This window comes from Rhinatrema bivittatum, chromosome 3 (genome assembly GCF_901001135.1).
Source record: "Rhinatrema bivittatum chromosome 3, aRhiBiv1.1, whole genome shotgun sequence".
Lineage (NCBI taxonomy): Eukaryota > Metazoa > Chordata > Amphibia > Gymnophiona > Rhinatrematidae > Rhinatrema > Rhinatrema bivittatum.
The window spans coordinates 432617343-433770775 of record NC_042617.1 but is presented as its reverse complement, the minus strand read 5'-3'; the positions used below and the strand labels follow the sequence as shown (position 1 = coordinate 433770775).

The 1153433-nt window shown below is 42.8% G+C and overlaps 1 protein-coding gene and 2 long non-coding RNA genes across 3 annotated transcripts; 1 reads left to right on the top strand and 2 right to left on the bottom strand.

Annotated features, from left to right (window-relative positions):
- Positions 1–29326: 29326 nt before the first annotated feature.
- On the bottom strand, positions 29327–61000 carry LOC115088815. Its single transcript, XR_003855905.1, has 4 exons — positions 60945–61000; positions 33453–33604; positions 32761–32854; positions 29327–29794 (listed from the first exon to the last, which is right to left on the bottom strand). It is a non-coding gene; the product is annotated as an uncharacterized LOC115088815 (long non-coding RNA).
- A 146768-nt stretch (positions 61001–207768) lies between these two features.
- Positions 207769–312201, bottom strand: LOC115088814. Its single transcript, XR_003855904.1, has 3 exons — positions 312068–312201; positions 280912–280962; positions 207769–208647 (listed from the first exon to the last, which is right to left on the bottom strand). It is a non-coding gene; the product is annotated as an uncharacterized LOC115088814 (long non-coding RNA).
- Positions 263951–1086677, top strand: MYT1L (myelin transcription factor 1 like). Its single transcript, XM_029597019.1, has 22 exons — positions 263951–264005; positions 264188–264221; positions 264527–264589; positions 405193–405515; positions 485537–485551; positions 493835–494806; positions 532514–532648; positions 538845–538935; positions 566353–566460; positions 605994–606205; positions 630027–630029; positions 695396–695646; positions 701562–701798; positions 713269–713390; positions 714380–714448; positions 799509–799571; positions 818296–818379; positions 829061–829282; positions 1016986–1017077; positions 1075039–1075142; positions 1086094–1086237; positions 1086537–1086677. Exons 1-22 carry the CDS (start codon positions 263951–263953, stop codon positions 1086675–1086677), a joined length of 3540 nt encoding a protein of 1179 aa, XP_029452879.1.
- Positions 1086678–1153433: the final 66756 nt, after the last annotated feature.

The window sequence follows — 1153433 nt, the reverse complement described above, 5'->3', positions numbered from 1 at the left end:
CCTACGTGAAGCAGTGAATATACATTGAATAATATTGCCCTGAAGCAGCCAGAAGACGAAACGCTGGCCGTCGTCAGCGGCTATGTTCTTTATAGTCAGGAGCACAACAATATAAGATAAGTTTTAAATTACTAAAAAAAGATACAAAAGACATAAATAACAGTAATAAAAATAGCTATTATCAATATAATATTTTTTCAATAAAAATTGGATGGATTTGGAGGTTTTCTGACCTGGGATAATATAATCCAACAGTATGTTTGTGCGTTCAAAAAGAACAGTGCATTCCAGGTTCTGAGGTCTTTTCCTTCTCATAAATAGTATTCAGCATTACCAGATTATCAATTTTTTATAAAGTTGGTGAAGGCATTTTTTTTGTGGGTATTTCATGGTGGAGTCCTTTTCAATCTTGTTTTTATAGATCCTGTGGGAGAATGAGTGAATTACAGCTGTTCATTCACTGAACAATGGCAGTGCTGAAATTGACTAAACTAAACTAACTTAACTAAATTAGGGACTAGTGGCCAATAAGATAGCTATATCTTTTTAGTTCATGCTAACCAATAGCTGAATTTCTTTCATTGACCATCTGATTGACTACTAATTAAATTTATAGAACATTTTCTGATGAAGAGTCAGTGAAAAAAGTTTGCTCATAGAAAAACAGTTAACACCTTTTTTATGTCAGTATGGCTGGCTATAGCATTTGAATTTGAAATCTTTCTTCTATACTTTACTAAGTTTTTACTGAGCTTCCCCCCCCCCCCCCCCCCCACTATGGACACGGAATGGGGAAAAAAGCCTTAGTAAACCAGATCCTTTGTGTGACCAGTTAAATTAAATTGTGTAAGTGTTAACATGTGTACTATAGCGAGCTGTAATCTGACAGTATGGGCAAGGGGGAGAGCAGGAGAGCTGTGAGAGAACGAGTGAGAGAGCAGCTGGCTGCACCTATGGAGATTTTTCTGTGTATGTGCGAAACATTATTTGCTGGCATTGCTCTAGGAGAGACAAAGACCTTGAGAGACACATGAGTTGCGAGATTGACAGAGCCAGTGACAGGATGATGACAGTAGAGATGTTTCTGTATACTGTGAGATTCTCCTTACTGAAGCTGCTCTAAATGGTATTTCTGTTGTGTGACACAAAAAAAATCTTCCGATTTTCAGCAGCCTCTCTAGGATGGTGATTTCTCTAAGAAATCAGTCTTAATAGTGCTGGCAGTGAGCCCATGGTAATACAATAAGAGGAAAAAGAATGCAGAGTACTGCAGACAGCGTTACACTGGCTTCCAGACTGAAGAAAATCAGAATGTGTCGAAGGTTTTTATTTACATTTTCAATACTTACTAAAAGGATAATGGATATTACATGGTCAAAAGGATAGAGCTGGCCAATCAGAATGAACTATCTCATCCGTTAATTCATGGCAATAGCTCTTTGGCATATACCGTAATCATTTTTTTGAAATGAAGTTGATTCTTTGTTTAAGCTGGAGAAATCAGGACACTTTAAAATTGCATGCTATTCATATTTTTCTAGTCAAATGACTACAATTATAAAATACAATGAATACCAACTATGAATTTGTGAAGATAACCATGCATTTATTCTCTCTCTTAAGAAATTATCTGGTGTATGTGTGGGGAGGGTTAAAAATGTACTGCTGGTTGCTTTGCTGTGAAAAGGCCATATTGTAAAACAAAAAGATTTCAGTAGCTGTCAATTCACTAGCCCTTTATCTGACAGTATTTGCTTATAAAAACAAGACCTTGTACATATTAATAAGTCGATTTCATTATTTTTAATTATCTATTTTATTGGAAGCTTTAAGAATACTATTACTTACTTCACTGCCGTTACTCAATTAGAAGGAAATGCAACAATAAGATGGTCCTCCTCATGTCCTTGTCACAAAGCAGTGACAAAATGTACAACATAATTCACAGACATCGGATAGGCATCATAATCTAAATGCTACTACTATGGTCTCTGAACCCACACTAACAATTCATTTCAAATAAGCCACATTTTTAAGTCCCTACCAAATGGAGCTAGATTTGATTTGGTGACCTAGAGGTGAAGGGCTTAGTGGTGCAGTGATGATTTCCTTGAGCCAAGTATTCCCTACAAATAAGAGAGTGTTTTAAAGTGATCATTAGAATTGATAGATTTTGCCTGTACCTGATTCTTAGGAGCTCCATATTCAGCCTCTATGTGGCTGAGCTAGTTAGCCGGTTATACCTAAGCGGCTAACTAGCAGGGTATATTCAGTGGTATGGTTGCGCCGCTGAATATGCCTACCTATCTTAAAGTTAACCGCTTACGTATCATCGGCTAACATTAGGACAGCCCTAGAGTCCGACCAGAGTTAGCCACAGAAAGTAACTGGCTAACTCCAAATATCAGTTAGCCGGTTAACTTATGCGGCTAATTACACTTCTCCCCAGAACACCTCCTGCCCATCCCTGGAATGCCCCATTCTTATTTACATCCCAAGGGCCTACTAGGGTGCATGCACGCGCTATCCACGTCTTTATTCCAGCAATGGCCCGAACCTCGGGGGCGTCCCCCTCAAGTGACGTCACGCCATCTGGGCATATAGCCTGTACTTGTTTGCTAGCTCATTGAGTTAGCAAGGATTGGTCTCGGCCGGTCTAAGCTACTCTGCCGCTTCCGTGCTGCCGCTGGAAGCTCTCTGTCTGCCCTTCGGGATTTGACTAACCTGGGTACCCACTCCTCGGGGGCCCTCTGCTTTATTTCAGGTGCCTTACTGGGATCAGGTACTCGCTCCTCGAGGGCCTGCTCTCCCTGCCTCGATGCCTGTACCATCTACTTCAGCCTGGTGGAATCACCAACCTACAGCTGCCATCTAGTGAGTAATCTAACTCTCAGCCTGCCTCATCTACAGCATTGCCTTGCCTGGAAAACCTACACCGGAATCCCCTATACCAACGTGGTGAGAAGGGTTCCCTCTGCCGAGGGTCCCGGGACTGTTACCTCTGGATCACCTCACTACTGCCACCTCTGGTGGTACACATCAAGCTGTATAATAAAAGAGCTAAAATCTGTGTTTGTACACCCTGAGTCTAGCCCAGTACTGTGACTCCCCACGGGGCCCCTCCCCGTGGGCGTGTTCATCTGCCACAGTACCCAAGAATCCACCCAAACACTGCTAAACCATAACAGATTGCTAACTCCATGGATTCGGCTCAGCTCACCGCATTGCAGGCCATTCCAGGCCTGGCCCAGCGAGTCTCCAAACAGCAGAATGCGCTGGAGAATTTGACTGCTGCATTCAACCAGCTGCACGCACAGATGAAGTTACCCACCACCACAGGTAAAGAAGTTACACTGCCAGAAGTGATGGTCAAGACAATTGTACCTCTATCTGCTCCAATACGCTTCTCGGGGGAAGTTCAGAAATGTAGAGGTTTTATTAACCAATGTTGCATGCACTTTTCCCTGCAACCTAGCCATTTTCCTACAGCTTATGCCAAGACCACCTACATCTTGTCTTATCTGGATGGAAGAGCGTTGGCTTGGGCCCCTTTGCTGGGGGAGTGCGATGATCCTATCCTACATGATCTAGCCGGATTCCTTGAACTGTTCAGATCAGTTTTTGATGACCCTACCCGGCATATCACTGCAGGATCTTCGTTGGTTCACCTGAAGCAAGGTACTAAACTTTAGCTGACTTCGCTATAGAATTCAAGACACTGGCATCTGAAATACATTGGGACTCTAAATGCCTGAGGACCCTCTTCTTTGAAGGACTGAACTCTCGTTTGAAAGACAAACTGGCAGCTCGTGAGATGCCTGAGACATTGGCTGAACTGGTGAAGTTGGCAACAAGGATTGATCGCCGACTTCGTGACAAGGTTCAAGAGATCGAGACTCCCAGAAGACCCTTTTAGGGTGAAGCTCGAGTTAAGTCCACACCCAGGCCTGTTCCCTCGGGTCCAGTTGCTGGCGAGGACCAATACAATTAGAACGCAGTTACTTAACGTTAAAAGAGAGAAGAACGCGGAAGAAGTTGGGGCTTTGCATGTATTGTGGAGAAGCTGGCCACACTGTTCAAACATGCCCTATATATCCGGGAAACTGGCAGACCTAAGTCCTGCGGGAGGACTCTTCTTAGATCTTACTGCACCATCTCCTCCACTTTTTCTCCCTGTATCCTTGATCTGCCAACCTCTAGAGTATCAGACTCTTGCCCTGGTGGACTCAGGGGCAGGAGATAATTTCATTTTACATCGATTAGAGGAGCACTTGTGGATTCCCACTACCACCATGACGTCTCCACTACTCCTATCTTCAATTCATGGATTGCCCTTTCTGGGCGAAGTAACCCAGCTCACCAAACCAGTATGTTTACGGACCGGTGCTCTCCATTTTGAAACTATCTCCTTCTTTGTTTTAGAGAAGGCCATGCACCCTATAGTGCTGGGGCTACCATGGCTGCAGCAGCATATGCCTCACTTCAATTGGGCCACTCTGGAACTTTCACGTTGGGGGCCAGATTGCCATGGTAAATGTCTGATGGATGTCTCTCCTATACCCTGCATGCCAACTACCCCATTGATGCCTGGGCTGCCACCTCAATATGCATCTTTTCAAGATGTATTTTCCAAAGAAGCTGCAGACGTACTACCGCCACACAGACCCTATGACTGTGCCATCAATTTGAAGCCTAACACTGAACCACCCAAAGGACGGGTCTACTAGGGATGTGCAGCAGGGTCAGATATGTTCGATTCAGTATTCGTATTTGTCGGGACCTAAATCCATTACATCCGTTTTCAGGGGACCCCGATTCGTCCATTTGTTACATATGGTATTCGTTTCCCATTAAAGTTAAAAAAAACCCCCAAAACATCCCAACCCTTTAAATTTAATTAACTACAACCGCCCCCCCCAAGACTTGCCAAAAGTCCCTGGTATTCCAGCAGGGGTCCTGGAGCATTCTCCTGCACTCGGGCCATTGGCTGCCAGTATTCAAAATGGTACCGATAGCCTTTGCCCTTACTATGTCACAGGGGCTACCGGTGCCATTGGTTGATCTGTCACATGGTAGGAGCAATGGACGGCCGGCGCCATCTTGTGCTCCTACCATGTGACAGGGGCCTACGAATGCAACGAATAGGGACCTATACGTTGCAGATTGCTCATTTGTTCAAAATGAATGCACATCCCTAGGGTCTACCCTCTCTCCATGGTAGAAAATAAAGCCATATCTGAATATATAAAGGAGAACCTTCAAAAAGGCTTCATAAGACCCTCCAAGTATCCTGCTGGTACAGGCTTCTTCTTTGTGGGGAAGAAGTACAGAACGTTGCGTCCATGTATAGATTACAGAAGTCTCAACGAGATAACTGTGAAAGACCGCTATCCCTTACCACTCATCTCAGTGCTATTTGATAGACTACAGGGAGCCAAGATATTCTCCAAGCTTGATCTCAAGGGAGCCTACAACTTAGTTCACATCCGCTCTGGCGATGAATAGAAGACAGACTTCAATACCCGGGACGGTCACTTTGAATATCTAGTGATGCCCTTTGGCCTGTGCAATGCCCCAGCTGTCTTCCAAAACTTGATGAATGACATTCTGCGGGACCTTCTCTACAAATGTGTCGTTGTATACTTAGATGACATCTTGATATTTTCCCAAGACATGGCCACTCATCTGGAGGATGTCAAAAGAGTGCTGCAAAGACTCTGCGAGAATCATCTATACACCAGATTGTCTAAGTACAAGTTTCACAAGGAATCAGTGCCTTTCTTAGGGTACATTGTTTCCAACCAAGGTTTCCAGATGGACCCACAGAAGCTGGAAAGCATTAAGAAATGGACACAACCCACTGGTCTAAAGGCTCTCAGATGATTTCTGGGTTTCACAAACTATTACAGAACATTAATCAAGAACTACTCCTCACTAACTGTTCCGCTTACACCTATGATGAAGAAAGGTTCCAATGTTGCCAATAGGTCTATGGAGGCAGTAACAGCATTTCAGAAACTGAAAGACGCCTTCTCGAGCAAGCCATGCCTCCGACATCTGGATCCAACTAAGCCCTTCATCGTTGAGGTCGATGCATCAGACGTCGGCGTAGGGGCCGTGCTAAGCCAGGCCGGTGATTCTAAGGCCTTACACCCATGCTCATTTTTCTCCCGTCACTTCTCACCAGCATAGAAGAACTATGGAATAGGAGATAAAGAGCTCCTGGTAATAAAGATGGCATTTGAGGAGTGGCGCCCTTGGCTCGAAGGAGCACAACATCAGATCACAGTCTTTACAGACCATAAAAATCTGGAGTACCTCCGCCACGCACAGTGCCTAAACCATAGGCAAGCGAGATGGTCCCTGTTCTTCAACAGATTTGACTTTGTGCTGAAATACTGCCCTGGAGATAAGAACATCAGAGCAGATGCCCTATCTTGCTCATTCCTCCTGAGGACGTTCCAGATGAACAGCAACATATCATCGACCCTAAAAGAGTTATCTTGTCAGCTGCTCACCCAGTACCTGCGGGTAAAACCATTGTACCCAAGAACCTAAGAAAAAAGCTGCTAGTATGGGCTCACGACTCCAAACTGGCTGGACACTCTGGTCAATGCAGAACTCTGGCTAAACTGCAGAAGTATTACTTGTGGCCCACCATGAAGGAAGACACATTCTCCTATGTTACTTCCTGCGCAAATTGTGCCAGACAGAAATCACCACCCGGTCGTCCTTGGGGCCTACTCCAACCCTTGCCATTACTAGATGAGCCATGGACACACATCGCTACAGACTTTGTGGTAGACTTACCACTCTCAGGAGGAAACAACACGATCTGGGTAACAGTAGATCGGTTCTCAAAGATGGCTCACTTCGTGGCTCTCCCTGGTTTACCCACAGCCATGGCACTTGCTAAGCTCTTCATCTTTTGCCTACACGGCATGCCTAAGCACATCATCTCCGATTGAGGAGCCCAATTCACAGCTTTCTGGAAGTCATTGTGCAAGAAGTTTGATATCTCTCTTGACTTCAATTCAGCATACCATCCACAGTCTAACGGGCAAACTGAGAGAATGAATAGGACACTCAAGGAGTTAATTCGTACCTATGTGGGCACTCATCAAAATGACTGGGCTGAGCTGTTTCCCTGGGCTGAATTTGGCATCAACTCTCATCCAGCAACATCAACTGGATCAACACCATTTGAAGTGGTCTACGGACGACTATCATTACCACCACTACCACTTCCACTGTTAGTGTCGTCCCTGGCAGCTCAATCTACTGCCAAAGATATTCCACAGCTATGGACTCAGACCAAAGAGATGCTTCATAAAGCAGGTCAACGAGCAAAGAAAGGCTACGATGCTCATCACTGCAAAGCTACAGATTTCCAGCCTGGTGACAAAGTCTGGCTATCCACAAAGCATTTAAGACTGAAGCTACCTTCAGCTCATTTTGCTCCATGCTTTGTGGGACCCTTTCCCATTCTCCAAAGATTAGGCAATCTCACATACAGTCTGAGGCTTCCACTAGCATTGAAGAATCATAATGCGTTCCACATCTCACTATTGAAGCCACTGGTCCTTAGTGAGTTCTCAACCAAGACACCTGAACCTACACCTATTGATGCTGAAGAAGACATCGAATATAAGGTAGATGCTATCCTTGACATAAGAAAGAGAGGCAGAGTATGGAAATACTTCCTGTCATGGGAGGGTTATGGACCTGCAGAAAATTCTTTGGAACCTTTGGCAAATATCAGGGATAAAGAGATGATTCTACAATTCCACAGAATGCATCCTCAGAAACTAAGACTAAGTAGGAAGCCTAGAAGGTGCCCTTTGAAGGGAGGTATTGTTGCATCTGTCGGTCTCAGACGGCTTTGCCCCATATGCCTCACCTTGTTCTCGGCTCCTCCTGCTTACCTTGGGAAAATGGCTACCACCACGTCTGCAAGCCGTCGTCTCCAGCGTTCCCGGAATGGCTATGGTGTTGCCTCCCACCATGTTCCTCCCAAGGGCCTACTAGGGTGCGCGCGCTACCCACATCTTTATTCCAGCAATGGCCTGAACCTCGGGGGCGTCCCCTCAAGTGACTTCACGCCATCTGGGTATATAGCGTGTACTTGTTTGCTAGCTCATTGAGTTAGCAAGGATTGGTCTCGGCCGGTCTAAGCTACTCTGCTGCTTCCGTGCTGCCGCTGTAAGCTCTCTCCCTGCCCTTCGGGATTTAACTAACCTGGGTACTCGCTCCTCGGGGGCCCTCTGCTTTATTTCAGGTGCCTTACTGGGATCAGGTACTCGCTCCTCGAGGGCCTGCTCTCCCAGCCTCGGTGCCAGTACCATCTACTTCAACCTGGTGGAATTGCCAACCTACAGCTACCATCTAGTGAGTAGCTGTAGGTTACAGACTGAGTAACTCTCAGTCTGTAACCTACATCTGAGTAGATGAGACAGACTGAGTAACTCTCAGTCTGTCTCATCTACAGCATTGCCTTGCCTGGAAAACCTACAGCGGAATCCCCTATACCAACATGGTGAGACGGGTTCCCTCTGCCAAGGGTTCCAAGACTGTTACCTCTGGATCACCTCACTACTGCCACCTCTGGTGGTACTAATCAAGCTGTATAATAAAAGAGCTAACGTCGACAATTTGAGCTTGTACAGTTTTTTTCTCCACCTCCTGCAGCCTAGTTCCAAAATCTTTCATTTGATCCTCCGTCTTAAGTTTCAGGTTTTGCATCTCAATGTCCATTTTATTATATCTAGCATCTGCTTCTTTCACAAATTGCCCAATGCTGGCCATTAACTCCCACAATAAATCCAGTGTTACCGTGGCTGGTTTAGGGGGTATAGTAAACTCACCCCTTCCCTGTTCCATCGGCAACCTGAATCTAGCCCAGTACTGTGGCTCCCCACGGGGCCCCTCCCCGTGGGCATGGTCATCTGCCACAGTACTCAAGAACCCACCCAAACACCGCTAAACCATAACAGTTTCCGCACATGAAGGACATCAAATCTTCACAAGAGAGCACTGTTCTTTTCGCACATCTCACTTTGAATGTCAAAGTGGCCCCTAACCCCTACACTAATATCTAAACCTCACCTCGACTGACTAGGTGGGCCTCCCAGAGTGATATAAATACCTATCTAGTGTGCAGGCATAATGGCTAGGTGCTGTTTCTCTCTCTCTCTCTCTCTCCCCCCCCCCCCCCCCCCCATATAGCACTTTGATAAATGACCCCCTTAGATGGATAACTATTACATTATGTGTCTAAATGGCTTTTGATATGGACCTCTAAACTAATAATTTCACAGTTTTCAAGAAGTGATCCAACTTGAATTTTAGTTGTTTTCCCTTATACAGTATCATCCTCTGTCTCATTCCTACCTAATGAAAAAGATGTCATTTATCTCCTGATTCATAGGGACAGTAACTTTCAAAATGGCACATGGGCACACATTTGCGTGCATACATCAGCCCACGCCCAGGGCTGCAGCCATTTCTAACATACGCATGCGTAGGCATGCATGTTATAAAATAGCCTAGCTATGCGCACATGTGCACCAAATTTTAACCGGGCATGCACATGTGTGCTCAAATTCTGCTTCTGCCACATACATAGGAGGATTTTAAAAAGGGCAAGCTCACTTCATTCCCAGTTTACCAGTTCATCCACCAGTTCACCCAATTAAAGTATAGATTCTCCAACCCCCCCAGTTTGATAGCCTACACTCTCCCCAGTTACCCCAGACCCTTTAAAACCCTCAGTAATGGCTTGATACTTTTAATTTAACTTACTCATCACCCATAGCAGAAGTAACATTGCACAGCAGGGGACCTTAGCGTACACCGGGGCACATACGTAATTACACACACATCTCTGATTCATGCCCCCCAATTCCCAGACCACACCCATGTCCCGCCCTGCCCCTTTTTGAAAACTTTGAAGATGTATGCACTGAGGGAGATATGCTTGCATCCGGGGGATATTAAAATCCACTTAGCACAAGCAAGCCTGACTTATTTTCGCATCCCCTAATTAATACATGTGTTGGGCTTTTTAAATTCACCTTTAAGTTTTTATCCCATAGTAACTAAATGGTGAAAAAAAGCCTCAGTGAAACAGGCCCATAGTGCATTTTTTTTAAAATGAGCCTGTACTTTTATTTCTGAGATGATTTATTTCACTTTTCTTCCAAGTTACATACAGTTGAAAGGTACCAAATTACAGCATAATACTAAACCACAAAGTTTTCTATGATGTGTCACTGTTTGATACTTTTGTTTCATGTGGCTAATGTACTGTGAAAAATCTGGTCTGTACTGGAATTTGTGTTATGTGACACAGATCCAAATAAATTAATACGCATTTAAATTCCTGCATCGCAGAAAAATATGTTAGACTAATATTTACAAACAAATAAGCAGGTATCCCTCCAATGAAATCAAAGAATAATCAAAAAATAGGATATAAACAAGGAATTCAATCTAAATTGAAAAAATGTGTATTCAAAAAAAGGACAACATAAATCAAAAAAGAAGAAGAACATGGTATCAGAAGTAAATAGTGTTACTCGGTGTCTGTCCATCCACCGCCTCTCATCACGCAATGGGCCACAATTGGTATCAGCTCAAAACACCTGAAATTTCAGTCATTTGCCAGTTCAAGAGTCCATGGTCTTCTTCTTTTTTGATTTATACTGTTCCTTTTTTTTTTTTAATACACATTTTTTTTCAATTTAGATTGAATTCTTTATTTATATCCCATTTTTTGATTATTTGTAGAATAATATATTCTCCAGCACCCCCAAAAGTCCCATAGTTCGAGTTTATTCACACCCCAAGCAGTCTTTCACTGTCAAATATATAACATAGACAGCATAGGTAGTTTTGTTTTTAAAAGATGAGAAATGATGGCAGTTCTGGACTGTGGATTATTGTTGCAGAATTCAAAGCTTTGGAAGTCTAGATTTTGCTTAAATTCTCAGGAATAATGAATAATGTTGTCACGGGGGGGGGATGGGGGGGCAGGGGGAGAGAGAGAGATTACCTTTACACTGCTATGATTACAGTTGCTAGCCATTGTGCTGAAACTGTGGTAAACAGAAAGGGAAATTAATTTTCAGCTTAAACTGTTGTGTAGTTTCACTTCTTGGAAGTTTTATAAATAAACGCGTCTTAATAAAATTACTAAACATGCAGATGACATAAACCGAAATGATTTATTCTCTGACAAAGACATTGTAATGCAACTGCACTGAAAGAATACAAATAAATCCCCTTGGTATTCTTCTGCTTTAAAGGAAGCAAAAAAGATTACTGCGCAGATTAAAACACAAATGGAGCAGCCATCCTAGATTATTGCGCCTTATTACAAGAGACAACTGGCCAGCTACAGATCTATGACTAATGATGCCATGGGAAAATATTTATTTCTTCTAAAATTTGATTATAATTGTTAGCCATTTGAACTTAAGTCCAATATGAAGTCCTGTTTAAGTCAAGAACATTGTGAAGAGTTTGCTCTCTTTTTCTTGAAGAAAATAGCTGAACTTTCCCCCTTTAGCATTCCCTTTCTACTTGATATTCCTTTTTCGTCATCTGTTGCTGAGACTAATAGCTGGGATGTTTTGTGTCTGTGTCAACTGCATAAGTCTCCCAGATACTGATACATTTGAAACCTTTATCATGATCTTTGAATCCTATAACTACATCTAAGAAGTTGCCATACTGGGTCAGACTGAGGGTCCATCAAGCCCAGCATCTTATTTCCAACAGTGGCCAATTCAGCATGCAAGTACCTGGCAAGTACCCAAACATTAAATAGATTCCATGAGGTCAATATTCAAAAGCTTTTTATCCATCTAAATGGCTAACTGGTGATATTAAAAGCTGTATGTCATCACGCCACTGAATATATCCTGCTAGTTAGCCAAGGTTTATGAACATCTTCTCCAGGAACTTGTCTAAACCTTTTTTAAACCCAGCTAAGCTAAATGCCTTAACCATATCCTCTGGCAATGAATTCCAGAGCATAATTGTGCATTGAGTGCCAAAGTTTAAAATCCCGGCACATGTAAAAACCAGGGGATATGTACATGGCTGGGCAGTGCACACGCCAAGCACATTTTAAAAATGGGACAGGGGCCAACTGGAACAGCAGCCATTAGGCCCTGTCCTAGGAAAGCATGCACCAGCAAGCTGCCAGCGTGCAAACTTACACCTGCTCGGAGGAGCAGGTAAGTTTGAAAACAATAAAAATTACGCTAGGTAGGGTAAGTTTAGGCTTTGAGGAGGAGATGGAGAAAAGGGAAGAAGGTCAGGTAGGGGGATAGGAAAGTTCCCTCCCAGACTACTCCTTAATTGGAGTAGACTGGAAGGGAACTAGGAAAGGCCTACTCGCATCGCCGTGCATTGTTTTTTAAAATCCTCCCCTTGCTTGCGCGAGAGGCCACCTGCCTGCACATGCGCGTGTGGATATTAAAATCTGGCGTGCATGGGCGCACAGGAATCATATTTTATAGCATGTGCATGGCAATGCACACATGTTATAAAATCTTCACATCCATGTGTGTGCACCGGGAACCACATGCGCATGGATGCACATGCGGCCTTTCAGAAATGTACCTCTGAGTGAAAAATAATTTTCTACGTTTATTTTAAATGTGCTACTGCTAATTTCATGCAGTGCCACCTGGTACTTCTATTATCTGAAAGAGTGAATATCCAGTTCACATTTACCCATTCTAGTCCTCTCATGATTTTGAAGACCTCCATCATATCCAACACATCATGTTTGTTAAAATCAGTTAGAGAATATATTTGCCTATATGTCACCATTATTAATTTGTCTCTCTGTGAAAGATTATTCCAGATATGCTGAAACAGACATTGGTACATCCAACCCTGAAGAATTGAGCTTCCAGTCTGTTAACTCTAGCCAATTATTGGCCAATCTGCTCTTTGCTGTTCCTGTTAAAGTCATTGAAAATGATGTTTTGATTCAGTTGAGAGATTGTGTTGATGAGCATTCAATCCTTTACCAAAATCAATTTGGTTTTAGGGAAAATTTCAGTATAGAGACTCATTTACTTTTTTTATTTGATACTGTCAGACATGACTTTGACACTGGCCAGAAATACATTTTGTTATTGTTGAATATATCAGCAGCTTTTGATACTTTATATCATCAAAACTTGATCAATTGCTTACAGGAGATTGGGATCACTGGCTGTGTATTTAAATTGATTTTTTCTTATATATTAGGTTGCATAGAACAGATTCAAATTGATATTGCTACAACTGCTTGGTATCCTATATCAACACAAGTACCACAAGGTTCTTCATAGTCAGCCATGCTATTTAATATATACTTAGCACAATTATGTAAATTATTGGGAGAATTAGGTTTAAATTTCAGAATTTATGCTGATGATATTATTCAATACTTCATTCCTGTTTGTAGTTCTTGGGTCACAAAATTCAAGCATGTATCCATCTCTTTATCCTTAAGTAAAAATATTATCTTTAAATGTTGCTAAGACCCAGAGATCATGATCCTTAGTAGATGTCCATCTTCTGATACAATGCCTACATTTAAATTTGAAGGTCATATTTTACATAGTGCCATAAATCCAGAATCTTGAATTGAGATTAGATCTAGACCTGTCAATGAAAACATATTTCAAAGGCCTCATAAAAGCTGGATATTATAAATTAAGAATGTTGCATCAGCTGAAAACCTTATTAGAACCTGGGGATTTTTGTACCATACTTCACATTCTTTTGTTCTCTGAAATAAATTATTGTAATTCATGTATGCTTCACATTCCAGAAGGTTTACCAAGATCTTTAAAAAATTTTCACAATTCTGCAGCTGGTATTTTAACTGGCAGAAGTATCTATGAACATATTACACTTATTTTGTTTTCTCTGCACTGGTTTCATATTTACTAGAGAAACAAATACATGGATTTAATAGAGATGTGAATCAGAACCGGAATCGGTTCGGTTTCTGGTTCCGATTCACATGTGGTTTTTTTTTCATCGGGCCCGATCGCCCGAGCCGATAAACAAAAAACCCACCCTGACCCTTTAAAACTAATACCTTAGCTTCCCCCACCCTCCCGACCCCCCAAAAAACTTTTTACAGGTACCTGGTGGTCCAGTGGGGGTCCCTGGAGTGATCTCCCGCTCTTGGGCCGTCGGCTGCCACTAATCAAAATGGTGCCGATGGCCCTTTGCCCTTACCATGTGACAGGGTATCCGTGCCATTGGCCGGACTCTGTCACATGGTAGGAGCACTGGATGGCCTGCGCCATCTTGTGCTCCTACCATGTGTCAGGGGCTGACCAATGGCAGCGGTAGCTCCTGTGACATAGTAAGGGCAAAGGCTATCGGCGCCATTTTGATTACTGGCAGCCGATGGCCCGAGTGCAGGAGATCACTCCCAGATCCCCGCTGGACCACCAGGGGCTTTTGGCAAGTCTTGCGGGACCCTCCTGACCCCCACAAGACTTGCCAAAAGTCCAGCGGGGGTCCAGGAGCGACCTCCTGCACTCGGACCATCAGCTGCCAGTATTCAAAATGGTGCCGATAGCCTTTGCCCTTACTATGTCACAGGGGCTACCAGTGCCATTGGTCAGCCCCTGTCACATGGTAGGAGCACAAGATGGCGCCGGCCATCCAGTGCTCTTACCATGTGACAGGGTCCGGCCAATGGCACGGGAGATCGCTCCAGGGACCCCCACTGGACCACCAGGTACCTGTAAAACATTTTGGGGGGGGGGTCGGGAGGGTGGGGGAAGCTAAGGGATTAGTTTTAAAGGGTCAGGGTGGGTTTAGGGGTTATTTTTGTGTGCCGTTTTCCCCGCCCTCCCACAAAACAATAAGAGAACCCCCACGATCAATATCGTGGGGGTTTCCTATCGTTTTGGGGGAGCCCCCGATTTCTGAAGATTTTGAAAATATCGTCCGATATTTTCAATCGTCTGAAGCCCGATTCACATCCCTAGGATTTAATATTAATCCATAAATTATTTAACATATGAGTCAATCCCATGGATAGCATCATGTTTATGCATATATATTCTGGCACATTCTTTAAGATCAGCAAATAAAGTTTTCTTCAGGTACCTTCTCCCCAATTGGCCCACCTCATTGAAATGATAGAAAGTGTATTTTCAATTGTCAGGCCCATTATTTAGAACTCAGTGCCTGAGCAGTTCTATATAATGTCAAGTATCAATACATTCAGAAAAGCTCTTACGACATTGCTGTTTAAGTAGACATTTGACATGAAAAGTTAACATTTATTTATCTTTGATAAGGCTCTATTAGTAATATGTTTATGATTTTAGTCTGTGCATATATATATATGTATATAAATATGGGTGCAGTGAGAGGAGAGAATCACCTTGCTGGTAGCTGGGAAGAATCAGTAAGTACTGCTTGGAGACATTTTTAAAACTTAAAAGTATTGGGGAGAAGTAAACTATTGGGGTATATTATTTAGTGTGTTCATGTGTTTTGTTTTAAATAGAAAGTCAGGCAACAAACAGAAGTTTGTGTGTTTTATTTTAAATAGATAGTCAGAAAGTCAGGCAACAAGCAGAAGTTTGTGTGTTTTGTTTTAAATAGGTAGTCAGAAAGTAAGGCAACAAACAGTAGGGATGTGCATCATTTTTTTGATGGATGAAAATATCATATGATATTTTCTAATCCGTCAAGTATCGGGGGATCCCCGAAAATGATAAGAAAACCCCAAGAAATTTTCAGGTGGTTTCCTTTTTGTTTTTTTTTTTGGGGGGGGGGGGGGAAGAAAGGGCACACAGAAAAAAAACCCAAACCCACCCCGATCCTTTAGATCTAACTATTTACAATCCTCCACCCTCCTGACCCCACAAAAACTTTCCTAAAGTACCTGGTGCTCCAGCGGGGGTCCCAGGAGCAATCTCCTGCTCTCGGGCCGTCGGCTGCCACTAATCAAAATGGCTCTGATGGCCCTTTGCCCTTACCATGTGACAAGAGCTATCAGTGCCATTGGCCGGCCCCTATCACATGGTAGGAGCAGTGGATGGCCCATGCCATTTTTTAAGATGGCATACCAGTAAGCAGTATACATGATGGGTAAGCTTGAATTTCTACTGCTTATTCTGGAACTTTTCTATTCATACATTGGATGCTTTTGTTCTAAGTATTGTCTTTTAGTATCAAACAAATTCACTATTTTCAAGAAAAAATTGAAGCATTATTTTTTTGGTGGGATATATACTGTACATCTAGGGAGGATAATTTTATAAGAATTGTGCATAAGCCCGTATTTTCACTCATATGGGCTCATGTGCACATACCTGAGAATTTTATATCGTATGTGTGAAATTGTAAGCATGATATAAAATACATGTAACTTTTATATGTACGTTGTGCATGGAAGTTGTGTGTATATTTGCATGTGGTTTCTTGTTTATACACAATTTTGCATAAGTTTCATACATGCATACACTTATGTGATGAATAGCTTCTAGTTCTTGTGGGGCGTATTTATTCAGCCATGCCACCACCAGCTCAACAGTCCAACTTCACTACCAGGGACGTTGCCCACCTGGTGTTCCTAGAGATGGAGCAAGAGAGGGTACTGTTCCCCATTTGGAGAAAACAGGCGGAAAGGCTGCAATGAGAATATAACTACCAGACATCATACCCATGTAGGGTAAGTGGATAGCAGATAGTAGGGACAGATGCAGGTTATATTGTGCATGAGGGATCACTAGTGGGGGGGATATAGGGATGTGAGTACTATGGTGGGATCTGGTTAGTGTGTGGGTCATAGGGGGTCACAGGGGGCTATAGTGGTGTGGGGAAGGATAGAGTATGCATGGGGTTTCACTAGAGTGGCTATAGGAGTGTGAGGATGGAAGTGGGGCAGGTAAGGGTATGTATGGGGGTTCACTGGGATAGCCATAAAGTGGCCTAAAGATGGGCAAGAGTCAATAAGTATATCTGGATACAATGTATATGAATTGCCAATGTAATATAATACAAGAGTGAAATCACTGGCAAGGATAACAAGGGAGAACAAATCATTTTTCACAAATATAGTAAAGGTGCAATTATGAGATAAAACTTCCTCAGGGATATGTAATAGATTTAATAGTGGCCCCAAAAGCAGAGTAAACCAATGTCTTTCTTTCAAAACACAGAGACTTCCTGTTTCTATTACTCCCAAAGCTATGTGTTCTCTGGAAAGGAATATTCCCTCTTGCTAGATTGCCCAGCTTTCTCTCTCATGAAAAGGGGTCCTTGTTCTGGGGGACTTTCGGGCCTGGTGGCAACATATCACTTCTAGGTGCATTAAGGGAGTGCAAAGAGCCATGCTCCTCATTCCAGATATCAGTAGAATACATACATAGATACATAGAACTATGGAGGTCACTGAACTAGCTATAGTGCATTATCAACTTTGTATATCTATTTTTCTATATAGATTCAGGATCTAAAGAAGAAACCCCAGGAGCTGCATCAAAAACAGTTGAGGTGGCTGGATGGGGCCAGAGGTAAGTTCATAATATGGCCATCACATAGATTTTCACATGGTCTGTCTATGTCCTGTTTCCATCACCAGCCACATTATTGGCCTACCACTCAGCCACATCCTGTCTCTGCCTTGACCTTAAACAGACCATCATGCTAACATACTTAGACATTAGCCTTTCTCAAGATCAGGAATAGCACTGTTATGAAGTATTACTTGGAATGAACCCTCAGGCATAGTTGGAAACCCTTCATGGTGTTGGAAGCCACTTCAAAATTTATTACCACAGAAAGTATATACCCTATCCTAGAAACACTCATACATTATTTGCTGCATCATGGCCCTTGATGCCTAGCTAGGCAGACCACAATCTAATGCAAACTAGCCTGACACAGAGTGTACCTCTGAGCCCAAATCACAAGTGAGGCCCCATGTAGTTAAATGCTACTGAACTGAAGCTTGTGTATTTAAAGTAATCATTATTTATCTTTCATCTTTATCTCTATTAAAATTTTCTTAATTTCCAATGTTCCAGGAAGTAAGCAGTGTACAGATAAATAGAACATCCATAAATCAAATAGAATGAAGCATCACAAAACATAGCAACTAAGACAAAAAAATAAACATAACCTGTATATGAGCTTGTGAATATCCTTACAGTGAAATATACCTGCTTAATATCTATGACCTTGCTACCACCTATATGATGTGGGTGTCCCATAGGAGCACTTCCCTTTGTGTACATCTCTCACAGAAAAGGAATATCCTCTTACTGCCTGTATAATAGCGCACATCATACCCTGGAGTATATGAGCACACAAAATGACACACATTTTCTTTTCTCTTCACAGATGACATCTCCTCATCATTGTCTGAGGAGAAGGAGGCCAAAGAAGAAGAAGAAGACGGTGAAATCCCAGCCCCTGCTGATGGTCCTGCAGCTGGTGCCACCATTGAAGAGCAGCAGCAGTTAATAAACCTGGCACCCCCTCCACCACTATCTGAAGGGGGTCCACCAATGTCTAGCTCTTCCCCCTCCAAAGCAGGCCCCAGGCCAGCAGCTATAGACATCCTGCTCCTTTCCCAGTAGAGTTTCCTTTGACTTTTGCCCTAGAATCTAAGGATATTGGGACTCAGGATGGGCAACCCTTGCTGGTCGCAGGATGTCTAAAACCCCCTTGATCCCTTCTGCCATCTTCTGGTGATCTGTCAGTAGCACCTCAGCTTGGATCTGTGTCTGGAATACAAGCTCCAGGCTGTTGGCCAGTGTCTGAGGAGGTGTTCAGATAGGGCATACAGATGATGGTGGAGGAAATAAGAGGAGTCTGAGCTGACCTCAGGAGTCTGATCACAGTGTTGGGTGACTTGTGGAGACACAAGGGTGTCTAATGGCAGCTCTTAAGTCATTGCATGAGGCTGCCACCACAATGACTTGATTCCTAGGTCTTGAGGTCCTGGAATTCCTAGCTCCTTGGGGCATTTTTGTTTTTGCGTATAGTTATATCCCTTGTTTCCCCACCCCCATCCCTTTTTGTTTGATTATAATTGTAAATAGTTATGTAACTTTTTTAAATTTTTGACTTTATTTTATAAAAACTATCTGATTTTCTATTCACTTTGGGTGTGGGTGTCTCCCTTATTTGTTGCATACTATAGTTTATTTTATGCAACAGTTAGGTCCCTTTAGGATGGCCATTATAGCTGGTGATTCAATTAATAGGAAGGTTGATATCTGGGTGGCTGGTGGATGTGAGGATTGCTTGGTAACTTGCCTGCCTGGTTCGAAGGTGATGGACCTCACGCATCACATAGATAGGAATTTAGATAGTGCTGGGGAGGAGCCAGATGTCTTGGTACATGTGGGTACCAATGACATAGGAAAGTGGAGGAGGGAGGTTCTGGAAGCCAAATTTAGGGTTTAAGGTAGAAAGTTGAAATCCAAACCTCCAGGGTAGCATTCTCAGAAATGTTCCCTGTTCCATGTGCAGGACACCAGATGCAGGCAGAGCTCCAAAGTCTCAATGTGTGAATAAGATGATGGTGCAAGGAAGAGGGGTTTAAATTTGTTAGGAACAGGCCTTCATTTTGTGGACTGGGGATGCCTTTTCCAAAAGGATGGGCTCCACCTTAACCATAGTGGAACCAGGCTGCTGACACTAACCTTTAAAAAGGAGATAGTGCAGCTTTTAAACTAGATGATGGGGGAAAGCCAAAAGTTACTCAGAAGTCTATGATTTGGAATGATGTATCTTTGAAGGATAATAATGGGTAGATTTTTAAACTTACGCGCGTGCTTCCCAGCACGTGCGCACGGACACGGCTATTTTATAACATGCATTTTATAAAATACAAGGGGCATGCGCTCATGTACAGTGGATTTTAACATCCGTGCACACATATGTGCGTGGCCCAGGACTAGCGCATGCAGGGGGAGTAAATTTTTAATTTATGTGTGATGACATGATGGTCCTTTTCCCAGTTCCCTCCCAGCCTGCTCCAATTAAGCAGCAGACTGGGAGGGAACTTCCCTACCCTTCTACCTAACCTCCCTTACCCTTCCCCTCTGCTCCCCATCCTCTAAACCCTTTGTCCTACTTTTTTTTTTTTTGTTGCTTACTGCTCCTTTGGAGCAGTAGCAATATGCGTGCACTGGTTATCCCTTCCCTGGTACAGCACCAATTGCCGCTGTACCAGCAGCCTTTAGCCCCACCCCCCAGACCGCCCCTTTAACTGGGCCCAGCACTTTGGCACGTAATGGGGGTTACGCGTGTGGCCAGGCCCCTTTGAAGATGCACGCGGCATGTGCAAGGCCCGGCCACGTGCGTAACCCCCATTTTTTTACACACAGGGGGGATTTAAAATTTGGCTGTAAGGGAACAGGGAAAATAGGGCATCCAATTAGAGGTTGCACTAAATACCAAAGGGGATCGTGTGCCTTTAAGTAAAGTGCAAAAAAATTCCAAATTACCTATCAACTGACGAGTCGGTTGTTAATACAAGTAAGAAACATACTTTGAGATGTCTATATACAAATGCTAGAAGTCTAAAAAATAAGATGGGAGCGTTACAATGTATAGCACTGGATGAAGAGGTAGATATAAATGGCATATCAGATCCCTGAGGAAGGAGGATAACCAATGGGGCACTGTGATACCATGGTACAAATTATATCAAAATGATAGGATGGATCAAATTGGTGGAGGGGTGGCACTATATGTTAAACAAACAACATAAAAGTTCTGCAGGAAACCAAATGCAATGTTAAATCTTTATGGATAGAAATTGCAGATGAAAAAGGGAAGAAAATAGTATTGGGAATAAATTACTTTCCACCTGACCAGAATGAACTAACAGACAATGAAATGCTAAAAGAAATTAGGAATGCTAACAAAATCAGCAGCACAGTAATAATGCGAGATTTCAATTGTATATATTTAGACTCTTCTAAGATGCCATGTCTCAATATGTTTTACCGTCTGTCCCAACATTGTTGCAACATGTTTGGGTACAATGTTTCTTCTTTGTATATTGGCTCCTGATGAAGTAACATAGTTGCGAAACACCGGCCATTGTTGAGCCATTGATGGGATTAGACAGACTTTGTTTGAAAATATTCATTTTGATAAAAGATATTGGAGAGCACTTGCTGACTAATACAACTACAGATGATTGAACGGTCTGGACGGCTTTGACTTTGACAAAGCTCATCGTCAGGCTTGCTGGTGTGGTTAATATCAATAAAATAATAAAAGAAAAAAGAAAAAATTAAAAATAGAATAAGACAAAACCAATGAACTACTAAATTAGTATAGTGAGTGGTATATTTTTTTGAAGATAATTAGCGGATTCCTTTTGTACTATTTTAATTTCTTCTTTGTTATTTAACAATACCATCTTAGAAGCCCAGAAGAGATGTGTTCCATACATTAGAAAAGGTGGAAAAAAGGTTAAATGATAACCAGCATGGTTGAAAGATGAGTTGAGAGGGGCTATATCTAAAAGAACATCTTTCAAGAAATGGAAAATGGATCTGAATAAAAAAAAAAAAACAGGAAACAGCATAAGCACTGGCATGTCAGATGCAAAGCATAGATAAGAAAGGCAGAGAATTTGAAAAGAAGCTTGTCGTGGAAGCAAAAACTCATAATAAATTTTTTTTTAGGTTCATTCAAGGTAAAAAGCCTGTGATGGAGTCAGTTGGACCATTAGATGATCAAGGAGTTAAAGGAGCACTTAGAGATGGCAAAGCCATAGCAGAGAGATTAAATTAATTCTTTGCTTCAGTTTTCACTGAGGAAGATGTAAGAGATATATCCATGCCAGAAATTAAAATGAAAGGTGATGATTCAGAGGAATTGAAACAAATCTCAGTGAACGTAGAAGATGTACAAGGGCAGATTTGATAAACAAATAGTAGCAAATCACCTGGACCAGATAGTAAACATCCCAGAGTGCTGAAAGAAGTGAGAAATGAAATTGTGGACCTGCTATTAGAAATTTGTAAACTATCAATGACATCATCTATGGTACCTGAAGATGGGAGGGTTGCCAATTTAATGTCATTTTTTAAAAAGGAATCAAGGGGGGATCCAGGAAATTACAGACCAGTGAGTCTGATGTCTGTGCTAGGCAAAATGTAGAAACTATCTTAAAGAGGAAAATTGCTGAAGATATAGATAAGCATTGTTTAATAGGACAAAACCAATATAGATTTAGCCAAGGGAAGTCTTGCCTCACAAATTTGCTACATTTTTTTAAGGCATAATTAAACATGTGATAAAGGTGAGCCAATTGATATAGTGTATCTGGATTTCCAGAAAGTATTTGACAAAGTCCCTCATGAGAGACTTTGTAGGAAATTAGAAAGGCATAGAATAGGTGGCAGTATTCTATTATGAATTGCCAAGAGGCTGAAAGATAGAAAACAGAGAGTAGGACTAAATGGTAATTTTTCCCAATGGAAAAATGTGAATAGTAGAGTGTCCCATGGATCTGTTCTGGGACCAATGCTTTTTAATATATTTATAAATGACCTGGAAAAGGGAACAAGTGAAATGATCAAATTTCCCGATGACACAAAATTATTCAAAGTTGTCAAATCACAAGTGTTGCGTTGGAGGTGGACCCTTGGGCTGAGGTAAGGTTGACGCAACCCTAAGTAGGGCCCTGAAGATAGAGGCCACTGCAGCTTCACCTACATCAGCCCTCGTTCCCCATGGGTTGAGCCTTTGGGTGCCGGGGCCGGCAGGACAGGTGGGCCTTGAAGTTGGTTCATGAAGTAAGGCAGTTCAGCCTAGAGACAGCAGTCAATATGTGGCATAGTCCTACCCTGGACTGGGTTCGGTACAGGAACTCAGGTACCAATGGAACAGGAGATAACTGGAGGCACCTGAGCAAAGAAAGGCCGAAGCCTTGTAAGTCCACGTCCAGGAAACTAGCTGGAGGAGGCATCACTGACAGGTTGAGTCATGGCTGGCAGCAAGTGAGGATCGTACAAGTAATGTAGAACTCTGGACATGGAGTAATCTGTAGCATAGTCGATCAAAGCAATGGTCAGGACACGAAGAAGGCAGGCGTAATCAATCAAGGCAATGGTCAAGGCATGGAGAAGGCAGGCGTAGTCAATCAAGGCAATGGTCAGGGCACGGAGAAGGCAGGTGTAGTCAATCAATGCAATGGTCAGGGCATGGAGAAGGCAGGCGTAGTCAATCAATGCAATGGTCAGAGCACGGAGAAGGCAGGCTTGGTCAAACATGGCAGAGGTCCGGGGTTAAAGATAGGCTGAAGAGTAGTCAAACAAAGCCAAGCTGAATTGCAGGAAGTCAGGCCAACACATAGACAAGGCAGGAATGAGGAAGACATGAACTGGGAACCACAGGAGACAGGAACACAACGTAGAGATGATTATCAACAATGAGTACTCAGAGTACGAGGAGACCTGTTGCAAAGGCCACGCTATGGAGCGAGGCCTGAGCTTATATATGCTGAAGAGTCTGACGTCAGCATCTGGAGCAGCGGCCAGGTTCCCACCGCTTGCCCTTTAAAAGAATCAGCAATGTGCGTGCCTAGGGAGGGGTGCAGCACCAATGGCCATGTGGAGAGGCCCAATGAGCAGGGATATCTTGGCTGGCAAAACTGGGGACCGTGGCAGAGCCGGAGGCACCAGAGGCAACCCGAGGTCATAGCTGGAGGACCACCGCCACTAGTAAAGAGGAACCAGGAGCTGGAGTCCGTTCAAGAAGGTGAGAGGGCTGAGTCGTGGGTCTACCATGGGCAGCACATGTAAAAACAAGAGGATTGTGAGAAATTGCAAGAGAACATTGCAAAACTGTGAGACTGGGCATGCAAATAGAAAATGAAATTTAATGTAGACAAGTGAAAAGTGATGCACTTAGGGAAGAGAAACAGAAATTATAGCTATAAAATATAAGGTTCCACATTAGGAGTCACTACCGAGGAAAAGGATCTAGATGTCATAGTTGAAAATACATTGAAATCTTCTGCTTAGTGTCTAGCAGCAGCCAAGATAGCAAATAGAATGGTAGCGATTATTGGGAAAGTAATGGAGAATAAAATATAGAATATCATAATGCCTCTGTATCTCTCCATGGTGCAACCTCATCTTGAGCATTTGTTGTGCTCGGGGGTGGACCTTGTCCTCTGTCAGTGGAGATATCCCTCCTGGTAGGGACTAGGAGGCAATTGCCCCCAGGGGGCAGAGCACAGAAGGAGACAGAGGCTAGGAAGAGCTTCACCACTGGAAGCCCGAGGTCCCCCCGGGAGGAGCCCATAGGAATCCAGGCCACTTGGACTTAGGTGGGCTTCGCAGGTCTCCTGGGAGAGAGGAAGCCCGGGATGCCCACAGACAGAAGGGGAAGTCGGTCAGGTTCGAGACTGGAGGTCAGGTGGAACAAGGAGGACCAGAAGAGTGTAGATGATGACAAGGCTAGGAACAGAGCCAGAATCTGGAGACGAGGTCAAATAGGCAAAGGTCAGAGTCCAGGAGTCAGTCCGAGGAATGGTCAACAAAGCAGAGGTCATTTACCGAAAATAAGACGAGATCACAGGCAGGCTGGTGTCAGAAGGCAGGCAGCAGGCAGATGAGTCAAGTAGCAGGCTGAAGTGGAGCGCCGAAGATGCCAAGCTCCAGCGTGAGGCCTGGGGCATAGTAGAAGGCCCGGCGATCGCCGCCATGGGACGCCAGGGCCTGGAAGTGCTAGCAGGTGTCACTAGGGAGGCCGATCCAGGACCTGCCGTGGAACCATGAAGGTGAGCAGGCCTGTGCGCGGGACAGGCGTGGATGGGGCGCGTAACAGTATTGTGTTCAATTCTGGTCGCCATATCTCAAGAAAAATGTAGCAGAATTAGAAAAGGTACAGAGAAGGGTGATCAAGATGATAAAGGGGATGGAACAATTCCCCTCTGAAGAAAGACTAAAGAGATTAGGATTCTTCAGCTTAGAGAAGAGACAGCTAAGGGGAGATATGATAAAGGTCTATAAAATAATGAGTAAAATGGGACCAGTAAACGTTAATCAGTTGTTTACTCTTTTGAAAAGTACAGTGCCAGAGGACACACAATTAAGCTAGTGGGCAATACATTTAAAACTAAAAGAAAAATATTTTTTTACTCAATGCATAATTAAGTTCTGGAATTCATTACCAGAGGATGTGGTGAAAGATGTTAATATAGCTGCATTTAAAAAGGGTTTGGACAAGTTCCTGAAGGAAAAGTCCATTAACAATTATTAAGGGAGAGTTGGAGAAATCTACTGCTTATTCTTGGGATAAGCAGCTTGGAATCTATCTAGCCCTTAGGATCCTGCCAGGTTCTTGTGGCCTGGTTTGGCCTCTGTTGGAAACAGGATACTAGGCTTGATGGACCCTTGGTCTGACCTAGTATGGCAAGCCTTATGTTATTATGTTCTTATGACATCCTATGTCCATAACTGTCTGGCCCATTCATAGCCCTGCATGTCGCTTGCCATGCAGATTTGTCCATTCATAGTTATCCTCTTCTTAACTATCCATACATTTGCATTTAGATTTAGTTTAGTTGTGTTAACCCTATAGTCTGAAAGCAGCTACCATTAAGGGAAACCTCAAATCAGAGGTTTAAATCTACATCTGGCACTTATCCCCACCAAAAGACGCCAGATATGGATGCTGCCAAGCCACAAGTATGGGTTTAGGGTAGAAAGTAACAATTATATATCAACTAAAATCCCAGCAGAGGGAGAAAAGAGCACACATGAATTGGCCTTTTCTGAATTGGTAAACTTAATAACAGAGAAGAGGTGTCATGTAGACCTGCTGATAGGAGGTGTATTCTCGTTAAGTAGGTTGCTGCTGAAAGGTATACTAAGTAACCTCCATGTCCTATAGGCGCTTCAGATGTGACTACAAAAAATGCTATCTTTCATATACTATAGAAATTGAAGGCCTACCACACTTAATACAAGTGTCTGTGAAAGGAACCACAACAAGTCTACCCCTCTCCGTGCTCACTATGGCTGGCATGGCTGGTAGTCCCTTACTTCATTCCAGAAAGGTCCCTGGTTCCATCTTCCAAACCCTGCCTGGCGTTCAGATGACTTATATCTCTCCCAGACATACCTCAAAATGGAGATCTCCCAGCACAAAGACATGAATTGCCCTGTGTTCTAATAAGGAACATTTACTATATGAGTACTCTCACACTAAAGATACCAGCTATGAGCTATCAGGGACTCTTTGGTGTTTCTCTGACCTGACCCCCTCACCCACCTCCATTCATCATAGTTTCTCTACTACCTGAAGCTGGTTCAGACCTGTTAATTTCATTAGTTGTTTCACAGGACAAAGGGTTGATAGGGCAGAAAAAGCTTCAGAGACCCATTATAATCTCTAGGCCTGATACATTTAAAAGACACAGCACACATATAAATGCCTAAGAGACTGATAGTGGGGAAAAAGGATGATGTTCCTTATGAAGATAAAAACTTTATTGAATGACAAAAGGGCCTAGCCTAAAATACAAATCATTCTGGATCTCAATGATTAGGCATTTCTCCACACATGCCATACTTTTCTATCATTCAATATATACCATGCATAAGTGGAATAGCAATAGGTTTCATGGCATCAGAGACAGGCAGGTTCAGTCCAAATTGTTTCCATATTGCAAACTCTAGGAAGAACCACTGGACTGGATCCTAAAGTCCTTGAGCACATGGATCCAGCTGTTATTCCAAAATACTGGTATACCACTGGTTAAAAGAGAATATACATGCATATGTTACACGTATTTATACTAGCAATACCAAATGTGCATATATTTGCTCTATATTTTAATTATGTACACATATAATATTAACTTGTGTATATTCCACTTCTTTACATGCACAAATATGTGCAATATACTTGTGTATGTGAAGATAAAGGGCTGACTCCAGGACATGTCTTCCTGCTCGCACCATGACTAAGTGGAATGAAGCAGTAGTGAGGAAGCTCAACTTCCTACCTCGCAAGGTGGACCTTCTTGTTAATCAGGTCAGGAAGGTCCAGCATCTTCCATATGTCCCCCAGTCCTACAGAGTGGGATCATGCAAGAAAGAGATGCTGTGGGAGAAGATCTGCCACTGGCTAAATATAGTCTATTATAACAGCCACAGTGTGAAAGCCACAAGTGATAGGGCCTCTGATATCTCATCAAGAGGTAGGAGGATTAGATGAGAGCTGAGGGGCCTGCCAGCCAGATCACCTTCACCACAGTGTAACAGATGATGTTGAGCAGCATTTCATATGCAGCTGTGGGAGGGGCTGGCTAATTGAATACCTTCTAACATGCAAGCCAGCAAGGTGAGCATTTAATATAGGAATATCAGATAAAGTGCATAGATGTTCAGAATTTGTATGTTTTGTACCATACATTTTTATGTGTGCTTCTTGTCCAGCAAATGTCCTGGACACTTGGGCACACAGGGAGGGCCATGTATCACCCCAGGCCTCATGACATCTTTGGAGTCCTGAACATGGAGGAAAAGCTGAAAAATGTATTTGGCCTACTACACTGGTAAGCACTGAGACTTTTCTTGCTCTTTTAGCATATTCTCCTATTAAATACCTATTATCACTGAAAATACGGTATATGGCTTTATTAATTTCTGGGTTCAACTGATTTTGTAACCTGGAAACTTCTCTGTCTAGTGTTGACACAGTCTCTGTAATCACAAAGAAACAATATTCCTTTGTCTTGTCACCTCTAAATCCACAACACTGGTGAGGTCTTTGGGACAGTTACCACTTTCATCCTGGGCCCACAGTAGATGATAGTTAGCTTTAATCATGAGTTTCTATGTTATGTTCATTCTTCTTACGGCTAGGGCTGCTTGTAGTGGAATCTGACTCCAAATCTGATGACTGTTCCCAGACATGGATGCCCTACATTTAGCACCTCCCTGTACACTAGTCCTTGGCTATTTGGGCCCTCATTCTGTGTGTACTCTTCTACTTAAGTCCTTACCTATAAACCTTCTCCCATAGGTCCATTTCCTATAAACCTTCTCCTCAACTCTTCTCAGAAGCTACCGCCCCTATACTGCCACTCAGTGAAGACACCCTACTCAATGGGGGAGTACTGCACATACTGCTACATACTACCACAATGCTGACAGCTGACTGAAGCCTCTGTCTTACTGAGGGCACTCAAACCAGCAATAGACACATGGGAATCTGTTCTATGTAGAATGTGGTGCCACAGGGAGTGCTAGATATGGGCCTAGGGAGATGCTCTGGTAGGCAGTGAGACAGCTCCAATGAATATGAATAGAATAAGCCACATTGCATGTATATTGAAAGTATGTACACTTTTCCTTTTTGCAGATGATCAGCCACCTGAAGATTCAGATGGACCAGGATGTATTGGTCACTGACGGGCAAGGCATCACTCTCGGGTGCTGCTTCCTATCCCTATAGAGGACAATGAGGAGGATGAGGTCTTTCAGAGAAGCACTTAGCATCTGAGAAGTGATAGCCCATGATGGAGGAGGAGGAAGGGGAGGAAGACACAGCTGAGAGCCAGGGGCTGCTATACTTTCATGCTTACAAGATCTCCAGCAGCTTGCAGGTGGCTTGGAGGAGTCCATCTCTGCGAAGAAGGATCTTGACTCACCTCAAAATAGGAGGCAGGGGCCATGCCAGTAGAGAAGTGCTTAATAGACTTGAATGTCAGACTGGTAGAGGAGATGACAGGACTGAGGACAGAGATGAAGGGTATGCGGCAGATAATGCAAGGTGTTTGGCAGGAGATAGGGGCATTTGTCATGCAACTGAGGCCCAGACTGCAGTGTGGAGGGAGATGCTGCAGATGATTATCCCCTCTCAGTCATAGCCCTCACCAGTTCTATATTATATTATGGATCCCTGTAGATATTAGCATTAGCATTAGCAGTACCACAAGGTTGGATGGTGCTTCTCCAGGCCAGAGTTTTATCTTCCCCCTTAGCTGCTCCACCTATGCCTCCACCACTTTCCATCAAGGTATCATCTCCTCTAATTCTACCAACCCTACCACCACCCATGGAGGCTGCAGTATCACTACAACAGAGAGATACTTCCACCTCTTCAATGGAACAGGTGACTGAGGAGGTAAGGCCCGCCACATTGCTGGCTCATCTTCTTGGCTGGGGCCTGCATGCCACTGCCCCAAGGGCATGGTGAGTTATGACAGAACACTGCTGCAGAGGAGTGCCAGAATTGGACAATCAAAGGCACCCGAGCTTCCCTTACCCTAAAAAACAGGGTGGCCAAGGAAGAACTAATTTATTTTATTATTCATCACATTGAGCACACCATGTAAATAAATGAACATTCACCTTTTAAAATGTCTTTATATCAGAGTGTTTCTTTCCTTTGTAGATTGCTGTTGACTCTGGCAATATATCTACTACAATTCCTCTTGTCTCAGCTTTTCTTCCTTCTCCTCCACTTCAAATAGATGATCTTCGTCCCTCTGGAGGAGGCAGGCCTCTGGTTCTGACCAGTTTATGAAGCGAAGCATGCAGCAGGATAAACAGATCTCATAGACTAAAGAGTAGTTGTAGAGAAGACATCCCCCAGATCTATCCAGGCAGCAGAAAGGCATTTTGAGTAGGATGAAGGTTCTCTTGATGACTGCTTTGGTCTGCTGATGGGTCCTATTGTAAAGAACATCTGCAGGCATTCTGTGGGTTAGCCAGAAGGATAATGAGTCAGGTTTTGAGTGAATATCCTCTATCACCTGTACCAAAGAAGGCAGAAAAGAACAGTTAGATATGTCCTTGGGTTGGGCAGCAAGGTAGTTCACAGTCAGGATTAAAATAATCCTCCTAGGTCAAAGCTGTCAGATATGAGGTAGACAGTAAGATGTTAGTTGTTGTGTGGTGATAGTGATAAGTGTATTCCTATCTAGAAGTCAGCCCCCGGTGATGTGGTGGTCATGAATTCCTGACTATCAGGCCGATACAGTACCTGCATTTGGACATGTGTTTTCGACGCACTAGCTTTACTCCTTATTCAGTAAGGGATAATAGCGCGTCGAAAACATGCATTCAACCCCCCCGAAACTAATAGCTCCCGCAACATGCAAATGTATGTTGATGGCCCTATTAGTTATTCCCGCGCGATACAGAAAGTAAAATGTGCAGCCAAGCCGGGGAAGTAAAAACTGCTTTTTTGTGCATCCTCCAATTTAATATCATGGCAATATTAAGTCGGAGGCCCCAAAAGTAAAAAAAAAGTAAAAATTAAAAAAAAAAAATTAAAAATCGGCCCACGGCCTGTGGGTCGGAAGATGGACGCTCAATTATGCCAGCGTCCGTTTTCTTAACCCGTGGTTGTCGGCGGGTTTGAGAACAGATGCCAGCAAAATTGAGCGTTGGCTGTCAAACCCGCTGACAGCCGCCACTCCTGTCAAAAAGGAGGCACTACGGACGCGCTAGTGTTCCTAGCGCCTCCTTTTAACACGGGCCCTAATTTGCATAGGCCATCCTCCTGAATCGCGCGCCCAGGAGTGTGGCCTGTGCATGCGCCGGGAGAGCGGGCGCTCACCAGCTCTCCCGTGCGTTTTTCTGAATCGGCCTGTGTGAGAGAATGTAGGTATCGTGAGTGGATCCCAGAAACCTGGGCATAACAAACATGATTATGGTTTTGGCATCACAGACCACCTACATATTAAAGGAATGGAAGCCCTTGCAGTTACAATAGATGGCCTCATCTCCACCTGGTGCCCTTATAAAAATGTGAGTTCAAGTGATAGCCGCCAAGAGGGATATGAAGTATGCTATTTGATAGAAGTCTGTCATGATTTATTCTTGCTGCACTCTGAGGGAAAGATATAAAATGTTGTGTTATCCAGAGCAATGCTTCAATGAACTGATCAATATGTATTGAGGTGGCAGACTGGCTTATTTCAACCATGACCCCTAGAGGTATCTGGAAGTGCTGGTGGCCAAAAATACCAGGGTAGTATTTATCTTGATGTACACTGGCAAGATATGGGCACTTTGGGTGATAGGTTGCCAGACCCACTGTAATTGCTGGAATAGGTACATATTGTTTTCTTGTTGAACTTGAACCTGTGAACTTGAACCTTGTTGAACTTGTTCCTCTGAGATATTCAAAAACTGGGTTCTAGTCTTGTAGATCTCTGTAAGGGTTACCATCTCTTCCTCCTTCTCCTCCTTTGTTTTCCCTCCCTCCTCAACTGTTGTGCCAAAAATATCCATAAGGCAATTAGAGTCATTTTGTAAAGATAATCTCCACCAATGACTCCCACCACCAGTTAGGTCCCAATAGGTCTCAGTTATCCATACTCCCACCTTCCTGAATAGCTCTGTATGTCCCTGTTACCCCACAATACTTTCCAGTAACTCCCAGTATAACCAATATGTCCTAGTTACCACCCAGTATGACCATGTCTATTCCTTTTTGATCTTGTCTATCCCAAATACCCTTATCCCCACCACCCCTATATAACCTTGTGTGCCCTATTGACCTCCTGTATGGCCCAGATTTGTTCCAGTTTGGTCCCTGTAGGTCCCAGTCTGTTCTAATACACATCCTGTAGCCTGCTCTTGTGTCCACTCATCTGTGAAAGCCAACCCACCAAACACCAAGTCAAAAATGCATAAATGAGCAGTAGTAAATGTACACGTGTAAATTTGAAGATGTTGGAACATTGCTTTTAAATACTTCATTGCGCTGGTACGTGCTAATCCACCCTGACACACCCCTATCACGCCACTTTTCAGCACATATACTTTTGCTCTTGGACATGCATATAGATGTGTATGTGGTCCCTTTTAAAAATATGCATTATGCACAATCAGGCCACATACACATGTACATGGTCTTTTTTTACGTGAGGAAGCCATTGAAAATTTACATTTAAGAGGCAATTTTCATAAGGATTTACATGCTTAAAACTGGGTTTTATGTGAGTAAATGGACTTTTGAAAATCCCAACTTTTACGAATATAACTCTTCTCTAATTTTATAGTATTTTCAAAAGGCTTTTGAAAATTGCTATAATTATGCTATTTTTGAGCGCATAAATCCTTTTGAAAAATACCTCCTTAATGATTTAAAATAGATATCATAATTTTGCACAGGCATAGCTATGGGATTTATCATCAGATAAAATGTTGGCATTTCATTTTCTAATGTTCATTTGATTGAAAACAATTTTCACTTCTCTCAGACAGCAGTCAATAAGCATTTGGGTTTAGTCTTTGTGAAGGAATACCATAAAATAAGTCTAATAGAGAATCTTTTAGAGGATTTATGGTAAGGCAGTTGAATTTAGTTCATCATAAACAGCATGGTGAACCCCTAAGGGTCCCTTCATTTTCCTGACACACTCCACTGCTGCCCCATTAACACTTTGTCTCTTATTGCTGTATACTCAATTTAATTAGTACCTTTGAATTTGAAGCTTTATGCAGAGAACACAATATCATCACTGCATCTGGCTTTCTTTTATTGGATAGATTCTAGTAATCTACTTATGCAAAAAAACAGCATTTCAGCAATCTAATATTCAACATCTTTATTCTTTTTTTTCCAAATTACTTTTGTTGCTTTTGTGTACTGTGGAGAACAATCTCAAACATTTAGGTCACTTTTCAGCAAGAGTCAGAGGAGTGCAGACAATTATGCATAGGAGTAAACCTCTATGGGACAGACTTAAATATCTTCCAAGCTGACCTGGTTATCTTTTATGCAGTGTAAGGCCATTCCACCCATTTTCACAGCTTGGAAATTTTGCAGAACAAAGATCTCTGATTCAATTCAGATGTTTCTGAGGAATACACATTGGAAAAATGATGTGGTGGGGATTTCCTTAAAATATAACAGTTCTCAGTTATTGAATTGATATTCTGGATGAAAATAGTTCCATTTAGTTAGAGTTGCACAGATTTTGAGAGGAACCTGAATGATCCTAAGTATAGCTTAAAAATATGAAGTTATATTATTTTCACTTTATTGATCAGCATAAGCAGTAAGTGCAGACAGTTTCAAACTAGATCCCTAGGTGGTTGGTAACATATTTAAATTATCTAATAAATAAATGCATGGTTTACAAATGTTTTCTTCCTGTAAAATAGTATAACTGAATGTATGATCAATGCCAGTTTCCTGTTATTCAGAAATGGATGCCTTCTCTTTTCTATAGAGTTTGTAATGTAAGTAGCAAAAACAAAACAACAGAAAAATTATTTTAAGTTTATAGCAAGTGCACCACCAATTCTTGTGTTATTATTGTTTCAGAAAATGAACTTGAAGGAAAACTGGTGAATAAAGTAAATACTGGACCTACAACTGTCGTGACAGACTCGGAAGACGAAGTCTGGACCAAAGAGCAATTGCACTGCCATACAACTTCAGGTACCACTGACCTAAATATAGAAATCCCTTGAGGATACTGACAACAAGAGTTCATTTCCTGCAGTGCTTTCCCATTTGCTGCTCCTGGGTACCACTGTGATCTTATCTGCTTGCTATTTCATGACTTCTGGGATTCAGTGAAGAGTTTAGTTTGTATAATCTCCTAAAACAGACAATTCATGGTAAATTAAGTCATTTGTAGTTAAATTGGCTGGCTCATTAATTGCTCTTATTATGAAAGTCAAATGGGGTTAGGTTCATATGTGATGCTGGTTATCCAAATAAAGTGACTATATTCAAATTACAATTGAAAATGGATATTGCCCATAGCATGTTATCCTATTGCTCAATGTTTTCCTTTTTTTTCTGCCATAAAAACCAAGCATGTATTCAAAATATATATTTCCACAAAGAATAGTATTTTATTTTTCCTCCAAGGTGGGCAATGGCTCTTTAAACAACATCATTTAATTTTAACAAAGCAGGCAGAAAGGTCTAGCTAGCATTGGAACATATTTGATGTTTGTGGACTGGTCAGCCAGCCCACAAACATCTCTAGCAACAGGAAGCCTAGTAGGACTACCTATTTATTTTATTTACATTTGATAGTCTACTTTTAACTGCAAAACCTCAAAGCTGATAACAACTATACAAATAAAATACAGTGAGCGTAATCGTCTTAATACAGTCTATTAATAGTCTGTGTACCCACTCTCTTCTTCTTTCACTTAAGCCATTAATTTTACATATGAATTATTATAAAATATACAGTAAATATTTATATTCGATAAGCCAGGAACAATACATGGCATTACACACCCGCTAATATAAAGCCAGCATCACCAGCCATCTGAGACCCCATCAGAAAACCACTATGCAATCATAAAAAATAAATAATAACCTCAAGGGTGTCAGCAAACCATCACACACTCATATAGTACATTATATCTTTCTGTAGTAATAGACAGGACTTATTAATCATCCCATTATTCATGTTTTCCACAACCTCAGTGATGTCAAGCACACCATTACAGATCATGTCCAATTAGTAGTAAACTAGAACTGTACCACAGTCCTTTATAAATTTTAAGTACCCTCAGCATATATTCTTAGTTTATCTGAGAGAACTATCTCTTTGGCTTCTTTTTTGATCCTAGCCATTTCAGGCTGTTTGAATCTCCCAGTCAAGTTGCCTCTGGTCTACTGAAACTCCCACTGGAACACTTTTGGCGCTTAAGAAAACCTAGACTCTCTGGGAGCGCCTTTTTAGTTCCCTGTCTTCCTCCTCTTTGGGTTCTTCCACCATTTCTAAACCAGGGGTATTTAAAACCCACAGCCCTACCCAACAGGCAGTTAACTGTTGTCCTCTTCTATATATGTGGGTGGCATTGCCACATGCTGAAAGAACATATTATCAGCTGAGCTTTCCATATTGTTTATATTTATTCCAAGATTAAGTTTTCAATTCTGAATCAACTGGTAATCTTGTAGGTAAGAAAAGCTCATTCTCCCTACCCGTGTGTACTATGGCTCAAACTCTCTATTTTAAACAACAGTGTCATACTTTCCATTAGTTTTCATGAAGAACCTTAGGATACTTTTCAGAGAGACCTCTACAAATTCATGAATTATATCTACTTCTATGTAGTGCAACAGCTTGGAACAATCAGCGGAATGTTGCCTATTTACAAAGCTTTGTGAAGCAGTATAATGGGTCACAATTGTTACAATTACTTTCTATTGTATCACTTTACCCTATCCCAGAAGAATGTCGTATACTCTTTTGGGCACAAGGAAAAACAGACTTAATACTATTTTTCTCCAGAGTTGGAAATAGTCTTTAGTGCTATAATATACAGACTCATAACTCATAAAGCAGAATACAGTTACAGAAAAGTACATGGTTGCAGATTGCATGCTAAAAGACTAAGGGGCAGATTTTCAAAGGGTTACGCACTCTGGGCCTATTTTCAAAAGTCCCGGCGGTACGTGTAAAGCCCCAGGACGCGTGTAAGTCTCAGGGCTTGAAAAAATGGGTGGTATGGGGGCGTGGCAGGGCAGGGGCATGGCCAGAGGCCTCTGCAAGGCTGCTGGGCTGGGGGATTACTCACCGGCAGTTGGCTGGCGCGTTCAAGTTGTGTCTTCCTCTGGCAGGCGTAACTTGTAAGACAAAGGTACGGGGTTTTTCTTTTTTGGGCTGTGGGGTGGGACAGGTAAGGGGAGGGAGGGGAAGGTGGGGGGGGGGGAATGGGGATAGCCAGCTGGTCTCCCCGAGGGCTCGGCGCAGCATGGGAGAGAAAAAAGGACGGCAGCATGGCTCGGTGCATGCAAGGTACACAATTGTGCACCCCCTTGCATGCACTGTCCCTTGATTTTATAACATGCACACAGCTGCGCGCACATGTTATAAAATCGGGTGTACATTTGTGCCTGCCGGGTTGCGCGCACAAATGTATGCCGCGCGCGTATGTTTTAAAATCTGCCCCTAAGCCATTAGGAAAATTTCAGTAGTTGAGCGAGTTTTTTCATGAAGCATTTCAAATATTTTAAAAAGTACCTGTAAAACCTCATAAAGCTTGCGCAGAAGATGCCTTGTTTCTCAGTGACAACAAGGAGCAAACAAGCCAACAGGTTCAAATAGGTAATCCACATGATAAGATATCCCATTTTATAATAATAATTTAAAAGTAAACCAAAACAGGGTAGCTAGAACTCAAATTGTTAACCCAACAACTGTTTTGTGCAAGCAGTATTTACTTTGAGGGAGTATAGTAACATATCAGGATGGCAGACAGAGACCATCCAGTTTGCCTAGTAAGTTGCTTAGGTGAGTAACTGCCACACCATGTAGGTAACCCTCATGACTTCTTTTAATGATAGCAACTTCTGCTCCATGCAGGTTACCCTCATGCAAAAATGTTACACTTAATGTTAACATTTCTTAATTTCCATTCTCTAGCATCTAGGGATCCACAGTGTGGATTACATGCTCTTTTGAATTTCATTACCCTTCTTGTCTTGCCCAGCTCTTCCTGGAGGGAATTCCATGAATCCACCACCCTTTCCTGGAGAAATATTTCCTGATATTGGCCCTGAGTCATCTCCCTTTGAATTTCATATCATGACCCCTAGTTCTACACTTTTCTTTCCATCAGAAAATATTTGATTTTTGTGTATCATTAATGCCTTTCACATATTTGAAAGTCTGTATCATATCTCCCCTGTCTCTCCTCTTCTCCAGAGTACATATATTTAGGTCCTCCAGTCTCTTCTCATAGGTCTTCCCAGACCTCATACCATTTTTGGGAGCCTTTCTTTGGACCGCTTCCACCCTGTTTCTATCCTTTTTGAGATATGGTCTACATAACTGAACATAGTACTTCAGGTGAGGCCTTATCAAAAACCTGTACAAGGGCATTATTACCTCCTTTTTCCTGCCAGTTATGCGTCTCCTTATACAGCCCAGCATCCCTCTGGCCTTAGCTACTGCATTGTCACATTGCTTCGCTTCTTTCAGTTCAACAGCCACAATCACCTCAAGGTTTCTCTCTCGGTCTATGCACATCAGTCTTTCGTCCTCCATCACATGCAGTTACTTTAGATTACCACATACCATGTGCATGACTTTGCAGTTCTTGGCACTGAATCTCTGCTGCCAAAGCTTTGACAACTCTTCAGCTTTCTTAAATTGCTTATCATTCTCTTTATTTATTTATTCAGGTATGTCCATTCGGTTGCAGATCTGAATGGCATCCACAAAAAGACAAACTTTTCTTTCTAAATCCTGTGCAGTATCACTCAGGTAGATATTTAGCATAACTTACTGTGCGGACATTTACATGCATTATTGTGAAAATTACAATAATGCAAATGAATAGTTTCCTTGCCCCTGACTGCATCCCCAGGAATGCATTTGGGCTAATCTGGCAGAATGAACACAGAGGATTATGTTCTATGCATAATGTTCCCCAGATTACCCCATAGATACTTCTCAAAAGCAGATTTGCATGCACAAACCAGGGTTTATACATATACATTTTTTTTGAAAATACACTTTAAATACTAAGAGGTCCATGCTGAGTAAGCCAGGAGCAGAAATATTAACCAGGAAAAGTTACCTGGGTAACTTTACTCAGATATTCAGCAGAAGATGACAGGTTACACATTCCGCTGACTATAGATTTCCAGATAAAGTTACCTGGATAGCTTTAGGACATCCCTCTGGCAAGACTAGACTTACATAGCTAACATTATGTAGCTAGCATTAAATATCAGTTCTAATCAGCTAAAGTTAAGTCCCTTCTCCCCAGAACCCCCATCACTGCCTCTTTTTTATCTGGCTAATATGGTCATTCATCAAAATGCATTAAGGCGTTAATGCATGCAATAACGCATTAACGCATGCATTAACGCCATAATGCATGCAATAGTTATGTTACTGTATTGCACAAATGCACATTTTTTGAAGGGACAGGATTGGGGAGAGGTTTGGGTGGGATTAATGAAATTGAGAGGCAATATTACACCGTGTGGTAGAATAAGGCATGCTATCACGCATTTTTAACGCCGTAAATAACTGCACATTTTTTCATGGTGTTAAGCTGTGCAATATACCTGAAACGGCCGTAATGCAATTTGTGATAAAGATTGCAAATTGCATTTCAGCCATTTCTGGGCTTGGAGTTGGAGAGGGGAGAGGGGAGGCAAGAGGAGTGGACTGGAGTGGAGTGGAATCGAGAGAGAGAGACTCTGAGGAGGCCTTCACAGTAATTTAGCTATCTGTATCACTGTAGGAGAGCCAGTTAATAACTTGTGATACTAGCTTGATGGGCTCTGTACTAGGGTACTATCAAGCTAGGATGAGAGAACATTGTAGAAATCTCATCTTTGGAGACTTTCCTCATTCCAAATGACGTAAAATCTTCACTGAGGTCTACTGTGCTGTTTATGCGTCTCTCTGCATGTCAAACTGGCCTCAAAACCCTAAACCACCAGCAAAACCGCACCTTGAGTTACTGGTTGGCCCTCCTATAGTGATATATGTAGTTTACAACTGTGAAGGCTTTATAGAGAGTCTCTCTCTCTCTCTCTCACTTTCAAGAAATGCCTGTCTGGGCAACTTGCAAAGTACCTATGCAAAGCACTATTGTAGTGTTCCTGGTGCGCCCAGTTTTTATATTGGCGTGGTGGGTCACAGCTCACACGTGCAAGGGGGTGATTTTAGTAAAAAACACGCTGCGACACAATCTGGCCTACCACAATTCCCTCCCAGTCCACTGCAATCATATCTTTGCCACGGACTGCATACATATTTATATAACTGATGTCTAAATTGAAGCGTCTTAAATTATAATCATCAGGTATAAAGTCCAAGAGTTATAAATAAATCTCCATCATTTTTTTGAACATTTTAAATCTACACATAAAAAATTCAAAATGACATTTATCTGCAGAGGGATTTAAGATGGAATGTACTGGGTCTTACAGTAGAGTGTATTAGATATCCTCAAGTGCATTCCATCTTAGATTCCTCTGCAGATAAATGCTATTTTGAAAATGTTATGTGCAAATACAAATGTTTAAAAATGAGATTTATTTTAACTCTTGTACTCTAGGGACCAATTATTATAATTTAAGACACTTCAATTTACACATTAGTCATATAAATGTATATGCATTCTTTGTCAAAGATATGATGACCATATGAAATAATATGAGATTATTTTGCAAAGCCATTTGACCAAAATCTTTTTTTGCATTTGATTTTTTCCATTCTCAGGTTCTTCTTTTGCTTTGTATTGTTAAATATGTATATAGCCAAATGACACTCCAAATTTCTAATTTTAGGCAGGCACCTTTTATTTGGAAATCAATTGCTTGCTTGCTGGATTAAAAGTATGCATGTAACTTTGCAGTTATGTAACCTTTTAAAAATTTACCCTCATTGGAATTACATTTGAGTTCCATGAAATTGTTCTAGAGTTGATTGGTAGCCAGGAAGGATTTATCAGCAATACCTAAAGGATAAAATGGTAGTTCTGAAGTATGAGTTAAATCAAAATTCAGTCTCTGTTTTCCAAAACATTTTCTTTGTAGGCCTAATATGATTAAAAACCTGAAAAACAAAAGGGTTTTAGAGCTTGATTCACTGAAAATTGGAATTTAGAAAAAATTCCTGCAAAAAGTTCTACATTGACTTTGTTAAATAAAAATAATCATGTTCTACCTAGAAAATCAAGAGTCAAACTGTGCATGATTTTGGGGAAAATAACCCCTCTTTTCCATATTAAAAGGCTAAGAATAGAAAATAAGATTCTTCTGTGAATACATGTTCATGTGCATGACTTTGGGATGGTCCCTTGTCCATAACTGCATAGTTTCATGGGGAGATAATATCATCTCTGATAGCTATCTCTGGTAGCTGAAGGGGCTGTTATAATGTACCCTTATATTCCAAAATATGTTCTGTTACCTACATGACAATTGTGTTAAAGCCACAATAGAGCACTCAAGGTATATGATTTTTTATTTTTGGGATAACAGTAGTTTTCATGAGGTTGAAGGTAGTTTGCAGATATGCTGATATTCCAAAACATTATACTCCCTGTACGGTAAATAGAATGTATATACAACTGTTGTATGAACAACTTTGAAAATCTCTACATTCATTGGCAGAAGTGAAGAAAAATCAGTGTAACTAATTGGTGGAACCTGAATCATGTGAGATAATTTAAAAAATGTGATGAATTAAATTAACATTTCTTTCCAGCAGATGAACACCTCTAGTGCTCTGCCATCTGGTCACTGCTGCTGAACACCCATTACATTGCAAATTGGAAGCAGCTTAGATGTGTACTTTTTCATGGAATATCAAATAATGTTACACTAGGATAATTATAAAAATGCATATAATCAATCTTAATCGTGCACATGAGAAGCATATGTAGCTATCTAACTTAAAAAGGGCAAGAAGATGTGTGGACATTTCTTGATGCTTCATTATCATTGCTCCAGCAATTGCTTTCTGGAGTGCTCCGGTGCGCTTAAGATGAGCGTGTAGTTGTGCGCACCGCTGTGCGTTCAGCCGTAGATATGCGCCCGGCTCTGTGCGCGCAACTTATGCGCGCAGGGTTTTATGTGCGTGTAAGTTTATTTGTTATATGAGTTTATTTGTTATATGAATTTCTGTGTAACTGGTGCATCCTTAAATATGGGAGAATGTTTACCTGTAGGAAATTAGGCAATGAATGGAATCAACTAGTGACTGCTGACATTAAGCAAGGGCAAGGCAACTTTACAAATCCTTGATGACCTCACAATGTGCTCTAACTTCCTAGATATTTCATTTGAACTGAATTAAACTGTCCCCCTTTTTTCCTGTAGGAAAGAAAAGGAAAAGGGGGTTCTAAATGCCGGAAGTGTTGAGGGAACATGATAAGCAGGTTCTGGGAGTCACTAGCTAGTCTATTATGGGTGGCACTAATGTGAATGACATTGGTTGAATGGTAAAAATGCATTAGGGGGCTATAGACCAACATATGGGAGACAGACACAATGATTTTAAAAGGCTAGTTTTCTTATAGGAAATTAGGGTAAAAACTAAAAGTACAGAAAGGTATTACAGTATAGTGTGAATTTGTCAAGGACTTTAAAATGTAATACAAGTAATTTTAATGATTACTACTAGAGTCTGTTGTCACCACCTCCCCCATATGCCTTTTTTTTACTTCTTCTTTACAAACAGCTTATATAATCTCTCTGTTTCAGGTATTCTGTCCTTTTAAAAGTAGGAAACACGCACCTTTCAGTCCTCTGCAGTCCTTCTGACTCTGAACTAACCACCTTAGCTTCAGGGTGATTTGTGTTTCTAACTTGGCATTTCAGTCAACTCAAGTCTTTCTCCTCTCTGAGTTCCCTTATGCTGAAGGTCAATGGTTTTGAAGCAACTCTTCCCTTTTGTGGGTGTCGATGTGTTTAAACAGTCCTTGAAATTTGACAAAGGTTGGGGGTTTTTTTTTTTTTTTCATTTTGGATTTCAAGAGTTCTTTAGCTCTGCAAAGGTTTCCACCTGCATAAGCTGTGAACTGAAAGCAGGGGGAATAGGGAACCATTTCCTGTCCTCTCCTCTACTTCCGGGCTGTAGTCTCACCCTATCTGAGGAAGGAGAATAGGGTGATGGTTTGCATCCCTGGTCCTCTCACACTCCAAGGAGCCTCTCATGCCTCAGAAGTAAGGCTTAAGTTTCCTCTTTTTTTTTCAACCTCTCCTCCCAGGTGCTAGCCTGTAGTGCTGGCTGTCTATTTTGTTTTTATTTTCCAGTTGTCATCTACCTTTTCCCCTGTACCTAATATAAACGTTGTCACACTAATCAATAATTATATAGCACAGCAAACACTAATCTAGTAATATACATATTCAAACCAAGCATATCACATGGGTTAACAAACTCAAATTCAGCATAATGAGGGATCTTGCAGTGAATCTTTGTACCACAGGAGAAAAACAGCAAACAAGGAATTCATTATTATTTATTTGATTTATATTCCACCTTTCAGACATTTCAAAGTGGTTTACATTCAGGTACTATACAAATTCTCTCCTTTTAAGGTAAGATATATTTCACCACCTATAGAGGAATTGATCTTTAATCAAAGAATGGTGCAATTATAAGGCAGCAAACAATGGAGACATATCCATAATATATCGGGCTGGAGTGTGTCCGTCAGTGATTGCGGATGTTCCGCAGCCCACGGATAGATGGCGCTATAATATTTATTTATTTATTTTTATTTATTTAAAACTTCTTCTATACCATCGTTAAGTTAATTCACCATCACAACGGTTTACAAAAAGGCACAAATAGTATTAAAAGTTGATTGGTATAGATTACATATTATAGATGTGCCATTAGTGAACGGTAACATGTTTTTTATAATATAAAAAGCTGTGGGGTAGATTTTATAATTTTGTGCGAGTGCGTACTTTTGTTCGCGCACCAGGCGCGAACAAGAGTACGTGGGATTTCAATAGATACGCGCGTAGCCATTAAAATCCGGGATCGGCGCGCGCAAGGCTGCCGATTTTGGGCAGCCTGCGCGCGCCGAGCCGCGCAGCCTGCCTTCGTTCCCTCCGAGGCCGCTCCGAAATTGGAGCGGCCTCGGAGGGAACTTTCTTTCACCCTCCCCTCACCTTCCCCTCCCTTCCCCTACCTAACCCACCCCCCCGGCCCTATCTAACCCCCCCCCCACCTTTATCGCCGGATTTACGCCTGCCGGAGGCAGACATAAATCTGCGCGCGCCAGCGGGCTGCTGGCGCACCATCACCCAACCCGGGGGCTGTTCTGGAGGGCGCGGCTACAGCCCCGGAATGCCCCGGGCCAAAACCACGCCTGCAGCGCTACCCCTGAAACGTCGCGTCAGCCGCGCCACGCCCCCGAAACACAGCGTCACGACTGCCACGCCCCCGACATGCCCCCGGCACGCCTCTCCATGCAAGCCCCAGGACTTATGTGTGTCCCGGGGCTTGCGCGTGCCACCGAGCCTATGCAAGATAGGCTCGGCACGCGCAGGGGGGGTTTGGGGTAGGTTTCGGGGGGTACGCACGTATCCTACGCACGTACCCCATTGAAAATCTACCCCTATGTGTTGATTTTGCTTATATGTTGGTTGAAAAAACTACTTTACGGTTCTTATATAAATTTAACACTCTAATATGTATTAGGAGAAAGGAAAGAAAAATTTTAAAAACTGATTACTTGGTACTTACTTATGCACTTATTTGTTTTCTTCGTTCTCCTTATGAAAAGCCTGTTTAAAAAGCCAGGTTTTTAGACTTACTTTGAAAAGTGTAAAGCTTCTCTGCAGTCTAATTTCGAGTGGCATTGAGTTTTCAGCCCACCGATAGATGGCGCAGGCGGCACAGATAGGAAGGACAGCGGCCATCGAGGGAGAGGCAGAATATAGCAGAGGAGACCCTGGCATGCAGCGAACGGAGCATGTCCCGCTGCACACCCTCCGTTCGCAGCGAGGAGGAAGGCCCGGCATGCCGTTCGCGGCAAAAAGGGAAGGCTTCCATGTGCCGTGATCGGCGTGCCCGGGCCTTCATCTTCGCCACGAACAGCGTGGGTCCCACGGCTTGCCAGTGAGAGATAATGTTTGTCAGGGAGGGGAGGGTGAGAGAGAGCAGGAGGGTGTGAAACAAAGCATGGGTGGGGGAGATGCCTGTGAGAGAAAATGTGTGTGTGTGTGTGGGGGTGACAGAGAGCATGGTTTGTGAGAGGGGGTTAGGGAGGCTGTGAGAGAGACCATGGGGGGGGGGGGGGGGGGGATACCGGTGAGAGAGAATGTGTGTGAGAGAGGGGGAGTGACAGAGAGCATGGTTGGAGAGAGGTGGGTGGGGAGGGTGTGAGAGAGAGCATGGGAGGTAAGAGAGGGTGGGTGGGGGGATGCTTGAGTGTGGGTTTCAGAGAGAGGGAGCCTATATGAGGGGAGTGGGATGCCGGTGAGAGAGAATGTGTGTCGGGGAGGGTGAGAGACAGCAGGAGGATGTGAGAGAGAGCATGGGGAGGATGCAAGTGAGAGGCAATGTGTGTGTGAGGGGGGGGGGGGTGACAGAGATCATGGTTGGAAAGAGGAGGGTGGGGAGGGTGTGAGAGAGAGCATGGGAGGTAAGAGAGTGTGAGTGGACCCGCGCCATGCCGGTGATAGAGAATGTGTGTCGGGGAGGGTGAGAGAGAGAGCAGATGGGTGTGAGAGAGAGCATGGGGGTGTATGCCAGTGAGAGGGAATGTGTATGTGAGAGAGGGGGATGACAGAGAGCATGGTTGGGGAGAAGTGGGTGGGGAGGGTGTGAGAGAGAGCATGGGAGGTAAGAGGACGAGTGCGCGGGATGCTTGACTGTGGGTTTCAGAGAGGAAGCCTATATGAGGGGATGTGTGTGTGTGTGTGCCAGAGAGTGAGGGAGCCTGTATGAGGGTGTGTGTATGTGGAACGGACACCCTTACAGTGAATTTCTAGGGAAATTCAGCTCAAAACAAGAGCAGATGTGCCAATAAAAAGGCTCGGGCGTAGAACGGGTACAGTTGCTAGTATTACTTTAATATTAAATACCTTAAAAAAGCACTGAAATAGTATCACAATGACTACCTAGAAAAAGCTGATAGAAAATTAGAAGTATTTTATCTTTCCAGCTAAACATGGACTCACTTCACCAAAAATCTTTTTGCTTAGGATGGTGAATATTGGAAAAATGCAAAATAGCAACTCTTGTAAAAGCAGTTATTCAGGAGTGTGGTGGCGTTTTTCCTGGTGTACTATACTATCTTTGCTCTGAAAACTTGTGTGAGCAACCCCAAAATCAGGGTATAAACTTAAATTCTTCTAAGAAATGTCTTCTCGAGTTATAAGGCCTTTTGGATTCCTACAGGCAAGGTTATGGTTGCTTCAGTGATTCATCAAAGTGCAGAAAGCTCCTTTATCAGACTATGCCTCCCACTGTCTTGCTCTCAAGCTCAGATCCCAGCTTCTTCCAGACACCTAACACACTTGGGCCTCAGAAACTTCAAAATAGTTACAAAGATTATTCCTACATATTCTTTCTCCTCTTTTATCTCTTCCTATACCCCTCCTTGTGAACTCCACTCATTGGGCAAGTAACTCCCGTGTTCTTCTCATCGATCAACAATTCCTGAATCCACAGTTTCCAACATTCTGTGCTGTATGCAGTTGGTGCATCATTTTCTTCTCTGGTCTTATTCAATCCAGTCTAAAATACCACTCTTTTGTGACTGCTTTTAAATCTCAAGCCCCAGAGTCTTCTGATCACAGCCTTGTTGGTTTTAACCATTTTCGTAATAAATTAAATGACTTAAAAGTATCTTTTGCCCTCTATGTTGTCTTGACTAAATCATAAAATCTATGGAAAAGAGACTGCCTCATATATTTGTACAACACTGCCTACCTATGTTGAATAGCACTATAGAAAAACGATTGTATTCATAAAGAGAAGTATCTGTGGAGGAGCTATGGCTCCCAGTCTATTCACTGTGCTCCTTCCTTGCAGTTAAACCAGCTTTATCCTGCCAAATCTATGTAAGACTGACCCAATGCGTCTCTCTCCATGACTTACTCTTCTGCCTTTGAAAATCATCCTATTTGAACTACTTGAATGGGGCATCATTTTGAAGTCTGGGACCTCGCATACTACCAAATTCCTCCTGGAGTCCCCCTTTTTTCTACAAAGAGGTTTATTTTTCTCTCCCTGGGGACTTGGCAGAAGAAGTATCCTAAAACTGTTTACTCTGTTCTGTCCTATTTTCTTGCTAATTGGTTACTTTTCTCCTGTGCAGCCTCTATATTTCTCTACAAGGACATGTTCAGCCAAAAAAAGAAAAGAAAATATGACTTATGGCCTGAAAGCATTAATTCAGATGGCACAGGAGGAAGAAGTACTACAGGCACTCCACTTACCCTCGCTCTACTCAATCCACAGATTATATTCACAAACACAGACCTTCTCAAATATATACACATTTTATTTGTCTTTGGCAGTCTTCTGATATGAATATATTTTGTCCTGCTTCAAGGTGGCAGGAACTTGATTGCTCCAACACAGGTCCTGGCTAACTGCAAAAAAAATTATTGATCAGGAAGCCAGAAGTAATTCCACAATGGCTAGTAACAGGAAGAACTTCCTGTCAAAGGGAGAGCCAAATAATGTCCCTAAAAACTATTGACCAATAACCTGGTTGCCTAAAATAGATAAGCTGCTTACTGCAATTGATGTAGATGGAATATATCGATTCTACACATCGATTCTAATAAAATCTTGGCAATAGAATAGAAAGGTAACCAAAGAGGAGCATATGGAACCAAAGACCAGCTGATGCTGAATAAAGTCAATATGACTGCTGAATGCATAGTCAAAACCTCACTATAGCATTGTTTGATTATAACTGTAACAATTATATTCATTATATACTGTAACAATTATATACTGTAACAATGCTACTGTAAATATTCATTAAGTTATTTTTATTAAGTTATTAAGTAATTATCCCAGTACAAATCTTTACGCCCCACCGTTCCTTTTTTTTCTCTCTCCCAGTTATCTTATCCCTGTTTTTTGTAACTGCTTCCCTTTGCACAAGTTTAGTTCTACTGTTCTATGCACCCCTGTTACTATGTAAACCAGCATGATGAGACTTGTTCATGAATGCCGGTATATAAAAAACCTAAATAAAAATAATAAATAAATAAGAGACTTTGATAGCAACCCATACTCTTGGATAATACATTTCCTCAAAATATGCAAAGTGAATCCTGTACTGAGAGATGGTAACTTTCAAACCAGTGCGGATGCGCACATTTGCACGCATAAGTCAGGCTTCACCCAGCGACATGGCCAGTTTATAACATGCATGCATATGTGCGCACCTGTTATAAAATATCCTGACCATGCACACAGGTGCACCAAATCTTAAGTGAGTGTGCACATCTGTGTGCAAATGCCAATTCTGCTGTGTTAAGTGGGGGATTTTAAAAGGGGTGCACGCCAATGCTATTCCCAGTTTTACCAGTTCATCCCCAGTTTACCCAGTTAAGAAAGAAATCCTCCAAACCCCCTAGTTTAATAGCCTTCATTCCCCCAGTAAGCCCCAACCCTTAAAACCCTATAGATCTGCCAAGTTTTCTTTTTTAACTTACACGTCATCTATATCAGACTCTGCAGGGGTCCTTGGCACGTGTCAGATCACATCAGTATTTATGTGCACATCGTAGATTGATGCCTGGAAACTCTCATGCCCTGCCTAGAACACACCTAAGCCTTGACCATGCCCCACCCATTTTTTTACACTTTCGGGATATATGCGCTACGGGAGATTTGCGCGGATCTCAGCAACTTTTAAAATCTGCTTAGTATGCTCAGGCCAACACCTTCACACATCCCCCAATTAATGCATGCATCGGGCTTTTAAAATTGACTTCATAAAATACATCAAGTTCATCATGTAAATGTGGCAGATTAGATACACTCCATCCTGAATTATGAGGATGGAAAATGTCATATTTTATATTAAGGTTCAGCAAGGAATATTTCAGGGAGATTCCCTGCCACAGCTTCTGTTTTGTCTGGCATTAAATCCACTGAGGGCACTCATTAACTCCTTGGGTTATGGAATTAGCTTTAATCCTAAAGCAACCAATCCTTTACCAAAAATATCTTGCTTACTGTTAATGATATGAAACTCTCTAGTTGTTGTGATGCTAATTTAGCAGAACAACTTCATGTGGTAAAGGACTTCTCTGATTATATCAGGATGACATTTGGCTTGGAAAAATGAGCTAAGGCAACTTTCCTTAAAAGAAAATTAAGCAAAACGGAAAATATCTCTCTTACTGAAGATTGCAATGTAATAGAACTGGAGCAGGAAGGTATATATAAATATCGAGGACTAGAGGAAGTTAGAAACATTCAGCATAAAGTATTGAGAGAAAAGATCTAATAAAAAATACTATAAGAGAGTGAAGTTGATATTAAAGAATGCCTTAACAGCAAAATATAAGATACGAAGTACTAACCAGCTTACAATTCTTGCAATATAATACAGTTCTGGATTAGCTGACTGGCCTTATAAATATCTTGAAGAATTGGACATAAAAGCAAAAATATTATAAAAACCAGGGACTGCTGAGATTGTACATCCCTAAATTGAAAGTGGTATGGGTCTTATTGAAATTGGTTATACCTATAGAGTTACCATAATAGGCTTTCAGGTGTACTTAATGGCAGCAATGGATTCAAATCCTAAAATAGTACAGAAGTATGAAAGCGAGCAACCATCCTCAGTATCAGCCCTTAAGCCAGAACAATTGTACTGGTGAATAAAGGGAATGACTTAAAAATCCATCAGTATACAAAGGTAAAGAAGCTACAGAATTAGCAAGACAAGAGAAAACACTCTTTAAATAATCAGATCAGCAAACAAGGAAGGATAATTGGCAGAAGCATAAATACAATATGAAGTGCAAAGAACTACTTCAACCTCATGTGGATCAAGATTTGACATAGCAACGGTTTAGAGGTAAATTCAAACCTATGGCTGAGAGACTAGTAATAGTAGCACAGAATAATCAACTACAAATGAGATGGTTCACAGCCAGCATAGAAAAGATTGGTGAAATGGACAAATGAAGATTCTGTGTGACAGACCTTGAAACAATTTCACATCTCATCACTGGATGTGATATGCTGATGTCAGAAGGCCTGTATTAAAAAAGGCACAAGATGTGATGTGCTGATGTGAGAAGGCTTGTATTCATAAATACTGAGCCAGTCTAACCTGAGACAAGTAGAAGCAGCACTAGTAGGAGTGAGAAAAAAGGGAGCCTTGCCCCTAAGCTTAAAATACTATTTTAACCATAGAAAACCAGGCGTAGAAGCCAGCCCAAGCCATAAGAAATTGAAATTTGGAAAGTATGTGTCACTGCTGCCTGCTCCTATCCCTTCTGCTTTGGAGCAGGGAAAAAAGGTGGGAGAATATCCAAGACTGGCATTAACTGGGTAGGGGCATGGACAGGGTCAGCAGAAGTGCAACATCCAAAGTCAGTAATGTGCTCCTCCATGATTACTGGTTCAGAAGGAATTGAAGGCAGTATTTTCAAAAACTGATTCTGAGGAAGAATCATTTCTCATATTTCTTGAATCAGAAGATATCAAGGAGCTAGTAGCTGAAGAGAATTTGGGAGGTCTAGTCAGTAGTGTCTTAGGAGGTAGGAAAAGTAGATGATACTGACAAGGCTGAAATTATATAGGTACTCACAAAGGGACTCTTTGGCTTGTTCCTTTGGCAATGACTCACCTTAGGAGCAGAGCCATCTCTTCACCTTGCTCTCGGCATTCTTGTTACTGGAGGGCAGGGCCATAGCATCCAGGTCTGAAAGAGGGGGCCACAAGCTGGCAAAATGAACATTCAGTGATGTTTCTGCTGTCATTGTCTGCTACCAATAAAAGACACGGGCATGAGAGGAAATCTGCTTACTATGGGGAGCAGAAAAGAGTCTGAGAGAAATAGAGGTTAATTTTAAAAGCATTGCTATTGCAAAAGTGCCCCATGCACGAGCAATGCAGATTTTAAAAAAACATGAAATAACACGCATATATATCTGTGCATGCGGAAAAAATAAGAGGGAAGAAAAGGAGCGAGGAATGGGAAGAGTGTGGGAATTCTCGGGGGGGGGGGGGGGGGGGGGACACAGTTGCATGTGTAACTCTGTATTTTAAAACCAGAGACTGCAGCACTTGGGGGAGGGGTGGGCAACAGCTACATGTGTAACTCTGTATTTTAAAACCAGAGACTGCTTTACTGCTGCCCCAGATATGAAGCAAGTCTTTAGATCTTGAGCCTTATGGCTTATAGGACAGGGTGAGGGCTCTGGGTCAACTGGGGGACACGCTGGATGAAGAACTAGAGGGTCTTGATTACCTTGATATTAACTGGGCAAACTGGTGGACTAATTTGAAAAACTGGGTTGTCCCTCACACAAGCATGTTTTCAAAGCTGCCCACATACGTACGTAAGAGCTTACAAAGTCCTAGGAAAGATATGCAAAATATGTTTTCTCAAGCAATCTTTTAAGATTCAGTGCATACGTGCAGGGGGAGTATTTTAAAACATTCACCGCAAGTGCATGCATGATTTAAAATTCAGGATAGAATACAAAATACTATCCATACTACATAAAATTATATATGGAAAACAAACAAACTGGCTAAGCTCCTCCATAAAATGGCACACTCCAAACAGAAACCTCAGATCAGCAAATAAAGGACTTTTAAAGACGCCACCTACGCGTTCCAAACAACTCACCTCAACTCAAAAGTGAGTAATCTCTCTAGGAAGCCCTAAACTCTGGAACACCCTCCCAATCGAACTCAAAACACAAGAAAACTTAAAAACTATCAAAAAAGATCTAAAAACATGGATGTTCACCAAAGCATACCAACTCACCCAATGAAGAAAAAACTCCAACCCCCTCCAGTTAACCCTATTTTAATTTATTTTATTTATTTAGAATCTTTTAAATAACGATGAACGTTGGGAACATCTCATCGTTTCACAGTAAACAAAAAGCAGCTAAACGAGCTTTACAGAGAACAATGAACAATGCGAGTAAAATTGAACAATAAGAAACAAGGGGGCAAAACAACTGGGACAAACTGCAAAATTAGGCTAAACAATTTACAATAACTGTGGGATCAAAGCAAAGTTAAAAAATATAGTTAAATAAAGTAAGAATGTCGTATAAGTTAGAAAAAAGAGGATGGGGGGGGGGAAGTAGTTATGAGTAAGCTTGTCTAAAAGGGAAGTTTTCAGGTTCTGCTTAAATTTCTTTGGGCAGGGTTCCTGACAAAAATCTCAGGGTTCCTAGGAAATCTGGGAACTCAATATAAGATTAAATTATAACAAAGAGTCGAAATATGTAAAAACTGATCAACAAAATCATTTTGAAAATTGATGTCTCTATGTTAACAATCATTTGAACCTGTTTTGGAAACCTTGTTAACCATCGAATTTTGTAAACCGTTGTGATGGCGAAACCGAACGACAGTACATAAAACTCGATAAATAAATAAATAGAAATTGCTGGGTATCTCTGCTCATGCACTAATATGCATGTGTATGGGTGCACGCAAGCTCGGTTTAAAATTAGCCTGATAATGCAGAGATAGTGAGATGGGACAAGGTGAGAAAGATATAGGGTACTCATTTTCTAAAGTATCGCAGGCCTGCAATACTTTAGAAGATGAGGGGAGGGAGGGCCGAAACGGGGGGAGGGCCTGCGCTAGCCGGCAGCGATCGCACCGTCGTGGTGCGATCGCTGCCAGTTTCGCACCCAATAGTGCCACCATAGGAGGTGTAGCTATTGGGAGCGAAAGCTGCCGCGAAAAGGCACTTACCTTTTCGCTGTCCGCGGCGTCGGCGCAGAGTCGACCCTGGTGACGCCCTGACTCCTCCTCTTCTGGGGCCAACTCCGCCCCGACTCCGCCCCCATCATGGTATCGCACGCGATAAGGGACTTTTCGCGTGCGAAAGGTCCCATATCGCGTGCGAGCGGCGTGGAAATGAGGCCCATAGTGAGGAACTGAATCATGGATGTATTTGTAAGTAAGAACAAGTAGTTTGAAAACAATACAATACTGAACCAAGAGACAGTGCAGAGAATAGAGTGGAGAGGTAACATGAGAACAACATGGAAAATGGAAGAATATAATTGCTGCAGTGTTTGGAGGATTTAGAGAGGGCAAAGAAAAGAATCAAGAATTCAGCAAGGGATCTGTTACAGAAATCAAGATGACAGAAAAGGCAGCCTAGAGGGCAAGATGGCATGCATAAAAAGTGAGGGAAGAGTGGATTGTAGAGATGTGGTAAAGCAGAAATGGAAATGAAAATAATAAAGTAGAGATATGAGTCAGGAGAGAGAGGGCAAGGTCAGTGATTGTGCCTAAGTTTCTAACAGAGCTGTAGATGGCAAGGCAGGTGAAGTCATAAAAAAAAAAAGCTAGGAGAGGGGAAAGGGATGTTAATATTAGTTAGATGGAAAGAATAGGAGCTCAGTTTCAGAGGGTTTAATCAATTTGGTTGGTTGATATTGTATGTCCATATATATTATTTAGTTGATAGTCTATTTGATGGTGTTGGTAAGTGTAATATTATTTTACAGATTGATTTGGCTAATTAGTTTAATTTTATGACTGTAACATTGTTACCCACCTAGAACAGAGGATAGAGCAGGACAAAAATATTATAAATAAATAAATTGGCTTCAAAGTGCTCACAGAAGGAGGATAAAGATCATTGCTGCAAAATTATGAAAAATGGAGAAAGGAGGATTAATAACCCTGGAAATGAGGTAGTGTGATTCAAGTAAAAGTGACTGTCTTGCCCTTGCTTCCAAACACAACTCTTAAAACCTGTTTAAACCCCTGGATTTTAAATATGACTATCTGAAAAAATGTGACCCATAGGATAGGATATGGATCTACAACGAGAGATTAGGCAGAGGATGAGCTCTAACCACTACCTGGTATTTCTCACACATAACCAAACCAGATGTCCAAAATGTAGATTCCTCAACTCTCACCCTTTCTTCTTAATCTTAATGCAGGGTTTCCCAGTCCTGTTCTGGTGAACCCTAAGCCAGCTAGTCAAGTTTTCAGGATATACACAGTGACTATGTATGAGATACATTTGCGTATATTGGATTTCTAATTTATGCAAATTTATCTCATGCATAGTCATGAGGATATCCTGTAAATATGGCTATGGGGGACCCCAGAAGAGGTTTGCTTGAAGGCATCCCACCTTCTATGACAACAGACTAGTCAATGTGACTCCAGTGATAATAACTGACTGCTAATTCATAGCTGATTCTCGTCGGGAAGTCTGCATGTTACTTTTCTGTAGTTGTAATATACTGCTGCCACATTTCACTCATAACTGTGAAAAGTGTATAACACATTTCCTTTATCCCACTTGAAAGTACCTCACACATATGATGTGTGACTACAAAAGTAGCCTTTTTAAACTCAATTAAAACACATTTCTTCTAAACATTGAGCCTGCTGATTTTGTAGAGCCATCAAAAAGTACATAACAGTTCAACTTTTTAGTCCTCACAAGATCCAATAACTGCTCTAGATTACACTTGAGGGCTGATTGCCTTATAGGAGCTTCTCTTGGTCTAGTCTAATTTCTCCTTGGATACATTCTGTAAATGGAAAGAAAATGGTAATTGGGGAAAATATGGCACCATTATCTCACCAGAGATCTTTGTAGGCTTTACGTTCTCCTCCTCCTGACTTATACATTGGTGTGATCCAGAAAGTAATGATACAAGGTATGCATGACTTACATTTTCTGAATTTACCGTATATTTATTTATTTATTTATTTATTTATTTAGTGCTTTTTTATACCGGCATTCATGATAGTATCATATCATGTTGGTTTACAGGAAACTGGGGGTATAATAACCTTAAACATTAACACAGTAAAGAGAAGCAAAAGTTACAACTAAACAGGGGTGATAGAACTAGGAAGAAGAAGACAAAGCATAGGAAACTCAAATATAAATATAAAGACAACTATTTGCAGTGTGGTGAGTGTTCCATAATATTCGTTGTGGTAATCCGTGACCTTAGCTATATGTCTTAGCTATATGTCTGCTGTTCACTGTCATGTGACTCTTTATCATTAATGCGCTAGCTTCAGTCTGAGAAGGAAAAGGGTTGTTTGAGGAAGGAATTGGAAACTGGATTGGGTCCTATGTATTCTTTAGGAATCAGTGGTCCCATAACTGCATGCATGTGTGGACAAAGGATACACTAAACTAATGTTACATTCTAGCATTTATTATTCCAACTCTGAATAATTATAATAAGTTTTAAAGTACTACACAGGTACTTCATGGCCCCTCTGATGTTTGTCCCAGTATCATGAGTTATATTACAGTTCCTTTGACCTATGCCTCACATGTTTGCATGCAGCCTTGGAGTGAGTGTTCTGATAGACAGAACCTATGTATTAGACTTGTAAGAGATGAAGGCTGAATGAAGGCTGAATCTTTCTTTTAATCATGAGAATGTCTGTTCAACAATAGTGTGGTTTACTATCATCTTCTCCAAGGGGTGAGTTGTTACTTGAGGAGTGACTGTCTTCTTGTTCCTTTTCTATGACATCTCATCCTGGCTAAGTAACAGACCACCTGTGATCTCACGTTTCTTCACTTATTTTTCAGTTACTCCAACCTTTGAATGCCACACTAATGCTTTTGACAGCAGTCTAGACTTGATACTAAAATATGGGGAACGTGATGATATCTTAAAAACTGACTTCTCCTTTTCACTAATCTTTTGGTGTTCATTGTATTATCTGTACTTGATCCACTACTTGCCAATTGTGAATGAAACCTCTTTATCCCTCTTGTCTTAACAACCTGAGGATTGGATGAGGTTCTGACTACTGAAATCTATGGACCATTCGTGGGAGACCAAGGTCCTTGCAGGCTGATCACTCTCCTTGAATGGTTCTAGTTATCATTGTTTTTATTTCTAGGTACATTCCTTCTGTTGTAGGTAAAAGTATGAGGCATGTGCATGTAAATGTAATATTTAGACAGAATCTGTTGTGTTCTGCGCCCATGGCCGTCCACGGGCGCGACCCCCTACCTCACCCATGGCGGCGACCCGCTTTGGCAGCTCCGGGGGAAGTCCCTAATCCAGTGCCCGTCACTCTGGCACGGGCCCCAGTGATGGTCGCCAGGTGGAGGAGCCATCCCTGCTCCTCCCTCGCGGCATCCAGCAGCGTTTCCTCCATGGAGGAAATCCAAGATGGCCGCTGCCATCTTTAGGCGTGAGGATGCGCCTCCTCATCAGATTTATAGGGATCTGATCCCTAGAAACTACCCACAGCTGTTCCCTATGTGCCAGAGCAGAGGAAGTATAAAAGGAGGCTTCCTCTGCTCATTCCTTGACTTGGCAATGTCCCACATAGTCAGGTCGGCTTGCTTCGGTGAGTTCTTGTAATTCGGATCCTTGTTCCTGTCTCGTCTTGGTGTTCCTGGTTCCTGACTTCTGATTGGCAAGCGGTGATTCCTGGTGTGTGACTTCGGACTGCCAAGCGATGATTCCTGGTGTGTGAATTCAGACTGGCAAGTGGCGATCCTTGGTATAAGACCTCAGACTGGTAAGCGACTACCCTCTGGCATGTGACCTCGGACTTCTTCTGGACCATTGTCTCCAAGGGCCCACCTAAGTCCCAGTGGCCTGGGTCCCTACGGGCTCCTCCCGGGGGGATTGCGGGCTTCCAGGGGTGAAGCTCCAGTTAGCCCTTGCACCAAACTCTAGACTCCTTGACCTCTCAAAAGTCCACCTAAGTCCCAGCGGTCCAGGTTCCTACAGGCTCCTCCTGGGGGGACCACGGACATCCAGTGGTGAAGACTCCATTCTTCTCCTTGAAGTCACGACTTTGCGTCTGCTTCCACAGTCACCTCAGTCTCCAGTGCCGAGGGTCAGCTGGTCGCATCTTCTGTTCTGCCTCGCCACCCGATGGGAGAACCTACGGATCTTCCTCCTAAGGTATACCATCCTCCCATCGGCCCAAGGGTTCACAAGCTTGAGCATAACAGAATCTTGTTAAGGCAATGAAAGTATTGCATATTTTATAAACTGGAGCAGATTTCTAAGTGAAACTTGCATTGAGGGTAAATACCTGTGTGCTTTATACATGCATTCCTCTGCAATGACTTTATTGACTACTCTTTGAGGGATGGCTAAAGAGTTTTCATAAATTTTAGAATAAGCATCAAATAAAGATGGCCCTTTCCCATTTGTTTTGGTTTTCTCTAATTAGGTTTATATTTCTCTGCCGATATAACAGATTTCATTGAGATCCTGATAGATGTTTCTGTAGTCTAGTAGCTGTAATTTGAAAATCCCCACTAAATCCTATGGAATAGAGATAGGGAAATGGTTTGAAGCATATTTAAATGAGGCAACAAGGCAACATTGGTCAAGTATATTTAAGTTGGCATCACACAAAAGTATACTTAATGTGTTTCTGCTACCTGATTCCTGATATTTATGACACTATTCATATTAGGAGAGTGAAAATTATGCACATTCTGCATATATGACATTTTCAAAATGACTCTGACTGCCTGTCTTAGCCTTTTATGTGATAGCCAGCTGAGTTGAAGTGAATTTTGAAACATACTCTAATCGGTTAGGTTGCTGCTAGAAATTCTCCTAAGCTTAGCCAGCTAAATATAGTAAGCTAGATTCAGCCCAGCAGTTTCAGTTTTCTGGGATAGCCGTGGAAGTCAACTGGCTGTTTTTGTTATCATGTATTAAAACCATTGTCTTGTTTTTATATGTGTTGCTGTATATATGAATATTTATTATGTATCTCCCCAAGAACCTTGGATTAGTAGGTTCATCTTCCTGAACCAGCCCCACCCCAAGTTCTCCCATTTTTGAACATCTCTAACCATTCAGCATAGCTAGATTTTCAAATGTCTAGTCAGCTAACTTTGGGAGTTAGCTGTTATGCTTCCCGGCCGCGTCTGCTCCGCAGCTGGGCCCGCTCACCTCTCCCTTCCATCCACAAGCTCTGGGCTTACCTCCTTTGCTGCCGCAGCGAGTTCACGGTGTCCCCGGCTCCCCCGCTCACCGTTTCTGATGCCGGCCTCACAGCAGAGATCCCGTAGGGGCTCCATGTCTTCCTGCTCCTCGGCCCCACCCCTAGGTGTGCGCACAGCTGAGGTCGCCCTATTTAAAGGGCCAAACTCCCTAATGACATCACGCAAGCCTGCTATATAAGGCAAGGCCTGTTCCCCTAAACGGTGCCTTGGCAGTTGGGTCGTACACTCCGGTGTGTCTAGTTTGCCTTTCCATCGTCTCCTGTTCCAGTGTCTCTTGTTCCAGTGTCTCCTGTTCCAGCATCTCCTGTGTCTCCTGTTCCAGCATCTCCTGTTCCTTCATCTCTCCATCCCTGTTAGTACCCTTTGGACTGATCTTACGGTACTGACATTGCTAGCTCCTGACTACTCACGATCGCTGCCTGGAACCGACCTCTGCCTGATCACCGACTTCTCCTGATCGCTGCCTGGAACGTGACCTCTGCCTGACCTCGCTACTTCCGAATTGACTACAGGTACTGACCCCTGCTTTGGCTGACCATTCTGAACTATTACTCTGGCCTTGATCCTCGCTATCCACTAGGACTCTCTTTTCTGACCTCCTGTGACCTCTGGACACTCTGGTTTGGACATTGACAATGCACCCTTGCTCGTGGTGGGCACTCCTCTGCATTTCCTCTCTAGGAGATCCTGCGAGGCCCACCTAAGTCCAGGCGGCCTGGGTAACCAAGGGCTCAACCCGAGGGAGCCCTGGGTTGCTATTGGTGAAACTCCAGCTAGCCTCTGTCTCCTCCTGTGCTCCGCCTCCTGGTGGCAGGTGCTCTCCGGATCCGACCGGAGGGCCGTACCAATCCTGAACCAGGCCAAGGGTCCACCTCCAGTGCAACATTAGCCAGATAAACTGCTTTAAAAATCCACCTCATTGTAATGAAGCCTAAATTGGATATGAATAGTTTTATTCTCCAAAAAAATTTCTATGGCACAAATTTAGATGATTTGAGTGCTTAGTAATTATTTTAAAAAAAGTTAGAGAAGGTAAGATAGAACAATAAAACAGAGTTAAACAAGGACTCACAGAAAATGCAAGGGATAATTTCCTTCATGGCCAAAATTAGAAAGTTGTATTTCAAATAAAAGAGTCCAGTCTAAAAGCAATGAGTGCTTCAATTCTTGTCCCTGTCCTCAGTTCTGTTTAATGTATTTTTAACTCCTTTAGGGAACTTAACTTATTCTTTTCATTTTATTCCTTTTATTTATGCAGATTATTTTCAGATTGCGACTGTGTGGGGAAAAAATATGCATGGATATTGTCCGCTTGAACCTTTGTTTGGAGTCAGTGATGATCTGGTTAAAAAATAATAAACTGATTATTAATACTACCAAATTTCTGCCATGAAGGAAATTAGCCATCCATCTAAACACTTGATCATTAACTCCCATTAATTCACAATGCTGTAATAGGATTGAATGAGTCACTAAGGGGGTCATTTATCAAAATGCGATAAGGCATTTTCACATGCGTTAAGGGCTTATCGCATGCGAAAAACCCCGTTAATGCATGCAATCGCACTATATCGTATGGTGCGATGCAAATTCAGAAAATAGGAGGAGTTAGGGGTGGACTGGATTAGCCTGTCTGTGAAGAGCTATTGCACAGCTGTAATGCTGATTTTAACACCTCTTTGGATTGCATTAGGCTGTGCGATAGCTGCCGTGACTATGTGGTAAGGTTTCATTGCCATTTGTGATGTCTCCCATAAGTCCTATTTCAGGTGAATTGAGCCTTGGAGAGAGAGAGAGAGAGAGAGAGAGAGAGAGAGACTGGCCATAATGTCATGGCCCATAGGTAGGTATTTGTATCTCTATGGTAGGCCCACTTAGTAACTAGAGGTGGGGTTTAGGTAGGAGTGTAGGGGGTTAGGGGCCACTTTGACATTCTATGTGACACCTACGAACAGAACAGTGGTCTCTTGTGAAGATTTGCTGGCCTTCGGAGTGAGGAAACTCCCTCCAAGATGAGATTTGGGCAATGTTCTCTCAACCTAGCTTGATGTTACCCAGGTAGAGAGTCCCTTCAGTTAGGACAGCAAGACTATCCCAAGTTAGAGAGTGGGCACTATCCTTAGCAGGACCGATACTATGGAACACTATGCCCCTTGAGATTAGACTGCAGAAAAATTTCAAACTTTTTTTAAAAAGTTTAAAAAGCTGGCTTTTCAAACAAGCGTTTTACAAAGAGAATGGAGAATAGGAAAATAAATAAAGCTGGCAGCAGAACATCAGCTCACAGCATGTAGTTAAAATATATGCATATGTTGTTATTTTATTATTTCACCACTAAGTTTAAATAAATATACAGTACAAAAGTATTATACATGTAAGGTAAATGGACAAGATTCATGACATTCATCAAATATTCTTTATTTTGTAACTATGTAACCGGAACTTTACTGGCACTTTGATAGATAGTATTACCCAATTCAATTCTAACATTATTATACGTGCCTATCTGTAAACCGTTGTGATGGTATATAACTTAACTATGGTATAGAAAAGATTTTAAATAAATAAATAAACTGGAGCCTGGCGCGGGGTCCGGAAACCGACAGGGATTGGAGTAGTCAGCAGTTCAAGGGCAGGGGCTCTGGCACGGGCTCAGGCTAGCGGCGAATCTCGCGGACGGGGTCCAGGCCAGGATCATGGCAGGTGGCGAATCTCATGGTCAGTAGAACAGGTAAGGGTCGAGGCAGGCAGCGAACCTCGTGGTGGGTTGTACAGGCTAGGGTTGTTGGCAGGCGGCAAATCGTGTGGTTAGTAGTACAAGCTAGGGTCAATGTCCAGGCGAAGATCAAGATCCAAAGGAGATCTGAGATACAGGAACTTAGGAAACCTCCTGGGGAAAAGGAGCAGGAGTCAAGAAGCCAAGGCAAGGTCTGCAGACCAGGCCTTGCCTTAAATAGGATGGGATATCACCTCAGGAGGGAAGGGCCGCGTCATATTCCCGCCGTGGTCTCTTTAAATTTCACAGAATGGTGTGCGCCAGCACTTAGGCATCCGGCGGGGGGGGAGGTGAGAGGAGTCCAGGGCGGCGTTCGGCAGCACCCAGGCCGGAAGCAGTGCCGGAGGATCCGGCGGCATCGGTCTGGCAGGGAGCCTACGAGAGGGAGCTGCGTCTGCAGTAGCTCCCCGCCGTCACCAGCATCCCAGGGCCCGCCTGAGCCGTGCTGCAGCGCGGGTGAGTACAAAGAGCCAATCACGGAGGCCCGTGACCGGCAAACATAACAGGCAGGGTGGGGATGTTCCAGGGGCAGGGCTTAAGTTTACCCAGCTAGCGCTGAATATCAGTGCTGGTCAAGTAAAGTTATCCTGCTAACTCTGGATGAGAAAAAAAAAAAACAATGCTAAAGTTTGCTGAATAACTGCCAAACTCCCACCCATACATTATACAAGTGGCAGAGCAGCCACTGAGGCATCCACCCCCTATCTGATCCCCAAAATTGAATTTATTATAGTGGCCAAGCCAGTCTACTCCCTCCTGATCCCCAAAGCCTGACTTTATTTTTGTGACCAAGGCAGCCTTCTCCCTTCCCAATCAAAAACTCGAGTTCTGAATGGGAATTGGTCCTTTCACTGACAGCTTTCAGCTATACCAGCATTTGCTGTTCAAGCCAGCGGGGGGAGGAGGAAATGTTCTCTCCTCCTCTCGCTGGCTTGCTCTGACCACTTTGGGGTTTAAGGGTTTAGGGTGGAGGGTTTGAGGGTGGAGTGGATTTAGGGGGTAGGAAGGGGCCTGGCTCATCTGCTACAATAAATTCACTTTTGGGGATGAGCAGGCTGGCTCAGCAACTACAATAAATTCAATTTTGGGGTTCAGAAGGGAGGATGGACATCTCAGCGGTTATAATACTGTATATGCTATTTTCAGTAAGATGGGCAGCAGCAATCTTACCCGTATAAATTTATACGGGTAACTTTGCCAAGTATATGTAGTGGGAGACCTGTCCTGCTAAATATTTAGCTAACATTATCCAGGTTACTTTACCCAGATAACTTTGCCATTGGCCAGCTTACTGAATATTGACGTATACATTTTTATCTTTTAAAGGCTCTAATATGCAAGAATGATCTATTAAGTTTTTAATCTTTTAAAAGCTCTGTCACATAAGAATAATCTATTATTTTTCACTTTAAAAGGCAATCACACATAGAAATAACCAATTTGCTCCACAATCCTTTTCTTCTGTCTCAAGCTTTAAGTAAAAAAAATTTCCTAGCAAAGCAATACTCACAGATGTGCTCACTCACCAGCAGAGATGGCTTCTGCACACAGTACTCCCTCAGGATTATATGTATGATGGCTGTGCTTAATAAGTGGCAGATGCTAGCCGAAATGGAATGTGTAATGGCAGAACTCACTCTATTATGACATGAATTCTGGAGATGTATGAAGGCAAAATTCCTTCTTTTAAACTGAGAATGCAGAGTAGGTGACGGAGCCCTTGCATGAGACATTTGAGGTTCCATTTCGCTGGCCTGTGGGGAAGGGGTCTGTGAGATTGTGAGACCATGCCAAAAATGCAAAGTTGAGAATTACAGTATATGGTGTTTGAATATCTTTTCAGCCCTCTCCAGCTGAATGTTGGGGGTTGACTATTTTATATAAATCCCCATTGTACTCTCTGTTTCAGTCAGAGATTTGGGTTTTCAGACTGACTCTCGTTTGAGTTTAATGCCACAAGCGAAGGCTGTGTTAAAATCTGGTTTTTATAAGATAAGAATGTTATGCCACTTCAATATATTATCTCCCAGGAAAATGTCCATTGTGTAGTTCAATCTTTTTGATTAACAATATTGGGTTATTGCAATTCACTACTGGGCAAATTAAAAAAACCCCACGCGCGCAAAAAACGGGGATTACACACGTGGCTGGGCCTTGCGTGCACTGCGTGCATCTTCAAAGGGGCCCAGCCATGTGCATAACCCCCGTTATGCACTGAAGTGCTGGGCTCAGTTAAAGCGGCGGACTGGGGGCGGGGAGGGGTGTAGTGGGACTGAAGACGGCTGGTACAGCGGAAGGGTTGGAAGGCGCATGCAAGATGCTACTGCTCCGTTGGAGCAGTAAGCAACAAAATAAAAATATTGACAGTTAGGAGAAAAGGTTTAGAGGGTGGGGAGGAGAGGGGAAGGGAGGTTAGGGTAGGTGGTAGGGAACTGGGGAAGGCCAGGATGCGTTGCCGCGAGACATTTGCGAAACTGTACCCCCTGCTTGTGCGCGCCACGTGCACGGATTACGAAATCTGGAGCACATGTGCGCCCGGCCCACTGATTTTATATCATGTGTGTGCCGGCACATACGTGTTATAAAATCAGCTCGTCCATGTGAGCGGCCAGGTAGCCCACGTACATGGACGCGTGTGAGCCTATTAAAATCTACCCCAATATGTGGGCTTCCCTGGCTACTTGTTGGATGCATTACAGTTGTTGCAAAATGCAGCAGCCTGTTTAGTATTGGGCCAGCCAACATGCAAATTTGTGACTCCTATGTTAAAAACACTCCATTGTCTGCCAATCAAATATAGAATTTGGTTTAAAATACTCTATTTAAGCTTTAAGGCTTATAAACAGGATGGGCCATGCTATCTCTCTAATCTGCTTACTCCTTATTCATCTTTATCATGTCTCTGCTCTGCTGGAAAAGACTTATTGAATGTTCCATCTCTTAAGATTATCCATCTGCAAGTCACTTATTTGAGAGCCTTTTCGATTGTTGACACAGTCATCTGGAATGCTCTTCCGGATAATCTTTGAATGGTTACTGATTACGTTTATTTTCAGGATGATTAATTGTATAACATATTCTTTTCAAGTGCTATTGTGAACTGAAGTATTGGGGGTTTTTTTTTCTGTTGTTTATTTGATTTTATATTGTATTTGGTAGATATTCAAAGCTGGTTGTCTAAGTAACTTAGCTGATTAGAACTAATCCGGCTAAGTTACGATGTATTTTCAGCGGATGGCAAGGCTGCTAAATATATACATATATGTGCGTACTTCGTTGGATAAGTTTACCTAGCCCATTTCATTGGATGTTTACCCAGAAAAAAGGATACCCTCACAGTTCCCGATGCAGACACATGGACGCGATCATTTTATAATATGTGCGCATGTTATAAAATGCGATATCGTACGCACATGCACGCCAGATTTTAACATCCACGTGAACATCTGCGGGTGGCCCACAACTTGTACATGGGGGGGGAAATATTCTAATGGTGCTGTCCTGGCCCGAATCCCGCCCTTCCCTGCCTAGACCATGCCCCCAGACCACCCCTTTTGCAGGGTCTGGCACTTCTGTGCATAATGGGATTTATGCATGTGGCCGGGCTCATTCTAAAATGTGTGCAGTGCGCAAGGTCCAGTCACATGCATAACCTCTGGTTTTTACGCGTGCAGCCCTTTTAAAATTAGGTCTTAACTTTAGACCTGCTGTATGGGGCATCTATATTTAGATGTTAAATTATACGACTAACTCCATATATCGGTAGTTAGCCATATAAGGGGGTCATTTTTGAAGCGTATCGCATGCAAAAAGACCCTTTTCGCGTGCGATAGCTAAATTGGGGCGGGGTCGGGGCAGAGTCGGCCCCAGAAGAGGAGGAGTCGGGGCGGATGCGGCAGAAACTTCGCTGATGGCGAAAAGGTAAGAACCCTTTTCACTGCCAGTAGCGCGCCCAATAGCACCACCTTTTACGACGGTGCTATTCGGTGTGAAAGCCAGCAGCGATAGCTCCGCCGAGGGACGATCACTGCTGGCTTTCACAGGCCCTCTCCCTGCTTCGCCCCCCCATCCCCATTACCGCCGGATTCTCTAAGGTCAGCAACCTTAGAAAATCCAGGCCTAAGTTATACATCTAACTAGCTCTGTCCCCGATCCACCCAATACATGCCTACATTTTGTATGTGTAACTTTTAGCTGTGTAAGGGCCTTATATGGCTAAGTGGCAGCTGCAGAATATAGGCAGCGGTCACTAGTCAACTGGATAAGTCCTGCTTATTTCATACTTTGAATATTGGGCTCCATATGTTTTATATAGAATCTATTTAACACAAATTTTTGATATAATACAGAATTTAAGTGTTATAAATAAACAAAGAAATGTCCCACTGAATATCCCTGATTAAAGTTTTCCCACTAACTGTAGCCAGAAAGCTTTAAACCTAACCAGATATCTTTAAAATATGCTTGGTTAAGTCTACGGATATCTAAGATATCTGGTTAAGTGGCAGGTTATCCAGCCATATGTGGCCAGATAATTGACGCTTAACCGGATATCTTCAAAAGATATCTAGTTAAGTGTCATTCCTATGGTTAAAAAATAAAACTTAACCGCGGGGATCTGGCCCAATTCCCACCTCTCCCCATCATAAATTATTTCAACACCTAATGGCCAAGGCCCACCAAACCCCTCCAAAAGGGAATCGAAAGATAATATTGCTGTTGGCCTTTCCCTGTCTCCCTCTCTCCCAGGAAAACAATTAAACGAAAATGTGGACTTCTCACCACCCTTACCTCCTCAAACCTGCTATTGTGTCCGTTTGCAGTCTGGGAACACAGTATGGTGTGATCCCAAGTGCTTCCAGAACTACTCTAAGCAGTTGTACTAGAAGCATAAGTTGTCAACTAACTCAATGTCTGAGAAATAATACAGTTCATTTTAATAATTGCTTAACAGCTGAGCAACTTGCCACTTTTTTTTTTTTTACAGAAAAGTTTGTAAATTCCTACTCAGTTTCCAGCTCAAATCTCTCAAAAGTATAAAAATCCCTTTGGATTCAGTTGTTGGATTATCTTTCATGAGATATCGTCAAAGGAAATTTGTGAGGTTTTGGGATCCATGCGTAGTTCCAATTGTTATCTTGAAGATTTTGAGTAATGATGAAAGCAACTGCCTTGCTAAAATTTTTATTCTATCTTTTACTATGCAAGTTCTATTATGTTGCTTGTTCTAAAAATGTTTTATTGTTTTAACTGTTTTACTTGTTTTTGTTGTTTTATTTTATAGCTATAAATTTTAATTTAATGATATGATGTTTTATTTTGTTCTATATGTCCAGTTTATTTGTAAAAGTTTTAGTATTTTAAATTCTGTTTTATTTCGACTTTATGAATTATATATATATAACTTTGTAAGTAGCCTAGAGCCTGTAACTTAAAAATTATATACATTGGTCAGAAAGGTGAAATAAAACAGTATCAAATAAATAAATAAATAAATAAATAAATAAATAAATAAATTTTAAAATGAGCAAGTATTAAAGAAGCCAAATCCTGTCCCTTCAACCCTGTTAAACTATCTTCTGATTTCCAAAGGGTATGGCTTTGAAATAAATACAGTATCATCTGAATGATAATGATGTATTTAGATCATCATCAGTAATGATTCAGAAGAGGTCAAAGTATGGAAATTTTGCTCTTGTCAAGTTTTGATATTTTTCACTGAGGATTTGATAATGGGAAAAGCTGTGTTTGGGTGTTATTATATGTAACCACAGCATTTTATATATTATATCATGCTATTTTATTATCTCACTTAGTGTAAAATGGAATAGCAGATCCTATATTTGAATGGATTAGATTATCTATATCAAGTCCAACAAGTCAGGAGCTGTCAGGTTGTTTCTACCAGACATCCAATGACCATGGGTGACCTGTAAGGCTCAGCACTCACAGCCATGCTTTTCAATATCTATATGCAGACTGTTTATAGATTAGAGGCAGGCCATGGTATTGAATATCAAATTTATGCTGACGATATTCAGTTTTTTATCCCAGTCTCATCCACAGTCTCCCATCCTTTTTCAGAAGTTGCTATATATATCTCAGCAATTAATGGAAATAGATTGTTACTAAATATTGAAAAAACTGAAATCATGGTACTGTCAAGATAATTGTGTGATGAAGTTCCGACAACTTTGCAAGTAAGTGAATTGAACATTCCATTCTCCAAACAGGCATTGTTTAGGGTCTTCACTTAAACTTTTATCTCAAGTTAAATCTAATGTTAAGAGCTTCTTTTGTAAACTGCATATGTTATGGAGGCTCAAGTCCTTTTTAGAACTTGATGATTTGTGGTCAGTTCTCCAAGCTTTCGGGCCGATACAGTACAGTGCTCTCCGATGGAGCGCTCTGTTAACCCTCGATTGGATGTGCGTTTTTGACGCGTTAGCGTTACCTCTTATTCAGTAAGGGGCCAAAAATGCGTGCCCAATCCCCCGAACCTAATAGCGCCCGCAACAAGCAAATGCATGTTGATGGCCCTATTAGGTATTCCCGCGTGATTCAGAAAGGAAAATGTGCAGCTAAGCCTAAAGGTAGGCGCTAATTTCTTCGGGCACCGGGAAAGTGCACAGAAAAGCAGTAAAAACTGCTTTTCTGTGCACCCTCTGACTTAATATCATGTCAATATTATTTATTTATTTATTTATTTTTAATTTTTATATACCGGAATTCCTGTATACAATACAAATCAATCCGGTTTACAAGTAACGAAAAGGTTGCCCTGGTCTGGGAGGTTAGAACGGGGTTTTTTTTTTTACATGGAACATTGAACAATAACAATCAGCCATTGAACCTTATTACAACTATTTAACCTTATTACAATGAACATTGAAAGTAATAATAATTATATTTAACAAATTTAACAATTAACAAAACCTTAACCGTGTAATGAATAGTATGTGTGAGTTCATCTTTTTACAAGGAATTTTAGTATCGAATATATTAAGTCGAATATATTAAGTCGAATATATAATTCGATATATTAATATATCGAATATTAAGTCGGTGGTCCCAAAAGTTACCAAAAGTAAAAAAAAAAAAAAATTTGGTCAGCTCGCGGGTCGAAAACCGGACGCTCAATTTTGCCGGCGTCCAGTTTCCGAACCCGTGGCTGTCAGCGGGTTCGAGAACTGGCGCCAGCAAAATTGAGCGTCGGCTGTCAAACCTGCTGACAGCCTTCGCTCCAGTCCAAAAGGAGGCGCTAGGGACGCGCTAGTGTCCCTAGTGCCTCCTTTTACCTGTTTTTACTGCCGGGCCTAATTTGCATACTGAATCGCGCGCCCAGGAGAGAGGCCTGCACGCGCGCCGGGAGAGCGGGCATTTGCCCACTCTCCCGCGGACTTTACTGTATCAGCCCGTTTGATATTAAGTGCCATAGATTACTATAATATTATTTACCTGGCATTACTAGCCTCTACCATCACCACACCACAGTCTGTACAAAATGCATCTGCTAGGGTTCTTACAGGAATGCGCTGTAATGATCATATATTACCAGTGTGATATATGATCATTCTCTGCATTAGCTCCCTATTCCATGGCAAATTCGATTCAATATATAAAGCTTTTCAAAATAATGAACCATCTCAGATCACACTGATGTTAAAATTGTATACACCTTCATGTGTTTTGAGATCTGCCACCCTGATTTTGTTAGAGGTTCCTTCATTCAATTCCTTCCCACTGTGTGAGACAAGAGAACAAACTTTCATGGTAGCAGGCCCTCCTATTTGAAATTCTCTACCACTAGCTTTAAGAGCTGAATATTCTCTGAAGTAATTTTGCAAGAAGCTTAAAAGCTTCTTGTTTTCACAGGCATTTGGATATAGCTAGTCATGATGTTACTTTGTTTTTTGCTCCCTCTTAGTAAGGTTCTTTGAAGCATATCTGGTCCTACTTTTATTGACCGTAATTCAGTGCAACTGGTTATTTTTGTTATTGCATTGTCTTATCTGTACCTTTTTTTTATTGCTTTTATTACTGATTTGTATTTATTGTACATTTTTATATTTTGTGTTTCTATTTAATGGATGTAGTTTGTAACCCACCTAGAATGGTAGATAGGCAGGATATAAATATTTTAAACCCATAAAAACTGTGTCCAGTTATGCTGACAGCTTATGCTTTCAGCTTGGTTGCTAAGAGCAACACTGGAAGCACCCAGGATCATATTGTATTGAAATCCCAGGTCTGTAAACGGGGACATGATTCAGGTAATGGGTAAGTGGGAGGGCTTAAGAGGAAGAAGGGGTAGGTCACAATGGGGGAGGGGGATGAAGATCCCATACTTCTTTTACTATTTACTGAAAAGGGAGGGGGACAGAGAGATGGACAAAGGCAATAATATCTTTAGTTCCCCTTTGGAGGATTTTGGGAGGAGGCTTGGCCAGAAGGGGTTTTAAAGGGTAGGAATTGGACTGGTAGGCTCGTGGTTAAGTTTTTTTTAATGAAAAAGAATACAAGAGGTGTATAAGCAATAAATTAATATAACCACTTTTCAAGCTGGTATCAGAATAGTCATGTTATATGCATAAATTAATCTCTTGTCTACTATGGGCTTCAGGAAATTCAGAGATATTGCATGATTTAAACCATTTATCAGACACTGTTTTCTTATGACATTGTAATGTGCAAAAAAGTGAAAATGTATATTTTTTATTTAAAAACTTTTCTATACCGTTGCCAAGTTAAATACCATCGCAACGGTTTACATGTAGGCACATATTTAATGTAGGTAAAAGTGTACTAAAGTACATTCTAACAGGTGCCGTCAAAGGTTCGGTTACAATATATCATTAGACATAGTCATTTAGTGAAGTAGTTCATGACCAATTGTACCAAGGTACGTACACGGGTAGTTTTATCACACATAGTATTATAGTTATGCTTATTGTGGTGTAGAGTTCATAGACTAATCTACTGTAGAGTTCTAAGTACTGTCTGTCGGTGCCTTTCTGTCTTTTCCTGAATAATTTCTCTCTATTCTCTCATCTCTTTGTAAAATGCTTGTTTAAAAAGCCATGTTTTTAAACTTTTCTTGAATGCCTTGAGATCACTTTGTAGTCTGATCTCTGGAGGCATTGTGTTCCAGATTATGGGTCCTGCTAGTGATATGGCTCTTTCTCTCACTTGTGTCAGCCTTGCTGTTTAACTAATGGTATGGTTAGGAGTGCTTTATTTGCTGATCGGAGGTTCCTGTGTGGAGTGTGTACCCGTAATGCTGATAAATTTAACGTGCTGATGTCAAGAACTGATCAACATTAATGAACTCCATGCTGCTCTTTATAATGCTCAAATGCTTCAGTTTAATCAGAAATGATTTAAAATCATGCAATATCTCTGACTTGCCTGAAGCCCATTGTGGGCAAGAGACAAGTGTTGCAATGCGATGGAAGGGAGCACTAGGGGGCGCTCCCCATAGCAGGACGAGTGGAGTGCGCCCTTGCGGTGAGAAGAAGCCTCGTCTGGGAATGGAGCTTGGAAGTCAGGAGACAAGATGTGGAGCTTGGAACTCAGGAGACAAGAAGTGGTGCTTGGAACTCAGGAGACAAGACGTGGTGAACAAGGTCCCTCAGGCACCCTACACAGCCCAGGTACTGGTCGCGGACCACATTGTCCCCTACGTGCCCTACACAGCCAGATGGCTGGTTGCAGACCACGAGGGGAGTGGGGCAAGCTCTGGACACAGACACAGGTCAGGAACGAAGTAACCCCTTGGATTCTCCGGAGTCTGAATAGGAACAGTCTCAGAATTAAAACATGGAACTTGGAACCCAGGATTTTGGACTTTAAAATCAAGGAAACTCCGGAGGCACGGGCTACTTAGGACTTGGGCATCAGGACTTGAACATCAGGACTCGGACATCAGTACTCGGACATCAGGAGATCCCTGGAACGAAGATGCCGGGCAGGAGCAGGACACAGAGAAGTCCAAAGGAGGAGAAGCTCCCAGGTGGACTGGCTCCATGTCAAGGCAAGGAGTGAATGCAGTCTGAGCCCTTCTGTAGGGCTCTGTAGGAAAATGCCCAGGGAGGAATCCACAGGTGGGGCAGCAAGACCACTCCCATGCTAGCCCTAAAAGACTGGGGAGGAGGTGCGGGCCCGCACCTAAAGAACAGGAAGTGCAGGAAGGCAGGACCCTGGACAGCAGCAACCTGCCGCTGAGAGGAGCAGGAACAGGAAGCAGGCCTCAGCGCAGGCCCCGATGAGGGAGGCGGCTTCCCTGCCACTCAGAGGAAACAGGAGCGGAGCAGTAGCGGCGTCCATACCGCTGAAGAGCAGGCCAAAGTCCGTGGCTCCCTGCTGCAGTTAAGAAGAAGGCAAGGTGACTTCTGGCTGGCCGTGGGAGTGGCGAAGACAATGGTCTCTGGGCCGTGGGAGACAGGGCAGACATCGGCGGCCTCCGGGCCGCGAAGGTAAGCGCCTGCTCGTGGCTAGGCCCATGAGCAGGAGCGCAACAACAAGGAGATTACTGTATGTATATAAAATGACTATTCTTATACCGGATTGAAAAGTGGTTATATTAATTTATTGGTCAAACACCTCTTGTATTCTTTTTCATGATATTAGAACATAGAAGTGTTCTTATTTGTTTTTATTGCGATTAATTTTTTTCTTAAACCATAGAAGTGCTACTTAACTGGCTATCTTTTGAAGATATTGTTGTGGGAGTGAACCCTTGGGTCAAGGTGGAGTTGGTGCAACCTGCAGGGAGGAGCCCTGTAGGTCCCCACTGTCAGCAGGCAGAGCTGGCAGAAGCAGAGGCCAAACTGAGCTTCACCAATATCAGCCCTCATTTCCCTTAGGTTGAGCCCTCAGCTTCTGGGGCCGGCTAGACTTAGTTGCTGGCCTCTGTGGAAGTGAAGATCTGTGGCATAGAAGTAATTGCAGGCTAGCATGGAAAGGCAATGTAGACAGGCCAAGCAGCAGTCATGGCAGGTGGCGGACAAAGCAGGGTCATATTCAAGCTGTGGTCAGAGGGCGCAGGGTTCTCTTGGAGTGATGGTTCAGGCATTAGTCGGGGAAGGCAGAGTTCAATCAAAAAGAATACATAGGCAGTGGGCAGTGGCAGGGGGAGTTCAAGCACTGACAAGGGCCATTCTGAGGCCAAGCCAGGAGTCCAATCCAAGATCAAAGCCAGAAGTCCAAACTAAGGACAAGGCCAGAAGATCAATCTGAAGAAAAGGAATGAGAGGAGGATGAGGGACCACAGGAGCAGGACAGGGTGCTGAAGATAGACGAAGAGGATTGACCAGAAACAAGAACAAAACACAAGAACTCAGGAGCACACAGCATGAATCAGGAACCAGGAACATAGAGGCAATGCACTTCTCCAGGGAGATGACCTATTGCCGAGGCATTGGAGGGGTCTCCGTCTCAACCCTTTAAAAGGCTGGCTTGATGATGTTATCAGGAAGTGCCTCCGGAGGCTTGCCCCCACTGGCCCTTTAAAGTTGGGCAGTTGGTGCACGCGCACCCTAGGGGAGGCAGGCCCCAAGGATCCGGTGGTGCCCTGCCACAAAGAAGAAAAATGGTTATGGTCCAGCTTCCTGTCAAGTTCAGAGACGGGTCCAATGCCAGGAAGCCAGTGGGAGATTGGAGACAAGCGCAGTGGATGGTCGTGTCTTACAGGGAAGTCGTGGCATCAAGAGGTGGTGAGGATGGACCAAGGCTAGAGATAAGAGTGGTGGGCCATGGAATGGGCCCGTGGATCACTGAATGCAACAGATATATGGTAAAATGACAGATTATCCAGCCACCCAAGTCCCAATAACCTTTGATCAACTCTGAAGCATATCTAAAGTTATTTGGCTAACTTATGGCCCATTTTTAAAAGGGTCACCCACGTAAAAACCAGGGGTTATGCATGTGGCTGGGCCATGCGCATGCCACGCGCATTTTAGAAAGGGCCCAGCCATTCGTGTAACCCCCATTATGCGCAGAAGTGCCAGGCCCTGCAAAAGGGGTGGGCTGAGAGGCGTGATCTGGCCAGGGATGGGCAGGCCAGGACAGCAGGAAAGTTCAAAAATAAAAAAAGTAGGTTAATTAGGGTAGGTTTAGGAGGCAGAGAGGAGAGAAGAAGAGGTAGGAAGGGTAGGATTAGGGACCATTGCATGTTATAAAATTGCCACATCCAAATATCGGCCTTACTGTTTTTTGTGTTATGTCTGTTTTTGTTTGATTGATGGTCTAATGAATATTATTTTTGTTACCTTGCTTTGAATTTTTTTTAGAAAGTGTAGGCTACAAATATTTTAAAATAAATAAATAAGGTGTGCCAGATGCAGAGATATGAACAGCCTGCTGTTAGGGATTTGAATCTGCAAAAAGGTGCAGTTGGGAAGTAGGTTCTATATGGTCCTAGGAAATTGAGCTGCTACTGTTGCCCAAAGTATCTCAATGGAGGAATCCTGGTGTCTCAGGAAAAGAATTGAAAGTTACAAGCATGAAGTGAACACTGATGTTTGGAATTTATTTATTTATTTATTTATTTTAAATTTTTCTATACCGGCATTCGCGATAAATATCGCATCATGTCGGTTTACAATTAACAAGTAGATAGGGAACAAAAAAGGCAATAAATAACATTGATCTAAGTAATAATAATAAAATAATAGTAATGGTAGTAAAAAACATTAAACAAGAGAAGGCTAAGGAATGCAGTTACAATAAAACAAGGGAGTAATATAACTTGGATCAGAGAAAAGAAGCAGGGGTTTAAATATAGTTAACAATATGCCAGTCAATGTGCTTATAGCGTTGAAGAATTGCCCTTATGAGGTAGGGATATTAATTACTATGATTAAGGCAAAGTCTGAGCGAATAGGTAATAATGGAATAGGTTCAGTTTAGTTTAGTTTAGTTAGAATAAAGTTGTTTTTATTGCAAGAGGATGTCTTTGAGCAGTGTATTCCAGAAACTGTTGCACCTGTAGCGACGCCGGACGAGAATGTGGACCCCTTGCCCGAGATGAGGTTGACACAACCTGTGAGGGCAAACCCCCACAGGTCCCCACTGTCAGAAGGCGAGGTTGGACTGTTGCTGAGGGCCAGCTGGAGCTTCACCAATACCAACCTCGTTCCCCACAGGTTGAGCCCTTGGGTTCAGGGGCTGGCTGGTCTTAGGTGGGCCCCTTTAAAGAGAGTGAGAGTGTCAGTGGAAACGTACAGATTCAGTCCAAGATCAGAAGCCCAAGGATTGCCGATAACCAGTCCAAAGTCTGAAGCCAGAAGAATCCGTCCGAAGGAGAAGGGCAGGATCAGGAGCAGGAACCAAACTGGAAGGCAGGAACGGCTAGAAAACAGAGAAGACAGGAACAGGTTCAGGAAAAACCAGGAACAAATGTAGCACCACTAACTATCACAGCAGACTTGTTGCCAAGACACCAGAAGAACATTGCTATGTCTTTAAATAGAGCTGAGCTCTGATGTCAGTAGGAAGAGCCAGCCGTTAACTTCTGTCGCGAGCTCTTTAAATTTTAGTAGGAGGCGCGTGCCCAGAGCAGGAAGCAGCGGGGGCGGAGCCAGCAGCGTCCTGTATGCCGGCAGCCCTGCGCCGGCATCAGAAGCAGAGAAGCAGGAAACAGTGGAGGCTCTCCAGCCTCAGTGGCCTGGCCCTGCACCAGTGCCAGAAGTAGTGGAATCGGGGACGGCAGAGGATCTCTGACCTCAGCGGCCCACCGGCGTCCTGCATGTGGTGGAGGCTGTCTGGCCCCGGCAGCCCACCGTACGTACAACAGAAATTGTCAATGAGTCATGCAGGGCCTACACAGTGACTTGAGACTATAAAGACATATATATATATATTAGGGATGTGCAATTGTTTTTCACGAATTAGGAAATGTCAACAAAATTTCCTAATTCGGAATGGTTCGGGAGAACCAAAAAATGATAGATTTTTTCTGAAATTTTGGAAGAAATTCACTTTTGAGTTAGCGCACGCTAACTCCTGATAGTGCACACTAACTTTGCTAATGGGAGTTAGCGTGCGCTAACTCCCGATAGTGCACACTAACCCGAAAATCAGGGCCCCCCCAAAAAACCCTGAACCACGGGAAAAACGAAATTCCCGTGGGAGGGCCCCGAAACGAAGCCCGACATGAAAGTTTTACCCAAAGCACATCTCTAACATATATATATAATGTTTTTCTTTATGGAGAGAGAGCGCGAGTTAGATATAGAGATAGATAGATAGGTAGATAGATAGGAAAGGTGTGTGGCTATTATCTTATGAATTCTATCCCTCTATGGAAAGAACAGCAAAGTATGGAGGATAGAGAGTTCAATTTGTGCATTTTTTAAACATTTGGACACATATTGGCTTTGCCCATCAGTTGTTTCTCCTATCCATCAGCTGGCTATAGCATTGGTGGTTCAAGTTTAATAACCATTATATTCCATGTATGTGACTTCTGAAGTTTTCTACATTTATTCCTTTGTAGTTGGGGCGAACAGGTGTTTCTGAGATGTAGCATGATTTACTACGTTTTCCCTTATAGAAAGAGAATGGAAGACAGGTTTTAGTTAATGAAATCCTTGGTGAAAAGAAATAAGAATATGTAGTTATTTTGGGCTTCTTACTTTTAGATCTAGCTGACATCACAGATCACTTATGCTCAGTGTAGTATCCATACTCTTTGTTTTAGAGTTCCAAAATCACACAAATGACTTTGCTTATCAGAAAAGAGATAATTATGCTCATACATAAGTAAATCAATGTAATTGATGCATTCCATGACTCAAAGTAGGGTATACCCAAAATGCTTCATTATACGTCCATTTTGCCCTGCTTGGTGGTTACTGTCAAACCTCCTCAACAGCCTCTGTTCCAGCTTTGGACAGCAATTACTTTATTTGCTGGTCTGGCCAAAATATATCTTCACCTCAGCTTCCTTTCTTGCCTCAAACTAAATAAATCTACCTCTATATAAATAGTTTATATTTGTTTTAATGGTGTAAGCAATTACAAACAGTCGAGGTTCTCTGACAGGATATATTGCAGAATGTTTATTACATATAATGGGGCAAAAGTTGAAGAGGGAAAGAGAAAAGGGTAAAAAAAGAAAATGTTTGACTGCAATTGCAGGGATTGACTCGATATGGTGACCACTATTTACAAGCCTATGTTGTGTTGGCTTTTTTCTCTCCTCTCTGACCTTTTTCTACTTAAGAATTGAGGGCTCCCTTTCTGTTCTTGGTGAGGAACGGGAATGGACTGGGAGAAATATATGGGGCTGTGAGCCACATTGAACTAGGAAACCAGGAATAAAAAGGCAAGTTTTCCTTTCTTTTTTTTACCCCAGAGGTGAATTTCCCCACCTATCTGTACTTAATGTTCATCTCATTGTTAATAAATATATTTATGATGGAATTCTAATAAGTTTTACAGAAAAGGATGAGCTGCTCATTAGAAGAAAATAAATGAAAGGTTTGGTAGTAAGAAGAAGAGAGGGGCAGTTTTTGAGTGGAAGGGAGGGCTAAGCTGGAATCTGTCGCCTCTCCCTCCAGGTGAATGGACTTTGGATGAGGAAACTGAGTGATCTCACAGGGAGACTCTTTGGTATTAGTTACTTAGTGAGAATTAAACCTGTTTGCCTTACAGTTGAGAGAGAGAGATGGACTTATCTTCTTAGTTTATGCAAAGGCTTGAGCTTTTTGTTCTCTGAGAGGGGTCATAAAATATTATTACATTCAAGAATATTCAGCCAATATTTTCAAAGAAGTATATAAGTGTGATTTGCATTAAGAAAGGAACCGATTTGATGTGAATATATTACCAAATAAACTGCAAGAAAGCTATCTGAATATACTGTAAAATTATCAGGTTTGTCAGAGACGGCTTTGCCATTGCTACCCGACAAGGAAAGCTCGGAAGTAGTGAAGTGCATGCAGACAATGAAGTGCCAAGGCACAAGAAATGAAGAGCTGTGAAGTCTTCATAGCATTTCAACAAATAATTTGCATATAAATTCATTGGATGCCTGTGATTCGGGATGTCTATTGTTGAAAGTTGCTAAGAAGCCAGGGGCTGGGAATATGGCAAAGGAAGGATGGTCTGCAGAAACCTGAGGAAAAGGCAGTGGGAGAACATTTCAGAAAGAGCAAATGTTGCCATGGCAACAATTTTTTTTTTTTTTAAAGGAGAAAGTGAAAATAAAGCAGCAACTTGCCTAGGTTACCTGGAAAGATCATTAGGATTCTAATGAGAGTTATGAACATTTAGTATTCTAATCGGAATATGTACATTTAGAAAAAATTATATATGATAATGTATATTAATGGTTTTCACATCTGGTCCTTGAGACCCCCCAGATATGTTTAGTTTTCAAGGTATCCACTATGAATATGCATGACATTTATTTGCATATGGTTAATCTAGAACCAGACTAATTTACATATTCCAGTTAACTTGAAAAAAGAATAAAAACAAAGCTATTTGTGAGTGTTTGTCAACTTAAAAAGAAAATTTGAGAGTCATTGATTTTTTTTTTTATGCTCTGTACAAAAGATTTTTCGAATAGCCCAAAGAATATTACAGTTTCACAAGTGCTTCCAGAGCAATATCCCAAAAGTACTTGACAAGGGCAGTTTTCAAAGACGTCTTAAGATGAATTTTAAAAGCCCAGTGCGCATCAATTAGGGGCTTCCTGCACTAGGTAGGCTCGCACGCACCGAGCAGATTTTAAAAGCTACCTAGATACGCACGTGTCTCCCACAGCCTGCACCCCTCCAAAGTTTTCAAAAAGGGGTGAGGGTGTGGGTGTGGTCTTGGCAGTAGGTGGGCGTGATGGATGTGAGCCAGAGATGTGTGCGTAAAGGCTTATGCGCCTGGGCATGTGCACAGAACCCCTGCCATGTAAGTTTACTTCTGCTATGGAGGAGGTGTAAATTATAAAATAAAGAAAACTAGGTGGATCTGTGGGGTTTTAAGGGCTGGGGCTAGCTGGAGGGCATGAAGGCTATTGAACCAGGGGGTTTGGAGGACCTATCTCTTAACTGGGAAAACTTTTAAAATCCCCCGACTTACGCGGTAGAAGCGGGATTTGCACACAAATGCATGCGCTCACTTAAAATTCAGCGCACATGTGCGTGCAGCCAGGCTATTTTATAACATGTGTGCTCATGTGCAGGTACTTTTAGTGGGGTCATTTTCAAAGTGAACATAAACATGTAAATTCACTTCGAAAACTGATGTAACTCATGAGCCCAGCTTTCAAACATATCCACGTGTACCCATATAAGCACATATAGAGGTACATGGAGAATAAATTTGGGAGCTGATACTAAAAAAAAAAGCAGAGCCCCCTAAATTTAAGAACTTAAATTAGGCATCTGTTAGAAACCTATTTTTCAATTAAATTTAGGATCCTAGGGGTACATTAAAAAAAACAAAAAACATGCACGCGTCCATGTGCGCGCGGTTCCCAGTGCGTGCATGTTATAAAATAGGATTCTCGCGCGCACGTGCATGCTGGATTTTAATATCTGTGCACACGTGTGCAGGCTGGTGGCCTGTTCCACGCACAGGGTGGGGGTGTAGTTTTTAATTTACACTCCAATAAAGGAGCGGACTGGGAAGAACTTCTCTAACCCTAATCTATCCTTCCTTCCTCTTCCCTTTTCCTCCCTGACCCCTAAAACTATCCTAACTATCCCCAAATGTTTTATTGTAATACTTACTGCTCCTCCAGAGCAGAAGTATCTTCCGCACATCGGCAGGCTCCCGGCCCACCCCTCCCTGCCTAGACCCCGCTCCCGGCCTGCCCCTTTGTTCAGACCTGGCACTAGGAGATATGTGCATGGCCGGGCTCTTTAGAAAATGTGCATGGTGCACTCAAGGCCCAGCTACACATGTAATCCCTGACTTTTACGTGTGCAGGGCCTTTAAAATTGGCCCGCTAATGAGTACATTTTTAGAGGAGACACATATGTAAAATTAGCATATCCATGAGTAAGTAGCTTGTATTCATGTACATGCTATTTTATAAAAATTAAAAGTACATGCATATTTTTAGTTTTAAGGTTGCGCATGTTAAAATGAACACATGCATGCATAAAGATGGTAACTTTCAAACAGCCCTAGTCAGCCCTATTTACCAGACACACACTCTCAGAAATGAGTACTATTCACTGAATCATCTCCGCCCCCCCCCCCCCCCAAAAAAAAAAAAATAGAAGCAAACCTAGCATTAGACAGAAGGCAAATCCATGAAAAAAAACATTACAAACATACTTCTGGGCAAGGACAAGAATTTCTCAATTAGCCCCCTACCCCCCTCTCCCTCCACTACTAGCAAGCTGCCGTGTCCACATAGTGGGAGAAGCCAACATGCCAACCACCAGGTTGAATAAGACATTGCAAGTTGGAATTTGGTAGGTTAAGTAGCAAGTAGCCGCGCATATTTGAAAATTCTGGGTCGGCGCGCACAAGGGGGTGCACACTAGTGCACCTTGCGCGCGCCGAGCCCTAGGGGAGCCCCGATGGCTTTCCACGTTCCCTCCGAGGCCACTCCCTGTCCTGCCCCCAGCCTGAAAAAAAATACCCCCATACCTTTATCAAAGAAGTTACACCTGCCAGAGGCAGTCTGCCAGCATGCAATCCCCTGTCCCAGTGGCCATGGAGAGGCCTCTGTCCACACCCCCACCCTGGACCACCCCACCGCACCCATTCCCTGCCCCCTGACCGCCCATTTTTTCAAGCCCCGGGACTTACACGTGTCCCGGGTCTTTATGTGCGCCAGGCCTGGATTTAAGCATGTAGGCTTTTAAAATCTGCCCCTATGTGCAGATTTCAAACCATACCCTGACATACCCCAAGCACATCATTTTTTTTCACAAGTACTTTCACAGGTAGACACCTGAATATGCACATTAGAGATGTGAATCGTGTGCCCGATCGTTCGGCTGGAGGGAGAAAAAAATCTGATAGCTGGAGATGTGAATCGGAATTGGTTCCGATTCACATCGTTAATTTTTTTTTAGTGAGGCCAGACACTTTAAAATTGACCCCTTACCTTCCCCCACCCCCCCCGAACCCCCCCAAAACTTTTTATGAGTACCTGGTGGTCCAGTGGGGGCGCGGGGACCAATCTTCCGCTCTCGGGCCATCGGCGCCATTTTGACTGCCACTCAAAAATGGCGCCGATGGCCCGATTAAAAAAAAACCCACCCGACCCTTTAAAGATGACCCCTTAACTTCTCCCACCCTCCCGATCCCCCCAAAACATTTTTAAATTACCTGGTGCTCTAGTGGTGGTCCCGGGAGCGATCTCCCGTTCTCGGTCCGTCGGCTGCCACTCATAAAGATGGCGCCGATGGCCCTTTGCCCTTACCATGTGACAGGGTATCCGTGCCATTGGCGGGCCCCTGTCACATGGTAGAAGCACTGGATGGCCGGTGGCCATCTTTACGATCTTTAAAGATGGCACCGGCCAGCCACTGCTCCTACCATGTGACAGGGGCCCTCCAATGGCACGGATACCCTGTCACATGGTAAGGGCAAAGGGCCATCGGCGCCATCTTTATGTCCAAATAATTCTTACAATTTTGTATGTTTTGCTGTTAAATCTAATAAATATGGGAGTGAAAAATGTCTGAATTAATTCAGCAAGAAAGCTAGAAGGTCATATTATGTCTCACTCAAATTTTAACAAAATTGATTAAGTAGGAGGTGCTGCTGCTTCAAATTATAATTTACATTTTTTCCTTCTTAGCAGGAATTTGTTACCTCCTTTCTAAAAACAGCTCAGAAATCTTCTTAAGCAAACTATTGAAAGTGGAAGGATGGGGCAAGCTATGGGAAGAAGGGACTGGGAGATTAAAATTATGGTTGCTTTTTCTGAAAGCTCGCCCGGATCCCGTATCGGGGCGGGCAGGATAATGTGGGCCCAGGCCCACCGCGGGATAGGGTCGGGTCGCGAGGAGGTCGGCGCGAGGGCAGCGAGGAAGGAAGGGGCGGAAGAGAGAGAGGACGCCGGGCCGCGGGCGGCGATTGGTCGCCGAGGGAGCGTTGCTAGGCAACGTACTGCCCGGTGAGGTCAGCGGGGTGGCACGTGCTCGGAGAGGAGGTGACTCGGGGGAGCGCGCATGCAGGCAGGGGACTCGGGCGCCAGAGTGGCGGTGAGCGGCGGTTTCGTGGTTCCCTCCCACCCACCCTTCTGCCAGGTTGTTGATTAATGTGTGTGTCGTCGCAGCGGGGGGGGGGGGCGGATGGCCCGAGCCATAATAGTTGATGGTATTGTTAGTTTAAAGGGGTTTCAGCTGGAAGTGGACCGCGGTTGACAACTAGGGCTGTTGTCGGTGATGGGTGCTCCTTGCCGGAAAGTGGCGGGAGACTCCGGGCCCGACTCCTTGCAGGTTGGCGGCAGGAGTCCACCCGGGTTAGCTCCTTGCAGGCAGGTGGCGGGAGTTTACACCCGGCGTGAGAGGCGGGAACATCGAGCCGGGTGGCTGGCATCGGTTATCCTGCCGGGGAGTGGCGGATGGTCAGGGGTTGGAAGCTGAAACTGTGTGTGTTGTTAACGGTTAATTTCCTGGGCTCGGGCCTTTATGTTAATAAAGCTGCGGCCTTATTTTACCCAAACGGTTGTTGATTGTTCTAATTTGGCATGTGAAAGGGTGTGGTGGTGAGCGAGTGTGGTACTGGATGCCCATATTATAGCTATGTCATAAAACTTACCAAGTCACATTAAGTATGTTTTACTTCAATACACTGATCATTGTAACTAACACAGGAACATTTTGAGAGTTTTAATGTATATTTTGAGTATTTATTAAAATACAAAACGATAAACTATCAAGCATAGGAACATAATCATCAATTGCTATACCAAATAGTTTCCTTATTTAGAATTATTTAAAAAAAACCCATCATTTTTATCTCGCTGAGCACTGAAAAACATCTTATTTTGTAATTTGGTGGTTGATCAATGAATGCATGCTAAAAAGAAGATTATTCGCTAAGCTCCTTTCTGCTTCATTTTATATTCGTCTGCCTATTATTTTTATATTCATTTAGCTGGGCTTCTGAACTAGTTTACCAGTGCTGTAAACTCGTTCACTTAAGATAGGTTTCAGTTCCTTGCAAAACAAAAACAATGAATAGTTTGCTTTGGATAAATAGAGCAGACATTCTAACTGGTTTAATTAAAACATGTTTATTTTACCTCAGCATCCCTCAAGGTCTTGCTTATTATCTTCCCACCTCAATACCTTTCTCCCAATAGTCTCATTGCAATGAAGCCTGTAATAGGTTTCTGCAATCTGAAACCTACAAGGTTCCCTCTTGTGACATCATACCCTGTAGCCCTTAACTTCCCTACTGATACATTCAGATTTGAAGCTACTGTATATCAAAAATCCATTGTGTATTCTTCCGATTTAACCATTCTATCCAGTATTAATAGCTATAGTTTATTACTGTGATCAAATCAGAAATGAGAACATGAATTATGTTTAAAAAGACTTTTAAGTTGTAAACTAAATTGCTTGAAGTGCACTTTGCTCCTAATGCTTGAACAGATTGCTGTTTTGAAGACATGTATACAAAGCATGCCTTTCTATATTTGCATGCACTTATGCCAACATTTGAGAAGCAATTAATATTTTTAATCTGTACCACGGAGAAAGATCCCCTTATGCGATCAGGATTCAGGCATCGATTACTATTTTGTGAAGTGAAGGGGATGCTAACCTTAGGAAAACATCCTTTTGTTACATAAATATACTGTGATTGCCACCTGGGATTGTTTCATTTTTGGGTACATCACATCAGGTCTCACAGTAGCTAGTCAGAGTACCCAAATGTCATTTTACTTCCTCGGGTCCCTAAGGCACCTTTTTGTATTTGCACTTTAATTTAAAAAATACCTTTTCCACTGTGATGCTGCCAAGGTGCATTGTCCCTTCATGACATCAGCAAGCCTTTGTTTGGTTGACAGCGTTGTTAAGAGAGGAGTATGGCAGGTAGAATGGCAAAGGTATGATAAGGACAATCGAAGACTCTTCTGCAGCCATATATCAGTTTATTGCCAGTTCTAAGGAACATATTACTAAAATGATTTCACTCTATTTTTAAAAAGATACTTTACAATATTTTACCAAGAATGTTTGGTCAAGGCTAGTTACCATTTAAATATTACTCAGAAGTCGTGAATAACATATGTACATTTTTTAGTTTTGTTAAAGACCATTTTGTATCATATGATCCTTAGCAAAATCTAGGGTGAAAAGAATGTATAAATTTAAAAAAGCATGTGATAAACAAATAAATAAGAACTTAAGAAGTAGACTGATAGCCAACTTTTGAAAGACAAATAAAGATAGAGGATCTCTTTAATTTTGTTTATCTATAAAGACAATTAACTATACCTCAGACTCCAATCTTTTACAAGTTCTATCTTCCGGATTTTCCTATGGTCAATTGAAAGCATTTCATTATGTACCAGATTGTCCCCTCATATGAATTCTGAAGTATTTTAGATTGTGCATATTAAGGACTTCTATATTCAACTGATTAAATATTTATAAAGAATATTCACAGGGGTAATGGTGATGCCTTTTTTCTCGTTTGTCAGGAGTATCTCTGGGATAACCATAAAGTAAATCCTCTCTTGCAAAAACAAATATTCTGTAGAAATGACTCACTCATTTACAGTGAAGAAATGTGACACATTTAATAACAAAGCTACCTCTTCTCCCCATCTGCTGAAGTGATTGTCATAAATCTAATGTTTAAAAATCTTGTTATAAATTTAAACTTACAAAATTAGATTTAAAAAGTCATGACACTATAATAGTGTGGGAAAAGTAAGCCAGGTACATGGAAGTAAAGATGATGAGCCACCAATCCACCAAAATCGGTGTTAATTCCCCTCCCCTCACCCATAAAAAAAGGAAACGTGTCCAAAAATAAGCAAATAGAATTGAATAAGTAGCAGTGAGCCTATAAAAACCAACATTTTTGTTCCAAATGTGAAACCGTCATCAGAAGTAATAGTCATGTCAGGAAACTGCATGATGTCTCATCTGCTCTGGTGGTTGAACTGGAATGTCCGATGGGAAAAGGAATGCATTTTTGGAAAAAACAATTTTTTAGGCTTGAGCTAAACATTTTAGGACCAGCATGTGTTGGTACTAATGCTCATCTCCTTGACTGTTGTGCATGTTACGGTACAAATACAGCACTGGCAACTGTCCCTAAAGCCCTAAAGGCTTTTTCTATTAGTCATGTGAATTGTGTTTTTGATTTAAAATTATTAATTCTTATTATTTCTTATTATTTCTACAATACTTTTGATGTAGATACTGCTAGCAATATGAATCCCATTGTTATAAGGCACATTCCTGGAAGATCTTGCAATAGACATATTAAGCAGGGAGTCTAATTTTAAAACCTACCTACATTACAGCATTTGCCTGCATAAGTGGACTTCTAGAGATCTATGCTAGTATTTTATAAACTCTGATGAGAAGCTGAACAGTTTATAAAATATTGTGTATTTCTGCTCAGAAAGTATTCATATATGTTCCCATCTGAGCAAATATGTCCAATGCAAGAAAATGCATACTTTCTCTGCCCATTTTCTAAACACATGAACATATATATATATATATATATATATATTTTTTTTTTTTTTTTATAATTATATCTTTATTAAATTTCTTATTTGATTACAATAAGATAAATACAATTGTTATAAAGCAAAATTGTTGTAAAGTATAATCTTAAATATAAACAAATACATAGAAACATAACATAGAAACATAGAAGTGACGGCAGAAGAAGACCAACGGCCCATCCAGTCTGCCCAGCAAGCTACGCAGTTTATCCATTTTTTTTTCTCCCCTTTTTTCTCCCTCCCACCCGTCTCTATTGGCTTCCAGCACCCTCCGGCCCCAATTCCCTTCCACCCCTCCACCAATGCAGAGAGCAGCGCCATCCTAGTGAACATCCAGCTCAATCAGGGGTAGCAACCGCCGCAACCAGCAGGCCACACCCCTGCCCGTTTCCCACCCCTGTTTTGTTTGCTTGTTTGGTTTTTTTTTATTTTTTTAGATAACAGCCCTCCATCCTTCCGCTCCGTGAAGGTGGAACACCAACTACTGGCCACTGGCATCCCGCTCCGTGAATGCCTCAGTGGCTACTGCCGCTCCGTGCAGTGTTTGCTGCCTCCTCTCTATTTATGCCCACTAGACTTGATGGATCCACAGTGTTTATCCCACGCCCCTTTGAAGTCCTTCACAGTTTTAGACTTCACCACTTCCTCCGGAAGGACATTCCAGGCATCCACCACCCTTTCCGTGAAGAAATACTTCCTGACATTGGTTCTTAGTCTTCCTCCTCGGAGCCTCAGCTCGTGACCTCTGGTTCTGCTGATTTTTCAAATATACAGCAATCATATGCCCTACAAATTGGGGAATTAAGGAAATTATACTATCATAACAATAACAATGTATCGAGAAAAGGAGAATATACCTAAGTGTTCAGTATTTTCTAAGATCTTCCCCGCAACTACTCTCGAATCATAGAACACTACTCTGGTCTGCTAAACCTTTCTCTGTATTTTTATTAAAATAAAAGTTTCCAAATGAAGGGGATCAGTAAACACAAACATAATTGATTTCAGAGTAATAGAACATCTGTAAAGAAACTTAAGAAAAAAGGATGCTCCCAATATAAGAACCTTAGGGTCGGATTTTCAAAGGGTTATGCTTGCTGGGCCTATTTTCAAAAGGCCTGGTGATGCGCATAAAGCCCCGGGTTGCATGTAAGTCCCGGGGCTTTACTAAAGGGGCAGGGCATGGGTGGGGTGGGGCTAGAGGCCTCCGATATAGCGGGCATTGCAGCTGTGTCGGAGGATCGCGTGCCGGCAGGCTTCTGGAGCGCGCAACTAGGTATAATAAAACATTTGGGGGGGTTAGAGTAGGGTTGGGGGGAAAGGGTAGGGAAAGGGGTGGGAAGGTCAGGCTAGGGGGGAGGGAATGGGGGAAGGCAGCACGGCTCAGCGCGCGCAAGGTGCACAATTGTGTACCCCCTTGTGCATGCCGACCCCTGATTTTATAACTTGCGCACACTTGCGAGCGAAAGTTATAAAATCAGGAGTACATGTGTGCATGCCGGGTAGTGCACACACATGTAATCCCGCACGCATCCTTTTAAAATCTACCCCTTATTTTTAAAGAAAGAAAATGTCTCCTATGTACTTTTGTAGGACAAGAGACATCAGGAAATATTTGTATCTTTTGTTCGCAAAAGGAAATATCCTTATTTTTCAAGTATCAATAAAACACCAGATATTTATCTCATGTGCACAAAAAGAAACTATTAAAGTAGCTCTAATATTTATTAGATCTACTTATTCCTCAAGAAATGTTGAGAGACCAGGTGTTCTGTCCCCAGCAGTGGGTACATGTTTGTATCTGTACATATTGTAGTTTAACTGTGTTTAGTGCAGTCCTCCCTTCTGAGGATTCTTGATACTGAAACACTTTTTGTAACCCATGATAAAAGTCTGTGAGCCTTTGCCTTTAAGAGGAGCCTTTGTCCTTAAGAGAAGCTTCCTCCCCCTCCACCTTCTCTCACTATTGGAAGAGCTTGAATGCCCCTCAATCTAACTTGAGGGGCATTCAAGGCACTGCCCTTCATGCTCCCCCTGCATCACATGGTTCTTAGGCTTGCTGCCATTGGATCTTGCCCCCTGCCCCCAGCTTGTGGAGGCGTTTCCTTTAGCAGCTCTCGACGAGAGTTCAGTTCACCCCACGTTTCCTTCTGAGCCAGCAGCGCTCTGTAAAACTCCCTGAAATGATCAAGTTTTTACCTTTTCTCTTACTGCCTTCGTCTGAAGACTAAATCAGCCTCATATCCCTCCTGCTTCCTACCTCTACCATAAACTAACACCTGCAACACAAAGACTTCTTCTCCCTCCTGCTACCCTGTCTCCAGTTACCAAAGATCTTTGCCTTGGGGCTTACGTTTGCGATGCAACAATTGTAAGTAGAATTTACCTGTACAATAAATAATTTCAAACTTAAAGAATCTTTGTCTTGAGGACTGATTGGAGAAAACGTTTAGCTGCCTGGATGGCAAACTCAGATGTCTGCCTGATCCAAAACACCAGGGCTATCCAAAGTAGGAGGCAGGTTTGTCTGACCTGATCCTCTCCTCTTAGACATAAAGACAGAAGTTGACATACCTTAGAAATTTAAGGTATGTCAACTTCTGAAAAGGTCAAAACCTCTTGCAAATATTTTTTAATCATTTCAGATACTGCTAATAATCTAGTTTATGGAAAATTAATTATATGCAGATTTTTAACTCTAGCAAGATTTTCTAATGCCTCAAACTCATTATGCAATGCCAAACTAACCTTAATATGTGTCGATTCAGCATTAAGTAACAATGGAATTTGTAAATTCAAAGCAGATATCATTTTTTTCCATCTCTTGTAATTTCTTTTCTTGTATTAAAATAGTAGTTTTAGTCTCAGTCATGAAGACATTGAACTTAGAAATAGATGGGGGTCACATCATTATCCAACTTCTTGATCAATGTCCATAAATCAGCAAGTATAACACTAGCAGGATCATTACCTTTATCCATTGATGATACTTTAAATTTAAATTCAGAATCCTCAGGACCAGATTTATCTATACCCATCAAATCAACAGGTATAATAGAATTAATTGCCTATTGATCGGGACTTGGATCATTCCCCTCGATAGATCTAAAAAAACTGGGGAGAGTCCAACCTCTCAACTAGTAATAGAGGAGCTGCTGGTCGGGGAAGAAGTCTACTATCATCAGGATTCAAGGAAACTCCCATTGAGGAGCTTCCAGCACAGTCATTGGTGGACAACTCACCAATCCACAGTAAATGGTTGTCCATCGGGCCTCAAAAACAGCTAAAGCAGGAGCAGTTGTTAGTATTTTCGATTTCCTCTTCTTCCCCATTGAGACAAGCTGCATGCCAATGGCTCATGCCATAGGCCTCTGGATTTTATTGAGGCAGATGTCCCTTCGAGATACATCAGTGATGGCGTCAGGGAGGAGGTGGGGTGTCGCCACAGCTGGAACTAGTGCCCAGGAAGAGCTCACACCAGCCCTCGGACTTGCATCCAGGTATCTCCAACAAAGAAGCTCCCATTCACTTGACGTAGGCCTCTGAATTTTATTGAGGCATCATGGAGGGGGTGGGGCATTGTCACGGTTGGAACCAGAGCCCAAGAAGAGCTCACAGCAGCCCTTGGTCTTGCACCCAGGTGCCTCCAACAAAGAAGCTCCCACTCACATGACGTAGGCTTCTGGATTTTATTGAGGCAGATGTCCCTTTGAGATAACGTCAGCGATGGCATCATGGAGGGGGTGGGGCATTGCCACAGCTGTAACCAGAGCCCAGGAAGAGCTCACCTCGGCCCTCGGTCTTGCACCCAGGTGTTCACAACAAAGAAGCTCCCCATGAACATATATTTTACATGTGAAAAAATCTTGACACTTTAAGGTAGATTTTAAAAATGTATGCGTGCGCACATGGATGCAGCTATTTTATAACATGCATGAGTCTTGCGCGCCAGATTTTCATGTCTGCACGGACATGTGCAGGCGGGTGGCTGCTGGCATCCACTTCCCCGGCACAGCGGCTAATAGCGCTGTCCTGGCCTGAACCCTGCCCCGCCCCCACCACGGCCCACCCCTTTGCAGGGCCCAGCACTTCTGCGAGTAATGGGGGTTACGCCCGTGGCCAGGCCCATTCTAAAATGCGTGCAGTGTGTGCAAGACTTGGCCTCCTGTGTAACACCCAGATTTTTCGTGCGTGGCCTTTTTAAACTCGGGCCATATGCGAATAAACACCAAGAATTCAATTAGGAATCAAGAATATTTTAAAGTATGTATGAGTACTTGGAATCATTAGTTCTCCCAGTCCTTCTCCATATAACCTAGATCCTCTAGCTCTTCACTCTAAATCCTCGCTACTTCATATACACCTCCCAACCAAAAACTGCAGGCAACAGTGAAGTCTGATTTCACTTTTGCTATTCACTTACCAGGTGGAATTTGTCTGAATAAGTTTGATAAGGTATACATGTATATCTCTTACAAATAGCAACTTTCACACATAGGCCCGGATTTTAAAAGCCCTACGCTCATAAATCCGGAGGATTTACGCTTGTAGGAGGGCTAACTTGCACCGGGCCTATTTTAAAAAGGCCTGGCCATGCGCGTAAAGCCCCAGGCGCTTCGGAAAAGGGGCAGGGCGGGGGCGGGGTAGGGGTGGTCCAGTGGGCAGGGCAGGGTGGGGGTCAGAGGCACCCAGCACAGCGGCCATTTGCCACTGTGCCAGGGGATCGCGTGCCAGCAGGCTGCTGGCATATGCAACCTGCACCTGCCCAGAGGCAGATGCAAAAGGTAAGATAAAGGTCAGAAGGGAGGGTTTAGGATAGGGCTAGTGGGTGGGAAGATTAGGGGAAGGGGTAGGAAGGTTAGATTAGGGGGGTTTGGAAGTTTCCTCCCAGGCCGCTCTGAAATCAGAGCGGCCTGGGAGGGTACGGGGGAAGGCCACGGGCATCGACGTGCGCAAGTTGCACTAATGTTGCATGTTATAAAATTGGGCGCCCATGTGCGCACGCTGGGTAGTGCGCGCACATGGACGCCCGCACACACCTTTTAAAATCTACCACATACTTTTTAACCTCATCCCAGAATGCCCCTAGAGGTTCTCTAATTTCCCTGGTAAAATGTATGTGTGAAACTGAAAATATGGTTATAAAAATAGTATTGCATGCATATAATATGCTATTTTTATAGGTGGAATCCCTTTGAAAATTCACTCCATAGTGTTGAGTGACTCATCCAAAGTTATGTGGTGATGGGTTGCTTGAGATTCCAATTCATGTCTTCAGATTTATGTGCTCTTAACACAGCTACAGTACTAATACATATGTATATACATATATGAGTCAATTTTCAAATTCATCATTCCGGTCAGAAATAAATATAGTGGCATGATCAGCTGTGGTGAAAAAAGGGGCAGGAGACAAAAGTGAGCAGCCGTCCGCATTGAGGTGGTATGGTTTTGCTCACCGTGGGTGTGGCAGTACGGCACACTATTGCCCCCATAGCACCATGGCAAAAGGTGGTGCTGTTTCTTGTGCTACTGCCAGCGATAATGTCCAAATCATTATTGCCTGCGGTGGTGCTCCCACCTCAATTACCTTAACCCAACCCAAACTCCTCCCTAACTCCACCCATTTCCCTAATTTAAATTTTACTGCCGCAATACACCCATTATTGCGTGCGTTAGGGAGTTATGTGTGATAACGCTCTAACACAAGTGATAACAGCCCATCTCATTTTAAAGAATGACCCTGTAAATTGGCCATCTAGGGCTGAGTGCCTACATTTAGTTCTCTGCTTTATTAGGTGCATAGTGGGTGGCCACAGGGATGAAGTCAGAATGAGTTTTTAAAAAGTCAGGCCCTTAGTACAAATTTTCAGCACTAGGCAGACCACATTTGCTAAAATGCTCAACATGCTTATGTGCATTGTTTACATTCTATTCCCATTAATCACAATTGGGCTTACTTATTAATAAGCATTAACGTGCAATATATGTTAGTGGCTTTCAGTAAATATGCCCCTTAGGTTCTTAAATCTAGGGAAATGAATTTCAGGTCTAAATTAAGGTCCCTAAAGTTTAGGTAAATTTTCAGCCAAAAATTTACAATCCTAATTTGTGTGGAAAATTTATTTAAATTTAGGGCCCTAAACTTTAGACACTGAGCACATTATGGAAACAGACTCCATGAATGAAAAACATTTCAGTTAAATCCAAAAAAAACCCCCTCTGTTCATGATCACAGAGAAATCACTTTTCTTTCCTTATTTGATAAATTTACTCTCTAATTAAAATTGCATTGTATTACTTTTCAGACCAAATGTTTTAAATCAAAGTAAGGAGATTTCAGCTTTTAAATAGAAGACACTCTTGACTCTATGCCAGTCTCGTGCATTGGAAATCTGTGCAATGCCTGTTCTTAAGAAAGAATGTGACCTACAATAGAAATAATCAAAAGAACCCAGAGGTGACATGAATAAGAGTCAGTACTGGAGAGATGGCATTTTCTCCGTTCAAGTCTGGACTTCCCCGGTCAACTCATCTGAATAACAATGGTGGCACAGCACTGAAGCTGATAATATTAGATGGAGCCCATATGTTGTCCAAACATCTGCATTAGATGCAGTCCATTTCTGGATTAATTAATTATTAAAGCAGAAACATACATTCTCATAATTAAAATAATATTTTAATATTGTTGGCATTTACTAGATACTTTGAAATGGTTTATCTATCTCATAAACTCAGCATTTTAATATTTTAATGAAAAAAGGGACATTAAAGCAATCTAGACTGACTACAGAACATCTGAAAACAATCTCAGTTACAGCTTAGTAATATAACATATATGTATTGTGAAAACAAAAATCATTTAACTGTTGGCAAAACATAAGACTTTTTTTGCCTAAGTGTAATGAGGTCTATATCCAAAAGGTTTGCACAGCTAAGTTCAAGAACTTGCAAGACAAATCTGGCGTTTGAAATATCTCCCCTTCCCCCTGCCCCCCTCCAATGCTGATCAGATATGTTCTAGCTAGGCAAGTAATTCCCTGGCTAAAACTTACCTGAATATAAAAGAGGCATTCTAGATTTTCATCATTACATGCATAGGTTTATCTGGGTAAGTTTGGTCATAGTCCATAGCAAGTTATTCCGGTACATTTACCCAGATAGCCTTAAACCTAACTGGCTATTTTCAACAAATAGCCAGTTAGTTAAAAAAAACAAAACAAAAAAAAAACAGCAGTTAGGCAGGCCCAATCCCCTTCCCATGCCCCTAAATAATTTAAAAGAATGTCAGTCCATAGTACCCAGACTCTAAAATAATTCAGCAAGTTGCAGGTCATAGTGGCCAAGGTCCCCTCCCCATAGGACAATAAAAGAGCTAGCTCCAGAACTTTTCATCCTTCCCACCCCGCCCTCCTAATCCCACCCAGAATCCTCACTCCTTGACCTTCCGACCCACCTGGAACTCCCCTCAGCTCCCAAGGTCAAGCCGGGTGGTAGTAGACGCCTGTCCATGCCCAGGGTTGCTCTAACAGTCAATGCCGGTAGTACGTGCTACCAGCATTGCTGTTAGGTAAGACTTTGACAGTAACAGTGGTAGCATATCCTATCAGCATGGCTGTCAGAGAATTGCTGAACATGGCCACGAAGCACAGGAAGACTTTATCAACTCCCAATTGGCCTTGGGTGTTTGTGAATTCTAGGTGGGTCATTGTGGTGGAGGTAGGGGTTTTGAGGGGCCCTGCAGACAGTGCTTTTATTTTCATATTTGGAGGGGATCTTTGGGCCACTGTGGTCTGTGGCTTCTAATTATTTTGGGGAAGTTAAGAGAGGGATACTTTACTACACTCCAACTTTTTAAAAATTATTTTGAGGGGTGGAGTAATTGAGCCTGTTTGGATGCAGTTTTTTGTTTTGTTTTGTTTTACTGCCTATATGTTGAACATAGTTTAGGTTTAAAGTTAGAGATAAACTTACCCAGATAACTTTATCCACATACATTCAGTGGGAGATCTGCCACTCGCTGGCCTCCTGAATAGGGACCTCAATGTATTCTAAGAATTAGATGGGGTTTTTTAAAGTTACAGTTGTAACTGTTAAAAGAATATGGAGTCCCATGAGTAAATTAGAAGTGTGACTTAAAATAACCCACAGTATCTCTTGAACAGTCAATAGAACCACCCAAGCTTTTACCATAACTGACGATATCCATCATAGCTCAAGGCATGGGGCCCTTTATCTTTTTATTAGCCCCTACTGCATGCTAGCAATCCCATTTGTGAACATAATTTAATTTAAGCTTATAATACCACTATTCCCTTTCCAAGTATTTTGATATACTCTTTTTGCCTAATTATTGTTTGTATTTGACATTCAATGTAGAGATGTGTCATTAAAAATTGTTCTGTACTCTGGTCTTACTTGTTTTGTAATCAATCTAAAATAAGAACATAAGAACATGCCATACTGGGTCAGACCAAGGGTCCATCAAGCCCAGCATCTTGTTTCCAACAGTGGCCAATCCAGACCATAAACCTGGCAAGTACCCAAAAACTAAGTCTATTTCATGTTACCATTGCTAGTAATAGCTTTGATATAGGTCAAATATACAAAAAAATACTTTTAAATAATGAATTAAATACTTGGTTCTGTTTGACAACTATGAAAGTTTTGATGGCCTGAAATTGAAAAGTTATCTTGGAATTACCATGTCATATGAAACTTTTCAAAATGTTCATTAACATGATTAGCAAATCTTCCTGTCACAGTGAAGATACTGTATTCAATGTAGTACCTTTGCATCTTGACAAATGAAAAATATTTAAATTTAGCTTACATATTCTGTTTCAATGTTTAATGCAAGACAAAGATCTGCTGAAAAATGTGGATAAATCTTTGTCAGTTGTTTTTGAGATATAAGTTTTTGGTTGACATATTTCTGTTTGTAGGATGAAGGATGTCTGCAGACTGATAGATTTGGGATATGCTTTACTTTTTTTGGATGAGAAATCAGAAACAGAAATGATCCATGACAGGTGCTGAATAGAGATGTCTGTGCTCTTTGTGATTTCATCTGGATAAATTCAGGCCATGTGCAGCTCAACTCACATCTCTACATTTGTGCGGCTTGGAGTATTTTGATCTGTTTCAGAAATGGGTTAATTTGAATTAAATATTCTCATATCAAAACCTGGATCTGAACTAAATTTGTGGAACATTACCTGTGCTTAATTTTTATATACAAATGGATGGGAATTCTCACAAAAAATGCAAAAGGGAAACAGTGTTGTCAGGTTGTTTGTTTTGTTTGATAAGGAGCTGAACAAAAGAGTGAAAAAGTAGGAGAAAACATTGCCATCAGTGAGCTCCTTTATCACAAATTCTTCCTGTATAGCTTCAGCTCTGTTCTCCTTATTACCACACGGATCAATTTCTCCTCCTTAGTACACAAGTACACAGACAAAAATATCCATTCTGAATTTCTCCAGTTCCTTATAATGTTTCACCTTAACCTTTCTTCTCTTCCACCAAATCAGACAATATGTGCTATCAAAGCAAGACTCCAGCTCTTTCTCTTCACATTTCTTATAAAATCCTATTCTTCTGCCCAACTCCAAAAAGCTTCTCCTCAGTCCTAATCCTTCTCCTCTTCTCCATTAATTTCAACTATCATTGTTCCCATTTAAACTATTTCTTAAATCTCTCTGCATGCTCATTTTTTCCTCCTCCCTCCTGCAGTTCCTTTATTTAGACCTTCCAATATGCCAATATAAACTGGATTTTGAAACACTGCTGCTTTGACTCGTCTTTTTCTAGTTCTGCCATTTTTTTTTCCTCTTCCTAAACTGCCACAAAATTCTTTGAACACATCTTCTGTTTCTACACCCTTCATTTCATATTCTCTTCTTGAATCTTCTTACTCTAAACATTACATCAAAATTCCCATCAACAAATATCTAATAACCTTCTTCTGGCTATCTCCTCAAATTATTTCTTCCTCTGCTGCTCACCACTCGCTTGGCCTCCATGACTAACTTTACATTTTCAAGCAGTTTCCTTCTTATATCTCCAAGTCATTTTTGCCTTCTTTTTACCATGGGTCGTACCATATTACTTGGTGTTTGTATATTTCTGTACCAATGTTTATTTTCCACAGTCTCAGAAATGAAATGCAAACAAGAAAGGAAATCTTGTTTTGGGTAAAATGTTAGTGTTTTCTAAAGTATTTGTTAATCTGATGAAATCAGTTATATGGAAGAATAAATAAGACATTATTTGTATATTACTTTGTTTATGCCGAAAAGGTTTTATAGGCTTTTAAAAGCTTTTATATAAATATGCAAATTAGTCATAAAACCTGGCAAAATAAACATTGTAGGTTTTTAGCCATGTTAATTGAAAAAGTAGTGATATGCGCAATCTATTATTTGTCAGCATAGTATCTAAGGAGATTCAATTAACTATTAAGAGGGGCAAGAACACTAAGATGGCCTTAATTAGTGTGTAATGATTTCATGATTAGCATCAATAGGGACTCCTTATTTTTTTCTTTCAGGATTTATTTTGTAAATCATGGGATCCCTAAGAGTGAACTGAGGTCCAGATGGGACTGAATGTCTAGTCACATCCTCAGTAGGTCATACTTACACTAACACCTGCAGCTCATTTGATGAATGTTTCTTTCTCCCAGCCATCTGTGATCAATTGTTTAATCCCGCAGGAGTCCATTTTTTTCTCCCATGATTTTTGCAATTTATGCTGTTCATTGTCCAGTGCAAATATATGGCAATATGGTCTGGGATTTTACTATAACCCCCAAAGGCACCTAGATCAACAAATCTTTGCCCATAGAATCAGAGGTACTTTCATAGTTATCTCTATATTACTAAGGCACTTAAAGATAATTGTCCTAGAACTTGCCTAAATTGAATTACAGTATAAAAAACAGTTGTTGTTAATTGGTACAAAATGGTAGTGACAAGAGGAGATGCCTATAATCAGTTTTGATGCTATTTGAAATGACATTAGTGTGTGCTAGGAATTTGGAAGTAATGCTCCACTCTCATTTGTTACTCAATATTTGTTACATGGCACGAGCAGCCAAAGGCTGATATCCTAATCCCTTCCTCCCCAAACCCAAATATACCGAAATCTGATGCCGAAAGTCCCTAATATCACCTAAACAGAAAAATAGACATTACATTTTAGAAACAGGAACATTATTTTACTGCATTACAAATGTACAGAATTTACATTTAGCACCCTGGAGACCTGACCCATAGCACTAAACCTGAATCCAAGTATAGCCCAGCAAATTGTCCATATATTACTAGGGGATAAAGTTGAGTAACCTGTTGTTAAGGTTTGTGGGTATGTGGACCCTTGGCCCGAGGTGAGAGTTGTTACCACCTGTGAGGAGGAGCCCCACAGGCCCACACCATCGGGAGGCAAGGTCAGGCACAGCAGGGAGCTCTGGGTAGACTGTGGAGAGGTCCCGAGGAGCCAGGAGGAATTCCCACAGTAGATAGGCTGGTGATAATACCTGGGCAGAGAACCCCGAAGGGGAAGGCGCTAGGCAGGCCGCAGAGTGGGAGGTGTGAGACTGGCTGTGCAGGAGGTACTCCGGAGAGGCAACCCCGAGGGGCGGAGCTGCGCAGCGAAGGAGGTGCTGATGTAATGACTGTTTAGAATTATAAACATGACGTAGGCCAACCTGCGGAGCAGGGAAGCCAGAGTCAGGTCTCCGTTGATGATGTGTGCTCAACCCTGAGGAGCAGGAAGTGCTGACAGTCTCTGTATAGCACGGAAACTCTGCCACGAGGAGTGGGGAAGCGCTGGCAGTCTCTGTATAGCATGAGAGCGCGACCCCGAGGAGCGGGGAAGCATGGACAGTCTCAGTATAGCACAGACGTACTGCCCCAAGGAGCGGGGAAGTGCTGACAGTCTCTTGTATTTACCCAGGCACAATCCCAAGGCACAATCCCAAGGCACAATCCCAAGGTACAATCCCAAGGAGCGGAGAAGCACTAAGGTAGAACTCCCGTGAGGTAAAGGTATTCCAGGGACAGCCCTGAGGAGCGGGAAGCACTGACAGTCTCTGTATAGCACGGAAGCACTGCCACGAGGAGCGGGGAAGCGCTGGCAGTCTCTGTATAGCATGAGACCCCGAGGAGCGGGGAAGCACGGACAGTCTCAGTATAGCACAGACGTACTGCCCCAAGGAGCGGGGAAGTGCTGACAGTCTCTTGTATAGCAGGTAGGCACACCCCCAAGGAGCGCGGAGAAGCACTGAGGTAGAACTCCCGTGAGGTAAAGGTATTCCAGGGACAGCCCTGAGGAGCGGAGAGCCTTGCAGGGTAGGACTTCAGGAGGGTGCAGGGCCAGCCCGAGGAGCGGGGAAGGCCAGGAGACCAAGTCCCCGTGAAGTGCACACACTGGCCCCTGAGGAGCGGGTTCCAGACTGAGTCCAAAGTCCACGTAGTCCGATAGCTTAGCCACAGGAACACGGAGACAGGAGCTAGTAAAGACATATGGAACTCGCTGCCAAGTCAGCTAGCTGGGGGAGAAGGTGGAGCTTACGTACCTTGATCCAATGACATCATCAATCAGGGATGCCCCCAAGGTTTCCGCTGAAGAGGCTTAAAAGGTGGGCCCGGTGGTGCGATCGCGCGCCTAGGAAGGCCTAGAGTCAATGTGGGTAGCGGCGGCGTCTAGGCCACCACGAGGAGACCTGGGGAATGCGGTGGTGGAGACTAGCCTGCGCCGCGAGCAGGCCCGGAGAGGGAAGGAGAACGGTGCGGGATGTGAGTAGACACAGTCGCAGCCATCTGCGACTGACGGTCAAAACACTTGTGTAGTTTGAAAGTTTGGGATACGTTTACTGCCCATACTTTGTAGCTAATTTTCAAAGGGAAACCACACATGTAGATTCTCTTTGAAAATGAGTAAGAATAAAGTACATGTGATAAAAGCTCCCACATACTTTGCACTTGCTAATTGTGTGGGCAGTGGAGGAAGGTAACATAGCATGCACACCTTTGAAAATGGCAAGTCTGTGTGCTATTTTCCTCCCAAAACTAAACATGCCCACAGTAACACACACAACACCCCATTGAATGCAGCAAGAAGCATGTATGTTGCACACATTCTTATCTGCTCTGAGGAGGACAATTTTTAGACAGGCCAGTTTACCTAGGTAAATTCTATTTATCTGGATAAATGGCTTTAAAACTTGTCATCTTAAGGTCTGCCATGCTGGGCTTTTACCTCCCTCTGACAACCACATGGGATCTTGATAGCTTATCTTTGTCTTCCTGTCATGCAGAGCCAGGATAGTAAAGATAAGCATTCACTGACTGCTGAAGAGTTTCTTCAAACAACTATTGCAATGCAGATCTAAGGCTTTGAAAGTACCCCTTCACTCTGTGAAATATATTACTTATTGCTAGTTTGGGTCTCCTATTTTCTACTAGTACGGGGCAGCAAAACTCTACATTCACTTATGCCTCCTCTCCTCCTCTCCTCCTAGCTATAGCCCTAGTCATCACGTTGATCAAATACATAGGCACTTATCTCTTCATCAATGGTGTCTACAAATATATTATTGTCAGTATCCAACAGGTTAACCCTGCCTCCATATTAGCTGGAAGAGTGATGGCAAACATACCAGATAAATTCTTCCGCCTTTGCTTTCACTTTTGCAGTTTTTAATTTGAGAAGAGTCTGGATTGCCACCTCTTTTATATCTTTACTTAGGGGTAGATTTTCAGACAAGCGCGAACAGCCTACTTTTGTTTGCGCTCCAGGCGCAAACAAAAGTACGCTGGATTTTAGTAGATACGCGCGTAGTCGCACGTATCGGCTAAAATCCTGGATCGGCGCGCGCAAGGCTATCGATTTTGTATAGGCTGCGCGCCCCGAGCCGCGCAGCCTACCCCCGTTCCTTCCTAGGCCGCTCCGAAATCGGAGCGGCCTAGAAGGGAACTTTCCTTTGCCCTCCCCTCACCTTCCCCTCCCTTCCCCTACCTAACCCACCCGCCTGGCCCTGTCTAAACCCCCATCCTACCTTTGTCGGGGGATTTACGCCTCCCGGAGGGAGGCGTAAATCCCCGCGCGCGAGCGGGACTCCTGCGCGCCGGGCCGCGACCTGGGGGCGGGTACGGAGGGCGCGGCCACGCCCCCGGGCCGTAGCCACGCCCCCGTACCCGCCCCCAAAACGCTGCCGACACGCCCCCGAAACGCCGCGACGACCGGGCCCGCCCCCCGACACGCCCCCGGCACGCCCCCCTCCGAGAACCCCGGGACTTACGCGAGTCCCGGGGCTCTGCGCGCGCCGGGAGGCCTATGTAAAATAGGCTTCCCGGTGCGCAGGGCCCTGCTCGCGTAAATCCGCCCGGTTTTGGGCGGATTTACGCGAGCAGGGCTCTGAAAATCCGCCCCTTAATCTGTTGCTAACTTAAGCAAAATTGACAAGGGTATTGCTGCAATATGAAAAGAATGAGTACCAAATGTATTGACATTGTAGTCCATATTCCATAAGCCAGTAAGCAGACAAGATATCTAGCTAAAGTTAGCCAGATAGCTTCCTGCAGATATTCAAAAGGATAAACATCCCACTGAATATACTCATCCAAATGTATCCAGCTACATGTAGTTGGTTAACTATAAAACCTAACTGCCTTTGTTTGAATATACATGCACCTATACCTGGATAACGTGCCACTTACCTGGATATATTCAAAAGTTAAGGGGTCAACAAAAAGTAATCATAGTGGGCCTCCCCTCCCCATTGGGGTATTACAATCAATGATGCCGTTCCTTCCAAACCCACCAAAAGATAATTTTTAAAATTGCAGGCCTTCCAGTCTGATGAGCAGCCACAGCCCTCCTCAATTTAAAAAATGAAAAACAGGACTACAGAGCCTCCATCGTAACCCCAGTCAATCACCCACACCTATACCTCACAAATCCTCCCGCCCATCTGAACCACTGAAAAATCCAAGGTCACCAAGGTCATGGTACAAACCTATCATTCCTGGTAGCATCATGTTTTGCCTGGACAGAAAAGCTGGTAGTGAAAGCTTTTGGTACTGCTTTCAGTGCTACCAACGTTGATGTCCAGTAAAATCTAACCGCTCCTTGTGTGACACTGCCAGGAACAGTTTGATTTTACTGCATCTTGGTGGCCTCAGGGTTTTCAAGGGTGCGGGGTGAGGTGGGAGAATTCATGTTAGCATGGAGGTAGGGGTTAAGTAGAGACCAAGAGCCCCAATGTTGATTCTGGAATTGCAGAGGTGAGGTTACTGTGGCTGCTCCTCAGGCAGAAAAGTCCACTTTTTTGTGATGTTGGAGGGGAAAAGGGAAGCATGGGGCTCAGTGTCCCACATCATGTTAAAGCCTTTAGTGGAGTGGAGAGGGTGGGGGATTGGCTGAGTGGCCTGCTGAGATTTATTTTATATGTTTTTTGGGATCACCAATTAACTCAGATGCATTTTAGATGTAGCTGGGTAAATAGCAAAGTTAACTTGAGGACTGCCTCAAAAGTTATTTATTTTTTTATTTATTTTTAATTTTTATATATACCGAAGTTCTTGTGGGAATTACAAATCACTCCGGTTTACATAAAACGATGAACTGCCCAACAGCGGATGGGGGCTTTACATAGAACTGTAGAACATAAGGAACAATAAAACCGGATGTCAATTTAACATAGTAATAATAAATATAATATAATATGTATATACATATTATATATATTATATAATATAATATATATTATATATATATATTATATATATATATATATATATATAAAATATGTATTTATATATTTATATATATTTATATATATTTTTATATATATATTTTTATATATATATTTATATATATTTAATATATATTTATATAATATATAATATATATAATATATATTATATAATATAATATGTATATACATATATAAGTTAGCCAGATAAGTTACCAGTTATCTGGCTAACTTAGCAAAATACTGCTGAATACTGGATAAGTTAGCTGGATAAATTTGCACTGCTGTCACAGAGTGTGAGTCCTTTGACTGTGGCATGATGGGTGCAGCCTGGCAGGTGAACCAGATAGGCCTATGTTGACAGCAGGCAGGCATGCTAAAGCTGGGACTGGAATTGGGCTTCACCTTCACCAGTCTCTTCCACCGCAGGTTGAGCCCTTGGTTTCAGAGTTCAGCAGGACTTAGGCAAGGAACCAGTAAGACAGCAGTCAAGCAGTGTGTGAACACAGCTGAGGTCAGGAAAGGCAGCTAACAAAAGGGAGTCCATATCCAAGCAGGGATCAAGCTAGGCCGCAAATAAGTGAAGTCCGATCAGGTAACCAGCAGACAGTCCGAGAGGCAAAGGCAGGGAGGACAGAGGAAGGAGCCAGGGTCTGGCATTAGGCACAGCAAGGATAGACAAGGCAAAGATGGGCAAGGCAAGGACAGGCAAGATGAGGACTGGAATAGACAAAGCAAGGACAGGCAAGAAAAAAGCAGGACATGAAGCAACCAGTTCTGTAGTCAGAAAGAATGGCAGAGGACTTATTGCTGAGGCCCTGGGTGGTGGAATTGAGCTTCCTTATATACCAGAGCTGGGATGACATCATCAGTCAGAGCCCACAGGAAATGTTGACTGTATCTTCTATAAAAGGGTTACAAGAAATGCAGGTGGCTTTGATCAGGCCCTAGGATGCACCACGCTGCAGGAAGCTATGCCAGGAGTGTCTAGAGGTAAGGGACATTACATTTGCCCTAGCACACTACCAGCTTGCCTCTTTTTTATCCAGATAACTTGGTTAGTCAGTGGGGATATATTTAAATGCCAGTGATACAATATTGGGGGCAGGACTGAATGGAGATTTAAAGTCCCAATGGTGATTGCTACATGTGCCTCTTTCTTGGTGGCCCTGACATGCTATTTCCTGCCCATAATGCCCTAATTAATAGTTAGTTGGAGTTATGTTAGTAATTATGCTTTGAATGTTGTTGTCTCTGTCGTGCCGGGGTGGCAAAGTCTAGAATTATAGGACAATTGGGTGGAGACAGGTAGCAGGAAAGATGCCAACATAAAATGGTGGCTTGGGCTACTTGCCACAGAAAATGACCAGTTGCCGAAAAGAAAGATGTGGGCCTGGAGACAGGGCCTAGACAGTATGCCAGAAGAATACGGACAGTGGAGAGATCCCCGTAGGCTTGCCACATGGTAGCTTACAAAGAGCATTTCCAGGATGATAACATCTAACAAGGGTTGAGGGGATGCAAATCCTTGGAGAGATCCACTAGAGTGGATGCAAAGGTGCATGGTAGTAGACACTTACTCTGCAAGGAGCTTAGATATCCATGTTAGGACATCTAATAAACAGCTTCAGCCATTACATCCAATTCAGTTGTGGTAGGTTTATCTGGGTTATATTGTTTTGTTAGAAGGAGGGAAAATGGGAGAGAATTCCTGTGATCTCAGCTGTCCCAGTTATGCTAAAGGGTACAGGTACAGTGGTGGGAGCGAAACAAGAGTTTCCACTGTGATGAGCTGTCTCTAGGGTAGGGAATGGGGGCAGGAAGGGTGAGGTACAGCAGCAGGAGCAGAGCAATTGGAGCCTTTTCTGTGGAGGGAGGGAAGATCGAGCACACCAGCAGAAAACAGTGAAGTCTTGCTGTGGACCGAATGAGAAAGTGTTATGAACTGGAGGTTCCTTCACCCCTGGTTTATGACCAGGCCTATACCATGTCTTTTCTAACCATGAATCAATATCCTTCAATCCCATTTTAAAGAAGGATTCTCTGCTGTGTTCTTCCTAAACTCTTTGGCGTAAGTAAACCATGTCATACACCTATATGTTCTAAAAGTGCCACATCACATCCTGATATGCAAATAATGCATTTTTCAAGGTTTTTTTCTCCTAATATTTTTTATCAATTTATCAATTTTGTTTTTGAAGATTTATAATCCACAGTTTGCAGAGCATCAATGTGGATTACAACCAAAATACACAATGAAACATACAGAACAATAAAATAAAATATTACAGACATTAAAGGTTTCAGAGAACAAATAGGTTTTCAGTGCTTTTTGAACATCATATAATCAGTAATAACATGAAGCTCATTCATTATAGTATTCCACAATTCAGGACCCAAAACAGAAAAGACTTTAGAGAAAGTGCCAATTAACTTAACAGATGTATGAGATGGAACTGTTAATAAATGCAAAGAAACAGAACAGTGCAAGTATATAAGGGATTAAGTATTTCTTTAAACAAAAGAATCGGAATACAGAGATTCATGTACTAAAAACAGTATCTTGAACTTCCCCCTTTGCTTTATGGGAGCCAGTGCAATTTTACTAAATAAGGAGAAATACTATCACTATATGTTTTGATCAGGCCCTAGGATGCACCATGCTGCAGGAAGCTATGCCAGGAGTGTCTAGAGGTAATAATAGACCCACCAGAAAACAATACCTGGCCACACTACATACCCCCTCACCCAAGCTTACTAAGCTCCGCACCACAAACGAAAGGGCCCTCTCCCTAGCAGGCCCTCTCCTCTGGAATAAACTACCCACATCACTCCGCCAAGAAACCTGCCCAAAAATGTTCAGGAAAAACCTCAAGACCTGGTTCTTCAAGCACTCATACACCTAACATACGCCCATTCACCTAACATACACCATACACCTAACATACCCCTTACACCTATCATACGCCCTTTCTCCCTCACTCCCTTTCCAACTACATCCCCCCTTCCTCCCCCTCCCCACCCCCCCTTACTCTTCAAGGCCCCCTCCTTTCCATTGCCTCCTTCCTCCCCCTCCCCACCCCCCCATCCTCCCCCTTGCCCTTCCACTTCCTTTCCACTGTACTTAATTCCCCCTTTCCCTCATATTTTCCATTAAGTGTAAATAAGGACATTACAAAGGACGATATAATCTCAAACTCATGTATATTTACCCCCACCAATTGTAGATATCCCCCCTATATTCAGAATTTTCTGCTCCTCCAAGTTTAGCTAACCCTAATTACATAACCTCCTTACCCATATGTTACTTGTAACAACGAAACTATTATATGTAATCACTTTGGAATAACTGTTCCTCATATAATCATGCGTTAATTGTAAAGCCTGTTGCTAAATTTGTGTTCTCTGTAAACCGATGAGATGTTCCCAACGTTCGTCGGTATATAAAAGCCATTAAATAAATAAATAAATAAATCAATAAGTCAAAAATTAATTTGACCACAACATTTTGAGTAAGATACGCATAAGGAATTTAGGTAGTCCTTCATAGAATGAATTATAATAATCCAGCTGGGCACAAAGTATGTATTGAATGACTAATCTAAATTCAGGCAAGGGAAGATATTGCTTCAAGGGATGCAATAATCACAGTTTTAAAAATGTGACCCAAAACACCTGCTTCACGTGAGCCATTAAAGTTAACTTTGAATCCAACTGCACCCCTAAATTCCTAGGCTGTGGACATAATTGTAATTTATCATTGTCTGCAGAGGAAAACCTTAAATCATGAGGCATAGGCAAAGTCCCCAACCATAAAATTGTGGTCTTTGCAATGACCTAGATGTTCCAAATAATCTTTAAAAACAATCTCATGAAATTCCCCAGCTATCTCTCTTGGCAAATAAAAGTGTACATCATCAGCATAGATGCCACCATTTACAGACAAAGCAGATAATTCTAAACTAGCGGATGCAAAACTATATTAAAAAGTACTGCTGATAAGGCAGACTCCTGAGGAAATCCCCAATTATTAGAATACCACTTACAGCAATCTGTTTTAATACAAACCTGTTGAGATCTCCCATATAAAAAAGAATAAAACCATTTCAGTTCTGATCCTCTAATCCCAATATCTAACAATCTCCTCAATAATTTAGCATGCAAAATAGTTTTGAATGCTGATTTGACATCTAACTGGTTTAAAATACCACCCTTCTTATATTCTAAATTACATTAAACATCATCTAACAGGGATACTAAAAGTGTCTCAGTACCTCTTCCTTTCCAAAATCCAAACTGATCATTATGCAAAATATCATATGTATCTAAAAAATAAGTCATTTGTCCTAACATACATTTTTCAAAAATTTTTGCAATGGTACATAAATTAAAGATGGGGTGGTAATTAGTCAAAGTATCAGAAGAGATAGATTAATCTTTCATCACTGGCCTAATAACAGCGTTTTTCAAGATGTCTGGAACAGATCCAGATTGCAGAGAGAGATTAATGAACTGTAACAAGAAGTTTTCAAATAATGGAATCCTATTCTTAATAATAATGGGCAAGGATCAAGATGAATTTTAGAGATTTTTAATCTAGATAATACGTTTGCCAAAGACACACTAGATACTGGTAAAAAAAATCAGACCACTTGCAATCAATATCACAATCAATAATGTAACCACTAATAACATCCCAAGACTTATCCAATTCAAAATTAGAAACTAAAAACTGAGTTTTATCATGGAAAAACTCTGCTAACTTTTCAGCATCTAATGTAGCAGAGATAAAAGAAGCAACTATCCTGGGAGGTTTAGTTAAAGATTTAACAACACTAAAAAACTCAAGAGGCTTATTAATGGCTACATTTTAAATCCCCTGCATGCGGGGAAAACGGGGGTTATGTGCGCGGCTGGGCCTTGTGCGCGTCACGCGCATCTTCAAAGGAGCCCGGCCACGCGCATAACTCCCATTACACGCAGAAGTGCTGGGCCCAAGAAAAAGAGGTGGTCAAGGGGGCGGGGAGGGCGGAGCTGGAGGCAGCCAGTACAGTGGCCATTTGCTGCTGTGCCAGGGGAATTGTATGCTGGCAGGAGCTGGCGTAAGTTCTAAAATAAAGAAAATAAAAAAAGCTAGGCCCTGAAAAGGGTCGGGAAGAGAGGGGAAGAGGGAGGGAGGATAGGTAGGGGGGTAGGAAAGTTCCCTCCCAGTCCGCTCCTTAATTGGAGTGGACTGGGAGGGAACTGGGGGAGGCCCGATCTCGCCGCCTTGCATAAACTGGCCAAATCTATCCCCCCTGTGCGCGCTGGCCCGGATTTTATAACAAGCTGTGCCAGCGCATGCATGTTATAAAATTGCGTGTCCATGTGCGTGCACCGGGAAGTGCACGCACGCATTTTTAAAAAATCTATCCCTAAGTGAACTAGAAATTAACCCTGAGAAATATTTTTTTCTTGGTGTCATGCAGTAAACCCCTATAAGAAGCAATAGCTTCTGTATAACATCTCTCTGAATCTTCAGTTTTTAACTTACTAGGAAGAAGTTCTAATTTTAAATTTTAAACTGTTTCTTCACCGCCACGCCCCCCAGCCCCGCCCCCGGACCGCCCATTTTTGAAAGCCCCGGGACATACGCGCGCCCCGGGGCTTGCATGCACTGCCGAGCCTATGCAAAATAGGCTCGGCGCATGCAGGGGTAGATTTTCGGGGGTTACGCACGTACCTTACATGCGTAACCCTTTGAAAATCTACCCATACATCTTTATAAATATTAGCTAAAGTACCATTCCAGAAAAAAAACAGCCTCATCCACCCATGTGAAATCTAAAGATTGATCAGCACCATTCCATGCCTCATAAAATAACTCAGTGCCAAACGTCCTCCTAGCAATTCTGCACTCCTTATTTAAGGAGTTTAAACCCAACTCAGATTCTACATTTAAAATTAAAGCATGATATTCTGACCAAGGAATAAATAAATTCCCCACTAAAACTTTACAGTGTTCAAGCTGATCAGAAATAAAAATTTGATCCAAAACATGTCCAGAGTTGTGAGTAGAAAAAAAAACTAATTGAGAGAAACCCAAAATATCAATATTGAAGAGGTCTTAACATGCGATGTCTGCATGTCTTCAAAATAAATATTAAAATCACATAATATAATTAAATTTTGATGTACTAATTGAAGAGATGAAAACAGCAGCTTCAAAATCTAAAACTTTTGAATTGGGTGGTATACAAACAAGACAGAATGTAACATTAGAAATTTGTTCTAGCAAATGCTCAAAGCAGCTCACTGGTTGCACAATCAAATTACAAACTATCAAAAAAGACTTAAAAATCACTAACAAGCCTCCTCCTCTTTTGCTATCAGGCCTAGGCAATCCCACATATGTACAATCATGGGGCATACATTATTTAACAAACCCCTGTCTGAAGATTTATGCCAAAATTCTGCAATAAATAAAATATCAGTACAATACTGCAATAAAAATACAACCTCAACATCCTTTTTATGAGCAGAGCACACATTCAAATATGCTACAGTTAATTTAAACCTTCCATCATCAACATAACAAACATCAGGCTTAATTGGATATAAAAGACATCAGTAAACCTGTCTATTGACAAACTTCCATATCTTCTATGTCCCATAATAATTGCCAGGATCTGATTAAACTCCTTAATAGTCATATTAACACAATTAAACAAACTAAAAAGACCTAAGGTATCCTAAAATCTGCCAACCAATTTGCAGGTTACTAGAGATTAAACTTTTGACCTCATCTACCTCTGGCAACCTTGCTGACATTTGACCTCTTTTCTCACCACCTTATTTTCAGCAAATCAAAAATGTCTATGCTTTATTTTTTTTTCTTTCACCACTGCTGAGACATGAACCAGATGTGCAAATATATTTGGAAGCTTTTACAACCTCTGTACCCTTATCTTCTAAGGGCTCCCTTGTCTTCTTGATACCTATTTTGGCATTAATCTCAGACTCACCAGAGTTTGCAATGGAGAGCAGGGGCCTCACTGATCTTCCTGCTCTCCATTGCAACGCCTCCAGCAGGCTGATCTGCTTTTTATATAGTTAACTCACTAACTGATATTTGCACCCCTCATGACGTTTCACCCCTTTCCCTACTGTTTTCAGTCTTTTATGGCATATGGCCATCATTGCATTGGAAACACTTGCATCTTTTCTGTGAGATTGTCCTGGAGCCGTTCCCACCTACCCTCCATTGTATTTTTAATCTTTTGCTGATGGACTTCGCAGCCTCCCTGTCTCGTTATTCCCCTCTCCTAGAAACATTGTCACTGACATTTATTTTATTGTCACTGACTGCCCTTGCTAAAGCTGCCAATAACCTTTTGATCTGTGCACTGCAGCTGCCTTTCCTTCGTGCTGTGCATTGGTCTTCTGCTGCAGCTTCTACTGCCATCATCCGAAACCCAGTGCTGGAGCAAAAAGGAGGTAAATATTAATAAATCTCCTCCTGCTCCAGGAGAGCAGATGGGCTAGGAGGGGGCACACTGCTATTTGTTAGAATCTTTCCAGAGACATTGTTGCTTCAAAAAAAAGGATGCTCTGTGGAGAAAGATCACCACTCTTTTGGGCTTTTATTATCCACTCAAAATAAAGAAGGCTTATGTATGACTTCAGTTCAGGATTCTCCAGTTACTTTCATGATGTTATCAAGATGTCATTCATTCTGCACCCTGAGCTTACACTTTGCCTCCCTATTTGTTCCTCTTACTTTTACAGTGGAAATATTGTCAGGCATAAATAGGGAAAAAGTTTATGAAACAGTGTCCCTCTGGCTTGCTTATGATGTCCCATCTCATTCATGCACAATATCTTTGACTGTCATTTTGCTGCAAGCCTGCTGTGAATCTTTTCAACACAACCTGATATTTCTGCCTCTCATGATGGTAGCATCCAGGATGTTCTCATGGGGCGAAGGCTGAGGTTCCCTGGCCTGTGAAGTTCTTGGCCAAGGAATGCTCTGCTTTCCCATACTACTGGAGGATGTGACATCTTGGCTGATGGCACCACCAACTCCTACTGTTCACTGCTGAATGAACTTGCATGGGAAATGTGTTTTTCAAGTTCCGAGCAGTCATCACTCCCTGGAAGAAAGTCTGGATCATTGGTATTGGAATATCCTTCAAATTATGACAAACAGTGTGATCATTTCTTCAGACATCATTGCAGATCCACTTTCTTGACTCTCTGGATTGTAGAAAAAAAACAATGGTACAAGAAATGTAAGACAAAGAACTTACTTGTCCTCTCCCCCCTCCCAAGTAAAAAGCTCCATGCATGACATAGTTTTGCCAAGCCAGAAACAGAACAGGATTCTGACCCAACCCCTGGAAAGTGCATGCAGAAATGGGCTACAACACTATCCTCTTTGACGCATGGCAGAGAAATAATATGAAGTATTTATTCCTGATGCTGAGCCCATTGTATCTAAGAACTGCCCTTTTTCTGTATAGATTCATTTCTTGCTTCTCTTCCCTTGGGAAAATTAGCCCATACCTATATACAAGAGTAAAGCAGGCATGTTATTTCTGTAGAATTCAAAAAATGTGTATTTGGGAATCAGTGACAAATACCTACCTAAGGCCTGGATTCTCTAAGGTCTGCGACCTTAGAGAATCCAGTGGTAACGGGGGCGGGGGGTGAAGCGGGGGGCGGTCCTGCGATAGCTGGCAGCGATCACACCTCCACGGTGCGATCGCCGTCGGCTTTCACGCCAAATAATTACACCATAAAAGGTGTAGTTATTCGGCGCGAAACTGGCGGCGATAAGGAATCTTACCTTTTGCCAACAGCAATTTATCCGCAACGTCGGCCCCGGTGCCACCCTGACTCCTCCTCTTCTGGGGCCGACTCCGCCCCGAGCTAGCTAGCGCATGCGAAAAGGGACTTTTCGTGTGCAATAGCGTTAGAGAATGACCCCCTAAAAGGACAACATTTTAGAAACAAAACCAATTTGTTCACCTTTAAGGTCTCTATAGGACCTTTGAGGTCTCTATAGGGTCAGAATGTGCTCTATAAGCTTTGGTTAGGGTTAAATCTTTTTTGCAGAATTCCAGATTGTGAAGAAATATCTGGTATATTTTAAGGTTTGAAACCAATGTTTAATGGACATACTTTATTTTACAGGTTATATGTAAGTTCTTCAGTTCTTCCACTTACAAGCTACTTTTTCCTTTTCAGATATTTTATTCTGGATCAAAGCTTAGTTTCTCTTAAGATCTTCTCTTATTTAATTTATACCAGAACCCCAGCCATCAGAAATATTCAAATTTGAATGTAGTGTTCTTTTCCCAACTGGGTAGCAAGAAGCAGGAAGCTCACAAACAATAGAAGAAAGAAAAGCAGTACTATTTTACTTCTTTGATCTCTAAGTAGTTTTTTGATACATATTTTATATATCTGTCAGCCAGAATGCTAAAAGAAAGTCTTTATATAGTTTATTGGAAGAAAAAATAACTCTAATAATTTCAGACTCATATGACCATTATACATTTTTAACTTATACGAGCTCACGATTATCCCCAAAAAAGGTTACGAAGATGACCTAAAGGTAAAAATACCATCCAGACATAACATAATACCATCCATTATGCTCGTCTCTATTGTTGATATATTAGATATCCAAATTGTTTAGATTTTTCTCTGTCCCAAGCAATGAAACTATTTTGTTTCCAAACAAGTTGATAGTAAACAATATGATAGGAAGGAAATGATCATGTTTTATTTCCAAACAGGTTCTGAAAATTATATTATCAGGGTAATTTTCAAAGAAAATGTAAATGTAACATACTATCATAGCAATTTTCAAACATCCATTTATCTACATTGAGTGCACTTTTCAATCTTCAAAAGCTTTTGAAAATTTCTACAATATATGCACTCAAATTGTCAATAGGTTTTGCCCACATTAACTGCGCTTAGGGCCGGATTTTAAAAGCCCTGTGCGCGTAAATCTGGCCAGATTTACGCGCGCAGGGCACTCGCGCGCCGGCGCGCCTATTTTGCATAGGCTGCTGGCACACGCACAGCCCCGGGATGCGCGTAAGTCCTGGGGCTTCATAAAAGGGGTGGAGAGGGGGGCGTGTCCGGGGCGAGTCCGGGGTCAGGGGCGGTTTGGGGCGGGACCAGCAGGTGTGGCGCCAGCCTGGGGCATGGTCGAGGCCTCCAGACCAGCCCCGGGTCGGGTGATGGTGTGCCAGCAGCCTGCTGGCGTGCGCAGATTTACACCTGCTTTCGGCAGGCGTAAATCTGCCAAAAAAGGTAGGGGGTGGGGTTTAGAAAGGGCCGGGGGGTGGGTTAGGTAGGGGAAGGGAGGGGAAGGTGTGGGGGGGGTGGAAAGAAAGTTCCCTCTGAGGCCGCTCCGATTTCGGAGCGGCCTCGGAGGGAACAGGCAGAGCGCGCCAAGCTTGGCGCACGCAAGTTGCACAAATGTGCACCCCCTTGCGCACGCCGACCCCGGATTTTATAAGATATGCGCGGCTATGCGCGTATCTTATAAAATCCAGCGTACTTTTGTTCGCACCTGGTGCGCAAACAAAAGTGCGCGCTTGCATAAATTTATAAAATGTACCCCTTAATGCGAGTAAGTGGACTTTTGAAAATTGATATTGGATTTAGTAACTATTATCTCAGCTTATCTGTTTCTCTTGGCACTCATAAACAATGAGGGAGACTATTTTTAAAATCATTTACTCATGTAGACTGGCTGCCTGAAACCTGCTTTGCTTCCACAGCATGGGTACTTTTAGCCACATTCAGAGGCTAAAGTTCCCAGGGTATGTTTAGGTCAGGGGAGGAATGTAACACACATGGATTGCATTTTCTACTCTATATACATTATAGAGATGTGAATCGTGTCCTCGATCGTCTTAACGATCGATTTCGGCTGGGAGGGGGAGGGAATCATATTGTTGCCGTTTGGGTGTGTAAACTATCGTGAAAAATCGTTAAAATCGTGAGCCGGCACACTAAACCCCCCTAAAACCCACCCCGACCCTTTAAATTAAATCCCCCACCCTCCCGAACCCCCCCCCCAAATGCTTTAAATTACCTGGGGATCCGGCGGTGGTCCAGAACGGCGGCGGTCCGGAACGGTCCCCTCAATAGAATCGTGTTGTCTTCAGCCGGCGCCATTTTTCAAAATGGCCACCGCAAAATGGCGGCGGCCATAGACAAAAACGATTCGACGGAGGAGGTCGTTCCGGACCCCCGCTGGACTTTTGGCAAGTCTTGTGGGGGTCAGGAGGCCCCCCCAAGCTGGCCAAAAGTTTCCTGGGAGTCCAGCGGGGTTCCGGGAGCGATTTCTTGCCGCGAATCGTTTTCGTACGGAAAATGGCGCCGGCAGGAGATCGAGTGCAGGAGGTCGTTCAGCGGAGGTCCGGAACCCCCGCTGAACGACCTCCTGCAGTCGATCTCCTGCCGGCGCCATTTTCCGTACGAAAACGATTTGCGGCAAGAAATCGCTCCCGGAACCCCGCTGGACTCCCAGGAAACTTTTGGCCAGCTTGGGGGGGCCTCCTGACCCCCACAAGACTTGCCAAAAGTCCAGCGGGGGTCCGGAACGACCTCCTCCGTCGAATCGTTTTTGTCTATGGCCGCCGCCATTTTGCGGCGGCCATTTTGAAAAATGGCGCCGGCTGAAGATAACACGATTCTATTGAGGGGGCCGTTCCGGACCGCTGCCGTTCTGGACCACCGCCGGATCCCCAGGTAATTTAAAGCATTAGGGGGGGGGGTTTGGGAGGGTGGGGGATTTAATTTAAAGGGTCGGGGGTGGGTTTTAGGGGGTTTTAGTGTGCCGGTTTTCCTGCCCTCCCCCTTCCCCCTTCCCCCGATTTACGATTTTTTAACGATAAATCGGGGGAATTGGTATTGTATCGTGGCCCTAACGATTTTTTGACGATTTAAAATATATCGGAGGATATTTTAAATCATCAAAAAACGATTCACATGCCTAAATTATTTTCCATGGAAGAAGTACCCACTCAAAATGTATGTGCAATGTCTGCAGTAGCTTTGTAACCATGGCAAGATTCCTAGTGAGAGTATGAACATACAAAATCCACCAACAGTTTGATAAGTCATTCCTAAAGAAGGAACTATGGAATCTTGTATACTCATCTACCCAGGATGGTAGAGAACCAATGTATGAGACAAAAAGTGACTCCAGTATAGAGTGATAACTTACAATGGTAAAGCTTCTACGATTGACAGCTGGGATATGTTCTTGCAGTGCAAACAGGAATAATTGGGTAGACTGAACGGACCATCAACAAAGGGACCAATCCCTGTTCAGTTCTATTTTAACCAGCGGGAGAAGGAAAGAACCTGCAGTTTTGGAGGCTGCGGAGTGAGATAGGCATCTGTGAGACACAAGCTTGTCGTGAGAACCAAGCTTCCTTGTATTATGAGTTAAATATTGCCACTGATGCCCACCTGGCCTTTAATTATAGGCTTTGCAGAGCATACAAGTTTCCCAGATCTTCCACATTCTTGAGTCTGAGAGGGTCAGAAATTCACTATATTTCAACAGTGTCAGTGTGAATCAACCAGCTGAGGATTCTGGGAATGGCTGAATAAGCCAAAGTTCTGAACCAGAGTTCTGAATTATATCAGGGGGGGGTAGGGGGTGGAAAGTTCAAGATAGGGGCAGGCGTGGATTTGGGAGGGGTGGTTTGGCCTTCTAGATTTTATGCAGCAGGGGATTGGGAAGAAGTATGGGCTCACTCACTGCTTCATATTTTCTTGTAGGAAATCAAGAGGAAGGGGCAGGGACTTGCTCACCTGCTACATTTTATGCTTCAGAGGATCAGGAGGGCGTGGGGGGGGGGTGGAGCTCACTTGCAATTACATATTATCATTTAGGGAATCAGGAAGGGGACTTATTCGCTGCTTCATATTTTCTTTTCGTGGACTGGGAGGAAGCGGAAGCTCACTCACAACAACATTTTATTATTCAGGGGATCAAGAGGGACGAGGGGAATTATTACATTGGTCAGCCCTTAATTTTTGTTCTATTGGTGGGGGAGTTCTCCAGCTAACTTTAGGACTGTGTTTTGCTGTCCAGAGTTAACCAGATAAGTTTACCTGGCTAATGCTGAAATTCAGTGCTAGCTGGTAAATTAAAGCCCTGGCCAGTCACACCCTAGTCTTGTCCCTTTTGTATCTAGCCACATTTCATCAGGGTAATGACTTCTCTGACTAAAAGTACGCCATTCAGCACAGGAGAATATGTAATACTAGTGGTTTGTCTGGCTAAGTCCTGAACCTAGCTGGATAAACTTATTTGAACATGGACCCCCAAAGAGCCCAACTTTCAAACTTATTCATGCTACAGCATTTGTGTGCATAAGTGGAGGTGCAGAGATTAATACTAATATTTTATAAACTTTGCAATGGGAGCTGTGCAGTTTATAAAATGCCATGTAGTTCTGCTCCAAAAATGCCACTTACATTTCAGTGTGCAAGTATATTTACAATTCAAGAAAACAGATACTTACTCTACTCTTTTTATTTACATACATGTTGCAGTCTGGGAATCTGCAGTCCAGGTGTGAACCCTTGAGCCGAACTACCCTGATATCAGAGTAGGTCGGGAGGTGGAGCCACAGGCACAGATCTTCACCCGGGAACCAGGAACCCCCCAGGAGCAGCCTGTAGGGTCCTACAACCTTGGGACTTAGGAGCACAGTAACAGTCTCTATAGGAAAGGCCTGGGCAAGAGTAAGCCACAGAGTCCAGCAGCAGGGAGCAGGAAGGCCCGGCGAGAGCGGGGCAGTCAGATAGAGTCTGTAGCCTGCTGAACAAAGCAGTAGAGAGCAGGCCCAGAGTCTGTGGTAAGCCGCGGAGCGGAACAGACAGGTAACAGGAACAGAGTCTGTAGCGTATCGTAGACTGTGACCAGCTGAAGGCAGGACTGGAGTCAGTAGCGTGTAATAGAGCCGGACAGGGCAGTGAGTAGAACGGAGACAAACCCAAGTCAGGCTAGCAGCCAGTAGAAGCAGTCTCAGGCGCAGGCAAAAGGTCGGAGGCTGGCGGCAAGCAGGAGCGGAGTCGGGCACCAGCTGAAGTCAATGGCGGGCGGCAGGCAGGGCGGAATCAGGAACAAGCTGAGGTCAGTGGCAGGCGGCAGGCAGAACGGAGTCAGGAACAAGCTGAGGTCAGTGGCAGGCGGCAGGCAGAGCGGAGTCAGGAACAAGCTGAGGTAAACCGGAAAGCAGAACAGCAGAAACGCAACTAAGAACTACTAACAGTAGTGACCCTCGTTGCAAGGCAATGAGAAGGTAGATGAACGCCGGTTAAATCAGGCTTGGGGCGTGGCATAGTTAACCCAGGCGGGGCCAGACTTCCGGTGACCGTGTGTCCATAATGCGCGTCCTCGCGCGCGCGCACGTGGCAGCAGCGAGATGACTCAGCAATGGCGGACGCCCCGAAGGCCCAGCGGAGCCGCAGGAGCGGCGTTCCTCCCATCGGAGGTGAGCCCTGAGCACAGTAGATAGAGGGGAAGCGGTGGAGACCGCAACAATACATGTGTATATCAAAAGATCAAAATCACACAGCACATAGAAAGTAATGGAACACAGTCAGCATGGCTTTATCTAAGGCTAGTCTTGCCTCACAAATCTGCTTCATTTTTTTTGAAGGGGTTAATAAACATGTGGATAAAGGTGAGCTAGTAGATGTAATATATTTGGATTTTTAGAAGGCGTTTGGCAAAGTCCCTCATGAAAGACTTCTAAGAAAACTAAAAAGTCATGGGATAGGAGGTGATGTCCTTTCGCGGATTACAAACTGGTAAAAAGACAGGAAACAGAGTAGGATTAAATGGTCAATTTTCTCAGTGGAAAAGGATAAACAGTGGAGTGCCTCAGGGATATGTACTTGGACTGGTGCTTTTCAAGATATTTATAAATGATCTGGAAAGGAATATGATGAGTGAGGTAATCATATTTGCAGATGATACAAATTTATTCAGAGTAGTTAAATCACAAGTGGACTGTGATAAATTGCAGGAGGACCTTGCAAAAGTGGAAGATTGGGTTTCCAAATGGCAGATGAAATTTAATGTGGACAAGTGCAAGGTGATGCATATAGGGAAAAATAATCCATGCTGTAGTTAAACAAAGTTACGTACTATATTAGGAGGTACCACCCAGGAAAAAGATCTAGGTGTCATAGTAGACAATACATTGAAATAATTGGCTCAGTGTGCTGCAGCAGTAAAAAAAGCAAACAGAATGTTAAGAATTATTAGGAAGAGAATGGTGAATAAAACAGAAAATGTCATAATGCCTTTTTATTGCTCCATGGTGAGACTGCACCTTGAATACTGTGTACAATTCTTGTCACCACATCTCAAAAAAAGACATAGTTGTGATGGAGAAGGTACAGAGAAGGGCGATTAAAATGATAAAGGGGATGGAATAGCTCCCCTATGAGGAAAGGCTAAAGAGGTTAGGGTTGTTCAACTTGGAGAAGAGATGGCTGAGGGTGGATATGATAGAGATCTTTAAAATTATGAGAGGTCTAGTACAGGTAAATGTGGATCAGTTATTTACTCTTTCAGATAAATAGAAGGACTAGGAGGCACTCCATGAAGTTAGAAAGTAGCACATTTAAAACTAATCGGAGAAAATTATTTTTCACTCAACACACAATTAAGCTCTGGAATTTGTTGCCAGAGGATGTGATTAGTGCAGTTAGTATAGCTGGGTTTAAAAAAGGTTTGGATAAGTTCTTGGAGGAGAAATCCATTAACTGCTATTAATCAAGATGTCTTAGATAATAGCCACTGCTATTACTGGTGTCAGTTGCATGGGATCTACTTAGGGGTGGATTTTAAAAGGTTACGCACGCAACCGCTTCTACGCACGCCGAGCCTATTTTGCATAGGCCCGGTGACGCGCACAAAGCCCCGGGATGTGCGTATGTCCCACAATTCTCAGAGATTGAGAGCAGATTTCAGTTTATATGCATAGTAAAACAGTGTTTCTCAATGTAATATAAACAAAATATAAGTATACATGCATACTTGGAATCTCTAGTTCATTGATTCTGCTACTAGTTCACTCAGTCCTTCTCCAGTTCACCTAGATCCTCTATCACAGGGATGGCCAACTCTGGTCCTCAAGAGCTACAAATAGGCTTGGATTTCAACATAACCACAATGAAGATGCATGAGATAGATTTGCATATAATGGAAGTATCCTGAATACCGAATCTGTTTGTGGCTCTTGAGGCCCAGAGTTGGCTACCCCTGCTCTATCACTTCACCCTGCATGCTCACCAGTTCATCTACATGTCCCAAACAGCAAATTCTGCAAACAGCAGAATTGCACAAGCCTATTAGCAAGTGTAAATGTGTACAAACAAGTTCAGCAAGGCATATATGTAAATATCTTACAAAATAACTATTGTGTGTACTTCTAAAGCCCGAATACCCTTAGACTGCCCCTGGTAAAATGTACACGTGAAATCGAATATATACACATCCTCACATCTCAGCATTAATAAAATAGCATATACATGCTTTCATGTTACTTAGGAGTACATATGCTATTTTTATATATATGGAACCCCTTTGAAAACTCACCCAAATTGTGAAAAATGATACAAAACAGTATAAGAGACAGTGAATGTTTACTGATGAAAATGAAATGAATGTGCCAAATATGGAAGAGAGATCATCATCATCAACATTCATTAGCAATAGTTAAAGCTTAAATCTCAAATCCCATTTTCTTCTCACCTTCTTAATTTATTATACTACTCTGAAGATATTTCTACCTTTTCCGGTGCCCTTTTAATCCCATTCTGTCTGCATCTTCATTTTTTCATTACTCTTTCTGACTGCTATTGTTTATTTCATTGTACAGTTCTGTATAAATTGTTTGACCTGCTTTAACTGGGTAACTGTGACCAACCAGGCAGTCATGCCTGTGTCCCTTATCACAATGAGAGTATAAATCAATAGAGAGACACTGCTTGATTGAGTGGAAATATATATAAAGCTGCAGCTTTATTAATGACCTGAGAAGGGATCTAGACTAGAAACCCAAACATTCCTATGTATATAGATATGCATATCCAGTCTCCCCCTTTAGGTAAAGGGAGGGGACACTGAGAGGTGTCTAGCTAGGGGGGAGATATACATAAACTAATTCCATCCAAAAATATCAGCCCTCCTCATGCAAGCAAAACATAAGATTCTCTCTGGATGTCATATCTTGACTGAGTACAACTGGATATCCCATCCTATTCAAGCAATGCTGCCAGCACTTCAGGACATGGCATGACCACACCGGTTCACTGCTTTTCCACCATAAGAGAGCCAAGCTGGCCCAGATGGCAGACAGAGCCCAGTTATTCTGGAGAAGTTTTCTTTCAATACTCCAGTATCTCAAAACCATACTGGGGGTTGTCAATGTGCTGCCACATCTGGGCCAAATTGACCCAGATGGTACACAGCCCTGGTCAAGCAATAAAGACCCTGGTTCATATCCAAGCAGTGGTCAGCTCCCTCGGCCTATTAGCAGTGACTAGGCTTTCCCCCACATCTAAGTGCTCCAGGATTGAGTACCCTCATCCTTTAACCTGTCTCAAGAAATATTATTCCAAAGAAATATATATATAATACAAATATGCTGTATTCCAGCCATGTAATTCATTGTAGCTACATATTTAAGTGAAACAACCAATAATATGCTGTGTGTATATCCCACACAAGTGAAATGAGTAAACCTGACTCATCTTGGTAGTTCTAATGGTGATTAGGCAATCTTCAATGACTCAGCATGGGAGTCATGAGGAAGAGGCTGAGCACTGTTTAGTGCCTTTATTTATCCCTCCCCTGCTATCCCAACCCCATCATATATACACGTCTCTGCAGTATTCACTCCCCTCAATTGGGCCAGATGGACCAACGATAGGGTTGAAGAATGGAATGCTGGATCCACAACATACCGAGACACAAAAGCAGATTTAGTAGCCACATGGCCACCCATTTAGTCATGTGACACTTGGACGTTTCACCACTGGCCACATAACCTTTCCATCAAACTTATTCCTGGACCCACTGAGTGACGGTCCAGGTTGCCAGGTTCATGGGTACTCCAATTATTTGTGGCATCCGAGCACACATAGCACCGTTTATTTCCTTTTTTCGATAATTTCCTTGTGTTCCCTCCTTCTCTTTTGAGAACTCTACTGTCATGTGGCTCCTTTCCTTCTAATCTTTATTATCACTGTCTTATTTTCCAAAGAGTCACTCTTGATTCCTAATTTATTTTTTACTAGAATCCTTTTTCTCTCCTGTTTCTCTCAGACTCTTGAGAAAACTATCCTATCACAGTTTTTATCTGCTTTTTTCTTTTCCTCATCTTGACCATTTTTAAGTCAGGTTTCAGATGTCACCATTCTGCTGAGTCAGCCCTTCTTCTTGTGGCCACTTATTCTGTAAAACATTTTTCTCCTTCCTGTTTTCATTCTGCTCAGTCTGATTGCTTTTTTCAATATGTCCAGCTTAGAATCTTTTTGTTATCTATTATGCAGTTGGGTATATCAGTAAATCCAAGTTTGATATTTTTTGACTTCTGTATAAAGTTTTGAATAAATGTTTAGGGCTTTAATTTCAATCACTTCTGAATGTGAGAGAGTATAGATGCTGAGATGCAGATTTTTGGAATCCTAGGTAAATCTTTCCCAATGCAAAACTAATATTACTCACTAGAAGAACCAGATTTAAGATGATGGCACCTATAGGCAGAAGCCTTATGGCGACAGATTCATGCCTTCCCCTCTCCCTGGAAAGCAGAGCACAACAGTGGAAGTCCCAGTTTTTGGACACCTTCAAAATGATCACCCAAGGCACACACCTATATTATCTATGTCTAAGTCCAGCCCTTCTTACTAGAATCCAAGCTAGTCTTGACACCGTTCTGACTTCCATTTTTCATCTAGCTTGTCAAGTTAGGACAAGGGTGGTTCATGAGAGAGATCCACACTTATCTACTTTCTCTAAGATTGCTGTCAGAAATCATAATTTACATGTGAAGGCTATTCAAAGTCTGAGATGCTTTCACTTCAATTCTTTATCTGAGTGGCAGATGACTCAAGTAAAAGAATCTAAGATTTAGTATTCTGGGTTGGCATAAGAAAAGTTTGATTTGAGTCTAAACTGGATTATATCCAACTCAAGATTACCAAACAAACTTCAGTTGGGGGTGGCCTAATCTGAGCCCTCATCTAAACCACATTTCAGTTGGTTTGCCAATCCTATAACCAGTTTCTATTTGATTTGACATCTTGTAGGAATCCATCGGAAAAGGTTTGTGAGAGTTAACTGGCACTGTAAGTAAGAAAGAAGCAAAATGTAAAAGGTGGCACATCCAGGGTACAAATAGCTGAATGGTGAGCAAAGTATAAATAATGTATCTAACTTGTTAAATGGCACCAATATGTTCCGGGTCACTGTGAGATATTCATCTTGACAACATTCTAAGCTCAGGATTGTTTATGGGATCTTCACTAAGATGGCCCTAGCCTAGGACATGGGGTTAGGAGTTGGGAATGGTGAACTCCTGTCTACACAAAGATAGGCAGAATGAGAGTTCAATGAGGCACTTTTTCTGGAGTAAGAAGGCATTTTAAGTGATTTCTTTCTTTGGTTCCCTGTCCATGGATAGGCTAGGTCTCAGGACCTGGTAACCTAGGTTAGGAAAGAGGCAGTTTACCTTGAAGGGGTTACAACCTCTTTGGTCCACAATCTGGCTAGAAGGGGTTGCCTAAGACTTTTCAGTTTGAGGATTTTGGGACTTTTATTTTTGGTGTTCTTTCTGAATCCCCTTGCTCAAGGAGGAAACATCTCCCTGTCTCTGGGAAGGATTAGGATGAAAGAAGATTTTCTTTTCTATCTCATACCCAGTAGATGGACAGGGGGTGAATCTGGTGTGAGTGACTGAGCTTATTTTTGGAGATTTTTTCATTTTGTTCTGGGAAGAAGTTTGCACTCATCCTTACTTGCCAAGAGCAAGAAAAGGGTAAACTTTTGTTTTTCCCTGTTGAATTGGTCCATTCATTCTAAAAGATCTCAAATTACCATCTGGAGAGGAGACGTGAGAGTAAGATGTTTTGTTCATCTGGTGACCACCACTGGAGTCTTTGCTAAAAGAAAGAAAAGAGGACTGGGAGTTTGAAGAATCTGAAGTACATCTAGACCTCATATTATTTTGGGAAAGGATTTTGTACATCTACATCTAGAAGATACCTGCCCATCTGGAATGCTTGCCATTTCAAGCCCTGAGAGTGAGACCATTTCAAGACACAAATACTTAGTGACATGCTCACAGATAGAGAGATATTGGGACTGTGCAAGGACTTAGCCCTGGAACTGAGTGTAACTCCTGCTTTCTCAGGATCATTTAGAAGAGGATCTACATATGTATGTTTCATTATGCAGCTGCAGATTTACAAGAGAATTTCCATTTTGTAGCAGCATACATTATATTCATGAGACAAAAAAAGAGGATTAGGCTGTTATCTTGGTTCATAGTAGGCTTGGTGAAAGCTAAGCAGTTAAACAGGTAATTAGGCCATATAGTTACTTTCTGAGCAGACCAAACAAGATGGACTCACTTAAGGAGATGTGAAAATGGAGGAAAAGAAAGAAAGAAGGAAGCAATCACTATTGGTGAGAAGTAAAGGACATAGCTTCCATGTCTAATAAAATTGGCGCTATAAGATAATATTTGCTCAAAATTATATATGCTGTATATGTATTTATTTAATAATTTCAGAATGTTATAGCATATCTTTATGACGTCCTATTGGGTAGCATCAAATAAAAATAATTAATGGCTTGTAAAGATGAGGTTGACTGGCCTCTGTAGAACACTTTGTATGAATATATGTTTAACACAACTCCCCGACCATCCCTGCTGTTCTATGTATGACGAATCAAAAAGACAAAAAATAGAACAGCCCAAAATAAGTAAATCCAACTAAGTTACCCTTTATTTAATCAATATTATTTTAAGTACCAAAACAAATTTATAAATTTTAAAGACTATAGAAGAAATAAATCAATGTTAAGATCTAAATGCTTCATTCAATACTGAAAAATGCAAATAAATCACAATTCTAAACCTCCCCACACTTCCCTGCATCCAGATCTGGTCTCCCCCATACTTCCATACATACACACTCACCATCATTCATACAAACGCTCATTAAAAAACACTAAAAAATCATATACAGAGAGTCCCGTGAACAATTTCGAAAACATTTCCTGGACCAAACAAGGTACTTAGTTTATAATAATGTCCATTGGAAGGTCCAAAATGTTCCAAATGTAATATTCCAAAAAGTTAGTATTCCAAAAATTGTATTCCAAGAAGAAAGTTTTTGTAAACACCAAACAATCTAAAAAGTCAAAATGTCAGCATCAAATGACCGACTACCAAATATTTTGTATGTTCATTGAAAGGATGAAAAGCTGTAAAACAACCCAATGTGATGAAAGGAATATATGGCTCATCTGATTTGAGGCATTGGCTTATTATAACAGTTGGAACTGAATCCACGCTGTAAAGGCATAGAACAAACCACTTGTGCTTCCTTCTATCTGTGAGTCTGCGTTACAGGAGTACAGAGCAGCCAAAATGTTCTCACCATGGAGCAAAAAAATCCCTGTTTCCTTCTATTGTTGAATTTGAATTCTAGGAGCATAAAAGAATAAAGGATAAATCAGTTGGATTTACTTATTTTGGGCTGTTCCATTTTTTGTTTTTTTGAATACAGATTTAACCAGTTTCCCATCAATCAACTTGTTACTGAGATTTGAAAATAGGTTGAAAACCTTTTGTGCAACTTTGTCTTCCTAAATCAGTACATACATTTATTTTGTCACTTATCTGAAGATACAAATACTACAGCTGATATATTAATCTGCAGTATTTTACACAAGTTAATAGCCATTTTGCTTACAATTTAGCTATGCATGATAATGAGTTCCATGCATAGCACAATTACACAAGATGTTTTTCACGTTACCATGGCCAGGAAATTTGCTGTAACTGTTGTGCTGGGAAGTGGACCCTTGGCCTAGTGCAGGATTGGTAGGCTCCCTGGTCGGACCCAGAGAGCGCCTGCCACCAGGAGGTGGAGCACAAGAGGAGACAGAGGCTAGCTGGAGCTTCACCACTAGCAACACTAGGTACCCCGGGTTGAGCCCTTGGATACCTGGACCATCTGGTGGGCCTCGCAGGATCTCCTTGATAGGAAGTTCAGGGGTGTGCCCACCATAATCAAGGGTGCATGGTTGACACTTAGGCCGGAAGTCCTGGGTGCCTGAAAAGGCCAGAAGAGAGTCTCTGAATGTATAGCAAGGATCAAGGCCAGGTTCAAGGAAACATGGTCAGCCAATGCAAGGGTCAGAGCCAATAATCAGTCCGTGGAAAGACAGGCAAACCAGGGGTCAAGCTCCAGGAGGCAGTCAGACATGGTTGAGTTCAGGCAGGGGTCAGTTCCAGGCAGCGTGCAGACGTGGTTGTAGAAACAGGCAGAAGGTCTGAGGCAGGCAGCGGTCAAATATAGTCAAGGAAAGCCGAGGTCAATACCGAGAAGACAGTCCGAAGGTACTACCTGGGGAGATGAGGAGACACTGGAACAGAAGGATGCTGGAAAAGAAGGATGCTGGAATAGGAGGATGCTGGAACAGAAGGATGCTGGAACAGGACTGGAACGAGACTGGAACAAAGGCTGGAATGAGACTGGAACCCAGAGGCAAACTAGTAACACTCACGGTGTCGATCCGATTGCCAAGGCAGGGATCAAGGGAATGAGCCCTGCCTTATATACTGCAAGGTGGTGACATCATCGGGGAGCATTGGACCCAAGTTTCCAGTGCTTGGGTCTTTAAATGGGATGACGTTGGCCGCCCGCGCGCCTAGGGGCGGGGCCGAGGAGCAGGAAGACGCAGAGCCCTGGCAAGAGCCCCGCTGTGAGGCCTGGTTGGGCAAAGGTGAGCGGGGAAGCCGGGGATGCTGTGAACTGGCTGAGGTCGCAGAGGAGGTGAGCCCGTTGCTGGTGGATGGAGTAACGAGGTGAGCGGGGCCGGCCGCACTGCAGAAGCGGCCGGGGAGCACAACAGTAACAATGCCTATGTACTGGCTCCTGGTTTTAAAGGGGCCTTATGGCTCATTTGAAGCACATCCCTCACCCTCCAGTGTATCAGTAAATTCCTTGGTGGTCCCAGTAGATCCTCCCCAACCTTAATACCCAAGCCCCTTGTGAACTGTAAAAGATTAATAAAGTTCCTATAGGAAGCCTCTCCCCTTCCTATCATGCACCTTTGTCCCCAGAAATCATCAAAATATCAATTAGGAACTCCTCATAGCTTACTTTATCAAAGAGGTGGTTCTCGGAGGCAGGAGCAATCGCCACTTGCTCCTGCCTTGCCTGAGCTATGTTTGAAAATGGTGCTGACTGACTGCATGAGCTCCTTTGCAAATATCAGAGGAGTTCATGAGGTTAACTAGTGCATTTTGAAACCTGACATCAATGCATAAATTAGAATATATGGATATAAGTAGCCTTTATTTGCATATTCCATATTTTAAAAAAGTCCAAAATATGCACATATTTTCACTTTTGCATGCACATATACGTATGTAAAAAAGGGGTGGTCTAGGGGCATTCCGGGGTGGGACCAACATTTATGTGCATAAGTTGCTATTTTAAAAGACATTTATGCATGTAGATTTGCCAACTTACTCGAATAATTTTACACCTGTTAAGTGTCTGGCAAAAATTATATTAAAACATGTTTATTGTGTAGTACTAACTAGGTAGGCAGTCTGGGTGATCTGAGGGAAATTCAGGCTGAAGAACCAGAAGAGTCTCAATGACCTGGAGAAGCACTTGGTGACATGGTGGACTAATTGGTAAAAATGGTAATTCCCTTGATGTGCACATATTTTAAAATACATCTCTTTACAAGTCTAAATCCCAATTTACACAAGTAAGTTCCACTTTATTTTTGCACATAAAATATATGTGCATATATCTTTAAAATAGGTAGGAAAACTAGACGTGTTCAATATATGGATAAACATTCTTTCAATTCATTGCATGTATTTGCTCATAAGGCTACATATTTGCATATGTGCAGGGTAGAGATACACTAATATTTTCTAAAACACATGTATTGTATATATATGCACAGGTTGTAAAATATCAATATAGATCTGTTCATGGCCATATGTGCTGTGTGTATTTGTTTGAAAGTTCTCTCTCTCATTCCAATTTACAAACTCTGATTTTCAATAGTTACTATTGCACTTGAGATGGGATAAGATAGAAGATGACGTTTTGCTTTACTCAGTAAGGGAGATAGGTGAGAGTGACAATTGAAAACAGATGTACAAATTTCAAGTAAACAGGTTAAAACATGAATTTAAGGGAAGAATAAAAGTATTACAAATTCTTCCATAGTCCTAACTTTTTACTTATATATGTTTCCAAAATGTGGCCAAGTTTGTTTATGCTTTTAGATATAGCTAAAAAATTCATTCAGAGGGCTGTCACTGGGCTTGTAAAAAGAGGACATATAATCCTTTTACCTGTACAGAAAGTCTTCTTATTAAAAAAACAATCCTAACCTTAATTGCACAACAAAATTATGTACAATTTTGAGCACATGTTGGCACATAAAAAATGGATTCAGATTGTTATTTTGTTATAGAGATGTGTGAAGCCTGAACTTTTCAGTTCGGGCTTAGTTTTCGGCCAGCCGCGGGAAATTTCGTATTTCCTGCGGGTCGGGCCTTTTAAATTCTGGGGGACCTGAATTTCAATTTAGTGCGCATTAACGGGGTTAGTGCGCAGTAACTCCCCGCTAGTTTGCACTAAATCCCATTAGTGTCCTAGACGAATGCACATCCCTATTTTGTTATGAGAATCATCTGAATTCTTGAGCAACACATTCAAGTCTCAAGCATTGGTTTTCCTCATTTTTAAAAATGTCTTTATGACATTTTCAACTGAATTAAGAACATAAGAACATAAGACATTGCTAAGCTGGGTCAGACCAAGGGTCCTTCAGGCCCAGCATCCTGTTTCCAACAGAGGCCAAACCAGGCCACAAGAACCTGGCAAGTACCCATGCTACTGATGCCAGTACTGAAGATCCCATGCTCCTGATGTTGCGATTCCGGGTCGGCCCCAGAATCGCTACTCACTTCTTCGGGGTTCTGCGCTGGGCCCGCATTCCCCGGACCTCCGGGGACCTCGGCCGCCGCGGGCTCGGCGTCCCTCGACCTCGCCCGGGCCTGCACTCCCTCCTGCCGTGTCCTCTTCGCTGCGACGCAGCAGCCGGCGTCCCTCGGCGGCTGGCCCCGCCCCCTAGACGCGCGCGCGCGCGCGTCTTAGGCCGAGTTTTAAAGGGGCCAGCGCGGGAAAAGCTAGGGGACGCCTCCGGATGACATCAGACGCTGCAGGGTATTTAAACCCTGCAGCTTGACCAGGATATTGCCTTGCAACGAGGTTCCCAGGGTTCCCTGTATCCAGTTGCTGAGTTCCTGCTTCCTTGTCTCCTGCTTGGCTCCTGACACCGGATCGGCTTGCATTCACTCTCTGGCTTCTGACCCCGGACCGGCTTACGTTGATTCTCTGGCTTCTGACCCCGGACCGGCTCACGTTGATTCTCTGGCTTCTGACCCGGACCGGCTTACGTTGTTTCTCTGGCTTCTGATCCCGGACCGGCTTACGTTGATTCTCTGGCTTCTGACCTTGGACTGGCTTACGGAGATCCATTGGTTCCCGACCCTGGTCTGGCGAGCAACGACTCTTCGGCACTCAACCCTGGACTTCTTCTAACCAGGCCCCCGCGGGCCCTCCTAAGTCCCAGCGGCCGGGTTCCTACGGGCTCCTCCTGGGGGGACTCCGGCTTCCAGGGTTAATCTCCTAACTCCCAGCGGCCGAACTCCTACGAGCTCCTCTCGGGGGAGGATCGGCTTCCAGGGCGAAGATCTTCTCACCACAGTGCCACCACCACCATCTCCTGCTTTCTCGCCAAAGCCCTTGGTCGCATAGGGCTCCCAGGGTCCCACCTTCAGCCAGCCATTAGCCTGTCCTTGCCGCCTCCAAGCCAGGGCCACTGCTGCAACTATCTTCAGCAATCCATCTTCTGGCTCCGACCGGCCCAAGGGTCTACGAATCCAACCCCTGATGCCAGTACTAGAAGGTTAGTGCTATCGAGATTTCCACACAAGATAACCCTTTCTCATTTGGGTAGAGTTTATGAAACCTGAACTGTTTGATTGGTGGTCATGGATTGAGGGGCTGGGGGTGGGGGGTGGGGGAGGGAGAACACCATGAGGGGTCAGTAGTCCTTGGTGCAGACACGACGGTGATCTTGAATTGTTGGGGGGAAGTAAAGGGGACCTTGGCCAACCTGCGCTAGGTGGCAAATAACTGCTCATGGGGATAAAACTGAGTAATGATCCTTTAAATTTTGCTGCAAGGTCATCCCTTTCAGTAAGAGATCTCTATTGTTGCTTGGTTGTGTTTTTGGATGTTACCTTGTTTTGTTGCCTATTGTACTCTGTTCCTTCTTGGATCATATAATAAACATATTAACCATTAGAGATGTGAATCGTGTCCTCGATCGTCTTAACGATCAATTTTGGCTGGGAGGGGGAGGGAATCGTATTGTTGCCGTTTGGGGGGGTAAAATATCGTGAAAAATCGTGAAAAATCGTAAAAAATCGAAAAAACGTAAAATCGCAAAACCGGCACATTAAAACCCCCTAAAACCCACCCCCGACCCTTTAAATTAAATCCCCCACCCTCCCGAACCCCCCCCCAAATGACTTAAATAACCTGCGGGTCCAGCGGCGGTCCGGAACGGCAGCGGTCCGGAACGGGCTCCTGCTACTGAATCTTGTTGTCTTCAGCCGGCGCCATTTTCCAAAATGGCGCCGAAAAATGGCGGCGGCCATAGACGAACACGATTGGACGGCAGGAGGTCCTTCCGGACCCCCGCTGGACTTTTGGCAAGTCTTGTGGGGGTCAGGAGGCCCCCCCCAAGCTGGCCAAAAGTTCCTGGAGGTCCAGCGGGGGTCAGGGAGCGATTTCCCGCCGCGAATCGTTTTCGTACGGAAAATGGCGCCGGCAGGAGATCGACTGCAGGAGGTCGTTCAGCGAGGCGCCGGAACCCTCGCTGAACGACCTCCTGCAGTCGATCTCCTGCCGGCGCCATTTTCCGTACGAAAACGATTCGTGGCGGGAAATCGCTCCCTGACCCCCGCTGGACCTCCAGGAACTTTTGGCCAGCTTGGGGGGGGCCTCCTGACCCCCACAAGACTTGCCAAAAGTCCAGCGGGGGTCCGGAAGGACCTCCTGCCGTCCAATCGTGTTCGTCTATGGCCGCCGCCATTTTTCGGCGCCATTTTGGAAAATGGCGCCGGCCGAAGACAACAAGATTCAGTAGCAGGAGCCCGTTCCGGACCGCTGCCGTTCCGGACCGCCGCTGGACCCGCAGGTTATTTAAGTCATTTGGGGGGGGGGTTCGGGAGGGTGGGGGATTTAATTTAAAGGGTCGGGGGTGGGTTTTAGGGGGTTTTAGTGTGCCGGCTCACGATTCTAACGATTTATAACGATAAATCGTTAGAATCTCTATTGTATTGTGTTCCATAACGGTTTAAGACGATATTAAAATTATCGGACGATAATTTTAATCGTCCTAAAACGATTCACATCCCTATTAACCATAAGAATTAAAAAAATAACAAAGGGTCATGGTTTCTTTCAGAGATTCCATATAGTGAGTACTTGAGCACAGATTTACTAAAGTAAAATAAAATCTCCTTCGGCTTTTGTATTTCTTTAGCCATCAGAATGAGGTGGATTACCTGTGTCCTAGTCTGACCAACTTGTTCTTCCTCTAGGGATCTTCAGGCTTTCTCAGATGTCCCAGAATAGCTGATGCTGGCAGCTCTCTATGAGTCTGAGCTGTGTGGACACCTGAGCTCTCACACTAATCACACAAGACTGAGACTGTGAGATCAGGCAGAGAGTAGAGGCATCGACATGTCTCAAACTCATGGAAAACTGCAATACTGGCATTTGCTGCTCCAGGAATGCCTAAGAAAGACTAAAGTATGCAGAGAAAGCCGGCAAGATTTGAGGGAGCTGGCTGCTGGGTGGAGAGGTTGGAGGCAACATTGTGGAGGCGCACATCAGGAGGCGATCTTAGAAAAATATGCACGGCAACGAAGCGCGTGTGACAAACATCTGCCTGCACATGCACGCGTTGATTATAAAATCGGGTGCACATGTGCGCACAGATAACGTATTTAATAACAGGTGTGTGCCAACGTGCATGTGTTATAAAATAGCCGTGCCAATGTGCGTGCCCCTTGAACCGCGCACAAATGGACACCCGTGCATTTTTTTTCAAACTCGACCCCAAAGTGTTTGTTTTCTCTGGATTTATTCCCCATCTAAAGTCGCAGGTAATTAAATCCCTGGGTAAAAGATGCTTGGATTTCAAAACTGTTGACATGCAAGCAAACTGCTGAAGTCAAGCAAGATGTGCAAAGAACTATTGTAGGCTTTTGCAATTTTTTGCTCTACTTTTTGTCTGATGTTAAAATCTGCTCCTGAGACTGATTCACTAAAGCTTTTATCAAATTCATTATCCAAGGGGGGTAGGGGGCAGAGAGGTTTATTGAATAAGGCTCTGAATGTGCAAAAGGTAATTCATTAGAAAGGGAGAACAACAATATATTGCTTATGTTCCACAACACAATTATGATATGATTTACCAGGCAAGTTAAATGTTATTTTGTTCTTTTTGCATCAAATCATTGCGGTTGCAATTAGGAATTTGTCCTTTCAGTTATAGAAACATAGAAACATAGAAATGATGGCAGAAGAAGACCAAACGGGCACGGCCCATCCAGTCTGCCCAGCAAGAAAGCTAGTAGAACTCTATTAATTATTGCAGAATTGAATGTCTAATTTGTGATTGCTACAGGCCTCAAAAACATCACAAATACATTTTGATTCACTATTGAAGCCTGGAGCACAGCATGAGTACTCACAAGTGCTTCTCTCTAGATATGGTTTTTAACAAGAGCTGTGGCTTAAATTGATTGCACAATCCATGTAAAGAGGAAACATTTGACTTTATTGGAGACAGATACTCCATCTGAAGTGATATAGGACCATATAAGAGAGATTGCCTATATTCATTTGAGTTGGAGAAGGCAACCTTAATATAAATTTTAAATTCTTATTTGATAAAAGTTTGAACTACCTGAAAAAGGTGGATAATAGAAGAAAAGAGAACACAAGTGAATTAGTCCGGAAGTCCCAAAAGTGGAAAATTATGACTATGTCAGAAAATGGCATAATGACAAAAGAGGGTAGATTCAGATGTGGGTGTGGGGAGCATCTCAATAGATGATGGCAGAAAAAAGCCAAATTGGCCTATCTAATCTGGCCATTTGAGATTATTCTACTTTCAGTAGATGAACATATACATTCTAATATTTAACTCAATATCAGCACCTCATCTTATCTGAACTTTCACACTTTTTTCTAGCATTGCCCTCCATATCTATCCTAAGCATGCCCAAAATCGATTAAAGAATTATCTTCCACCACCTCCACTGGTAGGCCATTTCAGGTATTGTCAACTTCCCCTATGTTTATTACAAGACCAGTACTACATCCTGTATTGATTTCCCCTTCAGATTTTATTAGCAATGTTTCTGAGAATCCAAACAGCTAACAAAACTGGCAAAGACATTATCCAAAACATTTGTCCTTCCCATGCTCATTGATGTTTAGATTTTAACAATGGTCACTCCATAAAGGTTACCCTTGTGCCCTTTTAGAAGCCCAATGCAGTCATACCATTATTATTAGGTTTGCAACAACTACTCAGTGCAGGTTACTTGTGCTTTCTTAGAAGTCACTACATCAGAAGAATGCTAAGATGTATAAGGGATAAGTATAAGTTGCAGGGATAAATATGAATGCAGTGATAATACCTCTTTATAAACTGTAGAGAGACATAGAAACAAAGAAATGTGGCAGCAAAAAAGACCATACAGTTTAACTAGTCTGTGAATACACATTATTATTCAGTTTAACAATCCCTACCATTTCTCAGAGATCCTCTGACTTTATCCCATGCTTTCCTGAATTCAGATACTGTCCTTGCCTCTACCACCCACAAAGCAAGAAAGGAGGCGATCTATGAAAGCCGTAATGGTGTCAACAAACAAGATAGATGCAGGATGTCCTTTAAAAATGTTTATTGTAGTGGAGACGTAAAAAATGCCCGACTCAGGCCGAGTTTCACCACTCCTCAAGTGGCTGCCTCAGGGGCTATGATAAAATAACATATATATTAATACATACATCTTCATGCACATCCACACACAAATAAAAACATAAATATGATACATAACTCACACCAATAAAAAACTAAATAAAACAGACATAAAAAATAATTATGACTAAAATGGTGACAAATTAAATATTAATCCTGAGCACAAAAACATTAAAAAATTAAAATTAACAAATTATCGAACCAAAACAGTAAAAAAGGGTTTTTTAAAAAAAACACATGATGCTTAAGGTAATGTTTTAAGAAAAAGGAAGTATAAAATGGTTGTATACGTGATGGTATCAAATAAAAAATTAACATAGAAACATAGAAACATATAAATGATGGCAGAAGAAGACCAAATGGCCCATCCAGTCTGCCCAGCAAGTTTTTGCACTTTTTTTTTCTCTCATACTTATCTGTTACTCTTGGCTCTTAGTAACCTTTTTTATTCTATTTCCCTTCCATCCCCACCATTAATGTAGAGAGCAGGGTTGGAACTGCATCTAAGTGAAATAGCTTAATTAGTTAGGGGTATTAACCACTGCAATAAGCAAACTACACCCATGCTTATCTGTTTATCCAGATTATGTCATTCAGTCCTTGTTTGTTGTTGCCTGAATATAGATCCACATTTCTTCATTCCCCCCTGCCATTGAAGCAGAGAGCCAAGCTGGCTATGCTTTGAAAGTGAAGTATCAGTCTTGCTCCCCTGCCGATGAAACAGAGAGCTATGCTGGCTTTGCATAGAAAGTGAAGTATCAGTCTTGCTCCCCTGCCATTGAAGCAGAGAGCTATGCTGGATATGCGTGAAATGTCAAACGTTCTCCCCTGCCGTTGAAGCAGAGAGCTATGCTGGATATGCATGAAGTGTCAGACTTTCTCCCCCTGCCGATGAAGCAGAGAGCAATGCTGGCTTTGCATTGAAAGTGAAGTATCAGTCTTGTTCCCCTGCTGTTGAAGCAGAGGGCTATGCTGGATATGCGTGAAGTGTCAGACTTTCTCCCCTGCCGTTGAAGCAGAGAGCTATGCTGGATATGCTTTGAAAGTGCAGTGTCAGTCTTTCTCTCTTGCCATTGAAGCAGAGAGCTATGCTTTATATGCATTGAAAGTGAAGTATCAGGCTTATTTGGTTTGGGGTAGTACCTGCCATAACAAACAAGATGCTACTCCCCGCTTTTTTGTGAATGCAAATCCTTTTTTCCACATTTCCTCATTGCCGCTGAAGCTTAGAGCAATGTTGGAATCGCATTAACCGTGTGTATGTTTATTGAATAAGGGTATTATCACCAGGTAGTAGCCGTCATTCCCGTGAGCCACCCACTCTTCATTCACATCCTCTAGACTTTATGGATCCACAGTGTTTATCCCACGCCCCTTTGAAGTCCTTTACAGTTTTGGTCTTCACCACTTCTTCCAGAAGGTCATTCCAGGCATCCACCACCCTCTCTGTGAAGGAGTACTTCCTGACATTGGTTCTGAGTCTTCCTCCGTGGAGTTTTAAATCATGACCCCTGGTTCTGCTGATTTTTTTGCAACGGAAAAGGTTTGTTGTTATCTTTGGATCATTAAAACCTTTCAAGTATCTGAAAGTCTGTATCATATCACCTCTGCTCCTCCTTTCCTCCAGGGTGTACATATTTAGATTCTTCAGTCTCTCCTCATAAGTCATTCGATGAAGACCATCCACCTTTTTGGTCGCCCTTCTCTGGACCACCTCCATCCTGTCTCTGTCTCTTCGGAGATATGGTCTCCAGAACTGAGCGCAGTACTCCAGGTGAGGCCTAACCAAGGATCTGTACAAGGGGATCATCACTTCCCTTTTCTTACTCGATATTCCTCTCTATGCAGCCCAGCATTCTTCTGGCTTTAGCTATCACCTTGTCATATTGTTTCGCCGACTTAAGATTGTTAGACACTATCACCCCAAGGTCTCTCTCCTGCTCCGTGCACATCAGCCCTTCACCCCCCCATCGAATACAGTTCTTCCGGATTTCCACACCCCATATGCATGACTCTGCACTTCTTGGCATTGAATCTCAGCTGCCATATCTTCGACCACTCTTCCAGCTTCTTTAAATCCCATCTCATTCTCTCCACTTCTTCCGGTGTGTCCACTCTGTTGCAGATCTTAGTGTCATCCGCAAACAGACAAATCTTACCTTCTATCCCGTCTGCTATGTCGCTCACATAGATATTGAACAGGACCGGTCCCAACACTGATCCTTGCAGCACTCCGCTTACCACCGCTCTCTCTTCAGAGTAAGTTCCATTTATCATCACACATTGTCTTCTGTCCGTCAACCAGTTTGCAATCCAGGCCACCACCTCGGCACTCACTCCTAAGCTTCTCATTTTATTCACCAGCCTCCTGTGCGGGACCATATCAAAAGCCTTGCCGAAATCCAAGTAGAGGATGTCGAGCGCTCTTCTTTGATCCAACTCCCTATTCACCCAGTCGAAAAAGTCAATCAGATTTGTCTGACAGGATCTTCCCCTGGTGAATCCATGCTGCCTCTGGTCCAGCAATTCTCCCGACTGTAGATAGTTCACTATTCTCTCTTTCAGCAGCGTCTCCATCACTTTTCCCACCACTGAGGTGAGGCTAACCGGCCTATAGTTACCAGCCTCCTCTCTGCTCCCACTGTTGTGAAGTGGGACCAACACCGCTCTTCTCCAATCACTCGGCACCACTCCTGTTTCTAGGGATCTATTGAACAGGTCACACAGTGGTCCCGCCAGCACATCTCTGAGCTCACTCAGTATCCTGGGATGAACCTCATCAGGCCCCATGGCTTTGTCCACTTTCAGTTTACCCAGCTCTTCCCACACATTCTCCACTGTAAATGGAGTTACATCTACTCCAGTCCCGTCCAGTTTCTTGCTAACTAGTGATGGTCCTTCTCCTGGGTCCTCTTTAGTGAACACCGAACTGAAGAATTTGTTTAATATTTCTGCCATTTCTTCGTCTCTCTCTACACTTTGATCCTTTTCACCTTTCAATTTCACTCTACCACTTTGTATAGATGTATCTGAAAAATGTTTTGTCACCTCTCTTTATTTCTTTGGCAATCCTTTTGTTGCTATCCTGGGTTGTGCCCTGGGATCTCTACTCACCACCCGGTCCACTCTATCCGTGGGAGCCCCCTCCGGCCCACTGAACCCAAGACACAGCTGCCCAGGCCTGAGACGCGGCCTACTGCGGTGTCCCCCCTGTGAGGGAGATGCTGCCGGTGATCCGCTGCTGGCCCCACCCCCTAGGCGTGCGCACGTGCAGGGGCTCTCTATTTAAAGGGGCCAGTGCGGGAAAACAGAGGACGCCTCCCTGCTGAGTTCAGACGCTGCCGGGTTGGGCCTCTTCCCTATGGGAGCAACAGGATCCTCGCTTAGCCAACTTAGTTCAGTTCGTCACTTCTTTCCGACGGATCTTTGACGAGCCCTCCCGCGGACCCATGGCCGCGTCTGAATTACTTCAGATGCAGCAGGGTAACCGTCCCTTGGTGGAGTATGCCATAGAGTTTCAGACCCTGGCTGCTGAGCTGAACTGGAGAAGCGATAGCTTGCATGGCATATTCCTGGAGGGACTCTCTCCACGACTTCAGGACGAGTTGGCGGCCAGGGATCTCCCAGACGACTTGAATGATCTTATTGACCTGGCTGGCCATGTAGACCGCCGCATCCAATGCCAGTTCCGGGAGAGGAGACCCACTTGAGAACTCGGGGGCTTCAGAACCATGCCTCCCCAAACCAGGCATTCTCCTCCGGCCTCCCCGGGGCTACACAATGCAGAACCCATGCAGTTGGGCTGGGGTCCAATTTCCCAAGAGGAGAGGAGAAGGCGCCAGGCCCAGGGCCTGTGTTTTTATTGCGGGGGCAAGGGGCATTTCCTTGCCCGCTGTCACGAGCGTCTGGGAAATGCTCGGACCTGGAGTCAGTCGGGGAGTTAACTCTAGGTAACACCACCTCTGCCTCCCCATGTACTATTCCAGTAACCTTGATTCTTCTGGACGGGAACTTCAACACCCTAGCCCTGGTGGACTCCAGAGCCGGGGGGAACATTATCCTCCGGGACCTGGTAGAGCAACTCCAGCTTGGGGTTCAACCTCAGAAACCCCCCTTATGTATGTCTTCGATTCAGGGAATCCCAGTTCCAGGAACCATTTCCACTCGTACTCAGCCACTAACGCTCCGCACTGGTCTCTGACACCTTGAGGAGATCTCGTTCCTCATCCTGGAGAAATCCATACATCCAGTTGTGTTAGGCCTACCATGGCTTCGGAAGCACTCTCCCGTGATCAGTTGGGACTCCCTCCAGATTACGTCCTGGGGGCTGACTTGCTGATACCACTCTTGACAACACCACTAGCGCTACTACCCTAGTACCATGCCTTCTGAGACGTATTCTCGAAAGAGAAGGCCGAGCTACTCCCCGAGCACTGACCCTTTGATTGTGTGATCAATCTGATTCCCGGCACCACGCCACCTCAAGGAAGGGTCTACCCACTATCACTCCCGGAGACCCAGGCCATGTCCATCTATATTAAAGAAAACTTGGATCAAGGGTTCATCAGACCGTCCAACTCCCTGGCCGGAGCCGGGTTCTTCTTCGTAGGTAAGGAGGAAGGGTCCCTCCGACCCTGTATTGATTACCGCGATCTGAACAGCATTACGCGGCGTGACCGCTACCCACTACCCTTGATCCCAGAACTATTGGATCGACTACAAGAAGCCAAGGTCTTCACAAAATTGGATCTCCGGGGGGCATATAATCTGGTGAGAATTCGGCCTGGGGATGAGTGGAAGACCGCATTCAACACAAGAGACGGCCATTACGAATATCTCGTCATGCCCTTCGGTCTCTGCAGTGCCCCAGCTGTATTTCAGAACCTCATGAACGAGGTACTCAGGGAAATACTGCACACCTCAGTGATTGTTTACCTTGATGATGTCTTAATATACTCCAAGGACTTGGAAGCGCATTGCCAGGATGTCTGTCAAGTACTTCAGAAACTGTAAGAAAATCGGCTTTATGCCAAATTGGAGAAATGCCAATTTGAACGGGAATCATTACCCTTTCTGGGGTACATTGTATCCTCCGCAGGGTTCCATATGGACCCAGAGAAGGTTGCCGCCATCAAGAATTGGCCTCAACCTGTGGGAGTCAAGGCGCTGCAGCGGTTCCTCGGCTTTGCCAACTTCTACCGGCAATTTATTCCCCACTATTCCAGCATGGTGGCCCCGCTGACAGCCCTTACGAGGAAGGGGGGCCGACGATAAAATTGGTCAGCCACAGCCATATGAGCCTTTCAGGATCTGAAGAACGCCTTCCTCCAAGACACCCGCCTCTGGCACCTGGACCCTCAACGCCAATTCATCATGGAGGTTGACGCCTCCGACATGGCAGTCGGCGCTGTCTTAAGCCAGTTGTCTAAGAGTGGTAAATGCCTGCCATGCTCCTATTTCTCATGCAAGTTCTCCCCAGCAGAAAGAAACTACGACATAGGAGACAAAGAACTACTGGCCATCAAGCTAGCGTTCCAGGAATGGCGCCAGTGGTTGGAGGGAGCCCAGCACCCAGTGGTCGTCTACAGTGACCATAAAAATCTAGAGTACCTGTGCCGCGTCCAGCGCATTAATCCACGGCAGGCGCGCTGGTCCCTCCTTTTCAGCTGATTCAATTTTTCCCTCCGCTACAGACCGGCAGCTAAGAATGTCCGAGCGGATGCCCTTACCTGCACGACGGAGACTGACGATACCATCGACCCGCCTCAATACATCCTGGACCCAGCCAAGGTTCTTTTAGCCGCATCCGAGGTGGCCCCCGCGAGTAAGACAGCGGTACCCGCTCGTTCATGGAGAAAGGTGTTAGCATGGGCCCACGATTCCCTGACCGCACGGCACCCAGGTACTGTCCAGATACTAGAACATCTGACTGAGTTCTACTGGTGGTCTCAGGTCAAGAGAGACGTCCGGCTCTACGTCCAGTCATGTTCTACCTGCACCCAGCAGAAACCCTTGCAGGGTCGTCCCTGAGGTCTCCTTCAGCTGCTACCCGTACCTGCTGAGCCCTGGACCCACCTATCCACGGACTTCATTGTGGAATTGCCACCCTCTGACAGGAAGACCGTGATCTGGGTCACGGTCAACCGATTCTCAAAGATGGCTCACTTCGTGCCTCTCGCTAAACTACCTACAGCACCCGAGTTGGCCAATCACTTTACCCAGCATATCTTCCGACTGCACGGACTTCCTTTGCACATCGCTTCAGACCGTGGTCCTCAGTTTATGGCGAAATATTGGAAGGCCCTCTGCAAGAAGTTCGGAGTGCAATTGGATCTGACTACCATCTTTCACCCTCAGGGCAACGGCCAAGCCGAATGTACCAACTGAACTCTAAAAGCCTTCCTCCGGGCCTTCGTCGGGGATCTCCAAAATGATTGGGTCGCCTTGTTACCCTGAGCAGAGTTTTCATATAACCGCCATAAACACTCTGCAACCAAACGGTCCCCTTTTCAATTAGTCTACGGGAAGACTACCAGACCTCCATTACCGTTGCCTCTGATGGTGCCGTCTCCTGCAGTACAACTTACGGCCCGAGAACTGCGCCACCTCTAGTGCTCCACCCAGGAAAAGCTTCGTCTGACAGCTGCCAAATCTAAAAAGTATGCTGACAGGTTCTAACGACCGGCACCGGTCTTCCAACCAGGGAGTAAGGTATGGTTAAGTACCAAGAATATTCAGCTATGCATCCCCTCCATGCGGTTGGCGCCCCGCTATATTGGCCCCTTCACTGTGGCAGAACGTATTGGGGCAGTGTCCTACCGGCTATGCTTGCTGCCCACCCTGAGGATCCATAATGTGTTCCACATGTCCCTGCTCAAGCCAGTGGTCCTCTTCCCCATTTCAGACCAAGCCTCTGGAACCAACCACCACTACTGCTGAACAGGGTGATACGTATACCGTGAAAGATGTCCTGGATGTCCGATTCCACCATTGTCGGTGGGAGTATCTCCTTTCCTGGGCGGGCTATAGCCCCGGAGAGAATTCCTGGGAACCATCCACCAACATCTTGGACAAAGGCCTTCTCCACCAGTTTCATGTGGATCACCCAGGTAAACCCCGGCCTCCAGGAAGGGGGCGTAGGAGAAGGGGTACTGTTGCGATCCCGGGTCGTGCCCTGGGATCTCCACTCACCACCTGATCCGCTCTGTACACGGGAGCCCCCTCCGGCCCGCCAAACCCAAGACGTGGCCGCCCAGGTCTGAGACGCAGCCTACTGTGGCATCTCCCCCTGTGAGGGAGATGCCGCCGGCGATCTGCTGCTGGCCCCACCCCCTAGGCACGCATGCGCGCAGGGGCTCTCTATTTAAAGGGGCCAGTGCGGGAAAACAGAGGATGCCTCCCTGCTGATGTCAGATGCTGCCGGGTTATTTAAATCTGCCAGCCACAGCTAGCCAGTGCCTTGCAACGAGGTTAACTCTTCGGAGTAGCTAGTTGTGCTTCCTGCTTCCTGGTTCCTGCTTGTTTCTGTTGTCTGATTCCTGGCTCCTGACTTTGCTTTGTTCTTTGACTCTGGCTTCTGCTTCCATCCCTGGTTTTGGCATCTGATAACTGACTTCTGGCTCCCGACCTTGGCTTGTTCCTGGACTTCAGTTTTGTCTCTTCTCACTGCCGCAGGTACTTGTTCACCCCCACCAGGAGGGTTCTCCTAAGCCCCTGCGGCTCGGGTCCTCACGGCCTCCTCCCGGGGGGACCACGGGCTTCCAAGGGTGAAGTCTCTCCTGACTTCTTGGGTGCCATCTCATCATTGGATTACCTTGGCAGGCTGCTCTTCTGATCCTTGGTCGCATAGGATCTACCTAAGACCAAGAGGCCCGGGTCCATACGGGCTTCTCCTGGGTGGACCTCGGGCTTCCAGTGGTAAAACCGTCTTTGAAGTCTCTCCTCAGCGCTGCCTTCTGGCTGCGATGCCCACACTGGGTATCCACAGCACATAACCTGCAGTCTCAGCCTGCCCAAGGGTCCACAAACATAACACCTTTCTTCCGCTTGACTTTTTGCCGTCTTGATTATTTTCTTCATCTCTCTCAATTGTATCATATATTCTTCTTTGTGCTCCTCCCTTTGGGATCCTTTATATTTCTTGAATGTTGTTCTTTTAGCTTTTATTTTGTCAGCCATCTCCTTTGAGAACCAGATAGTTTCATTTTCCTTTTGCTTTTCTTTACTTTTCTGACATATAGATTAGTTGCCTTGATGATTGCTCCTTTTAGATTGGTCCACTGTTGATACACATCTCTTTCGTTCTCCCAGTCTTTAGTTCTTCCTCCAGGTACTTCCCCATTTCATCAAAGTCCGTGTTTTTGAACTGCAAAACTCGGGTCTTCGTGCTTCTTCTACATATCCTGTGTGTGATATGAAACCATACCGTTTGATGATCACTGATGCTGAGGTGGGCGCCCACCTGGACATCAGAGACATTATCTCCATTTGTGAGCATTAAATCAAGTATAGCTCCCTCTCTCGTGGGTTCCATTACCATTTGTTTGAACAAAGCTCCTTGCAGGGCATCCACTATTTCTCTACTATTGTTAGATTCTGCAGAAGGGATTCTCTAGTCTACATCTGGCAGATTAAAGTCCCCAACCATCACCACTTCTCCTCTCTTTCCCATCTTTTGGATGTCTTCAACCAGATCTCTGTCATGCTCTTCCTTTTGGTTGGAAGTATGTATGTAAACTGCACACTAATAAAAATCATATGAGTTATTGATATCCACTCTAAGAAGACCCTTATTAACCCAAGGAAAGAAGAGAAAACAAATCTTCTAATGTTCATTTGATATTAATTACCAGTACCTGGCTTGTTCAAGATACGAACATACAACACTCATACATCGGTCTGCTTAAAGGTGAAAAATCACCAGTTGATGCATGTCTGCAATAAATAGTTTAATATGTGTAACTGTTTGTATTAGAAAAACATAAGTTGTTAGATTTGACACCTTCATAATAAAGAGTTCAAAATCATCTACTCGACGGCTATATGAATATATATATGAATCTAAACACAATGGCAATCTAGTTCAATGCTCTTCTCAGTAGGGGTGTGCATTCGTTTTGAACTTAAATGGAAAACGCAACTTATTTTTTTTTTTTAACTTAAAAAAATGATGAGGCGTAAACGATCGGATTTCCAACTTATTCAACATAGCTATGTTGAATACGTTGGAAATCGCGATTGTTGATCTAAATAAAAATTTAAACCCCTCACCCTCCTTAATCCCCCCCCCCCCCAAGACTTACCAAAACTCCCCAAGCTGGCCAAAAGTTCCGTGAGGGTCCGGGAGCGGACGCGTGGGGAATCACGTGACGTCCGCGTCACTCCGACGTGACGCCGACGTCACGTGGTCCATCGCGGTTCCGCTCCCGGACCCCTCGTTGGGCCCAAAAGGCACTTTTGGCCAGCTTGGGGGGGTCAGGAGGCCCCCCCAAGCTGGCCAAAAGTTCCTTTTGGGCCCAACAAGGGGTCCCGGAGCGAACCCGAGGGGAATCACGTGACGCCGCGTCACGCCGACGTGACGCCGACGTCACGTGCTCCTTGCAAAGGAGTTCAGGAATGGCGTCCTGACCCCGCTGGACCACCAGGGAGTTTTGGTAAGTCTTGGGGGGGGGGGGCGGGATTAAGGCGGGTGAGGGGTTTAAATTTTTATTTGCACATATGGACATAGACTCAACTTATGGAATTCTCCATATGTCCATATTGACCGCAAATGGGACCCCTTTTCGACTTATGGACTTATGAACTTAAACTTTTGGTCTGCACATCCCTACTTCTCAGTAGATTTTGCCAGTCTGTTCTGGAAGATGCTGCACTCATTCTTCAACAGGTGAATCCCCCATCTGTGGTCAGCAGTCCTTGAAATATCATCCTACAGTCCAGGAAACTGAAAAGCTCTCATCAACACCATATATGCAGCCATTCATTCATTCATCTCCAGAAAATAAGATTCCCTGCCTGAGCTTTTATCCTTAACTGAGAGGATAGAGAAGAATATTACTTCTGCCTATCTGCTCTACCCTTTCTCCAAGAGCCATGAAGTCACTTTTGAAATGATATGCTTGGTACCTAGAAGCATCATTCATGCCAACATGGATGAACAACATGGATGAACAGCATTGAAGAGTATCAGTAGATGAGGATTTTTGTCAATCCATCCATATTTTCATGGATTTTGGCAACAGGCAAACAGAATATTTCCTGGGTCAACTTGTCTTGTCAGCAGATGGATGCCTCTGTGCCCCTCAGAAGTAAATCACCAACCACCACTACCCTCTGCCTCCTAGATGTAATGGTTGTTGAGCCCGAAGCTTTAGGGTTTGTAAATTTCAGTTCTTGCTGGGGTGGTTTCTTTTCTTCTACTTCCATGGTTGCATGCTGGTTCTTCAACTCAAGGGAAATTGGAGTCGGAGTATAGGCTGTAGTTGCTGTGGTAATTTGGGCCCAGCAATCATCTTGTGATACTGTTTCATCTTCCCTTCTGCGTGAGTTTTCCATATTTGATGGCTTGAAAACCAGTTTATCGATATAGTCCTCATTCTCCTGATGCTTCTCAGTCTTGCCATCTCCTCTCTGAGTCAATTTGCAGAAATCTTCACACTGAACTGGTTCCTCACTGTGGATCAGACATTTGCTGGACAGTAGTAGATGTGGTAACATTGGGAACAGCTTTGGTGATAACAATGTTTCCTGGCCATCATTCAACTGTTGGGAACTTCTGGTAACTTTTGAAAGAAAAGAAAAAAGCCCACCAAAATCCTTAATGTTTCCTCAGCTGTATGGCCTGTGGTATTATAGTAGGTTGGGAAAATAGTTAGACTAAATGAACCTGTCAGCACGAGAGTCTTTATCTGTCAATGATGTTTCTTGGACCCCACCGAGCCCCACCTAACACCTGCTGCCCGTCAGAATCTTAAGGGTTCAGCCTGTGGTGGAGATGGTTGGTAAAGGTGAAGCTCTTGTTTGTCCTACCTCGGGGTACACCCTCCTGCTGCAGTGCATCTTACTACAGCCCAAGTATCCACGAAAGTTAACAGTGGCTGGGAGGATCTGGATACTGGATTAAATATAAAAACATGTATGTTCATCTCCCGATGATGGTAGACACCCAAAGAATAAGACAAAAACTAACTTAGATAAAAAGTGATATTCTTCAAGTGTCAAGCTTCTATGACAGGCAGCTGGAATATATCCTTAGCAGAACAGAACAGAAAAACAATGAACGGATGAGATGAACCAATTGTTCCTTTTCTGCTGTCATATGCTTGCTATAATTATTTCATTCAGTGTTTCAGAAATATGTTATAAAAATGAGATTTGGGAATAGTAGACTATACCAGGTAGTTTGGGGACAAAACTGGTGGTGAAAGAAATTAGCATGACGTTTATTCCATTTCATGGTAAAGGTTACAGTTTTTAAAAAAAGATGAAGCTCAAAATTTCATTCTTGTGATATTTATAGCACTCTTTAGATGCCAGGGTAGAAGCAAAAGTGGTTTCTGGAAAATACTGTAAATTCTCTTTGTAATGCTGTCTGACTTTTTCCTATCATCATAAGTAGATTTAAAATGGTTTGGGGAAAATACAGGAACATACCTTTCAAGTGTTTCTGATTTTGCATCAAATACTCTCAGTATGCCTCCTCAATTTGACGCTGTCCTTTGTAAGAGCTATTACTTAAAGAGTGGAATATAATGTCCATAACAGTGGGGCTTTCTGTTACAATGCTTTCCTTTCATCACAACAACTGAAATACACTTTTCTCTGTCTTTATCACCCTTTGTCAGGGAATGTTCCTTATTTGGAGCCAGCCAGTGTTGCCTTGTGATTAGAATTTAGAGCTGTAACAGCTCAGCACCAATTCTGAAAGCTCTTCACTACCATTTCCTTACTGTATACCCTTAAACAAATTACTTTCCAGCCAATTCAAACCTTTTAGGCAATCTTTATATGACACTGCATTCTAGTCTATCAGGTTCAAGAGAAACAATCCCTTCAGTGCAAAAGATGACTTCTAGGGGTCCAGAGGGATAATGATGTTATTACCTGAATCAAACCTCCAAATGCATAGTTGCTTACAATAGGCCCAATTTTCAGATTATTGTTTTTTAATCTGTACTAACGGCAAAGCTCTTTTGAGACTAGAACTCAAATGAATCAGAAAACAGAAATAATTTCTGTAGGTGTCTGGTTCAGGTTTCATTATGGAGATTACCTTGTGCTAAGAAATAGAAAATGGATGTTTATTGAGTGGGTCCTCTGGAGGGCATCTCACATGGAATGGAAGAAAAAATGTCCTTGCTGTTTCTGAACGATTTAAATACTTTGGATTATCTTCCAAAAATAGCACACACTTTAGTCTCATTTATTGCTCTTTTTTGCATTCGTTTTTGATGAATGCACATCCCTAGTATCTCTCCCACTTTTATTCATAAATGCTTCCTTACGTTATTTCTATTGCTACCCCACTGTCAGGCACGATTGATCCCTTGTTTGAAAGCTTCCTTTCAATCAAAAAATGCATTTCTTTTTCACATTATTTGTACTTTGAAGTGTTTGAATGTCACTATCTTATTTCCCACCAATACATATTTAGGTCAAACTAACTGACTTGTTACTGCCAGTCTCCTCCTGATCCTTTCATAATGAATAAAACTGTTAATTCTAGTGTTTTGGAGCTTACTTTTTTCTCTAGAAAGTGATTGAACAGAGTTGTCATGATGCTGCTAGCAGTTCTTACATTTCCCTTAAAAAATTGTGCTATTGCATCTATCTCTAGTTCTTGTTTGTGGGGATATCTAATGTCATTTTGAACTTAAAAATAATAAAAGACTCATTGGTTTAAATAAACTGACTTTGTGCATTGAAAATCAGATTCAGAAATACCACATCACAGACAGAGAATAATACATTAGAAGAACAATTTACCGCAAGTCAATAGTTAAATTCAATGAACAGATTGCCAGATGCTGAGTGCAGTGCTGAGGAAGGATAATTTTGATAAATAGATTCAAAGACAATAGAATGCTCTTCCAGATGGCAAAAAACACAGAGGTAGATTTTAAAAGCATTGCTCACACAAAAATGTCCAAATATGCGCGTATTTGGGCCGAACGCAAGTATCGCGGATTTTAAAAAGCCGTAAAGTACACGCTTATATACCGGTGCACTTGTCAAAAATAAGAGGGCAGAAAAGGGGCGGACATGGGTAGAGAATAGGCATTCCGGACGCGAATCTCCGTATTTTAATATCGGAGACTTCAGTGTGTGTCAGCTTGACATCTATGTAACTTTACTGCTGCTCCAGTTGAGAAGCAAGTCTATAGATCTCGAGTTTTAGGGCTTATACAACAGGGTGAGGGATCTGAGTCAACTGGGGGGCATGCAGGATGAAGAACCAGAGGGATCTGGAAAACCTTGATATTAAATGGGCAAACTGTTGCACTAATTGGAAAAATTGAGTTGTCCTTCTCATGAGCATGTTTTAAAATCCATCTACATATACATGTACAAGCCGACCAAAGTCCTATGGAAGACATGCATGCTAGCTGTGCTCGAGTAACCTCTTAAAATTAGGAGCATACTTATGTACAGTTGGTGTATTTTAAAACATATACACGCAAGTGCGCGCACAATTTAAAATTCCAGCGTATCTTTCCTTGCGTGTTCATTTTAAAATTAGCCTGACAGTGATCAAGATCTTTTACTCAACCCAGTCATATAGGGTGTCAGTGAGGGTCAACCATCAATAGATGTATACACCAAATGTACTAAAGTGTCTCTGTACCCCAGTTACTTGTTTATAGAGAGTGCAGCTATTAGCTGAAGATCAGTTTCAGAAATTAGTTGTTGAAAACACAAGAACTTGAACCAAAATGGTATATGTTTTATAAATATGCTTGGCTTTTATTCTACTAATATTGCAGGTAAAGCTTTTTAAGCTAAGGAGAATGAGTTGCTTATTAGCCTGAAGTCTGTTCTTATGTTCTTATGAAAATGAATGTTCTACAAACAAACTTGCTGTGATGATGATAAATCAAACAATAATGTGGGATACCTAAACAAACATGACTGTTAGACAAAAGATTTCAGAGAATGCTAGATAAAGGTCACCAAAAGGAATTAATAAAAGAATAGTACTCTCTAAGGCACCAACAAATAAAACTTTGGCTTTATTTTGGTTGTATTCTATGCATGGATGATTCACAGAAATCCAACTATGGATCTCTAAAATATTTTGCCTTGTCATGAGGTGCATGTTAATTGTCAAAGGAATTAAATAAACACTATCTGCTCATTAACTGGTGACTCAGCAACCTCCAGGATTTCTCACAGACATGACTAATTGTGTCTTTCAATGTGTTTTCTATACTGATGCTCACTACACCAAAGTTCAGACATTACTTCCTACTGGTAGATTTTTAAGCAAACTCAGTTCTTTTTTCTGAGCCCAAAATATTGACCTCTATTGTCTCAGACATGAATAGGGAGCCTAACTTTCAAACTTATCCACAATACAGCATTTTCACACTAAGTGGATGTGTGGAAACTAATGCTAATATATTATAAATTATATGGTGGGAGATGCACATTTTATAAAATACTGCATATTTCTACTCTGAAAATGTGCAGGTATATTTCAGTATGTGTGAATATTTCCAATGCAAGAAAACACATACTTTCTCTACCTGTTTTATAAACTTCCATGCATATATTTTACAAAGTACATGTAATAACTCCCATTTATACCCTGAGGCAGCCATTTTGTAAGGTATGCATGTATACCATTTTGAAAATACTTACTTGTGTGCATTCTTGACCTCTGCCATTTCAGCTAGTCCTTCTCCAGTTCACCTAGATCCTCTAGCGGTTCAGCCTGAACTTCCACACAAAAGACAAGTCCAATTTCACTTTCATGAGCCAATTAGCTGGTGAAAAAGTTTACGAGTAAGTTCAATAATATATACGCATATATCTCTAGAAAAAGCAACTACAACACGTATTGAACCCCACCCTGGAATGACCCTAGCCCACCCCTTTTTTCCATGGTACAATGTATATGTGAAATGGAAAATATGTGCGTACTCTCGACGTTTAAAAATTGCACGTGCATGAACACATGCTAATTACACAAATATGTGCTAATTTTATACATGAAACCCCTTTGAATAGTTACGCCACAAAACTCTGTCTTTTGATAATTCTTATGGTGATCTAATAAAAGGTACCATAACCTGTGAAGAATCCATGTTGTTATTGGGTATTACAGGCAATTTCTCACATAAAAGAAAATTGAGACTATATATATAATACATGGTTAAGAATCCTAGCCTATCATAGAAAATAAGATTTTATTATGAGTTAGAGACCCCAAATTTAATTGCAGCATAGCATTTAGCCAGATCAAACTATCTTATTCAAATTAGTGCAGTGTATGAATTCAGCACTTTGACAGAACCACAGAAGCTTTGAGATTTTTCTTAATGGAATAATTCATCTTACATGCATATTGATGTGTCACAATCTGGTTTAAACTTACACTTGGCGTATACAAAAATTGTACTAGTGTGGAACAGTCAAACAATTTCCTACAATTGGCCTATGACTACTAGCTCAAAGTACATTGTTTAGTATTCTGAGACCTATTAACCAAAGTGCATTAAAACTACATGCTAATGTACAGTTTTAATACATGTTAGTTAATGCACTATTCAGTAACCTGCTATGTTACTGTGGGATTTACTACGGATAGTAAAGCATGAATGTTCCTGCTGCTAGTAACATATCAGTGTTACTGGCTGTGGTAATGCTAGCGCTCCTCCACTTTCCTTAAAGGGCTGTTGGTGGCCCCAGAGCAGAACCAACCACCTCTGCTCAGCAGAAGCACCTCTCCTAGAAAAGAATCAAACCAGCACTCTCCTATCCCATTTGGCTGAAGCCCCTCTTGAAATCTCTTTCACCCTGAGCCTCCCTTTCCAAGCTCCCTCCTACACCCAGATTCCTCCTCCCACCATTCCATCTGAAGAGGTCCCTAGGTTTTCAGGGCATGTGCAATCCCCACTCACTCTAACCCCACTGGCTTTGAGGTATCAAATGATATTGGCTGACCTGATGCTTTTCTTTATCTAGCATGTGCACAAGGATACCGCAAGGGTGGGGAGGAGCTTCAATCAGAGGGGAGGCTTCTGCCTAGTGAGAGTGGAGTTGAATATGCTCTGGGGGGGGGGGGGATTATGCAATGCAAGGGGGGGAAGAGTCTTTGCCGGGGGAATGGATGCTTCTGCTGGATGGTGGGCAGGTCGAGTCTCCTCTGGAGGGGTGGGGGAGGGCAGAAATATTTCTGCTAGGTAGTTGTTTGAATTTTCTCTGAAAGGGTTGTTCTGCCTGGTGGGGAAGAGGGATTGAGTCTTCTCTGGTAGGGGTGGTTACTTTGAGCTGCAGATGGCTCATTAAGAAAAGTGGGGTGGGGGTGTGGTCAAGACAGAGGCAGCCTCATTAGCCTGCTGAATAAAGAAAATAATTTAACTATACCTGTTAAGGTGGAGTTTACTTTTTCAAATTACCACAAATGATGTGGCTTTAATGTGTTTTGTGGTAACCATTATAATATTGATGAGACGTTTTGCATGCATTTGCATGTGACACATCTCATTAGCATATTTTCATGATAATGATTTTTTTTGTGAGTTAATGGTAATGCATTGTTAACACAAGTAGATGTAAAATAGGTATTTAACAATTATTACCATGCTAACACAGTTTATTAAATTGGCCCCACTATTACCTGACAGCTGTGACACCATGCACCTTTATTTATGAATAATCATGCTAATTTTGTTGCATGATATACTTTTTTTTAAGAGTCTAAAAACTCTGACACTCCACCAATTAAAAAAAGTGTCAGGGAGATCCGGGCTCAACAAGCAGAAGTCGGAAGGAAGGTGCATAATTTGGGTGGCAATGCCAGGACTTCGTGGTGGAGTCCAGGAGTTGAACAGGAGCCAGGTTCACAGGAACTTGATAAAAAGCAGTACACAGAAATTGGATGAGATGACAGGGACACGTTTATGAAACAGGAGCACACTTATAAAGAAGAAATACTGCAACAAGATATACAGGGAAGGATCTCTGGAACAAGGTCAGGATCATAGGCCAGATGGATAGCTTCAAAGGGTGGATGCCGAGAAGGCTGTTGGACCTTCTGGGTATGACCTATATGATGATGTCAATTTTGGGCACAACCAGTGCCTTTCCAAGTGGATTGCTGCAGAGGTATGTCCATCTTTGCCAGTAATACAAGGTAAAAAAAATGCAAGACTCCCAGGAAAGCCAGCAGCCCTGCTGCAAGTTTATGGCCTGCAAGTCCCAGGGCCGTGGGTTCAACCCCTGTTAACCCTGGCAAAAAGAGAGATAACTATAATCCCCTTTCTGGAGTAGTAAATCCCTTCAGGGCACACAACTACTTTATATCTTCTGGGGCTGCTCCGGCGAGCATGTTACATCCCACACTGCCTCTCAATCCCTGGGAGGAATTCTTTTTACTGGGGGAAGCTCTCGCTTATGGCCCAGACAATGAAAAAAGGTCGCCAGTGTATGTGATGCGTCCCATGAGGTGAGAGGCTGTAATAAGCAGATGGGACCAGAGTTGGGAGTTAAATAAACATTTACTGATTGGTAGTAATAAATTAAAGTCCATTGTCCAGAAGTGTGAGTTTACCTCTGATTGATGGTACGTTGTTTTTTTCTTTTCCTATGTAGGTAGCTGTCCTTAAATCAGACCTCTGGGTAGAACCCATGGTGATTTTTACTGTGCAAACTCTCCCAGTGGCTGCATGAGAATCCTAGTCGAGGTATAACCAGATTTACTGCAAAAATCCTACCTTTAGACATCTTCTTCTCCTTGGACACCCAGACTGTTCTGGTTCCTTGGGAGGAAATCTGGATGGTATCTCCTGATTCTTGTTCTTCCTTCCTTTAGTTGTTCCTTTCATCTTTGATTGTTCTTTTTACTGGGGACTTTTCTTGGGGAAAAGTCACTGGGATCAAGCAAGATTTCCGCTCTGAAATCTCAGCACATTTTACTTTTAGAAATTAACGCCTGCCTTTGGCCAGCACTGGGAAAGCGATATTAAGTCAGAGGCCCCAAAGTTAAAAAAAAATTAAAATCTGCCCGCGGCCCACGGGTTCAAAGACGGATGCTCAATTTTGCCGGCGTCCGTTTTCTGAACCTGTGACTGTCGGCAGGTTTGAGAACCGACGCCGGTAAAATTGAGCTTCAGCTGTCAAACCCGCTGACAGCCGTCACTTCTGTCAAAAAGGAGGCGCTAGGGCCGCGCTAGTGTCCCTAGCGCCTCCTTTTACCGCGGGCCCTCATTAGCAGATTTTTTCTTACTGAATCGCATGCCCAGGAGAGTGGCCTGGGCGCTCGTCAGGAGAGTGGGCGCTTGTCAGCTCTCCCGCGGGTTTTTCTGTATCGGCCTGAAGAGTAGTCTAAGCTAATATTTCTTTACAGAGAAGAGAGTGGATGCATGGAACAGCCTCTCCATGAAGGTGGTATAGATTAGAACAGTTTCTGAATTCAAGAAATCATGAGATAAATGCAGAGGATGTCTAAGGGAGTTGTAGCAATTGTAAAGTGGAAATAGTTGGTACAGATGGGCAGACTAGACAGGCAATATGGTCTTTTTCTACCATTATGTTTGCATGGAGTAAAACCACCTTAATTGTAACCCTGATGCAAAGTAATTTACAATCCCAAGGTTGCAACTGAAAAGCATTTGTTTTTTATTCCTATCTTCTTTCTATCCATTTTTTGGTGTCCAGGGTTAGGGAATCAATGCCAACATTATACTGCTTCTGATTTTTTTCTTGACAGAATACTGCAGAGGTTTGTTAGTGCCTTCTTTAGCTCATAGTATCTTATCTTCCCTGGTGGACAACCATCTAAGTACTATCCAAGCCTAATGCTGCTTAGTTTTCAAAATCTAACACATTCACACTCTCCCAGGCAAGTGCTATTGGGGACTGAGAAGTATCAGTACTGTAATATATCATTTTAATTTCATCCTAGGAAACCTACATTTTTAATAAGTTTAGATTTGTAACTTTCTTGTTTTCTCTTTATATACCTGGAGTTTCTAGTAGATCTTATAAATCATTATCTAATTAGATATGCCTCCTATTCTCAATTACAGCATAAAGTACAAAGAACTGAGGCTTCAGGGGATCTTCTTTCACTATTTTAGAAAACGTATTCACTCAAGTTCTACCCCTTGCCATTCTTAGCGGGCCTATGAGGGACTCTAATTAAAATGAACCTTGAAAGGGACTCTAAACTTTCTTTCCTTAAAGCACTAACTACACAAAGGACACTCAGACAACTTAAACATGGACTCTAAGGAATTCTCAAATAGGTATAGAGGATGATATGTATTTTCCATCTCCCTTTTTCCAGTAGCCTCAGTCAGCTCAACTAGGGCTCGTGCTTTACTCTTGAACATAAACCTCTTATTTGGTGATACAAAGCCACTGACAAATTGGCCTGCCATTTATACCAAACATTTGAAGACCTATGAACCTTATGTATGAAGCCCTATGCATTTAGGGATAGATTTTAAAAAAGAGCGCATGGGCGTACATGCGCGCACATGTTATACAACCCGAGGTTGGCACGTGCAAGGGGGTGCACAATTGTGCACCTTGCACGCGCCAAGCCCACTCCGAGCTGCGCTGCCCTTCCCCGTTCCCTCCCAGGTTGCTCTGAAATCGGAGCGGCCTGGGAGAGAACTTTCCTACCCCCCCACCCCACCTTCCCTTTCCTTCCCCTACCTCCCCGCCCTTTCCCCCCTACCTTTGACGTTTAGTTTTTTTTATCTCCAAACTTACTTCAGTCCTGGTGCTGAAGTAAATTGCGTGTGCCGCCCAACTGCCGGCGCATGATCCCCGGCAAATATGGCCGCTGTGCTGAGAGCCTGACTCTGCCCATGCCTCACCCCTTCTCCGCCCCTTTTTGCAAGCCCCAGGATTTACACCTGTCCCGGGGCTTTACGCGCGTCGCCGGGCCTTTTTAAGGGGCCGATGCAATGCAGTGCACTCAGCCAAGCGCACTGTTTAATCCACTGTCAGATGCAGGATAAATAGGTGCTAATCCACCCCCTAATGCAATAGGGGGATTAGCGCCTATTTAACGCACGTCCAACACAGAGTGAATTAGGTTGCGCTCATCACATGCAAATGCATGTGAATGAGGCTATTACTCATTCACTCCAAATGCAAAAAAATAAATGTGCGTCTCAGATGCACGTTTATCACTCAGCTATTAACACCTGCCTGGAGCAGCTGAAAAAAGTACAGAAAAGCAGAAAAAACTGCTTTTCTGTATGTTTTTAAAAGTAAAAAATATCTCTGTCGGCCGCTTTGAAGACTTACGCCGATATGCTCGGCATCAGTTTTCATAACCGACCGGCTGCAGTAATGAAAACCAACGCCGATAAACTCGGCATCGGTTTTCATAACCGGCTGACTGCAGTTCTGAAAACCGATGCCGAGTTTATTGGCATCAGTGTTCATAACCGGCAGACTGTCGGTAACCATGGGGTCGCATTAGCAAGGAGGCGCTAAGGTCACCCTAGCGCCTTCTTGCTAGCGCGACCCCCTAATTTGCGTATTGCATGGTGCCCCCCTTGCGGGCGCCATGCATGCAAAGCAGGTGCTGAAAAGTCATCACCCGCTTTCCACGAATAATATTGCATTGGCCCCTAAAATAGGCCTGGTCACATAGACCTGGTTACGTGCGTAAATCCTTTTAAAATCCGGCCCATAGCTTCTAGTAAAACTCTTTCATGCATTTAATACATCAAATACCCAAATGGTTTAGAAAATCCTAGTGTTATTTTTGTAAGCAGAATCTTCCATTAAGAGGTGAGATGAATGGTTCCTACCTTGAAAATGAGTTCCTCTTTACCAGTTATCTAAATTAACCAGCTAGATAATCTGGCAAGAATTCAAATTGGCTGTAACCTACAAGGAGGAGGAAGGGTAGGAGCAACATCAAATTGTTTAACATTACCCTAAATTTCTATTTGACTAATTTTCTGCTATAATAGAAACAAAAGTTAAAATAATTGGTTAAATGGAAAATACAATTTACTGAGAAGTGCATCAAGCCATTTTCAATAAATGAGGCAATGCATTTCAGATTTTTTTCTAGAGCTCAAGCAACAAAATAGTTCCTGCCTAAAGCACCATCAGAGTTGCCTAATCAATCCACTGGACAGAATCAAACACCTCCCACCACTTTGTTAAGAAATTTACATTTTGCAGTATTAGCAAGAGTAACTGTCACCCTAAACTATCTAAATCAATGTTAAAAGCAAATACAAGTGTTAGGTTAAACCTTCCAAAGCCTACAGGCTTACCTATTATTTTGGGTTATTTTACTAATTTTTTTAATGCTTTGGGACCATGGTTCCAGTCTTGGCTTATGGCAAAATAAGATTGGTTTTAGTGCTCTCTAGTTGGATTGTAACACTTTGGGCTGCATTGGCAGAACTATAGTATGAAAGGAAATGTCTTCATAGTACATGCGTTCATTGAGCTTAACTTTCAAACCTATTTGTGATTAAGTATTTCAGCGCATAAGTAGATATATGGAGATTTATCCTAGTATTTTTTAAACTGTGTGGTGGGAGCTGCACAGTTTACAAAATACCAAGTAGATCTGCTCTGAAATTATGTGCATACATTTAAGTACGCACAAATATTACTTTCTCTATTTTAAAAATATAAGAGCATATATTTTAGGTGTGAAAAAATATAACGTATGATTTATAACCCCATTTTAAAGTGGAGGAAAGTATTTTATAAAGTATGCGCTTGTACCATTTTGAAAATACTTACACATGTACTTGAAATCACCAGTTTGCTGATACATCCGCCAGTCCATCTCCAAGTCACCTCACCCAGAATCCCCACCAATTCACTCAGACCTCCCACTCAATAGTTACATACAACAGACAAGTCCGATTTTACTTGTGCCAGCTGGTGTAAAAGTGTACAAATACGTTAGGTAATGTATACTTGTATATCTCTTACAAAATAGCAACTACCATGCATACTTCTGAATCCTGCCCTGGAATTACCCTAGCCCTCTCCTTTTTTGTGCCTGTAAAATGTAAACCCAAAATGTAAAATACATGCGTACATTTATAAAATAGATATACACAACAACATGCTACTTAAGTGCATAAATGCTATTTTTATGCTTGAAAGACCTTTGAAAATGTACTCCATTATATTTTACTTGATCCTCTCTTGTTATTGGGAGGGAGCTGGGGGGGGGGGGGTGTTTAATTTGTGTTTTGCTGTTTATTCTGTAATTACAGTTACTGTGTAACATTGTAAGTCATGAAGACTGTATTCAGAAAGTTGTCATATATATATTTTAAATATACAGTGTTAATCTTTCATGAATACAAAACTTTAGCAAGTTTGCTGTTTTTTAAATTTACATTTGGATATAATGCTTCAGCGCATATTAAATTATATTGGGAATACACTTATCTGTAATTATATGAGCTAATTGAGAACTTCAACCTTCTGGACCTCATTGTTCATTAACATGGGCAGATGAGAGATCTCAGTTCCACCTCCCATAGTCCTTCCCCTTCTGACAAACATGAACAAACACAAAAATAGAAAAACAAGGGCTATAGTTTATTAAAAGCAAAAATCAACCTATATAACCCCAGCTTAAAAATGCTCCCCCAAATCCCTGCCCCCTCCCCTTCGAGCATCTAAGCAGCCTACCACCATATCCCAGTGGGAAGCCATCATCAGCCCATTTAGGCTTCAGACACTGATCCAGCGCATCACTGCCATATGTTGGACTCTTCCTCTTATGACTCAGCAAAAAGGTCCCACAGATTGGATGATGACCATACTATCCCAACCACGACTTCCTCTGTAAGAACTCCATGACCACAACCCAGCATGGCAATCCCAAACAGCTTATGTAGAGGTAGCGAAGGAGAGCGGAACACACAAGAGTAATGTCCAAAAGCAATAGTGTAACGCTGATGGCGGTCAGGGTCCCAAGGTCATTCAGTCATTCAGGCGACAAAATATTCAATCCAATTTTATTTATTATAAATTCCAATGCAGTTCAAAAGTCAACAGTTTGCTCGTCCCCTGACACGGACCGTGTTTCGCCACTCTGGCTGCACTGGGAGGGACAGGTTCATGACAACACAAAATGTATGTATTGTAAGGGTAGATACAATGCTGAAAAACACAGTGTGCAAGTAATAGGATACAGGATTCAGAGGGATTGAAATCCAAAAATACTCAGCATATAAAGGACCTTTAATGAGTTGTTCCTCTATATCATCACACTGCTTCAGATGTTAATTGGGACATATGGATACAAGACACCAAATAGTTGTTGTACCTTAACTACAGGACTATCTGTTTGTAACACAGCTGATAGACAATGTTCACACATTCCCTCAGACATTACATCTTTTTAGCACATTATGGGCCAGATACTAAATAAAATTTCCCCATTTCATGTCTGTGGGAAAATGTTTAGAAAATCTGGTTCTAAATATTTAACTAATTCTATGTGCAGTCCAATATATTAGAAAAAACAATACAGTAAGTATACTGTAGTGGACTGTAGGTTGACAATATTTCATTTTTTGTCAATTAATTTTTATTGATAAATTATTTTCCACATAATATCCAGGTGTACATTAACACAAATGACATCAATATCTATTTTCCTTAACTGTTCTCCAAGGAGTAACACATTTTCTCTATTTGTCAATAGGAACCCATTATGCCTGTGCATAGGATGGCAAACATTTAGGGGCAGCAGGCTGGCTAAGGTTTGCTGCCTTCCAACTCTGCTGAAACTCATTCAGCAGTTAACAGCCCTCTGCTACCCTGTAACAGTCCCTTACAGGAAGTGGAGCGATGAAAGCAGTAGCACACAAATGGCTTGGGGCGGCAAAAAATCCTAAATCTGACCTGACTGGATCCTAAGGAAAACTGAAGCACATTTAATTCTATTTTTAGAAGAGTTTTGCCCATTATTTGCCTATAGCAAAAATATTTATTTTTTAAATGGCCCGGTGCTTCCAGTCCTGTGACAGCAATATATACTGTTTTGGAGGAAACCTGGTTGGCTTTTTAGGGTCCTCTCCTGTACTTTAGTCAGGAAACATTCAGTGCCTCAGGAATGGAGAGTGAATTTAGCACCAAATGCAGCAAGAACTACACTGACCACAATTAGGTTGTATATGGCCTAAAATATAGTGTTTTGCATGAGAGAGAACAAATCACAAATTATTGTGATTTTCAATCACAAATAATTCTCCTGTTCTTCACACATATTTGCATTTTCCCTGTTGAAACCTAACTGAACCTCAATTTGTTTACCCTAACTGTTTGAGGCTATTCTGCCCTCAGTATCCATAACTACAAAAATTCAATGATCAGTATTCTTATAGTATAAACAAAAAAGTCAAACATTATCATTATTAAAACTACAATTTTAAGAAATCAAAGGGTCACTAACAGAAGAAAATTCCTCTCAAAAGAAACCCAAAGCTTTTAAAAAGGAGCTCACTTATGGTGACTCCACTGATTGTATGCACTGCCATGAGCCCCACTGCTCCAGCTTACCTGTCAGGCACCAAGAACAATAACCCTTCATAGATAATACTTTATTAATGTTATAGAAAAAATACTTTTAAGTGGTGGCCCTTCAACTTCACCAACAAGAGAAAGTGGCCAAGTTGAATGTTTCCTACAGGTGCTACAATAAAGCAGAATACACTCACATAAACCCCAAAAAGATTAGAAGAGATGGCATACTTATGAAAGGTGAACTTAATTGGATTCCAAGCTTATGCAGGCTGTTTCAGGAAGTTGTTGCAAGAGTCTACAATAGGAGGTTGGACCAGCACTGGGGGGAGGGGGGAGAAATATTAGCAAATTATGGGGGTCATTTATCAAAGTGCCATATGGCGTTCTCACATGCGTTAAGGTGTTTTTGCATGCGAAAAGCATCTTTAATGCATGCGAATTCACCATAACACATGGTGCGATGCAAATTAGGAAAAGGGGAGGAGTTTGGGGTGGGATTTCTGGCCAAGTGGGCTGGCTTTGCAAATTGCAAAGCCATATCGCACAGTTTTAACTACACCTTTTTCATTATGCGGTACGATATGGCTTATCGCACTTTGAGCTGTTTTCGCAAATAGCATTTTTCAGTATTTTAAGTTGCTAGGAGAGGGAGAGGAGAGAGAGAGAGAGAGAGAGAGAGAGAGAGAGAGAGAGAGAGAGAGAGAGAGAGAGAGAGCACCTAGCTATGAGGGCCTCATACTAAGTAGGTATTTATACCTCTATATGAGACCCACCTAGCTATTTGAGGTGAGGTTTAGGTATTAGTGTAGGGGTTAGGGGCCACTTTGACATGCAGAGTGCGACATACGAACAGAACAGTGCACTCTTGTGAAGATTGGATGACGGAGTGAGGAAACTCACCCAAAGATGAGATTTGTGCAATGTTCTCTCAACCTAGCTTGATGGATTCTCTACCAGCTAAATGCTTTTGAATATGGACCTCTAGCTATCCAAGAATCAAATTTCCCACTCTTGTCCTTAAACATTTGTGGTGCACAATCTTGGTAAGGCTTATTGTTTCAATACACCTCAACATGCTGGTAAGATCCAAGGGTTTGTTGTGGACTGGTGAAATGTCTTTACCCTGCTGCTGAGGCAGATTTAAGTGCAGCTCCTGGTCACACTAACTTGGCTTTAGGAAAAGGCAAACCTTTTGCCTTCTTCTATGGAATTTAAATACAAAGTCTAGGGGTTTTTTTCTGTGATGTTCTGCAATGCTACAAACTAACAGTTTCTTCTTTCTTATAATGTCTATGAAAAGGATGTGTCCTTATCTGAGCTCCGTCCAGCAGGGAGATTTTACCAATGGCTTCTGTCTGTCACTTTGTCTCCTATTTGGGACACACTGGGGCCAATGCAATAAAGGTGCATAGAAAGCGGGTGCTGAACAGTCAGCACCCACTCTCTTAACGCAAGCATGGTGCCCTAAAGGGAGGCGCTATGCAATATTTAAATTAGGGGGTCGCACTAGGAGGGAGGCACTAGGGTCACTTGCGTGAACTTAGCACCTCCTTCCTAGCGCGACCCGTCACGGCGGCCATTTTCATTACTGGTAGACGGCCGGTTATGAAAACCGACGCCAGTAAACTCGTCCTAGGTTTTCATAAACTGCTTGTCTGCCAGTAATGAAAACGGCCACCGAGTTTATCGGCGGTCTGCTGAGTTATTGTATTTATTTTTTTTACTTTAAAAAAGAAGTACAGAAAAGCAGTTTTTTCTGCTTTTCTATACTTCTTTTCAATGCACTCAGCTATTAACACCTGCCTGAACAGGCATTAATATCTGAGTGATAAATGTGCATCTGAGCTTTTTGCATTGGGAGTGAATGAGTAATAGACTCATTCACATGCATTTGCATGTGATGAGCGCTATCTCATTCACTCCGCTGTGTAGACATGTGTTAAATAGGCACTAGTACTACTCCCCTTATTGCATTAGGGGATTGATTAGCACCTATTTTACCCGTGTCTAACTCCTCGTTAAGAGTGCGCTCGGCATATTGCATCGCCCCCCTGATCTCAAGCTCTGTCATGCTGAGTCCTACTGAAATTTCATTACTTGGATACTAGCACTTTCCTATTTCAGTCCTCTGCTTGCTCATTTGCTCTCTCTCCCTAATGTGAGTTAAGCACAACAGAACCCCCCCCCCCCCCCTAGAAAACCCTGCATTTTTTCAAGCTCTCCACCTTCCTGATTGGTTAACAGCTCCCTCTCTTCCTGGGCTATTCAGCTTGCTCTTGGTTGGCTTCTGAAGTGAAACAACCTCCAGTCTGTGTTGAGTTGGTGTTTAACCATGTAGCTGTTGATTTTTAAAAGAAGTTTACTCTTGCCAGTGAGCAGCAATGCCAGATAGTACTTTTAATATAAGTCATTTTGCAATAGAGAACAGCTGGCAGGATGTGGGCACTTTTGTCATTCTGCTTGCTGCTTTATATATATATAATGCCATGCCTTCTCCTTTCCCTCCTGCCTGCTCCTTTCTGAATAGATTGTAACTAGGTATAGCCAAGGTTTTCCATGTACCAGATGTCCTTGGCAGCTACTATATCTAAATCAGATTGAGGAGAATACCACCTGTGCACCTATCTGCTTTACTCTCCCAGAGTCATGAAATCACTTTTGATATGATTTGTGTGGTGCCTAGCAGTATTATTCATGCCAACATGGATAAGCAGCATTGTATAGTGATCAGGAAGCTTGAGGATTCTTGGCCAACTCTCCATAATGTCTTGGATATTGGCACCAGGCAGACAGCACACTTCCAGGGACAACATGTCTGGTCATCAGATGGATGCCTCAGTGCCCCCTTAGAAGCGAGTCACCAACAACTACTACTCTCTGCCTCCTAGGTGAGGTGGTTGCTGTGCCAGCAGCTTTGAGATTTGCATGTCCTGATTCCTCCCTATCATGGGATGACATATTCTCCTCCTCTTCCAGGGCTGAATACTGATTCTTCTGTTCAAGGGAAATTGGAGCCGTGTTGTAAGGTGAAGTAGCCATAGTAATCCGGGCCCAGCTCTCATCTCGTAGACAAGTTTCATCTTCTACTCTGGTAGTGTTCTCCATCTTAGTTGCCTTGATAAGCATTTCATTGATGTAGTTCTCATTCTCTTGGATGATTCTCAGTCTTGCCACTCTTCTTTGAGTTCAGCCACCTCTTTCTTGGGGAAGTTGATCTGCAGACATCTTTCACACTGAATCAATTCTTCACTGTGGATCAGGACATCTGTCTGGACAGCAGTGGAAATGGTAAATGTGGTGACAAGTTTGGCAATGCAATGTTTCCTAGCCATTCTTCAGTTTCTGGTAGTTTCTAGTACCTGTTGAAAGAAATGAGAATGACCTTAATGACTTTTATTTCAAATTAAATTCCATCTGAATAAAACTTGTAAGTTTACAGTAAGGAGTTGTGAGGTGACCTCTGAAATCCATTTCCAGGGCTGCAAGGTAGGACGTGAAATTTCACAAACTTCACGTCCTCAAACACCTAAAACCGCTACTCCACCAACATGAGTTCTGAACAGTTCTACAATCACTCGTATTCAATAGCCTCGACTACTGCAACTCCCTCCTGATTGGCCTGCCAAAAACCACCCTAAAACCTCTGCAACTACTACAAAACGCCGCAGCAAGAATTCTAACCGGAAAAAAGAAATCAGACCATATCACCCCGGTCCTTAAATCACTTCACTGGCTCCCAATCGACCAAAGAATCAAATTCAAAACTTTAACATTAGTGCACAACGCATTACATACAACTGACAACACCGCTCTCAAAGAAATGATCCAACAACACAAACCTCAAAGACTGACCAGATCTGCCAATAAACTACACCTTGAAATACCCTCACTTCCTCTGGCAAAACTCACCAACACCAGGAACAGAGCGTTTTCCATAGCAGGCCCAAATTTATGGAACGACATACCTCAACACTTAAGCTCAATTTGCGACATCAAATCCTTCAAAAAAGAGCTAAAAACTTGGTTATTCACCCAGACTTTCAGAGACGGCGTGGGCTAAGTAATACACTCTCATCATGAACAACTACACTGCGACAATCCCTCTCTCTTTGACACACCATATCCACCCCCCTCCACTCCTCTCTCCTCCTACCCCCCTAGACCCACTTTCCATCCGCCCCTTCCATTCCACCCCGAGACCTGTCCTGCCTCTCCCTACATGCTACAACCCCCTCTTCAGACCTCTTTCGCTGTTCAATTAAGACTCCTGTTGAACAATTTCGTTGTTAATCGTGGTTTACTTGCTCTTCTATGACATGAGTTAGCAGTTCTATTAATGTTTATCGTGTTCATATATAATCCCGATTAGAATGTTACTTAAGGTCTTAGTTAAATGTATGTATTATGTTGTTATCATGTAAACCGGAGTGAAGGCAGTTTGCTATACTTCGGTATATAAAAAAATCCAAATAAATATGCAGATGAGCTTTCTGGTCCTCTTCTGTTCCAAGGATGCACAGCCTCTGGAAGCTGAATCTATGGATTCTGAAGCCTTGATTCACTCGCGGTGAATCTGGAGTCTTCTCCCGGGGGCTGCTGGCTAGGATTTGCAGATGAGCCTTATGGTCCTCTTCTGCTGTAAGGGGTTTGAAGCTTCTGGAAACTGGGGCTATGGAGACTGAAGTCTGAATTTGCTCACAGTGACCTCTGGAGACCTCTCTCAGATAAGGTCAAATTGTAAAACATGCTTGCTTATCTTTAATTACTTAAGCAGTTTTGTCCTCTGTAGTGCATAAAAGATGTAATCATGGTTGGGCATGCTTGCATTATTACACAGCTTTATTATTTTAATGCTTTTCTGATTGACCTGATATATCAATTGGCATCAGTTACAGAATGCAGTGACCAGCATCTGAAAGTCACACATTTATTAGAAGATATGAAGCTGTAAAATGAATTGTAAATAACAAGAACTTCTAACTTAATATTTGTAATCAGTTTCTATCTTTAATAAATAAAAGTTAAGTCGGAAATCACCAATTGCATCCAGCATGATTATTAATGCTGTTTACAAGCAACTTTAATATTGGATTTGACTATTGAACAGTGCTCCGGGCCTAGGCTGTAATGTCATGCCCCCCCCCCCCCCCACCCCTCAACAGGGAATCTTGGATATCATATTGTTTGAACATCAGGAGATGACTTTACCAGCTTAACCTTTATTTGAGGTGTGGTCTTTGGAGTCCTGAGTTGGGACATTAGCCCAGGGATTACACTTAATTCATTCAAACCAAAATCTTGACAGGTTGGTAAAGTGGGAACATAAAAAAATGGATCATTTCTCTATTTTGGATGACCCAACCCTCCTTGTTCAAAAAGAGTTTCAAAATTTAGGGGTTTAGTTGTCAAAGATTATCAGAGTTTCCTCTGATAAGGTCAAATTGTAGAACATGCTTGGCTTATCTTTGATTACTTAAGCAATTGTGGCCTCTGTTGAGCAGAGAAGATGTAATCAAGGTTGTGCATGCTTGCATTATGACACAGTTTTATTTTTGTAATGCTTTCCTGATTGGCCTAATAAGACATGTATTAAATGCCTTCAGCTTGTACAAAATGTAGCCACACATGTTGTGATTAGGTATAATAACTTGAATAGAATGTCCCGCTATTAGAAAAATTACATTGGCTCCCTACTGAATTTTGTTTGCCCTTCAAGATTGTCTGTCTTGTTAGTAAGTCACTGTGTGGTATTGGAGCTAGATATCTAAAAGATATACTCCTCTGTGCTCTTGACACTCTTCCAAAACATCTCTTTTAGTTGTACCTTCTTGAAAATTTTCTCATTTCCACAAGCCAACATGTTTTCAATTGTATAAATCTTAGTTTATGGAACAGAATGCCTATTAAGGCCAACAAAATGATAGGCTTTCCCTTGATTTTTTTCTGCTAATATATCTTGTTCTCGTTTTCTGTTCTGATGATTTCCTGTTGCTTAATAAGGATAATTATAATTTTAATCTATCACATTTATAATATTAGTAACCTATGTCTATTGTGACCTATTTTGATTATCTGCTTTTATGTATTGTTTATTTTATTTTTTGTTCTGTTCCTCACTCAACATACCATATGGTAAATGTTGTGAATAAGAAAATCATCAACTAAATAAATAAAAAATAGAGGGAGGTACAAAGATGGCTGCTGCATGCATGTTGTTGTGACTCTAGTTCTGAGCAGGTTTTTCATATTTTGTTATATTACCTCTATTCCTTTTTCTTATGGGTAAAAAAAGGAAGTGGAAGACCAGACTTCCATCATCTGTTTCATGTCTCAACGTGCTCCAGTAATGGCATGAGAGGGGTCTTTGGTTGGCTTTGATATGTGACCCATCATCCAGCCTGATGTAAAGGTTACACTCAGCCCTGATGTCAGGGAAGCATCTCTGTGGTCCAGGAGGGGATCCTGGATTCTGGGCGATGTAACCCTCGCTCAAAAGCAGAAGCTACCCAAGAGAAGTATAGGGGGTACCATTGTTCCAGTGGAGTTCTATATCTCTTCTTTGGTGCTGCCAAGCATTGGTGATCAATCGAGGGTGCTTGTGAAATTGAGCACAACAAGGAAAGTGACCCAGATACTGCCTCAGGATTTTGAGGCCATTGTACGTCCTAAAACTGAGTGGAGGAATGTTTTGATGAAACTGGCAACAATTTCTTTGGCTTCAATTTGATCAGCCATTGCAGTGCTGGAGAAGCCAGTGTGCAGTTTATCTCAAGATTTAAGTGCTTCTTTATCCCCTTATCAGAGGGCCCAAGAAAAACAAGGGGAAATTTTGTCAACACATTCCCAACAATTAAAACAAATGGAAGAAAATGTTAAGGCTTTGCAGCAAGGACACACTGTGATGATTAAAGATTCTGGGATTATATGCAAGAAACGAGAGGCTATTGAAAACCAGATCCATGACTTTAATTTAAGATTAATTAATTTTCCTAAAGCCTGGGGACATGTTTAAAACATAGTAATATAGTATTCGTCAGCAGAAAAAGACTCAAGCTGGCAGACTCCAGTCTGCTCAGCAAACTCTTTTTATATTCTTACGGTAACTGTTGCTCTGTGCAGGTTATCCTATCTGCACAGGTTATTTTCTTTGTCTCCATCATTTAGTCACTAGGAATCCTCTGTATTTATCCTATGTATTTTTGAATTCCCTTAGTGTTCTTGTCCTCATTACCGCCTCTGGGAGGACATTCAATGCATCCACCACGCTTTCCGTGAAGAAATACTTCCTGATGTTGATCCTGACTCGACTCCCTTGGAGCTTCATATTATGTACAACATTTTTCCTTCCTTTAAAAAAGATTTGATTCCTGTGCATTATTAATAACGTTCAGATATTTAAAGGTCCATATCATACCAATTCTGTCCCTCATCTCCTCCAGTGTTTACATACTTTGGTTCTTCATTCTCATATCTTAAACCTTTTGCTGCAGACCCCTGAAAGAAGTTTTGGGTGATTCCTGCAAGACTATTCCTCCTGTTAATAATGCACACTATCTTCCTCAGGATCAGAGGAAATCCTTAGACACAGCATTAGTTGATGCTGCTAATATATCATCAATTCAGATGGACTCTTACGGGTAGATTTTAAAAGCATTGATCACGCAAAAATGGCCCCATACACACATATGTGGGAGGCATGCAAGCAATGCAAATTTTAAGAAGCCAGGAAATATGCACGTCAAGAATAAGGAGGCAGCAAAGGGGACAAGATGTATGTGTGCAACCCCCTGAATTTTGCAATGCTGACCATGGCAATGAATGTCATGTTACCTGTGTAACTGGTCCTGATGAGTCACAAGTCTGGAGATTTTGGGCCAGAGGGATCCAGAACACTGAGGGAGGGAGGGAGAGGGAGAAGGAGAGAGGGAGAGAAAGAGAAAGAGAGAAGGACAACCTCTTTTAAAGAGACAATCTGACACTTTATATGTCTCCCACTGTAAGAGGGGCACTTTCAACTCAGGGTGGGTTTGGGGGGGGGGGGGATGGTGTTATATTGGTCTGCCTAGGGTGCAAGGGTCTGTAGACCCTTGTAAAACTGCTCCCGCCCAAAAACCCACCCTGAGTTGAAAGTTCCTCTCTTAGTGGGAGACATATAGGGCCGGATTTTATAAATTAGCGCAATTGCGTACTTTTGTTCACGCACCAGGCGCGAACAAGAGTACGCGGGATTTTAATAGATATGCGCGTAGTCGCGCGTATCCATTAAAATCCGGGGTTGGCGCGCGCAAGACTGCCCAAAATCGCCGAGCCGCGATTTTGAGAGAACATTGCCCAAATCTCATCTTGGAGTGAGTTTCCTCACTCCGAAGGCCAGCAAATCTTCACAAGAGACCACTGTTCTGTTCGTAGGTGTCACAAAGCATGTCAAAGTGGCCCCTAACCCCCTACACACTTACCTAATCCCCACCTCGAGTTACTAGGTGGGCCTACCATAGGGATACAAATACCTGCCTATGGGCCATGATATAATGGCCTCTCTCTCTCTCTCTCTCATCTGGGAGCATTAAAAATGGTCCCCCAGTGGTTGGATGCAGGAAATACAACAGGTCTGGCACTTATCACAGAATCTGAAATGGCATCATAATTAGCACAAATTGCAATAAATACTATATTAGCATAAAACACACCCCTTTTGCTATCACATGCGGTACTTACCGCATTTTGATAAATCCAGGCCTAAATCAGCTACTCTGGTGACTGTTTTTTCTTCAGGATAAAAATATGATCATGAAGTTACTTTTTCAATCCTTCTTTGATACTAAATGTGAGTTTTTTCTGTTTCAAGGTACTAACAGATAAGGCATAAAGAATGTATTGCCTTGCAATCTTTGACTGTATCCTTAGCTGCTCAGATGTTCTTAAGATATCCATGTAAATGTCTGATTACTCTTCAGAAGACAAGATATATTTTTCTTGATTCTAAGCAACTAAGTATTATTAGAATCTAGACAGCTTCCCAGGAGTTCAGAGACTGCAACTGGTTTTCTATAACTGCAAGACTTTTTCTTCCATAGGCAGATAGAACATACTGGCATGCTGTTTATTTATTTTTCTTCTATTTGCTTTCAAACGGAGGTTTCCTTTCCCCTTATTGGGGGCTAATGTAAAATGAATTTTGTATTGTAGTTTGGTGCCTTTGTATTATTTCCATTTAGTAATATATTTGTAATTTCCATATGCTTTTCCTTGTAAGTGGGTTTTTGCATACTTACAATATAGGTATAAATGCTGCATAAATAACATTTTTTAAGAAAACAATAAAATAAATAGTGGTAAAGTGCACAGCTACTTTGACTATGCATGCTTGCAGCTAATTATCACAAAGAAACTGCCTGCGTAGTTTTTTTCCCCCGTGAAAGCAAGTGCAAGGTGCACACACTGGAAGCTCCCACATACGTTACACCGGCTATCTGTGTAGGCAGTCGAGCTGTTGCATGTTGGAAGTTTAAAATAACATGAAGATTTCTGGAAGTGGCAATGCTTGTGGCAGAATCTACATTTTTTAAATAAATGCACGTTGATTTCCTCTCCCAAATTAAACATTCCCATTGGAAATGCTTCTTTTTAAAATGGTTAAAAGAATGGTGCTGTGGTACCTCGCACAGACTTTTAGCCAGGCAGAGTCGTGCATTCTTTGGACAGGCCAATTTATCGAGTTAAATCACAATTTACAGCTTTAAAAATGTCACAGAAGAAAAAATGCTTGAATTAGCACATCTTGGAAACTAGTGAGCAATGCAACCATTACAAAAGGATTTAACTTTTGTACTACTAATAATTTACTTTCCATTAAAAAAAAATAAAAAGCAGATCCAAATGAGTACTGACAAGTAATATGTAAAGCATTAATAAGGAAGGTCAAAAGAGAATTTCAGAGAAAGCTTTCCATAGAGGCAAAAACTAATAATAAAAACTTTTCAAAATATATCAGAAGCAAGACGTTTGTGAGAGAGTCAGTTAGACCACGAGATGACTGTGGGTAAAAGAAATACTCAGGGAGAATAAGGCTATAGCAGAAAAACTAAATTAATTCTTCTTTCTTTACTGAGGAGGATGTTGGAGAGGTACTCACTCCAGAAACATTCTTTGAAAGTGAATTCAGAGGAACTGGAGAAAATCACTATGAAACTAAGAGCTGTAATAGAGAAAACTAAAGAGTAACAAATTACCAGTGTGTGTGTATAATAATGCCTCTCTTCCCCCCAATAATCCATGACGCTCTTCCTCTGCCATATGCTCAGTCTCTCACACACACAAAAACACACACTTCCACATGTTCAAGCACACACACACACATATATATATATATATATATATATATATATATATATATATATATATAAACACATACACACACTCCCTTTCTCCTTCATTCTCAATCATACATACACTATCCCTTATGCTCAATCATACACATACATAGACACACACACACTTCCTCTTTCCCATATGTTCAATCTCACAACATACTCTACCTCTCTCTTACATGCTCAAGTCACAGTGTTACACACACACACACACACTCTGCTTCTCTCCCACATGCTCAATCATTTATACACATACACGTGTGCTTTCTCTTTCATACATGCATAATCACACATAGAACACTTCCTGTCTTACTTCACTAACTCCCACTCTGGAAGCACAAAGGCAGCAGCAGCTTCCTTCTTCAACATCCCTGCTGACAACATGACTCTTTCTTTGGGTTGAGGGACCCAAAATGCTCTGCCTTCTGATTTCTTCCACCCCATGTAATCTGACTAGGCTCCACCTCCTTTTCCCTCTGCCATGGTATGGATCCACGTCCTGCTCTGCTCAGCCAACACTGCTCTGGGGTCTCCTCTTTTTGGCCTGCACAACGAACATTGTTTTGAGGCTTCCTCACTTCAGCCCACGTGGCCGACAGTACTCAACCTCCTGCGATCCTTTTACCCCCACATCCTATGCTGTTCTGGGTCCATCTCCTTTCTTCCATTGCAGTCTGTTTCTTCCACAATGATTTCTTCTTCTTCCCACCCATGCTATGATTAGGAGATGCTATAGCCGCTGCTGTCCCCAGAACTGTGGCACTCTAGGTAGCTACCTAGTCTGTCTAGTGCTTCTACAAGCCTGTGCCTCCCTGAGATTTCCAGGCCTTCTACAATATAGGAACAAATTACCCATGTGGGGGGTAAGTGAGTAGTGGGTTGAACTAATGGGGTAGAGGGTAGGGAGGGGGCTGTGGAGGGGATGCAGGAGGAATTCTGCAGCCCATGGGATGACTTCAAAAGGTTGCTGGAAGTCCTGGAGTGGCTTTCTGATGTTCAAGAGTCCATTACAGATGCTTTTGACCTCTTCAGTATGACGTTACCACCACTTCCACCAGCCACCTATACTTTTTATAGAAACATAGAAATGACGGCAGAAGAAGACCAAACGGTCCATCCAGTCTGCCCAGCAAGCTTTCACACTTTTTTTTAATACTTTTCTGTTACTCTTGTCCCTTTAAATAATTTTGTTGGTTCGATTTGCCTTCCACTCCCACCATCGTAGATAGCAGTGCTGGAGCTGCAATAAGTGAAGTATCCAGCTAATTGGTTTGGTGTAGTAAGCACCGTAATAAGCAAGCTACTCCCATGCTTGTTTACCCAGCCTGTACAATTCAGTCCTTGTTGGTTGTTTGATTATAAATCCTCTTTTCTTCATTCCCCTGCCGTTGAAGCAGTGAGCTGCACTGGATATGTATTCTAAGTGAAGTATCAGGCTTGATTTGGGGTGGTAACTGCCGTAACAAGCAAGCTACACCCATGCTTATTTATTTTACCCAGACTATGTAATTCAGTCCATCTGTTCTTCTTTCCCCCTGCCGTTGAAGCATAGAGCTATGCTGGATATGCATTGAAAGTGAAGTATCAGGCATTTTTGGTTTGGGGTAGTAACTGCCGTAACAAGCAAGCTACTCCCCTGCTTTTATGTGGATGCATATCCTTTTTTTCCACATTTCCTCTTGCCGTTGAAGCATAGAGCGATGTTGGAGTCATATTAAGCGTGTGTATGTTTATTGAATAAGGATATTCATCTCCAGGTAGTAGCCGTCATTCCCTCAAGCCACCCCCATTCCTCTTCTCTTCATTCACTTCCTCTAGACTTTATGGATCCACAGTATTTATCCCACGCCCCTTTGAAATCCTTCACAGTTTTGGTCTTCACCACTTCCTCCGGAAGGGCGTTCCAGGCATCCACCACCCTTTGGGGTAGATTTTAAAAGAAGCGCGATCAGCCTACTTTTGCTTGCGCATCAGACTCAAGCAAAAGTACGCTGGATTTTAGTAGATACGCGCGGAGCCGCGCGTATCCACTAAAATCCTGGATCGGCGCGCGCAAGGCTATCGATTTTGTATAGCCTGCGCGCGCCGAGCCGCGCTGCCTCCCCCCGTTCCCTCCAAGGCCGCTCCGAAATCGGAGCGGCCTCGGAGGGAACTTTCCTTTGCCCTCCCCTCACCTTACCCTCCCTTCCCCTACCTAACCCACCCACCCGGCCCTGTCTACACCCCCCCCTTACCGTTGTCGGGGGATTTACGCCTCCCGGAGGGAGACGTAAATCCCCGCGCGCCAGCGGGCCTGCTGCGCGCCGGGCCGCAACCTGGGGGAGGGTACGGAGGGCGCGGCCACGCCCCCGGGCTGTAGCCACGCCCCGTACCCGCCCCCAAAACGCGGCCGACACGCCCCCGAAACGCCGCGTCGACCGGGCCCGCCCCCCGACACGCCCCCCTCCGAAAACCCCGGGACGTACGCGAGTCCCGGGGTCTGCGCGCGCCGGTAGGCCTATGTAAAATAGGCTTACCGGTGCGCAGGGCCCTGCTCGCCTAAATCCACCCGGTTTTGGGCGGATTTAGGCGAGCAGGGCGCTGAAAATCCGCCCCTTTCCGTGAAGAAATACTTCCTGACATTGGTTCTGAGTCTTCCTCCCTGGAGTTTTAAATCGTGACTCCTGGTTCTGCTGATTTTTTTGCAACGGAAAAGGTTTGTCATTGTCTTTGAATCATTAAAACCTTTCAAGTATCTGAAAGTCTGAATCATATTTCCCCTTCTCCTCCTTTCCTCCAGGGTGTACATATTTAGATTCTTCAATCTCTCCTCATAAGTCATTTGATGAAGACCCTCCACCTTTTTGGTTGCCCTTCTCTGGACCGCCTCCATCCTGTCTCTGTCCCTTCGGAGATACAGTCTCCAGAACTGAACACAGTATCCAGGTGAGGCCTCACCAAGGACCTGTACAAGGGGATAATCACTTCCCTTTTTTTTACTCAATATTCCTCTCTCTATGCACCCAGCATTCTTCTGGCTTTAGCTATCGCCTTGTCAGATTGTTTCTCCGACTTCAGATCATTAGACACTATCACCCCAAGGTCTCTCTCCTGCCCCGTGCACATCAGCCCTTCTCCCCCATTGAATACAGTTCTTTAGGATTTCCACACCCCATATGCATGACTCTGCACTTCTTGGCATTGAATCTCAGCTGCCATTTCTTCAACCACTCTTCCAGTTTCCTTAAATCCTGTCTCATTCTCTCAACTCCTTCCGGTGTGTCCACTCTGTTGCAGATCTTAGTGTCATCTGCAAAAAGACAAACCTTACCTTCTATCCCGTCCGCAATGTCACTCACAAAGATATTGAAAAGGACTGGTCCCAACACAGACCCTTGCGGCACTCCGCTCAACACCACCCTCTCTTCAGAGTAAGTTCCATTTACCATCACACATTGTCTTCTGTCCGTCAACCAGTTTGCAATCCAGGCCACCACCTTGGCACTCACTCCTAAGCTTCTTATTTTATTCACCAGTCTCCTGTGCGGAACCGTATCAAAAGCTTTGCTGAAGTCCAAGTAGATGACATTGAGCGCTCTTTTTTGATCCAACTCCCTATTCACCCAGTCGAAAAAGTCAATCAGATTTGTCTGACAGGATCTTGCCCTGGTGAATCCATGCTGCCTCTGGTCCAGCAATTCTTCCGACCATAGATAGCTCACTATTCCTTCTTTTAACAGCGACTCCAATACTTTTCCCACCACTGAGGCGAGGCTAACCCGTCTGTAGTTACCAGCCTCTTCTCTGTTTCCACTCTTGTGAAGCGGGATCACCACCGCTCTTCTCCAATCACTTGGCACCAGTCCCGTTTCTAGGGATCTATTGAACAGGTCACACAGTGGACCCGCCAGCACATCTCTGAGCTCCCTCAGTATCTTGGGATGAACCTCATCAGGCCCCATGGCTTTGTCCACTTTCAGTTTCCCCAGCTCTTCCCATACATTCTCTACTGTAAATGGAGTTAAATCTACTCCACTCCTTCTCCAGGGTCTTCTTTAGTGAACACAGAACTGAAGTATTCATTTAATATTTCTGCCATTTCTTTGTCTCTCTCCACACATTGATCCTTTTCACCTTTCAGTTTTACTATACCACTTTGAACTTTTCTCCTTTCACTGATGTATCTGAAAAATGTTTTGTCACCTCTCTTTACCTCTTTGGCAATCCTTTCTTCCACTTGACTTTTTGCCATCTTGATTATTTTCTTTGTCTCCCTCAGTTCTACCAGATATTTTTCTTTGTGCTCCTCCCTTTGGGATCCTTTATATTTCTTGAATGCTGTTCTTTTAGCCTTTATTTTGTCAGCCACCTCCTTGTAGAACCAGATAGGTTTCATTTTTCTTTTGCTTTTCTTTACTTTTCTAACATATAGATTAGTTGCCTTGTTAATTGCTCCTTTTAGTTTGGTCCACTGTTGTTCTACATCTCTCTCATTCTCCCAGCCTACTAGTTCTTCCTCCAGGTACTTCCCCATTTCATCAAAGTCCATGTTTTTGAACTGCAAAACTCGGGTCCATCTGCTTCTTTTCCATATCCTTTTTGTTATATTAAACCATACCATTTGATGATCACTGGTGCTGAGGTGGGCACCCACCTGGACATCAGAGACATTTTCTCCATTAGTGAGAACTAAATCGAGTATAGCTACCTCTCTTGTGGGTTCCATTACCATTTGTTTGAACAAATCTCCTTGCAGAGCATCCACTATATCTCCTTTGCATTTGTGCAAGGGAAAAGGTTAGTGCCTTTGAGGACAGATTAATCCAGCACAATGAGCTTTTTCCTTTGGTTACTGATCTGGAATTCCTGTATGCATTGGGTTTCTTCTTTCTTTTCAGATAACACTTCAATCTTTTTCTCAAGAACTTCTTCAGTATTTAATACAGAGAAGGCTTTTTGTACTTGTTGCACTTGATACAGTGTGTGTCTCTGCATCAGAGGTTCAATTCTACCAGAGCCCTCTGTAATCATGTTGTTTATTGAGTTTCTTAATGCCCTGTGTGAATGGGGGGGGGGGGGGGGGTAGACTTTGTGGGCTGCACAGCTGTCAAGAACGGGTGCCTGTGGGTCACAGGTCTTATCCTGCCTGAGCCCACTGTAAATCTCTCTATCCTTAACTTTTGGTTTTTCTGTGGTAATGGGGAATTAATTCCTGAATATTGAAAAGAGGATGAGCCTTTCTTCATTGCAGCTAATTGAGCTTTAACTTCAGCCAGCTCCTTTTTCAAGGAAGAGAGTTCTGAACAAATGGGGCAAGCCCTAAGTTTCCAGATGATTTCCCTCAGAATAAAGGCTCCACAATAGTTACATTGGATAGTCCTCATTTTGGTAATTTGATGGTTAACACCTAAGGAATACCAATTTACTAATTTATCTTGTTGCCAATTATGAATTTAGGCAGACAATATCAGACACACCAAACTGTCAGTTGGATATAATCAGGCCGCAGCTTTATTTAACAGGTATTAAAACCTAACCATCTGATACCCGGGCTGGTATGATGTCACTTCCGCTACCTGCCATATGGACCAAGCAAGGCAGCCTTACTCCATGTGCCCCTTGACTTGTCCACCAGCAAGGGGGCCCAGACCTTCGGCGCATCCTGTGCCCCACCTTTTGTGCCACCCCCAGGCACTTATTGGACCTTTCCTCTTGGTGACCCTGGCCATTTATTTATGATGTGTAAATAGTAGGGGTGTGCATTCGGATTGACCGCATTAGTAAAACGCAACTCATATTTTTTTTTTACTTAAAAAATTGATTCGACATAAACGATCGGATTTCCCACATATCGAACATAGATATGTTCGATATGTGGGAAATCGCGATTGTTGAGCCAAAATAAAAATATAAACCCCCTCACCCTCCTTAATCCCCCCCCCCCCCCCGACTTACCACAACTCCCTGGTGATGGAGCGAGGAGTTAGGACGCCATTTCTGCAATCCTTGGCGAGAAGCATGTGACGTCGGCGGCACGTCGAGTGACGCCGGCGTCACGTGATTCCCGGCTCGTTCGCGCCGGACGGCTCGTTCGGCCCAAAAAGAACTTTTGGCCAGCTTGGGGGGGCCTCCTGACCCCCCCAAGCTGGCCAAAAGTTCTTTTTGGGCCGAACGAGCCGTCCGGCGCGAACGAGCCGGGAATCACGTGACGCCGCGTCACTCGACGTGCCACCGACGTCACATGCTTCTCGCCAAGGATTGCAGAAATGACGTCCTCACTCCTCGCTCGATCACCAGGGAGTTGTGGTAAGTCTGGGGGGGGGATTAAGGAGGGTGAGGGGGTTTAATTTTTTTTTTGCACATATGTACATATACCCAACTCATTGGATTTTTTTTATGTCCATATTGGCCGCAAGTGGGACCCCCTTTCGGACATAAAAAATATGAACATAAAATTTTGCTCTGCACATCCCTAGTAAATAGTTACATCCTTAGAAATCTCCTCCCTCCCTTATATTTAAGCTTATATTATAAATAATTTGAATGCTTTTTAAAGTTTTATTTTTTGATAAATGTTGATATTTATATTTTCATTGATGTATGTATCTCTTTATTATTACATGCATGTGTTAATCCTCTTCTATCCCTGGGTATGGCCCTTTTAGGACATCTTTTTGCAAACACTCAGTCACTCCCACACACTGACATACAGGTAGGTATTCATGCAGGTCTATTTATAAATCTCATTCCTCCAGCTGTCTGCATGTACCTTTTATTAAAGAGGGTGTACAGAGTATTTCTACTTCCCCTAAATAAACTTCCTGTGTTGGACACAGCTTTGCAGGGTGTTTTGACAACATTGACCTCTTAGCTCTTGGCTTCCCAAACAATGGTCAGAAAATATACCTCCCTGCACTGCGTTCAATACAGGTATTCTATATAATAGATTTTAGGGATGTGAATCGTTTTAGGACGATTAAAATTATCGTCCGATAATTTTAATATCGTCTTAAACCGTTATGGAACACAATACAATACAGATTCTAACGATTTATCGTTATAAATCGTTAGAATCGTGAGCCGGCACACTAAAACCCCCTAAAACCCACCCCCGACCCTTTAAATTAAATCCCCCACCCTCCCGAACCCCCCCCCAAATAACTTAAATAACCTGCGGGTCCAGCGGCGGTCCGGAACGGCAGCGGTCCGGAACGGGCTCCTGCTCTGAATCTTGTCGTCTTCAGCCGGCGCCATTTTCCAAAATGGCGCCGAAAATGGCGGCGGCCATAGATGAAAAAGATTGGACGGCAGGAGGTCCTTCCGGACCCCCGCTGGACTTTTGGCAAGTCTCGTGGGGGTCAGGAGGCCCCCCACAAGCTGGCCAAAAGTTCCTGGAGGTCCAGCGGGGGTCAGGGAGCGATTTCCCGCCGCGAATCGTTTTCGTACGGAAAATGGCGCCAGCAGGAGATCGACTGCAGGAGGTCGTTCAGCGAGGGTTCCGGCGCCTCGCTGAATGACCTCCTGCAGTCGATCTCCTGCCGGCGCCATTTTCCGTACGAAAACGATTCGCGGCGGGAAATCGCTCCCTGACCCCCGCTGGACCTCCAGGAACTTTTGGCCAGCTTGTGGGGGGCCTCCTGACCCCCACGAGACTTGCCAAAAGTCCAGCGGGGGTCCGGAAGGACCTCCTGCCGTCCAATCTTTTTCGTCTATGGCCGCCGCCATTTTCGGCGCCATTTTGGAAAATGGCGCCGGCTGAAGACGACAAGATTCAGAGCAGGAGCCCGTTCCGGACCGCTGCCGTTCCGGACCGCCGCTGGACCCGCAGGTTATTTAAGTTATTTGGTGGGGGATTTAATTTAAAGGGTCGGGGGTGGGTTTTAGGGGGTTTTAATGTGCCGGTTTTTCGATATTTTTCGATTTTTAACGATTTTTAACGATTTTTCACGATATTTTACCCCCCCAAACGGCAACAATACGATTCCCTCCCCCTCCCAGCCGAAATCGATCGTTAAGACGATCGAGGACACGATTCACATCCCTATTTACATACACTATACCCGTATTCACATTTTAAATACTTGACATATTTTGTTCCCTATATGTATTTAAAAACATGTATGGAATGTAGGATGTTTTATGTATGTTTTTAAATAAATATAGGGAACAAAATATGTCAAGTATTTAAAATGTGAATACGGGTATAGTGTATTTAAATCTTCCCAAACAATGTGTCAGAATGCCAGTTAGAGTAACTAAAGCTTCCCTGGGGGTTTGGGGGTAGTGAACCTGAACCTTAGATGTCAGAAGTTTTAACACAACAGAAACAGTAGTATTAGAAATCAGCATATGTTCTGTGAGCCAGTACACACTCACAGGCCTTTTCGTGGGTTTCAGTGTTATCAGGAAGTCCTTTATTGGTGGGATAGGAGTCACTGCAGAGTCCGAGAGCTTGCACTGGATCAATGGACTGTTGCTGATTTCAAGCACTAATTACGCAGGCACTTGCAAATCATTGTTAGGTTTATGACCACCCATGAAGGGAGCAGGAGTTTAAGTGTGCTAGGGCTGCTAGAGATTGCCATAGCTACTCTCTCTTTACCCACTATATAATCACTTGATATTATACAAATAGGTCAAAAACTCCTCCTAGAATCCCATCTCAGCCCTCAGGCTAAAGGAGAATCTTGCAGTTGCCCATGAAAAGGAGCTTTTTTTTATAGAAGGGATTTTTGGAAGGGAGAAACCATAGGCCAGAGAGGTTTGAATGTTATATCAGCAGTGGAGGGTGTGAGAAGTGATATAAAAGAATGACTGCATAAGTGAGAGGATGTAGGGAGTTGATTGAGAACATGGGGTGAACTTGGCAACATAAATGACAAGTCCCATTGATTCCTATTCAAAGCGACAAAGATGTTTATGTAACCCTGGAAATATCACAGGTGCAATCAATGATTTAAAAAAATCTGATATGGTTCCCCAATAGTAATAGCAATGCATAAGGAGACCAAAGGCAAACATGATGTGTCATTTTCCAATACTGCAAATGTAACAATATAGAATAAAATCAAATGAAGCAGGCTATTGCTACTGCTGTGGCTGCAAGTTTAATTTAAGCTCTTTAATGTGCCACGACTTTCAGATGTGAAGAAATACAAGAAACATATTTCTGTTCCTACAGAGATGAATGGCAACAAGTATCTGAAGTATGAATAGCAACACTTCAAAGATTTTCCTAGCTCACACAATCTTTCCGGCTTCCTGGTTCATAAACCTGCCCACCTTTATACCTGTGAAAGGAAATCCACCTTTCAATGGTGCTCTGTCTGCAGAAACACAGCTTTGCCCAGTGTAAGACAATATATGTAGGACCATGTGCTATTTGAGGACTCAGAGCAAAGATCCTAGCTCTGAGCAATCATGGTCGTCTTGAAATTTAAATTACCTGGCCCTTCACCCACCTCTACTTCTAGTAATTCCTTAGGAGCATTACACAATTTTAATTTCTAGCAGTTATCAGAGTCTGGCTATCACCTGAAGTTGGGTCACATATGTTTTTGTCATCAGTTGATTCCCATATAGACATAAATTACAAGAGAGAGGATTGTTAGCATAGAAGAAATAAAAGAGTCCCATTAGAAGATCTTTGCCTGATATATTGTTACACATTGGACTCATATAAATAACTATGAGATAGATTAAAGCCTAAATATGATTCTGTTTCATATGGATAAAAATACAAGTGTGCTAGAAAAAGTCCTGGTTCTGATGTTGAGATATTATTCCAAATGCCCTGCTTATTGAACATCCAACATACAGTATATCTTGTGGAGGTGGGAAAGCTGCAGGCTCCATGTCATCTGGGACAGGTAAAATCAGTCCAGCTCTTACCCAGTTTGCTATCTAAAGGGATAAACAGTAGACTAGATTAAGAAGAAAACAATAGACTGGATGAAGAAAAAGGGGCCTGAGGGTAACCTGCAAGGAATGGCAACTACTATCCTTAACAGATGGCATAGGGATTACTACCATTAACCAATTAGCTTACATGATTTTGATGCAACTACATTGCTCTTTGCTTTGATGGGGGCGGGTGGGGAAGGGGGAAAGGAAGAGATTCAGATGTCGGCCAAAGCTGTACCCTAACTTTCATGGTCTGGAAGGCCTGGTGTGACCGGGTGTGCACATCATGCATTTGCATGGGTGATAGGGATGTGAATCGTTTTTCAACGATTAAAATTATCGTCCGATAATGTTAATATCGTCTTAAATCGTTATAGAACACGATCCAATAGAAATTCTAACGATTTATCGTTAAAAATCGTTAAATCGTGTTAGTGCGCACTAACTCCCAGTTAGTGCGCACTAACTCGATTTAGTGCGCACTAACTGAAAATGATACAAATAAACACTTTCCAGGTCACTGAAGGTCAGTTAGGAATGAATATGTGTTCCTGTTGGCTGGCTGCCCTCTTATCTATTGATGTTACCAAGGTTACCACTGAGGTGATGGTTGGGGGGATGGGAAATGGAACTGGAAACTAACGAACACCAACAGAAAATGAAACAAAGTGTTCACACTTCCCAGGTCAGTAAAGGTCACTTAGGAATGAATATGTATTCCTATTGGCTGGCTGTGCTCTTATCTATTGATGTTACCAAGGCTAACACTGAGGTAATGGTTGGGGGGATGTGAAATGGAAACAGTTGGAAGCTTGACAAAAAAAGTAATGTAATGATCAGCACTCACGTGACTAGAACTTGTTTGTTTATTATTTTTGTTAGCAGGCACCTGAAATGCTAGTGCATGTTGAATTTGCCAATCACTGTGCATTTTAGAAAGGTGGTCCTGGCTGGAACTGTACACAGTTCAAATATATGTAATTGATTGTTGGTAAGTGTAGATTTTAAGTGATTTTCCTGCACATAGTGCCCTAACCCTGGCACCAGGGGTGTTGTGATCTTCCTGCACACAGTGCCCTAACCCTGATACCAGTCTGAGACAGCTCCCTCCCTGCATTACTAGTGAGAGGCTGGCTTCACAGACAGGGGGGAGCTGCCTGACCCTCACTCCTGACTTCCCCCATGTCCCAGCTAGTGAATGGTGTGTGGGTGAGGGGGGGGGGGGGGAGGATGGTGAAGTCTGAGACAGCTCCCTCCCTGCATTACTAGTGAGAGGCTGGCTTCACAGACAGGGGGGAGCTGCCTGACCCTCCCTCCTGACTTCCCCCATGTCCCAGCTAGTGAATGGTGTGTGGGTGAGGGGGGGGGAGGGAGGATGGTGAAGTCTGAGACAGCTCCCTCCCTGCATTACTAGTGAGAGGCTGGCTTCACAGACAGGGGGGGAGCTGCCGGACCCTCACTCCTGACTTCCCCCATGTCCCAGCTAGTGAATGGTGTGTGGGTGAGGGGGGGGGGGAGGATGGTGAAGTCTGAGACAGCTCCCTCCCTGCATTACTAGTGAGGGGCTGGCTTCACAGACAGGGGGGAGCTGCCTGACCCTCACTCCTGACTTCCCCCATGTCCCAGCTAGTGAATGGTGTGTGGGTGAGGGGGGGGGGGAGAGGATGGTGAAGTCTGAGACAGCTCCCTCCCTGCATTACTAGTGAGAGGCTGGCTTCACAGACAGGGGGGAGCTGCCTGACCCTCACTCCTGACTTCCCCCATGTCCCAGCTAGTGAATGGTGTGTGGGTGAGGGGGGGGGGAGGATGGTGAAGTCTGAGACAGCTCCCTCCCTGCATTACTAGTGAGAGGCTGGCTTCACAGACAGGGGGGAGCTGCCTGACCCTCACTCCTGACTTCCCCCATGTCCCAGCTAGTGAATGGTGTGTGGGTGAGGGGGGGGGGAGGATGGTGAAGTCTGAGACAGCTCCCTCCCTGCATTACTAGTGAGAGGCTGGCTTCACAGACAGGGGGGAGCTGCCTGACCCTCACTCCTGACTTCCCCCATGTCCCAGCTAGTGAATGGTGTGTGGGTGAGGGGGGGGGGGGGGGGGATGGTGAAGTCTGAGACAGCCCCCTCCCTGCATTACTAGTGAGAGGCTGGCTTCACAGACAGGGGGGAGCTGCCTGACCCTCACTCCTGACTTGCCCCATGTCCCAGCTAGTGAATGGTGTGTGGGTGAGGGGGGGGGGGGAGGATGGTGAAGTCTGAGACAGCTCCCTCCCTGCATTACTAGTGAGAGGCTGGCTTCACAGACAGGGGGGAGCTGCCTGACCCTCACTCCTCCGGGGTGATCTTCCTGCACACAGTGCCCTATCCCTGATACCAGGGGTGTTGTGATCTTCCTGCATGCAGTGCCCTATCCCTATTAATACCAGGAGTGTTGTGATCTTCCTGCACGCAGTGCCCTATCCCTAATACCAGGGGTGTTGTGATCTTCCTGCATGCAGTGCCCTATCCCTGATACCGGGATGTGTGCAAGAAGATCCCAACACCCCCGGTATCAGGAATAGGGCACTGTGTGCAGGAAGATCACAATACCCCTGGTATCAGGGTTAGGGCACAAGTTCTAGTCACATTGACTGATCACATTACTTGTTTTGTCAAGCTACCAACTGTTTCCATTTCCCATCCCCCATATACTGTCAGTGGGAAGCTTGGTAACATGAATAAATAAGAGGGCAGCCAATAGGAATACATATTCATTCCTAAACTGACCTTAACTGACCTGAAAAGTGTCAAATTGTATCATTTTCAGTTAGTGCGCACTAACTCTCCGTTAGTGCGCACTAATCGGAAAAAACGATTTTTAACGATTTTTTAACTAAAAAATCGTGCCTAACACGATTTTCTTGCCCTGCCACACGATTTCTATCGTTAAGACGATATGGAAAACGATTCACATCCCTAATTGGGTGACACATCTGGGAGGGTGGCAGCAGCAGGAAATGTAGAGGAGCCACTGATGGAGATCAATTTACCAGTGGCAGTGGTGGCAGCACCAGCGGCGGTGGTAACAGGAGTGCCTGTGGAGCCACTGGAGACCAAAAATAAAATGTATTTATTTAGGTTTTTTTTTAAATTTTCCACTTAAAAGTGGATTGCATTTAGGTACATCCTACCCACAGGGCTTACAATTTAATTTTGCATCTAAGGCAATGGAGGATAAAGTGACTTGCTACACTCACAAGGATTGACAGGAGGATTTGAACACTGGTTTCCATGGGTCATAGCTTGCTGCTCTAACCACTAGGCTACTCCTCCACTCAGTTTCTCCTTTTAGCTGTGTGCATTTGTACAGTTTTCCAGCTCTCACCCCCATCCCCCCTTCACATAAAGGCCAGTGGTGGGCTGAAGAAAGAGTAGCCCACAGGGAGGAGGTGCAGCTCATCCCACTACAGCCTAAAGTTAAGGGAAAAGGAGGCTGGCAGAGCCATGGTGGAGCTCATCCCACTAAGGCCCGAAGCGAAGAGGATAGAGGGGGCCACAGTGGAGCCCATCTCACCGTGGTCTGGAGAAAGGAAGCTGCATGTGTATTTGTGTGTGTGTGTGGGGGGTGTGTGTGTGTGTATTTGTGTGTGTGAGAACTTGTAAGCATGTGTCTGTGTGAGAACTTGAGTGTGTGCCTGTGTCAGAGCTTGTTTTCATGTGTCTGTATCAGAACTTGAGTGTATGTCTGTGTCAGTGCTTGTGTTCATGTGTATGTGTCTGTGTCAGAGTTTGTGTGCATGTGTATGTTTTTGTCTGTGATCGAGCTTGAGTGCATATGTATGTATTGTAACCGTGTGAGAGCTTAACGTACGTCTGTGTCAGAGCTTGTGTTCATGTATATGTGTGTGTGTCTGTGTGAGAACTTGTGTGCTTGTGTGTATGCCTGTGAGAGCCTATGTATCATATATAGGTTATCACAGGCATGCTCACACACACAACATAATGTGTTTGTGAGGGAAAGAGAACAAGTGTGTGTGAGAGCATAGGCATGTATATAATAGATGGTGTGTGTGAGAGAGTGAATATGTGTGAGTATGTGTGAAGATAAAGTTTGTGTAGCCCTAGCTCCCCGATCCATGATAATCTCAAGGTGACTAGCAATCCAAAGATCCTAGGTATGGAGAGCAGGAGATTTTTAAACCCTTATTCGTTTTAATTATTGGGTATAATTTGATATTTCTACTGATTTGAAATATTTTAATGGGTTTTTTTGGGAAATATTAGAACATATTTTAATTATTGGATTTTTTTATTTATCAGATGTTTTGACATATTTTATTGGTGTTTGGGAAATTTTGGATATTCTATTTGTTAACTGGTTTGAAATATTTATTCTTTTTATGATTATGATTTTACTATTATGATTGATGTTTTATATTTCTTGATTTTATTTTTTAATGTTTCTGTTTTTCCATTGTTGCTCTGCTTATAGAGGTTGGCTTGTTGTTGGTTCCAATTCAGTTCTTCTTAGCATGTTTCTATTTATACTTTCTGCTCTCTTTAGTCTGTATTTGGTAAGGGTCTGTCTGTGTTCTCCATGTGTGACTGAGGTGAAGTATTCTGCTACCATATAATTTATCTGTAGTGATCTATAGCGGTCTGATTTGTTCTCTTTTCTTAATAGGAAGTGTATGGGTGTTCTAGGGTCTGATGAAATATGTTCAGTGTTACCTTTTCATAGATAAGGTTGTTAATGTTTGAGTGCTGGCAGATAGGGTTGTTTTGATATGGGAAGTTACCATTATTATATTGTAATGGTAATTCTGTTTATTCATGGCTTTCTGAGGGCCAAGCCCACACCCAGCACACATTACAAAATACGTAATTCCATAGGAGTTCCAAGTGTCTTTTTTCCAGGACTTTCTGGTTTGCACCACAGCAGTGCATGTAAATGTAATATGCATGTTGTGATATTTTGCCTCAGAAGACTGTATTTTTGAATGTTCTTTTGTCATGTAAAACCTGTTATAAATGCATAACTGAATGGTGTGTGTGCATCTATAGAGGATGTTTGTGTGTGTGTGTGTGTGTGTGTATATAAGGTTTGTTTAGGGTATTTAATATCCTTCCCTTGACCATGGGTTCCATTTGAGGGGTGTCAGTTTTTAAAAATATAGATTTCTGGAAGGCCCTGGGCATTTTTTGATAGGCATGGAACAGAGCCTGAATGATGCGGGGGCAGGGTGGGGGGGGGGGGGGAGGCAGCACAGTAATTGTTCGCACAGGGCAACAAAAAAGCTACATCGGTCCTGCAGTCTGGGGTAGTGATATGCAGATATTAGGGAATAAGAGCAGGACTGCTTCTATGGCCAAGTCCAAAAGAAAAGCATGTTCTAACAGCATTGTCTGAATAATCAAGATGGCCGCTTACCTGTAAAAAGGTTGCTAGCAGTAATTTTATATGGGTTTAACAGTTGCTTGGTTTTGATTGCTAATATTACCATCCTTGGGGGTAACCTGGCGCAGAGTGGCAGTTACTACCTTAACAGAAATATGGGGGCAAATTTCATGGAGTGGCAGTTACTACCCTTAACATAAGGCTTGGGGTAACCTGCACGGAGCAGCTGCTACTTGCATAAGAAACCTGCTGCGCAGCCTGGATGGACCAGATGGTCTTTTTCTGCCATCAATTCTATGTTACTATGTTAAGTGCCTGAAGAGATGAATACTGCTCTTATCCCTTTTAAAGACCAATTGTGCAAATTCAGAAGTGGAAAATAAACCTATTCTACAGCATTACAGCTAATATACATGGGTATATTACACCATGGTATATGAGTTGCAATAAACATTTACTAAATATTTTTTAAATATATGTGTATTATATTTACATGTGTAAATTCCACCCCTTTATATGTGCAAACATATTCTATTTATCCATGTATGTGGGTATAATGGGCTTGCTCCCAGTGTTTATGTGACTACCTGCACCATGTCCAGAAGGAGTGAAATGCATTTAAGGAAGCCTAACTTCCTACCTAGGGAGGTGGACCTTCGTGTCCATAAAGTCATAAAAGTCCAGCATGTCCTGTATGGCCCTGAGTCCAGAAGAGTGGGCTCATATAGGAAGAAGAGGATGTTGGAGATCTACCATAGGCTCAATGTGGCCTTTCACAATAACTGCAATGTGAAAGACCTGAGCCACAAGTGACGGGACCTCCAACAAGTTATAAAGTGGAAGCAGGCCTGGGTGAAAGTTTAGGGGCCTTCCAGCCAGATCACCTTCTCTGCAGCAGAATGGATGGTGCTCAGCAACATTTCAGATGCAGCTGTGGAAGATGTGAGACAACTAGATGCATTGCAACCGGTTGGCCCTCCAGGTAAGCGTTTTCTATAAGATTGTCATATAATGTGCTTGTAGATTATTACTACAAATATGTGTAGTAACATACATATATATAAGTAGTTCATTTCCAGTGAAGGTCCTGGGCACATGGTCACACATGGAGGGACATTGGACCTCCCTAGTCTTCATAACTTCCCAGGTATCCTGCACAGGGGGGAAACCAGTTGAATGTATTTGCCATGAAGTAGTTGTTATCACTGACACATTTCCTGATCATTAGTGGGCCTCTGTATTAAAACACTCAAGCACAACTGTGCAATCATAAAAAATGTAAACATTTAGTGAATGATGATGAGGAAATTATTGCTAAATCTGGAAAGTTTTATTCATACTGTGGCAACACAATCTGTATGCACACAGAAACAATTAGATCACTCTTTCTTTTCACCTCCATACCCACCATACCTGTCAGGTTTTTGGGATAGGTACCTCTTCTATCCAGGGCCACTTGTCCCCCCTCCCCCCCCACACACCAGTAGATAAATGTTTGCTAAAATCTGTACCTCCCAGGTGACACATTCCTTATAGTCTCTGGTGAGTGTTCCTTGGCAGTATGCCCCACCTCTATCACCTTCCTCTACATTAGTCCATAACTTGTGGGAACCTCTTTCTTCCTTCTATCTTCTATACTTCCCAGAAGTCCTTTACAAGAAAATGTATCTTCATCCTTCCTCAGGGTCTTCTCTGTGAAGATACCATCCCCACTCGATGAAGACACCCCACCCAAAGGGGGGAAAGGTTCAACTTCCTGGCATACTGACACAAAACTGACATCTAACAGGCAAGATCTAGTGATACCTCTGTCATACTGAGGGCACTCTGACCTGCAAATGCCATAGACAGTATGTTAAGAGATGGGACATATTTCTAGAGTACTGAAGAGTAAGGTAGTCAAGTGTCTCGGACCGGTGGATGCAAACCTAGTTTTACCATACAGCATGGTGGCACTAATAATTTGCCTAGCACTATTTGTGATATGGATGAAAGATAAATACTTGAAATAAATACATAAATAAATAAATAATCCTGCTATTGGATGGGAATGCAACAGGGCAACCCAAACTACTACTTCCAGAATTCTATAGGATACAACAAGGACTACATCTACCTGTAAAGAAATTATGAAGTCAGTTGGCAATCCTAATCAAGAGCCAAAACAATTAGTGAGACATCTCTGTGTTATAGTCTGCTGGTACTTTACAAATATATCAAGAGTAGATTTTGGATCTATGGGAAAGCTTTCTTTCAAGTTTGTGGTTAACTGAAGGTGTTAGAGTAGGGCCCATGAAGCTGTGGGGCCTGGCAGAAAGAATGATCCAATGAGTGCAAAGAGAATAAACCACATAGCATATTTATAGTATGTACATTCTTCCTTTTTGAAAGGAAGCAACCAGGTGATGACACTAATGCCGTGGGACCCAGTGGCATCTGACAGGCAAGGAGATGCTCTCAGGTGCTTCTTCCTAGCCTGGAAGATGACACTGAGGAGGAGGAGGAGGAGAAGGGAGCAGCAGAGGAGCAACCAGTGACACAGTCGGTATACCTGGAGGAGGAGGAGGAGTGGTAGTAGTAGGAGGAGAAGTTCCTGGATGTAATAAATGACTGCTTCATAAGAACATTATTAGAAAAGGAATGGTGAATAAAACGGAAAATGTCATAATGCCTCTGTATCGCTCCATGGTGAGACCGCACCTTGAATACTGTGTACAATTCTGGTCGCCGCATCTCAAAAAAGATATAATTGCGATGGAGAAGGTACAGAGAAGGGCTACCAAAATGATAAGGGGAATGGAACAACTCCCCTATGAAGAAAGACTAAAGAGGTTAGGACTTTTCAGCTTGGAGAAGAGACGACTGAGGGGGGATATGATAGAGGTGTTTAAAATCATGAGAGGTCTAGAACAGGTAGATGTGAATCGGTTATTTACTCTTTCGGATAGTAGAAAGACTAGGGGGCACTCCATGAAGTTAGCATGTTTTGGGCGGATTTACGCGAGCAGGCCTCTGAAAATCCGCCCCTTAGAGAATAGCCACTGCCATTAGCAATGGTAAAATGGAATAGACTTAGTTTTTGGGTACTTGCCGGGTTCTTATGGCCTGGATTGCCACTGTTGGAAACAGGATGCGGGGCTTGATGGATCTTTGGTCTGACCCAGTATGGCACCCATACTGGGTCAGACCAAAGTCTGGCAGTCTGACCCAGTATGGCACTCAGAGTCTTGGAGGACTTCTCCTCCAAGAACTTATCCAATCCTTTTTTAAACACAGCTATACTAACTGCACTAACCACATCCTCTGGCAACAAATTCCAGAGTTTAATTGTGTGTTGAGTAAAAAAGAACTTTCTCCGATTAGTTTTAAATGTGCCCCATGCTAACTTCATGGAGTGCCCCCTAGTCTTTCTACTATCCGAAAGAGTAAATAACCGATTCACATCTACCCGTTCTAGACCTCTCATGATTTTAAACACCTCTATCATATCCCCCCTCAGTCGTCTCTTCTCCAAGCTGAAAAGTCCTAACCTCTTTAGTCTTTCTTCATAGGGGAGTTGTTCCATTCCCCTTATCATTTTGGTAGCCCTTCTCTGTACCTTCTCCATCGCAATTATATCTTTTTTGAGATGCGGCGACCAGAATTGTACACAGTATTCAAGGTGTGGTCTCACCATGGAGCGATACAGAGGCATTATGACATTTTCCGTTTTATTCACCATTCCCTTTCTAATAATGTTCTTATGAAGCAGTCATTTATTATATCCAGGAACTTTATGTCTCTAGCAAGTCCTGATGTTACATTTACCCAGTCAATACTGGGGTAATTGAAATCTCCCATTATTATTGCACTGCCAAATTGGTTAGCTTCCCTGATTTCTCTAAAATGTCTTTGTATCAGAGTGTTGCTTTCATGTATAGCCTGCTGTTGAGTCTGACGATATATCTCCTGCAATTCCTCCTGATTCAGGTCATGTGCATCCTTCTCCTCCTCCTCCTCCTCCTCTTCATCAGAATAGTACTCGAGTCCCTTTAAAGGATGCAGACATCTAGTTTGGGGCAGGTTATGAAGCATGCAACAGACTAGAAAGACCCTAGGGGGACTGTAGAGAAGGTATCCTTCATATCTGTCTAAGCAGCAAAAATGCATTTTGAGTAGACTAAAGGTTCGGTTCTCTCAATGCCTGCCCTGGTCTGTAAGTAGGTCCTGTGATAACGAACATCTGCAGTGGTCTGTGGGTTAGCTAGTGGGATCATTAGCCAGGTTTTGAGTGGATGTCCTCTATGACCAATAGGTGAGAACAAAGAGAAGAACAAATGTAGTTATCCTTTAGTGCTGAACAGGGGGTTAGTTCCCAGATCAAGGTTGGAATAATCTACCTCGGGCAATGTTGTAAGTCCATCTAGGTATGAGGGAGACCAAAATAAGAGGTTAATAGCTGTGTGATGGTAGTGGTAAGTGCATTCCTACCTAGAAGCAAGCCCTTGGTGATGTAACCATCCTGGAATTGGTCATGGATTCCTGACTGCATGGAGATGTAGGCATCATGACTGTATCTTGAAAACCTGGACATGATGTCCAAGATGATGCTCCTGGCATTGCAGACCACCTGTATGTTGAAAAAATAGAAACCCTTGAGGTTGCAGTAGGTGGCCTAATCTCCCCTTGGTGTCTTTATAGGGAGGTAAGTGCAATCAATAGCCTCCAAGACAGAGGGAAAGCATGCTATTTGGTTGAAATCAATTATAATTAACTGTTGTTGCTGTCTACTCTGAGGGAAAGAGAAATATTGGTGTGTTTTCCTGAGAATGCTGCCAGGAACTGATCTATACACATGGAAGCGATAGACTAGCTTATTCCAGCTGTAACTCCTAGAAATGTCTGGAAGGGGCCAGTGGCCAAAAATTCCAGAGTATCCCTCTCTCTGGTATGGCCCTTGAATGTAGAAGGTTGCAGGACCTGTTGTAACTGCTAGCACAGGTGCAGTATGGTTTCTTTGTTGAACCTGACCCTGAGCATGACTTTTCTGAGAACTCCAGAAACAGTACTCCAGTTCCTGTATCCCCTTTATAAGGATTACCTCCTCTTGATCCTCCTCCTCTGTTCTCTCTCCCTCCTCAATTGGTGTGACATGGGTACCCATAAGTCATGAGAGTCATTTTGGATATGGTTTCACCAACACGGAATCCACTCACAGGCACAACCCTGTTAGTCCCAGGTATATTCGCTCTTACCCCACATTATAGCCCAGTATGTCCCAGTTACCCCTTCTGTATGGGCTAGTCTGTTCCAGAGACAATCACTGCCACCCTCCTAGCCTGCTGCCTTGTCCATTCACCCGGAGAAGCCTTCCCTCTAAAAATCAAGATGGAAAAACAGCGTAAATGAGCAGTAGTAAATGTACTCGCATAGTTTTGGTGATGTTCGCCCCTAAGTTGCTTTTATAATAGCTAATTATGCGTGTACATGCAAACCACTTCGCAATACACCCTTCACATGCCCCCTTTTTTCACTCATACATTTATTTACTTATTTATTTATTATTTACAAGGCACTTATTACCCGCCCTTCCTATGTTCAGAGCAGTACACAATGTAGAATGATTACAGACAATAGAGAGGCGTGAAGGTAATGCAAAATGTTAGGGGGGGGGGATGGACAGACATCAAGGGACTGAGATCAGTTCTGACAAGGGGTCATCGGAAAGGGGAGTAGGAGGCTAGGGAGCATCCCCTGCAGAGGGACAGGTTGAGGGTAGTCCGTTGTCATCTTAGTTGGGGAATACTCTCTTGAAGAGGAAAACTTTTAGAGCTTTTTTGAAGTGTTCTTTCTTGGAGACATCTTATTGTCTTTGGTAGACTGTTGCATAGGAGTGGTTCAGCAGAGAAGAAAGCATGTTCCCTGGTTTTGACTATTCATGAAGGTGCCTATACTCTTGTATGTAACCCCTTTATAAACTAAGGATTGTGTGTGGACGTGTCATGTATATGTGCATTTTTGTGCATGTAAGCTTTTGAAAATTCTCTTGTAAATGATTAGTTTTCCCAATGAAGAGACATAAATAGTTGGATGCCCAGGAATATGTACTGGGACCAGTGCTGTTTAACATTCATCGAAAAATTGGAAAAGACAGTAACGTGTGAGGTGATCAGATTTGCAGATGACACAGTTATTCAAAGTTGTCAAAATATAAGCAGACTGTAAGGAACTAAAGAAGGACCAATAATATTGTATTGCACTATTTGCCAAAATAATTATGCTTTTGCATGCCTATGATGGTGATTCTAGTAAGGGTGTCCTGTAACCCAGGCAAAGAGTGGGCATGTCTGCTAGTAAATTTATAAAACTTGACTAACTCTCTTATCCAGGGCATGAAATAGGGCATTGGACCAATGTTTTTGATTCCTGGCCACATTGGCCCATTTGTTTTATATATTATACACAACAACGACTAGAAAGATGGTATGATTTCAGTTTTGTAAACCAGCACTCAACTGCAAGGAATATATTTGTTTGTATTGGAAGTGTCTTAAATGGATTGTGCCATGAGAATACTTTGGCACACATTTTCCATTTGCATTAATGCCATAGTTTTTGTGGTTATTAAGCTTACTAGCAACAATCCCCTCACCCCCACGCTCCCATCATTAACATAATATTTACTCACAATAAGTATCCTTTTGTTAGCATTGGGACATGGCTTGAGGACAGTGTTGTATTGTTTATACCTCTTTAACATCAATTTGTACCAGCAGCCCTTTTCCTTTTTGACATTAATTCAAGCCTGAGAAGGGCTATTGATTCATCAAAGGTTTCTTAAAGGGAGTGCTTATTCTGTTTAGGAGTGAATGGGCTTTATTAAGTGTTTTCAAAATAGATTTCAAGTGTGGTAAAGCTGTTGAATTTGCAACCTCACAAGTGGTGAGCTCAGTTTTCTTTTCTTGCTAAAGCTGACTGTGCCTTGTTGAGATTGTATTGCAAAGAATAAGCTATGATAATTTAGTGATACATGAATATGTATATTTATTAAAAGCACCAGAAACAAATAGCAAAAAGAAATATAATCTGAATCCAAAGCAAAGCCTTGTCCTGCTGCAAATACATCCCATGTCACAAAAGATAAATTTACTAGATTTTCCAGTGAGCAAATCTCTTGTTCCTGTAGCAACAGTAATGATCAGTTTATAGCAGGTGTGAGGAATCTTCCCTGGGAAAGGTTTTGGCCAATTTAGTTTCAAAACATAACATTTTCTGATATCACCTATTTCTAATGAATTTGGGGGAATTCATTTGCAATTTATAATTATTAACTTGAAGCATTGTCATTGGGTGAATTTGATTTGCTACATGCCTTTAACCAAACACCCTACTTCCCCCCATAGCTGCCATATTTGTTTATTTATTTAAAATTATTTGTGGTCCACACCCTCCAAAGTTTGGGGGCAGGTAATAATATAAGACACATAAAAACAATGATATCATACAAGACTAATAGTAAAACAAAAACATGTTCAGATTTCTTGTTGCTGCATTCAGATAGCAGCTGGTGACATGTCAAGCTGGACTTCAAAGAACCAGAGCTATGCTAAGGGAAAAGGATTAGACTGTTGGACATGGTTAATGAAGGGCTGTACTAAGGAGGAGATTGGCTGTCAGCTGTTGTTAAGAAGAAATCAGTTACGAACAGAGGGCAGCAAGAAGGACTCATATCAGGATATATGTATATATACATTCTATTAGGATATTGGCATTCTGTTTGTAGACCAGTAGAATGTATATATAAACATTATAATAGCTGTTAAGTAATGACACTAGAACAGTAGGAGAACAAAAAGTGATGATACCCCCACTCCACACACACATACACACACACACACACACACACACATTTTAATAAATTGAAGTGCCACAACCCCACTTTCTTTGGAAAAAACATGCCCTGACAGGTTTTAGTGTCAGCATTCCCACCTCTCATGGATCATCAGTCTTTTTTTTCCTCCAGCAAACTGCTTCTGTCCCTGTACCTGCTGCTAATGCACTTCATGTATTTCATGATTCCCAAATGGCAGATGGAATTTAATGTGGACAAGTGCAAGGTGTTGCCTGTAGGGAACAGGGATGTGAATCGTGTCCTCGATCGTCTTAACGATCGATTTCGGCTGGGAGGGGGAGGGAATCGTATTGTTGCCGTTTGGGGGGGTAAAATATCGTGAAAAATCGTTAAAAATCGTGAAAAATCGAAAAATCGAAAAACCGGCACATTAAAACCCCCTAAAACCCACCCCCGACCCTTTAAATTAAATCCCCCACCCTCCCGAACCCCCCCCCCAAATAACTTAAATAAACTGCGGGTCCAGCGGCGGTCCGGAACGGCAGCGGTCCGGAACGGGCTCCTGCTCTGAATCTTGTCGTCTTCAGCCGGCGCCATTTTCCAAAATGGCGCCGAAAAATGGCGGCGGCCATAGACGAAAAAGATTGGACGGCAGGAGGTCCTTCCGGACCCCCGCTGGACTTTTGGCAAGTCTCGTGGGGGTCAGGAGGCCCCCCACAAGCTGGCCAAAAGTTCCTGGAGGTCCAGCGGGGGTCAGGGAGCGATTTCCCGCCGCGAATCGTTTTCGTACGGAAAATGGCGCCGGCAGGAGATCGACTGCAGGAGGTCGTTCATCGAGGCGCCGGAACCCTCGCTGAACGACCTCCTGCAGTCGATCTCCTGCCGGCGCCATTTTCCGTACGAAAACGATTCGCGGCGGGAAATCGCTCCCTAACCCCCGCTGGACCTCCAGGAACTTTTGGCCAGCTTGTGGGGGGCCTCCTGACCCCCACGAGACTTGCCAAAAGTCCAGCAGGGGTCCGGAAGGACCTCCTGCCGTCCAATCTTTTTCGTCTATGGCCGCCGCCATTTTTCGGCGCCATTTTGGAAAATGGCGCCGGCTGAAGACGACAAGATTCAGAGCAGGAGCCCGTTCCGGACCGCTGCCGTTCCGGACCGCCGCTGGACCCGCAGGTTATTTAAGTTATTTGGGGGGGGGGTTCGGGAGGGTGGGGGATTTAATTTAAAGGGTCGGGGGTGGGTTTTAGGGGGTTTTAGTGTGCCGGCTCACGATTCTAACGATTTATAACGATAAATCGTTAGAATCTGTATTGTATTGTGTTCCATAACGGTTTAAGACGATATTAAAATTATCGGACGATAATTTTAATCGTCCTAAAACGATTCACATCCCTAGTAGGGAAGGGTAACCCATGCTTTAGTTGCATAATGATAGTTTCCATATTAGGAGCTACCACCCAGGAAAAAGATCTAGGCATCATAGTGGATAAAACTTTAAAATCGTCGGCTCAGTGTGCTGCAGCAGTCAAAAAAGCAAACAGAATCTTGGAAATTATTAGGAAGGGAATGGTTAATAAAATGGAAAATGTCATGATGCCTCTATATCACTCCATGGTGAGACCGCACCTTGAATACTGTGTACAATTCTGGTTGTAGCATCTCAAAAAAGATATAGTTGCAATGGAGAGGGTTCAGATAAGGGCAACCAGAATGATAAAGGGGATGGAACAGCTCCCCTATGGGGAAAGGCTGAAGAGGTTAGGGCTGTTCAGCTTGGAGAGGAGACGGCTGAGGGGGGATATAATAGAGGTCTTTAAGATCATGAGAGGTCTTGAACATGGGCTATATGTGAAGGTGGAAAAGTGCCTGTTTGAGGAGCTGGCGTCCCTTGGTTATATACTGTTCTCCCGATGGATCAAAATGGACCTACAAAAAAAAAAATATCTATATATCACTGTTTCTCTGAGATGTTGACAGGCATTTAAATTAGAGGAGAAGGATGGCGAATGGAAGCTTATCGGTTTGGACTATTACCCTTAATAAGCAAATAAAGAGTGTGGTGATATTCATAAAAGTAAGAAACTCACTATTCTACTTTTAAACAACAGGGAAAATGAGGAGACAAGTATAATGCCATACAGGCGCGTGTAAGTTATAAAATCAGTGGTCGGCGCGCGCAAGGGGGTGCACAACTGTGCACCTTATGCGTGCCGAGCCGCGCTGCCTTCCCCCATTCCCTCCCAGGCTGCTCCGAAATTGAAGTGGCCTGTGAGGGAACTTCCCTTCCCCCTAGCCTGACCTTCCCACCCGGATGGCGAGATGTCACTCGAGGGGGTTGCACCCGAGGTTCCTGCCATGACATAGATAAAGACATGGGTGGCATGCGTGCGCACACCCTAGGAGGACCTTAGGAGAAACATGGCGTGGGACTTTGCCATAGCCGTTCCAGGAACGCTGGAGGATGCGGCTTGCAGACGCAGCGGTAGCCATCTTCCCTAGGCTAGCGGGGAGAGCAGAGAAAAAGGTGAGGCACAATGATCGAAGCCGTCTGAGACCGAGGGACGCAACAACAACAAATAGTTTGTATGGTAGATTAAACTACAGACACCCAATTGAAACTCTTTGCTTGTGTAACCCCTGGGCTTTCTTGTATGATGGGGCTTGAGCTCCCCATCAGCCCACTCCAATGACATCATTCGATTGCTGCTTGTTGCAGATGGATGATGTCATCAGAGCACCTTAATTTAGGTCTGTTTGGGGGATTTTTTGGTTAAACCTGAAAAAAACTATTTCCCCCATCAGGAGTATTTTATCAGGATTTTCAGGTTTAAGCAAAAATCAGAAGCCGTAACTGTAATTTATAGTTTCTCAATCTGATTCTATAGATACCTTCAACACACCACACGTACACACACATACACACACACACAGGTGTGTTTGATAACCAAGTATTCTAATCAAATCCAAGAAAAAATATGGTTTCAAGCTTGTTACTAAGCATTATATTTCCTAATTTAGAACAGCTATGAGGAATGACAGCTCCTGACTAATGAATCAGGAGTAGCCTCCATAGGTGACAAGACAGGTAGCCCTGCAGAGATCTGCACTAGTTTCTGCAAAACCACAATAATGTTTTCCTAAGATTATATTCCTAAATCTTGCTTCAGTTGTTTTTCTTTCAAAAATGAAACTGAATCATCATTTTCACAAATGGTGAATAAAATGGTGGATGTCATAATGTCTCTGTATCGCTCCATGGTGAGACCACACCTTGAATACTGTGTGCAATTCTGGTGGCCAGATCTCAAAAAAGATATCGTTGCACTGGAGAAAGTACAGAGATGGGAGACCAAAATGATAAAGGGGATGGAACGGCTCCCCTATGAGGAAAGACTAAAGAGGTTAGGGCTGTTCAGCTTGGAGAAGAGATGGCTGAGAGGAGATATAAAAGAAGTCTACAAAATCATGAAAGGACTTGAAAGGGTAAATGTGAATTAATTATTGGATAATAACAAGGACTAGGGGGCATTCCATGAAGTTAGCAAATAGCTCATTTAAAACAAATAAGAGAAAATTCTTTTTCACTCAGCACATAATTAAGCTCTGGAATTCATTGCCAGAGGATGTGGTTATGACAGTTAGTAAATCAGGGTTTAAAAAAGGTTTGGATAAGTTCCTAGAGCAGAAGTTCATAAACTACTATTAATCAATAAGGATTAGTAGCTTGGGATATATTCATTTAATGTTAGGGTACTTGCCAGGTACTTGTGACATCATTGGCCGCTGTTGGATACAGTATACTGGGTTTGATGAACCCTTGGTCTGACCCAGTATGGCAAATCTTATGTTCTTATGTTCTTAAATTCAAAATATAGTGGAATGTTTTTATAATAAAATCTTATTGTAGTTTGTTAGGCATGGGAAGTTAACACACTATTTCATAACAGGAAACCCTATTGCACCATAAACATTAAACAGAGACCACAAGTTATTTTTATCTCATGTTATTGGAATGAAATTGTGAATTGCATTCTTTTAGCATTTTTAGCCTATTTTCCAATAGAAAGAAGGCTTATGTGTGTGTGTGTCCCTAATAACATTTGTGCTGAGTGTACATTTTTGGGATCTGCAGGGGTATATTTTTGGGATCCACATATACATGTGGACACATATGTGTATTCTGGAAAATTGGCTTATTCAGATAGGATCATGGTACCTTTAGAATTTTCTTATTTCCTGTACTCCATCATGATGTTACAGTCCTCACAGTAAGGTTTGTTGATAGTTCCTCGACCTTTGTAAATTAAGCTGGACTTTTTACTAGGCAACAGTATTTGCATACATGGATCCAGCACTTGGGAACTCGGTTCCGTTAAATATTCATTTGGAGCCTCAATATTTTACTTTCAGACAAAAAGGTGAAACCTTGTTCTTTGGCCAGGCCTTACCAGATTCCGGGAACTGATGTAGGCTATTTGCATAAGTGAGGTGAATTGCAGGACAGTAGGATTTAGCTATATGAATTAAGAGGAGAAAATTGATGAAATCCTTGGTTTGAATTAGAGTTAATTAGGTTGGGACAAAAGGGGATGTGTTGGTTTTTTTTGAGTATGTGTCACTTATATTTTTTTATTTTTGTATCTATGTTGATTATTTTTATGTTGTGTTCTACTTTACGTTTTGGTAAATTAAGGCAGAATAATAGATTGTAATAAATAATAAACTAAATCTGCATGGAATTTGTTAGTTAATTCTGACACAGATTAAAAATCTTAAAGTCATACAATTGACCTGCTTAGCAATATTTATTGGGAGTTTCACTCTTTAAAACTGTTTTGCTCCATGGAAATATGGTACATGGGGCCAAATTCATTAAATTCATTTTGTATCTATGGGAAAAACCCTTAGTGAATCAGGTATATGGTGAGGAAACGGAATCTCAATAGCACTGGGCTATGAACATAAAGGGACAAATTTTAAAAGCGTTGCTCGCGCTAAAAGACCCATATACATGAGTATGTGGGCCGTGCGTGAGTGACGCAGATTTTAAAGCCGGTAATTACGTGCATGTATGTGCGTGTGTGAGCTACAAAAAGGGGGAAGGGCATGGGCATTCCTGGGCAGGGCCAACAGTTGCACACATAAAGCTGTATTTTAAAACCATCTGCCTCATGCACAGCGGCAGGCTAGCTGCATATATTTACTGCTGTTCCTGAGGAGGTGCAAGTCTGCAGAAATCTCTGTTTAGGCCTAGATCGACTGAGTGAAGGGTCTGGATCAACTGGGGGGAGTGCAGGCTTGAACAACCAGAGAGGTCCGAATGACAGCGAGACAAACTGGACAAACTGGTGAACTAATGGGTAAAACTGGGAATGGCCTTCATGCAAACATGTTTTAACATCCACTTACCTGTGCACATTAAAGTTGACAAATCCTTAAGACACACGCTTTACGTTTGCTCTAGTAGCCACTTAAAATTAGGAGCACACATATACATGGCTGGCATATTTTAAATCATATGCATGTAAATACGCACATGATTTAAAATTCCAGCGTATGTTTGCTTGCATGCCCATACGTGAGCGTATGGACGCCCACATGCTTGTTTCAAAATTAGCCTGAAAGTTGCTATACTATGATATTTCTTACTTCACTCATGTGGAGTTTGTATAGATCCTATTGGTAGAATCTTCAAGGTATCCTTCGGTCATAGTTGCTTGCTGTAGGTGTTAGTTTCTTCAGTTATAGTTTCACTTGCACCCAGCAATATAAAAAAAAAGCCCCAGAAGAGCCGGTTTTATGATTGTAAAAGATCTTAACAAATAACAAGCAAATGATAACTTTGAAAAGGAAGATAATATTTACTCCTCTTACCTGTTATAAATACATTTAAATACTTTCCTGCTAATATGAGTATTGTATATGCTTTATATGCACTGACAAAATTAATTTGTTTAAAATATAACTACAATGGCATGCATTTACTGTAAATTTAGATGTAAAATTCTTAACAGATTTTCTTGGAAAACCCTTAGACTCAATTAAATGAAGTCAGATGCAGACCTTCTTTGACTGACACAGTTAAAAGTGGATGTCAGAACTATTAATCCAAGTTCAAACGATAATTGCATCTAAACAAATTTCAGTTGTCTACGGTGTTATTCTTCATGGTGAAGAATTCCTCAATGTGCCATTTCTCTGACCATTTGTTTGCATTTTCCTGCCATTCATTACTGTAAGTATGCACATAGGGGTCAATTCAGTCAAACATCGTGTTTTCACAAAAAGCTTGTGTTTTAACAAGGGATATTTGACTGCTATTCAATTTGCTTTCAAAAATTCCAAAAGTTATTCTCATGATCCAGAATAAAACTGTTCAGAGAGAATAGGAGCGAGAGCCCATTTCTACTTTCCACAATCAGACTCCTCTCCACCTCTGCTCCAGCACTGAAAGGTTTATTCACCTACCTAAAAATTGCCTTTTATTTTCCTTCTCAGAGTCTGCCCCAAGTATATTTGCTCTAGCTCAGAGTATGAATAATTCAAACCAGCCTCCCCTTTGCTCGTGGAGCTCCTATTATTTACTATGGGATAAAAGTGTATTTTCATTTCCTTTTTCTGCCGTAGAAAGAAGGTGGGCATTGAGTTCCGACAGCCGCTAGGTGTAATGAAAATAAGAATTCCATGGGAGACCTCCTTCCCCTCCTCCTTCTGCTCCTGGGGGTAGAACTTCAGCGTGCCTAGGAGAGGTTCAAATACATAATAAAGTGCAGGGTCTCGGGAGGCCTCATAGACAATACAGAAAGCAGCAAGTACAAGGTTGAAAATAATACAGCACACACCTTAAACAGGGGGAATCTCGTTACCGCCAGAACAAACAAATGCATTCATCCACTGATGAATGGATCTGGTCTTCAAGGTATTGGCCCTTTGCAGAAGTTGCTGCATCCTCTAGTTAGGGTCAAAGAGAAGAAATGAGAAGAAACTCAGATACGTGGTGGTACAATCATATTAAAAAGCATGAAGAAAAAATGCAAAGGAAGGATGCACAGAAAAAAAGAAAACATACTGTAATCTAGGACAGCAAGAAATCCAGAGGGAGCAAGGCAGGAAACAAGGCACCAGGAATGATAGACATATACATATAAAGTTGCAGAACAGAAAAATAAGAAAATCAAAAGAAAGAGTTTTCCAGTGCCATATATCTGGAAGGGGGAGGGTGAGAGCTTCATCAAGGATGGTAGCTCCACCCAGAGGCCTAGAAACAGGAAGAAACTGGACTGCTGGAGGAAAAGTTGTAGAAGAAAGTGGAAGATGAGGGCAAAGGATTAATGACAAAAGAAAGCAGGAGAAAGGATGACCCTAGAGAGAACCAAAGAGGCAGTACACAAGTCCAGAGAAGGGGGAGAAGGTTCTGCTTCAAAGAGACCCGACCCAGCAGAGCTGAAGGCTGAGAGAGAATTGTACCCAGAGAAGTAAAAGAGCTTGAGGCCAGCAAAGACTGTCTTGAATGGGTAGTAAAAAAGGTCACAGAACTCAGAGCTTCATTACAGTAACTAAGAATGATAAAGATAAGCATCATGATCACGTAGTGGGATCCCCGGTTGGCTGGCTGGCTAGCAGTACTTGGGGTACTACAGTGCCAGGGTTCTTCTGGAGAGAGGGGGAAGCTTGACTTCTTGGCTCCTTGGCATAGACACGGTCCATAGTCACTAACAGTCCTTCAGATTCTCACTGTGGGATTGTGCCAAGGGATAAGACTGGAAGGGCCAAAAAACACAGAATAATAAAAAGAAAAAAAAAAACCCAAACACTTCATAATCTCTCTTTCTTCCAACAATCCAAAGGCCAAGAAAAAGTCTTGGAGTCCACTTGGTGTACAAAACAAAAGTTTACTTTAGTTTGTAAGTTAATATCAAGCCAAGATGGTGAATATCACAAATAACCTGAGGAAAATAAGATTCAGCAATGCCATAGTCCCTGTATCCATGTCTCTCCTTCTTGCAACTCTTGGTTCCCTTATACCTTCATCCATATCAAGTAGTCCTTCCCCTCTTAGGGTAGGATATCTCTGTTGTAACTCCAACATCAAACTGGGAAAAGGTGCAAAACATCCCTTAAGTCCAAAGACTTGCTCTCAAGAGTTTGTTGGACAGACTTTGAGAATTTATACATGTGATTTCCCAAGTTGTTTTTCTATCTTGTTACCTATCTGCTCCTTTCTAAAAATTGTAATAATTATGCTACTTTCACTTGAACAGCCTGCACCCCCCATCCCCACCCCACAACAGTATTCTCTAAAAATAGTCCACATAGTCTCTAAGGCCTTTTCATACACTTTTTCTAACCCTCAGTAATCCCTGGTACCTGCATTCTGCAAACAGTGAGAGAATTCACAGTCACTTTTGAGGAGGCCAGCACTTCATCAGAAGTTTTAAAAATATCTGACACATCTTGCAATGAATGGACAACTATTTCCCCTGCTGATATAAAGTGACAGCCACAATTAAAAGTGCAGTGACAATCTGAATTTAATGCTGCATTTAACAGTGAAAAATGGGACGTCTCATAATAGATCTCAAAATAGACACATGCTGTGTTACTCACCAAGAGACTATTAACATAATCATTCATCTGGGAAAAAAACCACATACACCAAATCTTCACATAGGGCCTGATTTACTAAGGCTTTTCTCCCATTTTGTATCTATGGGAAAAATGCATAGTAAATGAAGCCTATAATCAGAAACATATTTTTACAATATAGAACTAACAAATTTTAAATGCAGTAAAATGCAAATAACCCCAGGACAGCAAAGCTAAAAACATCCCAACCCAGATAAATTTCAACATGTGAATGTCTATCACAAGGGAAAACAACTGTACTCTTATCTCTTGTTAGATCTTCTGCAACAGACCGCCATCCTAAATAGCGGCCATCACTTTCTCCCTAATTATGAAGAAATGTGATATTGAATTTGAACTTCAGACTCAGAGTTGCATTTTGAATTGGTTCCATTTGTTTCATGGTACTTATTTATTAAACGTGTTTGTGTGTTTACAGGGTTTTACTCTGTTTATTCAGTTGCCTATAGTGGTTGCATAATTTTTAGACTGATGACATCTGTCCATCATGTTCCTTCTTGCAAGTATCTTTCTACTTGTTTTGCTCTTCCTAGGTCTCTGTAGAAAATTGCTATATTTTTGGTGCTTACACTGTTCTCGTTAACACATTAGCGCTTTTTTGGAAGTTGCTTTAATTAGATCTGATTCTAGATAGAGCCATTTCATGAGTTTATTTTAAAGAAGAACCATTAATTCTAACTTGTGATCATGTTGTAAGCTGAATCCTTGAGTATTGCAAAGCAGTTTTGCTATTTTTCCACTGTGGATATTTTGGAATTGGAACATTTGTAAAACTGATATTTGCAGAATAATGTTTTAAAGCAGGACTGATTAAATTTTGTTCATATCTATAAGCCGAGATAAATTGTTAATAACCAGCTGGAAGAACTCAGTCCTGAGCCCTCCACTGACTATGTGTTTTTTACTTGACAATTGCGTAGGGGAGTTAATAGGTGCTTCCCTGCAAATTAGAGAAATAAAGCCCACTCATATTCATGTGCCCATTTGTGTTCCTTTTCCTGTTATACAGTCTTTCCCATTATCGCCTCATCCTTTATATATCCTCTTCCTCCCTCTGTCCCTATTCAACCTGTCCAACCCATTTTCTCTGTCCTATTGCCCTACCTCACCAATCATTTTTCCCACTTGTACCCCTTTCATTTATTCACCCCCTCCCCCACACATTTTCCAAGCTGTTACCTCCTACTCCCCTCCTCTAAAATATGGCTAAGAGAGAATTTGATCAATTCTACTTGTAAATACTAAGTTCAGGAGTTGAAACTCATCAAAGTATAAGTGTCAGGAATTACATATATAATTTTATGAATATTTTAAATATATGCAATAATATTAATGCTAAATATTCAGAAGTAAAAAATAAAATTAATTGAAAATTAACCTTTTTTTTATACCTTTTTCTGTCTTTATTTATTCATTTATACTTTTCTCATTGTGTCTTTTAAATCCTTATTCTAATTTATCTTTCCATTTTACCTTTTCATGCAGGTATCTGTCATTCCTTATTTTCCCTTTCCTTTCTATTATCTTTCTGTTCCCTGTTACTTAAGAACATAAGAACATAAGAAATTGCCATGCTGGGTCAGACCAAAGGTCCATCAAGCCCAGCATCCTGTTTCCAACAGAGGCCAAACCAGGCCACAAGAACCTGGCAATTACCCAAACACTAAGAAGATCCCATGCTACTGATGCAAATAATAGCAGTGGCTATTCCCTAAGTAAACTTGATTAATAGCCGTTAATGGACTTCTCCTCCAAGAACTTATCCAAACCTTTTTTGAACCCAGCTACACTAACTGCACTAACCACAGCTGGAAGAACTAAGTCCTTTGCCTTCCACTGACTATGGGGCGGATTTTCTAAGTTCGCAGAACTTAGAAAATCTGGTGGTAACAGGGGGCGGGGGGCGGTGCTGCGCTAGCCAGCAGCGAACGCACAGCTGCGGTGCGATCGCTGCCGGCGACGTGCCGAATTATTACACTATAAAAGGTGTAGTTATTTGGCGCGAAATAGGCAGCGAAAAGGTTCCTTACCTTTTTGCTGTCTGCGCTGTCTTTGCGGAGTCGGCCCCTGTGACGCCCAGACTCCTCCTCTTCCGGGGCCGACTCTGCCCCGAGGTCCCCTTCGCAGGCGTGCGCTATGATTTCTAGCTATCGCACGCTTGCAGAAAATAAGGCCCTATGTGTTTTACTTGACAATTGCGTAGGGGAGTTAATAGGCGCTTCCCTGCAAATTAGAGAAATAAAGCCCACTCATATTCATGCACCCACTTCTCTCTGTCTCTCTCACTTCTATGATCACCTTTTACATTCTTTGCTTGTTTCATGTATTTCATAGCTTCATTGCCCCTCCAGCTCTAGTTTTTCCCTCCATGTGTTCACAATCTTGTTTTATTTATTACTTCATTTATTTAACTTTAGAACCTGCCCAATCAAATACACCAGACCCTCTTGGGAGAGAACAATAAATAATAAATTCATAAAATGATGCAAAATCAATAAACAATTAATTATACTAAGATTAAAAAAATCCTCTATTTTCCCCATTCCGTCACTTCCTCCCCATCTCTTGCCCCCTTCTAGCCATCCATCTCCCCTCATGCTTCTTTCAGCCTCGTTTTTCTATCGCACCCGTCTCTTCCAGCGCACTCTTTATCTCTGCCTTGCCATTCCTCTAGCCTCCCTGCTCTTTTTCACAGGCCCTCTCATCCCTCTCATTCTTAGACAAAATCAAGTTTTCCACAGGTTTCTTACCTTTCCTGCGCACAAGTCTGAATGTGTTATGCCCAATGCAGCTAGGAAATCCCAGTCACCATGACATCCTGGCATTCAAGAATATAGAAACCACCTTTAAAGTGTCAATATGAGATCCTTCAAAATATTAGCTTTCCTGTTCTTAACTCTATTTCTTCTTCTACTGATCTTATCCTATTTGTATGAATATGTTTTATAATTATGGTTATTTGTGTATAACTTTTTTTCTGTTTATAAAAATCTTTCTTGTGAATCCACTTTGCAGATTTTCATGCTGTGCCCTTAAGCTTGACAGGTATTATGTCATGCTAGTATGATTTTCTGATAAAGATTAGTGCAGGAGAAACCAAGTACACTTAGGAGGCAATGACCTAACTTGCAAATTCCTTTGTAATAATGAGCCAGCACTGCAACTATTCTGATTGAATACAAAGTGACAGTATAGAAATGTTATAAATAAATAAATAAATAATGCAAGTATGACTTAATAGATCATTTCAATGTTCATGCAAATGAACTGCCTGGCATTTTTCCAAGAAAAAAAATTCACAAGAAATGGCTAACATTTTCACAGTATAACTTAGCTAAAACTCCCTGAGGTGTAGTTAAATTTTGCAGGAAAGGCACCATTTACGTGATTTTGCACACAAAGAGCCTAATTTTCCAACCTAAATATAATACATTATTTATTCATGAACATAGACATGTGGAGATTAATACAAATACTGTGTATTTCTGCTCTGGAAGCACACTCGCATGTTTCTGTGTGTGCAAATATTTCCAATGCAAGAAAATACATATTTTCTCTGTTATGGATTAACAGTTTTAGTGGACCCTTGGGCCGGCCTGCAGGAGACTGGGGAGAGGTGGACTATAGTCTCAGGGGTAGATTTTTTTAAAAAGCGCAATCGCGTACTTTTGTTTGCGCAGCAGGTGCAAACAAAAGTACGCTGGATTTTATAAGATACGCGCATAGCCGCGCGTATCCTCTAAAATCCTGGATCGGCGCGCGCAAGGCTGCCGATTTTGGGCAGCCTGCGCGCGCCGAGCCGCGCAGCCTGCCTCCGTTCCCTCCCTTCCCCTACCTAACCCACCCCCCCGGCCCTATCTAAACCCCCCCCCCTTACCTTTGTCCCTAGATTTACTCCTGCGAGAAGCAGACATAAATCTACGAGCGCCAGCGGACTGCTGGCGTGCCATCTTCCAACCCGGGGGCTGGTCCGGAGGCCTGGACCACGCCCCCGGGCTGGCACCACGCCCCCGGTCCCGCCCCCGAAACACCATGTCCCGCCCCCAAAATGCCACATCATCCAGTCCCACCCCCCCTGGCATGCCCCCGACACGCCCCCTTCAAAAAACCCCGGGACCTACGCGCGTCCCAGGGCTCTGCGCGCGCCGGTGGCCTATGCAAAATAGGCGCGCCGGCGCACAAGGCCCTGCTCGCGTAAATCCGGGCGGATTTATGCGAGCAGGGCTTTTAAAATCCACCCGTCAGTGTACAAGCAGGCTGGGAGGCGGATATCAGGCAGGATGCGAACGATGAGCTTCACCCTGGAAGCCGGTGCTCCCCCAGGAGGAGCCTGTAGGAGCCCAGCCGCTGGGACTTAGGTGATCGGTGGTGAGACTTCACCCTGGAAGCTGGAGCTCCTCCGGGAGGAGGCCGTAGGAGCCCGGCCGCTGGGACTTAGGCGAGTACTGTAGCTGGATCAGGAACAAGCAGGCTTGGGAACTGGAACCAGGCAGGGAACTGGAGCAAGACTCGAGTACTGGAACCAGGCAGGAACTGAAGCAAGACACGGGTACTGGAACCAGGCAGGAACAGAAGCAAGACACGGGTACTGGAACCAAGCAGGAACAGAAGCAAAGTCTGAAGCAGGAACCAGGCTGGAACGTAAGCGAAGTCTGAAGCAGGAACCAGGCTGGAACGTAAGCAAGTCTGAAGTAGGAACCAGGTTGGAACAGAGCAACTACCGGCAAGTAGTAACACACTCCAGGGCACGAAACAACTGGGAACCATAAGATAACCCCGTTGCAAGGCAAAGACTGAGGGTCCGCGGCCGGCTTACATAGGCCACGGTGTCTGACGTTAGGAAGCGGGCGGAGCTTTGAATGGCGGGAACAGGCCTACAAAAGCGTCCTTCTTGCGCACGCGCCTAGGGACAGGGGGTCCACCGAAGATCTCCCACTGGCATCGCCCCTGCGGGGACGCCTCCACACAGGCCGCAAACTCTGCCAGCTGAACCGGGAGAGGGACCAGGAACATGGAGGTAAGGGCCTGGTCGCGGCACACGCGACCAGGACCGTAACAGTACCTCCCCTCTTATGCCCTCTCTTAGCAGGCCCGGGTTTACCTGGGTGGTCCTGATGGAACTGCCTTAATAGGTCCTTGTCAAGGATGTTGCGGGCAGGCTCCCACGAGTTATCCTTGGGACCACAACCCTCCCAAGTGAGCAGGTACTCCTAGCGTCGTTGATGGAAGCGCACATCAAGGATTTCCCGGACTTGGTATGTGGTGTCATCTGGCACAGAAGGATCCAGAGAGTCAGGAGCCCGAGGATGATATCTAGAAAGAACGAGAGGCTTCAATAATGACACGTGGAAGACATTATGTATATGCATGGACGAGGGTAGGCATAACCGATACGAGACTGGTCCCACTCGTTCGGCGATATGAAATGGTCCACAAAATCTCGGGGCTAGTCTTCGAGACGGGATCCGTAGCTGTAGATTCTTAGTACTAAGCCAGACGCTGTCTCCTGGGAGGAAGATAGACGCTGGCTGACGATGCTTATCTGCCCATTTCTTGGAGGTCCTGATGGCTTTATGCAACTTCCCCTGGATAGAAGTCCATAAAGTAAGTAATTGATGGGCAAAAAGCTGCACTGCTGGGAGTGCACTGGGATTTGGCGAGGGCAGAGGAGGGCGAAGTTGTTTCCCATACACAACGAGGAAAGGTGAACTTCCAGTAGCGGCATGCATATGATTATTATACGAAAATTCCACCCACGGGAGTAACTTGGCCCAATTATCTTGTCGTTCTTTAACGAATGACCGAAGAAAAGTCTTTAATGTTTAGTTGGTCCGTTCCGTCTGCCCATTGCTCTGGGGGTGGAACGTAGATGAGAGATTGAGTTGCATGTTGAAACGCTTACATAGTGCCTTCCAATATCGAGCGGTGAACTGCGGGCCTTGATCTGACACTATGTCCTGTGGGAGGCCATGGAGTCAGGGGAGAAAGTCTGATGCTTCACTTTCAATGCATGTCCAGCATAACTCTCTGCTTCAACGGCAGGGGGAATGAAGAAAAGAAGATCTATATACAGACAACAACCAAAAAGGACTGAATTACATAGTCTGGGAAAACAAATAAGCATGGGTGTAGCTTGCTTATTGCTGCGGTTACTACCCCTAACTAATTAGGCTAAATATTTCACATAGATGCAGTTCCAACACTGCTCTCTGCATTAATGGTGGGGGTGGAAGGGAAAAAGAACCAAAAGGTTACTAAGAGCCAAGAGTAACAGATAAGTATGAGAAAAAAAATGTGCAAAGCTTGCTGGGCAGACTGGATGGGCCGTTTGGTCTTCTTCTGCCGTCATTTCTATGTTACTATGTAAAAATATGCTGAGCAAAAAGATTGGCCAAGTCAGGTGCTGAGGGTAATTTTTTGCAGAGGAACAAAATGTGCCATTTTGGAGAACCGGTCTACGGTCACCCAAATGACCGTGTTTCCTTCTGAAGCTGGGAGATCCACCACAAAGTCTGTGGAGATATGTGTCCAGGGCTCCACCGGAATGGGCAACAGTTGTAATAAGCCCCTAGGCTTCCCGGTGAGTGGCTTCTGTAAGGCGCAAGTAGGGCAGGAGCCCACAAATGCACAAACGTCCTGTCTCACCGTCGGCCACCAGTAATACCGGTTCAGCAGATCAAGGGTTCCTTTGAGACCGGTGTGGCCCCCAGTGAGGGAGTCATAGGCCCAGGCAAGGACTGCTCTTCAAGAGTGGCGAGGGATGATGGTTTTCCCTTGGGAGGACACAGAAGTCGACAGTTTTCCCTTGGGAGGTCACAGAAGTCACCGAGAGGCACACTTTTGTGGGGTCCAGGATATATTGTGGAGTCTGGAGTTTCCTCAACTTCGGTGGAACGCGTCAGCTCGGATGTTCTTAGAGCCCGGGCAATAACGCAGGATAAAGTTAAAATGGTCGAAGAACAGGGACCACCGAGCCTGCCTCGGGTTCAGGCTTTGGGCTTGGCTCAAGAATGCCAGATTCTTGTGGTCGGTGTATACAGTAACTGAATGGTTAGCCCCCTCCAGCCACTGTCTCCATTCTTCCAAGGCAAGTTTCATGGCCAGCAACTCTTTATCGCCAATACAATAGTTGCTTTCTCCTGGTGAGAATTTTCTTGAGAAATATGAGCATGGTAGTAGTTGTCCTGTATCGGAGTGCTGACAAAGTACAGCCCAACCGCCACATTGGAAGCATCGACTTCCACCATGAATGGTCGGATAGGGTCAGGATGACGAAGGCAGGTATCTTGCAAAAAGGACTTCTTAAGGTTCTCAAAGGCTTGGCAGGCGGAATCAGGCCAGTCCACCACATTGACTCCCTTCCAGGTAAGTGCAGTTAAAGGTGCCACAATGTGAGAGTAATTTGGGATGAAATGCCTGTAGAAATTTGTGAAGCCGAGGAAGCGTTGCAATGCTTTAAGGCCCCTCGGCTGAGGCCAGTTCTTAATCACAGCCACTTTCTCGGGATCCATTTGAAAGCCGGCTGCTGAGACAATGTAACCCAGGAATGTCAGGGAAGACTTCTCGAAGCTACATTTCTCCAGTTTCACATATAAGCTATACTCCCTGAGTATCTGGAGCACTTGACGGACATGCTGACAGTGTGTAGACAAATCTCAGGAGTAGATTAGAACAACATTGAGATAGATGATTACGCAGGTGTTCAGTACTTCCCGTAACACCTTGTTCATCAGGTGCTGAAAAACCGCCGGGGCATTAGACAAGCGGAAGGGCATTACAAGATACTCGTAATGCCCATCTCTGGTATTAAAAGTGGTTTTCCACTTGTCTCCGGGACAAATTCTGACCAGGTTGTAGGCACCCCGTAAGTCCAATTTTGTAAAAATCTTTGCTCCCTGAAGCCTATCGAGGAGTGGATAGTGATCCCGTTTAGTAATGGAATTAAGCTCTCGATAGTCAGTGCACGGCCTCAGCGAGCCATCCTTCTTGCTGACAAAGAAGAAGCCCGCCCCAGCAGGTGATTTGGACGGGCGGATAAACCCCTTGGCCAAGTTCTCAGATATATATTCGGACATGGCCCGGGTTTCAGGTAATGACAAAGGATATACCCTACCTCGAGGGGGCATGGTTCTGGGTAACAGGTCAATGGCGCAGTCATATGGACGGTGCTGCGGAAGGATCTACGCCTTCATCTTGGAAAAGACATGTGAGAAGTCCTCATAAGGTGCCAGAAGACTGAGGGCGGAGTGCAGCAACGGAAGTCCTGGAGCATTGGGTACCTTCATACAATTAGCGAGACAGAACGGGCTCCATTTGGTAATTTGTAGAGTATCCCACTGGATCGTAGGCGAATGCTTTTGTAGCCATGGCAACCCTAGCACCACGGGGTGGACAGCCTTTTCCAAGACTAGGAAGGCTATCTCCTCCAAATGGATCGCCCCGGTGCGGACAGTGATGGGTGCCGTGGACGTCATGATAGGTCTTGGAAGGAGCGTCCCCTGGATGGAGGTAATTCATAGCGGAACCTCCCGTCTTTGCGTTGGAATCCACAACTGGGAGACTAAGTCCTGCAAGATAAAATTACCCCCTGCTCCTGAATCCAAGAATGCGAGTGTCTCTAGAGACCCTCCCGGGTACTCCAGAGTAATAGGCACGGTACATTGAGGAGCTGTAGTGCAACCTAGGAGGAGCTCCTCTCGATCTCCTAGGTTCTGGCGTTTCCACACACTCCTGGCAGCATGCCAAGTAGTGGCCCTTCTGCCCACAATACAGGCACAGGCCCATCGAGCGACGACATTGTCTCTCTTCAGCAGAGAGTGGGGCATGTCCCAGCTGCATGGGTTCGCAGGTAGGGACGTCTGAGCGAGAAGTCTTAGGAGAAGACACTGGTCTCGTAGGAACAGAAGCTGGACTGTGTCTGGTCAGCTGCAACTCCATGGCCCTTTGTTGTAAGTGGCGGACAATGCGGGCGGCCATCTCTATAAGAGCGTTGAGGTCCTCTGGAAGATCACGGGCGGCAATCTCATCTTTGATACGTCCAGATAGTCCCTCCAGAAAGATGGCTTTGTGGCTGCCGTCTTGAAAGGCCACCTCTTGGGCAAGAGTCCGGAACTCCATAGCATAGCCTGCCAAGGAGCGAACCCCCTGACGGAGCTGTAGCAGTTCAGACGTAGCTGTGGCTAATCGGGCCGGCTCATCAAAAGCCTGTCGGAAGTTCGAGATGAACTGCTGTAAATCCACTAATGAAGAATCATTATGTCCCCAAAGGGGGGAGGCCCACATCAAGGCCTTCCCATCAAGCAGGGACAGGATGTAGGCTACCTTTACCGTGTCGGTGGGGAACTGCCGGGGCAGCAGGGAGAACCGTATGAAACATTGGTTCAAAAACCCACGACAGGTCTTAGCATCCCCAGCGTAGCGAGAGGGTGTAGGTAGCTGAGTTACAGAAGTAGCTTGTCCCTCGGGTGCCGGCCCAGTGGCAGGCAGGGAATCAGCAGGCAAAGAATCAAGGCGAGTAGCTAGTTGTTCTACCATGGCTGCCAGCATATCAATGCAGTGTTGCTGCTGTTGCATCTGCTGGGCCATCCCAGGAAGGTCTGGACAGCCCGGCATATCTGCCGAATCCATGGCCTTGCAATCTGTTATGGATTAATAGTTTCAGTGGACCCTTGGGCCGGCCTGCAGGAGACTGGGGAGAGGTGGACTATAGTCTCAGTGTACAAGCAGGCCGGGAGGCGGATATCAGGCAGGATGCGAACGATGAGCCTCACCCTGGAAGCTGGTGCTCCCCCGGAAGGAGCCCGTAGGAGCCCAGCCGCTGGGACTTAGGTGATTGGTGGTGAGACTTCACCCTGGAAGCTGGAGCTCCCCCGGGAGGAGCCCGTAGGAGCCCGGCCGCTGGGACTTAGGCGAGTATGGTAGCTGGATCAGGAACAAGCAGGCTTGGGAACTGGAACCAGGCAGGGAACTGGAGCAAGACTCGAGTACTGGAACCAGGCAGGAACAGAAGCAAAGTCTGAAGCAGGAACCAGGCTGGAACGTAAGCAAGTCTGAAGCAGGAATGGAGCAACTACCGGCAAGTAGTAACACACTCCGGGGCACGGAGCAACCGGGAACCGCAAGGTAACCCCGTTGCAAGGCAAAGACTGAGGGTCCGCGGCCGGCTTACATAGGCCGTGGCGTCTGACGTCAGGAAGCGGGCGGAGCTTTGAATGGTGGGAACAGGCCTACAAAAGCGTCCTTCTTGCGTGCACGCGCGCCTAGGGACAGGGTATCCCCCGAAGATCTCCCACTGGCGTCGCCCCTGCGGGGACGCCGCCACACAGGCCATAAACTCCGCCAGCTGAACCGGGAGCAGGACCAGGAAAATGGAGGTAAGGGCCTGGTCGCGGCACACGTGACCTGGACCGTAACATTCTCTACCTATTTTATAAACATATATGTATAATTTAGGCACATAAATAAATATAACATGCATTTGTAATAACCCCCATTTATATACGCAAAGACAGGTATTCTATAACGTATGTATATATATACCATTTTGAAAATGCTTGCATGCACTTAGAATCACCAGTTCACCAATACCGCCGCCAGTTCATCTAGACCCTCTAGCCTTTCACCCTGAACCCTCTCAATACACCAGATCTCTCACCCAAAAACTTCAGACAACAGACAATTCTGATTTCATTTGCGCAAGTCAATTAGCAGGTATAGACATGTATGAATGATTCTGGTAATGCATAGGCATATATCTCTTATAAAATAGCAACTACCATGCGTACTTCTGAACCATGGTGTAATATACCCCTATCCTGTCCCTTTTTTCTGCAGTAAAATGTACATGCAAAATAGAAAATATCTGCTTTCTCTTGACATTTATAAAATAGCATATATACAAGTACCTGCTACTTGCCTGCGAAAACCCTTTGAAAATTTATTTCATAGATGTAATATTGCAAATTCACTAATGTGCTGCTTTGCATGATTTTTCAGCTCATTAACGATTTTGCATATGGTCTGTGAACAGATTCCCAAAGAGAAAATAGTGTGTGCAAACTCATCAGATAGCACATGCTACAATTCACCCATGCAATAGCATTTTTGGCATGAGCTATCCCGTTTGTGAACTCATTTGCACAATTGTACATTGTCATCTTAGATTCATAATGGTCTGAATGGTTAAGATGAAGGAGCTTCTAAATGCTAATATTTTCAGGAATGAAAAATAATTTGGAGCAAAACAAAAATGGTTTTTAATGGCTTTGTTTAACTGACCACAGTAGTATATAATATTTTTGTCTTAGCATTGTTGCTTTGAATAGGGAAATTGGATAGTTTATTTTCAGACCTTGCACAACATCAGGCCATGGGATTTAACTGGCTCGGGTTTCCATTAGAGTCAAATGACAGAGTTGAGTTTTCAGTTGTTATCATGACCCCTTTCTTCCACACAGAGGCTGAGGGTCATGGGAAATACATAACGGTAAATATCCTCTTTAACCCATGTGTGCGGTGAAGGGGGAAGGAAGATTGAAAGGGAAGAAGGTGGTGCATAGCAAACAATTATTAGACGCAATAATACACCCATTTCATGACCTTTATTTGGTAATCAAGTCCATTGCACATAAATACAGCATAGGATAAAATGTAAGACAGACTCAAGATATAGAAAATTAACTGATTTATTCTATCTCATCACAGACATATTCCTTTATCAGCAAGAACTCTGAAAAACCTTTTGACCAGTAATAGCAGCCTATTTACATTGTTCAACCCTTTTTTCCTGCTCTACCACCTACCTTGTGTGGAAGAAGGAAATAAACAGGTTGAGTATGACTTGTAATGAGCAAACTGTAATGAGCAGCTTAGGTCACAGTGGCACATAATAAATTGCTTTGTCCTTACCCTTACCTTCACCTTTGCTTTGGTAACTTTCAGTGCTGGCACATTAAGGCCTGCAAAATCCAGCCAGATAGATTAAATCTCATCCTTATTGCCACAGCACACCGCATTTCTAAATAGAACAATGGAGAGACTGCACAGCTGTTGGTGGGCCTTTGGACATAATTATTAGCAAGATTTTAATATAACATATCGTTTAAATTGTAATTTAAGCAGGTAGATGCTTTTTAATTCACCATCTGTGTGGCTAAATCAGTAGTAGGAGAATTAAACTCTCCTTTAATTAAACATATCCAGGCTGATTTATAGTTAGGAACACTTTGTACCTTTGATGGAAGACACATTAAACTGGGTAGCTCTAAAAATCATGCAGTGGTAGATTTGTAAATTCGTTTATGTTTTGCTGCTGGGCAGTATGCTGTCATATGTGGTATAGTAAGGTACATCCAGGTGAAACTCAAGTAACTGATCTCTGGCTCATTTTTAGTCACTTTGCAATACCATGTCTGTCTTTTATATTTCTTGTGATTACAGCTTCTTATTTGTATCAGCTCTTCAGAGATGCTGCATGATAACATGTAACAGGCAGTAAAGATAGCTTCTTGGACAGGAATTCCCACTCATTTCCATGGAAACCTGTAATCACAGAGGAATAAAGCATTTAAGTCCATACCAATTCAAATACAGTTTTATGAAGAAACCACTTACTGTCCAACACCTGCAGTTTGATGTTGATGTGCAGGTTTTGTGAAGCCTTTTTGAAAAAGGATGGGTATCACCATCACTAATATTATTATGCACATATTTAAATATCTGTATGACAGCTGATGTTAATATGGAATTCTTAAGGATTTGGATAAGAAAGAGGAGTAACTCATCTAATAGGGATGTGCACACAAAACATTTTCAGTATGGTTTGTTCTTTCATTTCTGTCTTTGTTGTCAGTACTCTTTTTCCATTCATTCTATTTGTTTCATACATATAAATGCTGCTTTGCACACACAAATTAAATTTGATTCAAATAGGCTGTATTTATGCAGGTAAAGGGGTGAATTTTCATAGAGTTCTGAATGTTAAAATTAGCATATATGTGTGTAAGTAGCAACTACTCATATACATGCTATTTCATAAATATCAAAAATACATGCATATTCTGCTTTTGTGCACACATATACACACGTAAAAAGGGGGCATCTAGGGGTGCTCTGGGACATGGCCAACATTTACATGTGTAAATTGCTATTTTAAAAGACACAAATGCACACTGGGTCTGATTTTCAAAAGCATTTACAATGCTTAAAATTGGGTTTTACGCATGTAAATACACTTTACCTGTGTAAGTGGGATTTTGAAAATTGCTATAATATATGCCATTTGAGGTGAATTTTAAAAGAGATGCATGCACCAGAATCAGGAGATAGGCGCACATTTAGCAGATGTTCATGTTCACCCAATTTTATAAAGTGGGAGTATGCATGCACATGTACCAATGCGTGCACATCTCACATCAGAGAAAAAATAGGCGTGATGTGGGTATTCTGGAGCAAAGCCATGAGATGTGCGCACAAGTACCTACACTTTTGGGCAGGTGCCCAGGTCCAGTGCCATGAAAGTGTACTTCTGCTATGGAGGAGGTGTAAGTTAAAAAAAATATAGGTATCCCTGAGGGTTTTAAGGAGTTCAGGCTAAAGGACTAGGGGGTTTGGAGGACCTAGCTCTAGATTGGGCAAACTGGTAGATAAACTGGTGAAACTGGTCATGGCATGAATATGCGCCTATTATAAAATTCCCCCATTTGTGCAGCTCAAACCCAATTTTACGTGACTGTGCATGCCCACTTGCAAAATTAGGTGCACACCAGTGGCGTAGCCACGGGTGGGCCTGGGTGGGCAGGTGCCCACCCAACTTAGACCCAGGCCCACCCAACTGGCACCGGAACTGCAAGGCTGTCGCGGGATCCCATCCCCGCGACAGCGAACAAGAGAACCCACGCCTCGCGCGCCATCACGGCACACGTGGGGAAGCGCTGCTGCGGCCGTATGGCCAACCGGTCTTCCTGTTCAGGGGGGAGCGGAAGCGCCGCGCACAGCTTCTGCTTCCTCCCCCCAATGCAGGAAGATCAGCTGCCTCTCTGCCACCCGTTCTCCTGCTATCTTCGGACCAAACGGCCCGCCGAACTTCCTGTTTGGGGGAGTGGAAGCGCCGCGCACAGCTTCCGCTTTCTCCCCCAAAGCAGGAAGATCAGCTGCCTCTCCTGCTGCTACCGGCCTCCTGCTATCTTCGGGCGTCGGCCGTACTGCCCGCCGATCTTCCTGCTTGGGGGGGGAGGAAGTGGACGTTGTGCGCTGCGCTTCCGCTCCCCCCCCCCCGACAGGAAGTTCAGCGGGCAGTACGGCCCGACGCCCGAAGAAGATAGCAGGAGGCCGGTGGCAGCAGGAGAGGCAGCTGATCTTCCTGCTCTGGGGGAGAAAGCGGAAGCTGTGCACGTGCTTGAATGTGTATGTGTGGATGAGAATGGGAGTGTGTGTGGGTAAAACTGGAGCCTGGGTGTGTATGTGGGTGAGAATGGAAGCTTGAATATGTGGGTGAATGGGAGCTCGAATGTGTGTATGTGTGGTTGAGAATGGGAGTCTGGGTTTATGTGTGTGGGTGAGAATGGGTGCCTGGATGTGCGTCTGTGTGTGCATAAGAATATAAGCCTGGAGAGGGGTGAGAAAGTGAGAACTTGAATGTGAGCTGGGGGGGGGGGGGGGGGGGGAGAGCATATGAGAGCTTGAGTGTGTGAGAGGGAGTCTGTGAGAGAAAGCGTGTATGTGTGTGTGTGTGGAAGGGAAGAAGACAGTAATAGAAGAAAGACACTGAAAAGGAATTAGGAAATGAGCTATAAGGGAAAAAATGGGAAAAAGAGACCAGGAACAACTGATTAGAAAAATACAAAGATCAGACAACAAAGGTAAAAATATATATCTATATTTTGAGATGTTAGCAATTTAAATATAAGCAACACAACCGCTCTCTCAAAATTTATGGACAGGTAGGAGCCGTGTATAAAATCGTAATATAAGAAGGCTAAAGTACCACAAATCACCGTGAATTATGTTTGTATCATTAAGTAAACCTCATACTTAGGCGTAGATGTGAATGCTATGCTGCATAATTTGGCATTATTTATCAGTAAAAAAACAACTAGTAGACCTGCATGCCTACAGCCCACCCATGTTAACCTTGTGCCCACCCAAAAAATCAATTCTGGCTACGCCACTGGTGCACACATACATGTGCATAGGCTATTTTCTAACACAGTGGTTCTCAACCTTTTTTTGGTCGGACACACCTGACAGATGGTTCTCACATGCGTGACACACTGAACATGTGACCATCACGGGGCTAAATGTAAACATGCACTCTGCATCCACAGGAATCCCCTCAACCCCTAGCAATGAGTGCAGAGCAGATCTAGGGCATTACCCTGTTCAACTCACCATACAAAAAAGATATTCTGGTTCTGATGACATCCCAGTAAAAGCAAAACAAACTTCTTTACTACCAGGCAAAATAGCCTTCCTTATGAAAAGACAGTAATTAACCCTAATGCATATCCTATTCAGAAAACACAACAAATAAGATTGATACAAATGCCTACATGCTAGTGAAATACCTCACCTCGGTCACACACCCTTCACCAAGTACAGAAAAACCACAAATTATAAATATGGCGATAGAAACTGGAATGGAAAACCAAAAAAGCCACTCTGCATGCGGTGCGAACCTGGAGAAATGGAAAGAGAAATATAGCACCTAACAGACTCTCAGGATTTGCAATAATGCACACAAACTAACCCGCACAAAGTTACACCTCTATTATGGAACGCACTCAAATAGTAACAATCCTATCTAAGAAATATAACTATTAAACCAGGACCTAAACACTAATACATTTCCTATTGGGAAAACAGAATAAGCCAAGCTGCTATAGAGCTCCACATAGAAATAATTGTAAAGCTATACTAAAAATGTTACAAAACAGCTGCTGAACAGAATATTATCCAACAATTAAAAACTCATAAAAATTATTAAAACGTGTCCAAATATCAATAAAATATTTCAAAACAGCAGACATCACATAATACCCAATAATTAAAATGGCAGTCAATCAAGAAAAATAAATTTAAAAAGCCACCTTTACTTACCCTCTCCAGCAACTCTCCTACTCCTTTCCCTTCCAGGCCTATAATACTTACCAGAAGCAGCAAGGGCTGCTGAAGTTCTGTCCTCACAGTCCTCTTCCTTAGCACCCACAACCAGTCATTCACACACACACCCCCAATTAGACCCCACTACCAGTCTCGGTCTCTCTCTCACCAGTCATCTTCCTGACCAGTCTCTCTCTCACATATGCAAACTAGTCATCTTCCTGACCAGTCTCTCTCTCAATCACACTCATGGTCTCTTATATACAAGCTCTCAATCACACACAAATGCTCTCACACCCATTCACACTACCTCTTAACCAGGCTTCCATTCACACCTACACACCCAAGCTCTCACCCAAGCTTCCATTCACACCAGCTCTCACCCATGCTGTTTTGGAGTCTCAATTTAGTGGACCCTTGGGCCAACCTACAAGAGACTGGGAAAGGTATTCAATGTCTCTGGTACACCGCAGGCGGGGAGGCAGATGTTCAGGCAGGACATAGAGGTACTCTTCACCCTGGAAGCTGGTGCTCCCCCGGGAGGAGCCCGTAGGAGCCCAGCCGCTGGGACTTAGGTGAGGCATCGCCCTAGGAAGCCAAAGCCCCCCCGGGAGGAGCCCGTAGGAGCCCGGCCGCTGGGACTTAGGCGGGTTGATGATCTTGACACTGGAGCGTGCAGGCTGATGAGCAGGACTGAGAACTGGAACCAGACTAGAACAGTAAACAGGAACTGTAGCAAGACTCGGATACTGGAACCAGGCAGGAACTGTAGCAGGACTCGGGTACTGGAACTAGGCAGGAACTGTAACAAGACTTCGATACTGGAACCAGGCAGGAACTGTAGCAGGACTCGGGTACTGGAACCAGGCAGGAACTGTAGCAAGACTCGGGAACTGGAACCAGGCAGGAACTGTAGCAGGACTCGGGTACTGGAACCAAGCAGGTACCTTAGCTGGCAAGCAAGAACCAAGCAGGTACTGTAGCAGGAAGCAGGAGCCAGGCAGGTACTGTAGCAGGCAAGCAGGAACCAAGCAAGTACTGTAGCAGGCAAGCAGGAACGGAGCGAGTTCCAAAGGCAGCTCACTCCGGGGCACGGAGGAACAGGGAACCGGTTGGTAAGTCCGTTGCAAGGCTCCGACTGAGTGTCCGCGGCCGGCTTATCAAGGCCACGGCGTCTGACGTCAGGAACTGGGCGGAGTCACCACTGGCGGGAAACGGCCTAGAAAAGCATCCAAGTGGCGCGCGTGCGCTCCTAGAGGCAGGGCATCCATGGGTGAGTAATTCTGCTCGCGGGGGGGGCCCGCGAGCAGCGGGTCATAACACATGCATTCATTCACACCCACAGGCACAAGCTCTCACCCATGCATTCATTCACACCCATAGACACAAGCTCTAACCCAGGCTTCCATTCATACCCACACACACAAGCTCTCACCCAAGCACCCACACACACACAAGCTCTCACCCATGCATCCATTCACACCCACAGACACAAGCTCTCACCCAGGCACTCACACACACAAGCTCTCACCCATGCATCTATTCACACCCACATACACAGGCTCTCACTTAGGCACCCATTCACACCAGCTCTCACCCAAGCACACATTCACACCATCTCTCACCCTGGCACCCATTCATACCCACACACACACCAGCTCTCACCCAGGCATCTATTCACACCCACACACACAAGCTCTCACCCAAGCACCCATTCACACCAGCTCTCACCCAAGCACCCATTCACACCAGCTCCCACCCATGCATCCATTCACACACAGACACACAAGCTCTTGTTGCGTCCGTTGGTCTCCGACGGCTTTGACCTCTGTGCCTCACCTTTCTTCATTCTCTCTCCACAAGCCTTGGGAAGATGGTTACTGTCACGTCTTCATGCCGCTCTCTCCGGCGTCCCGGAATGGCAACGGCGACGGTGTTTGCCATGGATTTCCTGAGGGCCTCCTAGGGTACGTGTGCACACGCCACCTACATCTTTAGGTCGGGGTCAGGTTTTCCTCTTAACCGCCATGGGAATGGGCTCCCATAGTGGCCTTGCTTCGTTGGGGTCGGGTTTCCTCTTCACCGCCACGGTCCCGTGGCGGCCTTGCTTCATCGGAGTTCAAGACTTCTATTCCTCCCACGCCACCCCCGGGCATTCTGATTCCTGCCTCACTGGCCAATCAAAGGCTTCCTCCCTTCTTCCTACTCCCACTAGCAGGTAGAAGGGAGGAGGTTTCCGACTGGCCTGCGTGGGGGCAGGCATAATGAAGGAGGCTTCCCATTGGGCAATGGGGGTAGGAAGAAAGGAGGCTTCCAATTGGCCCATGGGGGCTGGAAAAAGGGAGAAGGAAAGTACAACGGGGCAGTGGGACACCGGGAGATGCGACACACCTGCCGGCATTTGGCAACACACTAGTGTGTCGCGACACACTGGTTGAGAAGCGCTGTTCTTACATATGTGCACATGTGTGTGTATGTTATAAAACTGCTGCATCTCTAGGCACATGGCGACACACACAATTACAAGTGCGCCCATTTGAAAGGGATCATTTTAAATTGTCAATAGGTTTTATTCAAGTTAAGTGCATTTAATGTGGATAAATGGCTTTTGAAAATTGCTTTGTTAATATATTACATTACATGTGTATCTCCTTTGAAAATTCACCTAATATATTTGCCAGCTTACTCAGGTAATTGTACATTTAATAATTATCTTAATTAAGTGACCGTCGCTAGTTAACAAGAAACTGGAGGGGAGTGGAGTAGATGTAACTCCATTTACAGTAGAGAATGTTTTGGAAGAGCTGGGGAAACTGAAAGTGGACAAAGCCATGGGGCCTGATGAGGTTCATCCCAGGATACTGAGGGAGCTCAGAGATGTGTTGGCGGGTCCACTGTGTGACCTGTTCAATAGATCCCTAGAAACGGGAGTGGTGCCGAGTGATTGGAGAAGAGCGGTGGTGGTCCCGCTTCACAAGAGTGGAGGCTGGTAACTACAGACCAGTTAGCCTCACTTCTCTGGTGGGAAAAGTAATGGAGTCACTGTTGAAAGAGAGAATAGTGTACTATCTACAGTCGGGAGAATTGCTGGACCAGAGGCAGCATGGATTCACCAGGGGAAGATCCTGTCAGACAAATCTGATTGACTTTTTTGACTGGGTAACCAAGGAATTGGATCAAGGAAGAACACTCGATGTCATCTACTTGGATTTCAGCAAAGCTTTTGATACGGTCCCGCATAGGAGACTGGTGAATAAAATGAGAAGCTTAGGAGTGAGTGCCGAGGTGGTGGCCTAGATTGCAAACTGGTTGACGGACAGAAGACAATGTGTGATGGTAAATGGAACTCTCTCTGAAGAGAGAGCAGTTTTAAGCGGTGTACCGCAAGTATTGGTGTAGGACCGGTCCTGTTCAATATCTTTGTGAGCGACATTGCGGACGGGATAGAAGGCAAGGTTTGTCTTTTTGCGGATGACACTAAGACCTGCAACAGAGTGGACACACCGGAAGGAGTGGAGAGAATGAGACGGGATTTAAGGAAGCTGGAAGAGTGGTCGAAGATATGGCAGCTGAGATTCAATGCCAAGAAGTGCAGAGTCATGCATATGGGGAGTGGGAATCTGAATGAACTGTATTCGATGGGGGGGAGAAAGGCTGATGTGCATGGAGCAGGAGAGAGACCTTGGGGTGATAGTGTCTAATGATCTGAAGTCGGGGAAACAATGTGACAAGGCGATAGCTAAAGCCAGAAAAATGCCGGGCTGCATAGAGAGAGGAATATCAAGTAAGTAAAGGGAAGTGATTATCTCCTTGTACAGGTCCTTGGTGAGGCCTCACCTGGATACTGTGTTCAGTTCTGGAGACTGTATCTCCGAAGGTACAGAGACAGGATGGAGGCGGTCCAGAGAAGGGCAACCAAAAAGGTGGAGGGTCTTCATCAAATGACTTATGAGGAGAGATTGAAGAATCTAAATATGTACACCCTGGAGGAAAGGAGGAGCAGAGGTGATATGATACAGACTTTCAGATACTTGAAAGGTTTTAATGATCCAAAGACAATGACAAACCTTTTCCGTCGGAAAAAATCAACAGAACCAGAAGTCACAATTTGAAGCTCCAGGGAGGAAGACTCAGAACCAATGTCAGGAAGTATTTCTTCACAAAAGGGTGGTGGATGCCTGGAATGCCCTTCCGGAGGAAGTGGTGAAGACCAGAACTGTGAAGGACTTCAAAGGGGCATGGGATAAACACTGTGGATCCATAAAGTCTAGAGAACATGAATTGAAGAGTGGGTGGCTCGCGGGAGTGACGGCTGCTACCTGGAGATATTACCCTTATTCAATAAACCTACACACGGTTAATGTGACTCCAACATTGCTCTAAGCTTCAAAGGCAAGAGGAAATGTGGAAAAATGGATTTGCATTCACAAAAAAGCAGGGAGTAGCTTGCTTGTTATGGCAGTTACTACCCCAAACCAAATAAGCCTGATACTTCACTTTCAATGCATATCCAGCATAGCTCTCTGCTTCAACGGCAGGGGAGAAAGACAGATACTTCAAGCATATCCAGCATAGCTCTCTGCTTCAACGGCAGTGGGAATGAAGAAAAGTGGATCTATATATAGACAACAACCAACAAGGACTGAAATACATAGTCTGGGTAAACAAATAAGCATGGGTGTAGCTTGCTTATTGCGGTGGTTACTACCCCTAACTAATTAAGCTAGATATTTCACTTAGATGCAGTTCCAACACTGCTCTCTACATTAATGGTGGGGGTGGAAGGGAAATAGAACCAAAAGGTTACTAAGAGCCAAGAGAAACAGATAAGTATGAGAAAAAAAAAAGTGTGAAGCTTGCTGGGCAGACTGGATGGGTTGTTTGGTCTTCTTCTGCCGTCATTTCTATGTTTCTAAGTTTATTGTGTAGTATTGGCTGGGTGAGAGGTCTGAGTTAACTGGAGTATTAGGCTGAAGAACCAGGAGCGTCTCAATGACCTGGAGAAAGTCTGTGTGAACTGGTGGATTAATTGGTAAAACTGCTATTGTCAATTATGTGTGCATGTTTTAAAGTACATTGACATGTGCTTAAATCAGGATTTAAAAGAGTAAGTCCTATTTTATTTTTGCACATAAAATATACGTGCATATATTTGAAAAATAGGTAGGAATATATATGCTTTCAATGCATTGCAGGTATTCACGTATAAGCATACATATGCACATATTTTGTAGGGTACTGATATGCATATTTTCTAATATACGCATATGTCACACATAAGAACATAAGAAAATGCCATACTGGGTCAGACCAAGGGTCCATCAAGCCCAGCATCCTGTTTCCAGCAGTGGCCAATCCAGGCCATAAGAACCTGGTAAGTACCCAAAAACTAAGTCTATTCCATGTTACCAATGCTAATGGCAGTGGCTATTCTCTAAGTGAACTTAATAGCAGGTAATGGACTTCTCCTCCAAGAACTTATCCAATCCTTTTTTAAACACAGCTATACTAACTGCACTAGCCACATCCTCTGGCAACAAATTCCAGAGTTTAATTGTGCGTTGAGTAAAAAAGAACTTTCTCCGATTAGTTTTAAATGTGCCCCATGCTAACTTCATGGAGTGCCCCCTAGTCTTTCTACTATCCGAAAGAGTAAATAACCGATTCACATCTACCCGTTCAAGACCTTTCATGATTTTAAACACCTCTATCATATCCCCTCTCAGTCGTCTCTTCTCCAAGCTGAAAAGTCCTAACCTCTTTAGTCTTTCCTCATAGGGGAGTTGTTCCATTCCCCTTATCATTTTGGTAGCCCTTCTCTGTACCTTCTCTATCGCAATTATATCTTTTTTGAGATGCGGCGACCAGAATTGTACACAGTATTCAAGGTGCGGTCTCACCATGGAGCGATACAGAGGCATTATGACATTTTCCGTTTTATTCACCATTCCCTTTCTTATAATTCCCAACATTCTGTTTGCTTTTTTGACTGCCGCAGCAAGTTATAAAATATTATCATAAAATATATGGCCATATATGTGTGTATATGCCACTGTGTGCAGCTGTTTGAAAGTTATCCTTAAAATACTGTCACATGTGTAATTCCTTTGGCTGTGGTGTGATTAGTGCAACCCAGTAGGTGAACAAGCTGGACCCATGCCAACAGCAGGTACATATACTCAGGCTGGGACTAGGACTAGGCGTCACCTTCACCAGCTTCTTCCCCTGCAGGTTGAGCTTTTGGGTTCTGATACTGGCAGGACTTAGGTGGGAGTCCGACAAAAGAGTGGTCAGGCAATGTCAGAACACAATGAAGGTCATGACAGGCGGCAATCTGAGAGAGTTCGTATCCGTGCAGTGGTCAGGGCAGGCAGCAATCATCAGCCAGAGTAGAATCAGGGCAGAGGTCAAGGCAATCAATCTAATTGCTGCTTTGGGTGGCTTGACTTCAAAACTAAGGGATAAGCCTACTGATTTGACTATTGAAATATGAAATGTAGAACTAAGCAGAACTTTAGATTCCATTGTGCCAAGTAGAAATCACAAGAGGAAATTGTCTAATAAGTCTAAAAAATGTACTTAGGAACTGAGGGCTTTAAAGAGAGAAGGAAGAAAACTTGAGATGTTATGGAAAAACTTTTTGCTTTTATTTATAGAAATTCATTTTTTTTAATAGAAATTTCTTTTCCACCCAGTTACCAAAGAATAAAGGTCCATATTCAATAGCATTTAGCTAATGAATATTTGTGCACTTATCCAGTAAGATTCTAGCCAGATAATAAGTTATCCAGCTAGAATTTAGCCACATAAATTAGGGGCATAATTGGGAGGAGCTGAGTTAGCCAGTTAAGTTATCTGGCTAACTTTGATATTTAAAGTTACCTGGATGATTTATTCAGCTAACTCTGGTCAGCCCATAGACTAGTTAGTTATCTGGCTAACTAGCCCATTGCACAGTGCCTGAATATGGATCACAAACTGTATTAGAGAGGAGTATGAGGAGAGCATCTATCTGTGTTTTATAGAATCACCTGTTGTGTCAGGTTCATATCTGAGCTTTTTTGAGCCTATATCAGAAGGAGAGCTTGTAATAATTTTCATCTGGTATCTAATTTACCATTTGTATCAAAAATTATAGAAAGGGTAGCAGCTAATCAATTTAACCAATACCTTACCTTATAGATAATTCCATTCTTTGAGAGATGCCAATTTGGATTCAGGAAGCAATATAGCATGGAAAACTCATTGGTGTTTATGCTTGATATGCTTCACAGAAATCTTGATACAGTTATTGAATCCACAGTGTTTTCATTAGACATTAGACATTAGGCATTTGATGCAGTAGATCATTAGATTTTGGAAAATCAATTACTTTTATTGTGCTTTCCAGATGTGTGCCATAATTGGTTTGTTTCATACACAATGAGTTGTTCTTGGAGATTTTTCTTCTTAACCTCAGCTACTTAAACTGGTTTTCTCAAGGGGTTGTTCTCTCACCGGTTTGTTAGATCCTTGACTTATCGGCATCTGGCTCCAGGTTTGCAGCAGAACAACGCCATCAGATGCCCACGATGGGGCCCTGATAATGGATGTCATAGCTGTGAGCACGCACCACTGCACACATATTTATTTATTTATTTAATTAGTTTATATACCGACCTTCATGATATGGGTCATATCAAATCGGTTTACAAGGAACCTAGGGGTTAACATACATTAACAACTGATAACAAGAGGACTTTAACAGGAGGCAAAGTTACATTTAACAAGGTGTAGCAAAACATATGTGTACCTAAGCAGGAAAACTGCAGGATTTCCTCAGAAATTATATCACCCGCCTTGGATATTTAAACTCACTCAGCCCTGCTCTCCCTTGCTTCAGTAGCAGGTCTCCTGATGGATCTCTCCTCAGTGCTGGTTGTTACTTCTGGCATTGTCTTTCTGTGTTCTCAGTTGTTTGTGTTCCTGCCTCCCTGCCTCCTGCCATGACTTTGTTTCCTGTTTTTCTTCATTGCCTGGTCCTAGACCCTATGTCTTGGTCTGCCCCTGTCCTAACCTTTGTCTTGCTCTATCTCTCCTAGTTTGACTTACTGGCTTCGAGTCTGGCCTGTTCTCTGGCTGCCCTGATTTCTTTTGGATCTTGATCCTCTACTTTGGACCTGACTTGTGATTTTCTGCTGCCTGCCTTGACTTCTGTCCTGTCTCCTGGATCTCGGCTCCCCTGACCTTAGTCTGGACTCAGACTCCTGTTCTTGCTACTATCCCTGGGTCCAGGTCAGAACAAAGGGCTTAACTCATGGGGGAGACAGTTGCGACAGGAGAAGCTTCTGTTTGTCCCACTTGGGGTGCGTTTGCCCAATCTCAATGTGGACTCTATGGGCTTCCTCATCCGGTAGTGCCAACCACACCACAGCACAAGGGTTCATGTTCATAACGGTTTGCTGAGGCCATGGACCTGACAAAACTGGCGGCCTTTCTGGCCATTCCCGGCATGGCTTGGAGGATTCAGCAGCAACAGAACATCCTGGATCAAGTCACAGGGGTCTTAGAGAGGCTATCCGTCTGGATAGATGTCCTGTCTTCACCTCCAGCTCCACCAGCAGTACCACCTGCAATGATTTCAACTGTGATGCCCATACCTCACTCACCTCCTCCACCATGGTATCATGGGGACCTATGGGAATGCCATGGATTCCTTAATCTGCCATATGCATTTCACTCTCCAGGAGGTGTTGTTCCCCAAAGACAAGGCCAAGGTAATTTTTATTCTGTTGTTACTGAGAGGTTCCACCTTGACATGGGTCTCCCCTCTGTGGGGGATGGACACTATGAGTATTTGGTTATGCCCTTCAGACTCTTTACTGCCCCCATAGTCTTTCAAGCAATAGTGAACAAAATTTGCTGGGACCTCCTTTACTCTCATTTCATCATCTACTTGGACAATATCATTGTATTTTCTAAGATCCTGAAACAGCATCAACTGCACATGAGACAGTTTCTACAAAGACTCCAGGGGCACCATCTTTAAGCCATGTTGGAGAAATGCTGCTTTGAACAAGTGGAGCTCCCATTTCTAAGCTACATTGTTTCTTGGATGGGGCTACTTGACCAGGTCACTCACATCCCTTACCAAAAAGGAATCAGATGCCTAGTACTGGAATGAGGAAGCTATACAGGCCTTTCAGCACCTGAAGCAAGAATGCACCCAGGATACATGCCTACATCATCCATACCTTACCAAACCATTCATCATGGAGGAAGATGCTTTCACTTTCAGAGTGGGGGCTGTCCTTTTACAAATTGACTCTCATGGGGTATTGGTTACCTGCACCTATTTTTCAAGGAAGTTTTCTTCCACCAAGAAGAATTACACTATCAGGGACTGGGAATCGGTGGCCATCAAGCTAACTCTCATAGAACGGTGCCACCTGTTGGAAGGAGCCTGACACCCGGTAACTATAAAAAAGAAAGTGACCGGAGGTCCTTCAAGAGTTCTTTATTAGTTGCAACTAATAAAGAACTCTTGAAGGACCTCCGGTCACTTTCTTTTTTGTTCCACCCGGTAACTATATACAGACATCATAAAAACTTGGAATACCTATCCCAAGCTCAATGGATGAATCCCTGACAGGCTCGATTGTCTTTATTTTTCAATCAGTTTGAGTTTGAACCATGCTAATGTCTGGCACAGAAGAACCTGTGGGCAGACGTGCTGTCCTGATCTTTCAAGGCAGAAAACTGCCTGGATCCACCTGGTTACATTATCAATCTGGCCAAGATTGTGATAGTCTTTGCTTTGACCATGTCTTGGGAGAAGACAGTGGTACCCCATCGACTTTGGGAGCAAGCTCCCTGGTGGGCTCACAACTCTTACTTTAAAAACACCCCAGGATTTCTAGGCCCCAGGAACTACTCACTCACCACTATTCATAGTCCAAAATACTCCAGGGCTTGTAGTGCTATGTGGAATTCTGTCCAGAATATGCAGCCAATGAAGGTTCCCAAACGTGGCCCTGAGGCCTTTTGCAGTTGCTACCTGTTTTCAAGGAACCATTGATGCCCCTGCCAACAGATTTTATCACTGATCTTCCTCCCTCCGAGGATAACACTACCTTCTGAGTAATAGTAGACCGGTTCTCCAAAATAGCTCATTTCAATCCCCTACCTGGGCTACCTTCAGCACCAGAACTGGCCTATTTGGTCGTACAATTTAGGCTTCCCACCATATCCTCTCAGACCGTGGAGTTCAATTTACCGCATGCTACTAGTGGAGTCTCTGCAAGATGTTTGGGATAGTGCTGGAGTTATCCTTGGCCTACTATTCTCAAAACAATGGACAAACTAAGCATACAAATCAATCCCTCAAAGCCTTTCTGTGTTCCTATGTAAACCAGCACCAGGACAAGTGGGTCTCCCTCCTAATCTTGCCAAGGTTTGTCATAACAATCATGTCATTAAATCTACAGGCTCCTCACCCTTCTTCCTGGTTTATGGATGTCATCCGCAGATACCATTACCTATGGTGGTCTCATTAGCTTGTCCCACTGCAAATATCATAGGGCATGAACCACATCACCTTTGGCAATAGATGCATCAGTGACTGGAATAAGCCACAGCTTATTCCTAAAAATAGATGGACAAGAAACACCATATGGCACCCCAACTCCAACCAGGGGGCTTGGTGTAGCTGAATACCCAGAATTTGAGGCCCTGCATGCCGTCCCTTAAATTTGTCCCATGATTCATGGGCCTATTTACTGTGCTTCTCCAAATTTGAAACGTGGCATATAAATAAAACTACCACCACTCACCACATCCACAATATGTTCCACATTTCCCTCTTAAAACCAGCAGTCTTGTTGGGCCATCTAGAATTTTGCCTGAACCAACTAATATTCTTAGAAGAAGACACACAGTAGAAAGTCACCAAGATCTTGGATTCAATAAGAGTAAAGAATAAATGACAGTACCTCATTTCATGGAAAAATTATGGACCAGAATAAAATTCATGAGAACCAGCTCCATGCCCTCCACTGGTTCAAGAATATCACCAATGGTTCCCCAGGAATCCAAAGCCCAGAAACATGAGAAGGGGGCTTTAGAGGAGGAGTACTGTTAGACGCTTGACTTACCAGGATTCAGCTCTAGGTTTGCATCAGAACAATGCCATCAAATGCCCACAACAGGGCCCTGGTAATCAACATCCTAGACATGGGCGTGCACCACTGCATACATAATATGTGTACCTAGGCAAGAAAACTGCAGGACTCCCAGAAATGATTTCATCCAGCTTGAACTTTCAGCCCTGATCTCCCTTGTCTTGGCAACAGGTGTCCTGACAATTTTCTCCTGAGTGCTGGTTGTTACTTCTGGCATTGTCTTCCGGTGTTCTTGGTTGTTTGTATTCCATAAGAACCTAAGAAATGCCATACTGGGTCAGACCAAGGGTCCATCAAGCCCAGTAGTATCCTGTTTCCAACAGTGGCCAATCCAAGTCACAAGTACCTGGCAAGTACCCAAACATTTGATAGATCATAAGCTACTATTGTTTATTAATTACCTTAATAGCCATTTATGGATTTATCCTCTAGGAACTTATCCAAACCTTTTTTAAACCAAGTTACACCAACTGTTTTAACCACATCCTTTGCCAATGAATTCCAGATCTTAACTATGCACTGAGTGAAAAAGAATTTTCTTCGATTTGGTTTAAATGAGCTACTTGCTAATTTTATGGAGTGCCCCCTGGTCCTTCTATTATCCGAGAGAGTAAATAACTGATTTACATTAACTAGTTCAAGTTCTTTCATGAATTTGTAGACTTTTATCAAATCCCCTCACAGTCTCTTCTCAAACTGAACAGCCGTAACTTCTTTAGCCTTTTCTCATAGGACAGTCATTCCATGCCCTTTATCATTTTGGTCACCCTTCTCTGCACTTTCCCCAGTGCAGCTATATCCTTTTTGAGATGCATTGACCGGAATTGCACACAGTATTCAAGGTGCAGTCTCACTATGCAGTGATAGAGAGGCATTATGATAACCTCCGTTTTATTTTCTATTCCCATCCTAATAACTCCTAACATTCTGTTTGCTTTTCTGATTGCCATAGCACACTGGGCCGATGATTTCAATGTATTATCCACTATGATGTCTTGATCTCTTTCCAGGATGGTAACTCCTAAGATAGAACCAAACATTGTGTAACTACAGCAAGGGTTATTTTTCAGTATATATGCATCACTTTGCACTTGCCCATGTTAAATTCCATCTGCCATTTGGAAGCCCAATCTTCCAGTCTCACAATGTCCTCCTGCAATTCATCACAATCCGCTTGAGATTTAACTACTCTGCATAATTTTGTGACAACTGCAAATTTGATCACCTCACTCATCGTACCCCTTTCCAGATCATTTATAAATATATTAAAAGCCACTCCACTGTTTACCTTTTTAATCCTACTCTCTGTTTTCTGTCTAACCAACTTGCAATCCACAAAAGAAAATCGCCTCCTATCCCATTAGTTTTTAGTTTTCTTAGAAGCCTCTCATATGGGACTGTTGCAATTGGAGGTGGACCCTTGTCCTGGGGCAGTGTAGAACGCCTTGCAGGTCGGACCCAGGAAGCACCTGCCACCAGTTGGCGGAGCACAGGAGGAGACAGAGGCTAGCTGGAGCTTCACCACTGGAAGCCCGCAGTCCCCCTGGGTGGAGAACTTGGGGACCTAGGCCGCTTGGACTTAGGTGGGCCTCGCAGGTTCTCCCTGATAGAAAGTAGAGAGGTGTTCCCACCAGGATCAAGGGTGCATGGTCGATGTCTTGACTGGAGGCCTGAGGGATGAAGGAAGGCCAGTACAGTGTCTGCGATGACAAGGCTAGGAGCAGGGCCAGAATTAAGGAGGCGTGGTAAAGGATAGCCAAGATCGAGTTCCAATTATCAGTCCAAGAGTGGTCAGCCAAACAGGGGTCAAGTTCCAAGGATCAGTCTGCGAGTGGTCAGCCAAATCAAGGGTCAGGTTCCAGAGGTCAGATGTGGTCAAGGAGGCAAAGGTCAGAATCCGGGCAGCGGTCAGCGTGGTCAAGGATACAGGCAAAGGTCAGTACCAGAGAGTCAGTCCTGGAGGTACTACCTGAGGGAACACAGGAACAGACAGACACTGGAACATAAGGATGCTGGAACAAGGCTGGAACACAAGGATGCTGGAACAAGACTGGAACAAGACTGGAATGGGCTATGAGACACGGAGGCAAACTCAGTACACACACGGGTGTCAACCCGATTGCCTAGGCAAGGAAGTGCAGGCAGGAACTTCGCTTAGTAGGACGTTCAATCAGGGCATGCCGCGGAGCTAGGACCCGCCCCTGGCCCTATAAGGGACTGGGCAGTCCTCATACATGCGCCTAGGGGCGGGGCCGATGCCATGGAGGATGCCAAGCCCCGCCGTGAGGCCTGGTGTGCTGAGGAAGGTCCGGTGACCACCGCCGCGAGACGCCGAGGCCTGGAGGAGCTAGCAGACACTGCCAGGGAGACCGACCCGGGACCTGCAGTGGAAACAGAAAGGTGAGCAGGCCCGTGCACAGGCCAAGCACGGATGGGGCACGCAACAGGGACTTTGTCAAACTCCTTCTGAAAATACAAATATACCATGTCTACTTATTCACCTTTTCCCAAATGTTTATTCACCCCTTCAAAAAAAATGTAGATTTGTGAGGCAAGACTTCCTTTGGTTAAATCCATGTTGGCTGTGTCCCATCAAACCATATCTATCTAAATGTTTTGTGATTTTATTCTTTGTCACAGTTTCCACGATTTTTCCTGGCACTGAAGTCAGGCTCACTAGTCTATAGTTTCCCAAATCATCCCTGGATCCCTTTTTAAATTATAGGGGTTACATTGACCATCTTCCAATCTTCAGGTACATTGGATGATTTTAACGATAGGTTACAAATTTTTACCAATAGTTCTGATATTCCATTTTTTAGTTTTTTCAGAACCCTGGGGTATATGCCATCTGGTCCAGGTGACTTACTACTCTTCAGTTTGTCAGTCAGGCCTACCACATCTTCCAGGTTCACCGTGATTTGGTTCAGTTGATCTGAGACTTCACCCTGCCTACTTGCCTCCTGCTATGCTTCTGTTTCATGGTCCTTCATTGTTCAATCCTGGTCCTTGTGTCTTGGTCTGCCCCTGTCCTAACCTTTGTCTTGTTCCTTCTCCTCTGGCTTGGCTTCCTGGCTTTGACTCCAATTTGTTCTCTGGCTGCACTGATTGCTTCCTGGACTTTGACTTTCTTGACCCAAGATTGTCTGCTGCCTGACCCAACCTCTGACCTTTCTCTTGGATCTTCACTGTCTGTTGCCTACCCCAAATTCTGGCTTATCTCCTGAAGCTCCACTGCCTTCAACCTGCCCTAATCTTGGCCTGGACTTGAACTCTGATTCTTTATACTACCCCTAGAACCCTCATAAGACCTGCCAGCCATCAGAACCCAAGGGCTCAACCCGCAGGGGAGACAGTTGGTACATGCAAAGCTCCTATTAGTCCCACTTGAGGTGTGTCTTCCTGCTGTCGGTGTTGACCATATGGGATTGCTCATCCTGTAGTGCCAGTCACACCACAGAACAAGGTTCTATGTTCCTAACACGATTCAGTTCAATCTTTTGGAAATATTTACTATACTGCTATATCTTATTGCAAGAGGGGAAAAATATTGCAGGTGGACATTCCCATTATATTGGGCTCCTCCTTGGTAAAATATAGCAGCCATTTCCCTGTAATATTTGTTATCACAGAAAAAAAAACATGATAAAAAAAATATTGCAAGGAAACGGGAAAAATCATGTGGTGGTGTCCTAGTTCATCCGGGGCCACCATCGTGTTAAAGGCCATGTAACCTTAAGAATCCTCCCAAAGTACAAGAATTCCTCCCCAGAGGTCTGAAGAGGCCCCCACCCATCCCATTGCTGCCTGTCAAGGTGGGCCTGCAGGGCCCAAAGTTGAAAAATAATAACAAATAATTGTGTGGTGATGCCCTGCTCCTTTTCCAAATCACTCCCCTTTTAATAAATATTCCCCCTGTATTCCAAGCCACCCCCAAGGTATTCTGCCCTCCCCTTCCAAAAGTGGAAATAGTCACTGGTGTCTAGTAGCTGTTCACTGCTACAACCCCCCCCCCCCCCCATTCCTTGAAATAAATCCCTGTGTCTAGTGATGCCCCTCAACCTAGCCCACCCCTTAGACCCCCCCCCCCCCAATACCTTGAGAAGGCATTCATGTTGTCTAGTGGGCCTAGAGTACCCCCTAGGCTCTGGTCCCGTTAATGTCATCTTTCAAAACAGCATTGACTGTCCTTTGCCCTATCATGTGTGACAGTTGCGTGGTGTGTGAGGGTCTCAACAGACCTCTAGGAGGATATTTACACTTTGGAAGGGCTTTTTTTAGGCCACCTGGCCCTTTAAATATCAGTACGGGAGCATCAGAGCATGTGTTAGCATCCCAATGATCATGCAGGAAAATAACTACAACTGCTGAGTTGTAGATAAAATAGCGTGGCTTGCCAGATTTTTGGCAAGTAATATTTTATTGGCATAGAATTACCTATGCTTTAGCAGTTCAGCATGTATTTGCAAATTGTTTGCATTCAAATTGCATGCAAAGCAGCTCTTTATAATAAGGACTTTTTTGAATAATAAGATCTGAAAACCTGGCTGTTCACCAGAGCCTACTTAGATTCACTCAATCAACCAGACCACCAAGAACACATGCACCCAACAACAAGAAAAATGCTACATCTCCAGATCTACCAAAGAACGCTTAACAATGGATTACCCAACCGACCTCATATAGTATATATTACTTCATCAGAAAGACACTTTGAATCATCAAACCCCCTGATGTTACAGATCCAAATGTATGATATCTCACCCAATCTATACACCTTCCCCTCTCCTTCACTTATTAACCCAAACCTATATGTAACAACAGTATATATGTAATATCTTTGCTGTATGTAAGATATTTGCTGTATATAATGATCCTTATAATTAATAACTACTATATGCAATCAACTTACACTTCATGATAGATGCTGTGATGTTTATACAACCGGTTCCATGATTCTGTAAATTGTTCTGATGGTGAAACCGAATGACGGTATACAAAACATGATAAATAAATAAATAAACATAAAATAAAATGACATGCATTATCATGAAGGTTACATGATATCAATCCAATATGCCAATTTTGCGCACTCAACACACAACTAAACTCTTTTCACTCAACGCACAATTAAACTCTGGAATTTGTTGCCAGGGGATGTGGTTATTGCAGTTAGTGCAGCAGGGTTTAAAAAAGAATTGGATAAGTTCTTGGAAGAGAAGTCCATTAACTGCTATTAATTAAGTTGACTTAGAAAATAGCCACTGGGTATTTGCCAGGTTCTTATGGCCTGGATTGACCACTGTTTGAAACAGGATGCTGGGCCTGATGGACCCTTGGTCTGACCCAGTATGGCATGTTCTTATGTTCTAATGGCATATTACAATTCAGTAAATCTCCTTATATATTTAGAACCATTAGCAAAACTGATTCAGATTATGTCTGTCTTTTTTTAATGTTAAACTGATGATATACAACTTTATTTTTCTTTGAATAATAATAGAAAAGTGGTAGTGGGTAGATTTAACAATTGATTATCTCAAATTTCAATCTGGATGGAGTTGAATAATCTGAAGCTGAATCCTTTCAAATTGGAGCTGTTATAGGTAAGAAGACTATGCTTAACATTCTTTGCTCCTGAGATTAATGAGAGGGTACCCAATTGGCTGTTTTGGATTAAAGTTTGTGTTCTTAGAGTTTTAGTAGATTATCAATTAAAAATGGCAGATTAAGTGTCAGCAGTCATTAAATCTATCTCCTGTTTTCCCAATTTCTCAATTTGGGATCCTGCCAGGTACTTGTTGGGATCTTGCCAGGCGCTTGCGACCTGGATTAGCCACTGTTGGAAACAGGATACTGGGTTCGATGGACCTTTGGTCTGACCCATTATGGCAAGTTTTATGGTTTTATGGTAAAGTATCTTCATCCATTAACTATGCATAATTTGGCTACAGTGGTTCAATCTCTAACATTATCTAAAATTGACTACTGTAATGTTGTACATCTTTGCCTAAGCATCTATTATGAGAGCTCCAAGTTGTTCAAAATAATGATACTAGGATTTGAATTTGGTTTTGCATTTTAAATTTACTTACTTTTTCCTAATCTGAGCTCAGGGTGAGTTGCAATTCAGGTAAGCAAGAGAGAACGTGACTCTCCTTCATTGGTCAATCTTTACTGGCTTCCTATATCATAGTGTACCCAGTTTAATGCTCTTACATATTCCCTATATTCCTAGAAGGCCACTTACGTCCTCTGATGGTATTCTTCTTATTTTGCCCTCTTTCAGGGCTATGCAGCTTGAGTATAATAGAACAAAAGAAGATGCAATTGTTTTAAATGTGCAAATTGCGACAAATGAGGCCACTTTTGGTTTGTTGTGAATGAAACTAACTAAAAATAGCCTCCAATGAAAATACCCCCAAAATGTTCTGGTATTTTCATATTCATATATAAAAAAAAAAAAAGGAAGGGGCATGGTGGGGAGAGAAAGAGTGAAAAGGGTCAGATCTGGATGGGTTTAATGAGGGCAGTAGTTATTGGGCTAGTATATGTTGGAGGAGAGAGAGCTGAAGTGTTCAGATCTTGGGGAAGGGCTTCAGACCAGGGGAGAGGGGAGAGAAAATGGAAGAAATAGCCTTATGATGTACTTGTGCGGTATCTCTGGGAGGAATTTTGCACAAAATATTAAACATTCTGTATCTTTTAGTAATAACTTTTTACTATATTGTATTTTTAATTAATAATTAGAAGATAGTGATTTATAATATTATTTTGACAAATATTAAATATGCAGAACTAAAACGTTTTGGAGTAAATTTTCAAAGGAGTGCGAGTGAGTCTATAGAAAACTCTCACAGAGTACCTTAAAGGACTGGGCACAGCTGTCTTGCCCGGTCCTCCTTAAGATCCAGACCCACAGGGAATCCTGGTTTAAAAACTCAAGGCCTGGGAAGGCTTAAATAGGCCCCAGGGAGAACGCAAGAAGCCTCAATAATGGAAAACTTACTATGTTTAAGGACTGTGGGCCTTATTTATTAAGGCTATCGCAGGCTTGCGCTGCTAGAAAATGAGGCCCTCAGTATCTACCTGAAGATAAGGTGAGCTGCATTTTTTGTTTTGTGTTTACTTTTTCACTATAAATAAAGTGCACCCAAGTAACAGCTAGAATCTGCCTCCTTATTTCTCTGGCTGTCCCCGAGCTGCTATTGCCCAAGCTACCAGAAGGAGTTACATAGGTAAAAATAGCATATTTTGTAGCAATTTTCAAATGTTCATTTATGTGTGTAAAGTCCATTTATGCACATAAAGCCTTTTGAAAATTCAGACCTATGGAGTGAAGTTTCAAAGGAGTTATACGCATAGAAATTTTCAAAAGCCCAGTTTCTTACATAAAACCCAGTTGTATGCGCGTAAAATCCTTTTGAAAATTACCTTTAATATATGCAGAATTTTTTTTTTGCAAAGAAATTCACCTAGTAGTAGATAATCTAGGTATTCTCTGTACTTATATCTAAGAATCCTCTGTGTTTATCCCTTGCTTTCTAGAATTCTATTTTGGCCTCTAACATCTTCATTACTGTGAGACTGTTCTAGATACCCACCAGCATTTGTGTGACAAAATATTTCTTTATGTAACTCTTAAGTCTATCCCACTGCAGTTTCATATCATAAGAGCTTTTTGTAGAAATTCCTTTCCTCTGAAAGATGCTTGCTTTTGGTCAATTATTTATACAGTTGATATATCTGAGTGACTCTCTTTCACTCCTCTAGGGCAGTGGTTCTCAACCTTTTTTCAGCCGGGACACACCTGACAAATGGTTCTCACATCCATGACACACTGAACATGTGCCATCATGGGGCTAAATGTAAACATATGGGGGTAGATTTTATAAATTTGCGCGAGCGCGTACTTTTGTTCATGCACCAGGCACGAACAAAAGTACGCTGGATTTTATAAGATATGCGCGTAGCCGCACGTATCTTATAAAATCCGGGGTCGGCGCGCGCAAGGGGGTGCACATTTGTGCAACTTGCGCGCGCTGAGCCCAGCGCGCGCTGCCTGTTCCCTCCTAGGCCACTCCAAAATTGGAGCGGCCTCGGAGGGAACTTTCTTTCCACCCCCCCCCCCCCCCCGCCGCGCGTAAATCCGGCCGGATTTACGCGCACAGGGCTTTTAAAATCCGGCCCATATTTTGCATCCTCAGGAACCCCCTCGACCCCCAACAATGGGTGCAGAGCAGAACTAGGGCATTACCCGTACAACTCATCATTCAAAAAATATATTCTGGTTCTGATGACATCTCAGTAAAAGCAAAACAAACTCCCTTTACTGGCAGGCACAATAGCCCTCCTTATGAAAAGACAGTAATTAACCACTAATGCATGTCCTATTCAGAAAACACAACAAATAAGATTGATACAAATGCCTACATGCTAGTAAAATACCTCACCTCAGTCACACACACACACACACAACTGACCATCACCAAGTACAGAAAGACCACAAATTATAAATATGGAGATAAACTGGAATAGAAAACAAAAAAGCCACTCTAAATGCAATGCAAACCTGGAGAAATGGGAAGAGAAATATAGCACCTAACATAGGGGTGGATTTATCAAAATGCGGTACGTACCACATGCGATAGCAAAAGGGGCGTGGTGTATGCTAACGGACCGCATCGCAAATGGCGAAGGTACTCACCGCATGGTCCCGGCTGCTATCGCAGAGCCTAACGCATCTGAAAGAGGTGTTGTTAAAATTGGCGTTATGGCTCTGCGATACCTCTTCGCAGGCAGGCTAACCCAGCCCACTCTCCGCCCAGGTTTTGCATTTGCATCCTCTCTCCGCCCCTACTCCTCCCTGTTTCTGCATTTGCATCGCACCATACGATATGGTGCGATCGCATGCGGTAAACATGTTTTCGCATGTCTTAAAGGCCTATCGCATGCGAAAACGCCTTACCGCATTTTGATAAATGACCCCCATAGTCCCAGGATTTGCAATAATGCACATTAACTTATCCACACAAAGTTACATCTGGATTATGGAACACACTCAAACAGTAACAACCCTATCGAAGAAATACAACTATTAAACCAGGCTCTAAACACTAATATACCTCCTACTAGGAAAACAGAACAAGCCAAGCTGCTATAAATCCCCACACAGAAATAATTGTAAAGCTATAATAATAAATGTTACAACACAGCTGATGAACAGAATAACATCCAACAATTAAAAACTCATAAAAATTATTAAACATTGTCCAAATATCAATAAACTATTTCAAAACAGCAGACATATCACATAATACCCAATAATTAAAATGGCAGTCAATCAAGAAAAATAAACTTAAGCCACCTTTACTTACCCTCTTCAGCAACTCTCCTACTCCTTTCCCTTGCAGGCCAATAGCACACACCAGAAGCAACAGTGCCTGCTGAAGCTCTGTCCTCACAGTCCTCTTCCTTAGGGTCCACAACTAGTCACTCACACACAGTCTCTGTCTCACACATACCAGTAACCTCCCTAACCAGTCTCTCTTCCGCACAAAAACACCAGTCACTTTTCTGACAGTCTCTGTCTCTCACACACACCAGCACACACCAGTCACCTCCCTGAAGAGTCTCTGTCTCCCACACATACACACACACACACACACACACACATACACTAGTCACCTCCCTAACAGTCTCTGTATGTCTCTCACACACACACACACACATACACACACCCCAGTCACGTCCCTGACCAGTCTCTGTCTCTCACACAGAAATACATCACCTCCCTGAGCAGTCTCTCACTCTCTCACAAAAACACATCACTTCTGACCAGTCTCCCTTTCAATCACACACATTCTCTCTCACTTACATACAAGCTCTCAATCACACACAAATGTTCTTGCTCCCATTCTACCACACACACCCCCAGCTGCCACTCATGCACCCAGGCACCCACACACACAAAGCTGCCACTCATGCACCTATTCTACCACACACACAAGCTCTTACTCATGCATCCATTCTACCACACACACTCACAAAGCTGCCAATCAGGCACCATTCTACCACACACACAAATAAAGTTGCCACTCACACACATACACACACACAAAGCTGCCACTCACATACCCACACAAGCAAGTTTCCTCTCTCATGTGGAGCCTCTTCTCAATGTTTGGCCCAGTAAGCCTGGCCTCCACTCTTCAGCTGCCGCCGGCCTGGCCTCTGGCAGCGGCATGCAGCATCACTCCGCTTTTCAGGCCCTGCAGGGCTTCTCCGCTCTTCAGCCACTGCCGGCCTGGCCTCCAGCGACGGGCACGCAGAGTAACTCTGCTTTTCAGGCCCTGCCGGCCTGGCCTCTGGCAGTGGCATGTAGCGTCACTCTGCTTTTCAGGCCCTGCAGGGTCTCTCCACTCTTCAGCTGCCGCCAGCCTGGCCTCTGGCGGCGACATGCAGGGTCTCTCTGCTCTTGGCCACCGCCGGCCTGACCTCCGGTGGCAGCATGCAGTGTTACTCTGCTATTAAATGTATCAGCCCACCAGGGGATGACTGATCCCCTGATAGGCCATTCTGCCTCTGAGGAGAAGGGAAGCACACCTGGGGCAAGGGGATGCTGGGCGCCGCGACACACCTGCCGGTGCTTGGTGACACACTGGTGCAGCGGCGGACTCATGATGTCGGACCAGCCCGGGTATTCACCACCCAGGCCGGCCCAGGACACGTCACATGGTCTGCTGAGCGCGGCTCTGTCATGGCCGTGCACGGCAGACCACGTGACTGGAGCGATCGGCCCACCGGGGGATGCCCGATTCCCCGATAGGCCAATCCACCCCTGTACTGGTGTGTCGCGACACACCGGTTGAGAATCGCTGCTCTAGGGTATACATATTTCAATCCTTGAGTTTCATTTCACAGAGCTTATGGTATAGCCTGAACATTTTTTGCAATCCTCTGAACTGCTGCTATTTTGTCTACATTGCTTTGGAGGTATAGTGATTGATATTTAAAAATCCTACTGAGTGGGTAAGAATAACCAAATAAACTGACCTGGTTATCTTTATCTGGATATTCAGCAGCACTTATTTGGTTAAAAGTACAGCTGAATATCTGACTAAATCTACCTGTACAAAGTTTGTTTGGGCAGATTTAGGACAAATATTTGCAAGGAGGAGTTGACCACAAAAATGTAGGCAGGTAGCGCTGAATATCACATTAGTCAGGTAAACTTAAAGAAGCCCAATGTGGATGTTTTCAGACCTGGCCCATTTCTTACTTGGCTAAATTTGTCCGGGTAGTGGTTTTACCCACACAGATTTAGCCAGATAAAGGAGGACATTGTAAACGGTGAAGATTTACCTGACTAAAAACTGTTTGTAGACAGTTAAATCCTTTGAATATTAATCTCCAGAATTGGAAACCACACTCTGGCTGAGGTCTCCACAGTGACTTGGACAGAGGCATTGGCACTGCTTTTTTTCAACTAGTAATTCCTCTCCATATGTACCAGAGCAATTTCTAGTTCTTCCTACTACCTTTCTATTCCATACAATCACAGCACTAACTCTCAGGCATCAAACAGCACCCTTATTTATAAAAGGCAGCAATACAAATATTACACCAGGCCTCAGAATACTAATTCACCACCTACTGGACAAAGTGAACAAACTGGACTGGTACAAATCCCTATAGAGAAAATACACACTAGAGGAACACAGACTGACTCTTTCTGATAGAGAAATAAGGGACTGCAAATTAGAAACCGAAACATGCAGACAAAACCAAAACAGAAAGCCTGAGAAACCAGACTCTGAACAATGGAACGCTGAAGAAACAGCAAAATACAAATATGTAAGAAATGCGTATTCCCAATGATGGCATATGCCAATTGCTAAAAAATCAAAATTTTCTCTTACACACACACACACACACACACACACACACACACACATGCACCCACTCTCCTAAAAATTCCTAACATTCTGTTTGTTTTTTTGATTGACGCCATACACTGAACAGAGCATTTCAAAGTATTTTCCACTATGATACCCAGGTCCTTTTCATGGGTTGTAACTCCTAATACGGAATCTAACATCTCTCTCTCTCTCACACATACACACACACAAACACATACACACAGGCTCTCACTCTCAGGTTCCCACACGCAAACACAGCCCCCCCCCCCCATTATCTCACATTCACCCACCTAATTCTTATACACACACACACACACACACAAGAAATGAGTATCACAGTCATTCACTGCCTATCTTGTTCTCGCTCCTTCCCTCTTACCCTTTCCCTTTCCCTTACTGCTTCTCTTTCCCCTTCCCTCTCTCATCCACTCCCTTTCCTTCCCTCTCATTTACTCACCCTTCTTTCCCTTTCAATCACTCACCCCTCCTACCCTTTAATTCCTTCCCTCCCCTCTCACCCCTTTCTCTCACACCTCCTTCATTTCCTTTCCTTCCTTCTCACTAATCCCCTTTCAATCCTCCTTCCCTCTCACTCACTCCTTTCCCCCCTCATTCACCCCCTTTTCTTTCTTCTCAGTACTCCTCCCTTTCCTTCCCTGTTACCACTTTCCCTCTTACTCACTCCTCCTTCCTTTCAATTCCTTCCCTCCTCTCTCACCCATCCCTCTCAGTCACTCCTCTTCCATTCCCTTTCCTTCCCTTCCCTCTCACTCACACCTCCTCTCAATCACAACCCTCTCCCTTCCCCTCCACTTATTTTGAACAGTTCCCTTTTCCTCCCTTCCCTTCTCAGTAAGAAGGAAGGGGAGGGAAGGGAAGCTGAGCGAGTGAAGCAGATGGATAGGTAAGAAATGGGGAGAGGAGGTGAGGGAGTAAAACATTCTCACTCCTCCTCCCTTACCATTCACAGCCTGCCTCCCTCACCTGTAACATCACCTTGGACGTCTTCAGCTGACTGGAAGTGATTCTCTTATGGACCATTCTTTGGTAGGCTATCATCATCCTCTTCAGCCCGTGGGGATGGAACTCCTCAACGTGCCGCTGTGGTTCTGATCATGTGCCTGTGGGGGGGGGGGGATTGCAATGGGAACATCATTATCATGTGTCCGCGGGACTGCTCATGTTCCCATGAGGGGATGAAATCCCTGTGGGCAGGTCATCACTGTGCTGCCGTGGTGTTGTGCAGCTCTGTTTGGGTGGGCCTGAGCCCTATGTGAGTGGGCCATGGCCCACCCAGGGCTATCCGTTGCTACACCTCTGATTCAAAGATCTTGCCTGCATTAGTGTTTCCAAAGGGTTTGTTTTATACATACAATAACAAGCGTGAACTTGTATTTATTTATTTATTTATTTAGCTTTAGTTTCATACCTTTTTCATTGGTCATTCAAGGCGAGTTACATTCAGGTACAGCAGTATTTCCCTGTCCCCAGAGGGCTTACAAAATAAGAGGAACATTTTATAATCATTTTTCTGATATATTTTTTTATTTACCTACATTTGATCTCAATTGAGATATCACACTGGTTTACATTCAGGTTCTGTAGGTATTTCTACCCAGAGGGCTTACAATTCAAGTTTTTGTACCTGAGGCAATGGAGGGTAAAATGACTTGCCCTAGGTCACAAGGAGTGACAGCAGGACTCAAACCCTGGTCTCCTGGTTCATAGGCCACTGCTCTAACCAGTAAGCTATTCCTCCTCCGCAATGTAAGTGAACTAACTTGGTCAAGGTCACAAGAAGCATTGGTGGGAACTGAACCCTGGCTTCCCTGGTACCAGCCTGCTGCAATAACTAGGCTATTCCGATTATATTAATGTGTGTAGCATGGTAATATAGCCCCAGTGCTGGCAAGCTTAACAGAAGCAGCAATGGAAACTTGACGTGGGGGAACACAGGAAGTTCATTTTTATTAACAGAGCCCTCCTTCTGGATGTGATAGAAAGAGCCTCATATCCTATCAGGTATTGGAAGCTCTCAGCCCCATTTTTACTTACGTACCTGAGATGTAGTGGCATCTATAGATTAATTTAAATCCATTCTCCTACTTAACTGAGTTAACTGAGTTGCCTTTTGAAGCTCTGGATCTAAGTTATTCCACTTTTCTCAGAAATTGTCTCCCCTACATCTCTCTCCTAATTTTTATATAGCTAGACCTATCCCTGCTCACATGGCTCAGGAATAGCATACATACTATAGTTTATGAAATTAGATCTTTACTGCTATGCTGTCTAATTTATATACAACAAGCCGTTAAGCCCGTTAAAACGGGCTACATCCCTCTGTCTCTCACCTCCCCCTCATTCTCTCTCCCCTCACTCTTCACCACCCCCTCCCCCACCCACTCCTCCCACTCAGTCCCTCCCTCCCACTCAGTCTCCCTCCCCTCCCTCCCACTCTCTCCCTCCCTCCCACTCAGTCCCACTCCCTCTGTCCTCTGCCCTCAGTCCCACTCGACGCCGCCATTGTTTTCCCTGACGCTGCCTGAGGCCGACGTGCTCGCCCGCACATGCGCAGTAGAGCTGGTCTCTACTGCGCATTTGCGGCACGTCGGTCAAGTGTCGTTTATAGGTATTGATAGGGGTCCTCTTCACTGATTTTAAAATTTCATGCTGAGAAAGCAATATACAGTAGCACTGGATATATAGACTGTAGTCGTGCTTTTCTTGAAAAACTGAAACTACGAGTCCATACACAGAACTGCTTAAAGCCAGAACCAGCTCACCCTGCCAAGGAGGGATCTGGAGTCTTCTGGTTACCATAAGTTCATAAGTGGGACTCCAGCAAAGAGACAGTTCTACTGTGGGTGCTCTTCTTAATTCTTAAATTATGCCAAAAAGAGTTTTATTCCTGAATTTGTATGTGTAATATATACAGGAATCATTATGGGGTGTACTTGGAAATTACTTTTGAACAGACCAGTGACAGCTAGGACAAGTGGTATTATTTCTATACATTTTCTGCAATATTTTCCTGATCTCTGCATCTTATGTCTCACTGTGCGTAGTACAGAATAGTTTTTTCATACTGACACTACTAGCGCTTCTCCTTCACTAGGTCTGCTTTTCTGTCAACAAGTTGTTTTTTTTTCTGTTGGCATAGGAATATCCTTTGTAATCACAACATCATCACTCTCTGCAATCTTGTCTTGGTCATGATCCTGAAATTTCTGTGCTCTATTATAGTGCTTAACAGTTCCCAGGGGATAAGCCATGTTCCCGTTTTGTATCTCTGTACACAGGCATTCAGATGTTTAACATATCACACACAGTCATAAGAAGGAAAACCATTTCCAGTTCTGTGCTACAGTATCTGTTTTTATCTCTTTTTCCAGTTTCTTTTTATTTTTGCTATGCTTGCTATAAATTATCTAGTTTATGAATATAGGGGTAGATTTTAAAAACTTGCGTGCGCGCTACCCGGCGTGCACACATGGACACACAATTTTATAACATGCGCACGCCGGTGCACGCATGTTATAAAATCGGGGGTCGGGGCACGCAAGGGGGTGCAACCTGTGTGCGTCAATGCCCATGGCCTTCTGCAGTTCCCTCCCAATCTGCTCCAATTTAGGAGCGGCCTGGGAGGGAACTTCCCTACCCCTTATACTAACCTTCCTACCCCTTCCCCTAACATTCCCACCCCTAGCCCTATCCTAACCCCCTCAAATCCTTGTCTTACCATTTGCTCCTGCCTCGGGGCAGGAGCAAGTTATGTGCACCAGCACCCTGCCGGCACGCGATCCCCCCGGCACAGCCACAAATGGCTGCTGTGCTGGTCGCTTCTAGCCATATCCCACCCTGCCACCCCTTTCCCCAGGCCCTGGGATTTACACACGTCCTGGGGATTAACGCGCGTGTCCGGACCTTTGAAAATTGGCCCGACGCACGTAAGACTGGCCACGCGCGAAAATACCCGGGATTTACGCGCGTAAGGTTTTGAAAATTTACTCCATATTTCCTAAGTTGGTGCATCATGCTTCCTCTCTGCCTCATGCAATTCCAAGTTTAAAGAGTTGCCTTTTTCAAGCTGCTTTTAAACTCTAAATACTTCTGTACAAGAAATACACTTCTCAGAAGCTCTTGTTTCTCATACATTTTTGTCTTGGTTAGATTGCAAGCTCCATGTAGAAGGGATTGTCTACTGTGTGTGTACATTGTTGCAAATGTCTAGTAGCACTTTAAAAATAAGTAGTCACTCTCCTATACTACTATTATCAACCTCTCATTGTCAGATTTAAGCTCACTTCTCTTTATCATTTGTGTGTTAACCCCCATGTGGTTGTTGAAATAACTTAATATTTTTCACTTATTTGTGCTCTTGATACTTGTTTAATCTTGCTTGTCTGTTTTAACTCTTTTTTTTTTTTTTGTGGTTTTGTAAACTCTGGAACTGATATTCAGCACCACTTAGCCAGTGAAGCTTGGACTTAGCTAGCTAAGTGGTACCATTTGAATATCAGGGCATAGTTAGTAGCTGCAACTTAGAAGACTAACTTTTTATCTGCTAATAAAGTTAGTCGACAAAGTGAAGGGTGTTCCAAGGTGCAGACATTTGTCTGGCATAACTTAGCAGGATAAGTACCTATATTTAGCATTATCTGCCTTAGGCCTAGAATTATCAATCTGGTGTAAATATTGCATGTGAGAGAAAAAGAGGTGTGTTTTATGGTAATAGCCTAATTATCACAATCTGCACTATACATAGGTATTACCGCAAAGTGCATTAACGTTTTGCACTTTGCCATAATACCTACTTAATTCCATTTTGAGAGAGAGAGAGAGAGAGAGAATCTCTCTGCAAGGCCCTTGTAGTAGTAAGCTATTTATATCTCTATAGGAGGCCCACTTAGTAACTCATAACTCCAAGCTAGATTGAGAGAACATTGTACAAATCTCATTGTTGTGTGAGTTTCCTCACCGAATGACATTAAATCTTCACAAGAGTGTTCTGTTCATACATCTTACTCTGCATGTAAAAGTGGCCCCTAACCCCTACATTACTACCTAAACCTCCTAGGTGGGACTCCTATAGTAGCATAAATAACTGCTTACTATGGAGCTACCCACAGAGGTGCTTTTTCTCTCTCTCTCTCCTCCCCTCATCTCAGGCCCTTCCCCAGCCTAAAAATGCCCAAAACAGAATTTGCAAAAAAATAAAAAATTGCTTTATGGACATAACACATATCATGCAGCTTAACACAATTGAAAATGGTGTAGTTATTTTCAGTGTTAAAACTGTGCAATGTTGTGCATTATGGCTTTGTGAAGCCAGCCCTCTTTTCCTGAAATCACACCCCCAGTCCCTCCCTTTTTAAAAATTTGCATCACACCACATGCTATGGTGCTTATCACATGCGTTAAGGCATTTTATGCATGCAAAAACATCATAACTTGATTTGATAAATTATCCTATTAGTTAGACAGATAAGTCTAGGACTGATATTCAGCTGTGGTAAAGTCATCTGGATAAATATATATTAGGCTAGCTATAAGATAGCCGAGTTTCTATAGTGGCATTGCTGCACCACTGAATATCTCAGCCAAGTTAGTTATGTTTATCCAGCTAACTTGTGCAGCAGTATAGTGATTGAATTTTGTTTCCATTATGTCTGCATCTATACCAATATACAGCTTGTTGGTGATTTTCTCATTCCTGTTTGGTATACTCATTTCCTTATCCCAGTGAAAGAGGGCTTTTTAATTTGTAAGGATAGATGATGATGTTGATTTTGTTGATGATACTGTTAATCCAACTGTCAGATATGCTGCATTCAACAGTTAGAGGAAATAGAACTGAAAAGTCCCTTAATGGAAATTCCAGTGGAAAAAAGAAGAAAATAGTTTTCTACAATTCTTGGAAGTGACCTAAAAGGCTTTATTGATCAATATGCTGATTGTGTAAAAGGACTTGTAACACGAGTTCAAATCAAGAACCTTTAGCACGGTCAGCCCACGTGGCACCTGTATAAAGTTTATCAGTGGAGGTTAATAGTATTGCTTGAACTTAGCTCGTTATAAGGAAATACCAGTGCAATAACAAGATGTCGCAACAGTAGTGTACAAAAACAAATCTTGTCATATCCTTGGGGGAACTGCCTGGCTGCATGTAGAGTCCAAGGGAATTTGTACCCAAGAACCATGTAATTTAATTTTCAAAAGGAAAGTGGGACCTTCCTTTCTGTTTGGAAATTGCACAGTTACAAAGTTCATGTAGAGTTTTGGATAGGCTTCTGTAGATAAAATTTATCTGGAAAATAGTGCCCTTGGATTTCAAAATCCACCTTACATAGGTTGTTTTCTGATCCTGCCCAAAAGTCAGCCCTGGAAATGCCTTGCTTCAATATGGCTAAAAGCATACATGGTAAATGCCTTTTTATGCATGTTGGTCTGCATACCATTCTGGGTGGCCTGGATGGGCCGGGGAAATGGTTAATAAGATATATTTTAAATAAAATAAATAAATGAGATCCTGCATGCACTTTTAGCTGGATTGCATGGGGGCACATTTCAAACAGCCATTTTACCTGCATCAATCACTATTTTCCTCTGTAAATGGCTTTGATGAACACCATGAGTACAGAGGATCTGAAATTTAAGCCATTTTCCCTGGTTGTCATATATGTCATCTATTACATTTTTCTATGTCTGCTCTTGAATCTTTTGTGGTGATAAAATTGACTTATAGTAACTCTTTGCTCATCCTAATTCCTTGCCTGGAAAAAAAAAAAAAAAGCTATCCAACAAGCATTTGAAAAGGGCATTAGATATTTATTTATTTTATTTATTTAAGGCTTTTATATACCGACTTTCTTGATACAAATCAAATCAACTCGGTTTACATCAAACTAGGCAGTAACTATAACCAACCAAACAACAAGAGACAATTTGAAGGAGAATAAAGTTACATTATAACAAGATATCACCAAAGCCATCTTTTTGCACCAAAACTAAATCAAACAATTGCTGCTATGATAGCTTTGGGCTTTCCCAGCTGAAACACATGGTTTATGTGCCTCAAATGGCATCATCCTGACACTAGATCCCATCATAAAAACGTTTGCATAAAGGAGCTGTTTTAGGACTCTGCTCCAGCTTGTGCCAGAGTTATCAAGGCCCTGAAGGGCACAACTCTACAAACCATACAATTGGACAAGTGGAATTAGAGAGACCTTTGCCTTTTCCTCATCATATTTGTAATAATATTGATAGTTGTGGCTTTTATAGGGTATCCTAATCAGGGTCCTTTGGAATAAATATAAAATAAATCAGAAACATCATTGTATCAAAAGTCTATGCCATTATTAGTAATATTATCAAGAACTCAGAGCTCTATCAAATAAGGCTGCTCTTTACATTAATGGCTTAGGAAAGAAGAACAAGAGTAGTACCATTTTGACAAAAGTTAAGAAACAAACAGAGGCATGGCTGATTGTTTATTTTACATACTGACATTTGATCTCAATTGAGATATCACACTGGTTTACATTCAGGTACTGTTGGTATTTCCCTATCCCCAGAGGGCTTACAATCTAAGTTTTGTACCTGAGGCAATGGAGGGTAAAGTGACTTGCGCAAGGTCACAAGGAGTGACAGCAGGACTTGAGGTGATCAAATTTGTAGATGGCATAAAATTATTCAAACAGGGTACTTTTCGAAGAAAAATATAAATGTCAATGTAACATTCTATTGTACCAAATTGTTAATGCGAGTAAAACAATTCAGTATCCTTTGAAAATTGCTACAATATATGCTATTGAATTGTCAATAGGTTTTATCCATGTTAAGTTCCATTAACACAGGTAAATGGGCTTCTGAAAATTGCTATGATAGTATGTTGCGTTTACATATATATTTTCCTTTGAAAAGTACCCTAACTCTTAAAACAGCAGCGGACTGTGAGATATTACAGAGGGCCATTGTGAGACTAGGAGACTGGGCAACTGGTAGCAGCTTTAATTTAATGTGGAAAAGTACAAAGTATTTCACACAGGAAAAAATAATCACAATTATAGATAAACAATGCTGGGTTCTGTTTTAGAGTCATCACCCAGGAAAAGGACCTGGGAGTCCTCAGCTCGGTGTGCAGCAGCGTGACGCCATTTTGGTGCGGTTCTCCAGGTGAATGGCACCAGTTTTAAAAGACTGAGACCTGGGCGGGAATGAGTGGGCATTGTCTTGCCCTTTTTTTACTCAGGAACTGTGAAGAAGGTAAGAGGATTCTGGGTGGGAGCTTCCAGGCCTCCAGCACATTTAAACAGTGTAGAAAGCTTCATTAAGGTCCAGGCCAGCTCCAGACAGGCCCTGAGTAGGATCTTGGCTGGTCCTGGGCTTGCTCAGGGCTGGGCCTAGGAGGACGCCAAGCTGACCCTGGATCGGTACCAGGCAGGATCCAAGTTGACCTTGGGCAAGTTCCTGGCTGGCCTTGTGGCAAGCTCCAGGCAGCCTCTGGGCAGGCACCAGCTGGGCCAAATTAGTTTTGGGGGTTATAAGTGGGATTAAGGGAGGCCCAGCCAGGCAGACCTGGGTCCTGAATACATGATGTTTTGGGCAGGAGGGGGTTTCCAGGGCCATGGGAGGCTCATTATTTTTTAATCATTTTTGGAAGGGTTTTGGTTTTATTTTCCTGCTCTTTAATGTTGTTTTTTTTCAAGTTGGAAAATGAACCAAACAGGAGAAGAACATGAAATGAACAAAAAAAAAATTGGGGGCTGCATATCCCCTCAAAATAAAAAAAATTAAATGAACAAAAAATTGGGATTGTACAAAGGTCCATCCCTTTAGAACTCCATCCCAACCAGCCTCAGAGTCATAACCAATCCTAAAACATTCAAGAAGAAATTAAAAACCTATCTATACTGTATTGCCTTTTACACACATAACTCAGAGTAATACCTCCCCCTTACCTTTTTATTTAATGTATACCCTGTTGTTTGTTATTTTTATTATGTTATTATTTTATTTAGTCTTTTAATTTTCCATTTTATGTATGTTTTCTAGATGGTAATGCTAATGCACATACAAATTAAAACAAAATGCAAAAAATTATGCAAATAACTTCTCTAAATATTAATACTTGATTTACTGTCCAGCAGTAATACCTAAAGATTATGAATGTTGCATCATAAAATAGGAAAATTAACTACACTTCCTGAGTTAGGAAAGTTGTATTAATGCTCTGGTCTGTGCCCCCATCTCTCTGAAATTGGATCCTAAACTTCTCCTCCCCTAAAAACAAAAGAGAGGTTCCAGGACTGAGTCTCAAACCCCCACACCACTTCTCCAAAATTATAGAAGAACCTCTGGGCACAAACCTTCTACCTTCTGAAAACAAGAGGTCCTCCGTGCACTGAAACATTGACCTTCCTCCTCCAAAATCATACTTGGGCTCCCTAATCCTGAACCTTCCTGCATTCTAATCCCTGACCCCCAAAATATCTATGTGGGAATGGTTATGGAATTGATTAGAAGAGTCAAATATGAACTGGGGCAGATTTATCCTGCTAAAACCCTATTTTATTCAGGTAAATCTTTTGAAAATCAACACTCTTTGTATCTCAGTGGATTTAATTTCACCTAGCCTGTCCTTTCTGAAAAGAGTATATTTTGATATATTAACCTCCAAGCCCAGATAATCACTGGACTGCAGCCATATCAATGTCCTCTTCCACCATGGTCACATCTAATTCACTGGTTTTGTTGGACTACAAGAATTTGCACACATGACTTTTCAAGTTGTTTTCTAGCTCTTTTTCTCTTGTTTCCTACCCATTTTTTCTTAGTGTGTCCACCTGCTAATACAGGGCTGTTTGTACACTTCCCTATTCCCATGGCATCATTCTGTTACCCTATGTCCTGCTTACCTGTAGGCTTTTTTCCATCATCCCCAATGAACATAACTTAAAGCCCTCCTCATTACTTTAGGAGCATATAGGCAAGGCTATTTTAACCATTCTTTAGGGCTGAAGTATTAAATTGCATCACAATTAATGGAGAAGTCATGATTTTCCATGCATAAGTTTTCTTATGCAAATAAGCCTGAGAAAACTTATGGACAGAAGTTTCCTATGGACAATGTTACAAAAAAAATTACTATATGAGGACTCACTTCTCTCCCAGTCTTTTTCAACATTTACATTCATCCAATCTGTGACCTCATTCAGTCCTTCTATTTTGAATTCCATCTTTTTGTGGATGGCATGCAACTCTGTCAAAATTTGGTCTGACCAAACTTCCTCCATTGCTAATCTCAATAACTATCTCACAGCAAGAGCCCGGTGGCTTAGTAACCATAAATTTAAACTGAAACCTTCCAAATCAGAACTCCTCTGGATCCACCACCTAGGTTAGTCCTTACGATTGCTTTTTGCCCTAGGTATTCAACTCAATCAGAATCTCAGTATGGAAACTCATATTGCTAAAGTGGTAAGAACCTCATTCATGCATCCGTGCCAGATCCACCAACCGTGCAACTACCTTGATGTACACAATCTTGCCTCTGTGATTCATGTGCTAATCACCAGCAAAATTGATTACTGCAACTCTCTATTTAACATCATCTCACAATATAGTATGAAGTGCCTCCAGCTCCTACAGAATACAGTTGCCAGAACTGTGTGAAGAGCCAAAGCAACAGACCACATAAAACCTATACTACATCAATTACACTGGCTTCTAGTCAAAAGCAGTATAATTTCAAGTAGTATAACTTCAAAACACTATGCTTAGTTTTCAAATGCATTCACAAACAAGCCCCAGAGTACCTATCTCAACTTCTTTTCTATTACAACCCCATAAGAAAACTCCAGTCCTCCCAATGGGACCTTCTTTCCTTCCCTCTTCTGGCCTCTGCCACTTTGTCCTGCACTAGACTTCAAGCCCTCAACTGCTATACATCAAATATTTGGAACACAATATCATTAATTTTATGCCTTGAGCCCTACTACCTCACTTAAAAAAAAAAAAAAAAGCTAAAGCAAAGCTCTCCATCTAGATCTTCCAGGCAGAAACTTACCATCCACCAACCTAACCACCTGAACCTCATGACTACCACGTTGAAGGCCATAAATTACAACACCATTAGATTCTTTCTGCTATGCCAACTGTGAATTTGATACTAACTGTATAGTAATTCAAATGGTATTGTGTGTTTTTAAATTTGTTGTAATCTGCCGTGAGGCCATATAAATAACTAAATAATAGTTATCATTTAGTGAAAACTGACGACTTTTTTGCACATAATTTAGTGCTGCAAATATAGATAATCAGCTGCTTAACATGATTTTGCATTTCAGTAGCTCATTAACTTTGAAAGTGCTTACAATTTAGCATAAGTAAACTTACAAGAGTAAGTTTGCTTTATGCAAAACCAATAAAATTTACAAATTCTTCTATTTGTGTGAAAGAGAACATTGTGCTCTTAAACTCAACTTTGATGCATAATTTGTTTTTACACATGAAGATGACATTTTAGTTCCTTGGCCTCCTGGTTAAAGGTATCCCATCCTAATTTAGCAGACCTTCTTCGAAACTAATGCTTTGTCATCAGCACCATATATGTTTGTATCCTTAGTCCTGTGTAGGGATGTGAATCGTTTTAGGACGATTAAAATTATCGTCCGATAATTTTAATATCTTCTTAAACCGTTATGGAACACAATACAATACAGATTCTAACGATTTATCGTTATAAATCGTTAGAATCGTGAGCCGGCACACTAAAACCCCCTAAAACCCACCCCCGACCCTTTAAATTAAATCCCCCATCCTCCCGAACCCCCCCCAATAACTTAAATAACCTGCGGGTCCAGCGGCGGTCCGGAACGGCAGCGGTCCGGAACGGGCTCCTGCTCCTGAATCTTGTCGTCTTCAGCCGGCGCCATTTTCCAAAATGGCGCCGAAAAATGGCGGCGGCCATAGACGAAAAAGATTGGACGGCAGGAGGTCCTTCCGGACCCCCGCTGGACTTTTGGCAAGTCTCGTGGGGGTCAGGAGGCCCCCCACAAGCTGGCCAAAAGTTCCTGGAGGTCCAGCGGGGGTCAGGGAGCGATTTCCCGCCGCGAATCGTTTTCGTACGGAAAATGGCGCCGGCAGGAGATCGACTGCAGGAGGTCGTTCAGCGAGGGTTCCGGCGCCTCGCTGAACGACCTCCTGCAGTCGATCTCCTGCCGGCGCCATTTTCCGTACGAAAACGATTCGCGGCGGGAAATCGCTCCCTGACCCCCGCTGGACCTCCAGGAACTTTTGGCCAGCTTGTGGGGGGCCTCCTGACCCCCACGAGACTTGCCAAAAGTCCAGCGGGGGTCCGGAAGGACCTCCTGCCGTCCAATCTTTTTCGTCTATGGCCGCCGCCATTTTTCGGCGCCATTTTGGAAAATGGCGCCGGCTGAAGACGACAAGATTCAGGAGCAGGAGCCCGTTCCGGACCGCTGCCGTTCCGGACCGCCGCTGGACCCGCAGGTTATATAAGTTATTTGGGGGGGGTTCGGGAGGGTGGGGGATTTAATTTAAAGGGTCGGGGGTGGGTTTTAGGGGGTTTTAATGTGCCGGTTTTTCGATTTTTCGATTTTTAACGACCCGCAGGTTATTTAAGTTATTTGGGGGGGGTTCGGGAGGGTGGGGGATTTAATTTAAAGGGTCGGGGGTGGGTTTTAGGGGTTTTAATGTGCCGGTTTTTCGATTTTTCGATTTTTCGATTTTTAACGATTTTTAACGATTTTTCACGATATTTACCCCCCCCAAACGGCAACAATACGATTCCCTCCCCCTCCCAGCCGAAATCGATCGTTAAGACGATCGAGGACACGATTCACATCCCTAGTCCTGTGCAGACTCCTCTTCCCCTATATGGAGAAAAAGCTGGGTGCAAACCCAAATGAAGTTCTCTGTGAATCCATGACTCATATATTATTTATTTATTTATTTATTTGTTTTTGTATACCGAAGTATTAGTGTTGGCCTTCACTCCGGTTCACATTTGAACAACATTATATAATTCATGATCATTGTTTGTTTAAGTTAACATAATTAGCCTAAAGAACCATCATCACTAGTAGAAGATTTGTGGATTGTGAGCCACATGATCATTATCAGGAAACTGGTCTTGGATTCTCAAGACATACTGGTTTGTTTTCTTCTCAGCTATGTTGGAGATTGCCACTGAGGCACAGCTGTAATATACATGAGTATGTACCACTGAACTGCGACTATGTGCACTATAAATTGTAATCAAATTATTTCTTTCATAGAAATATTTTTACCCAGTGGAGGTTGTGAATATATATGTGCATTTGGTGTTTCTGGATACAATTTTAAGACTTTTAAAATAGTTTTATAATTTACTCTCTTTTTTATTATATGTATGTCTTGCCAGGGAGAGCGCACTATTTTGGAATATTGCTCAGACATTTTTTTCATTCTATTTGATAAATTTACCATTAACTTTAATGGAAAAATTTACCATTTTCCACAGTATGCTGCAAATTACAATTTTAAAGGATGGGCAGTGTATCTCAGCAAATGCCTTTAACAGGCCGCCAAGTCTTCAGTTGCAATGGTATTAGTTTTGCATAAGCTTACTCTCTACTATAGAAGATGTTTGATTATATGCACTATATAAGATTAAAAAAGGGTCTCTTTTACTATGAGGTTCATGGACAGATCTTTGGCAGATATTTTATTACAAATTTGTTATTATTGATGTTTGCTTTCTTTTTCTTCATTGTTTTAAGGACCAGCTCTAGAAAAGTGGAATTTGTGAGTCTCTTAGCTTACTTTGACTTGGGTTTGTTTTTTTTTTGTGTTGTAATTAGTATTTTGATTGTCTAACCTATCAATTTATTATTTAACTGTGGCATTTTTAAATATTGTAGGGCAGATTTAGCTAACAATTTCACCAATTCTTTATGGGAAAAACTCTTGATAAAACAGGTACTTTATTGCTAATGGGAATATACTATATTAAAAGGTAAAATTGGTCTGCTTAATCCCAAATATTTGCATATTTAAATACTGTGAAGGAATCAACTCTGCCCAATCACATTATTCTTAAGAACTAATTTTATTATTGGCATACTAACACAGAATTGCTTTCTATAAAAGGTAACCAGAGCATTCAGCAAGAAATTAGCAAGGAATTCATCTCTAAAGTCCTGTCAGGGTACACTCCCAGATTTGATGAGATTCATACAATTTGAAAATTCTGCACAAATGAGAGATCCTAACATTCCTTTTTCTAGTTGAGGCCACTAATAAACAGTTTGCTTTAGATAAGTTATTAATGTTGTTTCTTCATAGCACTTTTTATTTAGGATGCTAACTTTGAAGGTTCAGAATACAAATGCTTTGTGACTCGTATCTTCCTTTATGATCGAGTTACATCTTTGAAATAAGTAAGCAACATGGGCATGATCAAAACTATTCTGGTCTGATTCATTTTTCTGCCAGGTGTTGACGGTTGTTTATACCGTGTTTGTCCAGATTTGATATTTATTATTTCTTGGCAAGATTCTGTTGTTTGTCTAATACTTGTGAAACATATTTATTTTGCAAGCTAATAATGTTGAACAACATATTTAAAAATGTGCTTGATTTTGCTTGGATAAATTACAAGGACCACTGGCTTTTATAAACCTCTGTGAATGCTAAAAGCTGATAATGGGCTTTAATAACTATTTTAGCTCTAATAGTGCTATAGAAATTGATTTAAGAAAAAGTTTGAAAACCTCAGAATAATAACCAGGGCAAGTGTGATAAATCTGGGCCCTTGTATATTTGGACACAATCAATTAATAAACACTCCAGAAACCTTAATCGAATGGAAATAAATAAGGCTGCAGCTTTATTCAAGGGACCCTGTCAAGAAACTCTAGCCTGTGTAACCTGAGCCTTTTGTATAACATATATCAAGCCACAAGACTGAGATATGCTGGGGTGGATGGATCATAGGCCTGGCCTACCCCAAGCAAGCAGAGCCCGGCCCACATCTTAGATAATCACCCTGGGCAAACCTGTAACATGGCTGAATCTGGAGTCACTGGTCTGCCACCCTCCTGCAGTCTGTCTCCCAGGACACAGACAACTCCAGCCATTTTTCTTGATGACAGTACCCAACCATACCTGCTCTCCTCGCACACACTTACATTTCATGAATCATTTTGAAACTATCACATCCAAGATTCTCATAAATAAACTGAGTAACCTGGAGGTGGGTTCCAATGTAGTGAACTGGTTTAAAACTGGTTGCGTGATAAGCAACAGAGTAGTGGGAAATGGAGTTTATTGAAAAGAAAGAGGACTTATCAGTCATTTGCCTCAGGGATCATTCCTTGGTTCAGTTCTGTTCAATAATATTTATCCTACTTCTTAAGTGAAGAGAAATTATGAGATTATAATTTCTATGTATGTTAATCCAATAAATCCATCCCCCTAATACATTTTGGGGCGGATTTTCAAACACTACGTGCACCCAAAAGTACACCAGATTTTATAAGATACGCGCGTAGCCGCGCGTATCTTATAAAATCCGGGGTCGGCGCGCGCAAGGGGGTGCACATTTGTGCAACCTGCGTGCGCCAAGCCCAGCGTGGCCTGCCTGTTCCCTCCGAGGCCGCTCCGATTTCGGAGCGGCCTCGGAGGGAACAGGCCCCCTCCCTCCCCTTTTCGAAAGCCCTCGGAGGGAACAGGCCCCCTCCCTCCCCTTTTCGAAAGCCCTGGGACTTACACGCGTCCCGGGGCTTTACGCGCGCCGGCGGCCTATGCAAAATAGGCCGCCGGCGCGCAGGGGTTTTAAAATCCGCCCCTTTGTGTTTAGTTTCCAACTCATACCAAGCTTTTAGTACTTGTCAGGGGGCCCAAGGGTATCCATGTACATGGATCCACTTATATATGCACACATGCATTCCAGAAAGTAGACTCTGCATGAAACTTCTTATTAAAAGGTACAGTATATTGCTGGGGAACAGATAGGAACAATTTGTCCTATTGCACATGGTAGAAAGATCTGCAAAAAGGTGGACACTCCAGATGGAGTGTTTAAAAGTTTATCAATTAAGACAGGGCCAGTGTTAGATTTTGCTGCCTTGTGCGAAAAATTACTGTGCTGCCCCCCCCCCCCCCCCCCCCCCCCCTCCCTGATTCATTCGGTGTCTGTCCCGGGCCTATCAAATAAAGCCCAGTTCCATCCTGCAATCTATATTGTTAAAACTGACCAGCCCTCTCGCCCAGAACCCATGGATAAGGAAGTATATTAGGAAACCCTAGGCAAACCTTACAGCCTTGCACACATGCCATTCCCCCCCCCCCCCCCCCACACACACACACACACACTCCCACACCCTTTACAGACACATACAAATTATGCATATATAACAAATTTTACATGAAAAAGAACATTCAAGAATACAGTCTTCTGAGGCAAAAATAACACAACATGTATATTATATTTACATGCACTCCTGTGATGCCAACAGAAAACTCTGCAAAAAAAGACACTTGGAGCTCCTATGGAATCAGACTTTTTGTAATGCATGCTGGGTGTGGCTTGGCCTTCAGAAAGCCATGAATAAATGGAATTACCATTATAATATAGTAAACCTTCCATACCAAATCAACCCTAACAACCTTATCTATGAAAATGCAACTCTGCACATATTACACCAGGCCCTAGAACACCAATAAAAGCTCTTATTAGGAAACCAGGCTGTACCCTACACAGAAATTACATGCTAGAAAAATACCTCACCTCGGTCACATGCAGAATACAAAGAGACCCTGACCAAATACAGAATAAAGAGATCCGAAAGTATAGACAGAAATGTGCTGAGAAGAACTGAACTGGAACCCACAACCTGCCAGCCTCTATATGCAGAGCAACAATGGAAAAATAGAAACATTATCATTCTTCATAAAACAAATAATAAAATCAAGAAATATAAAACATTAATCATAGCAGTAAAGTCATATTCATAAAAAGAAAATTTCAAACCAGTTAATGAACAGCATATCAAAACTTTCCCAAAATCCCCCCAAAAAACTAAAAAATCTGATGAATAAAAAATCCAATTAAAAATGTTCTATTCCCTCCCCCAAACAAAAAATTTCAAAAAAGCAGAATCATCAAATTACATCCAGTAATTAAAACTAATATGGATTTAAAAATCTGCTCCTCATATCTGGGAACTGATTTCTAGTCACCCTGAAATTGTTGTGGATTGAGGGAGGTAAGGCTGCACAACATTAGGTAACCCAGACACCTGCCGTGTCCTCCAGTGCACAAATGTGCTAAATATCTCAAAATATGCACATGCAATTGAGTAACCCATTGGCATCCATTTGTCAAAATAGTAATACCCTGAAAAATGAAATCCCAGTAACAGAAAACTATCAAGGTGAACAGATAATTGCTGAAAAGAGGATTCTGTATCCTCTTTGGCCATAAGGGATCCTGGACCACAATGACACACATTTGCACCTCTGAATCAAAAGACGAATAGCAGACTGTGCACAGTTCTCTTGGTACAAAGACTTTCAGCAAACTCCCTCAGGAAAAGACAAGTTGTGGATCATTATAAACTTACCTGGATCCTTCTTGGTAACCACTGCTAAAGGAATTTCATAATTGAGCCATGCCCATCCCTCATAATCTCTATTAGCCACCAATATAGTGTCAGTATAGGCCAACATGGACCCATATTGTGCAGGTTCCTTGTGCCCAACAGCTCTTGCCAACCTCAAAAAACACCAAATCTAATTCAGAATAGTATGAGGTACTCTCTTTTGAATTCCCAACAAATGCTCTTGATCCTTTCGCTTCTTGCCCTCTTTCCATCTACTCTGACCCTCCAACAACATAAAAATATCTATGTACAACCCAAAGTTCAGACAACATCACCTGTGCTGGCGTACTTCTATCCTCACCCTTACCCACCATCCCTGATGCTGCAGATGTTCAACCCCTTGAAGAGGAACTGGAAGAGGTTGAAGAAGAAGAAGAGATACAGCTGGATGAACTTAATAAACTAGAATGTCCGCACTGTTGCCTGAGCTTAGACCTACCCCATTTCCTTTTTTTAGAACTACTCTTGCCCTTCCCTCTGAGCCCAGACTGATCACCACCCCCTACCATCTCAGAATCCCCTTGTGGGTTAATACCCACTGCCCCAGCATCACCCTGCTCAGTCAACTGACCTGACTCCTGGACTACTTGTTCCATTAAGCTGCTATCAGTTGCTGCATATTAGGAAGGGAATGGTGAATAAAACAGAGGACGTCATAATGCCTCTGTATTGCTCTATGGTGAGACCACACCTTGAATACTGTGTACAATTCTGGTCACCGCATCTCAAGAAAGATATGGTTGAGATGGAGAAGGTACAGAGAAGGGCAACTAAAATGATAAAGGGGATGGAACAGCTACCCATAGAAAACACATCTCTTTCAAATTGCATTCGAAATTACACCTACCAAATAATTTAACCTATCACTTCCATTTGTCACCACCCTTATGTACTAATCATACCACACCTTATTAGTATTTATTATCACTATGTGATATTGCCTTTGTTTTTTAATTATCATGTTTTATTTTGTTTTATTTTTTTATATAATATGCTTTTTGTAATTTTTTAAGAGCCTTTATTTTATATGCTTTTAGTTTTCAGAATGATATTCTCTGTACACCGTTTTGACTAAACATTGTTTGTAAAAACGGTATAGAAACATTTTAAAATAAATAAATAAATAAATAAATACATACCCTATGAACAAAGACTAAAGAGATTAGGGCTATTCATCTTGGAGAAGAGATGACTGAGAGGGGAATATGATAGAGATCATTAAAATCATGAGAGGTCTAGAATGGGTAAATGTTATTTGCTCTTTCGGATAATAGAAGGACTAGGGGGCAGTCCATGAAGTTAGCATGTAGCACATTTAAAACTAATAGGAGAAAATTCTTTTTCACTCAACGCACAATTAAACTCTGACATTTGTTGCTGGGGGATGTGGTTAGTGTAGTTAGTGTACATGGGTTTAAAAATGGTTTGGATAAGTTCTTGGAGGAGAAGTCCATTACCTGCTATTAAGCAAGTTGACTTAGAAAATAGCCACTCCTATTACTGGCATCAGTAGTGTGGGATATACTTAGTTTTTGGAATCTTGCCTGGTACTTGTAGCCTGGATTGGTCACAGTTGGAAACAGGATACTGGGCTTGATGGACCCTTGGTCTGACCCAGTATGGCAATTTCTTAGGTTCTTATGTTCATACTTAGCGATGCCACTGCTGGATCACTTCTTCAGTCCTGTTAAAGAGACATAATGGGACCATTCACTTCCTTCTGTGACCCCTGCCCAGCTACAAATGAAGAACAGAAGATGCAGCAAGAGGAACCAAATAAACCACTACAATTGGCAAATGTGCCACAGGATTCACTCCAACTGCCAGAAATATGCTTCTTGACACCATATCTGCAACAGGGAACCAATCCCCATGATCTCCTGATCTAGAGGGGATCGAACCAAACTCTGCACTACCTGCACCCCATCCTAGGTGCCAACCTAGAAAATAACCCCAATTAGCAGGGCTCAGAGACAAAAATCTGCTGGACAGATAGTTACCATCCACTGGGTTACCCCGAATCCAGCCCCCCCCCCCCCCCCCCCCCAATAACCACATCGGAAGGCCCTAGCAGGGAACCCACATTGCATTCTCTCAGTCCCATACATGCTATTCTCCTACCCCTATGGAATTCCACTAGCCACCCAAGGCATGCTCAGTTGACCATCAGTAACATGCTGTTCATAACACCCAGCAACCAACACAAAATCACTCCAACTGTCAGAACAAAGGCCAGTTGCGCCAGATGTTAAGCTCCCCATTGCCATCACTCTTGCTGCAGTTACTGCTCTACTCACACTTTCCTCGCTAACGCATGGGCCCAGCAACTCCACTACAGATACCAGCCAGTCTGCCACTAATGACTGACATTTCTCTACCTGGGAATTTTCCGGGTTTGGCCTTGAGACTCCCGAATTATTAACAAATTGCCAGGTTCCCGGGCCAACACCCCAAAATTCCAGGTGCCCTGCTGCAGAAGACTGGAAGAAAAAGGGCCTAAAGCAGTGTGGGCTTGAAGAAGGAGCATCAGCACCCATTCCCTCGGAAGACAACGTGAAGTACGGGACTGTGCAGCATTGCCTTTCTCCTGTGCAAAACAAGAAACTGCAGATGCAAGAGGAGCAGCAGCGTCGGGCCATGCATCGGAAATGAAACAAGGGTAGAGCAGGCCCAATGCTGCAGAAGGAGAAGGAAGTGGAGTGTTTGTCCTGCGGGCCTGGGAAAATGAGAATAAAGGAGAGAAGAGAGATAGCGCATGTTTGTGTAGAAGAGGGCAAGAAGTGAATGACTGCGCATGTGTGTGTCTTTGTGTGCATGCTCATGTATGGGTGTGTGTGGAAAAGGTAGAGGAGTGAATGTGTATATGTGTGTGGAAGAAGGAAAAGTGAATGCATGTATTTGTGTGGAAGGAGATAAGTGAATGAGTGCATGTGTGTGTGAGAGTGCATGCATGTATGTGGAAGAGAGAAAGAAGTAAGTGTGTGTGAAAAAGTGAGAGGAGTGAGTGTGCATGTGTATGTGAGAGTACATATATGTTTATGATAGAGGGAGAGAAATGTGTGTGTATGTGATGAAGTGCATGTGTGTGGATGAGAGAGAGAAGTGAGTGTGTGTTAGAATAAGCATGTATGTGTGTGAGTGAACATGTGAGTGTTCTAGTATGAGAGGGAGAGAGTTCGTGCGCATGCAATCACAGGGTGACATAAAATCAAAAGTTCACAGGTATGGCCATCTGCTCTTTCCTGCTCCCCCTTCCATCCATCCATCCAACCTCAGCACCTTGTGACCTGTGCAATGGAGTCCCTTCTCCTTGAGTACTAAAATCTAAATCCTATGATGGCCTGCCACCCGCAAGCATAGGTTCACTCCGCCTCGATGTCACAGTGCTGCGTCCTCTGCAGCAAGATCGGGGCACTCTGAGGAATATCCTGTGCAGTGAGTGCTACACACTCTTTGAGGCTTACACCTGACCCAGCCACCACAGTGTCATCATCTTCACATGCCGGAGCAATGTGCACTGCACATGACACCCCCTAGATGGCTGGAAGAGCAAATGGGGAAGGTGCAGGACAAGCTCTCTTACTCCTGCGGACCAAGAGTACGCATTACACATGGTGGCACATCCTGCCTCCCCCCCCTCCCCCGACTCAGAATCACCATTTTTCACCGCCACTGCGACCTCGGATCCATGTCTGCCTCTTCTGCCTGCTCCTAATCCTGCTGTAGAGACACCACCCTTGAAGACCTAGATACCATTATCAGTCTGCCTGACCACCAGTATCCACCACCACCAAAGGTAAATGCAACTCTCTGCGCCAGACAGGGAAAAGGCAAGGGTGAAGTTTTTCCAATTTTGGTTACTTCGGCACTTAAAACCCTTGCTTGAGCCTTATGATTTCCACACAGTACTCCAATCCTTTCTGTTTTCCAGGCTTCACTACTTTAACTTTCTTTCCACTGGTCTCCCTGCTTGCACTATTCGACCTTTGCAAATAAAACAAAACTCCACTGCTTGTTTATTAACCAATGCTCCTTTATGACACCACATCATCCCTGTACTTCAGTCTCTTCACTGGCTACCAGTTATTTACTGTATACAATACAAACTCACTGTAATTATACACACCCTATTAAATAAAGATTATCTCATCACCCAGGATTACTGCCTCCCTAAATATCTACACTCCCTTCCGGATGCTGAGATCCACTAACCAGGCTTTGCTCAACATTCCTTCCATTAAAGTTGCCTGCCTCAATGAGATCAGAGAGCATACGTTTTCAACAGCCGGACCCACTCTGTGGAATTCACATCTTTCGGAAATAAGGACAATTATGGGTGTTAATTTTTTTCAGAAGGCACTAAAGACTCATCTGATTCAGATGGCATACAGTTCAAATGATTGACTTTTAGTTTAACTGCTGTCACTCTCTGAGAGTTGTTTTATATGTATTTTGGTCTCTGTGATTTTTATCACTTTGTATGTTCTGTTGTACCCACCCTAAACTTTAAGGAAGGGCAGGTAAGAAATCTTATGAATGAATAAATAAATAACCCTCAACCTCCTGCCTTCACTACCCAAGCTTCTCCTCTTTTCCCTTGAGTCCCTGTGCTCCCACCAATCAGAGCATCTGAACTTAACTGCCACTGCTATCTCTAATGTTCACTTCCTGGAGCACCGACGGCCCCCATCCACCCCAGGCCCCCACCAGCTCCAAGCAGCATGAAGCCAAGCCTGGAACCCCTGTTATCTTGGCAACTGGTACTTCACCCGTCCACCCTGTCCAAGAAATTGATCAGAAAGCTGATTAATTTACCAAACCTATCATACAATGTAAGAGTTCATTTTCAATCAGAAAAATGTCATTCTTTCACATTATAGGAACACAACCGCTGCCTTCTATTTTGAAATCAGAATATTTCATTTTTTTTAAGGCTAGAAGGCCTCACTTTATAACCTATTTTCAAACAATTTCTTCTACTCTAAACAAAATAGAAGCTAAGCATCCAGAAAATGTTGTGACTTTAGTGGACAATTGTTATATTCTATACTAGAATTTGTAATGTATATGCAAAGGTGCAGTACCCACTTCAGCTCTTTTCTCCAGTTGTGAATGCCAGAATTTGAACTCAACATGTTTTATCTATAATCAAGAATACCACTGAGCTAATGAAATAGCTCCCCTAATGGAACTAGTGGGAGTTCCCTATTACTTTAGCTTGGTTGCTCATTTCCTTTGCCTTATTCTTTTGCCTTGTCACAATGCATATCATTAGGAATGACATGTCTTATTTGATCACAGGAAGTAGGAAGGGAAAATTGCAGCTCGCTGGTGAGCATTTCTGGTGTCCTATGGATAAGAATTATTACCACTGAACAAGCACCAATTGTTATCCCCAAAATCATTTTTATTTTGGTTTGGTAAGCATTTTCTTAGTACATTTTCTATTTATTAGTGAAATTTTAAAGCATACTAAAAGCAAAATAAGCAACTGAGAGTTTCTATGAACTTTCAATATCAAAGTAACCAGTACCACTCATGTTATGCTCTCTACAGAACCATAAATATTTTCATTTAGACCACCATATAATTATATTAACCATTCAGGGCAGGACTGCATAGATTTTAGACTGAAAGAAGTAAAATGTAAGATCTGTTCTCAGGCGCACATCTGCATGTGTTTTCCGGAGCGCACACAAGGACACAGCGATTTTATAACATACGCGCATTTATGTGCGTACAAGCATGCGTGTTATAAAATTGGCTATATGTGTGTACAGATGCACATGATTTTATATTGATGCACATCTGTGTGCATATGGCGACTCCAGTGCGTAAGTGGGGGGGATTTTAATAGTTATGCATGCCAATGCAATTACCTGTTTCCCCAGTTTGTTTCTAGTTTGGCCCAGTAAAGGTGAAGACTTCCTACACCCCCTAGCTAACTTGCCTCCTTTTTATCCTATTAGCCCCAAGCCTTAAAACCCTGCTGACTGGCCTATTTTTTTTGTTACATAACTTACACACCTTCCATAGCAGAAGTCAAGTTATGTGATAGGGGACCCTGGCGCATGCTTGTACATGTAAACACTTATGTGCAGACTTCATAGTGCATTTCCTGCTCACCCATGTCCCACCCATGCCCTGCCCAGACCATGCCTTGCCCCACCCCTTTTGAGAGAAAAAAATGTTTATGTGCATACCAGGAGATATGCCCACATCCATGCGGGTTTTAAAATCAACGTGGTACACACCAGGCCGAGTCACATGCATATCTCCCGGATTTGGCACACATAGGGCTTTTAAAATCGACCAGAAAGAGAATTAATACCTATTGAATTTGTCCATTTTCTAAGAGGTGACTGATGCGCACATTAATTAGGGGATCCATGAAGAACTGGGGCTTGTGCACGCCGAGTGGATTTTAAAAGCTGCAGAGACACATGCATATCTCCCGCAGCGCGCACCTCTCAAAAACTTTCAAAAAGGGGCGGGATGTGGGCAGGTCTGAGTGGGGCATGGGCATTTTGAGGTATGAACCTAAAATGTGCATGTAAATACCGATGCAACCCAGTGCTTGCCAAGGCCCCCTGCTGTATAATTTTACTTCTGCTATAGTGCTGTGAAAGTTATAAAATAAAGATAAATAGGCAGATCTGTAGGATTTTAAAGGATGGGATTAACTGGGGGGAGTGATGGCTATCAAACCATGGAGGTTTGGAGGACCTCTCTCTTAACTGGGCAAACTTGGAACGAACTGGAAAAACTGGGAATTGTGTTGGCGCATGCCCCTTTTAAAATCCCCTGATTTACATGGTAGAAGTGGGATTTGCGTGGACATGCACACACCCACTTAAAATGTAGCGAGCATGTGTGCACAGGCAGGCTATTTTATAACATGTGCGCATATATGCACATATATATGCATATATGGTTAATAAAACAGAAAATGTCATAATGCCTCTATATCGCTCCATGGTGAGACTACACCTTGAATCCTGTGTACAATTCTGGTCGCCGCATCTCAAAAAAAATATAGTTGTGATGGAGAAGGTACAGAGAAGGACAACCAAAATGATAAAGGGGTTGGAACAGCTCCCCTATGAGGAAAGGCTGAAGAGGTTAGGGCTGTTCAGCTTGGAGAAGAGACGGCTGAGGGGGATATGATAGAGGTCTTTAAGATCTTGAGAGGTCTTGAATGAGTAGATGTGTCTCGGTTATTTACACTTTCGAATAATAGAAGGACTAGGGGGCATTCCATGAAGTTAGCAAGTAGCACATTTAAGACTAATTGGAGAAAATTCTTTTTCACTCAACGCACAATAAAGCTGTGGAATTTGTTGCCAGAGGAGGTGGTTAGTGCAGTTAGTGTAACTGGGTTCAAAAAAGGTTTGGATAAGTTCTTGGAGGAGAAGTCCATTAATGGCTATTAATCAATTATACTTAGGGAATAGCCACTGCTATTAATTGCATCAGTAGCACGGGATCTTCTTAGTGTTTGGGTAATTGCCAGGTTCTTGTGGCCTGGTTTGGCCTCTGTTGGAAACAGGATGCTGGGCTTGATGGATCCTTGGTCTGACCCAGCATGGCATGTTCTTATGTTCCTATGTTCTTATGTTATAAAATGACTGCATAACTGGGCATGGGGCGATGTATACGCACAAATGTGTACTCGCTTGCTGGTTTGAAAGTTACCAACTAAGGTTTTCAGAGTACATTAATAGAACTTATATAATTGATTTATTTAAATTTCTTATATCCCACTTACAAAAAACAATCCATTGTAAGCAGGTCACAGCAAACACAAAAACAATGTAAAAATAAACTAAATCACCTATCAAGTTAATCCAGTAATACATACCCATAATCTCACTAGGCACTCATATCAATTTATGTGCCAAAGTTTTTGGTTTAATCATAGGTCTATTATTTTGTTTCTTAAGGTTTTGAGATTTTAAATGGAATTCCATGAAACCTATGTGTAAAAATTTAAATAACAGAGCTAACTTACCTCTAGAAAATTAATTTAATCTTCAAAACCCAATATACAAAACCCAACATAGAACCGTGTTTCAAATTGAATTTGCTTCAGACGTAAACATTCTAAAATAAAACAAAAAATCTTTAAAAAGCATAATCCAATTTTAAATATGGCATCTACAGTGAAATTTCACCAATACTATAGCACTTGGTCGCTTATTAAAAAATAAACTTACTATGACTCTCAGCAGCACATTAACTCTGGTTCCTAGGGTTAAGAGTATTCTTATTAAAAAAAATGTCCTAAACCGGAAGTCTAGATAGCATACCCTAGGTGTCATGTGACTGCCTTTTCCCAATCTCAAAGAAGCATGGAATTTTAAACCTAATATAGTTTAGGTCATGTAATATAGTGCCATTCAATTTCATTGTTTAAACCTTCGGGATGCACTGCCTGGAGGATAAAAATCCAAAATTGTTCCCTAGAGTTTAATTTTTCTTGTATATCACTTTCCTTGCAAAGCCTGCTAATTTGCTCCATGAAGACCCAATGCAATTCTTCAAAGGAATGTCCACAGTCTAAACAATGTTGGACTATGGGGGCTTGTATCTTCTGGGGCCAAAACAATTCAAAGTTCAATCAATCAAACTCTAGTACTCTTAGTACATCTCACATAGATCTTAGGACAAAGGCATGATGTAACATACACCTCCTGAGGTGAATTTTGCATTCAATGACAGGATGATTCCATGTTTCCCCTTGGAAAGACTATGTACAAAGGGAACAGTTTCATATGGATAATAACCCCTTTCTTCCAATACTGACAAAGAAATATAAGCCAAAAAGCAGATTTGACAACCTGAAGGTTTAAAAAATTAAATTGAATGGCAAAGAATTATATGACCTAACCTGTTGTTAGGTTTGAAATCCTGTGCCTCTATTTGTGATTGGATAAAGGTAGTCATGTGACAACTAGGATATACTGTCAAGAGTTTCAGTTAGAGATTTTTGTTATAAGAACACTCAATGTAGGAACTGGAGCTTTTCAAACATTTTTTGTTTTATTTTAGAAAATGTTTACTTCTGAAGGAGATGCAATTTGAAACACGGTTCCGAGTTGGGTTTTATATATGGGGTGTTGAAGATTAAATAAATTTTTAAGAAATAAATCATTTCTGTTATTGTTGGATTTTTGCATATAGGTTGCATGGAATTCCATTTAAAAATTACTATGTATTAAGAAGCCATATAAGAAACCTATGATTATACCAATATTTTGGCACACAATTTGATATGAGTGCCTAGCAAGATTATAGGTATAATGGTCCATGGTTTCATGGTGTTCTTTGTATTACTAGATTGATTTAATAGGTGATTGATTTGCGGCATTGCGCCAGTCAGGGCTTTTGTATTGGTTATATAACTAAATAAACCTCACTCTTTTTTTTTTTTTTGTATCTTTAAGGGAAAAATAAATCATGCAAACACAATAGATGTTGGTTCTCATTCACTCCAAGATGTTCAATCCACTTCTCTTCCCTTAAGGCACTTACTCCCTATTGACCCTGACTCTATCCCTGAGACACTGAGCCCGCACTATCCCTTTTTTCTGAGACATTGGCACCCCATTGAACCCTTGTCTCTCCACAATATGATTCTGTATTGACTCTGGGATGCTGACACCCCTTTGCGATACCAACTCCCTATTCAATTTATTATATTTACTTCACTCCCCAACTCCAAAGTTTGAAAATCTTAATAGGTTTGCATGAAATGAACTCTTCTTAAAATCAAAGGCATGCATATTTGTATTTGTGCATATGTAATATATATTTATAGTAGCACTATGCAGTTTTTGATATGCCAACTTCTGTTCATTGGTAAGAATTTCTGAACATACACTTGTCTTTATGAAATAGCTTTTATTAAATTAATGATTTATATTTAGTTTTGATTTTCATTTTCTTGAATTCAGGTTATTAATAATAATAATAATAATAATAACTGTCACTTGATGGTGTGAGGGCATTAGCTTCTCCTAGCAGAGAACGAAATACTAGCTTTTTCATACATACAGTATATGTATGCAGCATGGCTATTGCATGCTTTTAAAGTATGCGGTGTATGTGTGCAGCATACAAATGACACTCAGTCATTTCTGTAGAGGAGAATCTGCCCTCTCTGTCAGTCATTATTGCTTAATTAGAATTTTGTTCAAGATGATGACAAATGCTCCTGAAAATCTCATTCCAACATTACTTTTGCATTGAAAGAATGACATTCTATAACATATTGTATAGCAGGCATAATACATTCAAACTTGGTAGATGTATCCTGCCTTTCTGCACTCAAGATTATAATATGAGACTGATTTATCAGGTTTTGAAATAAATACTTCTACTTCTTGTCATTATGTATTTACAGATGTAAATATTGTCCATATGCAGTTTAATAGAAGGCCCAAGCACCTAAAGCTGAATGAAAACCCAAACATTTTTCTGCCTCATTCTTTTGTTTTCTTTCCCTTCTCCTATCTCTTTCTTTGACTGTTCAATATAAATTCTTCTGTTTCATGCCAACCTTTCATATCAGCCTATTTGGCTGTAGCTTTAAGGTACAAGAAGCCTGCTATACTTTATATATATATATATATATATATATATATTTATATATACCATAATATCTCTGTAACTGAGGTTTGCTTCTAAGGAAGGCTTATGAAAAGAGTAAATGCAGGCTTACGTAATTACAGTTTCATGCAGTTCACTGTGAAAAAAGTGTATAGAAAACGACTAATTAAAAGATCACCATGTATATGTCTGGGTTTTTGTCCTCTGTTTCAAACAAATTAAGGTTACTGAACTGCCTCTATAGCAGAGTCACTGTTACCCAGAGTAAAATGGAATTAAAATATTGTCAATAAATCGTGTGAGAGCAGAATGTATGAGCGTGTGCATTGGTAGTCTGTGCATGCAGGATAAGAACACTGACTGCCTGCTAATCTGTCCCCAGATGGAGGTGGATGCAGACGAGAAGCGCCATCGCACACGCTCCAAAGGTGTTCGAGGTACGTCTCCTGCTTCACTAAATCACTCAAGGCCCCTGCTCAGGGTGACCTTCATCGTCCAGAATCTCTTTGCACGCTTTGTCCTGACCCTTTCTTTTACACAATCCTTTTGACAGTTTTCTATAGTGAAGGGGTACTTGTAATAGATGATAAATTTTTATATATTTTCCATCTCTCTGCAGTTCCCGTGGAACCAGCCATACAAGAGCTTTTCAGGTTAGTGCTCTGAGTGTAAAATGTATCCCCATTAGCAATTTGGAAAAGTCGTGCCTTTTAATGGGTATAATGCATTTTCAAGTTCATTGGTGGTTTGCTCATGCCCTGCTGCACTGATGAAATTAATTCTCCTGAGACTTGCTAATAAAAATGCATTTGGCATCCCCTCTTTTTCCCTTCAGTTATTTGATTTCTCTCTTTCTGTCTTTGTTGCCCTCCATCTCTGTAATACCTACTGCCTGCTTTTAGTGTAATCTCTCTGCAGCACACTGGCACCTATATAATTAAATCTTTCCTTTTTTCAGCTGTCCTACTCCTGGCTGTGATGGCAGTGGTCATGTTAGTGGTAAATATGCAAGGCACAGAAGGTAATTAAAATCTGTTTTTTTTTTCATATTGCAATGCAGAGATGTTCTTATTATGCAACCTAATATTATCTTTTTAGTGTCCCAATATTAAGAGCAGAATAATAATACAAAATTAAAACCAATTGTGTATTAATTAGTGATTTGCAAATATTACAATTATTCCAATTTTTATTTAATTCCATTGCCTTGGCACAATTCTCAAACAATAAGCATGACTTCCCAATATAATTGTTGTGGTCTATTTTCAGCAAAATTTCTGAGTCATATAAACATACAAACAACTAGAGATATTTATCCTCCAGTATTTTTCCCCTTGCTGCAAAACAAGATATTCAATCTTGACCTTGTCCTGAGGTTTTACATCTAAATATAATTTTCTGCATAGCATCAAAGTTCACATAATAGTTGTCTAGAGAGAGATATATCACTAGATCCTTAGCCTATTACTCAAATTTTTTAAACCTAGCCTTGAATGTTGCAAAGAATCATATACCATTTTACTTTGGATACTTCTCATCTTCTGTCGCAGGTTCAGAGTGCTGTTTTGTAGATCAAGTGTGGCAAATTAGACTTTGACCTTATTGCTACTGTGATAGCCATCCTTTTGTATATTTCATTGCTGAAATGAAAACATAAAGCTTTGGAAAATCAAAAGTTCAATGGTGAGCTTATGTTCAAAAGTCAAAGTCGAGAACAGATGAATGATAATGAGCTGTTGAGATTCAGATGGCTGTGGTATAGTCATAAATACTGTTGCTTCAGCTCCTAAGCTGTGATGAGTGAGAAAAGAACTCCAGCAGGAGAAGATGTTTTAGTTATTTATTAATAATAATAATACACCAGGGTGAGATTACATTTTTATATATTTGACTGGAAGTGATTGGAAACTAATCTTGTAAGCAGTATGTATGTGTAGCATTTTATTGGATGACATGTGGGACATGTTCATAAACCCTGTTAATTTCTTTAGTCTTTGAAAATCTTACTGTCCTTTATTAAGAGAATAGATACTGGAAATAATAAGAAATATTATAATGGCAACTATTTATGCAAAACTTTTATAATGTCAAGAAGAGGTTATTTTATGATTAATGAATGACTATCACTAGCAAGTAGAAATAAAGGTCAACCAATAGGTTGACCTGATGAAGAGAATATAGCCCTTGAAACCTAGTTATAAATGTATTATAGTCCAGTGAAGTTTCTCGAGTGACTTATGATCTTTGTTTCAACGTATAACAGTGGACTAAAATGTCAACCATACTATCCACTAGCAGGTAAAAAAATCCATGAAGAAAATATTAATTTTAAATAAATAAACATGTATTCTATTGGAGTGAATTTTAAAAGCCCTGCATGTGCCAAAAGTGGGAGATATATGCACAAATTGGGCCAGCGCACGCTGAGCGGATTTTTGAAGCTACCCAAGGGCATGTGTATTTCCCACAGCGCGCACGAGTGAAAAGTTTCTAAAAAGGGGTGGAGTGTAGGCATGGTCTGGGCGTGGCATGGGTGTGTTGTGCCTGGCCAAAAACTGTGCGTGCAAATATGTGAACAGGCGCTCGCAGGGGTCCTCTGCCGCATAACTTTACTTCTACTATTTAGGCCAGGCAGCAGGATTTTAAGGGTTGGGGCTAACAGGGGGGAAGGATGGCTATGAAATTAGGGGGGTTTACAAAACCTATCTCTGACCTGGGCAAACTGGAAACGAATTGGGAAAATTACATATAGCATCGATGCACGTCCCTTGTAAAATTTTCCTGACTTAGTAGATGTGGGATTTGTGCGCAAATGAGCAAGTCCAGACTATTTTGTAACATGCACACATATTTGTGCAGATGTTATAGAATGGTCATGTCATTTGATGCAAGCCGGCATACGCACATACATGTGCGCAGCCGCGTTGCTGCTTAAAAGCTACCATCGCTGTTTGCAAAGTAGTCTATACTCTTATTTTATGTTTGCAAAGTATGGTTTGTGAGTTACAGAAAATCAGAGATAGAAAAAATAGTTGTGTTTTAAGTGTTCTTGAAAGAATAAAGTAATAGTTCAAAGTTTTTATGTGGTTGATAACTTTCTGCGCATCAGGTATTAATTCATCTATAAAAGTCCTATTTTTGGATCTGCTTGGACAATTCTGCCTTTTTTGGGGATTGATTGTCAAAGTGAATTATGTGTATTAAACACTTTCTTAACCACATAGATCACACTTTGAAAATTAACAGTAAGCTCTGTGGGTAAAAGTAGGCACAAAACCTGATTTTGCCCACACTTACCCACAGTAGGATGAGAAATTGCTGGGTTGGCGATGGAAGAAAGGATTTATATGGATACTTTCGAAAATATGTATGTAAATCTACAAGTATAAACTTGCACTTGCTCAGGAGATTATGTTCATAAGTCCACTTTGAAAATTTGGGCTAAAGTCCAAAGTTAGGTAGTAACTGCAGAGTTTAGCCCTACGCAGCTGTCTCAAAATTCCCCTCTCCATCCCGCGTGGAAACCCTAATCTATAACAATACATAGACTACATAAAAAGTTTAGATTTAAACCTATGGATGGCTACAATAAAGGAAACAAGTAAAATATTCCTATGAATCACTTCTTGGGACGAATCTTCCAAAAAATTAGTAAGGTTATCTGGTATTGGAGATTTTTTTAGGAAAAAATGACACATATTTATAGATGGAATTTCTTCCTCTGAAAACACCAATACTTCTTTAAGGTATCTTTTAAAAGAAGTAATTTAATGAAACAATATTTTCAGAAGTTTCCTACCCCATTTCATGGTCAGATCGTCAAAATGTACCCAGATTTGGCTCCCATAACAAGGATAAAGCGTAGAGAGTTTCTTTTGATTAAACCAAGAGTAATGGCATTAGGTTTTACCTTCTTTCTGCGATATCCTTGCAGATGTGAGATCAAAAAAGGGGAATACGAATATGTTTTCTTCCAAATTGAACAGCTTCAACAGTTTATTGAGGCTCAACACCCCACAGCATCAACACCAGTGCCTAATATAATATCATCTGAAGAGATGTTACAGAGTATTGAGCATATATCATAAGGCTGATTTAAATAAATAACCCAGCTTGACTATGTAAGCTTACATAATATAATGTTTTCTTAGTTTGTATATCTCCCTTGGACATCCAAATTTCTTTAAAGTCTCTAATGTTTCTTTATGTTGATTATTAGTAAAAATCTTTAAAAACTTTAGAAATACAACAAAAATTGTCTTGAAAGGATGGAGTTAAGGTTTAAGCTAAATTATGGAATGATTTGAGAATTGTTTCTGTATAATTGAAATGTGAAAATTGAGAAATAAAGAATTAAAAAAAAAAAAACCTATGGATGGTAACTTTCAAACTGGTTCGTGGGTGCACTTTGGCGCGTGCCCAGATACGCTGCCATTTTATAGCTTGCAAGCAAAATATGCATGCACCTGATAAAATAGCCTGGGCACGCGCATATTTGTGCACAATTTTAAGTTCACATGTGCCCAGGGGGTACAAATTGGGTTTTAAGATGCAGATGTTTTAAAAGCAGCGTGCATTCACGCCATGACCAGTTTTACCAGTCCATTCACCAGTTCATCAAGCGTTGAGCTAGGTCCTCCAAACCCCCTTGGTTGAGCAGCCTCCACTCCTCCCAGTCATCTCTTAAGTCAAGCTATGTGGCAGATGCCCTGGGCACAATGCAGGGGCTCATAAGTATTTTCATGCACACCTCTTGGCCACACCCTGAAATGCCAATGCTACGCCCAGATCACACCTACACCGTGCCCTTTTTTGAATTTGAGTGAGATATGTGCACAGTGGGAGATGCACGTGCATCTGGGCAGCTTTTAAAATTCGGTCAGCGCGTGCAATTTTTAAAAGCCCATTTACGTGGTTAAAGTACATTTACATGGGTAAAACCAGTTTTACGCTTGCAACTGCTTTTGAAAATCAGGCTCAAAAATGCATGTGTCTTTTAAAATAGCAAGTTATGTGTGGAAATTTTGACCCTGCCCCGAAATGCCACTATATTGCCTCCTTTTTTTGTGTATTTGTGCATGAAAGAAAAAAGATGTGCGTATATCTGATGTTTATAAAATGGCATGTATGCGATTGCTTGCTATTTATGAGGTATATGCTATTAGCAAACAGTGTGCCCCATATAAATATAGGCTGCATTATTGGCAGACACCTTGGGGTAGATTTTCAAAGGGGTACGCACGTAAGATACGCGCATACCCCCCAAAAACCTACACCAAACCCCCCCTGCGTGCACCGAGCCTATTTTGCATAGGCTCGGCGCCGCGCGCAAACCCCGGGACGCGCGTGTCAGGGGCGTGTCGGGAGTGACGCGGTGTTTCGGGGCATGTCCGAGGGCGTGGTTCCAGCCCGGGGGCAATCCGGGGGCGTGACAGCGGCCCCTGGACCAGCCCTCGGACCGGAACATGGAGCGCGACAGCCGGCCCGGCACGCACAAAGTTACGCCTGCTTCGAGCAGGCATACCTTTCATGATAGAGGTAGGGGGGAGTTTTAGATAGGGCTGGGGGGGTGGGTTAGGTAGGGGAAGGGAGGGGAAGGTGGGGGGAGGGCGAAGGAAAGTTCCCTCCGAGGCCGCTCCGATTTCGGAGCGGCCTCGGAGAGAACAGAGGCAGGCTGCGTGGCTCGGCGCGCTCAGGCTGCCAATTTTGGGCAGTCTTGCGTGCGCCGACCCCGGATTTTAATGGATACGCACAGCTACACGCGTATCTATTGAAATCCCGCGAACAAGAGTACGCATGTGAACAGATTTATAAAATCTGCCCCCTTATTTGTAATAGGGTGCACTATTTTCCCAAAAACAAAATATGTTAGAAATATTTATTTATTTATTTATTTTTGGTTTGTTTGAAACAAACAAATGGGCTCATTCATCACATTTTACACTTTTATTTTAAACAAATGCACATCTCTAGTACTCAAGTTATTTAACCTGTAGGATAGCATCTTAGAGAAAAAGAAAACCAAACATTTTTTGCTTAAATATTGTCTGAAAAATGTTTTAATATTGTATATCAAAAAATGTATTTATTTATTTAGATTTTTAATGCTGTCTTTCCATCAAATGCTCTAGGTGGGATAACAACAATAACGTTTGGTGTTTTAGAGTCAGGAATTTTTGGCATTACATAGCAATTACTAATCACATGAAGGTCAAACACCCAGTCCAAATATGTAATGGTAGTATGCAGTCATTTATAAATTTAATTTATGAATGAAGTGCCTGGCTTTTTTGTTTTTTACTTTGCGTACTTTAGTAGTTGGATTTAACAAAGAGCCTGTAGTAGCCAAGGACATCCATTGTTCCAAGATGTGAATGCATATGGATCTTGCTTATTATAGACTGTGGTGCAAAATTTAACAAAATGTGGTAACATTTATTGCTTAAACTTAGGGAAGGAAGCTTTCAAGCAACTATGCACAGTGGCATATACACACGCATATGGCTGCTCATAAATCTACAATAGTATTTTATAAACTGTGGGCCGGATTTTAAAAAGGGATACGCGCATAAGGTACGCGCGTAACCCTTTCAAAACCCCCCTGCGTGCTCCGAGCCTATTTTGCATAGGCTCGGCGGTGTGCACAAGCCCCGGGACGTGCGTAAGTCCTGGGGCTTGCAAAAAGGGGCAGTCGGGGGCGTGGCTAGGGGGCGTAGCATCGGTTCGGGGGCGTGTTTGGGGGGGGGCGTGTGGCAGTCCGGGGGCGTGGCCGAGTGCCCCGACACAGCGGCCTGTGTCGGGGCCTGCTGCGCCAGAAGACAGCCGGCGCACATAAGTTACTACTGCCTGGAGGCAGTAGTAACTTTTGGAATAAAGGTGGAGGGGGGGGGGGTTAGATAGGGCCGGGAGTAGGGATGTGAATCGTTTTCCATATCGTCTTAACGATAGAAATCGTGTGGCAGGGCAAGAAAATCGTCTTAGGCACGATTTTTTAGTTAAAAAATCGTTAAAAATCGTTTTTTCCGATTAGTGCGCACTAACTCGAGTTAGTGCGCACTAACGGGAGTTAGTGCGCACTAACTGAAAATGATACAATTTGACACTTTTCTGGTCAGTTAAGGTCAGTTTAGGAATGAATATGTATTCCTATTGGCTGCCCTCTTATTTATTCATGTTACCAAGTTTCCTACTGACAGTATATGGGGGATGGGAAATGGAAACAGTTGGTAGCTTGACAAAACAAGTAATGTGATCAGTCAATGTGACTAGAACTTGTGCCCTAACCCTGATACCAGGGGTATTGTGATCTTCCTGCACACAGTGCCCTATCCCTATTAATACCAGGAGTGTTGTGATCTTCCTGCACACAGTGCCCTATCCCTAATACCAGGGGTGTTGTGATCTTCCTGCACACAGTGCCCTATTCCTGATACTGGGGGTGTTGTGATCTTCCTGCACACAGTGCCCTATTCCTGATACCGGGGGTGTTGTGATCTTCTTGCACACATCCCGGTATCAGGGATAGGGCACTGCATGCAGGAAGATCACAACACTCCTGGTATTAATAGGGATAGGGCACTGCATGCAGGAAGATCACAACACTCCTGGTATTAATAGGGATAGGTCACTGCATGCAGGAAGATCACAACACCCCTGGTATCAGGGATAGGGCACTGTGTGCAGGAAGATCACAATACCCCGGAGGAGTGAGGGTCAGGCAGCTCCCCCCTGTCTGTGAAGCCAGCCTCTCACTAGTAATGCAGGGAGGGAGCTGTCTCAGACTTCACCATCCTCCCCCCCCCCTCACCCACACACCATTCACTAGCTGGGACATGGGGGAAGTCAGGAGTGAGGGTCAGGCAGCTCCTCCCTGTCTGTGAAGCCAGTCTCTCACTAGTAATGCAGGGAGGGAGCTGTCTCAGACTTCACCATCCTCCCCCCCCCCCCCACCCACACACCATTCACTAGCTGGGACATGGGGGAAGTCAGGAGTGAGGGTCAGGCAGCTCCCCCCTGTCTGTGAAGCCAGCCTCTCACTAGTAATGCAGGGAGGGAGCTGTCTCAGACTTCACCATCCTCCCCCCCCCCTCACCCACACACCATTCACTAGCTGGGACATGGGGGAAGTCAGGAGTGAGGGTCAGGCAGCTCCCCCCTGTCTGTGAAGCCAGCCTCTCACTAGTAATGCAGGGAGGGAGCTGTCTCAGACTTCACCATCCTCCCCCCCCCCCTCACCCACACACCATTCACTAGCTGGGACATGGGGGAAGTCAGGAGTGAGGGTCAGGCAGCTCCCCCCTGTCTGTGAAGCCAGCCTCTCACTAGTAATGCAGGGAGGGAGCTGTCTCAGACTTCACCATCCTCCCCCCCCCCCTCACCCACACACCATTCACTAGCTGGGACATGGGGGAAGTCAGGAGTGAGGGTCAGGCAGCTCCCCCCTGTCTGTGAAGCCAGCCTCTCACTAGTAATGCAGGGAGGGAGCTGTCTCAGACTTCACCATCCTCCCCCCCCCTCACCCACACACCATTCACTAGCTGGGACATGGGGGAAGTCAGGAGTGAGGGTCAGGCAGCTCCCCCCTGTCTGTGAAGCCAGCCTCTCACTAGTAATGCAGGGAGGGAGCTGTCTCAGACTTCACCATCCTCCCCCCCCCCCCCTCACCCACACACCATTCACTAGCTGGGACATGGGGGAAGTCAGGAGTGAGGGTCAGGCAGCTCCCCCCTGTCTGTGAAGCCAGCCTCTCACTAGTAATGCAGGGAGGGAGCTGTCTCAGACTTCACCATCCTCCCCCCCCCCCTCACCCACACACCATTCACTAGCTGGGACATGGGGGAAGTCAGGAGTGAGGGTCAGGCAGCTCCCCCCTGTCTGTGAAGCCAGCCTCTCACTAGTAATGCAGGGAGGGAGCTGTCTCAGACTGGTATCAGGGTTAGGGCACTGTGTGCAGGAAGATCACAACACTCCTGGTATTAATAGGGATAGGGCACTGTAAGAGATGACTGTAGTAGATTGAATAAAGATCTGATGTTTCTGCTCTCCTCACACCAAACAAAAACAACACACAAGCAGAGAAGCCCTTCTTACAAAGCTGAGCTAGTGAGTTAAGTAGGAGGAAAAGTAAACATACTTGTGCCAGTGTGGCTACTTAAAAAATACACTTACCAACAATCAATTACATATATTTGAACTGTGTACAGTTCCAGCCAGGACCACCTTTCTAAAATGCACAGTGATTGGCAAATTCAACATGCACTAGCATTTCAGGTGCCTGCTAACAAAAATAATAAACAAACAAATTCTAGTCACGTGAGTGCTGATCATTACATTACTTTTTTTGTCAAGCTTCCAACTGTTTCCATTTCACATCCCCCCAACCATTACCTCAGTATTAGCCTTGGTAACATCAATAGATAAGAGCACAGCCAGCCAATAGGAATACATACATACATATTCATTCCTAAGTGACCTTTACTGACCTGGGAAGTGTGAACACTTTGTTTCATTTTCTGTTGGTGTTCGTTAGTTTCCAGTTCCATTTCCCATCCCCCCAACCATCACCTCAGTGGTAACCTTGGTAACATCAATAGATAAGAGGGCAGCCAGCCAATAGGAAACACATATTCATTCCTAACTGACCTTCAGTGACCTGGAAAGTGTTTATTTGTATCATTTTCAGTTAGTGCGCACTAAATCGAGTTAGTGCGCACTAACGGGGAGTTAGTGCGCACTAACTCGAGTTAGTGCGCACTAACACGATTTAACGATTTTTAACGATAAATCGTTAGAATTTCTATTGTATCGTGTTCTATAACGATTTAAGACGATATAAACATTATCGGACGATAATTTTAATCGTTGAAAAATGATTCACATCCCTAGCCGGGAGGGTGGGTTAGGTAGGGGAAGGTGCGGGGGGGTGGAAGGAAAGTTCCCTCCGAGGCCGCTCCAATTTCGGAGCGGCCTCGGAGGGAACGGGCAGTGCGCACAGGGCTCAGCGCGCGCAAGTTGCATAAATGTGCACCCCCTTGCGCGCGCCGACCCCGGATTTTATAAGATACGCGTGGCTACACGTGTATCTTATAAAATACGGTGTACTTTTGTTCGCGCCTGGTGTGCGAACAAAAGTACGCGCACGCAATCTTTTTTAAAATGTACCTCTGTGTATATCAAATACACTCATATTATAAAATACGCATATCTTTACCCCAAAACATACATGCTTATGTATGCTTAGGTACAGCGCATTGAAAGCAAATATTTCAATACATTGAATACATGTACTTTTCCTACCTATTTTAAAAATATACATTTGTAAATTTTACATGCGAAAATAAAGTAGGATTTATTCATGTACTACCTTATTTTTTGCACATAAGTTGGCATATTTTAAAACATGCACACAATGGAAATTAACCAGTTTGCTAATTACTCTACCAGCTCACCCAATCCTTCAGATCGTCGAGACCTTCCTGGTTCTTCAGCCTGAACTCCCCCAGTCCACCATACCTCTCACCCAACCAATAATACAGAATAAACAAGTCTATTATCAATTATGCCAAATAATTGGCAGGTATAAAATTACATAAGTAAGTTCCCACATGAATTCTTTTAAAACAGCAACATATATGCATAACTGTTGACCCCACCCTATAAACTACATAGATCACCCATTTTTTATGCACGCATATTAGCACAAAATGCAAAGTATGCACATACTATTGACTTTTAAAAAATACTGATAATGAAGTGAACTTTAAGACCCATGTGCTGACTTCATGGTACAGTCCCATCCTGCCCATGCCCCACCCAGCCACACTCACACCCTGCCCCTATGCATGTACAGGGAGATATGTGGGTCCGAGTCACGTGAGTATCTCACGGGTTTGCCATGCACAAGCCTTTCAAATTTGACCAGTATTTGAGTACAGGCTACTTACATGTGTATGTATATGTTCATTTTTACATGCAGAACTCTTTGAAAATTTCTGCCACATCTTACTGCTAGGAAGAAAGACCAAATTTTGCTTACTGTGGTATTATCACCAGGCAAGTCTTTGTGCGTTATAAGATTTCTCAAAAGTTAGTCTCATTAAATTATGTTTATGATATATGCCATGTAATGGAATCCACCAAGTCTAGAATATGAATTTGAACAATGAAAAATATGCAGTGTCTTATGTTTTCACAGAGTTTCTAGCAAAAAATCCAATGAAATTTGGCTGTTGATAAAAATTATTGTTTTGTTTATCCCTATTCCCAAAGTATCAGACATATGCACATATATCTTAAAAACATAAGAAGTGCCATGCTGGGTCAGCCTGAGGTCCATTGAGCCCAGCATCCTGTCTCTGAAAGAGGCGAGTCTGGGTCATAAGTATCTGGCAGATCCCCAATAGTTGATCTATTTCTTGTATCTCAATCCAAGGAATAAACCCTGGTTTTTCCAAGTGTTCTTGGCTAATAACTATTTCTGGACTTTTCCTTCAGGAACTTGTCCAACCCTCTTTTGAACCCCACTATGGGGCCAATGCAATAAAACCTACACTAAAATCAGAGTTAAATTTTAGCATGTGTTTTGCTTAACATGTGCATTAAAAACAGGGTTCCCTGTGGGATGCACAAAGCTAATAAGATAGATGCAAATAGGGCAGGAATAAAAAATGCATGCTAAAGGGAAAAAACATACTAAAATGTGAGTTAACCTCAAAAACACCATCCGAATACTGAAAATTGCATTTAAAAGAGTTTTACAAGAGTATGGAGTTAGGTACATGAGGTTTGAAAGAGTACAACCAAGTCAATCTTGCATGCAAGGTTGGCACTGAGCATCCTGACTTGGGAACAATCTCACATGCAAAGCTATTTGGGTATGGCATGACAAGTGAAATCAAAGCTCTCTAAAGCATACACCTACAGTCAAACGATATGCGCTTTGGTGCAGTGACTCTCTAAGGATTGTAGTTGCCATGTCCCACCCACTGAGGGCTCAGGCTCATGCAATCAGGACTACCTGACATCAGAAGAAAAGGCCTGCAGGATGGTCATCGTGGTTCCCATTCTGCAGTTTTCATGGACCCCATCCTGTGGCATCTGAAGAAGATACCTGTTTGTGTATGTGTATGTGTGTTTGTGGGAGCCTGTGTGTGTGTGTGTGTGTGTGTGTGTGTATGTTCATATGTGTGAATTCATAAATGTGTGCATGTACGTGCATGTATATGTGTGTGTGTGAATTTATGTATGTTTGTGTCTGTGTGTGTGTGCTTATGTGTATGCCGATGTGTGTCTGCCCATGCCTGTGTGTGGGAGCCTGAAGGACAGGGCTTTGCAGACAGAGCATAGTAGTGAAAAATACTCAGCGTTGCTTGGGTTGTTTAATTCACAACTGATGTCAATTTTCAAACCAAAAAAAGTGGAAAAGATAAATGTTATTTTAATGTATTAAAATAAAAGAAGAGCTTCTGTGCATGTGTATAAGTGTGTGTGTGTGTGTGTGTGTGTGTGTATATATGGGTGCCTGAGAAATAGGACTTTGCAGACAGAGCATATTGTCTTTGCACAGTGCACATTCCATTGTTCAGGGTGCCATTTGGTGGCCAAAACAGACACAAATGTGTGACTGACTGACACAAGTCTTATATATATATATTTTTAAATTTATTATTTATTGAGTTATAACATTTAAACACAAATTATATAATCCATGAATTCAGGAAATAATAACAATAATCAAATTTATCATACACATACACACAGTTATCTAGCCCACATCTAAGAGGAATAGGAGAATCAAACCTGCTGTATGTCTACCATTTTCTAATACAAGCTTTTACCCCTTACCTATCCTTAAGTATTAAGTAATAGGCTACTTTTGAAAATTATCCCTTAAAAAATGTTCCAATTGCAAAGGGTCCAGAAAAACAAATTTATTATTCTGATATGTTATCAGACACTTGCAGGGAAATCTGAGGAAAAAGCTAGCTCCCAATTCCAGGGCTAGTTGTTTAAAAGAAAGAAAATGTTTTTTAGATTCTTGAGTTGCACGAGAAACATCTGGGAAAGCTTTTATCTTTTGTCCACAAAATGTAAATTCTTTATTTTGGAAATATTTTGAAAAGAACAAGTCTTTATCCTGCTTTAGAGAAAAAGAAACTAACAGCTTTGCTCTTGTAGGAATATTGTTTATGGAGTCTTCCAAAAAAGTGGAGACCCCAGGACTTTCCAGAATATCTATACCCCTCTCCTGCGATTGGATTGTCCTTTTTTTTTGGCAAATAATACAACTTGGATATAACCAAGATTTTCTCAGAGTCAAAGGATAATACTTCAGTAACATACTTTTTAAACAATTCTATAGGTAACAACAATCTAGAAAAAGGAAAGTTCAATAAACGTAACTTGAACAATCTTAATTCATTTCCTAAAGAATCTATCTGATTATGAAGCATCAAGTTATCTTTAATAAACAATATATTAGTAGCCTGAAAAGCGTTTATTTGTGGGTTCAACATAGCAACTGAAAGCTCTACATTACTGATCCTAGCTTCTCGATCCACAAACTTTGCTCTAGTTTCAACTGAAAAAGTATGTATCTGAGATACCGATCTAGATAGCTTATTATCAATTTTAGCAATCAGTCTCCAGACATCCAATAATGTTACATTCTCTGGTTCCAGACAAAAAAGGCACCTCTTATGTGTTTACTAGAGTTGTGGCTCAAAATAAATATATACTAGATACAGTATACAACAATGCACCCAGCTTATATGTAGATGCCACATCAGCGAGCCTGCCGACATGTTCAATCTGAAGGTCCTGAACCGTCCGGTCTACACATCATTTGCGGCTTGATAGCTGTAGTCTGTGTTAAAATCAAAATAAATTTTAAAATCTTAAATTGCCTCAAAAGAGCTTGTCTCTTGTATAGAATTCAATTGTATCTTCCGACTAGCCCGGCAGCCACCTGCCGGTTATACTTAAGTTCTCTCTGCATCTGTCCCAGTTGTATGGTCGAGGGTGACCCAAAAAATATGCAATCAGCTGTTTGAAATATTTAGTAATGCGGCAACATTAGCCTGCTTGAAGAGTTCACTGAAATTCATATGCACCCCGACTGTACCAATTTAGCCAACCCGACAGCGGCCAGTGTTTCGCTGTGGGACTGCAGCTTCATCAGGGGTCGATATCTGGGGAACAAATGTATGACCGTCGGAATTCACAATTATTTTCAAAACAGACAATGTACTTAACTGAAATCTGTGTTGACAAGCCAACCTGCTGATAGTGAACCAATGGTCTCACATCGATATCTTCAGATCAGGACAGAGACCGCTATACTCAGACATTGTTGATTAAATAGCCCACGGAATTCTCATCGGGGTGATGTGACATCACGTCATTGTCATGGCAACCATGTAAACAAAATGACCCAAAAACTGTAAATCACTAGTATTCTCAGTAGTTAATCAACTTTATAATGCTATAAATAATCTAAAATAGAAATCTAATGTCTGCTATTGGTAGAATGGGACGTCTGGGTGAACTGAGGGGAGTTCAGAGTGAAGAACTTGAGGGTTTAAATGACCTGGAGAAGGAATGGGTGAATTGGTGGTGGTATTAGCAAACTGGTGATTTCAATTATGCATAAGCGCATGTTTTAAAATATACCAACTTCCATGTATAAATCAGGGTTTTACACAAGTGCTTTATTTTTCATGCGTAAAATATATTTGCATATGTTTATAAAATAGGTATAAAAAGTATGTGCTCTCTATGCATTGCAGCTATATGCGTGCATATCCAAACATGTGCACGCTTGTTAAGGATAAACATATGTGCATTTTATGATTTGTGCATACTGTTGCGATCCTGCTTACGGCAGGGCCACAAGCAGGCTCTTACCTTCGGCCCGGAGGCCGTGAACCAGGGGCCTTGCCTGAAACCTGGAGCCGCCAATGCCTTCAGTGCTCCATGGCCCGGGAGGGCCTTATTCTCGACCTTGGCTGTGGATGGTGCCACCTTCAGCTCCTTCTCTGGTGGCCGGACACCACCACCACTCGTCGGGGCCTTCCCTGAGGCCCAGCTTCCTCCACTCCGTCTCCTCAGCGGCAAGCATGGCCGCTGTCCAAGGTCCTGCCCCCTCTACCTAGGGGGTGTGGCTGCGGCTTCTCTCTATATTTAAAGGACCAGCAGAGAGTGGTTCCTCTGGTTCCTCCTGAACTTCTCCCAGGGAGTTGCCAACTTCCAGCCCTATAAAAGGGTTCTTCAATCAGTTGCAACTTGCTTCGGCAAGGGGCTAGTCCTCCCAAGGACTCCTCTTCTCCAGCTCCTAACCAGGCCTCCTGATCTTCGCCCATGGACTTCCTGTATCTTCTTGGTCTCTGCCCTGATGTTCCGTGATCCTCCTGATGTTCCGTGATCTTCCTGATGTTCCATGATGTCCCAGGTTCCATGATGTTCCATGATGTTCCAAGTTCTGTAGGACCCATGCCTCCAGAGAGTCCCTGCTTTTAATCCAAACTTCCAAGTTCCAAGTTTTATCGTCCTTCCAAGCCCCAACTTTGGAGGATCCAAAGAGTCATTGCAACCCTGTGCTAAGAGACTTCTTGAGCCTTTCCCGCTCTCCTCGTGGTCTGTGACCAGCCATCTGGCTGTGCATAGAGTAAAGGGGACAGTGGGGTCCATGACCAGCTCCACATGCTGTGTAGGGCGCCTGAGGGTCTTCCTCATCCCTCCTTGTTCCTGTCTTCGTCTCAGCTTCTCATCAGTGTCTTCGTTACAAGTTCCACATCTACGTTCCAAGCTCCACGGTCTACATTCCAAGTTCCATGTCTACGTTCCACGTTCCAGTGTCTACGTTCCAAGCTCCACGTCTACAATCCACGCTCCTGACTCCTAGACTTGGATTGTTCACACCGCAAGGGCACACCTTCTCCTTGTCCCACGCTGGAGAGTTCCTGGTTGCGCTCCATCCCATCTTCAGCGTAACTGAATTGCCAAGCCTTAAGCATCCCGAGCTCAAGGCCGACGTAAGCTCCAACACATACCTGATATGTGCAGGTTATAAAATACTGTAGTAGTTCTCCTTATGGCCATATACACATGTATATGGGGCCACACAGGAGTTTTTGAAAATTACTGTCTAAAAAGTGAATTTTGAAAGTGTGGCGCGCTGATCGAATTTTAAAAGCCGCTCAGATGGCAGTATTTCTCCCACTGCACGCACACCTCACATGTTTTAAAAAAGAAGCGTTTTAAAAAAGAAGCATGGTATGGACAGAGCATGGGCATTTTGGGATGTGGCCAAGAGATATCCATATACTAATACACCCTTGCACACACCCAGGTCCACTGCTGCGTAAGTTTACTTCTGCTAGGGAGGAGGTATAAGTTTTTAAAAAATTAAAATCAGCTATTTCTGCCAGGTTTAAAAGATCTAGGATAGCTGGGGGGAGTATAGACTATCAAACTAGGGGAGTTTGGAGGACCATGCTATTAACTGAGTGAACTGGTGGATGAACTGGTGAAACTGGCAATGGCGTGGACACATACCCATTATAAAATACCCTGACTTATGTGGTAGAATTGGGATTTGCACACCAAGGCATGCACCTACTGAAAATTGGGTGCATATGTGCACGCAGCCAGACAATACTATAATGTGTATGCATATGTGCATAAAAGTTATAAAATGGCCATGTATCTATGTGCCCACATGGCACGTGTGCATGTGGGCTCGTATGCAAAGTGGCACGTGTGCAAAGTGAGCCCACATGGCACATGAACGTTGCCATTGCTGAGCATAAGGAGGAATAGCTGATTAAGAAGTTAAGCATCAAAATAGCCCAGTTTTACTGGTACTGTGCTTAAAACTTCATTTTAGTAAAAAGCATTGGGTTATTGATACTAGTGGAAATAACAATATAAAGTTTAGTCTTCACTTAACTTTCCTACAGATTAATTTGAAATGCAATCCAATGACGCTTCAAATATTTATTCAAATAGGCTTTCAACCGCATCCCCTAGGATCACCTAGTCAATCAGATTCTCAGGATATCCAAAATGAATATGCATGAGAAATATTTGCATGCACTGTCTGGATTGTTTCCCATACTGGTTCTTAAGGCCCACCTATTATAAACATCCTGAAAACCAGATTGGCTGGATGTGCCTCAAGGACCAGTTTGGTAAAAAATAGCTTAACTTATGTGGGCGTAGACAAGTTGTTTTACCTTACATCGAAACAAGAAAACAGCATAACCAATTGAAGAAAGAGCTTGGAGTTTTGTTTTGTTTTTTGAAACACTGGAGTATTTTAAACAAGAAATTCATCCATTTTACCTTCTGGTATGTATGGTCGTGCATGCCTGCATTCAACACCCATGCATAGATCTGAAAAATAAAAAATCTCCTGATCAGAATCCATGCATCTTCTTAAGATATTTTCCACATTCGTGTTGATAGGACACCAAACAAAAATTTTATTGGAGGGGGGGAAACAGCACAGAGACACACAGATACACACAGACATAGCAATCATTTAAGCCTTCTTTCTTTCTGGAAAGTAGTTTATACTGGTATACTATATAATACAGTACTCTGACAGGCCCAAGTTAATGGTCCAGTTGTAAGAGAAAGATTTGGTGTTTCTTTCATTTTATATAAGCAAGACTTTTGAAACATGAATTTATTGAGAAACAAAAAGTTACAAATATCCAGTATGCAAATTTACTTGTATTAGCTATATAAAATTAATCAGCTGATCTTATTTTGTTATAGTTTATTTCCCTGCTCAGTGATCCTTAATTGTCAGGTAATTTTGCCACATATTTTTGGCCTTTGTTCACGTGTTCTGTCCTCATCATTCAGTACAGGGGGAGCAGCACACAAAAATTGTCAGCAATTATATTAATAACATGAAAATGTATATAGTGTGATATCATTATATTGTAATATTTTTTGCTAAATAATTTTAAATGGTACTTGAAGGTCCAGATACTTCCTTTCACTAGACCTCGGCTCTAAATTTTATGGGAGTAATTTTGCAATAGCCCACATAAGAAAATAGACAAAACAACATGTAAGTTATGCCGGTTTTCAAAGTGAACATACACATGTATGTTGGCTTTGAAAACGTATTCCTCCAAACCTACCCACACATAATTGCAGCTGCTAAAATGTGTACCAAAAGTTTTCATTTTAAACACATACTTTTGAAAACCAGAAAGTATCAAATCAATTTTAAAAGCCCTGTGCACATGAATTACAGGGGTTACACATGTGGTTGGGCCCTGCACGCACCATGTGCATTTTCAGAATGGCTTGGCCTCGCGCGTAACCCCTGTTACGTGCCAAAGTGCCGGGCCTTTCAAAAGGGGCTGACATGGGACCAGGGTCTGGGCAGGGAGGGGCAGGATGGGAGCTGGGCCGGGACAGTGCTATTAGACGCTGTCCCGGGGAAGCTTGCGCCGGCAGCTGTGCGGAGTTTACTTCTGCTCCCAAGGAGAAGTAAGTAAGTATAAAAATAAAAAAAATTGGGGTTAGGTAGGGTTAGGTTATGGGTCAGGGAGGAGAGGGGAGGAGAGGGGAGGAGGGAGAAAGGGTAGGCTTAGGGATATGGAAGTTCCCTCCCAGTCCGCTCCTTAATTGGAGTGGACTGGGAGGGAACTGGAAAAAAATGGTGAGCGCATCGCCATGTGTAATTTGGAACTGGCCCCCTCCCCCCCCTCCCGTTTTGTGTGCTTTCCATGTTCTGTTCCATGTAAACCGATATGATGTTTCGACGAATACCGGTATATAAAAACGTTTAAATAAATAAATAAATAAAACTGAGTCGCTGGCCTCCCGCGTCTCTCAGGCCGACATGCGGCGCACGTATATTAAGAAGTATCCATGGATGTGCATATCTCCCGGTATGCGCACAAAAGAAAAAGGTCCCAAAAAAGGGCAGGGCATGGGTGGGGTTTGTACGGGGCATGGGCATTCTGGGAATGTAAGTGGAAACTAGCGCGTAAGTATTTACATGCACAAGCGTGCGCTGGGGTCCTCTACAGAGTAACTTCTACTTCTGCTATAGATGGCGTATAAGTTATAAAACAAAAAATATTAGGTTAGTCAGTGGGGTTTTAAGGGTTGGGGCAGGTAGGGTAAAAGAACGGTAAGTTAGGAAGTTCCTTCCTGCAAGTGGGCAAAGTGAGAATGAACTGGTTTAACTGGTAATTGCGTCATCGCGTGTTTATATTAAAATCCCCCTCACTTTCGTGGTAGAAGTGGCACATGCACGCATCTATATAAAATGGTGCACACGTTTACACGCATCCAGCTGATTTTATAAGATGCGAGCATATACGCGCACATGTTATAAAATAATTCCATCCATGGGCGCGAGTCGGCATACGCGTGTTTATGTATGCCCACGCGGCTGTTTCAAAGTTACCGTTCCTACGTAGAGTTTAATTTTCCTCAAGTAAACAGAATAAAAACAACCCCCAATCATTTAAGAGTAAATAAAATAGTTTTGATGTTTTCTTTTCTTTTTTTTTGTGTAAATCTGTTTACCTGGGTCACATATCGACATCCAAGCGAACAAACATATATAAACAATTCCAACATAATAGTATCAACTGGATCTCAATGTGCAATCCCAAAATCAGTTTCATGTTAACAATACAACTAAACTTCCCAAAGCGGAGCCCCAAACACCCCTACCATCGCCCCCATTCATTCCATTCACCCCAGGTTTGATGTTTTCATTTGCATACTTTTCAAACTTCATTGGCTCTGCCTTGGAACATTTTTGTTCACTCATTCTACAGTGGTGGTGCAGCTTTTCTGAAAGCCGCACTCGGTAACGTTCATTTACAAACTCAGCTGCTAAAGTGGACGAATGCAGTGAATTTTGAACTGGTGCATGCCAACACTAAATTTAGCACCTGACATACTCACAGGGCAGGCGTTAACTTCTTACATACGGTGCTATTGAGACACTAATTAGAAGCAGCTGGTTCTAATATTGTTGCTATTTATAGCCCTGACGTGAAACGTTGGTCATGCAGCATTGAGATGGGCGACAAAAACATTTTTCCCCAACGATTCCTACGAAGACAAGAAACTGACAAGCCTGTCCTGAGTGAGAACGTTGGTAGGACAAAGGTTTGAAGAAAAAGATGAATTTTCAAAGTGGAAGAACATTTGATAAAGCTTTGTGAATAAATTTGCCCCTGCATTTCTGCAGTGGTAACGTTAGTCCACAAAGAGGGGGGCAGGCAGGCATACTTCCTGATTGTAAATCACTTGACCTGCCTGCTTGGTCCACCTTCAGGTCAATATTTAATAAGCCAACCAGCAGAAAAGTTATCTGAGTAAAGTTACCTAGATAACTTTAGTCAAATATGCAGCGGGACAAATCTCCTGCTGAATATACTTAGCTAAAGTTACATGGATATAGTTATCCATGTGGCGAGCTTACTGAATATTTAAAAAAAAAAAAATGCAAGCAGCTGAGCTGCTACAGTGTGAGTGTCCCCCCTCTTCCCCCCAATCCCCTATCATGACTATCAGTAGCGGGCGAGCAGTCCTCCCCTTGCTTCTGATTCCCTGGCATGAGCAACTCTAGTGCTAGCATAGCTCAGAGCTTAATTTCACCGGCCTCTGATTGGCCTCTTCCCTTTGAGTTTTGAATATGGATTGCTCTTTTCACGGAGAGCTGTCAGTGAAGGGATCAGTCAGAGGCCAATGAAGTGAATAAATGAATATTAGAGTTAGCAGGAGATGCTCAAAACTTCGCCTTCTCCATCTGGCTTACTCTGACACTTTTGTGGGCTGGGGTTGGAAGGTTCAGGGTGGGGGAGGAGGAGAGCTGTTCACTGCTACTGTTAGTCATATCAAGGGACCAGGAGAGAGAGGAGTCTGCTTTCCTGCTACTGTTAATCATGTCAGGGGTTCGGGTGGGAGAGGGGCACAATGTGTATGCTTACCCGTTTTTGTTGGTTTTTTTTTTTTGGGGGGGGGGGTCATGAGGGACACAATTCTCCAGCTAACTTTAGGTCTTTTTTTTGCTGACAGTCAGCTGGACAACTTTACCCATCTAGCACTGAAAATGTAAACCACTCCCTGGAACACCTCTGTCCTGCATTCTTTTAATCTGGCTAAGTTTTAGCCATGTTATATCTCACATGGGTAAACCTAGTCATTCTGTCTGAAGGGATATTTAAAACACTGGTTTGCCCAACTAAATCTTGACCTCTTTTGAATACTAACCTCTTTAATTTTAACATTAAAATCAAGGCACACCAATAAGACATTATTAGATCGCAAATTGTGACCTCTTTCAAGTAACCCTTAAACCCAACACTAACAATGAAAGTGCAGCATTATAAATACAAATACATATTTTGTGCCAGATTTATTTCTTTAATGCCTGCAAAAACTGTTGTAAAGGAGCCCCCATGAACCTTATTCAATAAAGATTTCTTCTATAGGCACAGAAGGGAAAATATTATTTTTGAATAAGTTCCTATGGGCTTTACACAGAAAGGACCTTTTCCAATTCTGTGCTTATGGGAAAACCTTTATTAAATAAGGTCCAATGCATGTTTATCCACTTTCCGTAGAGAAAAATTGATAACCTTCAATTTTTTTTAATAGTTCAAAAACATGGCTAACTGAAATCACTGTGACATTATTTTAGAAGATGGAGTGGAACTTGTATCAGTTTTAGGCCAGGATTCTCTACCTGGGTAACATCAAGCTAGGTTGAGAGAACATTGTACAAATCTCATCTTTGTGTGAGTTTCCTCACTCCAAAGGTCATCAAATCTTCAAAAGAGTGTACTGTTCTGTTCATACATCTCTCACTGAATGTCAAAGTTGCCCCTAACCCCTACACTACTAGGGATGTGAATCGTTTTTTGACGATTTAAAATATCGTCCGATATATTTTAAATCGTCAAAAAATCGTTAGGGCCACGATACAATACCAATTCCCCCGATTTATCGTTAAAAAATCGTAAATCGGGGGAAGGGGGAGGGCAGGAAAACCGGCACACTAAAACCCCCTAAAACCCACCCCCGACCCTTTAAATTAAATCCCCCACCCTCCCGAACCCCCCCCCAATGCTTTAAATTACCTGGGGATCCGGCGGTGGTCCAGAACGGCGGCGGTCCGGAACGGCCCCCTCAATAGAATCGTGTTGTCTTCAGCCGGCGCCATTTTTCAAAATGGCCGCCGCAAAATGGCGGCGGCCATAGACAAAAACGATTCGACGGAGGAGGTCATTCCGGACCCCCGCTGGACTTTTGGCAAGTCTTGTGGGGGTCAGGAGGCCCCCCCAAGCTGGCCAAAAGTTTCCTGGGAGTCCAGTGGGGTTCCGGGAGCGATTTCTTGCCGCGAATCGTTTTCGTACGGAAAATGGCGCCGGCAGGAGATTGACTGCAGGAGGTCGTTCAGCGGGGGTTCCGGACCGCCGCTGAACGACCTCCTGCACTCGATCTCCTGCCGGCGCCATTTTCCGTACAAAACGATTCACGGCAAGAAATTGCTCCCGGAACCCCGCTGGACTCCCAGGAAACTTTTGGCCAGCTTGGGGGGGCCTCCTGACCCCCACAAGACTTGCCAAAAGTCCAGCGGGGGTCCAGAACGACCTCCTCCGTCAAATCGTTTTTGTCTATGGCCGCCGCCATTTTGCGGCGGCCATTTTGAAAAATGGCGCCGGCTGAAGACAACACGATTCTATTGAGGGGACCGTTCCGGACCGCCGCCGTTCTGGACCACCGCCGGATCCCCAGGTAATTTAAAGCATTTGGGGGGGGGGGTTCGGGAGGGTGGGGGATTTAATTTAAAGGGTCGGGGTGGGTTTTAGGGGGGTTTAGTGTGCCGGCTCACGATTTAACAATTTTTCACGATAGTTTACACACCCAAACGGCAACAATACGATTCCCTCCCCCTCCTAGCCGAAATGGATCGTTAAGACGATCGAGGACACGATTCACATCTCTATACACTACTACTTAAACCTCACCTCGAGTTACTAAGTGGGCCTCATATAGAGGTATAAATACCTAACTACTATAAGGGTCATATAAATCTCTCTCTCTCTCTCTCTCTCTCTCTTTCTCTCTCTCTCTCTCTCCCTCTCCCTCCCTCTCTCTCTCCCTCTCTCTCTCCATTGCAAAGTGTGATAAAGGCATACCACACAGCTTAATGAAACAAAGCCAGCCCACTTGGCCAGAAATGCTCCCCCTTTTCCAAATTAGCATCACACCATGCATTAAGGTGTTTTTCGCATGTGAAAAGCCCATAATGTGGCTTGGAAAATAACCCCCTTAAGTTGCAATTTCTGGCATACATAGACCTTTCACAATCTGAAATAATTCCCTGTTGCCACCTAGACTGAAGCGTTTTCATAGTAGCCAGATTGTTATTTGAAGGCAGGCAGGATAGATGTGAACACCAACAAGGGGCACATATGATTCTCCATTCTCATCTTCCCTTCCCTATGGATGTAAGCCTTTCAAGAAATGAGTCATGAGCATTTACAATAAAACAGCTGCAGTTCTGTTTATGAACATAATATAAATATAACTCCAAGCTGCCCAACATCTTCCCACAACATGGAGATCTGCTGTGTTCCAAACTAGAGCCCAGTTTCCTTCTTGGCTTGCCACCATGTTTCTAAGCTAGGCTAGTTCTTCACAGTGTGACTGAACCCTATACATGCACCTGTCTTCCCCAGCAAATTACCCAGTCCTAACCAAATGATTTTGTGATACATCTAATGAAATCACCCTATCTCTCAACACAGCTTATTACTTTATTACTGACTCTGGCTCAGGTATCCCACCATGCTGTGTCAAATACAATAATTCTTGACCTAAGAATATAAACACGGGTGAAACAGAATTCACATGCAATTAGACTCAAATACTGTTTGACATATTCTACAATTGTAACAATAGAATGGGTAAACTCTTGAATGTGGGGTGCAAAATGTCCACAAGCCATTCTTTCTCGGAGAAGTTATATATGACCTTGTTCTCAGGTTTCCCATAAGCCCCCATGACCTCACAACTTTCAAGATTTGGTTCAGAAAGGCCTCACGATAATAGTTAAGAGGAAACTCAAATAATGAAAAAGGCAACGGGATAGTGGTTTAAAAACAATGTCAAAACATACTCTCTCAGCTCAATTAAAAGGCACACACATGCATGATTACAGTAAATAGTGGAGGAAAAGACTTCAGATGCCAATGCTTGAGGAAGAAGCTCACAGGTTAGATTATGTGTGCATAATTATTATTCAGAAAAGCCTCCACAATTTGAACTCAAAATGGCATAAACACCCTCATATTATTTTTTTTGAAATTAGAAATCTTAACCGAAAGCATTGGAAGATCAGTTGAAACTGCTACAAACTCTGACATGGCCAGTGTTTCATCAAATTGGCTCCTTCTGGAAGATGTCTGTTGAAATAACTTCAATATTATCTTAATCCATCAAATGGCTTCAACCTGATCTTAATCCAGCCAAGCTTTTAATTATGGCTAATCGCCTACATGCTGATTTTCAAATGAGCCAATTTGGTGAAAGGTTGGTCACATTGAAGTTTGATGCAGTTTCAACTGATTATCCAATGCTTTTAGGTTTTTCAATTTGACAATTAATATAAAAGAGGGTGTTTGTACCATTTAAATTGTTCATTTTGGGTAGTTTTTCTAACTAATGAATATGCACACATAGTTCCAACTTGCGAGCATCTTCCTCGAGCGTTGGCATCTGAAATCTTTTTCTCCACTATTAGTTAAATGCTGCACTAGGGACAAGAAGGAGAGAGGGGGTTGGGAATGATCCAGAAACCTGTCATCATATTAAGGCGCAGCTCCCAGAATTCTCTCCATGATCCTTCTTCTTGCATTCAGGAGAGAAAGGAGATGGGATCTTTGTAGGTTCTTCATGATGATACTGTTTACTCCTAGCTAATTCTGAATGGGGCTATAGGGCTCTGTATAATATAAAATGTTCTAAAACATTTTTTAAGCAAAGGACATACCTGTTGCCCATTTGTAAGATTGTATTTACCACTTCAATAGTTCTGATTGAACATCCATAAATGTGTGATGATATTACTGCCCTCATCTCCATATATCACAAGATTTAATTGTCAACCATTGGGTACAATTCTTTCATAAACACCTCAGCAGCTTGCTTCTGTGCTACAAAGACTACCATGCTGAAGCCTATTTGCATGAGAACATTTGTGTAAATAGTTCATGATAAATTAGATAATTCTTCCATTAATTAGTATCCTTTTGCAGTTTAAGGCATTACCCTTCCATAGCTTTTAAGGTATATAACTAATGGTTGGATGAAATTTTATGATTTGCTCTTCTACCACCACAATTTCCATCTCATACCCACCCTTTCCTTATTTCTCTTGCCTACCTGTTACAACTTCCCTTATTCTTCATTCTCATCCTTGCATCTCTGTTTACTTGTTTCAGTCTTGGATTTGTCAATAGGCACCCATTATACATCTATGCTAGGATGGCAAACATTTAGGGGTGGCAGGCTGCCTAAGATTTGCTGCCTTCCAACTCTACTGAAACTCATTCAGCAAAGAACTGCCCTCTGCTACCTTGTAATAGAGCCTCACAGGAGGTTCGGAGGAAAAAGCACCAAAAGTACCTAGGGGCGGCAAAAACCTAAGTCCATCCCTGCCTGTCTTTTTTTTTTCACACTGCCCTCTTGTACCTATCATCTCTCACCTTTCTATCTATCTTTATCAGTCTCCATCCCCTCGTGTCCCTTCCCATTCCTTCATCTATCCATCTATCCATCTCCTATCTTTCCCCCGTCCCCTAATTACTTGCTTATGCTTTCTGCTATCAATCCCTGCCAGCCTTCAATCTTCTCTTACTACTTATCCAATCTGTCACAATAGTTTCCATTGCTCCTCACTATCTTCTTTTTTCCGTTATCTTCTGTCTACTCCACTATCTTTCTCCCTTAACTCTCTTCTATCTCCTGGCTGCTTTCCTCCTTTTAGTTTCCCTCCCTCCCATCTGTCTCTCTCCCATCTCTTTTTCCACTTCAGCCCTTCTGCTTATATCACTCCCTTTTTTATTTCTTTCTTCTGCCTGCTCTCCTTTCCTCCTTATTTTCCTCCCCTATGCAACTTCCTTCTGTCTCTCAACTTTCTCTGCATTCATTCCTGGCTCCATCTCCATTTTATTTATTTATAGCTCATAACTTTCAATTTCCATTCCACAAAGAGGCTAAAAGTGACTTACAAAAAAAAAAAAAAGAACAAATACATAAAACCCAATATATTAAAATATCTTTCACAATGATAAATAGCAGATAAAACCCACTATACAAAATACACAATACAATCAATAAGTAAAAACCTCATAAATATGCCATAATATATTCTAGCAGACCACAGTAAAGGTTCATAATAGACAGAAAGGAAGCCATCCATCAGGATAAAATACTAACAGCCCATTTCTGAAAGGCTGGTGCTACTTGTTTTCGTGCTCTATGCAAACAATTACTGTGCTGCCCCCAGTCCCATCCCTGCCATTCCCACCACCAAACCTCCATGGTGGTAGTGGTTGCGGGGGGGGGGGGGGGGGGGAGAAGCACAGTAACTGAGCCATTCATTGACTTCTGTTTTTTTTCCTGATGTAGGAGATTGCCCATTTACTCCTCTTAGGAAAATGTTTCTGCCCCCTTACAAACATGCATTATGTGGCTTGAGCTGGTCTGTGTACTCCTAGTGTTGAAGAGGACTCAATAGACTTTGCCTCTCTGTGATGTCAGTGTAGAGTCCAGTGTGCTAAGGTGGAGCCCCATTCCCCACTGGGAGGGGGGTTAGAAGAGTATAAAACCTTAAGAACATAAGAAATTGCCATACTGGGTCAAACCAAGGGTCCACCAAGCCCAGCATCCTGTTTCCAACAGTTGCCAATCCAGGTTACAAGTACCTGGCAAGTACCCAAACACTAACCAAAACATGCTACTGATGCCAGTAATAGCAGAGGCTATTCTCTAAGACAACTTGATTAATAGCAATTAATGGACTTCTCCTCAATGAACATATCCAAATTTTTTTTAAACCCTGCTACACTAACTGCACTAACCACATCCCTTGGCAATAAATTCCAGAGTTTAATTGTGCATTGAGTGTAAAAGAATTGTTTCCAATTAGTTTTAAATTTGCTAGCTGCTAACTTCATGGAGTGCCCCCCTAGTCTTTTTGTTATCCAAAAGAGTAAATAACTGATTCAAATGTACTCGTTCTAGACCTCTCATGATTTTAAAGACATCTATTATATCCCCCTTCAATGTCTCTTCTCCAAGCTGAACAGCTCTAACCTCTTTAGCCTTTCCTCATAGGGGAGCTGTTCCATCCCCTTTATCATTTTGGTTGCCCTTCTCTGTACCTTTTCCATCGCAACTATATCTTTTTTGAGATGTGGCGACCAGAATTGTACACAGTACTCAAGGTGCGCTCTCACCATGGAGCGATACAGAGGCATTATGACATCCTCCGTTTTATTCACCATTCCCTTCCTAATAATTCCTAACATTCTGTTTGCTTTTTTCACTGCTGCAGCACACTGAGCTGACAATTTTAATGTATTGAAATGACGCCCAGATCTTATTGGTGTTAAGGAAGAAAGGAGTTAAAGATTTCAAGATGTGGAGTCTTATTTGTGTTGTGGAGGTGTTTCTTCACAGAGTAGCTCCTAGGGCATTTCCTTTCATGGAGAAGAATCAGAGTAGAATTGAGAAGTTCCTGGATGTTCAGAAGACTGGTTAGTAAACAGGGTGCTGAGAATTGGGGATGAGAGTACTGGGACTCATGGCCTGCCTGGGAAAGTCTGCCAGGATGAAGTTGGGAGCCCTCAGGGGAGGAGGATTTCCCTGGAGAGTCAGTGGACTGTCAGGTGCCAGAGGAAAGGCAGCCTGCCTGGAAAAGTTCACTAAAGTAAGAGCGATTTAGCTACAGACAACCTAAGGCACCAGATACTGAGAAACAGAGAGAAAGAAAGAGAAAAGGACCATGGAGGAAAAGAGTACAACTACCAAACAGGTACTGGAAGGGCCCAGGGTGGAGTGGGTAGCCATGTTCTTATCCTGAGGAGCTGACATGTTGTGGATGAAGAGATGAAGAGAGAGACTGGATTTGATTATTTGTGGCTTGGATATTGTTTTGCTCTGGCGCACTATTGGAAGTGCACTATTTTGGAGTTTGTGTTTTGTTTTCTCTCACCAGTTTGCAGTAATGACTGTTATGTTGAACAACAGTTTGGCATGAAGCGTGATTGGACTGATGATCAGAAGAGCCCGTGTGCCCCGTGCCCAAGATCTGATCAGGATAGGGGCTACACCAACAATAACTTTGTATTTAAACATCATTTACAAGTGTGGTAAGGGTTGCAATAAAGTTTCCAGATTGCAGGTGTGCAAATTTGGGACATTTCTTTCCCATAGTGCCTCTAGTGGAAAGGAGATAATTTGCAGGGAGGAATGGTTATCTGGTGGATTGTCCCTATGGAAAATTGTAGCAATTTACTCTCAAAATATATCTATCAGTGCTTTCTTTGAATTTTGAAGCCACTAAATATTTCAACCCCCAATTTAAAATTTCAGGACTGATGGGTATGTCCCAGAAACTTCATAATCAACCAATAAAAGCCAGATGTTATCAACATGTAAATTCTAAAACAAATCAATAATGAATACATGATACAAATATATATTATATATATAAATTTGGTGTGGGAGACAAATCCCAGTCAGAGACTTTGAATTGGGTCCCAGGTTATTTTAAATCAGGACTGGTGCAAGGGAATTGGGGCCCTAGGTGAAACTTACAGTCTTGCATCCCTCCCCTCCACCAACATGTCCCTCTCCACACACAATTAAAAATTATACATTTATACCAGATTTTGCATGAAAAAGAATCATTCAAAGTACACTCTTCTGAAGTAAAAATGTAACTTACAAAGTATGTATATTACATTTATTTGCACTGTTTTGATGCCAAGCAGAAAAACCTGCAAAAAAGTGAAAACGACAGTTGGAAACCATATAGTATTAGGCAGATTGTAATGCATGTTGGATGTAAGCTTGGTCCTCAAAATACCATGAGTAATTACAAAATAGTTAGGGACCTTTGTTTTCAGTTTTAATTTTATTTTTCCTTATAACAAAAACATGACTTTTACACTGATTCTTCTGTATGTTATAACAAAATCATTTTCCCACTGATTTTCTTTGTTATAATGTTGAAATTCCCAGGAAAAAATAAATAAAACCTGAAAACAAAGTCCCTAAATATAGTGAACCTCCCATACCAGACCAGCAGTAACTGCCAGCTCTCAAACTGTAACAACCCTGGAAAGGCAACACTGCAAATCTTACAACAAGGTCTAAACAAAACAAGCCAGGCTGCCAAACATCCCTACACAGAAACTGCACACTAGCAGAATACTGCACCTTGATCATGCATGTAGAAAAGCGATAGACCCTCACCAAATACAGAATAAAGACACTATAATTATAAATAGAAATGTGCAGACAAAAGTTGAACTGGAAACTGCAAGAAACCAGATTTTATATATGATGCAAAAATGAACAAACATTATATCCCTCATACAATATCAAACAAAAAAATCAAGGAACATAAACATCAATCATAATAGTAAAACTATCTTTCAAAACAGCTGACAAATAGAACATCCAATAATTTAAAAACATATAGTTTTTTTTTTTAAATTTCCCAAGCACCAATAAAATATTTCAAAACATCAGATACGTCAAATACCACCCAATAATTTAAACTAATAAGGATACCCACCCTGTTTTCCATATGTGAACATTTTTTATTTCTAGTCACTTTGAGATTGTTGTGGATTATGGAGGGTGGGGAAGGAAGCATACAAACTTTCTCTTCTCTCTCTCATATTCATACACACCCACACACATGCCCCCTCTCTCACACATATGTGCTCTTTCTGTCACACTCACACCCTTCCTCTATCACACACACACAAATACATGCTCACACATAAACACACTCCCTCTCTATCACACATATACGCATACACTCACGCTCCTTCTTTATCACATGCACTCACACATGCTCCCCCTTTCTCTCTCATACACACACACACACACACACACATAAACACTCACACACTGTCTCTCATATACACACGTTCACACACACAGGCTTATATACACACATTCCCATGCTCCCTCTCTCTCTCATACACACATGCTCATATGAACACACACCTGCTTACACTCACCTAGCCTCTTCCTTTTCTTTGGTTGGGATCCACTGGCTAGCTCCATGGTCTCCTCTTCATTTAGGCTGCCAGTAGGAAGGTATCCACTGTTAGCCCGGAAACCTTGACTTCAGACACTGGTGGTCTTAGGTTGGCCAGTAGCCCTGTGGCTTCCTCTTGACTTTGGTTTCCGGTGGGTTGGGATCCACTGGTGCTACCAGGCCACTGCCGCCTCTGAGCCACCACCCTGTGCAAGTACATGGCTTGCATTGTGGGTTGCACTGGTGCTGCATTTCTGACACTAGGAACCTCCAATTCCACTAAATGCATTTGAAAATAGCCATATTTGAAGTGTCTTTTAGAACAACATAACACTAGTCGCAATCACATTTCTTTTGGCAGTGTGTTCCATATAGTTGGATCCACAAAGGAGAAAACTCATTTTTGCATCACTTCTAATTTTACCTCTTTTGACAAAGGAATGCACAATAGAGCATTATTCTATGATCACTAGAACCTGCATGGCACATAGCTTCATAGATTTTCTCATAGAACCTTTCACTATTTTAAAAGACAGTATCAGCAGTTTAAATTATGCCTGGTACTGAATTGGAGGCCAGAGTAGGGATGTGCAGAGGGATGCCATACGTTGCATTCGGGATTCATATTCGTTGGGGGGCAGATACGATACATTCATGCGTTAATTCTTATTCGTTTCCAGGCTAAAATTGAATTAAGTACAACCCCCCACCCTCCTGACCCCTCCAAGATTTACCAAAACTCCCTGGTGGTCCAGCGGGGGGGTCCAGGAGCCATCTCCTGCACTCACACTCTCGGCTGCCGGTATTCAAAATGGCGCTGATAGCCTTTGACCTTCTATGTCACAGGGGCTACTGGTGCCATTGGTCAGCCCCTGTCACATGGTAGGAGCAATGGATGGCCGGCGTCATCTTGTGCTCCTACCATCTTGTGCCCCTGTGACATAGTGAGGGCAAAGGCTATCGGCGCCATTTTGAATACTGGCAGCCGACGGCCCGAGTGCAGGAGGTCACTCCTGGACCACTGCTGGACTTTTGGCAATCTTGTGGGGGTCAGGAGGGTCCCCCAAGACTTGCAAAAAGTTCCTGGTGGTCCAGCTGGGGTCTCGGGAGTGATCTCCTGCACTCGGGTCATTGGCTGCCAGTAATCAAAATGCCGCCTATAGTCTTTGCCCTTACTATGTCACAGGGGCTACCGGTGCCATTGGTCAGCCCCTGTCACATGGCAGGAACACAAGATGGCACCGGCCATCCATTGCTCCTACCATGTGACAGGGGCTGACCAATGGCACCGGTAGCCCCAGTGACATAGTAGGTCAAAGGTTATCGGCACCATTTTGAATACCGGCAGCCGAGGGTGTGAGTGCAGGAGATGGCTCCTGGACCCCCTGCTGGACAACCAGGGAGTTTTGGTAAGTCAGGAGGGTGGGGGGTTTGTTTAAATTGGCTCCTTTAGACGGCCAAATAATTTGGCGAAGATTCGTTGTATTCGTAGGGAATCGTGATACGTTTCGCTTCCCCACTAATACAACAAATATGGCCCTATATGTTGTGGATTACAAATACGTAGGAAACGAATGCACACCCCTAGGCCAGTGTAGCTTTTGTCAAGATGGGCTAGATATGATCACACTCATAAGTCCCAGTAACTACCCATTCTGCTCAATTCTGGACTAACTGGAGTTTTTGCAAATTTTGTCCAGTCACTCACATTGCAGTAGTGAAAGCGAGATAATAAATGCATAGACTGCTGTCTTCATATCCTTTGTGCACAAGAAGGAATGTAGCTGTCAAAACTGTCTTAAATGGAAAGAAGAGTAGCTAGTAACTGCTATTATTTGGGCCTCCATAGATGAAGAACTATGCAGCATGACTCCTAAATTATGCATTTGAGGGCTAATCTGTAGGCTGTTCACAATCCAGTATAGCATTGTGGATCGCTACAGATTAGCCTTTAAGCAGAATTACCTAATCATAAAACTTTTTGTTTCTTAATCATTAACCTTCAGTTTGTTGATTTCCAATCCAAAATTTTAATCAGAAACCTATTCAATTTTTCTACTGTATTTTTCTGACTGGGGTTTTGCAAATAAGCAGGTGTATTTTGACTGCATAGATATAATTGATCCCAAAACTAGATATAATAATTGATCCCAAAACTATGTTTTCCAAGGGTTGCAAAAACCTGTTCAATAGCAAAAGGGACAGCACCAATCCTGGGGTAATGTATTTTAACTCCCACTGAAAGGGGAACTCACCCCAATAGTTACTGTAGAAACAATGTCTATCTTAAAATGGATGCAACCTAATCAAAAACAGTTACATTCACAACTGTATCTACAAAACAATCCAAAAGAAAATTATGCTCAACAGTGTCATATGCAGTGATGATGTCCAACAATATTAATAGGGACTCAACTCTTTTATCCATATTATTTCTGGTCTCATCAATCATAGACACCAAAACTGTCTCAGTAGAATATCTTGGTCTGAACCCCAAATGACATCCATTAAGAACTTCATTTGCTACTAAAAATTTAGGGGTAGATTTTATAAAGTGCACACGCGCATCCATGTGCATGCACTTCCCGGTGCACGCACATGGGCGCGCTGATTTTATAACATGCGTGCACCGGCGCACACATGTTATAAAATATGTGGGCCATGTGCACATATGCACCGGATTTTATAATCCGCACATGTATGTGCAGACGGCACACAAAAGACTTCTGCAATTTCCTCGCGGCGACGCATTCCGGCCTTCCCCAGTTTCCTCCCAGTCCGCTGCAATTAAGGAGCGGACTGGGAGGTAACTTCTCTATCCCCCTACCTAACCTCCCTTCCCCTTCCCCTCTCCTCCCCACCCCCTAAACCCTACCATATTCTTTTTTTTTCTTTGCTGCACAACCTACTTCAGCTCGGATGCTGGGTCTTCGGGACAGCAAACAATGGCACTGTTCTGGCCCACTCCCCCCGCATCCAGAACCCGCCCCCCCCTCCCCTCATGGTCCAGCCCTTTGAAGAAGCCTGGCCCTTGTGTGCGTACCGGGCTTTACATGTATGGCCGGGTCCCTTTGAAAATTGGCTCGGAACTCGCAAGGCCCAACCACATGTGTAAAGCCCAGATTTTAGGCACACAGGGTGTTTAAAATCTGGCCTGTATTCAATTGTGAAGCCAAGATAAAACAACCTCTACTATCTTGCCATGAAAGGGAATATTTGATATAGGTCTAAAATTCTCCAGGCTATTTCTATCTAAACCCAGCTTCTTTATTAGAGGGTAAAAAGCTGCTGATTTCAGCTGAATTGGCAAATGGTCCTCATAGGGAAAGTAATTTTAAAACAAGCATGAGGTCACCCATGCACATGAGTAAGGGCGCGTGAGTGAACAAATGCTGGAATTTTAAATCATGAGCACATTTCCGCACATATGATTTAAAATATGTCTACTGTGAGTATGTGTGCTCCTAATTTTTAAATGGTTACTCGAGCAAATGTACTTTGCATATCTTCCTTGGGGCTTTGTTAGCTTTAACGCATGCAGGGAAAAGGATTTTAAAATATGCTCGTATGCAGGACATTCCCAGTTTTATCCATTAGTCCACCAGTTTGCCCAGTCTGTGTTGAAGTCATCCAGACCCCTCTGGTTTTTCAGCCTGCACACCCCCCAATTGACCCAGATGACTCACCCAGTCAATTTAGGCTTAAACAGAGATTTCTGAAGACTTACTTTCATGAGGAGCAGAAGTAAACAAACGGGGATAACAGCCCACGCGCTGCAGTGGCTGATTTTAAAATACGAAGTTATACATGTTACTGTTGGCCCCACCCTGGAATGCACATGCCCCACCATGCCACGCCTCTTTTCCACCTCTTTATCTTTTTGCTTGAGCACATCCATATACATGTGTAATTTGCAGTGCGTTACTCTCACTTGCCCCTGATACTCTCATATATGGGCCTTTTAGCACGAGTAATGCTTTTAAAATTTCCCCCTTACTGAGGCATTCACAGTACTGAAAATTTAATTCACAAAAAATTCTCTTGGCTCTACAATCTACTCAAAGGAGCAAAGGTCTAATGTATAGTAGGTTGTCTTAACATGAGCAAAAGCTCCTAATATATCTTCTTTCCTTAGTAAGCGTAATGAATGGAAATCCCATTTTTAGGAGTCATCTCCCCATGTTGATTCACAGCTAATGATTTAATCTTGATCTCCTCCCTAATCTTTATAATTTTTCCCCTAAAAAATAGGCAAAATTATTACACATCTCTGGTGTTATTTCCTCCACTGCGACCTGACAGATGCAACAAGGTGTTTACCAACCTAAATACTTTTTTCGGTTAGTTTTTTGCATCTTCCAGAAGAGTAGCAAAATAACTTTTTTATTTTTGCTCCAACATTTGCATCTTTATAAGCCATATGATGTTTGTTACATTTTGCATAACCACTCTCATAAATTCCTTTTCTCCCCCATCTCTCTAACTTAGGGTCTTATTTTCTAAGGCTAATGCAGGCTTGCACTAGCAGCTCAAGCTTGCGATAGCTAGCGAAGGTAGTGCATGCCTGCGCTACCTACATCGGGGCGGAGTCGGCCCCGGAAGAGGAGGAGTCAGGGCATCACCGGGGCCGACTCTGCGAGGATGACATGGCCAGCAAAAAGGTATGGGCCTTTTCGCTGCCTATTTTGCGCCCAATAACTACACCTTCTATGGTGTAGTTATTGGGCGCGATGCCGGCAGCGATCGTACCGCGGAGGTGCGATCGCTGCCGGCTAGTGCAGGACAGCCCCCCCCGTTTCAGCCCCCCGCCCCTCATTACCGCATTTTTCTAAAGTACCGCAGGCCTGCGATACTTTAGAAAATGAGGCCCTTAATGCCTCTTATTTCAAGCTCCTACTATGTATACCAGGGAGCTGGTCTTCACATTCCATGGTACAAGTAATTCTATGACCTTACGGAATTTGAAATGCCAAATATCCCCTCTACCCTAACCTTAATACCTTTCACTAATGTTTCCATCAGTTTCCTTGTGGAAAAATCCCTCTTAGATGCTCCGTCTTCCCCCATATAAAATTGGCTTCTATACATGTAATCAGAACCACAAAAGAGAATCTTGTTCCAGCTTGTCTACCTTATTTACAAAGTTAAAAATTCAATCAAATATATGGTCTGGTGCATGAGCAAGTTTCTTAACTGCTTGCCCTAACCCTAAAGCCTCATAGACTGAGTAAAATCTAGCTCTGTCCCAGCCAATCCAGCATCAAAATGGAGATCCAAATCCCCTCGAGATAGACAAATGGAATGGGGAGAGCAGGGCTTTCTGTCTGCACATTAGCCACAGAGGGGACCCCCATGATCTTCAGTCACTGGAGAGAGCTCCTCTTTCTCTACTCTTCAAGGGTTTCCCCCAACCCAAGCAGGCAGCCAGTTACTTTAGGAAGTTATCCATCCCATCCCTGGAATCAAAAAGTCTGAGAAATACTGCATTAGGAAAAAAATGTAGGATACTTCAATGCGGCCTCAGCCATCATTTCCAAGAAGGCCAGCAAGAAACTTCCCTTATTCTATGGGGCCCTAAACAGCAATCAAATACTTAAAAGCTCTTTTCTCCCATATCATATCCACAAGTCTGATCAATATATACTTTAGTGATAAATACACTATCCCTATATCCTAACCCCCACCAACAACAAATACTACCACTCACTTTAGGCCACCAAACTAAGAAACCCAGAGGGCATGACTGCGTCATTCAAATCTCATCTGTCTCACTCAGCCATGATTTAGTTACACACAACAAAATTACCCTGTTTAAAGACCCACAAAAATAGCCCACTTATACTTGACAGAGTGACCATGAATCAGGCCCACTTTATACTCCAACACAGAACCACCATGTAATACTTACATTAGGTACTTGAAAGGAAATTAAAGTGCATTATATCTCCTCTTGCACTGGCACACATATACTCCCTCACCTCCATTACCCTCCTTTGCTTTCAGACAAGAATCATTAGATCGGAATTAGTGGAATTGATTGTGGAGCAGACAAGATTGGCAGACTGAATAAAGTTGCTGGGCACGGTGCGGGTTCTCTCCTACTGCTCTGATTAGGGCAGGGTGAGCAGAATGGAGGAGAGAGTATCAGCGTAGGGCAGAGGTAGAGGAAACAGGTGAAGAGGCTGCAGCAATGTGAGAAGGAGGAGAAGTTCTTTGGCTAGTGGAGCTCAGTGGCCTCATTACAAGTTGCTGCTCATGCACAAACACATTTTTTAAAACTTCTGTGCCTGAGAATTTTTTGACATGAACATATATATATATATATATATATATATATATATATATATATATATATATATATATATATATATATATATGTGAGAGGCAGCCTGGATGCATGAATTTCATTCTCATATGCAGGACATGTGGTCACTTTCCCAGCATAAGCCCAATGGGCATTTCAAATTTCTACTTCAAGTAAGGTAGCCTATTTTTGGGGCCTTAGTTCCTCTTTTCTCCTACTTCTTTCAGTTTAGTTGAAACTTGTGCTGGGATCCTGGTATACAACCACCCAGAGTTGTTTTTCTCCTATTTTAATAGACCTTCCCTTCTTCCTATTCTGGTCATGCACCAGAATCCTTCCAGAACTCTATATCATGTTGCCGTTAATGATGACAACTACCTCCATAACATTCCTAGCCCCAGCCAACTCAAAGTAAGGAAGACTTCTTCTGGGAATCAAACCAGGATGGAAATGTATACTGATTTCTGGATAGAAATGTATAATGCTTATAGCCAGCAGAGTGTGGAGTCAATAAAGGTCCTCAGAAAAGTCTAATGATTTTTCTTGTCTTGTGAATAAAGCACTTTGAATCATTAGACTTTTCTAAAGACCTTTATTGACTCCACACTCTGCTGGCTATCTGAATGATTTATTGAGGGTGGGATTCTACTCTATTTATTTCCTAATGTATAATGCTTACCATTGAGCAACTGGGCCAGTCGGGATGCCTCTGCTTATCATCAACCCTTCAGGGCCTCAGAATATCCCCTCCTTGATATGTTCAGACCCTATGAATCCCACCAGATACTAGACATGAACTCTGATTTTTTTGTGTGCAGTATTAATATTGCATGCCATAAGAAACTTCTTTTGTTTAAAGTTATGTTGTCAATGCAAGGTATAGATTGTGCTGTTCTATTTTAGAAAGGTAAAAGTTGTTCTAGTGGAAAAATATATATAACAACTTTTTTTCTGAAATAGTTTTCTATTGATAAAAAGTGATTAAAATGGATATATACAGTGTTGATGTGTTGTACAAAGATTCAGTTTCCAGGAAGATCAGTTCCCTTCTGCAGTTTTCTACATTCACATTTCTTTCTTTCAATTGTTTTTAATAGTGCATGTGTATGGATCTCACTATAAAAAGATTTGTGTCCAGGTTGTTCTTGGAAGTGACATTAGTTGAGCCTAGTTATAGGGCCTCATTTTCCAAGCATGTTAATGCGATTTGCAAATGCAAATTAGTAATTTGGTATTCAGGGGGTGGAGCATATGTAAAGCAGGAACCTGTTTATCATGTGGGGAGAGAGAGAGAGAGAGAGAGAGAGAGAGAGAGAGAGAGAGAGAGAGAGAGAGAGAGAGAGAGAGAGAGAGAGAGAGAGAGAGAGAGAACCTTACTATAGTGCCTATGCCCTACATAGGTATTTGAATCCCTATGGGAGGGCCACCTACTAACTCGGGGTGGGGATTAGGTATGAGCGTCGGGGGTTGGGGGCCACTTTCGCATTCCACATGAGACCTACGGACAGAACAGTGGTCTCTAGTGCAGATTTGCTGGCCGTCGGAGTGAGGACGCTCACTCCAAGAGGAGATTTGGGCAACGTTCTCTCCACCTAGCATGTTGTTGCCCAGGTAGAGTGTCCATCAAGCTAGGTAGAGAGAACGTTGCCCAAACCACTTCTTGGAGTGAGCGTCCTCACTCCGACGGCCAGCAAATCTGCACGAGAGACCACTGTTCTGTCCGTAGGTCTCATGTGGAATTCGAAAGTGGCCCCCAACCCCCGACGCTCATACCTAATCCCCACCCCGAGTTAGTAGGTGGCCCTCCCATAGGGATTCAAATACCTATGTAGGGCATAGGCACTATAGTAAGGTTCTCTCTCTCTCTCTCTCTCTCTCTCTCTCTCTCTCTCTCTCTCTCTCTCTCTCTCTCTCTCTCTCTCTCTCTCTCTCTCTCTCTCTCTCTCTCTGCACTAATGTTTTCAGGAATGGTGAAAACATCGCTGCATGCGATGTTTTCCCACTGCACGAAAGAAGCCTCATTTGCATTTATGGCAGTACATAAATAGGCTAAACCTTATAGCTGCTGATTAGCTGAAAACTGGAGGTTGAATTATGAAGGCATTAAAAAACTCTCTTGATTCCTTTGATTAAACTAGATGTTACTGTCACTTTGATATCGACTGCTAGATTACATTCTACCAAATTCACTGTCAAACTATAGGGATCAACATATCTTTTAGCAAGATACGGTATCTTAAAACACCTGTTAACAATCATGTAAGGCCTGATTTTCAAAAGCATTTAAATGTTAAAAATTGGGTGTTACACGTGTAAATGCACTTTACCCAGGTAAGTGGGCTTTTGAAAATTGCTACAATATACGCCATTGAATTGTTCATAGGATATTCAAGTGTGAGTGCAGTTTATGCGAGTGAAAGGCTTTTTAAAATTGCTACAATGGTATGTTACATTTACATGTGTAACCCCTTTTAAAATTACTTCCGTAGAAAGCAGTGAAATAAAAAAATAAAAAAAAACAGTATAGGCATGTATTAATAGAGATGTTTCCTAGTAGGTAAAGAGTACCAGTTGCTCTGTCACATTCAGAGTTTTAAAGGAACCTTTAGAAGTTGACTCATGCCCCATTGCTTTGCATGGAAACCCACTGCCCTCCATGAGTAAATCAGATTCAATTGTTAGAGAGATTCCAAAACACTTTCCTAAAAAGAAGCACTGTTTCATTTTGTTTGATGCTTTTCAATGATCATAATTATTTGAAAAATGTCAGAAATTTTTTTCGAACCCTATACTTTCTTCTTTATAAAATTGAAAGAAACAAATTGGGTGGAATTGGAATTAGCATGAGTTTAAAACTAGTGCGCAGTAGCATCAGTCATCAAGTCTTATGTCTATTCGCTCATCTTTCAATTATTTTCATATTTTAAAGAGAGAATAATTACTAAAAGTAATTCAAGTTAAAATAAGATGTACCTTCAGCAATACATCCAAAGGGGCCAGAGATGTGTTCTGTCAAATTCTTTACTGACTTGGGCCTAGATTTTCTAAGCTACCGCGGCTTCCTGAATAGCTCGGTACAGGGGGGCGAAGCGGGGGGGGGGGGGGGGGAATGGGCCTGCTATAGCCGGCAGCGATCGCACCTCTGCGGTACGATCGCTGCCAGCTTTCGCACCCAATAACGCCATCATAAAAGGTGGTGCTGTTGGGTGCGAAATTGGCAGCGAAAAGGGTTCCTACCTTTTTGCTGTCTGCGATGTCTTCGTGGCATCCGCCCCGGTGCCTCCCCGACTCCTCCTGTTCCGGTCTTGACGCCGCCCCCATTTAGCGATCGCACGCGAAAAGGGACTTTTCGTGTGCGATCGCTTTGGAAAATGACCCCCTTGAATTTCAGTTTTACATAAATAAAATGCAAAATGTTGTAGAACTATGATAACTATGAAAAGAGGAGAATATGAACATTATTGGCCCTAAAACATTTTTGTTGTTCATCACTGCCACAATAGAAGTCTGTGTGACCTTGGCATGAGTCTAAAATCAGCAAATTATGGAGAATTAAAATTGTTTCAGGGCAAGTCTGAAATTGACTTTCCAGGTCTTCTCTCTGTCCTTCGTTTGTGACATGCCACAGACCTACTTCTCCAAAAGTCCTCATCTATTATTATGGCTTTAAAAATTGTTCACAATTTCCTTAAAAGTGTAGAACATATCTTGTATTTTAAATATCTTATCAGAACTTCCGATGTGGGTAGCCTCACTGTGATATTAGATCATATTTTAGTCCTTTCCACTTTTCAATAGAGTAATTAAAATAATTCTGACTCTAAGCTTTAAAATTAAAAGACTCAAATATGAAAAAAAAATATCTCTTTTTCTTCATTAGAAAATTATTGAATTTTCTTCGGCATGTGCCATGTTTCTTATTCAAATTTTTCTTCATTTCATATACCTTTTCACCCACCAGTTTGATTGCCAGGGTTGCAGCCGTGGGTGAATAATTGCCTGTCTTCACAGGAGCATGTTCTGGAGCTAAAGTCGAGTACTTTCTTCCTGATGTATGCCTCATTTGGATTCAGCCGACAGCCTAGGGGCTGTATTATTCATGCCTTGACAGATAGCACTCACTAAAAGCATTGGAACAGGGCCAGGTACTGGCAGAGAGATAGTGGAGCATTGCAGCTTGCAGCCGAGAGAAGCATATATAATACAAAAAAAAAATAATAATAATAAAAAAAAGGAGAAATCCTCATACTACCCTTTTACTGGTTTCACTTTGATGGAATATTCATTTGCATCAAAATAAGATACCCTAAAAATAAATACAATTTCTCTAAACCATGCTTGAAATTTTAACACAATTTTCCACATTTAATTGCAAAGCTGATTTTAATTAGTAAGGCCCTGCATGTGAAAAATGAAGATTCACTTGGGTGAGTGTAACACATTGCAGTGTCTGTTGAATGCTCTAATTAATGTATGACTGCTGTACAACAGGGTGCACTGTGGGATATTTATGAAAAAAATTCTGGGCACGTCGTCATTCTATCTATATTTTAGTTCATGAATCCCCAAGAATAAATAACTTTCTCCCCTTTATTCTTTATGAGACATCATCGTGCACACCATCACTCTATCCATAAACTTTATTGCATGCCTTTCCTCTTTACTATTCATCGCTGACATTGTAAATCAAAAGTTAATGTTAAAATATAGATGCCTTTATTTGATGCTAGATCCAGGTTGCACCTTATACAACATTTGGCGTCCACTAGTGCATTTTTGTAAAACCACAATCAATGGAAATATAAAGTCCATCTTGTAACATTTCTTAATGCTGAAAAATTCAGCAGGAAATTGGACTTTCCTTATTTTTTTCCATAGCAACTAGTTCAGCTTTAGTAAATCATCAAAATGATGATAATATGGAGTTTTTACCTGCAGAAAAGTTGTAGATCTTGCACTGGATTAAATTCAGCTCTTTAATTTGGTGCAAAAGTTACAAGGCTGATAAAATATTAATATTCTAAGACTAGTAAAAACTGTTTTTGTAGTTTGCCTGACATAAGATATTTACTAGGGATGTGAATCGTTTTTCAACGATTAAAATTATCGTCCGATAATGTTTATATCGTCTTAAATCGTTATAGAACACGATACAATAGAAATTCTAACGATTTATCGTTAAAAATCGTTAAATCGTGTTAGTGCGCACTAACTCGAGTTAGTGCGCACTAACTCCCCGTTAGTGCGCACTAACTCGATTTAGTGCGCACTAACTGAAAATGATACAAATAAACACTTTCCAGGTCACTGAAGGTCAGTTAGGAATGAATATGTGTTCCTATTGGCTGACTGCCCTCTTATCTATTGATGTTACCACTGAGGTGATGGTTGGGGGGATGGGAAATGGAACTGGAAACTAACGAACACCAACAGAAAATGAAACAAAGTGTTCACACTTCCCAGGTCAGTAAAGGTCACTTAGGAATGAATATGTATGTATGTATTCCTATTGGCTGGTTGTGCTCTTATCTATTGATGTTACCAATATGGTTGGGGGGATGTGAAATGGAAACAGTTGGAAGCTTGACAAAAAAAGTAATGTAATGATCAGCACTCACCTGACTAGAACTTGTTTGTTTATTATTTTTGTTAGCAGGCACCTGAAATGCTAGTGCATGTTGAATTTGCCAATCACTGTGCATTTTAGAAAGGTGGTCCTGGCTGGAACTGTACACAGTTCAAATATATGTAATTGATTGTTGGTAAGTGTATTTTTTAAGTAGCCACACTGGCACCAGTATGTTTACTTTTCCTCCTACTTAACTCACTAGCTCAGCTTTGTAAGAAGGGCTTCTCTGCTTGTGTGTTGTTTTTGTTTGGTGTGAGGAGAGCAGAAACATCAGATCTTTATTCAATCTACTACAGTCATCTCTTACAGTGCCCTATCCCTATTAATACCAGGAGTGTTGTGATCTTCCTGCACACAGTGCCCTAACCCTGATACCAGTCTGAGACAGCTCCCTCCCTGCATTACTAGTGAGAGGCTGGCTTCACAGACAGGGGGGAGCTGCCTGACCCTCACTCCTGACTTCCCCCATGTCCCAGCTAGTGAATGGTGTGTGGGTGAGGGGGGGGGGAGGATGGTGAAGTCTGAGACAGCTCCCTCCCTGCATTACTAGTGAGAGGCTGGCTTCACAGACAGGGGGGAGCTGCCTGACCCTCACTCCTGACTTCCCCCATGTCCCAGCTAGTGAATGGTGTGTGGGTGAGGGGGGGGGGGGGGAGGATGGTGAAGTCTGAGACAGCTCCCTCCCTGCATTACTAGTGAGAGGCTGGCTTCACAGACAGGGGGGAGCTGCCTGACCCTCACTCCTGACTTCCCCCATGTCCCAGCTAGTGAATGGTGTGTGGGTGAGGGGGGGGGGGGGGGGAGGATGGTGAAGTCTGAGACAGCTCCCTCCCTGCATTACTAGTGAGAGGCTGGCTTCACAGACAGGGGGGAGCTGCCTGACCCTCACTCCTGACTTCCCCCATGTCCCAGCTAGTGAATGGTGTGTGGGTGAGGTGGGGGGGGGGAGGATGGTGAAGTCTGAGACAGCTCCCTCCCTGCATTACTAGTGAGAGGCTGGCTTCACAGACAGGGGGGAGCTGCCTGACCCTCACTCCTGACTTCCCCCATGTCCCAGCTAGTGAATGGTGTGTGGGTGCGGGGGGGGGGGGAGGATGGTGAAGTCTGAGACAGCTCCCTCCCTGCATTACTAGTGAGAGGCTGGCTTCGCAGACAGGGGGGAGCTGCCTGACCCTCACTCCTGACTTCCCCCATGTCCCAGCTAGTGAATGGTGTGTGGGTGAGGGGGGGGGGGGGAGGATGGTGAAGTCTGAGACAGCTCCCTCCCTGCATTACTAGTGAGAGGCTGGCTTCACAGACAGGGGGGAGCTGCCTGACCCTCACTCCTGACTTCCCCCATGTCCCAGCTAGTGAATGGTGTGTGGGTGAGGGGGGGGGGGGAGGATGGTGAAGTCTGAGACAGCTCCCTCCCTGCATTACTAGTGAGAGGCTGGCTTCACAGACAGGGGGGAGCTGCCTGTCCCTCACTCCTGACTTCCCCCATGTCCCACCTCACTCCTGACTTCCCCCATGTCCCAGCTAGTGAATGGTGTGTGGGTGAGGGGGGGGGGTGGATGGTGAAGTCTGAGACAGCTCCCTCCCTGCATTACTAGTGAGAGGCTGGCTTCACAGACAGGGGGGAGCTGCCTGACCCTCACTCCTGACTTCCCCCATGTCCCAGCTAGGGAATGGTGTGTGGGTAAGGGGGGGGGGGAGGATGGTGAAGTCTGAGACAGCTCCCTCCCTGCATTACTAGTGAGAGGCTGGCTTCACAGACAGGGGGGAGCTGCCTGACCCTCACTCCTCCGGGGTATTGTGATCTTCCTGCACACAGTGCCCTATCCCTGATACCAGGGGTGTTGTGATCTTCCTGCATGCAGTGCCCTATCCCTATTAATACCAGGAGTGTTGTGATCTTCCTGCATGCAGTGCCCTATCCCTATTAATACCAGGAGTGTTGTGATCTTCCTGCATGCAGTGCCCTATCCCTGATACCGGGATGTGTGCAAGAAGATCACAACACCCCCGGTATCAGGAATAGGGCACTGTGTGCAGGAAGATCACAACACCCCCAGTATCAGGAATAGGGCACTGTGTGCAGGAAGATCACAACACCCCTGGTATTAGGGATAGGGCACTGTGTGCAGGAAGATCACAACACTCCTGGTATTAATAGGGATAGGGCACTGTGTGCAGGAAGATCACAATACCCCTGGTATCAGGGTTAGGGCACAAGTTCTAGTCACATTGACTGATCACATTACTTGTTTTGTCAAGCTACCAACTGTTTCCATTTCCCATCCCCCATATACTGTCAGTAGGAAACTTGGTAACATGAATAAATAAGAGGGCAGCCAATAGGAATACATATTCATTCCTAAACTGACCTTAACTGACCTGAAAAGTGTCAAATTGTATCATTTTCAGTTAGTGCGTACTAACTCCCAGTTAGTGCGCACTAACTCCCGTTAGTGCGCACTAATCGGAAAAAACAATTTTTAACGATTTTTTAACTAAAAAATCGTGCCTAAGACGATTTTCTTGCCCTGCCACACGATTTCTATCGTTAAGACGATATGGAAAACGATTCACATCCCTAATATTTACATGTAGATGAAACTGTTTCTAATTTAGTAAAGATACAAATAGAAAGTATCAGTACCTGATCTAGTTAACAATTTGAAAAGAAATGTTGAGTTCTGAGCATACGATTGTTTGAGGTTTAAATTGGAACACTTCAAATAATAAACATACTGATTGAAAATCACTGAAAGCTGTTAGCTGTGTTTAGCAACATACTGGGTGATGTATCAAGTCGCGGTAGTGCTCTAACACGTTATGGGCCTCATTTTCTAAAGTATCGCAGGCCTGAGATACTTTAGGGAATGAGGGGCAGGGGGGCCGAAATGGGGGGGGGCAGGCCTGCGCTAGCCGGCAGCGATCACACCGTCACGGTGCGATCGCTGCTGGTTTCGCACCCAATAGCGCCACTATAGAAGGTGTAGCTATTGGACGCAAACTCAGACGAGAAAAGGGCCTTACCTTTCCATCATCCGCGGCGTCTTCGTGAAGTCGGCCCCGGTGACGCCCCGACTCCTCCTCTTCTGCGGCCGGCTCCGCCCCCATTTTGGTATTGCATGCGATAAGGGACTTTTCGCGTGCGAAACGTCCCTTATCGTGTGCAATCCGGATGGAAAATGAGGCCCCATATCACATGATATCATGCGATATACGTGATATTTTGCATCTCCCCACCCAGATTCTCTCCCCTATTGCAATGACCTTCTCTGCATGCAATGTATATGCATGAATAAAGCAAATGTATGCAAAGAAGGTCATTACTAGTCAATTCAATGTAAATATTTTATTGCGGCTAACCAAGAAGGTAGTCAGCCACGATAAAATAACTATACCTATTTGAAATGCATTAAATGTGCAGGCGGAGGCCCAGGACTGTATCATGGCTCCCAAGGCTCCCATTGTGCATTTAAAGCAGCAGGAAAAAAAATCACGGCAAAAGGGGAGCTTGAGCAGGGGTCAGGGCTGACCCCCATCTCAAACCAGGACCACCCATCCAGGAGCCCTGTCTTCCCCAAAATGTTAAAAGTTTTAAAAAGACCCCCACAGTGACAGCCATGACCCCTTCTTCCCTCTCCCCAAAGCACACACATAAAGGGGTAGATTTTAAAAGAAGCGCGATCAGCCTACTTTTGCTTGCGCATCAGACTCAAGCAAAAGTACGCTGGATTTTAGTAGATACGCGCGGAGCCGCGCGTATCCACTAAAATCCTGGATCGGCGCGCGCAAGGCTATCGATTTTGTATAGCCTGCGCGCGCCGAGCCGCGCTGCCTCCCCCCTTTGCCCTCCCCTCACCTTCCCCTCCCTTCCCCTACCTAACCCACCCGCCCGGCCCTGTCTAGACCCCCCCCCTTACCTTTGTCGGGGATTTACGCCTCCCGGAGGGAGACGTAAATCCCCGCGCGCCAGCGGGCCTGCTGCGCGCCGGGCCGCGACCTGGGGGCGGGTACGGAGGGCGCGGCCACGCCCCCGGGCCGTAGCCACGCCCCGTACCCGCCCCCAAAACGCTGCCGACACGCCCCCGGAACGCCGCGACCACCGGGCCCGCCCCCCGACACGCCCCCCTCCGAGAACCCCGGGACTTACGCGAGTCCCGGGGCTCTGCGCGCGCCGGGAGGCCTATGTAAAATAGGCTTCCCGGCGCGCAGGGCCCTGCTCGCCTAAATCCGCCCGGTTTTGGGCGGATTTAGGCGAGCAGGGCTCTGAAAATCTACCCCAAAATGTGGCCTTGGCCACCAATCCTAATTTCCCATCCCGAAGTGACATCCTGATCCCTCACCCCCCAAGTGACAGTGATGGCCCACTCCCCCCCCCCCACTCCCCAACTGAAAGGGACAGCCTCCTCCCCCCCCCCAAGTGGCAGTGGCGGCCCCCTGATTGTAAGGAAAAAAAGGTCCCTGCCCCCACCCTTCTTCTCAACCTCCCCCCCACCCCAAACCCTTGTACCTAAAAATGGATCCCACACTGGGGCCAGGTGCACCCTCACACCTGGCCCAGTCAGCACCATTTCCAAGGCAAGATTATAATCCCTGAACATTACCCAAATCACATGGATGGGACAAGGTCAGGTTGGCACCATTTTGGAAAATGGCACCAACCAGGCCAGGTGTGAGAGTGCACCTGGCCCCAATGTGGAATCTGTTTTTAGGTATGGGGAGTGTGAGGAGATGGGTGAGTGGTAGAGGTGGCAAGGTAGTGGGGGCCACAGCATATGTTTTTCTTTTGAGGCAGTGCGGTGGGGTCCAGGACCTTTTCTTTTCTTTCTTTTTTTTTTTTTTTACAGTAGGGGGGCATAGTTTTAACTTGGGTAGTAGGGGAGGTGGCAGTTGGTGGCACTTGTGGAGTAAAGGGAGGGCACCATCACTGTCACTTGGGGGTAAGGGGTATTGGGATCAGGATGTAATTTTGGGTGGTGTGGTATCTGGATCGGGGCCAGGGCCACATTTGACTTTTGTGCTTTGGGAAAGGGAGAAGTTGGGCCTGGGTTGTCACCGAGTGGGTCATTTTTTTATTTTAACATTTTGAGAGAGTCAGAGCCACCTTGAGTGATGACCCGGGGTTGAGACAAGGTGAGCACTGATTCCTGTTCAACCTCACCATGTGGTCACAACTTTTTTGGGGGGTTCAGCGGCCCTTTAAGGCAGTGTTGGCCCCTTGAGGAAGAGACTGTCATTGCATTAAAGGACTGCTAGGTTTTTGTCCTGTGGTATTTGGCCACAAGACAAAAGAACACCCAATGGAACCATGATATTTTTTTGAAGGAGGGGCCCTACTATTGCGCTGATACCCCCCCCCCCCCCCCCCCACCACCACCATAGTGGGACCCCTTCCTGTGATAAAACATTGTGGCTTGATGCAACTGGGGGATATTGGCCGAAATCCTTGATTAATGGCTAAAAATTCTAAACATTGTCCTGAATTGCCAAGAAAAGACACACCAAAAATAAATGTGCAAGAGACTATTGTCTAGGGAGGACTATTCAAAGGAACAATAGTTCAGTTCCTTCCTACTACCATCTGGGTTAGAAATAGTAATTGCAATGACAGCAAGTTTCAGAATCATTATGTACAAATGCAACATTTGTTAGATTATCCATTAATTATGTGATAGATCACAAAATCACTCACTAGCAGATAGACAAAAAATCTGTACCATGGGAATCAAGGTGAGATCTAGACACTTTTTTTGAAAGGTTGTCTTCTAGAAGTACTTGCTAGAAAAAAAAGGTGGATTATTGGAAGCTGTATGTCAATTTGTAGAGTGCTAATATATATTTTGGAATTCCTGATTAAGGAAGTATGCAGCAGCACCAAACCTTCCAAGTGCAAGATAAAGATAATTTTGCTTATCCCTACTTCTTAACTTCAAGTTTGTGCCAATTCCGTTGTCATTGGAATGAAAATAGAGTTATATGAAATCTATAAGAAGGGAGGCCACACTGAGAGCCATCAGCTAGTTTGTGTGTCATGCATCTAAGGAATTTCCAGTCTTAAAGCTCATCATGAAATGTTCAGGATGAGAAAATGAAAATGCAAAGTACAGCTCCATACTGCCCTCCCTCCCACTTCCAAATATCTACAGGAGCCATGGAATCATTTTTTGTGGAGATCTGCTGATGGTACTAGTCTGAGATAGCTAACATGACACTCATGAAGCATAACTTTCACCTGGTATACGTCAATGGTGAAGAAGGAGGGTCACAAAAAGTGGTAACATCTTTATTCTTTCTTCTTTATGCACTGTAGTGGTCTGATATTTACAGTACATTGCCTTTTTATTCTTCTGACATTTACCATAGGTGGTTTTCTTTTCACAAATTCTATAATGTAGGAAAGAAAAGAAGATTAATTATATAAAAGTTGTCTCTATGTGTGACAGGTGATACAAAAAAAAATACTAGAGAAATAATTTTTAATAAAGACCCTTGAGGGAGGAAGGCACAATGGGGGCGGCGGGGTGGCCAGAGAAAGTCAGGGGCAGTACAGCGGGAGGAGGGGTTGAGGTCAGGATAGGGAGGTGGGGTTTGGGGGAGGAGGGAAGAGAGAGGGGATGGGTGGCTCATGATTGGCCAAGGCGGGGTGTTCAAAAGGGTTCCCCCTACTACCAGGGACACCCCCTTTTGCCTCGGCTTGCTGCCTGGCTAGGCCACCTGACATTTGGGAGCTGATCTTAGGTTCCTGCGCTATCACCAAGCATTGTTCAATTTCCAGACCTTCCTTGCGGATGAAGTCGGGTCAGGATATGGCCCATACAACCTGCTATACTGGTTAGATAATCTTGTATTGTAAAGAACAGGGTGCAGTCAGATCTTTGGTAGCCACCCTGTTTGGCAGGCTTATCATTCTTTTCCAGCGTGTCAGGATTCCCCAGCTGCTCTGAATTATTTCCAGGGGAAAGGCTTATGATGTGATGGGCAACAGAGGAGGACAAACCCTGGGACCTAAGGTGACCCATCACTTACAATACGTTGGCTCGTCTCCTGGTGTCTCTAGAAGCAGTCTGTTTCAATAGTTTTGAGGCCTGCCTTCTTCTCTGTGTTCTCTCTCTAGCATTCTATGTGCTTCTATGCATAAGTGAATTAGCAGCTCAGCATTTCATTATATGCAACACTACACGTAAGTGAATTAACAGCTTAGTCATGAAGCCAGGCATAGCTAGTTTACAGCTGGGTGATGTAGCAGTAGAGTCTAAAAAACTAACGCTGTGCATTTGAAGGTCCAAAACGAACCAAAGCGCAAGGTACCAGAATGGTCTTGCAGGAATGGGTCGGTGAGGGCTCCCGCCCAATTCGTCACACAAAGCTCTACCTATGGCTGCACCCTCCTCTCGGTGGGCAGCTATTTAAACATGCTGATGATAGCCCGATTACCCAGTACCAAGTATCGAGGGTACTCCGTTTAGCCTTGCAGGCTGGTGGCATAACTGCAAAGGTTATGATACTCATTCCTTCTGTATTGAGATGGCTGCCACGGCTGCTGAGCTTGGTTTGCATCCTAAGGAAATAATGTCCATCAGCAGATGGCGTTCAGTTTATATATTAGGCTGGAAGAATATTTTCAGCATTAGTCATGTATCTTGTGGTTGTCTGTTCCAGGTCCAATGTCACAAATTCACTTTGTCTGGATTATAGGGCACTCTTATGTGCAATGCATGCATAGGAGAGCCACCTGGGCGTAGCCCTGAACCACATGATGTCAATCTGGAAAGGGTTTCTGGGGATTAAGTGGGACCAGTTGATGCTGACCATTCTGTATTTGATAAATGTTTATCTGTCCTCAACCTCGCAATGATTATCTACCTCAGGAGACAATAATTTAACAGCTACACATAGCTGGAAGCTGGCCCAAAAAAACACAGAAAGATTTCATTACATTTCAGGATTCTCTACAGTCAGTCATCATTAGGTGCTATATCACTCCCAGATGGGATTGGAGGGGGTAGTGGTCACATAAGGCGGTAGATAGAGCTAGAAGAAAAATTAACAGGTGGAGGTGTAATTTATGTCCACTGTTCAGGGGCTCAACACCCGACATGAATTGTTGGACGGGAGCTCAGTTTTTTTCAGCCAGACGGGTGCATTTGACTGACATAGGCTAGGATATCTTTAATAGAGACTTGCAGTATGTGCTGGTGGCACTGCTTGACAGATTGGCCACAGCAAAGAAAGTGGGGATCCCCTGGCAAACGTATCTGTTACCAGGGTACAGTGGCCTGGTGACCAGTGATATAGCAGGGCGGGCCCCCTCCTAAGTTAAAACCTCCCATTCATTCTATTTGAGTAGAGAGCAGCTGCCCGCCGAAGAGAACAAGGTGGAGGAGACCAGAGATGTTACAGGGCCAGTGGCTCAATAGATGGAGATCCAGACCCCGGGTGCTTTGACAGCAGCCAAGGGAGAGAAAAGGGGCATGGCAGGAGCAGTGCTCAACCGAGGCCAAATTACTTCTCTGGCCTCGGCAATATTTTGGCTTCTACAGCCGTGCATGTCTTCATTACCAATGGCTTGTTGGTTTATTTGTTTGGGCATTGGTCACCAGGGGATATGCTATAGTAATGTTAATGCATTAGCATATAATTATATTGTTTGATTGTTTCTAAATTGCTGTGAGACAATGGCCAAATCTGGAGGCATTTTATTTCAAGGCACAAGGGGTGGTGCAAATAGCAGGTGGCACTTTAAGTCAGGGCGAGGGAGAGGAAATGAAGGCCTAACCCCTGCCCATATTGAGACCCTGTGATGAGTCTTGAGGGAGCAGGACACAATGGCGTTGTGGTGTTCAGAGAGAGTCAGAGGCAGTACAGCGGAAGGAGGGGTTGGGGTCAGGATAGGGAGGTGGAGTTTGGGGCAGGGAAAGAGAGAAGGAATGGACGGCTTGCGATTGGCCAAGGTGGGGAGTTCAAAAAGGTGTTCTGCTACCAGGGTCACCCTCTTTTGCCTCGGCTCGCTGCCCAGCTAGCAACCCACCCAACTCTCCATCTCAGCTAGTAAGTTAGGTAGGTGCAATTAGGAAGTTGTCGCAGCCCATGGCATTGCGACGTGGTGACTAGCGATTTAGCAGGGACCCCTCCTAAGTTAAAATCCCCCATTCATGCTATTTGAGTAGAGGCAGCTGCCCACAGAAGAGAGCAAGGTGGAGGTGGACATTACAGGGCCAGCGGACTAATAGATGGAGAGATGTTACAGGGCCAGCAGCCCGATAGATGGAGATCCAGACCCTGGGCGCTTCGACGGTAGCCAGGGGAGAGAAAAGGGGCATGGTAGGAGCAGCCCTCAACTGAGGCCAAATTACTTTTATGGTCGGGACCTTGGTAGGCCAGTGATGCTGGCAATACTTTAGCTTCTACAGCCGGGCATATGTATCTTGATTATTAACGGCTTGTTTGGGCGATGGTCACCAGGGGATATGCTATAGTAATGTTAATGTATTAGCGTATATTACTATTTTTGAATGTTTCTAAATTGCTGTGAGACTGCGGCCAAAACTGTCCAATAACAAAAATGTATTCTGTTCGACAGGTATGGTGGCATTTTATTTCAAGGTACAAGGGGTGGCGCGAATAGTGGAGGGGGCTATAAGTCGGGGAGAGGGGGTGGGAATAAAGGGTAACCCCTGCCCATATTGTGTACATTGAACAATGTATTTTGAAAAATAGCACTGATAAATGGCAAGGGTAAATATCCAGGCCATTTAAATAAAGAATATATGTATGGAACTAGCAAAAGAGAAAACAAACAAGGAAATTGGCCAGATGGGATATATCCTAGAATATTAAGGGTGCAACAGAAATTCTAACTGCTCCACTGTGAATTCTTTTCAATCACTTTTTACGTTCAGAAAAAGTTCCAAAGGAGTGGAGATAAGCAGACATTACCATTCATCGTGCAAGTGGAAATAGGAAGGAGGCTGGTAAATGTAGACCAATTAGTTTGACCTCCAAGGTAAATAAATTGAGACAAGCCTAAAAGAATGTTACAGGATCCAAGATAATGTATTTTTTAACTAGTAGGCACTTATGTCAAAAAAATCGGATCAGTTTCTTTGGGGGACCAGAGAAACGATGAATACTTAATGTGGCATACTTAGATTTCAGTAAAACATTTGACATTGTCCCACGTAGGAGAATCATAACTAAATTGGTAAGCCACAGATATTTAGTAGAGGTGCCTTTCTTTCTTTATCTACCATCATATTTAAAGTACTTATGTTAAATGTATATAACTTAAAGTTGATAAACTCTTTCAAATAGTCATCATCTTCATAATTTTTATGTATGTATCCTCACATTAGGGCACATAAAAGTGGTCTATTGCTGAGTTGTTGTGGTCCTGGCACTAGCTTTGTGGGCTCAAAAACTACATTTGATTGATTAGATCAGGGGTGGGCAATTCTGTCCTCGAGGGCCGCAAACCGGTCGGGTTTTTAGGATATCCCTAATGAATATGCACGAGAGAGATTTGCATGCACTCTGCCTCAGTCATATGTAAATCGTTTTCATGCATATTCATTAGGGATATCCTGAAAACCCGACCGGTTTGCGGCCCTCGAGGACAGGAATTGCCCACCCCTGGATTAGATGGTGGACTGGATCTGGATCAGAGTCTAAAGGCAATATTTTCTAATGCTGGATAGGGAAAATACCAAACATCAGCCTATCCCCTGTGAGGGAATATACAGAAAATTCCTTCAGACCACCTTAAGGGACCAAGCACACCAGTTTCACTCAGTCCTCCTTAAGACTGAGACCCACATGGAATCCCTGGCGAAAGGAGGAGCCCTTCACTAGAGTATAAAATTTCAGGGCCTAAAAGGGTTAAGTGGACCCCGGGGAAGAGAGAGAGTCCCACTGTATGAGAAGACGTGCTACGTTTAAGGTTTGAGTGTGACAATTGTTAAGACCTGCTAGCCTTAAATTTGGAACTTGCCTAAAATCAAGGTGAACTGCCTTCCAGTGATTGTTTTACTTTGCACTATTCTTTATTTGTGTGATACCTAAAGCCAAGGTGAGATTCCTAAGTTGTTTTGTTTGGCTGTGCATTACAATTTCCTTTATTTTCACCATTAATAAACACACTTAAGGAACAGCCAGAGTCTGCCTCCGGTTTTTCTCTGGCTGTCCCCAAGCCGATATCACTAGAATTATCACAACCCCTTGTTTAACCATCAAACTGCACGCCTACACCCAAAATCTTCTTTCTTCTCCTTATGTTAACAGACTCACATATTGATCCACAACCCTGGAGTTTAACAAATAGAGTTTTACTCTTTGGGTTATATTTCAAAATTATAAACTTTTATTCTTCTGGGGTACTAGCTGTCAATTCATAATAAAAATAATGAAAAAGAATAAGCTCATTCACAGAAGAGAATAGGAGCATCAACAAAATAAATATTCTTTTTCTTCCTCTAACAGAGCATTTAGTTTTTAATCTTCTTTTCTAAATATCCCTGTTGCCTTGGTCATTTTTTTTACCCAAGTTCATTAGTACCTGACATCCCATTATTGAATTCTTCTCAGAAGGACTCTAAATAAGGCCACAGGATTTCACACACTGTAGATGTGGTCCACAGTCCCCCCAAGAGGCTCTTGGTAAATGCCTAGGAGCATATTATTTGCTCTTCATCATCCATGGTGATGGGTGCCATGATGGACTGGATCAACCAGCAGGGCTAGAAGGACACCCCAGACTCACTATTATCTATCTCTCTCAATTCCACTTCAAAGTCATACAAATCACTCAAAACCTTTAGTCATATATCACAGGACACACTCCCCCTAGAGATCTTCTGTTCACACTGTTACTTAAAGAGGTAGGTAAATGAAAAGGTGTCATACTTCTGTGTCACACCAAAATCTCAACATAAGCAAAAGTAGAAGTTAATTGACAATGCTGAATGAATGAATGAATGAATGAATGAATGTATCTCTGCAGCTCTTAAAATCCACTCAGCATTCACAAGCCCGACTTCTTCGTGCATCCTCTAATTAATATACACTTTGGGCTTTTAAAATTGACCTCACAGGAGATACCTTTCATACTTTTCTTGGTACCAATTAACCAGAACAGCTATTTGGAGACCTTTCCAGTTATTGTTCAAATCCAAGTTTGGAAAACATACTTGATCCCCAGAAATATACTTGCTTACCAAATTTCAGCAAACTTATGCATTAGGAGGGGGTTCTTTCGATGCATATGAACAGACAGCTACAACAAAAATAATAAGTACTTAATCAGAATGATAGTTTTGGAGGATTTCATTAGAATTACTGTAAACAATATTCTAGAAAATATCCAGACATGGCTGGATATACTTTGGACCTTGTTTTTAGCTCTTCTGGTCAAGATACCCTTAGGGGAGAGAATATTACTGTTTATTCAGCAGCCAGGGTTGATCATTGTTTGATTAAGTTGGTGGTTATTGGCTGATTGACAGTCAAACACCTGTTAGGAAATTGAATGCTAGAGGTAAAATTGATCCAAGGTCTTTTGTAAACTATCTGGGAGATACTTTAAGCACAATGAAAGATTGTACACTATCAGGTCAGGCTGCTCTGTATGGTCTAGATTAGTGGACTCTTGTCAGAACTCATCTTGATTTTCAGATGAGTTTTGACAAATAAAGCAAATCAATAAGATGTCTTGAAAAATGTTGGAGGAAATCGCAATTGGAATCAAATGGAGTGCAGTGTTCTGCCCAAACTTAAAATTACAAGGGAGTGGTTACCATAGCTAAAAGACATTTGCTCCATGATGATTCTTCTTTCTCATAATTGATCTAAAGAGCTTTTTAGCTTGCTTAAAACACTAACCTATGACTGAGAATAGTTCTCTGTCTCTGGATAATATTTCTTTCTCCAGATGTTTTGAGGAAATACTTCTAAATGTATACAAGGATTTAAACAGGTTGGGATAGTAATAATGTGCCTGATCCTGTACTAAGTGAAGCTGACTAATTGTGGTCTTCATTTGCCAAGATTTATCAAGACATAACATGAGCATTGGGTAAAGTGAAACCTATTTTCTGTATTTTAGATCTATGTCCTTCCTGGCTTTTAAAAGAAGGAGGTATGAAGTATCACGAGCCCCTTGTAAATATTGTCACTGCCTCCCTACATGAAAGGCTGTTGCTGATTGAGTTAGAATGTGGTGGTGCACTCCTTACTAAAAACAAACAAACAAACAAACAAAAAACTTCCATGGATACAGAAAAGTTGGAGAGCTTTCAACCTGTATCCAACTTTTCATTTATAAATAACTTAATATAGCTTTTTATTCACTCACAATTATTTAAAACTCTAACATGAAACTTGTTTTAGATGTTGTCATTTTTCCATTCAAGAGCCAATTAAGAAGTCTGGGTGTACTACTGCACTCTAGGGATGTGCAGAGGGACGCCATATGTTGCATTCGTGATTTGGATTAGTCGGGGAGCAGATATGTTGCATTCGGCCGTATGGCGCCCCAATGCGTTAATACGGCGATTTCTATTCATGTGCCAGCTAAAATTCAAATTAACTACAACCCCCCCCCCCCCCCCCAAGACTTACCAAAACTCCCTGGTGGTCCAGCGGGGGGTCAGGGAACCATCCCCTGCACTCACACCCTCGGTGCCGGTTTCATCATGGCGCCGATAGCTTTTGTCACAGGGGCTACCGGTGCCATTGGTCAGCCCCTGTCACATGGCCATCGGCACCATCTTGTGCTCCTGCCATGTGACAGTGGCTGACCAATGGCACCGGTAGCCCCTTTGATATAGTATGGGCAAAGGCTATCGGCGCCATTTTGAGTAGTGGCATCGGACGGCCGGAGTGCAGGAGGTCGCTCTGAGACCCACAGGGACTTTTGGCCAGCTTGACTTTTGACCGATCGCCTTTGCCCTCACTATGTCACAGGTACCGACAGTCAGCCTCTGTGACATAGTGAGGGCAAAGGCGATCGGCGCCATTTTGAGTACTGGCATCGGACGGACGGCGTGCAGGAGGTCGCTCCCGGACCCCCGCTGGACTTTTGGCAAGTCTTGTGGGGGTCAGGAGGCCCCCCCCCCAAGCTGGCCAAAAGTCCCTGGGGGTCCAACGGGGGCCCGGAGAGACCTCCTGCACTCCGGCCATCCGATGCCAGTACTCAACATGGCGCCGATAGCCTTTGCCCATACTATGTCACAGGGGCTACCGGTGCCATTGGTCAGCTCCTGTCACATGGTAGGAGCACAAGATGGTGCCAATGGCCATTTGACAGGGGCTAACCAATGGCACAGGTAGCCCCTGTGACAAAGGCTATCGGCGCCATGATGAAACCGGCACCGAGGGTGTGAGTGCAGGGGATGGTTCCCGGACCCCCCGCTGGACTACCAGGGAGTTTTGGTAAGTCTTGGGGGGGTTCAGGAGGGTGGGATGTTTGTTTAAATTTTTATTTAGGTGGCCGTATAATTCGAGGGAAGATTCGTGTATTCGTGGGGATTCGCGATACGTTTCTCTTCTCTACGAATAGTATGAATAGTGCAGTATACGTTGCGGATCGCCAATACGGCGAAAATGAATGCACACCCCTACTGCACTCTGAACATAATGATGCCACCTGTAGTCATGGATGTATTTAGGGTTTTTTGACACCCTTAGGCAAGGTCTGTTACAGGGTAGCAAAAAGCTGTTCTCTGCTGAATGAGATTCAGCAGATTTGTAAGGAAGCAGATCTTAGCCAGCCTGCTGCCCCTAAATGTTTGTCGCCCTAGGCATAGGTATAATGGGTATCTATTAACAAATGCAGGGCTGCCTCTAGGACTGATTACAATAAACTAAAGATACTGCAATTTGGGTCCATATTTATCTCCAACAAAACAAGTGAAACAAAAATGCACCACACAGATTAATAAACAATCAAAAAACAGTATAGTGGTCATCAGTAAATATATAGTAAACCACAGTAGGATGAAGTCTAATAAATAATCTTCAATGATGAGTAGAGAGTAATTCAATAATCCAGAATAATTTATTCAATCCTTGAAGCACCATGTTTTGCGGCTGTGCTGTATCAGGAGGGACAAAAACACTGCCTTTAAATCAACATCTATTATATAAATGTTAATTCAGTATTCAAAGACATACTTATTTCCTCCTAATCTTAATATCATTACTCATACACTAGTGATATCTCACATGGACTATTCCATGTCTCTTTATCTAGATCTGCCTAAAAGATCCTTGCAAACACACCAGATAAACCAAAATAATTTGGCTTTGGTTGTATTGGATGACTACACTCATCTTGTGAGAGCTCTACTGAGTTCTAAATATGTTCCTACTATGCTTAAATTTTAAAGCACCCCATTTCTTTGGCTTTCATCTTTGAAGTGATATTGTCAGACCTAGAGCTACTGAATATACAAACTATGCATTTGCATGGGGTGGCACACCTGGGTGGTTTCAGAAGAGAAGAAGATGCATGATAGGGCCCTTAGCATAGCCTATTCCACTGGCATCCAAAGAAGGAAAAGAGAGAAGCCTGGTGGGCCACCAATGGAGCCTAATCCCAATGGTGTCTGAAGAAAAGAGAGAAAGGTCCTGGCAGGACCTTGGAAGAGCCCATCCCACCAGTGGCTCGAGGAAAGAAAGATTTCCTGGCAGGGATGCCATGAGAACCAATCCCATGGGCAAGCAAAGAAAGGAGTGAGAGGCCCCAGCAGGCCACTTGTGGAATCCATTCCATTCCATTGCCAACCAACAAAAGAAGATAGAGGACCCTCATGAGTGAGAAAGGTGTATGATTGAATGACTGAGAGAAGAAAGAGATGTGTGAGTGAGAAATCAATTATGTGTATGAGAGAGCATATGTGAGTGAGAGAAGGATTGTGTGGGCATGTGTGAGAGCAAGCATGCCTGTGAAAGAGCATTTGTGAAAGTACGTGTAAGAGATAGGGAGTGTTTATGTAAGCATTAGTGTGTGTCAAGATGTGCATGTGATCATATGTATGTGTGTGAGAGAGGGAGTGTGTGAGTGAGCATAAATGTGAGAGAATGAACATGTGTGTATGTATATGAGAGATAGACAAAAATGTTTGTATGCTCACCTACCCCACTAATCTGAAGATGGCTGGAAATTAAAAGTTACCAGATAAGGAAGCAGGGGCTTGTTTTTTTTAATCCTTATTAGTTTTAATTATTGTGTGTGATTAAAGTGCCTCCTCTTTTAAAATATTTTATTAGTATATGGGAATTTTTAAAAAATTTAATATGTGTTTTTAATTATTATATGTTCTGGTAGTCAGCTGATTTTAAATATGTATTAATTTTATTAGTATAGTTTTACTATTATGATTTATGTTTTATATTTTTTTATTTTATTGCTTGATGTTTTATGTCAAATGGTAATATTCTTTTTTCCATTGTAATGCTGCATTCAGATACTGGCTTTTGTGTAGTCAGTTTTTAAAGTTTATATTTCCAGAGAGAGCTAGACATTTTTGGGTGAGGAAGAGGAACCCAGGACAAAGACTGTGAGTGTGTGAGAGAGAACATAAGAACATAAGAAAATGCCATACTGGATCAGACCAAGGGTCCATCAAGCCCAGCATCCTGTTTCCAACAGTGGCCAATCCAGGCCATAAGAACCTGGCAAGTACCCAAAAGCTAAGTCTATTCCATGTTACCATTGCTAATGGCAGTGGCTATTCTCTAAGTGAACTTAATAGCAGGTAATAGACTTCTCCTCCAAGAACTTATCCAATCCTTTTTTAAACACAGCTATACTAACTGCACTGACCACATCCTCTGGCAACAAATTCCAGAGTTTAATTGTGCGTTGAGTAAAAAAGAACTTTCTCCAATTAGTTTTAAATGTGTCCCATGCTAACTTCATGGAGTGCCCCCTAGTCTTTCTACTATCCAAAAGAGTAAATAACTGATTCACATCTACCTGTTCTAGACCTCTCATGATTTTAAACATCTCTATCATATCCCCCTCAGTCGTCTCTTCTCCAAGCTGAAAAGTCCTAACCTCTTTAGTCTTTCCTCATAGGGGAGTTGTTCCATTCCCCTTATCATTTTGGTAGTCCTTCTCTGTACCTTCTCCATCGCAATTATATCTTTTTTGAGTTGCGGCGACCAGAATTGTACACAGTATTCAAGGTGCGGTCTCACTATGGAGCGACACAGAGGCATTATGACATTTTGCGTTTTATTCACCATTCCCTTTCTAATAATTCCCAACATTCTGTTTGCTTTTTTGACTGCCACAGCACACTGAACCGACAATTTCAATGTGTTATCCACTATGACGCCTAGATCTCTTTCTTGGGTTTTAGCACCTAATATGGAACCCAACATTGTGTAATTATAGCATGGGTTATTTTTCCCTATATGCATCACCTTGCAGTTATCCACATTAAATTTCATCTGCCATTTGGATGCCCAATTTTCCAGTCTCACAAGGTCTTCCTGCAATTTATCACAATCTGCTTGTGATTTAACTACTCTGAACAATTTTGTGTCATCTGCAAATTTGATTATATCACTCGTCGTATTTTGACAGTGATACTGAGACAGAAACTATTTCTATTAAGATCCATATTCAGACACAGACTGGATAGCAGAGTTAGCTGGATAAACTTCTCTGGTTAACTTTGGAAGCAAATTCAATAATGCCGACTAACTGTAGCCCTCTATTTATTTTGTGGGCTCATAAATGAAACAAATAAAGTCTCATTCATTACATTTTAAGCATTCGTTTCAAGCAAAATCACATGCCTTAAAATCATGCTAAAATGTATGATGGGTACCATGCCATTATGGAAGATATTTGGATCACCACTCCTTGAATTTGCCATTTTATTTAGCTAGTCAGAACATGTAACTTGTGACTGCTTGCTTCATGGTTCAGGCATTGTTTTAAAGTGAAAAAAGTGGGTGAGTTTGAAGCTGATTCATCACTTTCTAGGACCTACTTTCTGTTTCTATTTGAAATCAGGTATTATACCGAGGAAGCAGTGGAACAAGAAAATCACTTGCGAAAATGTATGTTTCCTGAAATTTACTTAGAGATTTTCAGCACAACTATATTAAGCAAATGTATCCTACTATAATATTTTGCATGATAGTATTTATGTTCAAAGGGGGTTATTTATTTATTTATTTATTTATTTATTTATTGTTTTTGTTATACCGAGTTTCATGATAGGCATCACATCAACCCGGTTTACAAATAACAAGGAGTGTAAAGCATAACGTAACATAAAAAACAATATTTTCAATAAGAACCTTGAACTTTAAATACAGTGAATCAGAAAAAGGGAGAGGGAAAGTTACAAAAAACAAGGAAAATAAACTTGGGATGGAAGGGGAGAAATTGAACAGCACAATATTTACATTTCAGCCTATTGATACATTAGAATAGCAAGTGAAAAAATAAGACTATGAAATGGTACATAGGTAATCAAATGAATAAATATGACACAGTTGTGAATGGTAATAGTATGATAAATATTCAGCAGGAATTAGTGAGAGAGGGTTTGAGGTTGGTTGATTCGTGTTTACATTCCATTATTGCATACGAGTTAGTGCTAGTGAGAGGAGGTTTTATTCAAGGCTTGGAAATGCTTTTTGAAAAGCCAAGTTTTTAGTCTTTTCCTAAATGTTAAAGAGCATGGCTCTTGTCTCAAATCAGGTGGGATCGAGTTCCAGAGAGCTGGACCTGCTGATGAGAAGGCTCTGAGACTCAAGGATTTATGTTGGTAGGTTTTGGCCTTTGGAATTTGGAGTGACTCTTTGTAGTGTTCCCTGATAGGCCTGGCGGAGGTGAATTTTTTAAGTGGTATTTGTAGATCGAGTTGCGTGTGTTGGTTGATAGTTTTGTAAATGATGTTAATGGTTTTGTACATGATTCTATAGTGGATCGGAAGCCAATGGAGGTTTTTGAGAATAGGTGAAATGTGGTCAATTTTCCTGGAATTTGTAAGGACTCTGGCTGCAGAGTTCTGAACCATTTGTAAAGGTTTGGTGTAAGAAGCTGGGAGGCCTAATAGTAATGAGTTGCAATAATCTAGTTTGGAAAAGATTATTGCTTGCAAGATTGTTCTGAAGTCCTGAGTGTGAAACAGCGGTTTTATTCTTTTCAGGATATGTAATTTGTAGAAGCAATCTTTGGTGGTTTGGTTAATGAATGTTTTGAGGTTGAGACGATTGTCTAGGATGGCTCCTAAGTCTCTTACGTGGGTTGTTTGAAGGAGTGTGGGTGGTTTAGGAAGTGTGTTATTGTTTTCCGGTGATATGAGCAGGAATTCTGTTTTCGAAGCATTGAGTACAAGGTTTAGACTGTTGAGGAGAAGTTTAATTTCTAATAGGCAACTGTCCCAGTATTCCATTGTTTTTGAGATTGATTCTTTTATAGGGATTACGATCTGTACGTCGTCTGCAAAAAGGAAATGTTTCAGGCTTAATTTTGTAAGTAGTTGGCAGAGTGGTAGCAGGTAGACATTGAAAAGGGTGGGTGAAAGTGATGATCCTTGCGACACTCCTCTATTAGAAGGGTGGTATTGGGATTCTTTATTATGAATTTTGACTCTGTATCCTCTGTTTTCTAGAAATGTTTTGAACCAGTTTAGTGTGGCACCTGTTAAACCAATGTTTGCCAGCTGTTTTAGAAGAAGGGCGTGGTTGACGGTGTCAAAGGCCGCCGAGAAGTCAAGGAGGATTAGTAAATATGCTTGGCCTTTATCAATACCAGAGAGTAGGTAGTCCATGAGTGAAATTAGTAGCGTTTCGGTGCTTGCGGCTTTGCGAAAACCATATTGGTTTGGGGACAGAATACTGTGGTCCTCTAGGTAGTTGGATAGTTGGGTGTTTACCAGTTTTTCCATGATTTTAGCTATAAATGGTAGGTTGGAAATAGGGCGGAAGTTGTTGGGATCACATGCATTTAGATTTGGTTTTTTTAGCAGTGGCTTGATTGAGGCAGTTTTTAGGTCATCTGGGTAGATGCCATGTGATAAGGAGCAGTTTATAATATCTGCTAGGGATTTTGCTATTGTGTCCGGGATAAGAAGAAGCATTTTGGTAGGGATTTGATCAAATGGGTGTGATGATGGTTTCATTCTTTTTAATACATTTTGTATCTCTGTGATTGTGATGGGTTCAAAGGCATTAAGCTGGATGTCTTTATTTTGGGGAAGATATGTGTTATCTGGAGACGTAGTGTTTGGAATCAGCTGATTAAGGAGATCCGATATTTTTTTGTTAAAATGAAGAGCCAATTCGTCTGCTTTAGTCTGGGCTTGTTCGGGTGGTATATCTGGAGTGATAGGTTTAGTGAGGCTGGAAACGAAGGCGAATAGAGCTTTTGAGTCAAAGCTGAGATGATGAACCTTTCGGGCATAGTAGTCTCTTTTGATTTTCAACGTGGTACTTTTGTAAAGATGGAGTGATCGTTTGTAATCAGAGAGTTATGGGTTATAAAACTTTGAACTGAAAAGTTCTGTTATATCTCAAATCCTGGGGGGGGGGAGGTTGTATTTTATCTTTATTAAGTTTAAATCATTTACATGAAATGAAATAATTTCAAGACTACTGGAACAATACATCAAAATACTAAGGAAATAAACATAATATACATGTAATGCCTCCTTGACCGCTTACCTCGTGGAGCATTCCTGGGTTTGGAACCGACCTGGTGGGAGCCCCCCTTAGGGCAGGCTCCATCAGTCCTCACATTCTTGGCTCCTGGTACCTCCACCTGGGGAAGAAGTTGTTGATGGGATTTCCCTCCCTTCACCCCATGAAAACAAATGTGACTGTGAAGAAGGCTGGCAGTATGTGCAAATATATACAGGTTTATTAGACTATACAAGCATATACATTTCTACATGACGATGTACACGGCTAATAGGATGTAAAACAGCACACTTATCTACTCATGATTAATAGTCTCAGTCTACATAACTATATACATTTCTACAAGGTAGCAAGAATATTTAGTATTTGACAATTTGTGGTTGTTGGTGCTCACAGTATACCACCCGCTTACTCGAGTATTATTATCCTTCCTCTTTTATCCCAAGTCTTACTTATATGAAAAGATGCAACTGGGCTGTGGGTAGTGATGGCCTAGGGGAGGTCCACTGTATCTAAACTGTCTCCTTCCACTCCACTGAAAGGTCTGTGCCAACGCTGAGGTACATGACCTCCTGGGGGACCTGACTGCCTCCCAGTCTGCCACTGGCGTCCACACCATCCTTGGGGACCATCTCCATCTCCTGGTCCCCCGCTGGGTTTTACACCCTCCTGGGGGGCCTGACTCCACCTCCCAGTCTGCCGCTGGGTCTACACCCTCCTGGGGACCTAACTCCACCTTATGATCTGATGATGGGTTCTCTGTCCCCCTAGGGGCCCCATCTACACCTCCTGGACTGCCGCTGGAGTTCACACCCTCCTGGGGGACCTGGCTCCACCTCCCAGTCTGCCGTAGGGATCCCCTTGCTCAAGGGGGACCACTCCACCTCCTGGCCTGCTGCTGTCCTTCAGTTCTCCTCCCTCAGTAGGAAGGTTTTCCCTGGCTTGGCTTTATAGCTCCACTAGGCTCATGGCTGTTCTAGCATTCAATGGTTCTGGCCCTCTGCAGTCTCAGTTTTCAGTGATTTTAGCTCTACTAAGCTCATGGCCAGTCATTCGCTGTTACCCAGCCTGGATAGGTCACCTTCTCACAGCCCAAAGGCCAAGTTTTGCTTTCTCTGTTGTCTGAACCTCTATGGGTCACCTCTCAGCCAAGACCTAGGCAGGACCACAGATTAAGACCATGTGCATGCCCCTCTATCCTGCCTAGCTATCCCTTTCTCTTGCCTGGGGTCTCGGTACCCATGTGTCTGAATATCCTTGTTAGGGTGAAAATCTGTTTGCTTCCTAGGACTGTTTTCCAGTACTTTCCTCTCATAAATCCCATTCCCATTCATAGTTCTGAAATTTAGGAGTTTGAATCCTCTGATTTTTGTAATGATATTTCCTACAAAATTACCAGCAGAGGTTCAGGGGGCTGTGACATGCACATCTCCTACCTAAATCTGTGACTCATCTATTCAGTGCTCATTAAGTACCTTCACAGTGAGGGGTCTGACAATCTTATCAATTTCCTGGGCTGGTGGCTCAAGTTACATAGCTGCATTGTCCTCCATTTTTCTCTGCTGCAGTTCCCTTAAATGGAAGGATGCTCAAACCTCTATCAAATAGAAGTCCCAATTATTAAAGGGTGGAGATAGAATTAAAAAAAAAAGCTAAGAAACGATCAAAAGGCAATTTCCAAACAGTTCAAAATGTTTCTACATTAATTTATATGAGACACACTTGTCTCAGCAAATCATTTTGTTGGATAAACATAGCTTAAACTATTTTATCATGTAAAAAGGTTTCCAAATGCATTGGATTTGTGAAAATAAGCTTATTTTTCTGATACATAACAACATGCTTACAAGGAAATTTAAGAAAGAAGAATACCTCTAGGTCTATCACTTTTTACTTTATTTGCAAAAATTGTTTCCTTCAAAGTTATGTTATACGTCATACACCTGAGAAAATGTATACCTTTTTACCATAAAATATTGAAAACATATTTCTGTAATACCAAATCTTTGTCACTTTCTGCATAAAAAGAGACTAATAAAGTGGCTTTCACAGGTATGTTGTCAAGGAAGGCTTCTAGGAAATCAAACAGATCAACCCTTTCTTCTCTCAAAAATTCAGACCTACCCTCTTTGGCATCACCTGTTACCTTAGCCTTTGGAAATAAAGGAATTTTATCCTCTGAAAAATGTAAGATTTCACACAAATATTTTTTTAAAAATTCCTGTGCAGAAAGAAGACGAGACATAGGAAAATTTAGAAATTGTAAATCACTTACCCTCCTACTATTCTCTAGGAGGCAACGTGTACAACATCCCACACCCAGGGATGCGGCTATTTTATAACTTTCATGTGTATACATGCACATGTTATAAAATAGCCTGGCCATGCGCACGTGTGCTTAATTTTAAGTTGGCACTCAAATCCTGCTTCTAATATCTAAGTCAGAAGAGTTGAAAATGGGTGCATGCCCACTAAAATTCCCAGTTTATCGGTTCTTCGCCAGTTCACCAAGTTAACATCTATGACCCTCAAACCCTCCGTTTGATAGCCTATACTCCCCTCCAGTTACCTCACACCCTTTAAACCCCTCAGAAATGGTTCCTTTTATTATAACTTATACATCATCCAATAGCAGAAGTATAGTTACAAGGCAAGGGACTTCCTTTGTTGAACACCAGGGCACACAAGTATTTACATGCACATCTCTTCGCCAAGTCATGAAACGCCCAAACCCCACCCAGATCATGCCCACACTATGCCCCCTTTTGAGATGTTCGCACCATGGCATTTTCAAGTATATATGAGTGCTTTTCAAAATACAGTCAGTGCACATGGAGCTGACTTTTTCACACATCCCCTAATTTTGGAGCAAACTGGGCTTTTAAAATTCACTTTTAAGTATTCAAGTTGTCTATGAATAATCCTATTTTTATAAGAGAAAGAAGGGAAGAATCCAAAGAGGTAGCAGTGGGTTGCAGAAACATTTTTATTTTCTTGTATTTCTTTAAAAAGACAGATTCTACAACCTTCAAATACAGCTGTTCAACACAGATTACATAAATCACGTTCATATTCCAATAAAACATGCATTGAGGCCTGTTTTAAAAAAAGAATTTTAAAAGCCTGGTGCACACCAAAATCAGGAGATAGGCACACAAGTCGGGCTCACACATGTGCACTGAATTTTAAAAGCCACTCAGGCGCATGCTTATCCCCTGCTGCATGTACATCTCAAAAGTTTTCAAAAAGTGATGAAGTGTGGGCAAAGTCTGGGAGGGATATGGGCATTTTGGGGCACGGCCAAGAGATGTGCCTGTAAATACTTACAAGCCTGGGCACATGCCCATATCCCCTGACGCACAAGGTTACCTGCGATGGAAGAGGTGTAAGTTTAAAAATTAAAAGAAAGAGCCATCTATCAGGGGTTTAAAGGGTCTGGGGCAACTGGGGCCGAGTGCAGAGTATCAAACCAGGGAGGGTTTAGGGGACCTAGCTGTTAACTGGGTAAACTGGTGGATGAACTGGTGAAACTGGCAATGGCGTGTGCTCGAGCCCCTTTTAAATTCCCCCGAGTTATGTGGTAGAAGCGGGATTTATGCATGTGCACATCCAGGCTATTTTATAACATGTGCACATCTGTGCACGCAAGTTATAAAATCTGTACGTCCTTAGGTGCATACTGCGTAAATGCAAAAGGGTGCACCTGCATGCTGGTTTGAAAGTTACCATCATATTGAACAGATGTTAACACAATAGAGTAGCATTAATCCCATACCTTCTAGTCTGTGCATAAAAAAAAATATTAGCTATGAAACCAAGGATCTTGCCAGGGAAAAAAATAGATATTGAAACTTTCTCTCACACATTTTGTTACTCATAACCCTCTTGAACTGGAGTAAACATATTACGGTTTATTATTGGCCTTAATAATGTTCTAGTTCACAGAAAGTTATGGATAAAAATTATGAGGTCCATATTCAAAGACCTACTGAATGGGTAGATTACCCAGATAATTATCTGGTTAATTTTACACAGATATTCAGTGGCACTTACTGTATAAATTAAAAATGCAGCTAAATATACCCTGATAAAGAGTGCCAGATACAATTATCTGTGAAACATATAATGTTAGAACATTGACTTATCCAGCTAGAGCTACCCAGATAACTGTCCTGGCAACAATGAATAGCATTCCCAGACAAAGTGAAATCAAGCCCTGGGAATACCCTCAGCACTGCTTCTTTTTACACTGGGTACATTTTCTGCAGTCAACAATTTAGCTGGGGAGTGGGGTAACAATTTCAAACCTCAGAATATTGGACCTCTGTTACCCATCTCTGAAAACAACCTGGCATTTGGTTTCAAATGATAGAACCTGAAGCTGGTAGCTTATTGTTTTCCCACTGCTTGATAACTGGTGGGCTTTCTGTTTGGATCACCCTTTTTTCTTCCCTTCCCTTCCAATCCCTTAATCACTTTGCCAAACAGTAGCAAAGTGATTAATTTCTTTTCCTACATATTAGTGAAAACATAGGCCACAGTTTGATTACCACAGTTTACTTATAGTTTTGCCTGAGTTTCTTTAAATGTAAGGTTCTAAATGAATATCCTAACTAGAAATTCTATTGCTCCCTAGATCTCTCACACTCCTAAAATACCCTTTGCTTTCTTGCATCGTCATCCACTTTCTGCTGCTACTATTACTTATCATTTTATAGTATGATTAAACACAGGAAGGGTAATTTTCAAAGCCACTTTTGCCATGAAAACAGTGTTTTATTGCCTGAAATAAGCTTTTAAAAAATGTCCCAACCTAGTTGCAGGTAAACTTATGTGCATAGGGCCTCTGTATGAGTACTTTTACCTGCAGTGACAAGGTGTTCCTAAGGGTTGGGTTAGGGAGGGGTTTGCACCTATGCACATACTTTAGAACTATCGACAGTTTGGGGGTAATTTTCAAAAGGATTTATACATGTACTACTATTGTAGCAATTTTCAAAAGCTATTTACCCGTGTAAAGTGCACGAACGTGGGTAAATCCTAAGTTAATTCAATGGCATATATTGTAGCAATTTTCAAAAGCCCACTTATACAGGTAAAGTGCATTTACATCTGTAAAACCCATTTTTAAGTATGTTACTGCTTTTGAATTTCAGGCCTTTAGTGTGTATTTTTTTCTCAGAAAAAATCCCCGCACAAATTAGCAGATGCAAATGTGCGCGGGTAGTTTTTCTGGGATCATTTTCATACTTTCCCTTTGCAATCTTTTGTTTTCACCTAATATTTTGTCTTGTACCAGTTAGGCCCCATGAAACTATGAAGTTTTGGAAATTAGGGGATGGGAGTTCTGGGAGGAAGGGCAGGGTTAATATTCTACGAAAATTATGGACCATGCAGTTTATGGTGTCTGGGTTTTTAATTCCTTGGTATGTTTGATGTGTTGCAGTATTGTGCTTATTCTTGACTGTAATACACTAAAGAAATATGTATTATATTAAATATTTGAATTAGAAAAATGAGTGTAATATCTGTAGATAATTACATCAAAGCTAGTTAAAACATTTCTCCCAAACATGGGCAGTCTTCAAACTGCATTCCTTGGGAGCAAAGTCTGTAGGTATTTTTTACCAGCAGATTTTCACAAATTTCCTAAGAGAAAGTATGCAGATATTTTTCTTAGAAACTTGCCATAGGTGTTTGGATATTTGCACTCACCTTTTCATGGAAAATAATGCAGATAGATAGGAAAATGCCTTCTGCACATGTTTGTTTTCCTCCCCTGACTTAGCCATGCCTCCTCTGAATGCAGTTATAGGTATGCATGACTTTTAGCCACATTGAGGAAAGGTAATGTTCAGACATAAATGCCTTTAAAAATTGCCCCTAGAGAGCTGTGTTTTTCTCCTTTTATTTAGAGTCTCTCTCTTTTTTCCTTTTTCTACATTTTCCCACTTTGGGATCCCTCCTTCTGTCCTTCGCAGTGTACTTTTTTCCCCCGCTGTATTCTTATAATGTTTTGCTATTACCTTTTCCTTTTTGTCTCTCCCCCTAAACCCCGATCCCCACCCCATTCCTATATGTATCCCCTCTAACCAAATTTCCCTTCCTTTGCCCTTGATAATGTCCCCTTCCTACCCTACCAGGCTTTATTTACGTGTTTCTGTCCAGTTCTTTTTTAATTTTTCTTCTTTCACATTGCTTTTTTAAAATGGCCCCTCTCTTTCTCCTCTCTGTCAGGCAACAAGAGCATCAGGCCTGCTCTGAATCCTATTCACGGATTTCCTGTCTCTTCCAGTCTTCTCTTCCATCATTTGCTTTCCTTCCTAATATACCATTTTTTGATGTTTCTAACCCACAAGAATGCAAATAAATGACATTTTAACTTTAATTTCTTAGCAGGGTTTGAGGTTATTTGCGCCTTGACTCAGTCAAGATTTATAAAGAGCCGCAGAGCAGTAGGAGTGATTGCAGGAGATAGAGACAAAGAAGATCTAGCCACTAAAGGGTTAACATATAACAGGGCTGCCACCTGAGCCCAGATAGGGAGTAGGAAATGGCAGAAGACTGAGTGATGTTTGGGACAGAGGGTAAGAAATACTTTAAAATATTTGATAATAGGAAGAAATAATTGTAGATGTGTGTGAGGGATGGGAAGAAATGCACTGTTTATTTGAAGGGGGTAATAAGAACTGGAAGGTCGTGGATAAGGATAGGTAAGTAAAAGGTAGTAGAGGGTGATACCTTACTGGTGGATAAAAGGGGGAAATGAGAATAAACTTGCTTAGGTGTTGGCAGATAGGCAGTGCTTGGGCTGATGAGTGATTAGAACTAGACCTGATGATAACAGGGATGGCTCAAGGCAATCTGCTGCCTACAGTGAGGGATGAGAAACCCCCCTCCCCCCCAAATGGCACAGCACATGTTAAATCAGTGAAGAAGCCAATAGGGAGAAACCCCCTTAGAGTCTGGCTCTTTCAGTGATTTTAAAGATTAGGAAGGGAGGATGCAGGTGTCAGAGTTCCTGGAAAAGTGGTAGATGAAATGTCAGTGATAATATTCCTAGGAAGCTGGCAATTCTGCCAGTCTCCCAGGAACCCTACCCCCTGCCTTCCACCTTTCCCCAACATCTGTTCCTTGGGGATGTGGAAGACGGTGAGGGTCAGTGTGTGATGAAATTTCTCAGCCCTGTGCAAAGGTATTAGGAATCCAAGGTGAACCTTACAGCCTTGTGCACCCAAATACCCCTACTCCTATGCCACCTCTCACCACACACAATTAAAAACAATGTATTTTTTTTTAAAGAAATGTTCTCATTAACTACTTCTCTGACCCTGAAAGGGAGACTGCATGAAAAAGAACATTCAAAGTACAGACTTCTGGGATAAATATATCACAAAATAATGAAACACTGTTCAATACACAAGTCCCCAATTTAATTTGGTTACAAGCAACAGGAATAACTTTTTGAAATACAATACACTTATTAATCAAGCCTGAATCTAGGTAGTGTTACCAAGACTCATGGCTCAAAGCCAGGTTATGTCACCAAGGCCCAAAGCTTGGACCTGACACAAGGCCGAGTCCCATTGCTGAGGCCCAGGACTGATGTCAGGGCTCTTCCCAAGGCTGAGTCCCATCATTGAGGCTCAGCTTCTGACCTGAGTCAGGGTTCTGTCAATGAGATCCAGGCCTAGGTTCAGGGCCAATGCTAGGAGCCAAGGCCATTTCTTGTCACCAAGGCTCAAGCCAAGGCCTGACACTGTTTCCCAGATGGAGGACAGATCCCAACATCAAGACCATGGTTTAGGCTCAGGTTCAATGCAGAAGGAAGGTACCAAAGTGGTATCACAGCAACATGTCCTTTGGGTGGATAGTGTCCTTTTTATTCGATAGAAGAAAGAAGATGATGGAAATCCTGCTCCTGACCCTTGGTGCCTAGACTTCAGTGACTGGACCAGGCCAGCATGTTGCTTGCCCTTTCCTAGTCCTGAGCCTTGGGCCGAGACCTGGCATCTCGTCTAGTCCTGAGTCCAGGTCCAGGCGTCAGTGATAGGAAACGTGGCTGGGGTGGGTCAACATTTCTGTGATAAAATCCAAACTCAGGCCATGCCCCAACATCAGGCCTAGGCCAAGAGCTAAACCCTGTTGGTAGATTAAGGCCCACGTCTAGACTCTGGCCTTGGCAATGGGACATGGTTTCAGTCTGGGCTTCTGCTTCAGATCTAGTTCTAGGCCTTGGTCTTGATATCAGGACCTGGCCTTGGCCCAGGCCCCAGCCTTGATCCTAGGCCTAAGTCCACACCTCAATGACAGGTCCCAGCCTTGTTCTGATCTCCAGCTTTGGGCTGCCTCTGTGATGGTACATGGCCTCAGGCCAGGTTCTGGTGTCAGGCCTAGGCCTAAGCCCAGGCCTCAGCGGCAGAACCCGATCTTGGGCCTAGGCCTTGGCAATGAGACCCAGCTTTAAGGTGGGTCCTGGCATCAGGCCTGGGTCTTAACTTCTGGACTCAGCCTCTGTCTGGATCCCAGGCATCTGGCCCAGACCTCCATGATGGGACAGACCCTGGTGTTGAGCCTGGGCCTAGGCCCATGCTTCAGTGATGGGCCCTGGTCCTGTATCATTTTTCTTTTACATTGAAGTCAATGGGGCCTAGAGACTGCTTATCCCATTGACGTTAAAGTAAACCAAAAAATGAATAACACAAAAAGACAACATATTTTTTTGTTTTAGACAAACAAAATGAATGACTATGACCTATAAGAACATAAGAACATAAGAAATTGCCATGCTGGGACAGACCAAGGGTCCATCAAGCCCAGCATCCTGTTTCCAACAGAGGCCAAAAACCAGGCCACAAGAACCTGGCAATTACCCAAACACCTATGAAATGAATGAATGAACTAAAACATTTTTTGAATCTGCATACCTCTAGCAGTCTCTATATGCAGTGCAACAATGGAAAAAAAGAAATATTAACATTCCTCATAAAACAAAATTTAGAAATATAAAAGAATCAGAATTGTAAGCAATACTAATAATAGTATTTCAAAACAGCTGCCAAATAGAATAACTGATAATTAAATTCATAAAAAAAATTGTTAAAATTTCCCAAAAACCAATAAAATATTTAAAAAACAGCAGACAACAGATAAAACCCAATAATCAAAACTAATATCGATGATAAAAATTTCCCGCTCTCAATTAGAGATATGAATCAGAACCGGAATCGGTTCGGATTCTGATTCCGATTCACATGTGGGGGTTTTTCCATCGGGCCTGAATGCATTTTGTTTATCGGCTACGCCCCAGCCGATAAATAAAAAACCCACCCGACCCTTTAAAAGTAACCCCTTATATTCCCCCACCCTCCCAACCCCCCAAAAATTTTTTTACAGGTACCTGGTGGTCCAGTGGGGGTCCCGGGAACGATCTCCCACTCTGGGCCATCCTCCCGCTCCCGGGCCGTCCGCTGCCACTAATCAAAATGGCACCGATGGCCCTTTGCCCTTACCATGTGACAGGGTATCCGTGCCATTGGCTGGATCCTGTCACATGGTAGGAGCACTGGATGGCCGACGCCATCTTGTGCTCCTACCATGTGACAGGGGCTGACAAATGGCACCGGTAGCCCTGTGACAAAGTAAGGGCAAAGGCTATCGGCGCCATTTTGAATACTGGCAGCCAACGGTCCGAGTGCAGGAGGTCGCTCCCGGACCCCCGCTGGACTTTTGGCAAGTCTGGTGGGAGTAGGGAGGGTCCCCCAAGACTTGCCAAAAGCCCCTGGTGGTCCAGCGGGGGTCTGGGAGCGATCTCCTGCACTCAGGCCATCGGCTGCCAGTAATCAAAATGGCAACGATAGCCTTTGCCCTTACTATGTCACAGGGGCTACCGGTGCCATTGGTCAACCCCTGTCACATGGTAGGAGCAGAAGATGGCACTAGCCATCCAGTGCTCCTACCATGTGACAGGATCCGGCCAATGGCACAGATACCCTGTCACATGGTAAGGGCAAAGGGCCATTGGCGCCATTTTGATTAGTGGCAGCCGACAGCCCGGGAGTGGGAGGATGGCCCGGAGCGGGAGATCGCGGGAGATCGCTCCCGGGACCCCCTTTGGACCACCAGGTACCTGTAAAATGTTTTGGGGGGGTCGGGAGGGTGGGGGAAGATAAGGGGTTACTTTTAAAGGGTCGGGGTGGGTTTAGGGGTTATTTTTGTGTGATGTTTTTCCCGCCCTCCCCCAAAATGATAAGGAAACCCCCATGATCAATATCATGGGGTTTTCCTATCGTTTTGGGGGAGCCCCCGATTTCTGACGATTTTGAAAATATCGAAGATATTTTCAATCATCCGAAGCCCGATTCACATCCCTACTCTCAATATCTATGAACTTTTGATTTCCAGTCAACCTGAAATTTTTGAGGATTAGTGGGGAAGAAAATGATGCACAAACGTTTTTCTCTCTCATTTACACACAGTTTCTGTGTTCATTCTTACACACTCACTTTCTCTCACATGTGTACACATGCACACTCACTCACACCTTCCCTTTTCGCACAGTCACTCACATCTCTCTTCCCTTACCTCCATTTTGACTCACTGCCTTCAATTTCTTCCCCTCCCCTCTCACTCACACCTCCTTCTGTTGCCTCTCAGTTATTCAACCCTCTTTCCTCTCACACATTCCCCTTCCCTCCCACTTATTTTCCTTCCTCCCAGTCATTTACCTCCCTTCTCTTATTTCCTCACTTATACTCCCTTTCTCTTACCTCTCACTCACACTCCCAGCCTTTCTTTCCTTTTTAATTCACCTCCCCAGGCCTTCTTTTCTTTGTCCTACTAGTAGTCACCATCTGGGGCAGCTCTAATGGACTTCTTGCTGGCAGGGAGGGAGAGCCTCTCCCAACTTCTCATCAAGCACTGCTTAGTTGCAGAATTGAAAAGGCAAAGTGAGACAGCTGCCGCAAGAGTAATTTTATTTTTTTTTTAGGGGGGGGGGGGGTCACTTTCAGCCACTCCAAAAGTTTGCTGCCTGAGATGGCTACTTCACACTGGCTAATTAAATAACTTCTCTTGATTGGAAATTAGCATGTTTGAGTTTAAGGTTGGTGTTGTATTCGAAGGAGGCCCAGGCACATAGAAAATAATGGCAGATCAAACTGAAATGGGCCCTTCCACTCTTTCCAGCAACGTGTTTAGGACTGTAGCTACTTCTTCATGCAGGTTACCCCTTTGCCTTCTATTTAGGATTGTAACTGCCACTTTATGCAGATTATCCCCATGCCTTCTTTGAAACACAATGCAGTCATTTCACTGCTCTTTTGGGCTGAAGCACCACCCCGTGAAGGTTACCTCATTGCTTCATTTTAATCCTCTTGCCATTAAAGAATCCTTTGCCATTAAGGAATCCTGTGAATTCTGCTATTGTTGTTGTCTCCACCAACTCCTTCGGAAAAGCATTCTAGGTCTCCATCACCCTTTCCATGAAAACATATGATGTGATCCACAATCTACCTTCTAATATAAATTCATATCATGATCTCTAATTTGTACAGCTTCTTTTCCACTGGAAAAGAGTAGTTTCTTGTGCATTAATGCCTTTCAGGTATTAAAATGTCTATATTGTATCCCCCTCTCTTCTAGGATATATGTATATCCTAGAGATGTGAATCGTGTGATCGATCGTCTTAACGATCGATTTCGGCTGGGAGGGGGAGGGAACCGGATTGTCGCAGTTTGGGTTTTTAAAATATCGTGTAAATCGTGTAAATCGAAAACCGGCACACTAAAGCATCCCTAAAACCCACCCCGACCCTTTAAAATAAATCCCCCACCCTCCCGAACCCCCCCAAAATGCCTTAAATTACCTGGGGTCCAGTGGGGGGGAGGGCGGGAAAACCGGCACACTAAAACAACCCTAAAACCCACCCCGACCCTTTAAAATAAATCCCCCACCCTCCCGAACCCCCCCAAAATGCCTTAAATTACCTGGGGTCCAGAGGAAGGGTCCCCGGTGTAATCTTTCCCTCTCGGACCTCCTTGCATTGTAGAAATGGCGCCGGCGCTACCTTTGACCTGGACCCCCAGGGACTTTTGGCCAGCTTGGGGGGGCCTCCTGACCCCCACAAGACTTGCCAAAAGTCCAGCGGGGGTCCGGAACGATCTCCTACCGCAAATTGTTTTTCCGTATGGAAATCGTGTTGCTGTACGGCCGGCGCCATTTTGCGCAAAATGGCGCCGGCCATACGGCAACATGATTCGACTGCAGGAGGTCGTTCCGGTCCCCCGCTGGACTTTTGGCAAGTCTTGTGGGGGTCAGGAGGCCCCCCAAGCTGGCCAAAAGTCCCTGGGGGTCCAGCGGGGGTCCGGAACGACCTCCTGCAGTCGAATCGTTTTTCCGTATGGAAAAACAATTCGCGGTAGGAGATCGTTCCGGACCCCCGCTGGACTTTTGGCAAGTCTTGTGGGGGTCAGGAGGCTCCCCCAAGCTGGCCAAAAGTCCCTGGGGGTCCGGGAACGATCTCCTAATCTCCTGACATCGGGGGACAAAAAAACAAAATGGCGCCGGCGCTACCTTTGACCTGTCATATGACAGGTCAAAGGTAGCGCCAGCGCCATCTACAACGCAAGGAGGTCCGAAAGGGAAAGATCACACCGGGACCCTTCCTCTGGACGCCAGGTAATTTAAGGCATTTTGGGGGGGGTTCGGGAGGTGGGGGATTTATTTTAAAGGGTCGGGGTGGGTTTTAGGGTTGTTTTAGTGTGATGGTTTTCCCGCCCTCCCCCTTCCCCCAATTTACGATTTTTTGACGATAAATCGGAGGAATTGTTATTGTATCGCGGCTCTAACGATTTTTGACGATTTAAAATATATCAGACGATATTTTAAATCGTCAAAAAACGATTCACATCCCTAGTATATCCTAGTATACATTTAGGTCCTCAAGAATCATCAAGTATGTCTTTTGGTGTAGAACCCTCACTATTATGGTTGCCTTTCTCTGGACTGCCTCTAGCCTATCTCTATCCTTTTTAAGATATAGCCTCCTGACCAGAACACCATGTTCTAAATGAAGCCTCACCAATGATCTGCTCTGAGCCATTACCCCTTCCTTTCCTCTGCCTATCATGCCTCTTTCTATGCAGCCTAGCATCCTTCTGGATCTAGCTACCACCTTATCACACTTTTTCACTACATTGAGACTCTCATCTCAGGCACTACCACCATCAGGTATCTTGCCTGATCTGTACACTTCAGTCTCTCTACCCCTCACCACTCACTCCCACCAATGTTCCCTGTAAGGAGTGAGTGGCTGTGTGCAAAAAATATTTGTTTTTGAGCAAAAATGTTTGGTTTCATTACCCTATGAGCACTACTTTCTTTGATGCATAAAGCCTATCAATTTTATGCTCACAGCAACCTAATCCTTAGAGGGAATATTGAAGCAGCATGCGCACAAACGTCTCACATACGCACATGCACTAACACACTTGCAAATTCACTCTCATACTCTTTCACATGTATAATGTTCAGTCTGGCAATTACACATAAACACTCACTCTCATTAATTCCCCAGACTTTCATGCACATGCACACTCATTCAGTTCTCTTCCACACACACTTATCACAGTAACTGCAAACCCTTCTCTGCCAAACACTTTGAGAAGTAACACAAACCCCTCAGGACTCAATCAACAGCAGCTTTTACTATGACATGGCAGCAATGCAAATATTATACCATACCCTTGAACACTAATACACCACGTACTGGGGTTACAGAACAACTACATGCCAGCAGAAATACTGCATCTCAGTTATGCATGCAGAACACAAGCAGACCCTTACCTGATACAGAATAAGGGACTACAAATTAGAAGCATAAACATGCAAACAAAATAAAATGGAAAACCTGAGAAATCCATCTCTGAAAAATGGCATATTGAAGAAAGAACAAAATACAAATATGTAATGCAAATTCCCAAAAATAACATATTAGTAATCACTAAAAATTTAAAATAAAGCTTTATTTACCTTTGTTGTGTGATCTTATTTTTAAAATCAGTTGGTCCCAATGTTTTTCCGTGTTCCTTTTCTCGCTCTTTTCCCAATTCCTTTAACAGGGTCTTTTTTTTCTGTTTTTCTTTCTCCACCTATCTTCTTCCCTTCCTCCCTCCATCCACATCTATATGCCGGCAGTCACACACTCACACACAGGCTCTCAAATCCCACCTCCACACACACAGTCTCTATCACACATACACACAGACACAGACACTCACCCACCCACAAACACATACCCAGGCTCTCACCTACCCACATGCTCCTACTCTCCCCTCACATACAGGTAGACACCCACACATAGGCAGTCATACATATACCTCCACCCACAAGATCTCACCCAGACACACACACACACACAGACACACATACACACACACAAAGCTTCTCACCCACCCATTCCCATACACACAACCCCCCCTCTATCCACACACACACACACAGCCTGGTTCTTAGTCCCACACCCAGGTGCTCATCCATCCACACACACACATACACACACACACACACACACAGAAGCAGTCACAACCTCACCACCCATGCTCTCTCCCAGCCACACACATACACAAGGCCTGGGCCTCATCTTCAGCCATCAGTGGGATGAGATCTGCTGCTGGCCATTCTGTCCTCCTCCTCTTTTTGGCCACCAACAGAATGGGATCCTCTGGTAGCCTCCACTTTCTCTTCCTCTTTTTGGCCACCAGCAGAATAGGGTCAACTGGCAGCCATCATAACCTTTTCCTCTTTTTGGCCACTAGTGGGATGGGGTCTGCTGGCAGACACTGCATCCTCTTTCTTCAGCCACCACAGAGCCAAGTTGAGGGGTGGGTGGTAGCAGGATTCACATTTATTCAAACGTCATCTCCTGCTGTTGTGGAGCTGATATCACGGTAAGAGCTGCGAGATTGGCTCAACAGAAGCAGGAGATGAAGTTTAGATAAATGTCATACCTGCTGCCCAGAAGGAGGTGTGATGCCATTGATTGGATTCGGCAGGGCTTTGGTTTATCCTTCCATGATCTGATCCCTGCATAGGGTGGTAAAAGCTGTATATGACTGCGGAAAAGTTATGCATAGCCACACATGAGTGCAGCTTAGAGGTAACAGTGACTGTGATATCAGTATATAGAATATATCAATGTGACAGGGAAGATCAAATGATGGCATAGAGTCAATATATTGAAAATCTTGCTATAATTTTGCACGGGATTCATGCAATCGGGGCATAGAGTCAAGCAAGATAAAAATCCTGCAGGAAACAAAATGCAGTGTGAAATTCTATTTGTGATGGGTAAGAGTATAGCAGTGGGTGTGTACTACCAACTACTTGGCCAAAATGAAGAAACAGACTGTGAAATATTAGTTGAAATTAAAAAATCAAACATTTTGGCAACACAATAATAATGGGAGATTTCAATTATTTCAGTATTCATTGACAGGCTCTGAAATACCACCTTCACACATACAGCCTTTAATCCACCCAGAAACACACACTCAATATTAGAGATGTGAATCGTGTCCTCGATCGTCTTAACGATCGATCGATTTCGGCTGGGAGGGGGAGGGAATCGTATTGTTGCCATTTGGGTGTGTAAACTATCGTGAAAAATCGTTAAAATCGTGAGCCGGCACACTAAACCCCCCTAAAACCCACCCCGACCCTTTAAATTAAATCCCCCACCCTCCCGAACCCCCCCCCAAATGCTTTAAATTACCTGGGGATCCGGCGGTGGTCCAGAACGGCGGCGGTCCGGAACGGCCCCCTCAATAGAATCGTGTTGTCTTCAGCCAGCGCCATTTTTCAAAATGGCCACCGCAAAATGGCGGCGGCCATAGACAAAAACGATTCGACGGAGGAGGTCGTTCCGGACCCCCGCTGGACTTTTGGCAAGTCTTGTGGGGGTCAGGAGGCCCCCCCAAGCTGGCCAAAAGTTTCCTGGGAGTCCAGCGGGGTTCCGGGAGCGATTTCTTGCCGCGAATCGTTTTCGTACGGAAAATGGCGCCGGCAGGAGATCGAGTGCAGGAGGTCGTTCAGCGGCGGTCCGGAACCCCTGCTGAACGACCTCCTGCAGTCGATCTCCTGCCGGCGCCATTTTCCGTACGAAAACGATTCGCGGCAAGAAATCGCTCCCGGAACCCCGCTGGACTCCCAGGAAACTTTTGGCCAGCTTGGGGGGGCCTCCTGACCCCCACAAGACTTGCCAAAAGTCCAGCGGGGGTCCGGAATGACCTCCTCCGTCGAATCGTTTTTGTCTATGGCCGCCGCCATTTTGCGGCGGCCATTTTGAAAAATGGCGCCGGCTGAAGACAACACGATTCTATTGAGGGGGCCGTTCTGGACCGCCGCCGTTCTGGACCACCGCCGGATCCCCAGGTAATTTAAAGCATTGGGGGGGGGGGTTCGGGAGGGGGGGGGATTTAATTTAAAGGGTCGGGGGGGGGTTTTAGGGGGGTTTAGTGTGCCGGTTTTCCTGCCCTCCCCCTTCCCCCGATTTACGATTTTTTTAACGATAAATCGGGGGAATTGGTATTGTATCGTGGCCCTAACGATTTTTTGACGATTTAAAATATATCGGACGATATTTTAAATCGTCAAAAAACGATTCACATCCCTACTCAATATTGATTGGGTCAATTTATCACCAGGACTTGCTCGAGAGGTTAGGTTTCTAGATGCCTTAAATGACTGCTTCATGGAGCAGCTGGTCCTAGAATCAACAAGAGCTGCAACTACTTTAGATTTACATAAGAACATAAGAACATAAGAAATTGCCATGCTGGGTCAGACCAAGGGTCCATCAAGCCCAGCATCCTGTTTCCAACAGAGGCCAAACCAGGCCACAAGAACCTGGCAATTACCCAAACACCTAGAAGATCCCATGCTACTGATGCAATTAATAGCAGTGACTATTCCCTAAGTAAACTTGATTAATAGCAGTTAATGGACTTCTCTTCCAAGAACTTATCCAAACCTTTTTTGAACCCAGCTACACTAACTGCACTAACCACATCCTCTGGCAACAAATTCCAGAGATTTATTGTGCGTTGAGTGAAAAAGAATTTTCTCCGATTAGTCTTAAATGTGCTACTTGCTAACTTCATGGAATGCCCCCTAGTCCTTCTATTATTCGAAAGTGTAAATAACCGAGTCACATCTACTCGTTCAAGACCTCTCATGATCTTAAAGACCTCTATGATATCCCCCCTCAGCCATCTCTTCTCCAAGCTGAACAGCCCTAACCTCTTCAGCCTTTCCTCATAGGGGAGCTGTTCCATCCCCTTTATCATTTTGGTTGCCCTTCTCTGTACCTTCTCCATTGCAACTATATCTTTTTTGAGATACGGCGACCAGAATTGTACACAGTATTCAAGGTGTGGTCTCACCATGGAGCGATATAGAGGCATTATGACATTTTCCGTTTTATTAACCATTCCCTTCCTAATAATTCCTAACATTTTATTTGCTTTTTTGACTGCTGCAGCACACTGAGCTGACGATTTCAATGTATTATCTACTATGACGCCTAGATCTCTTTCTTGGGTGGTAGCGCCTAATATGGAACCTAACATCGTGTAACTACAGCTAGGGTTATTTTTCCCTATATGCAACACCTTGCACTTGTCCACATTTGGTCCTCAGTGGAACACACAACCTGGTACGAGAGGTTTCTGTGGTGGGGCTACTAAGCAATAGTGACCACAATGTAAGTTACAAACCACAAAAGCAAAGGCTGGTACATTTGTTGTTGTTTTATATTTGTATTGTATGTTTTTATTATTATGAATGTTTTATGTAATCCTTGCCGGACACATTGTGGAGGATACAGAATATAAGTACTGCTAAATAAATAAAATTTAAAAAACAATGCAATCAAATTTGACATAATCATTGGATGAAGGACATTAAGTAAATCTAGTACAGTAGCATATACCTTAAAAAGAATCAGAACATTAGTTTGAGAAAACTAAAAGGAGGGGACGCAAGGTTAAAAGTTTGCATGAAACATGAACATTGTTTAAAAATAGAATTTGGAAACCCAGATAAAATGTATTCCATACATTATTAAAGGTTTAAGGAAGACCAAATCACTGCCAGCTTGGTTTAATGGTGAGGTAAAGATGGCAGTTAAAGCTAAAAGAGCATCATTAAAAAAAATGGAAAGCAGACTCAAATGAAGAAAATTGGGAAGAGCATAAGCACTGGCAAGTTAGATGTAAAACATTAGTTAGATAGGCCAAGAAAGTAAATTCAAAGCAAGAAACCTGTGAAGGCATTAGTTGAGCTGATAGATGACCAAGGGGGTAAAAGGGTTACTCAAGGAAGACAAGGAAATAGCAGACAAACTGAAGGAATTCTTTGCCTTGGTCTTTACAGAGGAGAATGTTTGGAACATACCCACATCTGAAACATTCCTTAATAGTGGAGATTCTGAGCAACTAAAACAAGTATTTGTGACAATGGAGGATGTAATAGCTCAGACTGGCAAACTAAAGAGTAACAAATCACCGGGACTGGATTGCATCCACCCCAGAGATCTAAAAGAACTAAAACATGAAATTGCTAATATGCTACTAGTAATCTAAAACCCATCATTTAATATAGCAATGATTCCTGAAGACTGGAAAGTGGCCAATATATGCCAATTTTTAAAAAGAGCTCCAGGGTTGATCTAGAAAACTATAGACCAGTGATCCTGATGTTGGTAAAGAACAATATAGTAGAAGCCATTCTTAAAAAAATACACTGGCTATATAGACAGCCATGGCATAATGGGGAAGAATCAACCCGTTTTTAGCAAGAAGTCTTTTCATTCCAAACTTTTAGAAGTTTTTGAAGCTGTAAATAAACATGTAGATAAAGGTGAGTTTTTCAAATGGAGACAGGTTATTAGTGGATTACCACAGAGATCAATACTGGGACATATGGGGTAGATTTTCAAATGTGCATGCACGTGTCCATGTGAGCACGCTTTCCGGCTCACATACATGGACACGTCAATTTTATAACATACATGCGCCAACTTGTGCATGTTATAAAATCCGATGGCCACATGGTCTTTTGCAATGTATTTATTTATTTAAAATCTTTTCTATACCGTCGCTAAGTTATCTACCATCGCAACAGTTTACATGTTGGCACATAAATTAATGTAGGGAAAAGCGTACTATAGTACATTCTAACAGGTGCCGTCAAAAGTTCAGTTACAATAAATAATTAAAGGCAAACAATTATTTAGTGAAGTAGGTCATGACCGAGTGTACCAGGAAGGTACTGTTTACGGGTAAAATTCATTATTCATAGTGTTACAATTATGTTTATAGTGATGTAGAGTTCATAGACCCCTCTACTGCACATTTCTAAGTGCTGTGCATCGGTGATCTTCTGCCTATTCCTGAATGTTTTCTATTTTCCCGTCTCTTTATAAAATGCTTGTTTAAAAAGCCATGTTTTCAAAGTTTTCCTAAATGTCTTGAGATCTCTTTGTAATCTGATCTCTGTAGGCACTGTGTTCCAAAGTGTGGGGCCTGCTAATGATAAGGCCCTTTCTCTCACTTGGGTTAGTCTTGCCGTTTTTACTGAAGGAATGGTTAGGAGTGCTTTATTTGCTGATCGAAGGTTTCTGTGTGGGACGTGTACTCGTAATGCTGTGTTTAGCCAGTCCGATTTTTCACCATGTATTAGTTTATGTATGGTACATAAGGCTTTGTATTTTATTCTGTGTTCTATGGGTAGCCAATGTAATTTGGCTAGAGTTTCAGTTATATGGTCCCTCCTTCTTTTTCCAGTTAGTATTCTGGCTGCTGTATTTTGTAGCATAACACTTCTAATCCACAAAAAGTGGGGGTAATCATAATAAACTCACTTCAACCGAACCCACACTGCAAACAAAGTTGATTACCCAACACTAAACCAATTTTTTCTACTGCTTTTTTTTATATTATTTTTTAAAAATATTTTGAACACTCAATAATTGACAAATATTTCAAAAATTATTTCTTTAATTGCACTAATCACATTCACTTGTTAGTCTCCTTCAAACGTGTTTATATGTAAAAATATTTGTTTTAAGGAAAAAATATTTAATAAGTGTAAAGTGATGCTTCATAAATTTTTAGGGTACCATCCTGTGTACCATGCTTGTTCTCTGTTTAATCATAAGCACCACCGTCCACCCAATAGTCCTTTTATTATTAATTTCAAAAAAACATTTTTTAATTTATATGTACTTTTTGCACTTGTTAAACGAATGATCCTCACATGCAAGTGTGAAAAGCGCTATGACAAGGAAATGCAGTTCACCAAACCACATTAAACATGGAGCATAGTTAGAAAATGTCATTTAGCTTAAAATCCCAATCCTGAAGATCCAGTGTACCCATTGGAAAAACTATCCCCGACAAGGCCCAGTTTCAAAGTTCATCTTTATCAGGGGGAGCCACTTAGATACTGCTAATACCAACTCGCACAATTTCCTGATTCAAATTTGTAATGAAGCTCGCAAAGCGCTGCTTGGTGCTCCTTTCAAAAAATGGCGAACGCGTTCGCCATTTGCATGTGAGGATCATTCGTTTAACAAGTGCAAAAAGTACATAAAAATTAAAAAAACATTTTTTTGAAATTAATAATAAAAGGACTATTGGGTGGATGGTGGTGCTTATGATTAAACAGAGAACAAGCATGGTACACCGGGATGGTGCCCTGAAAATCTATGAAGCATCACTTTACACTCATTAAATATTTTTTCCTTAAAACAAATATTTTTACATATAAACACGTTTGAAGGAGACTAACAAGTGAATGTGATGAGTGCGATTAAAGAAATAATTTTTGAAATATTGGTCAATTATTGAGTGTTCAAAATTTTTTTTTAAAATAATATAAAAAAAGCAGTAGAAAAAATTGGTTTAGTGTTGGGTAATCAATTTTGTTTGCAGTGTGGGTTTGGTTGAAGTGTGTTTTGTAGTATGGCAACACATTCGGGCCTTCTCCAGTATGGCAACACATTCGGGCCTTCTCCAGTCCCTCTGAGTCTGCTCCAATTAAGAAGCGGACTGGGAGGGAACTTCCCTACCCCCTACCTAAAATGCCTCCCTCTTCCCCCACCACCTAAACCCTACCTATTTTTTTTTTTTATAACTTACTTTAGGTCCACAGGCTGCCGGCACACAAGTCTTCAGGACTGCAATCAATGGTGCTGTCCCGGCCCACCCCGCCCCTCTCCATTCAGATCCTGCCCCCTGGCCTGCCCCTTTGAAGAGGTCATCAGTTGAGCATGTACTGGAGTTAACGCGCATGAGCAGACCTCTTTGAAAATTTGCCCGGCGTGCTCAAGGCCCAGCCACGTACATCAACCCCGGAATTTACATGTGTAGGCCTCTGCAAATCCACCCAATACTGTTTAACATATTCATAAATGATCTTGGAAAGGGAACAAAGAATGAGGTAATCAGATTTGTAAATGACACAAAATTATTCAAATTTATTAAAACAACAGCGGGTCACAAGCAACTGTAAAAAAAAACTTGCATGACTAGGAGACTGGGCAATTGAATGGTATAAGTGCAAAGTGATGCACATAGAGTACAATAATCCTAACTACGGGTATACAATACTGAGTTCGGTTTGGGGACTCACTACCCAGAAAAAGGACTTTGAAATGCTTGTGGACAATACATTGAAATTTTTGGCTTAGTGCATGGTGGCCATCAAAATAGCAAACAGAGGAGATCACATGATGCGGTGAGCGGAGAGGACGTGTTTTCCTCATGCTCTGGGTGCCTTCCCTCTGAAACCCTCTCAAACACTGAGGAAATCTGCACTTTTATCTCGTCTACACACCACCACTGTAATACGATCATGCCAACAATCGAACCGAGCGTGAAAAGCCTTGCTAGAGACGGCATGTCTACCCGCCCTACTAGATAAGAAAAGGACATGCTGTCCAAACCTGAGGTTAAGATGGCCGCCACACCACCAGCCAGTCCAGAAGGGGCAAGGAATGAGACAACAACGGCGATGATTACAACCGCAGTTGAGGCGGCAATAAATCCTTGCTTCGATGAAATTTCCTCACAATTGTCTGAAGTAAAGAACTTGCTTGCGGACTATAATTCTCGCATGGATATAATGGAAGGCTGAGTGAACATCATGGAGGACGACATCCTTGCCTTGCAAGTGAAGGTGGTGAACGTAGAAAAGACGGTGGCAGCACAAGATTCAAAAATTGAAGACTTAGAAAACAGATCGCGAAGATCCAACTTGCGGTTTGTAGGCTTTGTCGAACAGATCCTGGAGGCCAACTTATCTAATTTAAAGAAGAGGGAAAAATGGGGCAACTTAATAACGAAGCAAGAGGGTACAGTAAAAGTGGAATGATGCATGTATGGTCTCAGTACCAATACCAGGAAATAATGTCTATATTGTGGTCCACAAGTATATTTCTTAGGAATAGCTATGTGTCCAGTGATGAATCCGGTTATGTCCTGCTAAAAAATGTAAAGTTCATAGAAGTCTGTTCTATTTATGTCTGATTGTGTAAACTATCTCGTGGAATGTAGTGGGCTGGGGCACCCCAATGAAGAGGGAAAAAGTCATGTCCAATATCAACAGACTGAAAAGTGTGATAATCTTCTTGCAGGAGACACATTTGAGGGTTAAGGCCCACTTAAAATTGAAGAAGAAAGGCTTTAATCAGATTTTTGTTGCTTATGGCTCCTCTCACAGTAGGGGGGTAGCAATGATGATGCTCAAAACTATTTCCTTTCAGCGAAAGACCATTGCCGACCCTAGAGGCTGCTATATTATTGTAGAAGGTCTCCTATTTAGAAAATGTATTATTTTAGCTTCTATATATAGGCAAAATCAATATGACCACTGATTTTTCTCTGATATTGTGGCTAAAATACTATCTCTAAACCGGGCACCAATAGTGATAAGAGGAGATTTTAATTGTGTGGCAGACCCTGTATCAGATCGCTTCTCATAAGCACACAGGCAACCAATGGGTCCCTTTCTTATGTGACTCCTTGCAATTATTAGACTCATGGCGGGTGCTAAACCCGGGCAGTAAAGATTTTACTCATCTAGCCCATGTGGCAAATTCCAAATCACGGCTTGACTATATTTTAATATCTGATTCTTTGTTCCCACAACTCCAGAGCTCAGGTATTGAACCCTTAGTAATTTCAGATCATTGCCCGGTATTATGTGGTATGAGGAGACCAGGGGCTGGATTTTAAATGCCCTGCGCGGATTTATGCGTGCAGGGCCCTCGTGTGCCAGCGCGCCTATGTTGCATAGGCCGCCAGCACGCGCACAGCCCGGGACGCGAGTAAGTCCCGGGGCTTCATAAAAGGGGCGGGGAGGGGCGTGTCCGGGGGCATGTCCTGGGTCAGGGGCGGTTCGGGGCAGGACCAGGGGAATGGCGCTGGCCCGGGGGCGTGGTCGAGGCCTCCGGACCAGCCCCCGGGTCGGGTGATGGCGATAGCAGCCCGCTGGCGCGCGCAGATTTACGTCTGCTTTCAGCAGGCGTAAATCTGCCAACAAAAGGTAGGGGGGGTTAGATAGGGCCGGGGGGGGGGGGGTGGGTTAGGTAGGGGAAGGGAGGGGAAGGTGCGGGGGGGTGGTGGAAAGAAAGTTCCCTCCGAGGCCACTCCGATTTCGGAGCGGCCTCGGAGGGAACAGGCAGCGCGTGCCAGGCTCAGCACGCGCAGGTTGCACAAATGTGCACCCCCTTGTGCGCGCCGACCCCGGATTTTATAAGATACATGCAGCTATGCACGTATTTTATAAAATCCAGCGTACTTTTGTTCGCGCCTGGTGAGCGAACAAAAGTACGCGCTCGCGCAAATTTATAAAATCTGCCTCCTGGAGTGTACCGGGATCCTGAAAATTGGAAAATGCCTGTGTGGTTGGCACAAGAAAAATTTTAGGGACTTCCTGTCCTCAAAATGAAAAGAATATGAGCCATTTAATGAACTACACCACTCCACCCTATATTGTTTTGGGAAGTTGCTAAAGTGGTGTTGCGAGGCAACATTATTGAGTATTCTATTAGATGCAGGAGAGAGATAGACAAACAAATTCTAGATCTGATGACCAAATTCAATCATTGTAAATCTTCTTTAAATCTAAATCCCACCCCTACTACTCAAAATGAGTTTAACTTACTAAGAGTAGAACTTAAAGAGGTTCTGCACAAAAGGGCAACCTCCTCCTTATTTTCTTTAAAACACCATCTCTTTTTATAGGGCAACAAAGTAGGGAGGATGTTATCCCATCTCATAAAAGGGGAATAGAAAGCAACCCATATTGCTAAGATTAGGGACTCTTCATGGAAACAGGCCACAACAGCTGAAGATATAGCAGCCCTTTTCCATAACTATTACCAGGAACTCTACACGGCAGACGAGGAAGATCTTAGGGAGAGAGCCCGCTTTATGCACTCAGTTACCCTACCAAGGCTTACCAGTGAGCAGGTGACCCAACTGAATACCCCGATTCGGGAAGAGGAGGTTTCAACAGTGATTCAGGGCCTACAAAGCCTCAAGGCTCCAGGTCCTGATGGACTATCTCCTTTTTTATAAGGCTATAAAGCCTGAGATAAGCAGCAGCTTGCCAGTGCTATTTAATGCTATGGTACAACAGGGTTTTATGCCAGAATCTTTGCATATGACCACTATTATTGTTCTCCCAAAACCGGGCAGGGACCTCACTGTCACCTCGGCCTATAGACAGATTCCTCTACTCAATGTGGATATAAAAATATTTGCCGAAGTGTTGGCCAATAGGTTAGTGGACATACTACCCACCTTGGTGTCCCCGGGTCAAGCCGGGTTTGTGAAGGGGAAAAGATCCAGTATCAACATTAGACATTTGGCCTAGTTACTACATCTTTGTCAACACCACAAATTTGTGGACCCCTTGTTAGTGGGGTTCGATGCCGAGAAGGCGTTTGATAGAGTATCCTGGTCAGTCCTTCGGTATGTATTGGACAAGATGGGCTTTACAGGCTTTTATCTTAAGGCTATCCAGGTCCTATATTCTAACCAAGGGGCAAGAGTTATGGCAAATGGCTGTTTGTCAGTACCATTCTCTTTAACTAGAGGCATGTGCCAGGGCTGTCCAATGTCGCCATTATTATTTATTCTATCATTTGAACCCCTGGTCCATGTCTTGCAGCGAATATTGGATGCTGCCACTTCTCAAGATGGGAAAGTCCTACCAAACACATTTCTGTTCACAGATGACATTCTGCTTTTCATACTCAAGCGAGTACTTTTCTTCCCAAAATCCTGAGTATTTTTTATTCAGTTCATTTGCAGGCCTCAAACTGAATTTAGACAAGTCCGAGGTGTTAGACATACTAGGGCATTTGCAAGCAAAATGGCCTGATCTCCCTCTCTGATGGGTCAACAAGTCCATTAAATATTTGGGAATTCATCTCACTGGAGATCCTGCTCACTAGTACGCACTGAACATCCCCCCTATCATAGAGAATATCAAGAAGCTGACTGTGTGTTAGCTGGACCTCCCCCTCTCCTTAATGGGGCACATAGCGCTTTTTAAAATGTCATTACTCCCGAAGCTCCTCTATGTACTGAAAATCCTACGTCTTATTATATCCCCCTCAGATTTACATAGCATTACAAGAAGGTGTACTTCTTTCCTGTGGCGTAATTGTAAGGCGATAATAGCACCATGGAAACTGATAATCCTGGTGTCCTTGGGGAGGTGGGGGTTCCCTAACATACAGGTATACAATATGGCATGTACACTGCACTCTGTAGGGGACTGGATCTGTGGACGTAACTGTTTTTCAGATATACAGCTCGACTGCCAGTTGGCGAGCCGTGTTGATCTAAGATTTGTGCTCCATGAAGGCCCCAAAGAGCTTCCTGTGCATGTGAACACTAATATCTTGGTGAAATATGCCAAGTACGGATGGCGAGCCACCCGTAAACAGAGGCCAAACCAGGCCACAAGAACCTGGCAATTACCCAAACACCTAGAAGATCCCATGCTACTGATGCACTGATGCAATTAATAGCAGTGGCTATTCCCTAAGTAAACTTGATTAATAGCAGTTAATGGACTTCTCTTTCAAGAACTTATCCAAACCTTTTTTGAACCCAGCTACACTAACTGCACTAACCACATCCTCTGGCAACAAATTCAAGAGATTTATTGTGCGTTGAGTGAAAAATAATTTTCTCCGATTAGTCTTAAATGTGCTACTTGCTAACTTCATGGAATGCCCCCTAGTCCTTCTATTATTCGAAAGTGTAAATAACCGAGTCACATCTACTCGTTCAAGACCTCTCATGATCTTAAAGACCTCTATGATATCTTTTCACATCACCCTCTATGATATCTTTTCACATCACCCTTTTCAATACGATACTTGTCCAAACATACTGCCTTCTACAGTCCCTGATACACAAAGGACTATCTCATTAAATCTTCTAGTTGATGTAGTCTCATAGCAAACTGTCTACAAGTGCCTTATCACAGTGTCTATAGTGCACCTACAAACAAGTATAAATATATCTAATCCGCTATAATCCACATCGCCTACACAGCCTCACAGACCCACTTAACTAAATTTCACAAACGTATTACCTTATAGCACCATTGTGACCACTAAATTCCTAATGGACATCATCCAATAATCTTCCAACATTTACCTACAGACCATTAAACAAAAACTGCTGCCATCCGTATGTGTGCTTCTTCACGTATTAGATATATTTATACTTGTTTGTAGATGTACTATAGACACTGTGGTAAGTCATTTCTAGAGAGTGCGCTATGATTCTACATCAACCAGAGGATTTAATGGGATAGCCTTTTATGTATCAGCACTGGAGAAGGCAGTATGTTTGGACAAGTATCATATTGATAAGACTGATGTGAAAAGATATTTTGAAGCATGTAGTAGTAGGGTTATTTAAAGAACAATTATGAATTTTTACTTTGTATTCATTTTTAGATTTGTTGACTTAAGCATTCTTCTGAAATAGCCCACACGGGTGAAACAAGGGATTGTTGCTTGAAGCCTAAGGATAACTACCTGAACGGGTGAAATAAGGAATTGTTGTTTGGTGTCTAAGGATGAAAATCATTGGATTTTGAATATAGTTGTAATAGGGAATAGTTATAAACTGTGAGATTCTTTGTGTGATAGTATCCCCTGAAGAAGCCCATACGGGTGAAACAAGGGACCTTGTTGGGAAGGTTGGGAAACTGTTAGGAAAGTTGGGATATTAGGGAAAGTTGGGAAAACTCTGTTGTAAAGTTTGGACTAAAGTGAGTGGGACTGGGGTGGTTGATTTGTAGGAATATTTTATTTGGTTTATTTTATGAATGATGGTTGTGAATGTGTGGGTATGATTGTTGAATGAATAATATGATGTGTGAATTGTTGATTTAGATATTCTTAGAATATTTTTCAGATATTTTTCTTAGAATATTGTGCACCTTGTGATTATATTGTTCTGGATGTAAGTTTTGTTATTTGAGATATGCATTGTGGGCCAGAATTTCAAAAGGTTACGCGCGTAAGTCCCGGGTTTGCAAAAATGGGCGTGACGTAGGCGGACCGGGGCGGGGAGGGGTCAGCGGTTCCTGGCACAGTAGCCATTTGCCGCTGTGTCAGAGATCGTGTGCCAGCATTTGGCCGGCGAGCGCAACTTGTGCCTGCCCAGAGGCAGGCGCAAAAGGTAGGATAAAACATTTGGGGGAGGGGTTAGAGTAGGGCTGGGGGGGGGGAAAGATTCGGGGAAGGGGTGGGAAGGTGAGGCTAGGGTGAAAGAATGGAGGAAGGCAGCGCGGCTCAGCACGCGCAAGGTGCACAATTGTGCATCCCCTTGTGCGTGCTGATCCCGGATTTTATAACATGCATGCGCCTGCGCGCGCATATTATAAAATCGGGCGTACATGTGCGCGCGCCGGGTAGCATGCGCACTTGTAGGCTGTGTGCGCATGTTATAAAATCTACCCCCGTATGTCTAGTTCATGACTTTTTAATGTTTTGTATAATTTTTTCATAAATTTAAGAGATTTATGTAATAAAAATTTATGATGAGGTCATATGATGAAATTTTATTTACCTTTGTGTTTGGGTTATGTATTGATATACATACACAGGGTTATATATTCTTTCCGTATTTTCACCTGATTAGGCAATATATGCATGCCTATTCAATGTTAAGGGGTCAATTTCCAAAAAATGTTTAGTGATTCACTTAAGCTTCTAAGTTTTAGGCACCTAAATTTAAATACATTTTCAGCCAAATTGGGTTCCTAAGTTTTTGCTGAAAATACCTAACTTTATGTCCTTAACAGGGACTTAAATTTAGGACTGCAATTCATTTATCTAGATTTAGATGTTTAAGTGCCTAACACTGCAAGTCAGTACCAGATACCTAATTTTTCTCATCATGCTAGCTCCATCTTTACATACACATCAAAATGGCACCGTCTGCTGGGGTAAATGCACCAGATTTAATAAACTCTCCAGTGAGACCCCAGTGCAAAGCGTCAGTTTACAAAGAAAGAGGACCGAAGAGGGCTGCTTCATTGGAGCTCCAAGGCCTGGGCTCCATGCCTGGACTTGACCCAAGGCTGAGGCCTGGGCATTGGGGCCTGACCTCCAGGCATGGCCGCAGTTTTAGGCCTGGGCCGACCTAGGCTGCATCTTAGGTGTTGTGACCTGGCCATTGGGTTGATCCCCATCATCGGACCTGGGTCTAGGTTGAGACCCCGGCATCAGAACCAGGCTTCTGGGCCAGGCCATAGCTTAGGCTGAGGACCAAGTATCAGAATTCAGCCTCCGGGTTAGGGCCTAGCATAGGGCTTGGCTCTGGGTTGAGGCATTGGTATCTGACCTGGGTCTGGGTCGAGGCCCTGGCATTGGGACCCAACTTCCAGGCCAGGCCATTGTATAGGGCCTGGTCCCGGGCCCTAATTTAGGCTGAGACCAGGCATCAGGACCCAGCCTCCAGGTTGGAGCCTTGTGTTGGGCCTGGGTCTGACTCGAGGTCCTGGCATTAGTACTCAGCCTCTGGGTCAGACCAGGCCCTGGCCTCAGGCCTGGGCTCGGACCATAGCCTTGGCTGAATTCTAGGCATCAGGACCTAGTCTCTGGGTTGGCCCCATAGCATTCGGCCTGGGTTGGGCCCCAGCATTGGGCCTGGGTCCATGTCAAGGCTGTGGCATAGAGACATGGCCTTTGGGCTTCGGCATCAGGCCTAGGCCCAGGCTCTGGCTGAAGCCTCAGTCTTTGGTAGGCTGAGACCGAGATTTTGGCCTGGTCCTAGTTTTCGGCTGCAGCATTGGTCCCAAGCTCCGACTGAATCCTTGGCCTTGCGTAGGCCGAGCCTGAGGTTGCAGTGACCTACTTCAGCCTCAGCCAATGCAATGCCAAGGCTTCAGCCTGGGCCTAGTCTTCACTGGCAGTGGATCCCCACTGAACTGGGTAAGTGGGGGCCAGAAGGGATACTGGCCTCTGTATTTTTCTGTGTTGATGGAAGGCCCTGTATTCATTTTTTTTTTTTTTTTAATTTTTTGTTTTTTAAATGTTTAATTCATTTTTTCTATATTTTTTGGATGTCATTGACCAGATCTCTGCCTGCTTCTTCAGTTTAAGTCAAGACCTGTAGACCATACCACTGTGAATGGAAGCACCATACATTTTAAAGGACAGCCCATAATGCTTCTTCCCTACTCCATGAACCTTGCATTTCAGTTGCTTGGATATTGGTTTTCACTGTCCCTAGTTAACAAGTTATAGCCAGGATGACTGTATCCCAATCATGAGCCTCATTGAACCAAGTCTCTGTAATAGCAATAATGTCCTCCATCATTAAGGCCTGCAGATTTGGATTTATCTTTCTTAGGATATGAACATCTGTGTTCATAACCTTCTATCTTTCATCCTTTAGTTTGCTTCTCTTCATAGTCATCTTTTCTGCTTTTTTGAGCTAATTGAACTAATTGATTTTGTTATTTTCTCCTTTCACTTCCTGTTTTGCTTGGGGTTGACTTTTCCATTTCATTGGCCACCTTCTGTCATCCCTATCCTCCTGTTTAAATTCCTGATGATGTATGACTATAATTTCTCGCTTGGGATCTTCTTTTCTGTCACTGACAAATGTAGGCCATCCTTATTGTATAGTCTTTTACAGTTCCATACATAGCCCTAGGCTCCATTGTATGCAGATCCAATTTTTTTACATCATATTTTGAGCCATGCATTTATATTTTCTATATGTCCTAGCCTTTCCCTTTCCATGAACAGGTAATATTTCAGAAATGGCAATAATAGTCTTTGCCAAATGTCTTATGCCTTTCCCTAGGTTCTAGAAATCTTTCTGTACTGCTTGGATACTGTTTCTAGCAAGGTTGTTGGTCCCCAGATAGATGATAATGTTGATATTACAGTCTTTACTTTCTTCTGTGATTGTTTTGAGTAGCTGTTCTGCAGTTCCACCAGCTGAGGATCCTTGAAATATGGGGAGAAGGAGGAAATATGATTGCACAAAGAGGAGGAAAGATGATGATTTTGTCAGGAAAGTGAAAGATAGATTACTGTGCTAGGGGAGTATCTGTGTGGGGGGAAGCAGGACAGGAAATGGGGTAGGTGAGAGATGATGATTATGCCATGGGGTTAGAGGACAAATGATTACACCAAGAGAGATGATCAGAACTAGACAAGTTTGGACACTTCTGTTGCTAATTGTACCAGAAGGGAGCAGGAAAGAGAAAGGTGGGTAGTGCCTGAAGAGGAAGAAGTAGTGCCTGAAGGGAAAGAAAGGGAAGGAGAAGAGCATTCCTGCACTGGAGGGGGTGCAAGAAGCAGAGAAAGTTAGGGATAGTACCTTGAAGGAGAGAGGAGAAAAATAAAAGGAAAAATAAAGGGAAAAGAGCCAAAAGAGAAAATACTAAAATAAAATGTAGACAAAAATAAAGATCAAATAAAAATAATCTACCAAAATAAACTATTTACCCAGAAAAATAAGATTATCTTTTCCACTGATTTTGTCCCATTTTTGGTCTTGTTATAATAAACCCTGATAAATTCCTGGGAAAAATCATGCAATAAAAAGTGAAGATAAAAAGCTCCTACATGTCATAGAGCACCACAACATATCAGATTTTCAATGACATCACATGCATTTTATGATTTTCAAATGATTCTCGTATCATCAGACAACACTGACATGTTGTAGCGCTCCATGAATTTTTCTCTGAAAATGTCAGAATAATTTTCACAAGAAGTAAGACCATTCATGATATGGCTGTGGCCTCCCCAGCATATTTTATCAGTGATATGCCTACAGTGGTAAACATTTTAACAATCATGCCTCCGTATTTGTCATTTATATTTCTGTTCATCGAATGTATTTTTATGAGCAAAATTATTATGCACATGATTAACAGATCACTGTGATTGCATCAAATATAAGCATTTGAAAGCTCCTTTGCTGGACCATTGTTTGAAGAATAATCATGCCTTTCAGAATGTAAAATGTTTGTCATTGATCATATCCTTGCTGATTTCAGAGAAGGAGACTGAAATTGACTATTTATGAGAGTGAGCAGTGACAGATCTTCTGTTTAATTTCTTGTGTACTTTTGAGTTTAAATCATTCTACTTAAATAGAATGTGTTTTATGTGAATGGATTGACCCACAACATATTTGCAGGCTCTGTTCTGATTATTCACAGCTGCAAATGTCTAAATGGTTCTCTTGATAATTACTTTTTTCAAACTATCCAGTGAGACAATGTCTTGTATAGTGTCACTTCTTCCTTTGGTTACACTGCTGACTTAAGAGCATTTGTTTTGCTGAAGATATGAATCATGTGAGTGTCATTGAGCAATTACTAAATATAGTAAGCCAAAGTACAATTTAAAATTAGGTGTAAATCGGTAATTTATTTTTAAAAGTTCTCTGATGCAGTCAATACAAAATGCTGGTCACATTAATTTCATAATTCCAAGCCTTTGAGCAAAGTAGAGTGTCATAATACAGCACAGTGTTCCAGCCAACTTATCGGTCCACCTCTCATCTCCAACAATCTCCCTCTGTGGTTCAGGTGTGCTAGCATGTTTGGTCAGCAAGGGGACTGATGGGGAGAATAGGAGGAAGGGTAAGAGAGGGGCAGAAGGGTGGAGCAATTGCTTGGCCATTTTCAGCCCAAAACCTGCAAAATTCAAAAGAACTCTGGATGCTGGTCAAGGCAAGGGGCTTTTAAAATCCCATTTCTTTTGAGAAGCAAATTTGGAGAGTGTATTTCATTGCTGCAGAATTCTTCTCCCAACAACTCTGTTTTAATTTTATCTTTTTTCTCAAACCATAAGATTCACTAGTCTTTGCAGCAGGCAACATTTTTTTTTCCTTCTCCAGTAAGGAGAGTGGTTCTTCATTATACCTCCTGGCTTCCCCACCTTTGTTTGGTGGAATGTGTTTAAATTGGTGCTAACTCAGTCAATATAGGAAAGGATTTCTCCCTCTGGCAGCATTCCATCGAGTGCTCAGCAAAGCTTTTGATATGGTCCTGCATAGGAGGCTTGTAAATAAAATGAGAAGCTTGAGAGTAGGCACCAAGATGATGGAGTAGATTGCAAAATGGTTGACTGACAGGAGACAGAGTATAATAGTAAATGGAACCTACGCTGAAGAGAGATTGGTGTTAAATGGAGTGCCACAAGGATCAGTTTTGGGATCAGCTCTGTTCAGTATCTTTGTAAGTGACATTGTGGAAGGAAAGAAGGTAAAGTTTGGCTATTTGCGGATGATATTAAGATCTGCAGTAAAGAGAATGAAAGGTGATTTAAGAAAGCTTGAAGATTGGTTGAAGAATTGGCAGCTGGAATTCAAATCCAAGACGTGCAGAGTAGTGCATCTGGGGAGTGGTAATCGAAAAGATTTGTATGTGTTTGGGGGTGAAAGACGTGGATTGGGAGAGGGACCTTGGGGTGATAATAGGGATGTGCAGAGCAAAATTTTATGTTCATATTTTTTATGTCCGAAAGGGGGTCCCACTTGCGGCCAATATGGACATAAAAAAAATCCAATGAGTTGGGTATATGTACATATGTGCAAAAAAAAAATTTAAACCCCCTCACCCTCCTTAATCCCCCCCCCCAGACTTACCACAACTCCCTGGTGATCGAGCGAGGAGTGAGGACGTCATTTCTGCAATCCTTGGCGAGAAGCATGTGACGTCGGTGGCACGTCGAGTGACGCGGCGTCACGTGATTCCCGGCTCGTTCGCGCCGGACGGCTCGTTCGGCCCAAAAAGAACTTTTGGCCAGCTTGGGGGGGCCTCCTGACCCCCCCAAGCTGGCCAAAAGTTCTTTTTGGGCCGAACGAGCCGTCCGGCGCGAACGAGCCGGGAATCACGTGACGCCGACGTCACGTGATTCCCGGCAAGTCAGGAGGCCCCCCCAAGCTGGCCAAAAGTTCTTTTTGGGCCGAACGAGCCGTCCGGCGCGAACGAGTCGGGAATCACGTGACGCCGGCGTCACTCGACGTGCCGCCGACGTCACATGCTTCTCGCCAAGGATTGCAGAAATGGCGTCCTCACTCCTCGCTCCATCACCAGGGAGTTGTGGTAAGTCGGGGGGGGGGGGATTAAGGAGGGTGAGGGGGTTTATATTTTTATTTTGGCTCAACAATCGCGATTTCCCACATATCGAACATATCTATGTTCGATATGTGGGAAATCCGATCGTTTATGTCGAATCAATTTTTTAAGTAAAAAAAAAATATGAGTTGCGTTTTACTAATGCGGTCAATCCGAATGCACACCCCTAGGTGATAATGTCTGGTGATCTGAAGGTGGCAAAGCAATGTGACAAGGCAATAGCTAAAGCCAGAAGAATGCTGGGCTGCATAGCAAGAAAAATAACCAGCTGGAAAAATAAAGTGCTAATGCCTATGTACACATCCATGGTCAGGCCCCACAAGGACTCTGAGTACTGTGTTCAGTTCTGGAGACCATATTTCAAAAAAGATAGAGAAAGGACGGAGATGGTCAGAGAAGGGCAAGAAAAATAGTGTCGGGTCTATATCAGAAGACTTATGAGGAGAGGCTGAAGGATCTAAACATGTATAACCTGGAAGAAAGGAGGTGCAGGGGAGATACGATACACACCTTCAGATACCTGAAATGATACTTGAATTTCAAACGTTTTCTGTTGGAAAGGAAACTGTAGAACTAGGGGGTCACGAAATGAAACTCCAGGGGTAAGATTCAGAACCAACATCAGGAAACATTTCTTCATGGAGAGGGTGGTGGATGTCTGGAATGCCCTTCTGGTAGAGGTGGTGAGGATGAAAACAGTAAATGAATTCAAAAGGGCATGTGATAAACACTGGAGATCCCTAAAGACTAGAGGTTGCAAATGAAGAGAAGGGTGCATGGGGATAACCTGCAAGTGCAGCAGTTACTACCCTTAACAGAAGGTATGGGGATTACTGCCAGGTAGCCTTGATGATTTTGAAGCAACTGCAACATTGCTCTCTGCTTCGAAAGTTGGGGCAAAAAGGGGAATTGGATTCAGACGACAGTCAATACTGGGTCCCAGCTTTTACAGTCCAGAGTACTGATATGCAGACATTATGGGGAAAAGAGCAAGACTGTTTCTATGGCCAAGACAAAAAGCAAAACACGTTCAACAGCTTTGCCTGATTTATAATGAAGGTTGCTCACCCTTTAAAAATGTTGCTAGCATAATATGGGTTTGATAGTTGCTTGATTTTGAATGTAAATATTTCTACCTTTAACATAAGGCTTGGGTGTAACCTGCATGGAATGGCAGTTACTACCCTTAACAGAAACATGGGGGCTAGCTGCACGGAGCAGCAGTTACTATCATAAGAATCTTGCTGGGCAGACTGAATGGACAATTTGGTCTTTTTCCACTATCATTTCTATGTTACTATGTTACTATGTTACTGAGACCTAATACATAGGACTGCCAGCAGCAAGAGAATTGGATCAGCATTTTAGTCTGCAGGGCAGCAGGCCTTTTGCCAGCATTGTTGAGTCCAATCATAGTCTAGCTGAGTGTGCCATTTTTCACTTACAGTGTTTCTCTGTTAAAAAAAAAAAAAAATGTATAGACAAGCTCTGCTGCCAGGAGCAGCAGTCATTTTGTACTGTTGGCTACTGCCCCATTTTCACACACACACATAGCTTTCCTCTCCATGATGGCTGCTACACAGAGTTGAAGATGGATAGCTCTGCAGTCAACTACAATGTCTCAGAAGGAGCTAACTTTGTGAAAATCAAAAGCAATAAACACAGTAATATATGTAGTCGTGCCCAGAAGTTTCTATTAAAAACTACTCAGAAGCCAGCCAACCATAATACATCAAACAACTACAAAAGCACAAGCAGGGATGCTTTTGCATGGACTTTAAAAGCTAAGGAAAGATGCAGACACATTACATTTATGCCACCCACACCAGGAAAAATATAGACACAATCTACAGTAGCCTCTAGCAGTAAAATATTCACCAGCCAAAGAATATAAAGAAGATCTAGCCAAGCAACATACACTCCAACTGACCCAGAGTATCTAAAGGATAGGCTAGTCTCCCCACCCCCTCCAAAAACAAATAGACCTGAATAGGCCAAGTGCCACTGGGTGTGCAAACCATGCAATTGCTAGAACTTCCTGTATTCTCAGGAGAATACAGGAAGTTCTAGTGTTGAATTCCCCAGGGCTAGCACATGAAGAGGACCTGCAGAACAGCTTTTCTCCACAAAGGAACAGGCTGGCAAAAACAGCAGAGGAGGAATGGCCCATAGACCCTGACTGCCTAGTCTACATGTGTGTGTGAGTGAATGGGAGGCTGCCTATGATGAGTGTGTGTGTGTGTGTGTAAGTGAATGGAAGGCTGCCTAGAATGAGTGGGTATGTGAATGGGAGGCTGCCTGGGATGGGGCTGTGTGTGAATGGGAGCCCGCGTGGGGAGTGTGTGTGCGCATGTGTGTGTATGTGCATACATGCATGGGGGCCTTCCTGGGATGAGCAGGGTGTGTGTATGTGTGACAATGGGAGTCTGCCTGGAATTTAGGTGGATGTGAATGGGAGCCTGCTTGGGGTGTGTGGATGTAAATAGGAGCTTGTCTAGGGTGTGTGTGTGTGAGAGAGAGAGAGAGATACAAAAACAGGGAAAGAATGGGAGCTGCTTGGGTTTTGTGTGTGTGTGTGAGAGAGAGAGAGAGGGAAAATGGGGGCTGCAGGTGGATTCTAACCTGCCAGCAGCTGAAATGAAGCTGAGGGCCTGGGGCTGCTGGTAGATCCCAGTCAAAGAAGAGCTGGAGACACCCGCGGGTTTGTCTGAAAGGTGGAGTTTGTGTATATGAGCTTGTGTTTGAGTGTGTGTAAGAAAGAGAGGATAGAGTTTTGTGCATTCCACTCCCACTACTCCACAACAATCCCAGGGTGACTGGAAATCAAAAGTTCCCAGGTATAGAGAGCGTGAATTTTTAAAATCCTTTTTAGTTTTATTTTTCAGCTGTTATTTGCTGTGTCTGCTGTTTTAAAATATTTTATTGGTGTATGTGACATTTAAAAAAAAAACTTGTATATGAATTTTTAATTATTTGATCTTTTATTCATCAGCTTTATAAAATAATATTATTAGTATGTTTTTAGTATTATGATTATGTATTTTTTTTATTTCTTGATTTTATTATTTGATATTTGAGGAATGGTGATGGTTCTGTTTATTCATAGTTGCACTGCATAGAGAATCTGGCTTCTTACAGTTTCCAGTTCAGTTTTTGTCTGTACATTTGTATTTTTACTTTATGGTTGCTCTATTCTGTATTTGGTGAGAGTTTGTTTATGTACTGCATATGTGATTGAGATGAGGCATTTTCCTAATAGGAAGTGTATTAGTGTATTCGGGCTTTCAGAGGGTCAAGTACACACCCAACATACATCACAATAGGCCTAATACCATATGAGTTCCAAATGACTTTTTTGCAGGGATTTCTGGTTGGCATCACAGCAGTGCTGCATGTAAATATAATGTAATTGATATTTTTACCTCAGAATAGTGTACTTTGATATTTTTCTTTTAAAATATAAATGCATAACTGTGTGTGTGTGTGTGTGGAATGGGGTGTGGGGCATTGTGCCAGGCTATAAGATTCACCTAGGGCACATAATACCCTTGCACCAGCCATGAGTTGGGGGGGGGGGGGGTGGGATGGTGTCAGTTTTTAAAGTTTATATCACTGAAGAGAGCTGGGTGCTTTTTTTTGTGGGCCTGGGACAGAGAATGAATGAATGGGAGGGAGCAGCACAGTGATTGTTCACCTACGGCAGTAAAAATGCAAGCATTGGCCCTGGACCTGAGCAGAGATCCTCCACACATTTAGACATGCTAGTAGTTCTGCCATTTCCAGGCCCCAGCCTCATACTAGAAGTAGACAGGATGCCTCAGCAGCTCCTTCTCGACTCCCTGGAGTATGAGGAGTTGTCTGATACAGATGGTACATATCATGATGCATTCGTTACAGTGAAAAAGGGAATGTTGCAAAAAGGAAAATAATAGGGAGTAGATTAATGCTGTAAAATCAAGAACCAGGTCTCACAATAGAAAATTAATAGAAGGTTTAAAAGCATTAGTGGACAGGTTGGATAAGACTAGCAGGAAGAGCACAAAGGCATTAGCCCTCTCTAATATTTGGCATGATTCTAACTTCATTATCAGCAGTGGTATTTTATTATTCTCTAGTGAGTCTGCTGCTTCCCAAAGCAATCAAACTGAACAGATATCATACCTCTGCTGTGTACCCAACACTATGCCTCAAAGCACCCCTGGGTACATGTGAATCACAAAAAAATTAAAATGGAAATTTGGAGAAAGAAATATGTATATATGATTGATCTTACACTGAGAATATCAAGAAGAATAGGAAGCAAGGGAAAGAGAAAGCAAAAAAGAAAAATATTCCAAATGCAATTCATACCCTTCACATGCTCACCAATATAATTAGAGGAAAAAGGCTTTATTCACCCTGGTTTAATTAAATATTAAGATACCATTATCAGGGAGCACAGAACTTATGGTGATTGGGCTTGACTCAACTACGAAGAAAGGTTTGGAAGCACCCAGTCAATGATAAAACCATTGATTGGAGTTTCAGTGACTAAAAGACTACAATGGACAGGAGAGAAGAGATAGAGATTAGGGATGTGCAGCAGGGACGGATTTGTCCAATTTGGTATTCGTCGGGACCCAAATCCATTGCATCCATTCTTGGGGGACCCCGATCTGGTCATTAGTTACATATGCATTCGTTTCCCAAAAAAAACCCTATCCCAACCCTTTAAATTTAATTAACTACAACCCCCCACCCTCCTAACCCCCCCCCCCCCCCAAGACTTGCCAAAAGTCCCTGGTGGTCCAGCGGGGGTCCTGGAGTGATCTCCTGCACTTGAGCTGTCAGCTGCCGGTATTCAAAATGGCGCCAATAGACTGCCCTTACTATGCCACAGGGGCTACCGGTGCCATTGGTCGGCCCTTGTCACATGGTAAGAGCACAAGATGGCACCGGCCGTCCATTGCTCCTACCATGTGACAGGGGCCGACCAATAGCACCGGTAGCCCCTGTGACATCGTAAGAGCAAAGGCTATTGGTTCCATTTTGAATACTGGCTGCCAACGGCCCGAGTGCAGGAGATCGCTCCAGGACCACTGCTGGACCACCAAGGACATTTGGTGCCAGGGACTTTAAGCGCCATTTTGAATACCAGCAGCCGACAGCCCGAGTGCAGGAGATCGCTCCAGGACTCCTGCTGGACCACCAGGGACTTTTGGCAAGTCTTGGGGGGGTCAGGAGGGTGGGGCTTTATTCCTTAGTGATACATTGTATTTGTGGGGGTTCACCATACGTTTCGTGACCCCCACAAATACAACAAATATGGCATATACATTGCGGATTGCCAATACGTTGCAAACGAATGCACACCTCTAACAGAGATATTCAATACTTTAAAGGTATAAATCTGGTACAAGAAGCACACCTTTTTCAGAGGAAATAATGCTCTAGATCAGGGGTGAGTAAATCCTGAATGGGGGTCCAAATAAGGAACAAAACACTGGATACACTGTTGAGTCTCGAAGCAGTAGAGGCTCTGCAAGCTCATCAGTTGGGGGGCTACAAAAATGTACTGATTTCATTCAGGACAATGCAATATCAGCACATGTTAAACGGGCACTCATGATTGAGCACCCGCTCTGTTAATGAACGCCGATCCACCTCTCCCAGGCTCCCAATTTAATATTTAAATCGGGTGTCGTGGTAAAAAGGAGGCGCTAGGGGAAATTTTGTGTCCCTAGCATCTCCTTGGCAGCAGGCACCCAGGAGAGGTGGCTGTCAGCATGTTAGGAAAATGGATGCCTAATTTTATGAGAGTCCTTTTTCCTAACCTGTGCACAGCATGGGTTAGGAAAAAGGATGCTCATTAATTGAGCATCCCTTTTCCTAACCTGAGCACCAGCACACTTTTATTTATTTATTTTTAGACTCCCTGTGACATACTGAGGGCAAAGGCGATGGACTGCCTATGGCGCCGATCGCCTTCGCCCTCATTTTGTCACAGGGAGCGACGGTCGCTCCCTGTGACATAGTGAGGGCAAAGGCGATCGGCGCCATTTTCAAACCAGTCCAGCACCAGCACCGAGGGTATGATTGAAGGGATAGCTCCCGGAACCCCCGCTAGACCACCAGGTACATGTAAAAGGTTTTTGGGGGGGTCGGGAGGGTGGGAGAAGCAAAGGGGTAATTTGGAAAGGGTCGGGGTGGGGGTATTTTTATCGGGCCATCAGCACCATTTTTATCAGTGGTAGCCAAAATGGCGCCGATGGCCCGAGAGCGGGAGATTGCGCCGGGACACCCCCCCCCCCCCCACTGGACCACCAGGTATTTTAACATTTTGGGGGGGTTCGGGAGGGTGGGGGAGGGTAAAGAATTGGTTTTAAAGGGTCGGGGTGGGTTTAGGGGTTGTTTTGTGCCGGTTTTCCCGCCCTCCCCCAAAATAATTCCCGTACTCAATTTAACGATTTTTCACGATAAATCGAAGGAATTCCTATTGTATCAAGTCCCTTACCGATTAATGATGATTTTAAAATTATCGGACGATAATTTAAATCGTTAAAAAACTATTCACATCCCTAGTTTTTGATGACAGGAGACATCATAAGACTTCATCACTCCAGGCTGTCACCATACTTAATGGAAAAGAAAGATTTCCTCAAAATCAATCTGCCTTTGCTTGGGTTTCCGGAATTGCCATGCGAGTGGCAAGATGAATGAAAGGAACTTGATAGGGATGTGAATCGTTTTAGGACGATTAAAATTATCGTCCGATAATTTTAATATCGTCTTAAACCGTTATGGAACACAATACAATAGAGATTCTAACGATTTATCGTTATAAATCGTTAGAATCGTGAGCCGGCACACTAAAACCCCCTAAAACCCACCCCCGACCCTTTAAATTAAATCCCCCACCCTCCCGAACCCCCACCAAATGACTTAAATAACCTGCGGGTCCAGCGGCGGTCCGGAACGGCAGCGGTCCGGAACGGGCTCCTGCTCCTGAATCTTGTTGTCTTCAGCCGGCGCCATTTTCCAAAATGGCGCCGAAAAATGGCGGCGGCCATAGACGAACACGATTGGACGGCAGGAGGTCCTTCCGGACCCCCGCTGGACTTTTGGCAAGTCTCGTGGGGGTCAGGAGGCCCCCCACAAGCTGGCCAAAAGTTCCTGGAGGTCCAGCGGGGGTCAGGGAGCGATTTCCCGCCGCGAATCGTTTTCGTACGGAAAATGGCGCCGGCAGGAGATCGACTGCAGGAGGTTGTTTAGCGAGGCGCCGGAACCCTCGCTGAACGACCTCCTGCAGTCGATCTCCTGCCGGCGCCATTTTCCGTATGAAAACGATTCGCGGCGGGAAATCGCTCCCTGACCCCCGCTGGACCTCCAGGAACTTTTGGCCAGCTTGTGGGGGGCCTCCTGACCCCCACGAGACTTGCCAAAAGTCCAGCGGGGGTCCGGAAGGACCTCCTGCCGTCCAATCGTGTTCGTCTATGGCCACCGCCATTTTTCGGCGCCATTTTGGAAAATGGCGCCGGCTGAAGACAACAAGATTCAGGAGCAGGAGCCCGTTCCGGACCGCTGCCGTTCCGGACCGCCGCTGGACCCGCAGGTTATTTAAGTCATTTGGGGGGGGTTCGGGAGGGTGGGGGATTTAATTTAAAGGGTCGGGGGTGGGTTTTAGGGGGTTTTAATGTGCCGGTTTTGCGATTTTTCGATTTTTCGATTTTTCACGATTTTTCACGATTTTTCACGATATTTTACCCCCCCAAACGGCAACAATACGATTCCCTCCCCCTCCCAGCCGAAATCGATCGTTAAGACGATCGAGGACACAATTCACATCCCTAGAACTTGAAGATCCTGTAGCTGTTCTGCCTGTCTGCCTGCTGTGCCTCAATACCAGCCTACATCCAGCATCCAGCAACATCCAGTAACTGGGCCACACTTCAGCAAACACATTGCTGCTGCCTCCCAGGCCTGAAAAATCATTCTGAAGGCCTCATAAGAACATAAAAACATAAGACTTGCCATGCTGGGTCAGACCAAGGCTCCATTAAGGCCAGCATCATGTTTCCAACAGTGGCCAATCCATATCACAAGTACCTGGCAAGTATCCAAATTTTAAATAGATCCCAAGCTACTATTCCTTATTGATGAATAGCAGTTTATGGACTTCTCCTCTAGGACCTTATCCAAACCTTTTTTAAACCCAGTTACACTAACTGCCATGACCACATCCTCTGGCAGTGAATTCTAGAGTTTAATTATGCAGAGTATAAAAAATTTTTTTTCTGATTTGTTTTAAATGAGCTACTTGCTAACTTCATGGGGTGAAGCAGCAGTGCTGAGTTCTGCTGTATCCCCAACACTAGCAGTTGAGCCACACTTCCACAAACACATTCCTGCTGCCTCCCAGGCCCGAGAAGCAATTCTGAGGGCCTCAACACACCAATACTGAGTTCTGCCATATCCCCAACACTGCAGCTGCCAGCTAGGCCACACTTCTACAAAAACACTGCTGCTTCCTCCCAGGCCCAAGAAGCCATTTTGAGGGCCTCAACACACCAATGCTAAGTCCCCAACACCACCAGTTTGGCCACACACATCCTGCTTCATCCTAAAGTGTTTCCCAAAACACCACTGAGGCCAACATGCACTGACATCTTCTGCCTGCCTTGCCATGTTTACCATCACTGGGACCAACATTTATTGACACCTTCTGCCTGCCTTGCCCAGTTTATCATCACTGGGGCCAACTTGCCCTGACACCTTCTGCCTGTCTTGCAATATATACCACCACTGTGATCTGACCAATCTTGCTAACTACTGACACTTCCCTATCATCAACACTGAGGTCTATCACATCCTGCTGCCTCCTGACACTTGACACATCCCCAACAACAAGACTGGGGTCTGTTACATTCTGCTACCTCCTGACATTTCTCCATCATCAAACTGGCGCTTGTCAATTCCTGCTATCTCCTGATACATCCTCAACAGCAATGCTGGGCTAAGACTAAAGCTTTCTTCCTCCTGTCATATCCCCATTAACAACAGTGGGGCTTGACTCCACCTCCTCCTACCTCCTGATCTGAACAACTGTTTGGGGCAAAGCAGGCTGGGAAAGTCAGTGTAATCATGTCTCAATAGTGGTATTTGGCAAACACCACAACTGAGGCATGCCTCCACTGACTTCCCCTGCCTGCTTCACCTCAACAACTGTTTGGGATGAAGCAGCCAGGGGAAGTCAATGGAGGCATGCCTCAGTGGTGGTTGTCTTTTCCAAACACCACTGGGGCATGACTCTACAGAGATCATCTGCCTCCTTTTCTTCAAAAACCACTACTGAAGTGTTAGGATCGTGGACCCTTGGACCGGCTGAGATGACAGGTGTAATGCAGTGAAATCCCACAGCGGGCATCACAGCTGGGAGGCAGCACTGCGGAGAGACTTCGAAGAGGTCTTCACCACTGGAAGCCAGAGGTCCCCCCAGGAGGAGCCCGTAGGGACCCGGGCTTCTTGGTCTTAGGTGGATCCTATTCGACCAAGGATCAGAAGAGTAGCCTGCCGAGGTAATCCCACGATGAGATGGCGCCCAGGAGGTCAGGATAGACTTCACCCTTGGAAGCCCTCGGTCCCCCCGGGGAGGAGCCCGTGAGGACCCGAGCCGCTGGGGCTTAGGAGAAACCTCCGGGCAGGTGATGAACAAGTACCTGCAGCAGTAGAGGGAGATGAAGCCGAAGTCCAGGAACAAGCCAAGGTCGGAGCCAGGAATCAGATGTCGAATGCCAAAACCAGGGACGGAAGCTGAAGCTGGAGTCAAAGAACGAAGCAAGGTTAGGAGCCAGGAATCAGACGTCAGGAACAAGCATGAAGCACAACTAGCTACTCCAAAGAGTGAACCTCGTTGCAAGGCGAGGGTTAGCTGTGACTGCCGGGTTTAATTAACCCGGCAGCATCTGACATCATCAGGAGGCTGTCTTCAGTTTTCCCACGCTGGCCCCTTTAAATCTAGAGCCCCTGCGCGCGTGCCTAGGGGACAGGGCCAGCAGCGGATCGGCGTCAGTGTCTCCCTCGCAGGGAGAACACCGCAGTAGGCCACGTCTCGGGCCTGGATGGCCGGAGGAGAGCTCCCACAGCCGGGGCGGGCTGCGTGGTGAGGGTGGATCCTGGGGCATGGCCCAGGATCGCAACAGTACCCCCCCTCCTATGCCCCCTTCCTGGAGGCCAGGGTTTACCTGGATGATCCATATGAAACTGGTGGAGAAGTCCTTTGTCCAAAATGTTGGCGGTTGGTTCCCAGGAATTCTCTTCGGGGCCATAGCCCTCCCAGGAGAGGAGATATTCCCACCGACAGCAGTGGAATCGGACATCTAGGACATCTTTCACGGTATACGTATCACCCTGTTTGGCGGTAGAGGTGGTCGGTTCCGGAGGCTTGGTCTGAAATGGGGAGAGGACCACCGGCTTGAGCAGGGATACATGAAACACATTATGGATCCTCAGGGTAGACAACAATCGTAGCCGGTAGGACACCGTCCCAATATGTTCTGCTACAGTGAAGGGACCGATATAGTGAGGCACCAAGCGCATAGAGGGGATGCGTAGCTGAATATTCTTGGTTCTTAACCATACCTTACTCCCCGGTTGGAAGATCGGTACAGGTCGTCGGGACCTATCAGCATACTCTTTAGACTTGGCCGCTCTCAGGCAAAGTTTCTCCTGGGTGGTGTGCCAGAGATGGCACAGCTGTTGGGCCGTAAGTTGTACTGCAGGGGATGGCACCATCAGAGGCAACGGTAATGGAGGCCTGGGAGTCCTGCTGTAGACCAATTGAAAAGGGGACCGGTTGGTTGCAGAGTGTTTGTGGTGGTTGTATGAGAACTCTGCCCAGGGTAACAAGGTGACCCAATCATTTTGGAGATCTCCAACGAAGGCCCGGAGGAAGGCCTTTAGAGTTCGGTTGGTATGCTCAGCTTGGCCGTTGCCCTGGGGTGAAAGGCGGTAGTCAGATCCAATTGCACTCCAAACTTCTTGCAAAGGGCCTTCCAATATTTTGCCGTAAACTGAGGACCACGGTCTGAAGCGATGTGCAACGGAAGTCCGTGCAGTCGGAAGATATGCTGTGTAAAAAGGTTGGCCAACTCTGGTGCTGTAGGTAGTTTAGCGAGAGGCACAAAGTGAGCCATCTTCGAGAATCGGTCGACCATGACCCAGATCACGGTCTTTCTATCAGAGGGTGGTAATTCCACAATAAAGTCCATGGACAGGTGTTTCCAGGGCTCAGTAGGTACGGGTAGCGGCTGAAGGAGGCCCCAGGGACGACCCTGCAAGGGTTTCTGCCGGGCGCAGGTAGGACATGACTGGATGTAGAGCTGAATGTCTCTTTTGACCTGCGGCCACCAGTAGAACTCAGTCAGAAGTTCTAGTGTCCAGGCAGTTCCTGGATGCCCTGCGGTCAGGGAATCGTGAGCCCATGCTAAGACCTTCCTTCGTGAATGAGCGGGCACTGCTGTCTTACCCACGGGGACCACCTCGGATGCGGCTAACAGAACTTTGGCTGGGTCCAGGATATATTGATGCGGGTCGATGGTATCATCAGTCTCTGTCGTGCAGGAGAGACCATCTGCTCGGATGTTCTTGGCTGCTGGTCTGTAGCAGAGGGAAAAATTGAATCAGCTGAAAAAGAGGGGCCAGTATGCCTGCCGTGGATTAAGGTGCTGGGAGTGGCACAGGTACTCTAGGTTTTTTATGGTCAGTGTAAATGACCACTGGGTGCTAGGCTCCTTCCAACCATTGGCGCCATTCCTGGAATGCTAGCTTGATAGCCAGTAGTTCTTTGTCCCCTATACCGTAGTTTCTCTCTGTGGGGGAGAACTTACATGAGAAATATGAACATGGCAGGGATTTACCATTATTGGACAACTGGCTTAAAACGGCTCCAACTGCCATGTCGGAGGCGTCGACCTGCACGATGAATTGGCGTTGAGGGTCCGGGTGCCGGAGGCAGGTGTCCTGGAGGAAGGCGTTCTTTAGATCCTGAAAGGCTCGTATGGCTGTGGCCGACCAATTCCTAGTGTCGGCCCCCTTTCTCGTAAGAGCTGTCAGCGGGGCCACCATGCTGGAATAGTGTGGGATAAATTGCCGGTAGAAGTTGGCAAAGCTGAGGAACCGCTGTAGTGCCTTGATTCACACGGGTTGAGGCCAATTCTTGATGGCCGTGACCTTCTCTGGGTCCATATGGAACCCTGTGGAGGATACGATGTACCCCAGAAAGGGTAGTGACTCCTGTTCAAATCGGCATTTCTCCAATTTATCATAAAGCCGGTTCTCCCACAGTTTTTGAAGTACTAGACGGGCATCATGGCGGTGCGTCTCCAAGTCCTTGGAATATATTAACACGTCTTCAAGGTAAACAATCACTGAGGTGTGCAACATTTCCCTGAATACCTCGTTCATGAGGTTCTGAAATACGGCCGGGGCATTGCAGAGGCCGAAGGGCATGACAACATATTTGTAATGGCCATCTCTTGTGTTGAATGCGGTCTTCCACTCATCACCGGGCCAAATTCTCACGAGGTTATATGCCCCCCGGAGATCCAATTTCATAAAGACCTTGGCTCCTTGTAGCCGATCCAAAAGTTCTGGGATCAAGGGTAGCGGGTAGTGGTCATGCCGCATAATGCTGTTCAGACCACGGTAATCGATACAGGGTCAGAGGGACCCGTCCTTACCCACGAAGAAGAACTCAGCTCCAGCCGGGGAGTTGGACAGTCTGATGAACCCTCGGTCCAAGTTTTCCTTGATATAGGCGGACATGGCCTGGGTCTCCGGGAGTGATAGCTGGTAGACCCGCCCTCGTGGTGCCTGGGATCAGGTTGATTGCACAATCGAAGGGCCGATGCTCGGGAAGTAGTTTGGCTTTCTCCTTCGAACATACATCTTGGAAGGCATGGTACTGGGGTGGTAGCGCTAGTGGTGTTGTCAAGAGCAGTACTAGCGGTCAAGGCCAGGCAGACAGGCTCTCATTAAAGCAGGTCGGGCCCCAGGACGTAATCTGGAGGGTGTTCCAACTGATCATGGGAGAGTGCTTCTGAAGCCATGGCAGACATAACACGACTGGATGTATGGATTTCTCCAGGATGAGGAACGAGATCTCCTCGACGTGTAGGAGGCCAGTGCATAGCATTAGTGGCTGAGTACAAGTGGAAATGGTTCCAGGAAGTGGGGTCCCCTGGATCGAAGACACTCGTATGGGGGGTTTCTGAGGTTGGACCCCAAGCTGGAGTTGCTGTACCAGGTCCCGGAGGATAAAGTTTCACCCGGCTCCGGAGTCTACCAGGGCTAGGGTGTCAAAGTTTCTGTCCAGGAGAATCAGGGTTACTGGAACGGTACATGGGGAGGCGGAGGTGGTGTTACCTAGAGTTAACTTCCTGACTGACTCTAGGTCCGAGCATTTCCCGGACGCTCGTGACAGCGGGCAAGGAAATGTCCCTTGCCCCCGCAATATAAACACAGACCCTGGGACCAGCGTCTTCTCTTCTACTCTTGGGAAATTGGGCCCCGACCTAACTGCATGGGTTCTGCATCGTGTGGCCCTGGGAAGGCAGGAGGGGAATGACTGGTTCATGGAGGTGTGGTTCCAGAGCCCCCGAGTCCCCGAGTGGGTCTACTCTCCCGGAACCGGCGTTGGATGTGGCGGTCTACGAGGCCAGCCAGGTCAATAAGATCATTCAAGTCATCCGAGAGATCTCTGGCCGCCAACTCTTCCTGAAGTCATGGAGAGAGCCCCTCCAGGAATATGCCATGCAGGCTATCGCTTCTCCAGTTCAGCTTGGCAGCAAGGGTCTGAAACTCTACGGCGTACTCCGCCAAGGGACAGTTACCCTGCTATAGCTGGAGCAATTCGGACGTGGCTGTGGGTCCGCCGGAGGGCTCAAAGATCCGTTGGAAGGACGTGATGAACTGAACTAAGTTGGCTAAGCGGGGATTCTGACGCTCCCATAGGGAAGAGGCCCAAGCCAACGGTTTCCCATCCAACAGGGACATAATGTAGCTTGTTTTGATCTGGTCTTTGGGAAACTGCGCTGGTAGCAGGTTGAAGTGGATATAACATTGGTTCAAGAATCCACGACATAATGTCATGTCCCCTGAGTACCGCGAAGGTGCTGGCATCTGTATGGGTGCAGACGGTCCCGCATTAGCGATGGCTACCTGTACTGGGGAACCAGAAGCGGCGGCTCCTTCCACCCGGTCCTTTAACCTCTGCACAGTTGCCATCAGCAGGTTTGCTGCTGTTGCAACCTTTGTGCAATTCCCAGAATGGCTTTCAAGGTCGAGAGGTCCGCCGGGTCCATGGCCTTGCAAACTGTTAGGATCATGGACTCTTGGGACGGCTGAGATGGCAGGTGTAATGCAGTGGAATCTCACAGCGGATGTCGCAGCTGGGAGGCGGCACTGCGGAGAGACTTCGAAGAGGGCTTCACCAGTGGAAGCCCGAGGTCCCCCCAGGAGGAGCCCATAGGGACACGGGCCTCTTGGTCTTAGGTGGATCCTATGTGACCAAGAATCAGAAGAGTAGCCTGCTGAGGTAATCCCACGATGAGATGGCGCCCAGGAGGTCAGGAGAGACTTCACCCTTGGAAGCCCACGGTCCCCCCGGGAGGAGCCCGTGAGGACCCGAGCCGCTGGGGCTTAGGAGAAACCTCCAGGCGGGTGATGAACAAGTACCTGCAGCAGTAGAGGGAGACGAAGCCAAAGTCCAGGAACAAGCCAAGGTCGGAGTCAGATGTCGGATGCCAAAACCAGGGATGGATGCTGAAGCCGGAGTCAAAGAATGAAGCAAGGTTAGGAGCCCGGAATCAGACATCAGAAACAAGCAGGAACCGAGAAGCAGGAATCACAACTAGCTACTCCGAAGAGTGAACCTCATTGCAAGGCGAGGGTTAGCTGTGACTGCCGGGTTTAAATAACCCGGCAGTGTCTGATGTCATCAGGAGGCTGTCTTCAGTTTTCCTGCGCTGGTCCCTTTAAATCTAGAGCCCCTGCACACGCGCGCACCTAGGGGGCGGGGCAAGCAGCGGATCATCGGAGGCGTAGCCCTCGCAGGGAGAATGCCACAGTAGGCCGCGTCTCGGGCCTGGACGGCCAGAGGGGAGCTCCCGCGGCCGGGGCAGGCCACGTGGTGAGTAGGGGATCCCGAGGTACAGCCCGGGATCACAACATGAAGTCTGGCCTAATGCATCCTGCATAATCCTATCTCATTCCAAATATAACCATAGCGGCCTGACACTTCCAGCTGTGGTATCCCATGCTACATCATATCCACTGAGGCCTAACATATCCTACATAAGCCTGTATTGCTCCAAACACCTGACACTTCCAACTGCAGAATGCCATCCTCCAACCATCACCACTGTAGCTGGCCTGAAACTTCCAGCTGCAGAATGCCATATTACAAACATAATCAGTGTGCCTTGACACTTCCAGCTGCAGCCAACCATATCAAAACTATCTTAGAGAAGCTCAGGATCCTTAATATCTTCAAATAAACTCTGCAGTCCCTAAGAATGCTATATTTTCTATCTGCATTGGTATTTTACAAATGCTCCATGGACCTGACACTGACAACACTACAACTTTGGAGAGTTACAGACAAACTTCTCACTGCATTGTTCTGCTCCTATGATTCCAGTGGTTAAAAATTATTAAACAACACTACTTCTGCCATGCCTGATCCTAGCCATTCTTGTCACATTACTGTGCCTGCTTGCTCTGTTCTTCTGTGCATATGCAAGAACTGGCAAATGCCTTTCGGGATATTACGGCTATACTTTTCACAGCATTGCTGTGCTCCTACCATTCCAGTTCTTAAGATATAGCAACACCACTGCTGCTGCTGCTGCTATTCCAAGCAGGACATGGTACCTTAGAGTGCTTTCTCCATGCTCTAGCTGTGTTCAAGGTTCTTGCCAAATCCCCTTTCCCTATAGTACTTACCTGCTTTTCATCTAGCCCTAGCCATGCATTGCTTTGCAAACTTAAAGAAACCCTCTTCAGGCTTTTCATACCATTCTTCTGCTATGGTACTCACCTTTTTATCATCTCTTGTACTTGCCGTGGCTATCCATTGTTCTGTACCCTTGCTGCACTACTCAATGAATTGTAATTGAGTAGTGCAGAATTCATGACCCTTTCACAGTTCCACAGTACTGTACACATGGGTCTTATGACATACATGGCTTGGCTTATTCCAGGACACAAACATATGCTACTGGACAAGTGGATCAGCCAAGTGCAGTCATACTTCATCAAGGAGAGGCATCCCCAGCTCCATTTGTCTATATGCTTGAATGGAATGACTGGAATCCCCCATGCTACTCTACCGTAATGCTATAAGAACATAAGAATATAAGAATTGCCATACTGGATCAGACCAAAGGTTCATCAAACCCAGTATCCTGTTTCCAACAGTGGTTAATCCAGGTCACAAGTACCTGGCATGATCCCAAGTGATAGATTCCAGGCTGCTTATCCCAGGAATAAGCAGTGGATTTCTGCAACTCTTCCTTAATAATGGTTAATAGACTTTTCCTCCAGGAACTTGTCCAATCCTTTTATAAATGCAACTACACTAATAGCTTTCACCACATCCTCTGGCAATGAATTGTAGAGCTTAATTATGCATTGATTAAAAAATTAGATTTTATTATTAGTTTTAAATGTATTACCTAGTAACTTCATTGTGTGTTCTCTGGTCTTTGTACTTTTCAAAAGAGTAAACAACTGATTAATATTTACTTGTTCCATTCCACTCATTATTTTATAGACCTCATTCATATCTCCCCTCAGCTGCCTCTTCTCCAAGCTGAAGAATCCTAACCTCTCTATACCTTTTCTAATTCTTCTATACTTATTCTGAGATGTGGTGACCATAACTGCACAATACTCAAGATGAGGTCATACCATGGAGCGATACAGAAGTATTATGATATTCTCTGTTTTTTTCTCCATTTCTTTTCTAATAATCCCTAGCATTCTATTTGCTTTCTTGGCTGCTGCTGCACACTGAGCAGAAAATTTCAACACAGTTTCAACTATGACATCTAGACTCTCTTGAGTGGTGACTGCTAATGTGGAATCTTGCATTGTTTAGCCATAATTTGGGTTACTCTTCCCTAAGTTCATCACTTTGCACTTGTCCACATTACATTTAATTTTCCATTTGTATGCTCAGTCTCCCAATTTTACAATGTCCTCTTGTGATTTAACAACTTTGAATAAGTTTGTGTCATCAGCAAATTTGTTCACCTCACTTGTTGTTTCAATTTCCACATTGTTCTAAATATATTAAAAAGCAGTGGTCCCAGAATTGATCCTTGGGGCACTCCACTATTCAACTGTCTCCATTTGGAAAATTTACCATTTAGCCCTTACTTTCTGTTTTCTATCTTTTAACCTGTTGGCAATCCACAATAGGATACTGCCTCCTATCCCATGACTTTTTAATTTCCTAAGAAGTTTCTTATGAGGGATTCTTGAAATGCTTTCTGGAAATTCAGATACCCTACATCAACTAGCTAATCTTTATCCATGTATTTATTTATGCCCTCAAAAAATGTAGCAAATTTGTGAAGCAAGACTTCCCTTGGCTAAATCCATTTTGATTTTGTCCCATTACACTATGACTATCTATATATTCAGCAATTTTGTTCTTTATGATAGTGTCTACCATTTTGCCTGGCACAGATGTCAGGCTCACTGGTCTGTAGTTCCCTGGATCACCCCTTGGCAACCTTCCAGGCTTCAGGTACCTTAGACAGTGTTTTACGAATTTCCAGTAACAGGTCCACAATTTCATTTCTCTGTTCTTTCAGCACTCTGAGATGCATACCATCTGGTCCAGGTGATTTGAAACTCTTACAATTTGCCCTAGTACATATTCCAGGTTCACTGAGATGTGTTTCAGTTCCTCTGAATCATCACCTTTGAATTTCATTTCTGCATTTACCTCTGTGAATACCAAATCAAAGAAGTCATTTATTCTCTCTGCAATGGTTTTATCATCCCTAAGTGCCCCTTTTACCTCTTGAACATTTAATGATCCAGCTGACTCCCTCACATGCATTTTATATCAAATGTACCTGAAAAAGGTTTTATTATGAGTTTTTGCTTCCATGGCAAGCTTCTTTTCAAATTCTCTTTGCCTTCCTTATCAATGCTTTGCATCTGATCTGCCAGTGCTTATGCTGTTTCCTGTTTTCTTTATTCAGATCTATTTTCTATGCCTCTCATCCTACACCTTTGGATCCTAGTGGCGCTCAGTCTTTTACACCAGATTTTACACCTTGGAATTCTTAACTTCTTTGTGCCTCTGTATCTTCCTGGCAAATTTCAGCTCTTACACTTTAAGGTCTTCTTGCCAATCTCGGGTGCTGCTCTGCACCTCTCCTAAGCTTTTGAAATCTTGATTCCACGCTTTGTGATTCTTTTTGATCCCTTTATCTGTACCTTTGGATGTTTCCTGCCATGTTTTCTGCTTCTTTCCACCTTCAGCGTGCCTTAGGATGCTGATGTCACATTTGGTGCCAGTTTGCTACTCGTGATGCCTTCAAGTATTCATGTCACTATTGCTGGCATCCTCTTTTTCCACCTTGGGATGTTCTTCCTCCTCTTGCTGCTTTTTTGCTTCTCTCACAGTATTTTGGAAAACTGCCAATGCTGGTACCCTTTGCGGAGCCTTAGGATACTTTATGCCACATTTTTTATTCTACTTTGCCACTGTATATTTGTCTAAGTACCTTGCAGCTTTCTCCTCCTTCTGATGATTTCTTCTCACAAGTTTCATAAGAATTAGTAGGAAAAATCACTATTCTGTAGCCCAGAATAGACTACAGTGCTTCCCCCATAGCTTTTAATGATAAACGAATAAACTAATGAAATGAATAAACACATTTTTGTATTCATATTGAAACTAATGAAATGAATTTGGGCATCAACAAAGTGAATGAACAAACTGAAAAAAACCATTTCTTCTATACATCCTTAATAAATGGAAGAGGGCTGTGGCTCAAAAACTTTGCTCACCTCTGCTCTGGAATAAAAAGTCATGGTATGAGGCTCAAGAGGGGTAGATTTAAGAGAAAAATCAGAAAATGTTTCTTCATTGAAAGGATGGTGGATGCATATAATTAAGTTTTATGCAACACTTACAGGGACAGTAACTTTTAAACAGCTACTCGGATGACATATAGGTGCATATGCTGGCTCACGCCAAAGGATGTGGCCATTTTATAACATACATAGTAACAACATAGTAATGATGGCAGAAAACCACCAAAATGGTCCATCTAGTCTCCCCAGCAAGCTTCCCAAGGCAGTCACTGCTGCTCTGTGCAGGTTACCCCCATGTTTCTCTTATGGGTAGTAACTGTCACTCCATGAAGGTTAAGCATTTTTATTTACAGATGTATATGCACACATAGTATAAAATAGGTTGTATGCACGTACATGTGCACACAATTTATATGGATGTGCACATGTGTGCACAAATGCAGGCTCTACCATGTAAGTGGGGGGATTTTAATAGACACAAGCACCAACACAATTATATATTTCCCCAGTTTGTTCCCTGTTCATCCAGGTAAAGGATTGGACTTCCTAACCCCCACTAGTGGTTAGAGCAGTGGACTGTGAACCAGGAGACCAGGGTTCAAGTCCTGCTGTCACTCCTTGTGACCTTGGGCAAGTCACTTTACTCTCCATTGCCTCAGGTACAAAAAACTTAGATTGTAAGCCCTCTGGGGATAGAGAAATACCTACAGTACCTGAATGTAAACCAGTGTGATATCTCAATTGAGATCAAATGTCGGTATATAAAAATAATAAATAAATAAATAAATACCCTTAAAAGCCTGCTGACTAGCCTAGTTTTTTCTGTTTTAAGACATACACGCCATCCATAGCAGAAATAAAGTTACCCGGTAGGGGACCCCGATGCGTGCTTGTGCATGTAAGTATTTCATGCTGGTTTCATTCATAAATCCTGAAATGCCCATGCCCCACCCAGACCATGCCTGCACCCTGCTCCTTTTTTGAAAAAAAATTATGTGCACATACTGGGAGATACGTGTGTTCGCAGCACCTTTTAAAATCTTTGCAGTGCATACCAGCTCAACTTCTGTGTGTTTCTCCTGGCTTTGATGTGCACTGGACTTTTAAAATTCACCCCCTAAGGGTGGGTGACAAGAGCTTTAATATTGGTGGACATTTTCTGTTTTTCCATGGTCCCTTTGTGAGTGAATGGGGCTAGAAAATAAAGTATGATGAGTAATCTGAGTATATTGAATGTATATTTAGTTATTTATTTATGTTATTGCATTTATATGTTACTGTAAAATGTCACATTTTGAGCTGCTTGCATTTATTTGCTCTTGTATTGCATTGTATTTTATTTATTGCATTATATTATTGTATTATTTTATTTTTATATGCTTATATTTATTATAAGCCGTCTTGTGCTCTTTGGAAGGTGGGAGACATATAAATTGAAAATGTGGTATAATGTGTATATACATACAGTAGAGATAAAAATGGTAACAGAATTTTAATAATGGGAATGGAGGCTTGGCCTAATGGTTAGAGCAGTGGACTGAGATCTAGGGAAGCCAACGTTTGAATCCTGTTTCTGCCACTGATGCTCCTTGTGATATTGAGCAAGCAAGTCACTTTGCACTCCATTGACCCAGGTACCAATTTAGATTATAAGGCCTTTTCTAGGGCAGGGAAATATCTACTGTCCCCAAATTGTAACTCATCTTGAGTACAGGTTTGGAAAGGCAATTAATTAAATCCAAAATCCAAACACAAAATCCAATACACATGGAGGATCCTTAGTGGTGAAGAAGAGGAAAGAGAGTCAGAGATCATCTGGATTCTATTTATTTATTTATTTATTTATTTATTTATATGCAGCCTAGCCCAGAGGCCCTGTTGAACAAATTTAGAAAGCAAACACTTTCACAGTCAATTAAATCCATACATAGACCAGCCTACAGGGATGGGCTATAAAAATGCCAGTGGAAAGAAAAATGTTTTTGCCATTCTTTTAAACATCTTCTGACAATCAGTCAGCCACAACTCATGTGGTAGATTGTTCCAAACAGCACAGCAACAGACAAAATATGTTCCCTTGTGACAGCGAGCCTTGCATGGTGCACTAATGAAGTTGCAGTATCAAACTAAAAATGGCTTCAGTTGGTGCCATGGACCATAGTCTAGAGCAGCAGTAACTGATACTTTACTAGCATTTAAAGTGTTACGACTGGGCACAGGTCTCATGTTGTGAACACCACTATGAGGAGTGTCTCAGGGTGGAGAGAGACAGTAGTGTCTAGTACTGGCTGGTGCAGGCAGGAATGAGAAAACCCTATGGTAATTCTGAAGGTGGAATAGACAGATGGAGTATAACACAGGCTGGCAATATCTGATACTAGATGCATGGAAGTATGGGTGAGCTTTAGTACTGGATCAGCATGAAGGTATGTATGAGAGTGACTGCAAGTAAAAGTGAACAGGAACTGGAACTGGGTGCTGGTAAGGCTGAATACTGAAAGCATTCAGGTAAGGGTGAAACTGACTGGAGGTATATGTGATTAGACTGAGGGAACCTAAGGAGACAAGACAGACAGACAACCCAGGACAACCCTACACTGGACATGAAACACATAAGCCTGAAGACAACAAGGCAAGAAGGGGACCCGAAGGTCTAACACAAGGCCAGACAAGGCAGAGACCCTAAGGCCACACATACACACAGCGAGGAATGGCAGAAGGCCCGAAGGCCACACACACACACCGCAAAGCAGAAGGCCCGTAGGCCACACGCACACAATAATGCTGAGGGCCCAAAGGCTACACACACACGGCAGGACTGAGGGCCCGAAGGCCACACACACACGGCAGGCCTGAGGGCCCGAAGGCCACACACACACACACAGCTGGACTGAGGGCCCGAAGGCCATACACACACACAGCTGGACTGAGGGCCCGAAGGCCATACATACACGGCAGGACTGAGGGCCCGAAGACCAACATACACGGTGGGGCTGAGGGCCCGAAAGCCACACACAGACGGCAGGGCAGAGGGCTCGAAGGCCACACACACACAGAGTGCAAGGCAGAGGACTCATAGGCCACACACAGAAAGCAAAGGGCCTGTAGGCCACAGACAGCAGGCAGAAGGCCCGTAGGCCACACACAGCAGGCAGAGGGCCCGTAGGCCACACACAGAGTAAGCAAGGCAAGGCAATGCAGGGTAGAAGGCCTGAAGGCCAAACACAGAGTAAGCAAGGAAAGGCAAGGCAAGGCAACGCAGGGTAGAAGGCCCGAAGGCCATACACAGAGTAGGCAAGGCAACGCAGGGTAGAAGGCTCGAAGGCCACACGCACAACAAAGCAAGGAAGGCTAGAGCAGGGAGCCCAGGCGAGCTCGATGCTGAAGCACCGATGGAACTGCTAGACAGGGTTATAAAGGAAAGTCTGGGGTATAGAGTAGACAGGAAGGAAGGAGTGGGCCAGCCAGAAGAACATGCTCGTGGGGGACCTCTGGTGGTAAGGTGGCTGCATAGCAGCCATAGCCGTAACATAAAGGGCCCAATTCTATTTGTGCTGTCTGGAAATAGCTGACTGGCCCACTGTATGTATTCATAAATATATTCATATGATATATTGTATTTCACAAGGAACAAAATGAAGCTATGTTCAGCATCGATCATTGAGCACAGATTAATTGCCAAGGCAATGGAAAATAGGGTATTCTCTAACAACATGGTTTACATCGTGTGAAGGGACACCACATTCACAAGTGGAGATGGTAGACAGACCCATCTAAAACATGGTGGCTCAGAAGTCACTGTGCCTAGTTTGGAAGCAATTAAGACAGACCCAGAGGAATCTGGAACTGGATGGATTTGCAGAAGGGTTGGCAAGAAACTCCTCCCTTTAGCCTGGATTCTTTACAGCGCCATCTGTCTTTCTAGAGGCACAGAGCCCAGGTAACTGTGGAGATGGTCTCACTGATACACTGCAAGTGATGCAAGTAAATAATAAAAGGATGCCAGGACTGAAGGCAATCTCTGCTTGACAAGTTCAAGTGACTTAGCTGATATAAACTGTGATCAGAATCAAATTTAGCAAGATGTATGAATCAGAGGCATTGCTGCTCATGACAAATATTGGGGGGAAATATGCTGCTAAAATCTGGAGGTAGTTATATGGATGTTGAACAGATATGACCAATAAAAGCCACATGATATTGTTAAGATCCCTGCCAACCCTGTAGGAATGGCTGCGTCTGCACCAGACTAGCATGCAGTATTGAGCTAGAGAGTATGCAAGTTCCAGTGTATATTTGTGAAGTACAGTAAAACTGGCACTCATTTGATTCTGACTAGTCAGTAAAGCCAGTTGATTGGGGTGCATCTTGAAAGTGAGAAGAAAAGTGAGGGAGCAATCAAGAATAACAAGATGTTCCAAGTATAATAAAGCTGGCACTCCATCTGAGTCTTACTAGTCGGTGAAGCCATTTGATTGAATTGCATCTTGAAAGTGAGGAGAAAGTGAAGGAGTAATCAGAAAATAATAGCAAGATACTTCAGCTGACTTTCAAACAGTTTCAGTGCCACTGCTGACATTCATCTTAATGTTGGTGAGATGGACAGTGCTGCTAATAGTTTTTGTAATGTTATTTCTAAGTCTCTAGTTCTGGATGTTAAAGTCATTGGACCAATACAACTCTTCCAAACAATGTAAGGGGTATAGCCCTTACTATAAGTTTTTTTTTTTCTAACAATGGGATAATCAGAGATCATTCATGTGAGTAATGAGTGACAGGAGGGTTCTTCCCTAAAGGGGATGGGTAATGGGTCATAAAAAGGGTGATCTCAGGGAGTTACTGAGAGAAGTTGAAGGAGTTCTTGCTGGAGATTGTGTCTTGCTGAGAACCAGAAAAGACAGCAAGGAACTATGGCCTGTCTTGGGATTCCAGTTTTTTTTATCCTTAGAAGAGAAGGGATCTATTCTACAAGTCACAAGAGTCAACTCAAGAACGTCAGACCACCCAAAGCCAGTGGAAAGATTTGTTTTAGGCCAGACAGCCAGTTTGTGAGGAATTTCAAGAGGGACTTTATATCCTTCCCCTGGAGCTAAGGAAGGAAAAGCCTTTGGGAAGATATGTAGGATTCTCCTGTGAGTTGTAGCTACATAAATAGCAAAAGATGTGTTTGCATAAGAGACTTGAGATTTTCAAAAGAACTGTGAGTTGTTTCTGATTTTTTTCCTGCCTTGTGAATGTTTGTATTTTTATCTATCTGCTGAAACTTTTAACTATGTTGTGCCATAAACTTTCTTGCTGTTTTGAAACAACTTTTGGAGTGGATTTCTTTATTTTTGTGGACTGTATTAGCCTGCTCCCAGTTCACAGAAACTGTGTTCTTCATCCTGCACTGAGTGGTCCAGTACAAGACTGGGAAATGTGGCTCCCTCCCGCAAGGCAAGGTTACACCTATACTTTTAGTCTTAAGGGTAATAACATCAGCATAATGCATTTTTTGAAGCATCTGAAGGCAAGTAAAAAACTTAAATATTAATAAGAAGGGGCATAATGAGTGATCCCTGAATTTTGACTCTATTAGATAGTAGTTACCAATGTGCAGAATTAAGCAATTGTTTGAGATGAGTTCTCAAAGGAAGCATGCATTGTTCATTGAATATTTTTTGGAAATGATTTAGGGTCAGGTCATGATGCTATATTGTATCATATGCTGCAGATAGGTCACTGAAAAGATCTCCACATATTTTCCCTTTCTCAAAAGTGGGCTCAGAATCTGTACTGAGGTAAGAAACTTGATCAACAGTGGAGTATACTGTCAAGAATCCAGCATCTTCTTCAGAAAGCTGAGGGTCAACTGTAGGGTTCAAGCAATTGTAAAAAAGTTTCTTCATTATTTATTTATTTAGTTTTTATATTCTGTTTCTCAGTACTTCAAAGTGTACATTAAAGTGGATTGTATTCAGGTAGTGTAGGTATTTCCCTATCCCCACAGGGCTTACAATCTAATTTTGTACCTGAGGTAATAGAGGGTAAAGTGTCTTGTCCAAGGTCATAAGGAGTGACAGTAGGATTTGAACGCTGGTTTCCCTGGGTCATAGCCCACTGCTCTAACCACTAGGGGTGTGCATTCGGATTGACCGCATTAGTAAAACGCAACTCATATTTTTTTTTTACTTAAAAAATTGATTCGACATAAACGATCGGATTTCCCACATATCGAACATAGATATGTTCGATATGTTGGAAATCGCGATTGTTGAGCCAAAATAAAAATATAAACCCCCTCACCCTCCTTAATCCCCCCCCCCGACTTACCACAACTCCCTGGTGATGGAGCGAGGAGTGAGGACGCCATTTCTGCAATCCTTGGCGAGAAGCATGTGACATCGGCGGCACGTCGAGTGACGCCGGCGTCACGTGATTCCCGGCTCGTTCGCGCCGGACGGCTCGTTCGGCCCAAAAAGAACTTTTGGCCAGCTTGGGGGGGCCTCCTGACCCCCCCAAGCTGGCCAAAAGTTCTTTTTGGGCCGAACGAGCCGTCCGGCGCAAACTCGCCGGGAATCACGTGGCGCCGCGTCACGCGACGTCACGTGATTCCCGGCAAGTTCGCGCCGGACGGCTCGTTCGGCCCAAAAAGAACTTTTGGCCAGCTTGAGGGGGTCAGGAGGCCCCCCCAAGCTGGCCAAAAGTTCTTTTTGGGCCGAACGAGCCGTCCGGCGCGAACTTGCCGGGTATCACGTGACGTCGGCGTCACGTGATTCCCGGCTCGTTCGCGCCGGACGGCTCGTTCGGCCCAAAAAGAACTTTTGGCCAGCTTGGGGGGGTCAGGAGGCCCCCCCAAGCTGGCCAAAAGTTCTTTTTGGGCCGAACGAGCCGTCCGGCGCGAACGAGCCGGGAATCACGTGACGCCGCGTCACTCGACGTGCCACCGACGTCACATGCTTCTCGCCAAGGATTGCAGAAATGACTTCCTCACTCCTCGCTCGATCACCAGGGAGTTGTGGTAAGTCTGGGGGGGGGATTAAGGAGGGTGAGGGGGTTTAAATTTTTTTTTTGCACATATGTACATATACCCAACTCATTGGATTTTTTTTATGTCCATATTGGCCGCAAGTGGGACCCCCTTTCGGACATAAAAAATATGAACATAAAATTTTGCTCTGCACATCCCTACTAACCACTAGGCTACCTGAGTAAAAGAAGACTGTATGTGATTGTTGACCAAGAATATGAATGGTGATATTGTAAACCCTTGTGGTCTTCATTTGGAATTATGGTATATAAAATGCCTAAATAAATAAATAAATAAATAATATCAACTTCAACAAGACATCATGTGCCCTTTGAGGGTCCAAACAGTAAGCTTTAGAGAAGCAACAGGAAGGATGAGTGACAGTATTTACTCTTTGGCCTCCAACTGTATCAGTTTGTATGTCCATAGCATAGCTACCTCTATAAAGTACTAACATGCACCCCTGTTCAGAAGCATGTCAGCAAGAGGCATCAGGGCATCTTATCCTAGAAAGGTACTGTTAAAGAGAATATGAATGATGGATATTTTGTAGAAGGCACATGGAAAAGAGTGATTTGTACTAACAAACTAATTATTTCATGAACTATTAGAGATTTTGTATACACATAGGAGGCAAGGTGGCAATAGTCAAAAGTTTTCCTATTGATATGGTATGATTATTGTTCCCACCCTCATCATGTGGCTAATAGTTCACATGTGTACTTATAGTTTTACCTGTGATGCTATAGGGATGTGAACATGTTAGGGGAAGGATGTTATGAGCAGAGATTGCATAATCAAACCTCTTAGAGAGCCCTAGAGTGTCTCTACTAGTAGGATTATACCAATTGTGTAGGTAGAAGAGAAGTATCTTTCGTTGGTATGTGGCTCTGTCATGCGAACCCTACTGTAAAATTGGGAAACATCTAGAGAGGGTATGGATTTTTGAGTTGGCCTTTGAAGAGGCAAGATGGAGTTTTTCCTATCCCTGGTTTTAGTCTATTTGTTTGAAGGGGAGTACCTTGGGCCTTAAGGAATAAGGGTCTGGGTCCGATGGAAAAGGGCAACTCCTTTACTTTTTTTTAGAAACTTTTACTTCTTTTGGACTTTGGAGAAAGTTTTATTCACTTTACCTTCGTCTTTTGTTGCTTTTAGAATTACCTAGAAAATTTAGTCACTTTCATGAAGAAAGGAGTTTTTCAGGAGTCTCTAACCCAGAGAGATCCAGGACTTTTTAAAGTTCAATAAAAGGAATGCATTTCTGAGAGGAGAAGAGAAATATAAGAAAAGGAGAATTGTGTCCCTTATCTGGTATTAACCATCATATATCATCAGGATATACTGGAGGAGGTTGGATAAAGAGTAGTCATCTGGATTAAAGTATGACAAGTGGGACTTTATTGTATACCCTCTAAATTCATTGAAGAATCCTATTCTACTAATTCTGGGAGGGAGCTCCAAAACCACGCCTGTAATTGAAAAATAGAAGGTCAGAGTAAACCATCAGTAAAAAGTCACAGATTTATTGGAACTGAATTATGTAATGGATTTTTATGGGAAAAGGCTTGTATATTGTCAATCACTTCATTTGTACATAATTATCAGTAAAGTTATTTTGTATCTGTATTCACCATCCAACATGATTATTACTGTAAATGTTCAAGACTTTTATACAATGCCCAGGGCCTTGGAGAATATCCCCCCTCTCCCGACAGGGAATTCTGGAAAGTAATGAGCTTCTGGAAGATATAGGAAGCATGAACATCTTAAGCCCTTAGAAATGGAAGTGTGTACTTTGTGCTTGCTTCAGTGCACATGAAAATAGCCTTCTGGAAGTGACAGTTAGGACGAAAATAGTAAACAAGTTCAAAAGAGCATGGGATAAAAACTGAGGATCCCTAAGGTTTGAGGATGACAATGAAGAAAAGGGTACATGGGGGTAACCTGCATGGAACAGCAGTTATTATCCTTGACCAGAAGGCATGAGAGGATTCTTACTCTTTAACCAATTAATCTTGATGATTTAGACACAACTGCAACATTGCTCTTCGCTTTGACAGTGGGGCAGGGAAAATAGGATATTGGATTTTGAAGACAGCCAATGCAGGGCCCCAACTTTTATGGTCTAAGGTACTGATAAACTGAGATTGGAGATAAAGCTTCTACGGCCAAGTCCAAAAGCAAAGAATGCTAAAGCAGTATTGTTGGAATTATCAGGAAGGCTAGCTTACCACATACAAATGTTGCAGTAATTTTGTTATGGTTTTGACAGTTGCTTTGTTTTGCTTATAAGAATACTATGCTTAATAGGGATGTGCAGCAGGGACAGATACATTTAATTCAGTATTCATATTCATCGGGATCCAAATCCATTATGTCCATTTTCGGGGGACCCCGATTCGTCCATTAGTTACGTATGGTATTCGTTTCCCATTAAAGTTAAAAAAAAAAACCCATCCCAACCCTTTAAATTTAATTAACTACAACCCCCCCACCCTCCTGACCCCCTCAAGACTTGCCAAACGTCCTGGTGGTCCAGCTGGGGTCCTGGAGCATTATCCTGCACTCAGGCCATTGGCTGCCGGTATTCAAAATGGCACCAATAGCCTTTGCCCTTACTATGTCACAGGGGCTACCGGTGCCATTGGTCGGCCCCTGTCACATGGTAGGAGCACAAGATGGCATCCTTGTTCCAGCACTTCTTCGAGGTCCTTGTCTCATCCAGATGTCCATGATCCAGTTTCTGTTGTCCATGTTCCAGTTCAGATGTCTGCCTGCTGTTCCCGATGTCCGTGATCCAGCCCTGAGGTCTGTCTCCTGATCCTGTACTCTATGTTCCGGTCCAGATGTTGTTTCTCCTGATCCTGATGTCCGTGATCCTGCCCAGTTATCCTGAACCCCTGGTTCCTCATTGCCACCCTTCCAGGCATGCCATGTCGTGGTCCGCGACCAGCCCCATGGGCGGGTTGTGTAGGGCGCTTCATGGTGCAATGCCTTCCTCACTTCTGCAGCACTAGCCTCCAGGAGACTTCCACTTCTGTACTTGTCCCTGGTCTATGGAGTCCCTTGTGCTTGCTCTGTCCATGCCAAAGCCTCTGCCAGAACCAGCTACTGGCGGCTGAGTAGGGCTCACCTCAGTGCAGGCCTCTACAGCTTCTGAGACATGTTCCTTTTCATTGTTCCACATATCATCTAGAGGCTCTTCGAGTCCAGGGTGGTCCGAGACCAGTCCATGGGTGGACTGTGTAGGGCGTGCTGCGTCGCAGTCTCAACCCAGTACTTGCTTGAGTCTTCTGAATGCCTTGTACCTCATTCCTGAGTCTCGTCTGTGCATCCAAGTACCTCGTTCCTCAGTCTCGTCTGTGCATCCAAGTACTTTGTTCCTGAGTCTTCATCTGAATCTCCATGTTCCGGTCTTCACTGCCCTGGCCTCCATCCGGCCTGCCACTTCTTGCCGTACCCTGCGGCAGGTCCGAAAGGGCTTGGAACGGTCGGGGGACTGTTCATAAGACCACCATTGTGTTGCTGGTCTTCTGAAGCGTGCAGGTCCGGAGGAGTGTCAGTATCTCCAGTCATCTGTCTTCATTCCAGCCTCGCTCCTGTCCAGCCCATGCTTGGGCATGCCTTGCCTGCCAAGGCAACTCTTCGGAGTTCCTCTGGGGTTGAGCCATGGTCCAAGAACACACATCCCCTGGTAAGCGGAACTGCTCTCCTAGCACTTCATAATAGATTGCGAAGGCCATGTGTTTGGCGTTCATGTCCTTGTAATGGGCTCATGCCAAGTCTCAGAGTTTCTTTGCCAAGGAATTTTTTTTTTTTTCGGAAAAACTTTTGTTCCAGTTTTTTCGCTGAAAATCTACCGACCTGCTGGAGGCGCCAGCTTGCTTGATTTTTGTGTTTTCCACATCAATAGAGGCTTTAGCATCTGTTTCCACCAAGTGCCTTCTTGAGACTTTGTTTGGCCTGGGTACACTAGCTGTTATGACCTGCAGGAGGCGCCTGCACCCAGGTTCACCACCATCTTCCAAGCTGCAGCATCTGTTTCCTGTTCTGCACAACCATCTTGTCCAGAATTTTTTATTTTTTCCTCTGAGTACTCTTGTTCTACTCTCAGGACTCACCTGCTCCATAGAGCTTATCTTGCTGGAGTCCTGCACATTTCATCCATCAAGTTCACCATCCTGCAAGAGATGTCTTCAACTCGCCAGCCTGTGGCACTTCTCTCCAGATGACCTGCAGGAGGCACCTGCACCCCATCTGTTGTCATCTGTCCAATTGGGCCTGGAGCATCGGTCATCTCTTCGAGTTGAACCAGCAAACTCCTTCGCTCTTCCTGCTCAGTTTCTTCAGTACTTCCAGTTACCACATGCTTGCCTCGCTTACCATCCCGAGCTCAAGACCAGCTACCTCTTCTCTGGAATTCGCTGCAAGCTTCACCATCCAAGTAAAAGTGCCTGTCCAAGTGTGCCTTTTCAAAGTACATCTACTCCCAGCTGGCTCTCAAGTGGTCCAGAGGATGTCCATCTCCTACCATCTGTCTAGGACCACTCTAATGTGAGTGTCAACTAACCAAGCATCACTAAGATTCTGCCTTGCCTAAGGGCCCACTCCTAATGGAAGTTATAGAACTTTTGTGCCTACAATATTTCTACGTCACTTGAATCTCGAGTCTCACCACCAGTGACTTAGAACTATCAGTTCAACTAGCCTAAAATAGGCCACACGTCCACACTAAGAAATCCAATTACCAACCAAAGAACTTCAACTTACGCATTATTCCGTCTGTGACTGCCAGCAGTGACTAAACAGTCTTCTACCATCCTTAACTAACGTATACTTGGAAGTCACGCTTGCCTTTACTTCCTGTCATCTAGAGACTGCCAAGCCATCCGGTCACCAGAATCCCTAAGCTCTAATCGTTGAACAACTTTGGGATGCCTGCCATCTTGTAGAGACTGCTACACCACTCCTCGCTGCATCCCGAACTGCTACCTTGACTCCATGCTTCAACTTTGTCCACCTTGAGTCGCTGAAGTGCTAAGTCTCTGGAACCGTCAACACAGCGTCTAGTCTTCGCCTTGTTACTCCATCCTGCACTACAGTTTCAGCTTTAAGAAGTATTAAGGACTTCCATTCAAAGCCAAGTCTTGGATGGAGCCTTGCCTCTGCCACTTTGATCCTTGAACCAAGATGCCATCTTGCGGTTCTGTACCCTGTACCCTGCCTGACCTGCGCCTTCAGCATTCCGTGTTCTGTATTCGTCTTGCCTGGACCTTGACCACTTCTGTCTTGTCTTCGGCCCAAGTATTCTTCTCGCTACAGTTCCTCGTCAAGATCCAGCTTCATCCTTGGATCCTCGATTGCCCCTGATGGTATATGGAATACCACCTTCTTCCCAAGCTGTTAACAAAAGGCTTGAGGAGGGGGTCTTTGAGGAGGAGGTACTGTTGTGAACCTGCCCGTGAGGAGCGCGGGCAGATCCCTTACCTTGCCGCGGCCAGTCGGGCCACTGGCGCTGCCTCCTTCGCGGGGGGCGTACCGCCGTCGCCGACCTCCCCCCCCCCCCCCCAGCTGCCCCTGCTCCTGCGCGGCAGGGTCGGGCAGACAAGGGCTCTCCCTCATGGCCGGGACCACCACTGCCGCTCCTGCTTTCCCCAACATGCTGCACCATTCCTTGGGTCCTTGGACGGCAGGGAGCCATCCTCTCCGATGCCGGGGTCTTCGGCCGGCAGGGAGGTCGTCCCTGCCGGTGCCTGCTACAGCCCGGGTCCTTGCCTGGCAGCGAAGCCATCCCTGCCGGTGCCTGCAGCATCCTGCTCTTCCTGCAGCCTGCCATCTCTCCACCTTCATGGCAGGGCTGCCTGCCTGCTTCTTGGGCCTTTCACTTAGCTGGGAGAATGCCACCAACAATCCTGCTTCTCTTCTCCAGCTCTCCTTAGGCACGGGCACGCGCCTCTCTCCTGTTATTCAAGGGCCAGCCAGGTGTGGCCCTCTGCTGACCCCTCCCTGGGCGTTGTCCTCTTCAGCCCTACAAAAGGGCTCAGTGTCCATTCCAGCTTTGCCTTCGCAAGGAGTTAGACACTCCTGGGATCCTGCTGTCCTTCGCTCCAGGAGTCGTCCTTGTTCCAGCACTTTTTCAAGGTTCTGTGTTTCCTCTCCTTCATTGGAGCTCCTTGTCTCATCCAGATGTCTGTGATCCAGTTTCTGTTGTCCATGTTCCAGTTCAGATGTCTGCCTGCTGTTCCTGATGTCCGTGATCCAGCCCTGAGGTCTGTCTCCTGATCCTGTACTCTATGTTCCGGTCCAGATGTTGTTTCTCCTGATCCTGATGTCCGTGATCCTGTCCAGTTATCCTGAACCCCTGGTTCCTCATTGCCACCCTTCCTGGCATACCATGTCGTGGTCCGCGACCAGCCCCACGGACGGGTTGTATAGGGCGCTTCATGGTGCAATGCCTTCCTCACTTCTGCAGCACTAACCTCCAGGAGACTTCCGCTTCTGTACTTTTCCCTGGTCTACGGAGTCCCTTGTGCTTGCTCCATCCGTGCCAAAGACTCTGCCAGAACCTGTACTGTAAGAGTGGTCCGTGACCAGTCCCGTGGGTGGACTGTGTAGGGCGCGCCTCGGTGCAGGCCTCTACAGCTTCTGAGACATGTTCCTTTTCATTGCTCCACATCTCATCTAGAGGCTCTTCGAGTGCAGCGTGGTCCGTGAACAGTCCCGTGGGTGGATTGTGTAGGGCGCGCTGCGTCGCATTCTCAACCCAGTACTTGCTTGAGTCTTCTGAATGCCTTGTACCTCATTCCTGAGTCTCATCTGTGCATCCAAGTACCTTGTTCCTCAGTCTCGACTGTGCATCCAAGTACCTTGTTCCTGAGTCTTCGTCTGAATTTCCATGTTCTGGTCCAGGCTCCCTCACTCTCTGGCACACTCACACACATCCCCTCAGATAGGCTCCCTCCTTGAAACCCACACACAAGCATCCTGCGCACTCCCCCTCTTACCAACCAAGCTGTCTCTCACACTCCCTCACACCCCCTCTCCTCTCTCACACATACATTCTCTCTCACCGGCATCCCCCTCCCCTCATATAGGCTCCCTCTCTCTGAAACCCACACTCAAGCATCCCCCCTCCCACCCTCTCTTACCTCCCATGCTCTCTTACTTCCCATGCTCTCTCTCACACCCTCCCCACCCCCTCTCACCAACCATGCTCTCTGTCACCCCATCTCTCTCACATACACATCCTAATCGTTGAACAACATACACATTCTCTCTCACTGGCATCCCCCCCATGCTCTCTCTCTCACAGCCTCCCCACCCCCCACTCACCAGCCTCCCCACCCCCCGCTCACCAACCATGCTCTCTTCATCCCCCCTCTCTCACACACACATTCTCTCTCACCGGCATCTCCCCCCATGCTCTGTCTCACACCCTCCTACTCTCTCTTATCCTCCCTTCCTCGACAAACATTATCTCTCACCTGCATGCCGAAGGACCCGTGCCAATTGCGGCAAAGATGAAGGCCTGGCGCGCCGTTTGCAGTGAAGATGAAGGCCCGGGCACGCTGATCACGGAACACGGGGGCCTTCCCTTTTCGCCATGAACGGCGCACCGGGCCTTTCTCCTCACCACGAATGGAGCATGTGCCGCAGGACGCACTCTTTTCACGGCATGCCAGGGTCTCCTCTGCTATATTCTGCCTCTCCTGCGATGGCCACTGTCCGTCCTACCTGTGGTGAGTTTGAGCCTCCAAGGCAGCCACAGAGCCGCCTGCACCATCTACCGGCGAGATGGGAAACATGCAGCCCGATATATTACAGCGCCATCTATCAGCGGGCTGCAGAACATCCGCGATCACTGATGGACACACTACAAAGCCTGATATATTATGGATTGAAGCAGCACAACAAAATTCAGTATAATTGTTAGGAATGTACGAATCAGCAATAATAGATTTCACACAATACAAATTGTAAAGAGGACTCTGTATGAGTGACTTAAGCGTATAACCATATAGAATAAAATGGTTCCGTTGTCCTTTGAAGCAATTGTCAAGTTCAATATGAATATGCAAACAGCCCATGACAGACCTGTATCTCTACAAGTAGCTACTTCCTGGAAAGCTGAATTCTCCCCTGGGGAATGGGTGGTTGACAAGAACTTAACCTGTAGTTTGATTTTCTTCCCATGTCCAGAATAGCAGATAGTGGGTTTGCATAGACAAATAGTGGGGTTAAGATCCCTTCTTAGTATTTTCTTAGAATTAGTATAGTCCTGAGCCTCTGGTTCCCTCAGGCATTCAATTGACTGTAATAAGTTTAAAACTTGCTGATACCCATGGAAATTCCTCAAAGGCCTCTATATGTTGCCCTCTCCCCAGCCTTAGCACATCCCACCCTCTCACTCCAATCACCAGTACAGCCTACTCTGCCCCATCACAGACTGCCCTCTCCCTTTCCCACAGCCTCAGGATCATCAGTATGGCTTATTCCACCCCCCTCAGTCACAACCAAGACTACCTCCCCCCTCCAGCCCCAGGCCCAGCAGCAGCATAGCCACCCATGAAAATTCCCCAGAGGCTCCTATTTATTGTCATCCCTCCATCAGCCCCATCAACCTACCCTTTCATTCCAATCCAGGCACAGCTTGTCACCCCTGTAATCCAGCATAGTTTACCCTTAGCCCCCAGCTGCCTCAGTACAGCCTGCATTCCCTCCAGCCCCAGTACATCCAACCCTCCAGGGCAAGCCCTTTTTCCCAACTATAGCTCAGCCCTGCCCCCCACCAGCCCAAGCTCCAGCCTCTCTAGCCATCAGAGACTGGACTCATTCTCTGAGGGCTAGGAGCTCTTTGCTTCAGTGCACACAAAGAACCTCTCACCAACTGATAGATAATCATACATGTGGCACTCAGTGCAAAAGACTAGATAGCCCCCTCTTGCTGCGGGGCTGCTGTCTGCATCTTAATTTTGTTCAGCTGTTAGCAATTTAAAATTTCTAAGATAGTAGGGATGTTCAAACTAATCTAAAGTACTTTTAATGTATTGGTTTATTTTATATCTATCTGTCAGTGATCCTTGAGAGAATACATTTAATCTACTTATAACTGCCCAGTTACACACCTTATTGACTGTTGTTTTGAACTAATTCCCTCTTATTGAATATTTATTGGAAGTGGTTTTTATAATACATGCCTTCCTATCCTTGGCTGCTGGAAAGAGGGAGAGAATGTGGAAGCTGATGCTGTAGAAGATGAAGCCTAGGTGGCTCATGGTGTCCTCTGGAGTCCTTTGCTGGGGCTGCTTGAAGAAGTATCCAGATGAGCTTTCTGGTCCTCTAAAGCTGGAAAGAGTAAGGGGACTATGGAAGCTGAAGCCTGGATGGCTTGCAGTATCCTCTGGAGTCTTCTACGTGGACTGCTGGGAGAAGTATGCAGATGAACCTTCAGGTCCTCTCTTGCTGGAACAAGTGTGGGGATTGCTGAAGCTAAAGCCTAGAAGGCTTGCATGTTCTATGCCAGGGTTGCTGGGAGAAGTATGCAGATGAGCTTTCTAGTCCTCTGCTGCTGGAAAGAGTGCAGGGGTTGTGAAAGCTGAAGCCTAGAGAAGCACAACATGTCTTCTGCTAGGATAAGTATATAGATTGGTCTTTAGGGTCTCTACTACCAAAAAGAGTGTGTAAAAGACAAAACCAAGATGGCTTGTACTGTCCTCTGGAATCCTCTGCAGAGTCTGCTAGAAGAAATATACAAATGAGCCTTCCTGTCCTCTGCTGTTGGAAAAATTTACAGGAGCTGTGGAGGCTGAGCCTAAATCTTTCATGGTGTCCTCTAGAGTTCTCTACTGGAAGAAGTATACACATAAGCCTTCCATTGTATCTTATATTGGAAAGAGTGGGGAACTGTGGATGCTGAAGCCTAAAGGTTTGTGAGGCCTTCTGGAGTCCTCCGCTGTTGCTGCTAGGATTATGTAAATAAGCCTTCCAATGCTAGAAAGAGCACAGGGGCTGTAAAAGCTAAAATTTAGATGGCTGTTTCCCCTGGAGTCCTCTGCTGGGGCTGATGGGAAAAGTATGCAAATGAGCCTTCCATTTCTCTGCTGAAGACAGACACCACTGTCTCCTAAGCATATTATATATAGAGAGACATTTTATGCTATAATACAATAAACTGATCCTTGCAAGTGTAGTGACTTGATAATGACACACAAGTTCTCGGCTGACAGTAAATAGGAACCTGCATCTATAACAGGGGTGGGCAATCCTGGTTTTCGAGGGCCACAGTCAAGTTGGGTTTTCAGAAAATTCCTAATGAATATGCATGAGAGATTTGCATGCATTCTGCTTCAGTTATATGCAAATCTATTTCATGCATATGGTTTTTGGTCCTCGAGGATTGGAGTTGCCCATCCATGATCTATAAGGCCACCTTTGCTACTTTCCCTCTGAGAATCTCATATCTAGTTTCACATCTGCAAGTTGTGAAAGAGAAGGGATTCGTTACTAACAGCCTATTGCATGTAAGTATGCAAACTTAAATCAAATTTGTAGGACTGAGCAAATAGGCTGTTAGGACAAAGTTGAGAAGTAGTGGATAGCTGAACAGAGTGGTAGGAAGGGATGGAGAGGGTATCCCATCCCAGTCACTGCTGCCTGTAATGGTGTCTATTGCACGGCTCCTTGGGCATTGGTCCTACTTGCAGGCTCTGGCACATCCTGATGACACACCAATCATCCTGGTGATGACATCACCATAGGCACATTCTGTAATTGGCCATGGTAGTATGTGCTAACATCAGAAGTGAGCAATGATAGTGGATACTAATAGTGTGCTGAGTGCACTTTGTGGTGAGCAAAAGTGTTGTTCTTCCTTTTCTTTGTTTCCTCTGTTGTAGCAGGTTGCTCAAGCCTGGTTCTAGAGGCAGGTAGAGGAGGGGTGGGTCTGGGGTTCACATAAAAGGGGGCAACTAGGGTTCTAATTTTATCGTAATCAATCAGAAGATCTGGAAGTGTGACAGCAAATGGTTCCAGAGGATAGGGCCATGAAGGCCCTGGAAAGTTGTACTCCATAGATTATGAGAGGATTGGCAGTCTTACTGTGCATGAAGACCTGCCCAGTGTGGCCAATCTCCATGAGGATTTCAGCATCACAAAGGCACAGTTGATCTTAAGCAGACCTTGGAAGACTGTTGAACAGTGTTCACATGGAGGAGTTTGATGGATCCTCCTAGGGGCAGAGGTAGGCTATAGACTACTGACAGGCTTGCAAGCCCAAATTAGATTCTATTGTTAGGTTTCTAATAAAAACTGAGGTAGTTATTATATAATATGATTATTTATAGGGTTGATTGTGGCAGTGCAATTTCTGTACAAGAGCAGCTTGTTCAGTTATGTCATGGTTGCCTTGATTACAGTGTCTTCAAATCTGTTCTCGAGAGGATGATCATACTTTCTTTGTGTTGCTAAAATGAGACAATCTTTTCTTTAAAAACATAGAAACATTGAAACAAGATGGCAGATAAAGACCATATGACCCACCACTCTGCCTATCTGCTTTAAAGTCCCTTCCACTCCCTCAGAATTCCTCTTTGCATGCCCCATCTTTTCTTGAATTCCAATACTATCCTCATCTCAACCACCTTCACAGGGAGGCTGTTCCATGCACCCACCACTTTTCCTATAAAGACGTATTTTCTTAGATTACTCCTGAATCTACTCTCTTTCACCCTCATCCCATGACCCCTTGTACCAGAGCTTCCATCCATTCAAAGAGGCCAGCCTCCTATGCATTTATTCCTTAGAGGTTTTTAAATGTCTCTCACATTTAAAAGCACATTCACTCATTTCCTCCAGGGTATACATACATGCATGCATTATGATGAAGACTATTGACCTTGACCATCTTTGCAGCTGCCCTCTGGACTGGCTCTGTTTGGTTTATATCCTTTTGAAGATGTGGTCTCCAGAACTGTACACAGAAGGAGGCAGTATCGTCTTTTTTTTTTTTTTCTGCTGGTTATTCCTGTCCCTATGTACCCAAGAGCATATCTCTGGCTTTTGTTTTCACTTTGTCTACCTGTTTGGTCACTTTAAGATCATCAGATATGATCACTTCAAAATCCCACTCTTGTTTTATATATAAAAGAACTTCACTACTTATACTGTACAGTCCTGTGGGATTTTGCAACCCAATGCATGAGTTTGGTTTTTTTTTAGCATTAAATCTTAGCTGCCAGACTCCAGACCATTTGTTGAGCTTCACTAGATCCCTCCTCATATTTGCCACATGTTTAGGGTGTCTACATTGTTGCAGACTTTGGTATCATCTGCAAAAAGATAAACTTTTCCTTATAGCCTTTCTGCAATATCACTTATAAAAATGTTGAAAAAACTGGTCCGAGAACTGATCCAGCAGCACACTACTGGTAACATCCTTCTCTTTGAATGAGCTCCATTCACTACTACTCTTGTTGTCTCAGGCTCAGTCAGTTCTAATCTATCAGTCACTTTAGGACCTTTGATTATAAGTCACAAATGCAGAATGGTGTCAAAGGCCTTGCTGAAATCCAAGTATGCTATCTGCCATTCTCCCTATCTAATTCCTTGGTCACCTAGTTAAAAAAAATTGATTAGATTCATCTGACAAGACCTCCCTCTGGAAAAATCATGCAACCTTGGAACCTGTAATCCATTGAATCCCAAATATTGCACTATCCTTTATTTTAGCAACAATTTCATTAATTTACTCACCAGCTACAGTAGTTAAAAACAAAAATCTAAATTCTCTTAAGTACTTGTGTTTAGAATATGTCATAGTTGAATAACTCAACTGTTAAAATAAAGCAATTTGTCCTATAGCTGGCACTGAAAGTAATACTTTGGTAGAATTGCAGCTTTTATATTTCTTTTGATTTATGTTTTGTTAATTTCTTTTCTTCACTAATCTCAAATCACACACATAGATTAACAAAATGTGCCTTACAATATTGGTTTTCTATAGTTCTGCCTTTGGTCATTTCTTGTTAGGACACCAGTGCAGCATGTATTTATTAGGATGTGCAGGGAAAAAGTTTCGTTGCGTACGTGATATGTATTCGTGGGGGGTCAATTCCGTTTCATGCGGAAGTATGGAGAATTCCATAAGTTGTCAATCTAAAATACGTTACTACGGCGAGTTAAATTATTGTCCCAGCTAAAATTAAAATTAACTACAACACCCCACCCCCTGACCCCCCCAAGACTTACCAAAACTCCCTGGTGGTCCAGCGGTGGGGTCCGGGAACTCACTCACACCCTCGGTGCTAGTTTCATCATGGCCTGATAGCCTTTGTCACAGGGGCTAACCGGTGCATTGGTCAGCCCCTGTCACATGGTCATCGGCACCATCTTGTGCTCCTACCATGTGACAGTGGCTGACCCAATGGCACCGGTTAGCCCTGTGACATAGTATGTGCAAAGGCTATCGGCGCCATTTTGAGTCCTTGCATCGGACGGCAGGTCGCTCCGGGACCCCCGTTGGACCCACAGGGACTTTTGGCCAGCTTGGGGGGGCATCCTGACCCCCACAAGACTTGCCAAAAGTCCAGCGGCAAAGGCGATCGACGCCATTTTGAGTATTGGCATCAGACGGCCGGCGTGCAAGGAGGTCACTCCCGGACCCCCCTGGACTTTTGGCAAGTCTTGTGGGGGTCAGGAGGCCCCCCCCCAAAGCTGGCCAAAAGTCCCTGTGGGTCCAACGGGGGTCCCGGAGCGACCTGCCGTCCAATGCCAGGACTCAAAATGGCGCCGATAGCCTTTGCCCATACTATGTCACAGCGGCTACCGGTGCCATTGGTCAGCCCCTGTCACATGGTAGGAGCACAAGATGGCGCCGATGGCCATGTGACAGGGGCTGACCAATGGCACCGGTAGCCCCTGTGACAAAGGCTATCGGTGCCATGATGAAACTAGCACCGAGGGTCTGAGTGAGTTCCCGGACCCCCACCGCTGGACCACCAGGGAGTTTTGGTAAGTCTTGGGGGGTCAAGAAGGTGGGGGGGTTAAAATTTTTATTTAGCCGAATAAAACAGAAATCTGTTTAATACATGGGGAGTCGCGATGCATTTCGCCTCCCCACGTATTTAACAGATAGCAAAAACTAAGTTGCGGATTACAAATCCGTGGAAAACGGATGCACATCCCTAGTATTTATTGAAAACTGGACTCTGAGCTGTATATCAGAGTAATGTTATCAAGGAAGCATCTGTTATTATACATTCATAGATGGGTGTGTTAGAAAACAGCATATATTACTACAGACAGAGTTCATTAAAGGAGAGGCAGGTTATTGCCTTACACTGGCAATACTGTATGTCAGAATATTAAAAAAAAATATACATACGTAGTTGTGCCTTTCATTTTTTCCTCTCTGGCAGAAATAAAGGTCACTAAACAAAAAAAAAATAATGTGATAGCTTTTTATTGGACTAACATTACATTTTTTGACTAGTGTTAGGAGCTGCACTCCCTTCAACATGTCAAAAGCTTTTTGTTTTAACCTGATGAAAAGAATGTAGTTTGCAAAAGCTAGTTAAGGAATGCATTGAATTAGTCCAATAAAAAGGTATAACCTTAAATTTTTTTTGTTTATTGACCTTTACTTGTGTGCATTCAAGTGGACTAACTTGGCAACCACACAACTTTATCCTGACTGGGAGACAAATATAAGGATATTTTGTGAATACTAACAATAGTGTCATTATTATATTATTTTTATGGAGAACCAATAGTGTATTCAGCACTGCAAAAGGCAAGCATATTACAATACATATGTCAATACAAGGATAAATGCAATAATGAACATGTGTCATTCAGGTACATTAGAAAAAGGAATTCCATACTCTGAAAACCAATCTAAATAGATCTTAGCAATGGCTACACAAGTCCACCCTCATTCTGTAATGTGACATTTTTTCAGCTCATTGATCTGCTAAGAAGGGAATATCTGTTTCTTACCAGGAAGAAGGAATGACAGTGTGACTAGCAAGAGATTGCAAGATGAAGCTACCCTCATATAATTCAAATAAATACATTCAAAATCTTTTTAAAGAAAAAATAAAAATAAAAAAGTTTTAAAACCACCCTACAACTAGGCAAAAAAAAGCAGACTTGACAAAAATATGAGTTGAACAACAGATGTTGTTTAAATGAGCTGCAATTTAAACAGCATGTATAAATTCTCCTTCAGTTTTTTTTTTCCTGTTTCAGTTTAAAAGTATTGTTGTGGAATACTTACAATAAAGACCAAGAATGAAAGGTTTGAATAGCACGCAAATAAAAAAAACCCATGCATCGTGTATTCTGATTTGTGAGCATATTTTACAAGCTAGAATCTGAAAACAGATAAAAAGTACTGAATTAAAAAATAATAATTACAACATTGAACAAAATAGGGTATTAACCAAAATACAGGAAAGTCCAAATATTCACTAGAGATCAGGCAACTATCATAAACTGGAGTGTCTCCCTCCATATATAGTAATATGCCAAGACTGTCACAGATGATCAGGCTATAGCACCCATATCTCAGATAAAAAAGGTGCTATCCCATATTCAAAGGAAAATAAAAACATATAAAATGATAAAGATCATACAGCCCATCCAGTCTATCTACATTCTTGCTCTGTTTTATAGTCCCTTCCTCTCCCTCTGTTTGTCACAGAAAATAGAATCGTAGCAGTATGATGCACAGATTGTATTTCCCCAGCTGCTCCACATAGCTAAAGAAGAGCATTATATTTATATATTTCTTTTAATAGAGGGGGAGAGTAGCTATAATCTTTTCCAAAGCAGCCATTTCCCATACTCTTCACCAGTGTTTCCCAATATAGTCCTGGAGTAACCTCTAGCCAGCTAGTTAGATTTTAGGTTATCCACAAGGAATATGTATAAAATAAGTGTGAATGCACTGCCTTTATTGCCATGCAAATCTATCTCATGCATACTGTATTCATTGTGGATATCCTGCAAATCTGACTGGCTAGGAGGTACTCCAGGATCAATTTGAGCAACACTTCTCTAGATAACATCATTCAAAAAAATTTTTTAACATTCAAAACAAGATTATGATATCAGGACCTGATATCTACATATGGCTTTATTTATGCAATTTTACTCATGTTCCATGTGTTTGTTAATAGTAAAATTTATTTATATGGAAAGAGAACATACTATTCTCCAAAAATATCAATATGCATTAAACCTAAAACACATGCAGGTCAATATTCAACTCCACTTAACTGGATAACTCTGTACTTATTCAGCAACATGGCAGCATCTGAATATCTGGCCACAGTCATAGGATGCTACTTAGCCAGATAACTATTTATCTGGCTTAAATAGTTATCTGACTAAGGGGGTCATTTTCATAGCATATCGCATGCGAAAAGTCCCTTTTTGCGTGCGATAGCTAGATCGGGGTGGAGTCAGCCCTGGAAGAGGAGTCGGGGCGTCATCGGGGTGGACTCTGTGGAAACTTCGCTGGCAGTGAAAAGGTAAGAACCCTTTTCACTACCAGTAGGCGCCCAGTAGCACCACCTTTTACGATGGTGCTATTGGGTGTGAAAGCTGGCACCAATTGCACCGCGAAGGTGTGATCACTGCCGGCTTTCGCAAGCCCGCCCCCCTACTTCGCCCCCCTGCCCCCCATTACTGCCGGATTTTCTAAGGTCCAGGCCTAAGTGGTGATTGGGATTGGGGGGGGGGGGGGGGCGCATTCTTGGTAGGAGATACTTAACCAGCTAATTTAGTACCTGATTGACTAAGGGTTTTTCCCATAGACACAAAATGGGAGAAAAGACTTAATGAATCTGGCCCTTAGCCAGAAAAGCGGTGATTTTCAACCCTATCCAGCTGACTGGATATGAGAGAGAGACAGTACTGATGATTTTCTGTCATTTGGAGTGATAAAAGTTAAAAGAGGGTTAATCTGTAACCAGATTGATTGAAGCAAGGTAGACACTGTGCATCAAACTAGGTAGAGAGAGTACATTGTACAAATCAACTCCTCTTTTACCTTTCATCGCTCCAAATGACAGAAAATCTTCAGTGATGTCAACTTTGCTGTTCTTACCTCTGACTGTGTATGTGAAAATATGCCTCCAAGCCTAACCCACCCCCAAACCTCACCCCGAGTTAGAAGTGGGTTGGTAACGTGCTTCAGGTTGATTAATGAGCATGTGATGCAAAAAAAAAAAAAATAGCACGGGTGCGATACATTTACTGTGTGTTGCAGAAATTACCTATGTGATATGGGAGCATGGAAATTAGCCTAACCATGTCCCCTTTTTTATTGGGCACTATTTCTGCTATATTTATAGCATTTGATGAATCTAGATCTAAGTTAGCAAAAAGTTAAACCTCCTATTGACCAGGTGTAAAGTTAGCTAGATAAACGTATCCAGTTAATTAAACATTATCTGGGTATATACAGCAGCACAGCTGGATATGTTTATCCAGTTAACTTCCCTAGCCACATATTCTTTCAATATCTACTAGAGATGTGCATCGCCTGAACCATTCGGTTCGGGCTTCGGTTTTAGCCCGCCACAGGAAATTTCGTTTTTCCCGCAGTTCGGGCTTTTTTTTTTTGGGGGGGGGGGGGGGACCCAAAATTTCGGGTTAGTATGCCACTAAACAAAAAAAAGTCCACCAACTGCATGCTGGGACTTATTCTGATTTCCTATTGCATCCCTAAGAAAATCAAGTTATAAGTACTCTTATGCAGGGGAGTAAAACCAGAACTGTATCAACCAGTCCTGAAAATCTGGAGCCAGTTGGCAATCCTATTCTGCACTGAAAAGGCTTGAATAAGGTCCTAACTATCTGCAGGCACTAAATTAGCCAAGTCTGTCTGTTAGTCCATACATGGATTCTAAGAGACAAGATTTTGGCAAAAGCCATACTAGTATTACTGGCTATTTAGTTTATTGCAGAGCTTTGCAGTTAGACAGACATGAGAAAGATGGGGTGTGGGATGAAACTAAGGGTATCTTGTATGCTCATCTACCCAAGATGGTGGAGTGCTGAGCAGGAAGACAAAAAAGATCATCCTAGATAAAGAGAGACATCCTGCAGTCAGTCACACTCTGTGGTTGACAGCTGTAGCCCCGAATGACAGATACCATCTATGCTGAAAGAGCAATGCTGGACACTGCTGGGAGCAGTAGGAATTTAGTGTGCTCCCAGCAGCTCTGGGCCTTTTAGTTGGAATTTAGGTGGGGTGGAAAGTTTTGGGTTAAGTTGTGGGGTGGGAAGGAGAAGAGTATATGATAGGAGAGTAGAAGAGGACTTGCAGCTGGCTTGTTTTTGGTAAATTTGAGGGTGTGGTGAAGGATACTCCTTAGGATAAGGCCTGCAACTATTTTTTCTTGGGGGCTTGGGGGAGATAACAGGCCCTATGCCTCACAACTATATTTTTAATAATTTTATGGGGTGGGGAATCAGGCCTGCTGCCCCCAGAATTTTATTTTTTGTTTATTTGGACTTAACCAAATGTATTTTAAAATAGCTGGTTAGATAAAAGTTATTCAGGTACACAAAACAGGACAACTTGAAATTTAACCAGTTATATTCAAATATAGCCAGTTAAGATTAAAGTTATCCAAGTATGTCTATCCAGATAACTTTAGGCAAGTATATTCAGTGTAAGACATGTTCTGCTGAATATCCATGACAAAGTATCCGGCTAACTTTAGCTGGATAACTTATCTGCTTACCAGTTTACTAAATGAAGATGTTTATTTTACTATGTAACTATGAATAAAAAATATTGTTGTAAAATCTGTTCCTCATTAACATATTTATACATTGCATTGCTTTTCTTTTCATTTTTGAATAGTGTTTATGGCTGTCCTCTGGCAAAGAAAAGAAAAACACAAGATAGGCAACCCCAAGAACCTACTCCCAAAAGAAAGCCATTTGTGGCTAAAGCAGACAACTCTTCAATAGATGAGTGCTATGAAACTGATGGGACTGAGGAAATGGATGAGAAAGAGGAGGATGAAGAATACTCCGATGACAATGAGGAGCAGGATGATGAGGATGATGAAGAAATAGATCGAGAGGAAGATATTGAAGATGAAGAGGAGTTTGATGAAGAGGAAGGTGAGGAATTGGAGGAAGATGATGATGAAGAAGATGATGATGAGGAAGAAGAGCAAGGTACAGTAATTACCAAACAGACATTATTGGTGATTAGCCTTTCTCTAGGAAGTCAGTTTTATATTATGTAATGATACAGAGATATAACTTTGAAGGTGAAAAATTGTTTACCATAAAACGCCTTAACTTGTTTCTTCAAGTGGCAGATGATGCCTTGTTGTAATATTTACTGAAAATATATAGACTTAAAAATATAGGTGAAATTGTTAAGGGAAAATAATTGAAAATCCATTTTATAGTTTCATTTTTATGAATACTATATAATTGTCATTTAAAGCCATAGATTTACTTTATTAGGCCAATATTGCAGTACTTTCTTGCATCAATGATTTGTGTGTGTTGGGATTTCTGCATTATGAATAGTGCATTGTTCTGTTCCAAAATGTTTTCCTGGTTGGTCTCATAGTCCATATATTGATGGCATCCTAGTATTAAACTGCAAATCTGGCAAAACAAAAGAAGGCTTATTTTTCTATCCAGATGAGAGCACCCATCTGTCTGCATGTTAAGTTTTAGAACTAAGTGGGTCTCTAGAGTTTCTACCTTGAGTGAAACTCTCCTACTCTAGCTAGTGCATCTATGTTGTGTCAATGGCAGCTGCTCTAATAATGTCAGCTCATTTCACAATCTAGTAGGAGGAGGGGAATGAGTTATTTGGATTGCTTAGTAGCTAATAGTGCAGGGGTAGTCAATTCCTGCCCTGGAGTGCTACAAACAGGTCTGTTTTCAGAACATGCACAGTGAGTATGCATGCAATATGTTTGCATACAATGGAGGCAGTACATCCAGATATACCTTCTACATATTCATTGTGGATATCCTGTAAATCAGACCTGTTTGTGGCATTCCAGGACCAGAGCTGCCTACCCCTGTACTACTGCAAAATGAATGATCCCAGCATCATTTCCAAAGTAAGAGTTCTGGAGAACCGCTTGCATCTAAAACTTATCATTCAATCAGACAAATCTTTTCACCGGGCTGGGCAATGTGTCTTCTTTCTAATACCATGAAAAGTATCATTTAAAATAAGCGAAAGTTACCATGCAACAGCTTTTACAGATATATAATTACCTTCGTCTGAATCAGTTGCCCTAAGATAAAGACAAAGGTGCGTAGAAAGCCGAATGTGGTAAAAAATATTTACTTTAGAGATTGAAACTTATAGAAAATGAAATAATTATAATTTTAAATTAAAACTTTGTCTTTCAGAATTGTATTAGTTATTTTTAACTGCTATTTATATTGCAACATCCCAGTGAGTTTGATCTGTCAGGAGAGAAGACTGTTCACAAAAGTGTGACCCGCTGCAAGGAACATTTTCTAAAAAGTGATAGTCCCTGTGGCAGCAGCCTCTGTCACAACATAACTGCCCATCCATGCCCTTTCATTCCTTAATTCAAGAATACAAATATCTAATGGAAAAACCGTGGCAGTTCCACATGCCAGAAACCACTAACAAAAGAACTATTACATTATAGAAATATAATTTCCTCTCCTTGTCCCCATTTTTTATTTTTGTCATTCTTGTTCTCACTCCTTCTCCTTCCCCACTTCCCCCTTTCTATCTAATTGGTTCCTCATTTTTTTATACCATTTTCTTCTTTTCCTGCTGTTCGCTCTCTCTTTTGTTAATTTCTTTTACTTGGATTATCTCTCCCCTTGACTCTCTCCCTTTCATGTATTTTCTGGTATCGTTCCCATGTGCTTTTTCCCTCTCAACCTCTTCTTCCTGTTTGCTTAGCTGGCAGTTTGATATATAATACAATCCAAGCTAAAGATCAAACAGGTTGACTAAACAATGTATTCCATATCTTAAGCATAGTGATAATGATTATGAATGAAAGGTTAAAGAATATTTTACAAATCAGGTTTATAACCCATTTTTTGCCTTTATGGTCCAATAAGTGGGACACCTAAGTTTCCTTCTTACAGAAACTCCTAAAGTTAAATCAGAAACATGTTTCACATTTAGCAGCCATATTTTTCTTACCACAAAGTAAATGTCTCCATTGAATTTTCTCTCTAATGATTTTGAAATGTATTTCCAGTTGACTTTTAAATATATGATTTAGAAAAGCACTTCTGCATCACTATACAGATCACCTCAAATGCCTTTAAAACTCAGAAGAAAATATATATGTAAATCATTTGTGAGAAGGTAAAATTAAGATCATATTTTATAAGGTAAGGCAGTTTTGAAATAGGTTGATGTTGAATGCAAAGTACTATATTCAGTATCATTTAGATATTATTCATCAAATCTGGCAATTCAACTGAAAACATAATATCACAAAAACTGAAAAAGAAGATGCAGCATATTAATCCATTCCACTACAAGTCACCATTAAAGAGGTTATACTCTCAGATCTACTTTCTGTGTCAGCATTCTTAGGATTGAGCCAGTTTAAAGGGTATTTTAAGAAGTTTAAACAACTGAAATGCTAAACAATAATCAAAAGTTGCATTTCTCATGCCAGGATGCTGAAACTTTTCTCAGGTAAGAAATTGTAGAGTTTTGCCTAAGAGGGCTAAACCAAAAGAATATACAACATGAAAGATCTTGCCTGTTCATGATTGAAGTCCTCTACTGCTACAGTTCAAAACTTTCCAATTGTTCAAAAAGAAATATGTTTCTTTAATGAAGTGACAAAAACTAGTGGCACGGGAGGTATAATAGATATTGCCTATCTGAACTTCAGTAAAGTTTTGAACATTGTTCCACCTAGAAAACTGATAAACAACCTGACTGGTATAGGAGTAGAACAGAAAGTTTTCAACTGAGTGAAGAACTGGTTGAGAGACAGCATGCGGAGTGGTGGTCAATAGAGTCCACTCTGGTGAAGGTAAAGTGACCAGTGGGGCATCATAGGACTCAAAACTAGGACCACTTCTGTTTAATATCTTTATTTTTGACATTTCAGAGGGACTTCAGGAAAATTATGCTTATTTACAAAAAAATTGGTAAACATAAGGGAAAGGGTTAAAAAATTGAAAGGGGTCTTGAAAAAACTGGAAGAATATTCAAGGCTTTGGCAAATGAACTTCCGTGCTAAAAATGTTTAAATTATGTATTTGGGATACAAAGATCAATTTGCCAAATATACAGGGTCATTCATCAAAATGCATTATGGTGTTAATAGTCACACAGCATGAATACAAATGTATTCAAAGGGGTGGGATCAATTAAAATGAGGGGCATTATCACACTGTGTGATAGCATAACACTCATGTTTAGCTGCACTTTTTTTGCTGAGAGAGAAAGAGAGAGAGAGAATATCTTTATAATAAGTTCATAGTAGTCAACTATTTATATCACTATAGGAAAGCCAACTATTAACTAGTGGTGAGGTTTTGGTGGTGGTGTAGGGTTTTGGGGCCAGTTTTACATACAGAGTGAGATGTACGAACAGCACAGTAGACCTCAATGAAAATTTGATGTGATTTGGAGTGAGGAAAGTCACACAAAGTAGAGATTTCTACAATGTTCTCTCACCTTAGCTTGATGGACTCTCTACCAGAGTACTATCAAGCTAAGGTGAGAGAACACTGAAGTAATCTCATCTTAGTCTGACTTTCCTCATTCAAAATCACATCAAATCATCACTAAGGTCTACTGTGCTGTTTGTACATCTTACTCTGCATGTAAAACTGGTCCCAAAACCTCACCACCAAAATCTCACCTTGAGTTACTAGCTAGCACTCCCAGCTACTAGCTAGTTGACTACTTTAAAAATCTTATAGGGCCTGCATTAGGGCCTTATTACATGCAATAACAGCCTAATACACACAATAATGACTGCATCACAATGATACAATTTAAATGAGGGGAAGGGGTTTGGGTAGGGTTAGGAAAAAAATGTTTCCAGTACCACTGCAGTCAACAATATTTAATAGATTATCACCAGCAGTAACACTGGAAATAGCTACACCTTTTACGGTGGCACTATGGGGTTGATAGTATGCATAGTGCCACAATCATAGCAGGAAAAACCCACTGCCTCGATATGGCCAGGTGCACACTATCACCCCTCTGCCCCCTTTCTAGACACGGCTCATCATTCCACTATATTTATAGTGGAATGATAAATCCTATAGTATGATTCTCCAGAAACTAACTAGATTGTTACTGGCAGGTTAGTGGTGGTCACTTAATATCCAGCAAAGCTCCAGGACCTAAGTGTCAAGATGTTCAGACAACAACTTCACTAGTTTTCAGTCATTGACCTCACTGGTTTAGGGATGTGCATGGAAAAAAAGTGTTTTGTGGTTTTGGATTTATGTCATTTTGTTTTCTTTTGTATATTATTTTTTTTCATTTTAATACATACTGAATATTTATAAGGCTTGTAATTTTTTACAATGCACTTACTTCTGGCCACTTTATTTCCCCCATTGGATTTATTGTACCTATTTACTAAATTTGCAAATTCTAAATGCTGAAACACCTAGCATGCTAAAATGCTTTGACATCTGCTTAAATAATATGAAGGTCATAAATGATCATTCAGTTTTTCTATCATTTTGAAAGGGAAACAACATAAACATAACAACAATTATCACTGATGCTTTCACATCCTTTTAAATTGACAGCACATCTAGTGTTTTTGCTAGCTGTTCAGAATCAGATTATTTCAAAGTTTGGTGGTAAAGACTTTTTGGGGAAGGGTCAGATGTTAGATACAGGTGCATGCTTCACAACTCAGGATGGTAGATAATGAAAAAACAGCTAGGACATATTCTTAACAGTATAGACCTGAATACTGGGCAAACTAGACAGGTCAATCAATTGGTTTTTATCTTTCATCATTTACTGTGACATTTTGTAAAATTATGACCGGTACATTGACCATACATTACCTGTTGCAAATATGAAAGAGTTGCCATATGCATCATAATGCACTGATCAGAAATGTATGTGTTTAATAAATGTAGTTAAATAATTGTGTAATGAATATACTAATTAAAGTTAACTTTTTTGTGTGGAAAATGACAAAAACCTTAGTGGTGATATTAACAAGTCAGTCTATTATATTTCAGTGCTGACTTTGAAAAAATTTGCAGTCTTATGTGTTGATAAAAGGGAAGATTATTAATACAAAATTTATCTTTGCCTGCAAAATTATAAAATCATTTCATTATTCAAAAATATCTGCTATTAGAAGGCATTAGTCAAATTTCAATAAAAAGATAAAGGGTCAATTTTCAGAGGGTTTAAGCACATGACTTTGGGAGTTAGGTGCCTAAATGGCTACTTTGAAAACTGGTTGGTTTGAGCACCTAAATATAGGAACTTAGAAAGTAGACATTGCCAGAAGTGGGGAAAGGAGAATGGATGCCTAGTACTGATGTTCAGCTTTAGCTGGCTAACTTCAACAGCCAAATCTAGGTGCTAACAGGACAGCTCTAAATTTGGCCACCCAGATCCATCCTCCCTTCTGCAACATTGAAAAGTTGAGCTTAGGGAAGAGGGGATGGGTACAAAAGGCCACTTATTCTCCCTTCCCATCTAGCTTTTGTGAAAATATGATCCAGAGTGCACAACAGTTTACTCATTACACACTATCCCCCTCCTGACCCCCTCAAATTCTCCCAAACTTGAGCTGGGAGGATACAATTGTGCTCTGACAATAATATTCTCAACCAAGGCTGAAGGCCTAATCTAGATGGCCAAATTCTGACCTCCTATATTTAGGAAAATTTTCAGCCAAAAATATAAGCACCTAATTTGGACTGAAAATTATCCAAAATTTAGGCAGTCAGAAGTTGGATGCCTGGATTATATGCTCAACTTTGCCTGAATATTTGGGCACACTAAAATACCCAGTAATGTTTTAGTAAGCAGACAATAAATAATAATATTTAAGTGCATGATAATGATCAAAATGATATTTAAATTAATGTATAATGAGCTTGTGCAAATATTTTTTTTATTTTATTTTATATAAAATTTATGAATCACTTTTCCGCTTTCAGCATGAAATCTTTCAAAGTAATGTACATAATTATAAACAAATACAACAATACAATCATAAAAACAAAAATAATACAACACCTTCTATGGCTACCATTGTTATTGCTTGCTTACAAGTAAATTTTGAAAGGTGCATGCATAAATATGCTCAATTTTATATTGTGTATGCACTATGCAAGTACATGTGTACCATTTTAAAATCCTTATCACATGTATGTGTTAGAGCCTTAGAAAGAAAGAAAGAAAGAGAAAGAGAGAGAGAGAGAGAGAAACAGAACCTCTTTTAAAAGGCCAATCTGACACGCTATATATATATAATATATATATATATATATATATATATATATATATAATATAATATATATATATATATATATATATATATAATATAATATATATATATATATATATATAACTCAGCCAAGTTCTTATCACCCTGTTATATGTAACTGCCTTTTCAACACCATTGTTATAGTTATGTTTACTATGCACCCCTGTTTTATGTGAACCAGCACGATGTGACTGCTGTCTCGAATGCCGGTATATAAAAATCTGAAATAAATAAAATAAATAAAATAAATATATATCTCACTGTAAGAGGGGCACTTTAACTCAGGGTGGGGGTTTTTTTTTTGGGGGGGGGGGCAGTGTTACAAGGGTCTTCAGAACCTTGCATCCCATCTCTCTCTCTCACATGTCAAAATCTCCAGACTTGTGCCTCATCGGAACCAGTAGTAAAGTTACCTGTGGAACTTGGCGCATGTTACCATGGTCCACCTTGCAAAATTCAGGGGTTATGCACTTATGTCTTGGCCCCACCCCAGAACACCCCTTTTCTGCCTCATTTTTATTGATGTACATACCTCCTGGCTTCTTAAAATTTGTGTTGCTTGCGCACAGCCCACATATGCATCTTTGGGGCCATTTTTGCATGAGAAACACTTTTAAAATCTACGTGTTAGGATGAATTGCCGAAGAATTTATTGTAAGGCACTCATTGTTACTTCTTTTTTAAGTTATAATGCCTCTGACTTCATCAACCAGGTTTTTACATTATGCCTAAAAAGCATCAGATTCAACTCCTTTTTGATAGATAATGGTACATAATTCCAAACTTTGGGTACTAACATAGTAAATGAGTGATTCTGCAATCTAACATGTCAATAAGCTTTAACTGAGGGAAGCTGGAGTTGATGACTATACTGAACATGTATGTGTAAGAGAAAATCTTCAACTAATCTTCTCAGACATGTGACGAAGACCTAAGCCTTGCAAGATCTTAAATGCTAGAACCAAATTTACATCTCAGCCTCACTGAAGCCAAAAAGGAGTGCAGCTGATTCCTGTCTAGATCGGCCTATAATGAGTCTAGCTGCCGTATTTTGCACGACTTGGCGCTTCAGAATCACATTATTTAGAAGATCCCAGTAGATGTTGCAATAGTCTAAAATGGAGATGACCAATGTATAACCCACTGATTTTAATACCTGAAAGCTTAAGAAAGATTTTAATTGCTTCACTAATCGCAGGGTGTTTGGAGCACTCCATTGCTATGGTTATCCAGAGACCAGCTAGAATTTTGGATATCCCCAAGTTATCTCACATCATCTCTAGCTGTAACTATCTCTCAATTTGAAGTTGAAATTTCTCTACATAGGATCCGTCTTGCAAAACCTCTGTCTTCTTGGAATTCAAAATTAAATAGTTCTCTTTTAACCAAAGTCCCACTGCATTCATACATTCCTCCAGATGAGAAAGGATATGTCCTGGATTCGATCCCAGGGATACTGTTTTGAATTCTATCCATTTTTCTATGGGGAGCCAGTGAAGTGATTTTAAGACAGGTGTGATGTGGTCTGTTTTCTTTTTTCCAGTTAGAACTTTAGCTGCTGCATTCTGTAGGATTTGGAGAGGTTGGGTAGTAGATTTGGGTAGACCTAACATCAGAGAGTTACAATAGTTGAAGCTTGAGAAGATCAAGGATTGTAGAATGGTTTGGAAGTCTGAATGATTTAGCAGTGGTTTTAGGTGTTGCAGTATTTATTTATTTATATATACCAACATTTGATCTCAATTGAGATATCACACCAGTTTACATTCAGGTACTGTAGGTATTTCTCTATCCCCAGAGGGCTTACAATCTAAGTTTTTGTACCTGAGGCAATGGTGGGTAAAGTGACTTGCCCAAGGTCACAAGGAGCAACAGCAGGACTTGAACCCTGGTCTTCTGGTTCATAGTCCACTGCTCTAACCACTAGGCTAGTGATTTTACATTGATCTAAACACAATTCAAATTCCCCATCTTATCAGGGATAAAACACAATTGTCCCTATAAGGTGGCCTAACAGGAATAGATCACCATCTAAAATTTGGATTACATGTATTATTCAAAACTCCCCCATTATTGAGCTTAGAATCTAAAGAGTACTTCTCCTTCTCAAAAAGACAGGGATTTGTATGCATTTTTAATAGCCATCACACCCTCAATCTCCCAAAGAGGATCCCAAAGAGACAACCCTCGTAAACTTGTCTTTTTGGTGAGACGAGGCAGAGGCTCATCTCAACATTTTATGGCCCCGATGCTGATGTCAAATGTTCTTGGGCCAATATGGCTGATGTAAGACTCGGTCTGGGGCAAAAATGGTCCAGTGAGTCTCCAAACCCTCTCTTTCTCAACACTCCCATGGCGGTAGTGGCTTGTCTGAGCACTTTATGGCCTCAGTGCTGTCATAGGTGAGCTGAAAAAGATAATAGCAACCCCTCTACCTTATCCAGTAAACCACATGCTACAGTCCTAAATTTTTGACCCATACATCACCCTGGGCCATGTTAGGCATGGATTGTACAGAAGCAGTTTGGTGGAAAAAGTGGAAGTATTTTGGCTGCTTTAGCAGGCAATGCGGTAGCAAACAAAAAGAAGAAATGGACAGAGAGGAGAGGAGAAGGGAGAGTGAGAAGGGAAGGAGAAATAGGAGAGGAGGAGAAGGGAAGATAAACGAGAGGAGAGGTAACAAGGAGATATTCAGCAAAGTAGACCCACAAGGCAACCACATATTGGATTTTCAGACCCAGGACAACCTGCTTTCTAATTCAGCAGGTCTTCAAGGGGAAGAAGAAAGGGGTCAATGGCCAGACCTTAAGTAGAAGGAGAGAAGGCCAATACCAGTTTGGGAGGATGAAAGTAGTGAATAGCAGTTGGTGTTGATCCTGATATGCAGCTAATGGCATGATCCTAAACTCATGAGAAGTATAGGCAGAGAGATAGCAAAGTGCAAGAGATGGGAGACAACCTCCCATCTCTTTTACCTGTCCAAGTTTCACTTCCTTCTTCTGTCATATTCACGATGAAATTTTTCTCCTTCTCTAGTACTATCTGGCCGATTTACTTATTCAGGGTCAGAACCTGGTGTATGCAGTGAAGAACCACCATGCCTCAAGGGAAAACACTTACTGTGAAGCTAAGATTACACAGAAGTCTTCTGTGGCATCATGCAAGGTTCTTTACCTAGGAAATTGGGATAGAAAAATAATAAATGTGTGTCCAGGGAAGAAGATGGAGATTCATATGAACATAAGGCTTGTCATACTGGGTCAGACCAAGGATCGAAGAAGCCCAGTATCCTGTTTCCAACAGTGGCCAAGTCAGATCACAGGTACCTGGCGGGATCCCAAGCAGTAGATAGATTCCAAGTTGCTTATCCCAAGAATAAGCAGTGGATTTCTGCAACTCTCTCAACAATTGTTAATGGACTTTTCCTCCAGGAATTTGTCCAAACCTTTTTAAAAGTAACTATACTAAAATCTTTCACCACATCCTGTGGCAATGAATTCCAGAGCTTAATTATGCTTTAAGTAAAAAAATATTTTCTCTTATTAGTTTTAAATGTATTGCCCAGTAACTTCATTGTGTTTCCCCTGGTCTTTGTACTTTTCAAAACAGTAAATAACTGATTAACATTTACTCATTCCATTCCACTCATTATTTTATAAACTTCTATCATATCTTCCTTCAGCCATCTCTTTTGCAAGCTGAAGAGTCCTAACCTCTTTAGCCTTTCTTCATAGGAGAATTTTTCCATCCGCTTTATCATCTTGGTCGCCCTTCTCTGTGCCTTTTCTTATTCTGCTATATCTTCCTTGAAATGTGGTGACCAGAACTGAAAATAATACTCAAGATGAGGTTGCACCATGGAGCGATACAGGCATTTTGATATTCTCTGTTTTATTCTCCATTCCTTGCCTAATAATCACTAGCGTTCTATTTGCTTTCTTGGCTATGCTGCACACTGAAAAGAATATTTCAATGTATTTTAATGATGACACCTAGATCCTTTTACTGAGTGGTGACTCCTAATGTGGAACCTTGCATTTTGTAACTGTCATTTGGGTTACTCTTCTCTAAGTGCATCACTTTTCACATGTCTATATTAAATTTAATTTCCCATTTGCATGCCCAGTCTTCCAGTTCTGCAGTGTCCTCTTGCAATTTCTCACAATCCTCTTCTGATTTGTTAACTTTGAATAATTTTGTGTTATCAGCAACTTTGATCACCTCACTTGTTTTTCCCATTTCCAGGTCATTTCTAAATATATTAAAAAGCGTCGGTCCCAGAACTGATCCCTGAGACACTTCACTATTCACCTTTTCCCATTGGAAAATTTACCATTTAGCTCTACTTTCTGTTTTCTATCTTTAAACCAGTTAGCAATAGGGATGTGAATAGTTTTAGGACGATTAAAATTATCGTCCGATAATTTTAATATCGTCTTAAACCGTTATGGAACACAATACAATAGAGATTCTAACAATTTATCGTTATAAATCATTAGAATCGTGAGCCGGCACACTAAAACCCCCTAAAACCCACCCCGACCCTTTAAATTAAATCCCCCACCCTCCCGAATGACTTAAATAACCTGCGGGTCCAGCGGCGGTCCGGAACGGCAGCGGTCCGGAACGGGCTCCTGCTACTGAATCTTGTTGTCTTCAGCCGGCGCCATTTTCCAAAATGGCGCCGAAAAATGGCGGCGGCGGCCATAGACGAACACGATTGGACGGCAGGAGGTCCTTCCGGACCCCTGCTGGACTTTTGGCAAGTCTTGTGGGGGTCAGGAGGCCCCCCCCAAGCTGGCCAAAAGTTCCTGGAGGTCCAGCGGGGGTCAGGGAGCGATTTCCCGCCGCGAATCGTTTTCGTACGGAAAATGGCGCCGGCAGGAGATCGACTGCAGGAGGTCGTTCAGCGAGGCGCCGGAACCTTCGCTGAATGACCTCCTGCAGTCAATCTCCTGCCGGCGCCATTTTCCGTACGGAAAATGGCGGCGGCCATATGCGTATGGCCGGCGCCATTTTCCGTACGAAAACGATTCGCGGCGGGAAATCGCTCCCTGACCCCCGCTGGACCTCCAGGAACTTTTGGCCAGCTTGGGGGGGGGCCTCCTGACCCCCACAAGACTTGCCAAAAGTCCAGCGGGGGTCCGGAAGGACCTCCTGCCGTCCAATCGTGTTCGTCTATGGCCGCCGCCATTTTTCGGCGCCATTTTGGAAAATGGCGCCGGCTGAAGACAACAAGATTCAGTAGCAGGAGCCCGTTCCGGACCGCTGCCGTTCCGGACCGCCACTGGACCCGCAGGTTATTTAAGTCATTTGGGGGGGGTTCGGGAGGGTGGGGGATTTAATTTAAAGGGTCGGGGGTGGGTTTTAGGGGGTTTTAATGTGCCGGTTTTGCGATTTTACGTTTTTTCGATTTTTCACGATTTTTCACGATATTTTACCCCCCCAAACGGCAACAATACGATTCCCTCCCCCTCCCAGCCGAAATCGATCGTTAAGACGATCGAGGACACGATTCACATCTCTAGTTAGCAATCCACAACAGGACACTGCCACCTATCCCATGACTTTCTAATTTCCTAAGAAGTCTCTCATGAGGGACTTTGTTAAATGCTTTCTGAAAATCCAGATACAGTCTATCAACTGGCTCACCTTTATCAACATGTTTATTTAAGCCTTCAAATAAATGTAACAAATATGTGAGGCAAGATTTCTCTTGTCTAAGTCCATATTGGCTTTGTCCCATTAGACTATGCTTATCTGTATATTCAACAATTGTGTTCTTTATGATAGTTTCTATCATTTTGCCTGGCACAGATGTCAGATTCCCTTTTGAAAAACTGGCATTACATTGGCAACATTCCATTCTTCATGTACCAGGGATGCTATTATTGATAGTTTACAAATTTCCAATAGCAGGTCTGCAATTTCATTTCTCAGTTCTTTCAGCACTCTGAGATGCATACTATCTGGTCCAGGTAATTTGCTACTCTTGAGCTTGTCAATTAGCCTGAGTACATCTTCTAGGTTTACTGAGATTTGTTTCAGTTTCTCTGTGAATATCATTTCTGGCATGGGTATATCTCTTATATTTTCTTTATTGAATACTGACGCAAAGAACTAATTTAGTCTGTCTGCTATGGCTTTGTCATCTCTAAGTTCTCCTTTTACCCCTTGATCATCTAAATGGTTCAACTGATTCCCTTGCAGATTTTTTCTCCTCAAATGTTTCTGAAAAAGTTTTTATTATGAGTTTTGCTTCCATGGGAAGCTTTTTTCAGATTCTCTCTTTTCCTTAATGTATCAATGCTTTGCATCTGACTTGCCAGAGCTTATGCTGTTTCCTTCATTCAGATCCCTTTTCCATTTATTGAAAGATGTTCTTTTAGATATTATAGCCTCTCTCACCTCATCTTTCAACCATGCCAGTGGTTGTATAGCCTTCTTTCCACCTTTTCTAATACATGGAATACATCTGTTCTGGGCTTCCAAGATGGTATATTTAAACTCTTAACCTTTGCACTTGCTCATTTCAGTACAAGTTACATCCTATCTAGCAATTGCTTGCAGTCCCACACTTTCACCTGGAAGGTCAGGTGATGCAGTCAAGGAACATTAACCCTTGCTGTCTGGTTTAGGAGATAACCTTCTGCTGTTGGTCATTCAATAGTGCACTCTCAATCACCTATGGGGGAAGGAATGATGTGAATAATAGGTCCCCTTCATGAATACCCAAATCCCTTCCATAAAAAAAATATAATTTTTCTAATCACATGAAACCAGTTACAATGTTATAGGCAACATAATATGCAGCATTAAAACAGGTGAAGTAGAATGTTTATATGGCATCATAAATTACGATCATTCTTTTATGCAATAGAAGATGGTACAAAAGGAAAATAGGGCATGGTTGGTATCTGCCAGTCATGGACAGAAGTTCAGTCCTTAAGCATTTAAACATCATGGGATACCCTTGTTCTCTACTGCCTTTTCAAGAACAAGGAATAATTGGCAGTTTTCAACCTTAGAATGAATGTGAAGCTCCAGGTAGGTATTGTACTACAAGTCCATCACCCTCTCATATGAGAACCTGTTTGGTGTAGATTCAGTGGATATGCTAGATAGTGAAGTTGATTTTAGAAAGATGTCAAAGTCTTGCTGGATAGTGAGGTTGAGGTCATAGTTGGCTATTGTAAGTCTGTCCAATGGGCTATTACTTAAAACTTGAAGCTTTTGTTAATGAAGTTGTGCAGATGCTGTTGTCTCAAGAAAATAGAGAGGATGCGATGATAGGGCCCTAGTCCCTATAACCTCTCAATCATCTAATGGTCCAATCTGAAGCAGAAAGCCTGTGAGGGAGTTGGTCAGACTATTAGGTGATCGAGGGGTTAAAGGGGAATTTAGGAAGGATAAGGTCAATGTGAATTATTTTCTTTTGTATTTACTGAAGAGGATGTTGGGGAGATACCCGTTCCAGAGATGGTTTTCAAGGGTGATGATTCAGATGAGCTGAACCAAATTTTGGTGAACCTGTAAGATGTAGTAGGCCAGATTGATAAACTGAAGAGTAGTAAATTACCTGGACCGGATGGTGTACACCCCAGGGTATACAATCAAAAATTAAATATCAGACCTACTAGTAAAAATGTGTAACCTATCATTAAAATTGTCCATTCTGTCTGAAGACTGGAGGGTGGTAAATGAAGCCTATTTTTAAAAAGGGCTCCAGGGGAGATCCAGGAAACTATAGAGCTCTAAGTCTGACTTCAGTGCTGACAAAAATCATAGAAACTGTTATAAAGAATAAAATCACAGAACATGAACAATGCTGAGGATCCATTTGTCCATGGTTATATTGGGCCACCAGTTCACATAAAACCGTAGCCAGCCCTCAGCTGGAAGCTCCCAGCAGCATGCTCTCTATGGTCCAATCAAAACCCCCATCCCAGGTATTTTCTGGGACACTGTCTGAGGCTTAGGCAATTTTGCTGCCTAGGGACAATGAGAGCAGAAGATAATATCTCCTCAGGCAGAAAAAAAGACTTTCTCTGCCCTTAACTCTGGTACTTTCTAGAGGAGGAGGTTGACTCCAGAGTAGGAATGGAGAACATAAGAAAATGCCATACTGGGTCAGACTAAGGGTCCATCAAGCCCAGCATCCTGTCTCAAACAGTGGCCAATCCAGGTCATAAGAACCTGGCAAATACCCAAAAACTATCCCATGTTACTGTTGCTAGTAATTGCAGTGGCTATTTTCCAAGTCAGGAAATAGCAGGTAATGGGTTTCTCCTCCAAGATCTTATCCAATTCTTTTTTAAACCCAGCTACACTAACTGCACTAACCACATCCCCTGGCAACAAATTCCAGAGTTTAATTGTGCGTTGAGTAAAAAAGAACTTTCTCCGATTAGTTTTAAATGTGCCCCATGCTAACTTCATGGAGTGCCCCCAGTCTTTCTACTATCCGAAAGAGTAAATAACCGATTCACATCTACCCATTCTAGACCTCTCATGATTTTTAACACCTCTATAATATCCCCCCTCAGCCATCACTTCTCCAAGCTGAACAGCCCTAACCTCTTTAGTCTTTCCTCATAAGGGAGCTATTCCATCCCCTTTATCATTTTGGTCACCCTTCTCTGTACCTTCTCCATCGCAACTATATCTTTTTTGAGATGTGGCGACCAGAATTGTATACAGTATTCAAAGTGCGGTCTCACCATGGAGCGATATAGAGGCATTATGACATCTTACATTTTATTCATCATTTCCTTCCTAATAATTCCTACATTCTGTTTGCTTTTTTGACTGCCGCAGCACACTGAGCTGACGATTTCAATGTATTATCCACTATTATGCCTAGATCTTTTTCTTGGGAGGTAGCTCATAATATGGAACGTAACATCATGCAACTATAGCATGGGTTATTTTCACTTATATGTATCACCTTGCACTTATCCACATTAAATTTCATCTGACAGATGTGTTTTATGTAGCCAGGTATACATAATCATTGCCAAGGAAGGACTAGCAATACCTCATTAGCAGTTATGGACAAACTGCCACACATATCAATGTTGTTTATTTATTTTATTTATTTATTTTTGGTTTTTATATACCGGAAGTTCCTGTATACAATACATATCACTCCGGTTCACAAATAACAGAGATAACTGTCGCCGGGGAGGCGGTTTAAATGGAACATATCGAATAAAATGAACAGATAATCTATAATAAAGTACAATCTAATTTGAAACAATTGAAATCAACTTAGAAAATAACTTGGAACATAAAACTGGCGCAAGATGAACATTACTTTATTGCTGTAAGACAAGGCTGGATGTTTGGTCTTCTTGCTTTTAGCTCTCTGGGAAAGCTTGATGGAAGAGCCAAGTCTTGAGTTTCACCTTGAAAGTAGTATAGCATGGTTCAAGGCGGAGGTCCAGTGGTAGTGAGTTCCAGAGAGACGGGCCCGCTGTGGATAGAGCACGTTTCCTCAGGGAAGATTTTGCAGGTTGGGTGATCATTCTGTTCTGGTATGCCCTTCTGGGTGGCTTGTTAGAAGAGTGTAGTTGAAGCTGGAAAGTTAAGTTGAGTGGGGAGATGTTATGAAGTGCCTTGTGAATCATCACGCAGGTCTTGAACTGAATCCTATATTTGATGGGGAGCCAGTGGAGATGCTGGAGGATCGGGGTGATATGGTCCCTTTTTTTGGCATTGGTAAGGATTCTTGCAGTGGCATTCAGTACCATCTGGAGTGGTTTGGTAGTGTATGCTGGAAGGCCCTGCAGGAGTGAATTACAGTAATCTAATTTAGTGAGAATGATGGCTTGGAGTACTGTGCGGAAATCCCTGTAGGGTAGAAGGGGCTTTAGTTTCTTCAGCACTTGTAATTTAAAGAAGCATTCTTTTGTAGTGTTATTTATGAATTTGTTGAGGCTGAGTCTGTTGTCTAGTAGTACTCCCAGATCTCTGACTTGGGGTGCGGTGGAGTATCCTGAGGCGTCTGGAGAGTTGCTGGATGTTGGCGGGGCAGATTGATCCGGTGCTATTATGAGGATTTCCGTTTTTTTGGTGTTTAGTATGAGGTTGAGGCTGGTTAGAAGATCGTTGATGGATGAGAGGCATTTTTTCCAGTAGGCCATGGTTTTGTGTATGGTCTCCGTGATAGGGATGAGAATTTGTATGTCATCCGCGTATAGGAAATGGGTGAGTTTGAGGTTAGTAAGTAGATGACAGAGTGGGAGAAGGTAAATGTTGAAGAGGGTGGGGGAGAGTGATGATCCTTGTGGTATCCCCATCTTGGCTTGGATGGGGTGAGATTCCTTGTTGTTTATCTTAACTTTGTATGATCTGTTCTCTAAGAAGGATTTAAACCAGTTGAAAGCTGCTCCTGTGATGCCGATGTTTGTAAGTTGTTGTAGTAGGCAAGGGTGGTTCACGGTGTCGAAAGCTGAGGACAGATCCAGAAGCGCGAGGAGACAAGGTTGGCCTTTTTCGAGATTGAAGATAATGGTGTCTGTTAGTGTAGCTAATAAAGATTCGGTGCTCTTTTTCTTTCGGAATCCATATTGGTTATTAGTGAGGATATTGTTGTCGTCAAGGAATTCAGAAAGTTGTCTGTTGACAATTTTCTCCATAATTTTAGCTAGCATGGGGAGGTTAGCTATAGGTCTGTAGTTAGCCGGATCTGTAATGGGAAGGTTGGGTTTTTTGAGGAGAGGTTTGAGCAGTGCTAACTTGAGGTGGTCAGGAACTTGGCCTTGGGTGAGGGAGCAGTTAATGATATCGGCAACTGGTTTGGCAATGATGTCATGGATTGAACTCAGCAGGTTTGATGGTATATGGTCTAAGGGGTGAGAGGACGGTTTTATCTTCTTTAGGATATTCGCTATTTCTAAGGTGGACGTGGGTTCAAGAGATTCGAGCACTGCTGTGTGTGTGAAGGGTTGAAGAGCGGTTGCTGTAGCTGATTGCTGGTTGTGGTTGCTTGCGAGGCTTGTGTGCGGCGTTAGTCCTTTGAGGGGGGCTACGAGTGCTGTGATTTTGTTGTCGAAAAAGTCGGCAAGTTCTCTGGCTTTTTTTAGAGCTTGGTCATCTGGGATGTTTGGTCCGGGGGGTTTAGTGAGGGCTGAGACATAAGAGAAGAGGGCTCTTGAATCAAATGAGAAGTGGTATATCTTTTTGGAGAAAAATTCTCTTTTGTTTTGTTGATTTCGTTTCTGTAGGTGTTGAGGCATGATTTGTAGTTGAGGAGGGTTGTTGTAGATGGGCTTTGACGCCATTGGTTTTCCTTGTTTCTAAACTCGTGTTTACGGGACTTCAACTCTGTGGTGAACCAAGGTTTCCTGTTGTCTTTATCTGGGTTGATGGACTTTGTTGTCAAGGGACACATTTGATCTGCAACCTTGTTGGTGATGTTGAGCCAAGATGAGGTTGCTGAGTTAGCGTCAGTGAGGTCCAGATTCATTAGTTCTTTGGCTAGGTGTTTACTTAGTTGATCTCCTGAGCATTGTTTCCTGACTGAGATGTTGATTGTTTGGGTTATTAGGGGAAGAGGCTCAAGGATCTTTAACATTGATGATATGACTCAGTGGTCAGTCCAAGGAACCGCAAGGCAGGTTGGGGTGGAGTGGGATGAAAGACCTTCGTTTATAAAGATCAGGTCTAAGGTGTGACCAGCTTTGTGGGTAGGTTCTGTCACAATTTGTCTGAAACCCATATGGTTGAGGGAGGAGAGAAGGGTTTTGCAGTTGGAGGAATGAGGTTGGACATCCACGTGGAGGTTGAAGTCTCCCATCAAGATGGCCGGTTTTCCTGAGTTTAGGTGTTTTGCTGTTAGTTCTATGATTGGGGAAGGGTCTGATTCCAAAAGACCGGGAGGAGCGTAGATTAGGGTGATGGTCAGATGTTTAGAGTTGAATAAGGCGAATTCCACATTTGATGACAAACATTCCAGGAACATAATCATTGCCCATGTGTAGGGGCGCAAAGTGCTGAAGGTAGTCCGTACTCAAAAATAATTGTGTCAGTATGTGATTCGGTGAGTGACATGCTATGTTACTCTCTGTCAATCTCTGTCTCTGGGGGTACTATTGCACTAGGAAGTCCCTGCATTACCTCAGAAATCCATACCCCAGAGCAGGCAGTGTGTGTGTGCATTCATTTTGCACACACACTGCTTTTGAGCAGCAGGGATCAAGTGCTTCCACTCTTGAGAACGAGCACTTCTGAGAGTTCATCATATGGGCTGCAGTATGCATGGCCTCAGGCCTTGTACTCTAAAATGTCTCCTAATATGCTCACTGTTTATACCTAATGTTGAGAGAGGGGCGGAGGTGTGAAACTTGACAGCATAACACATCAAATGTGCAGTCTTACAAGTGTGCATATTAGTTGACATTTGTCTGTAATGCACACTGTGCAACCCCCACCAAAGAGGCTTTTCCACCTAGTACTTGGAGTAGGTCTAATAGTCCAGTTATTCGGGGGTGTGCAGGCTATGCAGAGCTTAAACTGTCACTGAGGCTTGTCATGTTAGGGAGGAAGGAACTGGGTGTTAAGAAGCTGTCCACTGAATGTGAATATGCTGGGATGGTAGGAACATGTAATGGCAAGGACAACCTAATGTCAATGATGTTGGCCTGATTCAGATGAATGGTCTGTATGAGGGTTTAGTGGCAGTTTATAGTGAGATACTCGGTGCAGGGGGCTATGTGTGTTTGTGTGTGTGTGTCGGGGGGGGGGGGGGGGGGGGGTGGGTTGGTTGGCGGGTGCCCGAGGCCTGGTGGCAGTCTTAATTGAGAGTCTCTTTTTCACATCACTGGTCTCCTTAGCCTCCTCTCTGTTAATCATATCATGCACAGTAGATATAGGAGCTGCCACCCCAGGCTCATCATTGGACACTCACTCCGTCCTCTGAATACACTGGCAGGGTAGGGTTACCTTTCTACGATATGTAGGTCTACAGCTTTCCTGTTCATTCATAGAGGTGGTGTGGCCATATCCTCTGTAGAATCTGTAGTAAAGAAGAAGGAGGGTGTGGACCCCTTGCCCGAGGGGGAGTTGGTGCTACCTGAGAGGGCAAACCCCCGCAGGTCCCCACCATTTGAAGGCGAGGACGGATTGACGCAGGGGCCGGCTAGAGCTTCACCAATATCAGCCCCGTTCCCCGTGGGTTGCTCCTTTGGGTGTGTAGGGCTGGCTGGGATTAGGTGGACCCTGCGAAGATGGTGGATTCACAGCCGGGAGAGTCATCCAAAGTCAGTCCAGGATCTGAAGCCAGAGAGTCGCTGATAGCCAGTCCAATGTCAGAAGCCAGAGAGTCATCGATAGTCAGTCTGAGGTCAAAGCCAGAAGAATCACTGAAAGCCAGTCTGAGGTCAGAAGGCAGGGAGTCACTGATAGCCAGTCTGAGGGCGAAGCCAGAAGAATCAACAAAAGCCAGTCAGAGGTCAGAAGCCAGAAAATCTGTCCGTTGAAACAAAAGGATGGAAGCTGGAGAAAGAACAGGACTCGGAAGGCAGGAACAAGAAGCAGGACACCAACACAGCTCAAAAAACTCAACCAGAGTGAAGCAGACTCATTGCCAAGTCGAAGAACAGGAAGAGGAGGCTCCACTAAATAGTTCCCGGCTCCTGACATCGTCCAGGAGGTTGGGCTGCATCAGTGGGTGCTGGCCCTTTAAGACATCTCTGGAGGCATGGCTGCACACCTAGGGAGGGTCCTGCCCGACGTGGGCTGCAGGGAAAGGAGGCCTGTGGCATGATGCCATGAAGAGGGGGTCGGGAATCATCCTGGCCACCACAGAGTGTGGCACAGATCCCGTGGCAGGACCCGTGGGAGTGGAGGAGGCCCAAGACATGCGGTGGGAGCGACTCCCCACCGCCGCGCGACTGCCGACGCCCGGAGAGGAGATAGAAGGGGCCACCCGCGGCATCTAACAGTACCCTCTTTTTAGGGCGCCTCCCCGGGGGGTTTTGGTTTGGAAGGATGGGCCCAGTGGAACTGAGCGAGAAGGTCTTTGTCCAAGATGTTGGCGATAGGTTACCAACTATTTTCTTCCAGGCCAAACCCCTCCCAGGCTAGCAGGTATTCCCACTTCCTCCCACGTTTCCTAACATCAAGAACTTCCCAGACTTTGTAGGTGGAGTCTTCCTCGAAGGAGAGAGGCTGTGGTTTGGGTGGAGTCCCGGATGGTCATGTTAGCACCACTGGTTTTAAGAGCGACACATGGAAAGTGTTGTGAATTTTAAGGGAGGATGGAAGTTGAAGCTGGTAAGACACCAAGCCTATGCGGTGGAGTATCATAAATGGGCCAATTAAACGGTGAGCGAGGCACATAAATGGTAGTTTCAGGCAGATAAACCGTGTACTTAACCATACTTTCTGGCCGGGTCAAAGAGGTGGGCTAGGTCTTCAGTGGAGGTCTGAAAATCTTTTGGCCATCTGGATAGCTTTGAGTAAAGTTTGCTGTGTGAAAGTCCAAAGTTGATGTGGTTCCTCGGTGGACAGCTGAGCGGCTGGTGAAGGGACGGTCATGGGAATGGGCAGAGGTGGGAGGGGTTGCTTGCCAAATACCACTTGGAAGGGTGAAGAACCGGTGACTGCAGATGGATGAGAATTGAGGGCGAAGTTGGCCAGGGCAGTAGCTCTGCCCAGTCATCCTATTTGTTGTTCACATTTGTCCGTAGGAATTGTTTGAGGGTCCGGTTCGTTCTCTCCACTTGACCATTGGTTTGTGGGTGGTAAGCTGATGTAAATTCCAGGGTAACATCAAACTTTTGACAAAGGGATTTCCAAAATTTGGCAGTTAACTGAGGTCCACTGTCTGATAAGATGACTTTGGGTAGGCCGTGGAGCCGGAAGATGTGGTGGATAAATGCTGGGCTAGTTGTGGTGCAGAAGGTAACCCTGGTAATGCCATGAATTGAGTCATTTTTGAGAAGTAGTCAACGATGACCCAGATGGCAGTATTGCCTTTAAATAGCGGTAAGTCAATGATAAAGTCTGTCAAGATGTGCGTCCATGGTTCGCTGGGGATCGGTAGGGGATGGAGTAGGCCCCGTGGTAAACCCGTAGGATTCTTGTGCCGGGAACACATATGGCAGGATTCAACATAGGCCCGGGTATCCTTTGTCATTCCTGGCCATCAGTAGAACCCATGGAGAGCGACCAGGGTTTGGTGTTGTCCTGTATGACCCGAGCTGCGACAGTCGTGGGTCCAAGTTAACACCCAATTCCGGAGACATGGCGGGACGATGGTTTTTCCCAGTGGAATTGGCATAGTGGCTGCCAATAGGACCTGAGACGGGTCGATGATGAAGTTGGGAGGTTCTGGTGTGTCTGTGGTGTCGAAGGCTCGAGAGAGCACATCTGCCTTCAAATTCTTGGCAGCTGGGCGATACCATAGAATAAAATCAAATCTTGCGAAGAATAAGGCCCAACAGGCTTGCCAGGGATTGAGATGTTGGGCCTGATGCAAATATTCCAGATTTTTATGGTCAGTGTAGACAGTGATTTGGTGCTGGGCCCCTTCTAACCAGGGACGCCATTCCTCAATTGTTATCTTGATGGCAAGGAGTTCTTTATTGCCAATGGCGTAATTACGTTCCGCTGCAGAGAACTAGCAAGATAGGAAGGAGCAAGGATGTAGAGTGTGAGTGGCAGAGTACTGGCTGAGGACAGCCCCGACTCCTTCGGTGAAAATGTTCACCTCGACGATAAAAGGGCATCAAGGGTCTGAGTGACGAAGGCAAGGTTCAAGGAGGAATGCTTCTTTCAAGCGGAGAAAGGCAGAAACTGCATCGGGTGGCCAGTGCTTAGGGTCAGTCCCCTTCTGAGTCAGGGCAGTCAGAGGGGCCACCAGAGAGGCATAATTGTAGATGTCTAACCGATAATAGTTTGCGAACCCCAGGATTCACTGTAGAGGTCACAGTCCAGAAGGCTGAGGCCAGTCTTGAATGGCTTTAAGTTTCTCAGAGTCCATGCGAAACCCTTGGTTGGAAATGATATACCCCAAGAATGGGAGAGCTTCTTGCTCGAAGATGCATTTTTCGAGTTTGGCAAAGAGCCGGTTATCCTGAAGGCGTTGGAGGATCTGGGAGACGTCTTGGTGGTGGGCAGTCAGAGACTTGGAGAAGATGTTGTCTAGGTAGATGATGATACATTGCTACAGCAGGTCCCGAAATATTTCATTCATAAGGTTTTGGAAGATGGCCGGGGCATTACAAAGACCAAAGGGCACGACCAGGTACTCATAGTGCTTTGAAGGCCGTCTTCCACTCGTCGCCCTCTTTGATACGAACTAAGTTGTAGGCTTTCCTCAGGTCCAGCTTGGTGAAGACCTGCGCCCCCTGGAGTCTATCAAAGAGCTTTGAAATTAAGGGAAGTGGGTAGTGATCCTTGAGTGTAATAAGGTTCAATCCGCGGTAGTCAATACAAGGGCGGAGCGTCCCATCCTTCTTGTCCATGAAAAAGAACCCAGCACCGGCTGTAGAAGTGGATTTATGGATGAACCCTCGTCAAGGTTTTCTTGGATGTAGTGGGACATGGCCTGGGTCTCGGTAGGTGAGAGAGGGTAAGTATGCCCTCGAGATGGCTCGGTACCAGGTAGCAGATTAATCACACAGTCAAAGAACCTATGAGGTGGTAAGATCTCGGCCCTTTTTTTGGAAAACACATCCACTTATGAGGCGTATTGCAGCGCAGTCCAAGTGGGAGGGCTGTCACGATCAGGCATCATAGAGGAGAGACAGGTTCGAGGCAGGTGTTTCAACAGGCCGGTCCCCAGTGGATCAGTTGCAGTATCTTCCAGTTGAATTGGGGGAGTGTGATTGTAGCCAAGGGAGACCCAATACAATGGGATGTATGGCCCGATCCAGGACATGGAAGGCAAGGTGTTCCACATGAAGCAGTCCCGTATGGATCTGGATGGGAGCAGTAATGTGGGTGACTTGACCTGGTAGGGGTTTGCCCTGGATGGAAGAAAGAACCAACGGAACCGAGGAGCGGTGAAATGTCAGACAGAGATGTTCCACCAATCTCTTCATAATGAAGTTGCCCCCGGCCCCCAAGTCCCCTTGCGGGCACCATGCATGCGTTAAAAAAGCAGGCGCTGAAAAGTCAGCACCCGTTTTCAGCGCACATAATTGCATCGGCCCCTTAGTTTATTTGTATTATATTATTACAAGATAAAGTTATTACTTGGGCCATAAAGCTTTATATTACCACTTGAAGAGTATTTCCAACATTAGTTAAATGGCAAAATAAAAGCTGTTTGTAACAATGAAAGAATCCAATAGTTCAACATACACCAGTGGATATTAGCACCATCAAATATATTTTAAAACCTGGCTGTTTGGCTTATTACTCAAAAGCTCTGTGGAATTCCATGCAAAAGTCCCTGGTTCAGTTCCCAAAGCAGGTGCATTCCGTGTCAGTTAGGGCTGGAGGATGCTGCAGAGGCCTCATTCATAGTGCTTATGGGGGAAGGACTCATGATCATCACTAAAGGAGTCATGTGGTGAAATGATTTAGAAACCTGCAGCATGTCTTCTGGCCTCAAGATAATTGCTACAGTGTCCAGACTAAGAACAATGGAAAGGTAGGTCTATTAGAAAAGGAAAACATTCCTCAGTAGCTGTGAATGAATGCTTATAGTACCAGAAATCCAGCATTCATTATGATGGATATGAAAGAAAAAGGAGAAAGGAGGAACTACAAAGCCAAAATGTAAAGCTAGGGAAATAGGGAAAAAATTCCCAGGTAGTTGCAAAATGATGCTTAAGCTGCCAGAATGCCAGCCCTCGTTTCAATTGAGCTGAGGACCCAAAGTAGCAGAAGGAAACTGCTAGGTCAAAAAAAGGTGCAAATAAAAAATCAGCACAATGTCTCTAAGTCATTTGTTTTTTTTTTTTTACATAAAACTCACTCTGGTATTCTCTGTCTCCTTCTGCACATATGAATCACCAAGTCTTCCTTTGTAGGCGTTCTTGTAGGAAGTAAAGCAAGAACACGTTATGTAGAGATTGTGTCCATCCATCTGTCAGTGACCTAGTATCAGGAGACAAACTAGGGAACAGAATGAGCTGATATTTGAAAGGTTACATGTAGGTACTTAGAAGACTTCAATATGATTGAAAAGTTTGCTCTAAAGTTAGTGACTTCCGTTGCTTTCCCTTTTATTTTTAGCGTGGGGGCAAATTGTATTCAGGTTGCTGTAGTATACACTAACAGATCTTTACTATAATATTTTCTGCAAGTACAAACATGTTAGTACACTAGTAAAGTGAAGGTGTATGCAATAGGTGCAAGAGAAGATGTATACTTTCAGTTGGATGCAAACCAAGCTATATTCAAGAATGCTACTTCCATGTGCATACCTTTAGTGAGAATACACTTTCTATACTTGTTTTCTAAAAGGGAATCAAAATTAACTTGTAGGCATGTGCATTCATTTGAAACAAATGGGTAAAATGCAATGAATGAGTCATTATTTTTTTCATTCAAGAACCTTGAAATGAATACAGGGTGCCCACAAATGAAATAAAAATGTTCTTCTCATTTGATTGTTTCCTCTTCAAGTCTATGGCTGTGTTGAGCAAGTAACAAGTGCAGATGGGGTCTAACTGGAAACTATAGCTGCCATTCTGCCTAGATGCCATGCCCCAGATGACCTTTGGGGTCTTACTGCCACTCTGCCTAGCTGCCATGCCCCAGATGTACCACCGTGGGGGGGGGGGGGGGGGGTCTTGCTGCAGTCTGCAGCCCTTAGCCATCTAGTTACCTAAATGCTGAGCCTTTCCACTTTTAAGTCACCGGATCCTTGGGTGCATGGCCATGTGCCAGGTTAACAACTGGTCTGAGACTACCTCATTTTAAACTATACTGTGACCTCATCAGCCAGACACTGGTCCTTGAGGAGTCTGCTGTTGAAGATAGACAGTATACATGTAACCCCTGTGATGGCTGAACCCAGAGACCATGTCTCAATGTTCAGTTAAAGATATTATTACAGGGTTCCCTTAGTGGGGGGAAAGATTACTTTTCAAGGCCCTTCACTCTGGAAACTTTAAATTCCCAATCCCAAGTTCTTGTATATTGCAGTGATGATAACCACACAGATATGGTAAAGTCATTAAGCAAGAAAACACAATGAAGTCTTTAGTGGTTTCCAACATTATGTTTACTGATAGGTTGTAAAATGATGAAATTGAGTTCTCTACAGCTGATTAATTCACTTATAGATGATACAAGTATGTTTAAATAAATTTGTGACTTCTTATACTCTGTTTAAGTTTAAGATGTTAAAGCCAATTGATATAGTTTTTAAGTTGATGATTTATTCCCTCCCATGGGTATATTGCAAGTTGATTGCTTCCCACCCAATGTAGATGAATTATCAAAACTGGAATTCATGCTAAACAGCCATTTATCTCTTACCTCCTCCACACTATCACCTTACACTCCTTAATCTCCTCACAGTAACTGAATGACACCAATCCTTCTCCCCTTTTCCCTTTCAGTATCAGGATGTTCCCGAGTCCATCTGTGGGTCCATTCCAACTCCTAATCTCCCTTCTCTCTGCCTTCTCACTCAGAATGGAAGAAAGTAATTTCTCACCTTGAATCTTGGAGATCTCAGGTTCCTCTTACATGAAGGGAACCTCTACCATTTGATGGTAAAGCAGAAAGTAAATTAATTGAGTCCCTGGTTAATGGATACTCAAACATAAATAAATAAAGTTAAACATTCAGCATGGATTGGGATGGTAGAAAGAAACTCCCATCCAAATAAAAGGCTCCATGGAGGCAACAACGCAATAGAAAAAATGAGAGGACAGCCAAGACATGCAAACTCTACAAAAGAAAATAGAGAATCCATACAGCAAGATGGTAGGCTGGCTTTACATACCAGAGGGGCTTACCCATTCCAGCTTCTACCTGGTGGAGCAATACACCCATAAGATAACTATTGTGTCTCTCCCAACAATAATGGTATAGTATATCCTTATTGAATCCTATTAGGGAGTTTTCAGGATCCTTACATACATATACAGACTATAGCACAACTCTCAGATAAAAGGAAGAGAAGCAGGCACAACAGAAAATATTCATAGGAGGATCGTTTTCATGTTCTGAATGTAGGAACATTTTTCATAGGAAGTGAGAACTAATGCAACACCAGAAAATCAACAAAAGGAAACAGACTATATTCAACTATGGAATATGGTAAAAGATTTTTTAATAAACTAAACCTCACAAATTACCAGGATATCCACACCAATGTGAGATCATTTTCATGTTCTGATTGTGATAAAAGTTTCATTTGGAATGCTAATTTCACAAGTATCCCAAAATTTTACCCCTCAGCAAGATCAATTTCAAGTAGGGAATGTAATGAAAGTTTATGTCATAAAAATGCTACTGATGACAGATATTCTCTTCCACTAAATCTGGCAAGTGGTAAGTGCCACTGTGGGAGGCTGATTTGCAGCTCTTTTAGTATCTTAGTGTGTTGATGCCACTCTTTGTGCTGCTTTGTCCCTTTACTGGTGCCATGGGTTTTTTTCTTGCTATCTTTTCTGCTTTGTTACCCCATCTTGGTATGTTAGGATGTTGATGCCATTCAAAGTGCTATTTTGTCTCTCATGCCACTGTTGTAGGTGCTCTCTTTTGAAGCCTTTGAATGTTTTCCCCACTTTTCATGCCACTGTTGTCACCCTTTTGCCCTTTTATGGTACCTTAGGCTAGTCAAACCACTTTTGGTGCCACTTTGCAACAGTATGATTGCCCTGGAGTTCTTTTCCCCTTCTGATGATTATTTCACACAGATTTCAGAATTGATGAGAAAACCCCCAGTTTTGGAGCCCAAAATAGGCTGTGGTGCTTCCCTCATTGACTTTAATGGTAAACTAATGAACAAATAAAACAAATAAATGAAAATTGTTTTTTTTACATGAAATGATCCAAACAAATGGAGGTGACCTATGAAATGAATTAATGAACCATAGTAACAACATAGTAATGACGGCAGGAAAAAAACAAATGGTCCATCCAGTCTGTCCAGCAAGCTTCCCTAGGTAGCAACTGCCACTCCGTACAGGCTGCCCCCAAGTTTCTCTTAAGGGTAGTAACTGCCGCTCCATGCAGTTATCCCAAGCTTTATGGTAATCCAAAAAATTTCAGCAACATTTTTTACTGGGTGATAGTGTGTCTTGCAAATTCAGACAATGCCTGCTTGATGTGTGTTGCTTATGGATTTTGCCGTAGGAGCAGTCCTGTGCTTTTTCCCTTGTGCCTCAGTTTCAGTACCCCAGACCATAGAAGTCAGGGCCCTCTTGGGGGCCGATGCAATATAAAGCTCGGAAAGCGGGGCACTGAAAAGTCAGCGCCCACTTTCCTAACACGCGCATGGTGCCGACAAGGGGGGCGCCATGCAATACTCAAATTAGGGGGTCGCGCTAGCAAGGAAGAGCTAGGGTCACTTGAGTGAAAATTGACCCCGTTGCGGCTGCTGGTTATGAAGACTGACGCCGGTAAACTCGGTGTCGGTTTTCATAACCTGCCGTCTGCCTATTTTTTTTGCCTCTGATTATTTTACTGTTAAACGGTTGATAAGAATGTTACCCCTTCGTTCCATGTAAACCGATTTGATATGACTCCCGTCATGAAGGTCGGTATATAAAAGAATTAAATAAATAAATAAATAAATAAATAACTAACTCGGCAGTCTGCCGAGTTTTTTTTTTTTTTTTATTTTTTACTTAAGAAAAGAAGCACTTCTTTAACCTGCGCTCAGCTATTAATGCCTGCTCCAGGCAGGCATTAATAGCTGAGTGATAAATGTGCGTCTGAGATGCACATTTATTTTTTTGCATGCGGAGTGAAAGAGTAATAGCCTCATTCACATGCGTTTCAATGTGATGAGCGCTATTACATTCACTCCACATCCAACACGTTTTAAATAGGCGCTAATCCCACTACTGCATTAGCGGGTGGATTAGCACCTATTTAACCAATGCAATACAGTGTGCTTCGCTGAGCACACTGTATTGCATTGGCCACTTGTTTATTGCCTTAATCCAATTCCCCTTTAATCCCTATTGTCAAAATGCAGTTGCAGTTGCATTAAAAGCATCAAGGCTTATTGGTTCAGGGTAGTAATTTCCATACCTTCTATTAAGAGTAGTAATTGTTGCACCAGCACACTTTCTTCATTTCCTTTAGGACTAGACCATAGAAGCAATCCTTTGCTTTTTCCTTATGTCTGTGTATCTGTATCCCAGGCCATAGAAGTCGAGGCCCTGAGTTGTTTTCTGAATCCAATTCCCCTTTTCCATTGAAGCAGAGAGCAATGTTGCAGTTGCAATAAATATTTCAGATAAGAAAGGGAAGATAATAATATCATTTAACAATAATTTTATTACAATTTCTCAAAAATATCAAACAGCTTACAAAGGATACATTTACATAAACAAATTTACTTAACTCAGTTACGTGCCCAAAGACCACATTATACCCATCATATATAATATTAAAAGGTAAAACAACACACACTCACATAAACACCATACTTTAGTCATCTCCATACCACATTCATCCAGATACTGTTTAAGAACGCTATTGTCCTATTATAAATGATTGGGTATACTACATTAATATTGTATGCTCTTTTATAATTTATTTATTTATTTATAATTTTTCTATACCGAAATTCCTGTATGAGATACAAATCACTCCGGTTTACAAATAACGGTAACTCGCCCGGGGCTTGATTAGCCAGGGCTTTTTACATTAAACAGATAAACATGGCTTAATTACGGCTTAAATACATTAATTACGGCTTTAAATAAGTCATTACGGCTTAAATACATTAAAACAGTTAATTACAATAACAAACAGTAAGATAAGATAAAATAAAATAAAAATAAACTAAACGTTGAACAGATATATAGTTAATAGGCAGCATACTGTTGAACAGTGATAAATGTTGATTACATATGTTTTATATATGAAATCTGAATTGTAACTTTTAGCCCAAAAAAGGTCCTTGCTTCACTGGAAATCAACTTCTTCAGGAGGAGATTTTTTTCCACAGCAGAATTTTTATAGCCAATATTTTCAAACAGTACTTACTAGGAAACAACTTAGAAGACTTTAAAAGTTGTCCAAGGTATAGCAAATGGCATTAAATTGTCTTTGGACTTCTGAAATTTCAAAAATTACGTTTTTACTAATACTATTTAAAAAAAATAAAATGAAAAAATAGACAAATTCAGCCAGTCTGTTGTACATTTTTTTTGTTTTTGTTTTTATTTTTTTGTTTGAATGAGCTCAGCAACTTACTTAACTGTAAGCATTGCTGGAATCTGCCTGAGGTAAAACCCGCTTGAACTTAAGCAAAAATCTTATTTCTTTTGTGTTAGTAAATATTCAAGACATATAATTTCAAGAAGCTATCATACTCTAAAAGTAAATAAAAATGTAAATTCTAAATAGAAAACAAATTGTGGCTATATTATTTTATCACCCACTAAACTAAACTTATTTACCTATAGGAAACTTTAAAACATCAAGCCACACAGCTTGTTATTGAGCGAACTCCTCTTCTGCCCACTTTGACTAACCAGAAATCTATAAAGATTAAACAGAACTATAAACAACAGATCTATTATTTTTTATATAGTTTGAATGCAGCAAAGGCAAAACCCCTTCACTTAGATAAAGCTTAAATGTAATCTTAGAATTTTCAAAGGAAGGCATACTTCAATATCTCTGCCTACAATGTAGAAAATGTTGCATGGCTGTCCACTGAGAGTCACAAGACAGAAAAGCTCTGTGCATGCACATTTAATCTTATATTCTAAAGGGATTCCCTCATAACCTATAGAGTTTTGCATTGTGCAGGTGCCTAAACATCGGCATGCCAGGCTGTCATAAAAATGAAACCCATTCAGTTTCTTGGTTTAAATCTACAATGTGTAGAGTCTGCCATAGGTAAATGAAACATTGCTCTTTTTGTGCAAAGGCACCAGAAATGTGCCCACTACGATTCAAAATAATTCTACAAATAACAAAGAATTTTAAGTCATGCAACATATGATTCTGTGATATCCAATGCTCAACTAAGGGAGCTTGAAGTTCCTCAGTATGAATGCATATTTTATGTTTGGTAATGTGTGTTCTCACTTCTCTTTAACCCCTAGATTCATCAAAATGCCTTAGTAATGCATGGATAACAAAAAGGGGTATGTTTAGTGAGATTTTAGAATAATATGCCACATTGCTTTGTATCAGTAGAGCAGCTAACTTGTCATACCCCACAATAATGTCTATTTTGAGAGAGAGAGAGAGAGAGAGAGAGAGAGAGAGAGAGAGTATCTACAAGAATATGATAGAGGTCTTTAAGATCATGAGAGGTCTTGAATGAGTAGATGTGAACGGTTATTTACACTTTCAGATAATAGAAGGACTAAGGGGCAATCCATGAAGTTAGCAAGTAGCACATTTAAGACTAATCGGAAAAAAAATATTTTTCACTCAATGTACAATTAAGCTCTGGAATTTGTTGCCAGAGGATGTGGTTAGTGCAGTTAGTGTAGCTGGGTTCAAAAAAGGTTTGGATAAGTTCTTGGAGAAGAAGTCCATTAACTGCTATTAATCAAGTTTAGTGAGGGAATAGCCACTGATATTAATTGCATAAGTAGCATGGGATCTTCTTGGTGTTTCAGTACTTGGAAGATTCTTGTGGCCTGGTTTGGCCTGTGCTGGAAACAGGACACTGTGTTTGATGGACCCTTAGTCTGACCCAGCATGGTAATTTCTTATGGTTTTATGTTCCTAGTAGTGAAGTATTTATATCTCTATAGGAAGGACCTCCAATAGGTTGAGGTGAGGTGCTGGTGGTGCTTTAGGGTTTAGGGGCCATTTCTTATGTATAGTGAGATGTACGAAGAGCACAGTACACCTTGGTGAAGATTTTATGTCATTTAGAGTGAGAAAAGTCTCACAAAGATGAAATTTTATACTATGTTCTCTCACCCTAGCTTGATGGGACCCTGTTGATGAATGACCCGGTTAGTTTGGCCAATATAGATTAATTGGCACGGACATAAATTGCATAAACTACTTGAGTGGTACGACAATTTAAAAAAAAACAGGAATCATATCTTTTCTAGACAGATTTGGGTGATCAAAAAATGACAAACTGAATGCATGTGAGAAAACACTGAAGGAAGCACAGAGAGAATGATTACCATTCATAAGAAAAGAAATTGCCATGCTGGGTCAGACCAGGGGTCCATTAAGCCCAGCATCCTGTTTCCAACAGAGGCCAAACCAGGCCACAAGAACCTGGCAAGTACCTAAACACTAAGAAGATCCCATGCTACTGATGCTAGTAATAGCAGAGGCTATTCCCTAAGTCAACTTGATTAATAGCAGTTAATGGACTTCTCCTCCAAGAACTTATCCAAGCCTATTTTAAACCCACCTACACTAACTGCACTAACCATATCCTCTGGCAACAAATTCCAGAGCTTAATTGTGCATTGAGTGAAAAAAATAATTTTCTCCAATTGGTCTTAAATGTGCTACTTGCTAACTTCATGGAATGCCCCCTAGTCCTTCTATTATTTGAAACTTCCCTTTTTGGGTAAAACGGCAGAAACTAAATTATTACAAACATTTATGGTTTTTTTTAAGTGAAAACCAGGGGTTCTTTAAAGAGATTTGCACCTGCTAAAATGTGCCAGTGCTTATTTATAATTGATTTAATTGCTGATGCCTTGTTGGAAAAAGGAATAGTGCATACTAAATGTTTCAAAGGGACTTTTTCATTGTTTCTTAACAAATTATCTCTGTTTGCATAAAGTGCCTGTTTAAAGGTTTTATGGATGCATCTGGGGTGTATCCATGATCAAGAAACCAAGTAGGCCAAATTCATGCTTGATGCATTAAAAGCATCAAGGCTGATTGGTTAAGGGTAGTAATCTCCATGCCTTTTGCTAAAGGTAGTAACCATTACACCAGCAGATTACCCCCTACATGCATTTCTTCATTTCCATCCTCTAGCATTTAGAGATCCACAGTATTTACCCCTTGCCCCTTTGAATTCTTTGACTGTTTTTGCTTCCACCACCTCTTCTGGAAGGGCATTCCAGGCATCCACAACCCTCTCAGTGAAGAAATATTTCCTGATAGTGGTTCTGAGTCATCCTCCCTGGAGTTTCATTTTGTGAACTCTAGTTCTATTGTTTTCTTTCCAAAGGAAAAGGTTCAAAGTATGTGCATCATTAAAACCTTATAGGTATCTGAATATCTGTACCATACCTCCCCTGCACCTCCTCTCTTCCAGGGTATACATATTCAGATCATTCAGCCTCTCTTCATAAGTCTTCCAATAAGACCCCACATCATTTTGGTCCCTCTTCTCTGGACCACCTCCAACCTGTCTCTATCCTTTTTTTAGATACAGGCTTCCCCCAGCACATAAAGCTCTTTTGGATTACTGCAGCCCAGATGCATGACTCTGCACTTCTTGGCATTGAATCCCAGTTGTCAAATCTTCAACCACTCTTCAAGCTTTCTTAAATAAGATTTCATTCTCTCGACTCCTTCAGGCATGTCCAGACTGTTGCAGATCTTAGTATCATCTGCAAATAGACAAAATTTACCTTCTATACCTTACACAATGTCACTCACAAAGATAATGAACAGAATCCCTGTGGCACACCACTTAACACTGTTCTCTCTTCAGAGTAGGTTCCATATACCATTACATACTGTTACCTATCAGGCAACCAGTTTGTAATCTATGCCACCACCTTGGCGCTCACTCCCAAGCTTCTTGTGTTATTCACTTGCCTCCTATGTGGAATGTAGCAAAAGCTTTGCTGAAATCCAAGTAGATCACATCAAACTCTCTTCCTTGGTCCAATTCTCTAGTCACCCAATCAAAAAGAATCAATCAGATTTGTCTGACAGGACCTTCCCCTAGTGAATCCATGCTGTCTCTGATCCATCAACCATCCGGATTGTAGATAGGTCACTATCCTTTCCTTCAGCAGAGTCTCCATTAATTTTCCCACCACCGAGGTGGAGATAACTGGCCTGTAGTTTCCAGCCTCCTCTTTGCTACCACTCTTGTGAAGCAGAACCATCACTATTCTTCTCCAATCCCACAGAACCACTTCCATTTCCTAGAATCTATTGAACAGGACCTTCAGCGGACTTGGCAGCACATATCTGAGCTCCCTTAGTATCCTGAGATGTATCTCATCTAGCCCCATTGCCTTGTCCATTTTCAGTCTGCCTAGCTCTTCCTATATAGTCTCTTCTGATATGGAGTTTTGTATATCCCATCCCCATTTGTGGTCTTGTCAACCAGCAACAGTCCATCTCCAGGGTCTTCTTTAGTGAACACTGAACTGAAGTATTTGTTTAATATCTATGCCATTTCTTTTTTCTCTCCACTCATTGCTCCGTGTCAGCTTTCAGTTTCAGTATACCATGTCTGGCCTCCATGTATTCTCTGATATATCTGAAAAATGTTTTGTCACCTCTCTTTACCTCTTTTGCAATCCTTTTTTCTGCTGACCTTTTTGCTTTTCTTATTTCTTGCTTCATCTCACTCAGTTTTAACAGATATTCTTCCCTGTGATCCCTTTTTTGGGATCTTTTATACTTCTTGAATGCTGTTCTTTTTGCCTTTATTTTTTCAGCCACTTCCTTGGAGAACCAGATCTGTTTCTTTTCCCCCTTACTTTTGTTTACTTTGCTAACCTATAGATTTGATGCCTTTGTAATAACTCCTTTTAATTTGGCCTACTATTATTCCACCTCACCCATTTTTCTCCCAGTCTTCCAGTTCTTCCTTCAGGTATGTCCCCATTTTGACAAAGTCTGTTCTGTGAAATTCAAACTCTAGTCTTCTTGCAATTTCTCTGTATCCTATTTGCGATAATGTACCATACCGTCTGATGATTACCGGAGTTCAGGTGAGCCCCTATCCAAACATTAGTGATCACTAGATTGAGTTTACACTCTACTTCATGGGTTCCAATACCATTTGTTTGAGTAGAGCCCCTTAAAGGGCATTCACTATCTCTTTACTTCTTGTGGATTCTGCATAAGAGATACTCCAATCCACATCCATCAGATTAACATCTCCAACTAGCAACACTTCTCCCTTCTCGCCCACCTTTTGGATGTCCTGGATGAGTTCTCTGTCCAATTCTTCTGTTTGAGACTGCAGCCTGTAGATCAGTCCATAAAAATGGAAGCACCATCTTCATTTTTTTAGGATAGTCCATAATGCTTCTTCACAACGCTACATCCCTTGCAATTCAGTTGCTTGGATATTGTTTTTGACATAGAGAGCTAATCCTCCCCCTTTTATGTCCTCTCTGTCCTTTCTTAGCAAGTTATAGCCTAGGATAGCCATATCCTAATCATGAGACTTCATGAACCATGTCTCCGTAACAGCAACAATGTCCAAGCAGGCCTTCACCATTAGGGCCTAAGTTCTGGGATTTTGTTGAGCAGACTATGAGCATTTGTGGTCAATGCTTTCCAGCTGCTATTCCTAGTCACCTTTTCTGATTTACGAACTGATTGATTTTGTTACTTTTTTTCCCCTCTTACTGTTTTGCTTGGAGGTGACATGCCAAATTCATGGCCACCTCATCCCCCCCCCCCCCCCCCAAGCTCCTTAGTTTAAATGCCTGATAATGTATGATCTGAAATTTTTACTTTGCTTCCTCTTTCCTGCCACAGACAAATGTAGGCCATCCTTACCGTATGATCTTTTTATGCTCTATACACAGTCTCAGCCTCCAATGTATCCAAAACTACTTGCTTTATAGCAGTTTTTGAGCCAGACATTGAAATTATCTATATGACATAACCTTTTCTTTCCCTTTCCATGAACAGGTAATGCTTCTGAAAAGGCAATAGTTTTTGCCATGTGCCTAATCGTCTTCCCTAGATTTTGGAAATCTTCCTGTACTTTGCAGACACCATTTCTAGTGAGGTCATTGGTTACCAGATGGATAATAACATTTATATCAGCATTTTTACTTTCTTCTATAATTGCATTGACTACCTGGTTTGCATTTCTATTAGCTAAGGATTCTGGAAGACATTTAACCATTGTGTCCCCATCAAATTGAGTCTCCCAGTAGAAGCAGCTTTCTTTTATGACATTTATCATATTGAAGGGATTCTTGGTGCATTGGTTGACTACTTCCCTTTCAGACATCACTTCATATTCTGTTGCTAGGGCTTTTTCATTTTCCAATGCAGAAAATGCATTATGTAAGGGTAACAGCAGGGAGAGTAGATGTCTCATCATAGGCCTTATTCTGCCAGAGCTAACTATAATCCAATTATTCCTGGATTCTGAATCCTAGATGTCAGACTTCTCTGTGGGAGAGGGGGCAGATACATAGGATGCTTCAAAGTTGTAGAAATTGGGTGAGAATTTTGGGAATTCCAGAGGGAATGCCAAGTGACAAGTCAATTAAATTTATAGAGACATTTCAGCCAAATCAACTAAAAATTCAGTTTATGACACCCAAAACAAAATTTTTGCCTCTGCACATCACTAATAACTTGTAGTTCTTTAGGATCTTGAAATGTTTCGGTTTTGTTATTCACACTGAATTTCATCCTTGCTGGATAGAACAATCTAAACCTTATTTTTAAATTTTTTAGTTGCTTTTCCATTGCTAGAAATGTCTTCGTTTTCTGTGCTGTGACTTTATTTTGTTTTGTGTTGGTTAGTATTGGTTGTTGTTTCTGTATATTAGACACTAACTTTTAAAGCACTTTGCACGATCATTAGCCTACGCCCAGGGACACAGTCATTTTAACACATATGCGCATACATGTACACTCAGTTTTAAAAGTACGCACCAATACCGCTTCGACCATGTAAATGGAGAAATTTTACAAGGGATGATTGATGACGCCATTGTTAGTTTTTCCAGTTCATTCCCAGTTCATCCAGTCAAAGGATAGGACTTCCAAATCCCTCTAGTTTAATAGCCTTCCTTCTCCCCTGTTAGCCAAGACCCACATTTTTTCCTTTATTACTTACATGTCATCCATAACAAAAGTAAAGTTATCCTTCAGGGGAACCTGGCGCACATCAAGGCACATAAGTATGTATGCGCAAATTTCATGGTAAAATCCCAGATCTCCCATGGCTCGCCCAGACTGCGCCCATGCCCCATCTCTTTTTGGCAATGTTTTCTTTATGCACACATTGGCATGTATGTGTGATCCCGACATTTGCACATATTTGCCGGTCTTGGCACACATCAGGCTTTTAAAATTCATCTTTTAAAGAGCAATTTTCAAATGAGTAAAACCCTCCCCATTTAAAATTGTCAACTCCCTTCTGCAGGTAAAAGTATCCAGGCTGGTGACAGTGCATCTACTTTGACACATTGGAAAAAGAAGACAAAGAGTAAAGAGAGTGGTGGTGGTGGGGGGAAGCCCTATGTACATGTTCCTCCAGTGCTGCTCCACCCCCCGGATATATTTTCAAAGGGAACCTCTGCAGGATGTTTCCTTTCAAAACTAACCGGGTCATTCATCAAAACGCAATAACAACTGCATCACGATGTTCAGATTTAAATGAGGGACAGGGGAGGGGTTAGGGCAGGGTTTGGGCACAGTAAAAGGAAATTTTATTGCACTACCGCTGCAGCCGATAATGTTTTACACATTATCGCCAGCAGTAGTTCTGGAAATAACACCACCTTTGGCAGTACTGCTATGGGGTTGATAGTGTGCGGTGAGGTCATTTGCACACTATCAGCCCCCCACCCCTTTTCTGGCTATGGAGGATCACTCCACTATATTTATAGTGCAATGATGAATCCTGGGGTAAGACCTGCAGTCCCACAGGTATAGCCAACCCAGTGATTAGTTTAAAAATTGAGCAATAAGTGCCTGATGTCATCAAATGTTGTTATATGTTATTTTTTTGGTTATGGCCCATGGTTACTTTATTTTATTGAAGTTTTTTTTAATTTACTTATGTCATTTATAATATTTATATCTATTTTATTCAATTTTTTGGTTTATGTATTATTTAATATTTACATTTGTAAATTGCTGTGAACACTTTGGACTGAAGCAAGATAGAAATCCAAATAAATGTAAACATAATAAATTAGATCCATGCCATTCAAAATGTTCTCTCTTGTCCGTAATGCATGTGCCTTTATGCCCAGTAGATGAGGTCATCTTAATATTTGAATCACTAGGTGTTTTGAATTGCTTTTGTTGGTGAATTTCATAAACTGAATTTCTAGTTGATTTGGCAGAAATCTCTCTCTAAATTTTATTGACTTATCACCTTCCATTCCCTCTGGAATTCCCAAAATTCTCATATTGTATCTTTGATGTCCAGCCCTGGATTTGTCAATAGGCACCCATTATACCTGTGCCTAGGGCGGCAAACATTTAGGGCAACAGGCTAGTTAAGGTTTGCTGTCTTCCAACTCTGCCAAATCCCATTCAGCAGATAACAGCCCTCTGCTACCCTGTAACAGACCCTTACAGGAGGTGGGAGGGTGAAAGAACCAAAAAATGCCTAGAGGTGGCAAAATCCTAAATCCGTCCCTTCTGATGTCTATTATTTGCCCTTTTGAAGTCTCTTTTCAGTTCAGCAATGATTTTGACTTTGCCTTAGACAAGGCATCTTCCAAAAAATACCATTCTTCCAATTCATACATCCCCTTTTGAAAAAAAAGAGAATTGCACTGTAACAGAAGCCATCTTCATTTTAATTTCTCTGACAATGCTTTCAGAAATTGCAGTTCTTCATTGATCATGTTAAGGTAGGTTACAGTTTATTTCTGGCTTTGTTGATTGGTTGGTCCACATATTCAGAGGTTGGGGATTCAATCTTTTGGGTGGCCTAGTACTACTGGTAGTATATGAAGAAAAAAAAAAAAAGATGGATCTTGTTGGACTCTACTTTGTCAATGAAGTCACAGGTTAAAGGCTTTGCAAAAGCAGCCTTCTTCAAAGTAAAATTGGTCTAATGATTAAAGCTGTTTCTACCCTCTGAGGACTTTGTCATTTATGTAGGTTTTGTCAGATATTGACTAGTGGAGCTCTGTATATCTTGGCCTTCCTAGTACTTGAACTTGGACTTTACAGATTATTCAGAATTCTGCAGACCATATCATTTCTGATATTCAGTAAATGGATACTATTACTCCAGTTCTCATGGCATATCAAATTTAATGTGAGTAAAAGAGAACAGAGGGGATTCTGCAGCTTATCTGCAATCTGTTATGCCCTTTGAAATTCTTCGATTTTAAGATCATCTGGAACAGCTAGAACCTGTCTGTGTATCATCTTTTATTTATTTTATTCATTTATTTAAAATCTTTTCTATACCGTCGCTAAGTTATACACCATCGTAACGGTTTACATGTAGGCACATATTTACTGTAGGTAAAAGTGTACTTTGATGAAGATACATTTTTTCAGGTTCACACCATAGGTCTTTTTCCTGTATGGGACCAGTTTTACGGAAAACCTTTCCTTTAAAGTAACATTTATCTATTTATTTATTTAAAATCTTTTCTATACCGTCATTCAGTAATATACCATCACAACGGTTTACATGGAGGCACATATAGTAAAATGAAAATGTATCTGTTCCTATTATTAGTAATTTGAGGTGCTTTTTAAGCTCGGTAACATAGTTTCATAATAATGGCTAATTGTTCAATGTTGTCTAATCTGTCCTTTAACTACAAATAAAACTCTTAGATTATTGAACCTTTTAACTTAAATGTATAAACAAACCGAAACATACATACATATAATGTGCTGTGTGCTGTATGAAGATTTTGTGTGTACAGCTTTCAGAGTTTCTCTATTTCTCGCTCTCTTTGTGAAATGCTTCTTTAAAGAGCCATGTCTTTAAGCTCTTTTTGAAGATATTGAAGTCTCTCTGTAGTCTTACCTCTATGGGCATGGTGTTCCATAGTATCGGCCCGGCCAATGGTAGTGCTCTTTCTCTGACTTGTGTTAGTTTTGCAGTTTTGACCAAGGGGATGGTTAGGAGGGCTTTGTTGGCGGATCTCAGGTTTCTGTCTGGGACATGGACACGGTGTGCTGTGTTTAGCCATTCAGCTTTTTTGTCATGGATTAGTTTATGTATTGTACAAAGATTTTTATATTTTACCCTGTATTCATTTGGTAGCCAGCGTAAGTCAGCTAGCATTTCAGTAATATGATCTCTTTTTCTTTTGCCAGTCAGAATTCTTGCAGCTGAGTTTTGGAGTATTTGGAGTGGTCTTATTGTTTTGTATGGTAATCCTAATAGAAGGGCGTTTGGCATATCCTTCTTTGACTTTTAATGATATTTGTTGTTTGAGGCTAAGTTGTGTGTCAATTATTACACCGAGGTTCCGCACTTTCTCGGCTATTTCAATTTTATGATTGCTTTTTAGCAGTATTGGAGATTTGATGACCATCATGTTTTTTCATTCTAGATGGAGGAATATAGTTTTTTCTATGTAAATGACTAGCTCCATTTGGTTTAGTAGCTGTTTAATGATGTCAAGGTACATGATTGCTAGGTTTAGTGTTTTTTCCAGAGTGTCTTTGATTGGTAGTAATATTTGAATATCATCAGCATATATGTAGTGTATGATACCCAGGCCAGCTAGGAGATGGCATAGTGGAAGTAGGTAGATATTAAAGGGTGTAGTGGAGAGTGCTGATCCTTGTGGTACTCCAGTTACTAGATTTATTTTTTCTGACATGTTTTTGATTTGAACTTGATAATATCTGTTACTTAGGTATGATCTGAACCAGGCTTTAGTTTTTTCCTTTAATCCAATTTCATCAAGTCTCTTTAGCAGTATGTCATGATTTACTTGTCGAAGGCAGAAGATAGGTCGAGCATTAGTAGGATGTAATGTTTACCATTGTCAAAACCTCTCATTATGTTATCAGTCAATGAGAGTAGTAAGGTCTCTGTGCTGTAATGTTTGCGAAATCCGTGCTGTGAGGGGTACAGTATATTATTGTTATCTAGGTGTTCAGCTAGTTGTTTTTGAATGGTTTTTTCTATTAATTTTGCTATTAGTGGAAGATTTGAGACTGGCCTGTAGTTACTAAGGATAAGTGGGTCACTGATTTTTCTTTATTATTGGTTTAATTATTGCCCCTTTCAGGTTATCTGGTAGGTATCCTTCCTCTAAGGATAGGTTTATGATCTTTGTTAATGTGGGGGAGACTATGGGGGTCATTTTTCAAAATGCGATAAGGCATTTTTGCATGCGAAAAGCCCCGTTACCGCATGCGATAGGCCCTTACCGCATGCGAAAATGTGTTTACCGCATGCGATCGCACCATATCGTATGGTGCAAAGCAAATTCCGAAATAGGAGGAGTTAGGGGTGGAGAGTGGGCTGGGTTAGCCTGTCTGTGAAGAGCTATCGCACAGCTGTAATGCTGATTTTAACTATACCTCTTTTGATTGCGTTAGGCTGTGTGATAGCTGCCATGACCATGCGGTAAGGTTTCATTGCCATTTGCGATGTCTCCTGTAAGTCTGATTTCAGCTGGAGAGAGAGAGAGAGAGAGAGAGAGAGAGAGAGAGAGAGAGAGAGAGAGAGAGAGAGAGAGACTGGCTGCAATATCATGGCCCTTAGGTAGATATTTGTATCCCTATGGTAGGCCCACCTAGTAACTCGAGGTGGGGATTAGGTAAGAGTGTAGGGGGTTAGGGGCCACTTTGACATTCTACGTGATACCTACGAACAGAACAGTGGTCTCTTGTGAAGATTTGCTGGCCTTCGGAGTGAGGAAACTCACTCCAAGATGAGATTTGGGCAAGGTTCTCTCAACCTAGCTTGATGGACTCTCTACCTGGGTAACATCTAGCTAGGTTGAGAGAACCTTGCCCAAATCTCATCTTGGAGTGAGTTTCCTCACTCCGAAGGCCAGCAAATCTTCACAAGAGACCACTGTTCTGTTCGTAGGTATCACGTAGAATGTCAAAGTGGCCCCTAACCCCCTACACTCTTACCTAATCCCCACCTCGAGTTACTAGGTGGGCCTACCATAGGGATACAAATACCTACCTATGGGCCATGATATTATGGCCAGGTGCTCTCTCTCTCTCTCTCTCTCTCTCTCTCTCTCTCTCTCTCTCTCTCTCTCTCTCTCTCATGTCTGGGATCATTAAAAATGGTCCCCCAGTGGTTGAATGCAGGAAATACAACAGGTCTGGCACTTATTGCAGAATCTGAAATGGTATCGCAATCTGTGCTAACTTAGCTCTTTGCACAGGTAATTAGCAATAAATGCTATATAAACATGCCCCTTTTGCTATCGCATGCAGTACTTACCGCATTTTGATAAATCCACCCCTATGTTTGCTAATTATTTTATGTCATTTGTTGGTAGGGTGTCAATTATATGTGGGGCTGGGTTTATCTTTTTTTTAGCATAGCTTCTACTTCAGGTTCTGTTGTTTCCTCAGATTTGGACCAATGTGCTTTTGCAAGAATGTTAAGCATTCCTTTTCAATCAGACTTTTGAAATAGTTAATCTGAGATGTTAGTTTGGGAAATAGGGTGCTGGATTGCTTATAACTGTCTTTGTTTTTTATCTTGGCTTTCTTTAATATCTTATTGTTTAAATTAAATGCTATTTGTTTCTGTTGGAATGCTGTTTGTCCATAGGTAGGTTTGCAGTTTATATTATATGTATATACTTTGCATTTTCATAATTTTGCTTTATACTCTGCTATAAGCTCATTTGATGGATTAGCAGGCAAATGTTTGTTATTCATTTGTTTCCCATGAAGAAGGCATTTTACTGAAAGATTATCAGTGTTGGTTGATGTTTTGTGCTATTGATGTTTTGTGCTATTGAACTGTAATTGTGATTTTATTATACATCTAATACTGGAATGAGTTTACATATTATAGGGAAGGACACATGATTGATATTTTCCAGGTATGAAGATCGAGTGTGGCATTATACCTTGGTGTGGTATCTAATGTCCTCACTATTTTTACTTTATTATATCTCATGGGTGGCTTTTGTAACTGGTGTTTATATAGTTAGAGTTTTGAACCATTTAGAATAATCCTTTTTGCTTGGATATATTTTCTTATTGAGCTCTAAACTTGCTCTCTATATTGTTGGTTTGTTCTTAAATACATAAATATATTTCCTTGCCAGCAGCCATTTTCTTTTCTTATTGGGGGTTTTATTTGGACCTTCTGGCACTTTGTGATGCCATAAAAACTACTTCTGGTTTGCCTGATTTACCAATCCCATGAGAAATGGGCAACCCTCAGCATGGATGTGTGGATGCCGCAAATAACTGGGCTCCGAAGCATCCAGATGGGCGGCTGCTCCACTTCCACCTCCACCATACTTACCTGAAGGAGAGTCGGTGGTCTGGTCCCAATCCTCTTCATGGCACTGGCAGCGTAGCAATCCGAGGGTGCCAGGGGACAGTGCAGCTTATGTCCGGCGGTTTGAGATGACACGGCCCCTCCTGATTAATCTGGTGTCAGCCGCGATGAGATCATCTATATGTGACCTGGTGATGGACCATTCAATTGGTCGAGAGGGGCTGCACAATGATGCTGGGTCGAGGGTGGGCAGGTGGGTGATTTAAATCCTGCTGACCTACACAGTGCTTCTTCTTCCTCCTAGGCCCAGCGAAGCATTGATTCATAGTGATTTGCATGCAGTAAGCTGTGTCAATCTGGTGGCCTCTCACCTGACCTAGGCAGTCGACAGTCAATGGTGGTTGCCAAATAATTCAGCTGTATTAAAATAATAATAATAGTTATACAAAAAAATAATAATCTGATAAAGAGAAAGGGGATTATAAAGGCTGACTTGTCGCTGCTGGGTTGAACATGCTATCAGTGGGTGTGGATATAAAGGGGACAACCTAAATTTATTGGCATTTAGAACATTTAAAAAAATATTAATTTGCAAGTGAGACAAGGCTAAATCCATGTTTTTAACAAGGCACTGCTGTTCCTGATCTTCCCCAGACTTATACCAGTTAAATGTTTCAGCTCTCTCTCAAAAAAAAAAAAATTCCAATAATTTTATTTGGACCTATTGAAAGCAGGGCCATGTGCAGTGTAGTGGTCAGCAGAAGCAGGCCAACATTTGTTATAGATGCCCTGTAGGTTGAAGTCCTCAGCTGTGGCTCAGCAGGCCCCAGCACAGTGCACTATGGGGGTGTTAGCAGCCCCTGTCAAGATGATGCCCATTGGGTAAGAACCCACAGGTTTTGACCCTTAGAACCAACTGCCCATTGGTGTTTCTGTCCAGCAGGGAGCTGGAAACCAACAGGGAAGAAGTAGGGCATCCAGTCCATCTCAGGGAGCTAAGCTTGGGGATAAAAGTTCTGTGAGGGGCAGGAAGGCAGGGGAAAAGTCCCAATAGAGCAATATAAATTGACTGAACCAATCAAGCAAGGGGGCTGAGGAGGAAAAGATTGGGGTAAGAATGCCAATAGTGGTGTGGTGGTAAATAGCATGCCACAATCACTGGCTGACAATGCCCAAAGATCTTGTAGTGACTCTTCCTAAGGGGGTCCCACCATCCAATGCCAACTTAGTGCCTTAAATAGATGTGCATGTACCATTGGGCGGGCCATATCTCACACCAGTTGCCCCTTGCAAGCCTAGTGTGAGAAGTACTAGCAACCCAAGGGATGACCGATGACATAGATCACTCTCATGGGCCACTTCTTGTTCCTTATCTAAAGGGTTTGCAAGAAACACCAGCTCGCAATATAGACCCCACTCTAGGCATAATCACAGGGGATATTCCTCTGTTGACTATTATGGCTACAGGAATGAACCAAGGGATTCATCATACAGCCCTGGTGCCTAGACACCATACCATAGGGGTCCATATTATTTGCCTGCAAGATATCTCCCATCCTGACTCCATTACAGGGAATACTCCCCACATCAGGGCCATAGGAGCTAAAGAGAGCACAGTCATTATTCCCCTCACGTCATGCAATGTCTGTACCATAGTCATCGACATGGCCATAGAATAGCTTCAAATGACACACAGTGACCTGTGCCAGAAATCATACATACATGGCCGGGGTGCGCACCTGGATCCCACCAGAGAAACGCAAGCAATAGACCCCAGATACAGGCACCTACCACTGTCAGCTGTTACATGGAAGCACCAGCGGCCCAAGTACCAGCATCCCTGGCAGTAGGGGAGCATGGTACGTCTACTTCACAGAGTACATGTAGGGTGGCACAAGGGGAGCATGGGGAGCATGGGCAGAGGGCTAAGTGTAAGCAGGTGAGCTGCAATTGATCTTAACTTCTTCTTGTGACAGGTCTTCCAGCTCTTTGCCCTTCTTTTTCAGTGCTTTGCAGTCTTTCTCCATGTCAAAAGGGTTAGACTGGGAGGACAAGGCAAGGTCCATAGGGCTGACTGGAGTGGAGCACAAATTATGAAAGTCAGTGCTTAGTCATTGTGGAATCACATCAGGCATAAGCATTACATTTACATCTTCAGGTTTTTGGAGGGACATAGGAATTGAGGTCAGACTAAGCGAGATAGTAAATGGGAACTAGATGCAACTAAGCTGCTGCAGAGGGAAATTATTAATTAGGTGCACGCTTTCACACAAATGGCCTCCATGATTGTCTGCCCAGAACCCTCTGTAGTCCAGCCCTTGGGAGGGAGAGACCATCTGAAGCTGATGGAGGGAGGAGAGGAGAGGTGGCAGAGATGGATGGACTGAGTTCATTTCAGTAGCAATTAATTACAATAATGAAATAAATAATTCCTGATATATTCAATCTCTAGTTCCCTGATTCTCTCTGTACAGTTTTCTCTTTTTCTCTCTCTGTTTGCGCTCAGCTTCTCCCTGACTTTGAAGCCCAAGCTCTCTGCCCCATCACAATACAGTGATGGTGTCATTGATAAGAAACCAAAAATGTTATCTTCTTAGCAGGACCAGAGCTTTCTGATTACTAGTGGAGCAGGAAGAGATTAAACTGTTCATTTTGAAGCCACAAAGCTTTTGTCAGCATTTGTTAGGCTAAGATAGCTGGATAACTTTAGGATCATGAAAGAGCAGTCCTAGAGTTAGCCAAATAAACTTATACAGCTAACCTTAAGATAGCCATGTATATTCGACAGTGTGTCCACACTACTGAGTATCCTGGCAAAGTTAGTCAGATAAGAGTACCCAGCTTTCTTTCCCAGCCAGCAAGCAGCTGAGCAAGGACTCTTCTTGTTCTTATATAAAACCTACGAAGAAAAGTGGCAAGTTGATATTTGATACCTGCAAGCACAGTAGTATTGCTGTCCGCGGGTGGGCTACATTAAATTGACACTTTTTAAAGAGATCTACTTTCATCGCCAAAATGTTGTTTTAAGACTAGCGGGCACTCCAAAAAACACATTTAAAACTAATTGGAGAAAATTATTTTTCATTCAATGCACAATTAAGCTCTGGAATTTGCTGCCAGAGGATATGGTTAGTGTAGTTATTGTAGCTGTGTATAAAAAAGGGTTGGATAAGTTCTTGGAGGAGAAGTCCATTACCTGCTATTAATCAAGTTGACTTAGAAAATAGCCACTACTATTACTAACATCAGTAGCATGGGATATACTTAGTTTTTGGGTACTTGCCAGGTTCTTATAGCCTGGATTGGCCACTGTTGGGGACAGGATGCTGGGCTTGATGGACCCTTGGTCTGACCCAGTATGGCATTTTCTTAATGGACTCCATCTTGGCTGCCTACAAGGAATATAGTGGACTCACGTGGCTAAATTATGATGAGGCCTTTTGAGAGAGGATGGCCGGCAAGAGTGTGGTGTCCTGGAAAACATGACGACCAGAGCATTTGACCCCAAGGCAAACCTGCAGTCCTTTAGAAGAATCCATGAGCATGGGGGTCAGTCCAAGTGTCCTCATATCCCCAGTGACATATGCTGGAGTTATAACTGAGGGACATACTCAGCAACTGACTGCAGATATAAAGGTGTCTGCAGTTGGTGCACAGCCCCTCACCCAGTCAAAAAATGCAGACAGAAGGACAGGTAAGGAGAATAGCCTTGACATCGCTACAACTCCAGTGCATTGGCAACAGATGCTTTCTTGGCTAGCACACTATCCCAATAGAGAAGGAGCAGATACTAGGGGTGTGCATTCGTTTTGAACTTAAATGTAAAACGCAACTTATTTTTTTTTTTAACTTAAAAAAGTGATGAGGCGAAAACGATCGGATTTCCAACTTTTTATTTATTTATTTATCTATTTATCTATTTATTTATTTATTTTATATACCGACGTTCGATCGAGATATCACATCGGTTTCCAGATAACTAAAAGAATAGGGTAGAAACAGCCCTATTTTACATTATAACATTGTAATAAATATAATAAATTATAACATTGTAATAAATATAACGAATTATAACAGAAATAACAGGATTACATAGAACATTTGAATATAGTATATAACATATGTACAAAATGACTTGTTGATGAGGATAATTTATGGTTAAGGATAGCAGGGAGGGTTGAAGGGGGGAGGAGGGGGGGAATAGGTGGGAGGAAGGTAGTGCAAGGGAGGGAAGATGGTGACGTGAGATGATTGTGTAGGGGGCGTGGTGTGTTGCATTTGGTCAGGTTACGTGTCAGGTGGGAAAGCTTTTAAGAACAGCCATGTTTTGAGGTGTTTTTTGAAGACTTGCAGTGAAGGTTCATTTCTGAGACAGGTGGGGAGGGAGTTCCATAAGGTGGGGCCCGCTATTGTTATGGCTCGTTTGCGGGTGACGTTGAGGTGAGCAGATTTGAGATTGGGGATGGCTAGGAGGCCAATGTTGGTGGATCTGAGAGTTCTTTGTGTGGGGTAAGGAAGTATTCCATTGTTTAGCCAGTTCGTATTGTTGTTGTTTATTTTTTTGTGCATGAGGGTGAGGGTTTTATACTGGATTCTTTGTGTAATGGGTAGCCAGTGGAGTTCTTTGAGGGTGGGTGTGATGTGGGAGGATTTTTTGTTGTTAGAGATGATTCTGGCGGCAGCGTTCTGTAGAACTTGGAGGGGTTTGATATGGATTTCTGGTAGACCGAGGAGGAGGGAGTTGCAGTAGTCAAGTTTTGAGAAGATAATTGATTGAAGGACTGTTCGGAAATCATGCTCTTGGAGAAGGGGTTTGAGTTTTTTTAGTGTCTGGAGTTTGAAGAATCCATCCTAGATTGTATTGGAGATGTGTCGTTTAAAGTTGAGTTGGCTGTCGATTGTTATGCCTAGGTTTCTTGTGGACGGCGTGGGTGATATTTGTGGCACTCCCGGGTTGGTTGAGCTTCTTGGGTGGTCAGAGGGGGTGCACTTGAGTGGATAAGAGGGACGGTCATCGTGGATATGAATGATTTCTGTTTTGGCTTGGTTGAGGCATAGTGATAGTTGAGATAGCAAGTGGGATAAATTTGAGCTGAGTTTGTTCCATTTTTCCATGGTGAGTTGAATGGACTTGTTTTTATGGGGAGTAATATTTGTATGTCGTCTGCATAGATGAAGTAGGTGAGGTTTGCCTCTGAAAGGTATTTGCATACTGGGATGAGGTAAATGTTAAAGAGGGTTGAGGAGACTTGTGGCTATGTTGAATACGTTGGAAGTCGTGATTGTTGATCCAAAATAAAAATTTAAACCCCTCACCCTCCTTAATCCCCCCCCCCCCCAAGACTTACCACAACTCCCTGGTGATCCAGCGGGGAGTCAGGACGCCATTCCTGAACTCCTTTGCGAGGAGCACGTGATGTCGGCGCCACGTCGGAGTGACGCGGCGTCACGTGATTCCCCGCGGGTTCCCTCCGGGACCCTCGTTGGGCCCAAAAAGAACTTTTGGCCAGCTTGGGGGGGCCTCCTGAACCTTTTTGGCCTTTCTTCATGCAGGACGGCTAGCATGATCAGGAAACAGCTTGCAAAAGAGGCTTGGCTAGGGCAAATTGCTAGCTCATTTGCAAAGCCCCCACTTAAGCCTTGATCTTGTCTCTATTGGCGATAGGTTCCAAAAAAGGAGCCCGACAAATCCAGGTTTATGCACAACCTGTTGCGATTCCGGGTTGGCCCCGGAATCGCTATTCACTTCCTCGGACTCCCGCGCTCCCCAGACCTCCGGGGACGTCAGCCACCGCAGGCTCGGCATTCCCCCGCCTCACCCGGGCCTGTACCAGCTCCTGCCAGGCCTTCTTCGCTGCGTCGCAGCAGCCGGCGTTCCTCGGTGGCTGGCCCCGCCCCCTAGATGCACGCGCGCATCTCTGAGCAAGATTTAAAGGGGCCAGCGCGGGAAAATGCAGGGGAAGCCTCCGAGTGACGTCAGACGCTGCAGGGTATTTATACCCTGCAGCTCAGCCCAGACTTTGCCTTGCAACAAGGTTCCCAGGTTCTCCTGACTCCAGTTGCTGCATCCTGAGCTCCCCTGCTCTTCCTGATCTTCGATCCTGGTTCGGCTGACGGTGTTTCCTGGCTCTTGACCTTTGGACTGGCTTACGACGTTTCCCTGGCTTCTGACCCCGGTTCGGCTTACGGTGATTCTCTGGCTTCTGACCCCGGACCGGCTTACGTTTATGCTTTGGCTCCTGACCTCGGACTGGCTTACGGTGATCCCTTGGTTCCTGACTCTGGACTGGCGAGCGACGACCCTTCGGCAACTGACCTTGGACTTCATCCGACTCGGCCCTCGCGGGTCCGCCTAAGTCCCAGCGGCCGGGTCCCTACAGGCTCCTCCTGGGGGGACTCCGTCTTCCAGGGTGAATCTCCTAAGTCCCAGCGGCCGAACTCCTACGAGCTCCTCTCGGGGGAGGATCGGCTTCCAGGGCGAAGATCTTATCACTACTGGACCAGCTCCATCGTCTCCACCTTCCTCGCCAAAGCCCTTGGTCGCATAGGGCTTCCAGAGTTCCTCCTTCGGCCAGTTCCGAGCCTGTCTTTGCCGCCTCCCGGTCGGGGCCACTGCTGCCACCATCTACAGCAACTTCTCCTTTGGTTCCGATCGGCCCAAGGGTCCACGAACCCTACACAACCTTTCCTTCCAAGAAGGGTCTTTGGTCAATGATTTTATCCCCTTGAAGTGCTGCTTAGCACAGTATGTGTTCTTTGACAGTACATCAGAGCTGCTCAGGTCTTGTGGGAAGAAGTACTCACAGCAAAGGCAGATATTGAGTTGGCCAGTATATACTTGAGCAATTTCCCACTGCTGGGGATTCACTTTGAAGGGGCATATTATTACGACAAGTGTCTGCCAATGGGATGCTCTATAATTATGCGCTTACTTCGAGACATTCAGCACTTTCCTACATTGGGCTACCAGGGAGGCAGCGTATCTAAAATTGTTAGTACACTAATTAGACAATTTCCTATTTGAAGGAAGAGGGGGGACAACCAAATGTGTGAGGGTTTTTGATACATTCCGTGACTTGGCGCATAGGTTCGGCATCCCTTTGGTAGACGATAAGTCGAGAGGGCCTACAAATGTCCTCACATTCCTGGGATTGAACTGGTCTCCTTGTGCTTGGAGCCCAGACTTCCACCTGGCAAGCTGACAAAGTTGACAAATTTGGTGGTGAATACCGAGCGTAGCAGGAAAGTCATGCTGAGACAAAAGAAGTCCTTGATAGAAAGCCTGGCCTTTGCAGTATGAGTCATTCCTATGCATCGCCTACTTCGGGCCAGGTTTGGACTAGTTCATGACCACCCCCATATGTACATCAGCAAGCCCATTAAGAAGGACCTAGCTATTAGGGATGTGAATCGTGTGCCCGATCGTTTTAATGATCTGGATCGGCTGGGGGGAGAAAAAAATCTAATCGGCATGACTTTTTTGTAAAAAAAATCATTTTTCTGAATAGTGCGCACTATCAAAAATTGTTACTTAATGGTTTAAAAGTAACATTTGAGGAAATGTTCGTTAGCTAGAGGTGCACACTAAGCTGCACATGCTTGGTGCTGTCCCCCGTGGCCATTTTGCTACCAGATATAGCACGCACTAGCCAGAAAGAGAAAAAAAGTGCCAGCAGGCTGCAGCAGTGACAGTGCCAGCAGTAGCCAGTAGCCAGTCTAGCCTCAGCCTGCTCTTTACATTTAACCACTGTAAATATAATAAATTAATAAAGTTTTTTGTTTAGTTTTTCTATAGTATGTTAATGTTTTGAAGCTCAGGTTGCAAGTTTCTTTATTAAATGTTTTGTTTCACTAAAGTAGAAAATAGAGAAGTACTTAATTTCATTTTATGTAAAGTTTCTTTAGTTTAATACACAAAGTACTTCATTTTATTTTATTCTACTCTAGTGAATAAAAAGAAGTTTAGTTTAACACAGGAACTGCAAACTTGAGCACAGTGAATGGGGGGGGGGGGGGTAAGAGGGATGTGAAGAGGGAGACAGCCCCTGCATTCAGCAGCTCTGATTTTATGAAGAGATCTGTCCTTCAGAGACCAGGGAGTGGGACTGCTTGGCCCTTCACCTCCCCCTTTCCCTTCCCTTTTTCAAGCTACCAACCATTTCCATTTCCCATCCCCCATATATTAAACCATCACCTCAGTGGGAACCTTGGTAACATCAATAAATAAGAGGGCAGCCAATAGGAATACATATTCATTCCTAACTGACCTTAAATGACCTGAAAAGTATCAAATTGTATCTTTTCTGTTAGTGCGCACTAACAATGGGTAGTGCGCACTAACCCGATTAACAATTTTTTTATGATAAATCAGGAGAATTTCTATTGTATCGTACTCTTTAACGATTAATGATGATATTAAAAATATTGGACGATAATTTAAATCATTAAAAAACGATTCACATCCCTACTAGCTATCTGTCAGTGATTCCTCAAGGACTTCAACAGCGTTTCAGCATGGCTTCCCAGGCCAGTCAATGGCAAAAACCTGCAACTATACTCATGTTTCAGGAGGCATTGGATTCAGTGTTTATTTTGGGGGATCTTGGTGCATAGCCCACTGGCCAGATGAGTGTGTTATTAGCAGTATAACCAAGAACATTTCATTCTTTGAGCTCTTTCCCATTGTGGTTGCTATTCTCATATGGGGCAAAGTGCTGAGATGCTGGCAGAGAGTCCTTTGGTGTGACAAAGCAGCGAGAGTTCAACCAATAAACAAGCAGACATCCAAGTGCCTCCTGATGTCAGAGTTGCTGAGGGAGTTTGTTTTTTGTTGCTTGCTTAGGAATATTGTTACATGAGCGAAGCATTTTCCTAGGGCACGTGGACTATCTTTCTCATTGCAAATGGTCCTTATTCAGGAAGCTGGCACCACAGGCATAGGTGGTTAGACAGGAGGTCCTGTGTGCATCTATGGTCCTTCAGATACTTTGCCTTCATCTGGAACTATGGCAAAGTATCAACATTCCTATATGAGAACGGCTAGACTGGACAACAGGTTATGGAGGGTCTACTGATCAGCTAAACAGCAAGGCATATCCAGCAATATGGTCTTTGTTGGGAGTTAGCAATCTGTTAGGAGTTGCTATCTGTTGTTATTTAGGAGAGTTGTGGGTGGATCCTTGGACCAGTGGAAGATGACCACGCCCCCGGGGAAAGATCCTGAGAGGGACCACCGGTCAGGCTCAGAGTATGGAGACAGACACACACTAGTTCTTTTATTAAACAGAATACTGAACCACCAGAGGTGGCAGTAATGAGCTGGAATGCCCGGCTGGGCTGTAGTCCCTCAGATACTGGAACAGCGATCCCTGGAGGCTGAGCTGGAGAGAAACTGAAATATAATGAGTAGGCAGGGTATGCAGAGTTCATGTATCGAACCTGATGGAACACCCACACAATGTCTCATAGACGCCCAGGAGCTGGAATGTATAGGCCCTCAAGGAGCAAGTACCTGGTTCCAGGGAAAGCTCTGAGAGAGCGATGGTAACTCACTGATGTAGTTGGCAGTGATGACTTCCAGGCAGAAGAGAATACGGAGCAAGTCTGGGAACGAGGGCCCTCGAGGAGCGAGTACCGGTTCCAGACTGTCACCTGAAAAACAAAGGAGAGAGCGAGGCCCCGAGTAGCGGGTACCCCTGGTAAGTCCAAGGAGGCAGAGTAGCTTAGGCAGAGTAACCTGAACCCTTGCTAACTCAATCTGTTAGCAAAATCTAAGACCATATATATCCGTCGCGGGTGACGTCACTCAGGGGGACGCCCCTGAGGTTCGCGCCATCATCGGTACTTCAGTTGTGGCTGCGCCGCGCACGTGCCCCTAGGCCTCCAGGGAACATGGTGGGTTGCAGCGACTAGCCGATCTGGGGATGCCAGAGAATTCAGCAGAAGGACACCACGGCAGCCAATCTTCCCGCGGATGAAGAGGGAGGCGCCCAAGAGGTAAGGAGGGCGGAGAAAGGGCATCGGGAACAGACGGACACAACAGTCTTCTCACCCCTAGCAGGCCTTTCATTCTTAATAAAGCTTAAAAATGGCTGTGCAGAGCAATATTCCACCTTCAAAAGAGATATGCAAGGCTGGGCCAAGGAGACTTTACCCAACCATGACACACGGAGACCCTTCACACATGAGCTATTGCTGCAATTCTGATGTATACTGCCTGATGTTGCTACTGATACGTTTGAAATCATGTTGTTCCATATCGCTTTTGCACTGATGTTCTTCAATGAATTTCACATCAACTAGTTTTCAGCACCATCACAGAGGGAAGCAGAGCTTCGGAGACTGCTCTGGTCAGCATCCTAAAGGGCATTTTGTTGTTATGGCTGAGGTAGTCAAAGACTGATCAAGTGGTGTTGAATAAGGATATTATGTCGATGGCAGTAGAGGGCCTGGTGACATGTTCATAATGGCTTTGACAAATTACTTAGCCATATACCTAAAAGGGGAAGGTCTGTTTTTGCTTCTTCATTATGGGTTCCTTTTAAGCAGGTACCAGCTTGCAGCAGTGCTCAAGAAGGCCTTGATGAGGGCAGAGTTGCAGAGCAAGAGCTTTGACACTCACTCATTCCAAATCAGAGCCACAAATTGTGCTGCTACATCCGGTTTCCCACAAGCTGTCATATAGCAAATGTGGTGGTAACGATCCAGAGCTTATGTGTCATAAGCTCGGTATGATGATGGTTCCCCTGCACTGGTACCAAGTAGGGCATCCATCAAAACTTAACTTCTTCCTCCTCATTTACAGCTGCCATGAATTGTCATTCCACCTTGATGGACTCTTTCATCGCTGACGCCCACACAAGAGCCATTAATGGGAAATTCTGACTGGATCTTGGGCCAAAAAAAAAAGGTTGGGTCATCAGATGATTGGGTCTAGGAGATGTGTGTTGGTACCACATGTGACCCCTCTTGCAATCCTAGAGGGATGGCTCTTCACTGCCAAATCTTCTCATCATCCACCTAGGAGGTAACAATCTGGGGAACAGAACAGGTCTCTCTTTACTGAATGCCATCAGGGATGACCTGAGCCAGATAGCCACAATGTGGCCAGCCCCCAAAATCTGATAGTGTGAAATTCTACCTCTTCGGTGAATGTTGGGTATCAGCTGGTGGGGAAGATATCACGCTAAATTAAATTCCCAAGTTGCTAAGGCTCTCCAGCAGATTAGCGAATACCACATGAGACATGAATGGGTAGATGTTCACTGTTCAGATTTCTATGCTAGGGATGGGGTACATTTGTCAAATATGGGCAATGACTTTTTTCTTCAAGCCATTCAGAGGTTGGTCAGTAATGTTGATACATGAGCCATAGCCTATTGAGGGGGACTCGTTGTGCGTGTATTCATGCCCTAGCCTGTGCATGAAGAGAACCCTGTGGCAGGGGTGATCAAGTCCAGGAGAGGAGATTAGAGAAAATGGGAGGCATTAAGGGGAACTGGGAGGTGTGGGTAAGGGAGAGAGTGGATAAGACCACACCTTACAGCAGATGGCCAACAGGAAGGGATGTCAGGCCTGAGGATTGACCTTGACATGTCCGATGGATGAATACAACTGGGAGGGGCTCAGGTGGGCCTGCTGCATGGTGGCCTACATGGGACTCCTCCAGAGGAGGGTCTCATCATCTGTCGGGGCTCATGGGAGTGAGATCCACTTGGGCGGAGGAATTTATTGGTACCTATCCTGAAGTAAGTGAGCAGATGTGATAGGACTGAGCACCCTAAATTAGACTATCTTGTTAGGGTCATTTAATAAATGGCTGTGGCCATTGCATCCAAATTCTAGTGTTATGGTGTACATGTTTGTTGTGCTATTTTGGGGTGTTAATGTGAGTGGGAGGGGAAGGGGAAAGGAACCACAGGTGTCCAGGCTGCCTCAGTTATTATCTTTTGGGATAAGTATTGTACTTTGCAGGATTTACAGATTTTGGGTTTGTTCCACAAGAAGCAGCTCTCTAACACATTTATTCAGCAGCAAGCTCTTTAGTACTCCTCAGTAAACAATTTTTATAAGAAAATTATTTTAAACAATTAAAGGTATATAATACTATAAATCTGACACAATTGTATTTCAACTGTCAACATTAATTAATCAAATCAGAATCCTGACATCAAAAGCCAAATGCACTAAGCAAGTAAAACTGTTGTCATACATTTTTTGATGTGTAAGATTGGGGAAGACTGCTGTAATCCACAAATTTTACAGTCTGTGTCCCCTGTGCATTTAGTAATATAAGCATCAGAAACATCTGTCTGAAAAGATTTTGGACATTCTGCAAAGGATATACTATCTATATTATGAGTTTTTGCAACTAGAGGAATCGGAGAACATAAATACAAAAGACCTTCCCCTCATTTCAGGGAGAAGGTATCTTTCAGGTAGTTAGTCTTTTGATTCTCTCCTAGAAAACAAACTGAAGAATATTTTTGTTCAGAGGAGATGCAAACAGATCCACCCAAGGATTTTCCAACTCATGGAATAACTGGTTTGGAATCCCTCAGTCCAAGGACCACTCATGGTGTTCTAGGTGCCAGCTTGAATTGTCCATTTGGATATTCTCCTTGCCTGACAGACATGTGGCCCTGAGAGTCATCCCTTGTGAGATGACCCAGGTCTACATTCTGACCACTTTCCAACACAGGAGATGCAATCCTGTTCCTTTCTACATGTTTAGATATAACATGGCTTCCTGATTTTCTGATTTGACCTGGACAATTTTGTTGGATAACTAATCTCTAAAAGCCTTTAAGGTGCTTAGAATCAGTCTTTGCTCCAGAAAATGAATCTAGTGAAGTCTTCACTGACTAGACAAAAGCCTTTGGTGTGTAAACACTCTATTACTACCACTTATCTCTTCTATAGCTTTACTCAGCATACAAATTGGGGAATTTCATTTATTAAGTCAATGGTTAAAAATCAATAAAGCTGTGAGCAGGATAATCAAGGGTTAAGATTTAACAGCAACAAAGGTGAGTATTGTAAAGTAAATTTTATTTGCCTCTTAAACAGCTTGTTATTGATGAAAAATGAAAAATAAAGAAGTTTTAAAAAGGTGACTTTTTAGAATGGATGGAACATGATACACCAACGCAAGAATTCCATTCCAAGTATACTGTACAGCAAGTTGGAAAGCATGGACTCAAGAACTGGCTATAGAGGAAGCTGAATCCCTACCCCCACTTCCTTCCTCCCCCAAACAATATAAAATTATGGTAGATCAAGCAGCCCCCTACCACCATATCCCAAAACTAATAAAAATTAGAGTAGGCAAGCAGCACCTTCCTCCATCCCAATTTAAAAAAAATTAGAGCAGGCAGAGTGGATCCTCTCCTATGACCCAAACCTATACCCCCCCCCCCAACCTTCCACTCCCTCCCAAGACCTTCAGAAGGTGCTGAAATGGAGAGCAGAAGGAGTATAGTTTCCTATTTCTTCTTAATACATAAATGCCTAAAGTTCTGCCAGCTCTGAATATTTATGTGTTAATTTATTCATTTTACTCTTTAGTGACTGGCCCTTCACTGACAACTAAATGGAGATTGGCCATTTGGCTGTCAGTAAAGGGCCAATCACTAAACAGTAAAGTGAATACATTAATACATAAGCATATTTCTGTTCCCTATGAGTTTGATATTCGAAGCCCAATGAACATCAAATTGATATAAAAATGACTCTAAAAGATGATATGGTTTATTGCTTTGTACAGACACCCTTGATTGTTTTGTATATGTTGGGAACTAAAACATGTTTTGGCTAGCTGGGAACTAAAACTTTCGGCCTGTTACGGTGGCCAAATGGTAGCCAAACATATGTAAATGACCATATAATGAAGTAATCATACCAGCCATCTCTAAGCTCCAGAATACATTAATTGCTTCATTTGTCTATGAATGGGTCTCTTAATCCCTTTGATATGCAAAGTCACTTGTGTGATGTTGGTCTCTTTTTGAAAAAAGCATGGAAAACACATTCAGCAAGTATGAACCATGATATCAGTGTGATTCAATCTCAAGAATTTAAAAACACCTACCCAGACTCACTCAGTTTCATTTGCATACTCACAGAAACAATTTTTCACCCTAGCTAAACAAGAGTCAGTGAAGAAAACAGCACCTAAACACACGTGAATACATAAATACTACAAGGCAAACATTACCATCTGGGGCTTGGGAAGGAACCAAACATCATGTGCTGTCAGTTTTACAAGCAAACATGCAAACTCAATCACTACCAGTCCTTCACTATATTAGATTATTTATTTTTATTCATTTATTTCATTTCATTACATTTAGTACATGCTGAATTGCCCATCTGAGTGAGGAGCAATAGAATAAAATATACATACATTATGGGGGTAATTTTCAAACGGATTTGCGCACATAAACTCGTGGCTTCTGAAAATTATCTAAGTGTTGTGAGGAAAATGTATGTATACTTATAACTCAATTTTGCACATACTTTTCCCTACATTCATGGTAGGCATTCCAGGGGGGTGGAGTTGAGGTAGGAAAAGCATTTATGCACATACTTTTGATTTTCAAAAGTATGTGTGATTTGTACATGCACATCGGCACAACACAGGAATTCTCAAAGCAGATTTATGCATATAAATCCACTTTGAAAATTCAAGCTAAATGCTGCCCAATTAATAATATATCGTATCTGCGAGTGAGGTTAAAACATAAAAATAATCACCATTAATTAAAAGCAGCTGTGAAAAAACAAGTTCTGACATCCTTTGAAAACCTTAAATAATCCTGCAGTCTGTGAGGTTCTATTTATAGTCTGTTCAATAGTCTACGGCCAATGATCCTAAAAGCACTTCTTCTTTTGAAAACAAGACATGATTTCTTCAATGATAGAATTAACAAATGAAAGATCTCAAGGCACAATTAAGAACTACACTAGCCATAAAGGTATACCATGCCCTACTCAGATGGCCAAACATACTTCTCCAATATTTAGCGGAAACAACTAAACATAGTAACATTTCATTTATTTCTTCAATTTATATCACTCTTCTTAAGCCAGAGATGAGTACAGTGAGATAGAAACAATATTACAAAATAGAAGTCAACAATTGTAAAGATAAGATTAGGGCTCTTTTTCAGGGGGTACTTGCTGGTATTGAATACTGGAATCTTTTTCCTCCACCTGATTTATTTGCCCTGTGGAACCTCAAAAAAAACAAAAAAACCCAAACTTGATTCCTGCATGTGAGTGCTGGCAATGTTATTAAAAAATAAAGTACTGGTTAACAGACAATAAAACAAAGTAAAAGAAGCAATCAGTTCTTGAAACAACCCAAATTGGGCTAAAACAGCTGAATAGCTAACAGCTTCAATAAACAAAAACAGAACCAGCAGAGACAGACAACCTTAACATCATACAGGTAGCAATAAACCTAGGAAAACACTAAAGAACAGAGAAATGTTTTCAGGCATTTTCTAAAAAGATTGAGGTCCATATTAAAAAAACATTTAGACAGATAACGTAATAGTTATCTGTCTAAATGGCTTACCTGGCTATATTTAGACCTTATCCAGCTAAATTCTAGCTGGATAACTAGTTGCCCCAGCTACATTTTATCCAGATAAGATGGGGGCATTCTGTGGCTGAGCAGTAGACATTCCAGGGAGGATCAGAGTTAGCTGGTTAAGTTAACCGGCTAATTCTGGTTGGGCTGTAGGGCTAACCAAATATAACCGGCTAACTTTAAGATAGCTGGGTATATTCAGGGGCATGATTGTGCCACTAAATATAGCCTGTTAGTTAGGTGGATATGTTTATCCAGATAACAAGCTGAGCCATACAGTGGCTGAAAATGGGCTCCGATTAAGGTTGAGCGAAAATTGAACTTCCTTCGGAAGTGAATTCCCAAGTTAAAAGGCTGCATCAGAAAAAACCCTTTTTCTAGTACTTACCAATTTCATGTCCCTTACAGAATAGTGAAGAGACCTAGCAGGAACCTATCTAGATATAGATGACAAAAGATAGGAAAGGACTGTGTTACTCCAAGCCTTAAAAGTAAGGATAGTCAATTTAAACTCAATCATATGGGATATTGGTAACCAGTAGGGATGTGAATCGTTTTTGAACGATTAAAATTATCGTCAGATAATTTTAAAATCGTCCTAAATCGTCAGAGTGCACGATACAATACAAATGCCCCCGATTTATCATCATAAATCGTCCTAAATCGTTAAATAGGGCACGGGAATTATTTGGGGGAGGGCGGGAAAACCGGCATACCAAAACAACCCCTAAACCCACCCCGACCCTTTAAAACCAATTCCTTACCCTCCCCCACCCTCCCGAACCCCCCCAAAATGTTAAATTACCTGGTGGTCCAATGTGGGGGGTCCCGGCGCGATCTTCCGCTCTCGGGCCATCAGCGCCATTTTGGCTGCCACTAATTAAAATGGCGCCGATAAAAAAAAAAAACAACCCACCTGACCCTTTAAATCGACCCCCCTTAGCCTCCCCCACCCTCCCGACCCCCCCAAAACCTTTTAACATTACCTGGTGGTCCAGGGGGGCCTCGGGGGACGATTTCCCGTTCCCAGGCATCAGCTGCGCTATAATAAAATGACGCTGATGCCCCTTTGCCCTTACCATGTGACAGGGTATCCGTGCCATTGGCCGGCCCCTGTCACATGGTAGGAGCACTGGATGGCCGGCGCCATCTTTAAAGATGGCGCCGGCCATCTTTACTCATCAGCCCCTATTATACTATACTGTATAATAGGGGCTGATGAATAATGATGGCCGGCGCCATCTTTAAATGTTAAAAGGTTTTGGGGGGTCGGGAGGGTGGGGGAGGCTAAGGGGGGTCGATTTAAAGGGTTGGGTGTTTTTTTTTCTTTTAGCGGCGCGGGCCTCCCTAAAAAAAAAATTAGCGATGTGAATTGGAATCGGAAACAATTCCAATTCACATATCTTAACGATCAGATTTCCCTCCCCCCCCCCAGCCGAACCTGATCGTTAAGACGATCTGGCACACGATTCACATCTCTAGTAACCAGTGCAGTCTTTCTAGATCTTGTGTAATACTTTATGCCTTTGTGTATCCCCCTTTGCTGTCGCCCCCTCCCCTTTTTTTTTGCTTTATTTCTCTTAGTTCATTGTAAACTGATATGATGTATTTCTATTAGTTCATTGTAAACCAATATGATGTACCCAGGAATGTCGGTATAAAAAAAGTTGTAATATAAATAAATAAATATATTTTAAAGTTGCTACTAGTAACAATGTGGCCAACAAAATTCTGCAGCAATTAAAATTCACCTCAAAGTGTAAACTTGGCCTGTTTGTGGATCTCGAGGACTGGAGGTCACCATCACTGCCCTAGAGCAATAACCTCACTATCTCATCTGAAGGAAAAACTTCCTCTTAAATTTAGTAGAATGAGCAATATCTAGGAACATTTTAATTTTTTGACAACAAAAGATTATTTATGTTTGAAATATTGTTTAAGCACTGAGTCTTTGCCCATTTCTGAACTAAAGGAGACCAACAACATAGCACTATTTTGAACATCATCCTGGGAAGTCTCAAAAATGGCAGATAGATCTCGACTATCAGTAGTGATGATAGCATCCAAGGCTTCTTCCAGCTCATTCATACATTGATTCACTACAGGAATTTTATAAATTTTGGATAAACAAACTTTCCATCAAAAATGTTCTGTACCTCTCAGAGATACATCTTGATCAATTACTTGTAAAGACAATAATCTAGTCCTTTAGAAATGGTGCAGCTTCAGATTTTTAGCTCTGACTGCATTATCCAATGACTCCAGTTTGTTATGCAAAACCAAACTCTCTTAATATGGGGACCTGAGTACCTACTGAAGATATTAAATCCTTCACTTCATCCAGCCTCTTCTTGTGGTTTCCTAACTTGGAAGCAGTTCTTTGGCAAAGTTTACAATTGCACAATAGAATCAGCCAGGATATTCTCAGTTTGAGTGACCGCTTTCCATACATCCAAAATGGTAATATTGGGGAGGGGAGGACATCTAGAAAATCCACCTTCACCCTATTATTCATTCCTTGTACAGGGTAAATGTTACAGGAACTGGTACCCCATGAGGTAATGTAAATACCTCACTGATCCTTGTCATTCTCCAAAGCTCTGCTCCAATCTGTTGGTAGTGATCCCCAGTCTGCACCAGATCTCCAGGGTCACATTCATCAAAGCTATATACACATGCACCTTCCTCTGGGTCAACATTCACCTCCAGAAGCTGCCCAGACCTGGTAGCACCCCGTGAGTCCTCATCTAAATGCATTTCTGGGATCATCTGCTCACTGGATCTGACTGCTTCTATCCGGACTTTCAAAGAACACTAACAAAGGTTACTTCTGGATTATTTCCAAGAATAGCAGGACTGAGATTCCTATTGACCAACATCGGCAAGGAGGTGGTCTTTTGCTGCAAGAGCTCAACGAGGCCTCTACTTCAAAGCAGGTCTGTGCTGACTGTTCTCTTCTTGCAAAGATGGACATGCCTGGACACAGGACATGATCGTCCATCAGACCCTGAACCTGCACAGGACCTCCAGAAGAAACTACCACCACCTGTTTCCTCTTCTTGCCCATAGTACTTGACAAAGGAAAAACCAAGTCAAAAGTAATTTTTTAGAAATTTGGTCTCGCTGTGAGAATGTCCACGATCAATATCTGCCTACAGCAGCCATCTTGCCTTCCCAAAGTATTCTAACAAAAAATTGTTCCTAATTTGTTTAGAATAACATTACATTTCTTCAAAACTCCATACTCTATCAACCTATCAGCTCTTTTGCCTTCTTGCAAAATATATATTTTCACTATAAACCTAGATTACCATATCATCAAACTTCTGCCATTATTTATTGATTTATTTTAATAATTTCTATACCTTCAAATTAGCCTTTAAAAAATGTATATGTACCCAGGATATTAACCCCTATTGATTCTGTTGTGTTCAGCATCAATGATTATCACAGAAGACAGGAAAAAAATCTTTCTATATATGGATGATTTTAAACTTGTTGTGTGCTCTGTAATGGCATTCTTCATATTATGCAGTTTTAGACATTAAATTGTACTATTCCTTGCAAAGGTCTGACTATGGGAATTATGTATTAAAGGATGGAGTGCAAGCTAAGGCCATATAACATGTACAAAATTAGCATACTAAACTTTCCCCTCTTCACACACACAAACACACCCACACCCATACAGTGTAGATGTTGCACATCAAAATTATCATATATCTGTATTTAAATGCCACAATACCTTCTAAAAATTAGGCTTTAGCATGCAAAAGATAGAATACCACCCTCTTATGCAATGCCTGCCAAAGCCTAATTTGCATAGTGATAGTAGTGAAGCACCACTTAGAGGCACTATTCAGCAAGCTGTAACAATGTCATCAGGAGAGCTCTCATACTCTCCTGCTAGTGAAGATCCGGACCCTGTTGAATGGTAAGCACTCATTCTGATGGAATGGGAGGTGGGTAGGAAGAGTTGCCTTGAATGGGGTATGGATTTGCTAGGAGTTCAGGACAGCATTGAGGGGTCAGTGCTTTCTTAGTGGGACTATCCTTGTTGTGGAGGGATCCAACCTTGATGGGGGGGAAGTTGGAAGATGAAATCCCCCATGCTAACCAGCTCTTTTTGGTCAGTAAGGGATATTTTGAGAGGAAGTTACAGTACATGTTATACTTTTTGAGTTAGCATGCATGCTGCTACTGTGCATATGATATTGAGGCTTTGCTTTTGCATATATACATAAAAATGTAGTGGTGAGTTTTAGTGCTTAAGCCCCAAGCCCCCCCCCCCCCCCCCTTTAATCTTTTTCTAATTTAAGATCCCTTACTGAGCCAAAAATATATATTATACTATTTTTCTGTTCTCAAACACTTTTACTTACATTTGCCTTCACATGCCTACTACCCTTCAACATACCAATTTATAATCTGCTCGGGGCCGCTGCTGCCAACGTTACTTTTTCGTGCAGCATGGCTCTTTCTTCTTCCCGTGCACCCCACTGCACATCACTTCCTGTTCCGGGCCAAGGGGGCGGGTGCAGGAAGACCTAGCCGCAGTTGTCAGCTTCCAATAACACTGCTGTCGTTCCCATCTGGGCTTGAATGTGTTGATAGCCCGGGTGGCAACGACACCCTCGCTCGGTGAAGGAAGAGGAGGGAAGATCAGTGGGAGACCGGTGGCACGCGACACACCTGCTGCTGCTTGGCGACACACCGGTTGAGAATCGCTGCAGTAAAGGACAGAATGCATCTAAGGCCATATAACATGTATGAAGTGTAGCATGGTAAACTGCCCCCTCCCCAACTCATTCATAAACACATAGTTTAGTATGTGTGTGCAATGTTTAAATAGCAGTATTTCTTTTTATGTTGTTTTGTCTTTTCTGAGAAGAATTACAAAAAGATTGTGCAGGCTGACTGAGCAAACACCCTCATGGTTGTAGCCAAAGTTCACAGGATTCAGTAATATACCTCCTGGAACCACATTCAACAGACTTCTTTTTCTATTCATCAGATCTCCTTTTCTTCTTCCTCTCCCCCATCCTTTCCAACAGGTTTTGATCTTTAGCATGACAACTGTCTATGAAAGATTACCATAAAAAAATAGGGTCATGGATGGTAGGGAGATTTTTATAAATTGCCTCTTCCACTCTATGGCTTCTGTACCTTCTCTCTTTAATAATTATAGTAAGAAGGAGAAGAGAAAGGCTTGTAGTTGTCAAAATGCTTGAAGCTGATCTGCTTCCATATGCATCTCTTTTCAGATCATGCTAATGTACTGATCCAACACTTAGTTACTAAAAGAAGACCTGGATGCCACACCAGACACTGATTATACATATCCAATCCTCATATCTTTATCAGCAATCATCTCCTTTTTAGTCCTTAATCCAATATATTCCTCAGGCAATAGATGAAATGTTAGGAATGTTCTCAGTTGAACAACTATCTTGCTCATCAGCAATAGGAGGAGGTGTTAAATCAGATGAAATTGTTTGATAGAAAGGTAAACTCAGCAATTTCTTCATTCATTCTAAAAAAGTCTTCATTCAGTCTATCCTAAGAGACAGGCTAAAAGTGATATGTGGAGAGAGAAAGACACATTATGATAAAGTTCAATAAAGATGTAAACTTTATGTTGTGATATCCAGAAATTATTGTTCCTGAAATGAAAACATGAGACATGCTTTCTAAAGCTCTGTAAACAGTAGGTTGAGTTGTTGAGAACTTAGTTAGTACTCTGGAGGATCAGTAGGCCCATAATGATGTAGAACAATATATAACATAGGAACATGAGGCTCAGTCACAATGCTCCTTCAGGAGTAAGGGATGTCATTACTTAGATGAAGACTTGATTAACCAACTGTGGTATCTTTTTTAGTTATTATCTCAGTTAGTTCTCAAGTTCCACAGAGCTTCATTTTATTGGGAATGGGCAAACCATTTCTCTAAGCTATATTGTACAACAGGGAACATACCATGAAGCTTTTTAAATACTTTTCCTGATCTCTAAGGTAAGGAGTCATCAATCTGGATTAGATATATAAACCCCTTCTTAGGAATCCAAAGATCTTCCCTATTAGTGATCTTGTGGCTTTATGGGCTGCATTATACCTTTCTTCTGTAGGAGGCCAAAGCTGGAAGAAACCCATCAAAACCAAAGTAGGAAGAAATAACCATATTCATTTATGAAGAGAAAGAAAAAGAGGACAAGAGTCCTAAAAGAAAATCAGCTAAACATTTTTACAGGTAAGAGGGCATTGCACCTTGCACTTGTACAGGATCAAGCTGTATCTACTACACAATAGCCCATCTACTCATAAAGTTGACGTTATCTTTGAGTATGTGCATTATAGTTGGAAGAAGACAACTTAGCTACCACAGAAGTGATTAACATTTTATAGTCACTTCATATTTGGATATCGAGACAATGGAAATGCTTCTGGCTATAGTAAATGACCTCCTGCGGTCAATAAAGTACAACATTCATATGAATCTCCTAAGTTACCCCAATGACATTAAATATTTCAGAGAATGCAATTTCCACCATTTTCAGATGAGTAGAGGGGAATTGTATGTACTAGATGTTGTAAGCCAGGAAGGCATTTAACTGGCTAATGTTGGTCATGTCTCCAGCCACCCTCAGAAATGAACCTGTAGCCATGAATTAAAGTAGGACTTAATGGTCTTAATGGTACAGATAACCTGTAGGTTAAAATGTTTGCCTGAAACTTTGGCCTGTTTATTTCAGAAGTCAGAAAGTTGATACCAATCAGTCAAAACCTAGTCAAGCACTCCCTATAGGTTTTGATCCATAGTTTCTTCTCTATTCTGCTCAAAAATACCTCAGAATGCCTTCAAAGACAAGGATCAGTCTCAAGTCATGGAGCAATAAGGATGGGGGAAAAAAAAGCCATATTCTCAGCATGTGTTCTGAAATATGTCCTTTATATGTTAACTTTACAAGAACCTACAGCTATGCAATCATGACCATGTATAAAGAACTGGCTCAAATTGAATATGAGTCTTTTAAAATAAATCTGGTCCTCTCTAATGACTCACTGATGCTCATGCTCTGTCTTCAAGCATGTAAAAATCCTCATTACTTGATTGAACATGGAAGCAACAGCAGCTGTCTATGAGCATGGAGTGGAGAAGTAGCCTAATGCTTAGCGCAGAAGCCTTAGAACCAAAAAAGCCTGGGTTTCAATGCTGCTTCACCCACAGATACTCCTTGTGACTTTGGGCAAGTCGCTTCACCTTCTGTTGCCTCAAATACAGCATAGATCAGGGCTGGCTAATTCCAGCCTTCAAGAGCCAAAGCAGGCCAGGTTATCAGGATATCTATAATGAATATACATGAGATAGATCTGCATGCACTGCCTCCATTGTATACACATCTATCTCATATATATTCATTGCGGTTATCTTGAAAACCAGACCTGTTTGTGGCTCTTAAAGACTGGAGTTGGCCACCCCTGGCTTAGATTGTAAATCCTCTTTGGCAGGGAAATAACTCCAGTGTCTGAATTATAACTCACCTTGAGCTCAGATTTAGAAATGTGTTTGGTTTGGAATCATGAGGGGGGGGGGGGGGGGGTCACAAGATTTCTTCCAACTATTTGTGAAGGGGAAACACTCGGTCTTCCATGACCATCTTTGGAAAATTTGTAATGTTTTAATTGGCATACAGTAGATATAGGGAATTTGGTGTGAGAAGGAGAGGGGACTTGATGGTTTTTTCCCTCCTACTCAACTAGAGCTTGCCATAATTGGGCCAAGGCACCATGGACTTTCATTCAGAGTAACCCAAGATTGTTATCCCCTTTTCATTCCCCCTTCTCATCCATCCCAGCCTCCACAACTGCAATCCTGAGACTGAGAGACCAGGACCATGATTCTCTCTGGAACCTGGGACTAGTGCCCTCTTGAGCCAGTTAGCAGATGCCAGTATTTCATGATGGTTGACATGTCCTTTCTTCCAGAGAGCAGAAGGTAGATTTGGATATCAAACCCAGGCCTCCTGCATGATAGCATTCAGTGCTGCCTGTGAGCCATTGAGCTGGTAGCATGGGCATAATTAATGTAATGGGGAAAGTGTGGAAAAGGGCAAAGAAACCATTAGGGGTGAGGGTTCAGTGTATCTAATTGAAGGCTGCATGGCCTTTTATTCAAAATGTGCACTTTTCTTTTGTTCAGTTTGAGAAAGATGAGATGAGGCTGCTGTTCCTGCTGTGCCTGTAGTTTGAGAGAACTCTGCAGGTGCACTGGGACCCTTGAATCTTAGTATGGCTTGAGAAGGTACAGAAGAGCTAGAAAGGACTAGGGGAGGCGAACTGTCAAGTCTTTTGCAGCAATGCTGCAAGTACTGTGGTGTTTGAAAAATCAAGTGTGTCAATGGAAGTTTGTGTTTGTGCATGGATGCATGTACTGAAGAATATGTTGGTTACAATTCACAGCTATTTGTTGATATCTCATGTCTATACCCTTGCTTCCTTTTATCTGCTACCCAGTCAGGCCTGTGCCTATCTTATCAACTTGTTTCCTGCCATATGATACGCCTATTTTGTTTTCTTAAGATAAATTATGAGTTTGTGCACATGCATGCACAGATAACCTTATGTTTTGCTTTGGCCATTTACTGCTCATTTATATCCCCATGACCAACCATTCTGGTTTTAATCCATTGCCCAAGCCCATGCTATTAATTGTTACCTGTGCACATGTTCATAATTACATCTGGCTGAAGAGGATCAGTAAGTATTTAATCAGCTTGTTTTTTTTACACTGTTGTCAAGTATTTCCAAAGGAGTTTGGGGGTGGGGTAAAAGGAAAGACTCTGAGTGACTAATGCTTGTTTTTGTTTTTCACAGATGAAGTACTATATCCTTCTCCTGAAACATCAGGAAGAGGGGTAGGTAGTAAAACCAACATATCTACAGAATAGAGGTTGAAAGAAACTGGAATCAATAACTCCTATCTTAAACAATGCCATATGGAGACGTAGTAGTACCAGCTTGTTCATTTCCCAAGCAAAAACAAACAAATAAATATAAATACATGAAATAAAAAGAAAAAATGTTAAAAATCAGATCTCTGAATGTGGTGCTTTCTTTGAATACTTACATATTTGTGCAGAATTGTGTCATGTCCATATGACTACTGAGTGTTTGGGTTCCAAAGGTTGGGAGCAAAATTATTTGTGTGGCACATGTGTATAAGCTAGTGTCAGGCAGAAGGAGGGAGAGAAAATGAACAGTGATGGGTTCAATGAGGGTGAAGGAGAAAAATGTTAGAAAAAGTGTTGACAAAGACTATGGGGAAAGTGAGAGGCAAAGTTGAGAGGAGCAGATGAAATTAGTAGGTGATAAAACCCTGGAAGTGAAAAAAAAGGTGGATAGACTCTTCATAGTGATTGGGATGAACATGTCAAAATAAAAAATCTATTAGTGAGGTAACTAGAGGAGAAGGAGATATGGTAGGCAAGTTGTAGGGCTCAAAGGAAAGGGGGTCATATAAAGAAGAGGATCACATGAAGGATAATATTTGATTTAGACACTCAGAAAAGGAAACAGATAACAATGTAGGAGAGGAAATTGAAAAAAGAGGGACAAGAAAGTGGAATAAGGAAAGGGAAGAGAAGAGAAGAGAATGAAGGCAGAAAAGGGAAATTATGGAAGTAAATTAGGGATTCTCATAGAGCTGTGTTCCCAGATACCAAATAAACACAGTTGATCCTGCCTGACGCAGTACATAATTTATGTGCTCTTGGGATTTTGAAAGCATAACTTTTATGCCCCAATCCAGTTGGAGCTGGGCAGTCTCTCTATGGACCTCTCTCTCTGCTGACTAAATAAAGTTACACAATAGCAAATTAATTTCAGAAAAATACATTATTTTTGCATCATAATGAAAATATGATCCACAAATATTTCTAGACACTCACACATTGCAAAAGTACATTTTTATAGAATTGAGGTCAATTTATCCATTATTAGAATCACTTTTTATTCTTTGTAGGTGAATTAAAAGAAAAGATAGCTTTTTGCATAATCTTCAATCTGTCTCACCCATCACTCCAGCAGATGTTCGCTCCATGTTTTTAAAATGTCTTTCTCTTAGTCCCCGCTGCAGCTGGTTATGACAATGATCATACAGCTCTAAATTGTCCACACTGATTCATAGTGGTAAGATTGATTAAATAGATGTATCTATCAAAAATGTAAATACTAATCTCTCCTCTCCTTTAGAAAGTTACTTTTTATCCTCAACTGATATTTTAATTTTCTTAAAATTGTCTTAAATAAAACTTAGATGCATACAATATCCTATAAAGAGCAGCCTCAATCAGTGATATATGATGAAGGGACCCATTTAGTCTTAAAAGCTCATGTATTACAACACATTTTTGGTTGTCCTTTAAAAGGTTTCATAACCTATGAAGACTCCACAAGAAAAGAAATGTCTGTATGGAACACATTTATTCAAAGGTGAGACACTTATCATTGCGTAGCTTTGCATTGATTAGACAGCATTAGACAGCACCGACCCAATCCGGCATCAGGGGTGGTAAAAGTTTTTGCGGTGTCTAAAATATAAAGAGAGAAAGTTATACTTAACTTCTTAAGCAGTTAAATGTCAACATGCGTCATTATTCACCTTTTCATATGTTCTTTAGAGCTGTCCTGCCGTGTGCTCTGCTGCTCAAAATCAGCTTTGACTGAGACAGGGATCCACCATTGCTTGACCTAGACTTTTTAACGTGATCGGCAGATTCTGGACAGGCCAATCAGAAAAGAGGGGATGGCCCTACACACCAATTGAACATTAAAGTAGAGAGGACCATTCAACGCTGTCATTTAGGCCATCCGGAGATTATGATGTGAGCGTGAAGATCCACCACTACTCGCGATATTAAGATGACAGCTGATATCTCCACCGCGATCGCTCATAGTTATTTTTTCCAAGATGGTCCATTTGAGTTATTCAAATGTGTGATGGGCCTGAAGACAATGCTTGACTATTGGAGCCTCTATATTGCCAGTATTAAGACGGCTTCTGTGTTCCCATAGCCTAATTTTAATTTGTCTGCTGGTGCGGCCCACATATAACACTGGGCAAGGACATTGAAGCAGATATATCACTTGTGTAGATTCACAGGTGGTGTTATGGTTCTTTTTATAGATTTTCTTTGTGATGGGATGTTGCCATTCGGTGCCTTCAATGGTGGCGATACACATATCGCACTTGCCGCACTGCTTATGCACACCATTAAATGAAGATTCAATCCGCAATAAGGATGCGTGGACTACATGGTCGCAAATATTTTTGCTTCTTTGTTAGGCAATGAGGGGGGTTTCTGTAAATGAAGGATGAAGCTGTACAACGTGCCAGTGTTTCTTTATGCTTTGTGCAATGAAATATGATTTGTCGGTATGTTGTAGAACGCAAATAGTAGCTGTCACAGGTGGCATAGATTGCTACTGTAACACAGCATTGCGAGGTGAATAATAAGCACGTTTGTAGGCTTTATACACTACAGAATATGGATAGCCTCGATCAAATAATCTCCTTGCTAGCAGTTGTGCTTGAATTTTAAATTCTTGATCGGTTGAACACAGATGGCGAATCCTAAAGAACTGGCTGACAGTAGGGATGTGCATTCGTTTCATCCATTTCATACGTTTCCTATACAAGCATGTAATATGAAACATATGAAACATATGAAACGAATGTACATCTAATTGGCATGTAATAGGAAACGTATGAAATGAATGCACATCCCTAGCTGACAGGGAGGCCATTGTTAAAGGCCCGTGGATGGAAACTATTATAAGGTAGAAGGTTATTTCTGTCAATTGGTTTGCGATGGACTGTAGTTCGCAAATTTGTTCCATCTTTAGAGATTAGTATATCTAAAAATACTATGCGATCACTGCTGGCTTGTATGGTGAATTTTAGATCAGGGTCCAAAGTGTTCATCCATATTGAAAAATGAGTCTAGAACAGATGCTTAAGCTGTCCAAAAAAAAACAGTAAATCATCTATGTACCGCACCCAAAAGGGTATGTGAGTGAACCACGTAGAAGAGTAAATAAATTGATGTTCAAAACAGTCCATAACCAAATTGGCAATGGATGGGGCCACTGATGACCCCATCGCAATGCCATGAATTTGCAAGTAGAAATTACCATTAAATTCTTGAAAATAATTATGCTGTAGTACCAATTGTGCAATCTCCGATATAAAGTTAAAGGGAATCCGTCCACCTTCTAGTTTATCCTTTAAACACTCCTCTATAATGCATAACGCTGTGTTTTGAGACACATTGGTATACAAGGATATTATATCCATCGTGACCAATAAAGTAGAGGGTGTGGGTAAAACTTTTCCATCTAACATCTTCAAAACCTGTGTAGTATCTTGTATAAAAGAATGCATTTGTTTAACATAAGGTAGCAGGAAAGTGTCCAAAAATATAGCCAATGGCTCAAGCACTGAACCGTTGCTGGAGATAATAGGATGAAGTGGAGGATTATTAAGCATCTTGTGGACTTTGGGTACACCATATAACATCGGGATGCGAGGGTGGTCAACCTGTAAAAAATGCCGTTCTTTACATGTTAAAAATGGTGACACCTTTTCATCCAATAGTTTTTCAATGGTTTGCTGGAGATCTGCTGTTGGATCCTCAAGTAGTGGATGATAAAATTTCATATCTAGGACTTGCATGGTAAGGGACTGTATGTACTGGTCCCGATCTTACACTACTACGCTGCTACCTTTATCGGCAGGCTTGATGATGATATTTTGATTGCATGATAGTGCTTGTAATGCTAATCTAGATTGTGATGATAAATTTACATAGGAATTGATTGAAATTTTTTCATAATCAGCGATATCCTTGAGGATCAAAGCGTGAAAAGTGCTGATATTGGGGTCCATCGGTCCTGGTGGGGTCCATTTAGATTTGGGTCGCACAATCGATAATGTATCTGTAGGAATTGTGTTCACATCACAATATAATTTGACTTGAAGTTTACGAATGAGCTGAGCTATTGAAATTCTGAAATGGGACAAAATATAATCCTAAATTTAATACTTCCTCCTGAGATTGAGATATCGTCTGTTTAGAGATGTTCACGATGATGGATCATGGCGGGTACATGATCACATCTGTGGGCCTTCCCACTGAGAGTGGGCCTGCGTCACTGGATCAGTGCAGTTCGATTTGCGGGACTCCCAGCTGTTGCGTCTGCCATGTCCTAAAAAAGACTGATTGTAGGAGCCGCATCTAGGGTTTCTATTAAATTCACCCTCATCAGAATCAGTAGATCTGCTTCCATCAGAGTCTGCAAATGTAACGTGGCGACCAGTTTTGGGATCCTCAGGGTTAAGCCACCGATATACATTATTTGTGGCATAATCATTTTTGTCCCTTTTTAGATTTTTAATCTTCTTTTGTTTAATTGTTGCTTTAAACTCCTCCAGTTTACTTTTATGTTTATCAATGATGTCTTGAAGATGTTCTGGCAAGAAATCGTTGGTAATTCGCTCCTGAAGGGTTGACATCTGTTCCGTAGTATCTACAATTAACATTTTAGTGTGCTCTACGATCAAAATCATTAGGTCGATTGAACATTTATTGAGAATGGATATCCATTTAGCGACAAACGTTTCATCCTCTTGAAATACCAGTGGGGACTTATTCATTTGTAAACTTCGTGGGATTATTTGCTGTTGCAAATACTGGACTAAAGTGGCTGAGTGAAGCTCAGACCTGATTAGCTTTTTCTGCAAATCTGTGTAATCTGTTTCCAGATCTGTTTTGGAAGGGACAACCTCATCTGTTAATAAAGATTGATTCTGTAGTAGATTGGACACATAGTCTGCCGAGTAGCTGAATGTTTCTTTAAGTTTAGCTGGATCCATGATACAGTAATACTTGACACTATTTATACTCAAAAACTGTAGTTATATGACATAACAAGCGAAAATTAAATAAACATCATATATATTAGCTGAAAAACATTTGATGCCATACATTTTGTTTGTGGATGTGGATACCTCATATATCAAATGAGCTTCTCTGTATTTAGAGGAAATGCTCACAAACAGGTTTTTGTAGCTTTTTAAAACTGCTACTTTCCAGTCTAATACTGTACTCTGAAACTGGGTAACCTTAGTTTAATCCCTGGTAACCACATCCATTTATTTGTTTTTTTTGCTTTGACACTGTTATTGTTGGTAATTATTTATCAGCGGTGGCAGCACATGCCATGGTGCCATGTTTTAACCCGGGCAGCCGTGACTGCCCATCACTGAAAGATAGAATGGGGGGAGGATGCGGTAACACACCTTCACATTTGAAAATACAATTACTCAGTAAACCAGATATTGCAATAAATGGAATTACAAGCTTCGTACCTGAGCCATAACATGGGTTAGCCAACCAAGGGTCCTCCACTATGTAAGAGGCATATCACCTCTGGCCCCAGGCCTGCTGCAACCAAGCAAGGCCCTTCGCCACTGGGAGGAAAACATGGGGCATTCCAGTCACTCGCTGTGTCCAAGCAAGTTGACTGCCCCAATGAAGGGTGTGGGCATCTGGTCTGCCGCTGCACTGGGACCAGTGGGCCCTGGTGTCAGATAGCTCCCCTCACATTGATGTTATTTATCACTGTCACAAACTGAAACCTCCCCTCCCGGCTCGAGTACACCTGCCAAAGCACCCAAATGGCCAGACGGCTTAAGGGGAGCTACCACTATTATCATCCATATGCCCCTGTTAAGGTCTACATCAGAACTTGGGAATCCATCTACTTGCTTGATATAGGATAGGTATTCCAGGGAGCATCATCTGCCGATACATTGCATGGCAGTGCCTGGCAAACCAAATGCTGCTGCGCTGGAGGCTACCCTCATTCAGAGACTGAGCAGCTCCAACTTCAGCCCAACAGGACCAGGGAGCACTTGAGGATGGCATTGGCTGGTATTTGCTCAGTGGGAGTGAGTTATCATGCAGGAGAGAGTAAGTTAGCATGCAACAGAAATTGAGTCTCCCCAGAGGGCCAGAGCGCCTGATAACACACCACGTTGGCCTCTGGGCACGAAGCAGACCCTAAACTTGGACTAAGGCGACTGATTCCTGATTGCCCCTGGCCAATTTAATACATTTTGATCTCTGTATCCTGAACAAGCCTTCCTTCTGTGATTGAAATGTCACAGGCTCAAAGACCAGAGCGGTTGTGTTCAACACTGGCCCCAGTGACCATCTCGCTCTTGCGATATGTGGCAAAGAATATAATGCCAAAGGAGGCTCAGAACAAGGCCGGCTCGAGGTAGTCCATAACGATCGAAGGTAAGCAGTGCCAAGAGCAAATCGACACACATCTGGGATTTTGCATTTTGCCCCACCCATGTAGATGCATTTGCCCAACCCTTACTGGGTTGGGCAAACTTTGAATCTTAATGTAGCCCACTAAATTGGTTTGATCTGTGCCTAGGAACGCCACGCTGCTTGGTCTATGTGATGTCTACCACCATCTGTATGAAGGACGGAGGACCTCAGGCAGGGCAAAGGTATCTTTGAAGTCTCGGACAACATTGTATCCTGTCATATATGCTTGCCAGGTGAATGGTGTGATCGACAAAGCTGCAGGTTGAATGCATCCTGGCTCCAGTGCTCCATAAGTGCTCAGGGATTGGCGTTGCCTGTTCCTTGGTGACCAGAGCGAGTCTCCAGAATTTCCCACTTGGAACGAGAAAAACAATTGCCAATCCCGTTACGAAGACCAGGAACGTACCTCACCCACGCCAATACATTTAACTGCAAACACCACAGAACCATAAGCCTCTGGAGCTCCGCAACATGCTGACTGCCTTTTGATTATGTGTACCACTACACAGACTGCCGGTTGATTACGAGAACTACCGCTTGGTTGTCACACCAGAATATAACCCTTCTATTCTCAAGTTGCTCATGCCAAAGATGGAGCGCTACCACAATCAAGAAGAGTTCCAGATAGGTGATATTAGCTGTGATCCTTGATCCCACCCAATTGCTAAGCTGTGTCTCAGCACACCAGCTCTCTTGAAAGTAGAGTCCAAAGCCAATGCCACTGAGGAACTGGAGAACAGCTATAGATCAAAGCTGGAAACCGGAGGGGTAGCTCCACCACTGAGCCATTGAATTGGCCAGGAATTCCATGATTGTGAGATCCTCATGTAATCGGTGGGTATTTCACAAGCAGTGGAACTTCTTCATTACTTTCAAGGAAGCATTAGTAAAGCAGAATAGGAATACCCGCCCCATCATGATGACTCAGCAGGTGAAGGCCAGGCTACCTACTAGTGATTGTAAAGTGGCCAAGGTCACCCTGTGGGCCAGATTAGTGCTTCAGATTGTATCAATTTGAACAGCTTGCGCTTTGCAGGCAAGGAACATGGGCATCAATCAAATGGTGGCAAGCTCAAAGCTCTAAAGCACCTTGAATGTTGGTTCCAAATTGCCTTCTGCTAGCAGGACACCAAATCTTTGGCCATGGTTAGGACTATCAAAGATCACGGCATGTATCTGAGCCACAACGGCCTATGAACAGCACATTATCCAAATAGTGGACAATGCCTGTCAAGCCCGTGCTGGGACAAATCCCAGTGAAGGAAGGTGCTGAACATCCTAGGTGTGCACAAGAAACCAAGCACCTCATGGACACACACGCGTTGAAGTAATATGAATCCTCAAAGTAGAACACTAGTAATGGGAAGCCATCCGGATGCACCGGCAAGAGCAGGAATGTGGACTCTATATTGACCTTTGCCTTGAGAGCCCCTTCCCCCAATGTCCTTAAGGAGGTCAAGTGTGTATGTCGAAAGAAACAAATTGGACTGTACATGCCTCCTGTGCGATGCAGTCATTCACAGCCCGACCACTGGGTAGGAAGGTTGTGTAACAGCCTGCATTAATCTGCTCTTGGTTAAGATTCAGAAGCCCTCTTTAACTCTCCTGAGCAGTGCCACTGCACACTTATCGGGGTAAAGGCTAAGACTGACGCCAATTACTCCCATCTGATTGGGGTTGGGGTTCATGCATAGGGGCTACTTGCCCTTACCATTGGGTGACTGGCAGCGCAGATACAGCAGATGGCTGCCTGCCCTTTTGTCCCTGCTGCCCAGCAACAAATCAAGTACAGCAACGCTTCCTCCTTCCCCTTTCTCAGCGCCATCCCAGCATGGCCAGAAATAGGTGTACCACACTTCACCCAAGATATCTCTGCTCCACCAAAGGGTCCAGGGGATGGGGCAAGCTGCCACCTATGAGCTTGCGGCAAGCACAGAGCAGGAAAGGTGATGCCACAATGCATGGCTATCACCAGAAGAAGTGCATGGGCAAGATGCCCACACAAGCACCCATGTTAGTCAAGAGAGAGGCAGCATCGGTGGAAGCGAGAAAGTCTTGGACGTCCCCCAACCCTCCAGGCCAAACCCACCAGATGCACAAGGAGCCTGGGAATCCACCGAATGTCCAGCTCCAGCCGGTACTACTCATGCACCGGACATGGTCAGCGGCCATGTTGGTTTTGGGGTGAGGGAGCAGTCCAGTGAGGGAGTAGGTCCCACGCACTGGAACGCTATGCCATCAGACATTCGACTCGAAATAAGCACTCAACAATTCAAAAAGAAGCTGAAAACTTGGCTATTCAAACAAGCCTTTCCGGAATAAATAGATCACCCCTCCACCTCTGCCATTGCTTGCCCCCCTCATTCCCCCCCTGCCAGCAACTTCTGGCTGTTCTCCATTCTTGTATAGTCTTCCCACAAAGATATAGCTAAGTATGTATTAACTTATATGTTTTACTATCCACAACTCCATGTTATTATTAGCCAGGTCATACTCTCTAGCCGCATCTCCTTGTTAATTGCTAAAAGTTATTTATATACTTGTTCTCCCTAAAGATTGGTATATTCTTCTGTATACTCGCCAAGTTCCACCTATCTCACTGTTTATTGTATTTCCCTGCTGTTATAAGTTAAATGTAAACCGATATGATGTCTCGATGAATATCAGTATATAAAAACCTTAAATAAATAAATATATATATATATATATATATATATATATATATATATATATATATATATATATATATATATATATATATATATAAATAAATAAAATGAGGACTCAGTCCCAGGGCCTGACATGCCCTCCACTTTCGAGAATGAGCCAGCAACTGCAGCAAATCCACCCCGGCCCCCCACAGCCTGCACCACACATATCATCTGGTGTGCACAGAGAACCAAACTGCAATGAAAACAAGGTCATGCAGCAGACTCGGCAAGCCCATGGAGCCCACTCCTCCCACAATGGAAGGAGCAAGGCAGGACGCATGTACCTTCCACCCCCACCAAAGCAACAAGGAGTGGCAGGAAGCTCCTGAGGCAGAGATCAAGCCAGGAGGGACAGCCCAAGCACCATGGACTCTAAGCCAGCACAGGATATCATGCATGGGACTGGGCAGTCTGTGTGGAGTTAGCCAAGGCCGGAACCCTGAAAAGAGAGAATTTGATAAACATCCCTCCCCCCAAAAATTCAGCCATATATAAAAATGCCCTCCACACCTACAGTAACTCCACCCTCATGACCAAACGTGACTACTACGCAAACAAAATTCATGATTACCAGTACGCCAAAGCCCTTTTCTCACTTGTATCAAATCTCACGAAAACAACCTCCCTCCCATTTCCGAGGAGTCCAAAAGAAAAAGTGAGGAACTTGCCCAGTACTTCAACAATAAAATTCAAAACTTATTGCTCCATTTCCCTACAACCACCCACACATACCCTCTACCAAAAAACCACAGCGCCAAACTAAAAACACTTGATCTCACCTCATCCACTGAAATAGAATCCATTCTAAAGAAAAAACTCACCCATCTGACACTATCCCTACAAAATCCCTCTTATCCCTTCCTAATGCTATTGCTAAACCCCTAGCTGAAATAATGAACTGCTTCCTCTGCCTAGGCAAAGTCCCTGACTCACTAAAACAGACCGTAGTCAAACCCCTCCTCAAAAACCCCTCCCTCGAACCCGCTGATCCTGCCAATTACAGGCCCATTTCAAACCTTCCTTTCCTAGCTAAAGTCATGGAAAAGGTAGTTAATTCCCAACTCTCAGACTACTTAGAAAACCATAATATCCTCTCCCAGTCCCAATTCGGCTTCCGCAAGTTCTTCAACACTGAAACCCTCCTAATCACCCTTTCTGACACCATTCTTAAAGGGTTTGACCAGGGTCAAACCTACATTCTTGCCCTACTTGAAATCTCGTCTGCATTTGATACCATAAACCATAATATCCTTTTGTACCGGCTATCAGAAATAGGCATCTCTGGCACTGCTCATCTCTGGTTTAAATCTTAGCTTGAGAAAAGAGACTACATAGTCAAAATTGGCAATTCAGAATCCTTACCCATCCAATTAACTCAAGGTGTCCCCCAAGAATCTTCCCTTTCCTCCACCCTCTTCAATATATACCTGTTGCCCCTCTGCCAACTCCTCTATGAGCTTGGCCTCAAACACTTTATCTATGCAGACGATGTTCAAATACTTATCCCTGTACAAGAATCCCTATCCAAATCCCTCAAAATCTGGGATAACTGTCTCTCATCCATTAATACCATTCTCAACAATCTTCACCTAGCCCTAAACACTTCTAAAACAGAGCTGCTCATTGTATACTCTAACCATAACATAATATCATGCCTCACCAGTGATGCCCTCCTCCCCCCTATCCCCTTCCCGCACAGTGTACGGGATCTCAGCGCCACTATTGACCAACAACTAAATCTGAAAAAACATATCAACACAACCTTAAAAGATGGTTTCTTCAAGCTACAGGTTCTCAAAAAACTTAAACCCCTCCTTCATGCCCACGACTTCTGCACTGTCCTCCAAGCGACTATTTTTGCTGAAATGGACTACTGCAATTCCCTTCTCTTAGGACTCCCTTTCACCACCATTAAACCCCCAGCTAGAATTCTCACCAACACTCGCAAGTCTGACCACATTACCCCTATCCTCAAAGAACTCCATTGGCTCCCTATCTCCTCTCATATACTCTACAAAACATTCACCATTATCCACAAAACCCTACACGCTCACAACATCTACTGGCTCGACGACTCCCTCCGCTTCCTCTCTACTAACCATCCCACTAGATCTATCTATAAAGGTTGCCTATTCACTCCCTTCCCGAAAACTACACACCTCTCTTCTACTAAAGAATGAGCCCTATCCTTGGCAGGCCCATCCTCTGGAATTCCATGCCCCCCAATCTCCGCTTAGAGCCATGTTCTCAAAAATTTAAGAAAAAGCTCAACCATGGCTTTTCAAACAGGCATACCCTGAGTCGATAAAGGCCAGAGTTGTGAGGGATCCTCCAGAGAATTGGAGGGTTACTGGTACTATACATTGGGGAGCAGGGTTGATACAGCCTAGGTCAGTTCCCCCGAGACACCTAGGCCCGAGAGTTTTCCCGGACGCTCTGGACATTGGGTTAGTAGATGACCCTTTTTGCCGCAATACAGACAGAGTCCAAGAGTCCTGCACCATTGCTTCTCCTCAAGCATTAAATGGCTTTGGCCTAACTGCATAGGCTCCTCACCCTGGCCCTGGGGGGACTCGGTGGTGGCTGGGGAGGTCAGCGGACAGGAGAATGATGGGGCAGAGGAACCATTCAGCATCCTGGTATCAGCTCCTTCGTGCGCTGCTGAAGGCGCCGGTCGATCCAGCCCGCCAGGTCAATGAGCGCTTCCAACTCCTCAGGCAACTCTCGAGCTGCCAGTTCATCTTTTATTCTGGAAGCCAGACCCTCTAAGAAGACACTCCACAGGCTGTCATCCGGCCAGCTCAGTTCGGAGACTAAGGTGTGAAATTCCACGGCGTACTCAGCCAGAGTACGAGAACCCTGGTGGAGATGGAGTAGTTCTGAGGCAGCTGTGGACTGGCATCCTGGCTCATCGAAGACTTGCCAGAACGTCTGGATGAATTGAGACAGATCTCCCAGGATGTAGTCCTCTCATTCCCATAATGGGGAGGCCCAGACCAGGGCCTTCCCATCCAGTAAGGAAAGGATGAAGGTGGTCTTAACCTGGTCGTTGGGGAACTGAGTCATTTGGAGGGAGAATCTAATGAAGCAATGATTCAAGAACCCTCAGCATTGCATGGGGTCCCCGACGTATCTTGGCGGAGCTGGTAGGTGTAACAGTGGAGAAGAAGATGTGGGAGGCACCAGCGGCAGCCGAGATCCAGGGTGTGGCAGGAGGGTCCAAGTGATTGGCCAGATGCTGCCAGAACATATATGCACTGCTGTTGCTGCTGCAAGCATTGAGCCAGGCCAGGGATGGCCTGAAGACTGGACAAGTCTACTGGGTCCATGGCCTTAGCAAACTGTTATGGTTGTGGACCCTTGAGCTGGGACGGGTGTTAGCGCCACCACAGAGGGAAGGCGCTCAGTGATTCCCATCGCCAGTAGTTGGTGAAGGTGAGGTCATCCCAGCTGGAGCTTCACCTATACCAGCCCTCGTTCCCTGCAAGTTGAGCCCTTGGGTACCGGGGCCGGCAGGACTTAGGTGCGGGTTGCCTCAGCGAAGCAGAAGTGGAGAGATGAAGACGAGGTCAGGAGTCCGCATCTGGGCAGGCAGCAGAGAAGCAGAACGAGAGTCTGATCTGAGAATCTGGGGCAGGCAGCAGATGGGCAGAGACAAGGAAACCAGGCCAGGGGTCGAGACAGGCAGCAGACAAGCGAAGACGAGGAGCAAGCCAGTGGTCTGTACCAGGAGATCAAGCCAAAGAGGAACTCAGGAACTGGAGTACAAAGGAAGGAGCAAGGTCAGGGACTGGCTCAGGAACTGGAACAGGAACAGGAACTGGATCAGGAAGTGAAGGAACACAGCAATTATCACTCTGAGGAGACGATCTGTTGCTAAGGCAAAGAACTGAGGACTGAGGGAGGGTTAAATACCTCTCAGTCCTGACATCATTGGTTGTGGCCGGGCCAAAATTTCCCGCTGTGGCCCCTTTAAGAGAGGCGGAGCCTCCCGCGTGCGCGCATCTAGGGAGAGCTCCGCAGAGAGTAGGACGGCGGTGTTTGAGCCGCATGGGAGGCCACAGGCAGTCGACCCCATAGTGGTGAGCACCGCGCCGACCAGGAGACATGCCAGCTCACAGCAGGCAGGTAGGGGGGGCCGGGCATGGTCTGCTGTAGCTGGGACCCACAACAGAAGAAATCAACCAAAATTAAATTTTTGTCTCTGCATATCCCTAGTAAATTAATTTTCTCATTTTATCTCTATGAGAAAAATTCTATGTACATAGGCCCCTAAGACTCAGTTTATTTTAGGTCCATTGAAACAAGTGTATTATGTTCTCTTTTCACTACTGTGCATCTGTGATATATTTTCAACTCAAAGAAAACAAAATTAATGAAAAGTAAAATGTTTTTCAATGGCTTAGACCGAACTGAAACATAGTATTTAACATTGTCTTACCATGGGGCCTCATTTACTAAGCATTTTTCCCCATAGACACAGAATGGAAGAAAAGCCTTAGTAATCAAACTGAATTGTATATTAGAGTATTACATAAAAACTTGAAAATAGAAAATGGTTTAGTTTGGTCATAGAGCTATACTGACATTGCCTTCAACAACCCAGGTGACTATAGTTTGCGGATGACAACATGTTTTTAAATGTTTCTGTATCATGTGTTAATATACAATATTAACCATTTTAATGATTAGACAAAAAGTTGTGGAAGGTAAAAAGGATAACTCAGTATGTTAGAACTCCATTTTCCTTTCATTAGTGCTCCATTAAATACTTATTTTTTCACATTTTAAGCTAAATAATAAGACTATAGTTGAGTTCTAAAGGTAATGCCAGAGAATGTCCTTGAAGAAAATAAGACCTGCAGTTTAATTTATAAATCAATGTTTAATTCCTCAGGATCTAGTGGAAATAGGAGAGATTAGGGGAAGGTGAGGAACATTCATATAGGCCATAATCCAACAAATACAACAAAAGCAGCTTGTAATCAGCAAAACAAAACAACCTTCTGTCAGCAATACAGTCTGTCAGTTGAAAACAATTTTCATGATTCAAGTTCAGAAAGAATTTATTTCACCAGTTTTTGAGAATTTCTCCTGCAGGATTGTGAAGCAGATAGCCCTTAGATTTCTTGTAAACCTTGTTTTCTCAAGAAGGGCCTTTCCCTTAAATAGGGAAATTAGATCAGCTGGCCAGTTATCAGCTACAACCTCAAAACCTGAACGGGTTAATGTGAATCAGTTATTTACTCTTTCGGATAATAGAAAGACTAGGGGGCACTCCATGAAGTTAGCATGTGGCACATTTAAAACAAATCAGGGAAAATTCTTTTTCACTCAACGCACAATTGAACTTTGGATGTGGTTAGTGCAGTTAGTGTAGCTGTGTTTAAAAAAGGATTGGATAAGTTCTTGGAGGAGAAGTCCATTACCTGCTATTATTTATTATTTATTTAATTATTTAATTATTTATGTATTTATGTATTTTTTAATTTATTTAAAATCTTTTCTATACCGTCATTAAGTTAAATTACCATCACAACGGTTTACAAAAAGGCACAAATAGAAATAAAAGTTGATTAGTATAGCTAACATAGTATAGGTGTGTCGTCATTGGACTGCAACATATTTGTTCTAAATAAAAACTCTAAGTTGAATTTAGTTGAGATGTTGGTTGGAAAACTTCTGCATGGTTCATGTCTAAATTTAACACTCTAAAAATGTGTTTGGAGTTAGTAAAAAGAAATTAAAAACTGATTTCTTGGTGCTTACTTTGCATTCATTTGTTTTTCTTCGTTTTCCTTATAAAAAGCCTGTCTAAAAAGCCATGTTTTTAGACTTACTTTGAATGGTTTCATACTTCTCTGCAGTCTTATTTCGAGTGGCATTGAGTTCCACAGTACTGGACCGGCCAGAGACAGGGCTCCCTCCCTTACTTGGGTGAGACGTGCTGATATCACAGATGGAACAGTCAATAGTGCGGTGCCTTATTTGCTCATCTCAGATTTCTGTGTGGTACGTGTACCCGAAGTACTGTGTTTAGCCAGTCTGCTTTTTCATCGTGGATTAGTTTATGAATTATATACAGTGCTTTATATTGTATTATATTGTACAATATTATATATATTGTATTTATATTATTAATTAAGTTGTATTAGAAAATAGCCACTGCTATTACTAGCAACAATAGCATGGAATAGACTTAGTTTTTGGGTACTTGCCAGGTTCTTATGGCCTGGATTGGCCACTGTTGGAAACAGGATGCTGGGATGGACCCTTGGTCTGACCCAGTATGGCAATTTCTTATGTTCTTATGGCCTGAAACCCTGGGCAAGTGACAGAAAGTTCATTGTGAGAGTCTAAGTCACACATGTTTTTATCATAGGCAAAAGTAACAGGCTATCTCTTATTATAGAAAACTTTACCATCTATATACAATAGAAATTCTGCAGTACAAGGAAACACAGGATATCTTAGAAAAGAGATGACTGCTCTGGCAAGTAGCAAAAGACAGCAGCTAGGCAAGCATCTTCAACTTTGAGAGAACAAAGAGTATAAAGCAAGCTGGTAATAAGCATTATGATCCTCTTATTTTATAGGCATCTCAAAATAGTAGGGATGTGCAGAGCAAAATTTTATGTTCATATTTTTTATGTCCGAAAGGGGGTCCCACTTGCGGCCAATATGGACATAAAAAAAATCCAATGAGTTGGGTATATGTACATATGTGCAAAAAAAAAAATTAAACCCCCTCACCCTCCTTAATCCCCCCCCCCAGACTTACCACAACTCCCTGGTGATCGAGCGAGGAGTGAGGACGTCATTTCTGCAATCCTTGGCGAGAAGCATGTGACGTCGGTGGCACGTCGAGTGACGCGGCGTCACGTGATTCCCGGCTCGTTCGCGCCGGATGGCTCGTTCGGCCCAAAAAGAACTTTTGGCCAGCTTGGGGGGGCCTCCTGACCCCCCCAAGCTGGCCAAAAGTTCTTTTTGGGCCGAACGAGCCGTCCGGCTGCGAACGAGCCGGGAATCACGTGGCGCCGCGTCACTCAGACGCGACGTCACGTGATTCCCGGCAAGTTCGCGCCGGACGGCTCGTTCGGCCCAAAAAGAACTTTTGGCCAGCTTGGGGGGGCCTCCTGACCCCCTCAAGCTGGCCAAAAGTTCTTTTTGGGCCGAACGAGCCGTCCGGCGCGAACTTGCCGGGAATCACGTGACGTCGGCGTCACGTGATTCCCGGCTTGTTCGCGCCGAACGAGCCGTCCGGCGCGAACTTGCCGGGAATCACGTGACGTCGCGTCTGAGTGACGCGGCGCCACGTGATTCCCGGCTCGTTCACGCCGGACGGCTCGTTCGGCCCAAAAAGAACTTTTGGCCAGCTTGGGGGGGTCAGGAGGCCCCCCCAAGCTGGCCAAAAGTTGTTTTTGGGCCGAACGAGCCGTCCGGCGCGAACGAGCCGGGAATCACGTGACGCCGGCGTCACTCGACGTGCCGCCGTCACATGCTTCTCGCCAAGGATTGCAGAAATGGCGTCCTCACTCCTCGCTCCATCACCAGGGAGTTGTGGTAAGTCGGGGGGGGGGGATTAAGGAGGGTGAGGGGGTTTATATTTTTATTTTGGCTCAACAATCGCGATTTCCCACATATCGAACATATCTATGTTCGATATGTGGGAAATCCGATCGTTTATGTCGAATCAATTTTTTAAGTAAAAAAAAAATATGAGTTGCGTTTTACTAATGCGGTCAATCCGAATGCACACCCCTACAAAATAGTATGTAGCCTTATGCCATAGTTTAATGGAAAAGATAAACAGAAAGCAAGCAGAAATGAATATGTGATATACCATACATGTCAAAGTGCGCTGTTGCTTATAAAATGTTTAATAAAACTAACAACTAGTCTTACAATTGGGAGCCTAATGGAATTAAATCTAACTACTAAAGGTAATATTGAACTTAATTTGGAAATTTGGATTTTCAATGCTTCCATAATCAAGTATTTTAAATGGTATATTACTATCAAAGAAACTTTATCCCACGATGTATTAACCTATAGCATCCTGTTGACAAAAATGCACGTGCTGAGTTTTTAAATTAGCAAAAAATAAAAGGTGAGGGAGAGTGGATGCGAAGAGCAGTGAGCCTGAAACTCTCTTAAAGCAGCAGCGCTACATCCTAATTCATATTTGACTGACTCTGAGTGAGTTTTACCCTATTCCTTTATCCCTGTGGCTGAATAATCCCAACAATTCTTCCACAGTTATGGATTTTGGAATTCATAGAAAGAAAAAAAAAAAGCCTAAATATTTTTGAATGGCCTGCTGTAAGTAAGGCAACCAGTGGATTTCAATATGGAGCAATCTTTCTCGAGGGCGCTGGAAGACTAAATTGTCATTGGTTAAAGCAGTCAGGAGGATGTGGGTCTTCTAAGATGCGCTGAACAGAAACAAAGAAAAAAAGAAGCACGACTGCCCCGAAACCCAATGGGACTGCCTGGGAAGAGAATTGCATTCTAAAAGTAAAACAAAAAAATAATCAGAGGCAAGCAACACAGAACATCTTCTTTTGAGGGTGAGTGAAGCCATTTTCACAAATTTTTTTTTTTACATATGTGCTGATGTGGTACTGCTGCTTTAAATGGAATTTACTCCACTATCTTCATTCCATGTGAAATACCCATAGTTTTATTCCTTTCCTTTCTGTTATGGAGCTGTCAAGAGAGATGGAATGAATCCATAAGATTTCTAAGAACAGAAAAAAAAAAAACCCTGCAGAAACAATTTTCACCTCCGCTCCAACTCTATACTCTGTCATTCAAAAATCACATTCCCTTGTGACACTGATCTGTACAGAGTACTCTGCCTGTACTTTTCACCTTACTGTTCCATTTTGCTCATTCTGTTTTCTTTCTGTACAAGCATTAATGTTAAAAAAGTGTACTTCATAATTCCATTTCCCTGTCAGTAAGTTGAATACAGCTCACTCAGGATTATTGCAAATCACATATGGTATTCAAAACCAGTGCCGGATAAATCAACCTTTTTTCCAGCATTTTTTTTTTTTTTGCATATGCTATTACTGCTAATGGATTGGCTTCTCTTTTGATCCTGAGTTCTAGTCCCAGGGTTGAAAACATTATCAGCAAGAGCTTGCTCATGCTTTTATTAATTAAATTCAATGTTCTTCACCTCTCTCTTTACTTGATCTTTCTGTCAGATAGTCTGTGGGAAAAATAGCAAAATATATATTTCTCCTGTCACCACATTCTTATGCTGAAAGTTCTGTAATATGGTCCAAAGCATCTAAATTCATTTTGTATGCATTTAGTACAATGAAGTTAAAACAATTTCTTTTTAGCTAACTTGCCCAATTTATTAAGCACACTTTAAACATAGAAGTTGCTTATTAGTTTTAACAGCTCATTATTTGTATTTCAGCTCTTACATTAAACACCCCCCCCCCAAAACAAAAACCCCACTGAAACACATATTAAAATGAAGTGAGTCTTTAAGAGATATCTTTATACAACCCCAAAGTGAAACTATTAGAATTTCATCTAAAACTATGCCATTTTGACAAAAACAGGACCATCAAGGACTTGATTTTTCTTAGACTTAAGTCACAATTGTTTATGACCTCTAACAGTTCATTAGGCTGGTGAGGTATATAATTTTTTAAATAAATTAAACAAACAACTTGTACTGATATTATTATTATTAAATATTGTATTTTCAGCATTAAGATAGGAGGAAGTTCTTTAATTCTATTTGGTTATTAAAGTTTTCAGTACATAGAGAACTATATCCCAAGATACAAATTAGAACTCAAATGCATTTCTACTGCTTCAGATTCAAAAACAGTAAAATGGAAGGGTGAAATATCTCCAAAAACTAAAAATGCTTCATTTTTTTCTCTTCCTCTCTAAATAACATCTTTTAAATTCCTTCTTTTTTTACAGTCAAATGCTAAGTTTCTGTGTCTGTCCTTCATTTGAAGTCATTGAAATTATTAGAACAAATATGCATTTGAGAATTGCTCCTACAGTGGAACAGAATCTTGAATTAATGGCTAGTGGGCTTTGATTGATAAACTCCTACTGGCCATGAAATGCTTCAATACGTGTCTAAGAAGCTTCTGCCCTCATGCCTCATGGCTCATGGTGCACCAAAGATATGATGCTATACCATGATAACCAAGGCTTTTCTGTGCAGGGTTACCTTTGGCTTTATTTTTCAGGGTAAGCTGATAGTTTTTAGTTCTGATTTTTCTAAGAAAAGCAGGTCTACATGCATGCAAGAAAGTAAAAATAGAATTTTATCAGCCTGTTCTAAAACTTAAGAGTTTGTTCTCCATTTCGGTGAAATAGTTTTGGAGTCATGTTATATGCTTCTCTGCTCCATTGCATGCTAACCCTTACAACCATATTCTAAAAGGTATATATGGCTTTAATTACTTATGTATGGTCTATAATCAAGTTCTCTGATTTCCATATAGAACAAATATTACTATATATTTTCACTGTTAAACTGTCTACTATTGAATTAAATATTTTAAATCTTACTCTTTCATTCATTGATGGACCTGAAGAAGATACTGTACAGTACTTCCATACCAAAATGGCACAGAGAATCAAGAGCATGTTCATTTAGAATGGGATATTTGAATTATACATTTTTGCTTGTTTGATGCAAATAACAAAGGTCAATAGATACAACCTATTAGTCCAAGGATAGCAACTCTGGTTCTCGAGAGCCACAAACAGGTCAGGTTTTCAGGATATGCACAATGAATATGCATAAGATAGATTTGAATACAATGGAAGCAGTGCATATAAAACCTGGCCTGTTTGTGGCTCTTGAGGACCAAAGTATTACTGTATTAGTTATTTATGCTAAAATAAAATACATCCATGTGAAATATTGATTTTTGTTTAAGTAAATATTCCGATTGACTAACCTTAGTGATACCCTGCAGTTCACCATAAAATGAAGCAGATGACACTGGCTGCCCACAGAAGGCCATCTGCCTATAGTGGGAACCTCCCAAATTTTTTTATTATAGACAACAGTATAAATTGTAATTGTAGATCAAAACATAGCCAATTTTAATATTATATTAAAGAACAATTGATCTGTATGCTGAATGAAATATACATCTAATCATGTATGTTAAGTACAGCTTGATGCTCCAGTTGTAGGCTTTTTCTACAAAAAAATCTAATCAATCTTACTTTTTCTGTGAGAATGAAGTTTAAATTATAGCTAGCACTCTCAGTTTTGTTACTAGAATGCTAAGGATCTAGTGGCTCATGAAACTCTGATTATAGTGAAGCATACCTAAATTATAATGTAAATATGTATTGTCCATGCAAACTGAAGAGTTTTCTTTTAGCTTGGAGTTGCTAAGCTGATGGAATTTCTATTTCAAGTTTACCAAAGTACAAAAAGTGATGCACTTCTGTTTTTCACACTGCTATTATCTGTTTAAGAGATTATACAATGACATGCAACATACTCCATAAGTAATTAATGAAAGTACAATATTATGATTGGTTCAATTATTATAAGATATGCAAAGAAAATATCAAAAGAATACAATGTTGTGCCTGATGTACTAAACTTTTTTCCAATAACAGAATGAAAGAAACAACTTATTAGATCAAGCTCTTTGTGCCTTATATGTAGCAAACCACAGATTACTAAACTAATAAATGCTCAGATGACGTGCAATATTTCTGGTGTATTAGAAGAACAATGAAATAACTTCATTGTATATAACAAATATAAAAAAGACTGCATGTCTCTTTTGTAGCCTATTTTAATATTAATGGTTTAAATTTTCTGCACAAGACTTACTGTTCTAGTTATTTTTCTCTTTTTCCTCTTTTGTTTTTGCAGATCATTCAATGGATTGTCATAATTCACGAATAATGCATGACACAGAAAAAGATGATAACAATAATGATGAATATGATAATTATGATGAACTAGTGGCCAAGTCTTTGTTAAATCTTGGTAAGATTGCAGAGGATGCAGCTTACAGAGCCAGGACAGAATCGGAAATGAACAGCAATACTTCTAATAGTCTGGAAGATGATAGTGACAAAAATGAGAACATAGGTCGAAAAACAGAGCTGAGTTTAGACTTAGATAGTGATGTTGTTAGGGAAACCGTGGACTCACTTAAACTATTGGCACAAGGACATGGTGTAGTGCTTTCAGATAATCTTAATGATAGACATTATATGGATCACATATCACAACAAGATAATAGGAATATGAACTTTGTGACACTGGGAAAAACTGCTAACAATGGACTTACAGATAAGATGGTAGAGGAGAGTGATGAGGAGGTGTGCCTCAGCAGTCTGGAATGCTTGAGAAACCAGTGTTTTGACCTGGCAAGGAAACTGAGTGAGACAAATCCACATGAAAGAAATCAACAACAAAACATGAATATGAATCAAATCATGCAAGATGAAGACTTTCCAGGAAGAACGCCAGAACGAAATTACTCTGACATGATGAACTTAATGAGACTTGAAGAGCAGTTGAGCCCCAAATCTAGAACTTTTGCTAGCTGTGCAAAAGACGATAGGTTTCATGAAAAAGATGATGATACAACATCTATTACATCAGATAGGTCTGAAGAAGTGTTTGATATGACAAAAGGTAATTTAACTCTTCTGGAAAAAGCTATTGCTTTGGAAAGTGAAAGAGCAAAGGCCATGAGAGAAAAAATGGCACTGGAAGCTGGAAAGAGGGATAATATGAGATCCTATGAGGATCAATCTCATAGGCAATTTTCTGGGGAGGAGAGAAGGCCTAAATCGAGCGATGGTCATGTCAAAAAGCCATACTATACTAAAGGTAAAATGTTTCTTTCTATATAATGCTTACTCTTCTTTAATGAAAAGTACGAACATGTTACATATAGTTAGGAGTATTTCATTATACAGGGTGGCCCATGGAAAAGTAGCCCGCCTCCAATACCAGTGCATTAGGGGCAGGCTACTTTTCCATGGGCCACCCTGTAGTAGGCTACAAAAGATTCACAAATTAGATAATATGCTATTTTGATCCATCTCTTTAGATTTAATTTTAAATAGATTAATGACATTGTTTAGGGAACTAACAAAAATATTTATTCTAAATTGGTGAGCTCTGTCAGTAAAATATTTCTGTTCATTGTAATTAAGATAAGTTAGAAAAACATTAATATATCCAGGAGCAAAGCAAATAGATTTTAAAGAGTAAATAGAATACACTAAAACATATTTTACAGTAATTATGAAAGCATTTTTTTAATGTATAATATTACATTGAACATTAACATTTCATGTATAAGTTAGTCAATTAGCCAATCCATATAAAGAGAGTTCAGAAACTGGATTGAGTAGGTGATATTATGATTTATAAAATTATCTTAAAATAGCAGACATTGATGATGCCTCCCCTTCTCCCCGTATACAACATAAAGTTGCTTGATAGAAATTGAACAGAATCTGAAAGACTGATAACATAAGATAAGGGCAGTGACTGCACATTAATTATCCTTAGATAGTAAGGTAATAGAAGCCATTTACTATGCACAGCATGGTGTGCCCAGGATTCAGATCAATAGCAATTTCTTCTCTATGTGCATTAGATTTCATGAGTTAATTCCATTGTTAAGCTGTTAAAATACTAACTTAACTATGGTTCACTATAATATGTAAAATAAGATACCTTACACAATTTGTAATTTGTTAATATTATATTGTTGATCTTTACATACATTATATATTATATACACACAGATGGAGAGGTTAATGAAAATCAACTTAGCAAAATATTATACAGCCAATATCCGTGTGCTTTGCTTTTTGTATTAGCTATAAATCAAATAGGTAAAATGCACAGGTAGAAGAAACCAGAGCGCAATATTAATCTTTGGATGAGTTAGTTCCTTTTTCCTCAACATATGTAACCTCCCTTCCACACCTATATTGGATATGAGTGCACATCTGGGAGCTGTAGGGCCAACATGCATCTCATGAATCTCCCAGGTTATTCTGATAGGGGGGGGGGGCAGGATGACATATTTCAAAGACCCTTAGGCTATGAATTCTCTCTTTACCTCCATAAAACAAAAGAGCCACAACAAGTTGGGATTGTTTTAAATATAAAACTTTAGTAAGACTGGATGGTATACACCAGGATTCTGAAAGAACTCAAAAATGAAATTTCAGAACTATTACAATGTATTTGTATTCTATTATTAAAATCATTCATTGCATCTGAAGACTGGAAGGTGGCCAATGTAGCCCCGATATTTAAAAAGGGCTCCAGTGGTGATTCAGGAAACTATAGACCGGTGAGCCTGACTTCAGTGGAAACTGTTATAAAGAATAAAATCACAAAACATATAGACAGACATGGTTTAATGGTACAAGGCCAACATGGATTTACCCAAGGGAAGTCTTGCTTCACAAAACTTCTACATTTTTTTGAAGGGGTGAACAAATGTGGGCAAAGGTGAACTGGTAGATGTAGTATATTTGGATTTTCAAAAAGCATTTGACAAAGTCCCTCATGAGAGGCTTCTAAGAAAACTAAAAAGTCATGAGATAGGAGGCAATGTCTTTTATGGATTGCAAAATGGTTAAAAGACAGGAAACAGAGAATAAGAATAAATGGTCTGTTTTCACAGTGGAAAAAGGTAAACAATGAAGTACCTCAGGGATCTGTACTTGGACTGGTGCTTTTTAATATATTTATAAATGATCTGGAAAGGGGTATAACAAGTGAGATGATAAAATTTGCAGATGACACAAAATTTCAAGCGGATTGTGATAAATTGCAGGAGGACCTTATGAAACTGGAAGATTGGGCTTCCAAATGGCAGATGAACTTTAATGTGGACAAGTGCAAGGTGATGTATATAGGGAATGGAAACTACATTGACATTGTCGGCTCAGAGTGCTGTAGAGGTCAAAAGAGCAAACAGAATGTTAGGAATTATTAGGAAGGGAATGACAAATAAAATGGTGGATGTCATAATACCTCTGTATTTCTCCATGGTGAGACTGCACCTTGAATACTGTGTGTAATTCTAGTCGCCGCATCTCAAAAAAGATATAGTTTCACTGGAGAAAGTTCAAAGAAGGGCGACAAAAATGATAAGCAGCATGGAACGGCTTCCCTATGAGAAAGGTTAAAGATGTTAGGGCTGTTCAGTTTGGAGAAGAGACAGCTGAGGGGGATATGATAGAGGTCTTTAAGATCATGAATGGACTTGAAGAGGTTAATGTAAATCAGTTATTTACTCTCTCAGATAACAGAAAGACTAGGGGGCAATCCATGAAGTTAGCAAATAGAGCATTTAAAACAAATAAAAGAAAATTCTTTTTCACTCAGCGCATAGTTAAGCTCTGGAGTTTATTGTCAGAGGATATGGTTATGGCAGTTAGTGTAACTGGGTTTAAAAAAGGTTTGGATAAGTTTATAGAGGAAAAATCCATAAACTGCTGTTGATCAATAAGGAATAATAGCATGTGATCTATTTAATTTTGGGTACTTGCCAGGTACTTGTGACTTGGATTGGCCACTGTTAGAAATAAGATACTCGGCTTAATGGACCTTTGGTCTGACCCATTATGGCATGGCATATCTTATGTTCTTATATCAATGGTAATGCTTTGACAAAATGTATACTTTCGTCTGATTAATATCTATAACAGACCAAAAATTCTGTATAGCCAATTAATGTAAACAGTTCACAGATTTCCAGGGATTTCCTTTCACTCTTAAACCAATATCCACAATGGGAACCTCCCAGGGTGTGGATCTCTTTCTTTTTCATTTGCATCAAGCTGGTGATTTCTCCTTCTCCTCTGAATGCTCAGGAAAAATCCCTACTCTAGAACGAAATACTTCTCACTCCAATGTCTCTCCTTTGAGAATTCCCCTGACAATTGACTATGGTATAAAACACTCTTTTTGGTGCAGTAACTCCTCAACTGCAAAATTCACACTCCCTGGAGACTGGATCACTCCGGAGTATATTCCACTTCTCCAAAAATTCACAAGATTTGCGTGACTCCCAATAGAGCAGGAAAGCTGGGATGGAATCTTTCCATGATTCTTCTTAAAGACCCTCACAACTCCTCCAACCAGTTACTCCCTCTTTTACCATCGCAGGCACTCCATCCTTGAGCTCTGGACTTCTTCAAAAGTGAGAATAAGAAGGAAAGACTACAGAACCTTGTGGGCTCCTATAATTAGCGTCCAAAACCTTAGACACCTTACATTGAGGAGTGACTGAAAAATTATATCTCCTAAGACATCAAGGCTGTTGTAAATGGTAACACATATATCACTAGTAAGCAACAGTTTTAGGTCACTCTTACAAACATTTTTTCTTTAAAATTCTAGTTTCACGCACAAGTCATAGAATCCTCAGCTTTGAATTTTGGAGCTGATTCAGCTAATTTAGGGGTGGATTTATCAAATGCGGTAAGTACCGCATGCGATAGCAAAAGGGGTGTGTTTTATGCTAATATAGCATTTATTGCTAATTACCTGTGTGAAGAGCTAAGTTAGCACAAATTGTGATACCATTTTCAGATTCTGCAATAAGTGCCAGACCTGTTGTATTTCTTTCATTCAACCACCAGGGGACCATTGTTGTGTGTGTGAGAGAGAGAGAGAGAGAGAGAGAGAGAGAGAGAGAGAGAGAGAGAGAGAGAGACTGCCATGATGTCATGGCCCATAGGTAGGTATTTGTATCCCTATGGTAGGCCCACCTAGTAACTCGAGGTGGGGTTTAGGTACGAGTATAGGGGGTTAGGGGCCACGTTTACATTCTACTTGACACCTACGAACAGAACAGTGGTCTCTTGTGAAGATTTGCTAGCCTTCGGAGTGAGGAAACTCACTCCAAGATGAGATTTGGGCAGTGTTCTCTCAACCTAGCTTGATGCTCAAGCTAGGTTGAGAGAACCTAGTTTGAGAGAACCTTGCCCAAATCTCATCTTGGAGTGAGTTTTCTCACTCCGAAGGCCAGCAAATCTTCACAAGAGACCACTGTTCTATTCGTAGGTGTCACGTAGAATGTCAAAGTGGCCCCTAACACCCTACACGCGTACCTAAACCCCACCTCGAGTTACTAGGTGGGCCTACCATAAGGATACAAATACCTACCTATGGGCCATGACATCATGGCAGTCTCTCTCTCTCTCTCTCTCTCTCTGGACCCATCAAGTCACCTGAAATAAGACTTACAGGAGACATCACAAATGGTGATGAAGCCTTACTGCATGGTCATGGCAGCTATCACACAGCCTACCACAATCCAAAGAGGCATAGTTAAAATTGGCATTACAGCTGTGCAATAGCTCTTCACAGACAGGCTAACCCAGTCCACTCCTCCTATTTTATGAATTTGCATCGCACCATACAATATGGTGTGATCGCATGCGTTAAACACATTTTCACATGCGGGGCTTTTTGCATGCGATAAGCCCTATCACATTTTGATAAATGACACCCTATGTAGTCATATTCACCTGAATGGAGGTTCTTTACATACCAGACAAGTACAACTTCGGCAATCATATTGGATGGTTTAATCTTTTCTGATGTGTAAAGCCATATTTGCATAGTGCTATCCTTTGTGTCTTTCTGGGAACCTGTGTTAACATGGCCATGTTGAGACCTGATCAAATTCACTGAAGTTAATGGGCCCCCAGCTGGTTGTCATTGCAACCTATAATAAAACCTTGGAAACAGCATTAACTGACAGAAACCAGAACTGTAGGTGATGAAAAACTATTAAAATCTTTCTAGTTGTACATCATAAAGTTATAATCTACCTCTAAGAGTATCTTGAATCAAATGCAAAACAAATAAATAATACTCAAACTGTTACATTTATCTGTCAATGCAGACATCCCATAAATACACAAAACTGGAAATAGAAAAGAAGGCAATTGAAAGCAAAAAAAAAAGAAAAAGTAAAGGACTGACAAGAACAGGTTGAGCAGAAACTGCATTCACTAGCCAAGCAAAATATAATAAATGTGGAAGGAAACAAAATATAAGGAACAGGAAGAAGGCAAGTTTATTAAAAAAACAAACTGAAGGCTTAGCAAGGTTCCCTTTTTTTTAAATATATATTCTTGAACTTAATAGTTTTGTAGTGCAAGTTATTCTGGTCCTATTTCACATGCAGAGCACCTATTTACTATTAATAGCATAAACCTTCTCACTTCCACCAGGAGCAATCATGCATTCCAATCATTCTTGATCTCGGTGGTATGGCATGTCTCTTCCCAGACACCACTTTATTTCAGTATTGAAACACACAGTCTCATAGGCAGTGACTCAGTAAAAAGCTGTGCCTTATGATGGATTAGAGAATGCAGTATAAGTTCCCAGTCTCTGAATTTGCAGAACTGATGACGTTATAGTGATGTTAAATATATTTTCCAGGATTCAGGTGAGAGACCCTGTTCCTTTTTATCACTTTTGGCAAATCTGGTTAGATTTTTGAGCCATTACTCTCCGTGAAGTAACTAAGCAAAATGGTCAAAACTTATCCTCTGGTTATGTCTGTCCATCCTGAGGACGCTCATGGTGACACACGGCCATGTCGAGAGACTGAGTCACCAACTTAACCAGATCTTCTCGCTTTGAAAATTCATCACAAATTCCTATTAGAAACTGCATGATTTCTTTTAATGTTCTGTGAAATGAACTAAATACAATTCTCTTGATTTTCACTCTCAAGAGTCAGACCAGTTATTTACCTTGTTGAAACACATGCCTCCTGTTTAGATTTTTGTCTGCCATGTCTACACCTGGGCTGCATATCTCAACATGAATTCCTTCTTAAGCATCCTATTTAAGTTCAGTTCCAGTATAAGCCATCTTACATAAAGTAATCTGGTTGCTAGTCCACTTGAATGCACAAAAATAAAGGTTAACAAAAAGAAACAATATAAGGTTATACCTTTTTATCGGATTAACCTAATACATTTCGTGACTAGCTTTCAGAAGTTGACATTCTCTTTATCTGCTCCATACTGAATTTTTGCATGTATTTTCTATTATTGCTGTTAAAGTTGTGATGTAATCCACTTAGCTTGACTGGTTTTGAAATAAGCAGACTATCAGAATTTTAAATAAATAAAAATAAATAAAATGTTAACTCCCAAAAGCTTGTCAAGAAATGTATTAAGTTTGTCCACTAAGAAGGTATCACTTGATATTATATTTTATTAACCTTTATTTCTGTAGAGTAGAAACCAGAAATATTTCAAATTTGCCATTTGTTAAAGGTTTTGGAAGATCTGCTATGTCTTCCCAATTGTTTTTCTCCATAGACACTGGGAAATCCTTTTCTTCAGCATCCCCACCACCACCACCACCACCTTACTTTGGGGTTGATTTTCAAAGAAATGCACAGCCATCCATGTGTGCACAGTTCCCGGCGCGTGCACATGGATGTGCTGATTTTATAGCATGCACACGCCGGCGTGCACATTTTAGAAAATTGGATGGCCATGCGCAAATGAGCGCCAGATTTTAAAAATCCTTGCATGCATGTGCAGGCGGCGTGCACAGGGGGGGGGGGGGGCATATTTTCTGTAAATACGCGTGGCAATGCAATCGGGCCACCCCCAGTTCCCTCCCAGTCTGCTCCAGTCTCCTCCAGAGAAGAAGTATGCTAGCCGGTGCGCGCTTCCCTGGGACAGTGGCTAATGGCCACTGTCCCGGCCGGCCTCGGTTCCGTCCCACCCTGCCCCTCTCCGCCTAGACTCTGCTCCTGGCCTGCCCCTTTTTTTAGGCTCGGCACTTCTGCGCGTAACGAGGGTTACACGCATGGCCAAGCCCTTTACAAAATACGCTCAGAGCGCACGCAGGACCCAGCTACGCATATAACCATCGCTTTTTACGTGCGTGGCCTTTTTAAAATTGGCCAGTTTGTGTTTTCCAGTCATAGATCATTGTGAAATAACTGTTCTATCACAGAGGTGACAACAGAGCATCTGCTGTTAAGACTTACATATAATTTTCTTCAATGAGCTTTTTCCGGCCCATATGTTTTTAATACCTTCTACCTTGCAGTGTCCTGCAGTGATAAACATATATCAGGACATACTATTTAACATAAGTTACAATATTTTGCCTGTCCAAGCTTCCATATTTATATCTACTATTGGTTGTTTTGATTTAATGAAACAGTTGTGTTATTCCACTTTATACATATAAATAAAGGCTAGCAAACAGGCTGCAGGTGACAGCATTTTAGAAGACAGACATAATACATTTATGTTAGGTTTTCTCATCAGTAATGTAATGTAAAACCTGCAGCGTAGTGGTACATAGAAATATCCAAATTAGTTTGCTTCAAATTCAAACCAGGACTTTGTGCTGGATTTCTGAGAATTCACAGAAATCTGTAATGGATCAGCAGAAATCTGCCTGGTCATTAAGATCTGATGAGGATTTTAAGAGTACACAGTGGATTTATATCGTCCCTTTGTGTATTTTGCCAGCAACTACCTTTTTTAAAGTTTTGAACAACTTTGACAAAGCCACAAATTTAGTATTATTTTGTCGAGCTGATTTGAGAACTTTTTTAAAGTTTCCCCAGCCTCAGTTACTAGTATCCAATTTAAAAAATAACAATTACAACCATTTGTTGACCTTTATTTCTGCATGCATATATTTATATGTTATTTTAGTCTAGTAGCATGGAAGATATCTACTTCCTATCCTAGTTATGATTCTATTACATTTCTGATTTAAGTTCTATTGTTCTTTCAGTTTTAGCACTTACAGAACTGAATAGGAAAGAGCAACCTTATATTTGATCATGTCAGTTATAAGTAAATTCAGCATCATTTTTAGAAGTTTTAAAATCTGAACAGCCATTGCTTAATTCTGTATTTATTCAAGCTGGATGTATAGTTCTGTCAATATCAATTGATAAAATTATAAAATAGATAGGAAGGAGAACTATAAAAGAATTGCATGTGTATGTGGCCACATATACTTTTGCTATTTTATTTTATAACATGCGAGTATCACACATGCACATATTACAAAATATGCATATATTTATGGCATAACATATGCTTATTTGTAACCCAATGTACGAATACATGCAATCCATTGAAATCATGTACTTCAATGCATTGAATGCGCATACTATACTCACCTACTTTTTAAATATACATATGAAAATAAAATATGACTTACTTGCCAGAGTTGGGATTTAGACATATAAATCACTCAGTGTATTGTAAAACATACACTCCTGAGTGAAATAATTTTATTTATTTAAAAATACTTCCATACCACCACTCATAATAATATCGCACCAATTTCCAGTAGGAGATAACATACATAAAATATAAAGCACAATATAATATAAATCTGACCTGGACTCTATTCAAACTGAAATTACCACTTTAACTAATTAATCCTCCAAATTGTTCAATCCTTTTCCAGGTCATCAGTTACACTGCCCACCCAATCAGTATTACAAAATAAACACATTTATTATCACTTAAGCCAGAAAATTTAGCAGGCATAAAAATATGTAAGTTGGAAAATATATACACATTTTAAAATAGCAACTTTCACATATAACTTTTGGCCTTGTGCAAGAATGCCTTTAGACAGTCTCTTTTTTATGTACATATATGAGCACATGACAGTGAAAATAGCAGTGTATTTTGGGTGTTTATAAAATACAGAATACGTGAGTAGCAGCTGCTAAACACGCATATATGCTAATTTGTTTGTGCAGAATGCTTTGAAAATTCACCTGTAAGGTTGTTTTCTTTTATCCTTTCTGACTTTTGGAAATAATTGTGTATAAAGAGAATAACTGTTGATATAATCAGTAACATGAGCCTACTGGGTTATTGAAGAGTTCTGTTAATAGTAGGAACACAGTAATACCAAGAATGAGCAGTTCAACATTAGCAAAATAATGGGATGTCTTCATAGAGGGACAGTAACTTTAAAACAAGTGTGTGTGCGCCCATGTGCATGCATATCTGGGCACGAGCACACATGCACATACATTTTATATCATCTACACAATTGTTTCCACATTATATAAAATGCTCTTATTCTCACGTATGTGTGCTCCTAATTTTAAACATTTGCTTGAGAAAATGTTATTCACATATTTTCCCTAGTACTTGTCGGCTTTTATACACGCAAGTCAGCACATTTTATAGCATATGCTATGAAAGTGTGTGTGTTTCTAATTTTAAGGCATTCCTCGAGCAAACGTAGTTTGTGTGTATTCCTTAGGACTTTGTCGGCTTTAACATGTGCAGGTAAACAGATTTTAATACAAGGCTCTCATAAAGGACATTCACAGTTTTACCAAGTGGTCCACCAGTTTGCCCAATCTATCTCTAGGTCATCAAGACTCCTTCCCTCCCCCCCCCCCCCTTTTACCTTCATCCTTCACCCAGTCAGTATTTGGTTATAAAAAGCTTTATTCACAGTTATACCTGATAAATAACAGAAGTAAATATGCACAGGTAACAGCCATAATTCACACTGTATTCGCAGATTATAAAATGGCAACCTACGCCCGTAAATGTCTGCCCCAGCCCAGAATACCCCTGTGCCGGTCCTAACTGGCCCCTTTTTTATGCAAGCCTATTTATTCACACATCAGTTCTTGCATGAATATGCGCTATTTGGGGTGAATTTTAAAAGCCTTGCTCGCGCTAAAAGGCCCATATTGGTGAGTAGGTGCATTTTAAAAGCTAAAAATTACGTGCATATATATGCATGCTCAAGGGGGAAAAAGGAGCAGAAAAGGGGTGTGGCATGGGCATTCTTGGGAAGGGGCCAATAGTTACGCACATAAATCAGTATTTTTAAAATTGGTAGCCGCAGCGTGCAGCGACTTGTTAGTCGCATAGATTTACTGCTGCTCCTGATGAGGTGTAAATCTGCAGAAATCGCTTTTTAGGCCTAACATGACAGGGTGAGCAGTCCAATTCAACTGGGGGGAGAATAGGCTGAAGAACCAGAGGGGTGTGGATGACTTTGAGAGAGTCTGGGTAAACTGGTGGACTACTTGGTAAAACTGGGAATATCCTTCATGTGAGCATGTTTTAAAATCTGCTTACCTGCGCACATTAAACTGAAAGTCCTAAGGAATATAGGCAAAATACATTTGCTCAAGTAAAGGCTTAAAATAAGGAGTACAAGCATGCATGATAGGCATATTTTAAATCATATACACCCAGCTGTGAGCATGATTTAAAATTCCAGCATATGGTTTACTCATGTGCCCATATGCGCATCCCAGTTTTCAAAACTTTGCATGCTTAAGTGGGCGTGCAGATCTTATGCTAGTATTTTATGAACAGTGTGATGGGAGCCATACAGTTTATAAAATACTAGTATATATTTCGGTACACACATATATTTGTAATGCAGGAAACCGCATACTTTCTCAAATCTTTTTACAAAAATGTGCATATATATTTCACGTGCATAAGTATTGTAACAATTCACGCAAATTAATCCAGAATTATTTTAAAGTATGCACTATTATTTAGATTTTTATATTCCACTTTTGAGCTTTTCAAAGCAGATTATATTTAGGTACTATAGTTATTTCCCTACCCCCAGAGGGCTTATAATTTAATTTTGTATCTGAGGCAACAGAGGGTAATGTGACTTGCCAGAGGTCACAAGAAGTGACAATGCGATTCAAACTGTGGTTTCTCTCTTTTGTAACATGCTCCTCCAACCACTAAGCTACTCCTCCACTCCCTATGCTGCTTCTGAAAATATCTGCATGCATACTTGGAATCACTTGTTTCTGATACCTCCACCAGTTCAGTCAAACTTTTACCAGTACACCTTCACCTTCTAGAACTTCACCCTGAATCCTCACCAAGTCTCCCTGCCCAAAAACTGCAGAGAACAGACAAGTTCAATTTCAAATGCACAATCAACTTAGGCCTAGATTCATCAAACTATTGCATGTAATAGGAAGAGGGGGGCGTGATTTATCGCAAAGTGTGCTTCGCATAGATATTACCGCAGAGTGCAATTACTTTTTCGCACTAACACCACAACCTAGATTGATGGACTCTCTACCTGGGTAACATCAAGCTAGGTTGAGAGAACATTGTACAAATCTCATCTTTGTGTGAGTTTCCTCACTCCGAAGGTAATCAAATCTTCACAAGAGTGACTGTTCTGTCTCTGACTGTTTGATTCTGAATGTCAAAGTGGCCCCTAACCCCTAAACTACTACATAAACCTCACCTCGAGTTACTAGGCCGACCTCATATAGAGGTAGAAATACCTAACTACTATAAGGGCCTTATAGCTAGGCTTGCTCATTCTCTCTCTCTCAACAGCTTAAAATACCCAAAACACTATTTGTGAAAAGATCGCAAAGTGTAATATAGTCATATCATACTGCTTAACACCAATGAAAAAGGGGAATTATTTCCAGCATTAAGCTGTGCAATATGGCTATATCTCACTTTGCGATCTTTTCGCAAATAGCATTTTGGGTATTTTAAGCTGTTGGAGGAGAGAGAGAGCAAGAGAGCAAGTGTGCAGTTTGCAAAGCCATATCACAGTTTTAACACCAATGAAAAAGGTATTGTTATTTCTGGTATTAAAACTGTGCGATATGGCTTTACAAACTGCGAAGCCAGCCCACTTGGACAGAAATCCTGCCCAAAACTCCTCCCCCTTTTCCAAATTAGCATTGCACCATGCGTTATGGTGCTTTTTGAATGCGTTAAGATGCTTTTTGCATGCAAAAACACCTTAATGCGTACGAAAAGGCCATAATGCGACTTGGAAAATAACCCCCTTAATTAGCAGGCGTAAAAGTGTTCAGACAAGTTCAGAAATGCTTACAAAATTGCAACTTTCATACATGCTTATGAATCCTGTCTTGAAAGACTGCTAGACCACCCCTTTTTTCTCTGTTAAAATTTATGCATGATACTGAAAGTATGCATGTACTTGCAAGCTTTATGAAATATCATATACATGCTTACATGTGACTTAGAGATGTGTATCATTTCTTTTTTTTTTTCATGGTTCGGTTCTGGTCCCCCGCAGGTAATTTTGTTTTTTCCGCAGTTCAGGATTTTTTTTTCATGGTTCCCGGATGTTGTGTTTGTGCGCACCAATAGGACTTACTGCGCAATAACATATTAAAGTTAGTGCACGCTAACTATGGTTAGCGCGCACTAACACAAAATAAAAATTTTTCCAAAATTTCAGAAAAATGTCCTTTGTTTCAGAGCACTCCTGTACCGTATTTAAAACAAATGCACATCTCTACCACTTGTGAATGTATATGCTTTTTTTATTCACATATACCCCATGTAACTCTTTGAAAACTCACCTGTTACTATATATAAATTCCCTAATACTGCTTAATTTATCAATTAATTTAAAACAAAAAAAAGATGTGGTAGGAAATATCTCAACTCCTAGAGTAAAGTTAGAGTGAGAACAATTTAAAGCAGTGTATAGCAGGATGATATGGAGAATGAATAAAGCTGAGCAACAGAGCAAAGAAAGCAATATGGAAAAGCAGAATAATTCTGTATTGTGTAAGTTTAGTGCATATATTTGTATTCTTTTAACAGAGTAACATTGCTGAACTATGTCTTATGATTAAATCATTAACTGCCTAATTCAAATACAGTATGAAAAATACAGAGGTCCATATTCAAATGCCATTTAGGCAGATAAAGTAATAGTTATCCAACTAAATGGCTTACCTGGGTACATTGAGAGCAGGCAGTAGGAATTCTGGGTTGAAGCATAGTTAGCTGCATGAGTTAACCAGCTAACTCTGATATTCAGAGTTAGCCAGTTAACTTATGTAGCTAACCCTGGTCGGGCTGTAGGGCTTTCCTAAAGTTAGCCAATTATACTTTAAAATAGCTGGTATATTCAACATCACAACTGAGCCATTGAATATACCCTGCTAATTATCCAAATATGGTTATCCGGCTAACTAGTCGATCTGCTTAGTGGCTGAATATTGTCCTCAGTTTTCATTGTAAAAATAATTTTTGAATAACTCAAAACATTTCATATTAGTGAAAATATTGACAGTAGTGGAAAACAACTGAACTCACCAGTTCTTCCACATTTCACTGGATTTTGAAAAAAGAGATAAGAAAGAAGAAGGGTTTGGATGTTTACCGAAGAGGATGTTGGAGAGGTACCCATACTGGAGAAGGTTTTCATGGGTAATGATTCAGATGGACTGAACCAAATCACGGTGAACCTAGAAGATGTGGTAGGCCTGATTGACATACTGAAGAGCAGTAAATCACCTGGACCGGATGGTATATTCCCCAGAGTTCTGAAGGAATTAAAAAATGAAATTTCAGACTATTAGTATAAATTTATAACCTATCATTAAAATCATCCATTGTACCTGAAGACTGGAGGACAGCTAATGTAACCCCAATATTTAAAAAGGGCTCCAGGGGCGATCTGGGAAACTACAGATTGGTTAGCCTGACTTCAGTGCCAGGAAAAATAGTGGAAAGTGTTCTAAATATCAAAATCATAGAATATATAGAAAGATATGGTTTAATGGAACAAAGTCAGCATGGCTTTATCCAAGGCAAGTGTTGCCTCACAAATCTGCTTCACTTTTTTGAAGGAGTTAATAAACATGTGGATAAAGGTGAACCGTAGATGTAGTGTACTTGCATTTTCAGAAGGCATTTGACAAAGTTCCTCATGAGAGGCTTCTAAGAAAAATAAAAAGTCATGGGATAGGTGGCGAGGTCCTTTTGTGGATTACAAACTGGCTAAAAGACAGGAAACAGAGAGTAGGATTAAATATACAATTTTCTCATTGGAAGGGAGTGAGGTAATCAAATTTGCAGATGATACAAAATTGTTCAGAGTAGTTAAATCACAAGCAGATTGTGATAAATTGCAGTAAGAACTTGTGAGACTGGAAAATTGGGCATCAAAATGGCAGATGAAATTTAATGTGGATAAGTGCAAGGTGTTGCATATAGGGAAAAATAACTCATGCTATATTTACACAATGTTAGGTTCCATATTAGGTGCTACCACCCAAAAAAGAGATCTAGGCAACATAGTGGATAACACATTGAAATCATCAATTCAGTGTGCTGCAGCAGTCAAAAAAGCAAACAGAACGTTGGGAATTATTAGAAAGGGAATGGTGGATAAAACAGAAAATGTCATAATGCCTCTGTATCGCTCCATGGTGAGACCACACCTTGAATACTGTGTACAATTCTGGTCGCCGCATCTCAAAAAAGATATATAGTTGCGATGGAGAAGGTACAGAGAAGGGTCACCAAAATGATAAGGGGAATGGAACAGCTCCCCTATGAGGAAAGACTAAAGAGGTTAGGACTTTTCAGCTTGGAGAAGAGATGGCTGAGGGGAGATAAGATAAAGGTGTTTAAAATCATGAGAGGTCTAGAACGGGTAGATGTGAATCAGTTATTTACTCTTTCAGATAATAGAAAGACTAGGGGGCACTCCATGAAGTTAACATGTGGCACATTTAAAACTAATCAGAGAAAGGTCTTTTTCAATCATCGCATAATTAAACTCTGGAGTTTGTTGCCAGAGGATGTGGTTAGTGCAGTTAGTATAGCTGTGTTTAAAAAAGGATTGGATAAGTTCTTGGAGGAGAAGTCCATTACCTGCTATTAATTAAGTTGACTTAGAAAATAGCCATAGCCAGCCACTGCTGTTACTAGCAACGGTAGTAACGGTAGCAATGGAATAGACTTAGTTTTTGGGTACTTGCCAGGTTCTTATGGCCTGGATTGGCCACTGTGGGAAACAGGATGCTGGTCTTGATGGACCCTTGGTCTGACCCATCATGGCATGTTCTTATGATGTGTTATCAAAACAGATGAATTTTGTCATGTTCTTCCTATTTTATATTTTAATAAAATTCTTGTAAACTTCGATGAAAGTAGCCTCAAAAACAAGTAGCCTCAAAGTATGCTTGCATATGGTTCACATGAGCTGCATCTTGTACATTATCATAAAAAAAAAAATTTCTGGTGAACATTTCAGAAAATGCATATGTGCATCGTGGGAAGGGACCCATGTAGTTCCAGACCAAATCCCATTTATTCTGATTTTGTTTATCATCTGAGGACAACAATGCCACACTGGCCCTCTTTTCCATGTAGGAATTTTTTTCTCTGATTTATTGTCAGTTTTCTCTTGCTTTTCATCTTAGTATCCCTAATTAATATTTCAATTTTTTTCAAGTTTTCTTATTTGTTCATTGTCATACTGTCAACCACTTTGTGTTGATTGTAGCAGCTCTTCTGCTTCACTGAACAGCATTGTTCTACCCCCTCAACCTGTTCATGTTTTTGCTTCTTTGCTGGAGTCATTTTTCCAAAGAAAATTGTTTCAGTTATTTTATACCAGAAAGAGTCCACAAAGCAAACCAGAGACTTAAAGAGATTGTGTACAAGAAAGCCATCATTGATTATAACTAGGTGTGTTATCATTGCCTAGGAATGGCCATGTTGTCTCTGGTTTTCAAATTTGCTTAAGGATGTTTGTGATAGTTCCACTGGTGAATGGCTTGAAACCAGTCAGAGAAACAACAGATAGGCTCTGGCTGTTGCTTAAGTTCACTTTATTTACAGTCGGGCTGATACGGTAAACTGTGCAGGAGAGCCGGCAAGCGCCCACTCTCCCTACGCACGCGATTCACTAAGCAAAGGTATGCAAATTAGGGCCCATGGAAATAAGGAGGTGCTAGGGACACTAGCGCATCCCTAGTGCCTCCTTATTGACAGAAGCGGCAGCTGTCAGCGGGTTTGACAGCCAACGCTTCATTTTACCGGTGTCGGTTGTCGAACCCGCTAACAGCCATGGGTTCAGAAAACGGACCCCAGCAAAATTGAGCGTCTGTTTTCCAACCCACGGTCTGCAGGCAGATTTTTTTTTTTTAATTTTTGGGGCCTCCGACTTAATATCGCTATGACAGGAGTTAAATTCTGACAGTAAAATGTGCGGCTTGGCTGCACATTTTACTTTCTGGATCACGCGGGACTAACTAATAGGCTCATCAACATACATTTGCATGTTGCGGGTGCTATTAGTTTTGGGGGTGGGGGGGTTGGCCGCGCATTTTCGACATGCTCTTACCCCTTACTGTATAAGGGGTAAAAATAGCACCTTGAAAATGCGCGGCCAAACGAGGACTAACAGTGTGCTCAGTCGAGCGCACCATACTGCATCGGTCCGAGTGGGATTAATTTTGAATAATCTGGCTGCAGACCTTCACTTCAGATAACACAAAACAATACCAATTTGTTCTTGGGAGATCCTTGTAATTGGTAGCTCTCTCTATCTCTGCTTCCCAGGGCCTCTCTTAAGCTCTCTCTGCCCTGACAACTTAACCCCTGGCTAAAGGGAACTCCCCTCAACCAGAATCTTTTGCAGTGCAGATCCTTAAGGAGGACCAGACCAGCTACCTGTGAGTGGTCCTTTAAGGTGCTTTGAGGGAATTTCTTATTGACTCCCTCACGATGTTACTTAAGATGGTTGAGTGGCTTCAGTCTGACTGGAGAGGATTCAGGCCTTCGTCACCAATACGTTTAGCTCAAAGCTGATTCCAAAACTCAGGAAAAAGACTTGGAAAGAAATGCCTAGTTCCATAATTTCTCAGTCAAAATAGCCTAAAGCTGTTTCTATACACAAGGATAAGACCTAGAGCATGGATATCTTGCTCTTATTGGTTATGGTTATGCACTCAAAGTGCAACACTGAAATGGAAGGCCCTGATCCTCAGGCAAAGGCATCAGAGTCTGAATGTGAATACTGAAAAGTGGAATATAAATCAAATAATAAATACTGACTGTATAAATGTGGTAGAACCTCTCCATGTTGAATGCCTGGAGGCTTTTTTCTTTCTTTGTTTATTATTACATTTATTAGCTGCCTTTCCCATGAGGCTGTAAGGCGGTGTACATGAAAAGCATAAACAATATTTATCAGCCAGGGCAATTATAAACAACATCATCCATTAGCTAAAAGCTCTAAATCATTCAAAGGCCATAATAAACAACCGAGATTTGCACATTTTCCAAAAGGTGCAATAGTCTGCAATTGACCTAAAGGCTTGAGACAATAATTTCCAAAGGGTAGGGCTGTATAAGAGAAAGCTCTTTTCTCAGTTGTGGCCAATCTAATGGCATCTGCAACTTTAAGAAAATACTGTTCCAAGGACTGAGGGTCTGTGCTGGTTGATAAAGAAAGACCCATTTTATTGAGTAAATACAATGGGGCATATTTATGGAATTTGATGGGTGAGCCACAATATTTTAAATTTTAATCTATGGGCAACAGGGAGCTAATGGAGAGCCTTGAGCACTGGCTGTATATGCTCTAACTTGTAGAGTTTGAAAACCTTCTGTGTGTTGAAGCTGTGAGATATGTGCGTGATGGTGCGGTGCGTGTCGCGCAGATTTTAAACCTTTGCAGGTCTGCACATATCTCCTAGGGGTGTGCATTCGTTTTGAACTTATAGGTAAAACGCAACTTTTTTTTTTTTTTTTTTTTAACTTAAAAAAGTGATGAGGCGAAAACGATCGAATTTCCAACTTATTCAACATAGCTATGTTGAATACGTTGGAAATCGCGATTGTTGATCCTAAATAAAAATTTAAACCCCTCACCCTCCTTAATCCCCCCCCAAGACTTACCAAAACTCCCTGGTAGTCTAGCGGGGAGTCAGGACGCCATTTCTGGCCATTTGGGGGCCATTTTGGCCAGCTTGGGGGGGGTCAGGAGGCCCCCCAAGCTGGCCAAAAGTTCCTTTTGGGTCCAACGAGGGTCCCGGAGCGAACGCGCGGGGAATCACGTGACGTCCTCGTCACTCAGACGTGACGCCGACGTCACGTGCTCCTCGCAAAAGAGTACAGAAATGGCGTCCTGACTGCCTGCTAGACCACCAGGGAGTTTTGGTAAGTCTTGGGGGGGGGATTAAGGAGGGTGAGGGGTTTAAATTTTTATTTAGGGAATCGGTGCACGTATGGACATAGACTGAACTTATGGAATTCTCCCCCTTTTGACTTATGGACTTATGAACATAAACTTTTGGTCTGCACATCCCTAATATCTCCCAGTATGTGCACAAACAAAATTTTGACAAAAGAGGTGGGGGCATGGGCATGGTCTAGGAAGGGCATAAGCAGGACATGGATGGGCCAGAACTGAACCATGAAGTCTGTACATAAATGTTTACGTGCACAGGCACACGCTGGGGTCCACTACCGTATAACTTTATTTTTGCTATAGATGACGTGTAAGTCATGTAACAAAAAAACACTATGCTAGTCAGTGGTGTATTAAGACTTGGGGCTATTAGGGTAAAAAGGAGGCAAGTTAGCTTGGAGGTTTAGGAAGTCCTCTCCTTTACTGGGTCAAACTGGGAACAAACTGGGAAAACAGGTAATTGCATCGGCGCATGTATATACTAAAATTCCCCCCACTTACGAGCTTGATTTGCCATATGTGCACATGTACAAGTGAATAGCTGATTTTATAACCCATGCACGTATACACGCATATATATATGCATATGTTATGAAATTGTCGTGTCCCTGTGCGCGTGCCAGCAGACGCGTGCACATGTGCACCCACGTGTGGGTCTTACATTTTACTTCTTAGAGTCTCATTTTTAAACGTATTCATCTTACTTGCATGTGCATGCGTAAATGCACATGTGGAGGTATATCCTAGTATTTTATAATCTGTGTAGCAAGTACTTCACAGTTTATAAAATACCGCATACTTATGCTCCAAAGGTATGGGGTAGATTTTTAAAAACTGCGCGATCGCGTACTTTTGTTTGCGCAGCAGGCGCAAACAAAAGTACACTGGATTTTATAAGATACGCGCATAGCCGCGCATATCCTCTAAAATCCTAGATCGGCGTGCGCAAGGCTGCCGATTTTGGGCAGCCGGCACGCGCCAAGCCGCGCAGCCTGCCTCCGTTCCCTCCGAGGCCGTTCCGAAATCGGAGCGGCCTCGAAAGGAACTCTCTTTCGCCCTCCCCTCCCCTTCCCCTCCCTTGCTCTACCTAACCCACCCCCCCCGGCCCTATCTAAAACCACCCCCCCACCTTTATCCATGGATTTACGCCTCCCGGAGGGAGACGTAAATCCACGCGTGCCAGCGGGCTGCTGGCACGCCGAGACCCAACCCGGGGGCGGTTCTGGAGGGTGCGACCACGCCCCCGGAACGTCCTGGCCCGAAACCACGCCCCTGGCCCCGCCACCGAAACGACGCGTCCCGCCCCCAAAATGCCGTGCCGTTCGGCCCCGCCCCCGAAACGCCCCCGTCCAAAAACCCCGGGACCTACGTGCGTCCCGGGGTTCTGCGCGCACCGGCGGCTTATGGAAAATAGGCCCTGCTCGCGTAAATCTGGGTGGATTTACGCGAGCAGGGCTTTTAAAATCCGCCCGATATAGTTTAGGTGCTGAAAAAATATATTCACATAAAAATGAGTATTTTATAATGTGCACATATAACATTTGAAAATGCTTTCTTGCATGCTGACTCATAATCACCAGTTCACTGATATCTCCACCAGTTCACCAAGTCCATCTCCAGTTCACCTAGACCCTCAAGCACTTCATCCTGAAACTTCATCCGGTCACCCAGTCTTCCCACCTAAACATTGCCCCAGTCAATTAGCGGTGTAAAATTGTATGACTAAATTAGATAATTTATACATAAATATCTCTTATAAAATAGCAACTTCTGCATGTACTGCTTGACCCTGGCCTCTAATGCCCATAGATCGCTCCTTTTTTGCACCAGTAATGTGTTCATGAAACCGAAAATATATGCGTACTTTCAATGTTTATAAAATAATATGTTCACGAATACTGGCTGCTTGTGTGTATATATATATATATATATATATATATATATATATATATATATATATATATATATATTAATTTTCCATATGCAACCCCTTTGAAAATGTATTCAGGAGTTCAGTTTTAATGAACAAACAAGCCGCTGAATTCTGGGCAACTTGTAATTCATATAATTGATTTTTAGGAAGACCTGTCAACAGGGAGTTGCAATTTTTATTTTTTATTTATTTTGCTTTTTTTTATATACCGAAGTTTGGTGCACGCCTTCACTCCGGTTCACAGATATAAAACTTCTTACAAAGAATGACATGATAGATATAATGATGCATTTCATAACAGATATAACAACAAATATAAATATAACAACTTCTTACAATGGATGTCATAGCAATTAAAACAGGTACACTACATAACAGTTAAAACAGGTACATTAGTTAAGATATAACTTTACTATAAGTAAAATGGAGATATTTCGAATTGCTAAGGTAGAATGGTTACAATTAATTTTGCTAACAGTCGGGGTAATTATTGGTTACATTTAACTTTACTAGCAGTTTAGTTAATTGATGGTTACTATTGCGCATTGATGATATTTATTTGTCCAAGATTTTTTAGTGCTAGGGTTTCTTATCTTGATGTGAATATTTGGCTGTGATTTTGTTAACCGATGCTGTCTTTGTAAGTTTGTTTGAATAGCAATGTTTTGAGTTTTTTGAATAGTTTCGTGTCATTTTGTAGTCTGAGGTTTTCAGGTAGTGAGTTCCATAGGCGAGGTCTGACTATTGAAGCTGCTCTTTCTCTAGTTGTGGTAAGGCTAGTAGTTGTTACTGATGGTATGGCGAGCACGGCCTTATTGGTTAATCTGGTGTTTCGCTGTGGAATATGTTTCTGGAACATGGTATTTAAGCTTTCTTTTTCACTGTTGTTTATGTTTTTGTGTAGTATTGTAAGTGATTTGTATTCTATGCATTTCACTATGGGCAGCCAATGTAGTTCCTTTAGTACTGGGGTAATGTGTTCCGATCTTTTGTGATTGGTGAGTATTCTCGCTGTGGCATTCTGTAGTAGCTGAAGGGGGCATGTAGTTGATTTGGGTAGCCCTATTAGTAGTGAGTTGCAGTAACAATAGTTAATACGAGTAGATATTGGTACCTGAACTATAAATGTAAGTCAGGTTCATCTAAGAATGTACTCTACTTTGAAGTGGCTAAAAGGCAGAATCTAAATCAAATAAATAAAGAATACCTAATACTCTATAAAAGGAAAAAGGAAGCCTTAACAATAGTGGGAATATGGTTCTGCATTGTAAAATTAAAGTCTAATTAATCCCTTAAGATTTTAATTTCTGGACTTGGCTGGACGCTATAAGTCCCTATTGTCATGTGAGGACAATCCCTAATAAGGGAAGGATGCTTAGCCCAATAAGCCCATACAATTTTGACATTATTATTTAACTTTAATTTACTATGAGTTAGCCAGAGTTCAACTTCTCATAAAGTTATTCAATTCCTCTGTTTTGTTAGATTGATTTGTACCAAATAAACAATATGAGTATCATCAGTGTATATTATGTAACAAAAGCCCAGACTGCTGATCAGCTGCATGGTACTAAAAAAATACAGAACAGTTGTTGCAGAAGTGGCACCAGCTGCAAGGTGCTAGAGAAGGTGGGAGAATTAACAAATTGGAGGGAAAGTCAGCTTGCCAAATCTCCCCTGCTGAACTTAGCCTTAACATACCCCAGTGTTATTCATTGCAAGGTCTGGGGGCCAATGTTAGCACCCATTGACCTAAGTGTTATTCCTTGACACTTCCCTCCACCTTCTCCGGAGGTGCTGCCTCCAGTGCAGATGTTCTGTTTCCTTCTGGTATCACTTTGCTCTGAATGAGTTTGTTCTATATGGTAGCTGAACTTCCATACTGCTATCTTTAGTTGCAAGCACCATGGAAATGAAGCCGTAAGATCAACTTTTGAAAATCATGTGGCATGTTAAACTCAACACAAATTACATGACCCCTATCAAAAAAAGAAAAAAACAGATCACAGTGGGTTGTGAGTGAGACTGACCAGCCTTTATTTAAATGTACAGAGAGGCACAAGTAATGTGCACATGAGGAAGAATCATGTCACCAAGCCAAAACAAAACTAGGGAAGACTCAAAAGTCCTACCAGTTATTCTTCTCCCCAACACCAGCTCATTTCCAACAGTCTACTCCCTCCTGTTCCACTTCCCCCAACAGCAAATCCACACCGGTCTCTTCCCTTTCCCTCACACCATCATTCTTTCTCAACCCCATTTTCTCTCAGTCTCTTATTTTCTTCCTCTCCCTATCTTTTACTCTTTTCCCCCTCCACTCCTTACTTCATCTGCACTTTTAATTCTCTCCATCCTGCATGAGCATACTTTGAGAGGGTTTAATACCCATTTTCCAGCTCCACTCCCGATATCCCCTTAGCCTGCTCTTCTCCCCATTTCCCACATACTTGCCCTTCTCTGTTCCCCTCCCATCCCTCCACTCTCTAGCAGGCTCCTCCTTACTCTTCTTAGCCAGGTGCCATCCCCTGCAGGCTTGGTTCAGCCATCCTTTCACTGTTTCTCACCCCTCATCAATATATTGGAATTCCCTTTATTGACAGGCCAAGCTCATCTTTCAGTTTGTGCTTCACCCTCCTCTACCAGTTTGGATCATATCCTTGCTTTGCACTCCCTGAGCCTAGGAACTTTTTTTCTGGAACTTCGACTACCTCTCCACTTCCTGCAGATTCCAGGCCAGAGCCAGTCCCAGGTCTGCAAAGTTCACATAAGACAATTCACCACCTGCATGTCCTGAGCCCTAGAAGAGGGGCAGGAGATAAATATTGAACAGGGTGGACTAGAGTGAGGAACCTTGGGGGACGCCTTGCTCCAGGTTAAATGGTTTTGATTCACTATTCCCAATTTTTACTCTGTATTGTCTATTGGAAAGGTATGATTGGAACCATCGGAGAGGGATGCCAGAGATACCAATTTCATGGAGTAGTTGTATTAAGATATTATGGTTAACAGAATCAAATGCCGAAGAAATATCCAATAGAGCAAGGATATATGAATGGTCTTTGTCTAGGGCTTTTAGTACATGGTCTGAAAGGGAGAGGAGGAGAGTTTCAGTGCTCTGATGTTTCCGGAACCCATATTGGGAGGGGAAGAGGATGTGATTATCTTCTAGGTATTCCGTGAGTTGCCTATTGATAGTTTTCTCTAGGATTTTAGATAGAAAGGGGAGATTGGAAATAGGGTGGAAGTTGGAGGGATCATCTGGGTCGAGGGAGGGTTTTTTGAGAATGGGTTTTATGATAGTTTGTTTAAGTTGGTTTGGGACTATACCAAAGGATATGGATCTATTAATGATGTTGGAGATTGGTTTGGAGATGATGTTGGCTATAGTGAGTAGGGTTTTCGTGGGAATAGAGTAGGTGGGGTGCACTGAGGGTTTGATTTTCTAGTTAGGATATAGCATTTTGAAACAATCATGTTTTTTGGTCAAGTTTGAATTTCTTTGTTTCTGGAGTCAGGCTTAGAGTCTCAGGTAGAGAGTTCCATAGTATAGGGCCTGCAGTGGAGAACATACTGTCTCTTATTTTTGTTAGATGCATATTCTATAAAGATGGCACAGCTAGTAATCCTTTGTTTTGAGATCTTAATGATCTCTGTGGCTTGTATGGTTGAAGTGCTATCCATACCAAACCAGTGTTGTTAGAACGGAGGGAGGTATGTATTAATGTTAAGACTTTGTAATGGATTCTGGATTGTATAGGTAGCCAATGAAGAGCTATCAGTGATTGTGAGATGTGATCAAATTTTCTGCATCCTGTTAAGAGTCTAGCAAGGCATTTTGTAATAGATGTAGTTTTTTTTAGAAGACAGTTAGGTACTTACCTCCTGTGTCTTGCCCAACACTATCAAACTCATGCTGACTCAGCACCAGCTCACACTTTGACCATATGTGAATTAAAGCATTAAGGGGCAGATTTTCAAAGCACTACATGCGTAAATCCAGAAGGATTTACACCCGTAGGGGGGTTATGCGCGCCGGGCCTATGTTCAAAAGGCCTGGCAGCGCACATAAAGCCCCGGGACACGTGTAAGTCCCGGAGCTTGAAAAAATGGGCAGGGCAGGGGTGGGGCAGGGGTGTGGCCAGAGGCATCCATATGGCCACTCGGCCGGTGCGCACAAGTTACGCCTGCCTCTGGCATATATACGCACATAATTTGCGGCTTTTAAAATACTAATTTCTTACACATGGCCCGGATTCTCGTATATATGAGCCTTTTAGTGCAAGCAATGCTTTTAAGATTTGCCCCTAGCTGTAGAGTCCAAAGCTAGTCTTCCAAGTCAACTCATTCCAATAGGTCTTGCTGGAATGTGAAAAAAATCTCTAAATCCTTTACTCTCTTCACCCTTGCTTCATTTTCTTACCAAAGATAAAAAGCAAGGTGATCCAGCTGTTCCAAATACTGGGGGTTTCCCTTCCTTTCAGAACTGGTTAGAATCCAAAATCCCAACGTAGCAAAACTCTTCAAATCTCCAAAATTCTATTTCTTGGGTCCACTCTACAGTGTACAGAGAAAACCTCTTCGCCTCCTGGTCAGTCCACCTTGGGGATGGCCAAGATCACCACAGAAACTCCTTCTCTTCTTAGTATCACCTTCCCTCTCCTCAGTATCACCTTCCCTCTAATTTCAGAGTATATTCCAGAGACATTTATTGCCCATTTAAGCCTCCCACAAAAATATGGTGATAACTCAAGGGGAAGATGCAAATATGCAAAAAAAACAAACCTCCCACTATCTAAGCTAGAAAAACCTAAGAGAAAACCTTAGTGATAGACAAAGCTGGTTCAAATAAATATATGTATTTAAGTCAATACACTTAAATCATTACAAATGAATTTAAAATGCAAATAAGATAGCCTAAAATTCTACAGTCAAAAAGTGTTGTTTATAACTTTGTGAATTGCCTGCTACTCCCCATCGCTTAACCCGCCAACCCTACTCTCTAGCTACCTCTCATGCTCTCCCAGCCCTAGTCACTAGCTGATTCCCTTCACCCAGCTCTAGAATTTTGCTGCAGCTCACCCACTCCATTCTCTAGAATCCAGTTATCTCTCACCCTGTTCTATCCCTATTATCTTGCTGTCTCACCTTTTCAAAAAGTGGAGCCGAGACAACTGTGATTATAAGTAAACACGTGGACTTTATTCTCATACTCAAAAGTCATAGCAAAATTCTACACAATGCAACTGATACTATCTCAGCCTAGGTAATAATATACTGGCAAATAAAAGAGTATATATATCTGCATATATACATTACCACTTATCACAATTGCCCAAAGAGAAAAGGATATATACAGGAAACATTTCACTGATCAGTTATCCTCTAACACTGTTAGCTGTGTCTGGGAAAGAATGGTCTGAGAGGATGGTCAGCACTTGAGTACAGTGGTCATCTCAAGCATTCTCAGGGTCAGTGCTTGATCTGTGTCAACAGTTTTTCTGTCTCTCCTAGATTTATTAGGGATGTGCAAGAGAAAAAAAATGTGTTTTCATTTTTGTTTCATTTTCAGGAGGTATTTTTTCCACGAATTTCAGTTCTTGGATTGTTTGATTCATTTTCATTTGTGAGATAAAAACAATCAAATGATATAAAAAAAAAATGGCCAAAAAATGAAAAAGAAGCCACCCGCCTGCCCATCCAAAAAAATGGCGGGGTCAGGATACCCCCTGGCCCCCACTTACCCAGTCTGGTGGGGATCCACTGACTTTAGCTTAGGCTCAGGCAGAATCCTCGGCCTTGCATAGGCCGAGGGTGCAGTAGGTTGCTATGACCTTGGCTTACTCATGGCTGAAGGTTTGGCCTGACCCGGCGGCCGGGTACCAATGCCGGGACCTTGGCTCAGACTCAGTTCAATGCCATGACCCAACCCAGAGGCCGGGTCCATTCATGTACATAAAAAATGGCACCATCCATTGGGATAAATGCAGCAGAGTTAATTAACTCTGGGGCGATACCAGCAGATGGCGTTATTTGGTTTGTCAGTGCTGAAGAATGAAGTGTATGAAGAAAAGGCAACAAGGCCTTGGCTTTGAAGCCTGTGCTTGACCCTCAGCTGAGGCCCAGTCGTTGGGACCCTGAATCCTGGCCAAGGCCCCAGCACTGAGCCTGAATCCAGGCTTAGGTCCCGGTGTTGGGACCCAGCCTCCTGCTCAGTTCACAGTGTCGGGCCTGGGACTGGGCCCTCGCCTGGGCTAAGGCCTCAGTGTTGGAACCCAGCCTCTGGGTCAGGTTGCACATTGAGAATGGATCTGGGCCAAAGCTCCGGCATCAAGCCCCAGCCTCCGGGCTGTGTAGCGGCACTGGATCTGGGTCCAGGTCTGGGCCCCAGGCTAGGCCTATACCCCAGCATCTGGACCTGGCCTTCGGATGAGGTTTCAGTGTTTGGTCCTATGTCCGGGCCTAGTTCCCGGCATCAGAACTTTGCCTTTGTCGGATACGCAATGGATAAAGTAAGTTTTTTACTGCTTAATTTTGGGGGTTCTTGGCTGAGGTCCAGGCATCAGTTTGTGCCTCTGAAGAGACACCAGCATCACGCTCGTGCTTACGCTGCGGCCCCTACTTTGGGTCTTGGCCTATGCCCTAGGCAAAGCCCCAGCTTCGCCCTAGAACTAGGGCTGAATCACGCCTAAATAAAACAAACAATATTTGTTTCATTTGGAGGGCCCCTGATTCATTTTGGGGCCCCCAAATGAAATAAATTAGCCTTATTCTTTGCATTTTGCAGTTTTGTTTTAAATGAATGCACATCCCTAAGCTTTATACTGTTTCTGCAAAGCTAAATGTTGGCTAACTGCCAAGGGCTTCCCAACTCTCTTATCACACCAGCTGCAGGTGTCTTTCTTCAGCAAGCACTTAGTTTTTCTCTCTTTAACTGCCTGCATGCTAACTATTATATGTGTAATGGTGGTGCTACTATTGTTCTCTGATCAGGTTAGGTCTCCATTTTGTATTTTTCTCTCATAATGGGTCTAAGTTATCCCTTTCCCATGGTCCATTAAATTGCCTTCTGTAAATCTGTCCCTATTCAGTAATTCACAACTCTTCGAACCCTAGTCTCTGTTCTATCTCCCCTCCCCTAACCCTAGCCTTTAGCTGTCTCCTTTTCCCCAGCCCTAATTTCCAGCTAGTTTCCTTCTTCCAGCTGTCTCTCACCCTCTCCAAGTTCTAGTTTCTAGATGTCTTGCCTCTCCTAATACTAGTCTCTAGCTGTCTGTCTTCTCTCTCCAGCCTGTCTCCCCCTCCCAGCCCTAGTTTATACCTGTCTCTCCCTCTCTCTGCAAGTATATGTCCCTAAGGCTTTCTATCCCTAAGACTTCAGCAGGAGATAAAAGAGCAACAAAGTTATCCCAACCACTGTCAGGTAAAAAGGGACTGAAGTTAGGGTCTTACAGGAAAGAAGAAAGGTTACAGCTAGAGATGTGGTTATTAAAGCTGAAAGGAGTAACGTAAAAGGAAAAGTACTACAGTTTCTGAGATTCTTCACTAGTAAATGACAGCAATTTATGCAGCGGGAAGAGAAGGAAATCAGTCCTTGAATTAGCAGCTTTAACTTTTCTATGCTCTCCCGTTCCAGGGAGAAATTAACCTCATTCCCTAACCCCTGGGAAGTTAGATCTATGCAGAGCTTTTGAGTAAATTTCCTAGCTCCGAGTCTTGTCACAGGTGTACTACCATGACAGCCACAGTTCATGTCAAAAATCTGTAGGCCTAAAACACAAAAATAAACAAAACCATGATGAAAAGCAGTACCTAATATAGCTGCTTTTCTTTTTACATATGGTACATGCAAAGTACTTTTGCTGGAGGTTCATTTTTTAAATTTAATTTAAATTATTTATATTCCACTTTCAGGCACTTTAAAGTGGATTGCGTTCAAGTTTGTATGGCTCTCCGGATCTCTCCTGTTCAGTTTGGTGGCACACATATTATTCAAGTTCATAGTAGAGATGCACCTCTATGCACTAATTATCCTATATTCTTGATTCAGTCAGCAGACATCAGCCACAGTTCATGTTAAAATGCTGTACCTAATGACAGCAACAAAATCAATTACTACCATGGCACAACTCCATGTGAGGCAAGACCCATACACATTAAAGTCAAAGTCTCAGTGGTCCAAAGCCATCTAGAGATGGTAGGATTACATCTAGTTCACATAAGAGCGGAACATTTTCTGACTTGATGATTATCTCATTATAACCTAATCATAAGTTTCCCTATCAAATTTCAGACCAACAAATTATATTAACTTCAGATAGGTCAAACTCTTATTGGGAGTTTAACTAGGGAAGCTTTACACCTATAGCCTCTCTAGAATCATATCATATCAATCCCTTGGAGATGAAAGCCAATCTGAATGTGTCAAAGACCTTCAGAAACTGACCAAAAAACTGGATGTACAACTAACCATGTTCTACTTTATAATACAGGGAGGGATGGGTTACTATCTTCTTTCTTGGGATTTCAAAAAATTGTTAAACTGGGCAGTCTCTCACAGGCTAATTTTTATTGTCACCTACCTAAAAAAAAAGGAAAATATCCTGGCAGGCAAACTGAGTTAAGAGATGCCACATTCTCATAAGTGGTCCCACATTCTCATAAGTGGTCCCTAAATCAGAAAGAGGCAAGCAAGAGCTACTTGTGGTGGGGCCTGCCTGAAGTGGTTCTCTTGTAACAGTCCTGAATAAAAGGTAACATGTACTTTCTCCCTTCAGTGGAGTAAAAAGGCAACATAAGGTCATTCATCATTGTATTTGGACAAAATGGATGTGATTTATTTTCTCCAACTTAGGACGTCCATCAGAGCTCATCAGTCTAGCATTGTCATCAAGTCTGATCACTCAGAAACAAAGCAATCTTTTTTACCTTAATACTCAATCCTTTGTTCTTACAGGTTAGATACCAAGAGGGTTCTGCAAAGTATGGGCTGGATTAGTCATTCTTCGCAGAATGATGAATCCCATGAAAAGGGGGAGGGGGCGAAGGGGCCTGCGAATGGCTGCAGCCTTTCATGTGAATAGAGCCACAGTAAAAGGTGGTGCTATTCGCCATGCTACTGCCGGCGAGAATGTTCCTAATATTCTCACCGGCAGCGGTGCAGCAGCTGACTCCTCCCCTCCAGCTAATTTACATCCTATCGCACGCGAAAAGGCCCTTTTCATATGCGATAGGGGTTTATCGCGTGTGATAAGGCCCTAACGCACGTAATAAACTTTTAGTAAATAACCCCCTATGTTGATATGTATGAGCAAGTGACTGAAAGGCTAAAGAGATTAGGACTCTTCAACCTGGAGAAGGGACAGCTATGGGGAACTATGTTAGAAGTCTATAAAATAATGAGTGGAATGGAATAAGTAAACTTTAATCAGTTGTTTACACTTTTGAAAAGTACAAAGACAAGGGGACACATAATGAAGCTACTAGGTAATACATTTAAAACTAAGAGAAAATATTCTTTTACTCAACACATAATTAAGCTCTGGAATATTCATTGCCAGAGGATTTGGTGAAAGCTATTAGTTTAGCTGCATTTAAAAAAACCTTGGATAAGTTCCTGGAGGAAAAGTCCATTAACCAAGTTACAGAAATCCACTGCTTATTCTTGGGATAAGCAGCTTGGAAACTATTTTCCTCTTGAGATCCTTCCAGGTACTTGTGACCTGGCTTGGCCACAATGGTTACATGGAATAGACTTAGTTTTTGGGTACTTGCCAGGTTCTTATGGCCTGGATTGGCCACTGTTGGAAACAGGATGCTGGGCTTGATGGACCCTTGGTCTGACCCAGTATGGCATTTTCTTATGTTCTTAAACAGGATACGGGCAGGGCTGACATGACCATTAGGCAGTTGCCTAGAGTGACATCAGTGGGTGGGAGCATCATTTTCAAAAAAGAGAAAGAGAAAAAGTGAGAGAGAGAGAGAGAATGAATATACTATAGGAGAGTGACAATAACTCTATCTACCTACCACTGTCAAAGGGCACAATCAACTCAGAGTGGGGGTTGGGGGGTGTTACATTTGTCTGCCTAGAGCACTACAGATCCTTGTATCAGCCCTGGATACTGGGCTTTATGGACCCTTGGTCTGACCCAGTATGGCAAATCATATGTTCTTATGAGTCATTCAGGCATGTAGAAAGGAGTTTATCATGTGAGCCTATGATTTTAAATGGAGGAGGTTCACTAGCAAGTCTCTAGATGTCTATTCTTCCTTTTCTTGTTCATACAACAACTGTTTCAAATCTTCCACATCTCTCAGAGTGGACAAAACCCATTTGGGTCCATTTATTTGCAATTGATGGATACTTGCTATACATTTGTAGAAGGGAACTATATTTCTGCCCAGTTTCTAGTTAGTCACAGTATCACAGAACTTCAAAATGGTATTTACCCAGTACATATGCTGTCTAGTATTTATCATTCGTTATCATAAGGGAAAAACTGCACTTCATATACTGGATTGTAATAGTGCTTTGATCTAAAGTCCTTAGATCAGGAGTCCCCAAACTTTTGACCATGGAACGAATCTGATCCATAAAGAAAGGAGGGTTTTTACACACACAGTGACAGTGTTAAAAAAACAAAAACAGGCAGGGCTTTCTAGGACCTACCAGTCAAAGTTAAAGAAGATGGACAGTGATAGCAGCAGAAAGACTAGAGGGGCTTCCTAGGCTCCACCAGCAGAAGATTAAAGAAAATATGCAGCAGCAGCAAGGCCCCTTTTACCTGCTGCAATACATCAACTATTGTGCAATGGAAGCACACCTGTGTATGCAAGCATGAGCAAAGCCTCAAGGCTATCATGCTGCACCTCCATGCTATGCTTGTATCCAAGTGTGAGAAATCATAGGTCATGTCTCTGCTGCCCTACCAGATGGCTACTAGTTTGGCCAAGTTCAATGATGCCCAGCATCAGCACCACATGGAGAGCTGGATAGAGACATCAAGCGTATGTCCCTGCTCAACTTGTTGCTGCTGCATAGCTAGTGCTGCTTCAAGCTGCTGCTGGTGCACAGCTGTGGTACTTCCAAGCTGGGCTCCATCACTCAGGATCTGCTGGGCAAGGAAAAGGAGTATCATGTCCTAGAGATGCCTGAATATGAGGATATGCTGCTGCTGCAGGTGGTCCCCAGATGGCAGCAGAAACTCAGGTGGGATTTCCAAGTTTCTACTAGTGAGAAAATGAAGGCACACAAAATGGGAGAGGTGGGAGAATGAGAGGAGAAAGGGAGGAGGAAGTGAAAGAAGGTGAGTTGGAGCAGAAGGGGTTAAATAAGAATGAAGGGAAGGGAAAGGTGGGTGAGTGAGAAAGGAGGGATAAGAGACCAGGAAGAGAAGGGAGGGGAGGAGGTGAACATCTGAGTGAGAAAGACAGGTAGAGGAAAGAGAGGGGAGGAAGGGAGCATACCAGATACAGAAACTCCCTGTATCCCTTCTCACACTTTCCCAGGAGCAGATGTAGGGAAAAGAGAAAGTCAAGGGACAGAGTTCCTGGGTTATAGTAGGATTGCCAACTTCCAAGAATTTGAGAAATATTATTACTGACACTCTATCTGTTAAACCTCTGTAAAACCTGACTCTTGTCTCCAACCTTTCTCAGAATTTCAAATTATTGAAGAGCCAGACATGCACCCTCTCCCATCCCCTGCACACAGCAAGTTCTGAGGGGGGCAATCCTGGCCCTCTCAGTGATTTAAACTGTCCTTTGGTCCTTCTATTGAAAAGCTTGGAGACCCCTGTTTTGGATAATTCACATATATTTTATTTCTTTTGACTTGGAACTGGAATTTCCATGAGTATAGTTTAGCAACCGTTCATTATTTATCTGTTCCACCTCCTTCATGATGTTATAAAATTATATCATACTTTTTTATAAATGATGGGACTTTCATTTTCAGTTTTTATTTTATTTTTCCTGGAAATTTATCAGTGTATTTCAATAAGAACAAAAATTGAAGAAATCAATGTAAAAAATGACTCAGAATTTTTCTGGGTAAATATAATTTTTGTTCTTATGCAATAGCATATAACAACAATATAAATACAATAAACATAAGAACATAAGAAATTGCCATGTGGACTTTTCTTCCAGAAACTGTTTCCAACAGAGGCCAAACCAGGCCACAAGAACCTGGCAATTATCAAAACTCTAAGAAGATCCCATCCTACTGATACAATTAATAACAATGGCTATTCCCTAAGTAAACTTGATTAACAGCCGTTAATGGACTTCTCCTCCAAGAACTTATCCAAACCTTTTTTGAACCCAGCTACACTAATTGCACTAACCACATCCTCTGGCAACAAATTCCAGAGCTTTATTGTGCGTTGAGTGAAAAAGAATTTTCTCTGATTAGTCTGAAATGTGTTACTTGCTAACTTCATGGAATGCCCCCTAGTCCTTCTATTATTCGAAAGTGTAAATAACTGATTCACATCTACTCATTCAAGATCTCTCATATCTTAAAGACCTCTATCATATCCCCTCTCAGCCGTCTCTTCTCCAAGCTGAACAGCCCTAACCTCTTCAGCCTTTCCTCATAGTGGAGCTGTTCCATCCCCTTTATCATTTTGGTTGCCCTTCTCTGTACCTTCTCCATCGCACCTCCCAGAAGGTGTAAGAAGAAATGCAATCTACAAAAATGTTCCTACCCAAATTATTATCATCCATAAATGTCCTAACCCTCCCATTTCCTCTTGGTCAATCTAGAATGGACTCTAAAAGGCACAGTCAACATTGTCATTGTTGTAAACAATTGTGCTGTTGTAGTTTTATCGCGGTGCACGATGTTTTCGCGATTTGCGAATCTGTTTCCGCAAATGGCGAAAACATCGCGTGACGCGATGTTTCCCCGCTGCACGAAAAATGCCTTATTTGCATGGGACACGCCCCCTCATGCGTTACCACTGCGATATTGGAAAATGAGGCCCAATGTTGTAGAAATCAGTGGCTTGCTTCCTTCTCTTTCTAGGTCCTAAAAACATATTCCTTCATGTCAATGCACTAAATAAATTATTTATCATTTTTGTGTTTCCTTGTTTTATTTTAGCTTTTCCTCCTCCTTTGGAACTCCAGTTCAAATGAAACCAGTTCTATTTAGCGGCAGCACAATAAGCCTTTCAGTTGCAACCACCCAGAGTATTTCCACTATTTAACCCTCTAACCTTCCTTATCTAACTTAGCCATTGTAGTAAAAATCCTTGGTACAAATCTCTCCTGAACTATTATGCATGCACACTTGCACAGTGACATTGGTCACTAAGGAGGACCTGATTTACTAAGTTTTTTTTTTCCTTCCATAGACACAGAATCTGAAATTAGCCTTGGTAAATCAGGCTGTTAGTGTCTCAGTGATGTAATATATGAGACTCCCTCCCCATGTCATGGGGGCTGCAAATACTGCCTCTATATTTCTCCCAACCCTAGCTGAACCAAACAGGAAAAGCAATTGAATTATTTGTATTTTCTTTTTTCATGTCATTTTAGTCTGCCTGCAGCAATAAAGTCTATATTTTATTTTATACTAGCCTCCCCTTTTTTGAGAGTCTTTTTCACACTTAAGAGCATATGTTGGCATTAAATACATGGCTGTATCTGTTACAACAGGTATATGAAAAGGCTTCCAAATCACAGGCATAAGCAAAATATGTTACTCCTTTAAAATTCTATAAAATCAATATATTCTGTAACACAAGTGAAAAACAATTTGGAAGCAAAAGTTGATTTTGAAGAAAACATCTCCAATATATCAATTAGGGCACTAAAATCCCATGTCAAATGGTTATTATATCTGGTAAGGGTATCTGTTGTATTAGGTACCATCAACATCAAAACTATTACTCATGAAATTGGACAAAATGTACAATTTGCTTTGGTCAAATTTTTAGGCTCTAACATAATATAACATAAGATTGCCATATTGGGTCAGATCAAAGTACCATCAAACCCAGTACTCTGTTTCCAATAGTGGCCAAGTACATGGTAGGATCCTAAAGGATAGATTCCATACTGCTTATCCCTGGACTCCATCTTGATTCTCCCGAGGATATGCAGTGGATTTCTGCAACTCCACTTTAATAATGGCTTATGGACTTTTCTTCCAGAAACTTGTCCAAACCTTTTTTTAAATGCAGCTACACTAAAAGCTTTCACCACATCCTCTGGCAATGAATTCCAGAGCTTAATTATGTGTTGAGTAAAAAAATATTTTCTCTTATTAGTTTTAAATGTACAACTTAGTAACTTCTTTGTGTGTCCCCTCGTCTTTATACTTTTTGAAAGAGTAAACAACTGATTTACTTCTACTCGTTCCACTCCACCCATTACTTTATAGACCTTTATAATATCTCCCTTCAGTCATCTCTTCTCCAAGCTGAAGAGTCCTAACCTCTTTAGCCTTTCCTCTTAGGGGAATTGTTTCATCTCCTTTATTATTTTAGTCACCCTTCTGTGTATCTTTTCTAACTCTGCTATATATTTTTTGAGATGAGGTGGCCAGAACTGCACACAATACTCAAGATCAGATCATACTATGGAGCTATACAGAAGCATAATGATATTCTCTGTTTTATTCTTCATTCCTTTTCTAATAACTTCTAGCATTCTATTTACTTTCTTTGCTACTGATGCACACTGAGCAAGCAATTGCAATGAATTATCAACGATGATGCCTAAATCCTTTTGGTGAATGGTGATTCCTAATGCAGAACCTTGCATTTTATAGCTATAATTTGTGTTATTCTTCCCTAAGTACATTACTATGCACTTCTCCACATTAATTTTCATTTTCCATTTGCATGCTCAATCTCATAATTTGCAAGGTCCTCTTGTAATTTCTCACAATCCTCTTGCAATTTAACAACTTTGAAAAATATTTTGTCATTGGCAAATTTGATCACCTCACTCATTCCCATTTCCATGTCATTTATAAATATATTAAAAAGTAGTGATTTCTGTATAGATCCCAAGGGCACTCCACTATTCACCATTTAGCCCTACTCTATTTTCTATGTTTTAACCAGTTCCCAATCCACAATAAGACACTGCCCCTATCCCATTACTTTTTAATTTCCTAACAAGTCTCTCATGAAGGACTTTGTCAAAAGCGTTCTGAAAATTCAAATACACTCTATCAGCTGGCTCACCTTTATCCACATGTTTATTTACGCTCACAAAGAAATATAGCAGATTGGATTAAAATGTCTTATTTTTCATACAGGCCACACTAAAGTTTAAATGTAAAATTCATGCAAAAGTAGGGCTGAAAAGGTCTGACAGTTTGCTAATAAAGTTTTGAATTTGCATCTCTTTTGCCCAAGGCATTAATTTCTTATGATTTCTTGAAGTGCGAAAGTTCCGTAGAAAAAATTGTAGAAGCAAAAATGCATACATAAAGCGCTGTGAGATCACCTGGAAGTGCTAAATCAAAAGTCCTACAGTACATTTGTACATGTTGTTGCTTGTACAGATTATTGCATTTTTTCCCTTACAGCAATTGTATAAAAATAAAGCTGTAGGCAACACATTGGAATATTTCATAGTTTTGCAAACACAATGACTTGCAAAATGTTTCTACTTTTTTTCTCCTTTTTAGCCTTAAATTCTGCCCTAAGCGTGCAGTTCAGATCCCACAAGCATGGGAAAAAAAAAATGGAAAGTTTGATGACATCTTTGTACAATGAAATAGGTAGTATGCACTTAACTTATCTAAAATTACTTACTTGATTTATACAAATTTCTGTAAAATGAGTTAAAAAAAAAAGAATAGCTTTGAGATTTTCCTCCTTTTTTCACAAACTAAAAAGTTAATAGAAAGATAGGATAAATACCTAATGCTATTTAATATACAGATAAACTGAAAAGAGGATTAACATAAAACATGTAATTGTTTTGTGACTTAAACATCATTTGCCTAAGTATTTTTGCACTGCTGTAAGTTTAATATCATGCATATTCATTTTTAAAGTTGCCTACATAATAAATTGAACTTAGTTATATGCCTGTCATTGTACACAATAGTTCCAAGTCACAGAATGCACAGCATGCTGTCCATGCACTATATGGTTGACCAGAACTATCAGAGGATTTCTGCATTTTCAGAATTAGAAATTATCTATGCACATTTCTTGTTACGTACTCTTATTTCAAGAATAAAGGGAACCCTGTGAATTGTTTTTTAAAGAGCCCATCCAATTTCTATTTATAACAGTATTACACAAAAATGTAATACATTTATTAAAAAAAAATTTCTGTGGTCACTATATATATATATTTTTTTTTTTAGTTTTTGCAAACATAGAAGTAAAGTTGAGTCTCAGTCTAGTATTTCAATAGTACAAAACTGTCTTCTACTGGTTAGTGAGCTCCAGTGACAAATCAATATTAGAAGAACATAATTTTACTTTAGAAGAATAAAGGCCAAAATCTATGCCATGGTCATTAGCAGAGAATGTGACCATACCATTGCCACACCATATTCCCTAAACATGCAAACAAGCACATAGCATATGTTTCAGTTCTATCACCAGCTTGATTTCCCATCAGATTTATTGTATTCTTTATGAGAACAGCAGTTTGTACCCAGGTAGGCTTAAATCATTTTCACAGAGTTGAAGGGAAAGTGATCATAAAAGACTATTAAGCTTCTGAGTTTACAAATGTCCAAGCATTATAAAACAGATGCTCAGAAGTAAAAATAAATACATACAAATCAAAGTCAGAGTTTTCTGTACTATCATAAGATTGTTGTTTCCTATCATTGTTTGCAGGTAGTGAGCTTTTCTAATACTACTTTCAGATTAATGTCTTAATGATGATAATCCTTCTGGATTCATAACTGTGCAATTAGAGAAAAAATGAAACTTGAAAAGTACCTTATCTGAAGTGCTTAGAATGGAAGAAATAGGAGATAGTGGTTGTGTGGGAGGGAATTTGTTGATTTGGAGGGAAGTAATGAGGGAATTTCAACATGGAAATTTAATTGATCAAAGGTTTCACAACTCTCTGCTCCATCAGCTAAGTTATTATGCCCCTATCAGCCAATTCAGCATCATTGATTTATCTGCACACCTTTATAATGTAGATTTGTTTGTGTTGGTGTATCCCACCATGTGGTCAATTATGTAGCTTTAAAGAATATGAGCTCCAAACCACTGACAGCATGCTTTTTTTTTTAAGAACTGGGATTACTTTGTACTATGACTGGAAAGAGAAGGCAGAATTAAACTAGGAAGCTACTCAATTGTCCTAAAGCTGTTTCTCATGAAAATTACAATATGGCAGTTTTGCTTTTGCTGCTCCTAGTTTGTGTTGTTATCTATATTGAATGCAACATAAAACACAGGAATCATAAAACAGTCAAGGTGGCAGAAGTCTAACTTTGATAATGTGTCAAAAACAGGCAGTCTTTTCTGGTTTTCTTAGCATTTTTAATCCAGTTTGCATTGTTTTAGTGAAAACATTTTCTTTCATCGCGTGACTTTTTACTGAATGCTTAGAACTGTTAAGTCATTTACTGCATTTGGTGTAAATTATAGATTCCTCAAGAACGGAAAAGAAAGAAAGCAAATGTCCAACACCTGGGTGTGATGGAACTGGCCATGTAACAGGACTCTATCCCCATCACCGCAGCTTATCGGGATGTCCGCATAAAGACAGAGTCCCTCCAGAAAGTAAGCTTTTCCTTCTTCATCTAAACATTGGAAGATATCTTCAGATACCTTTTATTTTCATGTAATGTCTTTATTCAACAACTAGCTCCGAGTTGCAGGGAAGGGAGGGTTCAGTTTCTATGATTTTACTGACTTCTAACTTATTGAAAACTAAAATTGTATCCTTACGTTTGAAGTATGACTGAAAAATATTTAAACTGGTGAATGGAGCTTATGGAAGATGAGGCATCAAATATATTGCATCGCTTTATAATGATGCACTATACTTAATCCTGGAGGAATCACATGTTGTGCATTGGCACTGAAATCCCTTCCTGTGCAGAATTTTGAATTTTGCCCATGGAATTAGGCATGGGAACCAGAAAGCAGCAGCAGCAATGAAAGTGGAGGCCTGCAGGAACCAGAATGGAGGAAGGAATAGCAATGGTGTCAGCTGGAAATGAAAAAGAAGCAGTGGCAGCCTAGTATACACAGACCAGAAGAGAGTTGGGCTTGGCCTATGCAGGAAGAGATGAGCTTGCAGCATCTGCCTTGACCTGTATGGCCCAAAGGAGGGAGTCCAGTGGAGTCTAAACAAGTAAGGTAGGCAGCGAGCTTGGGGGAAGGTAGGAAAAAGCTGGGGGTCTTGCTAAATAAGGGATGGTAAACACAGAGAAAGCCAAGCCAAGGAGGGGGGGGGGGTGTCTTACTGCTGTAAGGGGAGATAAGTGGAGGAGGTGGGATCTATCTCTCTCTCTCTCTGTACTCCCAGGAGTTAACCCTGGGGAGACCGACAGTGAGAAATTAGAGGTTTTGCTAAGGTGGGGACAGACAAAAAGACAGTAGTTCTTACTGGGGAAGGAAGGAGAACTGGAGGGACAGAGAGAAAGCTGTGTAGGGGTTCAAGCCTTGTGGAGATCTTCCTGGGGGACAGGAGAAAGATAGAATGAAGAAGGAGGGTGGGCTTGAGCTTCGTGAGAGAGAGAGAGATCTGGTGTGTGGAGGGGGGGGGAGGGATGGGAGAGAGGTCAGCTCTGAAGTGCAGGGAAGGTAGCAAGTGAACTGGGGATTGATCTGAGGTGAAGGAGAGATCAAGCAATGGGGAAGAAGTTCTAGCCATAAAGGAAGACAGCTGGGGAGGGTAGAACAATCAGGAAAAGGCCAGGATTTATGATTGGAAAAATCTGCACAAACAATAAAATATCCTGCATCTTTGAGTAATAACTTTTTCTCACAGGACAATCAGGATGGTAGTCCTCACATATGGGTGACATCATCAGAATGGAGCTCAATCACGGAACACTTTTGTCAAAGTTTCTAGAACTTTGACTGGCACCTAATGCACTGACCCTGCAGCCAGCAGGGGTCCCCCTTCAGTCTTCTTTTTTCCGCGCAGCAGTAGCCTCAGAACGACGGCTGCCTTCGCCACCCCAACCTTCAGGCTCTGTGTCTCATGGCCTGGATGTTGAAAGGTTAATTCTCCAACTCCTTAACCTTTCAGAGCCAGTGTCCCGTGTCCTGGTAGCTTCATGAAAGCCTTCCACGAGGCAGTCTTACTGTTATAAGTGGAACAGGTTTATGGTATGGTGTACTTCTATGTCCATCGATCCCTTCACTTGTTCCACACCAAAGTTTCTGGACTATCTCTGGCACCTGTCAGAGTCAGGCCTCAAAACTTATTCTATCAGGGTATGTGTCAGTGCGGTAACCGCCTTCCATAAAGGTGTCGGGGATGTACCCATTTCAGTACAACCCCTTGTAACATGCTTTTTGAAGGGCTTGCTTCATCTCAAACCTCCACTGCACCCTCTGGCCCCTTCCTGGGACCTCAACATGGTTTTGAGTTGGCTCATGAAACCTCTTTTTGAGCCTCTCCAATCCTGTGATCTCCGCTATCTCACCTGGAAAGTGAAGTTTCTTTTGGCAATCACATCCGCTCACAGAGTTAGTGAATTACAGGCCTTAGTTACCTACTTGCCTTACACTAAACTTCTGCATGATAGGGCAGTACTCCGTACTCATCCTAATTTCCTGCCTAAGGTAGTATAGGAGTTTCTTATTAATCAATCCATCATACTACCCACCTTCTTTCCCAGGCCCCATTCAACTCCATGAGAACGGACTCTGCATACCCTTGACTGTAAACGTGCTCTAGCGTTCTATCTAGACCATACAGCTGCCCACAGGAAATCCACTCAATTGTTTGTTTCCTTCGATCCCATCAAATTGGGTAAACCTGTGGGTAAGCAGACTCTCTCCTCCTGGTTAGTGGGCTGTATTTCCTTTTGCTACCAGCAGGCAGGCATTCTGCTGCAAGATCATGTCAAGGCACACTCCATCAGGGCCATGGCAACATCAGTAGCGCATCTACGCTCAGTGCCACTTACTGACATTTGTAAAGCTGCTACCTGGAGCTCTCTCCACACCTTCGCAGCTCACTATTGCTTAGACAAGGCTGGCAGACAAGATTCCATCTTCGACCAGTCTGTGCTATGCAACCTATTTGCAACTTGAAGTACCAACACCCTTCCTCGACCCGTTAGGGTTCAGGATGCCCTTTAACCAAATTGACACCCCAGTTGTTGTGCCTGTTGCACGTCTTTGGGTACATTTGGTGCATCGCTCAGGGATCCTCAGCTCGGTACTCACCCATATGTGAGGAATAGCTTCCTGCTTGTCCCGTGAGAAAGCAGAGTTGCTTACCTGTAACAGGTGTTCTCACAGGACAGCAGGATGTTAGTCATCACGAAACCCGCCCACCACCCCACGGTGTTGGGTTCGTTTTCTTATTTATTTTTCACATTTACTTTTACTATAAGACGAGACTGAAGGGGGACCCCTGCTGGCTGCAGGGTCAGTGCATTGCTGGGCATGCCCAGTAGGTGCCAGTCAAAGTTCTGGAAACTTTGACAAAAGTGTTCCATGATTGGGCTCCATCCTGATGATGTCACCCATATGTGAGGACTAACATCCAGCTGTCCTGTGAGAACACCTGTTACAGGTAAGCAACTCTGATTTTCTGTATTGTATTATAATTAAATTATTACTCAAAGACAGTGATTACATTGTTTCATCTGGATAAAGTACAGAATTTTGCAGAATATTAAAATATTTTGCACAGAATTTCCCCAGGATTATTACTGCATCACTTGAGTGTAAGCTATCTACAGACAAATGTCCTCTGGAATGAATGTAACCTATTTTGTGTTGCTTGCATATACAGTATACTCTATTATAAAATGTGTTTCTTAAAGGGGAGGCTGAATAGATTGCAACTAACATATGGATCTTTTCTCACACACACACACACACACACACACACAAGTGCATACATGCACGCGCACACACATGAACACATGCATACCCAGGTTTGCTGGTCTAAATCTGGTCTTGTCAATAGTGAGCAAAAATCATCATCAGCTGATGACCTAAGTGAAAAGTGCTGGTGGTCCCATTCAATTTCCTACTGGACAGGAGTCTGCATTACAAATATTACTACACCAATCATCATTAATTGAGACCCTAAATGGCAAATATTAGCAAGATGGACAGGACTGAATTGACTTAGAAATTGAAATCCCTTGAATTATATGCAATGTTTCAGTGCATGGAAAGTATTCTGAATGACTTGAGATTCATATATGGATTATTAGCCCAATATGCCATGATTTCACAGTATTTTCCTCTTTATGGGCCAGGTTCACTTAGAGTTAGATTTTAAAAGTCTTGAGTGTGCAAAAACAGACACATTCAAAGGTATTTCTTGTAAAAATGACATTATTAAAGAATTTTAGACCTTATAAGCGATGAAAAGGAGTCGATTTGTACAATGCAGCTAGCAGAGAATGCAGTGCACAAATCAACTCCTCTTGTTAGAATTTTCATCGCTTAAAAATTCTTTAATAATGTCAATTTTACAAGAAATACCTTTGAATGTGTCCTTAACAACACCCCCTCACCCAATCCCAACCCACCTCCTGAAACTCACCCCTAATCAAAGTGCCCCTTACAATGGTCCATATATTGTCAGACTGAGCTTTACAAAAAGAGTCTCTCTCTCTCTCTCTCACATTCACACTGCCTTCTGAGGTGGGTGTCAGTGCTGGCCCTGCACCTTTTTCTGGATACATGTGGTTAGTGCAGTTAGTGCACCTGGATTCAAAAAAGGTTTGGATAAGTTCTTGGAGGAGAAGTCCATTAACAGCTATTAATCAAGTTTACTTAGGGAATAGCCACTGCTATTAATTGCATCAGTAGCACGGGATTTTCTTGGTGTTTGGGTAACCAGGTTTGGCCTGGTTTTGGCTTCTGTTGGAAACAGGATGCTGGGCTTGATGGACCCTTAGTCTGACCCAGCATGGCAGTTTCTTATATTCTTATGTAATGTACACACGTCCTTCCCAGCCATTTAAAATTGGCATAACTTACTCACATAAGTGGCTGTTTTTGCACACACAAGACTTTTAAAATCTACCTCTGTGTGAATCAGGTACTATGTCTGCTTCTTTTGCCAAAATCTCTCTTTTTTAAATGCCTGTATTTTCATTTATGCTTCATTTTTATTTCTGCTTAACTTAATGTTCACACCTTTTCACTTCCCTGTCCTCAACTTTCCTTAGTTATTTAATTTTTCCCTTAAGATATTCTGCTTATTCTCAGAGGTTCTCACATCATCATGTTCCCTCATACAAATGAACACATACTGTCACTTGTTCTCACACACATGGCTTAAGACTAGCCCCCCACACCTGCAACTTTACTCAGACACTTCCAATCTTTCTCTTATTCCCAGATACAAACCTTCTTTCTTGTCTCTCCCTCTCTTTCTCTGTTTTTTAACTCTTTGTTTGCGTCTCTCTTTCTGCCTTCCGACTAAATTTCTTCTTTATCTGCTTTGTCTCTGACCTGGGTGTGAATGTATGTGCATGCATGCTTGCACGAGGCTCTTGTTCTATTTTTTTCTGTTATCTCTTTCTTGTGTGTGTCTGTTCCAGCTTTCTCTAACTTTATTTGGCATTCTATGTGTCAGACAGTATATATGTGTATTGCAGTCTCTTTGTTTCAGACTACGCACACACAGTTAAATAGTGAATCTGAAGTTATAATTGTCTATACCTGCTTAATTTTAAATAAGATGTTTGACTGTAACTGTGTTTGCAATGTACTACTTTTAAATTGGATTTGGTTTGGAGGACATAAATAGGGATAATCCTTTCAAAACAAGGCACTTAAGGCTCTATCCCTAATTAAATCTCTGGTCACTCAGATGCTTCACACACACAAATATCAGATTGGCTAATTCAGGGTTTATACGCATAACACCTGGGCATGTCTATCATTGTTACAGGCAATCTACCATTTCTTTTGCTGCTAATGTGTATACAGTGCTAACCATTATTCAAAGATTGTTCACATTATTAAAAGGTGTCAGTGTTCTGTTTCATCAGCATAATGATACATAATTAAGTAATATTATATTATGGAAAGGAAATGTTATGGGTAGAGGGGGATCAAAGGCAATTAAAGGAAGGCAGGGTTTATTTTATAGATCCATTTGGGAAATGGGGGAAGGGGGCAGGGTTGGGTTATAAATGGGGCGGGGAAAGAGTGAGTTGCACCTGTCACAATTGTGTTCCAGCAGAGTAATGATACATAATTAAGAATTATTATCTTATGGAAAGGAAATCATATGGTTGGGGCGGGGAGTCAAAGGCAATAAAAAGGAAGGCAAAGTGCCCTTCTGTTCCCAAACTTCAGGGGATGCCTGCTATAGAAGGTAATAGCACTATTGCGAAATAGAAAATATCCATTAAAAACAGGTTTATGGAATTTTTCTTTATTAGTTTGGAATGCCACAGAAAAATAGTTCTCCATGGATATATTTTATGTTAGTCATCTCCAAGGACAATTTTATCAACTATTGTAAACAACTGGGTAACTGCATCTGTGCGTCATAGGCCTACCAGGTTTCTAAATCTACAGATCCTTGAATTACTGTAACTATCCTGTGAGGTACAGCAGTGATCACATGATAAGAACAGACATAGTTCCCGCTCTCATTCCTTCCATTCTACTGGTGCACAGTATGCAGATTTTGAAACATGCTGGTTTTTTCATTAATCATGCATAACTTCACAGTGGCTTCATATACTGGGATTTATCTTGACTTTTGGATTTTATACTCTGCTGTTTTTCTTTTGTTGCTCTCCCTGTCAAGTTCTTGCCATGCATGAAAATGTTCTTAAGTGTCCTACACCAGGCTGCACAGGGCGAGGCCATGTAAATAGCAACAGAAATTCTCACAGAAGGTAAGCAAGGCTTCACTAAAGATCCAAAGCTACTATGGAAGGACTGAAATGTGTCAGCTATGGCACAGTCCAGTTTGAGCATTGATAATTAAGGTTTTCTTTTGGCAGGGGGGAGGAGTGGGGGTTGACTGATGGGAGATGGCAAATGGCACGTAATCTTTTTTGAATAATATAAATGTTCTTTATTAAACAGAAAATGAAAACCAGGGCACCTGTGAAGATCTTGTTCACTTCACAGAACTCTTCTGTGCATTTGGTTATTTTTATTGCATTGATCAATGTCAAGCTAGAGTCGTATATCAACACCTAATAATGGAAATCTGTCTTCTCTTTACAAGATTACTGGTTTGTTAATACATAGAACAATTTCATAGGAAAAACAATACTACTGTAAAATTGGATAGGAGGGAATCTTCAAAAGAGTTATGCATGTAAATGAGCTTTTGAAAGTTGCTACATTTAAGCACAACTCCTTTGAAAATTCACTCCATAGGGCTGAATTTTTGAAAGGTTTTAAACACATAAATCGACTTTTTGAAAATTGCTACAATATATTCTACTTTTATAGACATAACTCCTTTGAAAATTCATTCTTTAGTATTTACTAAAGTAAACCAAATTCAAATGAGATCAGAAAATGGGTTATGATGGTAGCTTTCCAAAAGAGCAAAAGTTTCAGTCTTACATGTCTGGAAGTTTCTTTCCTTGATAATAGAACATCTCTGGCCTAATTTTAACTTTATAGTCCAAATCATTTGATCTGTATTTCTCTGTAGTGATCAATAAAATTTAAATTACAAAAGAGTGTTTCATGGGAACATAATAAAATATTTGAAACACAAATTTAGAGTTGGCTATTATCATACAGCTACTCTATGCGATAGTTATATATTTATGTCCTCTTTTCTATAGGATCCCGCATAACATCTGTAAACTACAAAAAATCATTTGAAAATAAGGTCTAGGGAGCATGTTATAGCTACAGATTTTCAACTGAAAAGAGTGCTTAAGATTTACATGGCTGAATGCCCCAAAACAATTCAACCGACAAATTTTGGGTTTTCAAGTCATGAATGGCATAGTCATGGCCAAAAACGTATATCTGTATCACATGCTATAAAAGCCATTTCAGCACTTTTTTACCTACATGTATCCTCAATCTAAAGGGGACTAATGAATCAATTCAGCTTTATTTAAGTTTAATATAACTCCTTTTTCAAAGAAACATGTTAATTATAAGAGGCTCCTTAGTACTTATCAGATAGAATTACTGCACATGTTTCACCTTTATTAAACATTTTCTTTGAATATTTTAATCATAAAATAAAGGACTCCTGCTTTCCTAGTTTTCATTCATTTAGATTGTAAATACACAGGGAATCATTTTCAAATGCATTTCTGCCCGTAAAATACTGTTTTACGTGCAGAAATGGGGTTTTATAAAATTGCCTGCTTAATATGTGGGTAAAATTATGTGTGTCTCATGTATGTTTACCAAGATTGGGCATTCCTGGGGGCATTCCTGGGGGCAGGTTTGGAGCAGAGTTTTCACTTATGTATAGAAGAAGTCATTTTCAAAGCATTAACATACCCAAAACGTGGTTTGAAAATTACCTCAGGGAATGTAGATGGAAAGGTACACATAGAAACCATTTTGCATGTACTTTTCTGCGCATTGTAAAGAGGCATTCCCAAAGATAGAGCTGGGGCAGAGAAATCATTTTCGTGCGTGCTTTCAGTTTTCAAAAGTTAGGTGCTTAAATGTTCATGTGCACATTTATGCCTTCTCTGTAGCAGGCATCAATGTGTGCGCCTGTGCCATGCTAAGCTACATGCATTCCTGCTAATTTTCAAAGTAAACCTGCACGTGTGAAGTCAGCTTTGAAACTAGGGCTGAAATCTCCATTACTTTGAACATTTGGAACTACTCTACACAGGCCGTTATCAAATTGGGAGGATAATTTTCAATTTTTAAAGGTATGCATGTAAGTTTACACAGGAAGTTTATGCACTTCAGAAAGCCAGTTATAAAACTTATTTCTGTATTTTCTTTGGGATAATTTTCAAAGTGAATGTGCATGTGAATGTTCTCTTTGATATTTGGTGAATTTGTGTACATATTTGCCATGTAAGTCACCCACAATGTTACAAAAGAACTCTCCCTGTGAATATTTAGATGTTTTCTGTGGTGTTATTGAATGAATTCATTTGTGCTGAGTTACAGATATTCTACCATTCAGCAGACAAAGAAATGAGCTTTCATAAACATAATGTAGATAATGAGAGGGGCAAGTCCTTCTCCATTTTCAGATAACAGATTTGAATACATTCATAAAAAGCAAAATGGGAAATCCAGATGGTAACAGCATGCAGACATCAATAAGATCTGCTTGTAGTCGTAATAGTCCTTTTTCTTGGGAAAACAAGGGCTTTCCCTTATGATGATGACCTCAAGCAGAGGGAAATTATAATCTTTGGTGAGGATTTCACTGGGTACACAGTCTACTCCCTTGGAATATTATGAGAAGTCGATGCCTGAGGATAGGAGATTCACAGACTGGATATGCTACATCCTGTGCTGCATTTTAAAGGGTCCTCTGAGAATTTGCCTCAGTTCTGATGGAAGGAATTCCACTAGTTCTCACCCTGTCCAGATTGCATTGACCAAAGTGGAGGTGTTGGAGATGGAGGTTAGTAGTGTTGGCGCATCAGGGTTATACTAACAACCCAGGCTCTGTAAACCTAACCAATTCTGCAGAATAGGGATTGCATTCTTTTCTAAGCCTTTAAATAGGCTGTTAGCCTAGAATGCTATGAAGAGCAATCACCAAAGCAGAACAAACAATAGAAGCACAGATAGGTATTAAACAAAGTAGTGTCAAGGAGCTAGAAACCCAGTTACTTTAAAACAAAGCAGAAATTAAAGAAACTGATACATAGACTGTATAAAATTATTAGCCAACAAGTGTTTCTAGGCACCTTAATTAAAGACGATTTCATAATATCTAGAAAACTGATGAGCATAGAAAAACATTTGAAATTCAAAAATCATGTCATAAATTTTCCAATGCCTATCAATTATGCAAGGTTGAATCTGTTTTAAGACATACCATTGGAGGTATTACTCTATACAAAGGAGTGAATTTTCAAAAGAGTTATGCATGTAAAAATAGCATATATCTGAGCAATTTTCAAAAGCCCATCTACATGCATAAAGTCCATTTATGCGCATAAAACCTTTTGAAAATTCAACCCTATGGAGTGAATTTTCAAAGCAATTAAGTGCATAAGAGTAGCAATTTTCCAAAGCTCATTTATGAGTTTAATGTCAATTTATGCATGTAAAATCCAGTTTAATGTACATAAATAGGCCTTTGAAAATGGCAAATTTTACATGTGCAACTCCTTTAAAAATTCATTTCATAGGACTGAATTTTCAGAAGTTTTTACATGCATAAATGGGCTTTTCAAAATTGCCCGATATGTGCTAATTTTATATGTGTAACTCCTTTTGAAATTCACTCCACAGAGTTTATATCAACAATTCTATATGCAAATAGGGGTAGATTTTAAAAGGTTGCGCGCGGGCATAGATGTGTGCGCGCTACCCGGTGCACGCACATGTATGCGCGATTTTATAACATGCGCGCATATTATAAAATCCAAGGTCGGCGTACACAAGGGGGTGCACAATTGTGCACCTTGCACCTGCCAAGCCGCACTGCCTTCCCCCATTTCCTTACCCCCATCCCACCTTCCCTCCTACCTTTTTTGTTGTTTCCAAATTTACTTCAGCCCTGGGGCTGAAGTAAGTTGCGCGCACCGGCCAACTGCCCGGCGCGTGATCCCAAGCACAGAGTCAAATGGCCACTGTGCCTGGAGCCTCAGGCCCCACCCCCGCCCCTTTTTGCAAGCTCTGGGACTTACACGCTTCCTGGGGATTTATGCGTGTCACCGGGCCTTTTAAAAATCCAGCCCATTATTTACCTGAATATTTATCAAGATCAAATGATCTGTCTAAAATGGGGAAAGTTGGGTTATCAACTGTCATTAATTCATCTGTTGTCATGACTTAAGATAGCGAAAATGCACTTGGTTCTTTGCACAGCAGAACCTCAAAGGTCACAAATTTGATCAGCTTAACTCTGTAGATAGAAATTATATATGGAAAAATAGTTTTTAAACAAGAATAAGACATTTTTGGACTTAATGTTGATATCTATCCTGACGTTACTAACGCTACTCATCAATCAGAGAAGTTTTTCAAATATACATCTACAAGCTTTTTTTCTACATTATTCTTATAGGTTTATATTTTATTCAATCCAGATCAGCTGTCTTCTTTTCAATCCAGTCATATCCAAGTGGGAGTTTAGAATAGAGGTCATTTTCATATTTTTCCATTGTATTTTCTTAGTAAAATCATCTGTATTTGGCTGACTTAGGCATGTGCAACAGGAAAAAAAAATTGTTTCATTTTAAAATTCATTTCGTGAGGACACTAATTTGTTTTTAAGTTTGATTCATTTTTGCTTGCCATTAAAGTCTTTGGAGGAAGAATTACAGGTATTTTTCAGCCTATATTGGGCTATACAACAGGGGTTTTCTAATCAATTGTCTTAAAACTTTTTGGAAGAAATCAACAGAAGGGGGAAAGAACTCCAACATACCTAGAATGAGTCTATTACTCTGTAAAGGTGCAAAGAGGTACCAGCAATTGCAGGACTTTAGCAAGTCACTGTAAGAGGAGAAAAGTAGCAGAAAAAGTGGGAAGAACACTCCAATGCTCCAAAAGAGGACACCAGCAACAGTGTCATGAACCCTTGAGATGGCATCTCAAGTGCAAAACTGGCACCAAAAGTGGCATTAGCATCCTAAGGCAACACAAAGTGGGAGCAAAGCAGAAAAGGTGGCAGTAAAACCTACAAGGCAAGCACTGAAAAAAGGGCCAAGCATCACAAAGAATAGTTTCATGGCTCCAAACCACCATGAGAGGTGCAAAGTAGCTCCTCCCATCCCCCCCGACTGGCAAGGTGTTAGCTCTGGGATGCAACAGCAGGGCACAGTGGTAAAGGAAACTCCAAGGTGTAAGGTCTGAGCATGGAAGCAAGGCTGAGTCGCACAAAAATCCACATGGTACAGGGTGGAATTTAAATTTTCTTGTAGAACGGTTATGCAAAATGTAAAGATTATTATCACACTTAGTACATCACATTGGTTTCTGTAATGATTCTGGGGTGGTTTTCCAGGAAAACAGTGAGGACTGCTTTAGTTAGAGACCATTTCCCACATCAATGAGCTAGCCTTGTCCTGGTTATCTGGTTTTGCATGAAATCTCTGGTACTACTCTAAGGGGTTGATTTTAAGACATGCGCATGTGCGTCCATTTGTGCACAATTCCCAGTGCGCACACATGGATGCGCCAATGTTATAACATGCACTCGTCAGCACATGCATGTTATAAAATACAGTCCCGCTTGCACATGTGCGCCGTATTTTCATGTCCGTGCGCGCATGTGCAGGTGGGTGGTCAACTCCGGGCTCAGGGGGGTGGAATTTTAACAAAATATGTGATGACACAATTGGGCCTCCCCCAGTTCCCTCCCAGTCTGCTTCAATTAAGGAGAAGACTCGAAGAGAACTTTTCTACCACTAACTCTATCCTTCCTCCCTCTTACCCTCTCCTCCTTGTCCCCTAAACGTACCCTAACTATTCCCTAATTTTTTATTTTCCTACTTACTGCTCCAGAGCAGAAGTAATCTCCGTATGCTGACCAGATGACGAGTGCACTTCCTTGGGACAGTGGTGTCCCAGCCCTCCCCACCTCTCTCCTTCCTGTCCAGATCACATCCCAATCCTGCCCCGTTTGTAGGGCCTGTAACAAGGGTTACATGTGTGGCCGGGCCCGTTATAAAATGCATGAGATGTGCGCAGGGCCCGGCTACGCATGTAACCCCCATAATTTATGAGCGTGGCCCTTTTAAAATTGGGCCGTAAGTGTTATCACATTCAGAACAGAGAAATGGTTTTGCATGAGTATTTTTTGTCTTGTGCCAGTATTTTCTCCTTCAGAATGAGGGCTTTTTTGGGCAAAAAAATCCTTACCATATTCTGTACCTGATTGCTGTCAAGCTGGCACTTCTTCATTTACTGATTTGCATGAGTTCCCTCTTACTATTTTTACCTTTCATGACATTCAGTTCAGTAAATAGTTTCTTTTGAGCATCTTTTGCCTTGTACCAGCAGTTCTTTATCTGAATGAGGGCTTTGTTGGAGAAACTATCCCAGTTTAATAAAAAATACAACAGGGTAGGAGATCCAGGCTGAGATTGTTGAAGAAAAAGAAGAATCAAACAATTTTTGGTCTCTGGTAATGAAAACTGTGTCTTTCGTTTTACTTCTCTCAAATGCTTGTTCAAGAGATAAAACACCCCAGTATAACAAACCAAGAAGAGTGCAAATGTGGGAAAAACACCCCAGGCTCCAAAAGAGGACATCAGCAATATTATGGAAGGTTGGCATGTGACAGTGAGTTCTTTAGGTGGTATGGCACCTGTGAAGGGGGTATAGCATGCAGACATATCAGGTAGATGAAGCAGTAGTACCAAGGCACCTATGCTGGTATTAGGGGCATTACAGTTAGGGATGTGCCAGAAAGACCACATGCTGGTACTAGGAGTATGTTAGAGAGACATGGGGCAGCAGGTCCCCTATGCTGGTGCTAGGGGTAGCAATACATTTCAACAGAACTCACAGAGTGAAAAAAAAGCAACTAAAATTGTGTTTCCACTCTGTCTCTGACATGTTAGTGTATAGTGGTAACAATATGTTTGAAGAGAACCCATGAAGTGAAAAAATGCAGATGAGACAGCACTAGTAGAAATTATCTCCTGTGGATTTAAAGCTACTTTGACATCTGCTTTTGAGATTATGATTCCAGAGTTTGGAGATAAGTAACTGTCTTCTACTCTGCTTTGCCTCATTTCTACTAGGCAGCTTTTATTTCCATATATAAAAAATAGTGTTCTCTAAACAAATGTATGGGACTCAGAGTTATAGGACTTATCCCAAACCTATGATTATAAATACTCTAGCTCTTTATATCTAGGATATAAGGCATTAAGCAATATAGTGCAGTCCAGGTGTCTTTCTATATGAAGTCCTTTTCTGCAAAGTAAGTTTTGTGCAATGTGTGCAGTTCATTGTTATATTGAGTGAAATTCATGTTTATGGTACTAGGAGTATGGCAGAGCGACATGAAGCATCACAACCCTATGCTGGTACTAGGGGTATGTCAGAGAGACATCAGGAATCAGGTCTCTATGCTGGCACTAGGAGTATGGCAGAGAGATATCAGGCAGTAGGTCCCCTAGCCTGGAACTAGGGGTATGGCTGAGAGATAGGAGGCAAACGATCCCTTATGCTGGTACTAGGGATATCAATACAATTGTCAGAAAACAGTATAGGTAAAAAACAATGTAATGTAAATGACAGATTCACCATGCAATAACAAGAGACTTAATTATAACTGACCATCAAAACTAAGATGCTGTTTATACTCATTAGTAGAGTGCTGATGGTCCATAACTGGACTATGTCTATGTATTATAATCATTGGTCATCACTGAATATTTCTTTTTTTAATTTTTTCTTATTTGTATTTAAAAATCACCTATATTGTAATGGACTTCTGTATATCCTCAAAGTTTATGATATTCAAAATTCTGCCACCTGACACTGTTCCAGTGTTTTGTCCATCTATATCAAGGGCATGAAAGTTGAACAATGATAGTTTTAGTCTCAATAACAATTCAAAATGGCATTGGAAATGCTAATATAAACCAGAACACTATATCAAACAAACTGTTCTTACTTCATGAGGACTTCCACTCAGTCTGACATCATCACTGGAAGTCATTACTGGCCAAGATTGGACTCATCTTACTACTCATGTTAAGATCACTCACAAAGCTTACTCCAGTTGCACTTCAACTAATGTGATATATATGAAACAATACCCTTGTCCACTAGTATACATTGGTCGCACCAGCCATAGAATCTGTGTTCATCTAAGGGAACACTTCAGCGGAATTAATATAAAAACATTGCAAACTCTTTTAGTTAAGTATTATGAAGAGTTTCAACACACGTTTATGGATCTACAATGGACAGTATTACAGGTCATTTACAATTCCAAAAAGGCTGGCGATATAGCATTAATTTTAAATTATCGCAAACAGAACTTATTTTTGAACTTAATACCATATCCCTATATGGACTCAGTGAGGATATTGATTGGTATACCATTTTATTATTTTCATTTGTGACAATATTGTGATGTTAGGGTTATGTTTTTGCATGTCATCAGACAGATTACCTGTCTTTTTGAGCATTTAAAATGGCAACAGCATTGCTTAATTAGTTTCCAGTGAACAGAGATGCTGTCAGGCTGAGTGGAAGTCCTCATGAAGTAAGAAAAGTTTATTTCCATGATGGATATTGTCCCGAGGCACTGGTCAGGGAGAATCCTCAGCCCAGCTGTCCGCTGATCAAACTTTCCCAGGCAGTTTCACCCTGCAGGACTCCACACACCACATTAAGGTTCTCCAGCTCAAAAGTGTCCTCTGGTGCATTCACACACATTCAGCCAGTTGCTTTAATGTCCACCACAGCAGGTCCATGCGAGCTCCGTCCCGCAGCAATGTAAGAACAAAAAGAAGTTTGTATACAACACCTTTCACAGTTTAAAAATGAAAACTACACAAGCTCTAGTGTCCCTCAATTCATTGCAGGAGACAAACGAGCTTAGCCTTCCAGCCAGCAAACCACCCTACAAGGCAGAGGCACAACACTCCCTTTCTCCCCTCAGTTGTGCTGCAGACCACAGTCCTCCCAGTCCTTAAAAAAAACCACAAACCAGGCAAAAGAATCAAACAAAACTTAGAGTAATCCCCACTTACTTTGTTTCCATGTCAGTGCTAGTAGTTTTCACTGCTCCACGACCATGGCTTCCTCCTCCTCTGAGAAGCTGAGCTTCCCTTTAAACTCCAATGTATCTCCAGTGCCTTCCTCCTCCGTCATCATGGGTTCAGGTGTGTACATTTCCCAGGTGCCATTCTCAGGTGTATAATCAAGCCTCTTTCCTTTCTCCCTTTGGCTTGTTCTTGCCTCAAAGAACCTGGGAAATGTAGTCTTCCCCTGTAGTCTCTGTTGCCTGGCTTTGCCCCAGTGGCAGTATCATAGTCTATGAGGCAAAACTGAGGTGTGATTATTGCTAGTTGAAAACTTTGCCTGGCTTTGCCCCGGGTTCTCCCTGAAGTGAACTGGTCCAGGTTTTTCCCCTTAGATACACTATGCACCTTATCACAATATGTAGGAACGTATCGCCACACTGTTGGTGATAGCATTTATTCAGTTATTGTTGGCTAAGAAAAATACTTCTCTATTTGATATGATGTACTAGTTTTAATATATATTAATATAGTTTAACACTATATTAATGTTTACATTGCAATTTTGAATTTTTGTTGAGCCTTAATCTATCATTATTCAACTTTCATACTACTGATTCAGATGGATGGAACACCGGAACATTGTTGGGTGGCAGAATTGTGAATATCATGAACTTTGAGAACATAGAGAAGTCCATGACAATATAAGTGATTTTTAATTGCAAATAAGAATAATTTATAAAAACAAATATTCACCGATGACCAATGATTATAATCCATAGATGTGGTCCAGCTATAGATCATAAGCACTCTGCTAATGAGTGTAAATAGCGTCTTGGTTTTGATGAAGATCAATTATAATTAAATCTCATGTTATTGCATGGTGAATCTGTCATTTATGGGACTGGGGATATGGCAGAGAGACATGGGGCAGAAGGTCCCCTATGCTGGTACTAGGAGTATGGCAGAGAGACATGAAGCAGAAAGTCCCCTATGCTAGTACCAGGTCCCCTATGCTGGTACTATGCTGGGTTTTTCAAGATCTGAAGCAGATACTGTGATTTTTTAAATAAATAGATAAGTGTTTTAATGGACACTATTTGATGAGAATTTTAAAAAATTCTAAAAAAATTGATATCTCTAGTATGGATGGAGGGATGCAATGATGAAAGTATGGCTAACCTGCAATTTTAGCAAAATGATAGCCTAACAATATGAGCATTAGCTCTCACATGCCTATTGTTTGTTTATTTAGTTTGCAGATAATATAGAGATTTAATGTTTGTCTTTCATCTGACTATGGATTATCTTTTTGGTACTAGGAGTATGGCAGAGAAACAAGAGGCAGCAGGTCCCCTATGCTGACCCTAGGAGTATTCACTAGTCACTAACCAACCTCTTTTCCTTTTTAATCAATTCACCAACTTGAACGTGCAAGGGAATCCTTGTCTGGTGGTTTTTTTGTACGGAGGTTTCTGACAAGGGTAACCGATTTGCAGTTATCCTTTTCTTTTCCTCCATCTATTATTCTTTTATTATTTTCAAAAATATTTCTAAAGATATTCACTTTTTTAATTTTTTCTAATTTTTCTTAAAGTCAGGCATCAGGCCCGCTAGGTTGATGCTAGGGGTATGGCAGAGTGACATCAGGCAACAGGCAGCAGGTCCCTTATGCAGATATTAGGGGTATGGCAGAGTGATATCAGGCAGCAGGTCCCCCTATGCTGGTACTAGAGTTATCAAAGACACAATTCCTCAAACCTTACACCTCAATAGCTGAGAAAATCATATCCTTGGACAAGATGGTGAGTTCCCCTGAAGCAGAGAGCAGTTGGGTATGCTCTCGAAATGCTGCCAGCATCAGGTGTTGACTGTATTCCTTGCTTATGCAAGCTAAGTACTTTTTGATATAAAAAACAATACAAAAACAATATAAAACAATATAAAAAACAATACAAAAAATATTGAACTGTTTAGGACAGAATTCCAGTGATGACAGTGTTTCCCTGCAGCAGCTAATGAAGTGTAAGGTTTGAGGAATTGTGTCTTTGATTACTTATTCAATATAAGGTCTTGGTGCTGTTTTGTGTTAAGATTTGCAGTGTGTCTTGATTGTGTGTTGTAATTAGTTTCAGTACTAGAGTTATGGCAGAAAGCCATGAAGCAGCAGGTCTCCTATGCTGGCACATGGAGTATGGCAGGCGGGAAGAGAAGTAAAATCAATAAGAGCCCTGGGGTCATGGCAGGTGCTGGTGGCAGGCATATTGCCCACAAAGCCTTCAAGGTGTTCTTAATCATCTTGCCACTCCCCTGATAATTCTGGAAACCCAAGCAAAGGGAGATTGCATTTTAAAAATAACTGTGGTGCCAACCTGCAGTGATGAGGGCTCACAATGTCTCATGTAATTGAAAGACACGTTCACTGGGAACACTGGTTGGTGGGCAAGATAGATACCGCTGTGCCACTTTGGCTAGGTCTGGCCAGATTGAGGATTTATGTGCCCAATATGCAAGCATATCTCTGCATGTATATGTTGTTTTCTGTCAGAGGTATGAAGCAGCAGGTCTCCTATGTACTTGATGTTGCAAGCAGTCCACAAACTGCAACACCTCTGCTTTCATTCTGATGTCCTGCTGGTAACCCTCTATCTTTTCCATCAGACAATTAGCAATTGGGATCATATAAGCCAAAGTGGCATCTTTAGGACTCATGTGCTTTGTGACATCCTTAAAGGGCTTCAGGATATCTACCAGCTGCATCATCACTGCCCAATCATGATGCCTTAGGGGGGCAATTCACAACTATCCCTATCTGCTGAGACAGAATATGAATGGGTGTCTGCTGCTCCACTAATCTCTCCAGCATCAAGTAATTTGAATTCCAATAGAGGCCAATATCTATAATGAGGCACTTGAGAGGCATTCCAATTTCATCTTGCTTCTCTTGGAGAAGCTGCTCTGCCTTAACACTTTTGTAGAAATTATCCACAATTTTCCTGCACTTATCTAAAAGTTCTGCCAAGAATTCATTCTGATAACACTTAGACCCCAGTCCTAGGACATGGTTCATAACCAGCTGCAGAGTTCTTGCAAAATACTGGATTTCCTCTAAGCCCCCATCTTGTAGTGCCTTTTTAATATCAGTTGCATTGTCTGTCACAAAAAAAAAAACCAACATTTGAACTCCTAGCTCTCCTGTCTAGCTGCCAACCCTCCAGCATCTTTCTTATGGCTGATAGAATATTTGCAGAAGTATGGGACTCATCTGTTGACTGAGAGTGCAGCAATGCCCACTTATACATTGTTCCTCTATTCTTGCTATGTCTGCTGCCTGCTTCTGCTTCTATCAGATTCCACCAGTGTATAAACAGAGAGAGATAGGAGTGCATAGCATTCATTGATGTCCAGATGTCTGTGGTGAAATGCATGCTACTCCCTCTGCCTTAGCCAGCAGTATCTAGGTGTAACTATGGCACTGTTTGTACAGGCTGGGGATGGCTGCCCTACTAAAGGTGGTCCTGGATAGGACTTTATAATCTGAGAATGCCAGTTTTGTATAATGCAGAAATCCCTCATTCTCTACTAGCTGCAGGGGCTGGCTATCAGCAATGCTCCTTGTTATAATTTTGGCTGCTGCTTGCCTCCTATCCTGGGAAATTGCTTTTGAAACCAACCCCATTTCTTCCATCATAGGTTTTTAGTTCTGAATCTTGGCAGGGGGCTGCTGGCCTGTCTCCTGACTGCTGGAAGGGTTTGAGAGCATGGGATCACTTTGGAGAACACATTTTCTCTTTTCTGCCACTTTTCTCTGCCTGGAAGAATGGGTTCCTGAGCTACTACTACCACCACTTCTACCTTCCCCAGATGCCAGAACTAAGGGGTGCTGCTTCTATAGGTGACAATGCATGCCAGTGTTAGTTAAGTGTCCCTTTTCTTTCCCACAACTTACATACTTTGCACAGTGCTTGCACTTTGCAAAGCATGGGTTGTTCCTTATTTGGAAATCTCCAGCTCATGGATTTCTTACATGTTCCCTTTTTTTATCCTTATGCTGGCACTGGAGTTGAGGTAGAAGGTAGACTCTAAGAAACAATGCCAGAGGCATCAGTTGTGCTGTTTACCTGTGCTGCCTGCTCTTCAGTCCTATCCTCATTTTGTGCTGCCTCCCCCATCAATGATCTAGATGATGATGGTAACACTTTACTGTATATGTCTCCCAAGTTTTCCTATTCCAGTATACTTTCAATATCTTCTGATTTAGACAAGTCAAGTAACAACTCTTCTTCTGTATCAGTGAAGGAAAATATGGCTTTCACTGTATCATCTGCTGCAAACTTTTCACTCTTTTTGAAAACAGATTGGAGGGAAATACTCCCACTGTCATCTGCACTCTGCAGTGGCACATCAACATCACCATATGCCAGTTTCTTTGGCATTGAGCTGGCTCCTACTGCTTTAGAAGTCCAGAAGAAATTTCTTTTCAATTTCAGTGCAGGACTACTTTTTGGATTATTGCTGGCACTGCCCTATGCCAGTGCCAACCTGGCTAATTTTTGACACATTTAAATTTATTTCATCTGCTCTGCCTTTCCCTTCCCTGACATGATTGTTTTTATGTCACTGAGGATGTGAAGATTACAACAATGATTTAATATTTTGCAGTGGTATTGTAATGCCCAAACTGTGCCAGTACTACACTGCTGTGTGGAGAACTTAGAGAAACTGTTGCAATGAGTGTCACACTGTCTGCTCTGCACTACTTCTCTCACATAGACAGGTTTCACAACACTGCCTGTTATGCTGCATTCACCAGAAAGGAAAAACAGAACAGCAACTGCAAGCAAAACAGCATAAATCTGCTATGAGACACAGATATTGTGATAGAATGCTGCCACACTGCTATCCTATCTTGTGAAATGGACTGTTGCTGGCATAGTGAGACTATAAAATATGCCACAGCAAAATAATTTAGCAAGAACTCAGAGAGCTCATTGCTATGCTTTCACACAGACAATGATTTGGAAAGCAATGCAGAGCAATTCTCTGACATGCTCAGTCTTACATGCTCAGTATTCAAGATCAGCATCACTGTATCCGGTCTTCAGCAGTAGGTCAGATTAGCAAAATGCTTTGCCATGATATGTCATTTCTCTAATCCCCCTGATAACATACCCATCCTTCCCTTCTCTGCTGATTGCCTGCTCTATACTGTATCAATTTCTAACTGTACCCATGCACATATTGTTTTCCTATGATTTCTATGAGTTCATTGACTATAATGGCATATAGAAATCATTCTGTTTCAAATGAAGGAAATGAATAGGATTCATTTAATTTGGGGGACCCTCTTAATTCATTTTGGGGTCCCCAGAAAGAAACAAAGTAGTCCCAATTGGCTGTAAATGTTTATTTAAGGTCACAATTGTCTCACGTGTGGCTGCCTCTTCTCACCTACCTATAATTAACCAACCACCTCTACCCCTCCCAGCCTTTCATTCCAATTTTCCCTATTGTAATTATAAGAGACAACTCTGCTACACTGTTATTTGAAGAGAAAATATTTTTTGGATGAATATGGCTGTAGTTTAGGTTAATCATATACAACAATTCAATTACCAAACATCAATTACTAGCATATTTTCAATCAACAGGAGCAGCCCTGGATTTGTCAATAGGTACCCATTATACCTGTGCCTAGGACAGCAAATATTTAAGGGTAACAGACAAGCTAAGATTTTCTGCCTTCTAGCTCTGTTGAATCTCATTCAACAGAGAACAGCCTTCTGCTACCCTGTAATAGACCCTTTCCGGAGGTGAAGGGGTAAAACACCAAAAGTGCCTTGGGGCAGAAAAACCTAAATCCATCCCTGCCCAGGGTGAACACGCTCTTGCTTACTGAATTTCATTTACTAAATGTTCCATAGTATCATGTTAAAGCACTGTAGTGCTATTGGGGATAGTGGGCCACCAAAGCCTTGCCCTGATTCACAAAATTGCTCCACAGTATCATGTTACAGCAATGCCCAGCCATGGGGGTTGCAGGGCTGTCGAAGCCTCACCACTCAGATTATCCGGTAATTTGATCCTTGATTACCAATGAAGTTCTCTGCTGTGCAATGAGGTCCTGGTCTATAAAACAGCAGGCGTCACTTGTTTAATATGCCAAAACAATGTAGAGTGGTGCGCAGGCCAGTCCCGGGCATTGAAGCCAAAGAATCGACAGGCAGCTCATCTCGCTCTTATCCACCAATAAAATGTAGAAACAGGAATACCACACTACTTGATAATCTCTGCCCGGCCAGCTTTCAAACATTGCACATGCCATATACCCCCAGACATGGTCAACCCCGCCCGCTATGTGGCAACTGTTTGACGATCCTGCACATCCATCAAGCTGCATCCCAGCCATGTAAGCTGTCCACAAATGAGCAGGCTGGATGGGAAAACTGCTAAAAGAAGAAGCTGGATGGGGGGTTCATCCCATCTTTAAATCAAGTGGGCCAGCCCACTTCCCAGCCACTGCCCCTCCCTTCCTCTGGAGGTGAGCACCCCCTGGTTGTAGCCACCCCCTTAGCAAAGGAGTAGTCAGATCCTCAAGTGTCTAAGGTGTGATCGCCTCTTCTTGCTACTTATTAATTAACCAACCACCCCATCCCCCATCCTCTCCATCTCAAATGTCCCTGTCGTAATTATAAGAGACAACTCTCTCACACCATTATTCGAAGAGAAGATATTTATTGGATGGATGTTACTGCAGCATAGGTTAATTACATAGAGCAATTCAATAGCTAAACATCAATTATTAGCAGATTCTCAATCCTCAGGGGTGACTATGCCTTCAAATGCTGAATTCCATTCACTAAATGCTCTATGCTGTTATATTACAGCTATGTAGCACTGTTGGGGATGCTGGGCCATCAAAGCCTTGCTAATATTTACAAAAATCATGCTACAGGAATGTAGTGCCATTGGGAGATACAGGGCCATCGAAGCCCTCGAAGCCTCTCCCCTCAGGTTATCCTGCAATTTGATCCTTGATTACCAATGAATTTCTCTACAGTGCAATGAGGTCCCAGATTATAAAAAATGAGGGGTCACTTGTTAAGCATGTCAACACATTTTAGAATGGTGCACAGGCCAATTCCAGTCATTGAAGCCAAATACTTGACAGGCAACTTGTCTCCAACTTTTTATTTATTTATTTAAGATTTTTAGCTACCGACATTCGTAGGTACATCATGCCGGTTTATATCGAACATTGTTAACAGAGAAAGAAAGTTACATGAAACAAGGGCTGGGGCAAAGGGGAATAAAGGAAATGAAGGCATTTTATGAAATATGGTACAACATGGAGAATAACTATAAAGCATATCAAGATATATGGAGAACACAAACAATAACAATATGAGCACATGGCTTAGGGGGGCATATAGCATAGCGAAGAAAGGATGGGAAGTTGTGAGTCCATGGAGCGAAGCCTGAGCAGTGCGAGGGGCAGATTACATGGGAGGGCATAAAAGAGGGTGAGATTATAATTTGAAATGTGCGGAGTGAGTTGAGTGGGGGAGAGGGGCGGTCAAGGGTAAGCTTGTTTAAAGAGCCATGTTTTGAGTTTTTTCTTAAATTTATGAGTGAATTGCTCTTGTCTGAGATCAGAAGGCATGGTGTTCCAGGTGAAGGGGCCAGCAATGGATAGGGCATGTTCTATTGTGGTGTTGAGATGGGAAAGTTTCGGAGAAGGGGTATCTAGAGTGCCTTTATGAGAGGATCTGGTTGGTCTGTTGGCGGTGTGGAATTGTATGGAGTCATTCAACCAGCGCATGTTCTGGTTGTGAAGGGTTTTGTGTAAGATAGTGAGTGTTTTATAGGTTATGCGGTAGGAGATGGGGAGCCAGTGAAGATCTCTGAGGATAGGAGTGATATGGTCTATTTTTTGGATGTTGGTAAGAATTCTGGCAGCGGAGTTTTGGAGCATTTGAAAAGGTTTAATAGTGGCTTTGGGTAGACCAAGGAGTAGGGAATTACAATAATCTATTTTGGAGAGTATAGTGGCTTGAAGTACTGTGTGGAAATCGTTAGAGTGGAGGAGTGGTCTGAGTTTTTTCAAGGTGTTAAGTTTAAAATAACATTCTTTCATCATTGAGCCGATGAATTTTTTAAGGTTGAGGTGGTTATCAATCATGACAACAAGGTCTTGTAAGTGCTGTGAGAATGTGATGGTTTGGGGAAGGATACTTAGTGGTTTATGAGGTGGGGAGATGATAATGAGTTCTGTTTTGGAAGTGTTAAGGGCAAGATTAAGGCTGTTGAGGAGGCTATTGATCGATGATAGGGCATTTTCCCAGGTTTTAAGGGTGATGGCTAAAGAATCAGTAATAGGGATGAGTATTTCTACATCATCTGCGTAAATAAATTGAGCGAGGTCAAGGTCAGAGAGAAGTTGACAGAGAGGCAGTAGGTAAATGTTGAAGAGGGTAGAGGAGAGTGAGGATCCTTGAGGAACACCCCTGGCGAGGTGTATAGGTTTAGATTCAAAGTCGGCTATTCTAACCTTGTAAAGTCTATTGGTAAGATACGAATTAAACCAGTGGAGGAGGGTTCCTGATATTCCAATTTCCTTGAGACAGGTTAGAAGTATGTTGTGGTTTACAGTGTCGAAGGCAGAGGAGATGTCAAGTAGGGCGAGTAAGAATGATTGACCTTTGTCAAAACCTTTGCAACATAGGAGCAGTGATACCATACTGCTTAGTAATCCCTACCTGGCCAGCTTTCAAATATTGTATATGTCATGCACTCCTGTATGTAGTCAACTCCACCACATGTTCACAGTAGTGACACCTCACTTGCCATGGGCAACTCACCAACCTGGCTGTGGTCATATTTTATAGTCAATAATGCTGCCCAAAGATATAAGGACCAGTTAGGCTCCTGTTCAATTACTTGGAAAACCATGAGAATGCTATAAACACACCTCTATTGCTGCCAAGATAGCACAGCCCAGGGAACAAAAATGAGCATATTGCAGACTGGCACCAATATATGTGATTGCCTCCATTCAGGAACAGTAATAGATGCCATATATTGCCATGTGCCTGTCAAGGCCACATCCTGAAACCTTTGGGGTTTATTATGCAGGATGTGATGAATGCAGTAATAATAATCAAAGGAGGAATATGGCATCCCTGAATTACCCAACCCACAAATTGTCCTACAAGCATATTAAGTATAGATCAATAGCATACAGCACTTAAAGGGCTGAAGCGAACTAATGCAGAACCATATGCATGATGGAAACTGTAAAGAAAATGGATGAAGGCAGGCCCTTGCCAGCAGCGCCAGGTCTGAGATGAGGATGCATAGCAAAAGCAAGGTACAGAATAGAACTCCACAAAGAAATTATGAAGTACCCCTCTACTATGTGGTAGCTCAACCACATCCTCTGAGTGTGAGGTTGCAAGAGCCACAGGAGACAAGCTTGATAATCCCACCAGATGGTCTGGAATGTATGGTGGCAGGACCACAGCATGATGACATAGCTGCCATGTTCTTGCATTATTTCCTCAGGATTGCCAGGACTTGCCCATCCACCCTAAGGACCAAGAGAAGGAACACAGTTTAACAATACTTGAAAGCATGCATAAGAATGAATATGGGTGAGTCATACTCAAGACTGGCATCGTGAGATACCTGGTCACACCAAAGCATGAGCAATACGAATGTGACCCCCTATTCATTGGGGGTTACCTTCTCAGCTTTGTGGAACTTAGAGTAATTCACTCAAAGTGAGGAAAAACAGTTCTCAGCTGTGTTGTGGGCTGGGGACAGATATTCTGCAGGGCCAAATGAGGTGCAGGACACACATACATGCTCTTCCAAAAAGCTACCGTCCACATTAAAGATTGTGCTCCAAATGAAAAGATAATATATTAGAAGTATCTTCAGTTAATGTAGAAAAAGTAAAACTTTCAACTTCATAGCAAATCCAGTAACACTTTGCTCTCAGTCTTCCAGAAAGCCTTAAACCAATTATGTTACAGTGTATATACACCACTCTTCAGCCTGTTCAAGGCAACACTGTCCCTACTCTTTTGCCAAACACAATAGATTTTAAAGTACTCACTTTAACTTTCAGATGGCTTCAAGCTACTCACTTCCTCTTGTTGTAGGAGGAAATGGGAGACTTTCAATCCTGGCTGCAGGATCCCATTGGGCACAAGTTTTTGTTTTCTGGTCCCAAATAGTCCCTTTTATTTTATATACTTTTTACTCTTAGATCCAAATTCCAATTACTTCAATCAGGCACCCTGAAACACTATTGGAGTTTTTCTGCCAACCCTCTCCTCTGTTCCCTGGTATCCCAGGAGAGGGTCCCAGCTGCTGCCTTCTCTTGACTTGGTGACTCTGAGGGAACTTCCGCTCTTGCTCTAAGCAGGGTAATAAATCCTTTCCAAACCAAACACTTAAGGGCTGAATCAGTCTGTCAAAGTGCTACCAGGCATTCCTTCTGACCATTAGATGACCCCACACTTTCTGGAACCTTTCCCCTTTCACCATCCCTTAAGCAATTTACTTTAGGAGGGAACAACAAACTCTCAACATTATACACTCTTCAATCTTTTCTGTGGCATACAGGGACCACATGAGGTTAGGCAGAGACACAGCTATCGAATAACACCTCAGCCACCCATCGGTGGCAAGCAGCCAACAGAAGAACAACATTGTGGGCAGAACCAATTTGGCCAACTAAACAACAAAAGTAATTCAATCTGCGAGCCAGGTCTATGGCAACCACATTACAAACAAAACCTATTTTGCATAGTTTTGCCAAATTGCATAGTCTGGAGACTTTACAGTATGAAATATAATTACCGTTATATAGTGTGAGGTTGCAAGAGCCACAGGATCTCGCCAAGAACTTATAGCTGTTTCAACAAATGCAGGGAGATTGATTTAAGATGTTCCTAATGAAATGAGATTAGTCGCATAATGGCACTGCCTCCATGCCAGCTATGATGTCTCTGCAACCAGAGGTGCAGCACATGCTGTTCAGCCAAATCCAGAAAGGGGAGAATCAACGATTGATATAATTACCTGACCAGCAAGATGTACAACATACACCTTGACAGCACATCTTATGGTGTCATAAAAGTTGCAGGTGCCAACTTGAGCCTGGTTACCTGCCCAGGCAAAGAACCAAAGCAACAACCACATGCCACATAACATACTGCCACACACTTAGAGGTTCACCATGCTTTGCGAGGATGACAAAAATTTCATAGACTGTAGTAGAGCAGGTGATGCTGGATGGCCTGCACACAGGCAGCTATAAGACATCAATCAAAAAATAAAGGCATCCAATAGCTAGAGGACTGGTTTTGAAACAGTAATTTAGCTCCTAGTGGGCAGCCAGCCTCAGATATCAAACCTGACTTTAATCTAAATATAAGTAGCCGTTTGTACAGGGATATTTAGCAGCATAGCTATGCCGCTGAATATCCCTTGAACCTTAGCCAGATAAGTTATATCTGGCTAAATTACTTAAACGGCCATCTTTCAATTTTGTGCCCAATGTGTATAAGGACTGCAAAGATGCACAAAACAGGCATTTTTCGGGCAGATGCTAGAAATAACCTACACAGAATAAAATTAATTTCTCTATTTGCCATGCATAGAGCGTCTGAAATGTGTTCCATCTGCAAAGGCTAAGTGGCATGCTCATAATGCCAGAGGTAAGCATTAGCAGGGTCAGGTACCCGGATGCAGTAAATGACTTGATGATGATCAGAAAGCGGATGACTGTGAATTTTCAGAATACCACCTCTCAGAGACTCAGACTTGCAAGTGATGTCAGGAAGGCCTAGCAACTGAAAGACAATGGTGAAGGGAGAAATAAACAAAGTCTGGCACAGATCATCGGTGGAGCACTTAATGCTGCCCAGCCTGGAAATGAAAACCGATCAGTCATCCACTAAGGACATAAGAACAGACAGCCTCAACTGACTTGTTTTTGCACACCAGTTTCTTTTGTGTGTTCCCCTTTGAAAATCATGTGGCAGACTGCAGACATGGAATACTAACTCAAGCGGAAATCCCTGCTAACTCCTAAATATCTCCTCCCATGAAGACATTGATGCAGCTAATCTACCTTTGGGTCAGATTCATTAAGGCTTTTCTCCCATTTTGTGCCTATGGGAAAAACCCTAAAAAAGTAGATTTTCAAACACGCATGTGGTCGTCCATGTGTGCATGGTTGCTGGCGTGCACATATGGATGCGCCGATTTTATAACATGACTGCATTGACGTGCACATATTACAAAATCTGCTACCCGCGCGCACATGTGCGTCTAGATTTATATCGGCACAAATGCTGACTCGCATGTGTAAGAGGGGGGGAGAATTTTGAAACCTGCGCGTAGCGACACGATAGGCCCTAATCCCAGTTCCCTCTCAGTCCACTCCAATAAAGGAGTGGATTGGGAGGGAACTTCCTAAACTCCTACCTAACCTGCTTCCCTTTTCCCCTACTAACCCCGACCCCTAAAACCCTGCTAACTAACCTTTATTTTTGTTTTAGAACTTACCTGCTCTTCGCAGCAGTAGCAGGTTGCACAGGCACTGTCCCTGCCCACCCACGCCCTGCCCATGCCTATGCCCTGTCCAGACCCTACCCTTACCCTTACCCTGCCCTCCCCCTTCATTCCTAACCTATTCTTTGGCGCATACTGGGAAATAAGCACGTGGCTGTGGGAGTTTGAAAATCCCTGCGGTCCCAGCCACGCAAGTATCTCCAGGTTTTCACGCGTGCAGGGCTTTTAAAATTAGCCCTTTAGTGAATCAGGCACTTTGATTTCTTCTGAAGGCTCGGCCGCTTAAAGCAGAGAATCCCAAATGCAGAAAATGACTTGGAGAACAAAACTATGACTCCGTATTTGCAAAGTTTGCTCACAAACTCAGAGACACCGATATGTGCAAGTTAATGTTAAAGCCACATGTGCACTACAACCCATAGGCAAAACCCCAAAGCCAGCCTTCTGCTGTAGCTAATCCGTAGACATCTGTATGCACCATTAGAAATAGAGCCCTTTGATATAAATGAATACCTTCTATAACTTTTATAAATGAGTGCTTCCTAATTAGGACAAATACTCTCAAGTGCACAACTCGTTGCGAGCTTGGGTAAATTAGAGGAGTAACAATAAATACTCTTGAAGGCTGGGACCAACACAGGAACAAGTAAGCATAATAAAACAGAAGAAGCATACTTTTATGGTAGAGGGGAGTATGTGATAGGAGCCACCCATGCATAACTCCTGCAACAGTAACAGTGCTGAAGCACTGTATTCTACACTACCCATGAAGGACAATGCAGTCACAGGGAAGAGCTACCTATAGATAGAGAAGCAAGGAGCATGGAAGAAAAATAGATGACCTTCAAACCTCTTCTGATGGCGGAATGCACCATGCCTCATGTCATCTACTAGGATGGTGCAGTTGGAATGATGCTGCAAGCTGATGGATCAGCACTGGACAAGCAGTCACAAGAATTTGCAGAGTAGAAGTGAAAGAAAAGACAAGAGTTGTCTATCACCACCGTGTTTGATAAAAAAAAGACGTTTATTTTATTATTTTTTGGTCCCACTTTTAAATCGTGTGGGTCGGCCCACCCCCCACAGCCTTTGTCCCCCCTCCCTTGCTCCAGAGGCGGGCACCTCCCCGGTTGGGGCATCCCCCCTTAGCTGAGGTGGGGTCGGCTCCTAAAGCACTACAGGGTTTCCCCAGTTTGTATCTCTGAGAACAGACACAAAAAAAGAGTTAAATTAGCACAGGTTATCTAGGGAAAATATCTCTAGTACATCTGGCCCTTAGTGGCAGGTCTTTTATTTTCTATTTTCTCATTTTTACTCTGCATTCTAATCTGGATGAAATGTTTTTCCTACTGCTTTCTTTTCTGAGTCTCAGTCCTCTTCTGGATTATTTGAACAGGGAGATTTAAATTGAATGACTTATAATTTATCTTAAATGATGAAACTCCATTATAAAATACCTTTTTTTTTTTTTTGGTACCCTCCATCATATGAATTGTAAGTGCACTTATGTTACATGAATTGTAAAATACATAAAATAAAATTTTAAAAACTGCTAGTAACAGGCCTTTTTTCTTTGCATAATCCTACCTCTTAACATTGTAAATTATTGGTAGCGCAAAAATAAGGTTTCATAATTATGATCTAAAAAATGAATTTTGATTTACATATCCTGAACTAGAATAATGTTTTCTTAGATTTATTTTAGTTATTTTAATCAAGGATAATGTGAAAACCAACCACATTTTGTCTCCTTAAAAGGAGGATCTAAAAGAAACAAATCAAGCCCCCAAATATGTTTTTTAAAAATTGTCAACATTTAAATATCTCATGCTCTCTCTCAGGAGACTAAACGTAATTGAGATAATTGATACCTGAAGATTATGGATTAGGAAGCCATTGACTTTTATAGGATATTGCCTCAGGAATGGTAATTTTCAGACAAATAGCCCGGTTAGAGCTAAAGTCTGCAGATAGTTTGTAACCGCAGGCTTTAGCTTGAATTTTCAAAGTAGAGGTATGTGTGTAAGTCCTCTTTGAAAATTTGGGGGTTGCCCTGCTATGCTCATGGATGTACATGCTAGGGATGTGCAGAGGGACCGCATACGTTACATTCGGTATTCGTATTTGTGGGGGGGCATATATATTGCATTCGGCAAGGGGGAGCCCCGATCCATTCATGCGTTCCATTCTTATTCATTTCTGGCTAAAATTTAATTAACTACAACCCCCCATCCTCCTGACTCCCCCAAGACAGCAGGGGTCCGGGAGCCATCTACTGCACTCACGCCGTCGGCTGCCAGTATTCAAAATGGCGCCAATAGCCTTTGACCTTACTATGTCACGGGGCTATCGGCACCATTTTGAATACCGGCAGCTGACGGCCCGAGTGCAGGAGAGGCTCCCGGACCACTGCTGGACCACCAGGGAGTTTTGGTAACTCTTGGGGGGTTCAGGAGGTTGGGGATTTTGTTTAAATTTGTTCCTTTAAACGGCCAAATAATTCGGTGAAGATTCTTTGTATTCATGGGAATCACGATACGTTTTGCTTCCCCACGAATACAACAAATATGGCCCTATATGTTGCGGATTGCCAATACATTGCAAACGAATGCACACCCCTAGTACATGCACAGTTACACCTATTCCTGAACAGGTATAACTTTGTTCATACAGATTTATGTGCACATTTTCAAAACCAAAAGTATGCACATAAATGTTTTCTCTGCCTCAGTTCTACTCCCCAGAATGCCTACTGCAAGTACAAAGTCATGCTTCACATGTACTTTTACACGGAGTCCCGTCCTCTTCTCCTACACCTCCCCACTCTCACCAGTTGCTCTGCACATAAGAAAGGGTCTTATGTACTTAATGAATTTTCTAAAGAGTTTTTGCATACATAAAAGCATATATCATAGCAATTTTCAAAAAAACATTTAAGCACATAAAGTCTATTTACACATATAAATCCTTTTGAAAATTCAGTCCTGTGGAATGAATTTTCAAAACATTATGTGTGTAAAAGTAGCGATTTTCAAAAGTCCATTTACACATGTAAAACCCAGTTTCATGCACGTAAATCCATTGGAAAATTAACTCCTAAGAGGATAACTTTCAAACAAATGCACGTGGCAGCACATATGTATATATACGGCCGTGAACACATCTACACGAGTATTTTATAACTCACATGTATGATATATGCACATTTTATAAAATACATGATTCTCTACCCTGCAACATATGCGCATATGTAGGTTTACGAGCGAAGACATAATTCATTGTAACAAAATTTATCGATGCATTGAATGTGCATACTTTTCCTACCTAAAGTAGGATTTACTCATGTAAGACCCAATTTAAGCATGTAAGTCAGACAATTTTAAAACATGCATGTGTAAATGAATTTAGCGTTTACCAATTAGTTCACCATTACACCCAGTCCTTCTCCAGGTCATCAAGACTTTCCTTGTTCTTCAGTATGAACTGCTCCAGCTCACCCAGACCTCCCACCCAGTCAGTACCACATAGTAAACACGTTTAATATCACTTACGCCAGATAATTAGTATGTGTACAAATGCACATGTAAGTTTACAAATATACCTGGGAATAACACTAGACCACCTCTTTTATACACCTCTTTTATATGTGAAAATATGCACATATGTTTGACTTTTATAAAATATGGAATCTGTGAGTATATTTATTTAAAAATTGTATATGCTGCTTATTCTCAGCCCCAAGCAGCTCACAGCTAAAACACACATAAAAATGTAATAAACAATAAAACGAGAAAAACTATAGTTAAAAACCAGGAATAGGTTCCTTAAATAGATCATGAATAGCACTCTGGGTCAGCAGATGTGCCTTAGGCTCTTGCAGATGAATTTTCAAAAGAGTTATGCATGTAAATATAACATACTATCAAAGCAATTTTCAAAAGCTATTTACCTGCATTAAGTGCACTTAATGCAGGACAAAATCTATTGAAAATTCAATTACATATATTGTAGCAGTTTTCAAAAGCCCACATACACAGGCAAAGTGCATTTACACATGTAAAACTCAGTTTTAAGTATGTAAGTGCTTTTGAAAATCAGGCCCATTATACTAATTTTTATATGTGTAACATTTTAAAAACTCACCCCAAGGAGTGTAAAAGTGGCAATTTTCAAAAGCTCATCTATGTGCATAAAACCCAGTGTTATGCATGTAAATCCTTTTGAAAATTAGCCTGCTAATGTTCTAACATAAACTTTCTTCAAAGCCATACTTACACCACTACACCATAATCAAATACACTTTAGGAAAATGAAAAAGAAAACAATTTTAAGTCATTTAAAAAAATAATTAGAGGGCTTTAAGTGTAGTTCCTGGGGATTTATTTTCTTTACTAAAACACATTTGAAATTTCTATAATATATATCTACAAGTTTTACCCACGTTAAGTGTACTTTATATGGGTAAATGGACTTTTGGAAATTTCTACAATAGTATGTAACATTTACATTTTTGTTTGAAAATTACCCTGATAGGATATAATCAAATTAAGTGGTCTAGAAGGAAGTCTAACTGCTAACTTTAAATTAAAAAATTACTCTGCTATGTGATAATACAGTTGGAGAAAACAATCATTGAGGGAATAGAATGAATACCCTAAATATAAAATAGAGGAGGCAATGAAAGCCATGCTTATATATGGATTTTCTAGTACATTTCAACTTTGACTCTATTGACAAGGACCTCACTCATCAGTTTGAGGTTCTAGACTGATGCTCTACCTTTCTCCAAGTGTGGACCTGATTGGTGAATTTTTGCAAAATGTACATGCTCCCAGACAGACAGATTGAATTATGGCTGTAGTGCTTTCAGCCCTGGTTTTAAAAAATGCTAAAAAGACAATGGACTTGTTTCAGCAACCTCTTCAAACCTAGGCCAGGATTCATCATTCATCATTCTGTACAGAATGATGAAGCCTGCACCAAAAGGGGTGGAGTGCGAAGGAGGGTGCGGGCGATAGCCCGCAGTCGATCGCACCTCGGCGGTGAGATTTCACCTGCCTCGGTGCGGCCGGCTGCAGGCTATCGCGGGCATAGCACCAACGTAAAGGTGGTACTATTCCCTGCACTACTGCCAGTGATAATGTTCAAAACATTATCGCCGGCAGCGGTGCTGCCTCCGACTCCTCCCTAACTCCACCCCGACTCCTCCCCTCCTCCTAATTTTAATGTTACCACCGCGAAAAGGGCCTTTTTGCGTGCGATAGGGCCCTAACGCACGCAATAAATCCTTAGAAAATAATCCCCCTAATTTGTATATTTGTATATATTTTTCACAGAATATTCACATCAATTTCAGAATATTCTGACCAAGTAGACAATTTTAAATATTATGGAATTCATTAAAAAAAGTATGTATTTAAATAAAAGTCAACAAATTGTAGATGATAGCTTTTCTAGGTTTCCTCAATATATTTGAGATTAATTTTCAAGAATTATGTTCCCTTCAAATTGTATTGACTCGATGAAGAGAGCATAACTCTCAAAAGCTAGTCACAAATACATTAACTTAGTTGAGTACAAAGAAACTATAACATATTTGTTGACCTTGATTTCTAAAGAATAAATGGAAAAACCTGACAGCCACAGACAGTCACCAATAGATAGTTCCATTAGGTGGATCTGCTTGTACCTGCCTGTGCCACCAATGTTTTAATAATTGAATGAAAAATTCAACCATGCGTCAATTTACCTCAGCTTCATTGAGAAAAAGCAGAACAAAGTTTTCCAGCTGTCTCCAAATTCTTCCTAATATGATTCTTTTATCAAGCTGGAGAGTTCTTAGGACAGCAACTTTAAATCATTTTTCTGTAATTGCAGCCTTTCTGGATGTCCCATAGCAGCAGCTGAGAAGCTGGCTAAAGCTCAAGAAAAGCATCAGAGCTGTGATGTATCAAAATCTACACAAGCATCAGATCGTGTTTTAAGGTATTCGGAAATAATGTGATTTTTCATTATTTGAAGGGGGAAGTTTATGGCTTTAAGAGTTTACACGATTATCCCCTATAGTACACAGCTTACAATACTCAAGAGCTAAACTATTTTGATGCTGAAACTGTGTTGTATTTAGGAACATACATATGCATACATCGGACACAGTAACAGAAAAAAAAATGGGTTGAATTAGAGTAGCAGCAATTGTCAAGACGTCAGCCCTGTTTTATTTAATGTCTGACAGCATAAGGTTAGAGAAGTAGGAACTATTTGTTTTTCAAAGTGAATTTCATCAAAATTGGGTATTTGTTTTATAAATAAACTTGTGAATATTTGACACTGAACTAAAGGACAGTCATCTGAACATTCAACCTCAAACCTCAAGCCATCTTTCTCTCTCTCTCTCTCTCTCTCTCAATATCCTCAACAAGCCCTGAAACATCAACAATACTATTTTGAGAGGGGAAGGGGTTCGGGTTTCCCACAAACTACAGAAATAGGAAGCAATTCTGTTGAAGCTGAAAATAATCTTTTGAGAAATACCAATCAAATTGAGCTAGTAATCATCACACATTTTTCTATTAAGAATTTGGAGTTTGCAAACTCAATTTTTACAGAATTCATTCAACCTTACTTGGAATCTAAAACCACGCAGTTCTTCATGACAGAAAAAAATTGAAATTTTGCATACTTGATTTCTTTACAGAAAAATATACGTAAAAAGAAGGGCTCTGTCAATCATATAGAGGTCAATATTCAGCACCACATAGCTAGTTAAGGCCTAGATTCATCAAACTGTTACAAAAATAGCAGAAAATAGAACCAATGATTAAAAAAAAGGGCATGATTATTTTCCTGGTACAGCTTCACAAAACTATTTTACTGCAACACGCATTGTAGGACGGATTTTAAAAGCCCTGCTCGCGTAAATCCGCGAGCAGGGCCTTGCGCGCCGGTGCGCCTATTTTCCATAGGCCGCCGGCACGCGCAGAGCCCCGGGACGTGCGTAGGTCCCGGGGTTTTTGGAAGGGGGCGTGTCGGAGCGGGACCCGATGAGGCGGCGTTTCGGGGGCGGGGCGTGGCGTTTTGGGGGCAGGACCGGGGCATGGTTTCGGCCCGAGGCGTTTTGGGGCCGTGGCCGCGTCCTCCGGAACCGCCCCCGGGTCGAGTCTCGGCGTGCCAGCAGCCCGCTGGCGCGCGTGGATTTACGACTCCCTCCGGGAGGCGTAAATCCATGGATAAAGGTAGGGGTGGGTTAGATAGGGCCGGGGGGGTGGATTAGGTAGAGGAAGGGAGGGGAAGGTGAGGGGAGGGCGAAAGAGAGTTCCCTCCGAGGCCGCTCCAATTTCGGAGCGGCCTCGGAGGGAACGGAGGCAGGCTGTGCGGCTCGGAGCGCGCCGGCTGCCCAAAATCGGCAGCCTTGCGCGCTGATCCAGGATTTTAGAGGATACGCGCAGCTACGCGCGTATCTTATAAAATCCAGCATACTTTTGTTTGCGCCTGCTGCGCAAATAAAAGTACGCGAACGCGCATTTTTTAAAAATCTACCCCTAAGGGAACGATGCAATACACTGCGCTCAGCCGAGCACACTGTATAACCCGCAGTCGGACGCAGGTTGAATAGGCGCTAATGAATCCCCTAATGCAATAAGGGGATTAGCGCCTATTCAAAGCATATCTGACGAGGAGTAAGTCGAATAGCACTAATCACATGCAAATGCATGTCATTGAGGCTATTAGCATTCAATCCAGATGCAAAAAAAAATGTGCATCTAGGACGCACATTTAGCGCTCAGCAATTAACGCCTGCCAGGAGCAGGCGTTAATTGCTGAACGCTTCTTAAACCAGTACAGAAAAGCAGAAAAAACTGCTTTTCTGTACTGCCTCCTACTTAATATCGTTGCAATATTAAGAAGGAGTTAAAAAATAGAAAAAAATAAACACTGGCAGTCGGGTGCAGGAAACGGACCCTCGAATGACAAGCGTCTGTTTCCTGAAACTCCTGGCTGTGTGGCTGTGCGGCTGTGCGGCTGTGCGGCGATTAGGAAAACCAACGCCGATAAACTCAGCGTCAGCTTTCCTATCTGGCTGATCGCCGACGCCGATCGCGTTCTCATTAGTAAGGAGGCGCTAGGGGTGTGCAAGCATCCCTAGCACCTCCTTACTAACACGACCCCCTAATTTAAATATTGCATGGTGCCCCACTTGGGGGCGCCTAGGGTGTGTTAAGAAAGCAGGCACTGACTGTTCAGCACCTGCTTTCTGCACATATTTATTGCATCAGCCCCTAAATTTGTTGTATTGCATTTTGGGCTGAGAGTGAGAGAGAGTGAGCGAGAGAGATTCTGTGGAGTCTCACAAAAAAGTTAAATATTTATGCCGCTGTAAGAGGAGGCACTAATAATTTGGGGTGAGGTTTGTGGGGTAGCGTGGGTTCTTGGGAACAATTTTACATTCATAGTCATACGTACGAACAGCACAGTTACTAGAGATGTGAATCGGAACCGGAATCAGTTCGGTTCCGGTTCTGATTCAAATCGTGCATTTTTTTTCGTCCGGCCTGATCGTTTTTTTTTTATCGGCTGAGCCCGATCCGATAAACAAAAAACCCACCCCGACCCTTTAAAACCGCTCCCTTAGCCTCCATCACCCTCCCGCCCCCCCCCCAAAAAAACTTTTCAAAATTACCTGGTGGTCCAGTGGGCCCCGGGAGCGATCTCCCGCTCTCGGGCTGTCGGCTGCCACTAATAAAAATGGCGCCTTTGCCCTTACCATGTGACAGGGTAACCATGCCATTGGCCGGCTCCGTCACATGGTAGGAGCACTGGATGGCCGGTACCATCTTTAAAAATGGCGCGGACCATCCAGTGGACGGCCGGCACCATAAAATGGCATGGGCCATCCAGTGGACGGCCGGCGCCATCTTTAAATATGGCGCCGGCCGACCAGTGCTCCTACCATGTGACAGGGGCCGGCCAATGGCACAGTTACCCTGTCACATGGTAATGGCAGCCGATGGCCCGAGAGCGGGAGATCACTCCCGTGGCCCACTGGACCACCAGGTAATTTTAAAATGTTTTTTTTTGGGGGGGGGGGGTTGGGAGGGTGGTGGAGGCTAAGGGAGCAGTTTTAAAGGGTCGGGGTGGGTTTTTTGTTTATCGGCCAACAGCCCGAGCGCGAGAGAACGCTCCCGGGACCCCCGCTGGACCACCAGATAATTTTAAAATGTTTTGGGGGGGGTCGGGAGGGTGGTGGAGGCTAAGGGAGCAGTTTTAAAGGGTCGGGGTGGGTTTTTAGGTTATGTCCTAACTCCCATTAGTGTGCACTAACCCGATTAACAATTTTTTCACAATAAATCGGTGGAATTTCTATTGTATCGCACTCTTTAACGATTAATGACGATTTTAAAAATATCGGACGATATTTTAAATCGTCAAAAAACGATTCACATCCCTAACAGTTACCATCAGTGAAGATTTTATATAATTTAGAGGTATGAAAGGTGAAAGAAGAGTAGATTTGTAGCATATTCTCTCTACCTAGCTTGATGTTAAACTGCCCCCTAAAACCTAACAGACCCCCACCAACCTCACACCGAGTTACCTCTTACAATGATATAAAAAGTTGAAAAATCAGTGGGCCACCAAGGAGGTGCTGTCTTTCTCTCTCTCTCTTTCTCTCCCTCTCCCTCCTGAAATGGGATTTTCGATAAATCCCCTTTTGATCATAATGCGCAGCTATCACAGGCATAATGCCCAGAAAAAAGATGTAGTTAAATCCTGTGATAGTGTGTCTTACGTTATCGCATGCAACATTAACCTGCACTTATTTCCATTTACTCGTCCCACTTGAATAAAATTTTCAAATTTGCATACACATTTCACAATGCAGTGTTTATCGCATGCATTATGGCATTATCATGGGCATTAGGGCCCTAACACATTTTGGTAAATGACCCCCTTAATTAGTCAGATAAGTCTAAGACAACTATTTGCCTGTCTTTTAGTTAGCTGTATAAACTTATCCAGCTAACTATAAGATAGCCCTGCATATTTAATGGCGTGGCTGTGCCACTGAATATCTTGGCCAATTTAGCCAGATAAGGTTATCCAGTTAACTTGCCCAGCCAGATAGTGGCTGAATATTGGCCTCAGAATATCTACATTTTTATAGTATAATGACATTTCCTCAGCTGCTGAAATAGTTTGGGAAATATTTTTAACAAAATCTTGCTAGCCAATGTGTCTAGACACCACAACCCTATTGTCCTATTAGTAGTTGTAACCCATTGGTATTAACCCAGATAACTCATGGCATGCAGTATCACTAGATTGTAGGGATGTGAATCGTTTTTTGACGATTTAAAATATCGTCCGATATATTTTAAATCGTCAAAAATCGTTAGGGCCACGATACAATACCAATTCCCCCGATTTATCGTTAAAAAATCGTAAATCGGGGGAAGGGGGAGGGCAGGAAAACCGGCACACTAAAACCCCCTAAAACCCACCCCCGACCCTTTAAATTAAATCCCCCACCCTCCCGAACCCCCCCCCCCAAATGCTTTAAATTACCTGGGGATCCAGCGGTGGTCCAGAATGGCGGCGGTCCGGAACGGCCCCCTCAATTGAATCCTGTTGTCTTCAGCCGGCGCCATTTTGCAAAATGGCCACCGCAAAATGGCGGCGGCTGAAGACAACAGGATTCAATTGAGGGGGCCGTTCCGGACCGCCGCCGTTCTGGACCACCGCTGGATCCCCAGGTAATTTAAAGCATTTGGGGGGGGGTTCGGAAGGGTGGGGGATTTAATTTAAAGGGTCGGGGTGGGTTTTAGGGGGTCGGCTCACGATTTTCACGATAGTTTACACACCCAAACGGCAACAATACGATTCCCTCCCCCTCCCAGCCGAAATCGATCGTTAAGACGATCGAGGACACGATTCACATCTCTACTAGATTGTGTTTCCTTTTTCTCCCCTTCATTGTATCCTTATCACTTCTCCCCTCCCTCATCTCCTGAAGGAGTGAAGGATACCCATAGCACCGCTATCTCCAAATCACTGTCACAGAAGAGAAGACAAGGACCATTAGACCTATTTAATATGTCCACCTTGACTTTTGGTACAATGTCATGGACCCCAGATGATCTTGGACTTTCCTCTCACTTCCTCATCACTAGGGAGCATCTTTGTTTATCCCATGCTATTCTGAATTCCATTATTATTTTTGACACCATCATATGCACTTGGAGTCCATGCCATATATCTACCACTCTTTTAGTAAAGAAATATTTTCTTATGTTCTTGATTCTACTCCCATCACAACCCACCACACCCCAACTCTACCTAACAGAACTTCATACCATGATCTCTTGTTCTAGAAACTTCTCTCCTCTGAAAGAGGTTTGCTTCTTGTGTGTAATTGAAGTATATAAATGATTCTATAATATCTCCCTATCTCTCCTCTCCTATAAGATATACATATTTAGGTCTTTTTATATAGCTTTTGGTGCAGATGCTACACCTTTTGGATAGCTTTTGGTGCTGACTTTGCACCATTTTGGTAGCCTTTCTCTGGACTGCCTCCATTCTGTCTATATGCTTTCAGAGGTAGAGCTTCCAAAATTGAACAAAAATACTACATGATAACTGTTGACTCAATTCAACATTGTCTTTAGTCTATTGGGGGCAAATAAATGGATATATTCAGATTTTTACAAATAGTCAGCATTGTAAAAGTGTTGTATTTTATAGTTATTTGGGATGGTGAAAAGATCTTTGGCAGAGCTTTAAAAAATAGTTATTCAGAAAGCACAGGAGAAGCAATCATTGGTACTCAGAGGCCAATATTATCCAGATAAGTGATAGCTGCTGAATATCTGACTGTGTTCAGTGGCCACCACTTAGCTGGATAAGTATTTAACCAACTAAGCAGATAGCTGGATATTGTCAGTGGAAAGATTGAAGCGGTGTCACTTATTTGGATACCTTAACCGCATAAGTGCCTATATTCAGCCTTATCCAGTTAAGTTAACCAAATAATTTAGAGAGCCCAATATTCAAAGATATCCAGTTATTTAAGTTTTCTGGATATTTATTTATTTATTTATTTATTTATAACTTTTTATATACCGGCATTCGTAAAAAACATCATGTCGGTTTACAGATAACTGAGAAAGGAAGTTACAATGATAGGTGGAGGAAGGATAGATAGTTAAAAGGTAAATTAACTTTACTGTAGAGCCAACGGGCGCCACAGTTATTAAATGAGATTACATATGGTTAACCAAATTAGACAAAATTAGATAAAATTAGACATAATTAATTATGTACAAGAGGAGACAGTGTGGGGGATAGGAAGGGGGTGGGGGGTGAAGCGCACAGGGGAGGCGGGGTGGGGGTGGAACTGTACAAGGGAGCAGAGGGTGGCGAAGGGAAGGAGAGATGGTAACTGAATATCGTAAGCCATATATTGGATGGGGGGTGGTGAAGGAGAGGAGGGGAGAGGTGTGTGGGGGGGCAGGGGGAAGCTGTACAGGGGAGGGGGAAATAATAAGTGTTGAGGAGAAGTCATATGCTAGGATTGAGAGGCGTTGGGATAGGCCTGTTTAAATAACCAGGTCTTGATTCCTTTTTTGAATTGATTAAGTGATGGTTCTAGTCGGAGCTCGGTGGGGAGGGAGTTCCAGAGGGTGGGGCCGGCGATGGCCGCTAAATATCCCTTCTAAGTTAGCTGGGTAAGTTATATCTCGATAACTTAAAAAAAACAACAGATATCTTTGAATATTGGACCCTCTATTAACACTTTCTTCTTTGCCCTCAAACGATTTTGGATCAAGATACTTAAATGTATTTTTTTTTTAATCATCTTAAACCTTAAAGACCATGTACGTTTATTCTTGTCTAGGGAATAGTCAATATAGTCAGTGCAAGCAATTTTATCATGTTTCTTTTCTTTACCTCTCATTTTAAAAAACAGGAATAAGCAGTGCCACCTTACTTTATCATGTGCCATGAAACAGAAAGGTGTCAAAACCTGTGCTTTTACAAAAATAAACACTGGCAGCATTTCCTTATGGCAAAAGAGACTTTTTAAGTTACTGTTTCCCTTTCTCTGCAAAAGACTGTGCCGCTCTTTTTTTTAAGTGTCCACATCATATATTTGAATATGCAGTATGTATACAGGTGATATACAGGTATGTATAGCCATAATTATCTATACAGCTATATCTATACATATATACATATATATCTATACATACAGTACATGCACACCACCAATGCACACACTGCACATTCATATATATTGTAGCACTTATACCCATCTTTCATGCTCACAAATACACCTAAAATGAACCACAAAGTATATTGAAAGGAAAAGGAACATTTTACTGAAAATGTTCAAGTAAAAATAAACTCAAGTTTTAATAGGGATGGTAACTTTCAAAGTGGTGTGCGGGTGCACATTTGAACGCTTCTGTCAGCCTGCACCCAAGGATGTGGCTATTTTATAACATTTGCACATATATGAGATTGGTGCAATGTTATCTCCACCTAGCTTGATGTTACCCAGGTAGAGAGTCCATCAAGCTAGGTGGAGAGAACATTGCACCAATCTCATCTTTGGGTGAGTTTCCTCTCTCTGAAGGTCATCAAATCTTCACAAGAGACCTCTGTTCTGTTCGTACGTCTCACGTTGAATGTCAAAGCGACCCATAACCCCCTACACTAATACCTAAACCTCACCTCCAGTTACTAGGTGGGCCTCCCATAGGGATATAAATACCTATCTAGGGAGAGCACATTATGGCTAGGGTCTCTCTCTCTCTCTCAGTTTTCAAAATGGAGGATAGGAGCAGTAATGGATTGGAGGCAAAAGCAATTCACAATTAACATGATCACATATAGCTGGGATTTTTTTTGTACAAGACTGGTCCCTTTCCAGAATAACAATATTTCAGGTGTAACCTATAGGGTCAGAATGACTCCGGTATTACAGAAACTACTTTGGTTACAAGTTATCTATTACACTCAAGTTAAGATTTTATGTTTAAATTTTAAGCTTTACTGAGAGGAGCCCAAGCTATTTATGAAACTGTATTTCACCATATTTTCCAAAGAGTTCATTGAGATTGTTTCAAGCTTTCCTGTTACTCCATCTTTTTGACAGCATGACTTACATATATCTATGATTATTAAGGATATGTAGGAGGAAAACATTTGGTATCTGTTTGTTTTTTCATTTTGGTAATGGGGTGGATTTTTAGGTTTCAGTTACTTCAATGTTTATTTTGATTTGGTTAATTTGCTAAACTGAAATAAAATTAAAATAGAAAAAAACTCAAAACAAAAAACTGAACTGAAACAAGGTCTTCCAGAATCCATCCCACTCTTGCCATTGCCACCTCAAGTGAGCTGGGACTTCTTCAGGCCCCTTTCCTACCCTCCACAAGTGAGCTAGAACTGAGCTGGGGACAAACCAGCTCCTCCACCCCTTCCAACCCCTACAGGTGAGGTGGAGTTGGGCCTCCCCAGCTCCCACTTTCTCCTTCTGTGGGGTTTTCAATGTAGAAATAGCAAGGGTATTCCCCACTTAACCCTGTTCCTCTGGCTCCCAATGTTCAAAGGTACTGGCCAGTTCTGAAACCAGTGCCAATGTTTTATGGCTGGAAAACATATGGCCATAGAACCGGTGTCAGGGCTGACTGGCACTATTTTGTTGTACAACCACATGTCTATACTCTGTACTGCTATATGTTTATACAGCCATTCAACAAAATGGCATTGGACTGAGAGCCGGGAGGTATCAATATGCATCAGGAGCTGGTAGGTGGAGAGCAATTGGGGATCGCTCCTGCACCTTTCTATATTAAACATCCTTTGGAAGAGGTGAGTGGGAGCCTGTTTCAGCTCCCCCCTGGTTTGTTTTTTTTTAACATACAGAAAATACCCAATTATTTTTAGCTATTTCCTGGTAAATTGATTTTCAGTTTATTCACTCATAACAAACTGTAAACTGACTTTTAAGTTACATATGCACATCCTTAGTGACCATTCCTCCAGTCATGCTGATCCCATTTTATGGAATAAACTATCACTAAAATCCAAGAATTATATGTTTATTTACTTTTCCTATAATGGTGAACGTGTGTTTTTTATGTTAGCTTTTATTTAATCCAATTGTTACATTAGCCAATGATTTTAGGTTATGATGCATACATCAATCTGATTTTGAAACCCAATATAGATATAACTTTGCCCAGATCAATGGCTAGGTGCTCATATATTTAATATTGTAAGTCTCTTATATTTTAAATGTTATGTTAGTTATTGTCCAGTACGTTATCAATGCTTTCTCTATGTTGGCTTAACTGTAATTGTTTTTTGTTTAGATTTGTATATAATTAGGTATGTTTCTCTTGTTTTATTGTTTATTTTTGTTATATTATATTATTTTAACATTGTTGTTCCTCTGAGCTTCTATTAATGAACAAGTAAATTTGATATGAAATAAAAAGGTTGGGGCAAAACATTCTAACACCCCCTCACCACCACGACTGCCAACAACTACAACCCCCACACACACAGAATAGGATGGAACTTAAACAATACTTGCCCCAAGTCCTCTCTCATCAAGGGTTTGAGGCACAATCCACGCCAACTATCTCTTCCCCCATGGATTCCAGACACTTATCGTCTAACTCCAGCCTCACATCACTCTTCAATATTTCTTTCCCAACCAACAGAAGTGAAAATCTACAATGTCTGACAGAAAGCCAAAGAGACTGATGTCTTGAATTCCAATAAATAAGATGAGTGCCCTCAGGTGCTGCAACTCATCAGTGAACCACCTGCAGCTTTTGGAGCCCTCCAAATACCTTATCAGTCCAGGAACTGGAAAACAATGGGAGTTCCAAAAAAGCTGATTTTGGAGTGGCAACACTGTTGACTCTATCCAGGGACCTGGATGACTTCTCATTCGCATCAGTTGAATACAGACTCATTTTCATTCTCCTCAGGATCTCTTTTCTCACACTGCAGGCTTCAGCCCTGTCAGGGTCAAGCACATCAAACTTTGCTCTTCCTGGTTGCCATATCCAGGATAAATGACCATATTTGCTCCTTTCTTTGGATCTTTTGGCACAGTAGTGATTGAGTAGGAATTTTCATCCTCAGACCACTCTGCTGTATATGATTCTCCTACCTGCTACATTCTAAATGGAGTGGTACCACTTTTCTTTCTGTTATTGTTTTTTTCTGGGGGTTTTGTGCAATAGTTTCTCCAAACTTAAATGATGCCACTTCTTTGTCATATATGTTTATCAATTCTGTATCTTCTTAGATATCTGAATCATCACTCTGCCCAGCACCATATGTGTGAAGAGTAATGTGCTATTCACCAAGATGGAGATTCCAACAATGCATCTTTCTTTCTGTCTCACTCACACATAAGCATTCATGAGAGCTCAGCCATGGCAAAAGCATACCCAGCTCCTTCTGCACCCTGCAAATATTTTGCAGTGTGGCCCCTGCCAGCTGCAGTCAATGCAAAAACTCCCCATGCCTTGTGATGTTGGCTAGTCAAAGCTGAAAGGCTTTGACTAGCTGAAATGAGAGAAGGGACAAGTTGAAGTGGCACTAGTCTCTATTTGGTCTACACAAGGATGATAGGTAGCTTCCTTGAGCACTGAAATAAGTCTCTGTACAGTCCAGTAGTAGCAGTTACTCTGCAGGCAAAAGGTTCCTAAAGGGGAAGTAAACTGTTCTTAAGAGTAGGTATATGTATAGTTCAGAGTGCATACAAAAAAGCATACAGCATATAGTATTCATGAGGAAAACCAACTATTTTTCTGCTTTTTGAAGGTGAACATTTTTCCTTATGAAATGGGGACAGAACTTTCTCAGTTTGGACCAGAATAAAAATACTATTTAGTTAGATGAAGAGCCTATTTATTGATTGGAGCATGGCAACAGTTGGACAGAAGTGACTTGGGGTTGCTCCTGCCCCACAAATAAGCTGGGGGTAGGGAAATGGGAGCAAACCTAGTGGGATGACCTTTTAAAAACGTTGATGGGGGCAGGGTTAATCAGCAGGAAGAAGAGGCAGAACTGATGGCATTGCCAGGAACATGCTAGGACCCCTGAGTGCACTATTTGGAAAAGCCGACCAGGACACCTCCTCAGTGCCTTAGCAATAGGTCGTTCAGAGTAGTGTTTTGCTTTTGCATTCCTGCTTCCTGCTTCCTGATCCTTGCTTCCTGGTTCTTGGCTCTGCTGTGAGTCTTCCTCAGCTCCTGTGTACTGGTCCTTGCCCTGGTAGACTGGTTTCTCTTCTGCCTTCTTGTCTTTATGGTCAGTCTACTCTTTGCCTGCCATAAGTATCTTGTCCTGCTCCTCTGGTTCCTCATTCCCCCCCATTCATCGTCTCATTTGGATTGGACTCCTGGCTTTGACTTTGGTTTGTACCTCAATGTTGTTTAACCTCTGCCTGTCTCTAACTACTGCCTCTTCTGATTGTACTCCTCCTGCCCCAACCATTGCCTGGACCACGACACTGCTAGAACACTGCTTGCCTCTGACCACTGCCTGAACCTGACCCTGGCGATTGTTGCTTGCCCTGACTGCTTCTTGTCAGACTTTGCTTCCTTCTTTGTGCTGGCCTGCAATGATCTTCACTACCACAGAGGCCTGCTCCTAAGACCAGCTGACTCCAACACCTGAGGGCTCAACCTAAGGGGAACGTGGGCTGGTATTGACAAATCTCCAGTTGGGCCTCTTGTTCAGCCAGCTCCACCTGCCAATGGTGGGGATCTGCAAGGCTCCTCCATGCAGGTTGTGCCAGCTCCCCCTCAGTGTAAGGGTCCATATCTTCAACAGATTGCCGAGGCCATGGACCTGATGGAGACCACTGCCCTTCAGGCTATTCTGGGCTTAGCTCAGAAAATCCAGGAATAACAGCACTTCCTTGAGGTCTTGGCAGCCTGCATGGAATGTCTCAGCATCTGACTACAATCCACAGTGGTCTCTGCTGCACCGACACCACCCACTTCAGCAGCTACGAGTCATTCCTCAATTCCTTTGCCTGCTCCTCCCTGGTATGCCAGGGAACCAAAACAATGTCAGGGGTTTATAATCAGTGCTACATGCACTTCTCCCTCCAACTGGCACTGTACTCAAAGGATTCAATCAAGTCCACATTCATTCTCTCTTGTTTTAATGTCAAGGCCCTGACATGGGCATCACCACTCTGGGAATGAGCCTCTGAGAACTTCAGTAATTTGTCACAGCCTTCCAAACTGTCTTTGATGACCCTGGCTACCATACTACATCAAGCATGGATCTCCTCCACCTACGCCAGAGGAACTGGCCCCTAATGGACAGCAAAATAGAGTTCTGGGGACCCTAGCTACTGAACTCAATTTAAGGGAGGATTGCCTATGCCTCATCTTCCTCAAAAGACTTTCATCTTGAATAAAAGACAAACTGGCAACTCATGACCTCCTGGGGATTTTGGAAGGTCTCATTGACTTGGCCAGCAGAATAGATCACCATGTACAGGAGCAGACCAGGGAGCTCTGGCTACCTTGAAGGGACATTACATCTGTCTGTTCTGTGGTGGCTTGAGGCATCCTATAACCCAGTGTCCGATCACACCGGGAAACTTCCAAGTCTAGGGTCCAGTGGGGGGGCTGACCCTAGGCTTCACAACTCCGACTCCCCAACCGACCCTTCCCATAATAATCTCCATAGTTGATCAGAGTTTCTCCACCCTGGCTCTTGTGGACTCCAGTGCCAGTGGGAACTTTCTATGAAGGCTTGGGTTGACTGGTGCCATCTTGTGCTCCTACCATGTGACAGGGGCCGACCAATGGCACCGGTAGCCCCTGTGACATAGTAAGGGCAAAGGCTATCGGCACCATTTTGAATACTGGCAGCCGATGGCCCGAGTGCAGGAGATCAGTCCAGGACCCTCGCTGGACCACCAGGGACTTTTGGCAAGTCTTGGGGGGGGGGGGGGGTCAGGAGGATGGGGGTTTATTCGTTAGTGATACATTGTATTGGTGGGGGTTCACCATACATTTCACAACCCCCATGAATACAATGAATATGGCATATATGTTGTGGATTACCAATACGTTGCAAACGAATACACACCCCTATCCCTTTTTCCTTGGGCTGCCCAAGGAAATCCTGATGGATCAGAGAACCTCATTTGCATCCAAAGTAAAGAAACAACTCTGCACCTTGATCAAGGTAAAAATTTCCTCCTTCACTGTATCATCCACAGACTGATGGCCTCATCAAGTGCTTCAATCGGAAGCTCACACAAATATTGAAGAAATTTATGGAAGAAGATGGCAAGAATTGGGATGCATTTCTACCCTATATGCTGATTATAATATGTAAAGTGCCACAGAGCTCGATGGGATTTTCCCCTTTTGAGTTGTATGGGAGGAGACTGAAAGGAATCTTGGTCTTAGCTCAGGAGACTTGGGAAGACAAAAGGAACCCTGGGCAGAATCTCATTAACTACATTCTCTGAGTGCAAGATCACTTTAAAAAGGCTGTGGAGGTGATCCACCTGTAGCTAGAAAAGGCTCAGGCTACCCAAGCCCAAGGTTACAATCTCCCTATAGTCCAGCAGAGGGACTGCATCATTGTCCTCTTCCCATCTTTGGAAACAAGTTGTTAGCCCATTGTCAAGGAAACTATGAAGATTTGGAGAAAACAGGCCTGTAGATTAAAAAATAGCCCACCTAGATAAACAAAAGAAAAGTCTTCCTCCTGAAGAATTGGGTTGTATAGGACTGCAGGTTCCTTTTGGAGAATAGCTGTTCACTGCACAGTCAGCTGACTTAAAGCAGCTGATAGAACAAAACAAGGGGATCTTCTCAAACCTTCCCAGTTGTACCCATTTGGTGTAGCATGACATCATTATACCTCCTGGAGTTGTGGTATGGAAAGGACCCTATCAAATTCCCAAGGCCAGGTGCTGCATTATTGAGACCAAAGTGAAGGAGATACTCCGGCTTGGGTTATAGAGGAGCCTAAAGGTGATTGATCCTCACCCAAAGGTCAATGAGGTCTCAAAGCTTGACGCATACCCAGGGCCATGAGTGGATGAACCTATTTATTTATTTGGTTTTTAAAAAATATTTTCAACATTTATATCCCATTCATTCAGCAAAAGCTGACCAGAATGGTGCACAACCAACAACCAACAACAAATTACATTATACATAAGTACAATAAAATCATCATTAAGAGATTCAGAAAACTATGATCCAGCATGGCCGCAGCAGAGCAGGATGCATGAGCTCCATTTGATTCCTCTTGTTGTTGGAGGAGCACCAGCTCCTTTAGAAATGTTACATACAGCCCTTAAATGCAGGGCAAAGAAGAGAACTTACCCAGCAGTTTCATCAAAGCCCTCTATTTCAGGTCCTATGGATGTTCATGTTCTATACAGGGTTTGATCCGGAGAGTTGTCCTTGGATGTGGAAGTGGGTGAAGTTGTGCCAGCTTCCTCTCTAGACCTATTGACCTATCTTTCCCTAATCATGAGGGTTCCTCCAGCAAACCTCCAGCAAACCTGACTGCCTCCAGAGACATGATAATGCCAAACCATGACCCCTGAGCAGAATCAAGTTGTCTTGGGAGTGACCACGGAGATGCCATAGAAAACACCAATATGGGGTTTGCTGACTCACTGATGGAGGGAAGCTTTCAGATCCAGATAGAGACCACCTCTAACCTTGGTACAAGATCTCTGCAAAACTTTGTGCAGCCTACTTTGGTAAGACCTAATTTGATAACTTTGGATTCTATATGGGAGGCTGTAGAAAATTTTGGAGCCTGTTTCTCTTCAACTTAATCCCTTGGTGGCTAAAGTTAATGAAAATGAAAATAGAATAAAGCTATTGGAAACATTAAATGAATCCTTTCTAAATAAATCTGAGGAAGTTAAAACAGAGGATCATGGATTGAGGCCTATTCAGGACCTATTGATAAAGGAAAATCAACATTTGCAGAATAAACTAGAAAATTTGGAAAATGTAATCCGTGGGAAAAATCTTCGTTTCATACATTTCCTAAAATTCCACATGTCTGCAAAGGTAAGTTTAAAAAATATCTTATGGAAATTCTTAACCTTCCTGAAACAGCAATACCTCCACACTCTAACTCATATTACCTACTATCCTTTAAGAGGAATAAGGAAGATCAAGCAAGTTCTCAAGGTATGGATTCTTTAATGCCAAATATGGATATCTCTAAATTTCTGGAAACTTCGGACAATGCTCTTGTGGAAGAGGCTACAATGCTAGTTACTTTTGTGTTGAAACCTGATTGTGACTGTATCCTGGGATTTTATTTTAGGCATCGTTCCAAATCATTTTTCATCTTCAAGTTAGGGTATATCCCAACATTTCCAGATAAACGTAGAAGAGAAGGCAACAACTTCTTGTGATGTGACCTACAGTCCTACATTGGGGCATTTTTTGTTCTAAAATTTGCATGTTTTTCCCGTGGTTTGGGTTTTTTTTGTTGTTTTTTTTTTGTGGGCCCCCAATTTTCATGTTAGCGAGCAGAGTTTTTGGAAAAATTGTGCTTGGTTTTTGTTGCCCCCGAACCATGCTGAATTAGACAATTTAATTGAAATTGTCTAATTCGGGAAAAACAAATGCACATCTCTACCTTTTAATTCCTTCTCAATTGGCATTGTTTCTTAGTGATAAATTGGTCTTGCAGTCTTAGAACTAATGTAGCTCTGCCTATCCCTCCTGTAGAAGATTGTGTACCCTCATTTTTGTATAACCTGCTGTATTAATTTTGCTTTTCCCTTTCCTTTTATTATTCCCCTTTGGGGTTTCCTTGAAATAGTGTTATTGGATCTCTTATTGTGGACTTTTGGAACAGAAGAACGTTGTACTTCATTTCCTTTCTTTTGATTGTATTTTGTAAATTTTCTTTTTCTTTTCCTTTTCTCATCAAGAATGTTTTCTTGTAAAATTGTTAGAAAGTGTATAAATAAATAATTTTAAAAAATCATCTTTAAAATAAGGTTGCACACTTTAGACCCAAGTCACTGCTAGAAGACAAACAGGGCCAACCCTCTTTCACTTATTTTAGCAGCCCCCCCCCCCAGGGAATAATCAGACCATTACCCTCTTCCTGAAGGCCAAATAATTAGACTCAAGCCTAATAACAAGCAGGGTAGCATTCCATATTTCAGGACCTTTCACAGAGATCACTCTCTTCCTACACTCCACTGTATGCAACTCTGTTTGAGTGTCTGGGATCAGCCCATTTCATCTCTACCCTGGACCTTACAAAAGGGTATGGAAAAGGAGAAGACTGTGTTTTCAACTCCAACTTTTGGGTGACTGCCTGCTCTACCTACATCATGGGTACATGGCCGCCTACTTGGATGACATTGTGATGTACAGCCCAGATTGGAAGAATAATCTATGCCATCTACAGGCTGTGCTAACCAGTCTGAGGAAAGCAGGGCTAAAAGCTAACCTGAAGAAGTGCTTGCTGGGAAGGCAAGAAGTCTAGTATCTTGGCTACACCTTGGGGCAGGACAAGGTTCATCCCCAGACCTGGAAGATTGAGGAAATCATCTTGGTTTCAGTATCACAAACAAAAGCAAAAGTGAGAGCACTTCTAACCCTTAAGGATATTACAGAAGGTTTATCCCCAATTACTCATAGAAGATGGAGCCTCGTACATGGTTGTTGGTAAAGAAAGCACCAGAGAAGGTCCAGTGGTCAGGTGAAGCAGAGAAGGCCTTCAGGGCTCTGAAAGGTGATATGCTCTAAATGGGTCTTAATAAGTTCAGACTTTACCAAACCCTTCACAGTACAGACCGATGCCTCAGAAGTGGGCTTGGGAGCAGTCTTAGTCCAAGAGAAGGCTGGTCAACAACAACATCCTGTGGCATAGATTAGCCAGAAGCTGAGGCCTCAGGAAAGACATTATTCTACAGTTGAGAAGGAGATCTTGGCAGTCAAGTGGACATTAGATGCTGTGTGCTACAACCTGCTGGGACAGCAGTTCATGCTCATAATGGATCACCAAACTCTCCTAAGGATAAATACAAATAAGGAGTCCAATGCAAGGCTAATAAGATGTTTCCTGGCCCTACAGCCCTTCAACTTTAATATCCGACATAACGCAGGAAGGGAGAATGCCAATGTGCATTCTACAGGAAACTCCCTCAGACCACCTTATGGAATGAACCACAGCTATCCGATCTGGTCCTCCTTAACCCCTCACCCTGCAAGGGATTCTGAGCCCAAGGAGGATCCCTACAGTCTAGCAGAAGAAGGCAGGGCCCAGAAGGGTTAGACAGGCCCTGAGGAGTAGACAGGAACCCATTCTATGCAAAGATCTGCTATGGTGATGTCTGTATGCTGCTTGAACCTAAGGTGAGCTGCATTTGTTTGTTTGACTTTTCTTTCACTATAAATAAATTGTACATAAAGAAAACAGCCAGAGTCTGATCCTTCCTTATTCCTTCTGGCTGTTTTCCAAGCTGCTATCGCCAAGTTACCACAAGGACCATAAAAGAATGTATAGTTCATGGGGCATGGATCCTCTCACACAAGTCTCTTTCCCCAGGGCTTAGCTCCTTTACTGTTGGTGTGTGTGTGTGTGTGGGGTGGGGGATGGATTTCTCCTTCAAGGCCTAGAGTGATGGGGGTTATACTGTGTAACTCTTTTCCCTGTAAATGCTGTATGTTTCAATAACATACAGGAGCTCAGATTGGAGTGTCTAAAAAGTAAACTTTGTTGAAGCTGAATCAGGTAAGTAAATGGCACAGTTCAAAACAATGTTTTAGCACCACAGATGATCTTTGCAGTTCATAGTCCTTCCTTTATTTGCACATGGGTCTCTTACTATCAGGGCTGGGGAAACACTCACCTTCTAGAGTATGGATAAAATGAGACCCCCAAGTGAGCAGAGTATCCTTATGTGGGCAGAGAAAAACCTCCAAACCTGATAAAAATGGTAAGAAACATCTATTCTCAAAGAGTCCTTAGCTCTTCTCTCCCCAGGGGTGAAAACATCAAGTGGAGGTCCTCAGACTTAGTTTAAGTTTGAACTTACTCACAGCTCTCCAAGTGTCTCTCTCTCTCTCTCTCTCTCTCTCTTCAGATGCCTGGATGGGTAGGATCTGAAGAGAGATAGAGGATCTGAAGTGTGAGAGAGAAACACACAGCTCTTTAGAGTAGGAAGGGGGCAGCAAAACTCTTTCTCCTAGTTCTTGCAATCAAAAGCTTCTTCCCAAAAACTGAGTCCAAAAACACCAGACATTATCAGCAATGGGTCACTACCATCCCTTTGTCCTCTAGGAGGTCGCATAGGGACATGTATCCCTATCCTGGGCCCCCCAAGAAAATATTTCCCTGTGACCGCTCTCCAGGCAACACCCAGGGGTCTCGCAAGCTTCTTTCAAAAAAATTACAGCAAAAGCTCAAAACAACCCGGGATGCAAACCTTACCAGCTAATGGGTGGGCTGGAAGAGGAGCTCCTTGACCTTGCCTAAGGACACCAGGCATGGCTTGTCTGAATCCTCAAGTAAGCCCAAGAATCCAATGAAGCAAAACCTCCTGCACTTCTTCCAAAATCTCAGCTCAAATTGCATTGCCACGAAAGCTGTCAGGCAAGAGGTGCTTTTATTTCCTCACCAGGGGGACAGCCATCCCAGCACCCTCAAAAGGGTGTGGGCTGTACTGAATGGTGCCGCCCCACAATCTCCAACTCTCTGTCCCTAGCTAAAAGAGTTAAGCTAAGGACACTAATGCAATGAACCCAGTGGGGCATTACAAAACTATAGCCTTAAATTATTCCTATAATCCTGTTGGTACGGTGTTGAATGATTCACACACATGTTCAACTGGAATCCCCTGATAAAATGCACCTATTTTCTCATGGTAGATGAGAATGACAATGTCTATCTACTTTTAATAAATCTTTGCAGAACTTCTAAATTGATCTTGTTTGCCCCCATGTGTTTAACAATGGAAGTGCTTCCATCTTTTTGCAAAAAAATAAAAAGAACACAGTTCTTCTGTGATTAGGAGCTGTTTTGTCATTTCAAATGACATATAAAATACCAGCAATAACTCTTATGTTGTTTTATAGCATTTCAAAAATAAAAGAAAGGAAAATAAAAACAAATACAATTTCTTATTCTATATTTTGTTTTAGTGAGTGTAATTTCCAAATGGTGTGCACTAAGGGATATAGCAAGTTCCTGAGTAATGGCATCCAATATTGCCTCTATCCCCTACTAATTAACACAGACCCATCAAACTTAAACAAAAAACAACCCTCTTCTTCCGAATTTTCCCTCATCCCACAATCCATCCACCACTAGTTTACTTGACATGTTTGTGTCCGAAGGGCCAGGAGCAATCCCCTGTTGTTACTGCTCCACCAGTGGCAATCTTCAATTTGCAAATAGGATCCTTATCTAACTAAATAATATTTTTTTAATATTCTGGTCCTATTTGATAAAGTTCAGATCCCATCTGATGAGGATAGTGTTAGCATTTGAAAGGTTAAAAAAGTGGTCTTTCCCATCAGTACTACATGCTGCATGCTTTTCTGTAGGCACCTTGAACTACTAGTCATATACCTACCTACAACAATATTTTACTTCTCATGTAGGCTTCTTTTTTTTAATAGAAGCTGTAATATAAAAACATACTGTAAATTCCAGACAGATTCCAGGGATGAGCAGAGGAAAATTTGTTTTGGTTTGTTCATATGTTTCATAGGCACTTCCATTTGGCTCTTTAGCTTAAAATGAATACAACATTTTGTTAATGTTAAATTTGTTTACCATTAAAATCTTTGGGAAAAGCACTGCAGCTCATTGTTGCCTCCAAAAGTGAGGTTTTCTCTTTAATTCTGATAAAGCCTGTGGGTAGACATCATCAGAAGAGTGAAGGCATGACAATGCATCAAGACTATAGTAACATGTCACCAAAAGTGGTATAAAAAGCCTGAAGCATTAAAATGAGGCAAAGTGGTATTAGCAGTGGGTGGTGTTCTCCAAGGCATTGTCAGAGGAGCAAAGAAGCAGCAAGAGGGGGAAGAACAACTGAAGGCTTCAAAAGAGGGCACTGACAAGAGTGACATGAACCCTCGAAGGTAGCATGAGAGGCAAAGTAGCATCAAGAGTGGCATCACATCCTAAGGCCCCATGAAGGAGGAATGAAGCAGAAAATGTGGGGAAAAAAACCCAACAAGGCATCAATAAAGAGACAAAGCAGAACAAAGAGTGTCATTAACACATGAAAGCACCATAAGAAGTGCAAAGCAGATCCCCATAGCGGCAAGAACACCCCAAGATGTAGAGTTTGGGTATGGCAGCAAGGCCGAGTAGCAGAAGGACCTCCGATATATAGCATGAAGTGTATAGCAGCAAGACAGAGTGGCATGGGAGATGTCTGTCTTCCTGTTGAAGCACTTGCTACTGGACAGCCAGGAAGGAGTGGAAAACATGAGGACAGAGCTAGCAAAGCTTGAGGAATGATCTGGCAGATAAGATTTAATGCTAAAAAAAAATGCAGAGTAATCATTTAGGATGCAAAAACCCAAGGGAAAGACACAGGCCAGGAGAGGAACAGGAAATGAGACTGCAGCCACAGCATACCTGCATTCTACCCACGACACACCAATGTGCCGCAGCACACTGGTTGGGAAACAGTTGAAAGGGAGACTTTTTTTTATAACTAGTGGGAATGCTGACCTTTTAATGATGGGAAACTTGAAGGCTGGGGTATAAACTGTCTCTTGTTCACTCCCCTGCCACTGAAAGCACCCTGACAACTCCACTCCTTATACAACGCCCCCTGGTGCTTAGTGGCAGGTGGGGGTTGAGTGGTGGATATGCATGTTTGGGTGGTATATGTGTGAGCAGGTCTGAAGGGCTACATCTGAGTGCATAGGGTCTTTGTGTGTAGGAAGGCTCGCTCTGTATCCCTGGCATTCTACATTTCCCAGTGTCCTCCCTCATATTCTGTCTTCCCTCACTCTCATCCCCTGTTCTCCTGCTCATTGCCAGGCTATCCTCCCTCATCACCCTCCCCCCCCCAACTTCCTCCTCTGTGATAAGAACCTCTTTCCTACTTCATTAACTGGTGGTCCCAACTTCCTCCTCTGTGATAAGAACCTCTTTCCTACTTCATTAACTGGTGGTACATCTGGGCTGCCCCCACCCCAGCTTACTGATGCAGGCGAGGCCTGCTAGCTTGTGCTGACTTCAGGGCAGATGCACCACTTGGAGCTGGCACTAGCTCCTCTACCTCTGCTGATAGGGCCTGGGCTCCTTGCCATCTGCAGTGCTCAGCTGCTAGGGTGGTAGCCATGTAGCTGAATGTGACCAGTTCAGTATAACCTAACCAGTTGAAATGAATGGTGGACCGAATGGTAGATTTGGCAAACTGCACATAACATGTAGCAAGTGTCCACATGCTGGTGGGGTCGACAAAACGCCATCTGAGCAAGCTAACTTGCTCTTACATAAAGTAGATAAAGAGTTAAAAGCAAGAGAATCTCCAGGAGTAAATTGTGATTTATTTTTTTTTGGGGGGGGGGGGGGGGTTATTGTAGAAATCTATTTAAATGCATGGGAGATCTCTACTAATAGTTTTTATATGAAAGAATTTTATTACAGTTGCAAACTTCATAAGGAAGTTTACACTCTTTACTCCTGGGGAAATTCTGCACACAACTTTAAAATTCTGCATACTTTTATATTAGACAAAGTAGCAAACTATGGCCTGGATTTATCAAAATGCGGTAAGTACCGCATGCGATAGCAAAAGGGGCGTGTTTTATGCTAATATAGTATTTATCGCAATTTGCGATAATTACCTGTGCAAAGAGCTAAGTTAGTGCACATTGCGATACCATTTCAGATTCTGCAATAAGTGCCAAACCTGATGTATTTCCTGCATTCAACCACTGGGGGACCAGTTTTTCAATGATCCCAGGAGAGAGAGAGAGAGAGAGAGAGAGAGAGATAAAACCTTACCGCTATCGCACTGCCTAACGCATTTCAAAGAGGTGTAGTTAAAATCTGCGTTATGGCTGTGCGATACCTCTTCGCAGAGAGGCTAACCTAGCCCACTTCTCCCATTTTTGGAATTTGCATCGCACCATACGATATGGTGCGATCGCATGCGGTAAACATGTTTTCGCATGCGTTAAAGGCCTATCGCATGCCAAAACGGGGCTTTTTGCATGCGATAAGCCCTTAATGCATGCGAAAACACCTTACCGCATTTTGAAAAATGACCCCCTATATCAGTCTTGTAGTAATTCATGTAATACAAACATTTTTACTCAAAGATGCCAAGTTTTTTGGTTTTTTTTTTATAAATATTTTGAGCGCAGTTCCCCTAGAAGTAGACTGTAAATGTGCCTTCCACCCTGGTCCCTCTCTCTTGTGTGTACGCACGCATGTGCTATCCTGGGCCTCTTGCTTCTGTCCCCAGCTGTGAGTGGGATAGAATCTTTTCCCTTTTGGAGACCTTGCTTTTACAATATCCTCTTGAAAATTTGCTTAAGACTCTTAGACTTTTTTTTTTCCAAGGGCTGTAAGTGGTAGTTTCTTCCTTAGTCTGATTTCTGTGTGTATGTTTCTTACTTAGTTTGATTTATGTGTGTGTGTGTTTCTTGCCACATTGAGAGAGTGAAACTTGTCCATTTTAATTTTTTTTTTCTGTAACATAATTTTTGATTTGCTTCTCTTGTGGGTCTGGGCCAGACATTCTGCAGGGATGAGAGAGATCATTGTAGCAGATTTCTGGTGTTTCATTTCTGGATCAGGACAGGGGAAGGGAGGAGAAATTCAAGGCCTTCCCGCTTCTTTTGCAAGGAGCCGATGACAGTAGAAACTGGTCTTGCTTGTCATGGGGGAAAGAAGCTATTTCAGCTAAAAGATCTTCATTCAAAAATTGGAAGAAGGATCCATCAGAAGAAAATAGGATTAAGCATTTGCAAGTTAAATGTAAGACATTGATAAGACAGGCTAAGAGAGAATTTGAAAAGAAATTGGTCATAGAGGCAAAAGCTCACAATAAAAACCTTTAAAAAAAAAAATATCCAAAGCAGAAAGCCTGTGAAGGAGTCAGTTGGACCATTAAATGATCGAGGGGTTAAAGGAGCACTTAAGCAAGATAAGGCTATTGCAGAAAGATTAAATGATTTCTTTGCTTTGTTTTATTGAAGATGATGTCTCCATTCCGGAGATTGTTTTTCAAGGTTGATGATTCAGATGAACTGAACCAAATCACGGTGAACCTGGAAGATGTGATAGGTCAGATTGGCAAACTGAAGAGTAGTAAAACACCTGGACTAGATGGCATACACCCCAGGGTTCTGAAAGAACTAAAAAATGAAATTTCAGACCTGTTTCAATTAATTTGTAACTTATCATTAAAATCATCCTTTGTACCTGAAGACTGGAAGATGGCCAATGTAACCCTGATATTTAAAAAGGGCTGCAGGGGTGATCCAGGAAACTATAGACTGGTTACTGGTTAGCCTGCCTTCAGTGCTGGGAAAAATCATGGAAACTATTCTAAAGAACAAAATCACAGAACATTTAGATAGACAGACATGGTTTAATGGGACACAGCCAGCATGGATTTACCCAAGGGAAGTCTTGCCTTGCAAATCTCCTACATTTTTTTGAAGGGGTGAATAAACATGTGGACAAAGATGAACCAGTAGCTGTGGGGTATTTGGCTTTTCAGAAGGAGTTCGACAAAGTCCCGCATGAGAGGCCTCTAAGAAATCTAAAAAGTCATGGGATAGAAGGTGTTGTCCTTTTTGGATTGCAAGCTAGTTAAGACAGGAAACAGAGAGTAGGATTAAATGGTTCATTTTTCACAGTGGAGTGCCTCAGGGATCTGAATTTGGACTGGTGCTTTTTAATATATTTATAAATGATCTGTAAAGTAGTACTATGAGTGAAGTGATCAAATTTGCAGATGACAAAATTATGCAGAGTAGTTAAAATCTCAAGCGTATTGTGAGACTGGAAGATTGGGCTTCCAAATGTCTGATGAAATTTTAACATGGACAAGGATAAGGTGATGCATATAGGGAAAAATAAGCCTTGTTATAGTTACACAATGTTAGGTTCTATTTTAGGAGTTTCCACCCAGAAAAGAGATGTATTATCCACTATGACGCCTACATTGAAATCATCGGCTCAGTGTGCTGTGGTGATCAAAAAAGCAAACAATGTTAGGAATTATTAAGAAGGGAATGGCAAATAAAATGAAGGATGTCATGACTCTGTATCGCTCAATGGTGAGACCGCATCTTGAATACTGTGTGCAATTCTGGTTGCTGCATCTCAAAAACGTTTGGTGAAGAGATGACTGAGAGTAGGGGGAGGATATGATAGAGGTCTACAAAATCATGAAAGGACTTGAAAAATTTAATGTATATCTGTTATTTACTCTCTCAGCTAATAGGACTAGTGGGGACTCCATGAAGTTAGCAAGTAGCTCATGTAAAACAAATCGAATAATTTTTTTCACTCAGTGCATAGTTAAGCTCTGGAATTCATTCCCAGAGGATGTGGTTACAGCAGTTAGTGTAACTGGATTTAAAAAAATCCATAAGCTACTATAAATAAATCTCAAGCTACTATTGCTTATTAATTAAATGCTTGAGTACTTGTGACTTAGACTGGCCACTGTTGGAAACAGGATACTAGGCTTGATGGACCCTTGGTCTGACCCAGTATGGCAATTCTTATGTTCTTATGCTCTTATGTGATATTCTTCCAAGTACAAAGGAAGAGAGAGATCTGGGGGTAATTGTATCTGATGATCTTAAGGTGGTCAAACAGGTGGATAAAGCAATGGTAAAACCAGAAAGATGCTTGGCTGCATTAGAGAGTGACATGGTTAGCAGAAAAAGGGAGGTGATATTGCCCCTGTATAGGTCCCTGGTGAGACATCATTTGAAATACTGTGTACAATTCTGGAGACCACACCTTCAAAAGTATATAAACAGGATAGTGTCAGTCCAGAGGGTGGCTACTAAAATGGTCAATGGCCTTCATTCTAAAGCATATGGGGATCTAAACATTTATACCCTAGAGGAAAGGCGAGATAAGGGAGATATGACAGAGACATTCAAATATTTCAAAGATTTCCATGCATGGGAAGTAAGGCTTTTCCAATGAAAATGAGGTTCTAGAATGAGGGGTCATGAGATGAGATGAGGGGGTAGATTCAGAAGTAATCTTAGGAAATATTTCTTTACAAGAAGGGTGGTGATTCTGGTGAATGCATGGAACAGCTTCTAACAGTATCTGAAATCAAGAAAGATAAATACAGGGGATCTCAAAGGAAGTAATGAGAATTATATTGCTAAATTAATTGGACAGATGGGCAGACTGGATAGGACATATGGTCTTTTTCTGCCTTCATGTTTCTATATTTCTATGTTTCTTGTCAGAATTGGTACAAGAGAATGATTTGTCATCAATATCACTTTTGTGACATAAGCTTTTATTACAGTCCCTACTTCAAATTGATATTGCTGCTGGGTGGAATTATGGGTTTCTTGTAACATAGTAACCTAGTATTGATGGCAGAAAAGGACCAAATAGTCCATCCAGTCTGCCCAACATGATTCTTATGGTATTATCTGCCACACCATGCTGGTTACCCCCATGTGTCTCTTAAGGGTAGTAACTGCTACTCCATGCAATTATCTCCAAGCCTTATGATAAGAGTAACCATTTTCAATCAAAATCAAGCAATTGTCAAACCTATTAAAAAATCACTGCTGGCAAATAAACTTGGGGTGGGGTTGCACTTATGTTTGAGATGGCATAGAGTTCAACAGAATAAAGATCCTGCAAGAGATTAAATTTACAGTAGATTCTTTATGGCTAGAAATCCCATGTGGTTTGGAAAAGAGTATAGAATAGACATCAACATATAGAATAGGCATCAGTTTTATTTCCATGTAAACCGGTGTGATATGTATATTATACAGGAACATCGGTATATAAAAACTAAAAATAAATAAATAAATAGTGATAGGTGATTACTACCATCCACCTGGTCAAAATGATAAGATGGATGATGAAATTCCAGGAGAAATAATGGAAGCTAACTATTTTGGTAATATGGTAATATTGGGAGATTTCAATTATTTTAATATTGACTGGGTAAATGTAATATCAGGACAAGCTAGAGAGATAAAGTTCAGGCATGGAATAAATTACTGCTTCATGGAGCAACTGGTCCAGGAACTGACAACAGAGGGAGTTATTTTAGACATAATTCTTAGTGGAGCACAGGATTTAGTGACAGAGGTAATGGTGGTAAGGCCACTTGGCAATATTGTTCATAACATGATCCAATTTGAATTAATGTCTGGTAGGGGGAAAATAAGTAAATCTACAGCTCTAGCACTAAACTTTCAAAAGGGAGACTTTGATAAAATGAGAGAGATAGAAAAAACAAAAAAGTGCTGCTACAAAGGTTAAGAGTGTACAACAAGGGTGGACCATCTTAGAAGCACAGTCCAGATATATTTCATATAATAGAAAAGGTGAAAGGTAGGCCAATACTGCCATCTTGGTTAAAAGGTGAAGGGAAAGAGTCTATTTTACCCAAAAAATCTTCCTTCAAAAACTGCAAGAAGGATCCATCTGAAGAAAATAGGAAAAAACATAAGCATTGGCAAGTTAAATATAAAACATTGATAAGATAGGTTGAGAGAATTTGAAAAGAAGCTGTCTGAAAAGGCAAAAACTTGTAAAAAAACTTTTTAAAATATATCCAAAGCAGAAGCCTACGAGGGAGTCAATTAAAGGGGCACTTAGGGAAGATAAGGCTATAATTTAAAGATTAAGAGGTAGATTTTAAAAGGGTTATGCGCGTAACCCTTTCAAAAACCCCCTGCACGCGCCGAGCCTATTTTGCATAGGCTCGGCGGTGCGCGCAAGCCCCGGGATGCGTGTAAGTCCCGGGACTTTGCTAGGGGGCGTGTCGGGGGCATGTCAGGGGGCAGCATGACGTTCGGGGCGTTCTGGGGGGGCATATAGGGGGCGTGGTGTTGGCCTGGGGGTGTTTCAGGGGCGTGGCCGAGGCCTCTGAAATCACTCCCGGGTCGGGGAATCGCGCGGCGGCAGCCAATCGGCGCACACAAGCAGGCGTAACTTTCATGATAAAGGGAGGGGGGTGTAGATATTAGGTACTTTTTAAAAATCTGCCCCATATTGTGATCGACGGTATCAAAAGCCGAAAATAAGTCTAAAACAACTGAAAGGTAACTCTGACCTAAATGAATTCTTTGCTTTGGTGTTTACAAATGAAGATGCTGGGGAGAGATGGTTTTCAAGGGTGATCACAGTGAACCTGAAAGATGTTGTAGGTCAGATTGAAAAACTGAAAAGCAGAAAATCAGACTAGATGACATATACTCCAGGACTCTGAAAGAACTAAAAAATGAAATTTCAGATCTATTACTAGTAGTAACTTTCAACCTATTATTAAAATCGCTCATTGTACCTGAAGATGGAAGATGGCCAAAAACCCTGATATTTAAACAGGGCAGGGGTGATCCAGGAAACTATAGACTGGTGAGCCTGAATTCAGTGCTGGGAAAAGTCATGGAAACTATTCTAAAGATCAAAATTACAGATGATACAGATAGACATAGTTTAATGGTCACACCAAAATGGATTTACCCATTGGAGGTCTTGCCTCACAAATTTGCTATATTTTTATGAAGGAGTTAATAAACATGTGGATAAAGGTGAACCAGTAGATGTAGTGAATTTGGATTTTCAGAAGGCATTTGACAAAGTCCCTCATGAGAGGCTTCTAAGTAAACTAAAAAGACTTGTGATAGGAGGCAATGCACTTTTGCAGATTGCATACTGGTTAAAAGACAAGAAACAGAGAGAAGGACTAAATGGCCAGTTTTCTCAGTGGGAAAAATTAAACAGTGAAGTGCTTTAGGGATCTGTTCTTGGACCAGTGCTTTTTAATATATTTATAAATGATCTGTAAAGGAGTACGATGAGTGAGGTCATCAAACTGCAGTTGACAAAAAATTATTCAGAGTAATTAAATCACATGTGGATTGTGATAAATTGCAGGAGGACCTTGCAAGACTGAAAAATTGAGTGTCCAAACGGCATATGAAATATAATGTTAAGAAGTGCAAGATGATGCATATAGGGAAAAATAACCCATGCTGTAGTTACACATTTGGGCCGATACAGTACAGTGCGCTCTGATGGAGTGCACTGTTAACCAGCCATTGGAGGCGTGTTTTCCCTTACCCCTTATTCAGTAAGGGGCAGAAAACGCACGTCCAACCCGCCGAACCTAATTGCGCCCTCAACATGCAAATGCATGTTGATGGCCCTATTAGGTATTCGCGCGCGATTCAGTAAGTAAAATGTGCAGCCAAGCCGCACATTTTACTTTCAGAAATTAGCGCCTACCCAAAGGTAGGCGCTAATTTCTTCGGGCACCGGGAAAGTGCACAGAAAAGCAGTAAAAACTGCTTTTCTGTGCACCCTCCGACTTAATATTATGGTGATATTAAGTCGGAGGTCCCGAAGGGTAAAAAAAAAATAAAAAAAAATTTTGAAGTCGGCCGGCGGATGTCAGGTCAAAAACCGGACGCTGAATTTTGCTGGCATCTGGTTTCCGAGCCCGTGGCTGTCAGCAGGCTCGAGAACCGACACCGGCAAAATTGAGCGTCGGCTGTCAAACCCGCTGGCAGCCACCGCTCCGGGGCAAAAGGAGGTGTCCCTAGTGCCTCCTTTTGCCCGATTCTACCGCCGGACCTAATTTAAATACTGAATCGCGTGCACAGGTGAGTGGCCTGTGCGTGCGCCGGGAGAGCCGGCGTTCGTCCGCTCTTCCGTGGACTTTACTGAATCGGCCCGAATGTTAGGTTTCTTGTTAGAAGTTACCACCCAGGAAAATGAACTGAGTGTCATAGTGGAAAATACATTCAAATCATTTGCTCAGTGTGCTGTGGCAGTCAAAAAAGCAAAGAGAATTTTTGAAATTTTTAGGAAGGGATGATGAACAAAACCGAGTATGTCATAATGCCTCTATCACTCGAAGGTGAAACCGCACCTTGAGTATTGTTCAATTCTGGTCACCGCATTTCAAAAAGAAATAGATGCAGTGGAAAAGGTACAGAGAAGGGTGACCAAAATAATAAAGGGGATGGATTGATCCCCCATGAGGAAGGACTAAATAGGTTAGGGTTGTTCAGCTTGGAGAAGACATGCCTGAGGGGGGATAAGATGGAGGTCTACAAATTCATGAGAGGACTAGAAGAATAAATGTGAATCGGTTCTTTATTTTTCATATAATAGAAGGACTAGGTGGCACTCCATTAAGTTAGCAAGTAACACATTTAAAACATATTGGAGAAAATTATTTTTTCACTCAATGTATAATTAAGCTCTGGAATTTGTTGCCAGAGGATGTGGTTAATGCAATTAGCTTAGCTTGATTTAAAAAATGTTTGGACAACTTCTTAGAGGAGAAGTCTATAAATTATTAGAGATGTGATTCGGCTGAACCTTTCAGTTTGGCCTTCGTTGTCGGCCTGCTGTGGGAAATTTCATTTTCCCGCGGTTCAGGCCGATTTTGTTTCGGCCACCCCGAAACAAATTTTCCCAAAATTTCAGGAAAATCTGCTTCGCACATCCCTATAATCCCCCCACCCTCCCGACACCCCCAAGACTTACTGGAAGTCCCTGGTGGTCCAGTGGAGGTCCCAGGAGCGATCTCCCCCTCTCGGGCTGTCGGCCTCCTGTAATCAAAATGGCATGGGCCATCCATTGCTCCTACCATGTGACAGGGGCTGAACAATGGCACCGGTAGCCCCTGTCACATGGTAAGGGCAAAGGGCCACTGGCGCCATTTTGATTACTGGTAGCCGAAGGCCCGAGAGGGGGAGATTGCTCCCAGGACCCCCGCTGGACCACCAGGGACTTTTGGAAAGTCTTGGAGGGGTCGGGAGGGTGGGGGTTTATAATTAATTAATTTGAAGGGTTGGGGTCAGTTTGGGGTTTGTTTTTTTTTAGTTTGCCCTTTCTTCCCCCCCCCCAAAAAAAAATGATAGGAAAACCACAAAATTTTGTGGGTTTTCTTTTCGTATTGTCAGGCCCCCGAAATGCAACAAAATAGGAAATATCATCTTTATTTCCTATTTCGTTGTAAACAAATGCACATCCCTATAAATTACTATTAGTCAAGTTGACATGAGGTCAATTTTAAAATGAGCATGCATACACCCATGCATACCTTGTACGAGTGCAGGAGCAAGGACATGCTAGAATTTTTAATCATGCACGTACTTACATGCATATGTTTTAAAATCCACCAACCGCGTATAAGTATTCTCCTAATTTTAAGTGGTTATTCGAGCACAGTTAGTGTGCATGTGCCTTCAATAGGACCATGTCAGCTTTTGCACATGTATGTCAGCAAATTTTAAAGCATGATCATGCAAGGGACAACCCAGTTTTTCCAGTTAGTCCACCAGTTTGGCCAGTTAATATCAGGGTCTTCCAGACCCCTTGGTTCTTCATCCTGTATGCCCCTCAGTTGACCCAGACCTCTCACCTGTCCTGAAGCCCTAAAGCTTGAGATCTACAGACTTGCTCCTCATCTAGAGCAGCAGTAAAGTTACACAGATAACAAGTCGATATGTGTCACGGTCTCTGGTTTTAAAAATTGGAATTACGCGTGAAAGTCTTAGCCCCACCCTGTAACTCCCATGCCCCACCCTTTTCCGCTCCCTTATTCCTCACGTGCGCATGTGTGGCTTATTTTGTGGCTTTTCAAAATCCGCTTTGCTTGTGTGCAGCCCACATGCACACATATATGGGCATTTTTGCATTAGCAAAGCTTTTAAAATTGACCTGTTAGGGAATAGCCATTGCTTATTATCAGCACTAGTACTATGGGATCTATTTAATGTTTGGTTACTTCCCTGGTGCTTGTATTCTGGATTGGCCACTATTGGAAAACATGATGCAGGGCTTGATGGACCCTCAGACTGATCCAGTATGGCAACTTGTGTTCTTACAGACAAATTTTAAAATGATTGCGCAAGTGCCCATATATACATGCATCAGCGCGTGAACGGAGATATGCTGCAAGGTTAAATCGTGCACACATTTGCATGTCTACATTTTAAAATACACTTCTCATGTGTAAGTGTGCACATAATCTTAAGAGACTGCTTGAGAAAACATACCTCATGTATGTTTCCTGGGTCTTTGCCAGCTTTTACGCGTGTATATAGGCAGATTTTAAAACATATTCACGCAAGAGAAAAAATAGTTTTTCCAGTTAACCAACCGGTTTGCCCAGTTCATATTGAGGACTTAAAGATCCCTCTGGTTCTTCATCCTGCATGTCCCCAACTTGACCCAGATGCCTTATCCTATGCTATAAACTCTAAAACTTGATATCTACAGACTTGATCCTAATCAGGAGCAGCAGTAAAATTACACGGATAACAAGCCAACATGCGACACAGTCAGACTTTTTAAAATACCGAATTACGTGCATAAATCTTGTCCCCACCCTGGAATACCCATGCCCTGCCCATGCCCCACCCCTTTTCTACCTCCTTATTTTTGACGTGTGCACAGGTATATATGTGCCTACTTTGCGTTTTTTAAAAATTCCACATTGCTCACGCACGGCCCACATATACAGATATGTGAGCATTTTTGTGTGTGTAACGCTTATAAAATATATCTCTTATATTCTTACTGGATGAGGAACCTTCTTGAAAATTCAGAAAATGCTGCTTGATGTGCTTTCCTTTTGGACTTGGTCATAGCAGCAATTGTGCTCTGTTTAAATTATGTCTGCGTATCAATACCCAAGACTGTAAAAGTTGGGACACAAGTTGGTTGTCATCTGAATGTAATTCCTCTTTTTCCCCCTCTGCCATCAAAATAGAGATTGATGTTGCAGTTGAGTCAAACGCATCAAGGCTTATTGGTTAAGGGTAGTAATCCCTATGTCTTTTGTTAAGTGTAGTAAATGCCACACTATGCAGGTAATCCCCATGTACTCTTTTCTTCATTTCCATCCTCAAGCTTTTAGAGATCCACAGTAATTAACCCATGCCTTTTTAAATTTATTTACTGTTTTTATCTTCACTACCTCCTCCGGAAGGGTATTCCAGGCATCTACCACCTTCTCCATTAAGAAATATTTCCTGATATTGGTTCTGAGTCATTCTCCCTGGAGTTTCATTTTGTGACCCCTAGTTCTACTGTTTTATTTCCAACTGAAAAGGTTTGAAGTTTGTGCATCATTAAAACCTTTCAGGTATCTGAAGATCTGTATCATATCTTCCCTGCACCTCCTGTCTTCCAGGGTATACATATTTAGATCCTTCAGCCTCTCCTCATAAGTCTTCTGATAGAGACCCCATACCATTTTTGTCACCCTTCTCTGCATCGCTTCCATTTTGCATCTATCCTTTATGAAATTCAGCCTCCAGAATTGAATACAGTACTCCAGATGAGGCCTCAGCAATAACCTGTACTAGGGCATTATCACTTCCTTTTTCTTACTGATTATCCCTTTCTCTATTCAATCCAGTATTCTTCTGGCTTTAGATACCTCCTTGTCACATTGCTTTGTCATCTTCAGATCACTAGAAACTATTACCCCAAGGTCCCGCTCCCAGTCCATGCAAATTAGTCTTTCAGCCCCCATCGCATACATCTCTTTTGGATTACTGTATCCCAGATGCAAGACTCTGCACTTCATGGTATTGAATCCCAGCTTCCAAATCTTCGACCACTGTTCAAGCTTTCTTAAATCACTTTTCATTCTCTCTATACCTTCAGGCATGTCCACCCTATTGCAGATCTTAGTATCATCTACACATAGATAAACTTTACCTTTTATCACTTCTGAAAAATTGCTCACAAAGATATTAAACAGAACCGGCCCCAAAACCGATCTCTGTGGCACTCTACTTAACATGGTTCTCTTCTCAGAGTAGATTCCATTTACCATTACACACTGTTTCCTATCAGTCAACCAGCTTTCAATCCATGCCAGCACCTTTGCACTCACTCCCAAGCTTCCAATTTTATTATCAAGCCTCAAATGTGAGACCGTATCAATAGCTATGCTGAAATCCAAGTAGATCACATCTTAATCCAATTCTCTAGTCACCCAATCAAAAAAAATCATTCATATTTGTCTGACAGGACCTTCCTCTAGAGAATCCATGCTGCCTTGGGGCCAGCAACCAATCTGATTGTAGATACTTCACTATCCTTTCCTTCAGGAAATGATTCATTTTTCCACCACTGAGGTGAGGCTAACTGGACTGTAGTTTCCAGCCTCATTTCTGCTACAACTCTTGTGAAACGGAACCACCACTGTTCTTCTCCAATCCTGTACCACCACTCACATTTCCAGGGATCTACTGAAAATGCCTTCAGTGGAACTGCCAGAACATCTCTGAGTTCCTTCAGTATCCTGGGATGCACCTTAGCTGGCTCCCATGGTCTTGTCCACTTTGCTTAGCTCTTGCCAAAAATTATTTTCTATAAACTGAGTTTCCTCTACCCCCATCCCCATCTATGGTCTTGTCAACTAGCAACGGTCCTTCTCCATGTCTTCTTTAGTGAACACTGAATTGAAGTATTTGTTTACTATTTCCACCACTTCTTCATCTATCTCCACACATTGCTTCTTGTCACCTTTCATTTTCATTGTACCACTTCAGGTTTCCCTTCTTTCTCTGATGTATCTGAAAAATGTTTTGTCATCTTGCTTTCTCTCTTTGGCAATCCTTTTGTTGTGCTGGAGGTGGACCCTTGGCCTGGTGCAGGATTGGTACGGCCCTCTGGGTGGACCCAGAGAGCGCCTGCCACCAGGAGGCGGAGCACATGAGAAGACAGAGGCTAACTGGAGCTTCACCAATAACAGTCTGGGATTTCTGCAGGTTGAGCCCTTAGGTACCCGGACCGCCTGGACTTAGGTGGGCCTCAGATGGTCTCACGGAGAGGTAGCGGAGAGGTGTGTCCACCACAAGCAAGGGTGAGTGGCTAATGCAGAGAGGATGGTCTAGACCTGAACTGGAAGCTCCAGAGACCTCAGGGAGGTCACAGTTCAGGAAGGTTCTGCGGGCGAGACAGGTAGTGCCTGCGGGTCTAGTCAGGTGGAAGCCGCGAGTGGATTCCCTGCAGGCTGGTCTGGTAGTCACAGTAGGCCAGAAGAGAGTGTCCGAGTGAAGCGCAAGGGTCAGAGCCAGAGTAGTCAGCCAAAGCAGGGGTCAATACCAAGGTCAGACGAGCGTAGTCAAGGAAAGCGAGGGTCAGTTCCAGGCAGCAGACAGGAGAATGGTCAGGCAGGCAGAGGTCAGTTCAAGGTGACAGGCAAGAGAAAGGTCAGGCAGGCAGGGGTCAGTACCAGAGGTCAATCCGAAGGGGTACTACCTGGAAAGGATGCAGGAACACACGGAGACTCAGGAACAGGAAGACGCTGGAACGAGGAGATGCTGGAACAAGGAGACGCTGGAACAAGGAGACACTGGAACAAAGAATTCTGGAACATGGAGTAGGCAAACAAATAATACCAGGGTGTTGACCTGAATGCCAAGGCAAGGTCCTGGGGGACAGGGCCTTGCTTTTATATGAGGTTTACGTGACGTCATTGGGCTGAGCCGCGGAGCTGGTTCCCACCCTTGGCCGTTTAAAGGGCCGGGTGGGTCCATGCACGCGCAGCTAGGGGCGGGACCAGCGCCGGAGAGGACGCCATGCCCCGGCGTGGAGCTAGGCCAGATGTGGAGGGCCTGGGAGACACCGCCACAGAGCGCCACAGAAGGGAGGCACTTGCAACGGCAGCGGGAGAGGACGGCCCGGGGCCCGACAGCGCAGGAGCAAGGTGAGAAGGCCCAGGCACAGGCCTAGCGTGGACAGGATGAGCAACACCTTTCTTCCACTTGACCATTTGCTTTCTTTATTTCTTTCTTTGTCTCCCTGTGTGCCTCCTTTTGGGATCCTTAATATTTCTTGAATACAGTTCTTTTTGCCTTTATTTTTTCAGCTATCTGTTTTGAGAACTAGATTGGTTTATTTTTTCCTCTTACTTTTATTGACTTTTCTAAAATATAGATTTGTTGCATTTGTAATTGCTCCTTTTAATTTGGCCCACTCTTGTTCCACCTCACCCATTTTCTCCCAGTTCTTCCTCTAGGTATGTCTCTATTTTACTAAAGTCCATATTTGTGACTTCTCTGTATCCTATTTGTGATATCAAACCATACACTCTGAAGACTTTGGCATATTGAGGTGGGAGAGGAAGTGCTAGCTGACAGGGAACTGTTCCTCTCATACTACTCTCTGAGGTGGCTGCTCTTTCGTGTGCTACATCCCCACTGTTCCTCAGTCTCTGGTGCTCAGGTTCAAACACCCTAGCTATCTGTATCTCCTTCAGGAATGTGATACACTAGGACTGGATGGTGAAACTCCCTTCACCCATGGATCACACATTTAGGAAGCGTGTTTGTATTGTTTTCTCTGGGAGATGTCAGTCTCCCTTTCACCTGCTGTTGCAAGGAGTCCAGAAACTGCAACAACTCTGCTTTCATTTCATCTTGCTTACAGATGCCCTCTAACTTTTCTTCCAGAATATTTACTATAGGGAAGACCCCAGGAGGTGTTCCTGGAACGTAGATCCTTCGTGGCATCCTAGAGGATTTTCAGAATTTGTATCAGCTGTTTCCTCATTACCCAATCATGTTGCCCAAGGGACAATGCACACCAGGTTTTGAAGGGATGTCTGCTGCTCTATCAACATCTGTGCCATAATATAGGTCAAATTCTAGTGGGTGCCATCATCTTGAATCAAAAACATGTGAGGCATCCCCAGTTCTTCCTGCTTCTCCAGGAAAAGTTGTCCTGCCTTCACATTTCTATGGAAATGACCTGCCATTTTCCTGCACCTCTCTTTCATTTTTCATGAATTGATTCCTATCACCACTGGGACCGCAGCACCCAGCACCTTTTTTTTTTTTTTTTACCAGGTATAACTAATGTGGAAAACATTAGTTATACCTGGTAAATAGGTGGGAATAGAGCCTCAGGGTGCAAAGCCCACTTGCACCCTGAGGCTCTATTCCCACCTCAGCCAGGTCCCACCAGTGTGCCATTGGGAAAAGGAAAGCATACATAGCATTCATGCTGGTCCAGATATTGATAATGAAATGCACTATATTCCTTTTTGCCTTATCCAGTTGCACTTGCATTTGACTATGGAAATGGTTGTAGGGATGATCTTGCTACTAAATTTAATCCTGGATGGTATTTTTAAACTGACGTCTAACACATGCAGCAGTCGCTAAAAACCCATGTTCTCTAACACCTTCAGGAACTAGTCATCAAGGAAAATCATTTCTCAGATGTTCCTCATTACTATTTTAGATACTGCCTAGCTCTTGACATGGGACAGTGCTATGGAACACCATCAAATTTCCTCTATGAAGTGTTGCCACTTCAGATGCCACCTGATTGGTGTAAGGTGATGTGGGATCATATTGGGTTAAATGTATTTCTTTTTTCAACCTCTTTCTCTGGCTTTTACTTATGGCAGAATGGGTGCCCAGGTTAGTACTGCCACCCTCCCCTGATGCCAGGTCCCTGTTGCATACCAGTGTTTGTCAGATGCCCCACTTTCTTCTCTCAATTGATATCCTTCCTGCAGTGAATACACTGAGCAAAACATGGGTCCTCCTTCACTTTAAATAGCCTTCAGATCAGATATTTCTTCCATGATCCCATCTCTACATCTGTGGGAGCTGATATTAAGAACATAAGACATTTCCATGCTGGGCAGACCATCAAGCCCAGCATCCTGTTTCCAACAGAGGCCAAACCAGGCCACAAGAACCTGGCAATTTCCCAAACACCAAGAAGATCCCATGCTACTGATGCAATTAATAGCAGTGGCTATTCCCTAAGTAGACTTGATTAATAGCAGTTAATGGACTGGGAATTGAGGTAGAGGGTGGTTCTTGAGGTAGAGGGTGGACCTTGAAGAAAATTGCCAAGGGCTTTGCTCATTCTCTCTACATGTACTTCCTATTCTTTCTGAGGGTTGACCTCAACATCATCAGTATCATCTCTCTCCCCTTTCACTGAACTAGAGGCTAAGAGACTACTGACTAAACTTCCCAAATTCTGTTCAGCTACTAGCTCTTCAATATCTTCTGATTCAGAAAATCCCAGACAAGATTCTTCCTCTGAATCAGTTGATGCAAATACTGCCTTCATTACCTCATAGGCAGGAACCAAAAAGGAGCATGCTACTAGCTTTGAGCATTGCACTTCTGGTACACTTTCCTTGCTAATGCCAGTCTTGGATTACTCCTGTTTTTTCCCTCTGCTCTAAAATAAGAGAAAGAAGAACAAGCAGCGGTGAGATATGCTCTCCAATTTCAATTTCTTCTGCATTGAGCTGCATTCCTCTCCTACCATTTTTGACCTAAAAAAAAGTCCCTCTTTAATTTAGGTGCTGGTCTGCCTTTTTTATTGCTGACTCTGCCAAAGCTGCCAATCCAGACATGATCCCCTCCCTTCTCTTTTCTTAACATGATAGAATTTGAAGAAATGTACTGCCTACTGAGAATTTTATTGATACTGTAACTATACCCCTACTCACAGTACCACTCACTGAAATGAGAATTGTGTCACACATACGCAGACACATGTAAAGTTTATGTGTGCTGTAATGTACTGTGTGTATTCATGCTGACTGATTCCACACACATAGAAACTATCAAACACTAACAGACAAAAAAGATTAGCAACCTGGAAAGAATCTTCTCATCAGTCTCTGAGTGTGCTGTGTTTACTTTAGTATCCAGTGACAAAACAATTACTAGCACTGCCACAAATGTAATTTCCATACTGTCTCCCACCCTGACCCTCTCTCAGTGAAGACAAAAATCAAATTCAGCAGTAGTGTATTGTCTTTCTTCCTGGCATAATGAATGAAACCATTGCAGCACAAATAACATTAGAAGTAGCACTTTATCAGTGCAAATCCAAAAGTTAAGCTTTTTAAAAATTCTCAGAGAGCTTCTTTTAGCATGTCCTCTGCAAAGAGCTAGAGTGTAAATACAGATTGCTTCTTGCAGTGTTCATGCTTTACATTGACATCAGCATTAGTCAATTCAGATAGCAACTAGAGATGTGCATGCCCGAACCATTCGGTTTGGGCTTCATTTGTGTCCCACCATGGAAATTTTGGTTTTCCCATGGTTCAGGCTTTTTTTTTTTCAGGGGACCCAAAATGTCTGGTTAGTGCGCACTAACGGGGTTGGTGCGCACTAACTCCTGTTAGAGTGCACTAACTCCCTGTTAGTGCGTGCTAACATGTAAACGTTAGCACACACTACCGGGAGTTAGCGTGCACTAATTCCCATTAGTGTGCCCTAACTCAAAAAACACATTTTTTGTTGCCTAATTCATCCAAAACAAATGCACATCCCTAATAGCAACTATAGGCTAGGTAAAAGGATGCTGAAATGTGATTTGTCCTCTGGTTAGTCTCCTTCCTAACTTATCCTGCCTTAGCTCTGACAAGTTTCTGATAAGGAAGTGAGGTAACACATGCAAGAGCTGGTTGCTATGGTTACCATTATTTTCTCAGCAGTACAAAGCCATTGAAATAAATGAGAAACATAAACAAATTGTCTGAAGAATATTTGTTTCATTCATGGGACCTGTCCATTCATTCTTTTAGGGGGGGGGGCATGAATGAACCAGTATGGGCACATTCATTATGCTATTATGCTTTACCCATTTGTTTCAAACAAATGCACATCCCTAACAGATTCTGTTTAAAATGATAATGACAGTACATAATAATAATGTCAGTTCCATTAGGGCTGTGATAAAATATATTGCATCCTATTTTCTCATATTACAGCATATCACAAAAGGTCAAAACATATCCGAATGTTTTACATGTCTATAGTTGCCAGATTTGTCTCTAACTTTTTTCTTGACACCTAGCAGGTACTACACATTATCTGGATTATCTATTTTCTTGTACCCCTTTCAGTTTTCCAAAATGAAGTTGCATTATTATGCTTAATAATTTTTCTTTAAATTTGTAAAATGCCACAGTAACAAAATACATCTGATTTCAAAATAATTATGTTATGCTTACCAAAGAGTTTATTTCCACTACAACAGAATATAGATCTTATACAGCAGTGTATGCATTTATGGATATAATAAATATTATTTATTTGGCAAGCCAACTCAAGAACTGTGGGTGTACTCATTAACAAAGAAATCTCTTCTGTGTCACAGAAGACAAAGTGATTCTACTCTGTCAGAAATGACAAGTTTCTCTGTATGTATTATATATCAAAAAGAATGTCAATACACAATAAACTTAATTAACTGCATGTATCTTTCATTTCTAGGCCTATGTGTTTTGTTAAGCAATTGGAGATCCCGCAATATGGATACAGAAACAATGTGTCTACTACAACGCCTCGCTCCAATCTAGCCAAGGAACTGGAGAAATACTCAAAGACTACTTTTGACTATAATAATTATGAAAACCATGCCTATGGCAAGAGAGCCATAGCTCCCAAGGTGCAATCCAGAGATATTTCTCCCAAAGCATATGATGGTAGGAGGTATAATCTCTTATGCATGAGAAATATGATTGCAGTTAAAATAATTCATATGACTGATTTGATGATTCATTCAGAAAGCAATTGTAGTTTATAGCAAATTATGAAGGTCAGTTGTGTCCTGGACCTGCTCTTATTCCTGAGGTCATTTCCTGCAGTGAGGGGAATCAGGATTCCTAGTTCAATACCCACAAGCAAGGAAATAGAAAAATAGATTTAACGTGGATATAATGAACATGCATCTAAAGTAAGAATGTCTCTATCACAGGAAACCTCAATCAGCAGTATGGTGGTGAGGGTGGAGGCAGAAACCCAAGAGCAAGAAAACCTGGCTACAGACTGCTGATTTTATATCACAATAATTTTAAAAAATCAGAAAAACATTTCAAATGTAGTTTTAAAGTTTACATTATAGTAGAGGTAGGGAGATAAGGGCCAGTTGTCCTACCTAGTCTGCTAAGTTTCTCCTATCTACATTGCTATAGTGAAGGATACATTCCAGTTTTCAGTTATATAATCTTGAACATCGTCAGAATATCACTCCTTATTCAAGTCATTTTTAATATCTCTACTTTTTGATCCTCTACTATTCTAGATAGATAAGCATACAGGTATATTATAATTAAGCTAACAGCCAGACATTTCTCCCCCCATTTTCCCACCTCTCAAACCTGTTATTCTGTTATTACTACTTCCTTTTATAGTTGTCCCAACTCCCAAGCAAGTTTTAATTCCATTTTGGCTTCCACCACCTTTACTGGCAGATTATTCCAGGTATATAACCACCTTTTCAGTAAAGAAGTATTTCCCATATTTGTTTTGAATGTCCCACTCTCTATCCTTACTCCTTGTTCCTGAATTTATTTTTCTATTGAGAATTGTAATCTTGTACTTTTTTGAAAGCTGCTAAATATTTAAATTTTTTAAAATCATATTCCTCCTTTCCTTTCTTTTCTCCAGCAAGCACATTTTGAGAGCCTTAAATATCTAGGGTTAGTGTTAAAGGTGATGTACCATTTTGGTAGCCCTTCTCTGACCTTCTTTCTTACTCTCAATGTTCATACAAAGATATGGCCTCCAGAAATAAACACAGTACTCAAGATGATATCTCGTTAGTTACCTATAAAAGGAAAATAATACCTCCTTGTTCCTGCTGATAACACTGCTTTTGTACCAAAGTATGATATTAGATTTTCTTTTGCTTTCCTGTCTGCTCTTTCCTGTTGAACAGTTGACAGTTCTTTTATTTTTTAATTTTTAATTTGATAAGTGACTAAAAGGTTTTTGCATCCCATATGCATGATCTTACGGTTTTTATATTGAAGCACAGTTACCAAACCTTTCCCCATTGTTCCATTTTTTCCAAGTCCTCTTTCAGTTTTATCATCCTTCCCAGTATGTCTGCCATGTTACAGAATTCTGCATTTATGTACTGTGCTTATGTTCCTATAATAGGTTATTTACAGTACATGTTTACATTATGTTTGCAAATAATATAATACAGCCTGACTCAAAATTGCGCCAGCATGAAAGCACCATATTCCCAAGACTTACTAAGCTTAACGACCAAGAAAGTCAATTTGGTGACAAGGTGGCTGTACCTTACATTCCAACCCAGGAGACCTGGCTTCAAGAAGGTGTTCAGGCAAGTCACAAATGCTGTGCCAGGAGGATTTACGCATGTAGGGGGTTACGCGCGCCAGGCCTATTTTCAAAAGGGCCGGTGGTGCGCGTAAAGGCCCGGGACACATGTAAGTCCTGGGGCTTGAAAAAAGGGGCAGTGCATGAGTGGGGCAGGGGCGGGACTGGAACCTCCAGGTACAGCGGCCATTTGCTGCTGTACCCGGGATCGCGGATCAGCCATTGGCCGGCACGCGCAACTTGCGCCTGCCCAAGGCAGGCTTAACTAGGTAAGATACATTTTTTAGGGGGGGGGGTTAGCTTAGGGCTGGGGGTGGGAGAGTTAGGAGAAGGGAAGGGAAGGTGGGGTGGGGGGTAGGGAAGTTCCCTCCGAGGCCGCTCCGATTTCGGAACGGCCTGGGTGGGAACTGAGGAAGGCGGCACAGCTCAGCGCGCACAAGGTGCACAATTGTGCACCCCCTGTGCGTGCTGACCCCTGATTTTATAACATGCGCGCGGCTGCGTGCGCATGTTATAATATCGGGCATACATTTGTGCGCGCTGGGTTGCGCGCACAAATGTATGCTGCGCGCGTATGTTTTAAAATCTGCCCCAATATTTGTTCCAATGGGGAATTTATTTCCTATCCAATTCCTTTGCTTTGGTTATTATACAAAGATTTCATTTCTATAATTAAGGAAATAAAAGGTCAAAGTTTAAATATATGATTAACTTATTGGCCAATCCCATACTGATCTTGGGGTTATTTTACTAGAGTGTTTTATAATAAAGCAGAATTGGCTAAGTATTGCATAGCATCTGTTGGACAGATGTAATGAATGCGATCACTTACTGATAAAGTTTCATCTTGAAACATAAGAGGCTTGTAATAGGGAGCTTGTTTATAAGCAGTCAAGTGGGGCATCAACATGTAACAACTAGAATTGATCAAAAGAAATATGTACATTTAGGGCTGATAAACTAAACAATCATAACTTTGGATGGATATTTAGAAATAGGATTCTGCATGGCAAAAAATTTCATTTTGTTTTCTTTTGCTTTATTTTTAGCTTCCATTCATTTTATTTTTATTTCATAGAGGCCAGATAGAAAAGGGGTATTCCGGGGAGGGACTGAGATATCTGGCTTTATGTAGCTGCCTAGCAATGCAGAGGCACAGGCACTGTGCTCTGATCATGGTAGGCTGCTGCCACGATCCAGGCCACATTAAAACTTCAGTTTAAGGTACAGTGGAGGGAAGGGATAGGGTTGAGGTGGGTTATGGAGAGGGGGTCTGGAGGGCGGCCTAGAGAGAAACATATTTTTTTAAAAATGGGAACTGAGAGCAGGGGATAGGGAAGGGGATGAAGCACCGAAACCTGGCTATTTCTTTTTTAAATTAAGATTCGGACAATTTGTAGAAGGGAATGCAGGTTTGGCCCTACTGGGATCATACGTGGGATGTAGGAAGGGGTCTGGTTAGGGCCTGTAAGCCCACAATCTTTTTTTTTTACTTTGGATTGCTACTTAACCGGCTATATTCTTTTGAATATAGCTGGCTGTGTGTAAAGTTATCTGGCTAACAGTAGCCAAATAACTTTATATATAACTGATTGTATTCAAAAGAATATCCGGTTATGTTTAAAAATATCCAGCTACCATTAGCAGGATAATTTAATGACATAAGAGCATAAGAAATGCCATACTGGGTCAGATAAAGGGTCCTTCAAGCCCAATATCCTGTTTCCATCAGTGGCCAATCAGGGATATTCAATAGGGATGTGCATTCAGTTTGCGACAAAATAGGAAATAGAGGCGATATTTCCTATTTCGTCACATTTCGGGGGGGCAACAAAATGATAAGAAAACCACACAAAATTTTGTGTGGTTTTCTTATCGTTTTTGGGAAGGGAAGAAAGGGCACATAAAAAAAAAACCCAACCCAACACTTCAAATTTAATTAATTGCAAACCCCACCCTCCCGACCCCCCAAGACTTGCCCAACCCCTCCCCCCCCCCCCCAAGACTTACCGAAAGTCCCTAGTGGTCTAGCGGCGTCCTGGGAGCGATCTTCCCCACTCGGGCCACCAGCTGCCACTAATCAAAATGGCGCTGATGGCCCTTTGCCCTTACCATGTAACAGGGGTTATCAGTGCCACTGCACAGACTGTCCCAATAATAAAGTTCAGTCTGTTAAATACCCACTGCCCACTGTCACAGTGCCTTGCTATGCACCAATGTAACATGTGTGGTGTACACACACACACAGCTTGCTTGTAAGCACAAAAGAGGCAGACTGGGGATTTCACTGCACAGACTGTCCCAATAATACATTTCAGTCTGCTAAACTGCCAGCCCACTGAAGCCCAATGCACAGAGAGACTGAGTGAGTTGAATTAAACAAACTCAGTTTTAAAAAGCTGGAATTGTTGGCACAGCAGGAAAATTGATGAAATATATTTTCCAGTGGAAATTCTAGCAAAATTGAAGATATCTCTCTCAGCCACAACACCCAAATGGTGCTTGCTTGCAGTCTAGCACAGAGGGTGAATAAAAAAAAAATGGCACTGCTAGCAGCTTTTCTCCCTGGCACAGAGAGACCATCTCAGATCACCTAAATAAACTGCTTAAAAAACAAACAGGGCTAGCTGGTACAGGCACTGCAGCCAAATAAAGAATAAATAGCTTTTTTTCCTTACTAACTAGCCTAGCTAGCAATTCAGTAGAGATTTCTGAACTCAGACTAGCTCTGAGTGCAGCCTGCTTCCACAGAGACCACCTCTCCACACCACCCCTGCAAAAAAAGTGTGTGGCACGCCGATTACTATTCTATCAGTTATCCTGTTGTCCCCTCCCCTGTTTATTGTAATTTCCTCCTTTTGTTAAAATGTAAACCGATATGATGTGTATTTTAATGTCGGTATAAAAAAGCTGTTAAATAAATAAATAAATAAATAAATATAGTGCTGGGTCATCAGGAAAATCGTCATCGAGCACTGCATTCACAAAATGTTATCGCTGATACGCTGCATTCCAGTATCCATGCCAACCTGTCCGACCCTTTCCTGTAAGTCACTGATGACTCACAGGAAAGGGCTGGTTTTTGGCTCTGAATACACCGAAATGGCGTCCAATTGCAAATGGTGGCGAAGAAAAACACCCACGCACGCCATGCGCCGTGCAACAGATAAAACGGATGATAAGTTATATTCGTGGGTAGTTGGGATACATTTCGCTATATATATTGTACACTATATACAATATTTGGTTAAAATATTTGTTAACAGGCATGCTTAAAGTGCAGTATATATCATTAAAACTAGCGAGTAGACGGCTGTTGAAATGAAATATGTGTAAAGGAGTAAGGCTTGGTGACAAGGCATGTTCAGAGAACAGTTTTTAACTTTAAAGTAGAGCGTAGGTGGCTGGGGGTAATGGTAGGTATTATGGGCTTGAAAAGCCAAGTTTTCAATTTTTTTTAAATTTGTGTGTGCAGGGTTCAATACGTAGGTCAGTAGGCATAGAGTTCCAGTTGATGGGTCCTGCTATGTTTCTATGTTTGTAACTGTGAGAACATGGTTGTAATGTACAAGATCTCTCTTAGAATGGGTCTTGTGTCCCTGATGCTCAAGGCAAGATTTCATATTTTTTGAGTTCATGGGAGAATCAAGGGGCTCTATTGTTTTCCCTAGAGATTTATTTTTTTTTTAATAGCATCAATTTTTTAAATTTTTAAATTTTTTTATCTCACTCAGATGGCATAACAACTACATTATACTTATACTCATGAAAATGTAAAAGTGTCATCAACACAACATAATCACTGTTTATAGTTATACTAAAGTTACCTCTGTAAATGTACAAACCTATAATGTTTATGTTACGACCTTTCAATGTTATATACCACAATTGTTATTTAACACTGTAAAACTTTTTTTTGTCTGTAAACCAGAGTGAAGGCCAGTACCAAACTTTGGTATATAAAAGCTTACAAATAAAAATAAATAAATAATGGCATCAAGTCATCAACTTCATTGTATAGTGAGTCATACCAGATTGTCACAGTATCATTAATAGGATATGTTGAGAAAGAGGCAAGACATGGTAGTCAGTGTCAATATAGCCATGCTTAACATACTGGAAACATGAGTCAACAATCTTTTGGGTTAAAGGATAAATGAATTTTAGTGTAACTAGGTAGTGGGCATTCCAGGGCACCTCGGTATAGAATGGCAAGTGGATATTAGAAAAAGAAATGTTCATTCAGAAAAACTAAATCTAACATGTTTTCATGGTGATGGATAGGCCCGTAGACCAGTTGTTCCCAGCCAAGAGCATACTGCTATTAGGAAAACTTAACATGAAGTAGAGCGGGGTCTCTCATTTATCTATAGGTTTAAATTGCCCAACCCAATAAATGGTTCATTTCTGCTTGGGTGGTGAGCAGGACTTCAATGATTAGAGAATAGTTTACAGTGAGGAGCCCAGGGGGACAATAGAATAAACATATTCTCAAGGTTTTAGTAAATACCAGAAATAGCTCATATTTAGGGACATTCATTTTCAGTTTTTATTTTATTTTTCTTGGAATTTCTCAGTGTTTCTCAGTGTTTATCACAAGAAGAACAAAAATAATATTTACCTGTAAAATGATGTTTCATTTATTTCCATTGATTTCTCCTATTTTTTGTTCCCCATGTTGTAATAAAGTGATAAATTGCTGGGGAAAAATAAATACTGAAAATGAAGGTCCTTACTCATATTGGATATATATTTCAATATCAGTTTGTGATAATGAGATAATATTCCTAACAACGATGTTGAAATGCCATACACAATGGCATATAACACAATTTGATGAATAAAATACATTACTCAAAAGTGTCTGTGTCGATGCAATAGTACTTTAATCTTCAGGGTTTGCACCAATAAACAAAGCAAAACTATGCTGGTAGTTTAGCTTTATTGTTACTTAGCAAAAATTTATCCCATTTTCTATAAAGTCCCACAAGGGTCACTTCTGTGTCCTGTCCTTTGCAATATTTATCTACTCCCTGTGGCAAAATCATAAGGGACCTCAGATTGAAGGCCTGATGACATACAAGTATACATGCCTTTGGATTATCAGAGAGAGAAGACAATAGATAAGATGTACCAGAGTCTGCAAGTTATTGTACTTGATTGCAGGTTAAGAAACTCAGTCACAATGTGGGCAGTGAGTAATGGCTGCACCCATTTAACCCACCCCCACCCCTCCCTGTGACCCTTACCTGCCCATAATAATCCACTATCACGCCGCTTAAGTTCTAGAGTTGCTTTTATTGTTGGTCACATAATGGCCGCAGCCCAAACATAGCACTGCAAGTTTGCACATTAATACATAAAACATCGTAATGAACCTAATCAACCACATTCCTTAACCTAAGGCTAATATATATATAGGGTTAACTCCTGGTGACCAGCACCCCAATAGCAAGCGATGAGCCAGCTCTGCCGCTGGCGAACATTGGTACCCCGGCTATAGAAGCCGTGGTAAGACCTGACCATCGAAGTCAGGGTTTTCAGTCGAATTCCCTCAATTCCCCCTTTCACGCTCCCACCCTCTAGGCCGTTGAAGTGTTGAGGGTTGGGGTCCTAACCTGTTAGGCCGCTGGCCTGCTCATAGTCTGTCTGCTCACCTGCTCACTTTGCTAAGCAAAGGCTTAGCTAATGCGCTGGTCACCGCGCTGCAACGCCAAGGGCTGCGACAGGTATCTAAGGGTTCCCTATGGTACAGTAGTAATGGGAGGGTGGGTGGGAACGCTGATTCAGCTGGTGCTGGGCAGTGAAGAGGGGGTTGCCGCCGCATGGCTTCCCCCTTTAAGGCCCAGCCCCAGCCAACCAAACGCCGTGCCTCCCTCCGCTGAGGTCCCTCCCCTCCACCGATGCCATCACGTCATTTCCTTCTTTCCTCCCTCCCTCCCTCCCGACTCTGCAGCCTTCCACCCGCACTCATTGTGCCCCACTCCCAAAAGAGATTTGCGGGCTCTATCCTTCAAAATCATAACTAATGTAGGTCAGGAAGCCTTCTTTTATGCAGTTATTGCCAGCAGTCAGGTTATGAAGAGGGAGTCATTTGGTACATTAGAGGTCTTTAGGGTAAAAAAGGTGATCAGGGAGGATAAGCCAAAGCAGAAAAACTAAATTCATTATTTGTTTTGTTCATTACCGAAGGACCCCTCACACAATAAAATTTCACAGTTTAGTGGCTGTAGGCTTAAAGACCTCTTGAATTTAATTAAATATTGTTCCATTTTATAAATGATGCCCAACATATTGGGCTGGATTTTAAAAGGGTTATGCGCGTAAATCCAGAGGATTTACACGCGTAACCGGCCTTACGCGTGCCGGGCCTATTTTAAAAAGGCCCGGCGACGCACGTAAAGCCTCGGGATGACTGTAAGTCCCGGGGCATGCAAAAAGGGGTTGGGAGGGGTGGGGCATGGGCGGGGCCATAGGCCTCTGACATAGTGGCCATTTGCCGCTATGTCAGAAATCGCGTGCCGGCAGTCGGCTAACGCGAGCAACTTACTTCAGCCCCAGGCCTGAAGTAAGTTTTGAAATAAAAGAACAAAGAAAGAAAAGGTAGGGGGGAAAGGGTGGGGGAGGTAGGGGAAGGGAAGGGAAGGTGGGGTAGGGGGTAGGGAACGGGGGGAAGGCAGCGGGGCTCAGAGCGGACTTGGCGCGTGCAAGGTGCAGGCATGCGCATGTTATAAAATCAGGCGTACATGTGTGCGCACCGGGTAGTGCAGAATGAAAAGGAAACTACATTTGTTACTTTTATAATTTTTTGTCCAAAATTATCTTTTCTATAGCCAAGCATTCTAACATCTTGTCTAACCAGTCAATAAAATCCAACCCTATATTTGTTTTCCATTTGGATGCCAATGCATCTCTTGCAGGAACTAGAAGGTGTGTGGCTAATTATGCAGTTGTAGCATTTATCTTTTCTACAGGCATTCTCAACAAAATAATCTCAGCTTTTAGTGTATATATCTCTTTTAAGGTCAGTTTTGCAATCTGTTCTTTCAACAATTACCAATACCATTGAGCCACAGGGAAATTCTACTACATCTAATAAGCATTCCCTCAACATTTAATTTCTAGTTTATTTTGCATTTTGCCTAATTTGATAGAGGACCCCATTATTATTTTATTAAGATTTTCCTGTAGAATTACAGAGGTTGATGTTTGCTTACCTTGTATTCAAAATTACTTTCCACTGTTGTTTACTAACAGATATCCCTAAGTCTTCTCCCCACTTAGCACACTTTTTGGGTTTGTTTTCTTTTAGACTATTTAGAAATGTGTGTATATATACTGATATCAGCATTTTCTTAGTTTTCTTGGCAGTAAATACATTTTCAATAGAAGGTACACTTAAATTTAGCTGCTAATTTTCTTATATTGAAATAAATGAACAAATTGTTTAGAAGTAATCATTATTATAAAATCTATATTTATCATTCAAATCCATCAACTTGTCTTTAAATGGATAACTTTTAGTTTTCCATAACTTTCAAACCTTACAAGTTAAACCCAGTAGGATCTCTGCATTTCTAATTGAGGCAATAGGAGAAGGATCCTGAGTGAAACTCTTTATCTATATGTAAAGATCCTTAATTCACTAAAGGAATTACTCCTTTCTTGTGTCTGTGTTTTGAGTCTATGCATATAATTAACTTAAATTATACTCACTGTCACTGTTTCATTTTTGTTTTATTTGACCCACTATTATTCCACCAATCATAGACAGCTCTAATTTGAATAGCATTGTAATAATTTATTAAGTTTGGAATACCAAACACATCATTTATTTAAGAAATAATACCTTTTAGCAATTCTGGACACATGTATGATATTTTTACCCGCTGGTGAAAGGTTATGGAGTAGATTTTAAAACATGCACGTATGCGTCCATGTGCACGCACTTCCCGGCATGCACACATGGATGTTCAAATTTTATAACTGTTGCATCCGCCGGTGCTAGACGGCTTTGCCCCGTTTGCCCCACCTTATTCATGGCTCCTCCCGCTTACCTAGGAAAGATGACTACCACAGCGTCTACAAGCCGACCGCTCCAGCGTCCCTGGAATGGCTATGGTGCAGTCTCCCACCATTGCTCCTGCCAGGTACCTACTAGGGTGCGTGCGCATGTGCAACCCACGTCTTTATACCACCCTTGGCGCGAACCTCGAGTGTGTTCCCTCTTGCTGACGTCACGCCATCTGGGTACATTACCTTCACTAGTTTGCTAGCTCTTTGAGTTAGCAAGGACTTGAATTCATTCTTGTCTACTCTACTCTGCCACTTCCGTGCTGCAGCTGGAAGCTCTCTCACTGCCCTTCGGGGTAACTGCTAACCTGGGTACCCGCTCCTCGGGGGCCCTCTGCTTTATTTCAGGTGCCTTACAGGGAACAGGTACTCACTCCTCGAGGGCCTGCTCTCCCTGCCTCGGTGCCTGTACCTTCTTCAACATAGCTGGTGGAATCGCATATCAACAGCAAACACCTGGTGAGTACTCTGACTCTCAGTCTATCTCATCCACAGTATCTCCTAGCTGGGAAACCTGCTGCGGAACCTCCTTTCATCATCAAGGAGAGAAGGGCTCCCTCTGCCGAGGTCCCTGAGACTGCAACTACCAGACTGCCTCACTACTGCCACCTCTGGTGGCTCTCTTCAAGCTGATTAATAAAGGACTAACTGTGTTTTCTGCATTACGAGTCTAGCCTAGTGCTGTGGCTCCTCACGAGGCTCCTCCCCGTGGGCGTGGTCATCTCCCACAGCACCCAAGGATCCACCAAAACACACTTAACCATAACAGATTGCTAACTCCATGGATCCGGCTCAGCTTACTGCGTTACAGGCCATTCCAGGCCTGGCCCAGCAGATCTCCGAACAGCAGACTGCGCTGGAGGGACTGACCGCTGCATTCAACCTACTGCACACACAGATGAACTCACCTTCCACTACAGGTAAAAAAGCTAAACCGTCTGAGGTGATGGTCAAGACTACTGTGCCTCTATCAGCTCCTACCCGCTTCTCGGGAGAAGTTTGGAGATGCAGAGGCTAGGGATGTGAATCGTTTTAGGACGATTAAAATTATCGTCCGATAATTTTAATATCGTCTTAAACCGTTATGGAACACAATACAATACAGATTCTAACGATTTATCGTTATAAATCGTTAGAATCGTGAGCCGGCACACTAAAACCCCCTAAAACCCACCCCCGACCCTTTAAATTAAATCCCCCACCCTCCCGAACCCCCCCCCCAAATAACTTAAATAACCTGCGGGTCCAGCGGCGGTCCGGAACGGCAGCGGTCCGGAACGGGCTCCTGCTCTGAATCTTGTCGTCTTCAGCCGGCGCCATTTTCCAAAATGGTGCCGAAAAATGGCGGCGGCCATAGACGAAAAAGATTGGACGGCAGGAGGTCCTTCCGGACCCCCGTTGGACTTTTGGCAAGTCTCGTGGGGGTCAGGAGGCCCCCCACAAGCTGGCCAAAAGTTCCTGGAGGTCCAGCGGGGGTCAGGGAGCGAATTCCCGCCGCGAATCGTTTTCGTACGGAAAATGGCGCCGGCAGGAGATCGACTGCAGGAGGTCGTTCAGCGAGGCGCCGGAACCCTCGCTGAACGACCTCCTGCAGTCGATCTCCTGCCGGCGCCATTTTCCGTACGGAAAATGGCGCCGGCCATACGCGTATGGCCGGCGCCATTTTCCGTACGAAAACGATTCGCGGCGGGAAATCGCTCCCTGACCCCCGCTGGACCTCCAGGAACTTTTGGCCAGCTTGTGGGGGGCCTCCTGACCCCCACGAGACTTGCCAAAAGTCCAGCGGGGGTCCGGAAGGACCTCCTGCCATCCAATCTTTTTCGTCTATGGCCGCCGCCATTTTTCGGCGCCATTTTGGAAAATGGCGTCGGCTGAAGACGACAAGATTCAGAGCAGGAGCCCGTTCCGGACCGCTGCCGTTCCGGACCGCCGCTGGACCCGCAGGTTATTTAAGTTATTTGGGGGGGGGTTCGGGAGGGTGGGGGATTTAATTTAAAGAGTCGGGGGTGGGTTTTAGGGGGTTTTAATGTGCCGGTTTTTCGATTTTTCGATTTTTAACGATTTTTAACGATTTTTCACGATATTTTACCCCCCCAAACGGCAACAATACGATTCCCTCCCCCTCCCAGCCGAAATCGATCGTTAAGACGATCGAGGACACGATTCACATCCCTAGCAGAGGCTTCCTTAACCAGTGCTGCATACACTTTTCATTGCAACCTGGCCCCTTTCCCACAGCATATGCCAAGACCACCTATATCCTGTCATATCTAGATGGATGATCATTGTCTTGGGCCTCTTTGCTGTGCGCCAGGATCCAATCCTTCATGACCTTGAAGGATTTCTCGAACTGTTTAAGTCAGTCTTCGATGATCCTGCCCGGTATACCATTGCAGGATCTTCTTTGGTTCACCTGAAGCAAGGGAACAAACCACTAGCTGACTTCGCTATCGAATTCAAGACACTGGCGTCTGAATTATCCTGGGACCCGAGATGCCTGAAGACCCTCTTCTTTGAAGGACTGAACTCTCATCTGAAAGACGAGCTCGCCGATCATGTGATGCCTGAGAACTTGGCTGAACTAGTGAAATTGGCAACAAGGATTGATCGCCAACTTCGTGACAAGGTTCAAAAGACCAAGACTCCCAGAAAACCCTTTCAGGGTGAAGTTCGAGTTAAGTCCACACCCAGGCCTGTTTCTTCGGTCCCAGTAGCTGGCGAAGAAGAACCTATGCAATTAGGCCGCAGTCATCTGACATCAAAAGAGAGAAGAACGCGGAAGAAATTGGGGCTGTGTATGTACTGTGTATGTACTGTGGACAAGCTGACCATGCTGTCCAAACTTGCCCTTTATGTCCAGGAAACTGGCAGACCTGCAGGAGGACTCTTCTTAGGTCTCATCATTCATTCTCTTCTGCTCTCTCTTCCTGTATCCTTGATCTGCAGACCCTTAGAGTACCAGACTCTTGCCCTAGTGGACTCCGGGGCAGGAGGCAATTTTATTCTACAACGATTAGTGGAGCACCTACAGATCCCCACTTCCACTATGAAGTCTCCACTACTTCTGTCATCCATTCATGGAGAGCCCTTACCAGGTGAAGTAACCCTACTCACCAAACCAGTATGTCTACGGACTGGTGCCCTCCATTCTGAGACCATCTCCTTCTTTGTTTTAGAGAAGGCCATGCACCTTATAGTACTGGGATTACCATGGCTGTAGCAGTATATGCCTCAATTCTATTGGGCTACACTTGAACTATCAAGATGGGGTGCAGACTGCCATGATAAATGCCTGATGGTGGAAGCTCCGTTACCTTGCAAGCCTACCACTCCAGTAATGCCGGGGTTGCCGCCTCAATATGCATCTTTCCAAGGTGTCTTTTGAAAAGAAGCTGCAGATGTACTTCCATCTCACAGACCTTATGACTGCGCTATTAATCTGAAGCCAAATACGGAGCCACCCAAGGGTACGGTATACCCCCTGTCCGTGGTAGAGAATAAAGCCATATACGAATATATTCAGGAAAACCTTCAAAAAGGCTTCATAAGACCATCCAAGACCATCCCTGCCCCTGTTATCATTTTGTCTGACCCCCTGTCCCTGGTCGCATGCTGCTCACTTTCACCATGTGTCATTTTAAGGCTAACTAATCCCTTTAAGTTACGTTAGAAGAGTTTGCGTATCAACGTTCATTCTTTTTATATTCCCATATTTTCCTTATCTTGTGGCTAAATTTCAAGTTTCATTTTGTTACATTGTTAAAGATATGTTTCACTGTAAGAAATAAGTACCCCTCCTGCTTATTTCCTTTTCGTTATCTGTAAACGTGATATCATGTGATATTAGGGATGTGAATCGTTTTTTGACGATTTAAAATATCGTCCGATATATTTTAAATCGTCAAAAATCGTTAGAGGCGCGATACAATAGGAATTCCCCCGATTTATCGTCAAAAATCGTAAATCGGGGGAGGGGGGAGGGGAAGGGGGAGGGCGGGAAAACCGGCACACTAAAACAACCCTAAAACCCACTCTGACCCTTTAAAATAAATCCCCCACCCTCCCGAATCCCCCCAAAATGTTTTAAATTACCTGGGGTCCAGTGGGGGGGTCCCGGTGTGATCTTCCACTCTCGGGCCACGGCTGTGTTAATAGAAATGGCGCCGGCGCCATTTTGGTTCCTGTCCCCCGACGTCACGAGCGCAGGAGATCACTCCCGGACCCCCGCTGGACCCCCAGGGACTTTTGGCCAGCTTGGGGGGGGCCTCCTGACCCCCACAAGACTTGCCAAAAGTCCAGCGGTGGTCCGGGATCGACCTCCTGCACTCGGGCCGTATTGCAAAATGGCGTATTGCCGTATTGCCGTATTGCCGTATTGCATACGGCCGGCGCCATTTTGCAATACGGCAATACGGCCCGAGTGCAGGAGGTCGCTCCCGGACCCCCGCTGGACTTTTGGCAAGTCTGGTGGGGGTCAGGAGGCCCCCCCAAGCTGGCCAAAAGTCCCTGGGGGTCCAGCGGGGGTCCGGGAGCGATCTCTTGCGCTCGTGACGTCGGGGGACAGGAACCAAAATGGCGTCGGCGCTACCTTTGCCCTGTCATATGACAGGGCAAAGGTAGCACCAGCGCCATTTCTATTAACGCAGCCGTGGCCCGAGAGTGGAAGATCACACCGGGACCCCCCCACTGGACCCCAGGAAATTTAAAACATTTTGGGGGGGGTTCGGGTGGGTGGGGGATTTATTTTAAAGGGTCGGGGTGGGTTTTAGGGTTGTTTTAGTGTGCCGGTTTTCCCGCCCTCCCCCGATTTACGATTTAAATGATTTTAAAAAAAACAAAACCGCGACGATCAGATTCCCTCCCCCCCCAGCCAAAATCGATTGTTAAGACGATCGATCACACGATTCACATCTCTATGTGATATCATTGATCTAATGTCGGTATATAAAAATGTATAAATAAATAATAAATAAATGTTTTAAAATCTGATGGCTGTGCGCACATACACACCGGATTTTATAATCCATGCACATATGTGCGGTTGGCGCATGCAAGGAGGGAGAATTAATGCAACCTCCACGCGGTGTCGCATTTGGGCCTTCCTAGTTCCCTCCCAGTCCACTCCAATTAAGGAGTGGACTCGGAGGAAACGTCCCTACCCCCCTACCTAAACTCCCTCCCTCTTCCCCTCTCCTCCCCAGCCCCTAAACCCTATCTATGTTTTTCTTTTTTGGTTTGTTTCAGAACTTACTTCAGGTCCCCAGGCTGAAGTAAGTTGTCTGCACCGGCCGGCTGCCAGCGCGTAAGCCTTCGGGATAGCGTTCAATGGCGCTGATTCAGCTCGCCTCCCCGCCCTTCCCCTCCCCACCTAGACCCCGCCCCCTGGCCCACCCCTTTGAAGAGGCCCAGCAGTTGTACATGTACTGGGGTTTATGCGCGTGGCCAGGCTTCTTAAATATTCACCCGGCATGAGCAAGAGCCACCCATGTGCGTAAACCTCAGATTTACGTGCATAGGCCTCTGAAAATCTACCCATATATGTGTGTACCTGGTGGAAAGAGCTTCTGGCTCTCAGATAATAAGTCCAATCTCTGGAGACTAGAGTAGCAGATCTGGAGTAGCTGAGGCAGACAGGGACATAATAACCAAATCCCAACTCCAGTCTGGCAGCCCTGCTGTTGCCTTAGAGGAGGAAGATCTCCTAGTCAGAGAGCATCACCCTGGTATAGTAGAAAGTGATCTGTAGTAAGGACCTTCTCTCCAGGTGATTGCTGTCCTCTTACACTAAGGACGAGTCTCCCAGAGCTACTGCCCAGGAGGAAAGGATTAGGTCATAGTTGGTGATTCGAATATTAGAAATGTAGATTGCTGCCTGGTGGACATGAGGATTGGCTGGTAACTTGCCTGACTGGTACGAAGTTGGCAGACCTCATGCTTCATCTAGATATGATTTTAGACAGTGCTGGGAAAGAGCTCACTGTTGTGGACACCAGCAACATAGGAAAATGTGAGGGAGTTTCTGAAAGCTAAATTTAGGATTTTAGGTAGAAAGCTAAAATCTAGTACCTACAGGGTAGCATTTTCTGAAGTGCTTCCTGTTCCACATGCAGGCTGCGCTCCAGAGTCTCAATGTGTGGCTGAGATGATGGCGCAGGGAAGAGGGATTCAGTTTTGGAAGGAACGTGGAAACCTTAAGGGGAAGGGGGAGTCTTTTCTGAAAGGACAGTCTTCTCCTTAACCAGGGTGGAACCAGGCTGCTAGTGCTAATCTATAAAAAGGAGATAGAGCAGCTTTTTAACTAGAACAAGGGAAAAGCCAACAGTTACTTAGCAGTGCATAGTTCGAAGGGAGGTATGACTGCTGGAAACTGATGAAACAGAAGAGTTAGAGCATCCCAATAGTCCTTACTGTTCTAGAAGTACAGAATCACATGAGCTAAAAGATTCCAAAATATCCCTGTCAATTGAAAAGTAGGTTAATACATACAAAAAATACACTTAGAAATGTCTGTATGCCAATGCTAGAAGTCTAAGAAGTAAGATGGGAGAGCTGGAGTGTATAGCAGTGAATGATGAGATAGACATAATTGGCATCTCAGAGACCTGATGGAAGGAGGTGTGAGGCAGTGCCCCTAGTGTTCCCTATTTACCTGTGCAGGACCAGGCTAGATGCCTGGCCCATCTTAAATTCCTTAAGGAGTTTATGCTCTATGGGTGGGATCTGTGGGGCAGATGGGGCTCAGAGGATGTGATCAGAGGCTGGGAAATAAGAGCTGGGATCCAGCTGGTGATAAGCAGACCAGGCCCAGATATACAGGAGGAAGGTAGCTCCTGTAATGTAGCACTGTCCAAATACTGAGCTGAGATGAAGCTGAACTGTGAGAAATTAAATACACTATTCTGAAGGGAAGACAGTCTATTGTTATGAGATTATGAGGCTGTAATAAAGGTAAGTGTTTTAAGAAAGGCTAGAATCAGACTAGTTTGTCTTCAGGCCTGTTGGAATCACTGCTCAGTCCCACAGGAGGATAACCAATGAAATAGTGCTATACAAGGTTATAAATTATATCACAGTAATAGGGAGGATCATCTTCGTGATGGAATGGTGCTTTATGTCCAGGATTGTATAGAGCCCAACAGGATAAAGATTCTGCAAGAGTAAGTGTACAATATAATCTTTATGGGTAGAAATCTCTTGTATGTTGGTGAAGAGTTTAATGATGGGAGTAATGATGCCGTGAATCGTTTTCCGTATGGAAAATGGCGCCGGCAGGAGATCGACTGCAGGAGGTCGTTCAGCGGGGTCCGGAACCCCCGCTGAACGACCTCCTGCAGTCCGGAACCCCCGCTGAACGACCTCCTGCAGTCGATCTCCTGCCGGCGCCATTTTCCGTACGGAAAACGATTCGTGGCAGGAAATCGCTCCCGGACCCCCGCTGGACCCCCAGGGACTTTTGGCCAGCTTGGGGGGGCCTCCTGACCCCCACAAGACTTGCCAAAAGTCCAGCGGGAGTCCGGAATGACCTCCTGCAGTCGAATCGTGTTGGTCTATGGCCACCGCCATTTTGCGCCGCCATTTTGCAAAATGGCGGCGCAGAATGGCGCCGGCTGAAGACAACACGATTCAATTGCAGGAGACCGTTCCGGACCGCTGCTGGACCCCCAGGTAATTTAAGGCATTGGGGGGGGGGGGGGGGTTCGGGAGGGTGGGGGATTTAATTTAAAGGGTCGGGGGTGGGTTTTAGGGTGTTTTAGTGTGCCGGTTTTCCTGCCCTCCCCCTTCCCCCGATTTAGCTACGGACCGCCGCTGGACCCCCAGGTAATTTAAGGCATTTGTGGGGGGGGTTTGGGAGGGTGGGGGATTTAATTTAAAGGGTCGGGGGTGGGTTTTAGGGGGTTTTAGTGTGCCGGTTCACGATTTTAACGATTTTCACGATACTCTAAACACCCAAACGGCGACGATACGATTCCCTCCCCCTCCCAGCCGAAATCGATCGTTAAGACGATCGAGGACACGATTCACATCTCTAGTGCTTTTTAATATATTTATAAATGAACTGGAAAGGAGTATGATGAGTGAGGTGATAAAATTTGCAGCTGACACAAAATTATTCAGAGTAGTTAAATCACAAGCAGATTGTGATAAATTGCAGGAGGACCTTGCAAGAGTGGAAAATTGGGTGTCCAAATGGTAGATGAAATTTAATGTGTACAAGTGCAAGGTGATGCATATAGGGAAACATAACCTATGCTATAGTTACACAATGTTAGGTTCCATAATAGGAGTTACCACCCAGCAAAAAAGATCTGGGTGTCATAGTGGACAATACATTAAAATCATTGACTCAGTGTTCTGTGGTGGCCAGAAATGCAAACAGAATGTTAGGAATGATTAGGAAGGGAATGGTGAATAAAACAGAGAATGTCATAATGCCTCTTTATAGCTCCATGGTGAGACCGTACCTTGAATGCAGTGTGCAATTTTGGTTGCCACATCTCCAAAGAGATATGGTTGCACTGGAGAAGGTACAGAGAAAGGCACCCAAAATGATAAAAGAGATAGAATTGCTCCCTTATGAGGAAAGGCTAAAGAGGTTAGGGATGTTCAGTTTGGAGAAGAGACAGCTGATGGGGAATATGATAGAAGGACTTGAATGGGTAAATGTGAATTGGTTATTTACTATTTCAGATAATACAAGGACTAAGGGATACTCCATGAAGTTAGTCAATAGCACAATTAAAAGAAACCAAAGAAAATTATTTTTCACTCAATGCACAATAAAGCTCTGGAATTAATTGACAAAGGATGTGGTTAAGGTAGTTAAAGGTGAATTTTAAAAGACCAACACATGCATAAATTAGGGGACGGGTGAATATATGAGACCAGTGCATGCTGAGCAGATTTTAAAAGCTGCCATGATACACACATATATGCCACTGTGTGCACAAATGAAAAGTTTCAAAAATGGAGTGGGGTGTGGGCATAGTCTGGGTGGAGCATGGGTGTTCCAGGATTTTACCATGAAGGTTATGCGTAAATACTTACATGCACTGGCACACAGCTGGGTCCCCTGCTGTGTAACTTCACTTTTGCTATGGATAACACTGGTCTACATTTGAAAAAAGTTTTTCTGCTGACCTAATTATTTTTGCTGATTTTACCCAAATGAAAGGTGCTGATTCCAAATATGAAGTCAAAAAATATGCAATATATCAAATTTTTTCACAAATGAGAAATGGTTGATTAAAGATTATAAAGTCGAATATCAAGGGTAATAAGTTCTGAAGAAGCGATAGCACGTAATATATTTGTTTCATGCAAAAAATGAGTCTAACGTCTAACCAAGAGAGCAATAGTTGTGTAAATTTTAATTGTTAGGGAGACATTTTCTGTTTTTGGATGCTCTGGAATAGTTATGATCAGGGTTGTCATGCTGTAAACACCAGCAATAGTCTACCATCATGTTTGTGTTCCTTCTACCTTGATACCTATGTTTCATGGTCTTGATGTCTTGGTGGAAGTGTTCTCCTTGTTCTTCGCTCATAGCTCCAAGATTTGAGGGGATGTAGTTCAGGTGGCTATCAAGGAAATGCAATTTGACACTCATGTTTGCTCCCAGTCTTTGAAAAGCAATCAACAAATTTTGAATTAAAAGGTTATAATTTTCGGCCCTGAAGTTGCCAAGAAAGTCTGTAATCACGTCAGAAAAAGCAGACCAAGCATCCTTTTCTATGGCTTTCATGGTATTGAGGAATTCTCTGTCTTTGATTAGAAGTCTAATATGCGGGCCATCAAATATGCCAGCTTTCAATTTCTCATGTGAAAGTGCAGGAAATTTGGAAATCCAGCATGTCTTTCTGCGCATTAATTATCTTTTTGCATATTCAGCATATCTAAATAATAATGTTACGTTATTGCTATAAGAGTTTATGAGTAAACAGCGTTTTGCGGAAAAACTGGATGTGACTGGAGGAAACGGATGTGATTTTTTGATTCAGCACACTAAAATGCATAAAGATCACTTGTAATCTTGTAGTCAGCAAAATTGATGTAGACCAGTATAATGTGTATGTTGTAAAACAAAAAAATGTAGGCAGATCAGTGGGGTTTTAGAAGTCAGGGCTAACAGTGGAGAAGGGAGTCTATTAAACTAGGGGGAGTTGGATGTCCTGTGTCTAAACCGGGCAAACTGTGAAAACTGGAAATGGCATTGGCACGTGTACCTATTAAAATCCCCCACGTTTCGTAGTAGAAGCAGCATTTGTGCGCAGAGGCATGCATCCACTTAAAATTGAGTGCATATGTGAGCATGGTTAGGCTATAACATGCGCACATATACACGTGAATGTTATAAAATAGCTGCGGCCCTGGGCATGGGCAGACATAAGCACATACAAATGTGCCTGCACACCACTTTGAAATTTACTGTCTGTGGGGTAGATTTTAAAAGCTTGCGCAAGCGAGTCCTTGTGCGTGCGCTACCCAGCATGCACATATGGACACGTGATTTTATAACATGTGCATGCAGGCGCACGCATGTTATAAAATCGGGGGTCGGTGCGAGCAAGGGGGTATACAATTGTGCACCTTGCGCGTGCCGAGCCGCACTGCCTTCCTCGTTCCCTTCCCCCTAGCCTGACCTTCCCACCCCTTCACCTAACATTCCCCCTCAGCCCTACTCTAACCCCCCTCCCGACTTTTATTTTACCTTTTGCGCCTGCCTCTTATATATATAAAAAGCTTTCTAAAAAAGGGGTTCACAAAAAATTAAAGATGATAATTAATAATAGAAAATAAGAAAAAAATTGTTGTGAGATAGGAAGGTGTTTGATTCTTTCAGTATTTTCCCTTATATGCAGAGCAAATTATTCCATCACTAAAGAAAAAAATCAATGGAGAATTGGGGCATTCATGTCTAGTATCTCTCCAAATTTCAAACAGTCTGGAATATTTTCCATGGATCTTATCTCTAGTTTTAGATTTCTAATACAGTTTTGCTACTCATGTGTGAAGGTTTAGACCTGGACCTACTTTATCTAACACACAATCCAGAGACCGCAAATCCACCATATCAAAAGGTTTCTCTCTATCTAATGTTAGCAGCATCAAAAGGACTTTTTAAATGGTCACAGATAATATTATGTTCAGAACTTTTTCTGAGGCTGTCAAGTGATTACTTGTAATAAATCCATTTTTATTGTTTCCTACCAAGTCTGGCAGAATCCTGTTTAGCCTATTAGCACATTTTTAAATCAGTGCACAGTAAAGAAAATGGCCTTTATCAGTTGAAATCTGTTACAATCTTATAGAATTTAGGGAACGCTAAAATCCCAGTATGAAACTGTATTAATTTTAAACAAATGAGGCCATTTTAGGTTTATTCCAAATAAACTGAAAATGGCATCTCATGAAAATACCTAGAGGTAGTACCGTAATTTCTCTCATGCTGCAATGAGAAAGAAAGTGAAAGTGAGAGTGAGAGAGAGAGAGAGAGTGAGGCCATCCTCGTAGTCAACTATTTATATCACATTTATATCACTAGGATATAAATATATATAGGAGATATATAGGAGAGCCAGCTAGTAACTCGAAGTGAGGTTCTGGGGATAGTGTAGGGTTTTGGGGCCAGTTTTACATGCAGAGTGAGATGCACGAACAGCACAGTAGACCTCATTGAAGATTTGACATCATTTGGATTGAAGAAGGTCAGACTAAGATGAGATTACTTCAATGTTCTCTCACCTTAGCTTTATAGTACCCTGGTAGAGAGTAGTTAAGGAAACAAACTGAACCAAAAAAATTAAACCTCCCTGAAACAAGAAAACAAACCAAAACAAAAAGTTAAGCCCTGCACATCTTTAAATCCCTACTTCAGTCATATAATCAGGGAACTCACCACATATTAATAGTCTATTGAAGACTAGTTTTCTTAAATTCTCAGCCAGTTCCACTTTAAATAGTTTATAGATCTTGGCCATAAATCCATCAATTCCTGGAGATTTGTTTAATGTGAATGTATTTATAGCATCAATCACTTCTAAATTAGCAATTGTCTTTTCTAAAGATTGTAATTTATGTTCTATCTCAGGAAAAGTTAAATTATCTAAATACTAGGGATATTCTATTACTGTGCCCATGTGAAAATGTCTGGCAGGTTCTATCACATTGGACATACCAATAAAATAACAGTGGCCACCAGAAATGTGAGTTTACTCCACTTCAGACCCAGGAGTTAAATTCCCAATGTAAGTTATCTCAGGTGGGCTGAACAATCCACCAATGCTGTGAAACCCAAATTGGCATAATGTAGGTTCTCACCTTACAGAGCTTACATTTTGATTTTACCTACCATGCCTTGCCAAGATGGCATTCTCCATCCCAATTTTTGGGCATATTCTTAGATCCAAGGCTATTTTGGTATGGCATGGTAAGGGAAATAAAAGTGTAAGCTCTTTTGGACAAGCTCCTACAGATGAACAAAGTATAAGCCCTCTGGAGAGGGCACCCACAACTAAACATTATACACATTTATGCTGTGAAAATTGTGTACTGTTCAGTTGTACAAGAAAAGCAAGAAAACCTGGGCCTGCTATTTGTCCCAGAGAGCTAACACTGGAAATTTAACACCTGTGTCTGAGGAGGAATAAACTCATATTTATGGTGCCCAATGTTATTCTATTGCAGTGTTCATGTGGCAGTGTCTATCTGCTTCTGCCACACTGGGCGCAGCAATAAAATAAGGCTGGACATCAGAAATGCGAGTTTACTCCACCCAGAAGTTAAATTTCTAGTATTGTGCAAGTGGAAGCTGTTACAATTGCCCACATATATACCCCAATACTTACCCCTAGCTATCTATGGCCTGGATTTATCAAAATGCACTAAATACCGCATGTGATAGAAAAAGGGACATGTTTTATGGTAATAGGCAGTTTATTGCAATTTGCACTACTACCTAGGTGAAGAACTAAGTTACAGCAAATTGTGATAATGTTTTCACACTTTGAGATAAGTGCCAGAATGTGGCATTTGAGAGAGAGAGGGGGGGAGAGAGGGAGAGGGAGAGAGAGAGCACCTAGCTGTAATATGCTCACCCTAGATAGGTATTTATAGCTCTATGGAAGACCCGCCTAGTAACTTGAGGTGAGGTTTAGGTATTAGTGTAGAGGGTTGGACCTCCCATAGATATTTAAATACCTATCTAGGGTGCGGGCATTATGCGTAGGTTTTCTCTCTCTCTCTCTCTCTCTCTCTCTCCTAGGCTGGTACTCCAGGCCTTTGAGAACACAGCTTAACACTACCAAAAAAAGGTGTAGCTAAAATTGGCATTAAAGCCCTGCAATAGGGCTTTGCAAAATGGTAAGCTCAGCCCACTCCTCCTCTTTTTTGGATTTGCATCATACCATATGTTATGCATTAAGGGATGTTGTAAGGAACCTCCTGAAAGATATTGGAGAACAGGTTCAGAATATATTTTTTTTTTAGATTATTCAACAGCCAAAGTGGAAGCGCACTGCCAGGTCATTCTCCAGAATGAGGTTTCCCAGGCTGCCTAGCTGGCAGAATCCCTTAGACAGCTTGACCAGGCTGGTGCCTCTCAGCCAGAGTAGCTTGAGAACACACCCGGCATCACTCTTTAATCAGTACCACCAGCCAACTTCTTGACCAGGTTAAGGGTGCACAAATGGTACAGGAAGCCAAGGAGTTGAAAAGGCAGACCAGGATGATATAGATGAATTATAAATTCCTATAGCAGCTGCAGAGTACCCAATTTGCCAGTGAAGGTTTATCCTCATCTTTAACTTCTATCCCATTTCACAAATGTTGCATCCCATTTCCTGCATTTTTTCATTTATTAAATTTACATTATGAAACTCAGAGTAGATTGCAATAATTGCAAACATTAAAAAGGTTTACACTACATTAACAGAGACATATGAAATGTATCCCATTATACTGATTGTCTCTCCCATGTGGGTAACTCTAGGGTCTTGTTATATATGCTGACATAGTTCGCAATGTAGTATCTTGAAAAGTTTCATATCATTATCTTCTATGAGTTTGTTTTCAGCTCACTTCTTACAATGTTTTGATTCAGATTAGATGGTTGCCAGAAAATTAGAATTGTGAGAGTAGAAATATTTATTTCAGTGATTCATCTTCCAGTAGTAGTGGCTGCATGTCTTGTGATTTTTCTTGCTATAATTTGCATATTTTTATCGGTAATGCCTGCTCTGTGATTTTTCTCTATGTATTGCCATAGGTGATAGGTCCATATTCAAAAGCTTGATGAGCAGCAAAGTTATTAGAATAACTACAGAGAACTTTACTGGGATATTCAGCAGTACTTATCCAGGTAAAAGTACCACTGAATATACTCAGCTAAAATGATCCAGGTAACTTTGCCGCTATCACGAGACTTTATAATATTAAAAAACAAAATGTAGCAAAGAGCATCCAATCCCCATCTCTCCCCGTACCCAAGTTAAAAAAATTATAGCTGGAGAACATCCAGTCTCCCCATCACCTACCTAAAAATGTGGGGCACCAAATCCCCAACTCTGCATCACAAGTATCCCAGACTTATAAATGTGGATTGGCTGCCTTAGAGCAAAGTGAATAAATTAATAATAATTGCCAATATCTGTCATCAGTACTGGAACTTAATGTACAGCCCGAAGGAAGGAGGTAAGAGTCTCCCCTTCTACTGTCAGGGTTCAGGCATACTTTTGGGGGTTCCAGAGTAGGGGGCAGGGATTTGCTGCCCCTTGTTTTGTTTAGACAGGAGATGGGTTGGATCCAGTGCTCAGCTCACCAGCTACAGTTTTTTGTTTTGTTTTTTTATAATTTGAGGGTGGCGGGTGCTCCCTACTACAATTTTTTATTTTGTAGAACAGGAAGGAAGGGAGATGTAGGAATGCACAGCCAAAAATTATTAATGTTTTATTTGTTTTATTTATGCATCATCTTTCTATTTCTATTAATTGGTTTTTTTTTTCAGTTTGTTTTCATTTTAGTAGACACTAAATTGTGTTAACTTAGTCTGCACTAAAAATGAAAACGAAAACCAAATGCACATCCCTAGATGTACTTATCCAGGTAAAAGAACCACTGAATATACTCAGCTAAAATTATCCAGGTAACTTTGCCTGTCATGCTTATCCAGATAACTTTAGGACAGCTATTTGGCTGACCTGAGTTATCTGATTAACTTTATCCATCCAGCACTGACCAGATATAGTTTAACGATGCCCCACAAATATCCCCAGTGCCATCTCTTTTTATGTAAGTATTGATCTGGTGGTGAGCATAGTGAAATATTCTGTTCTTGGGTTTTGTCAAACTATTTCCAAACATTAGCCAGACATTTTCCAATATCACAGTGGTAATGCATGAGGGGGCATGTCCTATGCAAATAAGGCATTTTTCATGCAGTGGGGAAACATCACTGCATGCAATGTTTTCGCCATTTGCGGAACTGGAGTCACAAATACATTGTGCACCACAATGATTCATTGGTTGTTTTATCATGGTGTGTTCGTGAAAGTGTCCAGCCAGGAGTATTGCAGTCCATGATATTCCCAGACAGCCCATTTCAGTATCCTGGGGGGGGGGGGGAAGGGGGAGAGAAGGAGAGAGAGAGAGAGAACCTTGCTATGATGTCTATGCCCTAGACAGGTATTTGTATCCCTATGAGAGGCCCACCTAGTAACTCGAGGTGGGGATTAGGTATGAGCGTAGGGGGTTGTGGGCCACTTTCACATTCAACATGAGACCTACGGAAAGAACAGTGGTCTCTAGTGAAGATTTGCTGGCCGTCGGAGTGAGGAAACTCACTCCAAGAAGAGATTTGGGCAACGTTCTCTCCACCTAGCTTGTTGATGCCCAGGTAGAGTGTCCATCAAGCTAGGTGGAGAGAACATTGTCCAAATCTCATCTTGGAGTGAGCTTCCTCACTCAGAAGGCCTTCAAATCTTCACAAGAGACCACTGTTCTGTTCGTACGTCTCATGTGGAATGTGAAAGTGGCCCCAACCCCCTACATTCTTACCTAATCCCCACCTCGAGTTACTAGGTGGGCCTCTCATAGGGATACAAATACCTGTCTAGGGCATAGACATTATAGCAAGGTTCTCTCTCTCTCTCTCTCTCTCTCTCTCTCTCTCTCTCTCTCTCTTCCCCCCCCCCCCCCTCCTCTGGATACTGAAACAGGCTGTCTGGGAATATCATGGACTGCAATACTTGCAGAAAATGAGGTCCTAAAAATTAATATCCATGTTTAATACATTCCATTCTTCAGAGCTATACAATTATGAAAACAGAGCATATGGCATGCTGTAAATAATGTCTTTTTTTGCTATTCAAAGTGTGGAAGATAGCTGCATCTGTTTTTCTTCTCTATCAGATGTGTGTGACTATTATTGAGATTATAAAGTCCAAAATACTAACTGGAGAAACTAATTTTGAATCACATTAAAGAATAAAATGCATTAAAAGTGGTATATGTTATATGAAAAATGATAATCTTACATAAATAGTATAAAACCTACAATTTTTCTTTCTTTTAGATGTATTAGAATATGTAGTTCCCCACAAACACATGCAGTTTTAATAGAAAATTGCAGACCACACCAAGCCTAGGGAAAGATTTGTATATTGATATGTTGGCATCATCAATGGCCATCAAAACCAAAAGGCATAGGGTGAAAAATGCATAAGCTTACTAGTAAACAATTCAACTAAACCACATTTTTTGTGGATGTTGCTGCAAATTAGAGTTTGCAGGACAAGTCTTTCATGTAAATAAATGTTTAACTAAATATAGCATACAGCAGAAACATATCTTTCAAAATGTAATATAGCATTTATTGTATTCATTTATTTATTTGTTTGTTTGTTTTTATATACCGACATTCACCCACGATATCACATCGGTTTACATCATGTACGGTGAGATAGTGTGATTATAGAATACACTATTTTGTATAGAAAACATGGAGTAATTGCATTGAGGTAGGGTTTTGTTACCTATGGATACATATACATACATATAGTGTGATTATAGGTCACACTATCTTATATTAAGACATAGTGATTACAATGTTATATATATAGAGAGAGATAACATCACAGGATAAAAAGTAAGCTATTGGTTATCTTAACTATTCCAATAATAGGTTGAAAAAGATTCTAGTGTTTATAAAGATTGTAATAATGAAAACAAATTAGTGCATGTTATTGAAAATGTCGACTAAATCAACTAAATTTTAAAAGATTAAAGAGTGCGTGCTGAGGTTCAGTTTTGTGGAGGTTGTTGATGGTGTCATGGTGTTAGCAGTCAGCTGGGTAGGCTTTTTGGAATAGCCATGTTTTTTGTGATTTTTTAAAGTTCTGTGATGAAGGTTCTGTTCTGAGATTTTCTGGTAGTTTGTTCCATAAAATAGGGCCAGCTATTGAGATTGCTCGTTCTCAGGTTGAGACGAGGTCGGCCATTTTGTTGGAGGGGATGAAGAGTAATCCAGTGTTATTGGAGCATAGGTTACATTGGGAGGTGTAAGGGTGAAGGGTGTCTTTTAGCCAGTCTGTCTTTTCGTTGTTGAGGGACTTGAGTATTAGCATGAGGGCTTTATATTGAATTCTCTGTGTGATGGGGAGCCAATGGAGTTCTTTTAGTATGGGGGTGATGTGTGTGGAGCGTTTGCTGTTCGTGAGGGATCTGGCTGCTGCATTTTGGAGTAGTTGGAGGGGCTTGAGGGTGGAGGATGGGAGTCCAAGGAGGATGGAGTTGCAGTAGTCAAGTTTGGAGAAAATGAGGGCTTGGAGAACGGATCGATAATCCTGGATGAGTAGTAGCGGTTTGATTTTTTTGATGATTTGTAGTTTGAAGTAGCCTTTCTTTATTATGGTGTTAATGTAGGTTTTAAGGCTGAGCTGTGAGTCTATGGTGACACCAAGGTTTATTGCTGATGGGATGAGGCTGAATGAGCTTTGTGTGGTAGGTCCGTTTTGAATGATCCATTCTGAGGGTTTGTTTGAGATGTGTAAGATTTCTGTCTTTGAGTGGTTAAGGGTGAGTGCTATTTGAGATAGGAGGCTCTATATTTGGGATAGGATGGCTTTCCATTGAATAAGGATGTTTTGTATGTTGTTATTCGTAGGGATGAAAATCTGGACATCATCAGCATAGATGAAGTATTGGAGGCTCAGATTGGTGAGGAGTTTGCAGAGTGGGAGCATGTAGATGTTGAAAAGCATGGAGGAGAGTGATGATCCTTGAGGTATGCCGTGCAAGAAGGGGAATTGTTTTGATTCCTTGTTGTTGAGGATTACTTTGTAGGTTCTGTTCGATAGGTATGAGCTGAACCATTTGATTGTGGTGCTGTCTAGTCCGATTTCACTTAGTCTGGTGATGAGGGTATTGTGGTTGACAGTTTCGAATGTGGCGGATATGTCAAGAAGTACAAGAAGGTAGGATTGGCTGGCATCAAGACCTCTGAGTGCTGAGTCGGTGAGGATAAGTAGGAGTGTTTCGGTGCTGAGTGTTTTTCTGAATCCGTGTTGAGATGGGTAGAGTATTTTTTGGTTTTCCAGATGTTCAGAGAGTTGGTGGTTTACTGTTTTTTCGAGGATTTTGCAGATGAAGGAGAAGTTTGATATAGGTCTGAAGTTGGTGGGATTGGTGGGGTCCAGGTGTATTTTTTTGAGTATTGGTTTGATGATGGCACATTTAAAGGCATCTGGGAAGCTTCCTTGTTCTAGAGATGTGTTGATGATTTCAGCTATAGGTTTGGCTATGATTTCTGGGATTAGTTTCAGGATTTTATTTGGAATAGGGTCAAGGGGAAGGGGCTGGGTTTTTTTTTTATGATGGTTTTTATCTCAGTAGAGGCTATGGGCTCAAAGGTGTTCCAAGTGGGGACAGTGTTGGACTGGGGGTTCCATGTTTCCTTGGAAGCTTGGGGGTTGACTTTTATTAGTTTGGAAGTTTTGTCCAGAAAGAACTGTGCTAGCGTGTCACATGTTAGTGAGTTGTTTTCATTGGCGGGTGAGTTTTGGATGGATTGAGTCAACTTGGTGATGATGTTGAAGAGGGCTCTTGGGTTGTATTGGTGATCATGGATTTTCTTTGCATAGTATTCACGTTTGGCTTTTTCTATGTCAGTTTTGTAGATGTAGAGTATTGTTCTGTATCTGTCCAGATGTGATGGGGTAGGATCTTTTCTCCATTTCTTTTCGGCTTGACAGAGTAATCGCTTTGTGTTCTTTGGTTCGAGTTTGTACCATGGAGCTTTATGGGTGTTTCCAGTTTTGATTTCTTTGGTGATGATAGGACAATTTGATTTTGCGATTTCAGCGTTAATGTTGAGCCATGAGTTTGTGGCTGTGTGTGCTGTGTTGAGGTAAAGGTCTTTTAAGGCAGTTGGAAGAGCTTTTGCAATGACTTCACTGGGGCATGGTTTATGAAATGTTATGTATTTTTTGTTGTTGATTTCTGTATGGTTGACTTTGAGTTGAAGTGTTGTTTGGATGAGCTTGAGGTCAGACCATGGGATGTTAGTTTATTTGAGTGGGATATTGGTGCGTGCTGTTTTGTTGTTGATAAATATGAAGTTGAGGGTGTGACCAGATTTCTGAGTTGGTGTGTTTACTATTTGTTTGAAACCAATGGCGGTCATGGTTTCTAGTAGTAGTTTGCATGTGGGAGATTGGGGATTGGAATCTATGTGGAGATTGAAGTCTCCTCTCATAACCTACCATACCTCACCATGATACATACTTCATGCTTTATACTTCCTAGAAGATTTGTAACATGGAAGACATATATATGTCCCTAACCAAAGCTCTAAAAAAAATATTATGGCAGGAACAATGCAATTTGGCACATATCTGAAGATGCTGAACTCTGTCAAAATCAATGGGACCCCTCTTAGAAATCCTAAATCTTCCAGATACCATTGCTCAGAGTTATGGGAGATGTGTCCTCTCCCCATTAATATACTATTTTTTTTTATTTTTTTTCTCTTTTCCCCTTATCATCCTTTTCATCAATATTTTTCTCCTAGTGGGTACAGAAAATCATAGGAACCCCTTCCTTGAATATGATGTCTGTTATGGTATAGATCTTATCCCTTTGCAATAAGATTTGATCTTATGTAACACATCAGAATAGTTTGCTAACGGAGTAGCAAGGAAGCATGTAGCTTCCATTTTGTAGACCTACACATCAGTCTTACTTTTGCTGTCTAAAATTTTAGAACGTTGATGCAGGATCTTTGAAGTAGAGATATTGTAGAGCTTCTGTCTTTCCAGCATTCCCAAATTCCTTAATTTGGGAAGTTGCTTCTCTATAGATAGGAACATGGTTCAGAAAAGATCGAGGAATTATAAAAATTAGGCTGTAATCCAAGTATGGCTATGTTGTAGGCAAGATGTATATGTAGTACTGTGGATATTAGTTCTATTGCATCTTAGAAACTGTACTTTATGGACTTTAGCTGCAATTCCAGAAGCTTTCTAGGGAAAGCAATGAAGGTAGTAGTTACAAAAGTGCCAGGATACTGAGTGTTCCCAAACTATCTCCTCTGTAAATGTGGGTTATAAGAGAAAAGAAAAATGGATAATGGTTGCTAGGGATGTGAATCGTTTTTCAACGATTAAAATTATCGTCCGATAATGTTTATATCGTCTTAAATCGTTATAGAACACGATACAATAGAAATTCTAACGATTTATCGTTAAAAATCGTTAAATCGTGTTAGTGCGCACTAACTCGAGTTAGTGCGCACTAACTCCCCGTTAGTGCGCACTAACTCGAGTTAGTGCGCACTAACTGAAAATGATACAAATAAACACTTTCCAGGTCACTGAAGGTCAGTTAGGAATGAATATGAGTTCCTATTGGCTGGCTGCCCTCTTATCTATTGATATTACCAAGGTTACCACTGAGGTGATGGTTGGGGGGATGGGAAATGGAACTGGAAACTAACGAACACCAACAGAAAATTAAACAAAGTGTTCACACTTCCCAGGTCAGTAAAGGTCACTTAGGAATGAATATGTATGTATGTATTCCTATTGGCTGGCTGTGCTCTTATCTATTGATGTTACCAATATGGTTGGGGGGATGTGAAATGGAAACAGTTGGAAGCTTGACAAAAAAAGTAATGTAATGATCAGCACTCACGTGACTAGAACTTGTTTGTTTATTATTTTTGTTAGCAGGCACCTGAAATGCTAGTGCATGTTGAATTTGCCAATCACTGTGCATTTTAGAAAGGTGGTCCTGGCTGGAACTGTACACAGTTCAAATATATGTAATTGATTGTTGGTAAGTGTATTTTTTAAGTAGCCACACTGGCACCAGTATGTTTACTTTTCCTCCTACTTAACTCACTAGCTCAGCTTTGTAAGAAGGGCTTCTCTGCTTGTGTGTTGTTTTTGTTTGGTGTGAGGAGAGCAGAAACATCAGATCTTTATTCAATCTACTACAGTCATCTCTTACAGTGCCCTATCCCTATTAATACCAGGAGTGTTGTGATCTTCCTGCACACAGTGCCCTAACCCTGATACCAGTCTGAGACAGCTCCCTCCCTGCATTACTAGTGAGAGGCTGGCTTCACAGACAGGGGGGGAGCTGCCTGACCCTCACTCCTGACTTCCCCCATGTCCCAGCTAGTGAATGGTGTGTGGGTGAGGGGGGGGGGAGGATGGTGAAGTCTGAGACAGCTCCCTCCCTGCATTACTAGTGAGAGGCTGGCTTCACAGACAGGGGGGAGCTGCCTGACCCTCACTCCTGACTTCCCCCATGTCCCAGCTAGTGAATGGTGTGTGGGTGAGGGGGGGGGAGGATGGTGAAGTCTGAGACAGCTCCCTCCCTGCATTACTAGTGAGAGGCTGGCTTCGCAGACAGGGGGGAGCTGCCTGACCCTCACTCCTGACTTCCCCCATGTCCCAGCTAGTGAATGGTGTGTGGGTGAGGGGGGGGGGAGGATGGTGAAGTCTGAGACAGCTCCCTCCCTGCATTACTAGTGAGAGGCTGGCTTCACAGACAGGGGGGAGCTGCCTGACCCTCACTCCTGACTTCCCCCATGTCCCAGCTAGTGAATGGTGTGTGGGTGAGGGGGGGGGAGGATGGTGAAGTCTGAGACAGCTCCCTCCCTGCATTACTAGTGAGAGGCTGGCTTCACAGACAGGGGGGAGCTGCCTGTCCCTCACTCCTGACTTCCCCCATGTCCCAGCTAGTGAATGGTGTGTGGGTGAGGGGGGGGGGGGGGAGGATGGTGAAGTCTGAGACAGCTCCCTCCCTGCATTACTAGTGAGAGGCTGGCTTCACAGACAGGGGGGAGCTGCCTGTCCCTCACTCCTGACTTCCCCCATGTCCCAGCTAGTGAATGGTGTGTGGGTGAGGGGGGGGGGGTGGATGGTGAAGTCTGAGACAGCTCCCTCCCTGCATTACTAGTGAGAGGCTGGCTTCACAGACAGGGGGGAGCTGCCTGACCCTCACTCCTGACTTCCCCCATGTCCCAGCTAGTGAATGGTGTGTGGGTAAGGGGGGGGGGGGGAGGATGGTGAAGTCTGAGACAGCTCCCTCCCTGCATTACTAGTGAGAGGCTGGCTTCACAGACAGGGGGGAGCTGCCTGACCCTCACTCCTCCGGGGTATTGTGATCTTCCTGCACACAGTGCCCTATCCCTATTAATACCAGGGGTGTTGTGATCTTCCTGCATGCAGTGCCCTATCCCTATTAATACCAGGAGTGTTGTGATCTTCCTGCATGCAGTGCCCTATCCCTATTAATACCAGGAGTGTTGTGATCTTCCTGCATGCAGTGCCCTATCCCTATTAATACCAGGAGTGTTGTGATCTTCCTGCATGCAGTGCCCTATCCCTGATATCGGGATGTGTGCAAGAAGATCACAACACCCCCGGTATCAGGAATAGGGCACTGTGTGCAGGAAGATCACAACACCCCCAGTATCAGGAATAGGGCACTGTGTGCAGGAAGATCACAACACCCCTGGTATTAGGGATAGGGCACTGTGTGCAGGAAGATCACAACACTCCTGGTATTAATAGGGATAGGTCACTGTGTGCAGGAAGATCACAATACCCCTGGTATCAGGGTTAGGGCACAAGTTCTAGTCACATTGACTGATCACATTACTTGTTTGTCAAGCTACCAACTGTTTCCTTTTCCCATCCCCCATATACTGTCAGTAGGAAACTTGGTAACATGAATAAATAAGAGGGCAGCCAATAGGAATACATATTCATTCCTAAACTGACCTTAACTGACCTGAAAAGTGTCAAATTGTATCATTTTCAGTTAGTGCGCACTAACTCCCAGTTAGTGCGCACTAACTCCCGTTAGTGCGCACTAACTCGAGTTAGTGCGCACTAATCGGAAAAAACGATTTTTAACGATTTTTTAACTAAAAAATCGTGCCTAAGACGATTTTCTTGCCCTGCCACACGATTTCTATCGTTAAGACGATATGGAAAACGATTCACATCCCTAATGGTTGCATAAAGGTTTATGGTATGAAGAGGCTTTCCCATGGTTGAAAGTGCAGCTTTGCATTGGTATAAAATTGTGAGCTTAAATAGATATTAATAAGGGCTGTGGAAGACAGTATGCACTTTAATGTTAAATTTGAACCGCTTATAAAATTTCCTACCAAACGGATAAGCTCATCTTAAACAAATAGCTTAGTGTACTACATTGTTACCCTACTATGATGGCACTTGTTTAATTTGTAATCTATACCACTCATAATTTTTATCGTGTCTATATGTAAACCGTTGTGATGGTTATCCAACTTAACGACGGTATAGAAGAGTTTTTAAATAAATAAATAAATAAAATGTTCCTGTGGAGAAAGCTGATTGTTCTAGAATTCCTAGTGCAAGTAAGAGATATGCATGAGTGAGGAAGAACACTTACTGGGTTATGTCTACAGCTTCAGGCTTCTCCTGGTGGATAGAGTCAGTGATGCAGTAATATGTTGTAACCCCACCCCAGCGTGCAACCTTAGCACGCGAGAGGCCATAAACTAATTTGTAACTCTTTGGGACAAGGACCCTGTTAGCTATAGTATCTCCCTTCCTTCCAATGTGTATGTTTGTTTGACTGGGGTATGAAAGGGGTCCTCTCAGGCTCCAGGGAGGAGAGGCTAACTCTCCTCTTCTGACTTCCTTGGGTGATGTGATAATTAATTATACTGGGTGTGCTGAAAGTGCCAAAGAAGTCACTGGAGCCACTTTGTTAGTGTTCAAAAAAATCTTTACTATAGCAAATGATTGTTAAATGCACAACATTGATTCATAACACCACTGACTATGTTCTTACAGAATTCTCCTCAATCTGTGCATGAATATCTATGTGCCAACACTAGGGAAGTACTACCCACCAGGGCTTGGAAAAATAGAGTCCCAGGTGGTGCAAAGTCTCCCTTTGACAGCCGGATCACCACTTCCAATTGGCTTGAATACCTGATTACTGTCTCTGGACAGAGAGATAAACGCTCTCTCTCCCCAGGGTAGATTGAAGCACCAGATGGATGGCTTCATTGATGTTAGGCTTTGCCTTTTACTCACAGTTAGTTGAATTTTCAAACTCTTAGTTTTGTGTGCAGATCTTTTCCTTTTGCTGATGTGATCCCTGATGGGAGGAATCCCTGAAGTAGGGCTCACTGTGCTTTCAGCAGGAAGAAGGGGCAGTCAAAACTTCCACTTGGATCTTGAACTTAATTTCTTCAAAACTGAAATTACTGTCAGAGTGTCTCCTTGCAGCGTGTCACTACCACTTCAGGGGCAGGTCTTCCCTAACCTTGCACAGCCCCAGACCCAGGATTCCACATTCCCTGTGCCCAGAAGGTATACAGGCTCTACTTAGGCTCCTACCAATCAAAAAGGTTAAGTCTAAAATATGTACCCAGAGAGAACAATTCAAACCAGCCAGGTTGTGGACTGGAACAGAAAGACCCTCCTGACCTTAGTCAGAACCACTAAAGCAGGGCTTGCTTGGATCCTCTGACTGGGCCTGCAAAACAACAAAGACTAAAGAGGTTAGACTTTTCAGCTTGGAGAAGAGATGGCTGAGGGGGATATGATAGAGGTGTTTAAAATCATGAGATGTCTAGAATGAGTAGATGTGAATCAGTTATTTACTCTTTCAGATAATAGAAAGACTAGGGGGCACTCCATCAAGTTAGCATGTAGCACATTGAAAACTAATCGGAGAAAGTTCTTTTTCACTCAACGCACAATTAAACTCTGGAATTTGTTGCCAGAGGATGTGGTTAGTGCAGTTAGTATAGCTGTGTTTAAAAAAGGATTGGGGAAGTTCTTGGAGGAGAAGGCCATTACCTGCTACTAATTAAGTTGACAGCCACTGCTATTATTAGCAACAGTAACATGGAATAGACTTAGTTCTTGGGTACTTGCCAGGTTCTTCTGGCCTGGATTGGCCACTGTTGGAAACAGGATGCTGGGCTTGATGGACACTTGGTCTGACCCAGTATGGCATGTTCTTATGTTCTTAACCTTTTTCTCTACCTCTGTACTTTGTACTAACCAACTGTAGCTGGGGAGCTGCTATATAGTATTACCAGGGGCATGGCCATTCTAGACCCCATAAGAGGGGCTGAATTTGAATGGATCCTATTCATACTTTATCTTGAAGTAACTGGCTGATACTAAACCCGGGGCTTACTGGTAAAAGAATTGAGTGTCTGCTACAGTGTAATGAGCTCCTGCAGGAGGATAAGTAAGGCCAAAATTAACAGAACCACCTTTAATGGTAAAAGAATAATGCTTCATTCTTCCAACTGCATTGTTCTATGAACTACAAATCTTTGCCAGTGATATAGAGGCAACACCCATGAAGTTGACAGTAGCCTACATTTATTGTCAGAGTTGCCAGTTTTGTGCATTTTCACTGGATTCTGATATGTTCTCCATAAAGTTGTGAATGTTTAATTTCCTGGACCACAATTTCCATCTCAGACAGCATAAGTCTGCATTACTAAATTCAGAGAGAATAGAGAGGATGAAAGTAGATAGGCAAGTTTCACTGCCTCTATTGTTCTTCACTCAGTCACCATGAGGTCCATATTCATACATTGTCCAGATAAAAAAAGCTAGCCATATAAATGTATCTGGCTAACTCTGGAGGTAATATTTCAGCCATAATACTATAGCTGACTATCTTAAAGTTAGCTGGCTAACCTTATCTGGCTAACTTTAGGACAGTTTTTTGGTCTGACTAGACTTAGCAGGCTAAGTTATCCAGCTAGCTTTGAATATCAGAGTTAGCCAGATAAATTAGCCAAATAACTCAACTTCTGACTTGAACTGGCCACTGTTGGACACAGGATGCTGTGCTTGATGAAGCCTTGGAATGACCCAGTATGGCATATCTTATGTTCTTATGTTCTTCTTCCAGTTATGCCCCTAGAATGCCTCTAACTTACCTGGCTGAATTCTAGCCAGCAAGAACCAGCCAGATGGATGCCAAAATATTCATTTAATTGGATTTTTGACTTATCCAGCTAAATGCTTTTGGAAAAGGACCTCTCTGTGTTCATTTTTCTCCATTTTCCATCTTTCTCTTCTACTTATCTTACCCTCATTGTTCCTCCCAGTCCTTCATTTCCTTTTTTGTTTCTTACCCTCCTCCAAGTCTGCTAACATCTCCTTTTCAGGCTCCAATTCCCTTTTAATCTTCTACCCCTTCCATAGACTCCATGTTCCCTTAGTTTCACATCTCCTAGCCCCATGACCCCCTTATTCTCACCAGTCATCCCCACCCAGTGTCTTCTTATTATTCCAAGCAAATGTGTATCCACAATATTAACTTTCAAACATCAGTGTATGTGGAGACTGGGAGAGAGCTTACTCACTTAAATTTAAGAACATAAAAATTGCCATGCTGGGTCAGACCAAGGTACATTAAGCCCAGCTTCCTGTCTCCGACAGTGGCCAAGCCAGGTCACAAGTACCTGGGAGATCCCTCAAAGTACATCTACTTCCTGTTACTTACTCTCAGGGATAGCAATAACTTTCTTATTAATCTACCTGGTTAATAATGCATTATGGACTTTTCCTCCAAGAACTTGTTCAAATCGCTTTTAAATGTTGTTATGCTAGTCACCTTGATCATGTTCTTTGGCAACAGATTTCACAGCTTGAAAGTGTACTGAGTGAAAAAGTACTTTCTGTTATTTGGTTTGAATCTGCTGGTTGTTAGTTTCATGGAGTGTCTCCTTGTTTTAATATTATTTAAAAAGATAAATGACAATGATTTATTCACCTGTTCTACCCCACTCATGATTTTATAAACTTCTATCATGTCCCCTCTCAGCCATCTTTTTTCCAAGCTGAAGAGTCCTGCTAGCCTCTCATTATAGGAGAGATGTTCTATCCTTTTAATAATTTTGGTCAAACTCCTCTTTATATTTTCTAGTTCTACTATGTTTTTCTTGAGATGGGGCAACCAGAACAGTACTCGAGTTGTGGTCGCACTGTGGCTCGATATAGAGGCAATATGATATTTTACGTTTTTTTTTTCTCCATTCCTTTTCAAATCATTTGAAACATTCTATTTGCTTTTTTGACCTCCACCATGCACTGAGTCAAGGATTTCAAAATATTGTCCACAAGGATTCCAAGGTTCATTTTTTGGTTAATGATTCTGAATACAGAACCCAGCATCATTTACCTGTAGTTGAGATTATTTTTTCCTATGTGCAATACTTTGTACTTTTCCAAATTATATTTCATCTGCCATTCAGTTGCCCAGTCTCCTAGTCTCACAAGGTCTTTCTGCAGTTCCTCACAATCCACTGCCATTTTAACATATTTGAATAATTTTGTGCCATTTGCACATTTGATTATCTTACTTGTCATTCCCTTTTCCAGATCATTTATGAATAGGTTAAACAACACAGGTCCCTGTACAGATCCCTGTGGTACTCCTCTAATGACCTTTCTCCAGTTGGAAAACGTACCATTCAGTCTACCCTATGGGGTAGATTTTCAGACGAGCGCGAACAGCCTACTTTTGTTTGCGCTCCAGGCGCAAACAAAAGTAAGCTGGATTTTAGTAGATACGCGCGTAGTCGCGCGTATCGGCTAAAATCCTGGATCGGCGCGCGCAAGGCTATCGATTTCGTATAGCCTGCGCGCGCCGAGCCGCGCAGCCTACCCCCGTTCCCTCCTAGACCGCTCCGAAATCAGAGCGGCCTAGAAGGGAACTTTCCTTTGCCCTCCCCTCACCTTCCCCTCCCTTCCCCTACCTAACCCACCCGCCCAGCCCTGTCTAAACCCCCATCCTACCTTTGTCGGGGGATTTCCCCGCGCGCCAGCGGGCCTCCTGCGCGCCGGGCCGCGACCTGGGGGCGGGAACGGAGGGCGCGGCCACGCCCCCGTACCCGCCCCCAAAACGCTGCCGACACGCCCCCGCAACGCCGCACGCTCCGGCCCCGCCCCCCGACACGCCTCCCGACACGCCCACTCCGAAAACCCCGGGACTTACGCGAGTCCCGGGGTTCTGTGCGCGCCGGTGAGCCTATGTAAAATAGGCTCACCGGCGCGCAGGGCCCTGCTCGCGTAAATCCGCCCGGTTTTGGGCGGATTTACGCGAGCAGGGCTCTGAAAATCCGCCCCTATGTTTCCAATCTTTTAACCAGTTACCAATTCACAATAGAATACTGCCTCCTATCCCATGATTTTGTAATTTCCTGGTCTGTTAAATACCTTCTAAAAATCCAAATAGAATATGTCAGTCAGCTCACCTTTATCTACATGTTTATTTACATCTGCAAAACATTATTAAAGATTGGTAAGGCAAGACTTTCCCTCACTAAAACCATGTTGACGCTTCCCATTAAGCCATGTCTATCAATATGGCCAGTGATTTTGTTTTTAAGAATAGCTTCTATAACTTTTCCCAGTGCTGTTGTCAGGTTCACTGATCTACAGTGTTCCAGATCATTCTTGGAGCCCTATTTGAAAATCAGCATCACATTGGCCACCTTCCAGTTTTCAGGAATTGTGGCTGTTTTCAATGATAGGTTATTGTTTATTAGTAACAGGTTATCAATTTCATGTTTTAGTTCTTTTAGAACTCTGGGGTGGATGCAATCAAGTCCCAGTGATTTGTTACTCTTTAGTTTTGGTACTTGCCAGGTTCTTATGGCCTGGATTGGCCACTGTTGGAAACAGGATGCTGGGCTTGATGGACCCTTGGTCTGACCCAGTATGGCATTTTCTTATGTTCTTATGTTCTTAATCTGATCTATTGCATCTTCTATTGTCACAGATATTTGTTTTAGTTGCTCAGAATCTTTACTATTAAAGTATGTTTCAGACTGGTCTCACAGTTGTTCTCTGTTCCTCACATCCAACTCTAATGCCTGCCCTCTGCTATATTTCCACTCACTCTAGATATTAATTGTACCAGTTCTAATATTTCTCCCAAGCAGTTGCACCAATTGTACCCGTTGTACCAGTTTGTGCCAGCTCTTGTTTTCCTCTGTTATTTATACGGCCTGCGAGCTAAGTTTTCTACTGTTCTTGTTTTCTATTGATCTATGTACGGCCTACGAGCGAAGTTAATGTTTACTGTAAACCGAGGTGATCTGTATCTCATACAGGAACCGCGGTATATAAAATCAAATAAATAGATAGATAGATAGATAGATAAATAAATAAATAAATAGATGTTTCAGGTTTGGACATGTTCTCAACATCCTCCTGCGTAAAGACTGAGGCAAACAATTCATTCCATTTTTCTGCTATTTCCTTGTCCTCCCTGAGCAGCCCTTTCCCCCTTTGTCATCTAGTGGCTCAGCTGACTCCATCATAGGCTTTTGGATTTGAATTTACTTGAAAAAAGTTTTTATTAGTAGTTTTGGCCTCACTGGCATGCTTTTTGTCAAAGTCTCTCTTGGCCTGTTAAACTACTGTTCTACATCTAACTTGCCAGTGCTTATGCTATTGCCTGTTTTCATCATGTGGGTCTACTTTAGGGATATGCATGAGTTTGAAGAAAACGGGTAAAAAACAATGAATAAACACATATACATTTTGTTCTTGAATCTCTGAAACAAATGAAGAGGTCCCATGAATGAAATGAAAAATTTGTCTCATTCATTTATATTTTCCATTCAAGCCTAAGACTGGGCTCTGTGTAAATAAACAGGTGGGGGTAACTATAGCAACCAGTTTCTTGCTTTGTGACCTCACAACTTTTTCAGATCTGAGTCAGTGGAAGTTGGCAAGGAAACCACAGAAAGGACAAATTGCAGAGCAGCCTCTTTTTAAATAGCCTATAGCTGCTATCTGAATCAAGTGAAGCTGACGTATTCCCATTGTAAATTTGAGCATGTTCAAAAGATAGTATGTATTTCCTTTCTGGCTGTTGGCAGAGAAAGACATATTTGTAGAAGCTCTCAAAGAGTTAAAAAAAAAAAAGTCTTGAGACTTTTTGGACTTGGTGCTGGTAAACTGCTACTTCTGATCTTCTTTCTGCTACAGTGGTCTCACTGTATCATAAAGGCAGAGTCAGTACACTACTACTGATTTTGATTTTTCTCTTTACTGGGGGGAAGTTTAGGGTAGAAGACAGTGTGCAGATTATAGCAGTCCTAGTGATTTTTTTTGTCTCTGGATAGTGAAGTGACCACAGCACACTGACAGTCTGAAGAGAAAAAGAATCTTACTAGGCTGTCAGTCTTTTTGGTTCTGTTTAACTAACAGTTTCTTTTCTCTATGGAGTCAGTCAGCAGTACATACAGTACAGTGCACATGTCATGTACTGTATATTAGAGATGTGAATCGTGTCCTCGATCGTCTTAACGATCGATTTCGGCTGGGAGGGGGAGGGAATCGTATTGTTGCCGTTTGTGTGTGTAAAGTATCGTCATAATCGTTAAAATCGTGAGCCGGCACACTAAAACCCCCTAAAACCCACCCTCGACCCTTTAAATTAAACCCCCCCCCCCAAATGCCTTAAATTACCTGGTGGTCAAGCGGCACACTAAAACCCCCTAAAACCCACCCCCGACCCTTTAAATTAAATCCCCCACCCTCCCGAAACCCCCCCCCAAATGCATTAAATTACCTGGGAGTCCTCCGTAGCGGCGGTCCGTGGCTAAATCGGGGGAAGGGGGAGAGCACGAAAACCGGCACACTAGATCGTGAGGTCTTCAGTCGGTGCCATTTTTCAAAATGGCCACCGCAAAATGGCGGCGGCCATAGACGAAAACGATTCGACGCAAGAGGTCGTTCCGGACCCCGCTGGACTTTTGGCAAGTCTTGTGGGGGTCAGGAGGCCCCCCCAAGCTGGCCAAAAGTTCCTGGGGGTCCAGCGGGGGTCAAGGAGCGATTTCCTGCCGCGAATCGTTTTCCGTACGGAAAATGGCGCCGGCAGGATATCGACTGCAGGAGGTCGTTCAGCGAGGTCCGGAAATCTCGCGAGGGTTTCCAGACCTCGCTGAACGACCTCCTGCAGTCGATCTCCTGCCGGCACCATTTTCCGTACGGACAATGGCGCCGGCCATATGCGTATGGCCGGTGCCATTTTCCATACGGAAAACGATTTGCGGCAGGAAATCGCTCCTTGACCCCCGCTGGACCCCCAGGAACTTTTGGCCAGCTTGGGGGGGCCTCCTGACCCCCACAAGACTTGCCAAAAGTCCAGCGGGGGTCCGGAACGACCTCTTGCGTCGAATCGTTTTCGTCTACGGCCGCCGCCATTTTGCGGTGGCCATTTTGAAAAATGGCACCGGCTGAAGACCTCACGATCTAGTGTGCCGGTTTTTGTGCTCTCCCCCTTCCCCCGATTTAGCCACGGACCGCCGCTACGGAGGACTCCCAGGTAATTTAATGCATTTGGGGGGGGGGGATTTAATTTAAAGGGTCGGGGGTGGGTTTTAGTGTGCCGGTTTTCCTGCCCTCCCCCTTCCCCCGATTTACGATTTTTTGACGATAAATTGGGGGAATTGGTATTGTATCGTGGCCCTAACGATTTTTGACGATTTAAAATATATCGGACGATATTTTAAATCGTCAAAAAACGATTCACATCCCTACTGTATATGTGTCTGTGTGTGATAGACAGCTCTCCATGCAGTAAGTGGTACTGTGAGTGGGGATACAGTCACAGTATCAATAAATTAATTTGTAATATCCAAACCACTTCAACAAATGCCATCATGTCAAAAAAAAAAGAAAGGAAGAAATGGCAGGCTTGGTAGAAATGACAGGAGCAGAGGAAGTGTTGCAGCTACAGCCCAGTCTAATAGGATTGATTTAAAAAAATGCACTAGTCCTATCCCCAAATTTAAAAAAAAAAATACTTTTTTAGATATAGAATGGCAGGAATGAAAGCACTGGCACATCAAGACAGAAGCAGCTGAAATTTGTAAAGCATGTGTCACCACCACCTGTTCTTCTCCCTTTTGTTTTGGAGCAGAGGGAAAAGGTAAGAGAGCCATCCAAGGCAGACAGTAGCAGGGTAAGGGCATGGACTGGAGCAGCTTAACAGCAGGATGAAAGACGTTCGCTCACATCGTCAGAACCCTGCCCGCCCCCACCAACCCACAGAAGACACTGACTCTTCAATGGCAGTAAAAATTGGCCGCAGTTTATTTCAATGAACCCGAGCCCTTACAACCATCGATATAACCCCCTCAAAATGGCTCCCCCCCCACCCCCTCCTCCTGGGCCCCCACCACCTTGATCCCTAATGGTGGAGCTACCTTCCCCCCCCACCCCTCACCTGCTCCGCCTCAGGCCAGCGTGAGAAAGCTTTTACCGGCAACCTAGCCCTGCGGTTCGCCGGTCTTCCACGTAGCAGCCCCCCCCCCCCAGCTATGTGGGCCTTAACCCCTCCTCCAAGTGCCCTCCCCCCCCAACTCACATTTTTACAACAAATAACTCTGGCCTCGGGTTAACCACCACAGGAAAAAACAGTCTTCAATGACATGTCCCCCCCCCCCCCCCCCCCCCACAACTGCGGCCGTCTATCCCTTACTGCTGATCTCCTTCTCCAACCCTTCCTGGATAGTATGGTTAAATAAATCCATCCCTATATCGGAAAGGTATACCCCATCCCCGCAAAAGAACCCAGCCTCCCCGCTCCACGTCCATGAGTGCCGGATCCAAAAGCCCCCCTCCCATCCCATCCACCTACCCATCTGTTTATTCAACTTTTTCACTCCACTCTTCCATACCTGTTCGTCTGCATGCTTTAATTTAACTATTATGTCAGACCATCCCAACCTCACCGAAGGCCACCGAACCCATACCTGAGCCAAATCTTTCTTGATACATGTCAGTAAATGCCTGCACGTTTTCTTCCCCACATCATTACCCCCCAAATGCACCAGTATAATGTCCGGTACCCCCCCTAAGTCAATTCTTTCAGAGACAAATGGCAGGAACTTGTCCCATTCCATGCCGCGTCGGCTAAACCAGGCGATGCTCCAGTCCAAGTGCTCCAGCTCAACGTGTTCTCCATATGGTCGCTTCATGGCCCGCCACTGTATGCGATGTACAAAAGAATGGCCCACGATCCAGGCGCATTTGATGCCACTTCTCCACCCCCTATCTGCTGTAAGAAAAAAGAGCATTACCACATCTTGTCACGAATACTGTCCCCCCTCCCACCCCCTGTACCCACCTGACCCCCTTTCATCGCACTCCTTTCCCTAGCCACACCTAGTCTGCGTAAAAACTACTCCTTATCCGAACGCATGTATTGCTTGAATGCCTTCGATACCCACCTCCCAATACTCTTGATGCCTACTTCCGACATACCCGCCTCCGAAGTCGCAGCTCCAATACGAAAAGAATCGGTACTGAAGCCATGCGGGTCCCTCCCCGCCGCGGCAAGCACCTTCCTGAGGACTTGCGAAATTGAAATTTCGTCAACGCCGATCCCGATTCATGCACCAAAAAAGGCCCGGTTACCTGCGGCTGCCGATGGACATATTGCAATGCTGTCCGCACCGGACATACCACCTTGCTTTCCACAGGCAAGAGCCGAATGGCGGCGCCTCTGCCCTTCTGATCCATTTTGGACCGTGAAAGGAAGAGCATGATTTCCCTCTCGTTAATACTTACTCACTCCGCGCGGAGCCCCGAGAATCCATCATCCCTCACCGACCGAGCAACCAACTCACTAACTCAAAATGCCCCAAAGAACGCCCATGAAAACACTACCTGAAAATGAACGACTTCATAACGGGACAAACAAACCCACGGTAAGCATTCCCCTAAGGGCTCCAGGGGCGATCCGGGAAACTACAGAACGGTTAGCCTGACTTCAGAGCCAGGAAAAATAGTGGAAAGTGTTCTAAACATCAAAATCACAGAACATATAGAAAGACATGGTTTAATGGAACAAAGTCAGCATGGCTTTACCCAGGGCAAGTCTTGCCTCACAAATCTGCTTCACTTTTTTGAAGGAGTTAATAAACATGTGGATAAAGGTGAATCGGTAGATATAGTATACTTGGATTTTCAGAAGGCGTTTGACAAAGTTCCTCATGAGAGGCTTCTAGGAAAAGTAAAAAGTCATGGGATAGGTGGTGATGTCCTTTCGTGGATTACAAACTGGCTAAAAGACAGGAAACAGAGAGTAGGATTAAATGGGCAATTTTCTCAGTGGAAGGGAGTGGACAGTGGAGTGCCTCAGGGATCTGTATTGGGACCCTTACTGTTCAATATATTTATAAATGATCTGGAAAGAAATACGACGAGTGAGATAATCAAATTTGCAGATGACACAAAATTGTTCAGAGTAGTTAAATCACAAGCAGATTGTGATAAATTGCAGGAAGACCTTGTGAGACTGGAAAATTGGGCATCCAAATGGCAGATGAAATTTAATGTGGATAAGTGCAAGGTGATGCATATAGGGAAAAATAACCCATGCTATAATTACACGATGTTGGGTTCCATATTAGGTGCTACAACCTAAGAAAGAGATCTAGGTGTCATAGTGGATAACACATTGAAATCGTCGGTTCAGTGTGCTGCGGCAGTCAAAAAAGCAAACAGAATGTTGGGAATTATTAGAAAAGGAATGATGAATAAAACGGAAAATGTCATAATGCCTCTGTATCGCTCCATGGTGAGACTGCACTTTGAATACTGTGTACAATTCTGGTCGCCGCATCTCAAAAAAGATATAATTGCGATGGAGAAGGTACAGAGAAGGGCTACCAAAATGATAAGGGGAATGGAACAACTCCCCTATGAGGAAAGACTAAAGAGGTTAGGACTTTTCAGCTTGGAGAAGAGACGACTGAGGGGGGATATGATAGAGGTGTTTAAAATCATGAGAGGTCTAGAACGGGTAGATGTGAATCGGTTATTTACTCTTTCGGATAGTAGAAAGACTAGGGGACACTCCATGAAGTTAGCATGGGGCACATTTAAAACTAATCGGAGAAAGTTCTTTTTTACTCAACGCACAATTAAACTCTGGAATTTGTTGCCAGAGAATGTGGTTCGTGCAGTAAGTATAGCTGTGTTTAAAAAAGGATTGGATAAGTTCTTGGAGGAGAAGTCCATTACCTGCTATTAAGTTCACTTAGAGAATAGCCACTGCCATTAGCAATGGTTACATGGAATAGACTTAGTTTTTGGGTACTTGCCAGGTTCTTATGGCCTGGATTGGCCACTGTTGGAAACAGGATGCTGGGCTTGATGGACCCTTGGTCTGACCCAGTATGGCATTTTCTTATGTTCTTATGTTCTTATGTAACCTCACCAAGTCATGATACCGTATCGGCAATCGCTTATCCTGTCCCCTCCCGCCGCCTCTTTACCACCCTCCTAACACCTTTCGTAAACAAAAACTACTCATCGGATTACCCTGACCCTTCAACTTACTAAAGAAGGAAAAACCCATTAGGTGCAACCGGGTAGAAGCGAGAGTACTGCCCCCCTTTTTCGCCTCTAACACGAAGTCCACTAACCACTGCTCCCACACTGGTCCCCCAGGCCACCCTCTAGCCCTCAGGAAATCCGCGACCAACGCGTAACCTCTCGAGTAAGCAGACCAAGTACTCGGAGCAATGGATGCCCTGATGAGCACCCATTCTTCATCCCTCGTTGTCATCATCCTCACCCGCCATGCTTCATATCCTCCTATGTCCGCATCTGATAAAGAAAATCGTCACACTAACTACTACTGCCCCTACCCTGCATTCCCATACTAACAAACCCGTCACCCACCTGCCACACCCATCCCCGAACTAAATGCCCAAACCCAGAATACACTACCCCACATCCCCCTAGATATAGGCTAGAGTACCCTATCTTAGCCTTCTTGAAAAGTTTTGTTTTTCTTTTTTATTTACCAATTTTAGCTCCCTGCTTATTCCCAGTCTGTGTGCATCTTACACTAGGATGACTCCCACCGCACGAGGCACACGCATGCTTGAACTTACAATCCAGGAACAAACAAGTAGCCCTATTAACCCTCCAACATACCTCCCCCTGCATACTCACCCCTTTACCGTCCTTTCCCTGCGCTCCGCTCCCCTTGGATGCCGCATTCCCTCCTCCCAGGCCTACACTGCTTGTCTGGGCGTCTCCCCCTGGACCCGACCCAATGCCTCCCCCCTTACCCGTCGCCGCACCTTTATTGGTCATCTGCGTGAGCCACAAGTTAATGTCCTGCGTACCCCAAGACATGAATTTGTTGCCCACCATCTTTTCTCGGAAACGCTCGTCGTAGTTGAGCCACGCCCAACCATCGTAATCCCGGAAAGCTCCCAAAATACTGTCACAATAAGCTAACAACGCCCCGTGCTGGTCTGGGCAGTAGTGCCCAGCCACGCTCGCTAATCGTAAAAAGCCTCTGACCCAATTCACTATATTTTTTGTCACCCACACTCCCGCCTCCACGCTCTTCTTCTTCTTCTTACTGCTCTTTCCTCTTCTCCTCCAGCCCCCCCCGCCTACCCTCGATTAAACTAAATAAGTTCACATACTTATGCTTTTTTATACGCCTCCGTATCCTACCCGGCAAGCCTTCCCACAATTCCGTTAAAGACGCTAATGCGGGGTGCCCCATGTCTTGCGCCCGCCCCATGCCACCCCGTCTTCGCCGCCGACTACTGCTGGACGCTGATGAAGAGGAGGCAGACGAGCTACTGTTGGTATCGCTCGAACTGCTCGCGTGTTTGCGCTTCTTTGACGGAACCACAGCTTCTGCCTCGGATCCTCTTTTGCTACCTTTACCTTCAGGCGCTCCACAAATCCGGGATTTTGCTGCCTCTCCACGCACTCTGTCAACACGTCCCAGTAATGACTCTTCCACAGGCATGCATACCGGGTTGTTGCCCCAGCTGTCTTCCATGGGTGCTGCCCTCTGCCCGCTGACTCCCGCTGCCTCTGAATATGGAAAAAGACTCACACCTGTGTCAGTGCCGCCCTCCACCTCCCACCCCTGAACTCCCCGGCAATTGCCGTTTGCACCCCCCATCCTCCTCCCCTCCCAGTGCCTCCAGTCTCTGTAGGCATCGTCCCCCGCCCCCTTGGATCTCGCAAACTCCTGATCACCGCCCCACCCCCCCATTCCAATCCCCTGCTCTCGCCGCCGCCCACACTCACCACACTCTAGTTGTCCCGATCCGTCCATGCCGCCTCGACACAGCTGTCTGCCCGTGCCAGCCTGACCAGCCACTCTCGTCCCGCTTCTGCTAGCCCTTCTGGTCCTGTGGCCTACGGCCCCGCCTCCTGACGACCTCTCCAACGGAACGCTGCCTCTCACTCTGCTCCGTCCTCCATCTCCTTTTGCCGCCGGGCGCCCTCTAGGTCGAGCACTGCCTAATGTCTTTGGGTCCGCCGACCCCATGCCTTCCGCACATCCTTGCCCACCCCAGCGTTCATCATCCCGCTCTCCCCTGCCGCTCCCAGGGGGCCCCGCTCCAACTGGCCGGTCTCCTCGACCACGTTCCATGAGGGCCGCATGGGCTTGCACGGTGCGCTCAGGACTCGGCGTGCGCTCCCGGCTGGGTACGCCCTTGTCCCCTGAGTTGCCAGGACCTCCTCTCTCCGGTTCCGCCTCCAGCCCGCTCTCCCCTGAGCTGGCTATAACTACGTAAGAAGCACTAGAGGGTCTCACTGGGGAATGGCACGCCCGGCTACCCGGGGGGAAGGCACTCCCACTGCTGAATACTGGACCCGCTCGCCCTCCTTTTCCCGGACCCGCCCTACCTTGGCTTAGAGGTAAACTTTTCCTCTCGCCGACCCGCCACATGATGCTTCACTTTCTCGCTAAAATTTTCAATCGTTTCTAACCCCACTACTGACTTAAATTGCCGCCACACTTTTCGCCTGCCTGCCCTCCAGCTCTCCCTCGGCAACTGCCAGCATACGCTGACGTCAAAACCCCTCATCCAATCACAACCTCCAGTTTGAATTGTCTTTGCACTTCCCCCTATCTCCCCCTTCTCCAAACTGCTTATCTCCCCGCCCTCGCTAACCTACCCTTCCCCCTGCTGCTAGCCTAGTTTGTGCGCTTTCCCTCTGTTACCCTCGCCGCCTCCAATCAACGCGGCTTGCTTGAAACAACAAAAACAAGCGTCATGCTCTTCTACATCGGTTACTGCTTCTGAGGTAATGGGGCAGAATTCCCTGAATCAACTTTTCAAAAATAGAACTGGAAGGTCCACATTACATGGCACAAGATAAGTGTACTTTTAGTTAGCTTCCAAACACGGAAGCAACTTATAAAATACCTCTGAGTGACCAATGATTAAAAGGACTCCTGCTGCTGAAAGTTCTTCCCTGAGCCTGTAGCTTTCGTAGCCTATTTCTTATGGGCACGATATATGAGGTCACTTAGAGAAACACCATAAAATTTATTACCCACTACATACAACTCAGGATTTACTGTGAGTTTTTGCCTCTAAGGCCAACTTCTTTTCAAATTCTCTCTTAGCTTGTCTTATCAATGTCTTACATTTTCTTTTGTTGGATCCTTCTTCCAATTTTTGAATGAAGATCTTTTGGCTAAAATAGCTTCTTGCATCTCCCCTTCTAACCATGCTGGTAATCGTTTTGCCTTCTTTCCACCTTTCTTATTGTGTGGAATATATCTGAACTATGCTTCTAGGATGGTATTTTTTTAAGAATGACCACGCCTCTTGCACACGTTTTACCTTTGTAGCTGCTTCTTTCAGTTTTTTTATATTTTTCTCATTTTATCAGTTTCTTTTTTGAAAGTTTAGCACGAGAGTCGTGGATTTTCTTACTGTCCATCTTCCAGTAATTAATTCAAATTTGATCATATTATGATAACTATTGCCAAGCGGCCCCACCACCATTACCTCTCTCACCATATCCTGTGCTTCACTGAGAATTAGATCTAAAATTGCTCCCTCTCTTTTCGGTTCCTGAACCAATTGCTTCATAAAACTCTCATTTATTCCATCCAGGAACTTTATCTCTCTAGCATGTCCCGACGATACATTTACCAAGTCAACATTGGGGTAATTGAAATCTCCCATTAATACCGTACTACCAATTTGGTTAGCTTCCCTAATTTCTCTAAGCATTTCACTGTCCATCTCACCATATTGACCAGGTGGATGGTAGTATACTCCTATCACTATAGTCTTCTCCAACACACAAGGGATTTTAACCCATAAAGATTTGATTGTGCATTTAGTCTCATGTAAGATGTTTATCCTGTTGGACTCTATGCCAACCCGCACATAAAGCACTACACCATCTCCCGGGTGCTCCTCTGTGTCATTGCGATATAATTTGTACCCCAGTATAGCTCTGTCCCATTAGTTGTCCTCCTTCCACCATGTCTCTGAGATGCCAATTAAGTCTATGTGATCATTCACTGCTATACATTCTAATTCTCCCATCTTACTTCTTAGACTTCTGGCATTAATATACAAACATTTCAAAGTTTGTATTTTGTTTGTATTTTCATTCTGCTTTTTAATTCATGGGGATAAGTTAGAATTTTTTAGCTCAGGTGAGTTTTTAGTCACAGGCACTTGGACTACTTTTCTTATTATTGGAACCTCACTGTTGGGATGCCCTAATTCTAATGCATTATTAGTATCCTTTGAAGATACCTCCCTCTGAACCATGCACTGCTGAGTGACTGTTGGCTTTCCTCTTTGTTCTAGTTTAAAAGCTGCTCTATCTCCTTTTTAAAGGTTAGCGCCAGCAGTCTGGTTCCACCCTGGTTAAGATGGAGCCCATCCCTTTGGAAAAGACTCCCCCTTCCCCAAAAGGTTCCCCAGTTCCTAACAAAACTGAATCCCTCTTTCTTGCACCATCGTCTCATCCACACATTGAGATTCCGGAGCTCTGCCTGCCTCTGTGGACCAGTGTGTGGAACAGGGAACATTTTAGAAAATGCTACCCTGGAGGTTCTGGATTTCAGCTTTCTACCTAAGAGCCTAAATTTGGCTTCCGGAACCTCCCTCCCACATTTTCCTATGTCGTTGGTGCCCACATGTAACATGAAAGCTGGCTCCTCCCCAGCAGTGTCTAAAATCCTATCTAGGTGATGCGTGAGGTCTGCCACCTTCGCACCAGGTAGGCATGTTACCAGGTGATCCTCATGCCCACCAGCCACCCGGCTATCTGCATTCCTAATAATTGAATCACCAACTATGACGGCCGACCTAACCCTTCTCTCCTAGGCAGTAGGCCTTGGGGAGATATCCTCGATGCAAAAGGACAATGCACCACCTGGACAGCAGGTCCTTGCTACAGGATCCTTTACTGCTGCATCAGGTTGATGTTCTCCAATCATGAGACCTTCTTCCTCCAAGGCAGCACCAGGGCTGCAAGTCTTAAGTTAGGACTTGGCTGAAGGTCTCATCTATATACCTCTCTGTCTGCCTAAGTTCCTCCAGGTCTGCCACTCTAGCCTTCAGAGATCGGACTCATTCTCTGAGAGCCAGTAACTTCAGTTAGTCAGCCAGAGTGACTCACTGCTCTCTTGATTAACAAATGTTGGTACCTAATCAAACCAAATAACACTCCCTTAACACCTTTCCAAGGTGAGTAACTGAACTGAACTTTTCAACCATTTTACTTAGGTGTACACTGCTCCTAGCTTATTTCTAGCTTCTGGCTACTTTTTTTTTTTTTTTAATATACAGACACTCAAACTTCTTCTTATTAGCTGCCTTACAGACTATTAAAAATAAACACACTAATAACTGCTTATTAGTCTGACCAACTATTTAAAAATACAAACAGTCTAACTTCTGTTTATTCGCTGCCTTACTGGCTATTAAAAGCACAAACACACAAACACACTAAATAATATTCCCAAATAGTTAAATTTGCCCCAATGCTTTTAAAAAAGAAAATTTCCCATGCAAAAACTTACTGATTCCTTTCAGCCACCAGCAAGAAGATCCTCTCCTCTCAGTGCCCCCACTTCACACAGGCATTGGTTGTTTTGCTAGGTTCATGTATCACCACAGCACATTTCAATCAGCCATAGTATTGAATGGGAAACAAATTTCTGACAATAAATTTTCATTTAAATTTAGAGACACCCTCCATTAATTTCAGGAGTCTATGAATGAAAGAAAAATAGTTCAATATTTTGTATTTTACCCATTTGTTTCAAATGAATGCATATATCTATTCTGTAATAAATGTTTGAATAGCTGTATAAACTAGAGATGTGATTCAGCTGAACCTTTCGGTTTGGCCTTTGTTATCTGCCCGCCACAGGAAATTTCGTTTTCCCACCGTTCAGGCCTATTTTTTTCGACCACCCCAAATTTTGGGGTTAATGCACTAAACCCCCAAAAATGAATTTTTCCAAAATTTTGGGAATCCGCTTCATTTGTTGGAGTGGCTGAACCAAGACAAATGCACATCCCTAGTATAAACCCCCTTTATGCAGCACAATATAAGAAAAAAAGAACATAAGGCATGCCATACTGGGTCAGAGTAAGAGTCCATCAAACCCATTATCCTGTTTCCAACAGTGGCCAATCCAAGTCACAAGTACCTGGCAATTACCCAAACATTAAATAGATCCCAAGCTACTATTACTTATTGATTAATAGCCGTTTATTTACTTCACCTCTAGGAACTTATCCAAACCTTTTTTGAACTAAGTTATACTAACTGCCATAACCATAGCTCTGGCAATGAATTGCAGAACTTCACTATGCAGGGAGTAAAAAAGAATTTTCTTTGATTTGTTTTAAATGAGCTACTTGAAAACGTCATGGAGTCCCCCCTAGGCCTTTTATTATCTGAGATAGTAAATAACTGATTTACATTTACTTGTTCAAGTTCTTTCATGATTTTGTAGAACTCTATCATATCCCCACTCAGCTGTCTCCAAGCTGAACAGCCCTAACCTCTTTAGTCTTTCCTCATAGTGGAGTTGTTCCATTCCCTTTATCATTTGGGTCACCCTTCTCTGTACTTTCTCCAGTGCAACTATATCTTTTTTGAGATGTGGCGACCAGAATTACACACAGTATTCAAGGCGCAGTCTCACCATGGAGCGATACAGAGGCATTATGACATTTTCTGTTTTATTCACCATTCCCTTCCTAATAATTCCTAATATTCTGTTTGCTTTTTTGAATGCCAAAGCACACTGAGCTGACGATTTCAATGTATTATCACTTGATCTCTTTCCTCAGTGGTAACGCCTAATATGAAGCCTAACATCGTGTAACTACAGCAAGGGTTATTTTTCCTTATATGCATCACCTTGAACTTGTTGACATTAAATTTCATCTGTCATTTAGACACCCAATCTTCCAGCCTCACAAGATCCTCCTGCACTTTATCACAATCCACTTAAGATTTAAATACTCTGCATAATTTTGTGTCATCCGTAAATTTGATCACCTCACGCTTTATACCCCTTTCCAGATCATTTCTAAATATATTAAAAAGCACCAGTCCAAGTACAGATCCCTGAGGCACTCCACTGTTTACCTTTTTCTACTGTGAAAACAGACCATTTAATCCTGCTCTCTGTTTCCTGTCTTTTAACCAGTTTGTAGTCCACAGAAGGACATCAAATCCTACCCTTGACTTTTTAGTTTTTTTCAAAGTGTCTCATGAGGGACTTTGTCAAATGCCTTCTGAAAATCCAAATGCAGCACATCTACCGGTTCATTTTTGTCCATATGTTTATTCACCCCTTCAAAAAAATGTAGATTTCTGAGGCAGGATTTCCCTTGGCTAAACCCATACAGGCTGTGTTCCAGTAAACCATGTTTATCTAAATATTCTGTGATTTTATTCTATATAACAGTTTCCATGACTTTTCCCAGAATAATTCAGGCTTACCGATCTATAGTGGCCTGATTCACCCCTGTTGCCCTTTTTAAATATTGAGGTTAAATTGGCCACCTTCCAGTCTTCAGGTGCAATGGTTGATTTTAATCATAGGTTAGAAATGATTTGTAATAGGTCTGAAATTTCATTTTTGAGCTCTTTCAGAACCCCTGGGTGTTTACCATCTGGACCAGGTGATTTACTGTTCTTCAGTTTGTCAATCCAGCCTACTACATCGTCAAGGCTCACTGTAGTTTGGTTCAGTTCATCTGAATCATCACTCTTGAAAACCGTCTCTGGAACAGGAATCTCTCCAACATCCTTTTCAGTAAACACAGAAGCAAATAAACTTGTTTAGTCTTTCCACGATGGCCTTATCTTCTCTAAATGCCTCTTTAACCCCTCTATCATCTAATGGTCCAACTGTCTCCCTTGCAGGCTTTCTGATTTGGACATATTTTAAAAAGTTTTTATTATGAGTTTTGGACTCTAAGGCCAACTTCTTTTTAAATTCTCTCTTAGCCTGTCTTATCAATGTCTTACATTTAACTTGCCAGTGCTTATGCTTTATCTTATTTTCTTCTGATGGATCTTTCTTCCAATTTTTGAATGAAGATCTTTTGGCTAAAATATCCTCTATCACCTCACTTTTAACCATGCCGGCCATCATTTGGCCTTCCTTCCACCTTTCTTAATTCATCTAATACATCTGGACTGTGCTTCTAAGATGGTATTTTTAATAATGTCCATGCCTATTGCACACTCTTAACCTTTAAAGCTGTACTTTTCAGTTTTTTTAATGATTTTTCTCATTTTACAAAGTTTTTCTTTTGAAAGTTTAGTGTTAGAACCATGGATTTACTTACTGTCTCTCTTCCAGTCATTAATTCAAATTTGATCATGTTATGATCACTATTGCCAAGCAGTCCCACCACAGTTACCTCTCTCACAAATCCTGCATTCCACTACGAATTAGATCTAAAATTGCTTGCTCTTTCATCGTTTCCTAAATCAATTGCTCCATAAAACTGTCATTTATTCCATCTAGGCACTTTATCTCTCTAGCATTTTGTGATGTTACATTTACCCAGTCAATATCGGGGTAATTGAAAGTTCCCATTATTACTGCACTACCAATTTGGTTAGCTTCCCCAATGTCTCTTACCATTTCACTGTCCATCTCAATATTTTGGCCAGATGTATGGTAGTAAATACCTGTCACTATACTCTTCCCAACACACAATGGATTTCTACCCATAAAGATTCAATTGTAGATTTATCCTGTTGGACTCTATGCCAACCCGGACATAAAGCACCACCCCACCACTAAGTTGTTCCTCACTATCACTGCGATATAATTTGTACCCAGGTATAGCACTGTCCCATTGGTTATCCTCTTTCCACCATGTTTCTGAGATGGCAATTAAGTCTATGTCATCATTCACTGCTATACACTCCAACTCTCCTGTCTTACTTCTTAGGCTTCTGGCATTAGCATACAGACATTTCAAAGTGTGTTTTTTGTTTCAATTAACATTCTGCTTTTCAGTTATCTGGAATAATTTGAAATCTTTTACTACCAGCTTCATTTTCAGCCACTGTGTGTCTCAGCTAGTTAGCCAAATAAATATATCCAGCTATGGTTCCTATTATATAGTTCCTATTATAGTCTTAAACTTTTGCAAACTTCAACAGCCAGACTTTTCACCAGTTTTCCTAGTGTACAGACAGATGGACTCAGGACAAGTGGATTATGCACCTCTGCCAGCAGATGGAGTCAGAGCAAGCTGATGTCACAGTATTTATATTCCTGCTGCAACATCCCCCTGCCAGTATTCTCCATGTCCGGCAGATGGTAGATGTGCATCTTCCAGTGGGAATTGCTTCAGATTTTAGAAGGAGAATTAAAAAAAAAAAAAAGCCCCACTTTCCTGCGGTGATATCAGGTAGTCCCTCCCCCATTCGAGAATTCCTGAGGTGATTTCCATGGTCCCTCAGATGTGAGCCTTGGTCTGTTAGCTGGTTTTCCACCGGCATGGACTTAGCTGATTTTACAGCTTAAAGGCGGCGGGTGCAGGAAGCTGACATAGTGGTGACGGCAGATGCCCTCTTCCCTTGCAGCCGGAGACTGTCTCTGTAGTCATCCGGGAAGGGCTGAGGTCAGGTAAATAAAAAACAAACAAACCAGAGACAGTATAGAAGTGTTTTGTAGGACTTCCTCCAATCTCCATGCTCAGTCTGCTGTTTCGACATTCATTCCCACTCCTGTGGTGGTTAAGGGAACTGGGAATTCTGTCAGGTTGAGCAGCCCAGGTGTGCTAGGCCCCACTATTAGGCTTTTTCCTGCGTGCCGAGTGGTAGGCCATGGGGGCATTTTCGCATGCTTCTGTGAATGTTTGACTGCCCTCTACAGTGTGTTCAGTGCATCTGGCGCTGAGTACGAATTGTGTGCTCAGTTTTGGGTGCACTTCCTGTGTGCACATTTTTTAAGCATATCGATGGTATTCCCAGATTTTGGCACACTGTGCATTTGTTTTTTGTGGCGCTTACTCTTGGGGCACCTAATTTTTGTGTGTATAAAATTTGTGCACTTGAAATTTTTCAGTGCGAGCCAGCTGGACGCACATTCTCAGTTGACTAACGAACAAATGGTGCCGGTAAACAAGAAACCTAAGCACCTTTCAATTTGTGTTGCCTATCATATTCAGGCATCTCAGCCTTGAGTGCCCTCTAACATGTGTCAGCACTGCATAGAGGCTCAGGGAGAGTTGTCTTCCTCCGATTTTGCTAAACCTGGTTCTTCCCAGCCTGATGAGGGTCTGGCTAAGAATTTCTCTGGAGTTGGAACTCCCTTGACTGGTTCCTCTGCAGGAGATGGCAGCTCAGTGGGCCAGGCACCAGTACCTTCTGGTTTTGGCCTGGATTCTTCTGCCTTTTCTTGGATTGAGTTTTTTCAAGGATTGCAATCCTTTCTTCAGGCACAGTCCTCAGCTTCGACCAATCCTGTCAGGTCGAATCATCAGCCAATGGCCCCTCCCTCTTCTAATCCTATGTTTAAACACTGAATCACGCCTCAGTTTAGCTGTGGGTATTCTCGACAGAAACTTGGTTGGTACTGATGAGGAGGCAGATCCTGATTCCCTGGAAATGGGGAAGGTCCTCCGGGACTGAAACCATATTGGACCATGTTGCATTTCTTTCATAGAGATGAACTGCCGGCCTGATTTCCCCTGGGAGTACCTGGGGCAGATTCAATGTCTGAACCAAAGAAGAATCCCATTTTGATTTCTTTGCATAAAGCTTTTTGTTTTTTACTCTGTTATGAAAGCCATTCAAGAATTGATTGATTTTGAATGGGATGCTCCAAAGGCAAATTTCAAAGGGGGTTGGACATTGGAAGGTCTGTACCCCATGGATCCAGTGGTGAGAGAGTGTTTGCATTTTCTGAAAGTGGTTGACCTTGAAGGATATGCATGATAGGAGAATTGAGACTATTCTCAAACAAGCATTTGAAGAAATGACAATGACATTGCAGATAGGTTCCTGTTGTGCCCTGGTGAATTGCTTGTCTGCTTCTCTCTCAGGAGGTTAATGGTTCTGGGGTGAACTCCAGAACAGTTATAGAACTCCTGCCACCTTTTTAGCAGATGCAGGTTGTTATTTAGTCCATAACTCGGCTAGGTGAGTGGTTTTGGTAAAAGCAGCCAGACATCAATTATGGTTGTATAATTGGTTGGCCAATACAATCTCCAAAGCTAATCTTAAAAAGTTGCCCTTTAAATTTTCCCTCTTGTTCGGGAGCGAGTTAGAGAAACTGGCCAGTAAGTGGGGTGAATCCCAGGTTCCTCTGTTGACAGAGGATAAGAAGCAGTTGCAACACCCCTTTGGTATGAGGCGTCATCTTTGGGGTTCTAAGTGGTTTCATCCCTATAGAGGGACGATCTTTCAGAGGACTCAGCCTTTTGGCAGGTCTCAGTCCTTTTGTCCCAGACAACCCAAGAGAAGCACGGGTTCAGGAAGTAGATCTTCTCACGCCTCACACTGAAGGTTTGCTGACCCACCCCTGGAGACTAGAGATAGGGGAATGTATCTCTCTCTTTTATCAGAGGTGGATCAAAATCACATTGGATCAGTAGGTCCTGGAGGTGATACGAGAAGAATATGCATTGGAATTTCGCAGTGTTCCTTGGAACATGTTCATGGTGTCTCCGCCACTCCCCACAGAAGAAGCAGGCAGTGGAATCTACCCTGTCAAGGCTCCTCAGTCTGATGGCTGTGGTTCCAGTGCCTACATCTCAGGAAGGTATGGGGTGATATTCTATTTATTTTGTTGTCCCCAAGAAGAAAGGTTCCTTTTGTCCCGTCCTGGATCTCAAAGAAGTCAACTGTCATTTGCGGGTGACTCATTTTTGCATGGAAACCTTGCGCTCGGTGATAATGTCTGTGCATTCAGGGGAATATCTTACCTCTCTGGATTTGTCTGAGACCTACCTCCATATTCCCATCTGGTTGGAGCACCGTTTTCTGCATTTTGTGGTGCTGGGGCACCATTAGTAATTTTGTATGATGCCTTTTGCTCTAGCTACCGCTCCCAGAAATTTTTCCAAGGTTATGGTGGTAGTGGCAGCAGAGTTGAGAAAGGATGGGATCTTAGTACACCCATATTTGGATGACTGGATGATTAGAGCCAAGTCTCTGGAAGAGAGCTGCCTGGTGACCCGTAAGGTGATCTCCTTGTTGCAGGAGTTTGGTTGAGTATTGAACCTAGCCAAGAGCAGTCTTCAGCCTTTTCAGTTGGTGGAGTACCTGGCTGTTTGGTTCGACAAAAGGCAGGGCAAAGTTTTCAGAAGTTGATGTTGCAGGTGTGTCTTTTGGTGAACAGTATATATGCCCGACAGTATGGTTCTATCTTCAGGTACTTGGTTTGATGGCAGCAAACTTGGAAGTGGTACCATGGGCAAGAGCGCATATGCGTCCTCTTCAGGGCTCCCTGCTGTCTCGTTGGAACCGACAGTCGTAGGACTATTCGGTTCGGCTCCACTTTCCAATGGATATCTACTCTCAACTACAGTGGTGGTTGCCAGAGGTTCATCTGAGAAGGGCTGTTTCCCTGACATTGCCAGTCTGGTTGATATTCACAACACATGCAAGTCTCCAGGGTTGGGGGGCACATTGTCAGGAACTAATGGTGCAAGTGCACTGAAACACAGAAGAGTCTCTCTGGAACATCAATCGCCTGGAAGCCAGGACAGTCTGGTTGGTGTGCTTGCAGATCAACAACAGACTGCAGGGTCAAGCGGTCCGAATGATGTCAGTCAACGCAATGACAATGGATTACATCAGATGGCAGGGAGGAACCAAGAGACAACAAGTATCGCTGGAAATAGACCAACTTATGGAATGGGAAGAAGGTCATCTCCAGGTGATCTCGGCCTTTCACATTGCAGGAAAAGACAACATAAGAGCAGACTTTCTCGGTCAGGAGAGTCTGGACCCAGGAGAACGGGTATTGTAGGATGAGGTGTTTCAGCTGATAGTGGTTCACTGGGGCCTTCCGTTCCTGTTAGTGACTTCTCACAGTGTGAATGTTCCTTGCTTCTTCAGTTGCAGGAGAGATTCAAAGTCTTTGGGTATCAATGCTCTCATACAAGTATGCCCAGAATACAAGCTGCTGAATACCTTTCCCCTGTGGCCCCTGTTGGGCAGAATAGTATGCAGAATTAAAGGCCACAGGAGGATGGTGCTCCTGGTGGCACCAGATTGGCCCAGAAGACCATGGTATGTGGATCTGCGAAGACTTGTGGTAGAGACTCTCCTTCGTCTTCTGCTGCACAAGAATCTGTTGCAGCAGGGGCTGTCGTTGATGAAGATCTGACTCAATTTTGTCTTACAGTATGGCCCTTGAAACATGTTTATTCTTCTGTGGTGATTTCCACCTTGCTACATGCTCAGAAGATCTCCACTTCCTTAACCTATGTGTGGGTTTGGCAAGTGTTTGAGACTGGGTGTGAGGATCGAGGTATTCTTCCTCATTCAGTGAAGATCCTGCTCATTTTGGAATTTTTTCAGGGTGGGTAAAATAAGGGGTTGGCCCTTAATTCCTTGAAGGTACAGATTGTGGCGCTTGCTTGTTTCAGAGACCAAGTCAATGGTGAATCCTTATCATCTCATCCTGATGTGGCTTGCTTCTTGAAGGGAGTGAATCATCTTTGTCCTTCCTTGCAGTTACTGGTTCACTTGTGGAGCCTTAACCTGGTATTGGATTTCTTGGCAGTTCCTATATTTTGACTGCTGCGTAGCCTTTCCTTGAGGCTATTGATCTTGAAAACTGTATTTCTGGTGTCGATATGTTCCCCGTGCTGAATTTCCAAGTTGCAGACCTTGTCTTGATAAGAGCTGTTTCTTTGGGTGTCTCCAGGAGCAACAGAGCTGCATACTGTTCTCTCTTTCTTGCCTAAAGTGGTTTTGGATTTTCACTTGAATCAGTCCACTTCCTTATCATTGGATAATGGAAAAGATGTGGAAGAGTATCATCTGTTGTGTCCTTTGGATGTCAAGAGACATGTTGTGCAGTATCTGGAGGTTTCTAAACCTTTTCGAAAGATAGACTGCCTGTTGGTCCTTCATGTTGGAAGGAAGCAGGGTGAACCAGCTTCACTGGCCACAATAGCTTGTTGGATTAAGGAGGTAATCATGGCCACATATGTGGAGGCTGAAAATCCATTGCCTACTCAGATTAGGGCTCATTCTACTAAGGCTTAGGCAGTGTCATGGATTGTTGTCTTCCGTCGACAATTGCCGAGCTGCAGTGTGGTCCTCCTTACACACTTTTTCCAGGTATTATCATCTGGATGTGCAGGCCCGGGAGGAAACAGCCTTTGCATGTGTGGTGTTGACTAGACCATGAGCAGCTTCCCACCCTAGTCGGGAGTAGCTTGGGTATATCCCACTGGCCCTGAGTCCATATGTCTACATGCTAGGAAAGGAGAATTTACTACTTAACTGATAATTTTGTTTTCCTCAGGGGCAGACTTTCAAAGGCTATGCACGTAACATACACATGTAACCTGAGAAAATCTGCCCTGCACGCGCCAAGCCTATTTTGCATAGGCTTGGTGGTGAGCGCAAGCCCCAGATTGCGCGTATCTCCTGGGGCTTTCAAAAGTGGGAAGCCCAGGGGCATGTCTGGGGGTGTATCCGAGGTCAGGGGGCGGTCCTGGGCAGGCCCGGGGCATGAAGGCATTCCAGGGGCAGGCCGGGGGCATGTCCAAAGCCCTCCTCTGTTCCAGCCATGCCGGAGATTCGCATGCCAGCAGTTGGCTGGCGTGCGCAAGATACACCTGCCTCTGGCAGGCATAAGAAATAAAATAAGGTGGGGGGGATTTAGGTAGGGCTGGGGGGTGGGTTAGATAGGGGAAGGGAGGGGAAGGTGGGTGGGGTCGGAAAAAAAGTTCCCTCTAAGGCCACTCTGATTTCGAAGGGAACGGGGACAGCCATCGGGGCTCCCCTCGGGCTCGGCGCGTGCAAGGTGCACATGTGTGCACCCCTTGCGTGCGCTGAGCCCAGATTTTATAACATGTGCGTGGCAGCGCACACATGTTATAAAATCAGGCTTAGATTTTATAACCAGGTTGCGTGACCAAATCTACGCCCGCGCATAAATTTTAAAATCTGCCCCTTAGTGTAGATATATGGACTCAGCTTCCCACCCTTGGCTGCTGCATGGTTGGTTTAATGGTCCTCCTGTGGGGATATGTGTTCCAGGGGGTTACTGGTAAGTGTTCTTCCAGTCCCTAGATTGGAGTACATACATTCATTACCCGAGTTCGGTGTTTCCTGTTGGTTGAGTACAGAAATTGTTGACTGTTTTTAATCAAGTTTTTTTGCTAGTCTGTTCATAGTTACTTTTGAAGAGAATACTAGTGGACTGATGTCGCTGCAGGAGAATATATATTGTGACATCAGCTTGCTCTATCAACATGTGCTGGCAGAGGTGCATAAACCACTGGTTCTGAGTCCATCTGTCTACACTAAGGAAAATAAATTATCAGGTAAGTAGTAATTTCTCCTTACCATTGACAGAACATATTACACAAGTACTTTGTCAGCTACACTGGCTTCTAGTACAATCAAGAATTATGTATAAAGTAGCTGTGCTTGTGTACAAGCTTATATCATTTAATAGCTGTCCATGGCTTGCCCTTCTCCAGATTTACAATCCTACTTGTATGTTGCTTTCCTCAGAAAGGGGACTTCTTGAGGTCCATCATTTCACCAAGCAAAGCTTGCAGAAATAAGGGAGCAAGCTTTCTTGATCACAGTTGTGCTTAAGACCAACTTTTCCAGTTAGCTTTTGGATAAGGGTATTGTTTCCATTGCATTATTTCATGGACTATTGAAGTGAATTATACTTTTCTTTGTTTTGTGACATAGTAACATAGTAATGATGACAAAAAAGGCCATCTGGTTCATCCAGTCTGCCCAGCAAGTTTCTTATGGTAGTAACTGCCACTTTGTACAGGTTACCCCCAAGCCTTATGTTAAGGGTAAGAATATTAACAATCAAAGCCAAGCAATTGCCAAATCCATAACAAAATTACCGCTAGCAAAAGTTTTAGAGAGTGAGCAGCCTTCTTGATAATTCAGACAATGTTGTTTGAGCATGCTTTGCTTTTGGACTTGGCCATAGAAGCTTTTTCCCTAATATCTGTATCAGTACCTCAGACCGTAAAAGTCAGGGTCCAGCATTGGCTGTCATCTGAATTCAGTTCCATTTTTTTCCCCTCCCTTCACCGCAGTAGAGAACAATATAGGAGTTGTGTCAAAATCATGTAAGCTAATTAGTTAAGGGTACTAATCACCACAATCCCAGCAATTTACCCCATGCCCACTTTTCTTCATTCTACATCCACCCTTTAGGGATACACATGTTTATTCCATGCCTTTTTGAATTCATTTACTGTTTTCATCTTCACCAGCAAGGAATTCCAGACATCCACCACTCTCTCTGTGAAGAAATATTTCCTGATGTTGGTTCTGAGTTGTCCCACCTGGAGTTTGCTTTCCAACAGACAAGGTATAAGGATCATGCATTATTGAAACCTTTCATGTATCTGAAGGTCTGTATCTTGTCTCCCCTGCATCTCTTCTCTTCCAGGATATACATATTCATATCCTTCAGCCTCTCCTTATAAGTCTTCTGATACAGATCCCACACCATTTTGGTCCCCCTTCTCTGGACTGTTTCCCACCTGTCTCTATCTTTTTTGAGATACGGTCTCCAGAACTGAACACAGTTCTCCAGGTGAGGCCTCAGCAAGGACCTGTACAAGGGCATTATCACTTCCTTTTTCTTTCTGGTTATTCCTCTCTCTATGCAGCCTAGATTCTTCTGTCATTAGCTATTGCCTTGTCACATTGCATACAGCTCTTTGGTTACTCCAAACAAGATGCATGACTGTGCACATCTTGGCATTGAATCCCAGATGCCAAGTCTTCTACCACTCTTCAAGATTTCTTAAATTGTTTTTCATTCTCTCTACCTTTTCAGATGTGTCCATTCTTTGCAGACCCTAATATCATCCACAGGTAGACAAACTTTACCTTTTATCCCTTCTTCAATGTCACTCACAAAGGTATTGAACAGAACTGGTCCCAAAACATATCCCTGTGGCAACCCACTTAACACCATTCTTTCTTCAAAGTAGGTTCCGTTTACCATTACATGGTGTCTCCTGTCAGTCAACCAGTTTGTAGTCCACTTCACCATCTTGGTACTGAGTCCTAAACTTATCATTTTATTCACAAGCCTCCTATGGGGGACTGTATCAAAAGCTTTGCTGAAATCCAAGTAAATCACATTGAGCACTCTTCCTTTATCCAAATCTGTAGTCATCCAATTGGTCTGACAGGACTTTCCCTGGTGAATCCATGTTGCCTCAGCTTCATCAACCCACCAATTTGTAGATAGTTCATTATTCTGTCCTTCAGCAGCTTATCCATGAATTAACACTGGCAGTCTGCACTTCCGTGTCCGTCCCCCCGCACCCCCCCCATGTCCCCTCTCCCCAGCCGACGAGCGCTGGCCAGGAAAAAGACCGAGGCCCGCGCTTGCCGGCGTCTTAAAGGCCCCGGGTCTCGCGAGAGACCCGGGGGCTGACATCATCACGTTGATGATGTGCTGACGCCGCCGCGCGCGGTACCCCGTACCGGGGGAGGATCGTGCGCCACCGCGCAGATTGCCCGAACGTCAAGGTAGGGGTGTGGGGGGGGGGCTCCCCTTCGGCAGGCGCCATGTTAAGGGGAGGGCCCTCCCCGCATGAGGCAAGTCGGCCCCGTTTTTTCCACCACTGAGGTGAGGCTAACCAGCCTGTAGTTTCCAGCCTTCTCTGTGCTACCACTCTTGTGAAGTGGGACCACCACAGCTTTTCTCCAGCCATGTAGCACCACTCCCATTTCCAGGGATCTTTTGAATAGTTCTTTCAGTGGACCCACTATCACATCTCTGATCTCCCTCAGTATCTTGGGATGTACCTCATCCAGCCCCATGGCCTGGTCTACTTTCAGTTTTACTCGATCTTTCCATACATTCTCTTCTATAAATGGAGATTCATCTACCCCACCCCTATCTCAACCAGCAATGGTCCTTCTTCTGGGTCTTCTTTAGTGACAACCGAACTGAAGTATTTGTTTAATATTTCCACCATTTCTTCATCTCTCTCCACACATTGCTCTTTTTCTTCTTTCAATTTCACTACACCACTTCAGGCCTCCCTTCTTTTTCTGTTATATCTGAAAAATGTTTTATCGCCTTGCTTTTCCTCTTTGGAAATCTTTTTTCCACTTGATGTTTTGCTTTCCTGATTTCTTTCCTCATCTCTCTCAGCTTCACCAGGTATTCTTCCCTGTGTTCCTCTTTTTGGAATCCTTTATACTTCTTGAATGCTGTTCTTTTTCCTTTATTTTTTCAGCCTCCTCCTTTGAGACCCAGATCAGTTCCTTTTTTCTTACTTTTGTTTACTGTTCTAATATATAGATTTGTTGCCTTTGTAATAGGTCCTTTTAATTTGGTCCAGTGTTGTTCACCTCACCCATTTTCTCCTAGTCTTCCAGTTTTTCCTCCAGGACTTCCCCATTTTAACAAAGTATGTATTTTTGAAATTCAAATCTTGGGTCCTTGTGTGACTTCTTTGTATCTTATTTGTGATATCAAAACAATTTTGGAGGTACCAGCCCTTTAAAAGAATTTACAAACACATCTACTAATATACGTGCTAGCAAGAATTCACACTATAAAATTAGGACAAACATATACAGCAGAGTTTTCCAACCATTCAAAAACAGAAAAATGCAGAAGAAAATTTCAGCAAGAAATCAATCTATATTATGGCTAACAAATTAAAATTCAACTTATCTGGCCACAGATAAGCTCAGTGAATTTGTGTTTCTGGAGAGGCCCCTATGCAACTTATTTTACTTCTAAATAAGAAGTTCTTGATGATGTCTTACAATGCCTTGTGACTCACCTGACCCTTTGTATGTATTTACAATTGTTGTATTTGATTTTAGAATGATAATTATATATTTTTGCTTGCATTCAACATTGGGCAATTGCATGGATGGCTTATAAATTTTAAATAAATATTAAATACCAAAAGAGCTCAAATATTTTCCTCTATTTGCCCTTTAGAGGGAAAATATATTTTGAGACAGATAAGCCAGAGTAGTCTCTAAGCATTACATAGCATCAGATTTTCTGAAACGGAAAATAGCACATTATTTTTACTGGAACTATTAATACCACAAATCAATAAAAAAATATTATGAATTTTTATTTCAAAAAAGGTTAGATGCTTTTTACTAAATGTTTGTAAAAACTGAGGGTTCTGCAATTAGTTTTCTTTGCAAAATACATTCCATCTAGATAGATCATTTTGCTGGATAAGCAGGTTTAAAATACCCAAAGGCATAAACCTAAGAGAGCAACTACTATTGCAATTATCATACCTTGTTCTATAGATAAAGAGGAATAATTATTATGTTGTGGTTTATTTTTAAATTTGAGGATATATTCATTGCATTCACTGCTTTAATGTACATGTTTAATATGATAAGTTATGTGGGGGGGGGGGGAGGGGAAATTTCCAAATGTTGCTGAGGAACTAGCATATTTGACTATCTTTAGCAAGCTAACTGTAGGGTAATTTCAAATTACCATCTCCAACAATACAACTAAATAATCAAACAAAAATAGAATTATTGGAATTTGGAAGAGATCTAGGGATCATTATAGATAGTAAGTTGTCAATGAAAAAACACATTAGTCAAAAAATAAAGAATGGTTATCACAAGTTGAATACATTAAAACAACTAAAACCACTCTTACTCAGTACTGACTTCAGAACAATCTTACAATGATTTTCAGATTTCAGTGAATTTGATTATTGCAATTCACTTTTACACGGTCTACCACTTTCCATGATATGAACACTTCAAATTTTACAGAATGCATCAGCTAGAGTTCTTACAGGTTGTAAAAAATTAGAACATATCACATCAACTCTACAAGCGCTACATTGGCTTCCAGTTAAGTTTCGAGCCCAGTAAAAAATATTAACAATTATATATAATTCCTTATATAATATATAACAATAATGTAGAATGGTTAAATGCATCATTACATTTATACACTCCAAACAGAACCTTAAGATCTGCAAATAAAGGCCTCTTTTAGATCCCTACCATACACAGCACTTGGCTGAGCGAAGTTAGAGACAGATCTCTTTCTGTAGTGGGACCTAAGCTCTGGAATATGATGCCAACAAATTTAAGACTAGAATCATACTAAGCATTTAAAAAAGATCTAAAAACGTATTTATTTGGAATTGCATTTCTGCTCTCAGACATAGGATAGCAATCTCAGATCAACAGACAGAAAAGCAGCTAATGACTTTTTGATTAATTTATCATGTTTGGTTCTTTTTTGATGTAGAAACTTTGATTTTAATGTTTGATTTAACCATTTGTTATATACTATGATTTTAAAAATTATTGTAAACTGCCAAGTTTGAATTTCCAGATTGACGGTATATAAATAGAATAAAAAAAAATAATAATAATAAATAGAAGATAGCTCAGTAAATTATGATATCTAGCCACTGAGAAGCTTTGAAAAAATATCTCTGTCCTTCCTACTATATCTGATCCAAAAGGATAAACTTGGACAGTGTGGGACCACATCAAAGCAAGAATTCCCTGCTCCCATCCTGAAACATGGCAGAATCTGATGAAAGCAGGAAACCCCGACCCTCCTAACCTTTGGCATGGACCTTTTTGGCTACTTTTGATCCCTCCAAATTTTGCAATTATAATTCCAGAGGATCATTGTCTTCACTGACAAAAGGGACACAAGTGCCTTCCTGCTGGTACTGAGGATCACAGCTGAATAGTGCTGCGCACCAGCTCTTCAACAACAGTGTTAACAAGAGAGCTCTCATGTGCTTCCCACCTGTAAAGAAAGGGATCCTATAGAATCAGGAATGCAAATTCTGACAGTCATTAGTTGGGAGAGGTGTCCATGGCCTCAAAGAGTTTTAAACTGGGGTTTGGGAGAGGGACTCAGAGACTGGTAGGGAGCTCCTGGGGTGCTGGCTGGAGTCAGGGTGGTCAGAGATAGGGGGGGACACTTTCTTCTTTTGATTAGATTCCACAGGTGGAGGATGAGGGCACTGCCTTGGAGCCATTTGTTTTTATAAGATTGGATGGGAGGAAGGGTTTCAGGGCACAGTCGGATCAAAAAGAGGAGGGTATGAAAAAAAGACATGAATAGATTTGTACCATCTTAAAGAATAGTGAAAATATTCACATACACTTTAAATTCAAATGGGTCTTACAGTAGTCTTCTCCAAACCAACCTGTCTCCTGAAACTTCCACTTTTGCTGCAATTAAATTTAGCTTCTCAGGCTGGTCAGTTTTCAAAGGGGCATATTATCCTGCTAACTCCATAGTTATTATAATGAACTGGCTAGATCCCTTTGAAAATTTTCCTCATGTTTACTTATAGGACAGCAATCAGTAACCCAAACGATTGTTTATTCAGTTGTGCATTTTTAGAAACTAAAGTGATGTTATAGTTCTAGTTCATAATAAAAATCCTTGCATACAATTTATCTTGTAATCTGCCAAGGGAAAAAGAAATAGAAATATTCTAAAGCATATGCAAAGACCTTGCCATTAATCCTATACTTTTTCACTAATAGTCATTTGCAGTTTCTTTGCGTCATACCTAAAGCATATAGCAGTCAAAAAAGGAAATGGATTCAGCAGAAAAAAGCTGTTCTACTTAGAGGAGCAAACTAATGCATGTGAGTTATACAAATAAAGAGATATCACCAGAAAAGTTTGGATTATAGAATAGACCTGTCTAAGAACAGCTTTAAACTGTCTGAAGATTGGTTTTGTAGTTTTCCAAAGTGCTGTTTACTTATATTTTCTAGCCAATCAAAAAAGGTGAGGCCTATAATCAGTCCAGCTTCACATGATAGAATGCAATCTCTGAGTAGAGGTGAGAAAGACAAATATAGTATCAGAATTCAAAAACGCTTAGGATTTGCACAAAGTATTCCTTAATCAAGCAAAGGATAAAACAGAAATAATGTTGGATCCAAGGCTTTGCAACAAGAAAGTAAAATGGGAAGACTAGTTGGGCCTTGCAGTTTTTCTCTGCTGTCATACTAGTGATATCATTTTTAGGGATGTGAATTGTTTTTTGACGATTTAAAATATCGCCCAATATTTTTTAAATCGTCATTAATCGTTAGAGTGCGATCCAGTGGATGGCCGGCACCATTTTTAAAGATGGCGCCGTCCATCCAGTGCTCCTACCATGTGACAGGGGCCAGCCAATGGCACAGTTACCCTGTCACATGGTAAGGGCAAAGGGCCAGCGGCACCATTTTTATTAGTGGCAGCCAACGGCCCGAGAGTGGGAGATCGCTCCCGGGGCCCATTGGACCACCAGGTAATTTTAAAACGTTTTTTGGGGGGGGGGGGGTGGGGAGGGTGGTGGAGGCTAAGGGAGCAGTTTTAAAGGGTCGGGGTGGGTTTTTTGTTTATCGGCCGACAGCCCGAGTGCAAAAGAATGCTCCCGGGACCCCCGCTGGACCACCAGGTAATTTTAAAATGTTTTTGGGGGGGTCGGGAGGGTGGAGGCTAAGGGAGCAGTTTTAAAGGGTCGGGGTGGGTTTTTTGTTTATCGGATCGGGCGCAGTCGATAAAAAAAAAACACGATTGGGCCGGACGAAAAAAAAATGCACGATTTGAATCGGAACTGGAACCGAACTGATTCCGGTTCCGATTCACATCTCTAATAATTTTTATTATTCATTTCTATACTGCATACCTAATGTATGCAACACTGAACAAAAATATATAATTGTCTGTCTGTATGCCCAAAAAGGAATATGGATGGACAATGAGATGAGAAGGTACACATTCTTCCCAAATCACAGTTTGTTAAATTGAGTAAAATAGTGCTTTACTTGCATCAATGATTGCTTCATGCATAACTGGTCATGGAACAATGAGAGGGCGAACTATATTAGATCTAGTTCTCAGTAGCACACAGCACCTGGTGGTGGATCCGTTTGGCAAAAGTGATCAAAATGTAATACAATCTGACATACTCACTAGAAGGTGAATACTAAGGAAAACAACTGCAGTAGCATTTAATAGGGGTGTGCATTCGTTTTGAACTTAAATGGAAAACGCAACTTTTTTTTTTTAACTTAAAAAAATGATGAGGCGTAAACGATCGGATTTCCAACTTATTCAACATAGCTATGTTGAATACGTTGGAAATCGCGATTGTTGATCTAAATAAAAATTTAAACCCCTCACCCTCCTTAATCCCCCCCCCCCCCAAGACTTACCAAAACTCCCCAAGCTGGCCAAAAGTTCCGTGAGGGTCCGGGAGCGGACGCGTGGGGAATCACGTGACGTCCGCGTCACTCCGACGTGACGCCGACGTCACGTGGTCCATCGCGGTTCTGCTCCCGGACCCCTCGTTGGACCCAAACGGCACTTTTGGCCAGCTTGGGGGGGCCTCCTGACCCCCCCAAGCTGGCCAAAAGTGCCTTTTGGGCCTAATGAGGGGTCCCGGAGCGAACCCGAGGGGAATCACGTGACGCCGCATCACGCCGACGTCACTCCGTGACGTGACACCGCGTCATGCCGCGTCACTCCGACGTGACGCCGACGTCACGTGATTCCCCTCGGGTTCGCTCCGGGACCCCTCGTTGGGCCCAAAAGGCACTTTTGGCCAGCTTGGGGGGGTCAGGAGGCCCCCCCAAGCTGGCCAAAAGTTCCTTTTGGGCCCAACGAGGGGTCCCGGAGCGAACCCGAGGGGAATCACGTGACGCCGCGTCACGCCGACGTCACGTGATTCCCCTCGGGTTCGCTCCCGGACCCCTCGTTGGGCCCAAAAGGCACTTTTGGCCAGCTTGGGGGGGGTCAGGAGGCCCCTCCAAGCTGGCCAAAAGTGCCTTTTGGGCCCAACGAGGGGTCCGGGAGCGAACCCGAGGGGAATCACGTGACGCCGCGTCACTCCGACGTGACGCCGACGTCACGTGCTCCTTGCAAAGGAGTCAGGAATGGCGTCCTGACCCCGCTGGACCACCAGGGAGTTTTGGTAAGTCTTGGGGGGGGGGGGGCGGGATTAAGGCGGGTGAGGGGTTTAAATTTTTATTTGCACATATGGACATAGACTCAACTTATGGAATTCTCCATATGTCCATATTGACCGCAAATGGGACCCCCTTTCGACTTATGGACTTATGAACTTAAACTTTTGGTCTGCACATCCCTAGCATTTAACTCTAAAATGGGAGATTATGATACAATGAGGACATTTGTTAGAAAGAAACTGAAATGAGCAATCTAGAAGGATAAACACTTGCAAGAGGCATGGGCGCTGTTTAAAATTGCCATCCTTGAGGCTCAGACAAAATGTATTTCATGCATTAAAAAAGGCCAAAAGAATACCAAACTGCCATTGTAGTTTAACAGTGAAGTGAAAAAGGCAATTAAAGTCAAAAGGATATCTTTCAGAAAATGTAAAGCAGACCCAAATAAAGAAAATAGGGAAGCTTGCCATAGAGGTAGAAAAAAGTAATAGAAACGTTTTCAAGTACATTCAAAGTGAAAAGCCTGTGAGGGAGTCAGGTGGGCCGCTAGTTGACCAAGGGGTAAAAGGGGGGTCAGGGAGGACAAGGAAATATATGAAAAACAAAATGAAATCTTTATCTCTCTCTTTACTGAGGAGGATGTTGGGGTCATACCCACACCATAAACATATTTTGATGGTGATGACTCTGAGAGACTAGATTGAATCTCTGTGAAACTGGAGGAGGAATAACCTAGATTGACATACTGGATCGTATTCACCCAAGTGTTCTGAAGGAACTAAAAAATGAAACTGCAGACCTGTTCCTGGTGATTTGCAAACTATCATTTAAAATAGCCATGGTACCAGAAGACTGGAGGGTGGTCAATGTGAAACCAATTTTCAAAAAGGGTTCCAGGGATGAGCTAAGAAAGCATCTACTGGTGAGCCTGATTTTGGTGGTGGGCAAAATGATTGAAACTGTTCTTACAAACAAAATTACTGACAACATAAATAATGTTCAATCCTTTTATTGAGAAAGTAATATATATATATCAAAAACAGGAAATACAACAAAATAATAAAACAAACAATAAAAACAGTTGCAGAGAGGATCTGCATTCTTAATAAGTATTAAAAATAGCAGAAATCTTGATGTTTCAAAAATATGGGAATACGAATATCATCATTGGGCTAGTAAATCATAGGGATGTGAATCGTTTTTCAACGATTAAAATTATCGTCCGATAATGTTAATATCGTCTTAAATCGTTATAGAACACGATACAATAGAAATTCTAACGATTTATCGTTAAAAATCGTTAAATCGTGTTAGTGCGCACTAAATCGAGTTAGTGCGCACTAACTCGATTTAGTGCGCACTAACTGAAAATGATACAAATAAACACTTTCCAGGTCACTGAAGGTCAGTTAGGAATGAATATGTGTTCCTATTGGCTGGCTGCCCTCTTATCTATTGATGTTACCAAGGTTACCACTGAGGTGATGGTTGGGGGGATGGGAAATGGAACTGGAAACTAACGAACACCAACAGAAAATGAAACAAAGTGTTCACACTTCCCAGGTCAGTAAAGGTCACTTAGGAATGAATATGTATGTATGTAATTGTATTCCTATTGGCTGGCTGTGCTCTTATCTATTGATGTTACCAAGGCTAACACTGAGGTAATGGTTGGGGGGATGTGAAATGGAAACAGTTGGAAGCTTGACAAAAAAAGTAATGTAATGATCAGCACTCATGTGACTAGAACTTGTTTGTTTATTATTTTTGTTAGCAGGCACCTGAAATGCTAGTGCATGTTGAATTTGCCAATCACTGTGCATTTTAGAAAGGTGGTCCTGGCTGGAACTGTACACAGTTCAAATATATGTAATTGATTGTTGGTAAGTGTATTTTTTAAGTAGCCACACTGGCACAAGTATGTTTACTTTTCCTCCTACTTAACTCACTAGCTCAGCTTTGTAAGAAGGGCTTCTCAGCTTGTGTGTTGTTTTTGTTTGGTGTGAGGAGAGCAGAAACATCAGATCTTTATTCAATCTACTACAGTCATCTCTTACAGTGCCCTATCCCTATTAATACCAGGAGTGTTGTGATCTTCCTGTACACAGTGCCCTAACCCTAATACCAGTCTGAGACAGCTCCCTCCCTGCATTACTAGTGAGAGGCTGGCTTCACAGACAGGGGGGAGCTGCCTGACCCTCACTCCTGACTTCCCCCATGTCCCAGCTAGTGAATGGTGTGTGGGTGAGGGGGGGGGGGGAGGAGGATGGTGAAGTCTGAGACAGCTCCCTCCCTGCATTACTAGTGAGAGGCTGGCTTCACAGACAGGAGGGAGCTGCCTGACCCTCACTCCTGACTTCCCCCATGTCCCAGCTAGTGAATGGTGTGTGGGTGAGGGGGGGGGGAGGATGGTGAAGTCTGAGACAGCTCCCTCCCTGCATTACTAGTGAGAGGCTGGCTTCACAGACAGGGGGGAGCTGCCTGACCCTCACTCCTGACTTCCCCCATGTCCCAGCTAGTGAATGGTGTGTGGGGGAGGGGGGGGGAGGATGGTGAAGTCTGAGACAGCTCCCTCCCTGTATTACTAGTGAGAGGCTGGCTTCACAGACAGGGGGGAGCTGCCTGACCCTCACTCCTGACTTCCCCCATGTCCCAGCTAGTGAATGGTGTGTGGGTGAGGGGGGGGGGGAGGATGGTGAAGTCTGAGATGGCTCCCTCCCTGCATTACTAGTGAGAGGCTGGCTTCACAGACAGGGGGGAGCTGCCTGACCCTCACTCCTGACTTCCCCCATGTCCCAGCTAGTGAATGGTGTGTGGGTGAGGGGGGGGGGGGGAGGATGGTGAAGTCTGAGACAGCTCCCTCCCTGGATTACTAGTGAGAGGCTGGCTTCACAGACAGGGGGGAGCTGCCTGACCCTCACTCCTGACTTCCCCCATGTCCCAGCTAGTGAATGGTGTGTGGGTGAGGGGGGGGGGGGGAGGATGGTGAAGTCTGAGACAGCTCCCTCCCTGCATTACTAGTGAGAGGCTGGCTTCACAGACAGGGGGGAGCTGCCTGACCCTCACTCCTGACTTCCCCCATGTCCCAGCTAGTGAATGGTGTGTGGGTGAGGGGGGGGGGAGGAGGATGGTGAAGTCTGAGACAGCTCCCTCCCTGCATTACTAGTGAGAGGCTGGCTTCACAGACAGGGGGGAGCTGCCTGACCCTCACTCCTGACTTCCCCCATGTCCCAGCTAGTGAATGGTGTGTGGGTGAGGGGGGGGGGAGGAGGATGGTGAAGTCTGAGACAGCTCCCTCCCTGCATTACTAGTGAGAGGCTGGCTTCACAGACAGGGGGGAGCTGCCTGACCCTCACTCCTGACTTCCCCCATGTCCCAGCTAGTGAATGGTGTGTGGGTGAGGGGGGGGGAGGATATTGAAGTCTGAGACAGCTCCCTCCCTGCATTACTAGTGAGAGGCTGGCTTCACAGACAGGGGGGAGCTGCCTGACCCTCACTCAAGCAGAGAAGCCCTTCTTACAAAGCTGAGCTAGTGAGTTAAGTAGGAGGAAAAGTAAACATACTTGTGCCAGTGTGGCTACTTAAAAAATACACTTACCAACAATCAATTACCTATATTTGAACTGTGTACAGTTCCAGCCAGGACCACCTTTCTAAAATGCACAGTGATTGGCAAATTCAACATGCACGTGTCTGCTAACAAAAATAATAAACAAAGAAGTTCTAGTCACGTGAGTGCTGATCATCACATGTCAAGCTTCCAACTGTTTCCATTTCACAACCCCCCAACCATTACCTCAGTGGTAACCTTGGTAACATCAATAGATAAGAGCACAGCCAGCCAATAGGAATACATATTCATTCCTAAGTGACCTTTACTGACCTGGGAAGTGTGAACACTTTGTTTCATTTTCTGTTGGTGTTCATGAGTTTCCAGTTCCATTTCCCATCCCCCCAACCATCACCTCAGTGGTAACCTTGGTAACATCAATAGATAAGAGGGCTGCCAGCCAATAGGAACACATATTCATTCCTAACTGACCTTCAGTGACCTGGAAAGTGTCTATTTGTATCATTTTGAGTTAGTGCGCACTAACTCGAGTTAGTGCGCACTAACGGGGAATTAGTGCGCACTAACTTGAGTTAGTGCGCACTAATCGGAAAAAACGATTTTTAACGATTTTTCATCGAAATAATCGTGCCAAACACGATTTTCTTCTCCTGCCACACGATTTCTATCGTTAAGACGATATGGAAAACGATTCACATCTCTAGTAAATCATGACTTGGTTGCCAAATAGCATGCAGTTTAGCTCTGTGGTTGACTTTACCATAACAAAACTCTCAAACATATAAATCAGACAGATAATGTTCTACTAAAAAGTTACAATTAAAAAATTATGGTCTTTCCAGTTACCAAGAACAACCTGGAAAGCAAGAGCAAGTTAAATATCGAATAGTTTTGATTGGGAAAAAGAAAGCAATCCTCAAAGCTCTTAGGGGTGAGATTTTTAAACCTGCGCTAACACGTCCATGTGCACGTGCTATCCGGCGCACACACATGGACACGGGATTTTATAACATGCGTGCGCAGACGCGTGCATGTTATAAAATCGGGGGTCGGCGCACGCAAGGGGGTGCACAATTGTACACCTTGCGCATGCCAAGCCTGCACCAGGCCGTGCTGCCTTCCCCCGTTCCCTAAGAGGCCGCTCCAAAATCGGAGCAGCCAAGGAGGGAACTTCCCTACCCCCCACCCCACCTTCCCTTCCCTTCCTTCCCCGCCCTTTTCCTTCTTTGTTCTTTTATTTCAAAACTTTCCTTCTTTGTTCTTTTATTTCAAAGTGCTGGCCAACTGCCGGCACGCGATCCCCGGCACAGCGGCCATGAGGAGGCCTCTGGCTAACTTCATGGAGTGTCCCCTAGTCCTTCTATTATCTAAGAGAGTAAATAACTGATTTACATTAACTTGTTCAAGTGCTTACATGATTTTGTAGACCGCTATCATATCCCCCCTCAGTCGTCTGTTCTCCAAACTGAACAGCCCTAACTTCCTTAGCCTTACCTCATAGGACAGCTGTTCTGTGTCACTTATCATTTAGGTTGCCCTTCTCTGCACTTTCTCCAGTACAACTACATCTTTTTTGAGATGCAGTGACCAGAACTGCACACTATATTCAAGATACGGTCTCACCCTTTAATCCCTTGATCATCTAACGGTCCAAATGACTACCTTGCAGGCTTTCTGCTTTGGATATATTTTAAAAAGTTTTATTGTTAGTTTTTGCCTCTACAGCCAACATCTTTTCAAATTCTCTCTTAGCCTGTCTTATCAATGTCCTGCATTTAATTTGCCAATGCTTATGCTTAAACCTATTTTCTTCTTCCACTTTTTGAATGAAGATCTCTTGGCTAAAATAACCTCTTTCACCTCACTTTTTAGCCATGCTGGCAATCGCTTGATCTTCCTTCCACCTTCTTAATGCAAGGAATACAAATGGACTGTGCTTGCAGGATGGTATTTTTTAACAATGTCCACACCTGTTGCATACTTTTTACCTTTGTAGTTGCAACTATCAATATTTTTTAAACTATTTTTCTCATGTTATCTGTATCTTTTTTAAGTGTAGGGCTACATTCAAATTTGACCATATTATGACCACTATTGCCAATTGGCCCCACCACTGTTACCGCTCTCACCAAATCTTGCACTCCACTGAGAATTATATCTAAAATTTCCCCCTTTCTCAATTGTTCTTGAACCAAATTGCTCCATAAAACTGTCATTTATTTCATCCAGGAACTTTATCTCTCTAGCATATCTCTCTTCCATTATTATTGCACTACCAATTTGATTAGCTTCCCTCATTTCTCTTAGCATTTCACTGTCCATCTCAGCATCTTTGCCATGTGGACAGTAGTATACTCCTATCACTATACTCTTCCCCAACACGCAAGGGATTTCTACCCATAAAGATTTGATTGTGCATTTAGTCTCATGCAGAATCTTTATCTTGTTGGACTATATGCCACCCCAGACATAGAGTGCCACACCGCCACCAAGATGCACTTCTCTGTCACTGCGATATAATTTGTACACTAGTATAGAACTATCCCACTGGTTATCCTCTTTCCACTATGTCTCTGAGATTCCAATTAAGACTATATCATCATTTACTGTTATACACTGTAATTCTCCCATCTTACCTTTTAGACTTCTGGCATTAGCATACAAACATTTCAAATCATATTTTTTGTTTGTATTAACATTCTGCTGTTTTAGTTGACAGGGATACATTTGAATCTTTTAGCTCAGGTGAGTTTTTAAATATAGGCACTTGGAATACTTTTGTTATCATTGGAACCTCTGTGTTGGAATGCCCTAACTCTAATGCTTCGTTAGTATCCTTTGAAGATACCGCCCTCTGAACCATGCGTTGCTGAGCGACTGTCAGCTTTCCCGTTTGATTTAGTTTAAAAGCTGCTCTGTCTCCTTTTTAAAGGTTAGCACCAGCATCATGGTTCCACCCTGGTTAAGGTTGAATCCATACCTTCGGAAAAGACTCCACCTTTGTTACGGTTCTGGCCGCGAGCGTCGCAACCAAACCCTTACCTCCGTGTTCCTGGACCTGTTCCCGCTTCTGTTGGCCTAGTTCGCGGCCTGTTCGGCTGCGTCCCCGCGAGGGTCGCGCCGCCAGGAAGCCTCCCATGGATGCCCTGCCTCTAGGCGCGCACGCGCGTGCCACTTGGGCGCTTTTCTAGGCCGTTTCCCGCCAGTGGTGACTCTGCCCAGTTCCTGACATCAGACGCCTCGGCCATGATAAGCCGGCCGTGGACACCCAGTCTTCGCCTTGCAACGGGCTACCAACCGGTTCCCTGTTGCTCCGTGCCCCGGAGTGAGCTGCCTTTGGAACTCGCTTCGTTCCTGCTTGCCTGCCACAGTACTTGCTTGTTTCCTGCTTGCCTGCTACAGTATTTGCTTGGTTTCTGCTTGCCTGCTATAGTACCTGCTTGGTTCCTGCTTGCCTGCCTCAGTTCCTGCCTGGTCCCAGTACCCGAGTCTTGCTACAGTTCCTGCCTGGTTCCAGTATCCGAGTCTTGCTACAGTTCCTGTCTACTGTTTTAGTCTGGTTCCAGTTCTCATTCCTGCTCATCTGCTTGCCCGCTCCAGTCTCAAGATCATCAACTCGCCTAAGTCACAGCGGCCGGGCTCCTATGGGCTCCTCCCGGGGGGGGCTTCGGCTTCCAAGGGTGAAGCCTCACCTACGTCCCAGTGGCTGGGCTCCTACGGGCTCCTCCTGGGGGAGCACCAGCTTCCAGGGTGAAGAGCACCTCTACGTCCCGCCTTTACATCTGCCTCCTGGCCTGCGGTGTACCAGAGACATTGAATACCTTTTCCAGTCTCTTGCAGGTCGGCCCAAGGGTCCACTAAATTGAGACTCCATAACACCCTTTCCCTAAAGGTTCCCCATTTCCTTACATAACTGAATCCCTCTTCCTTGTACCATTGTCTCATCCACACATTGAGACTCTGGAGCTCTGCCTGCCTCTGGGGACCTATGCGTAGAACATGGGGCATTTCAGAGAACACTACCCTGGAGGTTATGGATTTCAGCTTTCCAGGGTTATTTTCCAAAGCTACTGCACGCGTGTGAAAGCTAGATAGCTAGCGCACGCATGCGCTGGTAGAGGTATCAGCAAATCGGTGTATTCAAGTACATGTGCATATTTTACAATATACCCACTTCATATAAATCAGGGTTTTACATTTATAAGTTATGGGGTAGATTTTAAGACCTTTGCGCAGGCGTACATGTGCGTGCACTACCCGGCATGCACACATGTACACCCGATTTTATAACTTGCACATGCAGGCGTGCGCAAGTTATAAAATCTGAGGTTGGCACGCACAATGGTGTGCACACTAAAGCACCTTGCACATGCCGACGCCCACAGGCTTCCCCCATTCCCACTAACCTAATCTTCCCACCCCTTCCCCTAACTTTCCCCCCCAGCCCTATTCTAACCCCCCCAAAATTCTTATCAAACCTTTTGCGCCTGCCTGGAGGCAGGCGCAGGTTGTGCATGCTGGCAGCCTGCTGGCATGCGATCCTCTGACTCAGCGACAAATGGCCGTTGTGTCGGAGGCCTCTGACCCTGTCTCTGCCCACCCCCAGACCACCCTGCCCTGCCCACACCCCGCCCACTGGATTTACCTGCGTAGAGCTTTTAAAATCCGGTCCTATATTTTTTGCACATAAAATATATATAAGCATATGTTATAAAATAGATAAAATATGATATTTTAATGCATTACAAATATTTGCATATACTGAAACATATGCACGTATGTTGAGGGGTGGATATGATAGATGTTTTGACTGTCTATGAGAGCATTGCTCTGATGTTAATGTTTCTGGATTTGAGGTAATATTGTTCCACCCTGAGGCAGCCTAGCAGGTGAAACGATTAGCCAATGTTGGCAGTTTATGTCTGGATACTTCAAGTGTCTGAAGGGAACTGCAGAGGACTGCCGTATTAAAAATAAGTTCCCAGTGGCAGTCTGTGTCTGGACTTCTTATACGACTGGAGGGAAATGCAGGGGATTGTTTTTTTAAAAACAAGTCTCTTTTTAAAGAAAATAAGAAAAAAAAGAGACAAAGATACAAAGAAAAAATGAGAGAGAGTTATTAAATTGTGACGACAAGCTTCTGGTTTTATTTAAAACATATATATATAAGACATTAAGAGGTAATAAGAAGATAATAAAGTTAAATTAGTACTTTTTGATGACTGTAGGTAGGATGGAGTTTTTTGACTGATGATTACAATAAATTATGACTTATTAAGTTCGTGCAACATGATATGTCTATATTTCTGAGGTCTTTTCCTCCTTTATCTCAAATATATATATATATGAACTCCAGATATGCCATATAAAATTAATTTTTGAGTGGAAGTTTTGATTTGGGATTTGTTTTTTCTTTCACTAGCCCATTTTTTTTAATTTGAGTATTCAGTAATCAGAGGGGTGGATATATACATATTTTATAATCTGTGTGGGCTGGATATTCACAAATTATAAAGTACTATAGTAGATCTTTGCATGCTCTTATACACATGGAGAGGGGGCTGTGCAGAGATCTTTGAAAGTTATCCTTTTTGTCAGCACCTGTATGTGCCAACCTTTGCCAGTTGCATCAGTTATTTTCCCTGCCTCTGTCTGTTTCTGCCTGTGTTGCTCTGTGGCATAGTGCTGCAATGAAGTGTTGATTAGCATTATAACAGTTGGAATAGCTTCTAATAGTTTCCCATAGAAAGCAATGGGTCAGGGAACTAAGATGGCATCACCAATCCAGACACGTGTGTGTCCGTGCTCCCTTGACATTTCCCATTTTTCGGTGTTTTTCCTACCTTAAAGCTTTCTTTTTTCTTGGTATGAGGAAGACAAAAAGAGCCATTAGGAAGGGAAAGCAGGATACAATAGGGATGTGAATCGTGTCCTCGATCGTGTTAACGATCGATTTCGGCTGGGAGGGGGAGGGAATCGTATTGTTGCCGTTTGGGGGGGTAAAATATCGTGAAAAATCGTGAAAATCGTTAAAAAATCGAAAAATCGAAAAATCGAAAAACCGGCACATTAAAACCCCCTAAAACCCACCCCCGACCCTTTAAATTAAATCCCCCACCCCCAAATAACTTAAATAACCTGCGGGTCCAGCGGCGGTCCGGAACGGCAGCGGTCCGGAACGGGCTCCTGCTCCTGCATCTTGTCGTCTTCGGCCAGCGCCATTTTCCAAAATGGCGCCGAAAAATGGCGGCGGCCATAGACGAAAAAGATTGGACGGCAGGAGGTCCTTCCGGACCCCCGCTGGACTTTTGGCAAGTCTCGTGGGGGTCAGGAGGCCCCCCACAAGCTGGCCAAAAGTTCCTGGAGGTCCAGCGGGGGTCAGGGAGCGATTTCCCGCCGCGAATCGTTTTCGTACGGAAAATGGCGCCGGCAGGAGATCGACTGCAGGAGGTCGTTCAGCGAGGGTTCCGGCGCCTCGCTGAACGACCTCCTGCAGTCGATCTCCTGCCGGCGCCATTTTCCGTACGGAAAATGGCGCCGGCCATACGCGTATGGCCGGCGCCATTTTCCGTACGAAAACGATTCGCGGCGGTGGGTTTTAGGGGGTTTTAGTGTGCCGGCTCACGATTCTAACGATTTATAACGATAAATCGTTAGAATCTGTATTGTATTGTGTTCCATAACGGTTTAAGACGATATTAAAATTATCGGACGATAATTTTAATCGTCCTAAAACGATTCACATCCCTAGGATACAATATCTGCTGCCTTTCATCAAACTACCATCTCAGAACATATGCTTACCTCTGTATCAATAGCAGTATCCAACCAGGCAGACCTTGAGACAGCCTGCAGACTACTGAGGTGTCACTCAGCTCTGACTGTTGCTCCATGCTGCAGTTCCCAGGTTGTGCTGCCTTCCTTACAGAAGAAACCCTGGAGTACATGGAGGGGCCTGGTGACCCTGCAACATAATCGGGCAGTGCCTCCCTTCTTCAGCTGATAGATAATGCTCGGCTGAGTGTGTTGGGGGAAGCCAATCATTCCAGGGAGCTGCAAGAGTGAACTGAGACAGTTCAAGTGCAGGTAATTTAATCAGCTAGATACCTCAAAGTAAGTGCCAGGATTCTCTCACAAGATCTCAGTGATGTTATCTCTGGACACATGACTAGACCCTCTTTTGAGAAACCTGCTCAGATAATTTGGAGAGTTTATGGACTGTTATGATGGCTGTGGACAATTTGATTTTTTTCTCTTGTGACCTTGACTGTTCGTTTACACTCCAAATTTCAATTTCTAGATCAGTGTCTCTCAGTTTTAAGAAAAAAAGCTCTCTGATGTGGAAACTTCTGTTGCTCTAACTAAAGAAGTTCAGGTTAATATGATCAAAGATCTATCTTTGTCTTCTCGGAGGACTGACAATATGGAAAATTCTATAAAATCTTTGAGTTTACATTTATTGAACTTTCCTTATGTGCCTCTTATTTCTCCTTCTGAGCTTTTGAGTTTTATCTAAAGAAGATCTTGCAAATTCTTGAAGTGGCATTACCTCCTGTTGGGAAGATTTTCTATTTACCTGCTCCTAAGAAAGCTATTAGTCATTCAACAGAGGTTTCAATGGATTTCTCAAACCTTTTGGAAAACTCCAATGATGAATCTGTGGATAGAGCTACATTGCTTGTGACATGTGTTTTTTTACAAGATCGTAACAATATTTTTCGTCTCTATTTTTTTCACAATGATGTTCTATTTAAAGGACAAAAACCTGGGATTGTTCTTGACCTTGCTAAAGCAACACAGGAGTGTAAAAAGTGATTATTGACCATGAGACCAGAAGTTTTGTCCTTAGGGGCAACATGTTTTATTAGACATCCTTGTAAATGCGTAATAATTCTTGTTGCTGTTATATGATCCTTCGCAGTTGAGATAATTTATTGATGCTAGACATAATGTTGCTCCTTGATATGGCCTTGTCTCAGCATGATTTAGTGTATTGAGTACATAGTTCTGTGTAGGAGTATTCCTTTCTATTTTTGGATTCATTTACCTGTATAGGCCTTGTCCAATGGCTTTTTCTGTCCCCGCCCCCCCCCCCCCCCCCACACCCTTTGATATTGGAATCTATTGTGGTACATACAAAAATTGCGTATTATTATAAAATTCTTTTGTCTTTTATTATTGCTACTCTGTATGTTTCCTAATTTTCTTTCAAATATGTTTATATTTGATTGTATTTGAAATATTATAAAGAAAAAGTAAAATTTGGGGTTTTTTTGGAAGCTCTAGTCTCTGAAAATACTGACCTGGTGTTTCTGATTTTTGAACTTGTCTGAAATATTCACATTTTCTTCCTGAATGCTAAATTTGATGAATTTCCATCCCTTTTTTTGGAGTTCATTGTACCTATAGACAAAACAGGCAAATGGACGAACAGCTAGACATCAATTCCTTTTCCAGAATATTGTTTTATATTTTTTCAGTATTGCTTGTATTGTCTGTACTGTTTTATGAATGTAAAACTTAAATGCACCAAATACTGACGTAGAATTATCATTTTGCTATAAATGTAGTACCTGTGATTTTATATATAAGAATGAGAGAGAGAGAGAGAGAATTTATAAGGCTTTTATATAAGTAAACTATTTATACCACTGTAAGAGAGGCAATTAGTTACTTGGGGTGAGGTTTTGGTGCTGGGCTAGGTTTTGGGAGGGCAGTTTTACTTGCACAGTCAGAGATATGAACCGCACAGTACACATCCGTGAAGATTTGATGTGATTTGGAGTGATGACAGGTACTCAAAGATGAGATTTGTTCATTGTACTCTCAACCTACTTTGATAGCAGCTAGGTAGAGAGTGCATCAAACTGCCCCCATAAACCTAGCCCACAACCAAAACCTCACCCCAAGTTACTAGTTGCCCTCTTTCAGTGGTATAAAAATTTGACTAATATGTGTGTTGCCCCAGAGGTGCTCTCTCTCTCTCCTTCTCCCTCCCTCTCTCTCTCTCTCTCTCCCTCCCTCCCTCCCTCCCTCCCTCCCTCCCTCCCTCTCCCTCCCTCCTGCCTGAAACAGGATTTGCAACTTTTAGTGCAAATCCCATTTCAGGCATAATGCCAGGAAAAAAGTTTTTTATGGCATTAAAACCCACAATAACTTGCATTTCGCTATTGCATGGAATGCTTAGCATCCCCATTTTTATTAACTCCGCCTAAACTCCTCCCATTTGGGAAAAATTTTAAAATTTTCATATGCATCTCACGATACATTATTTATCACGGGTGTTATGGCGTTATTTTAGGCATTAGAGCCCTAATGCCCGTGGTAATGCCCTAACACGATTTGCCAAATGACCCTGACTGTAATACAGGTTGGGGTTTACAAGTGCTGCTAAAAAAATAAATGTTGAAAAGCATAAAAAATGAACATCTTGAGCTAACAAAATCACACAACACCAGATTAAGAAGATCTTGTTAGAGATATTTGATTTTATATAGTCTAAAATTTAAAGTACTATTTAGCAAATAACTAGCTCTTGCAATCAAACCGGTACTGAGAAATATTAAGGCCTCCTCTGGAAACTCCTGGACAGAAAGGTCGATACACAAAGTCTTTTGTGTAGCTAACAGCTAGATTCATCAAAATATTATAAATATAGCAGAAATAGTACCCACGATAAAACAAAAATGAGCGTGGTTAGGCTAATTTCCTAACTTCCACATCACGTAGGTTATTTCAGTGAAGCGTGATGCATAGCGCATAATTATCCATGTCACATGCAATTAGCCACGTGGCGTGTCATTATCCTCGTCACATGTAGAGTTATGCGTAGTGCATTATTTTGTTTGTTTATATATACCCACTTCCTGCAGCTGGCTCTTTGAGGGCGTGTCAGGAGCTGGAGAGAGAGGAGGTAGGTGTTGTTGCTCAGTGGATAGTTGAAGGTTAGGAGGTTCTTGTGATTAGGGATGTGAATCGTGTCCTCGATCGTCTTAACGATCGATTTCGGCTGGGAGGGGGAGGGAATCGTATTGTTGCCGTTTGGGGGGGTAAAATATCGTGAAAAATCGTTAAAAATCGTTAAAAATCGAAAAATCGAAAAACCGGCACATTAAAACCCCCTAAAACCCACCCCCGACCCTTTAAATTAAATCCCCCACCAAATAACTTAAATAACCTGCGGGTCCAGCGGCGGTCCGGAACGGCAGCGGTCCGGAACGGGCTCCTGCTCTGAATCTTGTCGTCTTCAGCCGGCACCATTTTCCAAAATGGCGCCGAAAATGGCGGCGGCCATAGACGAAAAAGATTGGACGGCAGGAGGTCCTTCCGGACCCCCGCTGGACTTTTGGCAAGTCTCGTGGGGGTCAGGAGGCCCCCCACAAGCTGGCCAAAAGTTCCTGGAGGTCCAGCGGGGGTCAGGGAGCGATTTCCCGCCGCGAATCGTTTTCGTACGGAAAATGGCGCCGGCCATACGCGTATGGCCGGCGCCATTTTCCGTACGGAAAATGGCGCCGGCAGGAGATCGACTGCAGGAGGTCGTTCAGCGAGGCGCCGGAACCCTCGCTGAACGACCTCCTGCAGTCGATCTCCTGCCGGCGCCATTTTCCGTACGAAAACGATTCGCGGCGGGAAATCGCTCCCTGACCCCCGCTGGACCTCCAGGAACTTTTGGCCAGCTTGTGGGGGGCCTCCTGACCCCCACGAGACTTGCCAAAAGTCCAGCGGGGGTCCGGAAGGACCTCCTGCCGTCCAATCTTTTTCGTCTATGGCCGCCGCCATTTTCGGCGCCATTTTGGAAAATGGCGCCGGCTGAAGACGACAAGATTCAGAGCAGGAGCCCGTTCCGGACCGCTGCCGTTCCGGACCGCCGCTGGACCCGCAGGTTATTTAAGTTATTTGGGGGGGGTTCGGGAGGGTGGGAGATTTAATTTAAAGGGTCGGGGGTGGGTTTTAGGGGGTTTTAGTGTGCCGGCTCACGATTCTAACGATTTATAATGATAAATCGTTAGAATCTGTATTGTATTGTGTTCCATAACGGTTTAAGACGATATTAAAATTATCGGACGATAATTTTAATCGTCCTAAAACGATTCACATCCCTACTTGTGATTACTGAGAGAGTTGTCCTGTTTGGTTTTCTCATCTGTTTCCTTTTTCCTTGGTCTCTTTTGTCTTTTTCTGTTTAAGAAAGTTTTTTTAGTTTGTCACGTTTGTTTGTATTTTTGTGTGGAGGAGTGAGGAGGATTGGTGGTAGTGGAGGAGTAGAGGAATGAGGAGGAGTGGTGGACTGAGGAGGAGTGGAGGAGTGAAGAGGCATGGTGGTGACTGTAGTGAGGAGGAGTGAGGAGGATGGAGTGTGAGAGGCATGGGGAGAGAGGAGAGGCTTGAGGAGAGGAGGTGGAGGAGGGAGGAGAGGAGGAGGGAGGTTGAGGTCAGTAGTGCTAGGAGGTGGAGTAGGAATAGGGACAGGGAGAGGAACAGGAGTAGAGATAGGCAGGAGGGAAGGGATAGGAGGAGGCAAGAGGGGGAAGTGGATAGGCATGCAAGGACGAGGGAGGAGGATGGCAGGCTAGGGATAAACAGATAAGACAGAAGGGAAGGGAGTTTGTAAAACAGGGGCAGGAGGGGGGAAGGAAGGGAGGGGAGATTGGAGTGGGAGTGAGAGTGAGAGTGAGATTGAGAGCAAGGAAAGGGAAGACACCTCTCCATAAGTGGAAGTGGAACCCCCTTCTGGCAGCCAAGCAGCAGGATGCCCTCAACTCAAGGCTCTCAAGTTTAGTAATAAGGACAATGAAATGCTCATCACTGGGGTCCTCGAGCATTACCCAATGCTTTTCGGGAACCATGTCATCAGGACATCGAAGGTAGCCAAGGGCCAGATCTGGCACACATTGTCCAAGTGATATTAAGGCAGAGTGGTGTAGAATGCACTAAAGAGCAGGTGGCCCACAGGTACTGGGATATCAAGGCCCAATTAAAGATAAAGGTCTTTAGCCACAGCAAATACTTCCGGCAGAGTAGCCTCTTACCCAATTGTACTCATGACCATGGAGGAGCGCCCCATCCAGCGGCTAGGACTGGATCTGTTCAAGGGTATAGCTGAGCAGCTAGACACCACATGAACCGGAGCTGGTAAGTTCACCTCACCTGTAAATGGCCAGGCTGCTACAGTTGTGTAGATCATTGATGCTCACAGTTGTGTAGATCATTGATGCTCACATTCTAGAGATGTAGCAGGCACTGCAGTGGAGCAGCCCATTAACCCCCTCATGCCCCTTTGGGAGCCCAAAACCTCATGTTGCCACATGACTAGTACAGCACCAGCACCAGCTCCGTCACCAGCAACATCACCAGCACTGCCACTAGCAAAATCACTGACATAGGCCTCCATGCAGGAGCAGCTGGACCGGGTGGAAAGGAGCCATCGTGTCAACCTACACCACATGCGTGCAGAGCTAGAGTGCCTGAGGAGGACAGTCAACAGGCACACCCAGACCTTGCATGCCCAGATGGCAGTGCAGGCACAAGGCATCACAACAGTAACAACATCAATCAATAACCTCACCAGTGTGATGACACAGGTTCTACAAAGAATGCCAGAGCTACACCTGTGCCTTTCCCAGCATCACAGGACTCAATGTCCCATAGCAGTCCCCAGCCTGAGAGATGACCCAGGGGTAGGCCCCCCAAGGACATGCCGCCCCCAAGTGGCAAGCCACAGTATAGCAAAGGGACATGAAGAATGGAATCCAAACAGCTGGCCTCTAAAGTATGGAACCGAACACTAACTAGCTAGTGTCCATCTAACACACAAGCCCATGTATCCAACAGTTAGCTAACAGAATGCTGTCTGAAGAAGACAACAAGAGTCAATAGTGAAGCTCTACAGTAAGGAGCTTCTTGTTTAATCCTTTCTGTCTTCCTTGGGAGCATATACTGAGCTTTCAGTTGTATGGCCTAGGCCATATGGTCTTGCCACCAGACAAGTGACAAGCTGGAATGTGCAAGGCTACTCTAGCATGCAAGGTCATGTGGAGGCCAAACCTTGGACCTAGTGAACCCTTAAGACAAAAACCACACAATGAAAAGACACAACAGAAAGTACATTTTTCAAACCTGTGAACAGTTTATTAGTGAATAGGTGTGTGCATTCATTCCCTATGAATTGGCAATCCGCAATGTATAGGGACATATTCGTTGTATTCGTGGGGAAGCGAAATGTATTGCGATTCCCCATGAATACAACGAATCTTCGCCAAAGTATTTGGCCGTCTAAAGGAGCCAATTTAAACAAACGCCCCCACCATCCTGACCCCCCTCCCCAAGGCTTACCAAAACTCCCTGGTGGTCCAGCCCCCGTCCGGGAACCATCTCTTGCACTCACACCTTCGGCTGCCGGTTTCAAAATGGTGCCAATAGCCTTTGACCTACTATGTCACAGGGGCTACCGGTGCCATTGGTCAGCCCCTGTCACATGGTAGGAGCACAAGATGCGCCAGCTATCCATTGCTCCTACCATGTGACAGGGGCTGACCAATGGCACCGGTAGCCCCTGTGACATAGTAGGTCAAAGGCTATCAGCGCCATTTTGAAACCGGCAGCTGAGGGTGTAAGTGCAGATGGCTCCCGGACCCCCCGCTGGACCACCAGGGAGTTTTGTTAAGTCTTGGGGGGGTCAGGAGGGTGGTTGTAGTTAATTTAATTTTAGCTGGGATGAATAAGAATTAACATATAAACGTATCGGGGCCCTTGCCGAATGCAACGTATCTGCCCCCAGACGAATACGAATCCCGAATGCAACGTATGGCATCCCTCTGCATATCCCTATTAGTGAACAATCTAGTCAACAGATTCAAAGCGAGTCAACAGATTCAAAGCGAGTCAACATCTTTGGTAATCGCATTCTACAAGGACAAGACAGCAAATAGCACTGTAAATGAACTGAACAATACATTCAGTGTAGACCTGTACATACATTGTTAGAAATGACATCATTATATATGCAGGCTTAAGATCTTATCCTTTTGGCACAATCATGATTACAGCAAAGAACATAGGAAGTGGAAGTGGCACCCCCAATAGCTGCAGTACAGCTCTAATGTTAGAACTGATAGCAGTCTTACTATGTGATGGCAAGAAAAAAGCCCTAGACAGACCATGCAGAAAGAGTGCTTTCAAAAGGGGACAGCCTAAGAGCCAAGGCAGCATAGCTCAAGGGAAGGCCCCAGACAGTCATTTCTGTTGTTAAATCCCACGTTATTGTGCATTAATTGGTCACTAAATGTGACCAGTTGCATAATAATTTTAAAATGTGCATGCTAACTTGCCTTGCAATAAATAGCACATGCATTAGACACATTTAACATGCGTTCAAGCCCTAATGCATTTTGATGAAAGTTTGGACTTATCCAGACAAATGGAAGGATTTGAAAGTTCCCGCTGGCAGACTGCTTCCGTGTTTCCTGCTAAGTAGCTAGCCAGATAAAACAAAGCCGGATAACTTAGACACATTCCAAGGACATTTCTGGATGGAGTTAACCAGAGAAGTCATCTGGCTAATTCCAGCCATGCCAGAGAGCAGTCCTAAAGTTAGAAGGATAAACTTATCCAGATAATTTTAAGTTAGTCAGATGTACTCAGCAGCATGGCTATACCACCGAATAGGACAAAGTTAGCCAGATAAAGTTATCTAGCTAAATTTTCCAGCTGCCTCATGACTGAATATGGATCTCATTGTTTTCTGTTTTACACAATATGGGCTTATGTGTCATATGGTTTTTAACATCCTGTGCTGCCATTTTCCAAACTGTGGATTTATTACCCATGGGCTTCCTTTTATTAGGCATTTTCTTACGTGTAAAAAAGGAAACACCTAATGGATAGATCATATCTGTCCATCTGTGGCTTTGTTTCAGCAGTCACACTAGTGGATGGATTGACTTGATTGATATTAGATATTTCAAGAGAGGGGAGTTAGAACAGTCAGATTTGACAGTTGTAAAATGAAGGGGGTGGGGGTGGGGGAGAGAAGATAGCCTTACAGGTGGATCCATTTCATTTTGGATGCACTAACAGATTTTAATGTGTGCTGTTCCATTGTTGTGCAAGTGAAAACCTTTCAATGGACAGGGAAGTCATTTAGTACATTCTGTATGGTAGAAAAGGAACGCATGTCGGTTGCAACACTTTCTGGACAAATGAATGGCATGGCCACATATGCACATGTGGCGGGAATAACTTCTTTAGCCTTGTTGTCTTTCATCGAAAACAATGTCAAATGGCTTTATTTACCAGTATAGCAAAAATGTAACGTGCATTACCTCATCATTTAACTGTTTTTTGGGTCAGTTCTTCAAACTCAAAAAAAAAAAAAAAGGGAACAGCATCCATTGTTACTAAAGCAGATTCTGTTCCCCCAGAGATCAGGAAAATCCCCTTCACTACTGGTTTTGGGAGAGGTGTCTTTAGATCAGTCTTGAACTCAGGTCTCCTGCATTGTGGTGCAATGGCAGCACTATCATATAGCTAGGCTGACCACACACTCATAATGCACATCACAATCTTACACCTATACATTTGTAATCATCTTTCCATGGATGAAAAGTAGTGGTTCCCTGTGCTTTTACTGCTTGCATGTATGCACTGCTACCTAGCCTTATAAAAAGACCTGTGCCATTTTTTTTTTTAATGTTTTCAATATCATTTTAATTTCTGCACCGAGGAAATACAGAAAAATCATGAAATACTTCATATTTCTGTTTTCTTTCTTAGAATCAGTTTGGTTCATATTAATTCTCCTCAATCTCCCACCTACCCCTATAACCTGAACCTTGTAAATTGTATGCAGCATACCAGTACTTTTGAGTCATCCTGTTTCATATTTATTCCCACAGCTAAACGTTATTGTAAGAATTCAAGTCCAACCAGCAGCACAACAAGCAGTTATGCCCCTAGCAGCAGCAGCAGCAATATGAGTTGTGGTGGCGGCAGCAGTGCCAGCAGTACCTGCAGCAAGAGCAGCTTTGACTATACCCATGACATGGAGGCAGCACACATGGCTGCCACTGCTATTCTGAATCTCTCCACTCGCTGCAGGGAGATGCCTCAGAATCTCTCTACTAAACCACAGGACCTCTGTGCCAGGGTAAAAAAAATAGCAATTATGTTTGTTGATGAAGATATGAACCTCCTTACTGCACTAGACGTGTGCCACTGACAGATTCAAAACTAGTTTCAATAGCTCTTGCTTAATTTTGCTATTTCGGAAGGGAAGAGAAGGTTCACTGCTCTGGTTTGTGTAGACTATGAAAAGAAAAAGTCATTGTGTCCCACATACAGCTCAGTTCCCGAAATGCATCTCTATACAGAGACTTACAGTGGTGTTGGTAATGTCTCATCTTCTGTGGCAGAAGGAACATTTAGTAAGTACAATGCCATACCTAGACTCCTGGTGGCCCCAGGTGAACTTTTAGGATTGTGCTTTCCTAGAGCCTCTTCTGCCTACCCTCCCCAGCCCCTTCCTGAGTGTTCATGTCCCCTTCCTGGATCCTCTCCTTCCCACTCCATGCTTCCCAGGTACCTCTTCTCCCATTTCCAGCTCTCCCTTCGTTTCATCTATTTAGTTGGCCCAGATCTTAGGGTGGGCAGCAACAAGAGGGAATGTAAGCAAGGAGCCTTATCAGAGGTCCTGCTCCTGCCCCTGGCATAAGTTTCTCTGATAACAAGAAACCCATGTGGGAGGAAAGAAGGGGGCCTATCGCAATACCTGTGAGCATGCACACCCCTGGCAAGACCTGCACTACTTTCTCCTATTGCTGCTACAGTTGATCAGCCGTTGTGGGGTGGCAGGTTGCTGGGCCCTCTTCCTTCCTGGCTCCTCCCCCCCGCCACACACATGCCTTGAGCAGCATTTACACTAAGCGGCATTTACACTACTGATGGCATACACCCAGTTTTCATTTCATTTTCCAGCCCCCTTCCTATCGGGGCCTTCAGACAACTAGCTGGATTGTCCATGCCTGTGTCTGGTATTAAGCAACTGTGAATCTCTAGTCTTCAATCTACAAATGTAACTTGAGCTTAGACTGGTATTATTAATTATAATTATTTTTAGAGAAATAAAATGACCTGGTTTACAATTGTAATTAATTTAATTCACTTCTACACTGATAATTCAAAGTGTAATTGTTTAGTAGTATTTAGCAATTTATAGAACATATACAACACTGTCTCTGTTCAGTAAGGAGTTTCTGCCTCTGTTTTGTCCATAGGAAGAGTCATTATTATAAAGGAAGCTTAGCATATATTACCTACAGTAACTTTTAGTATGTAACCAAATTACAATTACTACACTTCAAAAAATGTAATGTGATAAAACCTTAAGTCATTTCTATGTTAAATAGTTATATTTATCTTCAGCCATTGCTCTTTTAGTATTTATACTGCATGTGGTACAATACAATCATTGAAACTTTAGTATCATATTATATAGCTCATCATTAAATTACTGTTGAACATCCAAATTTTACGAAAATATAGCAAAATTAAATCTTCACTTATACAATCAGTGTTAAAATATTTAGAACAATGTTTTATTTTATATTGTATTGTACACCAGTAATTTAACATTATAAAATAAATCATTACTGGAGCATAAGAAGTAATGGCTTGCTTCAAAATATTTGCACTAAAGCCATACTAAAAAAGTCTGGTAAACATAGTAAAATATATTTCATGATAGCTTATATTTTGCAGACATTATATTTTTCACCTGCTGTTATTTATCCTTGACAATTAAGGTCTTATAGTACTTCAAGGATGCCATTAGATGGTTCTATACACCTGAGGTCATAATGAGGGGAGCAGAAGAGCTACATACAATTTTGTACTGAGATGCTATGCTTGTTTTTGTCCTTCTCCAGAAAACAAGTCTTTTTCCATCTGTTCTTAATGCTAAAAAAAACCCCATATTAACAGTCCTAGCAATGTGATTTTTTAAATTCTAAGGTACACATGCAAAAAGATCAATAACTTTATGCTTGATCATGTTTTTCTAAAAGTGTTGCTAACCATAAATGCTTGGAAAGTATAAGTAGCATGTAGATAGACTTTAATTGAGAGAGATGTTTCTGTAGGAAATATTACCAAAGCCTAAAGTATTGAATTCAAAATATCAAGTAGCAAAATAGACGTATGAACTAGGGATATGCAGTTATTTTAAAACATCATAAGATCTATGGATTTCAGATATAAAAAACAAAGGCTAAAACTGGGATCAATTGGGTGACTATAGCTCCCCAGTCATTGATCCCTCAATTGCACCCTGCAAGTAACTTAGGCTGGTTGCTGTCACCTGCCAATATAACGACATATGTAAAGGTACCATCACAGAAAATGAAATACTATTGACACAGGATGGCAGGATAAGTGGATTCACCAGGATCATTCAGAGAAGCCCAACGGGATATTGGCTTGGGCTAGGACCACCAGCCAGTTGGCAGAGAACACAGACTCTCCTGCACCAAACTCCATAAGTAGCCATCTACTGGCCCACTGGTCACCAGACTTATGGCCTGCCAAAGAGGTGCTTCACACTTCCAGAGCAGCCAACATCCGTTGTCCCGCATTCTTGCTGGGGCAGAAAAATTGGAGTCTCTCGGTCCACTCAGGGAAGCCCCATGAGGCACTGGCTTGGGTCAGGGCCACCAACTTTAGTGGACAGAAAGTGCAGACTCTCCCACACCAAACGCTGCATGCTGCTGGCCCACCCACTGGGAATCAGACTTATGGCCTGCCAAAGAGTTGCACCCCATTCACACTGGGGTTTAATGGTCAACCATGTGCTCTGGGGCTTAATCCTCGCCCATTCAGAGCAGGTACCAAAAGAATGAGGACAACACAGGGAAACATAAGTAAGATTTAATTGGTTGATAGTGGATGTAAACCCCAGGAAACAAAACAACTAGGGTCATTTTAAAATGACAGCACATCCCTAGTATGAACCTCCCTTCCTTCTGTTTTTCATTCTACTAAAATTACATTTACATGTTTGGGAAAAATTATTGAACCATAATTAGCATCATAAAAGTAATCCAGATTTTGTTTTCAACAAAAGTCCACAGCAGACTACTAATATGCAGAATTTATCAAAGTATTAATTTGAAGCAAGATATTTCTATTCTAAATGTATTCCTGCAGCTCTTGTATTCTTTCCAAAGGATAGGTTGAGGGGTTGAGGGTGGTCTATGGAGTGCTGTGTTTTATCATACATTTATTGTAACCATTGGGAGATACTGTCAAAATGGGAATCAAATGTAAATGAATGAATAAATAAATAAATAAATAAATAGAGAGTTGCTAAACATTTAAGAAGGCATCAATGTTCACACCAGCTATGAAATCAAATTTCTGTCAAATTACATTTCACTTTTGAAAAATGAATACTTGTATGTTTATAGAGGTTTGATTTATTCCTGATGCCTTTCCCTGCCTCTGGAAAACGAAACTTGGAAGAGAATAGTGCTTCATTGATTTCAAAAGTGGGCAGGATGGGAAAGAAGCAAAGCTCAATGGTGTAGAAATTCTGCAGGCACTGTCAGTACTGTACTGGTTTCTTTTCTTTAACCAGTGATCACATGACAGTCTTCAGAAGACTGAGTGTATAGTCCCTAATATAGCATAGGTGAGAGAAATTGGAAAGTACAGAATAAGTTTATTTCTAAAGTCAATATGGTAAACATATTGAGTGGCAGAGTCACCAATGGCCCCTCTAACATTGTTTTGGCATGCACAATAAAAACTTTATTAGCATATATGCTAAAATTGCCCTTAGCAACCTACTTCCAAACGGGACAATTTTCTAAGGGTTTTAGAATCCAAACTTTGGGAATTAGAAGCCTAAATCATCCACTTTGAAAATTGCTAGGACTGAGTATTTAAATGTAGGTCCTAAAAAGTAGGTGGCTACAGAGGCGGAGGTAGGGTGGAGAAACATTTAGGAGTTTATCTCTGATTTTCAGCACTAGGCATTTAACTTCGGCCCCTAAATCTAGACAAATTAATTGCAGGTTTAAACTTAGTACCTAGGTTTTAGGGCTCTATGTCTAGGTGAATTTTCAGCCCAAGATTTATGCTGCAAAATTCAATTGAAAATCTCCTAAATTTAGGCACCTAGTTTAAATTTTATTGAAAAAGAACTTTGCCTCTTTATTAATAAGAAACAGTCATAATAAGACAATTAAGGGTAATAACGCAATGCAATGTACTTATTTTCAAGAAAATAAGAAAAACCCTACCCTTTCAACTCCCCCTCCCCAAACCCCCAACCCTTACCTCCAAATGTTCTAGAGACTTACTGATTTGGTAAGGCCTACTTCTTTAGCAGATCATGAAGATTGCAGAGAGCTCAAATCTCATTAAAAGGGCTTTTGTGCTTACTCTGCTTTTTGAGATCACCCATGCTTGCTGGCTCAAAGCACAAGGCAGAATTGCATTAGGGATCTCCCTTTCTACCCCCAACATCAAAACAGTGAGACTCCCATCTCACAACACCCAGTGAGACTCCAGCCACACAGTTCATCCCCCCCCCCCCCCCCCCCACACACACACCTCCTTGATATGAAGAATGGGGAACCTATCTACACCCAACAAAAGTTAGGTCCAGGATCATTCTAGCCCTCCTGCACCCTTGGATCCCTGTGAGATATCCCCTCACCCCTTCTTTAGACCTCCTAATTCTTTGCCTGTGTGATCTAAAAATAGCACTGCCAGTGTGACGTTTTATGAAGCAGCATTACCCAGAGCCATTTTGAGTCAGCAGCAATGTTGACAGGAGGTTTCAGTCTTATCTCTTACTAGTGAAAAATGATGAATCTGCATGCGGAGTAAGTGGGAATTCGATAAAAGTTAGATAAGGAGGAGCCCAAGTTATTTTTTTTTTTGTAACCAAGTCTGAGGAGCCAAAGTTCCACTTTTTTGGTGTCATGGTGAGAAGAGGGATTAGGGGACTGGAACCCCCACAGATTTGATGTTGGGGGTGTGGAGGTGGAGACCAAATCCCACAGGTTTGATGATGAGGGATGAGAAGAAGAAATAAGTGAGCCAGATATGAGAACGAGGAATCAGGGCGTAGGAGCCCCACCTAGACTGAAAGCTGGGAGGGTTGGAGGGAGGCCCCAATGAAAGGACCTTTCCCATTTTTTAAATGTTAGTGTGCCAACCCTGATGACACATTCAAATTTAATATCACCTCAGAGCAGGTGCTAAATTTATCAGGCCCCCCAAATTTAGAGCTTGTTTGTGAATAAGTTAATTACAGATAATTATCTCATTATCCAATCTGCATAATTTGCATGCACATTCATATTAATTTTTAGTATGCACACACACATGACCAACAGCAGAAGTTCTCACTTATGCTAAATTGTTAGTTATTAGAATGCTATTTAGCATGTATGCTAATTGTTAGTGGCCCTTTGTGGCTTGACTCCATAGTGTTACATTCTGATTTATTCTGGAAAGCAAACGGAAGCTTTGGTTTAATAGTTAAGATTTATACAATGTCTACAAGCATTGGGGGAGAAAAGCACGAGACTGATCATAAGCAGTTATTATATTCAAGTTGCTTTTATTGCTTTGGGCACCTAAGCAAGAATGAGCAATAGACAGAATCATGCAGATGCTAAGTCAGAGCCACAGTTAGGGACAGGATGACAATATCAAAACTTTTTCTTTGGAGTTAATATTTCCCTAATAAATTTCACAGTGCAGGTCTGTGTGCTACTGCTAGCAATCATGGGGAATACCCCTTTCTTTTCTAACTATATGCCTGCTACTCTACAGAGATCCTTTCCTCTTGGAGCATCTATTTTATGTAACCAAGCTACTACATGCTATTGTGGGAGGGGGCTCAGTGTTTGAAATTCTAACCAAAATAACACAACAAATCCATTTGTGAGGCAGCCTGAATAAGTGCAGATAGAGGGAAGAAGGAAGAAATAGAAAACAAAGTAACATTTCACCTGGAAAGCTGAATTAATAATAGGTTTCTTCTTTTGACAGAATCCTGATATTGAAGTTGATGAAAATGGAACCTTGGACCTAAGCATGAACAAACAGAGGCAGCGAGATAGTTGCTGTCCCATTTTGACTCCACTGGAGCCAATGTCAGCACAACGACAGGCAGTGATGAATAACCAGTGTTACCAAATGAATGAGAGTGACTGCTGGGACTTGCCAGTAGATTTTACTAAACTAAAACCTAGAAGGATAGATGAAGATGATTCCAAAGAGATTAATGTATGTCTTTTTCCTGCAAAGGTTTTCCTTGTGGCTTATTATTTTAATTCATTAGATTTCTAAAATCTATCAAAGAAAATGGAAGGACTAGGAATAAAGAATAAGGAAGTATACATAAGTCCTTTGAAGGATGCACTTTCAGTGTATTAAACATTAGAGGTGTGCATTCGTTTTTAATGAAATGGAATCTAACAATGAAATGGTCTATGTTGCCTTTTTTTCAGGATTCCTGAAAAAAAGCAAACCAAAAGTTCATGGAAATTGGTATTTTGTTTTACTGTGCACTAATGGAACTTACTGCGCAGTAACTCTGTATTATGGCACACTAACAATTGTTAATGTGCAGTAATTTCCATTAGTGCATACTGCACAGTAATTCCCGTTATTGCACTGTAATTTCCGTTAGTGTATACTGCGCAGTAATGAGCAAGAATTTAGATGTTTGTATGCCTAGACAGGTGCTCAAGTGGGTGCAAATCTGGATGCTCATGCATCTAGAAAGGCGCCTAACTGATTACAAATCTTTGCCGCTCAGGGCACTGATGTAGGCGCTCTGCTGGCTGCCTATTTAGCCGCTCAGTTGCGGATATAGGCTCTCAGTCGGGCGCAAATCTGGATGATCGGGTGTCCAGAAAGGCACCTAGATAATCACCCATCTGGATGCTCATGACATGTATACTTGTTCAGTAAAACTGTAGTGGAATGTATTTTAAAATTTTTATTATTTTAAATAACTCTGTAAAATGGCGCATTAACAACTGTTAGTGAGCAGTAACAGAAAATGTTACTAAATTGATACTTTAAGTCATTCATGGAGCAGTTCCTTGGCAACAGGTATGAATCTGTATTCCCATTGGCTGTCTTCTTGTTAGTTATTTATGTTGCCAAGGTTCCCACTGAGGTGGTGTTTATTGGGGGATGGGGTGGTATGACCTGCCAGTGCCTGGTGCCAACGAAGTGCTCCCTTGAATGACTAAAAGTGTCAATTTAGTAACATTTTCTGTTACTGTGCTCTGACAGCTGTTAGTGCGCAGAACTACAGAGTTACTGCGCACAAATGGGAATTACTGCTCACTAACAGTTGTTAGTGTGCCGTAATACAAAGTTATTCAAAATAATAAAAAATTTAAAATACATTCCAGGGTCATGTTTTTACTGAAAGTGCATACGCGTTTGGAAACGTCCAGATGGGTGATTACCTAGGTGCCTTTCTGGGCGCCTGATCGTCCAGATTTGCACCCAACTGAGCGCCTGTATCCATAGCCAAGCAGCCAAATAGGCAGCCAGTAGAGCACCTATATCAGCACCCCGAGCAGCAAAGATTTGTGATTAGTTAGGCACCTTTCTGGGTACATGAGCATCTAGATTTGCACCCAGCTGAGTGCCTATCTAGGCGCAAATCATTTCCATCATTTTTTTTTTTACATCCTGTGGAAGCATCAACGCCTGTTTTGCTGTTGGTCTTAATTGGCCCCTAAATGTGTTAGTGTACACTAATTTCTAGTTGGTGCACACTACTGGGAGTTAGTGTGTACTAAGGAACACTAATGAGCATGCTCAATGTAGTGTGCACTAAATCCTAGTTAGCGCTAGGGATGTGCAGAGGGATGCCATATATTGCATTTGGGATTCGTATTCGTCGGGGGGCAGATACGTTGCATTCGGCAAGGGGAGCCCCCGATACGTTCATGCATTAATTTTTATTCGTTTACCAGCTAAAATTGAATTAACTATAACCCCCCACCCTCCTGACCCTGCCAAGACTTACCAAAACTCCCTGGTGGTCCAGCGGGGGCTCCGGGAGCCATCTCCTGCACTCACACCCTCGGCTGCCGGTATTCAAAATGGTGCCAATAGCCTTTGACCTTATTATGTCACAGGGGCTACTGGTGCCATTGGTCGGCCCCTGTCACATGGTAGCAATGGATGTCCGGCACCATCTTGTGCTCCTACCATGTGACAGCGGCTGACCAATGGCACCGGTAGCCCCTGTGACATAATAAGGGCAAAAGCTATCAGCGCCATTTTGATTACTGGCAGCCAACGGCCCGAGTGCAGGAGATCACTCCCGGACCCTCGCTGGACCACCAGGGACTTTTGGCAAGTTTTGGGGGACCCTCCTGACCCCCACAAGACTTGCCAAAAGTCCCTGGTAGTCCAGCAGGGGTCCAGTAGCGACCTCCTGCACTTGGGCCGTCGGCTGCCAGTAATCAAAATGGCACCGAAAGCCTTTGCCCTTACTATGTCACAGGGGCTACCGGTGCCATTGGTCAGCCACTGTCACATGGTAGGAGCAGAAGATGGTGCCAGCCATCCATTGCTCCTACCTTGTGACAGGGGCCGACCAATGGCACCGGTAGCCCCTGTGACATAATAAGGTGAAAGGCTATCGGCATAATTTAGAATACCGGCAGCCGAGGGTGTGAGTGCAGGAGATGGCTCCCAGACCCCCCACTGGACCACCAGGGAGTTTTGGTAAGTCTTGGGCGGGTCAGGAGGGTGGTGGGGGGGGGGGTTGTTTAAATTTGTTCCTTTAGACGGTCGAATAATTTGGCGAAGATTTGTTCTATTCGTGGGAAATCGCGATACCTTTCGCTTCCCCACGAATACAATGAATATGGCCCTATACGTTGTGGATTACCAATACATAGGAAATGAATGCACCTCCCTAGTTAGCGCACACTAAGTGGAAGTTACTGTGCTCTAACTGAAATTGAAAAACAACGAAATAAGACCATCCCGATCCATTTTACCCATGAAATTGCCCTAACAATGAAATGTCCGAATAGAATGAAAAAAACTGCACATCCCTATTAAACATATCTGTTCTAATACAGGAGCCTGATTTACTAAGGTTTGTTTTTTCTTTTCATTCTGTGTCCATACGGGAAAACAAAATTAATAAATTAAGTATTTAGGGCCTGATTATACTAAACTGTTCTCCCATTCTATGTCTATAGGAAAAATGCTTAGTAAATGAGGCCCTTGGTGCATATTTGATTTGTGCCCAGTTTCTATCAACTAGTATTTTCAACCAGGAATTTGTTTATTTCCTTCTGCAGAACCATTGTACATACTCTAGGTTTTCCTTACCCACACAGTTATTTTAAGCAAGCTGTAGAACTCTACAGAATTTCAGATGATGTATATACTAGATTTCAATTCTAGAAATTTCTTTGTAATCATAGAGTTAATATTTTTATCTCAATACTTATTGAAGTTCTTAATGGAAAGTAGCAATATGCTACAGAATATACAATTGTACAGTGTCTACTGTAACTAAATTTAGCAGAATTTCTTAGGGCTCAATTCACCCAAATCCTTTTTCACCAAATAGAGGTAAAAATTACAGATATTTGGGAGATAGTCATGAGAGAAACAAAATTGGCACATTCTTAAAAAAAGATATTAAGAGGAAGAGAAGAGTCATAGATGTTACATTAGTGTCCTCTACTCTTCTCACAAACATGCCAACAAGGATTTCTTTATCTAAATAGAGTCCTTTTATTCATTTCTGACAGCCTTCCAAATCTGAATATATTTGCTCCTGTTTGAGGTTGATTTAATTCTAAAAGTGGAACTGCTGCACCTCCACAGGTCCCATTAAAAATTTCCATTGTGCTATGAGAAATGTAAGGTTACCATATGGATTAAGGACTCCACTTGGCTGACAGCTGGCCTTACAGAACTTTCCATCTTTTCTGTACTCAGTAAATAACTGTCCATCAGTCAGTGCAAAGTCTACATCGTTCCAGAATCTAAATCCTGAAGGTTGTCCATGTTATGAAAAACTGCAGGCCACTCATGAGAGGATCAAGGTCTTCACCGGCTGTTTTTTCTTTGCCTGGAAATAGGGTCTTCTTAATTGTTGTCATTAGTTCTGGCTGATTTCTAATTCAAGTCTATATTTTCATGTTTCACGTTTTCATGTGTGCTGCATACGACTTATCTCTTTTCATAGTGTCTTTATTAGTTAGTCTTTAAGAGATGCTTAAATAGTATCCATGACTTTGGGTACAATTCTCAATTAAATATGTTCCTTCCTCAGTTTCTTTGCTCTTCTATTCTCTTCTCTAATTAGGGTTCTGTTTCACTTCAATTCTGCAGATAAGGTAGATTTATGATAGGCCCTGGTAGCTTGGGAGAATCAATTTGCCATGGCATTCCCCTCTCTCCCTTTCTTCCCTCCTTTCCTTTTCCTCCTTCACAAATGGTTAATAGCAAGGTGTTGGTAAAAAAAAAAAAAACAGTTATCGCTTTATTAGGTAACAATAAAGGAATAATAACTTACATTCTATTCAAGATTGGACTTGGACTGGTCACCACAATTAAGAGGCCTATGTGCTAGGCATTTTTCGCATAAATGCAAAATGGGAAAAGTAATTTAGTACATCAGGCCCTAAATGTTCCTGGTGCTACACAATAGATGCTTCTTTAAGCCTGCTAAAAAGAACCCGGCCATTGTCAACCTGGTTGACTTTGATGCTTCTTTACATCCTGTTTCACTGAATCCTGCTGCTGTCAACTTGTCAGACGATACCAGGTCAACACTTTTACTGGTAGCTTTAAATCAATCTAGCTATTTACTGGCTGACTGTCTTCTCAGAAGCCTACCTCCACAATACCTCCAGGAGGCCCAGACACTTGGATGACTGACTCAGTCAAAGTGCAAGAGAGAGTAGTCCTTGCTTGAACCCATGTTTGCAATTACTTTCCTGCCTTTCCTACACATTTCACCATGTCTTTCTCCACCTTATCATTCTCTATAGTGAAAGTAAGGAAGGGCAAGCTTTTTCAGAGTTTGGAAAGAGAGCAAAGAGCCTCTGGAGAGCTCTTTTTAAATCATCCTACCAGGCCTTTGTAGCCTCACTTCTCCTGCTCCTGATAACAGGCCATGCAGAAAGGTATGTTCAGCTGAATACACCATTCTGCCTGCACTTCAACATGTTTTCTGTGCAGAAAACAAAGTACTGATGCAGCAAGGAGTTTTGTGTGCAAAAAATACACATTTCTAAACAGGAGTACTGCTTAGTGCCTTTACATGGAAACTCCATGCAAATGAGGACATTAAGTAATACTCCCCAATGTAGAGAGCCTGCATCTGGCCAGTGCACCTTTTTAGCCTTGGAAACTTAACTTCAAGATAGAGCTGGAGTTAAGTTTCCAGCGCTATTGAGCTGGCACTTAAATTCCCTAAAAAAGGAGGGAAAAATATCTTTAAAAAGTTAAAGATTATCCACAAATGAGTACAGACTTATCAGGTAAGTGGAGGTAGCCACCACTTATCCATATAAGTACTGACTTATTTGGCTATCTGGCCATGGGTAACAGCTGCCAGATAGTCAGATAAGTCGGTACTTATGCTGCTACCTAGTACGGTTTACTGCTACTTAGGCGGATAAATATTTATCCGCCTAACAGTCACCCGAGCCAGATAGCAGCATTAGTACTGACTAATCCAGTTATCTGGCTAAGATGCAGCACCTGCCAAATGCACATTTTACTATAAACATGCTTTTTTATACTCCTAATGCATTTGGATTTCATTAGCTTACTGCATCAAGAGTTTTAAAACAAAATTAATTTGGGGATTAAAATTGTGCGCTAAAAACCAACACAGTTCCTTAACACCCAGAATACTGCATCTGCCTGTGAGTAATGTAGGATCTACCCATGTCACTCATTTCCACCTGTCAACCCTCTACACTAGGACATACAAAGAACACTTGATTACAGTCTCTTTGTGATGCACATATTGGCCATGTCACAGATCCCCTTCTCTAAATCCTTGGAGTCTCATTTAATGTCAGTCTTGATAGTCATTTGCAAGATTTTATAGTAATAACTTCAGCCTTCTTTACTTTCCTCACTCCTTGCTATGGAGTAAAGCAATATAAGTGGATTGCAGCATATTTAAATGATGTGATTGTGACTGAATTGTAGGCAAGTGTTTTAGCTTTTATTCTGCCAAGTTGGCATAATGTTGAGAGCATGCTTAGTGCATTTCCTCTGCCCAGTTCCAGATGTTAGTGATGTCAGGAGAGTGACTGCATATTTGAAATGAATAATAAGAATTATGCATATTGTAATGATGTATTTATGATTCAAAACTGGGGCCAGGCTAATATCTCATATAAAGGAAGTTTTTGAGATGCATATGGCATCCAAGTCATGGATATTTTACGAAAGACATGATTGAAATATTTGCCAAAATCAATGAAAAACTTTCTTATATGTTTCTATTTTATTAATTTGAGTACACAAAAAACACACTACATTAATTTGAGTGAATTGATCCCCTAAGGTCTGCTCCCTTAAGATATTTTCATAGACAAACTAGACATCATGCAGGATACTTAAAATTTACAATAAAACATGTCATTTCTTCAGTTCTGTACAACAATATTGCTTTTAAGTTTGCATTAAGAATGATCAGATTGTTAAAAAAAAAAAAAGCATTCTTTTAATGATGCTTCAAAAATACAAGAAGACAGAGCCATCTACAGCATGAAGCCTTTTAAGGGTCAACCAGTTGTTTAAAAGGCTCTTCAACCTCCAACACAATCCTCTCCCTATATCTATCTCAGTTCTGTATCTTCATATTACATTTTCTCCCTCTCAAGCCCTTTCCACTCAATCATTTCTTTCAATGCTCTGTGTTATCCTTTCTCAAATCTCTCTCTCAATTTGCATGTTTCTCTCCCCTTGCATTCCCAGTCTTCAGGAAGAGAACAGGGCTTCATACCACATCTGCCTCCTTCACTAGCTGGCTTCACTCTGTGGTTTGAACATGTAGGGCCTGCCTGCACCTTGTTTCAAACTCACCCCCTCATTTATCAAAATATGCTAAGGTGTTTTTGCATGTGATAGCACCATATTGTATGGTGCAATGCAAATATGAGAGAGAGAGAGAGAGAGAGAGAGAGAGAGAGAGAGAGAGAGAGAGAGAGAGAGAGCTTATCGACGAAGAAGCTAGCTCTACTCCTCTCCCTCTGCTTGCTCTTCCGTCTATCTTACTTTGATTGATTGATTGATTGATTTGTATGGTAGGCCCACCTAGTAACTCAAGGTTTAGATATCAGTGTAGGGAGTTAGGGGCTACTTTGACATTCAACGTGAGATGTACGAACAGAACAGTGGTCTCCTGTGAAGATTTGATGACCTTCGGAGTGAGGAAACTCACCCAAAGATGAGATTTGTGCAATGTTCTCTCTACCTAGCTTGATGTTACCCAGGTAGAGAGTCCATCAAGCTAGGTTGAGAGAACATTGCACAAATCTCATCTTTGGGTGAGTTTCCTGTTGTGAGTGAAGGGTTTAGTGGACCCTTTGGCCGACCTGTGAGAGACTAGGGAGAGGTGTACTATAGTCTCTGGAGAGTGACAGGTCGGGAGGCAGATACCAGGCAGGAGCAGAAGTTGAGGTTCACCCTGGAAGCCGGTACTTCCCCGGGAGGAGCCCGTAGGAGTTCAGCCGCTGGGACTAGGTGATTCACCCTGGAAGCCGGTACTCCCCCTGGAGGAGCCCGTAGGAGCCCGGCCGCTGGGACTTAGGTGATCACTGAAGCTGGCGCTGAAGCAGGCAGCTTGGGTTCTGGTGACAGGCAGGAACTGAAGCAGGCTAAGACTGAAGCAAGCAGGAACTGAAGCAGAACTGGCTACTGGAACCAGACAGGAGCTGAAGCAGGACTGGCTACTGGAACCAGACTGGAGCTGAAGCAGGACTGGCTACTGGAACCAGACAGGAGCTGAAGCAGAACTGGCTACTGGAACCAGACAGGAACTGAAGCAGGACTGGCTACTGGAACCTGGAACAAAGCTGGAACTGAAGCAGAACAGGTTACTGCAAGCAAGCCAGACAAAAGCAAGACTTGAGCACGGAGACAACACAAGTCTCAGGCAGGAACAGAGTCGCTAAAGCAATAGCGCACTCCGGGGCACGGAGCAACTGAGAACCGCAAGGAACCCTGTTGCAAGGCAAAGTCCTGGGCCCCGCGGCGGCCTTACATAGGCCGCAGCGTCTGACGTCATCGATGGGGCGGAGCTTCCAGTGGCGGGAAATGGCCTTTATAAGCGCGGACTGCGCGTGTGCGCCTAGGGAGAAGGCGTCCAGGCAGGGCTTCTTGGCGGCGTCCCCCCCGCGGGGATGCCGCAAAACAGGCCGCAGACCCCGGAGACGGACTGGGACCAAGGAGGTAAGGGCCCAGTCGCGGCTGCCGCAACTAGAACCGCAACATTTCCTCACTTCGAAGGCCATCAAATCTTCACAGGACACCACTGTTCTGTTCGTACGTCTCACGTTGAATGTCAAAGTGGCCCCTAACTCCCTACACTAATACCTAAACCTCACCTCGAGTTACTAGGTGGGCCTACCATAGGGATACAAATACCTATCTAGGGAGAGGACATTATGTCTAGTCTCTCTCTCCCTCCCTCTCTCTCTCTCACTCACACTCAGTAGTTGAATGCAGGAAATACATCAGGTCTGGCACTTATTGCAAAGTCTGAAAAGGTTATTGCAATTTGTGCTAACTTAGCTCTTCACATAGGTAATTAATGCAAATTGCAATAAACTGTATATTAGCATAAACCATGCCCCTTTTACTATCGCATGAGATACTTATCGCATTTTGATAAATCCAGGCCTCAGATTGAAACCAGCTGGTGGAGGAGACTGACACAACATGAAACACTGCTCCTCTCCTGCTAGCCTGAGACAAGGGGAGAGGATTGCACTACAGCTGGGGTGAGACTAGGAATTATGGGCTGGGCGAGGGAGTGCATGAGACTATGAGGTCAAAACTGAATTTGGGAGCCATGTCCCCAATGCCCCTCCATGATTTTGGACTTAGAATAATTTTATATAAGTATCAATTTTAATTCAGTATCATAGGGCCAAATGTGTTAAGCATTTTTCTCACAAAATGGGAAAAAAAAACCCATTAGTACATCTGGCCCATAGAAAGGATTAGTTACTGTATGTGTTAACTTTCCCAAGTTTGACAAAATAATTTCAATTTTGTAGTTTGCAGTGCCATCTGGTGGTGTACATCTAGAATGGATCATTATTCTTTTTATTACAAAACTAAGGATATGCTGTTTTTCTAACAGAATGGAGAATCCCACTGGAGTACAATCAGTGGCAACACAACAGATGGTCCCATAAATATATTTGTGGGCTCTCTTGTTTAATCTTATGTGCAAGTGCACTGTGCCACTGAATTATTTTATTTTACACAATTGGTTCTGAAAGAAAAGATTTGTGATGGCATCTTTCATATAGCCCAATGAGTTGCCATTGGTTTGGACAAAGGCCTACAATTTACCCAAAAGCATCATCTCATACACATAATGATCATTTTTAGTTCTAATTGTAAACAATAAAATTGTGCCATGATATTATGTTTTAAGATCAGTTTAAGAAAGAAAAAATATATACTACTAGGTTCAAAGACCAACTTTTTAAAAATTGGCTCATGAAATTGACTCAATTTATTTGAATGGACTGTTGGTTCAGTTTTATTGGTTTGTTCAAAACTTATTAAAAGATTTTTTTTTTTCAAAATGAGCTATCTCCAGTTGAAAGTCATAGCAAGATGTATGCTTAATTGGTAATGACAGGGCTCATGAGAGCATGATTGATGAATTTATAGGACTCTATAAAAAAAAAACAACATACAAACAAAACAAATGCTGAATTGATTGCCTGACTTGCACACATATCTTTGCAACTTAAGCACTTATTTACTAACTGCCCAATTTTATTAGTATACACCTTTTTGACTTTATACGTTTAATTTAGCAATCAATAAGTACACATATGCCCAAGGGAAATGCAGATCAATCAATTTTTCAAGCATTAGTTTGCTCTCTTTTGAAAATAGAACCCATGTCATCTAAAATTATTGTAAACCTACTTTATTAATTACTAGTTGCTTTATTATTCTTGCAAAACTGAAATCACTTTTGAAAGCTATTGCTAAATTTATTACAGGAACATATATTTGATCATGTTATACTTCTCCAGACAGAAGTACAATGATTCTTTGCAATTCTATAGATCAATTCTAAATTATAATCGGTGATGCTCTCAGTGGTGTAGCTCCTATCATGCCAAATTCCTTGAAGAATGTTATCTAGACAAATCATTGAGATCAATGAATTCATATTTAATGCAGCCAATATTAGATTTTCTACTGTGGAAGTGCAGAACTTTCTCATGGAAATCCTGGAATGCAGGAATTCAAATGAAAAAAAGGTGTACCAGTAGTATTTTTAAAAGTAAGAAAATGAAGCTCTATTACCAAACCACACCTTTCTTTGTAGGAATATGTTTGTGTTACAGCACCAAAAACATGTTGTGTTATACTGTTTACTGATGTATATGTTGTTAGGAATTATATATTGATATGTCAATATGTTTTCTAAAGGGTTTTTAATATTCTGTACTTTATAAGATGCATTAGGACTATTGGCATGTATGATTTATACTGTTAATGGTTATTATGATATCATATTATTATCATTATTATTATGTTTATAAAACCCTGAGAAAGTGAAAAGAGACCAATACAAAAATAACCAAAAATGTTGTACATGTGTTTTTGAGGGCACAAATGCACCTGAGATAGTAGCCTGTGTGTTCTTGAAAACTCATGTACATCATCATCTTAAATAATTTAGCTGTTGGTGCAATAAAATGGCAGCACAACCTGCAGAGAATCCAGTTTCCTCCAGGTCCAATATGGCTGCTAGAATTTTGTACTAAAGGGGATTTGAAATGATTTAGGAACTGGTTTGTTATGTATTTGACTATACTAATTACTGATAACTCATAACTCTAAAGGCAGAAATCTAGAAAGAGAGGAAAACATTCAGAGGGTTAGTCATGTTAGTCTGGAGCAGAGAAAAACAGCAAAGAGACTGGAGGCACCTTGTAGATTAATCAATTTATTGAGGCACAAATTTTCAAGGATGAGAATCCACTTCATTCATCTGACAAAGTGGACTCTTGTCCTCAAAAGCTCCTGCCTCCATAAATCAATTAGGTGCAACCAGCCTCTGTCATTTTAGAAAAAGAAGAACAATTCATCTTTGTTCTGCTAAAACCATTTCCCTTTCTGCTTGCAGAGTTCCCAACTATCCCCCTGTGGGATGGAGACTCCTCATTGTGCAATGTCTCCATCCCGACATGAGTAATTTGAATGAGACACTAAAATATCTTCCCCTTTCTTTTACTACATTTCTTTTTTAAGAGCTTATAAGTGTTGGCATTAATGCATGTATGTAATGTATCTTGAAATATTAATTATGCTTCCATTCACAAGGTAAACAGTTGGGTCATAATATATGTCAACAAATAATTCTGACAGCTGATCGTACATAGCACCTTGCACTGTTGAAGTTGCCCCTACAACAATGTATTTCTGTAAATACTGCAGCCTCACCTCAGTACTATATGTTTGCCTACAGCCAGAAGACTTGGATCCATTTCAAGAAGCCCTTGAAGAACGAAGGTACCCAGGGGAAGTCACAGTCCCAAGTCCTAAACCCAAATACCCTCAATTCAAAGAAAGCAAAAAGGATTTAATAACGTAAGCATTCTGTGAGGTGAAATTGCTTTTTTTTCTGCTTTTATCTTTCTCTCTCTCTTTTGCTTATTTAAGCAAATGGGTAAACCTCCCCTTCCCTTGCAATATGAGCATGCTACTGTACATTTGCAGCATACTGTATGTTCCAAATCGTCATTGAAGCAAAGTGCCCAGCTGCTGTCTAGTTGCTTGTTTTTTAATGATGTTCTATTGTACTGAAGCGTCATTTTCATTTAACCCTGTTCATTTTGCAGCTTTTCTTTAGGATGCTTACAGCCCCTTGCAGACAGTGCAGCTAAACTGGAAACAATGAAACTATTAAAAAAAAAAAAAAAAAGTTTTTTTTTTTTTTAACATACTTACTATTTTGGCTGTTTTTTGTTTTTGTTTGGTGGCAGATGTCCAACACCAGGGTGTGATGGGAGTGGTCATGTGACTGGTAATTACGCCTCACATAGAAGGTGTGACTTCATTTTTTTTTCATGGTGGATTCTGTCTTTTCAATTTATTGTTTTCAGCTTACCTCAACAATGCTGTCAAAATAAAATGTTGAGCTATGTGTTAACCCTTTGAGTGCTATATGTCAACTTTTAGAGCATGCAGATTTGTGTGTTGTACCATGTCTTTGGGTAGAATCCTTTTATTTTAAGTAGAGTTAAAAAAAAATCCAAAATACAATCAAAATCAAATCAGTTAACTCACCAAAACAAACAAATAAAAAAAGAAACACAAATGCATTTATCGCAGTTTCTCTTTGTATGAAAATACCTTTCCAGTTTGTAATGTGTGAAACCATGCAACATTTTCTAAACATATTCAGAGGGTTAACTATTGATTATGAAATTCGGTATACAGCACTGCCCCCACCTCACCATTGCTTTTTCTGCATTACATTTATTTCTATTTTGTTTCTTTTTATTGTGTGTTTTTGTTTGAAAAAGCTTAGCTTGTAAGCAGGTTCACTTACTTGGATATCCTGACATGTCTTACAGTCTGTCGGGCTGCCCCTTGGCTGACAAAAGTATTCGGAGCATGATGGCCACCAGCTCACAAGAACTCAAGTAAGATATGAAGAAAAGAAACATCATTCCTCATTGAGCTATAGCATTGGATAATGCCAGAAGCTAGGACAGACCCTTGGAAGAGAGTAGTTAAAGAATAATATATGATTTAGAGGGTAATGATTTAGGTAGTTATAAAGTAGGAAAAATTATTATCTGACTGATAAGTATCTAATAAGAAAGGCAGTATTGCTTTTGTAAATTACTTTAAAAGAGAATCTATAAACACTTAAAAAAAAACCATGTCCTGCATTCTATGTAACCAAAGCAGTAATAGAAAACCTCACTGAGCTCCAGTACCATAAAGTGACAATACAACTACCTATTTGAGGGTAAAAATTCTAGTGATATTTCACTTGGAAGTTGTGCCTCTTGACTGCCAGTAGAAGTAATTGGTACACAATCATGCCAAACATTTGCCATTACTTTGAAGGAGAGTCACTGTTTTTGATGACTCAGTAATGACCAGGGGTGTATTTTATATAGCTCAGAGCAGTGGCATAGCTATTGGTGGGTCTTGGGGGTCTCTGACCCTCATTTTTGGATCAGACCTCCACCCTTAGGAACAGCATCATGTCCCATCTAAGTCAGACTATTAAAGGTGCAGGAGTTAGAGAGTCTGGAGATTTTGGAATCACAGCCTGTCCATGATCTCCTGCAACTTTAAAGGATATAACTTGAAGAGGAAACACCACTGCCCTTGGTCAAGTCTTGTAAAGGTTTGAAGCCATCAAAGCCATTCAGTTGACTTTTGGCAAGTAATTATTCCCCCCCTCCCCCTCTCAGCCCCTTAAAGGTTCAGGAATACCTGAGCTGGATGGAAGACTGGAAGCTATTTACATAATTGATATTCAGCAGCCTGAGAGATTTACCCTTGTTACAAAGTAGCTGCCTTAATAACAGAGGGATAGAGAGAAACAGCAGAGACAGGAGGTACAGAGAGTTACCAGGGGTAGCAGGTTGGCCACAGTGCCCACCCAGATTAACTTTGTGTCCTAAAAATATGTCAGTTCTGGCTGCGCTCCAGGTTCAGAGCACCAGAGTCACAACCAGTCCTATTCCCTGGACCTTGGGTGAAGTCAAAGGATAATCTGGAACTTCACAAGTTGAACATCTTTATGATTTAGTTCCGACCTATAAATTGGCTGGATGTTCAGACTTCATAAGATTATCATTGAAGTTAATGGCAAATATTGCAAACTTGAAAAGTTGAGTTTCCGGGGTTTTGATTGCGTTCAAAACAGAGATTAAATGGGTTTGGATGGATGAACTTTAAACCCCTCTCCCACCTTGTATTAGGACAGGGAAGGCAACTCTGGTCCTTGAATGCCACAAACAAGTCTGGTTTTCAGACAATGAATATGCATGAGATATATTTGTATGTACTGCCTCCACAATATGCAAATATAGCTCATATATATTCATTATGGATATCCTGAAAATCAAACCTGTTTGTGGCATTTAAGGACTGGAATTGCCTACTCCTGCATTAGAAGATGAAGGGTTCAGATTTTAATGAAACCAATCTGTTATGCTTTACTTAGAATAAGAAGGATAAAGCTTTCCAGTGAGATTCAGCATACACAATAGACAACAGAGTGTTATAATCTTAGGAATTCTTGCATAGTTTAGGAAGCTATTACCAATACATTCCAATACATTTTGTTTCTTCTTTGTTTGCTCTGTTTCATTAATGTTTGCTGAAATTTTTTTAAAGGTAAAGGGAGATCTTCTGAGTGTATGTTTCTAAAATAGAGTTGGAAGATTTGGCATAGTAATGAACTGTATTTATTTCAACCTAGGCCACTGGTATTCACTTCCAATCCTTGAAGGATGCAAACAGACCAGGTTTTCAGAACACCCCTAATGAATATGCATGAGATGGATTTGCATACAGTTGAAGAAGTATGCATGCAAATCTATCTCATGCATATTTATTAGAAATATCCTAAAACCCCTACCTGTTTGTGGCTCTTCAGAACTGGAATACCACTGTTGTAGGCTATTAAAATTTGTTAAATTATATTAAAAAATACTCATAGAAATATATGTTTTTTTATTGCTTAAATGGCAAGTTACTTTATTTGAATTTGCAAAGACTCAGTTTCAAATGATTCTATAACTGTGGCAATTACCTCAGAATTTGCCTTTTATTGAAGGATCTAGCAATTACCACAATAATAATCACAAGAAACTACACAGTTATCAAATGTTACTGTCCCAGGCTTCCCCCCTCCCTACCACTGTTGCTGCTGCTGTAGGTGAGATCTCCTTTCTCCCACTTACAGCAGACAGGCCATCATATCTCTTGTAGTCCTTCCTGCAGTGGCTGCATCTCTCCCTCTTTTATTTCTGCACACTGGGTACTTCTCTCCCACCCCTTCCTATCACTGGCCTAGGTGCTTCTCCCCCTTCCTTACTTCTACCACTGCTATGGACTGGGCCTCTTCTCATCTTCCTGTCACTGCTGTGGACTGATCACTTCCTGATCTTTGATTTACTGCTGCCACACCAGTCACCTGACCTCACTGCAGTGTTCCTCCTCCTGCTGCTGGCACTGCATTACTCTCATAACACAAGAGCCACAGGCCACTGGAGCGAAGACAGCAGTAATAGGCTGAATGAGCGCATGAGAGGTGAGAAATAGTAAATTAGAGGGGGGGGGGGGAGGGAAAATACTGGATGGAGTGAGACAGGGGAGGAGAGAGAAAAGAATGGCGGATCAGTGGAGAGCCCTCACTCCAGGAGACCTAAGGACTTCCCTATTTGTAATCTACATATTGATTTTAGTTCCCTTTGTACCCACAACACAAGATAGTTTTGGAAGTATTTCTTGAGAACTCTATAGCTAGTCAGTGGCAAGCAAGCTATACCAAGTGTTGGATTGTGTTTGAAAATTGACATGGTAGCTTATAAATGTTTGGCATGAAAGAGAGTAGAGGAAAGAAAGGAAGAGAACAAAAAGGAATACGTTATTATAGAAGTGTATATATGCTGTGCAAGGTAGCTCTTACTGTGTAAACAATAAACATGTTACTGCTGTATGTATGGTAAGAGGATCATGAGACAATTGAAGCTGTATGCCAAATGTGTATTGGCAACATTCTTACATATCAGAGGTGTCCATTATCTTGTTAACTTTTATTGCAGAGCACCTATATATTTCAACTTTGCAATTGATTTATAATGAATGAGATTTGTCTTTTTAAAGATATTTGCTTTTGGGAAAAGTCTCCCCTCCCCAGACTAGTGGAATAGTCTGACTGCCGTTTCATTATGCCCAGAGGCACTCTACTAGAAAAAAAGGCATGGCATGTTCAAATAATCCAGCTATTTGATTGGTGGAATGTTCCCTGCAGCTAAGGAGAGGACATTAAAAAAAAAAAAATTGGAATTTATAAGGTACTGTAGGTCAGTCCATGCAATGTAGCTGCCAGATAAAGTTTGTTCTCTTGCTGGTCTTGACAGCATTATGGGGTAATATTTCCAAAAGAATGAATTGTTCTTCAATACATTTGGCACAAATATGATTCTACTCAGCATCAGGCAGGCAAATTATATTTTCACACTTTTTATGGACAAATCTAGTCATTATGTTCAAGACAAAGAAAGTTTTACCGTCAACCTGTACTTAAATTGTTCTATTGTTCCATTCTGAAAGTGAACTATGGCAATGACAAATCACATTGTTTCATTCCTCACCCACTGCATTTTTGTATGATTCCCTTGTCAAGGGTACAATTCCTCAAGAGTACCGGCTAATATTTAATAACATCTCTGTACGAAGCTCTTCCATCCTAGGAGAGAAAGTTTGCCCATCTTGGAATCGAAGTATACGAAATATATGTTTTTACAACTATATCTGCAAAACAGTATCACCTGCAGTTAGTTAATAGCTAGTAGAGTATCAGAACTATCAAAACAAACCACCATGCCATAGTCCAGCAGTCCACACTAGAAAATCAATGTTAGATTACATAGACCAGAAAAATCTTGTTAATTACAACATTAAAAATTAAATACAAACTCTTCAATTATGTTTTCACATATATTTTAGTCCATAATTATTTCTTATTCAAAGAAAATCTCTGATGCCCATATTCTGTAAAACCAATTATATAATTACTTCAATACAACAAACAATATTACCCAAATCACATTTCAACTCTGCTTTCAGAGTACAGGTTTGTGTTTCTTTTCTAGCTTGCAACATCAGCAGAGCATACTTGAAACTTATTCCCTTCAAACTTTCCTCTTCTAGAGCTGGCATGTTACAGACCTTGAGAGTCAAGATTGGAACATATAAATTTAATAACTTAAAGATTGTACTACACAAACTGATACTTCCAGTCTTTCAGTAATGTAAATTAGCCCTTTTATAAGAGAATTGTGACGCAGTCTCTGAGGGTTTCTGTTCCAGAAAGAAAGAATGAAAAACAAATAAAAAATAATAAAAAACAAATAATAAAATAAAATGTTAGTTTTAATTAAACATTGGATGCAAAGCTAAGCAACATCCAGAATAATGCCCAGGGTATCGAATCTTTTAGAGTCACAAGCCTGAACCCTGTTAGCAGACTAAGGGGGTTATTTTCTAAAGATTTATCGCGTGCATTAGGGCCCTAACGCACACGATTAGGCCATATAGCATGTGAAAAGGGCCTTTTCGCATGCAATATAAATCAAATTAGGGGGAGGGGAGGAGTCGGGGCGGGGATGGGATGGAGTCGGTGGTGGCTTCACTGCCAGCGATAATGTTACTAACATTATCATCGGCAGTAGCGCACCGAATAGCACCACCTTTCACGGTGGTGCTATTTGGTGCGAAAGCCGGCACCTGGCACACCGCCGTGGTGCGAAGGCTGCGGGCTTTCGCAGGCCCACCCCTCTTCGCCCCCCATTTTTGCAGGATTCATCATTCTACAAAGAATGATAAATCCAGGCCTAAGATTTGTGTTGCAAACCAACAGGCCGATACAGTAAGGAGCAGTAGGAAGAGCTGCGTTAGTGCCGGGCGCACCCACGTTTGCCGCACGCACAGTCCGGCTCACCCACCACTCGATACTGTATTAAAATCGCATGCAAATTCAAGCCGTGTCCAATGCGCGTCCATGAAGCGCAATCCATTTTACTGTATAGGCGCTTATATACAGCACCTATACAGTATCCTGGGTGTGCTGGTACCTGTCATTTCAAATGTCATTTCAAATGACATTTGAAATGACATTTGAAATGCCCTCGCGACTCAACATGTAAAGTGTAACTTACTTTTCTTGCAGCCCTCCTCTGGAGATGGACCGCGGCTCCCCTGCCTCCCGGGGGCAGCCGGCGGCGAAAGTGGCCCCTGCCGGCGAAGATGGATGCCAGCACGGGCCCTCTGCCATGATCGCTCCCGGGTGAATTCTTTACTAAAGCGCAGCCTCTCCTCCGAAGCTTCTTCGCTCTTCCGCTGTGACGTCAATTTGGGCGTGCATGCACGAACAGGTGTGCGTGCATGACATCACGGCGTACGTTCGTGCGCTTTGCTGGCTTGAGCGCCCAAATTGACGTCACGGCGGAAGAGGGAAGAAGCTTCGGAGGAGAGGCCGTGCTTTAGTAAAGAATTCACCCGGGAGCGATCGTGGCAGAGGGCCCGTGAAGGCATCCATCTTCGCCGGCGGGGGCAACTTTTGCCGCCGGCTGCCCTCGGGAGGCAGGGGGCAGCCCACGGGAGGCAGGGGAGCCACGGTCCGTCCCCGGAGGAGGGCTGCAAGAAAAGTAAGTTACACTTTACATGTCGAGTCGCTTTTCCCCTTTTCCGCTTTTTTCGCTTTTCGTTGCTTCGGGAGGAGGGTAGAGAGGACTGGGCTGCCCCGGAGACCGGCATCCATGGACATGGCCAGGGCAGGTGAGTGAGGGCTGGGGGAAAGTTTTCCCCCTAACCTTACCCCTGCCTCAAACGCAGGGGTAAGGGTAGGCGGTAAGTTAGCAGGTTAAACACGCGGCAAAACTGCAGGTTCAAAAAGCGATAATTGGGGCTCGCGTTACTGTATGGGAGGGAATAGCTAATCCGATCATTACCCATTGATTTAAAGAGGCGGTAAGAATGGGTTAAAGGGGATAGTGAATCACGGGTTGGACTAACGCGGCCAAATTGTGAGTAGAAAGCGGGTTAGAAGCAGGGTAACCGCGGCCGCACTTTATTTATTTATTTATTTAAGACTTTTTCTATACCGGAGTTCATGTACTAGTACATATCGCTTCGGTTTACATATAACCAGAAATTACCAAATATATGGTTTACATATAACCAGGAATTACCAAATATATGGTGAACATTGAACATTAGCAATAAACAGATAGCAATTAATAAAATAGGTAAGTAAATAAGGTATACCTTAAACAAGAAGCATGTGTTTGAAACATGCTTCTTGTATAAATAAGGTATACCTTAAACAAGAAGCATGTGTTTGAAACATGCAGGTCAATACTTTACTGTATTGACCTGCAAGTGAACACAGACACTATCACTTTTTATCTTGATTTCTTCCCTGCGTAGCTTTTTTGAACCTGCAATGTTTATTCACTCTCTGGATTTGTTTAATCCTGTTTTCTATGCTGCCATCATTATTTATTTATTTACAAGTCTTCTTTTACCATGATTCCACTACAAGTTCAATGAGGAATACAAATTTCACATACATAATATGACAGTGATAAAATCAATACTAAAATAATGTTAAAATACTAAAAATATTTATTAAAACTTACAAATTAACAGTATATGAACTAGGGATGTGAATCGTGTGCCCGATCGTCTTAATGATCAAAATCATCTGGCAGGAGAAGAAAATAATGTTTGGCACGATTTTTTAGCTAAAAAAAAATCGGTTTTTCCGATTAGTGCGCACTAACGGGAGTTAGTGCACACTAACCATTGTTAGTGCGCACTAACAGAAAATGATACAATTCGACACTTTTCAGGTCAGTTAAGGTCAGTTTAGGAATGAATATGTATTCCTATTGGCTGCCCTCTTATTTATTCATGTTACCAAGGTTCCCACTGACAATATATGGGGGATGGGAAATGGAAACAGTTGGTAGCTTGACAAAAAAAGTAATGTGATCAGTCAATGTGACTAGAACTTGTGCCCTGCCCTATCCCTGATACCGGGAGTGTTGTGATCTTCCTGACAGTGCCGTATCCCTGATACTGGGAGTGTTGTGATCTTCCTGCACACAGTGCCCTATCCCTGATACCAGGGGTGTTGTGATCTTCCTACATGCAGTGCCCTATCCCTAATACCAGGAGTGTTGTGAGATTCCTGCACACAGTGCCCTATGCCTGATACTGGGAGTGTTGTGATCTTCCTGCACACAGTGCCCTATCCCTCATACCGGGAGTGTTGTGATCTTCCTGTACTCAGTGCCATATCCCTGATACTGGGAGTGTTGTGATCTTCCTGCACACAGTGCCCTATCCCTCCAAGAAAAGCCGCAGGGCAATGAAAGATAATAGGTCCTCCGGGGCCCAGGAGGCGATCCGCAGCACCATGCGGCTACAGCGTTAGCAAAACAAAAAAAACCCCACATGTCCGCCGCCATTTTGTTAGCGCTGCCACGGAGGAAATTAAGATCCAAGGAGGGCTCGTGCGCGCACACTCTCCGCTGCCCTCCACCTCCGGAGCCAATAGGTATGACAGAGAGGCCACCGAGCAGGGGAGAAACCGGCAGTTTCCCCCAGACTTAGAAGCTTTTTGTCGGTGAGTAGGGGAGCGGGGCTACGGAGCTCTACCCTATTGCTTCCGTCTCTCGTGACGTCATAGCCGGAAGTCGCACAGATTCTTAAGAGTGTGTGTCCAAATATGTTCGTAATTGTTCAGGAAAATTAAAGACATATCTGTTATTTTGATGTCTTATTAGACACCTACAGGGATATCTCAGTTGAAACTGTGCCCCCCTAGACAATACCTCAGATCGCATCTCTATAAACTTTTTTCGTCTCAGCTGTGTTAGGCGAGCTATGTCTGGGAATATCCTAATAGACTGCCCATAAAAGATGGACTTCTGTTGCTTAAAGTGCATTTTTAACACAATATCCCTATCTGATTGTGATATAAATTGGACAAGCAGTATAGCTGTAGTATTAATTCTAGACTCAAAAGATTTTTCAAGAAAATCAGTTAAGTTTAGTTCTTCAGGAGTCTCACCATTCTTATCCTTATTCTCACCCTCTGTTTGTGGTATGTAATACAATTTACTTAATTTGGGTAAATTTTCCTCAGAATACTTCAGGATATTCTTCAAATAACTATAAAATAAAGCCAAAGGTGTTATTAAATGAGTTTTTGGGAAGTTCAATACTCTTAAATTACACTTCTTCATCTGATTCTCTAATGTCTCTATTTTACTTTCGTGTTCTTCTTCAGACTTAATTAAATTAAACTGAATTTTTTGAATATCCCCTAGCTGTTTATCCATTTTATTAACACTTTTCTCTATTTGATCTACTTTTTCCTGAACTTGATTATTTTGCTTGAAAGCTTCCTGAACTGTATTTGCCAATTTATTTATCGAAATTTGCATTTTAAGCATCATAGATCCCAATTCATCTATTGAATATTTTTTTGGAACAATAACAGTAACATTCTCATTACTATCCATACATAAATGAGCAACACTTTCTCTTTTCTGTTGCAATGGTCCTCCCTTCTCTTCTGCATTAATCAATGAAGTTTCTTTAAATTCTGTTGGGATATGATTTTCTATATCCTCCACAACTATAGATCTCTTAACAATGTCTCCCTGAAAGAGAGAATCTTGTAGAGAGAAATTTAAGTCTGCCCCAGATTCTGCAGATGGAGGAGCCGGTTTCTCCGGGGCACCCGGGGTTAATGATGTCTCAAATGCCATGTTGTCCCAACCTGCTCCTTGGTTGGACTACTAGCGGCCCTACCGGGTGTAATAATGGGGTTGATGTGAAAACAGTCTGTGATTGTAGACTGAAGCATATTACTAGAATTTATTGAAGAGGTAGACTCTCTCATCCTTGCTTTCCTCTTGGTATGAGGCATAGCAATATAGAGAGTTAGTCTCTGAATCACAGAAGATTTTAATCTGCTTCCACTTAGCAGCAAGTTTACTCACTGTTTGTTCACCTATGTTCTCAAGCCGGCCGCATCAACTGGGAAAATTTCCTGGCTCCAAACCGCTCCAATCCGGGCTAAGCCGGGCGAAGTCGCGTGCCCCTTGACCTGCGCGCGGCTTAACCGTCGCGCCGGCGGCATCGCGCCGGCGTAGGCTAGATTTTATTTGCCTACCCGGCTCCTCCTCCACGTCGCGGCATCCTCAGTCTGCCCAGAGATTGGTCAGCAAGTTTTGGAGGTAATTTCAAGCTGGGCTCTCACAGCCGGGAACCCAAAGCAAGGAAAATACTGCGGCAGTGTCCCACCGGCGTAGGCTAGATTTTATTTGCCTACCCGGCTCCTCCTCCCCGTCGCGGCGTCCTCAGTCTGCCCAGAGATTGGTCAGCAAGTTTTGGAGGTAATTTCAAGCTGGGCTCTCACAGCCGGGAACCCAAAGCAAGGAAAATACTGCGGCAGTGTCCCGCCGGCGTAGGCTAGATTTTATTTGCCTACCCGGCTCCTCCTCCACGTCGCGGCATCCTCAGTCTGCCCAGAGATTGGTCAGCAAGTTTTGGAGGTAATTTCAAGCTGGGCTCTCACAGCCGGGAACCCAAAGCAAGGAAAATACTGCGGCAGTGTCCCACCGGCGTAGGCTAGATTTTATTTGCCTACCCGGCTCCTCCTCCCCGTCGCGGCGTCCTCAGTCTGCCCAGAGATTGGTCAGCAAGTTTTGGAGGTAATTTCAAGCTGGGCTCTCACAGCCGGGAACCCAAAGCAAGGAAAATACTGCGGCAGTGTCCCGCCGGCGTAGGCTAGATTTTATTTGCCTACCCGGTTCCTCCTCCACGTCGCGGCGTCCTCAGTCTGCCCAGAGATTGGTCAGCAAGTTTTGGAGGTAATTTCAAGCTGGGCTCTCACAGCCGGGAACCCAAAGCAAGGAAAATACTGCAGCAGTGTCCCGCCGGCGTAGGCTAGATTTTATTTGCCTACCAGGCTCCTCCTCCATGTCGTGGCGTCCTCAGTCTGCTCAGAGATTGGTCAGCAAGTTTTGGAGGTAATTTCAAGCTGGGCTCTCACAGCCGGGAACCCAAAGCAAGGAAAATACTGCGGCAGTGTCCCACCGGCGTAGGCTAGATTTTATTTGCCTACCCGGCTCCTCCTCCCCGTCGCGGCGTCCTCAGTCTGCCCAGAGATTGGTCAGCAAGTTTTGGAGGTAATTTCAAGCTGGGCTCTCACAGCCGGGAACCCAAAGCAAGGAAAATACTGCGGCAGTGTCCCGCCGGCGTAGGCTAGATTTTATTTGCCTACCCGGTTCCTCCTCCACGTCGCGGCGTCCTCAGTCTGCCCAGAGATTGGTCAGCAAGTTTTGGAGGTAATTTCAAGCTGGGCTCTCACAGCCGGGAACCCAAAGCAAGGAAAATACTGCAGCAGTGTCCCGCCGGCGTAGGCTAGATTTTATTTGCCTACCAGGCTCCTCCTCCATGTCGTGGCGTCCTCAGTCTGCTCAGAGATTGGTCAGCAAGTTTTGGAGGTAATTTCAAGCTGGGCTCTCACAGCCGGGAACCCAAAGCAAGGAAAATACTGCGGCAGTGTCCCGCCGGTATAGGCTAGATTTTATTTGCCTACCCGGCTCCTCCTCCACGTCGCGGCATCCTCAGTCTGCCCAGAGATTGGTCAGCAAGTTTTGGAGGTAATTTCAAGCTGGGCTCTCACAGCCGGGAACCCAAAGCAAGGAAAATACTGCGGCCAAAACTTGACACTTCTAGCAATTTTTGGGACAGAAAGGGAAACAAACATATGGGAACATATCTATGAAGTCTTTTATTCAAACAACGAGCTTCCACAAAAATAATCTTCTTCATAATTTGAATTAATCTTCAGCACTAACTCTCAGATCTTAATGCTTATAGGTTGAAAGGTAGTGTAGGACTGAAAGTTCAGCTGGTTGTGGTAGTTGGGGGGGGGGGGGGGGGTTTGTCCTAGCACACTGAATTTCTAGTTCAGAATATATGTTTCAACTCATAGCCTGTACCTAAGCCTATATTTGCAGGTTGGATACCTTCCCATATGAGAGTTCTATGCTAGTACAGAGTGTGATATTTAAAGAGGTTTCCATGGGTAAAACAGTGCTTTCCATGCAGATATGGCTTGTTATAAAATTGCCCTCCCAATATGCGGGCATGAAAAGTTTGTAATTTTACCCAGACTGAGCAGAGGCAATTTTGGGGACAGGTTGGGAAGGATTTGGACTTATGTACATATTTTTACATATTTAAAAAATAAAAAAAAAAGTGTACATTTCCATGGAAATTGCTTGCGTACAAATTAGCAGATGCAATTGTTGTAGTTTTTGGTGGGATAATTTTGTAAGAAAATATGTGCACGTAAGTTTGCTTTGAAAACTGGTGTAATTTATGCATATAGTCACTGACTTTCTTGTGTGAATCGTTACAAAATTACCCCTAAAATCTTGCTGCCATTGTGGTCGATGTAATAAGGTACGCAGAAGCTGCTGTGTGTGTTTGTGCGCGCTTATACGCACGTTTGTACGCGCATTTTCCAAACCAAAGCCCTTTATGGATATGTAATAAGGGTAAAAAAGCCCATACAAGAGCGCTTACATTCCTGTGGTTTTTATGAGTGAATGCAGGCTCCTGGCATGCATGCAAAGGAGGCGATTATCTATTTATGGGCAATGCAGTGAGCTGCGCTAGCAGGGAGATTGGGTTAGTGCAGGGTTTTTTTTAATGTGGGTTTTTAGCACCCTGGTCAGGGCAGGAGGTAAGTGAACGTGCCAGTTTGGAGACCAGCTTTTTGATGCTTTTTGTGGGGTCAGCAAAGCGGCGGATGGAACGGGTAGAGAGGAGGCAGCTTCCCAATGAGGCAGAATCACCGATCTGCATTTCATAATACCACCATTATTCGGAGTCTGATTATTTAGGGGGTTAGCTATTGCTCTACTCACCTTTACAGCAAATTCTGGACCACTTACTTATTCATTTTTTTTAAAAAAGAAAGGCTTTCACCGTAACAATCAATTGCGGGTGATCACATGCCGATGGGTAGATCTGCGTGTTTTACCTCATAGGGCCAGAAGGGCACATCACTTCGTGCATTATGGTAAGTATGTTTGGTGTGTGCGGATTTGTCGTTACGTCCCACACTTCCACTGGTTTTTGTATGTGCTCCAAAAATATCTGTGCAGAGAAATCAGCGCGGATTTCAGCATGGGTCTTATTACATTGGCCCCATTGTAGTATTTACCTATTCAGTATCTCAAAAGAAAATGGCTGGAGAACAAAGAGCACCTCATTTGTTTTATATACTTACAGTTGGGTGCATGGTCAATTTTCTAAGAAAGACTGATAAACTAGAAAGCAACATCTTGACTTCATAGCTCACTTCCCTAGGGAAATAAAGTTTCTTACTAGATAAACAATGGGACAAGCTTTAAACCAGTATTGTTGCTAATCCTACCTCAGATGCATTAGTTTGCAAGAGGAAAGACTTGCTAAACTTTGGACTGATCAAAACAAGGTACATCTAAAATCACAGAAGAGAATATTTACTTCTACCATCCATTTTATATGATGAGGAAGCTTCTTTTTCAGCCATTTAGGTTCCATTCTAGCAGTAAAAATGTACTATGTAGCTTATGATAATGTCATAAAAGTCCTACATATATTTTTGCTTGCATTTTAGAGGCTGACTACTCTACATTTTTTATTTTGCCTCCTTTAGTGAGCTGCTACTTAATGAATCTCTTCATGGTTTATACTCAAAATAATCTTTTCTTTCTGTGTTCATTTTCTAAATTTATAATAAAAACTTTATTTGATGATATCAAGGACAGCATTTGGGTATTTCAGATTCTTGTTCCAGTTTAAGCTGAAGAGGATCTTCATCTAAATATGTTGAAGCACATTTTGCATGGGGTCATAATAGGTAGTCTGCTAGTATTTAAAATGTGGTGGAACCAAATGCAATTGAAAAGGAATTACTGTAGTTTGGGGTGACTAAGACCATATTTTATTTAGCATCAGATATAAATGATAAAGTATCATTTTGATATGTCAAATGTGGACATAATGGGATACATTTTCAATGCTTGTACAGCACTTAGGCCTGGATTCACTATTCTCGCAGAGAATAATGAATTGCGCTGTACTGGGGCACGTGGGGGTGAAGCGGGGGGCGGGCCTGCGAAAGCAAGCAGTGATCGCACCACAGCGGTGCGATCGCTGCCAGCTTTCGAACTAAATAACTACACCATAAAAGGTGTAGTTATTCGGCGTGAAACTGACGGCGATAAGGGTCCTTACCTTTTGCCGCCAGTGATGTCTCCGCAGCATCGGCCCCGGTGCCGCTCCAACTCCTCCTTTTCCAGGGGCCGACTCCACCCCGATCACCCTATTGCACGCGAAAAGGAACTTTTCACATGCGAAAGCTATTGAAAATGACCCCCTTAGATATCTAAGTGTGTATTTGTTATATGCTGAATGTATTTTCATCTAGTATGATTGTATGTTTAAGTTTTGTTAGATCTCCATGTTTAGATGACTAAATAGGAATTCCCGAGTCAATAATTTTATTTCAGAAGTCCACATTTAATGTTTGAAATATTAGACAACAAAATGCAATGCCATTAATATGTCTAATCCTATACCAGGTATAAAAGAATCTACAAAGGAAATGTGTTTGCTTACAGCATTTCTATAACTTTTTCCTGTTTTCTAGCTAAGTATAATTTAAATAACTTTAAAATGATTCTATGGTTATATTGCATTGATTTTTAAAAATGTTTTCTAATTTATAGTATGCCATTTTATTTCTTACACATCTTGCCACTTTATACTTTGTTAATTCCCAAACATCCTCTGTTAAGACCATGTGATTTTGTAAAAGTTTTGAATGACGTGTTATCAGTTTGTTTCATAATGAAGCCAAGGTACTAAAAAAGTGCTAAAATCAGCAGCACCATATATAGAAAGGTAAAGGTGTGCAGAGTGCACTGACACTCAAAAAGTCTTGTTATAGGGAGTTCAACCCTTAAAGGGGCGCATACTCTATATATCCTTTGGGTTCCCCAAAAGGCAAAGAGCCAGTTAGCCTGAGGAAAGTCCACCTCCATCAGCAATATCCCATCGCAGATCTCCACCAACTCTCCTCAGCAAGACAACTGCTTCTCACCATTCTACTCCCCTGTTACCCCTAGCATCCCACCTGGCAAAACCTAGCAGGAGGACAGCATTTTATTTCCTACTGGTTTGCCTTCACTGTCAGTGGTGCCACCTAGTGGTGCTATGAACTTTGAATAGCATATGCTGCTAGGTGGAACCAGATGGAATCTGAAGGTTGAGGTGCTAGCCATTAATATACTATCCTCTGCCAGCTTGGTCAGAGAGAGGAGGGGAATTGATGATTATGGAGGTTTGAATTCCTAGCATGCTCATCAGATTATGTCAGGAATAAACTACAGCCCTGGATCAGAACTTATATTTCATTTGCTAGGAGAGCACATGAAATGTAATTTCTGGTACCACAAGTTCAGGAAATAGAATTTTAATGAGTAATGAAATTATTGTCATGCTACTATTTAGCTTACCTGCCAGATGGTAACAGGTAAAAAATATCTCAACTGAAATCCACATTTCAATTCCACCGAAATTGTTTTACTTAAGTTGGTATGCTGAAAATATTTGTCAGTGATTCAACCATGACAATCCATATCAAAATAAAAATTATGGAAAATCATAGTTATAATTAATGCAGTATTTCATATAAAAAACAACAGAAAAAATGGTGTAATGTATGCAGAAGAAGAAAAGTTAAAATAGCTTTAATAAGAACGATTAAAGAACATAGCTACTTAAATTCATTTTGATGAACGCTTAAAACTGCAATAACATGCATTTTAGTAAATAGGTCCCATTAATTTCGATGGACTCTATTTATTAACAATGAGGGTAATTTTCAATAGTGCACCTAAATAGGCTCATACATCCATAAGTTAAACCCACATTTAATAACCTGTGTGATGGGAGCCACACAGTTTACAAAAATACACATATCTTTGCCCCCTAATTTATGCACATATGTGTGCAATTATGCATATACATTTTATGCATATAAATGTTATGTGTGTACTTTATGCACATATGATTTTCACTTCCAAGAATGTGTGGGGACATCATCAAAATTATATTGTGTGCTTGGAAGTCAAATGTTATCAATAGAGATGTGTGCAGCTCCTGGCAGAGCTCATTGTCCTGTATGAGAATCTTCTCTTCCCCATCGACAGGATCAGGAGGAGACAGAGAAGAATGGCCCATGTCTGGCAAACCCTCTCTCACCACTGCAACCAGAGGGCCCCCTACCACCAAGAACCTTCAAGGAGGCAGACTCAGGAACAACTGTGTGTAGGCATGGGAAAGGTGGGTGTTGGGAGGAACTCTTTTACCCAAAATGGTGGATTACACAGGAAAAAGACCAAAATGCAGTCTGAGATAAGGAGAAATATGGCAAGTGGTCAGACTCTGTGACTGTCAGATGTGAGATATACCAAACAGTGGGGACAGTATATCTGTGCAGACTGGCAGGGCAAGAATGTATTTTTTCTGCCAGTATTTACTATATTACAATTGCAACTATGTTCATGGAAAGGGTGGTGGGTGGACAGAATGGGCAACCAAGGGAAGAGTTTCAGACAGAAATGATAAACAGATTCAAGAAAACATTGAAGAAGCACAGAGGATCTATAGATGCTAACAAGTTAAGGAAAGTCAAATGGCAGCTAAGGTCTATGGCTATATCCCTGGTAGGAAATTGGGCACATTGAATGGGCATTATGGTCTATATCATTTCTCATAGCATGTGTTTCTATCTTGCTATGTTTCCATTTACAGGACTTGAAGAAAACGGCCTGGCACTTGAGGCTACATGAGCCGGACTGGCAGGAGCAGGTTCATGCCAATCTGGAGCGGGTATGAGGTAAGAACACCAAAGCATTATCTGGGAACTTTCAAAATTGTTTCCATATTTGCAGCTTTTATGATATAGCCACTACTGCTTTTCTAGGTGTCCCACTTCTGCAGAAGGTTGTCTTTCTAGGTATCACTCCAGGCATTAGGTATTGTATTGACACTTATCTAAAGGTCAGCATTAAGACAAATGGAGGTAAATACTAGAAGTGATATTAATTGGTTTGGTTTGAAATATACATGGCTGAAATTATAGATACTGTAAAGCTATTGTTTACTGTTGTTTTGTTCTTGGATGCTCAACAGTGTCTGCTTTCAAACACATTTTCCCCATTCCTACAAGGTCAGATTACCAAGTGACCTAATAATCATCACAGCTACTAAGGAATCAGAGCCAACTTCCTAAGGTGGCCTCTCCACATGCCCATGCAACTTTGGCCTCTCATTAAATTCTGACTATGCTACTTACCTCAGCTTTATACAAGCCTCATTCTCTTGTACTCCTCATGTACACGCTTGCAACTCAAACTCAGTGCAGGTTACCCCACTGCTTCCTTCACATCCCTTGACACAAATGGTCGACTCAATGTTTTTGGGAAAAAAATCATTTCATTCACCTAATTGTTGCTCACACTACCTTTCATCATATTGCTTGATCACTTAACTCCAGTATCTTTGTTTTTCTACAGATCCCAACTGCTCCTCAGAGGAGGAGCTGGCCCTTCCAGCACCTGCTCCAGCCCCACTGCCAACATTAGGAGTAGGGCTGGAGCCAACTCCACTAGCCCTGCTATCACCTCAGCAGGGCCAGAACCAGCCCCATCATCACCACCACCTGCCAGTGTCAGCCTCCTCCCCGCTTTAATTTATCCTTTGCCTTCTGTTCCACCGCTTGTAGGACCTCCCTCGATTTTGCCCTAGGGACCTGAGGATGAAGGTCCTAGTCAGGTACTCCCTTTGAAGGAAGAGGAAGCTTAGGATGGTGTGCCAGTTCTTGTCAAGCATACACTGGAGCCAACTGCAGCTTCTGAGGCTGATTCTATGAGAAGAGTTCTTGCTGTTCTAGCACAGTGCTTCTCAACCCAGTCCTCAGGGCACACTTAACCAGTAACGTTTTTAGGATATCCACAGTGAATATGCATGTGATAGATTTTCATTCCATGTTTATATGCATACAATGCTTGTATGCAAATCTATCACATACATATTCACTGTGGATATCCTGACAACCTGATTGGCTAGGTGCGCCCGAAGAACTGGGTTGAGAAGCAGTGCTCCAGCAGATCTCAGCTCTCATGGACCTCTGGGCTCAGCTTTGGAGTGACTGTGACAGAATGTGGCCACCATTCAGGGTGATTTCTATAGCTAGTGACAGAGGTGGGCCATCTAGCTTATGGAGTTGATAGTCTTGCTGCTAGCACCTCAGTGCCCTGCCCCATAAGTCTTCTAGGACCTCTCCTCAATTCCCCTCCTTTTTTTAATCTATTTTTGGCTCCTTAGTTCTTCTTCCCCTGATCCCCCTTGTTAAATATATTTAATAAAACGTTTATATTTTTCTATATTTCTGATGTGGTGTGTTTTTGTTTGGTACATAGGACCATGTAACCCCTCGCTCAAACTAGGGTAGGGGTTTTAGGAGAAGCAAATCTATTGAATGGTGATGCACAGAGAAGGGAGGAGATAATTTAAAAGCAGAATATTTCAGAAAAGGTAAAATATTGGGGTCACATCTTTCCCAAGGGTACTCTTAGCTACATATGTCAGTAATACCAGAAAGACATGCATAGAGTCTAAGCCAGCATGGCCATTCAAATCCCCTTTGTAGGCACCAGATTTCCCTTCTTTTAAATGGTCTCATTCAAGCAGATAAGGAAAGAATCAATACACACCACTCTTCCTGAATACACCACCTCCATGAATGTCACGCTTTGGGAACAAAGTAAGGAAAAGTGCTTTGGGTGGTAACAATTAGGGGTGTGCATTCGGATTGACCGCATTAGTAAAACGCAACTCATATTTTTTTTTTACTTAAAAAATTGATTCGACATAAACGATCGAATTTCCCACATATCGAACATAGATATGTTCGATATGTGGGAAATCGCGATTGTTGAGCCAAAATAAAAATATAAACCCCCTCACCCTCCTTAATCCCCCCCCCGACTTACCACAACTCCCTGGTGATGGAGCGAGGAGTGAGGACGCCATTTCTGCAATCCTTGGCGAGAAGCATGTGACGTCGGCGGCACGTCGAGTGACGCCGGCGTCACGTGATTCCCGGCTCATTCGCGCCGGACGGCTCGTTCGGCCCAAAAAGAACTTTTGGCCAGCTTGGGGGGGCCTCCTGACCCCCCCAAGCTGGCCAAAAGTTCTTTTTGGGCCGAACGAGCCGTCCGGCGCGAACTCTCCGGGAATCACGTGGCGCCGCGTCACTCAGACGCGACGTCACGTGATTCCCAGCAAGTTCGCGCCGGACGGCTCGTTCGGCCCAAAAAGAACTTTTGGCCAGCTTGAGGGGGTCAGGAGGCCCCCCCAAGCTGGCCAAAAGTTCTTTTTGTGCCGAACGAGCCGTCCGGCGCGAACTTGCCGGGAATCACGTGACGTCGGCGTCACGTGATTCCCGGCTCGTTCGCGCCGGACGGCTCGTTCGGCCCAAAAAGAACTTTTGGCCAGCTTGGGGGGGTCAGCAGGCCCCCCCAAGCTGGCCAAAAGTTCTTTTTGGGCCGAACGAGCCGTCCGGCGCGAACGAGCCGGGAATCACGTGACGCCGCGTCACTCGACGTGCCACCGACGTCACATGCTTCTCGCCAAGGATTGCAGAAATGACGTCCTCACTCCTCGCTCGATCACCAGGGAGTTGTGGTAAGTCTGGGGGGGGGATTAAGGAGGGTGAGGGGGTTTAAATTTTTTTTTTTGCACATATGTACATATACCCAACTCATTGGATTTTTTTTATGTCCATATTGGCCGCAAGTGGGACCCCCTTTCGGACATAAAAAATATGAACATAAAATTTTGCTCTGCACATCCCTAGTAACAATTAGACATCTTTATTAAGGCCAATCAAATGCAAGACAGGCTAGATAAGCAGCTCACAAATCCCATTAAAGTCATACTCTGCCAGACTCAGCTGAGTGTTCATCAAGGACAGAAAGTCAGCAGTTCTTCAGCATGATGCAAATAATTGGAAAAGTCTGTAGGCCAGTGGGGTTTTCTTCTCATTTGTCCCATACTTCTACTAGGGGCACTAAGCAAAAGTATAGCCTACTATCCTAGAAATAATAGGTTATCTTCACAACCAGAATCATAAGCTCCAAAGGAGCCTGCATTTTACTACAATGCAGGCAACCTGATCTCCCAGAGTATCCTTAGCAAGAGAGGCCAAATAGCATCACACCCCACAATGAGTTTCACCCTTTATATGTATTCCAAGTGACTGCTGGCATAACCATTCATTGACCTGGCCTAACCCCTTAATCTAACTCCACTGCTAACAGCTACAACCAATTGCTCATTAACATTAGAGGTTAAATATAGGTAAATGTTAAGGTCAGTTGTCATTTATACCTAACTGTATCACTTCTTGCAGCTGGCTCACATATACCAAAATGAAAGCCAAATAACAGAATTAAGTATGATGGTATGCAAGATCAGGTGCTGACTACAACATTAAAAGCTGTAGGTTTTTCAATCACATACAGAAGTCAATGTACATTCATAAGGCATATTACAACATTCTACATGTACTCTGTTTGCTATTAGTGTCCCAAACATTTAGCAGCCATTAATACATATTCTAAAATACCCACATCTTTATGACAATTTGTATCTGGACTTACATTTATGCATAACATCTACCTGATTAAGCTCAAAGTTACAGATGGAGGTAAAAAAAACAAAAACAACCACAATTTAAACTTGAAAAGTCATCTGTTCTCTGTCTTCTGTCCTAAACACTATCACATTTTTCTTCCTCTCATCCAGACATCTCTACTTTTCCTGACAGCATTTCATGCTTGTCACTGTTGTCACACCTTCACTTCTTTTCTCCATATTTTCTGGCTCCTCCTCCTGCTCTCAGCTGGGGATATCACACCCAATCCTGATTCTCCAAGGCAACTGTCACCTTATCTTTGCATATCAACCTGTTACCCTTCCAGTCATATTCCTTTTCCCATTCTCCCTCCCTGTTCTTTTCCTTTCTCATGCTCCCTGTGAACTCGCTCTAATCTCCAACAAGTTTCATCTCTCATAATCATCATCTTTTTGCCTTGACTGAGACTTGGATTTTCCCTGAAGACTCCCATATACCTCACACACAGGCCGATACAGTACAATGCGCTCCGGCGGAGCGCACTGTTACCCTGCCCTTGGACGTGCGTTTTCCCTTACCCCTTATTCAGTAAGGGGAGGAAAATGCGCATCTAACCCGTGGCACCTAATAGCCCCCTCAACATGCAAATGCATGTTGATGGCTCTATTAGGTATGCCCGCGTGATACAGTAAGTAAAATGTGCAGCCACGCCGCACATTTTACTTTAAGAAATTAGCGCCTACCCAAAGGTAGGCGCTAGTTTCTGCTGGCACCAGGAAAGTGCACAGAAAAGCAGTAAAAACTGCTTTTCTGTGCACCCTCCGACTTAATATCATGGTGATAAGTCGGAGGTCCTGAAGAGTAAAAAAAAGTTAAAAGAAAAAAAAAATTAAAATGGGCCGGCGGATGTCGGGCCGAAAACTGGACGCTCAATTTTGACCGTCTACAGGGGGCCAAGGTATTCTCGAAATTGGATCTTCGAGGAGCGTATAATCTCATCAGGATTCGGGTGGGGGATGAGTGGAAGACGGCTTTCAACACCAGGGATGGACATTATGAATATCTTGTCATGCCTTTCGGATTGACTAACGCCTCGGCAGTATTTCAGCATTTCATTAATGAAATATTTCGAGACCTGCTCTATGTCTGCGTTGTAGTCTATCTTGATGACATTTTGATTTTTTCCTCTAATTTACAGACGCATCAACATGTTTTTCTGGTGTTACAACGTCTAAGAGAAAATCATCTCTATGCTAAGACTGAGAAGTGTATTTTCGAGCAAGAGTCCCTACCATTTTTGGGGTATATCATTTCCAAACAAGGCTTTCAGATGGATCTCTCCAAATTAAAATGTATCCAAGAATGGCCTCAACCTAACGGTTTACGTGCACTCCAGCGTTTCCTTGGTTTTGCTAACTACTATCGTAGTTTTATTCAGAATTGAGGCTCGTGAGGTAGTTGCCTGTGCTCTGTGTCCTGGTTCCGTTCCTCATCCTGCTCCTGATTCTTCTTGGACTGCTTCCTTTGCTTGGATCTTCGAACCAGTTCGGGTGTTTCACTGGTTTTGACCCTGGACTGACTTCGGACCTTTCTCCTGATATGCTCCTGGACTGGCTTCGGACCATTCTCCTGACTTGCTTCTGGACCGGCTTACGACCCTTCTTTGGACTTTGACCCTGGGACCGGCTCTTGAAAATTCTTTGACTCATGCTCCTGGACTGTCTACGACCTGCTGGAGGCGCCAGCCATCCTGAATCCACGACTGCAGGAGGCGCCTGCATCCAGACCTACCTTCAGTCTTCGGGAATCTCCTAAGTCCCAGTGGCTGGGTTCTTACGGGCTCCTCCTGGGGAACCACGAGCTTCCAGGGCGAAGTCTTCAGTCTACTACCGTTTCTTCAAGCCTTGCCCTCTGACGGTAGGGACCAGAGAGGGTTGATTCTCGCTTTGATAGTATTAACCTTACCTCAGAACAAGGGTCCACCTCCAGACTCGTAACACCATGTCCAGGAGATAGGCTAGAGGAGGTGTCATTGACAGGCTGGAGTCAGGGCTGGCGGCAAGTGAAGGTCATGGCAAGCAATGTAGAATTCTTGACACAGAGTATCCTGTAGCGTAGTCAATCAAGGCAATGGTCAGAGCACGGAGAAGGCATACATGGTCAAATGTAGCAAAGGTCCAGGGTTAGAGATAGTCTGAAGAGGAGTCAAACATAGCAGAGGTCCAGGGTTGGAGATAAGCCGAAGAGTAGTCAAACAAAGCCGAGTTGAAATCCAAAGAGTCAGTCCAACACATAGACAGGGCAGGAACGAGGAAGACAGGAACCGGGAACTACAGGAGACAGGAATACGAAGTAGAGACAATTCTCTATCAGCAATGACTACTTTGAGTATGAGGAGACCAGTTGCAAAGGCAACGCTATGGAGCAAGGCCTGAGCTTATATACACTGAAGAGTCTGACATCAGCATCCAAGGCCATGGCCAGGTTCCCGTCACGGGTCCTTTAAAAGAATCAGCAATGCACGCGCGCCCCTAGGGAGGGGCACGGTGCTGATGGCAGCGTATCTCCGCAGGCCGCGCAGAGAGGCCTGACGAGCAGGGGCATCTTGGATGGAAACACTAGGGACCATGGCAGAGCCGGAAGTGCCGAAGGTGACCCGAGGGCGGAGCTGGTGGCCCACTGTCACCAGTGAAGAGGAACCAGGAGCTGGAGTCCATACAAGAAGTGAGAGGGACACGCCATGGGTCTGCTGTGGGCGGCACACGTAACAGTATCACTATTAAAATAGATATTTGGGTGTTTTCCCTTCATTATTTTTCTCCTGATGTTTTTTGCAAGGATTTTTTTCCTATTGCCTTGCCCATTTCCTTGAGAATAATTGAAGATATTATTGATTTTCTCAATCAGCTGAAAACTTTCCTATTTAATAGATATTAAACACTGCAAGTCACCTTTGTCATTGTTTATCATAACATGCATGGAATGTTATAATATTTTGAAGATGTTTTTATAACATTGTATTTTATGATATGTTTATTATTTTTATTGTAATTATTTGATTTGATTGTGATCTGCCTAGCATGCGATCCGGTATAGGCGAAATAATAGTTGTGTTAAATAAATAAATAAATTCAGAGTTGTTCTACGAAATGACAATCACACCAACTGTAAAGTTCCAAGTCATCTACAAACAGTAGGTGAGAGGTCATCAGTTGAGATCTGGTATCTCTTGGCTACCAAGTAGTTAGATTACTCAGTGAATTTAATGTCAGACAAAACAAGAGTGGTGACAGGGAATCTTCTTGAAATATTACTCACTGGATCTTGATGTCAGGGATGACAAATTTTCCATCTTCATAATTCAGATGGCATGCAGTCTGCAACATATTCATGGTGAAATTGATATATTCAATCAATGCAAGATTCACTTTATACATTTCAAGAAAATCTATTAGCCATCAATGTGGGAGCTATTGAAACTTTTCCTATAGCCAATCCATGCTACACTGAGATTCTGACTATTTTTACAAGTGTCCATTATGGGCTGATCTTTGGTTCCATATGCTCCTTGTGATAACCTGGCAATAGTGGCTTGGGAAACAGTCAGAAGGATTAAGGAGGCAGGATCAGGCTGTTCCTTAGGTGCAGTTTATTTACAGTTGATTTACCAATATCAAAACAGTTAGTGCAGCTCACCTTAACTTCAGGTAACATACAGTCCTTAACGTAACAAGTCTTGGCATACAGTAGGTCTCTGCCTGCTCTCTGGGGCATGTTGAACCCTTCTAGGCCTTGGGTTCTTTTAGTCTGGTAAAGGCCTCCTCTTTACACCCCTGTGGGTCTGTTTTTTAAGGAGGACTGGGTGAGACAGCTGTGCCTGGTCCTTTAAGGTAGTTTGAGGGAGTTTTCTACAGACTCCCTCACATACTTTCCCCCTCAGCTCAGCCTTGTCAGGATGAGTGCCTGCCTTATAAGGGATACCTCTCTAGACAGGAAATCTGCATTGGCATTTTCCTTTCCTGCTCTATGTTGAATTTGATAGTTGAAGGACTGTAGGGTCAAGAACCACCTCATCACCCTTGCATTGGACTCCTTCTATTTATCCATAGAGCATTTGGTGGTCCGTTATGAGCATGAACTACCATTTCAGCAGGTAGTAACACAAGGCCTCTAAGGCCCACTTGACTGCCAAGTCCTCATTCTCAACCATTAAGAAACACCTTTCCTATGGCATAAAGTTCCAGCTAATATATGCCACAAGTTGTTTTTGACCATCCTTCTCTTGGACTAAGATGGCTCCCAAGCCTACTTCTGAAACACCGGTCTGCACCATGAAGGTTTTGGTGAAACCTGGGCTTATCAGGACTGGTTCAGAGCATATTGCCTCTTTCAGAGCCCTAAAGACCTTCTCTGCTTCAGCTGACCCCTGGTGCTTTTTTCAATAACTGCTTTATGAGAGGCTCTGCCTTCTGAAGTATCTCAAAAGGCCTAAGAATACCCTTACTTTTGCTTTTGTTTGTGGGAATGGCACCCGGGTGATCGCCTCAGTCTTCCTAGTCTGTGGATGAACTTTGCCCTTCCTCAGGGTGTAGCCAAGATACTAGATTTTTTTGCCCTCCCAGCAAGCATTTCTTGGGGTTAACTGTTAGTCCTGCTTTTCTCAGACTGGTTAGCACGGCTTGGCTTAGATGTGTCTTCCAATCTGGGCTATACACCATGATGTTATCCAAGTAGGCGGCTGCATCCATGAGATATAAGTGGAGCAGGTGGTCAACCAAGCATTGAAGCATTGTGGGGGTGCCATGGATCCAAAAGGGAATATGCTGAACTGGAAAATTCTCCCTGGCATCAAGAATGTAGTCTTCTTCTTCGCCGTTGCTGTGAGAGGCACCTGCCAATACCATTTTGTAAGATCCAGGGTAGAGATGAACTGGGCTGATCCCAGACACTCAATCAGTACCTCCACTTGTTGCATCAGGCACACATTGAGTTTTGAGACCTCATTGACCTTTTTAAGACAATGCAGAGTCTCATGCTCCTATCTGACTTTGAGGGTAAGGACCAATTCCAGTATAAGCCTAAGCCAGAGCATCTCCTTTACTTTGGTCTCTATGATGTGGTGTCTGGCCTCAGGAATCTGATAGGGTCATTGCCTTACCACAACTCCAGGAGGTGAAATGATGTCATGCTACACCAGGGGGGTATGACCTGGCAGATTCAAGAAGATCTCATCTTTTTCTACTAGCTAAGTCAGCTGTCTCTCAGAAAGAAACTTGGACTTAGTTTACTTCAGGTCTGAACTCTGGACCAAACTCTTCTTCTTGCACCATTCCACACTCCTATGCAACCCACTTCTTCAAAAGTTTTATATGGTAGATCTAGTTGGGCTATTTTGTAATCCATGGGCCCTGTTTTCTCCAAATCTTCATAGGGTCTTTACCAATGTGTTAACAATTTGCTCTCCAAAGATTAGAGGAGGACAAGGATGCAGTCCTCAAACTGGAATACTCTTTAGACCATGAGGTAATTGTAAGCTCAGCCATAGGTACCCTGAGCCTTTTCTAGGCATAGGCAAGCCACCTCATCAGCCTTTTTTAGGAAATCTTGCACTTGGAAAATGCAGTCAGAGAGGTTTTACTCAGGTTTCCCTTCATCTTCCAAAGTCTTGCTAACTATATCCATGATTCCTATCAGTCTTCTCCTGTACAGTACCCAAAAGGGGGAAATCCCTTCAAACTCTACTTCACAGATTGTAAACAGCACATGGAATAGTAATGCACCCCAGTTCTTACTGTCTTCATCCAAAAATTTCTTCAACATTTGTTTGAGCATCTGATTAAAGCACTCGACAAGGCTGTGGGTGATATACAGAGATAAGCAGAGATTTAACTTGAGCAAGATTCAGAGTTGTTTCACTACCTTGGACACAAACGTGATTCCCTGATCTGTCAGGATCTCCAGGTGATCGCCACCATTGGGGTCTTCATATTCCATAGCAGCACTGCCTCTCGATATCTTGTCAGTCGCAGAACGGATCGCTGGCAGGCTGCACTCCGATAGTGCACCGCATAAGCATGGGTTGAAACAGCACCAATTGTTATTTATTTATTTATTCATTCATTTATTTATTTATCTATTTATCTATTTATTTGCTTATTTAAAGGCATTTATTACCCTCCCTTCCTACGTTAAGAATGGGGTTCTTCTGAACCCGACCAGATTATGAATACATTGTTTATATAGCACTTCCATGCTAAAATGGAAGCTCATAAAAGAAGAACTAGATAAAACAATATAGTTCAAAATCACCGACATACATGTTAGCTATTTTGGGGGCCATTGTGGCCTACATTACTATACCCTAATATTATAAATAGAATGATATATTGAGCAAAAAAAAAGTTATGAAACAAAACAATTTCAGCTAAGTGATGAACATAGGAGACTGGGGGATGGTGTACAGTAGAAGATGATATAATCTGACAAATAAATTCCAACACCGCTGCTTGAGGCACATTTGTATATAATGCTCAATGTTGAATGTAACAAGGATGACTTCTTCTTCCACAGAAATCTCCTTAAGAATTTGAATCATTTGTGTACAATCATGAAGAAAAGATTCAATTGCTGGAATGAAAGGCTTTAATAATACATCCAAATATATAGAGATAGGCTTCAATAAAGAGCCATTCTGAGAGACAATTAGATGACCTGGGGACTTCTGCAAAGACTTATGTACCTTAGGTAAGATATATAGCACAGGATTTGTAGGATGATCAACATTTAAAAACCTAAATTCCTTTGAGGTTAGATAGCCTTTATCGAAACCTTCCTTTAATAAAGGTACCAAACAATGAATGATTTTCCCCATTAGATCAGCCAGCAACTTACTATAAAAAATTTCATTAGATAGCTGACACAGGATCTCTTCCATATATTGTAATTGAGACAAAATTATAATGGACCTTCCTTTATCAGCAGGCTTCAACATATACTGTGAATTTGAAGTAAATGGATATAATGCTGTCAATTCTTTATTAGAGATGTTATGCCATTTCTTATGTCTCTTGTCCATGACCTCCAAATCTTGTGAAACCAATCTTTGAAATATAGATATTGCAGGGTCTTCAAGATCTGGCTGAAGGCACAAAAAGGAAGGTCTAACCAAGGATCCATTTTCTTATGTGGATGCACAATTAGCAAAAAAATCTTTTAAATGAAGCAAATGAAAAAAATCAATATCCGGGAGGGCTCCACTAACATGGCACTTGCCAGGAGGACCGTCGACCCCCCTCTCCCTTCTTCTTCTTACCTTCTGCCGGATCCGGGTCCTACGGCAGCTGGGGAGCAGTCTGGGCAGGCACGCGCGACGTAGGGGGTTGACATGGGTCGGGCGCCGAGGAGCGTGATGACATCATCGCGCTGCTCTCGCGATATCGTGAGAAGTGGGGGCTTAAAGGCTGCATGAGCGCTGGGCCAAGGCCTTTTTGGCACAGCCGGCGCTCACGATTGCCACCCACCCACCCAACAAAAAGAAAAACGTAGGGGGTAGGAGCGAATCAGGGGGGAGAGATAACTAAGGGCAATAGGGAGGGGCAGTCAGTAATCAATGTTAGTAAGAAAAAGATAAGAATGTATAAGATGTCACAGCACAGCGGGGGTACCCAAGTTGGTAGGCCAGGTGGGGGCCAGGAGGACACGGTGGACAAACCGGGGTCCTAGGAGATTGGAACGTGCGTAAAGGTGGGTGAACACTGCCTGGACGAATGGCCCCGTGGCTTGGACATGGCAGGGGGCCGGTAAGAGCTTTTGGCGGACTGGCTTACATGGCGGACGCCGGCATGAAGCACAGGACGGTAATATTGAGGTTCACACAACCACTCGGGTACCGATACATTTATTTTATGTTTATATTCAATAAACCTGCGGCCTGTTTTTCACCAAACTTGGAGTATGTGTGTTATATATATATTGATCTATGGATGGCAAAGGGGAGGGGGGGGGGTGGAGACAGGGCACACGAGTGTGCAAGCTGCGATGTTATAGTGCCTTTCTAGCAAGGAAAGAATTGTATCTGATGGAAGGAACAAAAGAGAAGCCTAAATATCAAGACTTTCAATACTAGGAAAAGAATTTCAATACCTGTGAAATTAATCACATTTGAAAAGTGTTCTGATTGGCTTGTGACTAAGTCCATCAACATTCATAATTGAATTGAACTGTTCTCCTCCATTCTCATTCATGACCTCTCCCTCGATATGACTGTAGTCTGTGTAGAATGTCCTGATTAAAAAATCTTACTAATCTAACAATAAATTTTAGATTGTAATTCAACGCCAGAAGACTCATCGGAAGAAAATCCAAAAGAAACATGTTTACTCATTTATCCCAGGATATATATGTCCAAAGATAAATAGAGGGGATAACACAATCATAACATTAGGAGGATTGTATAGAGACCTTCATATATTTGAGTGATATTCTATTCACTCAGCTATGTTTCATGTTTGTTTATGAATTCAAATGAGAGCAACCAGGCGTTATATTTCACACTCAAAACTAAATCATTGGTCTCAATATGCCACATTCAAAATCATTTTTATACATTTAAAAATATAAAGTAACAGTAAAAGGAATTTGCATATCCTCTGGGATGAATATTTAAGATAATGTATGCAAGCTCATTTATATTTTTGATGCATTTATATTTTTAAATGCCTCAAAAAAAAAAAAACTTAAAAAAAAATGATTTTGAATGTGGCACATTCAGACCAAAGATTAAGTTTTGAGAGTGAAATATAATGCCCTGTTGTTCTCATTTGAATTCATAAACAAACATGGAACATACCTGAGTGAATAGAATAACACTCAAATATATGAAGGTCTCTGTACCATCTTCCTAATTTGGTTTGTATTTTGTTGAGCAATTTTACCAGTAGGTAATTATGTGGTTATTGTTGTGTTTAAGGATAAACAGAACCATGGGCACAATCAGTCTCTTCTCTTTTAAATTTTGAATTTTCATCTGTTTCAGTTCTTTGGAAAACATCTCTATTTTTTTAATGCCGCCAATTGTGATTCATAGGTAACCAAATCATGATGTATCTTGATTTCATTTAAATGATCATCTAGTTATACTTGTAAAACAATTAGGGGCGGATTTTAAAACCCCTGCGCGCGTAAATCCTTCCGGACTTACGCGCAGGGCCCTCGCGCGCCGGCGTGCCTATTTTGCATAGGCCGCCGGCGCGCGCAGAGCCCCAGGATGCGCGTAAGTCCCGGGGCTTCCTGTCGGGGGCGTGTCGGGAGCGTGTCGGGGGGCGTGTCCGGCTGACACGGCGTTTAGGGGGCAGGGTGCGGCGTTTCGGGGGCGGTGACGTGGGCGTGGTTTCTGCCCGGGGGCATTCCGGGGGCGTGGCCGCAGCCTCCGGAACAGGCCCCGGGACCATACCACGGAGCGGGGTTGCCGGCCGACGCGTGCAAAGGTAAGGGGGGGGTTAGATAGGGCTGGGGGGTGGGTTAGGTAGGGGAAGGGAGGGGAAGGTGGGGGGAGGGCGAAGGAAAGTTCCCTCCGAGGCCGCTGCGAAATCGGAGCGGCCTCGGAGGGAACAGGCAGCACGCACAGGGCTCGGCGCGCGCAGGTTGCACAAATGTGCACCCCCTTGCGTGCGCCGACCCCGGATTTTATAAGATACGTGCGGCTACGTGTGTATCTTATAAAATCCAGCGTACTTTTGAAGATCTACCTCTTAATCTATAATCCATTGTTTCAATAAGTAATATCATCAGATCTAAGGAAAAATTTTTTAAAGTTGCATTTCATTTTAAAATAAAATCACTATCATCAGACTACAATCTAGGTCCTTTATAAATTCTAAGCTCACAAGGAATCCTTTGATGTTTGCAATATTCTATTAAAGATCTATGATGCATATCAGTGTGAACCAATTTTTATTCAACACATATAAATGAGACCATTGGGAAATACTTTGTATAGCCTCAGGATCAAATAAAGTTGCTCCTTTAAATGAACTGGAGAGATGATCATGAGAATAACTAAGTGTGTGCTCCCATGTAGTGAACACCATCAGGAAAATACATAATGGACTATAAATCCCCATAGTGACAAACCTGACTAATCCACCTAAATTAATGATCAAAAATACAATGGAAAATTTTAACTTTTTTCTTATGTAGAATACCAAGTATCTCTTAAATTTATTTTATACATTTACTTTTATAAAATTTTAATTTTTTAAGAGGCATTCATAAATACAGAGGGCAAATCACTAGATTTTAGGGATGTGAATCGTGTCCTCGATCGTCTTAACGATCGATTTCGGCTGGGAGGGGGAGGGAATCGTATTGTTGCCGTTTGGGGGGGTAAAATATCGTGAAAAATCGTGAAAATCGTTAAAAAATCGAAAAATCGAAAAATCGAAAAACCGGCACATTAAAACCCCCTAAAACCCACCCCCGACCCTTTAAATTAAATCCCCCACCCCCAAATAACTTAAATAACCTGCGGGTCCAGCGGCGGTCCGGAACGGCAGCGGTCCGGAACGGGCTCCTGCTCCTGCATCTTGTCGTCTTCGGCCGGCGCCATTTTCCAAAATGGCGCCGAAAAAATGGCGGCGCCCATAGACGAAAAAGATTGGACGGCAGGAGGTCCTTCCGGACCCCCGCTGGACTTTTGGCAAGTCTCGTGGGGGTCAGGAGGCCCCCCACAAGCTGGCCAAAAGTTCCTGGAGGTCCAGCGGGGGTCAGGGAGCGATTTCCCGCCGCGAATCGTTTTCGTACGGAAAATGGCGCCGGCCATACGCGTATGGCCGGCGCCATTTTCCGTACGGAAAATGGCGCTGGCAGGAGATCGACTGCAGGAGGTCGTTCAGCGAGGGTTCCGGCGCCTCGCTGAACGACCTCCTGCAGTCGATCTCCTGCCGGCGCCATTTTCCGTACAAAAACGATTCGCGGCGGGAAATCGCTCCCTGACCCCCGCTGGACCTCCAGGAACTTTTGGCCAGCTTGTGGGGGGCCTCCTGACCCCCACGAGACTTGCCAAAAGTCCAGCGGGGGTCCGGAAGGACCTCCTGCCGTCCAATCTTTTTCGTCTATGGCCGCCGCCATTTTTCGGCGCCATTTTGGAAAATGGCGCCGGCCGAAGACGACAAGATGCAGGAGCAGGAGCCCGTTCCGGACCGCTGCCGTTCCGGACCGCCGCTGGACCCGCAGGTTATTTAAGTTATTTGGGGGGGGGTTCGGGAGGGTGGGGGATTTAATTTAAAGGGTCGGGGGTGGGTTTTAGGGGGTTTTAGTGTGCCGGCTCACGATTCTAACGATTTATAACGATAAATCGTTAGAATCTGTATTGTATTGTGTTCCATAACGGTTTAAGACGATATTAAAATTATCGGACGATAATTTTAATCGTCCTAAAACGATTCACATCCCTACTAGATTTACCTGTGAGGATTTTTGATCCATAGTTTAATAACACCATTTTGGAAACCCAGATAAAATGTATTCCTTAAATTAAAAAAGGTCAAAGAAAGAACAAATGACTGCCAGCATGGTTTAAGTTGATATAAAGGATACAAGATAAATGGAAACAATAGACAGGCCAAGAAAGACTTTGATAAAAAGCATGCCAGTGAGGCAAAAACTAATAATAAAATATGTTTTCAAATACATTCAAAGCAAAGAACCTGTGCAGGAGTCAGAGAGGCTGCTAGATGAGCCATGGGTAAAAGAGGTGCTTAGGGAGGACAAGAATAAAAGCAGAAAAGCTGATTGAATTATTTGCCTCATTTTGGAAACATGCTTACATCTGCAGTTTTCTTTAATGGTGGAGATTCTGAGCAACTAAAACAAATATCTGTGATGATGAAGGATGTAATAGATCAGATTGACAAATAAAAGAGTAACAAACAACAGGGACCAGATGGCATCTGCCCTAGAGTTCTAAAAGAACTAAAACATGAAAATATTAATCGTTACTAGTAATTTATAACATTTCATTTAAAATAGCCATGATTAATGAGGACTGTAAGGTAGCCGATGTGATGCTGTTTTTTAAACAGGGCTTCAGGGATGGTTTGTGAAATTATAGACTGAAATTGGTGCTGGGCAAAATGGTAGAAGCCATTCTTAAAAAAAAATTACTGGTCACATTGATAGAGATAGCTTAATGGAGAAGAGTCAACATAGTTTTAACAAGGGGAAGTCTTATCTTACCAATCTGTTACATTTTTTGAAAGTATAAATAATCCTTTAGAAAAGGTGTGCCATTTTATATTGTTTATTTGAATTTTCAGATGGCATAACAACTTACGAACATAAAAACATAAGATATGGTATACTGGATCCATCAAGTCCAGTATCTTGTCTCCAACAGTGGCCAATTCAAGTCACAAGTACCTGGCAAGGACTGAAACATTAAATGAATCCCATGCTACTAATGCCAGCAACAATCAGTGGCTATTCCCTATTGATTAATAGCTGTTTATGGATTTCTCCTCCAAGAACTTATCCAACCCTATTTTAAACCCAGCTATACCAGCTGCCTTAACCATATCCTCTAGCAACAAATTCCAGAGCTTAATTGTGCATTGAGAGAAAAAGAATTTTCTCCAGTTTGTTTTAAATATGCTACTCGCTAACTTCATGGTGTACCCCCTAGACCTTGTATTATCCAAAAGGGTAAATAACCATTTCACATTTACGCATTCAAGGCTTTTCATGATTTTGTAGACCTCTACCATATCCACCCTCCACCTCCTTCTCCAAGCTGAACAGCCCTAACCTCCCTCTTCAGCCTTTCCTCATAGGTGAGCCATTCCATGCCCTTTATCATTTTTGTCACCCTTTTCTGTACTTTCTCCAGTGCAACTATATCTTTTTTGAGATGCGGTGACCAGAATTGTCACTGTATTCAAGGTGTGGTCTAACCATTGAGCGATACAGAGGCATTATGACATCCTCCGTTTTATTTGCCATTCTCTTCCTAATAATTCCTTACATTCTGTTTGCTTTTTTGATCACCGCAGCACACTGTGCCAGTGATTTCAATATAATATCAACTATGATGTCCAAATCATTTTCCTGGGTGTTAACTCCTAAAATGGAAGCTAATATCATGTAGGTACAGCTTGGGTTATTTTTTCCTATATGCATCATCTTGCACTTCTCCACAAAGTCCCCCATGTGAGAATCCTCAGACAATTACAAAGTCATGGGGTAGGAGGCAGTGTTCTGTTGTAGAGTGATAACTGATTAAAAGGCCAGAAAAAGAGGTTAGGACTAAATGGTCAGTTTTCCAAATGGAAAAAGGTCATTAGTGGGCTACCACTGGGATTGGTACTGCGATCTGTGCTGTTTAGCATATTCATACATGAAATGGAAAAGGGAACGATGAGTAAGCTGATCAAATTTGCAGATAACACAAAATTATTCAAATTTGTTAAACCCAAACAGCAATGGGTTTGAAGGAACTGCAAAAGGACCTTGTGACACTAGGAAACTGGGCAACTGAATGGCATAGGGAAAAATAATCCCAACTACAAGTTCTGTATTGGGAGTCACTACTTAGGAAAAGACCTTGGAGATTTTCGTGGACAGTACATTGAAATTCTTAATTCAGTATGCCGCAACAGCATTCAAAAAAGCAAGTAGAATGTTAGGATGATCCACAAAGGTACAGAGAATAAAACAGAAAATATCATATTGCCTCTGTATAGAGACATAGGGCCTTATTTTCTAAATGTATCGCATGCAGTAAGGGACATTTCGCATATGATACCAAAATGGGGGCGGAGTCGACCCCAGAAGAGAAGGAGTCGGGGCGTCACCGGGGCCGACTCCGCGAAGGCGCCGCGGATGATGAAAAGGTAAGACCCTTTTCGCATCCGCGTTCGCTTCCAATAGCTACACCTCCTATGGTGGCGCTATTGGGTGCGAAACCGGCTATTGGGTGATTGCTGCCGGCTAGTGCAGGCCTGCGCCCCGTTTCGGTCCCCCGCCCTTCATTTCCTAAAGTATCACAGGCCTGCGCCCCGTTTCGGTCCCCCGCCCTTCATTTCCTAAAGTATCGCAGGCCTGCGATACTTTAGAAAATGAGGCCCATAGTGTGACTATACTTTTGAGTATTGTATGCCATTCTGGTTGCTTCATCTCAAGAAAAACATAGTGGAACTAGAAAAGATGGAAAGGGGGAGGGGGTGCTGGTGAGCATCAGTAAAATGGCTGCTAAGTCTATTTGCTTTCATGTCTCCTTCTAATTTTTCTAAAGTTTGCTGAATAGTGCTCTCTAAAAAGATAGGGGTAGATTTTAAAACATGCACGTGGGCATACATGTGCGTGGCTACCTGGCGTGCACACATGTACGCCTGATTTTATAATATGCGCACACAGGCACGCACATGTTATAAAATTGAGGGTCTGCACGCACAAGGGGGTGCACAATTGTGCACCATGCGTGCACCGAGCTGCGCTACCTTCCCCCATTCCCTACCCCCCACCCCACCTTCCTTTCCCTTCCCTTCCCCTACCTTTTTCCTTTTTTCATTTTTGTTTGAAAACTTACTTCAACCCTGGGGCTGAAGTAAGTTGCGCGTGCCGGCAGACTGCCGACACGAGATCCTTGGCACAGCCGCAAATGGCTGCTGTGCCGGGAGCCTCTGACCCTGCCCCACTCCGCCCCCCCCGGACCGCCCCTTTTTGCAAGCTCCGGGACTTACATACGTCCCGGGGCTTTACGCGCATTGCCGGGCCTTTTGAAAATAGGCCCGGCACTCGTAAGACCGGATTTACGAGAGTAACCCTTTGAACATCTGGCCCATAACTTTTGGCTATACTTGCTTTCGGGTCACTTCTGGATCATGGCAATGCTGAAATTGTCGAAAGTGGACTTACTCTCACAGTTTTAGCATGGTGCAAAACAGGTAAAGCAGGATCCACCATCTCCTTCTAAAATGGCAGGGCAAAAGAACCGGACTTTTCTCTCCAGACCATCATGTCTGAGATTTTGCAGCTAAAAGACCTGCTGAAGGTCAACTCAGCTACAATGATTGAAATTAAATCTGATGCAGATTAGCTAAAATCTGAACTTTCAGTGCTCTATGAAAAATCAACAACAGCGGAAGGATGGATTGAGAAAAATGAGGGCTGTATTGCAGAGCTGCAGTGGCAAGGGACCTCGAGGATCTCAATAATCGCTCACATAGAAATAACCTAAGGATTTTGGGGATTCCTGAATGTGTAAAGGGTACAGATCCAAGAATGCTTATGCAGACTTTTCTTTCTAAGATACTGGATCTGCACTTTTCTCAACTATTCAAGATTGAGCACTTTTAGCGCTCCCCCTCTGCCCTCTAGCTGAATGCTAGATACTTGAGGCCATTTGTTATCAAATGTTACATTACCCACAAGTATTGGAAGTTCTGAAAAAGGCCAGGTTAAAATCTCTGTTAATGCATGACTGCTGCAAAATCCTAATTCTCCCTAATTTAAACAAAGCTACAGCTGTTCGTCAAAAGCAATTTTTGGTGATGCATCCTCAGCTGCAGAAACTCAATGCCAGGCATGGCCTTCTCTATCACACTTGTATGTGGTTTACTTTGCATAACACCATTAAAAACTTTGACAATCTGACCCAGCTACAAGCCTGTCTACAGGATATTACTGGTGAGAGTATGGAGATCAAGTGACACGTCTGTTTTTGCTATATCACCTTCATTTTTCCTTGTTTCTCTTTAAGAACCGTCTGGCTAATGATGACGGATTAAACTTCCAGTTACTTTTATTGATGCCATAATGATGATGCATCATTTGCAAGGGTGCTGGGTTAATAAGAAACTCAGTAATTTTCTTTTCCTGTTTTCTTTTTTCTGAGACTGCTGTGTGCCTGCGCCTCTTGAACTGTGCCTGTGCTGGATGGGCCTTTATAAACTCCGCAGTTCTATGATCTCAGTTTGGTGGGTGGAGGTGGAGATGCCTATTGAGAGCAAGAGGGCAGCTGGCTGTTCTTTGAAATCTAGACAGTACATTCACTGATGGACTTTTTAAAATTATTTTTATTTTCTTTTTTTTTTCCCTTTCTAGTGCTGGATTTCAACATTTAATCTAGCTGAGGTTGCTTCAGTGCAAGCGGCACAATGTTTTTCTGTCTTTATATACCCCATATCCCAAATAGCTTAAGCATGTGATATTGCCACTTAAGGGGAAGTCTGACTTCCAGTTTGGGGGTTCCATCCTACCTGTATTTGAGATTGTGTTTACTCTTATGTTTTGCTGAAAGATTATGTGGTGTATGTGTGATTACTAGAATACAGAGCGGCCAATCTTAACTGTAGAATTGTGTCTGTACTTTCCTGACTGTTGCTTTAATTTATGTGGGTTGAGTTGTTTGGCAAACTAACTTTCATCTAACTCCCTTACTGCATGAGAGAGGGAGGTGGCTGCCCATTTCTACTCATCAAGTAATGGGTCTTTTCTTATTGGGTTACTATTGGGGCAACTTTTACATTTTTGTTGTTTGAATACATGACTACATTATGTGTACTTGCAAATTTTCTGTATTTTTCCCCATGTTTTCATTTGAGTTTCTATCAACTATGGCCTAGATTCATTAAATTGCTATAAAAAAGCAGAAACATGGCGCGTTAGCATCCTGCAATTAAAAGGCGGGAATGGTAGGGGAAAATACTGAAATATTGCACTGTATATGTAAGTTTCACAAGTTGTGATACTCTATTGTGTCAGACTTTGCTTTACACATCGTGCATCTTTTTATACAGTATGCATCTTTTTATGCAGTGCGTGTCATTTTATGTCTGGTGCATTATTTCTTTGTTTATATATACCAGCTTCCTGCAGCTATCTCTTTGAGGGTGTGTCAAGCGTTGGAGAGAGAAGAGAGGTGGTTTGTTGCTTACTTGGAGTTTAGGAAGAGATTTTTGCAATTACCTGAGTGAGTGATCCTGCTTTGTGTTCTCATCTGTTTTTCTGTACCTTTGTGTTTTGACTTTATCTGTGTGTGGAAGTTTTTGTGTGTTTGTAAAGTTTGTCTGTCTGGCCTTTTGTGTGGAGGAGAGGAGTGTCATGGAGGAGTGTTGAAGGAGTGGAGGAGGAGTGAAGAAAGGAAGAGTGTTGATGGGTGGAAGAGGAGTGGTAGAGGAGTAGTGTGGAGGCGAGTAGTAGGGAGCTGGAGAGTATGGAGTGAGGAAGGCATGGGGAGAGAGGAGAGGCATAAGGAGAGGAGGGAGAGCAGGAAAGAAGGAAGGAGGGCAGGAATGGTAGGAGAAGGAGGAGTAGGAGTAGGGACAGAAGTAGAGATAGGGAGGGGGAAGGGATAGGAGTAGGTGGAAGAGGAAGCAGCTAGGCAGGTGTGGCAAGAAGAGGCCAGCAGGGTAGGGCTAGACAGAGAGGGCAGAGAGTAGAGGGAGTTGGCAGGGCAGGTGCAGAAGGGGGGAAGTAGGGAGGGGAGCATGGAGCAGGAGCACGAGCAAAAAAGTGACACCTCTCTGGAACTAGAAATGGCAATCCAATCATCCGGCAGCTAGACAGCAGGTTGGTCTCGTCTTCATGCCTAAAAGTTCAGCATAGAGGTTGTTTCTACCATCATTAATAAAGACCAAAATGGTTTTGTGCTTGGACATATGGCATCTGACAATTCCAGATTAATCTGTAATATCTTGTCCATGGTGAATGATTGCCAACCCCCATGGTTGTCTTGTCTCTAGATGCAGAAAAGGCATTTGATAGAGTCAAATTGCAATACCTTCAACATGTGATGGAATGGTTTGGTTTTGGAGCTTCTTTCCTTAAAATGGTACATCTGTTTTATTTAACACCACAGATTGTGTATTAATAACCAGCTTTTGGAACTCTTTTCTCTCTATCAAGGCTCTTGTCAGGGCTGGCTATTATCACTGCTTCTTTTTATATAGCCTTGGAGCCCTTAGTTATTGCCAACTTTGGTTGGAATTAGCTATCAGATTTTTGAATGTAAAATAGCTATTCTGGTGATCTAATGTCCTTCCTTGAAGTGCAGGCCATTTTCCAAATTTTTTGGTACTATTAAATCATTTTCTTTAATATCCGGCTATAAAATTAACTAGTCTAAATCAGAAGTACTGTCACTCACTAAAGTCACCTTGTCATCTGATATGAATACTTTTAATTTTCGTTTGGCACCTTCTGGTATAAAATTCTTGGGAGTCTGGCCAGGTTGAAACATTCCTTCTATGGTGGATCGCAATGTACCATATTTATTAAGCATAGTTTCAGAGCTGACTTTGTGCCGGTCCCCTTTATACTTATCCTGGTGGGTTGATTGGAAGCTATTAAGATGGTTATAGTTCCCAAATTGATATATGTTCTCAGCATGCTCCCCTTGCCCTTACCCAAATCAGTTTACTGATGATTGGAAAGGTCTTAATGCTGTTTTTGTGAAAGCAAAAACCTCTTAGAATAGCACTTCATATGCTCAAACTACAGAAAATTATGGGTGGTGTACATTTCCTGGACTTGGATATTTATCACCCAGCTTTTGTCATGGGTCAAGGAGTCCAATGGTTATATGACACAGATAGATAACTTCTCAGTTTGGCTTTCATTTGACAAGATTCTATCTGCCCCATTATCTCTCTCACTACTTCCTGTCATGGATCTTCCTGCTCACCCTTAAATATATATGTCATTACAGGCACCTATCCAAGCATTTCATGAGTTTAGATGTCAGGTTTCTTTCATAACGTCTCTTGTACCATTGAGGCATAATTCATTATTTAAAATCAATGTGAAAGTTCTCCATTATAGGGATGTGAATCGTTTTCCATATCGTCTTAACGATAGAAATCGTGTGGCAGGGCAAGAAAATCGTCTTAGGCACGATTTTTTAGTTAAAAAATCGTTAAAAATCGTTTTTTCCGATTAGTGCGCACTAACTCGAGTTAGTGCGCACAATTTGACACTTTTCAGGTCAGTTAAGGTCAGTTTAGGAATGAATATGTATTCCTATTGGCTGCCCTCTTATTTATTCATGTTACCAAGTTTCCTACTGACAGTATATGGTGAATGGGAAATGGAAACAGTTGGTAGCTTGACAAAACAAGTAATGTGATCAGTCAATGTGACTAGAACTTGTGCCCTAACCCTGATACCAGGGGTATTGTGATCTTCCTGCACACAGTGCCCTATCCCTATTAATACCAGGAGTGTTGTGATCTTCCTGCACACAGTGCCCTATCCCTAATACCAGGGGTGTTGTGATCTTCCTGCACACAGTGCCCTATTCCTGATACTGGGGGTGTTGTGATCTTCCTGCACACAGTGCCCTATTCCTGATACCGGGGGTGTTGTGATCTTCTTGCACACATCCCGATATCAGGGATAGGGCACTGCATGCAGGAAGATCACAACACTCCTGGTATTAATAGGGATAGGGCACTGCATGCAGGAAGATCACAACACTCCTGGTATTAATAGGGATAGGGCACTGCATGCAGGAAGATCACAACACCCCTGGTATCAGGGATAGGGCAATGTGTGCAGGAAGATCACAATACCCCGGAGGAGTGAGGGTCAGGCAGCTCCCCCCTGTCTGTGAAGCCAGCCTCTCACTAGTAATGCAGGGAGGGAGCTGTCTCAGACTTCACCATCCTCCCCCCCCCCCCTCACCCACACACCATTCACTAGCTGGGACATGGGGGAAGTCAGGAGTGAGGGTCAGGCAGCTCCCCCCTGTCTGTGAAGCCAGCCTCTCACTAGTAATGCAGGGAGGGAGCTGTCTCAGACTTCACCATCCTCCCCCCCCCTCACCCACACACCATTCACTAGCTGGGACATGGGGGAAGTCAGGAGTGAGGGTCAGGCAGCTCCCCCCTGTCTGTGAAGCCAGCCTCTCACTAGTAATGCAGGGAGGGAGCTGTCTCAGACTTCACCATCCACCCCCCCCCCCTCACCCACACACCATTCACTAGCTGGGACATGGGGGAAGTCAGGAGTGAGGGTCAGGCAGCTCCCCCCTGTCTGTGAAGCCAGCCTCTCACTAGTAATGCAGGGAGGGAGCTGTCTCAGACTTCACCATCCTCCCCCCCCCTCACCCACACACCATTCACTAGCTGGGACATGGGGGAAGTCAGGAGTGAGGGTCAGGCAGCTCCCCCCTGTCTGTGAAGCCAGCCTCTCACTAGTAATGCAGGGAGGGAGCTGTCTCAGACTTCACCATCCACCCCCCCCCCCTCACCCACACACCATTCACTAGCTGGGACATGGGGGAAGTCAGGAGTGAGGGTCAGGCAGCTCCCCCCTGTCTGTGAAGCCAGCCTCTCACTAGTAATGCAGGGAGGGAGCTGTCTCAGACTTCACCATCCTCCCCCCCCCCCCTCACCCACACACCATTCACTAGCTGGGACATGGGGGAAGTCAGGAGTGAGGGTCAGGCAGCTCCCCCCTGTCTGTGAAGCCAGCCTCTCACTAGTAATGCAGGGAGGGAGCTGTCTCAGACTTCACCATCCTCCCCCCCCCCCCTCACCCACACACCATTCACTAGCTGGGACATGGGGGAAGTCAGGAGTGAGGGTCAGGCAGCTCCCCCCTGTCTGTGAAGCCAGCCTCTCACTAGTAATGCAGGGAGGGAGCTGTCTCAGACTTCACCATCCTCCCCCCCCCCTCACCCACACACCATTCACTAGCTGGGACATGGGGGAAGTCAGGAGTGAGGGTCAGGCAGCTCCCCCCTGTCTGTGAAGCCAGCCTCTCACTAGTAATGCAGGGAGGGAGCTGTCTCAGACTGGTATCAGGGTTAGGGCACTGTGTGCAGGAAGATCACAACACTCCTGGTATTAATAGGGATAGGGCACTGTAAGAGATGACTGTAGTAGATTGAATAAAGATCTGATGTTTCTGCTCTCCTCACACCAAACAAAAACAATACACAAGCAGAGAAGCCCTTCTTACAAAGCTGAGCTAGTGAGTTAAGTAGGAGGAAAAGTAAACATACTGGTGCCAGTGTGGCTACTTAAAAAATACACTTACCAACAATCAATTACATATATTTGAACTGTGTACAGTTCCAGCCAGGACCACCTTTCTAAAATGCACAGTGATTGGCAAATTCAACATGCACTAGCATTTCAGGTGCCTGCTAACAAAAATAATAAACAAACAAGTTCTAGTCACGTGAGTGCTGATCATTACATTACTTTTTTTGTCAAGCTTCCAACTGTTTCCATTTCACATCCCCCCAACCATATTGGTAACATCAATAGATAAGAGCACAGCCAGCCAATAGGAATACATACATACATATTCATTCCTAAGTGAACTTTACTGACCTGGGAAGTGTGAACACTTTGTTTCATTTTCTGTTGGTGTTCGTTAGTTTCCAGTTCCATTTCCCATCCCCCCAACCATCACCTCAGTGGTAACCTTGGTAACATCAATAGATAAGAGGGCAGCCAGCCAATAGGAACACATATTCATTCCTAACTGACCTTCAGTGACCTGGAAAGTGTTTATTTGTATCATTTTCAGTTAGTGTGCACTAACTCGAGTTAGTGCGCACTAACACGATTTAACGATTTTTAACGATAAATCGTTAGAATTTCTATTGTATCGTGTTCTATAACGATTTAAGACGATATAAACATTATCGGACAATAATTTTAATCGTTGAAAAACGATTCACATCCCTACTCCATTAGTTACTCTGGCAAGAACAGGGAATCTGGTCCCTAGAGTATATACTCTGTGAGGGTTGATTATCTACTTTTCAAGACATTACATGGATTTTTCAAATCCCTGCACATCTGAATTCTCGCTGGTTTGGTTACAATTAAGACACTGTGAAAAATCCAGCAGGATAGATATACTTAAACTACCTTATGATTCTAAATTATATCAATTTGTAAGGCTGTCTGGGGTTCTGCCAATCATGCAGCCTCCCTTTATAAATTAATTTGTACTTGCTCTGGAAACCATTGCAATGGTACTGGAAAGGTATGGGAGTGTAAGCTCTCCCTAGAGTTAGAGGATACACAGTGGCTTTTGTTTTGGGACATTTCCTTTAAAACATCTATGTCCGCTTCTGTTTCTCTTTACTTTATAGTCCATCGAGTAGTATGGACTCCTGTTAAATTACAGAAATTTTTTGTGGGAGAACCAGGCTTATGTTGGTCCTGTAAAAAATGATAAAGGTACTTTTATCTCATCTTTTGTTCGCTTGCAAATATTTGGATAGTTTTGGTCAATATGGAAGCACATTTGTGAAATTCACTTGATTACTGATAATATCTAGGGATGTGCAGAGGGACGCCATACGTTGCATTCATGATTCGTATTTGTCAGGGGCAGATACGTTACATTCGGCAAGGGGCCCCCCCGATACATTAATGCATTAATTCTTATTTGTTTCCCAGCTAAAATTGAATTAACTACAACCCCCCACCCTCCTAACCTTCCCCCCCCCCAAGACTTACCAAAACTCTATGGTGGGCCAGCGGGAGGTCCGGGAGCCATCTCCTGCACTCACACCCTCGGCTGCCGGTATTCAAAATGGTGCCGATAGCCTTTGACCTTACTATGTCACAGGGGCTACCAGTGCCATTGGTCGGCCCCTGTCACATGGTAGGAACAATGGATGGCCAACACCATCTTGTAAAAGTCTTGTGGGGGGTCAGGAGGGTCCCCCAAGACTTGCCAAAAGTCCCTGATGGTCCAGTGGGGGTCCGGGAGTGATCTACTGCACTCGGGCCGTCGGCTGCCAATAAACAAAATGGCGCCAATAGCCTTTGCCCTTACACAAGATGGCGCCGGCCATCCTTTGCTCCTACCATGTGACAGGGGTTGACCAATGGCACGAGTAGCCCTTGTGACTTAGTAAGGTCAAAGGCTATTGGCGCCATTTTGAATACTGGCAGCTGAGGGCGTGAGTGCAGGAGATGGCTCCCGGCCCCCCCCCGCTGGACCACCAGGGAGTTTTGGTAAGACTTGGGGGGGTCAGGAGGGTGAGGGGTTTGTTTAAATTCGTTCCTTTAGATGGCCAAATAATTCAGTAAAGAGTCGTTGTATACGTGGGGAATCGAGATACGTTTCGCTTCCCCACGAATACAACGAATATGGCCCTATATGTTGCGGATTACCAATACATAGGAAATGAATGCACACCCTTAATAATATCTCTTTACACATTTGATCTTAAAATCTATAGCTCTGTCATCATCTCTTACCTTCTATAAATGTAAACTTTCAAGTTTTGGCTTTAAATCACTTTCTATTTGATACACTGGTCTACATCAATTTTGCTGACTACAAGATAACATATGATCTTTATGTATTTTATTGTACTGAATCCAAAAATCACATCCATTTCCTCCAGTCATGACCAGTTTTTCCGCAAAACACTGTCTACTCATAATCTCTAGGGATGTGCATCGTTTTTATGATGAATTAAAATTTGTACGATATTTCTTGATTCATCATATATCAGTAAAATCGATAAACAATCACATTTTCCCAAATTTTCATGAAAAATCATTTTTCGGCTTAGTGTATGCTAATGGGAGTTAGCACGCACTAACAAAAAACCATTAATTTTTGTTACTTTTTGTTAGTTTTTGTCTGTGCGTGCTAACGGGAGTTAGTGCACACTAAGCCGAAAAACGATTTTTTTACTAAAACAAAAAATGCTGATCCGTGGGAAAATCTCCTTTTCCCGCAGCCACACGAACCCAAAAGCGCAAATGATCGGGCACCTGATGCATATCCCTAATAAACTTTTATAGCATTAATGTAACATTATTATTTAGATATGCTGAATACACAAAAAGATAATTAATGCACAGAAAGACATGCTGAATTTCCAAATTTCCTGCCCTTTCACATGAGAAGTTGAAAGCTGGCATATTTGATGGCCCGCAAATTAGGCTTCTAATCAAAGACAGAGAATTCCTCTATTCCATGAAAACCATAGAAAAGGATGCTTGGTCTGCTTTTTCTGATGTGATTACAGACTTTCTTGGCAACTTCAGGGCCGAAAATTATAACCTTTTAGTTCAAAATTTGTTGATTTCTTTTCAAGGACTGGAAGTGAACATGAGTGTCAAATTGCATTTCCTTGATAACCACCTAAACTACTTCCCCTCAAATCTTGGAGCTATAAGTGAAGAACAAGGAGAACGCTTCCACTAAGACATCAAGATCATGGAACATAGATATCAAGGCAGATGGAACAACAACATGATGGCTGGTGTTTACAGCATGACAACCCTGATCATAACTATTCCAGAGCATCCAAAAAGAGAAAATTTCTCCCTAACAATTAAAATTTACACAACTATTGCTCTCTTGGTTAGATCATAGATTGGTTAGACTATCGCTTCTTCAGAACATCTTATTACCCTTGATATTTGACTTTATAATCTTTAATCAAACATTTCTCATTTGTGAAAAAATTTGACGTACTGGATATTTTTTGACTTCATATTTGGAATCAGCACCTTTCATTTGGGTAAAATCAGCAAAACTAATTAGGTCAGCAGAAAACCTTATTTCAAATGTAGACCAGTGTTATATCACATTGTAAAGATAAATACTTTATTGTGTTTTACTATATGGTGGAATTTGGTAATATGGTACTATCAATTTGAGGTGGCAGCACTTGAATGAGCTGGCATTGAACTACATCTTGGAAGGTTGGGCTTCTATGTTCAGATATATTTCTTGCTTACATTGAATACCTGTTCTTATTGTATTCTTATGTATTTTCATTGTTGTGGTTTATTGTTTGCTCTTTTTGTAACATTTTTATCAATAAAAAATGAGAACACAAAAAAGGAAAAGAGGCTGGAACATCTCTCCTATGATTGAGAGGCTATACAGGCTAGGGCTCTTCAGCTTGGAAAAGAGACAGCTGAGAGGGGGACATGATAGACGTTTATAAAACTGTGAGGTGTAATGGGTAAATATAGGTCCAGAACAAAATTAGATACAGAGTCAATAAAGAATCTATACACCTTTACAGTAGGTGCTCTTCACAAGGCACTTCCAGAATAGTATCTGCAATCTGGACACAGACTCCTTCCTCAGTACAACACAGGAACTCCTGCTACTAAACTTCAAAAATTTCTAAGCTGATAGTTTCCTTTAGGAAAATGCTCTGTAGTACAGCAATTCTCCCTGCAAGATAATCTTCCATCTTACTCCCCACAAAGAAAATCCTCTTTTTTTCCAAACCCTGCAGAATTTTTTTCTCTGATCTTAATTCCCCTCTTCTTAGAGACCTCTTCATTTCTTGGAATATCCCAGGAATCCACTCTTGGATCCAAGATAAAATATTCCTAATCTCTAGGGCCTGGGAATCCCACCATTGGGTATGTCAGTCACCCTTTTTAGACAGGAGACAAGGAAGGAAGTGTTCGCTCTTGAAGAAATAACCCCCAACGAACCTCTGTCTCAAAAAAATGAACCCTTAAAGAACTTAAAAGCCAAGTGGGTTCATGAATTTTGATAAACTATTCAGTCCAGAAAAGACATCTCCAGCTGGGGAGTGTCAGATACACTTCTACAATTCTACTATCCATGATCTTGTAAGCTGGGGCCCCTCGGAGTCTTCCCCTCCCCCCGCAACCCCCAATCCTAGATCACACCTTATTGGATCCAAAATGAAGAGGAAACAATAATGGAATCAGGTAAGGTTTACAAGTTCAACACATTTAGGGGCAGATTTTAAAAGGCCCGCGCGTGCCGGCGCGCCTAAGTCCCGGGGCTTTCGAAAAGGGGAGGGAGGGGGCATGTCCGGGGGTGTTCCCGAAACGATGCGGCGTTTCGGGGGCATACGGCGGCATTTCGGGGGCGGGCCCGGGGGCGTGCCGCCAGCCCGGGGGTGTGGTCGAGGCCTCCGGACCAGCCCCCGGGACCGGAGGACGGAGCGGGGCTGCCAGCCGACGCGCGCAAAGTTACGCCTGCTGAAAGCAGGCGTAACTTTGCCGACAAAGGTGGGGGGGGTTTAGATAGGGCCGGGGGGGTGGCTTAGGTAGGGGAAGGGAGGGGAAGGGAGGGGAAGGTGGGGGGAGGGTGAAAAAAAGTTCCCTCCAAGGCCGCTCTGAAATCGGAGCGGCCTCGGAGGGAACAGGCAGGCCGCGCTGGGCTCGGCGCTCGCAGGTTGCACAAATGTGCACCCCCTTGTGCGCGCCGACCCCGGATTTTATAAGATACGCGCGGCTACGCGCGTATCTTATAAAATCCAGTGTACTTTTTAAAAATCTGCCCCTTATTGCGTATGCTGTGAAGCTGATCAGAGAAATATCTAATCTCCATCTAAGATTTGTACTATCTGAAACTTAGTAGTACCAGGTCAATTGGAAAAGTCTTTAGCATGGTGTGCCTTTGTGCTGCTGGGACCTTCTGTGATGCCAGCACTTCCTGGTTTTTTCCTCTTCTTTCTCTTTTATCTCTTTGGGCTGCCATGCTATTGATTTTACATATGGTCATTGTGGGCAGAGCTTAGTTTGCCATTGGTATCTAGTTCATGATTAGCTACTTTTTGCTTGCTAGGTAGCTCTAGCCAGTTCTGATTACTACACTTTGTGGATACATGATTGGCTTATCTGACTGTAGGAGATGCCTGGCTATGTTAGGATGTGTTGTCAAGTCCTGATTGGCCCAGTGATTGCTAGACCTTATATGGCTTTCAGGACTTTTTCAACAACTGTACTTTCTAGATGTTATGCCGAATTCTACTCAACAATGGGTTTTTTTTCAAATCTTACCGCCATGGTTGTGTCGACAATTTTGTATGACTTATAATCCAGTTAAACTTAGATCTTTTTAATATGTTCATGTTCATATTCATTCCCTACCCCTTTTCTTTCTCTGTGCCTCTTTCCTCTTTGTGAGTAGCAAAAACAGGACATGTTTGTTGTTCTGGTTGCATAGACTGGAGAAAAATAATTGTCTAACTTGACTTTTATATTTTCCTTGTTTATCTATATAAAATACCTAAAAGTGACCCTTACTGATCATTTATAACTTCATCTCCCAGTATCTGTGGAAACATTGAAGTCACTAGTAAGGGACTACTTTGTGAAGTGCTTACACATGTATTGTTTCTCCTGCCTAACTACACCACAGATAAAGCAGGGGCAAAGTTTGTGGTTACTTTTGCACCCATGTGTATGTTTGCAAATTTTCAAGACAACATTGTTTCTCTTTGAAAATGTGCTTCAAATTACATAGATACGAGTGTACCCATGTACCTTGCCACTAGCCAGCTTAAAAAAAATTGCCTTGTTAAGAATTAACTTGACCAGCAGCCAGATACACCAAAGTATGGGTTATTTTTGACTTCTAATAGCAGAAATCTGAAGATAATACTGAGCCTTATCTGAGCAAAGGGCAAGGAAAAACACTTGGGGAAGTTTTATTAAGGTGTTGATACAGTGCAAAAATTGTTCTAAATTGATTGATCGATGAACATATTCCAGTTTTTATAAGGGAGAAAACTTCAGAGAAAAATGGAATAATTTAATAAATCTTTTTGATGGGGCCAATCTCCAGCCACAAGGTGGCTGAATTTACCAGACTATCTTAAAGTTAGCTGATAAGTATATCTGGCAAAGTTTAGGACAGCCTTAAGGTCCGACGAGAGTTAGCTGCATAACTTATACATCTAATTCCACTTCTCCCAGAAAAACCTCCTGCCGGCTTCTGGCCCACCCCTAATTTATTCAGCTACATTCTAGCCGCATAACTCGTTATATGACTAGAATGTAGCCACATATGGTGATGCATGTTGCCGTTTTGCCATTTAGACATACATTTTCAGGTATCCGTCTAAATGGCTTGTGAATATTGATCTCCTTGATTGTAATTTCCATGTGGCAGATAACTAATAAATCTGATTTTTATGAAGTAGAAAAAATAACAACTGTAAAAAATCTGTAGTAAACTGATAAAATAATATAAAATAACACATTTGAGTATTGTAATTCTAAATGTTATAAATTGTAACCTCCTTAATAATTTGTACTTTCATAGCTTGCTAACTCTTTATCTGGCTGTATTTAAAGCAGAAGTGGGTGAATGAGATCCCATACATTTTTTCATACTATACTAAGAGCAACAGTGCCACTGTGTGGACAACTGTATATGAACTTAAGAATCTTCCATAAGGAATGTTCTTTTCTTTCTTCCCCTCCACCTTGTCTCTTACAAGGCAGGCAGGCAGCATAAATCTTAGAAGATCCAATCCAAAATATTTTGTGTGTATTTTTAAGCAGTAAATCAAGAGTTCAGACAAAAAGGGTATCAATAAAAAAGGCAAATGTATGAAAAGGAGAAAATCATTGCACAACTAAAAATTGTATAGAATAAATTATACTTCTTTTTCACCTTGTTATACATTTTGCTCAGAATGGTCTGTTATGAGGTATTGCTGATGATAATTCATGTTCAGTCTTTTTAAAATAAATACATAAAACTGTCACATCAAAGGCTTGTTCCTTTCAAGTAAGAAGTATTGCAAAATAAGTACTTATTAACCTTTATAAATTGCTACTGCTGACTTTGACAGAGATGAGGTTATGCAGCTCTGAAAGGAATTTGTCTACAACTCTCAAAAATAGATCTTGGTAGAAAGCAAAGCTACATTAGGACAATGTTGCATTAGCAAATGAAAATAAATACCACAACTGTTACCCCCACAAGTACTACAAATGTTGCATGAACAAATGAAAATACATACCACAACTGCTATCTTACAGTATTATTCCTAGATATTAAGTGGTGTGCCCTTGACAGATTATTATTGGCATCATTCCAATCTTTATTTTCTCATCCAATAATGTGAGCATATTGAAGAGAATGAAGGACATTGGGGTTCTTCTACACATACTCTCTTATGTAATCTTAATACCTTTCCAAAATAGGAAATGCACAAGCTTAACTTTTTTTCAGAGGTATAGCATATTCAGGTAAATACTAAGTTACACATTGAAGTCTTGATTACATTAAGAGCAGAAAATAATACAAGGACTCAACTAGGATATTAGATGCGGAGCAAAAAATGCAAACTTTCAAGATGTGCACACTGTGGGAGATATGCATGTATTTCAGCAGCTGTTAAAATCCACTTGGTGTATGTGATCCCAACTTATCCATGCATCCCTAATTAATGTGAACACCAGGCTTTTAAAATTCTCCTCTACATGTGTCCCTTTACACTTGTCTATATTAAATTTAATTTTCCATTTGCATGCCCTGTCTCCCAGTTAAAGTGTATAGCAGTAAATGATATCAGGGTAGAAATGATACCGCAATGATAGGGAGGATCAACTTGGTGGGGGTGTGGCACTCTATGTCTGGGAGGGTATAGAGTCCACCAGGATAAATATCATACAAGAGACTAAATGCTCAGTAGAATCTTTATGAGTAGAAATCCCATGTGTGTTGGGTAAGGGTATAGTGATAGGAGTATAAAATACCGTCTACCTGACAAAATGATCAGACAGATGATGAAATGCTAAGAGAAATCAGGGAAGCTAACCAATTTGGCAGAGCAATAATAATGGGAGATTTCAATTACCACAAATTTAATATCAAAAGGAGTCAATATGGCAACCCAAGTATAAAATTTAACAAGAAAAGGGGCCAAAAATGTATTCTTCTAACAAAACCTAAATGACGGTGTCAGCAAGCCTGTCATTGTGGTTTTTGCCTGTCGTTTTGGTTTTTGCAAAGAAACCCAACCGGTCTTTTCAATCATTCACCATCATTATTATAAAAAATAAAAAAATAATGATGGTGAATGATTGAGAAGACCGGTTGGGTTTCTTTGCAAAAACCACAACGACAGGCTTGCTAACACCGTCATTTAGGCTTTTGTTAGAAGAATACATTTTGGCCCCTTTTCTTGTTAAAGATTTCAATTACCCCAATATTGACTGGGTAAATGTAACATCAGGACTTGCTAGACACATAAAGTTCCAGGATGTAATAAATTACTGCTTCATGGAGCAATTGGTTCAGGAACCAACAAGAGAGGGAGCTATTTTAGATTTAATTCTTAGTGGAGTGCAGGATTTGGTGAGAGAGGTAACGGTGGTGAGGCCACTTGGCAATAGTGATCATAACATGATCAAATTTAAACTAATAACTGAAAGGGGGACAACAAGTAAATCTACAGCTCTAACACTAAATTTTCAAAAGGGAAACTTTGATAAAATGAGGAAAATAGTTAGAAAAAAACTGAAAGGTGCAGCTGCAAAGGTTAAAAGTGTTCAACAGGCATGGACATTGTTTAAAAATATAATCCTAGATGCGCAGTCCAGGTGTATGCCATGCATTAAGAAATGTGGAAGGAAAGCAAAACGATTACTGGCATGATTAAAAGGTGAGGTGAAAGAGGCTATTTTAGCCAAAAAAAATCCTTAAAAAATTTTAAGAAGGATCCATCTTAAGAAAATAGGATAAAACATAAGCATTGTCAAGTTAAGTGTAAAACATTCATAAGACAGGCGAAGAGAGAATTTGAAATGAAGATGGACGTAGAGGCAAAAACACATAATAAAAACTTTTAAAAATATATCCAAAGCAAGAAACATGTGAGGGAGTCGTTGGACCATTAGATGACGGAGGGGTTAAAGGGGCTCTTAGGGAAGATAAGACCATTGCAGAAAGACTAAATGAATTCTTTGCTTCCATGTTTACTAATGAGGATGTTGGAGATATACCAGTTCCGGAGATGGTTTTCAAGAGTGATGAGTTAGACAAACTGAACCAAATCACTGTGAACCTGGAAGATGTAGTAGGACAGATTGACAAACTAAAGAGTAGCAAATCACCTGGACCAGATGGAATGCATCCTAGAGTACTGAAGGAACTAAAAAATGAAATTTCTGATCTATTAGTTAAAATTTGTAACCTATCATTAAAATCATCCATTGTACCTGAGGACTGGAGAGTGGTCAATGTAACCCCAATATTTAAAAAGGACTCCAGGGGCAATCCAGGAAACTATAGACCAGTGAGCCTAACTTCAGTGCTGGGAAAAATAGTGGAAACTATTCTAAAGATCAAAATCATAGAGCATATAGAAAGACATGGTTTAAAGGAACACAGTCAACATGGATTTACCCAAGGGAAGTCTTGCCTAACAAGTCAGCTTTATTTTTTTGAAGGGGTTAATAAACATGTGGATAAAGGTGAACCAATAGATGTAGTGTATTTGGATTTTCAGAAGGCGTTTGACAAAGTCCCTCATGAGAGGCTTCTAAGAAAACTAAAAAGTCATGGGATAGGAGGCAATGTCCATTCATGGATTACAAACTGGTTAAAAGACAGGAAACAGAGAGTAGGATTAAATGGTCAATCTTCTCACTGGAAAAGCAGAAACAGTAGAGTGCCTCAGGGATCTGTACTTGGACCGGAGCTTTTCAATATATTAATAAATGATCTGGAAAGGAATACGAAGGGAGAGGTTATCAAATTTGTGGCTGATTCAAAATTATTCAGAGTAGTTAAATCACAAGCGGATTGTGATACATTACAGGAGGACCTTGCAAGACTGGAAGATTGGGCATCCAAATGGCAGATGAAATTTAATGTGGACAAGTGCAAGTTGTTGCAAATAGGGAAAAATAATCCTTCCTGTAGTTATACAATGACTTCTTGGTAGCATGGCCGAGCGGTCTAAGACGCTGGATTTAGGCTCTAGTATCTTTGGGGGTGTGGGATTAAATCCCACTGCTGCCATTTCCTTGATGGCTGAGTGGTTTAAGGTGCTGCCCTTAAGTGTTCCTTTTCTCAGCTGTGTGACTGTGGCTCCAGTGTTCAGAGTGCTATGATCTTTACTCCAAGGGCTGTGGGTTTGAACCTGCCTTGAAGGGATAGGGTGGGAGGCAAAAAATTGATACTAGTCAAGCTTTATTTGGATAAGTTCTTGGAGGAGAAGTTCATTACCTGCTATTAATTAAGTTGACTTAGAAAATAGCCACGGCTATTACTAGCAACAGTAGCATGGAACAGACTTAGTTTTGGGGTACTTGCCAGGTTCTTATGGCCTGGAATGGCCACTGTTGGAAACAAGATGCTGGGCTCGATGGACCCTTAGTCTGAACCAGTATGGCATGTTATTATGTGCTTATGTTAGGTTCCATATTAGGAGCTAACACTCAGGAAAAAGATCTAGGCATCATTCTTTGAAATTGTTGGCTCAGTGTGCTGCAGCAGTAAAAAAAGCAAACAGAATGTTAGGAATTATTAGAAAGGGAATGGTTAATAAAATGGAAAATGTCGGGGGCGCTCTAGCGCTGAGACCAAGATGGCCGCCTGAGATTTTGCTCCGTGAAACCCAGCTCCGCTAACCGAGGGATTTAACGTGACAAGGAAGATATTTGACCTGCAAACACCTGGAATAGTGCCTTTCATTATGGCTTCCCTTAAATCCGGGAAAATTGATGTGGCTTTTGTGGCTGCAGCCGGGAGTAAGTGCGCTAAACAAGACCCGCCAACTCCTGACAAGGCCTCCCCATCTAAGACAATGGCGTCGGCTGATTTAGTACTTACGGAACTGAAACTGCTAAAAGATATGCTGCAATCCAACATTGATAATACCTCAGCGATTAGATCAGACATTCAATCCTTAACCTCACGGATTGATCATCTAAGCCACAGACTAGACGACACTGAAACACAGGTAACTGCGCTAATGCTTTCAGCTGCGCCACTACCTAAAATGGAGAAGGAGTTGGAAACGCTGCGTCATGATATAGAGGATCTTTCAAATCGGAATCGTTGAAATAATGTTCGTTTACTGGGAATCCCAGAGGGGACTGAAGGTAACGACCTTTTTCAATTTCTTACCCAGTTAATTCCAGATATACTACAGATTAAATTCACGCTCCCATTTGAACTCAAACAAGCACACCGTATACCATCCAAACCTTTGAGATCTAACAAGTACCCTAGACCCATTATATTTAAAGTTTTACGGTACCCGCAAGTCCTACAAATATTCGAAGCCGTAAGACTTCATTCGCCTCTGTCATGCCAATGGAAAACGATCTTATTTGTTCCCGACCTCGCGAAGACTACAGCAGCAAAACGCAGTCTTCCTAGCACTCCGACCGCGACTTCATAATTTGGGTGCCAAATTTGGGCTTTTGTATCCAGCAATGATGAGAGTAACTTGTCACAATCAAACTAAACTTTTTCATACGCCTGCAGCTTTAGAGGAATTTTTGGCTTCGTTGGAGCAGTCACAAGAAATGGTTACCTGATTTGTAAACATTTGTATAGTAGATATTCCCCGTGGCTATACAATACTCAGGACACTATTCTTTTAGTTCTCTCTTGTGACATCGCTAGCAAGTCAGTTGAAACGTAACTGACTTGTCGCCCATGAGAAGACATGCTTATTATTTGGCTATATTTTGTGGAATATGGACTCTATCTTAACGGTAGCCATTTTGAATACTCTGGGTATTTTACTTCAGATTTTATGATATCCCTTTATATCTCACATACCAGCTTACATGACGGATTCCTGGAGTACATCTCACGGTGCCTATGGTCCTCCTTGAGACCCTTTTTGTTTTTTTCCTAATGGGCAGATGGCTCTTTAGACCAGAGCTCCACGGAGCTCTCTGCCATCTACTTAATATAGTTTTCTTTTGGCTATTCAGCCCTTCAGCTCGATCATTTTTCTCTCTTCTTTATCTCTTTTTTTTCCTGATGGATGATTTTTTTTTGTCTTTTATTATATCCATGGATCCTATATTTTTTGGTTCAACCACCTTATACCAGTGCTACCAACTACATAAGCTTTTGGACTCCCTTTTCACATCAATGGCATCTGTCATACAATCATTTGTAGCTGTCTCATTAAATGTCAACGGGTTCTCCCACCCCATCAAATGCCGGAAAGTCTTGACTTACTTACAATCTTTAAAAGCGGACATCGCTTTAATACAAGAAACGCATCTTTCATCTTCTGAATCCATTAAACTTAAACAGCAATGGGTGGGTCAAGTCTTCTACAGCCCTGCACAAAAGAAAAAAGGAGGTACCGCTATCTTACTTCATAAACGTCTGGATGCTACAGTCTTATATCAGGCAGCGGATCCTGATGGTAGATGGAATTTAATTCAGATCCAAATACATAAGGATTGTTTTACCATCTTGAACTTATATGCACCCAATGTAGATAAGCCACAATTTTTTCAAGCTGTTTTTGCTCAGTTACTAGTGGCGGACTCTTCTTCATGTATCATCGGTGGTGATTTCAACCAACCAACCTTTAGATCCGCTCTTGGATAAAAAGACGGAATCCCGATATACTAAATCTACTCAAACAATTCATCACCTCATGACCCAATTTGGCTTAGCGGATCCTTGGAGATTATGTCACCCGACCACGAAAGACTTCACCTTTTTCTCTTTTCCACATTCTTCATACTCTCGCATTGACTATTTCTTGGTCTCTAATACTCTAGTCCCCTACATGCAGCTGTTATCCTTAAATGTAACCTCACTACATCTATCTCAGTGGACAGACAATGGAGATTTAATTCTACTCTGCTGTCGGAACCAGACTTCTTGAACCTTTTTCAGACTAAGATCACAGAGTATTTTCAATTGAATTCAACTTCTGAAGTGGCGCCTGCCACTATATGGGAAGCCTTCAAGGCTACCGTTCGGGGTGAAATTATTAGCTATTCGATTCATCGCCGGCGACAACAGCAAAAAGTCTTATGGGACCTTCAGGACACAGTAGACTCTTTGGAACAAGCTCATATACTCTCCCCTACGCCTTCTTCTTTGAAACAGTTACAGAAAGCAAGATACCAGTATAATCAACATCTGAGTTCTCAAGCACAGCTTTATATCTTTCACTCTAAAGCTCAATACTATGCTGGAAACAATAAATGCGGTCACCTGTTGGCATCTTACCTTAAGAAAAAAGAGGACAGAAAAAGGGTTATCAAACTTATTTCTCCCACGGGACAGGTAAACACCACTGACTCTGATATACTGCACGTCTTCAGAGATTTCTACGCTTCACTTTATCAATCTGAAGTTTCTCCAACTCCTGAAGCGATTCAAACTTTTTTCTCACGTCCTGTTCATCCTAACTTGTCTCCCTATCATATTAAAACATTGGATGCTCCGCTGTCATCCATGGAAATAGGAAAAGCAATTTCTTCACTTGCATCTGGCAAGGCACCTGGACCGGACGGATTTACTATGGACTTCTATCAAGCATTCAAGAAGAACCTTGTCCCTCATCTGCTAACTTATTTTTCTACCATGTCATCTTTAGAATCTTTGTCCACCAATTTTACAGATGCTTGTATAATTGTGCTTCCAAAGCCAGGTCGTGACGCTACACATCCTGCTAATTATAGGCCCATTTCTCTTTTAAATACTGATTATAAAATATTTACGAAAATTTTAGCTACCCGACTTTCTGAGGTGCTTGGCTCCTTAATACATCCGGATCAGTCCGGTTTTATTAAGCAGTGTCTTATTGCTAATAATACTAGATTATTTCTCCAAATTCATAATTTTGTATCAACCTCCGCTACACCTATAGCTGCTATATCTTTAGACGCTGAAAAAGCCTTCGACCGCGTCAAATGGTCTTTTTTAACGCATACGCTTCATTGGTTTGGTTTTGGTTCTCAATTTATCGCTTGGATACAATCTTTGTATCATTCCCCCAAGGCCTATATATATGTTAATAATCAAACTTCTCAATTCTTTCCACTATTCCGTGGAACCCGACAAGGCTGTCCACTGTCCCCGCTCTTATTCAACCTGGCTTTGGAACCACTCTTACTTGCCATACGTCAATCTTCACTCATTGAGGGAGTGACTATTGGCTCCAATGTCTTTAAACTATCTGCATATGCAGACGATGTTCTTCTATTTCTCTCTCATCCTGATGTAACATTATCACATTTGTTTGATTTGATAGATGCTTATTCGCTAATATCTGGTTACAAAGTAAACTGGCATAAAACTGAACTTCTTCCATTGAACGCCTTAGCTAGTACGCTTGATTACTCTAGATACTCTATACAGAAAGTAACAAAAGGTTTAAAATATTTAGGGATCAGATTCTTTACGGATCCACATGATACATTCTCTCACTGCACAGTACATGTTACTCAGCAATTAAATGATCTTGCCCTTCAATGGTCTCCTTTATATCTCACCTGGTGGGGTCGATTAGATTCTATAAAAATGGTTTTAGCTCCAAAAATTACTTATATCCTATCTATGATACCAATTTTCTTTCCTCAGGAGTTTTACAAGCAAATAGATAGAATATTAAGTAAATTTTTATGGAAGAATAAAGCTCCACGCATAGCTTTAAAAAAATTAAAAGGCCCTAAGATAGACGGGGGAGTCAACTTCCCTGACTTCTATAAATACCATCAAGCTTTCATACTACAACAAGGTTATCACCTTCTGGTTCCAGCTGATAAGCATAGGATACAGCCCCGATGGGCTTTCTTAGAATCTTCTCTAATATATCCTTACCCTGTTCTTACCTTTCCTGGCATGTCCTTACCTCCCAGGCTTGCATCCAATCGTATACTAAGTTCCTTACATAAAGCCTTAAAGGAATATGATTCCTTATGTCCGTCCACTATCCCTACCTGGCATAATTCTCAATTAGTGCCAATATGGCATAATCCCAGGATCAAGGTTGGGAACCACCCCCCTAATTGGCCTAAATGGCAGGAAAAAGGAATATGGTACCTATCTTCTCTTATTATTAATGGCCAACTAGCATCCTTTGCCCAACTGATGGAGCTTTTTCATCTTCCATCCTCTCAGTTTTATGCTTGGTTACAATTGCGCAATGCTATCAAACCTATATTACAAAGTTTTCAGATGCTGACTGATTCTCCTAAACTTCTACAGTTCTATCACGATTATGGACATAAAGGCCATCTAGCATCTAGACTATATAAGTTTCTTAAAAGTATGTCGCTGCTGGCTCCAACTGGGAAACTATATTCTGTCTGGTCCTCGGACATAGCTTTGACCCCATCACCCCAGATGTGGAAATACATTTGGATGGTTTCCATTCGTACTTCCCTATCTACCAGTATTTTGCAGACTTCTTATTTTATCCTTCATCGAGCTCTTTGGACCCCTTGGAAATTGCCTAGAGCCAAATTGCTTTCAAATCATGACTGCTGGTCATGCTCTAATAGTAAGGCTAACATGTCTCATATGCTTTTTTTTTGTCCTTATGTGAATTCGTTTTGGCAACAAGTTTGGTCCACTATTTCATCAATATTAGCTCTTGACTGTCTCATTTCCTATTCCATTGTAATGCTTAAAGGTGCACACCCAACTCTTAATTTACCCTTACCTCATAGACGTCTGCTAGACTTTCTTATAGTGCTTGCCTTACACAATATCATGTCCAATTGGAAACGCAGCGACATGCTATCTGAGCCCTTATGGTGGAATACAGTATGTCTTTATAGCAAATTTGAGAAAACTATGGCCATTAAGTCTAATCGGTTAGGAAAATGGGCTGCAGTATGGAAACCCCTTGACACTTATCTAACTGCTATTCTGTAATGTTATGGTAATATTTTGTAAGTTGTAGTGCTGATTTCAATATCTGGGGATCCTACTTTTCTTCCTCATTTATTTTCTTCCTGACTATTCTTCTTCTCTCTTATTCTTTTAGTATTTCTTTCTTCACTCTTTCTTTCCGCTTCGTAATATTTTTATTATTATTCCCACTTCTTTCTTTCATTGTTTCTTACCACACAGGAGATGATGGTATAATCTCCTCACAAGACCACTTCAGTGTCTAGCTGTTTTGTTTTGTTTTTTCTTTATAACCTATGGTTGATGTATTGTTTCGTGCTATTGACACTGTTTGTAATTTCCCTTGTGTTGGTACTTTGTTAAAATAATAAAAGAAATATAAACAGAAAAAAAAAATAAAATGGAAAATGTCATAATGCCTCCATATCGCTCCATGGTGAGACTGTACCTTGAATACTAGGGATGTGAATCGTTTTAGGACGATTAAAATTATCGTCCGATAATTTTAATATCGTCTTAAACCGTTATGGAACACAATACAATACAGATTCTAACGATTTATCATTATAAATCGTTAGAATCGTGAGCCGGCACACTAAAACCCCCTAAAACCCACCCCCGACCCTTTAAATTAAATCCCCCACCCTCGTTTTCGTACGGAAAATGGCGCCGGCAGGAGATCGACTGCAGGAGGTCGTTCAGCGAGGGTTCCGGCGCCTCGCTGAACGACCTCCTGCAGTCGATCTCCTGCCGGCGCCATTTTCCGTACGAAAACGATTCGCGGCGGGAAATCGCTCCCTGACCCCCGCTGGACCTCCAGGAACTTTTGGCCAGCTTGTGGGGGGCCTCCTGACCCCCACGAGACTTGCCAAAAGTCCAGCGGGGGTCTGGAAGGACCTCCTGCCGTCCAATCTTTTTCGTCTATGGCCGCCGCCATTTTTCGGCGCCATTTTGGAAAATGGCGCCGGCTGAAGACGACAAGATTCAGAGCAGGAGCCCGTTCCGGACCGCTGCCGTTCCGGACCGCCGCTGGACCCGCAGGTTATTTAAGTTATTTGGTGGGGGATTTAATTTAAAGGGTCGGGGGTGGGTTTTAGGGGGTTTTAATGTGCCGGTTTTTCGATTTTTCGATTTTTCGATTTTTAACGATTTTTAACGATTTTTCACGATATTTTACCCCCCCAAACGGCAACAATACGATTTCCTCCCCCTCCCAGCCGAAATCGATCGTTAAGACGATCGAGGACACGATTCACATCCCTATTGAATTCTGTGTACAATTCTGGTCGCCACATCTCAAAAAAGATATAGTTGCGATGGAGAAGATACAGAGAAGGGCAACCAAAATGATAAAGGGAATGGAACAGCTCCCCTATGAGGAAAGGCTGAAGAGGTTAGGGCTGTTCAGCTTGGAGAAGAGATGGCTGAGGAGGGATATGATAGAGGTCTTTAAGATCATGAGAAGTCTTGAACGAATAGATGTGAATCAGTTATTTACACTTTGGGATAATAGAAGGACTAGGGAGCATTCCATGAAGTTAGCAAGTAGCACATTTAAGACTAATTGGAGAAAATTATTTTTCACTTAATGCACAATTAAGCTCTGGAATTTGTTGCCAGAGGATGTGGTTAGTGCAGTTAGTGTAGCTGGATTCAAAAAATGTTTGGATACGTTCTTGGAGGAAATGTCCATTAATTGCTATTAATCAAGTTTACTTAGGTAATAGCCACTGTTATTAATTGTATCAGTAGCATGGGATCTTCATGGTGTTTGGGTACTTGCCAGTCTGGTTTGGCCTCTGTTGGAAACAGGATGCTGGGCTTGATGGAGCCTTGGTCTGACCCAGCATGGCAATTTCTTATGTTCTTATGTTCTTAACTTTTTGCAAGATCCTCTTGAAATTTCTCACAATCCTCTTGTAATTTAACAACTTTGAATAATTTTGTGTCATTGGCTAATTTGATCACCACACTCATTGCTCCCATGTTTAGGTCATTTGTAAATATGTTAAAAAGCAGTGGTCCCAGAACAGATCCCTGAGGCACCCCACTATTCAACTTTCTACACTGAGAAAATTTCCATTTACTTCTATTCTCTGTTTTCTATCTCTTATATAGTTCCCAATCCACAGTAGAACACTGCCCCCATCCCATGACTTTTTAATTTCCTTAGATGTCTTGTTTTGTGAACTGCAATCCTCAGGGATATAGCCATGTACACTTCAGATTTTCCCTTTGGGGCAGAGCTGTCAGAGCTCGGAGCTCTTGCCATTTTCGCAGTGTCATTGCTGCTAAGTCAGCATATATGGAAATATTATGTCCGTTCCACTGGATGGTTGTTTGCTGTCATGCCAGTTGTAGGATTTTCTCCTTTTCTGGGTAATGATGGAAACAAACGATGACATCTCTAGGCTGATTTTGCAGCCGTGGCCCCAGTGCTCTGTGGGCCCGATCCAGTTTGATAATACTTCGGGCCCCAGACTCCAAGCCCTCTTCTGGGCCTAACAGGCCAGCACAAATCTGTTGGACAATCTCAAAGCAATTCTGAGGTTCTGCTGATTCTGGTATACCTCTGAAATGAAGATTATTTCATCGCGCTCGATTTTCAATATCCTCAAGCTTCAGGGATAATGCCTCACATGTTTGCTGCGGCCCAGAGAAATCAGTTCCTAGTGTTTTGATCTCCACACCCTGCGCATCTACCTGCGTTTGTGTTTCATCTTGCCGGCGTCCCAGGTCCGCGATTTCTTCTTTAATTTCACTGATAGCGTTCATAATGTCACTCTTGTGGTTTTTTATATCTAGCCGTAACTCACAAAACCACTCTCTAAATTCGGCCCGAGTCAGAACGCTGTTGTCATCCATTGTAGAGAGGTCCGATTCTAAGGCCGGAGAAGCGTTGGATCTGCTCCCAGGAGTTGCATCCGCCATCTTGGCCGTCTCGGCCTCTTTGCTCCTGTCAGATTTCTGGTAAGAGTATTGTTTAAAATCGAGTGTCTTCCTTTTAGATGTCATCCGCTTTATCCCTGCTGTCAAAATATGTAGGTTGTTTAATCCTTCCTAAAGCAGGTGAGGAGATGTTATGGGATGCCCGTTTGCCTGTGGGAGAGACACCGGTTTAAGCTGCCATCCACCCCGCTGACGTCACTTCCTTTCCAAAAATGTTTTTATAATGAGTAAGTATTTGCTGTCACGGTAAGTTTCTTTTCAAATTCTCTTTGCCTTCCTATCAATGCTTTGTATCTAACTTGCCAGTGCTTTATGCTCTTTCCTGTTTTTCTCATTTGGATCCATTTTCCATTTCTTGAAAGATGTTCTTTTAGTTATTATAGCCTCTCTCACCTCATCTTTTAACCATGAAGGTAGTCATTTAGCCTTCCTTCTGTCTTTTCTAATGCATGGAATACATCTGGCCTGAGCTTCCAATATAGTATTTTTAAACAAGTTCCATGCCTAATGTAAACTCTTTGCAGCTGCTCTTTTCAGTTTTTCCTTAACCATTTTCCTCATTTTATCATAGTCACACTTTTGAACATTATATGCTGTCACATTAGATTTCTCTGTCCAGTTATTAAGTCAAATTTGATAAAGTTGTGATTGATCACTATTGCCAAGTGGCTCCAACACTGTTACCTCTCACTCCAAGTCCTGTGTTCCGCTAAGGACTAGGTCTAAAATAGTTTCCCTTCTTGTTGGTTCTTTGTTATGCTTTATTCCTGTGGAAGGGAGGAGTTAGCAATCTGTTATGAATCAGCTCCTGTGGAGGGTGGAGTTACCAAACTGTTATGATCTACTCCTCAAGAAGGGAGGAGTTATCAATCTGTAATGTATCTGCTCCTGTGGAAGAAGGAGTTAGCAATCTGATATGCTCAGCTCCTGTAGAGAGAGTAGTAAACAATCTGTTAGGGTTTAGACTGCAGAGTAGCAATTTGTTATGAATCTGTTGCTGAAGACTCCTGATGGGGAAGGAGTAGCAATCTGTTACCAGTGAAGTGCTTGGAGAGGGCACTCAGCTGTAGAGGAATGTAGATAGGTGGATCCTTGGGCTGATGGCAGATGACTGTGCCCCCAGGAGGATATCCTGAGAAGGACCATTGGCTAGGTTGAGTATGGAGACAGACACAGATAATTCTTTTATTAGACAGGTGGCAGTAGTGAGCTGGTATGCCCGGCAGGGATGAAGTCCCTCAGGTACTGGAACAGTGATCCCAGGGTTGCTGAGCTGTAGAGAAACTATAGATAGTGAGAGACAGGGTATGCTGTGTTCATAGCCAGCACTGGATGACAAAACTCACATAAGGTCTTAAGGAAGCTCAGTAGCTGGAAAGGGTTAGGCCCTCGAGGAGTGAGTACCTGGTTCCAGGGAAAGTTCTGAGAGAGCAATGGTAACTCACAAATGTCTGTATCTGTGATAGCTTCCAGGCAGTAGAGAATCTTCAGAGTGTTCAGGAACATGAGCCCTCGAGGAGTGAGTACCAGTTTCTATCTGCAATCTGAAATAAAGAAAAGAGAGTGAGGTCCCTGAGGAGCAGGTACCCCTGGTAAGTCCGAGGAGGCAGAGTAGCGTAGAGAGACAAGTGAGTCCAAAGTCAATCCTCGCTGTCAATCCCCGCAAAAAGCGAAGACTTTCTCCTTGCTAACTTGATATGTTAGCGAATACTGAGACCTTTTATATTGGAAGTGGATGACATCATCTCGGGGCTCGCCCTCAAGGTTCACGCCCTTGCTAGTACATCAATTGGAGCGCGCGCCCTATGTCATCAGGAACATGGCGGATCTGCAGCGTCGTGCCGGTCTGGGGACGCCGGAGGGAGACGGCAAAAAGACGCCGCGGCAGCTAACCATCCATCAGACCCGGAGGGAGTCGCCACAGAGGAGTGAGGGCGTCGAGCAGCGACGGACTCAACATTCTTGTATCAGTTGCTCCATGAAGTGGTGATTTATTTAATCTAGGAACTTTACCTCTCTAGCCTGTCCTGATGTGACAGTCACCCAGTCAATACTGGGGTAATTGAAATCATCCATTATTACTATGCTGCTGAATTTGTTAGCTTCCCTAATTTCTTTTAGCATTACATTGTTTGTTCTTTCAGACTAGTGGATGGTAATATACTCCCACGGTCATTTTATTCCCTCTTTCATCTGGAATATCTATATATAAGAATTAAACATTGCATTTTGTTTACTGCAGAACTTTTATCCTGGCTGATTCAATGTTCTTTAATATACATTATATTGCCACCCCTCCACCAATTTGATCCATTCTATCATTTTGATGTAATTTGTACCCTGTTATCACAGTGTCCTTTTGATTATCCTTCTTCTACCAGGTCTCTGAGATGCCAATTATATCTACCTTTTTATTCGGTGTTAAACACTTTAACTCTCCCATTTTACTTTTTAGACTTCTAGCATTTGTATACAGACATTTCAAAGTACCGACATTTTTTGTTTGAATTAACAACCTGCTTATTAGTTGATGAGGTGATATGGAATCTTTCTGTACTCTATGCTCTTTGCTTAAAGGCATCTGGTCCACTTTAGCATTTATTAGAATCTCTCTTCTGGGATGCTCTAATCTCCTTGTTCTGTTAGTATTCTTTAAAGATGCATCATTTTGAACCTTGTGCTTCTTAGCAGCTGTCAGCTTTCCTCCATCATCTAATTTAAAAGCTGCGCTATCTCCTTTGTAAAGGTTAGTGCCAGCAGCCTGGTTCCAAAGCTGGTTAAGTGGAGCCCATCCTTTCGGAAAAGACCCCGACTTCCCCAAAATGATGTCCAGTTTTTAACAAACCTAAAACCTTCTTTCCTGCACCAGCATTTCATCTACACATTGAGACTCTGGAGCTCTATCTGCCTCTGGGATCATGCACGTGGAATGGGAAGCATTTATGAGAATGCTATCCTAGAGATTATGGATTTCAACTTTCTACTTAAAATCCTAAATTTGTCTTCCATAATGTCCCTCCTGCACTTTCCTATGTAATTGGTACCCACATATACCAAGTCAGATGGTTCCTCCCCAGCACTATCTATGAGACACGTGAGATCTATTACCTTTGCACCAGGCAGGCAAGTAGCTAAGGAATTCTCACATCCACCAACCACCCAGCTAGCTATATTTCTAATAATCAAATCATCAATGGCTGTCCTAACCCTTCATTCCTGGGCAATTGCCCCTGGAGACATATTATCAGTGTGAGATGACACTACATCACCTTGAGGGCAGGTCCTAGCTACAGGATTTTCTGCCACACCAAGGTGATGCTCTCCTTCCAGTTGACAGTTCTCCTCCAAGGCAGCATAGGGGCTGCCAAATTGGAGGTGGATCTACTCTACTATGTCCATGAAGGTCTCTCTATAAATCTCTCTGTCTCCTTAGCTCCTCCAGGTCTGCCACTCTAGCCTCCAGAAACTGGACTCATTATCTGAGGGCTAGAAGCTTTTTGCACCTAGCGCACCTAGTGGGAGATAATCATTCATGTGGCACCCAGTGCAAAAGACTAAATAGTCTCCTTCTCACTGCTGGACTACTATCTGCATCTTAATTTTGTTGATTTGTATTCAATGCGGATGTTCACTGTTATTAGCATGACAGATCCATACTTCTAACTTCAAGCTGCAACAAAGAGTTAAGTATCAGGACAATTACTCTTTTTGGTATAGTTTAAGATCTGGCATGCCTTAGGTTTCAGGACTTTGCCCATCCCTGTTTAATGTCTATATATTTCCACTTTTTTCCCTTCTGGATTCTTATGGGGTAGTTTTTAAACTATATGCTATTAGCCTTCAGCTTTTGTTCCCGATTTCTCAGAACTGTCAATTCAATTTAGTAATGGTTAATAGGTGTTGACAGGATATGCATGTTTGGATGTGTATTAATAAATTGATTCTTAACCCCAAAAATCAGAAGCTATTTGCTTTTCTAGATCATCTTGTCCTGATGTCCTTATTTCATCTTTGAATGGTATATTTATCCCTTTTAGAGAGTCCATAAGAAATATTGGGTTTTATCTAGATTTAAGATTATCTTTTGAGACCCAGATAAGTAATGTCTTACAGACAGGTTAATTGAATTTGAAGATGTTAAGGCATGTTAACTCTATTTTCTCACGTTATGATTTCCGTAGCTAAGTGCAGGCTTTTCTTTTAACAACTGTTGGATTACTATAATTCCCTTTGGGGCGGATTTTCAGAGCCCTGCTCGCCTAAATCCGCCCAAATCCGGGCGATTTAGGCGAGCAGGGCCCTGCGCGCCGGTGAGCCTATTTTACATAGGCCTACTGGCGCACGCAGAGCCCCGGGACTCGCGTAAGTCCCGGGGTTCTCCGAGGGGGGCGTGTCGGGGGCATGTCGGGGGCGGGCCTGGTCGTCGCGGCGTTTAGGGGGTGTGTCGGCAGCGTTTTAGGGGCGGTCCGGGGGCGTGGCCGCGCCCTCCGTACCCGCCCCCAGGTCGCGTCCCGGCGTGCAAGAGGCCCGCTGGCGCGCGGGGATTTACGCCTCCCTCCGGGAGGCGTAAATCCCCCGACAAAGGTAAGGGGGGGGGCTTAGACAGGGCCGGGTGGGTGGGTTAGGTAGGGGAAGGGAGGGGAAGGTGAGGGGAGGGAACGGGGGTAGGCTGCGCGGCTCGGCGCGCGCCGGCTATACAAAATCAATAGCCTTGCGCGCGCCGATCCAGGTTTTTAGCAGATACGCGCGGCTCCGCGCGTATCTACTAAAATCCAGCTTACTTTTGCTTGCACCTGATGCGCCAGCAAAAGTAGGCCAATTCGCGCTATTTGAAAATCTACCCCTTTATGTTGGGCTCCCAAAAAATATGAGTTAAGACCCTGCAAGTTCTGCAGAATTCTGCAACAAGCTTGGTGTTGGGTGGTAATCAATGGTGGTATGTTACTCCACTATTAATAAAGCTGAACTTGTTAACTGTTAATCAGAAAATGTGTTAAAGATATGTGTAGTGAATTGCTCCCAGGTAATGACTGTGTGCTATGTGGGTATATATTTTGTCTTTACTTGAGTGCTGAGGTCTCTGAAGCAACCTGCCAGCTGGTTACAGTACATGACTATATACATGTCATAATTAATAGAAACATGCAACCAGATTTGTATGTCAGTAAGGGATGCAAAGCTTGGTGTGTGGGTGACTAATCACAGCAGAAGGGCATTGGTGATGTTTTATAAGAAAGTGTTTATTATGCATGAGCTGCCTATATGGGAAATGTTAGAAGGGGAGTACAACATATTTCATCTTTATGGGGCATAAAGTTAAAAAGTTGGAGAATGCAACCCAATAATACTAAATTGGTATATTCTGGTCATTCAGCTCTTGGTTTTTATTTGGTAGATGAGTGATCATAAGATACTTTGAGTTGAGTCACAAGGGGAAGTGAGTGTGACCTGCTGCTAGAGGGAGAAATGAAAGCAGCAGAGCAGAAGTGAAGCGAGAGAGGCCAACCTGCATAGGTTTGGGAGGTCTGTGAAGCAGTTTTAGAAAGTTTTCACTTAGTGGATTCAGTTATACCAGATTTGCTAGCTTCTAAGGAGGACTGGGTGTTAAACCAATGGATTTCCTGTTCCATTTTGAGAATTAGTCAACTTTGTTTATATAAGCATGAAACATGAGACAGAATATTCAGAGTTACTGCAAGCAGAGGATGAATGGTAATGAAAAGGATGATGCATAGTTGTATAAATATTTTATATAATTGGCTCAAAAGAATTTATTTATGATTTAATATCAGTCCATTTGTTTTACTGCTGTCTGTGAGCTTGACCAGTATTGTATTTGAATAAAAGAGGAATTTGGACCTCATTTCTGAGCATAGGATCTTCTGTTGGAATATTTTACACAGCGTGAGATGGGAAACAATGCAGAGATAATAGCGGAAAATCCATAAACAAGTATCTTTGCAACAGGAGCACTAGAATCCTCAGTGAGTGAAAGATCTTGCAGCACCCAGGCTACACAAAGGTACAATGACTGAAACTGTTCTCCTTCTCAGTGAATGCTGCCTCCAACAGCATTTCTGATCCATAATAGTGTGAGATGAACTTGGGAATAAAACTTAACTAACCCACATGGCTGCACATATTGTTGTTGCTGAGCCATTGGGAGAGCCAAACTTTTTCTTTTTGACAATTTACATGGACATTATAATATCTATTCTGTTTTCCTTTCAGTGAATGCAGAAGCTCATTTAATTGCAGTGAATAAGATTTTTTTAAATATTTATACATTTTCTGCAGATTTGTAACTGTGCTGCATCCCGCTTTTCTTAGGAAATCATAATCTCAGCTGGTAAATGATTCCTTATATATTAACGACAATCCAGTTTAGTAACCAGACAGCATTGTTGTAACTTGTAACCATAACCAATACCACATGACTTTCGCTGTTAAAGTAGAGGCTTGTGGATTGTAGCTTGCATTCCAGCTAACATCCTCCATAGTTGAATCATTAATTCTCTGTCCCCACAATCCATGTCATTTGTTAAGCATGTTTGGTCAGCAACTTATCTGTCTTATAATCACTCTGGCAGTAACAACTTCCAACATTTTCCTGCTTTTAATCTGTTTTCTTCCTCTATGCTGCTTGCTCATAGCTTTCCCTTCTAGTTCCCATGCTCTCTCTAAGATTCCATTCTCCAGTCCCTGGGCTGGGGAGATTCTTCCCTCTCATAAACAAGGCTATCCCAAGAGCCACTTCCCTTTCTGAATTCAGTGCTGGCCTGGGAAATGGTTCTCCTTCCATGTGGATACAGGATATCCACAAAGCCAAATGAAATAGCAAAATGTATGAATTGGCAGCTCTTTCACCAGGCAAGAATTCATCTATGTGCCTTCAAAACTTTCTCTTCCTTTTTTATTGCTCTCATATTCAGGAAACCCCATCTTCACTCTTCTCTTATCAACAAACTAAATGAAGATGCATTGAATGCTTGTCCTTGAAAGCTCATGCGTCAAGAAATCTTTTAGACTACAAGGTCCCACCAGCCTTTATATACTTTTTGTTAGGGGTGTTCATGCAAAAAAAATTCTTTTCATTTTAATTTAATTTTTTGTCATTTTTTAATTTATTTTGTTTCATTTCATTTTTATTCATTTGTTTTTATTTTACTGCATGCTTTTTGCAAATAGCATACATTAAATGTACATTATGTTACATTTAATCAGCTATATATGTTTTTAGAATATGCCTTGCCTAGATATGTTTGAGAAATCAACTTTTAATAATCAATATGTAACTCTACCCTGGGGCTCATAAAATAAGGGTGTCCGATGCTGGGTTTCTGAGTTTCATACCAGTATCTGTGGGTTTCACGGTTTTAAAAAAATGATCAAGCAGATGGTACAATGGACTTGGCTCAGAGGAAAGGGCCGTTTTCTTTCATGCTGAAATGGGAAAAAGAACAGATTACTCCTTTCACCTCTTGTGACCATCTGAACGCAACCTTATGACACCAATTCTTCACCCTTCTCTTCCTTTGGTTGACAGATTCACACTTCAAATCCACACTCTAAGATTTACTAACAAAGTCTCATTCAAAGGGTATCTTCAAAAGATAAACTTTTATTTTCTCATTTGCGGTTGCCAGCAGTCAATATCACAACAAGGATGAATCACAGGAATTACAAAGCAGATGTAACCCTACCCTGCTGTGTCTTTCCTGTACAGGTGGGTTAATAAAAGAATTTGTTATTTTTCAGGGCTGAAACTGGTCACTGTCTAGTTCTTTCACGTTCCCTCTTACTCCCACAGCCAGTTCCTTTGTAGGTGAGGGGGAAGATATATTTCCAGAACCCAATGTGACAGGGGCAACATTTTTAAACATTTCTTTACTGACGTTTCTATTCCCTTGATGAGGATACTTGACCTTAAGGTAGGTGCAGTGAGTGCAATAAAAAAAAAAAATACTCTGGAGTCACTGATTTAGTATCCCAAATTAAAGTCTTTCCTGTTTAACACTGCTAATGAATGGCACAAAACTCAAATTGCAGCACCACAGAATTATCTTCTCAATTACTTACAGTCTCTTCCCTCTATCTGTGCAGGAATCAGGGACAAGGAAACATCCACTCTATTAGATAAATAAAAATGGAACTCCTAGATGGACAGGATCTTTTAGGATGGTCAAAACCCCTTCCAAAACTGATAAAACTGGTAAAAGTCTATGGGCCAGAGAGTACATTTTCTCTTTCTCTCCCCAGGGTGATGAAACATTGGATAGGTATCCACAGTGATGTTTGCTTTCCTTTTCTCACAGTTAGCAGACCTTCCAGATCTCTACGGTTCTTACACAGTCTCTTTCTTCTCCCTGGATCCTTGATGGGAAGGATCCCCTTGAAACAAGCAGCTCTCTTGCTATGGACAGGAAGGAAGGGCAGCTGGCGCGCCGTCCTCCGACCCGGGGGCTGGTCCGGAGGCCTGGACCACGCCCCCAGGCCGCCGCCACGCCCCCGGTCCTGCCCCCGAAATGCCGCACCCGCCCCCGAAATGCAGCGTCATCGGGTCCCGCCCCCCCCGACACGCCCCCTTCCAAAAACCCCAGGACCTACGCGCGTCCTGGGGCTCTGCACGCGCCGGCGGCCTATGGAAAATAGGCGCGCCGGCGAGCAAGGCTTTTAAAATCCGCCCGACATTGCATGCAAGTAAATTCTCCTGGCAAAACTAAATATACCAAATAACAGGTATAATTATATGTACATAGTTTTGCAGGATAATTTTCAAAGCGGACTTATCCATGTAAGTCTGCTTTGAAAACTGGGATAAGGTATGGGCATATTTGCCTATTAACAAATGCACAATGTAAAAATTATCCCCTAACAATTTTGAAAGGCATTTCTGTGGGTAAACAGTGGGTAAACATGCAAAAATGAGCTTTTTGAAAATTGCGTACCCTCTCTGTGTATAAAAATACATGCATATTGCCAGAACACATGTACTTTTATTTGCAAAGAGAAGAGGCATTCCTGTGGGTGGATATCATGGCGAGTGAGTTCTTGGGCTGTGGTGGAGTTGGTACTGCCCAGCTCATGAGGCACAGGCTGGGACGGTGAAAGAGGCTTCATCTGTACCAGCCTTTCCCCCACAGGTTGAGCCTTTGGTTTCTGAGGCCAGCAAGGGTTAGGAGAATGTCCACAGTTAGATGAGCAGTCCAAGGGTCAGGGCTAGCAGCGATCAGATGTGGTTGATATTCAAGCAGAGGGTCAAGGCAGGCAGTGGGCAGGCAGTCAGTATCCAAACTGAGGGTCAAGGCAGGCAGCAGATAGCAGAGTCGATATCCAAGCTGAGGGTCTAAGTAAGCAGCAATCAGATATGGTCGATATGCAAGCAGAGGGTCAAGGCAGGAGGTGATCAGACATATTGGGTATCCAAGCTGAGGTTCAAGCAGGCAGCAGACAGATGTGGTTGATATCCAAACAGAGGGTCAAAGCAGACAATGGTCAGACTGACTCGATGCCCTGGTTGTAGTCCAAGCTGGTAGCGAGAAATCAGTCAGGAGGAAGCATGTTAAGGTGGCAATTGAAATAGGGCAAGGCAGGAACTTGGAACAAGGCAAAGGAGCAAGGCAAGGAACTGGAACAGGCAATGAACACCAGTTAGAAGTTGTTGCTGAGGACTACTTTTCAGTTCCCTCAAACAAGGAACTTCAGCTATCATCATAATAAAATAGAGATAACACTCTAGACTTGCTTTTCAGGCCTGATTCCTTCTGTTCACAGATTAGTTCCATCCAGATGTACGAATTATTATGGGAAGACCATTATTTTTTATCTTTTGTCCTGTGTATTTCAGGGCAGAAACTGTGAATGCCAATTACTTAAGAGTCAGGTTAGAGCTACATTTGAATTAGAGGAGTTTAAGTTAAAATGGAAACAGAATTTAGAAGCTATTGATTTGGAGTCTAGATCTGACACTAAACTGGTAGACTGTTTGAATTCCTCGCTCACTGAAATATATAATAAGCTTGTTCCTTTGAGAGATTTTAAGAACATAAGAAGAACATAAAAAAATTGCAATACTGGGTCAGCTCAAGGGCCATCAAGCCCAGCATCCTGTTTCCAACAGTGGCCAATCCAGGCCACAAGTAACTGGCAAGTACCAAAATCCTAAGTAGATCCCATGCTACTGATGCCAGTAATAGCAGTGGCTATTAAGGGTGTGCAAAGCCCGAACCTTTTGGTAGCCTAGAAGTCATGTGGCATTAGCAATGTTCTGAATTAATCAGAAGATGACGCCATCGATGAAGACAAAGATGAATCAGCATTGGATGTTGATTCAACAGATGGAGACAGCAAAGACAGCATTTACGCTGATGGCATCACCAAAGAACAGTTCCACAATTTATTCGGACATTCTGACGATGAAGAATCTGACTTGGAAGGTTTTGAATAAAAGTGAAGGATTCAAACAGCAGAGACAGCCGTGGGGGAGGGAGTGAAGAATTCATACAGCAGGGATATTTTCTTAAATTGTTAAATGATAATGTTTCTAATGAGATACTTTATTCACTTTTAAAAAATAAATAAAAGCAATTTTCTTAAGTTATTAGTTTGTTTCTTACTATGATTTCACCATTTCATAAGCCCCCTAGGTTTTATCCTCGACTTATCCACAGGTGACAGATAATTCTTGATTTTGGAGCCCAAAAATTATCCTCAACTTATATGAGATCAACTTATACACGCATATAAACAGTAGTTCAAATTGGTGATATGTGGGGAAGTTTGCAAAGTGATTACCTGTACTGTACTTGTTTTGTTAATAAATGAAGGTGCTCATTTTCCAGTGCTGCCTTTAAAGCACCATTCACAAGCACTAAATATTCATAAAACAACAATCAGGAATTTCCTTGCAGAACCAATGGAGCCTATTTTGTAAGATGCACACTTGCACACCTACAGATAGATGTGGATAAAAAGATAATCCTGTCAGGATCCCCTTGAATCCCCTGAGAAGCACTGAAAATCAGGTGAGGATAGGACCCCAAATGCAAATATTATACATGGGGAGAGGACACATGCAGAGACGTGATTTTATAGGCCTTCTTCCCTCCAGAAAGCAGTTTAAAAAGGAGTGCATACTGTATCCTTGCAAGTCTGTATTGTACAAAACCTAGCATGCAATAAATAGAAAAGCTTCTAATAAATGGCTAAACATATTGTTTTAGTTACAAATTGTACTTCTCATAGTCAAAGTGTTTCTGAACTTAGTAGATATATTGTAAATCTACTGATAACACATCAAATTATTTTTTCCAGCTAAGTGATGTTCTGTATATATAAATCTAAAAAGTGACATTCTGGGCCTTATTAAAAAAATTTCCATAGGCACAGTATGGGAGAAAAATCCTTTTTGAGAATGCCTATCATGACTAGACCTACTGCAGTTTTCCATTTGATTAACTGGGGACAGAACTAACTCGTATCTATAATCCAACTATGGTAAAAACCTCACTTAACATTCCACAAATATATGTGAAATACATACCATATGAACTTGAATGTATTAACTTAAATGTGTTTCAAGCTCACATGGAATGTATTTCAAATGCATTTGAGGAAAATTTATGAGTACTGTAAAAGCAAAATAAATTGTGCAACATACTAGATAAATTCATATATTGCACACACAGACAATAAGTCTTCACCTCACTGCCTACCTGCACCAGCACTTTCATGAACTCTGCACCAAATCCAGGGGGGGTAGCTCTACCTCCCATCAATGTCATGATCTCTTGCAACTGGCTCAACTGATAAAAGAGCCATACTGTAGGCAGGGCTCTGCTGCTGGAGCATTGCCAAATGAATGCCCCAAAGCGGCATGCACTTTTGTATACCTCTTCTTGCACTTTATGCATTACTGTTGTGTGCAGTTTTCATGCTGGGCTGGAGGTTTAACATCCTTTGTAATTTGATGCTTTCTTTTGAACTAATTGTCTCCTTTCATTTTGGGTATTGGTGGGTGCAGGGTGTATTATTATTATTTTATATATACTGGTTCTGTTATACAGTAATTTGTTTTTCAAAACCTGCTGAGGAAAGGTATAAGATTTGTATAGTATGGGGATGAGGTAAATACATTAGAAGAAGGTCTTCCCTATCTAGTAGAACATTAGATAGGCCTGATCACTGGAATTTTAATTGTATTCTCATTAATCCATTACAATGTGATTCCTCTACTGGGCTGGTAAAAATAGAAGGTCCACCTGTACAGGCATCTATGATTTTTAAGATTGCAACTATTACAGGATGTACAAATCTGAATTCTGTTAAAAGGAGATGTTATAAATTACAAAATCTGATCATCTCTTTCAGAGAGACTTTACAATTCTCCCAAAGTATTTTGTCGGACCTTTGTTTAGCTTTAGATAATGCTTGTTTTATTTATTTATTTATTTATAAACTTTTCTATACCGTCGCTAAGTTATATACCATCGCAACAGTTTACAAATAGGCACATAGACTAAGGTTAGTAAATGTAGGTTATCGTACATTCTAACAGGTGCCAAAAAGGTTCTGTTTCAATTTCATAAATAAAATCATTATTTGAGTATTGTTGGTCAAGTCCAGGTATGTTATTGAGTTACTATCGCTTTGAAATATTACTTCTTAAATGTAGGATTGAGTAAATTCATTCTCATCTGCATTACCCTGTACTTTGTTTGTAATAAATTGGTCTTTGTATTTGATATTATTTTGGATCACATTTTAGATGTTATTTTGCCTGATGAAGTCCCATCTTGAGAAATGTGAGGAATCTTTGCTGGATCAAATTTATTCTATGGGCTACTCATTTACCTACTAAAATCATAATAGGAGGTATAGAAGGGAAGTGGTCACTGTTTTCAGGAACCTTTTGTTTCCTGTCATTTGTCTGGAGCAACAAATAGATGGTTTGAAATGTATTCTATTTTACAGGGTCATTCATCAAAATGTGTTAAGGCCTTAGGGCCCTAATCCCTGCAATAACACCCTAATGCATGTGATAAGTAATGCATTGCAAGCTACTCTATGCAAAGTTTAGTGTAACAATCATTCTTAACTAGGGTAGTCAGGAAGAAAGGGGGATAACATTATAATTTTGTCAATATAAACAGAGGTTATTCAAAACAAGTCTAGTCACGTATTATCAACTTTGTCTGGATAGTCAAGGGCTGGGCAAAGACAGGTTTAGCATTTTTTACAGAATGAACTATAGGATCATGGCAGTTTTAGTATGGGGGGAGGGGGGTTCTTGTAGGCTTGGTTGTATTCATCTGAAAGCTTTTCAAAAAAGCCATGTCTTTAGTTTTTTTTTTTAAGTGTGTATCAGGGGTTCCATCCTTAGCTCAGAAGGTAGGTTGTTCAGGTGTGCTGTTTTTGGGGAAGGGGTTGGAAGACGTCCGGTGTATGAGGAACGTAAGTTTCTTTGAGGTATCGGAAAGTGTATAGTAGCATTGAACCAGTCTATGTTCTCGTTATAAAGTGTTTTATGCAGGGGTGGGCAATTCCGGTCCTCGAGGACCGCAAACCAGTCAGGTTTTCAGGATATCCTTAATGAATATGCATGAGAGAGACCTGCATACACACTGCCTCAGTTGTATGCAGATCTATTTCATGCATATTCATTAGGGGTATCCTGAAAACCCGACTGGTTTGCAGCCCTCGAGGACCGGACTTGCCCACCCCTGGTTTTATGGATGAGGGTCAGGGCTTTGTATTGGATTCGGTATAGGATTGGTAGCCAATGTAATTCTTTAAGTATTGAGGTTATATGATCTGATCTGTTACTGTTGGTGATCATTCTCGCTGCTGAATTTTGTAGTAGTTGCATTGGTCGTAAGGTAGAAGCCAGGAGGCCGAGAAGAATGGCGTCGCAGTAATCTAGTTTAGGGAAGAGTATGGCTTGGAGTACGGTACGGTAATCTGACTATAAAGGAGTGGTTTGAGTTTTTTTAGTACTTGAAGTTTGTAGTAACTATCTTTTACCATGGGGTATATGTATTTTTTGAAGTTAAATTCGCTATCTAGGAAGATTCCTAGGTCTTTCACTGAAAAGACAATTTGGTTATTTGTTGGATATGTTTTACAGTCGGGATTGAGTGCTGCTATAAGTTTATTACTTATATATAGCATTTCCGTTTTCTTGTAGATTAGCAAAAGGGACATCTGTGTTAATTGCTGATTGATTGCTGTTAAGTGGATGCCCCAGTAATTTAAAGTATTTTCAATAGTGTCTTTTATGGGGAGTAAAATTTGTACATCGTCAGCATAGACATAGTGAGAGAGGCCTAGTCCTGTCAACAGTTTACAGAGGGGTACCATTTTATTTTCCATTCCTTTCCTAATAATGTTGCAGTAACGGTCCATCATAACACCTGCATGCACATCACAAGTCTGTATAGGTGCGTTATAAGTTATATAGGTCCAAAAATGTATTCCTTTTTTAGTTTTGATTTTATACATCTTAGCAAATAAAATGAAATGAAGTTATTACTTTCCTTTCTCAGGGGGCAAGCAGACAACACCTTGACTTACACTGTGATTTGGATTACTTGTATTTCTTAAGTCTACATGGTTAATAACAGTCTATTGACTTCTTCCCTAGGAACTTGTTCAAACCATTTTTAAACCTAGATATGCTAACTGCCTTAACTACATCATCCTGTTATGAATTCCAGAGCTTAATTCTGCATTGAGAAAAAAAAAGTATCCAATTTGTTTTTAATGTGCTAATTACTAACTTCATGGAGTGCCTCCCAGTCTTTGTATTGTTTGAAAGAGTAAATAACTAATTTACATATCCCCCCTCAGTCATCTCTTTTTTAAACTGAACAACTCCAAACTCTATAGGTTTTCCTCGTAGGAGAGCCATTCCATCTCCTTTATCATTTTGGCTACCCTTCTCTTTACCTTTTACAATGCAAATATATCTTTTTTGAGATGCAGTGCCCAGAACTGTATACAGTGCTCAAGGTGCAGCCTCATCATGGAGCAATTCAGAGGCATTATGACATTCACCATTTTATTTTCCATTCCTTTCCTAATAATTCCTAACATTCTGTTTGCTTTTTTCACTGCCAATACACACTGAACTGCCCAGGTCCCTTTCCTGGGCAGGAATTCCTAATATGGAACCTAACATCATGTAACTACTATGTGAGTTACTTTTCCCCATATGCATCATTTTGCATTTGTCCACATTAAATTTCATCTGCCATTTAAATGCCAAGTCTTCCAGTCTCGTGAGATCCTCCTGCAATTTTTTACAGTCCACTTATAATTTAAAACTCATCATAACTTTGTATCATCTGCAAATTTGATCACTTTACTCATTGTTCTCCTTTCCAGATCATTTATAAATATATTAAAAAGCACCGGTCTCACATCAGAGCTCCACTGTTTACCCTTCTCCACTGAGAAAACTAACCATTTAATCCTATTCACTGTTTCCTATCTTTAAACCAGTTTACAATCAACAATAGGGCATTATTTCCTATTCCGTGACATTTTAGTTTTCTCAGAAGTATCTCATGGGGTACTTTGTCAAATGCCTTCAAAAAATCCAAATACACTACATGCAGGGTCTCACCATTATGAACATGTTTATTAACCCCTTCAAAAAATGTAGCAGATTGGTGAGACAAAATTTCTATATGTTCTTAATTTTGTTCTTTAGATTGGTTTCCATGATTCTTCCCGACACTCAGACTCACCTGTCTATGGTATTCTGGATCATTCCTGGAGCCCTTTTTAAATATCAAGGTTACATTTGCCACTCTCCAGTCTTTAGGCATGATGGATGATCCCAACAATAGGTTACAAATTACCAGTAATGGATCTGCAATTTCAATTTTAAGTTCTTTCAGAAATCTGGCATGTATACTTTCTGGTCTAGTTGATTTGCTAAGCTTTAGTTTGTCAATCTGCCTTATTACATCTTCTAGCTTCACAGTGATTTGTATCAGTTCTTCTGAATCATCACCATTAAAAACAGTTTCTCAGACAGGTATCTCTTCAAAATCCTCTTTAGCAAAGAATTCATTCAGTCCCTTGATCAACTAATGGTCCCATTGACTCCCTCACAGGCTTCCTGCTTTGGATATATATTTAAAAGATTTTATTATGTGTTTTTGCCTCTAAGGCCAGCTTCTTTTCAAATTTTCTTTAACCTGCCTTTTCAATGTTTTACATCTAATTTTCCAATGCCAATGTTTTTTCCTATTTTCCTCAGATGGATCCTTTTTGCTATTTTTAAAATAAGTTCTTTTGGCTAAAATAATCTCTTTCATCTCACCTTTTCACCATGCCAGCAGTGGTTTAGCCTTCCTTCCACTTTTTATAATGTGTGGAATGCATCTGGTTTAAGGTTCTAAGATGGTATTTTTAAACAATGAATACACCTGAAGTAAACTCTTAACTTTTGTAGCTGCACCTTTCAGTTTTTTCAAACTAATTTCCTCATTTTAACAAAGTCTCCCTTTTGAAATTCTAATGTTAGAGCTATAGATGTTCTCAAAGTCCTCCCAGTCATTAAGTCAAATTTGATCGAACTATGATCGCTGTTTCCAAACGGCCCAACAACCAGTACATCTTGCACCAAATCCCATGTGATACTACAAATTAGATCTAAAATGGCTCCCCCTCTCAGCGGTTCCCAGACCAACTGCTCCATGTAGCAGTCCTTTATTTCATCTAAAAACTTTACCTCCTTAGTAATGTCCTGATGTTACATTTACCCTGTCAATATTGGGGTAATTGAAATCTCACATTATCACTATGCTGCCAAATTTATTATTTTTCCTAATCTCTGTTAGCATTTCATCATCTGTTCATTTTGGCCAGGTAGACAGTAGATTACCCCCACCACTATACTCTTTACCATCACACATGGAATTTCCACCCATAAGGATTCTGCTATGCACTTTGTCTCCTGCAGGATCGTTATCCTGTTGGATTCTATACCATCTCTAATATAAAGTGTCACCACCCTACCAGCACCACTACTTTGGTCCACCCTACCACTGTGATAAACTTTTTACCCTGTTATAGCAGTGTTCCATTAGTTATCCTCCTTCCACCAGGTCTTTGAGATGCCAATTATGTCTATCTCTTCATTCATTGCAATATATTCTAACTCTACCATCTTATTTTTAAAGACATCTGATAGCGCACAGACATTTCAAAGTATGTTTTATGTTGGCATTAACAATCTGCTTATCACTTGACAGGGGTATTTTGAAATCATTTAACTCAGATGCTTCTTATAGGCATGTGAGTTACTATTGCTTTTATTGGAACCTCTCTATCAGGATAACCTAACTCTTCTCTATTAATTTAGTACCTTTTGAACAAAACTCCCTCTGAACCATTAGTTGTTGAGTAACTGTTAGGTTTCTTCCATGTTCTAGTTTAAAAACTGCTCTATCACGTTTTTGAAGGATGCTAATAGACAGATCAACAACCCAAGGTAGTGTAGGGGTGGGAGCCAGTCTGTTGAAGTCTGTCTAGTCCCAAGCTACCGCAGGTCTCATCACTGTCTGCTCTTGTACAGTGGGGAATCTCTATCCTCCACACCTCCATGACTCATCCACATTTGTCAAACAGCAGTCTCTATGAGCTTTTCATTCAGGCCACTTTCTGGGATGACATGGTCTTCAAGCAAGCTACAAGTAGATTACATCTTTTTTAAACAGTCATATCTAAAAACCCTTTATATTTAAGTGTCTTTTAAGAGGAGTGAGGACACAAGAAAAGGGTCAAAGTAATATCTTATGAGGTGATTAGTATCAGGAACACATAACACCACACAAGATTTATATGTACACTATGTTCTGCCTGGGTCTTGCACCTGCAGCTGTACATTTCTGTTCCCTAAAGATGACATAGTGCTTTATGTAATTTTCAAGTGTGCTTCTGACTATAGACTTCTGTGATGCATTTGCTGCTAGACCCAGAGAGAAAGCCCATTGTTTGGTCAGAGGTGATAGACCTTCACTATGAAAGAGACCAAAGGTTTGTTCTATCTATACTATGTCCTTCATATAGCTATACAATCTGTTAGTCACCAACAGAGTGAAGACTTTGCTACAGCACTTCTAGCCAAGCATTTCTATACCTCTTCTACTGGAAAACATATGGAAGTGAACACTAGCTAGATAGTGCCCATCTCATAAACATGCCCATGTACTCAAGAGTTAGCTAAGAGTATGCTCTTTGGACAAGGCAACATGAGCCACTTGCAAAGCTCCACAGTAAGGAGTTTTCTGTTTTGTTCTTTCTGTCTTCCTTGGGAGCATACAATGAGCTTTCAATTGTAGGGCCTAGGCCATATGGTCTTGCATGTGAGAAATGTGCCTAGCTAGAATGGCGAAAAGCATGCTAGCTGCAAGGTCATGCGGGTCCCAAACCTTTTACCTAGTGAACCCTTAAGACAAAAACCACATAATGAAAAAACACAACCAGAAAGTAAAGTTTCAAAGGATGTAACTACTTTATTAACCAGCAATTATAGTCACTGGAATCAAAGCAAGTCAATGTCTTTGGTAATCATATTCTGCAAGGATAAAATATCAAAAAGCACATGACATTGTAACTGAAATGACCAGCACGTTTTGTGGAGAAATGTGCATACGTTGTTACAAATGGCAACATAACATATACAATATTATGCTCTTACCCATTTGTAAAATCATGATCGCAGCAAAGAACATGGAAAGTAGAAGTGGCAACCCAGTAGCTACAGTAGAACTCTAATGTTAGAGCTAATACTAGCACACCTATGTGAGGGCAAGTGAAGGCCCAGACAGTCCATGTTGAAAGAATGTACTCAAGAGGGACAGCTAAGGGCCACAGCAGTAATGTTCAAGAATAAGGTCAAACAGTCCATGTTGAAAGAGTGCACTTTATAGGGGACAGTCCAAGGGCCACAGCAGCAACATTCAAGAAGAAGGCCCAGACAGTCAATATTGAAAGAGTGCACTCAAGGGGCACAGCCTAAGGGCCATGACAGCAAAGATCAAGTAGCAGGCAGCAGGACCAGGACTGGAGAGTGCAGTATGGAGGCAGAAGCTCCAGGTTTTGACACAGTACCATAGAGACAGGAGCTCCAGGAAATGAAACAGCAGCATGGAGGTAGCAGCAGGATAAGATGAGATGAGACACCAGCACTGAGGTAGCAGCAGAACCAGAAGATGAGACATGATGAAAAAAGACACCAGCAGGACTGTGACTGGGTACTGCATCAAGGAGGTAGGACTAAAGGTAGAGCATAGATGAGGGCATAAGAAGGAAACAGCAGGACAACACTGGCAGATAGTAAACCATCCATATCAGCAAGCTGGCACAGAAATTCTGTAGTCAGAAAGGCCTAGCAGGCTTCTTCCATCTAGCCAGCATAGGAACTCTGTAGTCAGGATGGGCCCCAGCAGATTTCTTCCATCTAGCCAGCACAGGAGCTCCGTACAGAGGATCGGCCTATCTTGTTTGGATAAGTCATCTTTGATTGAAATGTTTTACCCTTTACAACTAGGGGCTTCATAGGCTCTTTCCTTGTCTAGGCTTTTGAGTTGGGGGTGGCATCTGTTTGGTAGGCCTACCCATGGCCTGTCCTTCTAGTCAAGGACTGCTGCATGGAGTGGAATCCTGGGGAAATGGGGCAGACACGGGTGAGGCTCTGGCAGTCTTTGAATGATTTATGTCAAAGTAGTTATCAAATAATTTATAGATATGGCAACAGTGGTTAGGTCCTGCATAAGAGTGCTGTCTGATCCTGCAGAGCCTGGGTATGGCTGAGCTGAGCCCTGCACATTTACACCAGCTCTGCATATATGTGGTGGAGGTGTAGCCCATGCCCCCTTTCCATGAGGTCAAGCATCTCATGCATCGTCAGCTCTGATGAAGCTGATGCTGTTTGATGGTATTTGAGCCTCTGATTGTAGCTCCAAAGCCAGCATGCCCAGGCTAGTGGGTTGATTTTGATGGGTGCCTACTGATTCCTGCTGGTGACATGGTGTGCTGGAGGCAGGTGAGGATAAGTCAGCTTGCTCCCATGGCATGGATGTCTCCTCCATGAAGTCAAAGAGATTAAGGCTCATGTTGAATGGTGATGCCAGGGGTGCCAGTATCTAGGGATATTGTGGCAGCAGTTGTTGCTGCTCCTGTTCCTCCTCTTCTTCATGTCACTGGATTTGTGCATCCAGTTGTAAAGTTGCTGGGATCACTGGGGCTGCACTGCTGATCCATGGGACTGAGCTGATGGGACCAGGGCGAGAGCTATGGAAACAAAGATGAAGACATAAGTATGAATGCTAGGAAGTATACATGTACTGTTTGGCATAAGATGCACACTTTGCATCATTGTGAGTATCTTATACCAAAATATGTGGACTTCTGTAGCAGAATTTAAATTTACAGGTGAGGTAAACTTACTGGCTCCGGCTCGCGTTGTGTCCATGGCCTCGTCCATCCTCTCAAACACATCCAGTCACAGTTGTTCAATTAGTGCTGCTCCATGGGGGTCAAGACTATGGGGCAAGGGGCTCCTCCTCCTGTCTTTTGCAGGCAGAGGAGCCCCTTGTGGGGTCAGCATTAGAAGGTTTATGAGGAGAAGCTGAAGGATTTGAATATGTATACCCTGGAAGCGAGGAGGAGATATGATACTTGAAAGGTTTTAATAATGCACATACGTTAAACCTTTTCTGTTGGAAAGAAATCAGTAGAACAAGGGGTCATGAAATGAAACTCCAGGGAGGACAACTAAGAACCAACATCAGGAAATATTTTTTCATGGAGAGGGTTGTGGATGCCTGGAATACCCTTCCAATGCCCTTCCAATGCCTGGGTAACATCAAGCTAGGTTGAGAGAACATTGTACAAATCTCATCATTGTCTGAGTTTCTTCACTCCGAAGGACATCAGATCTTCACAAGAGTGCATTGTTCTGTTCGTACATCTCACTCTGCATGTAAAAGTGGCTCCTAACCCCTACACTATAACCTAAACCTCACATCGAGTGGGCCTCCTATAGTATCATTAATAGCTGCTTACTATGATGGCCCTCCATCTCAGGCCCTTCCCCAGCCCAAAACAGAATTTGTGAAAAAATTACAAATTGTGTTTTAGGCATATTGCATGACATTGCACAGCCTAACGCTATTGAAAAATCTGTAGTTATTTTCAGTGTTAAAACTGTGTGATATCTTGCGTTATGGCTTTGTGAAGCCAGCCCACTTTTACAAAATTCCCACCTCCAACTCTTCCCATTTTAAAAATTTGCATTGCACTATGCGTTATGATGCTTTTCGCATGTGTTAAGGTTTTTTCATATGCAAAAATGCCTTAACGCATGCGAAAACGCCATAATGCTAGTTGATAAATGACCCTGTATGACAGCCAACCTATCCCTCCTGTGCACCATCCCTTGAAGACTCATCCTCAGTGCTAGAGAATAATCCATCACTGGAGAACAGGTACATGCTACAGGATAACTTCCTGCTACACCAGGGTAATGATCTCTGAACAAGTGACCTTGTTTTTCCAATGCAGCACAGGTGCTACTGGACTGGAGTTGGGATTTGTTTACTATTTGTTGTGTCTGTGGAACCTTCAGCTGAGGTGAGATTGGCTCTACCTACAAGGAAGAGCCCTGCAGGTTTTCACTGTCAGCAGGTGGACCCCAGCAAAGCAGAGATCATTCAGAAACTTATCCTATACCAGTCCACGTTCCCCTCGAATTAAGCCTTTGGGTGCTGGGGCCAGCAAGACATAGGTGAGGGTCTCTGCTAAGATATGATCCAAGGCCAGGCTAGAGTCATAGCCAGGCAGTGATCAGTTGTGTTGATGGTCCAGGCAAAGGTCAAAGGCAGGCAGTGAACAGGTATATTCAAAGTCCAAGCAAGGGTCAAAGTCAGGCAGCAAACAGGGATATACAGAGTCCAAACAAGGGTCAAACTAGGAATCCATCCAAGGAAGGGAAGAGGGACACATAGGACTGACACAGGCTGTGAGGCAAAGCAGGGACCGGCTGGGTAGACAAAGACTAGAACAGGCTGGGCAGATGAAGATTTGAACAGACTGAATAGCAGCACACACTGTGCAAGGTAGTTGTACCTGTTGCTGAGACAAGTTGCATCAGGAGAGCTACCCTTATATAGGGCAATGCTGGTGATGTCATCATTAGGGACCATGAGGACTTTCCTGCCATGGTTCCTTTAAATGGGCAGAGGTTGTGTGTGCATGTGTGTTCCTAAGGAGAGACACGGTGCATTGAAGCTGGTTGTGTCCTGCCACATGGAGTTCAGTGGTGTGATGGCAGCGTTTCAGCGTGTCAGGAGGCAGCGCAGCAGGCCCGGCTGCAAAGGTAAGGGTGGCGGGTCAGGGGAGCAACCCGCAGACCACCAAATGCACACTATGTTCCTGAAGGTTTCCTCTATAGACCTTGCTGTCTGCCTCAGATCCTTCAGTTCTGCTACTCTAGCCTCCAGAGATTGGACTTGTTCTCTGACAGCCAGGAGCTCTTTGCACCAGGTGCACACATAAACCACTCACCAACTGGTAGATGTAGCACTCAGTGCAAAGAACTGGAAGGCATCCATCTCGCTGCTGGACTCCTGACTGCATCTTCAAATTAACTCATCATTCCTACTTAATTTAGGTTGCTATCAGAATGGGAATGTATAAATCAGAGTCCTTTAAATGTAGGTGATGCATTTAATGTTAATTTGGCAATGACCTGCAAGAGGACAATTACTCTGTTTGATAAATGCTAAGTCACTCCCTCATTCTAGACAAATCCCTTATTCATGTTTGATTTGGAAATGACTCTTGTTCTCTTATATGGGATAAGAATTTATAAATCAAAGAATGTGTTTAGGGGTGAGTAGGAGGGAAAGAAATACACTAAGAAAGAAATTACCTACCTCCCCAGTCTTCTTTTTTAATCAAGGCACACACACAAACACTAAAAAAGATAATTGCCTACCTCCCTAGTCTTATTCTCTTATTCATGGCAAACACATAGACACTAAAAGAGAAATGTCCTACTTCCCTAGTTATCTATGGTAACTGAATATAACCTGTTTTGAAGTAATGGTCCATTCACAAAAAAGGTGGAATATAAAAATAAATAAATGATGCTATAAACTAGTGAAAATGACTAAATATGAATAGATTTTATTTAAAAAATATTATCTACTTTGAAGTTCCTAAAAGCAGAATATAAATCAAATAAAAATAAAAATATAATGTGAGTTTGGTGGTACCAATGTATTTTAGAGTTCAATTACAGGCTATTTATTCAGAGAACAATTTCCAAAAGCTTTTTACCTATATAAATGCCTACATACTTGGGTGAAAGGGCTATTTAACAACTGCTCTCCGTGAATGTGGATAAAAGTACGTGCGTGCGTTGTTCCACAAAACATGTACTTTTACCTGTGTTCTCATGAGGGTTTTCCCAGAACAGGTTTAGATTTCGTGAGGCAACAAGGCATGTAGTTTTATATTTTCAAAACTATGAATGTTGTTTTGCCTGGAAAAAGTCTCCAAAGAAAAAGCTGGTACAAAATCTCTATGGATTCTTTTTCTTTAGGTAGTTCTCAATAATTTCTCTTTGATAATCAGGGCAAATTCCTTGCTTAAAAATACTCACAGATTTGTCATCTGCCAGGACACATTTTGAATATTGTCCCATACCATTTCCAAGAACTAAAGCAATCTTGACATTTTGCTCAATATCTTACAAGCTGACATTAAAATCATTTAATCCATAACTGTGTGTCATACCTACTGCTATTTAAATAATGCAAAGATGGTAACTTTCAAACCAGTGCACATGTACACAAACCGACTTCGTACCCAAATACATGGCTATTATATGACATATGCGCGTATATGCTCGCATGTTATAAATAGCCTGGCAGCGCACATATGAGTGCCAAGTTTTAAGTGGGTGCACACATAGGTACGCATATCCCTCTTCCACCACATAAATCAGGGAATTTTAAAAGGGGTGCGTGCCAATGCCATTCCCAGTTTTACCAGTTCATCCCCAGTTCACCCAGTTAAGGGATAGGTCCTCCAAACTGCCTGGTTTTATAGCATACCCTCCCTCCCTCCCAGTTAGCCCGAACCCTTAAAACCCCATAGATCTGCCTAGTTTTCTTTAAATTTTAATTTACATGGCATCCACAGCAGAAGTAAAGTTATGCAGTAGGGGGCTGCGGAGTGTGTCGGGTTGTGCAAGTACTTACATGCACATCTTAGATTCACGTCCCAAAACACTCATGCCCCACCCAGACCACACCCAACCCCACCCCTTATTGAAAACTTTCTAGATGTGCACACTGCAGCAGATACGAGCAGATGTCTCCGGCTTTTAAAATCTGCTCAGCGCGCACAAGCCTGACTTTTTTACACATCCCCTAATTAATGCAGGCATCAAGCTTTTAAAATTCACTTTTAAGCGTGTATTGGTTCAATACTATACTGAAACAACAATAGGTAACAAATTACTAGCATGTGATAAAAAGTAAAGGATTACTTTATGTAGAATTTAACATTTCACTTTTGTCAAATTAATTAATTTACTTGTTCAATTCTAGATGTCCTACCCCTGGGTGTGATGGCTCTGGACATATTACTGGAAATTATGCTTCACATAGAAGGTATGGAAAGAAGCTTATTTCCTGTTGTCTTCCCTGTTAATGTTTGCTATTTATCAAATATATAATGCTTTAATATACTGTATCTATATTTAATAAAATCATAAATAAAACTATATTTATGAACATCTGCTGTATATGAGTAATAAAGAGGCAAATACTCCAGTGTCTTGCATGTATTATACTTAAAATTTAGTTTAGATCTAAAAGTAATACATTCTGATAAACTACCTTGTTATTTAAATACTGTTTTCACAAATAAAAGGGTGTGTCCTGTTCCTAACATGAATGAATGCTAAGAAATACTGCAGCAAAAAGAAATCAAAATGAGGAAACTAAGCAGGAATGGAGAAGGAAAAAAAGAATGTATAAACCAACAAGCTAACAGGCCGATTCAGTAAAGTCCGCGGGAGAGCGGACGAATGCCCGCTCTCGCAGCGCGCACACCGGCCCCTTGCCGGTGCGCGCGATGCAGTATTCAAATTAGGTGGTGCAGTAAAAACAGGGAAAAGGAGGCGTTAGGGACACTAGCGCGTCCCTAGCGCCTCCTTTTTGACAGGAGCAGCGGCTGTCAGCGGGTTTGACAGCCTACGCTCCATTTTGCCGGCGTCAGTTCTCGAGCTCGCTGAGAGCCACGGGCTCGGAAACCGGACTCCGGAAAAATTAAGCGTCCGGTTTTCGGTCCGACAGCCGCGGGCCAAATTCAAATTTATTTATTTTTTTTACTTTTTTTACTCTTCGGGACCTCCAACTTAATATCGCTATGATATTAAGTCAAAGGGTGCACAGAAAAGCAGTTTTTACTAGGGATGTGAATCGTTTTTTGACGATTTAAAATATCGTCCGATATATTTTAAATCGTCAAAAATCGTTAGAGCCGCGATACAATAACAATTCCCCCAATTTATCGTTAAAAAATCGTAAATCGGGGGAAGGGGGAGGGCAGGAAAACCGGCACACTAAAACAACCCTAAAACCCACCCCGACCCTTTAAAATAAATCCCCCACCCACCCAAACCCCCCCAAAATGCCTTAAATTACCTGGGGTCCAGAGGAAGGGTCCCGGTGTGATCTTTTACTCTCGGACCTCCGTGCGTTGTAGAAATGGCGCCGGCGCTACCTTTGACCTGTCATATGACAGGTCAAAGGTAGCGCCGGCGCCATTTTGTTTTTTTGTCCCCCGACGTCAGGAGCGTAGGAGATCACTCCCGGACCCCCGCTGGACCCCCAGAGACTTTTGGCCAGCTTGGGGGGGCCTCCTGACCCCCACAAGACTTGCCAAAAGTCCAGCGGGGGTCCGGGAGTGATCTCCTACTGCGAATCGTTTTTCCGTACGGAAAAATGATTCGACTGCAGGAGGTCGTTCCGGACCCCCGCTGCATCCCCAGGGACTTTTGGCCAGCTTGGGGGGGCCTCCTGACCCCCACAAGACTTGCCAAAAGTCCAGTGGGGGTCCGGAATGACCTCCTGCAGTCGAATCATTTTCCGTACGGAAAAACGATTCGCGGTAGGAGATCGCTCCCGGACCCCCGCTGGACTTTTGGCAAGTCTTGTGGGGGTCAGGAGGCCCCCCCAAGCTGTCGAAAAGTCCCTGGGGGTCCAGCGGGGGTCCGGGAGCGATCTCCTATGCTCCTGACGTCGGGGGACAAAAAAACAAAATGGCGCCGGCGCTACCTTTGACCTGTCATATGACAGGTCAAAGGTAGCGCTGGCGCCATTTCTACAACGCACGGAGGTCCGAGAGTAAAAGATCACACCGGGACCCTTCCTCTGGACCCCAGGTAATTTAAGGCATTTTGGGGGGGTTCGGGAGGGTGGGGGATTTAATTTAAAGGGTCGGGGTGGGTTTTAGGGTTGTTTTAGTGTGCCTACCATCTTCCCCTGTACTTCCTGGAACATCACTGAACTGGAGACTCCCAGCTGTGTGGGACTCCCATGGGAGGAGCCAATTCTGGGCATAAGAAGTGGCATCCTGCACTTTAAGTAGAGGAGGGAGTCCTACCATTTTCCCCTGCACTTTCTGGAACATTGTTGAACCAGAGGCCCCAGCAATGAGCAATGCCCATCGGAGGAGCCAACTCCAGGCATAAGAAATTGCATCCTGCACTTTGAGTGGAAGAGGGAGATCTTCCATTCTCCCCTGCACTTCCTGGAACATCCTTAAACTGGATACCCCCAGCTGTGAGCACACCCATTGGAGGAGCCAACTCTGGTCATAAGAAGTGGCGCCCTGCACTTTGAGTGGAGGAGGGGGACTGCCCATCTTCCCCTGTGCTTCCTGGAACATTATTAAACTGGAGACCCCCAGCTGTGAGCAACACCCATGGGAAGAGCCAACTCTGGATATAAGAACTGGAGCCCTGCGGTGCACTGCCACTGGCACAAAGTTCATTTCATTTCATTTATTAAAATTTATTTATCGCTTAACACTTACGGCCTAAGCAATGTACAAAAAAATAAAACAATCACAATAATAACATATAAATAAAATAAAACATATTAAAACATATTTAGTGCATGACAAAATCACAATATCAGAGAAGACACATTTCATGGGAGGATCAATATTGATGTTCTTATCCAAACACTTGTTTTAGCAAAAAACTTTTCAGGAGGAGTCAGAACTTCTTTGTGCATTCAGACATTGTGAGTTCCTTTGATAAAGTGTTCCAAAGTATAGGCGCTGCCACCAAACAGGCAGATTCCCTTGTTGCTGTGGGGTGAGCAAGTCTGACTGTAGGATCATCAAGCAATCCTTGTTGAGAGGATCTCAATTGATGAGATGTTTTGTATATTTTTAGTAGAGCATTAGACCAGGGTTAAGAGCTTGAATTAATTAGCTTGAATATTGTCATCCCAATTTTAAAAACAATTCACTGTTGCAATGGCAACCAATGCAAACTGTTAAACACCGGGGTAATATGTTCATGCCGCTTAGTCCTAGTGATCAATTGCGCAGCAGGGTTTAGCAAAAGCTGCAAAAGATGTAACAATTTTAACAGAAGACTCAAATATAGACCGCTACAGTAGTGAATGAGAGGAAAAATAGATGCTTGGACAATCATACGGAAATCATAGTTATATAACAGATGTCTTAATCCTGCAAGCACACGTACATTAAAAATCCCAGATTTGATTATGGCTTTAATTTGGGGCTGGAAGGAGAGCAAAGAGTAAATCAAACCCCTAAGCTTTTAATTGGGGCTTTACTCAGAAAACTTAGATTATCAATCAGAATAGATTCCTGGTGAAAAGAAGAATGTGGTCTTTGAATCAGTAAAAACTTGGTTTTGGACATATTAAGTGATAATTTATTTTGATGTAACCATTATTTGATTGAGGACATACAAATGTGAAGATGTTCCAGGGTTTCACTCCAAGTCGGATGCAATAAAAAAGAAATTTGCCCGTCATCAGCATACATTTTTCACCCGTCATCAACGCTAGCAAGAAATTTTTTGATTAGTGCTAAATAGATGTTAAATAATACTGCCGATAAGGCAGAATCTTAAGGGACACCAGATTTTAACATACATCATTGTGAAAATTTGTTGCTGAATTTCACCTATTGTGAACAGTTACTAAGATATGCTGATAACCAATTCAAAACATTCCCTGAGATATCACATTCTTGCAGTTGATACCAGAGAATATCATGATTGATGGTATCAAAAGGTGAAGAAATATCTAATGAAACAAGCAGGACTTGATGCCCGCCATCCAAGCCTCTTCTGATGGTATCCATTAAGGATAAGAGAAAAAGTTCAGTACTCATAGAATGCTTAAATCCAAATTGATGAGGATCTAATATTTCCTTTTCCTCTATAACCTCTGACAATTGTTGTACAATAAGACTTTCAATGACTTTGGAAATGAAAGGCAAAGAAGAAATAGGCCTGTAATTAATTGGATCAGAGGAATCTAAACCAGGTTTCTACAGAAGTGGTCTTACTACTGCTTTTCTTAGACTATTGGGGAATAAACTTGTTTGAAGAGATTTGTTGACTAGAGGTGTCAATGAAGGAGTAATGATATCCTTGGCAATCTTAAAGAGAACAATTGTTAAATTATTGGAAGAACAAAAAACATTGTTCATTGAAGAGATAATCTGCACTACTTCAAGCTGAGAAACATCAGAGAATGATGACCAGATTGAACAAGGTGAAGAAAGAGAACCATTATACCATATAGGAACATCAGCAAAGATAAGACTGAGATTTTCAATTTTCAGAGAGAAAAATGTCAGTAAAGCTTCTGCAGATGGCACGTTGGTAGGAGATGATGAGACTTTTGAATTACATATGAGATTCTTGGCTAATTGGAAAAGTACCTTAGGGTCATAACCGATGTGTTTAATTTTTTGGCCTCTAGTATTTTCGATTGGTATTCAGATAAAAGGAGTCTAAAGTTGGCCGCACCTTTAGATGAAGGAGGCTTCTTTCACATACATTCACTTTTCCTAAGGGACTTTCTAAGCAAGATAAGAGCAGGAGTAAGCCAGGGCTGAGCTTTCTTATTGGTCCTAGTTAGAGGTCTAAGAGGAGTGATGGAATCAATCACTAAAGTAACTGAATCCATCCACCAAGAGATCAAATCATCTGGTAAAACCTTCAATAAACTGAGAACTGTCAATATGACCTCAGTGTATTTGAGGTTTAGATAATTTAGAGGCATCAAAATCATTAGGCCATGAAATAGAAAACTAATTAGGGAATGGTCCGACCATGGAGCTTCTTTAATGGACATTGTATCAGAACTGTACTGTTTACAAGAATCATTAACAAAGGAGATCAAGGGAGAAACTCTGCTGATGGATGGGGCTGCAAACTAACTGAGAGCACCCTAATGAGGAAAGAATATCTAGAAACAAGGTACAGTAACTTGGTTGAAAAACAGAATTAAATGGCAAATTAAAATCACCCACTATAATCATGAAATTTGTTTTTGCCAAAAGTAGCTGTTCCAAGAAAGATGATAAATTACTTTGTAATAGTTTTGGAGGACTATATGTAAGGCAAATGGAAAAACAAGAGGTATAAAGAACCAATGTCTTACACAGTTAATCTCTGCTAATATTCTCAAATTTGGGATTCCATCTTTCTTTATAAATTATCAGCAAACCTCCCCTGCTACCCTTTTTTCTAGGTTGAGAAAAATAATTGGTAGGGCAAATTTGGTTGAGAGTGATGGCATCTGAGGCAAGTAACCAGTTCTCAGTTAAAAAGAAAAATCTGGTTGTTCCAATTGAATTAAGTCATAAACTAACTGGAATTTTTTCTTGATGGCATGAATATAGAGCAACATGATCTTAGCATCAATATAAGCAGGTACTGAAGGTTTAACAGAAGATGCAATATCGATCAGACAAGATGGCCTATGGGTCATGCAGGGTTGTTTAATATTAATAAGATCACGACATCTACCCTGACCTATGATCACTGGAATAGAGCAATTTACAGTTTTGGAAATGTTCATAGACAAATGCACAGGATCCAGTGCCTTATCGGCACTTGTCGCACACGAAGGAGTAAACAAAGGAGCTCCTTTGTCACACTCCTTTGTGCGCATGACAAGGTGCATGTTCCTCTGGCACACAGCACCTCCAGCTTTACTCGCTGGCTTTTCACCCCTCCTATCCACAAAGATGAAGTCAGCAGGGGGGGTGGGGGAGGGAGGTGTGGCGAGAGACCAGAGCTCTTGATGGAGCTGGCTTCAGTGGGAACATCAGGATGCCTTCCTTGACTCTCTCAATGGGGCCAGATGTTGGAGAATGGCCCATTAGTCCAGAGAGAGGAGAGGAAACAGCAGCGATGAGTCCTTTTCTTGCATTGCTCATGGCTTTTCACCCCCCCCCCCCCACACACACACACACACACACACTCACAGATGAAGTCAGCAGGGGGGTGCGTGGCAAGAGACCAGAGCTGTCAATGATGCCGGCTTGAGTGGGAACATCAGGATGTCTTCCTTAACTCTCTCAATGGGGCCAGATGCTGTAGAACATCTCGTTAGACTAAAGAATTATTCCAAATTACAAGGTATAGAGGAGAATGACCCATTAGTCTGGAGAGAGGAGGGCACCCTTTTTTTTCTCAATTTTCACAGGATTTTTGTATTTCACTCTCAGAGAGCAGCTCAGCTCCATTTATTATGTATAACTATGGTCAAGAGAAGAGGCCAGGTTCATTCTTCAGGGCCCACCCCTTGCACTTCCCAGTCAACTATTCCTCATGTTTCTTCAGCTATGGAGCAGTCACACTCAGGTATATCACTCATTGCAGATCCTGGGTTGAAAGCAGCACCAGGTCAGTCAGAATTGGAAACTACCTTGAGTCCTGATGATCACTTACCTCCTCCTTTATTATCAACAATAAAGAACAGTATTGGTTCCATATCTGATGTGGGAGTCTCTGATGCCCTCTCAACAGCATCCTGAAGATTCATGGACATCTTGCTTGACAGAACCTACTGTTATTACTCTTGAGGATGTGTGGAAAGCAATTAGAGATTATTAGAAAAAATTGTAAGTAGAAGACTTGAAGATATTAATATTTCTGTTGATCTGGCTAAAGGCCAATTAGCTGTAGTTCAATCTAAAACATTTGAACATGTTGCCAAAATTCTGGCTTTGGAACTTTAGAAATCATCCTTTCAGGATTTTAAAATAGCTGCTGTAAAGGACAGTGCTCTGATCCATCGACACTTGGAATTGTTTGAGAATAGATCTCGTTTACGTAATTTGCATATTTTAAATTTTCATAAGACCCATCTTATCTCTCCTGCAGAGCTGTTTAAGAGGAATGTCTTCAACTTTTGATTAAGGCAGGGGTGGGCAATTCCGGTCCTCGAGGGCTGCAAACCAGTCGGGTTTTCAGTATATCCTTAATGAGAGAGACCTGCATACACACTGCCTCAGTTGTATGCAAATCTATTTCATGCATATTCATTAGGGGTATCCTGAAAACCCGACTGGTTTGCAGCCCACAAACCTCTTGGAACTGTCATCTGAAGAGATACAGGAAAGAGCCACCTTACTGATTTCATGCTTCTCTGAAATAGAAAAGAACCTAATTTTGAGGTTATTTTTCTGTAATCGTAAATATTCTTTCATGGGTCATAAAGTATGGATTTTTCCTGATGTATGTAAACGAACAGGTTAGGAGAAAAGCTTTTCTTCAATTTAGAGATACTATTTTAATAATTGGGGTAGGCTCTTTTCTCTTCGTTACCCAGCTACATGCAATGTTCTTTCAGGTCAAAATTATACCTTTTTTGAACCTAGCCAGTTGAAAGCCTTGCTTGACAATAGAGTTGTAAATCCTCCAACAAATACTCCTTATGTTAAGTGGTTAGAAGACCAAATTAAATTTTAAATAGCTCTTTGAACAATGTTTTTCTCTTTGCATTTTCTTGATTGTATCTGCCTCCTGATCAACCTTATGTATTGTAGACTAGATTTTGGATTACCTGTTGTATAATTTCTTGATTTTTCCTGTCTTTAATATGTTTCTGACATTAATTCCTATTCCGTATTTTTGCTTGTGTTTGATTTACGGAAGATTATAAATAAAGAGTTAAAAAAATATATGGATCATTGATGCAAACTATTCAGATTTTCATTAAAGTACATTCTTTGACTATACCACAAATGAACTCCAACTTTGTTTTCATTTATATAACAATATATTCACCTCACTTTTTACTTCTTGGATTTCCATATGTGAGATTGCTTTATTCACCTTCCACTTGGGGGTTAGCGAAAGACCCTGACTTCAGCCGATATTTTGGTATACTCCTGAATCAGGGGGAAAAAATTAGAGAAACCTTATCTTACAGCATGTTTCAAATAAGACACTCACACACCACCTTTCTGCAATTTTTAATGCAAAACTACTAAGGATATGTATTTATTTTGAACAAATGCCAATAATACGACCAAGGCCATTTTTTGGTTTGTTCTGAATGCAACGAACCAAAAATAGCATTTTTGGAAAAACACAACAGGCCTCCGGCAGCCCTGGCAGGGATTCCCATGGCAAAAATCTGGCCTAGCACTGGACTTACTACAAGTGAGCTTGGCTCCAAGGCCTGCCCTGAGCCAGCCTGATGTGAGGTCTAACCAGCACCATGGCCTGCCCAGAGCTGGCATGATTCTGAGGCCTACCCAGCACAGAAGCCAATCCTGAGCTAGCATAGTGCTAAGGCCAGTCTGGAGTTGCTCTCTCCCTCTCCCCCCATTATAATTGCTAGGGTGGGGAACTACAACCCCTGTCTCTATTTATCCCTTTCCCAGATCCTCCAAAATAGGCAGAAGTACTGCTCAGTTGCTCCCGCCAGATTCATAATGCTTTAAAAATGTTGCTGTCTGCCTGGTGGATGGCACTACAGTGACAGAATTTCTGTGACTTCCTCCCATATGGTTGTCACTATTTTACTATACAATTCTACATAGTACAGATGTGCTGGATAGGCCTTGGTGCCAGGTTGTTTCCAATCCTGGCAGGTCCCGGCTCCAGGCTAGATTTTTGGACTTAGAAGTCTCTGCCAGGGCCACCAGAGGAGTGTGTTGGGATTTTTTATTTAGTTCTTGTTTGTTTTAAGGATTGGTTTTTTTTACAATTATTGTTTTCAATTTGGCAAATGAACCAATCCAAAGAAAACATTTAATAAACTGAAAGAAATAATACACTCCTCCCAAAATGAAGAAACAAACCAAAATAAAAAATGAGTGCAGAGTCCTAAAATTTTCTATTTATATATTTGCTGATTTTAACAGAAGGACAGTAACATTCAAACTGGCACGCGGGCGCACATTGGCATGTGTATGTCGGACCAGATGCAGCCAGAGATGCAGCCGTTTTATAACATATACCGTATTTTTTGCACTATAAGACGCACCTGACCATAAGACGCACCTAGGATTTAAAGGAGAAAAATAAGAAAAAAAATATTCTGAACCAAATAGTGTACTAAAATATTTAATAAAATATAACAGAATAATATTTCAACAATGTAAAGTGAACAGCAGTATTAAGAACCATCATGACTGTCATTAACAAATGAGGAGAGATTTTAACATTCATATACTCTTCTAGTTGTCTGGGAACCCCAAAAACTCATCATCACTAGTGTCAGAATTTAGGAAGCTCAGTTGCTCACAATCACTGGTATCACTGTCTTCGCTATCTTCTTATATGATATCATCTTCAGTGCCATCTAAGGCATTGCTAATGCCACATTTTTTGAATGACCGTACAACGGTTTCATCCTTCACTGACTGCCATGATGTTTTCACCCATTCACAAACTTGAGTGATAGTGGGCCTCTTCATTCGTCCAGTAGGTGTCAGATCATGATTACCAGCAGCCATCCATTTGTTCCACTCTTCTCGCATAAAGACTTTAAAAGGTTTGTTGATGGAAACATCGAGAGGTTGCAACTGGCTGGTAAGACCCCCAGGAATTACAGCTAGATGAGTCTTCACTTCTTTAAAGTGCTTTTTTGTAGTTTCACTAATATGTGCTCTAAACTGGTCAAGCACTAATAGGGCAGGTTTTGTCAGAAGCCCTCCAGGATGTTTGGACCATACTTTTTCAACCCATACTCTCATTCCATTTTCATCCATACTCTCATTCCATTTTCGTCCATCCTCATAGGATCGCTTCTTTTGGCATGTTTTTCCTTTTGAAAATTAACATCGGTGGCAGTTTGGGGCCGTCTGCACAGCAGGACAACACAACCGTGTAATGGGTTTTCTCATGTCCTGAGATTTTCATGGTTATGGTTTTGGCACCTTTCAGATCAACAGTCCTGTTGGATGGCACATCAAAGGTTAGCGGGACTTCATCCATATTCCCAATTGGCCAATTTCAAAATCATTTTTCTTCCTAGCATCAATTACAAATTTGTGAAAAGACACAATCTTTGATTCGTATTCTTCTGGCATTTTTTGCGCAATTCTAGTTTTGATGCGCATATCAAGGCCACTTCGCCTCATAAATCTGAAGCACCACGATGGTGATCCAGTAAAATCCTGAATGCCTTTCTCTACAGCAATGCGTTTGGCTTCATATATTATCATTTTTGTAGAGACTGAGAAGCCATTATTCCTGTGACGTGTGATCCATTCGTTCATGTCCATTTCTAACTGTGGCCACTTTGCAGCATGCCCACGAAAAGTGTGCTTACTTTTATCTGCTTTTTCACAGCTGATCCTCCTGTTTCCTCCACTCCCTTATCATTTTTTCAGTTGGAAGTGGCCCAAAATGTTTCTCCGCTGCTCTGTTTCCATGTTCCTTAGCATATTTTACTACCTCCAGTTTAAAAGGAATTTCATATGCTTGCCTTTTCTGCTTTGACATCTTTGTACATACGGTATATAGCATGAGACTGTGGTATTTTTCTGCAAGAAAACACAGTAATGAAAGAAAGATCAGCCTGGGGATTTTCTGCTCAGGCCAGCCCAGGAGATACCCCATGGTCTGCTGAGCTCAGCTCTGTCGTGGCCACTCTTGGCAGACCACGTGACCAGAGCGACTGGTCCACCGGGAGATGCCCAATCCCCCAATAGGCCAATCCGCCCCTGACTTTATGTCTCTCATCCAATCCCCTTCTCCAATCCATCCACAGTTTGGAAGGATTACGGTGTCTGTCTAAATCACGGAAGAGGAGATCCATGTCTGAAGAGCTGCTGGGATAATCAGTTTCCCATATTTACCAGTATTTCTGGGGAGCCAAAAGGAGGAAGAGGCAAAAGAGGTACCACAGGAACTGTCAGTGCTAATTTTTGAGTATTCTGTTGGACTGTATTTCTGTTTTTCTGGAAGTTTTCAGAAAGAGATGTGTTAATTTTTGAAATTCTATCTTTTTTTTCAATAAAGTTTTGTGATTGGAATAAACCAGTGTGTGAGGAGTGTTTCTTGTGTCCCTAGAATCTGGAGTGATACGGTAATTCTCTCACCCCCACAGAGAATTCTATTGGCGCCATACTGAGCTTTGTAGGGGCTCAGCAGCACCCAAAATTGTGCCCCTTTTCAAGGGGAAAGCCAACAAAGGGGTTTACAAATATGAAAATCCCTCTCTCACCTGCCAAGAATCTCCCTCTCTCTCATTCCCCATCACCAATGTAGCAGTTCCTCCCCCCCCATCCCCCGCTTACCAGCAGTGGCTCCAGGCTCTTTGCCTTTTGTCCCTCCTTCATAAGATTGCCTGCATGTGCCTTTACTCTGTTTCCCGCACTCTGTAGCTCTTCCACGGGGGTGGGGGTGGGGAGGATGAGGAGGCAGGATCTGAAACCTCTACGGTGGGCATCGGCTCCGTTTTCGGGCGGGGGACAGACGGTGAACGTTTTTTAAATTTTAATGCCTGATTTGGTCCATCCCCTGCCTGAAAACGGAGCCGGTTTGCGGCAAAACTGAGGTTTTTTATTTTTTTAAATGCACTTGCATTCCTGACGACTTGATCTTTCCTTTATGAGGAATTTATACATTCATATGATCACTCATAGGTAGATCTAAGTGGTGTTGAAGGATTAGTATGTGATGAACTGAAAATTTTTTTGATTTTCATCCAGAGTCCTTTAGTATCTAAAAATTAAGAAACAGTACCTCTCCCTGGATTTATATTAGGAAGAATTACAGTGTTTGTCGCTGGATATTCTTTATTTTATTTTTCACACCGGCTCCGTTTTCGAGCGGGGGATGGGCCAAATCAGGCATTAAAATTTTAAAAAAGTTCACCGTCCGTCCCCCGCCCGAAAACGGAGCCAGTCTGTGGCAAAACTGAGGTTTTGTTTTTTTTTTAATGCCCGGTTTGATTGGCCATCCCTTGCCCGAAAATGGAGCCAGTTTGAGGAGGAGACAGGATCTGACTTCTATGGCGGGCATCGGCTCTGTTTTTGGGTGGGGGACGGGCACGCAGTGCGGCCTACCAAATTGGGGATTAAAATTTTAAAAAAAAGCTCACTGGCGGACAACTGTGAGCTTTATTTTTTAATTTTAATGCCCAATTTGGTAGGCCGCGCTTCGCGACCATCCCCCGCCCAAAAACAGAGCCGGTTTGTGGAGAAACTTGAGGGTTTTTTATTTTAATGTCCCGCCCATCCCCCGCCCGAAAACAGCTGTGTTGGGGCGAAACTGAGCTTTTTAAAAAAAAATTTAATGCCCAGTTCTGGTAGGCTGTCCCCCGCTCGGAAATGGAGCTGGTTTGCAGCGAAATAGTGAGCTTTTATTTTAATTCTCTAACCGCCAAGGGAGAGGTTTCTTGAGGTCTGTTACGCTACATTCGCTCCATAAGACGCACATTTTCCCCCCACTTTTAGGGGAAAAAAAGTGCATCTTATGGAGTGAAAAATACAGTATATGCATGCATTTTATAAAATAGTCTGGCCGCACGCACATATGCACCAAATTTTAAGTGGGCGGGTAAATCCTGCTTCCATCGCGTTAATTGGGGGATTTTAAAAGGGTTGCATGCCGATGCCATTGACAGTTCTACCAGTTCTACCTGCTCTCCCATTTAAGAGATAGGTCCTCCAAACCCCCTTAGTTGAATAGCCTTCACTCCTCACCCCAATTAGCACTGACTAGTTCATCCTGCAGATCTGCCTATTTTTCTTTATTTTTTAACTTAATCATCCATAGCAGAAGTAAAGTTATGTGGTATGGGACCTCAGCGCATGCTGGGTCACTTAAGTATTTATGTGCACATCTCTCTGGTTCATGCCTGAAATGTCCACCCCCCACCCCCTTTTTGAAATCTTTGGAGACATGCGCACTGCGGGAGATACGCGCTTATCAGTGCAGCTTTTAAAATTCACTCGGCGCGCATGGGCATCCCCTAATTCATATGCATGCCAGGCTTTTAAAATTCACCTTATTGGTAATAATAAAACAATATTGAATGTGCAAATGTTTGGATAACTTTTCAGTTAATTCATTACTACTATTCATAAAAAGTTGTTAAGAAGGACCAAAAGTTGATAGACTCATTTGGCCTTCAATAAATCAGGTGAGTACAATTCCACAGTTAATTTATAGTTCTGATGATAATCATAAGCAGCAAAAAGAGAGAACTCTTTGGTTTATGAATGTTAGTACACCCTGAGATACCCATACCATATCAGTTATATCAGGGATGGCGAACTCCAGTCCTCGAGGGCTGCAAACAGGCCACGTTTTCAGGGTATCCACCATGAATAGGAATGAGAAAGATCTGCATGCACTGCCTCTACTGGATGCAAATCTTTCTCATGCATGTTCATTGTGAATATACTGAAAACCTGGCCTGTTTGCAGCACTCGAGGACCGGAGTTCACCATCCCTGAGTTATAGGTTATGCCTACGGTTCTTCATCATATATTTATATATGATGACGAACCATAGGCATAACCTATAACTATAAATACATAGGCATAACCTATAACTATAAATACTCCTCAGTAGTTGAGGATAGAAGAGTAATTATAAGAGAACAAATAGACTAGACCAGAGAGATTTGCCATTTTCAGCACTAAAATGAAGACATATGTGTAAACCGCCTAGACGGATATATATTTATCCATTGTGCGGTATATAAAAACTTTTAAATAAATAAAATAAATAAATATGAATATAATCACTTCCTGATACCAGCAAATCATTAGGAATGATTATACTGTAAATATAACAAGTAGATAGGCACTTAACGGGGAAGCTAGAGAAGGAAAAATACTATGTTCTATGGCACATTTACATACAGGGAGGTGTATGGTGGCATATATGTGCATATATGGCTTCAAGCTAGTAATTTATATTTCTCTTTTATTAATTTCAGCTGTTATCCTTTTTATGAAATTATTGTATTTCTCTATTTTAATCCAATTGCAAACCATTTTGATGGCTTTGCCAATGTAACGTATAGAAAAACCAGTAAACTAAACTAAACTATAACCTGTGGGGTAGTTTCAAAACTTGCGCATGTGTGCACATGCGCAAGTTTTGAAACTTGAGCATGTGCACACTACCTGGCGCGTACACATGGACACGCAATTTTATAACATGTGCGCATGTTAAAAAATCAGGGGTCGGCGCGCACAAGGGGGTGCACATTTGTGCAACCTGCATGCGCCAAAGCCCACGGCCTTCCGCAGTTCCCTCCCAGTCCGCTCCAATTTAGGAGTGGCCTGGGAGGGAACTTCCCTACTCCCTATACTAACCTTCCTACCCCTTCCCCTAACCTTCCCACCCCCTAGCCCTATCCTAAACCCCCAAAGTCCTCGCCTTACCTGTTGCACCTGCTTCAAGAACCCTGCCGACACACGATCCGCTGGCACAGCGACAAATGGATGCTGTGCTGGGCGCCTCTAGCCCCGCCCTAGGACCGCCCCATCCCCCGGACCACCCCTTTAAGCAACTCCAGGACTTACACGCGTCCTGGGGGTTGACACGCATGGCCAGGCCTTCAAAAATAGGCCTGGCGCAAATAAGGCCATCTACGTGCGTAAAACCCTGGGTTTTACGCGCGTAGGTCTTTTAAAATCTATCCCTGTGTGTATGATATATGTGTGTATGATATACGTGTATAAAATATGTGCATCTGTATTCGGCAAAATACACATGTATATAGGCTTACACATGAAAACAAGCAATGCATTGAAAGAATGTACATCAATGCATTGAACACACATACTTTTCTTAGCTATTTAAATACATACACATGAATATTTTACATGTGAAAATAAATAGGACTAACATTACTTATTTACATAAGAACATGTGATTTGCCATACTGGGTCAGACAAATGGTCATCAAGCCCAATATTCTGTTTCCAACAGTGGCCAATCCAAGTCACAAGTACGTGGCAGGATTCCAGGGATAAACAGTGGATCTCCCCAAGTCTACCTTAATAATGGTTTATGGGTTTTTCTTACAGGAAATTGTCCAAATCTTTTTTAAATACAGCTACACTAACAGCTTTCACCCCATCCTTTGTCAAGCATTGAGTAAAAAAGAAGTCTATTTGTTTTAAATGTACTACTTAGTAACTTCATTGCATGCCCCTAATCTTTGTAGTTTTTGAAAGAGTAAACAAAATATTTGCGTTTTCTCATTCAATTCCACTCATTATTTTATAGACTTCTGTCATATCTCCCTTCAGCCTTCTTTTCTCCATGATGAAGAACCCTAACATCTTTAGCTTTTCCTCACATGAGAATCATTCTATCCTTTTTATCATTTTGGTCACTCTTCTCTGTACCTTTTCTAATTCTGCTAAATCTTTTTTGAGATGTGACCAGAACTGCACACAGAACTCAAGATGTGGTTCTACCATATTTTAAAATACACCGACTAACACATATAAATCGATGTATTTTAAAACATGATGCATCAAGGAAATTACCAGTTTTACCAATTAGTCCACCAGTTCACCCAGTCCTTCTCCAGGTTATTGAGACCCTCCTGGTTCTTCAGCCTGAACTCCCCCAATTTACCTAGACCTCCCACACAGCCAGTACTACACAATAAACATTTTAAAATCATTTATGCTAAATAATTAGCAGTTGTAAAATTACTCAAGCAAGATGTCAAATCTACATGCTTAAGTGTCTTTCAAAATAGCAACTTATGCATGGAAATATTGGCCCCGCCCTGGAACACTCCTTTTTTTAATGTTTAAATGTGTGCAAGAAAGTGAAAATGAGTGTGTATTTTGGACTTTTATAAAATATAGAATATATTTTTAAAAAAGCGAGGGCGTAGATTTGTTCGCGCAACCCGGCGTGAACAAATCTACGCCCAAGTTTATAACAAATGCGCGGAGCCATGCACATGTTATAAAATCCATGGTCAGCACGCGCAAAGGGGTGAACACTTGTGCACCTTCCGCGCACCGAGCCCTAGGGGAGCCCTGATGACTTTCCCCGTTCCCTCCGAGGCCGCTCCGAAATCGGAGCGACCTCGGAAGGAACTTTCCTTCTGCCCCACCTTCTCCTCCCTTCCCCTATCTAACCTGCCCCCCAGCCCTAACTAAAACACCCTCCTGACCTTTATCTCGAAAGTTATGCCTGCCTCCGGGCACGGTGGCTGTGCTGGAGGCCTCGGTCCTGGCCCTGCCCCCAGAACGCCCCTTTTTGCAAGCCCCAGGACATACGCGCGTCCCGGGGCTTGCGCGTGCTGCCGAGCCTATGCAAAATAGGCTCGACGCGTGCAGGGGCAGATTTTCTCAGGTTACGCTCATATGTTACACACGTAGCCTTTGAAAATCTGCCCCTTTGTGAATAGAAGCTACTTATGCACGTATATGCAAATTTTTATTGCATAACATTTTGAAAATTCACCGCAATGTCAGCATTTTTTCAAATCTGCCTAGGCTGTTGCAAAGTTTGTAGATATTTTTATTTGCAGGCTTTGCACCAGTTTTTAAAAGGAAATTATGAGCATACTTTCCCTTTGGAAACTGGCATGGGATAAATTTCCTTCACAGATTTGCATATACTTTTTCAGTGGGCACTTTGTGGAAATAATACGTACAGTTTTAAAAATGCAATTCTGCACATGTTGTTGCCTCCCTTGATGAAACCACCATGTGTACTTTGAGCCTTGTGGAGGGTGGGAAATTTTCAAAATGTCTTTTTACATTGGTAAATCAGTCTCTACCCACATAAATAATAGCCACTGCTAATAATTGCATCAGTAGCATGGGATTTTCTTAGTGTTTGGGTAATTGTCAGGTTCTTGTGGCCTGGTTGGCCACTGTTGGAAACAGGATGCTGGGCTTGATGGACCCTTGGTCTGACCCAGCATGGCAAGTTCTTATGTTCATATGTTCTTAAATGGCTTTTGAAAGTTGCCCTATGTTTTATTATAAAAATAAGATTTCTTAAAGTCTACTCTGCAGTTCAATGTCCCCTCTTTTCAATCTCAGTTTATTATTGTTCTTTACCTGATCACATTAAGGGCCTGATTTTAAAAAGCATTTACACATGTAAAACTGGATTTTCCTCAAGTAAGTGCACTTTTATTCAAGTAAATGGCTTTTGAAAATTACTACAATAGTAGTTATATTTACATTTGTAAATCCTTTTGAAAATTATCCCCTTATTGTTAGATCACAATTTGAAATGCTGAAAAATGTTGGTCCCTCAAAAGGGCCTAGGATGCCCTGCTGAATAAAAATGCACAGTTGTTATGATGATGATCAGTATTGATTACAACAACATTAGGGACTTTCAGGTTTTATTTTATTTTTTCCTGGGGATTTATCACTGCTTAAAGAGCAAAAAAGAGTAAAAATGATAATCATTTTTCTGGGCAAATATAATGTTTGTTCATATTATAATAAATACTGGTAAGTTTCATGGAAAAAAATAAAATAAAAGCTGAAAATGAAGGTCCCTAAGTATCTGCTATTGTCCCAGTGGCCAGTTTTCATTATTTTCAGAACCAGCTCCTTAAGTTCCCCCTACCCTCCACGTTCCGCCCTTTCATTTGCTAGTGACATATTATAGAAAAGCCTAACATTAGGCATAATAATAATGAAATATTTTTACCAGGATTCAATTTCTAGTAAGTTGGCTAAAACATTTATTAATTGCTTTTGATGCTTCATTCCCAAATCATTTTGATCTCTCTCTCTCTGTTACAAGTTACTTTATCAGAATGAAAAGATACTTGCATGGTACTTCAACACAAGGACACATTTTTATATTCCTTACAAGCTTTAGGTAATCATCTAAGGGCCTTATTTTCCAATATCACATTAGGGGGTGTTGGAGAGAGAGAGAGAGAGAGAGAGAGAGAGAGAGAGAGAGAGAGAGAGAGAGAGAGAGAGAGAGAGAGAGAGAGAGAGAGAGAGAGAGAGAGAGAGAGAGAGAGAGAGAGAGAGAGAGAACCTTACTATAGTGCCTATGCCCTACATAGGTATTTGAATCCCTATGGGAGGGCTACCTACTAACTCGGGGTGGGGATTAGGTATGAGCGTCGGGGGTTGGGGGCCACTTTCGCATTCCACATGAGACCTACGGACAGAACAGTGGTCTCTAGTGCAGATTTGCTGGCCATCGGAGTGAGGACGCTCACACCAAGAAGTGGTTTGGGCAACGTTCTCTCTACCTAGCTTGATGGACACTCTACCTGGGCAACAACATGCTAGGTGGAGAGAATGTTGGCCAAATCTCCGCTTGGAGTGAGCGTCCTCACTCCGACGGCCAGCAAATCTGCACTAGAGACCACTGTTCTGTCCGTAGGTCTCATGTGGAATGCAAAAGTGGCCCCCAACCCCCGACGCTCATACCTAATCCCCACCCCGAGTTAGTAGGTAGCCCTCCCATAGGGATTCAAATACCTATGTAGGGCATAGGCACTATAGTAAGGTTCTCTCTCTCTCTCTCTCTCTCTCTCTCTCTCTCTCTCTCTCTCTCTCTCTCTCTCTCTCTCTCTCTCTCTCTCTTGTTAACGCAATTCGCAAATTTATCACACGCAGTAAAGTGCTTTGAAAATGAGGCCCTAAGGAACTAGCCTTAGAAGTGAAAGATTATTTATTTGTGTGTTTTATATACCGTTATTCCATGTTAGAATCATGTTCACAGATGCAATATAAGTCATTGATTTATCAGTCTTAATAGTTGAAAATGAGATAAATTCCATAAAATACTGGAAGTTCATTCTAAATTTCTCCCTTCTGGCAAAATGATATACATTTTGATTAGATTGATTTTAATTACAAAAGTATTCTTGTTATTTTATGTAGTCTTTCAGGTTGTCCAAGAGCAAAGAAAAGTGGTATCAAGATAGCACAAAGCAAAGAAGATAAAGAAGATCAAGAACCTATTAGGTAAAAATGAATTGATACAGTAGGAATCTCAGATGATTTATTTATTTATTTATTTAAAGGCTTTTATATACCGATGTTCATGTACTAGTACATACCGCGTCGGTTTACATAGAACCAAAGTTGGAAATTACATCAAACAAGTGGGTACAAATAACAGGGATAACTTCATAAGAACTTAGAACTTATAGATAAAGCAGAGAACAAGAATTAAATTATTGTAAATCATTATAAATAAATACCCATAATTGCAAATAATTACAAATGATGACTAGAACTCAATTTCATACAGCTACTGAACTATTTATTTATTTACAGTTATTTATATATCACCCCTCCAGGCAAAGGAGATAGGAGAGGTTTACAATTAAAACATCCATAATACATCATTGATGAATTAAAAAAACATAAAACAATACAAAGTTTTATGTTTAGACAATTAAAAAAACATAGGATCATTTGATTTCAAAGGCTGTCCTGAAGAGACAGGTGTTCATATTTTTTTAAAACAACTTAAAGTCTGTCATTAATCTTAAAGACACTGGCTTAAAATTCCAAAATCTTGGGCCAATACTGGATATAGCTCTGTCTCTTACCTCTCCCAGATGGGTGTGGCATATAGAGGGGACTTCTATTAGTCCTTTGTCTGTAGATCTCAGTTTCTTTTGAGGAACATGCATACATAGAAATGTACCTAGCCAAACAGTGTCTGGATTTATCAGAATTTTGTGAACCAAAGTCAACATTTTAAATCAAATTCAGTATTGCATAGGGAGCCAATATAAAAAGGAGAGAATGGATGTGATGTGATCATATTTTCTTTTGCTGGTTAATACCTGTGCTGCAACATTCTATAACATCTATAATATCTCAGGGTACTGCTGGAAGGCCCAGGAAAAGGGAATTACAATAGTCTATATTTGAAAATATCAATGTTTGGAATATCATTATGAAATCTTCAAATTCTAATAGTGGTTTTAGGTGTCTAAGCAACTGAAACTTATTGTAACCTGCTTTGATTACACTCAGATGTGAGGTTGCATTAATAGTCTGATGCCCAGGAGGACACCAAGATCATGAGCGAAATTAGAAGTAGGAAATTTGTATGAGCCCAATTTAAAGGTGGGAAGTTGCTTTGGTAGTCTTTTTCGAGTGATGTAAACTATTTTCGTCTTATATATATTTAGTGTTATCCTATTATGGAATAACCAGCACTTTATTGTAATTAAGTACATTTCTAGGTATTTAGGTGTATGCATTATTGAGTTTTTTATGGGAATGAAAAATTGGACATCATCCGTGTATATCCAATAATTAAGACCTAGGCCTGCTAGTAATTTGCATAGTGGTATTAGATATTCAAAAGAGTCGCAGATAAAACGTATCCTTGTAGAACATCGGTTTTGATAGATCTCCATGTTGAGGTCTCATTTTTAGTCCAAATTTGCTGTCACCTGTTACGTAAAAAGGAATTTTTTCAGTTAAGGATATGACCAGAGATACCAATTTTTTGCAATATTTTTGTAAGAATAGTATGGTCTATAGTACTGAATGCTGCAGATGCCCAATATCTAACACTTGCCAGATGATATCAAAGAGAGATAGTAGTAGGGTTTCCATGTTTCAGATTTTTACTAAAACTGAACTTATTTGAATAGAGAAAAGTATTGTCTTTGAAGTATTCATCTAGTTGTTTCGGCACTGCCTTCTCCATAATTTGGATCAAAAATGGAAGTGAGGAGATGGGGCTCTAACTTGCTAGTTTTTTAGGATTCACAGTTATGATGTTCTAAAAGGCCAGAAAGGCAACCTTTCAAGCAGAGGTTGAAATGTTGGGATTTTAATAACATTATCTCAAATGGAGGTGCTACTGAGATGGTGACAGGGTGTAAACCTAATATATATTTTTTTTTTTGCAAATTATCATTAGCTCCACTCTCCCTCCCATCCTGCCAGGTCTGGAAAGTGAATGCATCATGTATTCAGGGGGAGCGATCTGGTTAATTAGCAAGGTATCAGATCACTTTAACCATGTTTTAGTCAAGCAGAAAATAGAGGGACTTCTATTGGAGTGAAGCTGGGCCCTTGCGCGGATACCATAAGTAACATGGCGCCATGTATGGAGCCAATGGGGCTTCCAATCACCACTGCACTTATCGCATGGCATTGTGGCATATTGGCCTTTGCTCTGCCCTTGCCCTGGTCAGCATGGGTGCCCAACTGGCACTATGACGTACATCATTGCTTTGCCACTGTCGCAGCGATGACATCACTATGCTGGCATCACAATGCTGATATAGCATGCAGGTAAAAATCAAGCAAAGGGGACAGTTCTGGGTAAGCCCAGGATGGATTCCGGTGACACGGGGCAGCATTCCTTCACTCCATTGGGACATTTGAAGCAGTGGAGTGGTTCAGGTGGGGGGTAGATACTGCAGCGCAGAGAGGGGAGCTGAGGAAGTTTAGTTTTCCCATCCCTTTGCTCTGTCTTCCCATGCTCTGAGGATGTCCCTCGTTCTGCTTCTTGATTCAGTAAGTGTTGCCCCATTGGCTTCTACAACTCTTGAGCAGGCAGTACTTTTTACATCTGGCTAATTGGGGATATGTATATATATATATATATTTTTTTTTTTTTAATTTATCTGTTAACAAGCACTGTTGGGCAGTCTTGCCTGAGCTGTCTTTTCTTTTATAACTACAAAAAGTAAATATGCCTGCATCCCGTGGCCTCAAGCATGCCACCCATTCTCATTGGACACCTTGGGGAAGGGCTAACAATGCTGTACCACCCCCCAATGAATCAGGGAATGCACAGCCCCAGGTCCCTCTTCAACAGGTGGAAAAATGGGATGGGCACAGAGGCCAGAGAGGAGGAGTTAGAATCAGAGCCCCTGTTCCTGTGGACAGTTTGGATGTGGCTGGGGTTCAGCCAAATGTGGACAGCACAGCAGGGGGAGCTGGACCTGGGCCTTGTAGTGAGCCAGCCGTAGTTGATGGCAACCCTCACCCTCAGCAGCCGGCCCTCCAGCCTGTGGATGGGTACATGGAGACCATACTTCAATGCACCTTGACTGGTCTACTCTTCTGGGGGATAGGTGGTATCCACCTGGGGGAGCTCTGCAAGGGAGCTATCCCACCACCCCCTACCCTTTTCCTCCCAGTCAGACCCCCACTTGAAGACCTGTTGAGACTGTAACTCCAGGATAGCAATCCTGGGCTTGCCCCAGTGCAGCTTGTTTTTACCCTGCAAATCCTTTGAAGGGTTGCAACAGCAAACGGGGAGCCCCTAGTCACCTGTGATGACTTCTCAAGGGGTTTTCATGTCTACACCTATGCAGTCAGAGTCAAGATACCTTGTGCCAGCTCACAGGCAATACAAGGCACAGTTGCATCTGTACCAGGTGGAGAAGTGTCTCCAGGAGTTGAGCAGACATGGTCAACTGGCACTTTGGTGATCACGGAAGTTGCATTGCCTGCAGAAGCACACCTGGTCACCACAGCTGACCCATCATGGCTACACAGTCACCAGAGGGTAAGTCCAATGAGAATCAAATATTGTTGAAGGGGAGGTGTCTCAGAGCACTGCTGATATAACAGAAAATTGAAGGCCAGGGGTGTAAACACAAACGTATGGGCAGGAGATATTCTAGGGGTTCAGATTCATCTAGCAGCCAGAGTTCCTTCTCTGTATCTTCTTCTGTCTCACATGGCTCTTCAGTGATGCAGGGCACAGGTAGCTTGGTAGCAGCAAATGCAAAATTGCCGGCTTTAAGCACCAGTAAACAGCTTTAGCAGGATGTGCCACATTCTCCACTTTGGTACAATAGACATCAACAATATGTGGATATTTTTAGTTTGCTGGATGGGCACAGGAGGGGTGACAGCTCCCAGAAAGGGCACAGGCAGAATGAGCCACCAGTGGGTGGGAAAAGCTTGGCCAGAAACATTAACAACTGGGTCTTTTCCTTCACCTAGCTGGCATATATAGTTAGCAAAGCTGATCCCTCACAGCACATGGCCTTGTGATCATATTTGGACACTATTATAAGTGGCCACTCTGAGTATGAGGGTTTCCCTTGACTCAACTATAATGAGTGGTTTAGAGAGCAAATGGCGGACACTCCAGCTATGGCATGAGGTTCACATGATGTTCAGCTATAGCTCACCAATATGACAGGGAAAAACACTAATGTGGCAGTGAACAGCTGGCCATTTCATAGCCAAGGCAGCTCCCAAGGTCAAGAGAATTCAGGAAACAATGCTTCAGAAGCATACTGGTGGTACAACAAAGGGGGTTGCTTGACACAGGACTGCAAGTATCAGCATATTTGTACCACCTGTGCCGCTGGCCATCCTGCCGGTCAGAGTATAAGGGGAAAATAGTGTATAAGCTAGGGCCCCTATCCCGGTGCAGTGGCCCTGCTGGAGAGAAGTTTACATTTTATCCAGACCAGCAGGCAGTCAAGGCTCTGAGGGACTGCTTCAAGGAGGATTTCAGAATACCTTTCCTGGCCCCTCCTCCATCACCCCTTGTAAAACATGCCTTCTACATCCAGACTAGCTCCTGTGGTGATGGAAAAGTTGACAGCTGATATAAAATTGGGTAGAATAGCTGGCCAGTCCCTGCATCTACCATTTCCCAACATGAGACTCTCACTCTTGGCTGAAGTTCCCAAGAAGGAACAGGATAAGTTTTGGTTGATCCACAACTTATCTTTCCGGCTGGAGGATCAGTCAATGATTTCTTCCCTCAAGAGTCATGCTCAGTGCAGTACGCATCATTCGATAATACACTAGACCTCCTCAGACAATGTGGAGAGGATGCGCTTATGGCAAAGTCTGATATAGAGTCAGCCTTTTGGCTTCTCCCTATGCAGCTAACAGCTTCCATTTACTTGGTTTTTCATTTGAAGGTGCCTTCTATTTTGGCAGGTGCATGCCTACGGGATGCTCCATCTCAAGTGCTTAATTCAAGGCTTTTAGCACCTTTCTGCATTGAGAGCTGTCTTGGAGCATGAGTTTGATGACCTTAGTGCACCACCTTGATGATTTCCTCTTTGTCAGCTCCCATGGCTCCGGGGGAAGCTCTGCACTTTTTAACAGCTTTCAATCGCGCACCATTGGAGTTCCACTGGCCGTCGACAAATTGGAGTTGTCAATCATGTCATTTCTTGGCATAGAGTTGGACTCTAACTTCATGGTGTCCAAGATCCCGGCTGATAAATTTCAGAAGCTCTCCGTATTGGGTCTGCTCAGTGAGCTTCAGTTGCAAGATATCCTTGGCACCTGCATATTCCTTGATTGAGTCCCTAGCGTTTGCATGTAGGGTTGTCCCCATGGGCCGAGCATTTTTGTGCAAGCTGATATTGGTTGCCACAAGCAGTTAGGAAGAGGCAATCACAGATTGAGGGAAACACACTTGATGCAGGAGGATCTAAAGATTTGGGAGCGGTTCTTTTATGATTTTAAGGGCTACTGCCATCTGGCTTCCCCCCTTCCAGTATCTAGTGCCGACCAGTGCCAACCTCCAACTGTTTTCTGACACCTCAGGGGTGTAGGGTTTGACATTTTTGCCAAGGAGCATAGTGTATGGAAATATGGCCAATGGAGTGGATCCGGTTTAGAGTTACTTCCAATATCACTTTTATGGAGCTTTTTACAATCGTCATAGCACTGCACATTTGGGGCAAATGCATAGCAAATAGGAACGTGGTATTTTGCTGTGATAACCTGGCTGTGGTCCAGATCATCAACTACCAATCTGCAAAATGTGCCCCAGTATCAAAACTACTTACAGAGATGGTCCTAAGGTGTTTGCAGCTAAATAGCTAAATATCATGAGCATGACACATTCCCAGTCTGAGCAATGAGATCGCTGATTGTCTTTCTTGTAAGTGGGAAGAGTTCTGGAGGCTGGCACTGGAAGCTGAGCTGTTGGGAGCACCCATACTGAAACAACTATTGGACTGAGGATGCACTCGAGCTGCTGCAAGAATCCATCATTCTATCAATGTGGCTGTCATATGTCAGGGGTTTCAATGCTGTCATGCAGTTCCTGAGCACCCCAGATCGGCAGCAAAGCCCCATGTCATCACACCAGATAATAAACGATTTGGTCCAGGCCCGATGGGACAGAGCTTCCAGGAGTTTGGTGCAGATGAATCTTGCAGCTTTTCTTTCTTTGTGATGGCACAGAATTGACCCAAAATAATCAAGGACTTCATCATCAAGAAGTTTCTGGCAGGTTGGGTCAGGTCTAAGCATATAGCCCCCTGACAAGAGGAGTCTGATTCTGCATGATCACCTGCTTCTGCTTTGGCACGTGCTACCTGCAGTAGTGGCAAGTGAAAAATGAGCTGCCTTCACCTTGGTGTTCTTTGGCATGCTAAGAGTAAGAGATTAGTGGCTGCAGTCAGCCACAGGTGTGACAGCTCCGGCTTGCACATGTTGAAGGTCTCACTGGCTAGCGAGCAACTAATAATCCAAATTAGAAGGTTGAAAACTGATCAGGCAGATCATGGTGCAGTGATCACAATGACTGTGGTAGAGGGGCTGCCCACTTTCCTGGTGATGAATACCTTGTGCTACACCACCATTAAGGCAACAGGGGCTGTACAATTCCTGGTACACGTGGAGTCTTTACTGCTGAACAAGTACAAATTCAATGCCATTCTTAAGTGAGCGCTTGAGGCAGCTGGTTTGCAAGCAGGCCAATTCGGTACTCACTTGCTCAGGATTGGTGATGGCATCCAATGCTGCTGCTGCTACTTGTTTCCTGGGTGTTGCAATATCAGTGCATAGGCAGGTGATGATCCACGGCTTACTTAACATCAGACAAATGGGGCCCCAAATCACAGCACACCTTAGTAAGTCAGCTAAAGAAGCAACCCCAAACCCCCCTTACATGAGATCTTGATAGATAAACTAATACTATCATTGCCATATCGTTTCAGGTTGTCACCGCTGGCGAAGGATGGTGTGGATCACGGGGCATTTGTGTTCTGGGCAGAGCACCATGCAAAAAAGGATACTCTTGGCCAGCATTTGAGTCCTGAGCCAAATGACGTGATGGTTTGATGGTTTGGCAGAAGAGGTATGCGCTGAGACAGGCTCATTCCACTCCTGCAACAACTGCTGGTCTGATCGCCCCCACCTAAGATAGTTTTAATACACCTAGGAGGCAATGATCTGGGGGATATTCCCAACCAGCAGCTAATTAACAACCTCAGATATGACATCACCCTCATTTTGGCATTGATGCCGAAGGCTGTGTGGTTGGAAGTCATCTCTTGTTGCCGGTTCTAGAACGAGCAGCTCTGGGGGAACTGGATGGGTAAATTGAATAAGCAAATTGATAATTCCATGGAGCGGAGAGGGGGATATCACATTAGACATAAGTGGGTTTTCATGGAAGGTGAAGACCTGCTCTGAAAAGACAAGGTGCACCTGTCGGACATGGCGCATGAACTATTTCTGAATGCTTTGAAACTGGCCATCTATCTGGTGTTACTGACGCTGAAGGGTGGCCACAGCTGTTTGGGGAGGGTCCCGGGGAAGCCTTCAGCTACCCAGGCCCTTTGGCAGGGTATCCGAGCTGGATAAAAGGCAGTTGGGTAGTTTAAGAGGGCAGTGCACGATATCACCAGTACGCTGTACATAGATGTTAGTGACTGCCTGCTGTACATAGATGTTAGTGACTGCCTGCCCTGGTTTGATGGTAGACCGGATGCCCCATTCATGTGGGCTGTCACCTTGCTTGTGTGTGATGAACTGACTGGAGCACCCACGAGGAGTGAACGCCTCATGCGAGGATGAACCTTGCTTGGCAGCAGTGAGCGCTGGAGTTCAGAGGTGATACACTGCCTGGCTGATGCTAGAACACCCGCTGGTTAGTAAGATATGTTATGGCTCAGGTACCTAGGTTGTTACTGTAACCTGTTATGTATTAATAAAAGCTGTGGCCTATTTCTCACCAAACCTATTTTTGTCCAGTTGAGTTTGCATCTTATTGTGCATGGCATTGTAGCCCCCAATATCTTTGCGATGAATTGGTTGTGGCTGCCCAGATTTTGGAGCAGTGCCGGGCCCATGCACAGACACTGTAGGTAACCTGATGCCATGCATGGAGCTGGTGGGGAGGGTACGATCACCACTGCACTTACTGTGTGGCTTCATGGCATCTTGTCCTTTGCTCTGCCCACACCCTGGTTGGCGTGTGTGCCTGCCTGGCACTACGACACATGTCATCGGCATGCTGCCATCGCAGCGGACGTTGCCACTCCAGCATCTTGACGCTGACATAGCAGGCAGGTAAAAGTCAAGCAAAGGGAGTGGCTCTTGGTAAGCCTGGGGAGGATCCCAGTTACCCCGGGCGGCATCCTGTTGCCCCATTGGGGCATTTGAAGTGGCAGAGTGGTCCAGGGGGATGATACTGCAGTGCAGGAAGGAGAACTGAAGAATGTTGGATTTTCCCATCCCTTTGCTATGGCTCCCCACGCTGTGAGGACGTACTTCATTCCCAGCCCCCACTCAATTATTTTGTTGGTGGTTAGTCAGTTCTTCTTGTTAGGAAATTATTATTGAAGTTGTATTTCATTGTCGCAGCTTTGGTGGATTGGGTACCCAAGCCAGATAAAGGGGAGTTGGGTTGATCAAGGGTACCCCCCTTGATCAACCCAACTCCCATGGTGATACCATGCCCTACCCGGGCATGGTATCACCGGTACACTGTACCTAGATGCTAGGGACTGTCAGAGCTGCGTGGCCCCGGTTTGACGGTAGTCTGGATGTCCCATTCATGTGGGCTGTCATATTGCTTGTATGTGATGGGCTGACTGGAGTACCCATGAGTAATGAGCGCCTCTCACGAGAAAGGGCTTTGCTTGGCAACGGCAAGCACCAGAGTCCAGAGGTAATGTTCTGCCTGCCCGATGCTAGTACACCCGCTGGTTAGTACGAAATGTTATGGCTCGTTTGCCTAGGTCATTACTGTAACCTGTTATGTATTAATAAAAGATGTGGCTTATTTCTTGCCAAGACTGTGTTTGCCCAGTTGTGTTTGTGTCTTATTGTGCATGGCATTGTACCTCCCCAACACCTTTGCGATGAATTGGTTGCAGCTGCCGAGGTTACAGAGAGTATAACAAACACCAAGATAATTTTCTTAACAACTGTAACATAGTAACATAGTATTGATGGCAGGTTATCCCCAAGCCTTATGTTAAGGGTAATAATATTAACAATCAAAGCCAAGCACTGTCAAACCCATATCAAAATTACTGCTATCAACATTTTTACCGGGTAAGTAGCATTCTTGATAATTCACACAATGCTGCTTCAACGTGCTATGCTTTTGGACTTGGCCACAGAAGCAGTCCTGTACTTTTCCCCCTAATGTCTGTGTATCAGTATCCCAGACCATAAAAGTCAGGGCCCTGACTTTTTCCCCCTGCTGTCAAAGCGGAAAGCGATTGCAATTGTGTCAAAATCATAAAAGCTAATTGGTTAAGGGTAGTAATCTCCATGCCTTCTGTTAGGGGTAGTGACTGCTGCTTAATGCAGGTTATTCCCATGCACCCTTTTCTTCATTTCCACATCTAGCCTTTAGGGATCCACAGTGTTTATCCCATGCCTTTTTCAATTTGTTTACTGTTTTTGTCTTCACCACTTCTTCTGGAAGGGCATTAATTAAGAATATTGAGCACAGTAAACATAAGAATAAGATAGTGTTATGATTGGCTAAATTAATGATGATGTGCTGCCTCTATTATTATAATGATGAGTCCTTGAGGATAGTTATCCATATTTACCTTGTCCCATTATGAAGGGGATAACATTGCAGATTAGAGAGAACAGCCATAGACAATGGAGATGAGAATGAATAAGAAAGGGCAATACATACCTACCCTCAGGAGCTACACAAAGGGGTGTACATAGGGGAGGCTCCTTTTGCATGGTTCTTCAGCACATGAAAGAGCCGCACGCCCCTCAGCACACAGCATCTGGCCACCACTTAGCCCAGCACCTGATGGATGACATGAGAGGAGGGCAGGAATAGCATTTCCACTGGGCTAGGTGTTCCGGGGCAGACAATCAGTTCAGGCTGCTTCAGGGATCCTTGTGGTGAACCAAGATGTGGGATGGTGACTTTTCCTATTTTATTGTTGAAACAGCTTAGCCTCTATATTCATAAAAATTAACTGATTAAAGATATCCATTAACTCTAAACATAAGCAAACATTTCCTATTTGCTAAATATTCCTGCAGTGCATGTATAAGGTAAAGGAAAACATGTTTTAAGGGAAAAAAAATCTATAAAATTTACTAAAATGATTCACAAATGTTCACTACTCAACACGTATGTATAATTGGAGAGCAGCTGGAATTGTTGAAGTCCACTATATTCATTATATTAGACCAAATCTTCTGTAATTCTATTTACAGTATAAACTACTGCTGAAAACACTTATAAGGGAGTAGTGTTCTGCTGTACTGATTATGGTTGTTAATGTAAGGATATCTTGCGCTTATACTTTTCATTGTTTGTGTATAAGGTGTTTTTGTTTTCTGTATTTTAAAACATGACTTTCCTTATTTCTCGTAAGGCTGTTCTGACTTTTATGCATAGGATATCCGAGCTATTACGGCAGGGCAATAATGTTATTTCATCTATTTTGTTATTCAGATGTCCGGTTCCTGGTTGTGATGGCCAGGGGCATGTAACAGGGAAGTATGCATCTCATCGCAGTGCATCAGGATGTCCGATGGCAGCTAAAAGGCAAAAAGATGGATACTTAAATGGTTCTCAGTTCTCATGGAAGTCAGGAAAGACTGAAGGTATGTCATGTCCCACCCCAGGATGTGATGGCTCTGGACATGTCAGTGGTAGCTTCCTTACGCACCGCAGGTGAGTGAAAATTGCTAGTCTGGTTTATGTAGTGCACGCATTTGATGTAATAACTGAAACTGTAAACATTATTTGAAATATGCACCCTTCATTAACAGCAAATGCTTTACCTATTTTTAATATGAAATACCAAATAAATCTCACAGAATGTCAACCATATCATTATCTGTCCCTTACATTATTCTATTTTTCTTCTGTTTAGCCCTACTCTTTCTTGAAGAATATCCACACTTTTTGCTATGTTAATGGTTTCTTTCTTTCTCATCTATGATGGTTACCATCTCACAGTTTACAGAGACATGAAAGTAATATAAACCTATCATAAGTTTTCTAATTCATGCAATGATCTTGGCCTTCACCTTGAGCTTTATTGAAAACAGTCAGAGCACACTTTTTTTTACTCTAAATAATATCTTTGCATGAATTTCATAAAACTGAATTAATCCTTAGAATACTAGTCCAGGCATTAACTACTGAAAATATTTTTTAGGGAATGAGGGAGGCAGGTATATTATCCCCTATCTCTTTCTTTTTCCATTTTCCACCATTATCTGAATGAAAGGTACCAATACAAATATTTTAGGTTGATGCCACTTTTGGTTCAAAGTTTATATAAAACATCAGTTTCTATGCTTTAAATTTTGGATAGCGCACCTAAAAAGGCACTTTTTTTCACAAATACTACACATTTTTTAGAACCTACATCTTTGAAAAGATCCACAAATAAATGTGTCTTAAACTAAAGAGCTACTTAATAATTATATCAAGATTTAAGGTTGAACTAGGATGAAATTAATTTCTGCATGATAATTAAATTCATGTATGATTTTGCTACCATCTAATTTACAAGTCATTTACAAACTAATATTGATGAATTTGTCTTTACTGTGAATTATTAAATGGACTGATTATATCCTATTGCTAACACAAGAATCACATGAGTAAAACTATTTATGATGGAATCAACTCAGAAAAAGATGATCAAGTTCTATGAATACCATATCAACATATACAATTCAATTTTTCTTTAAAAAAAAAAGCAACTATCAAGACATTGTTGATTCTGAATGCAGGTAGGGAAGGCTTTTTCTTGGAAGGACAGTCAAAACTGTTAATTTCAGAAACAGTAACCTCACCTGTATTTTACATCACATATAGTAATGCTCACTTAACTTAAACAAACAGGAGTGGCAATAAACAGAGAAGATTAATAACAGGAACCGCAAGGTTCTTGAATAAAATAGTACAGTTCAGTACATATAAATGTAAACTAATGCATGTAATCAATGAATATAAGCAATTGCAATTAGCAGTAAGAAATTAATCTGGAATTAACAGTAAATAATACATGAAAAATATATGTACAATGCATAGCAGTATCAAATGTAATTTAAAAATTGCTTTATGGATGTAATATACAAAATTCTTTTCAATTTTTACCAATTTTTAACTTAAATCAGGGAAATTTCATCACTGATAATCTGTATGATTTCTTTTCCTACTAAAGTTTTCATTTCTACAACATTTCCAAATTTATACTCTTGATTTTATTACCCACTCTTCTTTTTCTCTGTTCACATCATTTTCTCTTGCAACTCTGTCTCTAAGAATAATTAAACCTAGCACAAAAAAACTCTCTATACACAAATTCATTCTTAAGCACCGGACCCTCTGACAGAATATCTGTGGATTTTCATCCTTTCTACTAATACTTTTCTTGTCTTAGTATGGAATGACATTTTGAGTCCTGGTTTCCCTTTACTTCCAACTTACAAAACATTTCAACAAAAAGAAAAGTTTTGACTTTTCCATAATTCACTGTATCCTGTCCTTTTTTAGGGGTAGGGCTGAATTTACTTACCTATCTCATCCATCCAGGCTCACTTTTTCTGTGTGTGAGGGTGGAGGAATAGAGGACCCCACTGCCTACAGACCTGGAAGATGGGTTCCTTGTAATTACAGTTTTCCAGTTTTTATTCCTGGTAGTTCCTTACTCTCTGCTCTTATCTCTCCTCCCCCTGCTCTCCTATCTGTCTTTCCTTCCTTTTCTAGGCCCATGAGTTTGTAGCTGACATCGCTGGAGATCTGAACCTTCCCTACCAGAGCTCCAGCATGGGGATCCCACTTTTTTTTTTCAGAATTTTTTCCTGTTCTACAAGAGGATAGGTATGGAGTGGAAATGCCCTGGAGGCAATACTGACCACCCCATGAAGGGAAAGTGAATCTCAGATATCACTCACATCTACTGATTGGACTAAAAGGGAGCCATGATCTGTAGCCCCTGACTAAGGACATTCTTTGCAATAGCTAGGCTAGTTGGTGGATTATGAAACAAAGGAAAATACCCCTATTATTTGCAAATGAAGGCTCATGGAACCAAAGCCCAAAAGAGGCCAGTTCCAATTGAGAAGAAAGTCCAAAGAAGCAGGAAGAAACTGTTGGACCAAAACTTGACTTCAGAACAAACTTTTTTCAAGTTCCACAGTGCTATTTTTTCCCTACTTTTGCCCAAACTTAAATCTATCACTAAATCTTATTTCCTTACTCTGGAAGATGTCAGGAATTTATATTCAATCTGAATTTAAAATGTAGTGCTATTTGATAATCTCTATGTGTAACTCTAACTCTATCCCCTGCACTATATTTTGGTCTCAAAGAAAAAATGCATTGGCAGCAGCCATGGCTATCTAGTTTAAAGAGAGATCTATGAATGAAAATTCCAATAGACAAAAAATGACCAATCAAAAATAAATATAAGCAAATCCACCTTATGTTTACAGAAAAATCAAGTGGACACCACATAAATAAATAAAGGATCATCATACTTGGCCACAGATATCAAAAAATGTAAACATATGAAGTCGGCCCTATATTTAATCATAGTCCAAATTTCCTTCGAGTCTTCAGAGCAAATTTATCACCTTTTTGTTATTATATATATTACATTTAAAAAATTGCTTATCTAAAGCTGAAAATTTGTTCTGAAGTCAAGTTTATTCCCACTTTGTAAATTCTCCAAATCTGAGCAAATCGCCGACATGGGACTGTGTTTTGAAGTATCTTCTTCATGAGAGAGAAAAATCAATAAATCCACTATCCATGTTTGGTGTCACTAGAAATAAACAAATAACAAGGAAACTCAGGTATTGGCCATAAAAATGATTAGAAAACTATAAAACATCAGTCTAACAAACCTATCGGCTTGCAAGACAACTTAAGAGATGTTCACAGCATCTTCTCAAAGCTGTTAAGCCTTAACTGGAAGTAAGATAACCCAACTCTAGTGCATTTTAAACAAAAAAGTGTCCAATTAAAAAAGGTTTCAGATAACAGAGTTCCACTCAGTTTAAATATTAAGTCTAGCTGGATGGACGGGATGTAATGTAAAACTCCAAAACGTTCTCCCATAGTCAATGTTTGACATGATCTCTAACTCTCTACTGAAGTTGGATATGCTTTAAAACTTGCCACTTCAATTATATAAATTCATGATTTTGTTCAGCATGCGGTTTCTTGGAGGTCGGTATTCAATCATAGCTAGCTAGGTAAGTTAGCTGGCTAAGACTTTTCTGGATAACATAACCAAGATATTCAGTGATGTGGCCATGCCACTGAATATACCCAGATAATTTTAAAGTTGGCCGGATAAGATAACCAGCTAACTTTAGACCTACTCAATAGAAAGTCAAAAGTTAACCAAATACTTTTCCTGGATAAAGTTGAATATTACTACTTATCCAGCTAACAGGGTCATTTCTCAAACTGTGTTATGGTGTTAGGGCCCTAACACACGCGATAATGCCATAACGCATGTGATAGTTGTCACAACGTGCAGCGCAGATACAGATTTTTCAAATGTATTCAAAGGGGTGGGATTGGGGAGGGGTTTGGGTGGGATCAATGAAAATGAGGGGCATTATCACAGCATGTGATAACATGTGTTATGCTATTGCATGTTTTTTAACATTGGAAATAACTACACCTTTTTTCCTGGTGTTAAGCTGTGTAATATATCACAAATTCTTTTTTGGGCAGGGAGAGGGAGAAAGAAAGAAGGAAGAGGAGAGGAGTGGAGAGAGAGAGAGAGAGAGAGAGAGAGAACTGCTGGGGTGGCACACAAAGTAGTCAACTATTTATACTGCTATAGGAGGGCCAGCTAGTAATTCAAGGTGAGGTTTTGGTGGTGGTCTAGGGTTTTGGGGCCAGTTTTACATGCAGAGTGAGATGAACAAACAGCACAGCAGATGTCAGTGAAGATTTGACATGATTTTGAGAGAGGAAAGTCAGACTAAGATGAGATTACTTCAATGTTCTCTCACCTTAGCTTGATAGTACCCTGGTAGAGAGTCCATCAAGCTAGAGCAAGAGAACATTGTAGAAATCTCATCTTTGTGTGACTTTCCTCACTCCAAATCACATCAAATCTTCACTGAAGTCTATTGTGCTGTTTGTGTATCTCACTCTGCACGTAAAACTGGCCCCCAAACCCTAGAAACCACCAAAATCTCACCTCGAGTTACTAGCTGGCCCTCCTATAGCAGCATAAATTGTTGACTACTAGGTACTTTACTGCAGAGGCTCTTGCTTCCTCTCCCGCACCCAAAACTGTTTCAGCCATAATACCCCCCTACAATAATGTCCATGATCTTCATTGATCCCACCAGTTTGAAAAATTTGCATTTACACCATATCTTGCAATAACTATCACATGCATTATAACATTATCATGGGTGTTAGGGCCCTAACATCTTAATGCATTTTGATAAATAACTCTATTAGCCAGATAAATAGTCCCTCCTAGTTATGTCCTGAATACATCTTTTTTAAATGGCCGGATAAAATTTGAATACACCAAAACTTAGCATTTAGATAGATAACTTTATGTTATTTGTCTAAAAAATAGCTTTTAAATATTTACCTTTTAGTGTTTAAGCAGCTCCAATGTTCTAGCAAACAAGTTTTGATCTTGTGCTTCGTACATCCAGCATTAGACATGTACAACAGGAAAAAATTCATTTTGTATAAAAATTCATTTTGTGGAGACCCCCAATTCATTTCTTTAGTTTCAAAATGAAAATAAAAATTAGTTTGATTTGTTTTTATATGCTATTAAAGTCAATGGGGAAAGCATTATGGGTGGTTTGCTAATCAGTTGCCTTAAAACTTGTGGGAAGAAATCAACAGAAGGGGGAAAGAACTCCAAGATACATAGAACAACTGAAGAGACTAAATAGTGGCACCAAAAGTGGCAAGAACAGACTTCAACTCTGTAAAGGGGCAAAGGAGTAGGATTTCAGCAAGTCACTGTGAAAGGAGCAAAGAAGCAGAAAAAGTGGGAAGAACACGACAAAGATCCAAAATAGGGCAGCAGCAAGTGTGACATGAGCCCTAGGTGGCATCTCACATGGCACTGGCAAACTGACACCTAAAGTGGCATTAGCATCCCAAGGCATCATGAAGGGGGAACAAAGCAGGCAGGCACTGATAAAGGGGCAAAGCAGTGCAAATAATGGATTCAAAGCAGCCCCCCTGCCCCCAGAGTGTCAAGGTTTTAGATCTGTGGTATAAGAGCAAGGGACAATGGCAAAGAGAGTTCTAAGGTGTAAGGTCTGAGAATGGAAGCAAGGCTGAGTGGCAGAAAGACCCCAAGGTGTAGAGTGGAATTTAGATTTTCTTGTAGAATGGGCTTTTCAAATGTAAAGGATATCACATTCAGTATATGGAAATGGTTTCTCTAATAATTATGGTGTGATTTCATGGAAACTGGTGAGGGCTGCTTTATTTAGAAACCATTTTTCATATCATTTATCTGTCTTCAGTCTGTTCTATATACTGATTTTCTGGTTTAGCATGAAGTGCCAGAGACTTCATGCTAAACCAGAATATCACACTCAGAACATTGAAATGGTTATTCTTGTTCTGAAGTCTTCTGCCAGTATTTTGTTCTTCAGAATGAGGAATTTTTGAACAAAAAACCTTCCTCTATCCTGTACCTGAACTGCGGCTGTTGCACTTCCTGATTTAGTGGTTTTGCATGAGAGCCCTCTTACTACTTTAACCTCTTAAGACATTCAGTACAGGAAATTGTTTCCTTGAGCATCTTTTGCCTTGTGCCAGTAGTTCTTCCACTGAATGAGGGGCCTCTTTTGACAAATCATTCCAGTGTATTCAACCATACAACAGAGTAGGAGAACCAGGCTGGGACTGTTGGAGCAAAGAAAGAACTATAGAACAGATTCTGTGCTCTGGCAATTAAATCTGTGCTTTTATGACTTTTTAAAAAATGTTTATTCTGGGGACAAATATCCCAGTATTGCAAACCAAAAAGAAAGCAAATATAGAAAGAACACCCCAAGGCTCCAAAAGTGGTCATCAGCAACATTATGGCAGGTTGGCATGTGACAGCACATACCATAATGTCCCCTGATTGTGCCATTGCCACAGTAATGTGTGTTTGTGGGAAACACAGAAGCTCTGCTGCACTAAGTGTCACACTGTGTAACTGTACATTAGTTCTCTGACATTACCTAATATGCTTCAGCCTTTGCCCTGCCCTCAGTGATCATATTGTTGTGCTCACTGCCCACTGCCCAGGCAGAGACAAAAACAGTACCAGCTCAGCAAGCAACTCTCCAATGTGCCTCCAGTCACCACAAAAGTAAAAAAAAGAATAACAAGCAAAACAAGTCTACTTGACACAGCACTCTTCTGACATAGTGCTGCTACTTGGCTGTTTTCCTATATTATGTGATTGGCACAGTGACAGTCACAAAAGGGGAAGCAGCAAAAAAGTTGTTTGGGAAACAATCTAGAACTCAGATAGAGCTCAAATACTGGACTCCTTCACAGATATTGCCTTCAGAAAGAATGCACAATAAATCTCTGATATGCTTAGTCTTCAAGATCAAGAAGTAGGGACCCAAAAAAGTGAAAAAGAATAATACTGCAAACATGGATTTCACTTAAATAAACAATGTGAATCACTTATAAGAAATAATGTTGAATGCTTTGCTTGAAATGACCTCATATAAATAGGCACTGTTGACTGCACCATTTGATTGTGTCTTATTCCTTAATAGAAAACATGCCATTGCATTTATAATTATAGGTCCAAGGTAAAACCTATTATCAAGCAAAACATTATTTCTTATAAGTTGCTTGCATTGTTTATTTAAGTCAAATCCCTGTTTGCAGTCTTCAAGATCAACATTACTATACCTGGTGTGCAGTGATAGGTTGGATTGGAAAATTGCATTGATGAGATATGTCATACCTGTTGTCTGACAACATGTCCACTCTTCCCATGCCTGCTAGCTGCCTGCTCTATACTTTTTTATCAATTCCTAACTGTTCATTTGTATCTTTCCTATTGATTTCTATGAGTCCATTGACTATAATAGCTTATAAAATCATTCAATTCAAAACAAATGAAACAAATAGGATTTGTTTAATTTGGGGGACCCTTTCAATTCATTTCAGAGCCCCCCAAAAGAAATGAATTTGTCCTTATTCATTTTGGGATTTTTTTCAATTCATTTGAAACTGATGCACATGCCTACCCAGCATATATCTTCTAGCATGGACACACCACAACATATACTATTTGACAAAAATTGAATATATTCAGTATGATCTTTCAATTGATACAGCATTTTAGTTGAAGGATGTTGCCACATATCATCATAAATTGTTTGATTTCATAAAGAACAGTCACCACAAGAAAAATGTCCTTGTGGTATTACTCTATAATGAGTTCCTATCTGAGGCAAAAATCATCTAATATATTCTTTAATATTATGTTCACGCATATACAAGTAAATTTTAAAATCCCCGTGCATACAAAAATTGGGAGATAAGCATGTGGCAGGGCCAAGGGCGTGCCAAGTTCTTCAAAAGGGGCAGACTGGGGGTGAGGACTGGGTAGGGTAGGGCTGGCCAGGATGTGCACACCAGCAGCTGGCCAGTATGCAAAACTTACTTCTGCTCCTTAGATCATGTAAGTTGTGAAACAAAAAAATTTAGCAGAGTTAATATGGAAGGTAATAGGGAAGTTGCCTCCAGGTCCACTCCTGGCATTAAGCAATGTGATATGCCTGAAATGGCTGTAATGCAATTTGTGATACATTTTTAGAATTGTATTTTGGTTATCTCTGGGCTGGGGGGGGGGGGGGGGGGGCAGGAGGGAGAGAGAGAGAAGAGGGAGAGCCTCTAAGGAGCCCCTCCTAGTGTTCAACTATTTATATCTCTATAGGAGGGCCATCTATTGCTCGAGGTGAGGTGTTGGTGGGGGTTTAGGGTTTAGGGCCCAGTTTTTCATATAGAGTGAGACGTATGAACAGCTCAGAACACCTTGGTGAAGATTTGATATCATTTGGCGTGAGGAAAGTCTCACAAAGATGAAATTTTGTACTATATTGTTTCACTCTAGCTTGATGGTACCCTGTTATAAAGTCCATCAAGCTAAGGCAAGAGAACATAAAAAGGGGTGTGTCCGGGTGTTCCTGGAGGGGACCATCATTTACGCGTATAAATTGTGATTTTATAATCTGAGCATAAGTTTATAAGGTTGCCATCTGGGCATATTTACTTCTGCTATTTATCAGGTGTAAGTCAGAATAGAATTCTTATAATCAAATATCGACTGGGTGAAGGTCAGGGTAAACTGGGGGAAATGCCGGCTGAGTAACCAGGGGGGGGTCTAGATGACCTAGAGTTAGACTGGGAAAACTGGTGGACTAATTGGTAAAATTGGTAAATTCCTTTATGCACACATTATAAAATGTGATGACTTGAATGTGTAAAAGCCGGCAAGCACTAAGTAAAATACGCGAATAACATTTCCTCGTGTAAATGCTTAAAATTAGGAGCAAAACTCTGTTATTTACGTCACCCATGTAAAAAATAATTGAAATAGGATAAGGAAAGTTTCATACATTATCAATGACATGCCCCCTTGGCCTTGTACACAGAATTTTTATAAGTTGTAATCATAAACTGACCTCCATCCTACCTTAGCTTTTTAAAAAAAATTTTGAATACTTTTATGTGAAAAAAATATGTGTTTGTGCACTTAAAATCACAAAAAATTGTGCAGTCTTTTTCAATTTATTAACTCTTCAACACTCTAAATCACAGTTTTAAACTTTTTGCCACTCTCTGCGTCTGTGTAATAATGATTCTTAATGCTTTCGATAACAGTTCTCAGAACTTCGACGCTCTCCGCGTCCAAACTTAAAAGACCCTCGGCGATGGTTTATCATACTCACTCAGCAACAATGTATCACACTCTGCTTTTATGTCCCTTCAGTAAAGTTACTTTGTAACTGCAATGCCCGATAGATTCGGGTTATCACATGCCGCTTTCATATCCCTTCAATCAGGTTACTTTGTAACTAAAATGCCTGATCAACTTAGCTTTGTGATTCATCTCCCATGTCCACGTTTTGACATAATTCACTTTCTTCATCAGGGGAGTCTCTCTTCATGAAGAGGGCCCGATGGTGAAGAAGATGAGAAGAGACTCCCCTGACAAGAAAGTGAATTATGTCAAAACGTGGACATGTTGGGAGATGAATCACAAAGCTAAGTTGATCAGGCATTTTAGTTACAAAGTAACCTGATTGAAGGGATATGAAAGCGGCATGTGATAACCCGAATCTATCTGGCATTGCAGTTACAAAGTAACTTTACTGAAGGGACATAAAAGCGGAGTGTGATACATTGTTGCTGAGTGAATGTGATAAACCATCGCTGAGGGTGTTTAAAGTTTGGACGCGGAGAGCGTCGAAGTTCTGAGCAACTGTTATCGAAAGCGTTAAGAATCATTATCACACAGACGTGGAGAGCGGCAAAAAGTTTAATACTGTGATTTAGAATATTGAAGAGTTAATAAATTGAAAAAGACTGAGCAATTTTTTGTGATTTTAAGTGCACAAACATATTTTTTTTCATATAAAAGTATTCAAAATTTTTTTTAAAAAGCTAAGGTAGGATGGAGGTCAGTTTTTATTTACAACTTATAAAAATTCTGTGTACAAGGCCGAGGGAGCATGTCATTGATAATGTATGAAACTTTCCTCATCCTATTTCAATTATTTTTTACATGAGTGAGGTAAATAACGGAGTTTTTCTATACATATTTTTTGACCTCACAAGGAGCGGGGATTTTGTGACATAAAATTAGGAGCACACATAGACACGACTAGGTGTATTTTATATAATGTGCGTGCTTTTGCACGAATGATATAAAATTTATGTGCATGTGTGCTCGCATCCACATAGGTGGGTATATGGTAGCACACAATTGTTTTACAATTACCCCCCTTGCTATGAAAATACATACATACTTTTAGACAGCTGAAAATCCACATAGATGGATTCAGCCATTCTACTTACTCAGTCCCTATTTTCACTCATATAGATCCTGACTAAACCTTTAAAGACTTACACAGAAATGCACTTCATAACCATTTATGGATTCTTTGGAGTTTGTGATAACTTTTATGGAATCAATGCAAGAATAATCCAAAGATATTTTAGTATGTTAGTTTTTAAGACTACACAGATCTCCTTTTTAAATTTGACCACATGATTTAAGAAAAGAAGCATATTGTAAGCATATTATCTTGAAATGATGTCATAGAATGGAAATTCCCACTGTATAGGTCTTCAGGAGTGAAGCAGTAGTGACTAGTGAGATGATTAGTGTAAATTAATAATACATTGCAGAAGGTTAGTTGTGGGTAGCACAAGAAATGAAAACAAAGGAAAACAGCACCTCCTCAGAACTGTAAACGGAAGATGTTTAGATTTCCATGAGTCATTAATCCATTTTTAGTAATCTAATACAGAGGTGGTCACCTCTGGTTTTCATGATCCACAAATAGGACTGGTTTTCAGGATATCCATAATGAATAAGATATATTTGCATGTATTATCTCTATTGTATGCAAATATATCTCTTGTACTATATATCCATTGTGTATATCCTGGAATCTAGACCTGTCTGTGGCTGTTGAGGACCAGGGATGGCACCCTTGTATTAGATTAACTACTAGTTAAGAAATATAGAAACATAGAATCTGATGAAAGATAAGGGCTGCAAGGATCATTTAATCTGACAAATTTCATTGTTGGTGCAATCCATTAGAACACAGTTGATCTCTGACTTTACCTTCACTTCTTCAAGTTCCAATTCACTTCTTCCCTGTGTGATTTGTAGGGATGTGCAATCATTTTTCCTGAATTAGGCAATTTCAACAAAATTGACTAATTCAGAATGGTTCGGGAGAACTGAGAAATGATTGAACTTTTTCCGAAATTTCGGAAAACATTCATTTTCGGGTCAGTGAGCGCTAATGGGAGTTAGTGGGCATTAACTCCCCAATAGTGTGCACTAACTCTGCCATGTTAGTGCACACTATCGGGAGTTAGCGCGCACTAATGGGAGTTAGCACACACTAACTCCTGTTAGTGCGCACTAACCAGAAATTCAGGGCCCCCGAAAAAAAAAATGAACCGCGGGAAAAACAAAATTCCTGCGGGGGGCCATGAAACAAAGCCCTACATGAAATTTAAACCCGAAACACATCTCTAGTGATTTGTAGATAAATTATTGATATAGATCTATGGGCTTGTAATATGTTATGAGGGTGGTAGTTTTGGTGCATATATGTTTGTAAATCTTGCATTTCTTCTTTTGAAGGCTAGAGTGCCTTTTGATCCTGTTATCTGGTTAGATTAGAGCTTCCAAAAACTGTTCTAATAACCCTACAACCAGTCAAATTGTCAGAATATCCACACTGAATACGCATGAGATATATGTGCATACATTGGAGACCCAACCTATACAAATTTAGCCTATGTATATTATTTATTTATTTTAGATATTTTATATACCGTTGTTCCATTTATAAATCATAATGGTTTACAGAGAGACATTCATAATTATAACACAATTAATAGACAAATATGGATTGGTTACAGAGGTGCTATACAAAGGACCACATTTATCTAACAAATCTATCAAATCAAATTTTCTAGGACATATTCACATCGATCTAGTACAAAAAACATATGGATAGATTATAAAAAAGGACACACAATGTTATAACATGCGTGCGTGCTGGCGCAAGCATGTTATAAAATCCCAGTCGGTGCGTGCAAGGGAGGGTAGAATTTCCAGAATTTGTACCTCGACGCATCGTCGGGCTTCCCCAGTTCCCTCTCAGTCTGCTCCAATTAAGGAGCGGACTGGGAGGGAACTTCCCTACTCCCACTCTAACCCCCCTTCCCCTTCCCCTATCCTACCCTCCCCCTATCCCTATCCTAGCCCCCCCCCCCATATTTTTTTACTTACTTTTTGTTCCTGCAAAGGAGCTGGAGCAAGTTGCATGCCTCCCCCAGCACAGTGGAAATGGCGACTGTACCGGGTGCCTCTAGCCCCGCCATGCCCCCTGGACCGCCCCTCTGCTTGAAGCAGGCGTAACTTGCACGTGCCACCTTGGCATCCCCCAGCACATGCCGCAGCACCAGGGGACTTGGGACCGCCCTCCTGGCCCGACCCAGAACCATTGCCATGCCCCTGAACCCACCCCAGACTGCCCCCTGACCCCGAACACGACCCGGACATGCCCCCTCCCGCCCCTTTTATGAAGCCCCGGGACTTACGCGCATCCCGGGGCTTTGTGCGCGCCAGCAGCCTATACAAAATAGGCGCGCCGGCGCACGAGTGCCCTGCGCATGTTAATCCAGCAGGATTTACGCACGCAGGGCTTTTAAAATCTAGCCCTTAGTGTTCGTTGAGGATTGTAAAGTTGTGTTGTCGCCCTTAATAATCCAGTTTTATTGTCATGAATAATGTTAAATATTATTGTTAATACTTTAAAGTAGATTCTGGATTGCACTGGTAGCTAATGAAGTGATATCAGCGCTGGTGTAATATGATCATATTTTCTAGTTCCTATTAATAGTCTTGCTGCAGCATTTTGCAATAGTAGTAGTGGTTTTAAGTGGCTTGATGGAAGACCTAGTAGTAGGGAGTTGCAGTAGTCAAGGTTTGAGAAGATTAGAATCTGCAGTACAGAACAGAAGTCTGCAAGAGTTAATAGTGGTTTCAACCAATATAGAATACATAACTTGGTGTAACCTGTCTTAATTAATTTACTATTGCACATTTTCATTGTGAGGTTCTCATCTAACTGTATACCTAAATCCCGAGCTTGATCTGAGGGATTAATTTGAAAATTACCCAGGTCTAGGGCAGGTGGTTTAATTGTTGGTGAATTTCTGCTCAGCTAGATGATTTCGGTCATTTTTGGGTTTAATGTCAGTTTAAGTTGCACTAGTTCTTGATGTATTGCTTTCATATGTAAAAAGTATCGAGGCTGTGTGTTCAAAAGATCTAGGGAATGGTATGTAAAATTGTAAGTCATCAGCTTATAAGAAGAAATTTATTTCTAGATTTGTTAGTAATTTACATAGTGGGAGCATGTAGATGTTGAATAGTATTGCTGAGAGGGCTGAGCCTTGAGGGACACCTGTATTACACTGGAAGGTGAAGATGTTTGGTTGCCCAGTTTGACTTGGATGTTCTGTTGAATAAAAATGAGGTGAACCATCTGTGAACCATGCCATCAGTCCCTATGTTCTCATCTGATGGCATTGCAGAGTATGATCTACAGTGTCAAAGCGGCTGTTAAATCAGTTAGCACAAGGCAATAGGATTCATCTGTTTCAAGCCCTTTTAATGTCGAGTCTGTTAATGAGAATAGTAATGTCCCAGTTCAGTGGTGTTTCCTAAATCCAAATTGGTTTGGATAGAGAATATTTTGATCATGCAGGTGATTTACAAGCTGTGATAACACTGCTTTCTCAAGCACTTTTGCTAGAAATGGCAAGTTGGATATTGGGCGATAGTTGTCCCAGTCATCATTTCTACCTGACTTATTTTTTAGGATCAGATTTATTCCTGCTTGTTTTACTTCATGTGGTATAATTCCTTCTGATAGTGAGTGATTAATTAAGGTCATGATTGTTGGAGTGATGACCTAGATATTCTGAAAACTTGACTGGCTTTGTATTCAATAGGTCAGATTTGAGAATAGAAGGAAGTTTCTTCCTTGATAGGTAGACTGGAAAAGTTAGGAGGCTGCTTGTGGGGTATGATAGGTGGCTCTCAGTGTTTCATCTTTAATATATATATATAAAGAGAGAATTTTCAAAGAACTCCGCATGTCCCCATAAATGTGCATATATGGTCGCATGGAGATCTACTACAGTATTTTATAACCTACGTGTATCAGGTACCTACAGATAATAAAATATGTATATGTGTACCCCGCAACATATGCAGGTATGTTTGTTTATGAGTGAATACCTGCAGTGCACTGAAAAAGCTTACTTTTTCTACCTATTTTATAAATGTATGCATGTATATTTTATGTGTGAAAAAATATAACTTGCTTAAAACCATGATGTGTATGCAAAAGTCAGTATAATTTAAAACATGCATCTGTAATTGAAATCATCAGTTTGCCAATACCTCCTACAGTTCATCCAGCCAATCTTTAGTTCATTAATAAACTTCTAGTACTTCACATTGAACTCACCCAGATCATCCAGATCTCTCATCCAAAATAGCAGACAACAGGCATGTCTGATATCAGTTGTGCTAGATAATTAGGAGGTGTAAAATTGTGCAAACAAGGAAAATTTTCTCACCTGTACATTTTCTTTCCTTGAATCCTCTTACACCAGTTCAGATGTGTGGGTTATCCCTTCCTACTAGCAGGTGGAGGTAGAGAACACATCTTTGCCTGTGACATCTGTTAGGAATTGTAGACCCTTGGTCCGAGGTGGGGTTGTTGCTACCTGAAGGGTTGGGCCCCCAGGTCCCCACCGAGAGGAGACAAGGCTGGCCGGGAAGAGAGGCAAGCTGGAACTTCACCTGTACCAATCCTCATTCCCCACAGGTTGAGCCCTTGGGTACTGGGGTCAGCAGGCGCACCTCTGGGTGGCTGGTCCCGGATAGGGTAGATGGCTGGATGTAGAGAGTGTCTATGAGGACTAACATCCTGCTCTCCTCAGGAAACACCTGTAACAGGTAAGTAACTGCTTTTTCTGAGGATAAGCAGGATTGTAGTCTTCACATATGGGTGAATCCCTAATTACAGATACCCAAACTAGCTGCCAAATGGAACAACAACAATGGTGCTGTTGGTAATAGAGGTAGAGATAGCCTGAACCCAAACAACAAGCCTAGGTGGGAGAGAGTTGGGTTCTACACCTCAAACAGATTCCAAAGGACAGTTTGGGCAAACCTACTTTCACTTCAGCCATCCCTATCCAAGCAGATGTGAATGTATGGAGAGAACTCCACATTGCAGCCTAGCAGATCTCCTCCATGGGGACTGCTTGCAAGTGGGCCACCAACACTGCCATGGCAAGATGCAGTCCCCTCTGTGTATAACAGAAGGAGAGGCAATTTGCTAGCCAATTCAATAATGTATGTTTGGCAACAGCAATGCCCAATCTATTTCTATCAAAAGAAACAAAAAGTGGGGTGGACTGTCTATGGGCTTCTGTCTTCTTCAGATAGAAGGCTAAGGTTGTCTTGCAGTCCACAATGTGCAGGCATTGTTTACATTGATGTGAATGGGGCCTGGGAAATAATATTAGCAGGATGATGGGCTGGTTAAGATGGAAGTCTGGAACTTAAGGTGTGTTTGCAGGACCACCCTATTATGGAAAAACTTTGTATAAGGTGGATAAGTCACTAAGGCCTAGAGCTCACTGACCCTGCATGCTGACGTGACCTCCACCAAAAATATAACCTTCCAGGTCAGGTACTTCAGGTTACAGGAGCACAGCTGCTCAAAAGGAGCTTTCATCAGCTGATCTAACACCATGTTGAGGTACCAATTCACAGCAGAAGGCCTTAGGGGAGACTTCAATTACAGTAGGCCTTAGATGAAGTATACAACTACAGGTTGTACAGAGATGGGCAAACTATCCACACCATGGTGATACTCACCAATTGCACTCAGATGAACCCTAACAGAATTGGTTTTCAAGCCAGCTTCCAATAAGTGTAGAAGGTAATCAAGAAGTTTTTGTGGGAAGCAGGAGAAAGGATATAAGGCCTTCTGCTCACACCACACAGAAAATCTCTTCCACTTCAGTCCATAGGACTTTCTAGTGGAAGGCTTTGTAGAAGCCACCAGAACCTGAGATACATCCTCTGAGAGACTGAGTGGTTGCAGAATTAACCTCTCAACATCCAGGCTGTAAAGAACAGGGCCTGGAGGTTGAAATGATGCAATTTTCCTCAATCCTGTGAGATGAGATCTAGGGAAGCTCCCAGACTGATTAGTTTCCAGATGGACAACTCCCAAAGGAGTGAAAACCAGACCTGTCTTGACCAATGAAAGGCTATGAGAATCATACTCCTTTCTCCTCACAAAGTTTCAAGAGAATCTCCACTACAAGTGGAGTAATAGTATATGCATACAAAAGACCCTTGCCCCAATGTTGAGCAAGAGCATCTGAGGCTGGTTTGTTGAGGTCCTGTACAGGGATTAGAACTGAGGAGCCTTCCTGTTCCAATGCGCTGTGAACAGATCCATATCCGGGCTTCCCTAGAGATGGAAGATCTGATTCATGGGGTCTGAAAGCATGACTCAGTTTGTTCTCTAATACATTCTCCATTTTGGCCAGGTACATGACCCTGAGTACCATCCTGTTAGAGAGGGCCCAGGACCAGATCTGAACCACCTCCTGACACAGGAGGTACAAACCCATACTCTCTTCTTGTTGATATTCCACATCGCTACTTGGTTGTCTATTTGAATCAGGACAACTTTGTTGAATAACTGATATCTGAAAGCCCATAGTATGTACCTGATCACCCAGAGTTCCAGGAAGTTGATTTGGCAACTCTGTTTCTTGTCAGACCAGATACCCTGAGTGCTGATCCATCTACATGAGTTCTCCAACCCAGGGTGGATGCATCTTTGGTTAGGAAAATTTGGATAGGAGGACTTTGAAAGGAAATCCCCTGTTTCAGATTTGAAATTATCTGCCACCAGGACAGTGAGTCCTGGAGGGGCTGAGTGATTTGGAGGCTCTGCATGGCTTGATGCCACTGAGTCTTCAGTGTCCATTGGGCTGTTCTCATGTACAAATGTGTCAAGAGAGTGACATGAACTATCACAGCCATATGACCCAACAACCTCAACATCTGCCTATCTGACACTTGCTGGCTCGGTTGAATCTCTGCTACTATGGCTATCAGGTTGATGGCCCTTTGTCAAGGCAAGAAGGCCTTGGACTGAACTATGTCTAGCAGGGCTCCTATGAAGTCCAATTGTGGGGACAGGCTAAGATGGGATTTTCAGTAGTTGATGATGAATCTTAATGACTTCAGCACCCGGATGTTCAAGCGCATGGACCTGACAGCCCCTGCCTGAGAAGTGCTCTTGACCAGCCAATCATCCAGATAAGGGAAGACATGCACTCCCATCCTTTTCAAATGCACAGCCACCATGGCCAGGTATTTTGTAATGACACATGGGGCTGGGGCTGACACGAGCCCAAATGACAGCATGCAATACTGGAAGTGCTGTTTTCCCACCATGAATCTGAGATACTTTCTGTGACTGAGAAAGATCTTGATGTGGGAGTAAGCAGCCTTCTTGTCAAGGGAGCTTAGTCAGTCCTCTTTAAGCTGTAAGGGGATCAAGGTGCCCAGGAAAAGCATCTTGAACTTTTCATTTTAGAGAAATTTGTTCAAGGCCCTCTGGTCTAGAATGAGTCAGAGTCCTCCTGTTTTCTTTGGAATCAGGAACTACCTGGAGTAAAATCCCTGCCCTCTTTCATTTGGTGGAATGTGGTCAACCACTCTGGTCATTAAGAGGGAGGAGAGTTCAGCAAGCAGTACCTCCTGATGTGCTACTGATGCCAAAATGTGCTCGGAGGACAATTTGGCAGGGCATCCAAAAGATTTAATCAATAATCCTGATATACAATGGAAAGAACCCACTGGTTTGAGATTACACTGGACCACTGATTTGTAATGAACCATAGTCTTCCCCTGACCGGAAGATCCATCACAGCCATTACAGGGGACCAGGCTATTCTCCCTGCGAGCCAGTGAAAACCACATCCCAGCAGTTGACCTAAGCACCAGTTGAGCCTTTGGAGCTCTTTGCTGTCTGGGCAGCCATAAGTTCTCTGATATTGTGAACAGGAGTGAGAAGGTGGAGAATAGTACTTCCTCTGGTGAAAGAAAGATTTCTTCTGCCCCAATCTCACAGACTTCCTAGATGAGGTGGATGGGTCTGGAGTGCTGAAATATTGTAGGTTGTGTGGACCTAATATTTTCCACACTCAAGGCCCTTATGCACCAATGCCATAAGGGTGCCAAGCTGGTATTGAAGCAGTTGCTCAGCCACCTCCTGCACCTTCTTCTAGATGTCCTGTGAGTACTGGCTCATGTAAAGCTGGTAAGAAGATATGCAGGCAATGAGCACAGCTCCCTGAAAAACCTCCCTTCCAAGAATGTCCATTGCTGTATGATCCTTCTCTGGGGGCACTGAAGAATGGGTCTGAAAACACATGACTCTCTTAAGAGCAGATTTAACCACCACTGATTGGTGGGGAAACTAATGCTTGTCGAGTCTAGCAGCCTTCTGGATGAGATAATCCATGAACCTTCTTGTTCATGGGAGGTACTATGAAGTGGTGTTCCCAGATCTTCAAAGCAACTCCATAAGGATGTCAGGCACATCACAACCTCCTTAAGAGGCTCCACAAACTGGAGGATCTCCAGCATTTTGTGCCAAGCATCCTCTTCAGTTAACACCTGAAAGGGGATGGCCTCTGCCATCAACTTTACAAACCCTGCTAATGTAAGGCCGCATGCAGGGACCTCCTTAACTCCTCTGAGGCATCATTGGAGATCTCCATTCAGTCATCCGCCCAGGGGTCATAAGCACTTCATCCTCTGTGTCTTTGACCAGGGATGTGGTCCTGGGCGATCGACTTTTGTCCAGTGGTGCAGGCACCAACAGCACTGGTTGGGGGGGGGGTCACAGACCTTAGTGGCTGGGCTGGCCTAGGGGGAGCTTCCTCCTCAGAGGTATCAGCCACTACCACCATATCAACAGGGGGAGGCTCTGGTGCCCTGCTGGGCATTGGCTCTGTCCTAGGAACTGACACCAGCTAGGTCGGTAATGCATTGATGAGCATATGTAGACACTCCAGCATTGGCTCCAAGACAGATGGTACCAGCGCAGGCACTGTTGGTGCCATGGGGATGATGCTCCACATTGCCTGCTCGATGGCCAGTTGCATACGTCTCTCAAGCGTCTCCTCAATCATTGCTGATGCTAAAACTGACAGAGAGGGAGGAGGCATGACCAGATACTCTTCAGAACCAAGAGGAGGATTGGTGGCTGGCACTGGGACTGATGGAGTCTGTGGTGCACCCCGCCATCAGTGAAGGACTGGATATCCTTGCCATAGGGTCACTTCAAGGGCATCACAGCATAAGCCAGTTCATCCTCATACCAGACACTGTGCATTGACAGTGACCAATACCGATGCTTCCTTGACTTCTCTCGGTGTTCATCATGATCCTTCCCTGGTGCGGAGGCTGATGAGGAACCCAATGTCATCAGCCTGGAGGAGCTCGATGATGGTCGGTCTCCAATGCCCCTAAAAGCCGACGGCAACAATGGACCCACCAATGTCGATAGCTCGGTGTCCATCAGTGCGGTTCCGTGGTCCCTCGATGCTGATGACTCTGATGCCAATGCCGATGGCTCAGACTTCTCCAACATGAAGAGGTGCTCCATCTTGTTAAGTCAAAGTCAACATCTCTTAGGAGTCATCTGGGCGCATCTGTGGGAGCCCCGGAAATCATGTAATGCCCCCAGGCAGAGAAAATATTCATCTTGGGGTCCGTGATGGATATGGTCCTTCTGGCACTGAAGACATCTCTTAAAAACAGTTGAGGCCATGAAGAGATGAAAGAAAAGGGACAGTAAACCATTCTCTATGGCAACGGCCATTGATGACTGGCAGACACCAACTGCACTGCCACCCCAGGGGATTGACATGAAAGGAAACTTAAGCAAACTTTCAAAATCCCTGACTAAGATGTTAAAGGGAGAAACCATGAGGCTCACTAACTGCGATGCTGCAACTCCATGGACAATACGATACTGAAGAGGGACCCCCACATGCGCAATGTGGCCAAGTCAATGTTTAAGAAACTTTGACATAAGTTTTCTATGTCGGGGCACCATCTGATATTATCACCCATGTGTATGTGCTACCATCCTACTTGTCCTTACAGAGAAGTTATACTTTAAAAGATCTTCAGTATTTCTATCCAATTGATATTTTAAGACGGAAAATAGGGCATCTATTAGAGGAACTGAGTGGCATCTAAAGCAAAGGGTACAGCTTGCATAAAGTTTTAACCCATGTATCCAAAGATTCCCAATTTGAAAACAGAATTCCCTCCACTTCTGAATGTAGGGTCGGGCGGTCCTGGGGCAGGGCGCAGTCAGCCTCCCGGCAAAGTGGCCATATTTGCTGCTGTGCCGGGGATCGTGCGCCAGCAGTCGCCCGGTGCACGCAACTTGGGCAGGCGCAAAAGGTTAAATAAAGGTCAGGGGGGTAGAGTAGGGCTAGGGGGGAAAGGTTATGGGAAGGAGTAGGAAGGTCAGGCTAGGGAGAAGGGAAGTTCCCTCTGAAGCCGCTTCGATTTTGGAGCGGATTGGGTGGGAGGGAACAGGGAAAGGCAGCGCAGCTCGGCGTGCGCAAGGTGCACAATAGCGCATGTTATAAAATCGGGCATACATGTGCACATGCCGGGTAGCATGCGCACATGTACACCCGCGCACCACCTTTTTAAAATCTACCCCTTAATTTTGATGTATTTAAAATAGCATATTCATGAGTAAGAACTATTTGCACACACATATTCTATTTTTACACGGGTAACTGCTTTGAAAATTAACTTAAAAAAATTTAATTCACCTAAAATCTTTTTGGTCACAAGATAGAAAATAGTGTGAAATATTTATGTTTTGTGAGCAGCAATACATACAGGCAGAGAGTCACCAGATATTTATTTAAAAAATATAGAAAGAAAGAAAATATAAGAACATAAGAAATTGCCATGCTGGGTCAGACCAAGGGTCCATCAAGCCCAGCATCCTGTTTCCAACAGAGGCCAAACCAGGCCACTAGAACCTGGCAATTACCCAAACACTAAGAAGATCCCATGCTACTGATGCAATTAATAGCAGTTGTTATTCCCTAAGTAAACTTGATTAATAGCCTTTAATGGACTTCTCCTCCAAGAGCTTATCCAAACCTTTTTTGAATCCAGCTACACTAACTGCACTAACCACATCCTCTGGCAACAAATTCCAGAGCTTTATTGTACGTTGAATGAAAAATAATATTCTCCAATTAGTCTTAAATGTGCTACTTGCTAACTTCATGGAATGCCCCCTAGTCCTTCTATTATTCGAAAGTGTAAATAACCGAGTCACATCTACTCGTTCAAGACCTCTCATGATCTTAAACACCTCTATCATATCCCCCCTCAGTTGTCTCTTCTCCAAGCTGAACAACCCTAACTTCTTCAGCCTTTCCTCATAGGGGAGCTGTTCCATCCCATTTATCATTTTGGCTGCCCTTCTCTGTACCTTCTCCATCGCAACTATATCTTTTTTGAGATGTGGCAACCATTATTGTACACAGTATTCCAGGTGCGGTCTCACCATGGAGTGATATAGAGGCATTATAACATTTTCCATTTTATTAACCATTCCCTTCCTAATAATTCCTAACATTCTGTTTGCTTTTTTGACTGCTGCAGCACACTGAGCTGACAATTTTAAAGAATTATCCACTATGATGCCTAGATCTTTTTCCTGGGTGGTAGCTCCTAATATGGAACCTAACATCGTGTAACTACAGCAAGGGTTATTTTTCCCTATATGCAGCACCTTGCACTTGTCCACATTAAATTTCATCTGCCATTTGGATGCCCAATCTTCCAGTCTTGCAAGGTCCTCCTATAATGTATCATAGTCTGCTTGTGAGTTAACTACTCTGAATAATTTTGTATCATCCGCAAATTTGATAACCTCACTCGTCGTATTCCTTTCCAGATCATTTATATATATATTGAAAAGCACCCGTCCAAGTACAGATCCATGAGGCACTCCACTGTTTACCCTTTTCCACTGAGAAAATTGACCATTTAATCCTACTCTCTGTTTCCTCTCTTTTAACCAGTTTGTAACCCACGAAAGGACATCGCCTCCTATCCCAAGCCTCTCATTCCTAATATAGGGGGTCATTTACTAAAGGTTTTCTCCCATTCTGTGTCTATGGGAAAAATGTTTAGTAAATGACCCCCATAGATAGCTAAATATATATATATAGAGAGAGAGAGAGAGAATACAGAAACACAAGCAATCAATGATAAAATAAAATGTTCCAAAAAATTATACCCATAACATTATGAATGATGGAGAACTCTGATGCAAATATTAAATACAAAAATGAATGAAAAAGTATTTTATATTATAAACATTAAATAAAGCATTAAACAAATTATTAATCCTGAAAAAACAAGCTAATAATACAAACATAGATTTTACACAAACAATAAATGTTATACATAAAATTCAAAAATGTGACATACAAAAAACATTAAATTATACACATATTATCAATAATAACATTGCACAGAAATGTGCTATAAAAATAGAAGAATTTTTAAATAAATAAATAAAATAGGCTTGTATATAATCCAATCAGCTTATGTGCAGCTTGAAGCAAAATGAAATATTGTTGGAAGCAAAAAGCAATCGTGGAGTATTAAAGCCCCAAACATAGAACCCCATAGGCACATATATATATATATATATTGGACTGCCATATATGTATATAAGGACTGCCAAAGGAAGAGGAAGGAAGAAGAAATAAACTCCAGGCATATACAAAAAATATGTTTAGTAATTCACTAATTTTTTATTTTCTATAAAAGTTTGATTCACTGCTACATAAAATTATTATTGGGTAACAGTGATTACTCCTCAGATATTTTGGGCATAAAGTATTCCTTTGCAATGGCCCTGTAAATCAGCTTTTTATGAAAAACTGTAGGCTGTATTTAAAACAAATAGATAATATATTATGGTCTGTAATTTTCCAATGTACTAAGCATTTTTCCCATGTGGCAAATCCTTCAGTACAACTAGCCCTAAGGAATGCCAAGGAAAATAAAATAGTGTTCAACTAAACTGTCAGAGAACCATACATATTTTATCACAAGACAATTAAGTGAAAACGTACAAAAATGTTTATTACAGGATAACACAACACCTGTCTAGACAATAAAAGACTCACTAACCATTCATGCAATCCATGCATTCATTCATTCATTAAAACCAAATACAGTGCTTAAAAAATTGACTAGCAACATTTGCAATATACAAATATCACAACAATATGGATATATGTTATTATTATTGTTTAAATCTTTGTAAATATGTTATAACTACATTTCAATGAAATTTCTCATACAATTCCTTTCACAAAATAAACTTGGTCCATTAAAGAACTAATTATTGTGCACTGTCTTGATGCTGCACTCTCGGCTACTCCCTTTGACGCCGTGCTCTCAGCTATTCCCCGCACTGTCTTGATGCCGTGCTCTCGGCTGTTCCCCAACAAAAATCTTTGTTTCACCTGAAAAATGGGCTTCCTCAAGGAGAACTCCTTGCCGAATTCCACTGTCACCAAATTAAGCTAAGAATAATAACAAACATCTTAATAGTATTAGCTGAAAAACCTCCCTTGTAAACCATAACTCAAAAGTTGTAATAAACCCTTACCCATTCAACTGCATCGCGTACTAAAACGCCAAAAATGCTTCAAATACAAGCCTATTGATGAATGTCAATTAGAAAATGAATGTTAAGAAACGTGGTGATTTTTCATCTTCTGATGATTCAGCTGATGACATTAGTGAGGGCATTACAAAAAGTAGGAAGGATGCACGACATGTAGGGTTTCAGGAATCTATTGATGATAACAGTGATATACATCCATCATCTTTTTTAGGGTCCTGGGCTAGAGGCAACAAAAAACAAATGGACCTACGTCAACAAATGTTTACCTTACGCAGACGAATTACAATCTATGTTGGTGATTTCTGGTTGTGTTAGTGGGGTTTTACAGAGGGAATTCAATCATCAGAGTGATCAAATTGCGGTGTTTAATTTATCTTCTAAACACTTGTCTAAATCCATGGTGGATTTGTTAAACAAAGGTTTTACCTTTGTTCCATTTTGCAGATACGACTCTTTTCAGACTCGTATTGAATTGCAAAAATTTTTTCGGAGGTTGCACATAAGAGAACTTTTTGGTCCTGGAGAATTTACTCAAGAAAAGAATGTTCTTTATAAACCATCTCGTTGGTCTCCGCCAACTCCCCCTAGCCCTATGTTACAGGCTTTTCAAACTTTGGTTTTGAGTGATTTGGAGAAGTTAGACAAGTTACAGGAGTTTCCTTCCTATAATTTGTCTAAGGAGGATTGGGCTGCTATGAAAGAATTGCGTGATGATCAATCTATAAGGATAGTAGCAGTGGATAAAGGTGGTGGAATTGTAGTGTTAGACGAATTGGAATATGATCGAGAGGTTTTGAGCCAGTTAGAGGACTATCAATTTTATGTAGAATTGGATACTAATCCCATCCCCGATATTCATGTAAAGGTCAATAACATTTTACAGGCAGCTTATAAGGATAAGGTTATTAACAGTAAAGAGTATAACTTTTTGTCGGTAGCATTTCCTTCTACACCTCATGTTTTTATTTTGCCTAAAATTCATAAGTCGTTGACCTCTCCTCCTGGTAGACCTATAGTGTCGGGGATGGTATTTGTATTAGAACCCCTAGCTAAATATTTAGATAAAATTTTACAACTAGAGCATTACTTATTCCATCTTATATCAGGGATTCTATTGACTTTATTAATCAACTGTTCTCTTTACCAGTTGTAGATAAATATTGGGTTCTGGTTACCGCGGACATTACTGCCCTTTACACCAATGTTCCTCAATCCGCTGCTCTTACAATTATTAGGGATGAGCTCAGTAATATGAACTTTTCTGAGAAGAAATTTTAGTTCTTGATGTCTATAGCTGAAATTACATTGACTAGTAGTTGTTTTTCATATAAATCCCGATATTTCTTGCAAATTAAGGGCATCCCTGTGGGTTCTCCAATAGCTCCTACCTTGACTTGTCTATATGTGGCATGTTTTGAACAACGAGTTGTTTATTCCTCTACTTGGTTCAAACAGGTACTTTGGTGGGGCAGGTATATCGATGATATTTTTTTGGTCTGGCGAGGTGAAATGGAACATCTTAAATTGTTTCTGCATGAGGTTAATAATGGAGATCCACATTTAAAGTTTACAGTTACCATGAATTCTCATACAGTGTCTTTCTTGGATGTGCAAGTAATTCTCCATAATAATAACATTATGACCACCATATATAGAAAACCAACAGACAAAAATACATTACTGCATTACCAGAGTTTTCATCCTCGTTTGTTGAAGAACAACATTCCTGTAGGACAGTTTCTCAGGTATAGGCGCCCATGCTCCACTGTAGATGATTTTAAGGTTCAAGCTCAGGGTTTGAGTGAACGTTTTAGTGCTCGGGGTTATTCTAAATCTGTCATTAAGAGAGCGTATAGCGAGCATTGTTTGCTAACAGAGACAATTTGTTGATTAAATCCCAACATGATGCTCCCTCCAGATTGATTTGCACTATACCATATTCAACAAAATCTTATAAGATCAAGGATATGATAAGAAAATATTGGCATGTACTTGCTCCTTTAAAGATATTTGCTGATGCCCCAATTTTTGCCATTAAGAAACGTAAAAATTTTGGGATAATTTAAATCAATGTTCAGTAAAAGATGGTGATGAAGGGTCTGAGCATGGTCAGTTGGCTTGTGGTTCGTGTTCTATTTGCCCACACATCTTATCTTTGCAGGTGTTTCACCATTCTAATTTAAGTCAACCTTATATTCTCCCAGGGTTATTTACCTGTGAATCAATGGGAGTTGTATATGTGGTGATATGTCCATGCAATTATATTTATATAGGTCAGACGGTGAGGTCTATTCAGGTGCATATTGTGGAACACAAGAGTAGAATTTGATCTGTTGTAGAGCATGCACCATTGGTACAGCATTGGATAGAGAAACAACATTCCCTTAATGATTTAAAATTTTTCGTAGTCAGACAGGTTAAATTGGAATCTGGAGGGGACCTGTTTTGAGACGGGTTGAGCAAAGATTTATTTTTAATTGGAATACGAGCTCCCTGTCTGGATTGAATGGCCCTATTGAGTGGGTGGCATTTCTATGATAATTTTCAGAGTTTTGGCGTTTCATCACTATAGTGATTTTTCTCTTTTAAGAGGATTGTTTAATTAATTGATTATTAGGTTAATTGATCATACTCTTGGGGCTTGGTGCCAATATAAGGAAGTCAGGGCGTTCTTAGACTTCAGAAGTTGCGTGGTGAATCCGTCATTTCCGGTGCCTCGAAGGTATGTGGCATTGCGATGTTTGTTCAGGTATGTGTGTTCCTCTTTTGTCTTATAACTCTTTTGATAAATCTTTTGAATTCATCTTTGTAGGTCACAGCTTGTGATACCAGTTTAAACATGTGAAAATACTTGCAATAAGACTTCTTTGAAGAAAAGTTACGTATGTTTTGAACTTTGGAGATTTGTGCTTGTATTTGAAGCATTTTTGGCATTTTAGTACATGATGCAGTTGAATGGGTAAGGGTTTATTACAACTTTTGAGATATGGATTACAAGGGAGGTTTTTCAGCTAATACTATTAAGATGTTTGCTATTATTCTTAGCTTAATTTGGTGATAGTGGAATTCGGCAAGGAGTTCTCCCTGAGGAAGCCCGTTTTTTGGGTGAAACAAAGATCTTTGTTGGGGAATAGCCGAGAGCACGGCGTCAAAGGGAGTAGTCAAGAGCACAGCGTCAAGACAGTGCACAATAATTAGTTCTTTAATGGACCAAGTTTATTTTGTGAAAGGAATTGTATGAGAAATTTCATTGAAATGTAGTTATAACATATTTGCAAAGATTTAAACAATAATAATAACATATATCCATATTGTTGTGTTATTTGTATATTGCAAATGTTGCTAGTCCATTTTTTATGCACTGTATTTGGTTTTAATGAATGAATGAATGAATGGATTGCATGAGTCTTTTATTGTCTAGACAGGTGTTGTGTTATCCTGTAATAAACATTTTTGTACGTTTTCACTTAATTGTCTTGTGATAAAATATGTATGGTTCTCTGACAGTTTAGTTGAACACTATTGATTTTAGAGAACCTATTGAATATTAGCCCTCTGTGTTAGTATTACAAAGGCAAATAAAAGGCATATATATATATATATATATATATATATGATGGACTTTACCTGGGTCATGCTTTTTTCCTTTGTGGAATTGATATGGAATGCAGTCTACCCAAGCTACAGGATCTCAACCTCCTTGGCACTATCTACTAGCAGGAAGAGTGAACACTCTTCCTGCAATCAGATGGACAGCAAATACTGGCATCGCGATTGAAGATGGTTCACATTTTTTAGTTTTGATACTAGGAAAATTTCACTTTCACCAGTTCAGTGTTTCTCTTCAGGTAATATAGCACTCATGTTTTTGGTCATCCAGCTCAGAGAGATACTGATGAAAATTAACAATAAAGGACTTTTTCGAGTCCCAGAAATTGGAATGAATACACTTTAAATCCTCAATGTGGACAGTGGAAAGGCTATGTCTATCCTCTTTTATATCCCCCCCCCCCCCCCCCCCCCCCCGAAACCTTAATTTATTCCAAAGGCTCATGCAGCTTAACATTCGATAACAGTTTTATTGGATGGATAAATAAATGGCCGCAGCCCATAAATACAGTAACAGGCAATAAATACAGCAACAAACAACATTAGCATAATATTACAACATTGTAAAACTTTATTAACCTAACTACTAAGTTAACTTTTGGTGACCAGCGCCCCCCCCCCCCCCCCCCCCCCCCGCCCCCCGCTACCAAGCACTAAGCTCATAATTCCAATCCTTTAGCACAGATCCATTGGAGGGAAAGTCTGGTGCCAGTAGCTACAGCAATTCCAACTTAAATAGCGTATAATAAATTCCTATATTATTCTCTACCACAATACTATGAGGTCAATATTCAAAAGCCTTTTAGTCAGATATAAAAAGTTATCTAGTTATGGGTCTAGAATTTAGCTGGAAAGGTAGAGGGCATTCCGGGGGCCGGCAGGTGGCATTCTGGGGAGTGATGTTAACAAGATAACTTATCTGTCTAACTCTGGTCAGGCCACAGACCTGTCCTAATGATAAGCTTATAGGCTCTCTTTGATAGCTGAGTATATTCAGCAGCATGACCGCATCACTAAATGTACCCTGCTATTAGCTGAATAAAGTTGTACAGCTAAGTACCCAAGCCATAAATGGATCCCTGCATTTTTTTCATCTCTCTTTCTAATCTTAATACTGTATGTCTTTTTTCTTTGGATTCACATTCTCTCATGTTTGAACTCCTCACACTTTTTTCATGCATTCAACTCCTTGTTCACAAACATACCACTCATCTATTCAAACATTCAGAACAAATTTATGGCAGTTATATTCCCAGGAATATAGGGATATCATAAGATACAGGCACTATTGTAATATAGCAATTCCACATTACCAAGAATGAATCATTTGCACTGACTAATTTATAGCACTACTAAATATAATGAATTTTCTATTACATCAGTTAATTTACATATTTATCACTTATGAGTCTCTGTTATACCATACATACAACATATGAAAATGGATATGGTGGCTAAGTCTCCTGGACTCTGCCATGATACCCCTAAATTAATGCAGTGCCTCTTGTTTGAGTGTATAGGAACTACTTGTCCTCAAAATAGATTTCTGCTAGATAGTGTTAAAGTGAATAAGACCCTGCATGTGGTGTTATGTGGGACATGTAGAGAAAAGCTTGAAAGTTAAGTTGTTTCCATCTTTTATGTGGTTTAAGTGATAATGGACTTACCTTCACCCACCTGCTGGCATTGGAGAGTATTCATTAATATGAATCAGTACATCAGGACAGTACTCATGGGGCATTTGGCTTCTCAAAAACCTGCCTTCATTGTATAGCCTATAAAAGGTATAAGAGGTACACACCTTGTCAAATGTTGTTTTGACAGGTGGCCATGCCACTTCTGAGAAAAGCCTCACCCACTGACCCCCTTTCAGCTAATCAGTGTGTTCACTTCCAGAACCAGCCCCATACCTTTTTGCCACCCTAGCATGCCCCTTTGTTGACAATCACAATAGCACTGCCCACTCCCCACCCCTTTTGTCCCTTTTTGAAGATGTCACTTCCTGTCATGTCCCTTGTCTGGCCCTTGTGGAAAGTGTAGAATGAAACTAGAAATATGTTTTTCAAGAAGGTGGTGAGAGCCTGGAGACAGGAAATAATGCACATCCAAGATGGTGGGTGTTGTGGTGGGGACCGGAAGGGACCAGAAATTACATCACGAGCATGCATGCACACTAAACCAAAACAAAACGTGCTTGAATCATGCTGTTGTGAACCATGCTGCAGGCAGCCATCTTGGAATGACATCGCAGACTATGACAACATCCCTGCTCATGCTCACATCTTTTGTTTACAAGGCGAGAGCATGGAGAGCATCCATGTTGGAAGGAATGAACCTGCTCAGTAAGCAGCTACAGGGGGTTTGAAAGGGTAGATGATAGCAGTCATTAAAATCCTTCTTTCTGTCAAACTAAACTCAACTAAAAATAGAAAATCCTTTTTGTTTTCTTTCTGCCACAAAGCATACATTTTTTGACAGTGATTTCTTTTTTATTTTATTAAACATAGTACAGTTTGAGAAAAAGAGAGAAATGTCACAGGTTGTAAAATCCATCTCAGCAGAGAATTTCTGTAGCAAAGAGAAAAGCGACTATTCCCACCCACCCAAACCCTCGCTGCATTCTGTAGCAGGGAGGTAAAACAACTACTCCCTAACACATCACCCCCTCTACCACTGTACATGCTGCAGTTAGTAGAGACAACATTCGAGGAACAAAAAGTAAAATGCATTTTTTTTTTATAGCTGAGAGGTCATCCTTCAACTCTTTATTTTTTTTCTTAAATGTTTGAAACCAAAAAAGACAGACCCCAGCCAAGATTATAGTTTTTCAACAGTTGTACAATTATAAAATAATGAGTAGAAACCAGGATTTTTTGTTTGTTTGTTTTCTAAAAGCAAGTCAGCAAAACAGATGAAACCAGCACATTGTGCACAAGCATACTGAGAAAAAAATATATATTGTTTTTAAAAGCAAAGTAAGAGAAATGTTTTAATTAACTATGATGAAAGAAAAGAGAGACCATGCACTCCAACATACAGGTGCAGGCAGCCATCATGGAATGTGCGAGGAATCTTGGGAAAAAGAAATGCATCCTGAGTACTTACCATAAAAACCACCACATGGCCCCCCTCCCCACGTTTTGCTATCCAGAGAGCAGAAGCAGTACTGTACCCCCCACAATGATACACATCCTGTTCTAGGAAAAGCATCACAAGCCCCCCCCCCCTGCTTTTGACCATCTGGAAGCCAAAAGCAGTACTGCATCCCTCATAAGGAAAACCACCACAAGATCCCCTGCTTTTCACCATCCGGAGGCCAGAAGCAGTACTGCATACACCAGAAGCAGTACTGCATCCACCTGCTAGAGGCAGGCGTAACTTTGCGAGCGTCGGACCGGCTGCCGCGTGCCATGTTCCGGTCTGGGGGCCGCAGCCACGCCCCTGGAACGCCCCTGGGCCGAAATCACGCCCACGGCACTGCCCCCAGATGACACGCCAACCGCGTCATCCCCCCGACACGCCCCCGGGTGACGCGCCGACCGCATCACACCCCCCAACACGCCCACCCCAAGAAAGCCCTGGGACTTACGAGCATCCCGGGGCTTTGCGCGCGCCAGAAGCCTATGCAGTTTAGGCGCAGGGTCATTTTAGAAGGGTTACGCACGTACCTTATGCGCGTAACCCTTTTAAAATCCAGTCCTATGCCCTCCCTCCTTCATTCCCCTTCCTTCCCCCTCCCCCCCATTAGCAAACCTCCCTCCCCATGTGCTAGTTTCGCTCTAATAGTGCATACTGCTATTTATTTATTTATTTTTAATTTTTATATACCGGAATTCCTGTATGCAATACAAATCATTCCGGTTTACAAGTAACGAAAAGGTTGCCCTGGTCTGGGAGGTTAGACCGGGGTTTTGTACATAGAACATTAAACATTGAACAATAACAATCAACCATCAACCATTAAACCAACCATTGTTATGTTATATTATCCAAGTTGTTCACTCCCTTGTTCATTGTAAGACATATGTTGTCATTGTTTTCTACTTGTTATATTGTAAACCGGAGTGATAAGTAATTCTGTTACCTGAACTTCGGTATAAAAAAAGTTATAAATAAATAAATAAATTTTATTATTTATTTAGTTTAGTTAAACATAAACATAAGCAAACTTGTAAAAATAAAATAAGATATGTGACATCACATGAAAAGCAAAATGTGCCTAGACACGCCTTTTCTGAGAAATTTCGAAAAGGAGGAGGAAAATACAGTTTTTGTTCAGTAATAATGATAACAATAATTAGAAGAATAAAAGTTATTAACAGGATATTTTAAGGTGGCAATATCCATATGCCCCCCCCCCCCTTCTTTTCACCATCCAGAGGCCAGAAGCAGTATTCCACCTCCATCCAGTCCCCCCCTCAGATTTAGGCTATACCCACATGGCCTCCCCCCACCCTTTTTTTGCCACCCAGCGGACAGAAGTAGTATTGTATCCCCCCCCCCCCCCCCCCCCGGTTATCACAATCCAGAGGCCAGAAGCAGTACTGCACCCCCCACCAACCACAAACCAACCCCCTTCTCCCTCCTTCATATTTATTTTTAGTTTTATTTTTAAATATGAAAATAAGAAAACTGTGAAAATAAATGGAAGTATGTGACATAACAGCACATTTTAGCCAAGGATTTTGGGAAGCAGAGATGTACAAGAAGTTGTTAAATAAAAAACTGTTGGCAAACCAAGATTCTGCAGCCCTCCTTTTTTTCCAACATACATAAAATGTTTCTTTTTTCTAAGAAATGAAAGAATTGAGAAAACTAAAATTGAGTTAAATCATGGTTAGAAGGGTCAGTGCTGTTTCATACAGTAATTAAGACTGTAACATACTCATTTATATAAATAATTTTAATTATGGCAGGGGGTGTTACTAAGTTATAAACTTTTAACTTTTTTCTTTGTCTCTTGGGATTGGTCATAAAGGCAATATTGAATACCAACTTGTCAAGCTGTATGGTAACCAGGAAACAATAACTGACATGCACCAAAACCTGATACATCCTGAAAGAAAAGTATTTCAATAATATTTAAAGGTCTTATCTCGAGCTAAAACCGTGATAGCTCAGATATAAAGAACATTCGTTTTCTACTCTTAAAAACCCTAGTTCAATCCTGGGCTGTAGTAGCAATTCTTTTTTGTAAAACAACTGGGTGTTTTTACAAATAGTTAACATGCATAGAGAGTAAATTTTGACAAGACTATAAAATAATCATCCTAGCTACCCAAAAATGCCTTTTTTTCTTATAGTGTTGGAAAATTTAGGAATGGGGCAAACAAGTCTGAATATGTCCAAGGTGAGACTGGGTGCAACGTAGAGGCATACCCACACATGGGTAGAGTTTATAACATGCGCGCATGGCGTACATCTGCGCGTGTACTACCCGGCACGCATGCACTACCCGACACTCGCACATGTACACCAGATTTTATAACTTGCGCACAAGCTATAAAGTCAGGGGTCGGCGCGCGCAAGGGGGTGCACAATTGTGCACCTTGTGCGCACTGAGCCACGCTGCCTTTCCCCGTTCCCTCCCCCCTAACCTTTCCCCCCCTACTCTAAACCCCCTCAAAAAATGTGTTTTACCTTTTGCACCTGCCTCCGAGCAGGCATAAGTTGCGCACGATCCCCGGCACAGCCGCAAATATGGCCGCTGTGCCGGGATCCTGACCCCACCCCAGACCACCCACACCCAGCCCCCTCCCTGCCCCTTTTTGAAAGCCCTTGGACTTACATGCATCCCGGGGCTTTACGCTCGTCACTGGGCCTTTTTAAAATAGGCTCGGCGCGCACAAGCCAGTTATGCGTGCAACCCTTTGAAAATCTGGCCTACAGTGTGCATAGAAAAAGATGACAGGCAGCAGCAGCCAAATAAGCCAAATTCCTGGCAATTTTTTTAAAAAAGGCTGTATCATAGCCCCATTGAAAAAAATGGACCCCTACAAAACCCCTGAAAGACAGAAGATAGAAAGAGGAAGCAGCTCCTCGTTCTCAAGGCAGGGCTTAAGCTCTGCTACTTTCTTAGAGACCTACATGCAGAGTCGGAAGGGTACCCGGCTGTAGGAATTTTGCTTGATTCTCTGGAGATCATTACTTTCACCAAAGAAGGGCCGATCAATGCAGAGGTAGATGAGATGTTATTGGTGCAAAAATTGTTCAACCTCAAGAAATGAGTGATAATGAATCAGACCGAAAAACACCTGAAAAAAGGATGAAAGAAAGAGGGGAAGAGCCCATCTTTTACAAGGAGGGGCAAACCCTCTGCAATGTTCTTAGGGACCTTGTCCATCAAGCGGAGTCAGAAGGGCAACTGAATGTAGGAATTTTGATAGAATCTCCATAGAACTTTATCGGTGCCGAAGGAGAACACGAAGAAGGACCAACTGATGCAGAGATAGACAAGATGCCAAAGGCGTAAAAGTTGTTTGATTCCCAAAAATGCACAGTCAGTGGTGGACATAGACAAAGGCGACAATGGTATAAATTGTACAGACAGTACCATGCAGTGGCAGATGCCGAGATAATGAGTTATTTTAACAAACTAGTCAAAGAAGATTGTTCAGTCATGATAGCAGAGGTAAGAGTTTGTTCTTCATTTTTGTGGGGTGTTATGACAGAAAGAATACTAGTTTTTAGAGTGGCTTTCTCAATCTTGTAAACATTTTATGTTATAGCTCACCGACGGATCTTTGCTGACCAGAGAGAACGAAGAGGTGGGAGATCCACTGTCAATCAAAGTGTCCTGCATGTGCTGTTTTTGCACTTGCAACAATGAACCATAAGACATGGAAGATAAATGCAGAGATCATAAATGGGCTTTGAGACCAGAGGATGTAGGGACATGAAATGGTGGTACAAACGGGCTTTGGAAATAAACGTGCACACACACTCTTTACAGTAAAAGCATATTCAATTCACTCATACAAACAATGGTGCCCTGTGCTATAAAGAAATGTTGGCAAGCGGTCCAACGTGATGACTTCAAGGCATGTTTCTTAGAAACATCGGGGAAGAATTTCCACGAGTGTCTGAAATGGTGCTGGCATGTGAAAAGGCAGAAACTAAGAGGTTTTTCTGATAGGCTGTGTCTTGAGCATGTCATAAGTGTATTGCTGTTAGCAGGGTATAAGATGGAATTATTGGGGCTTTGTAATAAGGATGTAAATATGGTTATGGATCTGATCAAATCTGTCAAAAATGCAGAGGACTCCCAGGTGGCTCTAAGCCAACTAGTTAGGCCCAACATTGATAAAGATCAAATGAGGTTTATCATCTGTATAATCTGTAAAAGAGAGCACAACTCATATTAAAAAAAAAAACAGCTCAGTGATGTTCTTGTATCTTTTTGCAGAAATGAAAACTGTTTTAAATATTTGAAGTGACCTGAGATGTATTTTGAAATAACAACGAAACTATGTATAGAAATCCATAAGCAGTTTTTGGTTTTGGGTTTTTTTTTTTTGTAATGTGTGTTTGTGTATGTGTGTGTGTGTGCATGTGTGTGTGTGTGTGCGTGTGTAGGAATATTTTGAAACTATCTCTAAAAAATATTGATATAAACACTTTTAACAAAATCTGTGGGTGACATGTTCCCTGCTTTGTTTTCTTTGTAAAAGATGTGAACAGAAGAGAAATCAGACTTTTTGTTGACCCTCTGTTACTAAAGACAAAATTATGCATGCTGACATATGGAAAAATAGACTAATATTCTCTAGGCATTTCTTTATAAAGAATGTATATTTTATAAGTATTAAACATTACATTCAGATTTTTGTAACAAAATATTATAATTTTACTCTGTCTTACATACTTCTGTTTGTTGCAAAAGATGTGAATAGAAAACAAATCACAGCTTCCAAATCTCTATATTCCAAGGACAGAGGTTTTTGCTTCTCTTTTCTCAGAAATGAATTGTATTTGAAATAAAGCTACCATGTAATCTGTTTTATAATCTGTGTAGTTTAGAAACTAACTGTAATAAAGTATAGTATAAACACATTTTTAATAAAGATACTACATTTTGACTATACATAGGGCCTCATTTTCTAAAGTATCGCAGGCCTGCGGTACTTTAGAAAAATGCGATAATGAGGGACGGGGGGGCCAAAACAGGGGGGCAGTCCTGCACTAGCCGGCAGCGATCGCACCTCCACTGTGTGATCGCTGCCGGCATCGCGCCCAATAACTACACCATAGAAGGTATAGTTATTGGGCGCGAAATAGGCGCAAAAAGGCCCTTACCTTTTCGCTGTCCGCGCCGTCCTCGCAGAGTCGGCCCCGGTGACGCCCCGACTCCTCTTCTGGGGCCGACTCCACCCCGATGTAGGTAGCGCAGGCATGCGCTACCTTCGCTAGCTATCGCAGGCTTGCGCTGTTAGCACAAGCCTGCGATAGTCTTAGAAAACAAGGCCTATTGTGTCCTATCAGTCTATGTAGGTGCTGTGGAGCAAGGGGAGTATTGGGGGCTGGAAATGATATTACAGTCAGGCACAGGCAGGCTAATCATGCACAGTAAACATTACTGCGGAGCATTAGGATGTAGCCATGTTTTTTGATCTCATAGGAAATGAGGTTATCATTGGGTGTGCTTAGTCAGTGGCTATTTTTTGTTTTTGGAGACAGTTATAAACCTGGTTATATATACAAGCCTTCCAAGTGGGATTGAGTTAGAATTATTTTTATTTTATTTATTTGTTTTTATTCTTTGGTTTTATTGGTGAGCATTTTATGTTGTATTTTATATTTGGATTAATTTTTTTTAAGATTGATTTGTTGTTTTATGAAATGTATTTTATTTTATCTACTTTTCATGTTATTTTATGTTATTATTAATTTATGAAATTTTGTTAACCGGTGTGAAGGTATGTACCAACACCGGTATAGAAAAAACTAATAAATAAATAAATAAATAAATAATTCCTTGGAGCAATTCCCTATGAAGTACAGTTTGATAAATCAAATGCATAGTCATGTGCTACAGTATTTTACAGATATTAATTCATTTTTATGTGTCTAACATTCAAGTAAAATGTTATTGAAATTGCCATGATTAAAATGTGTAATAATGCAAGCCTTTTCTATGAATTATTTGTTTATAGAATGGAACATGTTTCCCTAATAAACATTAGACCATTATAAATGACTTAAACATTACAAACTAGACAGAATTCTATACACTACATATTAGTTAAAATATAACCGTAAAAAATTAATCATGTGTGAAAATTAGAATAAAAATATAAAAGAAGTATGAAAATGTGAAAACTTTCAGACAATTTACACAAACTTTAAATAAACAAACTGTCATTCTTAATGAATGGTATTTGAATGTAAAGCAAATCATAGGGAATTGTTCTTCAGCCCTTGCTATGTACCTTTTTTCGGCAGCTTTGCCCATCTCCAAGTCCCCATCATGGTCCTCTCCTCATCTGGGTGGGGTTTGCAGTTTTTTTCACTGAAGGGTCTTGAAGCACTTGAGCCGCATGAAGCTGTCGACCTCGTATGACTTTGGTGGGGGGGTTTCATGTGGTTCAAGCTTCAGCGGTAAGCCGACAGAGGAGTAGGAGGCAGCCGGTAAGGAGTGCTGCTCATTGACTCCTGTTGCTGGCAGTAGGCAGATAGGCTGGTGATACAGGGGAGAAAGAAAGATAGAAAGATTTTGCTGCTGGAGGTGGCTGAGGCTGTGAACCACTCCCTTCTTCCCCGCATTGAGACCATGTGTTTGTGGCACACCTGAGTTTTTCTTCACGGGCCACATCCGGTTCACTTTGGCCTGCCTCTAGTTTAAATTCTTAAATCAATGTCAGGATGCCAAACTTTGTGGCATGTTGCTCGTAGGGATGTGAATTGGGTGCTGGAATCGGTTCTGGTTTCGGTATCGTGGATCCGCGGAAGATTTTGTTTCCCGCGGTCCAGACAGTTTTGTTTTTCGGCTGTCCCGAGCTGAAAAATAAAACCCCACTCCGACCCTTTAAATCTAATTATTTACAATCCCCCACCCTCCCGACCCCCCCCCAAAACTTTCCTAAAGTACCTGGTGGTCCAGCGGGGGTCCTAGGAGTGATCTCCCGCTCTCAGGCCATTGGCTGCCAGTAAACAAAATGGCGGCAGTGGTCCATTGCCATTACCATGTGAGAGGGGCTATCGGTGCCTTTGACCGACCCTTGTGACATGGTAGGAACAATGGACAGCCGGTGCCATCTTAAAAAATGGCATGGGCCATGTTATCTCCTATGGGGAGGAGCCCCATAGGGAGACTGATGCACCGGGCTAGACTCAATAGCACAGACACAGAGATAGTTTATTTTATTGTACAGCTAGGATGACCACCAGAAGTGGCAGTAGAGAGTTGGTTAGCTGGTAGCAGTCTGTAATCCTTGGCGAGGGAGACCCATCCCACAATGGTGGTGTAAAGCGCCAATGCAGATGTCCAATAAGGCACTGTAGGAGAGACAGACTGGCAGATGTTTAACACACTCCCATAGCTGACTAGAGAGAATCCCAATGAGCAGTAGAGAGGATAGGTGTAAGCAGTCTGTGGTCCTCGGCAGAGGAGACACATTCCACAATGGTGTTGTAGGGCCTAATGCAGAGAGGTAGCGAGGAACTGATGAGAGACAGACTGGTAGAAGTTGTACTCACTCTCTGTAGCTGATAGATGGATTTCCAGCAGGTTGTAGATTGGAGCAGGCACCAGGAAAGATACACAGGCCCTCGAGGAGTACCTGTAAGAGGATAGGCACCTGTAAATAAGCAGAGGGCCCCCGAGGAGCGGGTACCCAGGTTAGAGAACCCCGAAGGGTGAATATAGCTTCCATTGGATAGAAGCGGCAGAGTATCTTCAGACCGGGGCATACCGATCCTTGCTAACTTGGCGAGAGTCAGCATATGGGCAACCTTAAATATGAGGAAGCAGTGACATCACTCGAGGGGGACGCCCCCAAGGTTCGCGCCAACACTGCAAAAAAGGTAGGGACACGCACACGCGTGCGCCCTAGGAGGCCTCAGGTCAAGATGGCCGAACGCCGTGCCAGAGCCGCTCCGGGGAAGCCGCAAGGAGACGCCACGGATACCATTCTCCCAAGGCTGGTGGAGAAAGCTGAGAGAAAGGTTAGGCATGTCGGGTGAAGTCATCTGAGCCTGATGGACACAACAATAATGAAACCATGGTATCTTTATTATAAATGTGTTTATATTATACTTTATTACAATTATTTTCTAAACTACACAGATTACAAAACAGATTACATGGTAACTTTATTTGAAATACATTTCATTTCTGAAAAAAGAGATGCAAAAACCTCTGTCCCTTGGAAATAAGAGAGATTTGGATGCTGAGATTTGTTTTCTATTCACATCTTTCGCAACAAACTGAAGTGTGTAAGACACAGAGTCAAATTATAATATTTTGTTACAAAACTGAAAATAAAATTATGTTTATTGCTTATCACATAAAATACACATTCTTTATAAAGAAACGTCCAGAGAATATGAGTCTATTTTTCCTCTGTCAGCATGCATTGTTTTGTCTTTAGTAACAGAAGGTCAACAAAAAGTCTGATTTCTCTTCTATTCACATCTTTTACAAAGAAAACAAAGCAGGAGGCATGCCGCCCATAGATTTTGCTAAAAGTGTTTATATCATTCATTATTATAAATAGTTTCAAAATATTCACACACACACACACACATTAAAAAAAAACAAAAACTGCTTATAGATTTCTATACATTCTATGCCTGTTATTTCAAAATACATCTTGGGTTGCTTCAAATATGTACAACAGTTTTCTTTTCTACAAAAAGATACAAGAATATCACTGAGCTATTTTCAAATATGAGGTATGCTGTCTTTTACAGATTTTGCAGTTGATAAACCTCATTTGATCTTTATTGGGCCTAACTAGCTGGCTTAGAGCCATCTGGGAGTCCTCTGCATTTCTGACAGACTTGATCAGATCCATAACCATATTTACTAGAGATGTGCTTCGGGTAAAAATGTCATGTTGGGCTTCGTTTTGGGCCCCCCCCCCCCCATGGGAATTTTGTTTTACCTGTGGTTAGGGTTTGTTTTTTTTCGGGAGCCCCGATTTTCAGGTTAGTGCGCACTATTGGGATAGGAGGCGATGTCCTTTCGTGGATTACAAACTGGTTAAAAGACAGGAAACAGAGAGTAGGATTAAATGGACAATTTTCTCAGTGCAAAAGGGTAAAGAGTGGAGTGCCTCAGGGATCTGAACTTGGACCAGTGCTTTTCAATATATATATATATATATATATATATATATATATATATATATATATATAAATGATCTGGAAAGGAATACGATGAGTGAGGTTATCAAATTTGCAGATGATACAAAATTATTCAGAGTAGTTAAATCACAAGCAGACTGTGATACATTATAGGAGGACCTTGCAAGACTGGAAAATTGGGCATCCAAATGGAAGATGAAATTTAATGTGGACAAGTGCAAGGTGTTGCATATAGGGGAAAATAACCCTGCAGTAGTTACACGATGTTAGGTTCCATATTAGGAGCTACCACCCAGGAAAAAGATCTAGGCATCATAGTGGATAATACTTTAAAATCGTCGGCTCAGTGTGCTTCAGCAGACAAAAAAGCAAACAGAATGTTAGGAATTATTAGGAAGGGAATGTTAATAAAATGGAAAATGTCATAATGCTTCTATATCACTCCATGGTGAGACCACAGTTTGAATACTGTGTACAATTCTGGTCGCCACATCTCAAAAAAGATATAATTGCGATGGAGAAGGTACAGAGAAGGGCAACCAAAATGATAAAGGGGATGGAACAGCTCCCCTATGAGGAAAGGCTGAAGAGGTTAGGGCTGTTCAGCTTGGAGAAGAGACGGCTGAGGGGGGATATGATAGAGGTCTTTAAGATCATGAGAGGTCTTGAACGAGTAGATGTGACTTGGTTATTTACACTTTCGAATAATAGAAGGACTAGGGGCCATTCCATGAAGTTAGCAAGTAGCACATTTAAGACTAATCTGAGAAAATTCTTTTTCACTCAACGCATAATAAAGCTCTGGAATTTGTTGCCAGAGGATGTGGTTAGTGCAGTTAGTGTAGCTGGGTTCAAAAAAGGTTTGGATAAGTTCTTGGAGGAGAAGTCCATTAACGGCTATTAATCAAGTATACTTAGAGAATAGCCACTGCTATTAATTGCATCAGTAGCATGGGATCTTCTTAGTGTTTGGATAATTGCCAGGTTCTTGTGGCCCGGTTTGGTCTCTGTTGGAAATAGGATGCTGGGCTTGATGGACCCTTGGTCTGACCCAGCATGGCATGTTCTTATGTTTCTTATGTTTCTTATGAGTTAGTGCGCGCTAACTCCCGTTAGCGCGAACTAACTCAAAAATGAATTTTTCCAAAATTTTGGAAAAATCAATCATTTTAGGTTCTCCCAAACCATTCCAAATTAGGCAATTTCGTTGACATTGCCTAATTCACGAAAACTGATCGCACAACCCTAATATTTACATCCTCATTACAAAGTCTCAACATCTACATCTTTTACCCAATATGCTTATGATACACTCAAGACACAGACTATCGCAAATGCTTCTTAGTTTCTGCCCTTTCACATGCCATCACCATTTCAGACACTCGTGAAAATTCTGCCCCGGTGTTTCTAAGAAACACACCTTGCAGTCATTGTGTAAGACCCCTTGAAAACATTTCTTTATAACACAGTGAACTGTTGATCATATGAGTGAATTGATATATTTTTATGGTAGACAGCATGGGGTAGATTTTCAAAGGGTTACGAGCGTAACCAAAGGGTTACGAGTTCCCCTAGGGCTCGGCACATGCGAGGTGCACAAGTGTGCATCCCCTTGCACGTGCCAACCCTGGATTTCATAACATGCATGCGGCAGCATGCGCATGTTATAAAATTGGATGTACATTTGTGCGTGCTGGGTAGCGTGCACAAATGTACCCCATGCACACTTCTTTAAAAATCTACACCTATATGTACATGTTTGTTTCCAAAGCCCTAGTTCGTACCACAATCTCATGTCCCCCACATCCTCTAGTCTTGAAGCCCATTTGCAATCTCTGTATTTACCTTCCACATCTTCTTGTACGTCATTGTTGCAAGCGGAAAAACAGCACATGCAGGACACTTTGATCACCAATGGATCTCCCGCTTCTTCATTCTCTCCAGTCAGCAAAGATCCATCAGTGAACTATAACATAAAATGTTTACAAGATTGAGAAAGCCACTCTAAAAACTAGTTCTCTTTCTGTCATAACACCCCACCAAAATTAAAAACACACTCTTACCTCTGCCATAATGGCTTAATAATCTTCTTATAGTTTGTTAAAGTAATCCAACATCTCGGCATCTGCCAGCATGTCGTACAATTCCATGTGCATAAAATCTATACCGCTGTTGCCTTTGTCTATGCCTGCCACTGGATCTGCGTTTTCTCTGTCCTCTTCATTATTATTCATTTCTTGAGAGTTGAACAACTTTTGCACCAACGGCATCTCATCTATCTCTGCATCGCTCGGTCCTTCTTCATGTTCTTTTTCAACACTGGTCATGTTCTCCAGAGATTCCATCAAAATTCCTACATCCAGTTGCCCTTCAGACTCTGCTTAATGGATGAGGTCCCTAAGAACAGTGTGGTGGGTTTGCTCCTCCTTGAAAATGATGGGTTCTTCCCCTCTTTCTATCATCATTCTTTCAGGTGTTTCTCGGTCTGATTCACTATCACTTATTTCTTGGGAGTCAAAAAGTTTTGCACCAACAACATCTCATCTAGTTCTGCATCAACCGGCCCTTCTTTGGTGATAGTTATTCTCTTTGAAGAATAAAGCATAATTCTTACAGCCGGGTACTCTTCCAACTCTGCATATAGGTCTCTAAGAAAGTGGTGGGGCTTATGACCTGCCTTGAGAAGCGGGGGCTACCCCCTCTTTCTATCACCTGTCTTTCATGGGGTTTGTTGGAGTCCATATATTCAATCAGGCTATGTTACAGCCTTTTAAAAAAAAAACTTGACAGGAATTTGGCTTATATAGCTGCTGCCGCATATCATCTTTTTCTATGCAATCTGTGTGGATGTGTCTCTGCCTTGTACCCACTCTTACCCTGGTCATGTTCAGACTTGTTGACCCCATTCCTATCTGTTTCAACACCATAAGAAAAAAAGGTATTTTCAGGTGGCTAGGATGATTACTTTGTAGTTTTGACAAAATTTACTCTCTATGCATGTTAACTATTTGTAAAAACACCCAGCTGTTTTACAAAAAAGAATTGCTACCACAGCCTAGGATTGAACCAGGGTCTTTAGAGGTGAAATCTAATGCTCTTAACGTCTGTGATACCATGGTTTTAGCTATAGGTAGGACCTTTAAAACCAGTGAAATACTTTTCTTTCAGGATGTCTCAGGTTTTGGTGTGTGTCAGTTATTTTTTCCTGGTCACCATACAGCATGACAGGTTGGCATGCAATATCGCCTCTATGTCACAGTCCCAAGAGACAAAGAAAAAAAGTTAAAAGTTTATAACTTAGTAGCATTATCAGCCATAATTAAAATGGAAAAAATATATACATACATTTATATAAGCAAGTGTATTTCACTCTTACTCACTATATGAAACAGCACTGACTATTCTTACCATGTTTTAACTCACTTTTAGTTTTTTCAGTTCTTTCATTTCTTAAAAAAAAGAAACATTTCATGTATGTTTGGAAAAAAGGAGGGCTACAGAATCATGGTTTGACTACAGTTTTTTTTAAACAACTTCTTGTACATCTCTGCTTTTCAAAATTCTTGGCTAAAATGTGCTGTAACTTCACATATCTCCCTTTATTTTCACAAGTTTGCTTATGTTCATATATAAAACTATAAATTAAGAAAAATTAAATAAATATGAAGGAGGGTGGAGGGGTTGGTTTGTGGTTGGTGGGGGCTACAGTACTGCTTCTGGCTTCTGGATGGCAAAAATCAGTGGTAGTGTGGGTGAGGTGCAATCCTGCTTCTGGCCTCTGGATGGCTAAAAGCAGAGCGGCCATGTGAGCATTGTCTAAAGCAGGGGTTTCAATACTGTTTCTGGCCTCTGGATGGAGACAAACAGGAAGGGAGGCCATGTGGATATATCCTAAAGCAGGGAAAGGGTGGATGGAGGTGCAATACTGCTTCTGTCTTCTGGATGGTGAAAAGCAGAGGGGGGGCATATAGATATTGCCACCTTAAAATATCCTGTTAAGAACTTTTCTTCTTCTAATTATTATTATCATTATTATCAAACAGAAACTGCATTGTTTCCCTCCTTTTCTTCATTTCTCACAAAACACATATCTATGCATGTTTTGGATTTCATGTGATGACACATATCTTATTCTAGTTTACAAGTTTGCTTATGTTCATGTTTAAACCCTAAAATAAAACAAACTGAATAAAATGAAGGAAGGAGGGGGTGATGTGTAGTTGTGGAGGAAGCAGTACTGCTTCTGGCCTTTGGATAGTGAAATGCAGGGGGGGGGGGTTGGGGGGCTTGTGGTGGTTTTCCTTGTGGGTGATGCAGTAATGCTTCTGGCCTCTGGATGGCAAAAAGCAGGGGAATCTTTTTGTGATTTTCCTAAAGCAGGGTGTATGTGTGTGTGGTTGTAGGAGGTATAATACTGCTTCTGCCCTCTGGATGGCAAAAAGCAGGGAGGGGCATGTAGTGGTTTCCATGGTAAGTACCCAGGAAGCATTTTTTTTCCCCAAGATTCCTCGCAGATTCCATAATGGCTGCCTGCCCCTGTATGTCCGGGTGCTTGGTCTCTTTTCTTTTATCAGTTAATTGAAACATTTCTCTTACTTTACTTTTAAAAACAATATTTTTTTTCTCAGTATGCTTCTGCATAATATGCTGGTTTTATCTCTTTTGTTGGCTTGCTTTTACAAAACAAATTTTAAAAATCCTGATTTCCACTCATTTTTTATAATTATACAACTGTTCAAAACCTATAATCTTGGCCGGGATCTGTTTTTTTCATTTCAAACATTAAAAAAAAAAAAAAGAAATAAGGGTCCACCTCTCAGCTATAAAAAATAAAAATAGCGTTTTACTTTTTTTTTCTCAAATGCTGTCTGTGCTAACTGCAGCATGTAAGATGGAAGAGGGTGAAGTGTTTGGGAGTTGTTGTTTTATCTTGCTGCTGCAGAAAGCAGCTTGGTTGGGGGTGAGAGTAGTTGCTTTTCTCTCTGCTACAGAAATTCTCTGCTGAGATGAATTTTACAACCTGTGACTTTTCTCTTTTTCTCAAACAGTACTGTGTTTCATAAAAATTGTATGCTTTGTGACAGTAAGAAAATAAAGAGGATTTTCTATTTTTAGTTAATGGTTTGGTTTGACAGAAAAAAATAGAAGGATTTTAATGACTGCTATTGACTACCTATCAAACCCCCTGCAGCTGCTTACTGAACATGCTCATTCCTTTCAACAAGGATGCCCTCCATGCTCTCTTTGGAAGCAAAAGATCTGTGCATGCACTGAGATGATGTCATCACCTATCATCATTCCAAGATGGCCACCTGCAGCATGGTTCACAACAGCATTCTTCAAGCTCCATGCTCTCCTTGTAAACAAAAGATCTGAGCATGCATAGGGATGATTTCATGGCCTGTGATGTCATTCCAAGATGGTTGCCTCAGCATGGTTCACATCAGCATGATTCAAGCATGCTTTGTTTTGGTTTTACTGTGCATGCATGGCCATGATGTCATTTCCAGTGCCTGCTGGACCCCACCACAACAGCTACCATCATGGATGTGTGACATTTCCTGTCTAGAGGCACCTGCTGCTATCTTGAAAATCTAATTTCTGGTTCCACTCTGCACCCTCCACAAGGGCCAATCAGGGGGTGCAACCAGAATTGACATCATCAAAAGGGACAAAAATGGGTGGAGAGTGAGTGGAGCTATGGTGGATGTAAAAAAATGGGTGGAGCTATGGTGGGAAAGGGGGAAGGGCTTTTCCCAAAGGTGAGCACTGATTGGCTGACAGTGGACAGTGGGCAAGGCTTAACCCGGAAGTGAACATATTTACCTGTCAAAACTAAGTTTGACAAGATGTGTTCCCCTCATACTACTACTGTACTGGAGCCTTCTATCCAAGTCCTGCCAAAATCTTTTTGGTGCATTGCATGATTCATGTGATTGTCCTCATCTTACTTGGACACAAAAAACTCTGGTGGAAACTGGTGTGGAATGCACAGAAGGCAATGGAGGAGGTTGAACCTTCAAGTTCAGCAGGTGATTCTCATAGTATTGTTTATTATGTCATTACTTCATTTGAGTCCTGGCAGATAAGTATGTAATTATATACAACAGATGTTGTGTCATTAGATTTGGGTGTGAGATGGCATGTTTATGTCATAATGCCTCTGTATCGCTCCATGGTGAGACCGCACCTTGAATACTGTGTACAATTCTGGTTGCCGCATCTCAAAAAAGATATAATTGCAATGGAGAAGGTACAGAGAAGGGCTACCAAAATGATAAGGGGAATGGAACAACTCTCCTATGAGGAAAGACTAAAGAGGTTAGGACTTTTCAGCTTGGAGAAGAGACGACTGAGGGGGTATATGATAGAGGTGTTTAAAATCATGAGAGGTCTAGAATGGGTAGATGTGAATCGGTTATTTACTCTTTCGGATAGTAGAAAGACTAGGGGGCACTCCATGAAGTTAGCATGGGGCACATTTAAAACGAATCAGAGAAAGTTCTTTTTCACTCAACACACAATTAAACTCTGGAATTAGTTGCCAGAGGATGTGGTTAGTGAGGTTAATATAACTGTGTTTAAAAAAGGATTGGATAAGTTCTTGAAGAAGTCCATTACCTGCAATTAATTAAGTTGACTTAGAGAATAGCCACTGCCATTAGCAATGGTTACATGGAATAGACTTAGTTTTTGGGTACTTGCCAGGTTCTTATGACCTGGATTGGCCACTGTTGGAAACAGGATGCTGGGCTTGATGGACCCTTGGTCTGACCCAGTATGGCATTTTCTTATGTTCTTATGTTCTTACATGATGTAGATGAGTAATGTATGTTTCTTTCCTAGGCATATTAGTTTGCTGAGAACTAAGAATGCCTGTGTTGTGAGAGGCAGATTAGTGTTCCTTTAACCCATTCCCCTATCCTTTCTATTTTAAGCTGTGTCATAATATGCCATGCCTAGATATCTGAGTATATTAAGAGTGGATACAGAAGCTTCAGTTGCATACAATGGAGATGTGTTTATTATAAAAGGATGTTATTCCTTGATATGCCGGGCTGCCTATAAGAGAGTGAGGGCAAGTCAAAATATACAAACCATTATTATATACAGTATATAACACCCTTTTTTGTTCTTTTATTATCATACATGTGACATATTCATAAATCATTTACACTGAATGAAAATGTATCCTTTGCAGTAGGTATGATATATTTCTACTTTTTCTTTGAACTTTTCAGCACTGAATCCTACAGATTTGTGTCTTGTAGTTGAATTTAAGTTTATCTAAGTGAGACAATGCAGGGACTGAAGTATAAGCAAACATTTAGACTTCTTGCCCTTAGCTCAAGTTGACATCCCATTTTGAGCACATTTAGTACAGCTTCTTCACCCAAACCCAGATGTTGATAATGTCAGGATATCAACTCTGCATATTAGAAAAGGATTAATGAGAGTCATGCATAGTATAATATCATTAATTGAATATTACACAGGTCAGCATAAAGACCAGCCTAAAAACTGAAGATATGGTGTTTGCATGAGAGTCCATCACAGAGTGAACTGATGCTAATCAATGCTAATTCTATCACCTTTTGACTTTTCTAAAAATCTCCATAATATGTATTTCTACTTTGCAACACTTTCTCAAGATATATACTTTATATCTTCACTGCAGAAGAAGCAACCTATATGGGTGCACAAATTCATATATTAAAATATTTTTGGATTATTCGTATGTTGGTCTAAAGAATTCTATTTTCTTCATGAATATTATAGTTTCTGGAATGCTAAATGCATATATTATATTGATAAAATATAACTTGAGTTTCCTTTTCAGGATTATTTAATTTCTCATGTTTGTAGTTGACTATCCTTTACTAGAATCTTTTCAAATCATCTGTTTCAGATATATTCTTCAGTTTCTTGTCTTTTCTTCAACTAGTTATTGCTAGTTATAGTTTTAACAATTCAAGTGCATCATGTTATTGCAAATTATTATATAGAATGTTCAGTTATATTCCAAGCAACCTAATTTGATGAAACTGTTTTTGAAGTGAGTAACATAAATATTGAAGCAGCTGGATAAGTGGCACATTTATCTTATAGGGTCAATCATCAAAATGCGCTATGGTGTTAACGCCCACAATAACGCCATTATGCATGCAATAGTAATGCTATCGCATTGCATGAATACAAATTTTTCATAGGGACGAGATTGAGGAGGGTTTTATTAAAATGAAGGGCACGCTGTGATAGTGTAATGCATGCTATTGCATGCCAGAAACAACTACATTTTTTTTCCTGGTGTTAATCTCAGTGAAATGCTTATAGTGCAATTTGTGATAAAGATTACAAATTGCACTTTAGCCATTTCTGGGTTTGGTAGAGGAGCAGGAGGAGGAGAGATATTTGTATCACTATAGGAGGTTAGATAATAACTCAAGGTGAGATGGTGGTTGTTTAGGGTTCAGGGGCAGAGTGAGACATACAAACAGCACAGTACACCTCTGTGAAGATGTGATATCATTTGGAGTGAGGAAAGACTCACAAACATGAGATTTCTACAATGTTCTCTCATCCTAGCTTGATAGTACTCTGCTATAGAGTCCATCAAGCTAGGGTGAGAGAAAATTATAGAAATCTCATGTTTGTGAGACTTTCCTCTCTCCAAATGGCATCAAATCTTCACTGAGGTGTACTGTGCTGTTTGTACATTTCACTCTGCGTGTAAAACTGTCCCCAAAATGCTAAACCACCATCAGAACCTCACTTTGAGTTATTATCTAGCTCTCTTATAGTGATATAGGTGACTACTATGAAGACCTTATAAAGAGTCTCTCTCTTTCACAGTAATTCCAAAATTACCATAAACATGCCCCTTTTTCTTATCACAGACATTATCCATGCAAAATTATAGCATTTGGATGAATCTGGGGGTTTATGTGTGCACTTTTGTGTAAATAAGCAGTTTCTAAATTTAAGTAAGTGTTAAATGAGTGACATGTCTGTAATTTGGCAAATTTGACATGTGTTTTAAAAATAAAGTTAAGGGTGTTAATCCCTTAGAAATGTCTGTTTCATATTTTTAACAGCTTGAAATTTTGAATTCTACTTTTTTTTATTTTTAGTTTATTTCTGTCAGACTCATAACATATGACAATAAAAACTAGCACATATATGATGTCAAATACAATATAGTTTTCTTTATGCATTCAAGCATAATTTCATCCAGAGGCAATTATTGCTAAAATAAACTATTTTCATTTTTTGTAATTTGAAAACAGTTAACATACGATGAAGTGCATATTTTAACTGCTTTTTTTTAAATAAAATAATTTGCAAAAAAAACTAAAATAAACAGAAAGATTATCATAGCAATAATTGCCTCTGGAATGGTCAAAATAAATCACCTTCTCCATACATTAAATTATCTGCAAGTAAATATTTATCAATCACAAATTATTGCTTTTGAATTGTATAGTTTCTTCACTACATTATACAGTTTAACATACATATATATACTTTTACTGACCTTTGTCTTATAATAGTATTTATCAAGCATGGAAAATCAGGAATCACAGGATAAAAACTGTTATAACTAATACTGATTCAAATTAGGTTCCTCAAATTAGTATTCAAAAAAATCTGACTGTATTCTGTATTAAAGTACTTTCAGTTGTGATTATAAGGTGTTTGTACAGGGTTATGAAAGATTCTATTTATAAAATAACTATAATAGTGTTTTTTAAGTTTCATTTAAAAAGTCAACCAGTGATAGGGCAATATTTGGTAACATATTGATATTTCATATTTGAGATATGGCACTCACAGGTCACAGAATTTTCCTTTATACTGAACACATGTAGATCATGTATAACTTTTATCCAAGCCTCCATATTCCTGTTCTATAAATAGATATGTGATTGCATTGTTAAAATATCATAGCTTTTGGAATTTGAACAATAAAGGTAGTTTAAAAAATGCTTTCAATGCATCATACCCTCCTCCCCAAAAATATTTTAGCCTTAATTGGTGAAGGGGTTATTATAAAATTGATCTATATTTTCTTACAGACCATCTGCTGAAGTTGACACCCACCCTAAAACTTCTCCAAACGCATTGCTTTTTCCAGAATTGGTCACAAACTTTTTTTGTCTAGGGAGTGCAATGATTTAAAAAGGGGACTTGGCTCAAGGACTCTAATTAAAACCTTTAAGATTGCTATTGCTCTGCGCCTCCAGAGAGGACTCCAGAACTATACAATGGGGAAGTGGTAACATCGTGACATCATCTTTTTTCCCATGGAACTAGAAGATGGTGATATTCAGCATGAGTCAGACAAGCATACAACCTTAAAAGTAAAATTGACATTATGGCTGTGCTGTGGCAAACAGCAGGGGCAAACAAATAAGAAGTGGAAGATTATGTGGTGGAAACAGAGAATCTACACAGTTATCATTCTTTTTAAGATCCTCAAAACTTTTCATACTGAGAAAGAAACCCCATCTTGCAATGGAACATGGTCTAAAACTGCATTTAATTATTTCAAAAACTGAATCAGACAATGGACATATTTTCTAGATAAAAATATTTCAGTAAAATAATGAGTATGTTAGTTCTAAAGTTTCATTCATTGTACAAATTTGATACTGTTTATGGCTGTTTATCATACATATGGATCATCTTGAATGTAATTTAAGTAGTATGTAAGATACACAAAGCTAAGCAGTCTGAAATATGCTGTATAATTCCTGAATACAGAATAGCATCTTTATATTTAACAAAATAGACATGCATTTTTTTCATAATAGTTTAAGCACAGGATGTTTGGATCTTGGAGTCTTTGTTAAACAAAATAGTATTTTTAAACTGAGCAAATTCAAATAGTAAAACCTAACAATTCTAGCCCTGCATTTTGGTCTCTTAGAGACTGATATACTAATCCATGAGATTTCCTGAAGGTTAGTGGTCTCTTCATGTGAAAGGTATTCATGCATTTGAGCTAGGTAGCAAACCTTTGCTTTAAAATTTGCTCCCAGGATGTTTGGAATAAAATAACTACAGTGCATTGAAGTGTAGTCCTCTATTTCATGGAAACCAGCATGTAAAGACATTATTGTGTGTTGTTTTTCTACTAGTTCAAAAATAATGAGCTGTTTTCTATGTTTTTGCATCACAGCAGCTCATTATTTATGAATTTAAATAAACTTTTGCACATTCCAGATTATATGCAAAAGTTTTATATGGAGACTACCCAAAAATTGCAATTTGTTTTGCAAGAGAATCTGCATGCTGAAAAATGTACAAAAACACCAAAATGTAGTCATTTTCAAGTATTTTGGGGCATTTTTGTACATTTTTTTCTTGTATAGCTCCTTTTTTAGAAAAATTTGCTAATTTCCTCCCATTATCTTTTGCCATTTTAATTTTTTGTTTAAAAAAAAAAAAAAAGATTTAAAGGACAGTGAGATAGGAACAGTATAGTGGTCATCTCAGTTTCCAAGCGTTTCAGACTATGTATGATTGCTGGTAATGATGTCACTCTACTCTGAGATAAAATAGGAATGTTCATTTATTTATTTACTAATTAAAAACCTATATATTACCTCTCCAGTCTTTATCAATTCAGCACCATCATGCAAATAAAAACAAGACAATGATGCAAATCTTTGAGTATTAGGCAAAGGAAGAGAGAAAATTGGAGATGCTAATTGTTTAGATATAATGGTTAATAAGGAAAAGATTGGACTCATGGAAAGGGACAAACTACATAGCACCTCCTAAGGAATATTATATTGTACATTTCATTGTTGCCAATAGCCATAGGTGACAGAAATAACCATTTTTAATCTGTCCTAAAATAACACAGTTTTTGTTTTGCTTTGAAACAAAGGAAATTCTCCAAGCAGACAGATACCATCAATGCTAGTGAATTACTATTAAAACATGGGGAATAACAATTGATCCATCTAAAATAGTGCCAAATATAATTCAGAACAGATTATCAAAATTAGAGCAGAAAAATGAGTAAATTTTAAAATAACAGATCTATTTCATATGCTAGTCAAATACGTAAAATAGACAAACTAATATTTTGGTGAGATCTTCTCTGAGAATAACATAAAGATTAGATATATAGCCTTCATCCTACCAACATATTTTACATCACAATCTTACCAACTGAGGTCCAAATGGACTCCATCAGTTTTGTTGATTGACCTTGAAAATCATTGTCATTGAACATGCCTTATTATTTATTTCAATATGAAAAACAGATTCGATGTCACTATGTTCCAATTGCTCTGATATGTGATCAACCTCATCATCAGAGTTGTCTGTATCTTTAAAATCAGAGTCATCGTTGTCCTCGAAAATTGCTTTCAGAACATCTGCAGTAGAATACCAAGCATATTTCTGCCTATAATACCCTCTTGTAAACATTTTTACTAACTGAAAATGCAAAGAATAATTGAAAATACAAAGAATTAGTCATACATTTTTAAACTTGCTTAATTGAAAGTCTCAAATTCTGGGGTCTTTTTGGACCCCAAATAATAAATAGCTACTGTAGGAAGAATATAGTAGAATAGTTTAGAATAACATTTGAATCAGACTTGCTGTAGGCTAATAACAAATTCCTAAAATGGCAGTTGAAAATAATTTCTGGTGTTTATATAGCGGAAGCACATTTGTACATGGGGTCCAATTGGACCCCAGTTGGTAGGATGAAGGTTAAAAGCCTTTCAAATGCATGTTAAAAACTTTGAAAAGTACTATGCCACATATATACAACCTTGTAAATATACTCAAAAATTGTTATTCCTCTTGCTTGATAAGAGAGACCAATGTACTATGCAGTCTCTGAACCTGACTGAAACAGCATAGAAAGCATGAAGAAACCAAACCTGGTATGGACTCAGGAGCAACATCAGAAATTATTTCTTCATAGATTGGGTGGTGGATTCATGGCACAGACTCCCAGTGGAGGTGATGAAGGCAAAAACAAGAAAATATAGAATAAGCACAGAGGATCCCTAGCTGCTAAAGTGAGGGAAAAGGCAGAGATCAACAGGGTTCTATGGTGTTACATCAAGAATGAAATTGGATAGATTATATAAAGTATTACCATCCTTGTCTGTCATTATATACTATGAGGTCCTTATATAGACACAGTCCAGTTAACAAAGTTACCCCTAGATTCATCATTCTGCTTTATTTATAGCAGAATGATATGTCATGAAAAAAAGGGGCGGGGAAAAAGTGGGCAGCCACGGGAAAAGGTGTAGTTATTTTCGCGGTGCTGCCAGCGATAATGTGAAAAACTTTATCAGCCATAGCGCTGCCAGGAAATAACTCCGCCCACACTCCTCCCCTTCCTCTAATTTTAATAATATTTCTACATGCATATCATACAATAAAGAATGACCCTATTAGCCAGATAAACTTTAGAGGTAGATTCAATAGTGAAACAGCACTATTGAATATAGCTGCCTAACTTTAGGACAGCTCTTTGGCCTGACCAGACTCAGCTGGCTAACTCTGAATATTGGAGTTAGCCAGTAAACTCAACTCCTCTCAGTTACACCCCTGGAATGTCCATAACATTTTCACAGTAAGTACCACAATTGTTGCAATTCTTGAGAGCTAGAGAGAGAGAGATACTAGCTGTAGGGCCATCATAGTTGTTAGGTTTATACCTCTATAGGAGGCCCACCTAGTTACTCGAGGTGAGGTTTAGGTATTAGTGTAGGGGTTAGGGGCCACTTTGACATTCAGAGTGAAACGTACGAACAGAACAGTACACTCTTGTGAAGATTTGAGTTCCTTTGGAGTGAGGAAACTCAACCAAAGATGAGATTTGTACAATGTTCTCTTAACAGAATGTTGGGAATTATTAGAAAGGGAATGGTGAATAAAACGGAAAATGTCATAATGCCTCTGTATCGCTCCATGGTGAGACCGCACCTTGAATACTGTGTACAATTCTGGTCGCCGCATCTCAAAAAAGATATAATTGCGATGGAGAAGGTACAGAGAAGGGCTACCAAAATGATAAGGGGAATGGAACAGCTCCCCTATGAGGAAAGACTAAAGAGGTTAGAACTTTTCAGCTTGGAGAAGAGACGGCTGAGGGGGGATATGATAGAGATGTTTAAAATTATGAGAGGTCTAGAACGGATAGATGTGAATCAGTTATTTACTCTTTCAGATAGTAGAAAGACTAGGGGGCACTCCATGAAGTTAGCATGGGGCACATTTAAAACTAATCGGGGAAAGTTCTTTTTTACTCAACGCACAATTAAACTCTGGAATTTGTTGCCAGAGGATGTGGTTAGTGCAGTTAGTATAGTTGTGTTTAAAAAAGGATTGGATAAGTTCTTGGAGGAGAAGTCCATTACCTGCTATTAAGTTCTCTTAGAGAATAGCCACTGTCATTAACAATGGTAACATGGAATAGACTTAGTTTTGGGGTACTTGCCAGGTTCTTATGGCTTGGATTGGCCACTGTTGGAAACAGGATGCTGGGCTTGATTGACCCTTGGTCTGACCCAGTATGGCATTTTCTTATGTTCTTATGTTCTTAACCTAGCTTAATGGACTCTCTACCTTGGTAACATCAAGCTAGGTTGAGAGAACATTGTACAAATCTCTTTAGGTGAGTTTCCTCACTCCGAAGGACATCAAGTCTTCACAAGAGTTTACTGTTTTGTTCATTCGTCTCACTCTGAATGTCAAAGTGGCCCCTAACCCCTATACTACTACCTAAACCTCTGCTCGAATAACTAGATGGGCCTCTTATGGAGGTATAAATATCTACGTACCTACCTACTATATGGGCCTTATGGGCCTTATAGCTAGTCTCTCCCTCTCTCTCAGCTTAAAATAGTGAAAACACTATGTGCAATAAAGCCATATCACACAGCTTAGTTAAAACTGCAATATAGCATTACAAAGCCAGTCCACTTGGCCAGAAATCTCACATCAAACTCCTCCCCTTTTCCAAATTTGCAGGCATTAAGGTGTTTTTTGCATGTGAAAATGCCATAAAGCACTTTGATAAATGACCCACTTAGCCGGCTAAATTCTAGCCACCTAAGTTATTAGCTGGGTATGTAGCCAAATATTCATTTAGCCAGCTAACTTCTAAGTTAGCTAGATAAATGCTTTTGAATATGGAACTCTATGTTTCTAAGTGAAAAGACTTTTTTGTTTACTTTGAAAGTTTATTAAAAGATATGATTATCTATTGAAAGTTATCGTGAAGAAATAAATAGTGGTCAAAATTACAAGAAGTAATACAATAGCATTGAAAGAGAGCCAAAAAATTTAGTAATTATTGGACAAATTGTTTTATAGATTCATTAAAGCATTAGCTGTAGGCAGCAACATTAAGCGCAGTTGTGGCAAATGGTCATTATCTTTATTTTATATTAGCTGTACCCGGCCACGCGTTGCCGTGGCTCAGTCTGGTTTAATTTCACAATGCGCATTAGCTCTGCTCCGGCCGTCCCAACTCCCTCCCCCCCTTCCCCAGTGGTGGACGAATTGGCTCGGCAACTCTTTTACTCTTTCCTCCTCCTGTGTGTAACTGTCCGGCAGTCCCTACTCCCTTCCCCCTTCCCCAGCAGCGGAGGAACGGGCTGAGCCGTTTCTCGGAGCACTTGCCATGGCTCAGTCTAGTTTAATTTCACAATGCGCATTAGCTCTGCTCCGGCCATCCCAACTCCCTCCCCCCCTTCCCCGATGGTGGATGGACTGGCTCAGTGACTCTTCTACCCTTTCCTCCTCCTGTGTGTAACTGTCCGGCAGTCCCTACTCCCTCCCCCCTTCCCCGATGGTGGATGGACTGGCTCAGTGACTCTTCTACCCTTTTCTCCTCCTGTGTGTAACTGTCCGGCAGTCCCTACTCCCTCCCCCCTTCCCCGGCGGTGGACGGACTGGCTCGGCAACTCTTTTACCCTTTCCTCCTCCTGTGTGTAATTGTCCGGCAGTCCCTACACCCTCCCCCCTTCTCCAGCAGCGGAGGAATGGACTGAGCCTTTTCTCGGAGTGGCGACTCGTCTGCCCTTTCCTCCTCTCCTCTGTGCCACCCAGCACGTAGCGCAGAGTTCTATGGTCCGCACATGCACGGTAGAGCAGCTCTCTACTGCACATTTGCGGTCCGTCGGTCAGAGCCCATTTATATTGTAGATAGCGTGTGTTGCTTTTACGTCCAACAGATGGCGCTGTTTTTGCAAAAAGTCATGTTTTTACCTGTCACAGATGTGACATCTATATAATATAGGTATATAGAAACACGCGCGAAATTGAATGCAACGTTGTGTCAAAATTTCAAAGCAATCGGTGAAGAACTTTTGGAGATTTAAGATTTTGAACAAACGAACATTTACATTTTTATTTATATAGATATAGATGGTAAAGCTATTTTTATAAACCACATAGTAAAAAACAGTATAGGTTTAGAATGTGTAGTTCTATGAAGTTGTTCACAGCTATCCTGTACCTTCTTCATTTCTTTCATTCTTACTTTTCCTCCCATAAAGTCATCAGTGTAAGTTAGTAACTACCTTTACAGGCCTAAGCTGTAAATACAAACTTTGATAACGTAAGGCACAGAACCAGAGGTATAAAGGCTTTGGGGCTCATTTACAACTGCTGATAATAATAGTTCCAACTCTAGCACAGAATAGCACTACTGTGCAAGAAGGAAGTAAATCAAATACTGAGGTAATTTACAAATTAGTCAAAAATTAATATAACATAGGCATACACCATTATCCAGTCACTCCGGGCTCCAACCTTCCCCAGTCCCACAAATTACCAATACACATAAAAAAAAGTGTTAAACAAGGTGCAATTTATTTGCACAAATCAAAACACACTTGAGCCTACTCCAAGATATACAATAAGCCAACATCAAAATTCCACACCTAATGATTTCTAGCCTTCTCCCTACCCAATTCTGCTTAGCTTTGGGGTATTCCCTAGCACAACCCCAGTGGGGTCTGTCAACAGCTGACCTCAGCTTTCAAAGCAGCACCAGCAGACCTCTACCATACCCAGTCACCTTCCCCTCCCCGCCAAATCCTTGCATGCAGGGATCCATAGCACAGCCACCAACCATACCATGCCATTGCTGCGCTGCCCACACCCCAGTGCATTAACTAAACTCATTTCTCAACTCCTGCACCAGCAACTTATATCAACATCCACCCAGGATCAGGTCACCCCAAACTGTGACAACCTCAGAACCAAAACATGAAGAAATGAGAACCAAGAAATAAGGGGGATGGGAGGGAGGGAAGGATAAATGGAGCATGCAAGTAACAGGTGAATGTAAGGGAAGAGACAGAAATATCACTTAAATAGCAAACACATCCTCCACCCTCCCAATGGACTCACTTCATTGGGCAAATGCCCTACTGAGAATTTATAATCTAACTCGATCTCTCAGGTCATCTCAGAGAGGACTTTTGGACTGTCTTTCTGTAAGATAGGCATGATTGGTGGAAACCAGTGAGTCTGCCCTCTCTGTGACAGCCTCTAATATTTGGAATTCCCTTCTGGAGGTGTTGTGCTTGACAGAGGATTCAAAGGCCTTCAAATCAATGTTAAAAACTCATTTATTTAAAGAAGCTTTTGATTAAACATTTAAAGAGATCTGTTTGTCTTCTATTTGAAGATCATGACATATTTTTCTTTGATTTTGTTTGTTTTAAATTGTGTATGTAATTTGTAAATCACAAGGTCGGTAATTTTTAAACTGAAGCGCAATTGCAAATGTGCTCGCATTTGCTGGCGCATGCACATGGATGAGCCGATTTTATAACATGCACGCGTTTATGTACGCATGTAATAAAATTGACTACCCGTGCACACATGTGTGCACAATTTTATATCGACACATGCATCTGTGCGCAAATCCCGTCTTGAGTGAGTAAGGGGGGGAATTTATTAGGTACGAGTGGCGATGCAATAGGCCTATTTCCTAGTTCCCTCCCAGTTTGCCCCAGTAAAGGAGTGGACTTCCTAAACCCCCTACCTAACTTGCTTCCCTTTTACCCTTCTAGCCCCGGCCCTTAAAACCCTGCTGACTACCCTTTTTTTTAATTTAACTACTGACACGCTGTCCATAGCAGAAGCAAGTTACGCAGTTGTGGGATCCCAGCGCGTGCTAGTGTGCATAACTGACTTCATGGGTGTAGTCCCAGCCCACCCATGCCATGCCCAGACCCCACCCCCATCCTACCCCTTTTTCTCCAAACCTTTTTTAACTGTGTACCGGGAGATAGGCACGTGGCTGCAGGCCTCTTAAAATCCACGCAGCCCGCACGCATCCCAGTCACGTGCATATCTCCCGGATTTGCCACGTGTAGTGCTTTTAAAATTCACCCTTTAGGTTTTTGTAAGCAATTAATAAATAAATCTGAACTAGCAAATCAAGGACCTCACCAGACCTGCTTGATTCAAAAATTCACAAGGGCCCACAGAGCATCAAGGGAAAAAAACACATGGGTGCCAGGAAAACAGGAAGGGATGAGCCATTCCAATACCAATACCAGAATTATCAAGCCCCCTCCTCACATCATACAAATAATCACAGGGAGGGGGGAGACAAGGTCCCCAAATGGCAGGCCCATGGCCATGTTAAAACTGGCCAGCTAGGACTTTGCCCAACCAGCTACCCAGTTATATAGCACAATTCATGTACTGTTTAAAAAGAGCTAGATCTGATGCTCTCTCTATAAAATAGCACCAGCATCAGCCTCAGCCATACAGGTTAGAGTTCAGTAGGAAAAAGGTGTTCTTCCACTGATCTATACAGACAAGAAGCCTACCAAATAATCCCAACTTTCAAAACCTTCTCTGCAAACTTTGAAGAAATATTTAAAAACAATTCTGTCAAATTTGCGCTTGCATTTTAGCAGTAGTAAATTTGTAGCAGGCAAATGCAAATGCAAATTTGTAGCAGGCAAATGCAAATATAAAAGGGATTCATTCACCATACAAGAAGCAGCTTTGGAAAAACAATGTACAAATATGCCACATTTACTTTTAGAACATCTTTATTAAAGTAAGGCATGGGCAAATAAAATAGTGTAAGATATGGATAGCTTATTTAATGATAATATAGCCATTTAAAATATTTCAGTAGACATGGCTTTGTACTCTATAAATTCTGGAAATTATTTGTATTTCCCATGTCTCATTTCTAAATGGTGATAGGTCTGCAAGAAAAGAATTATGTCTTGGATACTTAAATATTGAGCAAAACCCATTAAGATGTACCCCAATATACAGAAAATATATTTTTAAAAGTCTAAATGACCAAATAATTATGAGAATTACTGATATCACTTCATTCCCAATAATAGGCAACATCTACAATAGTTTTACCAGTGGAAATTGTGATTGTTCATTTGAAAATCTAGTTAAGTCTCTTCTCATCCATATTACCATCATTAACTTCTAATGGTAATATAACATTTCAGAGAAATATGAAAAGAAAATATCTTTCAAACCACCCATGTGATGTTGCCTTTATGATTTCAGTGAGAATTATGGTATACTAAGAACAATGAGCAAAGTGGAACATGTTCTGTAGGATCATAAATATTTCTATCCCACTTGGCAACAAGATAAGACAAAATATTTTATGAATATTTTCCATTATAGGGAATTAAAAACTTTTTAAAATATTTTATTTTAAATTCCCCTATTTTATTTTTTAAAAGAAGCACAAATAAGATTTCTACTATTTGTTCTCTAACACCCGAATTTTCAAATGCTAGCGCATGTAAAATCTGGCAGATACATATATAGCCAGGCCCAGCTACGCACATATCTGCTGGTATGCGCAGAAGTGCTGGCAGATCAAAAAGGGGCGGACCAGGGGGCAAGGTGGGGGCCAGCTGAGACAGCGCCATTAGACGCTATTCTGGGGAAGCGTGCACCAGCAGCCGGCTGGCACGCGGAAGTTACTTCTGCTCCAAAGGAGCAGTAAGTATTAAAACAAAACAATTGGGGATAGCTAGATAGGGATAAGGGGTTGGAAAGGAGAGGAGAAAAGGTTGGAGGGGAGTCCTATTTGCGTCGCTATTGTGTTGTTTTTTAAAATCCCCCCCCCCTGCTCACAAAAGTCATGACCCGCCTGCACATTTGAGCAGAGATATTAAAATCCGGTGCACATGGGAACTGTATTTTATAACAAGCGTGTGGCAACACGTGCATGTTATAAAATAGCCACATCCATGTGTGCGTGCTGGGAATCGCGCGCGCATGGACGCATGCACGCTTGTTTTAAAATTGACCCCTAAATTTGTAACTGATTGCTACTAATCATGTTCTTTAGCCTGTGGATATATGATCACTTGCAGTGGTATTTGTATAAAAATTATTAATCTGTTTAATAAAATGTGGTTTATTTTTCAAAAGATACCTATTATTGATGTGATAAATCTAAAGCTATTATTTGGAGATTCTACTAGACAATCTCTATATCTTTAAAAGTGCATTGAATCTTTTAAATTTCATGCAGAAATGGATGAAAACTCTTTAAAGTTATCTTTCAAGTAAACTTAATACTCTCCTGTTGTTGACTGTACCTACAGCATTCTAGATGAGCTGAATCGGGAGATACAACATTCAGCTTATGTAGCTGAGCATGCTTTGAATATTGGGCCCACTATGTTTTAAAATGCACAGCTAACAGGCCCTGTGGTTCTTATAAAAAATTATGTAAATCCTTTTTACATGAGTTTTTAGACTGGCCCTCACTCTGAATCATACTTAATGGTATCTGCTTCTTAACACATAAATGACTCTCATTATCCCTTTCCAATAGCAGTTATGCTCTTGACATCACTATTATCTAGACTTGAGCATGTTTCTACTGTAATGTCAGTTTCAACTAATGGCAAGATGTCAACAATGCTTGTTCACACATCATCTTTCACATTACCTCACAATTAGCTAAAAAAACATTTATGAGCAACAAATAAAAGAAAAATGAAAATTTCTAACACTTGGATGAGAAAATACTTTTATGTTTGTTTTAAAATTACAGAGCTCCTTGTTCAGGATTAGGGAGGCTGACATAACTGCAATAATAAAATAAGGAGGAAAAATAAATGTTTGATTCCCATTGCACTTTGCATCCCTCTTATTCCTTTTTGACCAGCACCTGCATACTCCTTTCAAAAACAATAGAACTCACTTTTCAAAAACTCTTAGACCTCATTCTCTACTCATCACCTTATTGGATTGCATGACCTGAGAATATAAAATAGTATGAATGCATACTGTGTGCCCAAGAAGATGAGAAATGTACCGGTATATCTTTAAAAGAATGTGTATGCATATTGAAAATGTATGGACTACAAGTATGAGTGTGAATGTGTGAGATGTGACTGAGACTATATAATAGAAAGGGGAGGGAATAAAGATAGGGTTAGATCAGTAAGAGAGTTATTTTGATTGTTATAAGAAGCCTGAAGGTTTAAGACACAATTGATTCCTGAGAACTGTCTTAAATCAAAACATTTTAAGTTGGAACCAATTGTTCCATAGGAACAATGTTATAAATAGAAGATTGCTTCTAGCACCAAAGTCCAATACCTTATTTTCACCAAAATAACCTGGAATTTAATAATATAGTACATGGAAGAAGGAACCATCATAGATGCTCCATTAAAGCCCTTAGCTTCACCCACAGTATTTAAAAAACAAAACATTCATTCACCCAAATATATATATATATATATATATATAAATATAAAATCATAGCAACATTTTAAAGCATGACTTTTCTTTATCTGAAGACATTGTATTGATGCTATTTTGAAAGGAGAAAGTCCCTGGCATTTTTCCTACTGATGTCATCTTGCCAGGACTCATGGTCATCAGCACACCAGTGTGTGCCACTTGGAAGATGTTTGCGTGTGTTGAAGTTGAAGCAATTGTTGTAGATTGTAAATTGACATTCATTATCCAAATGTTGCAACTCCGAATCATTCTATATTGAAATGCTTTAAGTTGGGTACTTCTTGTATATAACTGCATGCCTGAGAATACTAGTACATACCATTTTTTCAAATGCAGTGCTGTGTTCTCAAGAAAGAAAGTGTCAAAGGGCCGTTAAAATTGACTTTTGTATGGGAATCTTTAGACTGTGCTCAAACATGTTATATGGTATGATAAAAGAAGAGTTACTGCAACTATATCTAATTTTCTAAAGTGCAAAAATATATTTGGCAGAATTTTAAATCAGCCACGGGCGCAAATATCATCACTTATTCATGTGGCTGGGCCCTGCACATGCTGCGCGCATTTTGAAAAGGCCCAGCCACACACATAAGTGATGATATGCGCATAATTGTCGGGTCCTAAAAAGAGGGCGTGGTCTGAGTAGGGAGGGGCGGGGCGGGATGGAGGCCGCCCAGGACAGCAGCCATTAGCCGCTGTCCTGGGGAAGCGCACCCCAACAATCAGCCAGTACGCTCAAACTACTTCTGCTCCAGGGGAACAGTAAGTAGTGAAAAACAACAATTGTAATTGGAGCGGAATGGGAGGGAACGGGGGAGGGCCCAATTTCGTCACCTCATGTAATATACTAAAATCCCCCTCCCCCGTGTGCGCTGCCTGCACATGCATGCGTGGTTTTTAGAATCTGGTGCGCATGTGTGCATGCCGGTGCTCGCATGTTATAATATCGGTGCGCACATGGACGTGTGCGCACTCGTTTTAAAATCTACCCCTTACAGTCAAAATAACTTCCATAAAAGGTAGTTGAAGCTGCTTGGTTGATGAACTACTCTAGTCTGGACTTAACAAAGGTGAATAAAGGGCATATATATAAATATTTGGGTGAATGGGTGGTTTGTTTAATACCTGTGGGTGAAACTAAGAGCTTTAATGGAGCATCTATGATGGTTCCTTCTTCCATGTGCTCTAAAAATATGTTTTCAGATTACAACACATAATTTCTATTTTTGTCTAATGCATATGTTTATGGGCATTATTTTATATAGACAGAGATGCAAATATAGAGCTAATGTAAAGATAATAAAACAATTTTATTCATGAGTTATCCATAATAACATAAATGAGCACTACCTGCTATACTCAACTTAAAACAATCAGATATTGTCTAATATATTACAGCATTTTTACATTCTGACACATAACACTAGGACACAACCTAATACAATTTCAAAAAATTGGCAGAAAAATGTACTACAAAATGCACATAAATAAAAGAATATGGAATATTAACTTAAAAAGTCAGGTATCAATAGCAATTACTCGTTACATATGATTGCATCAATTATTTATATGCACGTGCGTAACTACATTGTATATCAATATACCAAATATTGCATTCTTAGACAGATTATGTAACCACAAAAACATGCACAAACATACAAGCACTCATATGCACAAAAATGACAACCTATGATATGTGATGTCCCAGATTGGCAGATAACAAACCCCCAACAAGGCCCTTGTTTCACCAGTAAAGGCTTCCTCAGGGAGAACCCTGGCACAGTAGACACCATACAAAATCTAAAAATGGGCATGGACAAAGACAAAAAAAAGGATGAAGGTTTTAAAAATCAGTCAGAAAGAAATGTTAAACTAATAAATCATGTCATTTGTGGTACCAAGGTTTTAAAAATCAGTCAGAAAGAAATGTAAAACTAATAAATCATGTCATTTGTGGTACCATTTAAGACTAATCGGAGAAAATTCTTTTTCACGCAATGCACAATAAAGGTCTGGAATTTGTTGCCAGAAGATGTGGTTAGTGCAGTTAGTGTAGCTGTGTTCAGAAAAGGTCCATTAACTGCTATTAATCAAGTTTACTTAGGGAATATCCACTGCTATTAATTGCATCAGTAGCATGGGATCTCCTTAGTGTTTGGGTAATTGCCAGGTTCTTGTGGCCTGGTTTGGTCTCTGTTAGAAACAGGATGCTGGGTTTGATGGACCCTTGGTCTGACCCAGCATGGCAATTTCTTATGTTCTTATGTTCAGTAACAGTACTCTCCCTTCCTTCATAAAAGGAAATTTAATTAAAAGATGCATAGACTGCAAATGTGTTATGCAGGAGATGTGCAAAGCCCACCTAGCACAATTGTTCCCAGTTTAGAAGAAAAAAAACCTGAAAGAATATACAAGGTCTAAGAACAACTTACCTATTTCATATACTGCACTTACATATCTGTGAACTATGGCAGGACCTATTTGATGCTGTATAAGTGTGTTGTTACTGCCTGTGTAAACAATATACAAAAACAGAGAAAGAAATGAGAGAATTTTGTCCATTAAAAACAAAGTGTGGATTAGGATAATTTAACTAAATTAAACTAAATTAACTGCAGCCCAAACTGATTACCTGGAAATGTTGGCTAAGAAATCTAAGCTAAGCTCTTTTGAATGGCAGTCCACAGCTGTTACTGCAACAAAATCCTCTGGACTATATGAACTGTGAGAAAGAAGCAATTGAGAAAATTATGAAATCAAAATTTTAAAGATGACAGCATGCATTGGATGGCTGCTCAATATGGATACCACTTTGTCTAATAAAAAGCAAATGTTGACTCATGAAAACTTACTTGGATAAGAAAATGTTGCTTGGGTGTTTGCTCCAAGGTTCTCCACGTTTCTGAGAAAAATGCTGCAATAATAGCAATGCAATGTCAAAATTGTTAAATGCTGCAAATCATAATTGAGAATAGAAAATTGTGAAGCAACCCATTACAGAGCAGTAGATCCCTGCATGAGTGGAGCATGTCATCCAAAAGTTTAAGTGTGGATTTTCAAAGGCCCATGTGTGTAAAATGCAGGGTTTACGTGCATGGCCGAGCCTTACGAACGTCGCACACATTTTAAAAATGGGCCCGGCCACGTGGGTAAACCTCGCTACATGCGCAAGTGCTGGGCCTAAAAAAGAGTCAGGGCGGGATAGGATGGAGGCCAGCCAGGACAGCGGCCATTAGCTGCTGTCCCGGGGAAGTGCGCTGGCAGCTGGTTGGCGTGTGTAACTTGCTTCTGCACTGGAGGAGCAGTAAGTAGAAAAATAAAAAAATTTGGGATAGATAGGTAGGGGTTAAGGGTCGAGTTAGACAGGGAAAGGGAAGGAAAGTTAGGCAGGGGGGTAGGGAAATTCCCTCCCAGTCACCAACCGCTATCTTCAAACCTCAAATCGATCATCAAAAAGTATGCATTTTTGATGATCAATTTGAGGTTTGAAGATAGCGGTCGGTGATTAGCAGTGCAGATGAGTGAATTGATTTTCAAACAAGAGAAGTTGGAGCCTTAAGGAAGACCAGTGGTGTATCTACAAACCGAGGACATTGAGTACTACTGTATGCTAATAATTGTTTTCAAGTTCCCCTGATGAAGCCATGATGTGAAACTAGGGCCCTTTTGGGATTGGTGGAAAGATCAAGGGATTGATGTAAAGAAAAGATTGAGATAAAAAGTGTATGAGGGTTAGATCTTGGTGGGTTCTAATAGAATAGGATTTTCTATCTTGAAAATGTTTTATAAATGTATTAAGTGTGTTTGAGTCTGTATGAGTATGAGTGGGAATGTTTTTTATTCAATATGTGTTGGGAAAAATAAACAAATGTAAATTATATATTTTATGAATAGTAAAAGTTACATGAATGTTTTTGGTAAAAGCCACATGAATGTTTTTGGATATTTTTTCAAAGAATAAAGATAATTCAGTGTTACATATTGAGATGTGCTTGTATTCCACTCCAGTAGGTGTGTTTTTCTGGTATATATATATATATATATATATATATATATATATATATATATATATATATATAATATAATATAATATAATATAGAAACAGAATGGGGAAAAGCCTTAATAAATCAAGACCTATATATAGTTTTTACACTAGTTACCTTTCAAATGTTAGGATTTTTTTCTTTGTTGTGATCTTTTTATTGGCACACCATATTTATAATCAAAATATGTTGTACTACATGAGTTACATCTTTTGATTATTCTTATGGTGATCTAATTAAAGGACCACAACCTACAAATAATCCGTTTTATTTCAGGACCAATACAACTATCATAACTCTACTCTCCAGAGACCAAAATGAATTTGGGTGAGTAGAGCTCCAATTGTCTAAACAAAGACATGACTGAGTAGCCTAAAAGCTTGTATTTCAAAAAGCAGTAATTCCAAGGCAAGGTAAGATAATAGGGCTATTTAATTTTAAACTTCCAGAAACTAAAAACAAATCATTCTAATATGTGTTGACCATGGCTGTGCTTCCTACTAGTCAAGTCAGCACTTAATATAGGAAGAATATAATTTATTTATCATTGTTGCCCTTATCTAGAAAGCTGGATTTCTAAGTTTTAAATGCAACCAAAATTAATAAACATAGCATTACAAAAAGATAAGAGAAGAGTAAATAAACAAATTTCTATTGAGTTATATAATTTACATATTTTTATAATAGGGGAAAGTTGGGAAGGGATAAGTTATAGAAATTCCTTCAATTACTAGGCATCAGCTCCTCACTATTTGCTTTCATGGAAGAAAAGAGAGTCATAGTATTACAAAAGCATTCATCTAACAGTAAAGATTTGTAAACAGCTTTGGCTGTTCAGCCTCTGGTCCTTAGGAATAATAAATTGTCCATCACATGCTGCTGAATCTTCTTTAGTCTAAAGCAGCACTACTTGAGGGTGATCCTGTTGGCTAAAACTTACATATAATTACCTGACTAAACAAGAAATCAAAAAGAAGGTAATGAAGTTTGGGTCACTATTCATCAAGCAAGATCAACCTAAGAATGATCTAAGGCAGACAATGTTGAGCCTCAGAGGGTCTACAAGACGATCTATAACTCTACTAATATAGCATTCATGATTGATTTTTTTAGTATTTGATTTACAGAGTATCTCCTGCAAAGTTGCTAACCTACTTGCTTTAGGAAGGGTTCCATTATATTTCAAAGAAATGACTAAATACATGTTTTATTTAAGTCTCCTTCTGAAAACTGTTCTAATTTACACAGATGCTTTCAAGTGACAGATGAGCATCTGCTATGTGAAACAATGAAGTATGCAACTACGTGTGTAATTATATATGGAATATTATGTGTGAATGTGGATATTTACTGTGGGTCCTACTCCTCACATTGGGCTGGATTTTCAAAGCTCTACGCGCATAAATCCATTGGATTTATATGTGTGGGGGGGTTACGCGTGCCAGGCCTATTTTAGAAAGGCACGACGACGCGTATAAAGCCCCGGGACGTGTCTAAGTCCCGGGGCTTCGAAAAAGGGGCAGAGGCTCCCAGCACAGCAGCCATTTGCCACTGTGCTGGGGGATCACGTGCTGGCAGGCTGCTGGCATGCACAACCTGCACCTGCCCAGAGGCAGGCACAGAAGGTAAAACAAAAGTCGGGGGGGGGGGGGGGTTAGGATAGGGCTAGGGGGGGATAACTTAGGGGAAGAGGTAGGAAAGTTAGATTAGGAGGTTAGGAAGTTCCCTCCGAGGCCACTCCGAAATTGGAGCGGCCTGGGATGGAATGGGTGAAGGCCGCGGGCGTCGGCACGCGCAGGGTGCACAATTGTGCACTCCCTTGCATGCGCCGACCCCCGATTTTATAACATGCGCGCAGCTGTGCGCGCATGTTATAAAATCGGGCGTTCATGTGTGCGTGCCAGGTAGTGCGTGCACATGGACGCCTGCATGTAAAATCTACCCATTTGTGATGCACTCAGTGTGCCTGCACAATAACTAGCATTCTATTAACTAAAGCCATAACAAGAATGCTGAGATGTTCACTAATGACTTAGGAAACAGATTGTAAACCATAACATTTAGGTGCAAGAAAAAGCACATAATGAGATGCAAGTAAATACATAATAAGCTTGCACAAATGTTCACCCTATTAATTACACCACATGTAAATCAACAACTGAATGCTATTGCCCAAATGTATTACCAACTTCGGACTACATATTAGGAAGATTGGACGAAATAAATGATTGCTTCATGGAGCAATTGGTTCAGGAACCCACAAGAGAGGGAGCTATTTTAGATTTTTTTTTTTAATTCTTTATTTATTGTTTCAACAAATAAGTACCACAAATAAAATTATACTTTGTAATGTTATAATGACTAATTAAACAGAAATTATCTATCTAAGGAAATATCAATATATATATCCAATATTTACTAACAAGTCATTATACTCAATAAAGAAAAAGAGTAAGGGCCTCATTTTCTAAAGTATCGCAGGCCTGGGGGGGGCCGAAACGGGGGGCAGTCCTGCGCTAGCCGGCAGCAATTGCACTGTCGCGGTGCGATCGCTGCCGGTTTCGCACCCAATAGCGCCACCATAGGAGGTGTAGCTATTGGGAGCGAAATAGGTCCTTACCTTTTCGTCGTCTGCGGCGGCTTCGCGGAGTCAGCCCCGGTGATGCCCCGACTCCTCCTCTTCTGGGGCCGACACCGCCCTCATTTTGGTATCGCACGCAAAAAGGGACGTGCAATACGTGTAGAAAATAAGGCCCTAAGTGATACACTTCCATTTAAGTGGTAACAGAAAAAACAAAATCAAATATTAGGAAAATTTGCATTATGTGACCCTATTTCTTTATTCTATTTCCCAGATCTATGGATTGAGAAGGCCCCTGAGATCTTCCGGATCAATAAAAACACATAGTTCTTTCCATTTAATTTAATAAAGCATCGACATGGATACCTCAATAAATATGTACCTCCCTTACCCAGTACATTTTTCCTTAAGAGTAAGAATTTTTTCCTACGTAATTGCGTAGATTTTACAAAGTCTGGAAAAATCCAGACTCTTTGCCCATAAAAAGTTTTTAGGCGATTAAGGAAGAAAAATGTCATGATGTTATCTCTATCCGTTATGAAAGCACATTGAATTAGTAAAGTTCCTCTTGATGTAACTTCTACTTCTTCTTGAGACTTTTGCATTAAGTCAGAAATATCTATAGAATTATCTTTGACATCACTTTCTTTTCCCTCAACTTCCCTTATCCGCTGTTCTTGCTCTAATTCCTTTTTCTTTATTCCCAAATAAAAGGCTCTTACTATAACAGGAAGACAATTTCAGGAATACTCAAAATTTGCAATAAGTAACTTCTAAATAATTCTATAGGATTCAATTTTTTAATAATTGGGAAATTATTTATTCTTAAATTTAAAGATCTTATCAAGTTTTCCATCTCCTCCATCTTTCTATGTACTTCTGCTTCTCCCTTTATTTGAAGGTTTTGAATTTTTTCAACTTGTAAAACTCTTTTATCTAATTCAACCCATTTTTTTTTTGTTCCAACTTTATGGAATTTTGTACTGAAGTATTAGTTGTTCTCAATACTGCTTCAGTTAACTTATTAATTGAACCATCCATCTTAACCAAGAAGTTCCATACATATTCCAAAGTTACATTTACAGGTTTCGAAAGGAAACTATCTGATTTAATAACAATTTCAATATCTTGTTCTTGATTACTCTCTTTATCTAAATTATTTGACTTTGGGGTACTGGTCTCTTTGGGAGAAATACTAGATTTCTCCAAGTTACACAATTGAGGATAATTTTGCTTTATTTGCCCAATTAGTTCTACATTCTCCACTTGCTCTACTGAATAGTTCATATCCAGAGTACTCAGATTTCCTTCTCGTTCTCCTCCTGGTTTCTCTAGGGTTATACCCCCTATCCCAGGTGGTGGTGGTATTTCCAGTGCCCCAGGGCTTAATGATGTTTCCTCAACCTGTGGAGAGGAATTCCACTCCAATACCTCTCCCACAACGGTCTGTTCTATAGGGGAATCAGATGGGGTCAACCATTCTGATACAGTCCTCTGACCAGACTCTGCCGTTATCACACTATTTCAAGGCCTCAATTTTGCCTTCCTTTTAGTGTGTGGCATTGCTTCAACAAGAAACAATAATAAAAGGAAAAAAAAAATCAATAGGCGAGGATTGTTTCAGATAAAGTAATGCAAAATATTAATCCTTTGAAGTTATCACTTTGGAAGACTGAGAGGGTGAGAAAGTGTTAGTATAAATCCTACCTGGATGGTCATTCACATATAATGTTCTCTTTATTCAAGAGTCCATAGATTTCTGGTGAAACTGGCTGAATCCCGGCGAAGCCCGGCTAAGCCCACCTTAGCCGTGTGCCCCTTAAGTGTGCACGGCTTTAGCCGCATGCCAGTGGCAGCTGCGCACCACTAAAAATCAATTATATAATAATATGTCCCTCTTCTGGGTCCATCCAAGGACACGCCCCTCCAGCGTCGGTAATTGCAAGCTGGTGTTATTCAAGCCATCGGGGCAAGACTAAGCTTACCCCCGGAGTTCTCAGCTGCAAAAGCAGGTAAATTTCACCACTTTCTCCTCTCAGTCTCAAAGGGAAAAAGGCAAGGAGTTCCAATTATAGGGACCCTCTTCCGGGTCCGTCCAAGGACACACCCCTCTGGTGTCAGTAATTGCAAGCTGGTGTTATTCAAGCTGTCGGGGCAAGACTAAGCTTACCCCCAGAGTTCTCGGCTGCAAATGCAGGTAAATTTCACCACTTTCTCCTCTCAGTCTCCGGAGCTATTGTAGATTTAATTCTTAGTAGAATGCAGGATTTGGTGAGAGAGGTAACAGTGGTGGGGCCTCTTGGCAACAATGATCATAACATGATCAAATTTAAACTAATAACTGGAAGGGGGCAATAAGTAAATCTACAGCTCTAACACTAAACTTTGAAAGAGGAAACTTTGATAAAATGAGGAAAATAGAGAAAAAACTGAACGGTGCAGCTGCAAAGGTTAAAAGTGTTCAACAGGCATAGATATTGTTTAAAAATACAAGCCTAGAGGCACAGTCCATATGTATTCCACACACTAAGAAAGGTGGAAGGAAGGCAAAATGATTACCATCATGGTTAAAAGGAGAGGTGAAAGAGGCTATTTTAGCCAAAAAATCATCCTTCAAAAATTGGAAGAAGGATCCATCTGAAGAAAATAGGATAAAACATAAGCATTGTCAAGTTAAGTGTAAAACATTGATAAGACAGGCGAAGAGAGAATTTGAAATGAAGTTGGCCATAGAGGCAAAATAACAAAAACTTTTAAAAATATATCCGAAGCAAGAAACCTGTGAGGGAGTTGGTTGGACCATTAGATGACTGGGGGGTTAAAGGGGCTCTTAGGGAAGTTAAGGCCATTGCAGAAAGACTAAATGAATTCTTTGCTTCCATGTTTACTAATGAGGATATTGGGGAGAAACCAGTTCCGGATATGGTTTTCAGGGGTGATAAGTCAGATGAACTGAACAAAATCACTGTGAACCTGGAAGATGTAGTAGGCTAGATTGACAAACTAAAGAGTAGCAAATCACCTGGACCAGATGGAATGCATTCTAGGGTACTGAAGGAACTAAAAAATGAAATTTCTGATTTATTAGTTAAAATTTGTAACATATCATTAAAATCATCCATTGTACCTGAAGACTGGAGGGTGGCCAATGTAACCCCAATATTTAAAAAAGGCTCCAGGGGCGATCCGGGTAACTTTAGACCAGTGAGCCTGACTTCAGTACTGGGAAAAATAGTGGAAACTTTTCTCAAGATCAAAATTGTAGAGCATATAGAAAGACATGGTTTAATGGAACTCAGTATCATGGATTTACCCAGGGGAAGTCTTGCCTAACAAATCTGCTTCATTTTTTTTGAAGGGGTTAATAAATATGTGGATAAAGGTGAACTGGTAGATGTAGTGTATTTGGATTTTCAGAAGGCGTTTGACAAAGTCCCTCATGAGAGGCTTCTAAGAAAATTAAAAAGTCATGAGATAGGAGTTGATGTCCTTTCGTGGATTACAAACTGGTTAAAAAACAGGAAACAGAGAGTAGGATTAAATGGTTAATTTTCTCAGTGGAAAAGGGTAAACAGTGGAGTGTCTCAGGGATCTGTACTTGGAACAGTGCTTTTCAACATATATATATAAATGATCTGGAAAGGAATACGATGAGTGAGGTTATCAAATTTGCAGATGATACAAAATTATTCAGAGTAGTTAAATCACAAGCGAATTGTGATACTTTACAGGAGGACCTTGCAAGACTGGAAGATTCGGCATCCAAATGGCAAACGAAATTTAATGTGGACAAGAGCAAGATGTTGCATATAGGGAAAAATAACCTTTGCTGTAGTTACACAATGTTAGGTTCCATATTAGGAGCTACCACCCAGGAAAAAGATTTAGCATCATAGTGGATAATACTTTAAAATCGTCGGCTCAGTGTGCTGCAGCAGTCAAAAAAGCAAACAGAATGTTAGGAATTATTAGGAAGGGAATGGTTAATAAAACAGAAAATATCATAATGCCTCTATATCGCTCCATGGTGAGACCGCACCTTGAATACTATGTACAATTCTGGTCGCCGTATCTCAAAAAAGATATAGTTGCGATGGAGAAGGTACAGAGAAGGGCAACCAAAAGTATAAAGGGGATGGAACAGCTCCCCTGTGAGGAAAGGCTGAAGAGGTTAGTGTTGGAAACAGGATACTGGGCTTGATGGACCCTTGGTCTGACCCAGCATGGCAATTTCTTATGTTCTTAACAGTTGCTGGCAACAATGCCACCCATCTCCCTATCAAAAACCAGTCCTGGCTCTTCACCTTTCACTGACACTTTCTTTTCCTCAGTCATTATAGGATAAAAGAAGTCTAGGGCCAGATCTCAATTAAAAGGTAAGGAAGCCAGTACTGATTTAGGAGGACAGACTGGATAGCAGGTAGTATGGGCCCTGGAGTTCAATGGCTTAGTATACAGTAGATGACTGGATCCTAAATATGTCAGGAGAAGGGGAAGAGAGATGTAAAGCTGCAAGAAAGAGGTGGCAACCTCCCCTCCCTTGCACCTCTCAAAGTTTCACATCTTTCTCCTCTGAGAGATGTAGCAATATGTAAGAAATGCTCTATTTTCTAACACCCAACTGATTCAATAAAAACAAATACAAGATTTGTTCCAAAACAAAGTGCTTGCATTAAAAAACCACATAGTAACACTATTGCAGATGTTATAGGCAGCACAAAAGACAACAGTTAAACAGAAATATAATGGCAGAATAAGACCATATTGCCTATCTAGTATGCCCATCCACCCAATTAATTTAGCACACTAATTCCCATCACTTTCTTAAAGATCCCCTGTATTTATCCCATGCTTTCTTGAATTCAGATACTATTTTTTTGTCTCTACCACTTCTATTTGAAGGCTGTTCCATGCATCCATCACTCTATCTGTAAAGAAATATTTCCTAAGATTATTCCTGAGTCTATCAACCTCATCCCATGACCCCTTGTTCTAGATCTTTCTTTCCATTGAAAAAGGTTTGCCTCCTGTGAATGGAAACTTTTGAGATAATTAAATGTCTTTATCATATCTCCCCTATCTGTCCTTTCCTCTAAGGAATACATGTTTAGATCTTTAAATCTATCCCCATATATTTTAGAACAAAGACCACTGACCATTTTAGAAGCCACTCTTTGGCCTTACTGTATCCTATTTTTATATCCTTTTGAAGATACAATCTTTAGAATTGTACAGAATATTCCAAATGAGGTTTCACAAAGGTCCTATGCAGGAGCAATTTCACCTCCTTCTTCTTCTGACCATTCCTGTCCCTATGTAGCCAAGCATCTTTCTTGCTTTTGCTGTCAATTTGTCCACCTGTTTAGACACCTTAAGATCATCAAATGCAATCACCCCCAGATCCCACTCTTCCTTCGAGCTTTGAATTTCTCCTCCAAAACAGTATCTCTCCCTTGGGTTTCTGCACCCTAATTGGATATTTTTGCATTAAAACTTAGCTGCCAGACCCTGATCCCTCCTCATGTTTTCCACACCTTCCTGACTATCCAGTCTGTTATAGATGTTGGTATCATCAGCAAAAAGACAAAACCTTCCCGACAATCCATTAATTATGTCACTCTCGAAAACTGTTGAAAAGAACCAGTCCAAGGACTGATCCCTGACATACACTGCTAGTAACAAGCCCCCTCCTCAGAGAAAACTCTATTTACCACTTCTCTTTGTCACATCCCACTCAGCCAATTTCTTACACAGTTATTCACTCTGGGGCGGATTTTAAAAGGCGCGCGAATAGCCTACTTTTGTTTGCGCTCCAGGCGCAAACAAAAGTACGCTGGATTTTAGTAGATACGCGCGGAGCCGCGCGTATCTGCTAAAAACCTGGATCGGCGCGCGCAAGGCTATCGATTTTGTATAGCCGGCGCGTGCCGAGCCGCGCAGCCTACCCCCGTTCCCTTCAAGGCCGCTCCGAAATCGGAGCGGCCTTGGAGGGAATCCTCTAACGCCCTCCTCTCACCTTCCCCTCCCTTCCTCTACCTAACCCCCCCCCCCCGGCCCTGTCTACACCCCCCCCCCTTACCTTTCTCCGGGGATTTACGCCTCCCGGAGGGAGAAGTAAATCCCCGCGCGCGAGCGGGCCTCCTGCGTGCCGGGCCGTGACCTGGGGGCGGGAATGGAGGGCGTGGCCACGCCCCCGGACCGCCCCGGGCTGTAGCCACGCCCCCGTACCCGCCCCCAAAACGCTGCCGACTCGCCCTCGAAACGCCGCGACGACCGGGCCCGCCCCCCCCCCGACACGCCCCCGACACGCCCCCCTCGGAGAACCCCGGGACTTACGCGAGTCCCGGGGCTCTGCGCGCGCCGGGAGGCCTATGTAAAATAGGCTTCCCAGCGCGCAAGGCCCTGCTCGCGTAAATCCGCCCGGTTTTGGGCGGATTTACGCGAGCAGGGCTCTGAAAATCCGCCCCTCTAGGTCCCATCCCAAGGGCATTCAATTTATTTATTTCTCCTATTTGGAACCATATCAAAGGCCTTACTGAAATCCAAGTACACTATATCTAGTGCTCTCCCTTGATCCAGCAATCTGGTCACTCCATCACAGAAATTGATCAGATTCATCTGACAAGATTTACCTCTGGTAAAACCTTGCTGCCTCAGATCTTACAATCCAAGGATTCTAAAAACTGCACAATCCTCTGTTCTAGCAGTGATTCTTTTAATTTGCTCACCACCAAGGTCAGACTAACCTGTTTGTAATTCCCAGCCTCCTTAATTCCACATTTATGAATAGGAACTACATCATCCCATCTTCAATCCTCTGTAACTCCCAACTCTAAAGAAGCATTGAAAAGGTCAGCCAGTGGAGCTTCCAGGACATCTCTTAGTTGCTTCAGATGTACCTCATCCGGCCCCATCGCCTTATCAAATCTAAGTTAAGTTAGATCCTCATGAATACACTGATCTGAAAATTGATTGAGGTTTATTTCACTTTTAATCTTATTTGTGTTCATTTTATGTGGTTTTGCTCCGGCCCTTCCACAGTGAACACAGAACATAAATATTTGTTAAGCAATTTTGCTTTTTCCTCAGCAGCCTCTACATATTCCTCTCACTTTTGAGTCTCACAATGCCATTTTTTGTACTTCCTTCTATCACTAACATATCTAAAAAAGTCTTGTCCCCTTTTTACCACAAGAATTAGTCCCTAGTTCATTGCACTCTGAATGTAAACTTCTTTTGGCAGTACCCACATTTTTGGAAGCTTACCTACAAGTGACATGGAAGCACACTTTTTCTGTCATGGGTCTGACTTTGTAGAATGCATTGCCACTTGACCTCTGGGAGATTCCTGATGACAAGCTCTCTTGCAAGAAGTTGAAAACTCATCTGTTTCAGCAGACTTTCACCTATTTTTTGTGAGCTATGCTTTATTATATGACTTATTTGTTGTGAGTTTTACTAAAATGTTTCTGTAATCATTATAACCCGCTTAGATGAGCACATTGCTTTGATCTGCAGGATATAAGTATTGTAATAAAATAAAAAAAAAATTGCCATTTTTTTCTTCTATTTGAATTTTGGATTCCGGATTACTTTTCCAGCTTCTCTTAATTTTTCCAGAAACAGTTGAGGTGGAATGTGTAAAAGGCAATATACATGACTATTATTCTGTTATGCAGTAGAAGACAGTGCACAAGGAAAACAAGCCGTTTGTGGTACATGACAATTATAGACAGTCAGGTACAAAAGACATAGTCCTTCAGCAGTTAAGCAGCATCAGGCACTCTAATGCTCCACTACCTCTTCACCTATAGGTGCAGTAGGCACTTCTGCACCCCAGAGAATGTACTGGCAGCTCCAAGCCTTCTAATTTTGGTCTGTCACCCTCTCATAAATAGGCTCTTATGGGATCTCATTGATGCAAACTTTGTGGAAGTACTAGACAAGGGTAAGATGTTAGGAGGCTTTCAAAGTTCTGCTGGAAACAAGGTTGGAAATGGCTGTATACAATTTGTCCATGGACCATTATTCCTAGATTGCTCATTCACTCCCTTCATCATGTAGTTCATGGGTGTCAACTACACCTGTATCCAATGGGACTGAAAACACATCTCATATTCCAGAGATCTGAAATCTCTGTGAACTGTACTGTCCGGGCACTGCTGTCCCACACTAATAGATGGCGAAAAAAGCAGAGCAGGTGTTATGGTGTGGCCCTCCATGTGTTATGGGTGCTGCCCGCGGCAGCCCCACGGCGCGGCCCTCTCACCTTTTCAGACGGACTCCAGCTCCTGTCTCCTCTTCACTGGTGGCGGTGGGCCGCCAGTTCTGACCTCAGGTTCCCTCCAGTGCCTCCAGCCCTGCCACGCTACCCAGTGTTGCCAGCCAAGATGTCCCTGTTCGTCGGGCCTCCCCAAGTGGCCCACAGAGAGATACTGCCATCGACATTGCGCCCCTTCCTAGGCGCATGCATCATTAGTTCTTTTAAAGGGCCCGCGGCGGGAACCTAGCCACTGACCCGGATGCTGACTTCAGACTCTTCAACGTATAAAAGCTCAGGCCTCACTCCTTAGCATTGCCTTTGCAACAGGTCTCCTCATTGCTGATCCTAGAATCGTCTCTTCATTGTGTTCCTGATTCCTGTGGTTCCCAGTTCCTGTCTTCCTTGTTCCTGTTTCGTCTATGTGTTGGACTGACTCTTTGGATGTGACTACCGCTACACCTGACTACTCTTCAGCTTCTCTCCAGCCCTGGACCTCCGCTATGCCCGACTACTCTTCAGCTTCTCTCCAGCCCCGGACCTCCGCTACGCCCGACTACTCTTCAGCTTCTCTCCAGCCCCGGACCTCCACTACGCCCGACTACTCTTCAGCTTCACTCCAGCCCCGGACCTCCGCTATGCCCGACTACTCTTCAGCTTCTCTCCAGCCCCGGATCTTCACTACACCTGACCACTCTTCTACTTCTCTGTGCCCTGACCATTGCCTTGATTGATGCCTACCTTCTCCATGCCTTGACCATTGCCTTGAACGACTACCCTACAGACCTCTCTGTGTCTAGAGTTCTACATTGTTTGCCATGACTTCCACTTGCCACCAGCTCTGATCCTAGCCAGTCAGTGACGCCTTCTCTCGCCTATCCTTTGGATGTGGACTTATGAGGCTTAGGCCTTTCTTTGCTTGAGTGCCTCCAGTTACTCATTGTTCCTTTGGTGCCTGAGTTCCGGTACCGAATCCAGTCCAGGGTAGGACTACGCCAACTACCGGCTGCTGTCTCTGGGCTGAATCGCTTCTCATCTCTAACTAACCTCGAGGCTTACCTATGTCCTGCTGACCCCAGCACCCAAAGGCTCAACCCGAGGGGAACAAGGGCTGGTATAGGTGAAGCTCCAGTGGCCTCTAGCTTCAGCCCACTCCACCTGCTGATGGTGGGGACCCGTTGGTCCTTACCTACGGGTTGCGTCAACCCCACCTCGGCCCAAAGGTCCACCTCCGACGCAACACCATGGTCTGTGCTTGATGAATCCACCTAGATATCAATGGAGTTAACTGTAGGGGCAGCTGCTAAGTCTATGCTGCAGCTATTTAAGGTCTACTCATTTGGCATACCAAATATAGGGCTCTGTGGCACAAGGCTCAGGAACCAGAAACTCATTCTCCTTCTTGTAGTCAGCCTTCTACTCTTTCATGATCCTGCATAGCAGTAGCACCTACAACAGCCAAAAAAAGCAGATAAGTATAGATGTTATTAGTACATGTATCCCACTTGTTCTGTTGAAACTTACCAGCCCCTTTCAAGGGAATAGTGACATACCACCCCTTCCTGAGTATGGGGTACATCCCCATCAGTATCCCTACAGGGACATGGTTCACTCCCACCTTCCAACAAGCATAATGAACAATCAAGCCTAACCACCTCATTATGAGATGGATAGTCCCTGAGACATTGGACCTTGTTTTGGGATGAAAAGCTACTCACATACTGCCTTCTAAAGCACTTCAGCAATAGTATCAGAACTTCTAAGAGGCAAAGTTAGCTTCTGGACCCAGGATGCCAAAAAGACTTTCCTCACATCTGCTGAACCAATAAGGACAAGCACCACTGCCTCCTCTCTTGCTCTAATGTTACCATGCCCTTGCTGATTTTTTCCATGATGCTGTACTTGCAGTCCTGGAATCAATATAGAATTTGCTTGATGGTCCTGGGCAACATTTGTAAATATATGACTTGTGCTACCAATGTTTCTTAGATGTGCTGCTCCCTAGAAAAGACTTCCATATTGAATCTTTCCCAAACAGCATGCAGTAATTATCTAGAATAAAATCCAAAATATTGTTCTTCTTCTCTTGTCAGTACTTGAGCATCCACAAGCATGCCCTTAGCTTTACCCCATGGCACTCAGTCCTTCCTATTCAAGCTTCTCTCGCATTGTAGGTTGATATTGTGGGGCCTCCCTGTCACCTCACCTCATGCCATTCTGTCATGCTCCCCCCCCCCCCACCACTCACACACACACACACACAAACTCTCCTCCTCTTTGTGCTGACTGAACCTTAACACTGAAATCTGCCCTCCTTCATGAGCTGGCTACTCTTTGTCTGTATCTCCTCTCCATTAGCATCTCCCTCTCTAACATGGCCTACACTCATAAGAACATAAGAACATAAGAAAATGCCATACTGGGTCAGACCAAGGGTCCATCAAGCCCAGCATCCTGTTTCCAACAGTGGCCAATCCAGGCCAAAAGAACCTGGCAATTACCCAAAAACTAAGTCCATTAAACTCAACTAGTCTTCAAAGATATATCATTATCACTCTCCTCCTGGTCATCATTACCTCTCTACTTGAGCTGTTCTGCATACTCTCAGCAATCATACCTCTACCACTCCCATGCACACAGACTATATCTTACTCCTTCTATACTTTCTATTGTGTCTCCCCTGTTTTAATCTCTAATGTATGGACTGACAAAACTTGAGAAAACTGATTCTATCAGGCAACTACACCCTGGCAAGCACACTAGAAGACAAATAACAAACATTAGGAAGAAAAACAATATAGGAAACAAGAAGCACAAGATATAGCATAACAAACTCTACAATAATCACTTCCTCCCCCCAGTCAAAGTCTGGGATCCAGGTACTCTCCCACTTCTGCATGCATTCTGACATGGAGGGAGAAGGAGCTGGGTAAAAAACTGCACCATACATGCATAAAATAACATAAAGATGATAAATATTATTAACATCAGATATATTAATACTCAATTGTTATTTTTTATACTAACATGCAGAATATTCTTCAAAGAAAGCATGATAAAATATTGGGTCACTTTCTTTTTAGTAACTGTGCTCTCTGCATATTATCTTCTTATTGAATGACAATTTAAATGTGATTTTATAGTGTATGCTAAACCTGTAGTATCTCTGTGCTAAAAATATTTTGGTCTGAACTTTATTGGGTAACAATTAGTACATCAGTTTGTAAATAAGAACATAAAAATACCCAAAACAATATTTACGATACACAAAGGAAATAAAATCTATAAAATTGACAAAAATATTGAGAAAGGATTAAGATAAGTTAAAAAGTTGTTAATGAAAAAGGAAAGGATGCATGAAAATAGACTAAGGCTGTCAAAAAAACAAAATATGAAAGTAGACAGCAAATCTTTAGTAAATAGCTGTTAACAGAAAAAGACCATTTGGCCTATACAATCTGCTCAGTGATCACCTATTTTGCTTTAATAAAGTATCTCTCAGCAGTCAGATATAGAAACTTAGAAAGAACTGTGATGCAATGAAGAGTACAATATCCTAAATAATGTGCACAACACTTCACCAACTATTTATCAACCCCAGTTAAGAAATTTTAGCTCCACATTGTGAATCCATTCAAATACAGGAGGAAAAAGACTTTAGAATGCTCCTAATAGAAACACAGTCCACATTTAGTGGCTTTTAGAAATAATCAGTCTAAAAAAAACCTCCCACAATTTAAAAACAATTTTTATATGCAAATTGTGAAAAATTAAAAAATGTATTTGAAATTTAAAGTTGAATGGTAAATGCATAGTCACCGAAAGTGAATAAATTTCTTAGTTCATCTGTTTTTCAGATTTTATGGTTCCCTAATGCAGCCTTTGGGTAAAACATTGGCCACATTAGACCAATTGTTGAAGAATGTATTTGAAATATTTGTTTGAATTTTTCACAATGGGCACATAATTATTTTTTCAAATTGTGGGAGGTTTATTAGACTAATGACTGTTAAAATCTGCTATAGGTGGACTTTGTTTCCACTAGGAGTACTCTGAAGCCTTTTCCTCCCATACTACAAAGTATTCACTCTGTGTAGCTAGAATTTAATAATTCTGTTTAATAATTCTTGTGCATTTTATTTAGATATAGAAACTTGACTAACTACTGTGTTTCTTCTTGGTCATCATCCCTCTTTGTCCTTATAACTGCCACAATACTAAGAAGATCTTCAAGCTGTATAAACTTGATCATTTGCTCTTAGCTAGAAATGTAGCCAAGTCAGTCTTTTGCTTAGGCTAGGTGATATAACATCTCCTCCAGTTAAACCTGAAAGCATTCCAAGATCTTTTATTTTCCATCGATAAGCAGGCTGAATTAGCCATGGTGTCTGGCTGATGTCATCCAACAGAGCACTATGCGGAGCTCTCTCTTAAGACTACAGAGCTTTGATCTGTTGCGCATGCATGGCAGTTCCCACATGATCATATGCTGTGATGACTTCTCAGTTCCCTTTTTTCTGCCCTTCTCACTGATGTGTAGAAGCTTGTCTCCATATTTTTTCTCCTCAGTAGTATTTTTTTCACTTTTGCGCAAACAACAGCACTTTTCAGTGCTAAGATGTCCAAAGTTTTAAGTATTGCCAATTCAGGCATATCATGTCCATAACTGATGGGCATACCTATTGTTATCTCTGCCTGGGCCCGGATCATTATCAGACTACATGCCGCAACTGTGGTGGCATATCCCCATGGCCACAGTGCTGAAGAGCCCACAAAATGGTTCATTTTCCTGGAGGAAGAAGGGAACTCTTTGGCATTGGTGAGTTATGCCTCTTCACCGAGGTACTCAACTCACTCTTCCACAGGCCCAAAGAAACATTACCCTGACCCGCAAAAGAGGGCTGCATCCATGGATCCATCAACGAATGCTCTAAGGTACAAAGCAAAACACCCTGAAAATTGTAAGGCTACTCATCTATCAATATTGGGTGAAGCCACCAGAGACCGTGTCATATCAACACCAAAACCCCAGTCATGTCTCAGTTTTGGCTTCCAAACCTGCTGATCTGTAACACCTGACAAAATCTGCATCAATTCAGATGGTGTCATCCACCTCAATGCATGACACATCTTGATGCAACAGTACCAGGAAAGTGTCAAAGACCATGCATGGGGCAAAATATGCACTGACACAAGTCCACGCATCCAAAGCATTGACAACAAGGATGCTGGGAAGGGTAGCAGTGATGCTCCAACACACAGTCATGACATGTTGATGCAACGCCGCAACACATATATGCACCACCACAATGCACTGAAGCAAACACTTGGTACCATGTCTAAACTTACCTTGCAAAAGCCAAAACATATGGCGTAATAGAGAGGAAGCCTTCAATGCATGCCTTGACTCCAAAGTATCTGGGACCTCCCAACAAGGGAGCTGAGAAGCTAGCTGTGCCAGCAGCTGGGATCTCCCTGCATCATACTCAACACTGGACCAGCATGCTGCAAAGCAGAGGAAGGAGCAGGAGAGACCCTCTAGTCCACCTGACCTTTTCATGAACTGGAGCTCATCTGTGACACATTGTCTAACCAACCATGGTTGTCACCATCTAGAGCACAGTCTATCAGCTCTAGTTCCTCATAACAAAATATTCAACAGGTATATTCAGGTCTCTCAACAGAGTCTCTTTGCAAACGTCAGTCGATCACTCTGCAGGAGGAACTTTATCCATGAGATAAATATCTTAGGCCAGAACCATTAGGGTTTAATCCACGGCAGCTGATCTCTGACATTACTTTGGCAGCTGTTCAACCAGCCCACAGCCACAGGCACTCATTGGCGAATTTTCCTCCACATATGGAGATACAGGATACAGCTCCTCCCTTATCACCAGGATCCCATTCCAGGCTGTGCAACAGATACCTCTCATTATCCAAAATCTCTTTACTTCCTTGCATCCTCAGGAGCCACCGCCTTTTCCACCTGAGCACTCTCCAAGGAATGGACATCAGAGGAAACAAACAGTTATGCATTGACCTGAACATTCACCACCTCTGTATGAAGTGCCTCCATCTCTGTTACCAGATCTTGTAGGGGTGCATAGACCACTTGCTTCTCTGCAGTCAGACAAGCAGGGAGAGTCCTCACTGCTCATTCTCCAGCTGGGTCTACCAGCATTCCTTTGGACCCCCAGAGGATTTTCTGGAACATTCATCTCTTCTGGAATATCTCACTTATTCAAGGTTCATGGAGGAACTGGGCACAACATTAAATGTAGAAATCCATAAGATTCCACAAGGAATTTGGCATTTTGAAAATGCGGGACATCCCAGCAGAACCCACAGCACTACCATCACATGCGGTGCTTGAATCTGTATTTACAAAGTCCTGGGAGTCCCCAAATTCTGGTCTTCCAGTCTCAAGGGAATTAGACCTCAAAGTTTGCCTTAGAACATCTCCTGCTTATGGGGTAGTACATTTGTCTCATGCTTCGGTAGTGGTGGAATCCACCATGAAGAGAGCAAAAAAATTGAAGTTCCATTCTAATGCTCCCCCGGGAAAGGATTACAAGCTGTTAGATGACTTTGGATGTAAAGTTTTCCAAAGCTCCATGTTGACATCAAGAATACAACAGAGCTAATTCTATATAGTGCAGAATTTGTTTATTTTAGATTTTTATATTCCACTTTTTGGCAATTTAAAGTGGATTACATTCAGGTACTGTAGGCATTTCCCTATCCCCAGAGGATTTACAATCTAATTTTGTACCTGAGACAATGGAGGTTAAAAGGACTTACCTAAGGTTACAAGGAGTGACAGTGGGATTTGAACCCTAGATTCCCTGGTTCATAGCCCACTGCACTGACAACTAGGCTACTCCTTCAACAGCTGAAGCCCTTCATCTGATTGGAAATGGGACAACAGATGTCACCACAACCTCTCCATGACCTTGAAGAGAGTCTCATACATCTACTTTGGGCTGTGTATGAATCATTTGAAACTTTTTCTTGTACTTCTGAAATGTCCATTGTATCCCGTCATATGGCATGGCTATGAGCTAGAAGTATCAGAGATGTACATGAAAAGCTGGCAGACCTAACATGCCTAGATGCAATTTGTTTGGAGACAAGCTCAGGGAGATGATCTCCCAGATCAAGGAGCTTAATGTCACAAAGCAATCATTGTCAATGTCTTCAGAGACCCAGGAATCATCTTAAAGATACTATTCCCAGTACAGGAAATTGTTCTAATAGTGGAAGCCTTATAAGCAGTTTCTACTATACTGGATACAATCATATCAACAGTCATATCCAAAGCCCCGGGTCTAGGCTCAGACGGTGCAACCCTGCAGCCATCAGAGAGAGTGCAGGCAGCAAAAGCAGACACTTTCAAGTCTCAACAATCTTTTTGAAACAGGAGCTGTCACAGCCCCACCTTCTGGTAGGAGGAAGACTCCTCTGTTATTATCCAGCATGGGAGAAAATAACAACAACCAGCTATCATGATCTTCCCCATCAAGTCACTCCTCCATGGTACTCCTCTTAAATATCCTTTTCAATTAGGAGGTACACAAGCTATTGGAGCAGAAGGCCATTCAAATAATACTAGAGGACCAAGTTAACACCAGCTTCTACTCCCAGTACTTCCTGATTCCAAAACGATCAGGAGGCCTTCATCCCATTCTGGACCTCAGATCCCTCAACAAGCACCTTTGGAAATAAAAGTTCAAGTTGAATTTGCTCAAGTCCATTTTACCCTTTATTCAACCCAATGATTGGAAGTACTCTCTGGATCTGAAGGATGCATACACTCACATGCTGATCCACCAATCATGTTACCTCTGCTTCCAGATAGGTTCCAAACACTACCAGTTCAAGGTACTTCCCTTTGGATTCATCAGTTGAGTCTTCAATTACTGAGTCTAACATCAAAAACAGTACATTTAGTACTAATGATACTGGGACATATGGAAGCGGCTATTCACATTGTGTTCCATACTCGATTCCACATTTGTCAACTACAATAGGGAGTAAAGAGTCAATGGTCACAATGTCTTCAAGCCCTGTCTACCAAAATATCTCTCATAAGATCCATGAAATTGGACATTGCCTGGTAGCTAAGGCTGGGTGTATTATCCAAAGGAGGCCCCTCTCCAGCAGCTTCCCCATAAACTGATCCTCACTACCGATGCTTCAACTCAGGGGTAGGGGGCTCATTTGCTCCACTACAAAACGCAGGGTCAGTGGTGTCTAAACAGAAGGCTCACCAGATTAACCAGCTGGAATTGAGAGCCATCCAGAATGCCCTCATCATATTGCATCATCTCATACAGAACAAATCTATCATGGTTCATACCAGCAATCAGGTGGCCATTTTTTATATAAACATGCAAGGAAGGTCCAGTTCATGGATCATCTTCAGGGAAGCTGTTCTAATATGGGAATGGGCAAACAACCACTTGATCATCCTCCAGGCAAATTACTTACCAGGATTAGTGAACATAGTGACAGACTGACTAAGTAGAATTTTCCATCCACACAAATGGTCTCTCAACCAAACAGTAGAGATGTGCATTCGTTTTTGCCGAATTGGAAAATTTCAAAGAAATTGTCCAATTTGGCATGGGTCAGAGGGCCCGAATCCCAAGATGGATTTTTCCCAAACTTCGGGGAACATTTGTTGTTGGGGTTAGCATGGGGGGGAGGGGCACATTTATAAGAAAAAAAAACCCACCCCAACCCTTCAAATTTACTTAATTACAACCCCCCATGGCCCACGCCATCTTAGACAATGGCATGGGCCATCCATTGCTCCTTCCATGTGACAGGGGCTGACCAATGGCACCAGTAGCCCCTGTCACATGGTAAGGGCAAAGGGCCACCGGTGCCATTTTGATTAGAGGCAGCCGATGGCCCGAGAAGGAGAGATTGCTACCGGGACCCCGCTGGACCACCAGGGCTTTTAGTAAGTCTTGGGGAGGGGATCGGGATGGTGGGCGGGGGTTGTATTTAAGTAAATTTGAAGGGTTGGGGTGTTTTTTTTTCGTAGACAATCGCCAAAAAAAAAAAAAAAAGACCCGCTGGAAAATGAAGTTTTCCAGAAACCGCTTAACCTGTAGCCTGATCCGAAATCTAAAAATGACGCACATCTCTACCGAACAGTGGCTGACAACCTCTTCATCAGCTGGGGCCTACCATTGATAGACCAATTTGCCACAGAGCACAACAGGAAACTAGACAAATTCTGTTCCATTTGTCCCATTCGCGACAGAGGGATGCAGGACACTTTCCTCCTATTGTGGTCAAAGGGCCCTACTGTATGCTTTTCCACCAATTTCTCTCATTCTTCAAACTGTACAGAAGTGCATTCAAGACAGGGCTCAGATGATACTCAAGCTCTGGCATGGCCAAGACAACCTTGGTTTGTGAATCTCAACCAGTACTCAACTTAATCTCCAAGAGCTATAGGGGATAGATCAGACCTCTTGACTCAGGAGGAGGGATATCTTCTTCATCCACTTCGCTTGTCACTGCATCTGTCAGCATGGTTGTTGAACGTGAGATACTAAGGGAGCTGGGCCTCCCACTACCGATACAAGAACATCATCTTCTTGACAAGGAAGCCATCATCTCATCCAATAATCCAATTGTTTTAAGAACAGCAGTAACCAAGAGACTATTATCAAACTGGATCACCTATTGTATTCAGCATTGCTATAACTCAGCTCTACTACTGTTGTCCAGCTCAGTTAAAGCACACCAAATGCATGCTACTGCTTCTTCCATCACACATCTGCCCAATGTTCCTATTGAAGACATTTGCAAGGCTGCAACGTGGTCCTCACTGCATACCTTTTCCTCTCACTCACTACTGTCTCAACCAGGTCTCATCCTCAGACATTGCAGTGGGTCAGCAAGAGGGACTGTCCACTCAGGAGTTCAGGTTGTTAAGAAAAAATAGAGTATTGATTCAGCATATAGCTACAGAGGTCAAATCACAAAATTTGTAACAACTCTCGACTTGGACTCTGAGACAGCATGGCTAATTCAGCCTGCTTATCAATGGAAAAAAGCAAGTTTGCTTATGATAAACTCGTGTTTTCCATAGATAGCAGGATGAATTAGCCATGAAAACCCACCCTCCTCCCTGGGCAGCCCTTACTTTAATAGTGCAGCACCAGCCTTCAAGCTTAATTACAAACTGAAGAGTCGTCACAGCACATGAATGTGCAGGAAGTGCCATGTATGCACAACAAAGCAAAGCTCTGTAGTCTTGGAGTGAGAGCCCCACATAGTGTGCCTTAGATGATGTCACCCAGACAGCATGGCTAATTCATCCTGCTATCTATGGAAAACATCATTTACGGTAAGCAAACTTGCTTTTACTTCAAGGTACCATGATGAAATAATGAAAGAAATGAATACTATAACAGAATGGAGAATAAATAAGGTCAAGCAGCAAAATTTTATTGAAAACATCTTTCTGATGTGTGCAATAAGAATGTATTCTTTATAACATATTAGTGAGTAAAAAGAATTTCAATTAGCATAAAAGGCTCATTTCCATTACAACTAACATTTTATGCTTCTAACATTTAGATATAGCTCTCTAAAGGTTTATTTAGTGATCCTGAGTTTCATATTCCATCTACTTCCCTTAAGTTTTAGATAAACCTCCTAGTTTTGGATGTATCTAATACAGAAGTCCTCTTCTTAGGTAAGAAATTCTTCAGCAACTTATTTGGTGGTCTTGTTCATCCTCCTGACCTCAGATTTGCTTCTTATGGCCATCCTATTTATGCCCATCCTGTTTATGTGTATTTTGTCTGCTCTGAGCATGCACTATAGGACAATATCATGTGCAAATTGTAAATAACATGCACTATTGTTTAAAGCATGCTAATTGCAAACAATGTATGTTATTCACCATTAGCACACACTCATTCTCATAAGCACATTATTTCCTTCAAGTGTCTATGCAGAACAGATGCCATAGGACTGGGGAGCTGCAGCTCAGCCAGCACCATGTTGAATGGCATGGGTCAGAAGCAATTGGCTATTGCTCCTGCCTTGAAAGAACTTGGCTTCCTCTGAGGTAAGGAGGAATAGAGATGGCTGGTGTTTAGGGCTATATGTTCAAAATTGGGAAGTGGGGTGGAACATTGTTGTCATGAAAGAATGTACTAGGTGAAAGGGGGAGTTATGTTGGGGCAGGTGTGTGGGGGCAACTACAAGCGATACCTGAGTACACTGTCATTTTGTCATGGGCTTTCTTACTAGTACTGTCTTATTCATTCTTTTATTTCTTTAGATCTCATATTATTGCAGCTCTCTTTTCTGTGACCTCCCTAGTTTCTAAATTTAATCTTCAGTCTATCCAAAATATTGCTACTTGCCTTTTCATCTACTCCTAAGAGTGGAACAATATCTACCCAGTACTCTGATAACTCCACTGGTTCCCCATATCATTCTCCTTAATTTCCAAATCCATCTACTGTATATAGGCTTGTCTGTATACCTATGCTTATACCCTAAAATAGGGTAAGTAAAACCACTAATGTTTTAAATGATTTAAGAGATGCTTAATGCTGCAAGTTTTATTACACAATGACAGACTATCAAAACTATTCAAAAACACACACATGTATTGATCAGTTGTCCTAATCAATCATTCCTCATTTACACCACTTCTAAACTCTCTTTAGTGTTATGCATTTATAGCATGTATAAATACAAACATAAAACATTGCCAAAATATATACAGAGTGCTTGTAACGAAACAATAAAACACTTGCAATAGAGTTCAACTTTAAGAAAGATACTTTGTGAATTGCAAATGAGTCACATGAAAGACACCTTCATTACAAAGGGGATACAGTTGAACCATAGTCCACAAGAACCATAGTCCACAAGAAAGGACTTTGTACTTGTTTCACAGGAATGTTATGTAGAGTCCCAAGCATATCTTTATCACTTCATATAGATTCCACTACTATTTCTGTGTCCCTACAAAGGCCTCTGTTTGCCTTACAGACCTCTTCAGGGAAAATTATGGTTTATAACTATTCTTGTATTGATACCATGAACTGTATTTGGTGAAGAGAACTCAGTCTCTTATTGTTGATGCTACTGGAAAAATTAGATATTATGCAAAATATTGGTATTAATGCCTGTATCCAGTTACTGTTGTATAAAAGGTTGTGCAAACCAATCTGACCTTCATATGTCAATTTGCCAATTCAGTGTTTCAAGACTTCAACTGTTGTTAATTAGCAACTTGCTAAATACAGCAGGCAAGAAAGTAGTCAGATCCAAAGGAAGGGTCAATATCAGGCAGCAAGCAAAAGAGTGGTCAGGTCCGAGGCAAGGGTCAGTACCAGATGGAAGGAAGTGAGTAGTCAGGGCCGAGCAAGAGTCAGAGTCATGAGTCAGGCAGATGCAAACAGACAGGGCACAACGAGGTACTGGGACAAGACACAAACCAGCCAACCAAGGCAGGGCAATGAAGAGGCTGGCAAGGAAACAATAAAGCACAGCAAGGAGACAGGAAGACAATGCACAGAACAATGAGAAGCAACATGCACTGCTAGGCAGGAGGACCTTTTGCTGAGGCAATCTGCTGGTAGCGTGGCTGGGTTTCAATACCCAGTCATGTGACATCATCAGTGAGTGCTAGCAGTGTGTTTCCTGCTGTGGGGCCCTTAAGTGTTGGTGGGCTGCACACACAACTAGGGACACCTAGGGGCAGAGCAGCATTTCAGCTGCAATGGTATTGGAGGCTTTTGGGGGTAAGTGTGGCCAGCCTTGGGGCCAACACAGGGCTGGCCAAACTTTACAAGATGTTTCTACTCCGGTTATTTAGGAGGTTTTTAAAGCTACTATTCAAAGGGAGATAATTAGTTTTTCTGTTAAATATCACAAGGATTTGATGTGGGAGACTAAGGAATTTGAACAACAAATATCACAATTGAAAATTGACCAACAACACTTTACTAGTTTCTATATATGGCCTTAATACAAATATAATATGTAAGCTGTTGAATGCTATGGCAGGGAATTCTCTTTTTCTCCAAAAATCAAGATACTGTGCAGAACACAACAAATCAGGCCAATTATTAGCTACATATCTTCAAGACTATAAAGAACACAGGAGGATTGTCGGTCTTAAATTAAGGTCTGGTCTCACTATGTCCAAAAGAATCAATATAATACATTTATTTATAAATTATTATACTTCTTTATATACTTCTGAATCTTGGAAAGATCCTTCCCATTTTACTAATTTTTGATCAACTCTTAAGCTTCTAACTCTGTCGCAGGAAGAAAAAGTATTTTAGATTCTCCAATAATTGTCCAAGAGCTTGGTCATGCTCTTTCTTCCCTTCAGTTTTCATAAATTCCCAGTTTATATGGTTATACTGTAGAACTTTTCAAAGCTTTTTTGGTTCAACTATACCCAAGTTACAATTCTTATTTGCTATGTATAATGCTAGTACAGTAGTCAATAATTTTAATAAAGCAAAGATTATGGTATTTCCTAAACCAAATAGAGATCATTTATTAGTGACTAACTATAGCCCCATCTCACTGCTCAGTGTTGACTACAAAATTCTTGCTAAATTATTGGCATTTAGGTCAGAAATGATACTTGGCAAACTAATACATCTAGCATAATCTGGTTTTATGAAGGCCTGATATATTATGAATAATGCCCGTCTTTTCCTTAACTTATTTCAGACTACCAAGGAAATGTCAGTCCCATAGTGGCAGTTTCTTTAGATGCTGAAAAGGCCTTTGATCATGTGGAATGATATTATTTATTTGAGGTACTATGAAGGTTTGAATAATGAATATGTCTACCACTTTATCTCTTATATATATCTTTTATATCATTCTCCACTTTCTTTTCTATATATTAATGATACATTATTGGTACAAATTACTCTACAAAGAGGCATGAGACAAAGATGCTCCTTGTCCCCTGATTTAATCAATTAATCATTGGAGACATTGTTACAATACTTGTGATAAGTTCCTTCAGTTACAAGCATATGACCCAAGGACGTAGAATATAAATTATACGATATGCAGATGATGTTCTCTTGTATATTTCCCAACTAGCTGTGGTGTTGCCAATCATAATACAACATATTTCTAATTTCTCTATTATCTTAGGCTACCATATCAATTGGTATAAATCTGAAATCATGCCTCTTAATGTCTGTGCCAGTCCCTTGCTGCACATTTCCTGAACTTTCATTGGGTATCTGATGATTTAAAATATTTGATGTATACTTTTATAGTTCCATTGAACTTACTGTTTCCAAAACTATGGAGAGAATACTAACAATGTGCTGATACAATTACCCACTGGTCACCATTGTATCTTTCCTGGTGGTGCTCACTAGATACCATCAAAACAGTTATAGCATCCAGAATTAACTTTACTTAGTATGATCCCAGTGTTTTTTTTATCACAAACATTATTCTTGCTTGGATGGCATATTGACCTACTTTTTATGGAATAATAAGCTGTCACGCATTGCCTTATATAAATTGAGTTACCAAAAGACAGAGGTGGGGTTAAGTTTCCAGATTTTTATTGTTACCATACAACTTTCATCATACAACAAGGTATAGCTAGGTTGGAAGGAAAGCAAAAATTGAATTATAAACTAATTTGGGATGATATAGAAAAGGAGATAGTTTGCCACTACCTTTGTGGTCCATTCCTGGCTTCCAATCTCTCTCACATTTCCCTCACTGTCCAATAGTCTTGGCCACCTGCTCTGCTTCTAGATAGTTGGAATTGACTATTAACAATTTGTCTCTCTTGTGTAAAAAAAACCTCTTCTTTAATGCCTATATAGTTAAATCCACAATTTTTGACAGACTATAAATTGATTAATTGGCCACAATGGTTTCACATTGGTATTTGGTCAATTGATCAACTGATGATGACTGCACAATTGTTGTCCTTTCCACAACTGGTTGATAAATTTGGTCTATCCTCATCTCAATTATTTCGCTGGATATAACTTCAATCTTTTATCCAAGCAGCCCATTCAGATTTTGAATCCTTTTCCTGAATTCCACAGACAATAACACTCTTGCTGTCTCTGTCCTCTCAGGGACATGTAGATTCATGTATATTTTATATAAATATTTTAAAACAAATACATTTCATCACTGCATAGATCTGGAAAGAGCCTGGTCTCATGAATTGTTACTAATTGGTGGTTTTTCAGGGGCATTTTACTAGATTGCAACCTTGAGGCCTTCACTTGATGGTTTTTCATGTGCATTTTACTAGATTGCAACCTTGAGGCCTTCACTATCTTCTAGTATAACTCTGGAAGATCGCTGTTTCTTCAGGCATAGAAACAGAGAAATGATGGCAGAAGAAGACCAAATGGCCCACCCAGTCTGCCCAGCAAGCTTTCACGGTTATTTTTCTCATTCTTATCTGTTACTCTGACCACTGAGGTCAGGGCCCTTATTAGTAACTTTTTTTTTCTAATTTCCTTCCACCCCTGCTATTTGATGTAGAGAGCAGTGCTGGAGCTGCATAAAAGTGAAGTATCAAGCCTAATTGGTTAGGGTAGTAACCACCGCAATAAGCAAGCTACTCCCATGCTATTTGTTTACCCAGCCTGTGCAATTTAGTCCTTGTTGGTTGTCTTAATATAAATCCTCTTGTCTTCATTCCCCCCTGCAGTTGAAGCAGTGAGCTGCTCTGTATATGTATTCAAAGTGAAGTATCAGGCTTAATTGGTTCGGGGTAGTAACCAAGCAAGCTACTCCCACGCTTATTTGTTTACCCAGACTATTCAATTCAGTCCTTGTTGATAGTTGTCTGAATGTAAATCCTCTTATCTTCATCCCCCCTGCCGTTGAAGCAGTGAGCTACGCTATATATGTATTCAAAGTGAAGTATCAGGCTTAATTGGTTTGGGGTAGTAACCGCCGCAACAAGCAAGCTACTCCCACGCTTATTTGTGAATGCAAATCCTTTGTCCCACATTTCCTCTTGCTGTTGAAGCATAGAGCAATGTTCGAGTCACATTAACCTTGTGTATGTTTATTGAATAAGGGTATTAATCACCAGGGAGTAGCCATCATTCCCGCAAGCCACCCTCATACTTCTTCTCTTCATTCACATCCTCAAGACTTTATGGATCCACAGTGTTGTTTATCCCATGCCCCTTTGAAATCCTTCACAGTTTTAGTCTTCACCACTTCCTCCGGAAGGGCATTCCAGGCATCCACCACTCTCTCCGTGAAGAAATACTTCCTGACATTGGTTCTGAGTCTTCCTCCCTGGAATTTTAAATCGTGACCCCTGGTTCTGCTGATTTTTTTGCAATGGAAAAGGTTTGTCATTGACTTTGGATCATTAAAACCTTTCAAGTATCTGAAGGTCTGTATCATATCACCCCTGCTCCTCACTGTTTTTGCTAGCGCATCTTGCTCTATGGACCACATGGATGCTCCAATAGGCTGGACTATCCCCCTCTCATACATGTTGGTCTTGTAGAGAGGCTAATACCTTGCTTTCTCACCTTCTATTTTATTGTACTATTACAGGTTCCTTCTGGCAGAAGATCTGGGACAAGATTGTATAAATGCTAGATATCTCTACTCCCTTAATGTATAACATCATTGTGCTAAAATCCCTAGCAGTTCAGCCTGAGCTTCCACACTCCAAAGTGAAATTGTTAGATTTTTTTTTTCTCCATGGCTATTCAGCAAGTGTTAATTAATTGAAAGAAGGCAGTTAATTTGAATAAACATTTTGGGTGGAATTCTGTTTGTTTATTCTATAAATATGAGAAAGTGGCAGTGCTCTGCTATCATACGATTACAAGTTGGGTTGGTATATGGCAGTCAGAAGATCATTGTTTTCATGTTTAATATTTCCTCTTTTTGTAATTTACTATCAAAAGTGTCATTGAGAGTGCCTCAGAGCATTTAATGACTCTCTGGGGATTGTTTATATCTATGGATGTGTGATACCATTGTATTTTCTGTTCTTGTAAGCTGTGCTGTTTGGAATACTTCAATAAACAGATTTGAACTAATATAATAAATAAATTCTATATAACTAGAAATATTAGAAATAGATTTCAATCCATTCATATACTGATAATGCAGGAAAAAAATGAAAGCAATAAACTGACAACAAACTAGGACCGGAAAGCTCAACTGCATACCTTACCCAGCAGCCCTTGGGAGAGAACTCCAGAGGTCACTGCAAGCTTCCCAGGCTCTAGACTCCATAGCCCCAGCTTCTGAGGCCCCACACTCCTTCCAGCAGTAGAGATCCAAAAAGATCATCTGCATACCTTCCCCAACAGCCCATGGGAGAGCACTCCAGAGGTCACCTTGAGCTACCCAGGCTCCAGACTCCACAGTCCCAATTTCCAGAGGCCCAAAACTCCTTGCAGCAGAAGAGGACTGGAATGCAAGTGCCTCACAATTCCTTACTATAAATTTACTAAAGGTATGATAAAGAAATAATTTAATTCAAAACAAGAGTCAATAAGGTGGGTAAATAGGTAACTATAAGTAGGTTAACTGTAGTGTTCTGTGGGTCATGAATATTCAATTATAAAATAAATCAATAGGCTACAAGTACTTTAGATTAGTTTTACATCCCTAGTTGCTTATACATTTTTAACTTGATAACAAATCAACAAAAATAAGATACAGTTAGCGTTCCAGCAATAAGAAGGAAGCTATCCAGTATTTTGTACCAAGTGCCACATGTATAATTATCTCCCAGTTGGCCAGAGGTTGTATGTGTGCACTAGGTGCAAAGAGCGCCTAGCCCTCAGAGAAGAGTTTGCTCTCTGGAGGCTAGCGTGGCAGACCTGGAGGAGCAAAGGGAGACTGAGAGGTATATAGAGGAGAACTTTAGAGACATAGCAGCGCAGTCCCATCTCCAATCTGGCAGTCCCTGTGCTGCCTTGGATAAAAAAGGTCACCTGGAAGGACAGCATTACCTTGGTGAGGCAGGAAGCAATCCTGTAGCTAGGACCCATCCTCAAGGTGATGTATTATCCTCTCACAGGCCCCTCCTGTGAGAGGGGCCTGTGAGAGGATGTATTGTCCTCTCACAGGCCCAGGAAAGAAGGGGCCCTTCTTTCCTGGGCCCCTTCCCTCCTGGGCCCCTCCAGGGGAAGGGGCCCAGGAGGGAAGAGTTAAGATGGCTGTTGTAGTTGGTGATTCAATTATTAGGAATGTAGATAGCTGGGAGGCTGGTGGATGTGAGGATCACTTGGTAACTTGCCTGCCTGGTGTAAGGGTGGAGGACCTCATGTGTCACATAGATAGGATTTTAGATAGTGCTGGTGAGGAACCAGCTATCTTGGCACATTATTTATTTATTTAAGAGCTTTTATATACCGATAGCCATTTGCACATCATATCAGTTTACAAGAAACAATAAGATTATATAGAGTAGCATAACGTTTATATAGAACAATTGGTAGCACATAGGGTTAACAGATATATAATTAAACAAGTTACTAATTAAACAAGTCGCTAATTACATAATAATAAAGTGTTAAGAGTATAGAATTCACATATATGACTTAAAACTACATGTGGGTAACAATGATATAGGAAAGTGTGGGATGGAAGTTCTGGAAGCCAAATTTAGGATTTTAGGTAGAAAGCTGAAATCCAGAATCTCTGGTGTAGCATCCTTAGAAATGTTCCCCATTCCACATGCAGGACACCAGAGGTAGGCAGAGCTCCAGAGTCTCAATGCGTCGATGAGACAATGGTACAGGGAAGAAGGCTTTAGGTTTGTACAGAAATGGGCATCATTATGGGGAAGGGGAGGCCTTTTCCAAAAGGATGGACTCCACCTTAACCAAAGTGGAACTAGGCTGCTGGCACTAACATTTAAAAAGGAGATAGCGCAGCTTTTAAACTAGATAATGGGGAAAAGCTGGCAGTTGCTCAGAAGCACATGGTTTGTAATGACGTATCTTTGAAGGATACTAAAGAATAGGAAAGTTAGGCTATCCCAGTAGAGAGGTTGCAATAAATGCTAAAGTGGACTAGGTGCCTTTAAGTAAAGAGCAGAGCAGAAAGATTCCAAATTATCCTGGCAAATGATAAACAGGTTGTTAATACAAACAAAAAAAAATACTTTGAAATATCTGTATCCGAATTCTAGAAGTCTACAAAATAAGATGTGAGAGTTAAGAGTGTATAGCACTGAATGAAGAGATAGATATAATTGACATCTCAGAGACCTGGTGCAAGGAGGATAACCAATGGGACACTGTGATACCACAGTACAAATTATATGGAAATGATATGATGGATCAAATTGGTTGAGAGTGGCACTATATATTAAAGAGCGCATTGAGTCAAACAGGATAAAAATTCTGCAAGAAACAAAATGTAATGTTGAATCTTTATGGATAGAAATAGCAGATGCAAAGAGGAATAAAACAGCAGTGGGGATGTATTACCATCCACCTAGCCAGAATGAACAAATAATAAAATGCTAAAAGAAATTAGGGAAACTAACAAAATCAGCAACACAGTAATAATGGATGATTTCAATTACCTCAGTATTGACTGGGTGAATGTCACATCAGGATATGTTAGAAAGGTAAAGTTGCTAAATGAAATAAATGACTACTTCATGGAGCAGCTGGCACAAGAACAAAAAAGAGGGACTATTTTAGACCTAGTCCTTAGTGGAAAACAGAATATGGTATGAGAGTGTTATGCTGGTGGACCCTTGGACTGAGGGGGAGTTGATGCTACCTATGGGGAGGAACCCCACAGGTCCCCACTGTTGGTAGGCAAAGCTTATGGAAAGCAGAGACCCAGCTGGAGCTTCACCACTACCAGCCCACGTTCCCCTTAGGTTGAGCCCTTGGGTGCCAGAGCTGGTTGCACTTATGTGGGGCCTCTTTGGAGATGAATGTCCAGGTGGAAAAAGAGGCAATATAGCACAAGCCAAGGACAGGAACAGGCAATGACTCTTGAGGTCAAGATCCAGGCATGTTTTTGGGGCAACAAAAACCAAAAAGAATTTTTCCGAAATTTTGGAAAAATTTGTATTTCAGGTTAGTGCTTTAAACTTTAAACCATTAGTTCGCGTTAATGGGAGTTAGCGCATACTAACTCCCGTTAGTGTGCACTAACCCAAAAATTGAGGGCCCAAGAAAAAAAAAAATCCTGAACCACGGGAAAAATTAAGTTTCCCGTGGGGGGGCCGATAACAAAGCCAGAAATGAAAAAAAAACAAAACAATGCACATCTCTAATGCTGAAGGCATTTGGTGATGGCCGTTTGCCTCCTAGAGTGTTGTAGTTCTTGAGACCATTCCTGGAGGCAACAGTCAATCCTAAAAGGAAGTGTAAAGAGGCCGGGAACTCCCAAGCTGCCAGTTCATCCTTGATTCGTGATGCCAAACCATCCTAGAAGATGGAACAAAGGAAATCCTCTCCCCAATAGAGTTCCATGGCCAGGGTCTGAAATTTGATAGTGTAGTCTGAGAGAGAACACTACCCTGGCAGACATGGAGGAGCTCAGAGTCGGAAGTGGCCAGACAACCAGGGTCACCAAACACGGTCTTGAAGAGTTGCAGAAACCAGGGAAGGGCCTGAAGGATAGGATCAGAGTGCTTTCACAAGGGAGAAGCCCAGACGATAGCTTTACACTCCAACTAGGAAAGAATGTAGGTCGTTTTAGTGGCATTATCTAGAAACAATGCCGCTTGAAGACAAAAGTGCATGTTGCACTAGTTAATGAAGCCTCGACAGAGTTGAAGCTCCCTGGAATAGTGGAGAGGAGCTTGAAACAGTATGATGGACATTGGAAAGATGCTGGAATGGAGGGCACCAGAGAAGATAGAGTTGTCATGCCCACTGGATCAGAGGAGTCTAGGCGGGCGCTGAGATACTTCATAGTAGCCGCAAGAGCTTCCAGAAACCATTGCTATTCCTGAACTTTTTGAGCCAGGCCCAGAATGGCCTGTAGGATGGAAGCCTCTGTCGGGTCCATGGTCTTAGCAACCTGTTATGCTGGTGGACCCTTGGACCAAGAGGTAGTTGTCGCTACCTGTGGGGAGGAGCCCCAGAGGTCTCCACTGTCGGAAGGTGAGGCTGATGGAAACCAGAGACCTTGCTGTAGCTTCATCACTATCAGCCCATGTTCCCCTTAGATTGAGCCATTGGGCACCGGGGCTGGCTGGATTTACATGGGGCTTCTGCAGAGATGGATGTTCAGGTGGAAGAAGAGACAATGTGGAACAAGCCAAAGACAGGAACAGGCAATGATGCACGAGGTTGAGATCCAGGCAAGGGTAAAATCAGGCAGCATAGCTCATGGTCAGGATCCAGTCAAGGGTTGAAGCAGGTGACATAGCTCATGGTCAGGATCCAGTCAAGGATTGAAGCAGGCAACATAGCTCGTGGTCAAGGTCCAGGCAAGGGTCAAGGCAGGCAACATAGCTCATGGCCAAGGTCCAGGCAAGGGTTGAGGCAGGCAACATAGCTCATGGTTAAGGTCCAGGAAAGGGTCAAGGCAGGTGGCATACAATGAAGGTTAGAATCTAGTCCAAGTTGAAGCCAAGAGCAGTCCGAGAGAAGGAAGAGGAAGACAAGGAACACAGAAGGAACTCAGGAATGGCAATCTACTTCTCAGGAGTGAGGAAACCTATTGCCAAGGCAAAAGATGGAAGAAGGGTCCAGCCTTATATAGTCCCCAAGTGGTGATGTCATCAAGGAGGACTGCAGACTCTTTCCTACCGTGGGCCCTTTAAATGAAGAAGAGAGGCATGTGCGCACATGCCTAGGAGAACGCCAGATGCAGGAGGAAGTTGACAGCATTCTGCCGTGAAGGAAAGCTGAACAGGATATCAGCAGTCCAAGCCACATGGAGCATTGGCAGCACTCAGACTCATGAAGAGGGAGAGTCCTGTCACCAGTGGCTCTCCACCACTACCAGGGAGCCTGGTCCCACTTCTGCTGTGGTGGTGGGTAAGTGAGGCCAGCCACGGGACTCCACGGCCTGCAAGTGCAACAAAGAGGAAACAGTGCCAGAGCCACTCGGCAATAGTGATCACAAAATGATCAAATTTAACTTTCAAAAAGGTGATTATGATATAATGAGGAAAGTGGTTAGGAAAAAAACTGAAAGAAACAACTACAAAGATTAAGAGTTTACATCAGGCATAGACCTTGTTCACAAATACCATCTTAGAAGCCCATATCAGATATATTCCACGTATTAGGAAATGTGGAAGGAAGGCTAAACTACTACTGGCATGGTTAAAAGGGGAGGTGAGATTATATCAGCTAAAAGAATATGTTTGAAGAAATGGAAAAGGAATCCAAAGGAGGAAAACATGAAAGTGCATAAGCACTAATAAGTTAGATACAAAACACTAATAAGGAAAGCAAAGAGAAAATTTGAAAAGAAGCTTACCCTGGAAGCAAATCATTCTAAACTTTTGCTTCCAGGGCAAGCTTCTTTTCAAAAAGTTATTATTATATGTTTTTCAGGTATATTCAAAATAAAAAGCCTGTGAAGGAGTCAGTTGGACCATTAGATGATCAAGGCATAAAAGGGGCATTTAGGAATGACAAGGACATTTGCTTTGGTCTTTACTGAGGAAGATGTAAGTCAGATACCCATGCCAGAAGTGATATTTAAAGGAAATGATTTAGAGGAACTAAAACAAATCTCAGTGAACCTGGAAGATGTATTAGGGCAAATTAACAAACTAAAGAGTAGAAAATCACCTAGACCAGATGGTATATATCACAGAGTGCTGAAAAAAATAAAATGATATAAAGAATCAGCTGTAAAAAGAAACTCTTGGAGAAGTGTGTAAAGCAACCGTCATAAATAGCCTCAGTGTGCTTGTGGCTTATTTAGTGAAGCCCATAATGCTCTGGGCTTATCTAATCATGATTAGACAAGTCCAGAGCATTATGGGCTTCACTAAATAAGCCACAAGCACACTGAGGCTATTTATGACGGTTGCTTTACACACTTCTCCAAGAGTTTCTTTTTACAGCTGAATCTTTATATCGTGACTTCTTTCTAATTTTCAAGCTGCATTTTTGGGTTATAATTATCTTGCTACTGAAAAAAATAAAATTGCAGAACTGCTTTTGATAATTTGTAAACTATCATTAAAATTGTCTGTGGTACTTGAAGACTGGAGGGTTGCCAATGTAATACCAATTTTTTAAAAAGGATCCAGGGGTGATACAGGTAATTACAGACCAGTGAGTCTGACATCTGTATGCCAGGTAAAATGATAGAAGCTATAATAAAGAACAAAGATTACTATAACACTCTCTATGCCAGTTTACCACTTTCCACCCTTCAACCACTTCAACTTGCTCAAAGCACAGCTGCCTGTTTGCTTTCAGGAACTAAAGCCTATGATCATATCACTCCAATACTACATAGTTTACACTGGTTACCCATTAAATGGCACATTCAATATAAATTGATAGTCATTGTACACAACCTTATTCATAATAAAAAATTGTTGGCTCTCTTCTACATTACATCTTTATACACCATCCCGCAATCTTCGATCACAGAATCAACTCTTGCTCCAGATACCATCTCCTAGAACGACCAGACTATCTATTACTCATGAACGTGATTTTTCCATTACAGGTCCCATTACTTGGAATAACCTTCCTCCTCATATCCGACTCATTTCAGATCCCAAAGATTTAAAAAAAGTACTAAAATGTCATCTTTTTAAGCTAGCTTTCAAAGACATTAGTGAAACTTAATTTATATCACTTATTTTCATTCTCTGTCTTCTTATGTTTATATTATAGTTTATTTTACTTATCTGTTTTATGTTTGATTATTTATGTATGTGCTTTGTGAACTGCCTCGAACTTTGGAGGGCATGGCATATAAGAAATTTTAAATAAATAAGTAAATAAACAAAAAATACTGAACATATAGATAGACATAGTTTAATGGACCAAAGTCAACATGGATTTAGTCAAGGAAAGTCTTGCCTCACCAATCTGCTACAATTTTTCTCTCTTGCCAGCTACTTTATCTATGACCTATGTCAGTACAGATAGTTCTGTGGGAGCAAAGTGGCTTTGGCATTTTGAGATAGGAGAGGCTGATAGAGCCTGCACTACTCTTTGGAGTGGACACTCTTTCCTACATTACATCGCCAATGTGCTTCTGCCTCTGGCAATCCTGTTCACAAATCCTATCTACCAGTATCTCTTTCATATATGTGAGATACTGGGACTGGATAATGAGCCTTTGTCACCTGTAGATCACAAGCTTGGCAAGCAGATATCCATTCTTTTGTTTCAGAGGTTTCAGTCTCACTTGTACTTGTTGCTGCAAGAAATCCACAAACTGCAATACCTCTGCTTCTATTCCCTCTTGTTCATGGAAACCCTATAGATGGATATAACTTGTCCAGGTAAATAGTGTCAAATATTGGGATATTCAGCAGCATAGTCATGCTGCTGAATATCCCATGTAAGTTAGCTGGATAAGTCTTATCCAGCTAACTTACATAGATGTTCAATTTTAAATATGTACCTATTGGTGTTTAAATGCCCTGGCCTTCTCACCTACTTCTCACCACAGGTAAATGGTATGGATTATAACATTAAACTGAATTCAATAAATCCTCAGTGCTGGTTTAGCAGCTGGAGTTGTGTCCATCAGATAGTTCACATTCATACTGATTCAACAGAAGAAAGGTTAATAGGGTAGAAGAAACAACAAATAACTTCAAGATCTGCTACAATCACTTGTGGGCACACCCTGTCCCGCCTCCAGGTCAGTCCCGTAACAAAAGAAAACAGAGACCGAAGTGGCTGAAGAGGCTGCAGCTTTATTGTTGTCATTATAACGTGAAAATTTGCTCCTGGCATGAACCCCTATAAACTCCTGATACCAACCCAATGTCGCCCGGCTGCCAGCCGTATTACCTAGCAAAGCAGCCCTTAATGCCTGCCCCCTGCCTTGGTCTCCAAGTAAGGGGGCCACCCGGGCCAACAAAGTCGGCCCACAGGCTCGTGCACCCACCACTAGCATGAGTTAATGCTACTTGCCTCATGCACCCCATAAAGCTGCCCTCTCTTCCCCTGAAGAAACATTACAGTGCCTCCTCTACTGCGTTATTAAAAAGGTCAGAGCCAATGTCAGGCAGATGTATTCGGTCAGCTCTATAAAGGCTATTGCATGGGTCATCTGCCCATTCATGCCTTATCTGACAGCCGCCAAGCTTCCGCAACCACTGGCCCACTTGCTGGTTGATCTTTTTGCGGCCCTAATTCCATAGTTTGCTATCATTCCATTTTATTCAGTGGATAATGTCTGACCACATGAAGCATGTATGGGGAAACCAGGATGATAGCTCACTCAAGTCGGTCTTCATGCGGCGAATTAGTTGTATGCAGGTCTGGAACCCGATCTCATTACCACCCAGATGTATCACAATGACATTAGGCTTGGCCAGGGTGTCCTTCTTGAGCTGCGCAAATAAAAGAAGCCAGTCCCAGGACATGCCTCTTTCACCCATCCATAAAATGCACACGTCTCGCACGGCCAACCCCAAGTGAGACCCATATGACTGAACTAAAGCCCTTTTTGTGGCCCGTGAACAAAGGAGTGTCCGATAATCCAAACAATCCTTTGCCATTGGGACAAATCTGTAAAGAGAGGTTAAAAGAAAGAAAAAACAGGTTATACATTCCTGCCCTGTTCATTCTAATATATGAGTAGATGGCCCCGGACTCCCATCTACTGATTCTTTGAATGGTATCAATGTGCAACTCAGCCAGGGCTGCACTGGTGGCTGCTCTGATTCTTAAAGAATGGGTCCCAAATCCATTGACATTGCACCCCACGGCAGTCAATGCCCAAGCCAAAACTGCTGAGAACTGGTATCTGGTAAGGGGTAGGAGGTTGGCGTGAATCAGAAAGAATTTGCCACCAACGGGTCACAATTCTGCACAGGACAAGTAACCTGCGATGTTGCACATTTCAAGCATAGCCTGGAGCCTGTGGTCACTTGGTCTGTTTTCGGCCTTTGGAGAATTATTTGTTCAGAATGATCGGATACCTTGATGTTTTGTATCAGTATGCTTCAGAACCTCATGTCATTTTTGGAAGCGGCTACCAGTTCGCTAATGTGCAGCACACCAAAAAATGCCAAGGAAAATGCATCTCAGAATAGTTTAACTTCAAAGTTGAACTTGCAAATGGATGGTAAAACCTGCCATAGTTGAATGAGCAGGTTGTGGGTAATTGGGTGCCTCCCATCACGTGGTGGCCCTGTCTTTCTAACTCACCCTACCAACAATTTCTTGACCAAAAACTGGTAGGGTCACCCCAACCCTGGGCCTTGGAGAAGAATGTGAACCCTGCAAGCTCCATTTTCTAGTGGGCTAGAGGTACGCCAAACTCAAGAGCTATGCGAAATATGGACAACAAGCGGGTACATGTCTGTGAATTTGGATGACCCACAAACAAAAAGTCATCTAGATAATGGACTATCATCCCCAGGCCAGCTTTTTCTGAGCAGTAACCCAGTGAAGGAATGAGCTAAAAAGCTCAAAGTATGCTCATGATATGGAACACCCCATCAGCATGCAATTTTCTAAGTAGTAGGCAATTTGAAACAGAAACCCAGTAATGGGAAGCTGTTGGGGTGGACCGGAAGAAGGCGGAAAGCAGACTCTATGTCAATTTTGGCCATTAGGGCCCCTCTGCCACACCCACGGAGTATGGCAATGGCGCTGTCAAATGAAGCGTACTGCACTGAACACCCCTTGTTTGGCAGGTGATCATTCATTGAGGTGCCACAAGTTTTGGATTAACCAATGCTTGCCCGGTTCCTTCTTTGGGATGACGGACAAAAGGGAGAGGATCATTTTGCTGAAAGGAGGAAACTCTAAAGTTCCGGTGATTCAGCACATGGCCAATTCCGCATCCAGCTTCTGTTGCACCAAATCCACATTCCTCACTGTGGAAGGGGTGTTCTCTGTGTGCATGTCCTCGATATCACCCTGAAAAGATATGGAGAAACCGTGGCGAAAACCATCCCTTAATTTTTTTGCTGCATTATTCTTGGGGTATAGGTTAAGCCAGGGCCACGTGGCATCCAAGTTTATAGGAGATGGTGCGATCGTGAATGGGCTATACTCCTTTGGGCCTGTTCTTACTCCTTCCATTGTTCTGGCATTTCATGGCTGGGTGAGGGGTAAGAGAGATCGAACAGGCATGCTTGAACTTGCAGTCTTGAAAGCCACAGGAGAATTTATTATACTGCCAGCAGGTGCCATTGTTATGGGCGCTGGAAGCAGCCTGCCCAGACTGCATTGTTTGGTGACCCGACCTGACCAAATGCCAACTGGTAGCACTGGCATCGGCCACTTTGCTTTTCATCTACCTTAGCCAGAGCCCTGTGTCCTGGGTGCCCCAAGATATAAAATGATTCTCCTTCATTTTATCTCAAAACAGCTTGTCTTAATTAAGCCAGGCCCATCTGTCATACTCCCTGTAGGCCTCCAAAATGGTGTTGGCGTAGTTTAACTTGGGACAGTACTGAGAGGGGTCATCATGACCGACCATGCTTGTCATCTGCAAGAATGCCCTTGTCCAGTTGATTATGTTCCTGTGAACTGGTTTGTCTAAGCCAGGTGCCTGGTCACCTTAGATATTCCCCTTCCTGTCTCTTCCATTCCTTTGCCCCTTGAGTATTCTGAAAATATCTATGTAGGTCCACTTTATGATCTTCTTCCGCAATGATCTGGGAACCATAAAAGTGATAGTGTTGTCAGTGTTGAGAGCCCTTTGGATGAGTCTGTTGCGTTGGCCTTGGCCTTTCCCTGGTTTTATCCGAGGATGACTCTGACCTCGAGGAGTCTGATGAGCTGTTGGATCTTGAATCTGATCTGGCCTTCTGCCTGGGTTTGTTTTTATGCCTACACCACTTTCTTAAATCTCACCCTTATCTGTGCCTGATTTCTTGTCCAGGAGTGCTCACAGACTCACCTACACCAACTCCAGGGTCAGTGATGGCGCGGCCACTACTCAAGGGCCTCCCATGTCACTCACTTCATTCAATGTGCCATCAAGGCTTGGCGCTGATGCTGCCGTGAGAGGTGGAGTTTCCTGGAAGAGCGGGCTCTTAACAGTTGCTGGAGCTTGCAATCCCAATGGCACAGTGGGGGAGTCGAGTGTACCAGTGACCTGTGACCTCGCAGGGGGGGGGCGGTCAATTGTTCTCCTGGCTGCGTTCGGTTCTGAAATGGGTTGGCCCGTGTACCAAGCCTGGATGAGCCACAGTCCCTATGGTTGTGACGCTGTGACGTGGCTCTCTTTGCCCAGGCAAAAATTTGGGTACCATGGTGTAGGATGGCCTGGTGTGGGCTGGGACCCTGAGTAATTTGTAAGCATTGGAGGATAATGGTTTGTGTGAGTTCACCTTTGTGTTGGGGTCCAGCACATGCCATGCAAGGTGAGGCTAATCCCTGCTCCTGGCCATGTAGTACCCCATCCTAGAGGGAAAGGTCACAAAAGTAGAACTGTGCAGCCCGATCCGTAGCTCGGGGTCCCAATGCTGCTGGAGGCCAATTTGTTCATCGGCTGGGCATTGGTCTTGCAGGGGAGCCACAACACTGCAGTGTCTGGTGGCCTAGATCTCAGTTGGAGCTGAGAAGAAACTGTGGATTATACTGTAAAATTGTGTCTGATGGCCCTTTCAAAGGGGGGGGGGGGAGTAGCGTTTTGGGCTCGCGGCAGTGTTCGGGCAGGCCTATGTGTGTGCTGGTACAGCATCAAGGGGAGGGGGCAGCGGGTCGGTCCCTCTTCCTCCTGCAAGAGGCGAATGGCAACACAATTTCAACCTCCCTCCTACTTTTCGGCCGGTTCATGCTCGTTTGGTGACGGCTGCCTGATCCTGCCTGTGCTATTCTCTTTGTGGTCCCACGACGCCCACATGGCTTGGATTCAGCCATTATAGCTATGCGCTGGCCCCCCCATGGCCTGATGTCTACTCGCACACCTGCCTGCCCCTGCCCTGGGAATCGCCCGAATACAAAATGCACCTTTCTGGGTTTGCTGATATTTACCTGACATCTGGTCCCGGTTACCTGACTTGTCAGCTAAAATGCAGTCTGTTAGAACACTGATTGGAGAGCTCCGCTCAGCCCAGCCGCCTGACTCGTGACCCCAGCCGAGAATAGGGATGCCTGTACTTGCATAAGTGTTGAAATGAGGTTCGCAGATACTGCGGGCACTGTGCCAGACAACAGCACTGATCCAAATGTGCCGGCTGAGGAGAGGAGAAAGGGCCAGCATGAGAATGCTGGCCGCTTAAATCAGGCCATCGGGCATATCAGCGCGAGCCCTTGCAATTCTCAATAGAAAATCTCTTCCTAATATATTGTAAGATATAGGACACATATAAATGACTATGAGATCCATATAGCCAAAAATATGGTCCATTTCCAGATGGAAAGAAATACTGGTTTACAGAGAATAAGGCCAAGCCTAAAATATTCATCATCCAGACCTCTGATGAAGATGCCATCATCCATATATCTTATGCTATCCTATCAAACAAGATATACTGTATGGAGGTGGACCAGCAGCAAGCTTTATGGCATTAGGGACTGGCAGGTCTGGTTTAGGTCTTACCTACATTATAAACTAGAGTGAGAAACACTGAACTGGAGCCTAAAGTCCCAGAGGAAATGGATCTAGCTGTTATCCCATGTGCAGACCAGTATTTCCAAAGCTTCTCCTGGAGGCACACCAACCCAATCAGTTTTTCATAATTGCCCCAATGAATATGCATGAGATAGATTTACTTAAATTGAGATCTATTGTATGCAAATTGTCTCATGCATAATCATTAAGGATTTTCTGAAAACCTGACTGGGTAGGTCTGCCCCAAGGAAAGGCTTAGAAAACACTGGAATAGACCAACTCAGCACTCAAAGTAGAAATCAAATCATATACATATACCACAGTACTACAGAATATATGCAGGAAAGATAAACGTATATATGTGAGTAATGGCAAATGCATGTATATTTCCTATATATTTTAATAATATGCACACATAATATACACTTGCATAAATTATGTTCCTTTATATGCACAAATACATGCTATTTACGTGTGTATGCAGGTTTAAAGGGCTGATTTCCAGTGTATGTCTTCCTATTTGCACCATGTCTGGACAGAGTGGAACACTAGCAAGGAAGTCAAACTTTCCACCAAGGAGGTGGACTTCTTGTCCGTCAGGCCATGAATGTCCAGCAGCTTCTGTATGACCCCTAGTCCGGAAGAGTGGGTACATACAAGAAAGAGATGATGTGAGAGAAGATCCACCACAGGCTGAATGCAGTCTTTTTTAACACCCACAAAGTCAAAGACTTGAGTCATAAGTGGTGGAACCTCCAATGTCTCATCAAATAGGAACAGGATAGGATGTGAGCTGAGGAGTCTGCCACCCAAGTCACCTTCACAGCAGAATAACGGTGATGCTGAGCATCATTTTGGATGCAGCTATGGAAGGGGTTGGACAATTGGACACCTCACAACCTGAAGGCCAACAAGGTGAGCATTTTATATAGTAAAGTCAGATAAAGTATGTGTATGCAATGATTTTCTATATGTATTGTACCATATTTGATATGTGGTCCTCGTCCAGTGAAGGTCCTGGGTACTTAGGCACATAGGGAGAGCCAATGAGCACCCTAGGCTTTCTGACCTTCTGGGGTTTCAGGACAAAGTGAAAAGCTTAGTTGAACACTGGGTTAATATACTCTGTACACCTATGGTATGATAGAAGCTTTATTGATTAATGGTTTGGATATGGCTATCTAATCAGGAACCTTTTCTGAATAGTGTTGCCTCTGTAACTGTTTGCATACAGAAGATTCAAGACCCCACTTGTCTGTCACCTCCAGACCCATTACACTGGACAGGTACCATTTCTACCCTGGGTCCCACCCACCCTAGTATATGAAAGCTGCAATCTTAAATCTTCAATGTAATGTTCATTCTCCTTACAGATTAAGGCAGCTTGTAGTAGAATCAGTCTCAGAGTCTGGTGGCCATTACCTGGCAGAATGCCCTCCCTGTAGCACCTCTATTTACACTACTACTCTGCCTGTTGGACATTCTTTATCTCATCACTCTTCTATACTTCCCATAAGTCCTTACCACAAAGCTTCTTCTAAGCTCTCTTCTGAGCCTCCTCTCTGAAAATACTGTCCCTATGTTGGCATGAAGAGAATATACCCCACCCAATGTGTAAATGCAATACCTCCATTGTAAATGCCCACTATGCTGACAGCTGACAGGCTAGGCTTGATGAAACCTCTGTCCTACTGACGGTATTCAGACCAGTTAAAGGCACATACAGGATGTTAATAAGGGACCTAGACATCTTTTAAGGGGACACAAATGGCCAATCCCTTACATATGTCAATGTTTTGTGTTTGATATGATATTGCTTTGGTTGCTTTTTATACTATTTAATAGTTTGCAATGTGTTATTGTATTATGTTTTATTAGACCAAATTACTGTATTATTTAAACTGATTTTATTTGTTGGCTATTTCTATTATGAACCACTCTGATACACCTTTTATGAGTGGTATATTAAGGTAACTTAATTGAATTGAATTTGAAATATCATATGGTGCACAAAGCAGATAGCTCAGCAACCAAGAGTTGAGTTGCTAACTAGTTCCAGATCTTCTGAACAGGTTAATGCAGTCCAGGCTTTACCCCAAGGCATGCTGAAACTTGTAGTCTAACTTTTCTAAGGGAAAGCGTAATGGAATTCAAAACTACTACTATGGTTAAATTCCAGGACTGGATCTTCCTGCTCTCAACAACTAGCACCAGTAAGCAACCCTTTTTAAGAGCCACACTATTTATTGAGTTCTCTCACTCTCATGCCTGTTGGTGCATAAAAAGTGTTACCTGGATATATATGTGTACCATGGGAATGCTTTGAATTTAGATTGTGATGGAGCAGGAGGTGCTACATTAGCTATCATGGAGCTGTTCTGTTAGGCAGAAAAGATGGTCAAGTGAGTGTGAAGAGAAATATAACATAGAATGTATATTTAAAGTACGTACAATTTTCCATTTTGCAGGGGAGCAGCCAGGTGATGACTGATATTTCAGAACCAGGTCAAATCTGAAGGGCAAGGCAGCACTCACAGATGCTGCCTTCTAGTCCAGAGGAGGACAATGGAGGAGAAAGAGGAAACTGAAGAGGAGCACCTAACAACACAGCAGTGACTGCCAGTGATGGAGGAGGAAGAGGAGGCAGCTACTCTTTCATGCACACCAAATCTCCAGCAGTTTGCAGATGGCCAGGAGAATACCAGCTCCGCAGAGGGGGACCTGGTCTCGCCTCAAAAATAGAAAATTCAGGGCATGCCAGCGGAGAGATTGGGCATGCCAGCGGAGAGGTGCTTAAATGAACTAATTGCCAGATTGATAGAGGACATGGCAGGATTCAAGGCTGAGATGGAAGGCATGCAGCAGATGTAGGGAGTTAGGCAGGAGCTAGGGTGCATTTATGATGCAATGGAGGCCCATACTGCAATGTGGAGGGAAATGCTGCAAAGGATGCCCCCACCAGCTCCATACTATGTTATGGTTTCCTAGATGCAGTCCCTGCCAGCCTTTGCATTGCCACCCACCTAGATGGTGCCTCCCCAGGCCGAAGTTCCATCTACCATCTTGGCTGTTCCACCTATGCCTCCACCACAGCCCATCATTGTACCACCTGCTCTTATGCCACCATCACCTACACCACTGCAGCATGAAGTATCACCCTTACCACAACCAGAGAGAGATGTTCCCCCTCTCCATGGGCACAGGATAGGCCTACCACATCAAACAGGCCATCTTCTATGTTATGTCACAGCCCTTCAGGCCCATCCAATAGATATCAAGATGTACCACTACCCCCAGATACCATGTCCATTAGCTGCAATTGGACACTGCTGTGTAGGAGCACTACATTTGGACAGTCCAAGGTACCATAGCTTAAGAACATAAGAACGTGCCATACTGGGTCAGACTAAAAGTTCATCAAGCCCAGTATCCTGTTTCCAATAGTGGTCAATCCAGGTCACAAATACCTGGCAAGATCCTAAACAGTAAATAGATCTCATGCTACTATTGCCCATATCTTTCTATATAGTCTGTGATTCTGTTCTTTAGAATAGTTTCCACAATTTTTCCCAGCACTGAAGTCAGATTCACAGGTCTATAGCTTCTCAGATCACCCCTGGAGTCCTTTTTAAAGATCGGGTTTACATTACCACCCTCCAGTCTTCAGGCATGGTGGGCAATCCCAATAATAGGTTACAAATTTTTAATTTCATTTCTCTGTTCTTTCAGAACTGGGGTATATACCATCTGGTCTGGGCGACTTTCTACTCTTTAGTTTGTCAGTCTGCCTTATTAGATGTTCCAACTTCACAGTGATTTTTATCAGTTCTTCTGAACCATCACCATTGAAAATAGTTTCTGGTACAGGTACCTCCTCTACCTCCTCTTCAGTAAAAGCAAGTTTGCTTACCGTAAACGGTGTTTTCGTAGACAGCAGGATGAATTAGCCATGCTGTCATGGGATCTGTCAATCAGGTCCGGGAGGCGGAGCTTGACAAAGCAGAGATCAGAGCATTGCTCTCTGTGGCTGCGCGTGTGTTCCCGCGCAGGACAGTAACAGAATCTCCTCAGTCTGTGATTAAGCCTTAGTGTAGTCGAAGACTTGGTGACTGCCAGGGAGGAGGGTGGGTCAGCATGACTAATTCATCCTGCTACCTACGGAAACACCATTTACGGTAAGCAAACTTGCTTTTTCCCATTGATAGCAGGGCTGAATTAGCCATGCTGTCATGGGAATCCCAAGCTCCCGATCACATTGTTTTTGATATATATGTTTATACGTGATCTTTGACACTGTGGCAGTCACTGTGGACAGAAGGATAGAGATTGCAGGATTGCTTGCCCTATCTTCGCATCCGTGGCTGCTTGTTTATCAAGGCAGTAGTGAGATGTGAAGGTATGGAACGATGACCATGTAGCTGTCTTGCAAATGTCTATGGGTTGCACATTCCTTAGGTGTGCCAATGAGGCTGCTATTGCTCTGACTTGGTGAGCTTTCGGCTCTGAATGTAGTTGTAGTTTTTGTTTATGGTAACAGAATTTGATGCGCTGTGCTATCCAGCTGGAGATGGTGTGTTTAGCCACTGGTAATCCAGGTACCTTTGGGTCAAAGGAGAGAAAGAGTTGAGAAACATGGGAGTCCGAGTTTGTCCTTTCTTTGTAGTATGCTAAAGCTCTTTTACAATTTAGTGTGTGCAGTAGTTTTTCCCTATCATTTGCATGAGGTTTAGGGAAAAAGATGGGTAATTCCATGGTCTGATTGAGATGGAATTGGGAAACCACTTTTGGTAGGAAGGATGGGTGAGTTCGGAGAACTACCTTTTGGTGATGAAATTGTAAATATGGAGAATAATGGACCAAGGCCTGTAATTCACTAACTCTTCGTGCTGATGTTACTGCCACCAAGAATACCACTTTCCATGTGAGGTATTTAATATGTGCCGAGTCCATGGGTTCAAATGGGGAAAGCATGAGCTGTTCCAGAACTATGTTGAGGTTCCATGGAACTGGAGGCTTAGAGACTGGAGGACGAATGTGGGTGAGCCCCTTAATGAAGCAAGATAGTAAGGGGTGATTGGATATAGAAATATTGTTAACTGGTCTATGATATGCCCCTATGGCACTGAGATGAACTCTGATGGATGATGTTGCTAGACCAGCTATATATAATATATGAAGATAATCAATGAGCAACTCAGGTGAGCAGTCCAATGGTGGTACACCTTTGGAAGTGCACCAGGTAATGTTTCCATTTATAACTGTAATTTTTCCTTGTTGAGAGTTTCCTGGATTCTAACAAGATGAATTGTGCCGAGGTGGATACACCTTGTTCTGTTAGAAGGAGCCTCTCAATCTCCACGCTGTCAAGTGTAGAGATGAGTGTAGCGGGTGTAGAAGCGTCCCTTGATCTTGACAGAGAAGATCTTGTCGATTCGGTAATCAAATTGGATCCATGATGGATAGTTGGAGAAGGAAACTGTGATCAGCGCCGATGTCTCCTGCGCCGTGCGCATAGATATGGATGGCGCCGGGTGCACAGGTGGTGTCGGCGCCATGCGCACAGATGTCAATGGCGCCGTGCGTAGGGTTTCCTTTGGTTGTGAGCATGGACTGCTTTAGCGCCTTGCGCGCCGATGTCTTCGGCGCCCTGCACGCAGAAATCTTCTGTACTGTGTGCGCAGGGTCCTTTGGCATCATGTGCACAAGTGTCTTCGGCGCCATGCGCATAGAACTGTTGTGCACCGATACTTCTTCAGGCGCCAAAGTGTTATGCGCCGACACTTTTGTATGCGCATAAGGTGCCTTAGGTGCAGAGGTTTTCAGCGCCAAGATTTTTGGCACCAATGTGTCCTGCACCGGCGAGTTTGGCACTATGGATTTCTGAAAATCCGATGGCCTTGTCAGCTTGTCATCTCCTTACCTCCAAGATTGGAGGACTGAGGATCCCACGATGATGCCCTCTTTTTTGAGGGAGCCAATAAAATAGCAGGGCCAGGCGACGAATGAGCCTCCGATCGCTCCGGTGAGGCAAAAAGTTCTTGAAGCCTGTAGGCCCTTTGCTTCAATGCTCTGGGTGACATCCTTGAGCAAAATTCACAATCTTCCCCATTGTGATCTGGTCCTAGGCATCGGTAACATCGGTCATGGCCATCCGTGTCCGACATTACCTTGCCGCAATTACATGGTTTAAACCCCGATTTTGACATGTTTGATTATATTAACATTGAGGAGAAGAACAGCTCTGCGTGCGATCCCGCGCGCGGAAGGAACAGACTGAGGAGATTCCATTACTTTCCTGCGCAGGAACACACGCTCAGCCGCAGAGCGCAAAGCTCTGATCTCTGCTTTGACAAGCTCCGCCTCCCGGATTTGATTGACATATCCTATGACAGCATGGCTAATTCAGCCCTGCTATCGACGGGAAAACATTGAAGTAAAAATTCATTCAGTCTTTCTGCAATGGCCTTATCTTCTCTAAATGCCCCTTTAACCTCTTGATCATCTAAAGGTCCAATCGACTCCCTCACAGGCTTCCTGCTTTGGATATAGTTAAGTTTTCATTATGGGGTTTTGCTTCTATGGCTAGCTTCTTTTTAAATTCTTTTTTAGCCTGCCTTATCAATGTCTTAAATCTAACTTGCCAATGCTTATACTTTTCTCTATTTTCCTCAGATGAATCCTTTTTTCAGTTTTTGAAAGAAGTTCTTTTGGCTAAAATAGTCCCTTTCTCTTCATCTTTTAACCATGCTTTTACCCATTTGGCCTTTCTTCCATTTTTTTTTAATATGTGGAATTCATGTAGACTGGGCTTCTAAAATGGTATTTTTAAACAATGATCAAACCTGATATAAACCTTTAACCTTTATATCTGCAACTTTAAGTTTTTCTAATTATTTTCCTTATATTATCAAAGTCTCCCTTTTGAAAGTTTAATGCTAGAGTTGTAAATTAACTTAATGTCCTCCCATTCATTAAGTTAAATTTGATTACACTATGATCACTTTTGCTGAGTGGCCCCTCCAAGCTTACCTCATGCACCTAATCCTGCATTCCACTAAGATTTAGGTCTAAAGTGGCTCCCTCTCTCATCAGTTCCCAGACCAATTGCTCCATGTAGTAATCATTTATTTCATCTAGAAACTTTAACTCCCTAGCATGTCCTGATGTTATATTTACCCAGTCAATATTGGAGTAATTGAAATTTTCAATTATTACTGTGCTGGGAAATTTATTTGTTTAATATTTATTTTCGTTATTAATAAATCTTATATTCCACTAAATTCTAATAAATTATTCAGTGCAGATTGCAAGAATCTTTGAGGCCAACATTCAATATGTCATTTAGTGGATAAGTTATCTGGCTAACTTGTCCATTAAACAGATAACTTGTCCCATATATTCAGTGGGATAAACTTGTTCCTGATAAACATCCCACTGAATATACTAGCTTAACGTTATCTGGCTACATGTCGCTGGTTAACAAAAACCTAGCCTGCTATTTTTGAAAATAGCTGTGTAGGATTTTAGGCAGCACTGGAAGAGTAAACTTAATGTGAGCTTATGCTTCCTGTGCTGCCTCTCTTAGTGCAGCAATGGAGGTTACTGGGAGCAGATCAGAGGCAGGGTCTCTTGCTCCCATCAATAAAAGATAAAGGTATTGGGGGGATGAGGGAAGGTGGGGTGGTGGTGGTCCTGCAGCATCGCAGCATTTATAAACCATGCAGGTGGGTGGGAGAGAAGGGACAGGGCAGTCTATATTTGAATTTATAAAATACCAAGATGGGGGGGGGGGGGGTGTCACCTCACCTACTAAAGGTTTTGCAAGGTGAGGACAGCATGGTACGACAGGGCCAATATAAGATATTTTCTGTGGGAGGAGGAGATTCACCCATGGGTGATTTGTATGTTTGTATTCTTTATGACAGCGCTACTTAGCCAGATATTTTCTATAGATATCTGGTTAAGTAGCATGTTATCCAGCCACACATAGCTGGATAACGAGATCTGCTAGGTTAGCTGGATAACTCAACCCCGCCCCAGAATGCCATAGAAATGCCCCTTTTTTTATCCAGCAATAATTTTGCCAAATAAGTGGCTGAATATGCCATATTTGCCATTTAGATGGATAACTTCTGAGTTATCCATCTAAATGATTTTGAAAATCTACCTCAATATGCATAAATATAATAAGCACAATAAACTTCATAAATCACTTTCACACTACACAAAGACACAAACCATGAGACATCAATTAAAATATTCTTTAAAAAACAAATCATCCCTAATCTGTTAGCACTTCATCATCTGTCTGTTCATTTTAGGCAGGTGGACAGTAATATACCCCCACAGGTACACTCTTCCTCATCACACATGGAATTTCCACCCATAAAGATTCTATTGTGCATTTAGTCTCCTGCAAGATCTTTATCCTGTTGGACTCTATGCCATCCCTAACAAAGTGCCACCCCCCATCAGATTCATCCACCCTATCATTGTAATGTAATTTGTACCCTGGTACCACCACCAAATACAGGTCGCCCAAGGAAACACATGATTTGATATTTTGTATTCATCACATTGAGCACACCATGTAAATACATTCACCATTACCATCTAAAATGTCTGTATCAGAGTGTTTCCTTCCTCTCTAACCTTCCTTTGACTCAGATGATGCATCTCCTGCAGTTCCTCCTGACTTAGCTCATCTTTCTTCTCCTCTTCTTCATTTACATTATCTTCTGGTCCCTCTGGTTTCAGCCAGATTAAGTAGTATACAGCAGACTAGAAAGATCTCACAGACTTTAGGCGAGTAATAGAGAAGGCATCCTCCCCCCCCCCCCCCCCCCCCAATCTGTCCAGACAGCAAAAATATGTTGAGTAGCCAAAAGATCTCTCGCTACCTGCCCTTATCTGGCAGTGTGTCCTGTTGTAGAAAGCCATTGTGGGTTAGCGAGCGGGATCGTAAATAAGGTTTTGAGTGATAGTCATTACCACCTGTAGCAGAAAAACAGAGAAGAGAAGAATTAGATATCCCTTAATATGGGGCATAGGTATAGGCTGGAGAAATCCTCCTGGGCCTATGCTGTAAGTTCACCTAGACATGAGGGAGACATGAGGGACACAAAAAAGAAGAGGTCAGTTGGTGTGTGCTGCTATTTATAAGTGCATTCCCACCTAGAAGTTAGCCTCTGGTGATATGCCCTTCATGAATTAATGACTGCAAGAGGATATAGACATAGTAAATTGATCCTAGAAACCTGATCGTAATGTCCAGGATGATTCTCTTGGCACCATAGACCATCTGCATATTGAGGGAGTGGAAGCTGTTGAGGTAGATGGCCTCGTCACTCCCAGATGCCTTATAGGGATGAGAATGTAATCAATAGCCCTGAAGATAGAGGGGAAAAGTTTTGTTTGATAGAAATCAAATATTATTTTATGTTGTTGCTATCGTCTCTAGCTGAGCAACATAGCCAAGAACTGCTCTATACACACAGAGGTGGCAGACTGGCTGATTTCAGCTGTGACCCCTATGGGTGTCTTGAAGGTGCCAGTGACCAAATGTGTCAGAACAGTAGTGACCTTGATGTGTACTGACAAGGTGTGGCCCCTGCAGGAGGAAGGTTGCAGGTCCTGATTTAATTGCTGGCATTGGAACAGTTGAATCTGAACCTATGCACAACTTGCTCCTCTGACAGATCAAAACTTCCCTCTCAGTCATTATCCCATAAGTATCAATAAGGCTATTAGAGTCATTTTGAAAAGGTTAGCTCCACCACAGACTCCCACCATCCCAGTGGGTATTAGTATGTCCCAATAACATGCATTCCCCCTCCCCTCTAGGTATAGCCCTGTATGTCCCAATTACTCCCTAACCTATCCCAGTTACCCCCTGTATGGACCAGTATGTCCCAATTACCAGTCAATAAGGCCCAATCTATCCAAGGTACTCTCACTCACTACCACTCCCCTTTTTGATCTTGTCTATCCCAGGTACATTCACTCCCGCCCCACCCCCCATATGACTCATTATGTCCCAATGTCCTCTCTCTATGATCCAGGTGTGACCCAGATAGTTTTCAATAGGTCATACTCTGTCCCTGGTACACTCTATATCACCCTCTAACTTGCTCCTGTCTACTCTTATGAAGCCAGCCTGTCAAATGCCAACTCCAAATCGAAAATGAAAGTGTAAAGTTATGTGTGTCAATGAGCAGTAGAAAATGGGCTTGCATAGTTTTGATGACATTTGCATATATGTTGCTTTTAAAATAGATCTTAAAGCACGTACATGCAAACCCCACCCCAACACATGCCCTTTTTTACATATGTACTGTTACAAATATGCATATACACACATGTGCTCCTTTTTAAAATATGCATTATGAGCAATTGAGCCACTGACACAAGTACATGGCCTTTTTTCCACACTTACACCTTTGAAAATCCACCCATGATTGGCAACCCTCACCCTTTTGTTGCTGGTGAGATACCCGGCAAGCTTTTGCGGCAAGATGCCACCATAGTCTTATTTTTCTCCCTCCTCCATGGGCTGCCTCTAGGCATGCATGTGTGCATGCGCCACCTCTTAAGGGGCCCATAGCAGGAACCAGGGCTGTTGGTGCATCCCAATGACATCATGCAGCTGATTACTTAAGGCCCAGCCACACACATTAGCATTGCCTTGTTAATGGGTTGTCTACCCTGGGAAGTATAGTATGTGTTGCTGCTTCTGTTCCTATGTTCCAGCCTTGCCTCATATCTCTAGCCCAGCCTTGCCTTGTCTCCTCAGCTCTTCTTGGACTGACTTCTGGATCTGATCTTGACTGGATTCTGACCACTTTTGCCTGCCACCTACCTCTGACATTGACCCTTCTTGTTTGCTGCCAGCCTCTGACCCTAGTCTTGCTTCGAATAGGCATCTATGCTATAAACACAGAGACTCTCATGTAAGACCTGCCGGCCCCAGAACCCAAAGGCTCAACCCAAGGGAAAAAGCGTTGGTATAGCTGAAGCCCATAGTCAGAATCTTCTCTGAGTAGTTCCACCAGCTGTCTGTGAGACTCTATGCCAGCAGCTTTCCCATAGGTTGAGACAATCTCGCCACAGCAGCAAATGTCCACAGATCATACAAATTGCTGAGGATATGGACTCAATGGATCTGACCTTGTTCCAGGCTATTCCAGGTGATGCGCAATGCATCCAAGAACTGCAGAGAGTCCCGAACCAGGTAACTGCTCTGCTTGAAAGACTTGCAATCTATATGGATGACCTGACATTGTGCCTCTTCTGGAAGTTCCACCTCCTCCACACCCAGTGACTTCACCAAGAGTAGTCCTGCAGCTTCCTCCACCACCAAATTATCAGGGGGATCCCAGAGATTGCCACAAATTCATCAATCAGTGCTGCATGTATTTTGAGATGCAGTCTAGTCTCTTTGCCACTGATAGGTCCAAGGTGACTTACATCCTCTTGCTGTTAGGTGGTACTGTGCTAGCCTGAGCCTCTCCCATATGGGAACATGATGACCTTCTTCTCCAGAATCTCTCAGACTTCCTCTAGCAATTTTGGCTAGTCTTCAAAGAACCTGGTTGGACCTCCTTCTTGGCAGTTGACCTGCTCTGGATTCGGCAGAGTTCCAGAACTCTCATGGAATATGCCATAGAGTTCTGCATGCTTGCCTCCTAACTGCACTTGTGGGAGGATAGTCTCAGCACCATCTTCTATAAAGGCCTTTCCAGAAGATTCAAAGATGAGTTGGCTGGCCGAGATGTTCCTATCTCATTGGATGCCTTGATAGTGTTGGCTGGTCACACTGATCATTGCTTCCCTGAAAGAGCTCAGAAGAATAAAGCTACCTGGCACCTAACAGTACTGTCACCCAATGTCCAGTCACCCCTGAAACCGAGGTCATCTCAAGAACACAAAGTACCAGAAGATCCCATGCAGCTGGGCTGAGTTAAACTCTCCCCAGAGGAGAAGCTCTGAAGAAGGCAGCTCTGCCTTTGCCTTAACTGCACTAGCCATGGACACTTGGTATCACAGTGCCCTGAGAAATCGTGGAAACTCCCATGCCTAAGGTTGATCAGGGAGGCAACCCTAGGCCAGAACCTCTCCTCTCAACAACTTCTAGTTCTCATCCCCATTTCTACTGAAAACTGTCAGCTGGATACAGAGGCTTTCTTAGATTCTGAAGCAGTAGGGAATTTCATTGAGCAAGCCCTGGTCTTTAAACATCAGATTCCTACTACCATCCTGGAATACCTGGTAACCATCTCCTGGGTATGTGGAGATCCTCTTCCTGGATGTCTCTTGGAGATTACAGTGCCTCTCAATCTTCAGACCATCTTCTTCCACAAGGAGACCATCTCCTTTTATGTGATTTCCCCAGGCCGTGAATCCAGTTATCCTTGGGTTTCCCTAGCTTTAATAACACCAGCCAGGCCCTGGAACTGACACATTGAGCTCCTTCTATTTGGCTATTTGTCTCACACCCTTTCATCCACCAGTCCACCTGACTCTGCCTGCCATTATGTCTGGGCTCCCGCTATAGCAGAATTTGCTGATGTATTCTTGAAGCAGTAGACTTAAACCCTGTCCCTGCACCATTATTATGACTATGATATTGACCTTCTTCCAGGCAAGGTACCACCGTGGGAAGGGTCTAGCCATTATCTGTTCCAGAGACCTAGGTCATGAGTCATGTACATCAAGGAGAACTTAGCAAGGGGCTTTATTTGGCCATCTTCTTCTCCCACTGGACTGATTTCTGGAGCTGAATGTTGCCTGGACTCTAACCACTCTTGCCTGCCACCTGCCTCTGACACTTGTCTGGATACTGACTATACTAGCTTGCTGCCTGCCTTTGAACCTAGTCTGGCCTTGGATAGATGCCTATTCTATAACCACAGAGACTCTCATCTAAGACCTGTTGGCCCCTTAGAAACCAAGGGCTCAACCCAGGAGGAAAGATGTTTGGTATATGGGAAGCTTCCAGTTACTCTCTTCTCTGCATAGCTCTGCCAGTTGTCGGTAAAAGCCTATGGAGCCTTCTCATAGGATGAGCCAATCTCACCACAGCAGCAAGAGTTCACAGATCTTACAAAAAGTTATTTGCCATTTTTCACTTTATAACTGTCTGTCAAAAAGCACTTGCAATCCAATGTGTAAATTGAGAAACTGATATAAGATTGTCAGCAAATTCATATACATATAGTACACATTCGGCTATCAAACTTTCACAGTTGCTATCTCCATATTGCTTGAATTGAATACTTACCACCTCTGCTTCCTTGGATTTTCTGTCTGCCATTGTTACAGATCTGTCCTGTACTGCAGTGTGGTTAATGATGAATTCATACCTGCGATCTGTGGCAGGCCAGATTTAGGCAAGACTCTAGCTCTTTGCTCAAAAACTTTTTAATACTTCCAGAAAAACAAACAGAAGCAGAGCTGCTTATCTTAGCAGTTTTCAAAAGGAAAAACACAGCAATGTAATTCATAGATAGTACTGGCCTTTCCTCAACTTCCATCTCTTCCCCTGGGGCCCCCTTGTTCTCCATGGACCTTGCTTCTTATCTCTTCTAAGAAAATGCCCCAGGACAGAACTCCCTTTCTGTGGCTAATTTATTTATAAAATGTATAGTCCGCTCTTATCCAAATGTTCCAGGCAGGTTACAGTAACACATACATAAGAACTTTTCTATAACACATAACATAACTAAAACAGTATACATACAATTCAAATAAAATATTAAAACATGAGATATCACAACTGAATCAAATGTTCATCATTAGTATGATAATTAAAATTAAATCACATTTTGAAATACATGCTGCCGAGATTTTGAGGGTCTATCAAACACTCCTTCACATATCCTCCTCCTCAGGTTATGTGTCTACCTTTATCTAGGCTAACCCAAGTCCACCACCCTTCAAGGTTGAGACAACAAAGTCCCTTGCAAGACTCTTTCCCATCAAACATTCCTACTTTTCTCTTATTCCCTGGGATCTTCTGTCCAGAGCAGCCTCTATCACCTGGGCCTTTTCTAATTGTGGACTTCAGTACTGCCTCTGTGGCTTGTGTACTTTGCCCTATGGACAAACTCCCAAAGAAGATATTTTGAAGTCATCTGGGCTGACCCAACTGTCTGTGAGCTGGCCCCATAGGGTTTCAGACTGGAGACAATCACACCTTAGAACCACAGGATAGAACCATACTGGCTTGCCCTGCTGGAGTCATCATAAGAATCCAACTAACTGGGTACTGCTGCTGGTTGCAATGTATACAGGCAAGTGTCACCTTCTTCTTGAATTTGATCTGCCCTCTCTGGGCTAGGCTTTATGATTGAGAGACTTACCATACCCTGAATCTACCAGAGCTTGGATGGTAATTTCATTCAGCTCAACTGAGATCACGAAATCCAAAAACTCCCCTTCTACCAAATTACAGCTTTGCGATCTTCACAAAAGTATGTACCCGCTTATGTTCCCATTAATCTTCCTGAAGTTGGTGGTAATCCTGTTTCTATTGGCCCACAAATCCGAGCTGTGATAAAGGACAGCCACTTTGATGGTCTTCTGCAAGGTACAGAATGTATAGTGTGCACAGCCTTCAAGAATGTTGTTTGTAAATTTCTAGGCAACTATAAGGCAGCAGACTATGTCAAACAGGTTGAAAATCTGCTTGAGGCATACAAACTGATGAAGTGCAACATGTCATTGAAGATACATTTTCTTCATTCTTACTTGGACTTCTTCCCAGACAACCTTGGTGCTGTGAGTGATGAACATGGTGAAAGATTTCATCAAGACATTGTCAAAATGGAGAAACGGTATCAAGGCAAGTGGAACCCCTCCATGCTGGGTGACTATTGTTGGACTCTCATCCGCAAAACATCGGACAGTGATTACAAATGTTTTCTGGTGCCAACATTGTCATTATAACTTATGCCTCTACAGACACATAACAATGTTCAATGTATATTGAACTTTTCTGGCAAACGGTACGTGATACAGACATAATAAATGCATATTTGTGTTCAGCTGGTTAAAATCTACTTGTTTCACTGAAGGTTGTGAAGGAAACAAAATGTTCCCAGACATTTGTTTACCAGTATAATTTGTGAATTTACATAGCAAGTTTAAATTTGATCCTCCTTTGGACAGGAAGCCAATGGAGGGAACAAAGGATAAGAGTGTTATGATTTCTCATACTAGATCCAGTAAATGTTTGGTCAGTGGAATTTTGATCAATTTTCAGAGCGCTAAGGATGTTTTCTGGGAGACCATGTAAAGTGAATTATAATAATCAATTCCAAAAAAAATGAGGGCCCGAAGAACAGAGCAAAAATCACAAATTATCTCTGCAATTCAGAAAATAATATTTTGAATGATGTTATCTCTGCAGTTTGCTTACCTGGGTTTCTTTTTACTGTGACTTTTTTCTTGTTTGTTTTTATGAGTTGGAGCTCCCAGGGTCCCTCCTACTCCTGGGTCCCTCTCTAATAGATATGAAATAATGAATAAACAATAATGGAGTCATGCAATGTTTACTATATTTATTTTATATACTGATATTCAATCTGAGATATCATATTGGTTTACATTCAGGTACTGTAGGTATTTTCCTATCCCCAGAGGGCTTACAATCTAAGTTTTGTACCTGAGGCAATGGAGGGTAAAGTGACCTGCCAAGGGTCACAAGGAGTGACAGTGGGACTCAAATGCTGGTCTTCTGGTTCATAGCCCACTGCTCAAACCACTAGGCTATTCCTCCACCCTATACAAGCTTGCCATTCATTACTTGCCCTGTGTGGCTGGTCAGTTAACTCCAAACAGAAATAAATATCCCCCTCCTTCTAGGATTTATAATCACCTGAATTTCAGAAGCTATGACCAAATAAAGTCTTTAGCAGGATGTGTCTCCCTTTACCAAGATCCTTTCTACAATACCCTCTGCTCTCAGAACTTCCTGTTGCAATATTCCTGCTTTGAGATTCTGTACTTGTAAGAATATAAGAACATATGAAATTGACAGTCTGGGACAGAACAAGGGTCCATTAAGCCCAGCATCCTGTTTCCAACAGTGGCCAATCAAGGCTACAAGCACCTGGCAAGTACCCAAACACTAAGTAGATCCCATGCTACTGATGCCAGTAATAGCAGTGGCTGTTCTCTAAGGCAACTTGATTAATAGCAGTTAATGGACTTTTGCTCCAAGAAATTATCCAAATCTTTTTTAAATTCAGCTACACTAACTGCATTATTCACATACTCTGGCAACAAATTCCAGAGCTTAATTGTGTGTTGAGGGAAAATAATTTTCTCCAATTAGTTTTAAATGTGCTACTTGCTAACTTCATAGAGTGCCCCCTAGTCCTTCTGTTATCCAAAAGAGTAAATATCTGATTCAAATCTACCTGTTCTAGACCTCTCATGATTTTAAATAACTCTTTCATATCCACCCTTAGCGGTCTCTTCTCCAAGCTGAACAGCCCTAACATCTTTAGCCTTTCCTCATAGGGGAGATGTTCCATCCCCTTTATCATTTTGGTCACCCTTCTCTGTACCTTCTCTATCACAACTATATCTTTTTTGAGATTAGTGACCAGAATTGTACACAGTACTCAAGGTGTGGTCTCACCATGGAGCAATACAGAGGCATTATGACATTTTCTGTCTTATTCATCATTTCCTTCCTAATAATTCCTAAAATTATGTTTGCTTTTTTGACTGCTGCAGCACACTGAGCTGATGATTTCAATGTATTATCCAATATGATGCCTAGATCTTTTTCCTGGGTGGTAACTCCTAATGTGGAACTTAACATTGGTTAACTACAGCATGAATTATTTTTCCCTATAACCATCACCTTGCACTTGTCCACATTAAATTTCTTCTGCCATTTGGATGCCTAATCTTCCAGTCTTGCAGGGTCTTCCTGTAATTTATCACAATCTGCTTGTGCTTTAAGTACTCTGAATAATTTTGTATCATCTGCAAGTTTGATTACCTCACTCATCATATTCCTTTCCAGATCATTTATAAATATATATTGAAAAGCACCGGTCCAAGTACAGATCCCTGAGGCACTCTACTGTTTACATTTTCCACTGAGAAAATTGACTGTTAAATCGTACTGTCAGTTTCCTGTCTTTTAACCAGTTTGTAATCCATGAAAGGACACCATTTTGTAGGGACTTTGTAGTTTAGTATGTAGGTGATGTTTATTCTGTCATCATAGGTATCTGGCTAAAAAGTGGCTAACATTTGGTAATGAGCATCTCTCTTTGATTAGAAAGTTTATAGACTCCTATATGATTTGTAACTTGTGGCCAGGCTGAAGAGATACATGAGTGGATATGACTTAAGTTGTCATATTGTGATTGGGTTCTTCTAAATGGGGACATCCTTCTTCATCAGAATTCAGTTAGACTTTAATTGGATAGAGTTAATTTTAAGTCTGATTGGATGGAAAGGACATTTCAGATCAGTACCATACCTTATTTGGTCATCTTAGCCTGTTGAAAAAAAAGTCAACAATACTTTCCATAGTTATGCATATGTGGTTAGTTGTTCAGATGACTTCCTACATTGTGCTGACTGAGCTCTGTCTATCAAAGATCTGGTCTGTGGCACCTCATGCTGGTGACTCACTTCTCTCTTTGACAGTTTGCTTTAATACTTTAGCATTACATTCTCAAGGAGCTGAATTCAAATTCATCCTAGTCATTTATTCCTCCCTCCCACTGGATTTATTCTATGGCTTTTAGCTACTATATGTAGTTCACAGTCAGGAAGTGGCTGATTCTGATATGAACTGAAAAAAATCTGCATTTTGTATTTTAAATTCTATATGAAAATAACTAAGACTGTCCACTACTGACCATTAACACTCTGGCTGTGGAATATTCTGTTATGGTTTTCAATTTAACTTTTGTATTTTGGTCATAACTAGGGAATTTCATTATTGTTTCCTCCCTCCCCTTCCTGGAAATTATTAGAGTTTATTATGACATGAACAATATCAGAAGAAAACAGTGAAAAATATGACATTTTTCTGGGTAAATAAAACTATCTAGTTTGTTGAACCGGTGTAAAACTCAGATTTTACACCGGTTCAACAGACTAGATAGTTTCAAGTCCAGCCAAGAATAGAATAGATTGGTAGCCATAAGGATATTTTCCAGAGCAAAGAAAGAAGGATATGTAAAAATTTCTATATCTCTCACATACTATATATCAGGAGATAATTCCTCATAGAACTGGGAAATTTTGCAGCTGTTGCATGCATAACATAACGAACATCAAAAGTCTTTACCAAAAGTTGCTCTAATTGTATATATTAGTTTTGCGAATCCAAACACCCAAAGATCTTAATAAGCATCCCATATTGTTCAATTTAAGATCCAGGAGTCCCCATCCACCCTCCGCCACTGTAGTCGCCATTTTTGCTAAGCTCAAGCAAGTTCACTTCCCCCTCCAAATAAACTGAGAGCACTCCCGGAGAATATGAGTCAGGTCACTTTTACGAAGCACCACAGGTAACTTTTGCAGTGTACACAGGATCTTTAGGAAGAGCATCATCTTTTTTTTTTTTTAAAATCTTTTTATTGAACTTTTTCAGCATATGAACACATCAAGAAAACCTTCAACAGCACATTGCCATTACACATCAGTTTAAAACTCCCAGTGAACATATCCCCTCTCACACGCACAGTTGGTACTTATCATGATGATCTTAAACAACGAAACAAAAGTGTAAAACTGATTAGCAACTTAGAGATGATGTTTTAAAAAGCAAATAAATAATGTTACTAAACCATCTGCAAGTTTTTTTATCAAGTCTCTGGGCATTTCCATTAAGAAGGGCCTCCAAATGTTTCTGTGATGCCATCTTCTCTTCCTTGAAGCTTCCAATACAGATCTATTTTCCAATAAATATAACTCCAACATCAAGTTGCACCAACACTGCAGCGAAGGACACATAGGTGTCAACCACTCTCACAGTAACAACCTCAGTATAATTAAACATCCATTGATCAAAAGTAAAAAAGCATCTAAATTAGTCATGCATTTAGAATTAATGATACCAAGAATACAAAAAGCTGGGCCCCAAGTTGTAATTGGTCCCTTAATTTTTTCAAACAGTTGTGCAACAGATTTCCAAAAGGATTATACTTTTTCACATTCCCACAAGTAGTGAAAAAGAGTAGCCTGTGCCTGTGAACATTTGAGGCAATGGTCAGAAGTTGAGATCACTGCCAAGAAGGCTTTGCATGGCCAAAAAATTGATCTGTGCAGTATCTTAACATGAATTTCCCAATATAGAGCACTCCAAGCAGCACTACATGTTATGATTTGTGGGTATGTGGGCCCTTGGCCCGAGGTGCAAGTTGTTATTACCTGTGGGAAGGACCCCCACAGGTCTGCACCACCGGGAGGTGAGGTCAGAGACAGCAGAGAGCTCTGGGTGAGGCAATGGAGAGGTCCCGCGGCACCAGGAGAGGACTCCCGTGGAGTATAGACTGGAGGCTATACCTGGGCAGCGACCCCGAGGGAAGGAATTCCAGACAGACCGCAGAGCAGGAGGTGTGAGGCTTGGCCAATCAGGAGGCACTCCGGAGGGCAACCCAAAGGGAGGAGCTGCTCAGTGGTGTAGGATGATGATGTAATACCGTAGGCTAGCCCACAGGACAGGGAAGCCCGAGCTGAGCCTCTAGTGATGACATAGCACCGCCCCGAGGACCAGGAAAGTGTAGGCAGTCTCAATATAGTACGTAGGTGCAACCCCGAGGAGTGGGGAAGCGCGAAAGTCCCAGGGAAGCCAGAGAGCGCTACTCCGAGGAGCAGGGAAGCTCTGGCAGTCATTGTAATACATAAGCACGGTCCCGAGGAGTGGGAGGTGTGGACAGTCTTGTTCAGGCTGCAGGCACAACTCCAAGAAGCGGGAAAGTCCCACTGTAGAACTCATGAATAGATGAGGTGTCCCAGAGGTAGACCCAAGGAATGCGAGGCCTTGTAGGTTAGAACCCAGGAGACACAGAGCCAGCCCAAGGAGCAGGGTAGGCAAGGAGAGCGAGTCCCCAATGCGTACACTGGCCCCGAGGAGTGGGTACCTGACAGGGTCCAAGTCCATGGCACAAAGCGTAGTCTAAAAAACACGTAGGCAATAGTCAAAGATGAACTGAACTCGTTGCCAAGTTGGCTAGCTGAGGGCAAAGGTGGAGTTTAAATACACCGGTCTGATGATGTCACCAACCGGAGATGCCCCGAGTTTCCCGCCGAGGAGGCTTCAAAGGAGGGCCCGGTGGTGTGCGCGCATGCCTAGGAAGGCCTGAAGTCGAGGAAGATGGCAGCGGCATCCAGGCCGCCATGAGGAGTCCTGGGGAATGTGGCGGTGAAAGCTGGCCTGAGCCATGAGCAGCCTCGGGGAGGGCAGGAGAGCAGTGCAGGAAGAAAGTACACACGTTCGCAGCCATCTGTGACCGACGGGCATAACAGTACCTCCCCTCTTAAGGCCCCTGCCCGGGGGTTTGTGTTTGTGAGGATCCTTGACATGGAACTGTTGAATGAGATCTTTGTCCAGGATATTGGCCATGGGTTCCCAGCTGTTTTCTTCAGGTCCAAAGCCCTCCCACGACAGGAGGTACTCCCATCTCCTGCCATGTTTCCTGATGTCCAAGATGTCTCAGACTTGATAGGTGACATCAGCCTCGGAGGATAGTGGTACAGGATCCGGTGGTTTCTTCGAAAATCCAGAGAGAATCAGAGGCTTCAGCAGGGAAACATGAAACGCATTCTGAATTTTGAGTGAGGAGGGCAACTGAAGTCGGTAGGTAACAGGGCCCAGGCGGCATAATACAGGAAAGGGACCAATATACCTAGAAACAAAGTGTGTTGAAGGCAGTTTGAGGTGAATGAATTTAGTGCTAAGCCATACTTTATCTCCCGGTTGAAACTGGGGTGCTGAGCGATGGTGAGCATCGAAGGCCCTTTTTGATCTCTGGGCAGCGTGTTTGAGCAGCTGTTAGGTACTATGCCACAGTTGGTGTAATTCTTCAGCAGTCACCTGCACTGCTGGAGAGGCCATGGACAGCGGGAGAGGAAGCGGTGGCAAAGGTTGGCGCCCTTAGACCAGCTGGAAAGGAGGTGGACACATGAGAATTTAATGCAAACTCCACCCAAGGCAGAAGGTTGGCCCAGTCATCCTGCCACAGATTCATGTAGGCTCGAAGGAATTGTTTCAGAGTCCTGTTGGTCCTCTCAGTTTGGCCGTTGGCTTGAGGGTGGTAGGCCGAAGTGAAGTCTAAGGAAATATCCAACTTATTGCAAAGAGATTTCCAGAAATTTACAGTAAATTGAACACCACGGTCAGAGAGGATATGTTTGGGGAGACTGTGGAGATGAAACACATGCCGAAAAACAATTTGGCCAGCTGGGCGCTGTTGGGAGGCCAGGTAGAACCACAAAGTGCACCATCTTAGAGAAGCGATCGACAGTGACCCATGTGGTGCTCTTCCCACTGGAGACGGACAGTCCACTATAAAATCTGTGGCGATATGGGTCCAAGGTTCACTCGGAACAGGGAGTGGCTGCAAGAGTCCCCAGGGCTTCCCAGCGGGAGGCTTATGATGAGAGCATGTAGGACAGGATTTGACGTAGGCTTGGGTGTCCTTTTGAATACTGGGCCACCAATAGTAGCGTAGAAGGGTGGAAAGAGTCCTGGCCTGACCCGGGTATCTGGAGATCAGAGAGTCGTGGGCCCACTGCAGCACCTTCTGTCGTAGCATGCAAGGAACCACGGTCTTTTCTGGAGGCACTAGATAGGTGGCCGACAGAATGACCCTAGCACGATCTATGATGTGCTTGGTGAATCAGGTACATCCTCAGTGACAAATGACCATGAGAGGGCATCAGCGCGACCATTTTTATTGCCAGGACGGTAACGCAATACGAAATTGAATCGTGTGAAGAAGAGGGACCAGTGGGCCTGGCAGTGGTTTAGATGCTGGGTCTGATGCAGATACTCCAAATTTTTATGATCCGTGTATACGGTAATCTGATACTGTGCCCCTTCAAGCCAGGTTTGCCATTCCTCAAACGCAAGCTTTATGGCCAGAAGTTCTTTGTCCCCAATGGCGTAATTGTGTTCCGCTGTAACTCACGAACTCTGCAAGCGGATGTGATCGCCAAAAGAAAAATCACTTTCCAGGTGAGATAGCGGAGATCACAGGATTGGAGAGGCTCAAACGGCGGTTTCATGAGCCGCCCCAAAACCATTGAGGTCCCAGGAAGGGGCTGGAGGGTACAGTGGAGATTTAAGGTGGAGCAAGCCCTTCAAAAAGCGTGTTACAAAGGGTTGTACTGAAATAGGTACATCCCCGACACCTTTATGGAAGGCGGCTACTGCACTGACATGTACCCTGATAGAAGAAGTTTTGAGGCCTGACTCTGACAGATGCCAGAGATAGTCCAGAAACTTCAGTGTGGAACAAGTGAAGGGATCGATGGACATGGAAGTACACCATACCGTAAACCTGTTCCATTTGTAATGATAAGACTGCCGTGTGGAGGGCTTTCGTGAAGCTTCTAGGACATGGGAAACCGGTTCTGAAAGGTTAAGAGGTTGAAGTATTAACCTTTCAACATCCAGGCAGTCAGGGAGAGGGCCTGGAGGTTGGGATGACGAAGGCAGCTGTTGTTCTGAGTGATCAGAAGTGGGTTCTTCCCCAGAGGAATGTGCCGGTGTACTGATAGGTCATGGAAAATTGGAAACCAGACCTGGCGTGGCCAATGAGGGGCTATCAGAATCATTAGCCCCTTGTCCCTTCGCAACTTCACAAGAGTCTTTGAAATGAGTGGAAGTGGAGGGTATGCATAAAGAAGACCGCTGGTCCATGAGAGGGAGAATGCGTCTCTTGGCTGAAGATGTCGGCTGCGAATGAGAGAGCAGAAGTTCCTTACTTTGCGGTTGTGAATTGAGGCAAAGAGGTCTATGTGAGGGTAACCCCAACGTTGGAATATTGAGTCCACTACAGTGGGGTTGAGGGACCACTCGTGCGGTTGAAAAATGTGACTCAGCTTGTCTGCCAACACATTGTCCACTCCCAGCAAGTAGGTTGCCCTGAGGTACATCGAGTGTGAAAGGGCTTTCGCCATTATCTGTGCAGCTTCCTGACACAGGAGGTAGGAGCCCGTTCCCCCTTGCTTGTTGATATACCACATGGCCACCTGGTTGTCTGTTTGAATCAGGATGACCTGGTTGGAAAGGTGATCCTGAAAAGCCCTGAGAGCATATCTGATTGCACGAAGCTCCAGGAAATTTATTTGGTGTCTGGCTTCCTATGGAGACCAAATGGCCTGGGTTTGCAGGTTTCCAACATGTGCACCCCAGCCAAGGTTGGAGGCATCTGTTGTCAAGGTTATTTGAGGTTCTGGAATCTGAAAAGCAAGGCCTTGTAGCAGATTGAATTAGTCTGCCCACCAGGCCAGCGATAAGCGGAGATTTTGGTGATGTAGACAATGGTGGACATTGGCTGAGAAGACTGAGTCCACTGCAATTTTAGAGTCCACTGCATTACTCTCATGGCAAGGTGAGCCATGGGAGTGATATGCACCGAGGAGGCCATATGACCCAGTAAGACCAGAAAATGACGTGCAGTTGAATGTTGTCGAGACTGCAGTCGATGGGCCAGAGAAGCGAGAGTGAAAGCTCAAACCTGAGGTAGGAAGACTTTCGCTTTTGGAGTGTCCAAATCGGCCCCTATGAATGAGAAGTTTGAGAAGGAACTAGCCTGGATTTTGGATAGTTTATGAGGAGCCCTAGGGAGATCAGGGTATGCAAAGTGAAATGTAGGGACATCAGTGCAGTTTGCTGAGTGGGAGCCCTGATCAACCAATCGTCAATATAGGGGTAGACATGGACACTTTGACTCCTGAGAAAGGCAGCTACCACTACGAGGTACTTGGTGAAGACTCATGGGTCAGATGCTAGGCCGAATGGTAACACTCGATATTGGAAGGGTTTTGGGCCTACTAGGAACCGCAGGAATCTGCGATGTGACAGAGTAATTGAAATGTGTGTGTAGGATCCTGGAGGTCTAGAGAGCAGAGCCAGTCTTCCCTTTGGAGAAGGAGAAGAAGAGAACCTAAGGTCACCATCTTGAACTTTTCTCTTTGTAGGTATTTGTTTAAGGTGCGAAGATCCAGTATTGGGCGAACACCACCTGACTTTTTTGGTATCAGGAAATACCTGGAATAGACCCCCTGCCCCTTTTGGGAGAGGGGCACTGGCTCTATTGCTCGGGACTAGAGGAGGAGGGAGACCTCCTGCTCCAGGAATGATGAGTGGTCGGATGTTCCCCACGTCAGCCGAGGTGGGGAATCTGGTGGAACAGAGAGAAAGTTGAGGTGGTAACCTTGAGTTACTACAGTGAGTACCCACTGATCTGTGGTGACTGTGTGCCATGGTTTGGAGAAGTGGCACAACCGGCCTCCGACAGGAATAGCCGGAAGTGGAGGCTGGGTACTGCTCTCTAGGAAGGAGTCAAAAGCCAGATGTTGGACCTGGCTGGGGGGCTGGCTGTGACTTCTGTACTCAAGGTTGCCTGGATTGGCCTTTTTGGTAAGGCTTAGAAGGTCGACCCCTGGATGCCAGGGGATAGAATCTCCTTTGCCGGTAGACTTGTCTCTTAGAGTCTCTCCTAAAAGATATTTTAGAAGAGGAAGAGAGCTCAGAAGGCAGTAATGAGAGCTGGCGCAGAGTCTTTTGGTGGTCCCTGAGCTGCACCACTGCTTCTTGAATCTTTTCTCCAAAAAGATTATCCCCAGCACAGGGCAAGTCAGCTAACCTGCCCTGTACTTCTGGTCTGAGGTCTGAAGATTTTAGCCAGGCCCATCTCCTGCACTAATTCCTGCCGCCGAAACTCTGGAGGCGGTGTCGAAGATGTCATACGCAGACCGTACTTCATGTCTGCCAGCATCTAGACCTTTTTGTGCTAAGGCATGAAGCTGGTCTGTAATTGTAGAGGTAAGGCTTCAGCAAATTCCTGAATCTTCATGAACAGGGCCCTGTTGTATTGGGACATGCACAATTGGTAGGAAGCAATGATCAGCATTGAGCCATTGAATACATGTCTTCCAAATGCATCCAGGAATTTTTGTTCCTTTCCTGGAGGAATGGAAGTATGAGGTTTGGAGCATCATGCCCTCTTCTGGGCTGACTCTACAACCACTGAGTGATGATCTAATTGAGTTCTCTGGAAGCCAGGGGCTGACTGAACTAGGTAGGTGGCATCTACCTTACAGTTGACAGGTGCCACAGAGCCAGGGTGCTCCCAATTTCTCTTTATGTTAAATCTGTTTTTATTAACACAGAAAGCATAATACCAGTAAAAGAATGGCATATGATACATAATTTTTCCTGTTACATATCATATAACAAAAAACTTTTATGAACAAACTTCAAACCTCCTTTGCCCCAACTCATCCCTCCCTCTCTGCCCTCCATTACCCCTCCCCCCCCCCCCCCCCCCCAGCACTGAGAGGGATTGTATACTTCTATAACTGAGCTCATATAGGTAACATTCTTTTCGATCACTATAAACACATTAAACGTCTATATGGTTAAGATATTGACTTCTGGTATTCTGTGGTAGAGACAGTATAAAGGGCATCCATATGGCATTGAGCGTACGTCATGTCCTGACCGACAATTGTTTACTGCCCAATGTTTCCATTGTGAGGAGATGAAGAATAGATGAGTGCCATGTGGTCATAGAAGGGCCCTCTAGTTTCCTCCAAACCACAAGGATAGCCTTACTGGCCAGTAAACAGATTTTTGTAATCCAGAAGGTGTATCCTTGAGTCCCAGCAAAAGATTGTGGAAAAAAACCAAAAAGAGCTACCGACGGTGAGTATGGTATTGTTAGGCTCAACAGTCTGTTCGCAAAGCGAAACACTTTTTTCCAGAAGACTTGAATTATCTGGCATCCCTAGAGCGCGTGCCCCAGGTGGGCTTCCTTGGAGCAGCATTTGATACATTCTTCCAAGTCTGTTAGCCCCGCTAGAAAAGCCTGGCATTGTGAAATAAACATCTGACAAATAATTTTGTAGCGCGTTTCTCTCAGCAGAGGATTAGTAGTTATCCTTGGTGTTTTGAGACAGATAGATTTAAACGCTGCTGGGGAAATCCGACAGGTAAGCTCCTCCTGCCACTTGAGCCGCACCTTGTCGGGAGACCAATTCTTATAGGTGTTTTCTAGTTATTTGTAATAAAAGGAGATTGAGTGTTTCTTGGGTTCGTCGAGGTCGAACCATTCTCGTAGAAGTTGTCATTTGGGGTCCGAGAAGTTAGGAAGTCCAATTGCTCACACATAGTGTCTCACGTGATGGTATTGTAAAAAATCCTTAGGTGAGATTCCAAAGAAGTGGCATACTTTGGGAAAGTCCATCAGAGACCCATCCACCTGTATCAAGTGATCAATGCATGTAAGATGCCGATTCTCCCATTCCCTAAATCTAGACAAGCCGATCCCTGCCGGGAATGCTGGGTTGCCACAGAGCGGAAGCTATGGAGACAGATTCGTTGGGAGCGCTGCCTTCTTCATAAGCCATGTCCAGGTCCATCGCAGAGGTTGCAATAGAAGACCCAAACTTATATCCGTAGAGAGCTTTGTGTAGAACACGTGAAGAGCATAACGCAGAGAGATGGGATAAAGGAGTTGTGACTCAAAGTCAGTATCAGAGAAAAACCAATTTCTCTTTAAAAGGTCCAGAAGGATTTCATGAATAGGGATAGACATGATTTCCTTTGGAACATCAAGAAACTGGAGAACCTCCAGCATCTGTTGCCTAGTGTCCTCTTCAATCTGAAGCTGGAATGAGACCGTTTCAGACATTTCCTTTACAAAATTGATAAGGACAAGTTCTCTGGAGGAGAATGCTTCCTTTCATCTGGAGGAGAGGGCTGTGAAGGCAGATCATCAGTATCCTGGGACGAATCATCGGTCCAGAGATCATAAGGCTCATCCCCAGCTCCCATATGTTCATCAGAAGAGAGTAATGGTGTTATCCCGGAAGGCCCGGGCCTAGGCATCGATGGCCTCTGAGGCAGAATCGAAGGCCTCGATGGAGGCATCGAAGGCATCGATGGCATCGAGGGAGGCATCAGCGGCATCATTGGAGGCACCGATGGAATCGGTGACATCAATGGTTGTGTCAGTGGCAGCACTGCGGAGGGCAGAATGGAGATCGGTATTTCTTCTTCTTCTTCTGATGACAAGGGTATCGGTGATGAAGGAATCGGGGCAATCGGTTCCCTCAGATCCACCAGTGGAAGGGCACCGATTAACACATCCATTCTTGCCAATAGCAGTGCTAGCGCCATGGGTATTGGATCGGTGGCCGGCTCGGGAACTGGTACCGGCATTGATGGAGGTTTGAACCCCTGGAGTGCTTTACCTATGGCCTCTTGGATCATCCGATCCAATTCCTCACGGAAACCTGGGGCATGGATGCCCAGTTCCGAAGTAGGAGGCAGCACTGGTATAGCCGGAGGGTCCACCGGAGAAAGTGGAGTCGCGGCTCCCAGTACCTGTCCAGGTGGGGAATGCCTCGGTGACCCAGAAACAGAAGAGGATGGGGCCTTTTCTGTACAGGACTTCTTTGACGGTGGCTCGGACGACGTCAATGCCGAGGGCTTACCTGTATCGGTGGCCTGAGCTTTCCGATAGTGGTGTCGATGTTTTTCTCGATGTTCTCCTTGGTCTTTTTCCTGAGAAGGAACAGAGGGGGGTCAACACCCACGGAGTCGTTGAAGCTGGTTGGGCAGCAGCGGGTTCTTGGTGCTGGCGCGAAGTCGACGGTACTGGTTCGGATGACGTAGAAGCTATCGATGGAGTCGGGGTTTCTGACCGAAAGAGAAGTTCCATCTTCTCCAGCCTAGCCTTTCAACCCTTTGGTGTCATTTGGGCACATTTGGTGCAAGTAAGGACATCATGGCCGGAACCCAAACACATCACACAGACCGGGTGAGGGTCAGTGATGGACATTGTTCGAGTGCAGTTGGGGCACAGATGGAAACCCGACGCCATGGCCGCAAGGCCGCGAGGGAAAAACTCAATGGGAATCGACTGCAAACAGGTAAAAACTTACCGTTCGACCGCGGAGCAAAGGTATAGATAAGGGGACCCCTTTGGGGTATAATGTTTTTGAAATTTTTTGATAAAGCTCCATGAGGAAAATTCCTGTCAGGAATCTCTGAAGAGCTCCTTAACAGGCGTGGCTACTGCTGCACAGAAAAAAGAAGACTGAAGGGGGACCCCTGCTGGATGCAGGGTTGGTACTATTGCTGGGCATGCCCAGTAGGTGCCAGTCAAAGTTCTAGAAACTTTAACAAAAGTGTTTCGTAATTGGGCTCCATCCTGATGATGTCACCCATATGTGAGGACTACCATTCTGCTTGTCCTGTGAGAATGATAGCTCCACCATTCCTTAAAAATTTGTAGAAGACACGCCAAATTGTAAAATCAGAGGTGCATAAATCCCAAACCACCATCTGAAGTAGGGGTTGACAAAAGTGAAAAATGAAGGCACTCCCTCTTATTACTCCAAAAAAATTGTGAACACATTTTTTGAATTGACATAATATCCTTCTTTTTAAGGAAGATGGATATCATTTGCAAACGCTATAATATATTGGGTATTAAAATCATTTTAACCAGTGCCATGCGCCCCTGTAGCAAAAGTGGGAAATGTTTCCAACTATCCAATTTTTTATGAAATTCCCCCAGAACTGGGGAGATATTACTCTAATACCAAAGGGCAGGTAACCTATGAATTTGAACTCCTAAATATTTGACAGAATCTGCAGCCCAGGCTAAAAGGAATCCATCCCAAGTCATATGAAGATTGCCATGGATGTCCAGAGCCTCTGATTTTAACCCTGGAAAGGATCCAAATGAGTGAAAGTGATGCAATAACGATGAGAGGGTAGAGCATGAGTTTAATAGAACCACCATCATATCATCCGCAAAAAGCATCATTTTAAGCTCATAGGCTCCAATCTTTACCCCTGTTATATGGATAAGTCCTGTAAGAGCTTACATACAAGGGGTTCTAAAGATAAAGCAAATAAAATAGGGGATAGGGGGCATCCTTGCCTGGTGCCCCTTCCCAGATTAAATACAGAGGAGGCAGAGTCATTAATGCAGATAAAAGCTTTAGGATTATGATAGAGGAGTTGTAGAGCTGACAAGAAAAAATCCTCAAAACCAAATGCTCATAGAGTTGTAAATAGAAAATCCCATGCCACTCTATCAAATGCTTTTTCTTCATCAAAGCAAATCAAAAGAGGGTCTGGTATGTGTTTTAACATGACAAGATTCTAATGTTTGTAATAAGCGTCTAATGTTAGCTATGGGCTTCCTGCCGAAGGCAAAACCTGTTTGCTCAGGAGATTTCAATGTGGGTAAAATGTATTTTAAACAATTAGCCTAAATTTTTGCATACATTTTTACATTTTGATTTAGTAAGGAGATAGGCCTGTAAGAGCAGGGACCCCTATGTTGATGATTGGTTTCTACAAAACATTTCCATTTTTCCTGCAAAAACGGTACAAAATCTTGTTCTTTTGAAAGCCATTCTGGCATTCTCCAATTGTTAAAATAATTAAACCCAGAGGTACCTCCCATTGAACCTACAACGAGGCAGTGATCAGAGATTACTAATTGTGTGATATCCACTGAATTAATATCATTACAAAGAGATTTTGATAATAATATATAATCAATTCTGGACTTTGTAGGATGTACTCGAGAATAATGTGTGTACTCCTTTTCTTCCAGATGATAGGCACACCAAACATCTATTAAAGAAAGTGATTCACACAAAAAGGATATACCTTTGCCACGACGAATTTTGGATACTGAATGTCAATGTCTATCCAGACAAGGGTTCGCAACACAATTAAAGTCCCCCCTATGATCATAGGTATTGAAGCAAAATCAGATAATTTTGTAATCAGGGATGCAAAATATGTATGGTCATATTGGTTAGGGGCATACATAGATGCCAAAAGAACAGGTGTCCCAAACAGATTTCCTTTAATTATCATAATCCGCCTCTCACTATTTTTCCATTGATGTTCTAATAAAAATGATACTCTCTTGTGAATTAAAATTGCTGCCCCACAACGTTTAGTAGTACCTGATGAGAAAACGATATGATTAAAACCTCTTTTATTTCGTAATTTGGTATGCTCGTAATCATTCATATGGGTCTCTTGTAGGAATATAATCTCTCCTTTATACCTGTTACGGTGAGATAAAATTTTCTTTCTCTTAACTAATGAGCCCAAACTGGCCACATTCCAGGTTATCGCCTTAATTAAAGGACCCATAAGTACAAATGTAAAAACTAAGGTTTGGCACATAATTTATAGCAATCCTCATACAAAGAAAAACTAAGCATGTAACAGACATTAGCATTATCCCCAAATGACCATGCAGAAGCCCACATTTTCTCAGATTTATCCATAGTAAAATATTTAAAAGGAAAGAGAAATTTGCAAATAAAGTGATCATGCTCTAAGTTGCTCACAAAATAAAATGAACATATAAAAATTAATGTACCAACTTCTGATCTCCTTTCAAAGCCATACACCCAACAAGTAGTATCACTTCCTCCCCCTTCCCCCTCCCTCCACCCCTTTGCCTCTTATTCCCCATAGTTATGAGTAAGATCAAAATATATTCCCTTGATAGAGAGTAGAAGACAGCAGTGTAAGTGATCCAGTGCCATCTCCAGCAGATTGAAGAAAAAATGATTGCAAATGCTAACAGTGTAACTATAAAAAAATTATTAAAACTTGTGAATCAGCTTGCTTCTATTATTAGACTTGTGTTAAGTCTAAAAAGGATCAAATGCCTACATACAGGCTTAACCATCTTCAGGGGTATCAAAAATAGTCAACTGTCACTTCAGTCGTCTATGTATTTCTTGGCCTCTTGTGAATCTTCGAAAACACGTTGGTCACCATTACTCTAAATTCTCAGCCTCGCTGGGAACAATAATGCAAATTGAATTTGCTTGGCCGCCAAGGATGCACAAATCGGACCAAATTCTTTCCTGTTCACGGCTACCCTGGAGGAAAAATCCTGGAAGATCTTAATAGATTTATTCTGGTATTGCAAAGAAGATGCCTTTCGAAAGGCTTGCCAAATTAACTGTTTATGGTGAAAATCTAGGAAATGAGCAATAACGCTCCATGTCCTTCGGTCGCCATCCATTTTTGGGCCAAGACAATGCGCCTTTTCTATAACCATAGATGATAGTTGATCAATTAGGCTCAACTGTTCAGGAATCCAGGTTCTTAATAGCTCTGCCAGTTTATGCTTTTCTATCCCCTCCTTGAACCCGACAAATCGTAAATTGTTCCTACAGGAATGATTTTCTAATTCATCAAGTTTATCTTCTTGTGCTGCATCCATTTTTTCCAGAGCTTGTGGTTTGTGGGTTGCCATCATGTCATCTTCCACAATTTTCATACCACTCTCTAAGGCTTCAACCCTCGGATGAAATTCTATAATTGCCAATTTGAGATCAGAAAGTTGTTCAACAATTGTTGTGAAATGCTCTGAGATGGCTGCTTTCACAGCCACTGTGATCGCTTGCATCATTGCTTCATTAAGAAAGTAGGCTGCTGTGCAGTCGGCAGTCACAGTAGCAGTGGCCATTTACTCCTTGCTTACTTTCGGCTTTTCTTTGTCTCTTTTAACTGGTTTTATCAGCATTACCAAAGGTTATTTTTGCATAAAACAATCAATATTCATAAGTGCTGACCGTCGATGAACTGTTGAGCCATGATTCGATTTCAGAGCCTCCACAAAATCTTACTTTTAAGAGATGGCACTGGGAGGCAGAAGCACACACAACCACTCTGGTTCAGCACATCATGTGACTTATCTTTAAGGACTCACAAAATAGGATCGCTATTATCATGATACCAAGCTTGAACGTCTCTATGAATATAGATCCCTAGATATTTAAGCCTTTGATAAGACCACTGGAGTAGAAAATTATTCCAACTGTCTTGTAATTGACTAGTCAAATCCAAGACTTCCAACTTGTCTTTATTGATCTTAAATCCAGAAAAGCTTCCATATGCTTCAAAAATCTGCAGAATCCCAGATACAGTTGTTTTAGACTGGGGTAAAAATAATAAAATATTGTCTGCAAATAAAAAAATATAGAGCAACTGTTTGTCATAAATCACAGTAACCGATTGCATGTAAGAAACTATCGCATGTGTTAACGGCTCTAAAGAAAGTATAAAAAATAAATGGGACAGGGAGTAACCCTGACAAGTCCCTCGAGTGAGAGGGAAACCCACAGAACTAATGCCATTCACACATATGGGTTGGAATACAATACATGTATCCTGAAACCCCAGTTTGGCCAGGATAACCTGCAGAAAGCTTCAGTCCATCCTGTTAAATGCTTTTTCAGCATCAAACCCAATCAGGACTGGATCTTGGATTTTCAAATCGTGACACAGCATTTATAAAAACTAGTAGCCCAATAACAAAGCTTGTCTGCCCTTTTGAGATGAGGGAAGGCAGAATATTATTAAGCGATTCGCAAGAACTTCAGCATACAACTTGCTATCCAAATTTAGAAGAGAAATTGGTCAGAAAGAGCTTAGGTAACACTATAATGTGTGCTAATTGCAATGACCTAGGCATCTCGCCCCCCCCCCCCCCCCCCAACCATATCAGTAAACAAAAGTTGCAGAGGCTCTGTGACATGAGACTGTAGAGACATATAAAAAAAGAGCTGTCAGACCAACCAGTCTCGGGGCTTTTACATTTTTAAGTTCTGAAATCACCAGCTGTATCTCAAAGGCATGAAAAGGTTGGTTTAAGTGGTCAAGTTGCTCAGGTGACAATGTGGGTAAAGACATGGAGCCCAAAAAACTATCTCACAATTTCTCATCGGCCCACTCAGCTGAGTACAGGTTTGCATAGTACTGCTAAAAAACCACACTAATCTCCTGGATGCCTGTTACAATTTACCAATGTATACTAAAGAACTGGAATAATATGCCGTAAAATATATAAATGAATGAAGACGTATGTGGTTCTTCATTCATTTATTCTGTTACAATTTACCAGCAGGGGTCTGGATACGTGTTATAAAAGATGCTCTCCATCTAGTTTTGAAAAGTTTCACCATGTGTTTAGCTGTCTTATTCCCCTGAGTATATGATTTATGTTTTAAAGCAACTATCAAGGAAAGGGCACGTCGATGGAGTTTCTTATTAAGCAACGTCTGATACTTCCAGAAAAACCTCTTATCTGGTCCGTATTGAAGAGAATATATTGCCTTTTAGCCCGTTTTACTTTATTCGTTAAATCTAGAATATCTTTATCTAGTTCCCTTTTGCAGCAAACAATATAACTAAGAATCTCTCCCTGTATCACCACCTTTGCTGTTTCCCAAAACAAAGTAGGTTGGTTCCTGTGCTGTTGGTTATGATACTCAAAGTCTTGCCACTTATCAGACAATAATTGTTCAAATCCCTTGTATAGTACTAGCCAAGCAGGCATTTTCCAAGTAGTGGAAGATGTCTGGGGAAAATAGTCTCCTAAAAAAAGGAGATGGCAATGGTCATATATGGCCAGCGTTTCCATAGTAGCCTGGGAGCACCTAGAGAATAAGCTAGTAGACAGAAACAAAATGGTGCAGGCCGTACGGCAACACGATTCGACTGCAAGAGGTCATTCCGGACCCCCGCTGGACTTTTGGCAAGTCTTGTGGGGGTCAGGAGGCCCCCCCAAGCTGGCCAAAAGTCCCTGGGGGTCCAGCAGGGGTCCAGAACGACCTCCTGCAGTCGAATCATTTTTCCGTATGGAAAATGGCACCGGCCATACGCCGTATGGCCGGCACCATTTTCCGTACGGAAAAACAATTTGCGGTAGGAGATCGTTCCGGACCCCCGCTGGACTTTTGGCAAGTCTTGTGGGGGTCAGGAGGCCCCCCCAAGCTGGCCAAAAGTCCCTGGGGGTCCAGCGGGGGTCCGGGAGCGATCTCCTATGCTCCTGATGTCGGGGGACAAAAAACAAAATGGCGCCGGCGCTACCTTTCACCTGTCATATGACAGGTGAAAGGTAGCGCCGGCGCCATTTCTACAACGCACGGAGGTCCGAGAGTAAAAGATCACACCGGGACCCTTCCTCTGGACCCCAGGTAATTTAAGGCATTTTGGGGGGGTTCGGGAGGGTGGGGGATTTATTTTAAAGGGTCGGGGTGGGTTTTAGGGTTGTTTTAGTGTGCCGGTTTTCCCACCCTCCCCCTTCCCCTCCCCCTTCCCCCGATTTACAATTTTTTGATGATAAATCGGGGGAGTTGTTATTGTATCGCGGCTCTAATGATTTTTGACGATTTAAAATATATCGGACGATATTTTAAATCGTCAAAAAACGATTCACATCCCTAATGGAGTGTAGTACAGCAATTGTTCGGTTGAGAGACTGTATTGCTCCTTGTTGAGATTGGCTTCTGATGAGCCAATCATCCAGGTATGGGAAAACATGTACACCTTCTTTGTGTAGGTGTGCTGTTATTACTGCCAGACATTTGGTGAAGACTCTGGGAGCAGAAGCTAGTCCGAATGGCAGTACTCTGTATTGGTAATATTGAAGGCCCACCATGAAGCGCAGATACTTGCGATGAGGAGGGTATATTGGTATATGGGCGTAAGCATCTTGAAGATCCAGAGAACAGAGCCAATCTCCTGCTTGAAGAAGTGGGAGCATTGTGCCTAGGGAAACCATCCTGAACTTTTCTTTCTTTAGAAATTTGTTGAGATTTCTGAGGTCGAGGATGGGATGTAGGCCTCCAGTTTTCTTTGGAATGAGGAAATATCTGGAGTAGAATCCTCTGCCCTGCTGAGACCTGGGCACTGGTTGAATGGCCCTGGCTGTCAGGAGGGTGGATAATTCTATTTGTAATTGAATTATTTGGGAATTTTGTTGTGGGTAGGAAGTTGGTGGGAATTCTGGAGGAATTGAGAGAAAATTTAGTTTGTAACCTTGAGCTACAATGGAAAGTACCCATTGGTCTGTTGTTATCTTTTCCCAATTTGAGTGGAAATAGGAAATTCTTCCTCCCACTGGTATGTGTTGTTTGGGGTTTAGGAGGGAGGGCCTGTTCTCTGGATTGTTTTTCAAAAACCCGTAGCTGGACCAGTCTGTGGAGGAGGCTGGATACGGGTTGTTCTTGGTTGCCTGGCCTGAGAGCGCTGGGTAGGCCTAGAAGGTCTAGCCCTGGTAGGTTGATTGTAGTACCTTCTTGGTCTGTAGTATGGTCGTCTAGGTTCTCGACGATGAAAATGTCTAGGGGCCTGAGTTGTTGGTTCTTGTGGTAATTGTGACAGCTGTCTTAAGGTCTCCGTGTGATCCTTAAGTTGTTGGACAGCATCCTGTACTTTTTCCCCAAACAAATTATCTCCACGGCATGGCAGATCTACAAGTTTGTCTTGCACTTCAGGTCTGAGATCTGATGCTTTCAACCAGGCCCATCTTCGTGCTGTAATACCAGCCCATTTCCTTCCAGAGATCCCTTTGATACTGTGTCATATACAGTTGATAGGCAGAGATTCTGGAAGATAGAAGTGCACCTTGGTACACTTTTCTGCCCAGGGAATCTAGAAAGCGATGATCCTTCCCTGGAGGAGCTGAAGAATGTGGACGTACCCTTTTAGATTTTTTCTGGGCAGATTCTACTACCACAGATTGATGTGGTAACTGTGCCTTTTGAAAGCCTGGTGCTTGCTGCACTAGGTAGGTAGTGTCTACACGTTTGTTAACTGCTGGAACCGTGCATGGGTGTTCCCATACTCGTTGTTGTAGGTCCAACAGGACTTCGTGGATAGGAATTGCTAAGACCTGTTTTGGTGGGTCCACAAACTGTAGCACCTCTAGGGTATGTTGCCTTGAATCCTCTTCTGATGAAAGCTTGAATGGTATTGTATCTGTCATATCTTGGACAAAACTGGAAAAGGATAAGTCCTCTGGTGGGGATCTTTTCCTTACTTCAGGAGGTGAGGGTTCGGACATGAACTCCTCAGAAGAGGTGTTTGATCTTTGATCATCCCAAGAATCTTCTTCATCTGGTTCATGATAGGGACTTCTTGGGGTTTTTCTTAAATTTGTGAAAACACCTGATGGTCCAGGTAAAGGATCATCGATGGAAATTATTGGAGGAATGTTATCTATGGTTTTCTGAGGAGTTATCTCGATGACTTTTTGATATTTTTGTAAAAGGCATTGAAAAAGTGTTAACTCCTGAGGGTCACTATCATCTGGGACTGTTGTCATCGATGAAATGATAGGTCTCGATGTCGTTGTCGAGGGTGGTCCTCCCGGTGTCGATACTGTCGATGACGGTATCATTGAAGTTATCGGTATCGATGAAAAAGATGGGATTTGAGCATATATCGACGTCGATGACGTAATGATCTTTGGTGTCGACGTCGAATCCCTCTGTACCGTCGGAGTCAAGAATGACCCCGGCATCGGTGTTACCACCGGCATCGGCAAGTTTGCCGGCATCGATGTAGAAATCATCGGCATCGACAATGAAGTCGGTACTGCAAGTTGTTCCTTCAGAGCCTGTGAAATCACTTGTCGGATTAAATCTGACAATTCCGGCCGCGCAACCGTTGAGCTCAGAGCGGTTGAGGGCGGTGGCGTAGGCTGAAGCACAAGTTCCTGAGACGTACCTTGTGTTGGATCTGGTGCCGGCAATGGAGTCGAGGTAGGCCGAGGCGTTGAAAACTCCGACGTCTCCTGATGTCTAGGCTGCTTCGCTGTTGAGGGTTCCTGGGAAGCCAGGTCGGACAACAAGGGGCTTCGATGCCGGTGTCGATGTTTCGACCGATTTTTCTGTCGATTTTGTCGACGTCGAGGACGAAGAAGGGGACGAATGATCCCCCGACGGTCCCAGGTGAGGTTTTTTAAGGACTATGTGCTTAGTCGCTCCAGCCGGAGATGACTTCGATGACTGTGATGGAGAAGGTATAAGTTGCAGGCTGAATAAATGCTCCATTTTTTCGAGCCTGGTTTTTCGGGTTTTTGGCGTCATCTCCGCGCATTGTGGACAGTTATGAACATCATGTTTATCTCCCAGACACATCACACATTCAGTATGTGGGTCTGTAAGAGACATTTTTCTTGTACAAACAGGGCATTTTTTGAACCCTGTGGACATTGTGAAATCGACGGCCATCGATTCGACTGTGGAGAATCTTTTAGTCCCCGAAACAGAAAATTTTAGACTGGGTTACTTACCGGATGGCAAGAAAAAACCCCGAGAGATTTTCTATGACAGATAATATCAAACTCAAGACTGTTAAGTCGAGTAAACAGTTGAGAAAAAATACTCAACGGCTCCGGACCCGCGATGCTAACTGCAGCGCGGAAAAACGAAGACTGAAGAAAGACACCTGTGGCAGAGAATATCATAGCATGCTGGGCATGCTCAGTGGCCTCACTGGGCCAGTCAAAAGTTTCTAGAAACTTTGACAGAAAGTTTTCCCGCCTGGGCTCCGTTCAGTGATGTCACCCATATGTGAGGACTAGCATCCTGCTTGTCCTGGGATAATAGAAGGACTAGGGGGCATTCCATGAAGTTATCAAGTAGCACATTTAAGACTAATTGGAGAAAATTCTTTTTCACTCAATGCACTATAAAGCTCTGGAATTTGTTGCAAAGGATGTGGTTAGTGCAGTTAGTGTAGCTGGGTTCAAAAAAGGTTTGGATAAATTCTTGGAGGAGAAGTCCATTAACGGTTATTAATCAAGTTTACTTAGGGAATAGTCACTGCTATTAATTGCATCAGTAGCTTGGGATCTTCTTAGTATTTCGATAATTGCCAGGTTCTTGTGGCCTGGTTTGGCCTCTGTTTCCAACATGCATGGCAATTTCTTATGTTCTTATGTTCTTAAACAATGGTGAGCCCCCCCCCCCCCCCACCACCACCTCCCATCCCCCCACCTGGACACACAAGAACATGAACTCCGAAAGTAAAGCAAAGACATGTTCAGGTGTCGCTCCCATCTATCCAACCCAAGAACAGACCCCTCCACTAAAAAAGGCAGTAGCAAACTGAGCTGAAAAAGAAAAACAATTACTCAAATTCAAGCATTTGCCAGTTGTGAAATCATGGAGCCAAGGGTCAAGCAATAACTTTGAACCATAACAAATGAGGTAGAAGAAAAAGCATCTCAGAAAATTCATTCAAGGATATTATCTCCCATTTGAAGGGTAAGTTGCCAATCAGTCGACAGCAGAACATATTCTCAGCTGGTAACTTCCATCCGCACTGAAAGCAACTAGACTAAAGTCCATCCATTGAGGAAGTCAGCTGTCCGCAGTGAGAACATTCAGTTTCTGCTCTATGGTTTTCAAACATTTCTGAGCCTCCACTGCAGCAGTAAAAGTGTGCGTGGATCCCTCATATTATGCCCGTACCCTTACCGGAATAAGTGAGGGCAAACCTAAGCTGATGTTAGGCCAGAGAGCTGCATACACCAGCAAATTCTTTCAACAAAAAAGTATACAGCCGATGAATAGTCCTGAAACAGTAAAACATTCAAGGACTTATACACCAACTTCCGTTGTTGATGAAACTGCTGGAGAATAGCGACTTTATGGGCATAATTCAGTATTTTTGCCATGACTATTCTCAGCTTTGATCTTGAGTCCAAGTGAGGCCCCAATGGTATGTACGTTCCACCATCAGCACCCCACTCAATAATGGCAACTCCAGCACAGTCGGCAGCCATGTTTCCAGCATCACAGCCAAATCTTGCTCCAGTAAGTCTTCAGGAAGACCTACGAACCACAGATTGTTTCTATGCGGGCGGTTTTTGAGGACTTCTAATTTCGTCTTTAGCTTATAGAGACTGTTCAATCACCTGCATCTTACCTTGTAAAGCTAAGAGCTTATCTTCATTATGGCTAATACAGGCTTCTAATGTATCCATGTGGCTGTTAAAGGATTCTAGTAAATCATTCAAATTTTGAATCTGTACCAATAGTTTATCAAATTTGTGGTCTAACGCCAAAACAACCACAGATGTTAGTGCGGTGATCATTTGCTCAGTGAGGCTGCTGCCTTCCAGCTCCTCCCACATGTCCACCATTTTGGTTTCTTGTGGCCTCACTTTTCTTTATCTTTTTTCTGTGGATGGGTCATCATCGCCCTGTACCTGGGTTGCTGAAGCAGTGCAGCTATGGTTCACGATGCCTGAAAAGTGTTTAGGCTATGCAGAGGGTCCATAAAGTTTGCGCTATAAACAAAAAGATGGGAGTGGCACCCGGAGCACAGCAGTCAGATGTCCGCTGGATTCACCACATCATGTGATCCCCATCCCCCGAGTGAGTTTCTTAATTAATTCCTTTACTGCTTAAAGCATGTTAATGAAGCAGTTACATGCTTGTAATGGTTTTTTTTTATTAACTCGTTTTTGCATTCAAATTAAAATTTGTCAATAACAATGCAAAATCATATTAATCAGCTCATTTAAATATTACACAGTTTGTATTAATGCGGATATCTGCATTTATGCACCTATAAAGGTGTAATTAAAGATTTTACAGTAAAAGCATATAATGTGTATTTTCTATGTGTTATTGCTGCACTTTAATGTGATACTAAAGATTTAAGAGCTTTTAATGAACAGTGATTAAATAGGCAGCAATAACACACATTACTGTGCACTTTTATTGTAGTTTAGTAAATAGACACCTTACTGAAGTATCCTAAAAACATGACAGTAGAAAAAGACCATATGGCTCTAAAAGACCATATGGCTCTTCTAATTAATTTAACATTGCCTAATTAATTTAACATTATAATTCCCATCAATTCCTGAGAGATTCCCTGCATTTATTCAATGCATTCTTGAATTCAGATACTGTTCTTATCTCTACCACGTCCACTAGGAGGCTGTTCTATGCATCCACCACCCTCTCTGTAAAAAAATATTTCCTAAGATTGCTCCTGAGTCTATCCCCTTTCAATCTCATCGCATGACCCTTCATTCTAGAGTTTCCTTTCCAATGAAAGATGCTCATCTCCAATGCAAGGAAACCTTTGAGATATGTCAATGTCTCTATCATATCTCCCTATCTCACCTTTCCTCCAAGGTATACATGATTAGATCTTTAAGTCTATCCCTGTATGCTTTAGAACAAAGACCAATGACCATTTTAGTAGCCACCTTCTGAACTGACTTCATCCTGTTTATATCCTTATAAAGGTGTGGTCTCCAGAATTGTACACAGAATTCCAAATGATGTCTCACCAGGGACCTATACAGGGGTAATATCACCTCCCTTTTTCTGCTGACAGTTCCTCTTCCTATGCTGCCAAGGATCTTTCTAGCTTTTGCTGTTCCTTTATCCACTTGTTTGGCCACTTTAAGAACATCAGATACAATCGTCCCCAGATTCCATTCTTCCCTTGTGCTTAGAAGTATTTAACCTCCAATACTGTAGCTTTCCCTTGGGTTTTTGCAACCTAAATGCATTATTCTGCATTTTTTAGCATTAAATCTTAGCTGCCAGACCTTAGACCATTCCTCGAGCTTCACTTCTTCCTTAATTCCACTTTTTTGAATAGGAATCACATCTGCCCATTTCTAGTCCTCCGCGACTACTCCAAACTCTAAAGAAGCATTGAAAAGGTCAGCCTGTGGAGCTGCCTAATACCCTCAGATTTATCCCATCCGGCCCCATCGCTTTATCTAAGTTGAGTTATCTCCTCACAAACACAGTGTTCTGAAAATCAACCGAGGTTTACCTCATTTTTCAATCTTATTTGTGCTCTTTTGATGTGGTTCTGCTCCAGGCCCTTCAACAGTTAACACCGAAGAGAAATATTTGTTAAGCAATTTTGCTTTTTCCTCATAAGCCTCTGTGATATTTTCCCCAGAATTCCAAAAAAGAAGCTGTTTAGCACAAGAGCTGACAACTAGATCCCTGGATTTTGTCTCCAGGAGTAATTGTTAAAGTAGCAGAGTGATCTTACCAAGAAAATCTGATATGAAATCAAAACTTCCTCTTTTATGTGGTTTTATTGCAAAATGCACAACTCTAACAGAAATTCTAAAAATATAGTTGTTCTGCCTATATTATACACAGGCAGCTCATTATTTACTTTTCATTTTTCATTACACACATACATAACCAATCAATATAATATTCTTTCATTACCCATTTCCTAGCATTACATTCTCATGACATCATCGTTTCATGGAGCCAGTCATGGCTAGGATTTATTCCTTCATGCAAAGATATACTGATTACTAATTAATATGATATAGCTATAATACGATTGTTTTCTTCTATCTTAAATCTTATCCACCATTTTAGATCCAAGGACAAGATGTCCTTTAGTTCTCCATTTTAAATGGAGCATCATGCTATACTGTACATATTGTATATATAATATCTTTTAAGAGGCCCCCTAGCCCAGTTCTAATTCTGAACTTTGAAACATCCTATCCTTCATTTATAATGTTACTAGCCGTTAAGCCCGTAACAACGGGCTACATTTAAAAAAAGTTTTTGGTCCATTTCCTTCCCACTCATTCTCCTTCCCACTCCCTCCCCCTCATTCTCCCTCCCACCTCTATTCTCCCTCCCTCCCTCTCACCTCCCCCTCTAGTCTTCCTCCCTCTCACTTCCCCCCTCTAGTCTCCCTCCCCTCTCACCTTCCTCCCTCCCCCTCCCCTCACTCTCTCCTCTCTCCTCTCTCCCCCTCCCCTCCCCCACTCTCTTCTCCCTCCCCCCTCTCTTCTCCCTCCCTCTCACCTTCCCCCTCTAGTCTCCCTCCCTCTCACCTCCTCCCTACCCCTCCCCTCACTCTCTCCTCCCCCCCCCTTCCCTCGCCCCACTCTCTCCTCCCTCCCCTCCCCTCTTTCTCTCCTCCCTCCCACCTCCCCTCTCTCTCTCCTCCCTCCCCCCCTCCCCTCACTCTCTCCTCCATCCCCTCAGTCACTCCCCCTCTCAGCTCATCCACAACCGGCAGACGGAAGATCTCCGGGGGGGGGGGTCCCTCCCTCCCTCCCTCGCACACGCCGCCACCACCGCTACTGCTCCTTGCCGCCACCGCACTCCTGTTCCTCGCCGCCGCTCCTGCTCCTCCCAGTGCCATTTTTTTTTCGGGCACGCTCCGCTCTTACCGACGTGCTCGCCCGTGCATGCGTGGTAGAGCTGCTCTCTACTGCGCATTTGCGGGCCATCGGTCAGAGTCCATTTATAAGGTAGATTTTTGTTCTATGTTTACCCATTAATGTTTAATGTTACAATGTATAAATGGTAAGACACCCCTGTCATGCTATTACAACTGTTATAATGTGAACCGATGTGATGTACTCCAACAAATGTCAATATATAAAAGCAAATAAATAAATAAATAAATCATTTGATGATTTTCACAGTTTTGACTGGAAAACATGTTTATCTCTTAAGAAAAGGGGAACAATTGCATTTTCATTTATTATTTAATGCTCCAGGTGCAGCCTTAAAATAATTCTTGATTTCAGACAGTTATGACTTAATCATTCATTTATTAACCAAATCATTAGACTTTAGACACATACAAAAACAAAATGTTTAGCTTTGCTTTTTCTGTTCCACAGCATGAAACTCTGAAGAATAGGCCTAGTAATGAAGATCCCAAGATACCCTAACCAGAGAGACTTTCTATTGTAATTCTACACCTCTGCATATTCCTCCACTTCATCTTAGAGTCTCACAATGCCACTTTTGCACTTCCTTCTGTCAATAAGATAACTAGAAAAAGTTTTCCCCCATTTTACCATATTTGCTCTTTTTTCTTCTATTTGAAGTTTTGCATTCCTGGCTACATTTCCATCTTCTCTTAATTTTTCCAGATATTGTCACCCGTTTTCCTCTTTCTGCGATCTTTTCTGGTTTTTTAACGTAACCTCTCCCTTGCCTTTTCAGCTATTTCTTTAGAAAACCATAGCAGCCTCTCTTTCCTCTTCCCTTTATTTACTTTACTAACAAAAATATTATTTTCCCTTATATCTCCTTTAATTTTTTCCCATTGCCCTTCTACTTCCCCTAGATTTTCCCATCCCGCTAATGACTCCTTGAGGTATTCCCCCATTGTGAGAAAATTAGTTTTCCTGAAGTCTAAGACCCTTGCTGTAGAATAAACCTTCATCTTTTGTGTCCTAATATTGAAGCACACCATCCAGTAGTCGGTGGTTCACAGATGATCATCTACTACAATATCAGAATTACTGTCCTGTTGGTAAGAACCAGATCCAGTATGCCTCCTCCTGTGTGGATCCCATTACCAGTTGACAGAACAGTTCTCCTTGCAGAGAATCCAGGATCTCCCTGCTTCTAGAAGATATGGCAGTTGGGCATCCCAAACAACATCTGGAAGATTAAAATCCGCTAGCAGCAGCACCTCTCCCCCTTTCACAACAATCTTGTAAATATCCTTCATTAAATCTCTAGCCATGTCTTCTGTCTGTGATCGAGGTCTATATTTTACACCAGTATAATTAGATTTTCCATTCCCTCTTTTCAGATCAACCCTCATAAGCCCAGCAATGTTGTTGCTTTAATGCTGTTCTTTATATATAATGCCACACTTCCTCCTTTCCTTCCTACCCAGTTCTTCCTGAATAGATTGTAGCCAGGTATAACTATGGTCCATCTGATAGCTACTATATCTAAAACAGCTTCTTCCATGATTGCCATATTATAAGCATTATTGTACATTATATATATTGAATTGTTTCCCATATTTCCCACAAGTGTTTAATGTTTTACTTACCTTAGGATTTTGTTCACCTATCCCCAATGATTCTAGTTGAAGCCCTCTTCAGTAGGCTTGCCATTCTGTGTTGAAAGATGTTGCACCCTTTCTTCGACAAGTGGATCCATCTCTTCTCAGCAGTCCTCAAATATTATCCCTTTATCCAGGAAGCTAAAATGCTAATGTTGACAGCATCTACACAGCCTTTCATTTCTCTCTAGAATGCAAGCTTCCCTGCTTGGGTCTTTAACCTTAACTGGAAGGTTTGAGGAGAATACCACCTATGCAACTATCTGCTTTACCCTCTCTCCAAGAGCCATGAAGTCACTTTTGATACAACCTGTGTGGTATCTCGCAGTATCATTCATGCCAAAATGCATGAGCAGTGTCAGATAGTGGTCAGTAGGCTTGAGGATTTTCATCAATATCTCTGTAATGTCTTAGATTTTGGTACCCAGCAGGCAAAAAACTTCCTGGAACAACATGTCTGATCAGCAGATGGATACCTCTGTGCCACTCAGAAGTGAGTTACCAACAACCACTACCTTCTTCTTCCTATGTGCAGTGGTTGCTAGGGATGTGAATCGTTTTTTAACGATTAAAATTATCGTCCGATAATTTTAATATCATCTTAAATCGTTATAGAACACAATACAATAGAAATTCTAACGATTTATCGTTAAAAATCGTTAAATCGTGTTAGTGCGCACTAACGGGAGTTAGTGCGCACTAACAGAAAATGATACAAATTGACACTTTCCAGGTCAGTAAAGGTCAGTTAGGAATGAATATGTATTCCTATTGGCTGGCTGCCCTCTTATCTATTGATGTTACCAAGGTTCCCACTGAGGTGATGGTTGGGGGGATGGGAAATGGAAATGGAAACTCAGGAACACTAACAGAAAATGATACAAATTATTGACACTTTCCAGGTCAGTAAAGGTCAGTTAGGAATGAATATGTATTCCTATTGGCTGGCTGCCCTCTTATCTATTGATGTTACCAAGGTTCCAACTGAAGTGATGGTTGGGGGGATGGGAAATGGAAACTGTTGGCAGTTGACAAAAAAAGTAATGTGATCAGTCAATATGACTAGAACCTGTGTCCTATTCCTGATACCAGGGGTGTTGTGATCTTCCTGCACTCAGTGCCCTATCCCTGATACCAGTCTGAGACAGCTCCCTCCCTGCATTACTAGTGAGAGGCTGGCTTCACAGACAGGGGGGAGCTGCCTGACCCTCACTCCTGACTTCCCCCATGTCCCAGCCAGTGAATGGTGTGTGGGTGAGGGGGGGGGGGGAGGATGGTGAAGTCTGAGACAGCTCCCTCCCTGCATTACTAGTGAGAGGCTGGCTTCACAGACAGGGGGGAGCTGCCTGACCCTCACTCCTGACTTCCCCCATGTCCCAGCCAGTGAATGGTGTGTGGGTGAGGTGGGGGGAGGATGGTGAAGTCTGAGACAGCTCCCTCCCTGCATTACTAGTGAGAGGCTGGCTTCACAGACAGGGGGGAGCTGCCTGACCCTCACTCCTGACTTCCCCCATGTCCCAGCCAGTGAATGGTGTGTGGGTGAGGGGGGGGGAGGATGGTGAAGTCTGTGACAGCTCCCTCCCTGCATTACTAGTGAGAGGCTGGCTTCACAGACAGGGGGGAGCTGCCTGACCCTCACTCCTCCCCTCCCCCATGCCCCAGCCAGTGAATTGTGTGTGGGTGAGGGGGGGGGGGGAGGATGTTGAGGCTGAAACAGCTCCTTCCCTGCATTACTAGTGAGAGGCTGGCTTCACAGACAGGGGGGAGCTGCACTGTGTGCAGGAAGATCACAACACCCCTGGTATTAGGGATAGGGCACTGTGTGCAGGAAGATCACAACACTCCTGTTATTAATAGGGATAGGGCACTGTGTACATGAAGATCACAACACCCCTGGTGCCAGGGTTAGGGCACTGTGTGCAGGAAGATCACAACACTCCTGGTATTAATAGGGATAGGGCACTGTGTGCAGGAAGATCACAACACTCCTGGTATTAATAGGGATAGGGCACTGTGTACATGAAGATCACAACACCCCTGGTGCCAGGGTTAGGGCACTGTGTGCAGGAAGATCACAACACCCCTGGTATCAGGGTTAGGGCACAAGTTCTAGTCACATTGACTGATCACATTACTTTTTTTGTCAAGCTACCAACTGTTTCCATTTCCCATCCCCCATATATTGTCAGTGGGAACCTTGGTAACATGAATAAATAAGAGGGCAGCCAATAGGAATACATATTCATTCCTAAACTGACCTTAACTGACCTGAAAAGTGTCAAATTGTATCATTTTCTGTTAGTGCGCACTAACTCCCGTTAGTGCGCACTAATTGGAAAAAACGATTTTTAACGATTTTTTAACTAAAAAATCGTGTCTAACACGATTTTCTTCTCCTGCCACACGATTTCTATCGTTAAGACGATATGGCACACGATTCACATCCCTAGTTGCTGAACCCACAGCATTGGTTTTGCAGGTCTTGGTTACTCCAAATCATGGGAATGACATCTCTTCCTCCACTCCAAAACCACACACCGGTTCTTCAGTTCAAGGGAAATTGGAGCTGTGGTGTAGAGTCTAATATCCATAGTAATCTGGGTCCAGCTGTCATCTCATGAACCAGCTTCACCTTCTACTATGCTTGAGTTCTCCATCTTAGATACCTTGATAAACATTTCATTGATTAAGTCGTCATTCTTCCAGAAGGTTTTCAGTCTCACCACTTCCTCTTTACGTTTTGCCACCTTTTTCCAGAGGGAGTCAATCTGCAGACATCTTTTACACTGAACGGGTTCTTCACTATGGATCAGGACATCTGTCTGGATAGCAGTAGAACTGGTAGCAGCGGCGACAGATTTGGCAATATGCTGTTTCCCGGGTATCTTTCAATTGCTGATAGCTGCTGAACCTGTTGAAAGAAATGAGAAAGACCTTATTGACTTATGTTTTAAATTCAATTCCTTCTGAATAAAACCTGTAGTAAACTTACAGCAAGGAGTTGTGAGAGATTGCTGGATAGAATATGCAGGAGAGCCTTCTGGTCCTCTTCTGCTCTCAAGGGATGTGGGGCCTCTTGAAGCTGGGGCTGTGGAGCTTAAAGCCTGGATTCACTCACAGTGACTACTGGAGTCCTCTTTTGGGGGCTGCTGCATAGGATATGCAGGTCAGCCTTCCAGTCCTCTTCTGCTGCAAGGGGTGCAGGGCCTCTGGAAGCTGGGGTTGTGGAACCTGAAACCTTGATATGCTCACAATGACCTTTGGAGTCCTCTCCCAAGGGTTGCTGGATAGGAAATGCAATGAGCCTTCCGTTCCTCTTTTGTTGCAAGGAGTACAAGGCCTCTGAAAACTGGGGCTGTGGAGCCTGAAGCCTGGATATGCTTGCAGTGACGTCTGGAGTTGACAGAACAGTTCTCCTTGCAGAGAAGATAATGTAGCTGGGCTGTCCCAGTCAACATCTGGCAAATTGAAATCCCTTAGCACCAAACCTAGGAATATCCTTCATTAAATCTATATCCATCTCCTCTGTCTATAATGGAGGTCTGTATATTAACCAATATAAATATACATTCTATTCCTTCTTTTCAAATTAACTCACTATGCCTTCTACTTACTGTGTAAACACAGCAAGTCTTGCTTTAATATTGTTTTTTATATATAATGCCAAGCCTCCCACCTGGCCATTCCTGAATAAATTGTAGTGTGGTATAACTACAACTCAGTCATGGTTTTCGAAATATCAGGTCTCTGTGACAGCTACTTTATCTAGATCAACTTCTTCCATGACTACCTCTAGATCTAGGACTTTATTTTCTAAACTATTAGCATTAATGTACGTGCCTTTCCAAATATTGCCCTTTTTTCTCATATTTCCAATTTCTGTACAAGTATTTTATGTTTTAGTTACCTTAGGTTTTGTTTACCCATCCCTGATTCTAGTTTAACGCCCTCCTCAGTAGGTTTTAGGGATGTGCATCGTTTTTATGATCAATTAAAATATCGTACGATATTTCTTAAATCATCATGTAACAAGGGTCCCTGAAAATGATAGGAAACCCCACAAAACTTTCATGTGGTTTTCTTATCATTTTGGGGGAGAGAAAGGGCACACAGAAAAAAAAACCCCAAACCCACCCCAACCCTTCAGATCTAATTATTTACAATCCCCCACCCTCCCGACCCCCCTCCCAAAACTTAAGTCCCTGTTGGTCCAGCGGGGGTCCCGGGAGTGATGTCCCCCTCTCGGGCTGTTGGCTGCCACTAATCAAAATGGCACCAATGGCCCTTTGTCCTTACCATGTGACAGGGGTTATCAGAGCCATTGGCCAGCCCTTATCACATGGTAGGAGCAATGGATGGCCCGCGCCATTTTTTAAGATGGCCCGGCCGTCCATTGCTCCTACCATGTGACAGGGGCCGGCCAATGGCACTGATAGCCCCTGTTACATGGTAAGGGCAAAGGGCCACCGGTGCCATTTTGTTTACTGGCAGCCAATGGCCCAAGAGCGGGAGATCGCTCTCGGGACCCCTGCTGGACCACCAGGGACATTAGACAAGTTTGGGGGGGGGGGGGTTGGGAGGGGGGGATTGTAAATAATTAAATCTGAAGGATCGGGGTGTTTTGGGTTTTTTTCAGATCAGGACAGCCGAAAAAAAAAAAACGGTCAGAACCGTGGGAAATGAAATTTCCGGCAGTTCCACAAAAACGAAACCAGAAATGATTCTGGCATCCGATTCACATTGCCATTCTGTGTTGAAAGACTCTGTATTCCTTTTTTGACAAGTGGATCCCATTTCTGCTCAGCAATCCTTGAAATAGCAAATGTTGCTTACGTGTAACAGGTGTTCTCACAGGACAGCAGGATGTTAGTCCTCACATATGGGTGACATCATCAGGATGGAACCCAATCACGGAAAACTTCTGTCAAAGTTTCCAGAACTTTGACTGGCCCCTACTGGGCATGCCCAGCATGGCACTAACCCTGCAGCCAGCAGGGGTCCCCCTTCAGTCTTATTTGATAGCTACAGGCAGTGCCAAAAAAATAAAACAACAAAACGTTATGAACCCAACACCGCGGGACGGCGGGCGGGTTTCGTGAGGACTACCATCCTGCTGTCCTGTGAGAACACCTGTTACAGGTAAGCAACATTTGCTTTCTCACAGGACAAGCAGGATGGTAGTCCTCACATATGGGTGAGTACCGAGCTGTGGATGTCCGAACATGCACCAAATGTACCCAACGGCCTGCAACAGGCACAACAACTGGGGTGGAATTTGGTAGAGGGCATCCTGAACCCCACTGGGCAGGTGGAAGGGTGTTGGTACATCACGTTGGAAATAGGTTACACAGGACAGATTGGCTGAAGATGGAATCTTGTCTTCCGGCTTTGTCTAGGCAATAGTGGGCTGCGAAAGTGTGGAGAGAACACCAGGTGGCAGCCCTGCAAATGTCAGGAAGCGGCACCGATCATAGGTGTGCTACTGAAGTCGCCATGGCCCTTACAGAGTGTGCTTTAACACGGTCTTGGAAAGGAATGCCTGCTTGCTGATAGCAAAAAGATATGCAGTCCGCCAACCAGGAGGAGAGAGTCTGCTTACCCACAGGTTGCCCTAATTTGTTAGGATGGAAAGAGATGAATAACTGAGTGCTCTTCCTGTGGGTAACTGTACAGTCTAGATAGAATGCTAGAGCCCGTTTACAGTCAAGGGTATGCAGAGCCTGTTCCCCTGGGTTGGAGTGGGGCCTGGGAAAGAAAATAGGTAGTATGATGAATTGATTAATGTGAAACTCCGAAACTACCTTAGGCAAAAACTTAGGGTGAGTGCGGAGTACCGCCCGGTCCTGCAGGAGTTTAGTGTAAGGCGGATAGTTAACTAGGACCTATAACTCACTAACCCTGCGAGCTGAAGTGATAGCCAAAAGGAAAATCACTTTCCATGTGAGATATTTTAGGTCACAGGAGTGAAGAGGTTCAAATGGTGGTTTCATGAGCTGCCCGAGAACCAGATTAAGGTCCCAAGAAGGGGCCGGAGGACGTAAAGGTGGCTTGATATGAAGCAAGCCTTTAAGAAAACATGTTACGAGGGGTTGTACCGATATAGGGACATCCCCGACACCTTTATGGAAGGTGGCTACCGCACTGACATGCATTCTGATGGAAGCGGTCTTTAGACCTGATTCCGATAAATACCAGAGATAGTCCAAAAACCTTGGGAATGGACAGGAAAGGGAATCAAGGGACTGCGAGGTGCACCATGATGTGTACCTTTTCCATTTATAGGAATAAGATTTTCTTGTGGAAGGCTTTCGTGAAGCAATCAGGACACGAGAAACTGAATCTGAAAGGTTAAGTGGTTGAAGGATTAACCTTTCAACATCCATGCCGTCAGGGACAAGGCCTGAAAATTGGGATGGCGTAGACATCCATCATTCTGTGTGATCAAATGCGGGTCTGTTCCCAAGGGAATGTGCCTGCGGATGGAGAGATCCTGGAGTATAGGAAACCACACTTGGCGTGGCCAGTGAGGTGCTATCAGGATCATGGTTCCCTTGTCCTGACGGAGCTTCACGAGAGTCTTCGAGAGAAGAGGAAGTGGAAGGAATGCATAAAGCAGACCGGCTGCCCACGAGAGGGAGAATGCATCTCTGGGCTGAGAGCGCTTGCTGCAAATGAGGGAGCAGTAATTGTCCACCTTGCGGTTCTGAGGGGATGCAAAGAGGTCTATTTGAGGATTACCCCATTGCTGGAAGAGAGAGGTCGCTACGGAGGGATTGAGAGACCACTCGTGCGGTTGGAAGACATGACTCAGTTTGTCTGCCAAGACATTGTGCACTCCCAGCAAATAGGTGGCCCTGAGGTACATCGAGTGGGAGAGTGCTTCTGCCCAAATCTGTGCAGCTTCCTGACACAGAAGGAAGGAGCCTGTACCTCCCTGCTTGTTGATGTACCACATGGCCACCTGGTTGTCCATCTGAATCAGGATGACGTGATTTGATAGGCAATCCTGAAAAGCTCTGAGAGCATATCGCATCGCTCGAAGCTCCAGAAAATTTATCTGGTGTTTGGCTTCCTCTGGAGACCAAAATCCTTGTGACTGCAGATTGTTCACATGAGCTCCCCAGCCGAGGTTGGAAGCGTCGGTGGTGAGAATGAGTTGAGGATCTGGCAGGTGAAAAGGCAGTCCCTGGAGGAGATTGTTCTGATCTTTCCACCAGGTGAGAGACAGACGGAGTGCGTCAGTGATGTGGACAATGGTTGACAGAGGCTGAGTCACTTGAATCCATTGTGACCTCAGAGTCCAATGCGTGACTCTCATGGCCAGGCGGGCCATTGGTGTGAGATGGACTGAGGACGCCATGTGTCCGAGAAGGACAAGGAATTGTTGAGCTGTTGCTGTATACTGAGACTGCAACTGATGAGCGTGGGACACGAGGGTTTGCACTCGTTGTTGAGGTAGAAAGGCTTTTGCCTGTAAGGTGACGAGAAATCCTAGAGAAATTAGAGTGTGTAGGGTCAAATCCAGGGACGATCGAGCGGCTTGCTGGGTTGGGGCCCTGATTAACCAGTCGTCTAGATAGGGGTAGACGTGAACACCTTCTTTCCTGAGAAAGGCTGCGACAACCACGAGACATTTGGTAAAATCTCGTGGTGCCGATGCTAGGCAGAATGGAAGCACCCGGTATTGATAGTGCTTTGGGCCTACTAAAAACCTGAGGTACTTGCGATGAGCTGGAGCTATCGCAATGTGGGTGTACGCGTCCTGGAGGTCCAGAGAGCAGAGCCAGTCTCCTCTTTGTAGAAGAGGTAGAAGCGAGCCCAGGGTTACCATCTTGAACTTTTCCCACTGAAGGTACTTGTTGAGGGCACGTAGGTCCAGAATTGGACGAAGCCCCCCGGATTTTTTGGGGATCAAAAAGTACCGGGACTAGAACCCTAGGCCTTGTTGTGAAAGAGGGACGGATTCTATTGCTCTTAACTGAAGAAGAAGGGAAACCTCCTGCTTCAGAGCGACAGAGTGATCGGTTACTCTCCACGCTTGTAGAAGTGGTGATTCCGGTGGAAGAGCAAGAAAGTTCAGGTGGTAACCCTGAGCAATGATTGCTAGCACTCTTTGGTCGGTTGTGATTGATTGCCACATGCCATGAAAGTGGCACAATCGACCTCCCACTGGTATGCCTGGCAGAGGGATCAGGCTGCTGCTCTCCAAGGGAACGTCAAAAACCTGATGCAGGCCCCGGCTGGGGAGCTGCTTGTGGCTTTTGCTTCCGGGGCTGCTGAGGCTGAGATTTCTGATAAGGCCTCATAACTCGGGACCTTGTTGGTGGAGGTTAGTACTTCCTTGGGCGGAAGAATGACTTCTTAGAGTCCTTCTTGAAGGGCTGTCTAGAAGGGAAGTCAGAAGGTATCGATGAGAGCTGTTTGAGGGTCTCATGATGGTCCTTTAACTCAGCCACTATTTGCTGAATCTGTTCACCAAACAGATTATCTCCTATACAGGGCAGGTCAGAGAGCCTGTCTTGTACTTCTGGGCGAAGGTCAGAAGACTTGAGCCAGGCCTAGCGTCTTGCCGAAATGGCAGTTGCAGACACTCTAATGGAGGTGTGAAGATATCGTAAGCTGTTATTATCTCATGCTTTCCTGCCTCAAACCCCTTGTTGACAAGGGTTTGAAGGTGTTCTTGAAATTGGTCAGGCAGGGTTTCAGAGAAGTCCTGTATTTGCTTGAAAATGACCCTGTTGTATTGGGTCATGTACAGATGGTAAGAAGCAATCCTGGAGATAAGCATGGCCCCTTGGAACACTCGACGATCAATATTGTCGAGGAACTTGTGTTCCTTATCAGGAGGGGTAGAGGAGTGTGGTTTCGTCCTTTTTGCTTTCTTTTGAGCCGATTCCACCACAACTGAGTGGTGGTCAAACTGAGATTTTTGAAAGCCAGGGGCTATCTGTACTAGATAAGTAGTGTCAGCCTTTCTGTGTACTGGGGCAATGGATCCAGGGTTTTCCCAGTTCTTTTTGAGGAGGTCAAGAAGAACTTGATGAATGGGAATAGAAGTGATCACTTTAGGGGCATCCAGGAATTGAAGAAGCTCTATCATCTGGTGCCTATCATCTTGCTCCGTCTGAAGCTGGAAAGGGACCAATTCTGACATTTCCTTCACAAAATTAGTGAAAGAGAGGTCTCTGGAGGAGAACGCTTTCTACTTTCAGTAGGAGAAGGAGGTGAAGGTAAATCATCGGTGTCTGTGGAAGTATCATCACCCCAGGTGTCATAAGGATTGGCAGGCTGACCTGTAAGACTAGAAGGGGGTTGGATACCCGAAGGGCCCGGCTGAGGCTCCGAGAAAATCGAAGGAATCACCGGGGGCACCGTGGATGCCCTGGGGGGTATCGGTGCCGGCATCGATGCCCCCAGTGCGGCATCAGTGCGGCATCGGTGTGCACATCGGCATCGATGGTGCCGATGTGCGTATCGCTCCCGATGAATGAATCGGTGGTGAGGGACGACATGGCATCGATGGCTGAGGCAATACCCCCGAAGGAGGAATGCGAAACGGTGTTTCTCCTCCCGATGAAGCTGTCATCGGGGAGCACACCGGGGCTATCGGAGACCCGGGAATTACTGGTGGAAGGGCAGTCATGAGCGCCTCCATCCGGGATAGCAGCGGTGCCAGCGTTGCTGGAATCGGTTCGGTGACCGGTTCCACTCTCGGTGCCGGTGTCGGTGCCAGAGGGACCTGGAGTCGTTGCATCGCCTTGTCGATGGCCTCCTGGACCAGCTGGTCCAGTTCTTCCCGGAGACCTGGGGCAATCAGCTCCGGCTCCGTGATGGAAGAGGGAGGCTGAGGCACAGTCGGAGGGACCACCTTTACAGGCGGAATCACGAATCCCAAACCCCGATCGGTTGAGGGTGGCCTCGATGTCCCGGTCGCAGGAGTGGTCAGTGCCATTCTTGGATGGGGCTTCTTCGATGGTGGCTCGGACGGTAGCGAGGTTGATGATTTCACTCCCTCGACGGTCCGAGACTTACGATGCCGATGGCGATGTTTCTCCCTTCGATCCCCTCGATCTTGAGGGGGAGAAACGAGAGTCGATGGCCGTGAAGACGTCGATGGCGGGCAGTCACCGGATGGTTGTCGATGGTGGTGCGACTTCGACGGTGCCGGTTCCGATGACGTCGATACGATGGACGGCGTCGAGGTATGAGCACGGAAAAGGAGTCCCATCTTCTCCATTCTGGCTTTGCGACCTTTTGATGTCATAAGGGCACATTTGGTGCACATTTGGTGCAAGTCAGGACATCATGCTCATGGCCTAAACACATTACACAGACTCTATGAGGATCTTTGATAGACATGGTGCGAGTACAGTCCGGGCACCGATGAAAACCCGACACCATGGCCATAGAAAAAATCAAGCCACGGTACGGTCGATGGCCAGTAGGCCGTGAGGGCCAAACTCGACAGTAATCGACGAAAAACGGTGAAAAACTTACTGGAGTACCGCGGCCTGAGAAAAGTTAGAGGAGGGACCCCTGTGGGGCAAAATAATTTTAAATAAGCCCGTGAGGAAAATTCCTGTCAAGAATCTGTTCAGAGCTCCTAAACCGCGAGGCTACTGCTGCGCGGAAAAAAGAAGACTGAAGGGGGATCCCTGCTGGCTGCAGGGTTAGTGCCATGCTGGGCATGCCCAGTAGGGGCCAGTCAAAGTTCTGGAAACTTTGACAGAAGTTTTCCATGATTGGGCTCCATCCTGATGATGTCATCCATATGTGAGGACTACCATCCTGCTTGTCCTGTGAGAAATCATGTTCCAGGAAGCCAAAATTCTCATATCAACACTATCTATACAGCCATTCCTTTATCTTCATAATGCGAGCTTCCCTGCCTGGGCCTTTATCCTTAATGAAAGGATTGATGAGAATATCACTTGTGCACCTAACTGCTTTATCCTCCCTACCAGAGCCATGAAGTCACTTGATACAATCTGTGTGGTACCTCACAGTACCATTTGTGCCAACATGGATGAGCACTGTCGGATAATGGTCAGTAGGCTTGAGGATTTTTGGCAATCTCTCTGTAATGTCTTGGATTTTGGCATCTGGCAGACAGTAAACTTCCTGGGATAACATGTCTGGTTGGCAGATGAATGCTTCCGTGCCACTCAAAGTGAGTCACCAACTTCTCTCTGCCTCCTAGGTATAGTAGTTGCTGTGCCTGCAGCTTTGAAGTTTGCATGTCTTGGTTCCTTATCACCATGGGATGATATCTCCTCCTCCACTTCCAGAGATGCATACTGATTCTTCAGTTCAAGAGAAATTGGAGCCATGGTGTACGGTCTAGTGCCTGTAGTAATCTGGTCCAGCTGTCATCTTATGGACAAGTTTCAATTTCCACTCTACTTGAATTTTCCATCCTAGATACTTTGATAAGCATTTCATTGATGTAATCCTCATTCTCCTGGATGCTTCTCAATCTCGCTACCTCCTCTTTGAGTTCTGCTACATTTTTCCTGAGGGAGTCAACCTGTGGACATCTATCACACTGAACTGGTTCTTCACTGTGGATCAGGACATCAGTCTGGACAGCAGTAGAACTAGTAACAGCAGCAACAGCTCTGGTGATATGATGTTTCACAGCCATCCTTCATTTGCTGGTAGCTTCTGGTTCCTGTGGAAAGAAATGGGAAAGACCTGCCAAAGTCCCTACCTTTTCCTCAAATGTCCTATAAGTAAAATTAGTTAGTCTGTGAAATCTAACTTCCATCTCTTCATTCAGAGTCCCTGCTTGCAGTCCCATCCAAATGCTTACTTGATGATTGGAAGTATTAGGTGTCTTATCTTATTCCGTCAGACTGCAAAATATATTTATAAAACTATGAGGTATGTAGCTTTGTGTTGTTTCATTTGTAGACTCCTGTTGCTGAAGGAATAAAAATAAACCAGAGTAACTAGAAATTATTATTATCACAAGAAATGTACTTAATTTGTTCTATATGCAGAAAACACAAAATGAAAAATTCACTTGCTCTTCCTCCTCTTTCTGGTACCAAGCAGTACTTTTCTCTTTTATTCTGAAAATTAATTACCTGAAATATCTACTATGATGTTACTAATTAAGGGCCTTATTTTACAAACGTATCACACGTGGTAAGGGACGTTTTGCACGCGAAATGTCCCTTTTCGCGTGCGATACCAAAATGGGGGCGGAGTCGGCCCTGGAAGAGGAGGAGTCGGGGCGTCACTGGGGCCGACTCCGAGACAACGGTGCGCACAGTGAAAAGGTAAGTGCCTTTTCGCTGCCTATTTCGCTCCCAATAGCTACACCTCCTATGGTGGCGCTATTGGGTGCGAAACCGGCAGCGATCGCACCATAACCGGCAGCGATCAAGCAGGCGTAACTTGCACAACAAAAGGTAGGGGGGGGATTTAGATAGGGCTGGGGGGTGGGGTAGATAGGGGAAGGTGGGGGGACGCGGAAAGAAAGTTCCCTCCGAGGCTGCTCCGATTTCAGAGCGGCCTCGGAGAGAACGGAGGCAGGCTGCGCGGCTCGGTGCGCGCAGGCTGCCGATTTTGCTCAGCCTTGCACACGCCGACCCCGAATTTTATAAGATACGCGCGGTTACATGCGTATCTTATAAAATCCGGTGTACTTTTGTTCACGCGTGCATTTGTTTTTAAAATCTACCTCAAAGTATGCATGTAAATCAGGTTTGTGCATACTTTTATGTGTGCAAAAAAGAGGCATTCTGTGGTTCAGAGTTGGAACTGAAGTTGAATTTATATATATTTTTGATTTCCAAAAGTATTGTACATAAAGCCACTTGAATACGTTACATCCTGCCAATAGCAGATGTAACCTTCTGTGAGTGTGTACTGATAGCTAATTTTCAAATCGAAAGTATGTGTATACATTCACTTTGAAAATTAATGGAAAGTCTAAGGGTTAAAAATCTTTGCAGGTTTTCTGTTCTTTGAAAATTATCCTATAAAAACCTAGGTAACAAAACCAAAAGCATACTGATGTACATTCTAAAAAGTCACCTCTTAAATAGTACTGAATGAAGTCCTTTTACTCTTCACGTTTTGTTCCCACAACAGACATACAGGTTGTGCATTCTTGTAATAAAAATGCCATTTAAAGCAGGTGATATAAAAGACTACGCATGGGAGAAGGTAGAAGACATTGGTATAAGAAACTAAGGCTCAATTTGTATAAAATTAATGTACCCACAGAATTTGAGCTACATAGTGCTCTGCCTAATACCGACCCAGTTCTTGCAGTAGTCTCTGAGAAGTGTGAGAATACAATTATCGCACAACTCAAACTTACTGAGATCCATGCAGAAGCAGATTAAAGAAGTTGTCACTGTACAATTGATGGCAGGAATGCGAGTGTCAGGATCAGAAGCGAGCATGAGAGAGTGGTGGGAATGGGTTAGAGTGTGAGGGAGACAGGTCTGGACAGACAGGGGAATGACAGAGTAGTTGAGATAGACTGAGAACAGAGACAAAAAAACATACACAGAATTTGGTGACTTTAAAAATGGGGAAGGCAATTTTCAAATGCCATGTACCTAAGTAAATCATTATTTATCCAGGTAAATTTTTGTCTGAAAATTACCCACACTTTTCCCAGGTAAAGTATGTGTGGGAATCAACAACACGTGTACTTTTACCCAGGTATAATGCAGGAGGGTTCAGGGTTGTGGTTCAGTCAAGGAAGTGACGGGAAGAGAAACAACATATGTAGATGATGTTTAAATCTATGAACATTCTTTTGAAGGGAAAAAGTATTTGCAGAAAAAGCGGGTCCAAATTTTTGTGGATACTCTTTCCTTGGGTATTTTTCAAAAGGAAAGTATTCTTGCACTTTCCTTTTGAGAAGTGGTGCAAAGCCCCTGGGTAAAAGTACTTATGGACTTTGCATCAATACATCCAGTTTGGAAAATTGCCCAGTAGTATGCAGAATTTGTTTGGGTGTAATTTTTTTTTTCAGGGTTACACTGTTGCAAACTATTGAGTTTACTTACTGGTATCAAATAAAATGCAGGCTTTCAAAATAAAATAGTTTCTTAAGGCAGTATTCAAAATTCCAGTTCTAAGCCAATTATACAACAGTTAAGGTACACCCTGAAAAATGAACAATTTAAAAAGAGTCTGTATCATAAATATCAGGACAGTATTGCCAATGTCTAAAAGTCTTTACCTGCGGACTTTTGCTGTGTCATATCTTTAGCTTGTGATTTAATACATGACTGAGTTGTTTTTTAAATGATGCTACTTGGACCTGTTGAATCATTGTTCTCTTTTTCTATGTATGCCTTGAAAATATATAAATAAAGAGTTAAAAAAAAAAAAAAAACATTTCTAGTTCTAGTGAAAATGTGAATGAAAACTTCAGTTGTCTAAGCAACAATCATCCTATTCATTTCAGTTCATCACACAAAAGGATATTCAGTTTAGGACCCAAAGTTAATATAACCAGGAATCACAAAGAAGCATCTTTGCAGGGATTTTCTCAAGATATGAACCCAATTTTGCTGAAATCAATTGGCACCTCAAAACTATATGGTACTGTAAAGCCAGGCCATTTCTTTCTTCCTTTCTCCTTATTTATGTATTAAGGCATCCTTCTTTAGCATCACCTTTCTTGCTAAGTCTCAAGCAGGATCCAAATTTTTTGTATTAGAGAGTTCTTTTAAGATAAACACTCCTATTCAATATCTTTTTCTCTTCTGGGAGTCAAGAAGGGTCCATGAACTCCAACTTTCTCCTCCTTTCATTGCCCCTCAAGCAGGAGTTCAAGATATTGTCTTCCTAGGAATAATATAAGATATATTCCAAGAGAATACTGCTTGTAAACTTACCAACTTAAAAAAGAAGTTCTCCAACTCTCTATAGTTTTTATGTACATAAATTGTAACTCACCTAGAATTTTTAGATAGAGCAAGTAAAGCATCTTTGCTTACTGTAAATGGGGTCCTCCATAGATTGAAATATGAATTAGCTATGAGAGGTAGGAAACATCATCCAACAGCACCAAATTGACCCTTTTCTTCTGGCTCATAGAGCTTTTGCTCTACTGAGCAAGTATGGAAGTTCCCATGTGGATACTGCCTCATTAGCCCCTCAGTTGATTGTAGAATTGAACTTTAACTCTAGGGAGACAGGTGGATATTAAGCATGGCTAATTCATCCTGCTGTCTATGAAGAATCTTGATTACAGTAAGTTAACTTGCTTTCTCCAATGACAACAGGGCTGAATTAGCCATGACATGTGTGGGGAATCCCGATAAAACAGTAACCTGAACCTCACCAAGGAGAGTGAACTTCTAGGTGAACATGCTATGCAAAACTTCTTGTCCAAATTTACTGTCACTTCTTGATAGATTGCCTATTCTTTACTGGGATGAGAAGAAGTAAATCAAGGTGCAGCTTTGAAGATATCTTCGATAGGTATGGTTCTGAGATAAGCCAGTGCAGTAGCCGTGGCTCTCACCTGATGAGCTTTGATAGAGCCTGATGAGCCTTGATAGATCTGGAGGCCAGCCAGAGTGCAGCAATGTGTGATATAGTCTGCTAGCAAGTTGGACAAAGTGCACATGCCAACTTCTATTCCCAGTCTGTTAGGGTCATAAGAAACAAAAAATTGTAAAACCTGATGATGTGATTGAGCTCTATTTGAAAAGTAAGCCAGGGCCTTTTTGCAGTCTAATGAATGAAGGCTTTCTCACCTTCATGTGCATGCGGCCATGGAAAGAACATGGGCAACACAATGGCTTGATTGATTGACGTCCTTGGCGTCGGGGAGCGTGCGCGCATGCGTGATCGCGCGTATGCACGGCGTGCACGCACGCACGTTTCTTCAAATACACCTGATATTGTTTCATTTTATTTATTTACGGATCCAGTGCATGTTTCTCCCTGTAAAGGGGTTCATGGAATGGGGACTCGCGCTGCTGGAATCTTGGAGGTATGTCAGCTGTTTATTTGTAGTTGTGAAGGGCTCGTGTAGTTTAGAATGTTTGGGTAACATTAGTTATTTATATATTCTGCAGGGAAGCATTTTTGGTTGTCTTGGCAACTGTCTACAACCGTGAACGCTTCACTGCAGCTTGAGCTCCGTCTTTATTTCGCTTTGTTGGATTTTACCTGCTTTTTCATGTATTCACTTGTTTAAAGTTCTTGTGTCATGTTCCTGAACTATGTTATTTTTGAATAAATATTTGTTGAGAATTAACTACGTGATCAATTCATATCATCTTAAAGGTCAGTTTTAAGACTGTTGTTCTCAATCTACCTTCTGACTTATCTATCATAAGTCAGATTAAGAGTCCACACACTGAGAGACAACAGATTGCCAAGACCATGGTCTCAGTGGATTTATCTGGTTGTCAGGCCATCCCAGGTTTAGCTCAGCGGATTCAACAACAACAACAAGGTTTAGATCTTTTAGCAGCAACTGTAGAAAGTTTAGCGAATCATCAAGATTCTTCTTCTTCTGCAACCAGTTCTTCATTTACAGTGAATGCTGCTTCAAATTCTATAACTCCTATTTCTATGCCTCCTCCACCCAGATATGCCAGTGATGTAAGACAGTGTTGAGGATTTTTTTAATTTGTTTCATGAGATTTGCCTTGCAACCTAGTCAGTTTTCTTCGGATCAAATCAAAACAACATACATTATGTCTCTGTTGGATGGCAGAGCTTTGGCTTGGGCATCTCCCTTGTGGGAGAGAGGAGATCCGTTACTGGGAGATTTACAGTTATTTGTTCGTACTTTTAGACAGATTTTTGATGAACCAGCATGTCAGTCTACAGCTGCTACTGAAATTTTAAATTTAAAACAAGGGTCTCGTCCTTTGGTGGATTATGTAGTGGAATTTAGAACTTTAGCTACAGAATTGGGATGGCGAGAGGACATCTTACGCAGCATTTTCTTAGAAGGATTATCTTCTCACGTAAAAATTGAATTGGCGGCTAGGGATCTTCCTGATAATCTGGAAGAATTGATTGATCTCACGGGATGTATCGATCGGCGCATTCAACAAAGACTTCATGAAATTAAACCTTTTAGGAAACAAGTTTCATTGGCTCCTTCTTTTTCTCTTCCAATGCTTCCATCCACTGAGAATTCTACTGTTCGAGCTGAGGAACCAATGCAATTAGGACGAAGTTCTCTTACTCCTGAAGAAAGAAGAAGACGTTGTTCTTTGGGTCTTTGTTTTTATTGTAGGACTAAAGATCATATGTTAGCACAATGTAAAGAGAAGCCAGGAAACAATCAAGTCTAGGAATTTCAGAGGAGCTGTTCCTAAGCTGCACTACTTCTGCTCCTCTACTTTTACTTCCAATAACTTTGGAAAGAGTTGGAAAAAATGAAAGTTCTTTTCCAACTCTAGCATTTGTAGATTCTGGATCCAGAGGAAATTTTATTTTAATGGATGTGGTTAAAAAATTGCAGATTCCAATGATACATCATATTCCACCCATTTGAATATCCTCTATTTATGGAACTCCATTGCCTGGTTTTATAAACACATAAGACTGTTCCAATGACTTTACATACTGGAATATTACATAAAGAGAAAATTTCATTTTACGTTTTGGAAAAATCCATTCATCCTGTAGTTCTAGTATTACTTTGGCTACAAAGAAATTCACCATCCATGTCTTGGGATACTTTACAAATAACTGCTTGGAGTGAAAAATGTTTTAATACTTGTTTGCTTGATAGAACTCAAGTAAAGCTTCAGTTATGTAATACTTCATGGACTTTACCTTCACAGTATATGGACATTGCTGATGTATTTTCGAAAGAAAAGGCAGATGTTCTTCCAGAACATAGAACTTTTTATCTACTTCCTGGTGCCATTCCTCCTCATGGAAGAGTATATCCGTTATCTCTACCTGAGAGACAAGCAATGTCTAAATATATACAAGAAAATCTGGACAAGGGGTTTATTCATCCATCTACAACACCAGCAGGAGCTGGCTTTTATTTTGTGGCGAAAAAAGATGGTTCTCTTCGACCTTGTATTGATTATCCTGGTCTCAATTTAATTACCTGAAAGGATAGATATCCTTTACCTTTAATTTCTGAACTTTTGGATCGTTTGCAAGGAGCTAAGATTTTTACTAAGCTTGATTTAAGAGGAGCTTATAACTTAGTTAGAATCAAACCCGGTGATGAATGGAAGTCAGCTTTTAATACTCGGGATGGAAATTACAAATATCTAGTAATGCCATTTGGATTATGTAATGCTCCAGCAGTATTTCAAAATCTTATGAATGAAATATTGAGAGATTTACTTCATTCTTCAGTGATAGTTTATTTAGATGACGTACTTATTTATTGTTATGAACGCTGCCCGCGGGTGTTCCCCGCGAGCAGGCTCACTGACTCACCCATGCTGCCGTCTTCGCCGACGCAGCAGGACGCCGCCTTCGGCCTGCCCAAGTGGCCAGGAGGCCGCCCTGCTTCGTCTTGGCCTCCGCGGTTGGAGCCGCGGCCTTCTTCGGGGCTGGGACCGTCCCCATGCCGATTCCCTCTTCGCGGCATACAGGCCGCAGCCCCGGGCTGGAGTAGCGGCTGGAGCCGCTCCCGGGGCCTCCCACAGCGGCTAGAGCCGCTGCCGACGTTGGAGCCTGCGCCCAGGCTCAGCCCTGCCTCTTCTGACATCTTCCGCACAGACGCTGTGCAGGCCGCTGGCCATGGTCCTGCACAGCCCCTGTTTCCTGCTCCTAGGTGCGCGGCCGCGTCTCTTTGCAATATTTAAAGGGCCAGACACAGGAAGTGTCTGGGCCCCACCTTGATGAATGTTTCCTGACCAGCCCTATAAAGGGCTGCTCCGTTTGTTGTTCCTGGCCTTGCATCATCATGAGTCTTCGCTCTGGAGGCTCCTGCCTGCCAGAGCCCGTGTAAGGTCTTCCAGTCTTCTAGGAGCTCCTTGTTTCGTTCAGCTGCTCCATGTCCAAGTGTCTGAGGTCCATGTCCAGGTGTCTTCATGATCTCCTTCGTCCTGGTGTTCCTGCCTTCCGTGATGTTCTTTCCTACGCCATGCCTCGTCTTCGCTCTCGAGCCTTCTGGTCCGGTAGGCCGGGGGTCCCTCAGATGCAGTACTCCTGAGTGGACTAGCCTGCCGGTGGACGGTTGTCCTGTGCTCCTGAGCCGTCATGTCCCGGATGTGTGTTCCTGTGCTATCCCGCTCCCGTCGTGGTCCGTGACCAGCCCTTGGGGCTGTGTAGGGCGCGTAACGGACAGGGTGGTCCGCAACTCAGTCCCGCGGGTGGCCTGAGTAGGGTGCCCTGAGAGACAGTGCCAATGTCCATGCCTCGTGTTGCCTTGGTGGATGTCAAGAGTCTCGTCCCTGGATGCCGTTGCATCAGCCATGGATGCCGTTGCTTCAGCCACGTGTCTTCGTCCCTGGATGCCGTTGCATCAGCCATGTGTCTTTATCTGGATGCCATCGCATCAGTCATAGTCATGTCTTCATGTCAAGGCCCGTCTGCCCTCAACCTCAGGCCAGGCCTGCTGCTCCATGCTGCTTGCAGCAGGTCCTAAAGGGCCCGGAATGGTCGGAGGACCATTCACCTTCCATCATCCTCAGATGTTGGCCATGGGAGCTTGCCGGCCTGGCGGAGTGTAGACCGTCAGCCACGTGGGGCCACCATCAACTCTTGGCTCGGCCCTGAAGGTCTGGGTCGGGCTGAGGCCCATGGGCACACGAAAATCATCGTTCTCAACATTTATTCTAAAGATATTACTAAACATCGTTTTCATGTACGTCAAGTTTTGCAAAGACTTCATGAACATCATCTATACAAACAAGGTAATGATACCTTGTTCATATAATGATAAATTAGAAAAATGTCTTTTTGAAAAAGAATATTTGCCTTTTTTGGGATATATAGTTTCTACTACTGGTATTCACATGGATCCAGAAAAGGTATCTGCTATTCGTGATTGGCCTCAACCTTTGGGACTTATAGCACTTCAATGATTTTGGGGATTTGCTAACTTTTATCGCAATTTTATCCCTCATTATTCTTTACGGGTGGCACCATTAACAGCTTTAACGAAGAAGGGAGCCAATGTTAAGGATTGGTCATCAGAGACTATCAAAGCATTTCAAGATCTAAAACAAGCATTTTTGGATGGTAGTTGTTTATGCCATCCAGATCCCACTAGACCATTTGTGGTAGAAGTGGATGCTTCCGATTTGTCTGTGGGAGCAGCACTCAGTCAAATATCTACAAGAGAATATTATTGCCTTGTTCGTATTTTTCCAAAAAATGTTCTTCTTCTGAAAGGAATTATAGTATCGGAGATAAAGAACTATTAGCCATTAACATGGCTTTCGAAGAATGGAGGCAATGGTTAGAAGGAGCTTTACATCAAGTAATAGTGTATACTGATCATAAGAATTTAGAATATTTATGTCATGCATAACGTTTGAATCCATGACAAGCACGATGGTCTTTATTTTTCAGACATTTTAAATTTTATTAAAATATCATTCATCTACAAAGAATATCAGAGCTGATGCTCTTTCACACATTTGTGAAATAGAAGATTCAGATAATATACCACAATATATAATTGATCCTGCTAAAATTTTAATTGCAAACAATAACATTTCTTTTGACGGTAAAATGGTAGTATCTTCACGATTGCGGAAACAAGTTCTTCCATGGGCTCATGATTCTTTAACTGCCGGACATCCTGGTAGGCTTCGAACATTAGAACTGATTTCTCGTTATTATTGGTGGCCAAATATTAAGTTGGATGTAAGAAGATATGTTGAATCTTGCCCTTTGTGTGCTAAACAAAAACCATTGCCAGGATGACCATGGGGATTGTTACAACCTTTACCCATTCCCATAGAACCTTGGACTCACTTTTCCACTGATTTTATTGTGGATTTACCTTTATCTGAAGGAAAACAAGTTATATGGGTCACTGTGGATAGATTTTCCAAGATGGCTCATTTTATAGCACTTAAGAAACTTCCTTCTGCACCAGAACTGGCACAACGTTTTACTGAACACATCTTCCAGTTCACTGCAAGATTTTGGAAGGCTTTATGTAAAAAAATTTAACATCCAATTGGATTTTACTACAGCATATCACCCTCAAGGCAATGGACAAGTAGAAAGAGTTAATAGATCGTTAAAGATGTATTTATGATCATTTATAAGTGAGAGACAGGATAATTGGGTATCCTTGTTGCCTTGGGTGGAATTCTCTTACAATCATCACATTCATTCAGCTTCAGGATTTTCACCTTTTCAGATTGTTTATGGAAAACAATTGAAACTCCCATTACCTCTTTCATTAATGGTTAATTCACCTGCAGCTCAAACTACTGCACTACAACTTAAATCACTCTGGGATGCTACACGAGTTAATTTAATTTCTACAGCCAAGAAAATTATGGATAAACATCATAGAATAGCACCTATTTTTCAACCGGGAGAAAAGGTATGGCTTAGTACTCAAAACATACGCTTTAAACTTCCATCTATGCGTTTAGCTCCAAGATTAATTTGTCCATTTGCAATTGTGGAGCGGATTGGAATGGTTTCTTATCGACTGAAACTTCCATCTAATCTTTGGATACTTAATGTATTCCATGTTTCTTTACTTAAGCCATTTATTTATTCTAAGTTCCATCATAATACATCTGAAACAATTAGTACATCTGCAGACGCAGATATTATTTATCAAGTGCATGAAATTCTTGATGTGCGTTTCCATCAGCAATGCTGGGAATATTTGATTTCTTGGGAAGGATTCGGACCTGAAGAGAACACTTGGGAGCCAGCTTCTAATATATTGGACAAATCTTTCTTATATCAATATCATCAAGATAATCCAAATAAACCCAGACCTTCTGGGAGAGGACGTAAGAAGGGGGGTACTGTTGTGACCTTACCGCTCATTAGGGTGGGCTTTGCCAGGGCCTGGGTGGGTGGTTTTCGGTCCAGTTCATCGGTGCAGCATCCTGGAGCTTTGCCGGTGCTGCATCTGCGACGACCCATGGGGTTTCGATGTCCTTGATGTCGGGGAGTGTGCGCGCATGCGTGAGCGCATGTATGTGTGGCGTGCACGCTCATGTTTCTTCAAATACACCTGATATTGTTTCGTTTTTATTTATTTATGGATCCAGCGCGTGTATCTCCCTGTAAAGGGGTTCATGGAATGGGGACTCACACTGCTGGAATCTTGGAGGTATGTCAGCTATTTATTTGTAGTTGTGAAGGGCTCGTGTAGTTTAGAATGTTGGGTAGCATTATTTATATATTCTGCAGGGAAGCGTTTTTGGTTGTCTTGGCAACTGTCTACAACCGTGAATGCTTCACTGCAGCTTGAGCTCCGTCTTTATTTTGCTTTGTTGGATTTTACCTGCTTTTTCATGTATTCACATATTTAAAGTTCTTGTGTCACGTTCCTGAACTATGTTATTTTTGAATAAATATTTTTGAGAATTAACTACATGATCAATTCATATCATCTTAAAGGTCAGTTTTAAGACTGTTGTTCTCAATCCACCATCTGACTTATCTATCATAAGTCAGACTAAGAGTCCACACACTGAGAGACAACAGTAATGAAATAATGCCTTAAGTTCACTGACTCTTCTAGCCAATGTAATAGCAACTAGGGATATACTTTCCATGTAAGGAACTTCAAGGAAGACCACTCCAACAGTTTGAAAGGAGGCTTTATAAGCTGCACTAGTACCACATTAAGACCCTATGCCTCCGACTCTGGAGGCCTTGTATGCCATAAGCCTTTCATGAACTTCAATACTAAAAGATGAATGGATATTGGTTTTCTATCCACTTGTACAGGGTAAGCTACTATAGCACTAAGATGCACTTTGATTGCTGAGGTACTGAGGCCTGAAGAGAAAAGGGAAAATAAGTAAAGAAATAACTCTTGTGAAGGGCAAGGGAACAGGTCCAGTAAGCTGTCTCGACACCAGGATGAAAATAATTTCCATTTAAAGTTGTAAGCTCTTCTGATTGATAGCTTCCTAATGGAAACTAAAACACCTTCCACTTTTTTGGTTAGTGATAGGGAAGCAATTAGCAAGCGCTCAACATCTACACTGCCAAGTTGAGAGGAGAGGTTTGGATGATACAGACAATCCTCTTCTTAAGTTAAAATTGTTGGATCAGATCCCAGAGGGAACGGGGAGAACAATGGACAACTAGGCAAAGTATGAGAACTACACTTGTTCGGGCCATGCTGGAGCAATGAGTATCAAGCTAGCTGATCTTTGAGCACTTTTTGAATTGTTCTGTCTATTAGAGGAAGTTCTGTCTATTAGAGATCAGTCTGTCACTGAGGATACAGAGCCTACTCGTGAATATGAAAGCCTTTACTGAGGCAGTCTAACAATGTGTTGGAGATCCCTGAAAGGTAAGTTGCCTCTAGGGAGACCTCAAGAATGCAGGTCCACTCCCAAATTCTTATGGATTCTTGCTTTCTAATACAGGACGAGGTCCATATTCAAAAGCATTTAGCTGGCGAACTGAGAAGTTAATCAAAAAGGGGAACCACGCGGATCACTCACTGTGAAACTTCTTATTATTATAATACTGAATTCTTGTAACTTGTAAGGTATTTTTGATATTTAATACAATTTGATAAACCTACATGCCAAACTGAGAAGTTAAAATAGGAAAAGACCTGTTATATAGATGTCGTTTGTCTGAGTGTACCTTCATACGATGCTGTACTGAATGCAGCTATCGTGACTGTGAAGCCTGTGTATAGGCTTTAAAAATCATTAGGTACCCCAGTGTTTGGATGCACACTTTTATAGTGTTCACTGTCCACTGTGCAATTGTTGCTTGAATGATCACGTGGATGCTACTTTAATGAATCACTTACCTCAAGTTTGTGGTCGGTCTTGCCTCAGCCTGGCTGAGGCAAGACCACAAACGACCTCTTGCAGTCGATCTCCTGCCGGCGCCATTTTCCGTAAGGAAAACGATTCGCAGCAGGAAATCGCTCCTTGACCCCCGCTGGACCCCAGGAACTTTTGGCCAGCTTGGGGGGGCCTCCTGACCCCCACAAGACTTGCCAAAAGTCCAGCGGGCGTCCGGAACGACCTCCTGCGTCGAATCGTTTTGGTCTATGGCCGCCGCCATTTTGCGGCGGCCATTTTGCAAAATGGCGCCGGCTGAAGACTACACTTACTGAGCCGGTTTTCCTGCTCTCCCCCTTCCCCCGATTTAGCTACGGACCGCCGCTACAGAGGTAATTTAAGCTATGGATCGCTGCTACGGACCCCCAGGTAATTTAAGGCATTTGGGGGGGGGTTCGGGAGGGTGGGGGATTTAATTTAAAGGGTCGGGGGTGGTTTTTAGGGGGTTTTAGTGTGCCGGCTCACGATTTTAACGATTTTCACGATACTTTACACACCCAAACGGCAACAATACGATTCCCTCCCCCCTCCCAGCCGAAATCGATCGTTAAGACGATCGAGGACACGATTCACATCTCTATTCAGTACAGCATCGTATGAAGGTACACTCAGACAAATGACATCTATATAACAGGTCTTTTCCTATTTTAATATTATTTCATGTTATTTTGTTCAGGGTTATATAATTAGCACAAACTGAGAAGTTAGCCAGCTAAATGCTAACTGAGAAGTTAGCCAGCTAAATGAATATTTGGGTACATATCCTGCTAAATTCTACCTCACTATTAGGCTAGAATTTAGCTAGATAAATTAGGGCTGTTCTGGGGTCGTATCTAGGAGGAGCTGAGTTAGTTGGCTAAATTAACCACCTAACTCTCAGAGTCTGGTCAGGCCAAATATCTGTCCTAAAGTAAGTTGGACATAGAAAACTTTAAGATAGCCAGTTATATTTAATAGTGTGGCAGCACGTTTATCAGGCTAACTTTGCTGTTCAGACTGTGTCTGAATATGGACCTTGAACATGGCTACTTTATTGTCAGCCTGGATGAGAATTCTCTTTCCCTGAAGGAGATGAGAAAAAGCTGTTAAGGCAATTCTCATTGCTCATAGCTCTAGCAGATTGATTTGAAACAGTAGTTCTGTTGACGATTAATTTCTTTGGATTGAGAATGGACCTGTGTAAGTGCCCCATACTCTGGTGGATACATCCATTTTCAATGTGACTTGATAGGGTAGTCATAAAAGGTGACACCCCATTTTCAGGAAATTCATATCTAACCATCAGTGAAGTGCTTTCTTCATTTCCACCACAACCTCCACTGAGAAAGATAACTGAAGTAACTGGTCCCACTGAGTGCAGAGTCCACATTGAAAAATTTGCATGTAGAGATGGCTTAAGGGGACTACATGAACCACCACTGCTATGTGGCTGATGACAACCAACACTTCCATGGCTGGGACTTGATCCTTTTGTATAAGCCGTTGGACTAGGCAATGGAGACAGCATTCCCCTATGAATTTGAATCTTTGGGATGAACAAGGTTTGATTTCTTGAAGTTCACAATGAATCCCAAAGACTGATGTAGCAGGATCATCCTCTGCAGGTAGTACTTGGAAGGATCTGTCACTAGTTAGTTGTCCAGGTCAGAGAAAACACAGATGTCCTGATGACAAAGATGTGCTGCTACTACCATTAAGCACTTGGTGGGAAGACCCTTGGTGCTGCCAAGAGCCCAAAAGGGAGCACTCTGTACTGGTAGTAAGAGGAATCCACTGCAAAACGAAGGTAATACCAATGGGAGGGTTGGATAGGTATGTGTGCATGTACATCTTACAGATCCAGGGCACACATCCAATCTCCTGCTTGAATAAAGGGCAGTATAGTGTGCAGGGAGTTTATTTTGAATTTGTCCCACAACAAGCTCTTACTTAAACTTCATAAATGCAGGATATGTTGCGTCGGAGGTGGACCCTTGGGCCGAGGTGGGGTTGACACAACCCGTAGGTAGGGACCTATGGTTCCCCACCATCGGCAGCTGGAGTGGGCTGAGGCTAGAGGCCACTGGAGCTTCACCTATACCAGCCCTTGTTCCCCTCGGGTTGAACCTTTGGGTGCCGGGGCCAGCAGGACTTAGGTGGACCTCGAGGTTAGTTATTAAAGAGAAATGGTTCAGCCCAGAGACAGCAGCCAATAGGTGGCATAGTCCTATCCTGGACTGGGTTCAGTACAGGAACTCAGGCACCAAAGTAAAGGAAGGTAACTGGAGGCGCTCAAGCAAAGAAAGGCTGGAGCCTTGTAAGTCCATGTCCAGGGGATAGCGAGAGGAGGCGTCACTGACAGGTTAGGGTCAGAGCTGGAGGTAAGCAGAGGTCATGGCAAGCAATGTAGAACTCTGGACACAGAGAGGTCTGTAGCGTAGTCAATCAAGGCAATGGTCAAGGCACGGAGAAGGCAGGTGTAGTCAACCAAGGCAATGGTAAGGGCATGGAGAAGGCAAGCATAGTCAAGCAAGGCAGTGATCCAGGACTGGAGATAGGCTGAATAGTAGTCAGGTGTAGCAGAGATCCATGGCTGGAGATAGGCTGGAGAGTAGTCAGGTGTAGCAGAGGTTCGGGGCTGGAGATAGGCTGAAGAGTAGTCAGGCATAGCAGAGGTCCGTGGGCCACGTGGAGAGGCCCGACGAGCAAGGACATCTTGGCTGGCAACACTGAGGACCATGGCAAAGCCGGAAGCACCGGAGGCAACCCGAGGTTGCAGCTGGCGGCCCACCGCCACCAGTGAAGAGAAACCAGGAGCTGGAGCCCATGTGAGAAGGTGAGAGGGCCACGCCATGGGTCTGCCGCAGGTGGCATGCGTATCAGGACAGGCCTCAATCCCCCTGATTTCTGGGAATAAAGAAATAGCAGGACTAGTACCACTTGCCATACTGGTTGGGAGGGATAGGTTTATCTCCTGTTGGATGAGAATTGACTCCATCTCAAGACTAAGCTGAATCAAGTGAGACAGATCCAGATTAAAGGCTGAACAATGGAGTAGCACTGGAATGCGGAAAAAGTGCAATAATAACTAGACTCCACAACCTTGAGAATCCAATGGACCTTAGTTATCTTTCACCATTCCTCCAGGAAGAGGTAGATTCTGCCCCCCATTGGAGGGGTTGAAGTCTGAAAGTCAAGGTTAGTCAAAAAATAAGCCCATGTTTGGGCTGGGCCTATTGCAGTATCTTTGGCTGACATCTCTCATGCTGATGTCCATGAGGCAGAAGTTGTTGCTGCGGAAGCACAAGTGGGGCAAGAAACCACTAGAATTGGTAGAAAAGGCATCTCTAGAAATAGGAATGATTAAAAGTGAAGTAATTACACCTTTATGAGGATTGTTACTCAGAACCCATTGAGACTGGACAGCCATGTGCTGCTCCTTGATTTGGGCAACCATTTCCCTGAACTTGTCACCAAAGAGGTGTTCCTCAGAGCAAGACAATTCTGCCAACTTATCATGTATATCTTCGCGTAGACTACTGGTCCTTAACAAAGTAATGTGTCATTCTCCATTGGCTGCGGTGTTGAATGATTTGTATATTGAATGAAGGAGATGACATTTGCATGCCTCAGCTTCCTGAAGTGCCTGCAGATACTTTGACTGCTCTCCTTCTCCTGAGTCTAGCAGCGGCATCAACTTCTCAATGCAATCAAGTAAGTACTGCACCATATAAAACTATTGGTCTGTGATGTGGACATTAAGCATTGAGTTCTGGAAAACTTTTTTACCAAAGGTATCCAGCAATTTAGGATTTTTGCCTGAAGGGAGTCTGGAGAAGATCCTTGTCTTCTCTCCCTTTTTCATTTCTGATTCCATTATGACCAATTGGTGTGGTAGTTGCACTACCCCAAACTCTGAGGTTTACTGAACTCTATATTTAAGGTCCAGTTTCCTGGCCACCAGTGGGCAGGATGCCAAATTTTCCTACATTCTTGTTTGTAACTCGCACAGCATCGAGTGCACTGGGATCACTGTGGGTTCCATTGGAGTTTCTAGGATCTGAAGAAGACCAAAGATCTCCATGTGCGGGTTCTTGTTCTTGTGAATGATGACTCCCAGGACCTTTCCCAACTTATACAAAAACTTTGATAGGAGAGGTCTTTGGGTCTCTGATTTGAAGGGTGAAGGAGCTCTAACCCAGGACTCCAATGATAATGCAGGTGACTGTATGGGGTCCTTAGTCATCTCAAAGGGAAATATTCATGGGGGGAAATATGCCTGCCCAACTGACTGTACTCTGTAGTGAGAGAGTGGTGAGGACTAGACTGAATCTTTGGCATGGATGTGAGAAGGACACCCCCTTGGGGGAACAAATCTGACACATTGGACAGGAGAGGTTGAAGAGGGCCCTTTTTTATTCTTAGTTGTCAATGAGGCAAAGAAAGTCTTCAGCAACTCTGTCAATTAGTCTATTGGCTTCTGTTGGGGGAGAAACACCTTCTAAAACTAATATAGGTTCATCCTACCGAAATACTCCCACTGGACTCCAAAAGGTAGATCTTCCTAGAGCAACCGGAGCAGGAAGTACAAGGAAACCAGCGGTACCATGGAACAAATTGGGTTCAGAGTCTTCAAACAAAACCCTTGTTCCAAAAGCTTTGATGGTGATACTGCCCTGAAGATGGGAGGTGATAAGTGAAGCACATTCCCCTCAGGACTCCCTGCTTTTCTCAATGGAGCCAGTGAATGTTGCGCTGACCTGATAATTAACTATGTTGGTTGCCCCAAGGGCCATTGCATCAACAGTGGTCCTTGCTTCAGGGTCCAAAGTGTTGGGAGCTCAAAACCCTGATGCACTGACTGTGCTGAGGGCCAGTGTGCTGACAGCATGGAGGGAAGATGCATCGATAATACCGAGGGCCTGTGCATTGAAAGTGCCAGAAATGTCATTATCTCCAATGGGGCATATACCAATGGCACTGGGACTTGATGCGTTGATGGAGTCGAGTATACCAGGATGGATTCTGAATGTTACTTCAATGGCATTGACTGCGTACTCATAGGATCCATGAAGGGCCAGGGGTGGATTGACCTATCGGGGGATCGGGCTTCCCCCGGTGGGCCAGTCGCTCCTGTCACGTGATTTTTTTTTTGTGTGTGTATTATAAAGTTTCCAAACAAAGTATTAGGGGGCGCCACGAGCAGTGGTATCCCGAGGGGAGCCAATGCCCCCGGGCTCAAGGAGGCTCATGTGGCCGCTGAGCAGCGACACGTATATAGCAAGCAGATCGGCAGGGCCGTGGTGGAGCTCACGTCACCACGGCCTGAAGAAAAAGATCGCGTTTAACCGCGCTGATGCTCCTCCTCCTTCCTGCCTGTGCGGTCCCGGAAGTAAACGTTGCCAGAGCCGCCTGGGCAGGAAGGAGGAGGAGCATCAGCACATGCAGAAGAGGAGCAGCGCTTACGGGCCGAGAAGAGGAAGAGGCCCAGTAGCAGGGCCGCCGCGGCCCGAGAAGAGGAAGAGGCCCGGTAGCAGGGCCGCCACGGCCCGAGAAGAGGAAGAGGCCCGGTAGCAGGGCCACCGCGGCCCGAGAAGAGGAAGAGGCCTGGTAGCAGGACCGCCACGGCCCGAGAAGATCAGGGCCGCTGCAGAGCCCATCCTGCGGCGACCCGCGAAAAGGAGGCACAGAGGTGAGAGAGAGGCTGAGGATCGTTGAGTGTGTGTATGAGATTGTGTGTGGGAGTGAGGACATGAATGTTTGCAGAGACAGCATGTGAGAGCGAGACAGCATGTGACAGTGAGAGCTTGTGCAAGACAGCATGTGGGAGTGAGAGAGAGCCTGGGTGTTGAGAGTCAGACAGCATGTGCCAGTGAGAGACTGTGTGTATGAATGACTGTATGAGAGAGAGCATGTGACAGTGAGAGCTTGTGCAAGACAGCATGTGGGAGTGAGAGAAAGCCTGTGTGTGTGAGACTCAGATAGCATGTGCCAGTGAGAGACTGTGTGTATGAATATGAGAGAGAGAGAGAGAGATGTTTCTCTCCGGAAACATCATGAACCACAATATATATACTGGCAATGTAGCCCAAATTGGGTTAATAGCACAACTTGCACTAAGAGCATGTTGCATAGCTGTTATCGCAATTTGCGATACACATGCTTATTAGCATAAGGTATGCCCCTTTTTGGTATCGTATGCGATACCACTGCGATATTGGAAAATGAGGCCCTCAGTCATCTTGCAGCCCAACTGACTCCCTTATATGCTGTCTGCTTTAAATGTACTTGAAAACATTTCATTATTACGTTTTGCCTCAACGGCAAGCATCATCTCAATTTCTTTCTTGTTCTGTCTTACTACTGTTTTACATCAATCTTGACAGTGCTTATGCTCTTGTTTATTTTTATCAACTGGGTCTACTTTCCATTTCTGAAAGATGACCTTTTAGCTTTAACTGCCTCCTTTACCTCACCTTTAAACCATGCTAGCAGTCATTTGAGCTTCCTTCGACCATTTTTAATGCATGGAAATATATATTATCTGGGTTTCCAAAATGGTATTTTTAAACAATGTCCATGCTTCAGGCAAACTTTTAACTTTTGCAACTATTCCTATTAGTTTTTTTCTAATTTCCTCATTCTATCATAGTCTCCCTTTTTAAATTTATATGCTACATCAGTAGTTTTATTTAATGTCCTCCCTCCAGTGAGTATATCAAATGTGATTGTATTATGATCACTATTGCTTAGTAGCCCAACCACAGTAACTCCTTGCACTAAGTCATGTATTCCACTGAGGACTAGATCTAAAGTAGCTGCCTCTCTCATCAATTATAGGATTAGCTGCTCCATGAATCAATTTATGTCATCTATAAACTTAATCTATGAGCATAGGAATATAAGAACTTGCCATATCGGGTCAGACCAAGGGTCCATCAAGCTCAGTATCCTGTTTCCAACAGTATTCAATCCAGGTTACAAATACCTGGCATGATCCCAAACAGTAAATAGACCCCATGCTGCTATCAAACAGTGATATTCAGTGGCTATTCCTTAAGGGCCTGTTTTTAATAAAGCATTTACACATTTAAAATTGGGTTTTACATATGTAAATGTAAGTGGGCTTTTGAAAATTTCTACTGTATATGCCATTGAATTTTCCATAGGATTTACTAGCTTAAATGTAATTTACTTGAGTAAAGGGCTTTTGAAAATTGCTATGATAGCATGTTACATTTACGAGCAAAACTCCTTTAAAAATTATCCCCCCTTTATACTTGGTCAATAATAGTTTATTGACTTCTCCTCCAGGAATCTGTTTAACCCTTTTTAAAATCCAGCTACATTAAATGCCTTAACTACATCCTCAAATAATAATGAATTCCAGATCTTAATTGTGCATTGAGTGAAAAAGAATTTTTTAAAATTTGTTTTGAATGTGCTACTTATTAACTTCATGGAGTGCCTCTACTCTTTATATTTTTTATACATTTACCTGTTCTATTCCACTCATGATTTTATAGATCTCTATCATATCCCCCTCTCAGATGTCTCTTCTTCAAGCGGAATAGATCCAATGTTTTAAGCCTTTCCTCATAAGGGAGCCATTCCATTCCTGTTATCATTTTTGTCACCCTTCCTATACCTTTTCCAATGCAAATGTATCTTTTTTTAGATGCAGCAACCAATAATACACACAATACTCTTAAGTATTGCTTCACCATAAAGCATGCAGAGTAGGAATGTGCATTCATCCTGGTTCGGGGAGCCTGAAACCCAAAGGAATGTTTCCCGAAATTTGGGGAAAAATTTGTTTTCGGGTTTAGTGCGCGCTAACGAAAAAATGTTAGTGCACACTAACAGGAGTTAATGCGCACTCACTCTATTAGTGCACATGAAAACAAAATGTGGGTCTCCCCAAATTTTAAAGGCTCAAACTGTGGGAAATACGAAATTTCCCGTGGCAGGCCAAAAATGAAGCCCGAACCAATAGGTTCAGACTTCGCACATCCCTAATACAGAGGCATTATGATATTTGCGATTTTATTCTCCATTTCTTTTCTAATTATTGCTACCATTCAGGGTCATTTATCATTTTGCATGATAACGCCATAATGTGCATTAAATAGTGCAATGGGCATTAGTATCCAAATGTCACATTTGCTATGCAAGTGGGAGGAGTTTGAGTGGAGTTAATGGTAGTGGGCAGCTCCTAACATCAAATGCGATATAGTAATGCAAAGCAATGCAGGTTTTAATGCCAGAAATAACTATACATATTTTCTGTGCATTGTACCCATGGTAGCTATGCACAGGAAAAGATTTTTATTGCATATGCCGTTCAGGCAGGAGAGAGAGAGAGAACAATATGTCTCTCTACAATTTATACCACTGTAAAAGGGGGCACTTTTAACTCAGAGTGGGCTTTGGGGGCATGGGATAGTTTTTTTGGGGGGTGATTTTACTTACACAGTATGAGGTACGAACAGCAAAGTTCGTATCACTGAAGATTTTCTGACATTTCACTGAAGATTTTCTGACATTTCAATTGATAAAAGTCATAAGAGGAGTTGATTTGTACAATGCACTCTCTAGCTTTTTTAGTAGTAGTGACATATTGTTCTCTTTCTCTGTCTCCGCGGAAATTACCTATGTGATATGGGAGCAGAGAAATTAGCCTAACCATGCCCCCTTTTTTATCACGGGCGCTATTTCCACTATATTTATAGCAATTTGATAAATCTAGGCATTTGTTTGCTTTTTTGACTGCCAACACAATCTGAACTGAAGATTTCAAAGTATTGTCCAGTATGTCACCCAGGTCCTTTTCTTGGACCATATATCTTAATGGAAGTTAACATCATATAACTACAGTGTGGTTACTTTTCCCCATGTGCATCACTTTGCACTTGCTCACATTAACTTTCATCTGCCATTTAAATGACCAGTCTTCCAGCTTTGCTAGATCCTCCTGCAGTTTTTTCACAATCTGCTTATGATTTAACAACTTGGAATAATTTTGTATCATCTGCAAATTTGATCACTTTACTCATTTCCTTTTCCAGATCATTTACAAATATATTAAAAAGCACCAATCCCAGTATAAATCCCTGTGGAACTTCACTGTTTACCCTTCTCCACTGAGAAAACTGACTATTTAGTCCTACTATCTGCTTCCTATCTTTTAACCAGTTTGCAATCCACAGTAGGACATTGCTTCCCATCTCTCAAACATGTCTCGATGAGACATTGAACCAATCATTACTGGGTAATTGAAATCTCCCATTATTGTGTTGCCAAATTTATTTTCTTTTTAAATTTTAGTTAACATTTTACAGTCTATTACTTCACCGTGGCCCAGTCACCAGTAGTATATACTCTTTCCCAACATGCATGTACTATCTATCCATATGGATTCTACAGTTCATTTTGTTTCCTGCAGGAATTTATCATGCTTGACTCATGCCATCTTTTGCATATAGTGCCACCCTCCCCCCTACTAATTTGAGCTGCCCTATTACATCAATAAAATTTATACCCTCTCACAGTGTCCCATTAGTTATCCTCTGTTGACCATGTCTTAGAAATGACTATTATATCTAATCCTCATAAGTCATACATTCTAACTCACCATTTATTTATACTATTCAAACTTCTGACATTTGCATACAAACAAGTTAAAGTATATTTTCTGAACTTTCAATTTACTTAGTATTCACAACCTGCTTATAAGCAAATAATACAGGCAGTGTAGAGTCATTCATATCTGTGTGTTCTTTGTCTACAATCATCTGGGCTACTTTAACCTTAGCTACAATCTCTCTACTGGGGTATACTAACTTCCTGTTTTGCAAGTATCCTTAGAAGATACCTCTTTCAGAACAATGCGCTTCTGAGTGATTGTCAGCTTTTCCCCCTGGTCTAGTTTAAAAGCTAACCTATCTCCTTTTTAAAAGTTAGTGCCAGCAGCCTGGTTCCATTCTGGTTAAAGTAGAGCTCATTCAATTGGAATAGGTTCCCCCTTTCCCAGATTGCTCCCTAGTTCCTAATAAATCTAAAGCCCTTTTACCTGCACCATCATCTCATCCATTTATTGAGACTCTGGAGCATCACCTGCCTCTGGAGTTCTGAACATGGAAAGGGAAGCACTTTTAGGAATGCAATCCTGGAGGTTCTGAATTTCAGTTTCCTACATAAGATAATATATTTAACCTCTAGAACCTCCCTCCTGCACCTTCCTATGTCACTGGTACCCACAAGTATAACAACAGTTGGCTCCTCCCCAGCACCCTTGAAAATCCTATGTAGGTGATGCATGAGGTTTGCTATCTTTGCACCAAGCAAGCAAGTTACCATGTGATCCTCAAGCCCACTAGCTACCCAGCTATCTACATTCCTAACGATCGAATCACCAACTACAACGGTTGTCCTAACCCTTCCCTCCTGGACAATTGCCCCTGGAGATACATTATGTATGTGAGAGGATAAAGTATCATCTGGAGGGTAGGTCCTAGCTACATGATCATGTCATACCTACCAAGGTGATGGTCTCCTGCTAGGTGACCTAGTTCCTGCAAAATAGCACCTGCTCTGATTGATTGGAATTAGGACCTCTCTACTATGTCCTTGAAGGTCTCCTCTATATACCTCTTTGCCTACTTCAGCTCCTCCAGAACTGCCATTCTGGTCTTCAGAGATTGGACCTATTCTCTGAGAACCAGGAGCTCTTTGTACCGGGTATACACATGCAACCTTTTACAATAGGAAAATAATCATATATGTGTTACTCAGTGCAAAAGAATAGCCCCCATCTCGCTGCTGGGCTTCTGTCTGTATCTTAATTTTGTTGAGTTGCTAAAGTTTTAAAAGTTGATTATGAAGTGGGTATGGCCCTCAATTTAAGGGTTTTAAATTTGACTAAGGATTTTAAATGTATTTACTAAGTGGTTTTTAAATCAAAAGTTTAAATTTTTGATTACTAGAGACTAATGCTAGTTTGTCAATAACCAGCAAAAGGATTAAAGTTATTGAATCACTAAAATCAGTGAAGAAAAGGTGGCAGTGAAGGGTTTGGTTCCTACCACTATTTTAGGTTGATTGAGTGTGACTGAGGGATGGATGTTGTAAAAGAGAGGAAAAGAGGCTGAGGGATGAATTCTGGGGAAGGGAGACAGATTATAGGTGTATGGGGGAATCCAGATGTTCAGAAATTGGAAAATGGAGGAAATGAGATTAGAGTCAAATATAGGAAGAAGGGGACTAACAGCAAAGTAGGTGCAGCAGAAGAGGGAAAAGAGGCAGGGACCATATGGAGGAAAAAGAATTGCGGCAAGGGATATTTATTTCTTTATTTCTTTATTTAGTGTTTTTATTATACCGGCATTCATGACAGGTATCACATCATGCCGGTTTACATTTAACAAGGGGTGAGAAACACAGAGAAATGGTGGTACTACAACAGAAATAGCACATGTACAAAGTTATATACTCTATAGTGCTCGCCCCCAGAAAAAAGTTAAGGGAACACAAAGTATCATTTCTATTCCACTACTTTATTGGTTTTTTAGAATGCTAATAGTACCTTTTTCTTTACTTTTTGTAAATAGTATGTTAGTCTGACCTCTTTCTAGTTCCTGTATTTGTTTTTATTTTTTCTTTTATTACTTATGTATCAGTAGATTTCATCAAATAAAGGGCATTAAAATTCTTTGCACAGAAACATAGACACATTCCAAATGGCATAGAAAAGAAGCAGAGAGAAACCAAAACTTAAAACAAGAACCATGGTTCCTGGATTGGTTTTGACACTAAGCAGTGGGCTAAGTTGACAAATCAAAGTGGTAGGCCTGAAAAAGACACAAAGGGCATAGAAACAAAACAACTTAACAAGCTATAAACAGGAAAGTGGTTCTCTGAATTTGGTAGTACTGATGAACATAAAAGACTAACCCTTGCATAAAGAGATGATTAAATATTTTAATAACATTTTTGCTTCATACAGTGAAAATTCCGATGAAGAGTTCATTTTAGGATTTTCCAATTTTTCATTATCATTGATTTTCTGTGCTTCTCTTAGTTCATACATGGAACTGAGCTATTAAGATAAAATTGAGAAGGGCAAAGACTGTTACAGTTTATCACTAAGATTTTTATTCTGATGTGACAGCAATTATGCATTAATCTCTAGGGATGTGAATCGTTTTTTGACGATTTAAAATATTGTCCGATATATTTTAAATCGTCAAAAATCGTTAGAGCCGCGATACAATAACAATTCCCTCGATTTATCGTCAAAAAATCGTAAATCGGGGGAAGGGGGAGGGCGGGAAAACCAGCACACTAAAACAACCCTAAAACCCACCCGACCCTTTAAAATAAATCCCCCACCCTCCCGAACCCCCCCAAAATGCCTTAAATTACCTGGGGTCCAGAGGGAGGGTCCCGGTGTGATCTTTTACTCTCGGGCCTCCGGTGCGTTATAGAAATGGCGCCGGCGCTACCTTTGTCTTGTCATATGACAGGTCAAAGGTAGCGCCGGCGCCATTTTGTTTTTTGTCCCTTGTTTTTTGCCATTTTGTATGGAAAAACGATTCGCGTGCAGGAAGTCGTTCCCGGACCCCCGCTGGACTTTTGGCAAGTCTTGTGGGGGTCAGGAGGCCCCCCCAAGCTGGCCAAAAGTCCCTGGGGGTCCAGCGGGGGTCCAGGAGCGATCTCCTATGCTCCTGACGTCGGGGGACAAAAAACAAAATGGCGCCGGCGCTACCTTTGACCTGTCATATGACAAGGCAAAGGTAGCGCCGGCGCCATTTCTACAACGCACTGGAGGCCCGAGAGTAAAAGATCACACCGGGATCCTCCCTCTGGACCCCAGGTAATTTAAGGCATTTTGGGGGGGTTCGGGAGGGTGGGGGATTTATTTTAAAGGGTCGGGTGGGTTTTAGGGTTGTTTTAGTGTGCCCGAGAGTGGAAGATCACACCGGGACCCCCCCACTGGACCCCAGGTAATTTAAGGCATTTTGGGGGAGTTCGGGAGGGTGGGGGATTTATTTTAAAGGGTCGGGGTGGGTTTTAGGGATGTTTTAGTGTGCCGGTTTTCGATTTACACGATTTACACGATATTTAAAAAACCCAAACTGCGACGATCCGATTCCCTCCCCAACCCAGCCGAAATCGATCGTTAAGACGATCGATCACACGATTCACATCTCTATTAATCTCTGTAGTGGTAGGCTTTAGGCCCAGATAATTGCTCAATGTGTTAGTATGAGGGCATCTCTGAAAGGTAAGGACAATTATTACAGTGGAGCCCTCTACCAAAGTGTCTGTTACATTTAGCAAATGCAATTTTTAAAAAAGTGATTTAAATCATTGCTTTAGCTGAAAGATCCTGATTATGCTATCAGATAAATGCCCAGTAGATCCAGTAGGTAATTAACTGAAGGATACATTCATTTTCTAAATAGAAGTAGAAAAATATACTTACTCTCAGGGTTTATTGTGTTTCTCATCTGCTTTCAACAGATCAACTTTTGTTTAGAGTAGAAAGAAAAGTTTCTTTCAAGGTAACTGAAATATCATTGAAAGTGAAAAAGAAAGACATTTTTGGCGGTACTGCTTTTGAAATAATTGACTATTTTCTTATTTTTACCAGTCTGTCAGGATGTCCCAGGGCAACTTCAGCAATGAAGAAAGCAAGACTATCTGGAGAAGAAATGCTAACAATAAAACAACGGGCTACTAATGGTAAACATTTTTAAATTACTCCTTCATAATATTAAAAACTAATTACTGAATAGTTGTCTGATCCAATTTATTTTATATTTATTTATTTATTTAAAATATCTTATAACCTGCTAATTATTGTAAAATACCATTTTAGAGGAGAACAATAAACAAATTTTCATAAAACATTATTTATTTATTTATTTAGGTTTTTTTTGTTATTTTATATACCGTTGTTCCTAGTGAAGATCACAGTGGTTTACAAAAGTAATATTTGTCCTTTAGTTCCACATATTGGTCTAACACACTTTAGTAAGATACATTTTGGTATTACATATACTTTGGTAGGTTATATATGTTGGCATGGCAGGTACATTGGAGGAACTCAATAAGGTCATATGAATCAAGGGTGATGTTCTTATATATCTCAACTGAGGAAGGGGCAACAGGTAGTAGAATAGGGAATCTGTTTAGTAATTTACATGGTTGTATGGGAGTTGTCACGAGCTACATTATTCTCTCGTTACTTGGTATTGTTTTCTTGTTCATGTTATTAACTCTGTATTCAGATAGGGGTAGATTTTAAGACATGTGCGCGCAAAATTGTGCACAATTGTGCACCTTGCGCACACCAGGCCGCGCTGCCTTCCCCCTTTCCCTTCCTCCTAGCCTGATCTTCCCACCTCTTCCCCTAACCTTTCCCCCCCCAGCCCTACTCTAACCCCCCCCTGACTTTTATCTTACCTTTTGCACCTGCCTTCATGCAGGTGCAAGTTGCGTGTGCCGGCAGCCTGCCGACATGCGATCCTCCATCACAGCGGTAATGACCCCCCCAAGTCTTACCAAAACTCCCTGGTGGTCCAGCAGGGAGTCCAGGAGCCATCCCCTGCACTCTCACACCTTGGTGCTGGTTTCATCATGGTGCCGATAGCCTTTGTCACAGGGGCTACTGGTGCCATTGGTCAGCCCCTGTCACATGGTCATCGGCGCCATCTTGTGCTCCTGCCATGTAACAGGGGCTGACCAATGGCACCTGTAGCCCCTGTGACATAGTATAGGCAAAGGCTATCGGCGTCATTTTGAGTACTGGCACCGGACGGCCGGAGTGCAGGAGGTCGCTCTGGGACCCCCGTTGGACCCCCACAAGACTTGCCAAAAGTCCAGCGGGGGGTCCGGGAGCGACCTCCTACACGCCGGCCATCCGATGCCAGGACTCAAAATGGCGCCAATTGCCTTTGCCCTCACTATGTCACAGGTACCGACGGTCGGCGGATCGCCAATATGGCGAAAACGAATGCACACCCCTACTCTCTAATGCACATACACACACCCTCAAACAGGTTCCCTCACTCTCTTACACACACACATCCCCTCAAACAGGGTCCCTCTCTCTTACATACAAGCTCCCTTTCTCTCTCTTATATACATCCTCACACAGGTTACCTATGTCTCTCTCTCATGCACCCCTTCACGCAGGCTCTGTCTCACACATACACAATCCCTTCACACAGGCTAGCACTCTCACATACACATGATCCCTTTTTCATACACACAAGCTCCCAATCTCTCACACACATACACACTCCTTCACAATCTCCTCATATAGACTCCCTCTCTCTGGCACCCACACTCTAGCATCCCCCCCCCCCCCATTTTCTCACCTCCCATGCTCTCTCTCACATCTTCCTGCTCACCCCCCTGATCTCTCACCCACCCTGATATCTCTCTCTCTAACACTCTCTCCCCTGCTCTCTCACCCTCCTCTCTCTCACACCCCCTCCCCTCTCTCACCCCCTCCTCTTTCACACCCCTCCCATCCCCTCTCTCATACTCCCTCCCCTTTCTCATACCCCTCTCCTTCTCCTCTCACACACACACACACACTCACATATTCACTCTAACCAGGGCCTTCATATTCACATGGGGGCTTTCATCTTCGCTGCAAACAATGCACACTCCATTTGCGGCACATGGGGGTCTTCATCTTTGTCACGAACGGTGTGCTGGGGCCTTCATCTTTGCTGCGAGTGGAGCACGTCCTGCGGCACATGGAGGGTTTCATCTTCAGCACGAACAGCGCGCCGGGACCTTCATCTTCACCATGAGCAGAATGCCGGGGCCTTCATCTTCGCACGCTCCATTTGCGTCATACCGGGGTCTCCTCTGCCATTGTCGTGCCTATTAGTTCTAGGTTATCGTTATGTATGATTTTAGAGATTAAAGTTAAAACTTTGTAAAATATTTGGTACTGTATCGGTAGCCAATGCAGTGCTGTAAGTAAGGGTATGATGTGATCAAATTTCCTGGTTCCAATTATCAGTCTTGCCACAGCATTTTGTAGTTTTTTAAATAGGCTGGTTGGGAATCCTAGAAATAGGCAGTTCCAGTAGTCAATATTTGAGAAAATTAGTGATTATAAAATTGTACAGAAGTCTTCTGTGGTTAGTAATGGTTTCAGTCTATGTAGGAATCACAGTTTTGCATATCTCGTAGTGATTAATTTGTTTATGTATCTTTTCAAAATAGCATTTTGTTGATCTGGATTCCTAAGTCCTGGACTTGATCTGAGGGTACAATATCAAAATTACCTAGGTTTAGTGATGGAGGTTTAACAATGGAAGAGTTTCTCCTTAACAAGATGAGTTTGGGGTATTTTTGTATTTAATGTTAGTTTTAGATTGGAGAGTCTACCTGTATTGCCTTCATGTACTTTGAGAATGTTAATGCAGTCTTTTCAAAGGAGAAGTCGAATGGAATGTAGAATTAAATGTCATCTGCATAGAGGAAGAAGGTGATTCCTAATTCTGTTAGTAATTAGGAATCACCTTCCTTGGATAGCCAAGAGTGCTGAGCCCTGGGGGACACCTGTATTGATGGGGAAGGTATCAGATATATTGTTTCCCAGTTTTACTTGGAATCGGAATGAACCATTTGAGAACTCTGCTGTCTATTCCAATTTTTCTCAGCTAGTGGAATAGTAGCATATGATCCACAGTGTCAAAGGCTGATGTTAGATCTATTAGCACCAGAATATAGGATATATTATTGTTAAACCCACATATTATAGGGTCCATTAACTATGGGCTGGATTTTTAAAGGATTACGTGCACCGGGCCTATTTTTAAAAGGCCCAGAGACATGCATAAAGCCTCGGGATGCGTGTAAGTCCTGGGGCTTGCAAAAAGCATCAACAACAACTACTTAGGGGAAACTTTTATGATGTGTTCTGTTGTGCGGTGGCACTATATGGGCCGGATTTTAAAAAGGTTACGCTTGCAGGGCCTATTTTCAAAAGGCCCAGCGACACGCGTGTAAGTCCTGGGTCTTTACTAAAGGGGGTGGGGAGTGGGCGGGGTCAGAGGCTCCAGGCACAGCGGCCATTTGCCCAGAGGCAAGCACAAAAGGTAAAATAAAAATTTTTTTTTGGGGGGGGGAGTTTACAGTAGGGCTAGGGGGAGGAAAGGTTAGGGGAAGGGATGGGAAGGTCAGGTTAGGGGGAAGGGAAGTTCCCTTCCAGGCCGCTCTGATTTCCGATGATGGTTATATTTATTTATTTATAGATTTTTATATACCGTGGTACTTATCGATATACATCACCTCGGTTTACAGTGAAACAATAAATCAGCAACAGGCTTTACATTTAACAGATAAACACAGTAGAACATTATACCCTTTTATTGCATACCGTCTTTATTCTTAAAAGTGCAAAAAAATATTTTAAATTATTTACTCAGTGCTTTGTCTTGTGTTTTTATTGATTTTTTAAAAATCTGTTTTATATATATACGGTTATCAAATATTGCATTAATCCTGGCACATTACTTCATAGTAAGTACTCTCCCTAATGGTCAACCCGGCTCACAGTAATTGTAAGTGCTAATTGATTCTGTACTTATCTCATTCAATAACGTGGACCCAAATCTATCCGATTAATAGTCTGTTCCTGCATGAGTCGGGGCTGCCTGCCTGACATCGGCCATGTTTTGACATGAATTGTCTGCTTCAGGGACTTTGGAGAACACTAAATGAAACAAAACATTAACTGTTGAGCGCTTTCAAAAGATTTCTCCTCATGTGATGCCATTGCAATAGTCTTCAGTCAAGGACCATAGACCATGGATCTGACCAGAACCTGAAACACATGAATTCAGAGTCTGCAATCCAGGCATTACCATTCTCTGACAGCAGAGGCTGCCTCTCCAAAAAAGCTATCTTTGCAACATCCACAACCCCAGCCAGCCTGAGGAATAGTAGCTGAAATCAAGAATCAAGCCCACATTGCCCCTGTTAATTTTTAAATGGTTATAGAAATGTGGCAGCAAGACATTTACATAGAAATTTAGACGATTGGATTTCCAAGATTTTACGTGTCAAAGAAGTTATTGAGTGGTTATTTAGGGAGAAATAAATTAAAGATAATTATTTATTTATGCAATTTATATTCCAGCTTTTTAGATACTTCAAAGTGGATTACATTTAGGTACTATACATATTTAAACAACACTGGACAAGAAAAGTGTCAGTCCTGGGAAGTTTAGGATTATTGAAGTGCAGTCGAAGAACTTGAGATTAAAATGGGCATTATTTACTATTTAATTAAATTTGGTTGTAGATAAGCAGTGGTAGTTACATAAGAACATGAGACATGCCATACTGGGTCAGGCCAAGGATCCATCAAGCCCAGAATCCTGTTTCCAACAGTGGTCAATCCAAGTCAGAGTACCTGGCTAGTACTAAAACAATAAAAAGATCCCAAGCTACTAATGCTGGTAACAAGCAGTGCTATACATTATAGTTTAATAGCAGTTTATGGACTTCTCCTCCAGGAACTTATCAAAACCTTTTTTAAACCAAGCTTCACTTGCCAGGTACTTATAGCCTGGATTGGCCATTTTTGGAAACAGGATGTTGGGCTTGATGGACCCTTGGTCTGACCCAGTATGGCATGTTCTTATGTAACTGCCTTAACCACATCTTCTGGCAATGAATTCCAGAGCTTAACTGTGCATTGAGTGAAAAAGAATTTTGTCCAATTTGTTTTAAATGTGCTATTTGCTAACTTCATGGAGTGCCTTCTAGTCCTTCTGTTATTTGAAAGAGTAAATAACTAATTCACATTTACCTGTTCAAGTCCTTTCATGATTTTGTAGACCTCTATCATATACCCCCTCATTCATCTCTTCTCCAAGCTGAACAGCCCTAACCTCTTTAGCCTGTTATGCGTGCCGTCCGCAACAGACCCGCGGAGCGGCCCTCTCACCTTCCTGTATAGACTCCATCTTCTGGTTCCTCCTCACTAGCGGCGGTAGGCCACCAGCTCCGACCTCGGGCCGCCCCTGGTGCCTCTGGCTCCGCCACAGTTCCCAGAAAATCAGGACAAGATGCCATTGCTCGTCGGGCCTCTCTGCATGGCCCACAGAGAAATGCCACTACCCACGCCTCGCCCCTCCCTAGGCGCGCACACACGCTTCACTGATCCTTTTGAAGGGAACCTGGCCATGGCCCCAGATGATGACATCAAACTCTTCAGTGTATTTAAGCTCAGGCCTCGCTCCATAGCGTTGTCTTTGCAACAGGTATCCTCGCTACTCGAGTACTTGTTGCTGATAGAGAATCGTCTCTACACTTTGTTCCTGACCTTCATTGTTCCTGGCTCCTGTTCTCTTTTTTCCTGTCCTGTCTATGTTTTGGATTGACTGCACGGATATCGACTTTGCTTTGCCTGACCATGCTTCAGTCTATCTCCAGACCCAGAACTCCGCTACGCCTGACCACACTACTGCCTATCTCCAGATCCAGACCTCCACTGCACCTGACTATGCTACTGCCTATCTCCAGACACAGATCTCTGCTATGCCTGACTACGCTACTGCCTATCTCCAGACCCAGACCTTTGCTATGTCTGACTACGCTTTAGCCTATCTCCAGACCTTGATCATTGCTTTGATTGACTCTTGCTACTGACTTCTCCATAATCAGATCTCATCATTGCTTGCCACGATCTCTGCTTTGTCGCCGGTCCTGATCCACGCCTTTCATTGACGCCTCTCCTAGCCTACTCCCTGGACATGGACTTATTAGGCTCCAGCCAACCTTTGCTCGAGCACCCTCAGCCAACCTCAGTTCCATTGGCGCCCAAGTTCCAGTACCTTACCCAGTTCAGAGTTGGACTATGCCACCTATCGTCTGCTGACTCTGGGCTGAACAATCACTCTTGCTAACCAACCTTGAGGCCCACCTAAGTCCTGCCGGCCCCAGCACCTAAAGGCTCAACCCGGGGGGAACGAGGGCTGGTATAGGTGAAGCTCCAGCAGCTTCTGCCTGTCAGCCCACTCCACCTGCTGACAGTGGTGACCCGTAGGTCCCTACCTACGGGTTACGTCAACCCCAGCTCAGCCCAAGGGTCCACCTCAGATGCAACACTTTCCTCATAAGAGAGCCATTCCATACCCTTTATCATTTTGGTTGTCCTTCTCTGTACTTTCTCCTGTGCAACTATATCATTTTTGAGATGCAGTGACCAGAACTGCACACAGTATTCAAGAAGCGGTCTCACCAAGGAGCAATAAGAAGCATTGTGACATCCACCATTTTATTCGCCATTCCCTTTCTAATAATTCCTAACATTCTTTTTGCTGTTTTGACTGCCACAGCACACTGAACTGATAATTTCAATAGATTATCTACTATGATGCCTAGATCTCTTTCCTGGGTGGTAGCTCCTAATATGGAACTTAACATCATGTAACAACAGCAAGGGTTATTTTTCTCTATATGAATCACCTTGTACTTGTCCACATTAAATTTCATCTACCATTTGGATGCCTGGTCTTCTAGTCTCACAAGGTCCTGCAATTTATCACAATCTGCTTGTAATTTAACTATTCTGAATAATTTTGTGTCATTTGCAAATTTGATCACCTCACTCACTGTACCCATTTCCAGATCATTTATAAATATATTAAAAAGCGCCGGTCCAAGTACACTTCCCTGAGACTCTCCACAGTTTACCTTTTTCCACTGTGAAAACAAAATAATGTAGATTTGTAAGGCAAGACTTCACTTGGGTAAATCCATGCTGACTGTGTCCCTTTAAATCATATCTATTTAAATATTCTGTGATTTTATTCTTTATAACAGTTTCCACGATTTTTCTTGGCACTGAAGTCAGGCTCATCGGTCTACAGTTTCCTGGATCAACTCTGGAGCCCTTTTTAAATATCAGGGTTACATTGGCCGCCTTCCAGTCTTCAGGTACAATGGATAATTTTAATGATAGGTTACTAATTATTTGTAATAGGTCTGAAATTTCATTTTTTAGTTCTTTCAGAAGCCTGGGGTATATATCATCTGGTCCAGTGATTTATTACTCTTCAGTTTGTCAATCTGGCCTATTACATCATCTAGGTTCACCTTGTTTTGGTTCAGTTCATCTGAATTGTCACCCTTGAAAACTTCTCAGAATGGGTATCTCCCCAACATCCTCAACCATAAAACATGGAACCAAAGAATTAATTTAGTCTTTCCATGATGACGTTATCTTCATTAAGTGCCCCTTTAGCTCCTGATCAACCAACTTGCAGGCTTCCTGCTTTGGATATATTTTTTAAAGTTTTTATTACGAGTTTTTGCCTCTATGGCCTGTCTTATCATTGTTTTACATTTAACTTGCCAATGCTTATGTTTTTCCTATTTTATTCAGATGGATCCATCTTCCAGTTTTTGAAGGAAGATCTATTGGCTAATATAACCTCTTTCACCTCACCTTATAAATATTCCGGCAATCGTTTTGTTGAGAAAGTGGACCCTTGGACCGAGACGAGGTTGATGCTACCTGCAGGGAGGAGCCTGCAAGTCCTCGTCATCAGCAGGCGGTATTGGTCAGTGTAGAGTCCCAACAGAGCCTTCATCAGTAACAGCCCACGTTCCCCACAGGTTGAGCCCTTGGGTGCCGGGGCTGGCTGGACTTAGGCATGGGTCTCTGGTGACAAGGATTCCCACGATGGACAGCAGGCAAAGGAAGAGTCGAGGCATTCCAAGGGTCGGGGCAGATAGCTAGCAACAGAGTCCAGGAGACGAGCCAAGGGTTGAGGCAGGCATCAATCAAGCAAGTCCAGGAAACGTACCAAAGGTTAAGACAGGGGGCGATCAGGCAGAGTCCAGAGGAGGTCTGAGGTCAAGGCCAAGAATGAATCCAGGGGAAGATGAGACAAAGGGCAGAAGCACTGAGACAGAAACACAGAGTTAGGAACACAGAGTCAGGCAACTGGCTTCTCACATGGAGTTCGACCTGTTGCAGAAGCCAGGACCAAGGGCAGGGGCTGGCCTTAAATAGTCCCGGAGTGCTGACGTCATCGTCGAGGGCTGCAGAGATTTTCCCCATGGGCCCTTTAAATGAAGGCATGCATATGCACCTAAGGAGATGCTGGCATGTGCAGGAAGTCGGGCGGCTCCGGGTCACGAAGAAGAAGTGTGGCATCAGTGGCAAGTGAGAGATGCTGACCGCAGGTGCCGAAGGTCAGTAGCAGTGGTGGCGGCTCCAGGCCACTAAAAGGGAATGCAGCATCAGCGGGAGTTGAGCGAGGCCGGCCACAGAGTGCCGCAGCTGTTGAGCGCAACAGTTCCCCCTCCTCTAAACCCCGGGGGAAACCCCGGTGATTTAGTTTTCTTGATATGAGAGGCATGGAACTATTTGAGTAGCCTCTTGTCTAGTATGTTGGTGGCAGGTTCCCAGGTATTTTCTTCTGGACCATATCCTTCACAGGATATCAAGTACTCCCACTTCTTGTTACACCAGCGAACATCCAGAACCTCTCTCACTTAATATAATTGGTCTTCCCCTGAGGCAATGTCTGAGGGTTCTGGAACCCTTTGTGTAGGCCAAGACAGCAGTAAGGGTTTGAGGAGGGAGACATGGAATACATTATGGATCTTTAGGGCAGAAGGTAGGCATAATTGATATGTGACAGGCCCTATCTGCCAGATACAAGGTGTGAGCCTCATGGAGGGTACCCTAAGTTGAATATGGTGAGTTCTTAGCCAGACCTTGTTTTCGGGCTTGAATTGTGGGGCTGTGCTTTGGTGTACATCTGTTATTTCTTTGACTTTGAGGGCGGCCTTCTGTATCATAGCTTTGATCCAGATCCATAACTCCTGAAGTTTGTGAGCAGTTAGTTGAGCTGCTGGGGAGGCAACTGATAATGGAACAGGTAGTGGAGGAGCAGGTTGCCTTCCATAGACAATCAGGAATGGAGAGGCCCTGGTGGCGGCGCTGGTGTGAAAGTTGTGGGAGAATTCAGCCCACGGTAAAAGAGTGGCCCAGTTGTCCTGACGCTCATTGATAAATGATGTCAGGAAGGTCTTAAGTGTTCAGTTCGTGTGTTCTGCCTGTCCATTAGCTTGGGGGTAGTAAGCTGTAGTGAAGTCCAGCTTGATATTGAACTTTCAGCAGAGAGAGCGCCAATACTTAGCTGCAAACTAGGAGCCTCGATCCGAAAGAATGTGCTGAGGTAGTTCATGTAGATGGAAGATGTGGATGGTAAACAATCTTGCCATCTCTGGTGCAGAAGGGAGACCAGGAGGACCATGAAATGGACCATTTTAGATAAACAGTCAATAATGACCCAGATAATGCTGCACCCGTTAGAGAGGGGGAGGTCCACCACAAAGTTGGTGGAGAAATGGGTCCAGGGTTCCTTGGTGGCTGGCAATGGCTGTAACAGCCCCCAACTTCGTCCCACCATAGGTTTTTGCTGAGCGCAGGCAGGAAAAGAGTCCACGAAGGCCTTAACATCATTCTGCATCTGCAGTTACCAGTAAATCTGCTGGAGTTGTGCAAAGGTCCGACCAGGATGTCTTGCGACATGAGAATCGTGAGACCATTCCAAAACTTTCTGATGGAGACAAAGTGGAACGACCATCTTTCCTGGGGAGACAATCAAGGAAGCAGCCAGGAGAATCCATGCTGGATCAATGATGTGGCCCTGGTTTTCAGGTATATATTCTACTTTGAATGACTGGAAGAGGGCATCTGCTGCATGTTTTTGGTGGCCAGTCTATATCTTACCTCAAAGTCGAAGTGAGCGAAAAACAGGGACCATCAGGCTTGATGGGCATTTAAGCGTTGAGCATGGCAAAGGTGTTCCAGGTTTTTGTGGTGGGTATACACTGTGATACAGTGTTGTGTCCCCTCCAAACATTGTTGCCACTCTTCTAGGGTCAGTTTTATGTCTAGTAATTCTTTGTCTCCGTTGCCATAGTTTTATTCCGCCTGGGAGAACTTCCGGGAGAAGAAGGAGCAAAGTTGAAGAACTCCCTTGTCAGAGAGTTGACTTAAAATAGCCCCCACCCCCACAGAGAAGGCATTGACTTCTAGAATGAAGGGGGTTGTGGGGTCTGGGTGGCAGAGGCACAATTCCTGGAGGAAGTCTTGCTTTAGCTTAAGAAAGGCGGAGACTGCCTCTGAAGGCCAGTCCTTGGTGTTTGCTCCTTTCCTGGTAAGTGCTGTAAGGGATGCCACAATCTTCGAGTAGTTGGGAATAAAATGTCAGTAGAAATTTTCAAATCCCCCAAAACTCTATAAGGGATGGAGACTGAAGAGTTGCAGACAGTTCAGGATACACTTTACTTTCTCAGGATCCATGTGGAAGCCATTACTTGAAATTATATACCCCAGGAAGGGTAAGCTCTCCTTTTCAAAAGTATGTTTCTCCAACTTGGCTTGTAGTTTATAATCCCATAGTATTTGCAGAACCTGGCGGACTTCGCAACGGTGGGAAGGGAGGTCTTTGAAGAAGATTAGAATGTCATCTAGGTAGACCACCATGCATCCATATATAAAGGTCCCTGAAGATCTGATTCATCATGTCTTGGAATACTGCAGGAGCATTATATAAGCCAAAGGGCATGACTAGGTATTTGTAATGTCCATCTCACATATTAAATGTGGTCTTCCACTCATTGCCTTGCTTGATCCGAATGAGGCTGTAGGCCCCGTGCAGATCCAGCTTTGTGAATATGCTGGCCCCTTGCAGTTGATCCAATAGTTCTGGAATGAGCGGCAGGGAATATCGGTCCTTCTTGGTGATATCAGTTTTTAAAGTTTCATGCTAGAGCTGTGGATTTACTTATTGTCCCCCTTTCAGTCATTAATTTAAAACACTCACAAACTCTAAGCTTTTTCCTACTTTTTGGATTTCTTTTTATAAGAAACACAAACTTTAAGCTTTTTCCTATCCTTTGGCTTTATTTGTATGTGAAACACACAAACTCTAAGCTTTTTCCTACCTTTTGACATGCATTCTGAGTTTAAAAGTAGTCTTTTGGGGTTGTCACATATATCAGTATTTTCCTACTACTGTGTTTTATATAGCTTGTAAGCCTTGCCCCATCTCTCAGCCAAAATATATTTGGTCTTATTCAATAAGAATGATTCAATAGGTACAGAACTAGAAAAAGTCATTTTTAATATGGTTCACTCTCTCTTCCTTTTAAGTGTTCTTTCCTTTTTGTAATATGTTTAGCATATATGCACACATCTCTCAACCCAATATCATGATCTTCTGATAAAGGAATGGAGGGATGTAATTGTAATTGTCCCAAATGTTAATGTCACAACAAAATAAAAGAATGAACTAAAAAAAATAGTTGCATCATACTTCAGGAAAAAGCATATTTTTAAAATGTTCAATTGATGCACATAAATAATAGAATTACTAGATTTAAGGCACATCTGTTGATCAGGCTGCTTTGTAAGGGAAAGTCTGGAAACAATAATAATGGGCCCTAGTGGGGATGGCGTTAGATTCTAAACCTCAAATAACCTCTACAAAAAAGACTGATTAAACCTACTATCATGCCGGGAGTCTTCATTTAAACAGTAATGATATATGAATGTGTGAACTGAACTTCACATCACAGCCTCAGAAATCTCTTGCATGGAGGCTGATCTCAAATTGGTCACCAACACTGCCATGACCCCACACTATGAACCTTCACATGCCCCTCGAGAGTAAGTTTTGCCTGTGCATAACAGAAGGAAAAGCAATCTGCTATCCAGTTCAGAAGGATGCACTTGGCAATCACAGTTCCAGGTTTGCTAAGGGTCAAAAGAAACAAAAAAGCTGGGTGAACTTCCTAAGGGTTTCAGTCCAGCTAGAAGGCAAAGGTTCTTTTATTATCCAGACTATGCAAGGCTAACTCACCTTTGTGGACATGTGGTCTGTGGAAAAATGCTGGAAAGATAATTGACTGGTGAGTTAGGAATAGAGGATATGAAGAATCTTGGTATGACGGTTAAAAGCTAATCGTCCCACATGTGAGAGAGAATGATGTACAAAATGGTAAAACAGGAAATATAGATAAGAGACAACTAATAATTTCAGCTCAAATATATAGCTTACTTTGAAAGTTAAATTGGCAAAATCCCTAAGGAAAGACTACTACTAGTGATAACAGGAACAAAGAACTTACCTATAGTACATATGCCAAAGAAATAAGACCCTAAAACCTGGGAGGTGGGAAGGACCTCCCTACTGAACACCGACCCAGTGACTTGATCTGCATGAAGTGGGATACCCAGCATTGTTTCCTGTCTTCCCTGAGACCAGACTATCAACATTGCTGAAGAATTAGAGGATGTTCTTGCAGGGAAGTATTGCCACTTATTGCTAGGACTTAGCGATAAGGCTGTATCGATATTGTATATAGCTTTTCTGCCAAACTTTGTTGAGTTTTGTTATATAGACTGTTCTTATAAACAGCCTATCACTGATGTGTATGTGTTACTGATTTACTATTGCTAGTTATTGCCGTTGTTTACTTAGTTGTCTCAGGACTAAGTAAACATTTGTTCTTGACTTTTACCAACATCCCTGTCTCTCAGCTCCATCTGTGACAACTGTTAGGAGTGCAGCCTTCAGGCCCTGTTAGGAGTGCAGAGGCGCAGTCCCATCTCAAGGGAGGATGTGAGTCCTTGGATCATGGTATGGCTGAGGGAGGAGCCCCAAGACACACCACGAGAGGTAAGCAGGTACGAGCATGGGCAGAGCAGGTGCAAGGCTAGACTGAAGACAAGGCGAGGAATATCCGGAACAGGAGCAAGGCAGGCTCAGCCCTCCACTGGACCTACACGCAACAGTGAGACTGAGCAATGCAATGCTGGTCTCGAGAGTAGCCCTCCAGCCACTCGATAGCCCTTCCGGACCTGCTGCTTGGAAACAACAAGTGCGTGAGGCCAGACGGAGGCTGAGGGCAGAAACAAGAAGACTCAGACGAAGACTCAGGATACTCAGAATACTCAGAGGACGCAGACAAGGACTCAGGTTGCTCGGAAGACTCAGACAAGGATTCAGGTTGCTCGGAAGTTTCAGGCAAGGATTCAGGAGTCAGGCAAAAGTACTGGGTGAGAACTGCATCGCAGCGCACTCTACACAGCCACCCATGGCTGGTCGCGGACCATGTTGAACACAAAGCAGACTCCAAGCGAAGAAGTGGAACTTGAAACTGGAACATGATGAAGATTCAGTAGAGGCCTGCACTGGGGCGTGCCCTACAAAGCTGCCTGTGGCTGGTCACGGACCATGCTGGAGCAGAGCAGGTTCTGGCCAAGTCTTGGGCATGGACGGAAGCAGGCACAAGGGACTCTGAAGACTGGGACAGGATTCAAAACTCAGGATTCAAGACTCAGGATTCTCAGAAGCAAGGCATTAAAACATGAGTCTTCTGGAGGCTTGTGCTGCAGACGAGAAGAAGACCTTTTACCATGAGGTGCCCCTCACAGCCCCCATAGGCTGGTCACGGACCATGACAGTGGCACGCAGGAGAGGTGGACAGACTAGGGACCTGGGGACTGGGTGAAGAGCTATAGATGAGACAGACAGAGTCAGGACTAGAAATGTGCATTCGTTTATCATGAATTAGGCAATTGCCTAAATCGTTGTGGTTCGGAGGACCCGAACCACGAAACAGATTTTCGTTTTTCGGGTTAGTGTGGGGGGGAGGGGCACATTTATTTAAAAAAAAAGAAAAAACCACCCCAACCCTTCAATTTTACTTTCTTGCAACACCCCCCCCCCCCCTACCACCACCATCCCGATCCCTCCCCAAGACTTACTAAAAACCCTGGTGGTTCAGTGGGGTCCTGTGAGCAATGTCTCCCTCTCGGGCCGTCGGGCCTACCATGAATCAAAATGGTGCCAGTGCCCTTTGTCCTTACTATGTCACAGGGGCTACCGGTGCCATTGGTTGGCTCCGTCACATGGTAGGAGCACAAGATGGCACCGGCCGTCCATTGCTCCTTCCATGTGACAGGGACCGACCAATGGCACTGGTAGCCCCTGTGACATCGTAAGGGTAAAGGGCACCGGTGCCATTTTGATTCGTGGTAGGCCCAATGGCCCAAGAGGAAGGCATCGCTCGCAGGACCCCGCTGGACCACCAGGGCTTTTAGTAAGTTTTGGGGAGGGATCAGGATGGTGGGGGAATTGTAATTAAGTAAAATTGAAGGGTTGGGGTAGTTTTTTCCAATTCGTTTTTTTTTCGATTCATTTTCCTACTCGTTTTCCCGATCTGTGCCGACAAAAACCGATCCGCGGAAAAACGAAAATTTCAACGAAGCGCCCGAACCAAAATCCGACCCGATACAATAAAACGAAGCTCATCTCTAGTCAGGACAGGAACATCGGATATCAGGAACATGGAACATGGCACCTCAGGACACGGGTCATCAAGACATCTGGACATCAGGAGAACTGGACAACTGGAATGTCAGGAACATGGAGAAAGCGACGAGGGAGCTCCGACATGGGATGAGACCAGGAACATCAAATTGATGAAGTTCAGGAACGCAAAGAATATGGAATGAAGATCCATCAAGGCACAGAAGACCTCGGAGGACCTGGATCAGAAAGAAGACCACAGACGCTGTGAAGACTGGATCTGAAGGCCTTGAAGAACTGAAGCAGGGCCCATTTGTAGGGCTGAAGTAGGCAAAGGCTGATGATGTCACTGCTGAGGGCCACGGGGCTTTTCCCACCACTGGCCCTTTAAATGCTGAGAAGAGGCGTGTGCCCGCGCCTAAGAAGAGCTGGAAGGCAAAAGCCTGCGGCAGCATCATGCCGCGTGGGAGGCCAGGCAGGCAGTGGCATCAGTGGCGGTTCCCCTGCTGCGAGAGGAAACCAGCAGTGGCAGAGGTGGCTAGGAGCCGCAAAGAAACAAGAGGCATTGTCTTGGCAGCGGCACTGGGACTGTGGAGGCACCGACAACGCAGCGGCCTCTGGGCCGCACTAAGACGGCAGCGGCAGTGGCCTGCCACAGGAGGTAAGGGATTGCCTGCAGCTAGGCCCGCAGGCAAAATCCCAACATCAACTGGGTAAAGTGGAAGTCTTAAAACTACTTTAGGCATGAACTTAGGATGTATGTAAGAACCACCCTATTATTAAAAAACTTAATATAAGGATGATAAGCCACTAGGATCTGGAGGACACTGACTCTGCCTGCTGAAGAGACTGCCACCAAAAATATGATCTTCTAGGTCAGGTATTTTAGCTCACAGGAGTCTAATAGCTCAAAAGAAGCTCTTATCAACTGGGTGAGTACTATGTTCAGGTCCCATGACATAGGGGGATACCTGACTGGGAGGCTTCAACTACAGAAAACCCCACATGAATCTGACAATTAAAAGCTGTACAGATATGAGTTATGTGCTACATAGCGGTGTTAAATGCCAATTGCACTGACATGAACCCTAATGGAATTAGTCTTCAGATCAGACTTTAAAAAATGTTGAAGCTAGTTAGGTAAATTTGTGTTGAACAAGAGGAAGGGTTTAGGGCCTTTCCCTCACACCAGAAGACAAACTTCCTCCATTTAAAGGCATATGATTTCCATGTGGAATTTTTCCTAGAAGCCAGAAGAAAACAAGTTTTCTCACTATAAACAGGGTTCTCCACAGAAAGCAGGCTGAATTAGCCGTGATAATGAGTGATATCATCTAATGGCACCAAATGGACACATCTCTCTATCTCAGTAAACTTTTTACCACTGAGCCTGAATGGGAGTTCCCAATTGTGTTATCTTACAAGTCCATCAGTCAGTTGTAGAGCTGAGCTTTAGCTAGATATTCAACTCTCCAGGAGGGTGAATGGTATTAAGCATGGCTAACATATAATGGGGATGGCTAAAGTTAAATGGGGATCTCCTGCTCTCTACATGTATTATATGTTATTATACATATCTCTACATTTATTATATGTTATTGTTCAATGTTCTTTGTAAAAAAAACCCTGATCTGACTTCCCAGACCAGGGCTATCTTTTCGTTCCATGTAAACCGGACTGATTTGTATTGTATACGGAATTCCGGTATATAAAAATTAAAAATAAATAAATAAATATAAATCCCCATTTACAATAAACAAACTTTCTCTGTCAACAAGCAGGGCTGAATTAGCCAAGACATGTAGGGAGATCCAAGCTGAGAAGCAACCTGGATCCCCTCATGCAGAGTGGACTACTGGTTGAACAGGCTGCGCAAAACTGCTTGCCCATAGTTACTGTCACTTCTTGAGAGATTGTCCAGATAGTAAGGGGACATGAAGGTGTGGACTGACAAACAACTTCCAGCTTTGCAGATGTTTTCATTGGACACAGCTCCTAGATGAGCCACTGAAGTAACCATGGCTCTTATTTCATGAGCCTTGACAGAGATTGAGATATGGAGGCCAGCCAGAGCAAAACAATGAACAATAAAGATCGCTAGCCAGTTGGACAACATGCGCTTGGCAACAGCTATTCCCAGTCTGTTGGGATCATAGGAGATAAAAGTTGAGAAGTCTGATGATGTGGTTGAGTTCTCTTCAGATAATAGGCAAAGGCCCTTTTAAAGTCCAGTGAATGGAGGACCTTCTCCTCTTTATGTACATGAGGTCTAGGAAAGAATGTGGGCAAAACAATGGCTTGATTCAAATGAAATGCAGAAACTATTTGTGGCAGGAACTTTGGGTGAGTGCGGAGCACCACTCTGTTGTGGAAAAAGTCTAGGTATGGGAATAATGAACCAATGCTTGTAGATTACTGACTCTTCTAGCCAAAGTGATGGAGAATAGAGAAACCATTTTCCATGTAAGAAACTTCAAGAAAGATGACTCCAATGACTTGTATGGAGGCTTCAACAGTTGCACCAAGATGACATTGAGATCCTATGGCATCAGAGGCTTTGCAATCAGTGGTCTCATATGAACTTCGATTCCAGAGGATGAATAGAAATTGGCTTTCTATCCATTTGAAAATGGTAAATGACAATTGTACCAAGATGCTCGTTGAGCAATGATGTACTGAGGCCCGAAGAGGAGAGGGAGAACGTACTGAAGCAGATTTTTGGAGTACAGGTGAATGCATTCAAGAAGCTTGACTGGCATGAAGAAGGAAAAACTGTTCAAAAATGAACAATTTTACTGGTCAAAATCAAAATGTTCTTACCTCCTTAGATAGTAACAATTACGAGACCATTGAGCGCTCAGTATTGATATCATCAAGTTGTGTGAGGGTAGGCTCGGATTACATAGACAACCCTCTTCTTGAGTCAGTGGAGCTGGATCAGATCTTAGGGGGCTCGGCGGGTAGATTGAAAACCTAATGCAGTAAGAGAACCACACTTTCTAGGGCCAAGCAGAAGCAATGAGGATAAGATGCACCCAATATTTGAGTACCTTCTGCACTGTCCTAACATCAATGGAAGTGAAGGAAATGCATACAGCAGATCTGCATCCCACTTGAGGAGACAAGCATCCAGAACAGATGTAAACTTGCTTTGAAGAATGGATCAAGATTGGAGGGTGACCCCAGTAATCGAGTAGCCTGTCTGCCATACTTTGGTCCAGAGTCCACTCATGGGGGAAAATATCCTGCTGAAGTGATCCGCCAGTATATTGGAGATCTCAGGAAGGTAAGTTACTTGTAGAAAAGTTGAGACTCCAATCCCACTCCAAAATACTCAGAGGATCCAGAACCCGTGCCCCCTGTGCCATTAGGTTGTTGATTTGGATCATAAGAACATAAGAAAATGCCATACTGGGTCAGACCAAGGGTCCATCAAGCCCAGCATCCTGTTTCCAACAGTGGCCAATCCAAGCCATAAGAACCTGGCAAGTACCCCAAAACTAAGTCTATTCCATGTTACCATTGTTAATGACAGTGGCTATTCTCTAAGTGAACTTAATAGCAGGTAATGGACTTCTCCTCCAATAACTTATCCAATCCTTTTTTAAACACAGCTATACTAACTGCACGAACCACATTCTCTGGCAACAAATTCCAGAGTTTAATTGTGCGTTGAGTAAAAAAGAACTTTCTCCGATTAGTTTTAAATGTGCCCCATGCTAACTTCATGGAGTGTCCCCTAGTCCTTCTACTATCCGAAAGAGTAAATAACCGATTCACATCTACCCGTTCTAGACCTCTCATGATTTTAAACACCTCTATCATATCCCCCCTCAGTCGTCTCTTCTCCAAGCTGAAAAGTCCTAACCTCTTTAGTCTTTCCTCATAGGGGAGTTGTTCCATTCCCCTTATCATTTTGGTAGCCCTTCTCTGTACCTTCTCCATCGCAATTATATCTTTTTTGAGATGCGGCGACCAGAATTGTACACAGTATTCAAGGTGCGGTCTCACCATGGAGCGATACAGAGGCATTATGACATTTTCCGTTTTATTCATCATTCCTTTTCTAATAATTCTCTCAAAGAGATATAAGAATACTCTCAAAATGTGTCAAATGACTCATAAATCCAAGATTTTGAACTGAAACAGACGTTGCATCACTGACTAGATCCATTGATCTTGGAAGGAGCCCATGCATATGCTCTCCTCCCTGGTGTACACATTCATTGTCAGTATTACCTGGTGAGACAGAAGTCAAAGAGAAGAACCTAACACCAGGACCTCTGGATCTAGCCACTGTTTGGTTCACTGGTCCCGCAGGCTATCCCCGTGAATCACCACACTCAATTGCCCTGGCTGGGCCAGCTTTGCCTCTCCTCAACACGGTGAATGCCGCTGGTCTGCCACATGACAGGATGCTGTCAGCACATGCTGCGCCTCCCCCTAGGTGCAACTCACGTCAGCAACAGGTTTAACTATTTCCTAGTAATGCATGTTGCTTCCTAGAGTTCCTGTCTTCATTCCAAACTTGTCTCAAGTCTTCATCCAGCCTGTCTTCAGTTCTTATCCAGCTATCTTTGGTTTGTCTTCTGCCTTCATCCCTGTCTGCTCCATCCACGTTGCCCGCCTGTTCTAGTCCTCACCTGCCTCTTGCCTATCTGTCCCTCTTTCCCACCCTCGGATGGATACCTGGTTTGACTTTGGCCTAGACCCCCGATATGACTGACCTCTGCCTGCCTCTCACCATTGCCAGGATTTTGGATATGTCTGACTGCCACATTATGACTCAGCTAACTGCAGATCTTCTCTCCTGCCATCATCAGAGACCCCACCTAAATCCTGCTGGCCCCAGCACCCAAAGGATCAACCCGAGGAGAACATGGGCTGGTATAGATGAAGGTCCTGACCAGTCTCTTCTTTGCCTGGGTCCATCTGCTGATGGTAGGAACCTGCAGGGCTCCTTCCTGCAGATAAAGCCAATCCTGCCTCGGCCCGAGGGTCCACAGATACAACAGCCACCAATTAAGAGATATTTTCACCTTCATGGTAAACTTCGCAGGATGTGACAAGGCCTGAAGCAATTGATCCCACTGTGCACAGAGGCCCCACTGTTGCAGCCATATGTCCAAAGACAATCAGGATTGTTTAGGCCAAGGCTTTTTCCCACGCTAGTAAGTTCTGGACCAGTATTTGAAGATAAAATGCCTCATCTGATGTGAGGAATGCTTTTTCCTCCAGTAGTCTATCCATGCCCCGATGAACTTGATTCTCCAGGTAGGAAAGAGTTTCAGCTTGGCAAAATTGATTATGAACTCTAGCAACTAAAGGAGCTGGATCATCTTTTGCAGGAAGTTCAACATCCCTGCTTGGGATGGTCCCTTCACCAGCCAGTCCAGGTAAAGAAATACATGAATTCCCTGGTGACAAAAAATGTGTCTTAGTTACTGCTAGGCATTATTGAAATACTTGGGGCTGCCAACGGCACAAAGGGAAGAATTTGGTATTGTTAGTGAGAGGAATCTAGCATAATCCTGAGGTTTTTCCAATGAGATTGATGGATAGGTATGTGAGCATACACATTTTTCAGATCCAGGGCACACATCCAACCTCCAGCTTGGAGGAAAAGCAGGATGAACTCCCATAAAAGCTTATAATTCATTCTTCAAAAATCCAGAATAGGTTTCTGTCCCTCTGACATCTTGGGGATAAAGACATAACCAGACTAGAACTCCTTGCCATGGTCTTTGGGAGAGACATTTCTATTGCCTGCTGGTTGAGCAGCAAATCCACCTCAATTTCTGAGTGAAACGGATCCGGATTGAAGGCTAAACATTAGTGCAGTCCTGGAGGATGGGAGAAAAATAAACACTACCCAGACTCCACAATTTTGAGGGCCCAAAGGTCCTTTGTGATTTTCCTCCACTCTTTGAAGAACAGGCAAATCCTCCCACTTTCCAGAAGATTTGCAGCCTGACAGTCAAGTCTCATAAAAAACTAGGTCCAGGCTTAGACTGGTGTTTCTCAAATGGGTGTCCATGTGCTAGATGTTGCTGTTTCAGTAGCACAGGTGGAGTGCATTTCCACTGAAATTGGCAAAAGGGGTATCTCTGGATGAAAGAGTATCTAAAAATAAACTAAGGACATCTAGAGGGAGAAAGCTATTCAGCTCACACTGAAAAGGACTGAATTATTGCATGTTGCTCCTTGATCTGCGCAAATGTTTCTCTGACCTTATCCCCAAAGAGATTGTCACCCAAACACAGGATTTCTGCCAACTTGTCATGAACATCCTCATGCAGGCTGCTGGCTCTCAACCAGGCCATCTGGCTTGTTCCAGTGTTTGCCACAGAAAACATACGTTGGTATCAAATGATTCATAACCTGACTTGAGGAGATGGTGTTTACACTCTTCTCCATCCAGAAGGGCCTGCTGATAACCTTCCTGCTCCCTATCAAGAGACTCTACCAGAGGCTTCAGCTTGTTGATGCAGTTGTGTAAGTATTGTATCACAGCTGGTGGGCCACAAGGCATTGAGCATTGAGCTCTGGAAGACTTTCTTCCCAAAATTGCCCAACAACTTAGAATACTTATGATTTGGGTGGGGGGGGGGGGGGGGGGGAATGATGTTAAAGACCGTGGTCTTTATAGCTCATTTTAGCACTAACACCATTACCACTGACTGATGTAGTAGCTGAAATACACCCAAAACAGAAACTTGTTGAATTCTTACCCAAAGAGCTCCTGCATGAGTTGGCTGTTGCACTCGGAGGTGGACCCCTGGCCTGTGGCAGTGCGGGAACTGACCACAAGGGGCGGAGTATGAAAGGAGACAGAGGCAGTGTTGATCTTCACCACTGGAAGCCTGCGGTCCCCCGGGGAAGAGCCCGTAGGGACCCAGGCCACTGGGACTTAGGTGGGTCTCACAGGGTCTCTTGGGAGTGTCAGAGTCCAGCGTGCCCACAGAGGCAGGAAGAGCACTATCGGGTTCAAGGCTAGCAACAGGTTGGAGATAGGTGAACCAGGAGAGCATTGGTGATGACAAGGCTAGGGACAAAGCCAGAATCAAGCAAGGTCAGACGGGCAAAGTCAAAGTCCAGGAATCAATCCGAGGAGTGGTCAACAAAGCAAGGGTCAAGATCCAGAGGTCAGGCAAGGTCAAGAACAGGCTGAGGTCGTAGGCAGGCAGCAGGCCGGATGATGAATCAGGGACAAGCTGTGGTCTTTGGCAGGTGGCAGGCAGGCAGACGAGTCAGGAACAAGCTGTGGTCTTTACCAGAAAGGCAGTCCGAGGTAAGTCCAGGAAGACGAGCAATGAAGACAGGAACAAGCAGGGCAAGGAAGCAGGTACAAGCTGGAATGGAATTGGAACAGAAGGATCCTGTTATAATAGCGTGTGTTTTGTGGATCCTTGGGTGCTGTGGAGATGACCACACCCATGGGGAGGAGCCCCATGAGGAGCCACAGCACTGGGCTAGACTCGTATACACAAAACACAGGATAGTTCTTTATTAGACAGCTTGAAGATCTCCACCAGAGGTGACAGTAGTGAGGCAGTCTGTGGTTGTAGTCTCAGGGACCTCGGCAGAAGGAGCCCTTCTCTCCTAGATGATGTCAGGAGGTTCCGCAGCAGGTCTCCCAGCGAGGAGATACTGTGGATGAGATAGATTGAGAGTTAGAGTACTCACTAGGTGTTAGCTGTTGGTATGCAATTCCACCAGGTATGTTGTAGAAGGTACAGGCACCGAGGCAGGGAGAGCAGGCCCTTGAGGAGCGAGTACCTGTTCCCTAAAAGGCACCTGAAATAAAGCAGAGGGCCCCCAAGGAGCGGGTACCCAGGTTAGCATATACCCCGAAGGGCAGAGAGAGAGAGAGAGAGATTTCTGAGGCAGCACAGAAGTGGCAGAGTAGCATAGACATGAACGGATTTGAGTCCTTGCTAACTCAGGGAGCTAGCAAATTGATGAAGGTAATATACCTGGATGACGTGACGTCAACATGAGGGAATGCCCTCGAGGTTCTCGCCAAGGGTGGTATAAAGATGTGGGTTGCGCATGCGCCTGCACCCTAGTAGGTACCTGGGAGGAGCAATGGTGGGAGGTTGCACCATAGCCGTTCTGTCGCATCTCTTTATTCAGGATATTAGACATAGGTGTCCAAGAGTTTTCTTCAGGGCCATACCCTTCCCATGATGGGAGGTATTCCCTTACTCTGCTCATCTTCTCACATCGAGAACTGCGTCTACTTTGTATTCGATGTCTTCTTCTGCATCTATCGGTGTAGCTTCTGGTACCTTGTTGGAGAACTCACTAAGGATCAATGGCTTCAATAGTGAGACATGGAATGCATTGTGGATCTTTATTGTAGATGGTAGCTTCAGAGTGTAAGTGAGATTGCCCAGTCGTCGGAGAATGGGAAATGGTCCAATGAAGCGAGGAGCGAAGCGAGCTGAAGGAAGTTTAAGTCTTAAGTGCTTCATGGAAAGCCAGACTTTATCACCAGGCTTGTAGTCTGGAGCCTTGCAGTGATGAGCATCATATCCTTCCTTTGCTCGAAGTTCTGCTTTGTTAAGCATCTCTTTTGTCTGAGTCCAAAGTTGTTGAATATCTTTGGCAGTAGATTTAGCTGCTGGTGATGACACTGATAATGGAAGTGGCAATGGTGGCAGTGGTAGTTGTCCATAGACCACTTCGAATGGAGTTAATCCAGTGGATGTTGCTGAATGAGAATTAATGACAAATTCTGCCCAGGGCAATAGTTCACTCCAATCATTCTGGCGAGTGTTCACGTAGGCACAAATGAACTGCTTGAGAGTCCTGTTCATCCTCTCTGTTTGTCCATTGGATTGTGGATGGTATGTGGAGGTGAAGTCGAGAGAAATATCGAACTTCTTACATAGTGCCTTCCAGAAGTTAGTTGTGAATTGGCTCCTTGATCGGAGACTATGTGCGTAGGCAAGACACGCAGATGGAAGATGTGCATAATGAATAGCTTGGTGAGCTCCATGGCGGTGGGTAAGCCTGGGAGAGCCACAAAATGAGCCATCTTCGAGAACCAATCTACGGTTACCCAAATAGTGTTGGTTCCTCCTGATGATGGTAAATCTACCATGATGTCTGTGGCAATATGTGTCCATGGTTCTTCTGGCACTGGCAAGGGTTGGAGTAGACCCCATGGATGACCCGGCGGCGTCTTCTGTTTATTGCAGTTTGCACAGGAAGCGACGTAGGAGAATGTGTCTTCCTTCATGGTGGGCCACCAGTAATAGGTTTGAAGCTTAGACAGGGTTCTACGTTGACCAGGATGTCCTGAAAGTTTAGAGTCATGGGCCCAAGCCAATAACTTCTTTCTGAGGTTCTTGGGTACGATAGTCTTTCCTGCAGGTACTGAATGGGTAGCTGCCAATATGACCTTCTCTGGGTCAATGATGTGTTGCGGTTCTTCAGGTATGTCCTCGGAGAGGAATGAGTAAGATAGAGCATCAGCTCTGATATTCTTATCTCCAGGGCGGTACTTGAGCACAAAGTTGAATCTGTTGAAAAACAGAGACCATCTTGCTTGTCTATGATTCAGGTGCTGTGCGTGGTGGAGGTACTCCAGATTCTTACGGTCTGTGAAGACGGTTACTTATTGTTGCGTTCCTTTGAGCCAAGGGCTCCATTCTTCGAATGCCAACTTTATAGCCAGAAGCTCCTTATTTCCTATTCCGTAATTTTTCTCTGCAGGAGTGAAGCGGCGGGAGAAGAATGAGCATGGTTGTGGAACTTTTGAATCACCAGCCTGACTTAATACGGCCCCTACGCCAATGTCTGAGGCATCAACCTCCACGATGAAAGGCTTAGAGGGGTCTGGGTGTCAAAGACACGGCTTGCTAGAAAAGGCATCTTTTAGTTTCGGGAATGCAGCTATAGCCTCTGGAGACCAATTAGCAACATTGGCACCTTTCTTTGTCATAGCTGTAAGCGGTACTGTAAGAGAAGAGTAATTCTTGATGAAGGTCCTGTAATAGTTGGTGAAACCTAAGAAGCATCTAAGAGCTTTTAATCCGTTGGGTTGCGCCCATTTCTGGATACTCTCCAGCATCTGTGGATCCATTTGAATGCCTTGATTGGAGACGATGTAGCCTAAGAAAGGCACTGACTCTTTGTGAAATTCACATTTGGATAGCTTGGCGTAGAGATGGTTCTCCTGGAGTCTCAGTAGTACTCTCTTAACATCCTCCTGATGAGTGGTCATGTCTTGCGAGAATATCAGTATGTCGTCCAAGTAGACAACAACACACTTATAGAGGAGATCTCGGAAAATGCCGTTCATTAAATTTTGAAAGACAGCCGGGGCATTGCACAGGCCGAAGGGCATGACTAGATATTCAAAGTGACCGTCCCGAGTGTTGAAGGCCGTCTTCCACTCATCTCCAACTCGAATGCAAAGTAAATTGTAGGCTCCTTTCAAATCCAGTTTGGAAAAGATTTGTGCTCCTTGCAGTCTGTCGAATAACTCTGAAATCAGAGGCAGGGGGTAACGATCCTTTATTGTTATTTCATTAAGGCCCCTGTAGTCTATACATGGATGTAATGTACCATCCTTTTTGTCCACAAAGAAAAAGCCTGTGCCAGCAGGGGACTTGAATGGTCTTATTAAGCCTTTTTGGAGATTTTCCTGGATATATTCGGATATGACTTTATTTTCTGCCATGGACAGGGGTACACCCTACCCTTGGGTGGCTCCATATTAGGCTTTAAATTAATAGCGCAGTCATAAGGTCTGTGAGGCAGAAGTACATCTGCAGCTTCTTTTAAAAATACATCTTGAAAATATGCATATTGAGGCGGTAACCCCGGCATCACTGGGGTAGTAGGCATATAGGGTAACGGAACTACCTCCATCAGGCATTTATCATGGCAGTCTGGTCCCCATCTAGACAGTTCCAGTGTTGTCCAATTGAATTGAGGCATATGCTGCTGCAGCCAAGGTAATCCCTGTACTATAGGGTGCATGGCCTTCTCTAAAACAAAGAAGGAAATGGTCTCAGAAAGGAGGGCACCAGTCCGTAGACACACTGGTTCGGTGCGTAGTGTTACTTCACCTGGTAACACTCCATGGATGGATGAAAGAAGTAGTGGAGGCTTCATAGTGGAAGTGGGGATCCGTAGGTGCTCCACTAATTGTTGTACAATAAAATTGCCTCCTGCCCCGGAATCCACTAGGCAAGAGTCTGGTACTCTAAAGGTCAGCAGATCAAGGATACAGGGAACGAGAGCAGAGGAGAAGGAGTGGTGAGACCTAAGAAGAGTCCTCCCGCAGGACTTAGGTCTGCCAGTTTCCCGGACCTATAGGGCACTTTTGGACAGCATGACCAGCTTGTCCACAGTACATACACGGCCCCAATTTCTTCCGCGTTCTTCTCTCTTTTGAAGTCAGATGGCTGCAGCCTAACTGCATTAGGGATGTGAATCGTTTTTTGACGATTTAAAATATCGTCCGATATATTTTAAATCGTCAAAAATCGTTAGGGCCACGATACAATACCAATTCCCCCGATTTATCGTCAAAAAATCGTAAATCGGGGGAAGGGGGAGGGCAGGAAAACCGGCACACTAAAACACCCTAAAACCCACCACCGACCCTTTAAATTAAATCCCCCACCCTCCAGAACCCCCCCCCCCCCAATGCCTTAAATTACCTGGGGGTCCAGCGGCACACTAAAACACGGCACACTAAAACACGGCACACTAAAACCCCCTAAAACCCATCCCAACCCTTTAAATTAAATCCCCCACCCTCCCGAACCCCCCCCCCAAATGCCTTAAATTACCTGGGGGCCGTAGCCTTAAATTACCTCCGTAGCGGCGGTCCGTAGCTAAATCGGGGGAAGGGGGAGAGCAGGAAAAGCGGCACACTAAATCGTGTAGTCTTCAGCCGGCGCCATTTTGCAAAATGGCGGCGGCCATAGACCAAAACGATTCGACACAGGAGGTCGTTCCGGACCACCGCTGGACTTTTGGCAAGTCTTGTGGGGGTCAGGAGGCCCCCCCAAGCTAGCCAAAAGTTCCTGGGGGTCCAGCGGGGGTCCGGGAGCGATTTCCTGCCACAAATCGTTTTCCGTACAGAAAATGGCGCCGGCAGGAGATCGACTGCAGGAGGTCATTCAGCGAGGGTTCCGGACCCCCGCTGAACGACCTCCTGCAGTTTTCCGTACGTAAAATGGCGCCGGCCATATGCGTATGGCCGGCGCCATTTTACGTACGGAAAACGATTCGCGGCAGCAAATCGTTCCCGGACCCCCGCTGGACACCCAGGAACTTTTGGCCAGCTTGGGGGGGCCTCCTGACCCCCACAAGACTTGCCAAAAGTCCAGCGGGGGTCCGGAACGACCTCCTGCGTCGAATCGTTTTGGTCTACGGCCGCCGCCATTTTGCGGCGGCCATTTTGCAAAATGGCGCCGGCTGAAGACTCCACGATTTAGTGTGCCGCTTTTCCTGCTCTCCCCCTTCCCCCGATTTAGCTACGGACCACCGCTACGGAGGTAATTTAAGGCTACGGACCCCCAGGTAATTTAAGGCATTTGGGTGGGGGATTTAATTTAAAGGGTCGGGGTGGGTTTTAGTGTGCCGTGTTTTAGTGTGCCGTGTTTTAGTGTGCCGCTGGACCCCCAGGTAATTTAAGGCATTTGGGGGGGGTTCTGGAGGGTGGGGGATTTAATTTAAAGGGTCGGGGGTGGGTTTTAGGGGGTTTTAGTGTGCCGGCTCACGATTTTAACGATTTTCACGATACTTTACACACCCAAACGGCAACAATACGATTCCCTCCCCCTCCCAGCCGAAATCGATCGTTAAGACGATCAAGGACACGATTCACATCTCTAAACTGCATAGATTCTTCTTCGCCAGCTGCTGGGACCGAAGGAACAGGCCTGGGTGTGGACTTGTCTCGAACTTCACTCAGAAAGGGTTTCCTGGGAGTCTTGGTCTCTTGAACCTTGTCGCGAAGTCGGCGATCGATCCTTGTTGCCAATTTCACTAGTTCCACCAAGGTCTCAGGCATCTCACGAGCGGTGAGTTCATCTTTCAGACGAGAGTTCAGTCCTTCAAAGAAGAGGGTCTTCAGGCATCTTGGGTCCCAGGATAATTCAGATGCCAATGTCTTGAATTTGATAGTGAAGTCAGCTAGTGGTTTGTTCCCTTGCTTCAGGTGAACCAAAGAAGATCCTGCAATGGTATACCGGGCAGGATCATCGAAGACTGACTTAAACAGTTCGAGAAATCCTTCAAAGTCATGAAGGATTGGATCCTCATGCTCCCACAGTGAAGAGGCCCAAGACAATGCTCGTCCGTCTAGTTACGACAGGATGTAGGTAGTCTTGGCATAGGCTGTGGGAAAGTGGCCAGGTTGTAATGCAAAGTGCATCTAGCACTGGTTAATGAAGTCTCTGCATCTCCATACTTCTCCAGAGAAGTGGGTGGGAGCTGCTAGAGGCACCATAGTCTTGACCGTCACCTCAGATGGTTTAGCTTCTTTACCTGAGGTGGAAGGCAAGTTCATCTGTGTGTGCAGTAGAGATGTGAATCGTGTCCTCGATCGTCTTAACGATCGATTTCGGCTGGGAGGGGGAGGGAATCGTATTGTTGCCGTTTGGGGGGGTAAAATATCGTGAAAAATCGTGAAAAATCGTAAAATCGCAAAACCGGCACATTAAAACCCCCTAAAACCCACCCCCGACCCTTTAAATTAAATCCCCCACCCCCAATGACTTAAATAACCTGGGGGTCCAGCAGCGGTCCGGAACGGCAGCGGTCCGGAACGGGCTCCTGCTACTGAATCTTGTTGTCTTCAGCCGGCGCCATTTTCCAAAATGGCGCCGAAAAATGGCGGCGGCCATAGACGAACATGATTGGACGGCAGGAGGTCCTTCCGGACCCCCGCTGGACTTTTGGCAAGTCTTGTGGGGGTCAGGAGGCCCCCCCAAGCTGGCCAAAAGTTCCTGGAGGTCCAGCGGGGGTCAGGGAGCGATTTCCCGCCGCGAATCGTTTTCCGTACGGAAAATGGCGCCGGCAGGAGATCGACTGCAGGAGGTCGTTCAGCGAGGCGCTGGAACCCTCACTGAACGACCTCCTGAAGTCGATCTCCTGCCGGCGCCATTTTCCGTACGGAAAACGATTCGCGGTGGGAAATCGCTCCCTGACCCCCGCTGGACCTCCAGGAACTTTTGGCCAGCTTGGGGGGGGCCTCCTGACCCCCACAAGACTTGCCAAAAGTCCAGCGGGGGTCCGGAAGGACCTCCTGCCGTCCAATCATGTTCGTCTATGGCCGCCGCCATTTTTCGGCGCCATTTTGGAAAATGGCGCCGGCTGAAGACAACAAGATTCAGTAGCAGGAGCCCGTTCCGGACCGCTGCCGTTCCGGACCGCCGCTGGACCCCCAGGTTATTTAAGTCATTTGGGGGGGGTTCGGGAGGGTGGGGGATTTAATTTAAAGGGTCGGGGTGGGTTTTAGGGGGTTTTAGTGTGCCGGCTCACGATTCTAACGATTTATAACGATAAATCGTTAGAATCTCTATTGTATTGTGTTCCATAACGGTTTAAGACGATATTAAAATTATCGGACGATAATTTTAATCGTCCTAAAACGATTCACATCCCTAGTGTGCAGTAGATTAAATGCAGCGGTCAGTCCTTCCAACACAGTCTGTTGTTCGGAGATCCGCTGAGCCAGGCCTGGAATGGCCTGCAATGCAGTGAGCTGAGCCGGATCCATGGAGTTAGCAATCTGTTATAATCGCATGTGTTTTGTGGATCCTTGGGTTCTGTGGAGATGACCACACCCACAGGGAGGAGCCCCGTGAGGAGCCACAGCACTGGGCTAGCCTCGTACACACAAAACACAGGATAGTTCTTTATTAGACAGCTAGAAGATCTCCACCAGAGGTGGCAGTTGTGAGGCAGTCTGTGGTTGTAGTCTCAGGGACCTCGGTAGAGGGAGCCCTTCTCTCCTAGATGACGTCAGGAGGTTCCGCAGCAGGTCTCCCAGCGAGGAGAGGAGATACCGTGGATGAGATAGACTGAGAGTTAGAGTACTCACTAGGTGTTAGCTATTGGCATGCGATTCCACCAGGTATGTTGTAGAAGGTACAGGCACCGAGGCAGGGAGAGCAAGCCCTCAAGGAGCGAGTACCTGTTCCCTGAAAGGTACCTGAAATAAAGCAGAGGGCCCCCGAGGAGTGGGTACCCAGGTTAGCGGCAGAGTAGCATAGACAAGAATGGATTTGAGTCCTTGCTAACTTGGGGAGCTAGCAAATTGATGAAGGTAATATACCTGGATAGCATGACGTCAGCATGAGGGAACGCCCTCGAGGTTCGCGCCAAGGGTGGTACAAAGACGTGGGTTGCACGCACGTGTGCACCCTAGTAGGTACCTGGGAGGAGCAATGGCGGGAGGTTGCACCATAGTCGTTCTGGGGACACCAGAGAGGTCGGCTTGTAGACGCGGCAGTAGCCATCTTGCCCAGGTAAGCGGGAGGAGCCGTGAATAAGGTGAGGCAGACGGGGCAAAGCCGTCGAAGAACGATGGACGCAACAGATCCTGGAACGAGACTAGGAACAGGCAAGCAGATACACGAGCAAGGGCAATCTCAGGAACAAACCAACCCGATTGAGAAGGCAAGAAAGTGAGACCAGGAACTTCCTTTTAACTTCCCTTCAAACAGGGTGCACCGCAGAACTAGGACCCGCCTTCGAACCCATATCAGGGCGGCTAGTGCGCACACGCGTAGGGGCTTGGCTGGCTGTTGAGATGCCAAGGCCCAGCGTGGGGCCTGGCATGCAAGCAAAGGCCCAGCGACGCTGCCGCGGGATGCCGGGGCCTAGCCGGGCTTGCGAGGGCCGCGAGGGAGACAGGACCGGGGCCAGCTGGGTGACCCTGAAGGTGAGCGGTCCGCGGGTGGGACGACCGCGGGCAGGGCACGTAACAGTACCCTCCCTTCTAGGCCTCCCGCTACACGGCTGGGATTTCTAAGGATTCTGTCTATGGAAAGTTTTCAGAAGATCCTTGTCAAGGATATTCTGAGAGGTTTCCCACGAGTTCTCCTTGGCCCCATAGCCGTCCCAAGCAATGAGATACTCCCATTTACCCCGACGTCGTCAGACATCTAGGACTTCTCTTACCCGCAGAGAAGTATCAGGTTCTGCCGAGACGCGTGGAGCTGGAGGATCTTTGCGAGAGGGCCAGGACAAAACAAGAGGCTTCAGCAGGGACACGGGAAATGAGTTATGGATGCCCATGGACCGGGGTAGCTGGAGCTGATAGAAAACGGCCCCCACTCTTCTGATGACTGGGAAAGGATCGATATACTTCGGGGCCAGCCGATGGGATGGAAGTCGGAGACGAATATGGCGGGCACTTAGCCAAACTTTCTGGCCGGGTCTGAAGAGTGGAGCAGGTCTTCGATGAAGATCTGAAGGGTGCTTGGCGCGTTCAGCAGCCTGCGAGAGATGTTCTCTTACTTGGGTCCATACTTGGCGGATGGTTTGAGCCATGGATTGTGCTTCAGGATACAGAACCGGAACAGGAAGAGGCAGACGGGGCTGCCTTCTGAAGACTACTGAGAAGGGAAACACATTGGCGGCTGCTGCGAAATGAGTGTTATGGGACAGCTCAGCCCAAGGGAGGAGATCTGATCGATCATATTGTTGATCACTGACGTATGAGCGTAGGAATGCTTTCAAGGTCCGATTTGTCCTCTGGCTTGAGGGTGGTAGGCCGAGGTATAACTGAATGAAATATTAAATTTCTGACATAGGGAGCGCCATTACTTGGTGGCAAACTGCGGTCCCCGATTGGAGACAATCTCCTTGGGGAGCCCATGAATTCGGAAGATATTTTTCAGAAACAACTTTGCAAGTTCCGGGGCTGACAGGAGGCCCGGTAACGGGATGAAGTGCCCCATCTTTGAAAAGTGGTCGATTACGACCCAAATTACCATATTGCCTTGTGAGGGAGGAAGATCTGTGATGAAATCAGTTGAAATACTGGACCAGGGTTCCGTAGGCACTGGGAGTGGTTGTAGCAACCCCCAGGGCTTTCCTGTAGGTGGCTTTTGTTGTGGGCAGGTGGGACAGGAGTCTACATATTTCTGAGAGTCCTGTACCATAGTGGGCCACCAGTAGTGGCGGCGTAACATCTCCAGTGTCCTGGCATGGCCCGGATGGCCAGCTAGTTTCGAATCATGGGCCCATCTTAAGACCCACTTATGGAGTCAACGAGGAACTACTGTCTTCCCGACTGGGACAGTAGTAGTCTCTGCTATGGATATACAGGCAGGATCAATAATATAGCTAGGAATTTCTGGTAAGTCTTCGGGTTCAAAGGAGTGAGACAGCGCGTCAACTCGCTGATGTTTGGAACCGGAGCAGAAACAGAGATTAAAATCAAATCTCTCGAAGAATAGGGTCCAGTGGGCCTGCTGGGGGTTTAGCAGCTGGGCCTCCTTGAGGTGTTCTAAGTTCTTGTGATCCATGAATATAGTGAATTTATACTGAGCCCTTTCCAACCAAGGGTGCCATTCTTGAAGGGCCAACTTCACTGCCAATAGTTCATGATCGCTCACTGTGTAACGTTGTTCCGTGGGCGTGAACTTGTGCAAATAGAAGGAGCACGGAGTTAATTTGCCTGTGGACGAGTGCTGGCTTAAGACTGCCCCGGCTCCAACTACTTCAACTATAAATGGATGTTTGGGATCCGGGTGGTGGAGACACGGACCAGAGCTAAAGGCATCCTTGAGTCTCTGGAAGGTCACAATGGCTTTCGGTGTCCAGACTCGGATATTAGCCCCCTTCTTCATCATTGATGTAAGTGGGGGGACCATAGAGGAGTAGTTAGCAATGAAGCTTCGATAATAGCTAGTGAAGCCCAGGAACCATTGTAAGGCTCAAAGCCCCACTGGCTGGGGCCAGTCTCGGATTCCTTGGACCTTCTCGGGGTCCATGGAAAAACCACGGTCAGATATGATGTACCCTAGGAAAGGTAGTTGAGTACATTCAAAGAGACATTTCTCTAGCTTTGTGTAGAAATGATTCTCTCATAATCGCTGGAGGACAGTACAAACATGTGCCTGGTGACTTCCAATGTCCTTGGAAAATATCAGAATGTCATCAAGGTAGATGATGACAACAAACTTGTACAGGAGGTCCCTGGAGATCTCATTCATAAAACGCTGGAAGATGGCTGGGGCATCGCATAGCCCAAAGGGCATGGCCACATATTCATAATGACCATCCCTCATATTAAACGCTGTCTTCCAGATGTCCTCAGGTTGAATGCGTACTATATTATATGCATCTCTCAGATTCAACTTGGTAAACACTTTAGCACCTTCGAGGTGATCAAATAACTCACTTATGAGAGGGAGTGGGTAACGGTCTTTACGCATTATAGTGTTTAAACCCCGATAGTCAATCCAAGGGCGGAGCCCACCATCTTTTTTCTTCACAAAGAAGAATCCCACTCTTGTGGGTGAATCAGATGGTCAGATAAAACCCTTTCCCAAGTTTTCTTTTATATACTCTGACATAGCCTGCATCTCAGGCTGTGACAAGGGATAGGTTCTGCCTTTGGGAGGCATCGTGCCCAGCAGTAACTCAATAGGACAGGTAAACTTACGTAATGGAGGCAAGGTGTCTGCTTTTTGCTTGGAGAATACATCGCTGAATTCTGCATACTGCGGCGGCAGGCCAGGAAGTGTGGTGGACTTCAAAACCGGGATCACGGGAGACACTGGCTGGAGACAAGTGGCTTGGCATATAGGACCCCACCGTACCAACTGCAGGGACTGCCAGTCAAACTGGGATTCATGAGTCTGGAGCCAAGGCAACCCCAGGATTACCGGGTGTATTGAGTGTTTTAATACGGAGAAAGCAATTTCTTCTTTGTGTAGTGTGCCTACTGATAGGTGAATGGCCACCGTCCAATGGGTGATTAGACCGGGAAGATGCTCTCCTTGGATGGAGGCTAAATGAAGGCTCACCTCCAATGTTTGAAGAGGTATTCCCAAAATCTTGACGATATTGTCCATAATGAAACTGCCACTAGCTCCGGTATCAATGAGGGCAGTGGTTGCGAATGTGTGGGTCTTGATACCCAAGGATACTGGAAGCAAGAGTTGAGGGCCAGAAACAGTTGCTCCCAAGCTCGGGACCCCCACCGGGCTTAGGCGTTGCAGTTTCCCAGACGAACCGGGCAGCACTGTAGACAATGTCCAGAAGTGCCACAGTAAAGGCAGAGCCCTTCCTTTCTCCGACGGAGATGTTCAGTGGGAGACAACCATCCCCGATTCACCTCCATGGGTTCCACCATGGAGACAACTGAAGGTGTTTCGTTTTTTGCAGGAGTGCAGGGTACAGTAGTAGGTCGAACTGGAGAAGGGCTTGGAGCCTTTACTTCTAGGCATTTTTGCCGGAGACGATGATCGAACCTTCTGGCAAGCGAGATCAGGTCCTCTAGAGACGTGGGAGTCTCATGGACCGAGAGTTCATCCTTGAGAGCAGACGAGAGTCCATTCAAGAAGATGGCTTGTAGGCAATTCTCTTGCCAGTCAAGCTCTGTGGCTAAAGTTTAGAACTCCACCATAAATTCCAAAAGGGTCCTTGCCCCTTAATGAAGGTGGAGTAGACTGTGGCCAGCGATAGCCATCCGACCAGGATCTCCAAAGGTCTGTTTGAAGAGAGCAAGAAACTCAGACATCTTGGAGAGGATAGAATCAGAGTGTTCCCATAAGGGAGAGGCCCATGCCAGGGCCTTCCCTTCCAACCAGGACAGGATGAACGTGACCTTCATGATCTCCTTCAGAAACAAGGAAGACTGGAGGGCAAATTGCATAAAACACTGGTTAAGAAAACCACGACAGGAGTATGGGTCTCCATTATATCTAGGAGGTGCAGGAAGTGCCAGAGTTGCTCTAGGAAGCATAGTGGCCGGGAGGCCCACAGGATTGTAACAGCAGTCTCTTGAATCTGGGAGTGTAATTCCTCTACGGAGGAAGCCAGCATCTCCAATGTTTGGTGGTGTTGCTTTACAGTAGCGGCCAGTCCTAGTAGGGCTCTGGAGGCGGGAGACTTCGCCGAGTCCATGGCCTTGGCAACCTGTTGCGCTCGGGGGTGGACCCCTGGCCTGTGGCAGTGCAGGAACCGACCACAGGGGGCGGAGCACGAGAGGAGGCAGAGGCAGGGTTGATCTTCAACACTGGAAGCCCGCAGTCCCCCCGGGAGGAGCCTGTAGGGACCAGGGCTGCTGGGACTTAGGTGGGCCTTGCAGGGTCTCCTGGGAGTGTCAGAGTCCAACTTGCCCACAGAGGCAGGAAGAGTGCTATCGGGTTCAAGGCTAGAAACAGGTTGGAGATAGGTGAACCAGAAGAGCGTTGGTGATGACAAGGCTAGGGACAGAGCCAGAATCAAGCAAGGTCAGACGGGCAAGGTCAAAGTCCAGGAATCTGAGGAGTGGTCAACGAAGCAAGGGTCAAGATCCAGAGGTCAAGCAAGGTCAAGAACAGGCTGAGGTCTTAGGCAGGCAGCAGGCAGGCAGGCAGGTCAGGAACAAGCTGAGGTCTTTGGCAGGCGGCAGACAAGACAGGAACAAGCTGTGGTCTTTGGCAGGCAGCAGGCAGGCAGACAAGTCAGGAACAAGCTGTGGTCTTTGGCAGGTGGTAGGCAGGCAGATGAGTCAGGAACAAGCTGTGGTCTTTATCAGAAAGGCAGTCCGAGGTAAGACCGGGATGACGAACAATGAAGACAGGAACAAGCAGGGCAAGGAAGCATGTACAAGCTGGAACGGAACTTTAACAGAAGGATCCTGGAACAAGACTAGGAACAGGCAAGCAGATACACGAACAAGGGCAATCTCTGGAACAAATCGACCCAATTGCCAAGGCAAGGAAGTGAGGCCAGGAACTTCCTTTTAACTTCCCTTCAATCAGGGTGCGCCGCGGAACTAGGACCCACCCTCAAACCCATATCAGGGCGGCTGGTCCGCGTGCACGTAGGGGCATGGCTGGCTGTTGAGACACCGAGGTGAGGAGACAAAATCATGAGTCAGGAAAACCTGCTATTTTTACTTTTTATGTGAAATTCTATACAATTTGATATATTTATTTGTTGTACCAAAAGTGTTTCTTAAAAAATGTGTATATTTATTTTTTTAAGTAAGCCGGGCATTTTTTTCCCCTGAGGAAGCCTTCTCTGGCGAACCACAGACCTGTATTGGTATTGTAACTGCACAAACAGGAACAACTAATTTGCTGAGCAAACTCTATATAATAATGGATTCAGAACATTCAATTGTCTTGTAAGAATGGATTGAGTGTAGTATCTCTTGTCTAGCTACTAGGAGATATAACTTTTTGAGCCTCAGAGTTTTTTCACCTTTTGTAGATATATTTATGTATTTTCTTGACATGTTTATAATGTACTATTTAAGATATGTGCTAAACTTGTAATAAAAATTGTATTATTGAATGTAAATTGTAACAGTGCTTTATGTGGATATTTGTTTATGATTTATATATAGTATATATATATTTTGTTTTCTTGGTAGCACTAAAAGTGTTAAGTGGTTGCTGAGGCAGCGAGGCATTTTTGAAAAAGCTGAAGAAAAAACTGCAAAGTCAGAGGTTTAGAAAAGAAAAAAAATTATGAGTCTACTGAATTAGAGATATGGGTCTGTTTTCTGCTATTGGATGATGACACCCATGTTTGATGGCTAATTTAGCCCTTCTTGTTGACAGAGAATTCAAGACACATCCTCAGATAGATTAAGGGAATATAATTCTATCCTCTCAGCATCCAGGCTATGAGGACTAGGGACCTGATATTAGGATTACACAGTATTCCCTGGATCTGAATGGAGCACTAGGGAATTCATCAATCTGATTAGTACCCTGATGTACAACTCCTGGAGGAGCAGAAACCAAATTTATCTCAGCCAATAAAGGGTTATGAGGATCATGGTCCCCTAGTTTATTATGAGTTTTAGCAGATTTTTTTGCCACCAGAGGAATTGGAGGATAAGCAAACAGCATTCCCTTTCCCCAGTACAGAGAGAAGATATTTGAGGCCACTTTGCCTTTCAACCCCCATCGTGGTACAGAGGTTTAAAACCTTTCAGTTCAGAGGAAACATAAACAGATCTACCAAATGTGTTCCCCACTCATAGAATATCTGGTTTGCTACAACCCTGTAGAGGTTGTAGCAAACTCTGTGAGTTTATAGAATTTTACTTAAGCTGCCTGCCTGATACATGGCCCTTAGGGCTATCACCTGAGAGATGGCTCAGACTCACATGTGGATAACTTCCTTACACAGGAGGTATAAACCTGTTCCTCACTGCTTGTTAACATAGTTAACATAAAACTTTTCTACCTGATTGTCTTACTGGATGAGGACAATTTTATAGCCAACCAATTTCTGAAAGACTTTAAAGTGTATTGTATTGCCCTTAGCTCTAGGAAATTTATCTGATGGAGTTTGTCCTGAGAAGACCAATAAGCCCTGGGTATGTATCCCATCTGAACGGGCTCCCCAGTCCATGCTGGATGCATTCGTTGTTAGGATAATTTGAGTTCAAGGTATTTGAAAGCCTCTGGCAAGCTATGATTTCATTAGCCAAGAGAGTCTTTGACCTGTTGGGACATTTGGATTCTGTCTTTTAAGACTGTAAGTAGCTTGAGTCCATTGTAATCATTGGACTTGTCTCATATGGAAATATGACAAGATTGTTACATGTACTCCACATGTCCCATGCTGATGCCTGCTGACTCTGTTTTATTACTTCCACTGCACAATTGGCATAATGATCCTTTCCTGTGGAAGAAAGGCTTTTGTCTGAGTTATATCTAGCAGAGCTCATATAAATCCCAATAGAGATGTTGTGATCAAATGAGACTTAGGTTAATATATGATGACACCTAGCAACTCAAACACCTGGATGGTTTTGCTAATTAATTCAATGATGTCTCCTTGAGATGCTCTTTTAACATGCCAATTGCACAGGTAGGAAAATACATGCACCCCAATTTGCATCGTTGTGCAATTACCATAGCAAGACATTTTGTGAACATATATTGTGCTGATGCTAGGCCGAACAGCAATATGCAATATTGGAGGTGATGTTTCCCTATTAAAAATCAGAGATATTTCCTGTGACCTAGTAATATGTCTATTTGGATATAAGAATCCTTTACAGCGATGGAGCAAAGCCATCAGTGTGGCAGTTCTCAATGCCAATGCCTCTCCAGGAACTGGCATCAGGGCCCTTTTGCCAGTGACATGTGGTTGGAACTCAGTTTGAAAGGCTACCAATGATGTTGACACACCGGTGATTGCAGCTTTGTGATTCAACACTTCTTGGATTCATTTTTTCCAAATCCTCCTCAAAAACTGTCACTGCAAATGCCAATACTGCATGGAAAGCAGGAGTAATCACATATTTCTGAGATACCTGAGGAAGATCAATGGATGACATCTGGGTCTTTAAAGACTGTTATAATTCCAAGTTGTGATTCCCAAGATCAATTCAAGAGTGATCTGCCCTCTCTGTCGCAATGCTTTGGGGGAATTTACAGCCACAGACAGAATCTCCCCACTCCCAGCTTTACACACCAGTGGAGGATTCCCCTGATTTGGTACTTTTTTGGACAGGAGGAATCACTAGCATAACTGCTCTTCTTGGAAAAGAGGAAGAGGAAACGCTAGTGTCACTACCCTTGCTGGGAATGAGGAAGAAGTTCCCTGTAGCAGTCCCCCTTTTGGGAGGGAAGGAGGCAAACAAATAAGTTGCTGTCATTCAGGGATACTTATTGCAATTTTACAGGGTGGAGGGAAAGAGGGAAAGGGAACATAAGATCATAAGAAATTGCCATGCTGGGTCAGACCAAGGGTCCATCAAGCCCAGCATCCTGTTTCCAACAGAGGCCAAACCAGGCCACAAGAACCTGGCAATTACCCAAACACTAAGAAGTGTTGCGGTAGCGAGTTTGGGTGGACCCTTGGGCCGGCCTGATGGAACTGGGGGTTCCATCATGGACAGGCCGGGAGGCGGAACCAAGCTGAAGCACCGAAGACCACTTCACCCTGGAAGTCCTAGATCCCCCCAGGAGGAGCCCATAGGGATCTGGACCACTGGGACTTAGGAGATCACGGCAGATGAAAGGAAGCAGCGAAGGTTTCACGCTGGAAGTCCTGGATCCCCCCCAGGAGGAGCCCGTAGGGATCTGGACCACTGGGACTTAGGAGACAGCGAGAGATGAGATGAGAAGAAGTCTGAGGGTCGAGGCAGGTGGCAGGCAGGGCAGGTCAGAAGCGAGCTGAAGTCAAGAACCAGGAAGTCACTGAAGCGAGGAACAGCCGGGGCTGAAGCCGGGGCAGGAGCACAGGGAGGACCCGAGGTCAAGGCAGGAACACCAAGGTCAGCAGGAACTGAAGGCAACTAGACACTCCAAAGAGGAACCTCATTGCAAGGCGTTGTTTGGGAGTCAGACGCCGGCTTAAGTACTGTGCCGGCATCTGACGTCATCCAGGGGGCGGTCCAGCACTTCCGGGTGCTGGACCTTTAAATGCTCTGCCCTCACGCTCGTAGCAGCGTGGGGGCAGAGCCAGTGTTGGGCCTCGGCGGCGTCTCCCTCGTGGAGACGCTGCAGCCATGTGGCCTAGTAGGCCTGAAGCGCGGCGATTCTGGCCGTGGACCGGAGCGGGGGTAAGTGGGCACGGACCTGATCGCAAGGGAGGCGATCGGGGCCGCAACAGTACCCCCTCCCTTACGCCCCCCTCTTCAGAGAGCTCGGCTTACCGGGATGCTCCAGATGGAACTGTCGGAGGAGCAGGTTCCCAGGTGTTGTCTTCATCACCGCAACCTTCCCAGGATAAGAGGTACTCCCAACGGTGGTTGAAGAAGCGCACGTCAAGGACTTCACGCACCTGGAATGTGGGGTCCTCAGCCGTAGGAGTTGGTGCTGCCTCTGATGGCTTGCGGTGGAAACGAGAGAGGATCACTGGTTTAAGGAGGGATACATGGAAGACATTGTGAATGCATAATGTGGATGGCAATCGTAATCGATAAGATACCATCCCAATCCGTTCTGCCACACGAAAGGGACCGCAAAACTTGGGTGCTAACCTTTTAGAAGGTAGCCTCAGATGGATGTTCTTTGTACTGAGCCAAACGCAGACTCCCGGCAGAAACACTGGAGCTGGTCGCCGATGCCATTCAGCATACCTCTTTGCCACTTTGCCAGCCGAAGCGAGCTTGCTCTGTATGGAATTCCACAGTCTTGGAGTTGCTGAGCTGATAACTGCGCTGCCGGCGAGGAAGCTGATAGAGATAAAGGCAAGGGTGGTTTGAGTTGTTTCCCATAAACTGGTTGGAAAGGGGATCTCCCAGTTGCAGAGTGAACCTGGTTATTATAGGAGAACTCAGCCCAGGGTAGTAGTTCCACCCAATTGTCTTGCTTCTCATTTACAAATGCCCGGAGAAAGGTCTTCAGTGAATGATTCATACGCTCCGTTTGACCGTTGCTCTGAGGGTGAAACGCCATGGAAAAACTGAGCTGTACTCCAAAGCTCTTACACAAGGCTTTCCAATACCGAGCCGTAAACTGTGGCCCCCGGTCTGATACGATGTCCTGTGGAAGGCCGTGGATGCGGAAAATGTGCTGTGCAAACAGGAGTGCTAGCTCTGGAGCAGATGGCAGCTTAGGCAACGGCACAAAGTGGGCCATCTTAGTGAAGCAGTCTACCGTAACCCAAAGCACGGTCTTCCCTAGTGATGCTAGCAAATCCACCACAAAGTCCGTGGCTATATGGGTCCATGGTTCCGTGGGTACTGGAAGTGGCTGTAATAGACCCCAGGGAAGCCCGACTTTAGGTTTCTGTTTGGCGCATGAGGGACATGAATTCACATAGGTTTGGATATCGTGTTGTAGGTTGGGCCACCAGTAGTAGCGATTCAGTAAATCTAATGTCCTGTCTCATCTGGCATGCCCACCGGTTAGAAAATCATGGGCCCAGCTTAGCACTCTCTGTCGTAGGCGTTTCAGGACTAAGGTCCTTTCTTGGGACTCAATGGTGACAGCTGCAGACAAACCTTGGCGGGGTCTAGGATGTACTGAGGGCTCTCCTCTTCCTCTTCTACGGATGAAGTCCGAGATAAGACGTCGGCCCGGACATTCTTTGAGGCTGGGCGATAGTGGAGTGTGAAGTTAAAACGGTTAAAAAAGAGCGACCATCTGGATTGTCTGGGATTCAGGCGCTGAGCTTGGAATAGGAACTCGAGGTTCTTATGGTCTGTGTAAATCGTTACTGGGTGGATTACCCCTTCGAGCCACTGCCTCCATTCCTCAAAGGCTAACTTGATTGCCAAGAGTTCTTTATCACCTATGCTGTAATTGCATTCGGCGGGCGAGAACTTCTTCAAGTAATAGGAGCATGGGAGCAACTGACCGGATTTCAAATGCTGGCTGAGTATAGCTCCTACTGCGAGGCTAGAGGCATCGACTTCTACCATGAAGGGGCGTTGGGATCTGGATGATACAGGCAGGTATCCATTAGAAAGGCTTGCTTTAGATCCTCAAAGGCCCGACAAGCTGTCTCCGGCCATACCTTAGCGTCAGCTCCTTTGCGTGTCAAAGCAGTAAGGGGTGCCACTCTACACGAGTAATGAGGAATGAAGTGCCTGTAAAAGTTGGCAAATCCTAGGAACCGTTGTAATGCCTTGATTCCCGTGGGGCAAGGCCATTTGGTAATCGCGGATACCTTTTCTGGATCCATTTGAAATCCGGTTGACGACACAATGTACCCCAGGAATGGGAGTGACTCGCACTCGAACATGCACTTTTTGAGTTTAGCATATAGATGATTATCTTTCAAGGCTTGCAACACTTGTTTGACATGCTGTCGGTGAGACTCCAGATCTTTAGAGTAGATCAGAACATCGTCCAGATACACTATGACATAAGAATTCAACATGTCCCTCAGTACCTCGTTCATGAGGTTTTGGAAGACTGCCGGAGCATTACACAGCCCAAAGGGCATTACCAGGTATTCATAATGCCTGTCTCTGGTGTTAAAGGCAGTCTTCCATTCGTCTCCCGGGCGTATGCGGACTAAATTGTAAGCCCCGCGTAGGTCGAGCTTCGTAAAGAGTTTGGCTCCCTGTAGTCTGTCCAGGAGTTCGGGGATCAATGGAAGTAGGTAGCGATCCCATTTGGTGATGGCATTTAACCCATGGTAGTCGATACATGGTCTAAGCGTCCTGTCTTTCTTCCCCACGAAGAAAAATCCCGCTCCAGCAGGCGACCGAGAAGGGCGGATGAAGCCCTTAGCAAGATTCTCCGTGATATATTCTGACATGGCACGAGTCTCTGGTAGGGATAGCGGATACAGCCTCCCCGAGGGGGCATGGCACCGGGTAGCAAGTCTATTGCGAAGTCAAAGGGTCGGTGCCGTGGAAGAATCTCTGATTTTTTCTTCAAAAACACCTCCGCGAAGTCTTTGTACTGTGCGGGAGGTAGTATCGAGGTGGTTAACATAGATATCCTGGGTGGTCTGGGTGTCTTGATGCAATGGGAAAGGCAGAAGGACTCCATTGCGCAAGTTGTAGGGTGTCCCACTTAATTACTGGAGAATGTAACTGCAACCAGGGCAAGCCCAACACCACTGGGTGTACTGCTTTCTCCAACACCAAGAAGGAGATTTCTTCAGAATGTAGGACTCCCGTCTGGAGCCTCAGTGGCATTGTGGCTTCAGAGATGCTTCCAGGGAGCATAGTTCCTCGAATAGATGTGACCCACAGCGGGGGGCGCCGTGGTATGGTGGGCAATTGTAGTTGTTGTACCAAGTCCACTACGATGAAATTTCCCTCCGCTCCGGAATCTATGAAGGCCAAGGTGTGGAAATACCCTCCAGGGTATTCTATTGTCACAGGGACTGGACATTGAGGAGCAGAGCCAGCGCAGCCTAGGAGTAGCTCCTCCATACCATCTAGGCTCTGGCGTTTTCCGGTCGTTCTTTGCACTGCGCTAAGAAGTGGCCTTTACCACCACAGTAAAGGCATAAGCCCAGCGTGCGACGTCTCCTCCTCTCTTCAGCTGTCAGCGGCGTACGGCCTATCTGCATAGGCTCTTCTGGGGAGGGGGCCGCAGGAACCGCCCTCAAGGTGGCAGACTGTGTCAAGGGCCTGGAGAATGCTGGAGCTAATGATATGGGGGTGGCGTGGCGGACGCCCCTCTTTAGCCCGCTGTTGAAGCCACCGGTCAATCCGGCCAGCCATGTCGATAAGATCATTGAGGTCAACTGGGATGTTTCTGGCGGCCAATTCATCTTTGATACGGCCTGCCAGCCCCTCTAGGAAGACTCCCCGCAAGCAGTCATCGCGCCAACCCACCTCCATGGAGAGGGTGCGAAATTCGCTGGCGTAGTCAGCCACGGGTCGCGATCCTTGCCTTAACAGTAGGAGCTCTGATGTAGCTGTGGACATTCGTGCGGGTTCGTCGAAGACTTGTCGAAAGTTAAGGACAAACTGCTGGAGGTCGTTCAGTAAGGGATCCTGGCATTCCCAGATCGGCGAAGCCCAATCCAAGGCCTTTCCATCCAATAGTGAGAAGATGTAGGCTACTTTCATCAAGTCGGATGTGAATTGGGCTGGAAGCAAGGAGAACCGGATGTAACATTGGTTTAAGAACCCTCGGCACATCTTGGCGTCACCCGCATACCGTGTCGGGGTTGGGAGCTGAGTCGGTGCCACTATATTCATGGTAGGAGCTAGAGGTGGCACCGGAGGCAGTTCCGGAGGGGCCGCATCCAGCCGGTTGGCCAAGCGCTCGATGGTGGCAACCAGGACGTCGAGGCAGTGTTGCTGCTGCTGCAGTCGTTGGGCCACCCCGGGGATGGCTTGCAAGCCAGGCATGTCCGCCGGGTCCATGGCCTTGCAAACTGTTGAGGTAGCGAGTTGGGGTGGACCCTTGGGCCGTCCTGATGGAACTGGAGGTTCCGTCGTGGACAGGCCGGGTGGTGGAACCAAGCTGAAGCACCGAAGACCACTTCACCCTGGAAGTCCTAGATCCCCCCAGGAGGAGGGATCTGGACCGCTGGGACTTAGGAGATCACGGCAGATGAAAGAAAGCAGCAAAGGTTTCACCCTGGAAGTCCTGGATCCCTCCAGGAGGAGCCCGTAGGGATCTGGACCGCTGGGACTTAGGAGACAGCGAGAGATGAGACGAGAAGGAAGTCCGAGGGTTAAGGCAGGCGGCAGGCAGGGCAGGTCAGAAGCGAGCTGAAGTCAAGAACCAGGAAGTCACTGAAGCGAGGAACAGCCGGGGCTGAAGCCAGGGCAGAAGCACAGGGAGGACCCGAGGTCAAGGCAGGAACAGTGAGGTCAGCAGGAACAGTGAGGTCAGCAGGAACCGAAGGCAACTAGACACTCCGAAGAGGAACCTCGTTGCAAGGCATTGTTTGGGAGTCAGACGCCAGCTTAAGTACTGTGCCGGCGTCTGACGTCATCCAGGGTGCGGTCCAGCACTTCTGGGTGCTGGACCTTTAAATGCTCTGCCCTCGCACTCGAAGTAGCGTGGGGGCGGAGCCCACATCGGGCCTCGGCGGCGTCTCCCTCGTGGAGGCACCACAGCCATGCGGGCTAGTAGGCCTGAAGCGTGGCGATTCTGGCCGCGGACCGGAGCAGGGGTAAGTGGGCACGGACCCGATCGCAAGGGAGGTGATCGGGGCCGCAACAAGAAGATCCCATACTACTGATGCAATTAATAGCAGTGGTTATTCCCTAAGTAAACTTGATTAATAGCCATTAATGGACTTCTCCTCCAAGAACTTATCCAAACCTTTTTTGAACCCAGCTACACTAATTGCACTAACCACATCCTCTGGCAACAAATTCAAGAGCTTTATTGTGCGTTGAGTGAAAAAGAATTTTCTCCGATTAGTCTTAAATGTGCTACTTGCTAACTTCATGGAATGCCCCCTAGTCCTAGTCCTGCACTATTTTTCATAAAAGTCATAAAACAGTCATAAAAGTCATAAAACAGTCATAAACGAAAGGCATTGAACTCAGAGCCGGCGGGTACCATTATAAACCCAGAAACTAACAGAGCAGGCGTAACTAGAGATTGCTCCTGCCCCTTTCTTTAACAGAAACCCATTGGAATGGGTAAGTGGGGTGCTGGGGGAACCATTTAGTTTTGGGGTTTTTTTGTTTAGGGGTTTTTTTTTAAATTATATGTTTATTTCAGTTTGGCAAACAAAGTAAATCAAAAAACATCAAACCAAACTAACACCTAAAGAAAAAATAAACAAATTTAAAAAATAAACAAATGAAATTTTTTGTCTACACACCACTAAAAGCAAATATGTACATTTTGTGCTACTTAAAGAAGCCCCCAATTTATAAAATTACTCCAAACAGGAGTAATTGCAGTTTAGATATCTGCCACCATGTAGCCACCTCATATATTCTCGATTATTCATAAGCTTTCTCTTGTCCTTCTGATGTCTTATTATTAACTGTTAATTCTAAACAACAACAAACACAGTTCCACTTGCTTTTCTTATTTTAAAACTTCTTGCTTTTATTTGCCCTGCTCAACATACTTTTAAAGGCTAAATGTTGCATTTCTCTTCCATTTCAACAATTTAACAGAATTTATTATTACATGCTAAAACAAAATCACTGGGAGGAAAGCTTTCAAACAAATGCATGTGGCAGCATATATATGCGTATATGGCTGCAAGTAGATACATAACATTTTATAGCCTGCACATATGATATACACTCATTTTAAAATATACATGTATTTCTATCTTGTAACATGCACACGAGCACATGCTTGAGGATTCTCCAATCCCCATCAGGACTCTGACTCATGACCTGGGAGTTGTTGTCAACTCGTCTTTGTCCTTATGTCCTCATATTAACTCATTAATTCAAACCTCTTTTTTTCAGCTACACCTCTTGCCTTCACTCAATAGGGATGGGCATTCTTTTAAAATGAAAATGCAAAACTCGACAAATAAGGCTAATTTGTTTCATTTGGGGCCCGCTGAACAAAACTAAACATTTGTTCATTTCATTTTAAACAAATGCATCAGGCCTAGGTCTGGGCCTGAAGCTGGGGCCTCGCCTAGGGCCGTCGCATCTGCCCTAGGTGAGGCCCCAGCTTCAGACCTAGGCAGAGTTGCCAGCATTGCATTTGAGCCTAGGAATAGGCCCATGTGTGATCCTCAAGAAAACAAAAAATCCAAAACGTACCTGATTCGTCGGGTATCTGTCGAAGGCCGCATCCAAATGCTGGGGCGTTGGCCTAGGGCAGGACCCAGACCCAGGTCTGATGCCGTGATCTGATCCAGAGGCCAGGTCCTGATGCTTGGGCCTCAACCTAGGCCCAAACCCAGGCTTGAAACTGCAGCCCAACCCGGAAGCCATGTCCAATGCCAGGGCCTCGGCCTGGACTCAGGCCCAATGCCAGGGCTTTGGTCAGGATCTGAGCCCAGGCCTGATGCCAGGACCTGATTTGGAGGCCAGATCCTGATGCCAGGGCCTAGGCACGAACCCAGGCCCGATGCCACAACCCGACTCGGAGGTCGGGTCCCAACACCAGGGTTTCAGCCCAGACCTAGGACCAATGCCATGACCCGAACAAGAAGCCAGGTCCTGATGCCGGGGCCTCAGCCTGGACCCAGGCCCAACACTGAGATCCAACCCAGATACCAGGTCCTGACACTGGGGCCTTGGCCTCGAACCAGGCCCGACTCCAAAATGCGACCTGGAGACCGGGTCCTGATCTCTGGGCCTCAGTCCAGGGTGAAGCCCAGGCCTTGGTGTCCAGGCCTGGGATATGCAAGGTCCATTGTTTTCCTTCTTTGGCTGTTCAATGCCAAATGACAGGTGTCCTCTGGGGTTGCACTGGAATTAATTAACTCCAGGTTGGGTCCCGGGCCCCAACTCGGGCTTAAGCAGAGGCCTTGGCTTCAGGACCCAGCCTCTGGGTTGGGTCACAGCATTGGGTCTGGGTCTGGGCTTGGACCCTGAGCTGGACCGAGGCCATGGCATCAAGTCATTGTCTCGGGCCAGGCCATGGCATCAAGTCTGGGATCGGGTTTCTGCCTAGGCATTGGCCTTGAGTAAGCCAAAGCAGCAATGACCTCCCACAGCCTTGAACTACACAAGTTCGAGACTTCAGCCTAGTCGCCACCATCGGATCCCCACCAGAATGGGTAAATGTGGGCCGCGGGGTGGGGTGATCCTGGCTTTAGCATTTTTCTTGGGGGGGAGGAGGGAGACCTAGTTTTCATTTCTTGGCTGTTTTGGGGTTGTTGTTTTATTTATTTATTTATTTATTTATTTTATTTAAAAACTTTTCTATACCATTGCTAAGTTAAATACTGTTGCAACGGTTTACATGTAGGCACATATTTAGTGTAGGTAAAAGTGTACTATAGTACATTCTAACAGGTGCCGTCAAAGGTTCGGTTACAATATATCATTAGAAATAGTCATTTAGCGAAGTAGTTCATGACCAATTGTACCGAGGTACTTACACCGGTAGTTTTATTACACATAGTATTATAGTTGTGTTTTATTGTGATGTAGAGTTCATAGACTAATCTACTGTATAGTCCTAAGGACTGTATGTCGGTGCCTTTCTGTCTTTTCCTGAAATATTTCTCTCTATTCTCCTGTCTCTTTGTATAATAGGGATGTGAATCGTTTTTTGATGATTTAAAACATTGTCAGAAATATTTTAAATCGTCAAAAATCATTAGAGCCACGATACAATAGCAATTCCCCTGATTTATCATCAAAAAATTGTAAATCAGGGGAGGGAGGAGGGCGGGAAAACCGGCACACCAAAACAACCCTAAAACCCACCCCGACCCTTTAAAACAAATCCCCCACCCTCCCGAACCCCCCCAAAATGGGGTGGGTTTTAGGGTTGTTTTGGTGTGCCGGTTTTCCCACCCTCCTCCCTCCCCCGATAAAATGATTTTTTAACCAAAAAAACCATAACGATCAGATTCCCCCCCCCCCAGCCAAAATCGTTCGTTAAGACGATCGATCACACGATTCACATCCCTATTGTATAATGTTTGTTTAAAAAGCCATGTTTTTATGTTTTTCTTGAATGTCTTGAGATCACTTTGTAGCCTGATCTCTGGGGGCATTGTGTTCCAGATTATGGGTCCTGCTAGTGATAGGACTCTTTCTCTCACTTGTGTCAGTCTTGCTGTTTTAACTGATGGAATGGTTAGGAGTGCTTTATTTACTGAGCGGAGGTTCCTGTGTGGAGTGTGTACCTGTAATGCTGTGTTCAACCAGTCTGATTTCTCATCATAAATTAGTTTGTGAATGATACATAGGGTTTTGTATTTAATTCTGTGTTCAATTGGTAGCCAATGTAACTCTGCTAGGGTTTCAGTTATATGGTCCCGCTTTCTTTTTCCGGTTAGTATTCTAGCTGCTGTGTTTTGAAGTATTTGCAGTGGTCTTAATGTTGTATTAGGTAGTCCTAACATAAGGGCATTGCAGTAATCTGTGCTGGAGAAGATTAGTGCCTGTAGTATTGTTCAGAAGTCATTTTGAGTTAACAGTGGTTTCAGTTTTCTTAGTACTATGAGTTTTGCATAACCTTCCTTTACTTTTAGTGATATGTGTTGTTTCAGATTGATTTCAGGGTCTATTATTATTCCTAGGTTATGTACTTTTTCTGCTAGTTCAATTTTCTGGTTGTCTTTGAGTATTATTGATGTTTGACTGATTTCAGAATGTTTTCGTTCTAAGTGAAGAAATTCTGTTTTATCAATATTAATTACAAGTTCCATTTTTGTCAGTAGTTGTTTTATAATGCTTAAGTACATGTTGGCTAGGTTTAATGTTTTCTGTAGAATGTCCTCTATGGGTAGAATTAGTTGAATGTCATCGGCATAAATGTAGTATATAATTCCTAGCCCTGCAAGTAAGCTGCAATGGCAGCATGTATATGTTAAAGAGGGTCACAGATAGGGCTGATCCCTGTGGAACTCCTGTTTTGAGATTAATTTTTTCTGATAATGTGTTGTTGATCTGAACTTGGAAAAACCTGTTTTTTAGATATGATCTGAACCATTCGTTTTTTTCACACAAATCAAACGAATCAAGAAATCCATGAACCAAAATTCATTGGAAAAAAACCTCCGGAAAACGAATCGAATAATGAAAACTATTTTTTTCCCTGCATATCCCTATCACTCAATCCATTTCTCTCCTACTCAGAGTTTTGAATTGTGACTCAATCTCTTATTCTACCTTCTCTCGACTATTGTAACATTCTGTATCTTAGTCTTCCTAATTCTTACCTAAAGGTTTTACAGCCAATTCAAAATTCCACTGGACATCTAATTGTTGGATCTCCACTATGGGAGCATATAACACCTGTTTAACTTGCATTGGCTTCCTGTTCTATGGAGGGTAAGATTTAAAATTCTTGCCCTTGTATTCAAGGCCTTCCACAATCTCGTTCCCACAAATATCCAAGCAGCAGTATACCTTTACTTACAAGGTTACCCCCTACATTTCTCTAACAAACATTTATTAGAAATTCCATCTCTCAAGATTGTTCATCTGGCAGAATCCAGATCACGGATGTTCAGAATAGCTCTGCCAGAAGAATTTAGATCAGAATCATATCTTCTTCAATTTAGAAAACTGCTCAAAACCCATCCTTTCCTTAGCATTTCCAACTTGAAGGGTCTTGGATTTGTAACAGTTGCAGTCTGAATAGCTAGTGAATTATATCTTAGTTTTATTTATTTTACATTGTCTAACTTCACATTGATGTTGTCTTCAGTCTGTTAACTATTACTACATATATACGTTGTAATCTGCTGAGATTTGTGGCTCAGCAGGCTATAAATTAATAAGTGCATTGAAACTATGTATATCAATGCAGTTAACGTGAATACTTTTCCTATTTGTTTTAATATTCCACTTTTTGCAGCACTTCAAAGGAGATTATATTCAGGAACTGTAGATATTTCCCTGTCCCCAGAGGGCTTACAATCTCTCTCTCTCTCTCCTCTCTTGTAATCCATTGGTTTGTGCAGACTTTATCCAGGTCATTAAGACCTTCTTTAATCTTCAGTCTGAAGCCCCCCAGACTGTATTACATAATAAATATTTTTAAGATCACTTACACCAGATATTTTTGAAAATTGCTACAATACTCAATATGCTATTGAATTATCAATAGGTTTTATCTGTATTAACAGGCTGAAGCAATATCTTGCATGGAAAATGGGCACTCCTTCTCTTCAGTAAACACCGAAGCAAAGAAATTGTTTAATCTTTCCACAGATGCCTTATCTTCCCTACGTGCCCCTTTAACCCCTTGATCATCTAACAGTCCAACTGACTCGTTCGCATGCTTTCTGCTTCAGATATATTTTTTAAAGGTTTCTATTCTGAGTTTTTGCCTCTATGGCCAATTTCTTTTAAACTTTTCTCTTAGCCTATCTTATCAATGTCTTACAATTAACTTCTCAATGCTTATGCTTAATCCTATTTTCTTCTGATGGAATATTCTTCCAATTTTTTAATGAAGATCTTTTGGCTAAAATAGTCTCTTTCACCTTACTTTTTAGCCATGCTGGCAATCATTTCACCTTGCTTCCATGTTTCTTAATGCTAGGAATACATATGGACTATGCTTTTAGGATGGTATTTTTTAACAATGACCATGCCTGTTGCATATTTTTTACCTTTGTACCTGTACTTGTCAATTTTTTTAAACTATTTTTCTCATTTTATCAAAGATTCCCTTTTGATTAGGATTTTAGGTAGAAAGCTGAAATCCAGAACCTCTAGGGTGGCATTCTCTGAAATGCTTCCTGTTCCGCGTACAGGTCCCCAGAGGCAGGCAGAGCTCCAGAGTTTCAATGCGTGGATGAGATGATGGTGCAGGGAAGAGGGATTCAGTTTTGTAAGGAACTGGGGAAACTTTTGGGTAAGGGGGAGACTTTTCCAAAAGGATGGGCTCCACCTTAACCAGAATGGAACCAAGCTGTTAGCACTAACTTTCAAAAAGGAGATAGAGCAGCTTTTAAACTAGAACAAGGAGAAAGCTGACAGTCACTCAGCAGTGCATGGTTCAGAGAAATGTATCCTTGAAGGATACTAATGAAACAGGAGAGTTAGGACGTCCCAACAGAGAGGTTCCAATAAAAGCAAACGTAGTCCATGTCCCTATATGTAAAAAATCACCAAAGCTAATGATTTCCAAATTATCCCTAACAACTGAAAAGCATGTTGTTAATACGAACAAAATACACACTTTGAAATGTCTGTATGCCAATGCCAGAAGTCTAAGAAGTAAGATGGAAGAGTTAGAGTATATAGCAGTAAATAACGAGATTGACATAATTGGCATCACAGAGACTTGGTGGAAGGAAGATACCAATGGGACAGTGCTATTTCAAGCTAAAAATTATATCACAATGATAGGGAGGATCAATTTGGTGGGGATGTGGCACTTTAAATCTGGGAGGGTATAGAGTCCAACAGGATAAAGTTCATAAAAGAGACTAAATGCTCAGTAGAATTTATATGAGTAGAAATCCCAAGTGTGTTGGGTAAGAGTATAGTGATAGGAAAATACTACCGTCCACCTGGACAAAATGGTCAGACAGATGATGAAATGCTACGAGAAATCAGGGAAGCTAACCAATTTGGCAGTGCAGTAATAATGGGAGATTTCAATTACCCCAATATTGACTGGGTAAATGTAACATCTGTAATTGCTAGAGACATAAAGTTCCTAGATGTAATAAATGACTGCTTCATGGAGCAATTGGTTCAGGAACCAATAAGAGAGGGAGCAATTTTAGATTTAATCCCTAGTAGAACGCAGGATTTGGAGAGAAGTAACGGTGGTGGAGCCACTTGGCAATAGTGATCATAACATGGTCAAATTTAAACTAATTGGAAGGGGACAACAAGTAAATCCACAGCTCCAACACTAAACTTTCAAAAGGGAAACTTTGATAAAATGAGAAAAATAGTTGGAAAAAAAATGAAAAGGTGCAGCTGCAAAGGTTAAAAGTATTCAACAGGCACGCACATTGTTTAAAAATACAATCCTAGAGGCGCAGTCCAGATATATTCCATGCATTAAGAAAGGTGGAAGGAAGGCAAAACGATTACCGTCATGGTTAAAAAGCGAGATGAAATAGGCTATTTTAGCCAAAAAAAATCCTTCAAAAATTGGAAGAAGGATCCATCTGAAGAAAATAGGATAAAACATAAGCATTGTCAAGTTAAGTGTAAAACATTGATAAGACAGGCGAAGAGAGAATTTGGAATTAAGTTGGCCATAGAGGCAAAAACTCATAATAAAAACTTTTTAAAATATATTCGAAGCAAGAAACCTGTGAGGGAGTCTGCTGGACCATAAGATGACCGAGGGGTTAAAGGAGCTCTTAGGGAAGATAAGGCCATTGCAGAAAGACTACATGAATTCTTTGCTTTCATGTTTACTAATGAAGATGTTGGGGAGATACCAGTTCCGGAGATGGTTTTCAAGGGTGATGAGTCAGACGAACTGAACCAAATCACTGTGAACCTGGAAGATGCAGTAAGGCCAGATTGACAAATTAAAGAGAAGCAAATCACCTGGACTGGATGGTATGCATCCTAGGTGAAGGAACTAAAATTTGAAATTTCTGATCTATTAGTTAAAATTTGTAACCTATCATTAAAATCATCCATTGTACCTGAAGACTGGAGGGTGGCCAATGTAACCCCAATATTTAAAAAGGGCTCCAGGGGCGATCTAGGTAACTATAGACCAGTGAGCCTGATTTCAGTGCCAGGAAAAATAGTGGAAACTATTCTAAAGATCAAAATCATAGAGCCTTTAGAAAGACATGATTTAAAGGGACACAGTCAACATGGATTTACCCAAGGGAAGTCTTGCCTAACAAATCTGCTTCATTTGTTTGAATTGGTTACTAAATATGAGGATAAAGGTGAACAGGTAGATGTTGTGTATTTGGATTTTCAGAAGGCATTTGACAAAGTCACTCATGAGAGGCTTCTAAGATAACTAAAAAGTCATGGGATAGGAGGCGATGTCCTTTTGTGGATTACAAACTGGTTAAAAGTCAGAAAATGGAGAGTAGGATTAAATGGTCAATTTTCTCAGTGGAAAAGGGTAAACAGTGGAGTGCCTCAGGGATCTGTACTTGGACCGGTGCTTTTCAATATGGGGCGGATTTTAAAACCCCTGCGCGCGCCGGCGCGCCTATTTTGCATAGGCCGCCAGCGCGCGTAAAGCCCCGGGACGCGCGTAAGTCCCGGGGCTTTCGAAATGGGGAGGGAGGGGGCGTGTCCAGGGGCGTTCCCGAAATGACGCAGCATTTCGGGGGCGGGCCCGGGGGCGTGGTGCCGGCCCTGGGGCGTGGTCGAGGCCTCCGGACCACGCCCCCGGGACCGGAGGACGGAGCGGGGCTGCCGGTGGTGCGCACAAAGTTACGCCAGCTTTCAGCAGGCGTAACTTTGCCGACAAAGGTAAGGGGGGGGTTAGATAGGGCCGGGGGGGTGGGTTAGGTAGGGGAAGGGAGGGGAAGGTGGGAAATCGGAGCGGCCTCGGAGGGAACACGCAGGCCACGCTGGGCTCGGCGCGCGCAGGGTGCACAAATATGCACCCCCTTGCGCACGCCGACCCCGGATTTTATAAGATACGCGCGGCTACGCGCGTATCTTATAAAATCTGGTGTACTTTTGTTCGCGCTGGTGGCACGAACAAAAGTACCCGCGCGCGTAGTGTTTGAAAATCCGCCCCTATATATATAAATGATCTGGAAAGGAATACAACTAGTGAGGTTATCAAATTTGCAGACAATATAAAATTATTCAGAGTAGTTAAATCACAAGCGGATTGTGATACATTGCAGGAGGATCTTGCAAGACTGGAAGTTTGGGCATCCAAATGGCAGATGAAATTTAATGTGGACAAGTGCAAGGTGTTGCATATAGGGAAAAATAACCCTTGCTGTAGTTACACAATGTTAGATTCCATATTAGGAACTACCAGTCAGGAAAAAGCTCTAGGCATCATAGTGGATAATACTTTAAAATCATCGGCTCAGTGTGCTGCAGGTATCAAAAAAGCAAACACAATGTTAGGAATTATTAGGAAGGGAATGTTAATAAAACGGAAAATGTCATAATGCCTCTGTATTGCGCCATGGTGAGACCGCACCTTGAATACTGTGTACAATTCTGGTTGCCGCATCTCAAAAAAGATATAGTTGTGATGGAGAAGGTACAGAGAAGGGCAACCAAAATGATAAAGGGGATTGAACAGCTCCCCTATGAGGAAAGGCTAAAGAGGATAGGGCTGTTCAGCTTGCAGAAGAGATGGCTGAGGGGGATATGATAGAGATCTTTAAGATCATGAGAGGTCTTGAACGAGTAGATGTGAATCGGTTATTTACACTTTCGGATAATAGAAGGACTAGGAGGTATTCCATGAAGTTAGCAAGTAGCACATTTAAGACTAATCAGAGAAAGTTCTTCAGTCAATGCACAATTAAGCTCTGGAATTTATTGCCAGAGGATGTGGTTAGTGCAGTTAGTGTAGCTGGTTTCAAAAAAGATTTGGATAAGCTTTTGGAGGAGAACATAAGAACAAAAGAAAATGCCATACTGGGTCAGACCAAGGGTCCATCAAGCCCAGCATCCTGTTTCCAACAGTAGCCAATCCAGGCCATAATAACCTGGCATGTACCCAAAAACTAAGTCTAGTCCATGTTAACATTGTTAATGGCAGTGGCTATTCTCTAAGTGCACTTAATAGCAGGTAATGGACTTCTCCTCCAAGAACTTATCCAATCCTTTTTTAAACACATCTATACTAACTGCACTAACCACCTCCTCTGGCAATAAATTCCAGAGTTTAATTGTGCGTTGAGTAAAAAAGAACTGTCTCTGATTAGTTTTAAATGTGCCTAATGCTAACTTCATGGAGTGCCCCCTAGTCTTTCTACTATCCGAAAGAGTAAATAACCGATTCACATCTACCCATTCTAGACCTCTCATGATTTTAAACATCTCTATCATATCCCCCCTCAGTCGTCTCTTCTCCAAGCTGAAAAGTCCTAACCTCTTTAGTCTTTCCTCATAGGGGAGTTGTTCCATTCCCCTTATCATTTTGGTAGCCCTTCTCTGTACCTTCTCCATTGCAATTATATCTTTTTTGAGATGCGGCGACCAGAATTGTACACAGTATTCAAGGTGCGGTCTCACCATGGAGCGATATAGAGGCATTATGACATTTTCCATTTTATTCACCGTTCCCTTTCTAATAATTCCCAACATTTCTGTTTGCTTTTTTGACTGCCACAGCACACTGAACCGACGATTTCAGTGTGTTATCCACTATGATGCCTAGATCGGATTTAGGGCTTTAGAGGCTCCTTCAGAAGCTCTTGGAGAGGGAATATATTGGGATACTGAGTTCATTTTAAATTTATATGGGAGTAGGGTGCAAGATCACCCTGGCATTTTAGCATTGATGTTAGGGGGTAGGATGAGGAAGCTGGGGCACTTTAACATTGCATATTGGGTGAGGTGGGGGTTGATTGTGGCCTTCATCAGAATTAGCATTATTGCCATTGGGAACAGAAATGGTAAAATCCATTGTTGAAGCCAGATTTACCAATGGTGTTATGGCCTTTAGTAAATTATGTTAAATTCCCCAAGAATGCCCACATTAAACCTGGCCATTAACCTTTTAATGGATGATTTTACAGCAGTTTAGTAAACAGGCCCATGTATATTAAGAATAGTGGTTTCCTAATAGTGACTTTGTGTTGTAAGGCAATTAATCATGTGACTGTTGGTGTCAATGTCCTTGGTCAATAGCCATCTATTATCCATTCCTCTACTTTCCTGTGATAGTTTGCTATGTCATATTTTGTTTGAAATGTTACTGTATTCTATTATAGGCAATATGAAATATACACTCATTGAGTTAGTTGTGCTTTCCTTTTCAAATGGAATACAGGCAATGCAAAGTATCCTATGAGGATAAACCAATATTTAGCTTTATATTTCATTTAGGGTTGCCAACTTCCTGGTTTTGGACTGGACAGCCAGCTTTTCAGATGTGCTGTTCAGAGTCCGGTCAGAAGTGTTGACTGGACACTGAAAATCTGGATTTTGTAAGAGGCTCCTCTTCTTTCACACAGCTTCCAGTTTACAGGGAAAGACAGAGCCGAAAGCTGAGCTGTGTCCCTGCCCTCTTGCATCATGTCCTATGTTGTGATTGCATGGGATGAGGAAAGGAAGCGAGACATAACACAGTCCTCAGTTCCCAGTGGCTCCACAGATCTCTGCAGCAATGGCCCTAAGGATACCTCCCCTCCCTCACCGAGTGCTGGGCCAAGACACAAGTGAGGGGCTGCAGCAAGCTAGCTGAGGGATACAGGAACAGAGGATGGAAAGGTGGAGAAAGAGAGACTCAGTCACAGGGTAGGGAAACAGGAAAGACAGATGGGACACAGAGAGAATGGGAGGGAAAGGAAGATAGACACATGGGGAGCAAGGAAGGAGAGAGATACAGAGGGGATATGGAAGGAAACAAGGTCACAGGGAAGGGGAGAGGGAGAATGGGAGCATGAGGGAAGGAGGGAGACAGATGGGGAAGGGAAGGAAGAGACATAATTTATTTATTTATTTATTTGGAGCTTTTTATATACCGAGGTTTAGCGATAGCCTTCACCCCGGTTTACATTCGAACATAAATTATACATAGAACATTTCATTGAACATGGTTGTAACAAGATACGTCTATAACAGATAAATGGAAAAAGAAGCACAAAGGAGCCAGGGGACACAGGAGGAAAGTAGATAGAGAAAGAGAAAGGCACTGGGAAGGAGAGAGAAAAACAAGAACATGGGGATGGGACTAGAGACAGGATAGCAGCAAAAGAGATACATGCACAGAGGAGGGGGAGGGTATATTAAGAGACAGTGGCACAAAGGAGACCAAGATGAAAGGCTGGGGAGGTTTTAAGGAAATGGAGAGTGAACTACCTGTGTCTGAGAAAGGAGACTGTGTGATGAGTATGCATGAGAGAGGAAGCTGTGTGTTTGGGAGAGTGTGTTTGTGTTGTGTATGTGTGTCTGAAAGAAGAGGCTATGTGTTTAGGAGAGTGTGTGTGTAGAAGAAAGGAGGCTGTGTATTTATTGGGAAGTATGGAGGTGTGTGTGTGTATTAGAAATACTTTAGCTGTGATAGAGAGCAAAACTGCATGAGAGGCTGATATGTGTATTAGAATAGTTGAAATAATATTATTAAAGAAAGTATATTGAGGGGGTTGCTTGAAAGCCAAGTAATGAGTGGTTCGACAACTGACAGTAGTCTGTAACCTCCCCCCCCCCCCCCCTTCCCAAAGCATGAAGTTTAGTGGGGTGCCCAGTTATGGTCCCTGGAAAAGTTGGCCACCCTAATTTCATTCAAAAATGATGCTAACATAGCACTATAAATATAATATGCTCCATCTGGATAATTTTTTTCTGGAAGTAGCATAATATAAGACTTTTAAATAAACACATAAATAAAATGTTAAAAAATCTTCTTCTTACTATTGGAATAATACATCGGAAACTATATTCAAAAAAGGTGAAATGGGTTTTACTGAGGCTTGGTATCTGGTTATACATTCATGATCTTTTTCTGACCTGACAGGCAGTGTCCTCCTTGTTGTTCCTCCTCTTTTATTCCAGATATGTGCTATGTCATTGGGAGATACATATCAGAAAAGGAATAATGAAACTCATTAATGATGAAAGGAAACTGATAGCATTGTATAATTTAGAGTAAGACAGTGCTAAAACTTCATGGATAACTTCTGAGCTATGCATCCCTTTTGAACCATGTAGTATTTCTTTTAGCATAGTATGCAATTATTTGTATTCTGATTTTTCAGTGAATTTATCAGAATCTAGAATATAAGTATTTTATTATTTCAACCAAATGAAGAGTTCTTTGGACAAAATATAATTTTAAGTATCACAAAGTGTGGTCATGATATTGAGTACATTTATTTTCTCTCCCCAAACTTCTGAATACATTGAAAAACTCCTGCATTTCATAAGAAAGGAGCAGAAGAAATGGAAGGGCTGAATTTAAAATGATTTATATTTTCTCTTTTAAAGACATACTTGTTAATTAAAAATGACTGAGTAGATTCTCTCTCATTTACAAACATCATTCTAAAATGCATTCTTAATGTGTGTGATCTATTAGGTATTGAAAATGATGAAGAAATTAAACAGTTAGATGAAGAAATCAAGGAACTAAGTGAATCTAATTCCCAGATGGAAGGTGACATGATTAAACTTAGAACTCAGGTAACAGTTTTATGATTCCCTAAATGTAATTTATGTGCTAGTGAGGAAAAGTAAGTATTACAGTGCTGCCTGCTGCAATGGGAAAGCATCTATGAAATTTTACCCAAGCCACATTTGTGAAAGAATTTTACTACCATAAAACAGAATACTGTGAATACAAGGAATAACTTGCAATTAAAAGAGGTTATATTCTGCTTCTTATATTCAGTCATTTTCCATGCATTCTCACTTTCTGAGGTGCTATTTCTACTAATATAGCCTTGTCTTCAATGAAAGCAAAAAAACTAGAAGGCCAATATTCAAAGGCATTTAGCCAACTTGTGAGCTATCTGGCTAAATGTTGATGTTTGAATATCTAAGGCATTTATCCAGCTAAATTTTAGTCATATAAGCCATTATCTGGCTAAAATTTAGCCGAATAAGTAAGGGCTATTTCATGAGCATTATGGGGTTGAGATCAGTTTGCTAGGAAATAACTTTAAGCTTAACCAGATATATTCATAAGAATATAGCAAATTAACCCCTTCATTTATCAAAATGTCCTAAGGGCTTATTGCATATGATAGCACCATTACAATGCAGGGAGGGAGAGAGAGACTAACTATAATAAAATCATCCTAGATAGGTATTTATATCTCTACGGGAGGCCCACCTAGTAACTCGAGCTGAGGTTTAGGTATTAGTATAGGAGTTAGGGGCCACTATGACATTCAATGTGAGACGTACGAACAGAACAGTGCTCTCTTTTGAACATTTGATAACCCTCGGAGTGAGGAAACTCACCCAGAGATGAGATGGGTGCAATGTTCTCTCAACCTAGCTTGATGGACTCTCTACCTGGGTAACATCAAGCTAGGTTGAGAGAACATTGCACAAATCTCATCTTTGGGTGAGTTTCCTCACTCCGAGGGTCATCAAATGTTCACAAGAGAGCACTGTTCTGTTCGTACGTCTCACATTGAATGTCAAAGTGGCCCCTAACCCCTATACTAATACCTAAACCTCACCTCGAGTTACTAGGTGGGCCTCCCGTAGAGATATAAATACCTATCTAGGGTCAGCACATTATGGCTGGGTTCTCTCTCTCTTTCTTTCTCTCTCTTTCTCAGTAAACATGGTCCCCCTAGTGGTTGTATGTAGGAAATACCACATTCTGGCACTTATCAAAAAGTGATCACACTTTGCAGTAACTTAGCTCTTCACATAGGTATTAGCACAAATTGCAATAAACTCCCTATTACCATAAAACACACCCCTTTTCCCATCACATGCAATATTTACCACATTTTGATAAATCCAGGCCTAATTGCCCACAATAAAGGAAGCTTATTCTGATATCTTAGATGTCCAGCTAGAGCCAGATAAGTTGCAGTGGGTTGCAAAAGTATTCAACTTCCTAAAAAGTCAGCAGATTTGTGTGGATTACAAAAGACACTTATACAGATTGTTCCAGTCAGTATGCTTATTGCAAACCAGTTTACTTAGAGTAAATTTTTAAAGTCACAATTCATTAATTCTCTGCATTTTTTGTAAAATAAAATTAAAAACTGAAAAATGCTACTTGCATAAATATTCAGTCCCTGTGCTGTGGAAGCTCCAAGTTTACACAGATGAAAGATATTGCCCTAACAAGTGGTCTCTATCTGTGAATCATTAAAAAGGTCAGCTTTTCTAGATAAAAGACCCCCTAATTCCAGTACCATTGGTCAAGCAAATGTTGCTTACCTGTAACAGGTGTTCTCACAGGACGGCAGGATGTTAGTCCTCACATATAGGTGACATCACAGAATGGAGCCCTGTTACGGAAAACGTTTCTGTCAAAGTTTCTATAAAGCTTTGACTGACACTGGCACATTGAGTGCACTGAGCATGCTCAGCCTGCAATTATCCCTGTGACCACAGGTGTCTCCCCTCAGTCTCGTCTTATAGCAAAAAGCGCAAGCGAAACTAAAATAATAGTAAAAACGTATATAGACCCAACTCCGTGGGTAGCAGGTGGGTTTCATGAGGGCTAAAATCCTGCTGTCCTTGAGAATACCTGCTACAGGTAAGCAACATTTGCTTTACAGGACAAGCAGGATGGTAGTCCTCACATATTGGTGAGTACCGAGCTGAGGATGCCCGAGAGTGCACCAAATGCACCCAGGAGGCACAAAAGGCGCAATGACGGGGGTGGAATTTGGAAAGGAGGGCATCCTGAAACCCTTAACGGGTTGGTGGAAGGATGTTGGGTAGTTAAACCGAAAAGAAGATGAGTAGATGGACTGGCCAAACATGGAGCATGCCGGCTAGCCATATCTAAGCAATAAAGGGCTGCGAAGGTATGGAGAGAGCTCCAGGTTGCAGCCTTACAAATGTGTACAAGCAGCACCGGCCGAAGGTAAGCTATTGAGGCTGGGACGGTTCCAACAGAATGTGGTTGCACACAGTGTTGTAGTGAAATGCCTGCTTGTTGGTAGGAAAAAGAGATACAGACCGTCAATTAGGAGGAATAGATCTGTTTGCCCACTGCAACTCTCAGCTTGGCTTTTGCCACAGAAGGAAAGAACATAAGAACATAAGAAAATGCCATACTGGGTCAGACCAAGGGTCCATCAAGCCCAGCATCTTGTTTCCAACAGTGGCCAATCCAGGCCATAAGAACCTGGCAAGTACCCAAAAACTAAGTCTATTCCATGTTACCATTGCTAATGGCAGTGGCTATTCTCTAAGTGAACTTAATAGCAGGTAATGGACTTCTCCTCCAAGAACTTATCCAATCCTATTTTAAACACAGCTATACTAACTGCACTAACCACATCCTCTGGCAACAAATTCCAGAGTTTAATTGTGCGTTGAGTAAAAAAGAACTTTCTCCGATTAGTTTTAAATGTGCCTCATGCTAACTTCATGGAGTGCCCCCTAGTCTTTCTACTATCCGAAAGAGTAAATAACCGATTCACATCTACCCATTCTAGACCTCTCATGATTTTAAACATCTCTATCATATCCCCCCTCAGTCGTCTCTTCTCCAAGCTGAAAAGTCCTAACCTCTTTAGTCTTTCCTCATAGGGGAGTTGTTCCATTCCCCTTATCATTTTGGTAGCCCTTCTCTGTACCTTCTCCATCACAATTATATCTTTTTTGAGATGCGGCGACCAGAATTGTACACAGTATTCAAGGTGCGGTCTCACCATGGAGCGATACAGAGGCATTATGACATTTTCCGTTTTATTCACCATTCCCTTTCTAATAATTCCCAACATTCTGTTTGCTTTTTTGACTGCCGCAGCACACTGAACCAATGATTTCAATGTGTTATCCACTATGACACCTAGATCTCTTTCTGGGTTGTAGCACCTAATATGGAACCCAACATTGTGTAATTATAGCATGGGTTATTTTTCCCTATATGCATCACCTTGCACTTATCCACATTAAATTTCATCTGCCATTTGGATGCCCAATTTTCCAGTCTCACAAGGTCTTCCTGCAATTTATCACAATCTGCTTGTGATTTAACTACTCTGAACAATTTTGTGTTGTCTGCAAATTTGATTATCTCACTCGTTGTATTTCTTTCCAGATCATTTATAAATATATTGAAAAGTAAGGGTCCCAATACAGATCCCTGAGGCACTCCACTGTCCACTCCCTTCCGCTGAGAAAATTGTCCATTTAATCCTACTCTCTGTTTCCTGTCTTTTAGCCAGTTTGCAATCCATGAAAGGACATCGCCACCTATCCCATCACTTTTACTTTTCCTAGAAGCCTCTTATGAGGTACTTTGTCAAAAGCCCTCTGAAAATTCAAGTATACTATATCTACCGGTTCACCTTTATCCACATGTTTATTAACTCCTTCAAAAAAGTGAAGCAGATTTGTGAGGCAAGACTTGCCCTGGGTAAAGCCATGCTGACTTTGTTCCATTAAACCATGTCTTTCTATATGTTCTGTGATTTTGATGTTTAGAACACTTTCCACTATTTTTCCTGGCAGTGAAGTCAGGCTAACCGGTCTGTAGTTTCCCGGAGACCTGTCGCCAGATTTCGAGGTGGACTTGCAATTGAGGCAGTGTTTGCTGGATCTCGTGTTTAGCAGATCAGCGAATGCATCTAGAACTTCGGTCCTTAATTAGGAACCAGAAGCCAGAGTATTAATCAGTACAGAGTCCTGTTGCTGACAACGGGAGGATGTCCTGATGCAATCCAAATGATTGGTAGAGAGGTTCTCTTGGTATTGTGTCTGACATATCTGGCAATAGCGATATGTGACACTAATATGGTTCTTGGAAGACAAGACAACCTAGAACCTTTTGAACCATGTGGCCCAATTTAGAGAACAGATCTCAATGGAAATGTCGCTGAAGCGGGATTAGAGTACTTACCATCTGACGTGGATCTCCGAAGGACGAGCCAGTGAAGATTGATGGCTCTGTGGATTTCAGGAGTCATCGAGGGGTAGCCTGTAGTACGTAGACATCCGTCTCAACTCTGAAACCTGGTATGGTAGCGCAGGTACAAAGGAGACAGGCTGAGTGTGTCTGGCACTACCACAGTAATTTGTGGAGGTTCAGAACCCTGCACCGGTGTCGGTGGGGAACGGCTCAGGTACAGGGGAGTCATTATGACTCTTGAACCCGGCCCTCTTTGCAGCATCTCGACGTATCGAGACGCCAGTGCAGAATTCTTCGGAACTCCATCCTGTGATTCTGGAGCACCAAGGACTGCCAGCACTGTGTGGAACAGTGGCGTTGGCAGTGGTGATGTTGCTCGGCCCGGGCATTCTCCAGCACTGATAAGTAGCACCGATGTGCTGGATGGTGTCGGTAGTGGACGGTCACCGTGCCAGTGACAATAAGTGCCACGGTGCTCAGCCCGGTCTTTCCCCAGTGCCGAGGTAGATGCCCTCGCTGTCTTGGCTGGCAAATGATGAAGGACTGTCAGCATGCCTGCACTACTCCTGGCACTATGTAATGTCGTAGGCTGATATGGGGCTTTAGTAAGAACCCAAAGCATGGAGCACTGTGTTTAGGTGAGGGCATTACATGGAGGTGCTATGTCGGTATTGACGGTATTGATGGTGGCACAAGCGGCCTCGAGGGTATCGTCAAAAATATATATGTGAAAAAACATTGATGACTCGGGCAGAGCAACGATAACAGTGACGGAGGCACTGACGGAATCGGCGTAAGTATTGATGGAAACGATGTGGCATTGAAGAATCGAATAGACATCGATGGCATCAGAAAAAAGATACTGGCATCGACGGAGTCGATGACTGCATCGATAGGAATGATGAAGACACCGATGGAAGCAGTAAGTAAGAAAATAAAACATTTGGGGATAGTTAGGGTAGATTTAGGGGTGAGGAGGAGAGGGAAAGTGAGATAAAGTATACCGTTAGGGTTAGGGTTAGAGAACTGGGGACTGGCTGATCGCCCCCCTGTGCATGGGAGTCACCCCCTGTGCATGCGAGTCGCGGGCCCCTCGCACATGCACGCGCAGATAATAAAATCTGGTGCACATGTGCGCGCAGCCATCGGATTTTATAACATGCACGTGTGCTCCTCTTAAAATCTACATTTATGTGTGGCACAAACCTAACACTTCCCATTTCTCAGCAAACACCATCCCAACAGTAAGTTATGGGGGTGGCAGCATCATGTTGTGAGAATGCTTTTCCTCAGCTGGGACTAGGCATCTTGTTAAAATTGAAGGAGAAACGGATGGTACAACATACAGCAAAATATTGCAAGATAATCTGCTTCAGTCTGCTAAAAACTAAAACTTGGAAGAAAGTTCACCTTTTAGCAGGATAATGATCCCAAACACGAGGCCAAAGCAACACAAGAGTGGTGAATGTTCTACATGGCCAAGTCAAAGTCCAGATCTCAATCCAATCCAGAATTTGTGGCACTATTTGAAAACTGCAATCTATAAGCATCATTTAATCAACCTCAACAACTTGGAGCAAATCTGCCAGGAAGAATGGGCAAAAATCACTCCCAAACAGGGCCGGATTTTCAAAGGGTTACGCACGCCGGGCCTATTTTCAAAAGGCCTGGCGATGCGTGTAAAGCCCCAGGATGCGTGTAAGTCCCGGGGCTTTATTAAAGGGGCGGGAAGGGGGCGGGGGCGGGGGTGGGGCGGGGTCAGAGACTCCCGGCACAGCAGCCATTTGTTGCTGTGCGAGGGATCGCACAACGGCACTTGGCCGGCGCGTGCAACTTACTTCAGCACCAGGGCTGAAGTTTTAAAACAGCAGTGAAAAAAAGAAAAAGGTAGGGGTGAAAGGGCGGGGGAGGTAGGGGGAGGTAGGGGAAGGGAAGGGAATGTGGGGTGGGTGGTAGGGAACGTGGGAAGGCAGCGCAGCTCGGCGTGGGCTCGGCATGCACAAGATGCACAATTGTGGAACCCCTTGCGCGCGCCAACACCCGATTTTATAACTTGCGCAAGCCTGCGGGTGCAAGTTATAAAATTGGGCGTACATGTGTGCGCGCTGGGTAGCGCGCGCACATGTACGCCTGCACGCACCTTTTAAAATCTACCCCACAGTGTGCAAACCTGGTAGAAACTTACCCCAACAGACTTAAAGCTGTTATTGTAGCAAAAGGTGTTTCTACTAAGTACTAGTCTGAAGGGATTGAATATTTATGGAAGCATTTTTCAGTTTTTAATTTTATTTTACAAAAAAATGCAGAAAAATAGATTGTGAGTTTGAAATTTTACTTTAAGAGCATACTAGTTTGCAATAAAAATACTGTCTGGCATAATATATTTAAGTGTCATTTGTAATCTACACAAATTTGTTGACATTTTAGGGGGTCGAATAATTTTGCAAGCTATTATATCTGTTTTAACTTTTTTTTAAAAATTGCCTTCCTTATACCCACACAGCTATCAGTTAGAAACAGAAGATACTTTTTAGGACAAATTTTAGAACCAAGCTATTTTTTGTTGTCCATAGCAAAAGAATACTGCTCTTAGCACTTGTGAACTACATTGTCCATCACAAAAATTACTATAGGATTTTGTACATTGCTGTGTGCTATGTGGGTGTATATTCATTTTCATGTAAATTCTCTCTGTGGCCACATGAATATGTTGGCTGCATGGTATTCATCAACAAGTAATCCAAAAGTAAATGAGAGAATGTAGGCATCTGAGTGCAATTGACTAGAAAGTATACTTGAGCACAGAAAATACAGATACAGGATAATTTTCAAAGGAAACTGTAAATGTAAATGTGACATACTATCTTAGCAATTTTCAAAAGCCCATTTTCTCTTGTTAAGTGCACTTAACGTGGGTAAAACCTAATGACAATTCACTAGCATTTATTGTAGCAAATTTTAAAGGATTTTGAAAATTGCTACAATATATGCTATTACATTTTCAATAGGTTTTACCCATGTTAAGTGCACTTAACAAGGGGAAATGGGTGTTTGAAAATTGTTAAGATAGTATGTCACATTTACATTTCCTTTGAAAATTACCTCCATAGTGTTTTGACTATATAATGGAAGTAATATATGCCATATTGTATCCTCGTACATTTTTAACCATGTTTCTCAAATAAATGCAGTTTCTGCTCGCATATAATGCATAGAAATGAATGTTTCTTAGCCTAGGTTGAAAGAATATTCTCAGTGTAGTTTGATCAAGCAGTTTCTGTAAAGCTGTCAAGCTAGATGCCTCGAAGATTATTTAAATTGCATCCTAAGCTATTGATGGCACTGCACATAAAGGTGAATAGGTTTTACCCAAACCTCTTCATAAGCTTACAAAAGCAAAAATAAATTCCATCTTAAAAAGATAAAATTACTGTTGATATAGATATCTGTAAAACTAGCAGTTCCTCCATGGCACTGAGGCCTTGAAGGAGGATCTCAAAAGCATGGATTTGGAACAAATAGTATACTACTCTGGTATACTCTCTAAGTGGCATGTGGAAACGGACATGGAGAGTTCAATGTTGTTTGCACTAGCCATAGTAAATATGATTTTATCATAAAAGGAGGTGGAACAAGAAGATATAGAAGACAAATGTTTTAGTTTAACTTAATTCTGCAATGTTGGCAATGTTAGTGTAAGCATAAATAATTTAGAACATAAATAAATACTAATGTTAAATAGTTAAACCAGCTCAATGGCTAGTTTAACTTTTACAATTAGCTCTTCAAAAATCAGCTTCATTCATGAATCTGCATTCTTGGCTTCTTTGAATCAGTTCCACCTCTTTTGCCTCATTCTCTGCCCCCTTTTCAGCTTCTGCTCCCTCCCACTAGGTACTGGACGAGCGTCCTGTTGCTTGCCAAGAACCCTGTGTTGATGAATACCAATTTCATGTAAGTTACACGGGAGGGGAGGTAATGAGATTTTTCCATGTAACTTACACGAAATTGAGCCTATGCAGGATATAAGTTATTCGTGAACAAGACCTTTAACTTATAGCTGGCAGACAGTTGTATACAATATAGAAGATTAAAGTGCTGATGTACTAAAGTGCATACATTTTCACACAAGTGTTAACACATGTTAAAAGCACTGTTAGGAGTGAATTTTCAAAACAGTTACATATGTAAAATTAGCATGTATTGTAGCAATTTTCAAAAGACCATTTATGCATGTAAAGTCCATTTAAGCATGTAAAACCTTTTGAAAATTCAGCCCTAGGGAGTGAATTTTTGAAGGAGTTATGAGGTACATTTTGAAACATAGGGCACGCGTGTCCTTTTGTTCGCACACCAGGCACAAACAAAAGTACGCCGGATTTTATAAGATATGCGCGTAACTGCACGTATCTTATAAAATCCGGGGTCGGCGCACGCAATGGGGTGCACATTTGTATAACTTGCGCACGCCGAGCCCTGTGCACACTGCCCGTTCCTCCGAGGCCACTCCAAAATCGGAGCGGCCTCGGAGGGAACTTTCCTTCCGCCTCCCCCCACCTTCCCCTCCCTTCCCCTACCTAACCCACCCCCCCGGCCCTATCTAAAACCCCCCCCTACCTTTGTTGCACAAGTTACGCCTGCTTGAAGCAGGCGTAACTTTGTGCACGCCGGGCCGGCTGCCGTGTGCCATGTTCCGGTCTGGGGGCTGTTTCGGAGGCCGCGGCCACGCCCCCTGAATGCCCCCGGGCTGAAACCACGCCCACGGCACCGCCCCCGGATGACGCGCCAACGTCACGCCCCCGACACACCCTCGATGATGCACCAACCGTGTCACGCCCCCCGACACGCGCGTCCCGGGGCTTTGCGCGCGCCAGAAGCCTATGCAATATAGGCTCGGCACTCGCAGGGGCGTTTTAAAAGGGTTACGCGCGTACCTTATGCCCGTAACCCTTTTAAAATCCGGCCCTATGTGCATAAAAGTAGCAATTTTCAAAAACCCATTTATGTGTGTAAAGTCAATTTACATACGTAAAACCCAGTTTTAGGCGTGTGAATCATTTTGAAAAATATCTCCTCAAGGGGAAAATTTTCAAAGGTGTTTTGCACATAAATGTAGCATACTGTTGTAGCAATTTTCAAAAGCCATTTACCTGTGTTATGTACACTTGATGCAGGTAAAACCTATTGACAATCGAATGGCATATATAATAGAAAATTTCAAAAGCCCACTTACATGGGTAAAATACATTTTTACATGTAAAATCCAGTTGTAAGCATGTAAATGCTTTTGAAATCAGGCTTTAATGTGCCAAATTAACATTTGTTAACAGCACATTTAACATGTATTAATTAGCTTGTAATAATATCAATGCAAAATATGTACAAAATAGGTAATAGCCTGTAAAACTAGACAAATCAGCTCATTAATATGAGCACATTTATAATTATGTATGTTAAACTGTAGGAATGTTAACACAGACTCATTAATGTGAGAAACTTAACTACACCTTTGGGAGGTGAAGTTAAGATTTATTTTTTTTTAAATTAACATCAACATTAACACATTAACATAACATTAGCAAGTAAATTAATTACAAAATGATTTCCATGTCATTACCATGGGTTGTTAACACAAACTAGTTAACGTATGTTAACAGTCCTTGTTAATGCACTTTAGTACACTGGCCTCTAAATATGTTAAGTTGAACAAAAAATGATTAAATATCTATTTATCAGATGTAGTTAGACTGTGTCCCTAAGAAAACAGGAGTCAAGTTTCATAGGAGTTATGCATATGCAAGTAGTATATATTGTAGCAATTTTAAAAAGCCCATTTATTTGTGTAAAGTCCATTTATGTGTCTAAATCCTTTTGAAAATTACCTCCCATATAGCTTATTTACACTGTCAGAGCCCATATAATCATAAATAATGCTTTTAGAATAATAAGTAGAAGGCCATAGTTTGTCTTGAAATCATATTTATGGAAACATAATTATATATTCTAATAAGCTAGGACAATATAGAATATTCATTTTCTCTACTATAATTTTATGGTTGTATTGTACTGTGTATAGTATAATGCTTGGTAATTTGTTTCTTAGATTCCAGTTTTAACTACATGAGAATAAATGCAAAATAGTCATAGAATTAATAAAAATACAGAGCATATTTTCATTATGGTGTGTGGAGACGTATACATGCAATATTTGCTAACAGAAAAATGAATTGCATGGTCAGCTTTTCACTCCTGCAGTGAAAATGTGACACTACAAAACTACCTCAAGGAAAGCAGAAAAATACTAGTTGTATGAGTTGTTTACAATGCAAGCTGGATATTTCATTAAACTGCACTTAAGAGTTAAAGCAGAACTAGGGTCAAGAAATCTAAATCAAATTTGTAATAATAAAAATATATTTTGAAAGTCAGGTTATATATTTTTCATTAGTCAATAGATATTAAAATAATGTAATTTAAAACCTGAAAATTAAAACCTGCCATTAATATTTTTCGAAGAGTGCATGCTTTATAACAGCTAGTCTTATATTACATTTTGCACAAATTTATGCATTTTAGATTACCACAATGGAGAGCAACCTGAAGACAATAGAAGAGGAGAACAAAGTAATTGAACAGCAAAATGAATCTCTTCTTCATGAGTTGGCCAATTTAAGCCAGTCTTTAATTCATAGTTTAGCTAATATCCAGCTGCCACATATGGTAAGTTACTGAAAACACAAAAAATTTGACACTCTTCTTCAGTTTTCATCATAGATGTCTATTTGTTATGTTTATGGTTCCTCAACCAATGGGATATTTGTAATATCAACAATACACATTTTAAGTTAATTTTAATAGGTAATGAAACCCTGTGGGCCTAGTCTACTATCCTGTCCTTTATAATAATAAACAAAAAATAAGAACATACACCACAGTAGTAGTACGCTGAAATATTCTTATGCATCTATAATGTTAAAAAGTAAATATATGTATATGAACTACTATTTAATATCTCGTAGGATCCAATCAATGAAAACAATTTTGATGCTTACGTGACCACTTTGACGGACATGTATACAAATCAAGATCGTTATCAGAGTCCAGAAAATAAGGCCCTACTGGAAAATATAAAGCAGGCTGTGAGAGGAATTCAGGTCTGAACAGATGCTGTAGCAGTGAACATTTTTTGCTGGAGGGAAAAAAAAAAGATGCCTCTTGTTTTTTGCTGCTGTTCTTTACCAGAAAGTGTTATATATTTATTTCTGTTTAAAACAGTGTTATGCTTACAAGACTTCATAATGATTTTATGTCCTGCTTTACTAATAGTAAACTGCAGAATAGTTTTTTGAATACATTCACATTTTGTACGTTTTCATAAAGGCTGACATAGTGTGATATGCCATGTAATGTTTATAGCTGCTAACATATGCACATTTTTTGGGTACATATATTTCTGAAGAGGTAAGCTGATCAAAACAGAGTGTAAATTCTTTTTAATGCTGTAGTGATTAAATGTTTTAGTATTTTGAACTAAAAAGGACAAAAGCAGCTTTGAATGATAATGTTGCAGTCTGCAGCCATTTTTTAAACACTCATTTTGCCTCATGTTGGAGGATTTTATGGGTTTTAAAGATACATTTGGTGTGCATATTGTTTCATAGCAAGAATTGGTTGCAAAAATGCTTTATTTTTTAACAATGCCTGAAAATATTACATAACTTTTGCTTTTGGAGGATGTTGTGTGGTGGTGGAAAATAAATTAGGTTTATTGACTACCAAGAAAATGACATGGAGTAGATGTAATATACAAAAGAAGGGCAACTTGTAAGATATCAAGCCATGGAAACATGACTGAAAAATGCAAAGCAGCTTAAACAGCACTTTTTGACTTATTACTACTAAGCATTACATGGTATGAAACATCCATTATCACAGGAACAGCATCAGAGGTGGACAACATGAAGGTCTGTTCAATAATTTAATCAAAAAGCAAAATGAAACAAAACAAGAAAAACCTTGGAGCAGCAGCCACAAATCATCCTTGCTTTCTCCGATTCTTTATTCCACTCTAAATGATATGTTATGACAATACAGTTCATCGGTCTGGATTTCAGTATCTTAAATAAGATAAAAGACAATATTTTAACATTTTTGTCCTTTTTATATTTTTATGGTTGTGAAAAATTGATGCAAAAAAAAATCCCTGTGACTAGTTCTTGGCTGAATTTATTGAAAGATTTAGGAGAATATGGTCTGGTAAAGAGGATTTTGTTTTGGTTTCAACATGCACTTCATCCAATTCTTCAGTCCATTTTTTCCTACTTAAGTTCCAGTCAGAAAACAATACAGGTACTAGTTACTACAGTTTGCCTATATGCTTTGTGTTTGTTTAAAAATAGAATGCAACTCATTTTTAAATTATTATAAATGTACTTCAATCAGCACTTTTTATTTTGTCTAAAATTTAAATCATTTCAATGTTAAAATTATTTATATTTTTTTTTTTGCTTTCTTCCAAATGACTGCACTATACATATGCATAAGACAACGTTTTACATTGTAATTCTAATAATGTTGTGTTTTTACAAATGTTGAATTAATTTAAATTTAATAGCATATCTTTTCCTTCCATGTCTTGATGTTATGCAGAAAGTACAAAAAAGTACTTTAAAATTTTGCTATAAAAAGATGGATTTTGTAAAAAAAAAAAAATATTTTTAGCAGAACAGGATTTACAGGGTCATTGTCCCCACAATGTGCCAGTTGACTATTTGCACTTACCTTGTCCTATATATCCATAATATGCGGAGGTGTGCAATTCTTTTGTGTCGATAGCCTTGTGACACTAAATCTGAACAAATTATAATGGAAGCCATTATGGCAAGTCCAGTAATATTGCTATGGGAGACTACAGGGATCTCACAACTAATATTCTGATACAATATTCAACCTCGGTATATATATATATGTATAAATATATGTATATCCCAGCGGCACTTTATACTTTTCACTGTACAAAAGCTTACAGTTTTCCAAGAGGACTTTAATAACTAGCTGGGAAATGATGATGTAATTAATTTGGGGCTTTGCAGTATCTTACCTGCGAAGTGCTCTTTTTCTGTTGTGCTATTCATTGTAGCTGCCATGCTCAGAATTGCCTTTTTGAGAGCTGAAGCAAGGTGCCTGTTGTTCACCTTCTTCCATATATATTGTAATTTTGCCCTAACCTCCTTTTAGGGCTATCATTGTTCATAATGGCATATGCCTTTTTCGCACTGCATTGTGTCTGGAGCTTCTTTGCCAATATAGTAATGCTTTCAGTAGAGTAATAGGTAGTACCAGTTTTGGATTCTTATTGTTATCACCTATGTACAATGAAAAGGGATTTTAAGCACAAATCTGCTGCTCATCTAATATCAAATCAAGTTATCTGTGACTATTATACTGTATAGGGATCATAAAAATGTCACATATTAGAATGCTGACTTTTCATATGGAATCATTGTGAGTCAGAGTTTATTTAATATAACATATTGTTCATATTCATTTCTAAGTTAATTTAATTAATCATTTATTAAGACAATTTTGTATAAACTATTTATTGTGCTTTCTGTGGAACTGAAGTTTGATTTATTTTTGTACAACACGGCATGGATCTGTTGACATTTTAATTTTGCTATAAATGTGTGGAATCACAAGTTGCTGTGATACTTCATTTCTAAATTGTGAACTTTGTACAAATTTTGTCATGCTGGATGTTAACACATCTTACTCTAAATAAAAAAAAGTTATCACATTTGTAGCACAGTGGTTCTATGATCAGAGTCTACATATTTATTTTAATCAATGTATTGGTAGCCATGCCAAATAAATACTCAGCTACTGTTTTTAGTAAAGATAAGCTTGGTCATTAATTCCTATTTTGCATGCTGAAATTTGTAAATTTAATAAGTAATGTATGCAATATTTATGTCCAAAAGAGCACAAATGTTTGTGAGAAAAAGGCAAAGCTATTTTTATTTTATTTTTTTAGAAAAATAAATGTATAGGGGTAGATTTTAAAAAGGTGCACGAGGGCGTACATGTGCGCGCGCTACCCGGCGCGCGCACATGTACACCCGATTTTATAACTTGTGCGCGCAAGTTATAAAATCAAGGGTCAGGGCGCGCAAGGGGGTGCACAATTGTGCACCTTGAGCGCGCCGAGCCGCGCTGCCTTCCCCCGTTCCTTCCTAGGCCGCTCCGAAATCAGCCCCCCCTCAAAATTTTTATTTTACCTTTGGGCCTGCCTCTGAGCAGGCGCAAGTTGCGCACCCCGGCAGGCTGCCGGCATGCAATCCCTCAACACAGCGGCAATGGCCACTGTGTTGCAGGCCTCTGGTCCCCCCCCCCGCCCCAGATCGCCCCTTTTGTAAAGGCCTGGGACTTACACACGTCCCGGGGCTTTAGGCCCAGTGGGGTAGATTTTAAAAGCCCTGCACCTATTTTGCATAGGCCACCAGCGCGCACAAAGCCACGGGACGCGCGTAAGTCCCGGGGCTTTGTAAAAGGGGCGGGAGGGGGCGTGTCCGGGAGCGTGTCGGCAGGCCGGAGGGGTGTCTGGGGTCAGGGGGCGGTCCGGGGCGAGTCCAAGGGCGGGCCTGGAGGGCAGTCCCCCGGCACTGCGGCCTGTGCCAGGGGATGCCGAGGTGGCGCGCGCAAGTTACGCCTGCTTGAGGCAGGCGTAACTTGAACAACAAAGGTAGGGGGGGGGATTTAGGTAGGGCTGAGGAGTGGGTTAGATAGGGGAAGGGAGGGGAAGGTGGGGGGACGCGGAAGGAAAGTTCCCTCCGAGGCCACTCCGACGGAGGAAACGACGGCTCGGCGCGCGCAGGCTGCCGATTTTGTGCAGCCTTGTGCGCGCCGACCCCGTATTTTATAAGATACGCGCGGCTACATGCGTACCTTATAAAATCAGGCATACTTTTGTTTGCACCGGTTGCGCAAACAAAAGAACGCGCGCGCGTACTTTTTTAAAATCTACCTCTGCGCGCGTAAGCCTTTTAAAATCCAGCCCATATTCTAATGGTGTGTTTTACAACTATTTCAAAATATATCTACCATATCGTATACAGAATGGAGTAGATTTTAAAAGAAGCGCGCGCGCACATGTAAGCCCGATTTTATAACATGCGCGTGCAGGCGCGCGCATGTTATAAAATCCGGGGTCGGCATGCGCAAGGGGGTGCACAATTGTGCACCTTGCATGCACCGAGCCGCGCTGCCTTCCCCCGTTCCCTCCCCCCTAACCTGACCTTCCCACCCCTTCCCCTAACATCTCCCCCCCCCACCCCGCCCCCGTCCTTTGTCTTACCTTTTGCACCTGCCTCCGGGCAGGCTGCAGGCACGCGATCCTCTGACACAGCATCAATGACCGCTCTGTCGGAGGCCTCTGGCCCTGCCCCCTGACCACCTCTTTTGTAAAGCCTCGGGACTTACACACTTCCCGGGGCTTTACGCGCGTCGCCGGGCCTATTTAAAATAGGCCCGGCGTGCGTAATCTTTTTAAAATCCGGCCCAATATGTTGTATTCTGAGAAATGGGCAAACTCACCATCAGCAAAGTTAACATTAATGCAGCCTGTCCTGCTCTTCCAGGGCAGGAAAAGACAACTCCAGTGCTGGAGTGCCACAAACTGGTCTAGTTTTCAGGGCATCCACAATGAATATTCATGAGATATATTTGCATACAGTGGAAGTAATGCTCACAAATATACCTCATGCATATTCACTGTGGATATCATGAAAGCCAAACCTATTTATGACACTCCAGAAATGGAGTTACCAGGGGCGGATTCCCGCTGATGACTGGCCCGGGGATTCGCCGCCCCAGCCGGCCCCGGAGATACCACGTGGTCTGCTGAGCGCAGCTCTGTCACAGCCGCACTCGGCAGACCACGTGACTAGAGCGACCGGCCCTGGGAGTTACTTGTCCCTGCACTAGAAGAAAAGAACAAAAGCAGAAAATGAAGACGTGCACTTTATAGCAACATATATGATATAAGTTGTTCTATGAAAATATCTTGATATTGAAGTGAAGAAAGAAAACAGTGGGCAAGTCAAAACAATCTAAAATTAGGAATCAAAAGCGAGAATACTGAAAGCATCCAGAGCAAAGGAATAACGGAAATACATGTAGGCATTATTATATGTACGAGACAGCTAGAAAGAACAGAAAAACATTCTTAAAGCAGAATGGTTCTATGTATTCATGTTAGTACAAATTCAATGCAGAATCTAGCTATCATTTTCATATTTTAAAGGTATTACTGTATAATTTATCAAACTGTTTTAAGGTCTTCTGGCACTATAAAAGGAGTCTAATGCACGATCTTTATCATGTCGTGTATTTGCATGCAAATGTAATGAGTATGCAAATGCTATAAATTTATGCAAATGAGGGACTCTTACCACACTTCACAGAAAAATAAGGCACACTAATGCAGGATTTAACATCAAATTTAACTACACCTTTTTTTTTACGGAAGAGGGGAAAAACAGTTTATATCGCACCATAGCGGCCCTTATTGCGGCTATTATCATAAGGATAAAATGAAGGTTTTTCTGACATAGCTATACAGCCCTGTTGGGCCAAAAAAACCCTTTTCTTACCTGCCCTGTCTTCCTAAATCTTCAATGTTAGGGGAAGTATACTAGTAGTGGAATACTGGATGATGCACTAGCCCACTTACGAAATGGAAGCAGGATTAGCATGCACATGTGCATGTTCATTTCAAATAGGGCACACATGTATGCGCTTTCAGCCTATGTTATACTATGCACCTATGTTATAATAACCATGGCCATTGTATTACATAAGCACATATATGTGCATATGATATAAGGGCTGAATGCACGTATTATTTGAAATGGATGTGCATGTGTGCGTAAATCCCGCTTCCACCATGTAAGTGGGGGTATTTTAAGGGTGAAATGGGGGTTCACCTGGATGTGCTCTGAGCTATAAGTGGGTGGGGGGGGGGTTTAAGAGGAAATGAGAAAGTGATAATTGAAAACATTTGTTTTTCTGAATAGCTTTTGAAGTGCATAAGAGACACTGCAGTCTGAAGGTTTGAGTATGTAGTTAATTTAAAGTTTTAAACTAAAAGGGACACGTGCCAGAGCTATTGCAAGTTTCACCACTTTGTTCCCAGTTCACTGAGGTGAGGGATAGGACTTCCTAACTCCCTAGTTTATGTCTTCCTTTCCCCCTGTTATCCCCAACCCGTAATCGCCCACTAACTATCCTAGGTTTTTTCTTTTATGAATTATACGCCATCCATAGCAGTAGTAAAGTTACGAGGTAGGGGACCCTGCTATGCATCTGTGCATGTAAGTATATACGCGCACATCTATTGGCCTGCCCCCAAATACCTATGCCCTGCCCCTTTTTCTATACTTTTTCACATGTGTGCATAGTGGGAGATATGCATGTACTCGGTTGGCTTTCAAAACTCAGTTGGCATGTGCCGGCCAGAGATTTGCGCGTTATCTCCTAGTTTGGATGCTTGACATGTGAATGCATTGCACACCATGATACTTTGTCCAGTATACAAGATTTTATCGCAGATAACAAAATTTACCTATGTGATGTGGTATTTAAGAAATTTTCCTAACCATGCCCTTTTTTTATCGCACCCGCTAACGCACCTTATTTCCGCAGAATTTATAGCAATTTGATGAATCTAGGCCTTAATTTGTAAGGTCTACAGTTATAAAGACAGCATGAAGAGTTCTTCAGTCTTCTAAATCAACTGAAATAAAGACACAAAAGGACTGATGTTGAATGCTGTACCCACATTAATGTTTGGTCATATCCTCTGCAAGTATTTTCAATTATTAATTATTTAGTTGGCTATTTTTAGTTAGCTATTTAAATAGCTTAATATAGATATTTGTCTAGATGGATGAGCTACAAGAACTTTGAAATAAATATAAATATATAGACAGAATTTCAAGAAACTTACATGAATATTTATTAGGATGTTTATTGAGGAGCTTTATTCTTCTGAACTGGACATGGTTTCTTAAAGCACTATATTCAAGAAAACAAAAGACCCAGCATATAAAAGGGTGAGGAAAAATCTGAAAGATAGGGAGGGTAATTTTCAAAGACATTTCTATGGTTAAAACAATGCTTTAATTGCCCCCCAGTATGAGGGAAAACTTACATGGGTATATCCTGTATGCACACAAATTTACCTGGACTGAGCAGAAGTACTCCTAGGAGCAGGGTTGAGGAGGTGTTTGTGCTTATGCACACACCTTTCTATTTTCAAAAGAGGGAGAGTAACTTTCAAACCTGCGCAAGGGACATGCTTTGGTGTATATGCGTCGGCACACGCCCAGGGATGCGGTGATTTTATAACTTGCGCACACATATGCATGCATGTTATAAAATAGCCTGAGCATGCATGTGGGCACGTATCTAGCACGTATCTAGCCACGTAAATCCCAATTCTACCGCGTAAGTCTGGGTATTTTAAAACCGGCACGTGTCCATACCATGACCAGTTTCACCAGTTCATCCACCAGTTCGTTCTCAAAAGCCCCCTGGTTTTAATTGCCTGCAATCCCCCCAGTTACCCGAGATCCTTTAAACCCCTCCAAAATGGTTTTTTTTTACAGTTACCTCCTCCATAGCAGAAGTAAAGTAACAAGACAGTGGATCTGGGTGCTGGCCGGGGTGCGTAAGTATTTACACATACATCTTTTGGCCATGCTCTGAAATGCCCATGCCCTACTTGGACCATGCCCACACTATGCCCGTTTTTGAATTTGAATGAGATGTGCACGCATCAGGAGATACGCATGCATCTGGGTGGCTTTTAAACTTTGGTGTGTACGCGTGAGCCTAAATTGTGCATGCATCTCCCAATTTTGGTGCACACCAGACTTTTAAAATCTACTTCTATGTGCTCAAAATTTCAAAAATAAAATTCTGTAATTATGTGCAGGTAGTTTTTCGTGGAATCATTTTCAAAGCAAAATTTATATGTGATTTTTATATACAGCATAAAGTAGTTTTACTTAGTTAAATTTAATTTTTAGATTTGATGGTATGCATGGCTAAAATTCAAGAGTTGGATATGAAAGAACATGCTTTAAAATCTAAAATAACTTTGTACAACTTATACTGAAAACCAATGATCCTCATTACACACCGATCATATTGTATTACTTTATACTGCTGCTTCTATATATGTAACACATCCTTAATTCTGAATAGATGTGTGAGAAGGCAGTGGCGAGAACTAGTGGGAAGCTAGGGCATATAGGGAGAGGAATAATCAATAAACAGAAGTGATAATGCATTTAAACAGGTTGTTAGAGAAACACTTCACCTAGAATATGGTGTCCAGTTCGCAAAGATATAGACAGGCTGGAGATAGTCCAAAGAAAGGCTACAAAAGTCTGCACCAGAGTAAAATGAAAAAAGACTTAGGACTTAAATATGTTTACCTAGAGGAGAGGAGAGGCAAGGGAGATATAACAGAAACATTCAAATGTATCAAAGTTATAAATTAGACAAAAGCAGTAAACTTACTTCAGAGGAAAGAATGCTCTACAACAAGACATAATGGTGTAAGGTTTCAGGGGTTTAGACTCAGGAGAAATATAAAAAATATTTCTTTACTGAAAGGGTGGAGGAAGCATGTAATAGCTCTTAGTGGGGGTTGTGGAAACAAAAACAGTAACTGAACTCAACAATGCGCAGAATAAGCACAGATTATTCCTAATGATGAAGAAGTAAAGGGAAAGCCAGAGATCACTTGGAGGAGAAGTCCATTACCTGCTATTAATTAAGTTGACTTAGAGAATAGCCACTGCTATTATTAGCAACAGTAGCATGGGATAGACTTAGTTTTTGGGTACTTGCCAGGTTCTTGTGGCCTGGTTTGGCCTCTGTTGGAAACAGGATGCTGGGCTTGATGGACCCTTGGTCTGACCCAGCATAGCAATTTCTTATGTTCTTATGGGGTTTGAGGCATGGTATTGGATGGGTCTAATGGACCTTATCTGCTGTCATATTTTATAACAGTAGTAGGAAGAACAATAGAATATAAAATTTGCCATGCTGAGTCAGACCAAAGGTTCATCAAGCCCAGTATCTTGTTTTCAACAGAGGTTAAAACAGGTTATAAGTACCTGGTATGATCTCCATGCTACTTATCCCAGGGATAAGCAGTATATTTTTGCAACTCCACATTAATAATATTTTATGGACTTTTCATCCAGGAATTTGTCCAAACCTTTTTTAAATGCAGCTACACTAACAGCTTTCACCACATCCTCTGGCAATGAATTCCAGAGCTTAATTATGCGTTGTGTAAAAAAAATATTTTCTCTTATTAGTTTTAAATGTACAACTTAGTAACTTCATTTAGGGGCAGATTTTAAGAGCCCTGCTCGCCTAAATCCGCCCAAATCCGGGCGGATTTAGGAGAGCAGGGCCCTGCGCGCCGGTGAGCCTATTTTACATAGGCTCACCGGCGCGCAGACCCAGGGACTCGCGTAAGTCCCGGGGTTCTCCGAGGGGGGCGTGTCGGGGGCGGGCCCGGTCGTCGCGGCGTTTAGGGGGCGTGTCGGCAGCGTTTTGGGGGCGGGTCCGGGGGCGTGGTTACGGCCCGGGGCGGTCCGAGGGCGTGGCCGCGCCCTCCGTACCCGCCCCCAGGTCGCGTCCCGGCGCGCTAGCGGCCCGCTGGCGCGCGGGGATTTACGCCTCCCTCCGGGAGGCGTAAATCCCCCGACAAAGGTAAGGATGGGGTTTACACAGGGCCGGGCAGGTGGGTTAGGTAGGGGAAGGGAGGGGAAGGTGAGGGGAGGGCAAAAGAAAGTTCCCTCCGAGGCCGGTCCAATTTCGGAGCGGCCTCGGAGGGAACGGAGGTAGGCTGCGGGCTCGGCGCGCGCCGGCTATACAGAATCCATAGCCTTGCGTGCGCCGATCCCGGATTTTAGCGGATACGTGCGGCTCCGCGCGTATCTACTAAAATCCAGCGTACTTTTGCTTGCGCCTGATGCGCCAGCAAAAGTAGGCCAAATCGCGCGGTTTGAAAATCTACCCCTCAGAGTCCTCTAGTCTCCTAGTCTTTATACAATTTGAAAGAATAAGCTATGCCTAGTTGGTTCATTGCATTTTCCAAGTTTTTCAGCCCTGATGCAGCAGAAAGCAAAATGATGGCTAACGTCGGCTTTTTTTACTCGGTGATTTCATCCTGGGCAATTTAAAACATGAGCAGTCTGGCTTCTTGAACCTAGCTTTTTTTCTATTTCAAACAGACAAGTGCTGTTAAGCAGAGAATGTTGGCATTTTGAAGATGGAATTCTTTGGAGCTGACACATAAGTCCACTTAAAACTGAGTGCACGTTACTCATGGTCAGGGTATTTTATAACTTGTGTGAATATACATGCATATGTTATAAAATGTCTGTGTTAATGGGCATGGGCTGATGAATACGTGCACATGTGCGCCTGGGTGCCACTTTGAGTTACCATACACATGCGTATTGGCATGCAAGGGAAGATACGCTGAAATTTTAAATTGTGCGGGGTGAAGTTTCAAAACATTTACACGTGTAAAATTAGCATATATGCAAGTAAGTAGCTTGTACTTGCGTATATGCTATTTTATAAACATAGGGAGGTAAATTTCAAACCCGTGTACGGACGTACTTTGGCATATGTATGCTGGCATGTGCCCAAATATACGGCCATTTTATAACTTACATGCATGTTATAAAATAGACTGGCTGTACACACAATTTTAAATGTGTGCATGTCCAGGTGCGTAAATTGGTTTTCTACCACGTAAATGGGGGATTTTTAAACCGGTGCGCATTCTCGCCATGACCAGTTTCACCAGTTTGTGCACCAGTTCGCTCAGTGTTGTTAGGTCCTCCAAACCCCCCTGGTTTAATAGCTTGCACTTCCCAAAGATACCCCAGATCCTTTAAACCCCTCCAAAATGGCTGTTTTCTTTTTAATTTTTTAATTTTTTTACAGTTGCACCTTCATTATAGCAGAAAAGCAAGTTTGTTTACCATAAACGGTGTTTCCGTAGATAGCAGGATGAATTAGCCATGCTGTCTGGGAAGCGTCCACGCGACCCTGTAGGCGGAGTTTTTCCCTCAGCAGTCACAGAGTTTTGGACTCTGTGCGGCTGCGTGGTCATCTTCCCGCATGATTCAGTGCCCTCCTCCTCAGTCTCTTTGTAGCCAAGCCATAATGCACCAAATAGAAGGATTCTATTTGGTGCATTACCTGTAAAGCCTGTTGCTAATTTTGTTCCATGTAAACCGATGAGATGTTCCCAACGTTCATCGGTATATAAAAGCCGTTAAATAAAAAATAAATAATTCTAAGACTGTCTAGGGAGGTGGGTGGGTTCGCATGGCTAATTCATCCTGCTATCTACAGAAACACCGTTTATGGTAAGCAAACTTGCTTTTTCCCATTGATAGCAGGCTGAATTAGCCATGCTGTCTGGTAGTCCCATGCCTCTGAGTTGTGTCCATTCAGGGTATGTGTTAGAAGTCCACAACCCAGAGGCAAGGTTGACAGTCTCATCGTTGTTGGAGGTTGAATAAGACTGCAGAGCCCACTGCTGCATCGGAGGCCACTTGTTGGTGCAGACAGTAATGCGACGTGAAAGTATGCATGGAGGACCATGTGGCCACTTTGAGGATGTCAAGCAGTGGTACCTTCCTAAGATGGGCAACGGAGGTTGCTGTGGCCCGTATTTGGTGAGCATGAGCTCGGCTGTCCAATGTAAGTGAACTTTTCTCGTAGCAGAAATGACTGCATTGTGACAGCCAGCTGGCAATAGTTATTTTGGAGATGGGTTGACCAGGAGCATTGGGGTTAAAAGAGAGGAAGAGCTGAGAGAGTCTGGAGGGAGTTTGAGTCCTCTGTTTACAGTAAGCTAAAGCTCATTTACAGTCCAGTGAATGAAGGAGGCGGTCTCACTCATTTTGTTGTGGCCTTGGCACAAAGGTAGGCAAGGTTATCGTTTGATTGAGATGGAAAGCGGACACCACCTTGGGCAGGAAGGTGGGGTGGGGTGAAGGGTAACCTTGTTGTGGTACAATTCCAAGTAAGGTGGGTAGTGAACTAAGGCTTGAAGCTCGCTGACTCTTCTAGCTGAAGTGATTGCCACCAGAAACACTACCTTCCAGGTGAGGTATTTCACATGGCAGGTGTCTAAAGGCTCAAATGGAGGCATCATAAGTTGCTCTAAAACAATATGAAGGTTCCAGAGTACCAGTGGCTTTGTCACTGGTGGTTGATAGTGAAGCATGCCTCGCATAAACCTCGAGACGAGAGGGTGATTGGAGATGAGAAGTCCATTGTAGGGGTGATGAAAAGATGCAATGGCACTGATGTGCACTCTGACGGATGTCATAGCGAGACCATCTGGTAGAGAGTTTGGAGGTACTCCAGAAGATCTGTAGTGGTAGAAGAGAACGGATCAAGTCTCCTTGATTTGTACCACTTGGAGTAGCGATGCCACTTTCCTTTGTAGTTGAGTCTGGTGGAAGGCTTTCTGGGGGCAATAAGGATGTCTTCTATATGTGAAGGGAGGCAGAAGTGTGTTAATACCTCCCTTTCAATCTCCACACTGTCAGGTGGAGGGATTGATGCATCGGATGGAGAAGTGAGTCTCCTTCCTGAGTGAAAAGATTTTGGCTGGCCCCAAGGGGGATGGATGGGGCTACAGAAAGCCGGATGAGATAAGCATACCATAGTTGTCTCAGCCAAGCTGGAGCTATGAGAATCAAGTCCACTACATCTTGAATACATTTCTGAATGGTCCTGGATATTAGAGGGATGGGGGGATAGGCATAGAGCAAGCCCTCTGTCCATGGAATGAGGAAGGCATCCGGAATGTATCGGATCTTGCTGGGGTAAATGGAGCAAAAGACTTGAGTCTTATGTTCTTATGAGTTTGCCGGTTGTCTTCGGTGGCAAAAAGATAGATTGCTGGGAAGCTCCACTTTTGAAAAATGGTCAGGGCTATATCCCAGTTCAAGGTCCATTCATGTGGGTGAAAAACCTTGCTTAGGCGATCCACTGTGATGTTGTCCAGACCCGGTAAGTAAGTGGCCTGGAGGGATACATTGGCTGACTGCCCAATGGAGTATTCAAATCACTTCTCGACAGAGTGTCCAGGAACAGGACCCTCCTTCTTTGTTTATGTAAAACATAGTAACCTGGTTGTCTGTGTACACCATGAGGCATTTCCCTCTGACTTGAGCAGAGAAGGTCTGTAGGGCCCTCCATATTGCTCGGAATTCTAGGAGGTTGATTTGACATTTGGATTCCTCGGGGGACCACAAGCCTTGTGTCTTGAGGTCGGCAAGGTGGGCTCCCCAACCCTTCCTGGAGACATCTGTCATGAGTATGAGCTGGTGAGGAGGGAACCAAAAGAGAGTTCCCGTGGAAAGGTGGGTGGGAAATAGCCACCACTGAATGTCGTCGATCATCGGTTTTGTCAGCGTTATCTTAGTTGTGAGTGGGTGCTGGAATTGTGACCATTGTCGCTTGAGGTCCCATTGTAAGTGGTGCATGTGTAGTCTTATGTGAGGTATGACATGAATGGCTGCCGCCATATGACCCAAGAGTTGAAGGACCCGCTGTGCAGAGGAATGAGACTGGTTGCGCAAGGATATGCCAGGTGGGAGACAGTTTGAAGTCTGTCCTGTGGTAGGTAAGCTCTTCCTGCTACCGTGTTGTTCTGGGCACCAATGAACTGTAGCAATTGAGTAGGCTGTAGGTGCGATTTTTTGTAATTTATTAGGAACCTCAGGTTCTGTAGACAATTGATCATGCCGTCAGTGTGCACTCTTAAGGTATTCGGATCTGAGGCCAGAAGTAGCCAGTCATCTAGATAGGGAAAGATTTGGAAGGCCAGTTGTCTGAGATGAGCCACCGCCACCATTAGACATTTTGTGAACACTCTCGAGGTTGAGGAAAGGTCAAATGGTAGTACCTTATATTGGTAGTGCCTCTCCAGGATCCAAAAGCAGAGGTAGCACCAGGAGGATGGGTGCATGGGTATATGAGAGCACACAGCCTTCAGATTGATGGAGCACATCCAGTCATTGGGTTGTAGCAGAGGGAGAATGGACTTGAGAGAGGTCATTTTGAACTTTTCTCTTTGAATATATTTGTTGAGGTTCCTTAAGTCTAAGATTGGGTGAAGTCCGCCTGACTTCTTTGGGATGAGGAAGTATTGGGAATAAAATCCCTGACCTTGTTGTTGTTGCGGTATCTCCTGGACGCGGTATCTCCTGGACGGTATCTCCTGTTGCGGTATCTCCTGGACGGACCTCTGGAGCAATAGATCGTCATCACTCAAAGAGGGGCTACATGAGGGAGAGGTGGGGAGCTTATGAAGTTTAAGCTATAATCCTCTCGGATTATATCGAGAATCCAATGGTCTGAAGTGATTAACTTCCAAGTGTTGTAGAGGTGTTTGAGGCATCCTCCTATGTAAAGCGGTGGGGGTGGCACGACGATGTTCAAAAATTCAGGGCCGGCTTATGAGGAGCTGCTGGGCTCTGTCTAGGTTGTCTTTGCTGGTGTGGTCATGGGCGAGACAGTTGGGGTTGACCTGAAGGTCTCGGCTGAGTGTATTGCTGAGACCAGTATGGAAGAAAGGGTCGGTACTGATGTTTGTGATACGCTATATGTTGGTAAGAGGGGTAAAATCTTCTGGAGGTATTGTGATGATCTGTGGGTGATGTGAGGCATGACTGCGACTTTTTGTTCTTTAAGATGGGACACTGTTTTGCCAAACTTGTCTCCGAAGAGATTATCTCCTTTGTATGGTATGTCCACCAGTATTTCATGGACATCATCTCTAATAGCACTTGCCCATAACCAAGTGAGGCGTAGAGCAGCGATTACCACTGAAGATGTCCGAGCAGATGTTTCAAAGACCTCGTAGATAGTTATTAGTAAATGGCGCAAGCCTTCTTCCATATCAAGGAAGGGTTGTGGCAGGGATTCCTGGGCCGAGAGACAGGCAGATCGTAAAGCCTGTAAGCACTCATACTGGTACTGTATTATGTAAAATTGATGGTGGTGTATCTTTAAAGATAGTATAGCGGCATGATATGTCTTCCGTCTGAATTTATCCAGGTATCGGTGGTCTTTGCCAGGTGGTACATTGGAGTGCAGTTTGGATCTTTTGGCTTTTGTCATAGCGGATTCTACCATGATGGAATTATGTGGTAGCTGGGCAGACACATTGACAAAGGAATTTTGCATGCAAATTATTAAGTCTGTTTTCCATGAAGCTGGGAGGGTTGAGAAAGGGGATCCCACATCTTGGTAAGCACCACATCCAGAACTGGGTGTGGTGAGAGGGCTGTCAGTTCCAGGGGCATTTCAAAAATTTTTAAGATACCGAGGACCTCAGATCATGGATCAGGGATTTTTTCCATTTCTGCCTTGAGCAGGTTTCCCACTTTTTCTATGAACTTAGCATAAGAGAGATCTTCTGGTGGTGGATAGGGTTCCGGTAGCCCCTCTGGAGGGTCTAAGGGCATACCTGTGGAGGAACAGTTGATATTTGGGAGTCCAGGCTGCGTGAGCATACGGAGGTTGGAGAAGGTTAATCTTCTCCAACCTCCGTATGGAGGTTGGAGAAGATTAACCTTCCGTGTCACCGGGTCTAGGAGGGGAGGCATCCGGAGGTGAAGCTGGTGGGGAAGCAGTCGGATATCTACTTCTGGGCTCCCTGGACTCTAGATCTGCTAAGAAAGAGTTGAGAGGTTGTCATGTGCGTCCTATGCGGCAAATGAGTCGTATGTGCTGGACGTGCCATATGCGTCGTATGCATCGGACACTCCGTATGCGTTATATGCGTCGAATGCGTCAGACACTCCATATGCGCCGTGTGCTTTGGCCGATCTATATGCGTTGGGTATTCCGTGTGCGCCATGTGCATTGGCCTCCCCGATAGTTTTTCAAGGTGGGTTCCCCGTGCCACTGGCTTCAATGCCATGGGATGTGAAGTGCCGGGAGTGGATACTTGTTTTTGGCCCGATGTTCTCGATGGTCCCTCTGAGTGGGGGGATGAGGTGCCTGATTTGTGGGCCTTCACTCCAGGCGCCGGATATTTGGCCAGTTTGGGCGCGATGACTGGGATGGCGCTAGATGGGCCTTGTGGAACGAGCAAGGACGCTCTCTTCTTCGTCAACACCTTTCCCTTAGCTGGTCCGGCATTGAGTCACAGGAGCCCAATGTTGTCCTCAAGCGTGCCATTTTCTTGGCATGTTGCCTTTGCACTCGGGGGGATATCCGGCCACAGTCCTGGCAGGAGGACTGGTCATGGTCCGGCCCGAGGCAGATGTAACAATAGTTATGTCCATCCGTGATGGAATAACTTTACCACACTGGCAGTATTTAAAGCCAATCGGTTTAGGAACCATTAAAGTGTGAGAACAAAATTTCTCTGAGGAGAAAAAAACCTCGTATGCTGATGGCGCGTGGAAAAAAAGAGACTAAGGAGGAGGGCACTGAATCGTGCGAGAAGATGACCATGCAGCTGCACAGAGTCCAAACCTCTGTGACTGCTGAGGGAAAAACTCCGCCTACAGTGTCACATGGATGCTTCCCAGACAGCATGGCTAATTCAGCCTGCTATCGACAGGAAAGTAAAGTTACACAGTAGAGGCCTTGGGCGCGTCAGTATTTATGTGCACATCTCTGGGTCACGCCATGAAATGCCTATGACTAGACTATGCCCACACCATGTCCCTTTTTTAAATTGAATAAGTTGTGCATGCAGTAGGAGATACACGTGCATCTGGGTGGCTTTTAAAATTCGGTCAGTGCTCATAAGCCCGACTTGTGCACACATCCCCACATGATGCCCGCACCAGGCTTTTAAAAAACTATCTCAAAATGTACATGCATATTTTCAGTCTTGCATGCACATTTACATATGAAAAAAGGAGCAGTCTAAGGGTGTTCTAGGAAAGGACCAAGAGGTATGTGAGCAAGTTGCTATTTTATAAGAGACTTATGTGCGTAGTTTGGCAACGTATTTATGCAATTTTACATCTTCTAATTACAGTATCTTATGCAATTGATATCAGACATATCTATTGTTTACTATTGAACAACAGCCAAGACGGCAGAAGGAGATGGTATGGCTCATCCAGTCTGCCCCTCCATCCAATTAATTTAGCATTATAATTCTCATCACTTCCTTAGAGATCCCCTGTATTTATCTCATGATTTCTTGAATTCAGATATTCTTTTTATCTACTCCACTTCCATTGGGAAGTTCTTCCATGCATCCACCACCACCTCTGTAAAGAAATATTTCCTAAGATGACTCCTGAGTCTACCCTCTTTCAAACTCATCATGTCACCCCCTTGTTCTAGAACCTCCTTTCTGTTGGAAAAAGGCTCACCTCCTGTGCATGGAAACCATTGAAATATTTGAATATCTCTATCATATCTCCCCTAACTCACCTCTCCTCTAGAGTATACATGGTTAGATCTTTAAGACTGTCCCCATATGCTTTTGAACGAAGACCACTAGCCATTTTACTAACCACCCTCTGGACAGAGTCCATCCTTTTTATATCCTTTTGAAGATGTGGTCTCCAGAATTGTACACAGAATCCCAAGTGATTCTCACCAGGGGCAATATCACCACCCTTCTTCTGCAAACCTTTCATCTCCCTATGCAGCCAAACATCTTTCTGTCTTTTACCGTTGCTCTATCCACTTATTTGGCTGCTTTAAGATCACCATATACAATTATCCCTACATCCTGCTCTTTCTTTGTGCTTAGAAGAATTTCACCTCTAATATTGTACCTTTCCCTTTTTGCATCCTAAATGTTTTACTCTGCACTTTTTAGCATTAAATCTTAGCTTACAAACCTTAGACAATTCCTTGAGCATCACTAGATCCCTCATCATATTTTCCACTCCTTCCATGCTGTCCACTCTGTTACAGATTTTGATATCATTGGAAAAAAGATAAACCTTTCCCGACAATTATTCTATTATGTCACTCACAAAAATGTTGAAAAAAAACCAATCCATTGACCGAGCCCTGAGGCACAAGGTTAGTAACACCCACTTCCTCAGAGATAATGCCATTTATCACTACCCTTTGTCGCCTCCCGATCAGCCATTTTCTAACCCAGTCAGTCACTCTAGGATCCATGCCAAGGGCGCACAATTTATTTATATGTTGTCTGTGCAGAACCATAGCAAAGGTCAAGCTGAAATCCAGGTACACTACGTCTAGCACTCTCACTTGATCAAACACTCTGGTCACCCCATGAAAGAAATTGATTAAATTCATTTGACAAGATTTACTTATGGTAAAACCATGCTGACTCAGATCTTGCAATCCATTAAATTCCAAAAATTGCACTATCCTCTGTTTGAGCAGTGATTCAATTAGTTTCCACACCACAGGGGTCAGACTAACTGGCCTGTGGTTGCCAGTATCCTCCTTTCTTACACTTTATGAAAAGGAACCACATCTGCCCTTTTCCAGTTCTTTGAAATTTATCCAGACTAAAGAAGCATTGAAAAGGCCAGCCAGTGGAGCTACCAGGACATTTCTAAGTTCCCTTAATATCCTTGGATGTATCCCATCTGGCCTCATCATATTATCTACTTTAAGTTTAGTTAGCTCCTCATGAAAACACTATTCTGAAAATTGATTGAGATTTACTTCATTTCTAATCTTATTTATGTTTGTTTTATGTGGTCCTGCTCCAGCACTTCCACAATGAAGACAAAACAGAAATATCTGTTAAGCAATTTTGCTTTTTCCTCATCAGCCTCTACATATTCCTCTTCACCTTTGAGTCTCACAATGCTACTTTTGCACTTCCTTCTATCACTATCAAAAATGAACCTTCATCTCTTGCATCCTAATATTGAACCTGGGGGGATGGGAGGCTTGGGAAAGGTGAGCGGTGCCTGGGGGGGATGGGAGGCTTGGGAAAGGTGAGCGGTGCCTGGGGGGGTTGGGAGGCTTGGGAAAGGTGAGCGGTGCCTGGGGGGGATGGGAGGCTTGGGAAAGGTGAGCGGTACCTGGGGGGGGATGGGAGGCTTGGGAAAGGTGAGCGGTACCTGGGGGGGATGGGAGGCTTGGGAAAGGTGAGCGGTACCTGGGGGGATGGGAGGCTTGGGAAAGGTGAGCGGTACCTGGGGGGGGGGGATGGGAGGCTGGCAGCTTGGCCATGGATGAATCGCTTGGCATTGGCTTTCATTCAGGCCGATACAGTAAGAAACGTGGGAGCGCCCACTGTCCCCACGCGCGCGCCGGGCACCTCTCCTGGGCACGCGATTCTTTATTTAAACGAGGGGTCGCGCTAATAAGGAGGCGCTAGGGACTCCTGTCGACGGGTCCTGACAACCGGTGCTCTGTCTTACTGGACCTGCTGACAGCCACGGGTTGGGAAAACAGATGCCAATAAAACTGAGCGTCAGCTTTTCTAACTGCTGACCGGCAAGCAAACTTTTTTTCATGGTAAACACGCACTGTTTACCATGAAATTGCTTTACCATGAAACTGCTTGCTACTGGCTTCCATAATAAGTGATTTGACTTTGCAAATGGCCGTTCTGACTGTGCAGCTTCCTTGGGGCACCCGTCCAGCCTGCTTACCGCACAGCAGTCCTACAATGCATGCTTGGTTGCCTTTAAGCCTGGTACAGGTGCCTGTGTGGCTGTTTCGACCGTGTTGTGGCTCAGGACCTGTGTTCTTGTTGATATTGGGCTGGGATCATGCTGTCTTCATAGAATGACACGCTTCCAAGTTTTTGGGTACTTGCCAGGTTATTGTGGCCTGGTTTTGGCCTCTGTTGGAAACAGGATGCTGGGCTTGATGGACCCTTGGTCTGACCCAGTATGGCATTTTCTTATGTTCTTATGTTCACACCATCCAGTGGTCATTGGCTCCCAGATGATCTTCCAGTACAACATCAGAAATACTGACCCTGTTGGTAACCACCAGGTCTAGAATTGCCTTGTGGGTTCTGTTACCAGTTGACAAGAAAGTTCTCCTTGCAGAGAATCCAGGATCTCCCTGCTTCTATAATGTACTGCCATTGGAATGTCCCATTAAACATCTGGAAGATTGAAATCCTCTAGCAGCAGCACCTCCCCTCTTACAGCAATCCTGTGAATATCTTACATTAAATCTCTATCCATCTCTTCTGTTTGTGATAGAGGTCTCTATATTACACTAATACAAATAGGTGTTCCATTCCCTCTTTCCAGATTAACCCAAATTGCCTTCTCTTTACCTTGTAAGCCCTGCAATGCTGTTGCTTTAATACTGTTCTATATATACGAGTATAATGCCATGCCTCTATCCTTCCTTCCTACTCAGGCCTTCCTGTATAAATTATATACGGGTATAACTACATCCCAGTGATGATTTTCCATGTACCAGATCTAAATCAACTTCTTCCATGACTATCTCTAGATCTGGGACTTTATTCCTCATACTATGAGCATTAGTGTACATAGCTTTCCAAATATTGCTTTTTTTCCCTCATATTTCCCATTTCTAAATGAGTATTTAATGTTTTACTTACCAATAAGGTGAATTTTAAAAGCCCATTGCACGCATCAATCAGAGATGCACGAAAAAGTCGGACTCACGTGCATCCACCGTATTTTAAAAGCCACCCAGAAATGCGCATATCTCTCGCTGCATGCACATCTCATTCCAATTCAAAAAGGGAAATGGTCTGGGCAGGGCATAGATGTTCCAGGATGGGGCCAAGAGATGTGTGTGCAAATACTTATGCACCTGGGCATATGCCTTGCGATGGAGAAGGTATAGAGAAGGGCTACCAAAATGATAAGGGGAATGGAACAACTCCCCTATGAGGAAAGACTTAAAGAGGTTAGGACTTTTCAGCTTGGAGAAGAGACGACTGAGGGGGGATATGATAGAGGTGTTTAAAATCATGAGAGGTCTAGAACGGGTAGATGTGAATCGGTTATTTACTCTTTCGGATAGTAGAAAGACTAGGGGGCACTCCATGAAGTTAGCATGGGGCACATTTAAAACTAATCAGAGAAAGTTCTTTTTTACTCAACGCACAATTAAACTCTGGAATTTGTTGCCAGAGGATGTGGTTAGTGCAGTTAGTATAGCTGTGTTTAAAAAAGGATTGGATAAGTTCTTGGAGGAGAAGTCCATTACCTGCTATTAAGTTCACTTAGAGAATAGCCACTGCCATTAGCAATGGTAACATGGAATAGACTTTTTTTGGGTACTTGCCAGGTTCTTATGGCCTGGATTGGCCACTGTTGGAAACAGGATGCTGGGCTTGATGGACCCTTGGTCTGACCCAGTATGGCATTTTCTTATGTTCTTATGTTCTAGTGCCGCATAAGTTTACTTCTGGTATGGGAGAAGCATTACAGTAAAAAAAAACAACTAATCATATCTAAGAGGTTTTAAGGGTCTGGGCTAATTGGGGGGGGGGGGGTGAAAGCTATTAAACTAGGGGGGTTTAGAGGACCTAGCTCTTAACTGGGTGAATTAATAAAAGAACTGGTGAAACTGTTAATGGCATGGGTGCATATCCCATTTAAAATCCCTTGACTTATGTGGTAGAAGTGGGATTTGTGGCCCATATGCACACCCATTTAAAATTAGGCACATATGCACATGACCAGGATATTTTATAACATGCGCTCATTTTCACACACAAATTATAAAATGTCTGCATCCCTGGGTGTGCGCCGGTTTGAAAGTCACCATCTTAGGTTTGTGTTCATCCATCCTCAATGATTTTAGTTTAAAGCTCTCTTCAGTAGGTTTGCCATTCTGACTCGAACGATGCTGTGCCCCTTCTTCGACAAGTGGATCCCATCTCTGCTCAGCAATCCTTGAAATATCATCTCCTGATGCAGGAAGCCTAAATGATCATGTCAACACCATCTATGCAGCCATTCATTTATCTTCAGAATGTGAGCTTCCTTGCCTGGGCCTTTATCCTAAACTGGGAGGATTGAGGAGAATGCCAGGTGGCAGACAGCATACTTTTCGGGACAAAATGTCTGATCGGCAGATGTGAGGCACCAACCACCACTATCCTCCACCTCAAAGATGTAGTGGTTGCGGTGCCCCCAGCTTTGGGGTTTGTATTTCCTGGTTCCTCCTCATATTGAGATTACATCTCCTCTTCCACTTCTAGGGCTGTACACCAGTTCTTCAATTCAAAGAAAATCAAAGCCATGGTATAACGTCTAGTAGCCTCAGTAATCTGGGTCCAGCTGAACTCAGGGACCATTTTCACCTTCCACTCTGCTTGAGTTCTTCATCTTAGATGCATTATAAGAATTTCAACAATATATTTCTCATTCTCCTGGATGCTTCTCAGCCTCACCACCTTCTTTTTTAGTTTTGCCACCTCTTTCTTGAGGAAATCGATCTGCAGTCATCTTTCACACTGAATCGGTTCCTCACTATGGTTCAGGACACCTGTCTTGACAGCAGGAGAACTGGTAACAGCAGTGATCCTTCAGTTGCTGGTAGCTTCTGGTATCTGTTGAAAGAAATGAGCAAAACCTGCCAAACAACGTAACTTTTCCTCACCTGTCCTGGAAGTAAAATTAGCTAGCCTATGGATTCTAACTTATACCTCTACCTTCAGAGACCCTGTTTGTGGTCCCATTCAAATGCTCACTTGATGCTTAGAAGTATTAAGTGTCTTATCTTATTCTTTCAGACTGTAATATATATCCATATATGTATGTGGTATATTATTTTGGGTTGTGTCCTTTGTAGACTCCTGTTGCTGAAAGCATAAAAGTAAACCAGAGAAACCAGAAATTATTATTACCACAAGGTCTAATAATATGCTACCAATCAGCTCACAAGAAATTTACTTAAATTTGTTCTATTTGCAGAAAGCACAAAATGAGCTAATTCGCTTGCTCTCAATCCTCTTTCTGGTACCAAGCAATATTTTTCCTTTTTATTCTGAAAACTAAATACCTGAAGTATCTAGTATAGTATTTAAGTGTTTTGATTCCACAGAAATTAAATTTATCTAAATTACTTCTTTGTGATACTCTGCCAACCAAGGTCAGGTTATTTTGGTAGTCCAACACTCTAATTAGTGGGTTAGTCTATAAAGTTAGAATTGAAGGTAGGGTTGGATGGGAGTTGGAGTGGGGGGAGGGATCTCCTTCCCTTTTATTCTTTCTAAAGCTAAGTAGAAAAGTGCCTAAGAAAAAAAAATGCAAAAAATACCTTTTTCAAAGAATAAAAGAACAAAAAGCTATTAATAAAAATCCCCCTTCAAAGTAAGGTATCCAAAGTTGAATTCAGCCAAAATGTTTATCTATTTTAGTTCACTTCTTCCAATAGAGACAGATATTTTCTTAGCTGTAGTGACCTATATGCAGAACACAGATTCTGAAACAATTAACAGGCAATGAGCTCCTTTCAACTCCCAAGCTTCAAAGAAAAAAATGTCCCTTGTGAACTACTAAATCCAAAAGCAGGGGGAAAAAAAGAACAAGACAACCCTTTCCCTTCTACTCTTTCTTTCAAAAGTTGAAAAGTAAAATGCTTAAGAAAAAAATACCTTTTCAAAGAACACAAGAACAAAAAGCTATTAATAAAAAATATCCCCCTTCAATTTAAGGTCTCGCAGTTGAATTCAGCCAGAAAATTTCCCTGTTGTAGTTCACCTCCTCCCAAAAAGGTTGGGTGGGAGGCCTGGATGAACTGTAGGAAGTTAAGAGTGAAGAACTAGGAGGGTCTCGATGACCTGGAGAAGGACTAGGTGAAACAGTGGAGGTATTGGGAAACTGGTGCTTTCAATTACACACGTTTTAAAATATACCAAATTCCATGTATAAATAGGGTTTTAAGCGAGTAAACCACAATTTTTTTTTTGGCATGTAAAATATACATACATATGTTTTAAAATAGGCAGGAAAAGTAAATGCTTTCAATGTACTGCAGGCATTCATGTATAAGGAAAGATAAGCACATATGTTAGGGAGAAGACATACGTGAATTTTATAGTGATGTGCTTCGAGTAAAAATTTTGTGTCAGGCTTCGTTTTGGGGACCCCGTGGGAATTTTGTTTTTCCCGTGGTTCGGGTTTCTTTTTTCGGGGGCCCTGATTTTCGGGTTAGTGCGCACTATCGGGAGTTAGCATGTGTTAACAGGATTTAGCGCGCACTAACTCCCATTAGTGTGTGCTAACGCAAAAATTAATTTTTTCCAAAATTTCAGAAAAAAATCAATCATTTTTCGGTTCTCCTGAACCATTCCAAATTAAGCACATCCCTAGTATTTTATAATATGTGAGTACCTGATTTGTGCAGATTATAAAATACTGCAGTGATCTCCATGCAGCCAAAACGTGCATATATGGGGCTGCGTGGAGCAGTTTGAAAGTTACCCTCCCTGTGTTGTTTTGGTCAGAAAAAATATCCGCATAAAAGGGAGGTGAAAATTTCTATGTGTACTTTTCTCTTAGGCAATTTTAAAAGGCAAAGTATGTACATACTACTTTCTCTTTGAAAACTGGAGCAAAATCTACATGTAAATGTAACCGTGGTCGTTTCATTTGCCGCAGTTTTGAAAATTGTTCCAATAATAAATAAATGGAGGTCAATATAATGTATCAGAAGAAGGAATATATGTGGTTTAAAAGCTCAAGGGCATCATAATCTTTGTGCTATCTTTATGTTTGTCCATTAAAATGAATTACAGTGTGATAAGAATCTATTGTATAGGATACATTGTTAAAGGTGAATTTTATATGCCGGGTGTATGCCAAAATCAGAAAATGGTGCATATCTAGCACATGCACATATGCACTCGATTTTAAGTCCTGACCACATGCGTGAACATGTTCTGATGCGCAACTATCTTGCATCGGGAAAAAAGGGGAAGAATGTGGGCGGTGCATGGGTATTTGGAGTAGGGCCAAGAGATATGTGTGCAAGTAACCATGCACCAAGGTATATTTGAGCACAAATTTACTTCTGCTGTGGAGGAGGTGGAAGTCTTTATAAAACTATTTCTAGGCATCTATGAAGTTTTTGAGGGGTCTGGGTTAACTGGGGGAGTGCAGGCTAAAGCACCAAGGATGTTTGGAGTACCTAGCTCTATACTGGGCAAACTTGTGGATGAACTGGTGAAACTGGTAATAGGATGGGCACGTGTCTGTTATAAAATTCCCTTACTTGTAAGTCCCAAAGCTGACTTATGCAGCTGTGCACGCACAAACTTAAAATTAAGAGCACACATATGCACACCAAGGCTATTTTATAACTTGTGGTATATGAGCGCAGGATATAAAATTGCCACGTATCTGGCCGAGCGCCCATATCCACATAAGAACATAAGAAGTTGCCACAATGGGTCAGATCGAGGGTCCATCAGGCCCAGCATCCTGATTCCAACAGTGGCCAATCCAGGTTACAAGTACTGGCAAGTAAACAAACATTAAGTAGATTCCATGCTACTAATGCCAATAATAGCAGTGGCTATTCCCTAAGGGCCAGATTTTAAGAAGTACACCCGATTTTATAACATACACGTGCAGCCGCGCGCATGTTATAAAATCCAGTGTCGGCGAGTGCAAGGGGGTGCACAATTGTGCAACTTGCATGTGCCGGGCCGCGCAGCCTTCCTCCGTTCCCTCCGAGGCAGTTCCGAAATCGGAGCAGCCTCGGAGGGAACTTTCCTTCCACCCCCCCACCTTCCCCTCCCTTCCCCTACCTATCCCGCCCCCCAGCCCTACCTAAATCCCCCCTACCTTTGTTTTGTTATTTACGCCTGCCTCCGAGTGCCGGCGCGCGATCCCCGGGCCCAGCGGCAGTGGAGAGGCCTCTGGCCACGCCCATGCCCCGCCACAGACCATCCCGCCCTGCCCACGCACTGCCCATTTTTTCAAGCCCCGGGACTTACACGCGTCCTGGGGCTTGCGCGCATCACAAGGCTTATCCAAAATAGGCTCGGCACGCATAGGCTTTGAAAATCTGCCCCTAAATCAACTTGATTAATAGTAGTTAATGAACTTCTCCAGGAGCTTATCTAAACCATTATTGAACTCAGCTACACTAAATGACCTAACCACATTCTCTGGCAACAAGTTCCAGAGCTTAATTGTACATTGAGTGAAAAAGAATTTTCTCTGATTTGTTTTAAATATGCTATTTGCTAACTTCATGGAGTACCCCCTAGTTCTATTATCTGAAAGAGTAAATAACCAATTCAGATTTACCCATTCTAGACCTCTCATGATTTTATAGACCTTTATCATATCCTTCAGCCGTCTCTTCTCCAAGCTGAAAAGCCCTAACCTCTTTAGCCTTTCCTCATAGGGGAGCCGTTATATCCCCTTCATCATTTTGATTGCCCTTCTCTGTACCTTCTCCAGTGCAACTATATCTTTTTTGAGATGCAGTGACCAGAATTGCATACAGTACTCAAGTTGTGGTCTCATGATAGCCGATACAGAGGCATTATGACATTTTCCATTTTAATTCACCACTCCCTTCCTAATAATTCCTAACATTCTGTTCATTTTTTTGGCTGCCGCAGCACACTGAACTGACAATTCCAATGTATTATCCACTATAACATCTAAATCTTGTTCCTGGGTGGTAGCTCCTAATATGGAACCTACCATCATGTATCTAAAGAATGGGCTATTTTTCCCCAATATGCATTGCCTTGCATTTGTCCACATTAAATTTCATCTGCCATTTAATTGCCTAATCTTCCAATGTCACAAGGTCCTCCTGAAATTTATCACAATCCTCTTGTGCTTTAACCACTCTTTGTATCATCTGCAAATTTGATTACCTTACTTGTTGTATTCCTTTCCAGATCATTTATAAATATATTGAAAAGCATCGGTCCAAATACAGATCCCTGGAGCACTCCACTGTTTACCTTTTTCCACTGGGAAAATTGATTATTTAATCCTACTCTATGTTTCCTATCTTTTAACCAGCTTGCAATCCATGAAAGGATATCACTTCCTATCCTATGACTTTTTAGTTTTCTTAGAAGCCTCTCATGCAAGACTTTGTCACATGCCTTCTGAAAATCCAAATACACCACATCTACCAGTTCACCTTTGTCCACTTGTTTATTTACCCCTTCAAAAAAAATGTAGTTTTGTGAGGCAAGACTTCCCTTGGGTAAATCTACTCTGGCTGTGTCCCATTAAACCATGTCTATCTAAATGTTTTCTGATTTTATTCTTTTTAACAGTTTCCACAATTTTTCTCAGCACTGAAATCAGGCTCACCAGTCTAAAATTTTCCTGATTACCCCTGGAGCCCTTTTTAAATATTGGGATTTCATTGGCCATCTTCCAATCTTCAGGTACAACAGATGATTTTAATGATAGGTTACAAATTAATTGAAATTGGTCTGAAATTTCATTTTTTAGTTCTTTCAACCCTGGAGTTTATACCATCCAGTCCAGGTGATTTACTGTTCTTCCGTTTGTCAATCTGGCCTCCCCCATCTTCTAGGTTCACTGTGATTTGTTTCAGTTCATCATAAACATTACCTTTGAAAACCATCTCTGGAATGGGTATCTCCCCAACAACCTCATCAATAGACAACAAAGCAAAAAACCATTTAATGTTTCCACAATGGGCTTACCTTCCCTAAGTGCTAGGGATGTGTATTCATTTTCTGAGAGAAAGGCACCTAGCTGTAATATCCTCCTACTAGATAGGTATTTATACCCCTATATGAGGCCCACCTAGTTACTTGAAGTGAGGTGTAGGTATTAGTGTATTGGTTAGGGGCCACTTTGACATGCAGAGTGAGATGTACGAACTGACCAGTGCACTCTTGTGAAGATTTGATGACCCTTGGAGTGAGGAAACTCACTCAAAGATGAGATTTGTGCAATGTTCTCTCAACCTAGCTTGATGTTACCCAGGTAGAGAGTCCATATGCAGATACCCAGAAAGAGACTATCTATGCAGAGTGCAGGAGTAGCCTAGTGGTTAGAGCAGTGGGCTTCTAAACCAGGAGACCAGTGTTTGAGTCCTGCTGTTGCTCCTTGGGCAAGTTACTTTACTCTCCATTGCCTTCAGTACAAACTTAGATTATAGGCCTTCTGAGGATAGGGAAATACCTACAGTACCTGAATGTGATCCACTTTGAAGTGTTGTGGAATATAAATCTAAATAAAAGAAATATTGTAAAGGAACTGCTGGAGGAGGTAAAATTGTTGTTTCTGGTAAGCTAGGCACATTTTATAACTTTTTGGTGAATACACTAGAAAATTATTGGTGTTTCTGGTAATTACAGACATTATACAACCATTTTTTATTATAGAAACAAGCCGTTAAGCCCATTAAAATGGGCGAGGTGTGCCAGCCAGAGCTGTCTATTCTGCACAGTCACAGCTGCTCATGGGCCCGTTAAAATGGGCGAGATGTTCGCGGCACATTGGTCAGAGCTGTCTTCCGCACAGTCAGAGCTGCTCCCTTCTGCACATTCGTGGTGCAGATGCGGCACATCGGTGAGGGCTGTCTCATCCGTGCAAGGACGGCACATCGGTGAGAGCTGCTCTCTACTGCGCATTCGTGGCACATCGGTCACTGCTGCATTATATAGCTGATGATTAGGTAAGGGGTGCTTTTGGGAGGTTTGGAACACATTATGAGTATTTCCATTATTTCCTATGGAAAAAATAGTCTTGACTTACAACCAACTTGAGTTACAACCAGCCCTCTGGAATCAATTGAGTTTGTAAGTCAAGGATCCACTCTATTTCTAACTTAAGCAAGCATAGCACACTGTGCAATTTCTTTTTGGGTTCTATCTGAGAAGGTTGTTTTCTCAGCTCTGCCAGCCTGTCTTGCCCCTCTCAAAACCACAGGGACCAGACTACCTCCACTCTGCCATCCTGTCTTGCACCTATTAACTTTCTGCCACTCTGCCTTGCTGACATACACCAGATGATTCTACTCCTTGTGGTGTTCTTACCACTATCATGGTTCCTCAGTGTGTTGATGCTAGTCTTTCTGCTGCTTTGTCCCTTTATGAGCACCTTGTGGTTTTTTCTGACACCCTTTCTGCTTGGTATGTTCCCCCTTCATTGTGCTGTAGGATGTTGATGCCACTTGCTTGCCACTTTGCATGTCGTGCTGCCTTCGAGGGTTCATGCAACTATCGGTGCTCTCTTTTGAAGCTGTGGTGTGTTTTTGACACTGTCGCTGCTGCTTTGCACGTCTGTTAAAGCACTCTTGCCACTCCTGGTGCCCCTTTGCCTCTTTACAGTGCCTTATGCTATTCATGCCACTTTGGTGCCACTTTGCCACAGTCTAAGTACCTTGGAGCTCTTTTCTCATTCTGATGATTGCTCCCCAGAAGTTTCATCAGAATTGATAAGAAAGCCCCAATTCTGCAGCCAAAAATAGGCTGCAAATACTTCCCCCATTGACTTTAATAGCAAGATGAAAAACAAATGAAACTAATAAACGAATTGGTTTTCCCCCCTATGAAACTAATGAAACAAATTTGGGTCCTAGCAAAACGAAAAATGAAACAAAACAAAATTTTTCCTTCTGCACATCCCTACTAAGTGTTATGCTCCTGCCTGCAAGAAGCATGGGCAGGCTCTTACCTTCTCACAGACAGCCAGCCACGCTGCTGACGCTGTTGCTTGCTTTCTCCCTGAATCAGCTGGGGCTGTCCCCGCAGCTCTTGCCATGCGGTCGGCTCCTCCTGTTCCTGCCTTCCCCGACGTGCTGCTGCGATCCCGGGACCTCCAGTCAGCAGGCCGCCTCTGCCGGTGCCTGCTCAGTCCGGGTCCTTGCCTGGCTGGGAAGCCGTCCCTGCCAGTGCCTGCAGCCTGCTACAGCTCTCTACTCTGCCTGCAGTCTTACCTCTGCTCCTGGGGCTGTCTTCACGGCATGGAGCCGTTCCTGCAGTCAGCCCTTCTCCTGCTTCAGTCCTTGCTGCTCTCTGTTCTCTCTGCCGGTGCCTGCAGCCAGCCTTACCTCTCTCTGTTTCTTCCTGCTTCTGTCCTTGCAGCTGGGAGCTGCTCCACTGACCTGCCTTCACCCAGCTCCAGCCCAGGGCTGCTCCACTGCTTCCCTGGTCTTCCACGTGGCTGAGGACGCCACCAGCTTCCAGCTCTTCTCTCCAGCCTCCTAGGGCGCGAGAGCGTGCCTCTCTGCTCCTCTTAAAGGGCCAGCCAGGTGTGGCCCCCTGCTGACCCCTCCCTGGGCGTTGTCCACCTCAGCCCTACTAAAGGGCTCAGCTTCCAGTCTGACTTTGCCTTCGCAAGGAGTTGGTCACTCCTGAGATCCTTCGCTCCAGGAAGTCGTCCGTGTTCCAGCACTTCTGCAAGGTCCTGTGTTTCTTGTTACCTGTTGGAGCTCCTCGTCCAGTCCTGATGTCTGCCTGCCGTTCCAGTCCCAAGGTCTGTCTCTTGATCCAGTCCTGATGTTCCTGCTGTTCCAGATGTCCATGTTCCAGCCCTGAGGTGTGTCTCCTGTTCCAGTATCTGTGTTCCAGTCCTGATGTTCCTGCTGTTCCAGATATCCTTGTTCCTGATCCTGATGCTTTAACCTGCCTTGTGCTGCCAGGAGTGCAGCGTATCCTTGCCTTGTGCTGCCAGGAGTGCAGCGTATCCTGCTTCCTCTTTCCTGTGCTCTCCCGCTCTCTGCGTGGTCCGCGACCAGCCTTCCAGGGCTGAGTAGGGCGCGCATGAGGCAGGGTGGTCCGCGACTCAGTCCCGCGGGTGGTCTGAGTAGGGCGCCCTGAGGGACGGTGCCCATGTCTTCCTTCAGCCCTCGTTCCTGATTCCACTTCTGTGCATCCAGTCCTGAGTCCACGCCTGTGCCTGTCCACGTTTATGCATCCTACACCTCATTCCTGAGTCCACGTCTTTGCCTGAGTCCACGTCTAAGGATCCTGCATCTATGCCTGAGTCCACGTCTATGGATCCTGCACCTCGTCCTGAGTCCACGTCTATGCCTGAGTCTACATCGTTCCTGAGTCTCGTCTGAATCCATGTTCCAGTCATCGCTGTCCTGGCCTCCATCCGGCCTGCCGCTTCGTGCCGTACCCTGCGGCAGGTCCGAAAGGGCTGGGAACGGTCGGAGGACTGTTCACAAGACCAACATTGCGTTGTTGGGTCTTCCGAAGCGTGCAGGTCCGGAGGAGGGCCTGTCTTCCATGTCACTCCAGCCCATGCTCGGGCATGCCACGCCTCCCGCGGCACCTCTTCAGAGCCCTCTGGGGTCGAGCCGTGGCCCAAGGACACACATCACCCAGGAGTGGGATCGCTCTCCTAGCGCTCCACAACACTAAGTGCCCTTTTAACCCCTCAATATCTAACGTTACAACCGACTCCTTCGCAGGCTTTCTGCTTTGGATGTATTTTAAAAAGTTTTTATTGTGAGTTTTTGCCTCTATGGGGCCAACTTCTTTTCAAATTCTCTCTTAGCCTGTCTAGTATCCTATTTTCTTCTGATGGATCCTTCTTCTAATTTTTGAATGAAGATCTTTTGGCTAAAGTAGCCTCTTTCACCTCACTTTTTAGCCATGCTGGCAATCGTTTGACCTTCCTTCCACCTTTCTTAATGCTGGAATACATTTGGACTGTGCTTCTAGGATGGCATATTTTTAACAATGCTCATGCCAGTTGTACACTTTTTACCTTTGTAGCTGCACTTTCAGTTTGTGAGAGCATGTCTGTGTGTGTGTGTGTGTGTGTGAGAACATGTTTATTTATTCAGCATGTGTGTATATATGAGAGAGAGGAGAAGACTTTGAGCAACAATTCCTCTCTTCTCCCCTGCTAATCCACAACAATCTCAGGGCATCTCGAAATCAAAAGTTCCAAGGTACAGACGGCAAGAGTTTTATCTTTTCTTTAAGTTTTAAGTATTGGGTGGTGTATATGTCTGCTGTTTAAAATATTTTATTGGTCTTTGGAAATTTATATGAGTTTTATATTATTGGATGTTAATTTTTTTGTCAGATTTTTTGAAATATTCTTTTTTATTAGTATGGTTTTACTTCTATTGATGATTTATATTTCCTGATTTTGTTTGATGTTTTATGAAGAAATGTAATGTTTGTTTTTTCATTGTTGCACTGCATACATAGTCTGGCCTGTTATGATTTACAGTTCCGTTTTGATCTGCATGTTTGTATTACTACTTCTGTTATTTGTTGAGCGTCTGCTGTGTTCTGCATGTGTGATTGAGGTTAAGTATTCTGCTAATAAGTCGTTTCTATGTAGGAATCTATAAAAGCTTGGTTTGTTCTGTTTTCCTAACAGAAGGTATATTGATGTTTTAGGGCCTAGTGTACAGTTTGCAGGGTTACCTTTTCATAGGGTTATAAGTGTTTGAGTGCTGGAGGTTAATGCTGTTTTGGAATGGGAGGTTTATTATATTGTAATTTAATTTAGTTTGCTCATGGTTTTCTGAAGACCAAGCCCGCACCCAACATGCATTACAATAGTCCTAATACCATATATGTTACAAGTATCTTTTTCGCTTTTATGCAGGGTATTCTGGTTGACACAGCAGTACATATAAATATAATATACATGCTGTTATACACTTACTTCAAAAGACTGTACTTTGAGTGTTTTTCATATAAAATCTTTTATTATAAATGTATAATTTGAAATTGTGTGTGGAGAAGACCTTGGTAGGGGAAGGCTGGGCAGAAAGCTATAAGATTCACTTAGAGTGCCTAATACCCTTTGCTGATCCTGATTAGTAAAAGAATACAAATTAAATGTTAAAAATTAAAAGAAAAAAGAATGAGGAGGGGCCAGCCCATAATTGTTTGCACAGGGCTGCAGAAAAGTTAGCATTGGCCCTGCATTGCGACACCCTGTGGTCAGGGCCAGTGCAAGGGTATTTGGTGCTCTAGGTGATGCTTCAGTCATGCACCCCCCCTCCCATCTTATCTTATTAGCAGCAGCTCTAGCACAGCGCTCCCTCCTTTGGCAAGATTGGCTTTCCCTTCTGGGCCTTGTGCTGGTGAGATTTTTCTGTGTGTCCCCCCCCCCCCCACCCTCAAAAAATTTTTTGGTGCTCTAGGCAACCACTTATTTTGCCTAATGGAAGCACTGGCCCTGCCTGTGTTGATACGCTGGCGGGTTTCCCATCCCTCCCCAGTGAAGAGACTTCACACAGTGGTGCTGTGTGGTGATATGCTGGTGGATTATGGGGGAGGAGAAAGAGAGGCCCCCAGAGGAGACAACACTGAATGCTTTTTGCAAGGAAGTTGTGAATATAAAATTTTAATAAATAAATAAATTGGCCTCCAGGTGCTGGAGACCCTTGCTATACCTCTGCTCACATCCACCAACCATCTAGCTACCTACATTTCTAATAATTGAATCACCAACTATAATGGCCAACCAACCCTTCCCTCCTGGCCAGTAGCCCTGGGAGACTTGTTCTCGGTGCCAGAAGACTGCCAGACTGGATTTGAGACTTGGCTACTATGTCCCTGAAGGTCTCATCAACGTAACTTTCTGTCTGTCTCAGCTCTTCCAGGTCTGTCACTCTAGCCTCCAGAGATTGGACTCGTTCTCTGAGGGTTAGGAGGTTTTGCTCCGGGTGCACACATACAACCTTTCACTGGTGGGTAAAAAGTCCTACATCTGACAATCAATGCAAAGACTGGAAAGTTAAGTTTCGTTGTTACAGGAATTGGAATGTGTAAAATTAGCGTCCTTTAAATTTATACATTATTTCACTAATCTGTTAGTGACCTACAATGGGATGATTAAACTCTCAATAAGGGCTAGTATAATAGTATGATTTAGATAAGAGCCTGATTGATTTTTATTGAGAAAGTGTCTCTTGACTATAAATCAAAGGATGAGCTAGGGGTGGGTGGGAGAGAGACACTAGAATTAAATCCCTCTAGCTTGCTTATTATCTCACACACACACAAACTCTAAAGAATATACCCCATTATTTCACCTCTCTCCAAATGTTTTAAGTCCTAAGATTTCCCAAAGCTATACTTAGCTACTAGCAAGATGATCTTCTCTTAATGCTACCACTGGATTGAGAGGTTTGAGTTGTGTGTGCCTAACAATGTGCGCTTCCCCTCCTCTTCTACTGCAAGGGGTGCAGGGCCTCTGGAAGCTGGGCCTGTGAAGTTCAAAGCCTGGATCGCTCACTGTGACCTTTGGAGTCTTCTCCTGTGGGATCCTGGGAACAGTATGCAGATGAGCCTTCTGCTCTCTCCTGTGGGATCCTGGGAACAGTATGCAGATGAGCCTCTTCAACTGCAAAGGGTGCGAGACCTCTGGAAGCTGGGGCTTTGGAGTTCAAAGCCTGGAGTACTTGCTGTGACCTCTGGAGTCCTCTCCCCGGGGATGCTGGGAACAGTATGCATATGAACCTTCCAGTCCTCTTCTACTCATGTATACGAGTAATCGCACACCAGTTAGAAAGTTAATGGCTCTTTGTGCTTCTTTGAAAGAAGGAGTATGAACAAAAGTATTATGATTGCTTTCAAAACTTTCTTTTAAAGAAAAAAAAATAGAGTTTGAAATTTATGTAAATTCCTGTGGTTCCTCAACACTGGCTTATTTACAACACACTGCCTAGTAGATGATGGAAAAAAGCCAAACTGTAGAAAAAATGTGGAACACTGAACTCAGCCAAAAGAAGGAACATATCTAGTAAACAAAGGACTAGAGAAACCACTTACCAGTTTTCAACGAAAAGCAGGAATCATACTCTGCATAGCTTGCTGAAGAAAGGCACTGGCAGCTGAAGGCCATTCGGGGAAGGACCTGCCCTTACTAGAAGAAAGGAAATTAGCAGGTAAGTAGTAATTTCTCCTTCCTCAGTGTTTGGGCAGGTCAATCCTCACGAGTGGGATGTGCCAAAGCTAATCTTGAAAAGGGCAGGAGGCTGCCAGCGGTCCAATAAATACACTATCACAAATGCAGCATCCTCTCTAGCTCTAATATCCAAGTGGTAATGCTTAGAGAAAGTGTGCAAAAATAACAACATTGCCACTCAGCAAATTTCAGCCCACGATACCGCTTGAGCCCTCATGGAGTGCGGTCTACTCTGTTTCAGCAAGGCAACCTGAGCAGCCACATAGGCTGCCAAAATGACCTCAACTCAGCAGGCTATCATTTCCAGCATCGCTGGTGCTCCCTGTTTACCTCCAGCATGGAGCACAAACTGTTACGGATCAGAAGGTGGACCCTGTTCCGAGGTAGAGTTAGTGATACCTAGGAGAGAATCAACCCTCCTAGGTCCATACCACTGGGAGGCAAGGCCTGGTGAATCAGTAATTGAACGAAGACTTCACCCTGGAAGCTCTTGGTCCCCCCAGGAGGAACCCGTAGGGACCCGGGCCGCTGGGACTTAGGAGACTCACTGAAGACTGAAGATAGGTCTGGGTGCAGGCGCCTCCTGCAGGTCATGAATACCAGATGGCTGGTGCCTCCAGCAGGTCGTAGTCAGTCCAGGAGTGAAAGCCGAAGAATAGTCAAGTGCTGGGCCAATGGTCAAAGCCAGAAGAAAGGTCGTAATCCGGTCCAGGAGCAAATCCAGAGAGTGGTCCGAAGCCAGTCCAGGAGCAAGCCAGGAGAAGGGTCAGAAGCTGGTCCAGGGTCAAGCCAAGAGAAGAACAGCAGCCAGTCCAAGAGTCAGACACCAAGAATCAATCCAACGAGGGCGGAGAGAAGGAGCAGGACGAAAAGCAAGAACAAGACCTGGAACTGGGAACCAGGACTGAGGAGTTCAGGAACTCACCAACGAGAAACCTCAATACCAAGGCAAGGTCTGAAGAGCAGACCTTGCCTTAAATACCTGAGCTGAGGAATGCATCTTCAGGAAGGAGCCACGACAACTTCCTGTCGTGGCCCCTTTAAATTTAATCTTCAGCCGCGCGTGCGGCTCTAAACAACTCGGAAGGGGAGGAGTCAGACCGGCAGCACAGGAACCATGCGGCTGGGTTAGCAGCGGCCACACAAAGAACGTCAAAGGGAGCACCCTGCTCCCGCAGGAGCCTCAGAGGCGGCCCGATGCCGCAGAAAGGTACTGGGCCCTGGTCGCGGACCAGTGCAGCCGGTGGCCATGACAGTGCGGACCGGCCCCGGCCGCGGGACGCCATGGCCGACTGCCATAACACAAACAGGTAATCAAACTTCTGAACAGTTTTAGTCATCTCCAAGTACCAAAGTAAATGACGCTTGACATCCAAGGGACACAAAAGATGGTATTCAGCTTCATGTCTGTACCTCTCCAAGGTAGGCAGAGAAATGGACTGACTGAAATGAAACTCCAAAATCACTTTTGGCAAAAAGGAGGGCACAGTCTGAAGTTGAACCACACCTAGAGTCATATGGAGAAAAGGCTCAGGGCAGGAAAGAGCCTATAGCTCAGAGACCCGATGTGCATTCTTCAAAGTAAGCAGCTGCAAGGAAAGAGTATGCAGTGGTCAAAAAGTTGGACTCACCAGGAACTCGAAGACCAAGTTAAGGTCCCACAAAGGCACCAGAAGACACAACGGGGGGTTAAGATGCTTAACTCCCTGCAAGAAAAGGAACACATCCCGAAGGGAAGACAAAGGCCCTTCATTGACTCTCCCCCTATAACAAGCCAGGGCTGCAACTTGAACCTTCAAGGTGTTAATAAGAACCAAACGCTTAAGCAAGCTGTCCTGTAAAAGTTCCAAAATTAAAGAAATCTGCATCTTGAGTGGTTGAGTACCTCACTCAGAACACCAGGCCTCAAAAGCCCTCCAAACTCTAACATAGGCTAGAGAAGTAGAAAATTTCCAGACTTGAAGTAGAGTGGAAATAAAAGCAGGCAAATAACCCCACTTCAACAACTGAGCCCTTTCAATGGCCCAGATCTTCATGTAGAATGAGCCCCTGACATTACAGATCCATCTGAGATGATAGCCGAAGGGAACTTTCCACCAGAATTCTCTGGAGATTTGTGTACCATGAACTTTGAGCCTAATCCAGAGCCACTAAAAGTATGGTGTTGGATTGACTTGCAATCTTCTGGACCAGCCTGCCTATCAAAGGCCAGGGTGGAAATGCATTCAGAAAGGCCACTCCTGAATGAGAACGTCTAAGCCCATCACTCCTGGGACATGCCTGTGACTGAAGAAGCGTGGATTTTTTGCATTGTTGAAGGCCGCCAACAGGTTTAGATCTGATAGGCCCCAGTGGTCCATCAGGAGCTGAAGGCCTCGCCCACTAGCTCCTATTCTCCTGGGTCCAAGTTTCTCCTGCTGAGGAAATCGGCTCTGATATTGTCTTTTCTGGCATACCATGAGCATATCTATCTCCTCCGACACTTGCTGACTCTTGGTTCCACCCTGATGATTGATGTAAGCCACCGTCGTTGCATTGTCAGACATAATCTGGACTGCTCGAACCTCTAGCTGCTTGGCGAACCACAGGCACACTAACTGAACTACACGTATCTGTTGATGTTCCACTGCCGCTCTGTTGCATTCCAGCACCCTTGTATCACCAACTCCTGTCACTGAGGCTCGCATCTGTCATGAGTTCCAATCAATCCAGCGTCTTCAGGGAAATTCTCTTCCTGAGATAATCCACCTGTAACCATCAGTCCACCAGGGAACTCACCTCTAATGGGAGGATCAACCTCATCACATAGTTCTGCGACTGTGGATTCCATCGGAAAAGTAACATGAGCTGAAGAGAGTGCATATGTGCCTTTGTCTAGGGAGCAACTTCTAATGCAGCAGATATCAACGCCAGGACCTGCAGATAAGACCACACTGACGAACAAAGTTCTGCAGGGATAGAACTCGTACCATCAACATGTGCATCTGAGACTCCAGCAGAAATACTCTGCCCTGCCTTGTATTGAATTGAACCCAGGATCCGAGATAGCTGCAAATTTTTCTTCGCCAGATTCACCACCCAGCCTAGTTCCTATAGAAAGGAAACCACCCTCGGGAAGCACAAAGACTCTCTTCCATGTTATTGGCTCGAATCAACCAGTTGTCCAGATAGGGTGTACTAGAATGCCCTCCTTGCAGAGGGCTGCTGCTACACTACCACCACCATGACGAAAAGGTAAGGCCTGAAACAAGTAATGGTGATCCAGAACAGAAAACCAGAAGAAACACTGATGGTCCCAATGGATGGGAATAAACAGATACGCCTCTATCAGATCCAGAGACATGAGGTACTCCCCTGCTTCTACTGCCATGACAGAGCACACTGTTTCCATCCTGAAATGCGTGACTCATAAATGTTGGTTGATGCCCTTGAGAGATCCAATATGGATCTCTCAAGGGCATCTTTTATTTTGTCATGCCCTTCCTGGGCATGACAAAATAAAAGAAATAACAGCCCATATTTCATTGTCATTCAGGAGCAGGAATAACCACTTTCAGGTGTAACAGCCTTTGTAATGTTGCTTCAGCTTCTATCCTTTTCCTAGGGGAATTGCATGGAGAGACTGTAAAGGCATCCGGAAGAATATCAAAGAAATTCTAGAGCATATCCATCCAGAACCACTTTGAGAACCCATTGATCCAAAGTAATCTGGACCCACCTGTGATAAAAATGGGATAGACGACCACTTCTCTCCTGTTCAAACGGGTAAGACTGCAAAACTTCTTTGAGAAGACTGAGGGGCTCCACCTTTGGAACCCACATCCTTTCAAAGCCCTTGGGGGTGAAAGGATTTAGACTGGTTGAAGGGACGGGACTTCTGGGAAGAACCTCCCCTATAAGGCTGAAAACGCCGGTAGTCTCGATAGTGGCCACTCACCCAAAAAGACTGGTCAATGAGTTTCTTGTCCTCTGGCAGTCGAGGGACCTGGTTCTCTCCCTATTTACTTGCCATTTTTTCCTATTCATTGCCGAACAAAAGCAAGCCCTTGAAGGGCAGCTTGTTAAGACTGGACTTTGAAATAGTATCTGCTGACCAGTGGCATAGCCACAGCTGCTGGCTGGCCGCAATAACTGAAGTAACTTCTCTTGCTACTGTGCAAACCAAGTCACAGCCCATGACAGCTAAGAAGGTAGCCCCCGGTTCCACCATAGGCCCAAAATCAGAAACAGTGTTACCAGATTCTTGACAAAGATGCAAGATAGCCCAAACTACCAAGGCAAAACAAGAAGCAATTTGTAAGTTCATTTTCACTGCCTCAAAGGCATGCCTTAGGATAGCTGCAATCCTTCTATCCTGAGCATCCTTCAGTTCCATACCTCTCTCTAAGGGATGGTGGTACATTTTGGACAGAACACACCAAGATATCCACTTTAGGAAAACATAACCATTCTCTGACTTGTGGCTCCAAGAGGTATAAACCCATCAAGACACAACTTCCTTTAAAGAATGCCTCTGGCGCACTCCATTCCAGATCAATCAACTCATGGATTGCATCTAGGAGGGGAAAGAAATAAGAAGCCTTACATAAAGTGACCAAAACGGGATCCTTCTTCTGCATCCCCAAGGAGTCAGTCCCAGCCACTCCGAGGGCCTTCAAGGTCTGAGAGATCAAGCTTGGCAACTCATCTCTATGAAAGAAGCGGAGAAGAGTTCTATATGGCTCTAAACATGGGGTAATGTCCCATTCCTCACTAAGAGAGCCACCACCATCATCATCATTGGTATCATCTTGATCCATCTGCATTCGAGACTTGTCAGACCGCACTACACAATGGTGCTTGACCATGGAGACAGGTGGAGAAGCACTCAAAGCACACGTACCTTCCTTAGTAGGCACTGCTAATTCAAAAGACTGGCCCTGTAGAAATGTCTGCAATCCCTGGAAAAGGAGGATAGGTCCATACCAGGCTTCATAGGCCAAAACCTGATGTCCTGAGAGCTGGTGTCCCCTGACAGCTTTGCCTCTGGATCGATCAAGGGAGAAGACACATCCATTGTGTCACCCTCGGTCCCACTTCCCTCAGACCAAGGAGATGGACCATCGCTGGCAAAATCAGGAGGTAAATCTCCCCGAGCATCCAGGCAGCATTGACACAGGCTTAAAGAAAGCTCCAGCTAAATGGCCCTGATGTGGAATGCAGCACAAATAGCAAAGCGCGTAGGCTTCTTTGCCATGGTTGCTATGGTTATAAGCGTGCAGACTGACAAAGACTCGCACCTAGAATCCCCGCGCATATAAGCTGTGCCCAACATAGAAGCACAAAAAATGTGTGTCAAAGCACATGCGCCCAAACTGGGCACCAAGTACCGACACTAAGGAAAATGCCTAAGCTGGACACACAAGATGTACGTCCTGAAGGAATGCCCAAATGAGACACACAGGTGAGAATGGATGTGCAAATGGATGCACAGGCGCGCATTGACAGCCCGTAGCAAAAAATGCACAAAATTATCTCGCGGACTATAACGTACCAAAAGAGAGAAGCATGGGAGCAAGGCCTAGCCAAACAACTACCTGCACTATCTCTTCACCTCCAGAATCTGAGATGGACAACTGAACACTGAGGAAACAGACTCTTTCTCCTGCTTTCTTCCTTTTGCTGTTTTCTTTTTTAAGTAAAAAACTTTTACCTGAGTTCAGCCCTCCCTGGCTGAGAGCAGGAACGTTTCCTGGCTATGTGGGTAAAGGGCTAAATCCTTCACCGCTGAACCTCTCTCGGCCTGCAACCACTAATTAAAATTTAGGTCCATGCCAGTCACGGCTACTGGACTGAAAGCACTCTACTGAGGGATATCACAACAGGAGTCAAGCGGTGCTATATAGACATCTCGTCTTTCCGATATCTCCTTTCAAACTTTTCTTTTTTTTTTTAACTCACAGGCAATCCCCCAAAGGGAAGTACATGTTCACCATCTGCTGGAGATGGAGAATCCTGGTGGACTGATGTCAGGGCGGGACTATGTGGCCGTGACATCAGCTTTTGTTCTATCCCCATTTCTGGCAGAGGTGTATAACCCATTCGTTTGGATTAACCTGTCAAAACACTGAGAAAATTTAATTTAGGAAAAGGATTCTAAGGTAATCTTCCATTGCCATTCATGGACAAACTGATGCTTATCTGGACTACTTTTCATCCTCTGCACAGAGCATTATCCACTATCAGGACCCCATAAAATATTTAAATTATTATAAATACTGTTTTTTTAAATTAAAAAAGTGGCGTTGAAAAACTCTTCAGAGCCCCATTTTCCTTTTGGCAGAAAAAGGGCCCCACATAGAGGCTCATTTAAAAGGTGTGGCAATGTTTGCAAATGCGTTAACGTGTTAAATTGGAAATAAACACATGCCATTCTGTTTGCAAAATTCTACATATTTGCCATTTTATCACATTATTTAGAAATTGTGATCACTGCAAACTCATTACCTATGTTTGCATAGCTAAATAATATGTATTGAAATGCATAAATGTTAACATATAGTCATTAATATATAGTCATTAACTTTTGACCGCCCCGTCTGCTCTTGGCCTGTGTACAGGCCTGCTCACCTCACTAGCTCCTCTGCAGGTCACAGGTTGGCCTCCCCAGTGGCAGCCGCAAGCTCCTCCAGGCCTCAGCATCCCGCGGCGGTGGTCGCCGGGCCTTCCACACGCATCAGGCCTCACGCCGGAGTTCGGCATCCTCAGTGGCGTTGGCCACATCCCTAGGGCCGGGGCGGGTCCTAGCACTGATTGCGTCCTGATTGAACGTACTACATAAGGAAGTTCCTGCCTGCCTCGCCTTGCCAATCGGGTTGGCACTGTATGTGTACTAGTTTGCCTCCGCATTCACAGTCTTGTTCCAGCCTTGTTCCAGTGTCCTACTGTTCCAGCCTTGTCCAGCATCCTTCTGTTTCAGCGTGTGTCTGTCCTGTCTCCCCAGGTAGTACCTTCGGACTGACTCTCTGGTACTGACCTCTGCCAGCTCCATTGACCATTCTGCTCGCTGCCTGGATCTTGACCTCTGCCTGCCTTGTGACCTCATCTGACCTCTGGAACCTGACCCCTGCTTCATTGACTACTCTCAGACTGATTCCTGGTATCTGACCCCTGCTTTGGCTGACACTCCTCAGACTGATCCTCGGAACCTGACCCCGGCTGCCATTGACCACGTCTCTTGATTCTGGCTTTGTCCCTTGCCTTGTCATCGCCTAAGCTGTTCTGGCCTTCCCTGATCGACCAGGCCTACAACCTAGTGACCGACCGCGCTCCCTTGCTGTTCATGGACATGCCTCTCTACTACCTCTCCGGGAGACCCTGTGAGGCCCACCTAAGTCCAAGCAGCCCAGGTCCCTAAGGGCTCCACCTGGGGGGACCGCGGGCTTCCAGTGGTGAAGTTCATCCTAGCCTCTGTCTCCTCCTGTGCTCCGCCCACTGGGGGCAGGTGCTTCCTGGTCCCTACCAGGGAGCCGTTCTACACTGCTCTAGGACAAGGGTCCACCTCCAAGTGTAACAGGTTGCCAAGGCCATGGACTCGGTGGAGTCTCTCATCTCCAGGGCCCTATCGGGTTTCACCGCAACAGTCCTAGAACATCGCAGAGCCTTGGAATCGTTAGCCTCTTCAGTGGAAGAGCTTTGTTCCCAGCTGCGAGATACAGCTCTGGCCAATCCTGTGGACCTATTGGCCTCTATGCTACCCAAAGCATCGCTGGCGCTCCCTGCACATCCTCGACACAACAGGGACCCACGCTCCTGTCGTGACTTCCTCAACCAGTGCTTTATGCAATTTGTACTGCAACCCTCCTTGTTCCTGAAGGAAACCACTAAAATGACCTTCATCCCTTCCCGCCTAGAGGGAAGGCTCTTGCATGGGCCTCTCCATTGTGGGAACGTTCCGATCCCATGCTTTCCAAGTTATCCAAGCTTGTGGCTCTTTTCAAGCAGACCTTCAGAGACCCAGGCCGCCAAGCTGTAGCCATCCATAATCTACTCCACCTCCGTCAAGGGTCAAGGACCCTCTTAGAGTATACGGTGGAATTCAGGACCCTGGCTACCAAGATCGGGTGGCAAGAAGATTGTCTGCAAGCCATCTTTCTAGATGGTCCCTCCAGAACTCTCAAAGATGAACTCTCCATCCGTGAGACTTCCACGTCTCTAGAGGACCTGATTTCCCTCACCGGGAAGATCGACCATCATCTCCGTCAAAGGCGTCTAGAAGTAAAGGCTTCCCGCTCTCCTAAACTGTGTTCCACACGAGTCCAGAGTCTTTCAGCCAAGACTCCATCACCACCACCTCCTTTCGTGGTGGAACCTATGGAGGTGAACCATGGGCGACTGTCTCTGACCGAAGGTCTTTGTTGGAGGAAGGAAGGTCTTTGCCTTTACTGTGGTGCCTCCGGACATCTTCGGCAGTCCTGTCCGGTCCATCCAGAAAACTGCAACGCCTGAGCCCGGCGGGCATCCCAAGCTTAGGCCCTACTGTCACCGGCCCTCAACTCCTGCTTCCAGTCTCTCTGGGCATCGAGTCCCACTCCTTCACCACCACTGCTCTTGTCGATACAGGGGCAAGTGGCAGCTTCATCATGGATGACATCGTCAAACTTCTGAACATTCCTCTCCAGCCATTAGAGGTGAGCCTTCGTATTGCCTCCATCCAAGGAGAACATCTTCCAGGGCTTATCACCCATCAAACAGTGGCAGTGTGTCTTACCGTGGGCATTCTCCACGAGGAGGAGATGTCCTTCTATGTGTTAAAACGCTCCACACATCCAGTCATCCTGGGGCTGCCCTGGCTCCAGTCCCGAACACCAGTTCGATTGGCATTCCCTGAAATTGGTGCAGTGGGGTTCCAAATGCCAGAAGACATGTTTACGTCAAGTATCTCTAGCCATCTCTGTCTTGAAGTCTACTACCCTATCTGATTTGCCTACCCAGTAGGCTGACACATTACCTCCGCTGCGCAAGCTGAATTGCCCTATAGAACTTCTGCCGGGCACAACGCCTCCCAAGGGCAGAACTTATCCATTGTCTCATCAAGAAACCCTGGCCATGTCTGAGTATATTAAAGAGAACTTAGAAAAAGGGTTCATCTGACCCTCTGATTCTCCCGCCGGAGTGGGCTTTTTCTTCGTCAAGAAAAAGGACGGTGGTTTACGCCCTTTTATTGACTACAGAGGGCTCAACGCCATAACCTGAAAAGACTGGTACCCATTGCCCCTTATCAGTGAGCTGTTTGACCACCTTCAAGGGGCACGGATCTTTACCAAGTTGGATCTGAGGGGTGTGTACAATCTGGTAAGCATCCAACCTGAAGATATTTGGAAGACCGCAATCAACACGAGGGATGGTCACTATGAATATACCATGATGCCCTTTGGGTTATGCAATGCTCCAGTGGTCTTTCAACGCCTTATGAACGAAGTCCTCCTAGACCTCTTGTACTCATTCGTAGTCGTATACCTTGAAGACATCCTGATCTTTTCTAAAGACCTTGAATCCCACCGAGATCATGTTTGGATCGTCCTCCAATGTCTAAGAGAAAATCATCTTTATGCCAAGTTAGAAAAGTGCCTCTTTGAGCGAAATCGTTTAACCTTCTTAGGGTACATCATATCCTATCGAGGGTTCTCCATGGATCCAGATAAAGTCCAGGGGATCTGGGACTGACCCCAGCCAGTAGGCCTATGGGCCTTACAACGTTTCCTTGGCTTTACTAACTATTACAGGAGCTTTGTTGCCAATTATTCTACCCTAGCTGCTCCGCTTACCGCCATGACCAAGAAAGGGGCTAACACTCGTGTGTGGACTCCCATAGCACAAGTCGCCTTTCAGACATTAAAAGAAGTATTCTGTTTTGGTCCCTGTCTTCAGTACCCAGACCCAAGGCGCCCATTCGTCGTAGAAGTCAACACCTCTGCAATTGGAGTGGGGGCCATCTTAAGTCAGTTTTCTCCAAAGGGTAAATTGATATCTTGTTAATTCTGTTCACACAAGTTCTCTCCTACAGAGCAGCACTACACCGTTGCTGACCGAGAACTTCTAGCTGTCAAGATGGCGCTCCAAGAGTGGTGCCCCTGGTTGGAAGGGGCACAACATAAATTTACCATTTTCACCGACCACAAGAATCTTGAGCACCTTAAAGAAGCTCAAATCTTGAACCCTAGACAAGCCTGATGGGCACTCTTCTTTGAACGGTTCAATTTTGAACTATGTAATCGCCTGGCTTCCAAGAACCTTCGTGCTGATCCTTTGAACCACAGGATGTTCCTGATGTTCCCTGACACATTATAGATCCTGCCTGCATATCCCTTGCCAGTTGGGAAAACTGTTGTTCCACGTAGGTAACATGAACGAGTTCTGAAATGGGCTCATGATTCCAAGTTGGCAGGACACCCGGGTCGTCCCGGGACCCTAGAGATGTTGTGGAGATATTACTGGTGGCCCAACATGGTGCAAGACTCTCAAAACTATGTAGATTCATGTCCCATCTGTGCCCAACAGAAGCCACCTACCGGACGGCCTTGGGACCTACTCTAAGCACTTCCAGCACCTACCAAGTCATGGTCCAGCATCTCAGTGGACTTCATCACAGACCTGCCTACGTCCCAGAACAATACCGTAATCTGGGTCATCATCGACCATTTTTCAAAAATGGGTCACTTTATTCCCCTGCCGGGCCTCACATCGACCCAGAATTAGCCAAGTTGTTTCTAAAACATATCTTCCGTCTCCATGGACTACCAAAGGAAATCATATCCGACCAAGGACTGCAGTTTGCCACTAGGTACTGGCGCTCTCTTTGCAAAAATTTCAACATTGCCTTGAATTTCACATCGGCCTATCACCCACAGGCCAACGGACAAGCTGAAAGGACCAACCGGACCTTGAAAACATTTCTTCGTTCCTACGTAAATGACCAGCAGGACAACTGGTCTGATCTGTTACCCTGGGCTGAGTGGTCACATAATACCCACGTCGCTGCTGCCACCAATGTATCAACATTCTCCGTGGTATTCGGGCGACAACCTCAGCTGCCACTTCCAGTTCCTCTCAGCGTTACTTCTCCAGCCGTGCAATTCATGGCCCACACCATTTGCCAGGTGTGGAATCAAGTCAAAGAACGTGTTACTCAGGTTGCCGAGTGCTCCAAGCGCACTTCTGATGCCCACAGACATCCCGCTCCACTCTTCCATCCTGGTCAGAAGGTGTGGTTAAGCACCCGACACATAAGGTTGAGACTCCCTTCTCATCGCCTGGCTCCCAAGTTCATCGGTCCTTTTCCAGTTCTCTGAAGAGTGGGAGCAGTGTCTTATCAACTTCAACTATCTCGTGCCATGGGCATCCACAACACATTCCATGTCTCTCTTTTAAAGCCATTGGTCCTCTCCTGGCCCTCTCGCAGAGACCCTTCACCTCCGCGGATCTCTACCGAACCAGATTCGACACTTCAGGTAAGAAAGGTCCTTGACGTCCTTTGGCATCGAGGCAGATGGGAATACCTCTTATCCTGGGAGGGTTATATGGCCGAGGAGAACTCATGGGAACCATCCCATAACATTCATGATAAAGAACTCCTCAGGACATTCCACAGGACCCATCCTGAAAAGCCACGGCCGCGTAGAGGGAGGCCTAGAAGAGGGGGTACTGTTGCGCGCCCTGTCCATGCTCGGCCCACGCACGGGCCTACTCACCTCACTAGCTCCTCTGCAGGTCACGGGTCGGCCTCCCCAGCAGCAGCTGCGAGCTCCTCCAGGCCTCGGCATCCCGCGGCGGCGGTCACCGGGCCTTCCACCGGAGTTCGGCGTCCTCAATAGCGTTGGCCATGCCCCTACACGCGCGCGGACCGCCTGGCCTCTAGTAGGGCCAGGGGTGGGTCCTAGCTCTGCTGCGCACTCTGATTGAACGTACTACATAAGGAAGTTCCTGGCTGCACTTCCTTGCCTTGGAAATCAGGTCGGCACTGTATGTGTACTAGTTTGCCTCCGCATTCACAGACTTATTCCAGCGTCCTACTGTTCCAGCGTCTGTCTGTCCTGTCTCCCCAGGTAGTAGCTTCGGACTGACTCTCTTGTACTGAGCTCTGCCTGCTCCATTGACGATTTGTTGCGTTCGTGCCTGTTCTTGCCCTCGCTCTATCCTCTCTACCTCTGAGGTGACTCCCTTCAGGTCTGATGGACAGATGCTGCCGCGGCTTCTCCTCGCCATTTCTTCCCGGAGTCCCCGGGCTGGCCTGACGCTGCGGATCCGCCATGTTCCAGATGATGTAGGATGCGCGCATGCGCACTCCAAAGTTTGTACCAGCAAGGGCGCGAACCTCGGGGGCGTCCCCCCGTAGTGACGTCATCTACTTCCAACTTAAATGGTCTGTGCTTACGCTTACGTATCGAGTTAGCAAGGGATTTGATTGTGGGGATCATTCCGACCCGCTTCATCCTCTGCTGCTCTGTCTCTTCGAACTTATCAGGGGTACCTGCTCCTTGGGGGCCCCACTCTTTCCTCTTGTTTTCAGATTACTAAGACGGGATATGGTACTCGCTCCTAGAGGGCCTATGTCTCTGAACGCTCAGAAGACTCCCTACTGCCTGGAAGCGATCGCAGACGTGAACATTGCGAGTTTCCTTTCCAGTCGCATATCGGAACTGGTAGTCGCTCCTCGAGGGCCCATGCTCCTAGAACTGAAGACTCTCTTCTGTCTAAGACACTATCACAGGTATGGAGATCGTGAGTTATTGCAGATAGGAACCGGTACTCGCTCCTCTAGGGCCTATATTCCTAAAACCTTACGAAGACTCACTTCTATTTCAGAAGCTATTTCATATACAGATATTGTGAGTTCTTATTACAGTCTGCCTAGAAACCATTACAGAGATAATTAACTGTGAGTTACCATCTTTTAAAAATGGCGCGGGCCATCCAGTGCTCCTACCATGTGACAGGGGCCGGCCAATGGCACGGATACCCTGTCACATAGTAAGGGCAAAGGGCCATCGGTGCCATTTTTATTAGTGGCAGCTGACGGCCCGAGAGCAGGAGATCACTCCCGGGACCCCCACTGGATCACCAGGTAATTTTAATACATTTTGGGAGGGTCGGGGAACCTAAGGGAGCAGTTTTAAAGGGTCGGGGTGGGTTTAGGGCTTGTTTATGTGTGCCGTTTTTCCCACCCTCCCCCAAAACGATAAGAGAACCCCACGAACAATTTTGTGGGGTTTTCCTATCGGTTTCGGGGAGCCCCCGATTTGTGACGACTTTGAAAATATCGTACGATATTTTCAATCGTCAGAAATACGATTCACATCCCTATTAACATATAGTCATTAACAATATTACAACTACTCTTTCTCTCCAATCTTGACTACTGCAATTCCCTACTATTTGGTTTACCACTCTCCAGTCTTCGTCCCCTCCAAATCTTACAAAATTCAGCAGCCAGACTACTAACAGGTACAAAAAACATGATCATATAACCCCAATTCTTACACCCCTACACTGGCTTCCAATAAAATACCGAATTGACTACAAAATATTAACAATTGTACACAAACTTATACATGGTTCCTTGTTTGTATTCATGCCTAAATAAAAATTTAAAAAAAAAAAAAAAAGTGGAAAAAAAAAAGAAATAACCTGACTGGTTAGGCGATGGTATACTACTTAACGATGGTATAGAAATATTTTAAATAAATAAATAAATCTAGCTCCATGAACCTCAAAGAAACCTTTGATCAGTCAACAAAGGACTCCTGTCAATCCCCTCCTGTCACTCCACACAACTTACTTCAGTATGCGACCGTGCAATCACCCTCACAAGCCCCAAACTCTGGAACACACTACAGACTGAACTAAAACTACAACCCAGCCTGAAAACATTTAAGAAAGAACTAAATGCATGGCTGTTCACCAAAGCCTACCAAGACTCACAATGGCACTCTCCTTTCACTCCCTCACGCCAAGCTGACTGAACCACTCCCCTCCTAACGAAAAGCATCTGTATGTTCCAACCTTATAATTACCCCCAACTCATACGATACCAATATTATTATGTGAAACTCTCCATGCTTGACCAATTTCCCACACCACTGTTATTTTAAGAACTGCACCATGGTTACACATATTTTTACTATATGCCTGTATTTTATACTATATTATATGTTATGGGGTAGATTTTATAAATGTACGCACGGGCGTACTTTTTGTTCGTGCACTAGGCGTGAACAAAAGTACGCTGGATTTTATAAGATACGCGCATAGCCGCGCGTATCTTATAAAATCCGGGGTCGACGCGCGCAAGGGATGCACATTTGTGCAACCTGCGCGCACCGAGCCCAGCGTGCGCTGCCTGTTCCCTCCGAGGCCACTCCGAAATCAGAGCGGCCTCGGAGGGAACTTTCCTTCCGCCTCCCCTCACCTTCCCCTCCCTTCCCCTACCTAACCCACCCCCCCAGCCCTATCTAAAACCCCCCTACTTTTGTTGGCAGATTTACGCCTGCGGAAAGCAGGCGTAAATCTGCGCGCGCCAGCAGGCTGCTGGCGCGCCATCACCCGACCCGGGGGCTGGTCCGGAGGCCTCGACCACGCCCCCGGGCCGGCGCTACGCCCCCGGGCCCACCCCCGAAACGCCGCATCACTCGCGGCCCGCCCCCGAAACGCCCCTCCATGCAGCCCCGGGACTTACGATCATCCCGGGGATTGCGCGCGCCGCCGAGCCTATGCAAAATAGGCTCGGTGCGCGCAGGGGGGGTTTGGGGTAGGTTTTCGGGGGGTATGCGCATATCATACGCATGTACCCCTTTGAAAATCTACCCTTATATGTTTATACCCTATATTATATTTGAGAGTTTACATTTATATTTTATGTTCTACGAACTTTATTATATGAACCGCAGCTCTTACACTTATTTCACACCATACCATTCATTTCATATGAACTAACCCATCTCCTCAATTTGACCTTACCTATAAAAATCTTTAAACATGTTAACTAAATGTTAAAAAAATTAAAAAATTGTGAACCGTTGTGATGGCAAAACCAAACGACAGTATATAAAACTATAAATAAATAAAATAAATAAATAAACTGTATACATCCCTAAAGTATGATAAAGATCTTCTGAGATAATGGGTGTGTTATCATGAGAAATGTAATGCATGCTTTTGCTTCCAAAGTCTTGTGATTGGTTTTATTAATGCACAATAATGGCTAATTGTATCACATCTCAGTACCCTCTGTTTAGTCTACTGCAACCTATTCTTCACAGGTTACCCGGTGATCTACCTCTTTCACCAATATTGCTACACCCATATAACCCCTATTCACAAGTCACTACATTGGCTCCCAAAACATTTCCACATACAGTTAAATCTCCTCTTGCTCACTGATAAGAACTTCACTCTGTCTCTACTACCTCTACTCTTCTATCTCTCCTTTCAATTTTCATGAATTCTGCTCACTGGGCAAGTCACTCATCTATGCCATTCTCCTTCACTGCCAAATGACTATATACTTTCCACCTTGCTGCACCATATGTTTGGAATAGACATCTTAAGTTGGTATGTCATGGTCTCTCTCTGGCTTTATTCAAATCCAGTCTAAAAATCCACCTTTTTGAGGCTGCTTTTAAATCTTAACTCCCTAATTACCCTTGTTTGTCTTGCTTCGATTGTAAACTCTATAGAGCAGGGACTGTCTCAAATATGATTTTGTGTAGTACAGCAAACATTGAGAAGCATTCTAGAAGTCATAAGTAGTAGAAGTGGCCGCTATATAATACAATTCACTTTTTGTGTGCTTCTGCTTAATGAAACTATTGTACACTGCCCATAGCTCAGTGTTTCCTAATTCTCTCCTGGCACCTCACCAATGAGGTTTTGACATAACTGTAATGAATTTGCATGTGATAGATTTGCATACACTTGGTCTCAAAGTATGCAAATCTAATCTCATGCATATTCACTATAGCAATACTTAAAGACTGACTGAGTAGGTGTGGCTCCAGGAGAGGGATGAGAAATACTGTTGTAGTTTATATTTGTGCAATAAGGGCTAGATGTTTAAAAAATATGGGGCAGATTTTTAATCTTACGCGCGCAGGGTACATTTGTGTGCGCTTCCCGGCGCGAACAAATGTACACCCGATTTTATAACATGCGCGCGCTGCCATGTGCATATTATAAAATCCAGGGTCAGCGTGTGCAAGAGGGTGCACACTTGTGCAGCTTGCATGTGCCAAGCCCTAGGGGAGGCCCAATGGCTTTCCCCTAGGCTTTCCCCGTTCCCTCCGCTCCCCCCTACCTTCCCCTCCCTTCCCCTATCTAACCCACCCCCCCTGCCCTATCTAAATCCCCCCCATACCTTTATTGCAGGAGTTACGCCTCTGGCAGACATAACTTGCGCACGCCAGCTGGCTGCCAGCGCGCCAACCCCGGGCACAGCCACTGTGCTGGAGGACTCGGGACCGCCCCCGGACCGCCGCCCCGCCCCCGGACCATCGCCTCGCTCCCGGACCGCACCTTTTTCAAAGCCCCGGGACAGTCGCACATTCTGGGGCTTGCGCGCACTGCCCAGCCTATGCAAAATAGGTTTGGCAAGCGCAGGGGTAGGTTTTAAAGGGTTACACACACATATTACGTGTGTAACCCTTTGAAAATCTACCCCTATGCGCGCATGCAAGGGGGGTGGAATATCACAAAATCGTGCGGCAATGAGATTGGGGCCTTCCTCAGTTCCCTCCCAGTCTGCTCCAATTAAGGAGCAGACTGGGAGGGAACTTTCCTACCCCCCTAACCTCCCTTCCACTTCCCCTCTCCTCCCCATCCTCTAAAACTTTTTTTTTAATTCTTTTACCTTTTGTTGTGCAAGTTACTTCAAGGCCTGACCTGAAGTAGCTTGCATGCGCCGGCATGCGAGGCTCTGGACAGTGAAGAATGGCACTGTCTCGGGGTGCCCTGCATCCCGGGGTTTATGCATGAAAATGGGCACGGCGTGCAAAAGGCCCAGTTACGCACGTAAACCCCGGGATTTACGCACACTGGGGTTTTAAAATCCGGCCTTAAGAGCCTAAATTTCAAACCTATCCATGGTACAGCATTTGCCCATGTAAGTGGACTTGTAATACCACATATTTCTGCTCTGAAAGTACATGCATGTGTTTTAGTACAAACAAAGATTTCCAATACAATAACTTTCTCTTCCCATTTTATAAAAATATGCATGTATATTTTAGGGTGAAATAAATATGATTATATGCGAATAAGCACCCAGAATTAAATACAGAGGCAAGTATTTTATAAAGTATGTACATTACCATTATGAAAATACTTATTTGTGTGCATACTTGGAATCACCAACTTGCTAAAATCACCACCAGTTCATCCAGATCCTCGAGGACTTCACCCTGATCCCAACCAGTTCACCCACACCTCCCACCCAAAAACTGCAGACAGATATATTCAATTTAATTTCTGTGAGTCAGTTAGAAGCTGTGAAAGTGTAGAAATAAGTTTGGTAATATATACACATATGCCTCTTACAAAATAACTACCACCCAGGCATGCTCTTTCTTTCCCCAGTAAAATGTAAGCACGAAACCAAAAATATGTATGTACTTGCAGGCTAATTTTAAAAGCCCTGCATGCCTGAAATCTGGAAGATAAGGGCATGGTTGGGCTGCATACACGCTGCATGGATTTTCAAATGCTCACGGCCACGAGTGTATCTCCCAGTGTGGGGCGGATTTTAAAAGCCCTGCGCGCCGGCGCGCCTATTTTGCATAGGCCGCCGGTGCGCGTAAAGCCCCAGGACGCACGTAAGTCCCAGGGCTTTCGAAAAGGGGCAGGAGGGGGCGTGTCCGGGAGCGTTCCAGAAACGACGCGGCGTTTCGGGGGCGGGCCCGGGGGCGTGGCGCCGGCCCGGGGGCGTGGTCAAGGCCTCCGGACCAGCCCCCGGGAACGGAGGACTGAGCGGCGCTGCCAGCCGACGCGCGCAAAGTTAGGGGGGGGGTTTAGATAGGGCCGGGGGAGGTGGGTTAGGTAGGGGAAGGGAGGGGAAGGTAGGAGGAGGGCGAAGGAAAGTTCCCTCCGAGGCCGCTCCGAAATCGGAGCGGCCTCGGAGGGAACAGGCAGCGCGTGCTGGGCTTGGCGCGCGCAGTTGCACAAATGTGCACCCCCTTGTGAGCGCCAACCCCGGATTTTATAAGATACGTGCGGCTACGCGCGTATCTTATAAAATCCAGCGTACTTTTGTTCGCGCCTGGTGCGCGAACAAAAGTATGCGATCGCGTAAGTATTTAAAATCTACCCCTATGTGCACAAGGGATTCTGCAAAAGTAGTGGACCAAAGGTGGAGTCTGTATGGGGTGTGGGTGGGCTGGGACAGCGCTGATTTACTGGAGCAGACTGGGAGGGAACTGGGGGAAAGGCCTATTCCATTCCCACACGTAGGTTGTGAAATCCCCCCCACTAATGCGCGCGATTCAGCACTCATGCGCAGATGTACGTGCCAATGTAAAATCATGTGCACGGGTAGCAGATTTTATAACATGCATGTGTCAAAGCACGCATGTTATAAAATTGCTTCTTCCATTAACGCATGCTGTCAAACGCATACATGGACACCCATGTGCGAGTCTTTAAATCTACCTTTTGATGTATATACATACAATAGCATATATTCACAATCATGCTTACATGCATATGTTATTTTTACACAAAAAAAACCCTTTGCAAATTCTCTCCTAATAATCTAGTGGTGTATAGTAATTACAATATACTCTCAATGTACTCTCGCCCTAACTTGATAGCAGCTAGGTAGAGAGCGCATTGAGCTATTGTACAAATCTCATCTTTGTGTATCATTTCTCACTCCAAATCACATCAAATCTTCACTGATGTGTACTGTGCTGTTCATACCTCTGACTGTGCATGTAAAAATGCCCCCCAAACCCAAGACCACCACCAAAACCTCATCTCGAGTTACTAGTTGACCCTCCTACAGTGGTATAAATAGTTGACTAGTATGAGAGACTTATAAAGAGTCTCTCTCTCTCATGCAAAGCAGTAAAATAGCACACATTGCAGTATCTAAAAAATGTCCCTAGCCATGCCCCTTTCTTTTTATCATGGATGCTATTCATGCGAAATTTATAGCAAAATAATGAATCTAGGTCATAATTTGCAATATAGTGATTTACAGGGTTTTGTGCCATTGTCTTCTTTTGGAGTTGTTCTTGGAAACTTGTTTCTTACTAGTTTTTGTTTCAGGTTTGTTGGGTGCTGGAAGACCAGTATGGAAGGAGTAGGGAACATTTATTTTAGTGATTCATCCCCAAGTAGTAGTAACTACAAGTCACATTATTTTATGCAATACGAAATATAAATTCAAAGTCCTTGTTTTAATGATATCAGTCAAACCTTTCTATTTGTTTGTAATAAATAAATGATATGGATTTCAAATTTCCTCTCTTCAAAAAAACAATGGACAGATTCAAGATCTAGGAAATATACTAAAAAAATGACTTTGAAAAAGATTTAAAATGAGAATACTGAAAGTCATATATTAATTTTTAACTGAAGGCAGGTTTCTTCCAATTTTGGAGGTAATTTTCAAAGGAGTTATGTGCATAAATATAGCATACTATTGTATCAATTTTCAAAAGCCCATTTATGCACTGGGACAGTAACTTTCAAACAGGTGCACGAGCACACATGTGCGCGCGGTCCTTTGCCCATACCCAAGGACATGGTCATTTTATATCATATACACATATATGTGTGTATGTCATAAAATAGCCTGGATGCACATACCTATGCGCTCTAGTCAAATCCCATATCTACCGTGTGAGAAATTTGATAAGGGACATGAGCCAACACCATTTTCCGAATTCGTTCCCAGTTCAGGGATAGGACTTACAAACTCCCCTATTTTAATAGCTCCCCTTCTCCACTGTTAGCCCCAACCTTTCAAACCCCACTGAAATACCTACATGCTTTTTTTCTTTTAAAACTTACACGTTATCTATAGCTGAAGTAAAGTTACGTAGCAGGGGACCCTGGTGCACGCCAGTGAGTGTATGTATGCGCAAATTTGAAGTGGGAATCCCAGAATGCCCATGGCCCACCCCGACCATGCCCTCTTCATGCCCCTTTTTGTAAACTTTTTATTTGTGTGCAACGGGAGATTTGTGCATACACGGCAGCGTATAAAATCCGCTTGGCACACACCAACCTGATTTGTGTGTATATCTCCCAGTTTTGGTGCACACCAAGCTTTTAAAATTCATCTATTAAAGTACACTTACACATGTAAGACCTATACACAATTAATGGCATATATTGTAGCAATTTTCAAAAGCCCACATACACACATAAAGTACATTCACAAATGTAACACCCAGTTTTAGGTGTGCAAATCCTCCCCTAGATTCAGAATCCCTTTTGAATTTAAGCTAATATATAATTACAAAAATAACACAGTCTCAGAAATACGGCTTAGCTGTCAAGTTGATGGAATAATAAGTTTTAGGGATGTGCAATAGTTTTTCCTGAATTAGGAAATTTCAACGAAATTGCCTAATTCGGAATGGTTTGGGAGAACCGAAAAACAATTAAATTTTTTTCCAAAATTTCAGAAAAAAATACATTCTCAGGTTAGTGCGCACTAACTCTGCCACATTAGCGCGCACTAATGGGAATTAGCATGCACTAACCCCGAATATCAGGGCCCCGAAAAAAACCCGCAGGATAAACGAAATTCCCACGGGGGGGAGGGGGCCCTGAAACGAAGCCCGACAAGAAATTATAACTTGAAGCACATCTCTAATAAGTATACCATAATTTAGTTATATTCTAGGCTATTTTTAGAATAGGAAAATAAACACAAATAAAGGCATCCAGTAAAACCTATGAACAGATAATAATTTGATACAAATTCAATCTTATTTTCTTTGCCATTGACACAAATCACTAAAATATGCAATGTGAACTTAATATTGTTTAAAAATGCAAAGAACTTTGTAACATATAACATGCAAAATAATTTTAACTGACTTTTCAGATTTTTCAATTTGTCATTGAAAATTATTTTTTTTTTAATATTTCATATTTTGGTTAGATAAGCATAAAAATTTTTAATAGAGTATCAATAGAATGTTACCTCTGTTCACTAGAAAATTTATTCTTTTATTGTACATTTTGAGATTTTACTACTGAAATGTGTGTTCAAAATGGTTTGTCTGTCATTTTTTATGTAACTTGCTGCCCAATTATTGTATAATTTCAAGGATGCTATTGGAAATGAAATCTCATACTTCAACTGGAACTTTAAAAAAAAAATATCCACAATAAATACAACTATTTTCTGGTAAAAAAAAAAAAAAAAGTACATTTGTCTAAAAATGTCTATATTTTACAAGTTTACTTGCTTTGAGCTTTCTTTCTTACTAATTTTTTTTTAATACATTCTGCAGTGTTCAAGCTGTTTTTCAGTTTCCTAACTCAGTGTTTCCCAGCCGTTTCCAGGAGGCACACCTAGGCAATCGTGTTCTCAGGCTTGCCATGATGAATATACATGAGGTAGGTTTGCATACACTAGATCTGCAATGCATGCAAATCTAACTCATTCATATTCATTACAGATGTCCTGAAAACAGACTGGTTAGTTATGCCTCCAGGAGAGGGTTGGGAAACACTGTCCTAACCTATACAAATTCATAACAGCCAGGACTCTTCAGCCATACCTCATGCTCACTCTCCTTACAGTGCCAAAAAAGCCAACAGCTCAGAAGTGGATTACAAAATGCCGCTGATGTATTGATACAAACAATCATGACCTGAGCCTATCAAACTACTCCCCCAGCATCACATGCCTTCAACTTTAAGCCCAACTTGTCAGCATCTGGGTGTCCCAAACACAACGTTCCACCATTAGCCCACCTTCAACCTACCTGTAACTCAAGTGCTATTTACCAGACTGTAAATATCAGGCAGCCCTCCCCATTATAATTCAGTGCATAACCACCCCCAGTGTGCTTACTTCCTGACACACTCACATTTTGGTGCTTCTTCCTCGCTGCACCAAGGTCAACCCCTTAGAAACTGTATAACAAAACTGCAACATAAACATAACATGTCCAAAAAACTGGCTTGGGTCATGTGCCACAATTATTGTCATGTAGCTTTAACAGTATCACTCCATAATAAAGCTGGACTTGAAGACTTCTTGCAAATCATTAATAGGTTCAATCCTAATTCAGATAAGTAAATGCCATCTGAGAAATACAGACCTGCACAACTGTTCAGACCCAACTGTGATAGATGCGCCTACTAGGGGTGTGCATTCGGTCCCTACGTATTGGCAATCCGCAACGGATGTTGCCATATTTGTTGTATTCGTGGGGAAGTGAAATGTATCGCAATTCCCCACGAATACACGAATCTTCGCCGAATTATTCGGCCGCCTAAATAAATCAATTTAAACAAACCCCCACCCTCCTGACCCCCCCCAAGACTTACCAAAACTCCCTGGTGGTCCAGCGGGGGGTCCGGGAGCCATCCCCTGCACTCTCACACCATCAGTGCCGGTTTCATCATGGTGCCAATAGCCTTTGACCTACTATATCACAGGGGCTATCGGTGCCATTGGTCAGCCCGTCACATGGCCATCGGCACTATCTTGTGCACCTACCATGTGACAGGGGCTGACAAATGGCACTGATAGCCCCTGTGACATAGTATGGGCAAAGGCTATCGGCGCCATTTTGATTACTGGCAGCCGATGGCCCGAGGGCAGGAGATCGCTCCGGGACCCCCGTTGGACAGGAGGGTGGGGGGTTGTAGTTAATTTTAATTTTAGCTGGGACACGAATAGAAATCGCCGTATTAATGCAACGGGGCGCCATAAGGCCGAATGCAACGTATCTGCTCCCCGACGAATCCGAATCCCGAATGCAACATATGGCGTCCCTCTGCACGTCCCTAGTGCCTACCCACCCCACTCCTCAAACTTCTGCACCCATAAATCAATTTGCATGTTCAAATTTCCCAAGCTATAAATCTATAATTTCTGATTATGCATCTTAAGTCTTGAGACAGTTATGAGTTCCAACACCACGTCTCTTTATGTATGTACCTACTATTTACCAGCAATTTTCTATCTGCCTGCTTAGAGAATGAAACAAATTGTTTGTCTGAAGAAAATCTTATTTAATTTAAGCTACAAGGGCTAAGCTTAATACTTCATCAGAGAACATACAGTTGAGAAACAGAAAATAAGAAAATCAATAGCTACAAAAGCATGTTTGGCATCTGGTGCTTATCAGATTACAATTAACTAATGCTGACATCACCCCTTTCTCTAGCAGAAACTTGCATGTGAATTATTAATAAGCTCTATCTTCCTAACCCACTGTCAGGCCGATACAGTACAGTGCGCTCCGGCGGAGTGCAGTTAACCAGCGATTGGATCGCGTTTTTGACGCGCTAGCTTTACCCCTTATTCAGTAAGGGGCGGATTTTCAGAGCCCTGCTCGCCTAAATCCGCCCAAAACCGGGCGGATTTAGGCGAGCAGGGCCCTGCGCGCCGGTAAGCCTATTTTACATAGGCCTACCGGCGCGCGCAGAGCCCCGGGACTCTCGTAAGTCCCGGGGTTTTCGGAGGGAGCATGTCGGGGGGGCGGGCCCGAACCGCGCGGCGTTTTCGGGGCGTGTCGGGAGCGTTCCGGGGCGGGCCCGGGGGCGTGGCTACGGCCCGGGGGCGTGGCCGTGCCCTCCGGACCCGCCCCCAGGTCGCGTCCCGGCGCGCAGGAGGCCCGCTGACGCGCGGGGATTTACGCCTCCCTCTGGGAGGCGTAAATCCCCCGACAAAGGTAAGGGGGGGGCTTAGACAGGGCCGGGTGGGTGGGTTAGGTAGGGGAAGGGAGGGGAAGGTGAGGGGAGGGCAAAAGAAAGTTCCCTCCGAGGCCGCTCCGATTTCGGAGCGGCCTTGGAGGGAACGGGGGTAGGCTGCGCGGCTCGGCGCGCGCCGGCTATACAAAATCGATAGCCTTGCGCGCGCCGATCCAGGTTTTTAGCAGATACGCGCGGCTCCGCGCGTATCTACTAAAATCCAGCGTACTTTTGTTTGCGCCTGGAGCGCAAACAAAGTAGGCCTATTCGCGGAGTCTGAAAATCCGCCCCTAAGGGTAATAGCGTGTCAAAAACGTGCGTCCAACCCCCCTCCCCGAACCTAATGGCGCCCGCAACATACAAATGCATGTTGATGGCCCTATTAGGTATTCCCACGCGATTCAGAAAGCAAAATGTGCAGCCAAGCTGCACATTTTACTTTCAGAAATTAGCGCCTACCCAAGGGTAGGCGTTAATTTCCCCGAGCACCGGGAAAGTGCACAGAAAAGCAGTTTTTACTACTTTTTACTACTTTTCTTCTGCGCAAGTCTCAACTAGATGACAGGAGTCATCAAGCCATAGCCCTGACCATAAGACAGTAATAAATGGAATAATAATTAAATAATAATAATATTGGTGAATAATGCAATAATAAAATAGTAATAATTGTGAATCACAATAATGAAATAAGCATAGTAGTGAAAATTGTAATAATAATAATGATATAATAAGGATAATAAAAGAAGAGAGAGGGAAGAAAGGATGATAATAGCCACAAGGAAGGAAAAGAAGAAATGAATATCATAGGTCACACCATATGTGTAAGGATGTGAGGGCAACCTTAGATCTGAGGATTATGTGTGCAAATATATACTCATTTCTAATATGTGTGATACAATAATCTCATGATTGTGTATGGTTCATTATGTAGAAACTCCACATAATACCCCCAAGTACCAAGCTAAACTACATTTCCAGGGCCTCAGGTAGGGAGAAGTCACACAAATGTCTGACCTCAGTGGGGGCCTGCGAGTTTAAATACCGAAGATGAGTGACGTCATCTGATGGGGATGCCCCCGATGTTCCCGCCATGACGTGGTTAAAGCAGGTCGGTGAGCACGCGCACGTGCCTAGGGAACCCTGAGGGTAAGATGGCGGTTGGCCGTGTCAAATGCTGCACAGGTGGGCCCAGGAATGGAGGCCAGAAAGCCAGCGGCAGCTGGCAGAGTCTGCAAGTTCACCCAGAGCCAGAGTAGCAAGAAAAGAGGTGAGCAACAGAGGCTGCAGATCCCTGCGGCCGCAGAACGTAACAGTACCCCCCTTCTTAGTATGTGTCCGTCACCCCCCCCCCCCCCCCCCCCGGGGGTTTGGGTTTTCTTGGGTGAGAAGTATGAAACTGCTTGATCAGTTCTTTATCAAGAATTTTGGTTGCAGGCTCCCAGCTATTTTCTTCAGGCCCAAAGCCCTCCCACAAAATCACATACTCCCATTGTCTTCCTCGCTTCCGTACATCCAAGACGTCCTGAACTTGATATGTGATGTCTTCCTCTGATGCTAGAGGTTTAGGCACCTTTTTGGAAAATTTGGATAAGATGAGAGGCTTAAGTAATGAGACGTGGAAGGCATTATGGATCTTGAGTGATGTGGGCAGGCGAAGGCTGTACGTAACTGGGCCCAGACGACGAACTACAGGAAATGGCCCAATGTATCTGGTAGCAAAGCGGATTGAAGGTAGTTTCAGTCGAATATATCGTGTACTAAGCCATATTTTATCACCAGGGCTGAATTGAGGAGCTGCCCGATGATGGGTATTGTAGCATTTCTTGGACTTCTGGGCAGCTTGTTGAAGAAGTTGTTTAGTGTCATCCCAAAGTTGATGCAACTCTTGGGTGGTGGCTTGTGCAGCAGGAGACGCCACTGTCAGAGGTAATGGAAGTGGAAGCAGGGGCTGATGTCTGTACACCACTTGGAAGGGTTAAGACCCGGTGGATGCAGAGATATGAGAGTTGAGGGCAAACTCAGCCCAAGGTAGTAACTTGGACCAGTCATTTTGTCGTGAGTTTATGTATGCCCGGAGAAACTGCTTCAAGGTCCGATTTGTCCTTTCTGTCTGACCATTGGCCTGTGGGTGATAGGCCGACGTGAGGTCCAAGGCAATGTCAAATTTTTTACATAAGGCCCTCCAGAACCTGGCCGTAAATTGCACTCCCCGGTCGGAGAGTATATGCCTCGGGAGTCCGTGGAGGCGGAATATGTGGTGGATGAACAGTCTCGCCAGTTCCGGGGCTGAAGGGAGGCCAGGAAGAGCCACAAAGTGAGCTATTTTTGAAAACCGGTCCACCATGACCCAGATGGTGTTATTGCCTCTGGAAGGAGGGAGATCAACTATGAAATCAGTGGCGATGTGCATCCACGGTTCACTGGGCCTGGGAAGTGGTTGCAAAAGACCAGGTAGACCCGTCAGCGGCTTCTGGCAGGCACAGGTAGGGCACGACTCAACATATGCTTGAACGTCCTTCCTCATGTTTGGCCACCAGTAGAACCTCTGGAGTGAGGACAGAGTTCTGGCTTGACCTGGATGGCCTGCTAGCAGGGAACTGTGTGCCCAACGAAGGATTTTTATATGGAGTGGATGGGGAACCACTCCATATTTCTATGGATGTTGGCCATATACAATGCTGAAGGGGGAAGAATCTGATTTGTTGTGGCAAAGGTTTGCCCATGTTAGCAGGGAATTCCAGTCCATAAGTTTTCAGGAATGTCTTCAGAATCTGATTGGTCTGTTCAGTTTGGCATTGGATTGTGTGTGATAGGCTGACGAGAAATCGATGGAAACACTGAATTTCCTACAGCGGTTCGTCCAGAATTTTGATGCGACTATGTGTTCGGGTAACCCATGAAGATGGAACACTTTCAGGAAGAAATGACAAATTCCAGTACAGTGCATACAACTGGAAAAGGCACAAAGTGGATCATTTTAGAAAAACAGTCTACAATGGCCCAGATTACTGTACAGCTATTGGTGGAGGAAAGGTTATGTTACACTTCCAGCCCCTCCACCAGAGGACTCCGGTGAGCCATGTTTTGAACTGTACTCTCCAGCATGTCCCTGATTTCTTGCCTTGGCCAGTCCTACAGTCTCCCCTCCACCAGGGGACCTCCTTGAGCACACTCTCCTGGCTCCCCATGCACTTCTCGCCTGCCTGAACCATGCAAGCATTATTTAACCCTGTCTAACCTCTGCCTCAGTGCTTCGACATCGAGTTCACTAGGGCTCCTTGCTCTAGCCACTTCTAGTTTGTGGCCTTTAAGGCCTTTCCTTATCGATCCTTGTGGCCTCCAGGCCTTCTGATCTTTGTTTTGTCTTGCCTTATCCTTTGGCCCCTGGGCTATCTGATTCTTGTCTCTGTCCTGTGGCCTCCTGGCCTTCAGCTCTGTCCAAGCCTAGCCCTGAGGATTTCCAAAGTCTCTCCCTGACTCTAGGCCTCTCTCTGACTCCTGAACACTGGCGTAGCCCTGAGGCCTCCCTAGATCTCTTCCTGAATCTAGGCCTTTTTCTGCCTTGCCCCTCGGGGCTTCCCTGTTCCATGTTCTGTGTCCTTGTCCTGTCTTATTCTGCCGTGACTGCCTTTGTTCCAGTTTTATGCTTACCTGCAGTCTGTTCCTGTACCTCCATGCAGCTCCAATTTGTTCCTGAATTCCAGTCCAGCCTTGACTCCTTTTCTGAGTTCCACTCCAGTCTGCACATTGTTCCTGAATTCCAGTCCAGTCTGCACTCCTTTCCTGAGCTCTAGCCTTGTCTGCATAGCCTGCCTTCCTACAGCCTCATCAGTCCACCCAAGTTAGTCCTAGTTTCATCATGGCATCCTGTGCCACTCTGGAGGTAGTGTCCCTTTCTCGCGCTCGCTCCAGGAATCTTATGTCGACAGAGAGTGACAAGGTTGTCCAGCCCTGGTGGTACCTCTCTTCCAATGAGTTCATCTTTGATTCGGTCAGTAAGCCCTTGCCAGAAAATGGCCACTAAGCTCTCCTGGTTCCACCTGAGCTCAGAGGCAAGAGTTCTAAATTGGCTAACGTACTCTTTTACGATCTTGCCTCCCTTCCTTAAAGTGAAGCAACTTTGCAGCCATGAGGAGCATCCAGGTGTTATGGTTAAGCGGTATTTGGGTGGATTCTTGGGTACTGTGGCAGATGACCACGCCCTCGGTGAGGAGCCCTTGAGGAGCCACGGTACTGGGCTAGACTCAGGATGTACAAACACAGAGTTAGTTCTTTTATTATACAGCTTGGAGTATGCCACCAGAGGTGGCAGTAGTGAGGTAGTCTGGATGTAGCAGTCCCAGGACCCTCGGCAGAGGGGACCCTTCTCACCCTGTTGGTATAGGGGGATTCCGGTACAGGTTTCCCAGCAAGGCAGTACTGTGGATGAGATAGACTGAGAGTTAGATTACTCACTAGATGGATGCTGCAGGTATGCGCTTCCACCAGGTTGAAGTAGATGGTCACTCTCTGTCGACATAAGATTCCTGGAGCGAGCGCGAGAAAGGGACACTACCTCCAGAGTGGCACAGGATGCCATGATGAAACTAGGACTAACTTGGGTGGACTGATGAGGCTGTAGGAAGGCAGGCTATGCAGTCTAGGCTAGAGCTCAGGAAAGGAGTACAGACTGGACTGGAATTCAGCAGGCACCGAGGTAGGGAGAGCAGGCCCTCGAAGAGCGAGTACCTGATCCCTGTAAGGCACCTGAAATAAAGCAGAGGGCCCACGAGGAGCAGGTATCCAGGTTAGCAAATTACCCCGAAGGGCAGAGAGAGAGCGTCCAGCGGCAGCATGAAGCGGCAGAGTAGCTTAGACTGGCCGAGACCAATCCTTGCTAACTCAACAAGCTAGCAAAACAGTACAGGCTATATACCTGGATGGTGTGACGTCAGTAGAGGGGGACGCCCCCGAGGTTCGCGCCAATGCTGGAATAAAGAAGTGGGTGGCGCGTGTGCACCCTAGTAGGTCCTTGGGAGGAGCATGGCGGGAGGCAGCACCATAGCCGTTCCGGGGACGCCGGAGAGGGCGGCTTGTAGACATGGCGGTAGCCATTTTCCCAAGGTAAGTGGGAGGAGCTGTGAACAAGGTGAGGCAAATGGGGCAAAGCCTTCTGGCACCGACGGATGCAGCACCAGGCTCATCGAAGACTTGGTGTAACTGTGTCAGAAATTCTTCTAGGTTTCCCATGAAGGGTTTGTTCTTTTCCCAGAGAGGAGATTCCCAAGCTAGCACAGGACCAGCCAATAGAGACAGGATGAAAGTTATTTTGGTCCAGTTCAAAGGGAAGCTTGCTGCTTGCAGCTCAAAGCGCATCAGGCACTGATTAATAAAGCCTCAACAAGCACTAGTATCCCCATCATACCTGTGTGGTATTGCCAGATGTGGCATAGGTACAGATGAGAGGAACAGAGCTGGTGGAATCGGAGCTGCTGGTGCAGGAATCTGGGACTGTAGGGCATCCATGCGTATGGCCCACCTTTGCAGCAGACACGCTATCTGGTTCAACTGCTGCTGTTGTTGCTGTAACCAGTGGGCCAGATTGGAGATGGCCTGTTTCGAGGGCATGTCTGCCAAACTCATGGCCTCAACAATCTGTCATGCAGTGCAAGTCCTTGGACTGTGGTGTGGTGGTACAGCCCGGCAGGTGGAACCAGCTGGACCCACGCCTACAGCAAGCAGAAATGTTCTGGTTGGAGTGTGACTAAGACTTCATCTAAACCAGCCTCTTCTGATAAGACTTAATCTATACCAGCCTCTTCTCCTGCAGATTGAGTTCCTGGGTTCTGAGGCCAGCATGACTTAAGCAACTACACAGCAGGAAAGCAGTCAGGTGATATCAGAATAGTGGCTGAGGTCAGGATGGGCAGCAAACTGGCAGAGTCTGAAGGTAAGCAGAGGTCAGGCAACAAGAATTAATCCAAGAGATCAAGACAGGGAAAGAGGAAAGGCAGGGACAAGAACAAGACAGGGATAAAGCAACGGTAAACAAGGCAAGAGCGGTGGCTGGAACAGGCAGGGCACAAACAAGGGCAGGAAAAAATGGCATGGACAGGAACTAGAATACCGAGGCTAGGTCAAAGATAGGAACAAAGAGGGACAAGCAAGTCACGACAAGGAACTAGCAACGAGGACCTGTTACTGAAGCATCAGCTGGACTGTGAGGAAGGATTAAATACCCGGTCAGGCCGACATCATCTGAAGGCACCGTGGCCAGGTTCCCACCGTGGATCCTTTATCAGGTGGCATTGAGCATGTGGGCCTAAGACAGCCTGTGGCAGCAGTGCTAGAGACTGGCAGCAGTGGTATGTTCATGGCAGTTTCCTGTCGTGAAGACAATGGAGGGCCCTGGGGTGGGTGAGGCCACCCTCAGCGGCTAAATGTTACAACTTCAGGCCACATATTGCCAGCCTCCTGGTTAGACTTCATGGATGCGATTCTGTGGCTTCCATCACCACTAACAGTCTAGCTCTTAAAGAACTGCGATTCATCCAGTCCAGAAAAACAAGTCAAAATGCCCACCTGGAAAAAAAGATGGGAGAAAAAAGGTAGCAAGCACAACCTACCTGCTCTTTTTATTCTCCTGCTCAACCCATCACCTCCCCCACCCCACTGCAATGCCCTGCAGACTCCAGCAACCAGCAACACCCAATCTGGGAATCTGTCTACTTTCGAACCTACAGGGCACTGCAACATAGCACTACACCTGTGCATATCCTCCTCCTTCCCCTCTCCCCCAGCAATCCCATGACAGGCCTGGTTTGGTGTAGGCTGGTGGCCGGGCATCAACGTTAACCTCAGTTGCTGGGTCTCAGCCCACCTGCCTTCTTATAATTTGCTAAAACCTACATTGATTTTACTGATTAGAAAGCTGGAAGCAGCTTGACAACAGGATTGCTTTATAACTGAGGGATCACACAAAAACCTGTTGAAATCCAGGTAGGGGCTGTGCTAATTTTCAGTTACCCAAAATGCAATAAAAGAAAAAGTTTGTTTATAATTACATGTCACAGAATCAGCAAGATTTGCAGCATAAGCTTTTACTTTCACTTTAATTTAAATTTCTAATCAGACTGTGATTGAGCTAAATAGTTACTTACCAACAACATAGGGTCTGTCCCTAGATATATGGGGGAATGGCTGAAAAGTTGTAGAAGATTTATTTATTTATTTTTAATTTTTATATACCGGTGTTCCTGTATGACATACAAATCACATCGGTAAACATTGAAACACAGAAAAGAAATTCGCCCGGAGGCGGTACATGGAACAAGGGGTAAAGAAAACTTGGTTAGGGGAATCTATTTTAGCTAAGTTATGGAATGGACCATAATAACAAACAAACAGTTAACAGTATAAAGTAGTCTGTACAATGAACTATAGGGAGTAGATGCAAAATAGAGCTTGTGTGAGTAACAATCAGAAACCTGCAGCAAAGAATATCAATAGGGTACAACGTGCCTAGAACGAGCTTAATTAGTTCAGAGAGTAAGACTAAGCAGAGGAACGAGAAGCTGGATGTGAACAAGGGGCTTATGTTCCTGGAAAAGCTTGGCAGAAAAGCCAAGTTTTGAGTTTCTTTCTGAAAATCGAGTGGCAAGGTTCTTGTCGGATGTCTGGAGGAAGCGCGTTCCACTGTGTAGGGCCTACTGTAGATAAGGTGTGTTTCCTAAGGGAAGATTTTGCTGGGGGGGGGGGGCATAGAGTGTGCCTTTGTAAGCTCCTCTGACAGGTCTGGTTGATGTATGAGGACGCAGTTGGGAAGTTAGATGGAGCGGGGAGATGTCGTGCGTGGCTTTATGGATGGTTGTGAGAACTTTAAAGAGGATCCTGTATTTAATGGGCAGCCAATGGAGGTTCTTAAGGATGGGGGTGATGTGTTCTCTTTTGTTGGTGTTGGTAAGAATTCTGGCTGCGGAGTTCTGAACCATCTGGAGAGGTTTGATGGTGCAGGCTGGGAGCCCAAGCAGGAGAGAGTTGCAATAGTCAATTTTGGTTAGGATGATGGATTGTAGTACCATACGGAAATTGTTGAAGTGAAGTAGTGGTTTCAGCTTTTTAAGG

Coding starts and splice junctions, on each gene's coding strand:
- MYT1L (XM_029597019.1), top strand. CDS start 263,951: ATGGAGGTGGATGCAGACGAGAAGCGCCATCGCACACGCTCCAAAGGT. Junction 532,649..538,844: donor AGACAGAGTCCCTCCAGAAA/GTAAGCTTTTCC, acceptor CTCCCTGTCAAG/TTCTTGCCATGCATGAAAAT. Junction 1,086,238..1,086,536: donor ATATCCAGCTGCCACATATG/GTAAGTTACTGA, acceptor AATATCTCGTAG/GATCCAATCAATGAAAACAA.